Source organism: Scyliorhinus canicula, chromosome 12 (genome assembly GCF_902713615.1).
Source record: "Scyliorhinus canicula chromosome 12, sScyCan1.1, whole genome shotgun sequence".
NCBI classification, from domain to species: Eukaryota; Metazoa; Chordata; class Chondrichthyes; order Carcharhiniformes; family Scyliorhinidae; genus Scyliorhinus; species Scyliorhinus canicula.
In genome coordinates, this window is record NC_052157.1 from 24,361,454 (window position 1) to 25,246,044 (window position 884,591).

At 47.2% G+C, this 884,591-nt stretch overlaps 7 protein-coding genes and 1 non-coding gene across 32 annotated transcripts; all 8 read right to left on the minus strand.

The window, feature by feature from the left end:
- Nucleotides 1-62,318: 62,318 nt before the first annotated feature.
- bcl2l10 (BCL2 like 10) lies at nt 62,319-71,294 on the minus strand. Its single transcript, XM_038813160.1, has 2 exons — nt 70,520-71,294; nt 62,319-68,598 (listed from the first exon to the last, which is right to left on the minus strand). The coding sequence occupies exons 1-2, from the start codon at nt 71,045-71,047 to the stop codon at nt 68,476-68,478; spliced, it is 651 nt and encodes a 216-aa protein (XP_038669088.1). The 5' UTR covers nt 71,048-71,294; the 3' UTR covers nt 62,319-68,475.
- A 17,190-nt stretch (nt 71,295-88,484) lies between these two features.
- On the minus strand, nt 88,485-199,411 carry gnb5b (guanine nucleotide binding protein (G protein), beta 5b). Its single transcript, XM_038813210.1, is given in 15 exon segments — nt 88,485-89,683; nt 93,323-93,489; nt 102,226-102,322; nt 116,826-116,874; nt 117,191-117,282; nt 131,796-131,939; nt 132,888-132,913; nt 150,962-150,986; nt 150,989-151,073; nt 157,852-157,928; nt 159,019-159,060; nt 184,077-184,213; nt 192,791-192,902; nt 198,335-198,477; nt 199,284-199,411. Coding segments are annotated over 14 exon segments (1,191 nt in total). The 5' UTR covers nt 198,461-198,477; nt 199,284-199,411; the 3' UTR covers nt 88,485-89,671.
- On the minus strand, nt 122,410-123,074 carry LOC119974392 (NPC intracellular cholesterol transporter 2-like). The gene has a single exon (XM_038813209.1). It carries the CDS (start codon nt 123,049-123,051, stop codon nt 122,557-122,559), a length of 495 nt encoding a protein of 164 aa, XP_038669137.1. The 5' UTR covers nt 123,052-123,074; the 3' UTR covers nt 122,410-122,556.
- A 22,130-nt stretch (nt 199,412-221,541) lies between the features above and the next one.
- On the minus strand, nt 221,542-357,005 carry myo5c (myosin VC). 2 transcript variants are annotated; one of them, XM_038813539.1, is made up of 41 exons: nt 356,758-357,005; nt 329,126-329,236; nt 323,208-323,379; nt 322,946-323,090; nt 317,348-317,504; nt 313,561-313,704; nt 309,433-309,514; nt 309,134-309,241; nt 307,289-307,395; nt 304,463-304,728; nt 301,978-302,059; nt 301,654-301,794; nt 298,599-298,724; nt 298,368-298,451; nt 295,326-295,460; nt 295,130-295,227; nt 294,913-294,999; nt 294,703-294,814; nt 292,984-293,195; nt 288,446-288,611; nt 286,941-287,087; nt 281,674-281,838; nt 281,437-281,530; nt 275,700-275,763; nt 271,282-271,462; nt 265,048-265,141; nt 256,074-256,137; nt 252,195-252,275; nt 248,629-248,809; nt 246,775-246,868; nt 245,406-245,469; nt 242,583-242,751; nt 241,166-241,253; nt 240,804-240,911; nt 240,520-240,674; nt 240,093-240,182; nt 235,222-235,372; nt 231,400-231,685; nt 226,615-226,789; nt 223,752-223,832; nt 221,542-223,581 (listed from the first exon to the last, which is right to left on the minus strand). In XM_038813539.1, the coding sequence occupies exons 1-41, from the start codon at nt 356,782-356,784 to the stop codon at nt 223,429-223,431; spliced, it is 5,247 nt and encodes a 1,748-aa protein (XP_038669467.1). In that variant the 5' UTR covers nt 356,785-357,005; the 3' UTR covers nt 221,542-223,428. The 2 variants fall into 2 exon arrangements, with proteins under 2 accessions (XP_038669467.1, XP_038669468.1); XM_038813540.1 differs by lacking the exons at nt 242,583-242,751; nt 245,406-245,469; nt 246,775-246,868.
- A 13,958-nt stretch (nt 357,006-370,963) lies between these two features.
- myo5aa (myosin VAa) lies at nt 370,964-627,238 on the minus strand. 15 transcript variants are annotated; one of them, XM_038812891.1, is made up of 43 exons: nt 626,878-627,237; nt 544,624-544,734; nt 533,384-533,555; nt 529,611-529,755; nt 501,529-501,685; nt 496,448-496,591; nt 495,722-495,803; nt 494,220-494,327; nt 493,584-493,696; nt 476,939-477,204; nt 473,790-473,871; nt 470,185-470,325; nt 468,712-468,837; nt 464,097-464,180; nt 462,398-462,400; nt 460,560-460,709; nt 456,882-456,979; nt 455,899-455,985; nt 455,600-455,708; nt 446,980-447,191; nt 445,704-445,860; nt 443,488-443,727; nt 441,015-441,263; nt 440,549-440,642; nt 439,767-439,912; nt 437,040-437,165; nt 434,449-434,592; nt 431,732-431,791; nt 424,637-424,864; nt 424,396-424,404; nt 423,288-423,388; nt 409,544-409,621; nt 407,943-408,141; nt 403,027-403,101; nt 401,942-402,035; nt 398,509-398,655; nt 396,426-396,580; nt 387,702-387,791; nt 385,180-385,330; nt 376,340-376,622; nt 375,017-375,191; nt 372,941-373,021; nt 370,964-371,332 (listed from the first exon to the last, which is right to left on the minus strand). In XM_038812891.1, the coding sequence occupies exons 1-43, from the start codon at nt 626,902-626,904 to the stop codon at nt 371,180-371,182; spliced, it is 5,652 nt and encodes a 1,883-aa protein (XP_038668819.1). In that variant the 5' UTR covers nt 626,905-627,237; the 3' UTR covers nt 370,964-371,179. The 15 variants fall into 15 exon arrangements, with proteins under 15 accessions (XP_038668819.1, XP_038668820.1, XP_038668822.1 ...); XM_038812892.1 differs by lacking the exon at nt 626,878-627,237 and adding an exon at nt 617,616-617,736; XM_038812894.1 differs by lacking the exon at nt 424,396-424,404 and having other exon boundaries at nt 626,878-627,238.
- Nucleotides 390,396-390,467, minus strand: trnaq-cug. Its single transcript has one exon. It is a non-coding gene; the product is annotated as a tRNA-Gln (tRNA).
- Nucleotides 627,239-657,798: 30,560 nt separating the features above from the next.
- LOC119974451 (cAMP-regulated phosphoprotein 19-like) lies at nt 657,799-675,204 on the minus strand. Of its 2 annotated transcripts, none has more exons than XM_038813355.1 (3): nt 675,075-675,204; nt 665,266-665,388; nt 657,799-658,737 (listed from the first exon to the last, which is right to left on the minus strand). In XM_038813355.1, exons 1-3 carry the CDS (start codon nt 675,198-675,200, stop codon nt 658,567-658,569), a joined length of 420 nt encoding a protein of 139 aa, XP_038669283.1. In that variant the 5' UTR covers nt 675,201-675,204; the 3' UTR covers nt 657,799-658,566. The 2 variants fall into 2 exon arrangements, with proteins under 2 accessions (XP_038669283.1, XP_038669284.1); XM_038813356.1 differs by lacking the exon at nt 675,075-675,204 and adding an exon at nt 671,049-671,072.
- Nucleotides 675,205-697,594: 22,390 nt separating this feature from the next.
- Nucleotides 697,595-883,307, minus strand: fam214a (family with sequence similarity 214 member A). Of its 9 annotated transcripts, none has more exons than XM_038812939.1 (12): nt 883,162-883,307; nt 759,386-759,570; nt 758,985-759,190; nt 756,434-756,559; nt 744,456-746,055; nt 727,329-727,457; nt 723,437-723,516; nt 722,226-722,331; nt 705,519-705,677; nt 705,206-705,274; nt 700,109-700,308; nt 697,595-698,239 (listed from the first exon to the last, which is right to left on the minus strand). In XM_038812939.1, exons 1-12 carry the CDS (start codon nt 883,175-883,177, stop codon nt 698,086-698,088), a joined length of 3,030 nt encoding a protein of 1,009 aa, XP_038668867.1. In that variant the 5' UTR covers nt 883,178-883,307; the 3' UTR covers nt 697,595-698,085. The 9 variants fall into 9 exon arrangements, 7 of the variants coding, with proteins under 7 accessions (XP_038668867.1, XP_038668866.1, XP_038668869.1 ...); XM_038812938.1 differs by lacking the exon at nt 883,162-883,307 and adding an exon at nt 862,057-862,431; XM_038812941.1 differs by lacking the exon at nt 883,162-883,307 and adding an exon at nt 828,152-828,275.
- Between the last annotated feature and the right edge of the window lie 1,284 nt (nt 883,308-884,591).

Genomic DNA, 884,591 nt, shown 5'->3' on the forward strand with positions numbered 1-884,591 from the left:
TTGCTGCTAGAAATTGCTGTTTACTCCATGGAACAAAACACTTCATACCTTGTCCCTTCGGCCCAATTTCCTCCCCTATCTAACTTCCATTCTATTGTTCTTGTTTTCTCCTCACCATCCTTCTACTTGCCCTTCTCTCCTCTTCCTTCCATATTCTTCTCTGCACTTTACTTCCCTGTGCCACTCTGCCTTCACCCTCCACTACAGGACCGCGCCACTACCTTCCTTGTATTGGTCCAACTATTCCCCCTGCCTTGTTAATCCTGTCTGATATTGGTCTAGACTCATTGGATCAAATTTAGTGAGGGCCGTGAGAGCAGTTTGGGAGGCAGTGGGGCATGTAAATGGAGAGGAAAGGTGGGAGAGATGATGAGCCCTTTTCCTTTCCAACGCCATTGAATTCTATCACCACTTTGGATGGAGGGCCTTCCTGCCCAGGGCCAATCAGGGGCCAGTTAAGGATCAGGTGGGGTTGCTGGGTTACAGGGGACAGGGTGGAGGGTGTGGGCTTAAGTCGGGTTGCTCCTTCCAAGGGTCGGTGCAGACACGATGGGCTGAATGGCCTCCTTCTGCATTGTAAATTCTATGATTCGAATTGGATTTTACAAACTAAGAGCATTTTTTAGTTGGATTAATACTCATGTGGTTCAGCGAGCACCTGTCCACACTTATTAAAGTCATACTCAATTTGAAACTGAGCTGACCTTCTGTCATTCACAATGGTTGCACCATTGACTCTGGCGTTCTTTTAAAAGCAGAAGAAATCACTCTGGTAATAGCCAATGCTCGACGATCGTTGTTAGACTAGAAATCTAGGCTCTCGATCTTTCTGCTGTAGTGAGAACTGGCAGAGGCTATAATCATGCAAGAAATGTCAGCTGAGGCCTTGTGATCATGAGTCACAAAAGATCAGCCTCAAGACTAGCAAGAGATACGATCAGTTGAAGCAGGGTCCTCTCAAACTGAATTATTATACATGGTTGACTCCTTTGCAAAGGAACAATGTCGGTACTTTGCGTGTGAAAGATTGAGGGTTGCATTCACGGATCAACATCGTCCCGGGAGTAGTTTACCTGCACCTAGGAGGCAGACAGGTGTAGTTCACAGGACACGCAATGCATTTCCAGTGATCTGAATCCACTTGAATGCCTGGATTCAATCTGGTTCTCTCACTCACAAAGATGCCTCTGCGTAGGCCCAACCACTGACAGAGCCTGGTGCCCGAACCAGGGTCTGAGGTTACAGCTAATTAAAAACATAAAATGCTGGAAATACTCAGCAGTTCTGTCAGCAGCTATGGAGGGAGGAATAGGGTCAGCGTTTCAAGTCGATGACATTAATTTAACCGTTCACTGTTTCCCACTCCACAGACGCTTCCTGACCTCCTGAGTATTTTCAGCAATTTTTGTTTTTATTTCAGATATCCAGCATCCACGGGCTCTCTGTTTTACAGCTGCTGTGGCAGGTTCACGATGCCTTGATATGGGTCTTCTGGACACTGTTTAAAACAAGCTCAACAGGCCTCCAGTCAGTCCCTGTAGAAAAGACCTACCTCAGGTCATCGGATTTAGCCTGTTGCTCTCCAATTATTTGATAACGAGGACTGGACGAGGTTCCATTACTCTTGACGCCCCTCAAAATGAGCTCCCTGCTGGAATTGGAGGGAGGAAAAATGAGGCGATGAGACCACTTGTCAAATCAGCAGTGCCTCTGCATTCCTTCCACCTTTTGCACATGCAGGCTGGCCATTTCTAACGTAAGGGCAATATTCCCAGAAATCCTGGGTGGAGGAAATCCAGTATCGTTCTTCTCCACGCCTGACCACTGACACTGTGTTATCCGGTTCTCCATGCTCGTGCCCCCCCCCCCCCCCCCCCCCCCCCCCACCCTCCCCGCCTCGCTCTGACCAAGACTGCGGATTGCTTGGGCGTCAGGGAGGCGACATGGTGGAAGTGAAGGTGCCCCATTTGTTGGTGTCCTCGGGAGTTGTTCCTCGGGAGTGTTTGGTGATCCTGTCATGGCCTCTTTGAGAAACAGAGATGGTGTTATTATCCTGCAATTCTTCAATAATCCTGGACCTTACTCCAATTATGTCGTCGATTATTTGTTGTTGTCTTTTCTTCGGCAAGGGCGAGCGAGATGTGAGCAAGGACGAGTCACCTGTTATCCTATTCTAGCAAAAGCCTTTTAGACACCCCATCTTGTTTATAGTGCAGATGAGTGGAATAATAATAATAACCCCCCCCCCCCCCCCCCCCCCCCCCCCCCCCCCCCCCCCCGGCAAGTTAGAGCTTTCCTTATTGGGTCTTTATTTTGGTTTATGTTATTTTGAATTTAAGAATCCGCTCATGTCTCCTTCGATGGACCGGGCAGATTATGCATCCTGGGGAGGGGTGGGTACCTACTGACTTTTCCTTGAAGTTGGAGGGTTTTGTTGTGTCTTTTTTCTTTAGAGCTATTAGAATGGAGGGAATTGAGTGACGGCGCACGCTGAGGTGGGTTTGGTCAATCCTTGACTGATTTGTTGCAGAGAGAGACTGTTCTCTGCATACCTCTATATTGTTGGAGCCCTTCCCTCATGTGGGGGTAGGTTTAATGGGGGGAGTTCAGTGTCCTCCAAGTGGCCTTATATGGTGTTTGTGTCTCTGTTGAGGCAATGCTGTTGTTTCCATTAATTGTGACGGACAGTGCTGGGTGGTGGCTAATATTCCCAGGTCAACTCAGGTGTGCTTACCTTAGGGCTTTTTTTCTTCTCTTCATTTGGGTGAGCTGTTATAGATACTGGTCCAGTCTGAAGGTCTATGGGAGGTTCCTCTTACTGCACCGGGGAGAAGGGATTCCCCGGCCTGTACCCCTCACCCCCACCAGGGTGCCCAATTATTCGGTGTCTTCAAACTCTTTTTCTCTTCGGCGCTGTGGTCTCCCCATCTGGGACTGGCATCATTTTGTTTTGGGTAAATGGGGGTGGTACACTGCCCGGGTGCGGTTTCGGATTGGCTGGGTGTAGGTTTCAGGATGTGCTGGAGACCCTGGGGGTACTGATTCCTGTGTGTCAGGATTAGGAGCTGGTTTAGCACAGTGGGCTAAACAGTAGGCTTGTAATGCAGGACAAGGCCAGCAGCGCGGGTTCAATTCCCGTACTGGCCTCCCTGAACAGGCGCCGGAATGTGGCGACTAGGGGCTTTTCACAGTAACTTCATTGAAGCCTACTCGTGACAATAAGCGATTTTCATTTCATTTTTTCATTTGATTAGATGATGGGGGTGCGCCTGGGGAATACATACCCATGGTGGGGTCCTGATCCTTTGTGGTCCACTGCTGGTAGTTCTAGTTCTTCCTTTTTGTTTTTCTTGGGGAGTTGTTAATGGCACGGATCATAATCCGAACATGTTGCTGCTGGTCCTCTGTGTAAATTTAGAAAAAGATATTGGTTCTGTGCTGGGCCGGAGGCTGGGGTTACGTTGCGATGTGTGATTTATATGTAACACCCTTTTAGACTGGGGTTCTCGTGTATTTCCATTGTATGTTTCCTTTTTTTTAAGGGGTGGGTATAAAGAATCCGTGATTGGTTCCTGCATGGGTGAAGATGGGATTGGTATCCACAGAGAGGAGGTTGCTGTGTGTCATTGGTGCCTCTCAAGCCGCTGGAGTTGAGGACGATACATATTGATGTGCGCCCGAACAGGACACAATCCTCATCCTGATCGCTCGTGGCAGTGCGAGCAATCGCTACGTGGGAAGGTGTGCACCATTTTTAAAAAAATGTATTATATTCCAAACACATATAAAAGGTGACAAAATATTTTAAAAATTGGAGAACAAATTCCCCAACACACAACTACATAGTTTGTACAAAGTTTCCCCTTTTTCACTACCCTCCCCCCTCTCCCCGAGACGAACAGCTTCTCAAACACAGCCGCAAACATCCCCCACCTTGCCTCGAAGCCCTCCACTGAACCCGTTAATTCGTACCTGATCTTTTCCAGCCGAAGAAAGCCATATATGTCCCACAGCCAGGCCGCCATCGCTGGCGGAGATGCCGACTGTCACTCCAGCAGAATTCTTCACCGGGCAATCAGAGAGGCAAAGACCACAACATCGGCCCTCCTCCCCTCCATCAGCTCCGGCTTCTCCGACATCCCAAATATCGCCACCAATAGTTCCTGCTCAACCTCTTCCCCCACTATCCTTGTTAGCGCCGCAATACTCCCGCCCAGAATCTCTCCAACCTTTCGCAGTCCCAGAACATTTGAACATAATTTGCCGGTGTCCCCTCCACACTTCTCACACTCGTCTGTCACTCCCTGGAAGAACCCACTCATTCTTGCCCATGTCATATGCACCCTGTGCACCACCTTGAATTGTATCAGGCTCATCCTTGTGCATCTACCCTTTGTAGCTCCTCACTCCATACTCCCCAGTTTAACTCCCCACCCAGCTCCCCCTCCCACTTCTCCTTATCTTCACCACCTGCTCACCTCCCTGCTCTCCCAGCCACCTGTATATGTCTCCGATCCTGCCCTCCCCTTCCACATCCGGAAGCAATAATCATTCCAGCAGGGTGCATCCCGGCAAACCAGCGAACTCTTTCCTAACCTTCCGCGCAAAGTCCCTCACCTGCAGGTACCTAAACTCACTTCCTCATGGGACCTTTACCCTCTCCTTCAGTTCTTCTATATTGGCAAACCCTTCTTCCAGGTACAGATCCCTCACCTTAACCAGCCCCACTTCTCTCCACTTCCTATACTTACCATCTATCTTCCCCGGTTCAAAACTGTGGTTTTTGTACAACGGCATTAACACAGACATCCTTTCTATCCTAAAGCGCCTCCAGACCTTTACCGTGGACTGCACCATTGGGCTCTCTGAGTGTTTCCTTGGCACCATTGGCAATGTTGCCATCACCATAACCCTCAAGCTGGAACCCCTACAGGATCCTTCCTCCTTCCTAACCCATTCTGCCCCTTCTCCTTCCCAGCACCGCATCACCTTCTCCACGTTCGCCACCCAGTAATAATGTAGCAGGTTCGCCAACCCTCCTGTCTGCCTCTGTCTCTGTAACAGGGTCTTCTTAACCCTTGGCACCTTCCCTGTCCATATAAAATCTGAAATAATCATATCCAGTTTTCGAAAGAAGGCCTTCAGTACAAAGATCGGTAGTGTCTCGAATATGAACAGGAACCTCGGCAGAATGTTCATCTTCACCACTTAGACCCTCCCTGCCAGAGTCAAGTGCAGCGCATCCCCACCTCTTCAGATCCTCCCTAACCTCCTCCACAACTTTGTTAGATATAATCTGTGTAGCATCGCCCATTCCCTCACTACCTGAGTCCCCAGGTATCTAAACCTGTCTCTGGCTTACCCCCCGAGATTGGCTCACCGACCCAACTCGTCCACTGGGAACACTTCACTTTTCCCTACATTTAACTTATATCCCGAGAACGCCCCAAACATGTGTTGCCCTGTTATGTATTTATTTTATTTTATTTTCCTTTCATGTTCTAAATGATCTGTTGAGCTGCTCACAGAAAAATACTTTTCACTGTACCTCGGTACACGTGACAATAAACAAATCCAATTCCAACTTCCCCAACAGAACCATGATCTTCTTCTTGCTCCCCAGTTGGTCTGAAAAATACAATAGTAGGTCTTAGAGCGATACCCTTCAATCCCTCGTAATCCCTCGCCACTCTGCCGACCCCCTAAATGCCATTGCCAGAGACTCTATAGTCAGCATAAACAACAGCGGCGACAGCGGATACCCCTGCCTTGTTCCAATTCAAAATTCCGTGAATCCACTCGCCATAGGTGCCACATATAACAGACACACCCATGCCACATACTCGACCCAAATCAAACCTTCCCAGGACCTCGAACAGGTACCGCCACTCCACCCAATCAAATGCCTTCTCCACGTCCATGGACACCACTACCTTCGGCATTTGGGCTCTCGATGGGGTCATGATTACGGTTAACGAAGCCTGTTCGATCCTCCGCAACCACCCCGGGGACACAACCTCCATCCTTCCCGCCAACAACTTAGCCAGCACTTTCACATCTGTATTTAACAGTGAATTGGGCCTATATGACCCACATTCCAAAAGGTTCTTCCTCTTTATTGGTGTTAATGCAATCGTTGCCTGCATCATCGTCTCTGGCAGCTCCCCCTTCTCCAACACCTCATTAAACGCTCCGAAGAGATGTGGTGCCAGGTCCGTTGCAAACTTCTCATAGAATTCCGCCCGGTAACCATCGGGCCCCGGGGCCTTCCCCGATTTCATACCCCCCATACTATCCAATACCTCCCTCAGCTCCAGGGGCTCTTCTAGTGCCTGCCTCTCTCCTCCTCCAACTGTGGAAACTCGAGTTCATCTGAGAACCGTCCCATGTCCCCGTCTTCACCCCCCTCCCCCCGGTCCGCTCTATACAGCTCTTTATAATACTCCCTAAACACCTCATTTATCTTCCCCGGCTCCAACACCACATCCCCTGCCCCAGTCCATACCTTCAATATTTTCCTGGATGCGGTCTACCTCCATAGCTGATGCGCTAACATTCAACTCGCCTTCTTCCCTTCTTCAAACTGCCACGGCCACCTTTTCATGGCCTTATCCTCTTGTTCTCTAGTTGGGCTTAGAGAGGCATTGAATTGCATCTTATGACTGCATCAAGCTCATTATACTGCTGTTCTTCTGTCTGTAGCCATCTAAGATGGCCACCTGCAAAGGACCATGGGAATTATGGCCAACCCAGGACTCAGACAGATACAGAGCTTATGTATATCTGAAACACAGGTAATCAGGCCTGATCAAAACCCCCACTCGTTTGCATTTCAATGGCCTATTTTCCCAGGACAATAGAACACCAATCAAGCAACCGGTACAGCCACAGACTGATCGGTGCCACTCCCCTTACTCAGAAAGCACAACTGCCAAGTTTAATGACCGCTAAGGACCCACCCAGCTACCAAGGCACCCGCCCCTTTATTGGCCGAAATCGAAGATAGTGATCAGAGCCCTGTCGACTATTGGGTCCAAGGTTAAGGACCGCCCCAAAGAGCACAAAATCCCAGAGGGATAAAAGAGGACACAGCCATGTGTTCTGTCTCTTTTGGGTCCAGCCTGTGCCAATCCAATTGCAGCAGGAACAGCCAGCTAAGTTCAAGACTAACGATCGCTACCTGACGGATGAGCCCAGCAGAGACAGAGCCATTTTCTTCAAACCAGGCAAGTGAAATCCAGATAAAGGCCTTATCCATTTGCACAGTGTCGGTCGCCCTGAAGTTAAGTATAGGTTATTGTAGCTGAGAGGTGTAGTTTAACTCGTAGTAGATATTGTTTTTGCATGTCGACATAACCCTCGTGCATGTAAATAAACCATCTTTTGAACTAACTAACTGGTTGTGTGGTCATTTGATCGACATAAGGGAAGGCTTGTGGTTCAACAACATTATTAATAGAGCAACATGTACCCCTCTGTAAACATATATGTGGTGCCTTTTCTTTGCTTTGCCGTATCTTGTGGTTTTGTTGATTTGTTTGTTAAAATGTGAAACTTTAATAAACACAAATTGATTCGACTGTAAATGGACTTCTCCACTTGAACTTCATCACAGCTAATTTCTGCGCTGCATTCGGCTCAATATGACATCATCTATTCATGATAAATGCTTGACAAAAGCTTGGCTACAGGGGATTTTTGAGTTCCAACAAATACAGACTTTTTCACTAAATTAATGATGTTAGCGCTTCCCCTCATTTGTAAGGTGTCCTGATAGGAGACAGACCCCTGTGTCTAATAAAGTACACACTGGAACCAATTGTTACCTCTGAATTATATTAAAGAAACTCAGATGGATTCAACCTACAATAGTTGGAGGAATAAGAAAGAAAATGTCTGTTGGGATTTGGTGGTAACCGTTTTTGGGGAGGTGGTCAGTAACATTATTAAAATTCTTTACAGATTTCACAACATACTAGTGAGGAAATTTTACATCAGTAAACACATTATGGGGGGGATTTACCAGCCTCGTTGTGTCTGGCTTAATGATGCGACAAGGCCATTGAATCTCACAAGAGGCCTCTCGCGGGATTCATGACGCTCGAGACGTCTCGCAAGATTCAAGCAAGCCCTGCGGGACATCACAATCTGGATCTCGCCTACTTCTGCAAGAGCCAGATCAGAATAATTAAATGATCCATTCGACTCATTTAATTATGTCTGTGCCGTCCTCTCCTGGGGCCTAGGAATTAAAGAGGCCTCGACTGGGCGCTGTTTAGTACCGGTCCATGCAAACATGGACCAGTTGTAATGACACCTGGAGACCCCGGTGGTCGGACTCTGACAGGGTGGTACCCTGGCACTCCCGCTGGCACCCAGGCACCTTGACACACCAGCCTAGCACCCTGGCTGGAGAACGTGCAGACTTTTCAGACAGTGACCCAAGCTGGGAATCGAACCTGGGACCCTGGCGCTGTGAAGCAACAGTGCTAACCACGGTGCTGCAGTGCCACAGCTCTACTTTTATACTCCAGTCCTTTTGCCTCTTTTATTACATGCTGTACCTGCAAACCGACATTGACAAGCCTTCCATCAGCCTTCCAGCCCAACACTAATTCCTGACAGTCAAACTTCCCTGACAAGTGGATTTGAACCTCCGTACAGCTTAACCCCTTTATCCTCACACTGCTGCCTGAATGTGGGGTCCTACCCACACTCCGGTCATCCTCCCCCCAAGTGAGAGGGTCTTCATGCCTCCCGGAGCAGGGATGCAACCCATTCCCAATTCCGCCACTCTGCGCTTGCAGCCTGACCTCTCATAGAACCCCACCCAAGAGCCTCACAGTCACCCCCCAGTGTTGACCCTCCATATTTACCTGCACCCACCCACTTTCCAGCTCCCACTAAGGACAGGCACTCACTCAGTGGCACTCTGGGCACAAGCCCAGCAAGGAAGACACAGGAAGCGATGCCCGCATGCCAGCCTCCAGACCCCCATAACGCAAGGGGCGCCCCGAAATGAAGGGAAGGTAAGAACTGCTCGCGACTTTTCCGCTCAAGATTGAGAGACTGAACCCAGGCCCAGGCTCCCAGTTGAACTTAGCTGTGTCCCCCACGTCCTCTCTGGCGAGCGCTTAACTCCGATAACCCCCTCAGAGGTGAGGCCGCCAGGTTCACATTTATATAAATGGCGCTGCATGACGTCACGTCAGCACCCGCGGAATATTCACTGAGGGCGGAGATCTGGAGTGAGTGCTCGCGAACGACATGCTAATGTATTAAAATTATGTTCCCAGACTCCTGTGGCCTGTTTTGCGTTACACCAGTGGTGAGTGGGGGGCAGGGCGGTGTGGAGGGATAAACGGAAATCCCGATCTCGCCGGAGAGAATCAGGTTTTCCGCTTCTCTCCGGATTTTGAGCCCACACCGCCGTTCTCACTGACGGCTAACACGGACCCAAAATCACCCCCACAGTGAGCGCCGTTAAATTCAATGCCATCATGCAAACATGATGTGGAGATGCCGGCGTTGGACTGGGGTGAGCACAGTAAGAAGTCTTACAACACCAGGTTAAAGTCCAACAGGTTTGTTTCAAACACTAGCTTTCGGAGCACTGAGGAAGGAGCAGTGCTCCGAAAGCTAGTGTTTGAAACAAACATGTTGGGCTTTAACCTGGTGTTGTAAGACTTCTTATCATGTAAACAAATTCTGTCCAGTTAACACTTAACGAGTTCAAATAAGCAATATAATTGAGGAAGACCATAGCCATGTTGTCCAAAATATTAAATATTGGACAATCAAAAGAAACGATGTTTCAATGAAATCAGTTACTTTTTAAAAGGCTGGTTTTAATGGTTTACTGGATTTTTAAAATAAATTGTGTACAATGAAAAAAGCTTGAGTAGATATTGCAAGATTGTACTTGCCCTGAAATTCCCTAATGCAGGATAATTTCTGAAATCAGCATTGTGCAAATGAAAACACAAGGCATTGTTTCACAAAGTCATGTGTCACTGATTATCTTACTGAGGAAGCAGAGACAAAGCCGGCATCATTATTTGCAGACATAACTCAAATAGGACGCCATGTAATATGTTAAGAACATTGTTCTTCAATGTTGCATGGCTTTGAGCCCAAGATCGTATTGGGTGGGAGAAATGGCTCGATGAGCCGCCTGGCCCATCCCTACTTCTCTTTCTTGTATTCTGTGTGACATAATCCCCCGTTTCCTGCGCTCCTCAGTGTAGTGAGTGATTGGGACACATTTTTAAATGGCGTCCAAATACAAGTTCCAACCTGTTCCCCTGAGAGTGGTCGGAGGGCCATCAGCAGGGTGAGCAATGCCGCGTGGGATGCAGTGGCAGCAGATATCAGTGCGGGCAGCATGATTGGGAGGATCACCCTCCGACGTCGGAAGAAGACAAATGACCTTCAGCGAGCTGCAAAGGTAAGTTACCACCTCTCCCCTGGCATAGGTTCTGCCTGCTACCCCTCAAATCCCCAACCCTGCCCCCGCCTCCCCAACACCAGCTGACACCTCATGCCCTCCCCACATCTATCTTTGTGCTTGATCCTCAGAACCTCCTGGCACCCACCAGCACAACCCCTTCATGTCCAGGTGTGGTACCCACACTTGCCACCTGCTATAGGCCCCCCCTGGCCCATCAAGCACGCGGCTCACAATGCCATTTTATCCCCGCAGGAGAAAATACAAGTGTGGTGGAGGCGGGTTCAATCAACACATACAAGAGGGCATTAGATGATTATTTAAGGAGAAACAACATGCAGGGGTACAGGGAAAAGGCAGGGGAATGACACTCAGCCATGATACTCATTTGGAGGGCCAGTGTAGACACAACAGGCCAAATGAACTCCTTTAGTGTCGTAACAATTTTGCGATTCAGGTCGATAAACGTCCATCAGAAGCCAGTTTTCCCCCCTTGGATGCAAGTCAGTACAAAAAGATGATGAAAAGAGATTGTTTAAGCATTTAAGCAATGCTTCTTCTGGCGAAAGGCATTGCCTCACATTGGGTTGTAACGTAACAGAGAGGTTTATCAGAAACCAGACAAGCAATCTGAGCATCTGCTGAGCCAAACTGCAAGAATCCTGCTTACTGGGCTCTTGTGGAAAGGCCATAATATGAGAAGTCCAAGTGATTTATCACCTGGTGTTCTAGTTAGTTTGAACGCCAACTGTTGGAACCAACAATTCTACGGACACGTGCTTGTAGGATTAGAATAACGGTTTTAATATACTCACAACAGAGCCAGCCGGTTAGCCATTGAACTTTCAGTGAACTGGCCGGCTGACCATGTGGCACTGAGCTTTTATACAGGAGCTTCCGGGGGAGGAGTCCTGGGCAGAGCCAAGGGAGAAGCCCCATACAACTCGAGCATTCCCAGAGCTACTCCCCCTGGAGGACAGGTAGTGCAACTGCACTTACAATACAGACACATGTATATACAGATTACAATCCGGTGTGAATCACATTCACCACACCAACATTTCTTCCAAAAGTGACAAGAGAAATTAGGCAACTCGTCCTTACTGGTGAGATGGGTGTGGGGTGGATCTATTCAGGATTAAGAGCCACAGAACCACTGGCTCCCTCCGAGGAACCGTTGGGAATTAATTTAGTAAAAAAAAACAACTGCATGTGAAGATGTCAAAGATTTATTAAACGATTCACAATTCGGAGATTCTTTCTGTGTCAAACCAAACTGCCCTCTGATCTGTTGCAGTGCAGTGTCGACCAACTTATTGAAACATCTGCTCATGATGAAAAAGATGTGGGACAGGGCGCTCCGGTCTGCCAGCTGCGGTTTCCTGGGTGGGCGCGCCCTCGCTGTTAGTGGGGTCCTGCCACCTGCCAATGGGATTTCCCATTGGGGCCACCCCACGCCGTCAGGAAACCTGCAGGTGTGGTGGACTGCTGGAGAAACATCTTGTTGATTAAATTGATGCGCAATCAATAACTACTGAAACGAAGGAGTAGTCAGAATTGAAGGCTTTAATCAACAAGATGTTTCCCCAGTAGCTCGAGTACAGGAAGAAGGTTGGCTGCTGGGAAACAAGGGTTCTTATACAGCGCCTCATTGGGCGGAGCTACCTTACGTCCCGACCAATGAAATGCAAACACTTGGGCCAATGAGCAGCGAGTCTTCTCCACCAATGGTAGCTCACATTCCCAGGTACCTTAGTACCTCTGGTCATACTACCACATGGCACAACGCAGAATCCCACCGGCAGAGAGTCCCGCTGCTGGACTGGTGTCTGAGAAGACCTCTTAAAATCCACATGCGGACAGGTGTGCTAGATGCTCGGGGAGCCCAGCGAACCACGCCCATATGTTTTGGGCGTGCCCAGCGCTGGGGGAGTTTTGAAAGGGGGTAGCAAGGACGGTGTCGAGGGTGGTGGGATCCAGGGTCAAGCCAGGCTGGGGACTCGCAATTTTTGGGGTTGCAGTGGAACCGGGAGTGCAGGAGGCGAAAGAGGCCGGTGTTCTGGCCTTTGCGTCACTATTAGCCCGGCGGAGGATTTTTCTTCAGTGGAAGGATGCGAGGCCCCCAAGCGTGGAGGCCTGGATCAATGATATGGCGGGGTTTATTAAATTGGAGAAGGTGAAATTTGCCCTGAGAGGATCAGTACAAGGGTTCTTTAGGCGGTGGCAGCCTTTCCTGGACTTCCTGGCAGAACAGTAGGGAAATAGGCCGGTAGCAGCAGCAGCCCGGGGGGGGGGGGGGGGGGGGGGGGGGGGGGGGGGGGAGGGAGGGGGGGTTTGGATCGGGGGGAGGGAGAACTGTGTACATGGGTCTGTGGGATGTGGCGAGTGTTATCTCTTTCCCTTTTTTCCCTTTTGTCGTTGGGTGTTCTTTTGGGTTTTTTTTCCTCTTTTTTGTAGTTGCTTTTGAAGTTGGGTGGGAATTGTTCTTGGGGTGTTACCGCGGTTGTTTTGTTCATAGAGTTGAGCTGTTTATATTTTGTAAAAATTTCAATAAAAATTATTTTAAAAAAAATCCACATGCGGAAAAGTAAATGGAATAAAACATTTTTGCTCAGCCTGATTCACCTACTCTTGTTTAAAAACGAGTAAATATTTTCATAGTTAGCTGTAAAGGGGTCAGAATTTTAAGATTTGTTTGGCTAAAATGTTCATGTGATATGAAAAAATATACTTTAAGTGATGAGTCACGGTATTATCTTACAGGGATGTTACTTAGGTAACACATGACCCCTTGCTTCCAAACTACCACCTTTGTAACAAGTCATTCCCTCATTTGAATTAATGTTCCATCTATGAATGAATTATGTTCTCATGTGTCTTCATCAACGGTAAAGTCATGCAGGTGTGATAAATGATGGCATTTTGTGAAGTTTTATTTTGCACGTAATTTATATTAGGATAATTGTCAAATTTAAAGTTAGATTTTTAAAGTTTGTTTTATCGTGTGACCAAACATTACAGGCAGGGTTCTGTCTCGGCACAATGTCAAACGGATAGAGTTATCGCAGCCAGGGAAATCCCTGCAAATACTTGATTTAGACTTTATCTGTCTGATTTTACACTGACTCAGAACATGTCAAAAATGATTTAAAAAAGGGTGGGAATACTGTCTTTTGAAGATCACTGATTAGATCTCTCAATTAATATGTTTCAAGCCCACCCAAAAACATTTAGGTCTTATTGAATATAATAAAAAATATTTTCATTGTGTGCGATTCATTCATTGAGAATTCATTGAGATTCATTCAATCATTGAAAACGAGAGGCGGGATTCTCCAATAAAGTCCCCACGCCCGCGAGAAAACGGGCGCGAATCACTCCGGACTTTTTTCTAGAAAGTCCGGAGTGATTCTCCATTTTTAAGGGTTTTAAGGGAACCAGCAGGTCCCAGAATGCTCCAGGCAGCTCCTGCTGCCGATACGGGGCCCTGCACTTCCGGCCACGGGTCCGCGCATGCGCGCAGTGGCTGGATGTGGCGCCAGCCTCGTGCGACATGGCGGACCCACACAGCGGGCTAGCGCCGAAGAAGTAGGCCAAACCACCCCCCCACCCCCACCCCAACCCCCCCCCCCCCACCCCAGATCGTGCGCGGCCGCCGATCAGTGACCACCGATCGCGGGCCTAGCTGTCGTGGAGGCCCCCCCGGTGACCGATCTCCCCACCACCCACCAGGACGGCCACCCCAGCCGCGACTCTGAGCTCCTGCCGGGTGGAACCATACGTAAACCACGTTGTGGGAACTTGACTGGTCGTCTGCGGAGAATCGCCGCGGGGGCCTCTTTCAATGGCCCCTGACCGGCGCCGTGTCGACCACATGCACACGATTGCCGGCGATTCTCCGCGGAGAATCATGGGAAGGTGTCGGACCCGATCGCAGGTCCGATGCCCCATTCTCCGCCCCCGTGCCGGACACGATTGCGACGCAGCGACTCGGTGAATCCTGCCCAGTTGTGCAGTCTGCTTTGATCGCAACAAAGGTTGCCCCTTACTTGTGTCTTCAGTAACTCTAGCCCAGCGGCATCATTTAGCACCAACTGCGCCCTGTGTCTGCGTGGGTTCTCGCCAGATGCTCCGGTTTCCCCCTACAGTCCAAAGGTGAGGTGGATTGGGCATGCTAAAATTGCCCCTTAATGTCCAAAGATGTTCAGGTGAGGTGGGGTTACAGGGCTATCAGGATAGGGTGGAGGAGTGGACCTAGGTGGGGTGCTCTTTACATGGTCGGTGCAGACTCAATGGGCTGAATGGCCTCCTTCTGCATTGTAGAGTTTCTATCGGATTCTGGATGCACAAATGCCTCATCTCAGAACGCCAGTCTCACTCCACTAACTTGATCAAATCTGCCTCTAGCTAATCATATTCAGCATCAAACATCAAACTGGGATAAAATATTGTTGATCATCTGAATCAAAGAATGTCTGGAAAAGAAATACATGGTATAGTTGCCACAGACGTCCGGCTTGTGCAAAGCACATCAAATCGGTGCATCACCTGCCATGCTGCTGTTTAGTCTGTCTTAGTTAAGCAGTCAAAATAGTGTCATATAGCAGACAACATTTTAATCATTTTAGACAACCAAACATTGTAAACTCCCACAGATCATATCAAAAGCGCAAATCTAAATGAAATAAATTCTCGTAATAGATTCATGTGATAGATTCAAGTTTATGAGCCAGGCTATATAAATAAGGGTATCATGGGACACACAGCAAAGATGGCTAAATGGAATTTGAAGTAATACAGCCATGATCTAATTAAACGGCAGAGTAAGCCTGAGGGTGGGACTGTTGCCACTTCTTTGGAGATTGATACATGAAGCTTTATGACCATTAATGATTAACTGATCATTTATTATATGGCAGATCTACATAATTAAAAATCCTGCATATATAACATAGAACAGTACAGCACAGTACAGGCCCTTCAGCCCACGATGTTGTGCCGACCATTTATCCTAATCTAAGATCAACCTAACCTACACCCCTTCAATTTACCGCTGTCCACATGCCTGCCTAAGAGTCGCTTAAATGTCCCTAATGACTCTGACTCCACCACCTCTGCTGGCAGTGCATTCCACACACCCACCACTCTCTGTGTAAAGAACCTACCTCTGACATCTCCCTTATACCTTCCTTCAATCACCTTAAAATTATGTCCCCGCGTGACAGCCATTTCCACCCTGGGGAAAAGTCTCTGGCTATCCACTCTATCCATGCCTCTCATCACCTTGTACACCTCTATCAAGTCACCTCTCTGCCTTCTTCACTCCAGTGAGAAAAGCCCTAGCTCCCTCAGCTTTTCTTCATAAGACATGCCCTCCAGTCCAGGCAGCATCCTGGTAAATCTCCTCTGTACCCTCTCCAAAGCATCCACATCCTTCCTATAATGAGGCGACCAGAACTGGACACAATATTCCAAGTGTGGTCTAACTAGAGTTTTATAAAGCTGCAGCAAAACCTTGTTGCTCTTAAACTCAATCCCCCTGTTAATGAAAGCCAACACACCATGCGCCTTCTTAACAACCCTATCAACCTGGGTGGCAACTTTGAGGGATCTATATACGTGGACGCCAAGATCCCTCTGTTCCTCCACACTTCCAAGAATCCTGCCTTTAACCTTGTATTCAGCATTCAAAATGAATCACTTCACATTTATCAAGGTTAAACTCCATCTGCCACTTCTCAGCCCAGCTCTGCATCCTGTCAATGTCCTGCTGTAACCTGCAACAACCCTCAACACTATCTACAACTCCCCCAACCTTCGTGTCATCGGCAAACTTACTGACCCACCCTTCCACTTCCTCATCCAAGTCATTTATAAAATCCACAAAGAGCAGAGGTCCCAGAACAGATCCTTGCGGGACACCACTGGTCACTGATCTCCCGGCGGAATACTTTCCATCCACTACCACTCGCTGTCTTCTTTAATACCTAATGCACTTAAAATATATTCCAACTACGAAAAATCATTCAGCCCACCTTTTTCTGTTCGCCTATTGCTGCAGTTAACTATGCCAATTTCTCAATAGTCACAAAACAGGAGAAAAATCTACCATCAGGGACCAGCAATTGCCAAAATCAAATTATGTTTGCAACACATAAAAACCTTAATGCACAAACAATATTTTATCCAAGAAATCCTGCAATGCTCCCAAGGGAGTTCAGTTCCACAGCCCCTCCAGCTGCTTTATTGAGTAAGGGGAATGGTATTGCTGACAAAGAGAAGATTGTGAGGTGCGTTAGTGTGGGGCTGTGGCGAATCACAGTAGCGTAATTCACACTGTATTACACATGTTGTACTATGTCCCAGTAAACTCGGCACACGAGCAGTTGCCCTGTTCTGCCACTGGGGGAGATGCACTGTGAGTGTACGGGGGTTTGTACTGGGGTCCACCCTTGGCTCCACCCACGGCTCCTCCCCCTAACCGGAAGTATAAAGGTTGATGCTGAGAGCCTGCCTGCCAGTTCATCTGGAGTTCATCGTGTCACAGGCAGGCTCTGTTGTAAGACGATTAAAACCACTGTTCACTTCTAACCATGTGTCGCGTGAATTGATGGCCTCATCAATTTAATCGTCCTAAGAAACAGTAAGGAACGACTATGGAATCAGCCCTCAAGCCTGATCGACTGGAACTCGACCCACAGGATGCAAAGGCGAAATAAATCTTTTCTCATTGGCTCCGATGTTTTAAGGCCTACCTGGCTGAAGCAAGCACCCCAGAAATGATGGAGCAGAAACTCAGCCTACTGCACGCAAGGGTGAGCCATCGTATATCTACTCAGTTAAATTGTACCGGCTCATATACAGAGGCCCTGGCCCTACTCAACAAAATGTACGTGAGGCCCGTCAATGAGGTTTATGCGCGCCACGTTTTTACTACTCGCCACCAGCGCCCCACAGAATCGCTAGAAGAATTTCTAAGAGACTTAAAAGCCTTATCCCGGGACTGTAATTACCAGGCAGTAAATGCTGCTGAACATAGAGAACTTGCTGTCTGCGATGTCTTTGTTGCAGGCCTTAGATCGAATTACGTGCGCCAGCGACTGCTGGAGAATGGGGCTCAAAATTTAGAAGAAACTGTTGAACTCGCTACAACTATGGAGGTCTCGTTTCGTAGCCTCACCTCGTTTCCTGCGGACTCCGCGACCCCGTCATGGGCCCCCGACCAGCGACTGCCCCAGGCCTGCGCCACGCGGCCACCCAGCCACCATGCTGCCCCAGCCTGCCACTTTTGTGGCCAGTCCCAGCACCCGTGGCAGCACTGCCCGGCCAGCAACGTGACCTGCAGCAGCTGCGGGCGAAAAGGTCACTACGCCAGAGTGTGTCTGGCAAGGAAGGCCCCAGCCCCTAAACCTCCAGCGGCACAAAGTAATCGCCCTCTGCACTCGCAGGCCCCAGAACGCTGCGGCCTATACCCCGACTCCGCCCCCACCCGCCACATGCGATCCATGGGGGCCGCTATCTTGGGCTCCATCCGCTCCAAACTCGGAAAATTTGATTGAAGACTGCGACCTCAGCGGGCACTCATCGCGGGGCCACCCCAGCGCAGCCGACCGAGCCACCGACTACCCGCAACTCAACGCAGTCACACTGGACCAATCGCGCCCAAAACATCTCCACAACTCTATGACGACGGTCCAAATCAACGGGTACAGTACACCGTGCCTTTTCGACTCCGGGAGCACCGAGAGCTTCGTACACCCAGATCTGGTAAGACGCTGTTGGCTCCCTGTTTTTCCTGCACAGCAAACTATCTCCCTCGCTTCGGGTTCCCACTCTGTCCACATCCAAGGACGCACCGTCGCAACTCTAACGATCCAAGGAACTAGTTACTCTAATTTTCAACTATATGTCCTGCCCGAACTCTGCGCCCCACTCTTTCTGGGACTCGATTTTCAGTGCAATCTCAAGAGTCTCATCCTCAGCTTCGGCGGACCCCTACCCCCACTCACTATCTGCAGCCTAGCCATGCTGCGAATCCCCTCCCCCCCTCCTCTCTTTGCCAATCTCACTCCGGACTGTAAACCCGTAGCCACTCGCAGCAGGTGGTACAGCCTACAGGACAGGGTGTTCATTCGAACCGAGGTCCAGAGGCTCCTACGTGAGGGGATCATAGAGGCCAGTAACAGTCCCTGGAGAGCTCAGGTGGTGGTAGTCAAGACCGGGGAAAAATACTGCATGGTCATAGACTATAGTCAGACTATTAATCGGTTTACGCTCCTCGACGCGTACCCCCTCCCCAGGATTGCAGACATGGTGAATCAGATAGCCCAGTATCGGATTTTCTCCACGGTGCATCTGAAGTCTGCATACCACCAGCTCCTAATCCGCCCGGAGGACCGCCACTTCACCGCTTTCGAGGCCGATGGCCGCCTCTTCCACTTCCTCCGGGTTCCCTTTGGCATCACAAATGGGTCTCGGTGTTCCAACGAGCAATGGACTGAATGGTGGACCAGTACTGGCTGCGGGCCACGTTTCCGTACTTGGATAACGTCACCATCTGCGGCTATGACCAGCAGGACCACAAGGCCAACCTCAATCGATTTCTCCAGCCGGCCCAGAAGCTTAATCTCACATACAACAAGGAGAAATGAGTTTTCCGCACAACCAGACTAGCCAGCCTTGGCTATGTCGTGGAAAACGGAGTCCTGGGTCCCGACCCGGACCGTATGCGCTCCCTCTTAGAACTCCCTCTCCCTCATTGTCCCAGGGCCCTCAAACGGTGCCTGGGGTTCTTTCCATATTATGCCCAGTGGGTCCCTCAATATGCGGACAAAGCCCGCCCACTCTTTAAGGCCACACTTTTTCCCCTGTCAGCTGAGGCCCGTCAGGCCTTCAACTGCATCAAGGAGGACATCGCCAAAGCGGCCATGCGGGCGGTGGATGAATCCGTCCCTTTCCAGGTTGAGAGCGATGCCTCAGAGGTCGCTCTTGCAGCCACACTAAATCAGGCAGGGAGACCAGTCGCATTTTTCTCCTGAACCCTCTCCGCTTCGGAACTTCGACACTCCTCAGTCGAAAAGGAAGCACAAGCCATTGTGGAGGCTATTCGTCACTGGAGGCACTACCTCGCAGGTAGAAGGTTCACCCTCATCACCGACCAAAGATCGGTTGCCTTCATGTTTGACAACTCGCAAAGGGGCAAAATTAAAAATGATAAAATTCTGAGGTGGAGGATCGAACTCTCCACCTACAAATATGATATTATGTATCGACCGGGGAAGCTCAACGAGCCCCCAGATGCCCTGTCCGGCGGGACGTGTGCCAGCGCACAGAGCGACTGCTTGAAAGCCATCCACAATAACCTCTGCCACCCGGGGGTCACCCGGCTCGCCCACTACAATAAAGCCCGAAATCTGCCTTTCTTCACCGAGGAGGTAAAAGCCATCACCAGGGATTGCCCGATCTGCGCGGAGTGCAAACCGCACTTCTATAGACCAGACAGGGCCCACCTGGTCAAGGCTTCTAGGCCCTTTGAACGCCTCGCTATCGATTTCAAAGGGCCACTCCCCTCGACTAACAGGAATGTGTACTTCCTGAACGTCATAGACGAGTTCTCCCGTTTTCCCTTTGCGATCCCGTGCCCCGATATGACCTCCCACACAGTCATTAGGGCCCTGCATAGTATCTTCACCCTGTTTGGTTTCCCCAGCTATGTACACAGCGGCCGGGTTCGTCCTTCATGAGCGACGAGCTGCGTCAGTACCTGCTCGACAAGGGCATCGCCTCGAGCAGGACTATCAGCTACAAACCCAGGGGGAACGGGCAGGTGGAGAGGGAGAATGCGACAGTCTGGAAGACCGTCCTACTGACCCTCCGGTCCAGGAATCTCCCGATCTCCCATTGGCAAGAAGTCCTCCCCGACGCGCTCCACGCTATTAGGGCCCTCTTATGTACCGCCACCAACCAGACCCCTCACGAGCGGCTCTTTCCTTTTTCCAGGGGCACTACTACAGTGGTTTAACTCCCGGCATGGTTGAAGACACCGGGCCCAGTACTCTTCCGGAAGCACGTCAGGGAGCACAAAACTGACCCACTCATAGAGAAAGTGCTCCTACTGCATTCGAACCCCCAGTACGCCTTCGTAGAGTTCCCTGACGGCCGTCAGGACACTGTATCCCTCCGGGACCTAGCACCTGCAGGATCCAACCCCCCCACTACCACCGCCGAGGTACCCCTCACACTACATCCCACCCAACTCGCCCCCCACGCCCCCGCACATACCAGTTTGCTACATTTCCTGTGCCCCCCCCCCCCCCCCCCCCTTCGCCAGCTAGCTCCCAGCGCCCCCAGTCCCCAGTCGAACCAGGCGGGTACGAAGCTCGGGCGGAATCGCCCCCGGAGTCCGCCATCGTACCCCAACCGACGGTGCTCATCCAGCCACCAGAAGGGGCTGCAACCCCGGTGATCCGCCGATCACAGCGGACAACTCGGCCACTGGACAGACTCAATCTGCAAGCCACCACCATGGATCACAAAATTCACTGTGTTTTCCAAACGTTTTTGCCCGGGACACGGTTTTTGCCAACCAGCTATCCTTCATGACCCACGCCGACTGACCTTTGTGACCCACACCGGCCGACCGTCGCGACCCACCATTTTCACCTAACTTTAATGTGATAGATGAGCCAGCTTGTTATTCATGATGTCACTTGCTTTGTTATTCAATGCTACATTTCTGATAATGACTTCTGCTGATGATTTAAGATCTCGGTGCATCCGTTGAACTAAATAAAGAGGCTTATCCTCGAACTCGCCAAGTTTGGAGGGTTTCATTTGCCAGTGCTTCCCTGCATATAACACACATGGATTTTGAGTTCTGATTTGCAGCGGCACAATTAATAAACCCACACCTCAAGTAATCATCTCTGTTCCAGTTTTCAGCTTCTTCTTCATGGGTTGTTCGCCAGAGGCCCTGGAGTTCACACCAGCACTGCTGGCAGCTTCAAAATGAAGCACGCTGACATAAGGAGGAAGCTGTCTTTCCAGCTGGGCTCCGGCCTGCGCACTGCTTGATCCGGCACACATGGGCGGGGTAGTCAGCAATCTCAAAGTGACGTCGCTGCCAGCATTTTAAAGGCCGGGTTCGGCAGCTAGGCGTTCCTCCCGCAACTGGGAATGCCGTGACCAAGCACTGTGACCCTCCCGAAAGCTGCCCGCGACCCAACTATGGGTCACGACCCTTTATGCTGTACTGTTCCTCCCGCAACTGGGAATGCCGTGACCAAGCACTGTGACCCTCCCGAAAGCTGCCCGCGACCCAACTATGGGTCACGACCCTTTATGCTGTACTGTTCCTCCCGCAACTGGGAATGCCGTGACCAAGCACTGTGACCCTCCCGAAAGCTGCCCGCGACCCAACTATGGGTCACGACCCTGAGTTTGAAAACTCTGGTCTATAGCACAGAAAAGGCCCTTTGGCCCATCATCTCTGCTCCGGTCAGAAACAACCACCTAACTATTCTAATCCCATCTCGCAGTACTTGGCCCACAGCCTTATGGCTGGTTTAGCTCAGTGGGCTAGACAGCTGATCTGTTGTTATAATCTGCATCTTTACTACTGGCTAGGGTCTAATGGCAATCCCACAATACTTAGTGAATATGAGCTTCCCCAATGGGGGGGGGGGGAAGAGAAATCATTAGCAGTCACCTGCATCAATAGAGCTGGCCAGTGTGGACCAGCCAGAGAGGAGTGAGCAGTAAGGGAGTACTGTCGCTGCTGCTGTATATATGTAATTGTAAATAAAGTTATTTCTTTCGGTTCTACAAACTTGTGCTGGATTCTTCGTGGCCCTCCCAAAATCTGTGATGCAGAACAAAGCCAGCAGCATGGGTTCAATTCCCATACCAGCTGGGAACTCTGGGGCGGAATTCTCCGACCCCGCACCGGGACGGAGAATCGGTGCGGTGCCGCGCGAGTCACACCATGCCACCCCGATGCTGGGACGCAATTCTCCGCAATGCCAGCGTGGTCGGCGCGGCGCCGGTCAGGGTATGCACCGACTCTACGGTCTGGGCTGGCGCATCAATTCTCCGGGCCGGATGGGCCGAGCGGCTGTCAACAAAAAGCCAAGTCCCGCTGGCACCGTTCTAACATCCTCTGAGCTGGCGGGACCTCAGCATTGAAGGATCCGAGTGCAGCCTGTTGGGGGGGGGGGGGGGGGGGGGGGGGGGGGGGGGGGGGGGGGGGGGCTAACCCTGGGCGGGGCCTCCGTAGTGGCCTGATCCCTGATCGGGGCCCACCGATCGGTGGGCCGGCCTCTCTGCCCCCCAGCCTCCTTTCCTCCGCGCTGGCTCCTGTAGCCCTGCGCCATTTGCCATCTGAGCCACCGTGGGAATGAAGGCCACTGCGCATGTGCTAGTTGGCGCCGACTCAACTGCGCATGCACGGACCCCGCGGCGCCGGGTTCAGGCCGGGACTGGCAGTTGTGGCGGCGGAGGCACTTAGCCGCCCGTTGGGAGAATCCTGCCCTTGAATTGTCCCTCTGTGTTCCTGAACAGGTGCCGGAATGTGGCGACTGGGGGCTTTTCACAGTAACCTCATTGCAGTGCTAATGTATGCCTACTTGTGACAATAAAGATTATTTAATTATTTTATTTGTGTGCCTTGGCATCGCATGTGCACATCTAAATATGTATATATTTTTGATAAATTTAAAGTACCTAATTATTTTTTTCCCAATTAAGGGGCAATTTAGCGTGGCCAATCCACCTACCCTGCACATCTTTGGGTTGTGGGGACACAGAGACACAGGGAGATTGTGCAAACTCCACACGGACAGTGACCCGGGGCCAGGATCGAACCCGGGTCCTTGTCACCGTGAGGGCGCAGTGCTAACCACTGAGCCACCGTGCCACCCCTACATCTAAATATTTCTAAAGTGTTATAAGGTCTCTTACCCCCAACAGCTTTTCAGGCTGTGTGTTCCAGACTTCCTCCACCCTCTGGGTAAAAGGTTTTACCTTACAGTCCCTCTAAATTTCCTGTCCTTTACCTTAAATCTATGTTCCCTGGTCATTGGTCCCTCCACCATGGGGGAAAGGCTTCTTCCTATCTACTCTATCTATGCCCCTCGTAATTTTATACACATCAATCCTGTCCCTCCTCAGTCTCCTCTGCTAAGTAGGATTGAAACAAAAAAAATCATGGGCGCGATTCTCCGGAAAATTTCTAAGTGTGGTAGCGAGCGAGAATTGCCGCAAGTTCCCCACGTGCTTGGACCAGCGAGGACGGCAACACTATTCAGCGTTAATTGGTCCTGCTCGCCAACTGATTCGCCGGCACAAGGAGTGTGACCACCGGGAGTGTGACCACCAGGAGTGTGACCGTGTGGCGTTTGACCAGGACCACTGGCCTCCATTGCCGAAATAAGGTCAGCACGAGTAGACACCAATGCCCCGCCCACCCCCCCCACCCCGAAGCCTTTCAGCCCCCACGCCAGCATCCACCCCCCAACTCTCCATGCGACCCCCAAAGTTCACTCAAACCCCTTCACACCCCCCCCTTCCCACCACTGTGAACCACGCTTGTGGCTAACGATGGCCCCTCTGTGTCTCCTCAGGAAAAGCTCTCCCATAATCGTTGGGAGAGGGCCCAGATGGGTGGAGGGGTGCCGGTTTTAAGAATCCTCACCTCCGAGCGGGCCCTGGAGGTGACCGGTGTGGCCGACGACAAATCGGTCACCTACGCGGAGGCTGGCGGATGCCATAGACGTGAGGAACAACAGGCTCCACCCAGAGGACCTGTCAAAAGATGAATTATTATTGCCTTACTGACTGATCCACCCCTCCCACTGACCACATGTCCATTCTCCCCGGTCCTTCAGCTGACGGCGCCGGCCCATCCTGGGCGGCCCCTCTCCTGCCTCCCAGGAGACCATCTCGGAGGAGAGCTCGAAGGATGCCACCCGTCACAGACGCGGCACAGTTGTTATCCCCACCCTCCGCCAGCCCAGATACACACACCTCATTGGGCAAGGTTAGTGGTCAGGTTTCTGAGGCACTATCTGATGAGCATCACCCTGCTGCTGAAGCACATCAGGTGGAGGCAGGAACCAGCAGCCTTTCCATCCCGAGGTGAACCCCAGGGCCCAATGGGCACTGCGCAGGAAGACGGGGCTTTGAGTACCAACCCAGACTTGTCCGTGGAGTGGTGAATGGCCACCAGCGCCTCCGTGTTCCACCCCTCTGATGAGGCTGCGTCTCGAGGTCAGTACCCGGGACAGGGCGGCACAGCTGTGCATGTGCCACCGACAAGAGAGCCGCAGCCGTCTGGCCTCAGATTCCCGAGAGGGCGCCCACCAGGGGCATCGAAAGCCAAGGGACGGGGTATGCAATTGGCTGCCTCCACCTCTGATATGCACTCTGCGGAGACACCTAGGCGTAGGAAGGCCAAGCAGGTCAGGGCAGCACTATAGGGAGAGTGGGGACTTGTATTACATATAACACCTTTGTGCCCAACCAGTATGATGCCTCTGTCACTTTCATCCGCAATGTGGGCTGACCTCCGAACCCTTGGCCCATCTCTCCAGGCATCTTCCCCTCCCCATGGCACCCACCCACCCTCCGGCGGTGGGGCTGGTTTAGCTCACCAGGCTAAATCGCTGGCTTTTAAAGCAGACCAAGCAGGCCAGCAGCACGGTTCGATTCCCGTACCAGCCTCCTTGGACAGGCGCCGGAATGTGGCGACTAGGGGCTTTTCACAGTAACTTCATTGAAGCCTAATCGTGACAATAAGCGATTTTCATTTCATTTCACGTCCCCGGAGCTGTGCGAGTCCGCAACTATAGGGAGAGTGGGGACTTGTATTACATATAACACCTTTGTGCCCAACCAGTATGATGCCTCTGTCACTTTCATCCGCAATGTGGGCTGACCTCCGAACCCTTGGCCCATCTCTCCAGGCATCTCCCCCTCCCCATGGCACCCACCCACCCTCCGGCGGTGGGGCTGGTTTAGTTCACCAGGCTAAATCGCTGGCTTTTAAAGCAGACCAAGCAGGCCAGCAGCACGGTTCGATTCCATTGAAGCCTAATCGTGACAATAAGCGATTTTCATTTCATTTCACGTCCCCGGAGCTGTGCGAGTGCGCAACGTCCCGGAGAATCGCGCCCCATATAAATAACTGAGGAAGCGAGGAGTTAAACATAGAGAAATCAATCTGAAAGAAAGAAAGATAGACCATAATTCTTGATTTAATGCAAATAAGTGAATGGGCTTTTGGGTTGGAAGAATGATTATTTGCATCTTATACATAACCCGTAAAGCAGCAGGTAACTAGCAATTCAAAATATGAGGAAATTCCCCACGATGACGCCTACGCACAATGAATATTTTCTATTTTATTCACAACATTGTGTTAGAGCTGGAGGAGGTTTCAGAAACTCACTCTGTGTAACCAGAGCCTGCAATAACACTGTGACAGTTGCCATAGCAAACACAAATTGTAAATGTTAACATGACAAATGTTCACATGTAAATGTAATAAAAAGGTTCAATCAACAAAACAGGAGTTATTTGGGGATGTCGAGGGCGCAATTCTTCGGAAAGATTTCTGGGAACGTGTGGTGAGCGGGAATTGCGGCGAGCTTCCCGGCGCTTGGCAGCGAGGCTGGCAACGCTATTCAACCAGGGCCAAAGGGCCCCTCGCCACAAATGAAGGCTCGCCAGCCGATTCGCTGTCACCGCACTTGCCTGCTGACACGGTGGAGCAGCACTTCAGCTGCAGTAGCTCAGCCAACCCCAGCCAGTTCACAACAATGGCACCGGAGAGACCGGCACCAAGATTCGGGGATGCTGACCTGGGGAGGCGCTAGACACCGTGGAGGACAGAAGGGATGGGCAGGATTCTCCGACCCCCCACCGCATCGGAGAATCCCCGGGGGGGGGGGGGCGTGAATCCTGCCCCGCCGCCACGACGCCGGTTTTCAGGCGGGGGCAGGGTTCACGCCACGCCGGTCGGGAGCCGTTGGCAGCAGCCCCCCTCCCCCCGGCAATTCTCCGGGCCCCGATGGGCCGAGTGGCTGTTGGTTTCCGGACAGTCCCGCCGGCGTCGATTGGACATGGTCCCACATGGCGGGTTCTGGCAGGTAAGTTGGCTGGTGCAGTCCTGGGGGGGGGGGGGGGGGGGGATCGGTCACCGGGGGCCCCCCACAATGTCCTGGCCCGCGATCGGGGCCCACCAATCTTCGGGCAGGTCTGTGCCGTGGGGCCACTTCTTCCTTCCGCGCCGGCCATGGCCAGCGCGGAGAAGACAACCCACTGCTCATGCGCCAGAATACGCCGGCCGGTCTGCGCGTGCGATGAACCACGCCGGCGGTTCTGCGCATGTGCTAACTCGCGCAGTCCCTTCGGCGACACCAACCCCTCCGGTGCCAGCCTAGCCCCCGGAAGTGGGGAGAATTCCACAACTTCCGGTCGGCCCGACGCTGGAGTGGTTCGCGCCGTTTTTTTATGCCGCCGTCGGGTCATTGCGCCGATTCGGGAGAATCCCGCCTGATATTATGTTTACCCGGGGGTCCCGGAAATTTAGCCATAGGGCAGCCAGGGCTGCCTGGGATGAGGTTGCAACAACTGTGAGCACTGGGAGTGTGACGAGGAGGAATGGCCTCCAGTTCCGGAAATAGGTCAATGACCTACATCGGGCAGCACATGTGAGTAGAAACCAATGCCCCCCCTGCCCCACTCGAGACCCGGGGCTGATGGAGACATTAGGGAGCCGGGACATTCCCAGGGAAATGTCAGCATCGTTCCAGCAGATCCACAGCCGCTAGGAAGAGTCCCAGAGGCTCCGGGTGCAGGAGATGGCACCGGCAATGCGTGGCAGTGAGGCCAACATTGCGAGGGTGGCGACCATAGTGGTGAACCTGGTGCACGATGTTGGCACCATGAGTGAAGATGTCCAAGGCGTCACGCAGTCGATGACGGCCAAGGCTGAGGGCCTCAGCAGTATGTCTGCCTCATTGGGGGATGTCACACAGTATCAGGCTGACTGTGATGAGGTTCTGCGGGGCATGTTCTGCTCTCAGATGGGATTGGCCGAGGTGCTGCAGAGCTTATCCCGGTGGGGTGGATGGGCGAGGGCGTCGACACGACGGTGCGGCCCATGAGGAGCCGCCAGAGCTGACAGAGCCAGATGATGCAGGGACAACCGGGACTCAAGCCAGCTGCCCCTCCATCCCATGATGAACCTCAGGGCACCGAGTGGGAGGAGGGGGTGCTGCGAGTCAACCTGGACCCGTCTCATGGAGCGGTGACGGTGGCCATCAGCTCCTCCAAGTTCCACCCCTTTGATGAGGCTGCGTCTCAAGGCCAGCACGATTGACAGGGTGACACGGCCGTGCATGTGTGCCAACAAGTACACCAGGCCCTCCGGCCTCAGAGCCCCCAGATGACGCCCGCCAGGGGCATCGAAGGCCAAGGGTCGGGGTAAGCAGCTGGCTCCACCTCTGATGTGCATCCTGGGGAGACACCTTGACATAGGAAGGCCAAGCAGATCGAGGATCACTGATGGTACCAGGGAAGTAGTTGGCGGGGGTAGGCAGGTGTGATTGGGAGGGTGGGGGCGGCACCATGGGGACAATATTACACATTAAATGCCCTTCTGCACAACCATTACGCCGCCTCTGTCACTTTCTTCTGCAATGCTGACCTCCGAACCCTTGGTCCATCTCTCCAGGCATCCCCCCCTCCCCCGTGGCACCCACACACCCTCCAGCCCTGGACATGTCCCTGGAGCTGTGTCCCATCCCCTGGGTGTTCGGACGTGGCTGCTGCGTGTGTGGTGTTGCCTCCCGCAGTGTTTAGGCACAGTGTGACTGGGATGCTAGGCAATGACTCCCACATGCTACATGGCCCGCCCACCCACAGGAATCCCCTTATGTTGTGTGAAGTGCCCACTTAACCACGATCGGCAATTCCCTATTATCACTAGCCTTCAGCCACACGGCCGGATGCCTTGGCAGTCGGCGGAGTTACAGACGGGCAGGGACAAAGATTGCTCAAAGAATGGGGACACACGATCCAGGGGTTGGCATTGTGGTGTCGCGAGCAGTTCCCCCCCCTTCACCACTTCCCCCACAGTCCTGAGACAGCTCACCCCTGCAGAGGGTCCCCCATCCCCCCCACCGAGCACACGAGCAGCAGGCCCAGCGCCAAGCCCCTCATTGCCTGTGAGTAAAGATGGCTCCTCGGCTCCTCACAGAAACCCTTCCGCCTGGTTCACGTTTTTCAAAAGGGGTACTGATCAGCGCCAACGGACCACTTGCTAGGGAGGCCAGTGAATGACTGGAGGCCGTTGGATTAGGGGTGGCTCTCGTTAATTGTGTGGAAATAGGGCTTAAGGGGTGATAATTGGCTTGTTGCCATGCTACGGCAAGATTCCGATTTCACCTATGGGAAAGGCCGGTTGCATGTTTTACGCCTGGCACGGTTCTCATTTTTGGCCTCTCCTGCTAATCACCGGCCTCGTTTCGCTTGATCGTGAGTGTAATGAGGCCAGAGAATCGTGCCCATAATGTGCGTTTGAATTTAGGATGTGTGAGGCGTGTGACACGTATCAGACATTGTGCTCTATGTCTTGGGCTATTGAGAAAATTCCATGGGAAAATTATTGGCATACTTACTTAATTTGATGATATTAAATGAGTCACCTACACCACATAGAAAATATTGACCTCACCATTGGCAATTATTTTTTCATAACTCTGGTCCATTTATTTTGTAGGTAAGAAAACAATCAGTTCAAATTGTTCCATGAGGTTACATTGTCATTGTAATATCACCTCTTCAGCGTACAACTCTCAGAGATCTTTGCATTCCTCCAATTCTGATCTCTGCACACCTCCAATTCTGGGGCGGGATTCTCCGACCTCCCACCGGGTCGGAGAATCGCCAGGGGCCGGCGTGAATCCCGCACCCGCCGTGTCCCAAATTCTCCGCCACCAGAGATTCGGCTGGGGCAGGAATCGCGCCACGGCGGTCGGCGCTCCCCCCCCCCCCCCCCCCCCCCCTCCCAGCGATTCTCCAGCCCGCGATAGGCCAAAGTCCTGCCGCTGTCAAGCCTCTTCCGCCGGCGGGAATCAAAACACCTACCTGCCAGCGGGACAGGTGGCGCGTGCGGGCTCCAGGATTCTGGGGGGGAGCGTGGGGCGATCTGGCCCCGGGGGGTGCCCCCACGGTGGCTTGGCCCGCGATCAGGGCCCACCGATCGGCGGGCGGGTCTATGCCGTGGGGGCACTCTTTTCCTTCCACCTTCACCATGGTCTTCACCATGGCGGAGGCGGAAGTGACCCCCGCCCCTGCGCATGTGCCGGGATGACGTCAGCAGCCGCTCACGCTCCAGCGCTGGGGTGGACTTACGCGGCCGGCGGAGTGATTTCGGCCCCGGCTGGTGTGGCACCAAAGGCCGTCCACGCCAGCCAGCAGAGCGCCAACCACTCCACCGCGGGCCAAGCCCCTCAATGTGATGGCTTGGCCCCTAAAAGTGCAGAGACTTCCGCACCTTTGGGGCGGCCCGACGCCGGAGTGGTTCACGCCACTCCATCCTGCCAGGACCCCCCGCCCCGCCGGGTCGGGGAGACTCCCGGCCCTGATCTCTGCAATCCTCCAATTCTGTCTGCACTCCTCCAATTCTGTCTGTACTCCTTCCTCCAATTCTGATCTCTGCACGCCTCCAATTCTGTCTGTACTCCTTCCTCCAATTCTGTCTGCACTCCTCCAATTCTGTCTGCACTCCTCCAATTCTGTCTGCACTCCTCCAATTCTGTCTGCACTCCTCCAATTCTGTCTGCACTCCTCCAATTCTGTCTGCACTCCTCCAATTCTGTCTGTACTCCTTCCTCCAATTCTGATCTCTGCACGCCTCCAATTCTGTCTGTACTCCTTCCTCCAATTCTGTCTGCACTCCTCCAATTCTGTCTGCACTCCCCCAATTCTGTCTGCACTCCTTCCTCCAATTCTGATCTCTGCACGCCTCCAATTCTGTCTGTACTCCTTCCTCCAATTCTGTCTGCACTCCTCCAATTCTGTCTGTACTCCTTCCTCCAATTCTGATCTCTGCACGCCTCCAATTCTGTCTGTACTCCTTCCTCCAATTCTGATCTCTGCACGCCTCCAATTCTGTCTGTACTCCTTCCTCCAATTCTGATCTCTGCACGCCTCCAATTCTGTCTGTACTCCTTCCTCCAATTCTGATCTCTGCACGCCTCCAATTCTGTCTGTACTCCTTCCTCCAATTCTGATCTCTGCACGCCTCCAATTCTGTCTGTACTCCTTCCTCCAATTCTGATCTCTGCACTCCTCCAATTCTGGGGCTGGATACTCCGACCCCCCACCGGCGCCCACCCCCCTGGCGATTCTCCGGCCCACAATGTGCCGAAGTCCCGCTGCTGTAATGTCAGTCCCGCCGGCGTAAACCAACTCCCTTACCGGCAGGACCAGGCGGCGCGGGCGGGCCCCGGGGTCCTGGGGGGGGGGGGGGGGCGATGTGGTCCCATGATCAGGGCTCACCAATCGGCGGGCGGGCCTGTGCCTTGGGGGCACTCTTTTCCTTCCGCGTTGGCCATAGCCTTCACGATGGCCGACGCGGAAGTGACCCCCCTCCCCTGCGCATGCGCAGGGATGACGTCAGCAAAGGTGCGGGAGAAATCCGCACCATTGGGGCGGCCCGACGCCGGAGTGGTTCACGCCACTCCATCCCGCCGGGACCTCCCGCCCCACCGGGTAGGGGAGAATCCAACCCCTGATCTTTGCACTCCTCCAATTCTGGCCTCTTTGCAAGTCCTTGATTTTCTTTGCTTCACTATTAGCAGCTGTTCCTTCAGCTGCCCAGGCCCCAAGCAATAGAATCCCCTCCCTAAACCTCTCTACATCTCTCTCCACCTTTAAGATGCTCTTTAAACCTACCCCGTTGACCAGGTTTTTTTGGTCATCTGTGTGAATATCTCTTTATAATCTCTTTGGGGCTCAGTGTCAAATTTTGTTAACTAATACGTCAGGGATGCTTTGGGATGCTTTACTGTGTCAAAAGCAACCTATACATGCAACTCATTGGTTCCTGTTGTTGTTGCCATGGTTACTGAAGACCAATGACCGGTGAGATTATAAAATCTGTTCCCATAATCAACGCCCTTAAAATACAATGAGAAGCAGCTAAACGTTCATTCAGGAGCAAACGGTGCCCTCCCCAAATCCCTGGTCCCATTTAACCTCCATCAGCAAAGGTCCATTATCATGCACAGTAGCAGTCATCATATAATTAGCTGCAACAATGAGATTGCTAATCTCAGTGACAAACAAGAGGCATGGTCAAAGTTAGTCAATGATGTGGTTTTGAAGAATTCAAAGGCGATATAGTTAGTCACTGTTGGCCAATGATGTTGCTCAAAAGAAACAGACAGCAATTATCTGATTGTCTAATTTGAGCGCAGACAATAATTGCGTTTGGCTAAGCACTCAGCTCACAGAGGTTTAAGAAGATTAGCGCTTAACGTAATTTTGGGTTCATTTGACAACATTGGACTTGATCCAACCTGGATCGAGTCCAAATCATTTTAGTGAGCAAAAAACTTGCCTCATACAATCAGAGTCAAGAAAATATTCCAATTTGACTCCTGCCCTTCCAGAAATGTCACCATAAACCTCCTTCCATTGGATTGGGTGCTGGAGCCACAATGCTGCTCAAAGAAATGAGCCCAGGCCTGCTGGCACAATGGGGGGGGGGGGAGTCAGCAGCAGGGGTCAATAATATCACAAACTGTAGGTGAGACAAAGTAATTAGAGTGAGAGGAGACTCTGTGGAGCATAAACACTGAAACACTATCATCTTTGAGTCAGGAGAACAACATACATGGCACCGCACAACCCTGCCATGGCAACCTCTGCAAGATGCGCCAGATCTTCGACATGGACACCACCATTACACGTGAGAATACCATCCACCAGTCCACATGAGTCCCGGTGGAATCATTGCTGCTTTTATTTTTTCTTGGGCAGCAAGGTAGCACAGTGGCTAGCACAATTGCTTCACAGCTCCAGGGTCCCAGGTTCGATTCCTGGCTTGGGCCACTGTCTGTGCGGAGTCTGCTCATCCTCCCCGTGTGTGCGTGGGTTTCCTCCGGGTGCTCCGGTTTCCTCCCACAGTCCAAAGATGTGCAGGTTAGGTGGATTGGTCATGCTAAATTGCCCTTAGTGTCCAAAATTGTCCTTAGTGTTGGGTGGGGTTACTGGGTTATGGGGATAGGGTGGAGGTGTTGACCTTGGGTAGGCTGCTCTTTCCAAGAGCCGGTGCAGACTCAGTGGGCCGAATGGCCTCCTTCTGCACTGTAAATTCTATGATGGCCAATGCTGACTACCTCATACGCTGCAGGAAAGGATGTCCTGAGGTGTGGTACATTGGCGAGACCATGCAGACAATGCGACAATGGATGAATGGACATCGCGCGACAATCACCAGGCAGGGAATGTTCCCTTCCAGTCAGGGAACACTTCAGCAGTCAAGGGCATTCAGCCTCTGATCTCCGGGTAAGCGTTCTCCAAGGTGGCCTTCAGGACGTGCGACAGCGCAGAATCGCCAAGCAGAAACTGATAGCCAAGTTCCGCACGCATGAGTACGGCCTCAACCGGGACCTTGGATTCATGTCTCAGTACATTTAGCTACATTTAACCTCCCACCATCTGGCCTGGGCTTGCGAAATCCTACTAACTGTCCTGGCTTGAGACAATTCACACCTCTTTAACCTGTGACTATTCCCCGCTCCAGTCGCACCGTCTGGACCTGTAGCATTGGCGCAGTGGGGAGCACTGCTGCTTCATGGCGCCAAGCATCCGGGTTCGATCCCAGCCCCAGGTCACTGTCCGTGTGGAGTTAATTACCTGCAAAGACTCGCATTCAAAATATAATCTTGCATCATTGGCTTTGTCTTTATATGTCGTGTTTGTGTAATATACCTCTTCACTCACCTGATGAAGGAGCTGCTCTCGAAAGCTAGTGATTCCAAGTAAACCTGTTGGACTTTAATCTGGTGTTGTAAGACTTCTGTGCCCACCTCTGTCTAACGCCAGCACCTCTACATCATCTTTGAGTCAGATAGTTGTGAGTTCATAACCCCACAAGCCGATATTCCAGTGCAGCACCGAGAAGCATCTCCTCTGGTCCGGTACGGACCATGGAATAGTTATAGCCCTGTAATTACTATTTCTTAGGGTGCTCATCCTGTTCCTTTTTGAAAGCAACAATTGAATCTGCTACTGCCATCCTCCCTGCAGGCAGCACAGTCCAGATCGTAACCACTTCCTTCATAGCATTTATTCCCCCTTATGTCGCCTTTGGTTCTATTGCCCATCGCTTCACACTTTACCTCAGATTCTAGTGTCTCCTGTCGATAGGGACAATTTCTATCTACTCTTGTCATTACTTTTGGACACCTCTATCAAACCTCCCCTCAGTCTACTCTTCTCCGCGGAGAACCATGCCAATTCCTTTTGAAAGACTAACTGGAGGGCCTCTCCGATGAAAGTGAGAAATCTCATTGTACCATCTCACAGAGAAACAGGGAAGTTTTCTGTCGGTAGTTTCAAAATCAATACTTTTAGTGTGACTATCATTTTTAGTTTCAATGAATGCGTCATTTAGCATTTTGTGCTAAATTGACAAAAGACATTTTTTTTAAACTTGCATTATCCGAAACCAGCTATATTAGTTAAGGGGACAGCCTTAAATGTGAGGCAATTAAAGGATAAGCAATTAATGTATCGATGTGTAAGGCTGGTATAGTAATGTAATCTGTAACATAAAATGTTTATAATTTTTATAATTATGAACACATTATATAATGTACACCAGATTATTAAGATGAATTCTTAAAATGCCATGAGAATTGTTGGATGCTTCCTTCCCAAACAGGCCAAATAAAACATAACATGAACTTGTTAACCTTGACTGAAGGAATGAGTAGGCTCCCATTCAAGATGTCTCAATTACAAAAAACAGACAATTATGCGAACCAATTATTGGTGACACTTAGATCATCATAGAATTTACAGTGCAGAAGGAGGCCATTCGGCCAATTGAGTCTGCTCTGGCCCTTGGGAAGTGCACCCTATCCACCTCTGGGGCTGGTTTAGCTCACCAGGCTAAATCGTTGGCTTTTAAAGCAGACCAAGCAGGCCAGCAGCACGGTTCGATTCCCGTACCAGCCTCCCCGGACAGGCGCCGGAATGTGGCGACTAGGGGCTTTTCACAGTAACTTCATTGAAGCCTACTCGTGACAATAAGCGATTTTCATTTCATTCATTTCCACGCCATCCTCATAACCCAGCAACCCCACCTAACCTTTGGACACTAAGGGTCAATTTAACATAACCAATCCACCTAACCTGCACATCTTTGGACTGTGGGAGGAAACCGGAGCACCTGGAGGAAACCCATGCAGACACAGGGAGAAAGTGCAAACTCCACACAGACAGTCACCCGAGGCCGGAATTGAACCCGAGACCCAGGAGCTGTGAGGCAGCAGTGCTAACCACTGTGCCACCGTGCTGCCCTTAGGCTAACCCAAGATAAGGCGCGTGATTCTACAAAATGCAGACAAAGTCCCGACGCCCGAGTGAAAACCGGAGTGTTTCACTCTGGCGTCGGAGCCCGCTCCCAGCCCACTATTTTCCCACCCCCAGGGGGCTAGAAGCGGTGTCGTGTATTTTACGTGCGCTGGGCCTTGGCGCCGCGTAAAAGGCGCCGCCAACCCGCGCATGCGCGGTTGCCGTCCCCCCCCGAGATCCGCCTCGCAATAAGATTAGGGGCGACTAGGGGCTTTTCAGGCGACTAGGGGCTTTTCACAGTAACTTTAGGGGCCTCACGGTAGCATGGTGGTTAGCATCAATGCTTCACAGCTCCAGGGTCCCAGGTTCGATTCCCGGCTGGGTCACTGTCTGTGTGGAGTCTGCACGTCCTCCCTGTGTGTGCGTGGGTTTCCTCCGGGTGCTCCGGTTTCCTCCCACAGTCCAAAGATGTGCGGGTTAGGTGGATTGGCCATGCTAAATTGCCCGTAGTGTAAGGTTAATGGGGGGATTGTTGGGTTACGGGTATACGGGTTACGTGGGTTTAAGTAGGGTGATCATTGCTCGGCACAACATCGAGGGCCGAAGGGCCTGTTCTGTGCTGTTCTATGTTCTAACAGATGGCGGATGGATCTTGTGGGGTGGCGAAGGAAAGAAGGTCCTCCTTTAGAGAGGTTGGCCCGCCGATCGGTGGGCCCCGATCGCGGGCCAGACCCCATCAGAGGCCCCCCCCGGTGCAGGAACCCCCTTCCCCCCCCCCCACACAGGCCCCCCCCCCCCCCCTCCAGCGTTCCCGCGCAGTTCCCGCCAGCAGCGACCAGGTGTGGACGGCGCTGGCGGGAACCTGTCATGTTGGGGCAGCCGCCCAGCCCATCTGGGCCGGAGAATCGCCGCTCACCTTTTGCAAACGGCGAGCTGCGATTCTCCGAGCGGCCAGCCGTGATTCTCGCCGCGCTGGTTTGGAGGGAGTGGGAGAATCGCGTGCAGGTGCTGGGGCGGCATGGCGGGGCTTGCGCGGCGCCCCGGCGATTCTCCCACCCGGCGTGGGGGGGGGGGGGGGGGGGGGGTAGAATTCCGCCCAAGAGATGTTAAGAGCAGCCATTGGCTGACAGTTGAGACGATGTGCATAATTGGCTAAAAACGAGTGGGCTAACTCCTATTTAATTACTGCCAAATTGTAGACTAATTGGCCATTTGGCCACAATTGACTAAGGTGGGCTTTCAACACCTTTTAAGTATAAAAAAGGAGTCTCAAGGAGCCAAATTGAAAGGTGTTGTTTTTACAGGCCATCCACGTTTTGGAGCCCTCACTTCATGTCCAGGTCTGAGAAAGGTGGTGTGAAGTCTGTTTAATTGTTAAAATTACCCTTTCTCCTCTTACTGTTAATTCATATTTTTGCATTTTTGAAAAATCTTCCTGACTTGTTACCTTTTTAATAATTAATGAACTTTCTGAATTCACCATTTAAAGGTGTTCTTTCTTGCCATACGGTCCAGTCATTAGAAACTGGTGTGATTTGCAATTGGGGAGTCATTGCAAACAAGCGAACTCCATAAATCTTAGTTGTAACAATCAGTTGTCCCAGTTTTCTGCTCAATATTTATGCATTAAGATTGTAAAGCAGATTGTCTGGTTATTTTCATGTTTGGTGGATTTGTGTCACATTTCCTACAACAGTTACCGCACTTCCGCAAAGTATTTAGTTAGTTGACAATAAAGCACTTTGGGATGTCCTGAATCCATGAAAGTTGCTATATAATTGGCAGATCTATCTTTCTTCCATAACATCATTACTTTCCATGGTTACTTTCTTATTAATGGACCAGAGGCAAATGCCGAGCGAGACTGTTGAATGGCTGATTTCATGTGGCATTAAAGATGTGGCAGCAGGGTAGCATGGTGGTTAGCATAAATGCTTCACAGCTCCAGGGTCCCAGGTTCGATTCCCGGCTGGGTCACTGTCTGTGCGGAGTCTGCACGTCCTCCCCGTGTGTGCGTGGGTTTCCACCGGGTGCTCCGGTTTCCTCCCACAGTCCAAAGATGTGCGGGTTAGGTGGATTGGCCATACTAAATTGCCCGTAGTGTCCTAATAAAAAGTAAGGGGTGGGGTTGTTGGGTTACGGGTGTAGTGTGGATGCGTGGGTTTGAGTAGGGTGATCATGGCTTGGCACAACATTGAGGGCCGAAGGGCCTGTTCTGTGCTGTACTGTTCTATAAAAAAAAAGAGGTGGGCTTGGAGAGAAGAGGATGGATCACCTTTAAAATAAAATCCACAAATGCTGTTTTGTGCCACAAGAAAGCGAGCGTGTTGGAAATACACATCAGATAATAATAATAATCTTTATTATTGTCACAAGTAGGCTTACATTAACACTGCGATGAAGTTACTGTTAAAATCCCCTCGTCGCCACATTCTGGCGCCTGTTCGGGTACATTCAGAATGTCCAATTCACCTAACAAGCACGTCTTTTGGGACGTGTGGAAGGAAACCGGAGCACCCGGAGGAAATCCACACAGACATGGGGAGAACGTGCAGACTCCGCACAGACAGTGACCCAAGCCGGGAATCGAACCTGGGACCCCGACACTGTGAAGCAACGGTTCTAACCACTGTGCTACCGTGCCGCACCAGTCACGGAAAAAGAGGGGAGGCAAATGAATGTTTCAGGACGGCAGCCGATGAAAGGTTTTGGCTTTGTGAAATGTAGAAACAAGGGCGGCCAAATGTTTATTTTTAATAATTGATTCCCTGCACAACCAGGATCAAACACAATCTGTCCCGTGACAAAAAACACCTGGTTGCTAGGTTGAGTCCTCCAGCATTGCTGCGTTGCTGAAAACATCATTTAAATGATTGTGTGAAAAAGCTGCGGGCAAAAAATGAGATGAAAGTACATTTATCCACTTACACCTTTAAAACATGCCCATACAAACCATGTGGGTTTATGTCCCTCAAAACCAAAACCAACCTTGGAAGAGCACCCGTGCAGTTATATAACTTAGCTCCTAATGGTGCCTGGCAGCATAGAGTCTGCCAGCATGTAGATGGCAATCGCCGGACACTTTGAAAACCTAGCCACATAAGAACAGAAACTTTGAAATCCAAACATTCCTGATTAATCACAATGATTAGTATAATTGCAGAGGAATTTTCTGGCAGGGAGGGGAGGAGGAGAAAGAATTTTAAAGTAAACAAAGTCAACTTCAATATGTGCAGAGTGATTCAAACCCGTACTTCATGCAGGCTAAGATCAGAATGATTGCGTTTGCTGCTGCGATCCTGCTTACTGTGAAGTTCACAAAACTGCACAGAGTGGTGGATGTTGAGGAAGAAGTTTCAAACAAAGGCAGCTTTCTAAATTAATAGTGTGTTTGAAAAAAAATCAAGCAAACTAGAGCATTAGATTTTCAAAACTTGTTGGATGTTCAATCACCTGTGTTAATGAACGGAACATTTTGTCTGAGGCTATTTCTTAAAGCATCTTTCTGCTGCTTGCTTGAAGAATGCTGGAGTACCCAAAACAGTCTGCTCCTTTTAATCAAACTGATTTCATTCAAATCATCGCCTAAATCAAGTTCTTTTCACATTCACTTCTCACTTTGCTGCATTATTAAATAAATTGGGGAATAATTCAATCTTTAGGAGAGAAAACAACTTTGAATTAACGGGGACAAATTGTTCGTTAGAATCATAGAATCCATACAGTGCAGAAGGAGGCCATTCAGCTCACCAAGTCTGCACGGCCCTTCGAATGAGCACTGTACCCATGTCCATTCCCCTGTCCACCCCACCCTATCCCCGTAACCTAACCTGCACATCCCTGGAGATGAAGCGCCAATTTATCATGGTCCATCCATCTAGCCTGCACATCTTTGGACTGTGGGAAGAAACCGGAGCACCCGGAGGAAACCCAAACAGACACAGCGAGAGCACACAAACTCCACACAGTCACCCAAGGCTGGAATTGAACCCGGGTCCCTAGAGCTGTGAGACAGCAGTGCTAACCACTGTGCCACCGTGCCGCCCTTGCTTAGCATATACAGCACAGAAACAGACTACACTACCCAACCAGGGCATGCCAGCGTTTAAGCTCCACCCGAGCCTCCTCCCACTCTCATTTATCAAACTATCCACATAACTCTTTATTCTGTTCTCCTTTTGTAATATATATTACATGTGTACATATAAACTCAAAAAGCCTCCCTTAATAAATGCAACATCCCCACCAGAACGTGGTAACTGCTTGCCCTAGAGCGCACAAACTGAAGAAGCATTCCGTGAAGGTGCCAATCACCTCGAGCGTCAGCGAGTGGAGCACGTGGAGGCCACAATAGACCGCAATCAGTAAGAATAAACAACAACACCTCCTCCATGATAGTCCTCAATACTGGGGCCCCTGTAGCCACCTGGGGTGGCCATGTCCCGATTCCAAAATGGACATTCGCAAAGAGTACAGGGAAAATTGGACAGTACTAGGAAAACAAGCAGGTGCAAGGTTTGCCTGTGGATTGGAACTTGCAGATCCCAGACAGAACTGATACTACAGGCCATTAGCATAGTAATGAGCTATCTCCGGGTACAAAAGAGAAACATTTAAGCAATCGGTACCAGGGCAGACTTCCCGGTGCCAGTGGAAACTAAAACAAAGGCGGACCAACGGTTACCTAGGGCCCGCTCAGTGATCGAGGAACGACCCCTTTATTGGAGAGAATCAATACAAACGATTGGGACATGGTCCAATTAATTGGGGCCATGTTCATAAACCGCCCAGAAGGGCGCGAAACCCTTTGGGGTATAAAAAGGAGCCCCAAAGACAGATCGCTCTCTTCTTCTTCACCTTCATCTTGGCCTTGGCTCTCAGCGACGAAAGGCCCGCCAAGCACCAGCCAAGTAAGTCTAAGGTCAATGCACGCTACGAGATAGGCGCTCCTAGCTACTATTCCAAACTAGTTCGAAGCCAGCAGTATCAGAACCGGATAATGGCCACTGTTCCTCTGACTGAGTGGGTGCCCGAAGCTAAGTATAGGCTTTTAGTAGTAGTTGTAGTTTAGCGAGTAGAGTTTATGCATGAGTAATAATTGATGGTGTGTGTAAATAAATGTGTATTGATTTCAAACTTACTAACTGGTGTATCGAGTCATTGATCAGTATTCGGTTTTGAACCCTGTGGTGGTATCAGAAAGATACCTGGCGACTCTTGAGCAAAGGTAATTAAAACAGAGCAAATTAAGGAAAGCATAACGAGCAACACCCCAAAAAGCTTTGTACTTAGCCCCCACTATACTCTTTATACACTCACAACTGTGTGGCAACATTCGGCTCCAACTCCATCTATAAGTTATCTAATGACACGACCGTAGTGGGTCGGACCTTGAACAATAATGAGTTGAGTACAAGAGGGAGACAGAGAACCTAGTGGCATCACGCAACGGCAACAATCTCTCCCTCAGTGTCAACAAAACTAAGGAGCTAGTCATCGACTTCAGGAAGCAAAGTGTCGTACACACCCCTGTCTGTATCAATGGTGCCGAGGTGGAGATGCTTGACAGCTTCAAATTCCTGGGTGAGCACATCACCAACTATCTGTCCTGATCCACCCATGTCGACACTACGACCAAGAAAGCACAACAGCGCCTATAATTCCTCAGGAAACTTCGGAAATTTGGCATGTCCACATTGACTCTTATCAATTTTTACAGATGCACCATAGAAAGCATCCTGCATCACAGCTTCATATGGCATCTCCTTGGCCCAAGACTATAAGAAACTACAGGGAGTCGTGAACACAACCCAGTCGATCACACAAACATGCCTCCCACCCATTGACTCTGTCGATACCTCCCGCTGCCTTGGGAAAGTGGGCAGCATAATCAAACATCCCTCCCACCCGGGTTATTCTCTCTTTCTATGTTCCTATGTCCTATGTCCCTATATTCCAACCTCTTCCATTGGGATGATACAAAAGCCTGAGAACATGCACTAACAGATTCAAGAACAGCTTCTTCTCCCTGTTACCAGACTCCTGAATGGCCCTACTATGGACTAACTGATCTTTCAACAGATCTTCGCTCCTATTGTAGCACTACACTCCGCATGCTTCACCCGATGACTATGTCTATGTATTTACATTGTGTATATATCATATGTCCTATGTTTTTCATGTATGGAACGATCTGCCTGGACTGTGTGCAGAATAATACTTTTCACTGTACCTCAGTACACATGACAATAAATCTGTAAAAGTGTAAGCAGGGGAAAGAGCACGCAGAATCCAGAGCATCCAACCTACCTCATTGATCACCACAGAGTCTGAAACTCCAGGACTGGGCTATGCAGCCACCGCAGACCCCACCTCGCCGGAGTGGAAGCAAGACATCCTCGACCCTGAGGGACTGCCCAAGAAGAACGAGATGTACATATGTAAGTATAGTATTGGCAAGGAAAGAGAACTGTCTTGTGCATCTTCAAGTACAGCAAAGATTACCTGTGCTCTGTGCAACCATTATATCTGTGCAACTGTTACTGTGCTGCCAACAACTAAAAAGTGAATGACTGATTTTATAACACCGAATTTTAGACTTGTAAGCAAAACAAAAATCCTGAAGGCCAAGATCCTTGAGAGAGATAAGGTAAACTTATTTAGCTACCTGGTATTGGTCTGAAAATTATTTCACACCATACTCAACAAGGTTGACATATATTTAAAAATACGTTTGCCAGTTCTATGGTTGTAATCGCAGGCATATTCTAATGTAATGGAACATAATTTAACTGTAAAGAACAAGGGAAATGAAAATGACATCCATTTGCCTTTTTCTTGAGTCAGCACTTATCATTCTAGCTATTCCATGGAAGTGAGATTGTTACGGCATGATTCAAGGCACTAATGGAAATAGGGTAGATTGAGAGAAACTCCTTCTGCTGGTAGGGGAGTCTAGGATTAGGAATAGTCTAAATATTAGAGCCACATCTTTCGTAAGTGAAGTTAGGAAACATTTTTAAACGCAAAGTGTGATATAACGCTCTTCTGAAAATAACAATTGATCTGATCAATTGCAAATTTTAGATCTGCAATTGCTGAGCTTTTGCGACCCAAAGTTATGAAGAGATGTCCTGGGCAAAGACCCATGTAGAGTTATGTGGTTCTGCCATGGTCTGAATGGCAGAACACATTCAAAAGGACGAAATAGCTTCCTAGTGTTGAGATTGCAATACCAGACTAGAAATAAAACAATTCAGTAAATCTAACCATTTGTATCCTGGAGCAAGAGGACAAAGAACGACTCCTAAAGCTGCCAGATTAACTCAGAAACAAATATACACACATGCTGTGTAACAGCGACATTTGGTCTCACTATATAGTCTTCCAAAAGCCTTTCTGCATATTAGTCACAAGGCTCACTGGTCCATCTAGATACAGTAACATTACTTCTATTGAAATTTCCTGTTGAGGGCATTAAAGGGAGCCATCTCATGAGTGGCACTGGCAGACAAAAGATTGCAATTATACATCTCTTAAATTCAGATCAAAATAAATTAAGACCAAATTTCAAAATTAGCTGCAGTTGCAAACTTAGAAGTCCAACTTTCATGCAACAGTTTTACATCTACACAGAGGCCAATTCTGACTGCTGAATGTTTCAGTATAGATATGCAAAGCTTAGCTTGCAGAGCACAGGATGTTAATCGGCTGTTCTGGTGAAATTGGTGTTAATTCTGAGAAATCAGCTGTAGTGGTGAAATAGCAGGTCTGAACATGTTCGACCACACCTCCAGGCTACAGCGTTCACAAGTAGGTACCGAACAACTGTTCCAGGGCTCCAGGGTATGCTTGCACAGAAACTTGCAACAACTCCACAGCACAACTGCATGTGTTTAAAAGGCTTCAAACAACCGCTGTCTAAGATTGAGTCATTGTTTGAGTTTCTTCAGTTTCTCGTGATTCTACTTTGCTAAGGTCATCCTCCACATGCGAGTTATTCTGATCTATTTTCAAACGGGAGCATAGCAAGGTGAAACGTTACATTCAGGCTGAATATTACTGGTTCTGCATTTCTTCTAATTAACAACTTGGACTGAGACTGATAGCGCGATTCTCCGGAAAGGTAGCGAGCGGAAACTGCCGCGGGCTTCCCAGCGCTCAGCCCAGCGAGGCCGGCAACACTAATTAATGTTAATTGGGCCACTTAACGTGGCTCCACGTATTTCCCACCGCAAATAAAAGCTCGCCAGTCGATTCGCCGGAACCTCGCTCACCAGCATCCCCCCCCCCCCCCCCCCCCCCCCCCCCCCCCCCCCCCCGCCCTAACAAGGTCGAGCAGCGCTTAAACAGCCATCCCCACTCAGCTCGCAATCATGGCACCGCACACCTGGAGAGGCTCCTCGATCCGGCAGAGGCCAGGAGGGGGTATCCTGTTCCCCTGAGGGTCCCGGAGGGTGAGCCACAGGCAGTCAGTGTCGCCTGGGACGAGGGGGCGGTGGCCGTGAGCTCGGGGAGTGTGACCAGGAGGACTGGCCTCCAGTGTCGGAGGAAGGTTAAGAACCTACATCGGGCAGCACGGTTGAGTTGACACTAATGCCCCCACACCCCAACTGCCCCAACCCTCTCTTCGCCCCCTCTGCCTTCAACTCTCCCAACCCTTCCTTCACACCCCCCGCCCACCACTGCCAACCATGCGTGTGGCTAATGATGCCCTCTCTGTGCCTCCGCAGGAGAAGCTCGCCCACAATCACCGGGAGAGGGCCCAGACTGGCGGACACGTGCTGAACATACAAATCGTCACCACCTTCAAGGAACGGGTCCTGGAGGTGATGGGTGTGGCCAAGGGCAGAGCGATCACCAATGCGGAGATTGGCAGAGGCTGCAGAGGTGAGGATCCACCGGGCCCCACCTCGAGGACCTGTCGCATGTGAGTTGTTATTGTCATACAGAGTGAACCATCGCTCCCAATGACCACATGTCCATTCTCCTGCACATCCTCCAGCCAACGGCACCGGCCCACTCCGAGTGACCCCCTTTCCTGCCTCCCAGGAGAACATCTCAGAGGAGAGCCACGATGATGCCATGATCGACGCATCACATCTGTCAACTCTACCCTCCACCAGCGCAGATACACACACCTCATTGGGAAATGTTAGTGGTCAGGCTTCTGGGCACAATCTGGTGAGTACCACCTGATGTACATCAGGTGGAGGCAGGAACCCCCAGGCAAGACAGCAGTTGGAGGTCTGGTGGATCCCAGGTCCCAGCTGGGTCCCAGCCAGATGCTGAGCCTCTGGTACAGGGTTACCCAGAGTTGATGGAGACTTTAAGGTGCGGCCGGGACATTCAGAGGGAGATGTCAGCGACTCTCCAGCAGGGCCATAACTGCATGGAAGAATCCCAGAGTCTATCGCCGCAGGTGATATGGTGGGGCAGAACGGTGGCGCAGTGGTTAGCACTGCTGCCTCACAGCTCCAGGGTCCAGGTTCAATTCCAGCCTCGGGTGACTGTCTGTGTGGAGTTTGCACTTTCTTCCCGTGTCTGCGTGGGTTTCGTCCGGGTGCTCTGCTTTCCTCCCACCGTCCAAAGACGTGCAGGTTAGGTGGATTAGCCCTTAGTGTCCAAAAGGTTAAGTAGTGTCACTGGGTTAAGAGGATAGGGTGGAGTCATGGGCTTGTGTAGGGTGCTCTTTCCAAGGGCCGGTGCAGATTCGATGGGCCGAATAACCTCCTTCTGCACTGTAAATTCTATGATTCTATGAAAGAGATGTCGCCCGCAATGCGTGGCACTGAGGCCAACACTGCCAAGATGGCGACCACAGAGGAAAGCCCTGGTGCACGACGTCGGCACCATGATTGAAGGTGTCCAAGGCATGGCGCAGTCGGTGACGGCCAAGGCTGAGGGACTCGGCAGAACGTCTGACTCGCTGGGGTATGTTACCCAGTACCAGTCTGACCTTGATGAGGTTCTGCGTGATATGTCCCGCTCTCTACCCTCACCTACCTCTCCCCTAGAAACTACCCTGTCCTGCCTCCCCTTTGGTGGGAGGTGTGGGAAGGACGGAACCAGTCTGTGCACAAAATCCCGCACCTGTAAATATCTAAAGTCATTCCCTCCCTCCAGCCCAAACTTCTCCTCCAACGCCCTCATGCTCGGAAAGCTCCCTTCCAGGAACAGATCGCCACCCTCACAATCCCTGCCCCCACCGTCCATGTTCCCCGGGCGATTGCCACAGATTGGGGTTCACACCAATGCTCTCACTTCCTCTATATGACTCCTCCACTGGCCCATATCCGCAGAGCCGGTGGAGTACCGTGCCGGCGGGAGAGGCAGGGGCGCCGCAACCAGGGCTGCCAAACTGGTGCCCCTGCACGAAGCAGCCTCCACACGCTCCCAAACCGACCCCGTACCCACCATCCATTTCCTTATCATCGCTATTATCATGTTGGCCGCCGAGTAGTAGTTGCTAAAGTTCGGCAATGCCGGCCCCCCCCCCCCTCCCCTCTGTTCCTTTCGAGCATCACTTTCCTTACCCACGGGGACTTCTCCACCCAGACAAATCCCAGGATAATTTTATTCAGCCTCTTAAAGAAGGACCTCGGGATGAAAATGAGGAGATACTGAAATATGAACAAGAATCTCGGGAGAATCGTCATCTTAACAGTCTGCACCCTCCCCGCTAGTGACAGCGGGAGCACATCCCAACTCTGAACCTCCTCCCTCACTCATTTCACCAATCGGGGCAGGTTGAGCTTATGCAGCCTGCCGCAGTCCCGTGCCACCTGCATCCCCAAGTAGCTAAAGCTGTCTCCTACCAGCCTGAGCGGCAACCCCCTCAGCCTACTCTCCCGCCCCCTCGCCTGAATTACGAACATCTCGCTCTTAGCCATGTTCAATTTATATCCTGAAAACCGGCCAAATTTCCTCAGGATTTCTATGATACTGTCCATCCCCGCGTATAACGAGACTTTATGTTCCACTCCCCCCCCCGGACCAGCCCTTTCCAATCCCTTGAAGCTCTCAGAGCAATTGTTAGTGAGTGCTCACTTAACCAGAATTGCCAATTCCCTTTTAGTTATAGCCTTCAGCTGCCTCGACAGTTGGTGGTCTTTGGGGTAGACAGGCAGGGGCCAGGGTTGCCCCCGGAATGGGTACACACTTGTAATCTTGCTTTTAAAAACATTTTCTAATTAACAGGCAATTTAGCGTGGCCAATCCACCTGCACATCTTTGGGTTGTGGTGGTGAGAGCCACACAGATGGGGAGAATGTGCAAACTCCACATGGACAGTGACCCGGGGTCAGGATCGCACCAGGGTCTTCGGCGCCGTTAGGCAGCAGTGCTAACCACTGCGCCACCATGCCGCCCTGGATCTTGCTTTTAATTGAACCATAGAAATTTGCAGAATATAAGGAGACCATTCAGCCCATCCTTTGACTACCAGCTCATCACTGGATCCAAAACCACGCACTCCATTCACCTTCCCTCCCCTCGTCCTCTATCAAAATGCTGCCTCAGACCTTTATCTACTCCTTTCCTGAAAAGTACAACGGTACACGCGTCAACCGTTCTCTGTATAAAGCAATCCATTGTCAACAACTCGAAAGTAAATACTTGCAGCCTCTCTCCTCACTCTTTCGATTATTTGAAATGAATGGTACTCCCCAACCAGAAAAACATTCTCCAATCACGAGAATCAAAACTCTTCATAATTTTCAAACCCCCTTTATGAAATCTCTCTCTCTCGAGCCTTCTCACCTCCAATGATAATTTTCCCCTTGCTTCAGCCAACTTCATCGACAACATCCACCAACAATTTTCATTGCAGTTGCGTAGTGCCTTTAATATAGGAAATCATTGCAAGCTATTTCCCAGCCGAGATGTAATCACAGAAAGAAAATCCAGACCAGTACAAAGAAGAAAGCCTTCCGAGGGGTGACCAAAAGTTCAGCAAAATGGTTATGTCTTTAAGCCTGCAAAGGGGTGGAGGAGTTCACGGAAAGAGGACATCAGACCTATGCAGGTGAAGGCATGGCTAAAGGTGGAGAGCATGAAGAGTGGCTGGAGTACTGGGGGAAGAGGTGGAATGTAGAGCTTTTTTAAAAAATATAAATTTAGAGTACCCAATTCATTTTTTTTCCAATTAAGGGGCAATTTAGCGTGTTCCATCCACCTACCCTGCACATCTTTGGGTTGTGGGGGTGAAACCCACGCAAACACGGGGAGAATGTGCAAACTCCACACGGACAGTGACCCAGAACCAGGATCGAACCTGGGACCTCGGCGTTGTGAGGCAGCGTGAGGCATGCGCCACCGTGCTGCCCGTGGAATGTAGAGCTAAAGGTTATAAATACAGGGACAAGGCCACGAAGATATTTAAATGTTACATTTGTGCTGTTAAGGTATGCGAGTGAAAGCATGGGGAACTGAGTGAATGAGACTTGGCACAGAGTAGGATACGGACAGCAGACATTTCAATGAGCTGATGTTTACAGTACGTGTGAACGCATGAATTAGGAGGAGGAGGAGGTCACTCGGCGCCTCGAGCCTCTTCCGCCATTCAATAAGATCATGGTTGATCTGATTATAACTTCAACCCCACATTCCTGCCTACCCCAAATCAGCTTTCACCCCCTTGTTAATCAAGAATTTATAGAACTCCGCCTTATAAATATTCAAAGCCTCTGCTTCCACTGCTTTGGAAGAAGAGAGTTCCAGAGACTCCCGACCCTCATTGAAAAAAACTCTCTACTCAACTTAAATGAGCGACCCCGTATTTTTAAACAGTGACCCCCTAGTTCTGGATTCTCCGACAAGAGGAAGCATCCTCTCCACATCCACCCTGTCAATACCCCTCAGGATCTTAAACGTTTCAATCAAGTTGTCTTTTACTCTTCTAAACTCTAGTGGATACAAACCTAATCTCTCCAACCTTTCCTCGTAAGACAATCTGGCCATTCCTGGTATTCATCTCATAAACCTTCTCTAAACTGCTTCTAACGCATTTACATCTTTCCTTAAATAAGGAGCCCATTACTTTTTTTTTAAATTTAGAGTATCCGATTATTTTTTTTCAATTACGGGGCAATTTAGCGCGACCAATTCAGCTAGCCTGCACATCTTTTTGGGTTGTGGGGCTAAAACCCACACAGACACGGGGAGAATGTGCAAACTCCACATGGACAGTGACCCGGGGCTGGGATCGAACCCGGGTCCTCAAGCAGACCATTACTGTGCACAATACTCCTTACGTGGTCTCACCAATATCCTTACAACTGAAGCATAACCTCACATCTTCTTTAGCCAATTCGTCTCACAATAAATGATAACATTCTATTAGCTATGTGATGGAGAATGGGAGGTTAGCCTGGAGAACCTCATCACAGTCAAGATTTGAAGAGGAAAAAGTATGCATGAAGGTTTCAAAAGTGGACCAGATGAATGTTACAGTCGTTGTGAGGGAGAGGGCATAAGATCATAAGACATAGAAGCAGAATTATGCTACTCGGCCCATTGAGTCTGCTCTGCCATTCAATCATGGCTGATATTTTTCTCATCCCCATTCTCCTGCCTTCTCCCCATATCCCCTGATCCCTTTATTAATCAAGGACCTATCTATCTCTGTCTTAAAGACACTCAGTGATTTGGCCTCCACAGCCTTCTGGGGCAAAGAGTTCCACAAATTCACCACCCTCTGGCTGAAGAAATTCCTCCCATCTCTGTTTTAAAGGATTGTCCCTTTAGTCTGAGGTGGTGTCCTCTGGTTCTAGTTTTTCCTACAAGTGGATACATCCTCTCCACGTCCACTCTATCCAGGCCTCGCAGTATCCTATAAACTTCAATAAATCCCCCCTCATCCTTCAAAACTCCAATGGGTACAGACCCAAGTTCTCAACCATTCCTCATACGACAAGGGATCACTCATTCCAGGGATCACTCTTGTGAATCTCCTCTGGACCCTTTCCGAGGCCAGCACATCTTTCCTTAGATACAGGGCCCAAAACTGCTCACAATACTCCAAATGGGGACATGGGGACAGAGGTTCAGCTACACAGAGGGTGAGTGCATTTTGCCACCTCGCAGAGGATGTCATTTATGATCATGGTTGGAACTGTTCCAGCGGACTTGAGAAATTAATGAAATTGCAAGTAAGATGGGCCTGGATTTGAATGGTGACAACACATGTAACAACTTTGCAGAGTAAAGTTGGATATGGCCTAATAGCTTGCGAGGATGGAGGGGTAAAGAATGGATGTTTTGAGGAAGGGATCGGTGCCAGTGGTTTTGAAAGTGAAGGTGACAGTACCGAAGGAGAGGAAACTACTTACAACCTGCTTAAAATTTACCACTTTAACCATCTGCCCTACAATCGTATCTGGTTCAGTGTCACAATTTGCCTGGGCATGCTCCTGTGAAGGGCCTTGAGGCATTTTACTGCGCTAACGATGCTGCATAAATGCAAGTTATTGCAGTCATCGGGACAAAAATATTTGACAAGGTTAGCACCAGAAATGAGGGGCGGGATTCTCTGTTCCGCCGTACCCACTTTCTGGTGCGGCGCGCCCCCGCTGGCAGCGGCATTCTCCGTCCCGGCAGCCTGCCAACGGGGTTTCCCATTGTAGGCAGCCCCACGCCGTCAGGAAATCCACGGGCGTGAGTGCGCTGCCGGCGAAACGGGGGATCGCACCGACGGAGAATCGAGCCCGAGAGCTTTTAAATATGAGAAAGACCAAACGTGCCAGGGCACTTTTCTCCAGTAAAGAAATGTTGCGGGGGTGACCTGACAGAGGTTCTTTAACATGAAAAGGATTGACAGGGCAGACACAGATGGTACCAATTGTGGGGTGTCAAAAAACTACGGGTCCATAAATATACGATAAGTTACCAAGAAGGAAATAAGGAGAAACTCCTTTAACCAGAGTGGTTGGAATGTGGAACTTGCTACCACACGGAGTAGTTGAGGCAAACAAAAATAGATAGGTTTAAGGGGAAGCTGAGTAAATCGCGCCCGTGTGAATTTCTTTTCATTGTGATATGATTAACACTCTCAACTGAACACTCTCTGCTGGGTGGAGGACCAGTTCAGATGGGCAGATGTGGACCCTGCATTGGTCAACATTAAAAATGCCAATTTTAGGCCAATTTTGACAAGAAGTGAAAAGCAAGCATTTTATTTGACATTCCATGTGCCTCCAGGGCCACAGGTAACAATTCTGCATCCAAAATCTGCCAGAGGCCAAATATGAATAATCGAGACACCAAATGAAATAACTAATATCTTGAGAGTTGGTCAACAATTTTTTAGGAATCATTAGTTTTGAAATGCTACTGCAGACTGAGGAAACTTAAGAAGTTTCAATGACGATGTCTTATAGTTCAAAATCATCTTAAAATATGCAACTTCGAGCCACAGAACTTAACAATCTCATGTTGATAACTTTGACTTGTCGAATGACTCAGAGATCAAAGCGATTGCCATGGTTCCAGTCCAGAGTGATGGTGTGGGAGATTGTATTTTTATTAGTAGCGAAAATGGAAAATTTAGAGGTTGAATCATCGAATTAAACAGCACAGGAGGCCATTTGGTCCAACATGCCTGTGAAAGAGCTAGCCATTACGCCCCATTCCCCATGCTATTTCCAACTAGCTTTGCAAGTTTTTTTTCCACATCGAGCATTTATCCAAGTCACTTTTGAGAGTTACTATTGAATTTGCTACCGCCATCCTTTCAGGCGATGTATGCCAGATCGCAACAATTCGTAATGTTTTGATACTTCGTGAAGTCGCTGCTGCTGGGGGACACTTGCCTCTCCTCTGAAAAAAAACGACCATTCACTTCCACTCTCTTGTCTGATAGCAATTTTCGTATCCATGCAACCAATGTCCCTTTAATCCCATTGGCTTCAATTTAAAAAAAAAGTATTTTATTACAAACATGTATCAAAACATATTGACGGAGAATGTTGCTGCCAGCGGGGGCGCGCCATACCAGAAAGTGGGTACGACGGGACGGAGAATCCCGCCCCTCATCTCTGGTGCTAACCTTGTAAAATATTTTTGTCCCGATGACAGCAATAACTTGCATTTATGCAGCATCTTTAGCGCAGTAAAATGCCTCAAGGCCCTTCACAGGAGCAGGGCAGATGGTTACAACAAATAAACATCCTTGGAAACAAACTTCCCAGCAATCAACTATACAGTCGGTGCAAATTTTTCCCCCTTTTTCACCCTCCCACCCCCTCTTCCCCCCTCCCATGCGACGAACAGCTCCTCAAACATAATCACAAATATCCCCCACCTTTTCTCAAACCCCTCTGCAGAGACCCCTTGACTCATACTTTATCTTCTCCAACCACAGGGAGTTGTACAGGTCACCCAACAAAGCCATTACCCCCGGTGGCGATACCGACCGCCACTCCAGTAAAATTTGCTGCTGTGCAATCAGAGAGGCGACGGCCAAGACATCCATGGATCTGCCCTCCCAACTCCCCTTCCCATTTCTCCTTGATCTTCACCACCCGCTCACCTGGCTTCAATTTTTCTAGCAAGTCAATTACATTGAATACATGTTATTCTGTTTATCTATGGGAATCATGTCCCAAACACGTCTTCCACTATTGAGACTCCATTATGAGCACAATTGTTTAATTGGCAAGCAGCAGATTCCCCAATTCTGTGTAGGGCCGACAATTCTTTGACAAAATAAGCAAAATACTGGGGATGTTGGAATCTGAAACAACAGGATGCTGGGAAAATATCCTGGCAGGATCTAATAGCAGAGAAAGCAGAGTTAAATTTTGAGTCCTTTGACTTTTGGACAGAACTGAAGGGACGGAGAATGTGCTAGAGCTGAGAGGTTGCAATAAAAAGTAGCAACTTTAATAATGTATGGGACATCTAAAAAAGGGGGTTTCAGACGGAGGAGAAAAGTTTCAATCTGAAGCGGACAAACTCAATGTTGAGTCCCAAGAGCTGCAACATGCCCAACTGGAAGATGAGATGCTGCTTCCCCAGCTTGTGCCAGGCTTCACTGGAGCAAGGATGGACATGTGAGCCTGAGAGCAAGATGCTGACCTCTGTCATTGTGCGTGCTTAGGATTTGGTGAACAGTGCGGGCCCCTGATGAATAATACAAAGCCAATGGTTTTCAGGCATGAGCAGAAACTAATGAAATCCACCAACATAGTCATTTCTGGAGTACACTCGGGATTTCCCCAGTTAGCCACAACAAACCTATGTGGGTCACGTCTCATCTGCTCTGTGTTAATCGGTTAATCATTTCAAGTTAGAATTGGGAGTTTCCCCTCACCCCCAGTTTGTACCTGTAAACACATTCAACATTAAGATTCTGTTGGTGTCAGCTAGCGCGATGCTTCTCCTATGTTTATTTAGGGAAGAGTCTGTTCACACCTAGCTAGATAGCTAGACAACAGAGGCAATTACCCACCCCATAAAATGTTACTAACATTAGAACAAATTTACGCAGAACAAACCTATATTAAGGTATGGCTCCAGGGCGGCCAGCTGGCTTTTTGTACTTGAGTACCTTTTCTTACATGTGTGCATCGAAAGAATGTGTGTCTAAAACTCAGATTGCTTCCGTGCAAGTTTCAAAACTAGTAATCTTCAAGTCTGTAACTCCCATTCACACACACCCATTAGGGTGCAAAGGCAATGAGTTTGTTCATATCTTAAGTAAAAGGGAACGATTTACAGGGATTTTTACTGAAAAGGTGACAACATAATTGGGCTGTGACTTGTAGAGTATGGACGAGGCATAACTTAGTGAACCTGCAAGACAGGGTTACCCGTGTGCTGAATAAATACCAACAGCAGCAGGCTATAGAGCAAACTGCACAGCTAACAGATTACAGCAAAGTTCTCTCGCTCTACAGTTGGCAATGGTGGCTGAAACCTGACAACACAAGGAGGAAAAAGAGGCTTCATGAGCATCCCTATTGTCAAGCATGGCAGGACCCAGCATGCTACATGAGAGGAAAGATATCCTAATAGGGCTAGATGAAAAGAAGTAGGAGGAGTATAAATGCTGACATAGACCAGTTGAGCTGAATGGCAGTAGACAGAATGGACCGGATTTCCTGATGGGCATTGGCAGTACCCAAGGCTGCGCATATCATCAGGGCACCCATCAGCTTAGCCTTCCGGGAGACAGCCTCCTAACAGACCACCTCCAGGTTCTAAAGTCCTATTAAGAACAGCAGGTTTGGCGGGGTGGTCTCAAGCTGAGAGGACCACAACTGGTAGGGCCAGCAGGGTCAAAGAGGAACCTCCATAGAACTGTTTTAGCTTCGGCTGATGTCTGTCATGGGGAAAGTGTTAGAATCGAATATTAAAGAGGTTATAGCTGGGCACTTAGATAAACCTAAGATACTGGGAAGAGATGGTGGGGTTTCATAAAAAGGAAATTATGTTTAACTAATTTAATAGAGTTCTTTGAAGGTGTAATATGTGTTGTGGATAGAGGGAAGCCTGTAGACGCACTATACTTGGATTTCCAGAAAGCATTAGATAAGCATTTGAGTGCTACAGTGAGAGTTTGGTGACTGAGGGAGTGCAGAGCTTGTGGCATTTGAGTGCGACAGTGAGAGTTTGGTGACTGAGGGAGTTAGGTGAGGAGGGAGTAAGGTGCTCCTTACATTTCATTTCCTATATTTATCAAAGAGCATGAAGGGAGCCAGGAGTTTAGAGTACAGCTGACTGGAAGCAGAGTCGGAGGGCGGGGGTCCAGTTGGTCCACGGGGCAGCTAATTCTGTAAAGTAAGAGGGGATGGAGGCTAGGGCAGTTGCATGCTCCTCCTGTAGGATGTGGGTGGTGAGGGATACCACTGGTGTCCCCGCTGACTATACCTGCGGGAAGTGCACCCAACTCCAGCTCCTCAGAGACCGTGTTAAGGAACTGGAGCTGGAGCTGGATGAACTTCGGATCATCCGGGAGGCAGAGGGGGTTATCGAGAAGAGTTACAGGGAGGTAGCCACACCCAAGGTACTGGACAAGAGTAGCTGGGTTACAGTCAGGGGAAAGAAAACAAACAGGCAGATAATGCAGGGATCCCTCGTGGCCGTTCCCCTTCAAAACAAGTATACCGTTTTGGATGCTGTTGGGGGGGATGACCTACCGGGGGAAGGCCCCAGCGGCCAGGTCTCTGGCACTGAGTCTGGCTCTGGGGCTCAGAAGGGAAGGGGGAGCATAGAAAAACAATAGTAATAGGAGATTCATTGGTTAGGGGAATAGATAAGAGATTCTGTGGTCGCGAGCGAGACTCCCGAAAGGTATGTTGCCTCCCGGGTGCCAGGGCCAGGGATGTCTCAGATCGTGTCTTCAGGATCCTGAAGGGGGAGGGGGAGCAGCCAGAAGTTGTGGTGCACATTGGTACCAACGACGTAGGTAGGAAAAAGGGTGTGGAGGTAATAAACAAGTTTAGGGAGTTAGGCTGGAAGTTAAAGGCCAGGACAGACAGAGTTGTCATCTCTGGTTTGTTGCCGGTGCCACGTGATAGCGAGGCTAGGAATAGGGAGAGAGTGAAGTTGAACACGTGGCTGCAGGAATGGTGTAGGAGGGAGGGCTTCAGGTAGTTGGATAATTGGAGCGCATTCTGGGGAAGGTGGGACCTGTACAAGCAGGACGGGTTGCATCTGAACCAGAGGAGCACCAATATCCTGGGGGGGAGGTTTTCTAGTACTCTTCGGGAAGGTTTAAACTAATTTGGCAGGGGAATGGGAACCGGATTTGTAGTCCAGCAACTAAGGAAGCCGATATTCAGGACGCCAAAGCACGTAGTGATGCAGTGGGGAATGTAACACTGACAAAGGAGAGTACTTGCAGGCAAGGAGATGGGTTGAAGTATGTATACTTTAATGCAAGAAGCATAAGGAATAAGGTGGGTGAACTTAAGGCATGGATCGGTACTTGGGACTACGATGTGGTGGCCATCACAGAAACTTGGATAGAAGAGGGGCAGAAATGTTGTTGGAGGTCCCTGGTTATAGATGTTTCAACAAGATTAGGGAGGATGGTAAAAGAGGTGGGGGTGTGGCATTGTTAATTAGAGATAGTATAACAGCTGCAGAAAGGCAGTTCGAGGGGGATCTGCCTACTGAGGTAATATGGGTTGAAGTCAGAAATAGGAAAGGAGCAGTCACCTTGTTGGGAGTTTTCTATAGGCCCCCCAATAGCAGCAGAGATGTGGAGGAACAGATTGGGAAACACATTTTGGAAAGGTGCAGAAGTCACAGGGTAGTAGTCATGGGTGACTTCAACTTCCCAAATATTGAGTGGAAACTCTTTAGATCAAATAGTTTGGATGGGGTAGTGTTTGTGCAGTGTGTCCAGGAAGCTTTTCTAACACAGTATGTAGATTGTCCGACCAGAGGGGAGGCCATATTGGATTTAGTACTTGGTAATGAACCAGGGCAGGTGATAGATTTGTTAGTGGGGGAGCATTTTGGAGGTAGTGACCACAATTCTGTGACTTTCACTTTAGTTATGGAGAGGGATAGGTGCGTGCAACAGGGCAAGGTTTACAATTGGGGGAAGGGTAAATACAATGCTGTCAGACAAGAATTGAAGTGCAGAAGTTGGGAACATAGGCTGTCAGGGAAGGATACAAGTGAAATGTGGAACTTGTTCAAGGAACAGGTACTGCGTGTCTTTGATATGTATGTCCCTGTCAGGCAGGGAAGAGATGGTCGAGTGAGGGAACCATGGTTGACAAGAGAGGTTGAATGTCTTGTTAAGAGGAAGAAGGAGACTTATGTAAGGCTGAAGAAACAAGGTTCAGACAGGGCACTGGAGGGATACAAGATATCCAGGAGGGAACTGAAGAAAGGGATTTGGAGAGCTAAGAGAGGGCATGAAAAATCTTTGGCAGGTAGGATCAAGGAAAACCCCAAGGCCTTTTACACATATGTGAGAAATATGAGAATGACTAGAGCGAGGACAGTAGCGGGAGATTGTGTATTGAGTCTGAAGAGGTAGGAGAGATCTTGAACAAGTATTTTTCTTCAGTATTTACAAACGAGAGGGGCCATATTGTTGGAGAGGACAGTGTGAAACAGACTGGTAAGCTCGAGGAGATGCTTGTCAGGAAGGAAGATGTGTTGCGTGTTTTGAAAAACTTGAGGATAGACAAGTCCCCCGGGCCTGACGGGATATATCCAAGGATTCTATGGGAAGCAAGAAACGAAATTGCAGAGCCGTTGGCAATGATCTTTTCGCCCTCGCTGTCAACAGGGGTGGTACCAGAGGATTGGAGAGTGGCGAATGTTGTGCCCCTGTTCAAAAAAGGGAATAGGGATAACCCTGGGAATTACAGGCCAGTTAGTCTTACTTCGGTGGTAGGCAAAGTAATGGAAAGGGTACTGAGGGATAGGATTTCTGAGCATTTGGAAAGGCACTGCTTGGTTAGGGATAGTCAGCACGGATTTGTGAGGGGTAGGTCTTGCCTTACAATTCATATTGACTTCTTTGAGGAGGTGACCAAGCATGTGGATGAAGGTAAAGCAGTGGATGTAGTGTACATGGATTTTAGTAAGGCATTTGATAAAGTTCCCCATCGTAGGCTTGTGCAGAAAGTAAGGAGGCATGGGATAGTGGGAAATTTGTCCAGTTGGATAACAAACTGGCTAACCGATAGATGACAGAGAGTGGTGGTGGATGGCAAATATTCAGCCTGGAGCCCAGTTATCAGTGGCGTACCGCAGGGATCAGTTCTGGGTCCTCTGCGGTTTGTGATTTTCATTAACGACTTGGATGAGGGAGTTGAAGGCTGGGTCAGTAAATTTGCAGATGATACAAAGATTGGTGGAGTTGTGGATAGTGAGGAGGGCTGTTGTCGGCTTCAAAGAGACATAGATAGGATGCAGAGCTGGGCTGAGAAGTGGCAGATGGAGTTTAACCCTGACAAGTGTGAGGTTGTCCATTTTGGAAGGACAAATATGAATGCAGAATACAGGGTTAACGGTAGGGTTCTTGGCAATGTGGAGGAGCAGAGAGATCTTGGGGTCTATGTTCATAGATCTTTGAAAGTTGCCACTCAAGTGGATAGAGCTGTGAAGAAGGCCTATGGTGTGCTAGCGTTCATTAGCAGAGGGATTGAATTTAAGAGGCGTGAGGTGATGATGCAGCTGTACAAAACCTTGGTCAGGCCACATTTTGAGTACTGTGTGCAGTTCTGGTTGCCTCATTTTAGGACGGATGTGGAAACTTTGGAAAAGGTGCAAAGGAGATTTACCAGGATGTTGCCTGGAATGGAGATTAGGTCATACGAGGAAAGGTTGAGGGTGCTAGGCCTTTTCTCATTAGAACGGAGAAGGATGAGGGGCGACTTAATAGAGGTTTTTAAGATGTTCAGGGGAATAGATAGACAGTCAGAGACTTTTTCCCCGGGTGGAACACACCATTACAAGGGGACATAAATTTAAGATAAATGGTGGAAGATATAGAGGGGATGTCAGAGGTAGGTTCTTTACCCAGAGAGTAGTGGAGGCATGGAATGCACTGCCTGTGGAAGTAGTTGCGTCGGAAACATTAGGGACCTTCAAGCGGCTATTGGATAGGTACATGGATTAGGGTAGAATAATGGAGTGTAGATTAACTTCTTCTTAAGGGCAGCACGGTAGCATTGTGGATAGCACAATTGCTTCACAGCTCCAGGGTCCCAAGTTCAATTTCGACTTGGGTCACTGTCTGTGTGGAGTCTGCACATCCTCCCCGTGTGTGCGTGGGTTTCCTCCGGGTACTCCGGTTTCCTCCCACAGTCCAAAGATGTGCAGTTTGGGTAGATTGGCCATGAAAAATTGCCCTTAGTGTCCAAAATTCTATGATTAACCTAGGACAAAGGTTCGGCACAACATCGTGGGCCGAAGGGCCTGTTCTAATAAGAACATAAGAACTAGGAGCAGGAGTAGGCCATCTGGCCCCTCGAGCCTGCTCCGCCATTCAATTAGATCATGGCTGATCTTTTGTGGACTCAGCTCCACTTTCCGGCCCGAACACCATAACCCTTAATCCCTTTATTCTTCAAAAAACTATCTATCTTTACCTTAAAAACATGTAATGAAGGAGCCTCAACTGCTTCACTGGGCAAGGAATTCCATAGATTCACAACCCTTTGGGTGAAGAAGTTCCTCCTAAACTCAGTCCTAAATCTACTTCCCCTTATTTTGAGGCTATGCCCCCTCTGTGCTGTATTTCTCTATCTCTATCTCTAATAAGGTGCCACATCAAAGGTTATTGCATCAAATAAAAGCTCATGGAGTGGCGGTAACACATTAACCTGGATTGAACATGGTTGGCAGAAAGCAGTGTGCACAAATGGGTCTTCGTCCGACAGGATGCATCAAGTTGGACTCCAGCAAGGGTCGGTGCTGGGGCCTCAATTTTTTACAATATACATCAATGACTTAGATGAAGGGAGTAAAGGCAAGGTAGTGAAATTTGCAGGCGTCAAATAGATAGGTAGAAAAGTATGCTGTGAAGACCATGTGCGGAGTTTCCAGGTGAAAATAGATAGGTTAAGTGAGACGGCAAAAATCTGGCAGATGGAATACAATGTAGTAAAATGTGAAATGTTTCACTTTGGCAGGAAGAGTAAAAAAGCAGAGCAATACTTAAATGGAGAATGATTGCAGAACGCCAAGGTGCAGAGGGATCTAGGTGTTCTCGTGCATGAGTTACAAAATGTATGCAGGTGCAGCATGTAATCACGAAGGCTAGCCTTTATTGCAAGATAATTGAACACAAAGGGATGTAATGTTTCAGTTACACAGTGCATTGATGAGACTACATCTTGAATACTGTGTGGTTTTTGTCTCCTTATTTAAGGAATGATGTAATAAATGTGTTGGAGATGGTTCAGAGGAGGTTTACTAGATTGATACGTGGGATGAGCGGGTTTTCTCGTGACAGGTTGGAAAAGTTGGGCTTGATTCCACTCGAGTCTAGAAGATTGAGGGGTGACTTGATTGAAATGTATAAGATCCTGAATGGCATTGACAAGGTAGACGCAGAAAAGATGTTGCCTCTTGTGGGCGAGTCCATAACTAGGGGACACTATTTTAAAATGAGCTGCGATAGTTAGTCAAGGAAATCGAAAGTTACCAGGCATAGATGGGAATGTAGGACTTGACAAACAGATCAGCTATGATCTTATTGAAGCGCAGATCAGGCTTGAGGGACCCAATGACCTACTCTTGCTCCTATTTTGTTTGTATGTTCAGCAAGGGAGGCCATCTCCAAAAAGCTGCTGCTGCCTTTGCAAAGTTACCCTAAGTGAGGTCTTTATCGTCCTAATTGGCTGCCCACCTTGGAGCGGTCAGGCTATTTTGTTCCAGCTCATCCTGGGGAAATCCCCAGAGGTAGGAAGGCATCGGGAAACCATCCAGACACGAGTTTCCCCACCGACTCCAGAGCCATGCACATGGGCTGGGAAATAACTTTATAATTTCATGTGACAACAACCCAGCTGTAATATTGAAGACCTACTCACCAGCAACCCCTCCTAGCTAAGTTCTTCCAGTCGGACTATGAATGTGGTATCCAGCCAGCAGTGCAGATGGAATTAGTAAATTGATGGAAGTAATCAGTAAAAGCGTAATCAAGTCACATTAACTCCCCAATAATAATAATCTTTATTATTGTCACAAGTAGGCTTCCATAAATACTGCAATGAAATTACTGTGAAAAGCCTCTAGTCGCCACACTCCAGCACCTGTTCGGGTACACAGAGGGAAAATTCAGAATGTCCAATTCACTTAACAAGCATGTCTTTCGGGACTTGTGGGAAGAAACCAGAGCACCAGGAGGAAACCCACGCAGACATGGGAGAACGTGCAGACTCCGCACAGACAGTGACCCAAGCCGGGAATCGAACCCAGGACTCTGGAGCTGTAAAGCAACAGTGCTAACCACTGTGTTGCCCATCTGCTCACCAACTGAGTTCAGGTTCCACCAAAGCCTCATCACAGGTTCAGTCTAGACACAAGAGCTGAATGGGCAGAGAATATCTGCCTTCAATATTAAACAGCATTTGACAGAGAACGATACGAAGGAGCTTGAGCCAAATGACAGTCAAATGGGAATCAAAGGGAAAACTTTCAATAACTAGAGTCTACCTGACAAAAGAAAAAGCCAGTTGTGGTGTCATAGTTCAGTTGCCAGGGCCTCAGGACATGCTGGAAGCATCTTCAGCTGCTTCAATAACCTGCTGTTTATAATAAGGTCGAGGGTAACAATTCCACAGTGCTCAGCTCCATTCACAAGTGCTTATTGCAAATCAATGGGAGTTCTTTGTATTCTGTTGGTGGGATTTAACGAATGGTACTATATAGAGTGAAGCAAGCTGATAGTGTGGTTGTTGGTTCAAAATGCATCTGTCTATACTTATATGCTATAAAGACTAGGCTCCAGTGTTCTTTCTTTCACCACCTGGTTTAAGTTAATAAATGCCAATATATGCACGTGTGGTTGATAATAACCATCTCCAACAAAAGAAAAAGGCTCTGACACCTCTGCCTGACCTTCAATGTAGTTCCTACCATCAACATCATTAGGACCACCACTATCCAGAAACTTAACTGAACCAGTGATAGCAATAATGTGGCAGAGGCCGGGTACTTTGCGATGAATGGGCCACCTCCTAACCTTTCAAAGCCTCTCCATCATCTACAAGGCTCAAGCCAGGACTGCAGTGGAATACTGATCATTCACTGGGATAAGTGCAAAGAACAAAGAAACGTACAGCAAAGGAACAGGCCCTTTGGCCCGCCAAGCCTGCACCGACCATGCTGCCCCTCTAAACTCAAATCTTCTACAATTCCGGGGTCCGTATCCCTCTATTCTCATCCTATTCATGTATTTATCAAGATGCCCCTTAAACATCATTATTGTCCCTGCTTCCACCACCTCCTCCAGTAGCGAGTTCCAGGCACCCACTAACCTCGGTGTAAAAAAAAAACTTGCCTCATACATCTCCTCCAAACCTTGCCCCTCGCACCTTAAACCTATGCCCCCTAGTAATTGACCCCTCTACCCTGGGAAAAATACTCTATCCACCCTGTCTATGGCTCTCATAGTTTTGTAGACGTCTATCAGGTCGCCCCTCAACCTCCGTCGTTCCAGTGAGAACAGACCAAGTTTATTCAACCTCGCCTCGTAGCTAATGCCCTCCATACCAGGCAACATCCTGGTAAATCTCTTGCTCCCTCTCTGAAGCCTCCACATCCTTCTGGTAGTGTGGTGACCAGAATTGAACACTATACTCCCAGTGTGGCCTAAGGTTCTATACAGCTGCAACATGCCCCGGCCAATGAAGGAAAGCATGCCGTATGCCTTCTTGACTACCTTCTCCACCTGTGTTGCCCCTTTCGGTGACCTGTACACCTAGATCTCTCGGTCAATACTCTTGAGGGTTCTACCATTCACTGTATATTCCTACCTGTATTAGATCTTCCAAAATGCATTAGCTCACATTTCTCCAGATTAAACTCCATGCAGTTTCAACATTCAAGAAACTCAAGAGACAGAATAGCTTGCTTGAGTGCCACCTTTGCCTGTGGACTCGGTATGCAGTTCCTCCAACAGCAGTGCAGTATGATTGGAGAACACACCATCTATGGCATTGACTTTAACAATTACTTTTCCATTACTGCCCTGTGACCTTTGCCATAGAAAAAAGCAGCAATACAGTGGAAACACCTTAATCCTCAACTTCCCCAATGCCTTGACTTAAATATGTATTATTAGTGGGCCAATTATTTAGAATTCCCCAATTCAAACATGGGAGAATCCTTACCCTGAGATTATAGCAGCTCTGTCAGCTCATCACCAAATTCTCAGGACTACTAGAGATGGGTACTGTGTGGCTCCAGTGATGGCAGTCTTGCCTCTGAATTAGAAGGTTGTAGGTTCAAGCTCCACTCCAGGATGAATGCACCAATCCAGGCTAACACTGGTAGTCCCTTTCCAACACCATTGGAAGTGCCAATGTTTGGGTGAGACTTTGAACTGAGGCCATGTCTACCTTCTCAGGTATTTTGAAGAAGTGTAGGGGAGTGGTATCCTTGGGTGTCCAGGCCAATACTTAATCCTCAATCCAAAAAACAAAATATAGAGCACTTTGAGAGAACTGGTGGTCACGAAAGGTGCTATATAAATACAATTTTTATTTCATAAATGTGGCTTTGCCCTCATCTGAAGAACCAATTAAAAAATAAATACCACACATCTTCCGCAAAAAAGCATCACAAGGAGACTGTGCCAAAAATAAAACATTTATTACACTCATGATTTTTATACATTTTTCTCTGCTGGTCACATCATACAGGGTAAAAATTGAGTACTGCTAGCTGACCCTGTAGGTGGTAGTGAATATACATCCCTTGGCCTTGTTTTGGAGAATGCGTTATGTGTCCACTGATTGGAGAAGGGCTGATCAGCGGTTTAAATAAATCCATTCTGCTTGGAGTTGGTTGAGTAGTTCAACTTGTGTGGAAAAAAATGAGTTTGGGGAACGGAAACCCTTACCTATCTCAGTGTAATAATGAGGAACAGTCAATGTTTTTTTGCTTCAAATGGACAACCTAACTAAAGGCACTGCCACAAAAGACAGAGCTATTGAAACCAGGGAGGCACAAGAGATTAGATTTTGTGTAATGCAGACATTGTCAACGGTTGTGGGATGGCGATTAGAGACAGGGAAGGACAAGACCACAAATGGATTTCAGAACAAAGATTAGAATTTTATTACTGAACTAAAACCAGTCGTCAGTCGGAGATCGGGGTGGGTAATGGTGAACGCAAGTTAGGATACAGGCAGATGATGTTTCAAGCACTTGGGAGGACAGAAGATCAGAGGCTCACCAGGAGTTCATTGGAATAATCAAGCTTAGAGGATTTCAGCAGTTTATGAGCTGAGGCAGAGGGGGGCATAGAGCTATATTGTGGACATAGAAATAGGCCATCTTAGCGATGGTGCAGCAATGCGGTTGGAAGTTTATCACAGGGTCAATTATGACACCAAGCAGTTTAGTTCAGCCGTAGACAATTGAGTGAAAAGGATAGTCAGTGACTCGGGGACTGGGGTTTGCAACAGGAGCTGAAGACAATAACGACATGCTTTCATCAGCTGTCCTGAAGTGCTTTATAACCAAATAAGTGTTTTCAAAGGGTCATCACTAATGTAATGTATGAAATGCAATTTTCACTCAGTAAACTCCCACAAAGAACAATGTGATAATGACCAGCTAAGTTGTTGTGATGCTAATGTGGGATAAATATTGGCCAGGGCACTGGGGGTTAACTCCCCTACTCTTCTTCAAAGTGATAATCTTCACAAGTAGGCTTACATTAACACTGCAATGAAGAGTTACTGTGAAAAGTCCCTAGTCGCCACAGTCCGGTGCCTGTTCGGGTACTCAGAGAGAATTCAGAGTGTCCAATTCACCTTACAGCACGTCTTTCAGGACTTGTGGGAGGAAACCAGAGCACCCGGAGGAAACCCATGCAGACACAGGAAGAACGTGCAGACTCTGCACAGACAGTGGCCCAAGCTGGGAATCACTGGGAAGCGACAGTGCTAACCACTGTGCCTTGGCATCTTTTACAGAACCAGAGAGCATGCGTGGCTCGGTTTAATGTCTCACCTGAATGATGGCACTCAAATAGCACAGTACAGGTACTCAGTCTGCCTACCGCATTGTAATCAGGTCTGACAAGTTACAGGCAGTCAGAGGGTTATACGAGGTGAGGGTGATGTTAAATTCACAGTGCACATCTTACCCCATGAGGAACATACTGAAATTATGTAAGTAGATAACAATTGCTTCTGCTGCTGACAAATACAGCAAAAAAACAGTAAGGAACATAGCATAGCTTGGGCATGGTTCATTCATTGGAAGGTTGTGACAATAGGTTTAGATTTGTGTTTTTTAAAATCTGTGTTTTATTTGTCACAACTTTTCCTCCCAGTGTTTACTGGAGTTCTGCGGATTTAAGGAATGTGTTTCATCAAAATTCTCCCACATTTTAAACCATAATTGTGCAAAAAAAAATGCATTTCCTTGGGAGTTGGTTTGGTCATAGATCTTAAAACATTCCTGTCTAGCTGTGGGATTTGAATGAGCCACATGTGCAAGCTTCCTCTTCATTTTCATATGATGACAATGGAAACTCCCCGCTGTTCAGTTCCCCATGATGTAGAGCAGTTATGGGGAGGGAGCAAAGAGGAAATAAAATAAGCAGAGGGGAAGCCGCTTTCATCTGCTTTAAAAAAAAATAAAACACCTGGGACAGTGCAGCAGAGAGCAAATTGCCCTGACCAGGAATACAGTTTCAAAAGTCTTGCCTTTTATGCGACCAGTTGCCATTTAGCATTACCGATGACCCGGTAGAGATTGGGACTTGAATGCAAATGAGCAACCTTAATGAAAATGTGGCAAGGAATCCCTCTCACATCTATTTGCCATCACTAGGGATTACGGTAATTGTCCAGCTTTTATTTGAAATATATTGATTTTTAGTTACTATAATGGCAAACGAAAACCAAAAAGTCTGGATTTCATTTTATAGAAGATGGTCAAGCTGGTAAAGTTTGAAAAGCTGTATGTCAAGCCAGCTCTGCTGATGATACAAAATAGCTGGCAACCAGTGCCCAAGATGTCTTGATGCAATAACGTCATGGGCAAGTAATGTGATGCTTTAAAAAGGAATTGCACCACTGTGTTAAGAAATCTGTAAGGTAGTAGATAAGAGGGGGAGGGGAGGGAAGGTTTCCTGTGTTTTGAGAACTGTTTGGTTCTCTAGTTTACAAATAATTAAATTAGCAGAGCTCTCATCACATTTCTCAGTGAATTGTGCCATATACAAAGCCTGACTAGGCAGTTAAGTGGGGAGAAGCACATAGAACAATAGACTATACAAACTAACTGAGTTTTTATAGATCCCACACAGGAAGTCAACTGGGAGAGATAATTGAGCCGAGGGAATGTGGATGCAATTTATTATGCCCTATTTTTATAGTTCCATCATAGATTCTGGTATCCACATTTAAATACTGCTGAGCAAGAAATATTAAATAGAAGATGCAAGACAGCTGGTGTTGAATTCAGCAATTATAATGCCAGGTTATTCTATGTGGGCACAGGTGGCAACCATTACCAGAAAAGCTCCTCATCTTCTTTACACTTTAGGTAAAACTCCAATGAGTGGGCCCACAGTCTATTTGGACCAGAGCTGTGATGAGATCTTGTCCAGTGGACATTGGTGTGTAATTAAGGCTCAAAGACTGATGAGGGCAGTTATCGCATTTATCTAGTTTTTTGTGGAGAGCTGTATTTTGGACAACTTCTCACTTTGTGGGGGTTCAAATATTTTGACCAGGAAGCACCAGCACCACAATGGTGGAAATTTGAAATGAGTGAAAGGGGGAGTGGGTGTGTGTTAGTTAGGTCCATCTGGCAATTTAATCTTGCACTAAATCCATACGTTTTTCGACAGGCTTTAAGTTTGGAAAAAAACCTTGTTCAGCAGGGTGATAGGTACCCATTGGAATGGCACACTGTTTATCTGGACTACAGTACTACCACTACCCCCACAAATAGCCACAGAGAACATGCCTATTCTGGTTGTACTATTTGCACCTTCCTGAAAGCAAGTTTGCATGTGTAAACATTGTTCAAGCATGCAATACATTCCATTTTGAATTACATTCTGCCAAATTTACAAGTAATCTCAAAATGCAGCCTTTAATGTAACCATACACTCTATCAACACTAGGTTTTTAAACAATGAACAGGAAAATTCTAAGCTAGAATAGCAGAATATAGATCAGTATTCATGCTTCAAGGTTCATTCAGATCTCACTTGCCTCTTTCTGAGGAGGGTTTTCACAATCTCTACCCAATATTGAAGAATGGAGAAAAAGGCACACCCAAAACTACAAGCAAGCAAATATATTCAACAGAGTGGGGAGGGGAGAATTTGGAGACCAGGAACAAGACTATAGCCATGGATTAAGATCTCCATCCAAATGCCATTCCTAACTACCAATTCCATTCTTCTCCCAGATAACTACCCAGGATTAAGAACAATCTTGGTACAGTATCACATTTGATTTCAAGATAAACTGCCAAACCTCATATTCTTGTCATCACAAAGGCAATTTTATTTCCAGCTCTGTAAAAGCACCCGACTTTGCCAGTCTCAGCTTAGCTGCTCTGCAGCAACCTTTATCCATGCCACATTCAACTCTGCTGCCCATGTCTTGTTACACAAATCCTGTCCATCACGTTGCCAGCATCTTTATTTTCAATCGGTCAGTAGCCTCCGCCCACCAAATCTCTAACTTGACCTCTTGAGCATCGCCAAATTTAATCACTCCTCTCTTGGTGGCCTTGCACAATTGCCTATGCCCCAAATTGTTCGATATTCTTGCATTTTCCCATTTTCTAACACCTTTTAAACCAAGCTTTCGTCACATGACCCATTATCGTATGTGGTTCATTGAAGCACTGTCAGAACATGAAGTAAAGAGTCATCGGACTTGAAACATTAGCTCTTCTCTCCCCACAGATGCTGCCAGACCTGCTGAGGTTTTCCAGCATTTTCTATTTCGTATACAAATAAATGTTGTCATGAATAAAAGAGCACCAAGCTTAAAAAGGAGGCTGTAATGATCACTTGGGTAAAGTGATCAGCAAGTCGTTAGCACCCATAGAACCATACAAAAATGGAAAAAGGTTCCAGCACAAACTTTGAAATATATAAATAAAACCAAGTAATCAAGCATTACCACACAGGGCTCAGAATTTCAAAGTTTCATTGGTTTTGTCATTTCAACATTTCAGTCAAAACCAACTATTCAGACAGCCAAAGCGCACCATATTTTGGGAACTTCCCCATTAAGACTTTCAGTTGAAAATTTTGACAAGGCACATCATTAACATTCAACAATGCAAAAGTTTGATCTCAACTGTTGAATATTCAGTAAGAAGTCTTACAACACCAGGTTAAAGTCCAACAGGTGTGTTTCAAACACGAGCTTTCGGAGCACGGCTCCTTCTTCAGGTGCGTTGAATATTCAAACATTATACCCAAAAGGCAAAGTATTTAACAGCTTGTAACAAGACTACATATAGCTGGAAGTGAAAAAAAAAGCAAATGTTATACATATACAGGAAACTGAAGAAGCAATGCTTCCTCCTCTACCACTGCACTTTAAAATAATTAGGGCACAAGCCAGGGATATTTGTTGATCACCATTAAGCTATAAAAAAAATGATTTCAACATCCCGTGTCTGAGAATATCCCAAAGAATACAAGAAATATGAATATCAATATATTAATAGTTCCATGCACATAAATGCTCATCCCTGCCATAGGTAAAAATGAGCTTTTCAAAAAGCTGTTTAAATTACAGTGTTGTAAATGCTTTTCTATACTTATATTAAATACTATTTATAGGATTTAACGCATGATGGGACTTTGAATTGTAACTTTGCCCAATGGCAAAGTTGTTTATCTGCTTTCTTGACCAAAATTCTGACCTGCATGTATTTTTTTTTAATACAGTACAGAATTAGTAACACTTTTTCTACAAATATAAAGTGAAAAATTACTACTTTTACCGTGCAATATTTTGGCTTTTTAAAAAAAAACCAATATTAACTACACTGTACATAAATATGGAAATACCATATTTAATGTGGCATGTTTATTACCAAACTATTACCAACTATAAAATTACAATGGCATGCTGAAATACCAATATTGATGAGGACAGAGATCAAAGTTTGAGGTCAGAGTTGCCATACTGAACAAATTATCTATGAACACAGGTAATCAGAAACTAAAAGACCAAACCAAGGTAATAGTTTAAAGTTTAGACAGGGCACACAAAACCTTTCAAACTATATTGTTATGTGTATATATTTTTAATACATGTATAAAAATATACACACATCTGTATGCATGAGCTTCTTTCACTGAAACAGGGAAACATCCAATGGATTTGGTCATATTTTACCCAAATCTGCATCACTAAACAAGTTAGGGCAATTCTTTGTGATTCTCAGAACTGGGTTGCAGAAAAAGCTCCATTTCCACAGGTCACCCAAAACCATAAAAAGGGCCCCTGTTCAAGGCCTAATCTTCACACAATGCCTTTAAAAAAACATGAAATACTACTTCATATTGTGTTGTAGGCAGTATATTAAATGAAATTTAAAAGTGTACAAATGTGACACTAGCAAAACTGCAGACAAAAGTTGAGAATCTCCATATTTCTTGCTGTTCTGTCCCACAGGATGGTAACCTCCAAAAGAACCTTTGAAATGGAGATATAAAAATGAAAAACATTGTGAGAAAGGTATCTCTTCTAGGATGTCAACAACTGTTCCAGTTGGTCAGATGCACCAGTCTATCGTACAGCAAGAAGGCAAGCTAACCCAGCTATGCCAAACCCAGCAACTGTTATCAGCATATTGCGTACTGTTGACTCTTGCCAATGGTCATCACTGCCAAAGAATCTGAGAAATCCCTCCTGTTAAGACAAAGGGAGAACAGGTTTACCACATTTAGCAAGGCAGCTTTTATACATTAATTTGCAATAGACAATTGAATAACTTCAATAATAGAAATCTATATGCCTCTACAAATGTATGGGCTGCATGCCATGAAAAGAACAAGGAGGAAACTGTGCTCATGATGCATTTTAATTTGTAGTTTCCCTTCAAAAACAGCAGTGCTCTACCAAAGACTTAATGTTCTTTTCAAAATCCATCTGAACATGACCCTGGGTATATAGGGTGCAGTGCAACCAAGCAAATTAGAAAACTACAATATCTTCAAACATTAGGTATTATCTGCACAATATATTCTGAAAGTATCTGGCAAAAAACAGAATGTATTACTACCATATGCAGCTATGGGTAAATCACAAATGGATATGTACTTCAGGGAATATTTAGAACCTATTTAAGTTTTTACATTTTTTTCCAAAAAGGATTAGAAAGATGTTCAAATTTTGTAAAATTATAGAAGATGAGTGGTCTCAAAGGCCAAGCATAGTACAATTCAGTGAATGCAGAAAGTCAACTCAATTCAATGAAAAAAACAGGGAAGACGACAAGCAGCTGTGTTTGCTTCAAGATCCACATTCAATATCAGCATTGTGTATGCATAAGCCCAGCTGGTGTATGTGTGTCACCTGGCAGATGTCTATGGTAATGTGCCTGGCCTATATTTCTTGGAGGCACTTTCATTAAAATACTTATAATATCCACTTTATACATAAAATTGCTCTTGTACTGTTAAGAGTTACATCCTGAAAAATGTCGATCAGATTAAAGCCCATATTTATTGCATACATATTAACATTTTTTGATCAATCATTGTCTCAAATCTACTAGTACATGAAAATGAATGAAATGAAAATCACTTATTGCCACAAGTAGACTTCAAATGAAGTTACTGTGAAAAGCCCCTAGTCGCCACATTCCGGCACCTGTTCGGGGAGGCTGGTACAGGAATTGAACCATGCTGCTGGCCTGCCTTGGTCTGCTTCAAAGCCAGCGATTTAGCCCTGTGCTAAACTAGCCCCAACAATTGCCATTTCAGGGTGTTGATCTTTTCATGTGTTGAGCGATATAAATTTGACTAAAAATCGCCAAATCCAAATTATTTTGTTCAATAACATACCTGGCATATGCTGCATGTAGCATAGTGAAAGATCATTAAGACCCTGAACACATATGTATTTTTCTCCCCCTGACAACAATGTTACTTATCGAATGCAACACAGGCAATAGAACAGCATATTGCAATATCTTCAAATCGAGGCATTCGGAATATACAATACACCTTGGGGAAAATTGGCTCAATTCGGGAAAAAAAACACCCTCTCAGTTATGACTGCAGTGAAATTCGCCAGAAATGCAACAATACAAACTGCTTTAATGGGTTATGTCGAGCACAATTTGTCCATCCCGAGAACCCAGTCGAGGGCTGGATGAAGGTTTTAAAAAAAAAATCTGGTCTGCTGTGATGCCCTCCCCCAGGTCATCAGCATCTGCTTCCTTGCAGTCGACTACAAGGGACGAGGGAGCACACACGTATTATGTGACAACTTTAGCTGGCCTTCATGACTGAGGCACCCTCAGCCATTGTGCAGTCTGCCCCCCACTTGCCACGACTCAGATCAGAGACATAAGCAACTCCCCACCACCATATATTTTAACCCCTTCGCGCCTCCCAATTGCCAACATTAAGCCAAGCTGCAGGGTAGGACTCTCAATATCACATCCCAGTTTCCTCAATAGGAGATGTGCACTCGCCCCCAGCTCTGGGGCAGCAGGCGGTGTGGGGAAGAGAGGGGGTTAGGAATCTGGTCTCTAGAAAGGCCTGCGTGTGTACCCAGGCCAGGCCTCACCCGGGGAGCCTCCCGGGCCCCGGCACTCACTCACCCAGCCCCCGTTCTGTTCAATCCACTCTCGCCGCTCCTTGCCCAGGTAGTTGGCCACACTCTCCGCCAGCGAATCCACAGGGCTGGGGCCGGCCTCCGAGCTCATGACGATGCCCGAGTCCCTCAGGTGCCGGCCCAGCACCCCGGCGAAGGCGAAGATGCTCACCACCCGGCCCCAGTTCATCTTCTCGTCGGCGGACATCTCCTCCACCACCCGGCGCAGGAAGTCGGCCGCCGCCGTGGCGGTGTCGGTCTCCTCCCGGGCCGGGCCCGGAGCCGAGGCTGCCGCCGCTTCGCCTTCGGGCCCAGCCGCCGCCTTCCGCGGCCTGGCCGCCATCTGGAGGCCGTTGTCGAAGCGGCTCTTCATGTTGCTGAAAGCGGCCTGGTGCTGCTCCACCATCTGGTCGGCCACTTTGCGGAGGGTGAAGGCCGTCTTGCTGGGCGGCCTCGGCTCCCGGGCCGAGCTCAGGCAGTGCTGCAGGTAGTAGCGGGCCAGCAACAGCGCTTCCTCCTTCACGCCCTCCCGCATCCTCCTCCTGCTCGAACTCGGGCCCGGCTCCAGCCGCGACTGCCTCCCGACTCCCAGAGCTCCTCCGTTGCCAGGGGTAACGCGGCCGGCCTCAGCTCAGCCTGTCTCGTCTCGCACCGCGCGGAGTTACCTCGGTAACTCCGGCTCCCCTACCCCCCCTTCCCCAGTTGCCCCGGTAACCCCCGAGTTTTTCTCTCCTCCGTTGCCCGGTAACGGCGCTCACTTTCCCCCCACGCCCTGCGCTGACACAAACTGCGCCGACAATCGCCGCGAGCCACCCTTTAAACCACGCGTCATCGCCCCCTTGTAACGTAAACCTCACGTCACCGTATTTAAAGGGCTTCCCGGCCCCTCCCCCTCCACCAGCTGATTCGCCCCCACCCAAACAGCACCATAGAGACCCAGCAGATCGGGCTGGTTTGGGGGGGGGGAAAGAGGTTCATCTGGGAATTCTGCTCCTATTCCACGGCTATGTTCACTGCCGAGTGTCCACCGGCACGATCAAGGTCTTCCGTGCCCGGTGGGCACCGCAGGGACTGGGGTGTTTTATCGACCCCTTTCGTCGTCACATTTTGATTTGGTGTTTTAAGTGTTGCGTAGTGGCGAAGTGGTTAGCCCTGCTGCCTCACAGCGACAGAAGCCCGGGTTCGATTCCGACTTCAGGTGTCTGTGTGGAGTTTGCATGTTCTTCTTGTGTCTGCGTGGGTTTTCTCCACGTGCTCCGGTATCCTCCCACAGAGGTGCAGGTTAAATGGGTTGGCTATGCTAAATGGTCGAACTCGGCCCTGGGTGCAGTGGAGAAATGGAGATATAGTTCCAAGTCAGGATGTTGTGTGGCTGGGAGGGGAAATTTCAGGTGGCGGTGTTCCCATGCATTTGCTGCCCTTGTCCTAGGTGATAGAGATCATGGACTTGGAAGATGTTGATCCAATGGACATACTGTGCCGTTAAAGCAGCTCGCTGTGGCGCAGCATGACCGATAAAAGCCGGGTGATCCCGTTCCTGGGATCTATCCAGCTCGCAACGCCTCACAAGATCCAATGCGGCCTCATGAGACGTTGCAATATAAATCCTGTCCATTGTGTGCAGGATCACTTTTTGGAAAATCTGCATATTCGAGCAAATTAGTCTCACTCTAATGTACAGATTTATGAGGTTCCTGAGGCTTTGGTATTCATCCACTTCACTACAGAGGCCTCGGGTGAGCACCATTCAGCACTGGCCGCCACAAACGGGAACCAGACAGAATAACATCTGTGGGGAGGTCTCCCAGGGTATCGGCGGCCCCAGCTTCATGCCCTACCAGCAGGGTGGTGCCCTCGGCAGGGTGGTGCCCTGGCACTGCTGGTGACACCTGGGCACCCTGGCAATGTCACCTGGGTGCCAGCCTGGGACCCTCCCATAGTGCGTTCGGGTTGGGGAAGGTGAGGAACGCTTTGGGGGCCTTGGAGATCAGGATGGCATTTAAAAATGGCATCTGGATCTCTCTCTACAATGGAAGTTCCAGCGAGCGGAGCTCCTCAGTGTACAAAATGGGGCTATGGCACGGTAACATAGTGGTTAGCACTATGACTTCACAGCACCAGGGTCGCAGGTTCGATTCCCGGCTTGGGTCACTGTCTGCGCGGAGTCTGCACGTTCTCCCCGTGGCTGCGTAGGTTTCCTCCGGGTGCTCCGGTTTCCTCCCACAGTCCAAAGATTTGCAGGTTGGGTGGATTGGCCATGATAAATTTTCTTTAGTGTCCAAAAAGGTTAGGTGGTGTTACTGGGTTACGGGGATAGGGTGGAGGCATGGGCTTAAGTAGGGTGCTCTTTCCAATGCTGGTGCAGACTCGATGGGCTGAATGACCTCCTTCTATACTGTAAATTCAATGATTCTATCTGCAGCCTCGACCCCCCGTTCCACTTATACAACATGGGTTGCGTTGAATAGCCATGTGTTTCTCGGCATTACGAATGCCGGGAAACACGCTCGCCACGGGACTTTGTTCCCATTTGGTTGAATCAAGCCCATTAATATGTTTGTCGGAGCTGTGACAACCCAATCCTTCCATTGGGTTTCATTAAGACAAGGCAAACACAAAGAAACCAATGTAGATATAGTCTCTCTGGCTGCTTCTCTTGCCTGTGCCTGGGTGAGCATGGGGAAGGAGCACAAGGTATTTGACAGCATTCTGAGGCTTCCAAAACTGTTAGACCCTGCAGGGATTGGAGGACACAGTGGATCGTGTAAAGTTCATTGGTTTCCTTGTTGTCGCTTACATTCTTTCTTTGTTGTGCCCCTCTAAAACAGGGCACTTTTGTTTGGTTATTTGTTATGGTTTAATTAAGCAAAGGTATGTGTACTCTGCCACTTACCCTCCTCACCAATGCATCTAGTTATGTAGCATTCTAACTGTATAACAATAATTTGAACCTGAAAAGGGGGGTGCAGCGCGGTGGTGCAATGGTTAGCACTGCTGCCTCACGGCGCCGAGGACCCGGGTTAGATCCCAGCCCCGGGTTACTGTCTGTGTGGAGTTTGCACGTTCTCCCTGAGTCCGTGTGGGTCTCACCCCCACAACCCAAAAATGTGCAGGCTAGGTGAATTGGCCATACTAAATTGTCCTTAATTGGAAAAAAAAGAATTGGGTATCCTAAATTTATTTTAAAAAATAGAACATAAATATGTAAAAGATTTGGGGCTTTTTCTCTATAAAGGAGAAGACTGAGGGTTGGCCATTTAGAGGTTGTTAAGATTGTCAAAAGGTAAACAGAGTTAAGGTGTTTTTGTGCACGGTTGTGTACAATGCTTGTTCAAATATAAGATTGCTACTCGAATAAGTAACTCAGCAGAAGCCTCTTCACTGAAGATTGATTAGAATGTAGATCATGCTACCGCAAGATGTAGTTGAGGTGAATAACATTAAGGGAAGCTCGCCAAGCATACGAGGGAGAAAGGTATAGAAAGACGTGTAGGGTTAGCCGAAGAGGAATCTGAGATGGTTCAAGTGGAACATAAATGCTAGCGTGGAGCTGCTGGGCTGAATGGCCTATTTCTGTGGTGTAAATCCACTATAAAAGCAATCCACACCCACAACATGCTCAATGTGTCATCTGTGGCTCAACAGTAAGATTCCTGCCTGTAAAGTTATTGGTTCAAACCTCACTCCAAAATATTTATCACATTGTCACTTTGGTGCAGTACTGAGGGTGTGCTGCATTCAGAGGTGATGGGCTGGATTCTTCATTTCTGCAGCACGGCAGCATTGTGGATAGCACAAGCGCTTCACAGCTCCAGAGTCCCAGGTTCGATTCTGGTTTGGGTCACTGTCTGTGCGGAGCCTGCACATCCTCCCCGTGTGTGCGTGGGTTTCCTCCGGGTGCTCCGGTTTCCTCCCACAGTCCAAAGATGTGCAGGTTAGGTGGATTGGCCATGATAAATTGCCCTTAGTGTCCAAAATTGCCCTTAGTGTTGGGTGGGGTTACTGGGTTATGGGGATAGGGTGGAGGTGTTGACCTTGGGCTGGGTGCTCTTTCCAAGAACCAGTGCTGACTCGATGGGCCGAATGGCCTCCTTCTGCACTGTAAATTCTATGTAATTCTATGTAAGTGCCGGCGCGATCGGAAAATCCGCAGGACGTTCATGACTGGAAAATCGATGTGAACCCTTCATTGATTTCGGTACTGGTGAGGGGCTAGCACCAACGCCGTGTGAAACCCCCGCGATCGCGCTGAGAACAGCCAGAGAAAGCCGGGTTCTGGGCCGCACATGTGCAAACCCTAACCCACCAACCACGACCCCACAGCCCACCAGTCCCCCGCCCTTGCAGAAGCCACCACCCGGCCAATGGCACAGATCCCGGCCGATTGTGGCGGCCATGGACACTGCCCGCAGCCGGCACGCTGGGCTCCTGGCTGCTGGGACCACCCGTGGTTCTCGCCGTCAGGACCTCGGTCCTCGGGGGAGGAGCATCGCGGATGGGCCGGCTGAGGACACGGCAGTGGCGTTGAAACGGCAAGTGGCCAACATCACATTGATACCGGATAGGAGGGGGACGGAGTATGGCAGATAGGCGTCAAACCATCGCAGGCCCGATTCCGGCATCGGAATCCATTCTCCGTCCGATCGCCAATTATGATTTCGGGTCTGGCTACGGAGAATCCAGCCCAATGTCTTTCAGATGAGGTGCTAAATGGGTGGCCTCATTTGCTCTTTCACGGGGGTCTAGAAGATCCCATGGCACTGTTTTGAGGAGGAGCAGGGGAGTTCTCCCAGTAACTTAGCGAATATCTATCCTTCAAACAACACCTGATATATAATTTGTTCCATTGCTTTTTTTTGTGATCATGCTATGTACAAATTGGCTGCTGTATTTCCTAGGTTACCACAGTGACCGCACTTCAAAAGTAATTAAATGAATGGAAAGCACTTTGAGATGCCCAAAGTTTGTGAAAGTTGCAATATTAATGCAAATCGTTTTCTCCAGTGCTATGGGGACGATTATCCAAAATGGAGCGCAAGTTTTTTGCGCCGTCACGTTTCCCGACGGCGCGAAATGAGCACGGGGACTATCGATTCTGGCCCCCATATGGGGCCAGCACGGCACTGGAGCGGTTCACGCCGCTCCAGCCTCACTCTCCGGCGCCAAATGGGCGCCGCGCCAACCCATGTATGCGCAGTTGGGCCGCACCAACCCGCGTATGCGCGGGGGACTTCTTCTGTGCGCCGGCCCCGACTCAACATGGCGTCAGTGTTCATGGCCTGGCCACGCCGGAAAGTAGGCCCGGGCGGAGGGAGAGGCCGACCCGCCAATTGGTGGGCCCCGATCGCGGGCCAGACCCCATCGGAGGCCCCCCCCCAGTGAAGGATTGCTGTTCCCCGCCCCACAGGCCACCCCCCGGCCCTTCGCGCAGAGTTCCCGCCGGCAGTGACCTGGGGTGAACGGCGCCAGCGGGACTCCGTCGTATCCGTGCGGCCGCTTGGACCATCTGGGCTGGAGAATCGCGCAAATGGCGCCGATTCTCTGCATCTCGGAGAATCACACGCCGGCGCGAGGCGTTGTGGTACGTTGCGGCGATTCTCTGGCCCGGGGCTCAGAGAATCGCCCCCTATATGTTGACCAGTGATATATGTGCATTTTAGCTCTCATGTGCTCCTAGATTTCTTACTATGGAGCTACAGCCATTGTACACCACAATATTGTAACCCTACCATGCCCATATGCAGACAGGCTAGCTGCCACATTATGACACACGTTCCCATATATGTACATAAGTTGGCTACAATAACATTGCAAAGCACACCAGACGATGGATGTGCACACACATTATTTTTTGAGAAAACAAAGAGAACGGCCAAGTATCATAGTGCAAAGCACCAACAGGGCTAAGCAAATAAAAGACAAAATCAGGAAATAATGGCTAGACAGTATCAGATTTAGGATTTGAAGCATCAATGGAGCGAAGGGGTTCTACACTTTTGAAACTTGGAAAAGGATAAGTTAAGACAGGGGATTGCGTGCTGATTCAGTACAACATATGTGTACAGCTGAGACAAAGAACAGCCTGTAGGGGACATATTCAGAGATTGTAAGAGTCAAGAGAACAAAAGCTCAAAGATGCACTGATTTAGGGCAGCACGGTAGCATAGTGGTTAGCACTATGGCTTCACAGCGCCAGGGTCCCAGCTTTGATTCCCGCTTGGGTCACTCTGTGCGGAGTCTGCACGTTCTCCTCGTGTCTTCGTGAGTTTCCGCCAGGTGCTCCGGTTTCCTCCCACAGTCCAAAGATGTGCAGGTTAGGTGGATTGGCCATGCTAAACTGCCCTTACGTTAGATGGGGTTGCTGGGATACGGGGATAGGGTGGAGGTATGGGCTTATGTAGGGTGCTCTTTCCAAGAGCCGGTGCAGATTCGATGGGCTGAATGGTCTCCTTCTGCACTGTAAATTCTATGATTCAGAAGTCGCAGTAACTAAAAAATAGCAAAATGCAAGAAATGTTACAATGGAAAGGTAAAGACTGAAAGAAACCAAGGGATCATTTGTTAAACAAGTCTTATGTGACAGGTGCTGGATGAAACCTCACCATATTTGGGCGCATTGTTTTTCCAGAGGCATCTTTAGCAATGGGACGGCAGGTAGGTGTAGGGGTTTTGAACGATAAATGGTGTAGCCAAAGGCTGTCTGGGAGATATGTGCACAATATAACTGGAAGAACTGCTTTTCATTGTCCACTAAGAGAATGGCGAAGATCAGGATGTGTTGCCACAGGGAGGGCATATGATCTTAAGAAAGTACTGGATCTGGTATGCATTTTCATATGAAAACCATAAGGAGACACAGGGTTACCCCAGTGCCGTCAACTAAAAATATAAACTAAATGTGCCTCCTCTTCAGAGGGAACACATCTTCCAACCAGCATAAGGTCAGAAGTGAGGATGTTCGCTGATGATTGCACAAATGTCCACACCATTCACAAATCCTCAGATACTGATGCAGTTCCATGTCCAAATGTAGCAAGACCTGGAAAGCATTCAAGTTTGGGCTGATAAATGGCAAGTATTGTTAGGCTGTTTGATGTCTCATCAAGAGGTCTGGAGGCTTGTGCATAAAGTTGGAGGTTGAACATAAACCCTTTATTGGTCCAAACTATATTGACTATCTTCATAGATACATAGAAGATAGGAACAGGAGGAGGCCTTTTGGCCCTTCGAGCCTGCTCCCCATTTATCATGATCATGGCTGATCATCCAACTCAATATCTAATCCTGCTTTCACCCCATAACCTGTGATCCCATTTGCCCCAAGTGCTATATTTAGCCGCCTCCTGAATATATTCAGTGTTTTAGCATTAACTACTTCCTGTGGTAATGAATTCCACAGGCTCACCACTCTTTGTGTGAAGAAATGTCTCATCTCTGCCCAAAATGGTTTACCCTGAATCCTCAGACTGTGACCCCTGGTTCTGGACACACCCACCATCGGGAGCATCTTCCCTGCATCTACCCTGTCCATTCCTTTTTTTTTTTTTAAATTTAGATTAGCCAATTATTTTTTCCAATTAAGGGGCAATTTAGTGTGGCCAATCCACCTACTCTGCACATTTTTGGGTTGTGGGGGCGAAACCCACGCAGACACGGGGAGAATGTGCAAACTCCACACGGACAGTGACCCAGAGCCGGGATCGAACCTGGGACCTCAGCGCCGTGAGGCGGTTGTGCTAACCACTAGGCCACCGTGCTGCCCTTACCCTGTCCATTCCTGCTAGAATCTTATAAGTCTCTATGAGATTCCCTCCTCATTCTTCTGAACTCCAGCGAGAACAATCCTAAACTAGTCAATCTCTCCTCATACGGCAGTCCCGCCATCCCTGGAATCAGTCTCGTAAACGTTCGCTGTAGGATCTCTGCATCCTTGTCACAGTTCACCCTCCCACCCAATTTGGTATCATCTGCAAACTTTGAGATATTACATTTTGTTTCCTCATCCAAATCATTAATAAATATTGTGAATCGCTGGGGTCCCAGCACTGATCCCTGTGGTACCCCACTAGTTACCGCCTGCCAATTTGAAAAGGACCCATTAATTCCTACTCTTCGTTTCCTCTCTGCCAACCAGTTTTCTATCCACCTCAATACACTTTCCCCAATCCCATGCGCTTTAATCTTGCACAATAATCTCTTATGCGGGACTTTGTCAAATGCCTTCTGAAAGTCCAAATATACCACATCGACTGGCTCCCCCTTGTCAACTGTACTAATTACTGCCGAGCAAGGGTGCTGTCTCAATGCTGGCTCTTTCCAGACTCTACTATAAACAATCTATCATCATATGACTCTTTACATCATACCGTGGGCATCATACTGTTCTCCAGTCACACATTAAACCTTCAGATGGTTAACCCTTCTTAACAGAGTCTCCCAGAGTTTTTTCTGCTGTTCGTCCATTCTGCCTTTCAATACAATCTTCATTTCTTCAGAAGGGTTACATTCTCAAGGGGATCCCTACAGTGCAGAAGGAGGCCATTGGGCCCATCGGGTCTGCACCAACCTTCCAAAAGAGCACCCTACCTAGGCCCACACCGCTGCCCTTTGCCTGCAACCCCACTGAACCTGCACATCTTTGGACACAAAAGGGCAATTTAGCATGACCAATCCACCTAACCTGCACATCTGTGGGAGGAAATTGGAGCACCCAGAGGAAACCAATGCAGACAGGGGGAGTACATGCAAGCTCCACACAGACACTCATGGTGGGAATCAAAACCAGGTCCCTGGTGCTGAGACAGTAGTGCTAAGCAGTAGGAGTAGTGCCACTCCTCTTGCATTTGATCTGGAAGGATTGATCCTATTTTCTGCCTATTTTAAAAGGTAATTTAATTTTTTCCCCGATATTTTGCTCAATCTTTTCGTGATTTGGCTAGGTCCCTGGCCTCTGTGTCCAATTAGGTCTGGCTTTTCATCTGTCCATTTAGGTGTGGCTTTTGATCTGGGTGATGGATTCTTTGCGGCCTTTCATCCTTTAAATAAAAACATACTCGCCGTTTTTGTGATCTATCTAGGTCACTGGACTCTGCATTCGATCATGCCCTGGTGGAGCCCTTCAACTTCCACGTCTACAATGGAACTTCTTTTTTTAGGTGATCTCCACTTTAAGGTCATATCAGGCTTCTGATTCTGGGTTCCTTCTCCAGATTCTCTGAGATGGTGTCCATCCTTCACTGCCACCTTGTAAGTATTATTTGGTGTCTCACTAAGAGGCCTGGAGGCTGGTGTAGGTTTAAATTAAACCATAGTTATTGGTCACGTATAACTATATCCCGATCTAAGGTACTGCCATGCATGGGCGCTGTCTCCATGCTGGCTCTTTCCTGACTCTGCTGCACCCGATCTACCACCACGTGACTCTCTATATCATACTGTGGGCACGGTATTGTTTTCCAGTTCCACATTAACCCTTGTTCTGCAAAACACCCTTATACTACAGCAAGCAACATTCGCCCCACACAAATGCCAGGCAATGACTATCTCCAACGTGAGAGAAACTGAACTGAACCAGCCGTATAAATACTGTGGCTACAAGAGCAGGTCAAAAGCTCGCAACTCCGTGGCAAGTAACTCAAGGTCAACACCATCCAAGACATGGCAGTGAGCTTGATTGGCACAAACATTCACTCTCTCCACCACCAATGTACAGTGGCAGCTGTGTGCGCACAAAGCAACACACTTTGACATCACCTTCCAAACCCACAACCTCATCACTTAGAATAGAGTTTCCCAAACTTTCCCAGCCATGGAACCCTTTTAACCTCCCAAGAGGACTGAAGGAACCCCTAAGAAACATTCTTATTGTGATGAAGATTTCAACCACAAAAAATTATTTTTGTACAACAGTTACAAATATACAAACACCTAAATAATAGAAGGCTGTACACATTTAGTATAATAAAAAACTTATCTTACTAAAAAAATACTTAAGTCTTCCCTTTGTCATTTTTAATAGGAGGAGTGATGCTGGAAAGCTAATTCTCATATTGGACACATGCACCTCCCTCTCCCTCACACACAGCTCTCCCTCACAGATACGCACACACTCACATCTCTCTCTCTCACACACTCCTCTCACTCACCCCTCTTTCACGCACACCCCTCTCTCACACGCATATTAGTATTAATGTAAGCCTACTTGTGACAATAAAGATGATTATTTTTATATCCCCCTCACATACAGGCCTCTCATACAGACCCCCTCTTTTACACCCTCCCTCTCCCACACACACTCTCTCACACACATACCCCTCATCCCCATCACACACACACTCCTCTCTCTCACACACACACCCCTTTTTTTTTAATAAACAATTTTATTGAGGTAGTTTTTGGCTTTATAACAGTTACAGACATCATCAGAAAGAAAGCAAAAAAGGCAAAAATGTGCAAACATCCACGTACTTTCAATACTTCCATCGTAACATATTGCACAAGCCCGCTCCCCTCCCACCGGTACTACCCGCCATATTTTCCCTCCTACTCTACTCTACCCCCCCCCCCCCCCCCACCCCCCTGCTGACGCTCACTCTCCCGCAAAGAAGTCAATAAATGGTTGCCACCTCCAGGTGAACCCCTGCACAGATCCCCTCAAGGCGAACTTAATTTTTTCCATCCCCAGGAAACTCGACATGTCCGCAAGCCACCACTCAGTCTTCGGGGGCTTTGAGTCCCTCCACGACAATAATATTCGTCGCCGGGCTATCAGGGAAGCAAAGGCCAAAACATCGGCCTCTTTCTCCCCCTGGACGCCCGGGTCTTCCGAAACCCCAAAAATTGCCACCGCTGGACTCATCACCACCTTTGTTTTTAGCACCTGGGACATGACCCCCGCAAATCCCTCCCAGTACCCCCTCAGCTCAGGGCATGCCCAAAACATGTGCACATGGTTCGCTGGTCCTCCCGCGCACCTAGCGCATTTGTCCTCTATCCCGAAAAATGTGCTCATCCGAGCCACCGTCATATGGGCCCGGTGAACGACATTAAATTGGATCAGCCCGAGCCTAGCACATGTCGCGGTCGAATTTACCCTACTCAGGGCCTCTGCCCACAGCCCATCCTCCATTTCCCCGCCTAGCTCCTCCTCCCATTTAAGTTTCAGTTCCTCTGTCTGGGACCCTTCCTCCCTCATAAGCACCTTATATATACCCGAGACTCTGCCCTCCCCTTCTTCCCTCCTAGAGACTATTCTGTCGAGGATCCCCATTGGCGGGAGGCGTGGGAAAGATGGGACCTGTCTACGAACAAAGTCCCGCAACTGTAGGTATCTAAAATCATTTCCCCTTACCAACCCAAATTTCTCCTCCAAGCTCCTCAAACTCGCGAAGCTCCCTTCCAGGAACATATCACCCACCTTCCCGCCCCTGCTCGCCGCCATACTCGGAACCCCCCATCCATACTGCCGGGGCAAACCGATGGTTGTCGCAGATTGGCGCCCAGACAGACGCCCCCATCTCCCCCACATGCCTCCTCCACTGGCCCCATATCCGCAGGGTCGCCACCACTACCGGGCTGGTGGTGTACTTGGCCGGCAGCAGCGGTAGAGGAGCCGTGACCAGGGCTTCCAAGCTGGAGCCCCTGCACAAAGCCGCCTCCACCTGCTCCCAAATAGACCCCGTACCCACCATCCACTTCCTTATCATAGCGATGTTGGCCGCCCAGTAATAATTGATCAGACTCGGCAAAGCCAGCCCTCCCTCGCTGCGGTTCCTCTCCAACATTGCCTTCTTCACCCGCGGGGATTTTCCCGCCCAGACAAAGCTCATGATCAGCCCGTTAACTCTTTTGAAGAAGGACTGTGGGATAAAGATCGGGAGGCACTGAAAAATAAACAAAAATCGAGGGAGGATTGTCATCTTTACCGTCTGCACCCTCCCTGCCAGCGACAGCGGGAGTGCATCCCATCTCCGAAACTCTCCCTTCATTTGCTCCACCACCCTGGCCAAATTTAACTTATGCAGCCTGCCCCAGTCTTGTGCCACCTGGATTCCCAAATACCGGAAATTTTCCTCAACCAGCCTAAACGGTAGCCCTCTCAATCTGTTCTCCTGGCCCCTTGCCTGGACCACAAACATTTCACTCTTGACCGTATTTAATTTGTATCCTGAGAACTGGCCGAACTTCCTCAGCATTCCCAGTATAGTTCCCATCCTGGCCACTGGGCCCGACACGTACAGGAGCAGGTCGTCTGCATAAAGAGAAACCCTGTGTTCAACCCCGCCCCTCACCATCCCCTTCTAACCCTCTGCGGCTCTCAGCGCAATCGCCAGCGGCTCTATGGCCAGCGCAAACAGCAGCGGGGAGAGCGGGCAGCCCTGTCTGGTCCCTCGGTACAACCTAAAGTACTCCGACACTTCTCTGTTAGTCCTGAAGCTGGCCCTCGGGGCCTGATATAATAATTTGATCCAATCCACCAATCCCTCCCCGAACCCAAACCGTCCGAGCACCTCCCATAGATAGTCCCACTCCACCCGGTCAAAGGCCTTCTCGGCGTCCATTGCCACCACTACCTCCACCTCTCTACCCGCCAGGGGCATCATTATCACATTGAGTAATCTCCTCAAATTGGCCGCCAGCTGCCTACCTTTCACGAACCCCGTTTGATCCTCCCCAATCACCTCCGGTACACAGTCCTCCATTCTACCCGCCAGTACTTTTGCCAGGAGCTTGGCGTCTACATTAATCAGGGAGATTGGCCTGTAGGACCCGCACGCCTCCGGGTCTTTACCCCGCTTCAATATCAGAGATATGGTGGCTTGTGACATTGTCGGCGGCAGGGTCCCTCTGTCCCTTGCCTCATTGAAAACCCTCGCCAAGACCGGGCCCACCAGCTCAGAGAACTTCCTATAAAACTCTACTGGGTATCCATCCGGCCCCGGGGACTTCCCCGACTGCATAGCCTTAAGGCCCCCCAATACCTCCTCTACTCTAATCGGGGCCCCCAGCTCTTCCACTCGCCCCCCACCAACTTTTGGGAATGTTAACCCGTCCAGAAACCTTTTCATCCCCTCCGGTTCTTCCGGCGGCTCCGAAGTGTACAGCTTACGATAGAAGTCCCGGAATACCCTATTCAATTCTGCCGGGTCCTCCACTTTGCGCCCCCCCTCGTCCCTCACTCTACCTATTTCCCTGGCCGCCTCCCTCCTCCTGAGTTGCTGCGCTAACAGTCTGCTAGCCTTTTCCCCATGCTCGTACACCACTCCTCTCGCCTTCCTAAGCTGTTCCACGGCCCTGCTCGTGGATAGTGCCCCCAGTTCCGCCTGTAGTCTCTGCCTCTCCCTGAGTAAAACCTCCCCCGGGGACTCCGCGTGCTCTTCATCTATCCGACCCATTTCCCTGACCAATCTATCCATCTCTGTCTGGTCTGCCTTGGCTCTGTGGGCCCCAATTGAAATCAGCTCCCCCCGCACTACTGCCTTTAGTGCCTCCCACAAGGTCGCCGCTGAGACCTCCCCCGTGTCATTCACCTGCAGGTAATTTTTTATGCATTTCCGCAGCCTCTCGCAGACCCCCTCCTCCGACAGCAGTCCCACATCTAGCCTCCATTGCGGGCGTTGATAGCTCGCTCCCCCGAACTGCAGGTCCACCCAATGCGGGGCATGGTCTGAAATGGTAATTGCTGAGTATTCCGTGTTCTTTACCTCCCCCATACAGTCCCTGCTTAGTACAAAGAAATCTATCCTGGAATATACTTTATGGACGTGCGAGTAAAACGAGTAGCCCCTTCCAGTTGGCTGTCTATCTCTCCAGGGGTCCACTGCCCCCATTTGCTCCATAAACCCTTTCAGCTCCCTTGCCATTGCTGAGAGTCTACCCGTTCTGGGACACGACCGATCCAAAGTCGGCTCAAGGACCATGTTAAAGTCCTCTCCCATTATTAGCCTGCGAGAATCCAGGTCCGGGATCTTCCCCAGCACTCTTTTAATGAAGTCCACGTCATCCCAGTTCGGGGCATATATATTCACCAGCACCACTCTTCTCCCCTCCAGTCTGCCCCGTACCATCAGGTATCTGCCCCCCCTGTCTGCGGATATGCCCTCTGCCTCAAATTGCACGCGCTTGTTGATCATGATTGCCACCCCTCTGGACTTCGAGTCCAAGTCCGAGTGGAAGACCTGGCTAATCCAGCCCTTCCTTAGCCTGGTCTGGTCCGACACTTTCAGATGTGTCTCCTGCAACATAATTACGTCCGCCCTCAGGGCCCGCAAGTGCGCGAACACCCGCGCCCTCTTAACCGGCCCATTCAGTCCCTTGACGTTCCAGGTGATCAGCCTGGTCGGGGGGCACATCCCACCCCCCCACCCCGCCGGTCAGCCATAGCCTTTCTCGGGCTGGCCCCTGGCCCGTGTGTCGCGCCATTCCTGGCCCGCCCTTTGGCTGCCTCCACCCTCGACCTCCTTTCCAGTGCCTATTTCAAGTCCCTCTCCCGTCAGCAGAACACCCCCCCCCCCTCCCCTAACCCTATCCCCCGATACCCCCACCCCTGCCATCTACTGGCTGTAACTTCCCCCTCCATCTGACTCCCTTGACTACACACACCCCTTTTACACATCCCCCTCTCTCACACATCTAATAATAATAACCTTTATTATTGTCATAAGTAGGCTAACATTAACACTTCAATGACGTTACTGTGAAAAGCCCCTAGTCGCCACACTACAGTTCCTGTTCGGGTACACTGAGGGAAAATTCAGAATGTCCAATTCACCTAACAAGCACGTCTTTTGAGACTTGTGAGAGGAAAGCGAAGCACCCGGAGGAAACCCACGCAGACACAGGGAGAGCATTTAGACTCCGCATAGTCAGTGACCCAAGCCGGGAATCAAACCTGGGACCCTGGAGCTGTGAAGTAACAGTGCTAACCACTGTGGGACCATGCTGCCTGGTGTTATAGTTGCAAGTTAGGATGATGTGGGGCTTGGAGAGGAACTTGGTGGTGTTTCCATGAGTCTGCTGCCCTTGTACTTCTAGATTGCAGAGGTAACAGGTGTGTTCAAGGCTGAAATAGGACGGATTTTTAATCAGTAAAGTATGGGGATAAAGCGAGAAAGTGGAGATGAGGATTAGCAGATTAGCCATGAGCTCATCGAATGGCGCAGCAGGCATGGTGGGTCGAATGGCCTAATTCTGCTCCTATGTCTTAAGGGGTTCAGAAGCTGTCACTGAAAGATTTTTGGGTGGTTGCTGCAATGCATCTTGCATACAATCCACACGTCTGCCACTGTGCGTGGAAGAGGTAAATGTTTGAGATGGTGGATGGGTCCTGGATGGTGTTGAGTTTAGAGTATTGTTGGAGCCAGGCAAGTGGAGTGTATCCGTCATATCCGTATGCCTTATAGATAGTGGACAGGCTTTGGGGATCAAGTGATGAGTTACTTGTCTCAAAATTCCCAGTCTCTAACCTACCCCTATAACTAGAGTATTTGTATGACTGATCTAGTTCAGTTTCTGGTTAATGGTAATCCCCAGAATGTTTTGGTGATGTTAGTTGAGGAATAAATATTGGCCAGGTCACCAGGGAAAGCCCTCTAATATTCTTCAAAATACTGCCATGGTTTCTTTGACACTTACCTAAGGGAGCTGTCAAGAGTCACGGTTTAATGTTTCCAAAAGGCAACACCTCTGGCAGTGCAGCACACACTCAGCAATGCACTGTAGCAGTGAATAACTGGGGGCTGGGCATTGGTGGGGATGCAGGAACCTCCAAAAGTAAAATGAAGAGTAATGCTTATTTTGTTCGCAAAATTTCACTGTTTTGTGAAGAAAATGTCAACAGCAGTTATTTGGAGGATAAATCAAGAAACAAAATGATGGTTAACAATGGAGAGGAGACAAGTTCTACCCAACCCCAAGTTGCACACACTAGAAATAAAACCAAATTTAAAAAAAGGTTTAAATTGTTTTCTGGATGAACGTAGTCCTAACATAATCTTCTCTCTCACACACACCTTTCTCTCTCTCTCTCTCACACACACACACACACACACACACACACACACAGACACTCCTCTCACACACAGTCATCCCACTCCAAATTCTGCATTGTGTTCTGTCCCAAGGCCCGCTCCGAGTTCTGCTCTCCCCATCGCTCCACTGTCCACGCTCGCCCTGATATGAAGATTTGAGTTTTGTGCTCTTCCCAGCTCATTCAATGAGGTTGGCTTCTCCAAAAGCCAGCCTCTGATTGGACATTCCACAGAACGTTACAAATTTTGCAAATGAGCCGGGCCTCCCACGGAACCCCAGGGAGGCTCCTGTGAAACCCTAGGTTCCGGGGTACGCAGTTTGCGGAATCCCTGACCTAGAAGAACAAGGAGAGCCGGTACAAGGGAATACCACCGCCATCAAGTTCCCTCGAAGCTGCACACCATCCTGAACATGGAACTTCACCGTTGCTGGGTCAAATTCTTGGAACACCCTAACAGCACTGTGAGTGTACCTGCGCCACATGGATTTCAATGGTTCAAAGTAGCAACTCCCCATTACCTTCTAGAGGGTGGCAGTTGGGATGGGCAATAATTGCTGGCCCTGCCAGCGATGCCCACATCCCATGAACACATTAATTAAAAATATAAAACTAAATGATAAAGAAAGAAACAATAAAGTATATAGTATCATCTAAGACCAATCCAGCTGGTCTGGTGCCCCCTGACCACAGACGATGATACTGAGTGCTCCTTGGAAAATATATCTTTTAAACGTGGAGTTCCAAGTTTAAAAGATCTCTGAAATAAAATATTTTTCCCCATTTGATTTATGTAATATTAAGAGAAAGAATAAACTATCATTCAGCTTCAAATATTTCTAATTGACTGGTCTATTTCTGCACCAGAATTTGTTTTACAGTAGCTTTCAGAAACAGGGACCCATCAGGATAACTCACCTCTGCTAATATAACTCTTTATGTTTTAGACTGAAGCTCATTCTGAACAATGTCCTGGGTTTTAGGTCAGTACTGAGTGTGCTCTGTTAATCAGGAATTCACCAGTAATGCACTGAGATGGAAGAATTGCTCTGTCCACTCTTTTGAAATGAACAAATTAAAGGACCAACTTGAAAATCCTGGGTGTTTTCACAAAAGTTATCACCTTATTTATTTTAAATGGAATAAAAATTCCACGGTCTCATTCAATGAGGTTGGCTTCTCCAAAAGCCAGCCTCTGATTGGACATTCCACAGAATGTTTCAAATTTTGCAAATGAGCCGGGCCTCCCACGGAACCCCAGGGAGGCTCCTGCGGAAACCCAAGGTTCCGGGGTACGCAGTTTGTGGAATCCCTGACCTAGAAGAACAAGGAGAGCCGGTACAAGGGAATTCAGGCAGCACGGTAGCATGGTGGTTAGCATAAATGCTTCACAGCTCCAGGGTCCCAGGTTCGATTCCCGGCTGGGTCACTGTCTGTGCGGAGTCTGCACGTCCTCCCCGTGTGTGCATGGGTTTCCTCCGGGTGCTCCGGTTTCCTCCCACAGTCCAAAGATGTGCGGGTTAGGTGGATTGGCCATGCTAAATTGCCCGTAGTGTCCTAAAAAGTAAGGTTAAGGGGGGGTTTGTTGGGTTACGGGTATAGGGTGGATACGTGGGTTTGAGTCGAGTGATCATTGCTCGGCACAACATCGCGGGCCAAAGGGCCTGTTCTGTGCTGTACTGTTCTATGTTCTAAGTATCCCGTTCCCTTAGTGTGGCCAATCCACCTAACCTGCACATCTTTCGGTTGTGGGGGTGAGACCCACGCGGACATTGGGAGAATGTGTAAACTCCACACAGACAGTGACGTGTGGCCGGATTGAAGCCAGGTCCTCGTCACCGCAGGCAGCAGTGCTAACCATTGCACCACCGTGCCGCTCCCCCACCCTGTTTTTAATAGCCAATTGGGGTCAGAGCTGTAAAAGTCAAAACATCTGGCATTATTTAAAATATTAATATGTGCCATTTATTAATTTTTGGTACATTTCAAAAGATTTACACAAGTGTTCACCAAAAGAACTGTTGGAAGTATACACAAAACAAGTACAGAAAACAAAACTAAAATCATATAGCTGAACCTACAGAAAAGAGGTGCTTTAACAAAGACTCTACAGCGAGTCTGAAAGCCTTACTTTTTTGCCTAGATCCCAGTAATGTTATAATATAATATTGCACTTCTTACCAAGTGAATTAAATTCCTCAAAAGTTCACAGTGCATTTAAATCTACTGCATTGGATTACACTAATTGAATTTTACAATTTACCACTTTAAACAACAATTTTTGACGAGCTTCTCTCCCGCTGCTCTATGTGAAGTTCTCAGTCATTGTCTACAGACCTACTCCAGGTTTGTCGTCTGCTATTGAACATTATTTTACAATTCTGTGTATCAAAAACAAAAGTACGCTGGCAAAATGGGCATGCTGAGCTTTAAACAAAGGAGAACTTTGCCACTCATAATTACTGCACCTATTGAGCCCAATTCAAATTGCAGATTATATGTAGTTTAGATGGACTCGCCTAAATCAATTCTCTACACTTTTCATTATCTCGCCCATTCACTGTCACACCGTAGGTTTTCACTTGCAATTATTCTTTAAACATAGAACACAAACAGTGCTTTGTAACAATCCTCCAGTGAGTCTCCCCCCTTTATGGCCACCATTTTGACTAAAAGAAGCATGACAAACATATACTATTACTAATTCTGATTCAGAGGTTATTTGCTTAAGTTGTAATTTTTCTCAAACAGAATGGGGTATCAAACTTGGAAACATGAACGTTTTAATGTCAACGTGCATATAAAATAATATACAAATGGAAACATTATTAGAAAGTGGGGGAACCCTATTACTGATCGGCATTTGGAAAAGGCAGCATCTATTTCTAAACATTTTGTTTTGCTACAAGTTCAACTGAATTATGGTACCAAATTTATAATTACCTAATCTCCTTCTAGGATTCTTAAATAATTATATAGTCACTACAGACTCGGTTATATGTCACAATCCCAAAATATTTGCACATTTCCTAAAACAGACACAAGATTAGGGGTTGAGCTGTCATACAGCATAGCCAAGAACTCCCAGGGTGGAATCTTCACTCCGAATCGGACGATCAAGTTTAAGAAACCTTAAGCCCAAATCTGCAAAACAGAACAACAAAGGTAAATTCAGTTTTATTGGTCAATGCTGTTCATGGCCTAACTAGTGTTGGTGAAGGAAGTTTGGACAATTCCTGCATTTTGAGATATTTGACGTTCATGGGGGAGATTGCCTTCATGTGCTTTAACTTCAGCAAAATCATAAACCTGTTTATACAGATTGGGTTTATAATTTCACTAGTCTGGCACGGAGCAGAAATCTTCCGCCTTGGGCTATATAGTGGGCGGGATTTTACACTCCCCCCCCCACCCTGACGGAGATGGAGGTGGTTTGCCATTTGCTGGTGGCAGGATCTCCTGGACCTGCCACTGTTAACTCTTTGTTCACACCCTCCGCCGCTGGGGAACGCGCAGCGCTGGGGGGGGGGGGACATCATCGGCGGGATCGCTGGCAGGAAAGGTCAGAAAGTTTCGGCCAATGACTCTGCATTACACAACCACGGCTGTTGAAAGATAATAATTTACGCTTGGAAAAGACTACAAGGTGGTAGTCTAATCAAATGCTCTGGTGTATTACAAACTATGGGTGGTCGAGATTACAATCTGCTCTCAGGGTTTGGGGGGGAAAAAAACGTATAAACACAGTTTTGTAGTTGACTTGTCAGTGCTCTCACTCGCCCCCCCCCCCCCCCTCCGCCAGAAACTCAAGTGTTGATTTTTTCATTCTGCTCCAAGGTATCATACTGTGATCACATTCAGACTACGTTTTCTTGATTTGAAAATAAATTGAGTTAATTCGCAGTACATTATACCAAAATTGGATTACCAGTAGCATATGGTAAGCAAAAATATAATTAAGCTTTGGGCCTGTGTGCCTGTAAGTCTGTAATATTGAAAAAGCATAATACCATTGTAATTGTTTAATGTTATTGATTCCTTCAAATCACATTGTGCTACGGACCAATCACATTGATTCATGCTAACCAGGTGACATCACCAACCAATCAACACATTAGAGCAGTGATGGGCAACTTCGGCTCGTGAGTGGGCTGCATGAGTGGTCCCTCCTATATCTGTGGGTCACTATGACCCTTGAATAAGATTGAATACGTTTACTACACACAAGTTATAACAAGTTTCATAAGTTATAGAAAATGCTTAATCGCTCATAGATTAATAGAACTGTCATCATCTTCAACAAAATAAATATTTTCACTTGATTGGATGCATATGGTTCTCACAGTCAATATTATACGCATTCATCGTACACTTCATTTCATGTGTCCTTGCTTTACGCGCGTATCACTTCAGTCATACCGATAGGAAAAAAAGCTACGTGAAAGGAAATCAGCAGAATGTGGCAACCCTGCACGTGGACAACAGTCAACAAAATGTCTTATGGGCCACTTTCAGAACCTTGATGGGCGCACGTGGCACCAGGGCCACGGGTTGCCCACCATGCAATAGAGAGAGAAAATTAAAATTCTTTTGGTGTCTTGATAGTTTAAAAAAAAATTGTTGTTCCCTTATTAATATTCCACCTCTATCTTTTTACCCACTCTGACCAACCTCTGCTCCCTTCAGAAACCCACAACATTCTCCCGCCTCGAGTCTCCACTCCACTTCTGGCTGTGAGCGGTGCTTCACTCTCTCAGGCTGACCACAAGTGCTCTCACTCGCCCCCTCCAGAAACTCAAGTGTTGATTTTTTTCCCTCTCATTTTGTGTTGCTGGGGGTATGTATTGAAATAGAAAGCTTCTGTGACAGAGCTTCCACTTTGACATTGTCACCAGTGTAAGTATGTGCTTGTCCTTCTAATGTGCGGAATGGAGTGATTAGTATTCTAGCAATTAATAGTCAGTACCTTTATTCAGATATATTAGCGTTCACTTCAGCATCACAATGAGCAAACCAAACAAACTTTGTGGAAAAAAAAAAGGTAGCTAGGCCCAGAGCCTGGAATTATCCAAGGCCTTCTCAGTGGTTTGAGAGTTATATTTTTAGAAGCTACAAATTAACAAAACTATCCTCGCCAATTGATGCTCGTGAGTGCCAACCTACCTTTCCAACTCAATTATACAAGGGAAGAGTTGTTACAGAAAGTGAACAGCTCTCCCGTGTCTGCGTGGGTCTCACCCCCACAACCCAAGAAGATGTGCAGGGTAGGCGGATTGGCCATGCTAAATCGGCCCTTAATTGGAAAAAAAAATTGGGTACTCGAAATTAATTTAAAAAAATGAAAGTGAGCAGTTGTGGTTGACGATGGGCGGCATGGTAGCACAGTGGTTAGCACTGTTGCTTCACAGCACCGGAGTCCTGGGTTCGATTCCCACTTTCATAGAATTTACAGTGCAGAAGGAGGCCATGCGACCCATCGAGTCTGCACCGGCTCTTGGAAAGAGCACCCTATCCAAGGTCAACACCTCCACCCTATCCCCATAACCCAGTAACCCCACCCAACACTAAGGGCAATGTTGGACACTAAGGGCAATTTAGCATGGCCAATCCACCTAACCTGCACATCTTTGGACCGTGGAGGAAACTGGAGCACCCGGAGGAAACCCACGCACACACGGGGAGGATGCGCAGACTCCGCACAGACAGTGGCCCAAGCCGGAATCGAACCTGGGACCCTGGATCTGTGAAGCAATTGTGCTATCCACAATGCTACCGTGCTGCCCACTTGGGTCACTGTCTGTGCGGAGTCTGCACGTTCTCCCAGTGTTTTGCCCGGGCGCTCTGGTTTCCTCCTACAAATCCCGAAAGACGTGATGTTAGGTGAATTGGACATTCTGAATTCTCCCTCAGTGTACCCGAACAGGTGCCGGAATGTGGCGACGAGAGGCTTTTCCTACTAACTTCATTGCGGTGTTAATGTAATCCTACTTGTGACAATAATAAAGATTATTTATAAGTACACGGTCAATTTTATTCTATTATGTACCAATCTCCTTCCAAAGATTGAACGCTATCCAGATTCTGTCGGGCAGAATCAGCCTTGTTTATTAAGTGATACAGATTCGGCAACATTGGAAAAAGCGTGCATGGAAAATCACATCTGTTCAGAAGTCAAGAGCACAACCTTGAAGCGATTGGATTGCATGTGTGCCGTGTAATACTGAGATCATCTGAAAATTTATCAATCTCATTGTGGACCTTGTGTCAGTGTTCGGAAAAGACCCGTACAAGTCAGTAATATGCAGATCACAATTACGGCCTGCATGTGTGGGTTAATTGAACTCTCAACTACCCCATTACCAGACACAAATGGCTGACCCGATGATAAGTAGTGACACCAGCAGTCACTTTGATTTGCTGCCTGGTGCATGTTGACAGTTTCTCAGGGACTAATCTCTCAACTGCCTCTCTGTGCCTTGAACAGCTCCTCGTTGTATATTGTGAGTAGTCAGTCGTTGGAGGCAGCGTTTTAATATAAGTGGGGCATTTGAGGAAGTGGGTTGGAGACTTTGTGCTGGGTCTCTCCCTTGAGTGCAAGGCAGCAAAACTTTTATGTTCAACTTCATTAGACCCGAGGCTGGGTGAGAAAATGCACACGTTATTTATTACATTTGTATGAATCTGAGTAGGTCATTCAGCTCCGCTTGTCTGTTCAGCCATTCAATAATACATAAGGTGCTGTGCACAACAATCCAGGCAATAAATAATAAAAAATACACCAACCCTCAGGGTATGATCCCACGATCCTGAGCAGAAAGCAGTGCCGTCCGGGGAAACTCGCAAAGTGCTGACTCGATTCTCATGTCCAAACAGAATTGACACTCGCGTTCCCTTCAATACATCCCATACGTTGATGGTATAATCATTGTAACCAGCAAACAGGAGGCGACCTGGAGAATAGTCCAAGCATATGATTTTATCCATCAGTTTTAACTTTATACCAGTGTCTCAACCCTCAAGATTCTCAGCTGTGGGTATCCTGATTGCTGTTCTATACTGGCAGAAAACAGGCAGAACGACAGCAAGTGGCTTCTGTCGGATGGAGCATGCTGTCATGATACACTCTATCCTACCGATGGACTGGTGACAGATTGGGAATAGCAGGTTTAATGGTAGATTATCCTTTCACTGTGCCTGGAAAATCACCATTTCCCAGATACACCTGTAAGACCCCTCAGTCTGTATATTTCTATAAGATAAAAATAGATGTCCTCTACATTTTATACATTTTCAAAAACTGGATTAAAACGTTTTAAAATGGCTAAATCTATGACTATCTGTGACCCTTGAACTAAAGGAACTACCTGGCAGTGTCAAAGGAACTTGCACCTCGTTATCTCTGAAGAGCCACCAACAACACATTATGGGCAACACAGACCAAATTCAAAAAGACCTATACAAAGGCCAGCTGCATTTCATGACCCAGGCTGGCCAACCAGAGTCTGCTGGTCTGCTAGGATAAAGGTCCCCTTTCCAGTCTTAATCGTTCAGATATTAAACCATCTTGGGACGCAGAGTAGGGACACGCATCCTTTGTCAAAGACAACGTGGAGGGGCGGGAGTCATGTCACATAGACCTCCAGCTGACGGGGCCAGTAACACTGTTTTGCTGTACTACAAAATCTCAGTCTGCTGTTTACCATCCGACCAGCAGCTTCACAGAAAACGGGGCTTCTGCCCAGATCGAATACCTGGCTAAATCTACATTTCTTCTGCTGGAACATCTGTACCATCACCTAAAAGACTGATTAATCTCGGCCTGTTTAGCTCATGGTGCGATGTCAACTCCACCAGAAAAATAAATTATGCAGCACTGGTGTTTAGCCTAATGACCTCTGATGGAATACCTCATTGGACTTTGATTCTAGACTCTGGAACCCACTTGGAACAATGGGTGCGATTTTGTGGCTGTTTTGCGCTTAAGCGAGAGCGCAACAAGGCCGTTAAATCGCTGAGAGGCCAGAAATGAGAAGGGGCCAAAGGCGACAATCAGTTTGCTTCACGTGGCAAAATCAGGATCCCGCCGTAGCGTGGTGAGAAATGAATAATCACCACCTAAGCTCTATCTCCATATAATTAATGAGAACGACACCCTAACGAACGGCTTCCAGTAATCTAACCCCTCCCCAGCAAGTGGTCACCCGGGCACTGATTAGTACTCCTTTTTTAAAAAGGGAACCTGTCGGAAGGGCTGCTGCAAAGACCATCTTGGTTCACAGGCACAGGACCCAGGGGCACTGGGGCTGCTGCACCAGTGCTTGGAGGGGGTGGGGGAGCTACCGAGGGGGCCAGCATCAGTCGGGGTGGCCGCGGCTAGACAGGGAGGGGGTGGAGGGGGATGGGTGTCCAGTGTCTGCGGGTCCGCCATGCCAGCCTCTGAACTGGGTGGTTTTGTTCCAGGGGCAACCCCAGTCCCAGCCAGCCTGCCCTACCGACCACCCATAACCCCCACTAACCGGGGAGGCATTTGGCCAATTAAAATCTGGGCCTATTAAAGTTTTATAGCGGTGACAGCTTAGCCAGGCTGAGCGATGGGGAGTTTGCGGCATTTCCCACTCGGTACCACACTGGGACGGTTTTTGGTAAAATCGCACCCAATATTGCTTTTCTCTATGGTCTCTGCCCTGAAAATGTTTCTTTTCTCCATCCCTCTTTTACTGTATGAATGCAAAGAAGGTAACATTGCAATCCTCCTCCAATGTTTGAGTATGCCCAAATAAACTTAACCTTCGGGTTTGCTATGGGGTTATTAATAGAAATTGGATCACACCAAAAGTAAGGGGTTGGGAAATATGTCACTGCTTATAAAGGGGGAAGTAAATCAAAACTCCTTGCTGTTTACGGATAGGTGGTGATGGGAGGGATTAGTGCTGTTTAAATTAACCCCCCTCCTGTCTATACCCCAGCAAAGAGGAACAAAGGGCTGGAATTTATTATGTCAAGTGTATAAATCTTGCAGCACTTCCCAGAGCTTTCATATATATACACCTATATACACATGGATAGAAAACTTGAAGACGTAAGAGCTGTGTGTGTCTGTATTCTGCCTCAGGCCGACACAATACTGAGGCAATCCCCCCCTCAGTTTTAACGCTGCAGAGCGCTGTAATGTTCTAATGGAGGAGAGGAATTTTTGGGTCTCCCGCCCTCTAAACATTCTCACCCTGTGCCCCAGTGGAGCCTGTAAAGCCTGAATGGAAGGGTTCATTCTGCCACCCCACAGATGGGGCATTCTAAAAATGAATGGTGCATAAATGCTTCACAGCTCCAGGGTCCCAGGTTCGATTCCCGGCTGGGTCACTGTCTGTGTGGAGTCTGCACGTCCTCCCCCTGCGTGCGTGGGTTTCCTCCGGGTGCTCCGGTTTCCTCCCACAGTCCAAAGATGTGCGGGTTAGGTGGATTGGCCATGCTAAATTGCCCGTAGTGTCCTAATAAATGTAAGGTTAAGGGGGGGGGGGGTTGTTGGGTTACGGGTATAGGGTGGATATGTGGGTTTGAGTAGGGTGATCATGGCTCGGCACAACATTGAGGGCCGAAGGGCCTGTTCTGTGCTGTACTGTTCTATGTTCTATGTGTTTGCTTTTAATGTTGAAGTTCTCCTTCCCCAATAATGATCTACAAAGTTGTGGTGTTATTGTTACCCCCGCTGTCAGGTGTCCCCTCTCCCCCGCCCATCCGCCTGTTGTAAGACAGGGGGAATTGCCTCAGTTTCTCGTCGGCCTGGAACAGAACACAGACACACACAGCTCTGAAGTCTTCAAGTTTTCAATCCATGTACATATGTTCACAAGAGCCTAGAATTAATAAATTAGTCCACAGTGTGTTTGCATAATCCTTCATGAGTGATTGGTGCCTTTATATCATTATTAATATACACAACACTACCTTATGTTTTGCCATAAGGCAGTGCACTAGAGGACATAAAGGCTTGGGCCAGGAGTGTTATGTGCCCCATCCTTTAACATGCACAGTGCCTCGTGGGGTGTAACCTATGGATGCTCAGCAACCACCCATTTAAAAAGTGGCCATGTGTATAATGAGTGTATACTGCTCAAGGCTGCCATTTAAACTCAGACTCCCCCTAATCAACACAGCAGTCCTCTTTTTTAATATTTAGAGTTACATGGGCACAGCTACTGGGCTAGTAATCCAGTCACCCGGTGTGTTCAAATCCTATCACAGTCGCTGGCAAATTCAACTTCAACTAATTATGGAACGCAAAGCAAATATCAGTAATGGTGACCATGAAAGAAGTTCACCAATGTCCTTCAGGGGGAAGGAAACCTGCCCTCCTCAACCGGACTGGCATATACGTGTTTCTAGACCCACAGCAATGCAGTTGACTCATAAGTGCTTTCTGAAATATACCGAAGGTGACAGCCCACCGCCACCTTCTCAAGGGCAATTATAGATGGGTAATCAATGCGGGCCTCGCTGGCCGTGCCCACCTCCCGCAAACAAATGAAGAAGAAAAGGATGGATCAAACATCTCTTCTGCATTTTCTCTCACATTCTGTTGAACTGTTCATCTCTCTGAATAAACGACATTTCCTTTTCACTGCTGTCATCAACATGTTTTTGTTCTGAGCCACGGTTAAACTGAACAAAAATATTTTGCTTGGAAACTCCCCATAACGTAAAAAATTCCTGACAGCGACCAATAATATTTTAAATTGGATTGGTCTTTCAACATATTTTGAGAGGCCTTTTGACAGTATGCTATTTTTTTTATAGCTGTACTTTTGGGGGGCGGGGGGGGGGGTGCGGCGGGGGGGGAAGCGGGGGACACATAGTGCCTAAGACTTTTGTTTTACAGTTTCTGCTTCTAGCAGAGACCAGAACACTCCAACAGTTGAACACAAGGGATCCCTTTGCACAGTGAATTACAGTCACAAACATTTCGTTGGTTGGTTTCTGTGACCGATAATTTCCTCAAACGTAAGCTGTGCCGCTGTTGTACCTTTACAAAGACAGTCACTTGCTGGGGGCTCTGAGGGGGTCTCCTGGTCAGCTCATTCTCCTTGCATTGCGGCAGACACTGGTGCTAAACCGATACAAATTGGTGCAAATGGCTGAACTACGAGGAAAGTATTGTGCAGCCTTGAAAAAGACAGGTCAGCCTTCACTCTTTAGCAGCAGACCTGGAGACAACCATGTACGGGAGGATTAATGCGTGGCTCTTTCAATGCACTCACAAATAACTTCACAGCAATAGTCTTATTATACCTGTTGAGATTAATAAGCAACAGATGGCACAAGGGCAAAGCCCCATTCAGGCGAACGCAAAACAATACTGATGCCAATCTCCAACCCCTTCTGAAAGAGACCGAAGGCAGGCTGTTGGGTGTGGCTGCCAGCAAGATTGGCAGGAAAGTTAATTGTGCCATCTGGTGGGAGGTGGCACTGACTCTGGGAGTCAACACCTTCAGCCCCAAGACCTCAGGTCAGTGCCTCAAAACAAGTCCATCAATCTCAACAGGACAGGCACGGTAACAAAGAGACTAGTTTCCCCTTTTCTTCCTCGTCCACTTCAGACACCAGCACAAATCCCACCCTCTCAAAGCAACACTAGGAAAACTAATCAGCTCTGATTAGCAGTGGATCATGCACTATGGCTAGACAGTTCCCATCAATAACTGGCATTCACAACCCAAAAGCATCTTCCTGCATTTCTCTCTCCACAGATGCTGTCAGAGCTGCTGACATTGTGCAGTATTTTCTGTTTTTGTTCCTGCATTTCAGCAGTCTCATATACTCCCACATCTCTTATTTCATCCCTTCTATCGCTAATGTTTCTGTCTCCTCAATTTGAGGAACAATGCTGACATATCCTTTGTTTCTAACCTCCTTTCCCACGAGTTCACCACAGTATCAGGGTGGGGATTAGATGTTGATGATGATAATGCTAATGAGGAAGCGGAGAGCAGTTTGGTAGATATTTCTCCCAGCTGCTGCTTCCTCTTCCTGCTCCCGTCTTCCTCTGTCCCGATCCCCATCCAACTCATCATTCACTCCCTCGTTCCCAGGCACCACCTCAGATTTTTCCACCCAGGAGGAATGAAATGGTCATGGTGAGGGTGTGGCAATGGATGATTCATTGCAGTTGAGAAATACCCATCGAGTATGTGAAGGCGTGTCCCTTACCCAGCGTAGGCAGTAAGAGTTGTCAATGGCTCCAAAGTCATTGGACCCAAAAGCTTGGGGATATATTACCTGAAAACAACAGTGTTTGAGGAAGATCATATCCAGATAAAGCACTGATGTCTCCAAGGATTTGTGACAACTGACAGTTCATGGTGGCTTATCATGGTATCATCACAGAGGCTTTTTATTCCTTGGAGGCAAGTGGCATTGGCAATAGATCCCCATTGAAGACACAGTAGGGAAGGATAGGTTTGATCTCTAGAGGTAGTAGGGACAGAGTGGAGCACAACATGAATCATAGCTTCAGGAGTATGGCAACGCATGGGCCTGTGACATCAGGATCATACTGCTGCCACTAGGTCATTCATGTTATAGATCACTGGGGCCATGGATACATGAAACCACTGGAATCTACCTTCTGGATATTGACGACTGCTGGGCCAGCAGCACATTCCAGCCAGCCCCCTAGCTTTCTCTCTCTGGGTACCACAACAATGGAGTATGGGAGACTGAATCAGGCTGCTTAGCAGTACCCACCAGCTGGCAGCTTTATGGCAGATACCAGGTGCCATAAGGTGGGAACCAACTCAGTTCCATGACCTTTCTGCATAACCCGATGAGTCAACTGCCTCCCACCATCCAGGCCTTCAGGGAGCACTTGGAAGAAGCTTTAGAATAGGTGACAGAAAGACCCATGTGGACACCCAGAAGAAAGTGTTACAAGGGAATAGGGTAATTGCTTGCATATTTCCATTATTGTGTTCAATGGAACTGTGTTCTGACATGTCACTTTGTTATTCATGGAGGTTACAGGTATCCAGGAAAGCAAGTACTTGTTGGTGCTGACGTAGTCACACAGATGATAATTATTGACAATCAGGGCAGAGAGGGCTCGACTATTATGATGAGTAATGGATTAAGGAATGTCTCTACTTTCAAGTGAAGAAAAGGGTCAGGCCCTGGTGTGAAATGGAGCATGAGATGAGAAGACCTTTGCCATGATCTGTCGTTTGACTTCCCATTTTCTGATAGCTTGCTTGCTTCATATTGCTCTGGCTCCACTATAGCCAAAGACCTATCCTCAGCCATGTCTAAGACCAGTCCTTCCTGAATATACAAAAGTCCTGTTCTATCCCCATATGCTTCAATCGTACAACCAAGCGCTAAAAAGGAACATCCCCCCACCCCAACCCCAGTGTTTTCAAGCTAACCAATTATTTTGGTCTTAATATATCTGTTATTAAACTACCATTTTTAGATATGAAACAAGCTGTTAAATTTGAAAAGGCTACCCTATTAAATGTCTTCAACAAAGATGATATGGTCTCCCCGACTGGGTCTGGCATGATTTTTTTTTGTGTAAATGGGGATGGTGCACTTCCTGGGGTATGGTTTAGGATAGGCTGGGGTGTAGTTTTTTGGATGTGCTGGAGGCCCTGGGGGTACTGATTCCTGTGTGTCAGAATGTGCTGGACTAGACCAGGTCCACCCTGGGATTCCCTTCTCCAAGGCACTTATTAGGGACATCTTGAGATGCTGGGTTTTGCTTCTTCTGTGCACAGGAGCCTGGGGCTGAACTGAGTCCCGCACTTTGATTGATAGCCTGTTGTCCCCCTAATGGATGGGGTGCTTTCTTGTTTGAATGAGCAGCTTGTTCTCTTCTTTAGTAATAGATGATGGGCGTGCGCCGGGGGAATACATACCCATGGTGGGGTCCTGATCCTTTGTTATCTTGAGTTGTTAATGGCACGGATCATAATTCGAACATGTTGCTGCTGGTCCTCTCTGTGTAAATTTAGGAAAAGATATTGGTTCTGTGCTGGGCCGGAGACTGGGGTTATGTTGCGATGTGTGATTTATATGTAACACCCTTTTAGAATTGGAGTTCTCCTGTATTTCCATTGTATGTTTCCTTCTTTTTAAGGGGTGGGTATAAAGAATCCGTGATTGGTTCCTGCATGGTTAATTAAGATGGGTCTGGTATCCGAAGAGAGGAGCGTGCTGTGTGGCATTGGTGCCTTTGGCACTGCTGGCGTTGAGGAAGATGTATATTGACGTCCGCCTGAGAATGGCACAAAAAATCTATCAACTCTCGCTGCAGTTGCGAGCAATCGCTGCGAGGGTAGGTGTGCACCATTTTTCCATCTTTTCATGGCCTTATCCTGTTTCACCCTTGTTCTCTGGTTGGACTCACAGAGGCATCAAGTTATATCTAATGACTGTATTGAGCTTGTTATAGTGCTGTTCTCGCGTCCCCCTCTGTATCTGTGGAGCCATTTCTTTGCTTGCTGTGCTGTACCATTCTTTTAACTTTGTTGCAGTGTTTGTTATAATGTAAAATCTTCCTAAAGATATCTAAAATAAAATCCTTCAACAAGTAACGATTAGCAAAAGTGTATACTCATTCTTCAAAATCCTTAGAAAAGATGTACAGAATATCCAGCACCAATAGCTTCGGCGGCACGGTAGCACAGTGGTTAGCACTGTTGCTTCACAGTACCAGGCTCCCAGGTTCAATTCCCGCTTGCATCAATGTCTGTGTGGAGTCTGCACGTTCACCCAGTGTCTTGTGGGCTTTCTCCGGGTGCTCCGGTTTCCTCCCACAAGTCTCGAAAGACATGCTGTTGAGTGAATTGGACATTCTGAATTCTCCCTCTGTCTACCAGAGCAGGAGTGTGGCAACGAGGGAATTTTCACAGTAACTTCATTGCAGTGTTAATGTAAGCCTACTTGTGACAATAATAAAGATTATCATTCAAAGTTATCATTCTGTGATTTTCTTTCTGTGACACAGTGGTTAGCACCACTGCCGCACACCACCAGGGTCCCAGGTTCGATTCCGGCATTGGGTTACTGTCAGTGTGGAATTTGCACTTTCTCCCCGTTTATGCTTGGGTTTCCTCTGGCTGCTCTTGTTTCCTCCCACAGTCCAAAGATGCACAGGTTTGGTGGATTGACCATGATAAATTGCCCCCTTAGTGTCTAAACATGTGCAGGCTAGGTGGATTGGCCATGCTGAATTGCCCCTTAGTATTCAAAGATGTACAGGTTAGGTGGGGTTATGGGGATAGGGCTGTGGGCCTAGGTAAAGTGCTCTTGGTAGGGTTGGTGCAGACTCAATGGACAAAATGGCCTCTTTCTGAACTATAAGGATTCTATGGATTCCTCCCACTCAACATGCAATTATTTCTTAATTCTCAAACTGGAAGTATTGTACTGGAATTAGACGCACAGTTCAAGCATCGAAGATCAACTTGAGGCCATTTAATGATGAAATCAAGATTCTACTGCCAAGTAGCACCAAAAGTATTAACCACTGTCATGAACTGAATACCTTTCTTAGTATTCAACTGGATAGGAAGTGAATGTACAGCACAACAGATTGGAATACAAGAAGGAGTTTGGATTCCATGTCACTTTTTTTCAACCTGCAGAATATAATACCCATTTCCCGGAATTAACACCTTAAGCGGTTAACTCACCACTGAGGGAAAAGTCCACACTTGAGGCTCCAAAGATGATACTGTCCTTCGAATAGATGGCCACTTCTCTGTCGGCACGGAGATCATACAGGCGACACTAAAGAAAAAGGCAATAGTCCTAAATGATTAGGATTCCAGGCATACTTTGGAGAACTCCCTGTGTCTGCGTGGGTTTCATCCGGGTGCTCCGGTTTCCTCGCACAAGTCCCGAAAGACATGCTGTTAGGTAATTTGGACATTTGGAATTCTCCCTCCGTGTACCTGAACAGGAGCCAGAATGTAGCGACTTGGAGCTTTTCATTGTAACTTAATTGAAGTGTTAATGTAAGCATACTTGTGACATAAAGGTTATAAAAGACTATAGGAATTTTGCTGGTTTCAAATTGGTCAAGGCAGAATGGGTCTCTTTTTAAAAAATTCATTCATGGGATGTGGGCATCGCTGGCTGGGCCAGCATTTTTTGCCTATCCCTAATTGCCCCTGAACCAGGTGATTTCAGAGGGCATTTAAGAGTCAGCTATATTGCTGTAGATCTGGAGCCACATGTTGGCCAGACCAGGTAAGGATGGCAGATTTCCTTCCCAAAAGGACATTAGTGAACCAGTAGTTTTTTGCGACAATGGTTTTGTTGTCAGCTTTATACTTTTAATTGCCGGAATGCAGCGACTAGGGGCTTTACACAGTAACTTCATTTGAAGCCTACTTGTGACAATAAGCGATTTTCATTTCATTTCATCCTGAATCCTGATTTCCAGAGCATTACCCTGGGCATCTGGACTGCTTGCCCAGTGACAATACCACAACGCCACCACCTCCCAGTTTAGATTCAGTTTCAGGTCCCATCCGAGGGTCGGACGACGGCTTCCACAGAACGTGGGAGCCATTCATGCAATTGTTCCGGGACCTGTTTGTGGCCAACTTTGTGGCCAACGTACAAGAGGAAGAATAGTCGGGGGAAGGTAGCCGGCGGGGAGGGGGGGGGGGGCTACGGGCTCGTTACGGGGGTTTGATGGCTAGCTAAGGCCCAAAACCAAACTAAATAAATGCCAATAAACATGTTGGGGAATGTAAAATATGTATGCCGGCAAAGAGGGGGAGGCCACAGTTATTACTACGAAGATGCTCACCTGTAAATATATATGTTAATTTTTGCGTGTTTTTTTTTCACTCTCTAACAATTTGTAATTTGTTCAATATAAAACATGAAAACTGAATTAAAAACATTTATAAAAAAAAAAAATAATCCAACCCTCAAAAGACAGATCAATTAGATTTACTGAGAGTTGTATATAGTTATAAAGGGTAGATCATGCTTGACGAACCTGATTCAATTTTTTGAAGAGACGACTTAAGTAGTGGATGTGAGTATGGATGTGATTCACATGGACTTCCGGAAGGCAACTGGGACAGCCCTCATACAGGAATGTTAGCAAATAATTGGCCTGGCCAAGAAACTGGCCGAGTGGAAGGCCACAGAGAGTAGGGACAATGAGTAGGTACTTTAATTGGCAGGATGTGACTAATTGCGTCCTGCAAGGCTCTGTATTGGGGCCTCAACTATTCAGTGTATTCGTTAACAACTTCAGTGATGGAATAGAAAACACATGTCCAAATTTTCTAATGACACAAATCATGCGGCACTGTAAGCATTGTAGATGGAGGGGTAAAATTACAAGGAGATATTGATTGCGTAAGTGAAGGGCAAGTTGTGGTAAATAGATTTCAATATAGGCAAATGTGAGGTCATTCTCTTTGGATCGAAAAAGGACAGGATATTTTTGAAATGATGAATAGCTATAAACAGTTGCTAGTCCAAAGAGAAGTGGGTTCCATGTACACAGGTCATTAAAGTGTCATGTACAAGTAGAGAAAATAATCTAAATGGTTCAGGAAATGCATGGCCGTGATTCAGCAGATTCAAGTTAACGGCACGTTTCGCAGGGTGTTTCTGGGTGCTCGGCAGTCCAAGAACATTACTCGTGGATCAGGGAGCCATTTTTAATGGCAGCACCGACATTTCAAACCTCCCCTCCCCCGCCCAGCTCTTTGTGGCAAGGACCCCCATGGCACCTTGGCACTGCCAGCCTGGCACCCTGGAAGTGCCCCAGCCAGTGTCACCTGGGCACCCTTGCAATGCCAGGGTAGCACTGCCAAGGTGACAGGTGGCAATGCCAAGATGCCACTGCCCAGAACCCAACCGCCAGGGGCCTCAATTCCCCAGTGAGATGCCCAGAGGTGCCATCACAGCTGGTTCATGACTTATCACCAGTATCAAACGGGGCCCAGTTGATGCCTCGCTGGCGTTTCCGGTGAATTCCAGGCCCTGGGTGAATTGGTCTAACGGCTCATTTAAACATGCACGCCTGGACCTCGCCCTGCGAGAACGAGATCCAGATCGTGCCATGCCGCAAGATTCCATTGAATCTTGGGAGACATTTCGAGCATTGCGAATCTCGGTACAGGCCTTTCGTGAGTTTCAAAGGCCTCGTCCTGACACCAAGTCGGGTGGGATGAGGCTGCTGAATTGCGTTCCTGATCTTTACATCTGGAGGACTAGAATACAATGGCATCTGGAATACTGCAAGCAGTCTCAGGCCTTAGATTTACATGCAGCCTTTATTATGCTGCAAGTAATGCCCCCTATTCTTGTATGCTGCATCCTGTTCCCCCAGTGCAGCGGATCTGAAACCCTGCCCTCATTTTTAAATCCCTATGCAGCCTCACCCCACCCTAACTTTACTTGCACCATCAGCCTAAGATTGTGTCCTGTACTCTGACCTTCTGTGGATTTCCCCCATCTGTCCCACCACTGGTCGTAAAAACCTCAGCTGCCTCTCTGCCAGTTCCTCCCTATGGCCATTCTCCTTCTCCCCACTTCTCTCTTCCCCTTCAAAAACTCTCAAACAAAATCTGCATTTTCAACTGAACATCCAGCCACTTCCAAAACCCTCCCACTCTGGCTTGGCACCTGTTCCTTACTCCTCTCATCTTTTTTTCTCTCCTCACCTCCCTGTCACCCCTGTAGCCCTGTATAAAATACCTTCAAACTATACATTAAAGGCTTTAAATAAATGCACACTGCTGTTGTTGTTGCCAAAGATTCACAAACGCTGAGTGACTTATGGTTCATCCACAATTCTTAGAGTGGATATCTGCGTTTGTACCAATCATTGATGGAACAAATAATTCTCAGAGCTACTGAGCATGGAAAAAAACACTGGCTAACTTTCCCCAAATATTTCCAAGATCGAGAGCTGATGAATTCTAGCTTTAGAGAACAAGGTTCTTGTTGATTAAGGTTTACAGCGTGCATTTCCCATTTCAACAGTTGTAAATGATTGGCTGTAAAGCTCTTTGAGATGTCTGGCTACATAAATGTAAGTCTTTTTGCAAAATATATATTAATCGTTGGTGCGCACAGGTAGTGTTCCTGTATTCTCGAACAGCAGGGTATGACGTCGGGGAATAACGTTTTTCTAATCTATTTGTAATTCTTTCTCAACTCAAAGTTTCTTGCTTGTAAATTGCATACTCGTATCCTGGAGGGATTCAGTCAGAACCATCAAAATGGCAAGAAAACATTGACAAAAAAGGTGCATTTCAAAGTCTTTCTCCAGCAAATTAAAGGCTTGAAACAATGAATTCTGGACTTTTGATTTCCACGCTGGGGACAAACCCATGAAATAATGGGGAACTTCTGAACACTACATCCAACGTTAAATACACCCACACAGGTCTGTAAACTTCCAGCTCAAAGTTTAATAACACAGCATCATGGTTCAGCTTGATGAATCACCCTTTCATCATCAGTAAATTCTATTTCTGACTGCACTTCTTGAAGAGATACTTATCGTGGAGATGAGTGTCTGGAAACTTGGACGGAAATGCTTCCATCTCTGAACATTTCAGAAGATGGTGAGTCCTTGCCATAGCTTTATTCGATTAAATAACCCAATATGTTTGTCAACCTCAGTAAGGGTTGGGGTGCAGGAGAGATTACCCACTGCGACAGGTCTCCATTGGGACTGATGCACTTCTTGAGAGCACATCTGATTAATTAATTCATCTTTATCATTGTCACAAGTAGGCTTACATTAACACTGCAATGAAGTTACTGTGAAGGTCCCATAGTCGCCACTCTCAGCCACCTGTTCGGGTACAGAGAGGGAGAATTCAGAATGTCCAATTCACCTAACAGCACGTCTTTCGGAACTTGTGGGAGGAAACCGGAGCACATGGAGGAAACCCATGCAGACACGGGGAGAACATGCAGACTCCGCACAGAAAATGACCCAACCTGGGACCCTGGCACTGTGAAGCAAAAGTGCTAACCACTGTGCTACCGTGCCGCCTTAATGTCCAATTCCATTGTCAAACAGATACTGCAAATAGTGTGGCAAGCGGTATTCCCCATTTGATGATATTTTCTACCTCAGAAGGATGAAAGATTAGGGATGGGAGTCTCTGGTCTCTCAGCTGCATGTTTCCCATCAGCAGGAGGCGGTGTGCGTTCTTTGGCGGAAGGATTCTCTGGTCCCACTGCTGTTAACGGGAATTCCCACTGAAGCAACCCCACGCTGCCAGGAAACCCGGGCAGCCGGAGAATTGTGGTCTAAGTGAACCCTGCCTCAGTCAAACCCAAACGTTCACGTCTGCAATACAACCCAGTGAGCTACCCCATTGTACAACTGCATAGCCTAGTCAGATCGAAGCTTTCAAGGCAAATCTGTAAGTGAAAAGAAAGGTGGAGTTGCATTTATTTTTTAAAATTTAGAGTACCCAATTACTTTTTCCAATTCAGGGGCAATTTAGCGTGGCCAATCCGCCTATCCTGCACATCTTTGGGTTGTGGGGGTGAAACCCACGCAACCGACACGGGGAGAACGCGCAAACTCCACACCGACAGTGACCCAGGGCCGGGATTCGAACCCAGGTCCTCAGCGCCGTAGGCAGCAATGCTACCCACTGTGCCACCGTGCTGCCCCTGAGTTGCATTTATATAGGAGCTTTTTTTTATAAAACGTCAGGATGTTTAAGTCTCTTTACAGCCAATTAAGCTTTTTTGAAGCACAGTTACTGTTGTAATGTGGCAGCAAATTTGTGCAAAAGCAAGGTCCCACAAAGCATTGGTGATGTTGATTGAGGATGAAAGATTGGCCCAGAGACCTCCTGTTATGTATCTGGGAATACATTCCAGCTGGTTATGCATCACGTGACGTGTAGTGACGTCAGCAGAGTGTTTGCGCGGGCTTTGAGCAGATCATCTTGATTGTACGAACGACGCCCTTAATAAACCTCTCATCGTGTTTTACAAGAATCCAGGGTGTGGGTACCTCCAAACCTTTTTCTCTTTGCAGCAACAAAGAAATCGAACAGGAGATAAAACTGGCGATGAGGATTGCGGCGTAAAAATCTCTGGAAAGAAGAAACAGTGGGACGGCACCGGGAGCAAGGGAAAATTCTCGGTATCGGGCTCACGCACGCACAAACCTCGGGCGAGCACTGCCGCCAGTGTGAAAGTTTAACAAAAGATTTCGACAGCAACAGCGAGTAAGAAGACCGACAGTGAGGGAAGGTTTGCTTGCGCTGAAGAGAGTGGGGTCTGGGCTGCAGGGACCAAGCACGTGGCGATAAACGCGCTGTGGGGAATGGGGATTTCGAAGACTGCTGACTCTGCATGGGCCGCTGCTCGGGTAAAATGTCAAAATATACTCAGCCATGAAAGGAAAAGATTTCTTAGTTGGTTGTTCAAGGGACTGTTGGTGCCATATTTTGCGACATCGTCAGAAGGGAAGAAGTTTCGACCCTAGGAGCCGGCATCCATAAATGGCTGGAAAAACTGGCACAATGGGTCACATTTGATGAGGATTCCGAAACATGGAATTCATACGAAGAAAGATTCCAACTGTTTTTAATAACTCATCAGACACCGGAGGACCTAAAAGGTCGCAACATTTCTCAGCTCATTTGGCCGTAAAACATTTACGCGGATACAGAATCTTGTTCACCCAGCAAACCCAAGAGACTTTCAGTGAATTAATGAAAATCTTAGAGGGACATTTCACTCCTAAAACATTATCGATTGCAGAGAGGTTTTGGTTCCACCACCATAGTCAGGAAGAAGGTGAAACCATTTGACAGCTGTAGTGCCTTTCAGAAGATTGGCTAGATATTGCGAATTTGGTACAACGCTTGATGATACTCTTCGAGACAGGCTGGTTTGTGGGTTCCGCAGTGAAGCTACTTACTGTGAGTGATTTAACTCTTAAAGCTGCTGTGGAAGTTGTCACATCTATGGAGCTTGCAATGAGAGAAGCTTCACAGAGGGGCTGGAATGCAGATCCACAAAATGAATACATCAAGGAACAGGGCTGCAAAAGTGCAACCATGTCACCATTGTACACAGGTTGAACACTCAGCGGGGTAATGCTGAAGTAAATCAAACACTTGCAAGAACTGTGATAAGAAGGGCCACATTATTGGGCTCAGAAAACTTCTTCTACACCATTTTCAAACCGAAGGTCACAACCCATGGGTGGGTCGGTCAAGTATCGGAAGAGTCGCGGGCCCATATGTTGTGGCATTCCCGATCACGGGGCCATGCGTTGCGGCATTGCCTGTAACGGGAATTAGTACCCAAAGACGTGACCGGCTTTTTAAAATGCCGGCCGTGTCCGGCTTTCAGAATGCCGGCCATTCCGCGCATGCGTGCCTCCTCAGCAGTGCGCAGGCCCGGAGCCCAGCGCGGCAGAACACCTCCTGACCCAGGGTCCAATTCTTTTCTTAAATCGTTGGAGTCTTCCTGCCTGGAGTGGCGGTAGAGAGCAGGTCAGGCACCCCTTAGGCTGACATCACGTGTTCTGGGCACGAGAGAGATTCCTCCATTTTGCAGCAGCCAGCAGCGCTGGTATGAGCTCCAGAGCCTCTGGTGAACAACCCATGTAGAAGAAGCTGAAAACAGGAACAAAGCAGCATAAAGATGATTTCTGGAGGTGTGGGTTTCTTAATTGTGCCACTGCAAATCAGAATTCAAAGTTCATGGGCGGAATTCTCCAACCCCCCCGCCGGGTAGGAGAGTCGGCACGGCACCGTGCGAATCGCGCCACGCCGCCGGGATGCAATTCTCCGCAGTACGGAGAATCAGTGCCATTGGTGCGGCACCGGTCAGGGTATGCGGCAACTCTCCTGCCTGGGCCGGCGCGCCGATTCTCCGTGTCAGATGGGCCGAGCAGCCGCCAACAAAAAGCCAGCGCCGTTCCAACCTGCTCTGGGCCGGCGGGACCTTGGCATTGATGGGTCCGGGGGCGGCCTGTTGGGGGGAGGGGGTGGTCCGACCCCGGGGGGGGGGGGGGGGGGGGGGGGGGGGGGGGGGGCCTCCATAGTGGCCTGGCCCACGACCGGGGCTCACCGATCAGCGGGCCGGCCTCTCTGCCCTCGGCCTCCTTTCCTCTGCGCCGGCTCCTGTAGCCCTGCACCATTTGGCGTCGGGGCCAACGCAGGAAAGAAGGACACTGCTCATGCGCGGCACCGGGTTCAGGCCAGGATCGGCAGCTGGAGCGGTGGAGGCCTCTCCAGCGCCATCCGAGCCCCCTGGGGGCTGCAGAATGGAGTCCCGGAAAGTGCGCTGACGCTGGAGTAAAACACTCCCGTTTTTACTCTGGCGTCGGCACTTAGCCGCCCACTGGGAGAATCCCGCCCCATGTTTGTTATATGCAGAGAAGCACTGGCAAATGAAAATTGAAAACCCTCAAAACTTCAAAGACATTTGAAGACTAAGCATGGTGAGCTTGAGGACAAACCTTTTGATTTTTTCCAACAGATGCAGTGAGATCTTAAATCATCAGCTGAAGTCATCATCAGAAATGTAAAACGAGCGGCACGGTGGTGAAGCGGTTTGCACTGCTGCCTCATGGTGCTGAGGTCCCAGGTTCGATCCCGGCCCCGGGTCGCTGTCCGTGTAGAGTTTTCACATTCTCCCCGTGTCTGCCAGGAAGTCTAGAAACGGCTGCCACCGCCGGAAGAACCCTTGCACCGACCCCCTTAGGGCAAACATGACCCTCTCTAGTTTGATGAACACAGCCATGTCGTTGATCCAGGATTCCGCGCTCAGGGGCTTCACGTCCCTCCACTGTAAAAGAATCCTGCGCTGGGCTACCAGGGACGCAAAGGCCAGAATACCGGCCTCTTTCGCCTCCTACACTCCCGGCTCCGATGCTACCCCGAAAATTGCGAGCCCCCAGCCCGGCTCCACCCTGGAGCCAACCACCCTTGACAGGGTCCCCGCAACACCCCTCCAAAAGCCCTCCAACGCAGGACACGCCCAGAACATGTGGGTGTGGTTTGCTGGGCTCCCCGAACACCTGCCGCACCTGTCTTCTCCCCCAAAGAACCAGCTCAGCCTAGTCCCAGTCATATGCGCCCTATGCAGCACCTTTAATTGGATTAAACTAAGCCGTGCGGCAAGAGGAGGAGGAATTCACCCTCCCCAAAGCATCCGTCCACGTCCCCTCATCGATCTCCTCTCCCAGCTCCTCCGCCCACTTCTCTTTCAGCTCTTCCACCGAGGCCTCCTCCCCCTCCTGCATCATTTGGTAGATTTCCAAGATCCTCCCCTCGCCGACCCACATCCCCGCGAGCACCCTGTCCTGAACCGCCCTCGGCGGCAACAGAGGAAACTCCGCCACCTGCCACCTAACAAATGCCCTAATCTGCATATACCTGAAGGTGTTCCCTGGGGGAAGACCGAACCTCCCCTCCAACTCCTCTAAGGTCGCAAACTTCCCATCGAGAAAGAGGTCCCCCATCCGCCTGATACTTGCCCTGTGCCAGGTCATAAACCCTCCGTCCATCCTCCCTGGTACAAACCGGTGGTTCCCCCGTATCGGGGACCAAACTGAGGCCTTCACTTCCCCCCTATGCCGCCTCCACTGTCCCCAGATTTTGAGGGTAGCCACCACTACCGGACTCGTAGAATACCTTGCTGGGGGGAGCGGCAACGGCGCCGTCACCAGCGCCTCTAAGCTGGTGCCCACACAGGACGCCGCCTCCAACCTCTTCCATGCCGCCCCCTCCATCACCCACCTACGTATCATGGCCATGTTCGCAGCCCAGTAGTACCTAACAGGTTGGGCAAGCCAACCCGCCCACTTCCCTTATCCCGCTTCAGAATCAATGAAATTAACGCCCTGGACATCGTCGGGGGTAAAGCCCCCCCCCCCCCCTCCCTTCAAGGTCCTCACTAGCAGTGGGCCCAGCAGGTCTGAAAACTTCTTGTAACATTCCACCGGGAACCCATCGGGCCCTGGTGCCTTCCCTGACTACATACTCCCCATCGCATTGACCAGCTCCTCCAGCTCAACTGGCACCCCCAGACCCTCCGTCTGCTCCTCCCCTACTCTCAGGAACTCTAGCTTGTCCAAAAAGCGGACCATTCCCCCCTCCTCCCCAGGGGGCACTGACCGGTATAACTCCTCATAGGAGGTCCTGAACACCCCATTAATGCACCTTGCACTCCACACCAGACTCCCTCCTCTATCTCTAACTCCCCCTATCTCCTTCGCCGCCTCCCGCTTCCGGAGCTGGTGGGCCAGCATCCGACTCGCCTTCTCCCCTTATTCGTATACCGCCCCTTGCGCCCTCTTCCACTGCGCCTCCGCTTTCCGGGTGGTCAATACATCAAACTCCGCTTGGATACTACGATGCTTCCTCAATAGCCCTTCCGGGCCCTCCGCGTACCTCCTATCCACCCTCACCATTTCTTCCACCAACCTCTCCCTCTCCCTTTTCTCCCTCCTCTCCCTGTGTGCCCTAATGGAAATCAGCTCCCCCCTAACCACCGCCTTCAGCACCTCCCAGACCACCCCCACCTGCACCTCCCCATTATCATTAGTTTCTAAATACCCCTCTATGCACCTCCGGACCTGCCCGCATACCTCCTCGTCCGACGGCAGCCCCACCTCTAACCTCCACAGCGGGCGTTGGTCCCTCCCCTCCCCCAGCTCTAGGTCCACCCAATGCGGGGCGTGATCCGAGGTGGCTATCGCCGAATACGCCGCCCCTACCACCCTCGGAATCAACGCCCTGCTGAAGACAAAAAAGTCAATCCGGGAGTAAGCCTTATGGACATGGGAGAAGAACGAGAATTCCCTACACCCCGGCCTCATAAACCTCCAAGGATTCACCCCTCCCATCTGGTCCATGAATCCCCTCAGCACTGTGGCCGCCGCTGGCCTCTTACCCGTCCTGGACCTGGAGCGATCCAGGGCCGGGTCCAGCACTGTATTGAAATTGCCTCCCATTATCAAGCCCCACCGTCTCCAGGTCTGGAATCCGGCTCAGCATACGCCGCATAAAGTCTGCATTGTCCCAATTTGGGGCGTACACATTAACCAGCACCACCCGCTCCCCCTGGAGCCTACCGCTCACCATCACATATCTGCCACTGCTATCCGCCACCACACTCGACGCCACAAACGACATACTCTTTCCCCACCAGAATCGCCACCCCCCCGGTTCCTCGCATCCAACCCCGAATGGAACACTTGCCCAACCCACCCCTTTCTCAGCCTTACCTGATCCGCCACCCTAAGGTGCGTCTCCTGGAGCATAGCCACGTCCGCCCCGAGCCCCTTCAAATGCGCCATCACCCAGGCTCGCTTCACCGGCCCATTCAGCCCCCTTACATTCCATGTGACCAGCCGAATCTGGGGGCTATTCCCCCTCCCTCTCTGCCGGTCAGCCATAACTCTTCCTCAGCCAACCACGTGCTCGCAGTCCCCGCACGGCCCGTTCCCCACGGTGGCAGATCCTCATCCCGACCCCCCCTAGCACCATCAGTTCCCCTTCAGCCCTTCCAGCAGGGGAGTACCCCCCCTACTCCCCCACCCCACACCCCCCTCCCCTCCCTCGGGCCCACCCTAGCTGCGTTGCCCCTCTCATTGTACTTATGTAAGTCAGCCAACTCCTGCTGACCCCGGCTGCTCCCGCCACCCCAACGACCCCCCCGGTGTGACCCAACCACCATTCCCCCCGACCGGCACAGTCCCCCCCCCCCCCCCCCCCCCCCCATTCCGACTCCAGCACGGGAAAAAACCCGCACCTCCAGCTTAAACCCCGCCCCTCAACCCAAAAAGCAGGAAGAGAAGGCTCGCGCCACAGCGGGCCTACAAAACACCCCCCAAGCTTCCCACAAGAAAGAAAAAACAAAAACCAACAGAAAAGAGCAAGGGAGAATAGAGCATCCGAACACTATACATCAGTGCCCAACCCCCCCCACAATCCTCAGTCCGAGTCCAGCTTCTCTGCCTGGACAAAGGCCCAAGCCTCTTCCGGGGAGTCAAAGTACTACTGCCGGTCTTTATAAGTGACCCAAAGGCGTAACAGGCCAAACCTCACTCCTCTCTTGTGCAGCACTGCCTTCGACCGGTTATAACCAGCCCTCTTTTTCGCCACCTCCGCACTCCAGTCCTGGTAAATTCGGACCTCCGCATTCTCCCACCTGCTGCTCCTCTCCTTCTTAGCCCACCTCAGCACACATGCTCGGTCAACGAGGCAGTGAAACCGCACCAGCACCGCCCTTGGCAGCTCGTTCGGCTTGAGCCTTCTCACCAACACTCGATGGGCCCCCTCCAGCTCCAAGGGCCCTTGGAAGGACCCCGCTCCCATTAGCGAGTTCAGCATCGTGACCACGTAGGCCCCCAAGTCCGAACCCTCCAGCCCCTCCGGGAGGCCCAGGATCCGCAAATTCTTCCGCCGCGAGCGGTTCTCCATCTCCTCCATCCTCGCCTCCCATTTCTTGTGGAGCGCTTTGTGCGACTCCACCTTCACTGCCAGGCCTAGGATTTCATCCTCATTCACAGAGACCTTTTGCTGGACCTCACGGATCTCTGCCCCCTGGGCCGTCTGAGTCGCTGTGAGCTTGTCAAGCGAGGCCTTTAGCGGTTCCAGCAGCTCAGCTTTCAACTCCCTGAAGCAGCGATGGAGCAGCTCTTGCTGCTGCCAGGCTGCCGATTCCCCGACCGCCGCCATCTTGTTCTTCCTCCCTCGCACCTTTCTCTGCTCCAAAGCCGATTTTTTAACCGCCCCGCTCCTGGTCCAGTCCATCCACTGGCAGAGAGGCGCAGCTGATGTCTTCCCACACCGGGAAAAGTCCGACCAGCGCTGTTACGGGCCCTTAAAAGGACCCAAAGGTCCGAAAAAAGCAGGAGCCTCCGAACGTGCGGCTTAGCTCTGCATCACCACAACCGCAAGTCGAGTAAACACATTTCTAATATCTTATCGGAACAATGTACATGCTACCAAGCAAAGTTCACCGGCAATGATGTGGTTTAAGAGGAAACCACGAACACAGTTTGATTTGTTAATTCCACCTGATGCTTCAGAGATTGTTAAATGACAACAAGCACAAATTGCTAAGAAGGGAGAAAATCTCTAAAAAGCAAGTATTCAACCAGGGAGTGGAAGTGCTAGCAGTTAGACCACCAATGAGAAATGGGTACCAGCTATGATCCGAGCAGAGACAGGTTCCATATCATACACTGTGCAGAGGGATAATGGAAGAGTTTGGCGATGTCATGCTGATCAGTTACTTGTTGCACTATTGAGTTTGCAGAAACTTCTCAAGAGGTTCCACCGTTAGAAGATCTAGAGAGCTATCCTTTGGAATGGACACTAGAGACCATGGCAAATTCAGATTCTGTTTCTGAGGACCTTTCAATGCCGACAGTAACAGATCCTGAAATAATTACTCAAGAAGTACCGTCTGCAGAAAGGAATGAGGACACTTCTGAGGTCGATAGTAGCTGAGTTCAAGAATGCCCAATTTTACAACAAATTCTACCAAAAAGAAATAGACGTCCACCACCATTGAATAGTATATGTGTATAGAAATAACATATCACGGGATCTGTTGTATGCATGTTAAATGTTGTTGTTGCACTAATGGAGTGAAGAGAGAGGAGTGTTTTTGTATCTGGGAATATATTCCTTCCGGTTTTGCGCCACGTGACATTAGCATAGTGTTTGTGCGGGGTTCGAGCAGATTACCATCGTAATTGAATTGAGCAACATCTTTAATAAACCTCTCAATATGTTTTTCAAGAATCCAGAGTGTGGGCGCCTCCATACCGTTTCTCTTTGCGGCAACAAATATGACACCTCCCTTGGTTTTTTGAAGTTGTGGCATGGGGGCGGGATTCTCCCGTACCCGGCGGAGCGGGGGGTCCCGGCATCTTCAGGGGCTAGGCCGGCGCCGGAGTGGTTTGCACCCCGCCGGCCGGCGTGGAAGGCTTTGGCGCCGCACCAGCCGGGTCCGAAGGGACTCCGCCGGCCATCATGGGTCCGCGCATGCGCGGGAGCATCAGCGGCTGCTGACGTCATCCCCTCGCATGCGCAGGGGGGGGGGTTTCACCTTCGCGCTGGCCATCGCGGAGGCCTACACGGCCAGTGCGTAGGAAAAGAGTGCCCCCACGGCACAGGCCCGCCCATGGATCGGTGGACCCGATCGCGGGCCAGGCCACCAGAGGGGACCCCGGAGCCCACCCGCACCACCAGGTCCCGCCGGTAAGGGGCCTAGTCCAATTTACGCCAGCGGGACCTGCATAGAACGAGCGGGACTTCGGCCTATCGCGGGTCGGAGAATAGCCGGGGGGGGGGGGCCGCTGTGAGCGGCCGCCGACTGGCGTGGCGCGATTCCCGCCCCCGCCAAATCTCCGGCGCCGGAGAATTCGGCAGTCGGTGGGGGCGGGATTCACGCCACCCCCCGGCGATTCTCTGACCCGGCGGGCGTCCGGAGAATCCCGCCCAGGGGTTTCCACCATCACCTGAGGTGACAAATTAGATACGAAAGGGAAAGTGCTGGAAAATCTCAGCAAGTCTGGCAGCATCTGTAGGGATGGAAAAGAGCTAACGTTTCGAGTCTGATGACTCTTTGGCAAAGCGTCAGTTTTGACAAAGAGTCATCGAACTCAAAACATTAGCTCTTTTCTCTCCCTACAGATGCTGCCAGACTTGCTGAGATTTTCCAGCATTTTCTCTTTCGTTTCAGATTCCAGCATCCGCAGGAATTTGCTTTTCTCTTTATGACAAATTAGATTACGGCCTAATCTGAAAGGCATCACCTCCGACAGTGCAGCATTCCCTCAGTACTGCACTGCAAGCGTCAGTTTGGATTATACCATTCAGTTCCTGGCGTGGGACTTGAACCCACAACCTTCCTACTCAGAGGAAAGAATGTTACCACAGAGCCATGACTGACACCATGTATGGGAATAACAACTTCTCCCAAGAAACCACAAACATCCGTTTGATTGTGTTTTTAAAAAAAAAACGGCTGCCTCAAAAGGAATCATTTAAATTCTCTGCTTGAGGACAGAAAGTTAGAACTGTCCATTCATTATCATTCAATGGGAGCAGAAAAGTGCAACATAAGCGTTATATTGTATCTTAAAAGTTATTGAAATTTATCAGAAAGAATCGAAGAAAACAGCACTGCCAGTTTGTTGATCATATCATGTTTGTCAGGAACTTTCTTGACAAAACAAACTCTTCTATATATCGCACAAAGGAAACATGATTAAGACCTGTGATTAAAGTTGACTTACTGTGGCATCGTCTGAACCAGAGGCAAAAGCATCGCCGCTGGGGAAATACCTGTTGTGAGAGAAGGTACGTCAGTATCATGTTTAAAACAGGCCAGTATATCACTATAAACCTGAATGTTGAATATTTTAGTTATCTGACTATAGCTTCAATGTTACACACAGAACCACAAGCAGGACATAATCATTATTCATACATGGCAAACATACGTTGAGGTTTTCTCAGGTCCCTGAATGTCGCACAATTGTGGTTGTCAAAGGTGATTCAGTTTGTTCAAAAGAAACCAAAAACATTAGTTGACAAATAGCTCCTGCAGTTTCAAGCCCGAAATAAGACTTTCACGGAATAAATCATTAAATCCACTAACCTAACACTGTTTATGTCAGACTCATGAGTCTCAAAGGACTGGATACATTGACCAGAGCGCATGTCCCAAACCATTGCTTTCTTATCACAACCCTGTGAGTAAACAAGAAGAAAGATAAGTAAGACAGGAAATTGAATTGAACAGAACATTATTTCATTGACTTTAATGACTACTAATCACGTCCAATACCTATATAAATTATCGGAGATAAACAGCTATATGAATGGCCACATACAATCTACACCTACTTACTTACTCAAAGTCACGTCTTGGTCGAAGGATAAGAGGGGACATGAGTGACTTTTCAACTTTTTGGGAGACAAAAATGGACAAGGCCGTTTAAAAAAAAAAAAATTTAGAATACCCAATTATTTATTTTTTCCAATTAAGGAGCAATTTAGCATGGCCGATCCACCTAACCAGCACATATTTTTGGGTTGTGGGGGTGAAACCCATGCAGACATGGTGAGAATTGCAAACTCCACACGGACAGTGACCAAGGGCTGAGATTTCAACCTGGGCCCTCAGCACCGCAGTCCCAGTGCTAACCACTGCACCACCGTGCTGCCCTGACAAGGCCGTTATAATTAAGTAACTTTGTTCAAATTAGTGGATCAGGTAATTTATTTGTGCAAAAATGGCTGAACTAACAGAGTGTAATGTGAAATGCTTTGAAGGGAGAGAGTTCCATGAGCACTGGTAACTCCCGAGCTTCCCTCATTTTTAATTATGTGAAGTCATAATCCTACTGACGTTCACGATCACCACCCCCCCCTCCTCTATCTCTGTAAAAGCACCTCACCCACTCACTCTGCAGGATTCCACCGAGCTAACCAGACCAGTAGATGGGGAACATGAAAAACATGAGTGAACATGAGGTATCCCTGTTTTAGAAAACAGCCAGGGGAAAGAGCAAACATATCTACTTTCTGCTCCCATGTTTTGTTACTGTTTTGAACAATTGTGGACAGGGCTTTTAGCTCAATCAAAATCTATCCATGAGCGCAGTTAAAATCCGGCAGGCTGTGCCAACATATGAATCATGATGTGCAATTTGTATCTCACCCCCCCCCCCCACTAGTTTTAAAAGTCTCCAGTTTTTAATTCTGACCCTCCCTCCCAAAAAACCATTGGGATAAATTGGCTGTCACGTCTCATATGTTGAGCTGGCTCTGTTAGTGTAGGTGGACTAAAAGTAAATAATGTAATTTTTGAATGTTCGGACATTTTTTATTTTACTTGCCCTCGCCATCAACTATACAAGTACTGGGGCTTTTCGCAAAAATCTAGACGATTAATGGTCTGCTCCTGTGTTAGATTTCCACTCGGGTGACATTACCAGTGCAGTAGATAATGGGATGTGGTATATCTGGATTTCCAGAAAGCCTTTGACAAGGTGCCACACAAAAGGTTGCTGCATAAGATAAAGATGCATGGCATTAAGGGTAAAGTAGCAGCATGGATAGAGGATTGGTTAATTAATAGAAAGCAAAGAGTGGGGATTAATGGGTGTTTCTCTGGTTGGCGATCAGTAGCTAGTGGTGTCCCTCAGGGATCCGTGTTAGGCCCACAATTGTTCACAATTTACATAGATGATTTGGAGTTGGGGACCAAGGGCAATGTGTCCAAGTTTGCAGATGACACTAAGATGAGTGGTAAAGCGAAAAGTACAGAGGATACTGGAAGTCTGCAGAGGGATTTGGATAGGTTAAATGAATGGGCTAGGGTCTGGCAGATGGAATACAATGTTGACAAATGTGAGGTTATCCATTTTGGTAGGAATAACAGCAAACGGGATTATTATTTAAACGATAAAATATTAAAGCATGCCGCTGTGCAGAGAGACTTGGGTGTGCTAGTGCATGAGTCACAGAAGGTTGGTTTACAGGTGCAACAGGTGATTAAGGCGGCAAATGGAATTTTGTCCTTCATTGCTAGAGGGATGGAGTTTAAGACTAGGGAGGTTATGTTGCAATTGTATAAGGTGTTAGTGCGGCCACACCTGGAGTATTGTGTTCAGTTTTGGTCTCCTTACTTGAGAAAGGACGTACTGGCGCTGGAGGGTGTGCAGAGGAGATTCACTAGGTTAATCCCAGAGCTGAAGGGGTTGGATTATGAGGAGAGGTTGAGTAGACTGGGACTGTACTCATTGGAATTTAGAAGGATGAGGGGGGATCTTATAGAAACATTTAAAATTATGAAGGGAATAGATAGGATAGATGCGGGCAGGGTGTTTCTACTGGCGGGTGAAAGCAGAACTAGGGGACATGGCCTCAAAATAAGGGGAAGTAGATTTAGGACTGAGTTTAGGAGGAACTTCTTCACCCAAAGGGTTGTGAATCTATGGAATTCCTTGCCCAGTGAAGCAGTTGAGGCTCCTTCATTACATGTTTTTACGGTAAAGATAGATAGTTTTTTGAAGAATAAAGGGATTAAGGGTTATGGTGTTCGGGCCGGAAAGTGGAGCTGAGTCCACAAAAGATCAGCCATGATCTCATTGAATGGCGGAGCAGGCTCGAGGGGCCAGATGGCCTACTCCTGCTCCTAATTCTTATGTTCTTATGTTGAAGCTACGTCCCAAGCACTCTGTTACTGAGAAGGTCGCCCGAGACTCACAATCTGGAATCCAATACAAGAGCCTGGTCTTCGTCAGTATGTGTTCGCCATGCACGCCGGAATAGCCAAAACAAGGACATGTTCTAAACACAAAATAAAAATCACGAGGGGAATAACCTCCTCTTCATAATTCCATGACACTGCAGCTATGAGGAGCGACTGGAAAGGCTGGGGTTGTTTTCCCTTGAAGAGAGGAGGCTTTGGGATGACCAAATTGAGGTGTGCAAAATTATGAGGGATCGAGACAGGGTAGACAGGAAAGACTTGTTTCCCCCTAGCTGAGGGAATTACCAGGGGGCACGGATTTTAGGCGATTGGTAGAAGAATTAGAGGGGTCATGAGGAATGACTCTTTCGCCCAAAGGGTGGCGGGGGTGTGAAATTCATTGCCTAAGATGGCGGTTGAAGCTGAAGAGCTCAGCTCATTTAAAAGGAACCTGGATCTGCATCCAAAGTGCTGGAACCTGCAAGGCCACAGACCAGGTGCTGGAAAGTGGAATTAAAATAAGCGGCTAGTTTTATTTTTGGCTGGCGGAGACACGGTAGGCTGAATGGCCTCTTTCTGCACCATAATTTTTCTATGGTCCACATTTCTTCAGAGGCGTGCCCCATCTTAATACAGGAGATGACCATCTGACTCCTGTGACCTCTGGTAATATTAGCAGCTATCCTGCTTCATTTCAATGTGTTTCTTCCTTCAAGTATTTATCAAATTCCTTTTAAATGTCCTGATTTAAATGGCTTCAGTCGCTACTTGTAGTAATGCAATCCATATTCTAATGACGCTTAGTACAGAATGAAACCTTCTAACCTTTGCATTTCACTGCTGGCACTAACCCTAAATCTATGCCCCTATTTTTTTTGCCCCACTGTTTCAATAAACAATATTTGCCTGGTTCAGGACAGAACTGGAAGGGAAGGAAATGTTCCACTTTTATTTGAATTCGTTTAATTCTCTTCCTGTAGAAATTCTCACTCAGTGGTGAGATCATTCCAATAATAAAACCAGCAAAACCACTCTGCAGTGTTTCAGCGAGTATACTGGACGTTGACCAGTCATTTCCCAGCCGCGTGAATAACAAAGAAATGGAAAGTACCTGAATCAATCGATTGGGGGTGGGGAGAAACTGATTGCCATTTCAAGCAAAAAGAAAACTGACTGGAATTTTGAAAATTGACAACCTTGCCAGAACAAGGGGAAATCCCACTTAGAAATCTTGAGGACTTTTTGATAATATTCTCCGTAAAATATCAAACGAGTGCAGATCATAGTTTCATAGAATTTCATAGAATCCCCGCAGTGCAGAAGGAGGCCATTCAGCCCATCAAGTCTGCACCTACCCGCCGAAAGAGCCTAGACCCACTCCCCCTCCCTATCCCCATAACTCAACCTAATCGTTGGATACTAAGGGCGCGATTCAGCGATCCCGTTGTGCCCGACGTGGATCCGGGCGGGTGAATCGCACACGAGCTTCAAATCTGCCTCCGCGCCGGGCTGATCGCGTGTCACCTGACTCGCTCCACCTGCAACGATTTGGATCTCTCTTATATTTAAATTACCCTTACGGCGAGGAAATCCCTCCGGGTGCGACCTTGGTGGGGAGAAACTGCCCGAGGCCAAAAACAAAGGCAAGTGCCGTTGGATAGTGGGGTATTTCTCGGCGTTAACTTGAGTTCCCTGAATCGCGCCCTAAGGGTCAATTTAACATGGCCAATCCACCTAACCTGCACATCTTTGGACTGTGGAAGCAAACTGGAGCACACGGAGGAAACCCACATGGATACGGGGAGAAAGTGCAACCTCCACACAGACAGTCACCTAAGGCCGGAATTGAACTCGAGTTCCCAGTGCTAACCACTGTGCCACCGTGCTGCCATTGCCGCAAAGGTTGGCAATCTGGGACAGACTGGTCAGCTGGGAAATTGAGGTATTTACCATGTCGCCCTACTTGGGAATGCCTGCATTTTTATCCCTTTTCCCAGAAGGAACCCAAAGAATCCTGAGCCCTCTTGGGTTGGCCAGTCCACCCCTGGTCGCAAGCTTCTAATTAGAGACCAGAGACAGGGCTCCACAAAGCCATAGATATCATAGAATTTACAGTGCAGAAGGAGGCCATTCGGCCCATTGAGTCTGCACCGGCTCTTGGCCATCAAATTGATTCTGCTTGTGCTGATTCTCAGTGAGGAGAAAAGGCAGAAAAATACATCAAAACTATTAACACAAAATTACTCCCCAGCATCAGCAAATCACACTGGTCACCCTGCTATGTGCTATGTTACAGCAGACAAACTCAGTCTTGCAGATGCATGTCTATAAATGGAACCAATTATCTCCCTAAAATAAAATTTGAAGTTAATTACAGATGGCAGGTTACAGCAGAAAATGGCCTTTTTTTTGCTGCTGTTCTTATTAGGGACAAATTAAACTGATGAGAAAAAACTGGAGCCAAATGTAGAACAGATGAAGTTAAATATCAAATTTACTTTTTGCCCTCAGTTTATACAACGATGAAATCTTTCCAGTAGTCTAATTGTAACCATGTCAATGGTTAAGCATTAAGCCAACTGATTAAAGGAAGCATTTTTGAACCATAAAGCTGGATGTTATTGAGCCAGTCAGGTTAATGTACAAAGAACAATCTTAGTATTAAAGCCAAAGCCAGGTCACAATGTTCATCTCAAAATTGTGCTCCAAAGTACAAGATTCTGTAAAAAAATATGAAAAAAATCTCCACTCCAAAGAAGTCCGTTTTAATTTCCCATCGTGCAGCTGAACGCATTATCCAAACTACTATTGCAGTTAATATTCCACTCTGGGATCTTCCAGCAGAAGATGAAGTTTTTAGTGTCATCCATCAGCTCCCATTTAACCACCAATTCAACTGATGGGCATTCACTCTTTATTGGTAATGAATTGATGTAGCTATACTTCTTCATCTTCTGGATGGGGCACTGAATCCCAGATTTGCAACCATCAGTGTTAGGAATATGAAAGAGAATTGGAATTCCAGCTAGGATACCATAAACCTCAGCCTGACTTGTCTGACTCGAAGTTGTGCTGGTAAAAGTGATGCTCACACTGTATGTTTGCCCTTTATGAAGAACACATGGCAGAGGGGGGCATGGCGTTATCTCCACTATAATGTTTTCTGCTTTAGAACCGCAGTCCACAAACTTGATGGGTTCAGCCTGACACAGGGCGCCCAGGGCCAGGAGGGCCGCCATTACCCAGCACACAGCCACCATCCCTCTAACACCGCCTGAACCCCTTAAGGGCCTTATTCTGTCTCCATTACTATTTACTTTTGGCAGGGGAAGGTAAAGGCAGAGGGTAACCTGACAGCTTTTATACTTTCCGTGTATGGGCTGATGTCAGGCAAGGAACGGAAAAATGCTTTAAAACCTTCTCAGGAGGGTGGGATTCACATGTGACTCTCACCCAAGATCATACCCACCCTTTTGTTTGCCACCCTCCCAACCCACCCCCAACTGCCCCAGCCTCTCAAACCTGGAGCCCCACCCACCCGTATTCATAGTTCTCGCTGGGGACTGCCAGCCAGACTTACCTTGCAGTCTGGGCTTTGACACCTCTTCTTCTTGTGGACTGCCCGTAGCCCCAGCAGTAGCCACCATTCAAAGCTGGCGCTGCTGGGACAACAAGCTAACAGCCAATCAGATGGCCTGGTACCTCTCCACAGTGGAACTTCCTCCCAGATGTATATTCTCCCGGAGAATATCCCTCCCCATAAAATGCAGTCTATAGAAACTTACAGCATAGAAGGAAACCTTCTGGCCTAACATGCCTTGTGCAAAATTAACCAATTAAGCCCGATGCCACCAACCTTTTCCACCAAAGCTCTGCCAATATTTCTTTGTCAAGCATCACTTCAATTTCCTTTTGCTCCACCATTATTACTGGTTAAAGAGATGGTGTCACAGTTATAGGTCCTTTTACTCTCCTTCCACCTCAGTAATTTTCCACACATTGAAATGAATGGTTGGAAAATCCCAGACTTTGCGCCCACAACTTCCTGAGCTCTGCTTCCTTTAAAACGCTGTCTCCCATTGGCTGGGCAGAACTGGTCTTTATGTGTTTTACACATGCAGCGAGGCTGAAACCACACAGCGCAAAAAACAATCGGGTTCAAACCACGACGGAATCTGAAAACTGCTTCAATTGGAATGTCTGATGCAATCTTTGCGAAGGGAGTGCTAATTATTTGACAAAGTTTGGCGGTGGGGGGGGAATCTAATTCCAAAGTGACAATTTAATAGCTGCAATGCTCAAAGGCGCTCTTCAGATTTTGACCAGGTTTTCAGTGGCAGCTGGACAAAGGGTCATTTTTTTGGTGTTTCATGTGAAGAGACTAAGTTCCCTCAGAGGATGTTTCATTTAATGCATTTTAACAGCACCAGAATGAATCACATTAAAACTGAAAAGCTTCCTTAATTATAAATTGTTAAATAGGCCAATGTGTGTGTGTGTGTGTGTGAGAATGATCGTTAAATGAGTTGAAGCTCCAATTTTCATAATTGAATTCATGGTGAGAGTTTGTCACTTTCCTTGGCCCCCCCTCCCCCTTTAAGTTTGTCCGTGTTCTAATCAGTCCGGCAGGAGATCTGAGCACAGCCTGACTTGGTAGAATAGGTGGATTTCTGGGTCTAACTTGCAGGTTGTGCCCATGGATGAAACAGCACAAAATTGGAATCCGAGATCCTGTTTGGACGCCAAGGGTGCCATCTGGTGTAGCGAGTCGTGCTGGGTCCCATGGTGGTGAGGGTATTAGGGGGCGTGCAATGAATGGACAGATCATGACTTCTCACAGTGTGCAATGCTGACTTCACACCAGCTGTGCCGCTTCAGAGCTGAACAGTCCAGTGAATACTCTGTCTTAAACATGCACAGCTGAGCAGATGTTAGCAGATAGAGCCAACCCCCACCGTGCCAACCCCCACCAATGCTATTTAAAGGGTCTGTCAATTACTTCCACGTTATTTGCTGGTTGATTTCTTCTGGCAGTTACTTTGATTCTGCAAGTGTTTGGTGCTTGCTATTGTTGTTTAAAAGTGATGATGTGGCGATGCTGGCATTGGACTGGGGTGGGTACAGTAAGAAGTCTTACAACACCAGGTGAAAGTCCAACAAGTTTGTTTCGAATCACTAGCTGAAGGAGCTGCGCTCCGAAAGCTAATGATTCCAAACAAACCGATTGGACTTTAACCTGGTGTTGTAAGACTTCTTACTCATTTAAAAGTGGCAAATGTTTACAGGGAGTGATGTGGCAAGTGCTAGAGGACTTACTACTGACTTCAACATCTCCCCATAAACCAGTTGTTCCCAGACATGGGTGCAGTAGCAGGCATTCCCCTATGAATTCAGTAATACTTGGAGAATCAGCAGAGGTCTCGTGGAGCAGGACAAGCTGCTGAAAGAGGGAGGAGGAAATATACAAGTGCTCAAAAAGCAATCGCCTGCCTGACCCTCAGCGAGGAACAGTGTGTGAAATGTTTGCACTTATGTTCGGACATCCTTACTGAAATCTGCCATGTGCTGCAGCCATAAATGTAACCCCAGAGCAGACAAGGGTCATTCTGCCAGTGGCTCCAAAGGAGACAACACCGATGAACGTTAATGCATCGGGTTACTTCCAGCCTCAGTCCAGAGATATTTGCAAAATCTTGCGGTTTGCTGTCCACTGTTGCCTGTGGGAAGTGACTTCTGTGGGAAGTGCCCTTCTGTCTTCATTGAGAGCGAGCTCCATTTCACTCTCTTGCCAGAACAAGGCATGATGTGGATATGCTGGCTTTGGACTGGGGTGGGCACAGTAAGAAGTCTTACAACACCAGGTTAAAGTCCAACAGGTTTGTTTCAAATCACTAGCTTTCGGAGCACTGCTCCTTCCTCAGGGGAATGAAGAGGTATGTTCCAGCAACATATATATAGACAAAGTCAAAGATGCAAGACAATGCTTTGAATGCGAGCATTTGCAGGTAATTAAGTCTTTACAGATCCAGAGATAGGGGTAACCCCAGGTTAAAGAGGTGTGAATTGTCTCAAGCCAGGACAGTTGGTACGATTTCGCAAGCCCAGTCCAGATTGTGGGGGGGGGGATGAATGTAATGCGACATGAATCCAAGGTCCCAGTTGAGGCCGTACTCGTGTGCGGAACTTGGCCACAAGTTTCTGCTCGGCGATTTGCATTGTCGCGCATCCTGAAGGCCGCCTTGGAGAACCCTTACTGGGAGATCAGAGGCTGAATCAGAGCCCTTACCTGCTGAAGTGTTCCCTGACTGGAAGGGCACATTCCTGCCTGGCGATTGTCGCACGATGTCTGTTCATCTGTTGTCGCAGCGTCTGCATGGTCTCACCAATGTACCATGCTTCGGGACATTCTTTCCTGCAGCGTATGAGGTAGACAACGTTGGCCGTGTCGCACGAGTATGTACCGCGTACTTGGTGGTGGTGTTCTTACATGTAATGGTGGTACCCATCTCGATGATTTGGCATGTCTTGCAGAGATTGCCATGGCAGGGTTGTGTGTTGTTGTAGTCGCTGTTCTGAAGGCTGCAAACAATGTTTTTTGTTGAGGTTGCGCGGTTGTTTGAAGGCAAGCAGTGGGGATGTGGGGATGACCTTGGCAAGATGTTCATCGTCATCGATGACGTGTTGAAGGCTGTAAAGAAGATGTCGTAGTTTCTCCGCTCCGGGGAAGTACTGGACAACAAAGGGTACTCTGTTGTTTGTGTCCCGTGTTTGTCTTCTGAGGAGGTCGGTGCAGTTTTTCGCTGTGGCGCGTTGGAACTGTCGATTGATGAGTCGAGCGCCATATCCTGTTCGTACAAGGGCATCTTTCAGCATCTGTAGATGTCTGTTACTCTCCTCCTCGTCTGAGCAGATCCTGTGTATACGGAGGGCTTGTCCATAGGGGATGGCTTCTTTAATGTGTTTAGGGTGGAAGCTGGAGAAGTGGAGCATCGTGAGGTTATCCGTGGGCTTGCGGTAAAGCGAAGTGCTGAGGTGACCATCCTTGATGGAGATGAGTGTGTTCAAGTATGCAACCGATTTTGAAGAGTAGACCATGGTGAGTCTGATAGTGGGATGGAACTTATTGATGTCATTGTGTAGTCGTTTCAGTGATTCTTCGCTGTGGGTCCAAGTGAAAAAAATGTCATTGATGTATCTGGTGTATAACGTCGGTTGAAGGTCCTGTGCGGTGAGGACGTCTTGTTCAAAGCTGTGCATGAAAATGTTGGCATATTGAGGTGCGAATTTGGTCCCCATGGCTGTTCCGTGCATCTGGATGAAGAACTTGTTGTCGAAGGTGAAGATGTTGAGATCCAGAATGAAGCAGATTAGTTGCAGAATTGCGTCTGGAGATTGGCAGTTGTCAGTGTTGAGTACTGAGGCTGTTGCAGCAATGCCGCCATCATGCTTGTGTAGAGTGCTGAGACGTCCATTGTGACGAGGAATGTTCCTAGTTCAGCTGGTCCATGGTTGCTGAGTTTCTCTCGGAAGTCCGTCGTGTCGCGACAGAAGCTGGGCGTTCCTTTTACGATGGGTTTTAAGATGCCCTCGATGTAGCCAGGGAGGTTCTCACACAGGGTCCCATTGCCTGATACGATAGGACGGCCTGGTGTTTTGGCATTGTGTATTTTTGGGAGGCAGTAGAGATCTCCAACGCGGGGAGTACGTGGGATGAGAGCACGTAGGGTGCTCTGAAGGTCTGGATCCAAGGTCTTGATCAGTCCATTGAGTTGGCGGGTGTGTTCCTTGGTCGGATCTGCGGGTAATTGTCTGCAGTGTTCCTGGTTGTTGAGTTGTCGGTACACTTCTTTGCAGTAGTCCGTTCTGTTCAGCATGACGGTGGCCCCTCCTTTGCTGGTTTGACGATGATGTTGTGATTGGCCCTGAGTGCGGATGGCGCTGCGTTGTGCTTGGGTGATGTTCGGGGCTGTCTTGTGAATGCGACTGATGAATCTGGCACTGACGCGACTCCTGACAGCTTGAGCATATATGTCGAGTCTGGGGCAGCAGCCTTCCGGAGGGGTCCAATTCGACTCTTTCCTCTTCAATTGCTGCACCGCGGATCTCTCGGTCTGCTGTTCCGGTTCATTGGTTGACTCATTGGGTTCGCTGTCAGCCTCTTGTGGTCTGTGGAAAAACTCCCGGAGCCTCATTCGCCTAATGAATTCCTCCGTGTCTGCCGCGAGACTGATGGGTCCATTTTGGTGGTGGTGCAGAAATTGAGCCCTCTGCTGAGGACTTTGATTTCGTCTGATTGAAGGGTGTAGTCCGACAAGTTGACAATAGATTTGCCTATATTGTTTTCTACTGTGGTACCGAGGGTGGCTTGGTTCATGCCGGTGGTGATGCCGAGTTTCTCAAGCTTCCTGTTCTTGGTGTGCATTTAGGTGGCGTAGTATCATTGTATCATCTGTTTGGCGGTGTTCCGCAGCTGGTCTGCTGCGACCTGAGCGTAAGCTGAGAATATGGCCTCTATCTTGGTTTCCAGGTTGTGGCATCTGCTGCAGAGCTGGTGTACGAGGTAGTTGAGGAGTGTGAGAGAGGTGCAACGGCAGAGTCGACTTGAGTGGGTTTGTGATCAGTAGCCCAGAGAAAGGCAGGCAGAGAAAGTATGTGGTCCCATCACGAATGCAGGTTTCCTCATGGTGCCGAATGCTATTGACCACACACGCAAGGCAGTCTGTGTACCGCATGTCAACTCTGCCCTATCTCGGAAACAAAAGAGATTCTACTCCCTCAACATCCAGTTGGTGTGTGACCATAGACTGAGAATCAAGCAGGTCAATGGCCTGGTGTCCTGACAGTAGTAATTATGCCTCCATTCTGTGGCAGTCTGCTGTTCTGTGTTCAGCATAGCAATTATCAATATGGGGGCTGTGGGGGTGGAGTGACAGCCCTTGCCACAGGCTAAATGGTCAGTTCAGGAGAAGGAGGAGAAAGAGGATGCAAGGAGGTAACCTAAGACAGCTCCTTTCTGGTCAGGTCGTCCATCAAAACCTCATCCACAGGTAACACCATTGACCGCAACCTTAATTCCCCATTCACCAATACCATCAATTTCCCCATTCACCATAACCGCAATCCCAGTTCCTCATTCAGCAACAATCCCACACCTTCCCTTTCCTCTGTCACTCACCATCACAGAATCAGCAGCGGGCGCGCAGAGCAGGGCAGGCCACTGGAAGGGGGAGGAGGAAGCCATGTCTGTCCAGAGTGTTCAGAAATCAGTACCCTGCCTGATCATTTTGCCACAGTGCAATAAAAGCCACCACAAATTCAACATTCCAAACCAAATTCATAAATTTAATTATTCCTTACATAGGTCAGGTAATCACTTTGTGCAATCCCTTAGGACTTGTCTCCCTTGTATCTTTCTCAGTCCTGGTGCTCCTACACAGTGCTACAGCAATGGAGAGTAGAAGGCTGCCGAGATTCAGGCGTAGTGCCGCAGCAATGCTAGCAAACTATTGGAGGACAGGTTGCTGAACTGCTGTGACCTCTGCAAGAGTATGTAATCCAGGATCATGACGACAGCAGTCTCAGCTCCCACTGCTACATTTAGACTTTTAAAAAATGTGTTCCTGGGATGTGGGCACCGCTGGCTGGGCCAACATTTGTTGCCCATCCCTAATTGCCCTGCTATGCCATTTCAGTGGGGGGCAATTAAGAGTGAACCATATTGCTGTGTGGGTCTGGAGTCACATGTAGTCCAGACGGGGTAAGGATGGCAAATTTCCTTCACTGAAGGATATTAGTGAACGGGGGCGGAATTCTCCGACCCCCCGGGCGGGCCTGCGCCATGGGGGCACTCTTTTTCTTCGGTCCCGCCATGGCCTTCACCATGGTGGGGGTGGAATTGAACCCCCTCCGCTGCGCATGCGCCGGTATGACGCCAGCAGCCGCTGATGCTCCGGCGCATGCGCGGACTTCCGCCGGCCGGCGAAGGCCTTTCAGCCCCGCCTGGCTGGGCGCCAAAGGCTGTTTGCGCTGGCTGGCGGAGCAGGAGCCACTCCGGAAAAATCCGCATCTTTGGGGAGGCCCGACGCCGGAGTGGTTCACGCCACTCCATCCCGCATAGACCCCCGCCCTGCCGGGTAGGGGAGAATCCCGGCCCAGGTGTTTTTTTAAGAAAATCAGCAAAGGTCATCATTAGACTTTTAATTCCAGATTTTTATTGAAGTCAAATTTCACCACCTGCCGTGGCGGGATTTGAACTTGGTACCCCAGAGTATTACCCTGGCGCTCTGGATTGCTAATCCAGTGACAATACCACTACGCCACTGCCTTCCCAGACCCCAGGCAGAAGCAACCTGTGCTGCAGTGGAAGCTGAGACTTTGGCCATCCGATGTTGCACCATCATTGAGTCCAGAAGTGGGTTTGACAGGGTCCACCATCCCCCGACAGCATGGGCTTCAAGCTCTGCAGAACGTCTGAGACAAAGTTGGTATGGGACTCCTCTTCCTCCTTGATTTTAAACATATACAACCTTCTGGAAGCCTTCCCAATGCACCAAGCCTCTCATGGTGTATTTACACCAGTCTATTTCTGAAGGCTGCCCCATCGGAGTTCCCAATCAAATAATCTGCCATGTAACTTGTGTGCGACCTCATCAGGCGAGCTGGCACCTAGAACAGGCGAGCACATGTCTCCTCTGGATACCTCCTGCTTCCTCTAGCCGTGAGCCACCTTGTCCTGCCTGAGAGAGGGGAGTGAGTCACTGAGTGCCATGCAATCCGAGTGATGAAGCTGTTCTGGTTGAACAGCTCGCAGTGCGTGAGAAAGTTGTGGATGCGAGTCTCGTAGTGGTTCCCAGTGCTTGAGGCAGTGGTGTAATATATCAACTTCTGGTATGAATCTTGATTCATAGATTGTTGGTAGGGGAATGATCGGTATGTAGTGAATGAGCAGTTTGTGAGGGTTGTTGGGAAGTTGGTAGGGTGTGACATTCACTGACCTTGTGCGAGATCATTCAACTTGTTGCAGCACTGCGTCCAAAACCTCGGGGTTTGACTCCAGTCATTGAGCTCCAAAGCTGTCTGCTCGCACTGCCTTTGGACGGGGTATCCGGAGGCCCCCCCCCCCGGATGCTGGACATCACTCCTTCTTCCCATTTCCTCCATCAAGGCCTCTAGTGGATCATCCAAAAAAGCCTTGAAGCCTGCACTCTTCCATTTTATTCAACGTTACCCAGAGCAGATTCATTTCCTGCACAGCTGTCAGCACCTGCTCCAGCCACAGAGCACCTCAGCTTTGAACGGTTGCACATTCATTTGAACTGGAGCTAGCCAAACATGATACTAGCCCCTTGCACAGACGCCAGCCAATGAACAGTGTGGTTTGCACGAGCCAGATGCTGAAACAATTTAAGATAGCAGGCACCATGATGTTGGTGCACTGTGGGTGTTTCAATCGTATATCACAATAACCGTGCCTGTGTTTTTTTAAGTCTATCAAATTCAATCCCCCTGGTGTTGAAGAATATAATGCAATTACATGCAGAATGAAATTACTCATTTGGCTGTAGTGCTGTCAGAATAAAAGGAAATGGTTGCTGGATGTAGAACATAAACACTTGGGTTGGCGTGGGTTTCCTCCGGGTGCTCCGGTTTCCTCCCACAGTCCAAAGATGTGCAGGTTAGGTGGATTGCCCATGATAAATTGCCCTTAGTGTCCAAAATTGCCCTTAGTGTTGGGTGGAGTTACTGGGTTATGGGGATAGGGTGGAGGTGTTAACCTTGGGTAGGATGCTCTTTCCAGGAGCCGGTGCAGACTCGATGGGCCGAATGGCCTCCTTCTGCACTCTAAATTCTATGTAATTAACTTTGATCAAGTAGAAACATGCAATTACTCCCCATTATTATTCAGAATACACAACTCACCAAGTTAAGATTCTGCACCGTGTTCTATACACTGCACTGTAACGTCTTCAAACGATCTCAGATATGTCCCAGAGAAAACACTCACCCCTGACACAAATGTATGTCCGGTCTCAGATGGGGCCAAGTCAAGGCAAAGGACATCAGCACCATGCCCATGAAAGCTCTGAAGCAGCTGTCCACTCTCAACATCCCAAAGTGCACAGGTTCCATCACCGCTTGATGTCAGAATCTGTGGAGATACAGGAAAACGTGACAAAGAAGGTCATCGAGAAGGCAGCAATTAGGGTCAACAGCAATTATCCCAGGTCAGGCATAACATAGGCAGGTGCAAAATAAAACTACCTTCAACACTTCCCCAGTAACACTCCTTGCCCTCAAAAGAACAACCTGTTATAATAGCTTAACATTCTTTTCCATTTTCTACAACAGACGTCTTGTGGTCTTTCGGAGTAAGGCTGCCAATTCGTGCTAAATTAAAAGACATTTATGTATCATCTTTCACGGAGCCGGCATCTCCCGAATCACAACTGCCAATGAAGTACTTCCAAAGCGTTGTCACAGCTGTAATGTAGGAAATGCGACGATCAATTTGCACACAGCAAGATCCCACAAATGGCAATGTGATAATGATCGGGTGATCTGTTTCAGTGATGTCCACTGACTGGTCAATATTGGCCCAGACAGCGGGGAGAATCTCCTTTGCTCGTGTTCAAAAAAGTGCCCCGGGATTGTTGATATCCATTTGAGAAGGTAGGTGGAGTCCAATTTTAATTCCTTATTTGAAAGACATCACTTCGAAAGTGCAGCAGCACTCCTTCAGTATAATAACTAAAGTAGGACTTGAACCCATAGCCCCCTGACTCAGAGGTGAGAGTCTTACCCCCATTGAGACTCGGCTGAATCCCAGAAACAGTTTTTGAAGCCGCACCCACTATAAATTGGAATACGACTGCCCAAATCCATCTCACAAAGGTCCGGGATGTCCAGGAAGCATCTGTCAGCATGGGTTGGATTTGAACTGCGCTTCCAGAGGAGAAAGGTAAGGGTCTAATGGTAGTATAATGGGTATAACAGAATGGATATGCTTTTGTATGATGCAGGTGATAATGTGTCACAGACATCAGTCAGTTATGTGCTAGAGACTCTGGACATCAGACAGAAACTCTTGGAGATGTACTATCATGTTTGAGGAACTTGCAAGGCCTGAAGAGGAGTTGTAGCCTGACCCAAGTATTTACTTAAGACTAACGCCCGATCTACGGCGTGCCGTAGCGCAACGTGGCCTGTAAATGACGGGAGACCATTATGCCTAAGCTGGGCATGTTTTGCCTGGCGGTGATCAAGCGGGGCGGGGGCCGGGCCTGCCCGGGTGTGGGGGGAGTGAGGGGGGGGGGGCCCGGTGACCCCTTTACAATGAGTTAGTGTTGGGGTGGGGGTTTGGGGGTCGCGTCGGGGGCACGAGAGATTAGGACCCCATTAAAAAGTGGTGTCCTGATCTCTCCCTGCATTGAGGAGGGTGGGTGAGCAGGGCTCCTTAGGGCAGCAAACAGGGTGAAGTGCCATGCATTCCCCGCTGAGGCCCCATATCTAAACAGAGTCAGGAATGACAGCGTTATACATCTCAGCGCTCTGAGCACCGGGAATCATGCAGATAAATGCGCATGCTATGAGCCATAGTTCCCATTTGGTTAAATCGCGCCCTTAGTTTATTTACATTATGTACGATTTGTACAAGGTGGGTTACTGAGAATGTACATCGTCTCCAAGAGCTGCCAGTCTGCTGTGCACGGTCTCTAGCACATGACTGACTAATGTCAGTGATAGATCATCTACATCATACATTAGCATATCCAAGCTGTTATACCAATATACTACATTACTTTGGATCTGGCACATCCTTCCCCATCATCAAACCCCTCCCTCCCATCCCTCCAGAGCCCCCTGGCTAGAGGGCAACCCCCTCCCTCCACCCCAGAGCCCCCAGGCTAGGGAGTAACCCCGGTCACCCATCCAGAGTCCTCAGGTTAGAGAGTAATCCCCACCCTCCCTATGCCAGAGATCCCAGGCTGGAGGGGAAGCTGTTGTGGAGCCTTCACCACTCTGTCTGATCGCATTGTTGTGACTGCCCCACTGGATAGAAGGTCAGGGAGTGGGTTCTAGGATGGGTCAACACCTCTCGGGGCACTCAGGAGTATCCCACCACATAAATACTCAAGTCTGGTTTTAGTTCCTCTTTACAAGAGATCAGGTCTGGCACATTCCTCAAAAAAACTAACCTCACAGTACCACCATGTTTCCCAAAAGGATATGTTTTTTTAATATATTGAGCTAAACCTAGGAATAAGCATCACAATGATGTGCACTTGATCATCTCCTTCTAAAGCAGCTCGCTGCAGCGCAGCGTGGCCAATAGAAGCCGGGAGACCCTGCTCCGAGGATCTACCCAGCTCAGCCTCGCAAGATCTAACGTGATCTCGCAAGACGTTACGATTTAAATCCTACCCATTGTGAACGGGATCACTTTTTAGCAAATGTGAATATTAAAGGGAAACAGCTAGTCTCACTTTAATGTGCAGATTCCCGAGGTGCCCGATGCGTGCAATCTATCCCTTTGCCTCGGAGACCCCGGGCGAGCACCGTTCAGCACTGGTCTCCACGAATGGGGATCAGATGGAATGGCACTTGTGGGCGTCTCCCAGGGATTTGCAGGACCCCAGGTGCATTCCCTTTGAGCAGGGTGGTACCCTGGCACTGCCAGCCTGGCATATGCAAGGGGCTCAAGTGGCACTGCCAGCTTGCGCGGTGGGCTCATCCCATAATATGTTGGGGTGGGGCATCAGGGCTCACTTCAGCGGCTCCAGAGATCAGGACACCATTTAGAAATAGCGACCCGATTTCTTGCTACACTGAGGAGTTCTGCGAGCGGAGCTCTTTAGTACACAAAACGGGGCTATGTGCGGCCTTGGCTGTACGTTCCCCGGTGATGCCCCCTATTTAACCCAGGTGCTGTTTTATAACCATCAGAGCTGCGAGAGCTATGGGACTTTGTTCCCATTTAATTAAATCCCGCCCATGTCAAAGAGTTTTTGCACAGAGCTCTGAATCTCTGACTGTAACTTTGATCAAATTCCAAGAAAATTGGCCCTTTGAACCATTTCCCTTGTGGGTTGTGCCAATTTCCCAGTATACAATTTTCGTGATACAATTCCCACGACAATTGGAGGCAAATTTGGCAATGTCTCTCCCACGCCAAAAGCTAATCTGTGAAGGAAAAGAGTTACAGGACTAGATGGAAAGAGTAAGTGAGAGGGATTAATTGGAAAGTTCTTTAAAGAACCAGCCCAGGAATGATGGGCCGAAAGGTCTTTGTGCTGTATGGTTCCATGGCATCAGTGGTTCATTAGAGGTTTGTGGACAGGTTCATTCACATGGCATCTTTTCTCAGAATTCCCACTGCTGGACAATGGACACTGCTGTCAGGTATACAACACGGAGCATTAAATCTGTTGCAAATAACTTCCCTACTTCCCTGGTCTCCTGAAACCGACTGTTTGCTGGGGGGCGGGGAACCCAGTTGTACCCAGCACCCTGGCAGCTATTTTCCATCCGTTAGCCTGGATAGTGAGTGGAGGCAGGCTGCTTTAAGTGAGAGTCATCACAACTAAGGCCAATCCCGTCCTCAGTTGACATCCGCTGGCGTGAAACCCAGCTGAGGGCAGGTGTCTCGGCACAGTCCCGGGATTTTACCTGGGGCCTTCCACCCCTGTAAAGCTCAGCCCTGGCCTGGGCGAGGTCACCCAATCATCAGGAGAGTCCATGCAAACATCTGCAACAATCTTCCCCCCCAACCCACAACCAGCTTCAAATGTATCAAAAAATGGGCTTGTGCAATGTGGTCTGGGACAGGCAAAAAAAAAACCCCAGATAAAACCAGAAAACCGATTTAGGAAAACACTGGAACATTCCTCTCTGACACGGTGAAAGTAATCATTTAAGCTCCATGAAAATGGGTTCACTCACCCACATGATTGAATGACTTGTGAATGTTTTCTCTTTCTGCAGACACGATGAAAGGTCACTTCAGCGAGATTGGACAGTGGTCCTTGTGGAATCCCCCCCCCCCCCCCCCCCCCACCCACCACCCCCATCCCACCACCCCAGAGGAGGTTTAAAATAGAAACATTTTGAAAACTATAAGTAGCATAGCCTTGCAGACACAACTGGGTGACGAGAGGATATTTTACCACCAGCACGCACGTCTTTTAAAAATTATTTCAATGACGAACTTCGTGCAACCTTGCTCTTTGAACCTTCAACTGCATGGAGCCATTTGTTACAATCATGCATTGCCCGATTCTGGTCAGTCTTACGAAAGCGGATGCAATATCAACGGGTTGCCAACATGTCCATCAACACTGCAAAGATGGGGCTTTTCTCTGTGCAGAAGAAATAATTCAATATTGATGAACCCACAACGTGCAGCTTGCCAACTGTGTTCATGCAATGACCTTGACTGCACTTTGAGAAAAAAAAGTGATGCATTTAGGACATCCCCAGAGATGTGACCAGGTGCTGGATGAAAGCAAGTTCTTTTCTAACTGCTTCAGATTACAGTGTGGTGCACAGCTGCCATTTCCTGTACACATGTGCCATCTACCGAGACAAATCCATTCATTGATCTTGCTCTTCATTGCAGAATATCATTTGGACCAAAAAGTCCATTTGTGCTTTTCATTTTAGGTCAGAAATGGCCATGTCAATGGGAACTGAACCGATGGTCTCAATTCGTTTGATGTTGGGCTTTAATAGCAAGCAGAGAGAGAGAGAGAGAGAGAGACCACTCGGGCTTGAATTTGAATCCCAGGAGAAATGGGCAATGCACATCCCCCACTGCACCACTCAGTCCCCACTGACAATGATTCTTAGTTACTTTACCCAGGTTTCCGATTTGCCACCTACAAAACGTGGTTCTGCCAAACTCAACATCCCAGGTTATCAAATGGGAACGCAAATGCATGACCAGCATAAGGCGTAACGTGTTGAGGCTCGCGATAGCTGACTAAGGGTTCTAACGCAGCACACGCTAGATTGTTGGTGGACTCAGAAACACTGGGCTGGGTTCTTCCGCCCTGCCCGCCACAGGAGGGGCACGGGCAGACGTACCCAGAGAATCCTGCCCACTCTCTCTACTATGGCAACCAGCACAACCAATAGGAAATCTTCATTATCCAATTAACTAATGCAAATCACCTCTTCCAGAATTATGGTTGACTATTTCTACCCCCCCCCCCCCCCCCGTGCCCCTAACAGACATATTGGGTGGAATTCTCCCCTACCCGGCGGGGCGGGGGGTCCCAGCGTAGGGGTGTGGCGCCAACCACTCCGGCGTCGGGCCTTTGGGGGCTAGGCCCGCGCCGGAGCGGTTGGCACCACGCCATCTGCCGCCTGGCACTGGCCGAAAGGCCTTCGCCGGTTCGCGCATGCGCGCTGGGGGATTCTCTTCCGCCTCCGCCATGGTGGAGGCAGTGGCGGCGGCGGAAGAAAAAGAGTGCCCCCACGGCACTGGCCCGCCCGCCGATCGGTGGGCCCTGATCGCGGGCCTGGCCACCGTGAGGGCACCACCCGGGGTCCGATCGCCCCGTGCCCCCCCCAGGACCCCGGGGGCCCGGTCGCGCCTCCGATCCCGCTGCCACCAGAGGTGGTACAAACCTTGGCGGCGGGAGAGGCCTCCCAGCGGTGGGACTTCGGCCCATCGCGGGCCGGAGAATCGCCGCAGGGGGCTCACCGATCGGCGTGGGGTGATTCCCGCCCCCCGCCAATTCCAGGGTGGCGAAGAATTTCTGCCACGGCGGGGGCAGGATTTTCGGCCTCCTGTGTGGGGTCGGAGAATTTCGCCCTTATTCTGGATAAAAGCAAATTACTGCGGATGCTGGAATCTGAAACCAAAAGAGAAAATGCTTGCAAATCTCAGCAGGTCTGGCAGCATCTGTAGGGAGAGAAAAGAGCTAAAGTTTTGAGTCCAGATGACCCTTTGTCAAGGCGAAAAGGCATGGAAAGTAGGAGATATTTATACCGTAGGGTGAGGGGATGAAAGATGAGTCATAGCCACAGAAACCAAAGGAAAAGAGTACTAATCGTCACAGAAACCAAGGGAAAAGAGTGCTAATGGCAGTCCCCAGAGAGAATAAAAGGTGTGAAACACCAAACAGCAGAGAAACTAAAATCAGAGGGTAAACTGTGACAGATGTAGATGTGGGAGGAGGGGGGACATGGGTGGGAGAGAGGTAAAATGAGAAAAAGGGGGGAAGGTGGAAGCAAGGGGGAGAAAAGGTAAGGAAAGGCATGATAAGATAGGGGAAAAAATGGGGATAAATATATATAAAGAAAGACAAGAAAGAATTAAAGGTAAAAGACAATTAAAATGAAATGGAATGACAACCAAGGGGTCGAGGTGGGTTAGCGCTAATCATCTGAAATTGTTGAATTTGTGTTGAGACCAGAAGGCTGTAGCATGTCTAACCGGAAGATGTGCTGCTGTTCCTCCAGTTTGCGTTGAGCTTTACTGGAACATTGCAGCAGGCCCACAATAGACATAGGGGCTGGTTTAGCACAGTGGGCTAAACAGCTGGCTTGTAACGCAGAACAATGCCAGCAGCGCGGGTTCAATTCCCTTACCGGCCTCCCCGAACAGGCGGCGGAATGTGGCGACTAGGGGCTTTTCACAGTGACTTCATTGGTGCTTACTTGTGACAATAAGCAATTATTATTATGTGGGCATGGGAGTCTTGTGTTAAAATAGCTAGCAACAGGAAGGTTAGGGTCCTGAATGCGCACAGATCTGTCTACTTCAGTGCACAAAACATTAGAAATGAGCCTGAAACTTAACTTTGCAATAGGAACCCTATGAACAGAGAGGTTCCTCACTCTCAGTGGATAAACATTCCTTTTTTAAAAATTTAGAGTACCCAATTATTTTTTCCAATTAAGGGGCAATCCACCTAACCTGCACATCTTTGGGTTGTGGGGGCGAAACCCACGTAGACACGGGGAGAACGTGCCAACTCCACACAGACAGTGACCCAGGGCCGGGATTCGAACCCGGGTCCTCAGCGCCGTTGGCAGCAATGCTAACCACTGTGTCACCGTGCTGCCCCGTGGATAAACATTCCTACCCACATTTATTTTTTCTTTCTTCATGGGCTTCAACAGCCCTCTGTCGTCGAATGGTTAAGGACATGGTCAATGATAAATGCTGGGTTATTAAAAATTCCAGGAGGGAAACAGCTGTCCTCAACTCTATTTCCAATTTGATATAATGTGAGGAAAGGTTTGAAATCCAGCGAATGATGTCCCAAAAGTTTTGCGATGATTTTAAATTAGATACATTTTTATTAAGCAATTAAATAAATGACACAATGAACTGGAAGTACCCTTAACTAAGGCAATAGCTATACACAGTATCCCTAATTTCACCAAGTTCCAAACAACCTTTATTGCACTACCTTCAAAGCTAATTCTCCCCGAACATTGCACAATATCTAAAAGAGATTTTAAAAACTATTATTAAAAAATCCAGTAACAGTTACCACACCAGGCAGCCATCTCTCTTTGGGGTTTTCTTCTAAGGTAAAACAAACAACTGGCTTATCAAGACACGCTTTCTTCATAGACATGGCTTTCAGATAGTTAATTAGCTATTCCTACTGTGGCAAAGATCTGAATCAGCTACACTTGCTGAGGTTCAATCACTTCCTGATATACAGTTTTCCCTTTTTGATCTTCCCTTATCTGAACTCTGAACTACCCTCTTCAGAAGTCAAACTTTTAAAAAATAATAATTTTACGGGATGTGAGCGTCACTGGTTCGGCCAAAATTTATTGCCCACCCCGAGGTGCACTTCAGAAGGTAGTGTTGAGCTGCCTCACTGTGGTACACCCACAGTCCTGTTAGAGAGATTTTGACCCAATGACAGTGAAGGAACATCAATATATTTCCTAGTCGGGGTGGTGAGTGACTTGGAGGGGAACCTCCAGGTGGTGGGGTTCCCAGGTATCTTCTGCTCCATTCTTCCAGATAGTAGGGGTCGTGAATTTGGAAGGTGCTACCGAAGGAACCTTGACGGGTTACTTCCTGTAGATGGTACACATGGCTACCACTGTTCATCGGTGGTGGAGAGAGTGAATATTTGTGGAAGGGGTAGCAATCAACCGGGCTGGTTTGTCCTGGATGGTGTCAAGCTTTGTGAGTGTTGTTGGAGCTGCACTTATCCAGGCAAGTGGAGAGTATTCCTTCACACTGCTGACTTGTGCCTTGTAGATGGTGGACAGGCTTTGGGCGGGTAAGGAGGTGAGTTACTCGCCATGGGATTCCAAGCCTTTGACCTGCTATGGTAGCCACAGTATTAATATGGCTAGCCCAGTTCAGTTTCTGATCAATGGTAACCCCCAGTATGTTGATTGTGGGGGATTCAGCGATGGTAATGCCATTGGATGTCATGGGGAAATGGTTAGATGTCTCTTGTAGGAGATGGTCATTGCCTGGCATTTGTGTGGCGCAAATGTAACTTGCCACTTGTCGTCCTCGATATTATTATTATTGTATTGTCCAGGTCCTGTTACATAAGGACATGGACTGCTTCATTATCTGAGGTGTCGTGAATGGTGCTGAACATTGTGGAGTCATCTGCGAACATCCCCGTTCTGGCCTTATGATGGAAGGGAAGCCATTGATGAAACAGCTGAAGCTGGCTGGGCCTAAGACATTAGCATGAGGAACTCCTACAGTGATGTCCTGGAGCTGAGATGATTGGCCTCGAACCACCACAACCATCTTCCTATTTGCCAGGTGTGACTCCAGCCAGTGGAGTTTTCCCCCTGATTCCCATTGACTCCAATTTTTCTAGGGCTCCTTGATGCCATACTCAGTCAAATGCTGCCTTGATGTCAAGGGCAGTCACTCTCACCTCTGGCATTCAGCTATTTTGTCCATGTTTGAACCAAGGCTGTAATGAGGTCAGGAGCTGAGTGACTCTGGTGGAACCCAAACTGAGTGTCCGTGAACAGGTTATTGGTGAGTAAGTGCCGCTTGATAGCACTGTTGATGACTCTTTCCACCACTTTGCTGATGATGGATAGTAGACAAATAGGGCTGTAATTGGCTGGGTTGGATTTGTCCTGCTTCTTGTGTACGGGACACACCTGGGAAATTTTCCACATTGCTGGACAGATGCCAGTCTTGTAGCTATTCTGGAACATCTTGGCTAGGGGCATGGCAAGTTCTGGAGCACAAGTCTTCAGTACTAGTGCCGGAATATTGTCAGGGCCCATAGCCGTTGCAGAATACAGTGCCTTCAGCCTTTTCTTACTATCATGTGGAGTGAATCACATTGACTGAGGACTGACATTTGTGATCCTGGGGACCTCTGGAGGACACCGAGATGGATCATCCACTCGGCACTTCTGGTTGAAGATTGTTGAGAATGCCTCAGCCTTGTCTTTTGTGAGGCAGAAGGTCTTAGGTTGCAGGAAGATATAGACGGGTTGGACGCATTGGGCAGATCAGTGGCAGATGGAATTTAACCCTGAAAAGTGAAAGATGATGCACTTTGAAAGAAGTAATAAGACAAGGCAATACTCAAAGAATGGCCGGACACTAGGAAGTTTAGAGGAAAAGAGCGATCTTGGGGATCATTGTCCACAAATCGCTGAAGGTTAATAGGGCTGTTAAGACATAAGGAACACTTACCTTTATCAGTTGTGGCATAGAATATAAGAGCAGGGAGGTAATGTTGGAGCTGTACAAAACTTTGGTTAGGCCACAGCTGGAGTACTGTGTGCAGTTCTGGTCGTCTCACTATAGGAAGCATGTGATTGCATTGGAGACAGTAGAGGAAATTCACTAGGATGTTGCCTGGGATGGAGAATTTGAGCTATGAAGAGAGGCTGGGTAGGTTCAGGTTGGTTTCTTTAGAGCAGAGAAGGCTGAGGGGGCCACCACATTGAGGTGTCTAACATTATGAGGGAACAGGGTGGATAGGAAGCATCTGTTCACCTTGGAATATTACAATCCCTACAGTGCAAAAGGCGGCCATTTGGCCCATCGAGTCTGCACCGACCCTCCGGAAGAACACCTATGTAGGCCCACATCCCCACCCTATCCCTGTAACCCCATCTAACCTTTGTACACTTGGGAGCAACTTAGCATGGTCAGTCCACTTAACTTGCACATCTTTGGACTGTGGAAGGAAACCGGGGCTCCCGGAGGAAATCCACACAGATACCAGGAGAACATATAAACTTCACCCAGACAGTTACCCGTGGTCGGAATCGATCCGAGATCCCCGGCACTGTAATGCAGCAGTGTTGAACACCGTTCCACCATGCCTGCCATAGTTGAAGAGTCAATAACGAGAGGACAAATGTTTAAGGCGAGGAGCAGGAGGTTTAGAGGGAATTGGAGGAAACCTTTTTTCGCCCAGAAGATAGTGACAGTTTGGAATGCACTGCCAGGAGGTGCAGTAGAGACCGGAAACCTCACAACCTGTAAAAAGTGCATGAAAGAGCACTTGACATGTCATAAGATTCAAGGCTTTGGACCATGTGCTGGAAAGTGGTATTAGTGTAGATTTAATGTAGTTTTGTCAGTGCAGACCCGATGGGCCGAAGGGACGTTTCTGTACTGTGTGACTTCAGAACTGCTCAAAGAGTTTCACGTTCTGCGGAGAGAGCGTTATGCATGCAAACATTACAGCCAATCCCTTCACAGCAATAACTCACAAAACAACAGTCATCTGTTTTCGGTGGGGAGGAATTTTGGCCAGAGTTTCGGAGAATCCTGTTTTGGTGCCACTGGAGCGTGAAAGTTTATGTGAACCAATAAAAGGAGTAAGATAGGTCTTAGTTTAATGTCGCCTTCAAGAAACATAGCAAAGAGATTTTCATGAGTTGTAAATTCTGTTTTTTAAAATGTGAGTAAACCCACCACATTCTCTTTCACTATAACTGCGCAAAGCCAGCTTTCTAAAAGAAGCCATGTGCTCAACATAGACACATATGCTGCAGTAAATCACCAACTTTATTTTCACTCTTCTCTACTGCTTATCATAGATTAAAATCCATGTGCAGGATGCATGGGGTTACGGCTGTGCAATAAATATGAATGTTTTTTGACATGCTTTTAGATTTATTTTATTTACTTTCTTGAGCGTAGACACATTTTTAGATGAAAGTCTTTTCACTTTGGCCCATTACTCAACAAGTCGTTTGTGTAATAGCTCAGCAAGATTGTTTTTCTAAATCCGTAAGATTGATTAAATCAAACGCCAACTGTTTGTGCCACAGTTGATCACAGCAGAGGCCCTGAGGTACATCCTGCACTTTTAACAGCTGCCACGGCAACTGGTTTCAGGGCCACTAATATCGAACCGAATCCACAAGACAAGACCAAAAATGCTTCCTGAGGAAAGTTGGACTGTATTAAGAAGATGAGTTAAACTAAGTTTGCAGGAGCAGTAATCATGTCCCACAGCAAGGGCACAACAAATATGAATATTTTATCATACATTCAGTTAATGTATTCGGAGAGGAGATATGTAGCATACCCAGCGGGAAACTATATACAGGGATGTATTGAGATGATGATTCATGGGTGATTAAGGCACCGGAATTATTAAAAGGTCTTTTTTTTTTATGAGTGGGATTGTTCACTGTACATTTCCCCACTGACTATCCTTCTAATAGTAGTCACAGCTCATCTCGAATATTTTTTCTCTTCATCATCAATACTGAGGCCTCAGCAGACACAATGGCACTGAACTGTTCCAGGCAGCATAATTGATGAGGGAACATTCTGTCTCTTAACTGTGACAGGCCTGATATACAGGCCGGGGGAATCTCCGATCCGAGGTCCCACCCCCCACCCCGCGCACCGTTGCCGGCAACCACAGATTTTGCCGCCCAGCAGCGGGACTGGAGAATCCCGTCGGCGTGAACAGACGGAGAATTCCGGCCGCAATCAGAGAAATTCACATTTTAAAAAAGGAAGTCCATTTGGCCCGTTATGTCAGCGCTGCTGCTAGCTCCCAATCAAAGTTCGCCATTCAAATTAATTTTTGCTGCTCTTTCCTGTATATTTTACTCTTTAAATATTTATATGATTGCGCTTTAAATTTTGCAACTGATTCAGCTTCAATACGCACTTGAGGTTACATATTCCAAATTCTAATAAACCACTGCATCAACGGTACAGGCATTCAGGCACCTACTCACACATAACATTAATTTGCCGCTGATTTTGACTTCGGATTGAAGATCACAGTCCCAAACCAGCAGGGTCTTCCAGTCCCGCCAATGGCCAACTCACGCTCCCAGTTTTACCAGCGGCGGAGGATGGGTTCATGGAAAAACCCCCGACCAGAAAATCCCGCCACTGGTCAATGGCGGCCGTCTCCCGCCACCTAGAAACATGCCGACGGGAGGCACAGAAAATGCCCTCGTGAACTCAGTTTTTCTCCCCATAGATGCTGCCAGACCTGCTGAGTATTTCCAGCATTTTCTCTTTCTATTTCTGTTTTCCTCTTACGCAAGAGACTCGAACTAGAGGAAGCGGGTTGGGTCTCCCATTTTTTTTCTTATAAATTTAGTGTACCCAAATAATTTTTTCCATTTAAGGGCAAATTTAGCGTGGTCAATCCACCTACCCTACACATCTTTGTGTTGTGAGGGCAAAACCCACTCAAACACGGGGAGAATGTGTAACCTCTACACGGACAGTGACACAGAGCCAGGATTGAACCTGGGACCTCGGCGCCGTGAGGCAGCAATGCTAACCACCACACCAGGGAGCGTTGGAGGCTAGGCCATTGGATAATTTTAAGGATAAATTAGATAAATTCCTGACGAGGGATTAAGGGGTATTGGGATAGGCATGAAAGGAAAGGGCAGAGCAGTCTCAGGGGAACGAAAGGCCGGCTTCTGATCCTAATTAGAGTCTGCCCCACCATTTGATAAGATCATGATTGATCTGGTTGTGGTCTCTGTCATGTTCTTGTGCACTGGCTGGTAGGAATAATGCACAACAGAAATTCTAGTTCTTGACTAGTTAAAATAATTTATTATAAAACAAATGCGTGGTAAAGATAACTGGAAGAAATATATTACAAACTACTAACACTAACTAATTATCCTAGAGCTACTGTCTATCCCCAACACAACTTACTCCCAACTCCCCCAGGCACAGAGTCACATAGTAGCTTTACACTGCCACCTGCTGGTCAGAGGCCGTGTACATTATTATATCAAGATTAATTATGCAAATCATCACAGTCTCTCCAAGGGTGTTGCTTCCTGGGAGGCTGGGTTTTGTTTCCGTGTCTCTTTGGTGCACGAGGGCCTAGGGATAGGTTGCGCTCTATGCCTTGGTGGATACACGGTTATTCCTCGAGTGTGTGTGTGTGTGTGGGGCGGGGGGTCATCCTCTTATTGGTTGGATGGCCTGTTATCCTCTTCGCTGGTGGATGTTGGCATCTGGATAGCTCAGTAGGTTATTTGCTCTTCTGAGGAATTGAACAAACGAATGTGATAGACAGTAGGATTATTAGTTAGAGTAGTGTAGATGTGAGCCAGTCTGATAGTAGTGAATTCCCAAACAAAGGACAAAGGGATTCAGAAATCATGGTGGGGGGGGGGGGGGGGGGGGGGGGGGGGCTCGCCTCGTGCAGAGAATGGTGAAAAGGATGCTGGGTAACAAGAGGCCCAGGGTTGGGGAATGCAAAGTGAGCCAATCAGGATATATGGCCAGGTCAGGAGGTGTATAGAATGACCTATGGAAGCTTGTATGCAAATCTTGATGCTAATTGAATTATACGTGCAGTGATCTCTTTGTTCTTGCCCTCACTCGCTTCGGGAGCCTTAGGAGACGCCTGTGTGTTCTGAGTTCCTATGGAGTGAGTCAGCCTTGCAAGTTGGTTATCAATAAATAATACTAAACGTACGAATCCATCTCGCATTTTATTGAGGCCAGACTGACGGGTAAATAATTTAATATTAACACTTCTACCTTGGGAGGGCCTGAAAGCTTCGCTATAATCTGAACATATTGTCATTGTTGCTGGTCCTCTCTTCTTCTCCTCTCTTCATAATTATATGGAATGATTTTGGTTCTACTCTGGGCCTGTTTTGGCGCGAGGGGGTGGGGGGAGGGGGGAGGGGGGTAGTGGGTTTAGCTGCGTTGTGTAGCATGTATGTAACTCCCCTTAGTTCAGGGGTTTCCATGTTCTTTCTTCTGTTTTTGCAAGGGTGGGTATGATGAATCCATTCTTGGCTCCTACATGGGTGCAGCTGGTCTGGAATCCGGAAAGAGAAGGTGGTGATGGATCATCGGTACTGCTGGAGTTGCGAGAGTTGAGGGGATGTACACTGGTACCCACCCGATCATGGCACGAGAAGTCTGTCAGGTTGTCAGTTGTTCATGTTCCTATCCTGTTTCTCCCTTGGTCTCTGGTGGGATGATGCGAGTATCCAGTTCGGTCTAACGTATATATTAAGCCAGTTATGATGTTGTTCTCCTGTTCCATTCTGTGTTCATGTAGGTTAAGCCGTTCGTTTTTTTTCCCATCCATGCTCATGGTGATGTATTATTTTGTAACTTTGTTGTGTTCATAGAATCATAGAATTTACAGTGCAGAAGGAGGTCATTCGGTCACTGTTGCGATACAAAAAACACAATATGCACATGGCACGCTCCACATTCAGCAATGTAACAATGACCTGATAATCGGTTTGTTTATGAATCATGTTGATTGAGATTTAAATGCTCAGCAAGACTATTGATTAGGCCTGCTTCCGTGCATTTTAACATGTGTATTTCTGATCGTACATCGCACAGCGCATGCATTACACCCTTATCTTGTTTCAGTCTAGGTATGCTAGTTTTATATGACAATGTCCATGATGGCAGGCGGCACGTGGCACAGTGGTTAACACTGCTACCTATGACGCTGAGGACCCGGGTTCGAATCCTGGCCCTGGGTCACTGTCTGTGTGAAGTTAACACATTCTCCTCATGTCTACGTGGATTTCACCCCCACAATCCTAAGATGTGCAGGTTTGGTGGCTTGGCCATGCTAAAGTGCCCCTTAATTGGAAAAACAAATAATTTGGCACTCTCAATTTAAAAAACAAAATTCCACGTTGGCACGCTGCCTTTTTGATTGTAGATGCAACAGAAGTAGAAAACGGGCAAAGCTCACTTCAGTGTGTTCACAGTGAAGCCAGGATACACGACCAATGTAAAAGAACAAAGAACAAAAGAAAAGTACAGCACAGGAACAGGCCCTTCAGCCCTCCAAGCCAGCACCAACCATGCTGCCCGTCTGAACTAAAATCTTACTTCCAGGGTCCGTATCTCTCTATTCCCATCCTATTCATGTATTTGTCAAGATGCCCTTAAACGTCACTATCGTCCCTGCTTCCACCACCCTCCTCCGGCAGTGAGTTCCAGGCACCCGCTACCTCTGTGTAAAAAAAAAACGTGCCTCGTATATCTCCTCTAAACCTTGCCCCTCGCACCTTAAACCTATGCCCCCTAGTAATTGACCCCTCTACCCTGGGAAAAAGTCTCTTGACTATCCACCCTGTCTATGCCCCTCACATTTTATAGACCTCTATCAGGTCGCCCCTCAAACTCCGTCGTTCCAGTGAGAACAAACCAAGTTTATTCAACCTCTCCTCATAGCTAATGCCCTCCATACCAGACGACATCCTGGTAAATCTCTTCTGCACCCTCTCTAAAGCCTCCACATCCTTCTGGTAGTGTGGCGACCAGAATTGAACACTATACTCCAAGTATGGCCTAACTAAGGTTCTATACAGCTGCAACATGACTTGCCAATTTTATACTCAATGCCCCGGCCATGAAGGCAAGCATGCCGTATGCCTTCTTGATTACGTTCTACAACCGGTGTTGCCCCTTTTCAGTGACCTGTGGACCTCTACACCAAGATCTCTCTGACTTTCAATACTCTTGAGGGTTCGACCATTCACTGTATATTTCCCTACCTGTATTAGACCTTTCAAATGCATTACCTCACATTTGTCCGGATTAAACTCCATCGGCCATCTCTCCGCCCAAGTCTTCAAATATCTAAATCCTGCTGTATCCTCTGACAGTCCTCCTCATCGCTATCCGCAATTCCACCAACCTTTGTGTCGTCCACAAACTTACTAATCAGACCAATTACATTTTCATCCAATCATTTATATATACTACGAACAGCAAAGTCCCAGCACTGATCCCTGCGGACACCACTAATCACAGCCCTCCAGTCAGAAAAGCACCCTTCCATTGCTACTCTCTGCCTTCTACGACCTAGCCAGTTTCTGTATCCATCTTGCCAGCTCACCTCTGATCCCGTGTGACTTCACCTTTTGTACCAGTCTACCATGAGGGACCTTGTTAAAGGCCTTACTGAAGTCCATATAGACAACATCCACTTGCCCTATCTGCATCAATCATTTTTGTGACCTCCTCCGAAAAACTCTTATCAAGTTAGTGAGACACGACCCTCCCCTTCACAAAACCATGCTGCCTCTCGCTAATACGCCTACTTGCTTCGAAATGGGAGTATTCAAAGAATTCTCTCCAGTAATTTCCCTACCACTGATGTAAGGTTCACCGACCTGTACTTCTTGCTACCCTTCTTAAACAAAGGAACAACATTGGCTATCCTCCAGTTCTCCGGGACATCAGCTGAAGAGAGTGAGCGTCCAAAGATTTCTGTCAAGGCGCAGCAATTTCCTCTCTAGCCTCATTTAGTATTCTGGGGTAGATCCCATCAGACCATGGAGACTTATCTCCCTTAATATTTTTCAAGACGCCCAACACCTTGTCTTTTTAGATCTCAATGTGACCCAGGCTATCTACACACCCTTCTCCAGACTCAACATCCACCAATTCCTTCTCTTTGGTGAATAATGATGCAAAGTATTCATTTAGTCCCTCGCCCATTTCCTCTGGCTCCAATCATGGATTTCCTCCCCTGTCCTTCAGTGGGCCAACCCTTTCCCTGGCTACCCTCTTTCTTTTCATGTACGTGGAAAAAGCCTTGGGATTTTCCTTAACCCTATTTGCCAATTACTTTTTGTGACGCCTTTTAGCCATCTTGACTCCTTGCTTAAGTTGCTTCCTACTTTCTTTATATTCCACACAGGTTCGTCTGTTCCCAGCCTTCTACGCCTTGACAAATGCCTCCTTTTTCTTTTTGACGAGGCCCTGCAATATCCCTTGTTACCCAAGGTTTCCGAAATTTGCCGTATTTATCCTTCCTCCTCACAGGAAAATGCCGGTCCTGAATTTCTTTCAACTGACATTTGAAAGCCTCCCCATGTCCACGATGTTGATTTACCCTCAAACATCCGCCCCAATCTAGGTTCCCGCCTAAAGTGTTATAATTAGCCTTCCCCCAATTTAGCACATTTCACCTTAGGATCACCCTTATCCTTGTCCACCAGCACTTTAAAACTTACTGAATTGGCGGTCACAGTTCCCGAAATGGCTCCCCTACTGAAACCTCTCCCACCCTGGCTGGGCTCATTCCCCAATACTAGGTCCAGTACAGCCTCCATAGTTGGACTATCTACATATGTTTTAAGAAGCCCTCCTGGACGTCCTTACAAACTTGCCCGTCCAAGCCCCTAGCACAAAGATGGTGAACTGCCTGTGTTGTGAAAGCACTTGGTATGATGTTCCACACAAGTTATGCTTACTAAATAGAAATCAGCTCTGCTATCAATTCCATTCTCACTGTTGCCTCCCACTGTGATGACTGAAAGCTGCAGATTTGAACCACTTGTCAGAAGGGACCACACCAGCTCTGATGCCACTACAGGTCATACCTGGAGATCCCTTGACATCAAAGCTATCTTTTTAATGAGGAGAATTTCTGTATCTGCAATGCTACTCAATCTATCCACCCAGAACGGTAGCGCTAACTACAGGTTCATCGAGATGTTTAAATTCACTCATTTTTTCCTTACTTTTCCTCGCTGCCTCTTTCATCCCTCTCCCTTAATTCAAACTTTCTTCCACTCTTTGTTTTTCTTTCTGTCCCTTATTCACGCTGCGTTCCTCGCTTCTTTCTCAATCTGATATCCCCGGTGGTTAAGGAGTTCGGCTGTTGGTTCTTTGTTCACCAATGTGCTGTCAAGCAGTTTGCACTTCCAGCTAAAACTGGAGGGAAATTCCTTGAGCTGAACAGTGAGGGTGTAAAATTTCTAATATGGCATGTGGTAAGATGCCCACTTCTGCAAATTCTGGGCCAATAAACCAGACTGTGAACTGGCAAGAGGAAATTGGAATGAGGTTTGAGAACAGCGGGTGACCCTCCACTTCCCATGTGTTGGACAATGGTGAAAATCTATTTTAAAAAAACAAAGACGGTCGGGAAGTGTAGTGAGAAGATTGAGTCTCCTTTGGATACCTCAAAGTAACTTTTTTTTGTGCTAACCTAAGCTTCAAAGGAATTTCATTGGCGGGGAAAATTGCAATCGAGGCTTTAGCCGTGTACAGTCAAGTTTGAATTATCCAGTAAATTCAAATGAAGGCCTTTAATTATCAGGAACCTGTTGGGTTTGTCCACTGCATTCAAAATCAATTTCTTAGGACTGTGGTTTTAATTCTGGCCAACACAAGGAGATGCGGAGCAGAGCACGACAATCCCACTTGTAATGCAGCAGGGGGGTCGTGGTGAGCCCAGAGGATTGAGGAAGGACCTCGGTGAGTTACGCAAGATATTCAATAAATGGTGGCCAATAAGGTAAACCTTGAATATTGCTCAACTCAAAGTGTAATTTACATGAGTTAAAAATACTTCTGACGCTAGGGGATTCTTCACTCAGAGTGGGTAGCAGTTTTGAAACAATAACAGCGTGCATTTAAATAGCACCTTTATGTAGTCCACAGTCTGCCGTCCCTAAACTGCCCCTTGAGTAAGTAAGCTTGCATTTTTCTGCTGTTCCAGTCCATCTGGTGCAAGGGGTTGCATTTTATAAAGGGCAAAGCCAGAACACTAGAAGAATGAGCCCCGAAAGTATTTTCTTGAACGTGGCTTTATGTCCTGATAACCTTCCCCTCCATTGTTGGAGGATGGGAGGTCACCCCACGTTTGATGGTATTCAGCAGGCGCCATGATTGTTGTAAACGGAGAATGCGTAACACATTAGCCCTTACCTGCTATCAGAATTGGTGAAGCTAACAGGCAGACAAGTAATTTGTGGCCATATCGCAACAGACTTCTCTTGGCTGCCCATGCTCTCATTTTTGTCAAAGGTCAGAGGGTACACGGCAGAGCACTTGTTGTCCAGGCCACTAGAAAAAGGTTGAAAGAATTGCCCAGGATTACGGAAGTGATACTGCAAAGACCTTCTTAATGTTCTCTAGGGTCTTAGCAATGACAACACCGACTGAGGCATTCAACCTATGAGGCCCTTGGCCGCCAGCAGCAGTGCGATGAGGCCCTTAAGTAGGCTTAAAGGCTTCAATAGGACCCGGGTCGGGAAGCTTTCCGCTCCAACCATAACTAGGGTCAGGTGGAGGGGGGGGACATTAAATTCCGCCAACTATGTAAAATTAGAGGTTATTTGGAATCACGAGCTTTCTGAGCGGTAGCTCCTTCATCAGGCGAGTGAAGAGGTAGGTTACACAAACACAGCGTATATAGACAAAGCCAATGATGCAAAATGATACTTTGAATGCGTGCCTTTGCAAATAATTAATTCTTTACAGGTTCAGATGATGCGACTAGAGAGAGGGATAATATTTAAGAAGCATTTAGATGGAGAGAGGGATAATATTTCAGAAGCGTTTAGATGAGAGAGGGATGGAGATTGGAACGCTGAATGAGCAGGGCTCAGTCATATTTCTTTTCTGGCTCCTTTTTCCCAATGATTTTCTGGTTGGCTGCTTAGCGCGTGCCAGCGTCCTCACACATCGACATTAAAGTTTCAGGGTTCATGCAACAAGTATTTTTAAATTAATGCAAGCGGGATAAAATAAAATAAGGCACGGTAGGGCAATCAGCAAGTTCACAAAACATAATGGCTGCAGCTGCTATAAGAGCACTATTAATATATTCAGGCCATGGAATATCTCCAGAGGCCCTGTGGAATACATCCCTTGAATATATAGTGATTAACCATGTTTATTATTTAATTTCACTCCTCACGCTCTCACCCCTTTCAAGATCTTTATGAATACACAGGGCGGAATTCCCAATCGGCTGATGCCGGAGTTGCGATGGGCAGAGAATTGGTTTGACGCCAAAATCGTGGCGGCGCCGGTTTCACGCCAAATCGCTCCACAGCTTCAATAGCGGCATCAATGCGTTCCACTCCACACATACAGTAAACGCTGTTGGCATATCATTAGTGGATCCGAGTCAGTATTCTCCGGAGCCTCCACTGGGGCGAATTCCCGACGGTGAGGTTCACTTGTGCTTTTGAAAATCGAGAAACAGGCACCCTGGTCCAGGGGGTGATCGATGGGATGCATGTCACCCCACGAGTACCTGAAGATTACCGATCAGAAACTGAAAGGGGTTCTACTCGATGAATGTGCAGCTGGATTGTGATCATCAGATGCACGTCATGCTCGTGTGCGACCGATATCCGGGTTGTATGCACCAGAGAGTGCCGTCTTCGTCCTGGCACACTCGACGGTTTATGGCCTCCTCAATATGCACCCCCGGCTGGGGAGCGTTAGCTCCTGGGTGACAGGGGTCATCCACTGCGGTCGAGGCTGATGACGCCTATCCAGAGGCCACAGACTGACGTGGAGACCCGCTATAATGGTGCCATGCCGCCACCAGGGGCGTGATCCAGCGTGGCTTCGGCAGCCTCAAGATGTGATTCAGGAGCCTGGACCAGTATGGAGGGACCCTCCAGTATAGCACTGGGAGGGTCGCCCTCCTCGTGGCAGCCTGCTGCGTCCAACACAACATTGCGCATCGGGGGATGACGTGTTGGAGGAGGAGGATGAACGGCAGGCCTCGTCCGACGAGGAGGATGCGAGGGAGATGGAGGATGGGCAGGATATGGAGGCCACACAACGAGACCCCGAGGGCTGAGCGCACGGAACACTCTGATCGCAGGATTGGGGGATTGGATGGACGGACGCTGGGGCTGGGCAGTTCAGCCAGTACACATCGCTCCGATCTTTTACCCCATCCCCCGACCCGCCCCCCACACTGCCGCCCTCCCCACCCCCCAACCCGCCCTGCAAGCCCCGCTGTGATACATACCTGCTGCACTACGGGATGCAGGCCCTGGGTTGGCAGAATCAGCGGGCCTGGCCCATGGGATGGAGGATGATGACAACTTGCTCTGCGATGAGCTCTGGTGCTCCGCATCAATTGACAATGCCTGACTCCTGCCCACAGTAGCACTTTCCACCATCCACCTGGGTTAACCCTGAAATGTGAGCTGGCCATTCCATCACATAGTCCCATCGAATCCCTAGGGTGGCTGAGGTGGCAATGGTGGTGGGGGGCGGTGATGTGGGTTGGTGCAGGAGAGTGTGTGGGTGATGGAGGTGGGAGACCAGAGCGATGAAGGCTGGCTGAACTGCCCCCCCAACATCCGTCCAGTCTACCCACTCCCTCGGGCCCCCTCTGCAGTCAGCCCATATCAGCCCTCCCTCATACCCTTCGGACAGAGCACCAAGGCAGGTTGTAACATTGTGCACAGGTGTTTAATGTTAAAACATATATACAGATTTATGCCCTACCCCCTTTTGCTAAATTGCGCCCTGCACCCGTGCCAACTTAATTGGTGTCGACTTTTCTGTTCTTATGGGCCCTAACGCTACATCTAGGTGGATCGCCAGATGGAACATCAGGAGTGGAAGCGGCCTGCTGTGATTCCTGCCCTGCGGCCTGGGTCCCCTTTGACAGTCATCTTCTGGGGCGACCGGGCCTGGATGGGCCCGGCTGCTGCTCAGGTGTCCCAGGTGGAGTGGTGCTGCCCTATTCTGCCTGCTGCCCACCAGATGTGCCACAGATGGGGGGGGGGGCATGGAGTTCGAGGTGCTGCAGTGTTCCGCCACCTCACCTGTGGGAATCACCGGCACTAGCCCCATCACCACCTGCTCCCGTGGGGTGCCCAAAGACCACAGTACCATGGGTTGAGGGTGCGGGCGGAGGTTCCCCTGTGACATGGCGTTGCCAATCCTGGAGGCTGCCGGTTATCTAGTGGCCATGGAGCACAGGGAGTAGACCACCTCCATCTGGGACAGCGCCACCACCTTCTGGGTCTCTGCCACATCAGCCAGTGACACGGGTAGCACGATAGCATTGTGGATAGTACAATTGCTTCACAGCTCCAGGGTCCCAGGGTCGATTCCGGCTTGGGTCACTGTCTGTGCAGAGTCTGCACATCCTCCCAGTGCAAACTGATGCTCCATTTAAAATAAATGCAGTTGATGCGGACAAATGGCTGCTACCACTTGAAGTGGACAGTACAGTGGTTCAATTGAAGTTAGACTCTGGTGCCAAAGCCAATAACCTATGTAATGTCCGAGGTGCTGGGTGTGGAGGTGGTCCCAAGTCCATAGGTGCAACGTTTTTCCCCTCGTCCAGGACGCGCCGACCTACGCAGAAGCCATGGCGCTACTGAAGGAAAATTACACTCAGCGGACCAACAAAATCTACGCCAGGCATCTATCTCCTCTCCACGCGGCGCCAACTTCCCGGTGAGTCTGTAGAAGATTTATGGCGCGCCCTGCTCACCCTAGTTAGAGACTGTGACTGCCAGGCTGTTTCGGCCACTGAACACTCGAACTTGCTGATGAGAGACGCGTTCGTTACGGGCATAAGGTCTGACTACATCCGCCAGTGCCTCTTAGAAGGGGCCACGCTTGACCTCGCAGCGACCAAAAAACTAGCACACTCGCTTAGGGTCGCCTCACGCAACGTTCAGGCCTATGCAACCGACTGCGCGGCTCACCCCTCCTGTGCATCGTGGACCCCGCCGACAGTCACCCCATCAGCGACAGTCCCCAGCCAATCCCACGCCTGCACCGCGTGGCAGCCAACCAACCCCGGGGGACCCAAAATGCTACTTCTGTGGACAAAACATCCCCGGCAGCGCTGCCCAGCGCAGAGCGCGCTCTGTAAGGCCTGTGACAAGAAGGGACATTTCGCTTCCGTGTGCCAGGCCCGCTCAAATCGCCGCTATTGTCCCGGCAACCCCCACATGCAGCCAGTGGGCGCCGCCATCTTCCTCTCCTCGGACCACGTGCAGCCCGTGGGCGCAGCCATCTTGCCCTACTCACAACATGTGCGGCCCGTGGGCGCCGCCATCTTGCCTGCCTCAGAACCAATGGCCGCCGCCATCTTGCCTGACCCAGGACACGTGCGGCCCGAGGGCAGCGGCAGGTTGCCACCCCAAGGACAAGTGCGGCCCGTGGGCCCCACCATCTTGCCCGCTTCAGGACCCCTGCCCATCGGGCACCTCATCAGGCCGCTCATCGCCTGCAACCGCCGCCGACCAGCCGCGTCTCGCCTCGGTCACGATTGACCAGTCTCGACCGCACAATCTCGCGACCGCTTCGACAGAGGTGAAGGTCGATGGGCACGAGATCTCCTGCCTGCTGGACTCCGGGAGCACTGAGATCTTTATCCACCCCAATACGGTAAGGCGCTGCTCCCTCGCTGTACACCCCACTAACCAGAGTATCTCCCTGGCCTCCGGATCCCACTCCGTAGCGATCCGGGGGTACTGCATCGCCACCCTCACCGTCCAGGGCGTGGAGTTCAGCGGCTTCTGCCTCTATGTCCTCCCCAACCTTTGCGCTGCCTTGCTTCTCGGCCTGGACTTCCAGTGCAAGCTCCAGAGCCTAACCCTGAAATTTTGCGGGCCCCTACCACCCCTTACCGTATGCGGCCTCACGACCCTTAATATCGACCCGCCTTCCCTTTTTGCAAACCTAACCCTGGATTGCAAACCCGTCGCCACCAGGAGCAGATGGTACAGCGCCCAGGACAGGACCTTCGTCAGGTCTGACGTCCAGCGGCTGCTGCGGGAAGGTATCATCGAGGCCAGTAACAGCCCCTAGAGAGCCCAAGTGGTAGTGGTGAAAACCAGGGAGAAAAACAGGATGGTCGTTGACTACAGTCAGACCATCAATCGGTAAACGCAGCTCGACGTGTACCGCCTCCCAAGCATATCTGATATGGCCAATCAGATTGCACAATACCGGGTCTTCCCGACAGTGGCCCTGAAATCTGCCGACCACCAGCTCCCCATCCGTAAGGCGGACCACCCATACACTGCGTTTGAAGCAGACGGCCGCCATTACCACTTTCTTAGGGTCCCCTTCGGCGTCACCAACAGGTCTCGGTCTTCCAACGGGAGATGGACCGAATGGTTGACCGGTACGGACTGCCGGCCACTTTCCTGTACCTGGACAATGTCACCACCTGCGGCCATGACCAGCAGGACCACGACGCCAACCTTTCCAAATTTCTCCACACCGCCACTCTCCTCAACCTCACGTATAACAAGGAGAAGAGCGTGTTCAGCACAAACCGATTAGCCATCCTCGGCTATGTAGCCCCTCCACCAACCGAAACACGTACTTCCTCAGTGTGGTCGATGAATATTCCCGGTTCCCGTTTGCCGTCCCATGCCCCGACATGACGTCTGCCACCATAATCAAAGCCCTCAACACCATCTTCACTCTGTTCGGTTTCCCCGCCTACGTTCACAGCGACCGGGGATCCTCATCTATGAGCGATAAGCTGTGCCAGTTCCTGCTCAACTGGGGCATTGCCTTGAGCAGGACGACCAGCTACAACCCAAGGGGAAACAGGCAGGTAGAGCGGGAGAATGGGACGGTCTGGAGGGCTGTCCACCTGGCCCTACAGTCCAGAAATCTCCCGGCCTCCCGCTGGCAGGAGGTCCTCCCCGACGCACTCCACTCCATTCGGTCGCTCCTGTGCACCGCGATTAACGAAACCCCCATGAATGTCTCTTTGTCTTTCCCAGGAAGTCCACCTCCGGGGTTTCGCTCCCAACGTGGTTGGCAGCTCCAGGACCTGTTCTCCTCCGTAGACACGTGCGACTCCACAAGGTGAACCCATTGGTTGAGAGGGTACAGCTACTCCACGCCAACCCGCAGTACGCTCACGTAGCGTACCCCGACGGCCGCCAAGACACAGTCTCCCTCAGGGACCTGGCACCACCTGGTTCCACACACATCCCCCCTCCCCCCTCTGCCCCAGCGCCACCCTCCCTTCCCCCGGCGTACCCCACTGCAGCCCCCGCTCCAGGACAATCCGTCCTCCCCTTGCTCCCACCCGGGGATGAAGAGGATTTCGACACGCTCCTGGAGTCACCGAAGACCAAGCCGACGCCTGAGTTGTCACCAGCACTGCGGCGCTCCGACGACAGATCAATGCACCGGACCATCTAAATTTGTAATATTCTCTGTGATTTTAAAAGCAACTTGTATGTATATAGTTCTCCACCACCCCCGCTGGACTCATTTTTAACAGGGGTGAATGTGGTAGTCATCACTGATGTATATACTGTATATATATGGGTTTTACGGTAAGGCCCCTGTACTACAGGTACGGGGGTAGATCCCTGCCTGCTGGCTCCGCCCAGTAGGCAGAGTATAAATATGTGTGCTCCCGTACAGCAGCCATTTCGTCAGCTGTTGTAGGAGGCCACACATCTCTGTGTAATAAAGCTTCGACTACTCTCTACTCTCGTCTCATCGTAACTAATAGTGCATCACTGGCAGAATTCCTGAGGCTGGAAAAGGTCAAGTTCGTCTTCCAGGGGTCAGCGGATAGGTCACTCGGAGGTAGAAGCCGTTCATTGATTTCTTTAAGGTTTGAGGGGTCAGCAGGTGGAGGGGTAATGGGGGGAAGGGTAAGGGGTTAAAATCGGGATTGCAGGATAGGAGAAGCAGGTGGTATTAGGGGAGTAGGGGAGGCGGATTGGGTGTTGGATGCTTTTATGTTGTTTGGTTGTTCTTCTGCTTATGTTTGTTTACATGAAAATGCCTTGAATAAAATATTAAAAAAAGAAAGAGTAAAATGTAAATAAAGCATGACATATAACGGCAATGTAACTATACTCACCCACATGCGATCGCGCAGCCTGATGGGGCATAGGCACAGGCCATCACCCAGGTACAGGGCATGGTCACTGCGTGTTCCTAGAAATGCACAGATACTAATCAGTCAACCAACCAACACAAATTAGGATCAGTCAAAATGAACCTCAAATCTTGCATTCCACACATTGAAGGAAAGAATCTTGTTATGTGCTGTGGGTTCGGGATTTTGGATTCACTTCAAACTTCCACTCATACCAAGAGCTGGAACATCGCAGGGAGACAATTATTAAAGGTTAGCCCTCAGTTGGTGCAATGACGGAGTGCTCTACTCTTCCTGAGCCTGTCCTCCAGTGTGAACAGGGTAACTTTGAGAAACAGCAGGGTAATGAAGGCGAGTGCTGAGCCCAGACACGGAACCACATCTCAGCCTAAACAACACCCAAAATGCTCCGGAGTTCAGTTGCACATCTTTCAATATGCACCCAAAGCAATGCATTACTGTGTGGGTGTGAGGGGTGTGCATGAGGGCACTGTGCTTCTGTCTATGAGGGAGCTGGTATCTGTGATGTGCGTGCAGTGTGTGTGTATGTATATGTGTGCCTGAGTATGTGTATCTGTGTGCAAACGCAGGTGTGTGCAGTGTCTATATGCGTGCAGTGCCTGAGTGTGTATGTGTGTCTGTCTATGTGCATGCGCAGGTATGTGCAGTGTCTATATGTGGGCAGTGTCTGTGTGTGAGCGCATGTGCGTGCGTGCGCAGTGTGTACACATGCAGAACGTGTGCATGGAGTTTGCATGCGGTGTGCCCACACACAGTGCAGGTGCACATAGTGTGCGCAGTGTCTGCCTGTGTGTGTCTGTATATGTATGTTTGTGTGTGTAGTGTCAGTGTGTGTGAGGTAGTGTGTATATGAGTGGGAGTGTGCGTGTGATGTGTGCATGGGGTGTTTGTGCCTGTGTATGTGAAGTGTGCATCCGCCCCATTTCTCCTGACACTGAACCCAACTATGACTAGCCCTGGTACCATTCCAGTAGAGATCAGCCAATGGAACTGGGGATCTGTTGGATGCCGTGGCTGAGGTAAAATCAGGATGTTTTTCGTGTCTGCTGACTTGCTTAAATCACAGGTCGTAACACCGTACAATTGGAGGAATATGGAGTCAAAATATTAATGTGATTCGAAACTTACCTTATTGGTAGTGAAAGCATCCCACACAATAACTTTTCCATCCTGAAACAAGAGAAAGGTCAGTCAGCAAACGCAGAGCTCTCGTATCATTTACACTGAGCACAACTTACGAGGGAACGCAACCCTATTCACAGAACAATTATATCACAGTGCGATCACAGAAACTTCCTGCTTCTGCAGGTGGCACTAGGTGTTGTATGTTTATTCAAATTTTCAACATTTTTACAACAAATAAACACCCAGCCAAGGACCCCCCTCCCCAACGGCAACCATATTCTCCCTAAAGTGTAAGATAAATAAGGTGCTGAATAACGACCCCCAAAATTTCTCCAACTTCAGGCAGGACCAGAACATATGGACATGATTGGCTGGGCCCCTCGCACACCGCTTGCAGCTATCCTCAATCCCCTCAAACAACCGGCTGATCCTCACTTTCGTTAAGTGCGCCCTGTGCACCACTTTTAATTGAATCAACTCCAGCCTCGCACATGAGGTCGAGTCATTGACCCTTCGCAGCACGTTGCACCGTAATCCCTCCTCCAATACCACCCTCAACTCTTCCTCCCACCTGACCTTAATCCATTCCATGGACAGTTTATCCTCCTCCACTAGGTGTTGCTTCGAGATATTTTTTTCCTTCTGAACATTTGGAACATACAATCCTGACACGTACACATCATCCTCACACAGAGGAACAAAACAAAGCTTCTGAGCATTCCTGATAAATTGACCAGTTACACGGCAAAAGAGAATTTATATGCAAAATGTTGTGTGAACAAAGCTCATAAAAATGAACTGGTTCCTACATTTTCAAGAAGTGTATCCATCAGAATGTCTCTCCAACAGGCAGGGAAGGTTAAAGAAATGTGCACTGGGGGAATGGGCTATGGGGGAAGGTTTATGGGGAACATCCTGAGTGTTGCGTCCTTACTGTTCTCAGCTGGAGTGCAGCTAGGGGCTGTAAGAGAGTCCCCAGCACACTGCTGTTATATCCAATGACCCACTTCTGTTGCAATTGATGCAAGCTTCACTGTGACAGGCTTATCTGTCAAAATAAATCCATGTGGGATCTTATCCAGGATTGCAGAACTGCAACAATGCGTCACCAATCTGTCGCTGGTGATGGATCCCACGCAGGTAAAACAATGAAGGAAATATCAACCTGTTCCCCCGCACGAGAAATTAATTGGAATTGACCATACATTCCCACGACACAAACATTTTCAATGGATGTTTCATTGAAAGATGTCTTTTCCCATTAAACAAAAAAAATAACAGCCCTGAGAATACTACCAGAGGAAACTAGTGTGAGTTTGTAAGTATTCTAGTGGTGTGCATCCATTCCAGGGTCACCAAGAATCCACAATATATACTGACCCAGAACCTCTGATCTCCGGCCGGGGATTGTACCCCAGAAGATCCTCTCGACTACCCTCCCAATTGTTGACTACCCCCAAACCCCTGGTTATGTCTCCACCCCCTCACCTGCCTGTGACAATAGGAGGAAGGAGAGGTGACCTCATATTCATGCAGGCCTGTCAATGGACAGGTTGCTCGAAAGGCCAAGGCTGCTTGATTTCACAAATAGTTGCCCTACATTGGCTGAAATTCCAAAATTCAGGTACAGAGGTGCTCTGGAGGCAGGGACCACAGGCAGGCATCGGGGGAGCAGGCAAACCCCCTCTGAGCTCCCCAAGAACAGCGTGGGCCTCTGCTGCCCCAAACTCCCTCGACCCTCACAACCCGTGTTCAGACCATCTCCCATCCGCAGATCCACATTCCCCAGGCTGGTGCAGCCCCAGGTGCAACTTGTCTCCACGATGAATGATAATTCTGATGAATAAACCTCTGGGTGCTTGGACTCTAACCACTGATGACCAAGATTCTAGCAGACAGATACAAGAGAGCACCTGTGTTTATTTTTCCATTCTCTGAAGTAGGCATTGCTGCAAACCTGGGATTCTTTACCCGTCTCCAATTGTCCTGAGGTTATGGCGATGGGCTTTTTCTGAACGGGTTGCAGTCATAGAATTTACAGTGCAGAAGGAGGCCATTCGGCCATCGAGTCTGCACCAGCTCTTGGAAAGAGCACCCTACCCAAGGTCCACACCTCCACCTTATCCCCATAACCCAGTAACCCACCCAACACTAAGGGCAATTTTGGACACTAAGGGCAATTTAGCATGGCCAATCCACCTAACCTGCACATCTTTGGACTGTGGGAGGAAACCGGAGCACCCTGAGGAAACCCACGCACACACGGGGAGGATGTGCCGACTCCACACAGACAGTGACCCAAGCCGGAATCGAACCTGGGACCCTGGAGCTGTGAAGCAATTGTGGCTATCCACAAGGCTACCGTGCTGCCCTTGGCTTTTAATCTTTCCAGTGAATCAGTGGAAATGGGGAGAGGGTGGCAGCTGAAGCCGATGATCGCCATTTCGTATTGAAATGAAATGAAATGAAAATCGCTTATTGTCACAAGTAGGCTTCAGTGAAGTTACTGTGAAAAGCCCCTAGTCGCCACATTCCGGCGCCTGTTCGGAGGCCTGGTATGGGAATTGAACCGCGCTGCTGGCCTGCTTGGTCTGCTTTAAAAACGCCAGCGATTTAGCCCAGTGTGCTAAACCAGCCCCTACGTGGTGTAGCAGGCTTGATTGATCCCGAGGCCTGCTCATGCTCATATTTCTGACGTTCTTGCTTCACACACTTTTGCCAGGGCAAAATCCTGGAACTACCGATCCAGCAGCACTATGGGAGCACCCTCATCTCATGGGCTGCAGCATCATCTCAATACAATTCACAATCAACGTCAGCCCTGCCAGAAATGCTCAAATCCAGAAAATGGAGGATTAAACAGAATACTCTTCTGTGCCTGTGGGTTAGAATCTTGATCATCAGTGGTTTACAACCAAGCTATCAATTGTTTATTATATGTGGAGACAGTGGCGTAGTGATAATGTCACTGAGCCAGCAATCCAGAGACCCAGGCTAATCCTCTGGGGGCAACGGGTTTAAATCCCACCATGGCAGCTGGCGGAATTTAAATTCAATTAATAAAATCTGGAGAATAAAGCTGGTCTCAGTAATGGTGACCATGAAACTATCTGACTGTTGTGTAAAAAAAAAAATTAAATGACTCTAAAGCCACAGCAATGTGGGTTGACTCTTAACTGCCCTCCGAAATGGCCCAGCTGGTCACTCAGTTCAAGGGCAATTAGGGATGGGTCTTGCCAATGATGCCCATTTCCCATGAAGGAATGAAATAAAAATCATCAGCGCCTACATAACAGGATGCAAGCATCACTACTTTTAATTAACAGAACCCCTGAGTGTACAGCACGGCACGCAATCATCACCCTTGGGATTATGCCTCTGCCCAAACTCAAGAACAGCTAAAGCGAGCTGCCTCCCTGCAGCGCCTCTGCACCATCACAAAATCCAGTCACTGCCAGAAAGCTGTGAATCTGCATCACGTATCCTGCCATAAGTGACACTGTCTCACACAGCCTTCCTGCAAAAACACTTTTCATCATTACAAGCACCACTTCACCCTTCAAACACTCTCCACAAGTGTAGCCGACACTACGCCCAGCAGCCGTTAATTGACTCTCCATAATTGCAATCTTCTGCAGTTACAACACTGGGAGTTCAACATAGTTACATATTCACATTGCAAAACAGTAATGCCGTGGATTATCACTTGCTTATAGACGCACAGCTATCCCCTACCTTACGCCGCTTGCTTTACGCCTCCTGTGACATTCATTAATAGTGGCAACGCTGCTGCACTTCCGTTCAATTAGTTATAAAAGGGCAGCACGGTGGCACAGTGGTTAGCACTGCTGCCTCACGGTGCCGAGGTCCCAGGTTTGATCCCGGCTCTGGGTCACTGTCCGTGTGGAGTTTGCACATTCTCCCCGTGTTTGCGTGGGTTTCGCCCCCACAACACAAGGATGTGCAGGGTAGGTGGATTGGCCACGCTAAATTGCCCCTTAATTGGAAAAAAGAATTGGGTACTCTAAATTTATTTTAAAAATAATTAGTTATAAAAAATATCAGATCTGGGGGACAGATCGGACGTGTCAGCCGATCAATCTCAGGGGAGCAGAGGAGGGACTATTAGTGGAGAGAGATCCCATGATGTAACCTCCAGAGATACTCCCAACCAGAGTTGCCAACTGTACTGGGAGAATCTCAGGGCAGATTCACCATGGTCTTCCATCGTGGACAACATGTGATGGGGGCTACAAGCGCGAATTGCCCATCCTGAGCAAAATTTAATGGCCTCCCATGAGGAGAATTTGGTGGCGTGTTTAATCAAGATTGGAGGGTGACAGTTGCAGAACCCACTGCTTTCCCATCTCTGCCACGATTACGTCCAGGGCAGAGACTCTCATGGATGGCCATCCTGTCCTGGCACCAATTTAGGTCCTTAAGTGGACAATTAATGGCAGTTAACAGGAGTGCCTCACAGTGCCTGACTGATCCGGCATCAGGAAGGGGAAGGGCCTGCTGAGAGCTTGCCCCAACTCTGATTGGCCTAGAGCTCTTCGGAGAGCGGCAGAATTTCCATCCCAGGGTCCTTGATCCTGCGATAGGGCTGATGCTGCCCAGTTAAGTGCCTGATTAGCACAATTCGATGGGCCTTCCCGAAAAGAGTGGGGCAGCTCTGCAGCTGGAGGGCAAAACCCCTCCATCACTTCCACTAAATACCATTCTCCATCCTTGTGAATGAAGCCCCAATCTAGTCCTTTGTAAAATGATCCTAGTGCAATAACTACCTCACCACTTGTCCTTTAACCAGGCAATACCATGAGAAGCTTTCATCTCTTTCCTGGTTTCTCCCTTCCTCCCCATGAGACTTGAGCTGCTCCCACCTGCTTCCCTATAGCTTTTAAAAAAAATTTAGATTACCCAATTATTTTTTCCAATTAAGGGGCAATTTAGCGTGGCCAATCCACCTACTCTGCACATTTTTGGGTTGTGGGGGCGAAACCCACGCAGACACGGGGAGAATGTGCAAACTCCACACGGACAGTGACCCAGAGCCGGGATCGAACCTGGGACCTCAGCGCCGTAAGGCGGTTGTGCTAACCACTAGGCCACCGTGCTGCCCTGCTTCCCTATAGCTGATAGCACTCAGACATTTCACACAAGAAGACATCTTTTGTGTGTGAGCATAGCCAGGATCAGTCACGTGGTTTTACATGGGCCAGAAACAACAGCCCGAAGATCTCCACACTGAAACATTTCAAAAACCTACTTACCTCAATAAGTGGACGTCACTGGCTATCCCATGTACAGATCTCACGATAAAGGGCAGTCCCACAACCTCGAATTTCCAGTTGCTTTGCGTGGTCCATCTGGTCATCATTCCCACATCCTCTACATAACATTTCCATTCCCATGTTTCAGACTGAAACCTCCCACCTCCAAACCTCCAAACACCACAGGAAGTATAGGTCAAGAAGCGATGGGACGGGCATTCAGGTCAATGGGTCTCAGCCTCTTATTGCTCATATTAACACCTGGCAACTGCAACACGGCAGCAGTGGAAGACTGCCTCCAAGGACTTCTATTCCAAAGGTGACGGAGTAGAGCTCAGGACAGGAACACCAACAAGTGCAGGGATACAGCAGCTGCCCCGGCCTCTACCAATGATATCCCAAAGATTTGAACAAGAACAAAGAAAAGTACAGCACAGGAACAGGCCCTTCGGCCCTCAAGCCCGCGCCGGCCATGCTGGCCCATCTAACTAAAATCTTCTACACTCCTGGGTTCGTATCCCCCTATTCCCACCTATTCATGTATTTGTCAAGATGCCCCTTAAATGTCACTATCCGTCCCCTGCTTCCACCACCTCCTCCGGCAGTGAGTTCCAGGCACCCACTACCCTCTGTGTAAAAAACTTGCCATCGTACATCTCCTCTAAACATTGCCCCTCTACCTAAACCTATGCCCCCTAGTAATTGACCCCTCTACCCTGGGGAAAAACCTCTGACTACCACTCTGTCCTATGCCCCTCATAATTTTGTAGACCTCTATCAGGCGCCCTCAACCTCCGTCATTCCGTGAGAACAAACCGAGTTTATGTCAACACCTCCTCATAGCTAATGCCCTCCATACCAGGCAGCATCCGGTAAATCTCTTCTGCACCCTCTCTAAAGCCTTCCACATCCTCCTGGTATGTGGCGACCAGAATGAACACTATACTCCAAGTGTGGCCCGAACTAAGGTTCTATACAGCTGCACATGACTAGCCAATTTTATACTCAATGCCCCGGCCATGAAGGCAAGCGTGCCGTATGCCTTCTTGACTACCTTCTCCACCTGTGTTGCCCCTTTCAGTGACCTGTGGACCTGTACACCGAAATCTCTCTGACTTTCAATACTCTTGAGGGTTCTAACCATTGCACTGTATATTCCCTACCTGCATTAGACCTTCCAAAATGCATTACCTCACATTTGTCCAGATTAAACTCCATCTGCCATCTCTCTCCGACCAAGTCTCCAAACGATCTAAATCCTGCTGTATCCTCTGACAGTCCTCATCGCTAGCCGCAATTCCACCTACCTTTGTGTCGTCTGCAAACTTACTAATCAGACCAGTTATATTTTCCTCCAAATCATTTATATATAATACGAACAGCAAAGGTCCCAGCACTGATCCCTGCGTAAAAAACCACTAGTCACAGCTCTCCAATTAGAAAAGCACTCTTCCATTGCTACTCTCTGCCTTCTATGACCTAGCCAGTTCTGTATCCACCTTGCCAGCTCACCCTGATCCCATGTGACTTCACCTTTTGTACCAGTTTGCCATGAAGGGCCTTGTCAAGGCCTTACTGAAGTCCATATAGATAACATCCACTGCCCTACCTGCATCAATCATCTTTGTGACCTATTCGAAAAACTGGAAACAAATCACTACAGAAAAGGAGGGCAGGAAAGAGATTGACCATGTTCTATGAAAAAATGGAATGGACCTGGTGGGAATTGATGCCTGGTGCCCTGCGGCGAAGACAAAGCACGAGGTAATCATCCATAGAAAAACTACCAAGACTATTTGTTTCCAACACAGTGTAGCAACAATCCATCTTCCCAAGGACAATCCCACAATTGGAACCAACAATGGAATAACAGTCCCTTGAAATCTTTAATATCCATCTTTAGATTATTTCCATTTGAAAGTTTCCACTATCAGACTACCACCTCAGCAGGTCACGCCTAGATTAACTTGTGCTACCCATATAAATGTTGCGGAGTAGTTTGCGATACCAACACAAATCAAGCAGAAGTGAGCTCCCACACAAACATTGCAAAGTTCATGGGGTCAAGGGACGGCTGGGCAATAGACCTTTGGAGGGAACTACCCCCAAGAGGAAATGCCAGCTGAACATTGCCAAGCTGGAGGGTGACAGAAGGAAGGAAGGTGCCAGTGTCCTCCTGGAAAGGGGGACGAGCTGCCCTCAACACCCACGGATCTGCAGGTTTTCCATTTCCGATATACAATCCAGCCAAGCAGAGCTTGTTGCAGGGAGCACAGGGCTGGAAATTGATCTTTTTCACGTTGCCCTCTGAAATGCCCTCTACCCCGAAGTACTGGGTACACACCGCAGCAATGGCTGCCAGCTTGAACCAAGTTTCAGCTGAAAACAGTTCATGAATGGCAGATTTTCTTTCGCAGCAATCCTCAGCTGGAACTGATTGTATATCAGAGCAATCGCCAGCTGTGATTTAACACATCCCTTACTACCACAAGTGTACAAGTAAAGGGTGAGCAATACGAGAGCTTTTCAGAACGTGGACAGACTGGGTGCTGGCGAGGGGTTGCGGTCTCTGGGGTGATTTAATGGGGCAGAAGTATCCATCCACATTCTGACTTAGGGCCACTGCAGCAAATCTCTGACTAACTCTACAGCGGGGCTACAGTGAGACAGGTGCTGAATTTCAGGGTCAAAGTATATCAGCAGGGAAATCTGTCAAACTCTCGTAATGCTAACCTTTACACTGGGGCAGGGTGGGGAAGTGTTAAATTACAGCGGGTGATGTACTGAGAAGCTTGCAGCTTCTGCAAGAGTGTTTACACGATGTTGGGGAAGTGACAATAAATAAATATCAATCAATCCTAAACTGGGAGATTCTGAATTTTAACCCTCGAGTCAAGAACTTGAGCTGGAATTGTCATAAGTTATACCTGTCATCAGGCACAGCTCACTGACAAGTGAGAAGCTGGGGTCCCCCTGTGGCTTGAGGTCAAGATGAGGGCTGGGTCCGATGCAGATGAGTTGTAAAAAATATTACAAGTACCCCAACATGGGAATGTTTAATGTTTGCTTTACACCGCGGAAAAGGGTTTCTCTCCCCTGTCAAAACAGACACTTCTACCGGGTACTAAAATTCAAAACTATTTATTATGGAAACAATAGTGCTTGCAGAACAGCCCCAGCAACAATCCAAAGAGATCAATAACTGGTAACAAAGGCCAAAGAAGTGCGCTTAAGCTATATGTTATCACTTTTTAACCATTTGACTCCTGTAGAATGGTTCTCATATGCGGTCACTTTAGTGTAATCGTTGACCTCCAGGTTGCTCATTCAGTACCGCGACACTATAGCTAATGTACCACACATCCTCTCCTAAATCTCTCTATATCTGACTCTATCACCCTCACTCACTCTCTCACTAAGTGGGGCGGGATTCTCCGTCGGCCGACGCCGGAATCACGAAACACGATTGGGCGGGAGAATTCAGCGTCAGCCAAAATCTAAGTTTGGGCCGAGTGCTACACCGACAGCGGCGTGAATGTATTCTAACACCGACAGCGGCGTGAATGTATTCTACACCGACAGCGGCGTGAATGTATTCTACACCGACAGCGGCGGGAATGTATTCTACACCGACAGCGGCGTGAATGTATTCTACACCGACAGCGGCGTGAATGTATTCTACACCGACAGCGGCGTGAATGTATCTACACCGACAGCGGCGTGAATGTATTCTACACCGACAGCGGCGTGAATGTATCTACACCGACAGCGGCGTGAATGTATTCTACACCGACAGCGGCGTGAATTATTCTACACCGACAGCGGCGTGAATGTATTCTACACCGACAGCGGCGTGAATGTATTCTACACCGACAGCGGCGTGAATGTATTCTACCACTGACAGCGGCGTGAAATGTATTCTACACCGACAGCGGCGTGAATGTATTCTACACCGACAGCGGCGTGAATGTATTCTACACCGACAGCGGCGTGAATGTATTCTACACCGACAGCCGGCGTGAATGTATTCTACACCGACAGCGGCGTGAATGTATTCTACACCGCAGCGGCGTGAATGTATTCTACACCGACAGCGGCGTGAAATGTATTCTACACCGACAGCGGCGTGAATGTATTCTACACCGACAGCGGCGTGAATGTATTCTACACCGACAGCGGCGTGAATGTATTCTACACCGACAGCGGCGTGAATGTATTCTACACCGACAGCGGCGTGAATGTATTCTACACCGACAGCGGCGTGAATGTATTCTACACCGCATCCATATTGTACAATAAAGGCCGTTGGCTTATCATTAACGGGCCCAACCCACGATGCCCCACCTTCACCAGCAGGAATTACCGACAGCTCACTTGTGGGGCTGGATTCTCCATTCCTGCGGCTAAGTGCCAACGCTGGCATGGGATCCGCGATGTTTCACAACCGACAAATCGGCGTGAGCCCCTCACCGATTCCGGTACCGGTAAGGGGCTAGGACCGGCGCCAGGTGAAACACCCGCGGATCGCGCCGATAATGGCCAGAGAATGGCCGGGTTTGAGGCCGTGCATGCACACGGCTGACGGCCTGCCAGCGACACAGATCACAGCCGAGTAAGGCGCCGCTGGACGTAGTCCACAGCCATCACGCCAGGTTCCGGCACGGCTGATACCACACGTATCCTGCGCCGTTGGGAACCCAGCTCATCGGGGGTTGAGCATTGCGGGTGGGCCAGACAATGACGCGCCAACGGCATTGAAACGGAGCGTGGCGTGTTGTCACGATGACGCCAGTTTGGAGGATGCGGAGCATGGCAGACCGCGTCAAAACCGGCACCGGCCCCGATTTCGGCGCGAAACTCCAATCTCCGACCGATCGCCGAACACGTGATTTCAGCGTCGGGCTGCAGAGAATCCAGCCCAGGGCTGGATTCAATTCGGAAACCAGGTGTCGTGGCTGCTCAGGGTGTGGGCAGGAGGTACAAGTGTCCCAACATCGCTATAGTGGCTGACAGTTATGCCAAGGGCCGGGGGCATCTGCCAGGGCCAGGAACTTATAATGGGGGATGGCTAGCACATGGGCGGTGGGACTGGGATAGAACATAGAACATAGAACAGTACAGCACAGACAGGCCCTTCGGCCCTCGATGTTTGTGCCGAACAATGATCACCCTCCTTTAAACCCACGTAACCCGTATACCCGTAACCCAACAATCCCCCCATTAACCTTACACTACGGGCAATTTAGCATGGCCAATCCACCTAACCCGCACATCTTTGGACTGTGGGAGGAAACCGAGCACCCGGAGGAAACCCACGCACACACAGGGAGGACGTGCAGACTCCACACAGACAGTGACCCAGCCGGGAATCGAACCTGGGACCCTGGAGCTGTGAAGCATTGATGCTAACCACCATGCTAGATACAGACCGTCACTGCCTCAGCCTGAAGGCAGCCATGCAGCTGCACACGCCGCTGACTGCCCACTGGGAACGTGGGCGCCACAGGTCACAAGGGTGCCTCCCAAGGCCACCCCCCTAGGTACCCAATGGCCCCAGCCAACCCAGCACAGGAGGTGGGTGTGTTCCAGCCCAACCAGTGCCATCATCTTGGCTGCGGTGGGGGTCGGCATACATTGGGATTGTGCAAGTTCCACAACCCTGATTTTCGCAATTAGGTAGTCAAAGTAGACCCATCCTAAAATTAGATGGGGCAAACTATGGCATCAATGGGGCTTAGGTTGCCCCCTCACTCCGCTTTTTCATTGGCCACTGCCTGTTTTTTCAGGTGAGAAACACAAGAGGGGGTCATTCTGCTCCTCAAACCTGCTCTGCCATTCAATAAGACCCATGGCTGACCCTCAACTTTAACTCCACCATCCAGGATCCCTTAATACCCCAAAATCTATTGATCTTTTTTGAACATGCTGAATATTTGACCACCTACAGCTCTGTGATAAAGAATTCCAAAGATTCACAACCCTTTGACAAAGGCAGGGTCTCTACACCTTTGTGTTATACAGCAACACATATTCTGAAACTGTGACCCTCTCACCCAAGTTTCCAGAAGCCAATAGCTGGGTGTTTTAATTAGGGAATATCCATTTACCAAATTAGGCAGCAGGCAACATTCACAACTGGGTTATTGTTTTATTATAGCTCAGTACACAATGCCAGTTACCACTCTTCCCTTCAGGATCCTCTCCCACTCAGAAGTCAACCCGCAACTGGAGAAATCCCCAACTCTTGAAGTACAAGCTTCAATGAGCATCACCTGCTCTCAACCCGCTCTGAGCAAGACCTGGTTTACTCTTCAAGGGATCTGCATTTCTAATATTCAGTTGGCAGCTGAAAAATTGCTGGCAAATATTTTCCGATCAGCTTTTCCAGTGCTGGCTGTTTAGATGCAAACAATCTGGGACTGTTCTTGGGTTTGTTCAACCTCTGAGCTAGACCCAGAAAGGGGAATAAATAACCAGCCTGTGTTCACGATGCTGTTCAGAGTTTGGTGACCTAGCTAGATACTAGGGGAGAAAGGGGGGGGGGGGGGGAAGAGAAACTGTGACAGGATTTGGGAGAGGGGTCTCTCCACCCCTGATGGGAAGCAGAAAACGCTTCCTATTTTAGTTGAGGTGAGGGGTTAACTGGTGAGGGGGTCAAGAGCGGGCAGTGAATTAGTGAAAGCAGGAGTGGAGGTGGGACATGAGGGAATCAGGCCACATACTTGCCCTAACTCAGCGGCAATTGCTGTGGTTTGAAAGACTGAAAGCACTTGAACCTTCATGCTGCTAACCGCTGGTCTCAATAAGAGTGAGCCATTCAGCCTCACACATCCCGATAACCACCCGTTATGAGAATTTTGAGACAAGCTCTTAAGGAGCCGTTTAATCACTTTAATGCACAAAAGTAATGAGAGGACTTTGCTTTCCTGCCCTCCCCCTCCCCTGCTCCCGTCCTCAGAGAAAAACGGTGGGGTCAGGAAGGGAGCTATGAGGGATAGCAGTGTAATTTTCTTTCCCAGCTGCCCTCCTCCATTCCGACCTGATCCCAGCAATGAAAATCCGGCCCCAGATGCCAGGTGAGAACAAGAGTGGGCTCAGCTATGATGCCCACCATGACCGATAGTCTTCTTCAGCAGTCAGCACAATGTTGATCCTATGATCTTGCACGATACACAGGGAGGCGGTTCAGTGGGAAATGGTAGCAGGAGAAGGTTTAGGTCAAAATTTCCTGAAGGGGGAAGTCCCTCTTTGTACACACTTCAACACGAAGGGTGGTTACTCTGGTACAGCAACAACGTCTGGCTGGCACCTTAGTGGAGGGGTTCCGAGACCGGGTTAGTGAATGAATAACTCATTTTGATTGCCTACATTTGTTAACAGGATTCAAGAAAAACAACCAGATGCGTACAAACAATAATGGGAATCAGGCCCTTCTCTCTGTCTCCAAAGTGGCTACTTCATATATGTGATGTTAATAAAACAAATGAGCTTCCTCCTGTTCCATAGGGAGGCTTCACGTTTGGTTCTCCTGATACAAGTCACACACCTCTCGGGACTGGGGAACAGCTGCAAAAACAGTGAATGGAATTTCTTGACTTCTGCAACAGAGCCGGAACCCCGACAGATTCCCACGGGGAGGGCTGTCGCTCTTCGCTACAATCAATGTTGCATCGTGCAAATCAGTGAAGCAGCTTTTACCCAGCCTTCCATCAATTTTGAGTAAAATACAAATATTCCCCTCTGAGCTTAGTTACCCTCGTTCCTGTCTGGAAAAGCTGCAATTTTATAATCCAACCTTGCAGCGATTAAATCAAATTAATTTTAATTGTTTACTCACGGGGGGTGAGGGCGGTGGAGGAGAAAAGAGCACTGGGTGAGACAATAGATTGCTTTGGGGATGTCACTGCAATTGAAGGAAAACTGGAGCACCATATGGGTATTAGACAGACTGGATGGTGCACTGACTGTAGCAGACAGGCCCAGGCTGGTAGGAACTACGGCACAGTTACAAGGTCATCAAGTATACATTTAACACATATCCATCGCAATACTGTAAAATGGTTGCTCTAAGTACAAAATTACCTAAAACGCTCCAGGGATTGTACATCCATTGCTGTACTTGGAATTTCATTTGAAGTGACAGACAGGAGTCAGTGTGTAGCGCACTCGACTCTGAGTCAGAACATTGTGGGTTTACGTCCCACTGTGGAGACATGAGCACGGAATCAAGGCTGGCATTCCAGCGCCAGCGCGGAAGGAGGGCCACGCTGTCAGAGGGGCCATCTTTCAGCTTTCAATAATAATAATAATCTTTATTGTCACAGCAGGCTTACATTAATACTGCAATGAAGTTACTGTGAAAAGCCCCTCGTCGCCACGTTCCGGCAGCTGTTCGGTACACGGAGGGAGAATTCAGAAGTGCCAATTCACCTAACAGCATGTCTTTCCGGGCTTGTGGGAGGAAACCTGAGCACCTAGCGAAAACCCACACAGACACAGGGAGAACATGCAGACTCCGCACAGACAGTGACCCAAATCGGGAATTGAACCTGGGACCCTGAGACTCAAACATAGATACATAGGAGATAAGAGCAGGAGGAGACCTTTAGGCCCTTCACGCCTGCTCCGCCATTTATCATGCTTATGGCTGATCATTCAACTCAATAGCCTAATCCTGTTTTCTCTCCATAGCCTTTAATCCCATTCTCCCCAAGTGCTATATCTAGCCGCCTCGTGAATATATTCAATGTTTTAGCATCAACCACTTCCTGTGGTAATGAATTCCACAGGCTCACCACTCTGTGTGAAGAAATGTCTCCTCATCTCTGTCCGAAATGGTTTACCCTGATCCTCAGACTGGATTCTGCAATTCCCAAGGCCGAGGTCTGCTCACACCTGTAGGTAAAAGACCCCAGAACACTGCTTTGAAAGAAAACTAGGGGAATTATCCCCAGTGTCAAGGGCAATTCTTGGTCTTCAACCAACATCACTAAAACAGATTTCCTAGTCATTATCCAGTTGCTCTATGGCAAATTGGCGGGGCACTTTCCTACATTATAACAGTGACTACATTTCACCTTAAAGTAGCAAAAGGTGCGATGCAAATGCACATCTTTCCTTAGTGTGCACCTGTGCAGTTGTACATGACATCTTCAAAGTAATACTTAACTGTTTTGGCTACATAGCAGACTATCCTGATTGCTGTTTCAGAGATGTTGAGAGTTAAATCTACAAAAACTCAACACCTCTTTCAATTTCACGCCAAGCTATTTCACCAGCACTGTATTATGTTCCTCGATTTCTGCCTACATGCATCCCTTCTTTGTGCTAAATCCCACCTGTAATCTTTCTGCCGAATGTTCAATTCATTTTATACTGCTCAAGCAGCAAACTCCTTAGAATCCAATACATCTCCTAGTTTGGTATCATCTGTAATTTCACCAGTTGTTATTAGCTCCAAGTCATTGATGCTAATTAATTTTCATTTATTCTGTCGAGGGATGTGGGCATCGATGGCAAGGCCAGTATTTGTTGCCCATCCCTCATTAGCCTTCAACTGAGTGCTTGCCAGGCCATTTCAGAGGGTAACCCCAGTACAGTGGATTAGATCCTCATGGAGGCCAATTTCTTTCCTAAAGGATTAGTGAATTACTTAGGTGTTTAGAATTAGTGATGATAGCTTCAGAGTCACAGGGCATGATCTTACCCCTCCCCCTCCTCCTCCCTCCCTCCCTCCACATTGCGGGCAGCAGACCTCCTGCTATTCCCTGAGAATATGGGAGAGTCCCTAAACAGGGAATTTTTTTAACGGCCTCCCAATATCCGAGGCCCCCGACACAATCCCAAACCCCCCCCCGCCCCAGTCGAAACACACTATGGGAGGTGTCCCCCCACACACTCATGCCGGGCACCCCGGGCCAATCATACACATGCAAAAGATGCCAGCCTGGCACCTTGGTAGTGTCAACCTGGCAGTGCCACAGTGCCCAGAGAGGGCACCAACAGTGCCAGGACAACACCCTGCACAGAAGCATGTATCTGGGGGCCTCCGATCCACTGGGAGGCCCCCACAAGTGCCGTTCCATTTGTGGGGACCAGGACCAAAACAGCGCTCGCCCGAGGTCTCTGAGGCACAGGGGTTGAATCCCAAAGCCGCAGGTACCTCAGAAACCTGCACATTACAGTGAGATATGCAGATTTACCAAAAAGTGATCCCGCCCATTGTGGCGGAGACATCCCAACGTCTCGCGAGATCACATTGGATCTCACGAGGTACAGTGAGCCGGGTAGACCCCGGGAGGTGGGTCTCCCCTGCTTTCTTCGGCCACGCTGCGCCACAGTGAGCTGCTTTTTCCGGGCGGCATGGCCGTTAGTCATTTTTGGGGAGAATTCCACCTACAGTTACCGAAACAAGCTTTCAATTCAAAATTTTATGATTTGAATGTTAAATTCCACCCGCTTCCGTGGTAGGATTTGAACCCATGTGCCAGAGGATTAGCCTGGTCCATCTGGATTACTAGTCCAGTGACATTACCTCGACACCACTGTCTCTCCATGATTAGAAGTGGCACAGGTCGCAATACTGATTTCTGCAACACCTAATGGTAGGGTTTTCCTTTCACTTCGCTGTTCAATTAGACAAATGCAAACAAATGATGCTTTTTTGCCACTTATCAAACCCACTAACAGCTCCTTTTTTTCCTGACAAATGTTTTTCTTTGTTTTGTTGGCTTTTTAAAATAATTTTGTATAATACAGCACTGCTGAAGCATTTCATTGTTTTAGCAAAACTAAAAATTGAGGGTGGCAGCACAAATATAATCTTAGTTTCGCCATCTGGAGTGCAGCTCGTTCAAAGATAGCTAGTGGGATTATGCTGCTTCTGCGTTTGTGAAAAACACCAGTGACCATTTCCATCACTTTGGTAAAACCACTAGCAAGGCTTCACTGCTGTGGTTCATAATGTTAAACTAATGTTAAAAAAAATTAATCAATTCTGCATCGTTAAGATATTCCAATAGTTGACAGAATATTGCTTCTGTGTACATGCTAGTGGTAAGGCAGCCGATGGAATATTGTCCGACCAGAAGCCCATGGTTGGGATTGGGAGCAGATTTCCCCGAGGCTCAAACATGCAACAAAAGCAGCTCAGTGGGCCACATATCAGCCACTAACCCCACAAGTGCCTCACATAACGAACAGCATTTGACTTTCAGCCAATTGAACGTAAAACATACAGTGCAGAAGGAGGCCATTCGGCCCATCGAGTCTGCACCGACCCACTTAAGCCCTCACTTCCCCCCCCCCCATCCCCGTAGCCCAATAACCCCTCCTAACCTTTTTGGTCACGAAGGGCAATTTATCGTGGCCAATCCACCTAACCTGCACGTCTTTGGACTGTGGGAGGAAACCGGAGCACCCGGAGGAAACCCACGCAGACAAGGGGAGAACATGCAGACTCCTCACAGACAGTGACCCAGCGGGGAATCGAACCTGGGACCCTGGTGCTGTGAAGCCACAGTGCTATTCACTTGTGCTGCCTTGCTGCCCATAATCGTCCCATTTTCTTTCCCAGAATGTTCAGGGCGCGATCCGCCGGCCGTGCTCCGCCGAATGGGGGCGGGACGCGGCCAATAGATGCTGGGAGAGGCCTCTTCTGGGATTTACCCAGTTCACGAGACCTCGCGATCTGAATCCTGCCCATTGTATGCAGGATCAGTATTGGGCAAAACTGCATATTAAAGTCAGGCAGCTAGTGTCATTATAATATGCCGCTTGCCTCATCTACTGACGCTTTGGAACCACTTTGTCTCGGAGACATTAGGCGAGCTCCGTTGAGTACTGGTCCCCACAAATAGGGACCAGAAGGAACAGCGCTTGGGGGGGGTCTCTCACGAATCGGAGGCCCTGGGTGATTGGCCGCTGGGCAGTGTGGCACCCTGGCAATGCTGGTGCCACCTGGGTACTACCAGTCTGGCACTGCCACCCAGGTGCCAGCCTGGCACTGCCAAGCTGCCCAGGTGGCACTGGCAGGGGCACTGCCAGGCTGCAGTGCCAAGCTGGCATTTTGCCTGTGCTGAGGATCAGGCCCAGGGTGCCCTACCCATGTGAGGTGGAGTGCAGGGAGGCCTGAGGACTCCCTTGTAGGTGTGTTTTGGCTTTGGGGGGAGTCCGGGGACCACATCGGGTGGGGGTAGGGCCGAGAGATTGTGGCACCATTTAAAAATCTTTTGCGTGTGTGCAATTGGGCCTGTGTTGCCTGACATGGCTGTTAGGGGGCTGCGGGATCTGGGGACCCTCCCATATTGCGTTTAGGCTGGTGGGGAGGGGAGATTGGGGATTGCTTCGGGGCCTCAGTGATCGGGACGCCATTTAAAAATGACTTCCCGATCTGTCAGTACAATGGGGAGTACCGGCGAGCATAGCTCTCCACTGTAAAAAACAGGGCGATATGCAGCCTCGGCCGCGCATTCCCTGTTAAGGTCCCTTATTCAACATAAGTCGCGTTGAATAGCCGCCACATGTTTCTTGGCACTCCGGGTGGCGTCAAATACACGTCTAAACATTCTCGCTAGGGAACTTTGTTCCCTTTTGGGAGAATCACGTCCGAAATATAACAAGTTCCTTATGCAGTGAATGGGTTAACTAGAAGTAGCTCTTTTCAATTGCACCCAATTATGGTGCCAGTGGACGCATCTCTTCCTGTATCAACACTTGCGTCACCTGCTGCCCCATCCCTCAAGGCTGTCACCGATTTTGATTCCGACAGTTTCAATTCTACTTGAGCCTGGACCAGACGGCTCCGAGTGTTACAAATTATTCATTCAGGTTAATAAAAGGTATCTACACTACTGGGTCAAGGCAAATTCCATTAATTGTCTCCGGAACATGTTCCAACCTTCTTCTTTACAATATTCCAGACAAAGGTTAATTATCCGTGGAGATGAAGCAGCAATCCATCAATCAGAGTAAAGACATTTTGACTTCACAGATTTAAATAACATTACTGCCCCGTTGAAGATAAAATATCCTCCCTCCCACATTCGTGGCTACGATGCTCTTTCAGAAGGTAGATTGACCTCATCTGTCAATCAAACAGCACGGGAGGATTTCAAAACACATTTTAAGAGAATTAAGGGAAAATACCTAAAAGGTCACTCTCCGAAAAACTTGGATAAATAGCATTAGAGACTGAATTGCTTGTGCAATAATATTCTGAATGGTTAGTGATGCGTGAATCAAGGCTTTCTCTAAGGAGAAGGCATTCTAGGTATTATATAAAAGGGAACTGGCCACTGAGTTGGGGGAGACGGCCGTGGTAAAGGTGAAGAGTCTGGGTGTGTTAAGATTTTTGTAGGTGATGAGAGCTTCAGCAAGGTGCAAATATTTAGGAAAGTGGGGAATGGTAGAACGGCGTTATATTACTGGGCATGTTATCAGGAGGCAAACAATCGAGGGACATGAGTTCAATTCCCACTGTGGTAGCTATGGGAAGGATTTAAATGCCTTTAATTATATAAATCTGGAATTAAAAAGCTAGTTTCAGTAATGGTGGCCATAAAACTGCCGATTTGTCCTAAAAGCCATCAGATTCACTAATTTCCTGCAGGGAAGGAAATCTTCTGTCCTTAACACAGCAATGGGGTCGATTCGTATCGATTCCCTGAAATGGTCGAGCAAGGCACTCAGCTGTACAGCTATAAAATAAAGGCACAAGAATGAAACCAAACAGATCAATTGGCTTTGACCTAGGCATCGATCGGGACACAACAAAGGCACATCCAGCCGAGTCGGTCTTGCAAAGTCCTTCTACCTAACAAATGCAGATATGCCATAATTGAGAGACTAGTCAAGCAACAGCCTACCATAGTCACACTCACTTAAATATCCCAGGCTCCTCCGCTGTCATTCCTGGCTATGACCGGTAGGGACACCCCCACCAGAGGGGGTGGCACAGTGGGCCGCAGTCAGGAGGGAGTGGCCCTTGGAGTCTTTGACTCAATTTGACGACATTGACTGCAGCCCCCATGATGTCCTACTGCATCAGGTCAAACACGGGCAAGGAGACCTCTTGCTGATTATCAGTTACTGCGCCCCCAGTGATGAACCAGTCCTGCTCCATTTTGAACACCACCAAGTAGAAGTGGCCGAGCAGCATCATTACTGACCTGGTTGGTCGAGTCCTGACGATATATCTGCCACACCAGGCCTGCAGCAGTTGGTGAGAGAACTAACTTGAGGGAAAAGCCTACACATGCTCTTCCTCATCAATCCACCTATCATAGATGGCATCTGTCCATGACAGTTTTAATAGGAATGATCACTGCACAGTTCTGCTACGAGTTCCACCTTCACACCAAATATACCCTCCATCAAATGGTTCAGTGGCAAAACTAGGTATCCATGAGGAGCTGCAGACCATCAGCAGTTGTAAGATCTGCAACCGCATGGCCCAGCCTATCCCACCCCCTCCATGCCAGGGGGAAAACCGCTGCTTGAACAAGGAGTGAAGAGCATGCCAGGAGCAGCACAATTCTTCGACTTGAAGTGCCAACCCGGTGAAACTACAGCACGGGGTTAGATGTGTGCTAAACATGGAGGCAGTATGATATCAACTAAATTAAGCAACCTCACAACAATGTCAATAATTGTGAATGGTGGTGGTCAGTTAAGCAATGAGTGGTGGTCAGTTAAGCAATGAGTGGGAGGAAGAGCCACCATGAAAATCTCCAGCTTCCAATAATAGCAGCATCTGAGTGCAAAGCACAAGACCAAAGCATCTGTAACCATGTTCATCTTGAATTGAATGACCCACCTTGGCCCCTTCCTGAGGTCCTCACCATCACAGATGCAAGTCTTCAGGCAATTGAATTTACTCCATACACTATCAAGAAATAGCTGAAAATACCAGATACAACTAATACTATAATTCTTCACAACATCCCGGCTTTTGTATTAACAGCTTGTGCTCCAGAACTAACCTTGCCTTTAGTCAAGCTAGGGCAGTACAGCGAGAACACTGTCATCCACCTGTCAGACAGGAAAATTTGCCGAAGTGTGTCCTGTCCACGAAAAACAAAATAAATTCTATCCGACTAATTATTTCTCCATCAGCCTACACTCAATTATCAGCAAATTGATGCTATTATTCGACACTTACTCAACCTGCTCATTGACACTCAATTTGGGTTCAGCCAGGACCACTGCTTCAAACCTCATTGCACCCTTGCTCCCAGTATTGACAAAGAATGCTGATTTCTAGAGGTCAGTGGGGAGTGACTGCTCTTGACCAAGGCAGCGTGCAATTGATTGGGCATCAAAGATCCCTAGGAAAGTTGAAGTCATTGGGAACTGGAAGAAAACTCCACTGTTTGGCGAGTCATGCCAAGCACAAAAGGAAATAGATTTGGTTGTTGGAGACCATTCATCTCATCCTGGGCAGAGGGGGAAACAGCATTATACAAGTTCCTCATCACAGTGAACTAGGGCCAAACATCTTGAGCTGTTTCATCAATCAACTTCCCTCCAACATAAGATCGGACATGAGATGTTCACTGATGACTGCACAACTTTCAGTTCCATTTACAACTCCTCAGATAAAAAATCAAGTCCATGGTGCCAGACTGATGAGTGGGCTGGTAAGTGACATTATGCCAGGCAATAAAAATAAATTGCCTTTATATAGCGCTTTTCACAACCACGGGACATCCCAAAGCACTTTACAGCCAATTAAGTGTTTTCGCTCTTGTAATGTAGGACACATTGCAGCCAATTTTCACACAGCAAGCGATGGAATACTGTTCATTTCCTTGGTTGAGTACACCACAAACACGCGAGAAGCTCAGCACCGTCCAGGTCAAAGCAACCTGGTTGATTTGCACTCTGTCCATAATCTCAAACATTCACTTCCTCCACCATCAACTCAACAGCAGTGATCTACAAGATGTACAGCCGCGTCTGGCCCAGGGCTCCTTGGTCAGCAAATCTGCAATTTCTACCACCTAGAAGGACAAGGGCAACAAGTGTATGGAAACACCACTAGCAGCCAACTCCCATCCAAGTTACGCATCATCTTATGTCAGAAATATATCACAATTCCTTCATTATCACTGGCTCAAAATTATGGAACTCCCTCACTAACAGGTCTTCAGCAGTTCAAGAAGTTGACTCTACAACACCATCTCAATGGCAATTAGGCTGTGATTTTTACAGGAAGTTTTAATAGTGAGGCCTTTAATGATAATAATCTTTATTAGTGTCACAAGTAGGCTTACATTAACACTGCAATGAAGTTACTGTGAAAATCCCCTGGTCGCCACATTCCGGCGCCTGATCGGGTACACAGAGAATTCAGAATGTCCAATTCACCTAACAGCACGCTTTTTGGGACTTGTGGGAGGAAGCCCACACAGATTAGGGAAGAACGTGCAGACTCCGCAGAGACAGTAACCCAAGCCGGGAATCGAACCCACGTCCCTGGTGCTGTGAAGCAATGGTGCTAACCACTGTGCTACTATGCCCCTTTATGATCCTGCTGCCAGTGGTGGAGTGGAGGGCAGAGGCAGGAGGAATACAGAGTAGTCCATGGTCAAAGCTTCGAATCATGGTGATGGGAAGTTGCAAAGAAGTGGAGCAAGACCATAAAAGGATGTGTAAATGCAAATGAGAATTACAACACAAATGAGAGACCACGAACAATCCAGCCCAAGTTTGTAGAGTCAAACAGAAAGTAACTTTATTTGCAAAAATATATACACAGCAGCAGTAATTCACCACTGCTTCCTTCTCTAGCCAGTGCATAAGAACATAAGAACTAGGATCAGGAGTAGGCCATCTGGCCCCTCTAGCCTGCTCCGCCATTCAATGAGATCATGGCTGATCTTTTGTGGACTCAGCTCCACTTTCCAGCCCGAACACCACAACCCTTAATCCCTTTATTTTTCAAAAAACTATCTATCTTTATCTTAAAAACATTTAATGAAGGAGCCTCAACTGCTTCATTGGGCAAGGAATTCCATAGATTCACAACCCTTTGGGTGAAGAAGTTCCTCCTAAACTCAGTCCTAAATCTACTTCCCCTTATTTTGAGGCTATGCCCCCTAGTTCTGCTTTCACCCGCCAGTGGAAATAACCTGCCCGCATCTATCCTATCTATTCCCTTCATAATTTTATATGTTTCTATAAGATCCCCCCTCATCCTTCTAAATTCCAATGAGTACAGTCTCAGACTACTCAACCTCTCCTCGTAATCCAACCCCTTCAGCTCTGGGATTAACCTAGTGAATCTCCTCTGCACGCCCTCCAGTGCCAGTACATCCTTTCTCAGGTAAGGACACCAAAACTGAACACAATACTCCAGGTGTGGCCTCACTAACACTTTATACAATTGCAGCATAACCTCCCTAGTCTTAAACTCCATCGTCCATTTATACACCTGCAATGACTAATGATTGCCCCACCCCCTCACTGGGAGAGCTCACACTCCAAAAGTATGTCCTGTAAGCTCCTCTCCTGTGGATTTTGACATTTGCAGGCTGCTGTCCCATACAGTCTAGAAAACGGACAAAAGGAGAGATTTGCTGCTGCCTGTTTTATTTGGAGCTGAGTGGCTGCTACAGGGAGCTGGAGGAGAGGGAAAGGAATCTCTACAGGTGAAGGTTTGGCCTGGCCTGGACTGAGTGCCAGCCTGGGACTGGATTTAGACACTGGCTGCCTGCATTTCGCAGCCTGCAGCAGAACGAGGGGAGAGGGACCGGGACTGGGACTGTTTGCTGCTTGTTTTATCTGTAGGGCCCTCGGACCTGAGGCCTCCAGCAAACAGGAGGCTGCTGCAACACCTGGAAGGGGACAGGGGAGAGAGGAAGGTTGGTGCACCTGGACTTATTTCTTTTCCATCTGACGATTGCGCTGAGACGGGATAACATCCGTGGACTGTTTTGCAGGGCCCCTGCTGGGCTGAAGACACCCCCTCTGCTGAATCAAAGACCTTTTTGGGAGACCAGCCTTTCCCTGTCGTGCTTGGAGCACTGGCACATCCTTTTCATAGAATCATAGAATTTACAGTGCAGAAGGAGGCCATTCAGCCCATCGAGTCTGCACCAGCTCTTGGAAAGAGCACCCTACCCAAGCCCACACCTCCACCCTATCCCTATAACCCACCCAACACTAAGGGCAATTTTGGACACTCAGGACAATTTAGAATGGCCAATCCACCTAACCTGCACATCTTTGGGAGGAAACCAGAGCACCCGGAGGAAACCCACGCACACACGGGGAGAACGTGTAGACTCCGCACAGACATTGACCCAAGACGGGAATTGAACCTGGGACCCTGGACCCGTGAAGCAATTGTGCTAACCACTGTGCTACGGTGCTGCCCAGGTTTTGTGCCCCACCTTCCTGCTCCTCCCGCCCATCTCCTCCTTTGTACTTGGGACACCAGCCTGTTAAGAGCCGAGCGGGCAGTCCACCTCGCCCTAGAAAAGGGGCCCATGGTGGGTGGGATCTACCTGGCGGTGGACCCACTGGGGGCTACTGCCGAGAGTTATTCTCTCTAATGTCTTGCCCTTTATTCCCAAGGAGCTCCTCCTCCCCCACCTCCATCAATTGGAGGAGGTACAGTCCGGGGTGGTACCGCTCCCGCTCAGCCTGAGAGACCCCACCCTCAAACATATTTTCTGCTACCGGCAACAGGTCTTTGTTCGCCTGGCCCAAGAGGAGGTCTTGGAAGGGGCTTTGAGATCCCTTTTGGGAATAAAACCCGCCGCGCCTTCTGGTCCGCGGGTGGCGTGCAGTGCCATGCCTGCAAGAAGGTGGGGCTTGTTAGACAAAACCTACCCAGGCAGCCGCAGCTGGTGCCGCCGCCCCCTCTCCTTCAACTGGTCTTGCAACTAACACCCTGTTGGGGGTGCCATGCCGGCGCCCACTGACACCTCGGCTGGCAGTGTGGAGGTGAGGGAGCACCCACATGGCAGGAAGGTGCAGAAGACAACAAACAGGATGGTTTGACAGCGGTCAACTTCCGATCCCTCTGACCCTGGCTGACCTAGTACCCCTGGCTCAGGTGCAGTCTGTTATGCCTCGCCCCACCATCACCCAGCAACCTGCCCAGCTCGGTGACTTTTCGCCATCGGATCCCGGGCCCGGTGGCATTTCTGCATAGGCCCCTGTGGGAGGCAGTGGTTCATTGTGCAAGTAATGCTGAAGTATACCAATTGTTGGCATTGTTCACGTGCCCTTTAAGCTGCCTATTTCTAGAGAATTAAGCTTTTAAAACTTGGTAGAACGTTTTCCTCTTACCCAGGATTAAGCGATCCCTGAAATGTTTGCAACATGTTTATATCAAAAATACCAACATTTTCCTTTGTCCAAACTCCTGAGCATCCTCCATTCTTGGCTCAATCCCAAAACTGTCTTTGAATGAATCGACAGATTCTAATGGCAAAATTAAAATTGGATTGTTTTCTGCAATAGCAAGTATACAAAATTAAACTATTTAAATTGGAAAAAAAATTAACTTAGACTGCTGTACAAATTGATAACAGAGGCAAACCCATATCTTCTTGAACTATCTCCATATTAGGACAAAGACCACTTCCTTCCCGACATGTGTTTCGGTTTACCGCATTTGAGACCTCCCAAAAGGTAAGAAAGCTTTATGGTTTGAAGGTTGTTACTCGTTGGATGGCGGATGCTCTCTGTTTAAAATACACCTTTACTTGTTACCAGTAAAGCACCTTTAATAATGCACTAGCAATCAGATAGCAAATGATAGCACTTGAATCTAACCTGGGAGGAACTGACAATTCTTCTCTTGTCTCGGCACCAGTCCATGCACAACACTTTATTTCCATGGCCTTTTAGAGTCCGTCTTGTCTTCATCACAAACTGTCCAAGAGTCTCTGTTCGCTCAGCCACCTGGTGAACTGTCAGGGACAGCAAAGAAAGAAATACTTGATTTTTTATGTCAGCATGGAAGAAGAGATTATAAGGCAGTTTATACCATACTTGAGTGGATGTTTCATATAGTGAAAGCTATCACCTCACCATGGTAATCCACCTCTTGGCCACGGCAAATATAAACAGCATCGCCTCGACAATGACTACCCACACATCAAACTCTGGGCGTTGTATTGTATCAATTTAATCTTCCTTCACCACACACCGTTCAACCCCCTGATGAAAATGGATATCGTGCCTTCCTACACGGAGAATCATTTAGGAAGGCTTCAGTATAAATTCAACTCCAATGGTGACTACTCAGACAGCCTCGAGCTATCCTTCAGCAGCTGAAAGGGTGGTCCTGCCCCTACCTGTGATCTCTACACAAGTGTCTAAACCAAAACATAGGTTATTGCTATGGTCACATTCCGAGTAGAAAACCAAATTTGGGCACACGCTCCCATCAACAGCCATTATTCATCCAAGAAATTCTTTTGAATATTTGATGGTTCTTCAGCTTATTTACAACACAAACATAACCTTGATTTCTTGGTCTCTACATTAGTGGTAGAAATGCAAAGATCGCACGCAGGCAGTTCCACAAAGCTGGGAACAACACAATTTGATTCCAAAATTAATGAATAAAACATAAATAAGAACACCTCAACTAGAATCCGAAAGAGAAAGATCATGCGAGTTTACCACAAGCCCGTGTCCATTAAGGAAATCACTGCTCCATCTGAGGGTCACTGAACCATCTTCAACTCCTGCATTACTTCAGATTAGTATTCAGCAGTACTACCCCAGATTAACAGGCAGTGGTGCTACTCCAGATTCAAACTCAGCGGTACTACTCCAGATTCAAACTCAGCGGTACTACTCCAGATTCATACTCAGCGGTACTACTCCAGATTCACACTCAGCGGTACTACTCCAGATTCATACTCAGCAGTAATACTCCAGATCATACCCAGCGGTGCTACTCCAGATTCATACCCAGCGGTACTACTCCAGGTTCATACTCAGCGGTACTACTCCAGATTCAAACTCAGCGGTACTACTCCAGATTCATACTCAGCCGTAATACTCCAGATTCATACTCAGCAGTAATACTCCAGATCATACCCAGCGGTACTACTCCAGATTCATACTCAGCAGTAATACTCCAGATCATACTCAGCGGTACTACTCCAGATTCATACTCAGCAGTACTACTCCAGATCATACCCAGCGGTACTACTCCAGATTCATACTCAGCAGTAATACTCCAGATTCATACTCAGCGGTACTACTCCAGATTCATACTCAGCGGTACTACTCCCAATTCATACTCAGAAGTACTACTTCAGAATCATACTCAGCAGTACTACTGCCGATTTATAGTTAGTGGTACTACTCCAGGTTCATACTCTGCGCACTACTATAGAATCCAACAGCACTGCCCCAGATTCATACTCAGCAGGGCTTCTCCAGATTCATACAGAGTAATACTACTCCAGATTCATACAGAGTAATACTACTCCAGATTCATACACAGTAGTACAACTCCAGATTCATACTCCGGTTTAGCCTTCTTCTAGACTCTTCCATCAGGCAGAAGATACAGACGTCTGAAGACACGCACATCCAGACATAGGAACAGCTTCATCCCCACAGCTACAAGACTCCTCAACAACTCCCCCTCGGACTGATCTGTTCCCTGTAAGAACACTATTCACGACGCCCTGTGCTGCTCTTGCTCACGTATTTGTTTTGTTTGGCCCCTTGTTCAGCACTGTAACCAATCACTGTTTGTTGATGTACCATTTGTCAATGTACTCTTGTCGATTATTCTTTTTTGTCTGCTATGTGTGTATTGTGTACGTTCCCTTGACCGTAGAAAAATACTTTTCACTGTACTTCGGTACATGTGACAATAAATCAAATCAAATCAAAATCAAGGTGACACTACTCCAGATTCCAGCAACACTATGCTAGATTCATACACTGCAGGACCAGTCCAGATTCATACATTGCAGGACCAGTCCAGATTCATACACTGCAGGATCAGTCCAGATTCATACACTGCAGGATCAGTCCAGATTCATACACTGCAGGACCAGTCCAGATTCATACACTGCAGGACCAGTCCAGATTCATACACTGCAGGACCAGTCCAGATTCATACACTGCAGGACCAGTCCAGATTCATACACTGCAGGACCAGTCCAGATTCATACACTGCAGGACCAGTCCAGATTCATACACTGCAGGACCAGTCCATATTCATACACTGCAGGACCAGTCCAGATTCATACACTGCAGGACCAGTCCATATTCATACACTGCAGGACCAGTCCATATTCATACACTGCAGGACCAGGCCAGATTCATACACTGCAGGACCAGTCCAGATTCATACACTGCAGGACCAGTCCAGATTCATACACTGCAGGACCAGTCCAGATTCATACACTGCAGGACCAGTCCAGATTCATACATGAAAATGAAAATCGCTTTATTGTCATGAGTAGGCTTCAATGAAGTTACTGTGAAAAGCCCCTAGTCACCACATTCCGGTGCCTGTCCGGGGAGGCTGGTACGGGAATCGAACCGTGCTGCTGGCCTGCTTGGTCTGCTTTAAAAGCCAGCGATTTAGCCCAGTGAGCTAAACCAGCCCCTACATTACATTGCAGGACCAGTCCAGATTCATACATTGCAGGACCAGTCCAGATTCATACTCAGCAGCACTATTCCAGATTTCTACAGGGCTACTCCGGATTCATACTCAGCAGTACTACTCCGGATTCATACTCAGCAGTACTACTCCAGATTCATACTCAGCAGTACTACTCCAGATTCATACTCAGCAGTACTACTCCAGATTCATACTCAGCAGTACTACTCCAGATTCATACTCAGCAGTACTACTCCAGATTCATACTCAGCAGTACTACTCCAGATTCATATTCAGCAGGGCTATGGCAAATTAAATCTCAGCCCGCGGCAGCACTCCTCCAGATTAATACTCGGCAGCACCACTCCAGATCAATACTCGACAATAATGCTCTAGACTAATACTCTGCAGCACTCCTCCAGATTAATACTCTGCAGCACTCCTCCAGATTAATACTCTGCAGCACTCCTCCAGATTAATACTCGGCAGCACCACTCCAGATCAATACTCGACAATTCTGCTCTAGACTAATACTCTGCAGCACTCCTCCAGATGAAAACTCTACAGCACTCCTCCAGACTAATACTCTGCAGCACTACTCCAAAGTAATAATCAGCAGTACTACTCCAAAGTAATAATCAGAGTACCATGCCATTTAGAACATACAGTGCAGAAGGAGGCCATTCGACCCATCGAGTCTGCACCGACCCACTTAAGCCCTCACTTCTACCCTATCCCCATAACCCAATAACCCTTCCTAACTGTTTTGAACACTAAGGGCAATTTATCATGGCCAATCCACCTAACCTGCACGTCTTTGGACTGTGGGATGAAACCGGAGTAGCCGGAGGAAACCCACACAGACACGGGGAGAACGTGCAGACTCCTCACAGAGAGTGACCCAGTGGGGAATTGAACCTGGAACCCTGGCACTGTGACGCCACAGTGCTATCCACTTGTGCTACCGTGCTGCACAAATGATGCCATTTGAAATGGATGGTTCAAACAGCGGAATGTATCCTATCATATTAATTTCACCATGACCATGCCAAATACACTTGGCATAGCTTCACACTTACTGGCCACACATTAAACAGTAGAGTGTCTGGTATCAATGTAATTGATGTTCTCGGCATCAATGAAGCACTGTAGGGCATCAGCAGCAGCAAAATTGTACTCAGCCACAATCTGTAGTTTCATGGCCGGCATATCACCCACTCTACCATCACCTCCAAGTCAGGGAATCAACCCTGTTTCAATGAGTGCAGGAGGGCATACCAGGAGCAGCACCAAGCATGACAAAATACGTGGTGTCAACCTGCTGAAGCTACAACACAGGACTACTTCCGTGTCATACAGCATAAGCAGCAAGTAATAGACTGAGCTAAGCGATTCCACAACCATTGGGTCAGACCTAAGCTCTACAGACCTGCCACATCCAGCAATGAAGGGTGATGGACAATTAAGCTACTCACTGGAGGAATATCCCCATCCTCAGCGATGGGGGAGCTCAGCACATCTGTTCAAAGATTGTTGCGTCAGGCAGAAGTGCAAGTGGATGATTCACCTCAGCCTCCTCCGGAGCTCCCCAGAATCACAGGTGTCAATCTTCAGCCAATTCAATTAGCTCCATGTGATATCAAGAAACCATAAGATCATTAGATATAGGAGCAGAATTAAGCCATTCGGCCCATCGTATCTGGTCCGTCATTCGATCATGGCTAACATATTCCCTTATTAAACAAGAACACCAGATCTTCTATGATCCTACAAGAGATGATCTAACCATCACCCCATGAAATGTTATGACAGTACCATCGCTGAGTCCCTCATAATCAACATCCTGGGACTTAGCACTGACCAGAGATTGAACTAGACTAGCTATATTAATACTGTGGCTACCAGAGCAGGTCAAAGGCCAGGAATCCTGCAGTGAGTATCTCACCTCCTGATTCACCCAAAGCCTGTCCACCTCTAAAACACACAAGTCAGGAGTATGATAGAATCATAGAGTCATCGGATCATAGATGGAATACTCTCCAATTGCCTGGAAGAGTGCAGTTCCAACAATACTCAAGAAGCTTGACACCATCCAGGTAAAAGCAATCCCCTTGATTGCTCCCCCTTCCACACACACATTCACGGCAGCACGGTAGCATTGTGGACAGCACAATCGCTTCACAGCTCCAGGGTTCCAGGTTCGATTCCGGCTTGGGTCACTGTCTGTGCGGAGTCTGCACATCCTCCCCGTGTGTGCATGGGTTTCCTCCGGGTGCTCCTGTTTCCTCCCACAGTCCAAAGATGTGCAGGTTAGGTGGATTGGCCATGATAAATTGCCCTTAGTGTCCAAAATTGCCCTTAGTGTTGGGTGGGGTTACTGGGTTATGGGGATAGGGTGGAGGTGTTGACCTTGGGTAGGGTGCTCTTTCCAAGAGCCAGTGCAGACTTGATGGGCCGAATGGCCTCCTTCTGCACTGTAAATTCTATGAAACTATGAAACTCCCTCCACCACTGACACACAGTAACAGCCGTGTGTATCATCTACAAGATGCACTGAAGGAACTCCACAAGATTCCTTAGGCAGTACCTTCCAAACCCACAACCACTGTCATCTAGAGGGACAAGAACAGCAGACATCTGGGAACCCCACCACCTGGAGGTACCCTCCAAGCCATCCACCATCCTGACTTGGAAATATATCGCCGTTCCTTTACTGTTGCTGGGTTAAAATCGTGGAACTCCCTCCCTAACAGCACTGTGGGTGTACCTACACCTCAAAGACTGCAGAAGTTCGACAAGGCAACTCACCACCACTTTCTGAAGGGCAACTAGGGATGGTCAATAAATAAATGAATCCCATAAATGAATTTTTTTTTAAATTGAGAAAATAATTCATTATTCGTTGGTCACCACACAAACATGCTGTACTCCGAGCATCACCAAAAAAAGGAACAATAGCACAACGATACAGGGCTGTTGCTTTCACTGTCAAAAGTTATTTTAATCGACAGTCCATTATCTACATGCCATATCATTGGATGATAGTCAGAAATCAATACATTGTCCTTGAGAGGAGCCAAGATTTTCACAATTTCAAAAGGGCAAAGACTTGTTTCTAATCGATTATTAAACACCCTGAGCAGAAACCTGAATCAAACCAGAATCCTAAATTTTCTAGTTCCAGTTCATCTGCAATACTTCAATTTTCTCTTCTTATTTTTCAATATGCATTATACAATCACACAAGACGCCCCTCTGCCTATTTCCTTTATCTCACCAGTTTTGTCACTTTTGCAATGGCGGATGCTGATCTGACTAAAGTGCCCGAGGCCACCACTAATGGGATGATGTTGATGCCTTTTAAAAATATGGTCAGGCGTTAGTTTATCTCATCTATTCCAGCTGGTCCTTAAAGAGCCTTGTAGTGAAGTGCTGCGCTCCAGTCATCTAATGAGAGCAACAGATAATTTGTCGGATACTGTCAAACAGATTCGGGATGGGGAAGGGAGGCAGCTATATCTGATTTCTGGCAGAGTAGGACTGAGCACCTTTTTAGGCCAACTATAAAATAAAATGGATATGCCGAAACCCCTGGAGGGAGTCCGAAGAAACCCTGAGCTGGTGATTTAGACCAGCTATTCGAGTCTGTATAACTCCGAGAGACAGTTCCTGTGGGAAAGAAAAGATGAGGAACAAGTAATTTAATTCATCTGATGGGGGAATGTAGGATCAGAAAAGGCTATTTTGTTGAAGAAGAATTTTTAGGATTTGAGACAACAGGGGAATCCTTTCCCTCGTAAAAAATCTCCAGAAATAGTTACAGTGATAGACATGGTGAAGGGCAGGTGGTATAAATGTGGTCTAGTGCAGGGGTTTATAAATTCCACCAGCACCGTGACATAAGTATGTTTTTCTGTATAAAAGTAAGTTATACAATTAAAGGTATTTGATACTATTTTTGCTTTGCCTACAACTTGACAGCTATCTGCGAGTCTTTCCCCTCATTAAGTGGTGATTGTCTTTTTTTCTCCACAATCCTACTGACCAGGGGCATCTCACATTGAATCATGGAATGTTTATGGCGCACAAAGAGGCCACTCGGCCCATCGTGTCTGCGCCAGCTGAAAGACATGCCGCCCAGCATATTCCCACTTTCCAGCAATTGGTCTGTAGCCCTGCAGCTCACGGCACTGGAGGTGCATCTCCCGGCACCTTTTACACGAGTTGAGGGTCGCTGCCTCTCTTAACCTTTCAGGAAAATTTGCAAGTTTTTCTACCTCCAGCAAACAATTTTTTTTCGGAAATAAAACATATACAATTGCTTAAATGTGACACTGGACAAAATTTAAATTCCCAATGTGGTTGATTCTTAAATGCCCTCGGGACGGGCAATAAATGCTGGCCCAGCCTGCGTCGCCCATATCCCCAAGAACAAATTTAAAATCTAATAGAGCAGGTTATAACTCAGCTGAGGCTGGAAAGAGTGAAAGGGGGAGGGAGGGAAGAGAGAGAGAGAGAGAGACAAAGGTGAAATCAGGAGGATGAAGGAAGGATGGGACACTTGGAGGATTTTACCAACTGATTTAATGCACATATTCCTGTCACTGGACAGACTCAGACCCGGGATGAAGCTTTAAGTCATGGCATTCATCCTCAATCATGTTTGCCCAATAAAGACTTTGGATCTTATCTCCTTGCCCTATCCCACTCCTCCATTCTTTTTCCATGACCAAACACTGCTACCCAGTTTGCTGATCTCGTTTTAGGCTTCAACCAAGACCTGTGTGAAGACTCAGAGACCTGCCCGCCGGGCAGCCCCAACACATTCTGATTTACTCTCACTGGATGGAATCCCTTCATTGGCAAGGAACTTCCACCATACACTGACTCCAGTGTCGATTGGTCCATTATCATCATGTCTATTTTTCTTTTCACTACACGTACTCTGGTTATTTTTGGCAGACTCCCTGATGGTTATCCTATGGAACCCCGGCTGTTTGGGAATCCCCCGGTACAGTGGATAGACACTGGCGCAAATACCACTCAGGGATGTAAAAAGGTGCCCGATGCTCTTCACTGCGGACATTCTGACACTGTTTCTGCATTCCTTCGCAGCCAAAGTTGCGCTTAAAAACAGACGCTGGTTCCTACCCTAGGAGGAGAGACCAGTGATCCTAAAGTGGTTCTGCTAACTCCCTTGGGAGGGTTGAACTTTACTGATAAAAGCAAGCACTGCCCAGTTGTCTTAAAAAAAATCATATTCCTGAAAACGTTATGTGCGAATGGCACAGAGCATCACTGGGGGGGGGGGGGGGGGGGGGGGCTGGTGAAAACAGACACACCAGGTTCATCCTGTGCAATCTTGGTTTGTAGCTAATTTAAAAAATAAATAAATCTACGTTTCTCTTTCTCCCCATGTTAAATGCTGCACTTTTCTTTTGAGCCCACATCGCACTTAAAGCCCAGCACTGACTCCTACCCTGGGCAGGAGAGAACTTCTGCACCTTTTAAAAGATGCTTTCACACCTGTAGGACCAGTGATCCTAAAGTGGTTCTGCTAACTCCCTTGGACTGTGAGAACTTTATTGACAAAAGCAGAGAGTGAGTCAACTCAAGATGCCAAGGCACAGCCCAGTTGTAGATTTAAAAAAAAGAAAAGATCCCAGATTCCTGAAAATTTTGCCTGTGAAGGGCATCACGGGGGGGGGGGGGCAGACACACCAGTTTCACCCAGTGCAACATTCTATGGTTGTTGTGTGGCTCACTTGTTTTTTGAGGCACATATGCCCTTTCTCCCAGTGTGCAGCGGAGGTTTGTGGAGGGCAGTGCGACAGCCAGGTTCACACACTGAGCCGAGGCAGAGTGCCTGGGCCCGGCCCGCCCGCCCCGCCGCCGCGGTACTTACGCTCCACATCGTGCAGCTTTGCCCTCTCCTCCTCCAGTTTACCCTTGAGCGTCTCCGCCTCGCTCTTCAGCGACGACACCGACTCGTTCTCCTGCAGCCCCTCGGTCGCCATCTTTTCCACACACAAAAAAAAACACAAAAAGAAACCAGGTTGTTTTTGTTTTGTTGGCAGGTGTAAATGTGAATGTGTTGTCAGCCGGGGAGCTGCTTCAGCTCCAGCTCGCACAGTTAGATGGAGGCTGGCTGACGTCAGTGGGAGGATACTGAGATACACCAGCCTCTTCACCGCCCCCCCCCCCCCCCATGAGGGGAAATTTCCTCCTCCTCAAATGACCAGGAGTGCGGGGGAGGAGGTCCACACCCAGCAACACAGACTGAAATCCAGCAGTGCAGGGAATCACTGGGGAGGGCAACACACACAGCAGGCAGGCTCTGTCTGTCGCCCTGATCTGTGATGTTGTCTGCCTGATTCTAGATTCCTCCTCATCTGGACCAAAAGGATGCAAGTGCTGGTTTGCAGATTGCATTCCATCATCGTTAAATACCCATCCAGCCGGTCTGCCCAAATCGTTGAATCCCCACAGTGCAGAAGGAGGGCATTCGGCCCCTTCGAGCCCGCACTGCCCCTCCGAAGGAGCACCCTACCCTGGTCCCCGAACCTGACTGACCCTCACCTTTCTGGATGTGGATATGAACCCACAACCTGCTGATACAAAGATAGGGATGTGATCACTGAGCCACAATTAACACCTCTAACCTCACCTGCGGGGACACTAAGGGGAAATTTAGCGTCGTCAATCCACCTGACCTACACATCTCTGGACACTAAAGAGCACTTTAGCGTGGCCAGTCCACCGAACCTGCACATCTTTAGACACTAAGGGGCAATTTACCATGGCAAATCCACCTAACCTGCACATCTTTGGACTGTGGGAGGAAACCGGAGTAGCCGGAGGAAACCCACCCAGACAAGGGGAGAACGTGCAGATTCCACACAGACAGTCACCCAAGACCAGAATTAAACCCGGGTCCCTGGCGCTGTGAGGCAGCAGTGCCACCATGCACTGCTCCATTATCACTGCATTATAAATTACTAGGCTAATACACCTGACCCCATCTAACCCAGACTCCCGAGTTATTCAGACATATAAGCTGCCCCAGAACAGACCAAGACAGAGCAGATTTCATTCATCTTAATCATGTCATTACATCCCAGTATTTGGGCATTAATAAACAAAGGGGGGGTGATATTATTTAATTAGTGCCTTTCTTTCGCCTGCTGGATCTAATTATCTCCTCATTTTTTGATGGACTGAAAACATTGCTGTCTGTCTGTCAATGTTAGTGGGGCGGGTGCTCTACAAACACTACCATTGTTTTTAAGAGGGATTAATCCAATCTGGTTTCATTTGACATGTTTACAGATATGGGTTAATGCCACCATTAACGAAGCAAAGCAAAGTGTTACAGAATGCTGGCAGTACTCAGCGCCTTAGACTGTACACATAGAGAGAGAAATAGTGTGTGAAAAGCATCAGGGGCTAGAGACTCCGCCCCACCACGCCACATTTCTGCCTCGACCCGCCGGCGGGTCGCCCCGTTATGCCGGCCGGTCAATGGGGTTTGCCATTGTATGGCAGGCCCACGCCGTAGGGAAATCCCTGGGCGCTGGCAAAACGGAGAATCCCGCAGGCGGAGAATCCCACTTCAGAAGTTTATGATGTAAAATTCTTGTAAACTTTGAGTCGTCGATGAGTTCAACAATTTCAGCTGCTCTCATTTATTTCAGCAACTCTAACAACAGTTACTACCAAATGGTGCTGTACCTGGAGGCCCATCTTTTGTTTCTTATCCTTTAACCATTTCTTTTTCGCCTTTCACCTTCACCCGTTAGTTATTTAAATATCTCCTGTCTCCCACCCTAGCACAGATCTCCCCTTTTTTTCCTTCCTCCCCATCCCACTCCATGCCCTTGCATGTAAGAACCATTACATCTCAAACTTTTCCCAGTCATAGACCTGATTGAACTGTTAACTCTTAGAATCATAAAATTTACAGTGCAGAAGGAGGCCCTTGAAAGAGCACACACCTCTACTCTATCCCCGTAACCGAGTAACCCGACCTAACCTTTGGACACTAAGGGGCAATTTACCTTGGCCAATCCACCTAACCTGCACATCTTTGGACAGTGGGAGGAAATTGGAGCACCCGGAGGAAACCCATGCAGACACGGGGAGAAAGTGCAAACTTCAGACAGACAGTCACCCATGACTGGAATTGAACCCAGGACCCTGGAGCTGTGATACAGCAGTGCTTACTACTGTGCCACCGTGCTGCCCATCTTGCTTTGCAGTCCACAGATGTTGCCAGTCTGTGGAGCGTGTTTTTGTTTTTATTTCAGGTTTCCAATGTTTGCATTATTTGTTTATATTTGTTTTTATTTGTTCATGGGACATGGGCATTGCTGGCAAAGCCGCATTAGTTGCCATTCCTAACTACCCTTGAGAACGTGATGGTGAGCAACATTTGTGAGCCGTCATAGTCTATAGACATAGAATTTACAGTGCAGAAGGAGGCCATTCGACCCATCAAGTCTGCACCGGCTCTTGGAAAGAGCTTCCTACCCAAGGTCAACTCCTCCACCCTATCCCCATAACCCAGTAACCCCACCCAACACTAAGGGCAATTTTGGACACTAAGGGCAATTTATCATGGCCAATCCACCTAACCTGCACATCTTTGGACTGTGGGAGGAAACCGGAGCACCCGGAGGAAACCCACGCACACACGGGGAGGATGTGCCGACTCCGCACAGACAGTGACCCAAGCCGGAATCGAACCTGGGACCCTGGAGCTGTGAAGCATTTGTGCTATCCACAATGCTACCATACTGCCCATATTGTGCCTATATTGTGTAGGCACACCCATGGTGCTGTTAGGGAGGGAGTTCCAGGATTTTGACCTAGCAACAGTTAAAGAATGGTGATATAGTTCTAAGTCAGGATGCCGTGCGACTTGGAGGGGAGCTTGCAAGTCCTGGTATTCCCATAGAATTGCTGCTGTTGTCCTTCTACATGGTAGGGGTCACAGATTTGGTAGGTGCTGTTGAAGGAGCCCATAGCGAGTTGCTCCAGTGTATCTTATAGATGATATGCATTGTTGGCACTGTATGCCTGTGGAGGATGGGATGAATGTGCAACATGGAGGATGGGGTGCCAATCTGCTTTGTTCTGAATAGTATCAAGCTTCTTGAGTATTGCTGGGGCAGCACTCATCCAGGCAAGTGAAGAATATTTAATCACACTCCTGAATTGTATCGGAAGATGGTGGACAGACTTTGGGGAGTCCGGGAGTGAGTTACTGCCGCAGAATTACTGCCGCAGAATTCCCAGCCTTTGACCTGATCTTGTAGCCACACTATCTATGTGGCTGGACCAGTTCAATTTCCGGGACCATTCAAAATGTTAATAGTGGGAGAATTCAGGGATGGTAGAGGAGGAGATGGTAGGATTCTCTCTTGTGGGTGACGATCATTGCCTGGCAGTTGTGTGGTGTGAATGTTGCCACTTAGCAGTGTTTACCTAGCTCTCTCCTAAGGCACAATTGTAATTTGAAGAATTTTCCGCTCTTCACTGATGCTGAACGATCATTGTAAACTTGACATCACAGCCTGACTTGACTCCAGAGTGAAGTGAAATGACACTCCAACAATTTGGGTTTGGAGTGAAATTCCATGTTTATCACATCTGATTTTCCATCTGTTTCAGGATTTGTTGGAACACATGGCGCTTTATACTTTGAGGGCAGGGATTCTCCTCTCTGCTATTGTACTCCTAAGGTTCTGGCCAGCTGGGCAACGTGAATTAGGTCCTGCAACCTGAACAAATCAGTTGCAGCCTCTAAAGAAGTGATCACTCAGCTTCGATAGACACTAATGGTCTTGCATTCCTGATCCCAATAATTCAATGTAAATAAAAGTTTCTAAGACCACATTTAGACTGTACTATAATGTCTATGTGAATTGCTTTCACTCTGCACTGACGCTGTGTGGGAACAGTAACTTTCAAATCATTAACTTCAGGAAGCAATATTGTGCACAACCCTGTCTGCATCAATGGTGCCGAGGTGGAGATGGTTGACAGCTTCAAATTCCTAGTTGTGCACATCACCACCAATCTATCCTGGTCCACCCACATCAACGCTACAACCAAGAAAGCACAAAAGCGCCTATACTTCCTCAGGAAACCAAGGAAATTTGGCATGTCCACATTGACTCTTACCAATTTTTACAGGTGTACCATAGGAAGTATCCTATCTGGCTGCATCACAGCCTGGTGTGGCAACTGCTCAGCCCAAGACCATAAGAAACTACAGAGAATCGTGAACACAGCCCAGTCCAAAGACCCAACAGAGTATGGATCATACAGACACATCTCTCTCTTAAACACTGAAGCAAAAATTCTGGTGAGAGCTCTGGCAAGGCACCTGGAGAGCTGCCTGCCAGAAGTGATCATGGAAGATCAGACCAGGTTTGTCCAGGGCAGACAGCTAACAGCGAACATCAGATGCCTGCTGAATATAATAGTGACCCAATCTAGGGAGAGGAGACCAGAAAGTCAAGCGTTCTGACAGGAACTGTAAATATGAATGAAATAACAGAAGGCGAGCACGGGAACCTTGGTCACATGCAAAGTGACAACCGCTTGTCCAGTTGTATATGCAACTATTGTTGCCTTGTTTCTTTATCTGTGTATTTGCCAAAGGCGCTGTTTTGTTGTATATAAAAATCGTTTTACTAAATGTTAAAATCCCAATAAAAATATTTTTCAAAAAAGAAAGCACATCCTACCCAGTTTCAATCCCCCGCCCTATCCCTGTAACCCCACCTAACCTGGACCCTAAAGGGCAATTTATCATAGATCATAGAATTTACAGTGCAGAAGGAGGCCATTCGGCCCCTCGAGTCTGCACCGGCTCTTGGAAAGAGCACCCTATCCAAGCCCACACCTCCACCATATCCCCATAACCCAGTAACCCCACCCAACACTAAGGGCAATTTTTGGACAGTAAGGGCAATTTAGCATGGCCAATCCACCTAACCTGCACATCTTTGGACTGTGGAAGGAAACAGGAGCACCCGGAGGAAACCCACGCACACACGGGGAGAACGTGCAGACTCCGCACAGACTGTGACCCAAGCCGGGAATCGAACCTGGGACCCTGGAGCTGTGAAGCAATTGTGCTAACCACCATGTTACCGTGCTGCTCGTTAATCATGGCCAATCCACATAACCTGCACATCTTTGGACAGTGGGAGGAAACTGGAGGACCTGGAGGAAACCCACACAGAGATGGGATCAACGTACAAAATCCACACAGATAGTTATCCAAGGCCGGAATTGAACCCGGGTCCCTGGCACTGTGAGGCAGCAGTGCGAACCACTGGACCACCGTGCCACCCATCTATCCCCTCTGTTAACCTTTTAAAACACATTTGAAGTCTGAATCATGTTGGTTAGCATGGTAGATCACATGGTGCCATACCATTCCGACACACAGTGAGCAGTAGTTGATCTGCTCATCGTTGATGTAAAGGTTCTGCAACGGTCCGATTTCCTGGCATTTTTCACAGGGCCCAAAGGTCGCCGCAGCAAATGTCTGGTCACACATCTCTCAGGAAGCCTGGCCTGGGATCGTAGACAGAAAAAGGATTTTCAGGAAGGAGACAGCGGATCTGCTGAAGCAGATTCAATCTGTGACGACAGATCTACACAGGCTAATCCAATCAGACACAAACACAGACACTCAAATACACACACACAAACACATATACACACACAGACACAAAGACAGACATTCAAAAACAGACACACACAAACTAACACAGGCAAACATGCACGCACAAAGATACACACACTGTCTTCTCTTCAACCTCATTACATAGCCAAGTAATCCATTCGAAGACTCAATTGCATTTTCCATTTCTTTTGATAAAACCACATGCAATAAAAGTAAAAGAACATCGGCTAAGATCATACCATCACATCATTCCAAATTACTTCCCTTTGATAGTTAATTTGCCCACCAATCCTAAAGCCCTAAGGTTTTTCCAAAAGCGAAATATTGCAGATTTTTGGAAATCGAAATTAAAAGCAAGAAATGTTGCAAACACTTAGAAGGTCAGGGAGCAATGCGAGCGAAGGAAATAAAGTTAACATTTCAGGATAATGACCTTGCAACTCCTAATTTGCCCCAAACACAGAACGTCACTAGATATAATCAGATATAGGAACATGTCAGGTGTCCATAAGTTTTAGCAATTCGAATTGTCCTTCAGGTTCCAGGAAGGACTTCCTCACTGCAACTTATTTCTTGCCTTTTAAGGCTGAGAATCAAATCATTCTTAAACCTTTGCTGGAATGGGACGATCTGAAACATTTATTTACATGTAAGCCGCCAACGTTTGAGCATTCAGAGTCAAAGCCAGACATACCTGGTTGCTGTAGGAAGAATTCAGATGGGAGGCTAATGTCAGGCTGTGAAAGACTGAGGGTTTGAGAGTCTAATCCACCCTAAAGAACTACCCATTAATCTTCTTAAAGGGTTACAGGTCATTCTGAATAATTTTTACTGACACCTCCACATGGGACTTCATATTCGCTAAAACTTTCCACTTTATTGCAGAAAATATGAGTTCTCTAAAAAGAAAAATATATTGAATATATTGAATATTGGGAACTATTGAGCAATTCAGGCAGTTTAAGGCTCATTGACGTCCTTAAACGGATCAACATATTGATCACATGGTTCAATTCGCCAACCACACAGCACAGCGTTTGAAAGCTGTCAAACATCCTTAAAGTTTCTCTCAAGCTTCGCGTCTATGGAACAGAAAGTTAAAAAGTATAGATTTTAATTGAAGTGTACAAGTTTTGACACGTCAGTGAGCAGGAATGATCTGGACACACATGGTGGTTGAAAGTTGAGCAGTATATTTGCGTAACAGGGCTATCACACAGAAAATGTGTTAATTAAATGTTTTATCAAGCTGCTGAACATTCGCAAAGCTGGGGCAAGAGAGAAAGTAACAGAAAATATTACAAAACTGGAAATCTGACAAAGGAAAATGCTCCAGGTACAAAGATGACCAGTCAGCGTCTGAAATGATTGAAATGGGTTGATGGTTTGTATTAGGGACACTTAGGGCAGCACGCTAGCATAGTGGTTAGCACTGTGGCTTCACAATGCCAGGGACCCAGGTTTGATTCCCTGCTGGGTCATGTTGCACGTTTTACTATGGGCGTAAAACGCGTTTATTGGAGTGTATTAACACGCCTCCGAGTTTGACGTGTGCTTAACACTGCTAGGCTCTGTTCTATGTAATTATTCAGCTCTGGAGTCGCCAGTTGCCGTATAGGCAACGTCACAAGTATTCCAAGGTCAAGTTCAAAGTAATAAAGACGATACACCGATTAGTCAAGTTCAAACGATCAATATTTATTATACAGTTAATAATAAATACTCATGCACACACTAAGAGACTAAGCTACAACTAAACATAAGCAAACAGAATACTTATCTAACAGGAACAGGCAAGGTCAGAGAACGAGGCCTTCGTCCTGGTTTTGTCTGCAGCCTTCAGCAAGCGTTCTGGCACTTGGGAGTCTAGCGGGCTTGGATCGCGTAGCGAGCGTTGAACTTACGGTTTCGGCGGCTGGTGCTCAACGGCTGGAGTCAGGATACCAGGTGTCAGTCGGGGCCGGAGCACGGGTTTAACAGACCGGACAACACGAGGTCCCTATCTTTTATAGGGGTTCCGTTGTCCTTCCCTCTTCTCGGGCGGGCTCTACCTATTGGATCAATTTCTTATCGATACTGGATTAATTCCCCAATGCGAGGGGGTCTCCGTGATGGAGGGGGCGTTTCTTATGTCCTTTTGTTTGGAGGTTTCTGGTGCCTCGATGTCTGGGTCTTGATTGGAATGTGTCCATTCAGAACCAAATGTATCTATTGTGTGGGTGTTCAAGTCTGATGGCCTCATTAGCATGCAAAGCGTTTTGCCATTTGCACCTAGCTAAGGTCTTTTCACCTGAGCCCAAACTGGTTTCTGCTGCTGCAGAATGCAAACTGCTCTTTGCAGACTGCTGTTCTGGCTGAACTGTCTGTTTCCCAGCAGCCTTCCATTTTAGTTTGGCTCAGTGTCCATTTTGCGTGGCCAGCATGGCTACATTCCCTCCTTGTGATCCTCACAATCATACTATTGTGAAGGATCACCTATGTGCTTTGCCTCCTTGTGTTCTGACCTCTTGCCAGTTCCTGTTCTACTCTGTTCTAAACTATGGGAAGAAGAGAAAAAAAAATTTAACTAACATCTCTACTTGGCCCTATGTCAAAAAGGGACATGCATTACTACAATTGGGAACCTCTACCTATCACTATTAACCTTAACCTTAACTTAAACATTTAATCACTCTAAAACCTTAACCATTCACACCACAACATCACACTTCCCAACTCGGCAGTCGAGTATGGAACAATATAATACATGGCTGAATTTTATTTACAGAGTGTTGTAATCAGTGAGGGGTTGAGGGGTTTGGTGGAATCCGAAGATGGGGGATTGCACTCTATAGATGGGTGAGGTGCTGGAACGAGAGGCTCTCCTCTTCCATTTCCTCAACCTGAGGGTCTGCACTAGGATGATGAGGATCGCGATCACCAACAGTGATTCGATTATGTAGGACATGGAGTACCACGTCATGAATTTAGTACACCAGGTCTGAACCTCGCTGATCAGAGCTGAGCACTGGGGGTTTGTTGTACTAACATTTACGGTGGGGGTTGTGGGGGAAACGTGTCTTGTTTCCACACATATACATATGACATTAAACAGTAATAAGTGGGCTTCCATCATTTTGCTGTTCTTCCTCTTTCTCTTCCTTCTTCCTCCGGTATTGACAATCCTGGCTTCGACCTCTGTCTCGTCCTTTGAAACCTTTGGGATCAAGCACAGTATCTGTCAATACACAGTTTAAGACCTTTACTTGTTAGTGCATCTGTCTTTCAAAACCCAATTGACCCTTAAAAATGACTGGCTAAGTCACACCCTGTGACTCCCCTCATTTTTTTTTTCAAAAAGCGAATTTAAAGACCAGCATACACCTAACAATCCTTCCTTCTGCGAGCCGTCTCGCAGGCTTTGCTGATTTACCATCCGAATGTTCCCGGATGTAAATAGCATGTGGGATGGTGGCCGAAGGGCTACCTAACGTAAAATGAAAACAAACTTGGAAACAAACATCCGAATGAGTTGCGTGTGGGCCGCTACGGGTACGAGTTGGATGGGATCCCCGGGTAGGGCGTGCTGTGCCATACCCGAGCTTGGCTGACCAAGGGTTGGTTCTCAGACAGGGCGGGTCCTCAGTGCCGTTTGTCCACTTGCCTGAGTAACCTGGAAAAACGGGTACGAATGTGTTTACCATGACTTGCAGCCTCTATTTCGCCGAATAGAGGGGCACCTAAGAAACCAAGGGAGCCAAGATGCTCCAACTGAGGACATCCCTGAAGTTCTCAGAGATATCTGCGGACAAGCTATTTGGCGTGTGGCCTTACAACTTTGGAAAGGATCTCCAATCAAACCGAAGTTCTCAAAAGTTTCGGCAGACAAGCTAACGTGTATGTGAGGTGGTCACAATCTTTTCAGCTGAAAAGAAGATGTCCATCCTCCAGCTGAAACATTTACATTCCTGAAAACAAACAAACATAAAACGAAGACAAACATACGTGCAGGTTCCATCAGAAAGGACATCGTTTCCCTCAAACGATTCCTATCTTACATCATCTGGACACCTCACTTTGATTCTGCCTCTGTGAACAGGGTCACAAAGGGGTTGCCGTGTCGGGAGTCAGACACCGTGTCGTCCTGCTCTCCCGGATCCCACACCCTTGTGTGGATCAGGCATGCTATTTTGGAGTTGTGTGACCGGGGGTCACTTTCGTCATTGCGGACAAGTCTGTAGGAATTGTCCCTGTGCCATTGTGTAGTGTCGAGTGTGTTGTCGGGGTAGTCGGGGTCGGGTGGTGGTTCTGGATATTTGAGGTAGGTGACTTCCATGGGGTCACTGGAGTCGGGGTCGTAGTTGGTGCAGTGTGGGCTGTATGGCTGTGTGGTGTCGCTGTCTTCAGAGTCAGTGTCAGTCCTGCTGTCTCTGCTGTGGCAGCTTGTGGGCGTGTCGGGGCGTGGTCTGTAGTGGTCTGTGGGCGGAGTCGTGGGCGAGTCCGTGGATGAACTGGTCTGTGAGGGGGATGGTGGAAAAGTGTCTCTGGTGGGCGGGGTGAAGTGTTCTGCTGCATCCAGCAGGACATGGTGAGCATGGTTGGCCTGTGTTCCATAAGCCTTTAACTGGTTTATATGGAACCACGTGGTCTTCCCATTAGGATACTTTATCCTGTAAACGGAGGGGCTAATTTTGTCCGAAATTGAGTAGGGGCCGGAATATTTTGGAGCCAAAAAACTGCTGGGGTTATAAACAGATAACATTACCTGTTGCCCAACCTGGAATTCTGTGGTGTGTACGGTCTTGTTGAAACAGGCAGTCCGTTGCTGTCGGCGTTTCCCTAGCTGGACTGCGGCTGCGAGCTGTGCAGACCTCACAGTCTCAACTAGATCTTTAACTGCCTTTTCATGTGTGAGGGCCGTCACTTCGGGGCTTGTCATGTCCAGTCCTAAAAGGAATTCTGTACCTTTCATAGGGCGTCCGGTCATGAGTGTGTGTGGTGTGTATCCTGTCGATGTGGAGACAGTGTTCCTTATGAACATAAGTGCAAATGGGAGCACTGAATCCCATGTGGAATTATTCTCTTGGACCATTTTCCTAAGGGTAGTTTTTAGGGTCCGATTCATGCGCTCCACAATCCCGCTGGACTGTGGATGATACGCAATGTGGAAGTTCTGTTTGATTCCGAATATTGTCAGGACGTTCCTCATGACCCGTCCTGTAAAGTGAGATCCCTGGTCCGAATCGATACTTCGGGGTAAACCCCATCTCGTGAAGATGTGGTGGGTCAGCATCTTTGCAGCTGTCTTAGCTGTGTTTGTTCGCGAGGGAAATGCCTCTACCCATTTGGTAAAGGTATCTATCACCACCAGAACGTATTTATAGCCATTCCGACAAGGGGGCAATGGACCTATAAAGTCGATCTGGAGGTTTGTCCAAGGGCCGTTAACTGGGCGAGTATGCCGAAGTTGTGCCTTCTTAGAATACCGCTCCGGGTTATTCTGAGCACAAATCAGGCAATTCTCTATGTAGTGCGTTACATCATTCCTGAGATTAGGCCACCAACAGAGTTGCCTGAGGTGCCTCGTTGTTGCATCAATTCCCTGATGCCCGTGTCCGTCATGGAACAAGGCAATCATCTGATTCCTGTCCTGCTGTGGGACCACATAAAGTTGGTCCTTAATGATCACACCCTCATGTGTGGTCAGTGCGTGTTTAAAGTGCTCGTACGCAGGCACAAAGTTTCCCTTGAAAACCTCCCTGAGGTCTCCGTCCTGTTTTTGTGCTGCCACGAGATCTTTAATATCAGTCTGTGAGACTTGGACTGCGCTCACAGGGGCGCTAGCTGGTGCACTAGCTGGGGGGGTCCATAAGTGTCCTCTCCTGGAACCTGCCTTAGCCAATGCGTCGGCTTTTACATTCCCAGGGGGTGATGACCTATGGTGGCTTCTTACTTTTATTATGCCGAAGGTCCTGTCCTTCGCTTTTGCTAAAATATGCTGGAGTAAAGGGGCTGATGGAAGGGGTTTTCCGTCTGCGGAGACAAAACCTCGTGTCCTCCACAGGGGCAGAAAATCTGTTAGGCTATTGCATACATATAAGCTGTCTGAATATATGTCTGCTGGGCTGGGGAAAGAATCGGGGTGGTCCACTATGTACGCTATGGCTGCTAGCTCTGCTGCCTGCGCGCCTAAGTGACCTGGTAACTTAAGAGCGATTTCTTCGAGAGCGCGCCCCTGCGCGTCCTCTACATAGATGCCGCATCCTGTGATACGCTCACCATTTAAAACTGTGGAGGAACCGTCTACATAAATCCTCAAGGGTCCACACGTGTCTGTGGGCTGGGGGCTTTGTTTTGGGTTCCCTATCTTCCTGGGGGGTGTTTTGGCTAAAAAGGGTCCTGTGTTATGCAGGGGAGCTACAATTTCACAGTCATGGGGCTGTCCGGGGTATTGGAGGTTGTCTGCTAAGTATGTGTGTGTGCGTGTCCGTTTCACTGTAATGTCCCGTCCTTGTAAAAGTAGGGTCCACCTAGCTGCCCTAATCTGGCTAACTGAACCGTCCTTCAGTCGACCGTCTAGTAGTAGCTGTGTGGGTGTATGTTCGGTTAGAATGGTGATGGGGTTGAGTCCGGTGATGTATGAGAAATACTGAACTGCCCAGAAGACAGCAAGGAGGTGCCTCTCACAGGCAGAGAATCCTTGCTCTACCGGGTCTAACAGTCGGGAGGCATAAGCCACTGGTCTTAGCTGCTCATGCCGTTCCTGAAGCAACACGGCCGAGAGGGTTAGATCGGTGCTCGCTACCTCTATTGCGTACGGTGAAAGTTGGTCGGGGACTAGCAGCGCGGGTGCTGCACTAAGGGCTCGTTTCAACTCTTCCACAGCGCCTGTATGCTGCGGAAGCCATTCCCAGGGGGCTCCTTTCTTAAGGAGGTCTGAAAGTGGGGCGGCTTTTGTCGCGAATCCGTCTATGTGGTTCCGACAATAGCCAACCAGTCCTAAAAACGACCGGAGGGCTGATACATTCTGGGGAAGGGGCAATTTGACGATCGAATCAATTCTTTTGAATTCGATCTCGCGTTTGCCGTGCGTGATGACTGATCCCAAATACATCACTTTACTTTCCAATATTTGGGCCTTTTTCGGGTTAACTTTACAGCCAATTTCAGTTAAGAGTTCCAGGAGTTCGGCCAGAAGCGAAATGTGCTCTGCCTTTGTGTCTGTCTGCAGTAGTAGGTCGTCTACATACTGTACCAGACAATCGGGTCGGGAAAATTTTTCTAATCCACTTGCCAGCTGTCGGTGGAAAATGGAGGGTGAATTGTGGAATCCCTGTGGGAGGCATGTCCACGTGTACTGCTGTGTTTTAAAAGTGAATGCGAATTTGTATTGGCACGCTTTTGCCAATGGTATTGACCAGAATCCATTACTGATGTCCAATACCGTGAAGTACTTGGCGTTGAGACCCTGCTTGAGCATGGTCTCGGGACTAGTAGCTACCGTTGGGGCTACTGCGGGGGTTACTTTGTTGAGTTCCCGATAATCGATGGTCAGACGCCATGATCCATCGGGCTTCCTCACTGGCCAAATAGGGGCATTGTTGGTGGAGGCTACCGTTCTCAGTACACCTTGGTCCAACAAGCTGCCTATAACCTTTTCTATTTCCACCTCTGCCTCGAGGGGAAATCTATACTGTTTCTGTGGTCGGGGGTCCTGTCCGGTAACATGAACTTGTCCAGTCATTCTGCCACAGTCATGACGGTGACTTGCAAATGCTGTCCTGTGTTTGTTTAGTAGGGCCTTAATTTGTCGGTCGGTGTGGAGTGTAGTCAGGTCGAATGAGTACTCTCCCACTGCGCTAATCCGATTAGCGTAGTCTCCTACTGTGAGGGTGGCTGGTGCTCTGTCTGATCTAGCCATTCGCCAGACACACTGGTTCACTGGGTCGAACGACAAGCTGTGAGCGTTCATGAAATCGATCCCCAGGATGTGCTCTGCTGTCCGGGGAAGATTTACTAGAACTACGGGGTGCCTTGTGCTAATGTTCCCTAGCTGGATCGCTACGGGTGCTGTGATATGTCCCTGCTGTGAGTGTCCGGTGAACCCGCTAAGTGTGATGGTGGAGGTGGTCGGCCACGTGTCTGAGTGTGCCGTGGTTGTGGAGTTAATGGTGGTGCGGGATCCTCCTGTGTCCCACAGTAACTCTATGGGCTTCCCTTTGACTTTTGCCGTGACTACGGGCCTCCCTGATGAGTCCCATAGTGTGTCACAGACCCAAGTGGGGGAGCCCGAACACCGTCAGTTCGTCTCGTCCACATTGGTGGGTCCTGACTGTACTGTTACATTGTGGATGGGTTTTGCCTTGTTGCGGTTCAGAGTGCCTGTCTGCTGGCCTCTCTGAGATCGCTGGGGTGCTTGGCATTCTTTTGCCCAATGCCCTAACTGTCCACAGTTATAGCATTCCTGTCCTTTCTGTTGAGGGCTGCTCTTGCCTTCATTTACCCATGCGGGCTTCTGGTGCTCTCTGACTGCTTGGATATCTGCAGCAGCCTGAGCCTCTTCTGGGGATCTAACCTTTCCTTTTGCCTGAAGCGATTGCTCCCAAGCGCGGGACAATCTTTTGAGGACCCATTTTTCGTTATGGGCCTCTTCTGAGGGGTCGTAATTATTGCAAGCGCTCTGTCCTGCTTCTGTTGCGTGTGAGATAATTGTGCGCGTCCACTTAACCATGTTTTCGCGGGTTAAATGCGCTCTATCTAGCTGTCCGAAAACTGCGCTGAAATGAATCCACAGCCTTCCTGCGAATGCTGTGGGGTGTTCGGATCTCTTCTGCCTGCACTTATTCAATCCTTCTACGGGGTCACCTCTATTGTACCCGATGGCATCTAAAATGGCAGTGTGCATCTCCTCTAGGCTGCCTCCTGCCACGTTTTGTGGGTCGGGGAGGGCTGCCACTACACTCTGGTCTAAGCTCAGCACGGTGAGCTTAACCTGCTCTCTCTCATCCAGGCCGTACATGGTAGCCTGCTGTTTTACTTTAGCAAAGAACTGGTGGGGGTCTGCGGTGGGGAGGAACGGAGTGATCTTTTCACAAGCGTCCCTTAGCTGGGTTACTGTTAAAGGGGTGGTGTAAGTTATGTCTGGGGCGCCTTCTGATTCGGCTTTCCTCTGTGTGGTTACGGGATTCATGGGTGCGGTTATGATCTGAGCTGTGGGGGGTTGGGGTGCCTGTCGTTTCTGCTGAGCTGCGGGCGCACATGTTCCCTGAACATAACGCTGCGCTGTCTCGCTTAATTCCTGCCAATCTGGGGCATTTTCCCCATCTAACTGAGCTCCAAAGGTGCTTTGGAAGCCATTCTGCACCGAAAGCAGAGATTGCAATTCCGCAATCTGTTTCCTGCATTTCGCGTGGTCAACTGTGCTTTGTCTTTGTTCGGTCGTTGCAGCATGGAGTGCTCTCAAAGCTGCTTTGAGATCGGAACATTGCCTCTGCAATGCCTCCACCTGCTTTTCCGATTCCTGTCTTATCAGAACGGCACGTTGCACGTCCTGATAGGCTTTCTCATACTGGGTCTGGGAACTGTTCAGATGAGCTAGACAAGACTGGTGAGCCCTCTTGGCATCATCCACCTCTCTATCCTTCTCTGCCAACTTCCCTTTTAATTCCAGGTTTTCTTTCTCGATGTCCCTGACATCGACCTTACTCATTCGGTTCCTTTCCTCTAAATCTGTCCGGAGCGTCCTGATGACCTCCTCTGCGCCTCGCAACTGTGCCAAGCAGGACACAATCGCCATCGGCTTGCGTGCTTTTCCTAAACTCTTTTTGTGTATTTGAGAGAGGTTCTCCCACCAAGTATGACCTATACTTCCGGGACCTGTCTCCTCATTTGCACAAAACTCTTTCCAAAGGGGCCATCCCTTTCCCTGCAGATATTTGCGGAGTTCCAGCTCCCACGTGGGACACTGGCCTACTCTGCTACTGCTGCTGGTCGCTGCGACCACAAACTTTGCTGGATCCATCAGACGTTCCATTGCCTGCATGGCCATTTCCTCTGACTCTCTTTTTATAATTTGGAACAGGGGGTTGCTGGGGTGGTGTTTCGTGAAAAGGGTACGGCTTACGCTATTTTCCGATTACAAAACTACCGAAAGTTTGTCGCAACAAAAAGCTTTCAGTTTTACCTTACAGCCCTGTTAGTACGCATGCACTAAAACACACTTCCGAATTTCGCTTATTATTTTGAACACCTTGAATACTTGTGATCTCTTTATTTCTCTGCAATTTGGAGTTCCAATTCAAATTTCAGGGTCCTGGACACTGTGGTGTTTCCACTTGCAACAGGGTCCCGGCGGATGTCGCCACTAAATGTTGCACGTTTTACTATGGGCGTAAAACGCGTTTATTGGAGTGTATTAACACGCCTCCGAGTTCGACGTGTGCTTAACACTGCTAGGCTCTGTTCTATGTAATTATTCAGCTCTGGAGTCGCCAGTTGCCGTATAGGCAACGTCACAAGTATTCCAAGGTCAAGTTCAAAGTAATAAAGACGATACACCGATTAGTCAAGTTCAAACGATCAATATTTATTATACAGTTAATAATAAATACTCATGCACACACTAAGAGACTAAGCTACAACTAAACATAAGCAAACAGAATACTTATCTAACAGGAACAGGCAAGGTCAGAGAACGAGGCCTTCGTCCTGGTTTTGTCTGCAGCCTTCAGCAAGCGTTCTGGCACTTGGGAGTCTAGCGGGCTTGGATCGCGTAGCGAGCGTTGAACTTACGGTTTCGGCGGCTGGTGCTCAACGGCTGGAGTCAGGATACCAGGTGTCAGTCGGGGCCGGAGCACGGGTTTAACAGACCGGACAACACGAGGTCCCTATCTTTTATAGGGGTTCCGTTGTCCTTCCCTCTTCTCGGGCGGGCTCTACCTATTGGATCAATTTCTTATCGATACTGGATTAATTCCCCAATGCGAGGGGGTCTCCGTGATGGAGGGGGCGTTTCTTATGTCCTTTTGTTTGGAGGTTTCTGGTGCCTCGATGTCTGGGTCTTGATTGGAATGTGTCCATTCAGAACCAAATGTATCTATTGTGTGGGTGTTCAAGTCTGATGGCCTCATTAGCATGCAAAGCGTTTTGCCATTTGCACCTAGCTAAGGTCTTTTCACCTGAGCCCAAACTGGTTTCTGCTGCTGCAGAATGCAAACTGCTCTTTGCAGACTGCTGTTCTGGCTGAACTGTCTGTTTCCCAGCAGCCTTCCATTTTAGTTTGGCTCAGTGTCCATTTTGCGTGGCCAGCATGGCTACAGTCACTGTCTGTGTGGGAGTCTGCACGTTCTCCCCATGTCTACGTGGATTTCCTCCCGGTGCTCCAGTTTCTTCCCACAGTCCAAAGATGTGCTTGTTAAATGAATTGGACATGCTAAATTGCCCTTAGTGTCCAAAAGGGTTAGGAGGGGTTATTGGGTTCGGGGGATAGGGTGGAAGTGAGGGCTTAAGTGGATCGGTGCAGACTTGATGGGCCGAATGGCCTCCTTCTGCAGTGTATGTTCTATGTTAGTGTGGACTTTTTTTTTTTAAATTTAGATTACCCAATTATTTCTTCCAATTAAGGGGCAATTTAGCATGGCCAATCCACCTACTCTGCACATTTTTGGGTTGTGGGGGCGAAACCCACGCAGACATGGGGAGAATGTCTGTGTTATACTGTCTGTGTGGAGTCTGCACGTCCTCCCTGTGTGTGCGTGGGTTTCCTCCGGGTGCTCCGGTTTCCTCCCACAGTCCAAAGATGTGCGGGTTAGGTGGATTGGCCATGCTAAATTGCCCGTAGTGTCCTAAAAAGTAAGGTTGGGGGGGGGGGGGGTTGTTGGGTTACGGGTATAGGGTGGATACGTGGGTTTGAGTAGGGTGATCATTGTTCGGCACAACATCGAGGGCCAAAGGGCCTGTTCTGTGCTGTACTGTTCTATGTTCTATGTTCTAATGTGCAAACTCCACACAGACAGTGACCCAGAGCCGGGATCGAACCTGGGACCTCAGCGCCGTGAGGCTGTTGTGCTAACCACTAGCCACCATGCTGCCCTTAGTGTGGACTTTTTGATGTAGCATCTATACAGCCAGCTTCATAGGTAAAAGGAACATTGTAAGGTGCTGTAAAGCACAATCGTTTCTTACAGGAAACAAAATCATTTTCGCCCAGCCTCAACACTTTTTATTCTTATTTCAGAGAAATAAGGCGTTTCGGGGATTTTGTTTCCGGTTTGGGAATCATGGGTATTCTATGCACGATCACCTTCTTCCTGCCATAACACATCCATTTGACACAGGGCTGCATCAAGAACCACTAGAGAAAATATTGCATAAGACTGCTAATTATATGCAGGGAGCCCGCTGCACAATTAATTTACGCCTGTTTGTCACAATGTAGGTAGCACATGAACTTCATTTAAGCAATAGTTTCTATAACGCGACTGGAGGCTGCGGGGTCTACAACAACAGAGTGTCTGGGGCCCCACCTGAATATGGTCTCCCCAGATGTGAGGGTGGAGCTACACCCTTACGCCAAGGGCCCCATGGGATATAAATACCCCAACTCAAGTGTGGGCTGGGCACACTTTGGGGAGTAGGTGTTCTATTATAGTAGGTAAAATAAATACTGAGTTTTTTTTGCAGTCGTCTTTCTGCGTGGTCGCTCGCCTAGAACTTTACAATTATGGTGTGTTGCCCAGCGCTAAGCATGTTGCTGAATGGCTGTACATGCCTGCAGGGACACCAGGCTTTAGGGAAGCTGGCACGGCTTAAAGTCGGCCTGCATTTCTTAAAGTCAAGGTGCATTCTGACTGGAACAAGTGCTGGACGTGGCTGGTAACAGGTTGATGAGCAGAAAGAGGAGTGGAAATGGCTGAATGTAGTCACATACCAGTTGCAAATTGAGCGAGTTGTATCCTTTCCAGTTGTGATACATCTCAGCATAAAGACGTGTCACCCGCCAAGCCATGTGCGTACCTTTGATGGCACCCGTCATCATGGGGAAGCCTGCTATCCTGACAAAGCCATGCGCATGTTATCTCACTTCTCGCTGTTCAGAGTGTTCATACTGTAACCTCCTCTCCAGCCGTAAAGAGCATGTCACCTCTCTCTTGCAGCAATGGATGGTGAACTGGGAGATGTCACAGATATTACCTGTTCTGGCCTGGAATTATCCCATTGCAAAGAAATTCAGGGCCATGGTCCCCTTCACAGCCACTGGATGTGCCACCGTCACCCTGCCCTGGGACTTCAGGTCCAGTTGCAAGAGGTTATGTTGGCCTTCATTGCAAGAGGATTTGTGTTCAGGAGCAGGGGTGTCTTACTGAAGCTGTGCAGGACCTTGGGGAGACCACAGCTGGAGTATGTGTACAGTTTTGATCACCTTTGCTAAGAAAGGCAGTGTAATAATCGTTCACCTGGCTGAGCCCTGGGATGACAGGATTGTTGTCTGAGGACAGGTTGGCTGAACTGGGCCTGTATTCACTGGAATTTAGAAGAATGAGGGGGCAAATCTAATTGAAACGTATTAAATTGTGACAGGGCCAGATGGACTGGATGCAGGGATGTTGCTACCTCTGGCTGGGGGGTCATAGTCTCTGGCTATGGGGTCGGCCATTTAGGACTGAGATGAGGAGAAACCTCTTCACTCAGAGAGTGGTGAACCTGTGGAATTCTGTACCAGAGCAAGCTCGAAGCCAAATCACAGAATATATTTAAGAAGGAAATAAGTCGACATCTAGACTCGAAAGGTGTCAAGGAATATGGGGAGAGGGCTGAGTATAGTGTTGAGATAGAGGACCAGCCATGACCATATTGAATGGGGGAGTAGTTTCGAGGGGCCGATTGGCCTGCTCCATTTTCTATGTTTCTATGGAAGAGTACAGTGAGCGCTGAAGGACACACTATTCCTGACTTAGTTGCAGCAATGCGAGGTGTTCCTGGAAGACTTTAGGTTGATGAAGCTTCCTTCCGTGAGCCCTTCTGCCACTCCTCCCGCCACTATAAGCAGCTAGTACTCTTCTCTCTGCTTTGTCTCATGCTGCAGACCAAATTGGATTCCAACTATTGTCCCCATATATGGGAGCAAGTGACCTGACCAGAACTATCGAAGCCTGAACCAGGACCTTCACCATGTGCAGTACTACTCACTGTCAACATTACCAACTTTAACCAACTCTGCAACCCACCCAGCACCTTAACAAACTCAAACAGAGCAGGTAGAAATTAATTGCTCAGTTATTTGTGATCCCTTTTGTTACAACCCGCACAAGACTTACGGGGATGGACCATTTAGCTTCCCCGTGGCCGTTGTGGGATACGAGTTTCCCCAATGAGGGGGAGGGGGCCTATCAGTGGGCCGACTATATCATAAACGCTATAAGTGGTGATGAGTGACAGACGGTAATACCTTTGACTGTCTGTGGAGTTCCCACCTTCAGCGTGATATAAAGCCTCATGTACCCCCCACCCCGCACCCCAAGACCTTTGGGGAGCAGGCAGCACTAAGTGGCGAACCATTATGACCCGAAGTCTAGCTGAGAGGACCCCAGGGGAGTCTGTTACCGAGTTCTCACCGTGTTTGAGGAAACTAGCTGAATTTTGGGGATTATGGCCCTTCCCGATCGAATCCGGATCCTCGACGCCGTGAGGCAGCAGTGCTAATCACTGCGCCACCGTGCAGCCCATGGGAGCCACAGTCTTGGTCATAGGTAAACAGACGTTTGAAACAATTTAGTTAGGAGTATAACACTTGAGCTTACGGGATACTGAGGCAAAACTGGCAGCCTACGCAGGGGAACCACTTGCCATAGCAGGGACCACGATGATCCCGGTATCCAGGTATATCGAAAATGAAAATGCTTGCCCGCAGCTATGTCTGGTGGCCAAGCCTGGATTTGGTTTTGGAGTAGCTGGCTCAACAGTGCAGCATTTGCCAGGCGCAGAAGCTCCCCCCCCCCCCCCCCCCGCCACACCTCTTCACCCTTGGGAATAGCCAGGACGTCCTTGAGTGCGGCTTCATGCCGACTTTGTCAGTTCTTTCCAGGGCTCCATGTTTCTAGTTATTGTGGATGCCCATTCAAAGTGGCTGGAGGTCCAAAGGATGTTGTCCACTACTGCGAAGGGGGCGATTGAAAAATTGAGACTCGTTCAGTACACCCGCATTCCTGGAGGTGTTGGTCACCAACAATGAAACGCCTTTTACTAGCGAAGAGTTCGGTAGTTTCATGAAGGCAAACAGAGTGTGGATCTGCACAGGCCTGTACCACCCTGCTTCGAATGGGCTGGCTGAGAGGGCTGTGCAAACATTTAAAAGAGGTTTGAAGAAGCAAACCTCGGGGTCTCTTGATACGCGACTGGTCAGATTTTTATTTTGTTACCGTACTACTCCACATGCCACGACCAACATTGCGCCGGCAGAGCTTTTAATGAGCCGAAGACTCCAGACCTGCCTCAGCCTTGCGTTCCCAGATATCGGGGGGGGGGGGGGGGGGGGGGGGGGGAAGTATTTCAGCAGTGGCGTTGCAGACATGTGGACTTGGACCTGACAGTTTGGACCAAGTGACAGAGTTTACATTCGAAACTTTGGTGACAGCACCTTGTGGGTCCCAGGAACGGTAGCTCGACAGACAGGGCCAGTTTCATACAGGTTTGATTCAGCACAGGATAATTCTCAAGACATTCAGCAGCAGCAAAAGCTCGTAGACCACCTCAGAAGCAGGAGACCAGCCCAACGTGAAGCTCCTCTGGAGAAACCAGTTTCTCGTCAGACAGCCCAGGCATCAGTGAATCCAAGGGTGATGCCCCCTGTGGGGACCCAACCAGACATGCGGGAGTCTGAGGGTTCAGTCCCTGGGGAGTTAATTTGTTCCTTTTAGCTTAGGGAGATGTAATTATTGTTGGGTGGTGTCAAGGAAAGCTGGGAAACATTTTGAGAAGCAGCGGAGAGAGGCAGCTTCGAAGAAAGCTGTGGAGAGAGGGGCTTTGGAGAAAGGCTTTGGAAGTGAATTATGATCTGGCAACCCTTGTTTTTGTTAGACCACAAGGCAGTTTTCTTTCCCAATGGGAGCATTTTAAAAGCAGAGCAGTCTTGTCTGAAGACATGGCAGCGGCTCAAACAACCCAGTTGAAGCAGCTATTTTAAGACGTTCAGCCAGAATCTGAAGGGGTTCTAACAATAGCCAGAATCTGTTCTGTAATGCAAGTATTTCTGTGTGCAATGGTGGTTTAAGCTGGACTGAGAGCTGTATGTTTAATTTCTTGCTGTTTAATGGGAAATTGAATAGTGGTATTAAGATATGTGTTCTTTTCTGTTGTGAAGTTAAATAAGTTCAATATTGTATTTATAATAAAGTTTGTTTTAAAAATACCAATGCCCTATTCTTTCCATGGAGTCACTCCTGGAGAAAATCATTCTTTCCACAGTCTTACAAATACACTAAAATATTGGGGTTTTGGTCCAGTATCCTAGCCACTGTTGGGATCTGGTCTGGGATCGTAATAGGGTAAAACACAGTTAGTGTTGGAGGGGAGGAAAGAAGCGGGGACAGAGCCATAGAGCTTGAAACTAGACACTATCAAACTACTTTCCAATAAAAAGTGGCCAGATTCAAATCTAAATAATTGTCTTGCTTGACTTTCAGTGACATTTAATCCTTCTTTTGCAAAGTGGTCAATCATCATGGGACTCTATGGGTGAAATTCTCCCCCCCCCCCACGACGGGTGGGAGAATAGCGGGAGGGCCTTCCCGACTTTTTTGACGCCCTCCCGCTATTCTCCCCCCCCCCCCCCGCCGAAATCCCGACACGAATCGCTGCCGCCGTTTTTTTTACGGCCGGCAGCGATTCACAGCTGTTAGAAGGGCCGAAGTCCCAGCCCTTTACGACCTTTTTACGAACGGCAAACACACCTGGTCCTGCCGTTCGTAAAAACGTCGTGACCACCTGGAAAAAAATAACCATGGCACCGATTGGCACGGCAGTACCACGGCCGTGCCAAGGGTGCCATGGGCCCGCGATCGGTGGGCACCGATCGCGGGCAGCGGGCCCGATGCCCGCGCACTATTTGTCCTTCCGCCGCCCCGCAGTATCAATACGCGGGGCGGCTGAGGGGCAACCCGGACCGCGCATGCGCGGGTTTCGCGCAAAAACACGATGACGTCACCCGCGCATGCGCGGGTGGAGTCTTCCCACCTGCGCATGCGCGGCTGACGTCATATGACGCGTCAGCCGGCGCTTAGTCCGACAAGCGGGCTTAACGATTTTCGTTAAGCCCGACTTGTCGGAGCCTCCGACATCGGGCTGCTAGCCCCGACGGGGGACCAGAATCGGTCCCCCGTCGGGAAGGGGCGCGATGCCGTAAATTTTACGGCAGTTTGACGATTTCTCCCGTTTTGGGAGAATTTCGCCCAATATCTTTAACATGGACTGTCTTCTGGACCATGCTTTAAAAAAAATTATCCTTTTGTGGTAATTGGTGTCGATGGCAAAGGCAACACTGGTTACCGATTCTTTTTTTATTTAATAAAAGCACCCAATTCTTTTTTTTTCCAATTTAGGGCAATTTAGCCTGGCCAATCCATCTACCCAGCCTATCTGTGGATTGTGGAGTGAGAACCATGCAGACACGGGGAGAATGTGCAAACTCCACACAGGGAGTGACCCGAAGCTGGGATCGAACCCGGGCCCTCAGCGCCGTGAGGCAACAGTGCTAACCACTGCGCCACCATGCTGGCCTAGGTTGCCCATACTTTTTTTTTTAAATTTAGAGTACCCAATTATTTTTTCCAATTAAGGGGCAATTTAACGTGGCCAATCCACCTACCCTGCACATCTTTGGGTTGTGGGGGTGAAACCCACGCAGACACGGGGAGAATGTGCAAACTCCTCACAGACAGTGACCCAGGGCCGGGATTCGAACCCGGGTCCTCAGCGCCGTAGGCACCAATGCTAACCACTGTGCCACCGTGCTGCCCTAGGTTGCCCATACTTAATTGACCTTGGACTGAGCAGCATGCTCGGCCATTTCATAGGGCAGTCAACTATCAACCACATTGCGTGGGACTTGAAACCACATGTAAGCCAAACCAGGCAAGGACAGCAGATGTCTTTCCCAAAAGGATATCCATGAGCTATAAGACCATAAGACATAGGAGCAGAATTAGGCCACTCGGCCCATCGAGTCTGCTCCACCATGGCTGATGTTTTTATCATCCCATTCTCCTGCCTTCCCCTCATTACCCCTGATCCCCTTATTGATCAAGAACCTATCTATCTCTGTCTTAAAAACACTCAGTGATTTGGCCTCCACAGCCTTCAGCGACAAAGAGTTCCACAGATTCACCACCCTCTGGATGAAGAAATTCCTCCTCATCTCTGTTTTAAAGGATCGTCCCTTTAGATTGAGATTGCGTCCTCTGGTCCTAGTTTTTCCTACAAGTGGAAACGTCCTCTCCACGTCCACTCTATCTAGGCCTTGCAGTATCTTGTAAGTTTCAATAAGATCCCCCCTCATCCTTCTAAATTCCAATGAGTACAGATCTAGAGTCCTCAACCATTCCTCATACGACAAGCTCTTCATTCCAGGGATCATTCTTGTGAACATCCTCTGGACCCTTTCCAAGGTCAGCACATCCTTCCTTAGATATGGGGCCCAAAACTGCTCACAATACTCCAAATGGGGTCTGACCAAAGCCTTATACAGCCTCAGAAGTACATACCTGCTCTTGTATTCTAGCCCTCTCGACATGAATGCTAACATTGCATTTGCCTTCCGAACTGCCGACTGAACCTGCACATTAACTTTAAGAGAATTATGAATAAGGACTCCCAAGTCCCTTTGTGCGTCTGATTTCCTAAGCATTTCCCCATTTTGAAAATAGTCAATGCCTCCATTTCTCCTTCAAAACTGCATAACCTCACACTTTTCCACATTGTATTCCATCTGCCACTTCTTTGCCCATTCTCCTAGCCTGTCCAAGTCCTTCTGCAGCCCCCCCTGTTTCCTCTATACTACTTGTCCCTCTACGGATCTTTGTATCATCTGCAAACTTAGCAACAGTGCCTTCAGTTCCTTCTTCCAGATCATTAATATATATTGTAAAACGTTGTGGTCCCAGCACTGACCCCTGAGGCACAGCACTAATTACAGACTGCCATCCTGAAAAATACCCCTTTACCCCACTCTCTGCCTTCTGCCAGTCAGCCAATCCTCTATCCATGCCAGGACCTTACCCTTAACACCATGGGCTCTTAACGTATTTAACAGTCTCCTACCTGGCACCTTGTGAAAGGCCGTCTGGAAATCTAAATAAATTGCGTCCACTGGTTCTCCTTTGTCTAACTTCCTTGTTACCTCCTCAAAGAACTAGATTTGTCAGACACGACCTCCCCTTGACGAAGCCTTGCTGGCTCAGTCCTATTTTATCATGCACTTCCAAGTACTCCGCGATCTCATCTTTAATAATAGACTCTAAAAATCTAACTGAAGTGGGGCTAACCAGCCCATAATTTGCCGTCTTCTGCCTCCCTCCCTTCTTAAACAGCGGTGTTACATTAGCCACCTTCCAGTCCGCTGGGACTCTTCCTGCCTCCAGTGATTCCTGAAAGATCACCACCAATGCCTCCACAATCTCCTCAGCTATCTCTTTTCGAACCCTGGGGTGTAGTCCATTCAGTCCAGATGATTTATCCATCTTCAGACCTTTCAGTTTCCGCAGAACCTTTTCCTTAGTGATGGTCACTGCACTCAGCTCTGCCCCCTGGTTCTCCTGGAGCTCTGGCATCCCACTGGTGTCTTTCACTATTAAGACTGATGCAAAATAACTATTCAGTTCCTCTGCCATTTCTTTGTTTCCTATTATTACTTCTCCAGCCACATTTTCCAGTTGTCCAATGTCTATTTTTGCCTCTCTCTTACCTTTTTATATATTGAAAAAAAAACTCTTCCTCTCTTCCTTTATATTAGTAGTTAGCTTGCACTCATACTTCATCTTATCCCCCCCTTATTGGTTTTTTAATTGTCCTTTGCTCACTTTTAAAGACTTCCCAATCCTCTGGCTTCCCACTTTGTGTGCTTTTTCTTTTATGCTGTCCTCGACTTCCCTCATCAGCCATGGATGCCTTGTCCTGCCCTTAGCATGTTTCGTCTTCCTTGGGATGAACTTCTGCTGTGCCTCCTAAATTACCCCCAAAACCTTTTGCCATTGCTGTTCCACTGTCTTCCCTGCTAGGCTCCTTTTCCAATCAACTCAGGCCAGCTCCTCTCTCATGTCTTTGTAGTTACCCTTATTGTAAGGGTAAATTCTATCCTATTGTGGTCACTGCTCCCTCACCTTAAGTTCCCTAATCAAGTCTGCCTCATTACACATCACGAAATCCAGAATTGCCTGTTCCCTAGTAGGCTCTGTCACAAGCTGCTCCAAAAAAAGATGGGTTTTTATGACAGTCAATGATAGCTTCACGGTCACCATTATTGAGGCCAGCTTTTAATTCCAGATATATTGAATTTAATTTAAATTCCACCAGCTGCTGTGCTGAGATTTTGAACTCATGTCCCCAGAGTCTTAGGGCTGGATTCTCCGGTTTCCAACCACAAGTTGGCGACTGGCTGGAAAATCCGAGTTCCCAAACAAATCGGGGGCAGCGCTGCTTTTGTGATGCCCCCACCCCCCTCCAAAACGGCAAACTCTAGGAGTATGTCGCCCCACGTATCGACGGCCTCATGATGTTGCCGGAGGCCTCCCCCAATGCTCCGCCCCTGACCGGCCGAGTTCCCGGCGGCTGCGGACTCAGTCTAGCGCCGCCACAGTCGGGGGAAGGCTGATCCGCGGGCTGGGGGGGGGGGGCATTATTTGGGGCTAGGGGCACTGTGGGTGGGGGGGGGTGGTCCGGGGTGCGCAAGCCAGCTGAAGGGGGGCACTATTTTGTGGGCCGGGTTCGAGAGCGGCCTCCGCCATGTAGCATGGCGTGGCCGCTGCAGACTACCGCCGTGTGCATGCACGCCCATGGACCCGGCCATTGTCCGGGGCATATCGGCAGCTAGAGCCGGGTGCTCTACACTGCCGTCCTGCTAGCCCCCAGCAAAACAATGAATCGGTGGCCGTTTTGCATTTTGGTGTAAAATACCACCATTCCCATGCAGGTATGGGAACATAGTCCCAGAATCAGAGAATCCAGCCCGAGGTCTTTGGATTACTAAAACGGTGACATTACTGTTACCCAACTCTCTCCCCCTTCTGCAAACAAGCCCCACTACAGAGTACTCTCACCATTGGATCCAATCCTGCTGAATGTCTTGAGAATTACAGGTTAACTTTGATACAGTGCCATGTCATGTTTTCATGGCGGAAACACAGGTCATGGTCACCTGGCACTGAAAAGGGCCAGGTGCAGAGAGTGCAATGCTTCGAGTTGGACAATAGCTCTGAGAAACATTCAATAGTTCTCCGGGGACATTGCAGAAATGGAAAAATGTTGAACAATGTTAAGAAAAGTCTGTAGGAAATCGAAACGTGAGTGCAAACAGCAGGGATTAAAATACAGTTTCAAATGGTAGCTTCAAAGCACCTAGGTGCCACAAACCTGGTTCTTTTCAATTAAAAGAGCTACTGCTGATTTGTCAAGAGAATTTCTCTAACAGACGACAGCCGCAGACTAGGTAAGTATTGGAGGTACCATACATTTTTTTGTGAAAATGCTTTTTTCGACTCACAAGCTGCTTCATTAAAGGGGATGGGGAGGAGAGGGGGGAATGTTGCAATAGAAACAAAATATGCGAAAGGTGCTTAACCTATTTTCTCATGGAGGGAAGGTTAGATTCAGAGGTGGGTGATCTAATTTTCAGACAGGGAATTAAGTTAGGCAACGGAGAGGTACAGGAGATATGATTAGTGGAAGCTCAGCATGCCAGAAGCTAAATGTAATTTACCAACAGATTTCCAGAATAAAAGTTATGCACTAAATGGAATATACTGCCATCTAGCGCTTTCAAGAAAGAAGCACACACATTTCAATCCAATGAAGGTTTATTTCTGATTGTCTGGGTCAGCAGCAGGAAAACAAAATGATTTGTCGTGAAGCTGAATGAGGATGTGAATAATGGGCAAAGTGGACTGAATAATCTTTTTCGTTCGAAGTTCCCTGAATGTTTGCAGTTCATTCCGAACAGTTTGGAAGTAGACATCTTCTGGTGTTTAAGCAGCATGTACAGCTACGATTATCTCAAGTGGCAACAAGACTTCCTTCCCTGCACTGCAACATTGTAAATGAAGCCGTGGCAATCTTCCTGTTTGTCGGTTCTAACCAAATTCTTTTAGGAATACTGAACAAAAGGAATCTTCACCAAGGTAGTTACAATGTCACACAGCACATAGCAACCAGACACATTCTTACCCTGCGGCGTCTAATTTTCAGCCCTCTGTTAAAACTCCATTGCTTTCTTTCTCTACAGTTTCTATGTGACTATATATAGATCTACAACCATTTACTCAGAAGTATATTTTGTATTAAATAACAACAATAGAAAAATAATATTATAAAAGAACTATTTTAATGAAAGTCAGATTCATGGCAGAAAATGCAACTGTATTCAGGAAAGAACGTGGATTTAAATAGCACCTTTCACAAGGCATCCCAAAGCGTTTTGCAGCCAATGAAGTATCTTGAAGTGTTGTTACCATTACAATGTCAAAACAAATGTGCCAAACCACACACAGCAAAGTCTTACAAATAACAATGAAATACACAACAAAGTCTTGCTAATAATAATGAAATAAATGACCAGTCTGTTTTGGTTCTGTTCTGAGGGGCAAATGTTGGCCAGGACACAATGAGATCATGGTCATGGGATCCATTACTCCCACGCGAGAGGGCAGACTGGACCCTGTCCACATTTCACCGTGAGGGGCGGGGGGGGGGGGGACGGGGGGGACGGGACTGTAAGGACTTGTCAGCATAGATTCTGTGATGAGGTCTCTGGCATGCGGCTTTAATCCACAACCGTCCAATTTAAGAGGTGAGGACTGAGCTCAGGCTAACATTTAAAGTAACAATCATTACAGTTGTGAGGGTTAATCAGCAGGTTGACAGCGAAGTATCAGTAACATAGAACATAGAACATTACAGCGCAGTACAGGCGAGCCCGATGGGCAACAGTTACTCTTGTGTCATTTCTGTTCAATACCAAAGCAAGCAAAATCTGGTGAAAGCTCAGAAAGTAAGACAGGCCTTCAAATCTACGCAACTAAACTGTTAATAATTGTAAAACTGTTATGTTATCCGGGCACATTATTGATATATAGTGCACAGGTTAGATAATTAAAGTAAGTGGCATAATAGTGCTAGGTAATGTCTAGGAGGTGAAAAAGGGGCCAGGTGACCCATGGGAGTAAGTGCATCACTAAAGATTATTCTCCGAATCCAGTCAATAATTAGCTTGCTTCTCTTTAACAAAAAAAAAGCATTTTGCAACATGATCATTGTATACATACAGCAGCAGGACCTGTAATTAAAATTATTATAGTAAAATATATTATAAAGTGATGCATTATTTGAATTATAATTTGATAAAAATAATTAACTTAAAAACATTTTTTGACAGCTATATGGTATGAACAAGTTACAAATCTAACTCCTTGCCTGAGTGTTAAAATCATTTCACGTTAGTCACAAACGACTGACTATTTCCTCATGAAGTCAATTGGAAGTTTTCATTTTAAGACAGAACCAGATGTGGACACAGGAGAACGAGTGACTCCAGTCTGGTACCGCGATCTGGTTGCATATTTCAGAGGTCTTATAAAACCTTGAAGCAGGCCACTAAAGCTTTTTCAGACTACAACAAGATAGTCGGGGTGAGGAGAGGAAACCAATGACCAGCAAATTGCATTTGAACTCCTTTGTTTTCTGCTCGTAAACGGGGGAACAGCGCTAATTCACAACAGGGGGAAAACTGTACAGTGCAGGCAGATCCACTTCTGGTGAGATGATAATTTAGTTATGGTAGCCTTGTGCAATAGAGAGGGGCAGATCAGGTGGAATACAGTATTAGGAGGCAACTATCTCACTAGGCTGTGAGCAGTCTGAAGGAAATTATATATTTCCTTAGGAAGTCCATTGGCACAATCTTAAGTTTGTAAAAAGCAATGCATTGATAATTTGTGATGAACAATAGTCCCTATTTCCAATATTACAAAGTGCTGTGAAGCCTCACACAGAAATGAGACATCTTTATTTATTTTCCTTTCTTGAGCAACACTCACGGTATAACTTTAAAATATATTCTGTACACAGGAATCAATGTTCTGATAAATAGGTTGATTATGTGGTTTCCCCTTTTCTTTGGTGTCTAAACAAGATTACTTTTCTGTGCATAGTTTTTTTAAAAAGCGCTCAGCATTTGAGAATCTGTACAGCCCAAATCATTTTGCTAAAACCACTCACAGGTAATGTTGGGAGAATAATTTCTTCTCAACATTCCGAAAAGTATCACTCTGCTTTCATTTTTATACAAAACACCATGCAACTGAAGTTGCAGCCACTTGTGAAATAATTCCATTGAACTTTTAGAAAAAATAAATACTGTAAGAGCAGCCAATCCAAATTGAACACGTTCAATATTTTGTAAAAATAGACTGCATTTTAAAAAAATGCATAATATAAAATGTACTTGCACTCAAATATTTCATTCATTTTGGAATTCGAGGAAAAGGAAGAAATAAACACACAATCTCCAAAAACCCAGGCCATCAATATCTTTGATATTAATTTTTGCAATAACTCGCATCTTCAAGGTTTACCACAGATATTCTATACAGCAGTATGCTTTAGATCCTGGTAAGGAAGTTTAGTTTGAAGCTGCTGGGAATCTGGATTGCCTCCAACGCCTGTGGCGATGGAGTGAATGGGAAGGTCACTTGAAAATGATATTTGGCATCAATTATTAACGTTGATCCATCTCCACGACTGTTCAGTTGTGACTGGAAGAAAATAAGAACAGTGAAGTTTACTTGATAATAGTTTAGAACATTTCCCTTAACGTCTTTCGCCAGACTCCTGTTTGAGCCTTGACTCTCCAATACAGCCCCCTTCCAACTTGTGTGCAGATCATGAGATTAGGTTTAACCTGAAAGTATTATTTTTTTCTCACCTGAACTTTGCGCACAAAGGATGGAGCCAAACGTTTCTCAAAATCATCAATTGGTGTATAGGAATTCAAAATCTTGATAATCTGTTGAAAAATAGGACTGAAGTGTTGGCAGAAATTCCACATAAGAAAGATGCTCCCTTAACCATAATGATGACCAAATTGTTACGGTGGAGAAGGAGGCCGTTTGACCCAGCATGTCTGCACCAGCTCTCCAAACAAGTAGTATGGCGCAGTGCCATTCCCCTGCCTTTTCCCATATCACTGCACATGCTTTCTATTCAAACAATCATCTAATGCCCTCGTGAATGCCTCATTAAACTGCCTCCACCATACAGTCCATTCCAGACTTGAACCATTCGCTGTGTGAAAATGTTTTTTCTCACATCACGGGCGGAATTCTCCGACCCCCTGCAGGGTCGGGGAATCGCCCGGGGCCTTCGTAAATCCAGCCCCTGCCATGGCCGGAATTCTCCGCCACCCGGGAATCGGCGGGGGCGGGATTCTCCGGCCCGCCGGCCCTCCCGCGGCGATTCTCCGGCCCGCGATGGGCCGAAGTCCCGCCGATGTCAGGCCTCTTCCACCGACGTGGTTTAAACCACCTCTGTGCCAGCGGGATCAGGCGGCGGGAGCGAGCCCCGGGGTCCTGGGGGGGGGGGGGTGCGGGGCGATTGGACCCCGGGGGGTGCCCCAAGGTGGCCTGGCCCACGATCGGGGCCCACCGATCAGCGGGCGGGCCTGTGTCGTGGGGGCACTCTTTTTCTTCCGCCGCCACCACGGCCTCCACCATGGCGGAGGCGGAAGAGACCCCCTCCACCTTGCATGCGCCGGTGGTGATGTCAGCGACCGCTGACGCTCTGGCGCATGAACGGACTCACGCGCACTGGTGCCGAGTTGGCACCAGTTGGCGGAGTGGGAGCCACTCCGGCGCGGGCCTAGCCCCTAAAGGTGCAGAGAATTCCGCACCTTTGGGGAGGCCCGACGCCGGAGTGGTTGGCGCCACTCCGCTACGCCGGGACCCCCTGCCCCGCCGGGTAGGGGAGAATACCGCCCCACATTTTCTTCTTTTGCAGATAACTTCAAATCTGTACCCTCTCGTTCTTGACCATTTTACAAGGGGGAACAGTTTCCCCCCCTGTCTTCTCTGTCCAGACCCCTCTTGATAACAATGTTCAAAATCATGTCCCCTCTTAGCCTTCTTCTCTCCAAGGAGAACAGTCCAAATCTCTCTAATATAAACTCATCAAGGTTCTCATCTCTGGAACCATTCTTGTAAACTTCTTCTGCACACTCTCAAATCTGTTTGCACCCTTCCTATAGTGTGGCGCCCAGAACTGTACACAATATTCCAGATGAGGTCTAACTAATGCGTTGTTTAAGTTCAGCATTACCTCCTTGCTCTTGAACTCTATGCCTCTATCAATAATGCTCAGAACACTATCTGCAGTATTAACTGTTCTCTCCACCTGTCCTGCCACCGTCAATGATCTATGCACAAGTACACCCAGGCCCCTCTGCTCCTGTACCCCTTTAAGCATTTTACCCCCTATTTTATATTGTCTCTCCATGATCTTCTACCAAAATGCATCAGCTCGCCCTTCTCAGCATCGAACTTCATCTGCCACCTAATTAGACCTTCTCCTCCTTGATGGAGGTCTTGTGGCACAATGGGTAATATCTCCACCTCTGGACCAAAAGCCATGGGTTCAAGTCCAACACCAAGACTTGTTGGCCACAGAAGGAGGAGTGTTCACAACGCGATTCAATGGCTGCTAGTCAGCTAAAGGATCCTTCCTTTCCACATTTTGCTTTATGTCCCCCGCGATCTAAAGTTAATTGCAAATGGGAGGGGCCATTTTCACTCATTTGCCTAGACACCCTCTTTGGTCACTCCATTGCAGCATCCAATTGATCCTTAATTGATTTCAGGATTTCTGCCTCCATGCTCTATCTGAAACTTCATTCTGTGGACTAATCGCTCTTCTTATGGCGGGCAGGCTGATTCGACTCCTCAATCTGCCCTCCACCAAACAAATCTGTGTCCCCTTGACCTACCGAAACTCATTTTTAGGATTTACTCTTTCATACCATCAGCTACCACTTAGCACAACCTTTCAGACATCTCTTTTCAAGGTTGAAATGAACAGGTTTCTTAATCGTTCCACAGAACTTAGACACATGGGTTGGGATTTTCCACGCCACCCACCGCAAAACGTCCAAAGATGTGCAGGTTAGGTGGATTGGCCATGCTAAATTGCCCCTTAAGTGTCCAAAAGATTAGCTAGGTTACTGGGATAGGGTGAAGGTTTGGGCTTAAGTAGAGTGCTCTTTCCAAGGGCCGGTGCAGGCTCGATGGGTCTCCTTCTGCACTGTAAATTCTATGATTTTATGATTCCACCGCCTCCCCACTATGCCCCAAAGTAGGCGGGGGGGGGGGGGGGGGGGGCTGTGTGAAGATACGCTAGGAATAACCCATAAATGTATTTAAAATAATGGAATTTAGTTGACTAATTTGGTGAATTAAGCCAACATCACAACATTGGGTGTTCTGTGTATTTTGAATGACGGTACAGATAGTTTGGCAACAATGTCTCATAACAAAATTACTGTTACATCACAAGTCCTGGTGAATCAAAGGCAATTATAGAAAGACTCATTAGAATGCAGGCGACCAAAGCAGAAAACAAAATAAACCAAATCAGCAAAATAAAAATTAAGAAATATCTTGGATCAGAAACAATGGGATTGAGACAAGATAGATGAGGGGACATTTGGAGAAAGAGAGAGAGAGGGAGAAAGAGAATGAAAATGTGTCTGACAGCAATCATGAGGGGTCGACCAGAAACGCTGAAAGCTAAAATCGAACCTGCACAGCTGAGAGAGAAGAACATCTTTCACATATTTCCTTGGCATCATCGTCGGTTGTCTTGTTGACCTGAAGCAGCCAGGCAGCCTGTGACAGTGGTTCCAGGGTCTCCTTTGCATTGCTACTCTGCATATTCTTCTCCTTCAGCCACTCTTCCAAGTAACTAATATTACACCTATATCAGGAATAGAGGAATCATTCACTGAAGAATCATTCACTGAACTAGACATAACAAATGACTGCTAACTGGAACAAGACTATTATGCATTCAAAGTATCTAACCATCACACCATTTTAAATTCTGATGCACTAAATGTGCATTGCAAATAAGTCCATTTAATACACAAAGTTTCAGATTAATATTATCTTCATTAGTTTAGTGAGCCGTCATTTAAATTTGCAAGTTTAATACCCTGTGCACATTTCCGCCTTTCCTTTAATCTCCTCGCCTGATGGCAGACATGAAATGAATGAAAATGAAAATCGCTTATTGTCACGAGTAGGCTTCAATGAAGTTACTGTGAAAAGCCCCTAGTCGCCACATTCCGGCGCCTGTTCGGGGAGGCTGGTGCGGGAATCGGACCGTGCTGCTGGCCTGCTTGGTCTGCTTTAAAAGCCAGCGATTTAGCCCAGTGAGCTAAACCAGCCCCATCCATGTTGACTGCAAAAATACCTTATTGCTGCTTGTAAAGTACAACCTTAATTGCTTTGTGTACTACATAAATAACAGGCAAGTTAGAATTAGTGTTTACAGAAAAGGCTTTTTTCTTACATAATTCACAGCCCTGGGTAATGCTGTAGGCATCGTTCAGTGGTTTGTTTTTGCAACCCTGCAGTCTCTGTTAAAGTTTATGCTAAGTTCATTGCAAGTACATGATCTCAGGGCAACTCCGTTCAACTTAACAAATAGACAAAGGGATCTCTTTATTTTTATTATGACTTCCGTTTGAACTCAGTGCTGTCACTATTTCCATCAGACAAACAATTTGGTGCATTATTGAAGGAGTGCTACATTGTCACAGGTATGGGGTTGGATTCTCTGCTGTTGGGATTCTCCATTGTGCCGGCAGCCCGGGAGTTTCCCAACGGCGTGGGGCTGCCCACAATGGGAAACCCTATTGACCAGCTGGCGATACGGAGAATCCCGCACATGGATTGGATTGGATTTGTTTAGTGCCACGTGTACCGAGGTACAGTGAAAAGTATTTTCCTGCGAGCAGGTCAACAGATCATTAAGTACATGAAAAGAAAAAGAAATAAAAGAAAATACATAATAGGGCAACACTAGGTATACAATATAACTACATAAGCACCGGCATTGGATGAAGCATACAGGGGTGTAGTGTTAATGAGGTCAGTCCATAAGAGGGTCGTTTAGAAGTCTGGTAACAGCGGGGAACAAGCTGTTTTTGAGTCTCTCCGTGTGTGTTGTCAGACTTCTTTATCTCCTGCCCGATGGAAGAAGTTGGAAGAGTGAGTAAGTCGGGTGGGAGGGGTCTTTGATTATGCTGTCCACTTTCCCCAGGCAGCAGGCAGCAGGAGGTGTAGATGGAGTCAGTGGATGGGAGCCGGGTTTGTGTGATGGACTGGGCTGTGTTCACAACTCTCTGAAGTTTCTTGCGGTCCTGGGCCGAGCAGTTGCCATACCAGACTGTGATACAGTCGATAGGATGCTTTCTATAGCGCACCTGTAAAAGTTGGTAAGGGTTAATGTCGACATGCCGAATTTCCTTAGTTTCCTGAGGAAGTATAGACGCTGTTGTGCTTTCTTGGTGGTAGCGTTGACGCGATCTCTTGGCAGAGATGTCAAATCAAAGCTCTGGCTGCCCTCTGAGGAAGATCCAAAATGAGTAGCATGATTTAAAGAAGAAACGGGGGAGTTCTTTTGATGACCTGGCTAATATTTATTCAGTAACTCACTTCATTAAAATCGATACTAAGATCATTTTCATCTGGTTGCTGTTTCTGAGAAGTTGCTACGCACAAATTGGCTGCTATATCTCCCTCTAGTACAAAAGTGGTTAGAATTGAAAAATATTTCAATTGGTCAAAAAACATTTTGGAATATCCTGAGATTGTGATCTTTTATTCAAAAAAAATTATCAATTTATGGACATCACTGGCGAGATTAACATTTATTGCCCATCCCGAATTGTCCCTGGAAAGATGGTGGTGAGCTACTTTCTTGAACCACTGCCGACAGTGCTGTTAGGAAGGGGGTTCCAGCATTTTGACCCAGCAACAGTGACGGTGATATATGTCCAAGTCAGGATGGTGTGTGGGTTGGAGGGGCATTGCAGGTGGTGGCATTCCCATGTGTCTGCTGCCCTTGTCTTTTCTAAGTGGTAGAGGTCACTTGTTTGCTGTTGAAGGAGCCAAGTGCATCTTGTATATGGTGCACGCTTCTGTCGTTGTGCGTCAGTGATGCAGGGGGTGTCAGTCAAGTGGGCTGCTTTGTCCTGGATGGTGTTGAGCTTCTTGAGTTTTGTTGAAGCTGCAGGAAAGTGGAGAGTATTTCATCACACTCCTGACTTGTGTCTTCTAGTTGCCAGACAGGCTTCAGGGAGTCAGGAGGTGAGTTACTTGCTGCAGTATGTTGGTAGTGGGAGATTCAGTGATGGTAATGCCATTGAACGTCAAGAAACAATGGGCAGATTTGATTTGGAGATAGTAAGCTGGCAATTATATGGTGTAAATGTTACTTGCCAATTATCAGCCCAAGCCTGTCCAGGTCTAGCTGCATGTGGACATGGACTGCTCCAGTATCAGAAGTCGCGAATGATGCTGAACATTGTGCAATCATCAGCAAACATCCCCCCTCCTGACTTTATGATGGAAGGGAGATCATTGATGAAACAACTGAGCCAAGGACACACCCCTGAGGAACTCCTGCAATGATGTCTTGGAGCTGAGATGAATGACCTTCAATCATCACAAACATCTTCCTTTGTGCCTGGTATGACTCCAACCAGCAGAGGGTTTTCCCCCTGATTCCCATTGACTCCAGTTTTGTTAAGGTCGCTTGATACCATACTTGGTCAAATGCTGCTTTGATGTCAAGGGCCGTCGCTATCACCTGTGGAGTTCAGCTCTTTTGTCCACATTTGGTCTAAAGCTGTAATGAGATCAGGAGCTGAGTGGCCCTGCTGAAACCCAAACTGAGCGTCAGTGAGTAGATTATTGCTAAGCAAGTGCTGTTTGATAGCACTGTGGATGACACCTTCTATCACTTTACTGATGATCGGGAGTAGACTGATGGGGCGGCAATTGGCCAGGTTGGATTTGTCCTGCTTTGTGTGTACAGGACACACTGGGGAAATTTTTCCCATTGCTGGGTAGATGCCACTGTTGTAGCTGTACTGGAACAGCTTGGCGAGGGGTGCGGCAGGTTCGGGAGCACAATCTTCAATATTGTGCTTTGGGCAGCACGGTAGCATGGTGGTTAGCATAAATGCTTCACAGCTCCAGGGTCCCAGGTTCGATTCCCGGCTATGTCACTGTCTGTGCGGAGTCTGCACGTCCTCCCCGTGTGTGCGTGGGTTTCCTCCGGGTGCTCCGGTTTCCTCCCACAGTCCAAAGATGTGCAGGTTAGGTGGATTGGCCATGCTAAATTGCCCGTAGTGTTCTAAAAAGTAAGGTTGGGGTTGGGGGGTTTGGGGGGGGGGGGGTTGTTGGGTTACGGGTATAGGGTGGATACATGGGTTTGAGTAGGGTGATCATGGCTCGGCACAACATCGAGGGCCGAAGGGCCTGTTCTGTGCTGTACTGTTCTATTGCCGGGGTATTGCCAGAGCCGATAGCCTTGGCAGTATCCAATGCCTTCAGCTGTTTCTTTCTATCATGTGGAGAGAATCGAATTGGCTGAAGACTGACATCTCTGATGTTGGGGACCTTTGGAGGATTGGAGATGGATCATCCATTCAGCACTTCTGCCTGAAGGTGGTTTCAAGTTGCTTCAGCCTTGCCTTTTGCATTAGTGCTGGACTCTCCCATCATTGGACGGAGATAGTTTTGGAGCCTCCTCCTCCAGTTAGCAGTTTAATTGTCCACCATCATTCATGACTGGATGTGGCAGGACTCCAGAGCTAACATCTGATCTGTTGATTGTGGGATCGCTCATCTCTACCTATCACATGTTGCTTTTATTGTCTGTCTCGCAAGTAGTCCAGTTTTGTCGCTTCACCAGGTTGTCATTTCTTGCTGCTGCTCTTAACATGCCGGCCTGCACCCTTCATTGAGCCAGATCAATCCTCTGGCTTTATGGTAACAGTAGGGAATATGCTAGGCTAAGGGCTTACAGATTGTGCTGACCCACAGTGCCTCATGGAAGCCCAGTTTTGAGTTGCTCAATCTGCTAAAAATGTATCCATTTAGCACGGTGGTAGTGCCACACAACAAAATGGAGTGCATTGTCGATGTGAAAACGGGTCGTTATCTCCACATGGTCTGTGCGATGGTCAGTCCTATCAATACTATCATGGTCAGACACATCTGCAACTGGTAGATTGGTGCGGACAAGGTTGAGTAGACCTTTCCCCCCCCCCCTCCCAAAAGGTGCTGTATAAGTGCAAGTTCTTCCTTCCTCTCACGCCCTCTGTTCAGCTTTCAAAGTAAAAGAGACACATGGGGCGAGATTTTAACTCACTGCAACCCCACTCTTATGCAGAGAGTTAAGATCGAGCCCGACATAGTACTTGGGAGGTTTTATCTCTGAGATATTTAATGCAACCCACTCTCTGTGAGGAAGTGCTGAAGCAAAATGCCTCCAGCATTTTCTGACTTTACCTTATTTGCATTCCTTTTCTGCATGAGCACATGTCCTTGCGCAGGAAGAGATTATTCAGGGTGATTGCTCCAATTAGAAAAAAGAGCTGTTTGACCGACTGTTTGCTCAGGTCTGTGTCCATACCGTGCTGGCACATTGTGGTAAAGTAGTAACTCAGCTGCTGTAGGATGGACGATATGGTGTATTTGCTTATTTCTTCTCGATAGCTTGAAGATCGTTTCCTAAGTCCAGTTGGCTTCATGCTCGAAATGCCTTGAAGACTTTCGTGTTCCAGCATTCCTGGTACTAAAATGGAACAATAATAATTCTGAATGAGCAGTTTTAGTACGAGACTGGCACCACATTTGCTAATACAATCATTGATGACAACACACAATCCAGCCTTGCGTACCAGAAATGATACACACACACATCACAATATTAAAACAGGGAATTGTAGACCAGTCAGCCGGAAGTCGGTAGTGGGAAAAATGCTAGAATCCATTATTAATGATTTAATAGCACAGCATTCGGAAAACAGTGGCAGAATCGGACAGAGTCAGCATGGATTTAGATTGGATTGGATTTGTTTATTGTCACGTGTACTGAGGTACAGTGCAAAGTATTTTTCTTCATGCAGCTCGAACAGATCATTTAGTACATGAAAGTAAAATACTTAGGGCAACATAAGTACACAATGTAAATACATAGATACCGGCATCGGGTGAAGCATACAGGAGTGTAGTATTAATCAGATCAGTCCATTAATGGGCCATTTAGGAGTCTGATAATGGATGAAATTTACGAAAGGGATATCATGCTTGACAAATCTCTTGGAATTCTTCAAGGATGTAACTAGTAGAGTTGATATTGGGGGAGCCAGTGGATGTGGTTAATTTGGACTTTTAGAAGGCTTTCATCAAGGTCCCGCATAAGAGATTAGTGTGTAAAATTAAAGCGCATGGGATTGGGAAAGTGTATCGAGATGGATAGAAAACTGATTGGCAGGCAGAAAACAAAGAGTAGGAATAAATGGGTCTTTTTCCAAGTGGCAGGCAGTGACTAGTGGAATACCGCAGGAATCGGTGCTGGGACACTAGCTATTCACAATGTAAATTAATGATTTAGATGAGGGAACTAAACGTAATGGGCGGAATTCTCCGCAAGGCCCGACGCCGTCATGAAACCCGGAGTGGTTCACGATGGCGTCGGAAGCCTCTCCCGGCCCCCTAACTCCCCTCCCCGGGGGGGATAGGAGGGCCGTACCGAGAAACTCAGCCGCCGGGCTGGTGCTCGATCCCCATTCCGCACCCCACAGGCCCCACACTTACCTGGTGCGCCATGTTCACGACGGCAGCAACCAGGTGTGGTTGCCGCCGTCGTGAACATCGGGAATGGCAGGCCACTCGGCCCATCCGGGCCGGAGAATCGCGGGCCGCCGTTTTGGGGGGGGTGGGAGAATAGCGGGAGGTGCGGGAGCGGACCTCCCGCTATTCTCCCACCCATTGTGGTTGCGGAGAATTGCGCCCAATATCTTCACATTTGCAGATGCCATAAAGCTGGGTGGGAGGGTGAACTATGCGGAGGTTGCAGAGATGCTTCAGTGTGATTTGGACACGTTGAGTAAGTGGACAAATGCTTGGCAGGTGCAATATAATGTGGATCAATATGAGCTTATACACTTAGGTAGCAAAAACGGGAGGGTAGAGTATTATCTGAATGGATATCGATTGAGTCGTTGAAGGTAAGCATGCAGGTGCAGCAGGCGGTAAAGTGGCAAATGGGGTATGTTGGCCTTCATTGCGAGAGGATTCGAGTACAGGATCAGGGATGTCTTGCTGCAATTATACAGGGCGAGACCAACCTGACATATTGTGTGCAATTTTGGTCTCCTTATCTGAGGAAGGATGTTCTTGCTATAGAGGGAATGTAGCAAAGGTTTACCAGACTGATTTCTGGGATGGCAGGATTGACATATGAAGAGAGATTAAGTCGATTAAGATTATATTCGCTGGAGTTTAGAAGAATTAGCGGCGGGGGAGGGGATCTCATAAAAACCTAAAATTTCTAACAGGACTAGACAGGGTACATGCAGGAAGGATGTTCCCAATGGCAGGGCAGTCCTGAACCACGGGTCACAGTCTAAGGATATGGGATTGCGAAATTGTAAATTTTCACTTAATACTGGAACCCCTTCGATAGCATGGATTCATTTCCTTTTCAACAACTAAATATTTTACGCTAAATACCGATAAGAAAGAGACCAAAAAATATTATTTAGGTTTGAGGGAGAGTATGTGATGATTTCCATCGTGCATGACGCCATCACCATCGAATCCCTGCAATGCAGAAGGACGCCATTCGGCCCATCAAGTCTGCACCGACCCTCTGAAAGAGCTTCCTACGTAGGCCTACTACCCCACTCTGTTCCAGTAACCCCACGTAACCTGCACATCTTTGGACCAATGCAAGCTATGTTGCGAAAGTTGGTTGGATTCACTGCCCTGCGACGCCAGCAACGCGGACTGCGCGGAGAATTGGCCGATCCGCCAAAATCGATGTTCGCGCTGGGCGCCGAACCGACCACTTTGCTCTGGCCCCATGCTGGCAGCGTGATCAGGGTTCGCGCCCGCACACCAGCAGGAGGATGCTAATGGATGCAAATAAGTCCTAATGACCTTTTTGAATCCACTTAGCGGGCCTGGCATCAGATTCTCCAGGTTCACATGATCCTCCAGGTATCACTAAACATGAACCTGAAGTGGTAGCCCTCGTGGTGGGCAAAGCTCCTGAGGGGAGTTGCCCACAATGTCCATCTGAGGGCAAACCGCAACCCCAGCCCCCCCCCCCCACAAGATGCACAACCTGCCCATCCTTCCCCGACCAGAGACCCCCCCCCCCCCAGAGATCTCCTAAATGCCGCCCCCCCCCCCCCCCCCCCCCCCCCAGAAAAGAGGCCTCTGTCTGGAAGCTAGACATGTTTCATTCCTGGAAAGAGAATTTAGCTTGTCATGGAAGTGTCCCTTTAAGAAAGGTTGTTGTCTTCCATCGGGCAGGAGATACAGAAATCTGAGAACACGCACAAACAGACTCAAAAACAGCTTCTTCCCCGCTGTTACCAGACTCCTAAACGACCCTCTTATGGACTGACCTCATTAACACTACACCCCTGTATGCTTCACCCGATGTCGGTGTTATGTAGTTACACATTGTGTCCCTTGTGTTGCCCGATTATGTATTTCCTTTTATTTCCTTTCCTTTTCATGTACTTAATATGTTGAGGTGCTCGCAGAAAAATACTTTTCACTGTACCTCGGTACACGTGACAATAAACAAAATCCAATCCAATCCAATAAACCACTTAGGACTGAGATGTGGCGAAATATCTTCACATAGAGAGTGGTGAACCTGTGGAATTCTCTACCACGGAAAGCAATTGAGGCCAAAACTTTGTAAGTTTCAAGAAGGTAGAGCTCTTGAGGCTAAAGGGATCAAATGATATGGGAGCGCTGGAAAGGGGAACAAGTTACTGAGTTGGTGATCAGCCATGTTTATAATGAATGACGGAGCGGGCTCGAAGGGCCGAATGGACTACTGCAGCTCCTATTTTCTATGTTTCTATTATAACTAGAACCGTATTCTGTTCAACCGTAGCACTTAGCACGAGTATGGATGCCACAAGGTGCCTTTTCTGTATGATCAGTGTTCTACCATTTCTTGATGAAAATTTGGGATGTATTTTGAATGGCACAAGACTTTCTGAAAGGACTTGAATTTTCCACCTTACATGCCAGCGGTGATAGTTTTGAAGATAATATAAATGAAAAGTAAATTGTCTTTACCTATCATTGGCTGAAGGTCATCTTCCATCACTTGAATGAGTTGTTGGTAAATATGAATAGCCAAATCACTCAGAATCTGTCTGTATTCAGAGAGGTCAAAGTTTCTCAGACACTGATTATTTTGTTGAGGCGTGTTGTGCTTCATAAACTCCTTGATTAAAAGCAATAAATATCACATGTTAAAAAAAGTACTCATAAGAGTAACAGTACAAATTATAGTCTCATACACATTTATTATCAGCTATTTAAACTCGGATGTATTATTATATGCACGGTAGCACAGTTAGTACTGTTGCTTCACAGCTCCAGGGTCCAAGGTTCGAGCTTGGATCACTGTCTGTGCGGAGTCTGCATGTTCTCCCCGTGTCTGCTTGGGTTTCCTCTGGGTGCTCCGGTTTCCTCCCACATGTCCCAAAAGAAATGCTGTTAGATAATTTGGACATTCTGATTTCTCCCTCTGTGTACCCGAACAGGCGCCGGAATGTGGTGACCAGGGGCTTTTCACAGTACTTTCATTGCAGTGTTAATGTAAGCCTACTTGTGACAATAAATATTATTATTATAATATATAAAAATGAAATCAAGAGCTTCATTCCAGAGCTGAGGTGACAGTGACTGCCACTAACCAAGTGCGGTACCAAGGACTCCAGTAAAACAGAAGTCAATGGGGATCGGGTAGAAAACATTCCAGTGGTCAGGGTTATATCTATCACAAAGGAGGGAGGTTATTCGAGATCATTTGAACCAGCTGCTGCATTACTTTCTGACAGCAGAACTCTGGACCCAATTATTTTAGGCTACTTCATCAATGACCTTTGCTGCATCATGGGGTCAAAAGTGAGGACGTTCACTAACGAATGTACTGGTTAAGTAGAAATGTCCTCCAATTAAATATTGGGAAGACCAAAACCATTGTCTTCAATCACTCCAAATGCCATTCCTTAGCTACTGACTCCATTCCTGAGCCTTACAAACGTCTGAGGCTGAACCTGAGAATTCATAATCCGCAACCTTGGTTTCATACCTGACTCTGAGATGGAGACCCATCACACATCCCGCCATTACTTTGACTGTAGGTCTCCACATCTGCAGCACCTCTCGACTTAGACCCTTCTTCATTCATCTGCAACTGGAGCCCTCATCCATGTTTTTGTTACTTCCAGACTTGACTATTCCAAAGTGCTCCTCGTTCCTCTCCCATATTCTACCTTTTGTAAAGAGGAGGTCATCCAGGCCACTGCTGCCTGTGTCCTTACATGCATTAGTGGTGGAACAATTTAAGTTGTGGGTCATCTCTGTGCTCTCTGACCTACATTGGCTCCCAGTTAAGCAGTCTGGAAGCTTTGAGCGTTGACAAAGGGTCATCTGGACTCGAAATGTTAGCTCTTTTCTCTTCCCACAGATGCTGCCAGACCTACTGAGATTTTCCAGAATTTTCTCTTTGGTCCCAGTTAAGCAGTGCCTCAATTTTAAAATTCTCATCCTCGTTGTCGAACATCTCCATGGTCTTTCCTCTCCTCTCCTTTGCAATTTCTTCCGGCCCCATAATCTTCCAAAATATCTGTGCTCGTCTAATGCCAGCCTCTTGAGAGTCCCTTATTTTAATCGCTTCTCCATCGACGGCCCTGCCTTCAGCTGCATGGGGCCTAAATTCTGGAGTTTCCTCACTTAATCTCATTGCCTCTCGACCTCTATTTCCTCCTTGAAACCTCTCTCTTTGACCAAGCTTGTGGTCATTCACCCAAATACCTTCTTACGTGGCCCGGAGTCAGATTTTTATAATGCTTCTGGTGAAGTGCTTTGGGATGTTTTATTGTTTTAAAGGTGCTATTTAAATACAAACTGTTGTTAACTGCAGTGTGTTCAGATTCATTCGCAATTCCTCAAATAACAAAATATTCTCTGGTCACGCGCAATAAGATCGGGGTAGTTTGGACTGATAAGTGACGGGTAACATTCACCAAGGCCAAGAAATGACCTTCTCCCCAAGGGAGAGCCAATCCCCTTTACATTACCATCACCAAATTCCCACTATGAACATAATGGGGTCACCATTAAGCAGAGCTTCAACTGGGCCAGTGTACATATCTGCTCCCTCTACTGCGGCTGCCATTTTCATTATGAAGCAGGCCTCCAAAGCTCCATAAAACAGCACTTCTCAAACCCATGACCTCCAGAAGTTAAGGGCAACAGATGCATGAAAACACCATCACCTCTAAACTCCCCTCCAAGTCACACACCACCTTGACCAGGACTTATCTTCACCTCCACAAACAGCATCATGACAGATCCTTCACCGCATGAATTGCAGCTGTTCAAAAAGGCGACCGGTTACCATCAAGCCTTCAAGGGCAATCAGGGACGAGCAATAAAATAAAATCAGAGAGCTAGAAAAAAAAACTCAGCAGGTCCAGCAGCATCTGTGGAGGGAGAAACAGAGGTAACGTTGTGAGTCCATCTTCCCATTCCAAAGAAGGGTCACACGGACTCGGAACATTAACTCTGTTTCTCTCTCCACAGACGCTGCCAGACCTGCTGAGTCTATCCAGCATTTTCTGCTTGTATTTCCGATCTCCAGCATTCGCAGTATTTTGCTTTTACTTTAATGAAAAATAAAACATTGACACAGGCGACAATTTCCCCAAACTGAATATTTAAAAATTGTTAATTGAATATAGAGGGAAAGACATGGCCAATAGCAAAATGCCATGGGCATCTCAAAATTGAGCCCAGTAACAGCTCTGTGGGCGTACCCACACCAGATGGACTGCAGCGGTTCAAGAGGGTGGCTCCTGTAGAATTCCCAGATTGCAGAAGGAGGCCATTCGGCCCATCGAGTCTGCATCGAGCGTCCAAAAGAGCACTCTACCTAGGCCACTCCCCAGCCCTTGCTCAATGCCCGCGCATTGATCATGGTCAATCCACCGGCCCCGTTCGCGCAGGCCGAAATTGCATTATAGCTGGAGACTCTCACAGCCCATAACACAGTTTGCGCCAGGTAGAACTAATTTTGCTATTCTCCATGCTCCCCCAGCGAGAGCGCAAACCAGATTAGCATATTTAAATCTTCGTTAACACATTGTGGGCGCGATCTTCCAGCCACGCTGTGCTGGAAAAGTATCTCGCTGCGGTGTAACGTGGCCGGTGAAAGCCGGGAGACCCCGGTTCCGGGATCCACCCAGCTCGCACGCCTCACAAGATTCAACGCAGTCTTGAGAGACATTGCAAGGAGTATCCCGCCCACAATGAGCGGAATCACTTTCTGGCAAATCTGCATATGGTTTAGCAGACTGGTTCAGCACATTGGGCTAAATCGCTGGCTTTTAAAGCAGGCCAGCAGCACGGTTCAATTCCCGTACCAGCCTCCCCAAACAGGCGCTGGAATGTGGCGACTAGGAGCTTTTCACAGTAACTTCACTGAAGCCTACTCGTAACAATAAGCGATTTTCATTTCATTTTCATTTCATATTAGAGTGAGGCAGTAAGCCTTACTCTATGTGCAGATTTCCCAGGCATTTGAGGCTTTGGGATTTAATCCCATTGCCTTGGGGACCTCGTGCAAGCACTATTTCACTCTGGTCCCCACAAACGGCACTCATGGGGTCCTCCAAGGCGAACGGAGGGCCTCAGCTGCATGCCCTTTGGGCAGGGTGGTACCCTGGCACTGCTGATGCCACCTGGGTACCATGACAGTGCCAGCCAGGCATCCTGGCAGTGCCACCCTGGCAGTGGCACCTGGGTGCCATCCTGGCAGTGCCATGGTACCCAGGTGGCACTGTCAAGATGGCATTTTCTGCGCACGTGCAATTGGGCTGGGGTTGTTCACCGTGGTTGTTTGGGGTGCAAGGGGGGGGGGGGTTCAGGGGACCCTCCCAATTTACTTTCGGGCTGGGGGGAGTTTGGACTTTTTTTGTGGCCTTGGAGATCAGGACACCATTTCCTCTCGCTATAACAGGCAGTTCCGGCGAGCAGAGCTCCCCATTGTAAAAAACGGAACTATGTGCGCCCTCAGCCATTTGTTTCCTATTTAAGCTTCTTATTCAGTACAGATAGCGTTGAATACCCACTTGTTTCTCGTCACTGCGAGTGTCAGGAAACATGCAGCTAAACACGCTCGCTAGGGAGCTTTGTCCTCTTTTGGGAAGATCGCGCCCCCAGATTCAGCTTTAAGTCCAATTAATTGGACTCCTTCATTTCTCCCACACGGCAGCACAACGTGAAGCAAGTGGGAATCACTACTGGTCTCCAAAAACAGAGACCAGATGTGACGGCCACTCTAAGGGGGGCTCGGAAGCCATTGAAAACCCTGGGTGGTCAGTGAGATCGATGGAAAGTGTGCTGACACTGCCCCAGCACCCTGGCAGTGCCACCTTTGCGCTGCCAAGGAGCAGAGTCTGAAGGGTGGGCTTTTGGAGACCCCATGTGTTGCTCACTTGGGGGAAGGGCCTGGTGGCAGCGATGGGGAGGGGGGAGAGAAAGAGGGATCTTTGCCGACGATTGTGGTGGGGGAGGAGCTCTGTCGATTGCCCTAAGTTCAGGGTATCTTCTAAAAATGGTGCCCCAATCTTGGAGGAGCCAGACTTGCCGGCGTCTTTAGGTCCCGCACACCTAATTCACGGTGCCAACCACTCTAACCTCAAAAAATACTCTAAGTGTAGGTGGATTACGATCCCTTTCCCGCTGAAGACAACGCGTTAGCAATGTTTTGAGAGAATTGTGCCCCATGAACAAGTTTAGTAATTTGCATCGTACATTAGCACACATGGTACTTTCAAACTTTAAATATAAATAGAAAACCAGATGTGTTTTGTAACAAAAACCTGGAGGTTTGAAGAAAAACTCCAGTGTCCCTGGATGAGGCATGTTCTTACCTCCTCTCCACTGTACTGTTTTAAACAATTGAGAAAGTGAACACTGTTTGAAAGCCAGAATGACAGCATTTCAAAATCTTCACTGTGATTCTGTTAAACAAGGCAAAATTTGGAAGAATGAACATGAATAACTATAGAATTGTCACTTTCAAAATAAGTTATTTTTCATATAAGAACGCGCAGGTAACATTATTTTGATAAACTGTTGATATGCACAAACCCCTATAGCTGCATGAAAATTTCTGCTGATATCTAAACTTTAAATGTATTACAGCTGTTTTCTATCACACAGTCTGAACAAATTCTTTAAAAAGCGAATCATTTGTAAATCATGCAATATAATTGAACAGCTCGTGTCTTACAGTTCATTAAAAATAACTGATAAATGTTTTATTAAACACCTCTTCGCTTTAGGAGATCTTCATACCTTAGTGACTTTTTTGATACCACCAAGCAGAGAGTTCATCAGGGATTTCAGCATTTCAGCATCATTAATCTCATCAGCGTAACGCACACACATGAACAGGATATTTGCTGGCAATACTGGAATCATATTTACAACCACACCTCGCGGTTTAAGGTCTAAAAGTGAAGCAGAACCATATGCATAACAACAGGTAAGACTCTCAAACATGAGTACAATGTTAATTTGATTATTACTATCCACGTGTCTTTCAGAAAGCAGAGACATTCTTTGCAAAACAACTTTACCTAAAACTAGATTTTTGATGAGCTTTTCTTCATCTTCAGATTTACACTCCAGCATTCCAAGGTATTCCTTCTTCACAACTGGACTCACTTTTCCATTGGTTTGATTTCCTGTCCCAAATCATCAAAACATTTGGAATTAAGTCAGATCTTTTCTGCTTCCAAAACCATTTAAATCTCCGGAATCTCACGCAGCACCACAAAAGTCTGTGATATTCTTTCTCAATTTCTTTTGAAACCAAGTAACACGCTACATCGAATGTCGGAGAAATGCATATTTAAAAAAAATTAAATGACTGCTCCTTAACTACAAGCACCACACTTTCAGCCAGAAAACACTAATTGCGGAAGTTCTAGTTTCATACCTTTCCCAATTGTTTTCGTTAAGGACTTGATCTGACTTTGTAACTTCCTGATTTGGTTTTCTTTCTGCTCCAGACGTTCCACAAGATCCTCCAAAAAACAACAGACAAACAATTACCTTTCGCCGTCCTGTGCACTGATCATTAGTGTTGTGATGTTCTGTTGTTGATGCGGCAGCAATTCTAGCTTTTCAATAATTTTTATCTGGGAGGCAGTGGTGTTGTGGTATTGTCACTGGACTAGTTAACCAGAGACCCAGAGTAATGCTCTGGGGACCCAGGTTCAAATCCAGCCACTGCAGATGGTGAAATTGAATTCAATAAAATATCTGGAATTAAAAGTCTAATGATGACCATGAAACCATTGTCGATAGTCATAGGGAAGCCCATCTGCTTCACTAATGTCCTTTAGGGAAGGAAATCTGCCGATCTTACCTGGTCTGGCCTACATGTGGCCGACAGCAATGTGGTTGACTCTTAACTCCCCCCCCCCCCTTCAAGGACGATTAGGGATGGGCAATAAATGCTGGCACAGCCTGCGACACCCACTATCCCATGAACGATTTTTAAAATATTAATATTACGACAGAGTTCTTTCAAAAACAAGGAGGGGAAACACCTCCAAATAGAAAACTTGAAGTCGAGGCAGAACTCCTCTCTTTAATTTTCACTAAGTGGCCAGTGTGCGTTGCAAACCTGCTATTGCTACAGCAGTGTCAATCGACTAAAGGTGTATTTTCAGAGGCTTTTAGCCACTCTTTCTAATTGCCTAATTTCCAAAGGAGTGTTTCTTTTATCTTTTTCTTAAATTTAGAGTACCCAATTAGTTTTTTCCAATTAAGGGGCAATTTAGAGTGACCAATTCACCTAACGTGCACATCTTTGGGTTGTGAAACCCACGCAGACACGGAAGAATGTGCAAACTCCACACAGACAGTGACCCGGCGCCCTGATCGAACCCGGGTCCTCAGCACCCTAGGCAACAGTGCTAATCACTGCGCCATCGTGTCGCCGAGTGTTTCTTTTATCAAGTAGGCCATCTGAGCAATGGCAGGTTATAGGTAACAACTATTACATTCCAATATCAGTCATTACTATGATGTAATTCTGAATTATCTCCGAGAGCTGTGAAATCAATTATCCGCCAAAGGAGCTAGCTTAATGATACAAAAAAAAGTTCTATGTTGTTGATGGAGGTATTAAACATCCCGGTTGTGGGGAATTAAATTTGAATGCCCCCAAGGCCAGCATCCAAACTCACGCATTCCAGTCCAGTCTTAAGTTGAAGTTTATGGCTGATGAACAAACATCGCATTTTGACCATTGTGCAACCCGTGTTAGGTTTTAACAGTTGGATTTGCATCAATCCACATTAAAATCACTCTAGGATTTTTAGGGACGGCAACATTCCGACACTCACCCAGTTTTCCACTGTTAATTGCGATGCATCTTGCTGCATTCTGCTAGTGTCTGCGCTATCAGTTTGGGTCCGATTCAGCAGCAGGTGATTCTCACTTTCAAGTTTTCTGACTTTAGAAAGTAATTCCACATTTTCTTTTGCACAGTTAGCTTTCTGAGTCTCTAACAATCTATATAGTGTTAACAAATTGAGAACATTTCAATGGCATAGCCTGTTACTGTACCGTTGTCAATTAACAATGCTGGCTGTTTTTGTTTTGATATTAAAAATGGGGAATTTGCTATTCAATTTGAACATTAAGCGCCTTGGTTTAAAATATTGGAACTTTTCCAGCCTTATTGTAATTAGAAAACTGGAATGGTAACTTCTTGTTAATGTTTGGGGTCCTCTTCAGTTGTGAATTGATTGTAAATAAAGGAAATTTTCTTCAGTCAAGATAATCAAGTTAAACAGAATTATGAATCTTTCTGTTTTATGGGTATTGTCATGAGACTGTCGCTTTAAGAAATGGGTGTTTAAGAAATGTACCTTTAAGAAATGAAGTTGCTCATGTTACTGGAGTGATGTCAGAGTGTGGGTGGAGCTGAGCTCTCATTCTGTCTTTTAGTTTCGGTTTGAGAAAAAGCTTGGGTGTGTTTGTGTTTTTCAGTGAGCTGCATCTGAAGTTTAAACAAAGAGATGTAATGTTTTTTTTTTAAATTTAGATTACCCAATTATTTTTTCCAATTAAGGGGGCAATTTAGCGTGGCCAATCCACCTAACCTGCACATTTTTGGGTTGTGGGGGCGAAACCCACGCAGACACGGGGAGAATGTGCAAACTCCACACGGACAGTGACCCAGAGCCGGGATCGAACCTGGGACCTCAGCGCCGTGAGGCAGCTGTGCTAACCACTAGGCCACCGTGCTGCCCCAAAGAGATGTAATGTTGATCTCTGCCATCCAAAGACTATCTATGGATCATTTGGTGAACCCAGAATTGTAAAAGGTCTAAATATTGAATGTAAACCTAATGTGCTCCTGTTTGAAGGTTTGTTAAGTCTTTTGGATGTTAAAAGGACACATTACAGGGTCACTTAGTGTTGTATTCTTTGGGGGGTATTTGATTTATTGGTGGCTGAGATGTTCACTGTTTGTTTTAGAAAGGTTAACTTGAGTTCATAGAATAAACATTGTTTTGTTTTAAAAAAGAACTTTTCCATTTCTGAAGTACCACACTTGTAGAGTGGACCGTGTGCTCCCCACACCACAATCTATTACTAGTTGTGGGACAGGTGAACTCCATGATATACTTTGGGGTTCTCTTAGCCCTGACCCAGTAAAGTCACATTCAATTTTATAATTAATCTTATCTTGATATTAAAAAATCTATAAATTTCACTGGTTTACTAGCATTGCTTCTTTGTGAAAGCTTGACTATATAGGAAGGATCTGGTTGGACTAGAAAGGGTGAAGAGGAGATCCACTGGGATGTTGCCCATGGAGAGAAGCCGGTTAGGCTGGCATTGTTTTCGTTCGAGCAGAGAAGGCTGAGGGGGGAACCTCATTGAGGTGTACAGACATATTAGGGCCTAGATAGGAAGAAACTTTTCCCCTTGGCCAAGGCGTCAATAATCATAGGGCATAGATTTACGATAAGAGCAGGACATTTAGGTGGGATTTGAGGAAAAACTGTTTCACCCAGAGGGTGGTGGGAATCTGGAACTCGCTGCCTGAAAGGGTGGTAGAGGCAGGAACACTCACAATATTTAAGAAGTATTTAGATGAGCACTCGAAATGACAGAGCATACAAGGCAATGGACCATGTGCTGGAAAATGGGATTAAAATAGATAGGTGCTTGAGGCTGGTGCAAGCATGATGGGCCAAAGGGCCTCTTTCTGTGCTGTAAAACTCTATGACTCTATGATATACATGAAGACAACTTGTACCCCAGATTTTACAGTAGATTTACAGGAATTACAAATGTTAATATAATTATCTAGCCTGGCTACATCAAAAAGCTGCAGATTTAGTCAGCACGTTTTTCAGATTACAATTCACGGAGAACAAAAAATAATTGAAACTATAATAACTGAGTAATGGGTGGCTTTGGAAAATTCACTTTTGTCGTTTAGAAAATACTGTACACAACACAATTTGGACAACTTGCTGGGTAGTTGCCTTGGCCAAGGCAGGACTTTAGCCCAAGAGGAAGGTAAGTAACATTCCTGGAGTTCACGCCACTGGATAAACATTCCATCATGTTTGAGCAAATGGCTAGGCTGCTTAAATCTGAGTGCATTTTATACACTTAAGATTGTTCAGAGTATTTGAAACTGAATTCAAAACGAAACAAACTGAACAACAGGCTGACGATCGCATTCAGACACAAAATAAATGCTGGCAGCACATCAGGAATATTTAGGACTAAGGTTGCCGCAATAATACCGATCAATTCCGTTGCGATTTGCACGGCTGATTGCAATGTTCATCGATGGATGGCAGAATATCACTCAAGATGTTAAAATGATGCAACACTGCACAACCTTGAATGATAAACTCCACTGCGCAGGAGGATCTTAACTGTAATAGTCTCACCAGACAACGGCAAGCATGCATTATAATTCATGCAATTATCAGAAATTTGAAGCTTGGCACCAGTGGTTAGAGAGTTGGGGGAGGGTAGTTAATACTTTGTTCATGCATCCCTGCCTTTCTGCCCTTAACACTGATGCATAACTTTGTCACCCTTCTTGTAGCTACGTTAGAGAAAATCTGCACCAAGAACCACTCAGAAAGTAAGTTAGGCCATGAGGGAATATACTAGTATTAGAGATTGCACACCTTCTTTTGACTCCTTCTTCTTCAAGATTGCCTTGCAATTGATCAGTAACTTCTTCCATTTTTTCTGTAAATTGCAGTTATTTAATGAGTGCCACAGGTTTTCTTCCGTGTAATGTACAAAGCCTTCAGCAGGATAACTGACCGAGTTACATTAGCTGTTAGCTTATTCATTACAATGTCAAGAGGCTGTTAGCAAAATAATTTTATCAACGTGCAAGAGGAATTGTGCAAACGTGAAGCTGGATTTTTTTGATGAACAGAGCCTGGGACTTGTGCTCCCACACGCAGTGAGCGCGATATAATTCCATTGGCAAAATAGCGTGAGACACCCAGAAAGTGATGCCAGTGGGGTATCCCCTTGCGATTGTCGCCACCAGCCCCCACCCCTGCCAATGACATAACAGGAATACTGTTGTTCAACATTGGGAAGCCCATTATAACAAATTTATATCTCATGATCAGGCCTCCACCCCAGATAAATCATAGAATCATAGAATCCCTGCAGTGCAGAAGGAGGCCGTTCGGGCCATCGAGTATGCACCGACCCTTGGGAATAGCACCCTATCTAGGCCCCCGCCCCCACCCAATCCCCGTAGCCCCTCCTAACATTTTGGATACTAAGGGGAAATTTAGCATGGCCAATCCACCTCACCTGCACATCTTTGGGCTGTGGGAGGAAACCGGAGCACCCGGAGGAAACCGGAGCACCCGGGGGAAACACACGGTGACACGGGGAGAAAGTGCAAACTCCACACAGACAGACACCCGAGGCCGGAATTGAGCCCGCATCCCTGCCGCTTTTAGGCAGCAGTGCTAACCACTGTGCAACCGTGCCACCGCGCCCCCCCCCCCCCATTTCCCCATTACATAATCTGTTCACGTGAATTATGACAGGCCTCCTACGGCATGCACCTGCCGAGCAGAACCCGGGGGCAATGCCAGGGGGTGTTCTGTAGGGGAGAGGGAGGGTGTTGTGTGTGTGTGGGAGGGGGGGGGGGGGGGTGCGGGTTGGGATGCGTTGCTCAGGGTGGGTTCGGTGGGGGGAGGGTCCTACATTAAATGTTTTGTATTGGGATGCCCTTTTTAAAGTTGCTGGTGGGGTCGGCTCTCAGCGTTAAGTTGTGGGACTCGCCCCTTCACTTTTATCGGCCATCAGCCAAACCATACGGCAGAGGAAGCCACCATTGGGGCCAGGGGCTTCCACACCGTTTTTCTCATCCCGTGCACCACTGTGCCAAAAGAAAAATGGGGAGAAATCCCACCCGGAGATTCTGGCAACTGCGCAAACTATAGTTGAGCCGTGAAAATTACAAATCACACTTTACAGTTTGTATGCTTTAGATGAATGCAAGACAGCATACAGAATCACCTTTCATTTCCACAACCTGTCCCTTTAATTGGCTCTCAATGTCTTGTTTCTGTTTCTGCAGCTCTAAGATTTGGAGTTTGAATTCTGGAATGACCTGAGTGCACACAAAAATGGTTTACTTCAACGAAGCAAAATTCAACACCATCAACAACATTGAACATGCAGCAGCTCTCTAGCAGAAACAAACCAAAATTCTAATTGCGTCAATGGTAAAGATGGCTCAGCACTATGGGTAGGGCACTTGGATGTGCCCGGTGCCCTGTCGCGTCAAGAATGTTGGCGATATCTTGACCGTAGTTAATTCTTTAAGCTTCCCTTGTTCATCTTGTCAGCTAGCAGAGGAGTTAGGGGTTAATATCGAGGACTGGGTGTCCAATTTTCCAACCATTATTCTCTCCTCAGATGTCAGAGTATAGTTCCATTGCCAACACTCCAATGCCTCATTCAAATGGTTGGCCAAATCTTCCAAGGAGTGTCAAGTACCATCCAGTTGTCACTCATCATTAATTTTTTTTTTTTACACGGCGGCAGAACTCCACCTTCCAGCCCCAGACTTCCAAATTTGGCCTCGTTAGAAATGTGGAGCATTTCCACATTGGAGTCATCACAGTCCATTATATGTCAGGACAGTAGTCCTTCATTTGTAGGGACAGAATCACTGGAGAAAGCCAAGCCACACTCCCCTTTTATAGTGCGAGCTGCCGTAATTTGGTAAATCTTCATTCACTAACATAGTGATAAGCTTTGGAACATTAAAATAGCTTTTCACGGTGTGAGTGAGGTAAGTGGGTAGGGTGCGTAGGTGAGTAGGGTGGCCGGAGCTCGGGATGGTGGGGGGAGGGGGTTGAAAATGAAATGAAATGAAAATCGCTTATTGTCACGAGTAGGCTTCAATGAAGTTACTGTGAAAAGCCCCTAGTCGCCACATTCCGGCGCCTGTCCGGGGAGGCTGGTACGGGAATCGAACCGTGCTGCTGGCCTGCTTGGTCTGCTTTAAAAGCCAGCGATTTAGCCTTGTGAGCTAAACCAGCCCCTTCTGGTTGAGTTGGAAGGTCAACAGGGAGTTGGAGGGAGTAGGAGGGTCGGGGGAATCGGAGGGTTGTCAGGGTAGGTGGGTGAAATTGGAGAGTTGAGAGGGAAATTGGAGGGTCAAGGGGGTTCATGGGAAGTGGGAGGGTAGGGGGGGGGGGGGTAGGGGCGCTGGTGCGGTCAGTTGTACAGTTACCCAGGATTTAGATATAGATTTTGTTCTGCCTAATATTTCCTCCAATTTCACCCAATGTTACTAAAAGTAATTGCAATACCCCATTGGTATGGCCTCAAGTCTTCCTCATTCGTTTTGCCTTTGCCAGGAGATTGGCTGATTGCCGGGGATGGAGGATAAGCTAGTCATTTAGATGGGGCAGTAGCAATGAACGAGATGGCCTTTTGCCATCCTTTTCATAAGTTTGTGTGGAAGTCCCTGCGACCCTGATTGAGATGAGACAACCCAAAGTCCCAGTGACATTATGGTTGATTTGGTTTAGTGCTGTGCCTGGTAAACCAAATTTGATGGTTTTAATAGTTAGTGAGCTGCTGAACCTTCAGTCCATTATTAAACAATGCTTTAAAAATATGGCAATTTTGAAAAGTTAGTTGGTGCCAGAACTAAGCTGCATTAAATCAGTGGTTGGAATAAATCTTACTTTGCCATTTTCTTTCTGCAAGTAACCACTGGGGGAGATCTTTACAATGCAATATGCCTCCAAAGTTATTTTTTTCTTTTGAGTTGATTTCTGTCAGGTAACCTGTCTTCGATTTTGCTAATTATGCTTATAATTCACAACACACAGGATCTTAGTAATTTCATTGTACCAGATTTTCGTTAGCCAGTCTGGTCAGTTCCTGTCGGACGTTCTCGTTAGTACTATTCTCTGCTTGTGACTTTTGATGGAGGCTTGTTGTCTCTTCACAGAGTTGATCGATTCTCAAACTGAGTTCGTCAATTTCCTTCTCATAGCTCTCTTTCTGCGACTGAATATGCGTTTCCATTACTCTGTGTAGAATAGAAGGGCAGAATTGACAGAATTATTGCACTCACAAGTGGCCACAAGGCTCTCTGTAAACACGACAGAACAAATAAATAAAAACGCCCCGAAAAGTCACAAACTGTCACCGTTGGTTTAGCTCAGTGGGCTAGACAGCTGGTTTGTGTTGCAGAACAAGGCCAGCAGCGCGGGTTCAATTCCTGTACCAGCTGAGAATTCTGAACTCTCCCTCTGTGTACCCGAACAGGCGCCGGAATGTGGCGACAAGGGGCTTTTCACAGTGACTTCATGGCAGTGTTAATGTAAGCCCACTTGTGACAACAAAGGATCTTTATCTTTATCTTTACTGGAAACCTTTGACAATCTGAAGTATTGTTCATCCAACTAAAGAGGATTAAACAAATTGTTGGTTGATTTCCCATGTACTGTGTAACGACATCCCGGATAGAGCGACGACATGAATGAAGTGAGGGCAATTTAGAGGGTGACTAGACACAAGGTGGCCGAGGGGAAGGAAGCAGATGGCAGGAGAAAGGATGAGGAGCAATGAGGCAGTATTGGAGGAAGGGGAAAGGAAGTTGGAATGAGAGAGAGCTGCAGCAGGGCATAGATGAAGAGTGAGAATGGGAGAGGGGACAGGCCAGGGGAGAAAGGAAGGAAGATGAATAGAAGAGTGGGGAGGGATGAAGGTGAGTGGCAAGAGGCGGGTGTGGGGAGGGAGAGTAGAATGGGTGAACGTGTTGAAAGGGGAGAGGAGAAGATGAAGGGTAAGAAGCAAGGTGTGAATAATAGAATAAAAGCAAATTACTGCGGATGTTGGAATCTGAAACGAAATGGAAAATGCTGGAAAATCTCAGCTAGTCTGGCAGCATCTGTCGGGAGATCTTTCTTAATATACATTTAATTTCCCCCCCACCCCCAATCTTATCCACCTTTCCTGCACTTTTCTCCTCTTTGCTTCCCCTTCCCCTCCCCCCACGCCTACAGTTCATCCTCTGATGTTAGTTTCCCTGACCTTTCACATCTTTTGTCCACTCTGGGGACTACCATTAACACTCTTTCCCCTTGGTATCTGTGGCCATTAGCACCCGGTTTCCCTGGGTTTCTGTCTCTTTGACTCATCTTTCATTCTCACTCCACAGTATAAATATTTCCCACTTTCTCTGTCTGTTAGCTTTGACAAAGAGTCATCGGACTCGAAACATTAGCTATTTTCTCTCCCTACAGATGCTGCCAGACTTGCTGAGATTTTCTAGCATTTTCCCTTTCGTGTGAATAATAGGAACTTTTGTTGGAGGTGTGTTGTCTCTTCACGCAGCTGATTCAAAATATACAAGGCACTAGTTATACCACACGTGCAATACTGTGAACAGTTTTGGTGCCCTTATCTATGGAAACATATATTGACATTGGAGGCAGTCCAGAGAAGGTTCACTAAGGGGATCAGGGGTTATGGGGAGAAGGCAGGAAAATGGGGATGAGAAAATATCAGCCATGATTGAATGGCGGAGCAGACTCAATGGGCCGAGTGGCCTAATTCTGCTCCTATGTCTTATGGTCTTACTAGATTGATCCCGGGTGTGAGGGATGGGGAGAGGTTGTGTAGGTTAGGCGTATGGTCACTGAAGTTTAGAAAAATGAGAGATGATCTAATGAGAGACGGCACGGTAGCACAATGGTTAGCACTGTTGCTTCACAGCGCCAGGGTCCCGGGTTCGATTCCCGGCTCGGGTCACTGTCTGTGTGGAGTCTGCCCGTTCTCCCCGTGTCTGCGTGGGTTTCCTCCAGGTGCTCCAGTTTCCTCCCGCAAGTCCTAAAATGGTAGGGGAATTGGACATTCTGAATTCTCCCTCTGTGTAACCAAACAGGCGCCGGAGTGTGGTGACTAGGGGATTTTCACAGTGACTTCATTGTAGTGTTAATGTAAGCCTATTTGTGACAATGAAGATTATTATTATTAGTGAGACATATAGGTTCTCAGAGAGCTTGACAGGGTAGATGTTTCCTCTTGTGGGAGTCTCGGACCAGAGGGTGTAATAAAAAAGCAAGAAGTTGCTCATTTAAGGCAGAGATGAGGAGGAATTTCTTCTCTCAGACGGTAGGGAATCTGTGGAATTGCTTACCGCTGAGAGCTATAGACGCCGGGTCGTTAAGTGTGTTCAATTCTGAGATGGACAGATTTTTAATCAGTAAGGGAATCAGGGGTTATGGGGATAAGGAGGGAAAGTGGAGCTGAGGATTATAGCAGATCAGCCATGATCTCATTGAATGGTGGAGCAGACTCGAAGGGCCGAGTGGCCCACTTCTGCTCCTATGTCTTATGGTCCTCTAGAGATGAGAGGGGACAGACAGAGAGGGAAAAAAAGAAGAGAGAATGCCAGGCGAGAAGAATTAAGGCAAATGATAGTAACAGGGATGCAGAGAGGCATCATTACTCCAAATTCAACTCAAAGATTTGGAGGGTGTGCGTTTAGGCTGAAGACAGGAACGGACTTGCCTAATTTGGCTCATGCTGGGGACTGAACAGTTAAGCCTCCCCTGTCAAGCCCCAATTTCAGAACAGCCGTGGGAGGGGTGGGAAGAGACTTTGGACGGGATTTTCCAGAGGGTGCCCCGGTGGCGAAGGATACAAACAACCCCCATTGACAGTGGCGGAACTGGAAGATCCTGACACCAGGTTTAGGGGCTGGTTTAGCTCACTGGGCTAAATCGCTGGCTTTTAAAGCAGACCAAGCAGGCCAGCAGCACAGTTCGATTCCCGTACCAGCCTCCACATTCCTAGGCGCCAGAATGTGGCGACTAGGGGCTTTTCACAGTAACTTCAATGAAGCCTACTCGTGACAATAAGCGATTTTCATTTCAGACAATAACAGGCCGCTTCCGTATTACACGCTGCGGGAGGATGGGAAAGCTCGGGGGGGGGGAGCCATCAAAAAGACATCGGCCAGCCGATGACGACGCACCAACGTCATTGCAATGGTGCGTGCGCGCCGCGATTACGCCATTTCTGAGGGGCTGGAGCATGTTTGACCGGCGTCAAACCGCCCGCCGGCCCCGATTTGGGTGTCGGGAGTCGATTCTCCGCCCGATCGCCGATTATGGTATCGCCGTCGGGCAACGGAAAATCCAGACCAAAATTTTTACAACCACCTTACTATTTTGTATGAATATTAATATATCTGGAGAAATTTAACTAAAAGACCCTGAGGACGTAATAACGTACCAGCTTTATAAAGTATTTTGCTTAATAGTTCTACAGCAGAGTCCTCAATTATATATAATTGTAATACACAGATATAAATACCATGGTGCTGTAGAAAACACCTACACACTATTCTGAAGCCTTGACATTGCTAATTTAAATAAAATAAAAGTTAATTTATCTTCCGTCACCTGGTAGCTCTTTTCAATCCTTCGTATGCCAACCAGAGCTCTCCATCTTCATTTAGCTGTTCCATGTCTTCTGGCGAAAGCCTTAAATGAAGCATTATTTTAGAAATATTTACTGCAACCAACCTTTTCTGCAGCTAGCCTTCCTGACAATCAAAGTTTGATCTGAAATATGCAGCATGTTATTGTACATCTACACTGAACATAGTGGAGTGATATCATAAACACACTGCTTCAGTGACATGTGCCAAACGATATCTTTAACTTTTTCTTCTTCTCAATTATTTCCTTTTCTTAATGTTTCTTAAAACCCTTCTTTTTAGTGCTCACCTTCCATTTGGTACTCGTGCTGCTTATTGGATGCCCCTGAATTTTTATCTCGCCATGTTGTATTTTAGCGTAAATTTCTCTCTTTCCGTTTTCTCTCTGATTTCCTTCTTTCGATCATCACAGCCAGGAAGGGTCAAGTCTAGCTCTCTGGGTAGCCAGCAAGGAAGCGGTACAGTAGAATGACACACCCATGATTCAAATCCTGATCCCAGATGCGTGAGGATGCACCGCAGCTCACACAGACACTGCAGAAAAATCCTCTCTGTCTGCAGCCCTGCAATGGATGCTTAACACGGTACAAGAACTGAGCATTTTCACTACCCGCTGGCTGGGTTAGTCGATAACAGTCAGGTCAATAATTAACTGGTTAAAGCACTGGTTTCTTTCCTACACTGTACTTTGGTTAGGAAAAAAATCAGTACGTAACTATTTCTGGCTGAGCACTAAATTTTAATTTTAACAAAGAGGCTATGATTATTAACATTAAGACAGACATCCCGACTGTCAAATTTTCTCATAAAGGAACAAAAAAGTTAATTTGGCTGACAAAGTGATTGACTTGCAGCATTTACATAGGGGCTGGTTTAGCTCACTCGGCTAAATCGCTGGATTTTAAAGCAGACCAAGCAGGCCAGCAGCACGGTTCGATTCCCGTACCAGCCTCCCCGGACAGGTGCCGGAATGTGGCGACTAGGGGCTTTTCACAGTAACTTCATTGAAGCCTACTCGTGACAATAAGCGATTTTCATTTCATTTTTTCATTTCATAGGGGCATACAAATTAGTAGCATGAGTGGGCCTTTCAGCCCCTCAAACCTGCTCTGCCATTCAATACCATCATGGCTAATTTGATTGTGGCCTCAACGTCCCTATCCTGCCTACCCCCCCCCCCCCCCAAAATAACCTTTGACTCACTTGTTAGTCAAGAATCTATTCTACCTCTGCCGTAAATAATAATCACTGGCCCTGCCTCCCCCACTCTCTGGGGAAGAGAGCGTCAAAGACTCACGGCCCCTGAGAGAAAAAAATATTCTCCTCAACCCCATTTAAAAACGTGACCCCCCTAGTTCTAGTCTCTCTCACAGGGGGAAACATATTTTCAGCGCTCCACCCTGTCAATACTCCTCAGGATCTCATATGCTTGACTAAAATTTGGGGAGTTGCTAGTTGAATCGCTACTTTCAGTTGAAGGCCGTGCAGCTTAAATAAGGCATTCAATTCATTTTGTAGTGTATACTGGGCTGAAGCATGAAGCTGAGCAAGGAGTGCTGGCTTTCAGAAACCTCACTTAGAGGTTTGAAATTCCAGATTGAACAATGCTTATTTTCAGATCTCATGATAAGTGGGAGCCAAAATATCAAGTCCTGGTCTTGATTGAAATTTTATTTGTTACTGATATCTACAGTAAAAGAACAGTAATAAATAAAATCACAGTTGTGAAACATTTTTAAAAAAACAATAACTTGCATTTATATAGTGCCTTCCACAGAATGAAACTTTAAAAAAATTGGTCCATGGGATGTGGGCGTCGCTGACTGGGCCAACATTTATTGCCCATCCCTGAGGGCCTTTAAGTGTCAACCACATTGCTGTGGATCTGGAGTCACATGTAGGCCAGACTGGGTAAGGATGACAGATTTCCTTCCCTACAGGACATTAGTGAACCAGATTGGTCCTTACGACAGTCCACAATGGTTTTCACAGGCATCATTAGACTTTTAATTCCATATTTGTTTTATTGAAATCAAATTTCACCACCTGCATGGCGGGATTTGAACCCGGGTCCCAAGAGAATGACTCCGGGTCTCTGGTTTACTCGGCGAGCGACAAACCCACTACGCCACTGCCTCTCCTAAAGCACTGACCAGGAACATTGCAAAATCAAAATTTGACACTAAGCTACATAAGGTAACATACGGATCGATTACCATAAGGTTGGTAGTCACAGAGGAGTCCGGAAGTGGGAGTTAAAACAAATGGTTCATTACCAAATTAAAGTATATACAAGTAAGTCCAAGTCCCAGCCGGGATTACTCTGCAGCTTGGCTCCTACCTGGGCCAGCTTTTAAGGTCGAGAGTTAACTACCCCGCTATAGCCCTCTGCCCCTCAGTGGGGGAGCTGGTACTCCACAAGGCTCTTGGGGAGATTAATTAGGTCATCCCCACGGATCTCAGCCTGCTCAAAAAGGAGCATCTTAAAAGGAGACAAAGAGGTAGAGAGGTTTTGGAAGGGAATTCCATAACTTAGAGCCTCGGCAACTGAAGCCACGGCCACCAATGGTGGAGCAATAAAAATCAGGGATTCTTAGTGACCTGAATCAGAGGAGTGTGGACATCTCAGAGGATTGTGGGGCATGATAGATTCCAGAGATAGGTAGGGGCATTGCCATGGAGGGATTTAAAAACAAGGATAAATATTTTAAAATTGAGGCATTGCTTAACCGACATCAAGTGTAGGTCAGTAAGATTGGGGGAGATAAACCGTATGGAATATCGTTCCATGTAGCATTGTCTCGTTCAAATACTAGCAGGCTCGATGGGCTGAATGGCCTACTTCTGTCCCTATGTTGATCCATTGATTTCCCAAACCTTCACAGTGTTTTAATAATGTATGTAATGATTATTGGTAATAATTATTGGGGGAGAACTGGGTACGAATAAGGAATTGGCAGCAGAGATTTGGATCATTTCATGGTCACAGAGGGGAGAATATGGGAGCCTGGCCAGGGAGTGAGTCAGGTCTCAATGTTTTAAAAAAAGGGCCTGGATGAGAACTAAAGAAGTTCTCTTGTATCAATGACAAGCTGAGGGGAAAACAACCCTTTCAGATACATACACCAAAATGTTCGTGCCGGAGTGTGTTACAACATAACACACAGCAACGTATTTAGAAATAGAAAGAGTGAACCTGGCTGGTTTATTAATTTTACATGTCCCCGGAGACATGTTACTGTTTGAATCAAGTGCTTTTTCTAAACAAATAGGATTTAGTTAATAGGATGGTTTAATTAAACTGCCGCAAGGCCATTTTGTTTTGTTTGCAATGAGCGTTATTGTGAACAGTAACAGACAGCTGACTTTCACAGTACAAGGGTGGGATGTATCGAGCAACCCGTCACTTGATTTGCAGTGGCGGGGGGCGGCCTGCAATTGGCCGGCAGCAGGATCTTCTGAGCCCGCCATTTTCAACGGGGCTTGCCATCGAAAACACCCATCGCCGCTCGGAAACCCGTGGCGAAGGTTCGCTGTTGGTGGGACCTTTTGGTGCCACCGGCGTGAACGGCCAGAAAATCTCGCCTAAAATCTCATGATTTAAGCTTGAAGTGCTGGTCTGCCAGCAGTCTGACTTGGGGAACGTCCAGGTTTTATTTCACCGTATGGAATATCGTTCATGTAGCATTGTCTCGTTCAAATACTAGCAGGCTCGATGGGCTGAATGGCCTACTTCTGTCCCTGTGTTGATCCATTGATTTCCCAAACCTTCACAGTGTTTTAATAATGTATGTAATGATTATTGGTAATAATGCCAAACTGGAGCCAAAAAATGCCATACCTCTTTAGTAGCTCTTCTCCCTCTAACCCTCCAAGGAGCTGTTTTGTAATTTCTTCCACTTTTTCTGTTGAATTGCAAGATGGTTTGCACAATGTTATAATATTGGCTGTAGATTTCAATTGTTCATTTGCTGCATGATGTTGAAGAGTTGCAGCATTCCCAAACCTGCTAAAGGATGAGACGCAAGGTAGCTTTGCCTACATGTTTTCAACTTTATCCATTAAAATCCTTTAAAGAGGAAATTCTGACCCTCCCTGCTATTTCACACTTCCATACCCAAATGTGGCGCCTCTAAATTTAAAGGGATTCAAGCAACTTGTATTTGGCAGATTATATATGGATTTGGTGAGACATTAGTACTGACAGCTGCTGTTCTGCCCCACTCTGGTATAGCTGGCAATCCCAGTGGCTGATCACTCGGAAGACATACTTACTTTGCAGTTGCCATAGCTATGTGAGACTTCAACATCGACACGCTACCACACAACACTCCACAATACAGGTCAAAATCAACTTTTTAAAAAAAGATATTTTTATTAAGGTATTTGAAATTTTTTATAAAAATAACATTAACAATGACATCAACATGGTATAATAAACATTTCCCCCCTCCCCCCCATCCCAAACTTCACACACCCCAACCATCCGGCCCTCTCCCCCTGCCCTCCCACCTCCTACCCCCCTTGGAATACTGCATCTGCTGACATTTAAATTTTCCCCGAGACAGTCGACGATCGGCTGCCACCTCCGGGTGAACCCTACCATTGTCCCTCTTAAGGCGACCTTTATCTTCTCGAGACTGAGAAACCCAGCCACGTCACTAACCCAGGTCTCTACACTCGGGGGCTTCGAGTCCCTCCACATTAACAAGATCCGTCTCCGGGCTACCAGGGAGGCAAAGGCCAAGGTCTTGTCAGCCTCTTTCGTCCCCTGAACTCCCGGCTCTACCGACACTCCAAAGATCGTTACCTCCGGACTCGGCACCACCCGTGTTTTTAGCACCTTGGACATTGCCTTCGCTAAATCCTGCCAAAACTCTCTAAGCTTCGGGCATGCCCAAAACATGTGGACATGATTTGCTGGGCTTCCTGCGCACCTCGCACACCTGTCCTCTACCCCGAAAAACTTGCTCATCCCAGCCGCTGTCATCTGTGCCCGGTGGACTACCTTAAATTGTATCAGGCTAAGCCTGGCACAAGATGAGGAGGTATTAACCCTGCTTAGGGCATCCGCCCACAGACCCGCCTCTATCTCTCCTCTTAGCTCGTCCTCCCACTTGCCCTTAAGCTCCTCCACTGGAGTTTCTTCCTCCTCCGAAAGCTCCTGGTAAATATCCGATACATTCCCCTCTCCCACCCAGGTGCTGGAAACTACTCTATCCTGTATCCCCCGTAGCGGCAGCAGCGGAAAAGCCGGCACCTGTTTTCTCAGGAAATCTCGCACCTGCAAATACCTAAACCCGATCCCTGCTGGAAATTTTAATTTATCCTCCAAAGCTTTCAAGCCTCTAACTCCTGCCCTTTGCCATCTCCGGAATCCATCATGTAGCCTACCCGGTACAAACCAATGATTATTATAAATCGGGGTCCAAACCGATGCTCCCTCCACTCTCTTATATCTCCTCCAATGCCCCCAGATTCTCAGAACCGCCACCACCACCGGACCTGTGGAGTATTGGGCCAGCAAGAACGGAAGAGGTGCCGTTACCGATGCTCCCAAACTGGTGTCTTTAAATGACGCCGCCTCCATCCGCTCCCACACCGACCCCTCCCCCGCTACCCACTTCCTAATCATGGCTATATTAGCCGCCCAGTAGTAATTGCAGAAGTTTGGCAGCGCCACCCCACCCTCCCCCCGACTGCGCTCCAGCAATATTTTCTTCACCCGCGGGGTTTTACCTGCCCACACAAAGCCCAAAATAACTTTATTCACCATCTTGAAAAAGGCCTTAGGGATGAAGATGGGGAGGCACTGAAAGACACACAGAAATCTGGGGAGGACCGTCATTTTCACTGTCTGAACCCTCCCCGCCAGTGATAGCGGGAGCATGTCCCATCTCTTAAAGACCCCTTCCACTGTTCTACCAGCCGGGATAGGTTTAACTTGTGCACTGCCTCCCATTCCCAGGCCACCTGGATTCCCAGATATTGAAAGCTCTTCCCTACCATTCTAAGTGGCAGCTCTCCCAGTCTCTTCTCCCGTCCTCTCGCCTGGATCGCAAACATCTCGCTTTTCCCCATGTTCAATTTATACCCCAATTAATTGCCAAATTCCCCCAGGATTCACATTACTTCCCCCATCCCCTCCAATGGGTCTGAAATATACTAGAGCAGGTCACTCCCACAATGCTCCACCCCCCCCCCCCCGCCCCGCCCGACCAGCCCTTTCCAGTTCCTAGAGGCTCTTAACGCCATGGCCAATGGCTCTATGGCCAGAGCAAACAGTAACGGGGTGAGGGGGCACTCTTGCCTCGTCCCTCGGTGTAGTTTAAGGTACCGCAACCTCAGCCGGTTCGTACGCACACTCGTACTGGTGCCTGATAGAGCAACCGCACCCAGTCAATAAAGCCCTCACCAAACCCAAACCTTCCCAGTGCTTCCCACAGGTAATTCCACTCCACTCGATCAAAAGCCTTCTCCGCATCCATCGCTACCAGCACCTCCACCTCCTCTCATTCTGAGGGCACCATAATAACATTCAAAACCCTTCGATCATTGGCCTTGAGTTGCCTGCCCTTTACAAATCCCGTCTGGTCTTCCCCTATCACCCCCGGGACAAGGTCCTCTATCCTTGTGGCCAGTACTTAGCCAGCAGTTTGGCGTCCACATTCAGTAGAGAAATTTGCCTGTATGACCCGCATCTCTTCGGATCCTTCTCCCGTTTCAGGATCAATGAAATAGAGGCCTACGACATTGTTGGGGGGAGGACTCCCTTCTCTCTTGCTTCATTAAATGTCCTCATCAGCAGTGGGCTCAATATCTCTGAAAACGTCTTATAGAATTCCACCGGGTAGCCGTCAGGCCCCGGGGCCTTGCCCGACTGCATGCCCTCCAGCTCCTCGATTATTTCCTCAATCTCAATTAGGGCTCACAGCCCTTCCACCAGATCTTCATCTACCCTCGGGAACCTCAACTGATCCAGAAATTGCCTCATTCCCTCCACCCCAGCTAGCGGTTCCGACTCATATAATTTACTATAGAAGTCCTTAAACACCACGTTCACCCCTGCTGGGTCCAGGACAGTATTCCCACCTCTACTCTTTACTTTACTTATCTCCCTGGCCGCCATCCTTTTCCTGAGCTGGTGCGCCAACATTCTGCTTGCCTTTTCCCCGTACTCATAGATCACCCGCCTTGCCTTCCTCAACTGTTCCACTGCTTCCCCTGGGTCAACAGCCCAAACTCCGCCTGTAACCTCCACCGCTCCCTCAGTAGCTCCGCGTCCGGGGTCTCCGAGTATCTCCTGTCCACCTGGAGTATCTCCTCCACTAACCTATTCCTCTCAGCCCGTTCCGCCTTTTCTCTGTGGGCCCGTATCGAGATTAATTCCTCTCTGACCTCTGCTGTCAGAGATTCCCAAACCGTCGCTGCGGAGACCTCCCCCGTATCATTTGTTTCCAGGTAGTTCTGGATGGACTTGTTAACCTGCCCATAGATCACTTTGTCCGCTAGCAACCCCTCATCCAGTCTCCACAGCGGGCGTTGCCCTTTCTCCACACAAACCCGTAGATCCATCCAACGCGGGGCAGGATCCGACACTGTGATTGCCGAGTACTTGGTATCCACCACCCCTAGTATTAGCGCCCTGCTCAGAACAAAAAAGTCAATGCGAGAATATACCTTGTGGACATGTGAGAAAAAGGAAAACCCCTTCGCCCTTGGCCGTACAAACCTCCATGGTCTACTCCCCCCATCTGTTCCATAAACCTCTTCAATTCCTTTGCCACAGACGGGATCCTCCCTGTCCTGGATTTTGACCGGTCCAATTCCGGATTAATGACTGTGTTAAAGTGTCCTCCCATGATCAGGTTATGTGACTGTAAGTCTGGGATCTTACCTAAAACCCGCCTCATAAATTCCACATCGTCCCAATTCGGAGAATATATGTTCATGAGTACCACCCGCACCCCCTCCAGCTTGCCACTCATCGTTATGTACCAACCCCCCCTTTTCTGACACGATTCTCCCTGCCTCAAATGCCACTTGTTTGTTGATCAAGATCGCGACCCCCCCTAGTCTTTGAGTCCAGCCCTAAGTGGAACACTTGGCTAACCCACCCCTTTCTCAATCTCGTTTGGTCTGTAACCTTTAGGTGTGTCTCTTGTAGCATTGCCACGTCCACCTTCAGCCCCCTCAAATGCGCAAACACGCGAGCCCTCTTGACCGGCCCATTCAGCCCTCTGACGTTCCATGTAATCAGCCTGGCCAGGGGGCTTGCAGCCCTCCCACTGCCGACTAGCCATCATCCTTGTTAGGCCAGCCTCTAGCTCGCACCCTCCACCTCCTCGTGCCCCCCCTCGGGCATTCGCTGTTCCCGACCTCCCATTTGTCCCTGAGTAACAGTTCCTCCCCTGTCAGCAAAGCAGCAACCCCTTCTCCCTTCCCCCTGGCAACAACACTAGAAACCCATCCCCCACGTCAAGCTCCAGCTTAAAACTTGCTCACCCCCCACTGTGCACCCGAGAGTCAGCTGACCCATGCTGACTTCATTGCGCCCGCCCCTGGCACCAAGCAGTCTGTCTCCCCGTTGTTCTCTCCCCTCTCCCCCCACTTGGACAAACACATTAAAAGCATCACATTCCCCAGTAAACAAACATCAGAAAAAAAAACAGTGAAGAAACAGCCACTTTAGAAAAAATAAACACCCAAAAAACAGAACCAATCCCAAAGTCCATCCCCCCTCTAACCAGCTCCCTGCAAAACAAAGTTAGCTTTAGCCATACAAAAAGCCCCTTATTACACATAGCACTTCTTCGACTTATACAACCCAGCACAACAAATCACCGGCACAATATTTCTCCAAGGCTACAGTGTCTTTTAATTCACCTCCTGCCTCTTTCCTTTAATAAAGTTCCATACTTTGTCTGGTGTTTCAAAGTAGAAGTCCTGTTCCTCATGTGTGACCCACAGACGGGCTGGGTGCAGCATCCCAAACTTCACCCCCTTCTTAAAGAGGGCTGTTTTTGCCCGATTAAACCCAGCTCGCATCTGGGCCAGATCCGCGCCCAGATCCTGATAATTACGCAGCTCACAATTCTCCCACTTGCTGATCTGTTCTTTCTTGGCCCACCGCAGAATCTGTTCCTTGTTCAGGAATCGGTGTCAACGTACCACCATCGCCCTCGGCAGCTCGTTCGCTCAGGGCTTCTTCGCAAGGGCTCTGTGCGCTATATCCACTTCTAATGGCCGAGGGAACGCCTCAGCCCCCATCAACTTCTCCAGCATGTCCATCACATAAGCCCTAGCATCTGATCCCTCACTGCCTTCAGGGAGGCCGGCGATTCTCAGATTTTGCCTCCTGGACCTGTTCTCCAGGTCCTCCAGCTTCTCCTGCATTCTTTTCTGGTGGTCATTCATCATCTCCACCTTTGGTCTCCAGCACGGTTATGTATTCCTTGTGCTCGGACACCTTTTCCTCCACCTCCTGGATCGCTCTCCTGTGGGTCTCTTGAAATGAAAAATGATTCTGCACAACTTGATCAATCGATGCCTTAATCGGGTCCAGCGTGTCCTTCTTCAGTTTGGCGAAGCAATCTTCAAAAAACTCCACCAGCTGCCCCGTCGACCACTGTGCCGTCTCCCCGCGGCCCTTGTTCTCCGCCATGCTTTCCCGCGTTGCCGGCTCTGCTCGCGTCTTCCCTGTAGGACTTTGTCTTCTCACACGGCCACTTCTGGTCCAATTCTCCGTACACCGGAGGGGGATTTTTCTTCACTGTCTCACTCTTCACCGATTTATCCCATAAAATCCGGAAAAGAACGGGGTAAAAAGGTCCAAATGTCCGTCACAGGTGGGAGCTATCAAATGTGCGACCTCCTCCTCCATGGCCGCCACCGGAAGTCCAAAATTGGATACTTTTAACGTATCCAATGCCCAGCACATTTTCACATGCGCATGAAAAGCAAGTTACAGCATTTCACACTGATGACCAATTATTTACTGCCATGGAGATGTTCTTAGTGGCATTTCATCAGCCAACGATGCCATACTTGCTGATGCTGGCTGGCGGAGTAAAATAACAATCAGCAGCAACAAAACTCACTTTCTGTTTACTCGCCACTTCTACCCGTTTTAAGTTAAATCTACGCTGGGCGACGCAGCGGCACAGTGGTTGGCACTGTTGCCTCACAGCGTCAGGAGATCAGGTTCAATTCTGGCCTCGAGTGACTATCTGTGCGGTTTGCACGTTCTCCCCGTATCTGCCTGTCTGCGTGGGTTTCCTTAGGGTGCTCCGGTTTCCACCTACAGTCCAAAGGTGTACAGGTTAGGTGGGGCTCCGGGGATAGCGGGGGGGAGGGGGGGCAGTGGGCACAGGTAGGGTCCTCTTTCAGAGGGTCGATGCAGACTCGATAGGCTGAATGGCCTCCTTCTGCATTGTAGGAACTCTATGCTACGCAGTAAGTTTCAACTTCAGCAGCAACTTGAAAGCTGATTTCTGTGCTGCCCGCCCAATTTTTGTTTACATTGATCAATCAGAACGGATGACAATCCAATACCTCCAGCTACCATGGAAAGTAGCTGGGAAACACTTCTCATTGAGTCAATTGTCAATTCCACTGAAACAATGAGCCACGTGTTCAGTTTGCATGATAGGTAAGTCAACGGTCCTTATCACACATTTTAAAGCTTCTTAAACAAACTTAGTAGTTGGCTATTAAATACAAATTTAGACCAAACATTTATCTGAATCGATGAACGATTATTATGTAAACATGTGTTTGAAAAGTGATTAAACTGAAAGTCTTGGTCATGCAGTAGAGCAAAATATAAACCTATTCCTTCTGCAAATATATATATAAATATGGGTAGCACGGTAGCACAGTGGTTAGCACTATGGCTTCACAGCGCCAGGGTCCCAGGTCCCATTCCCGGCTTGGGTCACTGTCTGTGTGGCGTCGGTACATTCTCCCCATGTTTGCGTGGGTTTCCTCCGGGTGCTCCAGTTTCCTCCCACAAGTCCCGAAAGACGTGTGGTTAGGTGATTTGGCCATTTGGAATTCTCCCTCTGTGTACCTGAACAGGCACCGGAATATGGAGACTAGGGACTTTTCCCAGTAACTTAATTGCAGCCTACTTGTGACAATAAAGATTATTTATGTATATATATATACTGTCTCTCTCTCTCTCTCTCTATATATATATAGAGAGAGAGAGAGACAGTCTAAAACAGGAACCATCCATGTTTTGAGAGCCAAAGTTAGAAAAATCACCAAAATGCTGTGGTAACCCTAAATAATAACATGGTTTATTTGGCAGCATTCTTCTATGTAAGGTTACTTAGGATATGAATATGAGACACAGAACAGATCGTTGGGCCATGTTTATGTTCCGCTCAAGCCTCGCATCTTTCCATATCTAAATCTGTTTTTGTAATGATCTATTCCCATCTTCCTCATATCTTGTCTAGTTTCCCTTGAAATGCATCTATACCATTTGTTTCAACCACCCCTCGTGATAGCAAGGTCCACATTCCTATCACTCTTTGGGTGAAGACATTTTTTCTGAATTCCTATTGGATTTCTTGGTGATTATCTTATATTGATGGCCTCTAGATCTCGGGCGCGATCCAACCAAAGTATTTCTGAAATGTCATTTTGGGCGGGCTTGGTGTTCCTCGATGGATTTTTGGGTGAATCCAGACCGATGTTCACCCACACTTAGAGCGTCGTTGAACAGCCGCACCGCACCCGTCCCGGGAGCGTAACGAGGCCGTCAAATCTCGCACGAAGCCTCTCGCAGGATTGGCAATGCTCAGGATGCCATGCGAGATCTAACAAGATCTTGCAAGATTTACCGATTTAATTGAGCCATTGGGCTCATTTAAATATGTTGGTGCCCAATTCTCTAGAGAACAAATGCCCACGTCTGGGAGACCTCGTGTCCACAAACGTGGACCAAGTGTAATGTCACCTGAGGTGGGTGGGGGGGTGGGGGGGGGGGTTCGCCAAGGCCATCAGAGACCTCTGGGTTGTCAAGCTCTGGGCAGGGTGGTACCCTGGCACTTCCGCTCTCACATTGGCACCTTGGCAGTGCCAGCCTGGCACCTTGACATTGACATTACCAGAGTGCCAAGGGGGAACTCCCAGGCTGGAAGGGCCATTGTCAGTGCCCAGGCCAAGGATCAGGCCTGGGGTTACTCTGCCCTTCTGATGTGGGGGTGGTAGAGACAATGCGGCCTCAGTGCGGCCTCGGCGTAGCGTTCCCGACTGAGACTAAACAAAACCTGAGTCCCGTTTGACAGCGGGGTCATTGTTGTTGCTGCGGGCACCGAGAAACACCTCGCTATATGTGACAAAAATCGGATTCTGTTTTTTGGGCATCAATTTGCGCCATCAGTCATTGTTTTGGGCCTTGGGGAGTTTCTGTCCGATCAAGCCGACACTTAGAAATTTTGTCAGCGCTGGGGAGCTGAACGCACCGACGAGACCACCCCCTCAGAGATTGGGCCACCATATTGAAAGGGTGCCCTAATCTCCAAGTGAGTTTGAGGGTCCCCCACATCTCCCACCCATGGGCAATGTCAACCCCCCCCCTTTCACACACACACACACACACATGGGCATTACCACACACTCCCTAAGTGAGGACACCACACTATAGGGTCACCCCATTTTCAGGCCTCTCCATCACCTCCTTTCGGGCCCCATCCTTTCAGGACCCACAGAATTTTCAGTTTTTGTTTCAGATTCCAGCATCCGCAGTATTTGCTTATTATCCAAATATATGTTCAATTGCACAAATAATTAGGCAGTTTTACCTCTCATTTCTTTTCTTTGCTTTTGCAGGCACATTTCTAAATCTTGACTCTTCATTTCAAGAGTTGCAATGTCCCCTCTAAGTTTTGGAATTACCTGTAAAAAGTTGTTCCACCTATTATTTCATAACCAGTTTACATTAGCTTTAATAATAGTCTGTCATGATCACATGTAGATTGTTCCTTGGGCCAAGATTACTGATAAATCTAACTGGACAGATGTCTATTTTTTTTCCAAATTGCAAATGATGTAAATCTAGAACAAAATCATCTGTGTAAAGAGAAAAGCAGGTGAACGTTTCAGGTACAATTCATGGGCCGGGATTCTCCGACCCTGCGCCGGGTCGGAGAATCCCTGGAGGGGGCGCGAGAATCGCACCACGCTGCCCCGATAGCGGCTCGCCGATTCTCAGGCACTGATTTTCAGGCACCCACGGGGTCACCGCCGCGCCGGTCAAGGGCCGTTGAAAGTGCCCCCCCCCCCCCCGACGATTCTCCATGCCTCGACGTGCCGAGTTCAGCCGAGTCCCGCCGGCGTGGGTTACTCAGGTCCCACACGGCGGGACCTGGAAGGTGAATCTACGGGGGCTGTCCTGGAGAGGGGCGGGGAGTTCCGACCCCCACGGGGGGGGGGGGTGCCTCCACGGTGGCCTGGCCCGCGATCGGGGCCTACCGATCGGCGGGCGGGCTGGTTGCGTGGGGGCCTATATTCCTCCGCGCTGGGCCCTTGTAGGGCTCCACCATATTGCCTGGGGGCCGGCGCGGAGACGGCAACCTTTGCACATGCGTGGAATCACGCCGGCCGTGACGCGCATGCGCGAACCTGCACTGACCGCAGCGCACATACGCAAACTCGCTCCGGCATTGCCGCACCAACTGGAGCTGCGGGGGCCACTCTGGCGCCGACCTAGCCCCCTAGGACCAATTAAGGACCATTGACGGCGGAGTAGTTCACGCCGCATTTCATGTCAGAATCAGAACTTGGCTGTGAGATTGGAGAATCCCAGCGCTGTATTTGCAAGAAATAACATTGCCATGCCAACGTTTTCAACTATTGAGTGTGACAGGTTTTAAAACCTGGCTTAGATTATATCTAATAGATCAAAAGTAGAATTCACCAAAGTCCTTGAGGGAAGAAATTCTGCCATTTTTACCTGGTCCAGCATACACGTTACTCCAGATCCATAGTAATATAGTTCACTTGTAAATTAATTGGCCCAGCAAGCCACTCAGTTCAAGGCGAGTTAGGGACAAGCAGCTAATGTTGGTTTTGCCAGCAATACCCACATCCCATGAACAAATGAAAAATTAAACAATCTGTGGGATTCTCTGTTGGCAGGATCCTCCACTCCACCGGCAACGCACCCACGCCTGCGCGTTACCCGACGGCGTAGAATGGTCCACAATGGAAACCCCATTGGCCAGTTGCGGGAATGGAGAATCCCACTGCCAGCGAGGCGCACCGTGCTGGAAACCGGGATTGGCAGGACGGAGAATCCCGCTGCCGGTGGGGCGGGATTGGCAGGACGGAGAATCCTGCTGCCGGCAGAATCCCTACAGTGCAGAAGGAGGCTATTCGGCCTATCGCACGTATACCAACCCTCCAAAAGAGCACCCTACCTTTGGGGAGGCCCGACCCCTGAATGGTTGGCGCCACTCCCCTACGCCGGGACCCTCCGTCATGCCGGGTAGGGGAGAATCCCGCCCCAGGTTTGGGGTGCTCTACCCGGTGAAATTATGGGTGATGTTTGGAGGCCAGGAGTATTATTTCGAGACCACAGAAACGGCCGAAGACTTCATTAAGGAGCATCACTGGGGGGAGAACTGAGCGGACAATGCTTGGTAACCGGGGTGCTGGCACTTTGTAGCAGTCGGGAGCATGTTTGAAGTGGGTGTAAGGATTGAGGGATTTTTGTCTTTTTTTGCGGAGTGGGTTTGCTGTTTAATGTCGAGACTGTAAGAAGTTGTAGGGGTGAAAGGTTCATGTGGGGATGGATGTTCCCATCCCCCCTCCTGTTTGTGTTTAACATTTGTTTGTTTGCTTTTGGAGAAGGCTGCCTGGAGTTCAGAAGTCCTTGTTTGGGTGGGGGAGGGTAAGGCCAGCAGGAGGCCTCTTCCCTGAGCTGAGGAGTGGGAGGGAGGGTGGGGGAAGTCGTTGGGAGGTGCCTTTTGGCAGGAGATGCTGCGCTACAGATTATGCTAGTGAACGGAAGTGAGGAAGTGGGGGAGGAGGCTGAGAGGGGTGGTCGGGGGGATGGGGGGGGGGGGGGAGTGTGGGGAAGGAGGGAAAGGGGGGGAAAGCAGGGGGTGAGACATGACATGGTCAGGGGCGGAGAAAGGGGCCATCTGGGATGGGCTAGGTATAGGGTGGAATTAAAGGGGCGGGAATTAAATAGGGAAGACGACGGACGGTAGGGGAGATTGGAGGCGTAAGACTCCGGTGAGGCTGGTAACGTGGAACGTCCGGGAACTGAATGGACCGTTAAAAAGGTCACGGGTGTTCGCCTGAAAGCGGCGGTGGTCTTCCTGCAGGAGACGCACCTCCATGTGAAGGACCAGGTTAGGTTAAGGAAGGGGTCGAGTGGGCAGGTTTTTCACTTGGGTTTTGATTTGAAATCGAGGGGAGTGGCGATTTTAATGAGCAAAAAAATGGGATTTGTGAGTGCGAAGGAGGTGAAGGTATGGAATCAGTTGAGGAGGCATTTTAGGATGGAAGGGATATCGGTGCTAATGCCGCTATGTGAGAATCATGGGTTTGAGCCGGGGAGAATGGATAGTGTACGTAGGATGTGGAGGGAAGTGGGGTTGGTCAAGGTGCTGGCCAAGGTGAGGGATTTGTATTTGGAGGAAGGATTCACCAGTCTGGAGGAGCTAAGGGAGAGGGTAGAGCTGCCGAAGGAGAGTGAGTTTAGGTATCTGCAGGTTAGCGACTTTGCGCGAAAGATTTGGAGGGGGTTCCCTGGGTTGCTGGGATACACCCTGCTGGAGCAACTGCTGCTTTCGGATGTGGAAGGGGAGGGAAGAATTGCGATATATACAAGAGGCTGGGGGAGCAGGGAGGCGAGCGGGTGGTGAAGATCAAGGAGAAATGGGAAGCGGAGTTGGGAGGGGAGATCAATTGGGGAGTATGGAGTCAGGCACTGCAAAGGGTAAACGGGACCTCCTCTTGTGCAAGGATGAGCCTGATACAGTTTAAGGTGATGCACAGGGTGCATATGACTCGGGCGACAATGAGTGGGTTCTTTCAGGGGGTAGCAGATAAGTGTGAGAGGTGACCAGCGAATCACATGCACATATTTTGGGTTTATGAAAAATTGGGAAGATTCTGGATTCTGGGCAGGAATGTTCGCAGTCTGAGCCAAGATAGTGGAGGAGGAGGTGGATCCGGATCCTTTGGTGACGATATTTGGGGGTTCAGAGAAGCCGGAGCTCATGGAGAGGAGGGTGGCCGATGTCAGGGCCTTGGCCTCTCTGATTACACGGTGGCGAATTTTGCTGGAGTGGCGGTCGGCATCGTCACCGGGGGTAGTGGCGTGGTTGGGTGATCTGTACAACTCCCTGCGGACGGAGAAGATAAAATATGAGTTAAGGGGCTCAGCAGGGGAGTTTGAGAAAAGGTGGGGGATGTTTGTGATCGTGTTTGAGGAGCTGTTTGTCGTGGGGGGCGGGGGGGGGGGGGTGAAAAAGGGGAAAAATCTGTACAGATTGTATGGTTGATTGTTGGGAAGTATGTTTCCTGGGCTGTTTATTGGCTGTAATCTGCCTTGATACATGTTTCTAATAAAATACATTATCAAAAAAAGGAAAAGGTTGTAGAGGCAGAGATGGATCATCACCTAGGGCTGGTTTAGCACAGGGCTAAAGAGCTGGCTTTTAAAACAAACCAAGGCAGGCCAGCGGCACGGTTCAATTCCTGAACCAGCCTCCCCGAACAGGCGCCGGAATGTGGTGACTAGAGTCTTTTCACAGTAACCTCATTTGAAGCCTACTTGTGACAATAAGCGATTTTCATTTCATTTTTTTTTCATTTCACCTCAGCACTTCTGGCTGAAGATTGTTGTAACTGGTCCAGCCTTGTCTTTTGTACAGGTGTGCTGGGCTCTCCCATGATTGAGAAGATTTCTGGAGTCTCCTTCAGTGAATTATTTTATTGCCCACCACAATTTATGAGTGGATGTGACAAGATTGTCTGATCCATTAGTCATGGGATGGTTAGCACAGTTGCTTCACAGCGCCAGGGATCCAGGTTCGATTCCTGGTTTGGATCACTGTCTGTGCAGAGTCTACACTTTTTCCCCGTGTCTGCATGGGTTTCCTCCGGGTGCTCCGGTTTCCTCCCACAAGTCCCGAAAAGTGAATTAGACATTCCGAGTTCTCCCTCAGTGTACTCGAACAGACGCCGGAGTGTGGCAACTAGGGGATTTTCACAGTAACTGCATTGCAGTGTTAATGTAAGCCTACTGGTGACACTATTATTATTATTGCTTAGCTCTAGGGCAGCACAGTGGCCTAGTGGTTAGCACAACCGCCTCACGGCGCTGAGGTCCCAGGTTCGATCCCGGCTCTGGGTCACTGTCCGTGTGGAGTTTGCACGTTCTCCCCGTGTCTGCGTGGGTTTCGCCCCCACAACCCAAAAAATGTGCAGAGTAGGTGGATTGGCCACGCTAGGTGGATGGGGCAGCACGGTAGCATAGTGGTTAGCATAAATGCTTCACAGCTCCAGGGTCCCAGGTTCGATTCCCGGCTGGGTCACTGTCTGTGTGGAGTCTGCACGTTCTCCCCGTGTGTGCGTGGGTTTCCTCCCACAGTCCAAAGATGTGCGGGTTAGGTGGATTGGCCATGCTAAATTGCCCGTAGTGTAAGGTTAATGGGGGGATTGTTGGGTTACGGGTATAGGGTGGATACGTGGGTTTGAGTAGGGTGATCATTGCACGGCACAACATCGAGGGCCGAAGGGCCTGTTCTGTGCTGTACTGTTCTATGTTCTATGTTCTAAATTGCCACTTAATTGGAAAAAATAATTGGCTAATCTAAATTTATAAAAAAAAAAAATTATTGCTTATCTCTTTCTGCTGTATCCACCTTCTGCTGTTTGGCATGCAAGTAGATCTGTGTTGACACCTTATTTTTAGGTGTGCCTGGTGCTGATTCTGGTATGCATTCTTGCATCCTTCATTGAACCACGGTTGATCCCCTGGCTTGGTGGTAATGGTAGAGTGGGAGATATGCTGAGCCATGAGGGTGACAGAAGGTAGTTGAGTACAAGTCTGCTACTGCTGATGGCACACAGCGCCTCATGGATGCCCCGTTAAGATGCTGGATCTAGGGCAGCACGGTGGCCTAGTGGTTAGCACAACCACCTCACGGCGCTGAGGTCCCAGGTTCGATCCCGGCTCTGGGTCACTGTCCGTGTGGAGTTTGCACGTTCTCCCCGTGTCTGCGTGGGTTTCGCCCCCACAACCCAAAAAATGTGCAGAGTAGGTGGATTGGCCACGCTAGGTGGATGGGGCAGCACGGTAGCATAGTGGTTAGCATAAATGCTTCACAGCTCCAGGGTCCCAGGTTCGATTCCCGGCTGGGTCACTGTCTGTGTGGAGTCTGCACGTCCTCCCCATGTGTGCGTGGGTTTCCTCTGGGTGCTCCGGTTTCCTCCCACAGTCCAAAGATGTGTGGGTTAGGTGGATTGGCCATGCTAAATTGCCCGTAGTGTAAGGTTAATGGGGGGATTGTTGGGTTACGGGTATAGGATGGATACATGGGTTTGAGTAGGGTGATCATTGCACGGCACAACATCGAGGGCCGAAGGGCCTGTTCTGTGCTGTACTGTTCTATGTTCTATGTTCTAAATTGCCACTTAATTGGAAAAAATAATTGGCTAATCTAAATTTATTTTTAAAAAAAATTATTGCTTAGCTCTTTCTGCTGTATCCACCTTCTGCTGTTTGGCATGCAAGTAGATCTGTGTTGACACCTTATTTTTAGGTGTGCCTGGTGCTGATTCTGGTATGCATTCTTGCATCCTTCATTGAACCACGGTTGATCCCCTGGCTTGGTGGTAATGGTAGAGTGGGAGATATGCTGAGCCATGAGGGTGACAGAAGGTAGTTGAGTACAAGTCTGCTACTGCTGATGGCACACAGCGCCTCATGGATGCCCCGTTAAGATGTTGGATCTGTTCTGAATCTATCCCATTATATAATTAGAGCTATGCTGTTTCAAAATGTTAGTCACACTTACCAGCGCTTCATTAGCCAGTTCTGCCATATCCTTCCGTAGACCTTCATTTACCAGGCATTCCTCCTGGACCTGGTCCTGCAGCTGGATTCTTTCCTTTTGTAGATGCTTGACTTCATCGATGAGCGCTTGTATTTGATTTTCATAGTTTTCTTTCTGGCTCTGAAAATTATTTTCCAATTTTCTGAAAAGGACAATAGTTGAAAAAATACTGATCAGCATCAAAGCTGCATTAAAGGTAAAGAAAACCAGCTTTGTATTTACAGAGCATTCTTCACAACCACCGGATCCCTCAGTGTTTAACGGCCACTGAAGAACGTTTGAATTGTTGTTGTGATGTAGCAGCCCATTTGCGCACAGCAAACTCCCACCAACCTGCAAAGTTCCATCAACCAATGACAGGTTCTCCCCGTGTTTGCGTGGGTTTCCTCCGGTTGCTCCGGTTTCCTCCCACTGTCCAAAGATGTGCGGGTTAGGTGGATTGGCCATGATAAATTGCCCTTAGACTAAATTGCCATCCCGCAGGTTCCCCTCCAAGCAGCAATCACCCTGATTTGGAACTATATCGCCGTACCTTCACTGTCACTGGACCTCCCTGCGTACCTACACCACATTGACTGCAGCGATTCAAGGAGGCAGCTTTCCACCACCTTCTCAAAGGCAACTACGGATGGTCAATAAATGGTGGCCTAGCGACGCCCATGTCCCACGAAATAATTTTTTAAAACTGGCAAATCACACAGAATTAAGAAAAGTAATCCTGACAAGACAGAAAAGATTATTCGCTCAACAATAAACTGGCTATGGATTTCACCTGGGATCATTACAAATGCTGAAGCTGGCAAACAGTTACGTACGTCATTACTTTTTATTTGTTTATTGGACTGCTGTTTCAGGCCGATATTTCCTTGTTCTCAAATCCGTCCATGGCTTCACCCCCTCCCTATCTCTGTGGCATCCTCTGTAGCCCTAAAACCCTCAAGAGAGATCTGCACTCCTCTAGTTCTGGCCTCTTGTGCATCTTTGATATTAACCGCTCCACTATTGGTGGCTCTGCCTTTGGTTGCCCACTCCCCAAGCAGTGGAATACCCAGCTGATACCTCTCTGCCCTTTGACCTCACTTCCTTCCTTAAGGGGGTTAAGACGCTACTTTAAACTTACAACTTCAACAACGTTTCCCATTATCGGACCCAATACCTCCTTATGCGGCTCAGTGACAAATTGGGAAGCACTTTGGGATGTTTCATTACATTGAAGGTGCTGTATAAATGTATGGTGTTGTTATAGTTCTGGATCCAGGGATTAGGTCTGAGTTTGAATGAGGAATTTCTCTGGTCAATTTCACCTTATGGTTCCTAAAAGCTGCCAGGCCCCACACAACAGAACCCTTTTTACATGGCCGCTGCAGTCAGACAAACTATAACCATTTTAACCCTTAAGTTGTCCCAATGTTTAGCATCCTACAATCCTCCATTTGTCACACCTCCCTTTAAAAATGAACCAGCGTGATAATCTGGGGTCCAGCAATGGTAATGCCATTGAATGTCAAGGGGAAGTGGTTAGATTCTCTCTTGTTGGAGATGATCATTGCCTGGCATCTGTGAGATGAGAGTGCAAAGTATAGTAAGTAGATTAATTTCCAGGAGTCACGCCGCCTGCTATAGCTTAAAACATTCCCAAATTAAAATCTAAAATGGGGCTGAAACTGATTTGCTGCTGTCAGCTGTGAACGAAACCCAGCCTACCCCAGATAGCAAGAAAACTGTAATACTTCAAAAGTTCACGGCCTGAGTTTTCCAATGATATTATATTCAGTATCTATCAATGAGAGAATCAGAGGCATTGCTTAAGCGTGGTTGGCAGCTTCCTTCACAGACTATGCAACAATTTGTTCGAGGATTTACAGTCTTAGGGTGGGTAGACAGGACTGACAAGTACAGCATTTATTGTCCATCCCAAATTCCCACAGTGGTGAGCTGCCAACAATGAGTTTGCTGGGTCATTTCAGAGTTAAGAGACAACCACATGGCTGTAGGTCTGGTATCACATATGGGTCTGACCAGCGCTGGATGGTAGATTTCCCATCCTGAAGGGGTTCGCTGAACCAGATGGGGGTTTTATGTCAATCCAGTATGTCCGTGATCATTATTACTGTATTAAATCTAAATTCCCAATTGCCTTGGCAGGATATGAACTCGTGTCTGGAGCGTTAGTCCAGGCCTCTGGACTACGAGACCAGTAACATTACCTCTATATTACCGTCTCCTATATAAATGCTTGAATACATTTCTGTAGTCAAACAGTACTCAGCTATATTCAGCTCAGATTTCTCAAGAGTGAGATAGCAGTCAGTATTACACTGCCAAAATGTTAAAATTATAGTGCAATGAATGCACATCCTTGAATCAAGCCTGACATTGTGCTGTCCTTGACAAAAACAGATTTTGGAAAAACTCAGCAAGTCTGGCAGCATCTGTGGAAAGAATCTGAGTTAACGGGCAGAATTCTCCCCCAAACCCTCAAAGTGTGGTCTCTGATGGCAAAACGAGGTGCGATTCCTGCCGGGTGCATCAGCGTAATCCAGATCGCAATCCACCCCACCCACACGTAGAAATTTTTGGGGCTATGGGGTAATTCACACCGCTGGCCTTGAAGAAGCCAGCGAGGCCGGATCCTGAGATCGGGGTGCCATTTTTAAATGATGCCCCAATCTCAGAATAACACCATTGCAGCCCTATTCCCACCCCCCCCCCCACCCCAATCACTGGCAAGGACCCTCCTCCACTATCTCTCAAGCGAGTGGCAACCAAAGGTCCAGCAAAGGTCACCCCCCACACTTCAGGGTCTCCCTTTAGGTTCCACACCCCTTTCAGATCCCCCCCCCTCAGTCCCCCACTTCATGCTGCGCCCATTGGCAGTGCCAACCTGGCACTGCAAAGGATACCAGGGAGAAGCACCAGGTTGGCGGTGCCAAGGGCAACACTCAGAGCACCTGGTCTTTCTCGGAAGTTTTCAGATCAGAGGAAACCCCAGCAGAAACATCCTGCAGTTTGGAACAACACCTGCTCAAAAGAGAAATTACGTCAGAGTTAATGGACCGCAAAGAGCTATAAAAACAAACAAACAGCGCTCCTTTGAAATAGCCTCGACTTGTTAATCAGGAAGCGTATAAAAGGTATTGGACTGTGAAATTGAATGTAAACAATGCAGTTCAAAGCTTTTAGGCTTCTCAGCAAGCCCAGAGGCTTGAAAATGTTAATAGGGGAATGAAAGTGAATGTGAAAAAATAATTTCAAACGTTTCCAACACATCAAACGGAAGACTTTCACCTTCATCTGACAGATTTTTGAACTTGATGCTGGGAAAGATTTTCAAGGCTACAGAGGAAAGACTTGCCACACAAGCCTCATCCCAGGAAAGCCCCCTGACCGGAGCCCCTCCAGCCCATCTCAAGCGCCCCTGACCCCCACCTCCCCTGAAGGACTCCCCTCGGCACCCTGGAGATAAGAGCGGAGAGAATACACACCCCTTACTCCCCCCCAGAGATCACAGTGCCAGCACCCCACTTTTAAGGACCAGTACTGATGGGTGCCGATGAGACATCCACCTGGGGTTGGAGGGGGGGAGCCTTCCAGGAGGCTGCAGCATTCCACGCCAATCTGGCTAATGAGATTGAAATGGATACCTATGAGCTATGAGTTCCGATCAGGTTCTCGCCGTTTCTGGGCTAGAAGCTGATCTCACCAGCCGGAGCAGGCTTGGATACCTGTGGTGGATTTGACGCCCGGCGAGAATCCCGTTTTGGGTCAAACGCCCGATTCAACGGGCCAGCGGGAATCCCAGCTAGGGGTAATGGCCCTCATTCCCCTTTCATGGGCATGGCCCCCCCCAAAGGCCCCGACCCTTGGCCGAGCCACCCTGGCACCCCAGCACTACCAGCCTGCCAGCTCCAGCCAGGAACCCTGGCAGTGCCAGGGAGGCAGTGCCAAGGTGCCCGGATGCCAGAGGGAGAGCCAGGATGCCACTCTGCCCTGTCCCTGACCACTCAGAGGTCTCCAAAGGCCTGGGAGAACCAACCAGGTGATGTTACGCCTGGTCCATGTTTGTGTGCACCAATACTAAACGGCGCCTGGTCGAAGCCTCGCTGAGGAGGCCATTAGCGCTGATCAGGTTCTTGCCCAGGGTGGGTGAGATCGCGTTGGTAAATCGCGCTCGTTAACTCTATTTTCTCTCTCTGCAGATGCTGCCAGACCTGCTGAGGTCTTCTGGCATTTTCTGTTTTCATTTCAGAGTATTTTGCTTTTATTATCTTCTGTGGTCCTTGGTCAGATTATATTTTCAATGGTGCATCTACTTTGATGCTGAAGAAAACCTAAATGTTATTGAGAAAATGGAGCAAAACTCTGAAACATGTTTGTACCTCCTTTGCCGTTCTTCTCTTTCTAAATCACCAAGGTGCTTCTGTGTGATTTCATCCATTTTTCCTGTGAACAAACACAATGGAACAAAGGTTCATGCCAATATACAATCAGGCCATAGATCTCTGCAGCAAGTTTCTATCTCAGTGCAGTTCTAATCATTGATTTCATAATCCAATATTAATAGCTTTGAAGCCAAGCAAAGGCACAAAAGAAACATTTCCGTTTTCTTTATTATCCTGTACCTGCACGAGGAATTTGGCTGTTTACAACGCTCCCGCTCCAGGACTTGAGTTCATAATCTAGGCGTAAAACTGGGCAGCAAGGGGGGACTGCAGCATTGGCAGAGGATGCAATGGTTCAGATGCGATGTTCAGATGCTCGCATTCCAAGCATTGTCTGGCATCTCTGACTTTGTCTATGTAAATGTTTCTGGAACATACCTCTCCAGTCACCTGAGGAAGGAGCAGTGCTCTGAAAGCTCGTGTTTGAAACAAACCTGTTGGACTTTAACCTGGTGTTGTAAGACTTCTTACTGTGCTCACCCCAGTCCAACACCGGCATCTCCACATCATGCTTTTTAAAGGACAAAATTGTACCCGCCTCTACCACTGCCTCTGGCAGCTCGTTCCAGATGCTCACCACCCTCTGTGAAAACATTTCCCCCCTGATCTCTTTTGCATCTCTCCCCTCTCACCTTAAACCTATGCCCTCTAGTTTTAGACTCCTCTACCTTTGAGAAAAGATCTTGATTATCTACCTTATCGATGCTCCTCATTATTTTATAGACCTCTAAAAGATCACCCCTAAGCCTTCTATGCTCCAGGGAAAAAAGTCCCAGCCTATCCGCACATGGAATAGGGTGACCAGAACTGAACACAGTATTCCCATGTGCGGTCTTACCAATATTTTGTACAACTTCAACAAGAGTCCCAACTCCTGTATTCAATATTCTGACCAATAAAACCGAGCTTGCTGAATGCTTTCTTCATCACCCTGTCCACCTGCGACTCCACCTTCAAGGGGTTATGAACCTGTATTCCTATATCTCTTTGTTCTGTAACTCTCCCCAACTCCCTACCATTAACTGTGTAGGTCCTGCCCTGATTTGATCTACAAAATGCGTCACCTCACATTTATCCAAATTAAACTCCATCTGCCATTCATCAGCCCACTGGCCCAATTGGTCAAGATCCTGTTGCAATCTTATAAAACATTCTTCACGATCCACTATGCCACCAATCTTGGTGTCATCTGCGAACTTACTAACCATGCCTCCTACATTCTCATCCAAATCATTTATACATATCACAAATAACAATGGACTCAGCACCGATCCCTGAGGCACACTGCTGGTCACAGGCCTCCAGTTTGAAAAACAGCCTCCACAACTACCGTTTGGCTTCGGTCGATAGGCCAATTCTGTATCCAATTGGCTACCTCTCCCTGGATTCCATAAGATTCAACCTTTTGTAACAATCTACCATGCGGTACCTTGTCAAAGGCCTTGCTAAAGTCCATGTAGACAACATCGACAGCACTGCTCTCATCCACCTTCTTGGTTACTCTTCAAAAACTCAATCAAATTTGTGAGACATGACTTTCCCTTTATAAAGCCATGCTGAATTTCCCTATTTAGTCCTGTGGGCTTTGCTGGCGAGGTCAGCATTTGTGCCCATCCCTAATTGCCCTTGAAGAGGGTGGTGAGCTGCCTTCTTGAACCGCTGCAGTCCATGTGGTGTAGGTGCATTCACTGTGTTATTAGGGAGGGAGTTCCAGAATGTTGACAGAGCGACAGTGAAGGAACAGAGATATATTTCAAGTCAGGATGGTGAGTGACTTGGGAGGGGAACTTGCAACAAATAGTGGTCTTCTCATGTATCTGCTTCCCTTGTCCTTCCAGATAGTGGTGGTCCTGGGTTTGGAAGGCGCTGCCTAAGGAACTTTGGTGAGTTCCTGTAGTGCATCTTGTAGATGGTACACACGGCTACTACTGTGCGTTGGTGGTGGAGGGAGTGAACGTTTGTCGAAGGGGTTCCAATCATACAGGTTGCTTTGTCCTGGATGATGTTGAGCTTCTTGAGTGTTTTTGGAGCTGCACTCATCCAGGCAAGTGGGGAGTATTCCATTACAATCCTGACTTGTGCCTTGGTGGACAGGCTTTGGGGAGTCAGGAGATGAGTTATTTTCCACAGGATTACTAGCCACTGATTTTCTCTTGTTGACACAGTATTTATATGGCTAGTCCAGTTTAGTTTGCGGTCAATCGTAACCTCCAGGATGTTGAGAGTGGGGGATTCAGTGATGGTAATACCATTGAATGTCAAGGGGTGACGGTTTGATGCTCTCTTATTGGAGATGGTCATTGCCTGCCACTTCTATGATGCGCATGTAACTTGGCCTTTGTCAGTCTAAGCCTGGATATTGTCCAGGTCTTGTTTCTTTTGTACATGGACTGCTTCAGTGTCTAAGGAGTCATGACTGGTGCAATCATCAGCGAACATCCCCACATCTGACCTTATGTTGGAAGGGAGGTCATTGATGAAGCAGCTGAAGACGGTTGGGCCTAGGACACTACCCTGAGGAACTCTGACTGATCTCCAACCACCACAACCATCTCCCTTTGTGCTAGGTATGATTCCAACCAGTGGAGAATTTTCCCCCTCTCTCCCATTGACTCCAGTTTTGCTCGGGATCTTTGATACCACATTTGGTTAAATGCTGCCTTGATGTCAAGGGCAGTCACTCTCACCTCACCTCTGGAGTTCAGTTCTTTTGCCCATGTTTTGAAACAAGGCTATAATGAGGTCAGGAGCTGAGCGACTTTGGCAGAACTCAAACTGAGCATCAATGAGCAGTGAGTTGGCAAAGGAGTGGCAGATGGAATACAATGTGGAAAAGTGTGAGGTTATGCACTTTAGTAAGAAGAATAGAGGGATAGACTATTTCCCAAATGAGAAAATGCTCAGAAATCTGAAACACAAAAGCGACTTACTAGTCCTAGTTTCAGATTCTCTTGAGGTTAACATGTAGGTTCAGCTGGCAATTAAGAAGGCAAATGCAATGTTAGCATTCATGTCGAGAGGGTTATAATGCGAGAGCAGGGATGGACTGCTGAGGCTGTATGAGGCACTGGCTAGACCCCACTTGGAGTATTGTGAGCAGTTTTGTGCCCCGTTTCTAAGGCAGGATGTGCTGGCCTTGGAGAGGGTCCAGAGGAGGTTCACAAGAATGATCCCTGGAATGAAGTACTTGTCATATGAGGAGTGATTGAGGACTCTGGGTCTGTACTCATTGGAGTTTAGAAGGGGGGGGTCTTATTGAAACTTGCAAAATACTGAGAGGCCTGGATAGAGTGGACGTGGAGAAGGTGTTTCCATTAGTAGGAGAAACTACAACCAGAGGGCACAGCCTCAGACTAAAGGGCCAGTCCTTTAAAACTGCGATGAGGAGGAATTCTTTCAGCCAGAGGGTGGTGAATCTGTGGAACTCTTTGCCACAGAAGATTGTGGAGGCAAAGTCACTGAGTGTCTTTAAGACAGTGGTCGATAGGTTCTTGATCAATAAGGGGATCAGGGGTTACGGGGAGAAGGCAGGAGAATGGAGATGAGAAAAATATCAGCCGTGATTTAATGGCGGAGCAAACTCGATGGGCCAAATGGCCTAAGTCTGCTCCTATATCTTATGCAACCCTTTCCAGCATGGCACCATTGACCATCTGCCACCTTCTCAGCTCCCGAGGACTATTTCTCAGTCCTAACTGCACAGAGCTATTCAAATGGCTCCTGTGACTTCTTCTGAGCCCCAACCACACAGAACCAGCTAACAGCAATACCTTTGCCACCTGGAACCTACTAACAGCAGCACCCTTTTTGATATGACCTTTTCCCCTCCTGCAGAACACTCCCTCCCTCAGCAAACACACAGATTAATTGAAACCCTAGCTCTTTCTGTAGCTCCACACATCTCCATGATGATACAGCTTTCCTAAGGCACTCATTATCTTTAAATTAATTGTTGTTCTCACTCCCGAACCAAAACAACCCTCTGAGCTGCATTTCCTTGTGAGGTGTGTGGGCACCCCGTCTCCAATTCTCTAAACAGCTGCTGTTTTATAACTTTACCTTTTTAGTTGTTCATCCCTAAAGTCAACGTGGCCCCAACTTGTGAGGTGTGATAGCCCTCAAGCTGCCTTAGTTGCAGTTATTGCGTTTCTTCAGTTAAACTTTAATCTTCCTAGAACTAATAATTACCTCTAAAATCACTGTGAACCAGGCATTTGTAACACGCGAATATTAATTTTTTGTGTGCTACCTCCTTTAATAATCTTTATTATTGTCACAAGTAACACTTGTTACATTAACACTGCAAGAAGTTATTGTGATAATCCCTCAGTCGCCACACTCTGGCGCCTGTTCGGGTACACAGAGGGAGAATTCAGAATGTCCAAATCACCTAACAAGCACGTCTTTCGGGGCTTGTTGGAGGAAACCGGAGCACCGGGAGGCAACCCACGCGTCTGGAGTTTGCGCGTCTGGAAGTAATCCTGAGATCTGATTCGCTGACAGGAGCAACTTTCAGAGGTGCAACACTATAGTTATTGTCTTGCGATAATATTGTTTAAAGGTTTAAAAATCAGCAAACCTCAATGAGAAAAGATGTTAGAAGAAACTTTTCCTTCTGGTAGTGGATATGCGCAACTGATACCTACCTAGCAAGAGCAGTTGAGGCCAAGGCGATTGTCTCCTTTGTTACTTACCTGCTTGCAAATGGAATTGGAAATGTTAAGGATTTATACAGTCTGTGATAACCAAGGAACACATGGGCTTCAAGGACAGCAGGTTAGAACTGATTAGTGACAATGTGGGCCTAGACAAAATATTTCAGAGTTTTGCTTTGTTATGGGCAGCACGGTACCACAGTGGTTAGCACTGTAGCTTCACAGCACCAGGGACCCAGGTTCGATACCCGGCTTGGATCACTGTCTGTGCTGAGTTTGCACGTTCTCCCTGTGTCCGTGTGGGCTTCCGCCAGGTGCTCCGGTTTCCTCCAACAGTCCATAGATGTGAAGGTTAGGTGGATTGTCCATGCTAAATTGCCCGCAGTATCCAAAGCTTAGGGGGGGGTTACTGGGTCACAGGGAGAGGGTGAAAGTGAGGGCTTAAGTAGGGTGCTAGTTCAAGGACCGGTGTAGACCCAATGGACCGAATGGCCTCCTTCTGCACCGTGGATTTTATGATTATCTTTGAGGAACTGCGATTATTTGGACACAGTGAGACCTCAGGAAAAATGGAAAGATGAAATAGTTAGATGGATTGTGTCAATGTTAGAAATTCAGGTCTCTTCAAGACCAAACCAGGACTTGACTCAGAGTGAATTGAGAGCAGATGATGCTCATTGGAACTTTTTCCCCCCAGTGAGGAGGGGAGGGGAGTTCTAGAGAGGGAGAATGGAGAACCATTAACCAATATTTTTGCTGAACTACTGCGTAAAAATAATACAAAATCATCAGAAGGCTCATACTATCTACTTCGATGAATAGGGTGAATATCCAATGTAACAGATTGCATAAAATGCCTGAGCTTGATGCCTGAATCATAGAACCAAACAGCACTGAAGGTGGCCCTTCCAAGTGTCTGTATTGGTTCGTCTGACAGTTTATTCTGTTCAGTCTTTTAAACAAGTTGTTCTTCACCAAACAGCGAACTAAATTGCAATCGTGAAAATTTGCTAACGCACCTTTCATTTCCTGGGTCTGTTCCTGATGTTGTTTCTCCAGCTTCTGGTTTTGTGCTTGCAATGATAACGTTTGCTTTCTAAACTCTGACAATGTCTGTGTGAATTGCAAATGGAGGATTGAGTAAAGTAGATTGGTGAATATTCTCGTAGAACATATTAGGTCTAATTCTCCCTCTTGCTTTCCCTCATAAATGTTCACATTAGTAATTGGATTTGGTGTTCTATAAACAGAAATACCTGCTCAGTTTGCCCCTTGGATTTCTTGACTTGCTCCTCGATGATTTTCCTTTGCGTCACTGTTTTCTGAAACTCTTCATCAAGTTTCTGATATTTGCTGACATCAGCAGAGTGAATAGTGGATAAGTGTGTCAAACGTTCCAGCAGCCCCTTGTTTTCTTTGCTCTGGTTTAGGAATGCAGATACAGATCAGATAGAGTCAGAAATCACTCTCCCTGTCTTGTACATTTTGAGTAGGTTGAAAAGAATCATCAGTAAATTCAGCCCATTATGCAAGACAAGGAAGAATCAAATTGATATAGTGTTAGAAATATTGGGAAGAATTTTGTGCAGGCAACGGGGGTCTCGGAGGGACAGAGTTCTCAGCAGGTCCTCTCCTTCCTGATCCTGGTTCCCTCAATCAAAGTTTGGAGAGCTTTGAGCAAGGGACCCCCACCATCTCCCCCCACCCCTGGGAACCTGCAAGCACACACGCAAGGGTTTGCTTATCATGGTCTGATGTGGTCATTTGCTTTAATTGGTAGCCACGGACCAAATAAAGGTGGAGGCAGGAAGAGGATGGAGTCCCACCCTGCCATATTTTTAAAAAAAAATAATTTTTATTGGAATTTTTTACACAAAATATAAAAACATAACAACAAGTATAGCAACAAGCAGTAATATGCAACTAACAGCCCCATAACACCCACAATTCCCCCCATACCGTAACATCACATGTATCACACTCCCCCCACCCCCCCCCAACAAGAGAACTTAACGATAAATTAAAATTAAATAAATCAAATTTAAATAAAATAAGCCAGCATAATCAACGTCGCCCCCCCCCAACCCCCCCCCCCCCCCCCCCCCCCCCCACCCCCACCCCCCCCCCCACCCCACCCACCCCTTAAAGAACCCTTGCACCGATCCTCTCAGGGCGAATTTAACCTTCTCAAGCTTAATGAATCCCGCCATGTCATTGATCCAGGTCTCCACGCTTGGGGGCCTCGCGTCCTTCCATTGTAGCAAAATCCTTCGCCGGGCTACTAGGGACGCAAAGGCCAGCACACCGGCCTCTTTCGCCTCCTGCACTCCCGGCTCTACCCCAACCCCAAAGATCGCGAGTCCCCATCCTGGCTTGGCCCTGGATCCCACCACCCTCGACACTGTCCTCGCCACCCCCTTCCAGAACTCCTCCAGCGCCGGGCATGCCCAGAACATATGGGCATGGTTCGCTGGACTCCCCGAGCACCTAACACACCTATCTTCACCCACAAAGAACCTACTCATCCTCGTCCCAGTCATGTGGGCCCTATGCAGCACCTTGAATTGGATGAGGCTAAGCCGCGCACACGAGGAGGAAGAATTTACCCTCTCCAGGGCATCAGCCCATGTCCCGTCTTCGATCTGTTCCCCCAGTTCCCCCTCCCACTTCGTTTTCAGCTCCTCTACTGACGCCTCTTCCACCTCCTGCATAAGCTTGTAGATATCGGATATCTTCCCCTCCCCGACCCAGACCCCCGAGAGCACCCGGTCACTCACCCCCCTCGCGGGGAGCGCAGGGAATCCCTCCACCTGCCGTCTAGCAAATGCCTTTACCTGCAGATATCTAAACATGTTTCCCGGCGGGAGCCCAAATTTCTCCTCCAACTCCCCCAGGCTCGCAAACCTTCCGTCGATAAACAGGTCCCTCAGCTGTCTGATGCTCGCTCTGTGCCAACCCTGAAATCCCCCATCAATGTTCCCCGGGACGAACCTATGGTTCCCCCCTAACGGAGCCTCCATCGAGCCCCCCACTTCTCCCCTATGTCGCCTCCACTGCCCCCAAATCTTGAGGGTAGCCGCCATCACCGGACTCGTGGTTTACCTCATGGGAGGGAGTGGCCACGGCGCCGTTACCAGGGCCCCCAGGCTTGTATCCCCACAGGACGCTCTCTCCATCCGTTTCCATGCTGCCCCCTCCCCCTCCATCACCCACTTACGCAACATCGACACGTTGGACGCCCAGTAGTACCCCGAGAGGTTGGGCAACGCCAGCCCCCCCCATCTCTACTCCGCTCCAAGAAGACCCTCTTCACCCTCGGGGTGCCATGCGCCCAAACAAATCCCATGATGCTGCTGGTCATCCTTTTAAAGGCCCTAGGGATAAAGATGGGCAAGCACTGGAAGAGAAACAAGAACCTCGGGAGAACCGTCATTTTGACGGATTGCACTCTGCCCGCCAGCGATAGCGGCACCATGTCCCACCTTTTAAATCCCTCCTCCATCTGTTCCACTAGTCTGGTGAAGTTAAGCTTATGAAGAGCCCCCCAACTCCTGGCCACCTGCACCCCCAGGTACCTGAAACTCTTCACTGCCCTCCTGAAGGGGAGCCTCCCAATTCCCTCCTCCTGATCTCCCAGGTGCACTACAAATACCTCGCTCTTTCCTAAGTTCAGCTTATAGCCCGAGAAGCCCCCAAATTCCGCTAACAGCTCCATCACCCCCGGCATTCCCCCCTCTGGGTCTGCCACATATAACAGCAGGTTGTCTGCATACAGCGATACCCGGTACTCCTTCCCACCCCGCACCAGACCCCTCCATCTCCCTGACTCCCTCAACGCCATGGCCAGCGGTTCAATTGCCAGTGCAAAGAGCAGGGGGGACAGGGGACACCCCTGCCTGGTCCCACGATAAAGCCTAAAATACTCCGATCTCCTTCCATTTGTGACTACATTCACCATCGGCGCCGCGTAAAGCAGCCTCACCCATTTGATGAATCCCTCCCCAAATCCAAACCTCTCCAGCACCTCCCACAGGTACCCCCACTCAACTCTATCAAACTCTTTCTCTGCGTCCAGCGCCACCACTATCTCCGCCTCCCCCTCCACTGCCGGCATCATGATAACATTGAGCAGTCTCTGCACATTCGTGTTGAGCTGCCGCCCCTTGACAAATCCTGTCTGATCTTCATGAATTACCTCTGGCACACAATCCTCTATCCTGGTAGCCAGGATCTTCGCCAGCAACTTAGCGTCTATGTTAAGGAGCGAGATAGGCCTATATGATCCGCACTGCAAGGGGTCCTTATCCCGTTTTAGGATCAAAGAGATCAATGCCCGCGACATCGTCGGGGGGCAAAGCCCCCCCTCCCACGCCTCATTGAAAGTTCGCACCAGCAGGGGACCCACCAGGTCCACATATTTTTTGTAAAATTCTGCCGGGAACCCGTCCAGCCCCGGGGCCTTACCTGACTGCATTTGCCCGATCCCCCTGACTAGCTCCTCCAACTCTATCGGCGCCCCCAGCCCCTCTACCAGCCTCTCTTGAACCCTTGGGAAACATAGCCTGTTCATGAAGCTCTCCATCCCCTCTCTCCCCCTCGGAGGTTCCGACCGGTACAATCCCTCGTAAAAGTCCCTAAAGACCCCGTTTACTTCTGTCCCCTTCTGCACTACATTTCCACCCCCATCCTTCACTCCCCCAATTTCCCTAGCCGCATCTCGCCTACGGAGCTGATGCGCCAACATCCTGCTCGCCTTCTCTCCATACTCATATACCGCGCCCTGCGCCCTCCTCCACTGTGTCTCCGCCTTTCTGGTGGTCAACAAGTCAAAATTGGCCTGCAACCTGCGCCGTTCTCCCAGCAACCCTTCCTCCGGTGCCTCCGCATATCTCCTGTCCACCTCCAGAAGCTATCCCACCAGTCTCTCCCTCTCCCTCCTTTAACTGTGGGCCCGGATGGAGATCAGCTCCCCCCGGATCACTGCTTTCAGAGCCTCCCAGACCATCCCCACCTGGACCTCCCCCGTATCGTTGGTATCCAGATACCCCTCAATGCTTCTCCGAACCCTCTTACACACCTCCTCCTCCGCCAGCATCCCCACATCCAGGCGCCAGAGCGGGCGCTGGTCCCGTGCCTCCCCCATCTCCAGATCAACCCAGTGCGGGGCATGGTCCGAAATCGCTATGGCCGAATACTCGGCATCCTGCACCCTCGGGATCAATCCCCTGCTCAGGACAAAAAAGTCTATCCGGGAATAAACCCTATGGACGTGAGAGAAAAATTAATACTCCCGCGCTCTCGGCCTCCCAAACCTCCAGGGATCCACCCCTCCCATCTGGTCCATGTATCCCCTCAGCACTTTGGCCGCCGCCGGTCTCCTACCCGTCCTTGAACTGGACCGGTCCAGTGTGGGATCCAGCACTGTGTTAAAATCTCCCCCCATGATCAGGCCCCCTGCCTCCAGGTCCGGGATGCGGCTCAACAATCGCCTCATGAAGCCAGCATCATCCCAATTCGGGGCGTATACACTCCCCTGTCATATTAAATGCTTCCCACCAAACATGCCACTGGGAGGGCACAAGATTCCGCCCATTGTATTCGAAACACTTCCCAGGTAGTGTGATTAAACCCAATTCACTAGTTGGAAAGTACCTCTGCTCATAATAATTTGATGTCTTTGCTAATCTTCTTTGCTATGTTTAATGATTTGTGGATTTGGACCCCAGCTAACGTTACACGTGAACCTCGGGTAGACCCTTGATTTCCAAGGAACAGAGATCTCGGCCGTGGTTTTTTGCCCCTGGCGTGGCAGTTCCCGCCACGGTGCACGTGACAAGCCAGCCGAATGTCCATTGGCTGCGGCAGAACCTGAAGATCCTGCGGAGGGGGTGGGGCTGGAGAATCCCACCCCTCCTTATTCCACGTACCAGAATGCACCACCTCAAACTTTTAAAAATAAATTTAGAGCACCCAATTTTATTTTCCCAATTAAGGGGCAATTTTAGCGTGGCCAATTCACCTGCCCTGCCCACCTTTTTGGGTGTGGGGGCGAGACCCATGTAAACACGGGGAGAATGTGCAAACTCCTCATGGACAGTGACACGGGTCCAGGATCAACACGGATCCTTGGCGCTGTGAGGCAGCTGTGCTAACCACTGCACCACCGTGCTGCTCCAAGATTAATTTCTAATGAGTTTCATAGAACATGCTCTTTCTACAGGAATCAGGACACAATTTTCAGGAGTTTTATCAGAAATCTATTTACATTGCCTGCTAAAGTTTTCTTAAGTTTGCTACGTTTTTCTAAACATTGCCAAATGAGAAAGCCAAGCCTTACATTACCTCGGAATTTCCTTCTACATTTAGTTAGCAACATATTTTGAAGAGCTGTGGGGATTTCCCAGAGTGATGGCAAGTATTATGATTTAAGCCCTTTTGTATTAACTTTGAGAATTTTAAGCTGATTGGAAATGTGTTATAAGAATGTGTGCTTATTTTGCAAGAGGTGACGATCGGATCCCACCTGCTCGTCCAGTTTCTTGTGGAGCTGTTTGACACGAAAGGATAGCTGGATGTTCAAAACAAACCGCCGGATGCTTTGATATCTGCGCCTTACCAACCAGGCACGGACATGTTTCTGAATTACTAATGCTTTCTGATCTTTCAGCATCTGTAAGAAATATTCAACAAACAAAAGATAAATGTCCTGCAGGATTTAAGATTTTGGCTGCCAATAATTGCAGAAAAATAACGGGCAGGATTCTCCGCCCCGTTGCACCAGATTTATGGTGTGGTGCACCCCCGGCATTCTCCATCTCGCCAGCCGGCCAATGATTCCCATTGTGGGCAGCCCCACGTCGTCGGGAAATCCCCGTGCTGCCAGCGAAACGGAGAATCCCGACAGCAGACAATCCAGCCCAACGTATTCAGTTGATTTCTTGAACTAAATCATTAAATAATTGTTTATTTAGTTGTTTCCCCTTGAGGGAGCGTCGAGGATCAGAGGGCATAATCTCAGAGTAAGGGATCACCCAGTTAAGATGGAGAAGAGAAGTAATTTCTTCTCCCAGAGGGTAGTGAATCTGTGGAATTCTTTACCGCAGGGGGCTGTAGCGGCTGGGTGGACAAGTATGTTCAAGGCGGAGGTAGATTTTTGATCAATAAGGGAATCAGGGATTATGGGGATAAAGCGGGAAAGTGGAGTTGAGGTTTATCACATTAAGTCAGTCAGGATCTCATTGATCTCATTGGCAGAGCAGACTCGATGGACTGAATGGCCTACCTCTGCTCCCATGTCTTATGTCTAAACATCATTCCTACCTTGTTGAATACTATCTTTTTTCAAACATAAACTGCTGCAATTGCCTACCTAACCATGGTAGCTATACGTGAAAAATCTGTTCACTGGGCCTGATTTTCCAACCCTTCCAACCAGTGGGATTTTCCTTTCCCGCCAAAGATGACGCTCCGCGGCGGGTTCCCAGCAATGGGATGAGTGAACTACTCAAAACGCCGTAGACATCGGTGGCACTGGAAGCTCCCCCCCCCTGCGGCCAATGCTAAGTCACCTCTGCCATGGGAAAACAGGCATCTTCGGACTGTGGGAGGAAACCGGAGCACCGGGAGGAAACCCACGCAGACACGACGAGAACGGGCAGACTCCGCACAGGCAGTCACTCGAGGCCGGAATTGAACCCCAGGACCTGGCACTGAGAGGTAGCAGTGCTAACCACTGTGCCACCGCACCACCCACTCTTGCCCCATTATCAACTTGAACAGTTCTCTTCTCTGCTGGCTGCTCACCTCATGAAATAATTCACTTCTGTGCTTTTTGTCTGCAGTTATACATTTTCTCCCTTTAGTCATCTAATCACTCTTTACTGCCCCTTTATTATTTTGTTAGTTCTGCTGGTGGATTCTATTGTGATTGCAGCTAGAGTGTCTTTTCCACTTTGTGGCAGTCACAGTGGCTAGTTAGTCTCTTCTCCCGGAGCTGACATAACCAGATTTTTTTGATTTAAAACTTACCTTTTTATATTGGCTTCTTGCTCGCCAGCCACGGGCGTGAGATTGAATTGTAATGGTGGCCACCAGAATGAGCTGGTACAGACGGCACACCAAAACCCTTCGCCAGTGTTTCTGGATAATAATCGCAGCCCAGGCTTGCTTGAGAGCCATAGCGTTCAATACATGTCTTCAATGAAAAGCAGAGATGTTAGTTACATTTTAAACATGTGTAATTATTCTGAATAGCATGCAAGATGAGTAATGCATTTTGTCCATCAGATAAAAGGCGTGGTGATAAAACTACCTCCTCCTGCAGTTTTTCCACAAGCAACAAAATACGATTGTTTTCTTTTCCCAATATCCATGAGAGAGCACTTGATGCAGCTCCATGTGAGGCAATCTATATTTCCAGATGAAGTGATCCCTCAATTAAGGAGCAACTAAGTCTAACTTAAGAAATCAGTCCATTTAGCTAATGGAAATTTTTTTAATGTCGCAAAGAAGAATCGTTTTTTCGCCTCCATTGCCAAGGGTCTCTGGCACAGCAAGAGTTAATGAGGGACTGAGAAACAGTAGTGTCCACGGTGAGATGGAAAGAGACACATGACTGGAGATGTGAGTCAGTTGTGGACTGGACAGGGACCTGGGTAGAAGCAAGCACTGAGTGAGCTCATAGCTTGGGCTATACCTCGTATAGCCAGTTATGTATAATCAATAGTCACTTGTGTCCAACCATACAAGATTCAGCACCTCTTTGTGAGACCTACTGAACATATAACATCCATTTGATGATTTCTTACTTTGGGAAAGTACGCAGAAATTTTATGTCGTCTCAGAAATTTTCAAAAAATCTTTTATTCCATGATTGTTCAGTATCAGTCGCCGTATTGTAATAAACATTTGACTGTCTTAGAAGCAGTTCACTCAAATTTTGGGTTGAAGGGTTTAACAGAGAGGTTGAATAGGATGAATTCACTGGAGTTTAGAAGAACAAGAGGTAACCTCAGTGAAACATATAGGGCGGGATATTCCGACCCCGTGTCGGGTCAACATCGATAAGCGATTCTCCGCAGAGCGCCGCTGGTTGGGAGCCGATTCTCTGGCCCGGATGGTCCGAGCGGCCGTAAAAAAAAAAGTGTCCCGTTCTAACCTGCTCTGAGCCGGTGGGACCCCAGCATTGAAGAGTCGGGGGGCAGCCTGTGTGGGGTAAAGGGGGTCCGACCCCGGGGGGGGCTTCCGAAGAGGCCTGACCCGCGATCGGGACCCACCGATCGGCAGGCCGGTGTCGCTGTCTCCGGGCCTCCGTCCTTCCGCGCTGGCGCCTGTACTGCGCCATGTTGGGTCGGGGCCGGTGCGGACAAGGGAGACACCGCGCATGCGCGGAAATCGCGCCGGTGGGACTGCGCATGCGCGGGTTCGCGCCGGACCCACTGCGCATGCGCGCATCCCCCGCCGCCCATTCCACAGCCGGATCAGCAGCTGGAGCAGCATGAACCGATCCAGTGCCTTGCTGCCCCCCTGTAGGTGACAGAATTGCTGATCCTGGGGCTGTGTTGACGCCATCAAGAAACGCAACGGCGTTTCCGACGGTGCCAACACTTAGCCTCAGGATCAGAGAATCCCGCCCAGATCCCAAGCTGACTTATTAGGATATTGTGAGGATGTTTCCTCCTTGTGGGGGAAACTAGAATTAGGGGGCACTGTTTAAAAGTAAGAGGTCTCCCTGTCACGGCTGAGATGAGGATAATTATTTTCCCAGGGGTTCATTAGTCTGTTGAGTTCTCCACCCCAGAAAACAGTGGAGGCTATTCAAGGCTAACTTTTTATAGATAATGGAGTCAAGGGTTATTGGGAACAGTCAAGAAAGTGGAATTGCGACTAACCAGAACAACCATGATGTTATCGAATGATGGAGCAGACTTAAAAAACTGAATGGGCTTACTCCTGCTCCCATTCCCCATGTTCCCATACTCCCGAACCATTAAAAGGGTTAATGATGATGTAAAATGAGGGCGGGTGAACTTTTACTGAATCCCTCATCTGTTATGCATCACAAATAGGTACAAGGTACCTGGAAAAAGGTCATATCTGAAAATGGAACATTATTAACAGTCTAAAGCCCAAGTCAAAGGATTGTTGCATCGTGCCGATGGAAAAATCACAACTTTATCCCCACTGAAAATCTGCCCAAGAGATATGATCAAACTGCTGGTTAAATACATTTCTTAGTGTCACTGAATAATCTACAAAAAAAAATAATGTTTTAGGAGCACTGGACATTTAATTCACATCAGCGAGATATTCCAGTGGTTGGTAATCTGAACTAGAATCACAGACGCCGATGGAGGATTGGGCTCCAGGAATAGAATTAATGGCCCTGAAAGCTTCAGAAGATATTAATAAAAATTTGATGTTCCTATCCTAAAATGTCAATTCAGCTGCAAGATTACATTCAACCTGGTTATGCGTGAAATTTGAGTACATAAATTGCTCGATTCAGCAGATTTTAGATAAAGAAATAAAATAGCATTTCAAGGAACAGCTAAATCTACTATGCTATTACTAAAATTACAATGATTAGCCATAAGAAACCAGCAGTAAGTTAACCGTTTCATACTTTGAGTGATGGGAATGGCATCATAGTATACTAACACCATCTCAATCTCAATCCATAGATATATTATTGCTCTGGGATGCTCGCCAAATTGTTGTTCTGAAATAATCACTTTCTTACTGTTTCCTCGGCTGTTTGGCGACAGTATGTTCAGAGGGAACGCCATGGACGGCATGCTATCAAATCAAATCACGCGGCTTGACAAATGACAACATTGTACAATGCGATTGGGTAAGCAGGTAATAATCAGATTCATGAAGAGATTCTCTGTTCCTTCACGTTGGTGGGGTTCTCTATACCCGCTGCAGTGAATGGAGATTTGGCTGAGCGCCAATTCTCCGTCCCTGCTGGCAGCGGTAGTGAGGCGGGCTCGCAACGGACAATCCCGGTCTTAGTTGACTGTGTCGACTTGGTTCAGCGCTCAGGATCTCAGTACTGAATGAAGAAGTTGGAGGTACAAACGCCACTCCAAAACCCAAGGATGACATTCCAGTGCAGTCACAGAGAAGTTTTTGCCTTGTCGAAATGTCTGTGTTTCAGGAGTTGTGGAACTAAGACCCCAATTCAAACTAAAGCAAGGATTTATTTAGTGTATGTTTTTCTTTAAATGGATGTTCACAGACCTTTTGTTCCCTCTGAGGAATAGTGCTGGGATGTGGTGGAAAGATTCCCGAGCTGATTATCAGCCCTTTGAACCACGTTATGAACACTTTTCCCGTGGCCAATAAGCCCTGGCTTTGGACTTGAACCCAGCTCCTGGGCCAGAGGTAAGGATGCTACCCACTGTGCTACAAACTGTCCTATTTAGTGTATCGATTAACATTCATTCCTCCACTTGGGGTGAATGGGATCAAAGGTTATGGGGAGAAAGCAGGATTAGGCTATTGTGTTGGATGATCAGCCATGATCGTGGCGCATGGCAGAGCAGGCTCGAAGGGCCGAAAAGCCTCCTCTTGCTCCTATCTTCTATGTATCTATGTATCTAACACCATTAAATGCACATAATCTTGTTATTTATCTCATTGCTGGATGGTGGAGTATTCCAGGTGATGGCAGCATTTGCCAACAAAACAACAGTGACTATGGGCTGGATTCTCCTTTTTGGAGATGAAGTGCTCCCACCAGCAGAGACTCACTGCTGGTCTCCGCTAGCGCGACGAGTGGTGCCCAGGTGCGATTCCCTCTCCTTTGCCACGGAGGGGAGTCCGCTAAATTCCATTGCAATCCCAGTACTGGGCCGCCATTTTGAGCAGGCGACTGGATACAGAGTTACAGCAGAGGGCCCCCTCCCCCCAACAGCACAAATCCTAACCCCACCCCCTCTGCTGAGAAGTAGGGTCATCTTACCCCCCACCACAAGAATAACGGGTCACCCCCCCCCAACTACGGCACGCACACATGAGGATGCTCAGCCCCCCCCCCCACCAGATCCACCCACAGAGAACCCCACCACAGATAACCATCAGTCACTCCCGCCCAAAAGTTGAAGAGCAATCTAGGCAGTAGAGTGAAAGGTCACTGCATTTTCACTTACCCTTCCCTAACATCTGCTGCCTCAGACAAAGTGCTTAAAGCAGCAGCTGTTACATGTGTCAGAGGCTTCCTCGAAAGCCAAGTACACTTCAAAGGGGTTCAAATCCCTTGACAGCCTTTGAAATGCAAATCATCCATTCAATTTCACATAGCAATTGCATTAGCCAGTGACCAACAGTTTTATGACTCCAAAGGTGAGTGTTTGGTGGATTGTTGATCTATATTTTCCTTCACGCTTGAATGTATCCCAAGTAACCTGCTTTGATACTAACCACAATGTTGATAAAACACTCTTGCTCTGATTGACAGTTCCTCACCAATCAAAAGTTAGCACTTAGCTGCTTTGGTATCAGATTGTTTGGTAATTTCAAAGCACAGTTATAAATTGTAGCATTGGAAGAAGAGTTATTACCGTATGGTACGCTGCCCACGAACGTATTGTTGAATGATAATAGCAGCTCGTTTCATCTCGAGGAATTTTTTCCGTTGAATCCAGCAACGCAGATTCTTCTGGATAGTGACTGACGCTGTCCGAAGTTTATCTGCTCGCAGCTTTTCCAAATATGCCACTTGCCCCGCGCGAAAGAAAATCTTTGTTTTACCAAATTGATATTGGTTTGGATCCTGCAGAAGACAAAGGAGTGAATATTTATTCACTTGTTTGCAAAATGAAATAGCCCAGATGAGGACCACGTAGCTTTTCGTTAAGTGACTGATGCCAAGATGAAATAATCTGTCACTTGTTTCGATTTGCTTTCATTGGGTGCTGATCTTTATCCTCCCATGAACATAGAACATAGATATAGAACATACAGTGCAGAAGGAGGCCATTCGGCCCATCGAGTCTGCACCAACCCACTTAAGCCCTCACTTCCACCCTGCCCCCGTATCCCTCAAACCTGTTTTTTTGGACACTAAGGGCGATTTAGCATGGCCAATCCACCTAACCTGCACGTCTTTGGACTGTGGGAGGAAACCAGAGCACCCGGAGGAAACCTACGCAGACACGGGGAGAACGTGCAGACTCCGCACAGACAGTGACCCAGCAGGGAATCGAACCTGGGACCTGCTACCGTGCTGCCCAACTCATTCTGATATCTTTCTGCAACTACGAGCACCCTCACACTGCCATTGATGCTTCCTCTGTCTCGTGACCTATACCACATTGTTGCAAACTCTCCTAGCTCCCATCAATCACTGACCTTCTACTCTGCTTCAGGATCTCCACCTCCTCTTATACAACATATAATCCACATTTCTCCCTCTCTTTAACTCTGTACAAGAGTCACACGGACTCAAAATGTTAACTCCGTTTTCTCTCTCCACAGATACTGCCAAACCTGCCGGGTTTTTCCAGCATTTTCTGTTTTTGTTTCAGATTCCAGTGTCCGCAGTGTTTTGCTTTTATTATAGAGATTAAATAAGTCGGGTTACCTGCATCTAGCAACAGTAATGGTTAACTACTGAGTGATAGCCTCCATCAACTCATTCCATACATTTTTGATTGAATAGTTTATTCCAAACTATTGCTACAGGTATGTTATCACTATAGTATTATCTTTAAAGGTAAATTATGTTGCTATTTATGGCACTTAACTAAGATAAGGTTAACTGTTGTTATATAATTTACTTTATACATTGGTGTTTCACAATCATTTACTTGTACATATATGCTATAGGGAATAACCATTGCAGTTATCATTTGATTTCAATGGGCCAAATGACAAACTGATAAAAGATATATACGTATTGACTAAGGCAGAGGACAACACTAATAATAATCTTTATTAGTGTCACAAGTAGGCTTACATTAACACTGCAATGAAGTTACTGTGAAAAGCCCCTAGTCGGCACACTCCGGCACCTGTTCGGGTACACTGAAGGAGAATTCAGGATGTCCAATTCGTCTAACCAGCATATCTTTCAGGACTTGTGGGAGAAAACCGGAACAGCCGGAGGAAACCCAAAGAGACGGAGAGAGCGTGCAGACTCCCCACAGACAGTGAGCAAGCTGGGAGTCAAACCCGGGTCCTTGGAGCTGTGAAGCAACAGTGCTAACCACTGTGCTACCGTGCCGCCCACAATTAGGTTGGTCAACAGTGATCCATGAACAGTGTCTTAACATACTGACCTGAATTAAATGCTTCAAGACTTCTTTGCAAATCTGTTTTTTATCACTTATTGCAAGTTCTTGTTCTGACATCAGGATGCGGTAACGGCTGAAAAACTCAAAGTATGTCCACCTGAAAACGTTAAAGAAAAAAAAATTAATATTAATGCTCGGTAATTCTTCCTTAAACCTTCAGCTGTAATGAAAGAGCTGTTGAAAGATCAGGTTTACCTGGAAGGATAACTCTGTGCACTGATCCTAATAGTTTCCAGCACACCACAGGCTCTTAGCTGTTGAACAACTCTCTTTGAATCATACCTAAAAACAGAAGCCGATAATGTAGCACTCTGACATTTAAGTAATTACGGCAACTTTTTTCTCTCAATGCTACAAGGACAAGTAAATACTTCCATATGGAGTGTGATAATGATAAATTAAGGCAACTTACTCAAATGGGAGCTTAGAATCATTCGGCTTAATGCAACGCACATAGTGAGGTGTTGTAGCATTAAGGGTCTCCATGAGCAAATGCAGAGAATCACGGAACTGTAATTTACATCATTTAAGTAGGGTTAGAAGTGTAATTTTGTTTTGGGACAAGGTTGAAACATCTCAATGTAGAAAATGACTCTGCATGATTATACCTTACTGCCGACCGTTGTCCGGTGTTGTTTGTTGAAGGATTTAAACCCTGGTCTCGCAGGTCTGACTTTAATATGCGCTTTCAAGTTCCCTGTAGACGGTTCATTTTCTTGGAAAAAATTAGCTAGGAGGTGCAACTGGGCAGTTAAATAAAAAAAAACACAAAAACTAGATTTAACACAATGCGTTTAAATTTTCCATATCATAATTCCATATTTTTGAACTTTATTTTAGTTTTGTACTCCGCATTACCCTTTGCTCTTTTACTCTTACACTTGCTTCACATGCTCATTTCAAATTCTGTCCAGGGGAAAGGAGACCTATGGCTGGATTCTCTGCCGGCGGGGTGCTCCGTTTTGCCAGCAGCCTGGGGTTTCCCGACGGCGTGGAGCTGCCCCACATTGGGAAACCCCATTGACGAAACGGAGCATCACGCCGGCGTGCTGAAGCAGGAATCTGACGCGGCGGGACGGAGAATCCAGCCCCTAACCTTTCTGCGTGGGGCTCCCGGAAGAGCCCTCCTGAACTCTGTAATCAAAGTTTAAAAAATATAGAGGGCTGGATTCTCCATTTCAGCGGCTAAGTGCCGGCTCGAACGGAGAATTCGCGGGAGGTTTGCGATGACAAATCGGTGCCGACCCCCTCACCGATTCCGGGACCAGTGAGGGGCCAGCAGCGGCGCCGGGTAAAACTCCCGGATGCTGCGCCAAAAACGTCTGACGAATGGCCGGGTCCCGGGGCGCGCATTCTGAGGGGGCGGAGCATAGCTGACCGGCATCAAATGGCGCCGGCCCCGATTTGGGCGTCGGAGTTGATTCTCCGCCCAATCGGCGATTACGATATCAGCGTCGGGCAATGGAGAATCCCGCCCATAGAAAATCACTCACCTTTTGAGACTCTTCCAGGCCCTATCTTCTCTTCCCACTAAGTTGGTCGAGCAGGGAAGACACAAGTAGGTCTCCAATTAAAATTGCATTGGAATCTGGTATGAAGTCTGATCGGCACACTTAAAGTAGGAACTCTCCCCTGCCCTGAGGAAAACTGGGATATGCATGAAGACAAGCAAGCTGGCCGAGGGAAAGTCTGATGGGGGATTTTAACTGCTCTTCCTGGTTTATTTCACATGGGTGGAATTTAAATTGTCCCTCAGTAAGCACGTGGAAAATCCTTTTTTGGGTCAGCTACTAGCTTCGGGATGAAGAGTGAGCTCCATTTGGGGGTGGGGGGAGGTATGGTGGGAGCAATCATTCGGACGTCGACTGTCTGACATCTTTACATTTCTGTTCTGTAGGTTTCCTGCCTTCAGTCAGATAGGCTTCTTTTCAGGTTGGGACGTCTGTAGCACTAGTCCGCAGATGAGCCATGCTACAGAAAGGAGGTCTAGTGTGGGGGTGGGAGAGATTGTTAGCATCTGTCATAGCATTGTCTGTCATATACGGTAGCTAAAAATATTTCAGCTTACCTTAGCAAATGCGCAACTCGAAAGAAGTAACTAAAGCACGCTTTAATCTACTCTTCTATTCCAGCTGATCTATCTTAAGTAACAAGAACTTCAGCTGAGGGTATTTTATATGCTGCTTCCTTTGATTCTGTCTACACCTCCCGCTGCCTCAGGAAGGCAGACAGCATTATCAGAGACCCCTCCCACCCAGGCATTGCCTTATTCCAGACCCTTCCATCAGGCAGAAAGTACAGAAGTCTGAAGACCCACACATCCAGACATAGGAACAGCTTCTTCCCCACAGCTACAAGACTCCTCAACAACTCCCCCTCGGACTGATCTGTTTCCTGTAAGAACACTATTAACGACACCCTATGCTGCTCTTGCTCATGTATTTGCTTTGTAACCAATCACTATTTGTCGATGTACCATTTGTCAATGTACTCTGTCGACTATTCTTTTTGTCTGCTATGTACGTACTGTGTAAGTTCCCTTGGCCGCAGAAAAATACTTCTCACTGTACTTCGTTCCATGTGACAATAAATCAAATCAAATCAAACATTTAATTAAAGTGCCACTGTATAAGTTACCGGTTTCTGACGGAACTTGTGCTCGAGACCTAAATTCGCAGATGGGCTGCACTCTCAAGCTACATAAACAGGTCAGTCAAAGATTTTGCCATATTGACCTATACGTGCCCTCCCCAGAAACTGGAGAAAGTCCATCAATAGCCCAACAAGTTGCAAATGCAACTACTTAGTAACCTGTGCACTGGCAAAACCTGTGTCTTTGCAACTATTTTAATGTTACATATTTCAGGCACTGAAATATTTTATTTTTTAAAAAGCCTAATGATCATGAAACCATTGTCGATTGACATAAAAACCCACCTGGTTCACTAATGTCCTTCAGGAAATAAACCTGCCGACCTTACCTGGTCTGGCCTACATGTGACTCCAGACCCACACATCGATAAGGTTGACTCTTAACTACTCCCCACTAAAATAACCTAACAAGTCACTCAGTTCAAGGGCAATTAGAGATGGGCAACAAATGCTAGTTCAGGCAGCAACATCCACATCCCAAGGCGGCACAGTAGCACAGCGGTTAGCACTGTTGCTTCACAGCTCCAGGTAACAGGCTAAATTCCCGGCTTGGGTCACTGTCTGTGCGGAGTCCGCATATTCTCCCCATGTCTGCGTGGGTTTCCTCCGAGTACTCCAGTTTCCTCCCACAGCCCAAAGATATGTAGGTTGGGTGGATTGGCCATGCTAAATTGCCCCTTGGTGTCCAAAAAGGTTGGGTGGGATTACTGGGTTATAGGGATAGGGTGGAGATGTGGGCTTAAGTGGGGTGCACTTTCTAAGGGCCGGTGCAGACTTGATGGGCTGAATGACCTCCTTCTGCACTGTAAATTCTATGTTTCGTATTTCTATAAAGAATGAATAAAAAAAACAATTTAAAACGAGCATGTGAAGCAGTAGTCGGAGTATTGCAAATTCGCGGGACAGATCTTTCCTGCCCGTATACCTGTAGACAGCCTTTTAAAATTGGTAACTCCCCTTACAAAAAAACTCACTACATTACAGAGATGGTCACAAACCTTACTTTTCTTCAGTACATTAATCAGTTCTTCATACAAAGTGTCCCTGTTCTTCTCAAGGAATCCCTCACACTCATACTGCACCTTAACAAGGTGAGAAACAACAAGTAGTTTATTGCAGTACACCAGACTGGTTGTCTAAATCTCAGCCTCCACAGCTCTCAGCTATGTTGTGAATAATGTAGATGCTGAAGGGCGCTGCAGAACAGAGTTGCTCCGACAACCTCTTACCTTATCAGCAAAGTGCAGGATGATGAAGGCTTTGCTCAACATTCTAGGCTTCTCAAAGAGAGGATTTTTATTTTCGTAATTATTCACCAATTTCTGAAGCCAGTTTTCCTCTGTTCCTTGTGGCAGCTGTATGAATAGTTAAAACAAACAATCAATTTGATGTTGATACCCTGGCAACCGCCATACTGGACACTACTAAGCTCGATGAGTCACCGTATGGTTGTATAGCCAACTAAGACACAGGCTCAAGTCTGGAAACACAACTTAAATTGCACACTCCTGACCACAAAACCTATACTGTCAAAATATGTCGACCAAATTCCTCTATCCCTTTATATTGTACTTATTCTAGAAACATCCTCAGGCCACTGACTACCAAACAGGATTCACCAGTGTCCTTTTGTTTTTTTTAAAGTTTGTTGGCCTCATCATCCACCACATGGACGCCAACAGTTCAAGATGGCCGCTCACTGCCACCTTCCCAAGGGCGATTAGCAATAAAAATGCCAGCCTAGCCAGTGATGGCCATGCCCCATGAAATTATTTTTGTAAATTATAACAAAATAACTCAGAAGGTCGGCAAACAGACCAGTGTGTTTTTATATAGATTATTGAAAAGAAGCCAGGTACACTAATTTCTAATTCTAAAAAAATAAAGACAGGGTGACATTTGATGTTTGAGTGCAGCGATAACATATCTAAACAAGGACGTCTTTCATATCCTGGCTTTTAGGCTTCATAGCTGTTAAATATTAATTAAAAGAAAGGTGGCCCACTTTTATCAAAATTGTAAGCGCAACCATCCGCAAGAACAACTTTTTCTGCTCATAAGTTTCAATAGACTACCCCGGTCCAAATATACATTTATCCTCTTTTCTTTACTAAATTCTAAGTTATGACCAGAATAATGTCCCAGCTGCTCAGTGTTAACTTCTCTAATTGACATAACGTACACACGATGAAAAGGAATGTGAGCTCAGAAAACTAAAGAAATTGATGCTGCAGCACTACCCTGACCCCAGGATATTCTTCCTGGGCCCCTCTCTCTCACAGTTACTATAAGACACCTTGCTGCTTCTTGTGGGCTGGAGTGCCTCCTGTTAGCCTACCCTCTGACCACAAACCTGAGGAAAATCACCGGTAGGTGACTCATTACAATACCAGATCAGACCCCAATAGTTGCCAGGATACCGGACGGAAACCCCAATATTTAATTTAATTTGTGAGACTTTGAGGAAAGGACACTTTGCTCCAGGAATGATTCCACGCACAAATACGGACATAATTACTAACACAGTATTACTAACTTTAACAAAGAAAAATTGCTTACAATTATCCATTAAACAATGTTTAACAATACAATGATACAGTAAACCTTAACTGCTATCTTTATCTCCACTCAAAAAACCCCGTTTCAGGTCAGAATCCACTTTTAAATATAATTAGCCAGCAAAGAGATCATTCAGAAACCCAGCTTGCTGATTCTTGCCTGTCAAACAGCTGTTTAATCTGCCAGCCTTTTCAGAAACTGCTGTTCTGTTCACAAGAAAAATCTTTTTTAACTAAACTGCTTTTAGAGAAGATGCGAGTCTGTTCACAGACAGATTTAAACTGAACTCCAAACCCCAACACCTGACTGCTTCAGCCCAGGCTGCTCCCATTAACTACATCATCTTACTAAAGCCAAACACAATGTCTTAATTATCTATTCTCCAGGGAGCCCTCTTTATACAAACAAAATTCCATTATTTCAACTTTTACGATGCTTTAATTGCATTTGTCTCCAATAGGTCTGCTGCCTTTCAAACCAGGATTTTAAAAAACATGACTGCAGCAGTCATACACTGTACCAGGCTTTTAGCCCTTACTGCTCCAAATTAGATCTGAAATTACTGCATTCATCACAGACTGTTTTCCCCACAGTCTACGATTGTGACCCCTATTTGAACTGACAGGATTTTGCCCACAGTCCACGATTGTGACCCTTATTTGAGCTGACAGGATTTTTACATGAAGGAAAAAATCCTGTCCTTGGATTTCAATAAAAACAAATAATTCATAGATTAGAAAGGCAAATAAATGTGTTAATAGCACGTGGGTTATATTGTTACGGTACTCGGGTAAAGGGCGTTGTTTATTTAAGTGCTTAGAGCACACATAAAGAGAGGACACATGCTCCCAATATTCGGTCACCCAGTGCAGAGGGGGGGAGAGAGAAGGGAGGAGGATCGCCTCAGTAAGCTGGCTCCTGGGCAAGTTGGCCAATAACAGGTCTGCACAGCAGGAGGTCGAGGATATCGAGACTGCCTGCCCCTCTACTGCAGCAACATTTGCGGCAAGGTGGACTTGGCGAGGGAACATGTGGTGTCCACCAGAATGCTTCAAGAATTCACTGACCACTTGGGAGCTGGGACACATCATCACCACTGGAAATGGCATTTTGGTTTAACTTATTAAGTTTGCTTTTGAGGGGCAGCACGGTGGCGCAGTGGTTAGCACAGCTGCCTCACGCGCCAAGGTCCCAGGTTCGATCCCTGCTCTGGGTCACTGTCCGTGTGGAGTTTGCACATTCTCCCCGTGTTTGTGTGGGTTTCACCCCCACAGCCCAAAGATGTGTAGGATAGGTGGATTGGCCATGCTAAGCTGCCCCTTAATTGGAAAAAAAATGAATTGGGTACTCTAAATTTATTTTTTAAAAGGTTTGCTTTTGATGTTTTATTTCAGTTACAATACCCCACCAGAGGCTATCACCCTTTCTCATTGTTTATTTTATAGATTTTCTTTGGTTTATTAAAAGTGTGTAAAAGAGGCCACTGGGTTAGTGGGCAGGAGCAGACACAAGTAAGATTGCATTACAAAGTCTCAAACAAAGAATTTGTGTCCACTTCCATACTGCACCATCTGACTTCGAATCCAGTTATCACAATAGCCTACTGCGTTTGTGATCTGATCTCCTCAGTCACAATTCCCAGGTGAATTCCCACACATGCTGAAGGGTTTGTCTGACCTAAATTTTCATAGACGGCTCGCAATTATTTAACCACTTCATTCTTACCAGACACTCCTCATCCAATAGCTGCAGGATGCCCATCTTAGCTTCGATCAAATCAATGCAGGGTTGGTTGTCGTTAAATTCTATCAACGCCCACGGAATGTCTTCCTTCATATATTCATCTTGTTCCAGTTTAAACACATGCTGGAGAGATTTGGGATCTAAAGTGTTTAATTTGCATTTTTTCATTGCAGTTAAGATAACCTTACAGATGACGATTTAGTTCAGATATTGGACAGCTTACATTCCACAGAGTAGGTTCAAATAATACTCAAAACGCTGAACAGGCCAGAGAATTAAATGTCAGCATGCTATTTAAATTCTTACCAAGTTAAATTGTTGTTGCAGTTTCTCATTTGCATAATTTATACAGAACTGTTCAAAGCTATTCACGTCAAAGGTTTCGAACCTAAATGAATATAAAATAATGATTTTGCTTGCATTTTGTAAAGCTTATACAGGAAAAAAACTGATACATATTGCACCCAAAGCTCCATGGGATGGCAAATATAGTCGGATCTTCCACAAGCCCCGTGGTGTATTTCTTGGTGACAGGAAGCGGCCCGATGTTGGCCAGAGGCAGGATCTTCTGCCCCCGCTGCTGTCAATGGGATTCCAATTGAATCCACCCCTGCCGCTGGGAAACCCATTGGCGAGAATGGGCAGAAAGTATCCCCCCCGTAGTCTCACCAACGTCCTGCACAACTGAAGCATAACCTCCCTATATTTGCCATCAATTCCCCTCACAATAAACAATAACATTCTATTAGCTTTCCTAAACACTTGCTGTACCTGGACACTAGCCTTTTGTGATTCAAGCACTAGGACACCCAAGTCCATCTGCACCTCAGAGATCTGCAATCTCTCACCATTTAGATAATACGCTTTCTTATTCCTTCTGCCAAAATGGACAATTTCACATTTGCCCACATCATACTCCTTTTGTCAGATTGTTTTGCCCTTAGCTTACTTATGTCCCTTTGTAGCCTCCTTACGTCCTTTTCACAATTTAGTTTTCCCACCTATCTTTGTGTTGCCAGCAAATTTAGCAACCATACCTTCAGTCCCTTCATCCAAGTAATTCATGTAAATTGTAAAGAGTTGGGGCCCCAGCCACTGAGCCCTGTGTCTCACACCACTTGTCACCTTCTGCCAACTAGATAAAAGGCCCATTTATGCCAACTCTGTTTGTTGTTAGCTAGCCGATCTTCATTCCACGCCAATATGTTGCCACTAGACTATGCGCCTTTATTTTACTCAATAACCTTTGATGTGGAAACTTGTCAAATTCCTTCTGGATATCTAAGTACAATACACCCACTGGTTCCCCTTTATCCACCGCACATGTGATGTCTCAAAGGAACTCCAATAAATTGGTTAAACATCGGGAGTAATTTAGCGGAAGGAAGAGTCCCATTTTGGGGGTGAATAGCGGGGTGTTTCTCAGAGCCTGCAGTGCCAAGAACGACCCCGCTATTATCTGTGGCCTCTGCTGGAAACACCCCGCCGAGGTCACTCTTACATTCATTTCATTAGTGCAGGAAGAGATTGGCATGCAGGGGTCCCTTCATATCCAAACCTGATCCCCGGCATGGGAAAACTGGCACTTTGGCACTGTCAGCCTGGCACAGCCAACCTGGTATCCTGGCAATGCCCAGGTGGCACTGCCAAGGTGACACACTGCCCAGAGCCAAACCACCTGGGGGCCTCCGATTGCCTGGGAAACCCACACGAGGGCCGTTAAACGGCGCTGCGGCGAAGCCTCCCAGACGCAAGCGTTCGATCCAAGCCTGGCGAGACTCGGTGTAGACATATTTAAGTGAGGCTAACTGTTCACTTAAATATGCAAATCTGGATCCCTACCCAGTGCGGGCGAAATCCAGATCGCAAAGTCTCACGACACCTCGTCAGATCTCGCGAGGTGTCCCGAGCATTGTAAATTTTCGAGAGAGGTCTCTTGCGAGATTTAATGGCCTCGTCGCATCCCCAAGTCAGCCGCGACGAGGTCATATGATCGCGGCCAAGATGTTCAGTCTGAACCCCCTGAGTAATGGGCACGAGATCCTTGCGTGGGGTGTAATAAATCAGCCTGGCCACAACAACGACAACTTGTATTCATATAGCACCTTTAACGTAATGAAACATTCCAGGGTGCTTTGCAGGACAACACAAGTATGGCACCAAGCAACATAAGGACATATAGGGTCAGATGACCAAAAGCTTGGCCAACGGGATTTCGAAGCGAGTTCGGGAGGTGGAGAGGTGTAGGGTGGGAATTTCAGAGCTAATGCTCTCGGCAACCGAAGATGTTGCCACCAACAGCGCAACAACCGGGAATGCACAAGAAGATCCCATTTGCCATTTTTCATTTGAAATAGTCGGGATGTGCGCTGTACTGGAATGCCCCTGCCCCTGGGGTTCCTGCTGCCCTGGCACACCACCCCAGCCGCCTGAATTTCCTGAGCTGCAATCGACGTGGCCGAAGATGGTTAGGCCTCAAACCAGTGAACTGCATTGGGATGTCTGTTTGGCACCCTGCAATTCACTGCCCTCACGTGAATGAAATTGGGGCCTCAAAATCATGGCCATCTTTTCACTGAGAGCAAGAAGCCTGTGCTCCATCAATCAATCACCCAAACATCAACGTGAATCCACTGTGTAGAGTTGAATTTTTCACCACATAGTATTTCATTCCCCACAAAGGTAATAAGGTTTTCATTTGTCCATGAACACTAGCCAAACTGTAAGCTTCATAACCAGTACTAACATTTCCCTGCAAAATTAGCAAGACATTATTCGATATTTTCATTACCCATAGATGTCCAGAACACCAATAAATGTGTGCTTCTTGCCAGAAAACTGTAAAGCCTGGTTAATGTTATCCACAATGCAGCTGAACAGATGAGCATAAATGTGTTTTGCCAAAGCGTCTCTGGCATTGATAGCTTGGAACCTGGTCATGGGTTTGATCACAGTGTCTGAGGTAGTCGCAATCTTTCTGTGGCACAGCCCATGAGCCATGTCCTCCGGTTTTATCTCCAGGAGTTGGGAAAGTACTTTCAGGTGAGTGTCATTGTGCTGTTTGAAGGAAACAATAAGAGCAATAAGAATTGTGACCGGTTAATTCTTCAAATGACATACCCAGTTCTTGTGTGAGCTTGTTTTCCTTAACTATTAATAAAAGCATTATTGTGCAAAGGTTCCGTGCTGATGGCCGCTTAATGACCGATCATGAAAGGCCCCTTAAGCAGTACCTTCAAAACCCACGACCACTACCATCTAGAAGGACAGGTCAGGAGATACCTGGGGACACCACCTCCTGGAGGTTCCCTTCCAAATCACTCACCAGCCTGACTTGGAAATATATCGCCCGTTCCTTCACTTTCGCTGGGTCAAAATCCTGGAACTCCCTTCCTAACAGCACTGTGGGTGCACCTACACCACATGGACTGCAGCGGTTCAAGAAACCAGCTCCCCACCGCCTTTTCTAGGGCAATTAGAGATGGGGCAACAAAGCCAGTAAAAATGAATTCAAAAAATAGTTACTGGAACAGTTAATGTACCAAAAGAGGGGGCCATTTTTTCCATCATGCCTCACTGACCCAGACTTTTCCTTTATCCTGCAATTATTCTGTTCCTGTGTATAAAGTTACCACTGAATTTGCTCCCGCCACACGTTCAGGCAGCAGGTTTCAGAATTGTTGGTTTTTTTAAGATTTCATTGTCACCTAGAGTTTTTGCTGATTATCTTAGATCCATGTCCTCAGGCAACGCTCCTGCCATCATTTTCTCTCTATCTACGCTATCATTAATTTTGAACACCAGTATTAAATCGCCCCTTAACCATCTTTACTCAATGAGGAAAAATCCCAGCTTCTCCAGTTAGTTTCTCCACATAAATCAATTCCCGCACCAAGACCACCATTTTGCTAAGTCTCTGCTGTGCCTTCTCCTCTTTCACCTTCTCAATTGGCTGCTTGTTAATGTATTCTCTGGTAAAACCTTCTTCTTGGGGTCAGAAACAGAATGGACCAGACTTTCTGGGCAGCGGCAATGTTCGCTGGGTTGAGGCTTTCCTCTTCAGTTCTCTCGACTTAGCACTGCTGAGCATTTGTACCGGGGTCTGCCAATCCCGGCTGCCACGACGCACTGTCCCTTGGGCACCTCCACTGAAGCAAAGTTGAGTTGGGGACGACAGAACATTCCCCCCTTTTCTGACACGAGCTGCCATAGGTCCAGTTTGAATGTCAGTGAATGGATGCTGAGTAAATGGGCAAGTGGGTGAGGTGGGTCAATGGGTGAGGTGGGTGATGTGACCATCAATTCACAAGACACGTGATTGGAAGTGAACAGTGATTTTAATAGTCTTACAACAGAGCCTGCCTGCGACGAGATGAGATGAACTGACAGCAGGCTTACGACTGCAGTGCTTTATACTTCCGGTTAGTGGAAGGAGCCATGGGTGGAGCCATGGGCGGATCCAAGGGTGGAGCCCAGTACAAACTCCTCATCTCCCCCTATGGGCAGAGCCGTGCAACGGCTCGTATACAGAGCCCATGAGGACACAATACATGCAATACAACACAGTGTGAATTACTAGGTATATAATTCACCACAGTGGGTAAGTGGGTCAGGTGGATAAGATAGACGGTAAGAGGGAGGGAGAGTAGGGTTGGATGGTTAGGTGCGAGGTGAGTGAGTGGGTAGGTGAGTTTGATGGGTAAGTGGGTCGGGGGGTATGTGGGTTGCTGGGAAAGATGGCACAGTGGCGCAGTGGTTAACACTGCTGCTGATGGCGCTGAGGCCCCGGGTTCAATCCCGGTCCTAGGTCACTGTCCGTGTGGAGTTTGCACATTCTCCCCCTGTGCTGGTTAGGTGCATTGGCCACGCTAAATTGCCCCTTAATTTATTTTTTTAAATGTGGGTTTCTGGGTAGCGGGGGGTGCATGGATGGTTGGGGAGGTAGTTGAGTCAGGTTGGGAGGGGCAGCCAGTTCAGAGGGGTAGTCAAGTCAGGTCAGTTATCAGGTCAGATGGGGTTTGATCAGGTATTAGGAGCAGTAGTTGGAAATTTGGGAGGTGTCAGGAAGGGGTTGGGATGTAATCGGGGAGGGGGATGGGTGCAGGGTGGTGATTGGGTGGGTCAGTTATGTAGTTACCCAGATGTTAGACTAGGTTTTAATCTAACATTCCCTGGATAACTATTCATCTGAGCTATCCAACGTCTCTGACTCTAATTCAAAGGCTTTCCCCAAGGTTCCTGGGGAGCAGGGGATTTGCCCGTCGGAAGTTGAAACTTTCCGGGAAATTCTCCCAAAAGTTCAAGCATCAGGCCTTCCATAGGGTCCCAACGTGTGCTTTCAATCAGTCGTCGGATCTCCAACAATCAGAGGCAGTAAGTTTTGATCCACTGAATACAACCAAAACGGAGTTAAAGGGTGTTCATTAAAAAAATCTTAGCCTAGAATGTCTAATCCTTTCAAAACAGGAATTTCTGATATGAATGAATACACTGAAAATAAAAATAAGTATGGGCCATCAATGCAGTGATTGCTCCAAATCACAGTCTCACATTATATATTTACTCGGTCACTGAACTGCAGTGTACAACATACTGAAGGCTGAGAGCAGCAACTTACTTTGACTGAAGATTTCTCATCACCGACAGCTCTTATTTCGACATTTCCTAAATGCAGAACCCCTGCCAGCACTTTGAAGATATCCATCTGAAAATCTTCGTTCAAGCCTGCAACACCGGTTCAATTTTTAGGTGAATACACTTGGATAAGATTAGAGGGTGACAATTACTGAAAGCTGACGTGACCCGCGATTAGCCGGGTGACGGAAGTTGCAGAAAATCCTCCGCCTTGTGCCGCGGTCGCGGAGTTAGCGATGAGACGGAGAATCCAGCACCCTGAAGAAAAACAGGAGCCCGCTGGTGGCGGAATTGAGGTTCGCGGACCTGCTTTGTTGCAGCAGTGAGTACAAAGGAGCAATGAAAGCTTCTTGAAACATGCAAACATCTGCATCAGGTAACATTTCATTTAATAACAATGGCAATCTACCAAAATCAAAAAAAGTATGAAAAATGCTGTTCAAACAACGCATTACAATTTAATTTTTTTTCCAATTAAGGGACAATTTAACGTGGCCAATCCACCTAACCTGCACATCTTTGGGTTGTGGGGGTGAGAGCCACGCAGACAGGGGGAGAATGTGAAAATTCCACATGGACAGTGACCCGGGACCAGGATCGAACCCGGGTCCTTGGCGCCGTGAGGCATTACAATTTGTGCATCATAGCACCAAATTAAATGCAGATTTAGTGGAGAGCTCCCCTATTGCAAATGTGATGCAAACCGATCATTTTAAACAAGATTAGTTTGGGATCACGTCCAATTTCAAATATATCAGCAACAATTGCCTAGTTTAAAAAACAGTTCTACAACTCTGGCAATGTAAATAGATTTTAAGTCTTGATTTTGAATACCAATGGAGAACTTTGTGAATGAGAGTTGAGGTTGGCTAGCAAAGTGTTCGGCCTCCATGCTGAGAGGAGACTTTAACTCCCAGCCCCATTGGCGTAGGCCCTGCCAGTACACCACACCCGCCCAATCCTGGAGGGATGTTGTAACTAGTTGCTAGGCAGGTGCGAGGAATCAGGAAGCAGCAGGACTGTACGGGGGGCCTGGAGATAAATACCTAGAGGGGAGGGGAGTTGGGAGGGCCTGTAGTCTCAGGAATGGGAGGAAGCATTGCTGCCCCATGAGGGAACTATTACAAAAAAACAATTTGCTTTTATTTAGTCTCTTCTGGTTCATATCCATCTTGCTGCTAGGTTGGCCTGGCAGGAAAGCTTCAAGGACTCTCCGGTCCCCGTTAAATATTTGTAATTGTGGCCTTTGTCATCCAGTAGGCGCCTCGCAGCCACATAGTTAGGGATTGTTGCATGGACCAATTTACCAGCTTTCCCACCTGGTTTCCCCTGGGCGGACAGGGTTAAAATTGTCTCATTAAGTTTCTGCACCATCAGAAATATGACACAGAAAAATGTGAAATACATTTTACTCATTCATCAATGAGCCATTCATAAATCTCTCCACTATCCCCATCACTCTTCTGGGCCATTGTTGCACAATCCTAGCAGTGTTTTGGCAGCTCACTCAAGTGGTTATTCCCCTTTTCACAGTGAGTTTGACAGGTTAGTTAGCACTGAGGGGAGGGTGGAGGTGCACTTTATTGCCAATTTGATGTCCAGGCCTCACTCGCTATCTAGATATATACGTTCTTGCAGGATAAGTGAACAAGAGCAGGAATCGGAGCTGATTTCCACCTTGGTAGCTCCAAGGTGCTGACACAAATTGTCAGGTCCCAACCAACGGTCCAGCTGAGGTAACGTTACCCAGCACGGAATCCTTGTTGAGTTTGGAACAGTTACAAACTAGGCCATCTGGGAGGCTGTGCCCACCGTCACCATCACTCACCCAGCAGCAAAAATGTTTTTTGTGTTTCAGTAAAATCGGCTCGGTCATCAACACCATCAATGACAGAATTTCCACCCAAATTCACATAATTAAAGTTTTCTGCAGCATCTGTAAATAATTTTAAACATAGAATCATGACATGTTTATGACAATCGTCGAGTTCAAAAAAAGGTCTTTATTTCACAGAAATTGGCCTGGTTAAAAAAACATATCACAGACTCCTCATTAGCAGAGTACACAGAATAATGACGTTCCTATGATACAAATTTTTCAAGACAGAAAGCTATTAATACGCCTACCTAATTTCAGATGCTTGAACTCAGGTCGATCAGCAGAAGCACAAAGTTGGTAGAATATATGGTAATTTCTCTCGTTTTCAGCCTAGATTCATAAAATAGAATCTAATTAAAATAGTGGTAAGTACAATCAGTCCATTGATATGAACTGACGTTAGATATCATAAGACCACATTTCACAATGATTGAAATAAGGGGCGGGATTTACGGCGGAAATCCGGCGCTTCCGCGATTCTCCGCGGTCGACGCGCACCAGTCGGGGCCATTGGAACAGGTGGTACCACCTGGTGGGAGCTAGGACCCGCGGTCATGGTGGTGGTCCTGGTGGGGAGCGGCGGGTATCTGACACCAGAATGGGGCCTCAGCAGTGGGATCGGTGGGCCTTCGCGATTTGGGAGGACCTACCATCCTCCGCGTGGGCCCGCTGCGTGGCTCCGCCATGTCGGCTGCGCCCATGCCAGGGTGGGCAGCCGCGCGCATGTGCAGACCCATTTGCGGCCGCCAAGCGCATGAGCGGCCACGCGGTCTGGGTAGCAGGGCCCCGCTGGCAGCCAGAGTTGTGGGACGTATGCCGGGGCTCTGCTAGCCCATGGAAAATGGAGAATCACCCCGGACCTTCAAGGAAAAAGTCCGGAGTGATTCTCGCCCATTTTCCAGTAGGCAAGGGGACTTAGTCCCCAGAAGGGACAATCCCACCCATGATCTTTGAGCAGAAGTAGGATACAGAAGTCCAACAAGCAATTGTGCGCAACATTAAAGGACAAAGATGTGGATAAATTAGGTTACCTGGTTGGAACTTCTTTCAATATTCTATTTCACTCAGGGTGCTGGGTTCAACTAGTTATAAGTAATTATTATATTTATATTACATATATATATATATCTTAGAAAAAAATAATTACAGGTAAAACTATAGCTATTGCAAGATTGAAATTTCATCAAAAGCTGATAACCACAAAACCTTATCAACCAATCATTATATGCAAGGTTCACTTGCAAACAAAAGGGATATGTTCAAGTCTTGCATTTTAAAAAAATTATCAGGGAGCTTGAGGAGCCTATATTACCCCATTACTTTCACCATGGCAATGCCTCAGCAAATCAGAGATGAATTGCCAGCCATTCAGCAACCTTTTCTCCTGTTGTATAAATTGTTGTGATTGTTTGAAATTTGGCATTCTTGCATTTGTCCTGATAAGTACAAGACAATAAGCTTTGGCAGCATGTCTCTCTTTTCAGCCATATTCAATCTCACGTTTGAATGCAACCGCCTTTTTGTTTGAGAATGTATCCAATTGATCACCTGAGTGACTATAATCTGCCTCAAAGTCCTTGACTAAGGCACAGCGATGGATGGGCGTTGAAATAATAGCTGGATATTGGTGTCAATGGTGGGGCAAGGGCTACTGACCGAGAATAATGCTGTCCACAAATATCTACTAGTGATTTCTGGGCCTGGCTTTTCCCTTTTGCTGGGGGAGAGGGACACGGGGGCATTTTAAAGCTGGCACCAAGTCAAGATGTCAGCAGGAAGGTAAGCAGCCAGTCACATTCAAGTGTTCCCATGTAGCAACCCATGAAGTTCAAAGATGCTAATAGCTTTCAGTTTCAATTTAGATTGAGAAATGATTCTCATTGGATTAAAACAGAAGCTAAAATAAAGATAAACATTTTTAAAAACACATCTTTTTAAAAATATGTAGAGTTGTTCTTACCATAATGGAATGATTTGGTGTTTAGAGGTAACTAGTTTTATTGCCCTGTTTAAAAGCCCAGTTACAGTTCATTCAACAAAATGTAACATTTTTAAATGACACTAACATCACACGAGTGGAGGTTCACATCAATTCAATTGATTTCCACTGATTGCTGTCGGATTCAGGATGTGTGGCAAGTTGGTTGAATGCTAAACAGCGCACCTTAGAAGAACCATAGGATTCCTACAATGCAGAAGGGGGCCATTCGGCCCATTGAGTCTGCACTGACCCTCTGCAAGAGCACCCTACCCAAGCACATCCCCCCACCCCCTGCCAATTCCATAATCCCACCTAACCTGCCCATCTTTTGAACACTGAGGGGTAATTTATCATGGCCAATCCATCTAACCTGTACATCATTGGACTGTGTGAGGAAACCAGACCACCCAGAGGAAACGCACGCAGGCACAGGGAGAAAGTGCAAACTGTACACAGGCAGTCACCCAAGGCCGGATTTGAACCCAGGTCCCTGGCGCTGTGAGGGAGCAGTGCTGACCACTGTGAGTGGAATCATCAACTGCGACTTCTGGATTTCTGTGTTGTTCTGTGCATGTGTAGGTACTGGAAGTTAGTCAGTTTCAGTGCAATGATGGTCTCAAATGCTGACAGTTTCCCAGTCGTTACCACCACAAAATCTGGGCCAGTGATAATCCAACAACAGCAGGAAGTGCAAGTGACTGCCAGTTTAACAATACAGTAATTCTGAACTATTCTGTGGAATAAATAATAAGCATGAGTGACTCATGAGGTGTAGAATAAACAATAGCTGAACCATTGAATGAAAAATAATTTATGGCAAACACGATTGCATTTAACTGAATGCAACAGAGAAGGTTATGTACACGGATATATTTTAGAAACACAATATTTTCCACTGTTAACAGGATCCAAGATAGTTGGTGAAGCAGAAACCAAGGGCGTGATCCTGTACCCTGTGCCTGAAAGGCAGCTCGCTACAGCGCAGCATGGTTGATAAAAGCCAGGAGACCCCCAACGGGATCTACCCGGCTTGCAATGCCTCGCAAGATCTAACACAATCTCCTGAGATATTGCGATGTAAATCCCACCCATTGTGGTTTCCCAGGGGATCGGAGGCCCTCAGCTGCACGCTCTTTGGGCAGGGTTGTGCCCTGGCACTGCCAAGGTGCCCAGGTGGAATTTGCAGCTGACATGGGCACTGCCAGGGTGCCACTGCTAAGGTACCAAGCTGGACCTTTTTTGCATGCACCCGATCAGGCAGGGGACCTCCCACAGTGCATTCGCTCTGGAGGTGGGGGGGGGGGGGGGGGGGGGGAAGAGACCGTGGATTGCTTCGGGGCCTCGGAGATCAGGACGCCATTTTCAAATGGCACCCCAATCTCTCGTTACATCGGGGAGTTCCGGCGAGGGGAGCTTCCCATTGTACGAAACGGGACTATGTGTGAACTCAGCCGTGCATTCCCCAGTGAAGCCCCTGATAGAACATGAGTCACGTTGAATAGCCATGTGTTTCTCGGTACTGCGAGCACTGAGAAACATGTGGCTCAACGCACTCTCTGTGGAACTTTGTTTCCATTTCAGAATTTATAGCGCAGCAGGAGGCCATTCGGCTCATTGATGCTGCACCGCCCCTTGAGCACCCTACTTAAGCCTCCACCCTATTCCCATAACCCAGTAACCCCACTTAACCTTTTGGACACTAAGGGGCAATTTAGCATGACCAATCCACCTAACCTGCACATCTTTGGAAGCCCTAGCCGGGGGAAGCCCACGCAGACACGGGGAGAAAGTGCAAACTCCACACACAGACAGTCACCGAAGCCGGAATTGAACCCTGCCGCTGTGAGGCAGCAGTGCTAACCACTGTACCGTTGTGGCTGAACCGAGCCTCAAGATACAGAACGTCCTTTGAGAGAGTTTAGTTCAGTCTCACAGCTCTCCCCTCCCTCAACCCAGTGTCCCAGCGATCCCCTATTTATACTCTTTGTAATGAAACAACAATCAATAAATTAAACAGAAAGGCGGGGGGGGGTTTGACTGTAACAAAAATCAAAATGTCAAGGGAAATTTAATTAATCAAACTAAAATGTCATTGCCAGGGGTGATGATGCACCCCACCCCACCCAGTACCCACCGGTCTCGGATAGCCTAATCGCTCTTCAGGAGTACCTGGCCACGAACATAGAGGTGCAGACAGTTGGGTCAGACAACTCCTTGACTGCCCACTGCCTGGACCTGCTGATGGCACCTTGGACCTTAATAAATTATCGACAAGCTCAAAGACAATGAAGACCCATAATCTGTTTCTCTTAACCTTATCAATGCAATTGACATTAACAAACCTTAACAAAGTAATTGATAATTGAAAACACCCTCTGCCCAGTGTACTTCTTACCTGAAACACCACCCTCGACTTTTCCAGCAGGTACGTTCTCATATTTGCACCAATGATTCGATATCGGTTATCAAAACTTATCTCAGTGTATTTACCAAAACGGCTGCTATTATCATTTCGTGTTGTCTTTGCATTTCCAATAGCCTGGAACCAAAAATAGATTGCTACAGCTAACCTGAGGTAGAACATGCATTTGGTAACCCTGCAAACAAAGCACTTATAAAGATCGACTTGGGAACATTGAAGCTCAAAGTTTTAAGAGACTTTGGATATATGCAAACTTTAAAAAAATTTAATTGAAGGAATGTTTGTATCAAAACATTAACATTTACAAATTAATGAATGTCAATTTAATAATGTTCATTTAAGAGAACTCTCTGTTTGAAGTTGTTGACAGTTCATTCAACTTGTGCAAAAATGCATCCTGCCCTGTAGGATGAATAATTGCTTCATATATACTGTTTAATTAAAAACATTTTAAGAGCGGCAAAAATCATTTGAATTAAGGGCAGTTAGCTATAATAATACATATGGAGGGATATTTATCCTTTCCAATATCTATTACCAATATCAACTCCAAGCTTAATTTTAGATAGTTTTATGAAATATATCCTAGGAACAGGCTGTGTGAGGAACTTACAGTAATATCATCATCTATAGCCCAAGGTGTGTGACTATCGCTGTCCATCAGGTACATACTTTATAAAGATAATTGAAACTAACACAACAGCTCCTGACATCATAAAATCTGAGCTATATCTTTTTAAAATTAGATTTAGCATAGAAAATAGAAGGAGTAGGCAATTTGGCCCTTCGAGCCTGCTCCACCATTCAACATTCTCAGGATTGATCCTCTATCTCGGCATCATAATCCTGCGCTCTCCCCAGACCCATTGACACTTCAGAGGCTGGAAATCTATCTATTTCCTTCTTAAATATATTCAGTGATTTGACCTCCAAAACTTTCTCAGAGTATTCTATAGTTTCACCACCCTCTGGGTGAAGAAATCTCTCTCTCATCTCAGTCCTAAATGGCCTACTCCATATCCTGAGATTGTAAACCTTTGTTCTAGATCCTCCAGCCAGTGGAAAAAACATCGCTGTGTCTAGTCTGTCCGGCCCTGTCAGAATTTTATACATTTAAATTACATCCCCATCCCACTCTCCTAAATACCAGTGAATAAGTTGACCTGATCTCTCCTCATACGACAATCTTTGATGAGTCTTTGCTGCACTGTCCCTTTAACAAGTATATCTTTCCCTGGATAAGGAGACCAAAATGGCACACAATACTCCAGGTGTGGTCTCACCAAGGCCCTCACCAAGACAGCTGCAGTAAGACATCCTTGCTCCTGTACTCAAGTCCTCTTGCATTGAAATCTAACAGGCGGAATTCTCCGCTCCCCGCGCGGCGTGGGAGAATCGTGGGAGGGCCTCCCAACATTTTTTACGCCCCCCTGGCGCCCCCAGCGATTCTCGCCCCCCCCCCCCCCCCCGTTTGGGGCATCTAGGGGCCTGATTGGCACGGGTGCACCGCGACTGTGCTCGGGAGGGGACAGGCCTGCGATGGGTGCCCACCGATCGTCGGGCCAGCGTCCAAAACAGACGCACTCTTTCCCCTCCGCCGCCCGGCAAGATCAAGCCGCCATGTCTTGCCGGGCGGCTGAGGAGAAAGACGGCCACCGCACATGCGCGGTTCGCGCCGTCTGTGCGATGAAGTCATCCGCACATGCGCGGGTTGGAACCGGCAACCCGCGCATGCGCGGATGACCTCACAAATGCGCCGTTTTGCACGTAATTTCCGGCTCGACGAGGTGGCGGCCGGGAAAGACGGAGGCCCGCTCCTAGCCCCCCGGGTGGGGGTGAATTAGGTGCGGGGAGCGGGCTCCGAGGCCGTCATGAACCTCGGCCGATTTCACGACGGCCATTCCGATTTTTATCGGGAGCGAAGAATTAGTTGCCAACGTATTAGTTGCCTTCCTTACTGCTTGTTGTACCTGCATGCTTGCTTTCAGTGACTGGTGTATGAGAACACCTTTTCATTTCCCAACTTATTACCATTCAAATGATACTCTGCCATTCTGTTTCTCCATCTGAAGTAGATAACTTCACATTTATCCCCGTTATATTGCATCTGCCTCGTATTTGCCCACTCACTCAACTTGTCTAAATCACTCTGAAGCCTCTTAACATCCTCCTTACCATTCACCATCCCACCAGATTTTGTGTCATCAGCAAACTTGGTTCCCGCATCCAAATCATTGATGTATATTGTGACATGTTAGTACATGTTATAAATGGCAATAGAGGAGGTGGTGGCATGGTGGTGATGTTACTGGACAGTTGTCCATGGATGTGCAAGTTAGTTTATGGTGTGACGGGGATATAGAGTGCTCTTTCGAAGGGTCAATGAAGGCTTGATGGGCCGAATGACCTCCTTCTGCACTGTAGGGATGCTATGATTCTCGGTAATCCAGAGAACCAGGCTAATGCTCAAGGGGACATGAGTTCAAATCCCACTAAGGCAGCCAGTGTAAATTAAAATCAATTAATAAAAATCTGGAATTGAAAGCTAGTTTCAGATTGTTGTAAAAGCACATCTTGTTCACTAATGTCCTTCAGGGAAAGAAATCTCCCGCCCTTACCTGTGACTCCAGACCCACGGCAATGTGGTTTTACTCTTAACTACTTTCGGAAGCGGCCTACTGAACCATTCCATTCAAGGCAATTTGGAATGAATGTAGGAATTTCAGATATATTGTATCACATATATTTGGTGCAGTGAGGTTAAAAGCCTGGGTTTGTATGTGACTGCTGCAGTATTGTTTTCAACTAGATCCTGGTTTACAAGACCAACCAACACTTTGGCGACAGAAGTGCAACTAAAGCATCGTAAAAAAAAGAAATTGTCATTCATTCCAACCATGTATATTGTTTACTCGAAGTTGGTCAAATGGACTTTTGTTTATATAAAGAAGGTACCCTGGGGAGGAGATAATTAGAGACATTGTGTGTAGCCTTGGTAAGCTGATGTAGTTAATGGGAGGAGCCAATGACTGAAGCAGTCAAGTGTTTAGTTTCAGTTTCTGGAAAAAGCAGTTTAGATCGGGGATGTGATCAGACAAGTAGCTTTTTGCCAAATGCTAGGAAGTTAAACAGTTGTTTGACACAGGCAAGAATCGTCAAGCTGGTTTCTCAAGGATCTCTCTTTCTCAAAGCAGTTTATCCAAGACATCTCAATAAAGCAAGTATTCCTGGGTCTGCTCACTATATTTAAAAGTGGATTTTGACCCGAAATGAGTTTTGCTTGAGTGGAGATAAAAGATAGCAGTTCGGATTTAGTGTTTCACTTTATTGTTCAGCATTGTTTAATGGGTAATTGTAAGCTATTTTCTTGTATAATGTTAAAGTTACTTTAATCCTATAAGTAATAAAGTTTGTTTTAATATACCATATCCCTATTTGTGTGTGGAACCACTCCTGGAGCGAAGTATCCTTTCCTCACAGTCTCACATTAAATGAAATACTGGGGTTTCTGTCCTGTATCCTAGTAACTGTTCAGGTCTTTTCCAGGATGGTAAGAGGCAACAAATGCTGTCCTTGGCAATGACGCCCACATCCTATTGCAGCTATTAAAAAGGATAGCATGGGACAATTCTACTGCTGTCATTAGCTATGGAATGGATCGGATAGTTATGGCTTTAGGTCTCATGATATACAATTTCTTCTGTACACCTTTCCATGTATTTTCACTCTAACTATTAGAGATCATTTTGTTGCTTCTTACCTCTGTTATGGGATTTGATGCAAGGACTTTATCTTCTACACAAGCCTTGCTAGTGGACTTACTAACGGTGGCAAAGTACCTCATGGCATATCGAGCAGATACAGTCTTCCCTGCACCCGATTCTCCACTTACAATAATAGACTGGTTTCTGTTCTTCCTAACATTAGGAGACATAGGAAGAAGACATTATACAACATATCTTACTCTAATTTATATATAACTAAAAATAAAACCACTTATCTTTTGATGATGAAGTTAACAAATTGGAGATCGAAACAAATACATCCAATTGCAAAACTGTAGCATTATCAGCATAATTTAATGCCATTTTCAATTTCCTTCACAACTAGCAATGACTTCATTCCAATTTCATACAATAAACAACATTTTATGATTTAAAACAATACCACAAATTAAATTTTATTTTATCCTGTCCCTATTCCACTCCGTGGTCCCCATCTGCTTCAAGAAGACCACCATCACACTGGTGCCAAAGAAGAACCAGGCAACGTGCCTCAATGACTACCGTCCGGTGGCCCTGACTTCAGTCGTAATGAAGTGCTTTGAGAGGTTGACCATAAAGCGCATCAACTCCATACTCCCAGAACGCCTTGATCCACTGCAATTTGCATACCGTCGCAACCGGTCCACAGCAGACGCCATTTCCCTGGCCGTACACTCATCCCCAGAGCATCTCGACAACAAGGACTCCTACATCAGACTCCTATTTATTGACTACAGCTCCGCCTTCAACACAATAATCCCAGCCAAGCTCATATCAAAGCTCCAAAACCTAGAACTTGGCTCCCCACTCTGCAACTGGATCGTGGATTTTCTGACCAACAGACCACAGAATGAAGTAAGAATGAACAACAACACCTCCTCCACATTTGTCCTCAATACCGGGGCCCCGCAAGGCTGCGTACTTAGCCCCCTAGTCTACTCCCTGTACACACACAACTGCGTGGCAAAATTTGGTTCCAACTCCATCTACAAGTTTGCTGATGATACGACCATAGTGGGCCGGATCTCGAATAAAGACGAGTCAGAATACAGGAGGGAGACAGAGAACCTAGTGGAGTGGTGCAGCGACGAACAATCTCTCCCTCAAAGCCAGCAAAACTAAAGAGTTGGTCATTGACTTCAGGAAGCAAAGTACTGTACACACCCCTGTCTGCATCAACGGGCCAAGGTGGAGATGGTTAGCAGTTTCAAATTCCTAGGGGTGCACATCTCCAAAAATCTGTCCCAGTCCACCCACGTCGACGCTACCACCAAGAAAGCACAACAGTGCCTATACTTCCTCAGGAAACTAAGAAAATTCGGCATGGCCACATTAACTCTTACCAACTTTTACAGATGCACCATAGAAAACATCCTATCTGGCTGCATCACAGCCTGGTATGGCAACTGTTTTGCCCAGGACCGCAAGAAACTTCAGAGAGTCGTGAACACAGCCCAGTCCATCACACGAACCTGCCTCCCATCCATTGACTCCATCTACACCTCCCACTGCCTGGGGAAAGTGGGCAGCTTTCAAAGACTCCTCCCACCCGACTTACTCACTCTTCCAACTTCTGCCATTGGGCAAGAGATACAGAAGTCTGAGAACAAACTCAAAAACAGCTTCTTCCCCGCTGGTACTGATGTGTTGGGTATGCTGGGTCTGCGATGACTGCGTTTACCATAGCAATGAGAGAGACAGGCTACCAACACTTGTAGAAGTACAACTCTATTTTATTGAACTATGAGCTCTTAAATATACTTGCACTGTGGGTTGACACTATGTTGAGTTGACTGGAGACCTGAGGCTAACCTGACCAGACTATTCTGCTAGCACATGGTGGATGTTCGTGTTGCTGATCACAGGCTCTGGCTGTCTCAGAGGCTGCATCCCAAGAGAGCGGGAAAACTAGTGCCCTCTGGCTTTATAGTGGCCGTGCCCTGTCTGGTGATTGGCTGCTGTGTTCTGTGTGTTGATTTGTCATTCAGTGTGTCAGTCAGTGTCTGTCTATGCACCATCATATACTTGTGTGTTTATTATGACAGTTACCAGACTCCTAAATTACCCTCTTATGGACTCCCATCATTAACACTACACCCCTGTATGCTTCATCCGTGCCGGTGCTTATGTAGTTACATTGTATACCTTGTGTGGCCCTATTATGTATTTTCTTTAATTCCCCTTTCTTCCCACGTACTTAATGATCTGTTGAGCTGCTCGCAGAAAAATACTTTTCACTGTACCTCGGTACACGTGACAATAAACAAATGCAATCAAATCCAATCCAATTTTAGTCAATCACTGGTTTCTTTATTGTGAAATGTCATTTTCTTCCCCCTCATAGGACTGTTTTTGTACCATAGATAGAACGTAGAACAGTACAGCACAGAACAGGCCCTTCGGCCCTCGATGTTGTGCCGAGCAATGATAGAACATAGAACATAGAACATAGAACAGTACAGCACAGAACAGGCCCTTCGGCCCTCAATGTTGTGCCGAGCCATGATCACCCTACTCAAACCCACGTATCCACCCTATACCCGTAACCCAACAACCCCCCCTTAACCTTACTTTTTGTAGGACACTACGGGCAATTTAGCATGGCCAATCCACCTAACCCGCACATCTTTGGACTGTGGGAGGAAACCGGAGCACCCAGAGGAAACCCACGCACACAGGGGGAGGACATGCAGACTCCACACAGACAGTGACCCAGCCGGGAATCGAACCTGGGACCCTGGAGCTGTGAAGCATTTATGCTAACCACCATGCTACCCTGCTGCCCAAATCACCCTACTCAAACCCACGTATCCACCCTATACCCGTAACCCAACAACCCCCCCTTTAACTTTACTTTTTAGGACACTACGGGCAATTTAGTATGGCCAATCCACCTAACCCGCACATCTTTGGATTGTGGGAGGAAACCAGAGCACCCGGAGGAAACCCACGCACACACGGGGAGGACGTGCAGACTCCGCACAGACAGTGACCCAGCCAGGAATCGAACCTGGGACCCTGGAGCTGTGAAGCATTTATGCTAACCACCATGCTGCCGTGCTGCCCCTAGATCTAGCATGAGATTGTCAAATGGTTCCCATAAAATATAACCAAACAAACTCCGAACACCAATCAGCAGATAGCATATATATGTTTACAAAAACTAAACTTGTTTCTAAAGTTGGAAATTGTGATTGGCAAAAGTTCATGGATTTCTGGCCCTAGTGCGTACATACTGGTGCATCGTGTGAATGGGTTAATACTGGTCTAAGAACAGTGCACACAGGAAGGCAGCATACCTTGAAGCAGTATAGGCAAATAAACAAAATTACCCTTTATTCACCAAGGCCAAAATGCAACATTCATCAATCCTTTTGAGCCTGACACTTTCTACAAATAGTTACAGAAATATCAGGAACTTTATAGACCTTTAGTCATGCACATTATCATAGGTGATTCATAATATCCAGATAACAATCATTGTGAATAAGCCCCCAATAAATGCAATAGTTCTCACAAAGTAGCAGATGCCAATGTTTTTTTAAACCATCTCAGTGTACAATCAACCACCTTTGCCCCAATATTGCCCATTTCTACCACAATTCTCCACATTTTATTCTATTTAAATTCCCCACATGGCAACAAAAAGAAGCCAACAGGGATGAATCACATACACATCCTGCACTTTCGGCAGAAGCTAAACCGAATAGTTAATTATTATCCAAAAGCTGACACATTAAACACTTAAGCAATGCTAGAGATGAACAACTTTAATCATTTCCCTAGTTCTATCCTAAATGCACACGCCATTTCATAAAGGAAAAGGAAGCAAAAATCTTAATCGAATTAGATTGAATTAAAACCTAACTCGATTGCCAGAACTTCCCGGAGGGTCTTCCAGTCCCACTGACGATGAACCCCCACCTCAGGCTTTCCCCTTGACAACGGCAGGACCAGAAGATCCCATCAGCTGATGGCGGGCCAGCCCCGCAGCCGCAAAACATGTGGCGGATTGCGCTGAAAATCCTGCCCTATGTGTACGCGATAAGGGTATCTTGTAATAAGGACAGAAGAGTTTTGGATGAAGAGGTTTATGGAGGGTAGAAGATGGGAAACACTCAGGGGAGCATTAGGATAGTTGAATCTGGAGGTTACAGATGCTTGGATGAGGGTTCCAGCAACAGATAGGCTGAGGCAGGATTGGAAACAGAAGGTGGAAGTAGCTTTTATGATGGGAAGGATGTGGATCCAGAAGTTAAGCCCAGAGTTAAACAGAAAGTAAACGTTTCAAACAGTCTGAACAACCTGAGAGAGTGGCCAGGCAGAGCGATGGGATCGTCAGCTGGGGGGCAGAGCTTTGATGGATGTTGAAGACAATGGCTTTGGTATTCTGGATGTTTGATTACAGAAAAGCGAGGCACATCCAGGACGTGATGTCAGACAAGCAGCCTGTCAACACTGAGGCAGTGGAGGGGTTGGAGAATTGGTGGGGAGGAAGAACAGGGTGCGATCTGTGTACATGTGGAACCTGACATTTTGCCTTCTTATGATGACACTGAGCGGCACCATGTGGTTAATAATAGAGAGAGGGTCGAGCCGGGAGTTCAGGGGGCGAAAGAGGCCGACGTCTTGGCCTTTGCCTCCCTGGTAGTCCGGAGATGGATCTTATTAATGTGGAGGGACTCGAAGCCCCAGAGTGTAGAGACCTGGGTTAGTGACATGGCTGGGTTTCTCAGTCTCGAGAAAATAAAGTTCGCCTTAAGAGGGTCAATGGTAGGGTTCCCCTGGAGGTGGCAGCCGTTGGTCGACTTTCTCGTGGAAAATTAAAATGTCAGCAGGAGCAGAATTTTAAATGGCGGGGGGGTGGGCCGGATTGGTGTTTTGTGGTTGGGGGGTTGGGGGGGTGTGAAGATTGTGATGGGGGTGGAAATGTTTATTGTACCATGTTCACATCCCTGTTATTGTTATTATTATAAAGACTTGCAAATAGCCTAATAAAAATATATTTAAAAAAAATAATAATGGTGGCAGTGGGAGTGCCAGGGTATCAACCTGCCTGGAGCCCCACCGCCCGGGGGCCTTCGATGATCTCAAACTCTGGCACTCCTCCCAGATGCCGTTTCGCCTGGTCCACGTTTGTGTGGCGAGGTCTCCCAGGTGCGGGCATTCGTTCTCGGGCCTCAGGAGCATCGGGCACCAACATAGTTAAATGAACCCGATGGCTCACTTAAATATGTTAATCTGGATCTCGCCCAGCGAGGGCAAGGCCCAGATTGCGGCATCTCAAAAGGTCACACGAGGCAGTCAGAGCATCGGTAATCTCACAAAGGGCCGCTCGACAAGATTTAACGGCCTCATCCTGTCACCGTGTCAGGCGCGATGAGGCCATTCGGACAATGCCCGTATTATTACAAATTAATTATTGTTTCTTACATATTACCTGAATTTTCATTTAATCGTATCACTACTTTTTGATAGCACCATGTATGTAATATTAACAGAATATATGTCATACAATAAATTTATACACCAAACTACTGCTCACAGATAGATATCCTACACTTATACTGAACCGATGGTTTGGAAAAATTGACCTGGCCATTTGTTTGTAAGCTTCCTCGGACACTGCAAAGATATGGGGATCCATGTCACCCATATTCTGCCCACTGTAGGCACGGATGATGGCATCTCCATAGATTGGTATCTCTTTGTACGGGTTTATAGCCACTAGGATGATACCTAAAATAAAATGTACAAAAATCAGTGCCAACGATTATCATTACCCAAAACAAGCAAGAGAGAGAGGCAAGTTCCAGAAAGGTGTTGTTATGTCTGTTATGGGACTTCATTTCATACCACAGTAAGTGTAGATGAGTTTGGAATCCACGAAACGCACTTTGAGGTTATGCATAACTGCTGGCTCGTGCAGATAGCTGAGTGCCGTGAGGTCATTTTCACCCACCAATATGTCAGGGTTCCGGAGAGGTGGCAGTAGTGTCTTAACTGGATCGACCGGATATTCCAATTCCTAAAATGTTCAAATTAAACGAGAAAGTCAGGCTGTGAGACCTTTGTCTTTGAAACGGGTTTTCACCTCATGAGCACTGAAGGCTGCTCTACAGTGGCAGACAAAAGATGCTGTGACACCCAACACTTCAATAGCATGCACGGTGGAATGTATAAAATGTCTTTATTACAGGTGTGGGGTATCCTACATGACAGATGGAAGAATGGGACATTCTTAAACCACAGATGCGGATATGTGTTGACTATACTAATAAGGCACCAAAATGTGGAAGCGTCTTTTACTTATTTTTATTATTTTGCATGATCAAATAGTCTTTTTTTTAATATAAATTTAGAGTACCCAATAATGTTTTTCCAATTGAGGGGCAATTTTAACGTGGTCAATTCACCTATCCTGCACATCTTTGTGTTGTGGGGGTGAGACCCACACAAATACGGGGAGAATGTGCAAACTTCACATGGACAGTGACCCGGGGCCGGGATCAGATCCGGGCCCTCAGCGGCGTGAGACCTCGGTGCTAACCACTACACCACTGTGCCGCCCGATACAGTCTGTCTGAAGCAACAATAATATGGGACCACCATTTATATCAGATCCAAATTTTGTTTCTGCGAACTGCATCGTTACATTGGATATGCAGACAAACCCATGTGAGAAAAAGTAATAGGAGCTATTTCTAATTGTAAAGTGATTACAATGAGTAAGGAAATAAAGGATTTGTTTCTTATTGAATGGGACAGCAATTAATCTTTCCAATGACTTAAAAGGTTACAAAGAACATAGAACGTACAGTGCAGAAGAAGGCCATTCGGCCTACTGAGTCTGCACCGACCCACTTAAGCCCTCACTTCAACCCTATCCCCTTACACCAATAACCCCTCCTAACCTTTTTGGATACTAAGGGCAACTTAACATGGCTTTGGACTGTGGGAGGAAACTGAAGCACCCGGAGGTAACCCACGCAGACACAGGGAGATTCCGCACAGACAGTGACCCAGCAGGGAATCGAACCTGGGACCCTGCCGCTGTGAAGCCACAATTCTAACCACTATGCTACCGTGCTGCCCAAAGAATTTCTAAAATATTTCTAATTGGTGATGCGAGCATCACTGGGAGCAGTGACATTCAAATTAAAGACAACCATTTGCATTAGCTTTGTGGCACACCCCCGGGACTTGATGGCCAAAGGAGTTGGGTTCATAACACAGCCAAAAAGGTTGAGTGTCAACCTGCAAAATCTTTCCAATGCACATCACTGGTAGGTGGGAAGAACGGGAGACACTCCCGGTCAGCCACGCTTGATGTGGTGTGACGCCTCGCAAGCTGTAAGTCCCAGGCCACAGCTAGCGACCTGCTACAGGAAAAACCTCACTATGGGGACAGATGAAAGTCTGCCTTGTGCATCCAGAGCTGTGGGAAGATGAACAACAACTATTCGTGTTGGCTAATGGTCTAGGACACATAAATCAAAAACTAAAATATTTGAAATATGTTTGTCTACATTGTCTATGCATGTGAAAGACCTAACTCTAGTAAGAGGCAGCAGGAGGAATAACTTGTTTGACTGGTTACTGCATATTTACATATTGTATAAAATGCTGTACATGGGTTGAATTCATGATTGAGTTGCCTGCTAAATGATCAAGCCTTCCTTCAGCATTTTTGGTACATTTCAGTAAACTTCAGTTTCAAAATAAATAGTAAACTGGGTGATATATTAGAATCTATGGTCTAACCTGCTTTATGAAGTCATCTGAAAGGAGTTCTGCACTTATGCTTCAACAAAAAGTATCATAATGGAATGCTTTCCTGTAATAAGCAATCATATATTGTGACTATCATGATCATCAACTTTTTGGGGGCGGCACATGGCGCAGTGGTTAGCACTGGGACTGTAGCGCTGAGGACCCGGGTTCGAATCCCGGCCCTGGCTCACTGTCCGTGTAGAGTTTGTACATTCTCCCCGTGTCTGCGTGGGTTTCACCCCCACAACCCAACAATGTGTAGGTTACGTGGGATTGGTCACCCTAAATTGCCCCTTAATTGGAAAAAAAACAATTGGGTACTCTAAATTTAAAAAAAGTGATCATCAACTTATTTTAAGATAGTATTCAGCTTGAACAAATGGCAAAATAACTGTACATTGACCGATATTCAGACCATGTGGTCTTCAAATTTGCAATAAATCTTTCAGCGTGTGAGATTTTGAAAATAATACACATTTATCCAAAGTAACTCCTTCATAAATTTTTATTTTTTTGTTCAGGTATAGGCTACTTCAGCGTTCCTAAATTGTTATGTAATTGCTGATGAAAAATATAACTTAATGCAACTTAAATGAACATAGTTAACTGAACAACAAAAAATCAAATTACTGGAAAAACTCAATTTGTCTTTTATCGTAAGACACAAAGACATTGAAGGTTTAAAGGATACTTCACAAGCAATAAGATGAGTAGGATGCAGTCACGCAATGTGTACTATAATCAAAGGACAGGTGTGCACGAGCACCGACTCACCTCCTGATCCCCAAAGCCTTCCCACCATTTACAAGGCTCAAGTCAGGGGCGAAATTCTCCGACCCCACGCAGGGTCAGAGAATTGGCGGGAAGCGGCGTTATTTCCGCTCCCGCAGGTTTGGTAATTCTCCCGCCGGTCATAAACCGGCGTTGTGCAAATCCCGCCGGCAGCCTGTGAAAACAGCTGGCGCCGGCGGGATTTCATTTTTTTAAAACTTACCTCAAATCTCCGGCCCGGATGGGCCGAAGTCCCGCCACTGGGAGGCCTTCTCCCGCCGCCGAGGTTTAAACCACCTCTGGAACAGCGGGCTCAGCGGCGCGAGCAGGCCCCCGGGGTCCTGGGGGGGCGGGGGGCGATCGGACCCGGGGGGGTGCCCCCACGGAGGCCTGGCCCGCGATCGGGGCCCCCCGCTCACTCCGCGGGGCAGTGCCGTGGGGGCACTCTTTCTCCTTCCGCGCCGCCATGGCCTCCGCCATGGCGGACGCGGAGGAGAACCCCGCATCGCGCATGCGCCGGCAGTGACGTCAGCGGCCAGCTGCCGCTGACGTCACTGCCGGCGCATGCGCCGACCGCCGAAAGCCTTTCGGCCAGCCCCGCTTCTGACTGCGCCGGGTGTTTGCGCCAGTCTTCTGGTGCAAACTGCTCCGGCGCGGGGCTGGCCCCCAAAGGTGGGGAGAATTCCCCACCTTTGGGGAGGCGCGACCCCTGAGTGGTTGGCGCCACTCCCCTACGCCGGCACCCTCCATCACGCCGGGTAGGGGAGAATCCAGCCCCAGGAGTGTGATGGAATACTCCCCATTTTCCTGGATGAGTGCAGCTCCAGCAACATTCAAATGTTGACACACTCCAAGACAAAGCAACCCGCTTGATCAGAACCCCAACTACAGCTGTAAACATTCAGTCCTTCCACTAAAGACACAACATGGCAGCAGTGTGTACCATCCACAAGATGCACTCCAGAATCTGCCAAACCCAAGATGTCTACTGCCGAGAAGGACATGGGCATCAGGTGCTTGGGAACACCACCATCAGCAAGATTCCCTCACAGTCACACAAAATTCTGGCTAGGAAACAGCACAGGGTTAGCACTGTTGTTTCACAGCTCCAGGGTCCCAAGTTTGATTCCTGCTTGGGTCACTGCCTGTACGTAGACTGCACATTCTCCCCGTGTCTGCGTGGGTTTCTTCCGGGTAGCATTGTGGGTGAATGTATCATGCTAAGTGCCTTACTGTGACAATGTCAGAAATGCCGGTCCCTCTAAGTATCAAACAGATCTTGCCTCAGAATGAGTTGATATTCATCGAATCCTGTACGTAAGAGCTGGGGGGGGGAGGGGGGGGGGGGTTCCCCAGTGGGGAAGTTGCTTCTGGGAAGAGAGAGGATCCAGAAGGGGAGAGTTAAAAACTGGTATTGCTATTGAACTATGAACGTTGCTGTTGTTCTCGAGGGCCATAGGTTGCTTTCTCCTGTGATGGGGAGCACTGACTGGTGGCGATTTAACCTGAGGGTCATCACACCTCAGGCGAGGGGCAAGGTTGAGAAGATGGGCCTTCATGAATAACCTCAGGAGGTTCAGGAATTGAACCCACACTGTTGGCATCACTCTGCATCACAAACCAGCCATCCAGACAACTGAGTTAACCCATCCTCATGTACTGAACTATAGTATCACTCGTGCATCATCCAAATGCCTTCTGCTGTCTAATTCACCTAATAATATATACTGGATATCTTACTGCAATAATCATGGGAAAGGGCCTGCTTGGTCATCACCACTTAGCCATGTCGGCAGGAAGAATGGGAGGAAGCGGGCATGAGGCCGGGCAGTGTAACAGTGGCTGTAGCAGGAAAGAAGGGCAGGGGGGTGAGGTGGACTCCTGCCCTGTACACACCATCCCCCCTTCCATTGGACCTCCTCCACCAGGACCTCCAGTGCTGCATCCAGGATTCCGCATACCCTCTCACGCAGTCCCTGAGCCATCCTGAATCATGGCACTGTGTGTCAATCAGCACAGTCCGCACCTTCAGTGGAATGTTCCGGGTGGTGCTCACCTAAACTGCTTCAGGAAAACTGGGTCAATTAAGACGCCAAACCTGCAGTCCCTGTTTTAATGCCTTCAGACAAATTCAAATGATAATAGTTCACCCTTGGGACCAAAATTGTGTGCCAAAACCTGATTTTCAAGCCGATCACATGCACATGCAAGCTCCCCAACAAAAATATGATAATGTTATGGGAGCGGCGTTTTCAGAACCCCAAAATGTATCATGGAGTTCAACCAGCCTCTCCCTTTAATGTACTGTTGCTTTTGAAGCACACAGCTTGGTCTCCAGGTATGGTATTACAATTATGGACACGTGGGTTTTTAAACACAAAACAATGTTTATTCCATGAATTCAACTTAACCTTTTAAAATAAACATTGGATCACTTACCACCCCTTACTTCAAAGATAACCCCGAAAATAATAAAACACTAAATAATCCCTCAAAATGTTCCTTCAAACCTCCAAAAGACTTAACACCTTTAAACAGAAACACATTAGGTTAAAGACATTACTATTATGAGTTTAAATCACCCAAATGATTCAGAGATAGTCTTTCCTGGCAGAGATCACAGCAGATCCAGCTCACTGAAAACACAGACACACCCAAGCTCTTTTCCTCAAAACTGAAACCAAAACACCCAAAAACCAGAAGTGAGCTCAGCTCAGCTCCCCCCACCCTCTGACATCACTTCAGTAATATGAGCTGCTGCATTTCTTAAAGGTACATTGCTTAAACATCCATTTCTTAAAGGTACTCTCACATGACAATAACGATCGACAATCTGTTTTCCTGATGTTGAGTAAGGGATAGATTTTGGTCAGGACATGGGGGATATCCTCCCTGCTAGTGCCGTGGGATCTTTGACGTACATCCGAGAGAAGACAGGGCCTTTGCTTAACATCTGATCCAAAACATCGCACCTCTGACATTGCAGCATTTCCTCAATACTGCACTGGAATATCAACTTTCATTGTTTGTGCTCAGGTCCTGGAGTGGCACTTGAACCCACCACAATCTTGGGAAGGAAGAATACTGTCAATCAAGCCATGACCAGCACTACACAGCATGAAAGAGTACAAAAATCTAATGAGAAAAGTTTAGTTGAATTGCTTTGCACCAACTGAAAATAAAATAAAATAAAATCTATCACTTCTTCGCCACATTTCTTGTCAACTTACAGTGCCATCTTCTAACTGCAGAAATAATACATCAGATCCACTCTTGTAGTCCTTGGTTATCTCAGCTGATTGCCAGACTTCATCAGGGTCAGAAATCCAAACGCTGTTGTACTGTAAAGCAAAGTGAATAAAGTCATGTTTTCCATTAATGTCTCGGACATTCCCTACATATCCCATATTCCCCTATTACTGACTAATCCCCACTTCTACCCTTGCAATGCAATTTGGGTCAAAGATGTTGGCGACATGGTGGCACAGTGGTTAGCACTGCTGCCTCACAGTGCTGACCCGGGTTCAATTCCGGCCTTGGGTGACTCTCTCTATGTCTGGTGTTTGCACGTTCTCCCCGTGTCTGCATTGGTTTTCTCCGGGTGCTCCAGTTTCCTCCCATAGTCCAAAGATGTGCAGGTTAGGTGGATTGGCCATGTTAAAATTGACCCGTAGGTTATTTGGGGTTATGGGGATACTGCGGGGAGTGGGTTGAGGTTAGGGTACTCTTTCAGAGGGTTGGTGCAGACTCAATGGGCCGAATAGCCTCCTTCTGCATTGTCGGGATTCTATGATTCTATGATGCCATAGATGTTTTATAAAATATTAATTTTTACTCGTGCTCCTGTGCGTCTAGCAGTGGATGAAGTGTGGATAATGGAAAGTATGCCATTAACTGCTGTTAAAATTGAGATTTTGCCTGAAATTATGTAGTATTGTCCTATGAAGATGTTAATTTATTATGTCATCAGCTAAACATATGTATACATTGAACGGTTTGAAAAGAACACGCTTCCTGAAGTGGGCAGCATGGTAGAACAGTGGTTGGCACAGTTGCTTCACAGCTCCTGGGTCATTGTCTGTGCGGACGGTCTGCTCGTCTTCCTTGTGCCTGCGTGGGTTTCCTCCCACAGTCCAAATATGTGCATTTTAGGTGGATTGGCCATGATAAATTGCCCTCAGTGTACAAAAAGGTTAGGTGGGTTTACTGGGTTACGGGGATAGGGTGGAGGTGTGGGCTTAAGTAGGGTGCTCTTTCCAAGGGCCGATGCAGACTCAATGGGCCGAATGGCCTCCTTCTGCACTGTAAGTTCTATGATTCTAAACAAAGCACACAGGCCTACTCTGTTGTATTTGCGAAGGACACAACTGCTTTATGGTGACACAGAGTCTGCAGAGCTCTCAGAGACAATGGCTAAAACAAGCTTAGATTGAAACCCGAGGTTACGTGACCCCACTTGTGAATGTAAAATATACTGGATTTGGATGAAGTCAGATAGAGACTGTCACAGGAACAGAAAGAGCAACTGCCTTCGCCCTCTCCATTTCTGTCTGTGCGGAGTCTGCACGTCCTCCCCGTGTGTGCGTGGGTTTCCTCCGGGTGCTCCGGTTTCCTCCCACAGTCCAAAGATGTGCAGGTTAGGTGGATTGGCCATGCTAAATTGCCCGTAGTGTCCTAAAAAAGTAAGGTTAAGGGGGGGGGGGGTTGGGTTATGGGTATCGGGTGGATACGTGGGTTTGAGTAGGGTGATCATTGCTCGGCACAACATCGAGGGCCGAAGGGCCTGTTCTGTGCTGTACTGTTCTATGTTCTCTGAAATGTCTCTCATCAAAACTGAGCTCTTTATGATTTGAAAACCCACCAGGAGACCTCATTGCTGTAAACCGAGAATACTTAAAGCAGGATTCAGAATCAAAACCACTGTCTCCAACAGAAAAGAAAATCAACAAGCCACAACTGCTCCTGAGAGAAATCCGAGTACCAACAGCTGTTGTGGAAAGAGTGCCTTCAGCTGTAAACAAGCATCCGGACAATCCCGGAATAATTATTTTTTCTGACTTTAATTTTTGCGTTGTCAAGTTTTTAAGATCTCTTGCTGAGTTTGGTGTATTTTTTGCATGCTTTGGGGGGGGGGGGGGGGGGGGGGGGGGGGGGGTGTTACGTGGGGAGGAGCAGGCTGTATATTTGTCGCTTTTGCATTCATGGGTAGTTGGACACATTTGTACATTTTATAACTTTTGTTAATCATTTCAACGTCTTAACCAGAGTGAGTTTTAGCAATAAAACAAATTTTTTGCCTGTTAATGTCAGGAACCTGGCTGGTTTATTTCTTATACTGTGTTGCAAACAGAAATATACATAGATATTGAACTGGTAATAGAATCTTTTTAAATTGCAACTCTTGCTGTAACCAACCCAGGAATGGAACAAAGAGAGGAATCAGTTCACCCCATCTGGTCTGGTTGTAACAATCGTGTCACTATCTGCTAAAACTTTAACCTCAGAGTCCCTACAAAGAGGAAGCAATCAATTATTCTCATGTGCGCGGTAGCACAGTGGTTAGCACTGTTGTTGTTTCACCGCGCCAGGGTCCCAGGTTCGATTTCCGGCTTGGGTCACTGTTTGTGCAGGGTCTGCACGTTCTCCACGTGTCTGCGTGGGTTTCCTCCGGGTGCTTCGGTTTCCTCCCACAAGTCCCGAAAGACGTGCTTGTTAGGTAATTTGGACATTCTGAATTCCCCCTCTGAGTATCCGAACAGGTGCCAAAGTGTGGCGACTAGGGGCTTTTCACAGTAACTTCATTGCAGTGTTAATGTAAGCCTACTTGTGACAATAAAGATTATTATTAATATTTTAAAAATATAATTTAAAGCCTCTGACCGACCATTTCACCTTAATTGCAGGACTGCCCAACAGCACAGAGTAATCTTTGCACAATATACACCACCCCACATCTTAAAACGACACTGCCATAATGCTACATATACCACAGAGTTATCTGTAAAAGTTGACAGATTAATTATAATATTGACTACAATTGATTCTGAGTTGCATTTGACCAGGCTAGAAGGCATCTCTGCATGTGGCTATTTCTATACACAAAGTTACATTCCCAGGCCATTAGGAGAGCACAAACCTTCCATTAAATAATGCACCCTCAAAACCTGCTCCCCTAGGGCAGGCATAAGGACAGCAGGCACATGGGGAACACCATCACCTGCAAGTTCCCTGAACTGGAAATATATCATCCCTACATCCCCATGGGCAGTCAACATCCTGGAACTGTGGATGTACCTCCAGCATGAGGTACAATGATTCAAGACGCTGGTTCATTCCCACCCTCTTGAGGAATAGAATCATAGAATTTACAGTGCAGAAGGAGGCTATTCGGCCCATCGCGTCTGCACCAGCCCTTGGAAAGAGCACCCTACCTAAGCTCATAACTCCACCCTATCCCCATAGCTCCCCCCTACCCCGTAACCCCACCTAACCTTTATGGACACTGATGGCAATTTAGCATAGCCAATCCACTTAACCTGCACATCTTTGGACTGTGGGAGGAACCCGGAGCACCCGGAGGAAACCCACTCAGACACGGGGAGGATGTGCAGACTCCACACAGACAGTGACCCAAGCCGGAATCGAACCTGGGACCCTGGAGCTGTGAGGCAACTGTGCTAACCACTGTGCTACCATGCTGCCCAGTGATGGGGGAATACATTTTGGTGTTGCCAACATCTCATCAATAATTTTTATATAAATTTTTATATTATTCACTGACCTGAACTGCCAATTAATATCTCTATTCTACCTTTGTTTTGAAGTACACTCGAAACTATATTGTCGTGGCACAAACACTAGTGATACAAAGAATGTCTAATCTAAACAGGCCAAAATCAAGGTTTGTCCCTTCCAGTGAGAAGCGGATGTAGGTATTTAATCCCAACAGCATGGTGTAACAATTTACCTTGTGGTATATCCACATACTCCTACATTCTCCAGTTTTACTGTCTACACCTTTTATAAATATGCACACGATTTTTTTTTCTTAACAATGTGGTTAACTCCCTCCTTAAGTACAAGGCTGTTCTATTCTGAGGTTGGGTGTTCCTCAAAATTAGCTAATATATTTCACGTTATCACTTCCTCTTCTCCCAGCTGCATGCAACAAGGATGACGTGTTTCATGGGTTTAGATGACACCCTACCTGGAGTTACAGCTTTCCTGTAATTCCTAAAACTGAAAGGAAGCAAAGATAAACAGGGTGATTTTGATCCTTCGTTAGCTGCCAGTGAGAACGGCGGAACGGGCGCAAGATCCAAACAGTGTCGGAAAAGCCCATTCTCTCCGGCAAGATCGGGATCTCCCTCCCTGGTGGAGTAACACGAAACACGCACGGCGCAGGAGCCCGGAACCTCATTTTAATACATTAGCATGTCATTAGCGAACACTCACTCATGGGCTTCCTCCCTCACTAAATATTCAGCAGGTGCTGATGTGACATCACACGGCATCATTTACTTTTTAAAAAAAATATTTTATTCAGGCATTTTCATAAAAACAACCCGAAGCAGAAGCAAAACTATACAACATTCTCCGCACACTCGCCCCCTCCTCCCATCCTGCCTTCCTTATTTTAACCCCCTTTACCGCCCCCCCCCCCCCCCCCCCCCCCCCCCCCCCCCCCCCCCCCCACCCCCCTCCCCTTTGCTGACTCCTCAATCTTCCTTATCAAAGTCAATGACCTCCGTAGCAAACCCCTCAGGACGAACTTGACCTTCTCGAGCCTCAGGAATCGTGCCAGGTCACCCCCCCCCCCCCCCCCCCCCCCCCCCCCCCCCCGCTTTCAACGGCTCCGAGTCCCTCCAGCCAAGTAAGATCCATCTCTGGACTATCAGGCAGGCAAAGGCCAAGACGTCGGCCTCTCTCGACCCCTGGACCCAATCTTCTGACACCCCGAACATCGCTACCTCTGGACTCGAGGCCACCTTTACCCCCAACACCCTGGACATTACATCGGCAAACCCCTGCCAGAATCCCTTTAGCTTCAGACATATCCAGAACATGTGAATGTGATCCACAGGCCTCCACGTGCACCACCCACGCCTTGTCAAAAAACCTACTTCTGCTCGCTCCCCTGAAAGAAGCCACCTCCATCTGCCTCCAATACCGACCCCTCCCCCACTACCCATTTCCTAACAATGGCAATGTTTGCCGTTCATTATATTCAGCAAAGCCAGCCCTCCCTCCCCGCCCCTGCTCCAAAGAAGCCCTTTTGATCCACGGGGTCTTCGCTGCCCACACAAACCAAGAGATCAGCGCGTTAACCTTTTTAAAGAACGACTTCAGGACAAAGGTCGGGAGGTTCTGAAATACGAACAGGAACCTTGGCAGCACTGATGTCTTCACTATCTGCACCGGACCCGTCAATGACAGTGGCAGCACATCCCACCTCTTGAAATCCCCCTTCATTTGTTCCACCAGCCATGTCAAATTTAACTTGTGCAGCCATAATGAACCCTGCATCACCTGTTTGCCCAGGTATCTAAAACTTGCCCCCACTACCTTGAGCGGCAACTCACCTAACCTCCTCTCCTACCCTCTAGCCTCAATCGGGAACACCTCGCTCTTTCCCATGTTCAACTTGTACCCGGAGAACCAGCCAAAGTCCTCCAGGATCCCCATAATGTTCCCAATGCCACCCAATGGGAGGACAACAGGTCCTCCGCGTACAGAGAAACCCTGTGCTCGACTCCACCCTGCCCGCACAATCCCTTTACAATCCCTCAACGCTCTAAGCGCCATAGCCAAGGGCTCTATAACCAAGGCAAAAAGCAAATGGGAGAGCGAGCACCCCTGCCTTGTCCCAAGATGCAACCCGAAATATCCCAAACTCACCCGGTCCGTCCGCACACTTGCAACCTGTACCTTGTACAGCAACCGGACCCAGTCCAAAAACCCTGCCCAAACTGCCCCAGCACCACCCACAAATATTCCCACTTCACCCGGTCAAAAGCCTTCTCCAGAACCATCGCCGCTGACACCTCCGCCTCCTGCCCCTCCGGAGGCATCATAATCACATTAAGCAGCCACCTCACATTTGCAGACAACTGTCTCCCTTTCACAAACCTCGTTTGGTTATCGCCCATCACCCCCGGGCGCTGACCTCAATTACGAGGCCAACACCTTTGCCAGTAACTTGGCATCTACATTCAATAGAGATATCGGACGGTACGATTTACACTTCTCCGGATCCTTGACCATTTTAAGTATCGAAGAGATGGATGCCTGCGATAATGTAGGGGGGTACCCCCTCTCCCTCGCCTCATTGTATGCCCTCACAGCAGTGGCCCCACGTTCCCCCCTCCCAAACGTTTTATAAAACTTCATCGGGAATCCATCCAGGCCTGGGCCTTCCCTGCCTGCATCGCCACCATACTCTCCATCACCTCCTACAACCCGATAAGGACCCCCAATCCCTGCACCAACTCCTCGTCAACCCGGGGAAACTCCAACCCACCCAGAAACCGTCACATTCCCTCCCCACCGGCCGGGGGCTCTGACTCATACCACCTCCTGCAAAAAGCCTCAAACGCCTCATTCACCCCCACCGTGTCCAGCACCAGCCTTCTCATCTCGTCCTTCATTCCGCCAATCTCCCTGGCCTCCTCCTGCTTCACCACTCTTATATACTGCCCCCTGGCCCTCCGCAGCTGCCCCATCACCTTCCCCGTGAACACCAATTCGAACTCCATCTGGAACCTCTGCCTCTCCTTCAACAGCTCCGGCTCCGGGGCCTCCAAATACCTCCTGCCACCCTCAGAATCTCTTCCACCAGCCTTGCCATCTCTGCCCGTTTCGCTAAATCCCTATGCGCCTGAATTGAAATAAACTGCCCCCGAACCACTGTCTTGAGTGCCCCCCCTACAACATGGCGGTTGTAACCTTCCCCCCCCCCCCCACCCCCAAGCATTGACATCCAAATACCCCCAGCTGGCGGCCCTCACCCGCTCGCACACCTCCTCATCCGCCAACAACCCCACATCCAACCTCCACTGCGGGCGCTGACCCCCGACCCCTCCCCCCCCGGTCCACTCGCAAATCCACCCAGTGCGGCGCGTGGTCAGAGACCTGGATCACCGAATACTCCAAATCGACCACCCCCGCCAGCAACGCTCTGTCCACCACAAAAAAGTCAATCTAGAAGTACACCCAGTGCACATGGGAAAAGTATGAGAATTCCTTCACCCCAGTCTCCCAAACCTCCACGGGTCCACCGCCTCCCTACGCTCCATAAACCCCATCAGCTCCTTCGCCACTGCCTACTCCTTCCCCAACCTCGGGCTTGGCTTGAAAACCGTATTAAAATCCACCCCCTATGATCAACCGGTGAGTCCAGGTCAGGAATCTTTCCTAGAACCTGCCTCATGAGATCTACATCATCGGAATTTGGGGCAATAACCAGGACCATCGGCACCCCCTCCAGCTTCCCACTCACCATCACAACAAACCTTACCCCTGAATCTGCCACAATGCTCCCCACCTCGAACGCCACCTGCTTATTCACCAGTACCACCACCACCCCCCTTGTCTTCATGTCCAATCCTGAGTGGAACACCTGCTCCACCCACGCTTTCCTCAACCTTGTCTGATCCCCTATCTTTAAGTGTGCCTCCTGCAAAAAGGCCACGTCACGCCTCAGGTGCGTGAACACACGTGACCGTTTGACCGGCCCATTCAGCTCCCTCACATTCCACGTGACCAGCCCGGTCCGGGAGCTCCCTGCCCCCCCCCCCTCCCCCTCTGCCGATCCACCATATCCCTTTTTGGGCCTATGTCATGCGACCCTCCCGGCCCACCCTCGGATGTCCACCGTTATCCAACCGCACCCTTGTCAAAAACCCTCCTCCCCCAAACAAAACAAGAACCCTCGCCCCTTCCCCTATGCCAACCTCCTGACAACTCCCCACTGCACTCCCATTAACTAGCCAGCCCAGACCCTACCCCCTCCCATCCACGCCCCCCCAAAAAAAGCATAAAGGGTGCACGCACCCTTGATATTCGTCCCATTGAGGGGACTGCCCTCCAACCACCTTGCCAACAAAATAAAAGGAACATATAAAAGAGAAAAGTTTCCCAGAACAAAGAAACCTCCTCGCAAACATCCTCCAGTCCATTGTCCCTCATAAATTCCACTGCCTCCTCTGGCATACCAAAATAATATTCATGCTTGTGGAAAGTCACCCAAAGGCGACCCAGTTAAACCCGGCCCTCCTCTTTGCCAGCTCTGTGCCTTGGTCTTTTTTTAAAAATAATTTTTATTAAAGTTTTCACAAAATATCAACAACAAAATATAGAAGGAACCCAATAGAATTAAATACAAAACAGAACAAAACTCAATGCCCCCCTCCCCCTATACACAAATAATAAATTAACACCCGTCGAAACACATAGCAAACATAGCAAATATATACACCCCCTCAGATCCCCCAATATAGAAAAGCAAAAATAAAATATAACCCCCCCCCCATTCTGTGCCTTGGTCTTGATATACCCGCAGCTCGTTTCCTCTCCCAGGTGCACTTCCTCACCTGCCTCGCCCATCAAAGAATCTTGGGTGGGATTCTCCGACCCCCCCGCCGGGTCGGAGAATCCCCGGGGGGTGGCGTGAATCCCGCCCCACCGCTGGCTGCCGTATTCTCCAGGGCCAGTTTTCGGGCGGGGGTGGGCTTTACGCCAGGCCAGTCAGGGGCTGTTGGCAGCGCCCCCACCCCCGGCAATTCCCCGGGCCCCGAAGGGCCGGGCGGCCATCAGTTCCTGGCCAGTCCCGCCAGCATGAAATGGACACAGTGGGACCTGACTGGGAGGCCGTCTAGTGGAGTCTTCAGGAGGGCACGGGAGGATCCGGCCTGTTCCTGGGGGCATTCCTTCCTTCCATGCCGGCCTCTGTAGGGCTCCGCCATGGCCGGTGTGGAGAAGAAAGCCCCTGCGCATGAACACGCCGGCAGTTCTGCGCATGTGCTGGGCCATGGCGGCGCCAACTCCTCCGCCGCCGGCCTAGCCCCGGCAGTGTGGTGGATTCCGCAACTTCCAGGTGGCCCAACGCCGGAGTTGTTCGCACCGTTATTGGCGCCAGCATCAGGCCATCGCGCCGATTGCGGGAGAATCCCGACCTCCTCTTTATCCAAAATGTGGTACTACCACACCACCATCACCCTTGGCAGCTCGCCCGGTGGAGGCATGTGCATCATTGCCCTGTGCGTTTGGTTGACCTCCAAGGGCTGGTCAAAGGCCCCTCCCCCATCAACTGCTCCAGCATTCTGGCCACGTATGTGCCAGCCTCTGAACCTTCGATACCTTGGGCATCCCTACAATCCTCAAATTTTGCCTTCTGGAGCCGATCTACAGATCCTACACCTTCTCCTTCAGCCTCTTCTGAGTCTCCCGTATCACCCATCTCAGCCGCCAACGAAGCCAACTGCTCCTCGTGCTCCCCCACTGCCTCCTCCTCTTTCTGGATCGCCAGGCCCTGGGACACCAGGCTCTGCTCCACTCTCTCGATCTCTGATTTAACAGGCTCTACTACTTTGGCCAAGTCGTCCAGGGCCTCCTTCCTCTGCTGGCTGAACTTAGCATTCAGAAATTCCACCAACTGCTCTGTTGTCCACTGGGCGGGGAGAACAGGCCCTTTGCCCTCCGCCATCTTTACCTGTGGTGCAACATGAAGACTCTCCTGTTCCAACAGCTCCTTTCTTCTTGTCCCACTCCTAGATCATGGATCCATACAGCAGCTGGAACAGGGGAGTTACACCTTTTCCAGGTACACCTATACCTCTTTCCATCCAAACCTTCATTCGGGGAAAAGATCGGAAAATAGCACCTTGAGGGGGAGCCACCAAATTTGCGACCGCTCACTCCATGGCTGTCACCGGAAGTTTCCGCAGTGTCATTTACAACACATTTATATAAATGTGAACCTGGCGACCCCACCTCCACACCAAGAGGGATTTCAGAGGTGGGGGCTCAGGTAGCCATGAATATCCGGGGTTTTCAATGCTCAGGGTGCATCGGTGAGGACACGGGGGATACAGATAAATTCAACTCGGGGCCAGGACTGGGGTTCAGTCTCACAATCTTGGTGGGTGAGGGGAGGTAGCTCGCACTTACCTTCCCTGCAATTCGGGGTCCCCCTTGCTTTAAGGGGGTCTGGAAGCTGGCATCGCTTCCCATGTGCCCCTTTCTGGGTTTGTGCCCAAAGTGCCACTGAGGGAATGTGCGTCCTTAGGTGGGAGCTGGAAATTGGGTGGGGGGGAGGTGAATACAGAGGTTCAACGCCTGGGGCAACCGTGAGTTTCTTGGGTGGGGTTCCGTGAGAGGCCAGGCTGTCATGGCAGAGTGAGGGACACTGGGACGGGTTACACCTCTGCCTCATGAGGCTTGAAGACCCTTTAACTTTGCGGGTGGGGAGGTCCAGAGAAGTTTGATAGACTGGAATTAGTATTGGGCTGGAAAGCTGATGTAAGGCTGGCCAACTCGGCCGACCTTGTGACATGTGAGCATGAGGGTAACCTCTAAGGATGTGCTTGTCATGCCGGCTTCACTCTAGCAGCTGAACCTCATCTGCCACCAGAAGCAGTCATTTGCCTGATATGCTACCTCACCCTCCCTTGATTAGTCAACTGTGCCAATGAAATCTGCAGAGCTAAACTTCAGTGTCACTGATTGGAGCCAAGTTCTTAACTCTTGGATTGCTGCTGCACATCCTCCACTTCCTTACTCATCACCTCGACACACCTTGTTGCTATCTGGCAGCGGGGGTCCCCAATGGAGTTCCCTCTATGGAGGAGTCCTCCCTCATAACATCAGGGATCTGGGTTGGAGGGTGTTGCATGCAGCAGTACCATACAGCCATTGGGCTCCAAACATACCTGCACTTTTTGCGGCCTTGTGGAGTCCGTGGACCATGCTATATAGTTTGCTGCTTATATGGGTTGCTATAGACTGCATATAGGTTGCTATATAACTTTTTCGATTGTTGATAAACCTTTTGTTGCAGTTTTGTTTGTACTTCGGCCCCACGCTCCTGATCTACGGGCACCTGATATGGAGAGGTGTGGGGAAGGAGGAGGACCTCCTGGTGAACCTGCTCCTTGACCTGTCTAAATTTTACATCAACAGGTCCACGCAGCAGGCGACCAAGGGGCTTGTTCAACCCAAAGGTCTGTCGCTCTTCCGCGGCTACATTCATGTCCCTGGAGAGGGCGCATTCGGTGTCCACGGGTACCCTCGAAACCTTCCGTGCCTATTGGGCACCACAGGAGCTTGGGTACCTTACTGCTCTCGTTAATCACATTTTAGTTTCAGCCTCATTTGTGATTCGCTTTTTGTTTAAGGCAGTTTCCTTTAAGTTCCCTTTAATTTGTCCCTCAGTTCATTTGATTTTGCTTATTTGGCTATCTATGTGAATGAAAATAGTCAGAAGCGTTAGCCCAGAGCATTGAAGTCCAAGGTTCATACAAGCGGTATCGTGGAAATCATAATAAAGTCAAATTCCTCGAGGTTCGATTTAAGGAAATTTATTTACACAAATGTATTTGCGGAGAGAGAGTGTTCTAGCTGCAAAGCCATTGCACTGCACTCTGAGATTTGATTGAAGGAAGCATATTTTTTGTAGTCTGAAATAACAGTTTGAAGTAAACAGGCATGTTTATATTAAATAGACCTTGGAAAGTACATAAGATGAAATACGTAGTATGTATGTTCTTGCCCTTGGCTAAAAACAATTTGAGTACACATTTTGTTATCTTTCGGAGGACAATGTGTTTTCGTAATAAGGGCAAGACCAGAATATTTCAGCATTTTCGCTAAAAAGCAGTGTTAACTATAGTCAAGCATTTCCCAGCATGCTTCTAAATTGGCAACTCATAAATTTCCCTTCCACAAGTGGTAACGTTAGACAGATAGCACTGATGTGTACCTTTATGTAATGGTGTTATGGTGATGTCTATCATCACTCACCCTGTTCAAGGTGCAACATGTGATTAAGACGGCGAATGGAATTTTGTCCTTCATTGCTAGAGGGATGGAGTTTAAGACTAGGGAGGTTAAGCTGCAATTGTATAAGGTGTTAGTGAGGCCACACCTGGAGTATTGTGTTCAGTTTTGGTCTCCTTACTGAGAAAGGACATACTGGCGCTGGAGGGTGTGCAGAGGAGATTCACTAGGTTAATCCCAGAGCTGAAGGGGTTGGATTGTGAGGAGGGGTTGAGTAGACTGGGACTGTACTCGTTGGAATTTAGAAGGATGAGGGGGGATCTTATTGAAATATATAAAATTATGAAGGGAATAGATAGGATAGATGCGGGTAGGTTGTTTCCACTGGCGGGTGAAAGCAGAACTAGGGGGCATAGCCTCAAAATAAGGGGAAGTAGATTTAGGACTGAGTTTAGGAGGAACTTCTTCACCCAAAGGGTTGTGAATCCATGGAATTCCTTGCCCAGTGAAGCAATTGAGGCTACTTTATTAAATGTTTTTAAGATAACGATAGATAGTTTTTTGAAAAATAAAGGTATTAAGGGTCATGGTGTTCATGCCGGAAAGTGGAGCTGAGTCCACAAAAGATCAGCCATGATCTCATTGAATGGCGGAGCAGACTCGCGGGGCCAGATGGCCTACTCCTGCTCCTAGTTCTTATGTTCTTATGATGAGGGTCGACTTTAATGTCCCCCATGAGGGTGCAGACACTGGTCCCATGCATCCAGTTAATTGCACTTTAACCGAATGCCAGGGTTGGGGGAAGGTGGGCTGAGGAATTATCATAGAATTTACAGTGCAGAAGGAGGCCATTCGGCCCATCGAGTCTGCACCGGCTCCTGGAAAGAGCACCCTACCCAAGGTCAACACCTCCACCCTATCCCTATAACCCAGTAACCCCACCCAACACTAAGGGCAATTTTGGACACTAAGGGCAATTTATCATGGCCAATCCACCTAACCTGCACATCTTTGGACTGTGGGAGGAAACCGGAGCACCCGGAGGAAACCCACGCACACACGGGGAGGATGTGCAGACTCCGCACAGACAGTGACCCAAGCCGGAATCGAACCTGGGACCCTGGAGCTGTGAAGCCATTGTGCTATCCACAATGCTACCGTGCTGCCCTGTCAGGGGTAAGGTGCCACAGAGACATTCAAGGGTCCATGTGCATCATCCTGGTGGATTTGAAAGGGAGAACTATGGGGAAGTGGCATAGTGAGAGAGGGGAGGGTGTTAGGCTTAGGTGAAGAGGCACTCGATGAAGCACAAGGGTGGAGCTTCCAGAGGTGTGGAGGACTGAGGGTCAGGGCTCTGTCAGGAATGCTCAACGCTCACATTGGTCTTTTCTTCTCTTCAGTGTATGATTCTGGAGACTCATGGAGCCTGTTGAGTTGACTTTTTTTACTCATAACAATGGGCAACAGCAGAGACATTGATGTGCCCCTGCACGGGACGAGGATCAGTGCCCTGCAGAGAAGGGGGAGGTTGGGCCCCTAGCTGTTCTGGGAGCAGCAGCACAGATGGTGGAGACTCATAGGAGACACTACCGGCAAATGGTCTTGCAGCACTCCCAGATCCCTGATGGAGAGCAGTAGCTGGAGGGATTGCTCCTCGGGGACAGAGGGTACCCCCTCAGGAGGTGGCTGATGATGCCAGTGCGGAGGCCACAAACACCTGCAGAGACTCGCTACAATAAGTCTTGTGCTTCAACACGCGTGCTGGCCGAGCAGGTGATAGGAATGCTGAAGATGTGGTTCCGGTGCCTGGACTGGTTGGGTGGGGGAGGGGGATCCAGGAGGAGATGGAGGAGCGCCACATAACCTCTGATGAGGAGGAGAGGCGGCGAGGGGAAACTTGAAGAGGAGGAGGAAGAAGGACCTCAAGCCTTGGCCGGGACCACATGGGCCGAAGAGCTAGGGATGCCCTTGGTTTGGGATCGACTAGGACTAGCGAGTGAGGAGCTCTCCCGCTGTGGGGTGTGACATCTCATCATTACTGTGGATCGAGCGGTAGGTTCTCGTGATGGTGCCCAAGTTCATGGGCAGGGCACTAAAGCCATTGGCCGGACTGTGCAGGAGAATGATGATGACTTGCATTGAGGACTGATTGATGCTCCTCTCATCCTCAGCGATGTGGTTGACTCCTGCCTGACAGAGAGATGAACAAACCCTGCCAATAAACAGGTTGATCATGAGGCTCAGAGGTGGTTGGGATAGGTTACATGGTTACCAGGTCAGGTGGTTTAAAACCGTCCACCAAACTTCCAAAACATTTGACTAAATAGAAGCAAACCTAATGTTGCCAACATCATTTCACTTCCACACGATAATAGCAGAATGATTATCTAGTGCACAATATTGATCAATTTAGCAAATGATGGAACAAAACTGACGAGAGTGGTGCACTTTGTGGTGAGTTTAAGAATATGTAGTGAACAACATGTGCTACAAATAGATCAGGTTCTGATATATTGTATGAGATATCCCTTTCTTTAAGCAGTCTCAAAATATCTCTCTTTCTCAAAGTGGAGCATTCAAGACATCTCTGTCCAGCAAATATTCCTAAGTGCTAACTATATTTAAAAGTGGATTGGGACCCGAGATGGTTTTGTTGTTTGAGTGGGATTAAAGATAGCAGTTAAGGGTTACTGTGCCACTGCATTGATTAGCATTGTTTAAGGGATAATTCTAAGCTACTTTCTTATGTGATGTTACAGATATTCTAATACTGTGTTAGTAATAAAGTTTGTTTTCACATACTATGTCCCTATATGAACTCATTCCTGGAGCAAGGTATCCTTTCCTCACAATCTTATAAAATTAAAATTAAATATTGGGGTTTCTGTCCCGTATCTTAGCCACTGTTGGGGTCTTGCCCCGGATTGTAATAATTTGGATTACAAATACAGTAGGTGGTATACATACATTTTATACCCAGTTTGTTTTGCCAGATGATTTACATGACCTTCTATTTTATTGATAAATGTGCATGGGTTTGCATGGCTTTACATATATGGTTTACATATACACTCCAAGTTCACATGGTATTTGCAAATATATGCATTCATTTAATTAGTTGTCACAGTCTAATATCTTTGATGGCATGACGTTACAGGTTGGGAAAGCGGAATGACAGTTTTTATTGACCAACTCTCTGTGTCACTGGTTTCTGACAGGCTGCATTTTCTTCAATGGTGGGCCTGAGTTGGCGACGTTTCCGGATAGCGTGTTTGGATATACTTACTGTCTTGTTTCCCTTCTCATATTCACTCCTCTTGGGAAGGTGGTATTGCCACTGGTGGATTCAGAGACCTCGGTTCGAATCCCACCATGGCAGATGGTGAAATTCAATAAAAATTTGGAATTCAATGTCTAATGATGGGGCATAAAAACCCATCTGGTTCACTGCCATCCTTACCCGGTCTGGCCCTACATGTGACTTGTGGCCGATGGCAATGTAGTTCATTCTTAACTGTCCTCAGTTCAAGGGCAATTAGGGATGGGCAATACATGCTGGCCCACATGAATGAATAAAAAGGAACTTTGCATAAGTATCTATTAATAGTGTTGGGTGGGGTTACTGGGCTATGGGGATAGGGTGGAGGTGTTAACCTTGGGTAGGGTGCTCTTTCTAGGAGCCGGTGCAGACTCGATGGGCTGAATGGCCTCCTGCTGCACTGTAAATTCTATGAATACCTAGTTTGAAAAACGCAGATCATGGTCTGTTTCGGCCGTTTTTGAATGTGTAATACACAACAAGCATAGGATACTTTTAAGGGAGCAATTTTTACATCAACGTTTTCTAAATTTCTTTCTTCATTTATTTACTAGCTCATGAACATTTGGTGATTATTATTGATGCAAGCGTATGTCATGATGCTGATTGCATGTGTAATGAGCACAATTAATATCAAACTCAAGATACAAAGTTAAATTAATTAGGCACCCAGAGAAATGGGTGGGCTGCACGATGGCACAGTGGTTAGCACTGCTGCCTCACAGCGCTGGGGACCTGGGTTCAATCCCGACCCTGGGTGACTGACTGTGTGGAGTTTGCGCATTCTGCCCGTGTCTGCGTAGGTTTCCTCCGGGTGCTCCGGTTTCCTCCCACAGTCCAAAGATGTGCAGGTTAGGTGGGGTTCCAGGGACTGAGGTAGGGTGCTCTTTCAGAGGGTCGGTGCAGACTCAGTGGACCGAATGGCCTCCTTCTGCACTGTAGGCATTCTATGATTCCATAAATCAGCAGAGAAATACACAGCAGCCAAGGTGCTTCATTCAATTAATTACTTTTGGAGTACAGTGGTAGTTGTTAGTGAGTCAAAGTAGAAAGTAGCAATCCAAACTTAAATTTGTATCGAGATGTAATATATTGACAAAGACTGCCTGTGGCCCGCTCTACATTAGAGACTGATTCTATTGCCAGGACCAGCATTCAGGTTGTTTAATTTCAAATGTGCATTTATTGCTATGGTTACTATTTGTTTTTATTCAAACAAAAGGAGTCTGGAGCAATGGGAATTTTTCTTGGCCGATACACTTGGTTCTTTAAACTGATACAGGTGGCATTATGCACATGAGGCCACAGGTGACACGTTGTTTTCACTGTTTATTGCACTTACCAAACCGACTGGGAACTCAGAAAATAAACCTTTTAACTTTTTAAGTAAGTGCAAAGCTTTCCAGTTTGAAGGTTGGCTGTTGTAAATTAATAATAGATATAGAAACAGGAAGGAAAAACAATGTACCAATGTATAACGCATTTTGCACAAGAACTACATTTATTTGCCTCAAGATATCAATTCAATTAAATATTAAGTTGCATCGGGCAGCACGTTGGCACAGCGGTTAGCACGGCTGCCTCATGGCGCCGAGGTCCCAGGTTCGATCCAGGCTCTGGGTCCGTGTGGAGTTTGCACATTCTCCCCGTGTTTGCGTGGGTTTCGCCCCCACAACCCAAAGATGTGCAGGGTAGGTGGATTGGCTATGCTAAATTGCCCCTTAGTTGGAAAAAATGAATTGGAAACTCTAAATTTATTTAAAAAAATATTAAGTTGCAGTCATTTTAATGTATTTTTACTGACGTTTTCAAGTCTTTTACAGTAATCGCATCAAAACAAAGGAAAAGGGTAACAAATCCTTGGGAATCAATTCAAGACAGGTAGAGCACATGACAAACGTCATCGTCAACACTGGAAGAAGAGAGAAAATTCCCAACATGATCCGTTCACGAATACAAGACTTGCCTGTACCAAGCAGGATACAAGTCAGCAACACAGGGCTGCAGCATTCAGTTTTAAAACGGAAATAAATAGAGGAATAAAAAAAAAACGAGAACCCAAGAGCTAAGAGGGAATTACATTGACATCTGCAATGCACTTAAACTCCCTTCCAGGCCCAGGCCCAGACAGCCATGATACAGCTATAAGACAATAAATCTCAGGTCTCAGGCCTTAAACCCACAGAAAATTCAGAAAACAGTAAAGAGTAAGAGCAGACAGAGAGCGAGACTCTAGCTACCAAACTTCCCCCAGCGGATGCCAGGTACTGGGGAAGAATATGCCACCGGATCAATGAACAAGACATCCCTTCAGGGTATAGCAGAGCAGCCATGAGGCACAAAGGCAGGAAGGATAGCAACAGATACCAGCTGGGAAAGAAGGAATTCCCCTTCCCCACCAGACAGATGGGGGGGCTGGCAGGGCACCCCAAAGGGGGGAACCCTAAGAGCGAGGGAGGGCCAGCCTCAAAAACCAGGGAACCCACGCCAACAACCAAGACCACACAAGAAAAAAGGAGTAACATTACCTCAAAACCACCTATCAAAAAGGCCTGTTCAATTCACCCCGGAACGGAGACCCTCCATCTTAACATCTCACATGCGCTCAGGAGAAAACCAAGAACAAAGAGGCCTCAATGGAAACCCTATCTATAGAGTCTCTCAGAAGAAAGGAAAAGACAAGGAGAAGGAACAAGAATTCCCTGAACTAATTATTCGGATGACAAAGCCACCCGGGCTACTGCCCAAGACATGTAAAAATGGACAAGAGCCGACCAACTGAACCACAGAGGGACCTAACCGATCCTGGGGAAAAAAGAAAAGGATAATCCTTGGGTACTACATGCTTGGCAGTCCAACGCAGCCACACCGGGCTCCCCCTAGTGACGCCCCCATTTCCTGGAAACAGCAGATTACTGACTGTTCTGCTGAGGGTGGCCTAATCCAGTACCATCATAGACTCAGGAGATTCTGACCCCAGGGGGTTTCACAGAACCCCAATCCTTACACCCCAGAGGTTTCACCAGCCCAATCCTAATCCGGACAAGGCACCTCTCCCCCAATCCGGGAAGACACACAGAGTGGCCCCAACCAATGGGGAACTCCAGCACCGAGAAAGAAGAACCGTCAAGACCCATATGTCGGATACCGTGAGAAGGTCAGCCCCCTACCCCAGAAACTCCAAGGCCCCCCACCACTCCACCAGACACCTACCCCAGACAACCAAGCCCCCTTCCACTCCACCGCATCCCTACCCCAGACACCCCAAGGCCCCCACCACTCCCCCAGACCCCTACCCCAGACAACCAAGCCCCCTTCCACTCCACCAGACCCCTACCCCAGACACCCCAAGGCCCCCTTCCACTCCCCCAGACCCCTACCCCAGAGACCCCAAGGCCCCCCACCACTCCACCAGACCCCTACCCCAGACACCCCAAGGCCCCTTCCACTCCACCGGATCCCTACCCCAGAAACTCCAAGGCCCCCCACCACTCCCCCAGACCCCTACCCCAGACACCCTAAGGCCCCCCACCACTCCCCCAGACCCCTACCCCAGACAACCAAGCCCCCTTCCACTCCACCAGACCCCTACCCCAGACACCCCAAGCCCCCCCACCACTCCCCCAGACCCCTACCCCAGACAACCAAGCCCCCTTCCACTCCCCCAGACCCCTACCCCAGACACCCCAAGGCCCCCCACCACTCCCCCAGACCCCTACCCCAGACACCCCAAGGCCCCCCACCACTCCCCCAGACCCCTACCCCAGACAACCAAGCCCCCTTCCACTCCACCAGACCCCTACCCCAGACACCCCAAGTCCCCACTACCACTTCACTAGATCCCTATCCCAGACCACTACCCCAGAAATCTCAAATCCCTCCACCACTCCACCAGACCCCCACCCCAAACACCCCAAGGCCCACTATCACTCCCCCAGACCCCTACCCCAGACAACCAAGGCCCTTGTCCACTCCCCCAAATCCCAACCCCAGACACCCCAAGGCCCCTTACCATTCCCCCAGATCCCTATCACTCCCCCAGACCCCTACTCCAGACAACCAAGCCCCCTTCCACTTCACCGGATCCCTACCCCAGACACCCCAAGGCCCCTCCATCACTCCCCCAGACCCCTACCCCAGACACCCCAAGGCCCCTTACCATTCCCCCAGGTCCCTACCCCTCCCCCAGACCCCTACTCCAGACAACCAAGCCCCCTTCCACTTCACCGGATCCCTACCCCAGACACCCCAAGGCCCCTCCATCACTCCCCCAGACCCCTACCCCAGACACCCCAAGGCCCCTTACCATTCCCCCAGGTCCCTACCCCTCCCCCAGACCCCTACTCCAGACAACCAAGCCCCCTTCCACTTCACCGGATCCCAACCCCAGACACCCCAAGGCCCCTTACCATTCCCCCAGATCCCTACCCCTCCCCCAGACCCCTACTCCAGACAACCAAGCCCCCTTCCACTTCACCGGATCCCTACCCCAGACACCCCAAGGCCCCCCACCACTCCCCCAGACCCCTACCCCAGACACCACAAGGCCCCTCTACCACTCCACCAGACAAAGCCAACACCAAAACCAATGGTGCACCCTCCCAGAAGGGAGAGAAAAAGAGAAAGAAAATCCCCCCACGGGGTGGAGGGTTGGCACCCAGCCAGATCACAAAGCTATTGTCCCGTACGGGAGAGCCAGGGGCACACCCATCCTCAGACAGGTTACAACAGCAGCGAAAACAGTCAGGGAGGGAGACCCATCTCAGGAGAAAAAACGGACTCAACCAAGTAAGAGATCACCATCAGGGTACCAAACAATTGGCCGAGGCGTAAAAAGATAAAAGCGCAGATGCTCTGGATTAGAGTTAGACAGAAAGGAAAACAAACCTGCCGAACTGGGGCCCCTTCCTTGAACCTAACGAGGACAAATTTACCCTACCAGCCCTGCCCTTCATCCCTCACCCTGCTCTGTCTCTGCTCATCTACCTTCTAGGTGAGACGGTGGAGAGGGGGGGTGGGTCACAAAACACCCGCCCCTCCCACCACCACAGGATTATTAAACCATATACGAGGGTGGGGGGTGGCTGGCTGGGGATTTCGGAGGTGGCAGTGGGCAGGGATTGAGAGATTTGGGGATCTCTTTCCTGATGAGGATTTTCTGAGTTTGGAGGAGCTGGAGGAGGAGTTTGAGTTGTCGGGTGGGAACGGGTTCTGGTACCCACAGCTGAGGGTTTTTGTACGGAGGCAGGTCTCAAGCTTTCCATGCCTCCCGCTAAGGGGGATACAGGATAAGGTGATGCCGAGAACAGGAGTTGGGCAGGGGAAGGTCTCAGAGGTCTATAAGGAGCTGATGGAATGGGAGGGAGCCCCAATAAGGGAGGTGAAGAGAAAGTGGGAAGAAGAGTTTGGGGGGGGGGGGGGGGGGGGGGGGGAGGTGGAGGTTTATGGGAGGAGGCCCTGCGGAGAGTTAACGCGTCCTCGTCGTGTGCCAGGCTTAGCGTGGTGCAGTTCAAGGTGGTCCACAGGGCTCATATGATTGTGGCCCGGATGAGCAGGTTCTTTGAGGAGGTGGAGGACAGGTGTGGGAAGTCCTGCGAATCATGTACACATGTTCTGGGCGTGTCCGAGGCCGAGGGGCTTTTGGCAGGGATTTGCAGACGTCATGTCAGAGGTCCTGCAAGGGAGGCTGGCTCCGAGTCCAGAGGTGGTGACCTTTGGAGTGTCGGAAGACCCGGGGGGAGAGAAGCCGACGAATTGACCTTTGCCTCCTGGTAGCCCGGAGATGGATTTTATTGGGATGGAGCGACTCGGAACCCCCTGAAGTTGGGGGGTTTGGGTTAGTGAAATGGTGCGGTTTCTCAGGCTTGAAAAGATTAAATTTGCCTCGAGAGGTTCGTTCCAGGGGTTCACTCGGAGGTGGCAGCCGTTCATCAACTTCTTCAGGAAAAATTAGACTGTCAGCTGCGGGGGAGAGATGGGGGTGAAGGCATGGAAGTCATGAATAAGGGTAGGAAAATCCAATGCGGGAGGGCCAGGAAGGGCTGACGGGGTGTTTTTTCTCAGCCATGTTAATTGTGGTTTGTGTTTGGGGGAATGATGGTTATTTTGGTACAGGTTCTGTCGGATGTTATTGTTGAAAAGTGTTAAAATTATAAGTGCCTCAATTAAATATTTTCTTTAAAAAAAAGGTTAATCAACGGTACAGGCCCTCATATCCACATTATTCACTTCCCTGTAAACTGAAAGAATTAATAACATCAAGCAGACATGATTAACAGGGAGTTAAGTCCAGGATAACAACCGAGATGCAGAAATGCAAGGCAGTCCTCAGGATAAAGACTTCTTCTTCGATGGCGCATGAAGATGATGAAAATCAAGGACGAGGCAGGATCCACATCCATGAGCACTCATCAGCATCATCAGGATCTCTCAAGGATTTTGACGAATGAGGCACAAGACATCATTACTTCCGCTGTGCCGTCTCACCAGATCCCAAGCGGTCACCAACCTAGGCTGCAGCCAGGGCAGGCTGAATCAATCAGCTCGGCCTACTCAGACCCCTCACAACCAACATCTGGAGCTGGATAGGGGACTTGTGGCTGGAAGGTCACATGAACCCCAGGCCTCGAAGGCAGGATTAGATGTGCTCCATCAAATTTAAATTTGCCCAGCCTCCAGATCAAAATTCAAACAACAAGGAACAATACAACACAGGAACAGGCTCACTGGGCTAAATCGCTGGCTTTTAAAGCAGACCAAGCAGGCCAGCAGCACGGTTCGATTCCAGGCTCCGGGAAAGCTGATCGGGTCAAAGAGGGCCACATTTGATACCTTTGAAAATGTTTTTCCCTTATCCTGGTACTTGCAAAGCATCCTGATGAAAGCAAAGTGAAAAGCTTGACATTCCTCTTTTCTTCAGCAATACTGAAGCTTTGTACTTCAAACAACTCCTGTAGATTGTGCATGAATGATTGTATTATCCCCGCTACATTGCTGCTTACATGGTTATCTAATGCACGGTAGCACTGTTGCTTCACAGTGCCCGGGACCCGGGTTCGATTCCCGGCTTGAGTCACTGTCTGTGTTTGCATGGGTTTCCTCCGGGTGCTCCAGTTTCCTCCCACAAGTCCCAAAAGACATGCTGTTAGGTGAATTGGACTTTATGAATTCTCCCTCAGCGTACCTGATCAGGCGTCGGAGTGAGCGACTAGGGGATTTTCACAGTAACTTCATTGCAGTGTTCATATAAGCCGACTTGTGACACTAATAAAGATTATTATTATTATTAAAGTGACAGAGTGAAAGTTTTCATTTTGGAGACTTTCAAGGTCAACCAAATTCACTGTGTAATCCGGGTGCCTTTAATGATGTAAAAAAACTTATTAAGACACGTCACAGAGTTGTAATCAGAAATACATCGACACTGACACAAGAAAAGTAAATATTGGTACCACTGTTCAAAGATTTTATCAAAGGAGTGGGTTTGAAAGATGGCCTTAAAGAAGGAGAGGGAGATGGAGAGACAGTGAAGGAAATTCTGTAGGGTGATGCCTCGGTGACCAAAGGCATAGCTGCCAAAGGTGAAGCAAAGAAGAATGGATGCAAGGTTGTGATACACGAGAAGGCCTGAGTTTTGTTCTCAGGTTGGAGGACTGGAGAAGACTACAAAAATAGTAGAGGGTGAAGCAATTAATGGATTTAAGCATAACAATGAGAAGTTGTCTACCGAGGTCTATTGAGCTGGGTATTGGAGGAAAGGCATGCAGTAGGTTGGTAAATCATGTCAATGACGGCAAAGGAGCAAGAAAGGATGTGCCACGGTCAAACTCACAGAGGATGTCATTTGTGGTTTCTTGGCGATGCATGACACTATTGATCAATGATGGCGTGTTCTAAGTATGTCCCAGAAGAAGCCTGTTGCTGTTACTGAGATTTAAGATTGGCAGGTTGTCCATACCATGTCATGAAAGTCATCCGACTGTCATAGCCAGAGCCAATGCAATAGGTTCCTTCTTTACCAAAGGCGTAGAAGTTGATTGTGGCCTGTTTTCAGCCATATAACCAACAGCACTCAGACTGGGAGTCCCAAGGCACATTCTGAATTGAATGGTACACTTCCAGAAGCAACATGCCCATTTTCAAAGGTATCAAATGTGGCCCTCTTTGACCCGATCAGCTTTCCTGGAGCCTGGAGTCACTCAAGCAGGCCACGGTTGGGCCATTCTGTTGATAAAAGTTATGGGAAGCGTCAAGAAGCAGCTCCAGCATAGCAAATAGGCACATTCTGAATTGAGCATTGGGTCTCATTTCAATTATCTGAGTGAGATTATGGCAATTTGCTTAAGGGCAGGAAGATTAAAAGGACACAATCAAACTGAATAGAGGTTCTTCTGTCTGTCAGCTGAAGACAGTTCTTGTACTATTTTACTAGGGCACTTCTGAACATAAATCATTTCACTAATTATTTAGATGACAGTGTGTGTGCATGTCATGTTATCTATTTCTCCTGTTTGGATGACCATTTGTTCATCCATATGTGGACAGTAAATAAAAAATACATCTTTTTAATTCTTCTTGCATTACTGCACCACTCAAACCAACGGCATGTCTCAATATGGCTGCCAAATTACAATACGAGGCTTAATTGTATCCTCTATTGAGATAACAGAAAAAAAAATCAAACTTCAAAATTAGGGCCATTATAAACCAGAATTTTCCTTAGACTCAATCTTGCTATGTACTTAGCAGAAAGGAAGATGGCTGTGGTTGTCGGAGACAAATTAACGTGACTCCAGGACATTATTGCAGCATTTCTTCAGGTTAGTGTCCCAGGACCAACCATCTTCAGCTGCTTCATCAAAGAACTCCGTCCCATCATCAGGTCAGAATTTTAAAGCAATTTTTAGTGCCATTCGCAACTCCTCTGACACTGAGCCAGTCCGTGCACATATGCAGCGAGAGCTGGACAACACTGAGGCAAATTGCCACATAATTGCCAGGCATGAGCAAGACGTCCAGTGGCATTATCATCGCTGAATCCTCCACCATTAACAGCCTAGGGTTACCAGTGTGCAGAAACTTAACTGAACCAGCCGTATAATTACTATGGATGGAAGAGCAGGTCAGAGGCTGGGAATTCGGTAGCAAGTAACTCATGTCCTAACTCTGCAAGGCACAAGTCGGGAGTGTGATGAGTGTTTGATGAGTGCAGCTCCAAAAACACTAAAGACACCACCCCGGATAAAGCAGCCTGCTTGATTGGCACCCTGTCCACTCCCATAAATATTCACTCTCTCTACCACCAGCACACAGTGCCAGCTGCAAGATGCATTGCAGTAACTCATCAAGCCTCCTTCAACAGCACCTTCTAAACCCGTGAACTCTACCACCTGGATGGACTCGAGCAGCAGGTACATGGGCACTATCCTGACTTGAAACCATATCATCACCCTTCACCTTGGTGGAGTCAAAATCTTGGAACTCCCTCCCTTTTGGCACCATGGATTTAGCAACACCACATGGACTTTGACAGTTTGCGAAAATGATTTGCCATCACCTTAAGAACAATCAGGGATGGGCAACAAATACTAGCATTGTTAGTGATGCCTAAGCCCATTATCAAATTTTAAAATCCTCAATGTGCCAAGTTTTGGTGGCTTTTAAAAGGTATAATTTATTATATTGAATAGTAGATAACAGGATGAACCAAAGACCAAAAACCAAAGGTTTTGTTCTTTTTGATACAAGAGCTACCAGTTTAGGGTAAACAATTGATCTTGAACAAGGGGCAGCACGGTAGCATGGTGGTTAGCATAAATGCTTCACAGTTCCAGGGTCCCAGGTTCGATTACCGGCTGGGTCACTGTCTGTGTGGAGTCTGCACGTCCTCCCCCTGTGTGCGTGGGTTTCCTCCGGGTGCTCGGGTTTCCTCCCACAGTCCAAAGATGTGCGGGTTAGGTGGATTGGCCATGCTAAATTGCCCGTAGTGTCCTAAAAAGTAAGGTTAAGGGGGGGGGGGGGTTGTTGGGTTACGGGTATAGGGTGGATACGTGGGTTTGAGTAGGGTGATCATTGCTCGGCACAACATCGAGGGCCGAAGGGCCTGTTCTGTGCTGTACTGTTCTATGTCTATGTCCTAACATCCTTAGAGTGTACTGCTGATTACCTCCAGAGAACAGAGTCTCGGTCTTGTTTTGTCTGTAACTATTTGCATTGCTAGGAATAATTCAAAGTTACTAGACGGGTCCAAAATTCAATCAAAGGGCAAGGAGAATGGATTACAAAGGGCAGGAAGTGATACTTCTTTGTACAGAGCCTTGCTTTGTCAGAGTCCATCTGGAGTATCTAGTTTACAGCATCAAACCTCAGAAAATATGTATTAGCCCGTGAGTAGGTGCCGTACAGGTTACTGCGACTTACAGGGTTATATTAGGAGGTCAGGTTACATAAACCAAGGGGTTGTGGGGGGGGGGGGAGAGAGATTTTTCAGCCGTTCTCGCAAGCGGGAACTTCCAGACCCGCCGATGGCAAACCCCCACTACGGGTTTCCAGGCAGCGGGGACAATCCCGCAGGAATTCCCATTGATAGGGGAGGAGGGGGGGGGGGGGGGGGGGGGGGGTGGAAGCGAGGGCGGCATCCCACCACAGCAGATGGTGAAATTTGAACTCATTAAAAGTCTAATGAATCCATTGTCGTAAAAACCCATCGGGTTAAGGAAGGAAATCAGCCATCCTTACTCAGTCAGGCCTACACGTGACTCCAGCCCCACAGCAATGTGGTTGACTCTTTTTTTTTTAGTCTATTTCTTAGAATTTTCAATTTTTTACAAAAGAAGCCGCAGCAAACATGAGCAGCACGGTGGCACAGTGGTTAGCACTGCTGCCTCATAGCACCAGAGACCCGGGTTCAATTCCGGCCTTGGGTGACCGTCTGCGTAGATTTTGAACACTTTCCCCGTGTCTGTGTGGGTTAATCCGGGTGCTCCGATATCCTCCCACAATCCAAAGATGTGCCGGTTGGGTGGATTGGCAATGCTAAATTGCCCCCTAGTTTCCAAAGATTAGGTAGGGTTACGGGAATAGGGTGGGGGAATTGTCCCTGTGAGTAAGGTGCTCTTTTGGAGGAGGGTCCGTGCAGACTTGATATGCTGAAACGTTAGCTGGGGTTGCTGGGTTACTAGAATAGGGTGGAGGCATAGTCTTATGTAGGGTGCTCTTACCAAGAGCCAGTGCAGACTCGATGGGCCAAATGGCCTCCTTCTGCGCTATAAATTCTATGATTGGCTTCTTCTGCACTGTAGGGATTCCAGGAGGTAAATGAATTTGGAGGAGAACAGTCATCAGCTAAATGAATGGTGAACAAGTTCGAAGGGCTGAATGGCCTATTCCTATGCTTCACACCATGTTTGCCAGTAATTACGAAACAATTAATAGCATCCTACATCTTAACAGCTTGCAGTCCATAGAACATAGAACAGTACAGCACAGAACAGGCCCTTCGGCCCTCAATGTTGTGCCGAGCCATGATCACCCTACTCAAACCCACGTATCCACCCTATACCCGTAACCCAACAAACCCCCCCCTAACCTTACTTTTATTAGGACACTACGGGCAATTTAGCATGGCCAATCCACCTAACCCGCACGTCTTTGGACTGTGGGAGGAAACCGGAGCACCCGGAGGAAACCCACGCACACAGGGGGAGGACGTGCAGACTCCACACAGACAGTGACCCAGCCAGGAATCGAACCTGGGACCCTGGAGCTGTGAAGCATTTATGCTAACCACCATGCTACCCTGCTGCCCTAAACAGTCCATTGCTGTTTTATTTTTTTAAGGAAGAGTTTTAAACAACACAAGTTCCCAGAATGTTGGTATGAGGAAGGCTGCGCCCTGTTTCATCCTCTTGTGCCTGGTGTCTGGCAGCCACACCGTGAAACACAGAAGCTGCACATTTCATCGGCAGGGACAATGTTTTCCCGTCCCCTGGAGACAGAGAGGGAGAAAGAGAGAGAGAGAGAGACACAAAGGCTATTTCCTTGGGGAGGGTAGAATCGCCTTTCATCCATTCTGGGCAAGTGTACAGAACCTGGATCCTGTTACTGCGACCAGGTGATGTCATACCCCTTAGCAGTATGTGACTCTGCACCTCTTGGACACACAACTCACCAAGCTCAAACTGAACAATGTCACAAAACCAGGCAGAGTCACACCGATAAAAACCCGCCAGGAATACGACAAGATGGGAAAAAAAATCACTGCTTTAAATAAAGATGCCCTCCACACTGGGCTAGCAGCACCGAATCGGAAAAGGCAACTTTACAAAACCGGTTCCATATGGCTTTTCTTTTTGCTGGAGGCATTTCACAGCGGCAACTTGACAGCGCTTTTAATTCACTTGGAAGCAAATGACCTATGTCTAACACAAAGGTCTTTTCACATTAACAGCAACGGGTGGGAATAGATTGAACTGTGCAAGCTCCTGCCCACATGTTGCGCTTCAGCAGACACCCGATGGAATTGTTGTGAAGAATAAGTTACTGAGTTACCTTGGTGTACAGTTCAGCTACCGCCATGGGGACGCGTTGCCTCAGTGACTGCCGGAGTATTCAGCACTGCAGTTACTCATGGCCGGGGGAATCAACACCAGCTCTCAGGGTTGCCTCCTGCAACTATTCCTCTCCTCTGCTACTCTCTGTCCCTCTCATTCATTCACTCACTCACTTTCACCACCCCACTTGTCTGTTTGCCTCGGCACGTTCCACCTGTTATGTACACACACCAACTAGACTTTGCACTTTATGTCTTTCTTTCCCCCGCTAGAGGCACCTCGTGATGAGGGAGTGTCTGGAAGCAATTTCTACGAAATAGTAAGCAGTCAGGTAGAAAAATTCCGCTTGGGGTTAATTTGGCAGTCAGAAATATTACTCAATCTTGGCCCTTTAAACTTCTCCGGATTCCATGTGTAAATTATTTTTTTTTAAAAACCTGTTCAACTTCATTTTAAATTCATAACACATTCCTTCTCAACAAAAAAATACATTTCATCACATCCTACAACGTGAAGAAGGATTTATACTGAATCGCAAAGACATCAAACTAAGAACGCCTTAATAATCTTTATTGTCACAAGCAGGCTTACGTTAACACTGCAATGAAGCTACTGTGAAAAGCCCCTAGTCACCACATTCCGCCACCTGCTGGGGTACACAGAGGGAGAATTCAGAATTCTCAGCTGGTACAGGAATTGAACCCACATCTACTGGCCTTGTTCTGCATCACAAACCAGCTGTCTGGCCCACTGAGCTAAATTTAGGGATTACTTGAAGTGTTCAAAAGTTCACCAGATCTGCAAGAGAACATGTTTTAGAAATGCAGATAATTGTTCAGAAATTGTGTCATCAAAAATGTTTTTGTTACAGCCTCTTTTAATGAGATTCCAAAGCGAGGAATAGAATCGTCAATTCTTTTTTTTTATAAATTTAGATTAGCCAATTATTTTTTCCAATTAAGGGGCAATTTAGCGCGGCCAATCCACCTACTCTGCACATTTTTGGGTTGTGGGGGCGAAACCCACGCAGACACGGGGAGAACGTGCAAACTCCACACGGACAGTGACCCAGAGCCGGGATCGAACCTGGGACCTCAGCGCCGTGAGGCAGTTATGCTAACCACTAGGCCACCGTGCTGCCCAGAATCGTCAATTCTAACAAAATAGCTCAATAATAATATGGAAACCCCTACAGAAATAATGCTAAATCCATTTCATTGAGTTCAGCCTGGGGAATCTTGCTTCATTTTGATTCGTTTCTTGGCTATTTAGAAAAGGTTGTCCTACAAATCACTTGTATGATTTTGCATCAATATAATGCTGTCTCCATACTGCACTGAGCAGTCTAATATCCATGGGGTGACTTCCCTGGTAATGTTGTTCTAACTCAACTGTTCTGCCTGTTGTACAAATCCAGAGACAGCCCCAATTCCTGAATCCAGTATTTGCAGTAGTGACAAATTCAAACGACCATCTCCTGATGCCCAGGGCTCACTTCAGAATTTGTTGGTATTAGAGCATTGTGTGCTGTGCCCAATAGGTTAGACCTTGTCCTGCATGTACCCACTTAAAGAGATTTTGCCTGCATGCAAGTTGCCTAATGTAGCATTTTTTTTTTTTTTATTATAAATGTTTTTATTCAGTTTTCATATTTTATATTGAACAAATTACAAATTGTTAGGAGAGAAAAAGAACAAAAAAAAACAACAAACAAACACGCAAAAATTAACATACATATTTACAGGTAAGCATCTTCGTAGTAGTAACTGCGCCCGCCCCCCCCCCCCCCCCCCCCCCCCCCTCAACATGTTTATTTAGTTTGGTTTTGGGCCTTAGCTAGCCATCGAACCCCCGTACCGAACCTGTAGCCCCCCCCCCCCTCCCGCTACCTTCCCCCGACTATTCTTCCTCTTGTACATTGGCCACAAATAGGTCCCGGAACAGTTGCATGAATGGCTCCCACGTTCTGTGGAAGCCGTCGTCCGACCCTCGGATGGCAAATTTGATTTTCTCCATTTGGAGAGATTCCGAGAGGTCGGACAGCCAGTCCGCAGCTCTGGGCGGTGCTGCTGACCGCCAGCCAAACAGGATTCTACGGCGGGCGATCAGGGAGGCAAAGGCAAGGGCGTCCGCCCTCCTCCCCAGGAATAGATCTGGCTGTTCTGAAACCCCGAAGACCGCCACTATCGGGCATGGCTCCACCCTCACTCCCACCACTTTGGACATAACCTCGAAGAAGGCTGTCCAGTACTCCACGAGTCTGGGGCAAGACCAGAACATGTGGGCGTGGTTGGCCGGGCCTCTTTGGCACCGTTCACATCTGTCTTCCACCTCCGGGAAGAACCTACTCATACGGGTTCTTGTTAAGTGGGCTCTATGTACCACTTTTAGTTGCGTCAGGCTGAGCCTTGCGCACGTGGAGGTGGAGTTGACCCTATGCAGTGCTTCGCTCCAGAGTCCCCACCCTATCTCCATCCCCAGGTCGTCCTCCCATTTCCTTCTTGTTGCGTCCAGTACGGTGTCGTCCCTACCTACCAGTCGGTCATACATGTCACTACAGTTCCCTTTCTCTAGGATACTTGCGTCCAGTAGGTCTTCCAGTAGTGTCTGTCGTGGCGGTTGTGGGTACGTCCTTGTCTCCTTTCGTAGGAAGTTTTTGAGCTGCAGGTACCGTAGCTCGTTCCCCCCAGCTAGCTGAAACTTCTCTGTCAGTTCGTCCAGTGTTGCGATCCTGTCGTCCGTGTATAGGTCCCTGACTGTCAGTGTCCCCCCGTCCTGCCTCCACCTTTTGAAGGTGGCGTCAGTCAGTGCTGGTGTGAACCTATGGTTGTTGCAGATGGGAGCCCTGTTCGACATTTTGGTCAGGCCAAGTTGCTGCCGCAGTTGGTTCCAGGATTGGAGGGTGGCTGTCACCACTGGGCTGCTGGAGTGTTTTTTGGGTGGGGATGGGAGTGCTGCCGTGGCGAGGGCCCGGAGGGAGGTTCCCATGCAGGAGGCCTCCTCCGCACGCACCCACTCAGCCTCTGGCTCCTGGATCCATCCCCTTACTCGCTCGGCTGTTGCTGCCCAGTGGTAGAATTGTAGATTCGGGAGGGCTAGCCCTCCCCTGGTTTTTGTTTTTTGTAAGACCTTCTTTGGGATCCTAGCATTTTTACCCCCCCATACGAACGCCATGATGAGTTTGTCCAGCGCTTTGAAAAAGGCCTTGGGGATGTAGATCGGAATGGATCTAAACAGGAAGAGGAACCTGGGCAGTACGTTCATTTTGATCGTCTGAACTCTCCCCGCGAGGGAGAGCGGGAGTGTGTTCCATCTTTGCAGGTCCTTTTTAACTTCCTCCGTCAGGCTGGTGAGGTTCCATTTGTGGATCCCTTTCCAGTCATGGGCTATTTGGATCCCCAGGTAGCGGAATTTATGTCGGGCTTGATTGAACGGCAGCCCCTTTAGTGCTGCCCCCCCCCCCCCCCCCCCCCCCTTGCGGGTGTACTGGGAAGATCTCACTTTTGCTCATGTTGAGTTTGTAGCCCGAGAAGGCTCCAAACTCTTTCAGGAGCGCGATGATTCCGTCCATGCTGCTTTGTGGGTCCGAGATATAGAGGAGCAGATCATCCGCATAGAGTGAGACTCTGTGCTCTCTACCTCCCCTTCGGATCCCCCTCCAATTTTTTTGCTGCCCTGAGCGCGATTGCTAGCGGTTCAATTGCTAGTGCGAACAGCAGCGGGGACAGTGGGCATCCTTGTCTGGTGCCCCTGTGCAGCTGGAAGTATTGGGAGTTGGTATTGTTGGTCTGTACACTTGCCATGGGAGCGTTGTACAGGAGCTTTACCCAAGCGGTGAACCCTGTTCCAAGCCCGAACCGCTCCAGTACCTCTATGAGGTATTTCCACTCGACTCTGTCGAAGGCCTTTTCTGCGTCCAGGGAGACGATCACCTCTTGTGTTCTCTCCCCGGAGGGGGTCATTATCACGTTCAGCAGGCGCCTGATGTTCGCGGTAAGCTGTCTACCTTTGACAAAGCCCGTCTGGTCCTCTGTGACCACCTCAGGTACACAGTCTTCTAGCCTCTTGGCTAGGATTTTGGCCAGTATTTTGGCGTCTGCATTCAGCAGAGATATGGGTCTGTATGACCCACATTCCGTTGGGTCTTTGTCTTTCTTAGGTATCAGCGAGATTGAGGCCTGTGCTAACGTGGGTGGCAATGTGCCCCTAGCTAGCGAGTCTGTGAACATCTCCCGCAGGTGCGGGGCCAGCGCTGTCGCAAATTTTTTGTAGAAGTCCGCCGGGAATCCGTCCGGTCCCGGCGCCTTCCCCGCCTGCATGGAGCTAATGCTGTCCATGATCTCTCCCAGTGCTAGTGGTGCTTCCAGATCCCGTTTTCTGCCCTCTCCCACAACTGGTATGTCCAGTCCGTCAAGAAACCGGTTCATCCCAGCCTTCCCCGTTGGGGGCTCTGAGGTGTACAGCTCTTGGTAGAAGGCCTTGAAGGTTTTGTTAATCTTCTCTGGTTCTGTTTCCAACGTGCCTCTGGTATCTCTGATTTGCGCAATTTCTCTGCTGGCTGCCTGCTTTCTCAGCTGGTGGGCCAACAGGCGGCTGGCTTTGTCTCCGTGTTCGTATAGGGCCCCGCGTGCCTGGCGGAGTTGGTGTACTGCTTTCCTGGTGGAGAGCAGGTCAAAGTTCCTTTGTAATTCTTTCCTCTCCGCCAGGAGTTCTACGGTCGGGGCCTCGGAGTATTTATGGTCTACCTCCAGTATGGAGTCGACCAGCTTCTGCCTAGCCACCCTTTCCTCCCTATCTCTTTGCGCTTTGTAGGCTATGATTTCCCCTCTTAGTACGGCCTTAAGCGCTTCCCAGAACGTGGAGGGTGAGACCTCCCCGTTTTGGTTGATCTCAGTGTACTCCGCTATGGCCCGCGCTATCCTTTCGCTGAAGGCCTTGTCAGCTAGTAAGGCACCGTCCAACCTCCATTTGGGGCGCTGGGCCCTTCCCGTCTCTAGCCGCACATCCATGTAGTGTGGGGCGTGGTCTGATATCACAATTGCGGAGTATTCCACCTTGTCTATCTCTGGAAGCACCGTTTTCCCCACCACAAAGAAGTCAATTCTGGTGTACACGTTGTGTACTGGGGAGAAGAAAGAGAATTCTTTCTCCCCCGGGTGGGCGAATCTCCAGGGGTCTACTGCTCCCATCTGCTCCATATAGTGACTGAGTTCCCTTGCCATGTTTGAGGTTTTCCCCGTTCTGGGGTTTGATCTGTCCGTCGTTGGGTCCTGTACACAGTTGAAGTCCCCCCCCATGATTAGTCGGTGCGTCGCTATGTCCGGGATTTCTGCCATGGTCTTTTGGATGAAGCTCGTGTCGTCCCAGTTGGGCGCATACACGTTAACTAGGACTACCGGCGCCCCATCCAGGGCCCCGCTGACCATGACATACCGTCCCCCTGGGTCCGTAACCGTCTTTGTCGCCCTAAACATTGTCCTCTTGCCAATCAGGATCGCCACCCCCCTGGCCCTTGCCCCATAACAGGAATGATAGGTTTGTCCCACCCAGCCCTTTCTTACCCGCAGTTGGTCCTGCTCCCTCAAGTGCGTCTCTTGGAGGAAGACTATGTCGGCCCTCATGTTTCTAAGGTGGGTGAGGACTCTAGATCTCTTCACTGGGCCATTAAGTCCCCTTACGTTCCAGGTGACTATTCTGGTGGGGGGCTTCTGCCCCCTTGCTCCTGTGGGGTTAACCATATTTGTCCGGTGGACGCGCCCCTGCCCTCTGGGGTTTCCCTTTGTTAGGGGGCCGTCCAGGATGTCCACTATCACTGCTCTCCCCATGCGGTCGGGTCCCTGCGCTCCGGGGTTCCCCCTTGTCCCGGGGACACCCGCCATGGCCGTCCACTGTGTGTCCGCCACGCGGGTAGCCCCCTGCACTCCGGGGGGCCCCTTCACCCACAGACCGTACTGGGTGGGTGTTTGCAGCAGTTCCCTGTTTCGAGCCCTTGTCTGTGGCACTTTGTGGCCCTATTCCCTTTCTGGCCTCTTTTGTCCCTTCGTCCCTGCATTTCCCCTCCCTGGTCTCTCGCCCCCCGAGTGCCCCCCCCCCCCGCTCTATCCCTTTCGGGGATACCCCTGTGTACCCCTCCATTGCCCCTCTCTCCCCCATTCCTGTCCCCATTTGCTCTCCCACCTTTGATGGGTGATCCCCCCCCTCCCCTGCCTGGCGCCTTCCCCCCTGTTGGGGGTGCGCTGCGGCCCTGCTCTGTTGCGCGCCCCCTTCGCTAGCTTTCCTGCTAGCACGGTGGCTCCCCGCTCGGAGGTTGCTGTCCCCCTTCCCCTCTCCCCTCTCCAGTACTCCCGTTCCCTCGTGCCGGGGCCTGGCCTCCCACCTGGAGCGGGCCCTTGGGCATTGGGTTGTTTTTCCTGGGTGCTCCTGCCAGGGGGGAGGGGGCTGGCTTTGCCTCGCCCCTCCCCACCCCCCCGTCGGCATGACGTATCTCCTTGCCATGGGCCCCTCGTCCCTACTTCCCATGGCGTTTTTCCAGCCCGTGCTCCTCAACGAATCTATTCGCCTCGGCAGGGGCTGTAAAGAAATATTCCTTGTGTTGGTATGTGACCCAGAGTTTTGCTGGGTACAGCATACCAAAACGTACTTTGTTCTTATAGAGAGCTGCTTTCGCTCTGTTGAACTCCGCCCGTCTCTTAGCTATGTCCGCTCCAAAATCCTCGTAGATTCTGATGGCGTGCCCGTCCCAATTGCAGGCTCTATTCTCCTTGGCCCAGCGCAGGATTGTCTCCCTATCCCGGTACCGGTGCAGTCTGGCTATAACTGCTCTCGGTTTTTCCCCTTCCTTGGGCTTCGGGCGCAGTGACCGATGAGCTCTGTCCATTTCCGGTGGGGTGGGAAAAGTTTCCCGCCCCACTAAGGAGCCCAGCATCGCAGCCACAAATGTTGTGGGATTTCTACCCTCTATCCCCTCTGGCAGGACCACTATCTTAATGTTTTGCCTTCTCGAGTTGATCTCCTGGTCGTCTACCCTGCCCTTCAGGCTCCCCTGTGTTGCACTCAGTTTCGCCATTTCCCTCTCCAGGGACATGACCCGGTCGCTCACGTCAGTCGCTGCCTTCTCCAGCTCTTTAATGGTTGCCCCTTGGGCTTCCAGTATCTTCCCTTGGGCTTCCAGTATCTTCCCTTGGGCATCCACTTTCTCCTCCATTCTGGTCAGAGCCTGCTGCACCCCTGACATGGCCCTGGTCACTGCTGCCTGTGCTGCGGCCTCTGTGTCTGCTTTTAACTCTGCCTTGATTGCCTGCAGCTGCTCCCTCACCACCTCGGCAATGGCTTCCTTCCAATTCACGCCCCCCTCTAACCCCAGGGGAGAGGTTGCCCGCCCGTCCAGCTCTTTTGGATGCGGCGATACATTCTTCCCGCTGCTTCGCGTGTTGACTCGTTCGCCCAAGCTGGTTTGCCCTTTGCCCCGTCCACCTCCGGTGCCCCCTTTCTCTTGGGTCCCTTCTGGCTTTTTTTTCTCCCCCTTCCCCTTCATCGTTTCTTCTCTCCTTGTTCTTCTTTTCCCCCTTTTCCGCACCCTATTTTAATTTTATTAATATATATATATATATATATAAAAATATATGTATATATTTTTTTTTTAAATGAAAAATTTATTTCCCCCCTTCTTTCCTTTACCCCTTTATTTCACCCCTTTTCTCTTTACCAGTTTTCTTTTGGGTTTTTATTTTAAAAAAAGAACAGAAATATAAGTCTCTTTTTTCTTTTGTTTTCTCTCTCCACTCGCCCAGGAGAGAGAGAGAGAGTCCCCCTTTGTCCTTGCCACGTGGTGGTCACTGCAGTTGGGGGGAGGGGGAGGGGCGAGTGGGGCTGCTGGTTGGGGGGGGGGGGGGGTGGTGTCCCCGCTGCTGGTTGGGGGGGGGGGGTTGGTGTCCCCGCTGCTGGGTGGGGGGGGGGGGGGTTGGTGTCCCCGCTGCTGGTTGGGGGGGGGGGGGGTTGGTGTCCCCGCTGCTGGTTGGGGGGGGGGGGGGGTTGGTGTCCCCGCTGCTGGTTGGGGGGGGGGGTTGGTGTCCCCGCTGCTGGTTGGGGGGGGGGTGGTGTCCCGCTGCTGGTTTGGGGGGGGGGGGGGGAAGAGGGCCCGCCGCTGCCGCACCGTTCCCGGCCCGCGTGGGGGGGGGGGGGGGAGAGGGGTTGGACCTGCCGCTGCTGGGCCTCCCTGTCGCCGTCGCTCCTCGCCTCCGCCTTCCGCCGCCGCCCGCTCCTCCTCAGCTGCCGCCCGCTCCTCCTCCGCTTCTCCTCCGCTGCCGCCCGCCGCTGCCGCCCGCTGCTCCTCCGTTGTCGCCCGCTCCTCCGCCGTTGCCGCCCGCTCCTCCTCCGCCGTTGCCGCCCGCTCCTCCTCCGCCGTCCGGCCTGTCGGGGGGGTTCCTTCCTGGCGCTTGCGGGAGCCCCTCTCCCTGCGACCTCCTCGCTCGCCGCCCGGAAGTCCCTAATGTAGCATTTGAGGGAGAGGGGCACGGGTGAAGTATTAAGTGAGAATGTTGCCTCTCTCTTTATCAAGTCAGTACTTCCAAAGTCATAGTGGAGGAGATGTTTGAGATACCGTACAGGCTTCATTTGAGGAGCTGGCTGTACTTGATTAGACACTAGGACGGGATGGGATGCATCCGAGGATGCTGATTGAGAGAAGTAAGGATGGAAATTGCAGAGGCAGAGGCCACAATCCTCTTTAGATGCAGCAGTGGTGATAAAGGACTGGAGAATTGCAAATGATACAGCTTTGTTCACAAAAGGTGCAACGATAAGCCCAGCAGTATGACTTCAGTCATTTATTAGGTAGCAAAGGTAAAGGCAATGCAGCAGCAATAAACAATGTTTGCTTTTTTTTTAAACCCCTATTTTCCATTCGAGGCCTTCCTCCAGGAGTGTAAAGGAGGCTGCAGTCAACAGAGCATGGAGTTGTGTTGGTTTCATAATGTGTTGCGCTTTCACATTACTAATGCATTTTTCAAAATGATTTGATGGGACATGGGCCTTGCTGGCAAGCAACCTTTGTAAGTTGTAAAAGGTCCTTGTCACTTCAGAACTTCTCATTGAAATTTAACCGCTGAAAAGTCAAATCCTTACATAACTCTTCATGCAAATTTAAAACCCAACCTATTTACTTGTAAATCCAACCTCACCATAACCTTTCTTTTCAAATGCTTGCACCTAACACCGTTACCCTTTTTTCAAAGCTCTTAAAGACACGCTGTGTTAAATTTCCTCTCAAAATGGCAGTGGCAGGTTCTGACTGAAAACCAGTGTGTTTCTCCCCAGAGAGACCAGAACATTTTCTGTTGAGATCTCCCCACACTGTCACTTTTTTTTTAAAAAGGGGGCATATTTTGTACCTTTATTGTGAGGGGCAGGGCTTAAAGGACTCCAGTAAGCCCAGCTCCACAGAGATCCAAGTTGTCATTGTTAAAGGAGACCCAATCTCTAATTGAATTCAAAGACCCCCCCCCCCCCCTCTCTCTTCCACACCCACCCCACCCCCACGGACATCGGGACCCTCCTATCATTAATCACCGTCATTGGGGCCTTCCCAATGGATCTCCCTATAGGCCCTGCCTCCTGCAGGCTCTGGCCCCTGGCACAGCCAGGGTAAAAGTGCATGTCCCCTGCCATATCCCTGACAACAAGGGCACACAATGACCTCCGTACCCCTGGTGTGGTCACCATGTCTGGTCTCTGTTTTTGGAGACTAGTGATTTCCACCAGTGTCACGTCAAACAAGTGGGAGAGAGAGGAAGTTAAAATAGTTTTCCTAAATGCTTCTGAAGTGAAAGGCAGGATCAGTCCCGAAATACTTGATAGCCCTTCCAAGTTGGGATAAAGCTTTCCCTCATGGGGGGGGGGGAATAAATCAAAAGATTTCACTAGAAAGGGGACAGTCAAATGTTGACGCGATGTGGTTACATAAGTCTGAGCTGTTTCAGCAGAATGGAGTCAAAAACCATAATTGGTGTGATCACAGGGATCTTCCAAAGGCTCGAGAAACCGGTTTATTCCTCAATGTAATACCGTTCTCAGTCAACCAGATCCATTTTTAAAATGTGCCTGCATCTTCTCTTTGAAACGTTAATTAATGTGAATTAAAACTACAATTAGGTTTCAGGATATTATTGCTTTGTCTGTCATTCGTCAATCATCCCTATATTAGGTTTGGATCATGAAGTAAGGAACCATGTCAGTGTAACAATGGCCTGGAAGTACCTATCTTGTATATCGATGGAGAGCTCTGTGAAGCCACAGATAATGAGCCTCGGACATCACTCTAATGCGAACAGTACCAGGGAGGGGGAGAATGAATGATGAATAAGTGCTCCGAGTGCCTCAGTGGCCCACAGGCCTGGTGGAAGGGCAGATTGTGGGTGTCAACAGCTGACAGGATCCGGCGAAATCAAGTGACTCTTTTAATGTGGGGGTCAGGAAGATCACTCCTGTCCCTCCATGTTTAGGAGGTAAATAAATTGCATTTCTTGGTGCAGGAATTCTGAAGGGTCAGTTTCCCCAATACTGGCTGCAATGGTACTGGCTGCCTCATGACAAAGCAGACTTTGTCTGCGGGGTCCTCAAACAGGTAACGGACCCATTGGCAAAAAGTCTAATGTTTTCTTCAGGCATGGGTAAAGGACACCTCATTTGTCCTGACCCAATGTGGCAGGTAGTGCACTTTGAGTTGGAAGTATCCGTGTGTTGCCCGCCCTCGATTTTGGAATAGTGGTAGACCATATCGCACCTGTACCCCGTGACCCACTTCACAAAGACAAACCACAAGTTACTGATAATGAACATTCAGGACACATGAAAATAAAACTCTTTAGAAGAAGACTGACATGGAATTTGGACAGTGGTTGGCTCATTACCGTCTCAATGATTTGGATTTGTTTATTGTCACGTGTACCGAAGTACAGTGAAAAGTATTTTTCTGCGAGCAACTCAACAGATCATTAAGTACATGGGAATAAAAGAAAATACATAATAGGGCAACACAAGGTATACAATGTAACTACATAAGCACCGGTATCGGATGAAGCATACATGGTGTAGTGTTAATGAGGTCAGTCCATAAGAGGGTCATTTAGGAGTCTGGTAACAGTGGGGAAGAAGCTATTTTTGAGTCTGTTCATGCGTGTTCTCAGACTTCTGTATCTCCTGTCCGATGGAAGAAGTTGGAAGAGTGAGTAAGCCGGGTGGGAGGGGTCTTTGATTATGCTGCCCGCTTTCCCCAGGCAGCGGGAGGTGTAGATGGAGTCAATGGATGGGAGGTAGGTTTGTGTGATGGACTGGGCCGGTGTTCACGACTCTCTGAAGTTTCTTGTGGTCCTGGGCCGAGCAGTTGCCCTACCAGGCTGTGATGCAGCCAGATAGTATGCTTTCTATGGTGCATCTGTAAAAGTTGGTAAGGGTTAATGTGGACATGGCGAATTTCCTTAGTTTCCTGAGGAAGTATAGGCGCTGTTGCGCTTTCTTGGTGGTAGCGTCGACGTGGGTGGACCAGGACAGATTTTTGGAGATGTGCACCCCTAGGAATTTGAAACTGCTAACCATCTCCACCTCAGCCCCGTTGATGCTGACAGGGGTATGTACAGTACTTTGCTTCCTGAAGACAAAGACCAGCTCTTTACATAAAATGAACATAAAAGCGTGCTTATACTGTTGAAACTTTTATTTATTTTTACAAGTTGAACATCATCTTAGTACCTAATTCAATATACATTTGCCATGATGCACATGTTTACTAATTGCAACAAACAGGAATTGCTACAGGATTTTCAGAACTTTTCTGTCCATCAACATCAGACTCATTGTTTGCTAGCTGGTTAAGTACAGAAGTAATCATCCAAGGTCAACATTAGTGATCTAGATAATGCAGGGGTGGGCAAACTACGGCCTAGTCTTTATGCGGCCCACCAAGATCAAGTCATTAAAAAAAAATGTTTTTTTTAAATAACATTTTTTTTTTTTAATTTTAAGGTTAATGGGGGGGGGGGGGGGGGGGGGTGTTGGGTTACTGGTATAGGGTGGATACGTTGACTTGAGTAGGGTGATCATTGCTCGGCACAACATGTGTTTCATGTGAAGTTTCTACTTTAAAATATTAATTAATAAAAATTAATTGCTTTTTTTTCTTTAAACTGAGTTACTTTGTTTTTCAAATAAATGTGTTTCATGTAAAGTTTCTACTTTAAAATATTAATTAATAAAAATTAATTGCTTTTTTTTCTTTAAAAACCTTTTATTTTGGCTATTTTAAATATTAATTATTTTACTTAATATACTATGTGGCCCTTTAAAATTGTGAATTTCTGAATGTGGCCCTTGCACGGAAAAGTTTGCCCACCCCTGAGATAATGCAACAACAAAGTGTTTACAGCTAACTGCCATTGTTGATATTTTGAATACCTCCAGTTCCTTAACACTAACCACTAGTAATGTACTTGCGCCTCAAAACAGTTTATGATACAAAAAAAGTGAAGTACAGTGTAAGCAGAAAACAGAGGACTATATATACGCATAAGATTTAACTAAAGTGCATAACCAATATTTCAAAGGAAGATTCCCATCATATTGTCTCAACACTATCCTGGACAACACAACTTTGATTTTGTTCTACATGTGCTGAGATTCAATACACAAGTTTGACTTTGTACCCTGCTTTTCGTGTTTTCTTTAAAACAATGAAAGAAAATACTGTTAAAGAATGGAGACAGTATTGTGGAGTAACAACGACCAATTTGGATTATATTGAATTTGCAGACAATCTTTTCTTTAAAAATTGAATTCTTTTCAGTCTGAAGCATATGCTCCCTTCACAAACACGCGGATAACTAAAGCAGATTATGCTTTTAGTAATTTTGTAACGGGCTGAATTAAGCAAACCATCTGATAAAAAGGGAAAAGGTAAGGCTCTGGGGAATTTGATATTTTAAGACATTGATAGATTGAAATGTACAAAAACACAAAAACAAAAAATAGGCAAGGAGTGCATCACAGGTTCAGTAATGTGTTTATCAAAATATTGCCGGACATTGATTTACAAGTTGATAATTGTGGAATTTATAAACTACTCTGCAAACCTACAGAGCAGCTTATTAACTTTCCCACTATGGGATCTAGAAATACCATAGCTTTCAATTAAATATTGGGTATCCAACAGGAATATAAATAGGCACGCGTATTACACCATTTAGATATGTAAACTATCCCTCGGAAAATCAGCTTTCTGAAATTGGATGCTTGGTCAATAAATTTAATAACTTAAAATATGTAAACAATAAAGGGTGCAATAAATGTAGTTTTTGGCCATCATAAAGTGATTATGAACTTAATATTGGTCGATTTCCAGTCACAGCAGCCATTAAATTGGACAGATCCAGATCAAGCACTTTCAGAATTGAATCCACGGTGGACCGCAACATCGGGGGGGGGCCTTGGGGAATGTGGTCGAGGCCGCCCAGTCAGGGTGATACCTGCATCTTGATCCCTGCAACCTGTGTGAGGTCTGACCCCTAAGGTCACTAAATACTGTACTGCAAATACTGGAAAAAAATACTTCTACTTTTATGGTTGCCTTATTGTGCCTTAACACACGCAGTAACAAACAAATGAAATAATCGAGCAATTGCTGCATTGTAAAGTCTTACGAGATTCCAATGTGGGGCATTTCAAAGGGAAATAAGTTGTTACCAACCTCAAATGCTGAAAAAAAAAGTTTTGTTCATGCTGCAAGATTTCTTTATCTACTGTCTTTACAGTGCTTCTGAGAATGTAATATTCTCTCCCTCTGTGTGCTTTTGTGCTTTACGTCAAATTTGGAACTTAAAATAGTGATTACTGCTGACATAAATCAAGTTTAAAACCGCTTTGGAAAAAGTGTAAAGTTCACATGAAATTGTTTCGTGAATTGAAGGTCAACACCACACGGTGCAGCACTAAATGGATGTAATTGAGCACAGTCAGAGGAAACTGAACAGGGTACCTTTTATAGTGTGCGAAGCAAAACACCAAAAACTAACAACATAATCTCTAGTTTATATTCTAACAGACCTTTGTATTCTACATCATTTATATGTTGACTTAAATAATAGATATTAGACAAATGGTACTATATTCGGCAGTTGTACTTCCCCTTAAGTCAGGTTCCTAATAATTAAATTATGACACAACCTTAATTTACAGTTGTTAAATTCAAAGTATATTCATTCGGACTGCACTGCAGCAACCGTTACCAGGTGCTGCATGAAAGTGTTTGGCATTCTTTACTTTCAGTGCACATTCCTTTATGATGCAGATATTTTAAACATTACTCTAGCAGTGTGTAGTGAATGGGGATGGTAGATCTCTGACCAATGCAAAATCTATATCTTCAGTGTTCCTCAGACGCGCAACAGGAATCCAAGGTTCATACTGCCAGGGATCTGAATGCTCTCCAGCGCTAAAGATGACGGATTGAACGGAAACGTAACTGGAAATATGTGTTTTGCATCCATGAGCAGCTGAGGAGAGTCTTTTCGATTTTGTAAACGCACCTAGAGAGCAGGAAAAGACAATTGGAGGATGATTAACACGGTTTTAAGTGGAGTTACAGATTTAAAACGGTCCCTACACTGGAAATAGGTTTTCGGATCTCTCCAGCTTTTAGCTACATGTGCACAGAATCACTTAACAGTGCAGGGTGACGATATTCAACCCAACGTGTCTGCAACAGAAGTGCTGAGTAGAGGAGAAAAATAAGCAATCCTGCAACATTCACTGTTGTTTCTTGCCCAGAGGGATCATGCAAAATATTAACACTTCCGACACTATTTGCAAAGAAATGTTTCCCTTAAAAGCTTAACACTGGAAATAAACGTTGTAACAAAGAAGATGACAACCCCGTTGGGTTTAAGGAACACGCAGCAGCGTCGCAGAGCAGTTCAAAAACTGCTCGACTGCAACATTTGGCTAAATTACATGGCCAAAATTCTCTGCGCGGAGTCTGCACGTTCTCCCCGTGTTTGCATGGGTTTCCTCCGGGTGCTCCGGTTTCCACCCACAGTCCAAAGACATGCAGGTTAGGTGGATTGGCCATATTAAATTGCCCTTCGTGTCCAAAAAGGGTAGGAGGGGTTATTGGGTTACAGGGATAGGGTGGAAGTGAGGGCTTAAGTGGGTCGGTGCAGACTCGATGGGCCGAATGACCTCCTTCTGCACTGTATGTTCTATGTCTATGTCATATTGTACATTCCCACATTCCTATGGTTCCCAAAATTAAACGTATTGGGCGGGGCTGGGGGTCCCGGCGGGATGGAGTGGCGTGAACCACTCCGGCGTCGGCCTGACCCAAAGGTGCAGAATCCTTCGCACCTTCGGGGCTAGGCCGGCACCGGAGTAGTTGGCGTCCCGCCGGCTGGTGTGGAAGGCCTTTGGCGCCACGCCAGCCGGGGCCGAAGAGACTCCGCCGGCCGGCACAAGTCCGCACATGCGCGGGAGCGTCAGCGGCTGCTGACGTCATCCCCGCGCATGCGCAGAGGGGGGTTCACCTACGCGTCGGCCATCGAGGAGGCTGACACGGCCGACACATAGGAAAAGAGTGCCCCCACGGCACAGGCCCGCCTGCGGATTGGTGGGCCCCGATCGCGGGCCAGGCCACTGTGGGGGCACCCCTGCGGGGCCAGATCACCCTGCGCCCCCCCCCCCCCCGACGATCCCGGAGCCCGCCTGCGCCGCCAGGTCCCGCCGGTAAGGGACCTAGTCTAATCTACGCCGGTGGGACTGGCAAAGAACCAGTGGGACTTCGGCCCATTGTGGGCCGGAGAATCGCCGGGAGGGGGGGGGGCTGCTGCGAGCGGCCACTGACCGGCGCGGCGCAATTCCTGCCCCCGCCGAATCTCCGGTGCCGGAGAATTCGGCGGACGGCAGGGGCGGGATTCACGCCCCCCCCCCCCCCCCCCCCGGCGATTCTCCGACCCGGGGGGGAGGTAGGAGAATCCCACTCAGTAAGTGTCAATGAAGGAGAGAAACGATGAAAGAATCAGAATTGTTATACGGAATTTATTTAATTCATTATATTTAATTCATTATTGTTACATTACTACATGGGCTAAACATCTTTTTTCTGACGAGAAGAATAATTAAGAAAGATCTGAAAGTTTTACCTGAATGGTGCGGATGAATGAGGCAGTTACACGCTCTTCAAATTCATTAACAGGAGTGTACAAGTTTAGAACTTTCACAATCTGATGACAAAGAAAAAAATGTAAATATACTGTTAGAAGCGCTAACTTCACAATTTAGAAGCCTGTTATTGAGTTAAGTTGACGTACCTGGACTGCAACAGAATCAAACAGTACCTGATTATTTTATCACTCCGGCAATAGTCATTCACTGGTGGCCATTCTAATGGTACACCATTCCTAACATGAACCGACTAATCTATGCCTCCGCTCTCCATGTCCTGTCAACTTTCTTTATTTTAAAATCAATTCCAATATGAAGCCAACAAATACATCTTGAGATGTTTTCTTGGATATTTGGACGAATAAAAGGGTCAATATAAACCACCATCAACAAAATGGCCTCAAGGAAGCATTTATTTCCCAACCCTCTATCCCACACCCATGGGTCTAGCTGTGACCTTCAGTGTTTTTCCACAACCATTTTTAATTGCTGCAAGGAGTGGGAAATATTTTTACCTAGAACATCCGGCACTGAAGGCTATCGTACTATGTCAGTCACCACGAGTGTACATTTTCCATAGAAACTTCCACTAGAACTTATTTCCACAGAGGTCTAATAATTTGTCTTAAACTGCAATAAAGTTGTGTTGTCGGACATGTTTCCCCACTGGTGATTTTGCGCTGACAGCCATTGCTGGGTGCAGAGGAACTTTACCATGACAGCATTGACCCATTGAAGAATATGAACAAATGATCATAGATCTGTGAATGAACTAGAAAGCCTTTAGTTGTCTTAGATTATTTGATTTATTTGTATTTTAAAATTCCTTTGCTAATCAGCAGGAGGGGCCTAGTTTCACACTCAGGCCCGTACTGATGCTGGGGAAAGGAGAATTATGCTGTTGACAGCCATCTCGGCTGGAAACGGGCGGCACGGTGGCACAGTGGTTAGCATTGCTGCCTACGGCACTGAGGACCCGGGTTCGAATCCCGGCCCTGGGTCACTGTCTGTGAGGAGTTTGCACGTTCTCCCTGTGTCTGCGTGGGTTTCACCCCCACAACCCAAAGATGTGCAGGTTAGGTGGATTGGCCACATTAAATTGCCCCTTAATTGGAAAAAACGAATTGGATATTCAAAATTTATTAAAAAAAAGAAAAAAAAAAAATCTCTGCTGGAAACGTCCTTGTGAGGAGCAGATTGAATTCAGCTCTGATGCCCTGGCCAAACAGACAGTAGAATATTTGCCGTCGAGACTGGGACATGAATAATGGTCAAGGTTCCAGAGAATGATCAATGTCCGATTGAAATAAATATAAATATTTATCCCAACTCTTTGCCTTCTGCCAGTTAACCAGACTTCTATCCAAGCTAATAAGTTACCCGGAATCCCATGTGATCTTGTGTATAAATTTTTGTGCGGGAACCTATCTAACTCCTTCTGGCAGTCCAGATATACTACATCTACAGGATCCCCAATATCCACTTGGCTTGATACATCTTCGAAAAACTCTAGAAAATCAGTCAATCACCATGCGCACTCTGGTGGATTGAGTTTTGACCGTCTACATGTCCTGTTATTACTTCCTTAATAATGGATTCTAACAATTTCCAAATGGCAGATATTAAACTAACCGGTCTATAGATTCGTACTTTCTGCCTCCCTCCCTTTTAGAATAAGGATATTACATCAAAATTTTTCCAATCCACTGGTGCCTTTCCCGTATCCTGAGAATTTTATAATATTATAACCAACGCATCCACAATCTGGAAAGGTGCGCTGTTAGGTAATTTGGACATTTTAAGTTCTCCCTCTGTGTACCCGGGTAGGCTCCGGAATGTGGCGATAGGGGCTTTTCACTGTGGCTTCATTGTAGTGTCAATGTAAGCCTACTTGTGACAATGAAGATTATTATTAGAAGATTATTGATACAAGTGATATTGATATGGAATTGAAAAACAAAGGAGGACATATGACAGGAAAAATGGAAAAATATAATCATTCAAAATTGTTATTTATGACTCGCACCGACACACCATTTATTTTTGCAGCATACCTGAGCTGTGGTAAGAGCATTGCACATTGAGCAAATGGCTTCTGCATCCTCATCCGTCTTCTTTTTCACCTGCAGTAGCTGTGCAGCCTGAATTAAAGGCTCTAGAGTTTCTTTTGCACCACTAGTCTGCAGATTCTTGTCCCGCAGCCACTCCTCAAGTTGGCTCACATTGTACCTGAAGAAGAGAGAACAAAATCAGGTTAGATTGGTCACCAATGCAGATGGCACATTACCAAAAGAATGCATTTGAAATTAGGACACCGTTTCTAAACAGGTTGTTCAAAAATAGCTCAAGAGGCCTAAACTGACAGCAACATTAAATTGGAGTTAACACATGGATTCTCTTGCGTGGAGGAGGGGCAGGGAGGAGACGGGGGGGGGGGGGGGGGGGGGGGGGGGGTCATTTAATAATATAGTAATAATAATCACTTATTGTCACAAGTAGGCTTCAATTAAGTTACTGTGAAAAGCCCCTAGTCGCCACATTCCGGTGCCTGTTCGGGGAGGCTGGTACAGGAAGATCCATTGCCAAGAATACGCACTGACAAACCTTGGAATAGTGATTGACGGGAAGAATTAAATCACCACTTAAACATTGAATTTGCATCCAGAATTCCAAATTCAAGTTTGCACTAATTGGTAGTTTAAAAAAAACATGTTGTGTTAAAAAAAATATACTTTAAGAAAAAGTGCTTGAATTAGTTTTTGGTCTGTTGGAAACGCTTGTTGGAAAGTTATTTGTAGTTTCAGCTAATAGCCGAATAGATGTTGAAGAGAATGATACTCCTTAACAACAAAGGACGTGGCACTCTTCACCTGCTGCCTAAGCATGTTCATTATACAGCTTTGGTCTAAGTATCAATGTTCTGTGCATTCTGTTCAATATTTTCCACAATAATGATATAATTACTAAAAGCGTTTAAATTTCAATCGCAATCCAACCAACTTTAAAATTAATTGCTTATGCATTTTGTCTGTGAGGCCTTTTCATAGGATATCCAGATTTCTGTGGATCTGCAGTCACATGTTGGCCAGACCAGGTAGGATTTTCACCCTAAAGGTCATTCGTGAACCAGATGGAATTTTCGTTGGACTTTTAAATCCAGATTTTTATTGAACTCAAACTTTCACCATCCGCCACGGTGGGATTCGAATTCGGGTCCGCAGAGCGTTACCCTGGGTCTCTGGATTGCTAGTCCAATGACAACAACGTGACACCATTGCCTCTCCCCAGGCAATGGACTGCATTTCTAATAATAAATGATAACGTTGCCTAAAGGCCATGGGTTTTCTATGTAACAAGATGTCTGTTGGATCACTTACCTGATCTGCATTCCTTTGCTCCATGAACACATGTCCTTGCGAAGAAGCAAGTTGTTGAGTGTGACAGAGCCAATGATATAGAACATCTGTTTGACGATTTGTTTGATGAGCTCTGGATCCATGCCATGCTGGCACATGATGGAATGGAAATTATTCAACTGCCGAACAATGGAATCTAGGGTGTAGGTTCCTTCATCTGCAATGCTGGAAGTCCTCTTCCGAAGGCCTGTGGGCTTTAGCCCAGATACTCCCTGAATAGTTTCGTGCTCCAACATACCTGAAACTATTTCAGAAAGTTGGTAATATTAGTTAATTCAATTTTTCTTTGGAGCAACAAATTTTTTTTTTTTTAAAATAATTTTTATTGAGAAATTTTGATTTTATACAACAATAACGCACCTTAGTAAAATACCGAAAATAACAATAATATTAACAATCATATACATTCGCCCCATCCCCATGAACAACCCAGCATTTTAACAACAACGCAAATTAACACACTATAAAGTTACAGAATAAACACTACAATAATGCACCCCCCCCCCGGGTTGCTGCTGCTATTGACCCAGTTACCTATCTCTGAGCCAGGAAGTCCAGAAAAGGCTGCCATCGTTTATAGAACCCTTGTATTGATCCTCTCAGGGCAAATTTGACCTTTTCCAATTTTATAAATCCCGCCATGTCACTGATCCAGGTCTCCACGCTTGGGGGCCTTGCATCCTTCCATTGTAACAGAATCCTTCGACGGGCTACTAGGGATGCAAAGGCCAGGACACCGGCCTCTTTCGCCTCCTGCACTCCCGGCTCCACCCCAACCCCAAAAATTGCGAGTCCCCACCCTGGTTTGACCCTGGATCCAACCACCCTCGACACCATCCCCGCCACCCCCTTCCAGAATTCTTCCAGTGCTGGGCATGCCCAGAACATATGGGCGTGGTTCGCAGGACTCCCCGAACATCTGGTGCACCTGTCCTCACCCCCGAAGAACCTACTCATCCTAGTCCCGGACATGTGGGCCCGGTGCAGCACCTTAAATTGGATGAGACTAAGCCTCGCACATGAGGAGGAAGAGTTGACTCTCTCCAAGGCCTCCGCCAAAGTCCCGTCCTCTATCTGCTCCCCGAGTTCCTCCTCCCATTTAGCCTTCAGCTCCTCCACTGACGACTCCTCCACCTCCTGCATTACCCACATCCCCGAAAGTACTCTGTCCATCGTCCCCTGCGAGGGCAGCAAAGGGAATCCCTCTACCTGTCGCCTAGCAAACGCCTTTACCTGCAGGTATCTGAACATGTTCCCCTGGGGAAGGCCAAATTTATCTTCCAGTTCCCCCAGGCCCGCAAACCTCCCGCCAATAAACAGGTCCCTCAATTTGCTGATGCCCGCCCTTTGCCATCCCCTGAATCCCCCATCCGTGTTCCCCGGGATGAACCGATGGTTGCCACCCAGTGGAGCCTCCATCGAGCCCCCGTTTCCCCCCGATGCCGTCTCCACTGTCCCCAGATTCATAGGGTCGCCGCCACCACCGGGCTCGTGGTAAACCTCTTAGGGGAGAGCGGCAACGGTGCTGTTACCATGGCACCCAGGCTCGTACCTCTACATGACGCCATCTCCATTCTTTTCCACGCCGCCCCTCCCCCCTCCATCACCCATTTACGCACCATTGACACATTGGCTGCCCAATAGTACCCCAGAAGGTTGGGCAGCGCCAGCCCGCCTCTATCCCTTCCTCGCTCCAGGAACACCCTCCTCACTCTCGGAGTCCCATGTGCCCACACAAAGCTCAGAATACTGCCGGTCACTCTCCTAAAGAAGGCCCTGGGGATAAATATGGGCAGGCACTGAAAAAGGAACAAGAACCTCGGAAGCACTGTCATTTTGACGGACTGCACCCTCCCCGCCAACGACAATGGCAGCATGTCCCACCTCCTGAACTCCTCCTCCATCTGATCTACCAGTCTGGTAAAGTTATGCTTGTGGAGAGTCCCCCAGTCCCTGGCCACTTGCACCCCCAGGTACCTAAAGCTCTCCCCTGCCCGCCTAAGCGGGAGCCTACCAATTCCTTCCTCCTGGTCTCCAGGGTGCACCACAAACACCTCGCTCTTGCCTAAGTTTAATTTATAACCTGAGAAGGTCCCAAACTCGGCTAGTAACTCCATCACTCCCGGCATCCCTCCCACCGGGTCCGCCACATACAGTAATAGGTCGTCGGCATACAACGACACCCTATGTTCCTCTCCACCTCGCACCAAGCCTCTCCACCTCTCTGAATCTCTCAATGCCATCGCCAGCGGCTCGATTGCCAGTGCAAACAACAAGGGGGACAAGGGGCACTTTGGAGCAACAATAGCAGTCCTTTGTGGCAAAAGAAAAACCTGATAGCTTTCATGTACATTTAATTTCCAAGCACAACTTTATGCACCTCTTGCCTTTCTGTAATATTTGTGAAGAATGTAGGTATTTCAGATAATTTGTATTGTATTTATTTGGTGCAGTAAGGGATTCTCCACCCCGGCAGCCGGCCAATGGGGTTTCCCATTGTGGGCACCCCCAAGCCATTGGGAAATCAGCGGGCGTGAGTGTGCTGCCAGCCAAATGGATGATCCCACTGACGGAGAATCCAGCCCATTGTGTTTAGTTTAGTAAGATGATGTAGTTAACGGGAGGAGCTAGGGGCTGAAGCAGTGAGGTGTTGAGCTTCAGTTTCTGAAAACAAACATACATTGGGGGTGTGAACAGACAAACAGCTTTTTGCCTAATGCTGGCAAGTTAAACCAGAGTTTGACACAGGCAGGAATCTGCAAGCTGATTCCTGAAAGATCCCTCTTTCACAGCGGTTTATCCAAGACATCTATTTACAGCAAGTATTCTTGGGTTGGCTAACTGTATTTACAAGTGGATTTTGACCTGAGCTGGGTTTTGAGTGGAGATAAAAGAGAGCAGTTAGGAATTAGTGTTTCATTGTCATTGTTAAGCATAGTTTAACGGGTAATTGTAAGCCGTTATTTTAATCCTGTGTTAGTAATAGAGTTTGTTTTAATATACCATATCCCTATGCATGCATGGAATCACTCCTGGAGCGAAGTATCCTTTCCTCACAATCTTGCAAATTAAATTAAATATCGTGGTTTGTGTCTGGTATCCTAGCAACTGTTGGGGTCTGGTCCAGGATCACAATATATTGTCACCTGTATCTCTGTTATCCACTTATTTTCCTACACTTCCCTACAACCAGGATAAAACACGTATCCAACTTCATCAGCAGCCCTGAGCTTATCACATTACATGTTCAACATTAAAGCAGCTCCTGCACATGCTGGTGGGATCCATGAAACACAAATAAAAATCAGAATTGTTACATTGCAGAAGGAGGCCATTTGGCCCATCGTATCTGCACCAGCTCTCCAAATGAGCAATTTATTTAGTGCCATTCTCCCACCTTCACCCCATTTCCCTGCACATGGCTTCTTTTAAAATGAGAAACACAACAATGTACTTCCACACCCAGCCTCAAAAGCACGGAGGGCAACCACAGGCATCCATTAAACAACATTCAGGATGGTATTTTGCAGCCAGAATAGTTTCAGAAAGGTCATTACAGGGGCCTTATCGTTGTGTGCAACTTTACTTTGGAGATTTGTCCTAGGCATATCAGAACATAACAATGGGAATAAAAGAACTCTCCCAAAATAGATACACTTAGAAAGCACAGAGAGATCACCCCCACCTCAGAGGTTCAACAGAGGGCAAAACCAGTCGACGTGATTTATTTAGATTTCCACCTTTGACAAGGTGACGCATTTGAGACTGTTAAATAAGTTAAGAGCCTATGGTGTTAAGGGTAAGATCCTGGCACGGATAGAGGATTGGCTGACTGACGGAAGGCAGAGAGTGGGGATAAAGGGATATTTTTCAGGATGGCAGCCGGTGACTAGTAGTGTGCCTCAGGGGTCTGTGCTGGGACCACAACTTTTCACAATATACATTAATGATCTGGAAGAAGGAACTGAAGGCACTGTTGCTAAGTTTGCAGATTATACAAAGATCTGTAGAGGGGCAGGTAGTCTTGAGGAAGCAAGGGGGCTGCAGAAGGATTTGGGCAAGCTAGGAAGGTGGGCAAAGAAGTGGCAAATGAAATACAATGTGGAAAAGTGTGAGGTTATGCACTTTGGAAGGAGGAATTTAGGTATAGACTATTTTCTAAATGGGGAAATGCTGAGGAAATCAGAAGCACAAATGGACTTGGGAGTCCTTGTTCATGATTCTCTTAAGGTTAACGTGCAGGTTCAGTCGGCAGTTAAGAAGGCAAATGCAATGTTAACATTCATGTTAAGAGGGCTAGAATACAAGACCAGGGATGTACTTTTGTTTAAGGCTCTTCGCAGGCCCCATTTGGAGTATTGTGAGCAGTTCTGGGTCCAGTATCTAAGGAAGGATGTGCTGGCCTTGGAAAGGCTCCAGAGGAGGTTCACAAGAATGATCCCTGGACTGAAGGGCTTGTCATATGAGGAACGTTTGAGAACTCTGGGTCTGTACTCGTTGGAGTTTAGAAGGATGAGGGGGGAACTTACTGAAACTTACAGGATACTGCAAGGCCTGGATAGAGTGGACGTGGAGAGGATGTTTCCACTTGTAGGAAAAACTAGAACCAGAAGACACCATCTCAGACTAAAGGGACAATCCTTTAAAACAGAGATGAGGAGGAATTTCTTCAGCCAGAGGGTGGTGAATCTGTGGTTCTTTTTGCCGCAGAAGGCTTTGGAGCCGCACATCTCTATCTTTAAGACAGAGATAGATAGGTTCTTGATTAATAAGGGGATCAGTGGTTATGGGGAGAAGGGGGTTGAGAAAAATATCAGCCATGATTGAATGGCGGAGCAGACTCGATGGGCCGAGTGGCCTAATTCTGCTCCTATGTCCTATGGTCTTATGGTCTTAAAAATAGCCACTATCTCAAGCGATTTCTGTCTGGAATAATTAAAGGAAGCTTCAAATAGAATAAAACAGGACTCATTTTTTAAAAGCTTGTTATTCTAATAGTGCAGAAGGGGGCAATTCGTCCCATCGAGTCTATACTGGCCCCTGAAAAAGCGCGCTACCTACGCCCACCCTATCCCCGTAATGCAGCAATCCCAGCTAACCACCTAGACAGGTGAATTCAACTGATTCTTAATTTTATAGTGAACACCTATGAACTCAAAGACTGTGACGAGTGACCACGAGCTTCCCGCTGACTGTAAAAGGTTTCTATAAATATGTAAAAGGAAAAATATCGATATAAACTAATGTAGGCCCTAAACAATCAGAAACGGGAGAATTCATAACAGGGATCAAAGAAATGGCTGAGGAACTAAATTCATACTTTGCTTCTGTCTTCACAAAGGAAGACATGAATAACAGAGGAAGACATGAATAATGGACCAGAAGTTCTGAGAAGCACAAGTTTCAGTGAGGAGCTGAAGGATATTAGTATTAGTAAAGAAATGGTTTTGGGGAAATTAATGGGATTGTAGGTGGACAAATCTCCAGGGTCTGATAGTCTTCATCTCAGAGTACTTAAGGAAGTGGCCCTAGAAATAGTAGATGCATTGGTGGTCATTTTCCAACATTCTTTGGATTCTTCGAATGGTTCCTACAGATTGGAGGGTAGCGAATGTAACCCTGCCACTCAAAAAGAGAGGTGGATAGAAAAGAGAGAACTATAGACCAGTGAGCCTAATGTGGGTAGTAGGGAAGTTACTGGAGTTCATTATCAAGGATTTCATAGCACAGCATTTGGAAAGCAGTGGTGTAATCAGGTAAAGTCAGCGTGGATTTACAAAAGGAAAATCATGCTTGACAAATCTACTAGAATTCTTTGACGATGTAACCATAGAATTGACCAGGAAGAACTGGTGGATGTGGTTTATTTAGACTTTCAGAAGGCTTTCGACAAGGTTTCATGTAGTAGATTAATATGTAAAGTTAAAGCGCATGGGATTATTGTAGTGTCTTGAGATGGATAGAAAGCTGGTTAGCAGGCAGGAAGCCGAAATTTGGAATGAATGGGTCTTTTCTGATTGGCAGGCAATGACTAGTGGGATGCCGCAGGGATCTGTGCTAGGACCCCAACTGTTCATGTTATATATTAATGATTTGTACGAGGGAACTAAATGTATTGTCTCCAAATTTGCAGATGATACAAAACTGGGTGGGAGGGTGAGCTGTGAGGAGGATGTCGACATGCTTCAGTGTGATTTGGACAGGCTGAGTGAGTGGGAACATGCATGGCAGATGCAGTATAATGTGGATAAATGTGAGGTTATCCGCTTCGGTAGCAAAAATAGGAAGGCAGATTATTATTTGAATGTGTGTAAATTGAGAGAGGTGGATACTCAGAGAGACCGTGGTGTCTTTGTGCATCAGTCGCTGAAAGTAAGCGCGTAGGTACAGCAGGCAGTAAAGAAGGCAAATGGTATGTTGGCCTTCATAACAAGAGGATTTGAGTAAAGGAATAGAGATGTTTTACTGCAATTGTATAGGATATTGAATTGATGAGACCATACCTAGAGTATTGGGTGCAGTTTTGAAGTCCTTATCTGAGGAAGGATGTTCTTGCTATGAAAGGAGTGCAACATAGGTTTATCAGACTGGTTCCTGGGATGGCGTGGCCGTCATATGGGGAGAGACTAAATCGGTTAGGATTATATCCATTGGAGTTTAGAAGAGTGAGAGGGGATCTCATTGAAACGTACAACATTCTAACAGGATTAGACAGGGTAGATTCAGAAAGAATGTTCCCGATCGTGGGGGAGTCCAGAACCAGGGGTCATAATTGGAGGATAAGGAGTAAATCTTTTAGGACTGAGGTGAGGAGAAACTCCTTCACCCAGAGAGTGGTGAATCTGTGGAATTCACTACCACAAAATGTAGCTGAAGCCAAAAGGTTGTGTAATTTCAAGAAGGAATTAGGTACAACTCTCGAGGCGAAAGGGAACAAGGGATATTGGGGGGGGGGGGGGGGGGGGGGGGGGAAGGTGGGATCAGGGTATTGAACTTAATGATCATAATGAATGGTGGAATCAAGCTCGAAGGGCTGAATGGCCTCCTCCTGCTTCTATTTGCTATGCGTGTTTCTATGTTCTTTCGGTTTAATAATGTGGGAAAATTGAAATTTAGTTGTTCGAATCCAATGAAAAGGTTTGTTGTGTATTCACTGGTTTGATATATATTTTCCATATGTCAGAGCAATGCAGAGATTACACCAGTTTAAGTATGCAACAGGCTTATTTGCAAGAATTTTAAAATAAATCTGGGGTCACCAAATGTCTGCACTCATATTTACAGCTCAAATTCTAGTGGCCTCCCTAGCTCGGAATCATCACCCAGGTTTAATCAATCGAGCACAGTGAGCATAATTAGTTATCAGAATCACAATCAAACACAGATCAATTGACCACTACAATGCTCAGTAGCTAATTGGGTTTGCAACTGACAAATAAATGTATCTTCGGGGCAGCACGGTGGCGCACTAGTTAGCACTGTAGCCTCACGGTGCCGAGGTCCCAGGCTCGATCCCGGCTCTGGGTCACCGTCTGCGTGGAGTTTGCACATTCTCCCAGTGTTGCATGAGTTTCACCCCCACAACCCAAAGATGTGCAAGCTAGGTGGATTGGCCATGCTAAATTGCCCCTTAATTGAAAAAAATGAATTGAGTACTCTAAATTTTTTTTAAAAGTATCTTCAATGTTAAAATACTGCAGTCTTTTAAAAAAAAAGTGGTTTTGTACTGCTGTTGGAATTTAAAAGACTTCCTCTCTCTCCCTCCAACTTCCTGCCAGCAGGATCTTGGATCCCTTGTTTTAGGCTGTTCTTTAATCCCAGATAACAATTTTTTATGCGACCATAGGAACTCTTCTGGCAATACTGGAATTTATCACCCAAAAGTAATGTTTCCACTGTCAAAGGGTATTAGTGCCTCCCATATCACATCAAAATGGAACATTTTCTTATTTGACATCTAATAAATCAAAGCGTTAGCCTCAAGTGGATTTAGTCAGGTCCAATTCTTCCTCCTTTCAATCAAAAGCAATCTCCTTCAGCGGAATTCTCCTACCCCCACCGAGTCGGGGAATCCCCGGGGGGCGGCGCGAATCCAGACCCACCGCCCCGACGCCGGCTGCCATATTATCCGGTGCCTCCTTTCGGGTGGGGGCGGGATTCCCGCCACGCCGGTCGGGGGCCTTTGGCAACAGGCCCCCCCCTGGCAATTCTCTGGGCCAGTCCCTCCGGCGTGGGCTAGACATGGTCCCACATGGTGGGACCTGGCAGGTAAGTCAGCGGGGGCGGTACTCGGGGATCTGACCCCGGGAGGGGCCACCACGGTGGCCTGGCCCGCAATCGGGGCACACTGATCTGCGTGCGGGCCTGTGCCATGGGGGCACTTCTTCCTTCCACACCGGCCCCTGTCGGGCTCCGCCATGGCCGGCGCAGAGAAGAGAACCCCGGCGCATGCGGCAAAATACGCCGGCCAGTCTGCGCATGCGCGTAACCACACTGGTGGTTCCGTGCATGCGCGAGATCACGCCGGCCCTTCGGCACATGCGCAAACTCGCGCAGTCCCTTCGCTGCCAGGTGGAGCGGCGCCAACCCTTCCAGCGTTCACCTATGTCCGAATTCCGCACTTTCGGGGGCTGTTGACGCCGGAGTGGTTCACGCCGGTTTTTCTGCCGGAAAGGAGAATCCCGCCCCTTATTTCTCAAAAAACCTGAGGTTCAGCAAATTCCTGATTTTACAAGTCTGAGGCAATGTTTGTTCTTAATACCGAATTTATCTTCTGAAAGCTATTATTTGCACATGCTTACCGATCATTGGCTGTAGGACACTTTCCATGACCTTGGTGAGCTGTTGATATATCTGAATCGCCAGGTCACTTATCACCTGCCTGTATTCAGCAAGGTCAAAGTTTCTCAAGCAATGATCATTCTGCCGAGGAGTGTTGTGCTTCATGAATGCCTAAAAACATGCACAAAACAAAAGCTTGTAATGAGTCACGAAAGCCATTCCTACAGATGATTTACTCTTTAGCTTGGTAGCCGAGTAACACACTGAAGCAAAAAAAAAACTTTTCGCGAGCAACACCAAGGGAATAGTCGAACAAGCATCTGACTACTTTTGATGCCAGTATTAGTTTAAAACTCTATGGGATCTAGTTTCCATTGGTAGGACTAATGTGTGTAAAATTCCTGTGTGTGTTACATTTAAATGAATTAATGACTGACTGGACAGACCTAAATTCCATGGCGAGTTTGAAAACGTGTGTAGCAGGGGGAATCTTTCCCGGGGGAAACACTCAGGGAGTCAGGTAGTAGTGGCGACGTTGAAAATCTGAAGGCAGTTGCACCAACACTTTAGACTGGGGGCGAGGTCAATGGAAACGCCAATTCGGGGAAATCACAGATTTGAGACATGGACGTGGGATGGGAGTTTTCGCAGATGGGAGGAGAAGGGAGTCAGGGCATTAAAGATTTTGTTTCTAGGGGGCTGGTTTGCAGGATTGCAGGAGCTGGGGGCAAAATATGGGTTGGGGCAGGGGGAAATGTTTAGGTGCATGCAGGTCCAAGATTTCGCTAAGAGCCACACTGTTGGCGAGGTGCTGACGACAGCGGGTATGGAGAAGGGGGTGGTGTCGACAATTTATGGGGCAATTCTGGGAGAAGAGAAGGCACCGCTAGAGGGGATTAATGCAAAGTGGGATGAGCAGTTGGGAGAGAGCATGGAGGAAGGATTATGGTGTGAGGTGCTCTGGAGGGTATATGCTTCAACTTTGTGCGCGAGGTTGGGGCTGATACAGCTAAAGGTAGTGTATAGGGCGCACCTCACAAAGGTGAGGATGAGCCGACTCTTTGATGGGGTTGAGGATATTTGTGAATGTTGTGGGCGGCGGGGGGGGGGGGGGGGGGGGGGGGGGGGGGTTGGCGCAAACCAGGTTCATATGTTTTGGTCCTGTCCAAAGCTGGAGGGCTATTGGAGGAGGTGTACAGGGTAATTTTGAAGGCGGTGCATGTGAGGCTTGAGCCGGGTCCCCTGGAGGCCACATTTGGGGTATCGGATCGGCCAGTGTTGGAAGCGGAGGTGGATGTTATGGCCATCGCCTCGCTGATCGCCCGAAGGCGGATCCTGTTGGGGTAGAGGTCAGTTTTGGGGGGCGTGCCGGAGTTCTTAACACTCAAGAAGGTGAAGTTTGAGTTGAGGGGAAGGATGGGAGGGTTCTACAATTCATGGGCTTTGTTTATTATGCACTTTCAAGAATTGGATGACATCGAACATTGGGGGGGGGGGGACTGAGGGGGTGGGAAGGGGGATGTTGGACTGTGTATGTTGTTGGTGACTATGTATGGGTTTATTGTTTGTATTTAAAATGTTGAGGCTTGTTTGGGGGTTGATGGGGGTGGGGGTGGGGGGAGGAATTGTTGGCCAGGGGATTGACATTATATTTGCTACCGTGGATTGTTTGTTGGTGGGTGTAAATTTGGATGAAATGTGAAAAAGGAGAATAAAAATATTGATTCAAAAAAAAAAAGAGGGGGAAATCTGGATCTACGTAGAAGGTTTTGTCTCCAAGAATATTCTAAAGCAGGGAGCTGAAAGGTGTGTGCTAATTGTTAGCATGTTAATGCTAGGTTGAATGTAATCTGATCAGAATTTGAATCTATATAGTTAACCAGGAATTAAGAACAAATTCTTCAATCACCAGCATTTAAATAAAACGTCACATCCATTTATCCCACAGCCTGTGCTCATACTTGATGGGCTTTCCTGCTTGCTCTTTCACAACTCAATTCACTCAGGATCGAGAGAGCTTCAAAACTGTCTCTACATCTACACAACAAAGCTTGGGAAATTGCAAATTGAAGATTTGCTCCTGTGGCACTGTGCACATCTTTTTTGTGCTATCTTTTAAGGGCAACACGTCAGCAATGGTCAGTACTGCTGCCTCTCAGTGCCAGCTAGGGGCCTGGGTTCGATTCCTGCCTTGGGTGACTGTGTGGGGCTTGCACGTTCTCCCCGTCTGTGTGTGGGTTTCCTCCGGATTCTCCGGTTTCCCCCACAGTCCAAAGATGTGTAGGCAAGGTGGATTGGCCATGCCAAATTGACCCTTAAGTGTTCCAACGGTTAGTTGGCAGAGGGTCGGTGCAGACTCGAAGGGCCGAATGGCCTCCTTCTGCACTGCAGGGATTCTATGATTTTAACTATGTAAAAACCGGCATATTCTGTGCAGTTGTGATGAGGACAGGTAAACGTTAAGCTACAAAAGGATGACAGCAATGAGACATGTTTACAAGATAACATTTGGATGACAGACTGTACAAAATCACACTTGTACCTCTTCTCCACTGTATTGCTTGAGACAATGCAAGAAGCGACAGGTGTTGGACAACCAGAATGATACAGTTTCAAAGTCATCACTTCGTTTCTGCAAGAAAGGAGAGTTGGGAGAAAGCAAGACCATCAGAAAAACAAGTCGAAAGTCTGTGTTAAGAGAACCATTCTCGCCTGAAAACAGCACAGATATGCCAAGCCCCGAGTTTGCATATTGGACATCCGCTCACGACAGTTCTAGCAAAACATCACAAGGGTTTGAAAAGCCACATAATCTGCACAGGTATCCTAATTATTGAGTGAAACTGGTCTTATGACTCACTTCATGACATACAGAAGTATTGTCCTTCAAGATAATTATTGTGTAAGTAATGTCTTAAATGCTTTCACTAAATACACCACTCCTTTAATACTCCAGAAACAAGGAGAACTCTATTAAAATCTGAGGAGTATCAGAGGATTAAAATTCAGCATTCATGGCATATCTGAAGAAAAATTTCCAAAGCTCACAGTGTGAACCTTCCATTATAAACAGGCAGATAGATACTCAAATAAAATATAATCTCACACTTAAAAGCTATTTTTATGTTTTAATGTTCCAACAGTTGACCCTATTGCTCAAGGATGACCACAGATATAAGTCAGTTCACCGCTATCATTACTACAACACTTCAGTATTCTGCAGTGATTGGAACCAGGCACCTCATACGGCAAAATTCAGTACTGTCAGTGCTGATTCGCGACAGAAGTTATTTTGGGATCAATTGGGGAGCATGGAGTGAGGCACTGCGTAGGGTAAATGGGACCACCTCTTGTGCAAGGATGAGCCTGATATAGTTTAAGGTGGTGCATAGGGTGCATATGACTCGAGCGAGAATGAGTGGGTTCTTTCAGGGGGTTGCAGATGAGTGTGAGAGGTGTGGGCGGGGGCCAGCGAATCACGCGCAAATGTTTTGGTGTTGCGAAAAATTGGCAAGATTCTGCGCGGGAGTGTTCGCGGTCTTAGCCAGGATAGTGGAGGATACGGTGGACCTGGACCCTTTGGTGGCGATATTTGAAGTTTCAGAGAAGCCGGAGCTCATGGAGAGGAGGAAGGCCGATATTTTGGCCTTCGCCTCTCTGATTGCACGGCGGCGAATTTTGCTGGAGTGGCGGTCGGCATCGTGGTGTGGTTGGATGACCTGTACGACTTCCTGCGATTAGAGAAGATAAAGTATATGTTAAGGGGCTCTTCAGGGGGGTTTGAGGAAAGGTGAGGGATGTTTGTGACCGTCTTTGAGGGGCTGTTCGTCGTGGGGGAGGAGGGGGTGAAAAAAGAGAGGAAAAATCTGAACAGGCTGTATAGTTGATTGTAGGGAAGTATGTTTCCCGGGTGTTTGTTCGCTGTAACCTGTTTTGATACATGTTTATAATAAAATACATTTTAAAAAAAAGAAGTTATTTTGGGAATACTCTCTCAGCAGGTCACACTGGTAATTTTAGAACTGGTGTCTCACAAAACACCTAAAATAACTGCTTGCCAACAGCGTTCTGCTAAAACTAAGATTTTGTGATTTATTGCTGAGTTCAGTGGACTAGGGGTGAAGAAAAGTTTCGGCTAAACTTACATTTCCCACATTGGCATCAGACAGTTTAGCTTTTCTCCTGAATTGAATATTTAATGATGGTTGACAAGTCTCCCTCTTTTTAGAGCTCTTCATTTACAATCCCAAACTCCAGCATCGACAATCTTTTTTGGTCAGCTGGCAAGAGTACATCGGTAAAATGACTGATCTGATTTTGGTGCATTCGTAATCGAAAATATGTAAGGCGTTCACCTATATTTTGTAGCTGTGTAGATATTTCATCCCAGGCCACTGACACAGCTCCAGTAATTTCTGGAAAAGCACGGTGGTACAGTGGTTGGCACTGTTACCTCACAGCACCAGGGACCTGGATTCGATTCTGACCTTAGCTGACTGTCTGTGTGGAGTTTGTATGTTCTCCTCATGCCTGCGTGGGTTTTACTCTCACGGTCCAAAGATGGGCAGGTTAGGTAGATTGGCCATGCTAAATTGCCCTTAGTGTCCAAAGACGTCCAATGAAAGATTTTCAATTCCAGGGCATACAAGGCTATGGGCCAAGTGCTGGAAAATGGGATTAGAATAGTTAGGTGGTTGTTTTTCACTGGCACAGACGCAATGGGCCAAAGGGCCTTTTCTATGCTGTATGACTCTATGACTATGACTCCATGTGCATGTTAAGTTGGGTTGCGGGGATAGGGCTGGGGAGTGGGCCTAGGTAGGGTGCTCTTTCAGAGGATCGGTGCGGACTCGATGGGTTGAACGGCCTCCTTCAGCACTGTACGGATTCTATGGATGGCGTTTTCATAGAACATACAGTGCAGAAGGAGGCCATTTGGCCCATCGAGTCTGCGCCAACCCACTTAAGCTATCACTTCTACCCTATCCTCATAACCCAATAACCCTTCCAAACCTTTTTGGTCACTAAGAGCAATTTATCATGGCCAATCCACCTAACCTTCACGTATTTGGGCTGTAGGAGGAAACAGGAGCACCCGGAGGAAACCCACGCAGACACGGGGAGAACGTGCAGACTCCGCACAGACAGTGACCCAGCAGGGAATCGAACCTGGGACCCTGGCAATGTGAAGCCACAGTGCTATCCACTTGTGCTACCGTGCTGCTCCTAAGAGGAAAGGTTCCACCGAGATTTAAACTCGGATCGCTGGATTCAGAGCCCAGAGTGCTCACCATTACACCATGGAACCGTTTTGTTTTCAGAACATAACTTAGCAAAGCTTCAGCTCTGTTTACCCAGAGCCGGAGAATTGTGCTGTTTCTAAGGGGCAATTCTCAGCGTAAACTGCATACTATAGAGCAGACATACAGTAAACACTGGATGGCTCAAATCTTAGGAGAGCGACATTGAAATGTGGGCTAAGCAGAGCTTCGAGGAGGCCCAATTTGCCACAAATGCGTCTGTAAGTAACCCAATATGCCTACAAACCCAACATGAAATTTGAATTTGAAATGCTACATATTGAATAATTCTAAAACTCATTACTTCCCGTTTTTCAGAGTCAAATGGCAAATAAAAAAACACACAGAAAAAGACACTAAAAGAGTAAAAACCTTTACATCATTTATTCAGTTTACCATGGACAAAAAGGCTAGGATTTGGCATTAGAAAAACTGTCTTAAGGGGCGTCATGTGGCACAGTGGTTAGCACTAGGACTGCGGCACTGAGGACCCGGGTTCGAATCCTGGCCCTGGGTCACTGTCCGCGTGGAGTTTGCACATTCTCCCCATATCTGTGTGGCTTTCACCCCCACAACCTAAAGATGTGCCGGTTAGGTGGATTGGCCACGCTATATTGCCCATTAATTGGAAAATAAATAATTGGGTACTCTAAATTTATCCCCCAAAAAAAAGAAAAGCTGTCTTCTTTTTCAGCTCAGCATGCTGTTTTCGGAGTGCACAGTACAGTTGGCCAATGTCGTCAAAACAGGCAAACATGTTTCGTGCAGCAGTGTGAAATCGCAGAGTATCGCTGCAGCCTTCGTGGCATTGGTCAGGACGAGTGTGCAAGTATTCATTGGAATCTTTAGCATCACTGGTATCCTGGGCTAAAGGATATACCACATCTGTGTGGCATAATCCGTTAGCTCTACCATTGTATGGCACCATCCACCTCTGCATAAGTCTCCATGGTTGCCTCTGTCAGAATCCCCATACTGGTCTCGCGCAAGCGAGCAAAAAATAACTCATCGTCCGATTTCACATCACTCTTCTCCTCCTCGTTCTCATCCCGGGCAGCCATAACCTGCTCGAGTCCAGCGTGGTTGAAGCAGTTTGCAATTGTGGCTTCCTTCATTACCTCCAACCTCTTTTTCAGCATCAACATGGCCTCGAGTACTGTGGGATTGTACTGCTGCCTCTTAGAGCTGAGAGATCAGCTGCCATCAACAGTAGGTTTTCAATCCCTAATCATCCCTTGATCCACTGGCTGGAGCTTGGCCATAGTATTGGTCGGCAAGAACATTACCTTGGTCCATCAGGCCAGTGATGTTGGGCACTTGTCTGTGACGATGACAATCTTCTTCTTCTTTTGTGGATATGCTTTATCCATTTTCCTGACCCGTACCTTAAAAATGCTAGAGGTCAACCTGCTGGTTTTATTTGCCTTGTGCTGTGTGGTTAGTGTCTCAACTTTCGTGAATCACCGTAGCTTCTTGGGATTTCCTGTCACGAGACATGGCTGCTTTTCAGTGTCCTCCATGTTAGCACAGACCATAGCAGTGATGGGTTCCTTGCTCTGCTTTTCGCCATTACCATTAAACATCCAAGACTGGTCTCGTGAAAGGCGATAAAACAATCCAGTTTTATCCGCATTAATTTTGGTGGACACTCGGTCAAGATGTGGACATGACCACTTTGGAGCCAGTCATATGTCATTGCTGTCATAACAGCAGCGTCGTTACCACTCACTGAGTGGAAGATGATGTTGTGCCTGGGCTTAAATTGATTTATCCTTCCATTGCTGTAAGTGAACTCCATGGCCGGGATTCTCCTTTCCGGGGACTAAGTCCCCATGCCTGCAGTAAAACCGGCGCCAACCACTCCGGCGCCAACAGCACCTGAAAGTGCGGAATTCTCCGGAGGCTAGGTGGATGCCGGACGGGTTGGCGTCGCTCCAGCCGGCGCCGAAGGGACTCCGCGAGTTCGCGTATGCGCCAAAGGGCCGGCGAGATCTCGCACATGCGCGGAACCGCTGGCATGTTTTGGCGCATGCGCCGGCTATGGCGGAGCCCTACAGAGGCTGGCTCAGAAGGAAGGAGTGCCCCCACGGCACAGGCCTGCCCGCAGATCGGTGGGCCCCAATCGCGGGCCAGGCCACCGTAGGGCCCCCCCGGGGTCCGGATCTCATCTCCCCCCCCCCCCCCCCCCCCCCCCCCCCCCCCCCCCCCCCCCCCCCCCCCCCCCCCACAAAAGTTCAACTGACTTGAATCAACCACTGCAGAATTTTGGCGAATCACAGGTTTTGTTGCTTTTGCTATTCTGCCCTCTGAAATGGTTGATACCATTGACACCAGCTGAATTTTATGTCTCGTGAGTTTGACTCATCGACATTTTACTGAAAATTGTAAGATGACATGGTCCACTGACATCTATATTAGTTTTAAAATTCAGTCACTGAGGTTTACACACATTGAGTAAACAAGTAAACGTGTCAGGCGCACAGTGGATACAATAAACCGAGGTTAATCCAATGTCCTGGAAACCTGTGACTACATCATTCACTGCATCATTAATTACCACGTCCTACCCTTTGTACAAACACCATATTACAGGGTTCCACCATCTATCCTGTATTCCCCAGTTTCTTGGCTCTCAGGTGCAGTATTGCTGGATGGTGTTTGAAGCAGTTCATGTTCAAACGCAGCAAGACCTGGACAACATCCAGGCTTGCGCTGACAAATGGCAAGTTACATTCATGACAGACAATGATCACCTCCTACAAGAGAGGATCTCACCTTCGCCCCTCGACAGTCAATGGCATTACTATCACTGAATGCCCCACAATCAACATCCTGGGGGTTACCATTGATCAGAAACTGAACTGGACTAGCCACATTAATACTGTGGCTGCCCGAGCAGGTCAAAGGCGAGAAATCCTACGGCGAGTAACTCACCTCCTGACCCCCAAAGCCTGTCCACCATTTACAAGACACAGGTCAGGTCTTGAGTGTTGCTGGATCTGCATCCAGGTAATGGAATATTCTCCACTTACCTGGATGAGTGCAGCTCCAGCAACACCCAAGAAGCTTGGCACCATCCAGGACAAAGCAGCCCGCTTGATTGCTACCCCTTCCACACACATTCAACACCCCACCACCGACGAACTGTGGCAGCCGTGTGTACCATCTACAAGATGCACTGCAGTAACTCACCAAGATTTCTTAGGCAGCACCTTCCAAACCCACTATCACTGCCATCTCGGAGGACATGGCAACAGATACCTGGGAACCCCACCACCTGGAGGTTCCCCTCCAAGTCACTCACCATCACAACTTGGAAATATATCGCCGTTCCTTCACTGTCTCTGGGGTCGAAATCCTGGAACCCCTTCTCTAACAGCACTGCGGGTATACCTACACCTCAGTGACTGCAGCGGTTCAAGAAGGCAGCTCACCACCACCTTCTGAAGGGCAAGTAGGGATGAGCAATAAATGCTGACCTAACCAGCGACGCCCACATCATGTAACTGAATATTTTTTTTAAAACATGTTCTATCGAGCAGCCGACATTAGTTATTGCTTAAAATATTCTTCATCCCCAGTTCTAATGGTCACTACTTATATTCAAGCACAGAATAAATAATTCCTGTCAAATGGATATAATTGGTCACCATAAGGGAGCATTCATGTTGATGTTCTGCCGGTTTAGCTCAGTTGGCTGGACAGTTGGTTTGTGATGCAGAGCGAGGCTAACAGAGCGGGTTCAATCCCCGTATCGGCTGAGGTTATGTATGAAATCCCCGTAACCGGCTGAGGTTATTCATGAAGGCCCCGCCTTCTCAACCTTGCCCCTCACCTGAGGTGCGGTGATCCTCAGGTTGAATCATCACCAGTCAGCTCTCCCCCTCAAAGGGCAAAGCAGCCTATGGTCATCTGGGACTCTGGTGATTACTTATTTTTACTTACATATCAACTGGGATCAACGAGGGTAGTGAGATTAGATGATGCGCCTACAGTGGTTGGCAATGTACTGTGCACTGCTGGATATGATCATTTTGGTGCAGCTCCAACAGCAGAACATTGGAGGCTGAGTACCAGAGGTACGTTTACCCATAAACACAACAGAATGCCTGACAATGAAGCCTAGATTTTCCCAGTGAAATAAACTGGCAATATTCCAATTATTTAAACAAGTTACCAATTGGTAAATTTAGGCCACTCCCTCAATCTGAAATGCTAAACAATCTTAGCAACTCCGAAGAAGAGTCTTATAGAACTTGAACCGTTATCTCTATTTTTCTCACTCGCCACAGATGCTGCCAGACGTGCTGAGATTTTCCAACACTTTGCTTTTATTCCAGATCTCCGACATCCACAGTATTTTGCTTTTATGCTAAACCATCTTAATTCTTTTCATATGCTGATGGACTTGTGCACATTTCCAGCAGTTGCTGTCACTACTTATACTGCGGACAAAAAATTAACTTGAGTGCAGTACAGCAGCCGAGTGCATGGTCCTGGAAAAGCAAACCAAGATGCACAAATGCACCAGGGCGAGAAATGGCAGTATGGGTTTGATTCAACAAAAAAGATTCAATGTCCAAATTCAGGCGCCTATAGTGGAATGTTTCTCGGCGCTCAAGTCCCCGCTATTCAACGGCACTTTATGGCCTCGGCGAGGAACGCCCCAGTGTGCCTGCGTGGTGGTGCCAGCATGAGTGCCAGGGTACCACTGTGCCCTTTCTCCGACCACCCAGGGATCTCTATGGGCCTGGGAGAACTCCCCAAGGGCCTTTACAACTGATCCCCGTTTGTGGAAGCCAGTACTCCAGTGCTAAATGGCGTCCTGGCGAGGTCTCCTATATGCGGCTGTTAGGCCTTTGGCGTTGGGAGAATCCGGCAACACATTTGAAATGAAATGAAATGAAAATCGCTTATTGTCACGAGTAGGCTTCAATGAAGTTACTGTGAAAAGCCCCTAGTCGCCACATTCCGGCGCCTGTCCGGGGAGGCTGGTACGGGAATCGAACCGTGCTGCTGGCCTGCTTGGTCTGCTTTAAAAGCCAGCGAGTGAGCTAAACCAGCCCCTTTATGGGCAGCATGGTAGCACAAGTGGATAGCACTGTGGCTTCACAGCACCAGGGTCCCAGGTTCGATTCCCGGCTCGGGTCACTGTCTGTGCGGAGTCTGCACGTTCTCCCAGTGTGTGCATGGGTTTCCTCCAGGTGCTCCGGTTTCCTCCCACAGACCAAAGACGTGCAGGTTAGGTGAATTGGTCATGCTAAATTGCCCTTAGTAACCAAAAAAGGTTGGGAGGTTTTATTGGGTTACCGGGATAGGGAGGGAGTGAGGGCTTAAGTGGGTCAGTGCAGACTCGATGGGCCGAATGGCCTCCTTCAGCACTGTATGTTCTATTGAAAATATGTAAATATTTACATGTAAATATATGTACTATTTAAATGAGCCTAATAGCTCATTTAAATATGCATATCTGGATCTCGCCCAATGAGGTCAAAATCTGGATCATGACGTCTTGCGAGATTCGATTGAATCCCCCGAGATGTCTTGAGCGTCACAAATCTCACGAGAGGTGACACCAAGTCCGTTGTGACACCAAGCCAGTAAAACGTGCCCAATAATTCATAGTCTCTGTTGATCTATGTGATTTACTATTGTACTGTAAAGGTAAATAGGTTATTTCCCAGATCCATACGATCCATAAAAGAATTTTCAGGGCAGCACGGTGGCCTAGTGGTTAGCACAACCGCCTCACGGCGCTGAGGTCCCAGGTTCGATCCCGGCTCTGGGTCACTGTCTGTGTGGAGCTTGCACATTCTCCCCGTGTCTGCGTGGGTTTCGCCCCACAACCCAAAAATGTGCAGAGTAGGTGGATTGGCCACGCTAAATTGCCCCTTAATTGGAAAAAATATTGGCTAACCTAAATTAAAAAAAAAAATAAAAAAAATAAAAAAAAAGAATTTTCATACCTTCAAGATTTTCTTGATGCCATTAATAGTTGACGTCAGCAGGGATCGTACTCTCTGGTCATCATTGATGTAATCGGCATGACGTACACACATAAACAGGATGTAAGCTGGCAGTCCAGGAATCAGATTGACAGCCACGCCACGAGGCTTTAGTTCTGTGGTTTAAACGGAGTATATTTTAATTTCAGAGAGACCCGACAAGATGGTGTCAGCTGAAGAGCTACAGGCCAAGCACAAGTCAGAGAGAGATGGCTGTGTGATGTATGTACCGGCTGCGCATTCTTTACTGGCACAGATTCAGCGAAATAGAAGAGAAGACCTGGGGCCCGATTCTCCGACCACCACGCCAGGTGGGAGAATCGCGGGAGTGCCGGGCGATTCCCGCCACGCCGCCCTGGCACCCACACGCAATTCTCCCACCCCCCCCCCCCCCCCCCCAAAACGGCATGCCGTGTTTTACGACAGGCCGCTCGGAGAATCGGCGTTTCTAGCTGGCGAGCGGCGATTCTCTGGCCCAGATGGGTCGAGCGGCCTGCCCAATACGACCGGTTCACGCCAGCGCCAACCACACCTGGTCGCTGCCGGCGTGAACAGGCCGCGAACGCTGCATGTGCGGCCTGTGTGTGGGCGAGGGAGGATAGAGCACCAGGGGGGTGCTCAGTGGGGGTCTGGCCCACGATCGGTGCCCACCGATCGGCGGGCCGGCGTCTCTAAAAGACGCACTCTTTCCCTCCGCCGCCCCGCAAGATCAATGCTCCATGTCTTGCGGGGCGCCCGCGAGGAGGACGGCAACCTGCGCATGCACGGGTGACGTAATTTAAGCGCCGCCAGCCGCGTCATTTAGGCGGCGCCGCTTTGACGCGGGCACCAAGGCCCGGGCGCACAAAATTGACGCGGCACCGCTCCTAGCCCAAAAACCTCTTGCCGCCTTCAGAGTTTGTTCCACTGAACTGGCAGTAATCAGAGCTGCCTTCTCCATTTCCTCGTCCGATACACCGGTACCCCTGACTTAACTCTGTTCGGGATCCTCCTCCTCTTCAGCCGTGGGCCTGCTCAAAACCTCGGCAGTGCCCACTACTGAGCGCTGGCGCTGCTGGGACTGATTGGAGCTGCCCGCCAATCCTGTGGTGGCGTCTTGGAAAATTATGCTCCCTAACCCCACACCACCCCAGGAAAATTCAGCAACCCCTCCCCTGCCATCCCTGGAAAATTCAGTCCATGGGTTTCTTTTACTTTTTTGTCTGGTGGTATTAGTCCGCTCTTTGTTAAACATTAGCAATTCCTCCAAATGAGTTAGATTTTTCCAAAGGGTTTTGAAATTCATGGGCTGGATTCTCCGCCCCGCCATGCCACATTTCTCGTTCAGCACGCCGGCGGGATGCTCCATTACACCGGCTGGTCAATGGGGTTTCCCATTGTGGGGCAGCCCCACCCCATCAGGAAACCCCCGGGCGCTGGCAAAACGGAGCATCCCGCGGGCGGAGAATCCAGCCGCATGTCTATTTCTTCAGTACAATCATTCCCAATGAATTTTTGTATCACTACGATTTTCACCTCCAGTGCGCCCCACATGTCCGTTCAAATTCACCCTTTCAGATGACTTGCCCGGTGGATGTAGACAATGACACATTTAGTGCCCATCCCGTTTCCCTGAAAAGGTGGCTGAGCCAGTTTTTGTACAGCTGCAATGCTTGTAGTGATGTGGCTACCACAGTGGTGCTGGGGAGGAGTTTGAGGATTTGACCCAGTCCTGAAAAGTCAGGTTGGTGTGCGATTCAGAGGGAAACTTGGAGGTGATGAAGGTGTGCAAAGGGGCAATTCTTGGAAAGCTCGGTGTGCACACGACACTTCAGCCCAGTCTGACACCAATGAAGGAAGACCTAGGCTATACTTTCCCCATTGCTGTTCGCTATCATTCCAAATTTGGTTTAATCCAGGACAGGGAGCACTTCGACAAGAATACCGAATTAAAATGCGGACACAACATGCCACAATATTACAATTGTTGAACAGCCGGTTAGGGGGACCCGTTTCTAATGATAAATTAACCAACACAACTAAGAGTACAGAAGGGCAGACTTGCCTAGTATGAGATTCTTGATAAGCTTCAGCTCGTCATCTTTCTTGTACTCCAGCATTCCTTGGAAATCCTTTTCTTTCCTTGGAATATTCACAGGACGGATGGGTTCATCTGCTAGCTGAGCCGGAGATACATTCTCCGTCTGACCCACTATTACAAAGAAAGACAAGACGGACAAGTGAGCTATCTATGTGACACATCGCACGCACGTTGTTTAAGGAGGAACGGACCTTAATTATTTTAGAAACAAACTGGGAAACAAGCTGTCATATTGTGAGTAAATCTTCATACGCACCGTAAAATTACTTAAATGGAAGTCCCGATTGATACTCCCACTTCACAGAGTACTACTTTGCATTCTTTCAAAAATATTGATTTCCACAAATTCTCTTAACTGAGTAACAAAAGTCGCACTTAAAAAATTATACTATCTATATCAAATAAATTATAATGGTAACAGAGTAACTTCAGATAGGAAAGCGGCAATTTAGCCTAATTATGGAACAAGGTACTATATCATAGAACATACAGTGCAGAAGGAGGCCATTCGGCCTGTCGAGTCTGCACCGCCCCACTTAAGCCCTCACTTCCACCCTATCCCCATAACCCAATAGCCCCTCCTTACCTTTTTTGGTCACTAAGGGCAATTTATCACGGCCAACCCACCTAACCTGCACGTCTTTGGACTGTGGGAGGAAACCGGAGCACCCGGACGAAACCCACGCAGACGCGGGGAGAACGTGCAGACTCCGCACAGACAGTGACCCAGTGGGGAATCGAACCTGAGACCCTGGCACTGTGAAGCCACAGTGCTATCCACTTGTGCTACCGTGCTGCCCATCAATCCACAGTGCAGTGATATAGTGATTATATTCCTGCACTGGTGATCCAGAGGCCTGGACTGATCTGCATTTCATGCGTTCAACCCCCACGAGGGCAGCTGAGCGCACCTTGGAATTCAATTATTTAAATAAATCTTGAATTTAAAAAACTAATATCAGTAATGGTGACCTTGAAATAACCCCCTTTTGGTTCACGAGTGTCCTTTAGGGAAGGAAATCTGGCCTCACCCCCCAGTCTGGCCTATGTGCGACCCTAGACACACAGCAGGGTATCCGACTCCTAACAGATTGACCCACGAACATATAGATAAGGGCCATTCAGCCCCTCGAGTCTACCATTCAATAAGATATGGCTCAACTCCACATTCTACCGACATTCGAGAACCTTCGACTCTCTTGTTAGTCAAAAATCTATCTAGCTCAGTGATAAAAGTATGAATTGACCCTGCCTCCACTGATCGTCGGGGGAGAGGCACTCAATTGGTTGTGAAGGTGCCGAATAACTATCTTTGCAAAGGCATTTCAGAATGGGTAATGAATGCTGGATTTGTCAGCAATGCTTATATCCCTTGATGAATGAAACAAAAAACAAACGTTTCCTTATCTCATGAATTAATAAAATGTTATAAATGAAAAACTTCAATAAAAACATTTTTCAAAAACAGACCTTGCCAGGCAAGTGACCGCAAACTTGAAGTCACTTGGACTATGGACTGGGTTCTCCAGGTTCCCAGCCGTGTGTTCCTCGCTGGCACGCCATTCGCTGGTGGTGGGAATCTCTGCTCCCTGTCGCTGGGAATTCCCATAGAAGTCACCCCACGCCGCTGGGAAACCCGCAGACGGGGGTTGCGCTGCCAGTGGGACCAGGGAATCCCACCCATCCCAGCAAACGGCCGGAGAACTCCGGCCCATGTTTTCAACATAACTTTCTAAATAACTCATCTTATTGCAGAAAGCAATACAGAAGGAATATTTCACAGCAAATTACTACTCCCTTTGCCTTCTGTTCCATTACGACCGTCATTTGGTCCCCCCCCCCGCCCCCTGACCTAGAGCTGACCTTCCCTTTTGCCCCACCTGATCCTGACCCCTTTTCCAACAGCATAAAGGCCATCACATTCCTGCCTCTCTTCGGTTCCAAAGAGGAGTCATATGGGACTGGACGACTTCCGGTGTCGGCGGGTGGGAGGCAGCCGCACACTGGAGGACCCCCGCTCGGGAATAGAAATTTTGGGGTTTTAACGCCCGGTCCCAGGGGCAACGGAGGCTGAAAAAAAGCTGTAAGAAGGCACAGGGAGGAGAAATGTCCAAGTTTCGGAAAAAAACGGTCGTGAAAAACGGGGTTAACGAAAGTCCGCGGGTGAGTGGAAAAGTCAGCGCAGGAACTGTAAGGAAAGCGGAGGCTGGGGCGTGGGGGAGGCCGCATTGCTCACAGCAGAAGAAATGACTAAGGTGATGGCTGTGGAACTTGAAAAACAGTTCACAAAGCACATGGAAGTGATGAAGGAGATGGGGACGGTATTGAAAGTGCTGGTGGAGGAGGCGGTTGCCCCGGTGAGGGCGGCGGTATCGAGCGCAGTGGTGGAGGTGCGGGAGCAAGGAGAGACACTGAAGGAAGTGGAAGAGGCATCATCGTAGCACAACTCACCTCGATGGGGAAGGAGTTGCGGAGGGTGATAGAGACCAACAAGGTTCTGCGAGCCAAAATGGAAGACTTGGAAAACAGATCCAGGCGGCAGAATCTGAGGATCGTGGGTCTGCCCAAAGGGGTGGAAGGCCCGAGGCCGACGGAGTATTTTGCCACGATGTTGGCGGAACTATTGAGGGAGGGGACGATCTCTTGCGATATGAACTGGATCGGGCTCATCGGTCGTGGAGGCCTATACCAAAAGGTGAGTGAGCCGCCAAGAGTAGTAACTGTGTATTTCCGTAGGGGAAGGTGAAGGAGAAGGTCCTGTGCTAGGCAAAGCAGAAGCAGGTGGTGCAGTGGGCTGGAGCTGGTATACGCATATACCAGGACTTTATGGTGGAGCTGGCGAGGAGGCGGGCTGGCGTTGAATATTAGGGGTTGGGGGGGGGGGGGGGGGGGTGGACTATATATGTCAATGGTGACCAAAGGCGATTCCTCATTCCTTTTCCTTTTTCATTTTTTCCTCCTTGGGAGGGTTTGTTTTATTTGATGCTTATATTGTCATGCGGGCCGTTGTTTGGGGGTTGGTGGGAGGATGGGATCGTTGTTGTTAATAAGGGGATTGACTTTGTATTTGTTACCGTTTACTGTTTGTTGGCGGGGTGTAAATTCTGAAGCAAATATGTGAAAATGGAGAATAAAAATATTTTACAAAAATAAAAATCAGACTCGACACGTTAACTCTTGCTTCTCATCTCCAGAATTCTGCGAGATCTGCTGAGTATTTCCAAGCCCTGTCACTTTATATTTCAGATCTCCAGCACCCGCTTTTATCCAGCATTTGCCTTTATCCAAAGTATTCTGTCGGAACAGGGGCTGGGCTAATTTTCTGCTTATTCTGTTCTCGTTTTACTCACAGGCAGCTATTTTGGGAGAAGTCTGATGTCACCCGACTTAGCCATACCTTCCAGTTCACCAATTTTCTTGGCAAATACTTTAAGTTGCTTTTTCAGCTTCCGGACTGTCTTGTCCTGCTTCTCCAGCTGTTCCATGAGATCCTGCAGCAAAGGGCAAAGAGACCCAGACTGAATATACTGGACTACAGTGTGCAAGTGAAGCAATGTTACTGCAAGTGAAGGTTGCTAACACACAGGATTAGTAAAATAGCATAATGCGAGGAAAGATTGCTGGCATCAACAGGTTAGGCACAGACAGGTGCGAATCACAGTGAATGAAGCTGGTGGTTAATTGATGCACTTTCACAGAGCTGTAAACATGACTGACGTTGAAACCGCATCTCCTACCTTAAGATAATGAAACTAAAAGGGTTAGTTATGGTTGGAGCCAAATGTATTTTTATGGACTTTAAAAATGGGTCTTGCACATGGGTCGACTGCAGTATTTTGAGCCTTCAACCAAGTCAGCCACTCCAATCAAGAGGATTAGGTTCAAACTATAACGGTTGAATATCTCTAATTCAGATGAGCTCATCTTTCAGAGTTGCTCCTGCAATCTGGGTCGTGCCATGGAGTCACGATACCGTGTCCTACTTTCCCAGCTGGGGTAAGGTTCAATGGTGGCAGGTTTTCCTGGTTAGAAATATAAGCAATTCTTGAGTTCGAAGGATGTCTGCCCAATTAACGAAACAACGGTGAGTTCAGCAAATGCTTTCTCCAATTTGTGCAACTTGGGCAATGCCAGTGTTGAAAAAGCCCACCGTGATTATTTGGGGAAATGAATCTTAAAAGCAGCATAAGGTTAGCAAAAAATAAATATGGCAATTGACTTGCACTCTGAACCAATGATTTAGTTCCATTGAGACCAAGGCAACAGAATTAGCAATAAACTTTGCTGAAAATACATTGCTACACTGTGTTAAAAGTGGCGGCAGTAAAATCGCAAGTTGTTGTGTAGCCACAATACAGAAGAGGGAAAAAACATAGACTTTTCTTTGGAGGTGCACAGGCAAAGTCATTCTTCTGTTAGTGCTCCGGACAGAGAAAGTGGGAAGAGAATAATTTAGGCCGAACAATGGTTTGATCTACATACAATGATCCGTTTGTAAAGCGAAATCCTGTAGAACTGATACTTCATGGGGTCATCAGCATATAACTCCTCATAATACTGCAAAAATAGTGGTGAGATTCGTGCTATTACCCAAACGGTTTATAAAATGTGCCAGCAGAATGGGAAATATTCAACAGTTATTTAACAGGAGTCAATGGGCGGGATTCTCCGTCCGGACACACCCGTTTTCGGGTGCAGCGTGCCCCAGGTGGCAGCAGGATTCTCTGTCCCCCCCCCCATTGTGGGCACCCCCCACACCGTCGAGAAATCCGCGGATGTGAGGGCGCTGTTGGTGAAGCGGAGGATCCTGCTGACGGAGAATCCAGCCCCATATGTTCTATTGTCTTCTCTTTAAATCTGCGCATTTCTTTTGAAATTCAAAAGCTACTAAAAGTCATTCCTGTCGCGCTGTCAAACAGTTAAGCCTTAATTTCCGAGTGACGCTATTTGGGTTTGTACCCCAAGCTCACCGGATTATCATTCAGGAGTTTCACATGGCCAGCAGGAGCTATAACAGGTCACATACAACGCAAGCTAAATCAAAGATAACTTGCGTTGTGGATGATCAGCAGGACTGCTATAAGGATCAGAAACGAATCGCGAGAATTTGCCAGTCTGTTTAAAGAAGCATCACTTAAGTGGCCACTCAAAAGATTCAACAGTATGAAATTATGGTGTATTTTCTTATCTGCATGACTAATTTGTCTCCGATACAATTAGACGTTAACAGTCTGAGGGATACTTTCATTGCCATATTGTGAAGTACAGGGCAGTGAGTGCTTGTCACTGTAGCTTAAGAATGGCCTGTTTGTAAAGTGTTCAAGCATTAAGCCTAAATTTACTGCTCCTCCATTTCTTCAGCAGTAACTCCTGTTAAACAATTTATTGTCTTACGACTGTAAGTCTTGATATTACATTACTTTGTAGAAAATATTTGAAATGAAACAGGAGCATTAAGTGCAATGTGATCTTGGTAACTGCAAGTGTAATAAGTGCAACCAGCTAACCCCTTTCTCCAAACTTAAGCATGAACGTAGGCATATTTCCTACAGTCTCAACAATGCTGAAATGAAGATGTTCCATTTGAGTGCTGTGACCATCACGAAGGAGAAGGTTCTGGGGATATTGAAAAGTCTGAAGGTGGATAAGTCACCTGGACCGGATGGACTACACCCCAGAGTTCGAAAAGGGGTAGCTGAGGAGATTGTGGAGGCATTAGTGATCATCTTTCAGGAATCACTGGAGGCAGGAAGGGTCCCAGAGGACTGGAAAGTGGCTAATGTAACACCGCTGTTGAAGAAGAGAGGGAGGCAGAAGACAGGAAGTTATCGGCCAGTTAGCCCCACTTCGGTCATCGGTAAGATTTCAGAGTCCATTATTAAAGAGATTGCGGAGTACTTGGAAGTGCATGATAAAATAGGACTGAGTCAACACGGCTTCGTCAAGGGGAGGTAATGTCTGACAAACCTGTTAGAATTCTTTGAGGAAGTAACAAGGAAGTTAGACAAAGGAGAACCAGTGGACGTGATTTATTTAGATTTCCAGAAGGCCTTCGACAAGGTGCTGCATTGGAGACTGTTAAATAAGTTAAGAGCTCATGGTGTTAAGGGTAAGATCCTGGCATGGATAGAGGATTGGCTGACTGGCAGAAGGCAGAATGTGGGGGTAAAGGGGTCTTTTTCAGGATGGCAGTCGGTGACTAGTGGTGTACCTCAGGGGTCGGTGCCGAGATCACAACTTTTAATAATATACATTAATGATCTGGAGGAAGGAACTGAAGGCACTATTGCTATGTTTGCAGATGATACAAAGATCTGTAGAGGGGCAGGTAGTATTGGGGAAGCAGGTAGGCTGCAGAAGGACTTGGAAAAGCTAGGAGAGTGGGCAAAGAACTGGCAGATGGAATACAATGTGGAAAGTGTGAGGTTATGCACTTTGGAAGGAGGAATGGAGGCATAGACTATTTTCTAAATGGGAAGATGCTTCGGAAATTAGAGTAACAAAAGGGACTTAGGAGTCCTTGTTCACGATTCTCTTAAGATTAACGTGTAGGTTCAGTCGGCAGTGAGGAAGGAAAATGCAATGTTAGCATTCATGTCAAGGGCTAGAATACAAGACCAGGGATGTACTTCTGAGGCTGTATAAGGCTCTGGTCAGACCCCATTTGGAATATTGTGAGCAGTTTGTGGCCCCGTATCTAAGGAAGGATGTGCTGGCCTTGGAAAGGGTCCAGAGGAGATTCACAAGAATGATCCCTGGCATGAAGAGCTTATCGTATGAGGAATGGTTGAGGACTCTGGGTCTGTACTCGTTGGAGTTTAGAAGAATGAGGGGGGATCTTATTGAAGCCTAAAGGGTATTGCGAGCCCTGGATAGAGTGGACGTGGAGAGAATGGTTCCACTTGTAGGAAAAACTAGAAGCAGAGGACTCCATCTCAGACTAAAGGGACAATCCTTTAAAACAGAGATGAGGAGGATTTTTTTCAGCCAGAAGGTGGTGAATCTGTGGAACTCTGCCGCAGAAGGCTGTGGAGGCAAAATTACTGAGTGTCTTTAAGACAGAGATAGATCGGGTTTTGATTAATAAGGGGATCAGAGGTTATGGGAGAAGGCAGGAGAATGGGGATGAGAAAAATGTCAGCCATAATTGAATGGCGGAGCAGACTCGATGGGCCGAGTGGCCTAATTCTGCTCCCGTCTTATGGTCTTATGAAATAATGCAAATAGGAAAAACAGTGCATTAAGTATCATTTTTGAATATGATACAGAAATATAAAGGAAGAATGCTGACAGTGCAGAGCAGGTCAATCGGCACTGTAAAGAGCTAAGACAGTTCTGGCGTTGGCTGTATACCAGGTGTCAGAATTCATGTCCTAACCCATCTGTTCTTTTCACAGACGCCAACTGACTTGCTGTGCAATGCCAACACTTTCTTTTTTATTTCTGATCATCTGTATTTACAGTTTATTCCATTTTGACCTGCTGTCCTTCATTAGCACACCAACATTCCTGTTGAGATTCCACAATCTTCTTCCCTCTCTCCTGTAGGTACTGGCTTTTACTGGGTACTGCACTGCAGGCGTGACGGAGAGATTGCATCGTCTCTCTATTGGACCATCATAGCCAAGCTTCACCAGTCCTCACCTGACACGCAGGAATTCTGGCTGAGTGCAACCAAAACACAAGCGGATCCACTGACAGAACCATCAGGAAACAGTGACTATCAGCTCTCAGAGCCCTATTCTGTTTTGCTGTCCAGTTATAAAGTTGCACTTTTTCAGTGTAAACATTTAAACTGGTGTGACTGAGGTTTTTTTTATTATAAAGGAACACATTAATTTGCTGTATATTTAAATGCATCCACCAATTTGTCTTTGCTATCTGATACTTGGCAACTGATTGTTGTGTCTTCTGTTCTCTTTGGTCTATTATTTTTGCCCACCTCTCTCCCCGTGCTACTTGCTCTCTGGTCGAGGACCCAAGGTGACAATCTTCTCCCCTGCTTCAATCAATGCTGCCCTCAACACAGCTTGCTCTTTGGTTTGCCCATTAAGAGACGAGACTCAGTTTTCACTGAAAGCCAAGATATGTCTCACATGCACAAATCCTAAATTTCTGGCACAACATACATGGAGCTCCAACATCCTGACACCATGTGCAATTTATTAAAAAGTTTAGTGTGGGCAACTAGTTTATGATAGATCATTGAATCAGTTCAGTGACTGAATAAGGATGGATTTATTTACAAGTGGATTTACAAGTACTAAGTTGAAGCAGATGTTTTCATTTAGACTTTGTGTTATGCAAAATAGCATTAATTCATTCATTGTAAAATCGTAGCTAATGTTGGAGGTTAGCGTACAACCACCCCATTCTCAGATACAAAGAGGAGGTGACGAGACCATCTACCATTCGCTTTTGTTCTTATCGCATCAGCTTTGAAGGTATTGACCTTCGCTTTTATATGGACCCGGGGAATTGGCTGGCATGTACCATACCTGGATTCTGCAAGTTGTGATAACAATATTGAAAATGGCAGATGGGAGCATTTCTCTCCACTGCTCACAGGCACGGTTATTTAGCTGGACATGGGAAGTGTAAAAATTGGAATGGGGTAGATACATGTTTAGTGTTATAAATCATTTAATGTGGAAATGCCAAAATGATAGATCCCCTCTTCATTGGGAATCGATTGCACTATTCACTATGTATTTCCTGTTTAGAACCTACATTATGTTGGCCACTTCAATCAGAAAACTCGACGATGCAATCTGATTGGAAGATGATTCTTCCCTGATGGATCGTCTCAGAAAAGACGAAGAGCTTCTGCAGTGAGAAAGTGTCCCTTCAGAAGTAGTAAAGGTCCCACCACCAAGATCCACTGCCAAGATGGTGCACCATGAATAGCTGCATGCATAATCTGCCATGCCACCAAAGCAAAATTGGGAGTTGTGTGTTGCCTGTCGTCATCAGAAACCACACAAACAATCACAATATGACAGAATTACTAAAAGTTACTTCACATTCTGTGGGCAATGCTGGATGACTAAATGTTACTATGGTTACATTTAAAAAATATATTTTCTTCTGTCATATAATACATGGCCAACATCAACAACTGTTCCTGTTTGGACTAAACTCTACACCTAGCCTCCATTATTGAGCTGTAGTATTTTACAGTGATGGATTCAAAAAACATGCTCATTTTTCTCAGATCAGAAGGTTTGAGCGAATAATTCTACCGGCGCTGTGCATATAATTATAGTCGTCAATGATGAGCACCTCAACGTTATGGCTTGTAATTTGCACATGTAGAATAGTGCCAAACATTGGTTTGTTACCTACGCTGATGTATTTTGTAAGCACTGTTGGTCTGATAAAAACAAGGTAATACTTACAAGATTTTCATTGGTTAACCTAGTAATCTCATGTTGCAGACTGGCCTCAATTCGGGCTTCTGGAGGCAGTTGCAAGTTCTGGGCCAAAAGCTGTTGCTGACGATTTATCTCCTCTTTGAGATTCTGAACCTCCCCACGTAAAATCTCCAACTCATTCTCATAATTCTTTCTCTGGCCTTGAAGCTGCGATTCCAGCAATCTGCAGGGGCAGGGGTGGGGGAAAAGACATTATAAAACTGCCACAGCACCTTTCTGAGTCAACACTGCCAACCAGGTTCTAGATGCTACTTTTGTGCTGTTCTCAGAGCACAACATACTTCAGACCTCTCAAAGCGATATAGGCAAGTGGAGGAATGAAAATAACGTGGGATTTAGAAAAAAAAACAAAGTCTGGAACTCAAATTTCCTTTTAATCTACCAACTATTGAACACAACGATGACCTGAAGTAACTTTAACATCAAACACTTGGGATGTGCCACTTTGAGAGGTCCTAAGTGCGTAAAGTAGCAACACGGCATTAACAATAACAGCTACAAGAAACTAGCTCCTCGACACATATTGAAGATTGTGTCTTTCAGTTGGCTTAAAACGAACATTAACATGGTTTTAGTGAGAGGTTACTACTGCGTTTCCAGGAGAGTTGAAGTACTATTGCAGCCCAGGTTAATTGTCTGAGAGGAGATGGCATTTCTACTAGAAAGCATGAGGTTGAAAAGTTTACTTGCTTCCTGCCCATAATCAATGATAACATTTGTATTTCCCTTAATTACATGAAACTTTACAAAACCTTTGCACAAGGCAAGATAAGGGATGCTAGCACTGAGGGACTTAGCTCCCTTTACTCTACCCAACCCACCCGTTTGAGATCCAGGGTAGGTGTTCTTTTTTGTATTAATGGAATATTTACATTTCCCACACAGTGCAACGTCGGGAGTAAGATTGGTAATTAGGTATTATTTTGTATTGGGCTAATTAGAAACAGAGTTGAGTTGGCCTCTTTTCACAGAGGGTCACTAGTTTTGACTAGATTGCAATACTGGAAGTGAGAGGGCAGTGCGTTAATACAGAGCACAATCCTTTCCTTTGCATTTCGATCTTTGCAGTGCAATCAAAATTAATCCTCCATCAACTGATCTTTCTTCAATCACCCTTGACTTAGAAAAGTGTCTTTTCCGGACATGCTTGAAGGTTTCAAAAGCTGCCACCACCAGGCAAGATTTCACAACTACCTCCTTACTTCTGTTATTCTAGAATTAGCAGTATACAGCTGTTAAAAAAGGATTACATTGCCAAGCAGAAAATGTGCATCAAAAAAGTTCTACTTTGAAGTGACTGCAGAGCAGCCACTAATATGTTCAATTAAAATTCACTGGATTTTGTTTTTAATGATAAATACTGACATTTTCTGCTTTAAGCCTTGTTAACACAGTAAGTCTAACTCTACATGTATGAGTTTGAGTGTATTTCACTGCAACATTAACGCTTAACATTAAAACGTGCCAAAGCATATTTCCAGAAGGCAAGTGCACAGCAAAGATTTCTGGTTAGTGACAAAACATAAGTGCAGCTGTAGAAAGACCCTAGGTATAAATGTGGTAACCTGTTGGCTTGTTTTAACCCTTGATAAGCCATCCAAAGCTCTCCATCCTCATTCAGTACATGGCAGTCCTGTGATGGTCTTCAATGAGAACAAAAAAGCAAACAGAGAAAGAAGGGACAAATGACGGGAATGAGTATGAAATGTTAACGACAAGGCTCACAAATGATGGCAACATACAAATGGGAGACACAGTCAGATCCTGCGAGATTGCACGATTAAAGTATTAACTTATCATCCAATCTTCATTTCACATTTCCTTTTGAAATCAAAAGTTTGCACTTTGGTAATGTGCCATCAGCAACTTGTAATTTTATGGTAACTTCACCATTTAAAAAACAAACATGCGTTTCAGAGGCATAATCAGCCAAAAGTAGATGACGATCCAAAAAGGAATGACCAAAATTACGTGACTGATTTGGCCTCGCACTAACAAAATTAGTCATTACCACGGTCACACACAAATACCAGCAAAGTACTGCAGATAATGGAAGAAGGAGTCATAAGAATATAAGAACTAGGAGCAGGAATAGGCCACCTAGCCCCTTGAGCCTGCTCCTCCATTCAATAAGACCATGGCTGATCGTTTTGTGGACTCAGCTCCACTTACCCACTCACCGTAACTCTTAATTCCTTTCCTGTTCAAAAATCTATCGATCTTTGCCTGAATATTCAACTCAAAACATTTAACTCAGGGTTGGATTTTCTGGCACTAACCCCCCCCCCCCCCCCCACCGCGGAACATTTTCTGGCCGTGGAAGTGGCTCGTCATTGGATCGTGCAGCCCTGCCGAGGTCTACGGCATTGGGCATTGTGTGTGGATCGCCTGTGCCACTTTCGGATACCCGCCATGAGGGATCCCCTTTGAAGGAACCGGAAGATCCCGCAGGCGGGAAGGACCAGGAATTCTGTTTCGCTCTCCACAGATGCTGCCAGACCTGCTGAGTATTTCCAGCACTTCCCGTTTTCATTTCAGACATTGTTTAACACAATCCTGAAGATATTGTGCTTTTTGAACAGTTGGAGCATTTCGTGAAGCCTGGCCATCCACCATCGACAGGAAGTTACCCTCCTAGTCCCAACTCGTGCACTGGTACAATCCTCTTGCAGTTCAACTGATATCAAGAACAAAAATCAAGGTCTTGATACGAGGGCCGGCTTCTGAAGCACCAACACAGGCAACTGCTCAAATTGTGAGAATGACTCTGTCCCCGTGACAACAAAAGGGATCAATGTAGCCTGGGCGGCCTGTTATGCTGCACTCCCCCCAGCAGAGTAGAGCCCAAACATGCACCCTCCGTACAAATTTATTAACTTCCGCTGTTTATTTTGCTCCGAATTAAAATCATTCAGTTAATCTTTAACTCAGCTAAATTGAAGTTGTGAAAGGTAAGCGATCCAATTTCACAATAAAACACAAACATTCTAGTTTAAAGCCTTGTTGCCCCGTCTCACTTTCCATCCTGAAGATTTTGGGTGCGATTCTATGGCCGTGTTGCGGTCATGCGAGAGCCTCCAGCGAGCCTCCCGACAGCCTCCGCGCCTCGCGAGATTCACCAAAGTCCCCGACTGTGGTGGCGCTGGATTGAGTCCGCAGCCGCCACGCGAGGTCCCCAAAGGTTGTGAGGACACGTGTCCCACGCCGTCGGGGACTTGGCCAATCGGGGGCGGAACATCGGGGAGGGCCTCGTATGACATCCTGAGGCCGTCGATACGGCATGCGGCGTACTCAGAGCGTGCAGTTTTTGAGGGGGGGAGCATCGCAAAATGGCGCCGCCCCCCATTCCAGCGTAAAGGTGGATTCTTCAGCCGATCGTCGAACACAATTTTGGCATCGGCAATTGGAGAATCCCGCTTTAAATGCCATTGCATAGCGGTGGGAAGCTCACCGGCAGAGTCGGCGGGAAACTCCAAAAAAAAACTCGCCACAAATTAACTTAGAAATGTTTTGGAAGAATCGCGCCCCTTAATTCCTTTTTGAGGTAAAGCTTCAATCAATGATAAGTGGATGCAGACTTGATAGGCCGAATGCGATCCAGGGCAAATTGGATCCACAATTAGCTTAAGTGGGAGGAAGCAGAGGGTGTTGGTCGAATGTCGTTTCTGTGAGTGGAAACCCAACGTCCAGTGGTGTACCGTAGGGATGACACAAAAATTGTTGTGTGGTAAATGGAGAAGAGGAAAGCTTTAGATTACAGGACAATATTTCCGGGTTGGTCAGACAGGCAGAACAGTGGCAAATGGAATTTAACCCTGAAAATTGTGAGGTGATGCTTTTTGGTGGGACTAACAAGGCAAGGGAATACACAATGAACAGTGGGACGCTCGGAAGTACAGGGGACCAGGGGGACCTTGGAGTGCATGTCCAAAAGTCCCAGAAGGCAGCAGGACAAGTAGATAAGGTGGCTAAGAAGGCATATGGGACACATGCCTTTATTAGCCGAAGCATAGAATATAAGAGCAGGGAGGTTATGACGGAGCTGTATAAAATGCTAGTTAGGCCACAACTAGAGCACTGTGTGCAGTTCTGGCCGCCACACTATAGGAAGGATGTGACTGCACTGGAGAAGGTGCAGAGGAGATTCACCAGCATGTTGCCTGGGCTGAAGCCTTTCAGTCATGAAGAGAGACTGGTTAGGCTGGGGTTGTTCTCCTTAGAGCAGAGAAGGCTGAGGGGGAGAAACCTGATTGAGGTGAACAAAACATTGAGGGACTTAGCTAGGAAGAAACCTTTCCCTTAGTAAAGGGATCAATAACCCGGGAGGAAAGATTAAAGGTAAGGGGCAGGAGATTTAAGCTTCTTCACCCAGACGGTGGTGGGAATCTGGAACTCTGCCTGAAAGGGTGCCCAAGGAAATATTTAGAAAATGTCTAACTAAAAAGGCAATTATGGTGCCTTGCAACTAAAAAGGTGCCTTGCACCTCTGGCTGACCTGCGTGCCACTTGTATAAGTCACGGCTGCAGTTATCTGATATTTTAATCTTAGTTTGTATTCAAACCCCACCAATGAAACAAATTCATAGCAACACAACACAATACGGTGATGTGCAGGCAAGAATTGACAAGATAGTTTTCCAATTATCCAATTTTGTTACTTGTGGACTAAATTCCTGTCCTCAGTCACTGGTCCATTCATTCAAGTCTCATTAATGAGTCAGGTCCAGTGGTGAATTATTGACTCACAGACTGGTTCAAGTAGTGAAAAAAGTCAATGTGCTGATTCAGATCAGGGTCCACCTTGCTGGGGCTTCTTCTGTTAATGCTTTTGTTACTTTCCAGATTAAGCACATCTCCCGCACAGAAAGTTTTATTTTGATTCCCCTGTTCCTAATGGATTGAATCAGAGCGGTATTTATAAAGGCCGACTGTGAGGTGCTCACTGACCTACAGCTGTCTGGAGCTTGCTGGGACACCTCTGTAAGACGCACTATCTGAAAACTTTTGCGTAATAAAATTCTCAAGGATTGCCACCATCCTTTTCACAGCCAACGTCAAGGCAGTGATTATCAAGGTATTCAAACTAGTCCAAAAACACAACCGAAGGACGGCAGGGTGGCACAGTGGTTAGCACTGCTGCCTCACCACGCCAGGGCCCCGGGTTCGATTCCGATCTCCGGTGACTGTCTGTGTGGAGTTTGCACATTCTTCCTGTGTCTACGTGGATTTCCTCCTGATGCTCCGGTTTCCTCCCACGGTCTGAAGATGTGCAGATTAGGTGGACTGACCATGCTAAATTGCCCCTAGGTGAAGTTACGGGGATAGGGCGTGGGATTGGACCTAGGTGGGGGGTGCTCTTTCAGAGGGTCGGTGCAGACTTGATAGGCCGAATGGCCACCCTTTGCACTGTAGGGATTCCACGATTCTGTGACTACTTGAAAACTGCGATTTTAACTTGACCACCGTAGCTAGCAAACTGGTTGAAGTTATGGACGAGCAGGTGTAAGATGGTACATTTGCTATGATGCTTGAGCAGTTACCAAGCATTCTCCCCAACTCATTCCATGTAAAAAGCTCATATAAGACCTTTACTCGCAGACTGCAGTCTCCTCCGAGTCATGCCACCAGCAGTTAATTCTGGTTTAGCAGGATTTACAGGTACTTTGAAATGCCTGGCATTCACATCTACAGTTCTACACAACCAGAAAAACAGCTAAACTGGTTAACAAATGCATCTCCCAGCACCTGCTGCACAAATACCTATTGCTTCATCCATCCGACCTGACACCTCATTTGATTTTTTAAAATTAATTTGACCACTCCCTTCTCATTTCCTTGCTTTTGATCACACACCTAAAGAACCCTTATTCTTTTCCTCCTACTGGTTTGTTTAGCAGCCATTTTTGGGATAACACTAGACTGGCCCAGGTTACCGAACTCAAGAGGTCGGCAGAACTTGGGTTCATCTGGTTTGAGGTCTTGGCCTTGCACAAATATATTCCGCCACCAAAATGTGGAACAAAATAAGCACAACCATATGCCAAAGGACTTCTGCCACGCGAGCTGTAAATTTCTTGTTCTCAACTAATCATTTGGATAGATCAGGGTGGCACGGTGGTGCAGTGGTTAGCACCAAGCACCTGGGTTCGATTTCCGACCATGGGTGACTGCATGTGTGGAGTTTGCACATTCTCCCAAGTGTCTGCCTGCGTTTCCTCCGGGTGCTCCGATTTCCTTGCACAGTCCAAAGGTTAGGTGGATTGGTCGTGCTAAATTGCCCCTTAAGTGTCCAGAGGTTAGGTGGGGTTATAGGTTGCGGGGGTGTGGGCCTCAGTGGAGTACTCTTTCACAGGGTCGGTGCAGACTCAATGAACCAAATGGCCTCCTTCCAAACTATAGGGATTCTATGATAGTACCACTCATGCCACACAAGTGCCAGGCAACAACCATCCCCAACAAGAGAAAATCCAACTTCCCTCACCCTGACATTTGATGATATTAATATTGTTGAACGCCATTCCCCAGCTGCTATCAACATCCTAGTTGTTACCTATGACCAGCCAAATAAACACTGTGGCTACGCGAGCAGGTCAGAGGCGAGGAATCCTGTGGCAAGTAACTCACCTCCTGACTCGAGTTTGGGGAGATTTTAGGACCTGTCTACTATTTAAAAGGCACCAGTCAGGAGTGTGATGAAATGCCCTCGACTTGCCTGGATAAGCCCAGCTTCAACAAAATTTCAGAAGTGCAACCCACTTCATTGGCACCCCATCCACCAGCTTACTCATTCACTCCTTCCACCACTGATGCCAATTGGCAGCAATGTTTACCATCAATTGCTGCAATTCACCAAGGCTCCTTCAGCAGCATCTTCCAAACCCATTATCTCTAATACGTAGAACGACAAGGACACCAGATACATGGGAGCACCACCACCTGCAAGGTTCCCTCCTAACGACTTGGAAATATCTCGCCGTTCCTTCACTGTCGCTGGGTGAAAATCCTGGAACTCCCTCCCTAACAGCTCTGTGGGTGTACCTACATAGCACAGTGACCACAGCGATGCAAAATGGTTGCTCACCTCCACTTCCACAAGGGCAATTTGGGATGGATAATAAACGCTGGCCTAGTCAGCGACACCCACTCTTAGTGAAGTAACTTTTAAAAAGGTAAAGCTGAAATTGAAAAGCCTGTCCAGGACATCTGAAAATCTTTGTAATTATCACTTGCAGTCGTTGATAAATGACCTTTGGCTGCACTGATAGTATGGGACAGTTTATAAGGTCACATAGTTTTCTCTTGTCTTTGTTGAATCATACCCAACCATACCCTCCGAGCACCCTCCAGTGATTTAATTTCAGCTGGGTCCTGACATTTCTGGAAACCTCTCTCTCTATTTCGGCCAATCAAACTACCAAGAAAGCCATACAAGTAGAGGTTTGCTTGACTGTGTAGTAAGCCCTCTCTTCTCATAGGGACACAAGACTGTACCTCATGGGGGCACGGGGCCTTGCCTCGTGGGGGCGCGGGGCCTTACCTCGTGAGGGCGCGGGGCCTTACCTCGTGAGGGCGCGGGGCCTTACCTCGTGAGGGCGCGGGGCCTTACCTCGTGAGGGCGCGGGGCCTTACCTCGTGAGGGCGCGGGGCCTTACCTCGTGAGGGCGCGGGGCCTTACCTCGTGAGGTCGCGGGGCCTTACCTCGTGAGGTCGCGGGGCCTTACCTCGTGGGGGCGCGGGGCCTTACCTCGTGGGGGCATGGGGCCTTACCTCGTGGGGGCACGGGGCCTTGCCTCGTGGGGGCACGGGGCCTTACCTCGTGGGGGCACGGGACCTTGCCTCGTGGGGGCACGGGGCCTTGCCTCGTGGGGGCACGGGGCCTTGCCTCGTGGGGGCACGGGGCCTTGCCTCGTGGGGGCACGGGGCCTTACCTCATGGGGACGCGGGACTGTAGAGTGGTTAGGCACAAGAATTAGCTTTGCAATCCCCAAGTGGAATACTTGCTGAGAAATATTAGACTAAGTAGGCATTAGCCCAAAAGAATCCAGGTAATATTAATAGGAATGGAGGATTATAAGAATTGCTTTTCTTCCCTCCAGCCAAATGAAATGAAATGAAAATGAAAATTCCTTATTGTCACGAGTAGGCTGCAAATGAAGTTACTGTGAAAAGCCCCTAGTCGCCACATTCCGGCGCCTGTTCGGGGAGGCTGTTACGGGAGGGGTATGTGGGAAGACCACCATGTGACATTGCTGGCAAAGAGACAGACAATGGGCTGAATGGACTCCGTCTGTGCTCTAAATCTTTGCATTGTGCGATAATTACACCGTAGACAAAGGTTTCAGCCTTTCTTCATATCGTTACGAAAAAGATCCAGAGATAAAGCACATTTAGCAAACATGATTTTTATAGTAGGATTTTGTAATTTTCCAGATCTCAAAAACAGAGCATTACAGAACTGAACCAAAACCTGTGGCTGCTAAAACATTCTCACCACAATTGTAATTGTGCCACCAATCCAGATCTGTAAATATAGCTCTAATGCTTCTTATTAAGGGATAACTTAAAACCAGGTTTACAAATATATGAAACAAATTGACAATTGCTTCCCATGTTATACAATATTGACCAAAGTAAACTGCTGAATACTGTAGTAACGTGATGCAATATTTGTAAATGAGAGGAAACAAAAGGGTTGAGTATGAGAGTAAAGAAATTTGACTAAAAGTACACAGGGCAGTGGTGAGGCCTTAGCTGGAGTATTGTGTGCAGTTTCTGTCTCATTTGTTTTAAAAGCTGATGCCCATAGAATCCCAAAAGTGCAGAAGGAGGAGGCCATTTGGCCCATCACATCTGCACCGACCCTCTGAAAGAACACCTCACCAAGGCGCACTCCCCCCACCCTATCCCCGTAACCCCACCTAACCTCCACATCTTTTGGACACTAAAGGGTAATTAATCACGGCCAATCCCCCCATCTTTGACCTGTGGGAGGAAACTTGAGAACCCGGAGACAACACGCGCATTCATATATAGAATCATAGAATTTATAGTAGAGAAGGAGTCCATTCTTCCCATCGAGTCTGCACGGGCCCTTTGAAAGAGCACCCCACTTAAGCCCATACCTCCACCCTATCCCCGTAACCTCACATAACCTTCTTTTTGGACACTAAGGGGCAATTTAGCATGGCCAATCCACCTATCCTGCAGATTTTTGGACTGTGGGAGGAAACCGGAGCGCCCGGAGGAAACCCACGCAGACACAGGGTCAACGTGCAGACTCCGCATAGATAGTGACCCAAGCTGGGAATCGATCCGGGGACCCTGGAGCTGTGAAGCAATTGTGCTAACCACTGTGCCGCAATGCTGCCCCCATTCACGGGCAATACGTGCAGTCTCCAAACAGTCACCCAAAGCCGGAATCGAACCCGGGTACCGAGCGCTGTGAGGCAGCAGTGCTATCTACTGTGCCACCCTGCTGTTATCTAAAGAAGGTCATCCTCGCCCCAGAGGGAGTGCAAAAAAAGGGTGACTGGACTGGTTCCTGGGATAAGGGGGTTGTCCTAGGTGAAGAAAAGGAGCAGACTAGGTCTATATTTAATGGAGGTTAGAAGATTTAGAGGTGATCTCACTGAACCATTGAAGATTTTTAAGGACACAACAGGGTAGTTGCTGAGAAAATGCTTCTCCTGGCTGGAAAATCTAGAACCTGGGGATTAAAGTCTCAGATTCAGGAGTCGATCATTTAGGACTGAGATGAGGAGGATTGCTTCACTTGAAAGGTTGAGAATCTTTCGAATTTTCTACCTCAGGGAGAAGTAGATGTTCAGTCGTTGAATCAATTTAAGACAGGGGTCGATGGATTTTTGAATATGAAGGGAATTAAAGGATATGGGAAGGATGGAGCTGAGGTAGAAGATAAGGCATGATCATATTGAATGCCAGACTAGACCCAAAGGGGCTGAATGGCCTATTCCTGCTCCTATTTTCTTATGAAAGGCGGAAGACAAGTTATATTTTCTGACACAAATTTCTCCAATAACTGGACCCATTAAACCTTCTGCAAAACAATTAAAATTGATCTTAAATGAATTTATCCTAAAAATAGCCCTTAATAGTTTACATCACAAGGCCAGATAGAAAAACATCAGCTGATGTTTGACTTTGAGTGGCATTTGGTTATTTACATTATATGTTTTATTGGCAGTACTTTCTTTGGTGTAATGTAATGCTGTTATGGTTTACAAGAACTGCGAACATTGTCGGCTCACTTAGTGTATTCTCACTTAAATTATAACTTTTAGTAGGTATATCTCAGATAAACAAAGAATTGTTGGAAATTTAAATAATTTAACCGGGATATCTTCAGCTTTATAAACGTCAGTGCACTTCATTACTACAACTGTGTGTAGATCGCATGACGAGAACCTGAAAAATAGTTTTGAAAGATTAGATCTGAACTCGATCTCATCCGAAAGGGGATTCTGACTTTCTGGGGATTGCTTTGAAGAAGGGAGTGAGAGAAACTCTACAAGAGTATTGGGAGCTTCAGCATCCTGTAGCTATCAGCTTCTCTAAACCCGTACTTGCACAGTGTGTCAAAGTACACAGCTGGGCAGTTTGAGGACTGGCTCAGAAACAGGAGGCAGCACGATAGAAGGCTGTTTTTACCCAATGAGCGACTAAGGTTTGGAACACACCACCTAATCGGAAACAGATTCAGCCGTAGCTTTCAGAAGGGGTTCAGATCAAAATTGAAGCAGAAAAAACTGTAGGATAACGGGGAGAGAGGGCAGATTTAACCAAATTGCTTTTCAAAAGAGTTAGTGCAAAGCCTATGGGCCGAATGGCCTCCTCCTGCCCTGAATATTATTCTGTGACTTAATGAACTCTGGTAACAGTGCTGTTTCCTAAAAAATTAAGTAATATTTACCCTTCTTATGGGCTTTTGCATCAAACAATGTGCAGTTGCACCTCAGGTTAGACCGCAGTTAGAAAAGCGTCCACATTTTTGTCAGTCTAGAAAGTGGATTGGCCACATTAAATTGCCCCTTAATTGGAAAAAAAAATAATTGGGTGCTCTAAATTTATATATTTTTTAAAAACTGCTTGCTGAATCCTGGGTGAATGGGTGAAAGAGCATGAAAAAAATTAGGACTTTTCCCTTGGAGCCTGCTGGGAGGCCATCCGGGTTGACCTGGAAACCTCCACGTACAGCAGAGTGGTGGTGTCGCAGTAATGCCACTGGACTAGTAGTCCAGGGGCCCAGCCGAATGCTCAGGGGACATGGGTTCAAATCCCACCACTGGCAGAATTTAAATTCAATGAATAAATCTTGAATTGAAAGCTAGTCTCAGTAATGGTGACCATGAAATGATCATTAATTGCTGTAAAAACCCATCTGGTTCACTAATTCCTTTGAGGAAGGAGATCTGATCTGCGTGCGCCTTCAGACCCACAGCAATGGAGCTGACTCATTACTGCCCCTGAAGTTGTTTAGCAAACCACTTTGTTCAAGGGCAATTAATGCTGGCCTTGATGGTGATACCCACATCCCCATTAAGTGGTTCATTTAAAATGGGTTCTGGGCTGGCTGGCAAAATGGCAGCAGGAAGACGCCTGGCACTTCCCATATTGTTTCCCACATCATTTGTACCTCCGCACCTGCCCTCAAAAGTCCAGGAGAATTCCAGCTTATATTTCCACAATCGTCTTTCACCCATGCAATTATTTACCCTTATTAAAATAATTTTATGTTTTTGCTCACAAAACATTAAAATGGAGTTTGTCTTCAAGGCTCCTGTCAGCTCCTAGACAAATTAGCTTATTATAATAAACATCTGGCATCGTTAAAACAAGGAGCGATTCAGTCAGTGCACAAACTGGGGGGTTGGAGAATCGCTCGGGGCCGGTGTCAATCCCGCCCCCGCCGTGGCCCGAATTCTCCGGCACCCGGGAATCGCGCCGCGCCAGTCGACGGGTCCGCCGCGGCGATTCTCCGGCCCGAAGTCCCGCCGGTGACAGGCCTTTCCCGCCGGCGGGAATCAAAGCACATCTGGTGCCGGTGGGATTGGCAGCGCGGTCGGGCGCCGGGGTCCGAGGGGGCGGGGGGGGCTCCTGCTCCGGGGGGGTGCCCCCACAGTGGCCTGGCCCGCAATCGGGGCCTGTGTCGTGGGGGCACTCTTTTTCTTCCGCCTCCGCCACGGTCTCCACCATGCCAGGGGCGGAAGAGACCCCCTCCCCCGCACATGCGCTGGGATGACGTCAGCAGCCGCTGACGCTCCGGCGCATGTACGGACTTGCGCCGGCCGGCGAAGGCTTTCGGCCCCGGCTGGCGGGGTGCCAAAGGCCGTTCGCGGCGGCCGGCGGTCGGAAACCACTCTGGCGCGGGCCTAGCCCCTAAAGGTACGGAGAATTCCACACCTTTGGGGAGGCCCGACGCTGGAGTGGTTCTCGCCACTCCACAACCCCGGGACCCCCCGCCCCGCCGGGTAGGGGAGAATGCCGGCCCAGAAACTCTTTTGAAAAGTACCTAGATCTGCACCTCAAGTGCTGTAAGCTGCAGGGCTATGGGTCTTGTGCAGGAATATGGAGTTAGAAAGGGCACCGAGTGTCATTATACGCAGATGACCTGTTGCTTTATGTGGCGGACCCGGTGGGGGGAATGCCGGAGGTGATGCAGATCCTCAGGGAGTTTGGGGGCTTTTCTGGGTACAAGCTCAACCTGGGTAAGAGTGAGCTGTTCGTCGTGCACGCGGGGGATCAAGAGGAGGCGATTGGTAGGCTCCCACTGAAAAGGGCAGGGAGGAGCTTTCGGTACCTGGGAGTCCAGGTGGCTAGGAGCTGGGGGGCCCTGCACAAACTCAACCTCACTAGGCTGGTGGAGCAAATGGAGGACGAGTTCAAAAGATGGGACATGTCGCCGCTGTCGCTGGCGGGCAGGGTGCAGTCCGTCAAGATGACGGTGCTCCCAAGGTTTTTGTTCCTGTTCAGGTGCCTCCTCATCCTTATCCCGAAGGCCTTTTTTAGGAGGATCAATAGGAGAATTACGGGATTTGTGTGGGCGCATGGGACTCCGAGGGTGAGAAGGGTATTTTTGGAGCGGGCCAGGGATGGGGGGGGGGGGGGCATTGCCCAACCTCTGTGGGCACTACTGGGCTGCCAACGCAGCGATGGTGCATAAGTGGGTAATGGACGGGGCAGGGGCAGCATGGAAGAGGATGGAGATGGCGTCCTGCGTGGACATGAGCCTGGAGGCGCTGGTAACAGCGCCGTTGCCGCTCCCTCCAACGAGGTATACCACGAGCCCGGTGGTGGCGGCTACCCTCAAAATCTGGGGGCAATGGAGACGGCATAGGGGGGAGGTGGGGGGCTCGATGGAGTCCCCGATTCGGGGGAACCACTGGTTTGTTCCAGGGAGCATCGATGGCGGATTTCTGGGCTGGCACAGGGTAGGTATTAGGAGGTTGAGGGACCTGTTTGTAGATGGGAGGTTTGCGAGCCTGGGTGAGTTAGAGGGGAAGTTTGGGCTCCCCCCGGGGAACATGTTTAAGTACATGCAGGTTAGGGCGTTTGCCAGGCGGCAGGTGGAGGGGTTCCCTCTGCTGCCCCCACGTGGGGTACGGGACAGGGTGCTCTCCAGGGTGTGGGTTGGAGGATTTCGGACGTGTACCATGTCATGCAGGAGGTGGATGAGGCCTCGGTGGGGGAGCTGAAGGGTAAATGGGAAGAGGAGCTGGGTGAGGAGATTGAGGATGGGACGTGGGCGGATGCCCTGGAAAGAGTGAATTCCTCCACTTCCTGTGCGAGGCTTAGCCTCATACAGTTCAAGGTGCTGCACAGGGCCCACGTGACTGGGACGAGGATGAGTAGGTTTTTCGGGGGCGAAGACAGGTGTGCTCGGTGCTCGGGGAGCCCAGCGAACCACGCCCATATGTTCTGGGCATGTCCAGCGCTGGGGGAGTTTTGGAAGGGGGCAGCAAGGACGGTGTCGAGGGTGGTAGGATCCAGGGTCAAGCCAGGCTGGGGACTCGCAACATTTGTGGTTGGAGTGGAGCCGGGAGCACAGGAGGCGAAAGAGGCCGGTGTTCTGGGCTTTGCGTCCCTAGTAGCCCGGTGGAGGATCTTGCTTCAGTGGAAGGATGCGAGGCCCCCAAGCGTGGAGGCCTGGATCAATGATATGGTGGGGTTCATCAAGTTGGAGAAGGTGTAATTTGCCCTGAGGGGATCAGTACAGGTTGTGGCAGCCTTTCGCAGCAACCGGGGGGGGGGGTTGTTTCGAGGGAAGGGAGAAATATGTATATTGAATATGCCGGGTGTTTATCTATCTCTCCTTTTTGTAGCTACTGGGGGGTGTTTGGTTTTGGGGGTTAGCGTGTTTTTCTTTTTGTTGTTGTTAATATTGTTTTCTTGTTGTTATTTTCTGTTTTGGATATGTTTTTGAAAATCTCAATAAAAATTATTTAAAAAAAACAATTATTCAGGGGTTCCTTACACAAGAAACATTTGTTAATTGACTCACAAGTCAACATGAACACTGCATTATTCTCCTTTGAACTACTCAGACAAGTTGATAAGCAAAGACAAAGCAATCATTCATTGAAAGAGAGTTACAGGTCCCTCAGTCAAGTATTTATCTTTGGTATTTCTTTCACGGGTTGAATAATTTGGAAAAGACAACAGTTGCTCAATCGCAGAGTAACTTAGCTGAAAACTTGATAGAATCAAGAAAAGCAATACCGTTAATCGAAGAGTACCCATCACTCTCAAAGTCACATTATCCAGCCCGCAGATTATCCTTTGGCACAAGTGAGGTGAATAGATTTAAAACTAAGTGTGACTCTTACAAGTCAAAACAGTTCCTCCTCTCATAAACTCAGAGCATATTCATTGTATATTGAATGTGTTTCCAAATAGATTCATGTATCAATTGATATGGGATAAATATCAGATCTGCAAGAGGATAGGTAGGATATTCAACTTTGCAGCCAGATCTTTGCTTCATCTTCCCTCTATTGCAATGTAAAAACTCTGGAACTGAACCTCACAGCTCAATGGTCAAACTTATCGGGCTCATGAGAAAGATTGCCCCACAACCTGGAGTGCTCACTCCCAATTGTTCTAGTCCTTTACCCCACACTAATAGAAGGTACACTTTTGTACGTCATCAATCCCTGCCACACAGTATGACAAAAGGTAAAAACAAGTTGAAGAGGTTGTGATGTTTAACGGAAGAACAGAAATGATGGGAATGTGACATGAACACATACATTACCAGCAGTCCCTACTGGAATGCATTGGACTATTTATTACCTGTTGGCTTCCTTGAGTCCCACGTATGCTTGGGTTATTTCCCCTTGGTCCTTCATCTTGCGTATATCATCCATGAAGATCATTGGCTCGGTCATCGTCTCCTGCAACGAGAACTCATTGAGCATTCCAGCAACGTTCACAACAAAGACTTCTGGGTACCACCGCTGAAAAGAACAGTTTCTCTACCACCAAATAATCAAAGCACAACTTTGGGGATGAGGTTCCTTCATTAATGAAAAGTGAAAAGAAACCGCAACACTTGCGTCCATCTGATGATCTGCTAGGAAACATCATGTAGGGTTGAAATAGCAACAGTTAATTCAGTCCCATTAAGTGTTGTTTTTCAGACATGCATGCTGGCTGAGGACAATTTGACTGACTGGTGTGGTTGTAATGCATGCTTTGTGGTATAAATGCACTTTTCCAGTCTCTAACTGAAGGTAGATTCCTTCTCAGGCATTAGACAAGTTCAAAGAACAACAAAGAACAAAGAAAAGTACAGCACAGGATTGGACCCTTCGGCCCTCCAGGTCTGCTCGATCATGCTGCCCGTCTAACCTAAAACCTTTTACACTTCCGGGGTCTGGATCCCTCTATTCCATGTATTTGTCAAGACATCCCTTAAATGTCACTATCGTACCTGCTTCCACCACCTCCTCCTGCAACAAGTTCCAGGCACCCACTACCCTCTGTGTAAAAGAAATTCCCTTGCACATCTCCTCTAAACTTTGCCTCACACACCTTAAACCTATGCCCCTTAGTAAATGACTCTTCCACCCTGTCTATGCCTCTCATCATTTTGTAGACCTCAATCAGGTCGCTCCTCAACCTCCGTCGTTCCAGTGGGAACAGAGTTCATCCAACCTCTTCTCATAGCTAATGCCCTCCATACCAGGCAACATCCTGGCAAACCTCTTCTGTACCCTCTCCAAAGCCTCCACATCCTTCTGGTAGTGTGGCGACCGGAATTGTACACTATACTCCAAGTGTGGCCTAACTAAGGTACTATACAGCTGCAGCATGAAGTGTCAATTCTTATATTCAAATTCATTCTCATTACAACAGCAAAGTATCAAAAAGAGGAGCAGAAGACCAAAGGTACATTTACCTTGCTTTCCTAGAGGCGAGTGAGGGAGTCAGAGGAAGAACACAAAACAGTTTGTTAGCAGCATTCAGACATTACTGGAACAGTAATAAAAACCAAAGGTTGACTATGGAAGGTAACTAGATTGCTATAGCACAAGTTTTCATCAAAGTAAAATAAGCTCGTGGATAAATAGAAATAGAAAATATTTAAGTGTTGGCCGGGATTTTCCATCTATCGCAGGGTACATCAGCGTTCCATATACCTTGTGTGCCATAGCTTCTTTCTGGCTGACCAGTTGGGATCGCAGAATGAGAACTTCCTCTTTGCGGACCTCCAGTTCCTCACTTGACGCAGTCAACTGGTCAAGTAGAACTTTGTACGCGGGAGAACCAGGGGCTATGACTTCAGGGGAGGCCTTCTCGCTCAGAGCTCTGTGCATTTCATTCAGTTCGTTCTTTAGTTTCTTATTCTCGGACTCCAGTTCTTGCCTCTGGGGAATACAACAGGGAGCGATCAGTCAGGAAGATAAGACTCGACTCCACTGAACAAGTTCACGAAAGTTGAGCACAGCCATTTCCTGAAAACCGAAATGCGGCAGCTTTTAGCAGTCCTTCAATGTTCATTTCCCGTTCAAAACCAAACACTGCACAGGTTTAAATCGCTGCCACGTGGAAATGAAGCCTGTATACTTAGAATTTCTGAATGGCTTGAAGAGGGAGTATTCAAAGATATTTCCATTTCATATAGAATGCTCTGTACACCTTCCAAGAGGTGAGATTGTACAGATCTAATTGCATGGGTAAGTGATCAGAAAGAAATGGTGCCCAACACCTTGCTGTGCCTGGGTGTTATTTACGCAGTAGGTTAACGATCATGTGAAATACTATGGCCTGAACTTTTTAAGTCAGTGGCCAAGTGATGTCACTCATCACTGACCTCAAAGAAACGTGCCCATGAAGATCGAGCAATCTCTGTGGCACAGACGTCATCTTTTCCACGTTAATTTCATTCTGGTGTCAATTATATGGGATCTCTGGCCAAAACAGTGACATCATCAAGCAAGCTAAGCAACCAATCACAATCACAGGCTGCAAATCAGGAAGCAAAATGCACCGATTATTAGACTTCTAATCATTTTACAGAGGGCATCATAGTGTCTGGGACAGACACATGGAGTTCTGCTAGAAGATGAAATAAAGGACAGCACGGACATTTCGAGTTTGGTGGGGAGGGTGAAAGCTGATCTAGCAAGGTGGAATGGTCACCCTCTGTCACTGACGGGTTGGGTACAGGCGGTTAAAATGAATGTGTTGCCGCGATTCCGGTTTGTTTTTCAATGCCTGCCGATTTTCCTGGCAAATGCATTTTTTTTTTAATGAGAGATTGAAGGGATGATTACCTCGTTCATCTGGGGAGGGAAGGCGGCCAGAATTAAAAAGATGCTACAGTACTACAGAGAGGAAGGCAGGCAGGGGGTTTGGGTCTTCTGAACCTGATGTATTATTACTGGACGGCGAATGTGGAGAAGGTTGACTCCCAATCGGTCAGAATGGAGGAGAGTTTGGGTAGGGGGTTGGGTTTGAAGGCGCTAGCTACAGCGCCGCTCCCGACGGCCCCGGGGAGATACTCCGGTAGTAATAGCTTTGTTGAGAATTTGGAGGCAATTTTGACAGCACTTCGGGTTGGGGGCAGGGTCAAGGGAAATGCCGATTCGGGGGAACCACAGATTTGAGCCAAGGAAATGGGTGGGAAATCTTCGGAGATGGGGGGAGAAAGGAATTAGGACACTAAAAGATTTGTTTCTTGGGGGTCGGTTTGCAGGATTGAAGAAGCTGGGAGCGAAGTATGGGCTGGAGCAGGGGGAGATATTTAAATACATACAGGTTCGAGACTTTGCCAGAAAGGAGATACAGAGCTTCCCAGTAGAGCTGGCTTCCACATTGCTGGAGGAGATGCTAATGACGGGGGGAGTCATGAAGGGGGTAGTATCGGCGGTTTACGGGGCTATTTTGGGAGGAGGAGAAGGCGCCGCTAGAAGGGATCAAGGCAAAGTGGGAGGAAGAGTTGGGAGAGGGTACAGAGGAGGGGTTCTGGTGTGAGGTGCTCCAGAGGGTGAATGCCTCCACCTCGTGTGCGAGGTTGGGGCTGATACAGCTGAAGGTGGTGTTTCGAGCACACCTTACAAGGGCGAGGATGAGCCGGCTCTTTCAGGGGGTAGAGGATGTGTGTGAACGTAGAGCGGGGGGCCCCGCAAACCACATTCATATGTTTTGGTCATAAGTTGGACGATTACTGGAAGGAAGTTTTTAGGGTAATCTCTAAAGTGGTGCACGTGAAACTGGACCCGGGCCCTCGGGAGGCCATGTTCGAGGTGTCGGACCAGCTGGGGTTGGAAACGGGCGCGGAGGCAGGTGTTGAAGCCTTCGCCTCGTGGATCGCCCGAAGGCGGATCCTGTTAGGGTGGAGATCAACCTCTCCATCCTGTGCCCTGGCGTGGCGGAGGGACCTGTTGGAATGCTTGAAAAGGTCAAATTTGAACTGAGGGGAAGGATGGAGGGGTTCTACAATTCATGGACGTTATTCATTATGCACTCTCGAGAATTGGATCACATCGAACATTCGGGGGGTTGGGAACTGGAGGGTTGGGGGGAGGGGGCGGCGTGTGTTAATGGTGACTGAGTGATTCCCGATTCCCTTTTGTCATTTGTTTATGTTAATATGCGGGCCAATGTCTGGGGGGTTTGGTGGGAGGATGGGATCGTTGTTATTGATCTGGGAGTTGACATTACATTTGTTATTGATTATTGTTTATTGTTGGGTGTAAATTTTGGAGAAAATGTGAAAAAGGAGGAGAATAAAAAAATATTTAAAAATAAATAAAGGGCAGCACGGTGAGGCAGTGGTTAGCACTGTAGCCTCACGGCGCCGAGGTCCCAGGTTCGATCCCGGCTCTGGGTCACTGTGTGGAGTTTGTACATTTTCCCCGTGTTTGCTTGGGTTTCGCCTCCACAGCCCAAAGATGTGCAAGGCAGGTGAATTGGACACACTAAATTGCCCCTTAATTGGAAAAAATGAAATGGCTATTCTAAATTTTTAAAAAAAAAGATGAAATAACAAAATAAAAGCCCTTGTGTAATTATCAGAATGGAGAAATCTGAAATTATAGAACCACAGAATCCCTACAGTGCAGAAGTCCACCTAACCTGCTCATCTTTGTGACTGTGGGAGGAAACCGGAGCACCCGGAGGAAAACAATGCAGAGACGGGGAGGATGTGCAGACTCCACACAGTCAGTCACCCGAGGCCGGATTTGAACGCGTGTCCCTGGTGCTGCGAGGCAGCAGTGCTAACCACTGCACCACCATTCTGCTCCAAATTCCCAAAATATAGAATTAGTTTATCAGAGCCAGAAAGTAATTCGTAATCGTGACTTAGTAAGCCATTAACAATTCAGCTACATCCCATTCAACAAGATGTAACATTTAGGTTGGGTTTTAACAGTGAGACGTAAATGTTGATTTCCGTGTCAAAATCAAGTGATTTCTAAAGATTTTCATTTGTTGAGACTTCAACAGCACAGTCTCAGGAGGAATGGACAGATCTTCAGGATGGCAGGCAAGAGTCGGCAGCCACACTGCCGTTTCACATTCCGATCAGCATTCCGTGGCTGCAGGCAGGACCTCTGCTCCCTCCAATTCAGGAGCAAATCCTACCTCAGCGAGCTGCCAGCCAATCAGATTGGTCGTCCGCTCGCTTGCCCCGGACCTTAAGTGGGGCGGCGGGGGGGGGGGGGGCAGAACGGTGGCGCAGTGGTTAGCATTGCTACCCCACGTCGCCGAGGTCCCAGGTTCGATCCCGGCTCTAGGTCATTGTCCGTGTGGAGTTTGCACATTCTCTCCGTGTTTGCGTGGGTCTCACCCCCACAACGTGGAGGGTAGGTGGATTGGCCGGGGTAAATTGCCTCTTAATTGGAAAACTAATGAGTTGGGCACTCTAAATTAAAAAAAAGATGGGGGGGCACCCAAAGTTATAAGCTGGAGCCCAATGGTTAAGTCCGGCATTCCTATTTCATGCTCCCCTCTCCTCCCTCCACCCCCTGCCCCCCACCTGCTGGCAGGGAAGCGTAGAATCTGGGACTGGGATTCACTGATAGCACCTTTTACAGATTTCTGCACTTAGTGTTTGTGTGGACACCAGCAGTCGCTCTCAGTTTCACAGTTGCAATGACGGGGAACACCGACATTCCCAAAATTGGAGCTTATATTGGGGTAACGTAGTGGTTAGCACAGTTGCTTCACAGCTCCAGGGTCCCAGGTTCGATTCCCAGCTTGGGTCACTGTCTGTGCGGAGTTTGCACTTTCTCCACATGTATGCATGGGTTTCCTCCGGGTGCTCCGGTTTCCTCCCACAGTCCAATAAATATGCCGGTTAGGTGGATTGGCCGTGCTAAATTGCCCTTAGTGCCCAAAAGGATTGGGTTGGGTTGGGTGGTGTTACAGGGATAGGGTGGGGGTGTAGGCTGGGGCAGGGTGCTCTTTCCAAGGTCCGGTGCAGACCCGACGGGCTGAATAACCTTCTTCTGCACTGTAAATTCCACGATTCTATGATATTCGGCCTTTGAGTAACATGACCCGTGGAGCAGGAATTTGACTTTACACCACTAGGTGGAGCTGCTGGTCACATTTTCTTTGAACCTTCACCAAACTCCATTGCGTTTCAGGCAGCAACTTCAGGTTGCCATCAAGCACAGCAACAGCTGTAATGAGCAACCCTCTGCTCTGTCAGCTGAACGAGTGGTAGGAAAGCAATTGTGCCAGGTAGGATTCAAACCCCCAAAGACCTGAACCGTTGGGCCTGTTTTCAGTGGTACCAAGAGAATATGGAATGATTTTGAAATCAGAAAGGGGGGGGGGGGCGAGAATACAGAGGTCTAGAATGAGAGGCCAAGATTAGATGGAAGAGATTTTAGAAGACAGAACCCGGCTCCTTAGACAGCAGCATCCATACCCACGGCCCGCTACCATGTAGAAGGACAAGGGCAGCAAATACCTGGAATGCCACCACTTGCATGTTCCCCTCTAAGTCGCTCACCATCCTGACATAAACATATTGCCGTTCCTTCACTGTCGCTGAGACAAAATCCTGGAACTCCCTCTCTAACCGCAGGGTGGGTGCACCTAAACCACATGGACTGCAGTGATTCAAGAGGGTAGCTCACCACCACCTCTCTCAAGGGCAATTAGGGACGGGCAACAAATACTGGCAGAGCCAGCGACGCCCACATCCCATGAATGAAAGAAAATGAATAAATATTTGTTGACGCAGAGGATTCCACAATCCTTTCTGTTCTTCAATTCTTCTATCGGACATCCACTCAGTGAAGTTTAAAATAGGAGGAGGCCATTCAGCCTGTTCCACAATTCATTTAGATCGTGGTTGATCTGTATATCAAAGGACATGATGCATTTTTTGCAGTAAAATAAACCTTTTCTGATTTCCACTAGTACAGTCTGAGGATCACAAAATAGACATGATTTATAGATCACCCTGTGTTTTAGGAATGTCTGAGAGTTTCATTACCCGAAGTGATTTACAGTCAGTGAAGTTCTTTTGAAGTGCAGTCCCTGCTGTAATGTAGGAACCACAGCAACTGTGGGGTAAACCAACCAGGGGCTGGTTTAGCACACTGGGCTAAATCGCTGGCTTTTAAAGCAGACCAAGGCAGGCCAGCAGCACGGTTCAATTCCCGTACCAGCCTCCCCCAACAGGCGCCGGAATGTGGCGACTAGGGGCTTTCCACAGTAACTTAATTGAAGCCTACTCGTGACAATAAGCGATTTTCATTTCAACTAATTTATACACAGCAAGCTCCCACAAACAGCAGTGTGATAGCAGTTTGGGTGGCACGGTAGCACAGTTGCTTCACAGCTCCAGTGTCCCAGGTTCGATTCCCGGCATGGGTCACTGTCTGTGTGGAGTCTGCACGTTGTCTCTGTGCCTGCATGGGTTTCCTCCGGGTGCTCTGGTTTCCTCCCACAGTCTAAAGATGTGCAGATTAGGTGGATTGGCCATGCTAAATTGCCCTTAGGTTAGGTGGGGTTACGGGGACAGGGTGGAGGTGTGGGCTGAGGTGGGGTGCTCTTTCCAAGAGCTGGTGCAGACTCGATGGGCCAAACGGCCTCCTTCTGCACTGTAAGTTCTATGATTCTATGATAATGACCAGATAATCTGTTTCCATGATGTTGCTTGAGGGATAAATATTGGTCAGGATGCCAAGGATCAACTTCCCAGCTCACATTTTTTTAAAAAAGCATTTAAACTAAGTGTTTGGAACACAAAATGGTTCCTCAGAAATAAAAATAAATAAATCACCACTTAAGCTCATTACTTTGGTGATTGATCGCAGGTTTAGTTCCCAGCTGGCACTCTGCTATCTGTGATGCAGCATAGTGGCTCCATTCCTTGGAGGGGTGTGGAGGTGCCCTGGCCAATACAATAGTGAATAGACAGTCAAGAGGCTCAATCTCAGGGGAGATGGTGGCAGAGGGGCAGTGTCATGGGCTAGCTACCCAGAGGCCTCGGCTAATGCCCACGAGAGAAGCTGAGGCAACTTAAATTCAAGTAAAATAACCTGGAATTGAGAGCTAGTCTCAGTAATGGCAGCCATGACGGCGATTGTTGGCGGTTGTATAAACCCATCTGGTTCACTAATGTCCTTGAGGGAAGAAAATCTGCCATCCTCACCCAATTTGGCTGGCATGTGACTCCGGGCCCACAGCAATGTGGTTGACTCTTAACTGCCCTCTTGCGGAGCCCGGCAAACCTTTAATTCAAGGGAGACGAGGGATGGGCAACAAATCCTGACCTTGACAGTATTTGAAGAGAGAAAGAAGAGAGAAAGAAAAACCCTGGAGTTTGGCAGGATCGCTCCTTCGATTTAAACCTCAACGACTCCGAGCCAGCCAAATAATCCAAGAGAATCAATGGATATGGGAACTGAGTGGGATCAGCTATCATCGTATTGAATGGTGGAGCCAGTTGGAGGGGCCGAGTGGCCCACGCTTGTTTCTGCTTCTCAGACAGGATTCTTCATTGCGCCGGCAGTGCACCCATGCCCATGGTTTCCCAGCGGCGTGGGGTCGCCACAATGGGAAATCCTATTAGTCGGAGAATCCCACCCCTCAAGTCTTTCTACCCATTGGCGTCCCCGTGACAAGTTTCAAAGTGAAAGCATTCCGGATGGAGCAGTCGACACGAAGCCTGGGGAAAACATCATCCCAGTTCTCCAATTCTGCCCCCACACCCACACGCTGAAGAACCCCAATGGAGGACAGGAATAGATCATGCAGCCCTGTACCTTGAGCGATTCATATTCCAGTTCAACTCCCCTGGCTTGAACCCGTTGGTCCTCGGCCTCCTGGGGAAAAGCACAAAGCAAAATGAGGAAGGTGGAGTCAATTTGCCACAACTTTACAAATCATTCCACTAAGCAGATACAATCCGTATTTTTCCTGTCCCAGTATCCTCCCGGGATTTGATGATCTAACCTGGGAAAGGCCCAGGGCCCAGAAAAAAGGCCCCTCCGTCTACCTGGCAGGAGCCAGAAACTAAATTGTTCTCTCTCTTGAATGCCTGTCCAATTCGGCCTCAGGGGCCAAGTACAGGTCGAGTATCCTTCATCCGTAAATCCAAATACATCCAATTTCCATTTGAACCTCAACCTTTAGAACGGGAAGTCTAGTCGTTTGTCTGCACTATTTACCACATACTTTTTGTGGTGAACGTGTCAAAAGATACCTACCACACGTATCCGTTACTTGTTATTCAGTGACACATTTTTTCTAACCATTTTATTTACTTTAGACTGTAGCTAGCCTTGGCTTAGGCTATTGTAATGCAAGTTTATATGTGGTATCCCCAATCCCAAAGCTATCTGAAATTCAAAATTCAACCATCCAGAGGGTTTCAGATGAAGGATACTCCACCTGTACTATCTCAACACGCCACCTGTATTACCTCTACAATATGAGCAGTTCAATTGCCACAATTTACCCACCTGGATCCCAGCTTCGTCCTATTTAGCAGCCGTGCGTACAAGATGCACTGCAAGAACTCAGCAAGGTTCCTTAGGCAGCACCTTCCAAACCCATGACCAATACCATCTAGAAGGACAAGGGCAGCAGACACCTGGGAACCCCGCCGCCTGGAAACTCCCCTCCAAGTCACTCACCAGGTTCCTGACTTGGAAATGTAATCGGCCGTTCCTTCGCTGTCACTGGGTTCAAATCCTGGAACTCCCTCCCTAACAGCACTGTGGGAGTACACCTCGGATACAGCAGAGGTTCAAAAGGTAGCTCACCACCACCTTCTCAAGGGCAATTAGGGACGGGCAATAAATACTGGCCCAGCCAGCGACGCCCACATCCCATGAATGAATAATGTTTTCCTTAACCTGCTCTATCGAGTAGACAACAATGGCACCAGCCTGCAACCAGCAGATTCCTTTAAGTAAGATCAAAATCCAGTGGCATCATCGCGTCCCGACTTCAATCTTAACTCTAGCCTGGATAGACGAAGACTTGCTCGAACTGCAGCTAGGTGACGGCAGCTAGAGGAAGTGATGCTTCAGCTGTACAAAGTCTTGGATCAGACACCACGTTAGTTCTGCTTTCAGCTTTGGGGCACCGCACCACAGCAAGTAAACCTGAGCTTTGAAATCAGGAAGGACTTCAGCACGCAAAGGGGGGAGAGGAAATGAGGAATTTTCTTCCCCTGGGTACTTTGACAAAGCAACACTTCAAGACTGAGGCCGACAGATATTTATGAGATAGGAATATAAATGGAGGTGGACATGAAGGCGGTTGAGTGGAGTTGAATTGCACCCATGGTTTAACGGAGTGACGGAATGGGTTCAAGAGGCTGAATGTCCTTTTCCAGTCCCTTTTGTAGGGGACATTTCATAAAGAGATAAAGGGGGGGGGGAATCAAACTGCTGTTCCTGTGAAAAAACTATTTACACCCATAAAAGGGAATCCCAAAACGACCATGAGCAGAGCACACCACAGCCAATCAAGAGCATGGATCATTTTTAAGGGTGGTTTTGTACAGGGCAACAAAAGGAGTCCACACCGAGTTGTAGAGAAAAACAGAAGTTATTTTATTTCACACATTAACTATTATGTAGAGATCCTGTAGTCCCCTACTGGGTCTTCTCTAGTCGGTGCCAAACTGGCCGACTATTGATACAAAGACCATTAGACATAGGAGCAGAGTTAGGCCACTCGGCCCATCGAGTCTGCTCCGCCATTCAATCATGGCTGATATTTTTCTCATCCCCATTCTCCTGCCTTCTCCCCATTACCCCTGATCCCCTTTTTAATCATGAACCTACCTATCTCACATGACACATGAACTTGTTCAGGGGGGAGCTCGTATTCTGAAATTCCACGGGGTAGTGGGTCATCCCTACCCAGTGAGGCCTGTATGGGTCATAACCAGTGGAAGTAAGTGACATCAATTATCCTCCACAGGAATAACAAACTGTCCACATGCAATTCTCCCGTAAATCAAATAGGCAGCCATGAGGATGGGCCAAGTGGCCTGTTTCTGCGCATGTATCCAATATGGAACGCACTCAATGAGTCCAAAAAGAGCACCACTTAGGATCATGCTTCAACGCTCTTTCAAAGAGTAAGCACAGACTCAATAGGCTGAATGGCCTCCTTGTGACGAGTATCATGATATGATCCCATGGGGCAGCATGGTGGCACAGTGGTTAGCATTGCTGCCTACGGTGCTGAGGACCCGGGTTCGAATCCCGACCCTGGGTCACTGTCTGTGTGGAGTTTGCACATTCTCCCCATGTCTGCGTGGGTTTCACCCCCACAACCCAAAGATGTGCAGGGTAGGTAGATTGGCCACTCTAAATTGCCCCTTAATTGGAAAAAATAATTGGGTACTCTAAATTTATTTTTAAAAAAATTTAAAAAAATGATATGATCCCATGATTGTTTGAAGCGATTACCATCACAAAATCTGTCCTAAACTACAAGTTAGCCCTGCTCTGGGCATTACCTTTGCTTTGCTCCTTAGCACTTGATCCTCCTTCCTATCGAGCTCCTCCTGCAGGGCCTGTTTCTCCTGCTCCAGCTCAGTCACACGCTTCTGTAGTTTCAGGAACAGGGACATATCCAATGTGCCCTTCTGGTCAGGGAATTCCTATTCCAAACAGAACAATTGTTGATGCATTTGACAACACAAAAGGCAGGATAGATCAACTGGCCACATGTCCCTCTCTGGTCACTGCAGGAGCAACACTGATTAAATGTTAATGGGAGTTTCACTGGGCCACTGTGAATTGTTTGGAACAGAGAGGATTTGGAATTCAAGTCTTCAAATTCACTTTCAGCTTCAAATAGGATAGACAGTTAGAAGATTTGTATTGAGTCTCTGTAAGTAGATTATCTAGATCCACTCGTGAATCCCCCCTATCTAGAACTATTGAAATAAATACAACTGTACCAGGGTTTTAAGCTTAAAGAGAACACCAGTTAATTAGCACTTCTAAATTTGTGTGACTTTGCAAGAAACAGTTTGTTTTAGATTAGTCAGGCATTCAGGTCCTTGCAGCTCAATTACCGAGTGAGAATTCGCCTAGAGAGGTGAATTCAGTTGGAAAGAGAATGGTTAATTGATGGAACTGCAATGATAGAATGGTGAAATGGGACTGACTGGATTTCTGTACAGACAGCTGGCATGGACTTGATGGGCTGAATGGCCTCTTTCTGTGCACTCATGTTTCCATAACATCACTGGCCGAATTTTACCCCCCTCCCCCACACCCCGCCCCGGAGGCAGTTTCCGAGGTTGGCGGGGAGAGTGTAAAATTGATTGGACGGGATTTCTCGAGAACATTCCCACCCAAATCCAGACTGAATTTTACACTTGGACAGGCAGGGCCTCGGGTGGGAAACCCACCCATTCACATATCAAGGGGCCACTTAAGGACCTTATCCTGTCCAGTCTCACTTTTTAGAGTGGTGGGAGAAAGTCATTTACACTTTTGCTCACTCAGAAGGCCCCTTCAGAGTGGGAAACCCACCCCCTCCAGGACATTGGAGATCCGGGACCCTCCCTCCACCCCCTCTCGAGCCCTCCCCTACCCACCCTCCGGCGTCCCCTACCATTCTGCCCCCACTACTGGCGCCGGAATGTGGCGACTAGGGGCTTTTCATAGTAATTTCATTTGAAGCCTACTTGTGACAATAAGCGATTTTCATTTTTTCATTTCATTTAATCCCAGGCAGAGTGCTGCAGTACCGCCTCTGGCCACTGCAGCGCTCTGCCTGGCCAGGTTGAAAATCTGATCGCTCGCCATTCTTAAAATTCCATCCCAAGAGTTACCCCTTCATCGGTGACCGGCTGTTCCTTTAACGACTGCAAGATTTTTGCTACCGCTACCATTCCGAGGAGGAAATTGCACATTTGTACAGAAGCCGTTCACAGCCTTTTTAATGTAACAATAGGCACCGACACTGAAAGCAGCAACCCATGGCCACACTGGAAAACCATTTGACGTGCAAGACTGTGACAGAATCTGCCTCTCACAGATCTGTCCTTTCAGCCATTGGCAAAAGTGAACCATATGCCCTACTGCATCCCCAACACATTTGCTGCTTATCTATCATCTGGGTTAGATGGACGAATGTCGCCAGAATCAACACGGAGTTAAACACATCACCCCACACCCCATTTTGTTTCCTTTCCCTTGGATCATCTGGCTTTTTCCTTGCTTCATTCTTTCTTTTTTGTTGCTTTCGTGCAGCAGCGACACATGATGCTGCCATTCGCACCTCCTCTAGACAGAACCTTTATTTTGTTACTTGTCCCACGGCCTTGTAATACAAATCTTTTTGTCATTTAATTCAAAGGGGCTGGTTTAGCACAGTGGGCTAAACAACTGGCTTGTAATGCAGAACAATGCCAGCATCGCAGGTTCAATTCCCGTACCGGCCTGCCCGAACAGGCGCCGGAATGTGGCTTTTCACAGTAACTTCATTGATGCCTACTTATGACAATAAGCGATTATTATTATTATTCTCCGAGGGCCGCACGGTGGCGCAGTGATTAGCACTGCAGCCTCATGACGCCGAGGTCTCAGGTTCGATCCCGGCTCTGGGTCACTGAGCGTGTGGAGTTTGCACATTCTCCCCGTGTCTGCGTGGGTTTCGCCCCCACAACCCAAAGATGTGCAGGGTAGGTGAATTGGCCACGCTAAGTTGCCCCTTAATTGGAAACATGAATTGGGCACTCTAAATTTAAAAAAGATATATTATTCTCCTTAATTTCTCCCCTCCACCCAGTCACCAGACCATCCAATTTGTTATTCCCACCCACCCACTTTCACTTGCTCAAAACCTTCTCCCAGTTCTAATGAAATGTGAGACATGAACGTTAACTCAGTTTCTCTCTCTTTCCACAGATTCTGACCCAGACCTGCAGAGCATTTCTCCTAGTTTCTGTGTTTTTTATTATTTGGGAATTCCACAAATTGGTCACTCTAACTGTCCACTACCAGTCTTAACTTTGTTTTGCACCAGACTGACACTGGACCCCCTGTTCTCTCTCTCTCTCAGGAAAAAGAGTTGACGAAGGATGGTACCGACCTCCATTTTTCTCGTCCCATCCTCGGATTCCCCTGGCTCCAAGGAAAGCATGGAGTTGTAGGTGTATTCTGACTCGTTGCTACTGTGGGTGGAGTCTGTCCGTCTGTGACCAGGCTTCGTAACATTCTGGAAATGGGCGTGCAAAACCTCCAATGAGATGCTTCAATCCAACTACTACAACCAATCTAATCAAAGGCTATCCTTTAGTATAGAGGACGGGCTTACAAACTCTGAAGTAATACCAGAGTTATTTATCATAAAAGTATTAGCTATTTGTACAAACCTCACGTGCCATTTTCCTTCAGTTTTTACAAAAACGTGTGGTAATATTGTCAGCAATGTAAGTCAATTAATATCAACATTAAAAGCGATATCATTCACTGCCCATCACTAGTGAGGAATTAATTACATTCCCTCCCCACGTGTTCATAAACAGGATTAAAAATTAAGAGGGAGTTAGTTATGCATGTATTGTGTTAACAGGGGAATAACAATGTTCCGCGCAGGCATTTATTGATCCTATTGTAGACCAGACTAAAGTTTGGAAAAATTCCTTTGATTCCTATGATAATGTATGGGGTGTTAATTGTATATCATTTCTGGTTAATTATATGCAGATGGAGGGCATTGATTGGGTTGTTACTTGAGACATGTGAAAAGTCACTGGGGGTGGAAGTTACTTGAGTTAGGAGGTATGTACTTGTAATATTTGACTGTGAATAAATCTAAACTGAGGAAAGATTGGTTTCAGTTCCATCCTTCGCCTATCTGGCGGGAGGGGAGGGGGGGCTCCTCCACTCAAATCTAAGGTACACCATTGACTTTGCCTCCCCCAACTCTTGGTAAACATTGCTCAGAAAGGCACAATCCCAGGTGACTCAGTTAAATGGAGGACTGGAGGTTATAAGCAAGGATGTTCCCAGCCGAAACCCCGGTCCGTGCTGAGCTAACTGTACGGATTCTATGCTTGCCGAAGCAGCAGTGAGGCATTATGGTTGGGCGCAGCATCCTCGAGTGCGGGAGGGAGTGAAAAATAAGAACAAATCGGCGAGTGGGCCTGATCCAAATCGCGCGACAACTTGTGGGAAGTGCGCCCGCGTGAACATCAGCACGAGGACGGGATCGCTCTCAACTGTGATTTCCCCCAGCCCCCCCCCTTACAGACAGCTACAAAGCCTGATAACACTGGGAGGAGTGGGCTACTGTGCCAGATATGACAAGGAGCCGGTAGAATTGGACACCAGCCCGATTCTGAATTTACTGGGAATGGCAGCAAATTTACAGGATTGACAGACCTTTTGGACAAATAGTGTCGGAAGATCAAGGACTTACATGGAGGCTCATTCGGTTGGAGCTTGTGATGAGAGGATCATCCTATGGTCAGAGGTTGAGCCAATTGGGCCTATATTCTCCGAGTTTGGAAGGAAAGGCCATCTCATTCAAGATTCCGAGGGGGCTTGACAGGTCAGATACCAAAAGGTTGTTTTCCCCTGGCTAGGGAATCAAAGAACACAGAGGCACAACCTCGAGATGAGGAGCAAATCATTTGGAACTGAGACCAGGAGTTTCCTCACTCAGAGGGTGGTCAACCGTCGGAATTCTCTACCCCAGAATTCTGTCTTGTTGAGTACATTCGAAGTTGGGGATAAATCTCGCAGAATACAGAGATATGGGAAACAGGTGGGAAAGAGGTATTGGGACAGAAGATCCGAGATTTCTGAGAATGGTTCCAGGGTTGAGAGACGCCAGCCACGTGGACAGACTGGAGAAGCCAAGGAGAAATTGGAAAAGACAGGGTCTTTCAGAGGTTTCTCTTTTAGCAGAGAAGGTTGAGAGGAAATTCGATAGAGCCGTTCAAAATCATGAGGGGTCTTGACTGAGGAGATGGAGGGAGCCTGTTCCCATTGACAGAGGAGCCGACAAGAGGGTGACCAGCAGAAGAGTGGCAGGAGGAAAAACATTGTTACGCGGCGAGTGGTCAGGATATGGAGGGCATTGCCTGAGTTTGTGGTGAAGGCAGATCTACTTGTTTCTTTCAAAAGGGAATTGGATAAGCGCCTGAAAAGAAAAGATTGCAGGGTCATGGGGAAAGGTCAGGGGGGGCCAAGCTGAGCAGCTCTGGCAGAGGCCCTAATGGGCAGATGGTCCTCATCTGCGCAGTAATATACAATACGATTCCAGAATGGTATTGAATGGCGGAGCAGGCTCCAGGACATGTACGGACCACTCCTCCTCCTTTTTCTTATGTTCTGCCATTTCTCTACTGCTCCTGACTGAGAGTCAAAACGTGTGAAAATATTTTACAGGCAAGTGAAAGATTACACCGGAGAGTCGGGGAGCAGGAAATAGTCTGGGGGAAGGATGAAAATGTGGCAGGGTTGAACCTAGCAAGGGAATAGATGACGGTGTGGACAAGAGCTGACTATCTGAGAAAATGGCCAATCGTTATGGGGAAAGTGAGATGTCAATGGCACCAGACAGGTGGAGAGTATGTGTTGGGACATATCCCTTCAGGAGTGGAGTGAGCCCAGAAACCAATTTGGATACAATGATGGAGAGGAGAGTTTGGGATGCCGGACTGCGTGTTGCAAAATAGGGTGGATGTAGTTTATGGAGTACCAAAGGCAAAGGGGCCAAAAGAAGAGCAGGACCATAGTATAATGTCGAGTGGAACACCCATGCTTAAGATTTCAATTCACAGAATGAAAATTTATTCAAGACTCTTACGACTAAAGATATTTCCTCCTTCAGGTTATCATAGCGTTCCTCCAATCGGCAGAACTCGTTAAGCAGAGACTGGTACCTCGATCTTTCGTCATTGAGGTCTACCTCAAGCTGTTTGGTCTCTTCCTCCATCCTCTTCTCCATCGATTCTGCAATGGGATACAACAGCATTGTTACGAGCCAATGGACATCAGTGAACCGGATAGTTAATGGCAATCAACATCAGCAGAGATGATCATTACATTCCAGATTTATTAACTGGGTTTAAATTCCACTCAGCTGCTGTGGTGGGATTTGAACCCATGTCCTCAGAGCATTAGTCTGGGCCTCTGAATTTACATCCCGGTCCAGTGACGTTATCACTATGCAAGTAAAAAAAAAAAGTTAAAAGATAAAAATAATTTTGAGCTTTTGGTTTGCAGAGAGATGTCCATTAAACAATATTTTAAGATCGTCAATCTCCTCATGCCTACATCGCCTGGTCTGCTGGGCATCGGGAGCCAGTCAGGAGGAGAGGGTGAATTGTAAGTTAATAGCAATGAGACTACACAGCTGAAAACGTGCCTGCCTACCCTCACACAGTTTTGCTCAAGAAAAGAGACTGTTCTCATTCTCCTCGCCCCCCAACTCTTAACAAATTGCAGGGGACTCGCGAATGATTGTCCCCCCTCCCCCGCGACGTTGCTCCTGTGACGATGCAGCCATTTGTCAGTCAGGCTGCACCCTTGAAGCTCCACTGCCTCCGCAGGCTGGAAGTCTCCCTCTGCGAGGCGTGGAAAGGTCACCTGTTATCTCTTTGGCCTGTTCCTGGATTTGACGATTCAACTCCTCTTTCTCATTCTTCAGCAGAGAGTTCTGCTCTTTAAGCTGGGACACCATCTATGAGGAAGGATAGCAAAGGACAAGCTTGATTGTTTCCCCTGTCTTCGCTGCTAATACTGTGCCACGTAACCGCCTCCGCATTCGCCATTCAGTTCTGTAATCCCCAATCCCCCCCACTCCACAGGACTGCCACATATGGGTATTTCTAATCTCATTCTCGGAAGAATGGAGACTGATTCAGCAGCTGCATCAGAAACTAATATAATCTTCTCTGAACAAATTAGGTCATCCCGAGGTACTTGTGTTTATATAATGAAGAAAAAAAATTACCATCCAACATTTAATATTGATTTAATTTTTTTTTAAGAAGGTAGTTTTATTTTCAGAAAAATTCTCACAACCTGAACGGAGCATGCAGGAAATTCTCACCAGATCAGTTTCCGCTTTGTATTTATCTGCTCCTTCTTCGAGGCGTTTCTTCTGCGCCTGAGTTTCCTTGAGCTCCTTGCGGAGAATGACGATCTCCTCCATCAGGCTGGTGACCTTGTTGGAGGACACTTTGGCACTTTCGTCACTGGCACGAAGCCGATCAACCTCAGTGCGTAGCTTGTCCGTCTCGTGGGTGTAAGTGTTCTCCAGGTTACCCAACTTCTCCAGCAGAGATTTCATCTCTTTCGTCTGCATCGAAAGAGAGGAGGGGGTGAGTGAACGGCAACATGAATTAAAGGGTCGCCATTCAGTTTCCTGGGAGAGTGGAAATGTAGCCCTGATTGGAGCTAAGGAATGGGCTCATTGAGGAGGCACGGAAATATGGTAAAGGCTTAAAACAAATGCACTATATGCATCACTGTCAAGGAAAGGATGGGAGAAAATACAAACAGATATAGAATATCCATTATACACATGTGCCACATTATGTAATTTATCATGGCTGTATATTCACCAATGTATAGTGACAGGAGGGATAGTACCATATTGGCAGCACGGTAGCACAGTGGTTAGCACTGTTGCTTCACAGCTCCAGGGTCCCAGGTTCGATTCCGGCTTGGGTTACTGTCTGTGCGGAGTCTGCACGTTCTCCATGTCTGCGTGGGTTTCCTCCGGGTACTCCGGCCTCTTCCCACAAATCCCGAAAGATGTGCTGTTAGATCATTTGAATATTCTGAATTCTCTCTCAGCGTACCCGAACAGGCGCTGAAGTGTGGCAACTAGGGGATTTTCACAGTAACTTCATTGCAGTGTTAATGTAAACCTACTTGTGACAATAATAAAGATTATCATTATTATATGGAAATGTTGCTGGGCTCATAATCGGAGCCCAAAGTAATGTCCCAAAGTCAGGAGTTCAAATCCCACAACAGAGGCTGGGGGGGGGGGGGGGGGGGGGGGGGGGGGGGGGGAGAAGAGAACCCATTTTGTTCACTATTGTCTTTTACTGAAGAAACCTGCCATCCTTACCCAGTCGGGCCTCCATGGGAGTGCAGACCAAGAGCAATGTGGCTAACTTTTAACTGCCTTTTGAAAAGGCCTCTCAAGTCACTCAGTCAACAGTAATTAGGTTTGAGCAATAACCTCTGGCCTTGTCGGCAGCACTTACATCCCAAGAATAAATCATTAAATAAATACTCCTCTTGTTTCTCAAGTATGCACTGACAATCCAATGCGACTAAAAAAAGAATTAGCAATAGCTGCCTGCTAAAATATTCATTGTACTTTATCCACCTCCTCACATTCCCCTGCTCCTCCACCCATCTTCTCTGACCACCAATTTTCCAATGCCCTTCCCTCCTCTTCTGAAGTGTTCACTCCATCACAAGAATATGTTCCCATTGGCTGCAATCACCCTCCAGTAACTTTGCTCTAGTGGCTATTATCAATTCATGGGCCTCAATTTAGTCCACCAACATTGAAGGTGTAAAGGACGTCACAACCAAGTCTGGTCTCATTTCCACCCAAGGTCCAAACGGTACATTTCCAGCAAGGGTCAGCACTAGCAATGGGGGGGGGGGGGGGGGGGGGGAGGGGAACGAGAGTAACCGTCGAGCAGCCAATTTTGTCACCCCAGTTGATGAGATTAACTAACTCTACAACAGCAACAACAACTTGCACTTACTTAGTGCCACCTTTAATGTCATCAAATGACCCCAAAGCACTTCACGGGTGTATTATGAAGTAAAACTGGATGCAGCGCCATTCAGGGAGAAACTAGGGTAGATGACTAAAAGCTTGGTCAAAGAGGTATGTTTTACCGGCTGCCTTAAAGTGAAAAGGTAGGTGGAGAGAGGCAGAGAGGTGTAAGGAGGGAATTTCAGAGCTTCTAGGCACAGGTACTCATTGTGTAGCGCTTAAAATCAAGAGGCCAGCGTTAGGGCAGCACAGAGTGCGGCTTGAGGAGATTAGAGATAGGGAGAGATGAGGCAATGCAGGGATTTGAAAGCAAGGATGAGAGATATAAGAATCGAGGTATTGCTTGCTCGGGAGTCAAGGCAGGCCAGTGAACACGGGTAATAGGTGAACGGCACTTGGCGTGAGTAAGGACACAAGGAGCAGAGGTTTGGATGACCTGAATTTTACAGAGGGTAGAATGTGGGAGGCCAGGCAGGCGTGCATTGGAATAGTCCAGCCTGAAGGTAACAAAGACACGGATGAAAGTTTCCACAGCAGATCAGCTGGGATGTAGACATGTGTAAGCACACATGTGCAGATGGGGGAGAGGGACAAGTAATAGCCTACAATACAAGTCGAGCCACTGCACTTTATAACCTACAGATGCAGACTAGTACTGGGAGTATAACCGCTGCTTCACATGGATTTGACTCTGAAGAGAAAAATGTTACTGTACAGGTGATGAAATTTGTCTGTCAGAGGAGACCTCCAAGTACTGGATAAACCCTGGGGTTACCTGGTTGTTGACTTTGCACTGCAGCTGTACAATCTTGTTCTCCATGCCTATATTAAGAGTTTTGTAGTGCTCTACAGATCTTGCTTCAATCTTCAGTTTCTTAAGCTCGCGCTTGGCCATCATGCGGCGATAGCAACACTGCAGGTAGATGATGGCGAGGTGGGTCCTCTCGTATTTGCGCTTCGCCATCCAGCCACGCATGTGCTTCTGAAGAATGATAGCTTTTTGTTCCCGGAGGACCTGTTTCCAAATGGGAAAAGGTTTTAAAGAGGCACACAAAGTTTTAACAAAAGCCTCATCACGCCTGCATCAGAAACGGTGCTGGCAATGGACCTGGTCCTCGAAGGAATAAATAACCTTTAGATTCTGATCGCCTCCACAGATTCTTCTTTAAATCCACCAAATTGCTTTTGAGATGTCATCACGTCAGCAAATGTCGCAGACAATTTGTGCAGAGCAGGATCCCAAGCCCCATCCCAGCAAATTAGATAACTGATCAGTTTGCCACTTGCTGGTCATAGATGTTTGCAGCATGGAAACATGCCCATTGGCCCAGCTGGTCCATGCCACCCAGTCTCTATCACTCGATACCCACCCTGCCCATGTAACTGTCTAACTGCTGTTTAAAGGACAAAATTGTACCCGCCTCTACCACTGCCTCTGGCAGCCCGTTCCAGATGATCACCACCCTCTGTGTGAAGAAATTTCCCCTCTGGTCTCTTTTGTATCTCTCCCCTCGCACCTTATACCTATGCCCACTAGTTCTAGACTCCTCTACCTTTGGTAAAAGATGTTGACTATCTACCTTATCTATGCAACTTGGTCAGGTTGGCTTGACAAGGGCTACCGGTTAAGAGATCACAAAAATTATTTAAGCAGTTCCAGGGAAACTTTGGTTTGTTTTATTTAAAAGATGGAGTCCCGAATGGTGCAGCTCACCCACAGCACTCGAGGTATTTGGTGACTGTTTTGGTGCTTAATTCTGGATTGAACCCACAACCTCTAACAAGAGGTGAATGCACCAGCTGAGAATGCAATCATCTCATCAATTCAATGGATTTAGTGCACAATTTTCGAAGCAACCCAAAATTATGGAATTAGCAACTTCACTGCCGCATGCCATAAGACCATAAGACATAGGAGTGGAAGTAAGGCCATTCGGCCCATCGAGTCCACTCCGCCATTCAATCATGGCTGATGGGCATTTCAACTCCACCTACCAGCATTCTCCCCGTAGCCCTTAATTCCTCGTGACATCAAGAATTTATCTATCTCTGCCTTGAAGCCATTTAGCGTCCCGGCCTCCACTGCACTCCGCGGCAATGAATTCCACAGGCCCACCACACTCTGGCTGAAGAAATGTCTCCGCATTTCTGTTCTGAATTTACCCCCTCTAATTCTAAGGCTGTGCCCACGGGTCCTCGTCTCCTCGCCTAACGGAAACAGTTTCTTTGCGTCCACCCTTTCTAAGCCATGTATTATCTTGTAAGTTTCTATTAGATCTCCCCTTAACCTTCTAAACTCCAATGAATACAATCCCAGGATCCTCAGCCGTTCATCATATGCCACATCACACATAAGTAATGACGACGTAAATATCTGCCTTCATCATGGTTGCTTATTTGCATCCTGCCACCATGCCATTCAACATATGAAACAATCAAGCAAGAGACTTGGGGCCACTTGGTTTTAGACAGTGGCCATCAGCACCTGTGTTCAAATGGCCAGGTTAATGGTCTCTTCGGTAAAGATGCCCTGCCATATTAGGTTGGGCACCTGGTACGAACTGGCGGGCTTCCTTATGCGCCACACAGAATGGGTTGCCGAGGAGGGCTGATGTGCGAAATGAGAAGCTGGAACACTGTACATCGTACTGGGGGCTGTTCAGGTTGTGAGGTTCAGACTGAGACTCTGCTGGGGCAGAGCGGAGGGAGATTTACGCTACTTCTAACCATGTTACACTGGTATATCCGGTTTCATTTACCAGCACTAACCACCTTTATTTTGGTACAGTACTTCCATGTACAATTAATGCCAAAATAGTGAGGCTCCCATATAAAAGAAATGCACATCATTTAATTGTGACAGAGTAATAGCAATATTCCATAATGATGGAAACAACGTTGCGGCATGCTATTTCTTTCTGGATCTTCCTCTGAACCATTGCAGCATTTGGAGAGAAGACAATGAAGTGAGCTATTAAAGTAGTTGCTTACCGCCTTGTATAGCCGCCTTCCCCGAAAGCCGCGTATAAATGACTGGACAACAATGGCTGCTGAGCGGATACGCAGGAATTTCTGCCGAGCAGCATACATACGCTGGTATTTTTGGATGAGGATGGCTGCTCGGGTCCGACGGAGGAACTGAGCATAGCTGGAAGACAATTTCAAAGAAAAAAGACCAGTTATCCAAAGAGCAAACTCATTCCCCGAGACATCACCCGACAAAACAGATCCGTGTTCAATGTCTTTGGTGGTGGTGGTGGTGGTGGAAGATAGACAATGGCCAGTTCTTAAATGATGCCCAACACTGCTCTTCTGTGAGAAGTGGCAAAATCCATCTGAGAGGCAGATGGTTTCACATCTCCGTTGAAAGATGGCAACTCTGACAGTGCAACACCTCTCAGTACTTCCCTGACGTATGCTTAAATCTTCGTCATTCTGATTCAAGCCAACATCAACTTTTAATAGCACAAGCAACATGACTGGTGTAACAACATCATGGACATAAAGATCCAAAGCTCCTGTAAATATCTGAACTATTATTGAACGGGTGAGGAGGAGGAACAATTTTAGAATTATAGTCTCTCGTTGTGTCAGTCAGGAAAAAAGGTGTGTAGAGATTGAGGACAGTGGTCCATGCCTGACAGCCATTGAAACCATCATCGAGAACCACCACTGCTGTAAAGTGACCAACAAATGTACAAATAAGTACAGCACTAGATCATCAACACCGGTTATTCTACACCGATGAGTAAAATACTACAAACTTGCTGAACGGGTCAACAAATAAAAATCCGGAGACTGTAGAAAATACAATATGATTCATATCTGATCGATAGACTTAACTCATACTTTATTCCTTCAGACACCTTCTCCAAATATGGAAATTTGTAATTGCCAAGTTCCGGAGAAGGGTCATATTGAACTCAAAAGGTTAATTCTGCTTCTCTCTTTACACGACACAGATGCTGCCAAACCAGCTGAATCTTTCCAGCATTTTGCTGCCTTTATTTCAGATTCCCAAAGATCTGCGGTACTTTGCTTTTTGATTTACAAGGTCCTAGGCCCTATCTTGTCACGGAGGTAATGTGGGTTGCCTTGCACACCTGCTTCAGCCCATTTCGCTGTAGCAGCGCGGATGAGAACGGAGTTCCCACAAGGGAGATCTCGCAATCATCCACCAACCCTCTCCAAGGCGCAATGTGTTGATTGGTGCACCAATATAGGTTCACGTTAAAAGGGTAATCTATTGAGTTGAGAGGCATCTCACCATCTGGCTTGATAGCCCCGCACATATCTCTGAATAGTGATTGCAGCTCTTCGCATGCGCAGGTACTTCTTCCGCTGCAGCCAGCTGCGGATAGTCTTCTGGATTCGGATGCAGGCGGCTCGGAGTTTGTCAGCTCGCAGCTTCTCCAAGTATGCCACTTGCCCAGCACGAAAGAAAATCTTTGTCTTACCAAACTGGTATTTGTCCTTGTCCTACAAACCAAGCACAAAATCAGAACAGACCAACAGAGATAAGAACACACATAACTATGAAAAAAACACAAAGTTACTTATTCTAATCTAGCACTGGGTGAGACAATCTCCGATTGAACCAATGTGAAATTCAGATCTAAACGATAAAAATTAGTCAGCATCAACATTCCAACAGTCTGGAGTGAGTGGGAGTCAACAGCATCAAAACGCTGGGGGGCACCCAGATTTCTTGCAAATTAAGTGACAAATCTGTTTTTTTTCTGGTTTTCATAGAATCATCGAATTTACAGTGCAGAAGGAGGCCATTCGGCCCATCGAGTCTGCACCGGCCCTTGGAAAGAGCATTCTACTTAAGCCTATGCCTCCACCTTATACCTGTAACCCAGTCTACCCTTTTGGGCACCAAGGGGCAATTTAGCATGGCCAATCCACCTAATCTGCGCATCTTTGGACTGTGGGAGGAAACCGGAACATCCGGAGGAAACCCACGCAGACAAGGGAAGACAGACAGACACACAGACAGGGACCCAAGCCGGGAATCGAACCCGGGTCCCTGACACTGTGAAACAACAGTGCTAACCACTGTGCTACCGTGCCACCCTGGGAATAGGCACTTTAATTCCAGGCCCAAGTCAGTTGCTGGTCAAATATGTCCAGTGCTAACTCTATCTTCAGCCTAAATGTTAAGAATAATTTACTTACAGAAGTGTGAAATCTGCAGTTTAAATTCATAAATCACACACCAAACATTGTTTTCATTCAGGTAGGACTGATAACCACAGATAAATGACCAAAAGTTGAAATGTTCCTGACTTGATGAACAAAGGAGATTATTTATCATTACAGTTTGCCCAATTATATTTAGTTCAGCTGTCAGCATAACAATCTATTTATGAAAAAAAGTCAGCTCAAAGATCCAAGATAAAGAGAGTGGGTTGAATATTTCTTATTGTATTGAGATGATTTTGGTGTCAGCGATTTATCATTACTACTCTCCAATGTCAGTACTCATCCACAAAATCTCCTGTGGCTGTAGAAAACAACTTGTACCAAACCAGTGATTGGAATTCCTTTCAATGCCAAACATTTCACTGTGTATCTTCAAAGCATGAACACTGGTACTTACTGAAATTAAAAGGCAAAATCTGACTATTTACAAATTAAATTAACATTTGAAAACATTGGACAACTTTCAGAGCAATTGTAATGTTTTGGATAGTGTTACAAGACTTAGTAGTGACATTTGCATGCTATGTTAAAGAAAAAAAACCTTGATAGCATAAACTACAGAGCACTAACTAGAGAGCACTGTTTCATGGTCTGTGATGGTTACAGCAGTTGAACCAAATTATCTTAAAGGGATCTCAATGGACCTTCTAAACCTGCAAACTCTAGCAAATAGAAGAACAAGGGCAGCAGATGCATGGGAACACGACCACCTCAGGCTTCCCGCTCCACATCACACACCACCCCGACTTGGAAATATCATTGCTCTCCCTTTAGTCACTGGGCCCAAAACCAGAATCTCCGGGCGGAATTCTCCGCACTCACGACGGGGCGGAGAATAGCGGGCGGCGTAAATTTTTACGGCCGCGCCGGTCCGACGCCCTCCCGCTATTCTCCCCCCCCCCACGCCCGCCTCCGGACACGAATCGCTGCCCGCCGTTTTTTTACGGCGAGCAGCGATTCTCCCCTGGCCGATGGGCCGATTTCCAAGGCCTTTACGACCGTTTTTATGAACGTAAATCACACCTGGTCTGACCGTTCGTAAAAACGGCCGTAAAGTCCCGATCTGGGGAACCACGGCAGTACCACGGCCGTGCCAAGGGTGCCATGGGCCCGCGATCGGTGGGCACCGATCGCGGGCAGCGGGTACTTACCCCGCGCACTCTTTCCCCTTCCGCCGCCCCACTGTATCCATTTGCGGGGCGGCTGAGGAGCATACCGGCCTGCGCATGCGCGGGTTTCACACATATGCGTGATGACGTCATACGCGGGTTGGAGTCGTCCAATCCGCGCATGCGCGGCTGACGTCATCTAACGCGTCAGCCGTCGCTAACTCTGGCTAGCGGGCTTAACAAAATCGGTTCCCGGTCGGGGGGGCGGAGGCTGGCGTCAAACCTGCCCGTTTTTGACGCCAGCCTCACGATTTCTCGCGAGTGCGGAGAATCACGCCCTCCATTCCTAGCAGCACTGAGGGTGTATGTACACTACGTGGGCTGCAGTGGTTGATGGGCAATTAGCTATAGGCATTAAATGCTAGTCTCGCCAGCAATCTTTAAATCCTCTGATTACATTTTTTTAAGAAACCTTGAAAGGCGGTGTGGGTTACACATAAGCCACCCAAGCAGCACACTATACATTACATGGTAAAATGCTTCTGCTCTTCTAAAACAATTCCCAATTTACAGTGGTGGATCCACTTAAGCCGTTTAAAAACCATCCCACTTCTTGCTTTCCCTCATAGACATCATGAATTTCACCAGTGTTAAGGCTGAGGGACATGGACAGGTTGGATAAGGAGTAGCTGTTCCCCTTAGTTGAAGGGTCAGTCATGAGGGGACACAAGTTCAAGGCGAGAGGCAGGAGGTGAAGGGGGGATTTGAGGAAAAACCTTTTTACCCAGAGGGTGGTGACAGTGTGGAATGCATTGCCTGGGAGGGTGGTAGAGATGGGTTGCCTCACATCCTTTAAAGAGTACCTGGATGAGCACACGGCACATCATAACATTCAAGGCAATGGGCCAAGTGCTGGCAAATGGGATTAGGTAGGTAGGTTGCGTGTTTTTCATACGTGGGTGTAGGATTGATGGCCCGAAGGGCCTCTTCTGCACTGTATTATTCTGTGAATCTGTGAAAACCGTTTACAGGCACAGGTGCCAGAACATGCGCGTGGATAATTATCCACTGATTATTCCAAACCATACTAGATGTGGTTTGACAAAAAGTCACCAGACTCGAAACGTTAGCTCCCTTCTCTCTCCACGGATGTAGCAGTGGGCTGCACAGTAGCATTGTGGTTAGCACAATTGCTTCACAGCTCCAGGGTCCCAGGTTCGATTCCGGCTTGGGTCACTGTCCGTGCGGAGTCTGCACATCCTCCCCGTGTGTGCGTGGGTTTCCTCCGGGTGCTCCGGTTTCCTCCCACAGTCCAAAGATGTGCAGGTTAGGTGGATTGGCCATGATAAATTGTCCTTAATCCAAAATTGCCCTCAGTGTTGGGTGGGGTTACTGGGTTATGGGGCTAGGGTGGAGATGTGGACCTTGGGTAGGGTGCTCTTTTGAAGAGCCGGTGCAGACTCGATGGGCTGAATTGCCTCCTTCAGCACTGTAAATGCTATGATTCTATGCTGTCAGACCTGATGAGAATGTCCAGCATTTTCTGTTTTTGTTTCAGATTCCAGCATCCGCAGTAATTTGCCTTTATGTATTTGCACAAGAAATTGAGAGAGTTACATTTATAAACTTCCTCGTGGGTCATTATCACTCACTGATTGGCAGAACAAATGCAAACTTTGGGCCCAGTTTTAACCATGTGTAGATGAATGAGTTTTGATTGAATTCAAATCTCGCCGTTTCTTTCTAGAAACTCAGCTATGCCATCAACTCTCCTCTGCGTTTTGATGTCTTTTGCCTCTTTCACCATTGTCAGGTTCCTGCAGTGTGACTTTCACCAGACTTTTCAGTGTTCAAAACATCTGGACTTCATGGGTGAAACAGTGACCAGCGTTATTTTGGTGAGACTGTAGGTCAAATCTTGGTCACCGAGGTAGGTAGTTCAATCACCTGACCCACCGCGATCAAAAGTGCCCCGGATTAGGAGATCGCTCCTGGGAGTCAAGTGCAGAATATAGTCTGGCCCACCAACCCTGGAAAACATCTCGGGAGGACAGCTGAGTGCCGAGGATGTCTGGTTAAAAGGCCCGTCTCAGTTCTCTGGTACTTCGTCCCAGTTGTTTGCGAAGACTTTGAAACTTAGAAGACTTCGGTTCCACCATTCCGCGCCCCTCACACCCATCCCAAATGGCCTTCATATCCTGATACCAATTCATGCGCCCGCCATCTCCCATGGCTCCTCATGTCCCCATACCAGCTCAATGCAGACTACCTAGTATCCACCCTAGGCAGAACTCAGGAGCCATGTGGAGATGGAAAGAAATCTAAAAATCTAACACAGCTCTCATTTTATGGACTTGATAGTGGAAGAAAACTCCAATCCATGCTTCTCAAGTATCTAATCCCTTATGAAAACAGTTTTTCCCTCGTACACTTAAACCTTTAATAGCTTCTTTAATCTGTCAAACTGTGAACTCAGAATCTCCTGCTGAGTTAATTACTGCTTTTGAAACTCGGCCAACTATTCATAATGAGTAGCCCTTAAGGAAATGTCAACAAAGAACTATATTGAAACTACTCAAACAGAAGCTGTTTGATCCTAGCAGTCCAACACAGATTATTTTTTAAACAATCACTGACACGTGCATGTTTTGTACCGTTTAAAGAGCTTGACAGTTGAACGGACCTTATCTGTCCCCCTAAGGAGTGTTTATATGTTTATTTCGACTCCATAAATCTGTGACTCTCACACTGCGGATTAAGGCCAAAAGAAGGCCTGTTTGAACTCAGCACGGAGTTTAGGTGGCCCTGCTGAATTCAGGTCTCCCTCCTGTGTGAACCTGTGCCCTTCCCCCACCACTGGAAATTGGGTGTGTCAAAAACAGGAGCAGGACATCAGCATTCAGGCCCCACCCTTCATTTTGAAAGTTCTGCAGGGTCTTCCAGCCCTTTGTGTTTCCTGATCACCAATAGAAATATCAAAATGAAGGATAATGTTTCTTGCCATATCGAATAACAAATTGTTTGCAGTAGAGCAAGGACATTAGCAAGGACATGTACTGAATTCGCCCAAGTGCATGTAGTGGCTTCTCAGGCTATATTAGACATTCGTTTAATATCAAATAAATTATAAGAACATTCTCTTTAATACACTAAATACCGCAATGATAATCAGCCTCCACATAGACCTATGAGCCGAATGAGTCAACACGTTCCTCTCTCCCCCTCAGGGTGAATCTTAGCACAAACACTCTGACAGTACACAGCTCTCCACCCTTCCCCCTGAAGCTGGGCTGTCAGATTGCTGGCACAACTTGCAGTCTGGAATGCAGGTTCCCGCAGTTAAAGCGTTGGGATGACCAAAGTCATTGTCTCTGGTTCCCACCACAAACTCCACATTCTCGGTCATTGATTCCATTCCCTTCCTGATCCCTATCCCAGATCGAACAGACTGCCAGCAAGCAGAACAACCTGGCCAATCAGTGAACTACCAACCGAATGTCACCAGCAACAACTTTAATTGATATGGTGCCTTTTATGCAGCAAAATATACTAAGGCACTTCACAGAGGTTTAATTAGGCATAATTTAATGAACTCTAATCCAAAGATATGGTATAATGTTCACGACCAAAACAGTGAATATTATATAGAATATTAAATATGGAGCAAGGTAGAAGAATTTTGTGGGCAGCACGGTAGCATTGTGGGAAGCACAATCGCTTCACAGCTCCAGGGTCCCAGGTTCGATTCCGGCTTGGGTCACTGTCTGTGCGGAGTCTGCACATCCTCCCCGTGTGTGCGTGGGTTTCCTCCGGGTGCTCCGGTTTCCTCCCACAGTCCAAAGATGTGCAGGTTAGGTGGATTGGCCATGATAAATTGCCCTTAGTGTCCAAAATTGCCCTTAGTGTTGGGTGGGGTTGCTGGGTTATGGGGATAGGGTGGAGGTGTGAACCTTGGGTAGGGTGCTCTTTCCGGGAGCCGGTGCAGACTCGATGGGCCGAATGGCCTCCTTCTGCACTGTAAATTCTATCTATGTAATTTCGACAGGATATCACAGACCATGAAACTGAAATAGTTGAGGACGCAGCCCCTGATCACGGACCACCATGGGGACGGGTGGGGCGGGGCATAAAAGGCCAGAGAAATGCCTTGCTTGGGGAGTTGGGGTTGTAGCCAGTTATAAATAATGCAAGGCGCAAGACCGCAGTGAAATTTGGAGACATTAGAGGACTGAGAGGCACCAGGGATCAAGAGCGAGATGATGGGCAAGCAGGAAGAAAGATAAGTTGAAGTTTACAGATGGGTTCGGACAGTTTTAATACTGCTGGTCAGACGTGGCCAGAATGAAGGATTCAGCAACCTCCTTATGGCAGAGGCAGGTGACGTTATGGAAGTGGACTGGCGTTTTATTTGTGCTCGAGAGGTTCCACAACTTAGCTCAAGATCAAATAGGATGCTGAGATTGCAAAGAGTCTGGCGCAGCCTACGACATTGGTCAGAAGCTAAGGGTCAGCAGCACATTTGTAGAAACCGATCTTATATGTGAGCTTGAATTTGTTAGGGGACAGTACACAGATGAGGGGGAGAAGGGGGTCAAGGATAATTCCCCGAGACCCCAGGGGTAATGGTGGGGAGAGGCTACGACAGTTTACTGCTCGAGATAAAAATGCGGGAGGTCAGCGACCTAAAACATTAATTCTGCTGCAAAGAAAAACTCTGATGTTTGACGTTCCAACTTCCAGACTCAATTACTTCAATACCCTCCCAACCTTCAATCGGGCACCCCTTTGTAAACCACAGCACATCTACAACCCACTTCCCCGGTCATCCTTATCCTCACTAGCACAACATTGGTCCCCGACATCTCAAATACAAGTTCTCATACTCATGTTTAATCTCTCCATGACTTGCTTCCCCACTCCAATCTCTATAATTCCTCCAGCCTATGTGGCCCAAACTGCCCATTAATTTGATTCCAATCTGCTGTGGGTTCCCCATGTTCTCAGCCACCTGGGCCCCATGCGTGCAAGTCCCTCCCTCAGCAATCTCCAGATTCTTTACGGAAATTGTTATAACCTGCCTGTTTACCACTGGCTGTGGACTAATAACAATCCCACAATCCTGTGGGAGTATGAGCTTCCCCAATGAGGGGGGGGGGCGGAGAAATCATTAGCAGACTCCCTGCATAAATAGAGCTGGCCAGTTTGGAGCCAGCAAAGAGAGAGGAGTGAGCAGCAAGGGAAGTTGCTGCTGCTATTGTATATATATATGTTATTGTAAATAAATGTTATTTCTTTGTATCCTGAAGACTCGTGCTGGATTCTTCGTAAAAGAAATCTACAAACGTTTGTCCACTCTTTCCAATGTCTCTGTTTTGGCCAGATTTTTCTTCTCATCATATTCCACTAAAGCATTTTCAGATGCTTTTCAATGTTTAGAAACACAATTTAAACGCAAGGTGTTGTTGAGCGGGCGGCACAGTGGTTATCACTGCGGCCTCACAGCGCCAGGGACCCAGGTTCGATTCTGGCCTTGGGTGACTGTCTGTGCGGAGTTTGCACATTCTCCCAATGTCCGCATTCCTCCCCTAGTCCAAGGCTGTGTCGACTGGGTGGATTGGCCATGCTAAATTGTCCCTTAGTGTCCAAAGCTGTGCAGGTTAGGTGGCGGTATAGTACATAGAACAGTACAGCACAGTACAGGCCCTTTGGCCCACGATGTTATGCCGACCACTTATCCTAATCTAAAATCAACCTAACCTATACTCCTTCAATTTACTGCTGTCCATGAGTCGCTATCACCTCTATCAAGTCACCTCTATCAAATCACCTCTCTTCCTTCTTCGCTCCAGTGAGAAAAGCCCCATCTCCCTCAACCTTCCTTCATAAGACATGCCCTCCAGTCCAGGCAGCATCCTGGTAAATCGCCACTGCACCCTCTCCAAAGCATCCACATCCTTCCTATAATGTGGTGACCAGAACTGAACACAACAGTCCAACTAGGGTTTTATAAAGCTGCAGCTAAACCTCGCGACTCTTAAACTCAATCCCCCTGTTATGAGGATAGGGCCTAAGTAGAGTGCTCTTGCAGAGCAGACGTGATGGGCCGAATGGGCTCCTTCTGCACTGTAGGGATTCCATGGACATAATCACGGAAAGCGTTACAGAAGAAAAATTGATACTTGTATCATATCCCCAGAGGGCTACCAGCCTCAATATGAGATGGCAGATTTGGGAACAATTAAGGAATAGTTCCTGTAGATAGTGAAAACTGGGAACAGGGAGGAAGCAAATGGGATAGTTAGAAACGGAGAGCCCTTCTGCCCAAAATGTAATAACTGGTCATCAATGAAAACATTTTGGGTGGGATTCTCCGATCTCATCTTGAGTGGGACCCAGTGCGAACGAGAACGGAAAATTTGCTGCTCCAACCAAAACAACATTAATTTTCAGGGGCACCAGAAAATCCTATCCGCGAGCGAGGATGGAAGATTTTGTCCTCAACCTGCGTTGAAGTTTTTTTTTTAAAAGCAAAAAGCAATGGGTTTCAATTGGCATAATTCAAATAATCACCTTTATTAACTTTTCCAGGACATTTCTGCACGTCAGCTTTTTGTCACTGAGGACATCTTTTTGCTTCATCAGGACACGATAGCGGTTGAAGAATTCTTGATAGGTCCACCTGAAAATCCACAAACCCAATGAATCAAAGCACGTTTTTCAACTTCAAGTCTGAAGTAAAATCGTTCAAAAAAAAACACACACACACACATATAGAAAGGAAAAGGCGACTCGGAACAAAGCGAGTCCGGGACCACCTCACATGATGAAACAAAGGGAAATTCCAGATTCCTCTGGATGGGTTCCATTACCTTGATGGGAAGCCGGCTGCACTTATCCTAATGGTTTCCAGGACGCCACAAGCTCGCAGCTGTTGCACGGCTCGTTTTGGATCAAACCTATGGAGACACATTCGGGTCAAGTTAACAGTATAGACAGTATACGTCTACTTTGCACATTGGCTTTGCAACTCTGGGAAAGGAATAACATTTTAAAAAATCCCAAGAGCAATAAGTCATAGTATACTTAATAAAATGTACACCCTTTAAATGAAAGTATAGATCTTAAAATCAAATCTATGTTTCATAGGTGACTTTAGAGAAAGGACCGTGCAATCAGTGTGGCACGGTGGCACAGTGGCTAGCACTGTTGCCTCACAGCTCCAGGAACCCACCCACATTTGATTATGGCCCTGGATGACTGTGTGGAGTTTGTATGTTCTCCCCATGTCTGGGTGGGTCCCCTCCGGGTGCTCCAGTTTCCTCCTACAGTCCAAAGATGTGCAGGTTAGATGGACTGGCCATGTTAAATTGCCCCTTCGTGTCCAAAGGTGTGCAGGTTAAGTGGGATTACAGGGTCACGTGCAGGCTCGATGGGCTGAATGGTCACCTTCTGCAATGTAGAGATTCTATGGTATTACAACAACAACAACAACAAAAAATCACTGCATCCAAAAATTGTTCTGAAGGAGATCCTGGATTTCCCCCAGGATGGTGGGCCTGAGACTTCAGTCGACAAAGGACATTCCAGAATAAAACTGGATGACACAGCAAGGTTCTGATCAAGACTCAGTGGCGCACTCAGGATTTATTTTCTCTGTTGTTGGCTAAAAGAAATGGTAAACACATTCTGGATCAATCTGCACAGCTCAGCCAAACACAAATATCAGCCTATAACAAGGCTCACATAATTATAATGTTCAAAGCATTCAGCAGACTCGGTGACACACACCGACAACAAGCACGGTGCCACAGATTAATGAGGTGAAAATGAAAGCACATTTTGTTTGGCTTACGTGAAAGCAAATTTGTCATCATTGGGTTTAATGCAGCGCACATAGTGAGGCGTTGTAGCGTTAAGGGTCTCCATCAGCAGATGAAGGGAGTTCCGGAACTGCAAATAATTCATATGAAACCAAATGTTAGTCAGTGAAATTGGTGGTACATTTTTCAATTTTTCTCTCTCCTGCAATGTTCCAGGAGAGATCTTCCCTCTTCACGTTCTCCCACCTTGCCCCCCCCCCCCTGTTGCAGTTACCATGGTTACCATGTGCCCTCCACTGACTTAACCAACTGAGTTCAAAAGTGAGAGTCCCAGGCTGCTGTCCATTTGAGCAAAGAGACTTTTGTTGTTCTTTGTGCGTATTATGTTGGAAAAATATATATATTTTAAATTTACATTACCCAATTATAGAACATAGAACAGTACAGCACAGAACAGGCCCTTCGGCCCTCGATGTTGTGCCGAGCCATGATCACCCTACTCAAACCCACGTATCCACCCTATACCCCCAACAACCGCCCCCTTAACCTTACTTTTTAGGACACTACGGGCAAATTAGCATGGCCAATCCACCTAACCCGCACATCTTTGGACTGTGGGAGGAAACCGGAACACCCGGAGGAAACCCACGCACACACGGGGAGGACGTGCAGACTCCGCACAGACAGTGACCCAGCCGGGAATCGAACCTGGGATCCTGGAGCTGTGAAGCATTTATGCTAACCACCATGCTACCATGCTGCCCAATTCTTTTTTTTTTCCGAACTAAAAGGGAATTTAGTGTGACTAATCTACCTACCCTGCACATCTTTGGGTTGTGGGGTTGAGACCCATGCAGATTCGGGGAGAATGTGCAAACTCCCCACGGACAGTGATCCGGGGCCGGGATCCAATCAGGATCCTTGGCGCCGTGAGGCAGCAGTGCTAACCACTGCGCCACCATGCCACCACAAAGTTGGAAACATTAATGGACATTACTTGCTAGCTCTGCTCATCTGCCTCCCTGCATCCAGTTCTTCAGCAGTATCGACAAAAAACAGGGGAAAAGGCCACAAACCCACCTTCTCAAATCACAGAATGGTATGGAGAGAAGAGAATAGAATATATAAGGAATCTAACAACGAGAGGAAACAGTGGCCTTGTGGTAATATCACTGGACTAGTAATCCAGAGGCCCAAGCTAATATTCTGGGGACACAGGTTCAAATTCACGAATGGAATGCGGTGGAATTTAAATCCAGTTAATAAATCTGGAATTGAAAAGCCAGTGCCAGTAATGGTGACTATAAAACCATCATTGATTGCTGGAAACACATCATTCCTTTAGGGAAGGAAATCTGCCACCCTTATCTGGTCCGGCTGTTTTGTGACTCCATGTCCATGTGATTAACTGCCCTCTAAAATGGCCGAGCAAGCCACTCAGTTCAGGGCAGTCAGGGGTGGACAACCAGTGATTGGCACAGCAATGCCCACGGTAAAATGGTGAAAAATGTTAACAAAAAAAAATGAGAAAGGGAAACATTATTTTTCAAGCGGTATATGCCAGGTGGCAAACTACCAGCCTCTATAGTTAAACAAGAAAAAAATTATATACAAAAGTGAGAGGGAGAACAATCACAAACCCTTTTGGCGTCAAGAATCCGACCCAAGTGCGCCTGATATCCACAGGACTCCAGACTTTTACGCAGCCATAACCCTGGTCCCATTTGAAATCCCACGGCAATCCCAATTCAAATAATTTGGGCAGATGTCTGCACCTCTTTGGTACAGCTCTGATTGGGGAGCATGAGGGAGCCAGTCGAGTGACATGACCACCATTTCCTCCCACTGTTAAGATTGCCTCTTCTGTCTGTGTAATTTAGCGGCTGACAAATGGCCTGCTATATATTTTATTCCCGTCTCTCAAACGCCATTTGGCATTTTGAATAAATGAGAATTACCAACCCAACCTTAGTCAAAAGACTCCTGCCAGCTCTATCTAACATATGGCCAGTAGAATAAAGAGAAATTGGGCAGGATTCTCAGCTGGACTCGCACGGCGACCGGAGAATCCCGTCTGAGGTTAATGGATTTTTCCATTGACCCGTGGCGTTCTTAAGGCGGGTGGGGTGGAAGAATCCAGCCCATTGACTGCAGTTTGGACCACAGAGTCCGCAATTTCTAATACATTTTGAAATTAAGCCAAACCTGTTCGGACCTTCAAGTGACACATTAAGGGTTAATCTAAATAGCCATCGTGTCCACTGGTCTGGGCACCAGTGAAGTTGGTACTCCTGGCACCCAGCCCTAATCTTGAACAAGAGAAGGAAACTCAGGACTTTTAATAAAACAGGAGATTTAAAAGCAGTGATCCAGCACTCTGCTCAACATATTGCCACTCTCTGCCATCAGTATATGCATGTCCCTTCGGCCATACACCTGCTTTCAGTCTCACTCATGTGGGCATCACTGTCACTGCTGGCATCAAATCGCATTTTACACAATCATCAAATGTCTCAAAATGCTTTACAGCCAATGAAGCACTCTTTGAAGTGCAGCCACTGTTGTAATGTACAAAACTATTTGCACAAAGCAAGCTCCCACCAAACAGCACAAATGACTGGACAATCTGTCCTTCCTGATATTGAGTGAGGGGTAAACATTGGCCAGGACACTGGTTTATCTCCCCTCCTCTTCCTCAAAATAATGCCATGGGATCTCAGATTCAAGATAGCGACTCTCTGCGAGCTCTCTCAAACAGACCCTTTTCTTTTGTCTATTTTGTCCAAAACTCTTTTCCACTTCATATATAACTACTACTCTTTTGTGTTTTCTTACAGGTTTGAGGATCCTCCAAACCTCGAGGCCCTGTAAGAACACAATTCACGATGCCCTATGCTCATCTTGCTTGTTTGGCCCCTTGTTCTGCAGTGTAACCAATCACTATTTGTTGATGTACCATTTGTCAATGTGCTTTGTCAATTATTCTTTTGTCTACTATGTACGTACTGTGTATGTTCCCTTGGCCACAGAAAAATATTTTTCACTGTACTTCGATACATGTGACAATAAATAAATATCAGTGTCAATCAATCAATCTTCTACACCCGCCTGAACAGGCAGATGGGGCTCAGTTTAGTATTTCATCAGAATGACGGCACCGGTATTTTCTCTTTTCCCTCAGTACTGCACTGGAGTGTCAGCCGTGATTTATCTCCTCGATCCCTGGAGTGAGAATTGAACCTGGAACCTTCAGAGTCAGAGGCGGGAGTGCTCCCAACTGAGCCACGACTGATACCCCATCACCAAAGGATCATGGTGGGTCTTCTGTTTGATACAACAGAATGGTGTGTAACACCCTCTTGGACACCAGGGAAGTGTCGATCATGTTGCTTTGGGACTGGAAGGTCAGATAAGGACATTCTTTTTCCAACAGGGCATTAGTGAACCAGTCACCACAAAGCAGCAACTAGATGCTCACTGCTCCTAGCTTTTTATTTCCTGATTTCTTTTTTTCTCAATCTGAATTCAAGTTTCCCAGTTTAAGGGTATTTGAACTCATTTTCACTTGGTTACTATTGAAGGCCTCTGGCTCGGCAACTACTACACTGTTTGCATACAGCAGCAAAACATGCATGCAAGCCTTTATTATTGAACTCCACGCTTGGATGTTGCTCTTTTCAAAGCCACTTCAAACTAAGCACTAATCTTACCTGATGTCCCACCGACTTCTTGTGTTCTTTGCTGGGCTGCAGCGCTCGAGGCTTGGCAGATTTCACAGTTGCCCTGGCAACCGGGGGCCTTCCTTCAGTGGGGCTGGTGGCCGGCTTCTCGTCTCGGAATAGCTCCGCAAGCAGATTTAACTGGTTTTCGTGGGAATTGCAGGAGCAAGCAGAAATAATTTCACATCAGCAAGTCCGCAACCATCCGCCGAAGAAATCTGATATCGCGTTTGATGTTGCCACGGGCCCCACATCCCATTTTCTATGGGGCAGCTTTTTTTAATAATTGGCCTCCGGGGAAGACATGGATTGGGCTTGTGGGCCTCACCTGACAACCTAATGATGCTAAATAGAATTTACAAAGAAGTTACAGCAGGGGAACAAGTCAGCTCACCGGCCCACGCTGCCTACATCGTCGCCCCCAATCAATGTATCCTTCCATTCCTTTTGCCCTCAAACTTTAAATGAGGCTAGTAACCTGAACCACTTCATATGGCAGTAAATCCGACATTCTGCCTATTCACTGCTTAAGGAAGTTTCTCCTGAATTCCTTATTGGGGTTATTAGTGAATATCTGATATTTACAATCCTGGTTTCTCATTCCACCCCCACCCCCAGGAAAATACAGTGTCAAATTTCCTGCAAACTACAGTTTCTAAGTGCCATTTAAATATATGGCCCACATGCCAAGGTGAACTGATCAGATCTGAACAGGCTGGTGCTGCCTAGTCTGCTGTACACTCTGGGGAAGCTGGATTCTGTGCAGTCGCAACTTATTTTCCAGTTGGATTATGTAAAGATCCCAAGGCAATTAAAGCTTTGTTTCGTCAGCTACAACTAAAAGAAATGCCCAGCAGCCTGTGCCCCTTCCTGCAGAACTGTGTTCCCGAATGAATTCCCCACGACACATACCTGCACACGGAGAGGGCTAAGGGAATGCCAAGATGGCAAATAGATGCACGCCACCCTCTTGAAAGTGTACAAGTGGTCTAAACTGCCCCCCTCAAACAATGGGCCTTGAACATCCATGTCAGAAAGCACATTTCTCCGAAGCACATTGCTGAAAAAGGCTTTCAACTCGGAAATAAAATCCAGCTCTTGGTAAACTTGCTCCGAAATCCTTAATGCACCCTGGATTTCCATAACCCATTAACTCTCTTTGTTTACATTATTTTTATTTTAAAAAACTGCATACACACCACTGGTTCAGTGGGTTTTCAACGAATGCCTCTGGCTGTTGACCAAGTTCATTTCTCTTTTCCCCACCTGAAGGACTCAGGTGGGGAAATCTCGAACATGGAGATACAGTCCAAGGTTAAGGGGTCAAAAATGTAGGACGGGAATGAGGAGAAATTTATTTAGGCAGACGACTGGGCACCTCTGGAATGGTCAACCCCAGAGAGTTGTGAATGCTCCAGCCTTGAGTATATTCAAGATTGAGTTTGGTTGATTTTCAAGGAATGAAGTGATGGGTTGAGGTGGGAATGTAGAGTTGAGGTGAATCAGCCATGACTGTAATGAATGAATGGCGGTGCAGGTTCGAAGGGCTAAATGATCCGCTCCTACCTTTTTTAAATGTTCTTAAGTGCCAACTGAACCATAGACAGCCAAAATATGCATGCACATTTCTAATTTATGGAGACTTTTGGATGATGTGAAGGTGGGGAGGAGATTAATTCCTCTTTCTATTCATTATTCCCATGCAGCAGACAGATCATGCATGTTTTTGGTTGTGAGGAAGTTGCGGGCCTGGTGGTGGTGGGGTGGGGGGGGGTCTCAATCTCATGCAGCAGCCAGAAATACAAACTGGAAACTTTAAAAACCTTTACCTTCTGAGGAGTCAACATCCATGAGCACCAAACAGAATGGAAGAAATGTAACAATCAGCATTAAAACAAAACAAAAAACAACCAAAGACAAAACCTATCGCCCAGCTATTCCACTTTCGCGCACTGCCCTCAGCGGCTGCGCTTCTTATCAAAATAATTCCACAAATATCCATTGCCCCTCGATGCCAGCTGCAAGTAGCCAATGGTAACCCAGGATTCCTTACCATCAAGGGCTGAAATATCTCAGGTCTGTGATGGCCGGGTTGAAGGCGCTGGTTTGCGGAGCGGGGGTGGGCGGGTAGGAAGTTTCTTATTGGCAGACAGGAATTAGGGTCCAGGGAGGGTCACTTTTCTTGACTTGCGAACAGCACAGCAGCCCCCTCTCCCCACCCTCCACCACATTGTGGGGGTGGGGGGGTGGTCAGGGGGAGCTGTCAATTCAATGGAGGTGGCCTCAAGGCCGCAGGTTCGGCTTGTGGGGGAGGAGAATGGCGTCCAGCAGGGCTGGAGACTCCACTCCCCAAAGTGGGAGCGTTAAAGGCAGCCCCGAAGGCCCGATGATCCAAATGGAGGGATCCCCTTCCTTGATCTGAGGAGCCTGCTGTACCCCACCACCACCACCAATATAGTTATTTATTTTTTGCCTCACAGTTGAGTCATTTTCGAGATCTCCTCCCAATCTCAGCTGTGTCCACCTCTACCAGTGGGGCTGCCAATGCTCGAGAGCCGCCGGCCCTCTGATTGGGCAAGCATAGGGGATCGTTCAACCTCAATAGGATGGCAACTCAAGAGGTGTTCAATTGAGAGGCTGCCTTTGAGAAAGCCGCTGTGCCTTTCTCAGTGTCGGAAAACCAGGATCAGGAACCGCATTTGATCTCAAAGCTCACGGGAATATCCTGCTCCATCAACAAGCCATTGACTCACAGGGCCTGATAATGGGGAAGGCCTCATTCTTTCTCCACTGCGTCCGCATATTTAATTCCAGTAGGGGGTGCTAGATAACCAGCAAGAACAGGAATCCCTGCCAATCTTCACATCCAAACTCAGGAGCATTGTCATGCTGCCCAAGCAGTGAAGTTAATTCAGTAAAGGCTGAGCCCACTCTGTTCTGTGTAACCTAGAAAGTCGAGAGGCCGATTTACTCTTTATAAACGTACATTAAATTTCCATTAGACCATGGCCCTCCCACAGCTCTCTAAATCAACTTCGTGGCTGGAATTTAACCAGACCATTAGGTTTCCTCACTGATAATGTTGAAAACCCAAGACTTACTGGCATATCCTGAAACCAAAATTCTATCAGTTTATTTCTTCTTTTGAAAAGTGCGCAAATGTGCCAATCAGCAAGTGGCAATTGGGCCGAGGGATGGCGGGGAAGGGGTGGTTGTCAGTGCGATTCCAGCAGGGGCCGTAATTTGGGGCCGAACCCGGAAGGGTTAGGGTTAGGGGGTAGGGGGTTTTTCACCATCATTTTCACTTTACACCTGCATCGTAAAACACCCAAATGTACGTTATGATGTTTTCTATCCCCATGCAGGATTGCTCACAGGTAACAGGATAAGATGTTGTTTTAAAGCCGCAGTGTCGGATTATCCAACATACAATGTACCATTTTCCTGCAATGAGAATAGCAGGTCTAAACAGGCTGTAGGTTTTCACCTGTCCAACTGTGGGTGGCTCAGGATGTTGGCAGCACTTACCTTACTCGCCTTCAGAACCGTGATCTGCTCTTCATACACCGTATCCTTGTTCTTCTCCAAGAACCCATCACACTGGTACTCAACCTGTTCAAGACCATTAAACAACGTTATTCATCAGGAACAAGATACACATTCACGAATAATTGCTGCGACTTAGCGAGAAAAAAAAAGAGAGATCGCAGTCAAAATTAATTCCAAACAAAATATCGTAACTTAGGTGTCCATGTTCCTCAGAGAAAAACAGTAAAGGTAAAAAGATCGGCAGGGTAGTAGGCCTGTTAGTGAGAAGCTCAAAGGTGGTTAAATGTTATTGAAGAGTGGCAAACATCAGAAAAGAGTTTTTAAAAATTCAAATAAAACAATTCTTTGGAGAATTTCAAATTTTGCCACTTCTGTCCCAGGGTGTTGAACAGTTTCTGCTTTGGAGAAGTTAATCAGCAAGATCCAAATGTTCTGAGAGGAAAATACCGTCCCGATAGAAAGGCAGCTTCCCCACTAACGAGGTTGAACAAGCTCCATCAGAAGCAGATTAATCTGCTTCCAGACAGCGAGAGCAAGCACACTGATGTAAGTAAACACGTGATTGCTTCAGAATAGGGACACGACTGGAACTTGCCCCATAGACAAAGCATTGATACCATTTAGTGACATATTGTGGAAATAATTCCCTCACCCAATTACAGACAGCAGAGAAATTCCCCTTCTGTCTGAATAGAGAGACAGAGAGTTGGACGATCCCGTTGAAGTGCAACCTGTATTGGAAGAATTGTCATGAATTTTAGAAAATAGGAGTAGGCCATTCGGCCCTTCGAACCTGCGTCACCATTTAATATGAACGTGGTTGATCCTCTATCTCAGCACCATACTCCTGCGTTCTCCCCGTACTCCTCGACACCTTTAGAGTCAAGAAATCTATCTATTTTCTTCTTAAATATATTCAATGACTTGGCTTCCACAGACTTCTGTGGTAGAAAATTCACCACATAGTTTCACCATCTGCTGAGTGAAGAAATTTCTCCTCATTGCAGTCCTAAAATGGTCTACCCATATCCTGAGACTGTGACCCCTTGTTCTAGATCCTTCATCCAGAGGAAGCAACATCCCTGCATGCAGTGTATCCGGCCCTGTCAGATATCCATACACTTCAATTTGATTCCCTCTCATTCTTCCAAATTCCAGTGAATGCAAGACTAGTTGACCCAATCTCTCCTCATATGACAATCCTGCCATCCTAGGAATTAGTCTAGTGATCCTTCGCTGCACTCCCTCTATGGTAACTACATTGTTTCTTAGACGAGGAGACCAAAACAGCACACAATACTCCAGGTGTGAAGTGACCAAGGCCCTGTGCAGCTGCAGTAAGACATCCTTGCTCCTGTACTCAGACACTGGTGACCAGCATACAACTTTCCTTCCTAACTGCTTGTGGTACCTGCATGCTTGCTTTCAATGACTGGTGTACTTGGAAACCCTGGTCCCATTATAAGTCAACATTTCCCAATCTCTCACCATTTAAATAATACTCTGCCATTCTGTTTCTCTGTGTAAACCTGCATCTACTATGCATTTTTCCACTCAATCAACTTGTCCAAATCACCTAAAGCTTTTCAACATCCTCCTCAAAACTCACATTCCCACCACTGTCAGCAACTAGCGTGTACACACAGTCAGCAACTAGCGTGTACAGTCAGCAACTAGCGTGTACATAGTCTGCAACTAGCATGTAACACATTCTGAAACTAGCATGTACAGTCTGCAACTAGCGTGTACACACAGTCTGCAACTAGCATGTACAGTCTGCAACTAGCGTGTACACACAGTCTGCAACTAGCATGTACAGTCTGCAACTAGCGTGTACACAGTCTGCAACTAGCATGTACAGTCTGCAACTAGCTTGTACACAGTCTGCAACTAGCGTGTACAGTCTGCAACTAGCGTGTACAGTCTGCAACTAGCATGTAACACAGTCTGCAACTAGCGTGTACACAGTCTGCAACTAGCATGTAACACAGTCTGCAACTAGCGTGTACAGTCTGCAACTAGCATGTACAGTCTGCAACTAGCGTGTACAGTCTGCAACTAGCGTGTACAGTCTGCAACTAGCATGTAACACAGTCTGCAACTAGCGTGTACAGTCTGCAACTAGCGTGTACAGTCTGCAACTAGCTTGTACACAGTCTGCAACTAGCGTGTACAGTCTGCAACTAGCGTGTACAGTCAGCAACTAGCTTGTACACAGTCTGCAACTAGCGTGTACAGTCTGCAACTAGCATGTAACACAGTCTGCAACTAGCGTGTACACAGTTTGCAACTACGTGTACACACAGTCTGCAACTAGCGTGTACACAGTCTGCAACTAGCGTGTACACAGTCTGCAACTAGCGTGTACACAGTGTGCACACACCACAGTCAGCAACTAGTGTATACACACACCACAGTCAGCATCTAGCGTGTACACACACCACAGCCAGCATCTAGCATGTACACACACCACAGTCAGCAACTGGCGTGTACACACACCACAGTCAGCATGTAGCGTGTACACACACCACAGTCAGCAACTGGCGTGTACACACACCACAGTCAGCAACTAGTGTATACACACACCACAGTCAGCAACTGGCGCTTCCCACAGAAGGTCACGGAGGCCAGATCAATTGACATCTATCATTAAGGAGTGCTTTGAGAGGTTGGTCATGAGACACATCAACTCTATGCTCCCAGAATGCCTTGGTCCACTGCAATTTGCATACCGCCACACCCGATCAGCAGCAGACGCCATCTCCCTGGCCCTACACTCATCCCTGGAACATCTCGACAACAAGGACTCCTGCTTCAAACATTCATTAACTACAGCTCCACCGAGGGTGAAATTTACTCTGAGGGGATCAGTACGAGGGTTTCTCAGGCGGTGGCAGCCCTTTCTGGACTTCCTGGCGGAACGGTAGGGAAACAGGCCGACAGCAGCAGCAACCCGGGGGAGGGGGGGGGGGGGGGGGGGGGGGGGGGGTAAGGACGGGGGGGGGGAGGGAGAACTGTACACATGGGTTTGTGGAGGGTGCTATCTCTCTCCCTTGTTTTTTTTCTTTTTCTCTTTTCTCTGTCTTTTGGTTTCTGTTTTTTTTTTCCTTTTGTTTGAAGTTGCTCTTGCAGCTGGGGGGCACTGTTCACGGGGTGTTACCGCGGGTGTACGTTAATAGAGTTATGATGTTTATATTTTGTATTTTGTAAAAACGTCAATAAAAATTATTTAGAAAAAAAAACTACAGCTCCGCCTTCAACACCATAATCTCAGCCAAGCTCATACCAAAACTCCAAAACCTAGGATTTGGCTCCTCCCTCTGCAACTGAATTATCGGCTTCCGGGCCCATAGACCACAATCAGTAAGGATAAACAATAACATCTCCTCCACAATAGTCTTCAATACCAGGACCCTGCAAGGCTGCGTACTTAACCCCCTACTATACTCCCTATACACACACGACAGTGTGGCAAAATTTCGCTCCAACTCCATTTACAAGTTTGCTGATGACACAACTGCAGTGGGTCGGATCTCAAACAACGATGAGTCAGAATACAGGAGGGAGATAGAGAACCTAGTGGAGTGGTGTAACGACAATAATCTCTCTCTCAATGTTAGCAAAACTAAGGAGCTGGTCATTGACTTCAGGAAGCAAAGTACTGTACACACCCCTGTCTCCATCAATGGTGCCAAGGTGGAGATGGTTGACAACTTCAAATTCCGAGGTGCGCCTATTACCAACAATCTGTCCTGGTCCACACACATCGGCGCTATGACCAAGAAAGCACAACAGTACCTATACTTCCTCAGGAAACTAAGGAAATTCGGCATGTCCACATTGACTCTTGCCAATTTTTACAGATGCACCATAGAAAGCATCCTATCTGGCTACAATACAGCCTGGTGTGGCAACTGCTTGGCTCAAGACCGCAAGCAACTAGAGAGTCGGGAACACAGCCCAGTCCATCACACAAAACCCCTCCCATCCATTGACTCTGTCTACACTTACCGCTGCCTGGGAAAGCAGGCAGCATAATCAAAGACCCCTCCCACCAAGGTTATTCTCTCTTCCAACCACTTTGATCGGGCAGGAGATACAAAAGCCTGAGAACACGCACTAACAGGTTCAAAAACAGCTTCTTCCCCACTGTTACCAGACTCATGAATGACCTCTTATAATTATGGACTGATCCGATCTCTCTACGCATCTTCTCTACTGTTGTAGCATTATATTCTGTATGCTTCACCCAATGCCTATGTCTATGTATTTACATTGTGTATTTATCATATCCTCTGTTTTTCATGTATGGAATAATCTGTCTGGACTGTACGCACCAGGTTCACATGAATGCAATAATTTAAAGATTAAGATTTATTTCTAAAGCAGAAGATCAAACCTTTATGTCATGAATGTTTTGAGACTCTGCACAATCTCAGCAAAACAATACAAATCCTCCACACGCACAAAGACACAACTTACTATTGTTATCACCAGCTGGTCACCAAGGTTCACACCTACACCCCCGAAAATGGAACAAATGATGATAGGTACACACTGTCCCAGGGATAACGTGATTGGAAAGCCCTTTTACCTTGTCCGCAAAGTGCTGGATAATGAAGGCCTTGTTTGACAAGCGTGGTTTATGAAACAGTGCCGTCTTGTTTAAGTGAGTATTGTACAGCTTTTGAGCCCAAGTGTCATCAGATCCTCTGGGCATCTTAATGTTTAAAAAAAAATGAAAAACACCAGTCACGAACGAGTATCAATTTGTGTTTTGTGAAATTAGAACAAAATCATATAATTTCAAGTGAAAACTCTTCTAAAGTCGACATTAGACAGAATATTTTATATCTAGCCTCTGGTGAGGCCTAGTTTCCTGGAGGTCAACTCCAAACTGAGATTGGAGCCACTTGATCTTAATCTCTGAAGGACATTAATGAAGAGTCATAAAATTTTACTGCACAAAACGAGGCTTTTGACCCATCCTGTCTGTGCTGGCCACAACCTTGTATACTGTGGCATTTCTTTTCTTTTAATGAATTTAGAGTACCCAGTTCTTTTTTTCCAATTAAGGGGCAATTTAGCGTGGCCAATTCACCTCCCTGCACATCTTTTTGGTTTGTGGGAGTGAAACCCACGCAAACACGGGGAGAATGTGCAAACTCCACACGGACTCTGACCCATGGCTGGGATCGAGCCCAGGTACTCAGCGTCGTGTGCCACTGTGCCGCCCCTACTATGGCATTTCAAGCGCTCATCTAAACACTTCTGCCTCTACCACCCTTTCAGGCAGCGAGTTCCAGGTTCCCACCACCCTCTGGGTGAAAATGTTTCAATCTTAAACTTTAAATCTCTCACCTCTCCCCTATGTTCCTCACAATTTTCGACACCTTGATCAGGTGTCCCCGCCACCCCCCTCAGCCTTCTCTGCTCTGAGGAAGTCAACCCCAGCCTAACCAGCCTCTCTTCATAGCTGGAACGCTCTAGCCCAGGTAACATGCTGGTGAAGAAATTGGATTACTTTGTCCAACATTTATCTGGCGCCAGTCCCAGGATTAGCTCAATTCAAATTCCTAACTTGCCACAGCCGAGCCTGTATTTGACCTCTGGACTGTTTATATGTATCCCAACCACTTGGTTACCCTACCCGATCGCGATCTAGTCCAAATAATGACTAACCATCATAACATGGGGAAAACCTCACAGCTGAATAGGCTGTCAAAACCCGATGAAATGAAATGAAATGAAAATCGCTTATTGTCACGAGTAGGCACGAGTTCAATGAAGTTACTGTGAAAAGCCCCTAGTCGCCACATTCCGGTGCCTGTCCGGGGAGGCTGGTACGGGAATCGAACCGTGCTGCTGGCCTGCTTGGTCTGCTTTAAAAGCCAGCGATTTAGCTCAGTGAGCTAAACCAGGAGAAGGACCGCTCGTTTCTGGTGTCTAAAATATATTGACCCCAATATTTTGATCAATTGGAAGCACTGAAGAAGCTCATGGTGACCCGAAAACAAAGGCAGGAGACTAGCTACGGAAGTCAAGACTTACAATCGTCGAGACTTACCTTGCACTCTTCATCCAATAGGTCCAGAATGCCGAGTTTAGCTTCAATTAGATTGATACAAGGCTGATTATCATAGAAATCTATTAGTGTCCATGGGATCTGTTCCTTCATATACTCTTCTTGCTCCAACTTGAACACATGCTGGAAAGCATTAAAAAAAAATTTCCGTTAGTCATCCTCAACCTCTTGACTGCTGAATGTATTAAATCAGCTAAATCCATTTAAATGCTCGAAGAGAGAGCAACGGTATGTTCGAGGCAGAGCCATTTTGTAGAATGGTGTTACAGGCACCATGGGCAGCACTGCTGTCGGGTTGCTACGGGGAACTGCACTGATTGTCAAACCTGCAGCTTTGAGAATGCATATTTGCCTATCGTTGAAGAACATCTGAATTCACTGGCTATTTAGATCAAGGCTTCCACCAGTCTCCAACACTTATTCAAAGCAGGTTTTAAGATTCAATCTAGTAGGCAGAAATCAGAAGATTCTCTTGGTGACATGCAACCATCATTACGTCCTACATCTGGTTTCGAATTGATACTTTCCCTTTCTGATCATGAGTAAAGAGACCAAACTTTCACAACTCACATGATGTATTCAACTCCCATGATATGAAAACAGCCATACATCTAAAACCTGCTCTCGACCAGGCCCAGTGAAGATTCACAGCCTTTCATCTGAGAAAGGTGCTAGAATTTTGATGGTAGGGATTCTTGCATTTACCTAGTTTACTGCATGAATTGAATACACAAAGCAATTGGACACAAATCCATACCCAAGTCATTTAATAAACTGTCGATATGAGGGGGTAGAAATTAGTCAAGGCCAGTTCTCACAAATGGCGCAAGAGGGAACAGAGAGGCAAAAGGCCCCCCTGAAATTGGGCCTCATCAATATTTTTTGAGGGGACTGTCGAAGCCTGTTCTGTCCCCACAGGTAGCTCCAGGCAACAGGCTCCCAGCAGCCAGTGTTAGGCAAGATCTGGAGGTCGGATGAGGCAATACAGAGGAGGAAGACGCCCCGGACTGTGGAGTCGGTCGGAGCACTCCTGCTCCTTCTTGGCTCCACAGAAAGGCATTTCTTATTTTTGAAATCAAACATGGTTTAGTTAGTGATCACAGGGCTTGCTAAAGAATCCGGAGCAGGGCGAGCCAAGTGCCTGCACCCCCCCCCCCCCCCCCCCCCCCCAAAGCTATTAGGCATATTGAAAGGTCCTAACACCTGGATACCTTCGCAATAACAAATTCTAGTCCATGAACTGACACAGCTTAATTCGCTCAGCACATGTTCAATTCCTTTAAGCATCCTACACTTACTTTTATTGGTAACACTGACAGCTTCTCAGACACACTAACAATTAAAAATAAAGTTCCAAAATATTTCCGTGCTGATGAATTGCTATCCGAATTCAAATTCTGTAATCCAAGTCGCAGAGTGAAGCAATAAAATTCTTCCATGCATCGAACACATCAATACCTTTTAAGCTTAAATTAGCTTGCATTTTATTTTTCCTAACTTTGTCCAGCATTTTCAGTGGAGTGGTATGGGATGCAGGAAGAACACAGCCCAAAAAGTCCTCTCAACTGTGAACTTAAAGAAAATAAAGGGTGGGATACTCCGCCCCCCCCCCCCCCCCCCCCCACCCCCCCCCCCCCCCCACCCCCCCCCCCCCCCCCCCCCACGGGGTCAGAGAATCGCCGGGGGGCGGTGTGCATCCCGCCCCCGCCGTCCGCCGAATTCACCAGCACCGTAGATTCGGCAGGGGCGGGAATCGCGCTGCGGTGGTCGGCGGCCGCTCATAGCGCCCCCCCTGGCGATTCTCTGGCCCGCGATGGGTTGAAGTCCCGCCGACGTAGATTAGGTCCCTTACCGGCGGGACCTGGAGGTGTGGGCGGGCTCCGGGGGGGGGGGGGGGGCGCTCTGGCCCCGGGGGTGCCCCCAAAGTGGCCTCGCCCGCAATCGGGGCCCACCGATCCGCGGGCGGGCCTGTGCCAAGGGGGCACTCTTTTCCGTGTCAGCCTCCGCGATGGTCGACGTGTAGGTAAACCCCCCCACGCATCCGCGGGGATGACGTCAGCAGCCGCTGATGCCCATGAGCGGACCCACACCGGCCGGTGGAGTCTCTTCAGCCCCGGATGGCGTGGCGCCAAAGGCCTTCCACGCTAGCCGGCGGGCGCAAACCACTCCGGCGCCGGCCTAGCCCCTGAAGGTGCGGAGGATTCCGCACCTTTGGGGCGGGCCGACGCCGGAGTGGTTCACGCCACTCCGTCCCGCTGGGACCCCCGCCCCGCCGGGTACGGGAGAATCCCGCCCAAGATTACCTGGGGCAATGGCAGCTCTGTTGCTCCTACAAGGATTGGAGCTGGAGACTAAAATGATTCATTGAATTTGGTGACTGGAACCCAACATGTGCTCACTGTGTGTGGTTTTAATCTACTCTGGTCAGCGCAGAATAAAGAAGAGGGAATTACCGTACAGGAACAGGAAGAGGCTATTTAGGTACACCCACTGGAGGGAACTCCAGGATTTTGACTCAGCCACAGTGAAGGAACACACCTCCAGTCAACGACGCTATGGCTGATTGGAATCCTAGTTCCACAGTCACCTTTGCTGTTGCATAATGGAAGCATGGATTAAAAATCACCGATCATGTCCTTCCAACTGATGAGGATCTAACATTTATTTCAACACACAATATGACTTCCACTGACATCTACTTTCCAAACTACACTCTACTTTCCACTTGCCTGGATGAGTGCAGCTCCAACAACACTCGGAAGCTTGACGCCATCCAGGACAAAGGACCCCACTTGATTGCTACCCCTTCAATAACCATTCATCCCTCTACCACTGGTGAACAGTGGCAGCCATGTCCACCAACTACAAGATGTACTGCTGGAATTCACCAAGGCTCTTTAGGCAGCAGGGTCTAAACCAACGACCGCTGTCATCAAGAAGGACAAGGGCAGCAGACACCTGGAAACACCACCATCTGGGAGGTTCCCCTCCAACTCACTCACCATCCTGAGTTTGAAATATATCGCCGTTCCTTCACTGTGGTTGAGTCAAAATCCTTGAGTTCCCTCACTATCAGCAGTGGTGTACCTACACCTCAGGGGCAGCAGTGGTTTATGGTAGCAGCTCGACATCACCTTCTCAAGAGCAACTAGGGATGGGCAATAAATGCTGGCCTAGTCAATGCTGCCCACATCCTGTAAATGAATTCTTTAAAAACCCAGGCAAGAGCAGTATCTGCCTTCACCATGTATGGTGCAATTTGTTGCCCCCAGTTAGGCTTTGTTGACTATTGGATTTCTTGGGGAATCTGCTTATGGTGCATATCACTCAAACATCACCGGAGTAGAAATTAGTCTTGGATGAGTCAGACAAAATGGAGTCAGCCAGTCTTTATAATCTCTGACCAACGACCGGTTCCATTGACTTCCTCAGAATTGAACGGTTAGATAACAGGCAGTGAATGAAATATCAACGGTTCGAGGTGGATATCTAACATCAGCAGAACGATATCCACGGACAAACAAAATAACTGTAAATTCTAAAGCTGGCAGAGACGCACAAACTCAAAAGGTTCACCCTTCACTTACCATATTAAACTGTTGTTGTAATTTTTCATTGGCATAATTGATGCAAAACTGTTCAAAACTGTTTACTTCAAAAGTCTCAAACCTGCAGAAAGATTAAGAACATGAACTGCACTTAAAAGACCAAACATCCTTTTAAAACAAAATGAACAAATAGATTTCAGGAAACATGCACTCTATGCTCCGGAGGTGCTGGTCTCGTCTCTCTAGGTAACCAAGTCTGATAAATCAGCTATTCAAGAAACTGCCATGAAAGTTTCAGCCAATGTAGTCTGCTGGAAATAATATGGCAGAGGAATGGGAAGCATTGACAGTGCTGGTTGATACAACATTAACTCAGTACTGCCAAGTACTTGGGAAGATGCAAATTCTAGCTCACCCAACACCCATAACCATACAAGTGGCAACGGAATGGGGAGATGCCAATTTGGGCCTGCAGTGTCTCAGACAGGAATGGTTCATCAAAGTGGCAACTCCACAGCCCCCAGCGGCTCACTAAATGAGGCAAAAATTGGAAATTCAGGAGCAGTCCATCATAAATCCTGTCAGACTGAGGAAGTTCATGGTGGAAGCAAGAGATTTAAAAATATTGTGACATGGACTTGAATAACTAATCTGATCCACTAAACTTGTAAACTTTACAGAATTCCAAGAGATTTTTTTTTTAGCGAAGACTTTGGAATATGTGCACGTGACATAGGTCTATCTGACAGTTTAATATGTGAATGTGATAGAAGACAGGATGACATAGTGTAATATGAGAGCATGATGAAGGTGCAATGCTGGAGTGTTATGTAGCTATGAGAATAAACCATAGATTTAAAACACTGTTGTCTTTCATTTCTTTGATGCTGAAGTAAAGGCGAATTATAAACCTTCCTCCAACTCACTCTTTGCTGAGAAACGGGGAGCGGCAGCGAAAGAGAATCAAGTTCATTAATTACGAAACCCGTGTCTGCGTGGGTTTCGCCCCCACAACCCAAAAATGTGCAGAGTAGGTGGATTGACCATGCTAAATTGCCCCTTAATTGGAAAAAATAATTGGGTAATCTAAATTTAAAAAAAAAATAAAAAAAAAAAATTAATTACGAAACAATTTGAACAATAATGAGACAGCCTTGAATGAGAAAAAGTGTAAAGTTCTACACATTTGAGTGGATAATACCATGAATGGTGTCAGCTAAGGATGAAGATGAAAGGGACAAAGAAGTCTTAGCCGGCGGGACTATCAGCAGATTCAAATCAATACGGAGCAACAAGCAGCCAATGGAATGTTAAACTAAATAGCCAGTTGAGCTCATTTGGCTAGACAACTGGTTTGTGATGCTGAGCGAGGCCTACATCACGGGTTCAATTCCTGCACCGGCTGGGGTTATTCATGAATTTTGCCCCTCGCCTGAGGTGTGGTGACCCTCAGATTAAATCACCACCCATGGTCATCTGGGACTATGACGACTTTATTTTCCTTCTATTTAAACTAAATTGGCCACATCTGAGGAAGTGGTTCTGAAATTGTATAGTCCTTTGTTCACACCACCGCTTAAATATTACGACCGTATCTGGCGAAAGGCTAATCACAAGAATCAAAGAACTGAGCTCTCCAAGGCCTGGCCCCTCCCTCTGCCTGTAATCTCCTCCAATCCGACAAACCTCCCAGATCTCCCCACTCCTCTGATTCTGACACCTTGAGCATCCCTCATTTTAATCACTTCCATTGATGGCTAGCTGTGTTTTAAGCTCTGGAATTCACTCCCTTAACATCAGCCTAACCCTCTCTTTCTTTAAGATGCACCTTAAATACTACCTCTTTGACCAAGCTTTTCATCCTACTGTCTGAGGCTCAATGTAAAAACTTTCACTGAAAGCACTTGTATACAAGATAGATGACAGGACGGAGAATGTTAGTCGGGCAAATTACCTTCAACTAAATTGCAAATGTAAATTAACAACCCAAGCGTTTAAGTAGGAAAGAAAAACTTTGACTGAAAGCAAGAAGCACGACTTGCAAAGAGAGTGATTAAAACATGGATTAGGCTCCCAGACTTTGTATTGGAGACAAAAACCTAGAAGTGTATCTGAAAGAATTGGAAAACACAATGGAGAAACGAACAAGAGTTTTTTGAAATGGATGAGGCAGGAAGGACTAGCGGTTCATTGGAGGTTTATTAGATTGATGCCTGGAATGAGCAGGTTGCCCTGGGAAGATAGGTTGGAAAGGCTGGGCCTGTTTCCACTGGAATTTAGAAGGTTGAAGGGTGAATGGATCGAAGCATATAAAATCCGGAACGGTATTGATAAGGTGCACGCGGAAATGATGTTCCCTCTTGTGGGCGATTCCAGACTAGGGGCACTGTCCTAAAATTAGTGGTCGCCCTTATAGGACAGGGATGAGGAGAATGTTTGTCTCCCGGAGGGTTGTGCAACTTTGGAACTCTGCCTCAGAAAGCGGTGGAAGCGAAGTCACGGAATATCTTTAAGGTGGAGGTAGATAGATTCTTGTTAGGCAAGGGGATCAAACATTATCAGGGGTAGATGGGAATGTGGAACCTGAAACATAAACAGATCATCCATGATCCTATTGCAAGGCGGAGCAGGCGCGAGAGGCCACATTGCCTACATCTGTTCCTATTTTGTATACCCCGATGAACAAAATCAGGGTCTTTCTGGATGGATGAACTTTCTGGATGATGGTGAATGAACCCCCAATTAACTTCACTTTCTTCAAACCTTCCTTCCTTCCTTCAATCCACCAAGAGTTAAAAGCCTACATTTCATGTCACCCAACCAAGACTTCTTGACCTTGTCCCTCTGCTCTCCTTGTCTTTCCAAATTTGGTAATATCCTGCATTATTTTTCTTGGCTCCTCATCCGCATCCTGAAGACGTGTAGAGTTGATTTTAAATAAAGACCCCTGTGTACACTGTCTAAAACCAAAGGGTTATACCAAACTAATGGTAGGAAACATCAATAAATTTGATCAGAATATCACCAATGCTTAATAATAATAACAAGGAGCTTTCCTCTTGATATTTTGGGGGACCTACTCTCCAACGTGTAACAACATAAACTGCGGAATCGTGCAGAGGGAGCAGCTTGATATTGGTCCAGAGTCAATATGCATGCAATCCCGTTAAGCAGACCAGCCAACTCACCCATATATATCTAGCACTCCAATGAACGAGTGCTGCTTGACTGAAGCATGCAGGGCACGGTTGACGTGGTGAACAATCCAGTTGAAGAGACTGGCATAGATATGCTTCGCCAGCGCATCCCTGGCATTGATGGCCTGCAACTTGGGCATGGGTTTGATATAGGTCTCTGAGCCGGTGACAATCTTGCGGTGGCACAGCCAGTGAGCCATCTGTTCTTGGTCCACGCCCAGCAGATCGCAGAAGATGACCAAGTGTTCGGTGTTAGGCTGCCAGAAACAAGAGGACCACATCACAATCAGTTTGTGTACGTCACCACACAATTCACTCAGCTCACCTCTTGTTAGAATCAGTCAGGTGGGTCATAAGACCGCCTTGTTTAACAACTGTGTGTCCTCAAACCGCTCCAATCATGTTGGAAGAAGGCTGAATTCCCATGATGCTTTATTTGGTTCATCCACTCGTATCAGAACGGTACACAAAGAGCTCTTTGTTGGAAAAGATTACGGTGGGAGAGAGAATTGCAGCAGAGATTGCCAAGTCCACCCTCGAGCATTATCTTTTCCCTGTCCTCATCCCTGAACAACTTGGCGAGTGACTGCGTACAGATAGTTTGTTTTCGGAACAGTCGTGCTTGCTGTACATGAATGAAATGAAACCAAAGGCAAACAACTTCACTTAAGTGTGGCCGAGGTCACAAGCAGATTGGGGATTAAGCAGATTTTTCACAGGTTTTTTTCATGATTGGTGTCATTATGAGGTGAAGTACTCCAATGGGCAGTGCCAAATTTCAGAAACGTCAGACAACCCAGTGACGAGCAGTATTGGTACTGAAACCACACCCATAAAAGGAATAAATTAATCATCTATTTGCCTAAGAGATGATGAACGCAAAGGGACAGATGGTCTGAGGTGCATTTGTTTTAATGCAAGAAGTGTAGAAGATAAGGCAGATGAATTTAGGACTTAGATTAGTACCTGGGAATATGATGTTACTGGTATTACTGAGACTTGGTTGAGGGAAGGGCAAGACTGGCAACTAAATATCCCAGGGTATAGATGCTTCAGAAGGGCTAGAGAGGGAGGTAAAAGGGGTGGAGGAGTTGCATTACTCGTCAGAGATGATATCACAGCTGTGATTAAGGAAGGCACGATGGAGGATTCGAGCACTGAGGCAATATAGATAGAGCTAAGAAATAGGAAGGGTGCAGTAACATTGTTGGGACTTTACTACAGGCCTCCCAAAAGCGAGCGTTAAGTAGAGGTACTAATATGTAGACAGATTATAGAACAATGTAGGAGCAATAGGGTGGTTGTGATGGGAGATTTTAACTTCCCCAACATTGAATGGGACTCATGTAGTGTTGTAGGTGTAGATGGAGCAGAATTTGTAAGGAGCATCCAGGAGAGTTTTTTTTTAGAGCAATATATAAATAGTCCAACTCAGGAAGGGGCCATACTGGACCTGGTATTGGGGAATGATCCTGGCCAGCTGGTTGAAGTTTCAGTCGGTGATTACTTTGGGAATAGCGATCACAATTCCGTAAGTTTTAGAATACTCATGGACAAAGACGAGAGTGGTCCGAAAGGAAGAGTGCTAAATTAGGGAAAGGCAGAGTATAACAAAATTCGGCAGGAGCTAGGGAATGTGGATTGGGAGCAGCTGTTTAAGGGTAAATCCACATTTGAAATGTGGGAGTCTTTTAAGGAAAGGTTGATTAGAGTGCAGGACAGACATGTTCCTGTGAAAACGAGAGATAGAAATGGCAAGATTAGGGAACCATGGATGACGGGTGAAATTGTGAGACTAGCTAAGATGAAAAAGGAAGCATACATAGGATCGAGGCAACGCAAAACTGATGAAGCTTTGGAGGAATATCGGGAAAGTAGGACAAATCTCAAACGCACAATAAAGAGGGCTAAAAGGGGTCATGAAATATCTTTGGCTAACAGGGTTAAGGAAAATCCCAAAGCCTTTTATTCGTATATAAGGAGCAAGAGGGTAACTAGAGAAAGGATTGGCCCACTCAAAGACAAAAGAGGGAATTTATGCGTGGAGTCAGAGGAAATGAGTGAGATTCTTAATGAGTACTTTGCATCAGTATTCACCAAGGAGGGGGACATGACGGATGTTGAGGCTAGGGATGGATGTTTAAATACTCTAGGTCATGTCGGCATAAAGAAGGGGGAGGTTTTGGGTATTCTAAAAGGCATTAAGGTGGACAAGTCTCCAGGACCGGATGGGATCTATCCCAGGTTACTGAGGGAAACGAGGGACAAAATAGCTGGGGCCTTAACAGATATCTTGGCAGCATCCTTGAGCACGGGTGAGGTACCGGAGGACTGGAGAATTGCTAATGTTGTCCCTTTGTTTAAGAAGGGTAGCAGGGATAATCCAGGGAATTATAGACCTGTGAGCTTGACGTCAGTGGTAGGCAAACTGTTGGAGAAGATACTGAGGGATAGGATCTATTCACATCTGGAAGAAAATAGACTTATCAGTGATAGGCAGCATGGTTTTGTGCAGGGAAGGTCATGTCTTACAAACCTAATAGAATTCTTTGAGGAAGTGACAAAGTTAATTGATGAGGGAAGGGCTGTAGATGTCGTATACATGGACTTTAGTAAGGCGTTTGATAAGGTTTCCCATGGCAGGTTGATGGAAAAAGTGAAGTCGTATGGGGTTCAGGGTGTACTAGCTAGATGGATAAAGAACTGGCTGGGCAACAGGAGACAGAGAGTAGTGGTGGAAGGGAGTGTCTCAAAATGGAGAAGGGTGACTAGTGGTGTTCCACAGGGATCCGTGCTCAGACCACTGTTGTTTGTGATCTACATAAATGACCTGGAGGAAGGTATAGGTGGTCTGATTAGCAAGTTTGCAGATGATACTAAGATTGGTGGAGTTGCAGATAGCGAGGAGGACTGTCAGAGAATACAAAAAAATATAGATAGATTGGAGAGTTGGGCAGAGAAATGGCAGATGGAGTTCAATCCAGGCAAATGCGAAGTGGTGCATTTTGGAAGATCAAATTCAAGAGCGGACTATATGATCAATGGAAGAGTCTTGGGGAAAATTGATGTGCAGAGAGATCGGGGAGTTCAGGTCCATTGTACCCTGAAGGTGGCAATGCAGGTTGATAGAGTGGTCAAGAAGGCTTACAGCATGCTTGCCTTCATCGGAAGGGGTATTGAGTACAAGAGTTGGCAGGTCATGTTACAGCTGTATAGGACTTTGGTTCGGCCACATTTGGAATACTGCGTGCAGTTCTGGTCGCCACATTACCAGAAGGACGTGGATGCCTTGGAGAGGGTGCAGAGGTTCACCAGGATGTTGCCTGGTATGGAGGGTGCTAGCTATGAAGAAAGGTTGAGTAGATTAGGATTGTTTTCGTTAGAAAGACGGAGGTTGAGGGGGGACCTGATTGAGGTCTACAAAATTATGAGAGGTATGGACAGGGTGGATAGCAACAAGCTTTTTCCAAGAGTGGGGGTGTCAGTTACAAGGGGTCACGATTTCAAGGTGAGAGGGGGAAAGTTTAAGGGAGATGTGCGTGGAAAGTTTTTTACGCAGAGGGTGGTGGGCGCCATGAACGCTTTGTAGGCACGATAGTTTTCATTTAAGATGCATCTGGACAGATATATGAACGGGTGGGGAACAGAGGGAAGTAGATCCTAGGAAAATAGGCAACAAGTTTAGATAAAGGATCTGGATCGGCGCAGGCTGGGAGGGCCGCAGGGCCTGTTCCTGTGCTGTAATTTTCTTTGTTCTAATCAGAGGCCAGTTTTTTAAAAAAGAGGATTCATATTAATGCTCAGAAACACAATTCATAGACTTGTTACCATGCTTTCCCTACACCAACCAGCAGAGGGCATTTCTAACGTGCCAATATTAGAGATCCTGGATTGTATTCAGATACCTTGTCGGCCTTGCTCATAAATCATCAGTGGAGGCTGCCTGCAAATCAAGTAACTAAAATCTCTTATTTCTGGGAGGATTACAATCCGAAATAGATCCGGAAGATGATAATCTGAACATCGGGATTAAATAGAAATTATTTCAGAATTCCACGAACAGTTCCCTCCACTGTCGCTGGGTCAAAATCCTGGAATTCCCTCTCCAACAGCACAGTGGATGTACCTACACCACATGGGCTACAGCGGTTCCAGAAGGCAGCTCACCACCACCTTCTCGATGGCAATTAGGGATGGGTAATAAATGCTGGCCTGGCTAGAAATGCCCACATGATGTAAAAAGAAAATTAATATTTTAAAAAATGTAATGAAGTAAGAAAACATAACGAAACATTAGCTGGGAGTTTAGCATTGAAATTGGAAATTTGTCTTTTGCATTCTTGTAAGTTGTTTGCTTTGTGTAAATTACCGATTAAGTTTACAAACCATTAGAGATAGTGATTTATGGGGAGGCCTGCTCAGCACACAATCACCTGAGGGAGAACAAGCTCGTCATTATTTAAACTTGCATTTTAAAATAATCTCAGGGTGTAAGGTCGGAGGAGTGAACGTTAACGTGCATGCTTGTTATCTGTAATGAAACATTTCATTAAACCAATTTGACTCGGTACAAAAACAGAAACCAGGATACCAAGAGCAGAAAGAGGCAGAAACATATGGAAGGCAATTTGATTAACCAGGACTATGCTGCTCCATGAAACAAATATTTTATCAAGTTACAATAAAGTCTGCTCTTAGAATTATAAAATTAAAGAATTTACAGTGCAGAAGGAGGTCATTCGGTTCATCGAGTCTGCACCAGCCCTTGGAAAGAGCATTCTATTTAAGCCCATGCCTCCACCCTATCTCCATAACCCAGTACCCCCACCTTACCTTTTGGATACTTGGGGTGCAATTTATCATGGCCAATCCACCTAACCTGCACATCTTTGGACTGTGGGAGGAAACCGGAGCATCCGGAGGAAACTCACTCAGACACTGGGAGAAAGTGCAGACTCCGCACAGACAGTCACCCGAGGCCGGAATTGAACCCAGGTCCCCGGAGCTATGAGACAGCAGTGCTAACCACTGTGCCGAGGAAACTCATTCTTATCACATGCACTTTGTTTAACACCTATATCATCACCTTGAAACATTTTGAAGGGGGTGCATCTAAATATCTTGTTCACACATCCATTCTCAAAATGCTTCGTAGGCAGAAGGATTTTATTAGTTCCTCTGATTGCACTGGCAAGTGGGTTGGTAACCACAGGACACAGATTTCATGTGATTAGCAAACAAACGGGGGGGGGGGGGAATAAATGGCGAGATCTGCCAGCCGCGCCACGCTCGAACGGGAGTGCGACATGGCCAGTAGATGCTGGGTGAAACCTCCCGCGGGCTTCCTGGCAGCCACTACACCTTGTAGGATATACCCAAGTCCCTCTCGCGCGATCTACCCAAGTCCCTCTCGTGAGATCTACCCAGGTCCTCCTTGCAGGATCTACCCAGGTCCTCCTCGCGAGATCTACCCAGGTCCTCCTTGCAGGATCTACCCAGGTCCCGCGAGGTGCCGAGGTCATGAACCAATTCACAATGGCCTTGACCAAGCCACGCTTGCATAGGTAGGCCTTAAATCTACTACGGCCTACTCACCTGGGATCTACTGGCCTCCAGGCATCTACCGGCCTTTGCAGGCAGGCCTCAGCCAAGCGTCATACCGTACTGGCCAAACAGACGTGCACCAGGTGGAACGGCACCCAGGGGTTATCCCAAGCCATCGGAGGTCTGCGGGTGGTCAAGGATAGGGCAGGGTGGCCCCCAACCCTCCCTCTGGAATGTGGGAATCTTGACACTGCCCAGCTCGCACCTTGGTACTGCCACCCTGGATCTTCCAAGATGCCAAATCAGCAGCCAAGGGTGCCAAGGTACTAGGGTGTCACTGCCACGAGTTAGGACCTAAGGGGGGAGGGGGGGCTATGTCCATGAAAGGAGGGTGGAGGGGGTATGAAGGATGGAGGGGTGCAGGACAGGAAAGGAGGGGTGCAGGGCAGGTAAGGAGGGGTCTCGAGAGGTTTGCGGTGTGCCAGGTGGGGGTCCTGCAGGGATTCCTTAGTGGGGTGCCCGCACTTAGGGGGTGTTGGGGGTAGGGGGGGTTCCTCCCACAGTCCAAAGATGTGCAGGTTAGGTGGATTGGGCATGCTAAATTGCACCCTAAGTATCCAAAAGGTTAAGTGGGGGTACTGGGTTATGCCCATGGGTGGAGGGAACCCACATCCTCACTTAGAGATCAGAGCACCCTTTCAAAATGGCGGCCCAATCTCTTGAGTTCAGCTCCCCAGTGATGAAAAAATTCTAATTGTGGATTAACCCAGTGAGAAACTCCCCAGGGCTCAAAAAAGTGACCAAGGGGAACTCGGCAGCAGAGCTGGCAGGAAACTCCCAACAAAACCCACCACAAATGCCACTTAGAAACGTTTCCGTCAGATTGCGCCCAAGATTACTTTACATTCAATGGGTCATTATCTGGGATTAATTGCCTGAAACACTGTGGAAGGAGATTCAGTAAATACTTTGAAGAAAGCATTAAATAAATACTGATATTGGAAACATTGTGCGGTGAGGAAAAAGTGCAGTGCGGGAAACTAATTAGATTGATCTTCCAAAGAGCTGGTACATCCCTGATGGGCCAAATGGCCTCTTTACGTGCTGTGAGAGTCAGTGATATGATCCTGCTGAGTACACATTGTTACAACGATTCGACACACAGTAGTATCACACAAATAACAATGAGGTAGATATGGCTCATGTGGTTGCACGTTAGCCTGGACTCTGGGAAAATTTCCTGCTTCTTCTTTGGATGGTGCAACAGGTTCAACAACATCTACCTGGACAGAGAGACCAGGGCCCTGGTTTAACATTGAATCTGAATGATGATAGTTTGACAATGCAGCGCTCCCTCAGGTCTCACATCCATCTCACCCCGGCCCCCTCAACCCTTTTAGCTGTCGGTTCGTCTGCCTTTGAACATATCTATGCGCGGTGCAGATCTGCCATCAGAAGCCTGCCGTGAACTTGTCTTCACTCAGCCTAAGTTGATGCACTCCAAGATCTGGAAGTGGAGCTTCAACAAACAACTGACTGGCTAAGGGATGAGTACTGCCATCTAAGCCAAGCTGACATGGTTTGGAAAAGTGAGGTGTTTTTTTCCCCCTGTTTTCTAACTTTAGTGGAATGGCTGCCCTTTTATTTGTTTTGTCTGCCATCAAATACTGAGTGGATTCTTTCCCTCTCGCTTGTAGACGGGAAGGGTATTTGATCAGGAGGAATGGTGGCACACCTGGATACTGCCTCCTTCCCGGCTCCACCAGAATTAGGTTATCAGAGGGATTGGTCGACCACCACATCCACCGTCAAGGGAGCCCCCAAAGTGGCCAATTAATGACCATTTAAGGGCTCCCCCCATTGCTGCTGGTATAAACCCTGCGGCAGGTAGGCCTGTCGCCATGCAGCATGCAAGGCAGCTAAAACTATACGGCCAAAAGCCAGCCTGCCACCTCCAGGCGGGGGCTGCAAGCTGCTCTCTTGATCAAAGGCATTCAAATGTGGTGGCGGGGGGGAGGGGGTGTGCTGAGATTTACCCCCAGCCTTTGCTGCTGAGCCCCAGTACCCCAATCACTGTGACCCCCCCCCCCCCCATATTACGTAGCTGTGGCCTGGGTCGCTCCATGACCATGGGATTCCTTCTCGGCTTCCCCAGTGGCACTGCTGAGCACAAAAGCCTCCGGCCCCCGATTGGCCAACAGCTCTCAGTAGGTGCGACGTGCACCCCTGGGGTCTTAATTCCAGGGGTAGGCTCTACACTGCCTGATTAGTTTGTGGTTCAGCGGGTCTTCCAAAGAGAGGCAGTGCTCGTCTCCACCATATCTCACTAGCAGACGAGACACCCGACATCTCAACAAGATTCCATCCACTGTTTCAAACCCTGACACAGATTTTCACTAATATTGGTGAAAAGGAAATATCTCCATTGATTTAATTTAATAAATCCACCATCCCACCCAATGACGGAGCTAGCGGGGTTGGTAATGACCTCCAATTAATTAGTTTGAGGTTGGGTATCAAATATTTGGAGGACCACTGTTAGGAAAACAAAGGTAGTTTTTTTAAGGATTTATATCTGTATTGGTAAACTTTAGAAATAAAGCATAGTTAAGTGTGGTCAATTTAATGTTTCTGTGCCTGGTTTTACCTATAGTTAGATTCATGCTGGACAAAGGTGTTTTGATGTGTGAGGACTGGTTTTAATTCTGACTGTGAATCCATTGTGCTAGCAGAGGGCTACGACGCGAAAAATAAATAAAATCATAAGTATGTGGCTGTTGCTTAGCATCTGGAGGTCCTTGTAAGGTATCAAAAGCTTATAAGTTTTAGTTTTAGCTAGATATATTGCAGTTGACACTGCTGAATGACCATCTCTCAACTCTTCCAGGAGTAGCTGGACAGGACAAGGGAATTGCAAAGATGCAGGTTTCCTAAGAAACAGGTACAATCCAGATAACCAGGGAATTGGTACAGAAAATTGTCTGAGAAGTCTTTTAAGAGAACAGAGACCAAGGTACGGTTCGGAAGAATTCAAGCAAGAGTAAACAAAATTTTCTGAGATAAAGAGAAAATTGTAGTAACTAGATTTAAAGTGGGACAGCAGACCTCAGATGTAATTGAAACTTTGATGCTATTTTCATACAGTTTGGGAATCGAGAGTTAAAGCAATTATGAACAGTTTGCACAGTTTTTAAGAAACGACAAAGAAGTCCTAAAGGGGTTGGTGTAAAATCCTGGACTGGATATGCTGTTAAAAGTGGATTGGAAGCAAAGATCCATTTGTAAAACATTGCTGGGATTTCGGAACGCAAACCACTAATGGAAAGCATTATTGTGAACAAAAGCCATAAAAGTAAAATTAATTCCTCAGAAATCTTTCAAGGGCCTTAAAATGTGCAAAGAATATAAATGAATGTAAATGATATTATGCTGTGTGATATCAGCAAATGTGCTAATCATGATTATTTTACTGATTTAGAATAAAGAACAATACAGCAGAGGAACAGGGCCTTCAACCCTCCAAGCCTGTACTGGTCATGATACCAACCTTTGCCAAAACCCTCAGCACTTCCTTGTGCCGTATCCCTCTATTCCCATCCTATCCATGTGTTTGTCAAGATGCCTTTTGAACGCCGTTATTGTATCTGCTTCCGCAACCTCCCGCGAAAGCCAAAGAGGTGGGTTTTAAGGAGTGTTTAGGAAAGCTAGGAAGAGGGAAGAGAGTTTTATGGAGAGGGGTTTAGGGCCCAAATTGGCAGCTGAAGGCCACCTATGACAGAGCGATCAAAATTGGGGATGTGCCCAAGAAGCCAGAATTGGAGGAGCTCACAGATATTGGAGAGTGGCAGAGCTTGCGGAGGTTAGAAAGATTCAGGCATGTGCACAAATTTCTGCTGTGATTACTAAATGACTGAACATTGTTGAGCTAGTTGGAGGAGACAGAGATATATGATTTGTCATAACTTTGCATGAAAGGGGCATGTGACCAAGGTTCGTTCAGCTTGGCATTGTCCTGGGAATTGACAAAGTGACCCAAACGCCAGCGAGGATGACATCTACCATGGTGGACAGATTCCTAGCCTAAGTTGCCATTTTAAAGATGATTGCGACACCCTCCTTCCTTAGTTCTCATCAGTGCAGCGAGATTGTGGTTGAACACTCCCTGGGTGTAGACACACTCTCAGGCACCTATTGTGCCGCAAACATGATATAGCACTGGAAGCATTGTGTATAAAGTTGCATTGTGACTTGAAGGGAGTGGGAGCTGATTGGATTTCAATATCTAACACAAGAGGGACCTAACATTCAAACTCCAAGGTCTAAAGTATTCTTCTACACCATGCCTATGTTTTAATAGAAAATGATGATGTGGAGATGCTGGCGTTGGACTGGGGTGAGCACAGTAAGAAGATGTGGAGATGCCAGTGTTGGACTGGGGTGAGCACAGTAAGAAGTCTTACAACACCAAGTTCAAGTCCAACAGGTTTGTTTCAAATCACTAGCTTTCGGAGCACTGCTACTTCCTCAGGTGAATGAAGAGGTAGGTTCCAGAAACATATATATGGACAAAGTCAAAGGTGTATCATCTTGCATCTTTGATTTTGTCCATATATATGTTTCTGGAACCCACCTCTTCATTCACCTGAGGAAGGAGCAGTGCTCCGAAAGCTAGTGATTTGAAACAAACCTGTTGGACTTTAACCTGGTGTTGTAAGACTTCTTGCTGTAATAGAAAACGGTCAGAGAAAGAGAATAAACATTTTAACTATTTTGTGGCATTTTAATCAAACTGAGCAGCCTTTATTGAGTCACTCATTATGCAGTATTAACGCACCCCCCCCCCCCCCCCCTATACAAATGTGTTGTGAGCAGAGGTTTTGTTGCACTTTTATCAGGAAAGGTTGAACAGGTTTGGATCATTTCCCTAGAAAAGAGACAAAGGGTTGACCTTGATGGAGATTTATAGAACATAGAACATAGAACAGTACAGCACGGAATAGGCCCTTCGGCCCTCGATGTCGTGCCGAGCCATGATCACCCTACTCAAACCCACGTATCCACCCTATACCCATAACCCAACAACCCCTCCCTTAACCTTACTTTTTAGGACACTACGGGCAATTTAGCATGGCCAATCCACCTAACCCGCACATCTTTGGATTGTGGGAGGAAACCGGAGCACCCGGAGGAAACCCACGCACACACGGGGAGGACGTGCAGACTCCGCACAGACAGTGACCCAGCCGGGAATCGAACCTGGGACCCTGGAGCTGTGAAGCATTTATGCTAACCACCATGCTACCGTGCTGCCCACCTTATATTAGGAAGCAGCTCAGAACAGCAAGGCTGTGTGCCTTAGGGTTGTTCCCAGGGCAGTAGATGGAGATAAACATCAATTACTGCTGGAGGATCATTATCTCAGTGAAGGATACTCTTTAGTCTGCCTGAATCTTGCTGTTTTCAGTGCAGAGCTGTCGTTGACCAAGTGTTTCAGACAGACACGCTCTAAGGTCCAGGACAACATGCTGAGGGACACAGCAGCTCAGCGGGGAACAGCCACTATCGAAAGCCCTCCTGCTAGTTATGCTAAGGGGCTGAAACCTCTGACTTTGTGTTGTATGCACCAGAGAAAGTTTGACATTAAGTATAAATGTACTCTGTAAACATAACCAATAATGGCAAGCATTGTGAAGCCCCTCTGTATTACACTTTATGCATTGTCAAATTTGGGCTGTTCTGGACTGTACTGTTACAAACTTCATGAATAAGGTATATTTTTCTGGCAAAGTCTTTAGATTATGACTGATTTGATAGGGTAGACAAAGAGGCCAGAATTCTATGATCCTATCAGGAGTAATTGTGCTGTATACCACAGATACATTTAAGGGGAAGCTACAGGACATGATAGAAGAAATATTGTTCAGGTTAGGTGAAGAAGAGTGAAAGGTGGAGCTTGAGGACACAAATTGGCCACTTGACTAAATGCTCAGTTTTTGCACCATAAATTCGATACTCACTAAACACAAAATGCAAGTCTGAGCTTGTGATTCCGTCAAGAAGTGGAATGGGATCATTACAGAAGCTCGAGTAACCAATCCCAATATTTATAATATACAGCCGAGGATAATCTGAAAATTACAGCCGTCAAAATGAATGAAATTAATGAACTGTACGCGGGTATTAGTTTGGCCTGTGTGACATTAATGGCTGAATTTATTTTATTCTGTTGTTGCAAGAGACTATTTACATTGATGTCCATATTTTCTCTATTTGGAAGTGGGGCAGAGTTGCCACACAACCCTTTGCCACGTCTATCCAATTCTGGTCACTTGAGCTGCCATCCATAGCAAAAGATTTAATTTAAACCTGAAGCAAAGTCTAATTTGCTCACATGTCACAAAAGAAAAAAAAAAGTGGAGAAATATTCGGCTGGTGAGCGCCCATGTGTAAGTAAACGAACAAACCGACTGTGACCGACTTTAAATTCACACCTTAATTGGTCAAAGGCTTTTGATATTTTTGTCAGCGAGGCCAAGCCAACCAGGTTAACTCCTTCTCGCCTTGTACCCCAGCCCAGAAATGTGGGGCGAAATTCTCCGACCCCACGCAGGGTCGGACGAATCGGCCGGCGGCGGCGTTATTCCCGATCCCGCCGGGTTTTTTATTCTCCGAGCGGCCAAAAAACCGGCGTTGTGCAAATCCCGCCGGCAGCCTCTGAAAACAGCTGGCGCCGGCGGGATGTCATTGATTTTTTACTTTCAACAAATCTCCGGCCCGGATGGGCCGAAGTCCCACCGACGTGGCCACGGGTCACGTCGGCGAAAAACGCAGTAGCTTTAAAACGGCGTCAACCATTGATGATGGTTGACGCCGTTCAGTGTCCAAGGGCGAGTGCGGGGGGGGTGTTGCGGCGTTGGAGGGGGGTGGGGGTTGCGGCGTTGGAGGGGGGTAGGGGTGGTGGGGAGGGGGGGAGGGGTGGTGGGGAGGGGGGTAGGGTGGTGGGGAGGGGGTAGGGGTGGTGGGGGAGGGGGGTAGGGGGTGGTGGGGAGGGGGGGTAGGGGTGGTGGGGAGGGGGGTAGCGGTAGGGTGGTGGGGAGGGGGGGTAGGTGTGGTGGGGGTGGGGAGGGGGGGGGGTGTGGCGTTGGGGGGGTAGGGCGGTGGAGGGGGGAGGTGGAGGTGTAGGGGGGAGGGGGGGTTTGGGGCAAGCGGCGTGCAGAGGGGGGGGGGCGAACGGATGCCCGGCCAACGCAACCGTCGCCCCCCCTCTTCACGCCGCTGCCCCCCCCTACCCCAACCCCCCCTCACCACCCCTACCTCCCTCCAACGCCCCTACCCCCCCACCACCCCTCCCACCCCTACCCCCCTAACCACACCCCCTCCCACCACCCCCTACCCCACCCCCTACCACCCCCCCTCCAACGCCGCCCTCACCAGCTCTCGCAACGCCGCAAAACCCCCCCCACCCTCAACGCCGCAACCCCCCACCCTCTCAACGCCGTAACCCCCCCTTGCAACGCCGCAACCCCCCCTCAAACCCCCCCTCATCGCTGCAACCCCCCACCCTCTCAACGCCGCAACCCCCCCTCGCAACGCCGCAACCCCCCCCCCCCCATCGCCGCAACCCCCCACCCTCTCATGCCGGGTCTCCTGCCCCCCCCCCCCCCCCAACGACGGGTCCACCCCCTCTCCTCTCAATGCCGGGGTCCCCCCCCCCCTCCTCTCAACGCCGGGTCCCCCTCCTCCTCTCAACGCCGGGTCCCCCTCCTCCTCTCAACGCAGGGTCCCCCCCCTCTCCTCTCAACGCCGGGTTCCCCCCCCCCTCCTCTCAACGCAGGGTCCCCCCCCCTCCTCTCAACGCAGGGTCCCCCCCCCCTCCTCTCAACGCAGGGTCGTCCCCCCCCTCCTCTCAACGCAGGGTCGTCCCCCCCTCTCCTCTCAACGCAGGGTCGTCCCCCCCTCTCCTCTCAACGCAGGGTCCCCCCCCCTCTCCTCTCAACGCCGGTACACACCCCCCCCTCAACGCCGGTACCCACACCCCCCCCCTCCCCCTCACTCTGAAGGCCGGTACCCACACCCCCATCCCTCTGAAGGCCGTACCCAAACCCCCCTCCCCCTCCCTCTGAAGGCCGTACCCACACCCCCCTCCCTCTGAAGGCCGGTACCCACACCCCCCTCCCCCTCCCCCTGAAGGCCGGTACCCACACCCCCCTCCCCCTCCCTCTGAAGGCCGGTACCCACACCCCCCTCCCCCTCCCTCTGAAGGCCGGTACCCACACCCCCCTCCCTCTGAAGGCCGGTACCCACACATTCCCCCCCCCTCTCCCCCTCTCCCCCCTTCCTCCTCCTCCCCACCCCCCTTCCTCCTCCCCCTTCCTCCTCCTCTCCTCTCCCCCCTTCCTCCTCCTCTCCTCTCCCCCCTTCCTCCTCCTCTCCTCTCCCCCCTTCCTCCTCCTCTCCTCTCCCCCCTTCCTCCTCCTCTCCTCTCCCCCCTTCCTCCTCCTCTCCTCTCCCCCCTTCCTCCTCCTCTCCTCTCCCCCCTTCCTCCTCCTCTCCTCTCCCCCCTTCCTCCTCCTCTCCTCTCCCCCCCTTCCTCCTCCTCTCCTCTCCCCCTTCCTCCTCCTCTCCTCTCCCCCCTTCCTCCTCCTCTCCTCTCCCCCCTTCCTCCTCCTCTCCTCTCCCCCCTTCCTCCTCCTCTCCTCTCCCCCCTTCCTCCTCCTCTCCTCTCCCCCCTTCCTCCTCCTCTCCTCTCCCCCCTTCCTCCTCCTCTCCTCTCCCCCCCTTCCTCCTCCTCTCCTCTCCCCCCTTCCTCCTCCTCTCCTCTCCCCCCTTCCTCCTCCTCTCCTCTCCCCCCTTCCTCCTCCTCTCCTCTCCCCCCTTCCTCCTCCTCTCCTCTCCCCCCTTCCTCCTCCTCTCCTCTCCCCCCTTCCTCCTCCTCTCCTCTCCCCCCTTCCTCCTCCTCTCCTCTCCCCCCTTCCTCCTCCTCTCCTCTCCCCCCTTCCTCCTCCTCTCCTCTCCCCCCTTCCTCCTCCTCTCCTCTCCCCCCTTCCTCCTCCTCTCCTCTCCCCCCTTCCTCCTCCTCTCCTCTCCCCCCTTCCTCCTCCTCTCCTCTCCCCCCTTCCTCCTCCTCTCCTCTCCCCCCTTCCTCCCTCCTCTCCTCTCCCCCCTTCCTCCTCCTCTCCTCTCCCCCTTCCTCCTCCTCTCCTCTCCCCCCTTCCTCCTCCTCTCCTCTCCCCCCTTCCTCCTCCTCTCCTCTCCCCCCTTCCTCCTCCTCTCCTCTCCCCCCTTCCCTCCTCCTCTCCTCTCCCCCCTTCCTCCTCCTCTCCTCTCCCCCCTTCCTCCTCCTCTCCTCTCCCCCCTTCCTCCTCCTCTCCTCTCCCCCTTCCTCCTCCTCTCCTCTCCCCCCTTCCTCCTCCTCTCCCTCCCCCCTTCCTCCTCCTCTCCCCCCCTTCCTCCTCCTTTCCCCTCCTTCCTCCTCCTCTCCCCTCCTTCCTCCTCCTCCCCCCCTCCTCCTCCTCCTCTCCCCCCCCCTCCTCCTCCTCCTCTCCCCCCCTCCTCCTCCTCCTCTCCCCCCCTCCTCCTCCTCCTCTCCCCCCTCCTCCTCCTCCTCTCCCCCCCTCCTCCTCCTCCTCTCCCCCCTCCTCCTCCTCCTCTCCCCCCCTCCTCCTCCTCCTCTCCCCCCCCTCCTCCTCTCCCCCCTTCCTCCTCCTCTCCCCCCCTTCCTCCTCCTCTCCCCCCCCTTCCTCCTCCTCTCCCCCCCTGCCTCCTCCTCTCCCCCCCTTCCTCCTCCTCTCCCCCCCTTCCTCCTCCTCTCCCCCCTTCCTCCTCCTCTCCCCCCTTCCTCCTCCTCTCCCCCCTTCCTCCTCCTCTCCCCCCCTTCCTCCTCCTCTCCCCCCCCTTCCTCCTCCTCTCCCCCCCCTTCCTCCTCCTCTCCCCCCCCTTCCTCCTCCTCTTCCCCCCCCCTTCCTCCTCCTCTCCCCCCCCTTCCTCCTCCTCTCCCCCCCCCTTCCTCCTCCTCTCCCCCCCCTTCCTCCTCCTCTCCCCCCCCTTCCTCCTCCTCCCCCCCCCCTTCCTCCTCCTCTCCACCCCCCCTCCTCCTCCTCCCCCCCCCCCTTCCTCCTCCTCTCCCCACGCCGGTACCCGTCCCCTCTCTCTCAACGTGCCACTTCTGCAGCGCGTTAAAATGACGCGTATCGCGTCGGTCCGATGCTGGCCCCTCCGGGAACGGAGATTAGCGGCCTAAAAGAAGGCCCCGACGCCGGAGTCATCTGCACCACTTTTGCTCGCCAGAAATCGGCGTCACGACAGTCCGCGGAGAATTTTGCCCGTGATCTTGGTGATTCAAAGGCCGCTTTATGGCTGACAAGCCCAGTCCTGTAAGATTGTATCTTCACACCAGTTTCAACATTGCAGTGAAATTGTCTCTGCTGTGACTCTGAAGTTAGCGTGCAGACATCAGTTGAACATTATGAACTGGCCTGAACAATCCCGAGAAGCAGGAGGATACATTGAGCCAATGCGCCATTCTATTAGATCATGGTGGATCCACACCTCAACACCATCTACCCAGCTCGGCTCCTTAATCCTTAATATCCTTGACCAAAACAAAAATCTGTCAATTTCGCTTCTGACATTTTCAACTGACCGAGTTTCAACAGCATGTCGGGGAACGGAGTTCGTAGATTTTCACCACCCTTTATGTAAATAAATGCATCCCAACGTGACCCCTAAACAGCCTAGCTCTAATTCTAAGGTTGTTCGGTATTGTTCTGGATTCCTCCACCAGAGGAAATTGTCCATCCATCTATCTCCCTCATCAACTCTTTAAATCACTTTCATTTTCTAAACTCATCGCCCCCTTCCTCTATGAGGAAGGGATAAATTACCCATAGTCCCGACTCAAGGTTCCTGTTGGGTGAAAATGGACCTGGACTCATTCAGATCTTCCTCCCTTCATTCCATGGTTGCATCACATACTTAACACTCACAAGCCATTGCAGAGATGCTGGACAGAACAAATGATTGCAGCCTTCGCTTCAGTTACACCCCAACAAAGTAAAGAAATTCCACAGTTGAAATGTTCACGGATACTCACAGGAATAAAGCAGTTCTCCGCATCACGCTCGTTTGATTTAACTGGCACATTCCCCAAGTGAAGTATAGCTGCAAGAATATGGAAGATACCCATCTGGGAGGACTCATTAATACCTGCAAAACGTTTAACATTTGTTAAACTGGACACACTGAAAATAAGCACCACTTCCAAGATGAAATCCTGCACTATGATATTAGCGTACAAATTAATATGTACATATGACTCCTCTTATTAGCAAAGCCAGTGAATTGGTTAACATTGCCATCCAATAACAGACAAAGAAAACAAAATAGAAGTCGCCATTGTTCCGAGGACCGTAGGCTGTTTCTCCCTCCTTTTGAGAGCTGACTGGTGATGATTTAACCTGAGGGCCACCGCACCTCAGGCGAGGGGCAAGGTTGAGAAGGCTCAACCTCAGCCGGTATGGGAATTGAACCCACGCTGTTGGCACTGCTCCGCATCACAAACCAGCCATCCAGCTAACTGAGCTAACCGACCCCCTAGACTGACCTGTTAGCTCTGCTCTCTCTCCACAGATACTGTCAGACCTGCTGAGATTTTCCAATATTTTCTGTTTTTGCTTCAGATTCCAGCATCCACAGTAATTTGCTTTAATTGAAAAGTTTTGATATTTACCCAGTAAAGAGCAAGCGTGCCTTGTGTTTATCAATTCTTTGGCATCATCTATTCCCTCAATTACAGGACTGCCTCCTAAATTTGTGTAGTGGAAGCTTTGGGCGTGGCCTGAAAACAAAGAGACATAATAATAACAACGATAATAATCTTTATTAGTGTCACAAGTAGTCTTACATTAACACTGCAACAAAGTTACTGTGAAAATCCCCTAGTCGCCACACTCTGGTGCCTGTTCGGGTACACTGAGGGAGAATCCAGAATGTCCAATTCACCTAACAAGCCTGTCTTTCGGGACTTGTGGGAGGAAACGGGCAGCACGATAGCATTGTGGATAGCACAAATGCTTCACAGCTCCAGGGTCCCAGGTTCGATTCCAGCTTGGGTCACTGTCTGTGTGGAGTCTGCACATCCTCCCCGTGTGTGCGTGGGTTTCCTCCGGGTGCTCCGGTTTCCTCCCACAGTCCAAAGATGTGCAGGTTAGGTGGATTGGCCATGATAAATTGCCCTTAGTGTCCAAAATTGCCCTTAGTGTTGGGTGGGGTTACTGGGTTATGGGGATAGGGTGGAGGTGTTGACCTTGGGCAGGGTGCTCTTTCCAAGAGCCGCTGCAGACTCCATGGGCCGAATGGCCTCCTTCTGCACTGTAAATTCTATGAAACCGGAGCACCCGGAGGAAACCCATGCAGACACGGGGAGAACGTGTAGACTCCCCACAGACAGTGACCCAAGCCATGAATCAAACCCGTGTCCCTGTCGCTGTGAAGCAACAGTGCTAACCACTGTGCTACCGTGCTTCCTCTTCAACAGTACAATTAATTAGCGTGATGTTTTTCTACTGGGACACATGAATGAAGCATTTAAAAAGATCATGTGCACAGCATTGCTATCAAAATCACAAACTACAACTAATCTATTAATTCAGATCAATGGATGGGAGGTTGGTGCAGCTTCCCAAACAAGCTGAAAAGACAAGAGTTTTCTGTATCGACTGTGTGTGTAAAAGCCAATCCATGCTGGCTAATGGGAAGCAAAGGCCTTTCCGTTGTGACATTCAGTACTCAGGAAAAAGTAAACATTTTGATCCGCTGCCCCATACAGACCAGTCCAAAAGTGGATCCTCTTTATAAAACAATTCAGAGGGAGCTAGGTGGCAATGGCAAATAATTTGCTTGCAGCAAGACACACGTTATCGCTTTCAGAAACAGGCTGGCACACTGGTCTGCAAGCGTTTGAGCTAATTGGGCAGCATACAGCAGGAATTTGCAGAATCTGTTACAGGATGTCATGCCACATGAACTTGTTTGCCCTGGTTATGCTGCTGTGGTTTCTCAGTAACTAGGAAGTCTATATTGCGCAGCCATGATACGAGTATGGAAAGGATTCGGATGAGGGACATTACACTCGACCATGATGTTCAGCTTGCTATTAATCTTTAAGAAATGAGCCAAAGTGTTTCTGCTCATTATTTCGGGTAGAAATTGAGAAAGCAGCGAGAAACATACTCAGCTTGAGAGCTTTGAATTCTGGTAAATGTTTGGAGGCACACAGCTGGTAGAGAATATGATAATTTCTTTCTTCCTCGGCCTGAAAGAGAGGGCAGATGACAGTTTTGAAATCTCACGTGCACAGTTTCACAGTAGAACAGAAAGCATCATTAACACCCAATGTCCGGATTCCTGTACAACGAGTTGCAACCAATATAATTAATCATGGGACGTCTCCCAATCCCATTAAATTCCCTATCGCTGCCATCCATAATTGCATGACAAGGTATAAGGCAGCCTGACCACCATTGCCACAGCCGAAGTGGATGGAGGAGAAGTCCAGCTTTATAGATCAGTACCAGCCTGGAAAGAATATCATCTATCATTCCCCTAAATCCCATAACGAAGGGTTCTGCTCCCTCAAAACACGAGTCTCAACATCTCAGAGAAGAGCTGATATGTCACAAACAGTGAAAGCGTAGATCTGAATCCTTGCTTCATGGGTGAGGAGTCCAGGAGGCTAGAAACACTCAACATGTTTCAAATAGGTGGTCTTTCATTCTACAGTCTATCCAATTTACAAATCACCCTGCCTAGTGGTTCCAAACCCCAATCAAAGCTCCCCATATATGTGATGATAACTACCTCTAACAATTAATAGAAGCTATCACACAGAGCACATGTTGCGAAAATCTTCTACATCATTTTGAAGATCCTAGGGGCAGGCAATGGGGTAGTACTTACCTGAAAGACGACTCTCGACTTTTCCAACAGGTAGGTTCTCATGTTCGCTCCTATGATGCGATATCGTTTGTCAAACCCAATTTCAATGTATTTCCCAAATCGACTGCTATTATCATTTCTGGTGGTCTTTGCATTTCCAATTGACTGCCAAGCAAAGAGGGAAAAAGGTTTCTACGCTGTACCATAAAAAGATTGTTTAACCAGTGCTCAATGGCAAGCTTAGCCATGCCACATTTACAGGACTGGCCAAGTCTGCACATAATTGTCCAACTGGAAGAAAAATCTCTTGGCAGAACTGGGAGTCAATCAGAACAGAACTTGCCAATTCTACAAAAGAGTTTGGCCCTTGACATAATTTTGATGTGCAGTTTAGTCTGTAGAGACCCAAAATAAACCACTAAAAATAATTAAACATTTGTAAATTAAGCTCTTAAAACAGACAATATTATGTACAAAACAGTATTAATGTAATACAAAAGCAGCTGGTAAAATAAACGAGTTTGAGAGCACAGCATCAGCACATTGTCATTTCACTTCCGTGAACTCGGCTCAAGTCAAGTACAGAAGATAGGAGGAAAGGTCTGTCAGTTACACGTTTCCCAAATGATATGAAGTTGGATCATTCTGTGCCCCATTCCGAACGGCTATGACGTGCAGCACAGAACTGCCGATAACTCAGCACAACTGGTACACGCTGATTGTCTCAGCCAGCCCACATTCATGGTTGCTGTGAGAACTACAAATATATACACACTTTCACAAGGGAAAAGGTTGCAGCTTGATGAGGGAATATTTCCTTATTGCTATTAGATTGCACGGTCCAAATGGGCTTAATTGGGCAACCAGAAACCAATTTAATAGATTCAGTAAGAGAAGCAAGCAGGAGTCCATGAAAACGGTTATGCATTACAATCATTCATCTGCCTTCATTTAACAATGTGCTTTAAAAAATTATGCAATTCTCTGTCCCTCCCTCTTTGCGTACCATTTCCTAGACGGACGCAGTCTTCTGCCAATTCCACTCAAGGTAAACAGAAGCATTCTCTAGTTTCTTAGAACTCCCCCAGAGACAGTGCCTGCTACTGCTCTGCATCCCCAGCAGGATTGGGAATTACCCACATGGTACCAATCCAAAACCTGGCACAGCACCATGCAGCACATCATTCTTGATCTGTGCACTGGCAGAGCATTGACGAGCTTTCGGGTGCAAGTCGAGTCCTGTCCTTACATGCACCTTTCAGCAGGGAGAGTAATCTGCTTGGTGCTTCCCCACCCTTGTCCAGGGGCATCGAGCAGAATTGTAATTCCCCCAACACTACACTGACCACAATCGGCAATCTCAGCACAATTCCAGGATTAAACTTCTGGCTCCGTACCCAAGACCGGTAGCTAATGAGATGCCAAAGATATTGCTTCAAACAAACTTTAATCTTTCCTGGCTTTGAATTGTATAGTGGGATTTTTTTAAATATAAAGACATTGGGTAGAGAATAAACAATTTGTCACTCATTTTTGAGTAATCATTTGTCAAATCCAAGAGAGTTGTTGGGGAACACGCATGATTTGCAAGTGTAAATTTAAATTTGTCAGTTCCTTAAATCACCTTTTCTATCACAAGGGGCACTCAAAACGTAATAAACGTTTGCTCTATCCTCTAGTGGTCTTCATAACCATCAGCTCTTCCTACTCGAGAGTTTCTGTTGATGTAGACACTGCCATACTGAAGCTGCTTCTTGGTAGTGTGGATGAGCAGAGAGATCTCGGTGTCCATGTCCATAGATCCCTGAAAGTTGCCACCCAGGTTGAGAGGGTTGTTAAGAAGGTGTACGGTGTGTTAGCTTTTATTGGTAGAGGAATTGAGTTTCGGAGCCATGTTGCAGTTGTACAAAACTCTGGCGCAGCCGCATTTGGAGTATTGTGTGCAGTTCTGGTCGCCACATTATAGGAAGGATGTGGAAGCATTGGAAAGGGTACAGAGGAGATTTACAAAAATGTTGCCTGGAATGGAGGGAAGATCTTATGAGGAAAGGCTGAGGAACATAAGGCTGTTTTCATTAGAGAGAAGAAGGTTAATAGGTGACTTAATTGAGGCATACACGATGATCAGAGGATTAGATAGGGTGGACATTGAGAGCCTTTTTCCTCGGATGGTGATGTCCAGCACGAGGGGACATAGCTTTAAATTGAGGGGAGATAGATATAGGACAGATGTCAGAGGTAGGTTCTTTACTCAGAGAGTAGTAAGGGCGTGGAATGTCCTGCCTGCAACAGTAATGGACTCGCCAACACTAAACGCATTCAAATGGTCATTGGATAGGCATATGGACGATAAGGGAATAGCGTAGAGGGACTTTAGAAGGGTTAAACAGGACGGCGCAACATCGAGGGCCGAAGGGCCTGTACTGCGCTGTAATGTTCTATGAAAGGAGAGCGTTGACTGTCATTTTCTCTGTTGTGAATGAAATGTAATGCTTCCAAAGCTGTATGTTCACAAACTGCTCTCTCACTTTAATTTTCACTTTTGCCCAAGGGAATATAAATAACTCAGCTTCAGACAAGACTTCTTTTTTTTTTTACATCGCTCACAACAATGCGAACCAGTCTATGGGCACCATCTGCAAAACTCCGTCTTACCAGCTACCATTCCATTACAAGACTGGGGTCAACTAACAAGCAAACGGAACAAAGAGAAAAACAAGTGACAAACAATCCGTCAGTGAAATGTGAAAGACTCCATTTCATTCTCTTCAGCTATTCCCCTTTGGTGCAGCTCAGCAGGTCTGTATCCAAGGGGGAGACAGTTAGAGTTTGAGGTTTGTCAATTCTTATAAAGTGGTTCGCAAGGGACATTTTTCCAGGCTCAGAATGGGCAACTTTCAAAAGGAAACTTTCAAGAATGTTTCAATATTGAAAACTCATAATGGCAGCCTGCAGTTCCAATTCAAGAGGGCAACAGCCTGGACCAGCCCACAGTATGTGTGCCCGGTTCTAATAGACGGTGAATCTTATGATCATTGCATAAACAGCTGACAAGTCATACAACTCAAAGTGCATGTGTGCATGTTTCATCACGGTGTACACACTCTTCAATGCAATTTCCAGCTGAGGTGGGTGCACGAGTAATAAACTCAAGCAGTTCCACATTGCAATTCTCCCAACTTGTACATCAAGCTAACTTTCACAACTACAGTCAGTTAAAGAAGCACACTGGGCTAAATCGCTGGCTTTTAAAGCAGACCAAGGCAGGCCAGCAGCACGGTCCAATTCCCGTACCAGCCTCCCCGAACAGGCGCCGGAATGTGGCGACTGGGGGCTTTTCACAGTAACTTCATTTGAAGCCTACTCGTGACAATAAGCAATTTTCATTTCATTTCATTCAATTCCTGGAGAAATTACAGGTATTATTTACTCGTGAGAGAGGATTAATTTCACTCCTACGCTCTGAAAAGGCTCCCAATCTCTTTCACTGATCTCAGTCACCAGTAACCCAGCAGCTTTGACACTCGGGTCACTTTCCTCCCTCGTTGGCACGTGTTTTGCTGTCAGCACTTCAGGACGAATTTAATCATTTCCAGAGATAACTACTCTGATCTTGATCAAATGCAAACTTCCTGTTTTGCCATTTTAAAAATCCAATTAGAGTCCGGTAATCAGCTATTCTATCAAGGAAACAGTTAAAACACACTGGAGTGAGCAGAGCTGTGTAGCTATCTCCGAGCATGTATGCTCATTATCGGAATGTCAATGTGATTTGCCTCTTTCAGAGGATCAAAGGATCTGCCATCCCAGAGATTTTATGGAGCGTCTCAAAGCTTTCATATGATCAGACTTTTGAAAAACGTCCAGGGGAATTATCTTCAAAAACAACAGTCAAAATCATCAGGTTCAACAGATCACGGCCAGGCCATTTTCTCTATTAATAACTCAATGAACAATATAATATTGCTGCTAATGTCACCTCTCTGGTATTGTGTCAGCAGGAACCGTTCCTGGCAGTTCAGACAAACCAGGGCAAGACAAATCAACTGACATTGGGCAGCACAGTGGCTAGCACTGCTGCCTCACAGTGCCAGGGTCCCGGGTTCGATTCCGACCTCGGATTACTGTGTGTGTGGAGTCTGCACATCCTCTCCGTGTCTGTGTGGGTTTCCTCCCACAATCCAAAGATGTGCAGGTTAGGTGGATTGGCCATGCTAAATTATCCCTTAGGGTGGGGTTACAGGAATAGGGCAGAAGATTGGGCCTAGGTAGGGTGGTCTTTCGAAGGGTCGGTGCAGACTCAATGGGCCGAATGGCCTCCTTCTGCACTGTTGGGATTCTATGACATCTGGATTTGGATGAACGAAGATTTCCAAAAGAGAATCAGGAATCATATTGACAGTTAAAAAAACACGTTTGACCCCTCCAGCTCACTAATGATTAGATCTAGCTAAGTTATGAAGAGTAACAACTAGTCTTTGCTCTTTCTAGGTGATATGTTGTTATTTCAAGAGTCTATATATTAGACTTGTCCAATTAACTCAGGCTACAAACCACACAATAGCACAAACTGGATATTTTGAGTTTACAGTAAATCCTATAAAGCAAGTTCAAGGGAACCTTTCACCTCTTGGGCAATGCAAAACAGAGTGAGTTGGATCAGTTCATTCAATCACATAGGTCATGTTTAAACGGAGCTAGGGCAGCATGGTGGCGCAGTGGCTAGCACTGCTGCCTCACGGCGCCGAGGTCCCAGGTTCGATCCCGGCTCTGGGTCACTGTCCGTGTGGAGTTTGCACATTCTTCCCGTGTTTGCGTGGGTTTCGTCCCCACAACCCAAAGATATGCAGGGTAGGTAGATTGGCCACACTAAATTGCCCCTTAATTGGAAAAAATGAATTGGGTACTCTAAATTTATTATTTTTTTTAAATTTTAATGTTTAAACGGAGCTGCAATTTCAGTCCAACACGGGGGCCGTTTAGTTAATATATTCACAAAGTTCATCACCTTGACAATCCTTGAAATGTCGCAATATCGTTCGGATTGAACCACTGGATAAGGAGCCAGTTAATTAAATTCCCTTTCGAGCATCAAATCTCACCTCCATGATGGGGTTGGAGGCCAGAACCTTCTCTTCCACATTAGTCTCGGTGGCAGAACCACTGACCGTCGCGAAGTATCGCATGGCGTATTTAGCCGAAACAGTCTTCCCGGCTCCAGATTCTCCACTTACAATGATAGATTGATTCCGCTCATCTCTGAAACACAGATCATAAATTGTTGTACACTCGGTAATCAGTTAGCACAGCGCGATGATCTGCCTTCTCCAAAAAATAAAACGGGCAGAAAAACCACAACCTTCATTTTCTCGCTGAATAATTAGTAACATTTTTTCAGTGAACAAGTGGAAGAAGCCAACACAGAAATTAGATAGCGCTATTTTCTGTGCTGGGTATTAACCAATGAGTCAAAGCAGAACAATATCAGTCGCTTGGTAGCGCAGAACTCGAATATTGCGGAAAAGAGAGCATTTTGTCTTGTGTTAATCAGGATTTCTGCAAGAATTTAAAATTTCAAACAACCATATATATAACAAGATGCTGATTGACTGTGAGAGTAGAGGTTATTAAAATGGAAATGCTACATACAGTTTATATATTTTTTCAAAAGAGTTACAGCTTTCCGGATCAAGAAGAGAAATTGCTCATTTGGATTTGGATTTATTGTCACGTGTATCGAGGCACAGTGTTCTGTGTACAGTCTAGGCAGATTATTCCATACATGAAAAACATAGGACGTGCGATAGATACACGATAGAATTATAAAATTCCAATTAGGCAGGCTGTATCGCATGGATGGTCAGCGTGTCTTTGGTTCACTGATGTGGGACATCCTTTCAGAGTGCGAATCCTGGTTCTCCAGGATGCCAAAAAGAAAGTTCAAAACCAGCGGGGGTCGCTAATCGTCGTACTGCATTTGTATCTGCGACAAGTGAAAGCAGATGACAGATGACAGAAAACACACAAGGTTTTTGAAGAGGAGAGCTCAAAGAACCAAGAAGAACAAAGAAAGGTACAGCACAGGAACAGGCCCTTCGGCCCTGCACGCCCATGCCGATCATGATTCCCTAACTAAAAGAAAGCCTTCTGTCCCTAAGTAATTTCATAGCCCTCTATTTCCTCCTTATTCATGTCCCCATCCAGGTGCCTCTTAAATGTTGCTAATGTGCCTGCTTCCCCCACATCCTCTGGCAGCACGTTCCAGGCACGCACCACTCTCTGGATGAAAAACTTACCCCAATCTCCCTTAAACTTTCCCCCTCTCGCCTGTAACCTTTGCCCCCTTTGACACTTGCACCCTTGGAAAAAGCCACTGACTATCCACTCTTTCGATGCCTGCCAGAAGTTTGAGAACTAGGAAGGGGATTCTAGACAGTAGTCCCAAGGTCGCTAAAATTTCTGCCATCAATGGTATAATGAAATGGTATAATGAAAAGAGCAGAGGAGACGGAATGCGAATTGCAACTCAAGATCAAAGAGAGCACCACGGTTGAACATCTTTCAATTCAGCCTGACTGAACAGCTGGGGAGCAGATGGGGGAATTACTTGGGGAAATTCTTTTAGGACCATCTCTGCAAAAGGAACCCGATTAGAGTTCCTGAAGACTCTCTAGTGATATAATTGCAACACAAAACAGGACAACAAATGTATAAATATTTTCAGGAACTAGGTTAGCCATATAACCAGTCATTTCTTTTGCAATTCCCCAAAATACATATCAAAATATCGACAAAAGATTTCCTGTAATAATGGCTCATAGTGATACAAACAAAGATTTACTTCCCAATTCAAAGAAGTTTGATAAGAAACAGACTGTTCGCAGTATTACAGCTGCAACTGTGCAAAATCTTGACAATTGCAATTGTGACAAAAGAAAATTCTTTAACGAAATGGATTTGGTTCTGTCTTCTAGAAGTTTCCTTCTCCTTTGAAGAATTGTAAATCTGGTATTAATAATATTAGGATCCCAGACCAAACCCCAACAATTGCAAGGATACGTAACAGAAACCCCAATTTTTAAACATTTTTAAAGCTGAGACGAAAGGATACTTCGCTCCGGGGTGATTCCACACAGAAATTGGGATATGGTGCATTAAAACAAATTTTATTATCACAGTATTAAACTATCTTTAACAGCACAAATAATCTGGCTTGCAATTACCAGTTAAATAATGCTTAACAATAAAATGAAACACTAACTCCTAACAGCTACTTTCTTTATCTCCAATCAAGCAAAATCCACTTTCAAACAAAGGTAGCAAACACAGGATTACTTGTCAACCTCTAGACAAAGAATTCCTTTGAAAGACTGCTTTGAGGGAAGAGGGAGAGAGATCCTGTAGGAAACAGCCTGCAGATTCTTGTCTATGTCAGACTGCTGCTTAACCTGACAGCCTTTTGAATGAAATGAAATGAAATGAAAATGAAAATCACTTATTGTCACGAGTAGGCTTCAATTAAGTTACTGTGAAAAGCCCCTAGTCGCCACATTCCGGCGCCTGTCCGGGAAGGCTGGTACGGGAATCAAACCGTGCTGCTGGCCTGCTTGGTCTGCTTTAAAAGCCAGCGATTTAGCTGAGTGAGCTAAACCAGCCCCTAGAAGCAGAAGCTGTTCAGCTCCCAGCCAAAACTGACTAAATTCAAAACTGACTGCTTCAACCTTGGCTCCTCCCATTAATACATCATCTTTCTCCCACCCAAATCCCACAACCTAATTATTTAATTTAAACATAATGTCTCTAATTATCTACTCATAGAATCATAGATTCCCGACAGCGCAGAAGGAGACCATCCAGCCCATCGAGTCTGCACCGACCCCCTGAAAGAGCACTCCAACCACGTCCACTCCCAATAAACTATCCCAATAACCCCTTAATCTAACCCACACATCTTTTGGGCTATGGGAGGAAACCGGAGCATCCGGAGGAAACCCAGGCAGACACAGGGAGAAAGTGCAAACTCCACAGAGACTGTCACCCGAGGTCGGAATCCCCAAAATCATAATGAAAATCCATCAGGCTCTCCTTGTAAACGTAAGCATGATATGAAAACAAACGATGACCTCACTTTTATGACTTCTTATTTGCACCCTTTTTCAGCCCCGGTTAAATTCGCAAAGCAAACATGACAGACCATTGAAACACTACTCTGAAATGATGGCTTGTAAGATCCTATCAGCCACCCAGCTAACATCTCAATCCATGTCCTGACCCCAATTGTTTTCACATTACCACCTGCCTGACGGTATCAACTGAACAAGGGTCTGGCTGCATCAAAGGTTCAGCTAGTACAGCGTGCAGCAACATGTGGGTTGCGTCAACATTGCCCATTAAGATGAGGGGCTGAGTGTCTCTCATTAGCGGAATCACTGCAGGATAAATACTGCATCCTTACAGAAGCTGTGTGCTGATTGGGTGTTTCGTGAATGATGTCCACTTCTAAAATATTTATTTTTAGAAAATATGATCTACTGCATACTTGGCATTTTTCCCTCTCATAATTTAAATTCTCTTTTCTCCCAGCTTCCACACTCAGCACGCCAGCACCATGAAGGAACAAAGCCGAAGCATTAACTCCAATTCTTGGTTAACCTTGCAGAACACTCTGAAAGGGCCTTACCCCACAGAATGCAGCCAAGACCAGTGAAAACCCAGTGTCGTCAGGAAGCCCAAGGATAAATGCATTTAAATGGCAGTGGACAACTCAGTGTTGGTATTTTAGGAAACAATTTATCGCAGTTCAGCTGATAGACAGTCATATACTATTTGCATAAACAGCTGCCTGAACGAAGAAAGGAATACAAAGATAGGGTGATGAATTTCGATGAGGGATTCAAAATTGGGGTCTGTTTCCAGTGGGGTTCCATTGGGCTCAGTGATGGGGCCCTTGCTATTTGTGGTTCACATTAATGATTTGGACTTAAATGCACGCAGTATGATCAAGTTTGTGGATGACACGAAAACTGGTAGAGTGGTAAATAGTGAGAAGGATACCCATAGAATGCAGGAGGATGGGGCAGCACGGTAACATGGTGGTTAGCATAAATGCTTCACAGCTCCAGGGTCCCAGGTTCGGTTCCCGGCTGGGTTACTGTCTGTGCGGAATCTGCACGTCCTCCCTGTGTGTGCGTGGGTTTCCTCCGGGTGCTCCGGTTTCCTCCCACAGTCCAAAGATGTGCGGGTTAGGTGGATTGGCCATGCTAAATTGCCCGTAGTGTCCTAAAAAGTAAGGTTAAGGGGGGGGGGGGGGGGGGGGGGGGGGTTGTTGGGTTACGGGTATAGGGTGGATACGTGGGTTTGAGTAGGGTGATCATTGCTCGGCACAACATTGAGGGCCGAAGGGCCTGTTCTGTGCTGTACTGTTCTATGTTCTATATGAATGGACTGGTCAGGTGTGCAGAGCTGTGGCAATTGGAATTCAATCTGGAAACATGTGAGGTAGTGCACAAGGGGAGAGCCAACGAGGCAAAGTATTACACCATGGATGGTAGGACCCTGGAAAGTATTGAAGATCAGAGAGACCTTGGAGTGTATATTCACAGATCCCTGAAGGTGACAGAACAGGTAGACAAGTTGGTTAAGGCGGCATATGAGATTCTATGCCTTGCCTAATAAAGGCAAAAGCAGAGGGTTATGCTGGAACTGTATAAAACACGGGTTAGACCACAACTGAAGTATTGATTGCAGTTCTGGTCGCCACATTATTGGAAGCGCATGATTGCACTGGAGAGGGTGCAGAGAAAGTTTGCCAGGATGCTGCCTGGGCTCTCGGAGCGTCTGAGACATGAGGAAAGTTTGGATAGGCTGAGGCTGCTTTCCTTGGAGCAAAGAAGGTTGAGAGGGAACCCAATAGTAGTGCAAGGATATTGAGGGGCATAGTCGGGAGATAGGAAGGCATTTTTTCCATTAGTAGTGGGGTCGATAACCAGGGGGAACAGATTTAAGCTAAGAGGTAGAAGGGCAAGAGGGGACTGGAGGAGCAACCTTTTCACCCAGAGGGTGGTGGGAGTCTGGAACTCACTGCCTGAAAGGGTAGTTGATTCAGAAGCTCACGTAACATTTAAGAAGGGGTGGCCTGTTTCTTTGTTGTAGATTCTATACTCCGAACCAACGAAGTTAGCCCGAAGCAAATGAGACCTCCACTTGTCCCAATAGGAAGAGAATGCGATCTGCAAGGGTTGGAAAGCCTCCAGACTATCTGAATTTGTAAAGTTAGAGATTTGGGGGAGAAGGGTTAACATGGAAGTATATTGTAAACAGATTTGAGTAAGGATTTGGGGGAAGATGTCATACAAGGCTGTTCGGGTTAGTAAGGGTTAATGTGGAACTGCAGAAACATTCCTGCCCACATTTTGGTGCAGAGGCACACGATGGCAGACTCCATTCAGAGAGAGTCTGAGAGGTCAGCATGAAGATAGCACCCAAATAGGACAATACCTCGGAGATATGGGTACAGTAGTATGTTAACAATAAACAGTTTATGTTCAATCGCACAAGACTCCAGATCTCTTACTGAGACAGCAAACAACTTTAAAACATTTAAATAAAGTTGATCAGTAAGGGGGCTTTTCTGCAACACCCATCTTTTTGCTGTGCAACTGTTGGGCAATAAACTGGTTGTCTTAAAAGTCCAAACTCTCAACATAGTGCAAGGATTATACATCAGCATAACAATTAGCCCTAGCTTGTTGGTGGTATTACCCATGGCAACTAATAACTTTTAAATGAAATCTAGTGTATTGCTGTTATCTACTAAACATGGGAACACTTGGCCTAATTGGTTTTAACTCAATTCTCTCAACCTTGTCCATTGATTAAATAGAGCTGATGATATTACTGCACTAAAACATGTGAATATGAGCTTGAAAATATTCAGCTTCCAAGGGGGTTTAGTCTGCTTTACAAGATTTAGACTGTGATCAGTAAACAAAGTGCATGTCGGTGCCAGGCATTAAACAGGTATCAGAAAGCTTTCACTAACAAAGACTGTACCTCCTGAAGTTTAAAACTGCTGCCCCATGAAAATCTCTACCCAATTCACATGTTAAATGGAAGAAAAAGGCAGCAACTATGGCTCCGTTTCCTTTTACAAACTCTGCACCAATATCCTGCTGTTCGTTTATCTGTAATAAACAGCTGTTTGGAACGTCGAGTTGTTGATAACTTGTTTTAATAATTAGCCTAGTTTTGAAGATGGCCGTGTTGACAGACATGCAGTGTACATGAGTTTAGCTAAGTTGGCTGGGCAGCTAGCACTGGGGCTGGTTTAGCACTGGGCTAAATCGCTGGCTTTTAAAGCAGACCCAGGCAGGCCAGCAACACGGTTCAATTCCCGTACCAGCCTACCCGAACAGGCGCCGGAATGTGGCGACTAGGGACTTTTCACAGTAACTTCATTGAAGCCTACTCGTGACAATAAGCGATTTTCATTTCATTTCAGTTTGTTACGCAGAACAAGGCCAACAGTGTGGATTAAATTCCCGTACTGGCTGAGGTTATCCATGGAGGCCCCGCCTTCTCAATTTGCACCTCACCTAAGGTGTGGCGATCCTCAGTTTAAATCACCACCAGTCAGCTCCCTCCTTCAAAGGGGAAAGCAAACTATGGTCATCTGGGATTATGGCGAATTTACCATTTTTACTAGTTTATCGGAGTATGGCTCTACTGTCAGTCTATCTTCCCCCCCGAATCATGGAGCTGAAATAAATCACCATTCAAGACTAAAGGGAAGTGTGCAGGAAGCTTATTCATACAACGATCTCTCAGAATCTGGTACATGTTGCCTCAAGTGATGAGTAACGCTAGAATTATTGCACAATTGTACTGGCATCTAATGAACCTAACAGGGAATGGGAAAATGTGTGTATGCACACATGTGTGTGTCTGTGTCCATGTATAATCAGCTCACAAATGGGGCTCAACATAAGTGCAGGCAAAGAACGCTGCATGACCTCATCCTGTCCTAAAATATACATATCTGTGTTAATGTTATCAAACCCTCCCAGGACAGGAACCTGTGCGCATTCAGTCGATCAACACCTTCTTATCCAAGACTTGTCTGACCAGGCCCACCCTGTACAACTGGCTTTCATAGCAAGCCAAAAGATACGGGGGCTACAATGTGGCCGGATTTTCCCAGGAGTTCCAATCCAATGGATATTTACTCCCCGATGAAGTCCAAACTAAACAGACCATCTCCGATTTGAAAAAAAATTGTTGATGGGTATGTCGGAAAAATGCCCTGGTTTGATGTATACAGAAAAGGAGATAGCTGAAATCAATGCTAAGTATTGGACCAAATGACTTGCTGTTGCACTGCAGTGACTCACCAAGGTTCCTCAGACAGCACCATCCAAACCCATGACCACCACCATGTAGAAGGACAAGAGCAGCAGATACCTGGGAACCCTACCCCCACCTGGAGGTTCTCCTCCAAGTCACTCACCGCCCGACTTGGAAAGATATTGTCGTTCCGACATTGTCGTTGGGGCAACATCCTGGAGCTGCCTCCCTAACAGCATAGTGGGTTGCAGCGGTTCAAGAAGGCAACTCACCACCACCTCCTAAAGGACAACTAGGGATGGACAATAAATGCTGGCCGAACCAGTGACTCCCACATCCCGTAAAATAATTTTAAAACAAACTTTACACAGATGGTAACAAGACCTACTGATGGTCTAGCAGCTTTCCCTTCTGGGCAATGTTTTATTTCTGCAGAATAATTAGTCCATCAGTTCATGGGTTTCGTGCATTTTAGTAAGCTTTATATTGGACGAGTGACTCAAAGCAACTGAAACAGCGATGAGCGACAAGGCCATTGTGTCTGCAGTCGGACTGATGAGAAAAATAAATAAATGTGACCATTTCAGATTTTGGAAGGAAACATCCAAGATGTAACTTTTGAGATGTAACAGATGGTCAATGGGACAGATGATGAAAATTTCAGAAACTGAAGCAAGTTGCGTCAATAGGACAAGGGAAAAGTGGGGCAAATCAAAGAAATGTCAAATTCAGGACTGACATCATTACAGAGGAATCAACACAAAAGTTTGGACTTCCAGATGCAGCAACAGAAGGTAAAACTCAACAGGCTTTTGAGAACTAATTGGATGTTTCAATGGGGAAGGTACTTTTGCATGGCCAAACCAAACTTGAGGCAAATGTCCCCCTCTTTCTCAATCAGCTTGAGGGAAGCTTTGTCTTTTGCAAGACTTTCACAGTTTTTCATCAATGCTAGCTTGGAAAGCTTAAGAACACGCCTATTGAAGGCATAAAAAACCCTTGCTGAAAAACATTACTTCCTTTGATGTTACAGTAAGAAGTCTTACAACACCAGGTTAAAGTCCAACAGGTTTCTCTGAAATCACTAACTTTTGGAGTGCAGCTCCTTCATCAGGTAAGTCTCATCTGATGAAGGAGCTACACTCCAAAAGCTAGTGATTCCAAAGAAACCTGTTGGACTTTAACCTGGTATTGTAAGACTTCTTACTGTGCCCACCCCAGTCCAATGCCGGCATCTCCACATCATGGCCTTTGATGTTAGTTACTGGTCAGGTAGATATACCAATCTGTAAAACTGCTGTATAAACAGAATGAAGAATAGCTGAAATGTTGGGAAAGACTGTGTTGCAAGTACATGTAAATGTATATGTACACATCTACGGCAACAGCAGACTATGGTGATCAGTACCAATGGCAATGGACGTTCATCCAATTAGTTCATATTTTAAAGTCCACAAAACAGCATGCATTTGAAACAGCCTTGAATACGAGACATATTTCAGCAATTTCGCCAAGTCAGTTTGTCTTCAAATTGCACACTTGCCAATGAGTCAAATGTGTTATTTTTATATGTCCATTCATCAAATGTGGCCAATTGTTGCTGAACTTTCAGAGGGCATTTAAGAGTCAACCACATTGGTGTGGGTCTGGAGTCACATGTAAGACAGACCGGGTAAGGATGGCTGATTCCTTCCCTAAAGGACAAATGGGTTTTTACAACAATCAACAACGGTTTCATGGTCACAATACCACTACGCTATTGCCTCCCCTGGGTGTGGATTCAAGACCCATTCTAGGGCACATGAATTGAAGCAGTCATTTCAATGCAGTACTGGAGGGAATGCTGCACCTTAGATGAAACATTTAATCAAGGCTTGGTCTGCCTGCTGGGGTGAGGAAAAGATGTGACCCTACAAACAGTCCCCAAGGAAGAGCAGTAGTTTACCTTGTGTTTCCCAACACTGTCAAAGCACATTAACTATCGTTTATGTCATTGCTATTTAGGGCAGACGTTTTTTGTTTTTTTTTTGAAGTTTTTTATTTAACACAAATTTGTAACAGTTACAAAGCGGAAAATGGCCCTGTGCAAAGAGCCTTAACATAGTGAAAACAAACAGTGGGAAAGAATAAACATGTTAATAAATGTTGAAGCCAAAAATCCTTCCATACGGCACTTTCCCTGCCAGCTCTGTTTGCCCATGCCACACGTGTTCAACTACACTAAGCTAACGTGGCCCTAACCCTCTTCTCCCTCCCCGCCCCCCCCCCCCCCCCCCCCCCCGCCTGGTCTCCCCTACTCCCCCAGGCCTGGCCTGCCAGGTCAACCCTGCGCTTGGCCCTAGCCCGCCCCGCCCCCCCTCCGATCTCCCTGGTGCCCCCTGACCTACGCTAGTCACACTGACCCCTGCCCTTGGCGCCTACCTGTCTCCCGTCCCAGCGCTCAGGCCCTCCCCCCACCCACCAGGGACCCATTAACCTAATTGTATCCCACCGAGCCCCTTCAAATCCCGTGACTAGCCCCTAGCCCATCCCCCCATCAGAGGCTCCGATCTCGCACCAGAAGGTACCAAGCACAGGCCCCCCCCCCCCCCCCCCATTGCGATCCCCCCCCCCCCCCCCATTGCAATCCCCCCAAAGGACCCTAAACAGTGCGCCCTCCAGCCCCCACTCTCTGTCCAGGCTGAAAACAATCTTGGATAAAACATTACAGTACAGGATAGTTTAACAAACCGCCGCCACACAAAATGTCTGAAAGCCCCGAGTCCTTTAGTTCCAGTCCAGCTTCTTTTTCTTAGTAAAAGTCCTAATCAGAGCAACTTTAAGTTAACAGGCCGCCGCCACTGTACAGCACTGAAAGAACTAAGTGCCCATTAGTTCAAGTCCAGCTTCTTGTCTTTAATAAAGGTCCAAACCTGTTCTGGTGTCTCAAAGTAGTAGTGGAGTTCCTCAAACGTAACCCAAAGCTTTGCAGGATATAGCATTCCAAACCTCACCTCCTTTTTGTAGAGGGCTGCCTTTACCTTGATGAATCCTGCACGCCTCTTGGCCAGCTCCGTTCCCAAGTCCTGGTAAATGCGCACCTCGCAGTTCTCCCATCTGCTGCTCCTCTCCGCCTTGGCCCATCGCAGCACACGTTCCCTGTCAGCAAGCCGGTGAAAGCGGACCACCAAGGCCCTCGGTCGGCCGCCCGTCCTGGGCTTCCTTGCGGGGGCTCTATGTGCCCCATCCAACTCCAGGGGTTGAGGGAAGGCCTCCGGTCCCATCAGCGCCTCAAGCATACCCGTCACGTATGCGCCCACATCCGACCCCTCGCAGCCCTCGGGGAGGCCAACGATTCTTAAATTCTGCCTCCTGGCTCTGTTCCCCAGCTCTTCAAGCTGCTCCTGCATCCTCCTCTGACGGGCGTTCAGCTCCTCCACCTCGTGCTCCAGCTCCGTTACCGTGCCCTCCTGACTGGAGAGCTTCGCCTCGACCTCCCTGAGCGCCTTCCCTTGGGCCGCCTGTGTCTCGACCATTCGGTCCATCACCGCTCTCATCGGGTCCAGCGTGTCCCTCCTCAGCTCGGCGAAGCAGTTCTTGAAAAACTCCATCTGCTCCTCCCTTGGCCAGTGAGCCTCCGCTCCCCGGTCCCCGCCGTCCGCCATGCTTGGCCGCCCGGCCTGGGTTCCCCGCTGCTCCCGCTTCGATCCTTGCCGCTCCACTCGACCGCTTCTGGTCCAGCTGCCCATACCCCGGGAAGAAAGCCTCTTCCCTGTCGTCTCCTCCACCGATTCAGGCTGCCAGGTCCCTAAAAAGTCCGTAGACAAAGGTCCGTTTGCCCATCTCGGGCGGGAGCGATCCGACCTGCGACCTGCCTCCTCGAGGGCGCCACCGGAAGTTAGGGCAGACGTTTTTGAGCTCTGACTTACTGTCACATCTATCTGCATGACTGTGACTGTCTTTCAAAAATAATCTGTGGCAATTCTTTAAGATTGAGGACACCAAAGGCCCTTTTGAAATTCTAGCTTTATTTCCATTCTAATTTTTTTTCTCTTATATACTGACATTTCCATGGATTTGCATTGGGGTCTTCCTCAAATTTTCAGATACCCTTCATTCTGTTACATATTTGTACATCTACATGACTATTCCAAAATTGCAAACCAGTAATTAATATCAAAGAGAGTAATTTAATCCAGCCCGCTCTATTGCAATGGTTATTCATAGCATAAATTGCGCATGAAGTTGTCTCGTTACTGTTGCAGGAACCATATTAAACATTATAATGAGCATTTCTGCCAGTACATATCCCATGAGGAGTGTAGAACAATGAGATTGCACAATCAGCATCACACAATGCTCCTTTCTCAGCTGAATAAATCCATGGTAAGAAGTCTTACAACACCAATAAATCCATAATTAGCATAATGGTTAGCACTGTTGCTTCACAACTCCAGGGTCCTAGGTTTCATTCCCGACTTCGGTCACTGTCTGTGCGGAGTCTGCGCGTTCTCCTTGTGTCTGCGTGGGTTTCTTCCGGGTGCTCCGGTTTCCTCTCACAATTCCCGAAAGACGTGCTGTTGGGTGAATTGGACATTCTGAATTCTTCCTCAGCGTACCCGAACTGGTGCCGGAATGTGGTGACTAGGAGCTTTTCACAGTAACTTCATTGCAGTGTTAATGGAAGCCGACTTTAACAATAAAGATTATTATTAATGCACAATACTCAGGGGCTGTTTAGCACACTGGGCTATATCGCTGGCTTTGAAAGCAGACCAAGGCAGGCCAGCAGCACGGTTCGATTCCCGTAACAGCCTCCCCGAACAGGCGCCGGAATGTGGCGACTAGGGGCTTTTCACAGTAACTTCATTGAAGCCTACTCGTGACAAGAAGCGATTTTCAATTCATTTTTCGACAGTTAATAGCGGGGGGGGTGGGGAAGGCAGAGGAGTTCTCTAAGGCAACTGGCCCTGTCCCAATCTCAGCAGGGCCATTCAGAACACATCACTTTCAAGTGACCCGTCTCGAACTTCCTGAACCAACCATTCTGGTACGTCGTCTTTCTCCTCTAACACCCCACCCTTGTTCGCTTCTTGATAGTGCAGCTGCTTGGTATAAAAAATACCATGTCATCATTCATAGATGGCCAGTTTGTACCCCTGACCAACATTTTGCCCTTTAACACCAATGAAACACAGATTTTCCATGATTAAACTGGTTTATTATTTGTGGGATCTTGCTGTGCATCAGTTGCTCATCACGTTTGCCTGCATAATGAGTGACTACACTTCTAAATTATTTAGTTGGATAGAAGTGAATTTGGGATGCCCCAATATGAGATATGGTATTTTAGAATATGGAATTTCCCCCTCTTCCCTCCTTTACCTCTCTCTTTCCCTTTCTGCTTTTTCCCCTCTCCATCCTTGCTGAATTTCTCCTTTCCTTTCAATTTTGTTTCAGCAGGCAGAGTTTGCCTGCAGGGTCAATTTCTTTCTTCCATCAACAGACACGATTCTTCCAGCTCCCCCGACATACCCGGCCCTCTTTCCAATGTTTTGGGATAGTGAGATGGTGAGAACACGTGATTGGAGCAGGTTCTTGCTGTGATCACAGACAGGTAATCAGCAAAGAACCAGTGGTCCAAATATTGTTGGATAAAGGGCAGGGCATTTTGCTGTCCAAAGCAATTTAATATTAGCAAATTTTGTGACTAAGAACGTTGTATTGAAATATTTAGCTACACCTTCACAGGATGACGAAAGGGATGATCAGGGAGCGAAAGCATCCCTGCTACAAAAGAAAGTGATTAAGGGTAAAGGGTACAATGACGAGAGAAACGCAACAAGGAAGCAGTACGGGGTGACCCAGTTGGTGCACTACATGCTTCATCACAGAGTAGGAGTTGTGTTTGATTTCAGTGCCATGTATAAAGCAGAGACAAGTCAGGTCCTTAGAAGAGCCTTATATAAATTGGCAACAAGCACGGTGGCCTAGTGGTTAGCACAACCGCCTCACGGCGCTGAGGTCCCAGGTTCGATCCCGGCTCTGGGTCACTGTCCGTGTGGAGTTTGCACATTCTCCCCGTGGCTGCGTGGGTTTCGCCCCCACAACCCAAAAATGTGCAGAGTAGGTGGATTGGCCACGCTAAATTGCCCCTTAATAGAAAAAATAATTGGGTAATCTAAATTTTAAAAAAATAAAATAAATTGGCAACAGAGGCAGAGACCCCAATCCGCCATTCTCCCTCTCCAGGAATGGAGAGCATTTGACATAAAACTCCATTTAACTTTATTTTCTTTCATCTTTCGTGCGATGTGGGTGCCACTGGCAAAGCCTGCATTTGCTGTCCATCTCTAATTGCCCTTGAACTGAACATTTCAGAGGGTAGTTAAGAGTCAACCACATTATTGCAGGTCTGGAGTCACGTGTAGGCCAGATTTCCTTCCCTAAATGACATATTTGGATCCCGGACGAGTCCCCAACAGTGGCTAAGATACGGGACAGAAACACCAATATTTAATTTGAATTTTTTAAGACTGTGAGGAAAGGATACCTCGCTCCAAGAGTGATTTCACACAACATAGGGATATGATATATTAAAACAAACGTTATTAGAATACAGTAACAGAATATCTTTAACATCACAGAAGAAAATGGTTCGCAATCACCCCTTAAACGATGCTAATCAATACAGTGACACAATGACCCTTAACTGCTATCTTTATTCCCACTTAAACAACAAACCATCTCCGGTCCCAGCCTACTTTTAAATACAGTTAGCAATTGCTCTACAGAGATGTTTTGAATACTTCACTTTGAGAAACAGAGATCTTTTGAGACTGCTTGAAAGAAAGAGACCTGTTCCCCTGTCAGAAAAATGTAGAATCTCCGGCTTATTTCTTCAGAAACTTCTCAGCTCATCTACCAGCCACAAACTAAAACTGAACATCAACAGCCAACTCCTGTTTCAACCCCTGCCTCATCCTATTAACTACATCATCTCACCTTGCTAAGCTGAAAACAATGCCTTCTAATTGACTACTCCACAGAGAACCCTCTTAATATAAATACAAATCCTATTAGCCAAAACTTTTTAGGATGCTTTAATTACACCTCTGACTCCAAAAGTCTAGCCGTCTTGCAAACCAGTGTTTCCAAATACTCTATGCAGCACTCATCACACACTAACCCAGGCTTCTAACCCTTACTGCACCAAACACCTATAATACAATGTTTTTGAAATTCCTACATTCATCACAGACGTCAGTGAACCAGATGGGTTTTTACGGCAATGGTCACCATCACTGAGACTAGCTTTCAATTCCACATTTATTAACTGAATTTAAATTCCACCAGCTGCCATTGTGGGATTTGAACCCATGACCCCAGAGGATTGGCCCGGGCCTCTGGATTACTATGCCATAATCACCCTCCACAAAGTGGTAAATAAGAGAGCTTTTCTGCAATGACCATCTTTTTGCTGGATCCAGTGAATTTAGAGTCAAACAGCTTATGCCCATTGTCCAAAAAACCCCACTATATTAGGTATGCCAATTAGTGTGCCTCAGATGAGCCAACCTTCACACTGTGTCCAGCGACAGAGTTGCTCACTGAAGCAGTAGATAAGGAGGGGAAGCCAACAGAATTCACAAGTCAAGAAGAGGCATGAACAGGACAATAATGTTAATAATTCAGATCACACCATTTTTAGCAACAAGTGACTTCCAATGGATAAAATGCAGATGGGAGGTTTCAAACCCCAAAAATCACTAGAGTGAAAATGCTCGGAAGTGTGATCCTAATTACGTTTTTTCCCTGATCAGTGTACCATTTCCCCTGACAGAGGCCAAGAGACCGATGGAGGGAAATTATTCACCAAGATTGAAAGGAAGAAGCACATTGCTCTCATTCTCAAACTGTGAAATGCCTCAACAGCGAACTATACGGTAAATGAAAAAGATATACATAAATGATCTGGAGGAAGGTCTAGGTGGTCTGATTAGCAAGTTTGCAGATGACACTAAGATTAGTGGAGTAGCAGATAGTGAAGGGGACTGTCAGGGAATACAGCAGAATATAGATAGATTAGAGAATTGGGCGGAGAAATGGCAGATAGAGTTCAATCCGGGCAAATGCGAGGTGATGCATTTTGGAAGATCCAATTTTAGAGTGCTGAACTTGTGGCATTTGAGTGCGACAGTGAGAGTTTGGTGACTGAGGGAGTATAAGGGTTCATTTTTATTTAAAGTCTAGTATTTCTTTTATTTAGTTACTGAACTTAAAAGTTGCTGTTTGGTCTATAAGAAGGTGAATATTTGAATCAGCTTTAAACAAGGTTCTACTTGTACTTACTTGCAGCTGGAGCTTGTTAATTAGTTAATTGCATTAGGCCACTTTTCAGAGGCTAGAGGCACAGCATAAATAGGAGCTAGTTACAGTGCAGACTTTGTTTGCACTGGAGTGCTGAGCTTGTGGCATTTGAGTGCGACAGTGAGAGTTTGGTGACTGAGGGAGTGCTGAGCTGGTGACATTTGAGTGCTACAGTGAGAGTTTGGTGACTGAGGAAGTGCTGAGCTTGTGGCATTTGAGTGCGACAGTGAGAGTTTGGTGACTGAGGGAGTGCTGAGCTGGTGACATTTGAGTGCTACAGTGAGAGTTTGGTGACTGAGGGAGTGCTGAGCTTGTGGCATTTGAGTGCGACAGTGAGAGTTTGGTGACTGAGGGAGTTAGGTGAGGAGGGAGTAAGGTGCACCTTACATTTCATTTCCTATATTTATCAAAGAGCGTGAAGGGAGCCAGGAGTTTAGAGTACAGCTGACTGCAAGCAGAGTCAGAGGGCAGAGGTCCAGTTGGTCTACAGGGCAGCTAATTCTGTAAAGTAAAAGGGGATGGAGGCTAGGGCAGTTGCATGCTCCTCCTGTAGGATGTGGGTGGTGAGGGAAACCACTGGTGTCCCCGCTGACTATACCTGCGGGAAGTGCACCCAGCTCCAGCTCCTCAGAGACCGTGTTAAGGTACTGGAGCTGGAGCTGGATGAACTTCGGATCATCCGGGAGGCAGAGGGGGTTATTGAGAAGAGTTACAGGGAGGTAGCCACACCAAAGGTACTGGACAAGAGTAGCTGGGTTACAGTCAGGGGAAAGAAAACTAACAGGCAGACAGTGCAGGGATCCCTCGTGGCCGTTCCTCTTCAAAACAAGTATACCGGTTTGGATGCTGTTGGGGGGGATGACCTACCGGGGGAAGGCCCCAGCGGCCAGGTCTCTGGCACTGAGTCTGGCTCTGGGGCTCAGAAGGGAAGGGGGGAGCATAGAAAAGCAATAGTAATAGGAGATTCAATGGTTAGGGGAATAGATAGGAGATTCTGTGGTCGTGAGCGAGACTCCCGAAAGGTATGTTGCCTCCCGGGTGCCAGGGCCAGGGATGTCTCGGATCGTGTCTTCAGGATCCTGAAGGGGTAGGGTGAGCAGCCAGAAATCGTGGTGCACATTGGTACCAACGATGTAGGTAGGAAAAAGGGTGTGGAGGTGATAAACAAGTTTAGGGAGTTAGGCTGGAAGTTAAAAGGCTAGGACAGACAGAGTTGTCATCTCTGGTTTGTTGCCGGTGCCACGTGATAGCGAGGCTATGGATAGGGAGAGAATGCAGTTGGACATGTGGCTGCAGGAATGGTGTAGGAGGGAGGGCTTCAGGTATTTAGATAATTGGAGCACATTCTGGGGAAGGTGGGACCTGTACAAGCAGGACGGGTTGCATCTGAACCAGAGGGGCACCAATATCCTGGCGGGGAGGTTTTCGAGTACTCTTCGGGAGGGTTTAAACTAATTTGGCAGGGGAATGGGAACCGGATCTGTAGTCCAGCAACTAAGGAAGCCAATATTCAGGACGCCAAAGCACGTAGTGATGCAGTGGGGAAGGTAACACTGACAAAGGAGAGTACTTGCAGGCAAGGAGATGGGTTGAAGTATGTATACTTTAATGCAAGAAGCATCAGGAATAAGGTGGGTGAACTTAAGGCATGGATCGGTACTTGGGACTACGATGTGGTGGCCATCACGGAAACTTGGATAGAAGAGGGGCAGAAATGGTTGTTGGAGGTCCCTGATTATAGATGTTTCAACAAGATTAGGGAGGATGGTAAAAGAGATGGAGGGGTGGCATTGTTAATTAGAGATAGTATAACAGCTGCAGAAAGGCAGTTCGAGGGGGATCTGCCTACCGAGGTAATATGGGTTGAAGTCAGGAATAGGAAAGGAGCAGTCACCTTGTTGGGAGTTTTCTATAGGCCCCCCAATAGCAGCAGAGATGTGGAGGAACAGATTGGGAAACAGATTTTGGAAAGGTGCAGAAGTCACAGGGTAGTAGTCATGGGTGACTTCAACTTCCCAAATATTGAGTGGAAACTCTTTAGATCAAATAGTTTGGATGGGGTAGTGTTTGTGCAGTGTGTCCAGGAAGCTTTTCTAACACAGTATGTAGATTGTCCGACCAGAGGGGAGGCCATATTGGATTTAGTACTTGGTAATGAACCAGGGCAGGTGATAGATTTGTTAGTGGGGGAGCATTTTGGAGGTAGTGACCACAATTCTGTGACTTTCACTTTAGTTATGGAGAGGGATAGGTGCATGCAACAGGGCAAGGTTTATAATTGGGGGAAGGGTAAATACAATGCTGTCAGACAAGAATTGAAGTGTAGAAGTTGGGAACATAGGCTGTCAGGGAAGGACACAAGTGAAAAGTGGAACTTGTTCAAGGAACAGGTACTGCGTGTCTTTGATATGTATGTCCCTGTCAGGCAGGGAAGAGATGGTCGAGTGAGGGAACCATGGTTGACAAGAGAGGTTGAATGTCTTGTTAAGAGGAAGAAGGAGACTTATGTAAGGCTGAAGAAACAAGGCTCAGACAGGGCGCTGGAGGGATACAAGATAGCCAGGAGGGAACTGAAGAAAGGGATTAGGAGAGCTAAGAGAGGGCATGAAAAATCTTTGGCAGGTAGGATCAACGAAAACCCCAAGGCCTTTTACACATATGTGAGAAATATGAGAATGACTAGAGCGAGGGTAGGTCCGATCAAGGACAGTAGCGGGAGATTGTGTATCAAGTCTGAAGAGATAGGAGAGGTCTTGAACGAGAGGGGCCATATTGTTGGAGAGGACAGTGTGAAACAGACTGATAAGCTCGAGGAGATACTTGTCAGGAAGGAAGATGTGTTGCGCGTTTTGAAAAACTTGAGGATAGACAAGTCCCCCGGGCCTGACGGGATATATCCAAGGATTCTATGGGAAGCAAGAAATGAAATTGCAGAGCTGTTGGCAATGATATTTTCGTCCTCGCTGTCAACAGGGGTGGTACCAGAGGATTGGAGAGTGACGAATGTCGTGCCCCTGTTCAAAAAAGGGAATAGGGATAACCCTGGGAATTACAGGCCAGTTAGTCTTACTTCGGTAGTAGGCAAAGTAATGGAAAGGGTACTGAGGGATAGGATTTCTGAGCATCTGGAAAGGAACTGCTTGATTAGGGATAGTCAGCACGGATTTGTGAGGGGTAGGTCTTGCCTTACAAGTCTTATTGACTTCTTTGAGGAGGTGACCAAGAATGTTGATGAAGGTAAAGCAGTGGATGTAGTGTACATGGATTTTAGTAAGGCATTTGATAAGGTTCCCCATTGTAGGCTTGTGCAGAAAGTAAGGAAGCATGGGATAGTGGGAAATTTGGCCAGTTGGATAACAAACTAGCTAACCGATAGAAGACAGAGTGGTGGTGGATGGCAAATATTCAGCCTGGAGCCCAGTTATCAGTGGTGTACCGCAGGGATCAGTTCTGGGTCCTCTGCTGTTTGTGATTTTCATTAACGACTTGGATGAGGGAGTTGAAGGGTGGGTCAGTAAATTTGCAGATGATACGAAGATTGGTGGAGTTGTGGATAGTGAGGAGGGCTGTTGTCGGCTTCAAAGAGACATAGATAGAATGCAGAGCTGGGCTGAGAAGTGGCAGATGGAGTTTAACCCTGACAAGTGTGAGGTTGTCCATTTTGGAAGGACAAATATGAATGCGGAATACAGGGTTAACGGTAGGGTTCTTGGCAATGTGGAGGAGCAGAGAGATCTTGGGGTCGATGTTCATAGATCTTTGAAAGTTGCCACTCGAGTGGATAGAGCTGTGAAGAAGGCCTATGGTGTGCTAGCGTTCATTAGCAGAGGGATTGAATTTAAGAGCCGTGAGGTGATGATGCAGCTGTACAAAACCTTGGTCAGGCCACATTTGGAGTACTGTGTGCAGTTCTGGTCGCCTCATTTTAGGAAGGATGTGGAAGCTTTGGAAAAGGTGCAAAGGAGATTTACCAGGATGTTGCCTGGAATGGAGAGTAGGTCATACGAGGAAAGGTTGAGGGTGCTAGGCCTTTTCTCATTAGAACGGAGAAGGATGAGGGGCGACTTGATAGAGGTTTATAAGATGATTAGGAGAATAGATAGAGTAGACAGTCAGAGACTTTTTCCCCGGGTGGAACACACCATTACAAGAGGACATAAATTTAAGATAAATGGCGGAAGATATAGAGGGGGTGTCAGAGGTAGGTTCTTTACCCAGAGAGTAGTGGGGGCATGGAATGCACTGCCTGTGGAAGTAGTTGTGTCGGAAACGTTAGGGACCTTCAAGCGGCTATTGGATAGGTACATGGATTAGGGTAGATGGATTAGGGTAGAATAATGGAGTGTAGGTTAACTTCTTAAGGGCAGCACGGTAGCATTGTGGATAGCACAATTGCTTCACAGCTCCAGGGTCCCAAGTTCGATTTCGACTTGGGTCACTGTCTGTGTGGAGTTTGCCACATTCTCCCCGTGTCTGCGTGGGTTTCCTCCGGGTGCTCCGGTTTCCTCCCACAGTCCAAAGATGTGCAGGTTGGGTGGATTGGCCATGAAAAATTGTCCAAAATTCTTTGATTAACCTAGGACAAACGTTCGGCGCAACATCGTGGGCCGAAGGGCCTGTTCTGTGCTGTATTTCTCTAATAAAAAAAAAAAGAGCGAACTATACAGTCAATGAAAAAGCCCTGGGGAAAATTGATGTACAGAGAGATCTGGATGTTCAGGTCCATTGTACCCTGAAGGTGACTGCGCAGGTCAATAGAGTGGTCAAGTTGTATGAGACTTTGGTTCGGCCACATTTGGAATACTGCGTACAGTTCAGGTCGCCACATTACCAAAAGGATGTGGGTGCTTTGGAGAAGGTGCAGAGGAGGTTCGCCAGGATGTTGCCTGGTATGGAGGGCGCTAGCTATAAAGAGAGGTTGAGTAGATTAGGATTATTTTCATTAGAGAGACGGAGGTTGAGGAGGGACCTCATTGAGGTCTACAAAATCATGAGAGTTATAGACAGGTTGGATAGAACATAGAACAGTACAGCACAGAACAGGCCCTTCGGCCCTCGATGTTGTGCCGAGCAATGATCACCCTACTCAAACCCACGTATCCACCCTATACCCGTAACCCAACAATCCCCCCATTAACCTTACACTACGGGCAATTTAGCATGGCCAATCCACCTAACCCGCACATCTTTGGACTGTGGGAGGAAACCGGAGCACCCGGAGGAAACCCATGCACACACGGGGAGGACGTGCAGACTCCACACAGACAGTGTGGAGCAAGAAGCTTTTTTCCCCAGAGTGGGGTCTCAATTACTTGGGGTCACGAGTTCAAGGTGAGAGGGGAAAAGTTTAAGTTAGATATGCGTGGAAAGTTCTTTACGCAGAGGGTGGTGGGTGCCTGGAACGCATTGCCGGCGGAGGTGGTAGAGGAGGGCACGATAGCGTCATTTAAGATGTATTTAGACAGATACATGAATGGCCAGGGAGCAGAGGAATACAGATCCTTAGAAAATAGGCGACAGTTTTAGATAGAGGATCTGGAGGGCCGAAGGGCCTGTCCTGTGCTGTAATGTGTTTTTGTTCTTTGTTGGATATATGGAGAAAGTGTAGTTTGAATTCTAACCACTGACCAACACACATAGCTAGATAGGCCTGAGCTCTCTGAGGTTGCTTAGCTGGCTGCCCAGCAGGTCAGAGGTAGTCAGGGCTGGAAATGTGCTCTGGGCCTGGTTCTCCAGATGGAAATATCCCCCTGGTTACATATACCATTCCAAATACCACTGTGTGGGCCAGTGTGTGGGTTGCTGTGAATTTAGTGCTAATGAGACAGACATGGCCTCTGCCATACTTCCTCTTCCTATCATTTACATCTTACAGGTGTAAATGAACTCAACAAGGGGGTGTGGACTTCAACTCGGAGGGGGAAGAGGAATAATTTAGCATTAGTTGCCATACAGACAATAGAGGCTACAAGCTGTCCAGCAAGGTGGATAGTACCAACAGATTCAAGGAGGAGACTAAATAAATGTTAGGTGGAGCTGGCATTTGAGGGTATGAGGTACTGAGTGGGGTAATGGTAGAACTTTGGGAACTGGATAAAAGAGCCCGGGGGCCGGTTTAGCGCAGTTGGCTGGTTCATGATGCAGAGCGAGGCCGATGCATGGGTTCAATTCCCGTACTGGTTGAGGTTATTCTGGGAGGCCCCCCTCGCCAGAGGTGTGGTGATCCTCAGGTTAAATCGGCACCAGTCAGCGCTCCCCCTGAAAGAGGAAAGCAGCCTATGGTCATCTGGGACGATGGCGACTTTACTACTTTCTTCACTTAGAAGAGCCACAGTGACCTCTTATCACTAGAAAGGGTCACCTGAAAGGAGGGAAGCAAGGTAGGCAGGAAAGGTTTAGGGAGGGAATTCCAGAGCTAGGCAGCTGAATGCATGGCCACTTAAAACGGGTTGTGCAAGAGGACAGAATTGAACGAGCATTGATACCTCTTGAGGGTTGTGGGGCTGGAAGACATTACCGAGATAGGGGTGGGGGGTCAAAGAAAGATTTGAAAACAAGGCTGCGAATTCTGACGATCAGGATTCTGCTTACCCAGGAGCCAAATGTAGGACAGCAAACACATGGTTGATGGCCAAAGAAGAATTGTTGCAAGTTAGGATAGAGGCAGCATTTAGGATGACCTCAAGTTTAGAGGGTAGAAGGCTGGCCAGGACTGTATTGGTACGAGCTGAGTGGTAATGAAGGCATGGATGAGCGTTTCAGCAGATGGGATGATATATGGAACAATGTTGCAGAGGTGGAAATAGGCAGCCTTGGTGTTGGCACAGATAAATGATCGGAAGCTCAGCTCCAGGTATATTATGACACCAAGGACTTCAAGTACTTGATCTTTCTTTTACACCTATGCATATGCAAACTAGTTTCTGTTTAGCCAGAAAGAAAAATACATATTTGCTCTTTGCAGCAATGCATATTGGTGCAATTAGAATCGACTTGGTACATAGGAATGTGGAGACATTTTTTTTAATTTATTTTTTACGGGATGTGGGCTTCCCTTGCTAGGCCAGCATTTATTGCCCATCTCTAATTGCCCCCGAGAAGGTAGTGATGAGCTCACCTTCTTGAACCGCTACAGTCCATGTAGCGTAGGTACACCCACCATGCTGTTAAGGGAGGGAGTTCCAGGATTTTGACCCAGTGACAGTGTTACACATATTACTCATAGAAATATGTAGGACTTAAGAGCAGGAGTAGGCCATTCGGCCCTTCGATCTTATCAAATGGTTGTTGCAGGCTCGCCACTGATCTGGTTGCGGTCTCAAGTCCAATTTCCCCTCTTCTTCCCATAATGCTCGACTCCCTTGTTCTATCCATCTAACTGGGCCTTCAATAAACTCGATGACCCAGCCTCTAGTGTTTTCCGGGAAAGAGAATTCCACAGACTAACATCCCTCAGAGATAAAAAAAAATCTCCTCATCTCCGTCTCAAAAGGCAGATCTCTTATTCTTAAACCCTGTCCTCCAGTTCTAATCTCTCCCATTAGGGCAAACGTCCTCCCAGTATCCACCTTGCCAAGACTCCTCCAGATCATGTGTGCCAATGAAATCACCTCTCATTCTCTTAAATCCCAAATGGGTATAGGCCCAATGTGCTTGTCTCTCTTCACAAGATAAAACCTTCATTGCCGGTATGAGTGGAGTGAACCTTCGCTTTTTACACAAATTGTCTACTTTTCAAATAAGGAGACCAAAACTGGACAGCCAGTAGCCCAGGTGTGGTCTCAGCTACACCTAGCTGCAGTAAAACATCCCAACTTTTATATTCTATTCCCCTTGCAATAAATGCCAATATGCCATTTGCCTTTCGAATCACTTGCTGCATCTCCATACCAACAGTTTGTGATACATGTACCAGGATACACCAGTAACAGCTGACCCTTCTGAAGAAAGATCACAACCTGAAACATGAATTTCCTGTTCTTATTTCAGATTTCCAGCACCCGCAATAGTTTGACTTTGGAAAAGCTAACCCTCAACTGCTTAAACACTTAGATGAAAAGCATAGAGCTCCTTTCAAAGGGAGAGATGCACCTTCACAAATGAAGTTCCATGTCCCATAGTCTAACTGGATAGACGGTTAAAAATCAATAACATTGCTGCCATCATAAATCAAGAATAAGTCAACAACAATCTATTGACATCACAAGGTCCAATAGTGCAAGATGTTAAAAAGATTTGAAAGCCGAATTATTTTCATTAGCTCATTACTTACTGGGTAATGAGATTCAAATGATTCATAATATGATCGTGTTACACAAGAAATCAAGAGGCATCTATCTCCCAAATATAGACTGGAGTGCAAGTCAACATAAGTTGATGGAACTAAACGAAAAAAATGGAATAAACAAAGTGTGCATTACCACACGTACTCTATGTTAACGAGACAACTCTGACAACATGAACAAGTGCTCTGCTTACACAGACGCCAGAGATTGAGTCCCTACGTGACTGCACCATCATCTGCAGGAGCTAATAATGCACAATCACAGAAGACTGGAAGATGGGGTCCCGGGAAAGCACACAGGGCAGCATCATGTTAAAGCAATTTTCACACACGGTTAACAACCAACAGCACACAAAGCAGCGACATGTCGTGAATGAGCGTATAATGCTGATTTAAAGGGCGCAATTCTCCGGAAAGATTTCTCAGTTCATTTGTGGCGGGTTTTTCGTGGAGTTTCCTGCCGCTATTCAACAACACTCGGGTCACTTTTTTGAACCTTGGGGAGTTTCTCACCGGTTTAGCCCAGACATAGAATGTTTTTTAGCACTGGGGGCTGAACTCAGATCATGCCACCATTTTGAAAGGGTGCCCCGATCTCCAAGTGAGTTTGTGGGTCCCCCCCACCCATGGGCAATGTCACCCTCCACACACATGGACGCTACTATGGGTCCCTGGGGATCCCCCCTCTTCAGCTCCCCCCCCCCCCCTCCCCCCGCAAGCTCCCTTACAGCATCCCCCACCCTTCCAGGACCCCTACCCATCACCCCTCCAATCTCCCAGAGGCCCCTATTTACCTGCCCTGCACACCCCGACCCTTCAAACATCCCCCTCCACCCTCATTTCATGGGCATGGCCCCCCCCCCTCGGCCCTCACACTCGGGCACCCTTGCACTGCCACCCTGGCACCCATGCAGTGCTCTTGCCAGCTTAGGAGTGCCACCCAGGCACCTTGGCAGTGCCAATGTGCCCACATTCCAGGTGGAGGGCCAGGGACCCAGTGCTCTCCAGTGGTCCGGGAGAACCCCCGGGTGTCATTCTGCCTGGTTCACGTTTGTGTGGACCAGCATTGATCAGCACCCGACTGCAGCCTCCCTGTGGAGAACAGAGAATTGACCCAGGCTAGTGGATCCCGGGCAGGTAGGTCGTAAGTAGGTTTGTGACCTACTTCCGTGAGTGACATTTGGTCCCGCCCATTTTGGACGGAGTTCCGACTCCGAAGTCTCGCAGGACTTTGGTGAATCCCGCGAGGCGCAAAGACTGTCGGGAGGTCTGCTGGAGGGCTTTCCCGGGATTCTCCGGCTGCGTTGTGCTCTTGCTCGAGCGCCCAAACCCACTGTTGCCATTTTCCGACCGCAAGCTCCAGCCAACACACTGCCTTACCCTCACACAGCCATACATCACATTAAACAAAATGAAAGGTGCCCGACCAGTGTTATCATCATAAATTACTTACAGGTTATGGATCATAGAATTTACAGTGCAGAAGGGGGCCATTCGGCCCATCGAGTCTGCACCGGCTCTTGGAAAGAGCACCCTACACAAGGTCAACACCTCCACCCTATCCCCATAACCCAGTAACCCCACCCAACACTGAGGGCAATTTTGGACACTAAGGGCAATTTATCATGGCCAATCCACCCAACCTGCACATCTTTGGACTGTGGGAGGAAACCGGAGCACCCGGAGGAAACCCATGCACACACGGGGAGGATGTGCAGACTCCGCACAGACAGTGACCCAAGCCGGAATCGAACCTGGGACCCTGGAGCTGTGAAGCAATTGTTCTGTCCACAATGCTACCGTGCTGCCCATAAACCCATAAATTAGTTGCTGGATTATTTCTCCAGCTGGCGGGTGCAATTGCATGTGCTTTTGGAACGCAGAAATTGAACTAATCATCCTGCATGAGCGATCTGGGCTGTTATATTTTAAAATATCTCCTTTAACCGACGTAAAATTGGGAATGCCGGAAGCACACAGAGATAGGCCTGGCTACCATGGGGGTAAATCTCAAACAGAAAACTTGTGAAATCAAGTGACAGCTTTCACACATTTACACAATAACTCACAAAAGCGAAAGCTGCATTTGTAGGCACCAGCAGAGAAAGAGACAAGGCAGTGGACAGGCAGGATGTTTGTAAGAGATCATTTTTTTTTCCACAAAAGGAAGAGAACAGAGCAGATGGACTTTTGGAGAGTTACGGAACAAAGAATCACCAAAGTGGATCTTGCTGATAGAAGACGGATGTGTAAGACTCAGACAAGTGGAGTAACATTCAGCGACCAGCGGCAGTTTCAACTTAACATGGTAGGAAGAAGTGAGCGTGCTGGAGAGTAGGGAGAAAATCTGGACTCGTTCTTGGAATGCTACACAACTGCCAGAGGTGCAGGTGGTTAATTAATGCCAAAATACCGACTGTTTAGTTCAATATCTTTATTGCGAGTTATATAAGGCTGGATTCTCCGCCGTCGGGTGCTTCATTTTGCCGGCAGTTTCCCGACAGCGTGGGGCTGCCCCACAGTGGGAAACCCCATTGACCAGCCGGTGAAGCGGAGCATCCCGCCGCCGTGCTGAACCAGAAATCTGGCGCAGCGGGACGGAGAATCCAGCCCATGATGTTTGATTCATGTTGAATTTAGTTAGGTTGTTACAGTAAAAGTCTCACAAAATGTGACTTCTTGCCTTTAGATCATTTCTGTTGGTCGTTTGGGAAATTCATCCCTTTTAAAAACATCAGTCTCCACGGGGATCATAACAATGCCATTTGAAGATCGAACTCACTCACCTCGTCAACTCTCGCCAGGTCATTAAACTTCTTGCACTGGCATGCATTTTCATAGAACTACACACCTGGCCTCCACCAATACTTCAGCCCACTACCTCCTGGATGCTTCCTGACCGCATAAAGACGTCTCTCCTCGTCTCCATGATTTGCAGCAGCAACCTCAGTGCATTTTCAGAAAACGGTGGCGCAAGCCCTTTTGGGCAGCACGGTAGCATTGTGGATAGCACAATTGCTTCACAGCTCCAGGGTCCCAGGTTCGATTCCCGGCTTGGGTCACTGTCTGTGCAGAGTCTGCACATCCTCCCCGTGTGGGCGTGGGTTTCCTCCGGATGCTCGGGTTTCCTCCCACAGTCCAAGAGCCGGTGCAGACTCGATGGGCCGAGTGGCCTCCTTCTGCACTGTAAATTCTATGATAATCTATGGTATGTTCAGCCATGATTCAAACTTTCACAGCAGTGTCACTTTACTGAAGGTTTGACGCCACTTCTTCCAATCGCAACATCCCTCCCCATTAAGAGATGCATGTTGCTATAAGTAGCTCTAACCACCCACAATATGAAGCTCCCTGCCGATACGAACAGCGGGTGCGTACCGCCATTTTGTAGAACCGCACAGAGAAGCAAATCAATGTGCACAAACCGGCGTGGGTTAACTGTGTACTGCAAGGGCAGCATGGTAGTGCAGTGGTTAGCATTGCTGCCTCACGGCACTGAGGTCCCTGGTTCGATCCCGGCCCCGGGTCACTGTCTGTGTGGTGTTTGCACATTCTCCCCGTGTTTGCGATTTTGCAACCCAAAGATGTGCTGGGTAGGTGGATTGGCCACGCTAAATTGCCCCTTAATTGGAAAAAATGAATTGGGCACTCTCAATTTATTTTTAAAAACTGTGTACTGCAGTCCCAATGTGCCTTTTCGAAGATGTAACCACCCATGGGTATCCACAGTAACCACGTTGCCCATGACGCAAGAAGCCTATCCAGCTGCATTTTCCAGCTATTTGTGTACTTACTAGAGCACTGTCCATTTGTTGCTCAGTATGAAAGATGGCTTCTGAAATCAGATCATTTTGCATGGATCTCTCTCTGGTGTTGGGATAAGGGGCTCCTGGGTGCATGTCAATATTTGCATGGATAGCAGATGTAGAAAGGTGCCATTAAACTACATTACAACCGTGACTACATTTTAATAGTGGTTCATCGACTACAAAGCACGGTGCATCCTGTAGAAGAGCATTCTATAAACGCAAGTCTATCTCTATAACAAAACAAAAAAATCTCAATATGTGCAGGAGAAGCACAGATTTACTACAGACAGGTCAATCTTCTGCCAATTTTTTTTTTCAGTCACATACTAAGCGTGTGAATTGAAACAATGCATTCCTCTGTTTTAATAGGACACGGGACTGAATGAGCAAATGCACAAACCTGCCCATTTGCTTGTACGCCTCCTCAGCCACAGCAAAGATATGAGGGTCCATGTCTCCCATGTTCTGCCCACTGTAGGCATTGATGATATCTTCTCCATAGATAGGTAGCTGTTCGTAAGGGTTAATGGCCACCAAAACAATACCTAGGCAATAGAAAACATTCAAATGGTAAGTACAGGGCTACATTAAATAGGACAAGAGTTTAAATCCTCCTGTCGCTATATTTAGTTCTTATTCATGTTTCGCTCAACCCCACCAATGCATGCGCGGAGCAATTGGTCCAATGTTGACAACTGTAACCTACAATAGGAATACCATAGTCTTACATGTTACATTTCCATCGACGCACTGAGAAAATGGTCCTTTTCAGGAGGGCCAAGGAAAAGTAAATTTAATATAGGTTCATCCCTATCTAGAGATAGATAGGTTCTTGATTAATAAGGGGAATCAGGGGTTATGGGGAGAAGGCAGGCGAATGGCGATGAGAAAAGTATCAGCCATAATTGAATGGCGGAGCAGACTCGATGGGCTGAGTGGCCTAATTCTGCTCCTATGTCTTATGGTTTAAGTTGTTGTTGTTCATACAGCGCCATGTGGAAGTTAATCCTTCTATACTCAAGTACAATTCCCGAGTGCAACAACCTTATGACAAGTTATGCTTTCCCTCTAGCTTTCCTTCCCCCGCCCACTCTATTAACATCGGTGTAAGGCACAAAGGGCACAGTTCAAATTTCCTTTCCAATCACAGAATTGTTTGAATAGGAAATATATTGCCACACGTGAATAGAATCTATAGAATCTCTACAGTGCAGAAGGAGGCCATTTGCACCGACCCTCCGAAGGAGCACTCCATCCAGGCCCACTCCCCCACCCCCACAACCCCTCCTAACCTGCACATCTTTGGATACTGATGGACAATTTAGCATGGTCAATCCACCTAACCTGCATATCTTTGGATACTGATGGACAATTTAGCATGGTCAATCCACCTGACCTGCACATCTTTGGATACTGATGGACAATTTAGCATGGTCAATCCACCTAACCTGCACATCTTTGGATACTGATGGACAATTTAGCATGGTCAATCCACCTAACCTGCACATCTTTGAAACAGAGACAGAAGGAAACTCTTATTAAGGGCACATGGAAAATGCAGAGAAATGGCTGCTGACTCCAACTTCAACACAATTTTAGCCACAAGCATTACTGGCCAAACCTATACTAAAATTTCTACGATTCTAAATGACTCATCAATATTTGTTGCCAACAGCTTCATTAAGATTGGGAGTTGATGTTGGTTTTGGTCTGTAACAGAGGGAAGGGCCACTCCCTTTGTTCTATTGACCCTAAACAGATTCAGGTTAAGTTTGCCTTGCGTGCAAGCGGAATAGGATATTCCCAGGAAAACAACTGCTTCAACACGATCCGTTAGAAAAAAACAACAAACCAAATATCAAAATAAATCAATGTGTGAAGGTCATATAAATAGTAGTCACAAAACAATTAGCTGCAGATCCAATTGGAAATTAATCAGTGGAATAATCTGTGGGGGGGAAAGATACATTTTGGAATCAGAAGGCTGAATAAACATTGACGCTCAAATTGTATATGGAATCACTGATCTAATCATTCCCTTCCATCAATTCAAGGGATTGTGATTATGAACTTCCCCATGAATGATGACAGATAGGTGCATTCAACAGGTTCCTTTGCAGCTGGGGTTAGTGGAATCCAATATGGGTATCAGCTGCAGCAAAATGATTTGCTGAAATTCAGTTGCAAATCTGTCGGAATTATTGACAAAGTTACAATTTGAGTCAACGACATTGCCAAATGCAAGGGGAGCTGTAATCAACAACAGGGTTCTGTCAAATAACACGTCCTGAAAGCGATGGTGGCTGTAATAATCCCAGGAGGCATGAATGAAAGGCCAAACTGGTTTATTTTAAAACCGAAAATAAAGCCGCTGGTGCGACACACAAAATAAACACCCCGGCCCAGGACTATCGGGAACTGCCGGCCCGGGTCTGGGAGTGACATTTAAAAGCTCTATTGGGCCCCAGCTGAGTGAGTCTCCACTCGCTCACCATGGGAACTGGTATTCTACGAAAATGCAGGGGAGATCAATCAGCGATTCCCGCTTGGTCCTTGTGAGGGTTATCGCACCGGCAAAGTGAGAAGTTACACAGTAACACCGCATGCGATTTCAAAGCAGTTCAACCATCTGTGATTAAAGCACAAGAGATGGTAATTTTCCCATCGTCATCGGAGAGGATAAACTAAGTGGCATTCCTTTTGAGTCAAGTTGGTTCCGAGACGAACAGCCGAGCAAGTGGAAATGAAATGAAAATCGCTTACTGTCAATAGTAGGCTTCAAATGAAGTTACTGTGAAAAGCCCCTAGTCGCCACATTCCGGCGCCTGTTCGGGGAGGCCGGTACGGGAATTGAACCGTGCTGCTGGCCTGCCTTGGTCTGCTTTAAAAGCCAGCTATTTAGCCCAGTGCTAAACCAGCCCCTTTCTAATCCTAGGCAATTAGGAGATTGGAAACGAATCATTAGTACTCGACTGGAGTTTGTACAGGGGTAGTGAGGAAGATGTATTTACTCCATTTGGCATCTACAAGTGGGAATGGATACAAACTCTGATCATTCATGCAGTGGGAATTAATCAAGTTCACTGGAAATCTACACAACAGGATTCCAGTGATCGAGTGGCTGAGCCCAACAGAAGTGGCTGACTATTCCACCCCAGCAGCATGATTGTGGGAACATACTAGTTAGTTTTTAGCAAAGCCATTAGTGAGGCAACTTCTTGGTAGCATACATCTCCGGAGTTAAAATAAGACTTCTGAGGAAGGAGAGTTGAGACAAGGATCATTGATCCATTCTTTATTGCTTCAATGTCAAAAGGAATCGGTATCTAACTTATGACAAATGGTAGCAGAATTCAAGAGTAACCTTTTCAAAAGGGCCCTACGTCCAAACGGCATTGAATATATTGCCTCTTGTTACATTCTACCACCAAAGTTTCATCTTCCTACGATGGTAAAGAGAAATTGCACCAATTTGCAATCAACAGGATCACAAATATATGCAACGCATTTACTGTTTCTAGGAGAGAAAATAACAGCTTTTCTTCAACCATAGCAGAGCACAATATCAGTGCCAGTAAGTGGCATTGCCTGACTGCCCAAAGTAGAATCAGAGACAGTATTATGACCTATTTTCAGACTTCCAGCAGCGAGTGTCAGGTGCTGGAATCCAACACTGTTATAATGACAAACTCACCCACTACTTATGTACAACTAGGTTAGCCATACCACATCAGAGAACTATCAGAATTAAAAATAATTCGGTATCTCTTTGTTGAAATCCATTCACCTTTCCCAGGGAGCGGGTACAGAGAGATGGGGAGTAAGTGAATATTTTTAAGACAGAGGTGGATAGATTCTTCACTTACAAGGGAATGAAAGGGTATCAGAGGTCAGCAGGATAGTGGTATTGAGGCCAGCAGAATATTATTGAATGGCAGAGCAAGCTTGTAGGGATGAATGGCCTACTCCTGCTCTTAATCCCTATGTTTGCTTATTCGTAAGTATGTACCACCCGATATTAATTGGTTCACTGTGCCAGTGAATCGTGTATGTGACCTTTGGCCAAAACTAACAATAAAATCTTACCGATTTTTCATTCGCTCAATGAGTTTAAATTATCCTTTGCCTCCAAATGTCAAGGGCAGAGTGGCAGTCGAATAGTTCCTAACTTACCACAATAAGTATAGATGAGCTTCGAATCCATGAAGCGTACTTTGAGGTTGTGCAGAATTGCAGGCTCGTGGAGATAACTGAGCGCCGTGAGATCATTTTCACCCACAAGAATATCAGGGTTCCGTAGAGGTGGAAGTTCCTTGGTTTGCGGATCAATTCTATATTGAGTCTCCTAGAAAAAAAATGAGCTGTGATGAATAATATTATTAAAAACTTAGGTTTAAAACAATGTACAGGTTGTGATTAAGGAGTCATAAAGGTGGAATAATCATTGATTTTTACCATTTGTTTGTTTAGAGAGAGATGGCTAATGGAATATTGTTTATATTTTCGGAAGTTCCCTGTAGATAATTAATGAGGGATCGTGTTTAGTCCTAACTAAGAAGGTCATGGGATGTCTTTGTGCAATACAAATGATGTAATTAATGGGAGGGGCCAGGTCTGTCTATGGTTTTGGCAGTTGTGCTGTCCGGTTTGAGTTTGACAAGAGAGAATGATTTTCAGGTTGTTCCTAAAAGGGTCTCTCGCCAAAGGTCTGCACAGAGAACAGCAAGTAACTCTGATTACAAACTTTATTTATGAGTGAACTGTATTGGGTTGCTTGTTGGAATATATATAGTGAAGGTGTAGGGCATACGTTAAAGTTAAGTATTATTTAAGAACTACTTAACTGTTAATCGTAAAGCTATTTCTTTAATGTTAATGTGGTGAATTCTGTGTTTAAATTAAAGTTTGTTTTAACATGAAAGATACCTATTGGTCAGAGTCATCACTCCTGGGGCGAAGTATCCTTTCTTCACAGTTTTACAAATTGAAAATTGCTCGAGGTTTCTCATCTAGTATCCCAAAAGAAATTTGGGGTCTAACAGAGGGTACAGCAAAGTGCGTAGCTGTGAAGGCCAAAATGGAATGATGAGGATATGGTGTGTCACTTAATCTTCCTACTGGTCAAAAAAGTGCCTTGGTGCTTCAACCGATGCTATTACTTCAGCACATGAAATATTTTAATTTTGTTTGATAATACTCCTGATAAATGTCTTGGGAGGCTTTACGATGGTGCAGGTGCTCTAAAATAGCGAGTTGTTTTTTGGTTAGTCTGGGTACAACAGAATTGCAAAAATGGGGACTCCTGTACATAGTAATATTCAAATATTTCCAAAGTTAAGAAAGCCAGAAAAGGACTTGTATTTTATATAATATCCATAACAAAACTCAGGACATTGCAAAATGCTTTACAGCCAATTACGTACCTTTGAAGATCAGTCATTGTTGTAATGCAGGAAACTTGGCAGCCAATTTGTACCAACCAAGTCCCAGAAACAACGATGCGATTATGAGCAGATAGTCGGCTTTTGTTATATTGTTGAGAAATAAATATAAGGAACCCTCCTGCTCCTCTTCAGATCTTTAATATCCATATGAAAAAGCAGGTGGGGGTCTTGACTTAGACTCTCATCTGAAAGTTAGCCACTCCAGCAGTGCAGCACTCCCTCCGTGACTGCATTGGAGTGTCAACCTAGATTTTACTGCTCAAGTCTCTGGAGCAGGACTTGAACCCACAACCTCCTCCTGAATTAGGGGCGAGCTACTCACTGAGCGAACAGCGTATACGTGAAGTCAAATACCATAGTCAGCCAATGTAACGTCAAATTAATCCTTGCTTCTCTTCACCCTTCAAATTATGGATCGATCTTTGGACCAATGGGGGAAGAAAAGGTTATCATCTTCACTGCCAATTTTGAAAATAAGATTTATAGTTCATTGAGATTACTATTAAATTGCATTCTCTGTCCTGGTACTAACAATTATGGATGACTTTAATCTGCATACAGATTAGGTGAGTCAGATTAGTCACAGTACAATAGAGAAGGAATTTCTGGAGTGTATACGAGATGGTTTTCTGGACCAATTCGTTGAGGAACCAACAAGGGAACAGGCCTTCTTGGACTGGGTGTTGTGCAATGAGAAAGGATTAGCTGGCAATCTAGTTGTGAGAGAACCCTTGGGGATGAGTGACCAGAGGTAGTTGATTCTGAGACCAGTGTCCTGAATCTCAAAGAAGTTAACTATGATGGTTTGAGACACGAGTTGGCTATGGTGGACTGGGAAACACTACTGAAAGGAAGGACAGCGGAAAGGCAATGGCAGGCATTCAAGGAACGAATAGGTGAACTCCAAAAGTTGTTTATTTCTATTTGGAGCAAGAGTACAAGTGGAACTGTGGCCAAACCATAGCTTACAAGGGAAATTAGAGATATATTAGATTCAAAGACGAGGTTTGCAAATTAGCAAGAAAAATCAATGGACCTGAGGATTGGGAACAGTTTAAAATTCAGCAAAGGCGGACCAAGGGATTGATTAAGAAGGGGAACATACAATATGTTAATAAGCTAGAGGGAAACATAAAAACTGGCTGTAAAAGTTTCTATAGTATGTAAAGAGAAAAAGATTAGTAAAAACTTAATATCGGCCTCTTACAGCCAGAAACGGGGGAATTCATAACAGGGACAAGGAAATGGCTGAGGAACTAAACTCGTACTTCGCTTCTGTTTTCACAAAGGAAGATATGAATAAGACTGGAAATTCTGAGAAACACAAGTTTCAATCAGGAGTTGAAGGAAATTGGTATTAGTAAATGAATGGTTTGTGGGAAATTAATGGAATTGAGGGCAGATAAATCTCCAGGGCCTGATAATCTGCATCCTAATGTACTTCAGGAAGTGGCCCTTGAAATACACCCATTGGTGGTCATTTTCTAATATTCTTTGGACTCTGGAATGGTTCCTACAGATTAGAGGGCAGCTAACAGAAGCCCTCAAAAAGAGAGGTAGAGAGAAAACAGGGAACTATAGACCAGTGAGCCAGACATTGGTAGTAGGGAAGTTGCTAGCTCCCATTATCAAGGATTTCATAGCACAGCATTTGGAAAGCAGTGGTATAATTAGACAAAGTCAGCATGAATTATGAAAGGGAAATAATGCTTGAAATATCTACTAGAATTCTATAGGCCAAAACGTGTAATTTCAATTAGGAATTCGATATAGCTCCTGGGGCTAAAGGGATCAAGGGGGGAAGGCGGGATCAGGGTATTCAACTTGATGATCAGCCATGATCATAATGAATGGTGCACCAGGCTCAAAGGGCCAAATGGCCTCCTCCTGCTTCTATTTTCTATGTATGTGTATTTCTATGTAATACTCCACGGCAATGTTAGGTTTGACTGAGCTTAAGCAAAATTAGATTAGGGAAAGTAATTCAATAAAGGCTGGAGAGAATTTCACTCCACTCTGAACCACAGTTCTCACATGTCATCGGGTCACATGGAGACACAGGCATATTCTAACAGAAATGGTTGTGCGAGGTCAAAGATCTTGTTCACCCCTTCTCTACTCAACATTCGGCAGGTACCATATCCTCAATGCCTGGTCATCGAGAAGAGGTGCTTTGCTGCTGCCACCATGTATTAATATCACAACTGAGCTCTAGGGACGTTCAATAGAAGAGACCTGGAAATCATGCTGCAGCAATCGAGTGAACATTTATTGACTATTTACAGAAACAAATTTCAGCAGGACTCCATTCAAACGTTCTTCCCTCCAGTTCCAGTCACAGGTAATCTTACATCATCTGATATTGCTGATGATGCATTCTAACAATTAGGCTAATGCTATTAACCCCTTGGTAGCTATTAACCCCTTGGTAGCTTGGTAACCCCTTGTAGCACACTCATAGCCTGGTCATCGGGATGAATTCCTTTCTCCTGTGATAGTGAAATCTTCCTTAGGAGTGCAATAGACTTTTTTCCCCAAACTGCATGGAGGCATCAAGCAGTTAACATTTTATCATTTAGGAGTATTTTGCACATCAAAGTATTGTGCTGTTGGTTATCAGTAACTGTGTAATTCAATTACTTATAAATAAATTGGACTATGCAGGAAAAATGTTAATAGCAGCAGAAAATGGCCAGAGTGGATCGACTGCCTGATGAACCACCTGGTTCCTCCTTTCCTTTACCAAAATTACTGGGAAGGATGGATGGGATGGGGCGAGGACCGGGATGTCTGCTGTGTTCTATCCTGGTATGTATTGAGGAAGGGGTCTTTGCTAATGGGTCACACCTCAGCAAATTGAACAAATGTTACTTTTTAAATTACTAACCAGTCAAAAAAAACAATAGGAATGGCCTGTGTGGGTCGTGCCACATTTACAATATGGGTGGCAAAATAAAGTACAGCCATTCCGGAAGCTGAAATCAGGCACAATGGAGGGGGTTCCGGCTGTTGTCACCAGGGGGACCTTCCGGTCCTGCCGACGGTGAGCGCCCGCCGCTGGTTTCCCTGTGGCAGGGGGTGGATTCAATGGGAATCCCCATTGACAACAGCGTGACCAAAGATCCCACCGCCTCGTCCCTCCAAGAAACACGCGGGAGGGCGTGGAAAATACCGCCCAATGCCACAAGAAATGACAGTGCTAACTGCACTTGTTGCCGATGGGGGACCATTTGGCAGCAACTCAGGGTTCAAACTTTGTCCAAGATAGCAAGTCCGGGAGGGTGGGGAGGGGGGGGGGAGGGGGGGGGGGGGGGGGGGGGGGGTAAATCTACACTGTTGGACAACAAGGGTAAAAGGCGATGGAATATTTTTTTAAATGTCAACCTTACCGTAATATCCCGCATAGGGGCAGCACGGTGGCACAGTGGTTAGCATTGCTGCCTACGGCGCTGAGGACCCGGGTTCGAATCCCGGCCCTGGGTCACTGTCCGTGTGGAGTTTGCACATTCTCCCCGTGTTTGCGTGGGTTTCACCCCCACAACCCAAAAGATGTGCAGGATAGGTGGATTGACCACGCTAAAATTGCCCCTTAATTGGAAAAAATAATTGGGTACTCTAAATTTATTTATTTTTTTAAAAAGAAAAAAAAAAAATATCCCGCATAGAACCAAGGGGGTGGGAATACTTATCTTCCCCACGCTCCTTTCGGAGTACGAGCTCCCCCATTCGGGGTGGGGTATCTCAATTACCCAATGTATAAAAGATGCCAGTGAGGCACCGACCAGAACAGAATCCTGGTAGTTTGTGTGTGTAAATAAAACTTGCTTTTTATTTTACTCGGAGTGGACTCCCCATGTTTTTATTGAACTTACTTCCTTTGCTTCTTCAGAAGTTTATGCTTTTCCCTCCTCAACGGCTACCCATAATAAATAGGCCCATTCTGTTCCCATGTTTACATAAAGGAAACAGGGAACTAAGGTGAGTTTGTTGCACAACTAAATTCCAAACTCAGCCACTCGGGAGCATGTGGGACAGTATTATCATTCCTCCACTTCCCGCTGGGTCAAGACATGGAACTCCCTTCCTTAACAGCACCGTGGGTGCGCCGCAGGGACTTCAGCGGTTCAAAGGCAGTGACTCACCACCACCTTCTCGAGGGCACTAAGGGACGGGCAACAAATGTTGGCCATGCCGGCAACATCCACATTCCGTGAAATTATTATTTTTTTTGAAGTGAAATCGGGGGCTGTTCTGGTCATCTCTCCGGGACTTGTTTTTTTAAATTGAGACAAAACCAATTGGATGAAAATGTGTCAGATGGCTGCATGGATTCCATGTGAAATAGGTTTAGACAATCAATCCGATTTTGAATGGGCACGGTCCACAGCTCAGAACTGACCATAATCAGGTATCAACTGACAACCTCACTTCGGGAATCCCATACAAGAGCCAATGTGGGAAATGGAATAGGCTTACTAGTGGGAGATACAGTTCTGCAGTGGGGATTAGATACATGGTTCGGACAGAAGAGAGGGAATGACACTGTTTAACTGGACGCTATGAGAACTTGAACGATAGAGACATTTTTTATTTCCCGGCAGTGATATGTACACAAAAGGGAACCCAACTTCCCCCACCCGACAAAAAAAAAAGTAATTTCCAAACTATTTGATGCCCCAAGATTAAATTACAGCTTTGAAATTGGTCCTTCATTATAAAACTGGGCGGTGGCCGGGACCACCCGCTCCCACTGCTGTCAATGGGGTAACCCATTGTTCGCACCATCCCATGTGGGGTCATAGTTGGGAGGACCGGGAGATCCCGCCAGTGGGAATGGCTGGAAAATCCTGCCCACTGCATATTTTTAATGAGGGTCTTTCATGTCAGACTAATTTTTATCCATGGTCCTGTGTTAGGAAACTGCAAGAGCTAAAAGGATTGGGCAAGGCCCAGCCTGCCAGTCTGCTATTCAGAGCTTACTAAGTCACTTCAGGCTTTGGGCCCCTTTCTATTTGGTTGATGAGGGTTTCCGCAGTAACTCAGCAGCAGCCTTGCAAGCTTATCGGGGCAGAGTATTAAAGGATCACTTTCTTCTGACAATTGACAACTCTTATTCCTGGACGCAAGCAGTCTAGTGACATTTCTCACCACAGTTGCATTGAGTTCATAAACAAACATAAGCCGCTTTGCTAAAACCCTAGCCAGTCATCTTTAAAGAGATCGGTAACATAATCACTGCAACATAATTTTACTGCGAAATTATCTGCAGTTGGTCATAGGAATTGAAAACATCTGAAGTGCACTGATCTCACAACGCGCTTTGAATAAATTCTTTGTGACAGCTTCTAATTTTATCTCTGGAGAACCTGGCTTGAAAGAGCAGTGATAGTTGATTGGCTCGTTTCTCCACTAAAATGGAAGCCATGTGGAGGGACGAGGCTGGCTCTCCATTAGATGCTTCTTAAATCGTGACTTTTGCCTGAATTTAAAGGGCCTTGATTATGTTCATGCTTGGGACCAGCTTGTGTTGTAAATTAGCAACAAAAAAAAAAGTTGACCGCAGCATTTTAATAAAAGGCAAAAGATGGTGAGGGGTAGAGTTTCCACACCAAGCAATTGGCAATCGTAGAAACAAACGGCACTTGTTTCCCCAGAGTAATATTACAGATGACATTTCCGTTAAAAAAAAACACACATTTACGTAATCACAAAAATAAGGGGCGGGATTCTCCCAACGGGAGTCTAAGTGCCTACGCCGGAGTAAAAACCGGAGTGTTTTACTCCGGCGTCGACGCCCGTTCCCAGACCCCATTCTGGGGCCTCCGTGGGGCTGGCGCGATTTACGGGGGTGGGGCCTCGGCGCGGCGTCGGATTCCTTGGGTCCCGCGCATACGCAGTTGTGCAGGCGCCAACTAGTGCATGCGCAGTGGCCGTCCTCCCCCATGCCGTCCCACACAAAAATGGCGCAGGGATATAACATTGCCGGCGGAGGAAAGGAGGCCCGCCAACAGAGATGCCGGCCCGCCGATCGGTGGGACCCGATCGCGGGTCAGACACCATCGAAGGCCCCCCCTCCCACAGGCCGCCCCCAAGGGTTCCCGCAGAGTTCCCACCGGCAGCGACCAGGGGTGAACAGCGCCGGCGGGAACCTGTCGTGTCGGAGCGGCTGCTTGGCCCATCCGGGCCGGAGAATCGGCAGCCCCGCCGATTCCAGCAGCCTGTAGCCGGTGACGTGCCAAACGCGCCACCGCAAATGGCGCTGATTCTCCACACCTCGGAGAATCGCACGCCGGCGTCAGGGTGTCGTGGCGCGGTAGCTCCGATTCTCCGGCCCGGCGCAGGGCTTGGAGAATCGCCCCCAATATCTTCCATGAGGCAGTGAAAGCAAGCAATGATTTAGAGTGCAATTGATTTTCTACTTGCATTAAGAACATTGTGACGTATTTAAGAGTGCTAACCTGGGGTGTGGTTTTATTAATACAACTGAAAATTGGTTTATCTCAAAAATAAGCACAAGGATGTTCAGTCCTCCACCTGGGGGTGATTTTAAACAAGCTGAACAATTGAATGCGCTACTACCTACACTAACAGGCAATTGAGCACATAACATAGTTCATTGATACTTGCTAGATGGGACGTACATTCAAAGGCATGGACCTTTCTCTTCAAACAAGAGGAATATGTTCGAGCCTTGCCCCTTTTGTCAAAATGCTCGGGAACTTGGGGAACCCATAGTCTCCCGTTGCTTTCTCCAAGGCAATGCCTCCGCCAATCAGAGTCCTCTTGCTAACCAATCAGCACCCTTTTTTATTAAAGTATAAGTTGTTATGATGGTTTGAAATTTGGTATTCCTGATGCATGCAGCCTCAGGAACTTATCTGTCTTTCAACAATCGGACTTAATAATAATAATGATAATCTTTATTGTCATAAATAGGCTTAATCTAACATTGCAATGAAGGTACTGTAAAATCCCCTAGTCACCACATTCCGGCGCCTGTTCAGGTACACCGAGGGAGAATTCAGAATGTCCAAATTACCTGATAGCATGTCTTTTGAGACTTGTGGGAGGAAACCGGAGCACCCGGAGGAAACCGACGTAGACACGGGGAGAACGTGCAGACTCCGCACAGACAGTGACCCAAGCCGGGAATTGAACCTGGACCCTGGAGCTGTAAAGCAACAGTGCTAACCACTGTGCTACCGTGTCGCCCCGGATTTGAGCTAACCGAAAACGTCAGAACCATTTAGTAGTGCTGCAGGTATCTGTTAGTTTCTTAGTAAATTAAAGAGTTAAACACTTTTGAAAAGTGTGCCTACTGATTCTCAGCCACCAATAGAGAGAGCGGAATTTGAAGAGCCTCCTTGAAGGGTCACAAATGGGGGAATAAAATCAGCAGAAACTCATCATGTTCATTAATTTGATCTGGAACATGAGCCATTTTGTGGCTGGCTTCCAGCACAGCTGTTCATCATAGGAGCACAGGGCCTGGGAGGAGTCGGCCATTCAGGCCTGCTCCACAATTCGATATGATCATGGCTGACCCGGCTGTGGTCTCAGCTCCACTTTCCTGTCTGACCCTCATAATCCTCCACTCCCAACTCAATCTTGAGTAAATGCAATAACCCAGCCTCCAATGCTCCCTGGTGGTGAGAACTCAATAGACTAACAAATCCTCAGAGAAAATGTGGTTAGCACTGCTGCCTCACAGTGCCAGGGACCCAGGTTTGATTCCGATTTTGGCTGACTGTGGGTGTCTGCGGGGGTTTCCTCCAGATGCTTTGGTTTCCTCCCGCAGTCCAACAATGTGCAGGTTAGGTGGACTGGCCATGCTAAATTCATAAAATTCCTCTCGTACAGAAGGAGAGCATTCGGCCCTTTGAGTCTGCACCGACCCTCTGAAAGAGCACACTACCTAGGCCCAAACCTCAACCCTATTCCCTGTAGCCCCACCGAGGGGCAATTTAGCATACTCAATCCACCTAACCTGCACATCTTTTGTCTGTGGGAGGAAACTGGAGCACCCGGAGGAAACCCACGCAGACACGGGAAGAATGTGCAAACTCCACACGGACAGTCACCCGAGGTCAGAATCAAACCGGGGTCTCTGGCATTGTGAGGCAGCAATGCTAACTACTGTGCCATTGCGCCGCCTCTTCGGAAATTGCCGCTGAGTGTCCAAAGATCAGGTGAGTTTGCGGGTGGACCTAGGTTTCTTTCAAAGGGTTGGTGCAGACCTCATGGGCCAAATGGCCTCCTTCTGCACTGTAGGGATTCCATAAAAATATATCTCCTCATCTCTATAGAAAACAGCAGACCTCTTACTCTTACACTGTGTCCCCTTGTTCCAACCTCTCCCACAAGAGAAAACATCCTCCCGGTATCTACCCTGTCAAGACACTTTAAACACCTTGGGCGTGATTCTCCGCAAATGCGGAGAATCGTAAAGGCTGCCGTGGGACAGGCCGTGACCCATGGCAGCCTTCACGGCCACTTCCGGGGCCGATTCTCCCCCCCGGGCGGGGCAAGGAACGCGGCCCCGTGCGTCACGGCGGCGCGGCCTTGACGACAGTCGTCAAGGCTGCACGTCAAGCGTCACGGCGGCTGACGCGGCCGATGACGTCAGCCGCGCATGCGCAGGTTGGACAACGCCAACCCGCGCATGCACAGTTGCCGTCTTTCTCCTCAGCCGCCCGGCAAGACGTGGCGGCTTGATCTTGCCGGGCGGCGGAGGGGAAAGAGTGCGTCCGTTTTGGACGCTGGCCCGACGATCGGTGGGCACCGATCGCAGGCCTGTCCCCTCCCGAGCACAGTCGTGGTGCTCCCGTGCCAAACGGGCATCTGGCGCCCGTTTCACGACGGCAGCGAGCAGATGTGTTTGCTGCCGTGTTGAAACGGACGTGAAGGGCCGGCCGCTCGGCCCATCGGCCTCGGAGAATCGCCGCTCGCCGTAAAAAACAGCAAGCGCCGATTCGTGGCGTGGTTTGGGCGTGGGGGGGGCAAGAATAGCGGGAGGGCGTGAAAAATGTCGGGAGGCCCTCCCTCTATTCTCCCACCTCTCCTTCTTCAAAACTCGAATGGGTACAGGCCTAACCTGATCAACATTTCTTCACCGGATAATCGCTTCATCCCAGGAATGAGTCACGTGAATCTTCTCTGAACTGCATCTAAAGCAGGGGTGGGCAAACTATGGCCCGCGGGCCGCATGCGGCCCGCCAAAGGTCTTTATGCGGCCCACCAAGTCATTTAAAAAAAAAAAAATTATTTTTAAAAAATGTCTTTTTTTTTTATTTTTAATTATTTTTTTTTAAGGTTAATGGGGGGGGGCTGTTGGGTTACTTACTGGTATAGGGTGGATAGGTTGACTTGAGTAGGGTGATCATTGCTCGGCACAACGTCGAGGGCCGAAGGGCCTGTTCTGTGCTGTACTGTTCTATGTTCTATATGAGGCGCCCAGAATCATAACCGGGTGAAGTAATTATTTTACTTAATATACTATGCGGCCCTTTAAAATTGTGAATTTCTGAATGTGGCCCTTGCACGGAAAAGTTTGCCCACCCCTGATCTAAAGTAATTCTGTGCTTTTTCGAATAAGACCAAAACCGTGCAAAGTGCACCAGATGTGGTAGACCAATATCTTTAGCAGCTGCTGTAAAACTTCCCTACCTTTATTTTCTGTCTTCCTTGCAATAAACATTCCATTTTCCTACCAAATCACTTGTACCTGCGTACTAACTGATAGTTCTGACTTGGTCTGTGTGTGGGAAGACAGAATCTGATGCGTATCCCCAGCATGATTATCAAGGAGGGCATGATTGACAGTTTTCAAACGCTAATGCCCTACCCCCTGGGGTACTGTAAGGAAAAGCAACAATTCCTAAATCAGGAGGTGATAATTTTGATGTTGGATTGTGTGTTGTAGCACCTGCCAGTTCAATCACAGATTTAAAACACAAGATTTCAGTTTACCTTGTCATCTTCCAATTTCAGATGAAGCACTGTGTCTCCTGGTTTGTAGTCCTTGAGAAGTTCGGCCGATTTCCAGACATCCTCTGCATCAGGGATCCACACCCTGGCAAACTGCAACACACAAGAGAAGAGGGACGGTATGTGAATAAGCTCTCTGCAGCGAAGGGAGACGGCATAACTGTTAAAGAGCCCCTAATTCTATCAGCTGCACCATTTTGCACCCTGCATACCCTTCCCGAGAGGGGTTGGGAAAATCACCAGAAGGCCTGGCAAACCCACCGCAGCTTTACTGATCAGCACCCGTCATGGCTGCCGTGCGTTGAAAGTGGTTCTCGGAGCACGACTCTCATCCCACACTCTTCCACCTGGAGGAATTTGTGACAGCTGCTTTGTCCAAAAAACATAAACCGATTGAGTGCTGGTCGCTACAATAACCCACATACCGAGATGGTCTTGAGATTAAAAATAAGGTCAAGGGTGGTTTAATTTTCCCTTGTATAAAAAGATCATTAAACTTCCCACATAGCACAGGGTTATTAAACGAGACAGTAATCAGTCTGTAATCAACTGAAATAAAACGCTCATAAATTCCAACCTGTCCAGAACTCTGCCACACAGACTGACCAGAGAAAAACAACTGTATTTAAATAAAGCACTGTTAATATTGGGCAATAACTTGTAGTGGGGTAGAGATGGCCGGTGAAATGTCAAAATCGGCAGAAATTGCTGGATTCATGGTCCTTCCCCACCAATAGCTCTGCGACAAAAGCATCTTTGCCCCTTATACCCCATGTTTTCCATGATGTTGTTGCGCTTAAACAATAATTGTCAATTAAACTTGCCACCGAAAGCTAAGTCTAGTAACCAGTACTCTTCTAATGATGTGGCAATTGTTAATGATTGCCAATCAAACAATCTTTCCCAGAAAGTGAACAGTTATATGTTTGCAGTCTCGATTCTTCAGGTTCTGAATGGCTTCTATCAAAAAGACACTGGTATTAATGCAACAGATTTATCTGAAATCACAAGCTTTCGGAGCGCTGCCCCTTCATCGGGTGAAGTGAGTTCACCTGAGGAAGGAGCAGTGCTCCGAAAGCTAGTGATTTCAAATAACCCTGTTGGACTTTAACCTGGTGTTGTGAGACTTCTTACTGTGCCCACCCCAGTCCAGGACGGTATCTCCCACATCATGGGCGAAATTCTCCGACCCCCAGCAGGGTCGGAGAATCGCCTGGGGCCGCCAAAAATCTCGCCCCCGCGTGGCAGAGATTCTCCGCCACCCGGGAAGTGGCGGTGGCGGGAATCTCGCCACTCCGATCGGAGAGGCCCCTGCGGTGATTCTCCGGCCCGCATGGGCCAAAGTCCCACCGCTGGGAGGCCTCTCCCGCCGCCGAGGTTTAAACCACTTCTGGAACGGCGGGATCAGCGGCGCGAGCGAGCACCGGGGTCCTGGGGGGGCGGGGGGCGATCGAACCCCGGGGGGTGCCCCCACGGTGGCCTGGCCCGCGATCGGGGCCCCCCACTCAGACTCCGGCCCAGTGCCCTGGGTGCACTATTTTCCTCCGCATCCGCCACGGCCTCCGCCATGACGGAAGCGGAAGAGAACCCCACATCACGCATGCGCCGGCAGTGACGTCAGCTGCCAGCTGCTGTTGACGTCACTGTCGGCGCATGCGCCGACCGACGAAAGCCTTTCGGCCAGCCCCGCTGCTGGGGGCGCCGGTTTTTTGCGCCAGTCTTCTGGTGCAAACCGCTCCGGCGCGGGGCTGGCCCCCAAGGGTAGTACCTGAGTACTACCCCTGAGTAGTTGGCGCTACTCCCCTACGCCGGCACCCTCCATCACGCCGGGTAGGGGAGAATGCCGCCCCATAAATGCAAGTCATTGTTGTTTTATTTCACCACACATGCTACAAGATACTACAGTTTTGACTGTGGCTGCCTCAGCTTCTACCAAACAAAATATTAAGACAAATTTCTGATCTCACCACTTGATAACCTTGGATTCTGCTGCAACTTAATGGAAGGAAGTACCTCCATGATTGTTAATTTGATGATGGTCAGATGTATCGATATTGTCCACAGGTTCTTTGTCAGTCGTGAGATAACATTGAGTGCGTCATTATAAACACTAATGGGGGAAAATAACTTGACCGTCATCTTCAAATAGCTTAATGGATAAGATCTGACAAGTGCATCATCGCAGCCAGATTGAAACATCTAGAAAATAGCACTTGTTTTAAGAATTTAGAATCAACAAAGATATCCATCAGCATCTTCATTAGGCTCATTGTCTCGGATTTTGTTGGGGGGGGGGGGGTGAAATTGTTTTCATTCAATTTCATTCCCCCCTCCGATCTGAACTTCACTTTGTTGGCCAAACACAGATTGCAACGGAAATCCTGAAGTTGTGGTCCACTCAAGGCTCCACCATTGGCTGTGCAGTGGACAACCCCCCCCCCCCCCCCCCCCCCCTCCCCGCCTCCCACACATAAAAATTGATGAACAACAGAGCTGGAAGTTTATATTCGTGGAATGCTGTAAAATGTCACTATTTAGTTAATTAGCAGAATTTTTAAACAAAACATTTTTGAAAAGGCTTTTTTTCCTCCTAGAATCTTTTAGCTCTACCTTCACTCCTTGTATATATTCTGATCTTTAATTTGCTCTTGTGCATAAAGACTGATGCAACATTCCTCACCAGCGAATGTGCTAGACCTGTGTTTAGTGGTAAAAATCTTTGTTTTACTGCTATTCACAAAATCCAGGTCATTTGTTTAACACTTTCTGGACTACTGTTAGGCAAATAAAGGCAGTTTTAAGGGATTTATATTGGTTAATATTAGAAACAAGGTATAGTTTTTAAGTGGGATTAATTTTATATTTCTGTGCCTTGAAGGGCAAAACCTATAGTTAGATTCATGCTGGAAAAGGTGTTTGTATGTGTGGGGGTTGATTTCAATTCCAACTGTGATTTTATTGTTTTAATAGAGGGTTACAGCATGAAGAATAAATAATCGTAGGGGCTGCTGAGCAACTGGAGACACTAGCAAAGATATTTTTAAAAGCCTTTACATTTTAATTTTAGTTGAATTTGTTAGCAGTTGGAGACAAAAGTGTTCTGAGTTAAGGAGGCAATTGCAGCAACTAGATTCAAAGTGAGACAGCAAATTCCAGAGGTAAATGGAATATGTGATACTATTTTAATACAGTTTGGGAATTGAGAGTTAAAGCAACTCTCAGCACAGCAGCCAAGACAAGGAAATCCTAAAGAGGTTGGAGTAAAATCCTGGGCTGGAATCAAAAGTGGAGCGGAAGCTTTGTTTAAAAGTGTAATTTGGAAAACCTGGTCTAGATTTCGGAATGCCAACTGCTAGGCGACAAAGCATGCTTATGAGAGAAGATTTGAAAGCATGTTTTTGGGAGCAGAGTTTGGAATCTCATGTGACACCCACAAATATTCACTTGGAGGTTAGAGTGAGGAGTGTATTTGCCCACAGTCATCTTGGTGCTTAAAGGGGATTTGGTGTTAATGAGACCATTGTAGATTAAGATGTACTTTGTAATCCATGTTAATCCTAAAACCTATGTAATCATTAAACTAAGGAGGGAGTAATCATGTTATAACCCAACCGGATGCCAAAGGATCTGTAACCTCAGAGTCCCTGTGGCCTCACCCGAGGATGATCTCCCAAGATGAGGGGGCGGAGCCATTCCCTTAAAACAGGGGCCTTGGACAGAAAAGCCCCAGCCCAAATGTGCGCCGGGCATGAGACACCATTTGGGGAGTAGGAGGTGTAATGTAACAGCCATAATAAATTAGAGTTTTCTTACAGTCATGCTTTCGAGTGGTCGCTTGTCTGGGACTTCACAAATCATAATCCAATTTTTTTCATAATAAAAAATATTCTTGTTGTCAAGACTAATTAGTGGTCCTGTCAGTCTCTTCCTCCATATTTTCTTAAAAAAAAATAAAAGTTATTGTCCTTTGAGCCAGGATTCCACTCTGGCATCCTCCTGTCCAGTTATAACATCGACTAGAATATCGTAACACTACTAAATCACATTAGGTAGGCCAGTGTCATTCAATCATTCCTTGCTCGGATTTATACAACAATATGGTAACAGAATTAGAAACCAATCCATTCCAAACTCCCCACTGACCTAGGAAATTCAAATAGAACAAAGCAGCAGAAATCTAAGCACAAAGTGCAGAGGGATGTCTGGTTTCCAGCACTAGCAGAAAGCACTAGCAGAAAGCTTACATGGCCCACTGATTGCAATCTAGAGACCTGAGCCAAACTCAAATTGAACAGAGCAGGAGTTAATGGAGCACATAGGTTAGTTAGAGATCTGTATTCAAACCGATTGAAGTGGTCCAGTTCTAACTTCTATTTGAAACAACATTTGAGTGGATGCACCACCAGTATCACAAAGGGACATAGCTACACGATGAAGGGCTGGTCACTTAAAAACAGAGGTGCGCTGAAATGACTTCTCGCAGAGGGTGGTGAATCTTTGGAATTCACGGCCCCGGAGGGTGGTGGAGGCTGGATCATTGGGAGTATTTGAAGTGGAGGTGGATAAATATTCGATAGATCGAGGAATAGAGAGCTGCAGGGGTATGGCACAGAAAAGAGTTGAGGCCGGCATAGATCAGCCATGATCATATCAAATGGCTGGGCAAGCTTGAAGGGCCTGGCAGCCTACTCCTGCTTCTAATTCTTGTGTCCTCCCTTTGCACATGTGCAACATCATTGAGGAAATTAAGTGCAGAGTGTTCTCACTCTGGTTTGTGTTTTTCAGGTACAAAAAGAGGTAAACGGTGTTGTGTTATGTTATTGCTGGTAACATAAGCTGCCACTTGATGTAGGCTCTGCTGAAAGATGCTCCAGACTCGGAGATAAGTTTAACGTATTTATTGAACGATTAAAAATGCTCTTAAATGAGTTTGACACTCTACTAACCTGCCTCTAGTAACTCAGTCTATACTGCTAACTATACAAGCTTGCTCTCGACCATGTGCTAGGGTGTGACGTTGTTGATAATCAACCCTGTCCTGCTCTCTTGGTTTCTGCCGGTGGAAGAGGCAGAGCCTGTGTGCCATGTCCTTTTTATATGGGCCGTGTAGTGCCCCCTTGTGGTAATGCCACCTCTGGGTGTCCTGATTACCCATTGGTTGTGTCTTGCTCTAATGACCCATTGGTTGCGTGTCTGCATGTCATGACATATCTGGTGCTCCCTCTAGTGGTTACTTAGTTGTAGTGTATTTACATTAACCCCTTGTGTATATACATGATGCATATCACTACAAACGGCATTTCAAAAATATGTGGAACAGAAAAGGAGATGGACTCGGGAATGGTGCAAGACTTTTCATTCGGAGCAGTCAGGTAATACATAGAGTACACAGAACATACAGTGCAGAAGGAGGCCATTCGGCCCATCGAGTCTGCACCAACCCACTTAAGCCCTCACTTCCAACCTATCCCCATAACCCAATAACCCCTCCTAACCCTTTTGGACACAGGGCAATTTAGTATGGTCAATCCACCTAACCTACACGCCTTTGGACTGTGGGAGGAAACTGGAGCACCCGGAGGAAACCTGCACAGACACAGGGAGAACGTGCAGACTCCACACAGGCAATGACCCAGCGGTGAAATCGAACCTGGAACCCTGGCGCTGTGATGCCACAGTGCTAGCCACGTGTGCTACTGTGACCCGAATAGAAAGGTAGGAGGCCATTCGGCCCTTCGAGCCTGCTCCACCATTCATTACGATCATTCAACTCAATAGCCTAATCCCACCTTTCCCACATATTATTTGATCCCCTTCGCCCAAGTGCTATGGCTAACTGCTTCTTCATAACATACATGTTTTGGCTTCAACTGTTTCCTGTGCTAACCCCTCTCAGTGAAGAAATTTTTCCTCATCTCTGTCCTAAACGGCCTATCTCTTATCCTCAGACTGTTACCCCTGGTTCTGGACACCCCCGCCATCGGGAACATCCTTCTTGCATCAACACATCGAAGATGCAGGGAAACATAGGAAAGGTGGAAAAGAAATGGTTTGTGCTGCGATTGTTGAACATTTGACAATTTCAATGTCAACAGGAATTAATATTCATCTTTAGGAGCATCACAAATAGGCTTATATTAACACTGCAATGATGTTATTGTGAAATGGTGGTTAACAGCATGCTGGAGTGTGAGTTCAGGGTATCTAGGCTTGATGTGCTCATGAGTGGGCACATTTGTAACATTGTGGCTGCCCCACTTTCAAAGTTCAAAGATACATGTTTTTAAAATAAATCTAGAGGACTCAATTCATTTTTTCCAATTAAGGGGCAATTTAGCGTGGCCAATCCACCTGCCCTGCACATCTTTTGGGTTGTGGGGGCAAAACCCTCACGAACATGGGGAGAATGTGCAAACTCCTCACGGACAGTGACCCAGAGCCGGGATCGAACCTTGGACCTCGGCGCCGTGAGGCAGCAATGCTAACCACTGCGCCACCGTGCTGCCCCAATGATGCATGGTTGAACACATTTCAGAGAAGAGCAACAGGCTCCAACGCACGAGGAGGATCAGAGCTGAACCTCTGGCCAGGTGAAGCTACTGATCAAAGACAATGCGGACAAATGGATTCCAAATGTCTAATAAACAATGATATTCTCCCGACCATTATTCGTCCACAAAAGTCACCGAGTTGAAGATACAATATACATAATTCAGGCCATATCAAAAATGCTTATTTTTGCACTCATTAGGAAAACATTTCAGAAAACTGTCCAGTAGAAACACCCAAATTAGTTCCGCGAGGAATGCACCAGAAAATAGAAGCAATTGTTCCAGACATCAGCAAAACCCTATCCATTTTTCTGCTTCCACCAGTAACTCAGACACCGGTTGGAAACAGCAGAACATCAAACCTTGGAATTATAATCTCATTTGCACAGAACTGCAGCATGTTGAGGCAGTAATTTGCAGTAGAGTCTTGTGCACTCCCTCGAGGCAATGAACGCAAAAAGAGTTTGGAAACCGGTGAGGATCTCCACGGCAACCAGTAAACGGGTTCACCAGCATGTCACCTGAAGGGTCCATCATCAAACATGAAAGGTTTGGCTGTACCAAGATGTGCAGCAAAAAACGATTTTTAAAGAAAACTTAAGATTCAAAATTGTTAGTTTTTCTCAGTTACTCCATCGGCCTGCAGCAAGTTTCCATACGGTTACAACCAATCCCCAGCGAGGTTTCCTAAATGTGTTTTCCTGGATGAGGAGGGATCAACTGGCTCCCTTTTCAACCCCCTTGGTTGCTCGCAATAAGATTAATTTATGAATGATCCCTTCCCGTCTGGTTCCTTTTCCCCAGGCCCAGTATCCAAAGTTTAAAGGGAGCTAATTTAACCTGGCTTGCTTAAATTAAAGAACAAGTCGGTTTATTAGCTATGGATGGTGAGGTAAATGATAAATCACCTGGATACATATTCACAGATTAGAAATGAGAATTGAGTCTAAAGAAAAGTTTTTTTCAAAAATACAAATCGATCTTTTGACTTGTCCTTGAGGAGTAGATGGTGGAACGTCGCGGCCGTTAGGATTCGTGATTCCAATCGTGCTGACCCCAGCAGGTGAAGAGTCAGTTTTGAGATTCCAGTGTCCTGCAGTTTGCATGAGAGGTTGACCCTGTTTCTTTTTCAGCTGTCGCTTTGCCGACATCCTTGCATCGACAACCGGAGAAAGTGAGTTACCTGCAAAACCTTCAAGGGCATGCTGCTGTCTTCTCTCCTGTGTCACGTGCTGACACACCCATCACTAGTTGACACTGACCGATCTTTGCAGCTGGCTTTTATCCCAGTCTTTGTATATTCCTGGAAGGTGAAAATCCACAAACCAGTCTAGGACATTCCTCACAGGATATAATTCACAGGATTTCATTCAAGCTGAGATGATAATCAACTCCCATTATTTCCACAGGAGATGGTAGTTAATTTCTGTTGATGACTCGGTTCCATTGTCTCTCTCCTACTATCACCCACCAATAATTCAGCCAGTGACTGAATTTACATCCTCAGCCACCTTTGGCTTTTGTGTCTGTTTTTAAAACCACAGATCTGAAGTTCAGTCTGTATATAATCGATAAGACCATAAGATATAGGAGCAGAATTAGGCCACCCGGCCCATCGAGGCTGCTCCATCATTCAAATCATGGCTGATTTTTCTCATCTCCATTCTCCTGCCTTCTCCCCATAACCCCTGATCCCCTTATTATCAAGAACCTATCTATCTCTGTCTTAAAGAAACTCAGTGATTTGGCCTCCGCAACTTTCTGTGGCAGAGTTCCACAGATTCACCATCCTCTGGCTGAAGAAATTCCTCCTCATCTCTGTTTAAAGGATCGTCCCTTTATTCTGAGATGGTGTCCTCTAGTTCTAGTTTTTCCTACAAGTGGAAACATTCCTCTCCACATCCACTCTATCCAGGCCTCGCAGTATCCTGTAAGTTTCAATACGATCCCCCCCTTCAACCTTCTAAACTTCAACGAGTACAGACCCAGAGTCCTCAACTGATCCTCATACGACAAGTTCTTCATTCCAGGGATCATTCTTGTGAACCTTCTCTGGACCCTTTCCAAGGCCAGGACATCCTTCCTTAGATACGGGGCCCAATACTGCTCACAATACTCCAAATGGGGTCTGACCAGAGCCTTATACAGCCTCAGAAGTACATCCCTGCGCTTGTATTCTAGCCCTCTCGGCATGAATGCTAACATTGCATTTGCTTTCTTAACTGCTGACTGAACCTGCACGTTAACCTTAAGAGAATCATGAACAAGGACTCCCAAATCCCGGGTTTTCCTCTTTTATCATGATAATACTTATGGATTGGGGATGGAATGGACAGTTTTTATTGCCACTGTGGTATAAAGGTCTCGCACATATAGGGTTAACATGGGACTGAGTACAGTACCACCAAACAATGACGCAAGAGAACACATGATCCTTGCCTAAGAGTCAGTCTAGTGCTGGATAGAGCCATGTGAGACAGTTCCTAGCCTGTACATTTGTCAATCGTTCCAAGGGTCAATAAGGACTTGCAGTTAGGGGTGGTATGTTGGCGCAGTGGTTAACACTGCTGCCTCACAGCGCCGAGGGCCTGGGTTCAATCCCGGCCCCATGTCACTGTCTGTCTGGAGTTTGCACATTCTCACTCCCACAACCCAAAGGTGTGTAGGGTAGGTGGATTGGCCATGCTAAATTGCCCCTTAATTTGGAATTTTTTTTTAAAAAGACCCTTTAGTCTGAGATGGTGTCCTCTAGTTCTAGTTCTATCCAACAACCACTGCCCACTTAGAACACCAGAAATTACCAATCCAATTTCAGAGCTCATTAAGCCCAGTTATGAAGGCCCAACATACCACATAGAACCATAGAATTTACAGTGCAGAAAGAGGCGATTCAGCCCATTGGGTCTGCACTGGTTCTTGGAAAGAGCACCCCCACTTAAGCCCATACCTCCACTCTATCCCGTAAACCAACAATCCCACCTAACCCAAGGGCAATTTAGCATGGCCAATCCACCTAACCAGCACATCTTTGGACTGTGGGCGGAAACCGGAGCACCCGGAGGAAACCCACACAGACACGGGGAGAACGTGCAGACTCCTCACAGACAGTGACCCAAACCGGGAATCGAACCTGGCACCCTGGAGCTGTGAAGCAACTGTGCTACCGTGCCGCCCCACATGACTGGCCAATGTTGGCATTCCTTAATCTGAACCAAAAGGCTTAGAAACCATCATGTTTAATAAGTGCGGATGGGGGTGGGGAAGCCAAGACTTATCCAAGCACACCATGCCTCGGCAGAAGAATAGAAACCATTGCTTTGCACTTTGTAGGAAAATCAGTGCTTGTAGGACACTGCAGTCTACAGGCATCACACAGTCAGTTGACATCACAGAAGAGCGAAAGGACCCGGTCAACACCCAAAATGATGAAGCCACAAAAATAAAGGAATTTTTCCATTTTTGCAACACCCCCGCTTCCCACACAACCCCCCCCCCCCCCCCCCCCCCCCACCCCCAAAGTGACAGCACTCCCAGATCAACTGCAGCACCATATATAGATTAAAGTCAGTCATAAATTCCAGTTTTACTTAAGGAGGAATAACAGTGGTGTAGAAAATAGAAAATGTCAGAATCAGTGAGGGATTGTCACCTTACATTGAACCAAGTACCTCATGATGCCACTGCTGGGCTGCTGAAGGGCCAACCTCAACCCAGTGACTACAAAAGGAATGTGAACAATAACAGCTATAATACAACGATCTTGAGTAACAGTCCCCTTATTCTATCCCCAAACATGTTCTGTTTCAATTGCACCGGTAGAAGTGGAGTTGTAAGGACCCTTTTTGTTGAATCCCTATTTCCTTTTTTTTTTACTTTGTCATTATGGATCTTTAATGGAGACATACCTTTAAGACAAGATGTGTAGATGCCGGCATTGGACTGGGGTGAGCACAGTAAGAAGTCTTACAACACCAGGTGTTTTAAGACAAGACGGGGAAGTGAGGAACTCAAAAGTTGCAAAATAATACACTGTGCTATGACATTTTAGCTTTTGAACAGAAGAACTCAGACTTTCTGGCACCCGGAGGGATTGGAGGGATTCAGTTATTGGTTGGACCATATTCTGACCGGCAGCAGGCAGTGATTGGGTTCTGCCAGGTGAGGGTTTTCAGAGAACCCAGCAGGAGAAAGCTTCTGGATGCTGAGATGTTGCATGTTGCTCTCTCTCTCTTTCCCACAAATGTTTCCTGCCTGCTGGTTCTGAGTGCAGATGAAGTCTTGAGACCCTGATGAATCTACAGCGTAAACCATTCCAGACTGAAAGCAAAGACATCCAACAAGAGGCCTCAACCGAAGAAAAATCTAACTGGAAGATGTCCACCGTAAACAGAAACTTTTATCCTTTAAGTATTTTTTAACCCTCCTCTTTCCTCTCTGTGTTTGTCTGTGTTGTGTATGTAGAGGGTGGGGGGTTAAAGAGGGGGAGTGGTAGAAATTAGATAACAGTTAACCAGTTGTATTTGCTGCCTATTTAATTATAGTAAGAAGTCGTACAACACCAAGTTAAAGTCCAACAGGTTTGTTTTGAATCACTAGCTTTCGGAGTGCAGCTCCTTCCTCAGGTGAAGGAGCTGCGCTCCGAAAGCTAGTGATTCGAAACAAACCTGTTGGACTTTAACCTGGTTTTGCAAGACTTCTTACTGTGCCCACCCCAGTCCAACGCCGGCAACTTCACATCATATTTAATTATAGCTATTGTTATTAATAAAGGTTGACTGTGCTTAAATTTACAAACCTGGTGACTGTAGTTATTGGGCAGCTGAAGACCAAAGGCTTTGGTTATGTTTTTAAATGAACAGTTAATTTCAATTGTGTTGTGACTCCGGGTCAAGTTGGGCTGGAATTATCTGCGCACCAGCCCATAGTGTTATAACAGGGTCCCGATTCTGCATTCCTGAACATACACCAAATCTCAACCTATGGCGCAAAACAAATTATTGCAGCACGTCATCAGCAATGGAATAACTTCACACTTTTAACTCGCTCTATTTAAACTAGGGAATGCATGTTTGCAAATCTGCCCAGTTACATTGCTAGGTACTGTTGTATTCAAGCTGTTTTTCGACTGAATTGAGCTGACCCAGATATCTTCATTACCAGTGCAAGCCAAATAAAAAGTAACAGGGCAATGAGACCAGGCAGCGAGACCTTCAAATAATCACTTTCCTCAGTAAATTCCATTTTTAAATTCACATAATAATAATAATCTTTATTGTCAAAAGTAGGCTTACATTAACACTGCAATGCAATGAAGTTACTGTGAAAAGCTCCTAGGTGACAGTTTCCAGTTCTCACAGGCTTATTCAACATAAATGATAAAGACAATACCAACTGACACAAGGCATTATGGAAATATTTGAAACTTAGCTGATTTACACAACAGTGCTGACTGGTTGAAAGATCACTTGCACTGTAGCACTCTGTAATGAATCCTACAATACCCAACCAATAGGCTAATGGCCACTCACATTTCACACCCAGTTGTTATGATCCTGGACTAGACCCCCATGTTTTTGGTACCATGCGAGTGGGAAGCAGTAACCTTTTATTTCAAAGTAGACAATGTTTTAAAACCACATGATTCCTCAGTTCCGGAACAAACAAAATTAAACTTTACCACACAAAGCCAGAAAAGTAAAACAATTTACAATATCTATCCACACTCTAACATGAAGGTTAACATGAGGTACATGAGATGTGAATTAACAGGCAAGCTGTGGTTGAACGCACTACACTGCACAATACCTGGCAGATGTGACCAAGACAGATCCCGTGGATTTCTTAGCAACCTACCTATATATACCCATATTATATGCAATGTATATATATTTAGTGATAGGATGTGGACTTTACTGGCAAGACCAACATTTATTGCTCATTCCTGTGAGACATGATTGGTGGTTAGTGTTCTTGAATACAAAGAAGTGGCTAACTCGGCCATTTCAGAGTGAAGTTAAGAGTCAACCACATTGTTGTTGGTCTGGAGCCACAAATGGTTCAGTTTAGGCAAAGGAGGCAGATTTTCCTCCATCAAGAAACATTAGTGAACCAGATGGGTTTTAACGACAAATCCAATAGTTTATTTGTCATCCTTACCGATAACAGCTTTTTATTTCAGATTTATTTTAATAATAATAATCTTTATTGTCACAGGTAGGCTTACATTAACACTGCAATGAAATTACTGTGAAAAACCCCTAGTCGCCACCATCCGGCACCTGTTCGGGTTCCCAGAGGGAGAATTCAGAATGTCCAAATTAGTCTTTCGGGACAAGCACAGCTCCAGGGACCCGGGTTCAATTCCGGACTCGGGTGATTGTCTGTGTGGAGTTTGCACTTTCTCCCCGTGTCTGCGTGGGTTTCCCCTCACAGTCCAAAGCTATGCAGGTTAGGTGGATTGGGCATGCTAAATTGGCCCTTAGTGTCCAAAAAGGTTAGGTGGGCTTACTGGGTAATGGGGGTGGGGTGGAGGTGTGGCCTTAAGTAGAGTGCTCTTACCAAGGGCCGGGGCAGACTCGATGGGCTGAATGGCCTCCTTCTGCACTGTAAATTCTATGACCGCTCAATCTCTGCATAGTCACCTGCAGAGTCATCAACTGGCTACCAGCTACTTTAAAGACTGTGACCATTAAATATTGAAAATTATAAGAGTTCACAAATAGTAAAATTTTGCAAATTGCTCAGAATCAATACTCAACATGGCGTCTCTGGGCTGTGGAGTGTAGTCACTGAAGGAAGCTTCTCAAACTGTAGTACATTGAAGTATTTTGACCTGATTTACAATCCCCGAGTATCGTCCCTCATTATCCAGGCTTCAGTTAATGCAACAGCCACAATAGAAGAGTGACATGAGATCACGTGCCTTCATTATTTTCCTGTCACTTTGCGATAAAATGTTTCTGCATCTGCTGTGGGGACCCTTACCCCTTCCCTGAGCCTGGCAGGCAGTGAGTGAGTGGGTCCTCATTATGTGAGGATAAGCGGACACGAGGGCGGCTGTCTACCGCTGTGTGGCACCTCGGTACAATAACACATTCTCTGAGGAAGTAGCAGCTGATATGTTGAGCATAGCAGGCAGCAGCTGTCGCTGCAAACTTGTGCAACAGGCAGATAGATAAAAGGCATCAAGAAATGTTAAGAGAAATGGAAAGTATATGCTAAAAACAGAAGTAGCATTTCTGCGAGGATAGTCCACAAATTGTTTTTAATCCTCTGGATGGAAGGGCATCGTATACTCAGATGTGATTAATGGTTCAGTGAGAAAAAGGTGTTGCAGTCACTGCGACATTTCATGCTAATTTATTCCTTGGGGACACTGGACAGACTTCATGAGGAATTCCTTGAGCTCCTTTCTTAAATATTGAACTGAAGATTCTGGTGAAATTTGTATTGTGTCATTTAGATTACAGATCAATCAGATAATCATTTAACAGTGTCGCATAATTTAACGTAGCGCGGCGAAATGGATTTTTCTTCAGTTAATAAATAAGTCTTTGAGTTCAGGAGTGTGGATGGGGGAGAGAGAAGCGTGAGAGAGGTGGGGGGGGGCAGGAAGGATCAACCTACAGGAGATCGAATTTCATTTTTAAAAATTAAGCGCTTTAACCAAATGAACAGTGTTCGTGAAATACAAGCTTACAAATAGTCACTTGGTAATACAGAACTTGGGCATGCTGAAAAATCCACACATGTCAAAGTTTTTCATCCTGCACCCATCAGGTATTACCTTTCGCAAGAATACCAAAGGTAAAGGCAACAACAATTTACACTTCATGAGAAGAGAGTGTTGCTTGGTTGGCAGGTGGGCACTGATTGGTAGAGATGTTGAACTGGTGACTGACAGTTAACTGTCAAGCGGTGTTTAAACTCAAACAAGGCAGATTGACTTTGATTGCTTAAGGCATTGCCCTGGGGAATGGCCCGGTGCATGGCTGTCACCTATTTAGTTCAGTTAGAACAAACACAATGTGTGCACACGTTCTTTCTGTCTGCCAAAGAACAGAGCTCTTATATTAATGTATAGCTTCTAGCATCCACACGTGCACCATTGAAAGCCCGACTGATAATCTTAAATTAGTGGTCAGTGTAATTCTTAGCACATTTAGGCAATCGCAGAATCACATCTCATGTTGGACACTGTTTCGTAAGCACTGGCTGGTTGGGTACAGTTAGTACCTTTCGCAAAGTGAACAGCGGATCAAACAACCTGTTTGATCCTATCCGCTAGTCTTTGGGATGTACAGCCTCATCACTAGCACTACACTGGCACTGAAATTCATACTTCATACACCACATTACACATGTAGATGGCGGAGAGAACAGCCATTTGGCTTGATGGCAACATTCTGTTTGTGGCAAACACTTTTATTGCTACTGCAAAGGAGCAGCAAAAAATGGCTACGCTTCACCTGCTGCATCCATGGTAACCCCTCAACCAAACAGAATCCACTTGCCAACCATTCAGCACTCTCTTCTCATGAAATATAAATTGTTTTTTTCAAATATTTTTATAGGCATTTTGCATATATAGATAGAAATATCATAAAACCATAAATCCACAGGAACAGAGAACACAGGCCCACAACAACCCCTGATGCCAAGCCAAACCTCTCCCCACCTCCTTAGTTTTCCCCCCTTATCTCCCCACCCAAACAATAAGCTCCGCCACCCACCCCCTGCTATACCGCATCACCTTGAAGAAATTGATAAACGGCTTCCACCTCAAGGTGAACCCCTTTTGCCCCCCCCCCCCACAAGGTGAACTTGACCTTCTCCACGTGCAAGGTCGCTCACCCACACCCCCGCCTTCAGCAGCTCCGAGTCCCGCCAGCTCAATGAAATCCGTCTCCAGGCTATCAGGGAGGTAAAGGCCAAGACATCAGCCTCACTCCCCAGCTGGATTCCAGGATCCTCTGACACTCCAAATATCACCACCTCCGGACCCATGGGGCCATCCCTACACCCAGAATCTAGGACATGACATCCGAGAACGCCTGTCAGAACCCCCTCAGCTTTGTGTGGTGATATGCATCACTGTAGATACACAAGGGCTTAATGCAAGTACACGTAGACTAGCTAGACACGGGAGGGAGCACCTGAGACATGACACACAGACACTCAACCAATAGGTCAGGAAGATAGGACACGACCAATGGGCATTCACGATACAAACAGAGGTGACACTACCACAGGGGGGCATTACACCAACCCATATATAAAAGGACACAGCACACATGATCTTCCTCTTTCCAGTGGAGACGCTCGGAGTACAGACACAGGGTTGGTTCAACATCACACCCACCACGTGGATTGTAGCAGACTGGTTCGTCAGTCTGAGTAGCTATGAAAGGATTAACAGTACAGGCGAATCCGAGTAGGAGAATTGTAAATAGTTTAATAAACGTGTTGATGTTACCTCCACGTCTGAACCTTCCTTTGTCAGAGTGAACATCAAGGAAGCCACTTATGCTACGCCAGGAGCATAACAAGACACTTTGGACACGCTCAAAACATGTGGGCATGATTTGCTGACCCCCCCCCCCCCCCCCCCCCCCCCCCCCTACCCCCACCCCCACACCACTATTATGGGCCAGGGTTTAGAGGACCCCAAAGTATATCATGGAGTTCACCTGACCCACAACTTTAAATAGATTTTGGTTATGGGCAGAACAAGGGTCCACTTTACAGGTGTGATGCAACAGAGAACTAAAAGTATTTTAAAACAAAAACAATGTTTATTCTGTGAATCCAGTTAATATTTTATAAACACACAGTAAACAGTTTATCAACTACCAACCCTGACCACCCTCAAAAGATACAGTACTCAATAGATAACCGTTAATAACTTTCCAAACAACATCCATAAGTTTAACCCTTTTTAAATAAAGACAGCAGGTTTAAATTCACTACAGAAACAGGCATTACTTTGAAATCATCAATGAGCTGAAGATATTCTATAGCTTGCAGAGAGAAAGATCAATACACACATCTGCTTGGTTCAAATGCAGCTCTCCAACACTGAAAACGAAACAAAACACACTGCAGTTGCCAGCTCAAAACCAAAGTAAAAGCAAAGCCAGGGCTCAGCCCCACCCACACAATGACATCACTGCAGCCATTTGATGAAACGCACTTTTCTTAAAGGGACTCTCACATGACACTACCCGCACCTATCCTCCACCCCTGCAAAGAACGAGCTCACCCTCGCAACCCTCATGTGGGCCCTATGCACCACCTTAAATTGGATGAGGCTTAACCTCGAACACCACGAGAACATGTTCACCCTCCGCAGTGCTTCCTTCCAGGCCCTGCCCCTCACCTCCCCACCCGACTCCTCCTCCCATTTACGCTTGCTGAAATATAAATTTGGTGTACTTGCGAATGTCCTGCTGGGTGCAAGAAAAAAAGCTCCGAGGTCTCTTTTCAGAGATACTCAAACACAAACTCATTTTAACCCAGAAATCCTGATGTGTCCAGTAATGCATGTCCTTTAAAGCAAATTTAAAATATTAGCAATCTGGAGTCAGTGGCCTTGCATCAGTTTTAAAATTCCATCTGCGTTGCAGTGACCAGATTAAGAATTTAGCCAGCTCCTCGAATCGTAAATAGAATTGTTTATTTTTTTTAAAAAGTCTATTACAATCTGTGATTTTCAGGAATTGAAAGCATCCCCATTCCACTTCCTAACTTCTATTCCTGTCCCTAACTGCATCCTATCCTTCAAGTGGCCATTTTAATGACTTTGCCGCAATGTTTAAAACCATCCATCTATTCCCATGCCTGCCCCCGTCCGTCAGGAACACAAATAACTCTAAACTGCAGGCACCAAGCATTGAATATACAGACCAGGTATTGTGTTGGGGTCAGGGGGTGTCCTCAGCAATGGGGGAGGCAATAGGTCATTTTTTAAACTCTAATTATTACAATGTGTGGTATGATTTGGTATGCGTGCTCAGCCTGATGCTTCACCTGGGTAATTTTCAACTACATCGTAGAAAAGGGGAGGGAAACAAAAACTTACAAAGATGTGCAGGTTGGGTTGATTGGCCATGATTCAAATATTGCCCCTTAGTGTCCAGGGATGTACACGTTAGGTTGGGTCACGGGGATAGGGTGGAGGAGTGGTTCTGGGTGGGGTGCTCTTTTACAGGGTCGGTGCAGGCTCGATGGGCCGAATGGCCTCCTCCTGCACTTTAAGTATTCTATGGTTCTCTATAGTACCTTACACAGCCACGGGGCGTCCCGAACCGCTTTCTGCCGATGAATTGCCTCTGAAATGTAGTCAATGTTGTAACACGGGGGATGTGGAAGTCAACTTCTGCACAGCAAGCTCCCACAGACAGCGATGTGACCGTTACCAGGTTAAAACGTTTTTGTGATGTTGAATGATGGAGAGGTATTAGTCAGGGCACCAGTGATAACTTTGCCGCTTTTCTTTGAAGTTGTTGCCTGTCCCTCTGAGGGGGAAGCAGTCAGTTTAACATCTCATGTCGCACCTCCGACATTGCAGAGCTTCCTCACAGCTGCACTGGACTGTCGGCCTCCATTTTACCCTCAATCAGGACGGAGGCAGTTTTAGCTTCAATTAATTGATTTCAGTTGGGGTAGAGGTTTGGGGAGGAAAAACTAAAACTGGCCTCCCCGCCTACGGGCCACAGAGGGGAGGGAGGTGTGAAATAAAATCATGTCAGCAGTCCTGCTTCTGATTCTGTCCACAAATCCTTGCTGAAAAAGGCTTATAAGAGCAACTGACTAGACACAGGGTGTGACTAGGTCTGTGAATGCAGAGGTGGACAGGATTTGCTATGAATTGAGACATGGGCAACAGAGTACTGTGTGGGAGACCAGCCCATCTAGTTGAATCTAGATGTAACAAAGGCATGCAGGAGGGTTTCATCAGCAGATGAGCTGAGATCAGGCGAAGTTGAGCAATGTTACAGAGGTGGAAGTAAGTAGTCTTAGTGATGTCACAAATACGAGATCGGAAGCTCATCTCGGGATCAACTGCGACACAGAGGGTGGCGGACAGACGAACATAATCTCAGACTGTTGCCAGGGGGAGGGATGGAGTCGGTGGTTAGTGAACGGTGTTTGGAGCTGGGACCAAACACAATGGCCTCAGTCTTCCCAATATTTAACTGGAGAAAATCTCTGCTCATCCAACACTAGATGCCCGATAAGCAGTCTGAAGTTGAGGCAGTGAGGTAGCGCTGGGTGCAGTCAGCATTCATGGGAAATTTTAACACTGGGCTATTAATCTTCTCAAGGACAGGATTATCTCGGCTTCCCAGCAGAGATACTGCACCGGGCCGGGGTGGGGGGTTGTATTCACAGACAGACAGTCACCCTTCACCACAGCACCAGCCCCTCAGTTCCTCAAATGGACAACCCCAACATACTGAAGTGGGAACAAAGCACAAAGTGACAAAGAGCAATCAAATCCCTCATCACCCACAGAATTCAGTCATATTTGCACTCCTGTGGGGAAGTGAAAACCCTTCTGCTGAGAAGTTGAGGAAAAATACCAGGATGATGAAATCTCATTTTACTGAACTACCCAACTTTTCTGAAGTTCATCAACTAAAGAAATTTGGCCCCTAACTTTTGTCTTGTTATGCTCTAAGTGTGGCATAAGCGGCTTCCTGAAGTGAAATGTGGTGCCTTGTGGTGCACTTGACAAAGGAAGGTTCAGACGTGGAGATGACTTCAACACGTTTATTAAACTATTTACACTTCTATTACTCGGGTTCGACACTACTGTTAATCCTACTATAGCTAGTCAGACTGACTAGCCAGACTGCTACAATCCACGTGGTGGGAGTGATATTGAATCAACCCTGTGTCTGTACTCACTGACTGTCTCCACTGGAAAGAGGCAGATCATGTGTGTGGTATCCTTTATATATGGGTTGGTGTAATGCCCCCCTGTGGTCGTGTCACCTCTGTGTGTATCGTGAATGCTCATTGGTCGTGTCCTATCTAACTGTTCTATTGGATGAGTGTCTGTGTGTCATGTCTCTGGTGCTCCCTCTAGTGTCTAGCTAGTCTACATGTATTTACATTAACCCCTTCTGTATTTACAGTGATGCACATCACCACAACTCTGACAGTAATTGAAATAGAAATTTGGAGAGAGTTTCAGATTGTGCCAGACAGTTCCAAGGGCACAGTGCTCACAAGTGGATACTTCATTTAAAGCCAGGACATAGAGCAGAACTGAATGCCCTCCCCTGTGGATAGTTTGGTGGTGGGGCATTTAAATCGGGCACGGGCCCCATTTAGATTTATTTATTGTCACGCGTACCGAGGTACTAAGAAAAGTATTTTTCTACGAGCAGCTCAAACAGAACATTTAGTGCATGAAGAGAAAAGAAAATACATAATAGGGCAACACACAATGCAAATACATAAGACACAGGCATCGGGTGAGGCATACAGGAGTGTAGTATTAATCAGGTCAGTCCATAAGAGGGTCATCTAGAACTCTGGTAACAGTGGGGAAGAAGCTGTTTTGAATCGGTTTGTGTGTGTTCTCAGACTTTTATATCTCCTGTTCGATGGAAGAAGTTGGAAGAGTGATCCCCGCCCCACCTCTACTGATGAAGCCTGTGCAGGACGGTCCCGGGGCAGTCACCCTGCTCTACCACTGACTGAGACCCTTAAGTTTGAAGAAGAATTTCTTCTCTCAAAGAGTGGTGAATCTTTTAAATTCTTTACCTCAGGAAGCTGTGAAGGCTGAGAGATTGATGGGTTTCCTCCCCCCAGTCCAAAGATGTGCCATTTAGGTGTATTGGCCATGCTAAATTGCCCCTCAAGTGTCCAAAAGGTTAGGTGGGGTGACGGAGATCGGGTGAAGGTGTGGGCTTTAGTAGGGTGCTCTTGAACATTCTATTCCAGAGCAGGCTAATGTTCAGGTCAAAAGCAACGGCTTCAAGAAACTAAAGTTTGATCATTCATCTCTGATCTGATATTTCTTAAGCTTCCCTCACTCCATAACTGAAATGCAAGTCAGTGAACCGGTTATCAGGGATCTGCCAGACATTCCCACATTAATCCCTAGAAAGCACAGTGCATTGTGCTCTCATTGCTCGCAAAGTGCATCGCTATTCCACTGGACTGGTGAACTGTCTCCACGTCCACAGGCAGTCGAGTGGAATGGAAGGAGGCAAAATAATAGAGGAGAACGACCTTCATAAAAACAATGCACCATCAGGTGCAACTGCTTCTACGATATTGGGAAACTAAATGATCAGCGTACCATAAGCTGCAACCTGGTCTATCTTTGCATGGGGGGGGGGGGGGGGGGGGGTGGCGGAGCGGAGAAATGGGTGTGTTACTAAAATCCATGCTCTTTAAAAGATGGGTTTCTTGCTGCGGAGTCTCTAAACCCATTGGGTCACCTCCAAAACCACATCCAGATTTGGTAAGCCAAATAGTGTCTGGTGTCTCTACTCAATACAGAGCCACTGAGATCAGTTGTCACACTGGCGTTGCCTCAGAAATAAGTTAACCGCAGGGACCAGGAATCCAAATTTGGACTCAATTTCTACACGAGTTATTCCCACACAATACAGTGCATCTTAAACCCTCCCTCAACCAACATCCCACGTTGCGTCATTAGGACATCATGTTTACACTGTATGCTGCAAACAAATTACAGGTTTCATTCATTAGCTAAATATTTTCAGACAGGTAGAGACCTCCATGCTTGTTGCCATGGTTTTCTCCCTTAGCATAAACACAAGTGCACCTAACACTTCCAGATTGGCGTTGATTCAGTCCCTCCCATTTCTGTCACACGGTCTGTCTTCATGTCTGACTCAAGTGGACTCTGAACAAGTTTTAACATGTACAAGTTAGAATTTTTCCACTCTTAAGCAGAGACCCATTTAACCGTACACCAAGACTATCTTGATTTCGACACAAGGTTGACCAACATGAACACCCTTTGGAACAAGACTGTCTGATACCCACAATATTCATCAAATTTATTTTCTACTGTGGTAGAACAGTTGAGAGGAAACCAACATTCTTCGTTGAACTTCAAATATACGCCCAAGATACTGCATAATATTGCCATATGGTCATTGTTCAAATTCCATGGAGGGTCATTGGTTATAATCTTGTGGTCAGTAACCGGGATGATAAATAAATAAATCTTTTTAAAAATGGGTTTGATCAACTTCTGAAACAGAAAGACAAGTTATCGCTTCCAATAGGAATGTTGTGACAGATCTTTTAGTTGCTGACAAACTTGCTATGAATTCCCAAATTCAGTTTCTAAACTACTGTGTCAAATAAATGCCTGGTCATGAGTAAATACATTCTATTCTGCAATTAATTTAAATGCAAACAGGGAGCGAGACAACTAATCATTCAGCAATGCTCAAATCTGTGAACTAACTGTAAATATCTCATTGTACATCCTTATCCATAATATACCAATCAATAATCAGCAGAGATTTGAAGACTCTCTCTAAAAAACATCTACCCTTATTACTCTCAAATCACACTGAAAGCTGGCTGAAAGGGCAATCATTACTGCAACTTCATTTAATGCTCCCAACAAGACACTAGGTGATGCTAAAGTATGACCCAAGATGACTCATGCCTCCACCCTGCTCCATGCACCTGGCTCCAATGAATGATATGCTAAAGAAATACAGTAACTCATCATTGGTGTGGGAAGGGAACATTAAAACTCATGTTTTAACATGTCAAGGCAACACCCAAGTTATGCATCAGCTAAATTTGTACCCATTGCAAATCTGTACAAAGAATTCTAAAAGCGAAATAGGTTCCTGCGACTAGAATGGCACCATGATGTTTACGAGTGCTTGCCCTTCAATAGATGATGGGTGGAGTGAGTTGAGTGAGCACCTCTCTATGCTCTTCATTGACAAGCTAACTCATGTCTACTATGTACGTACTGTGAACGTTCCTCGGCCGCAGAAAAATACTTTTCACTGTACTTTGGTACATGTGACAATAAATCAAATCAATCAATCAATCAATCAATCATCAAGCAGGTATGGGAGAAGAACAGAATGCAGAAAACACAATTCTAAAAAGCAGTATAACTTTGAGATTAATTATCCAGATAAATATCAGTGAGACAAGTAGAATTAGTTGGGAATACATCAGATATGACAGGTGTTTACAGTGGGTGTGCATGGATTGGAGAAGCAGCCCAATGGTGAGCATCGATTTACAAAAAATATTTGGTGAGCAGAAGTCACCCGTTGAATGGTATTAGCACGAGATTCCTTCCCTAATCTCACTTTTATAGGTCACAACAAGGTGAGGCTTTGTGCAAACCACACTTTGAAATTCTTCTCATGAAGGGCCCCACCCATCAAATTTCTTTTAGCTGTCGGCTGACTGCTCACTTCCAGGGTTTGCTTTTTAATTTCAGATCACTGGCATTGACAGCGTTCTTTGAATCTACCTCTGGAACCATTCATTGAAACCAAAGATTCGAAGTATGCAAGAAACCAAACAAGATTTAAAATGGAAAAGATGTGAGGACCGTATGCATGTACTAGTCAGTACTATTGCAAAAAAATATTCTTGCTCAATTCCACTCAGGGAAGTGCTTGGAGACATGGGGCGCAGTTTACCAGCCGCGCCCCACCAGAATCGAGGCAGGACGCAGCTGGTAGATCCCAGCAGAGGACATTCCCGGGATTCCCAACAGTTGTTACGCCTCGTGAGATCTAACGAGATCTTGCAAAACGTTGCAATCTCACAGAGTTAAGCGAGTTTAAAAACCCACTCAACTCCGCAGACGCGGGATCGAATTGCCACCCGGCATCTATCGGCCTCGGCCAGGAGACCCCAGCCAGGTGCCGTTTAACACTGGTCTCCACAAACGGGGACCAGATGGAACAGCACTTTGGGGAGGCGGTCTCCCAGTGCTCAGACTCCGGGCAGGACAGCACTCTGGCAGTGCCAGCCTGGCACCTTGGCAGGGTGTCCAGGTGGCACTGCCAGAATGACATGTTGCCTGCGCCGAGGATGCCCTGTGTAGCCATCCGGGATGGCCACTTACAACAAGAAACATGGACGTTCGCAAAGCCTAAAGGGAAATATGGACAATGTAAGATTCAGGCAGGCACAGAGCCTGAATGTATATTCGTGAGCAGAGAATCCAGACAGCATCGAAACCCCCAACTGATTAGCATTTTAATGGCCCATCTCCGTAAGACAAAGGACTGATACTCAGGTAACCGATACAATTCCAGACATTTCGGCGCCACTCCCCTTAGTAAGGAAGCATAAACAGCAAGGTCAATGACCGCTTAGGACACGCCCAGCCACCAAGGCACCCGCCCCCTTTATTGGCTCAGATCGAAGGCAGTGATCGAGAAGCTGCCCAATTAATTGGGTCCAAATCTAAGGACCGCCCAAAAGAGCGCAAAACCCCCAAGGATAAAGAGAGACACTGCCATGTGTTCAGTCTCTTTTGGACCTGGTGGTCCGATAACGTCCATTTCCAACTGCAACACCACGACCAGACGCAAGTCCAAGTTCAATGCTCACGACCAGACGGATGAGCCTAGCTGAACCACAGTTACTTCTCCAGACCCAGCAGATCCAGATTCAAACAAAGATCCTCTGATCTAAGCCGGGTGCCTGAAGTTAAGTACAGGTTGTCATAGTTGTTAGCTCGTGGTGTTTATGTTGCATGTATAAATTAATCTTGGGTGTAAATAAAGTATTATTGAACTAACTAACTGGTTGTTGGGTCTTTGATCGCTATCCGGTTGAACCTGGTGGTGGTATCATTTGATACCTGGTGACTCTGAAAGCAATATAATATAAATATTTAGATAAAAGATGGGCAACCTTATTGACTGCCATATTTATAGCAAGTAAATATAGCAACACCTGCCCATGTGAGGTGGGGAGGTGAACCAGCACCCCCCCCCCCCCCCCCACCTTGAGGACCCTCCTTTTGGTGTGTTGGGGGGAGGTCAGGGAGTCACGTTGAGGGCAGTTGAGAGATCGTGGTGCCATTTAAAAATGGCGTCCCGATCTCTTCCTGCACTGAGGAGCTCCTGAGTGCAGGAAATTATGCCAAGTGCGGCCCTGGGGGGACATTGCCCACCTGGGTCTGAAATAGCAACAGAGTGCCGGCCGATAGAACATAGAACATAGAACAGTACAGCACAGAACAGGCCCTTCGGCCCTCGATGTTGTGCCGAGCAATGATCACCCCACTTAAACCCACGTAACCCGTATACCCGTAACCCAACAATCCCCCCCATTAACCTTACACTACGGGCAATTTAGCATGGCCAATCCACCTAACCCGCACATCTTTGGACTGTGGGAGGAAACCGGAGCACCCGGAGGAAACCCACGCACACACGGGGAGGACGTGCAGACTCCACACAGACAGTGACCCAGCCGGGAATCGAACCTGGGACCCTGGAGCTGTGAAGCATTGATGCTAACCACCATGCTACCTGTTGATAGCAGGGTCCTTCCTGATGCTTCAACCTCGCTAATCCCGCCCAGAACGGGTTCAGGTTTGTTTGTTAGATCGTGCCCTTGGTATTCGAGCAACAAATTGCACCTTGTGCTGGAAGAGCCACCACCATTCTGTATGGCAGCACGGTAGCACAATGGTTAGCACTGTGGCTTCACAGCGCCAGGGTCCCAGGTTCGATTCCCGGCTACCCGACTCAGCACTGTCAGTACGGAGTCTGCACGTTCTCCCTGTGTTTGTGTGGGTTTCCTCCGGGTGCTCCGGTTTCCTCCCACTCGTCTGAAAGACGTGCTGTCAGGTGAATTGGACATTCTGAATTCTCCCTCTGTGTACCCGAGCATGTGCCCGAATGTGGCGACTAAGGGATTTTCACAGTAACTTCATTGCAGTGTTAATGTAAGCCTACCTGTGACAATAAAGATTATCATTCTTCTTATTAAAAGAATTGAGATGAGAGACTGTACAGTTTGGAGCGGGGGTATTACATACAAAAACAGATTGATTGGAGGGGATGTAAACCCCCTTCCCTCCAGCTTTCAGTCGGACACATGTCAGCTTGGCTCAATCCGATTTCCGAAACTTAAAGCCACAGGTTCAATTCCTACTCCTGGATTTAAGCGCATAATCAAGGGTTGTATCCAGCATGCTGAGAGAGTGTGCTGCACTGTTCAAGGTGATAAGTAAGTTGAAGACATCGTGACAGATTTTAAGATCAGATTTATTGTCACGTGTATCAAGGCACAGTGCAAAGTATTGTTCTGTGTACAGTCCAGACAGATCATTCCATACATGAAAAAACATGGGACATGCATAAATACACAATGTAAATACATAGGCACAGGCATCGGGTGAAGCATACGGAGTGTAGTGCTAACAACAGAGGAGAAGAAAGAGATCAGTTCAGTCCATAAGAGAGCCATTCAGGGGCCTGGTAACAGCGGGGAAGAAGACATTGCAAAGAAGAGCAGGAAGAATTTTCAGTATCCTGGCTGACAATCCTCCCTCAACAAGCACCTCAGGCTAACCAGTCATTCCATCTCATTGCAGTTTGTGGGACCTTGCTCCGTGAAAATGAGCCACTGCTGACATACCCAGCAATGCAAGGAAAGAGCTTGCATTTTTATAGTGTCTTTCACAACTGGAGACATCCCAAATGCAAAGATTTTGAAATTGAGGTTTTGTGGGCAAACAGGGAAACCAATTTCCATGGTGAGATAATTGGCCCATTAACCTCTCATCAGAGTTGTCGACTGAAGGTGAAATTTTTTTTCTATATTCCCAAAGTGCACATTGAGAGCCCCGATCAGAGGTTCTCAAGCCATTTCTGTTTTGAACCTTCCTCTTGGGAGATTCAGGTCTCACAAGTCTACCCTCTTTCTAACTGACAGCACCTCAAGTGTTTCGGGCGGCACGGTAGGACAATGGTTAGCACTGCTGCTTCACAGCTCCAGGGTCCCTGGTTCGATTCCGAGCTTGGGTCGCTGTCTGTGTGGAGTCTGCACGTTCTCCCCGTGTCTGCGTGGGTTTCCTCCGGGTGCTCCTGTTTCCTCCCACAGTCCAAAGATATGCAAGTTAGGTGGATTGGCCATGCTAAATTGCCCTTAGTGCCACCCAAAAAAGGCTAGGTAGGGTTACTTGGTTAGGGTGGAGGTATGGGCATAAGTAGGGTGCTCTTTCAAAGGGCCGGCGCAGAATCAACGGGCCGAATGGCCTCCTTCTGCGCTGTAAATTCTATGATTCTAAATCAGCATTTAGGGGAATATTTCGCAAGGTGTTCGGGACACTTCAAATGGCCGATAAGGGCAGGCATCTATTCGGCAAAGATCTGAACTGGTAGTTAAATATATCAACAGACTGCTTACTTACTGGATATCTGAGTCTGTATGAAGTAACTAGCAGAGAAGACAACAATATATCATTGCAGATATGTTCCGTTACAAGGTCACCTCAGCACAGTCGGTGATGTTGTTCCCACCATTTTAGACTCATTGGAGCTGCTTCACCCCTATAGATTTTTTGGGTTGCAAACTCTCACGATTGCCGTTAAATCAACTCTTCCCTTCATCCACACCCTCTGGCTACCTGAAGTTGCATCAGTGACTCTTCTTATTGTTCATTTAGGCCAAGTCATCCAGCCCTCGATCCCCTTCGCCCAGTTTGGGAACGTCTGACCGACTGCACAAGTCCGTGGAGGAGGGCTCGAGAACCCTCCGCCTCCCGAATCAGAGATTATGGAATTCTACTTCCAGGCCAAGTTAATGTTTTTGACTGCATTTCAAAAATCCGTCAACAGCAAAATGAGGAACCACGTAGACTACAAGTCTGTCTTTTCACCTTTCCTTCAAGGTTAGGTGGATTGGCCATGATAAATCGCCCTTAGTGTCCAAAATTGCCCTTAGTGTTGGGTGGGGTTACTGGGTTATGGGGATAGGCTGGAGGTGTTGACCTCGGGTGGGGTGCTCTTTCCGGGAGCCGGTGCAGGCTCGATGGGCCAAGTGGCCTCCTTCTCCACTGTAAATTCTATGATAATCTATGATTAACCTAGGACAAAGGTTCGGCACAACATTGCGGGCCGAAGGGCCTGATCTGTGCTGTATTTTTCTATGTTCTATGTTCAATGTGTCAATGTTGAATTTTGCAGGGTTGTCGCAGGTGTTACACAACACAAAATCACACAGACCATGAGTTGAATCTGCATTTAAAATACTGCGCCAAAAAGCATACATCACTGCAATAAATTTGTGCAGAATTAGCTTTTAAAAAGCAGTAAATATGCAAATATTGAACTGGAGTACAATACGAGCCAACTGTGGGCAAGATGCCAGTTAACCTTCTCACTGGCATTTCCTTGGAGTATGAATCTGGAGTTAAGCATGTGCCTAGAGCACAGGCTCAATAAATAAGGACCCCAATTTTCACGTCACCTTCAATCATCCAAATGCCAAATTAACTTCAAAATACATACTGATTGCGGGCACAGGGATTGTCAAAGCACAGCAAGAGTCAGGCAGTAGAATCGCATTTCTTTTCATTCTCACTATTTGTTTTTACTTCTGCAACGTGGCCAGCCAAGCAATATCAACCTTCTCTTCATCGAGCCGAATGGGAGTGGTTCCAGCCTTGGGCTGCTGCGTGGGCTTGTCTAGCTGTTACAACCGCATTTTTGGAAGAGGTTGGGCGTTGCAGTTTGGAGGACAGAAATCAAAAGAGATATTTTGCATCTTACAACAGAAGTTGGATTGTACGACTCAACATAAATCCCACCCGAGAGGATTACTTGGTAGAACAGTACGTTACTGTGAAGCAGCAGGTCCCCATTCACCGATGCACATTGAAGAGCCACGACTGAAGAAGAAACTAGCTGAAATCCGGAACGTAAAGATTAGGAGCAAGAGTAGACCTATCGGGCCCTTGTGCCTGCTCCGCCATTTTAATAAAGGCATGGCTGATCTGATTTTAACCTCAACCCCACATTCCCACCTACCCCCGATAAACGTTCAACCCCCAAGAATCTATCGACCTCTGCCTTAAAAATATGCAAAGACTCTGATCCCACTGCCTTCCGAGGAAGAGAGAGTTCCAAGACTCATGACCCTCAGAACAAATTTCTCCTCACCACGGTTTTAAATGGGCAACCCCTGGTTCTAGATTCTCCCACTAGAAAAAACATTCTTTCATCCACCCTGTCAAAACTCCTCAGGAGCTTATACTTTTCAAGCAAGTCACCTCTTACTCTTCTATAATCTATTTGATTTAATTTATTGTCACTTGTACCGAAGTACGGTGAAAAGCATTTTTCTGCGGCTGAGGAAGCGTACACAGTAGACAAAGAGAATAATCAACAGAGAACATTGACAAATGGTACATCGACAGTGATTGGTTACAGTGCAGAACAAGGGGTCAAACACAGCAAATACATTAGCAAGAGAAGCATAGGGTGCCGTGAATAGTGTTCTTACAGGGAACAGATTAATCCGAGGGGGAGTCGTTGAGGGGTCTTGTAGCTGTGGGGAAGAAGCTTTTCCTATGTCTGGATATGCAGGTCTTCAGTCTTCTGTACCTTCTGCCTGATGGAAGGGTCTGGAAGAAGATAATGCCTGGGTGGGAGGGGTCTCTGATAATGCTGTCTGCCTTCCTGAGGCAGCGGGAGGTGTATACAGAATCAATGTGTGGGTGGCAAGCTTGTGTGATACATTGGGCTGAGTTCACCACACTCTGCAGTTTCCTGCGATCTTGGACCGAGCAGTTGCCATACCAAGCTGTGATGCAGCCAGATAGGATGCTCTCTATCGCACACCTGTAGGAGTTTAAGAGAGTCAATGCACATATGTCAAATTTCTTTAGCTTCCGTAGGAGTTGAGACGTTGTTGGCCTTTCTTGACTGTTGCATCAACGTGAGTGGACCAGGACAGACTATTGGCGATGGTGACCCCCAGGAACTTGAAGCTATCGACCATCTCCACTTCGGAGCCATTGATGCAGACGGGAGTGTGTGTCATGCTACGCTTCCTGAAGTCGATGATAAGTTCCTTAGCCTTTCTGACATTTATTGGGTACAAGTCTAGCCTGTTCAACCTGCCCTTGAAGACAACCCACCCATTCTTAGAAAACGTCTGAGTACCGCTTCCAACGCATTTACATCCTTCCTTAAATAAGGGGTCCTTTACGTAGTACAAGCTAGCAAGACAACAAAATGAAAATCTCAAGCACATCCATTGTTCTGCAACAGAAATAAATTCCGACTCTACTTACACTGGAAATTGGTATATTATTTTATACATTGCACACAGAATATTTGCAGTGCGTTAAACCTACACGGGCTACTCAATGACTGAACATATAGCATTGTTTAACCGCTCTCTCTTAAAATGCCATTTTATGACAGTTTATTTTCAGGCATTTTGTATTCTCCAAATTAACATGGGAAAAATGAACATTGTCCACGTTACAAAATTACCATTTTGCGTTTGCCATTATAATAATTCTTCCTGGTCATGACAAATAAGCTATCACAATGTGGGGGGGGGGGGGGGGGAGAGAGGAGGGGGGGGGGGGGAGATAACTTATTTCAAGCCTCATCTCACGTGAACATAGTCAGAGCCGTGGGCAACCATTTCATTCTAGCCCCTTAACAGTGATTCTCAGGGGGATCTGACATATAATCCACATAGCCAGGTGTTGAGCCATTTAAAATGATTAATTAAGTAAACACTCCCTCCCCTCCAAAAGCACCGGCTCTCACTTCGCCCATTCAAACCATTCTGCCGGACATTTTCAATCATACATGCAGGAGGGGAGGAACAACAAAACATAATCCAAACAGTCAAGGAGTCAAGTCAAGGAGGTAGAGTAGAGTAGGAGGGATAACATGGCGGATGGTACTGGTGGGAGAGGAGCGGGCTTGTGCACTATGTTACGATTTATGTATTGAATGTACGTGGATGTTTGCACATTTTTGCCTTTTTTGCTTTCTTTCTGTTGATGTCTGTAACTGTTTACAAAGCCAAAACTACCTCAATAAAATTGTTTATTTAAAAAAAAAATGAAGGAGTGGAGAAGTTGATCTGGATGATAATAATAATAATCTTTATTGGTGTCCCAAGTGGGCTTACATTAACACTGCATTGAAGTTACTGTGAAAAGCCCCTAGTCGCCACACTCTGCCGCCTGTTCGGGTTCACTGAGAGAATTCAGAATGTCTAATTCACCTAACAGCATGTCTTTGGACTGTGGGAGGAAACCGGAGCACCCGGAGGAAAGCCACACAGACATGGGGAGAACGTGCAGATTCCGCACAGACAGTGACCCAAGTCAGGAATCGAACCTGGAATCCTGGAGCTGTGTTGCAACAATGCTAACCACTGTGCTGCCATGCCGCCCCAGAACAAGTCCCAGGCAGAGTAGGGCAATGGTGGATGGTGATAGGTTGGGCTACTGCTCGAGGAAGCAGGGGATCTAAAGAGGACAGGACAGAACTGGAGAATCCATAGAATCCTTTAAACCCATACAATCTCTACAGTAGGGTGGTATGGTGGTTAGCATTGCTGCCTCACAACGCCGAAGTCCCGGGTTCAATCCCAGCCCCAGGTCACTGTCCATGTGGAGTTTCCACATTCGCCCCGTGCCTGCGTGGGTCTCACCCCCACAACCCAAAGATGTAGGGAGGTGAATTGGCCATGCTAAACTGCTCCTTAATTGAAAAAAATAAAAGAATCGGGTACTCTACAGTTTTAAAAAAAGAATCCCTACCATGCAAGAGGAGATCATTTGGCCCATCGAGTCTGCACCGACCCTCTGAAAGAACACCCTAACTCAGCTCACTACCCCATCCTATCCCCATAACCCCAGCTAACCTGCACATCTTTGGACACTTAGTGGCAATTTAGCATGGCCAATCCACCTAACCCGCACATTTTTGGACTGTGGGAGGAAACTGGAGCACCCGGAGTAAACCCACGCAGACGCAAGGAGAAAGTGCAAACTCCACACAGTAACCCAAGGCCTGAATTAAATCCAGGTCCCTGCCACCGTGTCGGACCATCCTTAGTGAACAGTAGACCATTTCAGGCTTCAAGGCCCAAACAGCCCCAAAGTGAAGGTTTTTTTAATCAAATAGCTCAAGACATCACTGATAAAGGTGGGTAAAAACTGGACAAAAGAAAAGGGGACGAGGGGAAGGTAAAGTTAACAGGAGCAGATTAGTTCAATGGGGAACAAGACACTCTTATCTGCTGTGCCTGGCGGAGGAGGAAGAATTGGGCAGCGAAGGGTTGGGAAACTAAGACTGGAGGTGCTGTGGTTGGGTCACTGGACAGGGTGGAAGATTTGTAATTTGGTCTTGAACAGATCTTCTGATGTCAGGAGTTAGCATATCAAATTTACTCAGTCAGAGACCAAAGGTTTCTCCAAGTGGTGGTTGGGGGGGGCAAAATAATTCATTCAGCAGCAGTTCTCAATTAAAAGACTGAGAGATCAATTGGCCAGGAGTAATGGTTCAGAAGGTTCAAGAGGTTGGAGATAGTTAAAAAGGGTTTGGGTTCTCACAGCAGAGCAACCTGACCAAAGTAGATAGCACTGAAGTGAAATTGGTAGCAGAAGAGTTCAGCATTATATCAAGCCTCGATTACAAAAAAGTGGGACATGATGATAATAATCTTTATTAAGGTCATAAGTAGGCTTACATTAACACTGCAATGAAGTTACTGTGAAAGTCCCCCAGTCGCCACATTCCAGTGCCTGTTCGGGTACACAGAGGGAGAATTCAGAACGTTCAATGCACCTAACAGCACGTTTTTCGGGACTTGTGGGAGGAAACCGCAGCATCCGGAGGAAACCTACGCAGACACGGGGAGAACATGCAGACTCCGCACAGACAGTGATCCAAGCCGGCAATCGAACCAGGAACCCTGGAGCTGTGAAGCAACAGTGCTACCCACTGTGCTACCGTGCTGCACAGCAGGTTTACTGGACCTCCCAGACCTGGACCTCTCAGGTCAACAAAATATAGTGAAAGGGGAGTGGGCAAAATGTTAGAAAAGGGCAACCTTAATGCAATATCTACTACAAAGTTTCAGAAACAGTACCACCATACAGTGAGGCACAATAGCCTCCTCCTTAAGCTGTCCAGCGTATACACAAACACACATGTGCACACATACACCTACACATACATCCTGTTGACAAAATGCACCTCTTATTGGATTTCACCACTCAAATCCCTCCATGGCTTCCTGGCCTTAAAACATTACGCTCCCCCACGATAATCCACAAGCTGGTTGAAACTATCCATGCTGCCTCTTACTTGCCACTCCATGAGGACTACTTCAATCCACTATTGCCCACCTCCCATCTTGGTGCCCCATATGGAGCAATCTTCCTGAGAAAAATCTATCAGCAGATACCCTTTGGATCAAGGAACGGGAAACACGGGAAGTCACTAACAAGTTCCTAGTGACAAAACGCCATCTGTCAAATTGCAGTCTTTGAACTACCACAGGTACCGTGGTCCTTGCTAAACAGGTACGGGACAAGTCACCTTCCCTGTGCAGCTATCCTCCACCTCTGGCGTCTCAGTACAAACTCCTTGAGCACTTGTGAGGAGACATAACAATGCTCCACATTACTGAGGAATGTGAGAGACTCTCTGCCAATGTGAGCGACTGGTCGCCTCAAACACAGCAAATGAGGAGGCCATCACTCAACTTCGCTCAATAAATAACTTAGTGGTGTATTCCCAGGTGTTTTGAGGACATTGCGACACAGTCTACCTCTGAACTCTCCAAATCAGCAACAATGCCCTTTTACGTGGGTTAACTATACCCGATTTTACACTTGTTCAAGGCTCGTTCTATCTATGCTACAGTGATTAAATGCCAACATTACACGTAATTGTAATCTAAATGCAACCCAGGCATGGTTCAAATTGCTTTAAAAACAACCCTCAGATCAACAAAACTCTGTAAAAGGCAGGGGGAAATGTCAGAACTAGGCGAGTTTAATTCAATATATGCTATAAGGTTTCAGTAACAGCAACTTTCAATTTCCAGGGATTTATTGTACTCTTACGACTTTCAATACATCAGCAGTAAAAGATGTTAATCTGCTGTCAACCTTTGTAAAATCCTCCAATTTTACCAGTTTACATTATTGATTGGTAGGCATTCTGTCAAAGTTAAAAGCATAGTCTCATAACTTATAACATAGCAAAACACAAAAGGGCTTGTCAACCAGTTCAAAGTCAAACAGGAGAAGAAACCTTTTGGGAATAAATGTAAGCATTTAACTAAATCAGATTTTTGTCCACCTTTCATTTTAGTCCTCAGCCTATTACACAGTGTCAGAGTATCTACTTAATTCAATTATAGACAATACTGTGGAAATGCATCGGCTTTCTGGGTATCCAGCCTCCTTAAAAGGGCTGCAGGCTCTGATTTTGAAGCGTACGTCCTAGACATCTCTCTAGGGTACACAAAGAATCATTTATAGCAACTTTATATTTAGTCCTTCTGTGCTAATCAACGGACAGCATCATTACTGCATCAGCCCCTGCGTTCACAACACTAATACTGGCGCCCTTATCACAACACGAGTCATGAAAATGTTAACAATTTTAGCACATGGGCTTTCAATACATGAACATCACTCTCGAGAAACCCCAAATACTTCTTTGGTGCAGTCATGCAGAACAAATCATTTTGATTTTGGGCAGTTGAGAGCACTGTCGGGACATCTGGGAATGGTGCAAACAGTAACTGACAGGACTTCAGTTATTGTGTCAGGTGAAGGACAGCATCACTCAACACCGCAGCATTCCCCAGGTACTGTGCTGAAGTCTGGGTATAGGATTTGAATACAATTATTCTAATTGGAGGCCAGAGGGTGACCCACTGAGCAAGGAGCACACTAACATGTAGACAATCATCATAAAGAATCCCAGCTAAAGGTCCAGCTTAAGAAATACGATCTTCTTCTCTTGAAGATGATCAACCTCCTGTACATTTACTGTCTTTTTTAAAAAGACTTTCAGCGTTTTCAGTTTGGGCTTGTTTCGAAGTTCACTCTTTGCTTTGTCTGAGAATTTGGTGCTTTGTACAACTCGGATTTTGTGCTCCTGAAAGTCTGCAAAGTGTGCAAGCGCACAACTGGGAGAGGAGAAAGTGAAGAGAGCAAACATTAAGGGCAGCCCGGTAGCATTGCGGATAGCACAATTGCTTCACAGCTCCAGGGTCCCAGGTTCGATTGCGACTTGGGTCACTGTCTGTGCGGAGTCTGCACATCCTCCCCACGTCTGCGTGGGTTTCCTCCGGGTGCTCCGGTTTCCTCCCACAGTCCAAAGATGTGCAGGTTAGGTGGATCGGCCATGATAAATTGCCCTTAGTGTCCAAAATTGCCCTTAATGTTGGGAGGGGTTACTGGGTTATGGGGATAGGGTGGAGCTGTTGACCTCAGGTAGGGTGCTCTTTCCGGGAGCCGGTGCAGACTCGATGGACCGAGTGGCCTCCTTCTGCACTGTACATTCTATGAAATTCTATGATAATCTATGATAAGGTGGAGAGAGAGGTAGACGGACAGATAGATAGATGTGCAGAGAGTGAGAGAGAGAAAAGGAGAGTGGAAAAACATCAGAGAGAGATAAAGCAATAGCGAATAAGAGTGGGGAAACGTTGTATATGAGAGTGATAGGGAGAGAGAAGGAACTTTTATATCACATTTCATGACCTTGGAGCAATGGAAAGCACCTTAGAACCAATTAATTGTTTTTGAAGTTTAGTCAGTATTGGTCCTTTGGAAGGTGTGGTCCCACAAACACTACTGAAGTAAAAGGCAAGTTAATTGTAAATGTTTTTTTTTTGCAACTGCCCCATGAATGGATAAATTCTAAATCATGCGTTAGCTTTAACATTTTGAAATAAATTGTTTGTGTCTTCCGAGGCTCCACAGTGCATGAAGCTCACAGACAAAAGGGTTTGACACCCTGGTGAAAGTGCACCTTCACAGGCAGTCTGCCCATGCCAGGTTAGGACAGCTTTCACTTGCACTCACGGGCATGATGTGATGATCAGTGTTCTGAGCCCTGTGCCTGGTGCACGTTGGTTGGGGTTTGCTTGTTGAGGGGCGAGAAAATAGCAGACGGATAACTACACGAGTGGAAAACCCCAATCATTAACTCCATCTGTGGGTAATTTCATATGCAGCGAATGTACACAGAGAAATCTCCTGCAGGTGGAGAAACATTGAAAAATGGGACCTTTTCATGCGCCAGGCTTAGCCTGATACAATTTAAGGTAGTCCACCAGGCACACATCACAGTGGCTAGGATGAGCAAGTTTTTCAGGGTAGAGGATAGGTGTGCGCGGAAGCCCAGCAAATCATGTCCACATGTTTTGGGCATGCCCGAGGGTTTTGGCAGGGTTTTGCTAAGGCAATGTCCGCGGCACTAAAAACACGGTTGGTGCCGAGTCGGGAGATAACGATCTTTGGAGTGTTGGAAGAGCCGGGAGTTCAGGGGTCAAAAGAGACTGACGTGGAGGGACTCGAAGCCCCCGAGTGTAGAGACCTGGGTTAGTGACGTGACTGGGTTTCTCAATCTCAAGAAGATAAAGTTCGCCTTAAGAGGGTCAATGGTCGGGTTCACCTGGAGGTGGTAGCCGATCGTCGACTTTCTCGGGGAAAATTAAAATGTCAGCAGATGCAGTATTCCAAGGGGGGGGGGGGGGGTTGTTGTTTTATGGTTGGGGTGTGTGAAGATTGGTTTGAGGGTGGTAATGTTTATTATACCATGTTTAGGTCATTGTTATTACTATAAAAAATTTCAAATACCTTAATAAAAATATTTTTTTAAAAAGGAAAAATGGGACCTTTTCGGGATATCAAACTGGCAGATGGCCTCAACAGGAAACTGAGCCACAAGATAAATTAAACACACTTTTAAAAATTCACACATGGGTTGTGGGCATCTCCAATTGATCTTGAGACGGTGATGATGAGTGGCCTTCGTCAACCACTACAGTCCATGTGGTGTAGGTGCACCCACAGTGCTGTTAGGAAGGAGTTCCAGGATTGTGACCTCGTGACAGTGAAGGAACATTGGAAGCACTCTTTGCCCTCCTCTTCCTTTCCAATTTCTGCTCGTTCTTTACCTTCTCTACTGAAATTCTGCCTGATAATGCTTCTCGATTTTAACGCCCCCAAAACCTGTGTACCCATGTCCCTTCTCCGCTCCTTCGTCCCTGGCCCCTTCTTGACCAACTCTCAGATCAAGTTAAAAAACCTGACCAGACCCACTTGAATTACTTTGAATTGAAATATTCCCATACCCAAGAATCATCTGCCCCAGTCTGCCAGTGCCACCTATAATACCAACAAACTCCACTAATCCTTGGAAACCCTCCTCACCCACCAAATACCACAGAATTATTACGCCTTCCAAGAGCTCCCGCATCCTCTCTGCTATTCCTTCTCACTCCACACCTTGAGATGAATGTCTAATTTTTACACTTAAATGATTTAATACCTTCCGCTGGGGGAACAGAGTGCGATTCAAGAAAACTATTTTTCAAAAAAGAGACGGGACAAATTAGCATGTCACAATATGCAGAGAAGCAGGGACCCTGCTCTGCATTTATTTTAAACATAAAATGTAAAGTACCCAATTATTTTTTTCCCCAATTAAGGGGCAATTTAGAATGGCCAATTCACCTACCCTGTGCATCTTTGGGTTGTGGGGGTGAGACCCACGCAGACATGGGAGAACGTGCAAACTCCACACATGGGGCCAGGATTGAACCCCGGGTCCTCAGTGGCATGAGGCATCTGTGCTAACCACTGCACCACCATGCCACCCTAGGGGCCCTGCTCTCCATAATGAAAACCGGACGGTGTTATAAAATGTTTTATTAGGGATAGGGCAGACTACAACAAATCAATTTCAAGCTAACTTAGAATGGAGGAGAAATCAGATGTCATTATTCTACAATCCTGGAGAATGAAGGAGTTAATGCAACAGCGGTAGCACAGGAAATATTGCAAGTGGTTGTTAAGAAGCCAAGGTGCCCCCTGAGGGAGTCACCACAAATCCATTAGTCACAGTGTTGCTTGGTAACCAGCCTTCAGTAAATGTAGAAAAGGCTACGTCCTTGTGTACCACACGGAGACATCTTAGAAAGCACTATCAGTCACATATCCGTTCAGTGATCTACAGCATGCCTGGCTGATATTTCACAGAAATATGCTGATTTATTTCATATATCAGGCAGAATTGAGCCAGAAGGTAGAAGTGACTAGACCAAGAACACATTATTGTCAGCCAGCGGGCAGCTGAAGGAAGCACAAAAAGGCTTGAAAAAATTGAATTAAGGGCAAAAGAAACCTCTTGTTGCCTAATGTGTCCTCTTCGCCTCCAGATTCAACAAGTAAAAGGTTATCTCATACACTTCAAAATTCTTCAGTTTAAACAAAGTCAGAACCGCGCCCAATGTTTCAGCTCAATGTTTGTAACAAGATTGATCTTCCCCCACCCAGGACAGAAGATATTCAGCATCATAATCAATAAACATTTACATAGCACCTTAAATGTAGAGAACGCACACAATCACAGTGAAAAGGGGCCTTAAGGAATTCCAGAATATGGAACCCAAGGGCTTGAAGACTTGACGGCCACAATTTGGACAAATGGAAGGGGGACACACAAAAAAGGCGCGGAGAGGTCAGCAGGCAATGTAGTCAGAGATAGCGATGGGTAAATGAAAGGATTTTAACATCGGAATCAGAATTTTAAATTTGAGTTGTTAAGCGCACAGAGATGAATACAGGTCAGTGCGGTTAGGGGTGGTGGGTGAATCTACCTGGCTGTCCTTATCAGGTCCTGCACTAGTTCTGGATTAGGTGAAGCTTGACAATTTGTGGTGCTTGAATCATAGAATTTACAGTGCAGAAGGAGGCCATTCAGCCCATCAAGTCTCTGCACCGGCCCTTGGAAAGAGCACTCCACCCAAGTCCACACCCAATCCCCGTGACCCAGTGCAATCGTTTTGGACACTAAGGGCAATTTAGCATGACCAATCCACCTAACCTGCACATCTTCGGACTGTGAGAGGAAACCGGAGCACCTGGAGGAAACCCACGCTGACACGGGGAGAAAGGAGGACAGAAAGGGAGTTAGTTGACAGGTGAGGAGGGAGCAAATGGGGAAATCAGATATGGAGTTCAGAATCAGGAGCTGGACTACCAGCTGACCAACATTGAACTTTACTTCCACTGTTGGCTACCCACAACTGGAGAGGCATAAAATATATAATCTAAATATTAAATATTTTATTGAAGCATTTGTAATTTTCACAATTTAACATATTGACATTTCTAAAACAACCGCGCGGGTCGACACACAAAATTGCCCCTAACCACGTACCCTACTCCGCCCGCCCTATCCCCAATTACCCGTATACTAAATTCCCTATCCTTATTTAACACTACCATGCCTTCTATTTTCCTCCCCTCTCTCCCTCCCTCCCCCCCCCCATGCCTTCTATTTTCCTCCCCTCTCTCTCTCTCTCTCTCTCCCCCCCCCCCCCCCTTTTCACTTTCGCTCCTTACTGCTGACGTTCAGTTTTTGTTAAAGAAATCGCTGCCAACTCCAGGCGAATCCCTGTATTGAATCCCTTCAGAGGCATATAATATTTTTAGGATGTGCTGATGGTTTCCATGTCAGAATTAGAGGCATGCTTCCTAAATATTCATCACCAAAAGAAGTAAACCAGCTACTAAAATACAGCTTTTAAAAAGGGGGCTTTCTCAAGGCAAGCCATTGGGCGCGATTTTCCCCAAAAGGGAACAAAGTTCCCGAGCGAGCCGTTTAGCCGCTGGCATTCGCAGCGCAGAGAAACACGTGGCTATTCACCACGACTCGCTTTGAATAAGGGGCCTAAACGGGGATCGCATGGCCGAGGCCACACATAGCCCCATTTTTTTTTACAACAGGCAGCTCCGATTGCCGGAACTCCCCGTGGTAGCGAGAGATCGGGCTGCCATTTGGCGTCCAGATCTCCGTACCCCACAAAAATATCCTCAGCCTCCCGCCAACCCAGATGCAACATGGGAAGGTCCCCCACCACCCCAGGCAACTGCAGCCTGATGGCGCACGCATGCCATAAAATGCCAGTCTGGCACCTTTAGAGTGCCAACCTGACACTCTGGCAATGCCATAGTGCCCAGGTGACACTGCCAGGGTGACCAAATGGCATCAACAGTGCCAGGGCACCACCACCATGCCCAAAGAACAGGCAACTGGGGGTCTCCAAGGGTCCCCAGAAAGAGCAAAGTGCCTTTCTGTCCGGCCGCCATTTGTGGGGACCAGTGTCAAACATTGATCACCCGAGGTCCCAGAGGTGAAGGGATTGAATCCCAAAGCTTCAGGTACCTCGGGAAGCTGCACATTAGAGTAAGGCTAGATGACTCGGTCTAATATGCAGATGTGCCAAAAACTGATCCCGTCCATTGTAGGTGGAATTCCCCTTGCAACATCTCGCCAGATTGCGTTGGATCTCGTGAGGCGTTGTGAGCCGGATAGATCCGGGAGCGGGGTCTCCTGGCTTTCACCGGCCACGCTGCGCCGTGGCGAGCTGCTTTTCTGGCGCAGCATGGCCGGATGATCGGGCCCCATGAATCACAACTGTTTGTACAGCCGCCACTCTCCCTCTCCTCCTCCCCCAACCTTTCAAATTAAATACAGACCTTTTCTTTCAAGTGTCAAATATTTGGAAATGAAAATGAAAAAATGAAATGAAATATTACCTGGCGAGAATGCATAAGCTGGCTTTATTTGAGCATCACACAGATGGAACTGTCGAGGTTTAGAAATAAACTGTGGAGGTCGGTAGGAGTTGGTTGAATTTAACGGAAAACTCACGTAGAGAACCACAGATTCCAAGCATCTCTATGGTGTAAAAAGCAAGAGGGTGGCCAGGGAAAGGATTGGATCACTTAAGGACAGTGGGGGGGGAATCTATGCGTTGAGCCAGAGGAAATGGGTGAGGTACTAAATGAGTACTTTGCATCAGTATTCACCAAAGAATGGGACTTTGTAGAAGATGATTGTTGGGTAGGGTTCGTGGGCAGTCTGGATCATGTTAACATCAAAAAGGAAGAGTTTTGGGTCTTTTAAAAGATATTAAGGTAGATAAGTCTCCTGGGCCGGATGGGATTTACCCCAGAATACTGAGGGAAGCAAGGGAGGAAATTGCTGGGGCCTTGACTGACATCTTTGCAAACTCATTGGCTACAGGTGAGGTCCCAGAGGACTAGAGAATAGCTGATGTGGTACAGCTGTTTAAGAAAGGTAGCAGGGATAATCCTGGAAACTATAGGCCGGTGAGCCTCACCTCGGTAGCAGGTAAATTATTGGAGAGAATTCTCAGGGACAGGATTTATACCCATTTGGAAACAAAGGGACTCATTAACGATAGACAGCATGGTTTTGTGAAGAGGATGCTGTGCCTCACTAACTTGATCGAGTTTTTAGAGGAGGTGACAAAGAAGACTGATGAAGGGAGGGCGGTGGATGTTGTTTACATAGACTTCAGTAAAGCCTTTGATAAGGTGCCTCATGGCAGACTGGTACAAAAGTTGAAGTCACATGGGATCAGAGGTGAGGTGGCAAGATGGATATAGAACTGGCTCGGTCACAGAAGGCAAAGGGTAGCAGTAGAAGGGTGTTTTTCTGAATGGAAGGTTGTGACTAGTGGTGTTCCACAGGAATCTGTGCTTGGGCCTCTGTTGTTTGTCGTGTACATAGACGATTTTTTATGCAGAGGGTGGTGAGTGCCTGGAACGCGTTGCCAGGAGAGTTTGTGGAAGCAAATACATTAACAGCATTCAAAAGGCATCTTGACAAACACATGGATAGGATGGGTATAGAGGGACACGGCACAAGGAAGTGCTGAGGGTTTTGGCAAAGATTGGTATCATGACCAGTACAGGCTTAGAGAGCCAAAGGGCATGTTCCTGTGCTGTATTGTTCTTTGTATTACAGTGCTCTGTGACGTATAATATTGATCTGTGAAGTAGGACATTGAACTATTTGTTGAAGTTCTATAGTTTGAAATGCCATTCTCCACATATTTGCATACTGAGGCCTTTATATTACTGATGTAACCTGGAGCGGCACGGTTGCACAGCGGTTAGCACTGCTGTCTATGGCGGCGAGGACCCAAGTTCGATCCCGGCCCCGGGTCACCGTCCTTCTGGAGTTTGCACATTCTCCCCGTTCTGTATGGGTTTCTCCCCCTCAACCCGAAGATGTGCAGGTTAGGTGGATTGGCCACGGTAAATTGCCCCTTAATTGGGGAAAAAAAAAATGATATAACGTGCTCGGATCCTATTGGCTGGTGGCGATTGTTTACCCCATGTTCCTTGTGGAATACGAGTTCCCCCAATTGGGGGGGGGGGGGGGGGGGGGGGGGGTTGTGTGGAAGCAATCATTAACAGCGCAGCTGTATAAATAGAACTGACCAATGTGGTACCAGCTCGAGAGGGAACCAGTAGTGAGCTGCTGGTACTGAGTAACTATTGTTGTAAATAAAGTTACTTTCTGTCCGACTCTACAAACTTGTATTGGATTCTTCGTGGCCCTCACAAGAGTTCCCATGAAACAAAACAGTGAAAGACGGCACATATCCAAAGTAGAGCAATAAACATCGACAGGCAAATTTGAGCATCAAGAAGAATGTCCACGGGTCGCAGATGCAAGACAGGGCGAAGTCAGTCAGGCTCACTCTGTTCCTGCGTTTCCACTGCACCACTATTTAAAGCTGTTACAGTGCGTTACAATTAACTTCTCGGCAGAGCCAAAAGAATACAGACATTATCATCTGTGACATCAACCAATCAATGCTGCTCCTCTGGCAGCTATTTTAAAGTGGCCACTGCTCCATTTGTGCTAATTTTCCATTCATAAATTAATATGATGCATGTCCCGTTGAATTCCCAGTGAAATGAGCTGGACCCTATAGAGTGGCATCAAAAACCTTAATTTGACAAAAAAGATTAGCCATGCTCTTAGTGAATGGCGGAGTAGGCTCAAGGGGCCAGGTGGCCTACTCCGGCTTCTAGTTCTTATCTTCTTACTTTAAAAATACAGGGAACGTTTCCGGCAGAAACTGCTCGAGACTTTTAAGCAGCATTTCAGCAGAAAGTGTCAAAACTTGTCAAAGGGGAGCATGTCCCTGAACCAACCATTTATTGTCCATCCTTAATTGCCCTTGAACTTAGTGGCTTACTCGACCATTTCAGAGGGTATTTAAGAGTCAACCACTGTGGGCCTGGAGTCACATGTAGGCCAGACCAGGTAACAACAGTAGATTTCCTCCCCCAAAGGACATTGATGAACCAGATGGGTTTTTATGATAATCAACAATGGTTTCATAGTCATCATTAGACTTTTTATTTCAGATTTTTTTTATTGAATTCAAATTACACCATCTGCCATGGTATGATTCGAACCTGGGTCCCCGGGACATTACTCTGGGTCTCTGGATTACTAGGTTAATGACATTACCACTACACCACCGCCTCGTTGTTTAATTGGGAGCGAGCACAGGGTGATGGACAAACGAGACTCAATGAGAGGTAGGGACGGGCAAAGGTTTGGATGGCCTCAAGTTTATCGAGAATAGTGAGGCATTTTGGAATTCACCAATGCTACAAATTATACAGTTGTGTATGTTCCTTATTATTCCCCTTCGGTGAAAGTAATCAAATGTTGTAGATGTCAGCTACTTTGTTTTGGGGAAGCAGATATCCCATGGCACTGTCAATCCAACTCCTTGTCATGTACTAATATGAGGCGACATCAAACTTCATTCGTGGGATGCAGGTGTGACTTATGCCAGCACTTGCCAATCCTAGATTGTCTTCAAGGAGGTGGTGAAGAACCACTTTCTTGAACTGTTGCAGTCTGTTGTGGTGGGGTACACCCACAATGCTGCTAGGATGGGAGTTCAGGATTTTGAATATATTCCCAGGTCAGCATGTGTTCCCGTGCAACTGTTGCGATAGGTGGTCGAGCTCAGGGTTTGGAAGGTGCTGTCAAAGGAGTTCATAGAATCAGTACAGTGCATGAGGCCATTATGCCCATTGAGTCTGCAGCGACCCTTTGGAAGTGTACCTTAAGGGTCAGGCCCTCACCCTATCACCAAAGGGCAGCATGGTAGCACAGTGGTTAGCATAATTGCCTCACAACTACAAGGTCCCATGTTTGATTCCCGGCTTGGGTCAATGTCTTGTTTGGTCATCCCACTTCCGACCTTATAAGTTCATAAGATATAGGTGCAGAATTAGGCCATTTGGCCCATCGAGTCTGCTCAGCCATTCGATCTCGACTGATCTCATCCTGGCCTTAACTCTACCATCCTCCCCACTCTCCATAACCCTTCAACCCATTACCAATTAAAAATGTAACACCTCCTTAAATTGTCTCACTGTTCCAGCATCCACCGCACTCGAGGGTAGCAAATTCCACAGTCACAATCCTTCCTTCAGAAGTAGTTTCTCCTCAACTCCGTTGTAAATTTGTTGCCTCTTATCCAAAGACTATGACCTCTCATTCTAGAATGTCCCACAAGAGGAAGCATCCGCTCCACGTCTACTTTAGCATAACTTTTATTATCTTGTATACCTCAGTTTGATCCCTCCTCATTCTTCTAAACTCTTGAGAGCATAGGCCTAAACTATTCATTCTCTCTTCATACAAAAGACCCCTCGGGCGGTATTCTCCGAAATGGAGGCAGAATGTCCGCGCCATCGTGAACGCCATCGCGTTTTACGATGGCACGGGCACTACCGATTCTGGCCCCCATAGGGGGCCAGCACGGCACTGGAGCGGTTCACGCCAACCCGCACATACGCAGTTGCGCTGCGCCAACCCGCACATGCGTGGGGGACTTCCTCAACGCGCCGGCCCCGACGCAACATGGCGCGGGGGTTCAGGAGCCGGCCACATAAAAAAATAGGGCCGGGGCTGGAGAGGCCGACCCATCAGTGGGCCCCGCTCGCGAGCCAGACCCCATCAGAGCACCCCCCCCCCCCCCCCGGTGAAGGAGCGCACCCCCCCCCCCCCACCCCGACCCTGCACACAGAGTTCCCGCCGGCTGTGAGCAGGTGTGGACGGCGCCGGCGGGACTCTGCCGTTTCCGCACGGCCGCTCGGCCCATCAAGGCCGGAGAATCAGCGGCCCACAACCGGCGCTGCGCCAAATGCGCTGGCGCAAATGGCGCCGATTCTCCGCTCCTCGGAGAATTGCGTGCCGGCGTCGGGGCGACGTGGTGCGGTTGCAGTGATTCTCCGGCCTGGCGCGGGGCTCGGAGAATCCCGCCCCATATCTCTGGAATCAATCTAGTGAATCTCCTCTGAACTACTTTGAATGCTACTACATCTTTCCTCAAAGAAGGGGACTAAAACTGTGCACAATTCTCCAGGTGCGGTCTCACCAATGCCCCATATAGTTACAACAACACTTCCTTACATTTAAACTCTAATTCATTTAGCTATAAATGCCACCCTTCCATTCGCTTTCTTTTTTATTTGCTGTGCCTACATGCCAGTTTTCGGTGACTCATGAAAGAGGACCCCCCCCCCGCCCCCCAGATCCCTCTGCAACTAAGCACCCTAAAGACTCTCTCTTATGCAGGGAAGGTCATTTATGAAACAGCTGAAGTTGGTGAGGCCAAGGGCACAACCCTGAGGAACCCCTGTATTGAGGATGGAGATAATTAGCCTCCAACAATCACAACCATCTTCCTCTGTGCTAGGTATGACTCCAACCAGTGGAAAGTTCCACTTGATTCCCATTGACTCCAGGCTCGGGCTCCTTGATGCCATACTTTTGTTAAATACTGCTTTGATGTCAAGGGAAGTCATCACCACCTTGTCCCTAAAATTCAACCCTATTGTCCATATTTGGACCAGTGAACTAAATGGCCCTGGCAGAACCCAAATGAAGTGTCAGTGAGCAGGTTATTGGTGTGAAAGTGAAAGTTTGTCCTTTCAGTGGGACAGAATATGCCCAGAGGAGGAGAGATTGAGTACACCAGGTCTATATTCGCCAGAATGTAGATGAGAGAGAGGTGACCTAATTGAAGTACACAAAATTATTGACGGGCTTAACCATGATCCTGGAAAGATGTGTTCCTGGGCTGGAGAGCTTAGAATAATGGATCACAATTTCAGTTGATTTTTGAGTATTAATGAAATGATGAGATACAGGGATAGGATGGGAAGGTGATGCTGAGTATTAAGATCGGCCATGGCCACAATGAATAGTGGAACAGGCTCGAAGGGCCTATTCCAGACCCCAGGAATAGGGCAAGGGATTGGGCCTAGGTAGTGTGGTCATTCAAAGTATCCGTGCAGACCCGATGGGTCGAATGGCCTCCTTCTGCTCCACATGGATTCTTCGATTTCTATGATTTGTAATTTGGGGCCAAAGAATGACAATTCAATTTAAGGGATTGTTTAAAAATATATACTTGAAGTCATCAAAAATTATTTTACAAATCTGAAAGCACTTTATCGGAATTATTCCCATTAATGTCACTTTTCAAATAGCTTTATCTGCCTCCTTTACCCTATAATCAAAAGATTTTCCTTTCGTGCAAACAAATACTAGTTAGCTGTTTGTGTGACATTCTGCACAACACCCTGCTGATGTATTAGCCATTCAACCATCATTTTGTTTCCAATTCAGGTCAAATAAAACAAAGGTTTGAATAAGCGTCAGATGTGTGCTGCTCTGAAATTATACAACTTAAATTGAGAATTTCACGCTCCATTTTTTTGTCTGGGAAAAAAAATCCAGAAAAGATCAATTGGATGAGGAAGACTGTTTGACCCAAATTTGTCCCTCGTTGTGCAGCACTTTCCCACGTCACAACATCAAATCTTTCGTGAAAGAAACCCAAAGATTGTGTCTCCACTGTGTCTCCATTGTCGTACCCACCCATCCAGCCCAAACGCGGATCACAGCTTGAATGAGACTGATATCAATCCTAAATTTGTCTTTTATCAGTGTGAACTCATGTCCTTTACCTCGTACACTGACACGGAGGTTTCCTCCTTGACCCAAGTGTTTTCGCTCCACTAACACCAGGAATTCAAACGAAAGGCTCTTTACTGCACCTCTCCAAATCATGAAGCCCCTAGCCAAATGGGACACTCACCTTATATTGTGGTTTAAAGATGTTGAAAATGAAAAATGAAAATCGCTTATTGTCACGAGTAAGCTTCAATGAAGTTACTGTGAAAAGCCCCTAGTCGCCACATTCCGGCGCCTGTTCGGGGAGGCTGTTACGGGAATCGAACCGTGCTGCTGGCCTGCTTGGTCTGCTTTCAAAGCCAGCGATTTAGCCCTGTGCTAAACCAGCCCCTGACCGTCACTGTTGGTGATGATGGTGTTAAAAGTTCACTCAGTCAAAGTTTCTGTGGCAACACACACTTTTGCATCCATGTTGTTGTCTGGAACTATAGATAGTGATGGCAGAAGATCCAACATTCCTTGCACCACATGACTGATCGGGAATCTCTCCCGCTCTTACCAACTGCCATGGCAAGCATAGCAGAAGGATTTTCAGATGGATGATCAAACCGTTTGGCCAGGTTATGGTCATACTTTTCTTAACCACCACATCCTGGAATGCACCCCAGACCCACAGCTTCTGGCTCAGAGGCAGGGTTGCTCTGACGTGCACACCACTAATCTAATTTAGGATTCGGTATTCCTTTTATTTTGTTGACTGACTAAGATATACATGGTTTCCGCATCTAAAATGGGTCGGTGTCACTTATCAGCATCTGTTCAGCATTGTAAATGCATTATAAAATGCAGGCATTGTAAATGCATTATAGAATAGGCGTAAAGGTTTTTTAAATTTGTTTTTTAAAGTTAGAGCCCCCAATTATTTATTTATTTTTTTCCAATTAAGGGGCAATTTAGCATGGCCAATCCACCTACCCTGCACATCTTTGGGTTGTGGGGGTGAAACCCATGCAGACACGGGGAGAATGTGCAAACTCCACACGGACAGAGACCCAGGGCCGGGATTCGGACCAGAGTCCTCAGCGGCGCAGTCCCAGTGCTAACCATTGTGGCACGTGCCGCCGCGTAAAGATAATTTTGCATTCCTGTACAGTTGTGTCCAGATGTTGAACAAAGTTGGACAGGCCTAAGCTAGGCTTCAGAATGGAGATGTCCATCACATTTGGTTGGAGAACAGTGGCACCATGGTTATGTTACTGGGCTTGGACAGAGGATCCAGGAGACATGAGTTCAAATCTCATCACGGCACCTGGGGAATTAAATTTAAATAAATCAGCACTTAAAAATCTAGAATCAGTAATGACTATGAAACAACTGGATTGCGGTTTTAAGAAATCCTTCAGTGAAGGAGATCAGCTTTCCTTACTGGATTTAGTTTGGACAAGATTCCGGACCCATAGCAACGTGGCTGATTCTGTTGTAAATGGCCGGACAGTTGTATTCAAGAATACAGCTCGCGCTCATCTTTTTTAAAGGGCAATTAGGGATGGAAAATAAGCACTCACATCCCGAACACAGTAGCACAGTGGTTAGCACTGTTGTTTCACAGCGCCAGGGATCCGGGATCGATTCCCAGCTTGGGTCACTGTCTGCGCGGAGTCTGAACGTTCACTCCGTGTCTTTGTGGGTTTCTTCCGGGTGCTCCGGTTTCCTCCCACAAGTCCCGAAAGACGTGCTTGTTAGGTAATTTGGACATTCTGAATTCTCCCTCTGTGTGCCCGAACAGGCGCCGGAAAGTGGCGACTAGGGGATTTTCACAGTAACTTCATTGCAGTGTTAATGCAAGCCTACATATGACACTAATAAAGATTAATTAATTTTTTTCAGGTCCAAATGTAGACTTCGTACAGACTTGCAAACTCGAATTATTGTCAAAGCTGACAAGAAAGGAGAATGTTGCATTTGAAATGTTGCATTGACAATATAGTCAATGTGAAATTTAGAATCCCTACAGTGGAGAAGGAGGCCATTCAGCCCATTGGTTCTGCACTAGCCCTCTGAAAGGGCACCCTACCTAAGCCCCACTCCCCTGCCCTATCCGCGTAACCCCATCCAACCTGCACATCTCCCGACATTAAGGGGCAATATTTAGCATGGCACGTCCTCCTAACCTGCACATCTTTGGACGGAGGAAACCAGAGCACCCAGAGGAAACCCACGCCCACACAGGGAGAAAGTCACCACACAGACGGTCACCAGAATTGAACACTAGTCCCCGGCAGTGTGAGGCAGCAGTGCTGAACACTGCGCTACACTATCTCAATTGGACTGGCTTCTAAATTTCAACTGGACTGGCTTCTGAAATCAAAGACCATGCTGGTAATCTGGTGGGCACACGACAGGACACAGCAGCATGCCTCTCATCTTAAGAACCACTGTATTTTTCAAACCGAACATTCACCATGAAAGAAACACAAAGGTTGACACCTAGTAGCATTGTGCACTTTTCAGAGCAGTGGGAACTAATAGACAATAAAACACGTTGCCTGGAAGTTTTACAACACTGAGCATTTTGGAAATCTCTTTCCATTAATGCATGTGTGAAATACTTCAGCATTCATAACTATTAAAAAACAAAACAAATACTTTCTGAGCAGGGAAGCAAGATTGGGAAAGACTAATAGGCTCATTCTGCAGGCTAGCCGTAATGTTCAATGTTAGCTAGCAGACCTTCCAGTTGGAAAGAATCTGTATTCTGATATTAATCTCATGATCTTCTGAACACTGGTCATATGAATCAGATAACAAGTCACTCCTTTTCATTGCGCATCAGTATTATCATGGGACCAGCACACAGCACCCCACAAGGAGCCACCAAAAATCGTTAGACCATGATGTGGGAGCTCTATATCCATGCGTGACTAACACTGCCCTGAAAGCAGTCTGTCTTCATCAACTCTTTCCCGTACATCACTGCAGTAGCAGTTTTGATTTTGCTCGGCTGTTGATAAAAAGTAAAGAGCTGACGTTATTTTTTGAGCGGTCCCAGCATACATCACTTAACAGAAGTGGCAACATCCACTGCAGCCCAAACACATGCGGGGATGAAGTGGATCGTGAGAAGTGAGTTGTGGGTGGAGCAGCCGAGACACTTGCAGATGAATGTTTTAGAAAAAGGTTATTTTCCACAAATGATTATTTCTCTTAAAAACAGGCCGAGAAAGAAAACATCATGGTTTTTTTTTTAAATGTCAGTGGCCCCTCACACACAAGGCAGCTGTGTTCCGATGTTTGAAAATTCTCCATGCTCCTCCTCTCTCAAACATAACCGCTATACTGCTGATGGATATGAACATCCTGCATGAACTGCAAACACTGCCAAAGAGATGGGCGGCGGTCGCAAAAAGGCCAACGTATCGCCTTGGCCTGACACGCGGCATCCTTGGATTTCAAAAGAGAGATAGTGGGTGCTCTGGTTTTGATCTTCCAGAATTCCCTCAAATCTAGATCGGAAGGTGGAATCTTGCTGTTCAAGAAAGGAGCAGGGGAGTAAATGGGGAACTGGTATCAGGAAGGGGAAAATGCTGGATTAGGATTAGGGGAGTGGCAACAGGCTAGTCACAGAATAATCAAAGGGTTATAACATTTGGAATTCTCTACCACAGAGCTGTGAATGCTCAGTCAGAGGATATGTCAAATAGAAATTGATCGATTGTTGAATACTCGAAGAATCAAGGAACAGAGCAGTGGGAACTAATAGACAATAAAACACGTTGCCTGGAAGTTTTACAACACTGAGCATTTTGGAAATCTCTTTCCAATAATGCATGTGTGAAATACTTCAGCATTCATAACTATTAAAAAACAAAACAAATACTTTCTGAGCAGGGAAGCAAGATTGAGAAAGACTAATAGGCTCATTCTGCAGGCTAGCCGTAATGTTCAATGTTAGCTAGCAGACCTTCCAGTTGGAAAGAATCTGTATTCTGATATTAATCTCATGATAGAGTGAAAAGATATAGCTGAGGTGGAAGATCAGCCATGATCGTATTGCGTGGTAGAGCAAGCTTGAGGGGCTGAGTGGCCCACCCATCGCCTTTTTCTATTGCTATGTCCAAATTTAGCTAAGAAAAGACAGAAACATAAACCAGGCTATCATGGGTTTATTGTGTTTCAAACTCCAACTCGCCATACCCAACAATGATTTGGGAGTCGCTCTGCATTGTAGAGCCACACTTTATCCTGTTTCAGAAGTACTTTATTAAACATCCACATTCTTTCTATACAGTAAACGTGCGAGTAATGGTGAATTGGCCGAGCTATCCAAATGAAAGACTGGTGGGATAAAAGTGCTCCCGTGAGTCACATGAATACAGCTCGGTGTGTACACTGGAACAAGGCAACTTTAACAACAGAGGAGTTAGAGAAAAAAAGAATCAATATGTCACTGTGCTGAACCCATCTCGGCTTGATGCATATTCTCAGTCTATCTTCCCAGTTTGTGAATCATGTGGCTGAGATTGTATTCCATCTGTTTTTACAAGCCTGGGAGGAGACACCCAAGTTTAGGGTATGTTTGCCACCAGAGATTTAGGATAAGCTGAAAGTAAATAGCCCATTCAATTTGGACTGGCTTTCAGAGCATTTCAAAAAGGGAGCTGACTTGTACACTGGAACACACCTCACAGAAGAATGAATGCTGTCTAAAAAGGCATTTAAAATGCGAGAGAAGTCAAAAGCTGTGCATCACCCCTTGGCCATTCTTTGGCTGGATCAGAGCAGTCTGGGATATCTCCCTCCTCCCTTGGTCAGCTCTGTCTTAGTTAGTGGCACTTGCGCCTCAGATTCACACAGAGCCGGGTTCAAATCCTTCTCCAAGTCAGCACAAACGGGAGAGCTGGACGTAAAGGATCCAATGGCACTATTTCAAAGAACTGCAGGTGAGTTATCCTCCGTGGACTGGCCAATATTTATCCTTCAATCAAGACCACACAAAAATATTTGATTACTATTTTGTTGCCGCTTGTGGGAGTTGGCTGTGTGCAAGTGAGCTGCTGTATTACCTATGTTACAACTGTGAGTACACTTCAAAAGTACTTAATTGGCTGGAAAACCCTTTGAGCTTTCATGTGGTCATGAAAAGTACTATATCGATGCTAGTCATGCAGCACGGTAGCACAGTGGTTAGCATAGTTGCTTCACAGCTCCAGGGTCCCAGGTTCAATTCCCGGCTTGGGTCACTGTCTGTGCGGAGTCTGCACGTTCTCCCTGTGTCTGCGTGGGTTTCCTCCAGATGCTCCACTTTCCTCCCACAGCCCAAAGAAATGAAAAATGAAATGAAAATCGCTTATTGTCACGTGTAGGCTTCAATGAAGTTACTGTGAAAAGCCCCTAGTCGCCACATTCCGGCGCCTGTTCGGGGAGGCTGGTACGGGAATTGAACTGTGCTGCTGGACTGCCTTGGTCTGCTTTAAAAGCCAGCGATTTAGCCCAGTGTGCTAAACCAGCCCCTGATGTGCAGGTTAGGTGGATTTGCCATGATAAATTGCCCTTAGTGTCCAAAAAGGTTAAGTGGGGTTACTGGTGTGGGCTTAGGTGTGGTGCTAATTACAAGGGCCGGTGCAGACCTGATGGGCCGAATGGCCTCCTTCTGCACTGTAAATTCTATGAGTCTATGAGAAAGTCTTTCTCTTTCCTGGATTGCTAAGCAATGGGTACACACACACACTGCTTCACAAAGCATGGCTCAATATGCAGGGAAAACCACTTGCTGCCTGGTACTACAGAACTTTAGTATTACTGATCGAGACATTCTGTGAAATCTTATCAGGACAGACTCAAGAGTGCCAAATTTCAAAGAAAACAACAATTCATGTGGCATGAGAAAAGGGATGCTGATTAATTGGCAAGTCAGCTATGATTGGTCAAGACATTGCCATGGCAAATGTACTGTGCAGCTATCATTCCCCCATGTTCTTTTTTAATTCTAAAAAGATGCAATGCCTGGACATATTCCTTTTGCCTGCAGAGGGGAAGTCCCTGCGCATGAATGATTGTAGCTTCGAGCAAGTATAAGTGAGCTACATTGGGAGCTGGACTGGTAATCTCAAATTGACTGTGTAATTTCTTAGCACACACGGGATTGACCAGCAAATTCTGCCCAATCAAAGCTCAGAAATTATGTCTACGGTTAGACATCGCAACACTGGACGAATTGAATCGCAACACTGGACGAACTGAGAGAGAAATTCCAGCTAGCCGGGGGAATGAGCTAAGGTATCTACAACTCAAAAACTTTCTACGATAGGAGACAAGGACGTACCCACAACCGCCACGACAGACATTACTGGAAGAGTTACTGGACGCAAGCACCCTAGATAAAGGAAACTGTAGCAACATGTATGATCGACTGGTAGAAAGGGCCGACACCGTACTGTATGCACAAGAAAGAAATGGGATGAGGACCTGGGGATTGAAATAGGGTGGGGACTCTGGAGCGAAGCACTGCACAGGGTCAACACCACTTCCACGTGCGTAAGGCTCAGCCTGACGCAGCTAAAAGTGGTACATAGAGCCCACTTAACAAGAACCCGTATGAGTAGGTTCTTCCCGGAGACGGAAGATAGATATGAACGGTGCCAAGGAGGCCCGGCCAACCATGCCCACATGTTCTGGTCTTGCCCCAGACTTGCGGGGTACTGGACAACCTTCTTCGAGGCTATGTCCAAAGTGGTGCGGATGAGGGTGGAGCCATGCCCGAAAGTGGCGGTCTTCGGGGTTTCAGGCCAGCCAGATGTATTCCTGGGGAGGAGGGCGGACGCCCTTGCCTTTGCCTCCCTGATCGCCCGCCGTAGAATCCTGTTCGGCTGGCGGTCAGCAGCACCACCCAAAGCTGCAGACTGGCTGTCCGACCTCTCGGAATCTCTCCAAATGGAGAAAATCAAATTTGCCATCCGAGGGTCCACAGAACGTGGGAGCCATTCACCCAATTGTTCCAGGACCTGTTTGTGGCCAACGAACAAGCAGAAGAATAGCCAGGTAGCCAAGAATCAGGGGAAAGTAGCCAAAGCATGAGAGGGAGAGATGGACCGGGAGGGCGGGGGCAGCTAAACCTAAGAGGAAAGAAAGGTGAACCACGGGAGCGGGGGGGGGGGGGGGGGGGGGGGGGCGGGGGGGAAGACAAGAGAGGAGAACCATTTATTTAAAAATGTCTATGGTTAGATGGCAATTATCGAACAACTGACTGCCCGAAAATCAATTCTCCCAATCTAGTGTCCTTCGCGCGTCATTTTAAAAGTCTTGTCAACCGTTACCAACGCCAAAGCTCTGGGATACATTTTGCAAATTAAATTCTACTTGCAGCATTACAGTTAAATGATCAGCTTGCGAACAGATTATCCAAGGCCACTCTGGGAACAATATTTTTTAGAAAACAAAACAGAATATGTAACAAAGTATAAAAATAATGCAGAAAACTGCTGATGCATTTTAAGATGACCGGCTATTTGCTTGGGTCAAAAGGTCTCCAGGAAAGGGCAGACTTACTTTTATCCATCAAACATGTTGGTCTTCAACAAAATGAAAGTTATTAATACAAGCAACTTAATCCAACAAGAGAGTGGCTAACCATCCCCCTCACCCCACCCCCCAAACTCAAATCGACATTCAATGATATTACAATAATTGAAAGCCCTACCATCAACATTACCATTGCCCGAAACGGAACTGCACACTTGTGCACAGGCTATGTGAACACCGTTGATACATGAAAAGGTCAGAAGCTGCGAATTCTGCAGTGAGTAACTCACCTCCTGATTCATCAAAACAAGTCAGGAGTGTGATGGAATACGCCCCCACTAGCCTGGATCAGTGTGGCTCTAGCAATACTCATGAAGCTCAAAACTGACAAACAGCCTGCTTGATCAGCATCAGTCCACCATCAGCAGACTGTGGCTGCAGTGTACAAAATGCAAAAAATTGCCAAGATGCCTTTGACGGCAACTTTGAGAACCTGCAACATCTACCACCTCGAGCAACATGGGCAGCAGGCATAGTGAATTATCACTACCTCCAAGCTCCCCCTCCAATTTACACACCATCCCCATTAAGGCAGGGGCAGCGTTGTAAAGTTCGACCAGATCTTTCAGGGGTGAAATTGGGAAACAATTCTACAGACTAAGAGTGGTAGAGGTTTGAACTCTCTTCTACAAATGGCAAAAGTTAAATTTAAACCTTACGGGATATGGAGCACAGGCAGATCTCACTGAATGGTGAAGCTGGTTCAGTGGACTAAATAGCTTCGTCCTGTTCCTGTGTCACTATGTTTTCAATATCACTGGATCAAAATCCTGCAACGCCCTCCCTAACAGAAGGGCGCATCTTCAGAACAAGGACTGCAGAATCTGAAGAATTGGGGAAAAATTTGAGATAAAATTAAATTAAAAAGGGGAATTGATAAGGACATCTCTCTCTGAAGGGGGCTTTGATATGCGAATTAACATGCCAGTGAGAAAAGCAATTTTTTACCTATGTGACTAGGGGAAAACAATGGGGCATAGAAGAGGTAACTTCAAAGTGGAGGGATAAGGAAATTGGCACTTCTATTCTAAAAGGTGAGGTCCGCAGGGTGGGTAACATCAATCAGAAAGAATGATATATCCACAGCACAATAGCTGGAGAAAGGAACACAGTAGAGGCAGCTACCATTACAACCACACCCAGCAGTAGAAATCAGTCTCCCCGAAAACAAATTATTGGTAAAAGGGCAGCCGGTTAAAATCCAAAACTCGAACAAAGATCACGCCTTTGCTGAAACTGAAGACAGTTTTCCCAAATGTGGACAAATAACGCGTGCGTGGTAATTAGCTGCTGGATTTAGCTCATAGAGTTATATAATATTGGATGTTTGGAAACAGGGAGCTTCTCAGAGTTCAGGAAGCGTAGATAGTTGGGAACAAGTTTCATGTAATACTGTGTGTGTACAGCCATCAGTATAGTGTTCTAGTGTGTTATAGTCCATCTTGTGTGTTTTTTAAGTTCATAAATATTCTTTATGAAATGATCACAAAAGGACTAAACTATTCCTCCCTTGTTTGCATGTCTTTCCTCACAGTATATCAAGTTGAAAATATACAGCATGAAGAACTGGTGTTCCAAGTTATCATTCTGGATTTTGGGATCCCTCGCATTTAACATCAGCGGGGTTCTGAACAGAATTAGGGGCTCCCTGGTGATATTTTGAAAAGCGGAATTCCTTGCGGTTATGGTAATTTGTGACTTTTAACCGTAACGGGAGTGAGGAATGTATGGACCCAGGTGAGGAGGTGTGGGGTTTAAAATAACGTGACTGCAAAATGATTCTTGCAATGGTTAAGATTTGTTTGGGAGTAAACAATATAACCTCGGAAAGATTGAAAAGTGTTTGCAAAACCAAATTGATGGAATTAGCAAATGCTTTACAATTAGGATTACATACAGGGGCTAAGAAAGCGGAGGTAGTGGAAAGAATAGCAAAGCATTTAAAAGGTGCAAGAGTTGTCAGATAGACCAAATTCTTCGAAAAATCAGGAAATTGAATTCGCTAAAATTCAATTACAACTGAAACAATTAGAAATGAAGAAAAAAGATAAAGAGAAAGAAATAGCAATGAAAAAAATTGAATTGGGGGCAGAGGAAAATTAGTAAAATAGAAATGAAGACAATCGAACTGTAGGAAAGAGAGAGAGTTTATCAACGGGAATTGGAAATGGAGAAGTTGACAATGACAAAAAGGAGAAAGAGCATTTCAATTTAAAATGCTGGACGTTAAAGCAGAAACACCAGAGCCGGTTGAGAAAGGAAGTTGTTCCAGACTTGAAGCTACTGGGGAGATGTTTAGATTTATACAGGCACTTCCAACATTTGATTAAAAGGGTGTGGAGGCATTTTTAAATTAATTTGAGAAAACAGTAACACAAGCAGAATGGGTCGCAAAATATTTGGAGCTGCTCCAACAGAGTAAACTCATAGGTAAGGCTAGTGAGGTCTATGCGTCGTTGTCAGAGGGAAGGTCTGAGGAGTATGATACAGTGAAGAAAGCTATGTTGAGTGCTTATGGTTAGTATCGAAGGTTAAAAGACAAAAGTTTTGAAATGTAAGAAAACGGTCTGGACAAACTTGTATTGAATTTGAAAATGTTAAACAAAGTAATTTTGATAGGTGCGTGAGAGCATTAAAGGCGGGTGACAGCATTCAAAATAGAAGCAACCTATGAGGCTCTTACGTTGACTTCCGGTGACGGCGGGCTGACTTCCGGTGACGGCGGGCGGGAGGCAGCCGCACAACGGAGGGCTCCCGTTCGGGAACGGCATTTTCGGGGCTTTAAGCCCGCACCCAGGCTCCATGGACACAGGAAAAGCAGGCAGAAGGCACGTAGAGCCACACAGGAGGCACAGCAGAAGAGGATGTCCAGGATCAGCAAGAAGATGGCCGTTAAAAAGGCAGCTGAGGGACCGCTGGGGTGTGGAGAGGTCACCACGGGGTCACCTAGGAAAAAGGAGGCTGGAGCACCAGGGGAGGCCGCATTGCCTATGGCTGAAGAAATAACCAAGGTGATGACTGCAGAATTCGAAAGGCAGTTTACAGAGCACTTGGAGGCGATGAGGAAGGAGATGAGGGAGGTTTTGAGCGTGCTGGCGGAGGAGGCGATTTCCCCGGTGACGACGGCGGTGGCGAGCGCAGTGGCGGAGGTGCGGGCACAAGGTGAGGCGCGGAAGGAAGTGGAGGAGACGGTGTTGCAGCATGGTGATCAACTTACCTTGATGGGGAAGGAGATGCGGAAGGTGATGGAGATTAACAAGGATCTGTGAGGAAAAATGGAAGACCTGGAAAACAGATCCAGGCGACAGAATTTGAGGATAGTGGAGCTGCCCGAAGGAGTTGAAGGGCCGAGGCCGACTGAGTATTTTGCCGCTATGCTGGCGAAACTATTGGGGGAGGGGGAGGATCCCTCCCGATATGAACTGGATTGGGCTCATCGGTCGTGGAGGCCTGTACCAAAGGCGAGTGAGCCGCCAAGGGTAGTGACTCTGTGCTTCCGTAGGTACAGTGTGAAGGAGAAGGTCCTATCCTGGGCCAAGCAGAAGCGGGTGGTGCAGTGGGCTGGAGTTGGTATATGTGTATACCAGGACTTTACAGTGGAGCTGGCGAGGAGGCGGGCTGCTTTCAACCAGGTGAAGAGGGCACTGTACATTAGCAAGTTGCAGTGCAGCACTGTTTATCCAGCGAAGCTGTGGGTGACTTACAAGCTCGAGGACTTTTATTGTGGAACAGCGGAAGCAGCGGAGGAGTTTGCGAAGGCAGGACTGTGGCAGAACTGAAAAATTGAGAAATGGCCAAGTGGCGATGTAACCTCAGGACTGTATTTTCTTCTTTGTGGTTTCACTGCGTGCGGGTGTATGGGCTAAAGGAGCCAATGTTGTATATACTTGGACAAGGGAAGTGGGGGGACTAGCACTCGAAGTGAGGGTTCTTTGGGGTGTAGATTGATATGCGGGGTGTGTGTGCTAAAAGGGGATTTCTGGGCTTTCCTGGGGCCGGGCAAGGGGGAAAGGGACCTGGGCGGGGGCCTCCATGCTGGCCGGTTTAAACCGGTCAGAGAACGGAAGTGAGGTGGGGGGAGGGGCTGCGGCCATCGGAGCCTGGCAGAACAGGGTCCGAGTGGTCTAGCCGGTGTGGAAAGTTGGGGGGGAAGGAACCGAGATTGGGGGGAGGAGTTTTACATGAGGCAGTGGATGGGAGGAGTTGGGGGGGGGGGGGCGGTTTACAAATCTTGGGTATCACGTACGGTACTCTTTCAGAGGTTGGACGGCGTTGAGTGTGTGGGGGTGAGAGGGGGGGGGGGGGCGGACTCTATGGTGACCATGGGCGGTCCCTAACTCCTTTTTTCTTTTTTTTCCTTTGTTTTTTGTTTCCACCGTGGGAGGGTTTGTTTTATTGGACGCATATATTGACAGGTGGGCCGTTGTTTGGGGTGGTGGGAGGATGGGATCGTTGTTATTGTTAAGTGGATTGATTTGGTATTTGTTACCGTTTACTGTTTGTGGGTGGGGTGTAAATTTTGGAGGAAAATGTGAAAATGGAGAATAAAAACACTTATTAAAAAAAAACCTATGAGGCTCTTACAGAGGAACTCTATTGGAAGAATTCAAAGATTCATTACTTGCAGTGATGAGAACTCATGTGGAGGAACAAAGAATTTAAACTGTGAGGCAAGCCGCAGAGCTTGATGATAACTATGAATTGGTTCAAATGCCATAGCCTTTTTTGGCACATGTTTAATCAGAGAGATATAGTAAATGGGAAAGTGCAAGAAAAGACAGTCAAGCAAGAGAGGGAGTGGTTGAAAATTCTTTTATTTATTGTTTTTAAATTTACAGTGCCAAATTATTTTTGTACCTATTTCAGTAAGCCATATCTCGTAAAGAACTTGGTTAATTTCTCTCTCACTCTCTTAGCTGTAATGTTTCCTAACGGAATGGCTTCAGGAAATCTAGTGGATATATTCATAATAGCTTTTTTCCAAATTAAGGGGCAATTTAGCGTGGCCAATCCAACTACCTGCACATCTTTTTAGGTTATGGGGGTGAGACCCACACAGACACGGGAAGAATGTGCAAACTCCACACAGTGGCCCGAGGCCAGGGTCGAACCCGGGTCTTCAGCGCTGTTAGGCAGCAGTGCAGTGGTTGAAAATTCAATGGGGAATTCACCTCAAAATGAAAAAACAAATGTTGAGGGATGAGTAAAGTTAGATGCTTTAGTTGTAATAAACTGGGCCACATGGGGCAGCACGGTAGCGCAGTGGTTAGCACTGCTGTCTCAAGGCGGCGAGGATCCAGGTTCAATCCTGGCCCCAAGTCACTGTCAGTGTTCTGGGATAAAGAGATTTGTTGGTCAGAAGAAATATTGATGGGGTTCTGGTTATCAGTATTCACTGAGAGACTAAAAAATTCCTCTGGTGAAAGTAAACGGGAGTAACTTGGAAACGGGAGAAGTGGTAGAAAAATTGCCCATTGCAGGGATTCAATTAATTCTAGGGAATTATATCTCTGGATCACAGATAGTAGAGTTAGAAGAATGAGGGGAGGAATAATTGGCGGATAAAAGATGATAAATAGGGCTGACAAAATAGATGTAGAGGATCTTTCCTCTTGTATGGCAATCTAGAACAAGAGGGCATAGCTTTAGGATAAGGGGTAGCAGATTTAAAACAGATGAGGAAGAATTACTTCTCTCACAGGGTCATGAATCTCTGAAATTCACTACCTGAGAGCGGCGGATGCCGGGACATTGAGTAAATTTAAGGAGATAGATTTTTAATTCGGAATCGGTTGAAGGGTATAGACGGGAAAGTGGAGTTGAGGCTGAGATTAAAATCAGTCATGATCGTACTAAATGGCAGAGTAGGCTCAAGGGGTTGAATTACCTATTCCTGATGTTCTGCCATGGTTGCCGGCAGAAAATCAGACTACAGAAGAATTGCAAATGTACCATCCTGGGGTGTTTCCCGATTGTGTGGTAACAGAAGTTGATACAAGAGAAGGAGTTAAGAGCACAGGATGAGAAAAGTGAGATACGGTTATCTGATACTTTAGAAAGCTGAATGAAGATGGAAAAGATGAAGGGAAAGAAACAAATGTGTTTAGCTCAAAGAGATTGATAGAATTACAGCAGGGCAATTCCAAATTAAAACAAATTTATCAAGCGGCTTATACGGAATTGGAAACTCAGTATATTCCTGTGTTATTATGTAAAGGATAACACATTAATGAGAAAACGGCATCCCACGCTTATTAGTGCAGATGAAAAATAGGCAGAAATACATCTAATTGTATTATCACATGAGTATAGGAAATACATTTTAAGAAGAGTTCATGAAATTCCATTAGGAGCACATCTAGGAATGAAAAAAACACAAGCAAAGATAAGGAAACAATTTTACTGGCCAGGACTACATAAAGATGTAGTTAAACTTTGTCGAACATGACACACATGTTAGGTAACGGGGAAATCATAAGCGGCAATAAAGCCTTTTGCAAAGAGTTCTAGTCGACTGTGTTGGACCACTTCTGAAAATACGACGTGGAAATCAGTAAGTATTAACTATTACAGGTGGCACGATGGCGCGGTGGTTAGCACTGCTGCCTCACGGCGCCATGGACCCGGGTTCGATCCCAGTCCCGGGTCACTGTCCGTGTGGAGTTTTCACATTCTCCTCGTGTCTGTGTGGCTCTCATCCCCACAACCCAAAGATGCGCAGGGTACATGGATTGGCCACACTAAATTACCCCTTAATTGGAAAAAATGAATTGGGTATTCTAAAAAAAATTTTAAAGAATAGCCTATAAATCATTGGCATATCATCTAGAGTCACAGGGAGCATTATAGAGGTGGCATCAAACTTTGAAAACCTAAATTTATTGGATCATAACAAATTGAAAGAAAACGGAGTGAAGTAAATTATCTGGTCACAGACACAAGATAGGTGCAAGCCTGAGTGTCATTTTAACATGCTCAAGATGTACTGGGATAGAGGAGGTGAGAACAAGCCAATGAAACAGGGAGAAGAGGAAGGGTTAAATTCTGAGAATGACTTTCCTCTAATTAATTTGGGTAATGAGGAGGTACTGGGAAATTTAAACAACTGATTAGGTTATTTTCCAGACAAGAGCCAAGGTGAATTGGAAGAGTTTTTGCAGTCTTATGTTCTTGGAGAATCAATTAGGTAGAACAGAGATAGCAATGCATGATGTAGATGTGGGGAAAACAGTTCCAATAAAGCAACATCTATATAGGTTAAATCCAGCAAAGTTAGCAAAAGTACAGAAGGGAATTGAATATATGCGTCAAAATGACATTACTGAATTGAGTTCTAGTGATTAGAGTTCATCTATCATAAAGGTGCCAAAGCCACATTGGAAAATAAAGACTCTACAGGAAAGTTAATTCACTGCCTATACCATGGTTGGAGGAAAGCATTGAAAGAGTTGGACAATCTAAATTGATAACAAAAATAGACTTGCTAAAGGAATATTGGCAACTACCTTTGTCCGAAAGGGCAAAGGAAATCTCAGCATTCGTGATGCCAAATGTACTTTGATCAATTTAAAATGATGCCGTGTGGGATGAAGAATGCACCCGCAACATTACAGAGACTAAGAAATAAAATTATTCGGGGTCTGAATCACTGTGCAATGTACACTTACAACATAGTCGTGTTCAGTCAAAGTTACCGCCAAAGAACATCTGCAACACCTAAAAGAACTGTTTGAACACTTTTTAAAAAAAAGCTAAACGAGTCAAGAATCCGGCAAAAAGCACATTTGCTAAAGCTGTAATTTCATATTTAGGACATAACGTGGGACATGAACTGATGGCTCCACGAGATGCAAAAATACAGGCCATTTGGGATTTTCCAGAACCGACAAGGAAAGAAATTTCCTGGGAACGAGTGGATTTTATCCTAAGTTCATGCCGAACTTTAGCAGCTTGGTAGCACCACTAACAGAACCCTTGAAGAAGCAAAATAAATTTAACTGAACAGAAGAGCGCCAAACTGCATTTCAAAATTTAAAAACTGCGTTGACAACAGCGTCAATGAGAGCTGCACCAGATTATGACAAACAGTTTAAACTGGCTGCGGATGCTAGTGACATTGGTGTGGGGGTTGTGTTGTTACAGGAAGATAAACTCAAAAATGAGAAGTCTGTGGGGTATTTCTCAAAGAAATTAAATAATCATCAACAGATTATGTTTGGTACTGGCATTACAACTTTGAGATTTATGTTGCCAGTAATTCAGCAGAAATAATCATACATACAGACCATAATCCCCGAATGTTTGTGGAGAGGTTTTCAAATCGGAACACCAGGTTATTTAGAAGGAGTTTGTGACCACAACCTTTTAATTTGAAAACCATTCGTATAGCTGGGAGGGAAAACATCATTACTAATGCACTGTCATAAAGAAACTATTGGGAATCTTGTGTAAATACTTTGGGGTACATTTTATGTTGATGCGTGTTTTTAAATCTTTGGTATTTTCAAAATTCATTTCTGGATGTGGGCATCGCTGGTTAGGCCAGCATTTATTGCCCATTTATTGCCCATCTCTAGTTGCCCTTTAGAAGGTGACGGTGAGCTGCCTTCTTGAATTGCTGCAGTGCCTGAGGCGCAGGTACACTCATAGTGCTGTTAGGGAGAGAGTTCCAGGATTGACCCAGCGACAGTGATGGAACCGCGATATATTTCCAAGTCAGGATGGAGAGTGACTTGAAGGGGAACCTCCAGATGGTGGTGTCCCAGGTATCTGCTAATCTTGTCCTGAGATGGCAGTGGTCGTGTGTTTGGAAGGTGCTGTCTAAGGAACCTTGCCGTGTTCCTGCAGTGCATCATGTAAACGGTGCACGTGGCTGCCACTGTTCATCGCTGGTGGAGGGTTTGAATGTTTGTGGAAGGGGGAGCAATCAAGCGGGTTGCTTTGTCATGGATGATGTCAAGATTCTTGAATGTTGTTGGAGCTGCACTCATCCAGGCAAGTGGAGAACATTCCATTACACTCCTGACTTGTGCCTTGTAGATGGTGGACAGGCTTTGGGGGGGGGGGGGGGGGGGGGGGGGGGGAGTGGTCAGGAGGTAAGTTATTTGCCATAGGATTCCTAACCTTTGACCTGTCCTGGTAGCCACAATATTAATATGGCTAGTCCAATTCAGTTTCTGATCAATGGTAGCACCCAGGATGTTGATTGCGGGGCATTAAGCGATGGTAATGCCACTGAATGTCATGGGGCGATGGTTAGATCCTCTCTTGTGAGATATGATTATTGCCTGCCACTTGTGCGACACAATGTAACTTGCCACTCATCAGCCCAAACCTGGATATTGTCCAGCTCTTACTGCATTTGGACATGGACTGCTTCATTATCTGGGGAGTTACGAATAGTGCTGAAGATTGTGCAGTCATCTGCAAACATCCCCACTTCTGACCTCTTGGTGGAAGGGAGGTCATTGATGAAGCAACTGAAGATGTTGGGCCTAGGACACTACCCTGAAGAATTCCTGCAGTGACGATTGAGCTCCAACCACCACAACCATCTTCCTTTGTGCCAGCTGTGAGTCCGACCAGCAGAGAGTTTTCCCTCTGATTCCCATTGACTCAGTTTAGCTCGGGCTGATTGATGCCATACTCGGTCAAATGCTGCCTTGATGTTATTACATTTGTAATGTTTGATAATGTGGAACTGATAATAAATGGTTGATAAATTAAATCACCTTTCAAGTTATGATGTCATTTAAAAAAGGGGGGGTGAAGGTGTTAAGAATTGGGGAAAATTAAGATTAAAAAATGAAATTGGGAGAAAATAAAAGGGCAATTGATGTGGACAGCTGTTTGAAAGGGGTTTTGATATGCAAATTGGCATGCCAGTGAGAAAAACCAAGTGTTGACTTATGTGACTGGGGGAAAACAATCGGTATTGTAGCCATCTGGGATGGCCACTTCCAGAATACAAAATGGATGATCGCAATGACTGTAGGGAAATATGGACAATGTGAAGAAAGCAAGCAGGCACAGAGCCTGTATGCATATTGGAGAAGGCAGCTCCCAGACGAGACTGAAACTATAGGTCAATTAACATGTTGATAGCCTATCTCCGGGAACAAAGGAAAGACACTCAAGCAACCGATACAGCTCCAGACATCCCGGCGCCAGTTCCCCAAACCGAAAGCGTAAACAAAGCAAGGCCAACAGCCACGTAGGACACGCCCAGCCATCAGGGCACCCACCCCTTTATTGGTCACGATCGATACGAGAGATCAAGATACAGCCCAATTAATTGGGGCCAAGTTCAAGGCCCGCCTAAAAGCGCACGAAGCCCCTTCGGGTATAAGAAGGAGGCCCCAAGAGAGAATCGCTCTCTTGGACTCGGCTCTCAAAGCGGAGAGACCCGTCCACCAGCTGCACCAGAAGCAAGTAAGTCAAAGGTCAACGCTCGCTACCAGAGGACGACCTTAGCTGTTATCCTGTAACACTTTGAACCCAACGACCTCAGATCCGAACAACGGCCATTGTTCCTCAGATGGAGTGGGCACCCGAAGTTAAGTATAGGCGTTAGCGTTAGAGATAGTTTAGTTTGTAGTATTTTGTGCATGAGTAGATATTATTGTGTGTGTAAATAAATAGTATTGACTTTGAACTCACTAACTGGTGTATTGGCTCTTTGATCAGTATTCGGGTTTGAACCTTGTGGCGGTATTGAAAGTTACCTGGCGACTCTAAAGCAAACATAATTAGCATTAAGGAAGGCGACCATATTGACTGCCAGATTTATAACCAAATAAATATAGCAACAGTATAGAAGAGGTAACTTCAAGGTTGAGAGATAATGGAATTGCCACTTCATTGCTACAAAGTTAGGTCCAAGGGGTGGGTGTCAAAGTGAAAAAAATGAAATATCCATAGCACAGTAGCTGGAAAAAGGAACACAGTAGATGCAGCCACCATTGCAACCACGAAAAAATATATATTTAAAAGGGCAGCTAGTTAAAATCAAAAATTCGAACCGAGAAGATTTTGAAGACCGTTTTCCCAAAACATGGACAAATAACCTGTGCGTGGTAATTATCTGCTGGGTATGGCTCACAGAGTTATATAATATTGGATGTTGTTTGGGAACAGGGAGCATCTCAGAGTTCAGAAAACATAGGTAGTTGGGAACAAAGGGGCAACTTCATGTAATACTGTGTGTGTAGCGCCAACAGTGTAGTTAAGTGTACTGTTGTAGTGTATTATAGTCCTTGTTGCGTGTTTTTTTTCTAAGTTAATAAATATTCTTCGTTAATTGTTCACACAACGACTAGACTATTCTTTCCTGGTTTGCTTATCTTTACTCATAGTATACCATTGTTGAAAATCTCCAATCATTAAGAACGGATGTTCCAAGTTACCCTTCTGGACTTTGGGATACCCTCACATTTAACATCAGTGCGGTTCTGCACAAGGAGCTCGCCACCACATTGCCAGGCAAATTAGGGATGGGCAAGAGACGTTGGCCTTGTCTGCAACACCCACATCGCATGAATGAATTTTTAAAATATCCATTTGTTACAGTTAGGAAAACCAGCAAAATTACATGTGGAAGGAGGAAAAATGCAAAAGCATCCAAAAATAGATGTCACATTCCTTTTTACCAAGTAGCACTATGAGGAACAGAATGAACAAACTTTAATTTGAATAATTGCCTTTCACATTACCAGGACCGCAATCAAGCTGTGAACTAGTTTTGAAGTGCACTGAATAACGGCAAAATCTACCCAAATAACACAGAGCAAGATCACCCTAACAGCAGCGAGATCAATAGGCAGTTGAACTGTTTTGGTGGTGTTAACACGAGGGACAGTTAAATCCAGGAAAACTCCTGGATATTTTTGGAGTAATGGCATGGCATCTTTTGCTAAAGTGAATTAAAGGGAGAGCAATTAAGGTGTCTAAAAATTCATCGGGTCAATAGGAAGGAATGTTTTTCCCCTGCAGGCCAGAACAAGGGAACAGAACGTTAAATTTAGAGCAAGGCCCTGAACAGGCCTTGTCAGGGAGCCTGAGATCAACAGATTTTTCTTCAGTGAGGATTATGGGGCCAAGATACAGATCAGCTATGATCCAACTGAATAGTGGAATAGGCTCGATGGATTGAATGGCCTACATTCCTAATCCCGCATAATGCTCATCTCAATCGTCAAACAAGCAGTTTAAAGAGAAATATTAACTTAAGCAAACAAATTAGAATGCGAGTGGTGGGATGGCAATTTTCCAGATCACACTCATACTCTACCCACACCCTAAAATGGAATGTGTAATATTAAATGAGACAGGCAGCTTGTCTAGACAGCTTTAAACCTCGGATTTACATCAGCAGCTAGAATAGCACAAGCTGGATATTACACTACAGTTCTTAACAGTCAGAAAATATAACTTTTCTACGATACCTTGGAAAGGTATTGCACACTCTGACCCCAAAAGATAAAATAATCATAGGCAGGATTGCTACTCAACTCAATACACAACTGCTTAAGCACATTGTTTACATGTGGGAAGCATTGAGCACCTGCTCAGTGTTCTTCAATCAAGACAGGGAAAAAACGTGAAAATATTGTCAGAGACATACCCATTCTACTTTTGCTTTAATATTAGGTTGCGGCATCGAATATAAAAATTGTCAAACATGTTGCAGCTGTAGGCTGCATTTAGGTCTCATTTGGAATATTGTGTACAATTCTGGTCGCCACACTACCAGAAGGATGTGGAGAGGGTACAGATGCAGTTTACTAGGACGTTGCCTGATATGGAGGACATTAGCTATGAGGAGAGGTTAGATAAACTCGGTCTGTTCTCACTGGAACAACGGAGGTTCAGAGGTGACCTGATAGAGGTCTACAAGACCATGGACAGAGCGGATAGTCAGGTGCTCTTTCCTTTTTTTTAAATAAATTTAGAGTACCCAATTATGTTTTCCAATTAAGGGGCAATTTAGCATGGCCAATTCACCTAACCTGCACATCTTTTGGGTTGCGGGGGCGAAACCCACGCAGACACGGGGAGAATGTGCAAACTCCACACAGACAGTGACCCAGGGCCGGGATTCGAACCCGGGTCCTCAGCGTCGTAGGCAGCAATGCTAACCACTGTGCCACCGTGCTGCCCTAGGTGCTCTTTCCTAGGGTAGGAGAGTAAAGTACTAGGGGACATAGGTTTAAAGTGCGTGGGGAAAAGTTTAGAACAGATGTGCGAGGCAAGTATTTTTTTTTAAACAGAGGGTGGTAAATACATGGAACGGGCTTCCTGGGGAGGTGGTGGGAGCAGGTGCTATAGCGGCATTTAAGGGGCATCTGGTATATGAATAGGGTGCGAATGGACGGATATGAACTCTGTAGGTGCATACGGTTTTAGTTTATGCAGTTACCATGGTCGGCGCAGGCTTGGAGGGCCGAAGGGCCTGTTTGTGTGCTGGACTGTTCTTTATTGCTTTCTTGGAGTCAAGAGCAAGTGATTTTATTTGCCACATCTTGCCCCTCTTTCCTATGCCATGAGTGTGGGCCTGTGTTACTGCCTTCAGGAAGAGCACAGGTCAGCTGGTACATTTCACCTGTGTTTTGCCAGCCAGCAAGTTAAAACCTGGCTTCAGAGGTTGCCCCTGAAGTGTTGGCTAGTGTAGACTTGAGAGATGAACAGACACTTCCAACACTGATGAAGGTTCAACTCAATTTTATTAACTACATCTAACTAACTAACACACGACGACTGTGGGTCTGAATGATGCTAACTTAAACTAGAGACCTGAGCCTTGTCCGAACCAGTTGATTCTCTCAGCACGTGTTGCAAGTCTGTGTTGGGCTGGATGAGTTCCTGTTACACTCAGAGGCAGCACCCAGAATGAGCGGGAACCGTGGTGCCCTCTGCCTTTATAGTGTGTGTATTCTAACTGGCGATTGGCTGCAGTGTTTGTACATGTTGATTGGTCCCTGTGTGTGTCCGTCAGTGTGTGTCTGCACCATGATATACTGGTGTATATTATGGCATCCCCGACAGCGTGATTCACGGTTTCAGCCTCAGCACATCTGGAGCACAGTGCACAACAATGTGTGTTTATATAGCACCTTTACCATAGTTAAAAAAGGAAAATTCCAGGGAACAGGATATAGGCAGCTGCATACCTGTTGTAGATTTATTGTGAGATCCTGGATAATGTTCCCAGTTGAAAGAAATGCTACTGAAAATGGTAATTTTGAACAATTATCTTGACTTTGTTTGGGGAGTGACAATGGGTGGTTAAACCTTAATTAACCTTTTTGTCGTGGTTTAATTATGATTTAGCAACATTCTTTTTGGGTTCAGGGAATTACAGGTTTAAAATAGGAATCTGTAAACCGTGACTCTTTATAAAACCCAATGCATTGTGGACTGGATGTCGACTTGTGATTCACCAAGGCCATCCTGAGCCAGTGCAGTTTGGCTGCATTAGTCCCACTCCGCTCACAGCCCAACTCCTCCTCAATACCTTGTATTGTCAATACTGGCTCAGCTGTAGCACTCTTGCCTAAGTCACAAGGTCAGGAGGTCAACCCTCACTCCAGAACTTGACTACACAATCTGGACTGACACTAAAGTACAGTATGGAGGGGCAAGTACTACATTGTAGGAGATAGGCTTTTGGGTGAGATATTAAAATGTCTGTACTCTCAGGGGCTGTACATTACACCAATGGATCAGTAGTAGAACGAGGGAGTTCTTGCCCAGAAAATAGCCAATGTTTACTCACCAATTAACATCACAGATGACCTGGTTGTGTCTCATTGCAGAATCTTGCTGTGCATTATCAGTGGTATTTCCCAACATTGGCTGTAAAGAACTTTGTAACATTGAGAACATGATAGGCAGGATATAAATGCAAGTGTTGCCTTCTCATCTGATTATCCTGCCAAGTTGGTGGGAGATTCAACTATGTTGAAGGAAACAAAGATGGCAACCAGACCCGACATGGACAGTCAAGATCAAATTCTAAAATAAACTGATACCTGGAACTAAATTTAATCTCTCAGTCATCAGATAGCACCTGGGATCTGCCATGTTGAGCACAACTGACTAGAGCAGTGTCACGATGCAATAGACTGGGGAAGCAGACAGGAGAGTACAAGAGTGAATTAAGGTTGATGGGGATGCAGGAAGGTAGGGAGTAGAAAACCCTCCTTTGCTTTTACCACTCTTGGTGATATATTGCTTCAGCATTATGTCAGATTTGATAAGGGAGAATTCCAAAACAAATCTAAAATAAATCTGCAACTCCTGTGCGAGAAAGGAGTGGAAACTCCCACCACACAGACATACATCAAAGGTTATATGAGGTGTCAACTTTTTGTGGGCCATGTTCAGTCATTGCTCATTTCTAGGCTAGCACTCATGGTGAGAGGGGTCCAGGCAGCTTAGTATTTAACCAGTTCCAAGTCAAACATATTCCAAACTTTAATCCGTGCATTTTCAGCAAGAAATGGAAGGGCAGGGAATGAAAACTTTGCCATAGCTAGTCACCCAAGGACAGACGATAATAGAGGAACTCTGAAGGATTCTATATTCTAGACAGAATGAACGAACATTGTCCAAAATGGTTGGAGGGGTGACACGGTAGCAGAGTGGTTAGCACTGTTGCTTCACAGCGCCAGGGTCCCAGGTTCAATTCCAGACTTGAGTCTCTGCCTGTGTGGAGTCTGCACATTCTCCCCGTGTCTGTGTGGGTTTCCGGGTCTGTGTGTGGAGTCTGCACATTCTCCCCGTGTCTGTGTGGGTTTCCTCCGGGTGCTCCGGTTTCCTTCCACAAGTCCCCAAAAACGTGCTTGCGAGATGAATTGGACATTCTGAATTCTCCCGCAGTGTACCCGAACAGGTGCCGGAGTGTGGCGACTAGGCGCTTTTCACAGTAACTTAATTGCAGTGTTAATGTAAGCAAGCCTACTTGTGACACTAATAAAGATTATTATTATTTAAGGACGTACATCAGACAGAGGGTGAAATCTAGAGAGGGTGGTCCATGCAGGGTACAAAAATAAGGTCACAATGTGGAATCAAAAAGACACAATGGGATTTGCTTGGAAGCACATTTGCTTGTATGTCTAAGCTTCCCTTGAAATGACACCCATTTCCAATCCATTGTAAATTGTTGAAAACCATGACTGTCCACTTGACAGCATGCTGGGCCATTTGTCCTGTTCAGTACAAGCCATAATTAATAATGCAATGCTTTATTACATAAAGAGCACAATTTTTTGCCTGAAAAACCAGGAGCCAGTGTTTCAGTGTGTGTGATAATTTAACAGCGGTAATCCTCCACTGCTTTCTTAATAATTAGCGCACAACAGACCACACATAGCTCAGTAGAATTATTAATGCTTAGCAGCTCTCCTGTGGATATCCAAAGCGTCTAAAGCAGATGTCCATCGTTTTCTTTGATATTTACATGAAAATGTTAGATAGCGACACTGGTTTCAGCCTGTTCACATGTTCAGTGAGCACGGACATATTAGGAGTCCAGATTTTTACTGAAAAAACTTGAGGGAGGGAAAAGTCTAAATAAATGCAAGTTAGGGCAGCACGGTGGCCTAGTGGTTAGCACAACCGCCTCACGGCGCTGAGGTCTCAGGTTCGATCCCGGCTCTGGGTCACTGTCCGTGTGGAGTCTGCACATTCTCCCCGTGTCTGCGTGGGTTTTGCCCCCACAAGCCAAAAATGTGCAGAGTAGGTGGATTGGCCAAGCTAAAATTGCCCCTTAATTGGAAAAAATAATTGGGTAATCTAAAATTTAAAAAATTTTAAAATTAAAATAAATGCAAGTTGAGAATATTTGTTACGAACCCTTGAAGAGAGAAGTTGTGCTCTAATGAAGCAGAATATGTGGTTCGTTCAGGTATTGCATTTGTCACTTTGAAAAACTTCTACAAGCAGCTGGAATCGACCATTAGGGTTTAGGAGAACAAAGCCACATTAGATTCCTACATTTCAAAGCATATCTGAACCTTCCATGCCCAAGGGGCCTCACGGTAGCATGGTGGTTAGCATCAATGCTTCACAGCTCCAGGGTCCCAGGTTCGATTCCCGGCTGGGTCACTGTCTGTGTGGAGTCTGCACGTCCTCCCCCTGTGTGCGTGGGTTTCCTCCGGGTGCTCTGGTTTCCTCCCACAGTCCAAAGATGTGCGGGTTAGGTGGATTGGCCATGCTAAATTGCCCGTAGTGTAAGGTTAATGGGGGGGGTTGGGTTACGGGTATACGGGTTACGTGGGTTTAAGTAGGGTGATCATTGCTCGGCACAACATCGAGGGCCGAAGGGCCTGTTCTGTGCTGTACTGTTCTATGTTCTATGTTCTAAGTTTAGTGTCAATGCAAAGCCAGAACCAATCTTCAATCAACACCAAGTCTATAGTATATAAATGCACTGTTGGAAACCTTACTGTAAAGTCAGTTTGTCACCTCCAATAGACTCAAACAGGTCTATTATTTCCAATTACTGAATTTAATGGAAAATGGAAGAAATCAATGTGATTGAACCCTGAGCACAAAGGTCCGTAGTACTCAAACAGTGGGCAGTGCATCGAAAACAATTTATAGCATAGAAGCATTGCGAGAGACAATGGACTGTGCCACCGGTCAACGTAATTTCTCATCATCCAGATAGAATATTGGAAAACCATATAATGCCCAGGACAAAATAGATCACAAGAAGTGTTTCATCTTTGACACTGGTCTCTCTGCCATTTGCAACAACAGTCACAAGAAGTATCAGATACATGAAAATACATATTGGTGTGTAGTCTGCATGGGCAACCAAGTAATGCCCACCAAAATGTCAATAAGTTTGTTAAAAAGGGAGGTTAATTTATGTTTACAGGGGACTGCTGCTATTTCTATACCCCAGAGTAATAAATAGCCAGTCACATCCACTTATTTGTTGAGTATCTTAAATGCCAAAATGTTGATTCACTGAGATTGTAAAAAGGGTTGTATACCATGTACAAGGAGAGATTGTGAGTGCACTATTTTGCTGCAAGATTGAACTTAAGTAGCATCTTATCACATACTTAGGCAATTTCAGAGCGGCTCACATCTAAATCAATTACTGTTGCGATGTAGGCATTTGTTACATCGGTGAATCTAGCAGATAATTTGCACATAGCAAGATCCCATGAGATTGAGATAAATAACAAACTAATCTTTTTCTAGTTATATTGATTGGAGAAGGAAATTAGCAGGCCACTAAGAAAACTCCTTGTTCTTCTTTGAACATTGCATAAGATCATGAAATACGGTCCAACAAGCAGACAAAACTTGGTTTAATGTCTTAGAATAGATGTGCAAATTTAGACCCTTAACAGCACTCACAGACTATGCAAAGCTTACTTAAAAGTTTTTTAAAACTAGCCTTCCTTGGCTGCTGTCACAATCACACAATGTGATCTGATCGCTGCCTAATGGAGAGTATGCAAATACGAACATTACTGCCCTTTTAATAAAAGGAAAAGCAAAAATAAGGTTTTGTCTGCAATACATCATTGTTACCCTGGCACCAAAGTGCCTGGTTATCTTCCATATATTCTCCATTCCCCAATTGACATTTCTGAATCTAATTTTATTTCAGTCTGGCTGCTCTGAATTGGGCGACTGACAGAATGAAATTATATTTGAATTTCTTTTTTTAAATCCACTGCGGATCCAATTTAAAAATCAAGCTTTGTTTTCTGACAGTACAGAAAATGATAGAACAAGTACTTACTTTCACATACACAAAATCCCAATCCATCTCTTAATCACCTCAGTCCTGTAATAGATCCACAATGTTGTGTTGGAACTATTTTCTACTCATAGGGATGGCTGTTACCCTCGAGTCAGAAGAAGTGATATGTGGACTGCAGACTCCCCACAAAATAAAATGGAACATTTTACTCCTGAAATAATGGAGTATATGATAACCCCTCCTCCTTAAACACACAGGAAATCTTAACAAGGTCACAATCCTGATGCAAGTAGAGAACATGACATTTCTAGGTGAATGAAGCCTTTCATGCCTTTTTGCTTTGCTTCACATCAGAACAACATCCCCATCATCCATTCGAACACAAGGGGCCGGCTGTTTGCAGAGAAGTGATATATTTATCTTTGTGCTCGATTAATGACAACAGGATTATGCAGAATGGCTGAATAATCTTTGCTATCTTGCTGATGCTCAACCCAGAAGCTTGCGTAGCCCTTTCAGAGCTTCATTGTGGTGATCAAGGCAGGATTTCACAAGCTGCTCAGCTCTGCTAACAGGCCACAGAGCCCTGCCTAGTGTTTGCGTCATTTCCCAGAGGACATGCTCAGCTGGTACCACACAAGTCAGAAACAGCAGTTTCATGCAGACGGGTAAGTCTCTGCAGAGAAAAGATGCTCCTTCCCTGGCTTCGCAACATTCAACTGTTACATTCATTGGTGCTAACAAGAGGATTTACCTCAAACTATTCCTCGCCTTCTTAAAAAAAAAATACCATTTTCAATATCTTCCCGAAACAAAAACTCCAATTGTCCTGCTGGCATGTGAGGGAGAGGAAATTAACTGAACAAGCTACTGTGTAGCAATGACGGAAAGCTCAGAAAACTTACAATGTACAGTGTGTGCTATGTGAATCCCAAAACAGGCTTGATTCAAAAGGTCATTTGTTTAACTCCATTTAGCAGAAAAGTTTCAAAATATTTTGCCTGGAAGACTCAAGTCTATAAAATGATAAGTCATCAATTCATTCTTTAAATATAGGATTTTTTTTAAAAACAAGAGTACAGGAAGAGTGACTGTAGAAACATGAAACAAACTGAATTATGAAAATCGCTTATTGTCACAAGTAGGCTTCAAATGAAGTTAGTGTGAAAAGCCCCGAGTCGCCACATTCCGGCGACTGTTCGGGGAGGCTGGTATGGGAATTGAACCGTGCTGCTGGCCTGCCTTGGTTTGCTTTAAAAGCCAGCGATTTAGCCCTGTACTAGACAGGAGCTTGATATCAGCCTGTCCGGCGATGATCTATTTTCCCTTTGGCCAATTGCCTCCCACTCTCTCTCTGTTTCGAAGGCACAGACAGTCTTTATTTAGTTTAGGCTGCAAAGGCATTTATTAGCCTTCGGTACATTGCCCAAGTATCCTGTGAGCCCACAGTGACACACCTCGCAGCTGAGACTAAACATGTCATCTCCCGATGCCGAGACAGGTTTAACTCTTCGAATTGTCATCCATTTAGGGATTAGAAGCAGAAACCTTGCTAGATTTCGGTTTCCCTCTCGCCAAAGTCATGCTTTCTAATTGTAGCACCCCTGCTGGTAACTAACCTAGTACAGACCAGCACATGTGCATGATGTAAAAGACACTTCTGTCTAAATGTTGGTCACTAAATAACCTGTTCTGCAATTGTGTAATTTCAAGATTAAATGGACCTGCTGAACAATAAGTGGGAAGAGGAATGCCAATGATAAACAGAAAATTCAAAACCATCTTTCTGAAACATACAGCAGCTTCCTTCTGGACCCAAAATCTATCAGGTTCTTTTTGATTGCAAACGTGCTCCGAACATCCCATTTAAACTCACATTGTCACTGGATGTTTGAAATCATCCCAGTCTCCTCCTCCACAAAAGCACATGCCTATTTGCTCTATCTAGTTCTCCCCTACATGATAATTCAAAGACTTTTCATTTTACCCAGAAAACCCTGCAGGGAAAAACTGGTCCAATTCTAGGATGTTAAACAGACTGTGTAAAAAGTCATGAACAATTGTCCCAATGAATCTCTGGTTAAATACAGTAACTGGAGATGTTAGCAGGATGGTGATGGAGGGCAATACCACAATTGGGTTCAATGTCATCAGGCTAAGAACAGGCATAGAAAATGTTCCTATTCCTGAATACATCAATCTCATTTGAAAGTGCAGGTCTGGCATTTGACATAAAGAGGGTTGCACTTTAAAAAATTATTTCATGGGATGTGGGCATCGTTGGCAAGACCAACATTTGTTGCCGATCCCTAATTGCCCTTGGACTGAGTGGCCTGCTAGGCACAATTCAGGGAGCATTTAAAAGGCGAGCACATTGCTGTGGTGAGTAAGTTAAGTCAACCGAGTGGAGATATTTGACAACATTTTCATAAATTACCCAAAAAGTTGACATTACAACACTGAATGACATGAAATAAAATACAGACTAGTTAAAAGGAACTGCAAAGGCAAGATCTGCCGATTCTAGTTAATGTGAAAACACTTATTAGAACTTTAAAGGTTTCTTCCCCGTATCTTTAAAGCGCAGTCTCGTCCTTGCGCTATTATTACAACATTGACAAATCTCAGGAAGTTCGAGGCAAAAATAAAAGACAGCCGCCCTCTGAAACATCAGTTTCCGACAGGCACAAGACACCAATAACAGAATTCAAAAGAAACACCACTGAAAAAGGTTCCCCTGTCCACTGCGGCAGAAACAGCACTAAATAATTTATTGCCAGCATGTGCAGCAGTGTGGTAGATGTACAAATGGTACAGAAATCAATCATAAATCAAAGCAAGTCAGCCACATACACATTCCATCACTGGTTGCCAAGTGCCCTGATTAATGATCTAGCAAAGGACGAGGCCTCCATTTCAGGCTCCGTCTCCAATTCACATGCATTCGTAGTGAAATTTCAGAAGACAAAAAGAGCAGCTGGAATGCAGCATCGAGCCCCCAATTCCCTCAGAGCACCACTTACTTCCACTTGGTAAAACCAACCATATTTATATCCATGTATAATGTATCCAATTCATGTATAAAATGAATTATTAGTTTCATCTATGAAGATCAGAACCACGGCATCTAACCTCTAACCAATTTACTAATTTTCAAGGCCATCAATCTACACTCTGAGATTTCCAAAACGTGTTAATTTTGTTTTAAAAACTCGTTAAAAATCCAGTCATCCCACATAATGCAGCAGAGTTTGACCTATTCTGTCACGGTAACCCAATGGACTTGCCAATTCCTAAAATAGAAAAGGGAACAAACTCAACTTGGAGGAGAAAATTGCAGCATTTTGTAGGACTGGGCACCACGTGAAGCTGGAATGGACAAATACAGTCATTTCTGGGTCTGAATTCTAATCCAGCTAGAATTTAAAACAAAAAGGTACCCAGGTCAAATGAGTTTGGGCAGCTTCATCCCAGCCATCAGCAAAAGCTCATAATGCATCATAAAATAGTAGAATACTGTATTTCCAGAGGCCACAATCGAAGGATCCAGTTGTCATGGTCCAAATAGGTACTAACAACATAGGCAGAACTAAGAAAGAGTTTCTCAGAGAATTTGAGGAGCTAGGCATTAAATTAAAAAAGCAGGCCCTCAAAGGTTATAATCTCTGGATTATTACCTGACCAATGTGCTAATTGGCATATGATGCATTAAAATAGAGAGGTGAATACGTGACTCAAAGGCTGCTGTGGGATAGAAGTGGGTTCCAGTTCGTGGATAACTGACACCATTATGGGGGAAGGTGGGGGCGGTACCGTTGGGATGGTCTACACTTGAACCATGCTAACCAGCGTTCTTGTGCGCCACACAACTAGAGGAATAGGGTGGGGTTTTAAACTAAATAGTGGCAAGGGATCAAATGTGGGTAGATGCGGAATATCAAAGAGTAGAAACAAGGGAAGAGAGAAACAAAATGATAAACAGACCTGGACAGGAGGGGTCAAAGAGTACAAGTCTAAGAGTAGATCAACAGATAAGGCTAGAGGTTGCAAGTATAATAAAAGGACAAAACTTAGGGCTCTGAATTGGAATGCACATAGCATTCAAGACAAAACAATGAATTGATAGTGCAAATAAAGGGAAATAAGTATGGTTGAGTAGCCATTAGAGACGTGGCTGCAGAGTGGCGTAGGTTGGGACCTGAATATCAAATGGCACATGACATTTAGGGGGAATATGGAGTTAGAAAAAGGCGGGGGTGGGGTTGGTTCGATTAATTACAGACTACATTAGCACAATTGTTCAGTAAACAGGATATCGAAGCCAGTTGGGTAGAGGTGAGGAATGATATCAGCAAGAAATCACTTGTGGAGTGGTATCCAGCTCCCCTTAACAGCAATCACAAGACAGGTTGCGATATTAAAGAAGAAATAGTCGCAGCTTGTCAGGACGTTACGGCGAATATCATGTGGGACTTAAATCTAGATATAGACTGGAATAATCATATGGGCAACGATAGAGTAGATGATGAATTAATCAAATGGTTTGGGGATAATTTCTTCGATCAGCACATCCTGGAGTCAATGAAGGGGTAGGCTATAATAGTAATCAATAATAATAATCTTTCTATTATTGTCACAAGTAGGCTTACAATGAAGTTATTAAGAAAAGCCCCTAGTCGCCACGCTCCGGTGCCTGTTCGTGGGTAGAATTCAGAATGTCCAAATTACCTAGCAGCACGTCTTTTGGAACTTGTGGGAGGAATCCGGACTACCGGACTACCCGGACGAAACCCACGCAGACATGGGGTGCGTGGGTTTATTGGAGTTCTTTGAAGTCGTACCAGGAATAAAGAGGAACCAGTGGATGTGCTGCACTTAGATTTGCAGAAGGCATTTAACAAGGTGCCTCATCAAATGTTATTGAAGAAAATAAAAGCTCATGATGAAGGGGATAACATATTGGCATGGACAGAAGATTAGCTAACAGGAAATAAAGAGTTGGCATAAATAGGTCTCTTTTAGATTGACAGGGAACAGTGATGGGGCCTCAACTCTTCAGTTTATACAAATGATTTGGACGAAGGGACCGATGATATGGGCCGGGATTCTCTCCTACCCAGCTGTGCGGGGATCCCGGCGTGTTGGAGTGGCGTGAACCACTCCGGCGTCGGGCCGCCCCAAAGGTGCGGACATCTCCGCACCTTTAGGGGCCAAGCCCTCACATTGAGAGGCTAGGCCCACGCCAGAGTGGTTCCCACTCTGCCGTCTGGCGTGAACGGCCTTTGGCGCCATGCCAGCTGGGGCCAAAAGGACTTTGCTGGCCAGCATAAGTCCGTGCATGCGTCAGAGCGTCAGCGGCTGCTGACGTCATACCGGCGCATGCGTAGGGGAGGGGGTCTCTTCCGCCTCCGCCATAGTGAAGACCATGGCGAAGGCGGAAGAAAAAGAGTGCCCCCACGGCACAGGCCCGCCTGCCAATCGGTGGGCCCTGATCGCGGGCCAGGTCACCGTGGGGGCACCCCCCGGGCTCAGATTGCCATGCGCGCCCCCCCAGGATCCCGGCACCCGCCCGCGCCGCATGCTCCCGCCGGTAAGGTAGGTGGTTTAATCCATGCCGCCGGGAAAGGCTCGTCAGCGGCGGGACTTCGGCCCATCGGCCGAATCTCGGGTGGTGGAGAATTCAGGATACGGCGGGGGTGGGATTGACGCCGGCCCCGGGCGATTCTCCGACCCAGCCGGGGGGGTCAGAGAATCTCGCCCCTGGTTGCTGAATTTGCTGATGACATAAAGTGAGGTAGGAAAGTAAGGGATGAAGAGGACATAGGGAGGCTACAAAAGGATATAGACAGTTTAGGTGATCTGATAAATGGAATATAATATGGGGGAAAAAATGAGGTTATCCATTTTAGCAGAAGAATGAAAACAAAGCATATTACCTAAATGGTGAGAGATTGCAAAGCTCTAAGATGCACAGGGATCTGGGTGTCCTAGCGCATGAGTCACAGAAGATTAGTATTGAGGTGCAGCTTAGCAAAGTTAATAGAATACTGTTTATTGCAAGGGTAATTGATGCAGTTCAGGGAAGGTTTACTTGTTTAATACCTGGAATAGGCAGGTTGTCTTATAAAGAAAGACTGGACAGGCTAGGCTTGTATCTGTTGGAGTTTAAAAGAGTAAGAGGTGACTTGACTGAAACATATAAGATCGTGAGGGTTGTTGAGAGGGTGAATGTGGGAGGAAGTCTCCTCTTGTGAGAGAATGTAGAACGAGGGGCCACTGTTTAAAAAAGGAGTCGCCCATTTAATACTGAGATAAAGAAAATTATTTTCTGTCAGAGGGTTGAGAGGCTTTGGAATTCTCTTCACCAAAAGGTGGTTGAGGCAGAGTCTTTGAATATCTTTAAGGCAAAAGCAGACAGATTCCGAATAAGCAAGAGGGTGAAAGGTTATCGGGAGCAGGCAGGACTGTGGGGTTGAGGGGAAATTCCTGAACATGGAACTAATCCTCCTCAATCCATTGAGGGGTGAGCTGGCAACCCAAAAAGTTCCAGAACAAAATTGACCTCGGTTCCCCATTTACTAAGGCAGTGGCAGTGAATGCATGGGATTTCTAATATTTCCTCACTAGCAGCCTTGCAGTGGAATAGGAGCACTTTAAGAAACCGATCACATTATGTCACCAGATGATGTCATCACCCCTTCGGGTGATGGCAGGCAGTGTAACGTCGCAGCCTGTACTGTTAACACCTCCTGAATAAAGCTCTTTGTTTGTCTAAACCTCTGGTGCCTGCAGACTTCATTTTAAAACCACCACCACAGGCAGGAAAGAGAAAATTGCTCAAGCTTTCCTTCATGGTTGTTATCCCGACATCTGTACTGAAAGCACGGGTGGATGGATGGCAAGGTTAGACTGGCTACAAAGCCTTGCAGTTGACGTGTCTATTGACACACACCATCACTGCTCATATACGAGTAATGTACAATGAGGCGAGATACCAGAAGGTTCCTGCCATCCACAGAATTATAGCCCATGAAACAAAATTGAACTGGTACAACGTTGAAGTTGAGTTATCAATCTGCCTGCTCAGACAGGTGCAAAAGAACAAAGAACAATACAGCACAAGAACAGGCCCTTCAGCCCTCCAAGCCTGTACCGGTCATTATACCACCCTTGACCAAAATCCTCAGCACTTCCTAGTGCTGTATCCCTGTATACCCATACTATCCATGTATGTCGAGATGCCTTTTGAACACCGTTAATGTATTGGCTTCCACCACCTCCATTGGCAACGCGTTTTAGGCACTCACCACCCTCTGTGTAAAAAAAGCCTGCCTCGCACAAAAGATCCTATGGTACTATTTTGAAGAGGAGCATGCAAGTTCTCTCCTGTGTCCTGGCCAAAGCTTAACCCTCAATGAACATCACAAAATCAGATTATCTGGCCATTATCACATTGCCGTTTGTGGGATCTTGCTGTTAGATTTTCAACACCACAGTGGCTACACGTGAAAAGTACTTAATTGGCTTTAATGCAATTGCAGATGTCCTGTAGTTGCAGGAAAGCGTTATGTAAATGCAAGCCTTTCTTTCTTTGTGTTTATGTTTTGTCTTTCACTTATTAGTTTGGCAATTGTCATACCTACTGCCTGAAGTTTCAGCATGAACTCTGCAATGCTCACTACCAGATGTGATCTTGACCACACGATTAGCAAAACGTGTATTTTACTATTTGAATGGACGAGTGACTGACATATTCCAGCAATCATTCCTGCAATGGGTGGACTAAACCAATGAAAATAACTGATGACAGCCCTAAACACATGACTCTCCACGCTGAAATGGAAAGGGGCTGGTTTAGCTCACAGGGGCTGGTTTAGCTCACAGGGCTAAATCGCTGGCTTATAAAGCAGACCAAGCAGGCCAGCAGCACGGTTCGATTCCCGTACCAGCCTCCCCGGACAGGCGCCGGAATGTGGCGACTAGGGGCTTTTCACAGTAACTTCATCGAAGCCTACTCGTGACAATAAGCGATTTTCATTTCATTTCATTTCAAGAACCAGCTTCTTGCTGTAGATATCATGAAGTGCTGGGAACCCAAGGACTCTGCCCAAACTATCACTGGAAGGCATTATACTTTTATTACTCCTGCTGGATGAACTCGGCCCACTGCCTAACAGCAAACTTGATCAAACACGCTTATGGGTGCATTGCAAGATGTACCCAGGGTATTAATTGAAACATTACCAGTGATACAGGGGGACCATTTCACTGGATCTGCAATTCAGCGATTAAATGAGGAAAGGTTGAACAAATTTGAGCCAGAAGTCCAATAATATGGGTGGGGGGAGGGGGGGATTAATTTCAAATACAAAATGCGAATGGAAATGGCCAATGCAATGCTGTCAATCAACTGGCACCAATCCCTGTGTGTTTTATATGTTCATAAAAGCTGGCTGTCCGCCCTCTCATTCCCCGCTTGTCTGTGCAATCAGTCTGGTTTCAAAATGGCCCGTCTAAAAAGCGGTTACAATTTGGTTAGCAAGCAAGCAAACATTGCGAGGCGCAGCAGTCGGAGGAAGGGAGCAGCTTTCTATAAAAGGAAGGCTGACTCGAGCGCTGTTCAAAGAGCCGGAGCCGCGCACACACACCGCGCTCCGGGGCGGCTTTCATTCATTTCACAGACTGGGTCTCTTTCAATGTAGCTCAGCGGGTGACCTTAGGAAGTGGCGATGATGCTCCGAGATCCGAAATGCTTTTCCTCTTCCTGCTTTCACTTTTTCAATAAAAAAAATGCTCAATAAATCAGCTGCTCTGTTACATATCCTCGACTGGGGAGAGTCCAACTCAATGGGGATTTTTTTTGGGGGGGGGGGGGGGGTTAAAATCTCTGCTTCCAGAAATATACAAACCCGAGCAATTTCCAGGGGGAACTCGGGACTGGATCCATTTTACTGGAAAAACTCCATGGACGTGGAATGAATGGCTTCCCAACCCCAGAATAACCAGCAGGAGCTGCTCAATCATAATTTAATCTAAATCTTTCTTAATCGCGCGTGGCTGCAGTAAAGATCACAATCTCTCTCTCTCTCATATATACCATTCATTGTTCTCTCTCTCTCTCATTCTGTTGGTCTGACCCTCTCCTGCATCACAGCCGTTCTGCTGTTGTCAAATGAGATGGAAAAAAATTAAAGGATCATTCCCCCCCCAAACCACACACACAGCCCTGCCGCCCTCTGCCTCTTGCAAGCGGCTGATCGCGACGCCGAAGGGAAGGGAGGAAAGGTTTGCAAATCTGTACCTTGGTGAAGAGTTCAGCTGCTGCCATCCTCTTTGCCGGGGAAGACTGGTGTCCGATGCAGCCTCTCCTCCTCCCTCCTGGACACCGGCTGCAGAGGGAATGGGCTGAACGTCAGCAGCAACACAATAATGGCTTTCCAGGCAGACAGAGAGAGAAGAGGAGGGAGAGAAAGGAAAGCTGCTTCTCTCCACCCAATGCTCACTCACTCCTTCCCTCCTCTGAATCTCAGCCCATGGTACCAAACGCCATGTTACCTGTGTTACTGAAATGCTACCCGGCTGTGCATTGTGGGTACGAGGGAGACAAACCCAAAGATGCTTTCCTGCAACAACACCAGAGAGAGAGAAAAAAAAATCCCTGCTCAAAGTGCCTCCCATCGGTGTCAGAAATCTGCCTGGAAACACAGCGCCACCGCAAGGCGGCCCCAAGCTCGTCCCCAGCATCAAACCCCTGGAGATGGGAGACAGGTCAGACAGCACAACATGCACAAAGTTGGACAGCACCCTCCTCCCCCCACCCTGGCAGGTTCAGCCCCCTGTGTGCACAGCCTGCTCTCACCCCCCCCCCCCCCCCCCCCCGTCCGCCACAGAAATGTGTCTCTATTAAAATTCTGCAATGACTTTTGACTCCATCCAAAAGCGGTTTGCAGTGAATTGACACACGTTAACGTGGTTGAAGTTTATCCTGGGGGCTGCTCACATACATACAATCCTCCTGGCCCGCGTGTAATTGACAAATGGTTCAAACGATGAGTTCTCGTGTTCGCTCGAACGTGGGCTTCCTGTTTCATAACTGGTGGTTTGGCTTTGCATGTGAGAGAGATGTGGCTGAGGGGGGGCAAGAGATGTGCCTTGGGGGGGGGGGGAGGGGGAGGGAGAGTGGGGTGGGACGTGCCTTGGGGGAAGAGGGACTCTTGAGGTGAGGGGGTGGGAGCTTGGGGGGTGTTGGAGGGGGTGGGGTGGGGGGAGCTGTGGGGTGGGTGAGAGGAGCTTGGGGGGGGTGTCATAATATGCAGACATGCATATAATGAGATACAAGCAGGCAGCTAATGAATACAGAGAACAGGACATAACCAATCAGCAGGCAAAACACTTGGGAGTGGTTTCCCGCTATAAAATGCAGGAGGCACTCACACTCCGCCTCTTTCCACTGGTGACATCTACAGAGTAAGTCAGGGTGTACATAATCATATAACTCCTACAACACCTGGCTAAGAGCTAGTCTGGTTCAGTTAGACAGATTTGTCACACTAGGTTAGCAGAGAGTCAAACTCACAGAGGATTGAGCTAACTGTGTGACAGGTTCAATAAATCATATTGAACTAACTTCAAGGTGTGGAGTATCTCTCAGGTAAAGCTGCATCCAGTTGCAGCCCGTGTTATCTTACTGTGCTTAACACGACGGGGTAGTTCTGGGGGGTGCTGAGGGTGGTGGGGTGTGGAGGTTGGGTGGAGGCAGCTGGGGGTGAGGGGAGCTGGACCTTGGGATGGAGCTAGGGATGGATTTAGGGGCACTGGGGGTGAGGTTAGGCAGAGCTGGGGGTGTGAGGGGGCTGGGGTTGGCGGGGGTGGGGGCAGGTGGGTCTGGCCTCTGATGGTTTTTGATTTGTACCAGTTTAGCTGCTAGTGCACTGTTATTAAAACCTTTGCAATAAGCGTGTGCAGTTCTAAGAGTCACAGAGATTCACAGCACAGAAAGAGGCCCTCTGGCCCATCATGTCTGCAATGCCCATCAAGCACCTATCTGTTCTGATCCCATTTTCCAGCACTCGGTCCGTAGCCTTGTATGCTGTGATGTTTCAAGTGCTCATCTAAATGCTTCTTAAATGTTGTGAGGTCGTGTTTTTATTTTTAAATGCAAGATTAATAATGTTAACCAATAGTGACAGGTGCAACGATATTAGCGCATTGCTGACCTCAGACTCATTAACTGACCTGGTAACTTGTTCTGTAAAATTAATTTACCAAACAATAGTAACAATCAATTGCTTGTTGCAGCTGTATGTTTAAAATGCAATTAAACAGCTGAAAATCCTATGAGTGTGTGACAGCATGACCCACATAGAGACAGTGTAAATCTGATGGTGAATTTGCATTGCAGATTTAGTGCCAGTTTTGACTGCACACTTATATTAAACTGGTGTAATAACTCAGATATTAAGTGGATTCAATAATAATTTGCAAAAGGGAATTGGACAAAGACTCAAAGGGTAAAGTGTGCAGGGCTGTGGCCAATGAGATGAAATAGTCAGCCTGTTCAAGGGGGTGAGCTTGATGAGCTGAATAGCCTTCTATAGCGGGGCTTTTCGAAGTGCGGGTCATGATCCACGGGTTGCTCACGGGCGGGTGATGGTCGTGGAGCGATTGGTCACAGAATTCCTGCGGTGGTCCCGATCGGGAGAGAAGCAACCAATGGCCCCTACCGGCTTTTTCATTAAAAATGTCAGCCGCTGTCACCTTTTAACGAGAAGAAATTAGGGTATGTGCATTCTTCAGGCCAGAAGCGGCAGAAGTGATCAGGTGAGCTGTGAGCAGATGGGATCCGATGGAGGAAGTCGGGGGGGAAGTAAAACGTGCCAGAAACAAGAAGCAGTAAGTGGGAAAGTGTAAGGCAGAGAAGCCATAGTCAAAAATCACAAAGGGCCACAGTACAGGTACAGTGACTGAGGAAAGTGTGGAAAGGGAGGTGGCCAATGCAGGATTGAGGGTGTTGTACCTAACTGCGCGCAATATACGGAACAAGGTAAATGAGCTGGTTGCGCACATTGAAATTGGCAGGTACGATGTTGTGGGCATCATAGAGACGTGGCAGCAAGGGAATCAGGGCTGGGATCTAAATATCCAAGGAAATGTGTCCTATCGAAAGGACAGGCAGATGGGCAAAGGGAGCAGGGTTGCATTGTTAGTAAGGAGTGAAGTAAAATCAATAGCAAGGAGCGATATAGGATCAGAAGGCACAGAATCTCTGTGGGTAGGGTTGAGGAATCGCAAAGGTAAAAAGACCCTGATGGGAGTTATGTACATGCCCTCTAACAGTAGTCAGGATGTGGGGCAGAAAATAAATCAGGAGATAGAAAGGGAATGAAAAAAGGCAATATTACAATAATCATGGGGGACTTCAATATGCAGGTGGACTGGGAAAATTGGATTGGTAGTCTATCCCAAGAAAAGGAATTTGTGGAATGTCTAAGAGATGTTTTTTTGGAGCGGCTTGTGATAGAGCCTGCTAGGGAACAGGCAATTCTGCATTTGGTGATGCGTAATGAGGCAGACTTGATTAGGGAACTTAAGGTGAAGGAACCTTTAGGGAGTAGTGACCACAATATGATCGAATTTACCCTGCAGTACGAGGGGGAGAAGCTGCAATCAGATGTAACATTACTATAATTAAATAAGGGTAACTACAAAGACATGAGGGAGGAGCTGGCCAGAGTTGATAGGAAAAGGAGCCTAGCAGGAAAGACCGTGGAACAGCAATGGCAGGAGTTTTGGGGGGTTATTCGGGAAGCACAACAGAAATTCATCCCAAGGAGGAGGAAACATGCTAAAGGCAGGACGAGGCATCCATGGCTGATGAGGGAACTCAAGGACAGCATAAAAGCTAAAAAAAAAGCATACAAAGTGGTGAGGATTAGTGGGAAGCCAGAAGATTGGGAAGCCTTTAAAAACGAGCAGAGGACAACTAAAAAAACAATAAGGGGGGAGAAGATGAAGTATGAGTGCAAGCTAGCTAGTAATATAAAGGAAAATAGGAAGTTTTTTCAATATATAAAAGGTAAGAGAGAGGCAAAAATAGACATTGGACTACCGGATGTGGTAAAATGTGGCTGGAGAAGTAATAATAGGAAACAAAGAAATGGCAGACAAACTGAATAGTTACTTTGCATCAGTCTTCATGGTGGAAGACACCAGTGGGATGCCAGAGCTCCAGGTGAACAAGGGGGCAGAGGTGAGTGCAGTGACCATTACCAAGGAGAAGTTTGTGGGGAAACTGAAAGATCTGAAGGTGGATAAATCATCTGGACCGGATGGACAACACCTCAGGGTTCTAAAAGAGATAGCTCAGGAGATTGTGGAGGCATTGGACGTGATCTTTCAGGAATCACTGGAGACAGGAAGGGCCCCAGATGACTGGAAAGTGGCTAACGTAACACCCCTGTTTAAGAAGGGAGGGAGACAGAAGACAGGAAACTATAGGCCGGTTAGCCTGACTTTGGTCATTGGTAAGATTTTAGAATCCATTATTAAAGATGAGATCGCGGAGTACTTGGAAGTGCATGGTAAAATAGGACTAAGTAAGCACGGCTTTGTCAAGAGGAGGTCATGTCTGACAAATCTGTTAGAGTTCTTTGAGGAAGTAACAAGGAAGTTAGACATTGGAGAACCAGTGGATGTGATTTATTTAGATTTCCAGAAGGCCTTTGACAAGGTGTCGCATAGGAGACTGTTAAATAAGTTGAGAGACCATGGTATTAAAGGTAAGATCCTGGCACGGATAGAGGATTGACTGACTGGCAGAAGGCAGAGAGTGGGGATAAAGAGAATTTTTCAGGATGGCAGCCGGTGACTAGTGGTGTGCCTCAGCGGTCGGTGCTGGGACCACAACTTTTCACAATATACGTTAATGATCTGGAAGAAGGAACTGAAGGCACTGTTTCTAAGTTTGCAGATGATACAAAGATCAAAGTAGAGGGGCAGGTAGTGTCATGTGAGAGTACCTTTAAGAAATGGGTGTTTATAAATGGCAGTGATGTCAGAGAGTGATGGAGCTGGGCTGTCTGTCAGCTTTATACTTTCACTTTAGGCTTTTTGCTGCAGGGTGGGTTTGGTTTCATTTTAGTTTTGGAAAAGCTGCAATCACGGCAGGATGTGTGTGAATCTCTGCAAGCTTATGAGTGTGCATTTGCTGATTTCAACATGGTAATTGTTCTGAGTAGTGAAGTTAAACCTGGTGTCTTTCTGTTAAAAGGCGTTTTTAAGTCTTCTGGATGTTAAAAGGAAAGTAAGAAATACTTAGTGTTGTATTCTTTGGGGGTTGTATTTGAATTAATCGTTGCTAAGATGTTCACTGTATGTTTTAAAAAGGTTAACTTGAGTTCATAGAATAAACATTGTTTTGCTTTTTAAAAAAAACTTTTCCATTTCTGCTGTACCACACCTGTGGAGTGGATCGTGTGCTCCCCATACTACAATCTATTAAAAGTTGTGGGTCAGGTAAACTCCATGATACACTTTGGGGTTCTCTAAACTCTGGCCCATAACAAATTGGGGACTCGAGGGGGATAAAAGTCTATCTGTTGAATTGGCTTAATGAACTTAAAGACAGTGAGGGGTGAGCATATTGTGGGTGCTTTTCAAGTGTGGTATTTTAGTTTAAGTAGGGAGTGTGTTGTGAACAATGGCTCTTTCAGAGGCTCAGAGGTTTTTGGGGGTAGAGACGGTCACACGCAGTACCTTACGGACAGAGACTAAAAGAGACTAAAGCAGGCAAAAAAAATACAGTTAACATTACCTGACAAAATGCGAAAAGGTGAGGTAATTATGGCAGTGGCTAAGCATTTAAAGTTGCCTGAGATACAGTCTGACTCATTAGAAATGGCAAAGATCCAGTTGCAGATTAAGCAACTTGAACGTGAAAAAGAATTAAAGCAGCTTGAATATGCAATAAGGGAAAAAGAAAAAGAAAGGGAGACACAGATCAGGGAAAAAGAAAAGGAGATGAGAAGAAAGAAACAAAGAAAGAGATAGAGAGGAAAAGGAAAGAGGTAAAGAGGAAAGGGAAAATGAGAGTTTGAACTTCCGAAAATGGCTATGAAACATAAGTCAGTTAAAATTGGCAGACGTAAAGGGAAACGTACAGTTGGAGGATAGTGATGAGGATAGTGAGAAAGAGCGTCATAGTCAAAGGCCTGGTGGGGATCTATTTAAATATGTCCAAGCATTGCCGAGGTTTGATGAGAAGGAGGTAGAAGCCTTTTTCATTTCATTTGAGAAGGTAGCTAAACAAAAGAAATGGCCACATGACATGTGGGTATTACTGATTCAAACAAAGCTGGTAGGTAGGGCTAGTGAAGTGTTTCCATCACTACCGGAGGAGGTATCTGGGACGTATGAGGAGGTGAAAAAATCCATCTTAGGTGCATATGAACTAGTGAAGCTTACAGACAAAGGTTCAGAAATTTAAGGAAAGAATTTGGTCAAACATATATGGAGTTTGAAAGGCCCAAACAGAGTAATTTTGATAGGTGGATAAGGGCTTTGAAAATAGACCAAACATATGAAGCTCTCAGAGAAATTATACTTTTGGAGGAGTTTAAAAATGTAATTCCTGATGTAGTGAGAACTCCTGTGGAAAAGCAGAGGGTTAAAACGGAGATTAGCAGCAGAAATGGCAGATGGTTATGAATTAGTTCATAAAACAAAGCTTGGTTTCCGACATCAGTTTTAGCCTGTGAGGGATAGAAACTGGGGATATGAGAAATACTCAAGTGGTAAAGGTAAAGGTATAAAGGGGATCTGATGGGAAATAATAAGGAGAGCGTACCTCAGATTAAAAAAGAAATCCAGGAGGGTGGAAGAGAAATTAAAAGTTTCAAATGTTTTCACTATAATAAACTAGGCCATGTAAAGTCACAGTGTTGGTGGTTGAAGAGAAGCAATGGGAAGGCTGATGTGGGAAAACAGGACAAGACAGTGGGGTTTGTTAAAGTGGTAAAGGAAAGCCCAAGTGAAGCGAAGGAGGTGCAAAAGATTGTACAGCCTGATCAAGAGGTGATTGATCAGAAGGTGCCAGATCTCTTTAAAGAATTTACTTGTGTGGGTAAAGTTTACTCATGTCTATCAGGAGGAGCAGGTAAACAGTCACAATTTTAAGAGATACGGGAGCTAGTACATCTTTAATGGTAAAAAATGAGGAGTTATGTAGTTTGGGAAGAATATTGCCAGAAAAGGTGGTAATATGTGGAACTCAGGGTGAGAGGAGTAGTGTTTCATTATATAAGGTAAGGTTGGAAAGTCAAGTGAAGAGTGGTGAAGTGGTAATAGGAGTAATAGAGAAACTATCTTGTCCAGGAATACAGTTTATCTTGGGTAATGTTACAGCTGGATCGCAGGTAGGAGTGATGCCTACTGTGGTTGATAAGCCAGTGGAAAATCAGACAACTGAAGTGGTGAAGGAAGAATATCATGGGATTTTTCCAGATTGTGTAGTAACAAGGTCGCAAAGTCACAGGTTAAGACAAGAGGAGAAATCAAAGAGTGAAGATGAAGTGGAAGTTCAATTATCAGAAACAATTTTTGATCGGATGGTTGAAAAAGAACAAGACGAGGTAGAGGATGAGGCGGATATTTTTAATTCAGGTAAATTGGCAGAATTACAACAGAAAGATATAGAAATAAAACGGATGTATCAGAAAGCATATACGGAAGAGGAATCTGAGTGTATACCAGAGTGTTATTACCGTAAAAGTGATGTCTTGATGAGAAAATGGAGACCTTTACATATGCAGGCAGATGAAAAGTGGGCAGAAGTTCATCAAGCAGTATTGCCGGTAGGGTACAGAAAGGAGTTGTTGCGAGTTGCACATGAGGTACCAGTGGGAGGTCATTTGGGAATAAAGAAAACTCAAGCTAAAATACTAAAACATTTTTATTAGCCTGGACTACATAAAGATGTAGTTAAATTTTGTCAATCATGTCACAATGTCACGTGATAGGGAAAACTCATGCAGTGATAAAACCAGTGCCCTTAATACCCATTCCAGCATTTGAGGAACCTTTTACAAGGATCTTCATTGATTGCGTAGGACCGCTTCCTAAAACAAAAAGTGGGAATCAATATCTTTTGACGATAATGGATGTACCTACAAGATTTCCAGAGGCCATTCCAGTATGTAATATTACAGCTAAAAAGATTGTGGAGGAGTTACTTAAAATCTTTACTAGATATGGACTACCACATAAATAAAATTGGATCAAGGGTCAAATTTAACCTCAAGGTTATTCAAAGAAGTTTTTTTTAAAGTATTTTTACTAAGGTTTTGCAGAATTTTTCATAATAAAACTAGTAACAATAACAACAAAACAAACTAGAGTGAATATTAACATAGTGTAAAAAGAGAATATACAATGACAATTAAATAGGCATTACCCCACAGGACCCAGTCTTCCCACCCATCCCAATGAAGCACTCACGCCTCCCCCCCACTCCCCACGGATTGCTGCTGCTGCTGACATTTTAATTTTCCCCGAGAAAGTCGACGAACGGCTGCCACCTCCAAGAAAACCCTAGCGTAGACCCTCTTAAGGCAAAGTTTATTTTCTCGAGGCTGAGAAATCCAGCCATGTCGTTAACCCAAGTCTCTACACTCGGGGGCTTCGAGTCCCTCCACATTAATAAAATCCATCTCCGGGCTATTAGGGAGGCAAAGGCCAAGACGTCGACCTCTTTCGCCCCTGAACTCCTGGGTCTTCTGACACTCCAAAGATCGCTATCTCTGGACTCGGCACCACCCGTGTGTTAAGCACCTTGGACATTGCCCTCGCGATCCCTTGCCAGAACCCCTGGACCCGTAACAACGCATATAACAAACCCCCCCCCCCACCACCCCCAAACCCAATGAACGACAAAATAAATTAAATTAACAGAAACAATACCCCCCTGAAACCCCCCCCTTCCCCCCCCCTCCCCCCCTTTTCTCCCCCTTTCCCCCTCTTTCCCCCTTCTCCCCCCCTTCTCTTCCCCCCCCCTCTTCCCCCCGCCCCCGGGTTGCTGCTGCTGCTGACCTAGTTCCCTATCGTTGAACCAGAAAGTCGAGGAAAGGCTGCCACCGCCTAAAGAACCCTTGTACCGACCCCCTCAGGGCGAATTTGACCTTCCCCAGCTTAATGAATCCGGCCATGTCATTGATCCAGGTCTCCACGCTTGGGGGTCTCGCATCTTTCCATTGCAACAAGGTCCTCCGCCGGGCTACTAGGGACGCAAAGGCAAAAACATCGGCCTCTTTCGCCTCCTGCACTCCCGGCACCACCCCAACCCCAAATATCGCGAGTCCCCAGCCTGGCTTGACCCTGGACCCTACCACCCTCGACACTGTCCTCACCACCCCCTGCCAGAATACCCCAAGTGCCGGGCATGCCCAAAACATATGGGCATGGTTCGCTGGGCTCCCCGAACACCTAATGCACCTGTCCTCACCCCAAAAAACCTGCTCATCCTCGTCCCGGACATCTGAGCCCTGTGCAGTACCTTGAACTGGATGAGGCTAAGCCTCGTACATGAAGAGGAGGAGTTCACCCTCTCCAGGGCGTTCCCCCATGTCCCTTCCTCAATCTGCTCCCCCAGCTCCACTTCCCACTTAACCTTCAGCTCCTCTACCGATGCCTCCTCCACCTCCTGCATCACCTGGTAGATGTCAGACACCTTGCCATCCCCGACCCACACCCCCGAAAGCACCCTATCCCTTACCCCCCGTGGAGGCAGCAAAGGGAGCCCCTCCACCTGCCGCCTAGCAAACGCCTTGACCTGAAGGTACCTGAACATATTCCCCGGGGGGAGCTCAAACTTCTCCTCCAGCTCACCCAGGCTCGCAAACCTCCCGTCAATGAACAGGTCTCCCAACTTCCTTATGCCTGCTCTGTGCCACCCCTGGAACCCACCATCAATGTTCCCTGGGACAAACCGGTGGTTCCCCTGCAGCGTGGCCTCCACCGAGCCCCCCACTTCCCCCCTATGTCGCCTCCACTGCCCCCAAATCTTGAGGGTAGCCACCACCACCGAGCTCATAGTGTACCTCGTTGGAGGAAGCGGCAACGGCGCCGTTACCAGTGCCCTCAGGCTCGTGCCTCCACAGGACGCCATCTCCATCCGTTTCAATGCTGCCCCCTCCCCATCCATTACCCACTTGCGTACCTGTGGTGGTATGATTTGCATAGCTGTCTGCCATTGGTGCAGAACACTAGCTTACCATTGGCCCTGGTCGGTCATGTGCCTCTCGACCGATTGGTTGAGACCAGTCATGTGACGGCACCCCGATTGGTCGAGAGGCTGAGTTAACCCCGCCTCCAGAGCGAGGTATAAATACCTAGAACGCCCGGCAGTCGTCCATTTACTGTAGTCGACCGCAGGGCTAACTTCTAGTTTATTAAAGCCTAACTTTTGTACAGCAACTCGTCTCGCGTTCGATTGATGGTTCATCAATTTAATAAGCTAGAATTTTGAAGATGGAGCTCCGGATCAAGCCCGAATGCCTCCGCATCAGCCCGCAAACTCAGAACGCTTCAGAAATCTTTCAACATTGGCTGGCATGTCTCGATGGACACCTGGCGTCCGCAAACAGCCCCCCCATCATGGCACAGAAGCTTCACATCCTCCACTCCAGCGTGGGCACGGCGGCCTACACGATGATTGCGGAGGAAAAAGATTACGATGCGGCCATGCTTAAGCTGAATGGACAGTTTCATAAACCGGTAAACAGAGTATTCGCCCGACATCTGCTGGCTACCAGACAACAGCTCCCCGGTGAGTCATTAGACAATTTTTACCAGGCCCTCGCTGTCCTGGGGAGGAATTGCTCCTGCCTCCAAGTTTCAGCCACAGAGCACATGGAACTTCTGATTGAGATGCTTATGTGGCTGGATGCAGTCTGCCGCTATCCGCCAGCGGATGCTGGAGAAAGACGACCTCAGCCTAACTGAGGCACGGACTCTCTCCACCTCCCTGGAGGTCGCCGATTTAAACGCCCGCGCCTATGTCCCCAGCCGCGCTGCACCATCCTGGGCCTCCTGGCATGCTTCCCCACCACCATCCGCCGCTCCCGACCCACCTCAGGCCTGTGCCACGGGACGCCCCGACAAGTCCGCGGGGCCCCGCTGCTATTTCTGTGGGTTCGCTAAACACCCTCGCCCGCGCTGCCCGGCCCGCTCCGCCCTCTGTAAGAGCTGCGGGAAGAAGGGCCACTTTTCATCCGTCTGCCAGGCCAAATCGGTTGCTGCTGTACCGCGCAGCGACCGGGGATCCCCCCTCCGGGCCCTTGCGGGCCCTTCCAGTACACCGCGCCAATCTCCCCCCCCCCCCCCCCCCCCCCCCCCCCCCCCCCGCCTCCGGGCCCCTGTGCCCGGCCTGCGCGCCTCCCCCCCTCCGGGCCCTTCCGGGCCCTTCCAGCACACCGCGCAAATCTCTCCCCCCCGCCCCCGGCCCCTGCATCCGCCCTGCGCGTCTCTCCGCCCCCACTCTCAGCCGATCGGCCCGCCGGCACCGCTAACCCCGCCGCCACCAACCTCGAGGGTCCCGTGGGCGCCGCCATCTTGGGCCCCGGACGCCACGTGCGGGTCCTGGGCGCCGCCACCTTGGGGCGCCGACGCCACGTGCGGGTCCTGGGCGCCGCCATCTTGGGGCCCCGACTCCACGTGCGGGTCCTGGGCACCACCATCCTGGACTGGCACGCAAGGTTCTGCCAGCAACTATTCGGCCGACGACGACTACGACGATGGTTCTTCTCCACGGCTCGCGGCCATTCAACTCGACCAGTCACGGCCACGCACGCTCGCCAACAACACCGCTGATCCACCTCAACGGCCACGAGACGGGCTGCCTGCTGGACTCCGGGAGCACGGAAAGCTTCGTTCACCCTGCCACGGTAAGACGCTGCACGCTCCCTGTCCATCCTGTAAAACACAAAATCGGGTTAGCCTCAAGTTCGCACTCTGTCCGCATCACCGGCTGCTGCATCGCGGACCTCACGGTCCAAGGGAAGGTTTTACAAACTCCTTGTCCTCCCTGACCTTTGTGCACCGGCACTCCTAGGACTGGACTTCCAGTGCAACCTGCAGAGCTTGACCTTCCAATTCGGTGGCCCTATACCGCCCCCCTCACTGTCTGCAGCCTCGTGTCCCCCAAAGTGGACCCCGCCCTCCTTGTTTGCTAATCCCACCCCCGATTGCAAACCCGTCGCGACACAGAGCAGACAGTACAGCGCCCAGGACCGGATCTTCATCAGGTCCGAGGTCCAAAGGATGCTGAAGGAAGGGGTCATCGAGGCCAGCAACAGTCCCTGGCGAGCCCAAGTGCTGGTGGTCCGGACTGGGGAGAAAAACCGGATGGTCATCGACTATAGTCAGACCATCAACCGGTTTACGCAACTGGACGCGTATCCTCTCCCCCGTATATCCGCCATGGTAAACGATATTGCGAAATACAAGGTCTTCTCCACTGTGGATCTTAAGTCTGCTTATCACCAGCTCCCCATCCGCGCGAGTGACCGCAAGTACACCGCGTTTGAGGCAGATGGGCGCCTCTACCACTTCCTTAGGGTTCCATTCGGTGTCACAAATGGGGTCTCGGTCTTCCAATGGGAGATGGACCGAATGGTCGACAAGTACGGATTACGGACTACCTTCCCGTATCTCGATAATGTCACCATCTGCGGCCACGATCAGCAGGACCATGACGCCAACCTCTGGAAATTCCTCCAAACCGCAAAACTCCTTAACCTCACATACAATAAGGATAAGTGCGTGTTTAGCACCGACCGTCTAGCCATCCTCGGCTACGTAGTGCGTAAAGGAGTGATAGGCCCCGACCCTGAACGCATGCGCCCCCTGATGGAACTTCCTCTCCCCAATACCCTCAAATCCCTCAAACGCTGCCTGGGTTTCTTCGCTTACTACGCCCAATGGGTTCCCAATTACGCCAACAACGCCCGTCCCCTCATTCAAACCATGACCTTCCCGCCGTTGACAGGCCTGCCAGGCCTTTAGCCGCATCAAAGCGGACATCAGAAAGGCCACGATGCGCGCCATCGACGAGTCCCTCCCCTTCCAGGTCGAGAGCGACGCATCAGAAGTAGATCTGGCGGCCACCCTGAACCAAGCGGGCAGACCCGTGGCCTTCTTCTCCAGAACCCTCCAGGCTTCCGAACTCCGCCACCCCTCTGTGGAAAAGGAAGCCCAGGCCATAGTCGAAGCTGTGCGACATTGGAGGCACTATTTGGCCGGCAGGAGGTTTACCCTCCTCACAGACCAACGGTCAGTGGCCTTCATGTTTGATAATGCACAAAGGGGCAAGATTAAGAATGACAAGATCTTACGGTGGCGGATCGAGTTGTCCACGTACAACTATGAGACCTTGTATCGTCCTGGGAAGCTCAATGAGCCTCCTGATGCCCTGTCCCGCGGTACCTGCGCCAGCGCGCAGATGGACCGCCTCCGCTCCCTCCACGCGGACCTCTGCCATCCAGGGGTGACCCGTTTCTACCATTTCATTAAGGCCCGCGACCTGCCTTTCTCCATTGAGGAAGTCAGGACAGTAACCCGTGACTGCCACATCTGCGCAGAGTGCAAACTGCACTTCTACTGCCCCGAGCGCGCACATCTGATCAAAGCATTCCGCCCCTTCGAACGTCTCAGCATTGACTTCAAGGGGCCCCTTCCCTCTAGCAACCGCAATATTTACTCCCTGGCGGTAATCGACGAATACTCCCGCTTCCCCTTCGCCATTCCCTGCCCCGACATGACCACATCGACCGTCATTAAGGCCCTCCTCTCCATCTTCTCCCTGTTCGGCTACCCCGCATACATACATAGCGATCAGGGGTCCTCATTTATGAGCGACGAGCTGCATCAATTCCTGCTCAACAGGGGCATTGCCTCTAGCAGGACGACCAGCTATAACCCTCGGGGTAACGGACAGGTCGAGCGGGAGAATGGTACCATCTGGAAGACCATACTACTGGCCCTCCGGTCCAGAGATCTCCCTATTTCCCGATGGCAAGAGGTTATCCCCGATGCCCTACATTCTATCCGCTCACTCCTCTGTACCGCAACAAATCAGACACCGCATGAACGTCTTCTTGTTTTCCCCAGGAAGTCGTCCACCGGATCCGCTCTCCCAACGTGGCTGGCCGCCCCCGGACCCATCTTGCTCCAGAAGCATGTGCGGGTGCACAAGTCCGACCCGTTGGTGGAACAAGTCCAGTTACTCCACGCTAACCCGCAGTATGCGTACGTGGAGTACCCCGACGGTCGGCAGGACACGGTCTCCCTCCGGGACCTGGCACCCGCCGGCGTGCGGCCCTCCCCCCTTCAACACAGACCCCCCACCTGTTTTTTTTCCCCCAGTGCCCCACCCAGGCCACCCCTTCCCCATCCATGGCATCTCCACCACCAGCCCGGGTGACGGAGACTGTTCAAGGACTATCGCTCCCGGACTCCAGGACGTCAGCGGAACCACCACCATCAGCTGAACCAATGTCACCATCTTGTTGATATCCCCCCCCCCCCCCCCCCCCCCCACCCCCCGGCTTCTTCCTCCGCAAGGGGTGAATGTGGTGGTTGATTTGCATAGCTGTCTGCCATTGGTGCAGAACACTGGCTTACCATTGGCCCTGGTCGGTCATGTGCCTCTCGACCGATTGGTTGAGACCAGTCATGTGACGGCTCCCCGATTGGTCGAGAGGCTGAGTTAACCCCGCCTCCAGAGCGAGGTATAAATACCCAGAACGCCCGGCGGTCGTCCATTTACTGTAGTCGACCGCAGGGCTAACTTCTAGCTTATTAAAGCCTAACTTTTGTACAGCAACTCGTCTCGCGTTCGATTGATGGTTCATCAGTACCATCGAGACATTAGCCGCCCAATAGTACCCAGAGAGGTTGGGCAGTGCCAACCTCCCTCTATTCCTGCCCCGCTCCAAAAAGACCCTCCTCACCCTCGGAGTCCCGTGCGCCCAAACTAATCCCAGAATGCTGCTGTTCACCCTCCTAAAAAAGGCCCTCGGAATAAAAATAGGGAGGCACTGGAACAAAAACAAAAACCTCGGGAGCACCGTCATGTTAACGGACTGTACTCTTCCCGCCAACGACAGCGGCAGCATATCCCACCTTTTAAACTCCTCCTCCATCTGCTCCACCAACCTAGTAAAATTAAGCTTATGCAAAGTCCCCCAACTCCTAGGCACCTGAACCCCCAGGTACCTAAAACTCCTCACTGCCTACCAATCCCCTCCTTCTGATCACCCGGGTGTACACCACCACAGCCCTTACACGTACCCAATATTGTATACAATCTGATATTAGAAATAGTACCGTGTTACCCAGCCCCACCGTCGTATTCCACCAAAGCTTAACTGTCCTTTAATTCGAGTCCAGCTTTTCTTGTTTGACGAATTACCACGCCTCGTCCAGCGTCTCAAAATAACGATGCCGTTCCTTGTACGTGACCCATAGCCTCGCTGGGTGTAGCATCCCAAATTTCACGGCCTTGCTGAAGAGGGTCGCCTTCACCAAGTTGAATCCAGCACCCCTCTTGGCCAGCTCCGCACCCAGGTCCTGGGAGATGTGTATCACACTGTTCTCCCACCTGCTGCCCCGTTCTTTTTTTGCCCACCGCAAGACAAGTTCCTTGTCCAAGAAGCGATGAAATCTCACCAGCATGGCCCTCGGCGGTTCATTCTCCTTGGGCTTCCTTGCGAGGGCTCTGTGCGCCCCGTCCAGCTCCAGGGGACGAGGGAATACCCCCGTCCCTATCAGCGTCTCCAGCATCTTGGACACAAATGCTCCCATATCCGACCCCTCCACACCTTCGGGGAGGCCCACAATTCTCAAGCTAAGTATAGGCTTTTAGTAGTAGTTGTAGTTTAGCGAGTAGAGTTTATGCATGAGTAATAATTGACTGTGTGTGTAAATAAATGTGTATTGATTTCAAACTTACTAACTGGTGTATCGAGTCATTGATCAGTATTTGGCTTTGAACCTTGTGGTGGTATCAGAAAGATACCTGGCGACTCTTGGGCAAAGGTAATTAAAACAGAGCAAATTAAGGGAAAGCATAACGAGCAACAACTCCTGGTCCAGCTGTCCATACAACAGAGAGAGAATCCTTTTGGCAGTGTTCGCTTCACCAACCTACCCCAAAACGTCCGCGAAAACTCCTGAAAAAGGTCCGAGAGTCTGTTCCAACTGGGAGCTGCCGAATGCCCGACCTACTCCTCGATGGTGTAGCCATGCTGGCCACGCAAAATGGACACTGAGCCAAAGTAAAATGGAAGACAGAAGGAAAAGCCTGTTTAGTGAGAGCAGACAGTCTGCTCTCAACTAATTAGCATTTTGCAAGCAGCAAACCAGTTTCTGGCCAGGTGCAAGATCTCCAAGCCAAAGGTGTTAATGGCAAAGCGCTTAGCATTCTGATGAGGCAGCCCAGATCCAGGCACGAACAATGGCAACATTTCCATCTCAATGTAACACTTGATTGGTTGCGCAGACAGGATGGCACCAAAGTAACGAATATCGAAACCACCCCCCAACACCGAGGAAGGCCCTCGCATTGGAGGATTTCGAAGGTAACCGTTTGGAAACGCTCCAATCGGTACCGAAAGGTAGAGCCCGCCTAGAAGGGGGCAAGGACATTAGAGAGGGGTATAAAGGCAAATTCCCCACATAGCCCGGTCTGTTAAACCCGTGCTCCGGCCCTGATAGACATCTTGCATCCTGACTCCAGCCGTTGAGCACCAGCCGCCGAAACCGTAAGTTCAACGCTCGCTACGCGATCCAAGCCCACTAGACCCCCAGTACCAGAACGCTTGCTGAAGGCTGCAGTACAAGACCAGGACGAAGGCCTCGTTCTCTGACCTTGCCTGTTCCTGTTAGATAAGTATTCTGATCACTTAAGTTTAGTTATAGCTTAGTCTCTTAGTGTGTGTATGAGTATTTATTATAACTGTATAATAAATATTGATCGTTTTAACCTTACTAATCGGTGTATCGTCTTTATTACTTTGAACTTGACCTTGGAATACTTGTGACGGTGTCTATACGGCACCTGGCGACTCCAGAGCTGAATAAATACATAGAACAGAGCCTAGTAGTGTTAAGCACACGTCGAATACGGAGGCGTGTTAATACACTCCAATAAACGCGTTTTACAACCACAGTAAAACGTGCAACAATGGCCACCACCAGAAGTCTCGTCACCGCTTCTCCAATGGCCTTGGCGAGATCTTTTCACAGTTGTTCCCTCTGCTGCTAGAATTCAGTTTTAATAAAGGCCCTCAAGTCAGCTTGAAGCCTTTAAGCTCACCCTTCCCCCACCTGTAATCTGGAAGAGGCTTTTGTCTTTGCTGCAGCTCCAGCCAAATCTTTCACTGTTTCTGTCGGGTCTGGTAACCAAGAGACATACCATTCCTGGGGCAAAGTACTCCTCCAACATACGCTTACATCTTTTCATCTAAATTCCACCCCGTATTGATTAAAAAGCTCTTTTCTGTAACCTTGGGCAGGGGCTGCCTTATGTGTGACCACTTACTCCATGGTCCACACCAGAAGTCGTTATTCAAAGAAGTTATGGATAGCTTCAGAATAAAACAATTTAAATCAACTGCGTACCATCCAGAATCGCAGGGAGCGTTAGAAAGGTGGCATCAGACATTAAAGACAATGTTGAGGGCTTATTGTAAAGATTATCCAGAGGATTGGGATAAAGGAATTCCATTCGTACTGGTGGGGATGCACCTAATGAGTCAACCAAATTCAGTCCTTTTGAACTAATTATTGGTCATGAGGTAAGAGGACCACTTAAATTGATAAAGGAAAAATTGGTGAGTGAGAAATCGGAAATTACATTATTGGATTATGTTTCAAATTTTAGGGAACGATTAAATAGAGCAGGTGAATTGGCTAGACAACATTTGAAAGTTGCACAAAATGTGATGAAACAGATAGCGGACAAGATACCCAAAGTTCGTAGTTTTGTCAGTGGGGATAAAGTTTTAGTGTTGCTATCAGTAGTGAAATTAAGCCTGGTGTCTTTCTGTTAAAAGGTGTTTTTATGTCTTATGGATGTTAAAAGGAAAGTAAGAATTACTTAGTTTTGTATTCTTTGGGGGTTGTATTTGAATTAATGGTTGCCTAAGATGTTCACTGTATGTTTTAAAAAGGTTAACTTGAGTTCATAGATTAAACATTTTTTGCTTTAAAAAAAATACTTTTCGACTTCCGGTTGCGGCTATGCGGAGCTAAGCCGCACGTTCGGCAGCTCCCACCAGGAACAGACTTTTGGGCTCTTTTAAGGGCCCCCAGCGGTACTTAATCGACGGTTCCCGACGTGGGAAGGTGTCTGCAGCGGATCCCCAGTGTTCTATGGTCTGGACCAGGAGTGGGGCCAGCAAAATAGCGGTGGCAGCGCCTAAGAAAAAGCGGGGGAAGAAAATCAAGATGGCGGCCGGCGGAGACCTCGATGAATGGAGGCAGTGGGCGCAGGAGCAGCAGGAGACTCTCCTGCGCTGTTTTCGGGAGCTAAAAGTGGAGCTGCTGGACTCGCTGAAGGCTAATACGGACAAGCTGCTGGCGACGCAGACAGCCCAGGGGGTGGAGATCCGGGAGCTCCGACAACAAGCCTCCGAAAGAGAGGATGAGGCCGCGGCCCTCGCCGTAAGGGTGGAGATGCATGAGGCGCTCCATAAGAAGTGGCAGGAGTGGTTCGAGGAGATGGAGAACCAGTCGAGGCGGAAAAATTTCCGGATCCTGGGCCTCACGGAGGGACTGGAGGGGTCAGACCTGGGGGCCTATGTGGTTGTTTTGCTGAACTCGCTGATGGGAGCTGGCTCCTTCCAGGGGCCCCTGGAGCTGGAGGGGGCCCCAGAATACTGGCCAGGAGGCCCAGGCCGAATGAGCCGCCACAGACTGTGCTGGTGCGGTTCCACCGGTTCGTTGACCGAGAGTGCGTGCTTAGGTGGGCCAAGAAGGAGCGGAGCAGCAAGTAGGAGAACACGGTAGTGCGGATCTACCAGGACTGGAGTGCGGAGGTGGCTAAGCGGAGGGCCGGGTACAACCGGACGAAGGCGGTGCTCCACAGAAAGAGTGTGAAGTTTGGCATGTTACAGCCGGCGCGTCTGTGGGTCACCTACAAGGACCGGCACTTTTATTTTGAGTCCCCGGAGGAGGTGTGGGCCTTTGTGCAGGCCAAGAAGTTGGATTCTAACTGAGGGTCGGGGGTTTGTAAATAACTGTGTTAACTTTTGGTGGGAATGGTCTCTGTTTTATGCTGTTTCATGCTGTTTTAAGCTGGTTGTGTGTTGTTTCTAGGGAGGGTGGGGCGCTGTCTTTTCTGCGTGGGTTCGGTGGATGGGCTCGAGTTGGGGGGTAGACTTGGAGTGTGGGGAGCTGGTGGTGGGGGCCGACAAGGGGGGCTACCCTCGAGGAGGCGGGGTCGAGCAGGGGGAAAGCGCGGGCTTTTCTTTTGTTTCCCGCGCTGAGGGTGGAAGGGGGCGGGGTCGGAGCTGAGAAGCGCGCGGGCTTTTTTCCCGCGCGAGAGCGGGAGGGGGAGGAGGTGGATCTGCTGATGGGTCTGGGGGAGGAGGAGTAGCCCCACGTTGAGAGGGGTCAGAGGTGTGGCGGGAGCCGCCAGGGTCAGCAGAAGTTAGCTGGCTCACGGGAGTGCTATAGAGGAAGTAGTGCGGCCGGGAGGGATCCTAGCCTGGGGGGGGGGGGTTAACCGGGTTGCTGCTGAAATGGCCAGGAAGGAGCTGGGGTGGGGGTTTGCCGCCGTGGGGAACGGGTCGAGTGGGGGGCACTGGCCTGGGGCGGGCAGGGGATGGGTTATGGCTAGTCGGCAGGGGAGGGGGGCAGGGAGCCCTCTGATCCGGCTGATAACATGGAATGTGAGGGGGCTGAATGGGCCGGTCAAACGGGCCCGGGTGTTTACACACCTGAAGGGGCTGAAGGCGGACGTGGCTATGCTCCAGGAGACGCACCTGAAGGTGGCAGACTAGGTTAGACTGAGGAAGGGCTGGGTAGGCCAAGTGTTTCATTCGGGGCTGGATGCAAAATATCGGGGGCGTGGCGATTCTGGTGAGAAAAAGGATGTTGTTTGAGGTGTCAAAGGTGGTGGCTGACAGTGGAGGGAGGTATGTGATGGTGAGCGGCAAGTTGCAAGGGGCGCAGGTGGTGCTGGTGAATGTCTATGCCCCAAACTGGGACGATGCGGGTTTTATGCGGCGCATGTTGGGCCGCATTCCGGATCTGTAGACGGGGATCCTGATACTGGGGGGGGACTTTAATACAGTGCTGGATCCCCCATTGGATCGATCCATGTCCAGGACGGGCAGGAGGCCCACCGCGGCTAAGGTGTTGAGGGGGTTTATGGACCAGATGGGAGGGGTGGATCCTTGGATGTTCGTGAGGCCGAGGGCCAGGGAGTATTCATTTCTTTCCCACGTGCATAAAGCCTATTCCCGGATCGATTTTTTTGTTCTGAGCAGGTGGCTGATTTTGAGGGTGGAGGATGCTGAGTATTCGGCCATAGTCATTTCGGACCATGCCCCGCACTGGGTAGGCCTTGAGCTGGGGGAGGAGAGGGACCAGCACCCGCTCTGGCGCCTGGAGGTGGGGCTGCTGGTGGATGAGAAGGTGGGTGGGCAGGTTCGGGGGTGTATCAAGAGGTACTTAGAGGCCAATGATAATGGGGAGGTCCGGGTGGGGACGGTTTCGGAGGCATTGAAGGCGGTGGTTAGAGGGGAGTTGATTTCCATCCAAGCCCATAGGGAGAGGGGAGAGCAGAGAGAGAGGGAGAGGTTGGTGGGGGAGATGGTGAGGGTGGACAGGAGATACGCGGAGGCTCCGTAGGAGGGATTGCTGAGGGAGCGGCGTAACCTTCAGGCCAAGTTCGATTTGCTGACCACCAGAAAGGCGGAAGCTCAGTGGAGGAAAGCACAGGGAGGGGTGTACGAATATGTGGAGAAGGCGAGTAGGATGCTGGCGCATCAGCTTCGTAAGCATGACGCGGCCAGGGAGATTGGTGGAGTGAAGGATAGGGGAGGCAATGTGGTGCGAAGGGGGGTGGACATTAATGGGGTCTTCAGGGACTTTTATGGGGAATTGTACCGGTCCGAGCGCCCGGTGGGGGGGGGGGGGGGGGGGGGGGGGGGGGGTGGGGGGGGGGTGGGGGGGGGGGGGGGGTGGAATGGGGGGCTTTTTGGACAGGCTGAGATTTCCGAAGGTGGAGGAGCGACAGGTGGAGGGGCTGGGGGCACCGATTGAGCTGGAGGAGCTGGTCAAAGGGATAGGTAGCATGCAGTCGGGGAAGGCGCCGGGGCCGGATGGGTTCCCGGTCGAATTTTATAAAATGTATGCAGACCTACTGGGCCCCCTGTTGGTTAGGACCTTTAACGAGGCAAGGGAGGGGGGAGCTTTGCCCCCGACTATGTCACGGGCACTGATTTCCTTGATCCTTAAACGGGACAAGGACCCCCTACAGTGTGGATCATATAGGCCGATCTCGTTGTTAAATGTGGATGCCAAGCTGTTGGCGAAGATCTTGGCCACAAGGATAGAGAACTGTGTGCCGGGGGTCATTCATGAGGACCAGACGGGGTTTGTGAAGGGAAGGGTGGGGGGGGGGGGGGGGGGGGGCGGTGGGGGGGGGAAGGGAGGAGGGGGGTGGGGGAGGAGGGGTGGGGGGGTGGGGGGGAGGGAGGAGGGGGGTGGGGGTGGGGGGGTGGGGGAGGAGGGGTGGGGGGTGGGGGGGGTGGGGGGGTGGGGGGGAGGGGGGAGGGAGGGGGGGCGTGGTTTCGGTGGGGTGTTTATTGAATATGCCGGGTGCTTACCTATTTCTTATTTTTGTAGTTGCTGGGGGGGGGGGGGGGGGGGGGTTTGGTTTTGGGGGTTATTGTGTTTTTGCTCTTTTTTTTTGTTGTTGTTAATACTGTTTTCTTGTTGTTATTTTCAGTTTTTGATATTTTTTGAAAATCTCAATAAAAATTATTTTTAAAAAAAAATTTCCATTTCTGTTGTGCCACACCTGTGGAGTGGGCCGTGTGCTCCCCATACCACAATCTATTAAAAGTTGTGGGTTAGGTGAACTCCATGATACACTTTGGGGTTCTCCAAACCCTGGTCCATAACAGTAGTATTGAGGAAGCAGGCGGGCTGTAGAAGGACTTTGACATGCTAGGATCGTGGGCAAAGAAGTGGCAGATGGAATACAATGTGGAAAAGTGTGAGGTTATGCACTTTGGAAGGAGAAATGGAGGCATAGACTATTTTCTAAATGGGAAGATGCTCAGGAAATCAGAAGCACAAAGGGACTTGGGAGTCCTTGTTCATGATTCTCTTAAGGTTAACGTGCAGGTTCAGTCGGCAGTTAGGAAGGCAAATGCAATGTTAGCATTCATGTTGAGAGGGCTAGAATACAAGACCAGGGATGTAGTTCTGAGGCTGTATAAGGCTCTGGTCAGACCCCATTTGGAGTATTGTGAGCAGTTTTGGGCCCCGTATCTAAGGAAGGATGTGCTGACCTTGGAAAGGGTCCAGAGGATGTTCAGAAGAATGATCCCTGAATTGAAGAGCTTGTCGTATGAGGAACGGTTGAGGACTCTGGGTCTGTACTCGTTGGAGTTTAGAAGGATGAGGGGGGATCTTATTGAAACTTACAGGATACTGCGAGGCCTGAATAGAGTGGACGTGGAGAGGATGTTTCCACTTGTAGGAAAAACTAGGCCCAGAGGACACAATCTCAAACTAAAGGGACAATCGTTTAAACAGAGATGAGGAGGAATTTCTTCAGCCAGATGGTGGTGAATCTGTGGAACTCTTTGCCACAGTAGGCTGTAGAGGCCAAATTACTGAGTGTCTTCAAGGCAGTGATAGATAGGTTTTTGATCAATAAGGGGATCAGGGGTTATGGGGAGAAGGCAGGAGAATGGGAATGAGAAAAATAACAGCCATTGAATGGCAGAGCAGTCTCAATGGGCCGAGTGGCCTAATTCTGCTCCTGTGTCTTGTGGACTTATTGTCTACCACAATTGCTTCCAATGAGAAACAGTGCCGGATTGGCTGGATTGGCGATTGACACTCAGTAGGCTGAGAATATGCAGCCACATACACATACTGCACTCCCAATACACACCATCCCAGCCAACAAAATGTCAGTAAGGAGAACGGTCCCAATATTCATGGATGGTGAGCGTGAGACCATCCTGAATACAAGGAACGAAGAACCAAGAAAAGTACAGCACAGGAACAGGCACTTCGGCCCTCCAAGCCTGCGCCGTCCATGCTGCCCGTCTAAACTAAAATCTTCTACACTTCCAGGGTCCGTATCCCTCTATTCCTATCCTATTCATGTATTTGTCAAGATGCCCCTTAAACGTCACTATTGTCTCTGCTTCCAACACCTCCTCCGGCAGTGAGTTCCAGGCACCCACTACCCTCTGTGTAAAAAACTTGCCTCATACATCTCCTCTAAACCTTGCACCTTAAACCTATGCCCCCTAGTAATTGATCCCTCTACCCTGGGAAAAAGTCTCTGACTATCCATTCTGTCTATGCCCCTCATAATTTTGTAGACCTCTATCAGGTTGCCCCTCAACCTCCATCGTTCCAGTGAGAACAAACCAAGTTTATTCAACCTCTCCTCAATGCTATTGCCCTCCATACCAGGCAACATCCTGGTAAATCTCTTCTGCACCCTCTCTAAAGCCTCTACATCCTTTTGGTAGTGTGGCGACCAGAATTGAACACTATACTCCCAGTGTGGCCTAACTAAGTATCTATACAGCTGCAACATGACTTGCCAATTTTTATACTCAATGCCCCGGCCAATGAAGGCAAGCATGCCGTATGTCTTCTTGACTACCTTCTCCACCCGTGTTGCACCTTTCAGTGACCTGTGGACCTGTACACCTAGATCTCTCTGACTGTCAATACTCTTGAGGGCTCTACCATTCACTGTATATTCCCTACCTGTATTAAACCTTCCAAAATGCATTACCTCACATTTGTCTGGATTAAACTCCATCTGCCATTTCTCCGACCAAGTCTCCAAACAATCTAAATCCTGTTGTATCCTCTGACAGTCCTCATCGCTAGCCGCAATTCCACCTACCTTTGTGACATCCGCAAACTTACTAATCAGACCAGTTACATTTTCCTCCAAATCATTTGTATATACTACGAACAGCAAAGGTCCCAGCACTGATCCCTACGGAACACCACTGGTCACAGCCCTCCAATCAGAAAAGCACCCTTCCATTGCTACTCTCTGCCTTCTATGACCCAGCCAGTTCTGTATCCATCTTGCCAGCTTATCACTGATTCCGTGTGACTTCACCTTTTGTACCAGTCTGCCATGGGTGACCTTGTCAAAGGCCTTACTGAAATCCATGTAGACAACTGCCCTACCTGCATCAACGATTTTTGTGACCTCCTCGAAAAACTCTTATCAAGTTGGCGACCACCCCTTCACAAAACCGTGTGCCTCTCGCTAATATGTCCACTTCCTTCAAAATGGAAGGAGATCCTGTCTCGAAGAATTCTCTCCAGTAATTTCCCTACCACTGACGTAAGGCTCACTGGCCTGTAGTTCCCTGGATTATCCTTGTAACCCTTCTTAAACAAAGGAACAAAATTGGGTATTCTGCAGTACTCTGGGACATCATGGTAGTTAGCATAAATGCTTCACAGCTCCAGGGTCCCAGGTTCGGTTCCCGGCTGGGTCACTGTCTGTGCGGAGTCTGCACGTCCTCCCCGTGTGTGCGTGGGTTTCCTCCGGGTGCTCCGGTTTCCTCCCACAGTCCAAAGATGTGCGGGTTAGGTGGATTGGCCATGATAAATTGCCCGTAGTGTCCTAATAAAGTAAGGTTGGGGGGGGGGGGGTGTTGTTGGGTTACGGGTATAGGGTGGATACGTGGTTTGAGTAGGGTGATCATTGCTCGGCACAACATTGAGGGCCGAAGGGCCTGTTCTGTGCTGTACTGTTCTATGTTCTATCAGCTGAAGACAGTGAGGATCCAAAGATTTCTATCAAGGCCTCAGCAATTTCCTCTCTAGCCTCCTTCAGTATTCTGGGGTAGATCCCATCAGGCCCTGGGGATTTATCCACCGTAATATTTTTAAAGACGCCCAACACCTCGTCTTTTTGGATCTCAATGTGACCCAGGCTATCTACACACCCTTCTCCAGACTCAACATCCACCAATTCCTTCTCTTTGGTGAATGCCGTGGAGGAATGGCGGGCCATCCTGTACCCCGACCTGGGAAGGAGGCCACCAGCCGCCGCCTTTCGCCGTGCCTGGGGACAGGTGACAGAGGCATTAAGTACCAGGAGCAACACCATCCAGACCCGCCAGCAGTGCCGTAAGAAACTGCACAACCTCCTCAGGGCAGCCAGGGTGAGTAGGCAGCACTGTGCCCCTGGCATCAACCCCCTGTCCCACACACCTGTAACCCCCCCCCCTCCCAGAGGGCATCCGGACCCCCACCCTGCACCACATGCCAGCACCCATATTGGCCGCCATGGCCGGGTGCCCTGGCCACTGAAGCCACCAGCTACCCACCCCCTGCTTGCTGTCTAACACTGTGAGCTCCAGATGGGCATCATCAGCCATTACCACAGTGGGTAATAATAATAATCCTGGATAACCCCTGTCACCCAGGAGCCAGCCACCCAGCCGTGGGTGTGCCTCGAAGAGGCCGGGAGTCAATGTGTGCCAGGATAAAGGCGTCTTGCACACTGCCCAGGTATCGGGCACAGACATGCATGGTTTGCAGCTGATGGTTACATATCAGCTGCACATTCGTGTGGAACCCCCTTCAGTTTGTGTCATCTGCAGGTACTCGTAGGGCGACATGCATCCCGTCAATCACCTCCTGGACCCGGGGCATCTTGGCGATGGTGCAGACACCGCTGCCCAGGCATTCTGGTGGGCTTGGTGCACATTGAAATGGATGTATTGTGCCAACTGGGCATATAGGGCCTCCGTGAGGGCGCAGATGCACCTGTGCACTGAGCTCTGAGAACCCAGACAGGTCTCCACTCAGTGCCTGGAAGAACCCCGTGGCATACATGTTCAGGGTGACCGTTACCTTGACGGCCAGTGGGAGCGGGACGCAGGTGCACCATGATCTGTCAGATATGTCACACTGTCCCCCTGTTCAGCCGGAGTTATCGACGGCAAGCCTGGTCCTCGAATGACAGGTGCATGCAGCACCTCCTTTGCACCTCCCCCTCAACCAGTTGGGCAGCCGACTCTCCATTGTCAGTGGCTGCCTTCTGTTCCTCTGGGTTATGCTCTGCAGCTGCAGCTTCCTCCTCCTCAAGCAACTCCAGCTTGCACAGCCACAAGGCATCTCCCAGAACTGTGGCAACTAGGAGGAAGGCCACCAGTGTTGGTTGTATTCTAATTGCAGTGAGTGAAAAGCCGATGTTAGCATGGTGTCTACCCCAGTGCTCAACCAGGTGCACCGGGCTACACGGTAGTTCTGGTTTATACTGTGGACACGTGCCCCCTCTCCCCCAGTGGCCTCTGCTGCTAGGTATATCGTCAACTAGCACTTCCTATGCCAGTGGTACACTTCACAGCCCCCGTGTAGGGGCTACTTCAGGCATTGCCCTTAGGTGGGCCACATGATACCCTGCTGGTGGGTAGCAACCATGGTATGACAGAGGCTGGGGTGCAGGGGCATTCATGCAGCCAGTGTCACTCTGTAGAATCATGGACCATGGGAGGTGGTCAGTGGGATGCGCAGCAAGATGGCTGCCTTGCAGACCGTGGCAATGGTCGCCTGTGTCTAGACATCGCCACAGTCCTGGGGAGGATTACCCAGCCCATCCCACTGTCACCACTCCCCACCCCGAAGCCAGTGTCAGGACCAGCAGCCCATTGTCACGCCTTTCTGGGTCCTACCTCCTCACCAGCCACTGCACCTATTTCTATTTTTAAAAGTACCTGTACCTCGACATCAGGAATTCGCCCCAGTGGAGGCGGAGCATTGTGGAGGCCCCAGAAAATACTGGGGCAGACCTGCTACTGATATTCCAACAGCTTTTACTGTACGTCCTGAGGGGAACACATTGACACCATTGTCAAGGCAATGGAGAATTGCGATTTGGCAGGAAATCGGCACCCACCCCAATTTTTGCGTCAAAACAGACTCACCACCCAATCACGTTTCTCAATTCCGCCGTCAACCAACGGAGAATCCTGCCTTGTATGTTTCTAAGAAGTTAGATACAGCTCTTGGGTATAAAGGATGGGGTGGGGGGAGGGGGGGGGGGGGGGGGGGGGGTGAAACAGGTGACTGAGTTGGATGAGCAGGCGTAATCAATGAATGGGAGATGAGGCTTGAGAGGCCGAATGGCCTATTGCTGGCTCCTATTTTCTATGTATTAAGTACTAATTAGAAAAGTTGCTCAGTGTAGCGCATTTATCAGACCTCAACTTTTGTCTGGCTACCCCATCCATGAGACACTTTGGTGCAGTACAGAATGCAATTAAATTTAGGTGATCATGATAAAGGTTAAGGAAACTAGCCCAACTCCCTTAAGAAAAATGCAAGCGATCCAGTTGAAATTCAAGATTACAACAGTGACTACCCTTCTAGCTGTTCTGATAAAAGATCATGACCTGACCTATTAAATGTTTTTCTCTCCGCTCCACTGATCCTGCTAAACCCGCTGAGAATTTCCAACATTTACTTTGGTTAAAAGTTCAAATTGGTTAGAAAGCACTTTGGATATCTGAAAAGCTCCACATAAATGCAAGTCCTTTTTTTCTTTCATAAGTGAATTCTTAAAATGCATCCATGCAAATAGATGATTGAGAGTTCAAACACCAGGTGAAAGTAGGAAATTGAGTGCAACGAGTCAGATAGAACTTCACGCAAAAGGACAATGGTTGCAAATTTACCAGGAAAGTCTCCGAAAGCAGACATTGAAAGCTCCTCCTGACTCCCCAAAGCCTGCCCACCATCTACAAGGCACAAATATGGATTGAGACTACTACATATGGAAAAAAAGGGGGGGGGGGCAAAATGGGGGCTAATCTATAAAATTGGAACGTTTCCTGCTTTTAAAAGCTGGTGTTCCAATGCCAAGAGGGACTTACCTGGCCTGTTCATGCATTTGGTTGCTGCTACTCCTAAAATGCACTTGCATTATGAAATAAAAGACCAGAATGAAAACATTGGAAATTCAAACATTCGTCACTTTCTCTGGAACTGAAGATGGTATATTCAGCCTAAAACATTAGACACTTAAACGTGCTCCTTAAAGCCATGAAATTGTACCCGACATTAAAATTGGATTACCCTCCACACATTTGTGGGCAGCATAAGGGGATAGCACTCTGGCTTCACAGCGCCAGGGTCCCAGGTTCGATTCCCCTCTGTGTCACTGTCTGTGGAGACTGCACGTTCTCCCCATGTCTGCGTGGGTTTTTTCCGGGTGCTCCGGTTTCCTCCCACAGTCCAAAGACGTGCAGGTTAGGTCGATTGACCATGATAAATTGCCCTTAATTATCCAACAAGGTGAGGAGGGGTTATTGGGTTGCAGGGATAGGGTGGAAATGAGGGCTTAAGTGGGGTCGGTGCAGACTCGATGGGCAGAATGGCCTCCTTCTGCACTGTATGTTCTAGTAATAATCTTTATTGTCACAAGTAGGCTTATATTAACACTGATGTGGAGATGCTGGCATTGGACTGGGGTGAGCACAGTAAGAAGTTTTACAAAACCAGGTTCAAATCCAACAGGTTTGTTCCGAGTCACTAGCTTTCGGAGCACTGCTCCTTCCTCAGGTGACTGAAGAGGCAAGTTCTAGAAACATGTATAAGACAAGGTCAAAGATGCAAGACGATACTTTGAATGGAAGTCTGCAGGTAATTAAGTCTTTACACATCCAGAGGGATAATCACAGGTTAAAGAGGTGTGAATTGTCTCAAGCCAGGACAGTTGGTAGGATGTGACATGAATCCAATGTCCTGGTTGATGCCGTACTCATACGTGCAGAACTTGGCTACAAGTTTCTGCTCGGCAATTCTGCGTTGACGTGCGACAACACGTTACATTCACCCCCCATCATCTGGCTTGCAAAATCCTACCGAGTGTCCTGGCGTGAGACAATTCACACGTCTTTAACCTGTGATTATGCCTCTTTCTGGATCTGTAAAGACATAATTACCTGCAACGGCCCACATTCAAAGTATCGTCTTGCATCTTTGACTTTGTCTATATATATATGTTTCTGGAACCTACCTATTCATTCACCTTAGGAAGGAGCAGTGCTCTGAAAGCTAGTGATTCGAAACAAAGCTGTTGGGACTTTTACCTGGTGTTGTAAGACTGTACATTTACACTACAATGACATTACTGTGAAACGCCACAATCCACGCCTGTTCGGGTACACAGAGGGAGAATTCAGAAAGGCAAATTACCTATCAGCACATCTTTCGGGACTTGTGGGAGAAAACCGGAGCACCCGGAGGAAACCCGTGTAGACACGAGGAGAATGTGCAGACCCTGCAGTCAACCAAGCCACAAATCAAACCTGGGACCCTGGAGCTGTGAAGTAACAGTGCTACCCACTGTGCTACACTAAAGATAAGACATTAAAGATCTTTATAATTCGTCAAATGACAAGAGGGATTGTTCACAGTAACTGCCACATCAACATGATAATCCATTGTATGACAATGGGACGGTCAAAATCCCATTTCTTGGTTCGGGGCGGGGGAGGGAAGAGAGACAGCCTGCAGAGTAAATTGGACTTTCATGGAGGAATTCAATTTTGAGAAGTACTGATCTTAGAACACGTGCGGCCTATATAAAATTCGAGTCATATTTACAATTGACAGGAAAATATATACCTAGTATTTTAAGTTTAGAATTTTATTGCAATATACATAAAAAGTGAATGGCAGCATAGTGGCAATGCAATTAACACTGCTGCCTCAGCACTGGGTACCTGGGTTCAATTCTAGCATCCGAGTGACTGTGTGGAGTTTGCATGTTCTCCCACTGTCTGCATGGGATTCCTCCGGGTGCTCCAATTTTGTCCCACGACCGAAAGATGTGCAGGTTAGGTGGATTGGCCACGCTAAATTGCTCCTTAAGTGTCCAAAGATGTGCAGTTAGATGGGGCTGCAGGGATAGGGTTGGGGGGGGGGGGGGGCAGGTAGGGTGCTCTGTCAGAAGGTTGTTGCAGACTTGATAGGTCAAATGGCCTCCTTCTGCACTGTAGGGGTTCTATGGACATTCCCATCCTGCTATCAAATCAATTAATCTTACCACCTCTTTACCACATTAGGTCAGTGCAACCAACTTGACCAGCCAATAAAATGATGCCCATTTTGCCGTTGGTAGTTTATAATTTGGAATAACTGATTCAATTACCTTAAATATGACCACAATCTGGATTGATTGTAGATTTATCTAGGAATTTGCCAATTTGATACACATCAAATGAATGTGATTGGCAAATGCTAGCACAAGCCTGTAATCATGATATTCACATATACTTTGAGCACAAATTATCTGGGCACTCATGTGAATTATTGTAAATGATAACTTGGGAGAAAGCAAGGTTTCAATTGAGAGGTAACACAAGTCTCACCATGACATCTGCATCTGATAGCAGCCATAATAGATTTTTCATAGAATTTACAATGCAGAAGGTGGCCAATCGGCCCATCGAGTCTGTGTCAGCTCTTGGAAATGGCACCCTACCTGAGCCCACACCTCCACCCTGTCCCCGTAACTCCACCTACCCTTTTTGGGACACCAAGGGCAATTTAGCATGGTCAAAGCACCAAACCGCCACACCTTTGGACTGTGGGAGGAAACCAGAGCATCGGGAGGAAACCCACATAGACACAGGGAGAACGTGCAGACTCCGCACAGACAGTGACCCAAGTGTTAATCGAACCTGGGACCCTGGCGCTGTGAAGCAACAGCAGTAACGATCGTGCTACCGTGCCACCTATGTGATAATGTGACAGTTGAACATTCCCAGTGATGATGTTCGGAGGACTTGAGGCATACCACTGTTCTAAAGCACAGCAACTTCAACGGTGCAGAAATTTCAGTTGATTCGCCAAACTCAAGATTTGCAACAATCAATTCATTACAAATAACTTCCCAGCGCTGGAGGAAGCTACGATCACATATTGTCCAAAACTATTTTATTTACAAAAAATGGCACAAAGTGACTGCACAGTCTATGCTCATGCACATTTCAATTACCGTGGATATACAACAGCCCTAACCTACCAATCTTTAATCAATACCATTCAGAACTGCAAGAGGCAAAGTACTTAATTGAAATACCTCCAGGAGGGCTATATCAGAGTGGACAAATATTGTCCAATTAACAGACGTTTAAATAGGTTTAAAGCTCGAAAGTTTCTCAAGATTAGCTGAGGAATGGGCAGCCAGCTATCCTGGTTTTCAAACATGCTATTTCCATTTTAGTGTTAACATCCACAGGGATTGTTAATTGCAATATTGAGATCAGCATTACATAAGAACATGGAAAAAGAACATGGAAAAAGAGAAACAATCAGAGACTTACCCAATTCGATCTAGATTTTAAACTAGCTTTACACAAATTTATGGGAAACTGGAAACCGTAAAAATACTCAATGGGACTGCTTCTAAATGAAGTTACTATATGTACATTTGTGCCTCAGTATTGTAATCGACTAATTCCTACTTTTAACATCAAGTCCTAGTCATCAGTGCATGGTTTATAGTTTATGAAATCTCAGGCTGGTCCTTAGTCTGTGTTTAAAGGACTTTCTTGCAGCAGCAGCTTGGCACTGTAGTTATCTAAGCTGTCAGTCATGATGTAATGGTACAAGGAAAAAAAAGCTAAAACACAGGAATAAATAGCAGGAAAGAGGAATGACAAGAGTTTTATGCATTCTTCAGGTCTCAAACAGCCAGTTTGCTAGCAACAAGGGAAGGTTTTCTCTGAGGCAGGTCTTGTGGGGTGGGAATATGTTCCCCAGTCACTTGGTTCTTGTCCGCTCCACTGTTCGGCAGTTGTTTGTTCTTGATTTTAGCTTTAGCCATATTGTAATCTCCTGAATCAAAGTACTTTGGCTGCAACATATAAACAGAATCAGTTCACACTGTGGCAATCATTCTATTTTCAAAACTTGTCATACTTACTGTAAAACATTTAGCTTTTGATAGTCAATTTGGAAAGCCACGCCAACAATTTCATTGTCAGATTATGCATTGCAAAACACCTTTTTGCAATTGGTTTTCCAAATGCAAATTAAAACATTAATTCCTGTCACTGACTGGAAAGGTGTTAGGAGCCGTTGCAACACACACTCAACCTGCACTGCAGCCACCAACTCATACACAACTGATCAATCCTAATGATTTTCCTTTGGTAGCAGGAGCATCAATGGCTTGAGTGCACCTGCAGAACTACAAATCCCACTTCAGATTCTTACTTTATTATTGGGGATAAACCCTGTTGCATCAGACGTACTTAAATCTGCAATCACTATTTCCACTTTGTAGGTCTTTTAGTACAAGATGCAAAGGCTTTTAAGTGACAACTCCCAGCTAGCTCAGTTAGCAGTTAGCGTTAGAGGTATAGACTCAAATCCTACATTGGTTTCTCCTTCTAGCACTGTTTATTTATTATCCAAAGTCTTCTTTGACAGCATCTGGCAAATGGTCGCATTAAGACCTACAGGCGGCACGGTGGCGCTGTGGTTAGCACTGCTGCCTATGGCTCTGAGGAAGGAGCTGCGCTCCGAAAGCTCGTGTTTGAAACAAACCTGTTGGACTTTAACCTGGTGTTGTAAGACTTCTTACATGGTTCTGAGGACCCAGGTTCGATCCTGGCCCCAGGTCACTGTCCGAGTGGAGTTTGCACATTCTCCAAGTGTTTGTGTGGGTCTCATCCCTACAACCCAAAGATGTGCAGGGTAGGCAGATTGGCCACGCTAAATTGACAAGAAATAATTGGATACTCTAAATTTAAAATAAAAAGAAAGCAATATCCTGATGCATTGCTAATGGAGAATACAATAGGACAATACTAACACGATTCCATTTTAATTCATCCCCTAATACAGGGTTTCAGTTTGCATTTCAAAGAATAATTTAGGATGGTTGCCCGATTGCAAACGATAAAATCACAGACTAATTCACTCTGGTGAGATAAAAAACCAAAAACATTTTTTACAAATTCCTTTGTGCACTGAAACTACATCCCAAAGTTACTACTTCTGAAGTCAAAAGGAAAGTAAGGAGCTAGACTTCTTGCACTAGAAATAATTTAATTGCTGGTGTGAAGATTAGCACCAAAAATACAAATTTAAAAAGCGAAGTGATCTAAACAGAATCCCTCTGGATTAAGTTGAGGAATAGCAAAGTATCAGTCGCATTACAGGTGGTGCATTATCAAAACATACGGGGAGAGGGCAAAAGCTTTGACAAATTAGTTGCACTTATATTACCCAAACGGACAAAAAAGTGTTTGGTTGTGAATGGGGTTTTGCACGAGTGTTGCATTGTTTGATCACCCTCTTCCCGAGTCACAATATTATTACAATAAGGAAAGCAACATTCATATACTCAGAATCCCTACAGTGCAGAAGGAAGCCATTCAGCCCATCGAGTCTGGACCATCCCTCTGAAGGAGCATCCCACCCAGACCCCTGCCTTTAAATTTTTTTTTTCGTTTAAAAAAAAATCTTTATTGTCACAAGTAGGGTTACATCAGCACTGCAATGAAGTTACTGTGAAAAGCCCCGAGTCGCCACATTCTGGCACCTGTTCGGGTACACAGAGGGAGAATTCAGAATGGGGTTATAGCACCTAACCTTTTATTTTGGACACGAAGGGGAAAGTAAACTTGGCCAATCCACGTAACCTGCACATTTTTGGACCGTGGGACGAAACCCACGCAGGCACGTACAAACTCCAGTCAGTCACCAAGGCCGGAATTGAACCTGGGTCCCTGGGACTGTGAAGCAGCAGGGCTAACCACTGTGCAGCAACATTTGTTGCTCTGGACCTGGATAATGAATCGCAGCAAATGGGGAAGCACTTGGGAGAGAACTAACCACACAATTAGATCACTAGAAGGAAACGTTTGAGGGCAAAACAACATACTGGGGACAAAGAAAAATATAAAAGCGATCTTGCCCACATTAAAATGGAGGGAAATACAGAAAGAAAGAGATCAACAGGGGATTTACATTGGAGATGGAAGGGTACACATCAAGTGCATGAACTAAGAAAGAGCATGTAGTAAGGTGGTTGTCCATGGATGGAAGGAGAAACTAAAACATCTAAAAAGAAGTTAAAGCATTGGTTATAGAGCACATAAAAATGATAGCCAAATATTTAACTTCTAAAAAGCAGCTGAGGGGGGGGGAGAAAAAAAAATTAGTAAAGTAAGAATCCAAATTTTAAAAATGATTTGGTCAGACTAGCACCGAGAAGGCAGTCAAAATCAGGTAACAAAGCTGAAGGGAGGCAAGCTTTGATGTTAAATGAGGAAACTAAAATACTTTCTCGCTCAGTTTTCAGGAAATGGAGGTAGAACAGTTCGTGCAGGTTATGCAAAGTCAAAAAAATATGAGTTATCAAAATACAAACAGAAGAAAACCAATTTGCACGCAAGGAAACAAGAAACAGTTTTTCAAAATTCTTTCGAAAGAAAAATTGCCCCAGAGAATTCAAGGGTAGCAAATGTAACACCCCAATTGAGAAAACAATGGTGATAATTATAAGCCAGATGAATCTTGATTCCGTTGGAAAAGTAGAGCAAAATAAGATTAAGTTACTAAGTATATTGCTAATTAGGTCATTCTGCAGCTGAGCATCCAATAAGAGAAATGAAAAATATGCAAGTGTGGATTCCTTATGTCACCAGAGATGGCTTAGGTTTGGAGTGATCAGAAAAGAGGGTCCCAATGTTTCCTCCCCAACTAGGAGAACTGCAAGAGGTTGCAGACATCTTCAAGGTGAGTGAAGACAAGGTGAGCAATGTACTGTTTCCAGAGGGCAGAGGTAAATAGTGAATAAGAATGCAAGTTAACAACAAAATATATTTAGTGATTAAAATATGGACCACAGCAAGAGTCCATAAACCCTATTAGCAGAATTAGTCAATTGCCTGGAAATAGGTGGAAGACCATATTTTTCCTGCTTCAGACATTTAACAGAATTTCCCCCAGACAAAATGTCAGAACCAAGGCCATTGCCTCATTGAGATGAACCATTTTAGTAGTCTGCAAAAACCAGAATTAGTCTTTTTAAAAAGATTGTTTGAACACAATGACCTTCCAGTAAATAAGTGAGCAATTTTGCTGATAAGTCACTCAATGCCAGTAGACAGCAGACCAAGCAGAATTCTAGTAGCTCAAAAGAATCCATAGTCTTCAGCCTTGAATTCGGGGCATCCTCAGCGACTGAAGGTTGTGTTACAAGTGAGTCAAACCAGCATCAGTAGAATTCAATCCCAGCTGAAGCACTACAGTTATACCACTGGATTTTGCACTCTTTCAGAGAATCTCACTGGACCTGCAGTGTTTTGCTGCCCTTAACGCTGAAGGTCAGTGTCCTGATGAGAGCAGAGTGCAAGATGAAAAGCTTGAACAGCATGTCTCTCTTTATATTAATAGAGAAGTTCAGTACTTCCAAGCAACTATTATACAATTGCTTGGTCAGGCCAACTCAGTGCTGCAACATTTAACGTGTCTTTGCAAAGTGTTGATATTATACCCAAGATGAAGAGTCATTAAATATGGGTTTTTAAAAAAACCTGTAGGAAGCAAACAACTGCAGAATTTAGAAAGTTAAAAAAAAGGTATGGTCGCACCACTATTGAAAGGCTAATATAAACAAGAATGCAGCATCTTGTATACAGGACTAAGCAGATTTCTTTGTGAAAAGCACTGCAAACCCGAGAGCGAATTCTCTTTAGAAAAATGACACGAGATTCAAGTTCTCAATAATCTTAGTTTAGCAGATTTTCACCGAGACAATTCTTTTGTATTCATTCATGGAACGTGGGCATCACTGGCTACACCAAGGGGCAGCACGGTGGCACAGTGGTTAGCACTGGGACTATAGCGCTGAGGACCTGGGTTCGAATCCCGGCCCTGGGTCACTGTCCGTGTGGAGTTTGCACATTCTCCCCGTGTCTGCGTGGGTTTCACCCCCACAACCCAAAGATGTGCAGGATAGGTGAATTGGCCATGCTAAATTGTCCCTTAATTGGAAAAAAAAATAATTGGGCACTCTTTAAAAAAAAAAAAAAATTTTTTAAATCACTGGTTACACCAGCATTTATTGCCCATTCCTAATTGCCCTAAAATTGAGTGGCTTACTAGGACCATTTTACGTCAACCATATTGCTGTGGATCGGGACTGTCTGTATAGGGCGGGAAGCGGGGCTGTCTGGTGTGTGAGCTACGAAACACCATCAGCCCAGTTATAACTGTAATAAAGGCCTTGTTCATAACTACAAGAGTCTTTACCTAGTCGCTTGTGAGCATGAGGGTGAAGCACACTACAGCTGAATAGCTGTACCGTTTTCCCTTCGACAGCCAGACCACTCAAGGAAGGCACGTTCCTTTCCCTGAAGGCCATTCATGAACCAGAACAACAATCTTTTCATTGTCACATTAGTCTTTTAATTCCAGATTTTTATTGAATTCGAACCGAGATCCCCAGAGCATTCCCGAGTTTCTGGATTACTAATCCAATACAATACTACCTACGTCACTGCCTCTCTAAACCGTTTAGTATATTGCCAACTATGTATAGCGAACTAACTTAAATAACCGTATAACATTTAAAGACATTTGATGCTATAAAAAATGTTATAATAAGGAAGTGGGGGAGTAGCTGGAGGCGGCGTCATGTAAGGGTGCTAGTCTGGGAGTTTTGATAACGGCTCCTTTGCCGTTCCCGCCGACCCGTTACTCCACAAGTCGTGGTGGCGACACTGCGGATTTGGGGACAGTGGAGGAGGTACAAGAAGGTGTGGGGGGGGGGGGGCGCGTCGGTCGGGAACCACAGGTTTGTCCCGGGTAGGATGGATGGTGGGTTCCATAGCTGGCAAAGGGCAGGCATCAGAAGGATGGGAGATCTGTTCATAGACGGAAGCTTTCCCAGTTTGAAGGCGCTAGAGGACAAATTTAATCTGCCGCCAGGAAACATCTCTAAATATCTGCAAGTACGAGCCTTCCTGAAAAAACAGGTAGTGGCCTTTCTGACGCTGCCGCTACAGAGCAGGGTGGTCTCCGCCACATGGGTGGGGAGGGGAGGGTGTCGGATATCTACCAGGAACTACAGGAGGCGGAGGAAACCCCGGTGGAGGAGCTCAAGGGCAAGTGGGAGGAGGAGCTAGGTGAGGAGTTGGAAGCGGGTCTGTGGGCAGAGGTCCTGGGCAGGGTTAATTGCTCATGTGCCAGGCTCAGTCTAATTCAATTTAAGGTGGTCCACCGGGCACACATGACGGCAACGAGAATGAGCAAGTGTTTTGGGGTGGAAGACAGTTGTATGAGGTGCAAGGGAAGCCCTGCAAACCATGTCCACATGTTTTGGGCATGCCCGGAGCTTAGAGTGTCCTGGCAAGGGTTCGCGAGGGAATGTCCAAGGTGGTGCCGAGTCCAGATATAGCGATCTTTGGTGTGTCAGAAGACCCAGAGTTCAGGGGGCGAAAGAGGCCGATGTCTTGGCCTTTGCCTCCCTAATAGCCCGGAGTCGGATTTTATTAATGTGGAGAGACTCGAAGACCCCGAGTGTAGAGGCTTGGGTTAACGACGTGGCCGGGTTTCTCAGCCTTGAGAAAATAAAGTTTGCCGTAAGAGGGTCTACGCTAGGGTTCTCTCGGAGGTGGCAGCCGTTAGTCGACTTTCTCGGGGAAAATTAAAATGTCAGCAGCAGCAGCAATCCGCTGGGGGCGGGGGGGGGGCTTCATTGGGTTGGTGTGAGAAGACTGGGTCGCGTGGGGTAATGTCTATTTAATTGTTATTGTATATTTTTTTTTGCACTATGTTAATGTTCACTCGTTTGTTTCGTTATTATGGTTACTACTGCTTTATTATGAAAAATTCTGCAAAACCTTAATAAAAAAACTTTTAAAAAATGTTATAATGGGTATACATGCAGCAGTATAACATATAAAAATATACACAACTAAATATAGAACATAGAACAGTACAGCACAGAACAGGCCCTTCGGCCCTCAATGTTGCGCCGAGCAATGATCACCCTACTCAAACCCACGTATCCACCCTATACCCGTAACCCAACAACCCCCCCTTAACCTTACTTTTTAGGACACTACGGGCAATTTAGCATGGCCAATCCACCTAACCCGCACATCTTTGGACTGTGGGAGGAAACCGGAGCATCCGGAGGAAACCCACGCACACACGGGGAGGACGTGCAGACTCCGCACAGTGACCCAGCCGGGAATCGAACCTGGGACCCTGGAGCTGTGAAGCATTTATGCTAACCACTATGCTACCGTGCTGCCCACTATATTATGTATTCAACATACAAAGATATATATAATTCAGATCAAAATCTAAAAAGCACCCACAAGGTTTACACATCATAAAATTACTTCTGATAAATACTTACATCCTTCTGTAGGCGTTTCCTCAAAAACTCTGACCCACCAGGCTTCTGTCCCAACTTTGGATACTTCAACTTGAGTTTTGCTTCCTCAGCCTTTTCAGGATTGATTACCGTGTCATCCATTTCCTGAGATGCAAACAGAAATAGGGAACTTGTGGACAATATTTAGTTCAAACACTTTTTGATCATAACTCTTATTGTAACTTACTGAAATCACTGTCTCTTTCAGCATAAACTTTCAGTATGTTGCATTACAATTTATGTGTTGCACACAATTGGCAATTAAAACTTATATTTTAGTGATCGGAGAATGATTCCCATTAACAAAATACTCTCCGATGGAGAAAACACAAAAATAACGACAATCCTGAGGTCAAGATGTTCAGCTCCAAACTAAGCTAATTAAAATATAGGATGACTCAAACTCTGGACTTAGTTTTGCTTTGGAGCGAGAAATAAAGTACAGCTATAACATTTTCCAGTTTTCCTCATCTTCCGCGACTGACCAACTGATTCTACATCCATTACCAAGACATCAGGTTTTAGATAGATCACTATATAACTTCATATTCTACTTCTTCGTGGAACCCATCAGGAAGGGGACAGATTAGATCAGTTGACGAGGCAGTCCATGTCCAAATACAGCAAGAGGTGGACAATATTTGGCTTGGGCTAACAAATGGCAAGTAACATTTGCGCCACACAAGTGCCAGGCAAGGCCACCTTCTACAAGACATGATCTAACCATCGCACCTCGACACTCAATGGCATTACCATCGCGGAATCCACAATATCATAGCACAGTGGGTAACAGTGTTGCTTCACATCTCCAGAGTTGCAGGTTCAATTCAAGGCTTGGGTCACGGTCTATATGGAGTCTGCACTTTCTCCCCTTGTCTGCATGGGTTTCCTCCAGGTCCTCCAGTTTCCTCCCACAAGTCCCCAAAGATGTGTTGTTAGGTCATTTGGACATTTTGAATTCTCCCTCTGTGTACCTGAACTGGCGCCGGAATGTGGCGACTAGGGGCTTTTCACAGTAACTCCATTGCAGTGTTAATGTACTTGGGACATTGATTATTATTATTTATCAACATCCTGGGGGCTACCATTGAACAGAGACTGGACTAGCCATATTAATGCTGTAGTTACCAGAGCAGGTCAAAGGCTAGGAATTCTACGGCAAGGCTCCCCCCCCACCCCCAAAGCTTGCCCACCATCTGCAAGGCACAAGTCACTGATCTAATCTGTCCCCTTCCTGATGGGTTCCATGAAGAAGTAGAATATGAAGTTATATATTGCCTGGATGGGTGCAGCTCCAATAACACTCAAGAAGCTTGATACCATCCAGGACAAAGCAGCCCCCCTGGATTACTGCCCCCTCCACAAGCATTCAATCCCTCCATGACAGATGAACAGTGGCAGCCATGTTACCATCTACAAGATACACTGCAGGAACCCGCCAAGCTATGTTAGACAGCACCTTCTAAACCTATGACCACTACCACCTAGAAGGATAAGAGCAGCAGATACCTGGGATCTCCACCACCTGGAGGTTCGCTTCCAAGTCACTCACCACCCTGACTTGGAAATATTTCGCTGTTCCTTCACTGTCACTGGGTCAAAATCCTAACACTCCCTCCCCAAATAGCACTGTGCGTGTACCTGCACCCGAGGGACTGCAGCGGTTCAAAAAGGCAACTCACCACCCCTTCCGAAGGACAGCCAGGGATGGACAATAAATACTGTCCTAACCAGCAACACCCACAACCCGTACATTAATTTTTAAAAAGCTAGCATGTGGATCAGATTAGTGCCAACAAAATGGGGTTCAAGCAGAGAGGTTGGGGTTCAAGCAGAGAGGTAGACCAGAGGCCTGCCTCCTCTGTGTCCTGCCCCATAGTAAAATCACAGGATCATGACAGTGCAGGAGGCCATTCAGCCCTTCTTGCCTGCGCTGGCTCTCCCCACAATCCTGCACATTCTTCCTTTTCCGATAATAGTCTACATCCCTCTTGAAATCTCCAATTGAACCTGAACACTCTCGGCCCGTGCGTTCTAGAATTTAAACACTTGCTTGGTGAAAAAGTTTTTGCCTATATTGGTTTTTTTTGCCAATTACTTTAAAATCACAAGACATAAGGTTGCAGTTTTGTGACCCAGAAATTAAGGGGAGAGAAGAGGACCATCAAGAAATTGGTCTCGTCTTAGTCGCACCTTAGTTGCAGGAAACCCGTGACTTCCTTGGTCAGTATTGCATGTTGCCTACAAAACTGGGCCAGTTTGCAGATGGATGGGAACAAGACAGACTTAAGAATGCCCATATCTAAAGTGGCAGCAGCTGTATTGTAAAACTAGTTTAAAATTTCACTTTTAAAACCCAGAGGTGGCAGTACATTCAGCAACAATTGAGGGGAGTAAATCATTTAAATGTTTCCAAATGAACTTTCAGATGTTTACAGAAGTACAGAAAAACATGCTATGATGTTCCACCGATACAAGTTTAATTCAAATAACTAAATTATGAGGGAATAGGGTCAATGGTTGAAACACAATTGAAAATTTAAATGGGTGCCCAGCTTTGAATACCATTGAAATAGATTATATTTAGGAAAGCGGGAGGCCCAATTATCAAATTTTAATTAATAAGGTACAATGTCAATCTGGCTACAAAGATTAGGGGTTAAAGATATTTACTCTTGTCAGCATGGCAGCGCATATGGTTAACACTGCCGCCTCGCGCCGCTGAGGTCTCAGGTTCGAGGCAGCATGGCGGCGCAGTGGTTAGCACAGCCACCTCACGGCACCAAGGTCCCAGGTTGAGGCAGCACGGTAGCACAGTGGCTAGCACTGCCGCATCACGCACCAAGGTCCCAGGTTCGAACCCGGCTCTGGGTCACTGTCCGTGTGCAGTTTGCACTTTCTCCCCATGTTTGCGTTGGTTTCACCCCCACAACCAAAGATGTGCAGGATAGGTGGATTGGCCACGCTAAATTGCCCCTTAATTGGAAAAAATGAATTGGGCACTTTAAATTTATTTAAAAATAGGTATTTACTCATACTGGCAGAAGGTAGGAACAGTGTTCGACAGGGACAAATGCTGAACCCCTTATACCAGTTACATAAATGTACTTCTGAGTTGAGGCTAAACCAATATCACAGGTGACATAAAATTTTGGAGGCGTTGTAACTAATACAGAGATGGACAACGAAATAGAAAGCAAAAACTGGGAAATGGCTCTGTAAATGATAAATTCATAGTGAGGTGATATTTTGGTTGGGGAATACAGAGGCTATCTTCGCCTGGAAAATAATAGTTTATTTTTGGAGACAATAACGCAAGTCAAATTAATATGGTTATTAAATAGAAATCAACACTGATTTGTTAAAGGTAAATTGTGTTTGACTAATTCATAGTTCTTTAATGAAATGAGAGAGAGGGGTTGATGAGGATAGTGTGGTTTGCGTCCATGAAGCTCTAAAGTAATTTAATGAAGTATGGCAGTATAGTGGTTATGTTAAGGACTAATAATCCAGAGGCCCGAACTAACAAGTTCTAATTCCACGACGGCAAATTTAAATTCAGTTAAAAATCTGGAATAAAAAGCAAGCAGGAGTCATCACGACTATATTGTCATAAAGTGACCCCCAGTTCACGGACGTCCTTGAGGGTTAGAAATTGCCACCCTTGCCCAGTCTAGCCTGTATTGTGACTTCAGGCCCACACATGGTTGACTCTTAACTGCCGTCTGAAATGGAACCAAAACCGCTCCATTCTTCACATCATAATTGTAAACATGAATGTAGGCAGCTCAGCGGCAGTTTCAGGGGCACTAAATGCTGCCTTGCCAGCGAGCCTAAGAGAAAGAAAAAAGATGCCTGATATTTAAACCCAAGGGACAAAGATGCAGTGGCTAAAGGACAGAAAGCAAAGAGCAACAGCTTTCCAGAATGGAAAAGTGTGCAGCAGTGTCCTCAGGGATTCATGTTGCGATGAAGTTATAGATAAAATTTGGAACTGTAGTAAACAATAAAGCAAGACATAATGACTTCAGAAAGGCGTAGAATTTAATACCCACCTGCAGTGAGTTTAATGGAGAGGAGGCATTTAATCAGGCAGGAGAGTGGCAGATGGATCCCTGCCAGTCCTACTGCTACCCTATTCAAGTCTCTAGTAAGAAGGTCTGCAGACAGCCTTCCCTTCCTGCCACCAATGGAGTCCTTATTTCTGCAATTAATTCCCACTTAAGGGCCTCATTTTGCCAGACAGGAAGCCAAAAAAAATTAATGTCAAGGTTGCTTGTGGGCCCCCAGGAATGATCGCTCATTCAAAAACAATCAGTGTGTGATCTAGGGATCATGTGTGTGTGTTGGGAAGCTAATCCCCATCGTTGCTACAGAACCCCTACTTGGAATCCAGCCCTCTCCCTCCGCCATCACTCACCTGTGCCTGGATCTATAAGTAGTTCAGGGAAAGATTGCCCAGTTTTTAAAAATATAAATTTAGAGTACCCCATTTATTTTTTCCAATTAAGCGGCAATTTGGCGTGGCCAATCCATCTACCCCGCACATCTTTGGACTGTGGGGGTGAAACCCACGCAGACACGGGGAGAATGGCAAATTCCACACGGACAGTGACCCAGAGCCGGGATCGAACCTGGGACCTCGGTGCCGTGAAGCAGGAGGGCTAACCACAGCACCACTGTGCTGCCCTGAAAGGTTGCCCAGTTACGTGCCTTACTGGTTCTTACAGGCCTTTCTGAAAAGGAGCCATGCAGAGCTCTTCAGGTGAGACTCCCCCCTTGACTGCTGCCATTAAATAAGGTACAGTAAGAAGTCTTACAACACCAGGTTAATTCACCTGAGAATGATTCACCTAAGGAAGGAGCTTCAGCTCCGAAAACTAGTGATTCGAAACAAACCTGTTGGGACTTTAACCTGGTGTTGTAAGACTTCGTACTGTGCTCACCCCAGTCAAAAGCTGGCATCTCCATATCATTAAATAAAGTAGCCACCATAGTCCCAGATGACCATAGGCTGCTTTCCCCTTGGAGAAGGAGAGCTGACTGATGGCGATTTAACCTGAGGATCACCACACCTCAGGCGAGGGGCAAGGTTGAGAAGGTGGGACCTTCATGAATAACCTCAGCCAGTATGGGAATTCTGCTGGCCTTGCTCTGCATCACAAACCAACTGTCTAGCTAAGTGAGCTAAACCACCATTAAATACTACCCAAGCAGACTGGTGAGCTGGGCATATAACTGGCAATCAAGTACAAAGTGATTAATTTTGGGGGAAGAATGAGGAGGCAACATAATTAATGGTGCAATTTTAAAGAGGGTACAGAAACAAAGCCCTGGGAAAAAGTTCAGAAGCCTCTTAAAAAGATAGTGTCCAAAACAAGGAAATTATTCTAAACCTTTACAAAACACTGGTTAGATTCCAGCTGGAATACTGCGTTTTATTCTGCACATCATGCTCTACGAAGGATGGTTAAAACATTGAAGGTGATTTACTAGAATATTATCAGGAATGAAAGACTTTTGTGACTTAGTGACATTGGAGAAATTAGGGTTGCACTCCTTATAGTATAGACCATCATGTCCATCATGAGCATTTCCATGAGTACAATAAGAAACTGCTTCCAGAGGCAGGAGAGTCAGAGGACACAGATATAAGGAATCTGTCAAAGGAATCAGAGGCAACACGAGTCTAAATTAGAACTGTCCTTTTTCAAAATAAATTCTCGACATGGGCAACACCAGCAGGGCCAGTATTTATTGCTCACCCCAATTGTCTTCAAGACGGTGGAGGTGAGCTTGCTTCAACTGATGAAAGTCCAGGTGGTTACTTGTGGTTGCATAGGGAGTTCCAGGATTTTGACCTAACAACAATGAAGGAACTGCAAATCCGATACGAATGAGGATGATGGCATTCTCAAAAACATGCTTCTTTCATATTCTAGGGAGTGGAGCTCACAGTTTTGAGATTATGCTGTAGAAAGATTTTCTGCACTGCATCTTATAAATAGTACAACAGTACACAGCTGCAACACTGGCACCGACTCAGCAATATGGAAAACTGCTCTGGTACGCCCTGACCATTAAAAGCATGACCGATCAAACCCAGCCAATACTACCCCATCAGTCCACTCTTGATCATCAGCAAGCATGGAATGGGTCATCGACAGCACTATCAAGGAGCACTTATTCAGAAACAACCTGCTCATTGACACTCAGTTTGGATTCGACCAGGCCATTCAGCTCCTGACCTCATACAGCCCTAGCCAAAACATGGGCAAAAGAGGTGATTCCCCAGAGGTGAGAGCGACTGCCCTTGAATCAGGAGCAGGGAGAAACTCTCCAGTGGTTGGAGGAAGATGGTTGTGGTTGTTGGGAGGTCAATCGTCTTAGTCCCAGGCAACCACTTCAGGAATTCCTCAGAAGAGAATCTTAGGCCCAACCATCTTCAGCTGCTTTATCAATGACCTTCCCTCCATCAATTGGAAGTGGGGTTATTTGCTGGCGTTTACACAATGCTTCACACCATTCATGGCTCTTTAGATACTAATGTTGTTCGTGCCTATATGCAGCAAGAACTGTACCACATTCAGGGTTGGGCTGATGAACAGCAAGTAACATTCAAGTGCCATGCAATGACCATCTCCAATGAGAGAATCTAGCCATATCCCATGACATGCAATGGCATTATCATTGCTGAACCTCACATTATCAACACCCTGGGGGTTATCATTGACCAGAAACTGAACAGGACTAGCTATATAAATACTCTGGCTACAGGAACAGGTCTGAGGCGAGGAATCTTGCAACATGTGATGGAATACTTTCCTCTTGCCTGGATGAGTGCAGCTCCATCATCGCAAGAAGCTTGTCACCATCCAGACAAAGCAGCCTGCTTGATTGGTACAGCAACCACCACCTCCACTCTCACCACCACCAATACACACGGGCAGCAACTCACCAAGGCTCCTGTGACTTCTACCACCTAGAAGGGCAAGTGTAGCAAATGCATGGGAGCTCCTCCACCTGAAGATCCCCTCCAAGCCACACACCACCCTGACTTGGAAATATATCACCGTTCTCCACTGTTGCTGGGTCAAAATCCTGGAACTCCCTCCCCATTGTGGGTTAACCTACAACACATGGACTGCAGTGGTTCAACCCACCTTCTCAAGTCAACAAGGAGTGAGAAATAAAAATGTTGGCCTAGCCAGGGATGCCTATGTCCCATGAAAGAATATAAAAAGATACTGCAGGCAACGTTCACTGATAGGGTTGTTTCGTTCTATATAGCGTCAAACTTCAGATTCTGGAGCTAGTCATCCAAGCAAAAAGAGTATCTGAAAAGACTGACTTATGTCTTGAAAGTGGTAGAAACGCTTTGAAGTCAGGGTAAACTGCATCATTTAAATAGTAACTTTTATAAGGCCATGAAGAGTCTACAGCGAGTTTTGTAGAAAGGAAAACTTACTTTATTTTACAACCACTATTACATAGCTCTCTCTACTGGGTCTCTCCCTTAGTCGGTGCCTTACTGGCTGACTATTTATACATAGCCAGATAGTTAGGGATCCCCCGCCCCTTATCGGGGGAGGTCATATTCTGCAAGGTCCACGGGGTAGCTTTGGGGCCGGTAGCTCACTTGGCTAGACAGCTGGTTCGTGATGCAGTGAGACCAGCAGCGCAGGTTCAATTCCCATACTGGTTGAGGTTATTCATGAACTTCTAAACTTTCCCCTCACCTGAGGTGTGATATTCCCCAGGTTGTCACCATCAGTCAGCCCGCCCCCCTCAAAGGGGAAAGCAGCTTTTGTAACTACCAGATTGACGCAACTCGCGACACACGCACTAATCTGGCAGATCACATCCAAAAGGAGATAGATAATCTTAAACAGTCTCCATCCTCCACCTTATGGAGCTGGGCTACTAGATGGCTGCGTTCTTTGGGATCCACATTAGTTCAAGGCATGATCTTATTCTTTATCATTTCTGTATTGCAAGTGTTTCTGTGGTCAAATAACCGAAGCACTAGCTACGATTATGCAAAGTTCACGCTGTCCCTTTCTACACCACAAACACGCTTCCCAGTTTTAAAATGCAGGCTTATTTAGGCTCACCCATCACAGGTGTTGAAGGCTGTCTCTAACGTATGGAGACCATTAAAGGCACTTAGGAGATGTGTACCTGCACTACATTTAGCAAGTTTGCTTAATTAAATTATTCATTCTCTCTGATATTGTTCAATGAATGAGGGGGGGGGGGGGGGGGGGGGGGGGGAGACGACACTGTAGAGGGCGAACTAAGCTAATCAACTACGAGCGCGTCATACACCCAAAATGCAGTCAGACGTGCATATGCTGATATAAATAAACTTGTACATTAGCATCTGCAGGTTTGTTTGTCTGAAGCACTCTGAATATATTTGAAAAAGATATATTCAAACAGAAGCCTATGGTCATCTGGGACGATGGCGGCTTTACTGAATCTAATCATTCCCACCCCATATGACCCATGTGGGTTCTAACAATAATCCACCCACACCCTCAGGATGGTAATGCCACTGAATGGCAAGAGTAGTAGTTGTGCTGTCTAGTTTGAGATGGTCAGCACAAATATTACTTGCCACTTATCAGTCCAAGCCTAAATGTTATGCACATTTTGCTTGATTGACTGCTTCATTCTCAGAGGAATTGCAAATGGAGCTGCAATTATCAGCCGACAGTCTCATCTCGGACCTTAGAAGGGAGTATCACTGATGAAACAGCCAAAGATAACTGCACCTGCGACACTGTCCCTCAACGTCATGCAGTAAAATCCTGCAATAACTGGCCTACAACCATCCACCTTTGCACCTGGTATGACACCAGCCACTGAGGGCAGTGCCCCCTTATGATCATCAACTTCAGTTTTGCTCGGACCCCCTTGTGTCACAGAGTCATGTCACCACTTCAGCTCATCACATTTGGCCCATGAATGTATTGCGATCTGGAGCAGAGGGGCTCTGGCAGAACCAAAACAAAAAACACTGCTGATCGGGTTAATGGGGGCAGGCGGGATAGCCACCACTAGATAGCACTGTCTAACGACTCCTTCTAGCATCTTTGGGAGGGAGTAGGCCCATGGGGCAGTAACTAGCTGAATTTGACCCGTTCCTTTACAAGTGACCTAAAAATACATAATAGATCTTGAATTACCAGCATGGGAGATGGCAATAAAAGGAATGCACATACTGCTTCGTGCAGTAAAGAGGCACCTTGTAAGAGGACACAGATGCCTGGCTGGGCACATTGCAAAGGGTCTCGATGGAAGCAGCAAATCAGGGCCCAGACAGAGAAGAGCAAACCCCAAAATCCGACGTACATGCAAAGTCTGCACGTATGTCAATGCCTGCAGCCGGGGACGGGGTCTCGCGTGTCGCAGAGATGGCCCCGCAGCAGCAGCACTGGAGCAGGATCAGATGGTCCAGTGGCCCGACTCGTGGGCAGTGGTCAGCACTGGGAGCAAGGTGCTGACTGGACTATCCACGCTGGAGGCGAGCCTGCCTCAGCATCGGCCCAGAGAGTGGGAGATATTGGACGTTACAAACCCCCCTCCCCGACTCCAGCGCTGCAGCGTCGAGCAGCCGGGTGGCCAAGCCTCTCTCCCAATCCCTCCCCGCCCGGGAGTCTGACTCCAATATCGGGCGTACGGCTGCCCTCCGACTCGGCCTGAGAGCTTTGTCGGGGCGCCGCTCGGGGTCGGGCCTCCATTTTGTCTGTCTGCCTGCCTCCCTCTCCCCTCCGGCCTCCTCCTACCTGCCGCTCTTCAGCCGAAGCTTCCTGGGACCGCCTCACCGCCTCGCTTCTCGATGACATCGCCGCCAGCCTCAGTAACCAGGTCTGAGCTAGACCGTATCCCTCCGCAACTGCTGTGTCCCGCATGCGCACACCGTCACCCCGCCCCGGACCCGCCCACATTATTACGTCATCCTGTTCTCGAAAATACCTCAGGTTTTTTTTTAAACCGCCCCTGCCCCGTGGCCCGCGCTCAACTCCCGGTCAGGTATATTTTCCCGGTAAAGTGTATTTTCCCGCATCTGAAAACGTTCGTGTTCATTTTTTTTCTCGGATTAACGGCAAAAGGCGGTGGTGCGGTCACATGACTTTGTGATCCAGAGACCCAGCCTCAATGCTCTGGGGTCGAATCCCGCCCTGGCAGATGGTGAAATTTGAATTCAGTAAAAAACCGGGATGAACGTGAAACCATTGGTGCTTGTGGTTGAAAACCCATCTGATTCGCTAATTTCCTTCAGAGAAACCAATCTGCCACCCGTGCCAGCCCGGTAGCACAGTGGTTAGCACTGCTTTTTCACAGTGCCAGGGTCCCGGGTTTGATTCGCGGCTTGGGTCACTGTCTGTGCGGAGTCTGCACGTTCTCCCCGTGTCTGCGTGGGTTTCCTCCGGGTGCTCCGGTTTCTGCCCACAAGTCCCGAAAGACGTGCTTGTTAGGTGCATTGGACATTCTGAATTCTCTCACAGTGGTTAGCACTGCTGTTTCACAGTGCCAGGGACCCAGGTTCGATTCCTGGCTTGGGTAACTGTGCGGAGTCTGCACTTTCTCCTCGTGTCTGCATGAGTTTCCTCCAGGTGCTCCGGTTTCCACCCACAAGTCCCGAAAGACGTGCTTGTTAGGTGAATTGGACATTCTGAATTCTCCCTCAGGTGCCGGAATGTGGCGTCTAGGGAATTTTCACAGTAACTTCGTTGGAAGCCTACTTGCGACACTAATAAAGGTTATTATTATTTGAAATAAGGTGCTCCAGTTGTAAAAGAATGTCGACATGCTAACGTCAAAGCAAAATACTGCGGATGCTGGAAATGTGAAATAAAAACAGGAAATGTTGGAAAAACTCAGCAAGTCTGGCAGCATCCCATAATTGACGCAATAGTCCCGTGCCCCAGGCTGGGTTGCTGATTTTCCTGTACTTCAAACCTGCAGAGGTTCCCAGAATCGCTTTCTCCTTTCCAACGTTTGCCAGAAACCCTTACCTTACGCACTTGTATGATCCGCTGCATCCCTTAATTTCTACCCCGAGAGTTGGTCACTTTGGCTTTTGGCGACAAATCCGCCATTCGCAGCTCTAAATCCATCTATTTGTTTCTTTGTCCCATTCCCATCTCCTTTTGCCTTAATCACTCCTATATTCCACCCTATCAGAGACCTTCCCTTTCGATACTTCCCCCTTTTTCTCAAACTTTTTCTTTTTAGATGAAAGATCATCACCCTAAAACATTAATAGTTTCCTTCTCTTCAGCAACAGTGCTAACCACTGCTACCATGCCACCCAAGTTGAGCAGAGGAGTACGGAACTCAAAAGTTGCAAAATAATACACTGTGCCATGAAGATTTAGCTTTTGAACAGTAGAACTCAGACTTTATGGCACCCGAGAGATTGGAGGGATTTGGTTCGATTGGTTGGCTCATGGCCAATGGATTGGCCAAAAACAATATTCTGGCCGGCGACAGAGAGTGATTGGGTTCAGGCAAGTTAGGGTTTTCAGAGGACCCAGAATGTGCCTGGACGCCGAGGGAAGAAGCTGTGTGAGTTTCTCTCTCTCCCTCTCTCCAAAAAGATGTTTCCTGCCTGCTGTTTTTGAATCTGCAGAGACGTCTTGAGATCCAGATGAATCTACAGTGAAAACTATTGCAAACTGAAAGCATAGACCTCAACCAACGGAGGCCTGGACTAAAATGAATCTAACTGGAAGATGTCCATCTAAAACAGACTTTTATCCTTTTACTTTCCGGATTATTCTTTTTTACACACCTCTTTCCCATCTGTGTTTGTCTGTCTTGTGTGTGTAGAGGGTGGGGCGAGTTAAAGAAGGGGTTTAGGAAATAGGTAACCAGTTGTATTTGCTGCCTATTTAATTATAGTCATTGTCATTAATAAAAATTAATTGTGTTTAACTTTACAAACCGGGTGACTGTAGTTATTGGGCAGCCAAAGATCAAAGACTTCAGGTAATTTCTAAGAATTAATAAATAATTTCATTCCCATAATAAATCATTTCAAACCCATCCCCACCCCTCAGCCGTTTCCCCCGAAATGTTGCTTCAGTGCACCCTTGTCTCCAGCAGTGAGTGGAACCTCTATCCTCATCATCCATCCCTGTCAACAGGGTTACCGGTGGCTGCCACAACCCGTGTCTGTGGCCCCTGTCCTGTCTCCCCAGTGGGGCCTACTGTGGGTGTCCTGATTAGGTGGACCGTGTGTTATTCTGCCACCAGGGTGGCCCCTGGTTGTGCAGTGAACAGGGTCACTGTGTGCCACCAATCGTCTCCATGCTTGTGTGTGGGCAGGTCCTATGATTGGGATGAAGCAGGGAAGTGTGCATCTACTGGGAGCTTAAGTGTGATGTGGATCCTGGGTGTGACGCACAGATTGCGACAGCCTGACTGGGGAAGGATAGAGGGGAGCAGGGGTGCAGTGGGCAGGCAGGGCTTGGAGACAGTTGGTAGTCCTGTGGAGTGGGCTAGCTGATAGTGTCACTGGTGAGGCCTCTGTCCTGAGAGGGATAGTGCCAAGGAGGGTGCCAAAGGCCACCGTGCATATATCCTTTATTTTGGGTGTGCTCTGCTACTCCTCTGCAGTGGGGCTACGCTTCTGATGAGTGCACTGGGGAACAGCATGACCTGGTGTGCCATTGCTGGAGCTTGGCCACATCCATGTTGGTGATGGATGAGCTGGGGTCTGAAGGTTTCCAGAGGGGCAGCCTCGGTGAGTACCCAAAGAACATTTACAGGACACAGTGAGCAGTCGGCAGTGTGAGCAGCCAGGGGCCTGTAACGTGTACCAAATGGGTACGTTTAAAAGAAATACTGCAGCAATGGCGGTCTGAGCCAGGCCAGCCCGATCCCGAGGGGAACACCTCAAATCCATGGAGCTGTCAGCATATCGCTCCCTGCTACTCCCCCGGCACGGGCAGCCATCATTCAGCAAGCGGTACAATTTTTAAAACATTTTTAAAAACTTTGCTTACCTTCTCTCTCCCCCTCAGCAGCCACGGTGCCCAGTCTCCGCTTGTATAGAGCGGAGGGCAGCAGAGCGGAGCTACTGATTGGCTGTTCCGGGGAGATTTGCATACGTGCAGTGCGGTCAACCTAATTTGAAGGTGTACCTGCGAAAGAGACCCGAGGAGTTCGAGTGCAAGCAAGCATCCAGCAGAGGGCATCTGAGCGGAGCTACTGATTGGCTGTTCCGAGGAGATTTGCATACATGCAGTACGGTCAGCCTAATTTGAAGGTGGTTTGTGAAGGGGCTGTGGTCAAGTGACAATTAAACTCGAAACACTTCCTGTGTTTCCCTCCCTACCCCCTACTCTAACCAAAAAAAACCAACCGTGGTTGTCGGGAAGGTAAGTTTATCTCTTTAAAAACTTACCTTGAAGGGTGACATCACAGCAAAGCAGTGACCTGAATGGCTGGCAAGGAAAGTGCTCCAATTAGCAGTTGCTGGGAGAAATTTAACTCTTCGTGTGTTGGTGAGTATTGTGATTGGTAAGTAAAATCTTTATTCCTTTCACTTATTAATTATTTGATACTATATTTGTAATCAGTTAAGGTAAAGTGTAAAAATGGCAGGAGATCCCAGACCCGTGTTATGCTCCTCGTGCGCAATGTGGGAGTTCAGGGACGCGGCCGATGCCCCTGACTTCTTCATGTGCGGGAAGTGTGTCCAGCTGCAGCTCCTGTTAGACCGCATGATGGCTCTGGAGCTGCGGATGGACTCACTTTGGAGCATCTGCGATGCTGAGGAGGTCATGGTGTAGATTCTTGTTCACTTCCTCAATGGTTAGCACGTTCAGTAAGTTGGTCACACCGCAGATTAGGATTGGTGACGGAGACAGGGAATGGGTGACCAAAAGGCAGAGAAAGAACAGGAAGGCAGTGCAGGTGCCCCCTGCGGTCATCTCCCTCCAAAACAGGTATACCGTTTTGGATACTGTTGGGGGAGATGACTCACCAGGGGAAGGCAGTAGTAGCCAGGCTCATGGCACCGTGGCTAGCTCTGCTGCACAGAAGGGCGGGAAAAAGACTGGCAGGGCTATAGTCATAGGGGATTCAATTGTAAGGGGAGTAGACAGGCGTTTCTGTTGGCGAAAACGAGACTCCCGAATGGTATGTTGCCTCCCGGGTGCTCGGGTCAGGGATGTCTCCGATCGGCTGCAGGACATACTGAAGGGGGAGGGTGAACAGCCAGTTGTCGTGGTGCATATAGGCACCAACGATATAGGTAAAAAAAGGGATGAGGTCCTGCAATCAGAATTTAGGGAGTTAGGAGATAAGTTAAAAAGTTGGACCTCAAAGGTAGTAATCTCAGGATTGCTACCAGTGCCACGGGGCAGTCAGAGTAGAAATTCAAGAATAGTCAGAATGAATACGTGGCTTGAGAGATGGTGCAGGAGGGAGGGGTTCAGATTTTTGGGACATTGGAACTGGTTCTGGGGGCGGTCGGACCATTACAAACCGGATGGTCTACACCTGGGCAGGACTGGAACCAATGTCCTAGGGAGTGCTTTTGCTAACACTGTTGGGGAGGTTTTAAACTAATGTGGCAGGGGGATGGGAACCAGATTAGGAAGTTAGAGGTCAGTAAAGAAGCAGCAACTAAAGCCAGTAAGGTACGAGACAATAAACTCAATGTGACTAAGGTGAAGAGTAGACAGGGAAGAGATGATGAACGCAAAGGTGGTCTGAGGTGCATTTGTTTTAATGCGAGAAGTGTAGCAGGTAAGGCAGATGAACTTAGGGCTTGGATCAGTACCTGGGAATATGATGCTATTGGTATTACTGAGACTTGGTTGAGGGAAGGGCAGGACTGGCAACTGAATATCCCAGGGTATAGATGCTTCAGGAGCGAAAGAGAGGGAGGTAGAAGGGGTGGGGGAGTTGCATTACTCGTCAGAGATGATATCACAGCTGTGATTAAGGAGGGCACGATGGAGGATTCGAGCACTGAGGCAATATGGGTGGAGCTGAGAAATAAGAAGGGTGCAATAACATTGTTGGAACTTTACTACAGGCCTCCCAAAAGCGAGCATGAAGTAGAGGTACAAATATGCAGACAGATTATAGAAAAATGTAGGAGCAATAGGGTGGTTGTGATGGGAGATTTTAACTTCCCCAACATTGAATGGGATTCGTGTAGTGTTGGAGGCGTAGATGGAGCAGAGTTTGTAAGGAGCATCCAGGAGAGTTTTTTAGAGCAGTATGTAAATAGTCCAACTCGGGAAGGGGCCATACTGGACCTGGTATTGGGGAATGATCCTGGCCAGGAGGTTGATGTTTCAGTCGGTGATTACTTTGGGAATAGCGATCACAATTCCGTAAGTTTTAGAATGGGACAAGGACAAGAGTGGTCCGAAAGGAAGAGTGCTAAATTGGGGAAAGGCAGAGTATAACAAAATTCGGCAGGAGCTAGGGAATGTGGATTGGGAGCAGCTGTTTAAGGGTAAATCCACATTTGAAATGTGGAAGTCTTTTAAGGAAAGATTGATTAGAGTGCAGGACAGACATGTTCCTGCGAAAATGAAAGATAAAAATGTCAAGATTAGGGAACCATGGATGACGGGTGAAATTGTGAGACTAGCTAAGATGAAAAAGGAAGCATACATAGGATCGAGGCAACTCAAAACTGATGAAGCTTTGGAGGAATATCGGGAAAGTAGGACGAATCTCAAACGCACAATAAAGAGGGCTAAAAGGGGTCATGAAATATCTTTGGCTAACAGGGTTAAGGAAAATCCCAAAGCATTTTATTCGTATGTAAGGAGCAAAAGGGTAACTAGAGAAAGGATTGGCCCACTTAAAGACAAAAGAGGGAATTTATGCGTGGATTCAGAGGAAATGGGTGAGATTCTTAACGAGTACTTTGCATCGGTATTCACAAAGGAGAGGGACAAGACGGATGTTGAGGCTAGGGATGGATGTTTAAATACTCTCGGTCAAGTTGTCATACGGAAGGGGGAAGTTTTGGGTATTCTAAAAGACATTAAGGTGGACAAGTCCCCAGGACCGGATGGGATCTATCCCAGGTTACTGAATGAAGCGAGGGTCGAAATAGCTGGGGCCTTAACAGATATCTTTGCAGCATCCTTGAGCACGGGTGAGGTCCCGGCGGACTGGAGAATTGGTAATGTTGTCCCTTTGTTTAAGAAGGGTAGCAGGGATAATCCAGGGAATTATAGACCTGTGAGCTTGACGTCAGTGGTAGGCAAACTGTTGGAGAAGATACTGAGGGATAGGATCTATTCACATCTGGAAGAAAATAGACTTATCAGTGATAGGCAGCATGGTTTTGTGCAGGGAACCTAATAGAATTCTTTGAGGAAGTGACAAAGTTAATTGATGAGGGAAGGGCTGTAGATGTCATATACATGGACTTTAGTAAGGCGTTTGATAAGGTTTCCCATGGCAGGTTGATGGAAAAAGTGAAGTCGTATGGGGTTCAGGGTGTACTAGCTAGATGGATAAAGAACTGGCTGGGCAACAGGAGACAGAGAGTAGTGGTGGAAGGGAGTGTCTCAAAATGGAGAAGGGTGACTAGTGGTGTTCCACAGGGATCCGTGCTTGGACCACTGTTGTTTGTGATCTACATAAATGACCTGGAGGAAGGTATAGGTGGTCTGATTAGCAAGTTTGCAGATGATACTAAGATTGGTGGAGTTGCAGATAGCGAGGAGGACTGTCAGAGAATATAACAAAATATAGATAGATTGGAGAGTTGGGCAGAGAAATGGCAGATGGAGTTCAATCCAGGCAAATACGAGGTGATGCATTTTGGAAGATCAAATTCAAGAGCGGACTATATGGTCAATGGAAGGGTCTTGGGGAAAATTGATGTGCAGAGAGATCTGGGAGTTCAGGTCCATTGTACCCTGAAGGTGGCAATGCAGGTTGATAGAGTGGTCAAGAAGGCATACAGCATGCTTGCCTTCATCGGAAGGGGTATTGAGTACAAGAGTTGGCAGGTCATGTTACAGTTGTATAGGACTTTGGTTCGGCCACATTTGGAATACTGCGTGCAGTTCTGGTCGCCACATTACCAGAAGGATGTGGATGCCTTGGAGAGGGTGCAGAGGAGGTTCACCAGGATGTTGCCTGGTATGGAGGGTGCTAGCTATGAAGAAAGGTTGAGTAGATTAGGATTGTTTTAGTTGGAAAGACAGAGGTTGAGGGGGGACCTGATTGAGGTCTACAAAATTATGAGAGGTATGGACAGGGTGGATAGCAACAAGCTTTTTCCAAGATTGGGGGTGTCAGTTACAAGGGGTCACGATTTCAAGGTGAGAGGGGGAAAGTTTAAGGGAGATGTGCGTGGAACGTTTTTTACGCAGAGGGTGGTGGGTGCCTCGAACGCTTTACCAGCGGAGGTGGTAGAGGCGGGTACGATAGCATCATTTAAGATGCACCTGGACAGGTATATGAACGGGTGGGGAACAGAGAGAAGTAGACCTTGGAAAATAGGAGACAGGTTTAGATAAAGGATCTGGATCGGGGCAGGCTGGAAGGGCCGAAGGGCCTGTTCCTGTGCTGTAATTTTCTTTGTTCTTTGTAGTAAAATGCGCCCAATTGACTTCCGCCGGAGAAGGAGGGAGCATCGCGCAGGCCCGTTGCATCGTGGGTCAAACACGCGAATCACATTTCATTGCATGCAAATGTTTTGCATGCCGCCATCGGCACAGGGCACAAACCTTGTTATCGCCACCAACAAGGGGCCGGGGCCTGGTGCCCGAATCGGCGCTGGGCACGGACCTCGATTTTGGCCGGAGGCCTGATTCTCCGCCTGAGCGCGGTTCACGTTTGGTGTGTCGCGAGGCGGGGAATTTCGCCCAATATCTCTGAAATTCCTACATTCATCACAGAATGAAAGATTTTGTCTCAAGTAATATACCACGTTTTCTATCTAATTTTCTACCAAAATAGCTCGATCTAATTTTCTTCCCTCCCCATCTTATTCTAAACCAGATTGCACAAATGTTCCAACCCACTGTACCATATACATGTGGATTTATGTACATTGTTGCTAGGAATTCAGCAAATTCTGAATGATAAATTGCACAGTGAACGAGCACAGACGATACTGCATCATTACTCCATTCACAGGAAATTGGCTGCATTTGTAGGTTTACATTGCAGAATGCAATGTAATTTCAAAAATATTATGAGTGACAGAAACTGGTTTGACAAGTCAGTTTGTCGCCAACAGCACCTACATTAGCATAATTTTTCTCACTACAGGAGTATAGAATTGTGAAATGGATAAGAAGAATGGAAGCCACAAATAGAAAGAAAACAAGCGGTCTCGTGAGACGTTGTGATGTAAATCTCACCCATTGTAGGCGGGATCACTTTTGGTAAATCTGCATATTAGAGCGAGACGGTTAGTGCAGATCCCCGAGGTACATGAAGCTCTGCGATTCATGCCCTTTACCTCAGATACCTTTACGTCAGTGCGTTCAGCACTGGTCAGAAAAGAGGTGGAGATGCCAGCGTTGGACTGGGGTGAGCACAGTAAGAAGTCTTACAACACCAGGTTCAAGTCCAACAGGTTTGTTTTGAATCACTAGCTTTCGGAGCACTGCTCCTTCCTCAGGTGAATGAAGAGGTGGGTTCCAGGAACATATATATAGACAAAGTCAAAGATGCAAGACGATACTTTGAATGCAAGCCTTGGCAGGTAATTAAGTCTTTACAGATCCAGAGAGAGGGGTAGTAACAGGTTGAAGCGGTGTGAATTGTCTCATGCCAGGACAGTTGGTAGGATTTCTCAAGCCCTGGCCAGATGGTGGGGGGTGAATGTAATGCAACATGAATCCAAGGTCCTGGTGTTGGCAGACTTCTTACTGCGCTCATAAATGAGGACTAGACGGAACGACATTCGTGCGGGTCTCCCGGGCGATTGAAGGTGCCCAGGTGCGTGCCCTTTGGGCAGGGTAGCATTACTGGCACCATAGAATTGCCAGTCTGATGCCCAGGTGGCACTGCAAGGTTGCCAAACTGACTTTTTTTATGCAATTGGCCAGGGGGTGCCCTGTGTGGCTGCTGGGTGTCTGGGGACCTCTTGTAGTGTGTTTGGGCTGGGGCGCAGGGTCTGAGGTTGCTTTGGAGGCCTTGGAGATTTAAACATAGCGTCCTGATCTCTCGCTACACTGGGGAGTTCTGGCGAGCAGAGCTCGCCAGTGTACATAACAAGGCTATGTGAGGCTTTGGCTATGTGTTCCCCACTTAGACCCCATGTACAAAGTGAGTCACGTTGTCCAACCATTTGTTTCTTGGCACTGCGAGCGCTGCGAAACACGTGGCTAAAGATGCTCGCTATGGGACTTTGTTCCGAATTCGTTGAATCGACCCTATGTTCTCCCGGTGGAGGAGAATGGCTACCGATTTAGGATCCTCCTGGGAACATAAATCAGGAAGCAATTCACTCGGTGGGATTCTCAGAGGAATCCTGCTATCGGGCCACCATTCTGAGGTGCCGGCCCGCTAGGGAGGTCCAACAGCCGGCCACTCTGCCCACCGGCCCTCTCCCACATGGCAAAACAACCTCCTACACACTGATTTTCTGGGTACCCTTCCCTTCCCCACAAGCTTGAGTGATTAGAATACACTTACTTGATTGGAATGCTGGAGGGAGGGGGCTGGTTTAGCTCACTGAGCTAAATCGCTGGCTTTTAAAGCAGGCCAGCAGCACGGTTCAATTCCCATACCAGCCTCCCCGGACAGGCGCCGGAATGTGGCGACTAGGGGCTTTTCACAGTAACTTCATTGAAGCCTACTCGTGACAATAAGTGATTTTCATTTCATTTCATTTCATTTACCACTCTTTGATGTGGTTGATGTTTATAAACATTGGTGTTTCAACACTTAAAGTCTCTCATCCATGAAGGGAGATGAATGAACCAAGGTTGCAGCTGTTTGTGCAAGCTGTCAATCACAGTCTATAACTAGAAATTAATGAATGACTTGTAGCTACAGGGCCTGAGTTTTCAACTCAAGGAGGCGGTGGCATAGTGGCATTGTTGCTGGACTAATAATTCAGAAATAATGATCTGGGGACGTGGGTTTGAATCCCACCATGGCAGGTGATGGAATTTAAACTCAATAAAATATCTTGAATTAAAAGTCTAATGGTGACCATGAAATTGTTGTCTTTTAAAAAAATTTTGAGTACTCAATTATTCTTTTCCTATTAAGCGGCAATTTAGCATGGCCAATCCACCTAACCTGTACATCTTTGGGTTGTGGGGGCGAAAGCCACGCAGACATAGGGAGAATGTGCAAACTCCACACGGACAGTGTTCCGGGCCGGGATTGAACCTGGGTCCTCAGCGCCGTAGGCAGCACTGCTAACCACTGCGCCACCGTGCCGCCCTAACTTGTCAATTGTTGTAAAACCCATATGGTTCACTAATGCCCTTTAGGAAAGAAAATCTGCCATCCTGAGCTGGTCTGGCGTACACGTGACTCCAGGCCGACAGCAATGTGGTTGACTGAAATGGCCTAGCAAGCCACTCAGTTATATTCAACCACTACGAAAACACAAAAAAGGAATGAAACCGGACGGACCACCCGGCATTGAACCAGGATCCGTAAACGGCAAACCCAGCCCTGTCGGGCAGCACAACTATCAGCACACTATGGCGATGTTGGGACTTTTTGTGCCCCTCTCTCGCTCCCTGTTTCCCGATTTTATATACCAGAAGTGAATTACCATAAGTTGGTAGAGCATCACAGGGGGCCTGGAAATTGGCGCGTTGGGCCTGTTAATGATATGCCAACAATGTTTACTGTACAATTTGCATGCCCACGCTGACATGCCGTGTGGAATGCCTTCATGCCAGTGTCGATGCACCGGAGCTTGGCATCCTGTCGGATGCCCGGGGCCAGTTACTATTGTCAGGTGACACGTGATTGTCCGCCCGATGGAGTTTCCCGTTTCCAGCATTGCCAGATGAAGAATCCCGCACGGGGGGGGATTCTCCCATGCCGCGCCGTCCAGGAGAATCGATGTTAACGCCATTTTTCCGTGCAACACCGTCCCGCCATTCTCCCAACTGGCGGGAATGGCTTCAACGGCTTCACGCCGGAGAATCAGCCGAGAGGTCAATCGAGGTGCTTCACACAGGCCCCCGCTATTCTCCGGCCCAGATGGGCCGAAGTCCCGACGGCGTGACCCCAGTTCACTCTGTCGCCGTTCACCCCTGTAAAATAAATTTGTCAGCCAGTCTTGCTGGGGGTGGGGGGGGGGGGGGGGGGGGAGGGGGGGCTTGGGGGGGAGGGGGAGGAGTGGGGATGGGAGGGGGAGGAGTGGGGATGGGAGGGAGAATGGGGATGGGAGAATGGGGATGGGAGTGGGGATGGGGGAGTGGGGAGGGGAGTGGGGAAAGTGGGGAAGGGAGGGGGGGAGTGTGGAAGGGAGGGAGGGCAGTGGGGAAGGGAGGGAGGTGGGAAGGGAGGGAGGGGGTGGGAAGGGAGGGAGGGAGGGGGGTGTGGTGAATGTATTATACTAATAATCCACCTTTGTATTTGTATCTGTGCTATGCTGCTGCGCTTGTGGGCTTCTCCTATGGGCCATTGTATGGCATTATCCATCGGGGAACATGTTGGGGCATGTATGGGCTCCGCCCATGGCTCCTCCCCTTGAAGGGAGGTATAAAGAGCAGTCGACCTGTAGGCAGTTCTCAGCATTGGTTCAGTCGCAGGCAGGCACTGTTCTAAGTTGATTAAAGCCACTGTTTACTTCTACTCATGTCTCGAGTGAATCGATGGTCACGTCAATTTATTCAACTTAAACGCAACTATAGAATCGGCCCTCAAACCTGACCGACTGGAACCCGATCCGCAGGCCGCAGAGGCGAAATAAATTTTTTTGCAATGGCTCTGCTACTTCAAGGCCTATCTCACAGCTTTCTCCACGCCTTCCATCACCAACGAACAGAATCTGAGCCTCCTCTATGCACGGGTGAGCCATCGAATCTCTGTTCAACTCGACGGGGCCTCCTCCTGCGCAGACATCCTCGCGATGCTCGAACGCCTCTATGTACAGCCCATGAACGAGGTCTATGCGCGACACACCCTCGCCACCAGCGTCCCGGGGAATCGCTAGACGACTACCTACGCGACCTCAAAGTCCTCGCATGCAGCTGCAACTACCAGCCGTTACGGCCACTCAACATATGGAACTCGCAGTCCGAGACGTCTACGTGGCAGGAGTTCGGTCCAACTATGTGAGACAGCGGCGACTCAAAAAGGGGGCCCGGCCTGGATCAGACGGAAAAGTTAGCCTCCTCTCTGGAAGTAGCGTTCCAGAGCCTTAACCCGTTCCCGTTTGACCACGCGACCCCTCGTGGACCCCTGACCAAAGACTACCCCAGGCCTGTGCCACGCGGCCGCCCGCCCATCATGGGGGGCTACCCTGCTATTTCTGCCGCCAGTCCCAACACCCCCGGCAGCACTGCCCGGCCCGTAACGCGAACTGCAGCGGCTGCGGGAGAAAAGGACATTTTGCCAAAGTTTGCCTGGCCAGGTCCAAGAACCCTAACTCACAGGCCCGATCCTCAGAAGCACAGGCCTGCAGACCCCGCAGTGTGGCAGCGTGTCTGCCGACTCCGCCCCCTGCAGACGCGTCATCAGCCTCGTGCTATCCGTGGGGGCAGCCACCTTCCAGCCCTCACAGCACGTGCGACTCACGGGGGCCGCCATCTTGGCCATCCTCCCCCTCGCGGCCAGCCACGTGTGATCCATGGGGGCCGCCATCTTGGACACCATCTTCCTCGCCGCCTGCCACGCTCGACCAATGGGGGCCACCATCTGCTACACCGCTCGACGCGTACGATCAACAAGAGCAGCCATCGCAGAGCTGCCCCAGCACCTCCGACCACACCAACTACCCGCATCTTAGCGCGGTCACCCTGGACCAGTCGTGACACAAGCACCTCTGGAGCTCTACGATGACCGTCTAGGTAAACAGGCACGAGACGCCTTGCCTTTTCGACTCCGGGAGGACAGAGAGCTTCATTCATCCAGACATGGTAAGACGCTGCTCACTCACAATCTTCCCGGCGCACCAAACCATCTCCCTCGCTTCTGGGTCACACTCGGTGCAAATCCAAGGGTGCACGACCGCAACCGTAGCAATACAGGGCGCCAAGCACGCCAATATTAAATTATATGTATGGGACTAGATTTCCAATGCAACCTCAGGAGCCTAACACTGAAGTTCGGGGGGCCCTACCCCCACTCACCATATGCAGCCTTGCGACCCTAAAAGTCGACCCTCCCCCACTCTTCGCAAACCTCACCGCTGACTGCAAACCAGCCGCCACCAGAAGCAGGCAGTATAGCATTCAGGACAGGACTTTTATCAGGTCCGAGGTCCAGCGACTCTTGCGGGAGGGAGTCATCGAGGCCAGCAATAGCCCCTGGAGAGCTCAGGTGGTGGTCGTCAAGACCGAGGAAAAGAACCGGATGGTTGTAGATTACAGCCAAACCATAAACTGGTAAACGCAACTCGATGCGTACCCCCTTCCCTGGATTGCAGACATGATAAACCAGGTCGCACACTACCGGGTGTTCTCCACGGTGGATCTGAAGTCTGCATATCACCAGCTCCCAATCCGCCCGGAGGACCGCCACTACACGGCTTTTGAGGCAGATGGTAGGAGGTTTACCCTCGTCACCGACCAATGATCGGTAGCCTTCATGTTCAACAATACGCAGCGGGGCAAAATCAAGAACGATAAGATCTCGAGGTGGAGGATCGAACTCTCCACCTATAATTACGATATAGTATATAGTCCTGGGAAGCTCAACGAGCCCCCAGATGCCCTGTCCCGCGGCACATGCGCCAGCGCGCAAGAAGACCGACTACGGGCTATCCGCGATGACCTCTGCCACCCGGGGGTCACCCAGCTTATCCACTATATCAAGGCCTGCAACCTGCCGTACTCCACCGAGGAGGTCAGAGCCATGACCAGATCTGTGCGGAGTGTAAACCACACTTCTATCGACCAGATAAGGCCCACCTGGTAAAGGCATCCCGGCCCTTTGAGTGCCTCAGTATCGATTTCAAAGGGCCGCTCCCCTCCAATAACCGCAATACATAGTTCCTCAATATTATTGATGAGTTCTCCCGCTTCCCCTTTGCAATCCCTTGCCCCGACGTGACCACGTCCACAGTCATTAAAGCCCTACATAGTATCTTCACCCTGTTTGGTTTCCCCAATTATGTCCACAGTGATCGGGGCTCGTCAGTCATGAGCGTCGAACTGCGTCAGTACCTGCTCGACAAAGGCATCGCCTCGAGCAGGACGACCAGTTATAACCCCAGGGGAAACGGGCAGGTGGAGAGGGAGAACACGACGGTCTGAAAGACCGTCCTACTGACACTGCGGTCCAGAAATCTCCCAGTTTCTCACTGGTAGGAGGTCCTCCCCAATGCGCTCCACTCTATTAGGTCCCTACTTTGCACGGCCACAATCGAAACCCCTCGTGACCGCCTATTTGTTTTCCCTTGAAGATCCACCTCAGGGGCCTCGCTTCTGTCCTGGATGAAGACACCGGGGTCGGTCCTACTCAGAAAGCACGTCAGGAGCCACAAGTCCAATCCTCTGGTAGAGAGGGTCCAGCTCCTGCACTCTAACTCCCAGTACGCTTATATCGAACACCCCGATGGCCGACAGGATTCGGTCTCCCTCCGGGACCTGGTGCCCGCCGGTTCAACCACCACCACCACCACCCCCCCTCCACCATACCCCGCCCAACGTACCACGACCAGCACCCCCGCCCCTATATGGCTCCCGTGCTCCCTCCCACCCGCCATCCCCCCTTTACTGATCCACAGGAATGAAGCTCCAGAAGAGAAGCTCCCAGAGTCCACGTCTGTACCCGCACCGGCGCCCTCACTACCGATGCCAGCACGGACGAGTTCGACACCCTGGCCAGCAACAACGCCAGAGCTTCAGCGATCGCAGTGCACAATCCGTGCGCCGGACTGGCTGAAATTATGAACCCGTCACCCCCGCTGGACTTCATTTTTTTAACAGGGGGTGAATGTGGTGAATGTATTATACTAATAATTCACCAGTGTATTTGTATTTGTATCTGTGCTATGCTGTTGCCCTTGTGGGCTTCTCCTCTGGGCCATTGTATGGCATTATCCATAGGGGAACATGTTGGGGCATGAATGGGCTCCGCCCATGCCTCCTCCCCTTAAAAGGAGGTACAAAGAGCAGTCGGCCTGTAGGCAGTTCTCAGCATTGGTTCAGTCGCAGGCAGGCACTGTTCTAAGTTGATTAAAGCCATGGTTTACTTCTACTCATGTCTCGAGTGAATTGATGGTCACATCAGGGGGGAAGGGAGGGGAGAGTGGAGGGAGGAAAGGGAGGGATGGAGGGGGGAAAGGGAGGGAGCGTGGGGGGAAGAGAGAGAGGGAGGGGAGAGTGGGGGAGGGAGGGAGGGGAGAGTAGGGAAGGGAAGGAGTGTGGGGATGAGGGAGCATGGGGGGAGGGAGGGAGTGGGGGAAGGGAGGGAGTGGGGGAAGGGGGGGAAGGGAGGGAGCGTGGGGTTAAGGGAGGGAGTGGGGGAAGTGTGGGGGAAGGGAGGGATTGGGGGAATTGTGGGAGGGAGGGGAGAGTGGGTGAGGGAGGGAGTGGGGGAGGGAGCGTGGGGGGCAAAGGGAATGGGGTAAAGGGAGGGGGAAGGGGGGGAGCATGGGGAAGGGCGGGAGGGGGGGTTAAGAGAGGGACGGAGGGGGGCAGGGAGGGAGTGGGGGGAGGGGAGGGCGGGAGTGGGGGGAGGGGAGGGAGTGGGGGGAGGGGAGGGAGTGGTGGGAGGGGTGGGGGAGGGAGGAAGCGTGAGTGTAAGGGTGGGGGAGGGAATGAGGGGGAGAGTGGGGAAGGGAGGGAGGGGAGAAGTGGGGAAGGGAGGGGGGAGTGCGGGTCGGTGGAGGGCGGTCTGGGACGGGCGACGACAGGGCTAAGGAGGATGGGTTGTGTGAGGGAGTACACGGAAGGGGGAAATGCGGTCGGAGAAGGGGGCGGTGTTGTGGCCTTGGAAGGGGGACGGAGGAGGGAGTGGGGCAAATGATCCCACTATTGTGCTGGGTTGTGGGGGGGGGCAAGCAACGGTTGGCCACAGGACGGAGACCCCCAGATGGAGTGCCGTGACAGGGGCTGTGTCCACTGGCCCTGCGATGCGGAGGGACATGTTGAGCGGTGCGGGAAATGGTTACCGTGGCAGGTGGGATGGTATGTGTCTGATTGAACAGTGTCCAGGCTGCCTGGGCACCCATTCATCCAATGGGCCCTGGCTGCCACGTGTCAAAGCGCCTACTAACAACCGTTGTTGCCTCCACACCCGACCTGTCCACAAGGAGGCGGAGGGTACTGGACAGCCTCCTCCCTTGGGGAGCCAGTTGGCCCCCGGGTCTCTCTAAGGGATGGCGGTGCATGTGGAGGCACGCCCCGTTGCATCACCGATACCTGGCGCTGCCAGTCCTGGAGGCCCGCTGTAGAATTGACCAAGGTCTGAACGTTGCCGGCTATTTGAGCTGAAGGAGTGTGACATCCCTGTCAGGGACAGCGCAACCTCCCGTTGGGTTTGGGCGACGCCGTCCATCACATGGACAAGGCCGCCGTGCTCTCAGCGATGGCCTGCTGAGACTGGGCCAGAGCCCGGAGCGCAGCGGTAATGTCCATGTGGCTCTGGAGTATGGCTGTCTGTGAGAGGGCAGTCCTGTCATGGGCCACGGATGACGCATGCACACTAAGCCCCATGCCCTGAAGAACCTGACCCATGGCCGAAACCGTTTCCCCCATTGCCTCCATTGCGGACGCCACCCGTGCGGTGTCGGCCTGGGTTGCAGCCATGACCGGCACCACTCCCTGCTCGTGGACGCGGATGGACTCCTCCAGCTGCATCTGCAGTTGCCGGAAGACAGCCATCATTCCGTCATCTGGTCCCTGGGGTGCCAATTGCATCGGGTCTGTGGGTGGGCCTGGAATGGCCAACAAAGTGGGAGCCATCTGGGCAGCATGTGGGTGCTGGGCCTGGCCTGCTCTCTGACCATCCAGGCCCTCAGCTTCTCCTACCTCCACCTGCTGTACCAGTTCGACAGTGTGGTGCGCACCAGTATATGTACCAGAGGCCTTGCCACTAACTTGCCCAATCGAGGTGAGTGTATCTGCGATCTTGAGGGGTATGGGTGACAGCAGTGCTGCGGCTGCTAGGTCCTCGGCTGTCCCCAGCTCTGTCTCCTGTGTGGAACCGTGGCTCAGTGCATTTAGACCACGGCCGATGCGAGGTGCCGTGCCCCCGTGCCTCGAATGCCACGACGTCCTCTGTGCGTCACTGTCCGGACTCGCTGTCCCCTCCCCGTCCGTTACACTTTCATAGGAGTCATAATCGTCCATCCTGATGTCTCCGTCTGTCCTCTGTGCATCAGGCATTGGTGTGCCGGCATCAGAGGATAGCCCTCCTGCCCTGGTCCTTCCCGTCTGTCCGGTCCGACACTGCGGACGGAAGAGGTTGGTGCTGTACGGCGGCATGGTGAACGGGCAGTCCCACGGCGGTGCTTGTGTGGCCCTGGATAACACATTAAGGCGCGGTCGTTTGTTAGGGGTTGAGGGGGTGCGTAGTGAGGGTGTGGACTGTGGGGTGAAGTGTCAGGTGGTGGGGTGAGGGTGTGGACTGTGGGGTAGTGTAGTGTCAGGCGGTGGGGTGTGAGGGGGGGGGCCGAGATGGGATTGAGACTGCATGCATACAGTGGATTCTCACTTGGAGCTTCACCTCCGACCTGGCACGGCGCAACCTCCCGGCTCGTGGCTCCCCTGGCAAGGTCCAGTGCCCTCTACTCATAGATGGTCAGGGGGTGCAGCTGGGGAGATCCCCCTCCGGTTCTTGCACGCTCCTGGAAATTGTGCGCTTCCTTGCTCTTGTTGGGGGGGGGGGGGGGGGAGGGAGGAGATGGAGCACAGGGATAGACCCACATTGGCAGGACGCACGTATGAACGCAACATTATCACAAGGAGGGGGACACTCTGACCCACAGGTGCAATGTCGGGCCCCACCCCCCCCCCCCCCCCCAGCCAGGGCAAGGGGGTGGGCCTTGCCCAGGGCAAGTCTCAGGGTACTTACTGATGTGACCATCAATTCACTAGACACACGATTGGAAGTAAACTGTGGTTTTAATAGTCTTACAACTAAGTCAGCCTGCGACCAGAGGAACTGAGAGCAGGCTTACGGCTGCAGCACTTTATACTTCCAGTTAATGGGAGGAGCCACGGGCAGAGCCAAGGGTGGAGCCCAGTACAAATTCCTTATCTCCCCCTATGGGCAGAGCCGCGCAACGGCTCGCATACAGAGCCCACAAGGACACAATACAGGGCAATGCAGGGGCTGTTTAGCACTGGGCTAAATCGCTGGCTTTGAAAGCAAGCCAGCAGCAGTTCGATTCCCGTAACAGCCTCCCCGAACAAGTGCTGGAATGTGGCGACTAGGGGCTTTTCACAGTAACTTCATTTGAAGTCTACTCGTGACAATAAGCGATTTTCATTTCATTTCATTGTGTATTACAATGCAGTATAATTCACCACACTTACCCTCGCTGCCCTCATGAGGTGTGCAGCGGATGTGCCCCACAGCGCTGACTGCGGCCCCCACCTCTCGCCATCCACGTCTCACGGTGCTGCTTGGCTGCCCTTGTCCTCGTCAGGTAGAGGATGGCCCAGCGCTCCTCCACTGCATCCAACAGTGACTCCAGGTCACTGTCCCTGAAGCGGGGTGCAGTGCAACAGGGCTCCTCCATGTCGGGCCCCGGTGTTTCTGTGCGCCCGCGCACTTCTTTATACTCAGCCAGTGAATTGGCCGCGGAGGGGGCCCATTTGCGCCATCATGAAACGCAACGGCGTTCATGACGGAGCGGGTACTTGGTCCGCGGAGCGGAGAATCGTCCCCAACATGTTTCAATTGGATCACCTCTGATTCTTCTAAACTCCAGCGAATATATGCCTAGTCTAATTCCCCTCATCCTAGGAGCAAATCTTTATTGCATTCTCTTCAGGGAAGTATGTCCTTCTTAAGCAAGGAGACCAAAACTGCACACAGTATTCCAGGTGCGGCTGCACCATTATTTGTATTTATGGTAAGGCTTTTTAACTCATATACTCCAACCCCTTTGTAACATAAGGCACCATACCATTTGTCTTCTTAATTCCTTGCTGCACCCATGTTAACTTGGTAATTCATGTATCAGGAGACCCAGGTCCCCCTGAATGCAAATATTTACCAGTCTCTCATTGCCAATTCAGTTTCCCTGCCAAAATGGATAACTTAGTGTGCCACAATGTATTCCATCTGCCATCTTCTTGTCCATTCACTCAATCTGTCTAAATCCTTCTGTAGTCAATTTGCATCATCCTCACCATTAATTGATATTGTATTGTCAGCAAACATTTATATGTTGCACCCAGTCCCTTCATCTAGGTTAATACAGATTGTAAACGGTTGGGCACTGATCCTTGTGGTACTCTGCTAGTTACAGCTTGCCAACCTGAAAATATCCCAATTATTCCTACTCTCTATTTTCTGTTCATTAACTATTCCTCCGTCCATGCCTACATATTAGCCCCACGCACGAATCCCAATTTTGTGCAGTAACTTCTTGCATGTTGTACTAATAGTTTGTGAAAGTCCACGTACACTAACTATATCCCCTTTATCCATCTTACCAGTTATATTTTCAAAAGACTGAACAGATTTTCCAAACACCAATTCCATTTCATAAATCTTTGTTCATGCCACTTAATCATGTCATGGTTTCCTCAGTGCCCTGTTACCACATCCCTAATAGATTCTAGCAGATCTCCAATAACAAGGCCACCTTGCTGACTTCCAGTGTTGAAGTTGCCATCATTTATAGGGTTGGTGGAAGAATAGCTAATTTGTATCAGCCAACAGCACAGCTATCACCAAGGGAACACAAGTACCTGCCCTACTTATTGAGAGGGGATGAGTCACCATATCTCACCTTAGTTCCCTCATTCCAATCAAGATGTATAGTGCCCTATTTAGGCATCTTCACTGGTCTGAAGACCAGGCTCACTTCTTGCTTGGAGACTCAGCATACTGGCCACCTGAATCAGGCAAAGCAGGAATGTCCACCAAAGTGGCTCCCCACACTTTGCACCAATTGGATTGCATTTGCCTTGTAAGGAGAGGATAGAGGCTCCAACAAATGTTGGAAATGCAACTGGGTCACCACTATCTTCCATTCGATTGTGCCAGCCTTTAGCTAGAGTTATAGGGGAGACTGCTGGATTTTAATAAATACAAAAGTAGTGATTTTCATTGCTTTTGTGAATATTAGTGGAGTCTGCACGTCCTCCCCCTGTGTGCGTGGGTTTCCTCCGGGTGCTCCGGTTTCCTCCCACAGTCCAAAGATGTGCGGGTTAGGTGGATTGGCCATGCTAAATTGCCCGTAGTGTCCTAATAAAAGTAAGGTTAAGGGAGGGGTTGTTGGGTTACAGGTATAGGGTGGATACATGGGTTTGAGTAGGGTGATCATGGCTCGGCACAACATTGAGGGCCGAAGGGCCTGTTCTGTGCTGTACTGTTCTATGTTCTATGTAATTGCATAAGTATAAACTAAAATTGTAGATGAGCTACCATAGCTTCCAAATATATAACACAGCATACAATAAAGCCAATTAAGACTACAAGTACTGTATTTGCTTCACTGCAGTACACTTTGTTCTTTAGTGGTAAATTATTCTCTCTACAATAAGCACAAGTATCAGTATTTGGATTCTTACAACCTTTTTTACTCTACAGAATTCACCTTCTCTTTTTCAAACTTTTCTATTGTGTCTCCTAGTGCATTACCACGAACACCAGTTTAATGAATCCATGGAGATTACACGATGACTCAAAATAGGATTACATTGTATCTCAGTATTCGTTAATGACCAATGATGCAAACAATAGAAGCTGCATATGTTGGATTGACACACCATAACTGCATATTTTATGTTTCCTCTTCAAATCCATATTTGGTGTCAAAATAAAAATGAATCAGTTTACACATGGCAAAGAATGATGGTGATGATTTCAATTCTACATTAGCTTTGTTGCTCCAGCAAAATGCTAGTCAGAGGTACCACCACCACCCTTCAAGACAGATATAAATTCAAGCATGTCTTCACAATCTTTTACAATCTATCAAAAAATGAAGAATCTGCCCCAAGTCCTCCCTTATTTCACCTCTATATGAGCGACCTCCTCCCCTCTGAACCTCATTCCTAATTAACTCCCAGCTATGCAACTGTATTCCTTTCACCAAATACGCAAATGTATTATCAATTCCCTTCCTCAGGCACTGTGAAAAGCCCCTAGTCGCCACATTCCAGGGCCTGTTCAGGGAGGCTGGTATGGGAACCGTACTGCTGGCCTGCCTTGGTCTGCTTTAAAAGCCAGCGCTTTAGCGCAGTGCGCTAAACCAGCCACTTGGCTAATAGACCTCCTTGCTCCACTCTACATAAATGGGAACAAGCAAAACCTGTATCCTATTTCAAGCCTTTTGTTTTGGAACTCTCTACTTAAACTCCTCCTGATTCTTAATGCTTTCCCACTGCCTAAGGTTTCCTCAACCCACATCTTGCACTATGACTTCATGTGCTATCTTCCCTAATTCTCCGAGTGTCCAGTTCTGCTTCAGAAAAATGTACTGGGTCATGTACTATATTAGAGGTAATATATCAGTACAATTTGTTGTAGTATTGCAGGAGAACGTCAAGATGATGATTGGTGGTGATATCTGTTAATGATGGCTGGATGGACGTATAAAGACAGACAATTATTTAATTTAGACAGTAACATTTTCTAAGTGCTCTTGATGGAAGTTACCTACTAATGATTGACATTAAATCTGACTTCTTGGACGGTGCCATATTTAAACAATTGATGAGAAAAAAGCAATGTTCAGTTGTGTCACCCACCACAACTGAATAGCCTGATAATTCATTGTCTAAGCACAATCTATTTGGAGAATGACCACTTGAACAAGGACCTGGAGGTTTGTCAATGCCCCTGTAATTGTACACCAGCATGAGCCAGCGCCTTTGGGGGACAGGGGAAAGAGAACAATTTCTACTAGTGTTGGGCCAGGAAAGTATAATCCGGTGACAGAGTGAGAAGACTGGAATTTTACATATCAATTAAAACCAAATATGTACACTCACACAAACAGTCATGGACAGACAGACTGACACAGAAGTTTACATATATTTTGTATATTTGTGTATTATTCATGTCAAAAGAAATACAGAGTATGATTTTACATAACATTGCTACATAATAACACTAAACAGGACAAAAAATTACCTGTGCAATAAGTGAAACATTAATTTAAATATTAAATAAAAAGACAAATAAAATAAAATGTTTAAACACGGAACTACTTCTGGTTTTTACTATTGCAACACATCCAATAAAGTGGTTTGTGACTTCCATTGTAACAGTACAGGTAATATCAGGGTATCATGGTTTTCATTCCAGTCTACTGCTCGCTTTAAGTACAAGGGAGTTTATTCAAAACACTTACACAAGACTGGTCCACTGTCTAATAGGTTGCGGTGCTCTAAAAGACTAGTACCAATAAATTTTCACAATCATGTATTGTGCATTATTTTATTTCCATTAATTAGCTGAACATGTGCCATTCTCCAGAAAAAAAACAGGAAAAGGTCCTAAACAATACAACGGTTGCTAACATCGTGCTGAAAAATGAGGATTTGTTGGAATCTCTGTGTAAGATTTTAATTCATATGCAGCACCACTGTCAACTTCCATCGACTTTCGAGAAAAAAGGAGTCTGACATCTCTATGGAGGTAGATCTTTCCAGATTTTGAACTCTGGAACCTAGAACAAAGAAAACATTCTCATTAATTCATTTGAACCTGTAATATTACAAATAGACCACGGGTTTTTCCAGAACAGCAACTAATTGCTCCCGCCAACGGGAAAACCAGAATGATTCCTGCTGGCACTGGAAGCGACCCCGGCATGCCATGCTATGGTGCTTGAAATTTATTTTTATAAACTGGGGCCTACAACTGAAAAGGTCATCACCCAGGTCCTGGCACCTCCCAAGATCGGAGTGCCAATTTTAAAGGGCACTTCTATCTCAAAAGGCTGCTACAGCAACCCCATCATCGCCAGATCACTGACAGGGCATCCCCCAGAACCTCCCCCCCCCCTTTCAATTCCCCATCCCTTTCAGGCCCCTTGCGGTCCGAGGGGAGGCAACGTGTTAAGAACCCTCCAAACAATTGCCGCAGGGTGTCCTTCATGAGATGTGGGGGTCCTTGATGAGGGGTGGAGGTCATTTAAAAAAACGGTGGTTAGGAAAGGACCTACTCTGAATGGGCCCCTCCAGAGCTATATAAATAAACAATTAAAACAATCTGAATCTCCCCTTTGAAATGCCTCGACCTGTCAATCAGAAAGCTTTTAGTCGACAATGGGACAAAACAGTGCAGATCAAAGCTTTCAGTCTTCTATGCATACGCACAGACTATTGTGTGAAAACCACTTCAGAAAGAGTTGCACCACTTTAAAGAGATTACTTTTACCTTTATCTCACAAGCCTTTAAACTTAACTTACTGATAGACATTTTAAACGGTTTAAAAAGGTACAGGCGAGAACACTTTATTATGAAAAAGTTTAAATTTTTACATGCTCTCGGACTGTTTAAAGGGTACAGATGGGGAGAGTAGCCAAACAAGCCCTATCCCAGGAAGGAGACTTGACCTGAGCCCCTCCAGCCCAGCGCAAGCCCCAAGACCCCCCCCCCCCCCCCCCCCCCCCGCCCCCAGCAGCAACTGTTGGGAGGGTACTTATCCACCCTGCCACCCCTTGGACTGCAAGTCACCATGTGCCAGATAAATTCACTCCACAATATTTGCCTCCCCACTTTTCCTCAAACCATCAATTTGGAGTCGGGACTGCCATAACTATTTACAGCACTGACAGTGTATCACAGCACTGTGGCGCAGTGGTGAGCACAGCTGTCTCAAGGCGCCAAGGATCCGGGTTCGATGCCCTGGGTCGCTGTCCATGTGGAGTTTGCACATTCTTCCAGTGTCTGTGTGGGACCCACCCCCGCACTGAAGCCCCAATGCCTACGATGGTGGTGGGGGGACAGTTACTTTCACTTTGAGATCAGGGCACCCTTTAAAAAGGATGCCAATGTAGTCAATAGGCATTTGGCTGGTTCGTCGTATCTGCCAATGTGGACCCACCACATCAGGCCAGAAAGTCCCAGCCAATGGTTCGATCCAATATGACTCTTCATGCTGAAAGTATTCACTTGGGGCCCTTTGCACAACTATGGAGCTCACTTATAATGCACTGTTCCAGTTTGGTCCTGGGCTTAGGACATATTCGTTTTTCTGTGTTGTCATAAATTTTAACCAAGTTCCAGGTTAAATGGAACAATGGCACGACTCAGGTTTCATGTTCATCTATAGTGCTGCCTATTAGCCAATGCTACAAAGTAATTACAAAAAAATCCCATATTTTATAGTTTATATCTTGCAAAATTATCTGATTTTAAACTTGAACATTTAAAATCTTTTGGACATTATTTAAATAATTTTGTTTTGCGTGGAAGCTAAGAGAATTATGAATAAGCACAACTGTTCCAGCAGTTCCAAATACCTTACTTATCACTGTAATATTGCTTGCTATAATGTATATTGTAAAAGCATTCTATTTTTTATCATTACCTCAAGTGTACGAGGTAGCGAAGTATCCTTTCTTCAGTCTGGATTACATTTTCTTTATTGGCATGTCCAACAGTTTCACGTTTTACAGGAACAGAAAACGTCCTCTGTCGTAGGAATGTCTGGTGATTGGCTGGCATATCTCTCAAGTCATAAATCACTACAAACATCTTAACCACTGTCTTGTTTGGGTTGAATAAAGTCTGAAAGATAATTTACATTTATCAGCTATAAAAACAGAAGGTTTGCATAACATAGCTGACAAGATGACAAAAGATTGTATGGCTCATGAACAAATTTGATCAAAAGCAGAACTGATGTGCACAATATGTAGCAACACAATTTGGAAATCAAGGCAAAATAGTTTTAATACCTGCCCACACTGCACAATGATCTATTTAACTTTTGCTGATCATTAACAGCAGTACAAGGATATCATTTCAAAATTCTTCAGCAAGCATTATTACTAATCACCTGAGACTCAAATTGAGCACGCATACGAGAAATATCTTCCCCTTTGTCAATGCACTTTAAGCGGGTCAGTACAATATATAAAAGGATAGCATAGTGATAACTGTTCTGATATTTCCAGATGGAGAGGGCTTTCCTGCATTTACTGCCACCTCACAGCGTGCAGATTAGCAAGTCTCAGCAAAGTGGCAGAAAATCACACTTGCATCCTATCACTGTATGTGGCTTGTGCTGGCCCTCCAGTGTGTACAATTATCATGCTACCCTACGGTCGCACAAAATGAATTCATTCTAAAAGGACACAAGAGTTCTAAATTGTTATAGGATTTTTGGAGTGCATACTTGCTCTAATGTAAAATGTTTGTAATTTACAATGTGAAAATACCTCCACAATACATGAACATGAGTTATCTAGTCTATTTAGGATTGCAGTGAAATATATTAAAGTACTATGGTTTGCAGTAATTTGATAACATTGCTCTTAAAACAAATGATACGTTAATATGTTTTGTTAAATTGTGATAACTATTACTATCATGTTGTTAAGCTAAATGGGATACACAAATTCTGGCAAAATTCAGCAGGTCTGGCAGCATTTGTGGAGGAAGAGTGAGTTAACACTTTGAGTTGAATATGACTTGGGTCGTGCATTTTTAACCTACTTTAAAGGTTACAATGAATTTCCAGGTTGGTTTAGTTCTTGGAATGCATGGAATAAGCCTCCCTTGAAGTTCCGTACAGCTATGTTGCAACAAACTGTTAGTCTCAGCTGTTTAATTTTAAAAAACTTTAGTGTACCAATTCATTTTTTTTCCAATTGAGGGGCAATTTAGTGTGGCCAATCCACCTACCCTGCATATCTTTGGGTTGTGGGGGTGAGACCCACACAGACGCGGGGAGAATGTGCAAACTCCACACGGTCAGCGACCCAGGGCCGGGATCAAACCCAGATCATCAGTGCAGTGAGGCAGCTCAGCTGCCGAATTTAATAAAAAACATATCAACTTGGTTTCATTCTCACATCAGAGTTAGAAGGTTGCCAAATTCAAGCCCAGTGCCAATGAAGTCTTCTATCGTCACAGGTACCATCTATCAGATGGGACTTCAAATCAAAGCCTTCAGGTGCCATTGAAGATCCCACAGTGCTATGGTCAGCATTAATCCTTTAACCAACATCATTTAAAACTGATTAACTAGTCACTGATTTTATGCAAACTGGTTTTCGTACCAACAGCATCTTAACAGCTCTCTGCATTTCAAAAGTAATGGCATAGCATTTTAGGATTCTCGGAGGTCACGATCCGAGACTAATTAATGAGTTATTTCTTTAGCGTACTGCCAAAATGTTGATTTATTAATCTGCGTCACTTGTTACAACTACATAAAAGGCAGTTTCTTAAGGTGGTCTACTAGCTAAGAATTTGTGTGTATGTAGCCACCTTTTTGTATAATAATAATAAGAATAATCTTTATTGTCACAAATAGGCTTACATTAATACTGCAATGAAGTTACTGTGAAAATTCCCTAGTCGCCAGACTCCGGCGCCTGTTCGGGTACACAAGAGAGAGAATTCAGAATGTCCAAATTACCTAACAGCATGTCTTTCGGGACTTGTGGGAGGAAATTGGAGCAACTGGTGAAAACCCACACAGACACGGGGAGAACGTGCAGACTCCACACAGACAGTGACCCAAACGGGAATCGAACCCGGGACCCTGGCGTTGTGAAGCAACAGTGCTGGCCACTGTGTTACCATGCCACCCTCGTGACTAAATTTAAAAATAACTCCGCAGTCAAACTTTACTCTTGTTGAGTTAAGTAAAAGTGATAAAGTTATTAAATAAAGTACATATACAAAGATTAAAATGCAGATCAAGAAAAAAAGGATAGTTCAAGATGAGATTTTAAAATCAGTCGAGAGATATTGCAGGCCCGATGTTCAAATTCCTTCTTCCTGAACTGAAGCGGATGAAAGTTAAGGTTCTGTTTAGCAGCTGTGATGCCTTCTGCAGTTGACTAATCAGTGTTTGTCTTTTTCAGATGGACTCAGCAGGTCAAGCAAGCTCTGAGAGCAAGAGGTTTCTTGTTTCTCACAAATGCCCACATTGCCCGGACTCTTCAGCAGAACAGCAGTTGATTTCTTAATACCTTCTTCTTTGACCCCCGGTGACTAGAGAAAACCCCTCTGATGATATCGCTCAGAGGTGTTCTCAGGGGGTTCGACACACCTGGCTTTCACAGACTGTTTTTACAACAACCAAGAACAAAATGGTTGCTATTTTTAAAAAAAAAATTTTTATTCTCCATTTTCTCCCAAATTTACACCCACCAACAATAAACAATAATCAGTAACAAATATGTCAATCCCCATATCAATACCAACTATCCCATCCTCCCACCAAACCCCAAACATCAGCCCGCATGTTCACACAAACAAATGACAAAAAGGAATTAGGGATTACCCATAGACGCCATTAACACACACAGCCCCCCCTCCCCACAACTCTCCCACCCACCCCCCTCAACTAATGTTCGATGTTATCCAGTTCTTGAAAGCGCATAATGAATAATGCCCATGAATTGTAGAACCCCTCCATCCTTCCCTTCAGTTCAAACTTAACCTTCTCAAGAATTCCAACAGGTCTCCCCCCCCCCCCCCCCCCCCCCCCCCCCCCCCCCCCCCCCCCCCCCCCCCCCCCCCCGGCCACGCCAGGGCACAGGGTGGAGAAGTTGCTCTCCATACCAACAGGATCCGCCTTCGGGCAATCAACAGGCGAAGGCTGCAACATCTGCCTCCGCACCCGTTTCCAACCGTGGCTGGTCCGACACCCTGAATATGGCCTCCCGAGGGCCCGGGTCCAGTTTCACGTGCACCACGTTAGAAATTACCCTAAAAACCTCCTTCCAGTAATCCTCTAGCTTTGGACAGGACCAAAACATATGAACGTGATGAGCGGGGCCCCCCACCTGCAACGTTCACACACATCTTTTACTCCTTCAAAGAACCGGCTCATCCTCGCCGTCGTGAGGTGTGCTCTGTATACCACCTTCAGCTGTATCAGCCCCAACCTCGCGCACGAGGTGGAGGCATTCACTCTCCGGATCATCTCACACCAGAACCCCTCCTTCATACCCTCTCCCAACTCTTCCACTTTGCTTTGATCCCTTCCAGTGGTGCCTTCTCCTCTTCCAAAATAGCTCCATAAACCGCTGACAACCAAGTAACCCACTTCTCCAGTCCCCTTGCCGTCAGCACCTCGCTCCAGCGGGAAGCAAAATGGTTGCTATTTTAATTTTGATGAATCATTGTTTCACAAGGCAGAAAAGTTCATGATATTGAGGTCCTTTGAAGTCTCTTTCCATCTCCTGTTCTCGCAGAAGCCACGGGGTTTTCACACCTCTTAAGAGGATCAAATGGACATCTGTGAAGGAGTCTTTTGCATTTTAATGACTCTTCATGGCCAGCTCTCAAGGGATACGAGTTTAACAAACTGAAGATGCCATATTGTCCGTCCAAATTTCCATTTTGAAAAATGTTTTTAAACTCATTGTAAAAGGTGTTTTAAGACATTCATCCTTAAAATATGTAATAACATAATAAAACATTTGTGATACACTATTCATAGAGTTGTGGATCATTCCTTATAGGCAACTATAAGCGAGTAATGCTTTATTTTTGAACAGTAACCTATTGCAGATCTGGGGGGAAACGTTTGAAGTATTAAACAAAAAATACAGACGGACTTCTCCGACCCCCCTGCCGGGCCAGAGAATTGACGCAGCACCGTGTGAATCGCACCACGCCACCCCGACGCAATTCTCCGCAGTGCGGAGAATCGGCGCCGGCGCGGTTAGCGCAGTGCCGGTCGGGGTAGATGCCGATTCTCCGTCCTGCATGGGCCGAGCGGCTGTCGACAAAAAGTTGAGTTTTGCCAGCGCCGGTCTAACATCCTCTGAGAAAGCTGGGCCGCTGCATTGAAGGGTCCAGGGGCGGCCTGTGGGGGGACTTCTGTAGTGGCCTGGCCCACGATCGGTGGGCCGGCCTCTCTGCCCCCCCGGCCTCCTTTCCACCGTGCCGGCTCCTGTAGCCCTGCGCCATTTGGCGTTGGGGCTGCCACGGGGAAGAAGGCCACTGCGCATGCGCTAGTTGGCACCAGCCCAACTGCGCATGCGCGGACCCAATGGCACCGGGTTCAGGATCGGCAGCTGGAGCAGGATGGGTCGCTCCAGCGCCGTCCTAGCCTCCTGTGGGCCGCAGAATGGGGTCCCAGAACGGGAGCCGACGCCGGAGTAAAACACTCCCGTTTTTACTCCGGCGTCAGCACTTAGCCGCCCATTGGGAGAATCCCGCCCAACAGCTTTATTGATTAATTCTTAGCTAATGATTCCAGAAATTCCATTATATTTTAATTGATTCTATCAGCTAAGCTTGCTGAAATTGAGCAAAAACTTGGTAACCAATACTGTTGTAATTTGTATCCACAGTAAGCTTTGTAACTACCGAGGAATATCACAGATGTTACACTGCTTTTAAAGATGGTTATGTATGACATCATAGTCTGTATCACAAATGTTCTGTAGATCTCAGGAGTAATTGACAATACAAATAGAACACTAGTCTAACTTACCACTTGTATTGTTCCTGATGGAGGTACTCGATAGCCTCGTTTGCCCAAGGTTTCCAAATTAATCACACCCTACAAACAAATAATCCTCAATTCAAAACAGATTGCTTAAAACAGTAATTTTCAGTTGTCAAAAAATTAAATAACTTGGTTTTCTGATGAAGAATCAATTTGAACATACCCATAAAGAGCAAAAATTAACAAATGAATAAATGAGTGATTTACCAGTCTGAGAGATATGGGTCCTAACCAATTACTGCTACACCATGACCTTGATCACAAGTCTTTAACTACAGGAATGTGTAATAACACATACCATGTAGGGTGATGGTGCATTATCATCAGAGACACTGTAGAATGACACTTCAACTGAAAGAGTCATGTGACTGGGACAGAATGTTCCACTTGCTCCCACCTCGGCTGTGAAACCATCAACAGATCCTAAAGGTTCCAAGCGGAAATTCAGGATAGACTCCTGGAGAACATTAAAAAATATACCAAGGTTAGAATTGCCAGGCAGTGTAGATAAAATTACATAATTTTATTCTGATTCTATATATAATGGTTGGCAGAAATTAATTACACAGCATATCTGATCACGTTGTTTCATGAATTAAGCAAGCAGTGCAATATCCCAAAATTCTATTTTTACGAATGTTTAACCAACACAAACAGTGATCAACCAAATAACAATTTCCATGTTCTTATGTTTCTGTATAATATTCTATGAAATAACTGAATCTGTGTAGGAAGCTTAAGTCCAGCTTGAAGATCTAAGGATAATCATAACAGGATTTAAGCTGTAGGTATCAAAAGAACTGTTCAGTTTAATTGCAGCCATGCTTATTCATTATTTTACAGCTCCATAATAATGACCTGATCCAAACAAATACCTGCAATGTATTTTTATATTCATAGAATTTACAGTGCAGAAGGAGGCATTTGGCCCATCGAGTCTGCACCGGCCCTTGGAAAGAGCACCCCACCCAAGCCCACACCTTCACCCCCTCCCCATAACCCAGCAACCCCACCCAATCTTTCTGGACACTAAAGGCAATTTTGCATGGCCAATCCACCTAACCTGTACATCGTTGGACTGTGGGAGGAGACCAGAGCACCCGGAGGAAACCCATGCACACACGGGGAGAAGGTGCAGACTCCGCACAGTGACCCAAGCCGCAAAGCAAACCTGGGACCCTGGAGCTGTGAAGCAACTGCGCTAACCACAGTTTCTATCGTGCTGCCCTAGTATTCTTTTGCACCTTACCCCCTCCTTAATTTTTAAATGTAATTATTCTCTATGTCAGTTAAAATTGCAAAAGGACTTAAGGAAAACTTTAATTTTAATATATATATAAATCTTGACTCGAGTTAATCAGGGCTGTTTATGACAACTTTTAAATATCTCAGGCTAAATGTAACTTTTAGTGTTTCAATTGGAACTGATCACAATAAGACCGTCTCCTATTGCTGATTAATGGTAATAATGCTGGACACTAGTTGCAATATTGCATGGAGAGTGGAAATTATCATAAACCACCAGCCATTTTTTGCTTTGATATGCTGATCAAAAACATAAATTTAGTGAAAAATAATTTTGTTGCAAAAATCTGTTCGTTTTTTTAGGGCCATGTTAATTGCCATTCAAAGAAAATGTGACAGGTTTCCACTGGGGGCATTTAAAACAACAGAATAACACTGTATTCACCTGCAGAGCCGGAATTAAGTCAACAGCAGTGCAGCTGAACGGAATTCTTTGGCACAGAATCTTTAACAAAGATTTTGCTGCAGTTGAAATTGATGAGCAGTGAACGGCTTAAAAACCCTGATACACGTTTCTGGCTCAGAAACACATTTTGGCCTGGATATTATGATTCCACAATTCAGTCTTTTGAAACATGTAGTGCTATATAAATGTTTCTGTTCTGTTTAATTTTTAACTTCCTAATGTTTGGAGCTGGATGAACAGAACTGTTCCTTGACCAGTTGAGTGGATGCAAGAAGTTTTACACTGATTGTTCTTGCAGGCAAAGCCCGACTGGTCATATTTCTGCTGACACTGTTATCAATAAGCAAAGGACTAACAATGAATAAATATTATTGAATCAATTATGTGACTCATCTTGTTTAGCTGAGTTCTGTATGAAAGACAGACACAAAGTAAGCTTTGCGCAGGTGAAGGAGACACATCCTGAGTGAGTGAGACACAGCCAGAGTAGGAATTGGAACGTGGCAATTTGGGCAGTGTGGTAATTCAGCATGGAGTGGGAGGAGGTGCTGTTTCCCTTTTTGTTCTGTTCCCTTCGTTTGGCTTTGTAACTGGTAATCTGCAGGGACAGATCCAGAGTACATTCCGGGAAGCAGGGAGAAAACCAGGGCGCACCCTGGGAAAGTAGGTGATATAAAATCTTATCCCCAGTTCAGCAGCCTTCATTTTCGGGAGAAGAGAGAGAGACAGAGAGCCGGGGAGAAGCTTGGGAACAGGTAAGTGATAGATATTCTGCTATTCTGAGTGATCTGACTGGGGGTGGGGGGCTGAAAAGTGGCGTCACAGGAAAGCTGTGACCTGATTGGCTGGTAGGGAATCTACACTAAATTTAAAAATTAAACATTGTTAAACTAAATGTTAAACTAATTAAACATCATTAATTACTTAATCATAATTTAGAGGTTATCTAAGCCAGAAACCGGAGAGTACTGTATTTAGCATTTACATTTATAGTAGAAACCTAGTGCTCGGAAACATATAGTTAACAGTAACTTTTTAAAAAAAAAATTATTTTTTGATTTAATTTACTAATTAGTTGACACAATGTCAATTAGAGGGGTGCAGTGCTCTGACTGTGAGATGTGGCAAGTCCGGGAGGCTTCCAGTGTCCCGGATGGGTTAATTTGCAGAAAGTGCACCCAACTGGGGCTCCTCACAGACCGCATGGTTCGGTTGGAGCAGCAGTTGGATGCACTTAGGAGCATGCAGGTGGTGAAAAGTGCCATAAATATCGATGTGGTCACACCCAAGGTGTAGGCAGAGAGATGGGTGACCACCAGAAGGGGCAGGCAGTCAGTGGAGGAATCCCCTGTGATTGTCTCCCTCTCAAACAGATATACCCCTTTGGATACTGTCGGGGGAGGGGGGGGGGGGGAGATAGCCTATCGGGGAAAACAGCAGCAGCCAGAGCAGTGGCACCACAGCTGGCTCTGATGTTCAGCAGGGAGGGTCAAAGCACAGAAGAGCAATAGTCATAGGGGACTCTATAGTGTCAGGGGCACAGATAGATGCTTCTGTGGACATGAAAGAGACTCCAGGACGGTATGTTGCCTCCATGGTGCCAGGATGTCTCAGAACAGGTAGCGGACATCCTAAAGGGGGAGGGCAAACAGGCAGAGGTCATTGTACATATTGGTACTAATGACATAGGCAGGAAGGAGGATGAGGCCCTGCAGGAGGAGTTCAGGGAGCTAGGCAGGAAGTTAAAAGACAGGACCTCAAGGGTTGTAATCTCTGTCTACGCCCTGAACTGGGACGATGCAGGGTTTATGCGGCGCATGTTGGGCCGCATTCCGGATCTGGAGGCGGGGGGCCTGATCATGGGGGGGGGGGTCTTCAACACGGTGCTGGATCCCCCATTGGATCGATCCATGTCCCGGACGGGTAGGAGGCCGGCGGTGGCTAAGGTGTTGAGGGGGTTTATGGATCAGATGGGAGGGGTGGATCCCTGGAGGTTTGCGAGGCCAAGGGCCAGGGAGTACTCGTTATTCTCCCACGTGCATAAGGCCTATTCCAGGATCGATTCTTTTGGCCTGAGCAGGGGGCTGGTTTCGAGGGTGGAGGATGCTGAATACTCTGCCATAGCCATTTTGGATCATGCCCTGCACTGGGTGGACCTCGGGCTGGGGGAGGAGAGGGACCAGCGTCCGCTCTGGCGCTTGGAGGTGGGGCTGCTGGCAGACGAGGAGGTGGGCGGGAGGGTTCGGGGGTGTATCGAGAGGTACCTTGAGGCCAACGATAACGGGGAGGTCCGAGTGGGGACGGTCTGGGAGGCATTGAAGGCGGTGAAGGGGTGGGGAGGAGCATAGAGTGTCGCTTTATGTGGACGACCTGTTGTTGTATGTGGCAGACCCGGTGGGGTAATGCCGGAGGTGATGAGGATTCTCAGCGAATTTGGGGGCTTTTCTGGGTATAAGCTCAACCTGGGTAAGAGCGAGCTGTTCGTTGTGCACCCGGGGGATCAGGAGGAGGGGATTGGTAGGCTCCCACTGAAGCAGGCAGAGAGGAGCTTTAGGTATCTGGGAGCTGGAGGCCCTGCACAAGCTTAACCTCACAAGGCTGGTGGAGCAAATAGAGGAAGAGTTTAAAAGGTGGGATATGTTACCGCTGTGGCTGGCGGGTAGGGTGCAGTCCATCAAGATGACGGTGCTCCTGAGGTTTTTGTTCCTGTTCCAAAGCCTCCCCATCCTTATCCCGAAGGCCTTTTTTAGGAGGGTCAACAGGAGCATCACGGGGTTTGTATGGGCACACGGGACCCCGAGGGTGAGAAGGGTGTTTTTGGAGCGGGGCAGGGATAGGGGGGGGGCTGGCGCTGCCCAACCTATGTGGATATTACTGGGCTGCCAACGCAGCAATGGTGCTTAAGTGGGTAATGGACGGGGAGGGGGCAGCATGGAAGCATGGAAGAGGGGGCAGCATGGAAGAGGATGGAGATGGTGTCCTGTGTGAATACGAGCCTGGAGGCACTGGTAACGGCGCCGTTGCCGCTCCCTCCAACGAGGTGTTGCCTGTGTTGCCCCCGCGGGGGGTTCGGGACAGGGTGCTCTCGGAGGTGTGGGTTGGAGGAAGGAAGATTTCGACATGTACCATGTTATGCAGGAGGTGGATGAGGCCTCGGTGGAGGAGCTGAAGGGTAAATGGGAAGAAGATCTGGGTTAGGAGATTGAGGAGGGGACGTGGGCGGATGCCCTGGAAAGGATGAACTCCTCCTCTTCTTGTGCGATGCTTAGCCTCATACAGTTCAAAGTGCTGCATAGGGCTCATATGACCGGGACGAGGATGAGCAGGTTCTTTGGGGGCGAGGATAGGTGTAATGGGGAGCCCAGCGAACCATGTCCATATGTTCTGGGCATGCCCAGCGTTGGGGGATTTTTGGAAGGGGGTAGCAAGCACGGTGTCGGGGGTGGTAGGATCCAGGGTTGAGCCAGGCTGGGGACTCGCGATATTTGGGGCAGCAGCGGAGCCGGGAGTGCAGGAGGCGAAAGAGGCCGGTGGTCTGGCCTTTGCGTCCCTAGTAGCCCGGCGTAGGATTTTGCTTCAGTGGAAGGATGCGAGGCCCCCAAGCGTGGAGGCCTGGATCAATGACATGGCGGGGATCGTTAAGTTGGAGAGGGTGAAATTCGCCCTGAGAGGGTCGGTGCAAGAGTTCTTTAGGCGGTGGCAGCCTTTCCTGGACTTCCTGGCGGAACGGTAGGGAAATAGGCCGGCAGCAGCAGCAACCGGGGTGGGGGTTTGGTTCGGTGGGAGGGAGAATTGCGTACAGGGGTTTGTTGGATGTGGCGGGTGTTATCTCTCTCCTTTTTGTTGTTTTCTTTTGTTTGTTTTTGTAGTTGCTGGGGGGGGGGGGTTGGTTTTTGTTCTTTGGTTTTTACTATGGTTGTTTGTTTAATATTGTTTTTTTGCTTATGTTTTGTGAAAATCTTAATAAAAATTATTTTTTAAAAGAGGGTTGTAATCTTGGGATTACACCCTGTGCCATGTGCCAGTGAGGCGAGAAAAAGGAAGATAGAGCAACTAAACACGTGGCTAAATAGCTGGTGTAGGAGGGAGGGTTTCCATTATCTGGACCACTGGGAGCTCTTCCGGGGCAGGTGTGACCTGTATACGAAGGATGGGTTGCATCTAAACTAGAGACGCATGAATATCCTGGCCACGAGGTTTGCTAGTGTCACATGGGAGGGTTTAAACTAGTATGGCAGGGGGATGGGTACCAGAGGAATAGGTCAGAAGGTGAAAAAAATTGAGCGAGAACTAGGAAATAGGGCCACTATGGGTCTGAGGAAGAGCAGACAGGGAGAGGTAGCTCAAAACAGCGGGACAGGTGGCCTGAAGTGCATATGTTTTAATGCAAGAAGTATAACAGGTAAGGCAGATGAACGTAGAGCTTGAATTAGTACTTGGAACTATGATGTAGTTGCCATTACAGAGATCTGGTTGAGGTAAGGACAGGATTGGCAGCTAAACATTCCAGGATTTAGATGTTTCAGGCGGGATAGAGAAGGATGTAAAAAGGGTGGAGGGGTTGCGCCACTGGTTCGGGAGAATATCACAGCTGTACTGCAGGAGGACACCTCAGAGGGCAGCGAGGCTATATGGGTAGAGATCAGGAATAAGAAGGGTGCCGTCACAATGATGGGGGTTTACTACAGGCCTCCCAACAGCCAGCGGGAGATAGAGGAGTAGATAGGTAGACAGATTTTGGAACGGAGTAAACGCAACAGGGTTGTTATGATGGGAGACTTTAACTTCCCCATTATTGACTGGGACTCACTTGGTGCTCGGGGCTTGGAAGGGGGAAGAGTTTATAAGGAGCATCCAGGAGGGCTTCTTAAAACAATATGTAGATATTCCAACTAGGGAAGGAGCTGTACTGGACCTGGTATTGGGGAATGAGCCTGGCCAGGTGGTAGAAGTTTCAGTAGGGGAGCATTTCGGCAACAGTGACCACAATTCAGTAAGTTTTAATGTACTGGTGGACAAGGATAAGAGTCTCCTAGGGTGAATGTGCTAAATTGGGGGAAGGCTAATTATAACAATATTAGGCGGGAACTGAGAACCTAGATTGTGGCGGAACCCTGGATAACGAGAGATATTGTAGGCCTCGTCAAAAAGAAAAAGGAGGCATTTGTCATGGCTAGAAGGCTGGGAACAGACGAAGCCTGTGTAGAATATAAGGAACGTAGGAAGGAACTTCAGCAAGGAGTCAGGAGGGCTAAAAGGGGTCACGAAAAGTCACTGGCAAATAGGGTTGAGGAAAATCCCAAGGCTTTTTACATGTACATAAAAAGCAAGAGGGTAGCCAGGGAAAGGGTTGGCCCACTGAAGGAAAGGGGAGGGAATCTATGTGTGGAGCAAGAGGAAATGGGTGAGGTACTAAATAAATACTTTGCATCAATATTCACCAAAGAGAAGGAATTGGTGGATGTTGAGTCTGGAGAAGGGTGTGTAGATAGCCTGGGTCATATTGTGGTCCAAAAAGACGAGGTGTTGGGCGTCTTGAAAAATATTACGGTGAATAAGTCCCCAGGGCCTGATGGGATCTACCCCAGAATACTGAAGGAGGCAAGAGGGAAATTGCTAAGGCCTTAACGGAAATCTTTGGATCCTCACTGTCTTCAGATGATGTCCCGGAGGACTGGATGTTGTTCCTTTGTTTAAGAAGGGTTACAAGGATAATCCAGGGAACTACAGGCCGTGAGCCTGACGTCAGTGGTAGGGAAATTACTGGAGAGAATTCTTCGAGACAGGATCTACTCCCATTATTAGCGAGAGGCAGTAGAGTTTTGTGAAGGGGAGGCCGTGTCTCACTAACCTGATAAGAGTTTTTCAAGGACGTCACAAAGATGATTGATGCAGGTCGGGAAGTGGATGTTGTCTATATGGACTTCAGTATGGCCTTTGACAAGGTCCCTCATGGCAGACTGGCACAAAAGATGAAGTCACACGGGATCAGAGGTGAGCTGGCAAGATGGATATAGAATTGGCTAGGTCATAGAAGGCAGAGAGTAGCAATGGAAGGATGTTTTTCTGATTTAAGGGCTGTGACCAGTGGTGTTCCGCAGGGATCAGTGCTGGGACCTTAGCTGTTCGTAGTATATATGAATGATTTGGAGGAAAATGTAACTGGTCTGATTAGTAGGTTTGGGGATGACACCAAGGTTGGTGGAATTGCGGATAGCGATGTGAACTGTCAGAGGACACAGCAGGATTTAGATTGTTTGGAGACTTGTGCGGCAAGTTAGCAGATGGAGTTTAATCCAGACAAATGTGAGGTAATGCATTTTGGAAGGTCTCATACAGGTGGGGAATATACAGTGAATGGTTGAACCCTCAAGAATATTGACAGTCAGAGAGATCTTGGTGTACAGGTCCACAGGTCACTGAAAGGGGCAACACAGGTGGAGAAGGTAGTCAAGAAGGCATATGGCATGCTTGCCTTCATTGGCCAGGGCATTGAGTATAAAAATTGGCAAGTCATGTTGCAGCTGTATAGATACTTAGTTAGGCCACACTGGGAGTATAGTGTTCAATTCTGGTCGCCACACTACCAGAAGGATGTGGAGGCTTTAGAGAGGGTGCAGAAGAGATTTACCAGGATGTTGCCTGGTATGGAGGGCAACAGCTATGAGGAGAGGTTGAATAAACTCAGTTTGTTCTCACTGAAACGATGAAGGTTGAGGGGCAACCTGATCGAGATCTACAAAATTATGAGGAACATAGACAGAGTGGATAGTCAGAGACTTTTCTCAGGGTGAAGGGGTCAATTATTAGGGGGCATAGGTTTAAGGAGCAGCAGTTAGAGGAGATATAAGAGGTAAGTTGTTTTGTACAGAGGGTAGTGGTAAGGTTTTTTACATGCAGGGTAGTGGGTGCCTGGAACCCGCTGCCGGAGGAGGTTGTGGAAGCAGGGACGATAGACACGGGGAGAATGTGCGAACTCTACATGCACAGTGACCGGGGCTGATTTCGAACCTGGTCCTTGGCGCACGCGGTAGCTGTGCTAACCACTGTACCACCGTGCCGCCCTTGATTTCGATCCTTATTAAGGATATACAACATATAACAGCACAGTATAGGCCCTTTGGTCCACGATGTTGTGCCAACCACTTATCCTAATCTCAGATCAACCCAACCACACGCCTTCAATTTACTGCTGTTCATGTCTAAATAAAATCTCTTATTATAGCCAGATAACAAGTTGCGGTGTATGAAATGGACAATAGAATGCACATGACTATGGTCCCATTTATTCCAATTGTTCATGTAAGATCAGCAAGATCACTGGCAATTATTTGGGAAGCCACTGTTTAAATAGCAATGCACCATTAATGCATCTTGTAACTTGGAGGTGCAACAGCCAGGCGGGCTCATGACGGACAGCAATATGCTGCACCATGCTTCATTGACTCTGTCTACACCTCCCACTGCCTTGGGAAAGTGGACAGCAGTGTAAAAATGTTGTTTAAATGTTTGTTAATACCCAACACAATGCATATGGGAGAAGTTGGAAGAGAGAATAACCAGGTTATTCTCTCTTCCAACTTCTCCCATCAGGCAGTAGGTACAAAGGTTTGAGAACACACACTAATAGATTCAAAAACAGCTTCTTCTCCAATGTTACCGGAGTCCAGGTCACTCTTATGGTCTGAACTGATCTCTTCACACATCTTCTCTACTGAGTAGTACTACACTCTGTATGCTCACCTGATGCCTGTGCCTATTTATTTACTTTGTGTATTTATGTTTTTCATGTATGCATGTGTCTGGGCTATACGCAGATCACTGTACCTCGGTACACGTGACAATAAAACAAATTCAATTCAATCTCCATAAACATCAACATCGGTGGGTTTGCCGAACATTTGGCAAAATAATTTTAAAGTGTAAAAATGTTGTTTAAATGTTTGTTAATACCCAACACAATGCATATAAACAGAATGCATACTGAGAATCAATCATCTGAGGAAAATGTGCACTACTCGTGACAAATTTGATTTGAGGCACAGATTTGTTATGCAGCTTGACCTAGTTGCTTCTTTTCCTTAAACTAAGTTTTCTCTGATGGTTCCTCAATATACCATGTCTGGGGCTTCGGATGGTGGCCGTTGAGCGAGTGGTCGCGCATATGGCAGCTCCTGCTCGAGGCTGTTTTTTTGGACCTTTTCCCCACTTGTAGGGTGGATGTTTTGAAGAACAAAGGGTGTAGGACTGTCTGGAACAAAGTTTGACTCCACTGGTGGGGCTGGTGGATGGACCCCTGGACGAGAAGTGGATCGAGAAAAGGGAGCTGGTGGAGCAGGAGAATCTTTGAGCACCACAGGTCAAGATGGCAGAAGGTAAAGGGCCTGCCCTGCCTGCCCAGTCGATGGAGCAGCTGGTGGACTTTCTAACTGAAATGTTTAGCCAACAGAGGGAGGAGGCCCAGGAGGATCTAGCCAAGGCAGTAGAGCCATTAAAAGCAGGAATTGACTGGGTGAAGCAGAGGCTGGAGTCCCAGGGCCATTCGGAAAGTGGAGGAGGCGGTGGGGGAACACAGGGAGCAGCTTGCCTCGTTGGCAGCCGAGTTAAGTGTGATGCGGAAGACTCAGCAGCGTTTAAGGGAGAAGGTGGAGGACTAGGAGAACCGTTCCCGGAGGCAGAATCCAAGAATCGTGGGGATGCCTGAAGGTACTGAGGGAGCGGATGGATGTTGGAGAAGCTGGTGGGGGAGGGGGACTTTGACCGCCCCCTGGAGGTCGACTGAGCGCACAGGGCGCTGATGAGGAAACTGCAGGCGAATGAGCCACTGAGGGCGATGGTGGTGTATCTTTATCGGTTCTTGGATAAAGAGAAGATACTGAGATGGGCAAGACAGACGAAGAGGTGCACCTGGGAGGGGAGTGAGCTTCGGGTGTACCAGGAATTGGGCGCAGACCTGGCGAAGAGAAGAGCCGGGTTTAACCGGGTAAAGGCTGCCCTCTTTAAAAAAGGGGGTGAAGTTTGGGATGTTGTACCCGACCCGCCTCTGGGTGACTTTTAATAGCCGAGGGCACTATTTTGGAACACCAGAAGAGGCGATGGTATTTGTAAGGGACAATGGACTAACAGGGGAAGGTGGACATTGAACTGTGGAGGGGGTGTGAAGAGATGGGTGTTTTTTTCAGTCCGCTTTTTCTTGGATCTTTGTTTTTTGTTAGTTGTTGGAGAACTTTTCTCCTTTGAGATATTTATCATGATTGAGGACGAGTGCACCCTTTTTTTCTTGTTTCATTGCTGCTTGGGAGGTGTGTGAGCAGGTGGGGGGGGGGGGGGTGGAGGAATCAGCAGGGGGTAGGAGGCTTAGGTGCCTTGGGTGGGGGCTGCCAGGCTAGCTGTGCAAGCATGTTAACAGGAGCGCAGTGGGGTTGATCAGATGGTTAGTGTAACAGAGGGGGATAGGGCAGCACGGTAGCATACTGGTTAGCACTATGGCTTCACATTGTAGGATTCCAGGTTCGATTCCCGGCTTGGGTCACTGTCTGTGCGAAATCTGCACGTTCTCCGTGTCTACATATATTTCCTCTGGGTACTCCTGTTTCCTCCCACAAGTCCCGAAAGTCATGCTGTTAGGTAATTCTTCCTCTGTGTACCTGAAAGGTGCCGGAACGTGGTGACGAGGGGCTTTTCACAGTAACTTCATTGCAGTGTTAATGTAAGCCTACTTGTGACAATAAAGATTATTATTATAGGGTAGCTGTTTGGTTTTGGGGGGGGGGGGGGGGGGGGGGGGGGGGGGGGAGGAGAGAGAGGGTTGCTGACAAAGGTTCTGTTGCTGGGGTGTAGCATGGGAGGTGGACATCGGAGGATGGGCCTGGCCTAAGGGGTATGCCCTCCCACCAAGCTGGTCACATGGAGCGTGAGGGGGCTGAATGGACCAGTTAAACGGTCACATGTTTTCGCGCACCTGAGGAACTTGAAGGCGGACATGGCCTTTTTACAAGAAATCCCATTCAGTATTAGACATGAAGTCGTGGGGTGGCGGTGCTGGGCCAAAAGCGGGTGGCGTTTGAGGTGGGGAATATAGTGGCTGATTCGGGGGGGGGTTCGTGATGGTGAGTGGAAAGCTGGAGGGGATGCCTGTGGTCCTGGTAAATGTTTATGACCCAAATTGGTCATTGATCCAACGTTGGGAGTAGTTGTGCCCGAGGTCGGGGAGGGTGTCGGCAGTGGCGAAGGAGCTGAAGGGATTCATGGAGCACATGGAGAGAGTGGACCTGTGGAGGTTTGGGCGGTCGAGGGTGAAGGAGTTTTCGTACTTCTCCCACGTGCACAGGGTGTACTCTTGGATTGATTTTTTTGTGCTAGGTAAGATGTTATTGTCGGAGGTGGTCGGCTCGGGGTACTCGACGATTATGGTTTCAGACCATGTGCCGCATTGGGTGGACTTGCAAGTGGACCGGGGAGGGGTGGAGAGGCAGCACCCACAGTGCAGGCTGGATGTAGGGTTGCTGTCGGATGAAGAGGTATGTGAGCGGGTGAGGGCCGCCATTCAAGGGTATGTGGAACTCAATGACACAGGGGAGGTCTCAGCCACCATGCTGTGGGAGGCAAATAAGGCAGTGGTTAGGGGGGAGTTCATATCGATCTGGGCGCATAGGGAGAAGGAGGAGCGAGCAGAGATGGCAAGGCTAGATGAGATTTTGCGGGTGGAAAGGAGGTATTTGGTGGCCCCGGAGGGAGGATTGTTTTTTAAAAAAAATAATTTTTATTCAAATTTTCACAAAATATCAATAACGGAAAATACTAAGAACAGAAAGAACAAACCCCCCATCCCCCATCTATACAAAAAAGAAGAAATAAATTAACGGCCGTCATTAGCAAAGAACAAATATACACATCCCTTCAGCCCAAAACAAAGAGTCCACCCCCCCGTTGCTGCTGGCCTTTTTCTACTGTTCTGCAGGAAATCTAGGAATGGTTGCCACCTCCTGAAGAACCCCTGCACTGACCCCCCTTAGGGCAAATTTCACCCTCTCCAATTTAATAAACCCCGCCATATCGTTGACCCAGGCCTCCACGCTTGGGGGCCTCGCATCCTTCCACTGAATTAGAATCCTGTGCCGGGCTATTAGGGACGCAAAGGCCAGAATGCCGGCCTCTTTCGCCTCCTGCACTCCCGGCTCCACTGCAACCCCAAATATTGCGAGCCCCCAGCTCAGTTTGACCCTGGATCCTACCACCCTCGACACCATCCTTACTACGCCCTTCCAAAATCCCCCCAGCGCTGGGCATGCCCAGAACATATGGGTATGGTTTGCTGGGCTCCCTGAGCACCTAATACACCTGTCCTCGCTTCCAAAAAAACCGGCTCATCCTTGTCCCGGTCATGTGAGCCCTATGCAGCACCTTAAACTGCATGAGGCTAAGCCTCGCACAAGAAGAGGTGTTCACCCTTCCTAGGGCGTCCGCCCACGTCCCCTCCTCAATCTCGGAGGCAGGATTGTTGAAGCAGAGGCAGATGCTCCAGATGGACGAGTACAGGGAGAAGACTAGTAGAATGCTGGCCCATCAACTCAGGAAGCAGGAGGCGGCGAGGGAAATTGGAAGGGTGAAGGACGGTAGGGGTGGGTGGAGTGATACTGGACCCGGTGGGGGTAACCGGGGTATTGGGGGGGTGGGGAATATTGTGAAATGTCGTGGTCCCAGCACTGACCCCTGAGACACACCACTAGTCACCAGCTGACACCCTGAAAAAGACCCCTTTATCCCCACTCTCTGCCTTCTGCCAGTCAGTCAATCCTCTACCCATGCCAGGATCCTACCCTGTACACCATGAGCTCTTAACTCATTTAACAGTCTCCTATGCGACACCTTGTGAAAGGCCTTCTGAAAATCTGAATAAATCACGTCCACTGGTTCTCGTTTGTCTAACTTGCTTGTTACCTCCTCAAAGAACTCTAACCGATTTAGGAGACTACCTCCCTTTGACAAAGCCGTGCTGACTCAGTCCTATTTTACCATGCACTTCCAAGTGCTTCGCGATCTCATCTTTAATAAGACTCTAAAATCTTACCAATAATTTAATAAACTATTAGTGGCCAGCAAATACGTAATAATCTTTATTGTCAAATGTAGGTTTACATTAACACTGCAATGAAGTTACTGTGAAAAGCCCCTAGTCGCCCCTAGTTCCCTCAGGATGGAAAAAAATCAAGTTCGCCTTAAGAGGGTGTGCGAACAGGTTTGCCCGGAGATCAAAACCGTAACCCTGGGTGGAGGGTAACAGCAAGGAGGGTGGAGAGTGGGTTTTGGTTATTTATTTGTTAAAAGATTTCCTGTTTGTTCTAATTTTGGTTTTGTTTGATACAAATGCCTTAATAAATACATTTTATAAAAAAAAGCATTTCCAAATTTATTGGACATCTAAAATTATTAAAGTTAAGAAGTGTAGTCTCTCATGGATTCCAACTCCTATGGATTCTATTAAAATTGTTGTAATTGACAATTTCTTCTTGAAACTTTAAATCTCAGTTGAAGGTACAGTTAACTGAATTACTACAAACACATTAGAGGTTTCTTCAGCACTTGCAATCCTAATTCTTGATGTCTCCTTTTTGGCTTGGGTTGCAATTAGAATAGTGTGCTCAATTTTGAATGTCATACTTTAGGAAGGCCATGAACAGAATGCAAAAGAGGTTCATTTACTTTTACCTGGGATGACAGGCTTTAATTAGGAGGACAGACGAGAGAAACTGCAGCTCTGAGCATCTAGGCATTTCTCATTGGTTCAAAGGTCAAGAACAGGCCCAATAGGGAAAATGAGAAGTTTTGATCAAGCAAACAGGGAATAGCTTTTTCCATTGTTTGGCAGGTTGACAACCAGATGGCATAAACCTTCACTAAAAGAACAAATAATTAGGTTAGAATAATATGTTTATCCTCCCATAAACAGTAGCAGAATCAATCATTTTTAAAAAGGATGGAAAATATTTGATAAAAATATTTACAAGGGAAGGAGAATGAAAGAAATGAACGGAGTATTACATAAGAAGATTGGGCTCAATGGCCTCCTGCTACACTATAAATGACTAATGATTCAATTTTCTTCAATCTCTTTTTATAATCTCAATTCTCAATCCCAGTGCTTGCCACAAATACGTTAGTTTACATTGTGTTAGAATTATTGATGCCACATCAGCACACAAAAGGCACTCAACAAGAAATTAAAAGGGACCTGGTTATAGAGAACATAGAGAAATACAGCACAGAACAGGCCCTTCGGCCCATGATGTTGTGCCGAACTTTTGTCCTAGGTTAATCATAGATCATAGAATTTTGGACACTAAGGGCAATTTATCATGGCCAATCCACCCAACCTGCACATCTTTGGACTGTGGGAGGAAACCGGAGCACCCGGAGGAAACCCACGCACACACGGGGAGGATGTGCAGACTCCACACAGACTGTGACCCAAGCCAAAATCGAACCTGGGAACCTGGAGCTGTGAAGCAATTGTGCTATCCACAATGCTACCGAGCTGCCCTTAAGAACAAATGAATCTACACTCCAATATTCTACCATAATCCATGTACCTATCCAATAGCCGCTTGAAGGTCCCTAATATTTCCGACTCAACTACTTCCACAGGTAGTGCATTCCATGCCCCCACTACTCTCTGGGTAAAGAACCTACCTCTGACATCCCCCCTATATCTTCCCCCATTTACCTTAAATTTATGTCCCCTTGTAATGGTTTGTTCCACCCGGGGAAAAAGTCTCTGACTGTCTACTCTTATCTATTCCCTTGATCATCTTATAAACCTCTGTCAAGTCGCCCCTCATCACTGGAATACTGGAAATGACACCATAATATACAAACTGCTGGACTTCCAAACAGCACACACAATATGTAGCTAAACAAACAAGCAATTGTAAATTCAAGAAAAAATTATACACCTTTGCACTTTTTAAACACAAGAAAAACTCATCCTCAAATCCTAATACTCAAAAAGATATATGGATTTGAGTTTGCAATTTATGAACTACTGCTTGGAAACCAAGATTTTTAGGCACAAAATTTAGCATGCTCCAATCTGTTAACCTAAAATAACTTATTACATATATATAGTTTTGTAAGTTATGCAACAATGACTCATGAGACACTCAAGCCAAAAGGTATTTAATTCCATATTTGTTGCGTTTAAAAGTACCTCCTTCATTTTCCGAAGATTCACTTTTTCACTGCGAGAAGAATAAAAACCACTTAGACCCATCTGGTAAATCACTTTTAGAACAAGAGGTGGAGAAGGAAAGATAGCTGCCGTTTCTCGTGTTGTAATTCCCATATGACTGGACACTCTAAAATGGAGAGCTTTTGACAATCTTCTTAATATATAATCAGAAAATCCTGCCTCATGCTTATCAGGAGCAGAGAGATGTTCTAACTGGCTTGAATAGGCCTGACTACTCAAATTCAAAATAGCCATTTTGGTAATGTATAGAATCTCTACAGTCAAGGAGACGGCCATTTGGCCCATTGTGTCTGCACCGAACCTCCGAAGGGACACTTAATCTAGGCCCACCATGCCCAATCCCCCATAAACCCACCTAACCTTTGGACACAAAGGGACAATTTAATATGGTCAATCCACCTAATCTGCACATTTTTGGACTATGGAAGGAAACAAGAGCACTCGGAAGAAACCCACACAGGCATGGGGAGAACAGTCACCATAGGTTGGAATCGAACCAGGTCGCCGGTGCTGTGAGGCAGCAGTGCTAACTACTGTGCCACCCTGTAATTTAAATTACTTTAAAGTTTTATTAAAAGTTAAATTACTTTCCAGATTTAGGGATATAAATGGCTGTAGATCCATATCATTCTTGAAATCGTAGGTGATGCATTTTGAAAAGGTCTTGCTTCCTCCCCAAGCTACTATACTTTCCATTAAAACCACAAACCTTGTTGAACAACCACCCACCAGTAACTGTTGAGGAGGTACTGATTATCTTTTGAAACATCGATACAAACGGGTAGTAAACTTGAAAATATTTGTGTTTGTACCCAAATGTGTAACATGAACAATCCTCCCGATTATACTCTAAACTCTCTTGCTAGCATGTGTGAGATATGGTTCTGTAACTAGGTATGAATAAATCTAAACATATCTCGAAAAGTCATTCATATGAATCTCAAAAGCACTTGCACTCAAAAATATCTCCTTCAAATAAGCTAAACACTGGATCAATTGTTAGCCCATTTCTTTCTGCATGACACACGCGCATTTCTGATTTGTACCTCAAAGTTTCCAAGCAGGCTAAGACTAGTTGCTGGTGGAGCACTAACACTCAGGAGCGGTTTCCCTTGGTCAGCATCATTCTCTGGTCTTAAGTACTGTCTCTGGCTATAAAGAAAAAGAAAATATAACATAAAAGCAAATACTCTTTACTCTTTGGTAGATGGATTCAATACTAGAAGAAATCACATTGTCCTCTCTATACATTAAATTATGCAAAACTGTGTTAAATATTAACCCTTAATTAGTTCAAATACATATATTTCTGAACAGGTTTCAACAGTACTCTCCTTTCTCACTGACAACACAAGTTGCCATACAAATTAATCAAGACAACAGAACGTGCCTTCTGTATTCAGAACTGTTCTCGGATTCCCCCCATATCCAGCATTCAGTTCTTCCATTTCTGTACTCTTAACTTTTCATTTGAGGTGCCTATTGGTAACCAATACAGACGGCAACAACAATAGCTTTGACAAGCATACCCTTGCACAAAAAGAAAATGCCACCATACGTTAAATTTACAAAATGAGTATTGATTAAAAAGCACCACCAATTTGCCAGCAGATGGCAATCAACTATTTTGGCAGCACTTTTATTAAGGAACAATATATAACATTAAAATTGTGGAACACCAAGTTTTCTCTATTACAGTCTTTGGAAGCTACATAAAATGTCTCATAGCATAGGGTATGCTATAGAGCAGGGACAGGTCTGACATGGACTTGGGCACAAATAGATTAAATGTATCACAACAAGAAAAGTGGCATCAAGGTGCTCCAATTCAAATGAGTTAGAGTTACAGTAATAAGTCTCGAGAGGATTACTCCTACAGCACACAACACTCTCCGGATAAGTCATCCTAAAAATATCATTCTGATTAAAGCTTAACGTCAAAGTCTCTTGACCAAGAAATTGCAAGCCACAATTTATTTCGGGAATTTAAAGAAAGGAAATAAGTCAATGGAGCAAAACAATCTCAGGTAAACCTGTGGAATTGCTTAAAATCCGAAAACAGCCAAAGCCAATTTATGCGATCAGCATTTAACTTTAAATACAATGAACAATTCTCAAATGCAATGCAATTCATTAGAGTAAAGGAATGAATTGCTTATTAAATTTAGTATGCATCCTGTATCAAAAACACTTTCACTTGAATCCTGAAGAATGCCACTTTGTTTTTGTCAAACTGTAGAAAAAGACACAGAAATACCTTTTGCAAGGTACCCCTTTTAGTCTTTGCAATGAAGTGTCCAGGTCAAAGTATCCCGACTGTTTTTTTCTTGGTGGAACCTTGGTGTACAACAAGATAAATTCTATTAACAATAAATTACTCTGATTCACAGACTCTTTGACACTAAACCACAGCTATGATTGTAACATAGCCTGCAAAAGTAATTTACAAGGAAATATCCAGATAGATTATATTCTGATTTCTAGTCCAGAAAGCTAGGTGGTAAAAGAATTGGAACCTAATTGTCTCACACTTTATAAGCTTGTATGCACCTCCTAACTCAACAACCAGAGTTTCAGTCTGTTCCTGTGGAATCCCCAGTTAATGCCCACCACCTGGGTACAATGAAATACATTGCTACACAATTAACATTTCAAGATGTTACCTCAAGAATTTCGACCAAACATGAAACCTACCTGCTATACAGGCACACACAATGAATATGACCAGATTTGTTTTTGAAATTAAAATGAAGAGTGAAATTCTCAGTGCATTAGATGCCATTTTTAGAAGAACATAGGAACAGGAAGAGGCCATTCAGTTCCTCAAGCCTGTTCTGTCATTCAATTAGATCATGGATAATCTTTATTGCAACTCTATTCACCCACCTTTGATCCTTATCCTTTAATACCCTTAGCAAATCTATGAATGTAGGTTTTAATTATTTCAAGTGACCCAATATTCACAACCAATCTAGTTTTTCACTACTCTCAGCATGGAACACTTTCCGGCTTAAATGGTCTTGCTCCAATTTTAAGATTACTTTCGTCCTCTTTGTTCTGGATTTCCCCACCAAAGCAAATAGATATTTCTCTGTATCTAACTTATCGAAACCCATTAGCATCTTAATGCAGTTTGATTAGACCATCCCTTAACCTCCAAAGCTGAAGGCAATACAAACAAAGTTTATACAAATTGTCCTCAAAGGTTTCACCCTTTAAGCCTAACTATCATTTTGGCAAATCTTTCCAGAGGTTCCATGTACAAAACTGAACTCCTTATGCTAGATTGGGTCTGACCAAGGCACTGTGTAACTGAAGCTTCCTCATTTTTTGTATTCCAAACCTCTTTCACCATTTTATTAATCATTTTGGTTACATTTTATTCCAGTGCAATAGTTTCCAGTGATCTGTGCATCTGGGCACTCAGGGTTCCTTTGCACTTCCACAGCACTTAGTCCCTCACAATCAACATATTCCCATTTGTCTTTCTCAGTTCCAAACTGGATGACCTCACGCTATGCCACATTTAACTTAATTTGCTATAGTTTTGATAAATGATGTTCCTATTTCTATTTACACAACTTGCTATAACACCCAACTAAACTTATATATACATTTATCTTTACCACACTTTCTCCTAATATATTTCTAAAATCTTTGATGTTATCTTTGTTTATCTGTTGCAAGTTTTTTTTCCACATTTATTTTTTCAGGTTTTACTATATTTGATAGTCATGTCAATCCTGCATCCTCTAAAAGCTAATATCAGATTCAATCATGGTGGGATGCCTATTTATAATAATCTCCACATCATATGTATAATATGGCCCCATATAGTCAGGTTGTTAACTAATTCTGGTCAGTTAGGTCAGTATGACCTGTTCCCTTGTTAGTTCTAAAATGGTGTTTTGTAAAACTGTCCAAAATACATTCTCAAAATTCATCACCTTCACTTGGGCTGTTCTGCTTCCCTCAGTGAATGTAGAATTAAACCGCTCCCAACATAACTTAGAGTTTTTGTTGCATGTTTCCATGATGTCTGTCTGCCATGCCTACCCCCTGACCCCCCACCCGACCCCAACTATACATTAACTGTCAGGAGGTCTTTCCTGGGTGTAGATCAAGACCACTGATTCCATTGTGCCTGCCTGACTGACTGAAGATGCTAAATATCACGTAAAACGTATACAAACATCTGCTTCTACTGCCAGATGTCATAAGCACATTCACTGTGTGCGAGCAGCATTGTCTGCAGTGTCAATAATTCAGTACTGCAAGTGTTACCGCTGTAAAGACATTTCTTCATGCAATTTTGGAGCCTGGAAATGAGGGCACCCTCCAATCCCAGATGTAAAGGCCTGCCAAAAATTGTTCAAAACCTGCATTTATTGAATACATGGTGATTACTAGTTCGCACAGGAAAGTAATGTTAAATTTAACGTGCTGTGATGAAGGATTTGTTTTTGAGGGCCGATTTGGTGGAGAAATTTGGACTTTCATGGGTGGATACATTTAGATATTTGCAGGAGCTCGACTTTGCAAAGATCATTCCAGCATTCTCTATGGTGCTGCCATCCTCGTTGCTGGAGAGGGTTTTGTTAGTGGCAGGGACGGAGGAGGGAAGCACTTCAGGGATTTATGGGAAGTTTATAGCGGAGGAGGCAGTATCTTTGGAGGGGGTTAAGGTCAAATGGGAGGAGCTGGGGTCCAAGCTGGAAGGGATGAGGTGTGAGATTCTGCGTAGGATGAACGCAATGTCATCATGTGCGAGGTTAGGGTTGATACAGTTGAAGGTAGTGCACAGGGCCCATTTGACCAAATCCAGGATTAAGAGGCTATTTGCGGATGTGGAGGATGAGTGTGAGCGGTGTGGGAGTGGCCTGGCTAACCATGTACACAAGTTCTGGTTGTGTCCCAAGGTAGTGGGGTTCTGGGTCTCCTTCTTTGGCACCATGTCGGCAATCCTACAAATTGAATTGAAGCCTTGTTCTCTTGGGCCATATTTGGGTATCGGACCTGCCGGAGCTGCAGATTGGGACGGGGGCGGATGTTTTGGCCTTCGCCTCATTGATTGCTCAAAGGCGGGTGCTGATGGATTGGAGGTTAGCTTCTCCACCCAGCACCTTGGTATGGCATGGGAACCTTATGGAATTTCTGTACCTCGAGAAAGTTAAGTACACCGTGGGGGAAGCAATTGTACTGAAGACGGCAACCATTTAGTTTTAAAGAGCTGGCCGTTGTTAGCTGTTAGGGAGTGGGGGGGGGGGGGGGGGGGGCGCAGGCTGGTGGGATTTTGGTTTGGTTTTCTTTGGGCGGGGGAGCGGGGATTTGGGAGGTGTTAGTTATAACTTGTCATTGTTATATATAAAATTGAAGAAGTTGAATAGAAATATTTTAAAAAAATTTTTAACAAGCAAGAAAAGGGAAGTCACAACATTGCCATGTTTTCTAGCCAAACATCAAGTTGATGTCAAGTGAGTAATTTCCAGACTTTTACGTTCAAATAAACGACAATGCCCATATTACTGACAAAAGTGCAGTCTTTGTAAGAGTTGGTAAAAAGTGGTGAGGAGCAAACTTTGAAAAGGATTTCCACAACAAGAATGTTATATTTACTACTAATATTTTGCTGCACCCAGTCAATTGCTGATCAAATATTTGGTAACAGAATTGGCTTGAAGAATAAAATAGGCCATTTATTTGACCTACATCTGACCAAGTTTGCTGAAAATTAATTGATAGCAATGGAATCCAGAATTCAAAATTTGCTTGTTTGGTTCAAATGATGCCCTGAAATACGCACGCTTCAAATAGCTGTTCCTGTAGCTCTAGTATTACAAGTCTTGTCACTACTTGGAACAGATGGACTAAATATTTAAGCTTTTTTTGAAACAAAGCAATTGAAAAACGTGGGTAATTTTCTAGAAAATTGGAAGAGGCCAGTTTTAATCACCATGTTTCATGGCAAATCTGGGACAGAATCTGTTTAACTTAATGCAATCAAGATGACTTGCGAACAAAACGTTATAGGTTATTCATTATAGTACTTTAATTCTGTACTGTTAAAACATCCTATAGTCAGAAATTATAATTGCTACATTAAATGATTTGCAATCTGTTAAAAAGTAAAATCAATATTATTAACTTACAGGACTTGAAAGTAAGGGTAATCCAGTACATGGATGAAAAACTTTTGTTGAAATCCCATCCAGCGAACGTCGATTTTGCTTCTTCCAAAAGTTACCCGAAGGTTTCAAAGGAGATTTTGAAAAATTCTTCTGCAGGAAAATGACCACCATTACTGACTTATTTTACGAAAACAAATTGTAAATATATTTTCAAAATACACAGAATCAATACAATCAAACAAGCAATAAAAGGTCCAAGAGACAGATATGCCATCTGTGGTTAACTAGAAAGGTTAAAGATAGTAACAAATTTAAAAGAAAAAGCATATAATTGTGCAAAGATAGGTGGAAGGTCAGAAGATTGGATAGAATATAAGGAACAGCAAAGGATGACTAAAAGATTAATAAGGAAAAAATAGAGTAGGAGAGAAAGCACGCCAGAAATAAAAATAGATAGCAAGAGTTTCTATAAATATTTTGAAAAGAAAATATCTAACAAAGTGAGCATTGGTCCTAAAGAAGTTGAGTCTGAAGAATTAATAATGGAAAACAAGTAAATGACAGATGAATTGAACAAGTATTTTGCATCAGTCTTCGCTATACAGGATACAAGTAACAGGCGTGATCTATCGGTCTCATCGCGCTAGACGTGGGATGTGATGAGGCCGATAAATCTCGCACTAACCTCGTCACACTTCACGAGATCTAATGAGATTGGTGTGATCTGGATCCTGCCCATTGAGATCGGGATCCAAATCTGCATATTCAAGCGAGTAGTTAGTCTCACTGGAATACGTCTACACCGGTTCTATCCAGTGCCCGGGATCAAATGGCCTCGCCTCAGTGACCCTGAGCAGGTGCTGTTTCGCACTGGTTTCCACAAAAGTGGACCAGGCGTACCAGTATTTGGGGGAGGGAGGGAGGAGGAGGAGGGGAGGGGTGGGGGGAGTCAGTGGTACCCTGGCACCCCCCAAAGCCACCCAAGCACTGCCAGCTTGGCACCTGCATGGCCAGCTGAGCTCGCTAGTGCAGGAAGTGAGCCTAAGAGCGGCCTCGGTGGGGCGGAGGTTAAATTAAACAGAGTCCCATTTAATAGCGGGATTGTTCTTGGGGCTGCAAGCACCTGGAAACACCCGGCTGAACACATCTGACACTGGACTCTTTCATTTCCGTTAAATCGCGCCTGACATCTCAGAAGCAGCTATAAATCAGAAAATGGAACGAACTCAGGAAAATTACAATAGAAATGGTACTGAGTTAATCATTGGAGTTGCGGGCTGATAAGTACCTGGGTCCTGATGGATTTCATCCCAGGGTCGTAAAAGAAATGGCTGGTGAGATAGTTGATGCATTGGTGGGGAAGTTCCCATTAGATTGGAAGATAGCAAATGTAACTCCATTATTCAAAATAAGAGAGACAGAAAGCAGGAAACTACAGGTCACATCTGTGATTGGGAAAATGCTAGAAGTAATTATGAAAGAAGTTATAACAGGGCACTTGGATAAGTTCAAGATAATCAGGTTTGAACTGGTTTAACCAACCTACTGGAGTTCTTTCGAGGAAGTAACATGTATATAACATGGGTAGAAGATTGACTGGCTAACAGGAAGGCAGAAAAGTAACAAGCAGTGTGCCACAGGGATCAGTTTTATTAATTCAAGAGACACTGGGCCAGAATCTATTGCCCTTGAATTGAATGGCTTGCTAGGCCATTTTAAAAGGCATTTAAGAGTGAACTAAATGGGTTTTTACGACAATCAACAACAGTTTCATGGTCATCATTAGACTTCTTAATTTCAGACTTTTATTGAATTCAAATTTAATCATCTGCTGTGGTGGGATTCAAATCCATAAAGAGCATTACACTCTGTCTCTGGATTACTAGTCCAGTGACAATACCACTACGCCACCACCTCCCCGGGACCTCGGCTGTTTACAATTTATATAAATGACTTGGATGACGTAATGGATAGTACGGTTGCCAAATTTACTGATGACACAAAGTTAGATAGGAATATAAGTTGTGAAGAGGACACAAGGATGCTACAAAAAAAAAATATGAGTAGGTTAAGTGATTGGTTAAAGATCTGGTAAATAGAGCATAATGTGGGAATTGAGAAATTTTCCATTTTGGTAAGAAGAATAAAAGAGGCATATTATTTAAATAGTGAGAAATTACAGAGCTCAGATGCAGAGGGCTCTGGGTGTCTTAGTGCACGAATCGCAAAAGGCTGGGACAGGTTCAAAAATTGTGGAAAGCTAGTAGAATGTTCGAATTTATTGCAAGGGGAATTGAACACAAAAGTAGGAAAGTTATACTTCAGTTATACAGAGCACTGATGAGGGCACATCTGCAGTACTGTGTAGAGCAGTGCATCTCAAACTATCTGATGTGGTGTACCGGCAGTTTTTTTTTCCAATCTGCCAGGGACCGGTAAGCGAAACAAGCCAATCCAGGATTACTGTCTCTTTCTTTTCTGGAAACACTCCAAATACAGGCAGACGATGGCTCGAGTACCGGCACCGGTACTCGTACCACACTTTGAGAAGCACTGGTGTAGAGTATCCTCTCTTTATTTTAGGAATGCATTTGAAGCAGTTCAGAGAAGGTTAACCAGACTAATACCTCAATGAGCAGATCCTTTTATGGGGAAAGGCTGGTCAGGCTTGGCTTGTTTCGCTAGAGTTTAGAAGATGACTTGAGTGAAACATATAAAGACTTGAGGGACCTTGACAGGGTAGATGGGGAGGGAATGCTTTCTTTTGTGGGACAATTTAGGACTGTTTAAAAAGGTGAGGGGCCAATTAAAACATAGATGAGACAATTTTTTCCCCTGAGAGTTGTGATTCGTTGGATTGAATTTTCTGCTCCAGTTTGTGTCAGACGGGAGCGTAAGATGTTGCAAGATGTGCAAACTTGCGTTTTACATTGGCATATGTGTGTTGTTAGGAAAATAAAGGTAACTTTAAGGGAGTTATATTTGGATTGGTAAACATTAGAAATAAGGTATAGTTTTCAGTGGATTTAATGTTTCTGTGCCTGGAAGGTAAAACCTATAGTATTACGTGTTGGACATAGGGGGCGGGATTCTCCTATAATGGGGCTATGTACCCACTCCAGCGTGAAAACGCGGACAATTCACTCTGGACTTTCCTGAAGAAAGTCCAGTGATTCTCCTACCTGGTGGGGCTAGCCGGGCCCCGGAGTGGTCCTCGCAGCTCCGGCTGAGTCCACAGCCGCCACACCAAGTTCCCGACGTGTGGGTCCACAAGAGAACCATGCCGTCGGGAACTCGGCCAGTTACACTTGGAGAATTACCGCAGGGGCCTCTGTCAATCGTTCCCTACCCACGCTGCGTAGACTGCGTGCGCAATTCACGCCGATTGGGAGCGGCTCCGCCCCTGCGCCAATCGTGATTTTGATGCGGAGGCTCGGTGAATCCCATCCAGAGTGTTTGTATGTGGGGGAGTTTTTTTCTATTCCAACTGAAGAATAAACAGCAGAACAAATTGTTGCTGAGCACAGGAAGCCACTTTCCAGAGGGAAGGATTTTCCTTTGTTCTTAGTTTTTACCTGCAAACCAGGAGAGAGGACCTCGGAGTGAATATCCGAAAGACTCAACAGGACGGGAGCTGCAAGAGGCAGGCTTCCTAAAGTATAAGTCACAGTCCAGATAACCAGGGAATTGGGACAGAAAGAATGTTTAAGACAACTGGAGTTTGTGGCGCTATGCCTGTAAGCAATATCACAGATGGAAGGGTGCGACCTCCAACCAGTAGGTGGCGGTGCAGACACACCATGCAGTCTTAAGACAGTGGTCATGTGACCAGGGGCTCCAATATAAGTGAGGGCACATCCGGCCATCACCAGAAGATGATTATCGAGATGGTAGTAAGACATACGGGTGAACAGTTATGCTCGGTGTGGATCTCGGAGGAGTATAAAGAAACTCCATGATAACTTGCTCTGTAACAGATCGCTATCTTACCACGTGTGATTCAATAAAGACCCTGGTTTGGATCAGTCAAGGTGGATTCCTTTGCAAATCATATGAGACCAAACACATCATGGTACCACGAGTGCTGAAGATTATGAAGATAACGACGGCAGTGACAACGTTAGGCATTCTGCTGACAGACCAAGACCAATCTGGTGAACTGCAACCTGGGAAGTCTCAACGCACTAGAACACGCTGGAGCGCAAGATGGAAGGACTGAGAGCCCCGCACCAGCTTCAGATATTCAGTAATGTAGATGAAAACTGGCGGCTATTCAAGCAGCAGTTCAAACTCCATGTTTTGGCCCTAGGCCTACAGGCCCGGCCTTATGAAAGCTGAATCGCATTGCTGCTAACAGTGGCAGGTCCACCAGCCATTGAACTGTATAATTTGCTTACATTCGAAAATGAGGAGGATCGCAAGAAATATGATGTGAGGCACTTTGATCAACATTGCTCCCCTAAAAAGAATGATAAGTTTGAACGATACATGTTCCGTAAGCGAAAACAAAAACCTGGTGAATCATTTGACAGTTTTGTCACAGACTTGAGGCTGAAGGCCCAGTCATGCAACTCCAGCAGCCTGAAATCTTCGCTAATCTGAGTCCAAATTGTCTTTGGTATAGCTAATGATAAGCTCCGGGAAAGGTTGTTGTGGGAAGATGATTTGGTGCTGGAACAGGCAGTAAAGATTTGCCAGGCAAGCGAGGTAGCTGCACAGAGAATCAGCACGCTCTGCTCAAAGAACTTTGGTGCCAACACAGAAGAAGAAGCCAGCACCATTATTGCTGTGACGCGTATCATGAAGAAACGTGGTCTCAGTGTGTGCGGCCATTGTAAGCAGCGCCAAAAATGTGGCACTTGACATGCCCCACAGCAATGTCTGGCCTTTGGAGAAGTCTGTTCCAAGTGTGGCCATATTGGGCATTTTGCAAAACAAATGTTTTGCGTGTCCTACAATGGACATTGAATGCAGATGATGAAATAAATACCGAAGAACAGTTTTTCATCCATCTTATCGTGGCAATGGGCCAGAAAGGTCCGAACAAGAATGGTGAAAACAAAATTTTAAGGAAGACTGATGCTAGTAAGAAGTCTCCAGAAACCATTAAAACTAAATTGAAATCGTTGGTGGTACTGAACAGTTCTCTATTACGACGTGATTTTGATCCTAAAACAAAAGCCAACCTCATCAGTCGGTCTGCTTTGCAAAAGCTGAACGTGCAGCGGAAGGCCGCTAATCGGCCAGGGCTGCTGGTGGACTTCGGAACAAGAACAATGGAGACCTTCGGCACATGTGAACTTATGCTCTCCGTGGCAGACATGAAGGACACATTACTGTTTCATAATGTACACATGGATGCTGACTCCATTCTAGGAGCAGATTCATGTGAATCCCTGGATTTAATCGAGTGACTAAAGAAAATGGCTGGCCAGCTGACTACTACAGATCCCCACAAGATAATAGTGTGCATGGTTTATGAGGATTTGGAGGAAATCCAGGTGGAGGATGACAAATCAAACGAGGAGACGGAACGGCCAGCAAGCATTCTGCAATTCTGGTTAACAGTCTTCAAGATTGTGCATAGGCTCAGTGGCATGATATAGGAAATAAAGCATCTGCAAGATGTGAATGTTAAATGGACAGAGCGTGAGAAGCCGTGGAGCTTCGCTCTGGAATTTAAGTTTGAGCCAAATGAGTATTTCACAAATGCGGTTATCACAAAAGTATATCAGGTGGACTCGCGGCCGCTTAAATCATTCTTTGATGAACTGAAAATCACAGGATGCACAGGCTGTAAGGCTGACTGGACGGAGGGCAAAAATGTAACATTGAAAACAATTCAAACAAAACCGAAGCACAAAGGTCGAAGCACTACCAGAACAGTTATGAAAATTGTGCCAATTGAACCGAACTCAAAGGCCGACTTTGAACTTGGCAGCCTACTGCGTGAACACATAATTCCACGTGCAATGTTGTATTTTACATGGAGAAATCATTGCAGATGATGCGAAGTCCGATGATGACTACTATGAATATCTGCTCAAAGATTTTGACGTTGATGCAGAAAGTGATGACATGGAAGGTGAGACAGATGAAGACCAGTACGAACAACTTGTAGATCTTTTTTCCAGCAGCACAGGCGAGTTCAATGAAAAGGCTCGATAAGCGCTACTCCGATGGTTTGGAAGCAATGACAAAGTGGTCACGGGGGATGCCCAGACCGCGCTGGGCACCGAGAAGAGCGGGTACTTGGAGATAACACACTCAAAACATGAAGCTGCTGATACCACGGAGGATCAACCACTGACGGAGCCAGGCACGGAAGAAATCATCCCAACATTGGAGAAACTGGCCCCAGAGGTATGTGGTGACTAGTTCCAGGTCTTCAAAACGATTCCTGCAATTCATTCCCAAATCATCAAGAATACTGGCGATGAATGGGAAGACATCGATGACAAATGCGATGACAGCAACTCGGATGTTTCAGTAGTTGGCACCAAGACTGACCCTGAGAGGAAGAGCTGATGACAATCTCTTTTTTTTTTAATTAATTTTTATTGGAATTTTTTACAGAAAATATAAAAATATAACAACAAGTATAGCACCAAGCAGTAATATGCAACTAACAGCCCCACAACACCCACAACTCCCCCCATACCGTAACATCACATGTATCACACTCCCCCCCACCCCCCCAACAAGAGAATAAATCAAATTTAAATAAAATAAGCAAACATAATCAACGTCCCCCCCCCCCCCCCCCGGGTTGCTGCTGCTACTGTCCCAGTACCCTATCGTTGAGCCAGAAAGTCGAGGCAAGGATGCCACCGTTTAAAGAACCCTTGCACCGATCCTCTCAGGGCGAATTTAACCTTCTCAAGCTTAATGAAGCCCGCCATGTCATTGATCCAGGTCTCCACGCTTGGGGGCCTCGCGTCCTTCCACTGTAGCAAAATCCTTCGCCGGGCTACTAGGGACGCAAAGGCCAGCACACTGGCCTCTTTCCCCTCCTGCACTCCCGGCTCTATCCCAACCCCAAAGATCGCGAGTCCCCACCCTGGCTTGACCCTGGATCCCACCACCCTTGACACCGTCCTCGCCACCCCCTTCCAGAACTCCTCCAATGCCGGGCATGCCCAGAACATATGGGCATGGTTTGCTGGACTCCCCGTGCACCTGCCACACCTATCTTCACCCCCAAAGAGCTGATGACAATCTCAATATGCAACTCAACAGATCACCCACACATGATCTTATTAAATGGTGGAGCAGGTTTGAGGGCTCAAACGGCATACTCATGTTCTTTGTTCGTATTAGGTTGCCTGAACTCCATAGAAAGCAGTGGCCATTCGATATTTCTTGAGGCTCTGAATTATGGTAAAGAACTTAATTTTTTTTAAAAATTTCCTTCATGTGTGAAAGATTTTGATGGTGGGATTTTTCTTTTAATTCATTTTTATGGGACGTGGGATTTGCTGGCTATATTTCCAAGTCAGGATGTGAGTGACTTGGATGGGGAACCTCCAGGTGGTGGGCTTCCTAGGTATCTGCTCCCTTTCCTTCTAGATGGTAGTGGTTGTGGGTTAGGAAGGTACTGCCTAAGGAACCTTTGTGAGTTCCTGCAGTGCATCTTTTAGGTGGTACATACTGCTACTGTGCGTTGATGATGGAGAGTTTGAAGGTTTGTGGAAGGGGTAGCAATCAAGCTGGCTGCTTTGTCCTGGATGGTGTTGAGCTTCTTGAGTGTTTTTGGAGCTGCACTCATCCAAGCAAGTGGAGAGTATTTCATCACACTCCTGACTTGTGCCTTGTAGACAGATGGTGAACAGGCTTTGGGGAATCAGGAGGTGAGTTACTTGTTGCAGGATTCCTAGCTTCTGAACTGCTCTTCTAGCCACAGTATTAATATAGCTAGTCCAGTTCAGTTTCTGGTCAATAGTAATGCCAGGGTATTGAAAGTGGGGATTCAGTGCAATTAAGCCAGTGAATATCAAGGGGTGATGGTTTGATTCTCTCCTATTGGAGATGGTTATTGCCTGGCACTTGTGTGGCATGAATGTTACTTCTCACTTGTCATCCCAAGCCTGGATATTGTCCCGATCTTGCTGCTTTTGCACGTGGACTGCTTCAGTGCCCAGCCATCGTGAATGATGCTGAACATTGTGAAATCAACAGCGAAAATCCCCACATCTGACCTTATGTTGAAAGGCAGGTCATTGATAAAGCAAGATAGTTGGGCCTACCCTGAAGAACTCCTGCAGTGAAGTCCTGGGGCGGAGATGACTGACATTCAACAACCACAACCATCTTCCTTTGTGATAGGTAGGACTCCATCAAGTGGATTCTACCGCATTCCCACTGACTCCAGTTTTGCTAGAGCTCTTTGATACCACACTCGATCAAATGCAGCTCTTTTGTCCATGTTTGAATCAAGGCTAGAATGAGGTCGGGAGCCAAGTGACCCTGGCAGAACCCACACGGAGTATCAGTGAGCAGGTTATTACGAAGTAAGTACTGCTTGATAGCACTGTTGATGAAAAAATGAAAATCGCTTATTGTCACAAGTAGGCTTCAATGAAGTTACTGTGAAACGCCCCTAGTCGCCACATTCTGGCGGCTGTTTGGGGAGGCTGTTACGGGAATTGAACTGTGCTGCTGGCCTGCCTTGGTCTGCTTTCAAAGCCAGCGATTTAGCCCTGTGCTAAATCAGTCCCTTCCATCACTTTACTGATAATTGAGAGCAGACTGATTGAGCGGCAATTGGCGGCATGTTGGCACAGTGATTAGCACTGTTGCTTCACAGCTCCAGGGTCCCAGGTTAGAATCCTGCTTGGGTAACTGTTTGTGTGGAGTCTGCACGTTCTCCCCGTTTCTGCATGGGTTTTCTCCAGGTGCTCCGGTTTCCTCCCACAAGTCCTGAAAGACGTGCTATTAGGTAATTTGGACATTCTGAATTCTCGCTCTGTGTACTCGAGCTGGCGCCAGAATGTGGCGACTAGGGGCTTTTCACAGGAACTTCATTGCAGTGTTAATGTAAGCATACTTGTGACAATAAAATTATAAGATAAGACAGCTTGGCTAGGGGCACACCAAATTCAGGAGCAGGTCTTCAGTCCTACTGCCAGGGTCCATAGCCTTTGCAGTAGCTATTCAGCCGTTTCTTGATATCACATGCAATCGAATTGGCTGAAGAGTGACATTTGTAAAGATGGGGACCTCTGGAGGAGACAAAGATGAATCATTCACTTGGCACTGCTGGCTGAAGATTATTGCAAATGTTTCAGCCTTGTCTTTTGCACCATAGAACAGTACAGCACAGAACAGGCCCTTCGGCCCTCGATGTTGTGCCGAGCAATGATCACCCTATTTAAACCCACGTAACCCGTACCCGTAACCCAACAATCCCCCCATTAACCTTACACTACGGGCAATTTAGCATGGCCAATCCACCTAACCCGCACATCTTTGGACTGTGGGAGGAAACCGGAGCACCCGGAGGAAACCCACGCACACACGGGGAGGACGTGCAGACTCCACACAGACAGTGACCCAGCCGGGAATCGAACCTGGGACCCTGGAGCTGTGAAGCATTGATGCTAACCACCATGCTACCGTGAGGCCCCCATGTACTGGGCTCCTCCATCATTGAGGATAGGGATATTTGTGGAGCCTCCTTCTCCTGTGAGTTGTTAAACTGTCCACCACCACTCATGGCTGAATGCGGCAGGACTGCAGAGCTTGGATCTGATCGCTGGTTGTGGAACTATTTAGCTCCATCACGAGCTGCTTATGCTGTTTGACAGTAAACCTGCGTGGTAGCTTCACCCAGGTTGGCATCACATTTTTCGGTACACCTGATGTTGCTCCTGGCATGCCCTCATGCACTCTTAATTGAACCAGGGTTGATCCCTGATTTGGTGATGATAGAATGGAGGATATGGGCCAAGCCATGAGTTTACAGATTGTGGCCGAGTACAATTCTGCTGTTGATGGCCCACAGCGCCTCATGAATGTCCAGTGTCAGGTTGCTAGATCTGTTCTGAATCTATCCCATTTAGCACGGTGGCAGTGCCACAGGGCAACACGATGGCACAGTTGTTAACGCTGTTGCCTCATGGGACAAGCGACCGGGATTTGATTCTGACCGTGGGCGGCTGTCTGTGTGAAGTTTGCACGTTCTCCAAGTGTCTGCAGGTATCTTCCAGGTGCTTTGGTTTCTCCCACAGTCCAGAGATTTGCAAGTTAGGTGGATTGGCCATGCTAAATTCTATGAACACAATGGAGGGTATCCTCAATGTGAAGATAGGATTTCGTCTCCACGGGACTGTGCAGTGGTCACTCCTACCGATACTGTCATGGACTGGTGCATCTGCAGCAGCAGGTGAGGTAGAGGTCTAGTCTGTTTTTCCCGCTTGTTGGTTCCCTCACCAGGTGTCTCAGACCCAGTCCAGCAGTCATGTCCTTTAGGGCTTGGCGAGTTCAGTCAATAGTGGTGCTACTGAGCCACTCCTGGTGATGGACATTGAAGTCCTCCATCCAGAGAACATTCTGCGACCATGCCATCCTCAGTGCTTCCTCCAGATGGTGTTTAACATGGAGGAGTACTGATTCATCAGTTGACGGTGAACGGTATGTAGTCATCAGTGTGTTTGAGCTGAAGCTATGAAACTTCATCAGGTCCAGAGTTGATGTTGAGGGCTCCTAGAGCAACTACTTCCTGACTATATACCTCTGTGCCACCACCTCTGCTGGGTATGTTCTGTCCCACCTACAGGGACGGTGATTGTAGTGTCCAGGATGTTATCTGTAAGGCAGTCATTTTTTAAACTCAGGGTTGCAACCCACGGGTGGGTCACGGTATGATCTTCTCGCTGTTCCTGCAGTGGTCCCAGGAGGCGCGCTGACAGCCGTACTGACTTTTACATGGAGAATTGCAGTCATTGCCGCCTTTTAAATGCACATTCATATTCAGCTGCTTGTGGGGTAATCCGCCCTGAAGCGGCACGTGAATTGACGAAATGCATCATCCAGGGTTGTGCTTTTGGCGTCAAAGCAGGGAGCAGTTTCTTCATTTTGCAGCTGCTGGCAAGCAAGGCAAGTGAACTGTGAAGATCAATGGTTTTTTTATAAGTAAGAGATGGCCAGAGGACTCATATAGGCACTTTAGCTATCGGACAGGATCTCACAACAGAATCTGCTCAGGACAGTCCAGGGCAGGACAGAACAGTGGTAGTGCTAAGGGTTCCAGGGCCTCTGGATGACGGCCCTGAAAAAAACTCGGAACAAAGAAGTATAAAACCGATTTCCTGAGGTCTAGCTTTATTGTGACAATGCAAATAAGGAGGTAAAGCCCGTGTGTGTTATATGCAGGGAAGTACTGGCAAATGAGAGAAGTTTCAGAATTTGAAAGAGAAATGGTGGGTGAAAAATTCCTTTTGAGGCTGCGACCCCAGAGTCTGTTATTAACTTACAGTTGAGTCCAATTTAAAAGACTACGCTGCTGCAGCTTACCTGTTAAAAATGTGCCAAAAGCCCATGAGACTGTCAGCATTCAGGTGTAGCATCTCCCAGAAATATCCAGTGCTGAGTAAAATATGCATTTCATTACTATTGCCCTTCATGGCGACATACATGTGTGGTTGGATTTTCCATTTTCATAAAGATGATGATAGCACAACGGAACTGGCTGAGGTCTGCACCTGATGTGCGCACTGCCCTCTGCTCCTTTGAATTGGATTGAAGCGAGATTGTGAGGAGAAAGCAAACTCCCCTTTCGCATGAAAGGGTAAGTGAACATGGCTTGTGTGCTGAATGTCGGCTGTGAGAGTTCCGAATGTCGGCTGGCTGTGGATCCCGGGGAAAAAAAGTTTGAAAAACACTGCTATACGGTAGATTATTTCAGGGTGTTGCTTGACTGGTATGCGAGACAGCTCTCCCAGATGTTTGCTAGGAGGCCTTTGCAGGCTCGACAGGGCTGGGCTGACCGTCGTTGTTTTCAGTGCCCAGGTCGATGCTGGGTGGTTCTTTCCTTTTAGACTTTGTAGCGGTTTTTAGTACAACTGAGTGGTTTGCTAGGCCACTTAACTCAGCCACATTGCTGTTGGTCTGGAGTCACATGTAGGTCAGACCAAGTGAAGTCGACAGATTTCCTTCCCTAAAGGACATTAGTGAAACAGCTGGGTTTTTTTTTTACAACAATCGGCAATCATTAGACTTTTTAATTCCAGATATTTATTGGATTCAACGTCCAACATTTGCTGTGGTGGGATTAAACCCAGGTTTATGGTTCACCAGTCCAGTGACAATGCCACTAGGCCACCTCCCCCCCCGAACTGATTAATATGCAATTATTCTCTGTTTGAATCCATCCCTGAATGATAGGATGGCACTTTCCTCTTTCTGCTGGCTGTAATGGTATGAAGGCATAGAACAAAAATAATCCATCATATCGCAATCTCAGTCCACAAGAGTGATTGGTGTCAAAAGCAGATAATTCATGATGGAGCAGCAGAGGACGTTTTTATTGGACAGAAGGAATTATAACTCTCCCCAAAATGGTAGGTTTGGGTCTGGGTGGGATGTAAAAATGTTACAAATCTCAACTGATGGCAGCACGGTGGTGCAGAGGGTTAGCTCTGCTGCCTCATGGCGTCGTGGACCCGGGTTCGATCCCGGCTCTGGGTCACTGTCCGTGTGGAGTTTGCACATTCTCCCCATGTTTGCGTGGGTTTCGAACCCACAACCCAAAAGATGTGCAGGCTAGGTGGATTGGCCACACAGAAGTGCTCCTCATTTTGAAAAAATGATTTGGGTCCCCAAATTTAAAAAAAAACAAATCTCAACTGACCCACTTCATTTTAACCAAGGCAGGGTGGAGGGGGAAAAAAGGAGGGTGGGAGGGTGTGGGTGACTCACTTAAATATAATGAGGCTGTGTATTGGGCATGGGTGGCACGGTGGCACAGTGATTAGCATTGCTGTCTCACAGCGCCAGGGACGAGGGTTCAATTCCAACCTCGGATGACTGTCTGTGTAGAGTTTGCACATTCTCCCCGTGTCTGTGTGGGTTTCCTCCAGATGCTCCAGTTTCTTCCCACACTCCAAAGATGTGCAGGTTAGGTGGATTGACCATGCTAAATTGTCCCTTAGGGTGGTGTTGCAGGAATAGGATGGGGTATTGGGCAAGGTAGGGTGGTTTTTCAACGGGTCGGTGCAGACTTGATGGGCCGAGTGGCCTTCCGCACTGCAGGGATTCTATTATTCAATCTCCATTTTAAATTTCACACTGGCTAGCTAGGTACCCTGGGCCTTGGGATAGTCAACAGTTAAATGTGGACTGCTGCCACTTACCTGCTTAATTCAGCTTATCCCATGAATTGCTCCACCCACGTACCCCTAGCCCGAGCCACAACCTCCCACTGCCCTAAACCTTCCATTTCCTCATTGTTCTCCCCATGGCGTCTGACCTCTCTCTCTGGTCCCCAATCCCATGATCACTGGTTGTGGTCAGGAAATGGAGACAAAAGTGTTAATCAAGCTTGCTGTTAATTTTTTTTGGGGTATCCTGAACATAAAACAGCCTCCAGCCTCCAAGTTAATCTTGTTTATGGCTGGCAATTGGATCTGCTTGATGATGTTTCACTGTGTTTCAAAAGGTGGAAAAAGTGTTTCACATTCGAACACTCTTCACTTTGATGATGAATTTTTTTCACAAGAAGTATGTGTGCATTTTTAAAGAGAGTTCTTGAAAAGTGCACGAGAGAAGTGATGGGTAGGAAAGTCTCACAGGCTGATGAGACTGCAGGGAAATACTGTGGCAGCAAGGTAATTGCCTTCCATAGCTCTCTCATGAGCCTGTTTCCTGAGCTATCCAGATGCTTCAGGTTATTTTCAAACTAATTTGAAACAGTTGACTTCTGAATGAAAGTTATGAAAAGAACTTATTAGCGACCCTGCAGTCCAATCATTAAACGGTTACAATATTCATAAAAATTAAAAATGCCAAACTACTATGTAAACCACCTGCAAGTTTAACACAGTAACAAGGATGACCAAGAATTATTACAGCATACTGAATTAATTTACCACAAAGTAGTGCACTTTTGTTGAAAATAGCTTGCAAGTGTATCAGCGAAACAAATAATTTATACCACAGGATATGCAAGACAATTCGCTCATTTCAACTTGTAAATGGTTGCATCATTTTGATCCATACCTTCTAAGACTACAATAACATTCTAAATCATAATTTCCTTCTCCGTTCCACTCCCTGATGTCTGCACGGGAAGGCATCCAGTGGTGAAGGAAGTAACGAGGGGCCGCAGGAAAGAGGGAGGCAGTGAGGGGAGTAGGTGGGAGCAGGGGGAAGCAGCGAGAGGCCATGGGGGAAGCAAGGGGGAGTTGAAGAGCAATGGTGAAGGGAGTGGAGGGGTGCAAGATTGCAGTGTGAGGAGAGTGAAGGAGCTGTGAGGAAAGTGGGAGGCAGCAGGAGATGCAAGAAAATGGCAAGTGTGCCAAAGGGATGCATAGAAAGGAGAAGGGAGTGGGGGCATGGTGACAGATGCAAGGAATTCTTGACAGCCACAGAGCATGCAAGGGAGCAGTGAAGGGTCACAGAGGGACAAAGACATTTTTTTTTTGTTTGTTTTTGTTTATTTCAATGCAAGCAGCTACCTGCGATGTCGCTGTCAGTGACATCACAGGCACGAATACTGCAATGGCACATGTGCAAGAAGTTCTCCCCATTGTGTTGTGGAACAAAAGAAAAATGGCCTTATCTTATACTCAATTTCCTGGATACAACACGAGTAACAATTGCTCGAGTTCTTTCCCGAGCACAGAATGACAGGATTCCATTACGTTTTATGAGGCCCAAGGAAAGTGTCACCTGTATTTGGTGATACTAGGACATAGAACATAGAACAGTACAGCACAGAACAGGCCCTTCGGCCCTCGATGTTGGGCCGAGCATTGTCCGAAACCAAGATCAAGCTATCCCACTCCCTGTCATTCTAGTGTGCTCCATGTGCCTATCCAATAACTGCTTGAAAGTTCCTAAAGTGTCCGACTCCACTATCACAGCAGGCAGTCCATTCCACACCCTAACCAGTCTCTGAGTAAATAATCTACCTCGGACATCCCTCCTGTATCTCCCACCCTGAATTTTATACTTATGCCCCCTTGTAGCAGCTACATCCACCCGAGGAAATAGTCTCTGAACGTCCACTCTACCCCCCTCATCATCTTATAAACCTCTATTAAGTTGCCTCTCATCCTCCTCCGCTCCAAAGAGAAAAGCCCTAGCTCCCTCAACCTTTCCTCATAAGACCTATCCTGCAAACCAGGCAGCATCCTGGTAAATCTCCTTTGCACCCTTTCCAATGTTTCCTATAATGAGGTGACCAGAACTGCACACAATACTCCAAATGTGGTCTCACCAGGGTCATGTATAGTTGCAGCATAACCCCGCGGCTCAAGCCCCCTGTTTTTTTTTTAAATATAATTTTTATTGGAATTTTTTACAGAAAATATAAAACATAACGACAAACAATGAAATGCAACAAAATAACCCATAATAACTGTAACACCCCCAGACTGTATCGACGCATGTATCACATCCCCCCACCCCCCCAACCCCAATGAACAACAAGAACTCTCAAGCCCCCTGTTAATAAACGCTAACACACTTTAAGCCTTCTTCACGGCTCTATCCACTTGAGTGGCAACCTTCAGAGATCTGTGGACATGAACCCCAAGATCTCTCTGTTCCTCCACATTCCTCAGAACCCTGCCGTTGATCCTGTAATCCGCATTCAAACTTTTTCTACCAAAATGAATCACCTCGCACTTATCAGGGTTAAACTCCATCTGCCCAGCTCTGCATCCTATCAATGTCTCTTTGCAGCCTACAACAGCCCTCCACCTCATCCACTACTCCACTAATCTTGGTGCCATCAGCAAATTTACTGAACCACCCTTCAGCCTCCTCCTCCAAGTCATTGATAAAAATCACAAATAGCAGAGGACCCAGCACTGATCCCTGTAGAACACCGCTGGTAACTGGTCTCCAGTCTGAAAATTTTCCATCCACCACCACCCTCCGTCTTCTATGTGATAGCCAGTTACTTATCCAATTGGCCAAATTTCCCTCTATCCCACACCACCTTACTTTCTTCATGAGCCGCCCATGGGGGACCTTATCAAATGCCTTACTAAAATCCACATATACAACATCAACTGCTCTACCTTCATTTACACACTTAGTTACCTCCTCAAAGAATTCAATCAAATTTGTGAGGCAAGACTTGCCCTTCACGAATCCGTGTTGACTATCCTGGATTAAGCTGCATCTTTCCAAATCGTCATAAATCCTATCCTTCAGGACCTTTTCCATTAACTTACCGACCACCAAAGAAAGACTAACTGGCCTATAATTACCAGGGTCATTCCTATTCCCTTTCTTGAACAGAGGAACAACATTCGCCACTCTCCAGTCCTCTGGCACTATCTCCGTGGACAGTGAGGACCCAAAGATCAAAGCCAAAGGCTCTGCAATCTCATCCCTTGCCTCCCAAAGAATCCTTGGATATATCCCATCTGGCCCAGAGGACTTGTCGACCCTCCGGTTTTTCAAAATTGCTACTACATCCTTCCTCAGAACATCTACCTCCTCCAGCTGACCCGCCCGTATCACACTCTCATCCTCAAAAACATGGCCCCTCTCCTTGGTGAGCACTGAAGAAAAGTTTTCATTCAACGCCTCTCCTATTTCTTTTGACTCCATGCACAATATCCCACTACTGTCCTTGACCGGCCCTTCCCTCACCCTGGTCATTCTTTTATTTCTGAACTGTACTGATACAGTACACTGAAAACTCATTATAGAGGAAATTTGAGTCTGCGTTCTGAAGAAGATTCGTATTGGGAATCTGGGACAGATGCTGCCAGATCTGCTCAGTTTTCCCCGCACTTTGTTTCATTTGAATCTGCATTTAACTGAAGGTGTCACAAGGCACCAGGAACAACATGATGCACCAGAACATGATGGATATGTTGCCGTAATATAACAAACTGTTGCATTGCATGCTCAGTCAAATGAAATTTCATTTAATAACTACCAATGTAGCAGAAAGTAAAATGTGCTTACATTTTGCGTTTGAAATTCTACAGGCTTTTCTTTACTGTCTCCGTTAAGTCTTCTTGGCGTCACTGCATTACGGGCCCATTGCAACGAATCACAGCTCTGAATCTGCAGGTCAGTTTTATCCTGGTCTTTCTTTTTTGAACTGACAACGTCTTTGGCTCCAGGTTGTATTGTGCCAAAATGCGTATCAGCAGAAATATCCAATTTATTACATTCACTTTCAGATAGACAATAACCAAGCTCTTTGCGGTTTATAGAGTTTGAATGCCAGGGATGTGAGCATTCAGTACTAGCTGGCTTATTTTTTGCATTGTTCGCAATATTGTCAGTACAAATGCCTGAGTCCAAGTTATTAGTATAGGGACAGTCTGATTTTTCCCTATTAAATCTACTTGCATTATCAAGTTGTGAAATATCATGGTGTGCTGGAGGGTTATGTAGATGTAATTCAGAATTATCTGTGCAGTTCACAGTGACCTTGTGGAAGGAACCAGTACATGACTCTGTTCTAGTTTTTTTGTCTCGTACAGTGTTGCCAGGTACTGGGCACTTACAGTTCATTTTACCCGTGTGACTGGTCTGTGACAGTTCTGATTTACTATCTTTATTTACAGTTCTTTCAGCAGGATGCTTTGTTCCAGATGTGCCATTGTTATCAGGAACAGAGTCTACTGGAAATAGTTTCCTTTGCGCCTGGGGCTTTGGACAAACTGTTTTATCAATGTCAGCTTTTGCTTTTCTACATAAAGCGATAGGGGTATCTTGGGAAGAGGGCCTGCTCTTCTCCACATATCTGTTTTCCAAGGAATGACTTTCAATGCGGGTGGTCGAACTGCAAGGTGTCTCTTTTCCTCTTTCTTCATCGCATGAACTCTGAAATAGCTTTGCACTAGTTGAACTTGGCTCTTGCACTGAACTAAAATGGTTTCCAGCAATATGTGGAGGGTTTTGATCACAATAACTCAGCTGTTGGGCAATCCGCACAATCACCTCCTCCCTTTCCTGAAGCAAGTTTCCTATCAAAGGGTTCATGTCACCTGAAGAAATAGAAGATGACGTACTGCTGGTTCCAATGGAATCTGCCATTGAAAATGACTTTAATGTCTTCATTGTTTGGGTCTCATAAGGCTGTACTTTGGTTATGTCAGCAGTATGTAGCCAATTACACTGAGTCTTGGCTTGTGAATTTCTGATTTCTGGTATTTTGTCAGAATCACTCAACATTGTTGGTTTGCCTGGTTCCAAGATCTCTGGAGAAGGACATTTTCTTGTGTTTACTGTGCTTGTTGACAGCAATGCATGATTTCTGGCAGCTGTCAACGTTTGCTTGTTGTACTTCTGTTGTGCCCCTGGCACGGAGTAGTCCTGCTCTTTTGCATTGGTAGGTTGAGAAGCATCCTTTTCACGACTGGGAATATTTTTCCCATAGAAACTAAGGGTACTATGAATACTGCATGCCAACAATGGGTAACTAGGCTGCCGTGGCAGGGACAGGACACTCACTCGCAAAGCCAGGTTGTGGGAAATGTAAGGAACTGGAAAGACATGTTCAACAGGTGTCTGGTTAAAATTCAGCAACATATCTTCATCTGTTGCACTTATTCTGAAGATTAAGAAAAACAAGGTTAGAAGTCACAAACAATTCTATAATCAGTGATAAAATGTATCTAATGCACCATTAAACTATACTATGGTCTATGCTGACCAAATTGATCTTGGCTCGAAGGGGGGTGGTATTTAGCTTGCTTTGGTGTTAACTGGGGTGCATTTTATCGACGGCAGCAATTAAATGGTTGCTGCCAGGCTTGCCATCCTATTAAAGATGGTTTTGCTGCTGTCTCCACCCCACATAAAAAGCTGTCAGAGGGCCAGAAGCTCAGCGGTCAAAAATGCACAAAAAGGGGAGTCCCACCCTTTACCCTTCCCTGGAAGCCAATGAGCGGCCACCAGGGTTTGCTGGACAGTTTTCCAATGTTGTGGAGGGCCAGCCTACCACTGGTAAAGTACCAAAGAAAGCAAGAGTGGACGCTGGGCTGGCAGACCATGGGCCAGCTTTCCTGTGACTGGCAAAATATCATGCAGTAAGGCATCATGCAACGTCTCTCCAATATTTTCCCATGCCATTTTACCAGCTGTCCAGCTGTCCCCAATACATTAATATTGGCTTAGGATTCCTAGGCTGGGGTGGAGGATTATCAATGTAATATCTTACTTGTGGTCCCTTCCTGGAAGGGCATGCTTGGCTGTCAGGTAAAGTCAGGGTCAGCCTTCGCTGCAATGTTTCCCATGATGAAAGCCTCTGCAGCATTCACATTCCAGCCTCATAATTGAGGATTGTCATTGGAGTACTGTGTTGGAGGCTGTTGGTATCTATGGAGCTTTACCACAAAGCAACTCAATGTCTTCAGCAGTAGGGAGTTCCAAGGGCATTTTGGGAACATAGAAGTAAGCCATTTAGCCCCTTGAGCCTGTTCTGTCATTCAATTAGATCATGTTTTTAAAAAAATTTAGAGTGCTCAATTAATTTTTTCCAATTAAGGGGCAATTTAACGTGGCCAGTCCACCTACCCTGCACATCTTTGGGTTGTGGGGGTGAAACCCAAGCAAACACAGGGAGAACATGCAAACTCCACACAGACAGTGACCCAGAGCCGGGATCAAACCTGGGACCTCGGCGCCGTGAGGAAGCCAGGGGGTTCCAGATTTCCATGATCCTTTGAGGGATGAAGTGCTTTCTGGAACCACTGTTGAATACCACCCCTAATTGTTTTTCAATAAACAATTTTATTGAGGTTTTTTTGTCATATAAAACAGCAACATTGTACCGTAGTGTACAAAAAGCAAATAAGACATAATACAAGCATCGGCTCCCCTCTCACAAGAACCTGCCAAAGCAACCCGCTACTCTACGCTACCCTACCCACCCCACCCCCTCCTGCTGACGATTAATTCTCTGCGAAGAAGTCAACAAATGGCTGCCACCTCCAGGCGAACCCTGACAGCAATCCTCTCAAAGCAAACTTAATTTTCTCCAGCCCGAGAAAGCTCGCTACGTCCAAAAGCCATACTTCAAACCTCGGGGGTTTTGAGTCCCTCCATCCCAACAGTATTCGTTGCCGGGCTACCAGGGAAGCAAAGGCCAAGATGTTGGCCTCTTTCTCCTCCTGGACTCCTGGGTCCTCCAAAACCCCAAACATTGCCACCTCCGGGCGCATTGCTACCCTAGTTTTCAATACCCACGACATGACGTCCGCGAATCCCTGGCAGTACCCCCTTTGTTTAGGACACGCCCAGAACATGTGTACATGGTTCGCTGGTCCTCCGGCACATCTAGCACATTTGTCCTCCAGCCCAAAGAATTTGCACATCCGGGCCACCGTCATGTGGGCCTGATGTACGACCTTGCACTGGATCAGACTGAGCCTGGTGCATGTTGCGGTCCTGTTTACTCTACTCAAAGCGTCTGCTCATATGCCGTCCTCTATCTCGCCCCCAAGCTCCTCCTCGCACTTAAGCTTCAGTTCTTCGATCTGTGTCTCCTCTGCTCCCATTAGTTCTTTATAAATGTCAGAGATTCTCCCCTCTCCCACCTCTCCTCTGGAAACTACCCTGTCCTGGATCCCCCTTGGTGGGAGGTGTGGGAAAGATGGTACCAATTTGCGTATGAAATCGTGCACCTGCAAGTAGCTGAAATCATTCCCTCTCGCCAGCCCAAACTTCTCCTCCAACACCCTCATGCTCGGGAAGCTCCCTTCCAGGAACAGATCGCCCATCCTTGCAAATGAAAATCGCTTATTGTCACAAGTAGGCTTCAAATGAAGTTACTGTGAAAAGCCCCTAGTCGCCACATTCCGGCGCCTGTTCGGGGAGTCTGGTACGGGAATTGAACCATGCTGCTGGCCTGCCTTGGTCTGCTTTAAAAGCCAGCTCTTTAGCCCTGTGCTAAACCAGCCCCTCCCAGCCCAAATCCACCATAATTGGAACCCACCGTCCATATTCCCCGGGGCAAATTGGTGGTTACCGCAGATTGGGGACCAAACCGATGCTCTCACTTCCCCTATATGCCTCCTCCACTGGCCCCATATCCGTAGAGCCGCCACCACTATAGGGCTGGTGGAGTACCGTGCCGGCGGGAGCGGCAGAGGCGCCGTACCCAAGGCTGCCAAACTGGTGCCCCTGCACGAAGCAGTCTCCATCCGCTACCAAACCGACCCCGTACCCACCATCCATTTCCTTACCATGGCTATGTTCGCTGCCCAGAAGTAGTTGCTAAAGTTCGGCAACGCCAGCTCCCCATCCCCTCGGTTCCTCTCGAGCATCGCCTTCCTCACACGTGGGGACTTTCCCGCCCAAACCAATCCCAGCATAATTTTATCTAGCCTCTTAAAAAAGGACCGCGGAATGAAAATGGGGAGACACTGAAATATGAACAAGAATCTCGGGAGAATCGACATCTTCACCGTCTGCACTCTCCCCGCCAATGACAGCGGGAGCGCATCCCATCTCCGGAACTCGTCCCTCACTTGCTCCACCAATCGGGACAAGTTTAGCTTATGCAACTTACCCCAGTCTCGCGCTACTAGTATCCCTAGATATCTGAAGCTTTCCCCTACCAACCTGAATGGCAGCCTCCTCAGCCTGACCTCTCGCCTGCACTACCCACATCTCGCTCTTTGCCATGTTCAATTTATATTCTGAGAACCAACCAAAGTCCCGCAGGGTTTCCATGATTCCGTCCATCCTCGCCACTGGTCTGACACGTATAACAGCAGGTCATCCGCGTATAACAAGACTTTATGTTCCACTCATCCCCAGACCAGCCCTTTCGAGTCCCTTAAAGCTCTCAGAGCAATTGCCGGCAGCTCTATAGCCAGCGCAAACAGCAGTGGGGAGAGGGGGCATCCCTGTCTAATCCCGCAGTGCAGTCTGAAGTAGTCAGATGTTGTCCTGTTCGTCCTCACACTAGCCTCTGGGGCCTGATATAGCAGCCTAACCCAGTCAATGAATCCCACCCTGAACCCAAAAATTCCAGCACCTCCCATAAATAGTCCCACTCAACCCGGTCGAAAGCCTTTTCGGCATCCATTGCTACCACTACCTCTGCCTCCCTGCTCTCCGGGGGCATCATTATCACATTGAGCAGCCTCCTTAGATTGGCCACCAGTTGCCTGCCCTTCACAAACCCGGTTTGGTCCTCCGCAATCACGTCCGGTACACAGTCCTCAATTCTAGACGCCAAGATCTTTTTTTTTATTCTTTAAAAATAAATAAATTTAGAGTACCCAATTATTTTTTCCAATTAAGGGGCAATTTAGCATGGCCAATCCACCTAACCTGCACATCTTTGGGTTGTGGGTGCGAAACCCACGCAGACACGGGGAGAATGTGCAAACTCCACACAGACAGTGACCTAGGGCCTGGATTCGAACCCGGGTCCTCAGCGCCGTAGGCAGCAATGCTAACCACTGTGCCACCGTGCTGCCCCGACGCCAAGATCTTGGCCAGTAACTTAGCGCCTGCGTTAATCAAAGAGATCGGCCTATAGGATCACACACACACACCTCCAGGTCTTTATCCCGTTTCAGTATAAGCGAGATAGTGGCCTGCGACATCGTCAGGGTTAAGACCCCTCTATCTCTTGCCTCGTTGAACACCCTGACCAGCACAGGCCCCACTATCTCGAACTATTTATAATACTCAACCGGGTATCCATTCAGCCCCGGGGCTTTACCCGACTGCATGACCTTCAGGCCCCCCAGTACTTCTTCGGTCCTGATCGGGGCCCCAGCCCGTCTACCAACCCCCTACCTACTCTTGGGAAGGTCAGTCCATCTAAAAAGCACCTCATCCCCTCTGGTCCCGTGGGGGGTTCCGAGGTGTACAGATTGCTATAGAAGTCCCTAAACACCTTGTTCAGTCCTACCGGGTCCCCCACCAGGTTTCCCTCTCCGTCGACTACCTTTCTTATTTCCCTAGCCGCTTCTCTCTTTCTTAGTTGTTGTGCAAGCAGTCTGCTGGCCTTCTCCCCATGCTCGTATATTGTGCCCTTTGCCCTTCTGAGCTGCTCTACGGCCTTCCATGTAGACAACACCCCAAACTCGGTCTGCAGCCAACTGTTGTTACCCAAGTAACTCTGGCCTCATGGACTCCGCATAGCTCTTGTCCGTCCGTAAAATTTCCTTAACAAGTCGGTCCGTTTCTGCCCCGCCTGTTGTTAAGTAATGGGTTAAGAGACATTGCAATTAGTTGTCTCATTTATGCTAAGTGTTTAATGATTGTCTCATTTATGTTAAGTGTTCAATGATTGACACTGATATGTAAAGGGGGTTCAGGTGGACTCTGGGGCTTGTGATGATCTGTAGAGTTCTGTGCACAGTGAGTTTGAACCATTAAAGGTGTGTTGGTGAAAAAGGAGCTTAACTCTTGCCTCTTCATACCACAGCATCTAGTACATGTTAACACCTGTCCTGTCCCTGTGCGCCCGGATTGAAATCAGCCCCCCTCTCACCACTGCCTTCAGCACCTCTTAGAGCACTGCTGCCGAGACTTCTCCAGTATCGTTCACCTGCAGGTAATTCTGCATGCATTTCCTCAGCCTCTCTCATACCGCCTCGTCCGCCAGCGGCCCAACTTCCAGCCTCCATTGTGGGCGCTGAAAGCTATCTTTGCAAATCTGCAGATCAACCCAGTGGGGAGCATGATCTGAGATGGTAATTGCCGAATATTCTGCACCCATCATCCCTGTCAGCAGGTCCCTGCTCATGATAAAGAAATCAATTCGGGAATACACCTCGTGGACGTGAGAATAGAACGAAAACTCCTTCTTCGATGGCCAACTAAATCTTCATGGGTCAGCTCCCCCAATTTGCTTCATGAACCCTCTCAGCTCCTTTGCTATCGCTGGCACTCTACTCGTTTTTGAACACAACCGGTCTAGGCCAGGATCAAGAACTGTGTTAAAGTCCCCACCCATGATCAATTTGCGCGAGTCCAAGTCAGGGATCTTCCCCAGCAACCTCGTAACAAAATCTATGTCATCCCAATTAGGGGCATATACGTTGACCAGGACTACTCTCACCCCTTCGAGCTTACCCCTAACCATAACAAATCTGCCACCCCCGTCCGCAACTGTGCCCTCCACCTCAAAATGGACCCGCTTATTGATCAAGATCGCAACCCCCCTGGTCTTAGTGTCGAGCCCCAAATGGAAGACCTGACCAATCCAGCCCTTCCTTAATCTGACCTGGTCAGCCACTTTCAGATGAGTCTCCTGTAACATGACTACGTCCGCCCGCCTTCAGAACCCGTAAATGTGCGAACACACGCGCCCTCCTGACTGGCCCATTTAGCCCTCTAACATTCCAAATGATCAGCCTGGTTGGGGGGCACCATGCCCCCCCCCCCCTTTGCCGATCAGCCATCTCCTTTCTTTGGCCAGCCCCAAGCCATGTGTCGCGCTTCCTCTGGCCCGCCTCCTGGCCACCACCACCCCTGACCTCCTCACTGTTACCATGCCTAATTTCCAACATCATCAGCAGACCTACTTCCCCCGCCCTAGCAACACCACCCTATAACCCAACCCCTGACATAAACTAGCTAAATGAACGCCCCCCCACCTGGCTTCCATTGACTAGCCCACCCAGCAGGCCTGGTGGCTCCCAGCTCTGGCGCCAGCGAGTCGCTCACCTATTGTTCCCTGGCTCCCCTCCCCCCGGCCCATCCACACCACTTCCCCAAATCAGTCCTGCTTGAACAAATACTCTAAACAGGTCAGAGACAGCCCCAACAATAGTGCAATTTAAGTCATACAAAACTAAATAGCAGGCACTGTCACCATTTCTATCTGAACGAAGAAAGAGAACGCAGAAAGAGATCTCAAAAATTCCCCGAAAAACACCCCCATATCCAAACTATTCTCTTTTTCCAACAAAACTCAAACACAAAAGCTAAAAAAGGAGACATGAAGAGAAAAAAGCCAAAAAACGGACAAAAACCAAGATACAAAAGCATGAAAAAAAAATATGCAGGCATCTCTCAGAAACAAGAGAGAAAGAATTAAAAGTTCCAACATGAGTCCAACAGTCCTTAGCTCGGGATCAGTCCTTGCCTCTTTGCAAAGTCCATCACCTCCTCGGGTTCCTCGAAATAATGGTGCTGGCCCTCGTGCGTAACCCACAGTCGCGCCGGATAAAGCAGCCCAAATTTCACCTGCTTCTTATATAAAATCTCTTGAACTTGCCTGTAGCCTGCCCTCCTTCTGGCCACCCTCTGCACTCATGTCTTAGTAAAAGCACAGGGCGCTATTGTCCCAGTTGCAGCTCTGCGTGCTCTTGGTCCATTGAAGAACCTGCTCCTTATCCAGGAACCTGTGGAACTGGACCACCATCACTCGTGAGGGACCCCCTCGCCGCGGCTGCCTCACCTGCTCTCTACGTGCCCTGTCCACCTCCGGCGGGCGAGGGAACACCTCGTTCCCCAGCAGCTTCTGGAACATATCTGCCACATACATGGCAGCATCCAGCCCCTCAGCCCCCTCCGGGAGGCCAACGATTCTTAAATTCTGCCGGCGAGACCTGTTCTCCAGGTCCTCCAGCTTTTCCAGGAGCATTTTTTGTTGGTCTCTCAACCTTCAAATCTGCATGTCCGCCACCGTTTGAAAGTCCGCCTGCTCCTCCGCCGTCTTCTCCAACTTCTGGATCTTCTCAGCCTGGGCATCCAGCCTTTTCTCCATTCGGTCAAACGATTTCTGGAGCGGTTCCAAATGATTACTTTGCAGTCCTAGGAAGTGCTCCTGCATAACCTGCAACAGGTGCTCCATTGTCGGCTGAGCTGGCGGTGCCCGGGTCTGGACATCAGCCATATTGGTTTCACTCACAGCCTCCCCCTTGCCCTTGCTTGCCCACTTCTTCAGCTGTTTGCAATCCTTCCTACTTCTTAGTTCCATACACCTCTGAATGGATTCAGTGCCTGCGTGCTATTACTTTCCAACCCAGCGCTTAAAAGCGTAAAAAAGTCGGGGGAAAAGGTTCAAAGGTCCGACGGAGCGGGAGCCACCAAGTGTGCGACTTACTCCCTCATAGCCTCCACCGGAAGTCCTACCATCCCTAATTTTAACATTATGCTCGTCAGTTCTGGACTCTTTCCCGGAGGAAATAGTTTCTCTCTTATCTACTCGACTGAGTATTTTATTCTTCCTAAACACTTCTATTAGATCACTCCCTAATCTTCTATATTCCGAGGGAATACACGCCTAATCCACAGTCATCAGAACTTAAACCCAGAATCATTCTGGTAGTTCTCCACTGCATCCCCATCAAACTAATCTATTCTTCTGAAGGTGCTATGCCAAGAACCAAATGCAGGATTCCCAATGCCGTCAAACCAGACCACTGTGCAGCTGTACCATAATTACCATCCTTTTTGTATTCCAGCCCTTCTTGCGATAAAGGCCAACATTCCAGCAGCCTTCATCATTCCATTTTCTACATGCTGCCCTTGAGGCCATCATCCAAACACAATTTTCACATGCTGATGACATAAGGCTCTACCTCAGCACCACCTCTCTCAACACCTCCTCTTTTCTAAGAGTTTAGTTGGAAGTTTCTTCCAATTCAATATTGGGAAGACCAAAACTATTCCTGAGAAAGTAACTCTATCCCTCTCCCTAGATACTGTGGCTGAGCCAGGCTGAACCTTGGTGTTATACATGACCCCGAGATGAGCTTCCGGTTATATATCCATGTCGCCACCAGTATCAGCTATTTCTAAATCCATAATCATTTAACTCTGCCGCTGCCACAGGTCACCTGTTGCTGAAATCCTCAACCATGCCAATGTTGCCTTTAAACTTGACTATCGCAATGCATTCATTTGACCTCCCAAATTGTACCTTCCAAAAAACTTGTGATCTTAAACCCTGTCGCCCATGTCCTTACTTGCATCAAGTCCTGGCCAGAATTATATGAGTGCAGGAAACTTGGAGAGTTATGGAGCTGGAGACTATTGCAGAGAGAGACTGGATTGAAGCCATGGAGAGTACTTAAAACAAAGTTGAGAATGTTTAAATCAAGCCTTTGCTCCTGATGAAGCAAAGCCAATTATCCCATTTAAAACCCTTAATTGCCTCCTTGTTCTCTGGAATCTCCTCCAGCCGGACAAGTCTTGGAGATATCTGCACTTGTCAAATTCTGGCCTCTTCACCAACCCTGATTTTAGTTACTCCACTATGGTTTGCCTTGCCTTCAACTGCCCAAGTCGCGGGGCTTCCCTCCCAAAACTTTCCACCTCACTATCTCTTTCCTCCTTGAAGATGTTCCTTAAAACATACATCTTTAATCAAGCTTTTGGTTACTTAATGTGGCTCAGTATCAAAGTTTGCTTTGTAATGCCCCTGTTAAGTGCCTGGGGATGTTTTATTTTAAAAGATCACATAAATTCAAGTTGTTGTTCTTGTCATAGCCTTTTTAATTATCTGGGGGTCAGTTATCTCAGTTGGCTGGATGGCTGGCTCGTGATGCAGAGCAACACCAATAGTGCAGGTTCAATTCACGTATCGGCTGAGGCTACTCAAGAAGACCTACCTTCTCACCCTTCTCCCTCTCCTGCGGTAAGGTGACCCTCAGGTTAAATCACCACCAGTCAGCTCACTCTCAAAAGGGGAAAGCAGTCCATGGTCCTTGTGGACTATGGCAACTTTCACTTATTTGTACCTGTCAAGTGATCTTTCATGATTTTGGTCCCCTAAATTTCTCTGTTTATTGTCAGGCGATTGTAATAACAAAAAAAAAATCAAGGAAATACCATAATTGGGAGTGCATTCTGTTGGCTGTATGTTTTTGTAAAAACAGTTTGAAAATGGATACTGTGTACTGGTAGAGACGATTTGGTGCCGTTGGCGTCGCTCTGCATCACGAGCCAGCCATCCAGTCACTTGAGCTAACTGAACCCCAGATAATTAAAACTGCTGTGATAACATATATATGGCCAATCCACCTACCCTGAACATGTTTGGGTTGTGGGGGTGAGACCCACGCAGACTCAGGGAGAAGAATGTGCAACTCCACATGGACAGTGATCCAGGACCGGGATCGAACTCCAGTCTTCAGCACCGTGAGGCAACGGTGCTAACCACTGTGTCACCATGCCACCCTTGAACTAGTGCTTTTGATAAGCTGATAAGCCTAGCGACCCTATAAACAAATGTTTACCCAAGGAAAGTTGGTAACAATGGAGAGTACAACGTCAAGTGTTTGAGTAAGATCTTTCCTCACTTCATACCAAATTGCAAAAAGTAACATTGAGAGCAGGTGTTTCAAATTTCCTTTCTGGAATTTGGAATACTCTGGCATTTAACATCAGCTGTACTGTTAACATGATTCATGGTTCTTACCTTATCGTCATTTAAAAAATATTCTGAACTGTTTTAGGTCCAAAGTGTTAAGATCTCACACTTCCGTGCAGTGAACTTCATCTACCATAGTGTTTCTCTTTCACTTCATCTATCAATCTCCCATTGCAACTTTCTGCTCCACATCTGCACTACAGTGCCACCTAACTTAGTGTTGTTGGCAATATTAGGTATGTGGCTCTTTATTTTTTCATCAAAGTAAATTCTAAGAATATTGAAATGCCCCAATGCAAATTACTGGTGGTCACCACGAGTCACATTCTGCCAATTTGAGTACTTATCCACTCTCCTTACTTTCTGTACCTTTCCTCTTCCTTCAATTTTCTATGCAGGCCAGTTCCATGCTCTTTCATTTTTGTTATCGCAACTACAGCAGGATACTTCTCCCAGACTGAACTAAATCAGTATCAATGTGAATAATAAAATGCAGTGCATCAAGCTTGACTGCATTATTTCCAAACTAAAATATTGTCATTGATTATATAGATAGCAAAGAAGAGAGTAATAATTTTGAAATTTACCGTTCTGAAACATGCAGGGAAGTGAAAACATAGAGAACATTTGCAACACTCACCGGTACAGGATATTACGTGGAACAGCACCTTGTGATGCACTCAGCCAAGCACTCAGCTGAGAGAAAAATACATACGAACGGACAGCCTGCAGAAGGCTCTTCTCTTCAATAAAACGATCTCCAGTTCTGAAGATTTAAAGATGGCAAACGTTGATAGTAATGTTACAGCAAAGTACATTTAATACCAGGATTTATTAAACATGTAGTCTAGAAAAAGCACCGTTCACAAACACATTAAAGAACTGAAATCAATCTTCTAATTACACAGCACATGAATAAAACATTGCAACAACTCGAACATATAAAAATGAGTCAACAAAACTGAACATCCATAGAGAACAGCCTAAATGGAAAGGGTGGCGGGTGGGGGTCTGTGGGCAGGAGGGAAAACTCCACCAGCACAATATGCTACACACAAATTCCTGAATATCTCAGCTTCCTACAAAGATACGATCCCTTAAAAACGAAGATTGTTTTTGAAAAGAAGTCTTTTTCCATCTCACAACAAATGCACCTGCTGACCAATACCATATTCTTTGTGGATCACCTCCTTGACATAGAGAGGCTTGAATATCCCAACAGTCTCTGTGAGCACCATGCTCCTGGTCAGGTCAAGGGCAGGGAGGGGGAGTTGGAGTGCCAAAGTGCAGTCAAAAATGACCTCAACTGCAGAACAGACCTAGGAAGGCTGAATGACTCATCGGCTACAGGAGCACGGTGTGCTCTTGGTCATCGTAGTTTGGCATGTCAACGACATTTGATCACCAACCATCAAGATTTGAATAAGGACGACACACAAAGATCCTCGCGTTAAATGAAGTCACGTGCAGGCATCTACCAGGGTTCATCGGTCTAGTTCAGCAATGATAAAGGTTGCCGATGGGGACAGGTTTGTAAACCTGGCAGTCCCTACGGAGGGAGCCTCAAACAGGTGACAATGCATGAAAGTCACTGGCTCTTTGTTGGGACTGAGGGATCATTGGGTGACAGGATCTGTGGCTGAGCAGTCGGTTTCAGGATACCCTCTGCCCACCTCAAATGCGAAGGGGGCTGGAAAAAGTAGGTCTTTCCACTTTCACCTGCCTGAGGAACCAGCCCCAGTGGGATCACCGTTTTTGATCACCAAGAAAGAAAACTCTGAACCTATCCATATTACCCCAGGGTGGTCAACTTCAATAATGGTGAGTGTTTTGTTCTGTCTCACTAACAATCCTGTAATTTTGACAGGTGAAGCTAAATTTCAACAAACTACCACAAACAGCACTCTTTCCAAATGAAAGACAGAACATATCCCTCAAATCTGAAACCATAGCACTAGATAGTCCACCTTCAAGAAATGGAGAATTGAGCATGGGGTCCACGCAAAGAACAGATGTAAACAGACCTCCAAACTGAATATTCTTGGCAAGAAGTGTTTTTCTGCTGCAACAAAACCCCATTCTGCTCCTCACACAAATATGTGGGTAATGTATTAGCCCCTTCCTTGTGGCAAATGAAAACCTCTTTAGAAACACAACACATTCAAAATAGAGGTTTTGAATCTGCTCCTGCATCAGAGTGGTAACACAGGTAGTAAGTTTATTAAATAATAATGACAGCACCACACCATGCCAAGACTTCACCGGTATGTGTGTTACAGGTATTCTCTGGCTTTTGTTGCAAGATACATACAAAATATTTGAGGTGAGTGAACGCAATTTCAGGCTGGTCTGCTCTACCTTAGTCAGTCTGCACCAACAATTTGGCTTCCAGCACCCTGGTCAGATAGTACTATAACTGCTATTCAGATGAACAGCAGGCCAACAGAAGGTGCCCAACACTTGAACTTCCCAACCAAATGCAGAATCGAGACTTCCTGATCCTCAAGGTGTGTAGCACTCAAGTTTGCAGTGTTTCGGCAAGGAGCCCTGTTCAGTAACGTATGCCCCTATAGATACTCTTATAAGCAAAACATATCATTCCAATACTAAAACTAATGTAAACATATTTATATGCTAAAGTACCCAAAATTTCAACACTGAACTTTTCCAGTCATGCAGGCTTGTGTACCTCAGCATATACTGCAATAAATTTCCCATTTCTCAGCATAGTATAGATTTCACCCTGGAGTTAGATAGAAGAGTCGAACAAATGGAAAATACAGAAGAAAATTGCCACGGGGTGAACACTGTTAGAGATGCTCACAATACCAAATTTAGTCATAATGAGGCTCCTTTACACTTCACACAGATTGTCTGACAACATATAGATCAGAAAACAATTTATCCCAATGACAGTTGTGCCAAGATATCTACTTTACATCTATAAAAATGCTAAATATTTTATGCACAGTGAAACAAAATGATTAAACCTAATGGTTTTAGAATATTGTAAACAACTTACAAAAAAATTTATTTTGAAGCCATTCAACGGTTTCAGTGTTTATATTCTTTGCTTCAATTACATTATTTATCTTTTCACAAGACAAAAGGGAGGGAAAAAAAAGAGGTCTACTAATTTGGTTAGTCCATTTCTTTTTAGTATTTCACTATGGTGAAGAACAAAGACTTACTGTTTGGGGACTGACTGTAAAGACCACCTTTCCAGCAGCAAAGCATCCTGTTTGATAGCCGGGTCGTTTATATCACTCCCTTCCGTGGATGGACCGTCAGCATCACTATAGCAACAGTCAGGAAGCAACATCACTTCAACCATGATGGAAATATTATTCCTCCACAGAAGCAAAACCTGAGACCTTGTTCTTCTGGCCTGATAACACTGTCAAAATACAGGGGCCAGAGAAAAGGAAATTATGGACCAACTGAAGACAAAACTTTTCACAATCAACATCCAAGAATCAACATCTTACAATTCTGGGACAAGTATCCAATCTGTTTCTTTTCAATAAATGTATTTTTCAGTTTTCAGGAAATTAAGATCCGGTAAAAAAATACATTAAAAAAAAGTACATACCTGTGGTACCTTTTCAATGCATTCGTGTTTTGTACTTAAGGACTGCCCAAGTTGTGCTGGAGGGCAATGAAGCCCTTCTGTACGACCTTTCGCCGAGCATTCTGGTGTCCGACCCTCGGTGATCAGCAAGGTTAGGGAAAGCAAAAACTCCTCTGCATCATATTCAAAGTACTCATCTGCTGTATCTAAAATAAAGAATAAAGTATTCAACCACACAGGATTCTTACTAAATCCTATTACTATCCATCACTGCTTTAATGCATACAAGAGCTTGCATGAACAAACTAGAGATACTAAACAATACTAATTACTGTAGGAGACGGGTTCAGCAAATTCTTGAAGCACAGTAAATATCAAATTCTGACCAAGAATCTGGGTTAACCACAACCAGTCAACAGAGGGCGAAAACATAGGAAACTGTCAAGGATATTCGTGACCATCCCAGCTGTTTATGACAACTGAAATGGTCAATGATTTATTCCAGAAGCTCCTTTAAATCAAATATAAGTTTGGCCATTGTATATTTTATTTCAGGTACCATTTACTAACTTAATTACCTTCAGTAGAGATTGAAAGAACTAAAATCATTCATTTACTAATTGTGAAAGCCCTTGTTCCTTCTTTGAATGTCACAATGCCTACATCCTATTACACACAGGGAAGGATTCATAATGAATATACACTAGGTCCTTTGTTACCAGCTGATACCAAACCCAGCCAATAATTAGCAGCAGGAATTAAAATTCAGCAATTCATGGAGATTATAACTGCAGCTGTCACTGTGCTGATCGCGGAGCCCTTTCTGGTTTTTACTGTAAATTTGGTGGACAAATTATCTTTTTGAGAAAAGGCATCATGCTGAGAAGCAGCTTTGTAGTTCGGTTTGTAAAAATTAAGTAATGGAGTAGGAAATACAGTCCTGGATTTCTTCACAGATGTATTTGTCTGTTCATAAATTCAGGTGTACAGTACAGCAATGAATTTCTTTATTGTAACAAAATTTACAAACGTTCTCAAAGTCATTGTGTGCATGCAGCAATTAAGGCAGCATGCATCCCATTGCAGAGAGCCACGTCTGTGTAACTATAATCTGTCCATATGCATTTCTTAAATTTGCTTTACAATGTGCTAAAAGTTCAGGTCTGCCGTAGTAGATACCTTCTCGGGTTCAATAGCATCAGTTACTCTTGCATGTTATCTGAGCGCCATATTTTAATGGAGTTGGCTTATGCTGCCCTGACTGCTTATACAATAACATAATCCAGAGATGGTACAACAGCATCGCTTCTGTTCAGGGTCCTGTGTTACACATTCTCGTATACATAAAGACACCTTTTAAACACTTATATTTTTTCAAACTGATCATTAAGCTGCTTTGCGCCACAGTAGGTGAATATAAAGGACTGCAGTTATGATGGAAATTTCAGTCATTTCAGTCTGTATAACTTGCCACTGCATAATTTGAAATGAATACTCTACACATCCTCCTCACACGAATAGGATTTGGATTTGATTTATTGTCACGTGTACCAAGGTACAGTGAAAAGTATTGTTCTGCGTACAGTCCAGACAGATCATTCCATATATGAAAAGACATCTTAACTGAAATATAAGACATGGGGAGAGGACCTCTCTGTTGTCATGTGGCCTTTTCTAAGTCCTCTCTCTTCACAGATGGGGATCGAAGGATTCTATAACACAATTAAGTGTAAGGTTCTTTTTTCAATTACCCAGACAAGCTAATAAATTACTGCTGTTTAGACTCTTGGGTTAATAATTTTGATTTAGAATATTGAACATCTTTCATCTAACAGCCTTTCCTGAAAATTAATTAAAAACATCCAACATTGAAGTAACTCATATTTTCAAATCCTTTCCGTGGAAACTAGGCAAAGGCAGTCAATTTATTTACTTTTAAAATGCAGTCACCCTTTTTGGAGCAGAGCCATTTTCTGCCTCTTTTGCCAATTAGATGAATGATCAGTTTTTAGAAGTGGTGGAAGCTCATCAGGACAGCGAGAATCCTCCTTGCTCTTTGATCTGCGCCATCTGCTCGAACCATTAAAACATTTTAACATCTCATCCAAACTATATCTCACCCAAAATATAATGTCCAACAATGCAACTCTGTCTGAATACTTAATTGAAAAGCCAGCTGAAATAATACGGGCAGGATTTTCCTCACAGGCTTCAGGATTCCACTATCAAGGTCCAAAGCCGTGTGTGGGGAATAGTCACCCAGTTGTGATTTCCCCAAATTGGTCAATTAGTGGCCAGAGGGCTGATTTGCTATCTGATTAAGAATGGGTGGTGGGCTCTCCATGTTGAAGGGCTAATAGGGAGCCTTCCAGTACAGAAAGCAATAGGTTGCCTTTTTAGGTATAAGAAAGAGAGAGAAAGCGGAAGTGGGCAGCCCAAGTGGCTTATAAAATAATCTCTCAGCAGCCAGCCACCATTGTGAAGGGGAAGCTCTTCACACAGAGTGGCCCCCGACTGCAGCTGAAGACAGAGTCTCAAAGCCCACATGGAGTGCACCACTTGCAGCCCTCCAAGCCCCACATTCCACCTCTGAGGAAATGCCACTGAACAGGATGATGCTGGAATGGGGAAATGATTACATTCCCTCTGGTTGAAGATGATCATTGCCTGGCACTTGTATGTTGCAAACGTTACTCGTCTTGTTTTAGGTCAAGGCTGGATATTGTTGAGATCTTGCTGCATTTAGAAATGGACTGCTTCAGTATCTGAGGACTCATAAATGGTGCTGAACATTGAACAATCAACAACAAACATCTCCACTTCTGATTTTATGATGGAATGAAGGTCACCAATGAAGCAGCTTGGGCCGAGGACACTATCCTGAGGAACTCCTGCAGTGATGTCATGGAGGTGAGATCACAGATCTCCAACAGCCACAACCATCTTCCTCCTTTGTGCCAGTTATGACTCCAACCAGTGCAGAGTTTCTCCACAATTCCCATTGACTACAGTTTTGTTCAGGCTTCTTGATGCCACACACCGTCCAATGCAACCTTCTTGCCATGGGCAGTCACTCTGACCTCGGTTTGAACCAAGGCTATGATGAGGTCAGAGGCTGAGTGGTCCTGGTGGAACACAAACTGAGCGTCAGTGAGCAGGTTTTTTTAAACATTTAGAGTATCCAATTCTTTCCTTCAAATTAAGGGCCAATTTTAGCGTGGCCAATCCACCCATTCTGCACATCTTTGGGTTGTGGGGGCGAGGTCCACGTAGACGGGGGAAATGTATAAATTCCACACGGACAGTGACCCAGGGTTGTGATCAAACCTGGGTCCTCAGTGCGGTGAGGCAGCAGTGCTACTCACCACTGCCCCACCGTGCCACCTAGTAAGCAGATTATTGCTAATAGCAAGTGCCAATTGCCAGCACAGTTGATGACCCCTTCCAACACTTTACTAATGATCGAGAGTAGACTGATGTGGTGGTAATTGGCCACGCTGGATATGACCTTTTTTGTGGAATGGGCAACCCGGGCAATTTTCCACATTGCTGGGTAGGTGCCAGTATTGTGGCTGTATTGGAACAACTTGGCTAGGGATGTGGCAAATTCTGAAGTACAAGTCTTCAGTACTATTGCCCGAATATTGTCACGACCCATAGACTTTGCAGTATCCTGTGTCTTCAACCCTTTCTCGATATCACGTGGGGTCAATTGAATTGGCTGAAGATTGACATCTGTGATACTGGGAACCTCCAGAGGATGCCAAGATGGACGATCAACTCAGCACCACTCACTGAAGATGGTAGGAATAAGTTCCGCCTTATCTTTTGCACCAATATACTGGGCTCCTCCAACATTGAAAATGTGGTTATTTGTGGAGCCTCCTCCTCTTGTTTAATTGTCCACCATCATTCATGGCTGGATGTGGCAGGACTGCAGAGCTTAGGTCTGATTCATTGGCTGTGGATTTGCTGCATTCTATCTATCACTTGCTGCTTATGCTGGACATTGAAGTCCTCTAACCCGAGTAATATTCTGCGTTTCTCTCAAGTGGTGTTTAACACAGAAGAGTACTGATGCATCAACTGAGGTGGAGACAGTACATAGTAATCAGCAGATTTCCTTGTCCATGTTTGACCTGATGCCATGAGACTTCATGGGATTTGGAGTCGATGTTGAGGACTCCCAGGGCAAATCCCTCCTGACTGTATACCACTGTGTCGCCACCACTGCTGGGTCAGGACATAGCCGGGATGGTAATGGCCATGTCTGGGACCTTTACTGTAAAGTATGATTCTGTGAGTCTGACTGTTCAGCTGTTGCTTCACTAGTCTATGAGATAGCTCTCACAATTTTGGCAGAAGCCCCAGATGTTAGTAAGGAGGGCTTTGCAGGGCTGAGTTTGCTGCTGTAGTATCCAGTACCTTGGTGATGATCCATTCGGTTTCATTTCTTGAAGACGTTTCAGCGGCTTGATACAACGGAGTGGCTTGCTAGGCCATTGGATTACGAGGAGAGGTTGAGTAGACTGGCACTGTACTCGTTGGAATTTAGAAGGATGAGGGGGGATCTTATAGAAACATTTAAAATTATGAAGGGAATAGATAGGATAGGTGCGGGCAGGTTGTTTCCACTGGCGGGTGAAAGCAGAACTAGGGGACATAGCGTCAAAATAAGGGGAAGTAGATTTAGGACTGAGTTTAGGAGGAACTTCTTCACCCAAAGGGTTGTGAATCTATGGAATTCCTTGCCCAATGAAGCAGTTGAGGCTCCTTCATTAAATGTTTTTAAGGTAAAGATAGATAGTTTTTTGAAGCATAAAGGGATTAAGGGTTATGGTGTTCGGGCCGGAAAGTGGAGCTGAGTCCACAAAAGATCAGCCATGATCTCATTGAATGGCGGAGCAGGCTCGAGAGGCCGAATGGCCTACTCCTGCTCCTAGTTCTTATGTTCTTATTTGAAAAATGAAATGAAAATCGCTTATTGTCACAAGTAGGCTTCAAATGAAGTTACTGTGAAAAGCCCCTAGTCGCCACATTCCGGAGCCTGTTCGGAGAGGCAGGTATGGGAATTGAACCGTGCTGCTGGCCAGCCTTGGTCTGCTTTAAAAGCCAGCTCTTTAGCCCTGTGCTAAACCAGCCCCTTTCAGAGGGCATTTAAGAGTCAACCACATTGCTGTGGGTCTTGGGTCACATGTAGAACAGACCAGGTGAGGATGGCAGATTTAATTCCCTAAAGGACATTCATGAACCAGATATATTTTATGACAAATTGACAATGGTTTCATGGTCACCATTATACATTTAATTCCAGATTTTCTTTTCCCATAAATTTAGAGTCTCCAATTCATTTTTTCCAATTAAAGGGCAATTTAGCGTGGCCAATTCACCTGCCCTGCACTTTTTTGGGTTGTGGGGGCGAAACCCACACAAGCAATGGGAAACTGTGCGAACTCCACACGGACAGTGACCCATTTCCGGGATCGAACCTGGGACCTCAGCGCCGTGAGGCAGCAGTGCTAATCACTACGCCATCTTGCTGCCTAATTCCAGATTTTTAAATTGAATTCAAATTCCAGCACCTGCTTTGATGGGATTGAAATCCGGGCCCCTGAGTATTACCCTGGGTTTCTGGGTTACTAGTCCAGCGACAATAAAATGTGTACGTTACATCAAAACTATACCTTTCAAACTAATCAGAACAAAAGATAATTGAAAAAACAGCAATGCATTAATTTTACCAATAGGAATTATATTTTAAAGGGAAGGACAAGCACCATTCATGTAGTAAGTTTTTTATTACCAAACCACTGCTAATCTAAGGACATGTTTATTGTTGCTTACAATGACAAACACTTGCCGGATGAAAAGACAGTAGATGTTTGCGCAGGTAGAATTACACACTCTGTTCAGGCATATGCCAAAAACGGTACAACTTCAGAATACAGTATTTACTACAATAATACATTGTAATCTCTCAAATCCAAACTGCAAATTCAAAACACCAATTGTCCAAATTTTTTTGAGTACACATGCAACAGGCTACTTGTGGCGCAACACAGAATGGACTTTGTCAACTACAAGTGCTTGTAATGTACCAAAGCAGGAGAAAAGTGGAGATACGAAAGGATGCAGTCAAAGAAACACACAGCACACACACAGCAAACAGCCCCTTTCTCTCTAACTCAGGGTAAGTGACCTGAACACCAGGCATACAAAAGCAGAAACGCAGCAAAGTTTGAAGCCCGTACTCACCTTCCTGCACTGTAAGTCAGTCACTGAGTTACACTTGTCAGCCTCTGAAAAGTCAGCGCCCACATATCCTGGGCCTGCTCAGCACTCACTGATAAATGTGTTTTCTCAGGTTACAAAGCGCAGTACTTTGGAAGCATAAAATACAACACTTGAATCAATAAAACAATTTGTTTTATAATATTTTGTCATTGTCTTTTATGTTTCAGATACTATTCATGTTCATATTCAGCACACACAATTGTGGTGAGGCATTCTAACATTATCCCAAAATCCAGAAAATTCTGAAAACAAAAAATGCCTGGGTCCTAAGCCTACTGGTCCAGCGACGTCACAGTGTACTATTATCTAGGACGGGAGAAACCTTGTACATTAGGCATTAGTGACCACAGAATTTTTTGGTTTATAGTCAGATAGATTTGCTAACAATAAATTTAATCAGGAAGAATGCCTCTGCTGTTTTTCTTTTCCTGTATTTCATAAGATAATTCAATTTCTCAATAGTTAGAAATCTTCACTTTACTGTTTAAATTTATAGAGGAGAGTAATATTTTGACTCCAGTTAAACACAAAACTGAATGACAAGTATTGTGTTCTCATGAAATGATTTCAGATGGAAGGCCGTCAAATTTTCCTTTCATTTTCCCCCCCACTTTTTAGACTCTATTTTTCTCTTCATAGATGCTGGCTAACCTGCTAAGTATTTCCAGTATTTTCTGTGTATTGAATTAGTAATGCATTTTGGTAATGATCAGGGTGTATAGTGCAAGGAAAGAGCAATCATTTAGGAATAGATGAGTTTTAAATGTCTTTATTTCCTGCAGGGGGTAAACAGATCATTAGTTGCACGGCTATTTATAGGTTCTGGCAGCACACACCACACCTTAGCACCTGTGTATAATGCTAAACACATAGCTAAATGGAATACATAACTAAATGGTAGGAATCATTTTACTTTCAACATTTCTAGAGATACACAGAAATATTATGGCAGTGTGGAACATAAGGTGGAATAAAAAAGATGAACCTAAAGCATCCAAAGGTAGTTTTACTTAAGTAAATCTGTAAACACACGGTAGAAAATCTATGAAAGGAATCCACTTGTATTGAGTCACAGGCAACTCAAACTATTCAAAAGGAAAATAATTACTCTAGCTTCCTTTTAAAGTGCATTGCCTTGAAGTAGTGCAAGGTTCACTACACTGACTCAGAGGATGAAGCAATTGTCCAATGGCGACAGTGAGTAGGCAGGGCTTATATTTCCAAGAATGTAAAATAATGAGAGATGATCTCAATGAAACAGAAAATACAAGGGGCAGAACGGTAGCATGGTGGTTAGCATAAATGCTTCACAGCTCTAGGGTCCCAGGTTCGATTCCCGGCTGGGTCACTGTCTGTGTGGAGTCTGCACGTCCTCCCCGTGTGTGCGTGGGTTTCCTCCGGGTGCTCCGGTTTCCTCCCACAGTCCAAAGATGTGGGGGTTAGGTGGATTGGCCATGCTAAATTGCCCGTAGTGTCCTAAAAAGTAAGGTTAGGGGGGGTTGTTGGGTTACGGGTATAGGGTGGATACGTGGGTTTGAGTAGGGTCATCATTGCTCGGCACAACATCGAGGGCCGAAGGGCCTGTTCTGTGCTGTACTGTTCTATGTTCTATAACAGTCCTGACTGGGCAGATGTTAGGATGGTAGTTCTCTTCACAGGGAAGTTCAGATCCAGGGGTCATAGTTTCAGAATGAGGAGTGTGCCAGATAGAATCACAGTAAGAAGTCTTACAACACCAGGTTAAAGTCCAACAGGTTTGTTTCAAACACGAGCTTTCGGAGCACGGCTCCTTCTTCAGGTGAATGGAAAGGCTTGTTCCAGAAATGTTTATATAGACACAGTCAGAGATGCCCCGGAATGCGAGCACCTGCAGGCAATCAAATCATCAAAGATGCAGAGAGAGAGGTAACTCCAGGTTAAAGAGGTGTGAATTGTCCCAAGCCAGTTCAGTCGGTAGGCCTCTGCAAGTCCAGGCTTGTTGGTGGGGGCCGAATGTAATGCGACATGAATCCCAGATCCCGGTTGAGTCCGCATTCATGCGTGTCCAGATAGAATCGAGAGAGAAGTTTTCTTTTGGAATTATGTATCGTATAAAACATAGAATAGAACATAGAACAGAATTTACAGTGCAGAAGGAGGCCATTCAGCCCATCGAGTCTGCACCAGCCCTTGGAAAGAACACCCCACTTAAGCCCCACACCTCTACTCTATCCCCTATCCCCAGTCAAACCTTTTTTGGACACCATGGGCAATTTAGTATGGCCAGTCGACCTAACCTGCACATCTTTGGATTGTGGGAGGAAACCAGAGCACCCGGAGAAAACCCACGCAAACATGGGGAGAACGTGCAGACGCCGCACAGTGACCCAAGCCGGGAATCGAACCTGGGACCCTGGCACTGTGAAGCAACTGTACTAAGGTGCTGCCCATAGGAATGTGGATGGATAGTTGTTGAACATAGTCTAGACAGAAATTGGTAGGATTTTTGGATTCGAAGGGGAACGAGATAAGGGCAGTGGGAGGAAGGTGCACTGGAGTTAGGAGATCAATCATGATCTCACTGAAAGATGGAGCAAGTGTTAAAGAGCCAAAAACCCACTCCTGCTCTCATCTCTTACTTCTTACTAACAACTAACAACCAAGAGTGTACAAACTATTTTTGAAGCAGAGAGAAGACACCAAGGATTCTGTTTAAACAATATATTAGTCTTTTTCGCCACGATTTTGGAAGTGTTCTGGACTAGTAGTTTGCACTCTTTGGAAATTGTAGCAATTTTAAACGAATTTTTGAAAATGAAAAACAAATTGCACTCGATCAAAAATCATTTCACAGGGAAAAACTAAAATAGAAAAATGCTTAAATGCAACAGCACAGGGAACAGCAAGAGGAAGAAAACATAATAATTCCATCATTTTACGTATTTAATCAAATACTGTACACATCTGAAAAAAGTGTTACTTCAATATCACTCTTGGCAGTAGGAGACGATAAAGCTGTGTTAAGGCAGCAAACAAAAAAAGACTAGTGCTGTTATGTGAATTTCTCACTGAACAAAACATACAACCAGCTAATTGATGCATGTTGATGTAATTGTAAATGTAGACAGCTGGGAACACTTGGGGTGTGTTCTGTTTGAGGCTGTGTGCTACTACTGTTTTAAACATAATTTTATCATTAACTGAGCATTATTTAAAAATATACCCCAATTCAAAAAGATTACTTCTTCTCACAGTATCTCACTTACTCATTTACATGGTTCGCGTCAGTAGAGCCCCAGATACTGGCAAGCGATCTCTAGGAGGGCAGAGGGCACACTGAAAGAGTCCCTAAATAAATGCAACATCTCCATCGACACTTGGGAATTGCTTGCCTTAGAACGCACAAACTGGAGTAGAAGCATCCGCGAAGGCACCAATCACCTCAAGCATCACAGTGTGCAGCACGCAGAGGTCATAAACAGCAGAAAGGGGGCACTGATTCCAGAGCATCCCCCCCAACCCACCTCATTAAACACCACCTGCCAAACCTGTGCCAGAGTCTGCGGATCCAGGATTGGACTATTCAGCCACCACAGAACCCACCTCCCGGAGCGGAAGTAAGTCATCCTGAGTGACATCCCAGAACTACTCTAGTCTCGGGTGAATCATACTGCAGGTACAAGAACAATTGTTTTCCTGCTCCACCCCAAACCATATTGTGTATCCAAGCACTTCACTCAAATGGAAGAAATTAGTTGCCCAATAGTTAGTGTTCACATTGGTATCACAAATCCTTTGTGAAATCTATACATCAGCAACAGCTTGCATTTATCAAGCCCCGCTAATGTAGGAGATGTCAAATAGATGTAAGAGGAGTGAGGAAAATGGGCACTGGACACAACAAAAGGAAGAGGAGAGAATCAAGCGAGCTGGCTTAATAGAAAACTTGTTGAAAAAATCTTAAAGGGGTAAAAAGGAATGTAGAGAGGAGGAGTAGTTTAGGGAGGGGATACTGTGATTTAGTAGAGAGAGAGATAAATGTAGAGTGGTGGCCCTAACAAGCTGAAGACATTGCACTAACAGGGACAGAAAGGGACAGCAGCTGCACAAAAGCCTGGACCCAGACCAGGTGGAGTTTGCATAGCTGGAGGAAGTTATGGTGGGGAGGAAGAGTAAGGTATCAAATAACTATTCTTACAATAATCAGGACCATAGTGGTTTAGTTTAAACCTAAACCTCATCATCAAATGACACCAAAATACTGGGATATAAAAATATTCTAATTAGGTAGTGTGGATTTGAAGTGTACATTTAAAGGCAGCAGTCCTACAATTTTGCATATTGTATAGTAATTTTCAACGTCAACAAGTTAAATGTACAGGAGGCAGACTTTATTTACACAAATCATAGGCTTACTAAGGAAGCATTGAACTTAAATAGCAACTTTGGACTTTTTGCATTACAGCTGTAAAAATATATAAATTTAGCATCGGGAAAATATGAAGAAAACTAGACAGATGCAATATTTATAACAATCCAAGTGAGATCCATACCTACAGATCATTACTCTTTACATGTTTTGATAATAACCTTGGAAAAAATACAAGCAAAAGTATTTGCCACAGAGCTGAACATCTGTTAGCTTCTAAGTTTCTTTGGCAGTAACGAGGAACTGGCAATAATTAAGAGTACCTATGAAGCCTATTTTTTGTAGTGACACTCGTCAATATTGACAAGTCTAGTACATACTGTATAAAATATTAAAACCGATGTAAATAATTTAGAAAGTGATCACAACTGTAAATAATTTAGAAAGTGACCACAACTGGAGTTGCAAATTGTTCAATACTTAAGGACGCTTTGTGTTTATAACCATATTCATCTTTTTTAAGGTGATGCTGGAACATACAGAACTCTCCCTTTATGCTTGAGAAATTAAAAATGTATATTTAGCAGTCATTAGGTGGAGTATTAGAATTCGGTCATTTCTAAAACTGAAGATTTTGAAACTTGCATATTTTAAAAATAAATCGAAGAACACAATTTTTTCTATATAATCGGTTATCAGGTGGCTGAAATTCTGGAGTTTCATCCATATCCATTAATTTTCCTTCAGGTAAAGCAAATTAGAAAATGTAGTGAACATCATTAAAAGCATCATCTGTAAATGATTAAGTCAATAATACAATGTTAATACTAAAGGGAATTGGCGTGATTAACAAAGTAAATGCAACTCGTCTGTTTCTCTGTGTCTGATCGGAAAATGCCAGCTTACTTGATGCAATACTTCGCAATGATTCTATAGTACAACAACACCCACTCTGGCAAACATTTAAAAAGCAGATTACCACATACGTTTCTGACTTTGTAGGTTTTGAGGTCCCATTCTGATACCAGGAGTTGAGATCTTAGGCTTGGTTATCAATTAAAGTTATCTCAGCAGGCGAGTTTCATTTGCAGTAAGACAGGTCACTCTGTGGAACACTTCACAGCAGCAGAGCACTCCATCCCCCTGACCAGTGGGGCAGGAAAAGCTTGCAGTACAAGTTCTGGTATGCAAAACACATCTGCTGTTAACCAATCAGAAAAGTATCATCAGTATTAACTCCAGAGAAATCTTGAGTTCAACCCACTCTCCTTCCAGACAAAGAAAGCATGATAGTTGGTCGCTGCGACAACTTTTGAACTGGACAAATATTAAATACAGCATGCTACAGCCAGACAACCACGATAAGCTGTTTCAGAGATTGAAGGGTCAAACTAAATATCAAACTTTATTTTTCAGTTGTGCACTCCATCACATTCTAATTTTACTAAGGGTGGCACATTAGCTCCCGCAAAAAAGGTCTGGTTTGGTTTTCAAGGATAGAAAACTTAGTCATGATTACAGTAAATCATTATTCAAGCACTATATTTTAAAAACCACACTAAACCGCTGTGACGTACTCTGAGCAGTTACAATGAAATAGGCTTTTCAAGTTAGATATTATTAACCAAAATCACATGCACGAAGCTTCCCAAATGATTGTTCCAGTGACCTCAATTTAAACTGAAAACAGTGTGATGTTCACTCTTTTCCAGCAGTTTCTGCAGCAAATGATCTTTGCACTGGTAGGTTACCATTGATTCAATGTATTTTGCTGCAATATATACACACACTATGCACTAAATCATCAGAAATATGATCCATGGACTAACTTTTATTTATCTCCTTGTTCAGCCAGCCATATGCTTTTGATTTTATTTTCTACTACATTTGACTGTCCAGTTAGAAGGGTAAGCAAAACCTTTTGTTTCAACATGAATGCAGATCTATCCTTAACTCAGTAGATTTGAAGAGACTTCCACACAGATCTGGTAATATTTGGATGAATTTGGTGCTGGAATCTTGGGGCATCTGTAAAGGACACACTCTTTTCCCTCCGCCGCCCCGCAAGATCAAGCCGCCATGTCTTGCGGGGCAGCGGAGGGGAAGACGGCAATCGCGCATACGGTGGTTGGAGCTGGCCAACCTGCACATGCGCGGCTGACGTCACTTCGGCGGCGCCGGCCGCGTCATTCCCGGCGCGTCACTTTGACGCAAGCGTCAAGGCTGGGCGCTCGGAATTCACGCGCCGCCGCTCCTAGCCACCTCCCCCCCCCCCGGGGCGGGGGGAATAGGGGGCGAGGAGTGGCCTCCGACGACGGAGTGAAACACACTGGGTTTCACTCCGGCGTCGGCACTTAGTCTCCCGTTGGGAGAATCGCACCCTTGGTGTCCTGTAATGATTTAATACCCGAAATCCAAACGGAGGAGTTTGCTGATTCCTTAATTTGATATCTGTGTTGAAGTGGTGTTTGGTTCATCCTAGATCAGCTTTTCAAACTTTTTTTCTGGGGACCCATTTTACCAGCTGGTCAACCTTTACAACCCACACCGGCCGACCTTCGCAAACCATGCAGGCGAACTTTGCGACCCACCATTTTCACTTATCTTTAATGCGACAGGTGAGCCTGCGTGGTTCTGACAATCTCACTTGCTTTTTGGGATTGGTTGTTCATTAGAGGCCCTGTTTCTCTTCCTGATGGATGCCCACCTCAAGTGGCTGGAGGTCCATAAGATGGCAACGATCACATCCCGGGTGATCATCGAGCAATTGCACATTTCTTTTTTCACCCATGGAATCCTGGAGGTGCTCGTAACAGATAACTGGACCTATTTCACGGGTGAAAAATTAGCCACTTTCATGAAAGGCAACAGGATTCGGCATGTCCACAGTGCTCCATACCAACTGGCATCAAATGGCTTGGCAAAGAAGGCCATGTAGACATTTAAATAGGGACTAAAGGAGCAGCATTCAGGCTAGATGGATACCATCCTGGCATGTTTTTTATTCTTGTACAGACCACACGCATGTAGCAACTGACGTAGCCCACCGCTGAGATGCTCATGGGTCATTGGCTTTGTACCCAACTTAGTTTTATGCTCCCAGACAGGTGCGCTGTAACCAGGAGTTGCAAGCGCATTGCCCGGTTCGACGCCGACCTCTCAGACACTTTGCAGCAGACGACGTGGCGTTTGTTAGTAACTTTAGTGATGCTGCTTGCTTCCTCTCTGGGATTGTTGTATTGCCGTCTGTCAGACAGGACTAATCTCTTACCAGGTTCGGGTCCAGGGGCAACTGATGAGATGGCATTTGGATCATATCCGCTCGTGCATGTTGGTCCCTCGTGAGTTACTCCGACTCCATTGCTGAACCAGCCTGCAATAACACCTCCAGTCTGTGTCGACGCTGACACGCCCACTTTGTTTCTTCAGATTGAGACATGGAGTCACAGATGTCTCAGATGCAGATTCAACTGTTCCCACCAATCATCCACCACAGTGTTCCTACCACACATGACGTTCCCCTGCGAGGTATACGCCGACTGATCCAGCTCATCAGGTGCATGATGATTTACCAGATCTGAAGAGGATCCGATGTCCTCCACCTGCTCCTCCTTCTCCTCCTAATCAGCCATCAAGGGGGTCCTCAGACTTTGAGGGAAGGAACGTAATATCCCACATGGTACCAACGGAGTGGAATGATTATCTTCCCCGTGGTTCTCACAGAGTACGTGGTTCCCCCATTGAGGGGCAGGGCAGTTGCGTATAAAATGTTGGCCAGTAAGACACTGACCAAGAGAACTAGCAGGAGTTGTATATAACATTAATTGTAAATAAACCAAATTTCCTTATTTTACTCGGTGTGGACTCGTGTCCTTATTGTATCTACCTTACTCTAGTGAGTTAATAAAAAGTCCTGCATCGAGCATAGTAACACAAATTTGAAAAGAATGTCACCAGAAAATTGGGCCTCAAAGGTCTCATGAGCCCATTGGGCAGAAAATTGAGATTGCCCTAGATAATAACAAATAGGTCAAATTATAAAGGAAGAGTAGGCATTCGGCCTTTTGAGCCCTCTCTGCCATTCGTTAAGATCTTGGCTTAGAAAGCACTTGGCTGGCTGGCTGGCCGGCTGCCCCCCCCCCCCCCCCCCCCCCCCAATCTCAGTCTTAAAAGAGAAACTTTAACTGTGTTCTCTAGTTCTAGTCTCTTCCACAAGAGGAAACATCCTCCTGGTATCACCCTGTCAAGTCCCCTCAGGATCTTAAGATCACCTCCCATTCTTCTAAACTCAAACCTGTTCAACAGGCCCTCAAAAGGTAAGCCCTTCATCCAGGAATGAGTCAAGTGAACCTCCTCTATACTACTTCTAATGCCATTATATCCTTTTTTTCAAACAAGGATACCAAAAAGGTACATAGTACTCCAGATGTAGTCTCCCCAATGCCCATAACTACTTTTATATTCCATTCCCCTTGCAATAAACACCAACATTCCATTTGCTTCGCACTCACTTGCTACCTGCAGACTAGCTTGTTGTGACTCATATAACATGATACCCAGATGTTAAGAACTGCGCTGATGTTAAATGGGAGAGTATCCCAAACCCAGAAGGGTAACTTGGAACACAGGTTTTTCGTGATATATATTTTCAATTTTGTGAGAAAATATCTGTGAAATCAGGGAGGTATAGTCCCGTCGAGTGAACAATTAATAAAGAATACTTATCAACTTAACAAGAAAAAGTGCAGAAGACAAGAAGGACTAGAATACACGAGAATGCTGAAGTACACTGATGGCTATACACACTGTATTACTGTGGACAGCACGGTAGCACAGTAGTTAGTACAGTTACTTCACAGCTTCAGGTTCCCAAGTTCGATTCCCGGCTTGGGTCACTATCTGTGCGGAGTCTGCACATTCTCCCCGTGTCTGTGTGGGTTTCCTCCCATAGTCCAAAGATGTGCAAGTTAAGCGGATTGGCTATGCTAAATTGCCCTTTGTGTCCAAAAAAGGTTGGATGAGGTTACGGGGACAGGGTGGAGGTGTGGGCTTAGGTAGGGTCCTCTTTACAAGGGCTGGTGCAGACACAACGGGCCGAATGGCCTCCTTCTGCACTGTAAATCTATGATTACATGAAATTACCTCTTGGTTGCCAACTACCTATGTTTCCTTAAATATGAGACGCCACTTTGTTCCCAAACAACTTAAATTATTATAATAACTCTACAAGCTGAATCCAGCAAATAATTACTTTGCACAAGTTTACGGGCCACATGACTTCCGGTGGCGTAGCTGAGCAGGGCAGCCGCAGCAAGAAGCTGATGGCCACGATTTGCGGCGATTTCGGGGATTTCCCCGCGTCATCACTCACCCCCCAACTATCGTGGGCCTTTGGGGCCGTCACGGGCAGCTAGCGGGGCCGGTTTAAAAACCGGCGAAGAACCCCACGTGGTGTCGGCCGATGGAGGCTGAGGCACTGGGCACAGCGCGGCGCCGAGGTCGGAGCAGCAGGGGCGGAGCTAAAAGGAGGCTGAGGCGGCAGGCCCGAGACCAGGGCACGATGTAGGTGGGGTGCCCCACATCGGATAGCTCCCACCTAGGATGAAGTAAAAGGCTGGTCCGGTCCCAGGGGAGCTGTGGGGGAATGTAGAGGAGAAGAGAAAGAAGGTTTAAAGACGTTTGGTGAAAGTTTATTTTTCTCCCCTATTTTTGTGCGTGAAGGAGGAAAAATTGTTTTTTTTTTTTAAAAAAAAATTCAGATTGATACGGGACAGCAGGGTGGAAGAGGAGAGAAGAGAAAAGAAAGAAAAAACAATAAGCCGCTAAAGGATGCGAAGAGCAGCGTCAAAGAAAGGAGGAAACGCGGGTTCGCCGTTGAATGAGAGGACGAGCAAAAGTGCTGACAAGATGGCGGAAGCCAAACCGCAAGGCGGGGTCGCACTACTTACAGTGGAGAGGATGACCGAGGTGATGGCAGTGGAGCTGGAAAAGCAGCTCACGAGACACATGGAGGCCTCGAGGAAGGAGACGGTGGTCGCATTGAAGTCATTGGTGGAGGAGGCAATTGCCCCGATGAGGTTGGCGGTGACAAAGACATCAGCCGAGGTGAGAGAGCAGGGCGGGAAGTGGAGGAGGCCGTGTCATGGCACAGCGACCAGGTCACCTCCTCTAACCTAATAATAAGACCCATTGGTGAGCAGGTAAGTGCTATATTATATTATTATTTTTTTATTTGTTTTATATTTGTTTACCAGAACTTGGTTGAAATTAAGTGGGATGGCAGGGAAGGTAGTGCAATGTTCCTCCTGCAGGATGTTTGAGGTGAGGGATGCCGTTAGTGTCCCTGCTGATTTTACCTGCAGGAAGTGCAGCCAGCTCCAGCTCCTACAAGACCGAGTTATGGTACTGGAGCTGGAGTTGGATGAACTTCGGATCATTCGGGAGGCAGAGGTGGTCATAGATAGGAGCTTCAGGGAAGTAGTTACACCAAAGACTGGAGATAGATGGGTAACTGTAAGAGGGACTGGGAAGAAGCAGACAGTGCAGGGACCCCCTGCGGTCGTTCCCCTGAGTAACAAGTATACCGTTTTGGATACTTGTGGGGGGGGGGGACGACTTACCAGGGGTAAGCCATGGGGTGCGGGACTCTAGCACGGAGTCTGTCCCTGTTGCTCAGAAGGGAAGGGGGGAGAGGAGCAGAGCATTAGCAATTGGGGACTCAATAGTCAGGGGCACAGATAGGAGATTTTGTGGGAGCGAGAGAGACTCACGTTTGGTATGTTGCCTCCCAGGTGCAAGGGTAAGTGATGTCTCGGATCGTGTTTTTCGGGTCCTTAAGGGGGAGGGGGAGCAGCCCCAAGTCGTAGTCCACATTGGCACTAACGACATAGGTAGGAAAAGGGACAAGGATGTCAGGCAGGCCTTTAGGGAGCTAGGATGGAAGCTCAGAGCGAGAACAACAGAGTTGTTATCTCTGGGTTGTTGCCCGTGCCACGTGATAGTGAGACGAGGAATAGGGAGAGAGAGCAATTAAACACGTGGCTACAGGGATGGTGCAGGCGGGAGGGATTCAGATTTCTGGATAACTGGGGCTCTTTCTGGGGAAGGTGGGACCTCTATAGACAGGATGGTCTACATCTGAACCTAAGGGGCACCAATATCCTGGGGGGGAGATTTGTTAGTACTCTTTGGGGGGGTTTAAACTAATTCAGCAGGGGCATGGGAACCTGGATTGTTGTTTTGGGGTGCGAGAGATTGAGAGTAGAGAGGTCAGGAGCACAGATTTGACTTTGCAGGAGGGCGGCAGTGTTCAGGTAGGTGGTTTGAAGTGTGTCTATTTCAATGCCAGGAGTATACGAAATAAGGTAGGGGAACTGGCAGCATGGGTTGGTACCTGGGACTTCGATGTTGTGGCCATTTCAGAGACATGGATAGAGCAGGGACAGGAATGGTTGTTGCAGGTTCCGGGGTTTAGGTGCTTTAGTAAAGTCAGAGAAGGGGGCAAAAGAGGGGGAGGTGTGGCGCTGCTAGTCAAGGACAGTATTACGGTGGCAGAAAGGGTGCAAGATGGGGACTCTTCTTCCGAGATAGTATGGGCTGAGGTTAGAAACAGGAAAGGAGAGGTCACCCTGCTGGGAGTTTTCTATAGGCCACCTAATAGTTCTAGAGATGTAGAGGAAAGGATGGCGAAGATGATTCTGGAAAAGAGCGAAAGTAACAGGGTAGTTGTTATGGGAGACTTTAACTTTCCTAATATTGACTGGAAAAGATATAGTTCGAGTACATTGGATGGGTCGTTCTTTGTACAATGTGTGCAGGAGGGTTTTCTGACACAATATGTTGACAGGCCAACAAGAGGCGAGGCCACTTTGGATTTGGTTTTGGGTAATGAACCAGGCCAGGTGTTAGATCTGGAGGTAAGTGAACACTTTGGAGACAGTGACCACAATTCAGTGACCTTTACATTAGTGATGGAAAGGGATAAGTATACCCCGCAGGGCAAGAGTTATAGCTGGGGGAAGGGCAATTATGATGCCATTAGACATGACTTAGGATGTGTAGTTTGGAGAAGTAGGCTGCAAGGGTTGGGCACACTGGATATGTGGAGCTTGTTCAAGGAACAGCTATTGCGTGTTCTTGATCAGTACGTACCAGTCAGACAGGGAGGAACGGGTAGAGCGAGGGAACCGTGGTTTACCAAAGAAGTGGAATCTCTTGTTAAGAGGAAAAAGGAGGCCTATGTGAAGATGAGGCGTGAAGTTTCAGTTGGGGCGCTTGATAGTTACAGGGAAGCGAGGAAGGATCTAAAGAGAGAGCTAAGACGAGCAAGGAGGGGACATGAGAAGTCTTTGGCAGGTAGGATCAAGGAAAACCCAAAAGCTTTCTATAGGTATGTCAGGAATAAAAGAATGACTAGGGTAAGAATAGGGCCAGTCAAGGACAGTGGTGGGAAGTTGTGTGTGGAGGCTGAGGAGATAAGCGAGATACTAAATGAATACTTTTTGTCAGTATTCACTCAGGAAAAAGATAATATTGTGGAGGAGAATGCTGAGACCCAGGCTATTAGAATAGATGGCATTGAGGTGAGTAGGGAAGAAGTGTTGGCAATTCTGGACAAGGTGAAAATAGATAAGTCCCCGGGGCCTGATGGGATTTATCCTAGGATTCTCTGGGAAGCCAGGGAAGAGATTGCTGAGCGTTTGGCTTTGATTTTTAGGTCATCATTGGCTACAGGAATAGTGCCAGAGGACTGGAGGATAGCAAATGTGGTCCCTTTGTTCAAGAAGGGGAGTAGAGATAACCCCGGTAACTATAGGCCGGTGAGCCTAACATCTGTGGTGGGTAAAGTCTTGGAGAGGATTATAAAAGATACGATTTATAATCATCTAGATAGGAATAATATGATTAGGGATAGTCAGCATGGTTTTGTGAAGGGTAGGTCATGCCTCACAAACCTTATCGAGTTCTTTGAGAAGGTGACTGAACAGGTGGACAAGGGTAACGCAGTTGATGTGGTGTATATGCATTTCAGTAAAGCGTTTGATAAGGTTCCCCACGGTCGGCTATTGCAGAAAATACGGAGGCTGGGGATTGAGGGTGATTTAGAGATGTGGATCAGAAATTGGCTAGTTGAAAGAAGACAGAGAGTGGTGGTTGATGGGAAATGTTCAGAATGGAGTTCAGTTACGAGTGGCGTACCACAAGGATCTGTTCTGGGGCCGTTGCTGTTTGTCATTTTTATAAATGACCTAGAGGAGGGAGCAGAAGGATGGGTAAGTAAATTTGCAGACGACACTAAAGTCGGTGGAGTTGTAGACAGTGCGGAAGGCTGTTGCAGGTTACAGAGGGACATAGATAAGCTGCAGAGCTGGGCTGAGAGGTGGCAAATGGAGTTTAATGTGGAGAAGTGTGAGGTGATTCACTTTGGAAAGAATAACAGGAATGCGGAATATTTGGCTAATGGTAAAATTCTTGGTAGTGTGGATGAGCAGAGGGATCTCGGTGTCCATGTACATAGATCCCTGAAAGTTGCCACCCAGGTTGATAGGGTTGTGAAGAAGGCCTATGGTGTGATGGCCTTTATTGGTAGAGGGATTGAGTTCCGGAGCCATGAGGTCATGTTGCAGTTGTACAAAACTCTAGTACGGCCACATTTGGAGTATTGCGTACAGTTCTGGTCGCCTCATTATAGGAAGGACGTGGAAGCTTTGGAACGGGTGCAGAGGAGATTTACCAGGATGTTGCCTGGTATGGAGGGAAAATCTTATGAGGAAAGGCTGATGGACTTGAGGTTGTTTTCGTTAGAGAGAAGAAGGTTAAGAGGTGACCTAATAGAGGCATACAAAATGATCAGAGGGTTAGATAGGGTGGACAGCGAGAGCCTTCTCCCGCGGATGGAGGTGGCTATCACGAGGGGACATAGCCTTAAATTGAGGGGTAATAGATATAGGACAGAGGTCAGAGGTGGGTTTTTTACGCAGAGAGTGGTGAGGCCGTGGAATGCCCTACCTGCAACAGTAGTGAACTCGCCAACATTGAGGGCATTTAAAAGTTTATTGGATAAGCATATGGATGATAAGGGCATAGTGTAGGTTAGATGACATAGAACATAGAACATAGAACATAGAACAGTACAGGCCCTTCGGCCCTCGATGTTGTGCCGAGCAATGATCACCCTACTTAACCCACGTAACCGGTATACCCGTAACCCAACAATCCCCCCATTAACCTTACACTACGGGCAATTTAGCATGGCCAATCCACCTAACCCGCACATCTTTGGACTGTGGGAGGAAACCGGAGCACCCGGAGGAAACCCACGCGCACACGGGGAGGACGTGCAGACTCCGCACAGACAGTGACCCAGCCGGGAATCGAACCTGGGACCCTGGAGCTGTGAAGCATTGATGCTAACCACCATGCTACCGTGAGGCCCCTGTTTTTGACCTTTAGTTTTTTTCCATGTCAGTGCAACATTGAGGGCCGAAGGGCCTGTACTGCGCTGTATCGTTCTATGTTCTATGGGGGACGAGCTGCGGAGGGTGGTGGAGGTCAACAGAGGACTCCCAACAAAGCTCGAAGACTTGGAGAACCGCTCAAGGCGGCACAATTTGAGAATAGTGGGCTTGCCCGAAGGGACAGAGGGCCCAAGGCCAACATAATACTTCGCTAAGAAGTTGGCAGAGCTGATGGGGGAGGGTGAGAACCCCTCCCAGTACGAACTAGACCAAGCTCATCGGTCATTAAGGCCGAAGCCCAAAGTGAACGAGCTGCCAAGAGCAGTAATTATCTGCTTCCATAGGTTCTGCATGAAGGAGAAGGTATTAAGCTGGGCGAAGCAGAAGGGTGAGGTGCTGTGGGATGGTACTGCAGTTCAGATCTACCAGGACTTGATGGTGGAGTTGGCAAAAAGACGAGCGGATTTGGGCGAGTAAAGGCAGCATTGTACAACGGGTTGCGATTTGGTATGGTGTACCCGGCGAAGCTGAGGGTAACGTTTAACGGCAAAGACTTTTATTTTAAGACAGCGGAGGCGGCTAAGGCGTTCGTGAGGGCAGAAGGCTTGGGACAGATGTGAGGTGCGGAACTGGAAGACAGACTGTGGACTGTGTTTGAGCAGTTGGAAAATCTATAAATGCGACAACTTTCTTTTTACTCGTGTATTGTAATTTACTTCTCTTTGCATTGTTACAGAGTTCAAGTTAATGGTGGGTTGATTGGCGTTCTGTGTTGCGATGGTTAAATCTAATGTTAGTGAATTGTATGGGTTGGATTGTTGGTTTTGTTTTTTTCTTTCTCTGGGACTGGGTGGGAGGGGACGATATATCTTGGCGGGGGGAGCCACCCGCGCTAGCTAACTAAAGTCAGCTAGTGAACAGGTCAGGTGAGAGGAGAGCTGCGGACGTTGGAGCCTGGATAGCAGGCTTCAATTGGCCTACGAGGCGAGCGACGGGTGGGGGCGGGAGGGACTGATGCTGGGAGATGTTTTTTCAAGAGGAAATGTAGGGGGGGGGGGGTTCTTGTGAGGGGGGGGGTTCGATGATAACAATGGACAGGGGCGGGTCAGGCTTATGGGGCAGGACCCAGTGGTATGATGATGGTGGATAAGAAAGGTGGAGGGGGTGAGAGACCCCCAGTAAGGATAGTCACGTTGAACGTGAAATGGCTCGAGGGCCAAGTATAGAGGTCAAGGGTGCTTGCGCATCTTAAAAGTTTGAAAGCCGATGTGGCAATGCTGCAGGAGACTCACTCGAGGGTGAAGGACCAGGTGAGACTTAAAAAGGGCTAGGTTAGTCACGTGTTTCACTCTGGATTTGATGGAAGGGCTCGGGAGGGGAGGGGGCTTTGTTGGTTAGCAAAAGGGTACACTTCCAGATGGAGACGGTGGTGGCAGATCAGGAGGGTAGATATGTGTTTGTGACAGGGGCGCTGGAGGAGAGATTAGTGGCGCTATTAAGTGTATATGGTCCCAATTGGGATGATGAGGGATTTGCAAAGGTGGTGTTTGGGGGCGAAGGCGCTGGCTGGGCTCATGGTGGAAATGGGAGGGGTGGACCCTTTGAGGTTCCTGCACCCAAGGGAACGGGAGTACTCGTTTTTCTCAGCAGTCCATAAGGTATACTCGCGGATTGACTTTTTTGTGGTGGGAAAGGCTTTGCTGGCTGGGGTCAAGGGGTTGGAATATTCGGCAATTGCAGTGTCAGATCATGCTCCACATTGGGTGGAAACTGGATGTGGGGCTTTTGGGAAACCAAGTGTTCTGTGAGAAAATTGAAAAGGTAATTAAGGAATATGTAGGTTTCAACTGTACGGGTAAGGTGTCGGGAGGCTCTAAAGGCGGTGATGAGGAGTGAGGTAATTTTGTTTACGGCCAGGGTGGACAAAGAGGAGAGGTTGGAGCGGCAGAGGGTAATAGATGAGATGTTGGAGGTAGATAAGAGTTATGCAGAAGATGGGGACCCAGCGAAGCTGGAAAAGAGGAAGGAACTACAGGTGAGCTTCGACCGACTGTCCACCAGGAAGGCGGTGCGCCAACTGAGATAAGCATCAGGTGCAGTTTATGAACATGGAGATGTTAGCAGGTTAGCTCAGGAGGAAGCAGCGGCAAGGGAAATTCTTCAGATGAGGGATAGGGCAGGGAAGTTGGTGGTGGCTCCGGAGCTGATTAACAAGGTTTTTGAGGAGTTTTACGAGAGGTTGTACAGGTCAGAGCCACCTGGGGTAGACTGTGAGATGCAGGAATTTCTAGATGGGTTGGAGTACCCGAGGCTAGGGGAGGGGGACAGGGCTACATTAGAAGGAGCAGTAGTGGAGCAGGAGATAAAGGATGCAATTGGGAGGATGCAGTCGGGGAAGGTGGCAGGGCCGGATGGGTTTCCGGTGGAATATTATAAAAGATTCAAGGATAAGTTGGCACCCCTGATGGTGGGGATGTTTGAAGAGGCAATAGGGAAGGGGGTGTTGCCACAAACCTTGGGGCAGGCATCGATTTCACTGTTACTAAAAAAAGATAAGGGCCGGGATTCTCCCCTACCTGGTGGGGTGCAGGGTCCCGGCGTAGCGGAGTGGCGCCAACCACTCCGGCGTTGGGCCTCCCAAAAGGTGTGGAATTCTCCGCACCTTTAGGGGCTAGGCCCGCGCCGGAAAGGCCTTCGCCGGTCCGTGCATGCGCCAGTGCGTCAGCAGCCGCTGACGTCACCACCGGCGCATGCGCGGTAGGGGGGGTCTCTTCCGCCTCCGCCATGGTGGAGGCTGTGGCGGCGGCGGAAGAAAGAGTGCCCCCATGGCACTGGCCCAACTGCCAATCAGTTGGCCCCGACCGCGGGCCAGGCCACCGTGGGGGCACCCCCTGGGTCCGCTCGCCCCGCACCCCCCCTCCCCCCAGGGGCCCGCTTGCGCCGCCAATCCCGCCGGCACCAGAGGTGCTCCAATTCTCGCCGGCGGGAGAGGCCTGTCAGCGGCGGAACTTCGGCCCATCACGGGCCGGAGAATCGCCGCGGGGGGCACGCCGATCGGTGCGGGGGGCACGCCGATCGGCGGGGCGTGATTCCCGCTCCTGCCGATTCCTGGGAGGCGGAGAATTCCGGCCACGGCAGCGGCGGGATTTACGCCGGCCCCGGGCGATTCTCCGACCCTGCAGGGGGGTCGGAGAATTCCGCCCAAGGATCCAACAGAATGTGAGTCGTATATGCCCATATCACTTCTGAATGTGGAGTCAAAAGTATTGGCGAAGGTACTGGCGGGTAGGCTGGTGGAGTGCCTCCCGAAGCTGATAAGTGAGGATCAGACGAGGTTCCTGAGAGGGAGGAAGCTTTTTTTCGAACATTAGGAGGGTTTGGAACATCGCTATGGCACCGGCGGAAGGGAAGGAAACAGAGGTGGTTGTGGCATTGGACGGCAAGAAGACGTTTCACCGGGTAGAATGGGGGTACTTGATGGCAGTTCTGGAGCGGTTTGGGTTTGGACCAAGATTTGTGAACTGGGTAAAGCTACTATATAAGGAGCCGAGGGCGAGTGTCCGCACAAACAACATCAGCTCGAGATACTTTTCTCTCCACCGTGGGACGAGGCAGGGATGTCCTATATCCCCCCCCCTGCTGTTTGCACTTGTGATTGAGCCGTTGGCCATCGCATTAAGAAGTTCGGGGGTATGGAAAGGAATAGTGGGGGAGGGGGGGGGGGAATAGAGCATAGGGTGTCCTTATATGCCGACGACTTGCTGCTGTATGTGTCGGAACCGAGTACGTCAATAGGAGGGATATTGGAGCTACTGCGAGTATTTGGGTCTTTCTCGGGGTACAAGCTGAACCTGGACAAGAGTGAGTGTTTTGTGGTGTCACAGCCGGGGGTGGGAGCAGGGGTGGGGAGGGCTGCCATTCCGTAGGGCAGGGATTCACTTTAGGTATCTGGGGGTGCAGGTTGCCCGGGAGTGGGGGAGGTTTCGTAGGTACAACATCACTAGTTTGGTGGGGAGAGTGAAAGCCGATCTGGCAAGATGGGATGGCCTCCCTTTGTCACTGGCAGGTTGGGTACAGGCGGTTAAAATGAATGCGTTGCCGCGATTTCTGTTTATTTTTCAATGCTTACTGATTTTCCTGCCAACGGCTTTTTTCAGGGAGATTGAGGGAAGGATTACCTCGTTCATATGGGGAGGGAAGGTGGCCAGAGTGTGAAAGGTGCTGCTACAGAGGGGAAGGCAGGCAGGGGCTTTGGGTCGCCTGAACCTGATGTACTACTACTGCGCGGCGAATGTAGAGAAGGTGCGGAGTTGGGTCAGGGGGGTTGATTCCCAGTGGGTCAGAATGGAGGAGAGTTTGTGCAGCGGGTCGGGACTGAAAACACTAGCAACAGCACCGCTCCCGATAGCTCCGGGCAAAATACTCAGGGAGTCCGGTAATAATAGCTTAGTTGACAATCTAGAGGCAGTTTCGCCAACACTTCGGGTTAGGGGCAGGGTCAAGGGAAATGCCGATTTGGGGGAACCACAGATTTGAGCCAGGGAAGTGGGATGGAAGTTTTTGGAAATGGGAAGAGAAGGGGATTAAGACGCTAAAAGATTTGTTTCTTTGGGGTTGGTTTGCAGGATTGAGGGAGCTGGAAGCGAAGTATGGGCTGGAGCGGGGGAAATGTTTAGATACATGCAGGTTAGAGATTTTGCCAGGAAGGAGATACAGAGCTTCCGGGAGGAACTGGCCTCCACATTGCTGGAGGAGGTGCTGACGACAAGGGGACTGGAGAAGGGGGTAGTGTTAGGGGTGTACGGAGCTATTTTGGAAGAGGATAAGGCACCACTGGAAGGGATCAAAGCAAAGTGGGAGGAAGAGTTGGGAGGGGTTATAGAGGAGGGGGTCTGGTGTGACGTGCTCCAGAGAGTAAATGCCTCCACCTCATGTACAAGGTTGGGGCTGATACAGCTGAAGGTGGTATACAGAGCACACCTCACGAGGGTGAGGATGAGCCGATTCTTTGAAGGAGTAGAAGATGTGTGTGAGCGTTGTGGGGTGGGGGTGGGGGGTGCTAATCACGTTCATATGTTTTGGTTCTGTCCAAAGCTGGAGGAGTACTGGAAGGAGGTTTTTAGGGTAATTTCCAAGGTGGTGCCCGTGAAACTAGACCCGGGTCCCCAGGAGGCCATATTCGGGGTGTCGGACCAGCCAGGGTTGGAAAAGGGTGCAGAGGCAGATATTGTAGCCTTCGCCTCGTTGATCGCCCGAAGGCAGATCCTGTTGGGATGGAGAGCAGCCTCTCCACCCTGTGCCCTGGCGTGGCGGTCGGATCTGTTGGAATACTTGACCCGTGATAAGGTTAAGTTTGAACTGAGTGGAAGGACGGATGGGTTCTACAAGTCATGGGCATTATTCATTATGCACTTTCAAGAACTGGATAACATCAAAAATTAGTTGGGGGGTATGGGTGGGAGGGGGGCTGTGTATATTAAGGGTGACTATGGGTGATCCCTGATTCCTTTTTTGTCAGTTGTTTATGTAAACATGCGGGCTGATGTTTGGGGGTGGGTGGGAGGATGGGATCATTGTTATTGTTTATGGGGATTGGCCTATCTGTTGCTGACTGTTGTTTATTGTTGGTAGGTGTAAATTCGGAAGAAAATGTGAAAAAGGAGAATAAAAATATATTTTTTAAAAAAGCTTACGGGCCACATTTGGAAAAACTGTCGTCAGTTTCAGCGAAGGCTAAATCTGCACAGTTGCCTGTTTAGCAATAACTTGTCTTCAGGAGACTGTTCCTGCAGCTGGGTGTGACTGATGGTAGCTGTGTCCGCCTCCCTTTTCCCCCAGTCATTTCGCTATGGATATACCATTCTTTCCATTTGATGTTGTCCACAATGTAGAGTCGTTTTTTGGCATTTGTGTCACTTTCCTTATCCCTTCACTTTGAAGTTATATTTCCTATACCCCGCTGCTTTCCTCGTCACCTAGGTAAACGCTTGCTTTTCTCTTTGACATGCTAATTCGCATCACAACATCTGCCATTTACATTTTTTATCCCAATTTTATTTTTTTATCTTAATTTTCCCCTATTTGTAACACAGATCCTTCTGTACCACTTCAGTTCTGAAATCTCTCGCCATTTAAATACTTTTCCATTCTTCCTGCCAAAGTGGACATGTGCACATTTTCTGATATTGTATCCAATTAACGAAACACAAATATTGAAAAGCAGCAAAACTTTCTCCACAATGCTGGAAATTCCCAATGTCCAAGGCCCCTGTGAAATTTCCAAATCAAGTTGCTGGAATCTGACTGGCCTGCAGCACATGGTGTAAATTTCTTACACACACTCGCATGCACATACGCACGCACACACAGCCACCTGTCACTTATTCTTCAGTTTTGCTTTTACTGAGCACCGACCTGTGTTCTCCTGCGAATACGTTCTCACATTCTGTGTTTTTACCTTTATGCTGCTATTAGCACTGCAGTCCTTAATGCCACCATGAACTCTCCTTGACATATTTGTTAATCTTTCTTTAGCTCCAACCAATTCCTGACCTTCTATTCTGCCCCACCTCCTCCACCCCCTCTCCAACTCTAACATTCATTACATTTCTGTCCCTCTTCAGCTCCAGCCTTGGGTGACTGTGTGAAGCATATTCTCCAGTGTCTGCATGGGTTTCCTCTGGGTGCTCCGGTTTCCTCCAACTGTCCAAAGATGTGCTGATCAGGTGGACTGGCCATGCTAAATTGCCCTTAGCACCCAAAGATGTGTGGGTCAGGTTAAGTGGTTATTGGGATACAGAAGGGAGTGGGCTTGGGTCAGTGCCCTTTCAGAGGTTCAATGCAGACTCAGTGAGCTGAATGGCCTCCTTCAGCACTGCAGGGATTCTATAGAAGAGTCATATAGACTTGAAATGTGAATTCTGTTTCCCTCCCCACAGATGCTGCCAGACCTGCTGTGTTTATCCAGTATTTTCTGGGCTTTTTAATTAAATATGTAGTAACGGAAGACAGATTGTGTATGCAACAGATACAATAATCAAATTCTAAAAGAGATAGTCATCATGAGAATTTCTGAAACACTTGGTGCAGCCATCTAAGATGGCCATCTGCAAAGAACCATGGGAATTATAGCCAACCCAGGACTCAGACAGATACACAGCCTATGCGTATCTAAAACACAGGTTACCAGACCAGATCGAAACCCCCGCTCGTTTGCATTTTAATGGCCCATTTTCCCAGGACAATAGAACACCAATCAAGCAACTGGTACAGCCACAGACTGATCGGCGCTACTCCCCTTACTCAGAAAGCCCAACTGCGAAGGTCAATGATCGCTAAGGACCCGCCCCTTTATTGGCCTAAATCGAAGATCAGAGCCCTGTCGAACTATTGGGTCCAAGGTTAAGGATTGCCCCAAAGAGCACAAAATCCCAGAGGGATAAAAGAGAGCACAGCCTTGTGTTCTGTGTCTTTGGATCCGGCTTGTGCCAACCCAATTGCTGCAGGAACAGCCAGCCAAGTTCAAGACCAACGATCGCTACCTGACAGATGAGCCAGCAGAGACAGATGAGCCAGCAGAGACAGAGCCACTTTCTTCGAACCAGCCAAGTGAAATCCAGATAAAGGCCATATCCATTTGCACAGTGCTGGTTGCCCTGAAGTTAAGTATAGGTTATTGTAGCTGATAGGTGTCACTTAACTCGTAGTAGATATTGTGTTTGCATGTCAAGATAACTCTTGTATATGTAAATAAACCATCTTTTGAACTAACTAACTGGTTGTGTGGTCATTTGATCGACATAATGGAAGACTTGTGGTTCACCAACATTATTAATAGAGCAACAACGGGTATATGTTTCTAAAACAATAATTTATTACAATATCACCCATTTTGGGTATGGTTAATAAAATTATTTTTGCAGGATGTACATTACTAGCATTGTAAATTCTAGGTGTAAAATACCAAGGACCCTAAATATTGCCCCATGGTACAAGCTGAGCACTATGTAAAAGATGCAGCTGGGGCTATTCGTTCACCTAGATCTAGAACACTTTGATATGAAAAGCTTCATCTGTAGATAATTTTTTTGGATGAGCAATGTTCTGCATCTCTCTGATCCCAGAGTCAGTAAAGCTGCATGAATAGCTGCAGAAATTGTAAACAAATTTGTTTTTGTTGGTGTAAGAAAAGGGGAAAATGTTTTGACTGTGTAAAGGTATTTCCTGTATTTTTACTTCTGCATATAAACTTTGAAAGACTGCCCAAATTAACGATTTATTTTGTACCATCATGGTAATATTAAGCAGCCTCACTTCACATATGCTGCACTTCCAATTTAAATGCAATCTCAGTTTGAAATATCTGGTCGGGCTATATCTCCCAGTGGAGGGAGAATCCTAAGTGCAGGCAGCCTCTGCCAAACCCTCGAGTTAGTTTGGGTTTAGACACCACACCTCTACTCTTCAAATTTAGTCTTGGTGCATGGCAACACCAACTTTAGCCATCATGAATAAAGGGACAACCTTTCTGGGAAGAGAATGAGGTGGTTGGCCCTCGACAACAAATTTCGAACGCAGCTTTACCTTCAGTAAATATATTCACAACTCCGGTCTCAGCTCTGATTCGTCACGGAGACGGGGATAGAAATCAAGTGACAAAGTGAACTGCGGACTGAATTTCACCAACTGGAATTAATTCAAGCTTCTTGTTTTACTGGCTTTTCAATTTAATGAAATTCATGGGGATCTTATAGAAACATTTAAAATTATGAAGGGAATAGATAGGATAGATGCGGGCAGGTTGTTTCCACTGGCGGGTGACAGCAGAACTAGGGGGCATAGCCTCAAAATAAGGGGAAGTAGATTTAGGACTGAGTTTAGGAGGAACTTCTTCACCCAAAGGGTTGTGAATCTATGGAATTCCTTGCCCAGTGAAGCAGTTGAGGCTCCTTCATTACATGTTTTTAAGGTAAAGATAGATAGTTTTTTGAAGAATAAAGGGATTAAGGGTTATGGTGTTCGGGCCGGAAAGTGGAGCTGAGTCCACAAAAGATCAGCCATGATCTAATTGAATGGCGGAGCAGGCTCGAGGGGCCAGATGGCCTACTCCTGCTCCTAGTTCTTATGTTCTTATGTATTGTTCATCAATATTAATTGCAACACACTACAATTAATGTAATGTAGATGTATTTTATACACTTCACGTTAGTGCTTTAAAACGTAAATAACTTCAACTGAATATTCTGACGGGTACAAGAAAACGGTGATGGTAATTCAAAAGATAGGAGGCAAGTTTATATTAAGAAATTAATATAAATTAATCATAAAAGTTAAAAAGAGTACATACACGTCTTACCAAGTTAGGAACAGAAATAATATCCATTGTTCATTCAACTTCAGGACCCTCTTTTAGGAACTGAATGCATAATAGCACTGTGACAGAGTTCATGATACGTCTTACCCCCATCTTGCTGGCTACAAGAAAATGAGTGAGGACAACTGGGGTTAACCCCATTTGCCATCCATTGTGTACTGTGCGCATGTACTGTCAGGCTGGAATACATACAATTTAATATATCTGAAATTAAAACTATTGCAGAGAATTTGAGGCGATACCATTTACATTATATCTCATTGTGTTCAGTAGTATTCTTGCATAAAAAAAAAATTAAAGTTGCAATTCTTTTTTTTCCAATTAAGGGGCAATTTAGCGTGGCCAATCCACCTACCTTGCACATCTTTGGATTTGTGGGGGTGAGACACGGGGAGAATGTGCAAACTTCACATGGACAGTGACGCAGAGCCGAGATCAAACCTGGGTCCTCGGCGCCTTGACACAGCAGTGCTAACCACTGTGCTACCCGGTATTCTTGTATTTATGAAAATACATTTTCAGTTGTTCCCTGTGTCTTAATTTCTATGTCTTAAACTTTTGCACAAATATTTCAATTTAATTTGCAGACGAAATATGGACGCTGCATTTAGCTACAATTGGATCATATGTATTTTTGACGATATTCCTTTCCCCCTCTTTCAGACTATGTTTGCATATTCATGAATAATAACATTGAATTCAACTGCCCTGTTACCCAGCAGGATTTGCCATAATGTCTTTGATCAGGAAGGTTCAGCCCAGTCTGACAATGCTATCTTTTCTCCCAGCTCAAACAACAAAAGAAAATCAATGTGTGCAGATGAACAGAGCAGATAAGTCTCCAATACATGGTTTCTCAGACTAATCAAGAATTTTCTCAACTTGGCATCAGCAGTGCAAACTGAAGTCCAATCCATCTAGATCCTGCTGGTTATTAATTAAAGGTCTCTGGGCCACAGGTAAAATTGTTATATATTGTATATAATACCGAGTTTCCACAATTATACCTACAAATTCTAAATAGGAAATTTTGATGATTTATTTCAAATTGAGGTGAGATTGTCCACTGTAATTGCCATGATAAGAAGATATGGAAGAAATATATAGATATATCATCCTGGCTACTTAATAAATTTACAAAATTATAATGGACAATGGCTTGGCACTCACTGAAGCCATGACTGGCTACGACTCTCACAAAAATAATCAAGCCTTCAGAAAACCACAGCAAATTCATCAGCTTTAAGGAGGCATTAATGTCCCCTGTGACTGCAGAAATCAAATTCCAAGGACATACACAAAGGCCACCAGCCCTGGTCAATGGAGATGGACCATCTGTGAGGACAAATGACCCTGAAGGCTCGGATGAAACATTAAAGCTCTCAAGAATCCAGACCAGAGATATATACCTTTCTCCAAACCAGGGGGGGGGGAGAAAATGGGAGTATGTCAAATGCCCCCCCCCCCCCCCCCCCCCCCACCTAGAAGCTGCTAGAACCTCTAATACTGCCTTGTGAAGCTAACAGAGGCTATCTGACATTTTCCACCAACAAAACAGCAGCAGAACCCGCTCAGTGCTATGTCCAGATTTAAGCTGCCTGGCCCACGCGTACATTATTTCAACTGGAACATCCGAATCTCTGTACCAGTGTCTACGGGACTAATTCATCCCTACGTGTTTGTCCCACCATGGAAGTTCGCATCACTGGAAACGTGATTGCTCACATCAGTTCAGCCTGCTAACCTCCGTGAAAGAGATTGGATCTTTGATTCTGGACTCAAATGAAACATTAATTCTTATTTTGCCTGTGGTCTTTGCCTTGAACTTCTTTCTTTCCCTTATCCCTCATTTATTGTGTGATTGTAAAAAGGGAGGGGGGGGGGGGGGAGAAGTGCTGTGAATCTTCTTCCAAGTTTTGTGTGTCTGTGTAAAATGAACAAACCATATTTCTTAAAAATCCTATCTCGCGTTTGCTGTGGGGTTACTAATAGATGATTGCATCTGAAGGATGGGGGAAATATGTCACCACTTATGAAGTCGGAAATTTAAAAAAAAACACCGTTCCACTTATAGGCGGGTGGTATGAGGATAAACCAGAATTAGATCCCCTCCCATCCAGAACAGTAAACTTACATTATTATAGCATGAATGTTTGAGATATGGACGGCCAACAGGACTGCACAGCAAATTTGTTTCATGATTGACATTCAAACAATTTGAGTGGAGCAGCAACTAGGTTTCTGACATTTGGCCTGGTGAGCAGCCAACCTGACTTTGGGGTGCGAGCCGGAGAAGACTTCAGTGAGGCGAGGAGGCAGCATTGGCCAAGGGTCATCGAGGGGAGCAAATGTGCAACTTCGACCTCCATGCATGGGCTGAGGACAGCAGGTCACCAACCAACCAAAGAACAGAGGCCAGGCCATTTAAAGTCAGCACCCAGCAATAGCCCGGCAGCATGCCAGGTGCACACACAGTTGTCGAGGCTCGGGGCTTGGCCATAAGAGCCAAGACGTGAGTGGTTGGGAGATGCACAGGTCCATAATGGTTTTGGGGGAGCTGCAACCAGCAGGGTGACTCAACTGGAGCCCAGTGCTGAGAGGAAGAGGACTGGGAGGCAACCGGACTGGGTTATGACGGCTACAGAGCAGAGATCAGATCAGATAGTCATAAGCAGCAGACATGCAAACAGCCAGGAGCGGTCATTGAGGCTTGGGCACCCAAGCAAAAGGTGTGAACATTTGGGCGTGTGCAAGAGTCAGCGCAGGTGCCAGGGTGATGGTTTACGTCAACCAGTGGGGCGACTCAACCAGAGGCCAGGCTGCGAGTGAGAGGGCTGTGCAGCAACTGATTGCACTTTGGAATATTGACTTGGAATTCAGTTATTTGTAATTCAGCACAAAGTCCAGTTGCTACTGTCCGCAAAGCAACAGCTGTCCATGCTGTGATCCAATTCCATGAATTTTCCCATTTGGGATTCTGCAGGGTAGGTATATTCTACCGTGACACTTTGATAAAGACCTTCCAGTTTTGCTTTAGAGGTGGTTTAGTTATCCTGAGGGTAGTTATGCCCCCTCGGAGAAATCATCACGCCTTGAAGCAAAACTGGAAGGTCTTTATCAAAGTGTCACGGTAGAATGCCCCTTTTAATCTTTCCCTGGAGAACTTTTAAAATTGGTCTTTTAAAATCAGTCAGGAAATACAATTTCTATTTTTTTTTTTTTAAAAGGGGCAAACTTAGTGTGGCTAATCCACCTACCCTGCACGTTTGAGATCTAGCGGTGATACCCACATGGAGGCGGGGAGAACGTAAAAACTCCACACAGACAGGAGGGTTCGCGGCTAGGAGGGTTCCTAGCCTTGGGGGGGGGGGGGTAGGGAGGGAGGGGGGGAAAAGGGGAATACCGGGTTGCTGCTGGCAGGGTCAGGAAGGAGCTGGTGGGGGCCGGGGGGACAGAGGTGAGGTGTTGTCGCTGTGGGGACTGGGTCGGACGGGGGGTGCTGGCCTGGGGCGGGCAGTCGACAGGTTATGGCTAGTCGACGGGGGAGAGGGGTGGGACGCCCTCTGATCCGGTTGGTCAACTGGAATGCTAGAGGATTGAATGGGCCGGTGAAGCGGTCGAGGGTACTTGCTCATCTGAGGGGGCTAAAGGCAGATGTGGCAATGCTTCAGGAGACCCACCTGAAGGTGGCGGACCAGGTCCGTCTGAGGAAGGGGTGGGTGGGGCAGGTTTTCCACTCTGGGTTGGATGTGAAGAATCGGGGAGTGGCAATTCTGGTGGGGAAAAATGTGTCGTTTGAGGCATCTGAGGTGGTGGTGGATAAGGGGGGTAGGTATGTTATGGTTAGGGGCAGGCTACAAGGAGAGAAGGTGGTACTTGCTAGTGTATATGCCCCAAGTATTGAGAGGTACCTCGAGGTGAATGATACGGGGGAGGTTCAGGTAGGGGTGGTCTGGGAAGCCCTAAAGGCAGTGATTTGTGGGGAGCTGATATCCATCCGGGCACACAGGGAGAGGAGCGAGAGGGATAGACTGGTGGGAAATATGCTGGCGGTAGACAGGAGGTACGCAGAGGCACCAGAGGAGGGACTGTTGGGGGAGAGGCGCAGCCTGCAGGCTAAATTTGATTTGCTGACTACTAGAAAGGCGGAGGCACAGTGGAGGAAGGCAAAGGGGCAGTGTACGAACATGGTGAAAAGGCGAGTAGGATGCTGGCTCATCAGCTCCGCAAGCGGGATGCGGCTACGGAAATTGCTGGAGTGAGAGACAAGAGTGGGAATATGGTGCGGAAGGGGGTAGAGGTGAATGAGGACTTCAAGGACTTTTACGGGGAACTGTACCTGTCGGAGCCAACGGTGGAGAGGAGGGAAATGGAGAGGTCCCTCGACGGGCTTTCTTTCCCGAAGGTACAGGAGGGTTAGGGGAGGGGTTGGGGGTGCCGATTGAGCTGGAGGAGCTAGTTAAGGGGATCGGGCAGATGCAGTCAGGGAAGGCGCCGGGGCCGGATGGGTTCCCGGTGGAATTTTATAAAAAGTTTGTGGACCTAGTGGGCCCCTTGCTGGTGCGGACACTTAATGAAGCGTGGGAAGGGGGGACTGTGCCCCGACGATGTCGCGGGCGCTGATTTCGTTAATCTTAAAGAGGGACAAGGACCCCCAGCAGTGTGGTTCATACAGGCCCATATCTCTCCTCAACGTGGATGCCAAGGTGCTGGCAAAATTCCTGGCCACCAGGATAGAGGACTGTGTGCCAGGGGTTGTACACGAGGACCAGACAGGGTTTGTGAAGGGAAGGCAGCTGAACACGAATGTGCGGAGATTGTTGAATGTCATCATGATGCCGGTGATTGAGGGGGAGGCTGAGATAGTGGTGGCGCTGGATGCAGAGAAGGCCTTCGATAGAGTGGAGTGGGGGTACTTATGGGAGGTGTTGGGGAGGTTTGGATTTGGTGAAGGGTTTATTAGATGGGTCAGGCTGCTATACGAGGCCCCGATGGCGTGTGTGGCCACGAATGGGAGGAGGTCGGAGTACTTCCGGCTTTACCGAGGGACCAGGCAGGGTTGCCCCCTGTCCCCCTTGTTGTTTGCATTGGCAATCGAGCCGTTGGCGATGGCGTTGAGGGATTCAGGGAGGTGGAGAGGTTTGGTGCGAGGCGGGGAGGAACATAGGGTGTCATTGTATGCCGATGACCTGTTACTATTTGTGGCAGACCCGGTGGGAGGGATGTCGGGGGTGATGGAACTGCTAGCTGAGTTTGGGACCTTTTCAGGCTATAAACTAAATTTAGGCAAGAGTGAGGTGTTTGTGGTGCACCCTGGAGACCAGGAGGAAGGAATTGGTAGGCTCCCGCTTAGGCGGGCAGGGGAGAGTTTTAGGTACCTGGGGGTGCAGGTGGCCAGGGACTGGGGGACTCTTCACAAGCATAATTTCACCAGGCTTGTAGATCAGATGGAGGAGGAGTTCAAGAGGTGGGACATGCTGCCATTGTCGTTGGCGGGGAGGGTGCAGTCCGTCAAAATGACGGTGCTTCTGAGGTTCTTGTTCCTCTTTCAGTGCCTGCCCATGTTCATCCCTAGGGTCTTCTTCAGGAGAGTGATTAGCAGTATCTTGAGCTTTGTGTGGGCATATGGGACTCCGAGAGTGAAGAGGGTTTTCCTGGAGCGGGGGAGGGATAGAGGCGGGCTGGCGCTGCCCAACCTTTTGCGGTACTATTGGGCGGCCAATGTGTCAATGGTGCGTAAATGGGTGATGGAAGGGGGAGGGGCGGCGTGGAAAAGAATGGAGATGGCGTCATGTAGAGGTACGAGCCTGGGTGCCCTGTTAACGGCGCCGTTGCCGCTCTCTCCTAAGAGGTATACCACGAGCCCGGTGGTGGCGGCGACCCTAAGAATCTGGGGACAGTGGAGACGGCATAGGGGGGAAACAGGGGGCTCGATGGAGGCTCCATTGAGTGGAAATCATCGGTTCATCCCGGGGAACAATGATGGGGGATTTAGAGGGTGGCAAAGGGTGGGAAACTGAAGGACCTGGTTATTGGCGGGAGGTTTGCGGGCCTGGGGGAACTGGAAGATAAATTTGGGCTCCCCCAAGGGAACATGTTCAGATACTTGCAGGTAAAGGCGTTTGCTAGGCGACAGATAGAGGAGTTCGTTTTGTTGCCCTCGCGGGGGGGCGATGGACAGAGTGCTTTCGGGGGTGTGGGTCGGAGAGGGGAAGGTGTCTGACATTTATAAGGTAATGCAGGAGGTGGAGGAGTCGTCAGTGGAGGAGCTGAAGGCTAAATGGGAGGGGGAACTTGGGGAGCAGATAGAGGATGGGACTTGGGCGGATGCCTTGGAGAGAGTCAACTCTTCCTCTTCAGTTCTATGTGCGAGGCTTAGTCTCATCCAATTTAAGGTGCTGCACCGGGCCCACATGTCCGGGACTAGGATGAGTAGGTTCTTTGGGGGTGAGGACAGGTGCACCAGATGTTCGGGGAGTCCAGCGAATCATGCCCATATGTTCTGGGCATGCCCGGCACTGGAAGAATTCTGGAAGGGGGTGGCGGGGGACGGTGTCGAGGGTGGTTGGATCCAGGGTCAAACCAGGGTGGGGACTCGCGATTTTCGGAGTTGCGGTGGAGCCGGGAGTGCAGGAGGCGAAAGAGGCCAGGGTCCTGGCCTTTGCGTCCCTAGTAGCCCGGCGGAGGATCTTGCTGCAGTGGAAAGATGCGAGGCCCCCAAGTGTGGAGACCTGGATCAGTGACATGGCGTGATTTATAAAATTGGAAAGGGTCAAATTTGCCCTGAGAGGATCAATACAAGGGTTCTATAAACGGTGGCAGCCTTTTCTGGACTTCGTGGCTCAAAGATAGGTATCTTGGTCAATAGCAGCAGCAACCTGGGGGGGGGGGGGGGGGGGGGGGGGGGTGTTCCTTATTATTGTTTGTATTTTTTTTTCTACGGTTATGTAACTTAACATTGTGTTAATTTAAGTTGTTGTTGTTAATATGTTGTGTTGTTCATTGAGGAGGGGTGAATGTTTATGATTGCTATCATTATTGTTATTGTTGGTATTTTATTATGGTTCGATGTTGTTGTACAAATTCAAAATTTTTCAATAAAAATTTTTTTATTTTTTTTTATAAACTCCACACAGACAGTTACCCGGGGCCAGGATCGAACCGGGGTCCGCAGCAATCTTTGACCAGTTATTATATTGTTTTGAATTCACACTGGGAATGTAGAGGCCACTGATTTTCAAATTGGCTGCCTGTTCCTTGCAATTCAATGGGGGAAATTTAATAAGACCATAAGATGTAGGAGCAGAATTAGACCACTCGGCCCATCGAGTCTGCTCCGCCATTCAATCATGGCTGCTATTTTTCTCATCCCATTCTCCTGCCTTCTCCCCATAACCCCTGATCCCCTTACTAATCAAGAACCTACCTATCTCTGTCTTAAAGGCACTAAGTTATATCGCCTCCACAGCCTTCTGCAGAAAGAGTTCCACAGATTCACTACCTTCTGGCTGAAGAAATTCCTCCTCATCTCTGTTTTAAAGGATCGTCCCTTTAGTCTAAGATTTTGTCCTCTGCATCTAGTTTTTCCTGCAAGTAGAAACATCCTCCACACCCACTCTATCAAGGTCTTGCAGTATCCTGTAAGTTTCAATAAGATTCCTCCTCATCCTTCTAAACTCCAACGAGTACAGACCCAGAGTCCTCAGCCGTTCCATATACGACAAACTCTTCATTGCAGGGATCATTCTTGTGAACCTCCTCTGGACCTTTTCCAAGGCCAGCACATCCTTCCTTAGATACGGGGCCCCAAACTGTTCACAATACTCCAAATGGGGTCTGACCAAAGCCTTATATAGCCTCAGAAGTACATCCCTGGTCTTGTATTCTAGCCCTCTCGGCATGAATGCTAACATTGCATTTGCCTTCTTAACTGCTGACTGAACCTGCACATTAACCTTAAGAGAATCATGAACAAAGAAGTCCCTTTGTGCTACTGATTTCCTCAGCATTTCCCCATTTAGAAAATAGTCTATGCCTCCATTTCTCCTTCCAAAGTGCATAACCTCACATTTTTCCACATTGTATTCCATCTGCCACTTCTTTGCCCACTCCCCTAGCCTATCCAAGTCCTTCTGCAGCCCGCCTGCTTCCTCAATACTACCTGCCCCTCCACAGATCTTTGCATCATCTGCAAACTTAGCAACAGTGCTTTCAGTTCCTTCTTCCAGATCATTAATGTATATTGTGAAAAGTTGTGGTCCTAGCACAGATCCCTGAGGCACACCACTAGTCACCGGCTGCCGACCTGAAAAAGACCCCTTTATCCCCACTCTCTGCCTTCTGCTAGTCAGTCAATCCTCTGTCCATGCCAGGATCCTACCCTTAACACCATGGGCTCTTAATTTATTTAACAGTCTCCTATGCGACACCTTGTGAAAGGCTTTCTGGAAATCTAAATTAATCACGTCCACTGCTTCTCCTTTGTCTAACTTTCTTGTTACTGCCTCAAAGAACTTCAACAGATTTGTAAAACTTGACCTCCCCTTGACGAAGCCGTGCTGACTCAGTCCTATTTTATCATGCACTTCCAAGTACTCCGCGATCTCATCTTTAATAATGGACTACAAAATATTACCAATGATCGAAATCAGGCTAACCGGTCTATAATTTCTCTTCTGCCTCGCTCCCTTCTTAAACAGGGGTGTCATATGAGCCACTTTCAAGTCCTCTGGGACCCTTCCTACCTCCAGTGATTCCTGAAAGATCACACCAATGCTTCCACAATCTCCTCAGCTATCTCTTTTAGAACCCTGGGGTGCAGTCCATTCGGTCCAGGTGACTTATCCACCTTCAGACCTTTCAGTTTCCCCAGATCCTTCTCCTTAGTAATGGTCACTGCACTCACCTCTGCCCCCTGGTTCTCTTGGCGTTCCAGCATCCCACTGGTGTCGTCCACTGTGAAGACTGATGCAAAGTAACTATTCAGTTCGTCTGCCATTTCTTTATTTCCTATTATTACTTCTCCAGCCACATTTTCCAGTGATTCAATGTCTATTTGTGCCTCTCTCCTATCTTTTATATATTGAAAAAAAAACTCTTCCTATCTTTGTTTATATTACTAGCTTTATATTACTAGCTAACTTGCACAAATACTTCATCTTCTCCCCCCCTTATTGTTTTTTTAGTTGCCCTCTGCTCGCTTTTAAAGGCTTTCCAATCTTCTGGCTGCCCACTAATCTTTGTCACTTTGTATGATTTTTCTTAAACTTTTATGCTGTCCTTGACTTCCCTCGTCAGCCATGGATGCCTTGTCCTCCCCTTAGCATGTTTCCTCCTCCTTGGGATGAATTTCTGTTGTGCCTCCCAAATAACCCCCCAAAACTCCTGCCATTGCTGTTCCCCGGTCTTCCCTGCTAGGCTCCTTTTCCAATCAACTCTGACCAGCTCCTCCCTCGTGACTTTGTAGTTACCCTTATTTAATTGTAATACCTCGGATTGCAGTTTCTCCCCTCTCAAACTGCAGGGTAAGTTCTATCATATTGTGGTCACTGCTCCCTAAGGGTTCCTTCTCTTTAAGTTCCCTAATCAAGTCTGCCTCATTACACATCACCAAATCCAGAATTGCCTGTTCCCTGGTAGGCTCTGTCACAAGTTGCGCCAAAATCCCATGTGCTGGCTTTCTCCAAGAGAGCCGACTGTTCAAAAAGCAAGGCAAAAGCAATGGTCACTTTCAGCCATTTGAGAGTCAAAACCAGATTCTATTCCATGCAGTCAACAGCAAAATTCCAGTATTGTTTTTCTCTCACGTTTCATCCCCAAAAAACAATCCATCCTCTTGGGAGTCGACATGCAATCCCATTTGGCATTCCTCAAGTTTTCAATTGGATGGGGATTCCCATGGTTTTGTTTTTGCTGGGAGTTCCATTACTTCCATATCAACTAAATGACGTTCAACTGGTGAGTCAATAATAGGTGGGTCAGTCCATTCAGACATTTCAACGGGTTGTTTTGCACAATTTAATTCTTGGGAATAATTTGGTTTTGAATGTGCAGTCTCTTTGCATGCTGACACAGTGGGGGTGTATTTTTGTCATGGCATTTTGAAACTTTACTGAATTTGTCAATGCTTCTGCTGTGCGTATAAGGGAGGCTAGTTTTTCTTCTGCAACTCTATTGGGAGTTTTGAACACGTGTAGTTTATTCATTTTTGCTGGGCTGGCTCTTGAAATCTGTACTTGGCACACCTTTACAGAGTCGTTCGCAATGTTGAGTTTCCTGCTTTTTGGTTGGATGTATCCCCCATCACTCAATACTGGCCATTGGAAAATCTCTTCTCTTCTGCACAAAGTATGGAATCATGCCAGGCAGTTGCCATCAAAGCCACTGGTATTAGACTTGGACTGAACACTGCACTTCATTGCAGTATTTGCCTCTGTACTGGACTTTTTCCTCGCTCATTCTGTCCTGCTGATTTCTCCTTCCCTTTGCTCATGATCCAGCTTGCTCACCTCAAGACACACAGTTCACGATATTTATTATCTCTACCGTCATGCTGACAACAGATAGGCTTGAATTTCAATTTATCAATTACAGTACAGGCTTGTTGTTGTCACAAGTTAAAGAACACTACAACAATTAAGCAATGATTTTGAGTTTCTGTGTCTTGCATTGGGAGAGCTGAGGGTGGAAAGGGTCATGAGGGCATTGCTGTCATTGGGTCGGGGCTTGGCGTCATTGGAGGTGGGCAATCACGTCACCGGGTGCGGGATGCAATAGAGGGGCCTCTCAGAAAGCATGAGGCCCCCAAAGTTTCACCTCTGAATGCAACAACGTAACATGGGGATTGGAGCAAAGGAATGAAGAAGCCTGGCTAAAGTTTTGGTGAGGCCACATCTAAAATACTGTGTGCAATTTTGGTCTTCATAATTAAGAAAATATATACTTGCATTGGAAGCGGTGCAGTGAATTTTCACTAAATTAGTCCTGGGGATGAGGGGGATGCCCCATGGGATAGCTAAGTAAATTGAGTCTATTTTCTAGGGAGTACAGTAAAATGAGAGGTGATCTCATTGAAACTTAAAAGCGGCAAGAGCTTGTTTCCATTGGTCAGGGAATCTAAAACTCGGGGCGGGGGGCACAGTCTCAGGATAAGGAACTGATCATTCAGGACTGAATTGAGGAGCAATAATTTCAATCAAAGCGTTGTGAATCTTTGGAATTCTCTTCCCAGAGGGTTGAGGACGCTCCATTGTTGAATACATTTAAGGGTGGGAAAGACAGATCTTTGCTCTTTCATGGAATCAATGGATATGGGGAATGGGCAAGAGAGTGGAGTTGAAATCCTAGATCAGCTATGATCATATTGAATAGCGGAGCAGGCTCAACAGGTCACATAGCCTACACCTGTTCCTATTTCTTCTGTTCTTACATTGCAACGCTGACTACTCTATTGGCTGCAAAGTGCTGTAGGGTGTCCCAAGATCAATAAATATACTGTATATAAGCAACCGGTTTCCTTTTAATGATGCAAAAGCCCCAATATCTATGGTGATGCATGGATGCTCATCTCTGCAGGGTTTGGTGTTTGTTATTAGATTTCAGATAGTCCAACGGTTCATCTGTGAAAAGGTCAAATCATTTTATTATAATATCCAAATCTACATATTGACAGGTAATCAATTACATATTTTGCTTCAGAATGTACTGTTAGTTGATGCCAGTTTTTACTTTCTTTTTTATTTTCAATTTAGACTATCCGATTAGGTTTTTTCCCCAATTAATGGACAATTTAGCATGGCCAATCCGTCTCCCCTGCACATCTATGGGTTGTAGGGGTGAGTCCCACGCAGACATGGGGAGCATGTGCAAACTCCACACGGACAGTGACCCAGGTCCGGGATCGAACCCGGGTCCTCGGCACCTTGAGGCAGCAGTGCTACCTACTGCGCCACCGTGCCGCCCTATCCAGCCAGTATTGAATTTGATTAAGATTCTTCACAGGAGAAAAAGCACAGAAAGCATCTTCACCAAAGTTTATGTTAATGCCATCATCCACTGTCGCTATCCCATGAAAACTATTAAAATAGAATCATAGAATTTACAGTGGAGGAGGAGGCCATTTGGTCCATCGAGTCTGTACCGGCCTTGGAAAGAGCACCCTACCCAAGTCCACACCTCCACCCTATTACCGTAACCCAGTAACCCCACCTTTTGCACACTAAGGGCACCTAACCTGCACATTTATTGGACTGTGGGAGGAAAGCGGAGCACCCGGAGGAATCCCACGCACACACGGGGAAAACGTGCAGACTCCGCACAGACAGTGACTCAAGCTGGGAATTGAACCTGGGACTGTGGAGCTGTGAAGCAACTGTGCTAATCACTGTGCTGCCTCGCTGAGAAGCATTTTCCTTTTTAAGGTTTCAGCTCCTCAGTAGGTTGTGGCTCGCCAGTGGCTTTTTGTACGAAGCAACTGATTGCAATTTTGCGGCAAATGAATTGCCATGTCTTTCAGTGTTCAACTGTTGAGCTTTCTCCTCCAAGCCCCTTTTTCTCGCGTAATATTTGAGAGGCAGGGCAATAGCAGAGTCCTGTGCCGAAAACATGCCTCATTGTCTCTAAAATGAGTTCAACCTCTTCATAAAATGGATCTTTTAATGGTATGTTAAAGAATTTTCAAAAACAGGTTTGCTGCTTGAATTACCACCCGCTGATTTATAGGGGTTGAATACTTCATTAGCTGATCGCAAACTGTGATTATTGTGACTCTGTGATGATTGGATATCTAAACTTAGCTTTTAATCAGTACAACCAAATTGGTTTCAAGTGAAACTGAGCGGATTCCGAAGGTTTTAGAATTAAATAGTTTGTTCTCTTAATTTGCAGCTCCAAAATCCCTTTAACAGTGTGGATTTTATACTTTCAAACAAACAATATGAATTTGAATAGTATGGAAGAAGTGGAAAAACATGCGCTTAATTCAATCTCGTTGAAGATAGAGTTAATATTTTACAATTTTGACATTTTTATTAAGACAATAGTCCAGATTTTGTGGTTACAATGCTGGTAAAACTGACATCAACCTTAATAGTCCGTATATGCGCAATTAAATGCAGAAGTATGGAAATTGCCATCATGCATACCCTGCTCCCCCACAGGATGCTCTGTTGAAGTTTTCACAGGCGCAATCAGAAAAATCAATGACCTGACATGAGATTCAACTCAAATCAAATTAATATTTCTCACTGTAAAAACCACTTTGTAAAATGAGGTGCCGAGTCATAGGTACTTGCGAATGGCCTATCTAGCCCTGGAAACTAGAAGTTTGAAGTACATAAGAACATAAGAACTAGGAGCAGGAGTAGGCCATCTGGCCCCTCGGGCCTGCTCCACCATTTAATGAGATCATGGCTGATCTTTTGGGGACTCAGCTCAACTTTCCGGCCCGAACACCATAACCCTTAATCCCTTTATTCAATAAAGGAATTCCCTTCATTCAATAAAACCTTATAGATTATAAAATAATTAAAAAGTTGATATTTCAGTTTCTATTGCAATCCCATGTGGATGCCCTAATCTTTATTCTACTCGCTGTAAAACTATTTTTAAAATATGTATGATAATCAGTGCTTTTGTCCTTCCTTGTTTGCTGTATGTGGGAATTCTTCAATCTGACTGTCTGCTTAGCTTGCTTGATGACTTTAAAGTTCACTAACAGCAGTGATTCCCTATAGGTGATGCTCGAATGAGACCACATCGTAACAGAGAAAAATCAATGCCACAAAGCTCACGAGATCTTTGCGGGCAGCTTTCTTCTATGTCAACAGCGAATGCCGTCCCCTCACCACTGACCACAAAATCTGGGCATTTATCTTCTTGCTCCTCTACATTATATGTCACCAGAGTAAAAACATGGAATTATTATACAGATCAATAACAATTTATTTTCTTAAGTCATACGCAACTAACATTAGATTTTAATTAATGATACCTACATTTTTCTCAATACTTAGCATTTCATTTCATGTTCAGGAATGTTTAATTACTTGAGTGTACTGTTCTAAAGTTGCGATGAATGCAAATGTTGCGTATATACCAATGCATCTTCAAATAAACCACATTTTCACCCAGTTTCAAAACACATGAGCATTTCATTTTTTCAAACGGTGGGGAAAAAAACATATTAAACACAATCACCTGAAACAATCAAACATAAATACACTATTGGAGAGAGAAACAAAAAAGCAAAAACATACATTAACTTTAACACAAAAACTAAACTAAACCCCCGAGCACTGACGGTGACTAACTCCTTTAAAAAACAAGAAATGAATGGTTGCCATCTTAGGTAGAACCCCTCCACCGACCCCCTGATGGTGTATTCGCCAAATGCAGAAACGACATGAGATCACCCACTGAGGTACGAAATGGAGCAGATGACGTCTACCCAAGCAGAATTCGCCTCTAAGCTACCAACGCCGCAAAGACTACGGCATCCACCTTCACCCCAGACTGAAGCACTGGCGAATACGGCACACCAAATATGGCCACCAGCAGACATGGATCCAAATCTACATGGAGTATCCTTGGTACGGTGTTAAAAAAGAGGCCCGAAAGCTCATCAACATGGGACAGGACCAGAATATGTATGAATGATCAGCCGGCCCTGGAGAGCACTCACACTTATCCTCAACCCCGGTGAAAAACCAACTCACCCTACCTCTGGTCAGGATGCCCTGTGCAAAACTTGAATTCAATCAGTCAAGCACATGAAAACGTGGAGCTGGGCGGCTTGGGGTTATCACTGCTGCCTTACAGTACCGGGTTCCAGGTTCGATCCCGGACCTGGGTCACTGTCCTTGTGAAGTTTGCACATCCTCCCAGTGTTTGCGTGGGTCTCACGCGCACAACCCAAAGATGTGCAGAGTAGGTGGATTGGCCACGCTAAATTGCCCCTTAATTGGAAAAAAAATGAATTAGATATTTTGATTTTTTTTAAAACGTGGAGCTGACTGACCTTGTGAATGATGGGACCCAATTTGCCCTCCCATTTCGACCTCACCTCACTCAATGAAGCAGAATCCCCCCCCCCCCCTCCCCCCGGTCAGGCAAGCCAGAGACAGTATCTTCTTCAACAGGAAAGAGGTTGGCGTCAAAGGAAAGGATGGGAAAGCCTTGCACGAAAATCGTGAATCTAAAATTCTTGAAAAAAATGGAACCAGGCAGCTGGAATTCCTCAGCCAACTCCTTAGAACTATCAAATCCCCCCTCCACGAACAAGTCCCCAAACCTCTCCAGACCCTTCCCCTCCCATGACTTAAATGTCGAGTCCAAGCCCGGTGGCAAAAAAAGTGGTATTGCAGATGGGGGCTAGCGAAGACAGGGACCGAAGCTCAAAATGTTGCCTGAACTGCTTCCACGCACTCAGGATGGAGACTCCCACTGGATTAGAGGAACATTTCATCAGGGAAAAAGGCAACAGCGCTGTAACTATTGCACAAAGACTAGAAGCAGTGCAGGAGCTCGCTTCCATTCGTCTACATATGGAACCAGGATCACTAAACCACAACAATATCTTCTGAACATTGGCAGCCCAATAGTAAAACAATAAATTGGGTCAGGACGGCTCCTCGATTGTCTGTTCCTTTGGAGTAAAACCCCATGGATTTCCCACCCAAATAAAAGAGAAGAACTATTTATTGACTTTAACAAAAAAAGACTTCAACAAAAAAAATTGAGAGTCACTGAAAGAGAAATAACAATCTCGGCAGGACATTCATTTGAATAGTCTGAACCCTACCCGGATAGGGGGAGTTGTCCCACCTCTGCAAGTCTATTTTGATACTGTCCATCAGATTAGTGTAATTTAATTTATGAACCGAGGCCCAGTTGTGGACCACCCGGACCCCCGCATAATGAAAGCTATTGGCAATTGGAAAGGTGAAAGGTAACGTCCCCAGTTGGGCTCCCCTTTCAGGGGAGTTGACCAGGAAGCATTCATTCTTGTCCAAGTTCAACTTGTACTTGAAAAGGAGCCAAAAATACAAAGCAGCTTCAATATCTTGTCCATGGAGGCGACTGGGGCCGTAATATAGAGAAGTATATTACGGCTATAGCTCTCTTGATGCTCAAGCTCTCCCCAATTTAACGCCCTCCACTTAACAGAGGACTATAGCAAGCAGCTCTATTTCCAAAGCGAACAGGGCAGGGACAGTGGATATCCCTGTCTCATAGAATCATAGAATCACTACAGTGCAGAAGGAGGCAATTTGACCCAAGTATGCACAGACCCTCTGAAAGAGCACTCTACCTAGGCCCATGTACCCACCCTATGCCAGTAATCCCATCCAACCTTTTGGAAACTAAGGGGCAATTTAGCACGTTCAATCCAACCTGCACATCTTCAGACTGTGGGAGGAAACTGGAGCACCCAGAGGAAACCCACCCAGCTACGGGGAAAACGTACAAACTCCACAAAGTGACCCAAGACTGGAATTGAACCCGGGACCCTGGTGCTGTGACACAGCAGTGCTAACCACTGTGTCACCACTCGTGTCCATATTAAACAAAAAATAACCAGAGTTCAGGACATTTGTACGAACACTTGCAGTGGGGGCCTTATACAGTAGCCGAATCCAAGAAATAGGTTTGTGGCCAAAACCAAACCTCTTGAGAATCTCAAATAGATACTCTCACTTCACTCATCAAATGCCTTCTCGGCATCCAGGGAAACAATCACATCAGGTACCGAGGCGGAAACAACAATATTTAGCAGGCGATGTCTATTAGCCGACAATTGTTGACCCTTCATGAAGTGTGTCTGATCCTCCGAGGTTAAATTTGGGTGGCAAGACTCCAGCCGAAGCGCCACCGCCGCGGCAACTTAACACCGCGTTCAAACTAGAACATTACAGCGCAGTACAGGCCCTTCGGCCCTCGATGTTGCGCCGACCTGTGAAACCACTCTAAAACCCATCTACGCTATTCCCTTAACATCCATATGTTTATCCAATGACCATTTAAATGCCCTTAATGTTGGCAAGTCCACTACTGTTGCAGGCAGGGCATTCCACGCCCTTACTACTCTCTGAGTAAAGAACCTACCTCTGACATCTGTCCTATATCTATCTCCCCTCAATTTAAAGCTATGTCCCCTCGTGCTAGACATCACTATCCGAGGAAAATGACTCTCACTGTCCACCCTATCTAATCCTCTGATATTCTTGTATACCTCAATTAAGCCACCTCTTAACCTTCTCTCTAATGAAAACAGCCTCAAGTCCCTCAGCCTTCCCTCATAAGATCTTCCCTCCATACCAGGCAACATCCTGGTAAATCTCCTCTGCACCCTTTCCAATGCTTCCACATCCTTCCTATAATGCGGTGACCAGAATTGCACACAATACTCCAAATGCGGCCGCACCAGAGTTTTGTACAGCTGCAACATGACCTCATGGCACCGAAACTCAATCCCTCTGCCAATAAAAGCAAACACACCGTACACCTTCTTAACAACCCTATCAACCTGGGTGGCAACTTTCAGGGATCTATGGACATGGACACCGAGATCTCTCTGCTCATCCACACTACCAAGAATCTTACCATTAGCCCAGTACTCTGTCTTCCTGTTATTCCTTCCAAAATAAATCACCTCACACTTTTCTGTATTAAACTCCATTTGCCACCTGTCAGCCCTGCTCTGCAGCTTATCTATGTCTCTCTGTAACTTGTAACATCCTTCCGCACTGTCCACAACTCCACCGACTTTAGTGTCATCTGCAAATTTACTCACCCATCCTTCTATGCCCTCCTCTAGGTCATTTATAAAAATGACAAACAGTAGTGGCCCCAAAACAGATCCTTGTGGTACACTAATAGTAACTAGACTACAGGCTAAACATTTCCCATCAACCACCACCCTTTGTCTTCTTCAGCAAGCCAATTTCTGATCCAAACTGCTAAATCACCCTGAATCCCATGCCTCCGTATTTTCTGCAAAAGCCTACCGTGGGGAACCTTATCAAACGCTTTACTGAAATCCATATACACCACATCAACTGCTTTACCCTCGTCCACCTGTTTGGTCACCTTCTCAAAGAACTCAATAAGGTTTGTGAGGCACGACCTACCCTTCACAAAACCGTGTTGACTATCTCTAATCAAATTATTCCTTTCCAGATGATTATACATCCTATCTCTTATAAATCTTTCGAAGACTTTGCCTACAACAGAAGTAAGGCTCACTAGTTACAGGGGTCATCTCTACTCCCCTTCTTGAACAAGGGGAAAACATTTGCTATCCTCCAGTCTTCTGGCACTATTCCTGTAGACAAAGATGACTTAAAGATCAAAGTCAAAGGCTCAGCAATCTCCTCCCTAGCTTCCCAGAGAATCCTAGGATAAATCCCATCCGGCCCAGGGGACTTATCTATTTTCACACTTTCCAGAATTGCTAACACCTCCTCCTTATGAACCTCAAGCCCTTCTAGTCTAGTAGTCTGTATTTCAGTGTTCTCCTCGACAACATTGTCTTTTTCCTGTGTGAATACTGGCGAAAAATATTGATTTAGCACCTCTCCTATCTCCTCGGACTCCACGCACAACTTCCCACTACTGTCCTTGACTGGTCCCATTCTTACCCTCGTCATTCTTTTATTCCTGACATATCTATAGAAAGCTTTAGGGTTATCCTTGATCCTACCTGCCAAAGACTTCTCATGTCCCGTCCTGGCTCTTCTTAGCTCTCTCTTTAGGTCCTTCCTTGCTAACTTGTAACTCTCGAGCGCCCTAACTGAACCTTCACGTCTCATCTTTACATAAGCCTCCTTCTTCCTCTTGACAAGTGATTCAACTACTTTAGTAAACCACGGTTCCCTCGCTCGACCACTTCCTCCCTGCCTGACAGGTACATATTTTTCAAGGACATGCAGTAGCTGTTCCTTGAACACGCTCCACATTTCAATTGTGCCCATCCCCTGCACATTCCCTCCCCATCTGATGCATCCTAACAGTGAGATAGATCGGTACGACCGACACAATTGGGTCTTTATCTTCCTTAAGAATCAGATAGGAGGCCTGTGTGAGGGTGCAGGGCAACGAACCCTGGAACAAGGAGTCATTAAATATGTCCAGAATTTGAGGCACCAGCTGCTCCAAGAACTTCTTAGAGAATTCAATCGGAAAGGCATTTGGACCAGGGGCGTTGCCAGTTTGCATCAAATTAATGCATTTGAAAATATCATCAGGGATTAACAGGGATTCCACATGCCATTCTTCTGAACCTCCACAGGTGGGTTGGATAGGCTGTCCGAAAAGTAAGATATGGCCAATCCATCCACCTGACTTTCCGATCTATAAAGATCACGACAGAACGATTCAAAAGTCACATCAACTTGAGGAGGGGAGCAAACAAGGTTACCGCTCGAATTGCGTACCTGTACGATTTCCAGAAATGTCACCTGCCGTTTACGCTGATGAGTCAAAAGGTGACTGACTTTCTCCCCATAATCGTAAAACATGCTCCATTAACTAGCCCGCGACAATGCCGGATGACAATAGCTCAAACTGCATATGCAGCTTTTTCTTACTTGCCAGCTATCCTGGGGTAGGATCAAGCGAGTACTGGTGGTCTACCTCAAGTATGGAGTCCCCCAGCCTCTGCTGTTCCACCCTCACTGTGCTCACAAAATGCACTTTATTAGAGATAATTTCCCCCTTAGGACCACCTTAAGTGCTTTCCACAGCGTGGAAGGCGAGATTGACTCGCTTTAATTAATTTTTCTATAGTCCTCTATGGCAGTGGACACGCGCTCACAAAATGTCTTATCCGTGAACATTGTTGTGTCTAACCTCCATGGCAGAGTGGGGCCAGACTCCAGTGCCAAATCAACAAAGTGCGGGTTATGGTCCTAAATCACAATTGCTGAGTACTCAGCCAGCACCACGGAGAGGAGAGACTATCCACCACAAAAAGAAAATCAATCTGCGAATGTGCCTGATGCACATGCGGAAGAAAATGGAAAATCTTTATCACCTGGGTACAAGAAATGCCAAGGATCAACTCCACCCCACCCATTCCATGAAAGTCAACAAAGCCCTGGCCAACCCGGTGGAGTAAGAGATTTGGGCTTGGAAAGACCCAATCTTGAGTCCAAAACATAGGCAGGTCCCCACCCAAAATGAGATGAAAGTCTAAATCGGGGGACAAAGGCTAGCAGGGCGTCAAAAATATTCATATCATCAGTTCTTGCCATAAATATCAACCCTAATCATAGGGTGCCCACCAGAGAGCCACAGACAACATCGTGTCTGCTATTAGGGTCAGCCAAAATCTTAAGAGGCAGAAAACTGAACCCTTTTATTAATTAAATCGCCGCACCCCAGGCCTTACCATCAAAACCTGAATGAAAGCCCTGTCCTACCCATCCCTTTCGCAGCCTGGTCTCTGACCTGCAAATGGGTGTCCTGCAAAAACACCACATTGGAGTTTAAGCTGTTAGGGTGAGCAAATATTCTCGATCATTTCACCAGGCCATTTAAAACACCAATGTCCCAGGTGACCAAATGAATTAGGAGTCACCCACCCCACCCCAATCCGGAGTCCATTTCCACCAAGAAAATGACTAAAGGATACTAAAAGGTAGAGCACCCAAGATGGCCACTCAACCAAATTGAAAGACTGAGCAAAGAGAAATCTGAAGACAGGTCAGCGAACTAGCCCCATAGGCAGCACGGTAGCACAGTGGTGAGCACTGTTGCTTCACAATGCCAGGGCCCCAGGTTCAATTCCCTGCTTGGGTCACTATCCGTGCGGAGTCTGCACATTCTTCCCGTGTATGCATGGGTTTCCACCGGATAGTCCGGTTTTCTCCCACAAGTCCCGAAAGATGCGCTTGTACGGTAATTTGGATATTCTGAATTCAACCCGTGAACCCAAACAGGCGCCAGAGTGTGGCGACTAGGGGCTTTTCATGGTAACCTCATTGCATGTAATGTAAGCCTACCTGTGACAATAAAGATTATTATTCCCCTCCTCCGCCTACCCCCAACGCCATCACCCTTGAATACAACCACACCCATACACAAAGAGAGGCAAGGCAAACACAGAATACTAAAATCTACTTTGAACAAACCTAAACAAAACAAGAACTCTAAGTTCAATCTTTAAAAAAAACTATTATGAGCTGCATCCAAGCCTTCAAAACCGCTCCTGTTAGCTAACTCTTGGGTTAGCAGGGAGACTCCCAACTGGGGATAAAAAATTGTTACAGACAAGAACAACAAATACAAGAACAACAAATTGAATAATTTGCCTCCTTGTCCTCTTCTCTAGATAATTCGCTTTGGCCTCCAACGTTTTTTTTGCTTTGATCACCGAAGATAGCTCCGATTCCAGTGAGGCAATCTGATCACTGTGGCTGGAAGGGGTCACTTCCATAATTTTGAACATGGTCTCATGGACTTCCATGGTTTCATTAGTTTTCCCCAGAACCACTTGAATGGGGGCCAAGGCCTCTTCCATTGATTTCCGAAGGTGCTCTAACACAATTTGCCGGTGCTTTTTGAATTCCTTTGCCATGGTACTAGAAAGCACCTTGGATGTTAGTGGAGTGACTGGAACACCAGAGACTGACTCTGCCATTTAAAAAAATTACTTTATCAGTGTTACAAAGTCAGAGCTCAGTGTGGGGACAGGAGCAAACCTCTAATCCAGTTCCTTGCCTGCTCCAAAAAACAATTCAAATTGAATCCAATTCATGGTCCCCACAAGAGACATATACCAGATCCAGGCTTTACACCTGACCTCACGCTCATCTTAGCCAACTGTGCCAATTTACCTGCCAATGAACTCTATGAGGCCTCGGACTTTGTTGACGAACCCCTGCCTTTTTTGGTCATTTCAGTCATACAAGATCCGATTACATGTGGGTTTTCAAGATAATACAACCCATGGTACTAAGATAAGGGCTTAAAGTACAGTATTCTAGCAGGAGACACCCCCGGATACGTCTTCCCTTGACATTACATCACCGTAAGTCTTAATTAGCATTTAATTTTAATAACTTTAATTCCACAAGAACCAAAGGTTTCAAAAATCACTTCAAGTTTCAGCCCTCCTTACCTGCAAGACTGCCTTCAGCTACATACAGCCATACTGGCACACTGTTATTTGTTCACTGTTTCACCATTGGTAGCTGCCCGCCCCTCTGGCCAGCATTGACCATGTTTTTACCTGCACACAAGCCCCCTCTTCCTTCTGCTTTATGTTCAGTCATTCTCTATCTGCTATGCAAATTCATGACTCTCTGAATGCGAAGAGTGCTACAGAAATGAAAATTGTTTAGATTTAACTGTTCAAATTCAATGCAAACAGTTTGTAAATATGCTAGACTGCAGTTCAATCAGAATACTTAAGTGACATCTGTTTTCATGAGTCAAATAAAATAATTTTATGTTGACAAAGGTTAACATTCATGCAACTTATTAGGGCAGACTAAAGAAGGTTTTAAAAATCTAATGATCGGTAAAATAGAAATTTGATTATTGAACATAGAACATTACAGCGCAGTACGGGCCCTTCGGCCCTCGATGTTGCGCCGACCCGTGAAACCATCTGAAGCCTATCTGACCTACACTATTCCATTTTCATCCATATGTCTATCCAGTGACCACTTAAATGCCCTTAAATTTGGCGAGTCTACTACTGTTGCAGGCAGGGCGTTCCACACCCCTACTACTCCGAGTAAAGAAACTGCCTCTGACATCTGTCCTATATCTACCACCCCTCAATTTAAAGCTATGTCCCCTCGTGTTGGTCATCACCATCCGAGGAAAAAGACTCTCACTATCCACCCTATCTAACCCTCTGACTATCTTATATGTCTCTATTAAGTCACCTCTCAGCCTTCTCCTCTCTAACAAAAACAACCTCAAGTCCCTGAGCCTTTCCTCGTAAGACCTTCCCTCCATACCAGGCAACATCCTAGTAAATATCCCCTGAACCCTTTCCAAAGCTTCCACATCCTGAAATGAAATGAAATGAAATGAAAATCGCTTATTGTCACGAGTAGGCTTCAATAAGTTACTGTGAAAAGCCCCTAGTCGCCACATTCCGGCGCCAGTCCGGGGAGGCTGGTACGGGAATCGAACCGTGCTGCTGGCCTGCTTGGTCTGCTTTAAAAGCCAGCGATTTAGCCTTGTGAGCTAAACCAGCCCCTATAATCACCTTCCTATAATGTGGTGACCAGAACTGCACGCAATACTCCAGGTGCGGCCGCACCAGTTTTGTACAGCTGCAGCATGACCTCGTGGCTCCGAAACTCAATCCCCTTACTGATAAAGGCTAGCACACCATATGCCTTCTTAACAGCCCTATTAACCTGGGTGGCAACTTTCAGGGATTTATGTACCTGGATTTTATAAAAATGACAAACAGCAGTGGCCCCAAAACAGATCCTTGCGGTACACCACTAGTAACTGAACTCCAGGATGAACATTTGCCATCAACCACCACCCTCTGTCTTCTTTCAGCTAGCCAATTACTGATCCAAATCGCTAAATCACCTTCAATCCCATACTTCCGTATTTTCTGCAATAGCCTACCGTGGGGAACCTTATCAAACGCCTTACTGAAATCAATATACACCACATCAACCGCTTTACCCTCATCCACCTGTTTGGTCACCTTCTCAAAAAACTCAATAAGGTTTGTGAGGCATGACCTTCCCTTCACAAAACCGTGTTGAGTATAGCTAATCAACTTGTTCTTTTAAGATGATTATAAACCCTATCTCTTATAACCTTTTCCAACATTTTACCCACAACCGAAGTAAGGCTCACAGGTCTATAATTACCAGGATTGCCTCTACTCCCCTTCTTGAACAAGAGGACAACATTTGCTATCCTCCAGTCTTCCGGCACTATTCCTGTCGACAAAGACGACATAAAGATCAAGGACAAAGGCTCTGCCATCTCCTCCCTGGGTTCCCAGAGAATCCTAGGATAAATCCCATCTGGCCATGGGGACTTATCTATTTTTACACTTTCCAAAATTGCTAACACCTCCTCCTTGTTAACCTCAATCCCATCTAGCCTGGTCGACTGTACCCAAGTATTCTCCTCGACAACATTGTCTTTCTCCAGTGTAAACACTGACGAAAAATATCCATTTAACGCTTCCCCTATCTCTTCTGATTCCACACACAACTTTCCACTACTATCCTGGATTGGCCCTAATCTTACTCTAGTCATTCTTTTGTTCCTGATATACCTATAGAAAGCCTTAGGGTTTTCCTTGATCCTATCCGCCAACGACTTTTTGTGTCCGCTCCTCGCTCTTCTTAACTCTCCCTTTAGGTCCTTCCTGGCTAACTTGTAACTCTCAAGTGCCCTAACTGAGCCTTCATGTCTCATCCTAACATAAGCCTTCTTCTTCCTCTTGACAAGTGCTTCAACTTCCTTAGTAAACCACGGTTCCCTTGCTCGACAACTTCCTCCCTGCCTGACAGGTACATACTTATCAAGGACACGCAGTAGCTCTTCCTTGAAAAAGCTCCACATTTCGATTGTACCCATCCCCTGCAGTTTCCTTCCCCATCCTAAATCTTGCCGAATAGCATCATAATTGCCTTTCCCCCAGCTATAATTCTTGCCTTGCGGTATATACCTATCCCTGCCCATCGCTAAAGTAAACATAACCGAATTGTGATCACTATCACCAAAGTGCTCACCTACATCTAAATCTAACACCTGGCCGGGTTCATTACCCAGTACCAAATCCAATATGGCATCGCCCCTTGTTGGCCTGTCTACATACTGTGTCAGAAAACCCTCCTGCACACACTGCACAAAAACTGACCCATCTATAGTACTCGAACTATAGTATTTCCAGTCAATATTTGGAAAGTTAAAGTCCCCCATAACAACTACCCTGTTACTCTCACTCATGTCGAGAATCATCTTTGCTATCCTTTCCTCTACATCTCTGGATCTATTCGGAGGTCTATAGACAACTCCCAACAGGGTGACCTCTCCTCTCCTGTTCCTAACCTCGGCCCATACTACCTCAGTAGACAAGTCCTCAAACGTCATTTCTGCCGCCGTAATACTTTCCTTGATTAACAATGCCACACCCCCCCCTCTTTTACCATCTTCTCTGTTCTTCCAGAAACATCTAAATCCTGGAACCTGCAACAACCATTCCTGACCCTGCTCTACCCATGTCTCCGAACTAATACAATTGCTGATCAACTACCATAGCTGTGTTGTCATGATACATCAATCAAAAATTAACCAGTGTATGTGTAGCAGTTAGGCATTTAAAAATCTTCCCAGTGTAAAAATCTGCATGTTCAGTAAACAACTTGATACATTCTCTCCACCCACCCAAATGTGAAAAACAGCACTGCAAGTTTCTCAAAGTTGTTATTGTGACAATGAAAATAGAGCAATGGTGCTAATGTGGTTGAGACATAGAAACAGGTGTAAACCAGTCAGCCCCTTGAGATTGTCCCATTACTTAATTAGATCACTGATGCTGTCTATCTCAAATGCATTGACCCCCACTTTGACTTATATCCCTCAATATCCAAAATTAACAACAATTTGACAATTCCCTGCTGGGTCACTTCGATTCCCTGCTGGGTCACTGTCTGTGCAGAGTCTGCACTTCTCCCCATGTCTGCGTGGGTTTTCTCCGGGTGCTCCAGTTTCCTCCCATAAGTCCGGAAAGACATGCTTGTTAGGTGGATTGGGCATTCTGAATTCTCCCTCAGTGTAGCCGAACAGGCGTCATAGTGTGGTGGCTAGGGGCTTTTCACAGTAACTTCAGTGCAGTGTTAACGTAAGGCTACTTGTGACACGCAAAGATTTTTATTTATTATTGTTAAATTGTGAATTAATTTGGCATCCAGAGCCCTTTACGGTGAGAACAAGTTTTCTGCTATCCTTTGGTTTAAAGAAGTGTTTCCTGGATTCCTTTCTGAATGGTCCTCTACTGAGATTATATTCCTCTGAACTGTACTTCCCCCAAAATAGGATTTTTAATACTGTCCTTCAACTAGATCACCCCTCAATCTTTTAAACTTAAGAGAATTCAACATACATTTAACAAACATAGATGTACGAGGCAAGTTTTCTTTACACAGAGGGTAGTGGGTGCCTGAAACTCGCTGCCGGAGGAGGTGGTGGAAGCAGGGACGATAGTAACGTTTAAGGGGAATCTTGACAAATACATGAATTGGATGGGAATAGAGGGATATGGATCCTGGAAGTGTAGAAGATTTTAGCTTAGACGGGCAGCATTGTCGGCACAGGCTTGGAGGGCTGAAGGGTCTGTTTCTGTGCTGTACCTTTATTTGTTCTTTATTATCTAATTTGTTCTCGTCACCAACCTTATCCACCTGCCAATGTGTCAGCAAGTTCATGCTTGTGACCATTACATTTAGCTAATTGCCTTGTTAAAACAGATAATGGTTATTGGCTCAACCTCCAAATAAATAGTATAAATGGGCACAGCTGATTTCGATTGACGGGGATGTGCTGAGAAGTTGCACAGCAGGTGACTCGTCTCCCAGGGACCTGAAAATTAGGCTCTTTGAGCCCGAAAAGGCCCACTGACACAAAAAAAATCCCCGCACCACGACCGCAACACTACAAGAGGAAAATGGCAAATAGCAGCCACTCCAGAGGACATGTGGAAACCAGGAGCGGAAAAAGCCCGGACAAACAAACAAACAACCGAACTGGCCGATGCACGAGGCAGCAAAACTTGAGCCTTGCCAGAGCGAGGGGGACCTGCCCGCCGCACGAGAAGCCGCCCCTTCACCAGGGGATGGGTGGAGGATGTTTTTCTCAAGTGAATTGTGAGTGCGCATTGGGAAGAGACAACGTCGGACATTCAAGCTTCGGTGAAGCTTTCGGTCACCGTAAGTCTGCCGACCATGCTGGTGGCCCTAGATAAGGCGGAAACCCAGGAGGAAACTATCAAAGAGCTGGAAAAAGCTGCACCAGACCAGGGTAACCAAATCATCGCCCTGGAGAAGGAAGTGGTAAGGCTGGTCGCGATGCAGGAGAATTTGAAATTGGAAATCGAAGACCAGGAGAACCGGTCGAGGTATCAAAACCTACAAATTGTGGGCTTACCGGAGGGGATCAAAGGACGGAACCCCGCAGACTATGTGGCCCAAATGCTGGTGGTTAGCTTCCGTAACCCACCAGAAATCGACAGAGAACTCCAGTCGCTTCACCCAAAGCCGGGGAACAGCCTAGGGCGATAATCGCCAAAATGCACCGATACCAGGACCGGGAACGAACCCTGTGCTGGGAGAGACAATCCAAAAATTGCAACTGCGAAGGCCAATGGATTCAAATTCATCAGGACATTGGACTTGACCTGGCCAAGCGCCGGGCAGAATTTAATAGGGTGAAGGCTGCGCTGTACAGAAACAGCATAAAGTTTGGGATGCTGTACGCAGCCACGCTCTGGGTCACGTTCCAAGGCAGGGAGCACTTCACGGCCTATGCAGATAAGTTTGTCTTGGAGAACGGACTGGAGAGGCGGCAGCAGGGACAGCGGTCAGGAGCCCAAAGGAAGAGACTCTTAATGTTTACTTTCTGAATTGGCAACTGTGAACCACCATGTCGATAACTTTGTGTGGGATTATTCTGGCACTGAGAGGAAAGAGAAGAAATAGGAACGAGTGCAGCAAAGCACAGAAGGTGAGGAGAATGATGGACAAGGATCTCCGGGATCGGGCAACGGAGGATGCACAACTAGCCCCGGGAGGGGGGCCACCACACTAGTGGGGTAGCTAGCACCGGGAAGCGTGCAGGAGAGAGGCACGTCTCCCACAAGGGGGAAAGCTACTGGCTGGCGGGGGCGGGGGGAGAGACAGCGGGAATAAGGGGACATCTAGGGGTAGAAACAGGGGGAAGGGACATCACAAGGGAAATACAGATAAAACGAGGACTGAGGGCATTAGGCTGGCCACATTCTGATGTTAGTGTGGGTCACATTTAGAAACATGGACTTAAACACAAAGCTTCAGTCTTTCAAATGTTGATGCAGTACAATGACATCAGCATAGAAAAAAGGTCACATTATAATCAAAAGTTGCTGCCTAAGCTCACTGCAAAAGCCTTTTTACAAGTTCTAGTTTTTCCCATAATAAAAAGATCGACTCCCTTGAGCCAGAAATATGTGGTATACTAGGCGGCACCGTGGTTAGCAATGCTGCCTCACAGCTCCAGAGACTCGGGTTCAGTTTCAGCCGTGGGTGATTGTGTGGAGTTTGTACTTTCTCCCAGTGTCTGCATGGGTTTCCTCCTACAATCCAAAGATTTGCAGGTTAGGTGGATTAGCCATGCTAAGTTGCCCCTTGGTGTCTGTCCATGGATGTGCAGGTTGGATGGGGTTCAAGGCTAGGGTGGGTTAAGGTGCTCTTTCAGAGAGTCGATGCAGACTTGATAGGCCGAATGGCCTCCTTCTGCACTAGTGATTCTAATGTAGTGATTCTGTTTCAGCTTCACACGTAGAAAGGACACATATGGGGCGCGATTCTCCGACCCCCACACCGGGTGGGAGAATCGTGGGAGTGCCGGGCGAATCACGCCACGCTGTCCTGGCACCCCCACGCGATTCTCCCCCCCCCCCCCCACCGGCGTGTCATGTTTTGCGACCGGAGTGGCGATTCTCCGGCCCGAATGGGCCGAGCAGCCTGCCGAATCCGACCGGTTCACGCCGGCGCCAACCACACCTGGTCACTGCCGGCGTGAACATCGCTCGACCGCTGCATGTGGGGCCTGTGGGGGGTGGAGGGAGGATCAAGCACCAGGGGCATGCTCAGGAGGGGTCTGGCCCGTGATCGGTGCCCACCGATCGTCGGGCCGGCGTCTCTGAAAGACGCACTCTTTTCCCTCCGCCGCCCCGCAAGATCTATCCTCCATGTCTTGCGGGGCAGCGGAGGAGAAGACGGCAACCGCGCATGTTGGCGCCGGCGGTCATTTAGTCGCAGCCGGGCGCGTCATTCTGGCCGCGCCGCTTTGATGCAAGCGTCAAGGCCCGCGTGCGTGATTGACACGCCGCCACTCCTAGCCCCCCTGGGGGGGGGGGGGGGGGGGGGGGGGGGGGGAGATAGGTGGCGAGGAGCGGCCTCCAACAGTGGAGTGAAGCACTCTGGGTTTCACTCCGGCGTCGGCACTTTGTCTCCCTTTGGGAGAATTTCGCCCATGATAACCAAAACTAGTTGCAGACAAATCCCACACAAGACTTCAAACTTCTGTTTGAAAGGACTGGCTGAAAATACGTACATGAGCCCAGGAGGCTCCATACAAATGTTGATACAATCCTGGGGTTTCACCTCCCTTCTCATCTTAACTTCTGGAGGACAATACAGGTTCTCCATAGTTCTCCAGGTTCTCTTGCTGACACTGCAACATGATTGCATCTTATGGAATTCACAAAGTCAAACCAACAAATGGAAGCAAGAATTTGAGAAAACATTGTCACATTTACAAATACCCAACACCCTTTTACTCACCAAATACTCTTCGTCAATATGGTGCAAAGAGGTCGTCCAAACCACAGGCCACCCCACATGCTCCCCCCAGCCCTGGCAGTCCAACCCTCAAATTCTACACAATTCAATCTTATCTTGTTTATCTCTTATTCACTGGTTTGTGACGTTTAATTTTGTGACCTTGAAGATTTGAAAATGACTGTCCTTTGTAATGTTGTCTTGTTGGCAGATATCAGATCTTAACATTCTAATGTAGGATTTAACACAGTACATCAAATCCCACTGTCTAAAAACTGGTGGTGGCTGAAAACCAGACATTTTTTAAACAGGGCCCTGCAAGAATTCTAAGACCTAATAAATGAGTGAAAAATATATTGGCTTGCTTGGTGGGTTGCTGCACCGACCAGCATGGTGACATTCCAAATGGTTCTCGTGCCTAAAGTTTCACATGCTCCAAGTGGTTGGAGTGACTCTTGACCCCACCTGACCCAAGTCGGCTTGATTTGTCTGACCCAGCCCCAACCGTCTGACTGCATAGGAGCACCCAACCCAACCCAACCCCCAGTGTGTGGAGACGCCGGCGTTGGACTTCCAACACCAGGTTAAAGTCCAACAGGTTTATTTGGAGTCACTAGCTTTCGAAGCATAACTCCTTCATCAGGTGAGCGATAAAGGTAGTGATTCCAAATAAACCTGTCGGACTTTAACCTGGTGTTGTAAGACTTCTTATTGTGCCAACCCCCAAGTCTAATAGAACAGGTAGATCCATGCAGGTTTAAAAAGTACAAGTCTTGATAGTGACACATTTAACTATCACTTGATAGTGATAGTTTAAAAAAATACATGTCTTGATACAGGTAGTGTTAGCCATAACTATGTAGGGCAATAAAGTTAAAGCAATCATGTCAAAGAAGCTAGCAGAAATCCCAAATATCAGATCCAGCTTTGTTAGCATTAATAAAAAAGACAGGTGAAGCTCCTTGGCAGGTGTTTTCAAAAGGCTAAAAGCTTAGATGGATAGAGAACACTTCAATATTTATTCTAAAGGAACTTATTCTCTTGATTTTGAATATTCTCTATTCATTGAATTAAAGTTCCAATTTGTTCCTGGAAACCGGCAGATCTGAAATCCAGCACAAACTCGGTCCCAAGATTGCAGTTTTGAGACACTCTACCTGTGTAAGCAGCTTAAATCGAGATTTGGAAATTGAAGCAAACATGAATTTGAACTGGACATGGTTTGCAGACTCTATGGGAAGCAAAAAGTCCATAAATACAAAACTATTTGGTACTCCTGTTCCACAGCTTTTTCATCTCTGAAGTTCAATAGACAGACGCCTGGTGGTATTAAAGAGGCACAACAACTGGACTTGAAACTTTCTGCATTTGATTTTGAAGAATTCAGTGACCTGTTTTTCCTTGCCCATTGGTAATAATTATACTGCTCAATAGGAATACCATGGCCATCATTTTAACTGATCCTATTGTGCGAACAGAGGCAAGAAAATGAGAGAGAGGCAAAATAACAAAAGTAAAAATACTGGACTATTAATCAGAGAAGATTTTTCGGGGCCTGTGTGACAACACTCAGTTTTTGGAGCTAAATAAATATATTAGTGCTACTGCCTGTAGCACTTTCCTCTCTGAGTCACTAGGTTCTGCGTTCAAGTGCCAGTCTCGGGTTTGGGCACAAAACTCCAGGATGACATTTCATTGCAGGATTGAGAGAAAGCTATTGTGTCGTTTTTCAGGTGAGACATTAAACCAAGACCATGCCTGTCCTCTCAAGTGAACATAAAAAGATCCTATGACACTACAGTATTTAAAAACAGGGAAAGAGCTATTCCTCGTGTATAGTCTATATTTGTCCCTCAATCAGCATTACAAAAGTAGATCACATTGGAGTTTTGGGGAGTTCGCCATGTGCAAATTAACTGCAGCATTTTCTGCAATGGTGACTCTTTCATAAAATAACTTTACTGGTCACTTTGGGATGACATGAGAGATGCTACATAACTGCAAATCTTTCAAAATTATTACCATTATTGACACTAAATATTGGTGGAAGATCTTTAGAAGTTTCAATAGATTTGAATACTATAAAGTGGGAACTGTAACAGAGCTTACCTACGGGGAATACGGTGGTACAGTCGTTAGCACTGCTGTCTCACAGCGCCAGGGACCCGGGTTACATTCCGGCCTCGGGTGACTGTATGGGGTTTTTGTTTTTTTTTTTATTTTAAATTTTACAGTACCCAATTCATTTTTTCCAATTAAGGGGCAATTTAGCATGGCCAATCCACCTAGCATGCACATCTTTGGGTTGTGAGCGCGAAACCCACGCAAACACGGGGGGAGTGTGCAAACTCCACACGGACAGTGACCCAGAGCCGGGATCAAACCTGGGACCTTGGCGCCGTGAGACAGCAGGGCTAACTCACTCCACCACCGTGCTGCCCTGTCTGTGTGGAGTTTGTACGTTCTCCCAGTGTCTGCGTGGGTTTCCTCCGGGTGCTCCAGTTTCCTCCCACAGTCCAAAGATTTGCAGGTTAGGTGGATTGGCCATGCTACATTGCCCCTTAAGATAAATTTGTAGGAATAGGGCAGGGGATTGGGCCAAGGTGGGATGGTCTTTTGAAGGGTCGGTGCAGACTCGATGGGCCGAATGGCCCCCTTCTGCATTGCAGGATTCTATAGTTCTACAATCTATGAACAAAATACTGTGTACTAAGATTGGAGGGAAAAAACACATCCAGTTTTACTGGATTGCTTTCAGATTTGCTATGGATGCTATGGATGCTGGGGTAGTGTGAATGCTGGGGTAGTGTAATCTCTTCCTAGAGGGGAAAATGAAAGGATGAAGGAACAGAGGATGTTAGGGTGAAGAGTTAAAAAATTAGGGCGAAGAGTTAAAAAATTAGGGTGGCGATCATAGGGAATCACCTGATCTTTCCCAGTGTCCACAATTTCTGTTGTACTGCTTTTTCACAGTACTTATCCAAATCTTTTTAAGTTTGCTGAATAAATCATTGCCCACTGCCTACCTTTTTTAATAATCTTTATTGTCACAAGTAAGCATCATACTGCAATGAAGTTACTGTGAAAAGCCACTAGTCTTCACATTCCGACGCCTGATCGAATACACAGCATGTCTTTCCGGGCTTATAGGAGGAAATAGTTTCTGGATAGTCAGAGACTTTTTCCCAGGGTAGAGGGGTCAATTACTCGGGGGCATAGGTTTAAGGTGCAAGGGGCAAGATTTAGAGAAGATGTACGAGGCAAGTTTTTTTTAAACACAGAGGGTAGTGGGTGTCTGGAACTCGCTGCCGGAGGAGATGGTGGAAGCAGGGACGATAGTAACGTTTAAGGGACATCTTGACAAATACATGAATAGGATGGGAATAGAGGTACGGACCCTGGAAGTGTAGAGGATTTTAGTTTAGACGGGCAGGCACGGGGAGAACGTGCAGACTCCGCACAGACATCAGCCGGTGGAATTTAAATTCAAGCAACAAATCTGGAATTAAAAGCTAGTCTCAGTAATGATGACAATGAAATCATTGTCAATTATGACCTTCAGGGAAGGAAATCTGCCATCCTTACCTGGTCTGTCCTCCATGTGGCTCCAGTCCCTCAGCAAATGTGGCTGACTTTTAACTGCCCTACAAAATCATTTTGCAAGCTACTCAGTTCAAGGGTAATTACGGATGGGCAACAAATGCTGGTTCTGCCTGCAATGTCCCCATCCCATGAAAAAATAAATACACCACTGTCCACAAAATTTTAACATCAACATAGGTTTTCTATTCTCCCTCTGCTATATTTGGCACTTTAGCCCCTTGCTGTAGAATTTCCACTAATTTTAATCCTGCTCCACCATCTAAATAATGGTGGGATGGGACTTCTGAATGCTGGTCAATGCCATTCTTGATCCTGCTGGAACTCCACAACTTCCCACTGGTTGAATAGAGTATACATTCACTACTATTTATGCAACTGAAACACCTTGGGTGGCAGAAGAGGAATTGGCCAGCTACTGCACCCGAGTTCTGGCAGGTCTGGTTAAGGTATCGGAAGGTACCGGAGGAGATGGTGGAAGCAGGGACGATAGTAACGTTTAAGGGACATCTTGACAAATACATGAATAGGATGGGAATAGAGGTACGGACCCTGGAAGTGTAGAGGATTTTAGTTTAGACGGGCAGCATGGTCGACGCAGGCTTGGAGGGCCTGTGCTGTACTTTTCTTTGTTCTTTGAAACCGCAGCACCTGGAGGAAACCCACGCAGGCACGGGGAGAACGTGCAGACTCCGCACAGACAGTGACCCAAGCTGGGAATCAAACCTGGAACCCTGAAGATGTGAAACAGTGCTACCTAATGTTCTACCGTGCCCCCCAAAACACGGGGAGAATGTGCAAAGTCCACACAGACAGTGACCTAGAGCCGGAATCGAACCTGGGACCTCGGCGCAGTGAGGCAGCAGTGCTAACCACTGCACCACCATGGTGCCCTTGCAGTCTATTCCTTATAAGGGAGAGGCAGTGGCGTAGTAGAAATTTCACTGGGCTAGTAATCCAGAGGCCCAGGTTAGTGCACTGAGGGACAAGGGTTCAAATCCCACCACATCAGCCGGTGGAATTTAAATTCAAGCAACAAATCTGGAATTAAAAGCTAGTCTCAGTAATGATGACAATGAAATCATTGTCAATTATGACCTTCAGGGAAGGAAATCTGCCATCCTTACCTGGTCTGTCCTCCATGTGGCTCCAGTCCCTCAGCAAATGTGGCTGACTTTTAACTGCCCTACAAAATCATTTTGCAAGCTACTCAGTTCAAGGGTAATTACGGATGGGCAACAAATGCTGGTTCTGCCTGCAATGTCCCCATCCCATGAAAAAATAAATACACCACTGTCCACAAAATTTTAACATCAACATAGGTTTTCTATTCTCCCTCTGCTATATTTGGCACTTTAGCCCCTTGCTGTAGAATTTCCACTAATTTTAATCCTGCTCCACCATCTAAATAATGGTGGGATGGGACTTCTGAATGCTGGTCAATGCCATTCTTGATCCTGCTGGAACTCCACAACTTCCCACTGGTTGAATAGAGTATACATTCACTACTATTTATGCAACTGAAACACCTTGGGTGGCAGAAGAGGAATTGGCCAGCTACTGCACCCGAGTTCTGGCAGGTCTGGTTAAGGTATCGGAAAGCATGTTGCTTTCTCTAGGAATGAAATGAAAATCGCTTATTGTCAAGAGTAGACTTCAACGAAGTTACTGTGAAAAGCCCCTAGTCGCCACATTCTGGCGCCTGTCCGGGGAGGCTGGTACGGGAATCGAACCATGCTGCTGGCCTGCTTTAAAAGCCAGCGATTTAGCCGAGCGAGCTAAACCAGCCCCATGACAGATCTGCAACCAGATGCTGTAAGGATATTGACCTCTCCAAATGTAGTGGGTCTCAATTCTGGCCGTATGGTGTGTTTGCTTCTTGCAGATTTATAATGTGCCTGTGACACTGGAAGTAGAAAAACAGAGATTCCGCTGGATCATATCTTTTCAACTGTCCTTCCTTCTCTTGACAACGGATACAAATAACTGCCCTTTACCCAGACTCCTGCCAAAAAGGGTAGTGCATCAAAAGGTAACCCAGCATTATAAGATCCTGTTACAAATTTTTTGCCTCACCTTGCCCTCCTCTACAATGCCCCAAGTACGCCAAAATAAAAATTCAGTCTTTAAGATCTGGAATATTTCATAAGTATAATCTCAGAGCCTTCTCTTCTTCACTGTAATAAATCTTTGTTTCTTCTGCCTCTCAGCCAACTCAAGAGCCCAATTTCGCTATCAGTTTAGTTATTTATTGACGGTAATTCCTTTGAAGTCTGGGTGCCTCTCTCACAATACAATACTGTAACTAGAATTGTACACAGTACTCTGGTGGGAGACCAGCACTCTTGTATAATTGTACTCGCGTCCAGACCGATGCTCTATTCCTCTGGTATGAAGTCACTGTCCAGTTTGTTCTCATTAGCGTCGCTACATTCTATACTGCTGGCGTCAGCGATCGATCTTCATTCTTCTTTCAGAATCTCATGGCTATGAATTTGTCGATGTTTAATGTCACTGACCACAATATCTCAGCTCAACTCCCAATCTATCCAGATCCTTCTGCATTTGATCAGCCTGTTCTTGGTTGTTTGCAATACCTCCCGTTTAGAATGATTAACAAATTGGATAGCTTTATTTCTGTCCAGTCTTTAAATCATTTATGTAAAAATTTGCAGCAAAGTAATAATTTAGGCAGTAGTCGATTAATTCGGTCTTCCCTTGATCCAGGATACGGTGTAAATATGTTGTGTTTCTTCAGTCTAAGCCAAATGACAATCCATTTCAGAAGCATTGCATCAATGCAGGGCCTTCCCACTTTGCAGGACAATTTTCAATATGATGGTAGAATAGAAAAGTAAAAGGGAAGGAACAAGGGTGTGTGCACAGTAAAGGTGGAGTTTGCCACCATGGCATGTGGCAAAGAGGAAAGGAAGGAAGAAAATTAGGTTGAAGACAAACAAGTAGTAGGAGAGGGGGACAGAGAGAAGTAAACCCAGATAGTGACAGGCAAGGGGCAGAACTTTCTCTGTGAGCTTCAGGGCACTGATGTCAGGGTCAAATAGGGGTCAGAAGCTCGCACAGTGAAGTAATCTATTACTTGGCTGTGATCTTCTTCAAACTGGCTATTAGCGAGAGAAGACGGGCTTGCCAATAAGAGCCTATATGGCAATTAAGAAGCATAGGCTGCCTTTTGAGATAGCGAAGAGACAGCACCTCCATTTTGCGGTGCCTTCAGACTTTTAATAAAGTTTTAAGCAAAAGAATAGATCGAGCAGCTGGGCCACCGCTGTAGAGGGGAATACTTCCACAGAATGGCTTGCAGCTAAAGCCAGGCAGGCTGGGAAGACCTCAGCGCCTGCCTGGAGTGCTCATCCCACCACCTAGGTCTGCGACCACGAGGCTACCTCCAGGCAGCTATCTTTCAAATAGGTCCCAAAATAGGTCCCAACAGGCCTTTATACAGCGTTAATTAGCTACTCACCACTTGCGGACAGGTAACCTGCCTTACCCCCATTCCGTCCCATCTTTGCCTAAAGGAAAGTGGTCCAGCAGGAATGATGGTGCCACAAAAGCAACACACAGGCCAACAGGATCTAAACATTCAGTGCCCTAACAAGGAGCCACATATGAACTAGAATCATAGAATTTACATTGCAGGAGGCCATTCAGCCCATCGAGTCTGCACCATCCCTTGGAAAGAGCACACTACCCAAGCCCACATCTCCACCCTATCCCAGCAACCCCACGTAATCTTTTTGGGCACAAAAGGAAATTTAGCATGGCCAGTCCACCTAACCTGCACATCTTTGGACTGTGGGAGGAAACCGGAGCACCGGAGGAAACCCACGCAGACACAGGGAGAAAGTGCAAACTCCGCAGACAGTGACCCAGGCCGGGAATCGAACCTGCGTGGATTTCACCCCCACAACCCAAAGATGTGCGGGTTAGGTGGATTGGCCACGCTAAATTGCCCTTTAATTGGAAAAAAATTATTGGGTACTGTAAATTTATTTTAAAAAAGGAGAGTGAAGTGAGAAACATTAGATCTAACATTGGTAGTGGTGGAGGTTGTGACAAGAGAAGAGAGCCAAATGCAAATCAGTCAGAATAAACAGAGGCATAGACAAACAAGGAAGGGGTGTGTTTATTGTTGGGATTCGGGTTGGGACATGGAAGATGATGGTACAGTGATAAGTAGGTAAGAAAGAAAACCAGCAGTAAGAAAAACTTGTGCACTGCACTTACAGTAGAGAGCACACCTCAATGCCTGCCACACTAGGGAGCAAGACCATTCTGTTTCCACCAACATTACACAGTGAGCAGGGGTGGGGGTAGCACAGTCACAGGGACTAACCACACTGCTGCTGTCAAATGTCTGATAGTAACTTCCCCACATAAAAGATCAATTGTACCTTACTTCACTGAGAGACTGAGCCTTTCAAAAAAAAAACATTTTCAAGTGTCAGGAAACAAGTTATAAAATTTGAACATATTTAAAACTTAAGAGTTGTCTCAGTAGTGCTTGTAGGCTTAAAAACACAGCGCTTGAAATAAAAACATACTTCTGTGAGAGACATCAAAAAGAATTAATAGATTTTATACTGGTGTGTAAACCACTAATTTGCAAGTTAATTCTTGAAAAAAGCAGGTGCTGGTTGAGTTTGTTACCTTTATACGGAGTTGTTTCACAGACAAGATTGCCTGAGAATATATCAAATTCATAGCTCAGAACAGAAGCCATGTAAATGCAGTAGGCTGTCTGGAAGGTGCCTTTGCAAGGGTTCTAGTCTGTTATTTGCATGGAGTATAAACTGTGTCTCACCTAAAGCAGACAGTGACAAAGGTTTGATATGGCTTTGCTAGGTCTCTGAGGGAGGTCATTCTATTGTAAATAAAATATTCCAGCAGGCAGAAATCAAAGAATGCTGATCTACAAAACGCAAATAAAACATAATGAAAAAAACTTGAACCTTTCCCATTCATGGATAATTGATGGCAATGTGAGTCACACATAATAAATCTACTGACCTCAATCACATAATAAAAAAAACAAAGTTAGAGAAAACTCAACATTTCTGTGTACACTCTTGTGTTCCACCCCCTTAAACATGTTACAGGGGGGAAAAACTGAGGAAAAGCAATGAAAATATAATGTAGAAAAACACTCTTCATAGTACACACCTTTTCTATGCAGCCATAATTTTCCTTTTTGAACAAAGAATGTTTGACTCCTTGAGTAAAGGAAGTTGCCTCTGGCTAATGCTGGGCTGTACTGTCAGTATCTGAGTGCACCAGATGTCTGCAATGGTCAAAACAACATGTTCTGCCGTGGTGCATATTAGCTCCAGCCTATCACTCTGCAATGCACTGTTTTTGCAATGAGGCAGGCTTATAGCAAGCATAGCAACAGCCGTGCAAGCGGATTGGCTGGCAGCAACACTGAAATCCAGTGTCCAAACTCTACTATAGTTTCCTGCTCAGCTGCCCTGCTCTCAGCTGCAAACAGGTAAATTAAAGTTCAGAGTACAACAGCAGCTCACAATGGCAATTATAGAACTGAGCCAGTGTTTATATTAAACTGTACAAGATCCAGACGTAAAAACTTTAAAAGATCTGTACATAATGAACAAGGGTTACAATTTATCTAGTTATTAAGCAGTTTTTGTTACATAATTCTTAGTGCACAAAAGTCATGGAAATTATTTTCACAATGTGAAAACAATCAATAGATAACTTGGGGCTGGTTTAGCTCACTGGGCTAAATCGCTGGCTTTGACAGCAGACCAAGCAGGCCAGCAGCACAGTTCGATTCCCGTACCAGCCTCCCTGGACAGGCGACTAGCGGCTTTTCACAGTAACTTCATTGAAGCCTACTCGTGACAATAAGTGATTTTCACTTAATGGCTCTGAAATGAAACAAAAGGTACTTATTTTTAAAGGAAGAATACATTTCCTTCACCGCCCTTCATTATCTCTGATCAGCTACGTTCATATGCAAAGGCAAGTTGCTTAAGTCAGTTCCCCAAAGCTGAGCAATTACCAGCCAGATGGCAAGTCTTAATGACACAGCACTCAACTCAAGAAGAAGCGACTAATTATTCATTTTTCTTCCTGCACAATAGTTGAATCTCCTATGGTATCCACCAAGAATGCCCATCATAATAACCCCACCCTCTAGCCTCAACAAAACAATTAAGGAAACTAATGGACAAGATTCAATTAAGGAAACTAATGGACAAGATTCAGGCTCCTTATCAACTCAGGACCACCGGTAATCTTAGTGTTGACGGGCGTTCGTTCAAACAAAAATTCCAACTATACGTGGAAGCATCCGACCTAAATGGCGCGACCGATGCTCGGAAGATAGCTCCTCTACTGACCACTGCGGGTGACCATGTGACAGAGATCTTCAACTCGTTTCAATACACAGAAGGATAAGACAAAACAAAATACCAAACTATCCTGTAGAAATTCGACAGCTACTGCGAGGTTGACACGAACAAGATATTTGAGTACAACATCTTTAAACAGAGGATGCAAGGTAAAGATGAATCCTTCAATAGTTATCTCACTAACCTTAGACAGCTAGCACAATCCTGCAACTTCGGTGACATAACTGACTCCATGATCAGAGACCAAATCCTTTTTGGAGTCCACTCTGATCCTCTGCGAGAGCAATTGCTAAAGATCAAACACATGACCTTAAAAATCGCTATTCAAACGTGCACTGTGAATGAACATTCAAAAAAATCGCTACTCACAATACAAAAATGCTGAGAGAGAAAAACAAACCTCCCACGAGGTGGAGAGTGTTCAGGCCATCTCCCGGATGCAGCGCCTCCACATCTCCGACGGCAGCCATTTCGCGCGCTCATCCCGGGGCCCGGCGCATGCACAATACGATCAGGAATACGAAGCGGCCGAGAACCGCACTGCGCAGGTGCAACGATGCACTGAGCGTCATGATGCCGACGTCATGACGTGTGCAAACTGTGGCACTGCTCACTTTAGAAAAAAATGCCCTGCAAGAGGCAAACAGTGTCTCCACTGTGGGAAACTCAACCACTATGCAGCCCTGTGCAGATCTGCACCACAAGTCAGGAGTCAGCGACCAAAGTTCAAACAGAATCGCATCAGGAGTGTGCAACACCAAACCCATGACTCTGATCAAGGTAGTGCTATAGATCCAGACAATGACTACCTGGACAACACATACCGAGTAGGCATCATCACGAAGTGCAAATACACTACACAGGGCACATCGCAAGTCCAATCAATCGTTGCCGTAGATTCCAAGGACGAATGGAACACAATGATGGATGTCAACCAATGCCCCATCCAGTTCAAACTGGACACAGGTGGCTCCGCCAACCTGATCTCGAAGTTGGACTTCACGAGAATCAAGAAGGCTCCCAAAATCCTTCCAGCTGCTTGCAAACTCCAGGACTACAATGGCAATGCAATTACGGCACTGGGGTCCTGCCATCTGACAGTGTCCAACCGACATATAGAGACAGGTCTACGCTTTGAGATTGTTCAACCAGACAGGGCGTCCCTGCTAGGTGCGCACACCTGCAAGCAACTGAACCTCATCCAAAGGGTCTACACCATGACGCCGTCGCATCCGGATCTTCAGGCCAGCAACGACGACATCCTGACCCAGTACCCAGATGTCTTCAGTGGGATGGGCACACTTCCGTACAAGATTCTACTGCAGCCCGACGTCAAACCAGTGGTCCACGCACCACGAAGAGTCCCTGCTCCACTGAGGGAGCAACTGAAAGCAGAGCTCACAAGCCTAAAAAAGAAAGGCATTTAAGGTCACTGAACCAATCGACTGGGTCAGCTCGATGGAGTGCGTGAAAAGGCCTTCGGGGGATCTACGCATCTGCATCGACCCCAAGGATCTAAACAAAAACATTATGCGGGAACATTACCCAATCCCAAAAAGGGAAGAAATAGAAGGGGTTCGTGTCTATGTTGACAATATCGTAATCTGGTCTTCAACTCCGGAGGGACATGTGTCATGACTAAAGAGCGTATTCCGACGAATACATGAACATGGCCTCAAACTAAACAAACCCAAGTGCTGTTTTGGGTCATCCACGGTGAAGTTCCTGGGTGATCAGATATCAAAACACAGTGTACACCCGGACACGAACAAAATAAAAGCCATCGAGGCAATGAAAGTCCCCGGGGACAAAAAAGCAGTACTCCACTTCCTTGGAGTGGTAAACTTCCTGGGCAAATTCATCCCAAACTTGACCACTCACACAATGGCCCTCAGAAAACTGATCGAGTGGAAGACGGAACACCAGACAGAGTGGTTGGAACCGAAGGCCAAGTTCACCAGTGCACCCGTCCTTGCATTCTTTGACCCAGACCGGGAAACTAAGATATCGACCAATGCGAGTCAGGATGGCATTGGGGTGGTGCTGCTACAAAAAAACGACACATCATCATGGGTCCCAGTAGCATACGCGTCACGGGCAATGACACCAACTGAGACCAGGTACGTGCAGATTGAAAGGGAGTGTTTCGGTCTTCTCACCGGCATCCTCAAATTCCATGACTACATCTACAGCCTGCCGACATTTACCGTTGAGACGGATCACAGACCTCTGGTCCACATCATCCAAAAGGACCTGAAATACATGACGCCCCGATTGCAGAGGATTCTGCTCAAACTCCAGAGGTACGATTTCAATCTGGTGTACATGCCTGGCAAGGAGCTCATCATTGCCGATGCATTGTCCCACTCCATCCCCTCACCGAGTGAGCCACTGGAGATCATCCAGCATATTGAATCGCAGGTGCAAATGTCGCAAGCACCCTCCCTGCAACAGACAAAAAGCTTGTTCTCATCAGAGAAGAGACAGCCAAAGACACCCTGTTGCAGCAAGTCACCCACAACCTCAACAATGGGTGGTCCGAAAGGGCAATGCCCTCAATTCTACAACGTCAAGGACGACCTAATGCTGATCAACGTCGTCCTGCTGAAGATGGACAGAATAGTGATCCCGCTGCTTCTCCAGCGCATGGTGCTGCGGCAGATTCATGAGGGACACTTGGGCATAGAAAAGTGCAGAAGCAGGGCCCGACAAGCCGTCTACTGGCCCGGCATCAACCAGGATATCACGGACATGGTCCTGGACTGCGAAACCTGCCAGAGGTTCCAACCAGCACAGAGTAAGGAGGCGCTCCAACAACACGACCTGGAAACCTCCCCATGGTCCAAGGTCGGCATTGACTTATTCCACGCGAATGGTCACGATTACATCCTACTCATCGATTACTTTTCGAACTATCCGGAGGTGCTGAAGCTGTCCGACCTCACCTCAAGGACAGTCATCAAAGCGTGCAAAGAAACATTTTCGCGGCATTGCATCCCGAATACCGTCATGAGCGACAGTGGCCCGTGTTTCCACAGTCAAGAATGTTCCACGTTTGCCAAGAGCTACAACTTCAGACACGTCACCTCCAGTCTGCACTATCCGCAGTCCAACAGCAAAGTCGTCAAGCAACTCATCCACAAGGCCTCGGACTCCACCTCCAACATACACCTTGCACTACTAGCGTACCAGGCGACTCCCTTATCAACTGGCATGTCACCAGCTCACCTGCTGATGAACAGGGACCTGCAAACAACACTTCCAGCCCTACACACCGGTACTACAAAAGATGCAACAGCTGCACAACAGTCAGAAACAGAACTATGATGCACATGCCACTGATCTGGATGTGCTATCCCCAGCAGACACTGTCAACATAGAACATACAGTGCAGAAGGAGGCCATTTGGCCCATCGAATCTGCACCGACCCACTTAAGCTATCATTTCCACCCTATCCCCGTAACCCAATAACCCCACCTAACCTTTTTGGTCACCAAGGGCAATTTAGCATGGCCAATCCACCTAACCTGCACGTCTTTGGACTGTGGGAGGAAACTGGAGCACCCGGAGAAAACCGACACAGACACGGGGGGGGACCGTGCAGACTCCGCACAGACAGTGACCCAAGCCGGGAATCGAACCTGGGAGCCTGGTGCTGTGAAGCCACAGTGCTATTGACTTGTGCTACCGTGCTGCCCAGGATCAAGACACCTGATGGTGGGTGGTCTGCCCCGGCTGTCATCATTCGGAGGGCCGCGCTCAGATCCTATGTGCGAAAAATGTCTGACAGCACCATTGTTCACAGAAATCGAAGGGCACTGCGGAAAATCATATGTCCACAACCAATTCTCCCTCCACTTCCACCTGTTGAAGTGCCACCTCCAGACACCACAAACCACGAGTCCACCAGTCGTGCCTCCCACACACCTATCAAGACACCGGCATCCCCTCCGCCACCTCTCCGTCGGTCATCGAGGGTCAGACGGAAACCCCAGAGACTGGACTTATGATCATTTTTTTTATGTCCACTGTATATACCAGTCATTCTTAATACTGTCAGCCATAGCTCCCGTTGCCACATTAGGCAGGCACATACACATGTATATATATTTTTTAAACTTTAAAAAGGGGGAGATGTCATGATATGCAGACATGCAACCAATGGGTCATCAGAACAGGATACAACCAATGGGTAATCAGGACAGGACACCCAGGAGGTAGCATTACCACAAGGGGGCACTACACGACCACAATATAAAGGACAAGGCACACTGGCTCTGCCTCTTCCACCAGCAAGAACCTAGAGAGCAAGACAGGGTTGATTAACAGCAACATCACACCCTAGCACGTGGTCTAGAGCAAGCTTGTATAGTTAGCAGAGTAGACTGAGTTACTAGAGTCAGATTAGCAGAGTGACGAACTCATTTAGGAGCATTGTTAATCGCTCAATAAATATGTTGAACTTATCTCAGAGTCTGGAGCATCCTTCAGCAAAGCCTACATCAAGTAGCAGCTTATGTATAACACAACAACTGTAATACAGTCATGGTTCACAGTTTTCAGTTCAAAGCCACTACATACTGGAGATGTTAAAAATCTTCTGGTAATTGTAAAGATCTTAATCAAGAGTGTCCCTGCAAATGTATCGATTTTACAGATCAGCTATTAAGGCAAAGGATGTCAGGTTCAATCCCAGGTCTATGCCAAGTTAGTTGATCTCAGTTGCAGGCAGTTATATAGTGCCGTGGATAAGGGAAGATGAAATCAGTCAATACAGATTTTCCTACTGGAAAGGTGGAAATGCAAAAATCAGAATTATCAATGACTCTCTCCAGAATGTCAATATCCATATGAATAATGGCGAGTTGGGGATTATCAAATGGCATTTGGTGCCCATGGAACCATATTGAAATCAGGAAACAATATTTTCAGAAGGGAAGAGGGGCAGCGAGAACTGCCCAGCAAAACATTAAATGCACAATAGTCCCAGACCCACGGAAAGAATACCCATAAACACCAGCAAATTGACAGCAACATGGAAATTTACACCAGTGCAGTGCATGGGAAAGTTACGGCAAATTATTTGTATAAACTAATTTATATCTAGTCTTGGAGCGCTTTAAGCAAAAATCTCTGTACCTTTACTCGTGTTCTTTTACATTTACTAAAAAGTATTTGGCATCATCTGAACCTCTTGTAATATGATAATCTTTATTATTGTCACAAGTAGGCTTACATTAACACCGCAATGAAGTAACTGTGAAAATCCCCTAATCGGCACACTACGATGCCTGTTCGGGTACACAGAGGGAGAATTCAGAATGTCCAATTCACCTAACAGTACGTCTTTCGAGACTTATGGGAGGAAATCGGAGCACCCGGAGGAAATCCGCGCAGACACAGGGAGAACGTGCAGACTCCACATAGACAGTGACCCAAGCGGGAATCGAACCTGGGACCCCGACACTGTGAAGCAACAGTGCTAACCACTGTGCTACCGTGTACTAAATTTGGCTATCAACTATGTATTATTTCAGGAACCTACTGTGATGTTACTATGATTAACAATTAGGATACAAGAGGAAACATTTCATACAAACAGGCTGGTTAGCTCATGATAGGATAAACGTGGTTACAGCCAACAATTTGGAGGATTTTATCCAACAGCCTACAGGAAAAAAGGAACAATAAAAATAACACCCTAAATTTAGAAACTCAACGCTCTCCCTAAAAGTAAACAGAAGATTACAGATCAAAAATAACTTAGCACATCAAGAGACTATTTTCCATTAGAATTTGTATTAAAAGGTTTGAGGGAAACAAAATAATCATCGGCTAAAACTGTTCAGAAATTGTGGAAGAGCAATGTAATCATGGTAGTCACATATAACTGGACAAATCCAGTTTAATCAGCCCTCTAATTTTCAGATCAAAGAAGTTGCAGTACCAGTCTAGCAAAGACACTAAAGTTGTAATTCATCAGAAGCACCATAGTAACAGCTGTATAGCTGACAGCCATGAATGAACTGCTGAAATTGCAAGCTTTTTTCACTATTCAAGTATATAAAACAATATAAATACAACGAAACTCTTCAACAGGGAAATATTTGCTTCTTTAGATAGATGTAGTAATTCTATACAGTCAACATTTCAAACACATCTACCATTGTTTCTCATGATGAAATCCATTGTAAATGTTAGTTTATACATGTTATTCACATCTTAAGCAATAAAGCCACACCACTGAGATCTGTCGAGTGTTCTGGTAACACTGCATTGCCTTCTTTATGCAAGCAATGGAGATGTGATTGATTGGGACATCAAATCCTTTGGTTGACAGGAAGCTTTGATGCAGCAACTTCAGTCAAAGATTGTACGACAGAAATATATTTTGTTGTGCCTTTGTAAGTGACTGAAGTTTTTAAGAACCCAAAAGCATCAGCAGTGTTGACTGGCTATTCCCAGTACAAGTACTTATTGTACATGTTCCAATGGAAGATGCAACAGAAAAGTTCTCCCTCGTCCTTGCCATTTCTTACATGGAACTCCTTATCAGTTCTTGTAACCATATATTTCTGAGGTCTAACATTTCATACACTGCTAAACAAAATGTGCTACTGTTTGGCTTTTTAGTTTTTTCTCTTGTTAAGGGATTTCATTATTGTTTTCACTGCGAGGATTAACAAGTACATCTAAAGCTAAATGGTTGTTAGATCATTATGGCAGGTGCATCCTGCAAAAAGAAAAACCATCAAGAACTAATATGTGATTATTTGCTGTTGTTCCTATCCTCAGGTTGTTCAAAAGCACTATACTGTTTAACCATTCTGACATGCGGTGGATTTTCAGACACGGGAAGACTCCACACACCTGTAAAAGTGGAGGGGGATGGGGGGGGGAGGATGTGCTGGTGACTTTTCGGTTGGGTACAGGTAAGGACGGGGGTTGGGGGGGGGGGCATTTTGCGTTTTCTCAGACTACAGGGGAACTTGGTCGCAGGGAGAGATTTGCAAAAGGGGGATGGTGGACCTTACTTGTTGGGGACTGGGGGGGGGGGGGGGGGGGGGGGGGGGTATTCAGAAACGCCCGGTGAGGATAGTAAGGCGGAATGTGCAATCCGGTTAAACGGTCTCAGGTTTGCGCACTTAAAAAGTTTGAGCGCAGGGACTTCCGGTTGCGGCTATGCGTAGCTAAGCCGCACGTTCAGCAGCTCCCGCCAGGAACGGATTTTTGGGCTCTTTAAGGGCCCCCAGCAGTACTTGCTCGACAGTTCCCGACGTGGGAAGGTGTCTGCAGCGGATCCCCAGTGGTCTTGACCAGGAGCGTGGCCAGCAGAATAGCGGTGGCAGCGCCTAAAAAAAAGCGGGGGCAAGAGAATCAAGATGGCGGCCGGTGGAGGTCTCGAGCAATGAAGGAAGTGGGCGCAGGTGCAGCAGGAGACTCTCCAGTGCTGTTTTCAGGAGCTAAAAGTGGAGCTGCTGGACTCATTGAAGGCGAATACGGACAAGCTGCTGGCGACGCAGACAGCCCAGGGGGTGGAGATCCGGGAGCTCCGACAACAAGCCTCCGAAAGAGAGGATGAGGCCGCGGCCCTCACGGTAAAGGTGGAGACGCACGAGGCGCTCCACAAGAAGTGGCAGGAGCGGTTCGAGGAGATGGAGAACCGGTCGAGGCGGAAACATTTGCGGATCCTGGGCCTCACGGAGGGGCTGGAAGGGTCAGACCTGGGGGCCTATGTGGTCGTTTTGTTGAACTGATGTGGTCGTTTTGATGGGAGCTGGGTCCTTCCAGGGGCCCATGGAGCTGGAGGGGGCCCACAGAATACTGGCCAGGAGGCCCAAGCCGAATGAGCCGCCACGGGCGGTGCTGGTGCGTTTCCACCGGTTCGTTGACCGAGAGTGCGTGCTTAGGTGGGCCAAGAAGGAGCGGAGCAGCAAGTGGGAGAACACAGTAGTGCGGATCTACCAGGACTGGAGTGCGGAGGTGGCTAAGCGGAGGGCCGGGTACAACCGGACGAAGGCGGTGCTCCACAGAAAGAGTGTGAAGTTTGGCATGTTACAGCCAGCACGTCTGTGGGTCACCTACAAGGACCGGCACTTTTATTTTGAGTCCCCGGAGGAGGCGTGGGCCTTTGTGCGGGCCGAGAAGTTGGACTCTGACTGAGGGTCGGGGGTTTGTAAATAACTGTGTTAACTTTTGGTGGGAAGGGTCCCTGTTTTATGCTGTTTTAAGCTGGTTGTGTGTTGTTTCTAGCGTGGGTGGGGTGCTGTCTTTTTTGCGGGGGTGGGGTCGGGCAGAGGGAAAGCGCGGGCTTTTCTTCTGTTTCCCACGCTGAGGATGGATGGGGGCGGGGTCGGAGCTGAGAAGCGCGCGGGCTTTTTTCCCGCGCAAGGGCAGGAGGGGGAGGAGGAGGATCTGCTGATGGGTCTGGGGAAGGAGGAGTAGCCCCACGCTGGGATGGGTCGGAGGTGTGGCGGGAGTGGCCGGGGTCAGCAGAAGTTAGCTGGCTCACGGGAGTGCTACGGAGGGAGTAACGCGGCTGGGAGGGGTCCTGGCCTTGGGGGGGGGGGGGGGGGGGGGGGGGGGGGGGGTGTACCAGGTTGCTGCTGAAACGGCCAGGAAAGCTGGAGTCTGCAGAGGGGGCCGGGGTGGGGGTTTGCCGCCGTGGGGAACGGGCCGGGCGAGGGGCGCTGGCCTGGGGCGGGCAGGGGACGGGTTATGGCGAGTCGGCAGGGGAGGGGGCAGGGAGTTTCTGATCCGGCTGATAACATGGAATGTGAGGGGGCTGAATGGGCCGGTCAAACGGGCCCGGAGAGAGACGACGACTTTAACACGGTGCTGGATCCCCCATTGGATCGATCCATGTCCAGGACGGGCAGGAGGCCCGCCGCGGCTAAGGTGTTGAGGGGGTTTATGGACCAGATGGGAGGGTGGATCCGTGGAGGTTCGCGAGGCCGAGGGCCAGGGAGTATTCATTTTTTTCCCACGTGCATAAAGCCTATTCCCGGATCGATTTTTTTGTCCTGAGCAGGGGGCTGATTTTGAGGGTGGAGGATGCTGAGTATTCGGCCATAGTCATTTCGGACCATGCCCCGCACTGGGTAGGCCTTGAGCTGGGGGAGGAGAGGGACCAGCGCCCGCTCTGACGCCTGGAGGTGGGACTGCTGGCGGATGAGAAGGTGGGCGGGCGGGTTCGGGGGTGTATCAAGAGGTACTTAGAGGCCAATGATAATGGGGAGGTCCGGGTGGGGACGGTTTGGGAAGCATTGAAGGCGGTTGTTAGAGGGGAGTTGATTTCCATCCAAGCCCATAGGGAAAGGGGAGAGCAAAGAGAGAGGGAGAGGTTGGTGGGGGAGATGGGGAGGGTGGCAGGAGATACGCGGAGGCTCCGGAGGAGGGACTGTTGAGGGAGCGACGTAACCTTCAGGCCAAGTTTGATTTGCTGACCACCGGAAAGGCGGAAGCTCAGTGGAAGAAGGCACAGGAAGCGGTGTACGAATATGGGGAGAAGGAGAGTAGGATGCTGGCGCATCAGCTTCGTAAGCATGGCCAGGGAGATTGGTGGAGTGACGGATAGGGGAGGCAATGTGGTGCGAAGGGGGGTGGACATTAATGGGGTCTTCAGGGACTTTTATGGGGAATTGTACCGGTCCGAGCCCCCGGGGGGGGGGAATGGGGCGCTTTTTGGACAGGCTGAGATTTCCGAAGGCGGAGGAGCGACAGGTGGAGGGGCTGGGGGCACCGATTGAGCTGGAGGAGCTGGTCAAAGGGATAGGTAGCATGCAGTCGGGGAAGGCGCCGAGGCTGGATGGGTTCCCTGATGGGTTCCCGGTCGAATTTTACAAAATGTACACAGACCTGCTGGGCCCCCTGTTGGTTAGGACCTTTAACGAGGCAAGGGAGGGGGGGGGCTTTGCCCCCGACTATGTCACGGGCGCTGATTTCCTTGATCCTTAAACGGGACAAGGACCCCCTGCAGTGTGGATCATATAGGCCGATCTCGTTGTTAAATGTGGATGCCAGGGGACTTCCGGTGTGCACCATGGAGTGAGTGATCACACAGAGGCAGCTCCTGCCCAAGGTTACAGAAAGAGCTCTTTTTACGGCGGCACGGGTTGGAATTTCGATGAAAAGGCGTAGGTGAATGTTCGAGGAGTACTTTCCCCCAGGAATAGTATGTTTCTTGGTTATCAGACCCTCAGAAACAGTGCAAGATTGGGCTGAAGCAGCAGCAGACAAAAGCCTCTGCAAGCATGCAGGCGGGGGAAGGGCCAGCTTAGAGGCCTCAAGCTGACTTGAGGGCCTTTATGAAAGCTGAATTCTAGCAGGAGAGGGAAGAACTGTGAAAAGATCTCACCAAGGCCATTGAAGAAGCGGGGACGGACTTCCGGTAGCGGTGATGCGGAGCTAAGCCGCACGTTCAGTGGCTCCCGCTATTTTCGGACTTTGGGGCTCTTTTAAGGGCTCGTAGTGGTGCTGTTTGGACTTTTCCCCATGTGGGAACACTCCATCTCAGATTCTCCACCGGTGGATGGCCTGGACTAGGAGTGGAGCGGTCAGAAAATCGGCTTTGGAAACTTCCAGTTGCGGCTATGCGGAGCTAAGCCGCACCGCAGCTCCTGCTACTTAAGGACTTTTGGGCCAATTTGAGGGCCCCAAACGGCGCTGTCTCGACAAATCCCGGTGGGGGAAGGTGTCTAGATGAGCATTCCCCATAATTTATGGTGCTCACCCGGAGTGGGGCAAAGGAAAAAGCTGCAGCAGCTCCCCAAGAAAAGCGGGGGAAGAAGGACAAAATGGCGGCCGGCGGAACACCCGAGGACTGGTGGAAGTGGGCGCAGGAGCAGCAAGCCTCTCTTCTGCGCTGTTTTGCGGAGCTGAAGGCCGAGTTGCTGGACTCCCTGAATGCGACTACCAACAAGCTGCTTGGGACCCAGGCGGCCCAGGAGGTGTCCATTCGGGAGTTGCAGCAGCAGGCCGCTGAGCGGGAGGAGGAGGCCGTGGTTCTCATGGGGAAAGTGGAGTTGCACGAGGCACTTCACAAAAAGTTGCAAGACCGCTTGGAGGAGCTGGACGTTCGCACGAGACGAAAGAATTTGAGGATCCTGGGCCTGGCGGAGGGGCTGGAGGGGTCGGATCTCCCGTCGTACGTGACCACGATGTTGAGCTCGTTAATGGGAGCGGGGTCCTTCCATTTGCCCCTGGAGCTTGAGGGAGCTCACAGAGTGCTGGCCAGGAGGCATAAGGCAAATGAACCCTCGCGGGCGGTGCTGGTGCGGTTCCATCGATTTAGTGACCGGGAGTGTGTACTGCGCTGGGCCAAGAAAGAGAGGAGCAGCAAGTGGGAGAATTCAGTAGTGCAAATCTACCAGGACTGGAGTGCGGAGGTGGCTAAGCGGCGGGCCGGGTTCAACCGGACGAAGGCGGTGCTGCATGCCAAGCAGGTCAGATTTGGAATGCTGCAGCCTGCGCGTCTGTGGGTGACATATAAGGACCGGCATTACTACTTCGAGTCCCCGGAGGAGGCGTGGGCCTTTGTACAGGCAGAGAAGCTGGACTCGAACTAGGGTCTGAGGACACACTATGGCCGTTGCTGTTTTCGCTGTTGCTGTTCTTCAATTTTGACACGTGTTTTTTTAATGCTGGTTTTCTTTTTGCTCTGTTTCCGGGTGGGTTTGTCTGTTGGGTATGGGTGTGGGGTATGTGGGGAATGTTGGGGGTATGTGCTTTATATGTTCTCTTCTGTATGTGGCTGGGGGTTGGGGTGAAACTGGATTTTGGGGAACTGCGTCAGACGGGTGGGGTGTGGCAGTGTGAAAGCGCGGGCTTTCCTCTGGTTTCCCGTGCTGTGGGGCGGGGGGGCGGAGCTGGAGGTGGGGGCGTGGCCTCTACTGGTTTTCTTTCCCGCGCTGAAGCGGTGCCAAGGAGGTGTGGCAAGAGGGGGATGACCCCATGCCGGGAGGGGTGGGTTTTGGCGGGAGCTACCGGGTCAGCAGAAGTCAGCTGACTCACGGAAGTACCATGGAGGGTGCGTCGCGGCTAGAAGGGGTCCTAGCCTGGGGGGGGTGGGGGATACCGGGTTGCTGCTGGAATGGCCAGGAAGGAGCTAGTGTGGGCGGGGGGGGGGGGGGGTAAGAGGAGAGGCTTTATCGCCATGGGGAACGGGTCAGGCGGGGCGAGCTGGCCTGGGGCGAGCAGTCGATAAGCAATGGCTAGCCGGCGGGGGAGAGGGACGGGATGCCCTCTGATGCGGCTGATTACCTGGAACGCGAGGGGGCTGAATGGGCCGGTTAAGAGAACTAGGGTATTTTCTCATCTGAAGGAGCTGAAGGCGGACGTGGCTATGCTCCAGGAGACCCACTTGAAGGTGGCGGACCAGGTTCGTCTGAGGAAGGGGTGGGTGGGGCAGGTTTTTCACTCAGGATTGGACGCGAAGAACCGGGGGGTGGCGATTCTGGTGGGGAAGAGGGTGGCGTTCGAGGCGGCTGAGGTGGTGTCGGACAAGGAGGGCAGATATATTATGGTGAAGGGTAGGCTGCAGGGAGAGAAGGTGGTGCTGGTTAATGTATATGCCCCGAATTGGGATGATGCTGGCTTCATGAGGCGCTTGTTGGGCCGCATTCCGGACCTGGAGGCAGGGGGCCTGATCATGGGGGGAGACTTTAACACAGTGCTGGATCCCCCACTGGACCGGTCCAGTTCAAGGACGGGTAGGAGACCGGCGGCGGCCAAAGTGCTGAGGGGGTTTATGGACCAGATGGGAGGGGTGGATCCATGGAGGTTTGGGAGGCCGAGAGCGCAGGAGTATTCCTTTTTCTCCCATGTCCATAGGGTCTATTCCCGAATAGATTTTTTCGTCCTGAGCAGGGGATTGATCCCGAAGGTGCAGGATGCCGAGTATTCGGCCATAGCGATTTCAGACCATGCTCCGCACTGGGTTGATCTGGAGATGGGGGAGGCGCGGGACCAGCCCCCGCTCTGGCGCCTGGATGTGGGTATGCTGGCTGATGAGGAGGTGTGTAGGAGGGTCCGGGGAAGTATTGAGGGGTATCTTGATACCAACGACACGGGGGAGGTCCGGGTGGGGATGGACTGGGAGGCTCTGAAAGCAGTGATCCGGGGGGAGCTGATCTCCATCCGGGCCCACAGGGAAAGGAGGGAGAGGAAGGAGAGGGAGAGACTGGTGGGGGAGCTCCTGGATGTGGACAGGAGATACGCGGAGGCACCGGAGGAGGGGTTGCTGGGGGAACGGCGTAGTTTGCAGGCCAAATTTGACTTGTTGACCACCAGAAAGGTGGAGACACAGTGGAGGAGGGCGCAGGGCGCGGTATATGAGTATGGGGAGGCGGCGAGCAGGATGTTGGCGCATCAGCTCCGTAGGCGAGATGCGGCTAGGGAAATTGGTGGAGTGACGGATAGGGGTGGGAATGTAGTGCAGAAGGGGACAGAAGTAAATGGGCTCTTTAGGGACTTCTACGAGGAACTGTACCGGTCGGAACCTCCGATGGGGAGAGGGGGGGTGGAGAGCTTCATGAACAGGCTATGTTTCCCAAGGGTTCAAGAGGAGTTGGTAGGGGGGCTGGGGGCGCCGATAGAGTTGGAGGAGCTAGTCAGGGGGATTGGACAAATGCAGTCAGGTAAGGTGCCGGGGCCGGACGGGTTCCCGGTGGAATTTTATAAAAAGTATGCGGATCTGGTGCGCCCCCTGTTGGTGCGAGCCTTCAATGAGGCATGGAGGGGAGGGGCTTTGCCCCCGACGATGTCGCGGGCACTGATCTCTCTGATCCTGAAGCGGGATAAGGACCCCTTGCAGTGTAGATCATACAGGCCTATCTCGCTCCTCAATGTTGACGCTAAGTTGCTGGCGAAGATCCTGGCCACCAGGATAGAGGACTGTGTGCCAGGGGTGATACACGAGGATCAGACAGGATTTGTCAAGGGACGGCAGCTCAACACGAATGTGCGGAGACTGCTAAATGGTATTATGTTGCCGGCAGTGGAGGTGGAGGCGGAGATAGTGGTGGCGCTGGATGCGGAGAAAGCGTTTGATAGAGTTGAGTGGGGGTACCTGTGGGAGGTGCTGGAGCGGTTCGGATTCGGGGAGGGATTCATCAAATGGGTGCGGCTGCTCTACGCGGCTCCGATGGCAAGTGTAGTTACCAATGGAAGGAGATCGAAATAGGCTCTACCGTGGGACCAGGTAGGGGTGCCCCCTGTCCCCCTTGCTCTTTGCACTGGCGATTGAACCTTTGGCTATGGCGTTGAGGGAGTCAGGGAGATGGAGGGGTCTGGTGCGGGGTGGGGAGGAACATCGTGTATCGCTGTATGCGGACGACCTGCTGTTGTATGTGGCGGATCCAGAAGGGGGAATGCAGGGGGTGATGGAGCTGTTAGCGGAATTTGGGGGCTTCTCGGGCTATACGTTAAATTTAGGCAAGAGCGAGGTATTTGTAGTACACCCGGGTGATCAGGAGGGGGGAATTGGGAGACTCCCATTTAAGAGGGCAGTGAAGAGTTTCAGATACCTGGGGGTGCAGATGGCCAGGAGTTGGGGGATTCTCCATAAGCTTAATTTTACCAGGCTGGTGGAGCAGATGGAGGAGGAATTTAAAAGGTGGGACATGGTGCCGCTATCGTTGGCGGGTAGGGTGCAGTCCGTCAAAATGACGGTTCTCCCGAGGTTCTTGCTCCTTTTTCAGTGTTTGCCCATCTTTATCCCTAGGGCCTTTTTTAGAAGGGTGACTAGCAGCATCATGAGCTTTGTTTGGGCGCATGGGACCCTGAGGGTGAAGAGGGTCTTCTTGGAGCGGGGTAGAGATGGGGGGGGCTGGCGTTACCCAATCTCTCGGGGTATTATTGAGCGGCCAATGTGTCGATGATGCGCAAGTGGGTAATGGAGGGGGAGGGGGCAGCATGGAAACGGATGGAGAGGGCGTCCTGTGGAGATACAAGCCTGGGGGCCCTGGTAACGGCGCCGTGGCCGCTCCCTCCTCCGAGGTATACCACGAGTCCGGTGGTGGCGGCTACCCTCAAGGTTTGGGGGCAGTGGAGGCGACATAGGGGAGGAGTGGGGGGCTCGATGGAGGCTTCGTTAAGGGGGAACCATAGGTTCGTCCCGGGGAACATTGATGGGGGATTTCAGGGTTGGCACAGAGCGGGCATCAGACAGCTGAGGGACCTGTTTATTGATGGGAGGTTTGCGAGCCTGGGGGAGTTGGAGGAGAAATTTGGGCTCCCCCGGGAAACATGTTCAGGTATCTGCAGGTAAAGGCATTTGCTAGACGGCAGGTGGAGGGATTCCCTTCGCTTCCCGCGAGGGAGGTGAGTGACAGGGTGCTTTCGGGGGTCTGGGTCAGAGAAGGGAAGATATCTGATATCTACAAGGTTATGCAGGAGGTGGAGGAGGCGTCAGTAGAGGAGCTGAAAGCTAAGTGGGAGGGGGAACTGGGGGAACAGATCGAAGACGGGACATGGGCTGATGCCCTGGAGAGGGTTAATTCTTCCTCCTCATGTGCGTGGCTTAGCCTCATCCAATTCAAGGTGCAGCACCGGGCCCACATGACTGGGACGAGGATGAGTAGGTTCTTTGGGGATGAAGACAGGTGTGTCAGGTGCTCGGGGAGTCCAGCGAACCATGCCCATATGTTCTGGGCATGCCCGGCACTGGAGGAGTTCTGGAAGGGGGTGGCGAGGACGGTGTCGAGGGTGGTGGGATCCGGGGTCAAGCCAGGATGGGGATTCGCGATTTTTGGGGTTGGGGTGGAGCCGGGAGTGCAGGAGGCGAAAGAGGCCGGTGTGCTGGCCTTTGCGTTCCCAGTAGCCCGGCGAAGGATCTTGCTACAATGGAAGGATGCGAGGCCCACAAGCGTGGAGACCTGGATCAATGACATGGCGGGTTTCATTAAGCTAGAGGTCAAATTCGCCCTGAGAGGGTCGGTACAAGGGTTCTTTAGGCGGTGGCAACCTTTCCTCGACTTTCTGGCTCAACGATAGGGTACGGGGACAGTAGCAGCAGCAAACCGGGGGGAAGGGGGAGGGAAAAGGGCGGGGGGGGGGGGCGATGACTATGTTTGTTTATTTAATTTTAATTTATTTTTAAGTTCTTTTGTTGTTCATTGGGGTTGGGGGTGGTGGGGGGGATGTGATACATGCGTCGATACGGTCTGTGGGTGTTACAGTTATTATGGGTTATTTTGTTGCATTTCATTGTTTGTCGTTATGTTTTATATTTTCTGTAAAAAATTCCAATAAAAATTATTTTAAATAAAATGTGGATGCCAAGCTGTTGGCGAAGATCATGGCCACAAGGATAGAGGACTGTGTGCCGGGGGTCATTCATGAGGACCAGGCGGGGTTTGTGAAGGGAAGGCAGCTGAACACCAGTATACGTAGGCTTCTGAATGTTATCATGATGCCGGCGGTAGAAGGGGAGGCGGAGATAGTGGTAGCATTAGACGCGGAGAAGGCCTTTGATAGGGTTGAGTGGGGGTACTTGTGGGAGGTGCTGGAAAGGTTTGGGTTCGGGGAGGGGTTTGTCAGTTGGGTGAGGCTGTTATATGAGGCCCCGATGGCGAGCGTAGCCACGAATAGGAGGAGATCGGAGTACTTTCGGTTGTACCGGGGGACGAGACAGGGGTGTCCCTGTCCCCCTTGCTCTTTGCGTTGGCAATTGAGCCCCTGGTCATGGCGTTGAGGGAGTAGAGGAATTGGAGGGGTCTGGTGCGGGGTGGGGAGGAGCACCGAGTGTCATTATACGCAGATGACTTGTTGGTATATGTGGCGGACCCAGTGGGGGGAATGCCGGAGGTGATGAATATCCTTAGGGAATTTGGGGGCTTTTCTGGTTACAAGCTCAACCTGGGTAAGAGTGAGCTGTTCGTCATGCACCCGGGGGATCAAGAGGAGGAGATTGGTAGGCTCCCACTGAAAAGGGCAGGGAGGAGCTTTCGGTACCTGGGAGTCCAGGTGGCCAGGAGCTGGGGGGCCCTTCACAAGCTTAACCTCACTAGGCTGGTGGAGCAAATGGAGGAAGAGTTTAAAAGATGGGACATGTTGCCGCCGTCGCTGGCGGGCAGGGTGCAGTCCGTCAAGATGACGGTGCTCCCGAGGTTTTTGTTCCTGTTCCAGTGCCTCCCCATCCTTATCCCGAAGGCCTTTTTTAGGAGGCTCAACAGGAGTATTACGGGATTTGTATGGGCGCATGGGACTCCGAGGGTGAGAAGGATGTTTTTGGAGTGGGGCAGGGATGGGGGCAGCGGGGGGCGCGCGTTGCCCAACCTCTGTGGGTACTATTGGGCTGCCAACGCAGTGATGGTGCGTAAGTGGGTAATGGATGGGGCAGGGGCAGCATGGAAGAGGATGGAAATGGGGTCCTGCGTGGAAAAGAGCCTGGAGGCGCATGTAACAGCGCCGTTGCCGCTCCCTCCAACGAGGTATTCCACGAGTCCGGTGGTGGCAGCTACCCTCAAAATTAGGGGGCAATGGAGACGGCTTAGGGGGGAGGTGGGGGGCTCAATGGAGTCCCCGTTACAGGGGAACCACCGGTTTGTTCAGGGAGCATCAATGGCGGGTTTCTTGGTTGGCACAGGGTAGGTATTAGGAGGTTGAGGGACCTGTTTGTGGATGGAAGGTTTGTGAGCCTGGTGAGTTAGAGGGGAAGTTTGGGCTCCCCCCGGGGAACATGTTTAGGTACATGCAGGTTAGGACGTTTGCCAGGCGGCAGGTGGAGGAGTTCCCTCTGCTGCCCCCACGTGGGGTACGGGACAGGGTGCTCTCGGGGGTGTGGGTTGGAGGGGGGAGGATTTTGGACGTGTACCACGTCATGCAGGAGGTGGATGAGGCCTCGGTGGGGGAGCTGAAGGGTAAATGGGAAGAGGAGCTGGGCGAGGAGATTGAGGAGGGGACGTGGGTGGATGCCCTGGAGAGAGTGAATTCCTCCTACTCCTGTGCGAGGCTTTGCCTCATACAGTTCAAGGTGCTGCACAGGGCCCACAGGACCGGGACGAGGATGAGTAGGTTTTTCGGGGGCGAAGACAGATGTGCTAGCGAACCTAGGGAGCCCAGCGAACCACGCCCATATGTTCTGGGCATGCCCAGCGCTGGGGGAGTTCTGGAAGGGGGTAGCAAGGATGGTGTCGTGGGTGGTAGGATCCAGGGTCAAGCCAGGCTGGGGACTCGCAATTTTTGGGGCTGCAGTGGAGCCAGGAGTGCAGGGGGCGAAAGAGGCCGGTGTTCTGGCCTTTGCGTCCCTAGTAGCCCGGCGGAGGATCTTGCTTCAATGGAAGGATGCGAGGCCCCCAAGCGTGGAGGCCTGGATCAATGATATGGCGGGGCTCATCAAATTGGAGAGGGTGAAATTTGCCCTGAGGGGATCAGTACAGGGGTTCTTTAGGCAGTGGCAGCCTTCCTGGCAGAACGGTAGGAAAATAGGCCGACAGCAGCAGCAACCCGGGTTGGGGGGGGGGGGGGGGGGTTGTTGCGAGGGAAGGGAGAAATGTGTATATGTGTTTATTGAATATGCCGGGTGCTTATCTATTTCTTCTTTTTGTAGTTACTGGGGGGGGGGTCGGTTATGGGGGTTATTGTGTTTTTTCTTTTTGATGTTGTGAATACGGTTTTCTTGTTGTTATTTTATGTTTTTGATATGTTTTTGAAAATCTTAATAAAAATGTTTTTTTTTAAAGTTTGAGCGCAGATGTGGTCTTCCTTCAGGAGACACAGCTGCGGATGAAGGACCAAACATGGCTAAGAAAGAGATGGGTGGGGCAGACATTCCACTCAGGGTTTGACTCCAAGTCAAAAGGGGTAAAAGGGTGGTATTTGTGGTGGTCATGTAGGTGTGGGGCCTGGGGAGGTTTGTGACGGAGAGCAGGGTCTTGGCGGAAGCGCCGGTTGTTTTAGTGAATGAGTATGCGCTCAATTGGGAAGAAGGTTTTAAGAAGACGTTAGTGTTCATCCTGGACTTGGATTCGCATCAGTTGATATCAATTGTGTATTAGACCCCAGGATGGTTAGGTCAAGCCCAAAGTCAGTGGCCAGGTCCGGCATGATGAAGGAGCTGGGGATATTTATGGACCAGATTTTGGGGGGGGGGGGGGGGGGGGGGGGGGGGGAATGTTATATCTTACGAGCTTCATGAAGACAAAGTTGAGAGAGTGGAGGGACGAAGTTGGTGGATGCCATTGTAGAAGTGGATCAACGGTAATGGGAGTGTATTGGGTGATGCAGTCAGGGAAGGTACCGGGGCCACGACGAGGCCGCATGTTCCACCTCCAGCACGTCACCCCACTGCTGTGCCAAGTTGTGGAGGGCACAGCAGACCCCCACAAAGCAGATGACCCTGCAGTGTACCACTAGAGTGGTCAAACCTCCCTCCCGGCTCCCAAAAGGCATCAAAACCACATTTTATGCAGTCTGATGCACCGCTCAATGACAGCCTGGGTGGCCACATGAGCCTCGTTAATATCGTGTCTCCGCATTGGTCACTGGCCTCCGCGCTGGCTTCATTAGCCAGGACCTAAACGGGTACTCCTTATCCCCCAAGAGCCAACCGGTCATCCTGGGGTGTCCCTTGAATATGCTGGGGATCTCGGACTGCCTCAGGATGTAGCTGTCATGCACATTCCCTAGGGAGAGTGCACACTCGTGCATTATCTTGAGATGGTGGTTGCACACAAGTTGAACGTTCCGGGAATGGAACCCCTTCCTGATAATGCAAGGTGCTCCCAGACCACTTGGTGCGCGCAAGGCGGCATGTGTGTCATCTCTTACTTCCTGGACCTGGGACTTCTGGCCACCTGGACTGCCACTGCTAATGCGAGGGCGACTGCTGCAGGATGGACAACATCATCCATGATGCAATATCTGTGAGGAATTGGAGAGGGCAAGAGACCGACAACCAGTTATGCCTTCCACCCAGCTTGGATAAAGAATCATCTAGACTCAAAATGTTAGTTCTTTTCTCTTCCTACAGATGCTGCCAGACCTGCTGAGATTCTCCAGCATTTTTTCCATGGTTTCTACCTTAGTACCCTCAAATCCCCAACCCTCCCCCACCCTTACATTTCCTATCTCTCAGGGTGCCATCCAATGAGCCAGTTGTGCGGGGGATCCCGCCCTGCATGTGCACCACCAGCCACAGCAGATCCCTGGACACCGGACCCAGACCCCAGCCGGGAACAGTACTTGGACCAGATCGAGTGCCCCTCCACCAATCCACACACCTACCCTGCAGTAGCGGGGATGTCCCCAATGTTGAAGCTCAACTCTTGGGTGTTTGATTGTTGGCTGCCCCTGCGGTGTTGAAGCCTTGGCCTCACAGTCTGAATGGGATGCCAGGCAGTAAGGCTCATCTGCGACATGGCACATCTACCCACGGAATCCACTTGGGAGCTGTGAAGTGCTCACATTATTAACATTGCCTATTCGCGATTCAGTTGTGCGGCTAGAGGCCGCCACAGTCAGTTGGGGTTAAAGTGACTTTTGCCATATTTTCACGGATGGGGCTCGGTCCTAGAAGCGTTCGATGGGGTGGACAGGCAGCTGCTGGAGTTGTCCCTGTTATGGGTATGCATGGTCCGGGTGGGTGGCATTTCAGACCAGCGGGCACGGAGCCCCTCAACCCCCCCCCCCCCCCCCCCCCCGTCCAGGGGCGAACCCCCATGATGGTGCAGATCGCCCACCCCCCCAACCACCCCCTCACACTCTTTCCCCTCCCCACACACTGTATGTCTCAAATCCGCTGGAGTGTTTGAGGACAATAATGGACCTACGAGGGAAATTTGACACCTTTTCTGGGTACAAACTGAATGTGGCAAAAGTGAGGTTTTCCCGGTGAACGCCCAGGGAAGGAGTGCGAATTTGGGTGCCCTGCCATTTAAGCTGGCCAAAATAAGGTTTTGGTATCCGGGTATTAAGCTGGCCCACAACTGGGTCACGATGCGGTAAACTTGCCAGTTTGGTAGAGGAGGTAAAATGGGATTTGAAGAATTGGGATGCCCTGCTGCTGTCCTTGGCGGAGAGGATGCAGATCATAAAAATGAACACCTTGCTGAGGTTTTTGTGTTTTCCCATACCTTCTGATATTCCTTCAAAGGTGTTCTTTTGGAGGGTAGATGAATTAATTTTGGAACTTGTATGGTGTCAGGTGGATATACCTTTAAGAAATGGGTGTTTATCAAATAGCTGCAGTGATGTCAATGTGTGGGTGGAGCTCGGCTGTCTGTCTTTCACTTTCGCTTTTGAGCTGGCAGCTGCAGTGTGTTTTTGGTTTCGTTTCAGAGATGGATAGCTGTATTCAAAGCAACAGGTGTATAATGACCATTTTCAACAAGCTAAAGAATGTCTCCAGATCATTGATTATTTCAAAGCAATACCTGTTTCTGTAGAGAATTTAAACCTGCTGTCTTTATTTTAAAAAGGATTTAACTTATGGATGTTGTTTGGGAAGTTATTAAGGGTCACCTATAGAATATTGTAGTTGGGAAAGTATCAGTGTTTGTAGTTGATAAACTGTTTCCTGTGTGTTTATAAACTGTTAACTGGATTCATGGAATAAACATTATTTTGTTTTAAACCTACTTTAGCTCTGGTGCACCACACCTGTAAAGTGGGCCCTTGTGCGCCCCATAACCAAAATCTATTTAAAGTTGTGGGTCAGGTGAACTCTACGATATACTTTGGGGTTCTCTAAACCCTGGCCCATACTAAATGGGCAAGAAAGGCACCTAGAATCCGGAGCGCTTTTTGCAGAGAAGACTGTGGGTGGGGAAGGGGGTGCTGCTGGCACTCCAAAACCTGCTATAGTAATATGTGATATTAGGCGGCAAATGTGGAGAAGGTGAGACGCTGATGGGAAGAGAGGAGGGATCGTAGTGGATGTAGGTGGAGGAGGTCTCCTGTGAGGGGTGTGCTTAAGGGCCTTGGCGATGGGCCCCCCTCCCATTCTCCCCGGTAGGTATTATCAACAGTCCCGTCATGGTGTTGTCCCTCAAGATATGGAACTAGCTGAGGCAGCATTTTGGCGTAGGGGGTATGTTGGTCTTTGCCCCAATATGTGGGAATCATAGGTTCAAAGCAGCATGGATGATGTACAGGAACTGACATAGGGAAGGGACAGAGCGGGTAAGGGACCTGTTCGTAGAGGGGAAGGTCGCAAGGCTAGAGAAGTTGGAGGAGAAGTTCCAGCTGCCAAGGGGGAGTGACTTCAGGTGCATGCAGGTGCTGGTTTTTGTGCGGAAGGAGCTCCTCTTTTTTCCTCAGCTGCCAAAGTACATGCTATTGGATAAATTGGTATGAGCTGGGGTGGATATTTACAAGTGGCTATTGGAAACGGAGAAGGCACCAGTGGGAGATAAGATGGTAATGGAAGGAGGAATTGAGATAGTGTTTGTGGGGGCGGGCATTGGCCCTGGCATGAATGTTTTTCTTTTTTAAAGTATTTTTATTAAGGTTTTGCAGAAATTTTCATAATGAAACAGTAGTAACCATAATAACAAAACAAACTAGAGTGAACATTACCCACGTGACCCAGTCTTCCCACACCATCCCAATGAAGCACTCACCACCCACCCACCCCACCCCCCACTCCACGGATTGCTGCTGCTGACATTTTAATTTTCCCTGAGAAAGTCGACGAACGGCTGCCACCTCCGAGAGAACCCTAGCGTAGACCCTCTTAAGGCAAACTTTATTTTCTCGAGGCTGAGAAACCCAGCCATGTCGGTAACCCAAGTCTCTACACTCGGGGGCTTCAAGTCCCTCCACATTAATAAAATCCGTCTCCGGGCTACTAGGGAGGCAAAGGCCAAGACGTCGGCCTCTTTCACCCCCTGAACTCCCGGGTCTTCTGACATTCCAAAGATCGCTATCTGTGGACTCGACACTACCAGTGTGTTAAGCACCTTGGACATTGCCCTCGCGAACCCTTGCCAGAACTCTCCAAGCTTTGGGCATGCCCAAAACATGAGGACATGGTTTGCAGGGCTGCCCTTGCACCTCATACAACTGTCTTCTACCCCAAAAAACTTGCTCATTCTCGCTGCCGTCATGTGTGCCCGGTGGACCACCTCAAATTGAATTCGATTGAGCCTGGCACATGATGAGGAGGAATTAACCCTGCCCACGCCCGCTGCCCACAGACCCACTTCCATCTCCTCACCTAGCTCCTCCTCCAACTTAACCTTGAGCTCCTCCACCAGGGTTTCCTCCGCCTCCTGTAGTTCCTGGTAGATATCCGACACCCTCCCCTCCCCCAACCTCAGTGGCGGCAGTGTCGGAAAGGCCAGTACCTGTTGTTTCAGGAAGGCACGTACTTGCAGATACTCAAAGCTGTTAGACACACACGCACGCCCCCCCCCCCCCCCCCCCCCCCCCCCCACACACACACACAACACACACACACACACACACACGCTCCATAAAACCCACCGGTCCAGCTCGGGGTCGATGACTGTGTTAAAGTCTCCCCCCCATGATCAGGTGGTGTGACTCCATGTCCGGGATTTTGCCTAGCATGCGTCGCATAAATTCCACATCATCCCAATTCGGAGCATAGACGTTCACAAAAACCACCCAGACCCCCTCCCACTTTCCACTCACCATTATATACGTATACCCCCCCCTTATCTCCCACAATTTTCCCAGCTTCGAATGCCACACCCTTACGGATCAGAATTGCTACCCGCCTGGTCTTCGAATCCAGCCCTGAATGGAACACCTGGCCTACCCATCCCTTTCTCAATCTCGTGTGATCTGCAAGCTTTAAATGTGTCTTTTAAAGCATTACTATGTCTGCCTTTAACCCCTTTAGATGCGTGAACACGCGCGCTCTTTTGACTGGCCCATTCAAACCCCTCACATTCCACGTGATCAGCCTGGACGGGAGCGAACCCCCCCCAACCGACTAGCCATCGCCCTTTTTTGGCCAACCTCGAGTCCGCGCCCTTCGCTTCCTCGAGCACCCCCACAGGGAGCAGCCGCCCCCGACCCTCAGTTGGTACCCCAAAATTGATACCTCCTCTGTCAGCAAAGCAGCATCCCCCCCTTCTCCTCCCCACCCCGCCCACCCCCCAAACAGCCCCATGACCCAAAACCCCCCGCCAAGCACCAGCTGGGCACTTGCTCACTCCCCACTCTGCTCCCGAGAGTCAGCTGACCCATGCTGACCCTGGCAGTTCCAGCCCCTGGTGCCAGACTGTCGCCTCATTGTCCGGACCCTTCTCCCCACGTGAATAAACCAATTACACTACCTCTCCAGCCCCTGTGAGTAAATAGTAATACAAAACAAAAAATAAACAGAAGACACTAACATTGCCCCGTGAGGAGACACTTGTTGAACCAAAGCTCCAACTTCCAGAAAATTCGCACTAAGTACAGGGCCCCCCCTCCCCACTCCGTATCTCAGCTTTGCTGAAAACACTGCACCACCACAGCCCTTACACGCACCCAACATTGTATACAATCTAATATTAGAAACGGTACCGTGTTACCCAGCCCCACCGCCAAATTCCACCAAAACTTAGCCGTCCTTTAATTAGAGTCCAGATTTTCTTGTTTGACGAATGATGCCTCGTCCGGCGTCTCAAAATAACGATGCCGTTCCTCGTACGTGACCCATAGCCTCGCTGGGTGTAGCATCTCAAATTTCACACCCTTGCTGAAGAGGATTGCCTTCATCCGGTTGAATCCAGCATGCCTATTGGCCAGCTCCGCACCCAGGTCCTGGTAGATGCGTATCACGCTGTTCTCCCACCTGCTGCTCCGTTCTTTTTTTGCCCACTGCAAGACAAGTTCCTTGTCCGAGAAGCGATGAAATCTCACCACCATGGCCCTCGGCGGTTCATGGGCCTTGGGCTTCCTTGCGAGGGCTCTGTGCGCCCCGTCCAGCTCCAGGGGTCGAGGGAATACCCCCGTCCCTATCAGCGTCTCCAGCATCTTGGACACAAATGCTCCCGCATCCGACCCCTCCACACCTTCGGGGAGGCCCACAATTCTCAAGTTCTGTCTCCTGGACCTGTTTTCTAGGTCCTCCAGCCTCTCCTGCCATTTCTCATGGAGGTCATCCTGCGCCTCCACCTTCAGGGCCAATACGACCAACTCGTCCTGATGGTCGAATAGTTTTTTCTCTATCTCCTTAATCGCTTTCCCTTGTGTCGCCTGAGTTGCGATCATTTGGTCTATTGACGCCTTCATCGGGGCCAGTATATCCTTTTTAAGATCAGCAAAGCAGCACCTAAAGAACTTCTGTTGCTCCTGTGCCCACTGCACCCATGCACCCTGGTCTATACCGGCTGCCATGCCGTGCCTCGGCATACTTGATTGGAGGTCGGCCACACCGCTGAATGTATCGCCGTGGTTGGGGACATGGTGGAGGGGGGGGGAGGGGGGAGGGGGGGAAGAGGGGGTGGGCAATATGGGGAGGGCAATGTGGGGATGGTGAGCAATCCAGCAGAGTTTTATTTTAAAATAATTACTGGCAACTGCAGCTTTTCTATTCATGTTTAAAGCACTGGGCTTTTAAGAAACTTCAAATTGGGATGGAGTGATCAGAGTGGGGGGGGGGGGGGGGGGGGGGGGGGGGGGGGGGTTTGAGGGGGTATGATGGCTGGAGGGCCTAACTGCTTTTGCTACAACTTGGACAAAGTCCCAGAGAACCGAGGTGAGCCTACTGACCCGCAACCACTTGGGATCTGCTTCAGGGATCAGCAGGCCTGATTCTATCCCACACCCGCCTCCCTGGAGTGAGAATTGTGCGTGACGGAGCCCTTTAAACCAAGGTAGGTCTGCTAAGTCAGCAATTCCCAACTTGAGGTACACAATTCAGTAGTAAAAATCCAGCCCCTTGGGACTGTTGTTTTGTAAACAAACATATGCCAGCCAATTTACACAGGTTAGAGTTTCCCAACTACTGACTATTAATCTCATTGCTAATCAGTCTTGCCAGAGTCTCAGGACGTCCCAAAGCTATTTACAACCAATTCAGTACTTCTAAAGTTTTGTCACAGTTACAATATCAAAACTGAGCACTCCTTTGTACTTGCTTTGTTAAAAAAATATTTCTATTGAGATTTTAACGATTCTTACAAAGTTTACAAAAAAAAAACCATACAATAACAGGAATAATTCCCCCCACCACACCAATATGACCAACCCCACCCCCCATCTCACCCCTGTTGAATATTTATTGTTTTTGCATTTTATATTACATATTTTTAGGGTTTTAGTTATTTACATGTGACAGCACCATCAGAAGACGGGAGAGGGAGGCGTTACATGCAAGGTATCTTGCCTCTGACCCCGTCCCCTTTTTGGATGTACATTGGCTCGGCTTGTCCGCCGGTTTTATTTACATGCTTCCATCTGGGGGAGGATGCCCCCATTCGGCCCTGGGACCTTTTGGCCCTGCTGTCAGGTCCTCTTTCTGTGGCCTTGTTCTCAGCCTCCTGTCGCCTTCCGCCTCCCACTCCCTTTCCCCCTCTTTCCTCCACCCTCCTTCTTCTCTCTCCTTACTCTTTTGGATATGACCCTTCAGTGGAGCGCCACCCCACCGCTCTATTGGCTGTTGGCTTCAAACAGGCCCTGGAACAAATTGGTGAATGGCTTCCACAACCCCCGGATGACGAATTTGATTTTCTCCAGGTGGAGAAATTCCAACAGGTCGGACAGCAGTCTGTAGATTTGGGTGCTGCTGCTGATCGTCAGCCGAGCAAGATTCTTCAACGAAGAAGGCAAAGGCAAGGGCATCGGCCTCCCGCCCATGAATAGTTCTAGCTATACCCTGAAGTCTGCACTTTCGGGATTGGCTCCACCCTCATCCCTACAACCTTGGATATTGTTTCAAAGAAGGCTGTCCAGACGCCGACGAGTCTGGGGCATGCCCAGAACATGTGAATGTGGTTGGCCAGGCCTCCCTGGCACTGTTGACATTTGCCCTCCACCACCAGGAAAAACCTGCTCATTTAGGTTCTAGTTAGGTGTGCTCTGTGCACCACTTTCAGTTACATTAGGCTGTCCCTGTGCAGCTGTAAGTATTTAGATCTGGTGGTGTTGATCCATACACTCACCATTGGGGGCGTTATATAGGGGTCTCACCTCGGAGGCGAACCCTGTTCCTCAGTGAGGTACATCCTATCGACTCTGTCGAAGGCCTTTTATGCATCCAGGGGGATGATCACCTCCGGTGTTCTCTTCTCAGATGTGGTCATTGTCACGTTCAGCAGATGGGTCTGCATGATCCACATTCAGTCGGATCTTTGTCTTCCTTGGGTATCAGCGAGATAGTGGCTTGTACTGGCGTGGAGGCAGTGAGCTAGTGAGTCCGCAAACATCTCCCACAAGTGCGGGGCCAATGCTGCCACAAATTCTTTGTAGAAGTCCTCCAGGAGCCTGTCTGGTCCTGGTGCCTGCCTTACCTGCATGGAGTTAATGCTCTCCATGACGTCCCCAGTTCTAGCATGTTCCAGCCCCCTCCTTCTATCTTCGCCTATGACTGGCATGTCCAGTCCACCATGGAGCAGTTTCATCCCCGAGTCCCCTTTGGGGGGTTCAGACGTGAACAGTCCCCGGTAGAAGACCTCGAATGCTTTGATGACCTTTTCTGGCTCGATTACCAGTTTGCCGCTGTTGTCCTTAACCTGTGCTATTTCCCTCGTGACTGCCTGTTTTCTCAGCTGGTGAGCCAGCAGGTGGCTGGCTTTTTTCAGTGTTCTCAGAAGATCCCCCGTGTCTGGCGGAGTTGGTGCACTGCCCTCTTGGTGGATAGCAGGTTCAAGTCCATTTGTAGCTTTTTCTTCTCTGACAGAAACTCTACGGTCGGGGCCTCGGCGTGTCGCCGGTCCATCGCGTGTGGACTCGACCAATTGTTGCCCAGCCACCCTCTCTTCCCTGTCTCTGCACGCTTTGTATGCTAGCGCAGTGGTTAGCACTGTTGCTTCACAGCACTAGGGACCCAGATTCGATTCCCGGCTTGAGTCAGTCTGTGCAGAATCTTCATGTTCTCCCAGTGTCTGCGTGGGCTTCCTCCGGGTGCTCCGGTTTCCTCCCAAAAGTTCCAAAATACGTGCTGTTAGGTAATTTGGACATTCTGAATTCTCTCTCAGTGTACCCGAACAGGTGCCGGAGTGTGGTGACACTAATAAAGATTATTATAATCTCGCCTGTGATCATAGCCTTCAGCGCCTCCCACAAGGTGGAGGGTGAGACCTCCCCATTCTGGTTGTTGGTAATATACCCATCTCTGGCCTGTCATATTTTCCCACAGAAGGCCTTTGCAGCCAGGAGAGCTGTATCCAACCGCCATGAGGGGCCTTGGGCACGGCCAGTCTCCAACCTCACGTCCATGCAGCGTGGAGCATGGTGGCAGGTTACAATCGCGGAGTATTCCTCTCTCTGGAAGCACCGATTTCCCCACCACAAAGAAATCGATATGGGTGTCGACCCTCTATACCGACAAGAAGAATGTGAACTCCTTCTCCCCTGGGTGTGTGAACCTCCAAGTATCTACAGCTCCCATCTACTCCATAAATGCCCCTGGTTCTTTTGCCATGTTTAATAGATAGTCCAACTAGGGAAGGGGCTATACTGGACCTGGCATTGGAGAATGAGCCCAGCCAGATGGTAGGAGTTTCAGTAGGGGAGCATTTTGGGAACAGTGACCAAAATTCAGTAAGTTTTAAAGTGCTGGTGGACAAGGATAAGAGTGGTCCGAGGGTGAATGTGCTAAATTCAGGGTAGGCTAATTATAATAATATTAAGCGGGAACTGTAGAACCTAGATTGGGGGCGAATGTTTGAGGGTAAATCAACATGTGACACATGGGAGGCTTTCAAATGTCAGTTGAAAGGAATTCAGGACCGGCATGTTCCTGTGCGGAAGAAGGATAAATACGGCAAATTTCGGGAACCTTGGATAACGAGAGATAATGTTGGCCTCGTCAACAAGAAAAAGGAGGCATTTGTCAGGGCTAGAAGGCTGGGAACAGACGAAGCCTGTGTGGAATATAAGGAACGTAGGAAGGAACTTCAGCAAGGAGTCAGGAGGGCGAGAAGGGGTCACGAAAAGTCATTGGCAATTAGGGTTAAGGCAAATCCCAAGGCTTTCTACACGTACATAAAAAGCAAGAGGGTAGCCACAGAAAGGGTTAGCCCATTGAAGGATAAGCAAGGGAATCTATGTGTGGAGCCAGAGGAAATGGGTGAGGTACTAAATGAATACTTTGCATCAGTATTCACCAAAGAGAAGGAATTGGTGGATGTTGAGTCTGGAGAAGGGTGTGTAGATAGCCTGGGTCACACTGAGATCCAAAAAGACGATGAGTTGGGCGTCTTAAAAAATATTAAGGTAGATAAGTCCCCAGGGCCTGATTGGATCTACCCCAGAATACTGAAGGAGGCTAGAGAGGAAATTGCTGCGCCTTGATGGAAATCTTTGGATCCTCACTGTCTTCAGGTGATGTCCCGGAGGACTGGAGAATAGCCAATGTTGTTCCTTTGTTTAAGAAGGGTAGCAAGGATAATCCAGGGAACTACAGGCCGGTGAGCCTTACATCAGTGGTAGGGAAATTACTGGAGAGAATTCTTTGAGACAGGATCTACTCCCATTTGGAAGCAAAAGGACGTATTAGCGAGAGGCGGCATGGTTTTGTGAAGAGGAGGTCATGTCTCACTAACTTGATAGAGTTTTTCGAAGAGGTCACAAAGATGATTGATGCAGGTAGGGCAGTAGATGTTGTCCATATGGACTTCAGTAAGGCCTTTGACAAGATCCCTCATGGTAGACTGGTACAAAAGGTGAAGTCACACGGGATCAGGGGTGAGCTGGCAAGATGGATACAGAACTGGCTCGGTCATAAAAGGCAGAGAGTAGCAATGGAGGGGTGCTTTTCTGATTGGAGGGCTGTGACTAGTGGTGTTCCGCAGAGATCAGTGCTGGGACCTTTGCTGTTCATAGAATATGTAAATGATTTGGAGGAAAACATAACTGGTCTGATTAGTAAGTTTGCAGACGACACAAAGGTGAGAGGGGCAAGGTTTAGAGGAGATGTACGAGGTAAGTTTTTTTTTACACAGAGGGTAGTGGGTACCTGGACCTCGCTGCCGGAGGTGGTGGTGGAAGCAGAGACGATAGTGACATTTAAGGGGCATCTTGACAAATACATGAATATGATGGGAATAGAGGGGTACGGACACAGGAAGTGTAGAAGATTTTAGTTTTGACGGGCAGCATGGTCGGCTGAGGCTTGGAGAGCCGAAGGGCCTGTTCCTGTGCTGTACTTTTCTTTGTTCTTTGTTCTTTGTGTTCTTAATGTCTTCCCCGTTTTGGATTTGACCTGTCTGTCAGCGGGACTGTGTCGGCTTTCATACTTTTCAGGTGTGCAAAGACTCTGGATCTTTTCACTGGGCCATTAAGTCCCCTTCACTTCCTTTGTTAGGGAGCCGTCCAAAATGGCCATGGTCACCGTACTCGCCATGAGGCTGGGCCCCTATGCTCCGGGGTTTCCCTTTGTCCAGGGGCCACCCAACACAGCCGCCACCTATATGTACACCATGTGGGTCAGCTCCTCCATTCCGGGCTTTCGCCTTGTTTGGGGATCCTCCAAAGAGGCTGTTTGTGGTGTCATTTTGTTCCTTGTTACCTCATGTGGCCTGTTGTTGCCAGCTTACAGCCCTTTCTCTCACCCCCCTTGTCCCTTTGCTCCCCCTGTGGTTCTGCTTCTCTCCCCTTCTCGTACTCCCTGTATCTTACTGTTTTCCTCCCCCGCTGTTCTCCCCCCATCTGCCCCCCCCAGTTGGTGGTGTACACCGGCACCCATTGTCAGGGCACTCTCCCCGGTGGGAGATGCACCGCAGCCCCCCCTTCTCTCATACCTCCTGGCGCCAGCTTCCCCGTTAGTGTGGTGTCCCCCTCCTCCTGGGATTGGCCCGACCCCCTCTTTCGCCTGCTGCTTTGACATCTCTCTTTCCCCCCCCCCCCACCCTCTCCTGCATTCTGCTGCCCTCACCCCCTCCGTTCTGCGCTCTGGTTCCCAGGTTCAGAATGAGGCAGTACAATCCCACGCAAATTGTCCTCCGCTTCTCAGGTTTCTGCCTCATCCTTGTCACTGTTGCTGTTTACCCAGCCTGTTCTTTTGGGCAAACTCATCCAAGTCTGCAGGAGACGTGAAATAATGCTCCCTGCCTTGGTACGTGAATCAAAGTCTGGCTGGGTACAGCACCCCAAACTTCACTTTGCTCCTATACAGTACCACCTTGGCTTTATTGAACTCTGCCCGGCGCTTTTCCAGATCTACCCCAATGTTCTGTTCAATCCTGATCTTGTGCCCCTCCCAGTTGTAGGCCTTTCTTTGCCTAGCCCAGTGCAGGATTCTTTCCCAGTCTTGGTACCTATGTAATTTGACGATGATCGCCCTTGGCTACTACCCAGCTTTGAGTTTTGGCCGGAGCGACCTGTGGGCTCTGTCGATCTCTGGTGGGTTGTGGAAGCTGTCCCTCCCCATCAGGTTTCCCAGCATCTGGGCCATGTAGTCTGTCGGGTCCCTACCCTTGGTTCCCTCTGATAGGCCGACTATCCTGAGGTTTAGGTATCTCGGCCAGTTCTCCTGGTCCTCAATCTTTCCCTTCAGGTTTCCCTGGGTGGCCACCAACCTCATTATTTCCACCTCCAGGGTGACGATCGGGTTGCTTGGCCCACCAAGGCTTTCTCCAGGTCCTTGGTAATGTTTCTCCTGGGCCTCCAATCTCCTTTGTACCTTGTCGAGCGCTTCTGCTACTGCCAGCTTGATCTCTGGGGCGGGGTGGTCATTTTGCAGCTTGCTGGTCTCTCTCCCTCGGGTGTGGCCGAGGACATCCATCTTGTGGGTCTGCTGATCTGCTCACTCCTCCTGACCTTTGCTGCTGCATTTGGCCTATGTACGGCCTCTGGAGCCACTGCTACCCGGCTTCACTCCTTGTCTGTGTATAGTAGAGGGTGAGTGGATGTTTTTGTCTGATTTGTGTGGACTAATTTCGGTCAAAAGTGCCTACTTTCTAGTTTTTCGGAGGAGAGCTGTCTTTTGTGCGTCGCTCAGCACATCACCATCACTGGAAGTCCTCCTTTGTACTTTCAACAATGTCATAGGATCTTTCATGTCCAAATAAAAGGCATTTAGGGCCTCGCTTAAGTCCAATATTGTTGCAGTTGCTACTGTTTGGTTAAGACAATCAAAATATCAACCTGGACCATGTTGTCCTGAAGTGAGCTTGAACCTATTAAGTCTTAAGACTGGTCTCATGTTGATTTGTAACCAGGTTTAATGTCCCCCATCATTTGATCAAGCCAGTTCCATTATCATTGTCAGTTGAACAAAGATAGTTAACTGTGCATTGAGATTTTCCATCTTTAATTACAGTGACAGTGCCTGTGTCCTTGTGCAGTTCATATTAATTTTGCGGAGGAATTAGCTAGCAACATACATGATACTACAGGCCTCTTCAGATTTCCAACTTGAAATATTTCCTATATTCTTAACACTGAAGCTGACAGTGATCTGCCAACATTTCTGTTTTGCGTACATCCTGACAAGAATACACATTTACTGCAACTAATTTTTTTAAAATTGGGTTCATTGCAATTGCAAATCAGGTTATAGGAACAAAACAATCAAAATGGCAATTTGTCAAACACTTATTAGTTCTAAATGATGACGTCAAGTGTCTCACCTGTCACTGCCTCCATCCACATCTGCCCCGAGCAAATGCATGATTTCTATAGTGTCGCTATCAATGGTCTGCAGTCTTACCAGTGAAAACAGCAGTTCTGGAAGTTATTCGTAGGTATTGACTTCAAATGGAAGGATTACAAGTGTTTCAATAACGCACTTTGTCCAATGCTCAAACAGTGGTTTTTAAGCAGATGTTGTTACCTCAACCATTAAATCCAACTCCAGAACTCTGATTGTTAAAAAAAATGTCAGGGGATGTGGTCTGCCTGAGTCTTGACGTACAGCAAAACAAACTGTTCGATTACAAGCAGGAAGTTCGATGTGCAAGCCAAAACTTTGCAACCTATAGCTACTATATAGCTACTATAGCTACTGTAAGACTCACTCGGTAACGGTATAATGCTCCCAAATTTGCTGAAATCAAGTGAGCATGGAATACAGCTACCAAATAAATTAAAGTTAGTGTAATTGGAACTGGTTAAATGAAAAAATCTAGTCATAGGAGATAATCTCTAACGCCCATTGAGTCCCATTGCAATTAAAATATTGGCGATGATGAGTAGAAAATCTGCACTATTTTACTCATTTCCATTACATTGTGGCCAAGACATCAGACTACCATTTGTAAACACACTGGTACATATCCCACCTCCCACTGGATTCCTTGAACAGAATTGCATTACTTGTAAACAAGCTACCCAAATCGAAGCATAATGTTATCTACATGACCTTCACAGCACAATAATCTTCACAGCTGCCTAAACAGCAGGAAGTGACGTTGTGAAGGCAGACAGACACTAAGTTGTTGCTAGGTGGCGAAAGCCATATCCTATTACATTGGGTTAATACATGTCTGAAGGCAGCTGAAATGATTAATACTTGTGAAAAGCAGTTTAGCTTGACATTCAATTTCAAAAACACAGCGCTGCTTCCCTTTTTGAATTCAAAGCAACACCACTCCATTTTCATCTCTTCAATTTTGTAACTTTTGTTTTGTTTCGGGACTGTATTTTTAACTTCGGGTGAAATTAAGGGGACATCTGATCTGTTCAGAAGTCTGCCTGACAACAGGCATGGGGATGTGGTTATTGACAATTAAAGGGAGGTCCGGGTTGTTTTGTTGAAAGGAAGGTGTAGTGTGTTCTGAAGATGGTCTTACTTTTTGCCAATATTAGTTTTGATCCAGAAAGCGGGTCTGGAACAGGCGCTGTAGTGTGATGACTAGGGAATTTTCACAGTAACTTTATTGCAGTGTTAATGTAAGTCAACTTGTGACACTAATAAAGATTATTATTATTAAAATGGTGACCATGGGTACCTAAAACCAAGAAATGCACAAGGATTGTCATTGGTGTGATTCTAAGTATCATTATGCAATACTCTGTCCACTGTGAAACAATCACATTTTTGAAATAACGCAGGAAATAGATAATTTAGAGACTGAAAATGATGACGGGGACAGCCATGAAGGAATTGTGTTGGTCACAGAATTTGAATCCAGTGATAAGTATTTTGATGGCTGATTCATTCCGTTTTAGATAGCGGTTGCACTTCTACAGTGTGCTGGGTAGACTGGCTTAGCTGCCATTTGGAGTCTCTTGATGAAGCAGATCAGCAGACGGTTAAAGAGTATGAAAGCTCCACGTGCTTCAGATTTGGAGATGACAACAAGCTAACGTCTTCCAAAAGGGTAGTCCTCCCTTGTGGGATCAGCCAGGGCGGCACGGTGATGCAGTGGTTGGCACTTCTGCCGACGGCGCTCAGGACTCGGTCGATCCTGGCCCCGGGTCACTATCCATGTGGAGTTTGCACATTCCCCATGTGTCTGCTTGGGTTTCACCCCCACAACCCAGACCTGCAGGTTAGGTGGATTGGCCACTCTAAATTGCCCCTTAATTGGAAAAAAAATATTGGGTACTCTTAAATTTATTTTTAAAAAGCTGTGATCATACTCCTGGGAGTGCAGATCGATAGATATAAATGCAGCATTTTTGCAGGCAGAGCGATTTCAAAGAGAAGCATTTTTGAAACCACCTAAAAAGCCTCTTATATGGAAGGAAAGTTGTGGAAAAATTAAACAATTATGTTTGCGAATTGAACAATGTGTCAAAAGTATGCTATTTTTCCGTGAGGTCAGTCTTGTTGAAAACAGATTGCTTCCAGTTAAAAGCAGACCCTGCAATGTTCTATTAGTATAACAAGTAAAGACCAGCAGTGCCGTAGTGGTATTGACACTGGACTAGTTAATCCATAGACCCAGGTTCAAATCCTGCCATGGCAGATTGGTGTAATTTGAATTCAGTTTTTAAAAAAATAAATCAGGAATTAAAAGTCTAAATGATAACCATGCCATTGTTGATTGTTGTAAAAACCTATCTGGCTCACTAATGCCCTTTTTAGGGAAATAGATTTGTCGCCCCTACCTGGTATGGCCTATATTTGACTCCAGATCCACAACAATGTGATTGACTCTTAAATGCCCCCTCAAAAGGACTTAGGGATAGGCAGTAAACACTAGCCCAGCCAGCAATGTTCACATCCCATGATTAATTTTTAAAAATCTTTATTATGCATGTGGGATTTTCAATGGGGAGGTTCGGTAGAATTTGAACAATAGGTGATCGATAAAATCAAGGAGTTCAAGGTTGGAAGCAAAGTTTCAGGGACTTTTAAATTCATAGATTTAAACATTAAGCAAAATAAGGCAAAATTGTTGGTTCAATGTTACTCCTACCCTGACCAATATTAGTCGCAATGCCAATAAATCAGGTCAGATCTTCACGAGGAGCCAGCATCCAAGGAAGAAACCAATCAATTGAGAATTTTAATTGGACAGTTGAACTGGTTATGCACTCAAACTAGACCTGATACCAGCTAAGCTATGACATGTTGAAGCTGAGTACCATGATGAAGCATGCCACAGTAGAGGAAGTTCTGAGAGCAAACAAAATATTAAAGAAATTAAACTTGGAGAAATGCACGCAAAGTTCGCAGCCCTGGGTGAACCAGATGATGGGAGATGGATCATCTTTAGTAAGGTTTGGAAATCCTCGGGTGGTGTAATGTAGGGAGAAGACGCGCATGAGTTGGCTCCCACTAGAGTACTGCAGTTCATTCCCCTTTCTTTCAGTATTAGGGAGTATTTTCTTTTGAAAACCCACATAATTAATGGAATACGAATCCTGTATGATCAAAAAGCCCAGAAAAAGCAAGTGAAAGAAGGTGGAAACAGAGGGTCTTTAACGATGTCGGAAGCCTCTCAGAGTTTGTCGGCAGTTAAAGTGGCAGAGCAGCCTCTGGAGCTGAGACCACTCCTCTAACAGTCAAGGTGCTTTCTAATACCTTAGCGAAGGAATTTGCCAAACAACTTTTGTCAGAGGACCTCCAGAAATCAATGAAAGAAGCCTTGGCCCGCATCCGAGCGGCTCTGGAGAAGACCAATGACACCATGAAAGCCCATAGAGTCACGATGAAAGAAATGGAAGTGGCCCTTTTCTGCCACAGTGTTCTGATTAGCTCACTGGAACCAGAGGTGTCTTTGGTGGCTAAAGTGAACAATTCTAGAGAATCTAGATTCTAGAGAATCGGTCCAGGAGGCAAAACATTTGAATTGTGGGGCTGCCAGAGGGGATGGAAGGCCCCACGTTCACGGAGAACTTCACAGAGATGTTCGGTAATATGGTGGTGGGTGGATTCACGTCCCCTCCTGAGTTGGACCAAGCCTACCGTACATTCCGGCAGGTACTCTTCCTGAGGATCCACCATGTGTGGTAATAGTAAAGTTCCATAGCATCAAAGAGAAAGAGCGGGTTCCAAAGTAGGCAAAGATGCATCGAGACTTTAAATAGGAGGGTCAAGCCATCAGGTTCTACCAAGACGCGGGAGTGGAGCTGGCAAAGAAGAGTGCTGCGTTCATTAGAGCCAATGTATAAAAATAGAGTCCGATTCGGTGTGGTCTGCTTGGCTCAGCTTAGAGTGACTTTCGATGGAAAGGACCATCTATTTGATGCGCCGGGAGACGCGGACTTCTTTGTTAAGGAACATGGGTTGGGTGCGGTGGGACCAAGTGTTTGGGTGTTGGGGATGGAACTGTTGAATTTCTGCATTGTTGGGGTTCCATGTTTGTTCTTGCATTTTCTTGTTCTTGTTGGGTTTGAATTTTTACAGTTTGGGATTAGATTGGGATTTAGTTCCATGTGGAGTTCTATTCTGTTTGTTATGATAATATATAGCTCCATTTCGGAGCACAATGGTTTATGGAGTTTTAGCATTTTGTTGTTTGTAACCATTTTTCTTAACTCTAGTTGAGAGCCTCCCAGCTAACCTAAGAGTTAGATAAGGGGAGCTACGGGTAGGCTGCAGCTGATTATAGTAATTTTTTAGATGTGGTAGTTCAAGGTCGTTGGCGTGGGGGAGGGGGTTAGTTTGCTGAAGGTGCCTGCAGATTTTTCTTTGTTCAGTCTTTTGATTTTATTGGGTGGCCGTCTTGGGTGGGCCAATTTTCTGGACCTTTCAGGTATCCTTTGGGTACTCTCTCGATGGATTGAGGAGCGGTGGGAGACCCTCCAATTTGTTTGGTCACCTAGAAAATTAGGAGGTTGAATGGCCATGGAAAAGGTTGACAGTATTTGCTCACCTTAAGTGGCGGTGTTTTTGCAAAAGACTCATTTGCGTGTCAGGGACCAGACAAGGCTGTGGAAGAGATGGTTAGGGCAAGTCTTTCATTTGGGTTTCAATGGTAGGGCCAGGGGTGCGGCAATATTAATTAAAGGGTTCAGTTTTCTGCCTCTAAAATCTTGGCTGACCCCAACGGCAGACATGCTATTTTGTCTGTGGCTCTCTGGTGGGCACCTCGGTGGTTATGGTGAATATATCCAGGCGGCACGGTGGTGCAGTGATTAGCACTGCTGCCTCATGGCGCCGAGGACCCAGGTTCGATCCCAGCCCTGGGTCACTGTCCGTGTGGAGTTTGCACATTCTCCCCATGTCTATGTGGGTCTCACCCCCACAACCCAAAGATGTTTAGGGTAGGTAGATTGGCCACGCTAAGTTGCCTCTTAATTGGAAAAAAAAGTGAATTGGGCGCTCTAAATTTATTAAATAAAATATATCTGCGCGCCAAACTGGGAAGATACAAGTTTTATTACTAATCTGCTGGTCTCCCTCCTTGATTTAGATTCACATTAGCTTATTTTGGGTGGGGGCCTAATCTGTGTTCTGGACACTAGCCTGGTTTGCTCCAAGCCCAAATCTCTCAGGGTTGGTCAGATCTCTGTTCTCTTTCATGGCATTTTTTGCACCAAGGTGACAAAGATTTTTCTTTTTTTTTTGCATGCTCATAAAGGTATACTCACAGGTCCATTTTTTTGTGGTCGATAAGTCTCTCCTCCCTTCAGTGGCAGTGGCTGAGTACTCAGCAATTGTGATTTCGGACCATGCCCCACACTTTGCTGATTTGGCGCTAGAGGCTAGAGTCACGTCCCTCCCAGCGACCGCCATGGAGATTAGATACAACATTACTAGAAGATAACATTTTCTGAATGCATATCCATTGCCATAGGGGATAATATAAAATCATAGAATTTGAGTGCAGAAGGCCATTCGGCCCATCGAGTCTGCACCGGCTCTTGGAAAGAGCACCCTACCCAAGGTCCACACCTCCACCCTATCCCCATAACCCAGTAACCCCACCCAACACTAAGGGCAATTTTGGACACTAAGGGCAATTTAGCATGGCCAATCCACCTAACCTGCACATCCTTGGACTGTGGGAGGAAACCGGAGCACCCGGAGGAAACCCACGCACAGGGAGGATGTGCAGACTCCGCACAGAGAGTGACCCAAGCCGGGAATTGAACCTGGGACCCTGTAGCTGTGAAGCAATTGTGTTATCCACAATGCTACCATGCTGCCCAATTTAATAGATTTAATAAATGTAATAGAACTGAGTCAATCTCGCCTTGCATGTTGTGGGATGCCCTGAAGGCAGTCCCTCCTATTAAGCATCACTTGGTGATGACAGCGAGGTGGAACAGCAGAGACTGCTCAACTCCATTTTTGAGGTGGACCCTAGTATTCACTTGCCCCTGTTGGCGGGTAGGAAAAAGCTGTGAATACAACTCGACCTATTATCGACAGAGTGGTGGGCTAGCTGCGACTCTCGCAGGGCATGTTTTATGAATATGAGGAGGTTAGGGGGGGGGGGGGGGGGGGGGGAGAGAGACACCATTTGCCTTTTGGCTCACCAGCTTAAGCAGAAGGTGGCCTCCTGGGCAATCATACAGGTACGCAACTCGAGCAGTAGCCTGGTTTTCACCCTCCTCCGGTTAATGCGGCTTTTGAATTGTTCTATCGGGATCGTTATAGATCAGAGATTCCGGCGGAGTGAACGGTCGTGACTGATTTTTTTTGGACAGCTTATCCAGCCAGCGGTGGAGTTGGAGAGTAGCGATGAGAAGGAATTCCCATTCAACCCAGAGGAAAATATAAAATGCATTGGTTTGATGCAAACTGGCAAAGCCCCTGGCCCGTGTGGCTTTTCCATTGAATTCTAAGAGGTTCTCGAAGCAGTTGGTGCCTTTAATTCTGGACATGTTTAATGATTCCTTATCCAGGGTTCGTTGCCCTCAACCCTCATACAGACCTCTATCTCTCTGATTCTCAAAACGGACAAAGACCCAACAGAGTGTGGGTCATATTAACCTATCTCAGTGTTGAACGCAGATGCTAAGTTACTTGCCAAGCTGCTGGCGCTGTGGCTGGAGCCCTGCATCCCACAGGGAATCTCAGAGAATCAGACAGGGTTCATTAAGGGTCAACAATTGTCAGCCAAAGTCGGCAGCATGGTAGCGCAGTGGTTAGCACTGCTGCCTCACGGCGCCAAGGTCCCAGGTTATGATCCTGGCTCAGGGTCACTGCCCGTGTGGAGTTTGCACATTCTCCCAGTGTTTGCGTGGGTTTCGCCCCCACAACCCAAAGGTGTGCAGGGTAGGTGGATTGGCCACGCTATAATTGTCCCTTAATTGGAAAAAATGAATTGGGTACTCTAAATTTGTTCAAAACAAAGAATTGGCGGCCAATATATGTCGCCTGCTAAACATTGTCCTTTTCCCCTCCTCGGCGTCTGAACCGGACGTGATTGTTTCCTGGATGCCAAAAATGTATTTGATAGAGTGGAGTGGGAGTATCTGTTTGAGATACTTGGAAGATTCGGATATGGCCACAAGTTTATTTCCTGGATTCGACTACTGTATAGGCTCCCCACTGCTAGGGTTTGTTTGAATTGTCTGAACTCTGGTAAATTTCCATTGAATAGGGGCATGAGACAGGGGTGTCCACTGTCTCTGCTCCTCTTTGCTGTTGGAAAAGAACTGCTTGCGATACCACTGAGGTCCTCCATTAAGTGGAGTAGGACAAATTGTGAAAGGAGCATTAGGTGTCCCTTTACTCAGATGACCTACTTCTCTATATTATGGATCCAGTACCCTCCATGGACAAGATAATGAAGCTGCTTAGTATTTTTGGCTCCTTCTCTGGTTTCAAGTTGAACTTGGCCTAAGAGTGAATATTTCCCAGTCAACCCCCAGGGAGGAAAGTCCAACTGGGGACGTTATCCTTTTGCCTTGTCAAGACTAGCTTTTGTTATCTGTGGGTCTGGGTGGCCCACAATTGGGCCTTTCTTCATAAATTAAATTACACTAATGTGGTTGACAATCTCAAGTCAAACTTGCAGAGGTGGGATAACCTTTCCCTACCCTTGGCAGGTAGGGTTTAGACTATTAAAATGAATGTGTTTCCGAGGTTTTTATTCATTTTTCAATATCTCCCTATTTTTCTCCCCTAGTCTCTTTTTGTTAAAGTCAAAAATCAATGTCCTCCTTTATTTGGACGGGTAAGACTCCAAGGATCCGTGGGTCTTTGCTCCAAAGAGACAGACACAGCTGGAACAATTAGTGTAGGGTAGTCATTTTGAAACCCAGGGTCACGATCCACATGTGGGTCGCGGGCATGTGCCAGGTGGGTCGAGGTGGCCATGCGTTGCGGCGTTCCCAATCACAGGGCCATTCACCAGCACTCCTGATCCGGGAGAAGTGCGCAACAACGCAACTGGATTTTTAAAATGCTGGCCGCGGCCAGCTTTCAGAATGCCGGCTGTTCTGCACATGCGGTACGCATGCCCGGAGCCCATTGAGGCAGAACGCCTCCTCCTGACGTCAGCGCGGTGATCCAGGAGAATTTTTTTTTTAAATCACTGGAGTCTTCCTGCCTGAATGGGTGGCAGAGAGTAAGTCACGGACTCCAAACACTGACGTCGCGCATTTTGGGCCGAGAGGGAGTCCTTCCATTTCACAGCTGCCAGCAGTGCGGGTGTGAACTCCAGGGCCTCTGATGAACAACCCATGAAAAAGAAGCTGAAAACAGGAACAAAGCAGCATAAAGAGGATTACTTGAGGTGTGGGTTATGAATTGTGCCGCTGCAAATCAGAATTCAAAGTTCATGTGTGTAATGTACAGGAAAGCACTGGCAAATGAAAGTTTAAAACCCTCAAAACTTCAAACACAATTGATGACTAAGCATGGCGAGTTCGAGGACAAGCCTCTTTATTTTGTTCAACAGATGCAGTGAGATCTTAAATCATCAGCTAAAGTCATTATCAGAAATGTAACATTGAATAACAAAGCAAGTTAGGACCAACCAGGCTCTCCTACAAATTAAAGGTAAGTCAAAATGGTGGGTTGTTAAATTTGGGCAGAGTGGATCACGCAGGTCAGCTGGCGTGGTTTGCGAAGGTCAGCCGGCCTGGGTCACGAAGGTCAGCCGGCATGGGTCACGAAGGTCTGCCGGCTTGGGTCACGAAGGTCTGCCGGCATGGGTCACGAAGGTCTGCCGGCATGGGTCACGAAGGATGGAGTGTTGGTAAAAATGTTACCGAGCAAAAATGTTTGAAAAACACTGGTGTAGGGGAACCATAAGGAGTTATTTTTGATTTGTTCCAGGGATGTGGGTGTTGCAGGCTGTGCCAGCATTTATTGCCCATCCATAACTGCCTTTGAGGGGAGAGTTAAGTTAACTACGTTACTGTGAGCATGGAGTCACATGTAGGCCAGACCAGGTAAGGATGACATATCTCCTTCCCTAAAGAACATGAGTGAACCAGATGGGTTTTTACGACAATTGACAATGGTCATGATTAAACTTTAATTCCAGATTTTTATTGCATTCAAATTTCACCATCTGCAGTGGTGGGATTTGAACCTGGCTCCCCAGAACATTACTCTGGGTCTCTGGTTTACTAGTCCAGTGACAATAACACTACGCCACCACCTCCCCCAAATTATATCTCTGCTGAGCTGTGTGCAGAATAAACTTGATAATGGTAAAAACAAGCTGCTGCATTATTCCTCCATCTCATGCTAACATTTGATATTCACACCAGGAAACTATTGAGAATTTTGGATTATAAATAGTTCTGCTTTAAAATGTCCACTTACTTCCAAGATAAGAGTGTTGATCTCAGGGACAGCTCATCCGCATTTCTACCTGTATACAAGGCCCATGTGATACACATCGCTATAAAGATGGGCTTTGAGAGGGGAAGGGTTTTGAAGTTACCAGGCTGTGAAAGGAATGGAAGCACACCCTTGGGAACAAAAATCAGTTAGACAGCATCGGGAAAATTTGAATTAATACCTAAAGAACAGTGTAAATGAAACCTCCGAAGTGGGTTTTTCAGTTGTATTAAACGTAAAAGTGGAAAATATATAGTCCTTTAAGTCCATTTGTTATGGCAAAAGTCTTAAAGCCTTAAATCTTGTTGTGTTATCCTTTCAGCTATCAACTAGAAGTTCAAATTTCCTTTACGTTTTTGGTCTCTATATGGATTGTCATGATTATTATTCTGGAAGGACTGGATGGGAATTCCTCTTGGCCCAGAATTACTGCTCAATCCATAACTGTACAAGATCAATCCTGTTGCATATCCGTCTTTCAATACATTCCTCACCCCCTTGCGCCCCACTTCCCGCCCCAAACAATTGGCAGGATTCCAGCAAAAAAAAGCATTCAATTCTCTGATACAAATAATAAGGAATATAATTTTATGATACAATTTAATAAATATGCATTTTATGTATTCTAAGGATATATCAAATATTTGCTTTTGATAAATGACATTCACACACTGCAACAAGTGCTAACCCTACAGAATCATGGTGTTATAGCTGAAAAATATCAGGCTTCTGTTGAAGTTGTAATTTTTCAGCTGGAGTAAGACTTAACACAAAGGTGCAACAGTTACTTTAACAAATAGTAATTCATTTTTAAGACAAAATAAACATTGAAGGCTAGTCCTTAATTGGGCTGATTCTGTATAAAACTCTACAAGCCACAGGTGCTTCCGCAATCTTAAGACACCCCTCCCCAAATTTTCTCTAAAGAAAACACTGAAGAACATGTAACACTTCTCTCTTTGATAGAGAGCTCCCAACCCAGTTCCCTCTGCTCAACACCTCCTTTCCTGCTCGGTTTAAACAAACTCAATTTCCTCCATGCCTACAGTTCTCTATCCTTCTTTCCCACATTCTCAGTGCACAATTATACTTTTCCTCGTCATTGTAAAACTCTCTGAAAAGTCTTTCTACATTTAAATAGATCACAGAACAGGGACAGCCATTTGGTATGCTAAGCCAATGTGAAGAATGCAATTGGTGTTGGTTACCGGATTTTGAACATTCTTAAAAAAAGTTTTTCATCCTTCTACTTAAACAATTAAACTTTAGAACTAGACCATAAAGCCATATGATTTGGGGCAGAATTAGGCCATTCGACCTATGGAGTTTTCCTGCTATTGGTGTGAGAGAAATGGGTTTGAATCCAGGGGACATTGACACCAGTACTGGGGAAGAGCGGATCTGTTCCAAAGGGACGGTTTTCATCTGAATCATTCTGGGACCAGAGTCCTCACAAATTGAGTAACCACGGCTGTCAACAGGGCTTTAAACTAAACAGGGAGGGGGGTTCAGTTTTGGGGGAAACAGAAAACCCAATTTAAAGGAGGAGGTAAGAGTGCAGGTTAGCATTGTGGCAGATGGTTACCAGAAAATGAAGAAGTGAGAGACAGAACAGGTGAATGTCCTTATGCACCAAGGAATTATAGAAGAGTAGGGAGATTTAACATTAAAATAGTTTAGAAGAATGAGGAACACAAGATGCTAAAATATATGGATAAATTAGACATGGGGCAGATGCTTCCTCTTGTGGGGCATTCTAAAACGAGAGGTCATAATAGCAAATTTAAAAGAGATTTGAGGAGCAACTACTTCTCCCAAAGGGTTTTTTTTAATCAGTGCAGTACGGGCCCTTCGGCCCTCGATGTTGCGCCGACCCGTGAAACCATCTGAAGCCTATCTGACCTACACTATTCCATTTTCATCCATATGTCTATCCAGTGACCACTTAAATGCCCTCAAATTTGGCGAGTCTACTACTGTTGCAGGCAGGGCGTTCCACACCCCCACTACTCTGGAGTAAAGAAACTGCCTCTGACATCTGTCCTATATCTACCAACCCTCAATTTAAAGCTATGTCCCCTCGTGTTGGTCATCACCATCCAAGGAAAAAGACTCTCACTGTCCACCCTATCTAACCCTCTGACTATCTTATATGTCTCTATTAAGTCACCTCTCAGCCTTCTCCTCTCTAACGAAAACAATCTCAAGTCCTTGAGTCTTTCCTCGCAAGACCTTCCCTCCATACCAGGCAACATCCTAATAAATCTCCTCTGAACCCTTTCCAAAGCTTCCACATCCTGAAATGAAATGAAATGAAGACCGCTTATTGTCACGAGTAGGCTTCGATGAAGTTACTGTGAAAAGCCCCTAGTCGCCACATTCCGGCGTCTGTCCGGGGAGGCTGGAACAGGAATCGAACCGTGCTGCTGGCCTGCTTTAAAAGCCAGCGATTTAGCCTTGTGAGCTAAACCAGCCCCGATAATCACCTTCCTATAATGTGGTGACCAGAACTGCACGCAGTACTCCAGGTGCGGCCGCACCAGAGTTTTGTACAGCTGCAGCATGACCTCGTGGCTCCGAAACTCAATCCCCTTTCTGATAAAGGCTAGCATACCATATGCCTTCTTAACAGCCCTATTAACCTGGGTGGCAACTTTAAGGGATTTATGTACCTGGATGCCGAGATCTCTCTGTTCATCTACACAACCAAGAATCTTGCCATTAGCCCAGTACTCTGCATTCCTGTTACTCCTTCCAAAGTGAACCACCTCACACTTTTCCGCATTAAACTCCATCTGCCACCTCTCAGCCCAGCTCTGCAGCTTATCTATGTCCCTCTGTAACCTATAACATCCTTCAGCACTATCCACAACTCCACCGACCTTCGTGTCATCTGCAAATTTACTAACTCATCCTTCTACACCCTCTTCCAGGTCATTTATAAAAATGACAAACAGCAGTGGCCCCAAAACAGATCTTTGCGGTACACCACTAGTAACTAAACTCCAGGATGAACATTTGCCATCAACCACCACCCTCTGTCTTCTTTCAGCTAGCCAATTACTGATCCAAACCGCTAAATCACCTTCAATCCCATACTTCCGTATTTTCTGCAATAGCCTACCGTGGGCAACCATTTCAAACGCCTTACTGAAATCCATATACACCACATCAACCGCTTTACCCTCATCCACCTGTTTGGTCACCTTCTCAAAAAACTCAATAAGGTTTGTGAGGCATGACCTACCCTTCACACAACCGTATCGCTAATCAACTTGTTCTTTTCAAGATGATTATAAACCCTATCTCTTATAACCTTTTCCAACATTTTACCCACAACCGAAGTAAGGCTCACAGGTCTATAATTACCAGGGTTGTCTCTACTCCCCTTCTTGAACAAGGGGACAACATTTGCTATCCTCCAGTCTTCCGGCACTATTCCTGTCGACAAAGACGACATAAAAATCAAGGACAAAGGCTCTGCCATCTCCTCCCTGACTTCCCAGAGAATCCTAGGATAAATCTCATCTGGCCCAGGGGACTTATCTATTTTTACACTTTCCAAAATTGCTAACACCTCCTCCTTGTGAACCTCAATCCCATCTAGCCTGGTCGACTGTACCTGAGTATTCTCCTCGACAACATTGTCTTTCTCCAGTGTAAACACTGACAAAAAATATCCATTTAACGCTTCCCCTATCTCCTCTGATTCCACACACAACTTTCCACTACTATCCTTGATTGGCCCTAATCTTACTCTAGTCATTCTTTTGTTCCTGATATACCTATAGAAAGCCTTAGGGTTTTCCTTGATCCTATCCGCCAACGACTTTTCGTGTCCTCTCCTCGCTCTTCTTAACTCTCCCTTTAGGTCCTTCCTGGCTAACTTGTAACTCTCAAGTGCCCTAACTGAGCCTTCATGTCTCATCCTAACATAAGCCTTCTTCTTCCTCTTGACAAGTGCTTCAACTTCCTTAGTAAACCATGGTTCCCTTGCTCGACAACTTCCTCCCTGCCTGACAAGTACATACTTATCAAGGACACGCAGTAGCTGTTCCTTGAAAAAGCTCCACATTTCGATTGTACCCATCCCCTGCAGTTTCCTTCCCTATCCTATACATCCTAAATCTTGCCGAATAGCATCATAATTGCCTTTCCCCCAGCTATAATTCTTCCCTTGCGGTATATACCTATCCCTGCCCATTGCTAAAATAAACATAACCGAATTGTGATCACTATCACCAAAGTGCTCACCTACATCTAAATCTAACAACTGGCCGGGTTCATTATCCAGTACCAAATCCAATGTGGCATCGCCCCTTGTTGGCCTATCTACATACTGTGTCAGAAAACCCTCCTGCACACACTGCACAAAAACTGACCCATCTATAGTACTCGAACTATAGCTTCTAACCTGTGGAGTTCACTACGCCAGAGTATGGTAGATGCAGGGTCATAGAGTAAATTTAAGGGGGAGCGAGACAGATTTTTAATTGGTAATGGGTTGACGGGTTATGGAGAACGGGCAGGAGTGCAGTTGAGGCCATGATGGGATCAGCCATGATCACATTGATGGTTTTTAGGCTCAGGATGCTGAATTGCCTTCTCCCGCTCCTAGTTCATGTGTTCTGGGGAGGAGATGATCTGGCGGATTTCACAGTCCAGCTCTTGATCTGTAGCATTGTAGGTAATATATAGATGAGGAACATATCAGCCATGATCGAATGGCAGAGACTCAATGGACTCCTATATCTTGTGAACTTAATCAATCATGGCTGATATGCTTCTCATCCCCATTCTCCTGCCTTCTTCCCGTAACTCCTGATCCCTTTATTAATCAAGAATCTATCTCTGTCTTAAGGACAGTCAGTGACTTGGCTCCACAGCCTTCTGCGGCAGAGAGTTCCACAGATTCAACACCCTCTGGCTGAAGAAATGTCTCATCTCAGTTTTAAAAGGTCATCTCGTCCCTTCAGTCTGAGGCTGCACCCTCGGGTTCTAGCCTTTTCTACCAGTGGAAACCTGTTCTCCACGTTCACTCTATCTCAGTATTCTGTACGTTTCAATAAGATCCCCCCTCATCCTTCTAAACGCCATTGAGTACAGACCCAGAGTCCTCAACTGCTCCTCATATGACAAGCTCTTCATTCAGGTCATTCTTGTGAACCTCCTCTGGACCCTTTCATAGGCCAGCACATCCTTCCTTAGATACAGGGTCCAAAACTGCTGACAATACTCCAAATGGGGTCTGACCAGAGCCTTATATAGCCTCAGAAGTACATCCCTGATCTTGTATTCTAGCCCTCTCGACATGAATGCTAACATTACATTTGCCTTCCTAACTGCTGACTGAACCTGCACCTTCACCTTAAGAGAATTGTGAACAAGGACTCCCAAGTCCCTTTGTGCTTCTGATTTCCTGAGCATCTCTCCATTTAGAAAATAGTCTATGTCGCCATTTCTCCTTCCAAAGTGCATAACCTCACACTTTTCCACATTGTATTCCATCTGCCACTTCTTTGCCCACTATCCTAACCTGTCCAAGTCCTTCTGCAGGCTACCCCACTTTCTCAACACTGCCTGTCTCTCTACATGTTTTTGTATCATCTGCAAACTTAGCAACAATGCCCTCAGTTCCTACTTCCAGATCGTTGATGTATAGTTGTGGTCCTAACACTGGCCCCTGCGGAACATCATTAGTCACCAACTGCCATCCTGAAAAAGATGCCTTTATCCCTATATTGGGATAATTCAGTTATCAAGTTTTTTTTATCCCTTTCTTCAAATTACAAAGCCAATGACAAACCCTTAATCCATCTCATTGCTTGCTGCAAAAACCAATTCAAATTGAAGCCAATTATTGGTCTCCACAAGAGAGACATACATGTTCCAAGCTGACAAAAAAGGCATTGCACCTCATCTTGGGCTTGTTCTGATGTTCAATCTTAGTCAATAGACCAAGAAGCAATCAGTTATTAAAGGTTTTGATAATTTACACCAATTTATTACTTCTAGAACAATTTGAATAATCAGGATTTGTAACATTGTTCTCACAATGGGTGCCAATGGCAGAAGCACAACCAGTTACCTCCACTGTTTCTTGGTTATCCACTGGGTAAGAATAAGGGGAACTATTACAATTGTATTGTTTTGGATCTGGTCAACATTCACTAAGGTGCAGGATATCAGTGTTTAGGAGCTTGGTCCACTGCTTTGCACCAAGTATCAGCATCAAATGTTCCCAAGTATACAAAGGGCTGCTGATGCAAACTGAAATCTCCTTTACAATGTATCCTTTACAATGTATCCAGTCTTCAAGCAATCACTATTTCAATGTCACAGTAAATCTTTGAGGCTGCAAAGTGATAGTTAGTTTAGTATCTGCCAGTGTATAAAAGGTGCGTATTTTGTGGTATGGCTGTCAGCACTTATTATGGAGTAAATTAGCCAGCACTTCCCCACATGTGGGGTTAAATAATAATAATAATAATAGCTTATTATCACAAGTAGGCTTCAATGAAGTTACTGTGAAAAGCCCCTAGTCGCCACATTCCGGCGCCTGTTCAGGGAGGCCGGTACAGGAATTGAACCTGCGCTGCTGCCTTGTTCTGCATTACAAGCCAGCTATTTAGCCCACTGTGTAAATGCAGAAATCAACAAGTCACTATCCAGTTTTCCCAGCTCCTTCACAAGCTTCATTACACATCTATCTCACCAAGTTAGTTTAAGCACAGGAAAAGCATGAAGTTGCGGTACTTACACACCAGTTATTTATGAAACATGCCAGAATAAGTTAGGCTTGGTGCATTCAAGTGTAACTAAATTTTTAATAGTGTGATGATCTTAGTTACTGCCAAACAACATCTCTGGCCCTGAAAATGTATTTTTGTGCAGATGTGCGATCTCAATCATTCAGATTTGAATTGTCAGATTTTTTAAAATTAAAAACAACATGACTTTTTCTTTCAGTCTATCTGTCAATCTTGTTTTTCCTTCTCTCTCTATTTACTTTCTGTACAATCTTCCACTGAATTAAAGATTTTTATTTAACTTCCTGGCTTAGACTCTACATGTCACGGTGAGGATTCCTCAATCTGACTGGTTGAAATGGCATCCTCGTGACTGTCCTATTTACACATGTTCCCAGATCCCTTCTCGAGGACATCATGCTGTTGGGATCCAATTAGTGGAAAATGCCATGCAGAAGTCCTCGGTGTGTGGGTAGCTGTAGGCATAACGAATGGTGAGTGCTGTCTGTTCGCTGCTGCCTAGAAACATCCTTTTTCAGCATTGCACACACCCACTTTGAACTGGGCCGAGGTTGCCAGACTCATTATTCGTAAAGTATAGATGGTTATTCCACTAATGTGGGGTCAGAAATGTTGCATCAACGAAGTACTTGGCCAAATGAGATTAATTCAATTTGTGGAACTTGGTACAATCCATCTATATCATGGCAGTGCTTAGATTTCATTCCAAGAACAAGAAAGAGCTCTGGAAGTAGTTGGGGATATTTTTAATTCTCCCCTATTTTTCATTTTAGCTTTTCCCCTTATGTCAATACTTATGGTATCAACAGTACTAATTGCCTTTATAGCAGTAAGAGTTTTTTTTAAAGAGTATTTGTACTATCCTGAAGCTGAAAATATAAAACATGCCTCCCTATCCAGGCTAATAATATCACTCTAACCACCAATCAGTTCAAATTATGCCTTTTGCCATAACTTCTAGGGAATATTTCTAACACTTTCACGTAGCACCCTGACTGATGGGATAGCCAACACCTCAATCTCACTGCACAATAAAGAAGCCAGTGTGGTTGCCCTCAAAATAGGTCTGCTCCAAAACGATGGATTTAGCTTGCAACAGATTGTTCCACAAAATTTACCAGATACAAGTGATGAAATGGTCCATCTTATGAGTTGAGAATGGATCAGAGTTAATTCATTAGAACAAAGTGGTATCTTTTCCACTCAAACATGCTTTCAAGAATGAGTAATGGGACATAACTTCCTGGCTCCCTGGTGTCACATGGGGATGATGGGGGGGGGGGGGGGGGGGGAGAGTACTCCAATGATGCACTGGGGAATCTCTCTTGAAAGTTCCTATGTAAGGGTTTACCCGGTAATTGTCCTGAAAGGCAAACTACTCATGGACAGTTGCGCTGCGCTGGAAACCATCCAACAAGGCGATTTAAATCGCTGGTTTCACCCTCATAGTTACTCGGAACGGGTTAGAAGGGGAAAAAACACTTCTAACTTCAGAGTAACTATTTTAAAGACCCAGACCCACCCCCAATCTGTGATTGTCACCCTGAAGAAGTTATGGGCCAATGAGATGAGACGAGCAAAACAATGGTGGTAATCACGGATAGCAGAATTCTGACAAAGCAAAGATCACCCAGAGTCATATTCGTTTTCACAACAAAAAGAGAATTTAAGGCTGGACAATTAGTATTACATACACACACGCAAAATTTTAAACGTGTCACTTTTTTATAGCAAGTTTTACAAATGATTCTCTAAAGGAAACAATGGAATCATAATCTCACACGGAAAATTAGATTATCTTTTAGGTGAGTTTTAATGTTTTCATTGCCAGATTTTTGTTTAAACAAACTTACAAATGACTTGCGCACACTGGATTAGAACTGAGGTTATTAGTTCATAATGCCTGTCCAATTATCAGACATATTTGGATTGTCTTGCTGGCTGGCAGTTTATAATAAACACCACATTATTCAACATGTTATATTTACATATATCATCTTTAACATAATGAAATGTCCCAAGGTGCTTCACAGGAGCATTATAAAACAAAATCTGACACCATGCTACATAAGGGAATAAGTAGCTTCTTAAAAGAGAAGAGCAAGGTAGAGGGTGGACAGGATTAGGTCTTAAGCAGCTAAAGACGGGGCCAATGGTGGAGCAATTAAAATTGAATTTGAGGGGCGCATGTCTCTTGGAGGGTTGTGGGGCAGTGGAAATTACAGAGATAGGGAGGGGCAAAGGGATTCTAAAACAAGGATATGAATTCTGAATTAAAGACACTGCTTGACCAGGAACTGTAGTTTAAACACAGAGATGGTAAGGGAATGGTGTAAGTCATAGGCAAGTAGAGTCTTGAATTACCTCAGGTTTATGAGGTAGAATGTGGGAGATCAGCTAGGAGTGCATTGGAATAGTTGAGTCTATAGTTAACAAATGGACGAATGAGGGTTTCAGCAGATGAGCTAAGACGGGGCAAAGTTGGACAATGTTACAGAGGTGGAAATAGGCGGTCTTAATGGCAGCACAACTAGGAGGTCAAAAGCTAATTTTGGGGTTAAATGTGGCACCAAGATTGCGAATAGACTATTTGTAATGTGGAGATGCCGGCGTTGGACTGGGGTGAGCACAGTAAGAAGTCTTACAACACCAGGTTAAAGTCCTGAGCAAAGTTGAGCAAAAACTTATAGCTAAGTTCCGCACGCATGAATGCGGACTCAACCGGGATCTGGGATTCATGTCGCATTACATTCGGCCCCCACCAACAAGCCTGGACTTGCAGAGGCCTACCGACTGAACTGGCTTGGGACAATTCACACCTCTTTAACCTGGAGTTACCTCTCTCTCTGCATCTTTGATGATTTGATTGCCTGCAGGTGCTCGCATTCCGGGGCATCTCTGACTGTGTCTATATAAACATTTCTGGAACAAGCCTTTCCATTCACCTGAAGAAGGAGCCGTGCTCCGAAAGCTCGTGTTTGAGACTATTTGTAGTACAAGGGTCTGGCTGTACCATTCCACATGAATAGTTCTACTTAATAAAGACTTAACAGTTAACCTACATAGAAGTCTATGAAGATTTCTTTCAGAGACATCATTCTGTAGCCAAAGCCTTCCTAACAATCTGACTGTTGCCAGGTAGCAGGACGGAGTTGGTAGTTAGGGGAGAGAGTTTGGAGTGGAGATGGTAAACAATGGCTATTCTACTGAAAGCTACCATACTTTCTGATTTCAGCAGAGTAACTAACATCTCTACACAATGTCTGATACATTAGTCCACCTTAACACGATGTAATTGAACATTTAACCTCCATAAACTTAGTCTTCATTCTAGACTCTATTACCTGCATCCTAATCCACATTATGATCCATTCACCTAGTATATCTGTGTTTACCGACTCTGGTCTACCAATGCCTCAAACTAATAGTTATCTCTATACATGTCTTGCACAAAGGCAGCTGTTAGTTTTTTCAAATGCCAGAAAGTAGCAGGTGTGGCAAAAATGACTGTTGAAGGTCAAGAATTATTTTGCATCAGGGGAGGATGGGGGCTGAAAGTAATTGTTCTACATCTTGTTTATCCTCTACATCATATAAACATGGTACTGTATATATTTCAATAGTTGTCAGTCAAAGGACTCCTCCAAACTCCCAGGAGACATGGACCAGCATTTTAGTGGTCTGGTCCTTTAATCACCAATGAGAACCAAAGCTCTCTTCACAAATCAAAGAAGATATTTGCTTCCACTTACAGTAGTCCTTCCAAACGTTGCAATCCTTTAAAACTTTCATCAGGTTATCCAGCATTCACAGAAAATCTTCCTTTTAGTTCAACCCAATTCCCACATCCCCCACCCAGAATTTTGGCAGGTCAGATAGGAAAGTTACAGAGTTGGAGTTTGTTCATTTTTCTTTATAAACCCAACTCATATTCAAACGCATCAACTATGACTCAGATCAAAATCATAATATACAATCACACTTTGGCAATCAATGAAAATTATTGTGCAGTGCCAAGTATCTCGGTTTGATTTCAATGGGGATCACTAACCAAATTGTTATGGGGTGGGCATGGGGAAGAGAATGGGGAACCTATCTTAATCTCATTAAGTTTGCAGAATCATAGATTGTGACACAATGCAAAACTCCTACTTAGAAGTTTTGTTTAAATTCATAACCCTCCATCTGCAGTTCCATTCAAATTTCAAAGTTACTCAGTGTTGTAAGTCTAACAAATGGTACTATTGTGAGGATGCATTCAGCTGGCACTGAATTTTCAAACTACTGACATCTGCAGGGAACATGGAAATCAAATGTAGTTTTTTTAATGTAGTTGTTGTGGAAGGCCTGGGACACAGCAGTGCTCACAACTTTGCAGTGCCAATACTTCCTGCATCAACAGCTTCCATTTAAATGGCAGTCGTGATGCAACAAGAACAGTGAAAACACGATTTGCCATCCATGCACAGTTCTGCGTCTTTTATAGAACAGGCTCATTTTCACCGAGGCATGTCCAGGCGATTATTTCTGCTGACAGTCCCTGCTGGACCGTCTGACACGTAGCCACCACAGTACTTTAAATGTCTGAAAGACTCAAAAGTAAATATAAACCGAACCCAGAGGCAAGCTCGGAGAAGTTTCCTTTTCAAGCAACACAAATCTTAATGGACCTTTTTAGCAGGTCAGATCAGCAAAGTAAACGAGCTTTCTGTTTCTCACACAAACATCTGATAAGGATGAGATGGCCCGGGGGGGGGGGGGGGGGGTTGCGATCAGCATTTTGTCCAGAATCGGTGTAAATTGTTGTGGAAGATGCCCCTTACCTCGGTCGGACTTCATTGTGGGCGGTGCGGTCCCCCGGCTCGTCGTCCCCGCTCCTCCCGAATTGCTGCTGCTCCAGATCCTCTCTCAGCCTCACACAGGGAGAGAGGGGGAGACAGACAGGTGGGGGAGGAGGGCGGTTGAAGGGAGGATCGAGAGGGGCTGGCTGGAGGATCGGGGGGGGGGGGGGGGGGGGGGGGGGGGGTTGGGATGGCTGGAGGACCGGGGGTGGGGCTGGAGGACCGGGGGGTGGGGCTGGAGAATCAGGGGGTGGGGCTGGAGAATCAGGGGGTGGGGCTGGAGAATCAGGGGGAGGGGACTGGAGGGTCTGGGGAGGGGGACTGGAGGATCCTGGGGAGGGGGGGACTGGAGGATCTGGGGAGGGGGACGGAGGATCTGGGGAGGGGGGACTGGAGGATCTGGGGAGGGGGGACTGGAGGATCTGGGGAGGGGGGACTGGAGGATCTGGGAGGGGGGCCTGGAGGATCTGGGGAGGGGGGACTGGAGGATCTGGGGAGGGGGGACTGGAGGATCTGGGGAGGGGGGGACTGGAGGATCTGGGGAGGGGGGACTGGAGGATCTGGGGAGGGGGGGCTGGAGGATCTGGGGAGGGGGGCTGGAGGATCTGGGGAGGGGGGGCTGGAGGATCTGGGGAGGGGGGCTGGAGGATCTGGGGAGGGGGGCTGGAGGATCTGGGGAGGGGGGCTGGAGGATCTGGGGAGGGGGGGGCTGGAGGATCTGGGGAGGGGGGGGCTGGAGGATCTGGGGAGGGGGGCTGGAGGATCTGGGGAGGGGGGGCTGGAGGATCTGGGGAGGGGGGGCTGGAGGATCTGGGGAGGGGGGGCTGGAGGATCTGGGGAGGGGGGCTGGAGGATCTGGGGGGGGGGGGCTGGAGGATCTGGGGGGGGGGGCTGGAGGATCTGGGGAGGGGGGGCTGGAGATGGGGAGGGGGATGGAGGATCTGGGAGGGGGATGGAGGATCTGGGGAGGGGGGCTGGAGGATCTGGGGAGGGGGGGCTGGAGGATCTGGGGGGGCTGGAGGATCTGGGGGGGGGGCTGGAGGATCTGGGGGGCTGGAGGATCTGGGGGGGGCTGGAGGATCTGGGGGGGCTGGAGGATCTGGGGGGGCTGGAGGATCTGGGGGGGGGGGCTGGAGGATCGGGGGGGGGGGGCTGGAGGATCTGGGGGGGGGCTGGAGGATCTGGGGGGGGGGGCTGGAGGATCTGGGGGGGCTGGGGGGGGGGGGCTGGAGGATCGGGGGGGCTGGAGGATCTCGGGGGGGCTGGAGGATCTGGGGGGGCTGGAGGATCTGGGGGGGCTGGAGGATCTGGGGGGCTGGAGGATCTGGGGGGGGGGGGCTGGAGGATCTGGGGGGGCTGGAGGATCTGGGGGGGGCTGGAGGATCTGGGGGGCTGGAGGATCTCGGGGGCGT

What these genes read in the sequence shown, in the direction of transcription:
- myo5aa (XM_038812891.1), bottom strand. Translation starts at nt 626,904, where the DNA reads ATGGCAGCAGCTGAACTCTTCACCAAG. An exon ending in GCGTACAAGCAAATGGGCAG is followed by an intron (nt 501,686 to 529,610) that starts GTTTGTGCATTT and finishes TCTGTGTTTCAG; the next exon opens with AGATGAGCGGAATCAATCTA. An exon ending in CGCTTTACAAACGGATCATT is followed by an intron (nt 402,036 to 403,026) that starts GTATGTAGATCA and finishes CCTTTGCTGCAG; the next exon opens with GATCTCATGGAACAGCTGGA.
- bcl2l10 (XM_038813160.1), bottom strand. Translation starts at nt 71,047, where the DNA reads ATGCGGGAGGGCGTGAAGGAGGAAGCGCTGTTGCTGGCCCGCTACTAC. An exon ending in TTGAACAGAACGGGGGCTGG is followed by an intron (nt 68,599 to 70,519) that starts GTGAGTGAGTGC and finishes TTGTCTTAACAG; the next exon opens with GAGGGATTTCTCAGATTCTT.
- myo5c (XM_038813539.1), bottom strand. Translation starts at nt 356,784, where the DNA reads ATGGCGGTAGCTGAACTGTACACCAAG. An exon ending in ACAGGTTGTGGAAATGAAAG is followed by an intron (nt 245,470 to 246,774) that starts GTGATTCTGTAT and finishes TGCAATTTACAG; the next exon opens with AAAAAATGGAAGAAGTTACT. An exon ending in AATTAACAGTGGAAAACTGG is followed by an intron (nt 241,254 to 242,582) that starts GTGAGTGTCGGA and finishes TGTTTTTTGGAG; the next exon opens with GATCTTGTGGAACGTCTGGA.
- fam214a (XM_038812937.1), bottom strand. Translation starts at nt 771,023, where the DNA reads ATGGGACCTCAAAACCTACAAAGTCAGAAAC. An exon ending in AAACCTACAAAGTCAGAAAC is followed by an intron (nt 759,571 to 770,992) that starts GTATGTGGTAAT and finishes TCTTTATTTTAG; the next exon opens with ATACAGCAGATGAGTACTTT. An exon ending in CCACGTAATATCCTGTACCG is followed by an intron (nt 746,056 to 756,433) that starts GTGAGTGTTGCA and finishes CTTAATCTTCAG; the next exon opens with AATAAGTGCAACAGATGAAG.
- LOC119974451 (XM_038813355.1), bottom strand. Translation starts at nt 675,200, where the DNA reads ATGCGGGACACAGCAGTTGCGGAGGGATACGGTCTAGCTCAGACCTGG. An exon ending in CTTCGGCTGAAGAGCGGCAG is followed by an intron (nt 665,389 to 675,074) that starts GTAGGAGGAGGC and finishes TTTGCATCTCAG; the next exon opens with GAAATGGATGACACGGTAAT. An exon ending in GGAAACGCCTACAGAAGGAT is followed by an intron (nt 658,738 to 665,265) that starts GTAAGTATTTAT and finishes TATATGTTGCAG; the next exon opens with CCAAAGTACTTTGATTCAGG.
- LOC119974392 (XM_038813209.1), bottom strand. Translation starts at nt 123,051, where the DNA reads ATGGTGGCTGTGTGCTGGGTAATGGCGGCCCTCCTGGCCCTGGGCGCC.